The 926,321-nt window shown below is 39.2% G+C and overlaps 5 protein-coding genes and 1 long non-coding RNA gene across 15 annotated transcripts; 3 read left to right on the top strand and 3 right to left on the bottom strand.

The window, feature by feature from the left end:
• Positions 1–24,042: 24,042 nt before the first annotated feature.
• On the bottom strand, positions 24,043–46,358 carry LOC146890737 (glutathione S-transferase alpha-3-like). Of its 2 annotated transcripts, none has more exons than XM_087898026.1 (7): positions 46,228–46,358; positions 40,407–40,514; positions 35,520–35,571; positions 33,961–34,093; positions 32,374–32,515; positions 29,464–29,595; positions 24,043–24,378 (listed from the first exon to the last, which is right to left on the bottom strand). In XM_087898026.1, the coding sequence occupies exons 2-7, from the start codon at positions 40,491–40,493 to the stop codon at positions 24,259–24,261; spliced, it is 666 nt and encodes a 221-aa protein (XP_087754152.1). In that variant the 5' UTR covers positions 40,494–40,514; positions 46,228–46,358; the 3' UTR covers positions 24,043–24,258. The 2 variants fall into 2 exon arrangements, with proteins under 2 accessions (XP_087754152.1, XP_087754153.1); XM_087898027.1 differs by lacking the exon at positions 46,228–46,358 and adding an exon at positions 43,796–43,816.
• A 49-nt stretch (positions 46,359–46,407) lies between these two features.
• On the top strand, positions 46,408–50,032 carry LOC148119101 (uncharacterized). 2 transcript variants are annotated; one of them, XR_015735445.1, is made up of 5 exons: positions 46,408–46,687; positions 47,411–47,646; positions 47,741–47,825; positions 48,008–48,122; positions 49,783–50,032. It is a non-coding gene; the product is annotated as an uncharacterized LOC148119101 (long non-coding RNA). The 2 variants fall into 2 exon arrangements; XR_015735444.1 differs by lacking the exon at positions 48,008–48,122 and having other exon boundaries at positions 46,412–46,687.
• Positions 50,033–61,878: 11,846 nt separating this feature from the next.
• On the top strand, positions 61,879–81,811 carry LOC125397896 (glutathione S-transferase A6). Of its 2 annotated transcripts, none has more exons than XM_087898023.1 (7): positions 61,879–62,033; positions 66,758–66,865; positions 72,103–72,154; positions 73,351–73,483; positions 76,262–76,403; positions 77,111–77,242; positions 81,487–81,811. In XM_087898023.1, the coding sequence occupies exons 2-7, from the start codon at positions 66,779–66,781 to the stop codon at positions 81,607–81,609; spliced, it is 669 nt and encodes a 222-aa protein (XP_087754149.1). In that variant the 5' UTR covers positions 61,879–62,033; positions 66,758–66,778; the 3' UTR covers positions 81,610–81,811. The 2 variants fall into 2 exon arrangements, with proteins under 2 accessions (XP_087754149.1, XP_087754150.1); XM_087898024.1 differs by lacking the exon at positions 61,879–62,033 and adding an exon at positions 65,040–65,058.
• Positions 81,812–89,005: 7,194 nt separating this feature from the next.
• On the bottom strand, positions 89,006–95,095 carry LOC146890740 (glutathione S-transferase A6-like). Of its 3 annotated transcripts, none has more exons than XM_087898032.1 (4): positions 94,945–95,095; positions 92,370–92,511; positions 91,533–91,664; positions 89,006–89,124 (listed from the first exon to the last, which is right to left on the bottom strand). In XM_087898032.1, the coding sequence occupies exons 1-4, from the start codon at positions 95,046–95,048 to the stop codon at positions 89,119–89,121; spliced, it is 384 nt and encodes a 127-aa protein (XP_087754158.1). In that variant the 5' UTR covers positions 95,049–95,095; the 3' UTR covers positions 89,006–89,118. The 3 variants fall into 3 exon arrangements, with proteins under 3 accessions (XP_087754158.1, XP_087754157.1, XP_087754159.1); XM_087898031.1 differs by lacking the exon at positions 89,006–89,124 and adding an exon at positions 89,272–90,840; XM_087898033.1 differs by lacking the exon at positions 89,006–89,124 and adding an exon at positions 91,121–91,245 and having other exon boundaries at positions 94,945–95,075.
• A 25,131-nt stretch (positions 95,096–120,226) lies between these two features.
• On the top strand, positions 120,227–133,128 carry LOC125397895 (KH homology domain-containing protein 1). 4 transcript variants are annotated; one of them, XM_087898034.1, is made up of 4 exons: positions 120,227–121,941; positions 129,892–130,216; positions 132,338–132,520; positions 132,815–133,128. In XM_087898034.1, exons 2-4 carry the CDS (start codon positions 130,108–130,110, stop codon positions 132,892–132,894), a joined length of 372 nt encoding a protein of 123 aa, XP_087754160.1. In that variant the 5' UTR covers positions 120,227–121,941; positions 129,892–130,107; the 3' UTR covers positions 132,895–133,128. The 4 variants fall into 4 exon arrangements, with proteins under 4 accessions (XP_087754160.1, XP_087754161.1, XP_087754162.1 ...); XM_087898035.1 differs by having other exon boundaries at positions 129,941–130,216; XM_087898036.1 differs by having other exon boundaries at positions 130,083–130,216.
• An 8,156-nt stretch (positions 133,129–141,284) lies between these two features.
• On the bottom strand, positions 141,285–660,473 carry Kcnq5 (potassium voltage-gated channel subfamily Q member 5). 2 transcript variants are annotated; one of them, XM_048430486.3, is made up of 14 exons: positions 658,912–660,473; positions 321,500–321,590; positions 274,898–275,024; positions 247,519–247,694; positions 247,132–247,257; positions 232,395–232,505; positions 223,802–223,897; positions 214,242–214,336; positions 211,683–211,709; positions 202,628–202,848; positions 164,553–164,661; positions 147,111–147,242; positions 145,748–145,874; positions 141,285–144,006 (listed from the first exon to the last, which is right to left on the bottom strand). In XM_048430486.3, exons 1-14 carry the CDS (start codon positions 659,304–659,306, stop codon positions 143,044–143,046), a joined length of 2,796 nt encoding a protein of 931 aa, XP_048286443.3. In that variant the 5' UTR covers positions 659,307–660,473; the 3' UTR covers positions 141,285–143,043. The 2 variants fall into 2 exon arrangements, with proteins under 2 accessions (XP_048286443.3, XP_085535546.2); XM_085679420.2 differs by lacking the exon at positions 211,683–211,709.
• Positions 660,474–926,321: the final 265,848 nt, after the last annotated feature.

Here is a 926,321-nt window from a genome sequence, read left to right on the forward strand (position 1 = left end):
GAGTTGTTGGTGTTGACAGTCAATGACTCCTTTTCTGGAACCCTGTTACCTGAGTAGTGCATCGCCTCTGGGCAGTTGTATGTGTGGTGTGTAGCCTTGCATTGCTTTTGCATCTGATCAGCAAAGCCAATTCACTATTTCTCCTCTTCATGGTGTCAGGGACGCTACAGGATCTGCAGGGATGATATTTTGCAGACTGCTATCCCCAGAGCTCAGTTTGAATTTGATGATGTTCATGGTTGCTGTTAAGTTATTTGACTGCTGATGTTTTAGGGATGATACAATCTCTTTGCAGGCGTAGCCAATGTTGTGATGTGTAACACTGACACATCACCTTCACGACCTTGGGGAAGATTTCCTTTTCAGGTGTTGTGTGTTCCTCAATATGGCCCAGCCATGGTCGTTCAACAAGCCTTGATGATTTAAGCCTGAACCAGATATAAACCGTGAGCAATCTGGCCAAGATGATATAACAAGGTTTAGTAAGATGATTTGGAATGGGGCACACGATGGTGGTGATAAGGCAGAACATAACTTCCGTGGGGTATTCTTCATAGGGGAAGTGTCCGGTCACCATGAAAAGAGAACAACGCCCAAGCTCTACATGTCACCTGCCATACCCATCGTATGTTTTCCTTGCTAGGATCTCTGGGGCCAATATGCCAAGGAGCCCCAGAGATCCTGCAGCATCTGGCCCTCTACAAGCTGAGTGGCACACCCAAAATCTTAATGCTTGACTTGGCCAAGTTCATCCAGCAGGATATTCTCTAACTTGATGCCACAGTGTGTGATCCTTCTTTGGTTCAGGAAGTTCACAGCAGATGACAAATGACTGAATATCAGCCTAGCCTTCTCCTCCTTTAAACAGCCTCCTCCCGGATGAACTTCCCCAGGTCTTTTCCTTCAAGGTATTCCATAACCACATACGTGCTATTCAGAGTGTTAATGGCATGGAGGAACTGAGTGATGTTACAGTGTTAAAAATATTTATGGATGGTTACTTCAGATCTGATGTCTGCCACAGTATGATGTGCTTTCTGGAGTGCCTTGATAGCCACCTGTGTATATGTGGGAAGGTGTTTGGCAAGAATCACCTCCTGAAATGAACCAAAACCTAGAGATGTTAGGATTTTCAAAACCTTCTCGAGGATGTCCTCTTCTCGGTGACTGGTCATGATGTTCATCTTACGTTCTCTATATTTCCTTGGAAATTTAGAGACACATGAAGCTAGGGGAAAAAACAATATAGTTTTAGAATGGAAGTTTATAGGTATGAATTCTCTCTCTCAATTTCTGAGATATCCCAAATAACCTCAAGATGCCTTTAAAGCCCCAGAATTACATGAACTATTCAGAGGATAATTCACATAAAGACACTGAACAAGAGTGTAGCAGCATCTGTTGAGATTCAGGGGAGGAGCCCATACTCAGACACAGTGGCCACTGAACTGTTCTGCTCTGTGGAAGTAGCTGCAAGTAGAGAAACTCTCATCTAAGAGAAACAAATTCTACAAATGAAATATGATCTTTTCTTCTGCTGCAGATTTGAGGAAGAAGAGGGCTGAGCCTTTAACAAAGGAAGAGCATTAGTCACGGAGATGGAGTGGAGCAAGTGATGAAGTAGGAGAGTTTGACCAAAATGCTGGCTAGGCATGGATAGAATGCTATAATGAAGTTGTTAAGGGTAGTTTACAGTAACACGTGTTCTATCTGAAGAAAATTGAAAGCACAGTAGAAAAAAAAGAAGGCTAAATGAATTTTTCAAATAGGAAGTGGGGTAATAATGAAGAAATAGATAAGACATTCATAAATCAAGCAAGGATGCAAACTAAAGCATAAATGTAAACACAAAATAGCAAAACTGACCCTTGGAACCAAAAAAATTAGCTGGAAAGGAACTCACTGTAGCAGAGCCCAGTAGATCAGAGATTCATAGTCTGTCACAACCAATATTCAGTACACTGTTCTGAAGACTACAGACAGCCACTCAGAGATACAAGGACAGGAGTCCAATACAGGCAGTGCCTGAAACAGAGTAGTTGTTAGCATACTTCATAATGCCTTCTTGTGATGTCACCCCAAGCAGTCGCCCAATCATGGCTTATCATTACTGACAGTAGTTTGACCAGGTTCTGTACCAGAACCAGTGCCCTGAGTATTTTTCTGGTGGCTGGCACCAAATCAACTCCAGAGAGGAAGGGTTGGTGTGTATGTCTGTGTCTGCGTCTGTTCTTTCAAGACATGTTAAACTTATGGTTAGGGAGCATCTAACTTCCAATAGAGCTGGTACTAGGTGGCTGCTGACACTCAATAGAAGGTGTCGATACCCAAGTCCACAGTTCCTCCAGCTCCCCACATCTATGTGTGCCACAAATTTTCAAACTAGAACCCTAGTTCTCAGCACGTCTGACATATATTCTACAATCCCACTGTGGTCATTTGAATTAGAAATGTCTCATACAAATGTGGCATTTGAACACTTGGACACACAAGTCAGTTGATGGTTCAGTTTTGGACTTTTATATGGTGGAGTCTTAGTGACAAAACTCCATTAGTGGGACTGTTCTTTGATGACTCAGCGTAGACTTTATGTCCTCTCCTACTTCTTGCTTGAGTTTCAGTTGGTCACATCTCAATCTCCTGCATTTTCTTTCAGGAATCCAGCTAGATTGCATGACTCTGACTCACACCAAAAGGCTCTTATCCCTCAAAAACTAAGAGAGACAGATGTGCTCATTCTTTGTTAATACAATCACTGGTCACATGACATTGGGAGGGAGGTGACTCATGGCTGGCAAATCTTATAGCACAGTTCAGTAAATTCCTCACTGTGTGCCTACAAACAGACAAAGTTTTTTTAAAATAAAAACAGAGCACATCTAAGAATTAAAAATAATATTGAATTAAAAAAAGGAAAATCTCAGTCATTGAAAGAACAGAAATAACAGCCACATTTTAAAACAAAACAGAATTTTATCAAGCATAATTAATAAATACGTGTCAAACACTGAAAGTCAAGCAGAGAACAAGGGAAACTTCCTTGTTCAGGATCCACCCACTTTGGAATGTCCACGTCTATGAGAAATAACTGAGTCCAAATCCTCATCCAGCAACCAGCTCCTCCTCTGTGGTTCCAGGACATAAACCAGCGCCATATAGCTCCTTACCTGACTGTTCTCTAGCTGACCTCACAATGATTCCCTGTGATGTCACTTACACTGGGACAATCACGGGTGGGCTTGCAGCAGCAGCACAGTGCTCTGAGTGCATGGAAAATTCACTTCTTTATCAGCCTCCAGGCCTGGTGTGGCCTGGTTCCAGAGTCTGTGGGTATAATCTTGGGCTGCTCCTTGGGTGAGTCTTACTCTGTTTCCTCCTCAGTGAAGGCCTTGTTCACAAACCCTATCCATTTCCCATTCAGAAGGGGCTTAGGGGCAGAGAAATTATCAGGATATCCACTGAATACACTTTGAATGTATTGGTCCCTGTAGTGGGGTTGATGGTGCTGACAGTCAATGAATCATCTGGTACTTTGTTATCAGACAGGCTATCCACTGAATTCACATTGAATGTACTGTCCCCCATAGCGATGTTGATGGTGTTGGCAGACAATGAAACTTCTTCTGAAACTTTCTTATCAGAGAGGCTATCCAGTGAATTCATGTTGACTGCATTGTGCCCTGTAGAGGGGTTGATGGTGTTGGTGGCAAATGAATCTTCTTTTGGGACTTTGTTTTTAGACAGGCTATCTACTGAATTCATTTTGAATGCATTGTGCCCTGTAGCAGGGTTGATGGTTTTGACAATCAATGATTCTTTTTCTGGAACCCTGTTACCTGAGTAGAGCATCACCTCTGGGCAGCTGTATGTGTGGTGTGTAGCCTTGCATTGCTTCTGCATCTGATCAACAAAGCCAATTCGCTATGTCTCCTCTTCATGGTGTCAGGGAGGCTACTAGCATCTGCAGGGATGATATTTTGCAGACTGCTATCCCCAGAGCTCAGTTTGAATTTGATGATGTTCATGGTTGCTGCTAAGTTATTTGACTGCTGATGTTTTAGGGATGATACAACCTCTTTGCATGTTTAGCCAACGTTGTGATGTATAACACTGACACATCACCTTCATGACCTTGGGGAAGATTTCCTTTTCAGATGTTATGTGTTCCTCAATATGGCCCAGCCATGGTCGTTAAACAAGCCTTGACAATGTAAGCCTGAACCAGATATAAACCGTGAGCAATCTTGGCAAGATGACATAATAGGGTTTAGTAAGATGATTTGGAATGGGGCACACTGTGGTGGTGATGAGTCGGTACATAAATTCAGTGGTGGATTCTTCATAGGGGAAGTTTCCGGTCACCATGGCATAGAGAACAATGCCCAAATTTCACATGTCCCGTGCCATACCATCGTATGGTTTCCTTGCTAGGATCTCTAGGGCCAATATGTCAAGGAGCCCCAGAGATACTGCAGCTTCTGGCCCTCTACAAGCTGAGTGGCAAACCTGAAAATGTAAAGTTTGTCTTGGCCAGGTTCACCCAGCAGGATGTTCTCTAACTTGATGTCACAACGTGTGATTCTTCTTTGGTGCAGGAAGTGCACAGCAGATGACAAATGACTGAATATCAGCCTAGCCTTCTCCTCCTTTAAACAGCCTCCTCCCTGATGAACTTCTTCAGGTCTTTCCTTCAAGGTATTCCATAACCACATACGTGCTATTCAGAGAGTTAATGACATTGAAGAACTGAATGATGTTAGTGTTGAAAAGATTTATGGATGGTTACTTCAGATCTGATGTCTGCCACAGTATGATGTGCTTTCTGAAGTGCCTTGATAGCCACCTGTGTATATGTGGGAAGGTGTTTGGGAAGAATCACCGCCTTAAATGAACCACAACCTAGAGATAATAGGATTTTAAAATCCTTTTTGAGGATTCCTCTTCTCGGTGACTGGTCATGATGTTCATCTTACGTTTTCTGTATTTCTTGGAAATTTAGAGACACATGAAGCTAGGGGAGAAAACAATATAGTTTTAGGATAGAAGTTTATAGGTATGAATTCTCTCTCTCAATTTCTGAGATATCCCAAATAACCTCAAGATGCCTTTAAAACCCAAGAATTACACGAACTATTCAGAGGATAATTCACATAAAGACACTGAACAAGAGTGTAGCAGCATCTGTTGAGATTCAGGGGAGGAGCCCATACTCAGACACAGTGGCCACTGAACTGTTCTGCTCTGTGGAAGTAGCTGCAAGTAGAGAAACTCTCATCTAAGAGAAACAAATTCTACAAATGAAATATGATCTTTTCTTCTGCTGCAGATTTGAGGAAGAAGAGGGCTGAGCCTTTAACAAAGGAAGAGCATTAGTCACGGAGACGGAGTGGAGCAAGTGATGAAGTAGGAGAGTTTGACCAAAATGCTGGCTAGGCATGGATAGAATGTTATAATGAAGTTGCTATGGGTTGTTTACAGTAACACGTGTTCTATCCGAAGAAAATTGAAACCATAGTAGAAAAAATGAAGGTTAAATGAATTTTTCAAATAGGAAGTTGGGTAATAGAAAGAAATAGATAAGCCATTCACAAATCAAACCTCGGATATAAACTAATAGCATATATATAAACAAGAGATAGCAAAACTGACCCCTGGAACCAAAACCAATGAACTGGAAAGGAACTCAGTGTAGCAGAGTATAGTAGATTGGAGATTCATAATCTATCACAGCCAATATTCAGTACACTGTTCTGTAGACTCCCGACAGTGACTCTGAGATACAAAGACAGGAGCCCAATGCAGGCAGTGCCTGAAACAGAGTAGTTGTTACCACACTTCATAGTGTCTTCTTGTGATGTCACCCCAAGGAGTCGCCCAATCTTGGGTTATCATTACGGATGTTGGTTAGACCAGGTTCTGTACCAGAACCAGTGCCCTGAGTATTTTTCTAATGGCTGGCACCAAATCAACTCCAGAGAGGAAGGGTTTGTGTGTGTGTGTGTGTGTGTGTGTGTGTGTGTGTGTGTGTGTGTCTGTGCTTTCAAGATACGCTGAACCATGGCTGCGGTTCATCTTGTTTCCAATAGAGCTGATACTAGGTGACTGCTGACACTGAATAGAAGGTGTCGATTCCCAAGTCCACAGTTTCTCCAGTTCCCCACATCTATGTGTTCCACAAATTCCCAAACTAGAACCCAAGTTCTCAGCATGTCTGACATACATTCTACAATCCCACTATGGTTGTTTGAATTAGAAATGTCTCAAACAAATACGGCATTGGAAAACATGGACACACAAGTCAGTTGATGGTCCAGTTTGGGACTTTTATATGGTGGAGCCTTAGTGACAAAACTCCATTAGTGGGACTGTCCTTTGAAGACTCAGCACAGACTTTATGTCCTCTCCTACTTCTTGCTTGAGTTTCAGTTGGTCACATCTCAATCTCCTGCATTTGCTTTCAGGAATCCTGCTAGATTCCATGACTCTGACCTATGCCAAAAGGCTCTTATTCCTCCAAAACTAAGGGAGATAAATATACTCACTATTTCTTGTTACTGCAAGCACTGGTCACATGACATGGGCAGGGAGGTGACTCACAGCTGGCGAACCTTATAGCACAGTTCAGTAAATTCCTCACTGTGTGTCTACAAACAGGCAAAGTTTTCTTTTTTTAAAAAAAAAGCAGAGCACATCGAAGAATTAAAAATAATATTGGATAAAAAAGGAAAATCTCAGTCATTAAAAGAATAGAAATAACAGCCACATTTTAAAACAAAATTGAATTTTAACAAACAGAATTAATAAATAAGTGTCAAACATTGAAAGGCAAACAGAAAACAAGGGAAACTCCCCTTTACAGGATCCACCCACTTTGGAATGTCCATGTCTCTGAGAAATAACATAGTCCAAATCCTCATCCAGCAACCAGCTCCTCCTCTGGGCTACAAGTACAAAATCCAGCACCATGTAGCCACTTACAAGATTGGTCTCTAGCTGACCTCACAATGACTCCCTGTGATGTCACTTTCCTTGGGCCTTTCATGGCTGGACAAAACTACAGTGTTTTGTGGTTGTTTGCACTCTCAATTTCATTTAAATACAATTTTTTATTTAAAAAGATTTTTCCATTTTACATAACAACCACAATTCCTCCTGCCCCCCCATCTCTTCAATCAGCCCCCATCCACTCCTCAAAATGGTCAGGCCTGCCATGGGGAGTGAACGAAGCCTGGCATATCAAGTTGAGGCAGGACAAAACCTCCCCTGTATTGAGACTGGGAAAGGTTTCTTCCATAAGGAATGGGCTCAAAAAGCAAGTTCATGCAATGGGGATAAATCCTGGTCCCACTGTGCTCAAGTCACAGAACGGTCACCCATTTTCAGAGGGCTTAGTGTGTTCCTCTGCAGTTTTCCCATCTGTTAGTCCAGTATCAAAGAGTTCCCACTAGCTCAGGTCAGCTGTCTCTGTGGGTTTCCCCATTGTGATCTTGACGATTTGATCATGTAATCCCTCCTCCCTGTGTTCGACTGGATTCCAGGAGCTTGACTCAGTGCTCAGCCCAGAAGCCTCGATTAACTCATTATCTACGGACCAATGCATTTAGTGTTTGCTTCTGTTCACTTTGTGGATTCTCTTTTCCAGCTGTAGTGTTTTGCCCTTTTCTTTCCTCTCCCTTCACTTTCATTCACTTCTTTCTCCTCCCCTCTTGTCATTGACAGAGTCTTACTCTGTAGTTCAGCTGACCTCAAGTTCACTGTGCAGCCTTCAAGGTCGCAGCAATCCTCCACAGCCCCCATGGACAAGGATCACTGGCATGAGCCTGGATACCTGGCTCTACATGTCCTTTGCTTGAGACCCATGAGAGTTAGTCCTTGTCATGTTGTCTGAGTTAGAATTACCTAGATTCTGCTTTTCATGTCTTCTCCTCTATCTTGCTTGAGTTTGAGTTTGTGACATCTCAATCTCCTGCATTTGCCTTTAGAATTTTAGCTAGCTTCCATGCGTCTTATCCAACCCCATGGATGATAATCCCTCCAAACTGAGACAGAGATATATGCCCAGTCTTTCTTAAGATGCCATGTTTATAAACTTTTTATCACAACAGAATGGTAGCCAATAAACATGGTCTTAGCAGAGCTGGTTGCTCCCCTTCTGCTCCCTACCCATGTTGGCCAAAGCCAATGCAGACTCACTGCTGTCACAGTCTATTCCATCATGCTTCAACAAATAGAGAGTGACCCCTTCAAGTAGCCTGAAATCCAGGTTTTGCCCTCTAACTTGTAGCACAGGTATCATACTAAATAAACCTGCTTCCTGTTGGTGTAGGACCTCTCTTTCCCTCAGAATCCAGGAATTCCATGGAGACATGCTTTGTCTGACAGGAATGAAATTTCTCCCACTGCCTGGCCATCATTGCTAGAGTCCTTGTCCCTGGATGGAAGATCTCTCCTAGCATCATGATCCCTCTTTAGCTCCGAACTTTCCTTGCTCTCTACTACAATGCATACTCATATAACAAGAAAAATGTGTATGAATCTGTGGAAAATTTTAAAGTTGAAATATAAAACTAGGCAACACAATAGGAAAGAATCAATGGGATTACACTCTCTTGTATTGTTACCAGGAAAACTCACTGATGAATCCCACAATCCAAAGAAATAACTGTAAAGATCCACAAATATTCCAATAGTTCATAAAACTGAGGAAAGGGATACTTTTAAATCTTTCTATAAAACAAACTCTTCTTATAAAGCCCTTACTCTTTAGCCAAGTAAAGATACGGTTGAAATGGGTTGAGTATCTGAAAGGGCCATTGACTAAGAACATGGGATTATCCTTAAGGAGTGTACTGGATCATTACTTCTCAGTATGTGACACATTAAAACGATGATTCTTCATGATCAAGATGCCTTCGGAGGTACAAAAAAGTCAGTTTAGAGGCCTGACCAGATGGCTCAGTAAGTATAGACCCTTACTACCAAAATGGAGGGCGTATGTTTGATCCCTGGCACCCAGCTGGTGGAAGGAGAGAACTGATGACCTCAGGCTGTCTTCGGATGCCCACCCTCTTGCTGCCCCCTACAAGCCAAACTGAGTAAAATAGAAAAAAAGGAAAGACTGCCTGGATGGCTTGGAGGCAGGATAGTCTGTAGATCCATAAATAGACAGTATTATGGGTTAATGTGAAATGTTCCCTGTAGTCTCTAGTTTCCGGCTGGCAGAGCTGTTTGGGGAGGTCGTGGAGACCTCAGCTCATGGGGCATCCCTGGAGAAGCACACCCCATAGGAACATGTGGTTATGTTTAGTTCCCACTTTCCCTGTTTCCCAGCTCTGTGTCTATGAAAAATGATCAGATCCTTCACCACAAACTCTTTCTGCTGTCGTGTTCTAAGTGCATGGCCTTATTGAGACTATGAGCCAAGACAAATCCCTCCTCCTGGAGGTAGTGTCTGTCATAGAGACACAGATGTAGCTAATCTGGATGGATGTATGCATGGATGGAAGGAAGGATGGAGGTAGGATGGAGGGAAGTATGGAGGGAAGGAGGGAGGGATCAATTGATTGGCGGGGACAGTTTGGGGGAGATGGGTAGATTGGTGGGTAAATGGATGGACGGATAGATGACTAGCTAGATAGCCTTTGTCTGTCCCAGCTGAGGTAGATTCACAATCATAGCTGCTAACTGTTGGGATCCAATTGAAGGACCCTACAGTTGGAGTGTCCTGTTATTCAGTGATAACATCTGAACCCTATCTAAAGAGAACTAAGCATAGCATTGATTACATTCCATGTTCCTGTCTGTGTTTAAATAACGATGACCCCATAGACTCATATATTTGAGTGTTTGGTCTTTAGGGGTGGTGCTACTTGACAGGGATGAGGAAATATGACCTTGTTGGACTAAGTGTGTCACTGGAGGTGGCTTTTGGGGTTTCAAATGATCAACAGGCCCAGTTTCTTTCTCTCTCTCTCTCCCTCTCTCTCTCTCTCTCTTCCTTTCATTCCAGCTTTGATATCTTATAAAGCCACCAGTCCCTTGGAACAAGGGTCCCAACTCATGGTCTTATTTAATAGTCATTATTCCCCAAATGTCTGACTTTCACAAAACCATAATCAGATTGCAGTTATACCTCTTAAGTAGCTAAGAATGGGAATTTATTTCAAATGAGTTTTGTGGAAACACTTTCATCACACCCCATCTTTATATACTCATTTAAACAAGGACCTAGAGGGTATCTGGCCACACAAACAGCATCAGATGGATGTCTTTGTCTTAGTTTGGTCTATGGTGGGGGCAAGCAGAGCAGCAGAAAAGGGGTCATTGTCTCTGGAATAGTTTTAGATTGTCAACATTCCTTTGAAGAAAGCATGCTAGCTCGGAGTCTCTCTGAGAGGTCAGTGGTTTCAACTTTTATCTGTTTTTGTAGAACAACGTGCTACAGCATGCAGTGTGTGTGTGTGTGTGTGTGTGTGTGTGATTGATTAGTGGAGGAACACAAGCAAGCAAGAAGTTCTATTTGAACAATCCACCTCTCTCTCTTCCTTAACTGAAAATAGATTCTTCTCTCATACAATTCATCTGACCCTCAGTTTTCCCTCCCTCCACTCCTCCTTGCTCCCCCACAGATCCCCACTTCTCCCACAGGTCTACTCTTGCTCTCTTTCTTCTGCAGAAAAGAGCAGTCCTCGAAGAGAAGATAGTCAAATAGGAAAAATTAGAAACAATAATCAAGGCAAAAACACCTATATCAAGAGTGGACAATGGAACCCAATAGGAGGAAAAAAGTTCCAAAAGCATTTTAAAAAGTCAGAGACACTCCCTCTCTCTCTATGGGGTGCACAGAAATGGAGACCACTGTGGAATGTGAGAGCAGGGCAAAGTAGAGAACCCAGCACACAGATACTAGTCCACTGTCCCTATAGCTAGATCTACAGCACAGAGGATACACATGGCAGTGACTGGAGGGGGCAACACCTGCAGGTGAGCACCCAGAACAAGCTCTAGGGGGAGCAGAACAGAGGCCTGTGTGGTATGGAGGGATGCCACACCAACCCCAGGAGAGTCTGTGTGACAAGTTCCTCAGACTGAAGCTTTAGACTCCAAAGGGAGGAGGTCTCCTGGAATTTGTTGTGGAACCCTCCAGCTGGAGAAGAATATTGAGCCGTAGTTCTCATAGCATTTGTCTCCTTAATCTTCTATTCCTTTTCTGTATTTACGATTATGATGCTTTGCTTTGTAATCATTTACATAACTACAAAATAATACTTTGGTCGAATATCCTCTAATAATATATGAATTTGTATGTTGTGTAGATGAGTTTGGCTCTGATATTGTAGTATAGAAAAAATTGTTTAGCATTGTTTTAAATTGAACATTGAGGATTTTTAATGAGACAGAAGCTAGATGTTAGATAATGATTACTTATGGAAATTTATTAACTTGATTAGGACCCTAGGGGTCCTAACCAAGTGCCCTTAAAGACTTTTTGAACTTGCTTTTAAAAATTTTCTATTAACTATAAGTGATTTTTTGTATTTTGTTTTGTTTAGTGATTAGGATGGTACCTGTCCCATTCATAATTGATTCTTTGAACTCACTGTTATGAAATGTAATACCTGATTGATTTTGTATTTTCTTGTGCCAAATGATTATGATAACTATTCTTTGTCACAACTTCACTGGAGACATCTTTTAGAATTTAATACCCGTTTTTCCTGTATAAAAAGCCCTGCTTGAGAGCTGCAAAATACACTCAGATTCAAACTGCCTCTGTGTTTGCTTCTGTTTGTCACCGCCGAATCCTTACCCACACATTCTTCCAGGAACCATGTCCCAGGAAACCCCAACCCGGCTGCGGTGCTCAGTGGCAGAGGGACGGCTCTAAAATCCTTGGGAACACTGTGGGAGGGGAACCAGAGGCTCCTATATGAGTCAGAGAATGATCACCCCACATGGGAAGACAGAACCCAGACACCCAGTTCTCCACTTGCTGCTCTGCAACTCATTCCCCAAAGGCGACTCCCTTGCTGTCTTCAAGCCCTGCAGACTACAACACTGTGCCCTTCTGAGTGCAGTAGGTCCATTGCTACCAGAAAGGAACAGTAAAGGCAGCTGTGAGACAGTGTTGTGGAAATTCGGTCCCTTAGCCAATTGTATTTTGGCAGCTTGGCCCAATGGGCGTGGTCTTCTCTAAGAACTGGAAGCAAGGGGTCAGGCTTTCTTGAAAGGTGGTTGAGCTGACAGCTAGCCATGGCTTGGAGCTTCCCCATTTCCTTTTGGAAACGAGATTGCAGAGCAGCTGGTGACATGGCCCGGATTCTTCATTCTGTCTTGTAATCATTATGCAAGGATTTTGATATTAATAAAAGGTAACACAATCCCCAGATTTCCCTTTAACACAGCTATGTAGTGGTATATTATTTGTATTTTGATAAATAAATCTGTCCTGAAGATCAGAGGCAAAGTTAAAGCCACTAGAAGTCAGGTAAGGTGACACATCTTTAATCCCAAAATTTGGGAGACAGAGGCAGATGGATCTCTGTGAGTTCAAGGCTACCCTGGGGTACACAAGATTAATGTAAAAATAAATCCAGGTGGTGGTGGCCTACACCTTTAATCCCAGGACTAGGGAGCCATGCCTCTAATCCCAGCACTAGAGGGAATATAAAGTGGGAGGAGAGAGAGGTTTAGTCTGCTTAGTCTGCCCAGCCATGGTAGAAGTAAGACTTCTCTATTGACTTGGCTGCTTTGCCTTTCTGGTTTTCCGGTTGGACCTCAAAAGCGATATCTAGATTTTTATTATTCACACTGCACAGCCTTAGGCTTTAAGTAAAACAGAAGTAGAGGAGGTGCAAGGGTGCAGAGACCCATTAGTCCTCCCTAGCCTGAGGCCAGGAGAACCCTGTCTGCTTGATTCCCCTGCCAGGAGCTTGAGCTGGAGACAGAAGCCTGTGAAGGTAGGGGGGAATTGATTAAAGGCTCTGAGCATTTCTGCAGGGGTTGGTCCACCCACTGAGATAGTGTTCCTGGTCTAATGGGAGCTCACCAAATCCAGCTGGACTGGGACTGAACGAGCATGTGATTAAACAGGACTCTCTGAATGTGGCTGCCAATGGGGGCAGACTGAGAAGCCATCGATAATGGCAGTGGGACTTGATTCTACTGCACGTACTGGCTTTTTGAGACCCTAGTCTATTTGGATGCTCACCTTCCTAGACCTGGATGGAGGGAGGAGGACCTTGGACTTCCCACAGGGTAGGGTTCCCTGTCCTCTCTTAATGAGGGAGGAGGGAGGTAAGTGGGGGAGCGGGAGAGGAATTGGAGGAGGGAAGGAAGTGTAAATTTTTGAATGGAAACATTAAGAAAAAATTTTAAAAAATTTAAAAATGTTTAAAAAAATTTCACTTCTACCTTTCCGAATCAAATCCCCTTGATCCCCTTATGTTGTTTAATTGCTATTGCTAGAACTTCAAGCACTATATTGAAGAGGTATGGGAGAGTGAACAGCCTTGTCGTGTTCCTGATTTTAGTGGAATGGCCTTGAGTTTCTCTCCACTCAGTTTGATGTTAGCTGTCGGCTTGCTGTAAATAGCTATTGTTATATTTAGGTATGATCCTTGTATCCCCAATCTCTTCAACACCTTTATCATAAAGGGGTGTTGAATTTTGTCAAATGCTTTTTCAGCATCTAATGAAATGATCATATGGTTTTGTCTTTCAGTTTATTTATATGATGGATTACATTGAAAGATTTGCATATGTTGAACCAGCCCTGCATCTCTGGGATGAAGCCTACTTGATCAAAATGGATAATTTTTCTAATGTGCTCTTGAATTCGGTTTGCCAGTATTTTGTGGAGAATTTTTGCGTCGATGTTCATGAGTGAGATTGGCCTGTAATTCTCTTTCTTGGTTGTGTTTTTATGTGGTTTTGGTATCAGGGTGACTGTAGCTTCATAAAAAGAGTTTGGCAATTACTCTTCTGCTTCTATATTGTGAAATACATTAACGAGTATAGGTATTAGCCCTTCTTGGAAGTTCTGGTAGAATTCTGCATTGAAACCATCTGGTCCTGGACTTTTTTTTGGTAGGGAGGTTTTTGATAACAGCCGGTTCCATGTGTTCCTGCTGGACATCATCTTCATTTTAATGACAGAGAAACTGAACCTCTGCATTAGGAGTCAGAGATGGGAGGATTGGCACACGTGTGAAGCCAGCCTAGGGTATACAGCAAATTCCAAGGCAGCCAGCATCAATAGAAAGAACATATCTTTAAAAAATGATACTAATGTATTTGTAGGTAGACTGGAGAGACAGACGGCACAGCAGTTAACGGTACTTGCTGCTCTTGCTGAAGACCTGAATTTGGTTCTCAGCATCCACATATGACTCATGAACACCTGTAACTCCAGCTTCCAGAGACTGAACACACTCTTCTGGCCTCTGAGGAACACATATACAGACACACACTCATAAGAATTAAATAAATCATGACAACGATATTGTGTCTGTAAGTGGTTTGATGTCCCGGAGTCAAACCAGAGGTAACTGCTGACAAGTCTCTCTTCTTACTCTGTCTCTTTTGTCGCTCTGGGATCTGGGTGTCATGGCTACTAGTGTGAGAGCTGTGGGAAACTCTGAGACACAGCCCTGCAGTCTAGCAACAGAGACACAGTAAGCCCAGGAATGAGCAATGTCTTGCTTTCCTCCATGGGCTGTAAAAAGTTACCAGGACTTCTTCCCATAGGCTTTCTCATCCCAAAGACCTGACAGGGATGTGTATTTTGACTCATGGCATTAGAGGGTTTATCCCATGGTCATTGGGTTCCTTTGTTTCAAGGCTTGGAGGGAGATCGGGGAGGCTTCATGGTGGAAAAGTAGCAGAGCAAGGAGCATGTAGGAAGAGACCAGAATGAGAGGTAGTCCCCAAGGCTGTATCCCCACTGACTTACAGGCTTTAGTAAACCCCACTCTCAGTAACCTCACCATATTATGGATCTGCCATGAGATTAAGCTATTGTCTGGGTCAGAGTACTAAAGATCTGACTTGTTCGTCCCTGCTGCCCAGAACAGAAATAATCACACAGAAATTGTATTAATTAAAGCACTGCTTGGCCCATTAGCTCTTGCTTCTTATTGGCTAACTCTTATATTAATTTAACCCCATTTATATTAATTTGTATATTGCCACATGGCAGTGGCTTATCAACAAAGATTCTAACCAGCGTCTGTCTCAGGAAGAAGATACATAGCATCTCCCTGACTCTGGACATCAGAAGGGGGCCTCCTTGCATTGTCTCGTGCCTGGGATTAATGGAGGAAGGCTTGCCAGGAGGAATGACATTTAAGCTAAGCTGAAACCTGAAGATGCTGTGTGGTCTTGCTCTGGAGAAATGTCAACAAATGGCCACTCATCCAGGATAAGGCACCAACCACAGACCAAACTAATGGTTTCATTTGAGTGGAACTTGGTGAACTATTAAGTTTTTGAGCTTAGTTACAGAGAGTGGGTGGGGGGTTATAGCAGAGGCTCAGGTGACCCCAAGGCAGCCACTTCCCCAGAAAATCCCTTCTTGCCCCCAATAATAATTTCCCCAATGCTGAGGTTATCTGTTCCCCAATACTCTTGCGTTAATTATTCACCCCATATGGATAAACATCTTCTAAGATAACACGAAGCTGGGGAAGAATTAGATTCCACTGGCTGCCAGGTGCAAGACAGGAAGGCTGAAAACAAAAGAGAGGATTCAATGACCCTCCTTGTAACCCCCTTCTAGGAGGACCTGTCAATAGGCGTGACACCGAGGGTCTCTTGTGGGTAGTCACAGCTGCTCTGATGAACATGGTAGTGACTTCAGAAGGTGATATTCTACAACAACTGTGTGAGTGGGAATTAACCAAGTGACATAGGGATAAGTTGGTGAAGTTTGGAGAGAAAGATTCCGCACACTGGAAACAGAATAGGGAGAAACTCGGCAGTGTGGAAAGAATAGAAAATACTAAAATAATTGAAGAAAATTCAGTGTGATTCCAGGACACCATATATGTTCAGACTGGGAAAGTCAGACACAGCACAAGAATGCATCTTGCTCTGCTAACTTTAGCCCTTCGAACAGAAAGAACCATGCCTTTTGTCCTCTTATGGATTATTTGACCAGTTCAGGGATGAACCTAAACCCTTAAGTTTAATGTTTGAATGCCCAAAACTCATAAGGATAGAAAATGGCAGACACCCATAGAAGTTCCTAAAAGATATCAAACCAAGCCTTTTATTATTGAGCTAGGTCATAACAAAGCCCAATTTCTTTTGGTATGTTCATGTGTGCTGTGCATGTGGGAGTGTGTACACACATATGGGAGTGCATGTACATGTGTGTGCATTTGGAGGCCAGAGCTTGATGCTGAATGTCTTACACAAGTGCTTTCTTCCTTACATACTGAGGCAAGGTCTCTCACTAGAACCCAGAGCTCAAGGACTTGGCTAGCCTAGCTGCCAACTTGCTGCAGGGATCCTCTGTCTTGGGCTCTGACAGAGAGATTGGAGGTGGGGCAGTACAGCTACCAGGAATTTACACGGGTACTGGGATTTGAACTCTAAGCCTCATACTCCTCAGCAAATGTTACCTCCTGCACCATCACCCAAGCCCACAGACAACATTCAAAAATCATATGGCATTGGGGTGGAAGTGTTTACTAAGTGTTCGTCTTGTGGTTTGAATGAGAATATCCCTGTATTACTGTGGGACAATGGTCTGTACCCTGTCAATTGTATTTTAATACACTGTTTGGCCAGTAGCCCAGGCAGGACGTATAGGTGGGGTGGGGAGAAAAAGAGAATTCTGGGAAGAGGAAAGGTCAGTCAGCAGTTGTCACCCAGACACAGAGGAAGCCAGACACAAAGCAAACAAGATGTGACTGCCTCAATGAAAAAGGTACCAAACCACGTGGCTAACACAGATAAGAATGTGGGCTAATATAAACTATAAAAGCTAATAAGAAGCCCGAGGTAATAGGCAAATCAGTTTATAATTAATGTAGGCCTCTGTGTGTTTATTTGGGTCTAAACGGATGTGGGACCTGGTGGGACAGAAACCTCTGTCAACACCGTAAGATTTAATTGAGAATTGTCATATTTGGTTCCCAGTTGGTGGCACTGTTTGGGGAGGCTATGGAACCTTCAGAAGTGTGTTCTGGGGATGGCTGTATGTTTTCCAGTCTTGCCCCTCTTCAGTGTGCTATCTCTGGTTCATGGTTGCATCTGAGGATGTGAGCTCTCAGCTACTGGCTTTTGTTGCTTGCTCCCATTTCCCCCTAGCATGATGAACTCATTCCTCTGGAACCATAAGTGAATATAAGTCTTCTTTTGTACATTACTTTTGATCATTCGTGGTATTTTCTCAAAGCAACAGAAAAATAAATAATATGAAGAAGAAGAATTTTTTTCCATCAGGATTCAGGTTCCAGTCTACCCCAGCAAGGCGGGAACAGCAGCAAGAGAAGCTACTCATTGCAGGAAGCCTTGGAGGACACTCATGTGGATGGAGTCTGTTTGAGAAGACAAATGTGACTGTAGTGGAAGGCCTAGGGGTCACCAGGGACAGGAGGGAGGGGCAGAGAGCCTGACCTGGCTGGGGGTGGAGGCTGGACCAAGTTGAAGCAATTTGAACTTGAGGACACAGAAGATAAATGCTACTGTTGAGATCATGAAAATACAGAATTAGTTCTGAAATTGGGCATCTTTTAAACCTTATACCATGCATACCTTAGGTGTCTCGCCCTAGGAGTGGTTTCATGGATCTAGGTTTAGCATCCTGCACCCATGACTTGGATAGGTCCTTTCCTCTTATCTTCCTCTCCTTCTTTCCCTTTGCCTGAACTTTAATTTGTGTTAAAACTGTTTCTTTGTATACACATGTGTGTTGGGGGAAGGTTTGCATGTACACACAGAGGTTAACTTCCAATGTTGTTTCTCAGAAACTATCCACCTTGGTTTTTGGGTTTTTTTTTTTTTTTGGTTCTTTTGCTTGTTTCTTTTTATTTATTGGGACAGGGTTTCTCTGTGTAGCCCTGCCTGTCCTGGAACTCGTGCTGTAGACCAGGCTGGCCTTTTAATTGCAGATCTGCCTGCCTCTGCCTTCCTAGTGTTGGGATTAAAGACATGCACCACCACCCACATGGGGCTCCACCACCTCTTGCTGGGCTCCACCACCCCTGCTGGGCTCCACCTAGGTTTTTGAGGCAGTATTTTCTACTAGGTTGCAACTCATGGAAGCAGGCCAGTGACTTCCTGAAATCCACTGACCTGTCTCTGTCCCCGACTTCCGACCCACACTGGGCTCACAAGCACATCTTTCTAATGGAGTTCTGGAGATTGAACCAAGTCCTCATGCTTGTGCAGCAAGCATATTACCAAGCAAGCTCTCCCCATTCCAACACTGCTTCTTAAGAAATTCCAAGTTTTCAAAAAACAAACAAACAAAAAAACCTAAAATGGAAGAAACAATGTGACAAGGATGGGAGCAGATATTCTGGGCAGAAGTACAAACTGGAATAGAGAAAAACACCCATGGTCACTCTTGTCCCACAGCACTCCACTGCAAAACTGAAGCATTGAAAATGGAGAGACTCCTCTGAGCCTTTGGCATCCCGAATTTCTGGTGGGGCTTCTCTATGTTGTCCTGGTAAGTGATTTGTAGTCTCCTGTCCTTCTGCTGGTGGAACTGGTAGCAATTGGCCCACCTCCCCCATCATGAATTATAGTACTGAACTGTTCTGTGGCCACAGCATGGGGCAAATGAGGAGACTGCCACTAGACATCCATCCCAAGTGCCCAGAGATCACTCCAGAAGGGCAGCCTAGCTGAGCTCTGTGCAACCTTTGGAGAACTCTGTGTTGGCTGACTGCCACCCTGTGTGTCTGTGGGAAGCCTTTGACTGCACTCTCAGAGTTTGGTGGGTGTCAGCTAGTCCTTGAAAATGGAGGAGTGTTTAATTTGATTTTTCAGAATGTATTTATTGTATTGTTTGATTATAAAATTAACAAATGTAGACAGCATATTTTTCCAACAATATAGGAATGCATAATAAAGAAAGTCCCCACTGATCCAGTGCTGAGGGGACCTAAGAAAGGGCAGACCAAGAAAAACTCCCAAGTACTCAGTCAGCCACAGCAAAGATTGGACCAAGATGCCAAGACTCTGCTGGCCTCATTTAAAGGGAGAGATGGGTAGGCGCCAATGCAAGAATTCCTCCAACATCCTGAAAAGCAACATGGTAACCCCAGAATCCAGTGAACGTGCAACAGGAAGACTTGAACCTCCTAACCCAGGAGAAGTAGGAAAAAACGACTTTAAACATGAGCTTATGAAAATGATGGAGACCCTTAAACAGGAAGTGAAAAATTCCCTTAATAAAATGAAAGAGAAGACAAAAAAAGGTAGAAGAAATTAAAAAATCCCTCAAAGATACCTAAGAAAACCAAGAAAAAGCAATCAAACAGGTAAAGGAAACAGTTCAAGACTTGAAGACCAAAATGGAGGTAATAAAGAAAACACAAATGAAGGAATGGATATGAAAAATCTGGGTAAATGAACAGGAACTACAGAGACAAGTATAACCATCATAATACAAGAGATAGAAGAAAGAATCTCAGGCGCTGGAGATACTGTAGAGGAAATAGACTCATTGATCAAACAACACATTCACTCCAACAAATTCTTAACATCCAGGAAATCTGGAACACCATGAAAAGACCAAACCTACGAATAATAGTGGTAGAAGAAGGAGAAGAACTCCAGCTCAAAGGCACAGAAAATACATTAAACAAAATTATCGCAGAAAATTTCTCAACCTAAAGAAAAATAGCCCTCTGAAGGTACAAGAAATTTACAGAACACCAAATAGACTGGATCAGAAAAAATATATCCTCACCATATAATAATCAAAACACCCCAATCCTCCCCTTCTCCTTCTCTCCCCCCATCTCCCCTTACACTCACCCCATCCCCACCCCCGTGCTCCCAACATTTGCCTGGCAATCTTGTCTACTTCCAATGTCCAGGAGAACAACTATATGTTTTTCTTTGGGTTCACCTTCTTATTTAGATTCTCTAGGATCACGAATTATAGGCTCAATGTCCTTTATTTATGGCTAGAATCCACTTATGAGTGAGTATACACCATATTCATCTTTTGGGGTCTGTGTTATCTCACTCAGTAAAACGTTTTCTATTTCCATCCATTTGCATGCAAAATTCAAGATGTCATTGTTTTTTTTTACCTCTGAGTAAAACTCTAAAGTTTATATGTGCCACACCTTCTTTATCCATTCTTCTATTGAGGGGCACCTACTTTGTTTCCAGGTTGAGATGGAGGAAGGGTGGATATGAGAGCAGGGAAGTAGATATCTTAATTAAGGGAGCCATTTTAGGGTTGGCAAGAGACTTGTCTCTCGAGGGGTTCCCAGATGTCCAAGGAGATGTCCCCAGCTTGTTCCTTGGACAACAGAGCTCATGTTGTACATGAACTGGCCTTATCCCATAACCACACTGATGAATATCTTGCATATCACCATAGAACCTTCATCTGGTGATGGATGGAGATAGAGACAGAGACCCACATTGGAGCACTGGACTGAGCTCCCAAGGTCCAAATGAAGAGTAGAAGGAGGGAGAATATGAGTGAGGAAGTCAGGACCGCAAGGGGTGCATCCATCCACAGAGACGGTGGGACTGATGTAAAGGGAGCTCACCAAGGCCAGCTGAACTGGGACTGAAGGAGCATGTGATCAAACCGGACTCTCTGAATGTGGCTGACAGTGAGGGCTGACTGAGAAGCCAAGGACAATGGCACTGGGTTTTGATTCTACTGCATGGACTGGCTTTGAGGAAACCTAGTCTGTTTGGATGCTCACCTTCCTAGACCTGGATGGAGGGGGGAGGACCTTGGACTTCCCACAGGGCAGGAAACCCTGACTACTCTTAGGACTGGAGAGGGAGGGGGAGGAGGGAGTGAGAGGGAAATGGGAGGAGGGGTGGAGGTCTTACACACTGTGTTACCATAGTTCAGAGGCAAATATTGCCCATTCCCTACTCTGGAAGACAGACTGCCTGAGCCTTGTTCATCTGCAGACAAATATACCCTTTCCTTGAACCATACATTTCAGAGACCTTTGAGAGAATGGGATGCTGGAGTCGGGGCAAAGAGAGAAGAGAAGGCATGGAAGTTGTGAGCAATTCCTGCGTGAAGGGAGCTGGAACAGGGAGGACTGTTCAGAGGAGCGAGCCCTTAGCATGGGGTGGAGTGTGTGGGTGATTGCCAGTCAGCTTCAGGCCGAGGTCACAGGGACTGGCTCCTCATGGTACAGTCTGATCTACAGAGAGACTGGAGAGAAAAATGTCAGAGATCAAGTGTACCAAGAGGAAAGCACCCCTGACTCTCTTCTTTTCCCAAACCTAGCATATATGTGTCTTGCATTATTGAAAAAATCTCATCTCAAGAATATCACATATTTTCTGTCAGGATCTGTCAGGATTTCTGATGAGTCTGATAGAAACCTGTTTCATTTCCATGTGAGGTAATGAGTAGATGTGAGTCCTCACACATCTGTTCGGGCATGATAAAGATAACATCACTGGAGGTGTTGTGCTGTATATGCCATGTGTATTTTATCTCTCCCAAGCCCTCCTCTCCTCCAGACCAACCCCCTTTCCTCTCTTTACTTTATCATGCCTTTTTGTGTGTGTTGTCTCTCTGACTCTCACTTTCCCAAATCTTGTTTTGTTTTTTCTACATCTCATGTCTCCTGTTTACAGGAATGCACTGGAAAAGGCAGCAGGCAGGCAGACATGGCACTAGGGTAGTAGCCAAGAGCTTACCTCTGATCCACAAGCCCAAGACAGGAAGGTAACTGGGAAACTGGGAATAGCACGGCCTTTTGAAATCTCAAGTCCCATCTCCAGTGACACACCTTCTTCAACAAGGATACCTCCTAATTCTTTCAACTGGGACCAAGTATTCAAGTATATGAGCCTCTCGGGGTCATTCTAATCTGAACCACCACTTCTAGTGTGTCATGGTTCAGATTCAAAATGCTGCCCTCAGACTCATGCATTCAAATCATGGTTCCCAAGCATGTTATCCAATCCTAAAATGTGACTGAATGATAACGGGTCTAACCCAAGCAAAGGATTAATCCTCTGATTGATTAAAAAAACATAATTACACTGTTAGAAGATAGTGAACTATGGGAGGTAGAGAGGAACTAGGTTGCCAGGGGTCCATGGCTTTGAGAGCATATTTTGTCCCCTGACCTGAATGTTCCCCTTTTCTGCTTCTCAGTTGTCCAGATCGAAGCAACTCTCTCCATTGCATCCTCTCTTCTTGATATTCTGCCACATTTCTGCCCCGAAACAAATGGAGCCAGCTGACCATAGAGTGAAGACCCTGACACTGGGAACAAAAGTCAACCTAATCTTTCTCCTATTGACTTGCCCCTCTGGAGTGTCTTCACAGCAGCAATAAACTAACACACAGGGAAAGGTGGAATGTTTTTGTTTCTGAGACGGAAGCTTGAGTGACTTTTTATTACAACATTTATTACAATTACTACAATAATTTGATCTCCTGGGGCTAGGGAAATAATTATATTTGCTCTATCCGTCATTCATGAAGTCTGAGGAGGAATGAATGCTCTCTATTGAACATAAATATACTATTTGAGAACAGGAATAAGAAAAAGGCTATGTAGTTAAAGGAAACAGCTCTTCACCGTGTGAGTACGTGCATGCATGCGTGTATTTGGTCACAAAGGGCACTAGTCATCAGGAAAAGTTTTATCTGTATGAGCCAAAGTTTGACATGAAGGTTTCAGCTACATCCACGGCTGTCACGCCAGTGTAGCAGAAATGCTGACTGGAGGGACTGTTGCCTTAGGATTGGGGCCTGCGCTCCACGGAGTTATGTCCCAGGCTGTCCCTTGGCAATCTGTTGTGGTCATGATGCCACCTGAGCCGTTTTTGCATTGACTCCACCTCTCTGCCTTTGGCGCCGATATGTCTGTTCTTTCCTTGTCTTTCTGTGATTCTTGCATATTGCCAACAGATCAAACTATTCCAGGCAGTTGCGGATACAAACAAGACTGCTGAGGACATTTTGGGCTCTGCCCCACCATTCATTCAAGCCTTTAAAAAAAGTAGCCAGTTCTGGAATTGGGGATCATCGTTAGAATAATTCCTTGATGATGTGGAGCAAAAGGAGTTGCTCTTATCAGGAGAAACCTTAGAAGCCTTCTGTAGGAAAACAGCTGCAGCAACCCCCACTAGACATTTGCCTGGGGGATACGTGCAGTTGAACAGGAGGCTTATGAAGGTTTCCTTATGGCCAGAAAAAAACCTAGGCTGATTACAACATCTGACCCTGAGAATTGAGAAGGGAGGAGAGTTGAGGTCAGTGATGTGGAGCGGGTTTCAGAGAGGTTTGAGACTATGTCTCTGAAATTTCCTAGCAGAAAGTTTTCCCAGGAAGATAGTGGCCTTCTTCTTTCCCACCCAGGATATTCTGAACACAGGTCACTTAGCACAAACCAGCCAGCCACCTGGTACAGGTTGATAAAGATGGCCTAGCTCAAGGGCAATGGCCTCTCTGAAGGCAAGAAAAAGAGTTTATTTAACAAAATATGAGAGAGCAAAAGTCCTTGTACCCAAGTCAAAGCATTTTCAAAGATTCTCTTTGTAAACTGTTTTATGCTGTTCTTTTTTTCTTTTTTTTTATGATCTGAAGATGTATGTCTTTGCCAAGTTTTTTTTGATTGTAAAAGAATATAAATCTTATGCTGAAAAAAGTAAAGTTAAAGCAGCATATTAATCCACATTGAATGTGTCTGTCTGTCATTTCCTCACCGATTCCTGAATTCTCCTGAGCCTTCGCCCTGCTTCTCCCACGGTCTGAGTGGCTCCCTGAGCCGATCTGTGGCAGGTTTCTACGTACTTGTGTTTAATAAGGATATGACAACTATTTCATAATGATATTTGAATACTCCAGAGTCTAAGAAGCTTGTTCTGTTTTATTGAAATTCAAAGAAATATTCCAGGAAGTGATAGTGATTTCAATTTTGATTACAACCAAATAGCAAAATACACAAACTTCAGAAAACGTACTGGCCTCACAATAAGCAGGATCAACATTTAATCAAAACACTTCATTGTTGCAAAGCGTTAGAAGGTTGACCTTGGGGCTGTTACACATCGTGTTTGCCTGATTTAATGGAAAATCTTCATTGCTGCTTCTACGCATTTCTCATCCTCGAAAGGCTTCCTTTGGCTGCCAGGTTGGAGAAACTTCTTCACTGTAGGGAGGTTGCTGACTCTGGTTCTCAGTGCCTGTAAGAAACAAATCAGAGCCTCAGAGAGCAGCTGAAGAAAAAGCTATTATTACATGTGCAGTCCTGAACCCCTGCCAGTGAAAAGACCAACTGATCCCCTCCATCTGCAGCAGGTGGAGGTCAGAGGCAGATACTCAGGATGAAGTTGAGAGGGAAAAATGGAGCTGTCTCCCATATATCTTAAAGACTCATTCTGCTCCCAGCGCTTTGATCTTTGGACTTTAATCTGTAGACTCGCCACTTCTCTACAATTTAAGAAGGATCAGTTTATTTCCCAGATGTTGTTGATACCTAGACAAACCCAAATAGATAAAACGAAGATCTGGGTCAATAGGGTCCGGAACAGTGGGAGAAAATAGAACGGAAAACCTGGGTCCAGTCACAACAGGCTGTCACACTGAAGAAGAGAAGTGGAATTGCCGGGGGCTGGCAGGAGAGCCCACTGGTACAGCCCTTGTCTGGTGGACGCAAGGGTTAATCACAAGCACCACACAAAACACAGTCAAATAAAGCCAGTAAGGGAGCTGCAGGATGGCTCAGGGGGCAAAGTCCTGCTATGCAAGCATAAGGATGTGAGTTTGGATGCCCAGAACCCACATGAAGCAAGTACAATTGTATGTGTCTTTTCTCCGGGACTGTGGTATGGAGGGTGGAGAAGACAGCTCTGAAATTCATTGATCAGTCAGCCTAGCTGAATAGATGAGCTCCTGACTCAGTGGCCCACTCCGCAAAAGATTGTCAGAGCCCCTTTGGGCAGGGATCAGCAAGGGGTACCTGGGAGGGGGTGCGAGGTAACAGGAAATGGCAGATTAAGAGAAATAAATATAGAAACATAGGATAGACAGTGAGGATTGAAGGTAAATACCAAACAGCACCAAGTTTATTTCTCAGCCAGCAAATTACTGGTAACGGGCAAAGGGCAGAACAAAGGGCAGTCCAGTCAGCTACCGACCTCCCTGCACTGTCCTTGGGAGGAATCTCAAGTAGGTGCATTACCTCATTCAGCTTAGTACATTCTAATCTCTAAGGAAGAGTGCCTCCAACTGGCATACCCAGCCCAAATCTTAATAGATAATGTGCTCTCTTAATAGATAATATGTTCTTTCATCTGGGCAAAAATGTTCTTTCTTATGGACTTAATCAGAACTTTCTCACAGCCCAGAAGGATACAGGCAGGCAAGCAAGTAAGCTTGAACTCAAATGACTTCTTTAAGACAGTAATGACTCCAGCTGAATGCTGGGTCCCACATGGGCTTCCACAAAAGACATAAAGGAGAGTGTTTCAAGAAGGCATCCTATGTATACTCCTGTCTTCCATATGCATAAGAACATTCATACAAACCAGATGAACACATGCATACAACTCATACACAGACATACGCACACACACAAACACATACAAACACAGAGATGAGAAGTTTTTGGATTGTGGAAATATGTCAGTGAGGGAGGTCACTGTAGAGAGAAATGAAAGGTTTGATAACATAAAAGTTTGAAAAGACCTCCCCATTTCTTTTACATTTTCCAACTTTGTGGCATATAAACTTTCGTAGTAAGATCTAATGATTCTCTGAATTTCCTCTGTGTCTGTGGTTATATCCCCCTTTTCATTTTTGATCCTATTAATTTGCAAGTTCTCTCTCTGCCGTTTGATTAGTTTGGATAGGGGTTTGTCAATCTTGTTGATTTTCTTCAAGAACCAGCTTTTTGATTCATTGATTCTTTGGATTGTTTTCTGTGTTTCTATTTTGTTGATTTCAGCCCTCAGTTTGATTATTTCCAGTCTTCTACTCCTCCTGGGTGAATCAGCTTCTTTTTTTCTAGAGCTTTCAAGTGTGCTGTTAGGTCTCCAATGTGTGCTTTCTCCGTTTTCTTTAGTTGGGCACCTATTGCTATGAACTTTCCTCTTAGCACTGCTTTCATAGTGTCCCATAGGTTTGAGTATGTTGTGTCTTTGTTTTCATTAAATTCAAGGAAGACTTTAATTTCTTTCTTAATTTCGTCCCTGACCCAGGGGTGATTTAGTAGTTGACTGTTCAACTTCCATGAGTTTGTTGACTTCCTGGGGGGTAGCATTGTTGTTGAATTCTAATTTTAATCCATGGTGGTCTGACAAGACACAGGTGGTTACTAATATTTTTTTGTATCTGTGGGAGTTTGCTTTGTTACCGAGTATGTGGTCAATCTTCGAGAAGGTTCCATGAACTGCAGAGAAGAAGGTATACACAAAGGATAAAGAAGCTGAGAGGAAAATCAGAGAAACATCACCTTTCACGATAGCCACAAATAGCATAAAATATCTTGGGGTTACTCTAACCAAGGAAGTGAAAGACCTATTTGACAAGAACTTTAAGTCTTTGAAGAAAGAAATTGAGGAGGATACCAGAAAATGGAAAGATCTCCCTTGTTCTTGGATTGGGAGGATCAACATAGTAAAAATGGCAATTCTACCAAAAGCAATCTATAGATTCAATGCAATCCCCATCAAAATCCCATCAAACTTCTTCACAGACCTTGAGAAAACAATAATCAAGTTTATATGGCAAAACAAAAAACCCAGGATAGCCAAAACAATCTTATACAATAAAGGAACTTCAGGAGGCATTACCATCCCTGACTTCAAACTCTATTACAGAGCTACAGTATTGAAAACAGCTTGGTATTGGCATAAGAACAGAGAAATCGACCTTTGGAATCGAATAGAAGACCCGGATATTAACCCACAAACCTATGAGCACCTAATTTTTGACAAGGGAGCTAAAGGTATACAATGGAAGAAGGAAAGCATCTTTAACAAATGGTGCTGGCATAACTGGATGTCAACCTGTAGAAGGATGAAAGTAGATCCATACCTATCACCATGCACAAAACTCAGGTCCAAATGGATTAAAGACATCAACATTAATCTGTCCACTTTGAACCTGATAGAAGAGAAGTGGGAAGTAGTCTACAAGATATAGGCACAGGAGGCCTCTTCCTAAGTAGGAACCCAGCTGCACAGACAATAAGAGAAACAATGAATAAATGGGATCTACTGAAACTGAGAAGCTTCTGTAAAGCAAAGGACACTGTCAGTAAGACAAAAGGGCTGCCTTCTGACTGGGAGAAGATCTTTACCAACCCCTCATCAAACAAAGGTCTGATCTCCAAAATATACAAAGAACTCAAGAAACTAGGCACTAAAACTCTAATTAACCCAATTAAAAAATGGGGTACTGAACTGAACAGAGAATTCACAACAGATGAACTTCGAATGGCCAGAAGACACTTAAGGTCATGCTCAACCTCCTTAGCGATCAGGGAAATGCAAATCAAAACCACTTTGAGATACCATCTTACACCTGTCAGAATAGCTAAAGTCAAAAACACCAATGATAGCCTATGCTGGAGAGGATGTGGGGTGAGGGGAACACTCGTCCATTGCTGGTGGGAATGCAAACTTGTGCAGCCACTGTGGAAATCAGTGTGGCGGTTTCTCAGGAAACTGGGAGTCAACCTCCCTCAGGACCCGGCAATTCCACTCTTGGGAATATACCCTAGAGATTCCCTAGTATACTACAAAAGCATTTGTTCAACTATGTTCATAGCAGCACTATTTGTAATAGCCAGAACCTGGAAACAGCCTAGGTGCCCCTCAATAGAAGAATGGTTAAAAAAGGTGTGGAACATATACACATTAGAGTTTTACTCAGCGGTAAAAAATAATGACATCTTGAATTTTGCATGCAAATGGATGGACATAGAAAACGCTTTACTGAGTGAGGTAAGCCAGACCCAAAAAGAGGAACACGGTATGTATTCACTCATAAGTGGATTCTAACCATAATTAAAGGTCTTTGAGCCTATTATTCGTGATCCTAGAGAAGCTAAATAAGAAGACGAACCTGATGAAGATTATTTAGCTACCCGCCAGGAGGTAGGAAATAGTCAAGAGTCCCAGGTAACCTTGGGTGCATGGGGGGTGGGTGGGAGGGTTGTTGGAAGGGGAGAGGGTTAGAGAGAAGGGAGTAGGGGAGGAATGGAGAAAGCTCGGTAGACCGGGATGGGGGGAAGGGAGGAAGGATGAATATGGGATCAGGGAAGAATATATTTCAACTAAGGGAGTCATTTTAGGGTTTATAGGAAACTTGATTATATATGGGATCCCAGGTCCAAGGAGAGATCCCCAGATTGTTCTCTGGACAGAGGAGAGGGTGCCTGAACCGGCCTTGGCCCATAACCATACTGATGAATATTTTGCTTATCACCATAGATCCTTCATCTGGCGATGGATGGTGATACAGACGGAGTCCCACATTGGAGCACCGGACTGAGCCCCCCAAGGTCCAAATCAGGAGCAGAAGAGGAAGAAAATGACGAAGGACTGCGAGGGATGCTATCACCCACTGATACAAGGGGTCGGATCTAATGAGAGTTTACCAAGGGCAGTTGGACTGCGACTGAACGAGCACGTGATCCAACCAGATTCTCTGAATGTGGCCGGATTCTCTGAATGTGGCTGGCCCGGAGTCTTTTTGAGAAGCCATTGACAATGACACTGGGACTAGTTTCCTCTGCATATACTGGATTTTTGGGATCCAGTCTGTTTGGATACTCACCTTCCTGGACCTGGAGGGAGGGGGGACGAACTTGAACTTCCCACAGGGCTTGAAACCCTGACTGCCCTTAGGGACAAAGACGGAGGAGGAGAGGGAGGGGGGAGTGGGAGGGTGTTGGGAAGAGGGGCGTAAATGGAATCTTTTATAATTTAATAAAATTACTTTAAAAAAAAAAAAGACCTCCCCAGATAAGTTCAGTCTGGACTGAGAAGGCTGCAGGAGTGATAAAGAGAATTTTGTTGAAATCAGGGTCAAAACCAAGCTGGAATGGGTTATGGGGAGAGAGCGTGAAGCCTTAAGCTCTTTTCATTATACAAGACCAAGTGTCCTTCCTGAGATACCTAGGGTCTAAAATCTCATTTTGTAGGTATAACCGGGGGCAAGCAGTAGATATGAAGGCAGGAGGAAACTAGGAGTTGGGTCAAACTATTGTATCCCACGAGGTAAGGTCTGGGCTGCCCCTCAGAGTGTTTGAAATAGATCACCTTCAGCAGAGGGAAGTTGGCCAAAGCACTGGGGTCCAGCTCTTCCACATGGTAGAGAAGTTTAACCAGGTAAACATCTGCCCTGCTCAGCTTGTTGCCAACGAGATAATCTTGTCCATGGCTCTTTAACACCTGTGGGATTCAAGATGTTTGTTAGATCTTGAAGACTAACAGCCATCAGAATGGGCCTCTATGGCTTTTTCTGAGGATTTCAAACCAAATTCCCTTCTCCTGCCTTTTCATGTGTGTATGGAACCCCACACTTTTCTGTCAGTTCTGACTCACAAACAAATTCAAGAAGCAGAGTTTCACCCATTATTTTGCCATCTGGCCGTCACTGCTTTTCATACATGTTTGAAACTTTCTGTTCCAGCCTCACTATTTCTTCCTGCCTCCCCTTTAAAGGGGTGAAGCTCTGACATTTGAGGGTGTCCCCTGACTGTACTCTGCAGTCTCTTAGTGGGAAGTGGTGTCACCTGTGTGAATACGCCCTTCACACCTGAGCCAACTGCTTCAGTGACTACATTCCTTCTTGTTCTGCTCTCCCAGTGTCCTTATATCTACGCCATCAAGAGTAAGCTTGATCCTTTTCTCCTCCGCAACACTAGCTCAGGTTCTTTATACTAGGCATCCTCCTGCTGCAGTGCTGAAGCAACAGAGAGTCCACTGCATGTGTGTTTCTCCAATTAATTTGAGAATGCTAGGGAAGAAAACACCATAGTGGAAAGAAGAGTGTGTGGGTGGGGGAGGGGAAGAATGAACTCATACAACATAACCAGCACCACAGGATGCTGAATTCAGCATCATGTTGATGATATCCATGTATTCATGTGTTCTTTAATCTAACTAACTAGTCTTCCTTCCTTCCTTCCTTCCTCTTTTCATATTTTGAAGACAGGATTTCCTGTAGCACAGGCTGGCCTCAAACTCACTGTGTACTTAACCTAGTCTTGAACTGATCCTCCATCTTCTATGTCTTGAGCTTGACTTACAGGATTGTGTTGCCATGCCTATCTCTACCTTTGTAGATAAATGAAAGTCTTTATAAAAATTATTTGAGTAATATGCAATATTTCTTAAAATAATCCTTCAATGTAAAAGTCATGAAGAATAAAGAAAAAAATTTACCATAGCACTACCAATTAAAAATAATGTTATCAAATACATATGATATAATGTATATCTATAGAAATCTGAATGATTTCTTGGTAAAAGAACCAAATGATATTGGAATTTACGTGTCTTGCTGATATTCAAGGGGATCTTTGTTTTCACAGTATAGGGGACAAGTTGTAATGAATAGAGAACATCTCTTCATGGGATAAATCCTAATCTGTCAGATTCCAAGCGCCAAGAGGGAGAAACGGAGGAAATGGGCATCTATATTATTATCTACTCCCTGGATCCGATACACATCAATGAATTCAGATTTGTTGAATGAACAAAGGAAGAATAATCTATTGCTAAGCAAGCTATTACAGAACAAATGAGGACAATAGGAGCTATTCTCTGAAATATCTCAGCATTGCTGAAACCTGCAGAATAAAGGAGAAATGAAGGAGAAATGCCGTGGGCAGTGAGGTGGAGATGAATGGCCTTCTGAAGCCAAGGGCTTCTTCCTCTGTCTGCAAGGCTCCGGCCACACTGACATACTTGGACATTTCTCCTTGTTCAGTTTGGCCTGGCATAGTGTGTTTCTGAAACATGGCCTCTTCATCTGGAACTGGAGCTCTACATAGGATGGCGCACATACAACAAACACACGTACACATGGATATGAAAACAGAACTTAATTCCCTATTCTTTTTTCTTTAACATTTTTTTTGTAATTTTATTAAATTATAAAAAGTTTCCATTTACGCCCCTCCTCCCAACGCCCTCCCACTCCCCCCCTCCCTCTCCTCCTCCCTCTTTGTCCCCTAGGGAAGTCAGGGTCTCCTGCCCTGTGGGAAGTCCAAGTTCCTCCCCCCTCACTCCAGGTCCAGGAAGGTGAGCATCCAAACAGACTGGATCCCAAAAATCCAGTATATGCAGAGGAAACCAGTCCCAGTGTCATTGTCAATGGCTTCTCGGTAAGACTGCAGGCCTATTCTTATGCAAGTTTCTCTAAAAAATCTGAGAGATGTGTTGCTGATTCTGGCAATCAGTTTTTCTTCACATTTCCTCACTGTGTCTTTCCATCTGTGGCTCTGTCAAGATTGTGTAGCCTCTCTGCACCCATCCTGAAGCAGTATGATACTCTCCTAATGGGAACCTGTTTCAGGTCTCCCTTTACTTGGGGTAGAAGAATATTTTCTGATGTATTACTCTCATGTTGATGCTCCTGAGACAAAAGATTGCAGAGTTCTGTCCAATCAGGTCCAGCCTCTAGTGTGGCTCAGATGCTTACATAGTCCAAGTTCTAAATGTGACTGTGAAAATTCTATGGTGAGTCACAGCAAAGTAGAAATTTGTGGGAACATGAAGCCTGCTATTTACTCTAACTATGTCAATAGCTCTTGATATTCTACCTTTACACAATGCCTGGAGTGCTTGGATGCTGAAATAACAACAATGAAGTGCATTGTGGGAGTGAAGACCAACAACCCAAGGACACTCAGACCTTTTGCCTCCTTTGGGACTGCAGATTTATTTCTCCCCAAAATCAAGATGGTAAGAACTCTAGCCCACAGAATGATGCTGTTAGTAAATAGGACACTTGAGGGGGGAATAGATCCTCCAGGTTAAGGGTTCATGAGTGACATTCCTTCTCCTAACAAGGGAGGCATCGGAGAGCTTTCATCCCCACCTGCCATTGTACATGCAGACAGAAAGCAGGCATTTTTGCTGCAGCTATGTTTGCTGCTCAGATGTCCCCTGAGGACGAATAGACCCTCTGAATGCGCTAAAGGTCAAGCAACTTGCACTCACCTTCTCGTAGGCAGGGAAGTAGCGGTTTCTTGCCTTATCCTTGATCTTGGCAAGGTTTCCCTCTTTCTCCTCTTTGGGAAGGTAAGGTTGATAGAGAACCATTTCATCCAGATCCATCATACCTTCAGTATACATATCAATGCTGAAAAACAGACATGTGTCCTTCCACATCCCTCTTGCCTAAGCTCTTATACTTGAAAAGCATAAAAGGCAGTGGTAAAATAGCTCTCCTCTAATGGGGATATGGAGCCCATAATAATAGATTTTTACTGCTGATTATAAATCATTTTAGAACGTTGTTCGAGACAGAATCTCTTTATGTAGCTTGACTAGACTGTAGACTATGTGAACAGAATGGCCTTAAACACACAGAATTCTCCTGCCTTTGTCACTGAGTGCTGAGACAAAGGCAAACACCACCACCTCCAGTAACATTCCATTCTGAATGACCTCAAGTGATAGTAAGCAATGTTCTTCTCGTCATTGATTCTTCTGATAAAATTTGACTCATTTTCTACTTTTTGAACATTGTACTTCTTGAACAAAAATAACACATCTATGAACAATCACTCCAAAGGATGTGTTTTTATTGCTCTTGTGTGCTTATCTGGTAATGAAACTTCTGGATTATTGGTGACATGATGCTTTACTTTTAGAGAAAAACCCACAGTTCCACAGAAGATTTGGTGTAAATGGTGTGATTCTAACACGGGAGAGAGGAGCCCTCTACTTCAGTCTTGACAGCTCTGAACAGCCTTCCCAGAAAAAGCTTCCTGCAACCCTGGTGTCTCTGTACCAAACTCTATGAGACCTGACCATATGTAGATTCACATGGTAACCCAGGGTCATGAATGTAATTGTCAGAACTGGAAAATCAGCCCTTTGGATCCTTCTCTTTGCTGCTAGTCAAAGATATAGCATGATTAAGAAAGACCCAGAGTCAGATATTGGGTTTCAACGCAAAAACCAGAAAAGTAAAACAGTCAAATACTAGGGAAGTCTTACCCCTACCAAGGCTGGGCGACTGGAAACTAAGCAGCCTAAGCCTCTCTCTCTCTACTCATGTTTTTTTATTACCTCTAGTAGTGGATTAAAGGTGTAGGCCACCACCACCTAGATTTGTTTCTGCATTGATCCTGTGTAGTCCAGGGTGGCCGTGAACTCAGAGATTCATCTGCCTCTGTCTCCCAAATCCTGTGATTAAAGGTGTACATCCCCATTACCTGATCTCTGGGAGCTTTAGCTTTGCCTCTGGTCTTCAGGCAAGGTTTATTTATTAAAACACAAATACTATACCACTACACAAAGAGTTGTTCTTTGTCTAAAACTATTGGCTAGAATGTTGCTTCTGAAGACTAAACAAAGGGAAACCAGGCTCCACCATCTCCTATTCCACACGACACACACAACCCCTCCTATTCTTCCCTCATCTCCCCTCATATTCTTCCCTCAATTCCATAGCTTTCTTCTTAAGTCAAGTCAGTGTGCGTATGCCCAAACACCCAGGCATTGTGTCATGAGTCCTTTGTCATGGTTCTGTTCATTCAAGACAGAACCTAAATATTTCCCAGAGTAAATGCATCATACATAGCTCTCTCCTTCATGTCCTTCCCATAGAGGTTATATTTGCTGGCAATGTAGTTGAGAATGGCTCTGGTCTGCACCAGCTTCATTCCATCGATCTCTACCAAGGGCAATTGTTGAAACATCAAACTCCCATCTATCATATGAATCAAAGAGAAAGAAGCATAAGATGTTTATGGGCATATTATATACATATATACATACATACACAGACAGACAGACTGACTGACAGACAGTCTGACAAACAGAGAGACAGACAGACAGACAGACAGACAGACACACACACACACACACACATATGTTAATGCACGGTCAGACATATTTAAAAGTACAAAACAAAAGGTATCTGATGAAAGAACAGAAAATTTTAAAACAACTAATTACTTGATAACTAACTTTTCAATGGAATAGCATTTACGTATTTTTTTGTGCCTTTAGTGTCTAAGTTCTAGAATTTTATTTTATTGATGTTTTTATTTCATATTGACAGTACTTCTGTATTGTTGCACAAGATGTGATAGTCTATTTAACTCATGTTCATGTGTATTTTGGGATGAAGTTGAAGGAGGTATAACTGTACCATTAGCTGGTACCTTGAAAATAAAAGGAGGGCCTCAGAGTCTCTGACTGTTCATGACATCAAGAAAAGGTCATAAAGCTGCTTCTGTGTAGGTTTCCTATGTGTTTTCACCGACACCAAGGGTCAGCATGTGCTGGGTAGACCCGAAACCCTCACACACCTGTGTTGATCTTCTTCCTGTTCTCTTGCATCCTCCCTCACAGTATTCCACATAATCAGCATAACCTTTCTGTTAATCCTATAAAGCAGTATTACTAGGAATACATTTGTCAAACCCATTAGAACTCAGAATAAGTGGCTGAAATATTTGATCCTGGCATCTAGTGAATTTAATGTGGATGGAAGGCTGTGTGGGAACCCAAGCTAACTGCAGCAAGCATGGAAGAACAGAGACAGGTCATTCATATGGCTTTAGGGGTGGTTTCAGCAAACACAGAGAGAGTTTCAGCCCTTTTAACTGAGATATTTACCAGATCTGTGATGTGGGATGATCTTCTGTATGCTTTTATTGGTTGATGAATAAAACTGTTTTGGCCTATGAAAGGGCAGAATATAGCTAGACAGGAAAGCCAAACTGAATATGGGGAGAAAGAAGGTGGGATTGAGAGAGTTGCCATCCAGCCACCCAAGAAACAATATGCCAGAGCACCACTGGTAAGCCACAGGCCTCATTACAGTATACATATTAATAGAAATGGATCGATTTAGATATAAGAGCTAGTTATAGTAAGCCTGAGCTAATAGGTCAAACAGTTTGTAATTAATATAAAGCCGCAGAGTGGTTATTTTAAAAGCAACAGCAGGACTGGGTGAGGCATCTAAAAGCCTCCAGGTACAAATGCTCACAGAGATTCATGACATACAATCTACCACCCTTTCGTCAATTATTACCTGATAATTTTCTACACTTAGATAGGTAATGTCTAGTGATTAAAGCTTCCACCAGAAATCCTCTCAGGAACATTCAGATCTTTGTTCTTACCATTTTTTAACTTTTCCAGATCATCTCGACTTTTCAGAAGCTTTTCTTCAAACTAGAATACAGAAAGAATAAACACATCTTAATTAATTAATTTTATTACATTCCAGGCTTTTCGCTTTAATGGCTCTGATCCGTAGATGATGTGAGAAAAGGAAAATTTTTTTTTAATTTCCAAGGACACGGGTGCATTAATCAGGGTTTATGGGAATTGAGAGCAGATATTTAAAAAAAGGAGTCGTGGTCACAACACATCGCTTTTCCTTCTTGTAGGCAACACCATCTCTCCCAGAACTCTACCTATGTAGCTGATTAAAGACTAGGGGATAAGAATGCCAGAGGAAGGAAAATACTGCACATTCCAGCCAAACGTCCACGGAAAGAGTCATCATGGTGTGAGACTCTTGCTGACATGTTTACTTCCACTTGTGGTCATGTCTCTTGCTCACAGTGAGATGGTATAACAACACAGGAAAGACTTCCTTTGATCATTTGTAAATTAGAGGAAGTGTATTCTTCTTTAGAAGACTAGTGGGAATCCCAGAGAACCTAGACAACAAAGAGGTCACTAGGAGAGACATACATGGATCTAATCTACAGGGGAAATAGAGAAAGACAGGATCTCCTGAACAAATTAGAAGCGTGGGGATCATGGGACAGGGGAGAGGGAGGAAGGGAGGGGGCAGAGAAAAATGTATGGTTCAGTAAAAACAATAAAGAAAGACGAATAGTGGGATGTTTTCAAAACACTCAGTACCTTCCGTGCCCCACAGAAAACAAGTATTGTTACGTAATACAATAGTGTTGTTTTCAGTGACTTTTTGACTTTTCTGGAGTTTCTGGTTGTAAGATGTCAGGACATCGGGGTTATTGAGCATGCTCCATGCATCAGTTTCTTGTGGATCTATATGATCACATGGTATCACACTCAGGGCCCCATGAAGATGGGCAAGGTGGGATGGGGCTGGAGTGTGATGTTGATGGTGAGGTTGCTGCTGATGGGTGGGGCTGTAGCGACCATCATGTGTGCACAGTAGATCACCGCCAGAGGATCTGGGCGACCTGTTCTCAGCAGGCTCTTCAGTCACGCTGAGAGGCAGGAGAGGAAGCTGGCATCACTGCCACTTGCTCTTCCTGTACTGAGCTCACTCTGCCCAGAGGCTTGGAACTCTTGAAACACAAGGCTGCCATCTGGTTACTTGGGAAAACGATTGGCCGTTTGTACAAAGAAAACAGTCTGTGACGGCGCTACCATTTTCTTCTGTTTCTTCATTGCTTTGGAACAGGATTAGGCCACACAGACAATATATTCACAAAGTGGTTGTGCAAGGGTGCTAATATGAGCCTCTGGTAAACACTTTGCTAGATGCTTAGGAGGCAGCAGAAACCCAAATGAAACATGGGGCCCATACTGTAGCCCTGCCTTTCTGATCACTACATCCCACAGACAAGACGTCTTGGCAGTTTCTGACTTCCTTCTCAGAAAACCTCTTACCCAGTTGTGGGGTCCCTCTGGGCTGCACTGAGAAGGCTTTCCCTTACAACAGCTCTAGGAAGCAGTGATCAGCTGAAATATAGAGATCCCCACTGGATTTCTACTCAAACAGTTGGAAACACTGCCTTTTAACCCTATAAATAGCTTGATTCCATGTCATCTCATATACCATGAAACGAAAATTCAGCAAACAATGCTGTATCTGGCTGTGGACAAAAAGTTCTCTAAGGAGTCTATGTCTGTGCAGACTGATAGGCAGACTGGAATTTCAATATTGGGAAGAGATTGGAGTTATGTTAAGTTCAGAGTTTAATTACTTTATCTAGGACTACTTTTAAACTTTGTGAAACAGACAACCCTTGCCCCACCTTGTATTTGAACTAGCACCCTGTGATAATATATAAAACCTTTTAGAAGCTATTAACTTGGACTTAATATCTTGTGGTAATAGATAAAAATGTCTTTGCAGGTATTAACTTATCAGGACACTAATCTGAGAGCAAAGAATGTCATTAGAGACTCTGATAGGCCTCTAGAATAGCTCCCCTCATCACTTTGTCCCTGCCTCTATGGTGTGCCCATCAATGCTTTTCAAACTTGCCTTGATTTACAATCTTTTCTGTTCTGTAAAACTATAAAACTCAGTGAAACTGCTTTTTTGTGGTGGTCATCTTTGGTCATTTTCATCTTTGTGGTGGTTTGGATAGGTATGGCCCCAATGGACTTATGTATTTGAGTGTTTGACCCATAGGAAGTGGCACTATTAGGAGGTATGACCTAATATTGGAGTAGGTGTGACCTTGTTGGAGTAAGTGTGTCATTCTAGGGGTCTCATATGCTCAAGGGACATCCAGTGTGACACACAGTTCACTTCCTATTGTCTGCAGATCAAGATGAAGAATTCTCAGCTCCTTCTCCAGCACCATGTCTGCCTGTATGCCTCCATGTCCCACCAAGGTGATAATAGAATCAATTCTGAAACTGTAAGTCAGCCTTAATAACTAGAGTTGCTGTGGTCATGGTGTAACTTCCCAGTAATAGAAACCCTAAGACAAACTCAGAACATGGAGTTTAGAGTAGCCTAAATCTGTGTTCCCTGGCAGTGTTCACTGGAATGGCTCCAGAACAAACTGTCTCTGATTCCCTTTACGATGAAAGCTGTGGTTCTTATGCTGACAGTGTGCTTCCAAAGTCAGCACTGCAGGTGTCCTTTTATGCCCTGAATCCGCAGGACCCAGCAGACAACCTGACTTCTCTGGATAATATGAGTGAACCTGTTTCATGGTTAACAGAAGGTTTGTACTTTGTCTCCTGCCCATTCCTCTTCCAGAGTGTGTATTTCCATTGTAATTACATTCATTTCCAAAGAATGTATGCCTCACTCCTTTAATTATTGTCATGTTGGATATATATATATATATATATATATATATATATATATATATATACAAACAACAGAAAATTATTATGTTTCTCATTGTACCCCTTACTTACATTCAACAATTGTCTTCTCAAATTACAGAGTTTCATATACACCTCTTCTTTTGTAATCTCTTGAAGGAAATCTCAGATTTCATGTACTCTGAAGCCCTGTACAACACTGTTTGGGTCGACCATAAGCTATGCAAAGGTAGTTCCATAGGTTATAGCAGAATTTCAGAATTGGTGAATGCCACCAATTACAAAAGTAGAAGTGTAGTGGGACATTTAGGAACATTCACAGGAACAGTCATTTAAAGTTGAAAATGTGGACCACAACATGGAAAAGTCTTTCATTTGCAGAGAGGAAGGCCATGTTCCCATAGCGGCTTTTAGGAATGTCAAGAGAACTCATGCCAGAGTGGCATCGCCTCAGATGAGCCTCAGCAGCTGTTCTAGATTAGGAGAAGGCATCGTCTTCATAAAGGACAATTCATGCATGCCACTGCCCCAGGACTTTCCAGTAGGACAAGATATGGAGGAGTAGGATGGTGACACCAATGACCCAGGCCTCCATCAGACTGAAGCTAATGTGTGTGTACAAGCACTGATAAATTAGACTTCTTTTGTGTTTTTGAAGATATATTTTTATTCCCTCTCTCATTTCTGGGGAGTGTGTGTGTGTGTGTGTGTGTGTGTGTGTGTGTGTATGTTTACATAGAGGCTGGGAGAACTCACAGATTTGGACTTGGAGTTACAGGGGTGAAGTAAGTGTACGAAATTGAACTCGGGTACTCTGGAAGAGTCACAAGTGCTCTTTTTTCCATTTTTAAAAAATTGTTTTGATTGAGCTATTTTTCTCTGCTCCCCTCCTTTCTTCTCTCCTCCCCTTCTACCGTTCTCCGATGCTCCCAATTTACTCAGGATATCTTGTCTTTTTCTATTTCTCACATAGATTAGATCTATGTATGTCTCTCTTAGGATCATTTTTGTTGTCTAGGTTCTCTGGGATTGTGAATTGTAGGCTGGTTTTTCTTTGTTTATGCCTAAAAGCAACTTATGAGTAAGTACATATTATATTTGCATTTCTCACTCAATGTAATGAGTTTCACATCAAGATGTGAAAAAATCTTGATGTTTTCAAGATCCATCCATTTTTGCCCACAAATTTCAAGATGTCGTTATTTTTTTCTGCTGTGTAGTACTCTGTTGTGTAAATGTACCACATTTTCCTTATCTATTCTTCAGTTGAAGGGCATTTAGGTTGTTTCCAAGTTCTAGCTATGACAAATAATGCTGCTATGAACATAGTTGAGCACATGTCCTTGTGGCACGATTGAGCATCCTTTGGATATATACCCAAAAGTGGTATTACTTCATCCTGAGGAAGGTTGCTTCCTAATTTTCTGAGAAATCACCATACTGATATCCAAAGCGACTATACCAGCTGGCACTCCCAGCAGCAATACAGGAGTGTTCCCTTTACCCCACAGCCTCTTCAGCATAAGTTGTCATCAGTGTTTTTGATCTTGGCCAGTCTCACAGGTTTAAGATGGAATTTCAGAGTTGTTTTGATTTGCATTTCTCTGGTAGCATTTCCTTAAGTGTCTTTTCAGCCATTTTAGATTCATCTATTGAGAGTTCTCTAAGTACGTACCCTATTTTTTATTGGATTATTTCTTCTTTTGATGACCAATTTCTTGAGTTCTTTGTCTCTTTTGGAGATCAACCCACTGTCCAATGTGGGATTGGTGTAGATCTTTCCCCATTCTGTAGGCTAATAAGTGCTCTTAACTGCTGAGAAGTTCATTGCTAATGAAAACAATTAATTTATTAGGATAAATATATGGATCACTTAATAGTTGGCAGGCTTTAATTTGGGTCATCCAGCAAGACAATTTGATGGTTCATATGAGGAAAATGTTTGGTAAAAATCAATTGCAGGTTCAACTTAAAATACTCAGTTCAGAACCTACCTCTACTCCAGCTGCAGCTAAGAGCCACCGGACAGACTCCATTCTACCCCGGCCATCGAAGTAGTAAAGGACTGGCTTCCCTGCCATGGCAGCAATTGCTTGGTTTTCCTAAAGAGGAAAGAAACCCACCTTATTCTTAAGTGTGTACTATCAGGGTGTTTGGACAGCAGCTACACTGAAGAGACATCTGCCTTCCTCGTGGCAGGGTTGGAGACATTCTAGGAATATGTTCCTTGATCAAAATCATTATCCATCCAGAACCACCCTCTGATTGTGCCAAACCAGTTTAGTGTCTCCATTGGTTAAAATGTGACTTTCTAAAAACTGGTTTATTTGTCAGATTGGAGGACTCAAGAGGCAAACAGAGTACCAGCAAACTACAGTCCATTGTTCCCCTCTAATGGTCCCACCCATTACACCCGACTCTTCTTTTTTGTCTTCCCTTTCTCCTCCTCCACGTCCTGGTGAAGGTCTAACCAAGGCTTTGCATACACTAGACAAACTCTATATTCCTGAGCTACATGCCCAGCTCAGATCCTTTCTGACACACTGTCTTTAATAATCACATGACCACATGAACTGGTTATTTCTCATTATTCAGTTAAGGAAACTGAATATCAGATAACTTCAATGCATTGTTCACAATCACAGCAAACCATGGTAAACATGAAAACTCACAGAGAGGAGTAAAACCAAGAAAAATTTGTATCCTCATGCAAGAAGGCTCATAACTGAACACATCAAAATCCTAGAACATGGCTAGCAGCAAGGACCAGGGCAGTAGGCACTGTTCAGTCATTTGACTGTTAGACTGCATTTGATCAGAAGCAGAGAATAGGCTTCAAAAATGTGTTTACCACATGGAGAGTGTATGCTAAGAATAACTCAGCTGTCCTCTAAAACTGCCACATTCTGCCCAGAGACATAAATTGCTTGTTTCTTTGGAATGTGGTTTTCTTTTTGTGTCTACATTTCTATGTGAAGGCAAGAAAAAGAGGTCTTTCTGAGTTCATTTTACAGAATACACAATCAAGTTCAGGGTTGCCCATGTGTGTCCCACTGGGTACCCTCATCAGTTCGTCTTCATTTTATCCTATTAAAAATCACCTAATGGGACTTTTGAGACTTAGTTGCAGTGTAAGACTGTAGAAACAGATTTCTAAGGGAGCCTGCCCAAAATATAGTGCTTTTTCTTGTAGGCACACTTCTCTTCAAAACCAAAGATTTTATTAATTATGATATTGGTTTTCAAAATAAGGTGGAAATCATTAGGTGTGTTATGAAATCCACTTTTTAAAGAAGTAGAAGAGGATAGGAAGTGTGAGAGTGCAGGGTTAAGTAAGTGGATGTGTTTTTAGCTAGCTGTGTGTGCACTGTGTGGGGGGATGCATGCATGTGTCTATGCTCATGTGGTCATTATGCATGGATAAGGGATCCTGCTGAGTCTGTCAAGGGAATTTGATGCTCCCATTTCAGATGGCTTGAAGGTAGAGCACAGCAAAGAATCAGAGAAAAAGAGCAGTGGATCCTGGGATAGATGGGGCCAGTGGGGTCAGGAGAGTAAACTAAACACCCAGGAGTCACTGAGACCAGAAGCTCCGGTGCTGGGCTTGGGGGAAACTCCCTTTCCCTGTACAGTCTCAAAGGCTGTCAGAAAACCTTACATTTTTTGTTGGAAAGTTTGGCTGTTGTGCAATTTGAAACAATATCCTTGATCTTACCAGCCGGTGTATTTTTTCAAGTATGTGCACTTTTATTTAAATAGCAAACTACTATAAATATCATCACTTATGTAGAGAAATCCTAAACTCCAACCTTTATGTTATAAAAACATTGACAATGAAATCATTCCATCATTCTTATAGTGTAGAATGTGAATATTTCATGTTCTTTTTAGGGGTAATTAACAGGATGAAAGGGAGAGTGGGAGTCACTTGGCTACAGGTATTTGATTGTTGGCGACACAGAGCCAAGTGATACAATCTGTTCGCTAATCCTATTGCCATTAATAGAGGATCATGTTCCATAGTATTTCATCATAATGCTCTCCATGCTAACACTGTCCATTTCCAAAGGTCAATTCACCGCCAGAATGAAGCTTACCGCCCAGCCTCACAAAGTCAACAGAATAAGAATGAGAGAGAACGAATGATGGAGTCTCAACATGATGTTTAGTCACAGTCAGTTCTGAGGACTAACCGCCCTGTCTGCAGCCACCGTGAGAATGGTCCCTGGTGCTCCACTTACAGAGGGTTTCCGCAGGTTCAGAGAGAAACTATACACTCCCACTCTCAAAGCATTTGATCATCAACTTTCTCCTGCTACAGGTCAAGACTTCTCCGGTCCACCCTGGAGCCCTCCCTGAGCCCCACACTTCTCTCCTGAGGGCCTACTGCCTATTTTCCCAGAGTACTTCAGCCGTGTCAAGATTGAAGAAGGAAAAATGGAGCCTCTAGTTCATGAATGCCTTTCTGTGAACAGCTTTTTGGGAACTGCAGGGAAAGAAAGTTTGGTAAAGATCTTCAGTACTTTCCTTTGAAGGCTTAAGGAACTCAGTATGATAAGAACTCACAGAACTCAATTTATTCCATTAAGACAACTGGCTTCTGTGTGTGGTGGCACATGACTATAACCCCAGTACTTGGGATGTTGAGGCAGAAGGATAAAGTGTGTAAGGCCAAGTTGGTGTATATATATATATATATATATATATATATATATATATATATATATGTGTGTGTGTGTGTGTGTGTGTGTGTGTGTATATATTCCATTTCCTCTCAGTAGAAAATTTGTTCCATGGTATTGTTGACTTTCACATTCTAAACATCTGTGAATTCTAGCTAACTGCCAAATGCCCCAGTTTTTTTCTCTTCTATTCATGCTTCTCAAGTGTTAGTCCTTGAGAAGTTAGGTCCTTCACTGATCTTCAGCCAGAGCTCAGCATGCTTCCCTGCTGCTGAGACTGGGAAGACATTGGGCTGTCACAGGCTGAAGATAGGGAATGTACATGTGAAATACTCTTGGGTGGTGCAGGTCAGAATCCCCCTCAACATCCTCAAACAGGGAGTGAGTGAATCCATTCATAGGAAGAGTAAGCCTGTCAAAATGGGTAGTGTTGTGTAGCTATTTCCTCTGAACTTATAGTCTTATGAAGAAAAGAACTAAGCTTAGGAATCTAAGAAAGCTAAGGAAACGCAAGAGTTTAAGGAAGATCATAAAAACTACCAGATTCACAAGACAACTCCCCAGGCTGATAAACACAGTCAACAATTGATAGGAAAGGATTGTATTCAGTGGAGTTTCTGACAACCCAGGCAGGAAGCTCTAGAAGGAAGCTTTTGAGTCATTACGAACACCGTTGAGTCACCCATGGTTCTAGAAGTCACCTCAGTAAAGTCCTTAGTTCACCAAGCTGGTTGTGGATGAAATAGTTTTCTTCATTTGCCAGAGGTGCCCTGTCTGGTGTAAGTAGATACTAATTCATGTCTCCCCAGGAAGGGCACACAACTGACAGTGGTGCTGAGGTTGGGCAACTTTGCCTCTGCCATTCTTCTGCTGTGCCAGGAGATGCTTGAATCCTACAGAGAGGATGTCACTGATGAGCTGCTTAATTAGTGGCAAATTGATAAAAATCCTGACATGCTAAACGAATAGTTACTATAACAATAAATCTCAGCTTGAATTTCCTTGCCTACATGGTTTTAGAACATTGCTGCTGGCAGTGGGAGATGTAGCTCGGTGGTGCCAGCTGTATCTGCTCTAGGAGTTTTCCTCAGAGACTCTGCTCACTGGAATTTGGGATGCTTGGACTGATGCCCCAGAGAAGGATTTCAGCACATGTCAGCATAAAGCAAAGTTGTAGTTCATAAAGAAAGGGCCCTGTCTTCACCTCAAGGCTCGGCCAACTTCTGAGCACAGTAGAGTAGAAGAGCAGGTAGAAAGAATCTACAAACTGGAAAATGGGGAAGGTGCTGTGAAGTGCCATCCTCCTGGCATGACATGGCTGTTGCATACTTGAATACTTGAACCCATGACCATCACGGTTACTTGAACAAAATCATTGCAGTTAAAAGTTGCAGTATGAGAGAGAAGGGGCTCCCAGCGTTCCATACATAATTGAAGAGCTATAGGGAGCTGGGAGCTGTTGAGAAAGTGACAGTCACTTCTCTTTTGGGGGTCACCTTTGGTAGGCTGCTCATGACCCAGTGAATGGTCCACATCTATATGCATTTGGGCAAAACTAATAGGACTCAGTGGGTGGTAAAGCAAGAAGATGCCTGAGAGCTGGAGGAAGATGTATGTAGACGTGGCAGATGGAATTAAAAAGAGGGAGCAAGAGAGGGAGTGGGGAGTAGATATGACCAAGCTACTTTGTACATATAATGAAAAGAAAATAAACTCTGAAAATCCATTGCCTAAAAATGGTTTTAGAGTAGATTAAATTGGAGAAAAGAAGGGAGAGGGAAGCAGAAAAAGGAGGGAAAGAAGGAGCAGAGGGAGAGAGAAAGCAGAAGGTGGAGGGAGGAGGAGGACTATTTGGGGCAAGGGAGGAGACTTGCAAAATAGAGAGGGCAAGAGAGGGCAGCAGGGATAAATACAGTCAAAGCTTAATGATGTGCTCAATTTTGAGGAACTCAGGTACTTTATGTAGGGCGTGTACACCCACTATTTCTGAAAAAGAAAAGGGTAGTTGTATATGCCCAAGTGTTTGTATGGGTAGAGAGATAGAAATACAGAGAAAGAAAGAAAGACACACACACAGAGAGAGAGAGAGAGAGAGAGAGAGAGAGAGAGAGAGATGTCTTAACAATAACTAACCACACATAGTTACATTAAATTCATAGTTATAACTGTCCAAAGGATTAAAAAGTTAGGCAGCATATTTAGAGATGCTTATTTTTATACTGAGTTTCCCCATAGTAAAATAGATTGTACATGGTTCTTGATTGCTCTGATATGTGCTTTACGGGCCATAATCCACTGGGTTACAGGCAGATGAGATAGAATACAAGTCAAAACTTGTCAATGATCAAGGCAAATGTTTTGTCTGCAAACGTAATTCATGATCGTAACCAAAATCTCACCCAACAAAGGTGAGGAGTATCTTTGCTCCTCATCTATTTAATTCTCCTGGTCCTTATATTCTGCCTCGGCATCACAGTCCCCAAGTGCACACTGGTTTCTTCTATAGAGAAAGCAACTCTAGCATCAGTGCCGTGCTTCTCTTCCCTGGATATAATGCTGGTTTGTGAGGGCTGTTATCCCTCTGTTTCTTCCTTAAGAAGCTAATTTGTCTCTTACAAATAAATTCTCAAACCTAATTTTCTAAATCCTTCATTTTTGCACCTCTGTAATAATGCATTCAGTAGAAATGAAATCAACAATTCTTAGGCAGTCCTGAAGCACAATAACCCTGCATAATACAAGTACAAAAAACAAGTTTTCTTGTGCTGAAGTATTTTCTTGGTGCCAAAGGTTGTGTGTGTACAGTTGTTTGTGTGGGGGGGGGGTGTTTGTGTGTGTGTTTGTGTGGGTGTCTGTGTAGATCTGTTTATGTACCTGTGTGTCCCTGTGTGTGTGCATGTGTGTGTCTGTTTGTGTGCGTGTGCATGCATATGAGTGTTTGTGTGTGTGCCTACATGTATATGTTTACGTGTGTCTTTGTGTGTATGCTTGTGTGTGTGTGTTTGTGTGAGTATGTTTGTGTGTGTGTCTGTGTGTGCTTGTGTGTCTGTTTGTGTGTGTGTGTGTGTGTGTGTGTGTGTGTGTGTGCATATGTGTGTGTCTATTAGGAAAAAAGATTTGGTTCAGTACTTACCTTGTGAAAAAGCTGTTCACTTTAAGGAACTTCACAGCAAAAAAAAAAAAAAAATTAAAAAAAGAGTTCCTGTTGTTATATAATCTGTTTCTTAATTTGAATAAGCCCTTCCCAGTTAAAGGGAGACAATCCAATAAGAGAAAAGCTACACCCACATTGCCCAAAGGCCAGAAGTTTCTATGAGAGATTAGAAGAAAAGTGCAAAGTCATGCCTGGGTTGCTAAAATTTTGGTTAATGTGTTACCTCTTCAATGCTGTTAGTGGAGACCTTGAAGAATGGAATTCAGACAGATTTAACTCTCTGTGTGTCAGTGAGGATAGACTTCACAAGAAACTCCCTGTGAGGTTTTCATGCGTGGCAGGCAAGGGCTAAAGCAAGTGGGAAATCTCTAACTAAACTGGGAGATGCTGTGAAGAAGCCTATGGCACTCGAGAGTGTTTCTGTTGACCGGACCCCCAGGTAAGGAACAGGACAAACAGCTGCGTTCCAGACAAATAGTGGTTACTAATATAAGTATGTCCCAAAGATTTTGGGAACGTGCTCAGGCTGAAAAGATGCTTTCTTTGGAAGTCACACTGACACTGTGTCCTGGATTTTGCCTTCTCACCGAAAGTCCTGTAGATGTTCTCTGTGCTGGACCAGACTCTTCTGCCTTCAGCTGCTGCGCTTCCTCAGTTATGCTGTCTCGGGTTATTTCACATTATATGTGGAATGTGCTTCTCTCATGGGCTTTTGCAAGTGTCAAGTACCTGTAAATGGGCACAAAATTATGACCATCGTACCAACTCAGTAAATAATTTCTAACAACTATGAAAGTAAAGTAGTACAGTCAACCAAAAATCATCTATCATTCACATTCAGAAATTGCCACATTTTGTGAACTATACTGAAGAGTAAGTTAATAACATGCCCCCCTCAAAAGATAGGGCCAAGACCAATTCCAGGATCTTATAGCTATGAATTGAATTGGGAAAACATTCTTTAACAATGGACTTAATTTGTGGAACTTAAGATGCAGCCATCTTTAACAAACCACATCACAACTTTAATCTAGTGGCAGGTACCTCTGCAGAAGCAAAAACAAACGTGAAAAAGGTGAACTGTTAGAGATAATAGCTTAGTGGTATTTCTACAGACATCTTTCTTCAATTCATTTAATGCGCATGGGCATTTTGTCTGCAGGTATTTCTGTATACCACCTGTATCCTTGGTACCTACATGGCCAAGAAGAAATCATCAGGACCCTCTTGAATGGAGTTTAGATGGTGTTGTGCCCAGATTACGACCCCCAGGGAGAGACCACCAGAAAGGCCCAGACCGTAATAAGCAAGGTTTAATCAGCATAATACAAACATGTTTGGAACTCATCTCCATCCCCATTGCAACAAGGTAGAGAGGAGTTGTATCTCTTCTGTGGGGTAAGTTTTTAAAGGCATAACTACAAAGAGAATCTTTGAAGATGCTTTGGCATGGGTACAAAGACTTTTGCTCATTCACATTCTGTTATGTCAGCTTTTTCCTTGTTTTTAGACCAAGGCCACTGTTCTTGAGTTAGGCCGTCTTTGTCAGCCTGTACCAGGTGGCTGACTGGGCCGAGGTAAGTGACCTTGTACTCAGAATATCCTGGTTGGGAGAGGGGAAGGCCACTATCTTCTTGAGAAAACATTCTGCTAAGAAATTTCTTCTTGCCCCTTTGAGAATAAGGGGTGTGGGTCCCACAGTGGTAGTGAACACAATCCCTATAACATGGTCACATCCTGACTTTCATCTGTACATCAGCTTTGAATGCTTGGAACAGAATGAAGAAATAGGAACCAAGGTTGAATCATTTGCTAAAGACATACAGGGCCCAAAAGAAACCTTCATGGATTCCTCACAAAGATTGACATCAGCAGTAAGTAGAATAGAATCAGCAAATAGATTCAGTAAAAAGAATCAGCAGTAAATAGCAAATTCAAAAGCTAGACAAATGATAATTGAATCTCTAGATTTTGAAATTGTTAATTCTCACTGCAAAAGAATAATTGGCTATTAAATTGGCAATGTCAGCACCTTTGGAGGAATGGATTTAAAATACAATTAATATTGAATCTCATGATCAAAATGATACTTGGATAGGAGAGGTGATTTTCAGAGGCTTAAAGAAAAATTGAAATGTCAAGTGTTTCAATTGTGGCAAACAAGATCACCTTAAAATGGATTGCAAAGAAAAAGTCCCTAAAAATAATGTTTTTCAAAACATTTCAGAACACCCTTCCTTCATGAATTATGCAGAAGGTGTGACAAAGACAGGCATGGTACTAATGAATGTAGGTCAACAAGGGATAAAGGAAGTAACCCAAAGGGTACTCAAAGAAATGAAATCTGGCAGGTCGAAGTGTTCCATTTTGTAGAAGGTGGAAAATTAAAATATGTACACCACACTGTTGATATCTATTTAAGTTTTCTATGGGAAACTGATTTGAGTTCGGAAAAAACTGATTCAGCAATCACACATTTACTAGAAATTATGGCCATCATGGGTATACCTGCACAAATAAAGACAGATAATGGTTCAGCATATGTCTCTAAGAAAATGAAACAGTGATGCGGGAGAATTGTCTGTATTCTGTCAATCATGTATTTTAATAAAATGCTGATTGGCCAGGCAGGAAGTATAAGTGGGTCAACCAGACAGGAAGTGGAGGCAGGGCAATGAGAATAGGAGAAGGCTAGGGAGGAAGAAACTTCCTCAGCCACTCCTGTGCAGACCACCGAAGAGGCAGCATGTAACTTGCCCAGCTGAAAAAGGTACCAAGCTATACGGCTAACGTAGATAAGGACAATGGGGTAATATGTGTCATAAGAACTAATAAGTAGCCTGACCTAATGGGCCAATCAGCTTTATAACTTATAGAGATCTCTGTGTGATTGATTTTCTATGGGGCTTGCCGGCTGTGGGGTACTGGGCAGGACAGATACCCCAACAAGCCAGCCCCCTCATGTTACAAAACAGTTTTTTGTTTATTATAATATAAAACATATCACAGGCATACCACACAATCCTACAGGGCAGGCAGTTATAGAAAGATCAAATCGAACTCTAAAGGATATGTTAAATAAACAGAAAGGGACGAAAAATGCCCCCAGAAATAGATTTCATAATGCTTTGATAACTTTGTATTTTCTAAATGCTAATGAGAATGGAACAACAACCATGGGGAAACATTGGACAGCAGGGTAAACGACAGGATTAAATCAGCTGATGAACTTTAAAGATGCACTGACCTCAGAATGGAAACTAGGATATGTCTTAGGTTGGGCACGGGATTTTTCTTTTGTTTGCACAGGAGAAGAAAAGCTATGGATATCATCAAAATTGATAAAGATTTGATTTGAATAAGAGACATCTCTTAATTAGATGAGATAAAAGTTCATCAAACAGCATGGACATTTAATCTAAACTACCATATAAAACTAATAAATGCTTTTCATTTGATCAGATATAACCTGCCAAAAGAAAATCTCCCCAAAATTAGAGTTGGGGATGGGTTCTGTTTCTGTCTTTTCAATAGAATAAAGATATCCAGCTAAGGAATCTAAAGATTTATGGACAACTGAGACATCTGAAGAAAAAGAACAAATCATTCAGAATAAATGTCACCCCAAAAACGAGTAAATTGACCTACTGGTATATCACATTTTCAATGGGACAAAATTTTATAAATCTTCCCAAATGTTTGTTTCTGCTGTGCTCTACAGACATATAATGCAAATGGTCTTTGTGTAGTCCCAGTCCAATTAAAGATTAAAACTGGGTTTGAAGTTGAGTGTGGCTCTCTCCTTCCCTAAACTCAAGCGTGCTTGTTAAACTAAAATCCAAAATAAAATGAAAACGTCGAAGTGAAGATAGAAATGATAAAATCTAACTGCAGCCATCGTGGCCAGTTCTCACTCCGAAAAGTCAGACTGAGGGACTAAAGAGTGTGAAAGCTGTGTATGCAGGGGTTCTGTGCAGAGACCAAGAGTGGAGCTCACGGTGACAGCCTGGACGCAGAGAGGAGAGGGGATGTGTACAGAGTGCACGACAGGGCAGACCTGGGACGAAGGTGTGTGATCAGGAAAGCCTCCATGTTCTCATCCGTGCTCCTTCATTGTAACAGCTAAAGGAAGTTCTTCCACATAAATACGTATATACCACATATATGCTCTTATTTTTCATTTATATTTTTAAGGCATATTTTTAAGTTTTCAAGCCTTAACATTTTTTTCTGTGTTTTTTTTAAGGTAAAAATCATCAAACATCACACATTTTTAAGTGATAACGACTGAGTGGTAGTTAACACATTCGTGGTGTGGGTAAACCATCACTTCTCTCTAGGTCCAGAACAGTTTCCTTGCCATTTACCCGTTCAGTAGTTACTCTCTCTTCCCACCAGGCTCCAGGAGTTTCTTTACTCTGACATTTCAAGTAAACGGAATGCACCATGGCTGTTCCGTCTTCCTCCACTTAGCACATATTTTCACCATCCACTCACTGTTGCAACATGTATCAGTATGTCTTTCTTCTATGGTCAGATAATATGTACTACATATGTGGTATTTTTAATTGCATCAATGTGCCCCTCTGAAACACAGTCCTGATTTTATAAACAATCACAGTTGATTTTCACACCTCAGTAGGTAGCAATATTTCTTCTTTTTTTCTTTTCTTTTTCTTTTTTTTTTTTTTTAAAAAAACAGGCCTTGGAATGGAGCTTAGTGAACTGTACACTCTAACCAAGGTCTCTACCACTGAGCCAAATCCATAGCTCCAAAAAAGTAAAAATTGGATAATGTCATTAAATATTTATTCTTTATTTGTAGTTGTAATTCCAGAATAATATGCGTAAAATGCTTTATGCTTTGTTTAAATCACATTTAAATAAGAATCTCAAATTGTGATAAGTCTCCTAATGTTGCTTTGATGTATACATTCTTTGATGTGTAGAAATACAATCATAAGGTTAACTATATTTATGTCTAGCTTCAAAACTGAGAAATTTTATTTAAGACATAACTCTAGAAATAGCTTGCAGCAATGTTGACTTCCCACTGATACAGTAAAAGTGCTAGACAGAGTCACATTTAGGACGAACTTAAACTCTCCCAGTCAGAGTCGATCTCTAACACAGGGACAGCCCAGTGTGACCAGATGCCCTTCTTTCTGCCCTGGCGTTTCAACAGTCCCTCAGTTTGCTTGCACATGTGTAAATACATACACCAGTGAACCAAACCAGGATAGCATATGTGCATGACATGAAACATGGTTAAACAGTAGCAACTCTACTGAAGCACTGTGTAGCTTTTTTTTTCTTTTCGAAACATTTCTCTGTGTAACAGCTTGGAACTTGCTCTGTAGACCAGGCTGGCCTCGAACTCACAGAGATCCACCTGCCTGTTCCTCCCGAGTGCTGGGATTAAAGGCATGAACCACCACTGCCCAGCCATGTTTATCTTCTTTATGGCAGGTTCAGAGGAATTTCTGCAGTGTCTTCCTGGTACAAATGTATTAGCAGCCCCTCTGAGATTTTGTCAAATGGTCTTGTGTATCTCTAGGATGAAATATGATTGTCTTTGGCAGGTTCTCAGGTGAGAGATTGCTGAAATAACAAATGTATGGGGGTTAATATAATGAGAAAGAACTGAAGAGGCAATATTTATTTTAAAATGCTTAGGTATCCCACCCCAGTGGTAGTCTTTATGACTTCTTGTATTTCTCACAGTTTAAGTAAAGTTCTCATGAACTGTAGGCAGGCATCACTAAAGGTCAGGACAAATGTTGAGAAATACACCTTTTCTTTATCATATGATCAACACAGAGTGTGCTTCTGAAACCTAGATGGAGGAGGCCAGAGATTGTACAGGGCCTCTTGGTAAATATGGTGGAGATGGAGTTAACTGATAGTGGGTGAGGCACCAGCTGGCACACCCACCACAATAAGCCCATTTTTATACAAGGAATTATGTTTTAAATATCAATGAACAGTATATTATAGCAAATACACGTGCCAAATCCAGTTGCTTACTGTCTTTAACAAATGGTAGGAACTGGGGCTACAGGGACAGCTCAGCAGTTAAGAGCACATTCTGCTACTACAGAGGATCTAAGTTTGGTTCCCAGCACCCACTGGGGCAGCTTGCACCCATCTACAACTCCAGATTGAGGAGCATCTGAGAGCTCGGATCCCGGCAAGGTCCTGCCCTCACTATACACACCCAAATACAGAGGTACATACACATACATAATTAGACATAATTTTAAAAATCAATCTTTTCAAAAGCCGTAGAGGGACTGGAGAGATGACACATCAGTTAAGAGCATTTGTTACTCTTACAGAGGATATAGGTTCAGTGCCCAGGACCCACGTGGTGACTCATGACTGTCTGTAACTCCAGTTCCAGAGGATCTGATACCCTCTTCTGGTCCCCCAACTTCAAGCAACACACACACACCTTGTGATGGAAGGTCCTCTCCAGTCGTCTGCTTTCTGTGCTCTGTTTCCAATGCACACCACCTATGCTGGGGACCAGAGCATCCTCATCTTTGTGCTTCAGTCTGATGTCTGTTCTGCACTACAACCAAAGGCAGGAAGGTCTACAAAAACCAGTTTTAGCATATTTTTATTCTATGTGGATGAGTGTCCTGTATGTCTGTCTGCATGCCATGTGTGTACCTGGTGCCCAGGGAGGTCAAAGAGGGTACTGAATTCCCCCAGAACTGGAGATACAGATCTTTGTGGTCACATGAGGCTGCTGGGCCCTCTGGAAGGGCAGCCTCTGATTCTGATCTTAACTGCCTAGCCACCTCTCAAGACCGTACAAAACTAGTTTTGCTAGATTTAAAAACAAGAACAAGAAGGGTACTTTAGTTTTGTGTGTGCTCTGCCTATAAATGTGTGCATGTGGATGTGCTATGTGGGCTTTGTAAAGGAGAGGGACGAGCTGATTAGGTCCAGCCAACATTGGATAGATGCTCTTCTGTCTTAGCAGCGTGAAAAAGGGGACAGACCAAAGAACCAGACAATGAAATTCAGTGATTCCTGTGCCACTTGTGGCTTGAATAGAAACAGAAGGACTTATTGGAAGAAGCATTCCCAAGGCCTGGCCTCAGCTACACATGGTTACGCAACTCCTCAAACTGTTACATAACATAGCTAAGAAAAATCTGTGCTCAGGAAACTTCCAAAAATTTTCTTGCAAAGTTACATTGTGCAGAGCTACAACTTTTTAATGATTGTTCATTTTATTTTTCTATCAATTTGATTCATCTTTGAGAATTTTATACAGGTGTTCATAGCATTTTGTTTGCTTTCAGTTCTTTTCTCTCGATCATCATTCTATCCCCTCTTCCCACAAGTCAGTCTTTTCCTCCCACAAGGACATTTCCACATTCTTGCTTTTTTGTTTTGTTTTGTTTTGTGAGTTTCTGATTTTATCCAGGACCAGCAGTGTAGCTATGGGTTTGGAATTGTCCATTGGGACCTGGTGTGCTCACTGTTAATGGGCTTCATCTACAACCGAAGACAAATACTGTCCCTCCTCGGATTCCATCTGTTATGAGTCCCTTCCCTTAGACAGGATTAGCTGCTGCCAGGCCCAATTTTGTGCCAGCCCAGTGCAGGCAAATGCAGCTGCTGCGAGATCATGCTTCAAATGCAGTTTTTAATAAAATATATTTCTAGACAACCAGGAGGAATTTCTAAAAAGAAAGATGTGATACCATGTTTTAAGCATCTGTATTTTTAAACGTGTGATTCAAAGTTTAATGTTTTTTTAAAGAAGAAATTTAGAGGCAGGGTGCTGGTGGCACCAATACTCAGGAGTCAAAGGCAGGCAGATCTCTGTGAGTTCGAGGCCAGCCTGGTCTACAAAGTGAGTTCCAGGACAGGCCTCAGAGCTACATAGAAACCCTGTTTCAAGAAACAAAATAAAACAAAAAATTTAGAAGTACACTTTGCTTGTTTATCTTGCAGCTGGATAGTCTGTGCAGTGACTGGAGCCTCTCCACTGTTCTTTCTGGCCAGAGAAAGAGAACAGCAAAGTCTCGCAGATGGCAAAGGACAGTGAAGCTGGTGCTAACCATTTTGGTGTGTGAAGTATTAGGGACTAAAGCTCAGACGTCACCAACTTTCTGTTGTTAATGGCTGAGGGCCATGTTACAAAGGAAATGATTTTAAGGATTTGCATATTTGTATTGTATGTATATGGATGACCACATGCATGCAGTGCTTGAAGCAGCCAGAAGATGGCATTGGTTCCCTGGAACTGAAGTTACAGACCTTTGTGCGTCACCATGGGAATCAAACCAGGGTCCTTGTAAAGAGCAATCGGTGTTCTTAACTGCTGACCCATCTCTCCAGCCACTACATTTCACTTTTTGAAAAAAAAAAAAAAAAAGATTTAAACTACTATATAACATCATGAAAGCGAAACACAGAAAGTAAATTATTATTATTATTATTTAAATTCTAAACACTTTCTCAGCAATAAAATATTAAACATCAAAGAAGTCAATGAAAATATACGTGCAGGGGCAGGGGTGTAGCTCGGTAGCACAACCGTGACTAGTGTGAGTAACTCCCTGGATTTGCTCCACCAGAGGAAGATGCACAGTTGTTAGGTCTCCATTAGTATGAGAGACCTAATATTAGAGATGTGCACAGCTGGGCAGCGACAATGCACACCTTCAATCCCAGCACCTGGCAGGCAGAAGCAGACAGATCTCTGTGAGTTTGAGGACATCCAGGTCTTCAGAGTAGGTTCCAGGACAGCTAGGACTACACAGAAAAACTCTGTCTCATAAAAGAGAGGGGGGATGGAGGGGAGAAGGGAGATAGGAAGGGAGGGAGGGAGGGAGGGAGGGAGGGAAGGAGTGAGGGAGGGAAGAAGCAAGCAAGGAAGGAAGGAAGGAAGGAAGGAGGGAGGGAGGGAGGGAGGGAGGGAGGGAGGGAGGGAGGGAGGGAGGAAGGAAGGAAGGAAAGAAAGACAAATTTCAAAGCCCAATGACCCGCTGGCCTGCAGATGTCTGGTGGGTGATTAGAACAGGATGAAAATGCTTAGCACCTCTGTCTTCAAACTGTATTTCTCTTCTTTTTTACCTTATTCTTTGGATCAGACCTTATGTCATGTTCCTTATTTGAGAATGTTCTGTGCAGAACTATATAATGCATACAAAATTGACCTAAATTTGTCTAGTCTTTCCCCAGATTTAAGACTAAAGACTACCAACAGTCACCAAAAACAGAAGCACCAGACTATAAAAGGAATAAAATAGGGTAACAGCTGAGTCCTTAAAGTTTAGACACCTCAGAAACCACAGGAGCATCCTCCCCTTTATCAGCCTGTTGACTACCTCATTAACCCTGTCCTGTATCTGTAACCCCCAAGTTACTGATCCAAGGTGTGAACTAAGTCGTTGTCACCATCCCTTGGCCACTAAATAAAGCCACCCTTTACACCCAACACTTGAATCTCAGACATTTCTTTTTCCTAGGGGATTTGTTTGTGGACTTGTGGAGTCCCTGCATTTGTTGGCTCCTCTTCTCAAAGAGGTTACACTGAATACAATCCCCTTTTCTGCTTCCCACTATTACCTGTTGATCTATTTGGCTCACTAAGGAAGAGTGTATAGCATATCAGGGCTATCAGGGCTATCAGGGCCCAAGCTCTGACCCTGTAACTCTGTTAACAGTAATTTTTTTTAACTTCTTAGGGTTCAGAGATAGGCAAAAGGTAAAAGAAGGAATGGATGCAATAGGTTAATAAAAGCAGAGGTAGTCACATTGTTTGTTTTGTTTTGTTTTTCTAGGCCCAGGAGCTAGTTTCCAGTGTTCAGGTCCCAACCTCCTTTATCTCCCCCTCCTTATGGTTCCTTCCACTTGTATGGCAATTGTCACTTTCATGGCACTAGTGAGTGTGCCCTGCAGATTGTGGACAGAATTATAATGAAATCAGGGATGGTCTAGGATCCCCCAGCAACCAGCTTAGGTCTGGAGGCTTGGCCTGTGCAATGGAAAGGACTATCTGACCTACAGGAAGCTTGTCCTGGAAGGTAGGCCAGGTTAGAGTTAGGTGGAAATCCACACAGGTTACATAGACAGAGATCAGAGCAGGGTAACAGTTTCCTCATTTCACCCCATTTTTCTATATTTTTCCTTTAAAGCTCCCCCCACACACCGTCCTTTTTCTTCCTGTGCCACCTGTTTGATTTCTGTATAACTTTGTTCTTTCAGTGTGCAAATCCATTCTTTACCTCAAGCTGCGTCTTCATTTACTTGAATATCGTATGTTATTTCTTTTTAAAAAACCAATCATGTCACAGAAGATTATTCATTATTATTTATTTATTTATACTTTATGTGCCTTGGTGTTTTGCCTGAATGTATATCTGTGTAAGGGTGTTAAATTCTCTGGAAGTGGAGTTACAGACATTTGTGAGCTGCCATGTGGGTGCTGGGAATTGAACCTGGGTCCCTTGTAAGAGCAACCAGTGCTCTTAACCACTGAGCCATCTCTCCAGGCCAAAGTATCATATGTTTACTCTTGGTTATAAGACATACATTTTCCCTAATGTAGTCTTTATAGTTCCATATTTTGACCCGACATGGGTCCATATGCTGTAGTATGACGTTTTTCTTTTGTATATTGTCATCTAATCACTAATTTGAAGTGGAGATTATCTGCCAGCAGACAGGACCACTAGTAGAGAAAAATGTACCGAGGTCTGTGGCAATCACAGCAGAACTGTGAGCACTCCTGTGGTGGTTTGAAAGAAAATGTCCCCCCCCTCCCCCATAGGCTCACAGGGAATGGCACTACTAGGAGGTGTGGCCTTGCTGGAGTAGGTGTGGCTTTGTTGGAGGAAGTGTGTCACTGGGGGCAGGTCTTGAGATCTAAGAAGTTCAAGTCAGGCTAGTGACTCACAGTCTCTCCAGGACCATGTCCGCCTGTGTGCTGCCATGTTTCCTACCATGGTGATAACGGACAAAACAAATCTCTGGAACTCCAAACCAATTCGAATTGAATGTTTTCCTTTCTAAGAGTTGCCATGGTCATGGTGTCTCTTCACAGCAATAGAAACCATAACTAAGACAACTCCCTAGTAGGAGAGGGAGAAGGATCACAGGTCTGTCTCTTGGGATTGGAGCCATTGTTACTGCCCCAGCTGTAGTGATCTTGGTAGATGCCAGGGTATCTAAAAGTAGAAAGCTGGCTGAAAGAGTGACTCCTCCATGTACCTTCCATGATGGGGTGGGACTTTGATGTGAAGCGACTGCTTTGAAGATACGTAAAATCCTGTAATTAAACAAGAACCCATGTAAGAAAATTCAGTAGTAGACTCATTGACTCACCAAGTTAGATGCTGGTGTATTGATTGTTGCTTTGGCCTATCATTAGTGCTCTATCTATAGTGAGGAGGAAATAGGGCTCCAGACCTTAGCACAAATGACTCCAAGATGGAAGAAGTACCATTCTGGCCATAAAACTCAGCACATAGACAACATACCCTCTAAAACAGAAACATAGACTTAACTCATCAAAGCCCATTGTTCTGGGGGAATGGCTCTACATGTACTAACCTTGCTTTCTGGCTTCTGTAGTTCTGTTTCAGGCTAACTGTCCTTGCTAACTGAAGTGTGTCAACCCAGGAGGTAAGTGTAGGGGAATTATTATTATTTCTGCTTAAACATTCACCCTGAGAAAGGGTCAGGTCTATTCTGGGATCTCAAAAACCCAGTGTAGTCCCTGGCCAGCTAGCAAAGACTTTCTATTGACTTAAATCCATGTCTTCTCTGGTGGATACCACACAACAACGAGATGTTCATTCAAGCCTCCCCAGAAATCATTAAGGTAGAAACATGATTTAAATGAATCTTGCATATATTTTAAATGTAAATTAGAGTCCATTAAGCGTTTTTTCTCTAAGAACTAAATGGGTCAATCTCCATGGTGGCATTCCTTAGAATATTTCAGCTAAGGTGTTGCTACTGAAGTGGCATGGTCTTTTTTATTTCGCCTTTTGTGTGTGATCACTGTTGTTCATGTCCTCTGCTCTTGGCTTAGGTACTACCTTTTCTCGTGGCTTGCTTGGTTTAATAAATTTGCCTTTTCTACCTACATGGAGAAAATGTGCATACTTTTATTTGATAAATAAACTAGAATTAATGGAGGATAAAACACCTTCTTCCAATTAAAATGAGTACACTGCTACAAGGCACTTCACAGTTTGTATCACAAGAGGGTGCTTGCTCTTCATTCTTCAGGGAAGAATACATTGTGCTAGTGGTTTGTTGTTCTGAACTGACCGTCAGTCTAGCACAACCAAGAAGGACCTGAGACTACGCGGCTTTGTTGTGTGGGCCCTTCCACCTGCCACTCTGAGACAGATGACAATGAAGGAAAGGGGAATTGTAGTGGTGAGGCCCATATGGTCAGAAGGATAAATTTAACATAGCATTGGTCTGTTGTCTTGCTTTGCACAAGAAAATGTTGCTGGCATTGCTGCAGTAGTGTCCCGAATCCTAAACTCAAGGATCTCGTGATTTTCCTACTTGAACTCTATCCTCAGGTCTCTAGGAGCCCAGCTGCGACAAGACTAGCCTCCTCTGATTCACTGACCATGGCACTTTCCCTGTGAAGCTAACGATTACATTCCCCAAGTTCCTTTCTTTTTATTTTATTTGTTTGTTTGTTTGTTTTTTGAGACAGGGTTACTCTGTGTAGCCCTGTCTGTCTTGGAAATCACTGTGTAGAGCCTGAGAACTCAATGAGATCTGCCTGCTTCTACCTCCCAAGTGCTAGGATTAAAGGCATGTACCACCACTGGCATTTCCCAAGTTTCTTGTAGCTGGTTGTATGCCGCCCACTAAAAGGCAATCCTCGCTCTTCTGAGCAAGGGACGTTGGGATTAACAGGCAACACAACTTCAGGTTCTACAGACAAGCCTTTATTCCACGTTCTCACAAAGTATATATAGCCCTCAGCAGGGGAGGCTAAGGCAGCAAAAGCAGGAAGCTCATCATGGTAACTCAATGGCTTAGGGGTAAACATCCTTAGAAACATTGCTGAAAACAACAGGTTGTTCCTGGTTTTGTTCCTGTTTTCAACCAACTGCAAGAGTGCAAAACAGATGAAGTGGGGGTGCGAAGGCCTGCCCTCTAGGGACTCAACAGTTGTAGACTTGTGAGTATTGATTTCTTGGCCAGTAGGATATAAAGAAATACTAGAGCAGCATCACAAGCACTAAAACTTCCCAATAGGCCCATCTGGTCCTCTGCTGATGGCGCTGTTTTAGAGAAGCATAGAACACTGAGAAGGAGGAACCTCAGTCGAGGAAGGGGCCACTGGAGTCCCGCATTGAGCTTCTTCCATACAGCCTGTCTCTGCTTCCTGCTCTTCTACCAGGGGAGGAAGTAATATTCCAGCTGTGCATTTCTGCCACCATGAAGCCACCTGCTCCTAGGCCTTTCTGTGGTAGGCTGTGTCTCATCAAAATGCAAGCCAAAATGAGCCCTTTCTCAAACAAAAACAAAGCAAAACAACAACAAAAACCCCCGAAACAACATCTGTTGCTTATTTAACTATCATTATTAGGCCGCTTTGCTCAGAGTGCAACACCTGAACTCACAGGGCACCTTTGTCTTTTCAATTTCTAGCTCTCCTTTCGAATACTGGCCCAAGTCCTAAGCCTGCTTTCTCCAACACTGGGCATTTTCTCTTTGTTTCTGAGGAGAGGGTCATATCTGTGACTCACCCCGCAGATGCTTGTAGACTTGCCTTCTGAGCCAGTCTACCTTCCTGACCTCTAACTCTGAAAGCATGACTTCTTTGCTCTCCCTCCTCTTGCAGCTTCTGAGTGCTCCGGAATTCCTGTCCTGTTGTCTTTCTCAAACTCCACCTTCTTTCCGAGTCTATTTTGAAACACTGTTTCATCTATTCATTTCTTTATTGTTGTGGGGGAGGGGTAGGCAGGTGTGTGGTGGTCCCAGGGCGTTCTCAGATCTCTCCTTCTAGAATCTAAGTCTCTAAAGATGAAACTCAAGCTATCAGGCCTGGCAGCAGGAACACTTACCTGCTGAGTCCTCACACAGACCCTGGGTTTTAAAATTCTTTTAACTATGAGTCTAAGAGGCAGAAAAACGAGGCCCCCATCCCCTGATAACAATGGTCAAGCTTCTTCATGCCTTTTTCCAATGTAAGGCTTATTTATGTCTGGGGGGGGGGGGGGTTATCTTTTTCCAACTTAAATCCTGGCCAAATACAAACACAGTTCCCACCACCCCATCTCCACCCACCATGATAAGCACAGACTCTTAAGCTATATAAAGGAAACTATTACATATTATCAAGGGTTTATTCTGCTGAAGTATGAGTGTGTGTGTGTGTGTGTGTGTGTGTGTGTGTGTGTGTGTATGTCAGAGAGAGAGAGAGAGACCATACACTCACATACACCTGAGGAGGGTGGTATGCATGTGTGTTCTTAATCCAGAAATGGTTAGAATATGTGCTTGACATGCTCACATAGCTGGATTAAATAATCAGCAAGAAAAAATGGATTCTTTAATGAGATGGTGGTTCACAGTGTGCTCCTATAAAGAAAAGATCAACAAGAACAAATTCCAGTATACCCAGAATTTAACATCTGAAGACTTTTTTCATGACAAATAATTTCTCATTGAGGACTCCCTCCAACCTAGTAGAAAGAGAGCATATTTTCACCATAGAAACCACCAAGCATCCCTCTGTGGGACTGATTTATCCAACACACAAGTCTTTTTTGGACCCCAGTCTCTGACTAATCTATCTGTCTGTCTGTCTGTCTGTCTGTCTGTCTATCTATCTATCTATCTATCTATCACCAGTCTATCCTAAAGCCTTATGTTCTGCAGCCTCCAGGAACACTCATATCTCTCACTACTCCCTGGGACGTGAATCCTCCGAAATAAATCTTTCTGGGACAGTGTGATTTCCTCCAAGTGTCAGGAAACGTTAACTACTGAAATGATACAATGAAAGTGAAAATAAATGCAGAATGATGGAAAGAAAAGCAAAACCACGTTCTAAAGACTTATACATGGGGTGAATTGCTACCCAAAAATCACTACCAGTGACTTGCAGAAGCTGACAGAACCGCCTAGTTGCAGACCTATCCGAGTCCTTGTCACCTTCTGAGCTGGATTCTGGCATAGGCTTAGTAAACACACATCCACCTGGAGTTGTCCCATTTCTGCTTATCTTTCTCCTAAGAATGAGAAGCAGCTGTGCTAACATCCTTTCTTACAAAACCCTCAGAGTTCTCATTAGTGTTGGTGGCTTACACAGGTTTCCAAACCAAGCCAGTGTCACTTGAGAATCCATCCAGCCCTGGAACAAAACTGCCTTTGTGTGTGACTTCTTGACCTTCAGAGCTAATTTCAGAGTGGAAATTTTGTATCTGTCTTTGTTCCCAAACCCAGTCGCCATCCAGAGGCAGAGTAAAAGTAGCTGAGATTATCTATAGTATTTAGTGGTCAACCTTGAAAAGCAAATACTAACCCGTTTTGCAAAGCAAATACGTTGCTTTGTAGAGTTATAAAGACTTAGCACTTTTTCTTTCTAGTTGCAAATGGAGACCACGAGCCACCCCGCCCTATCCTACTCCCCCTCCCCCCATCCTCGACCGCTGTGGGTGTGGTTTCTCTCTAACGGGACTCCTCCCCCTTCTCTCAGAAGAACTCACTCTAAGTTATAAACAAAAGCACTTGGGTCTCTTTCCTGCTTCGGGAGCAGAGAATTTTCTAGCGAGGTAAGTACTGGCAGAATCGTTTTCCATACAGGTTTACATATCCTGAAGCTAAGAAAAGTTCTTTAGCTTCACGTTCTTCATAAATGAAGGAGTGTTTTACACTCAGGCCGCGCTTTCTCGTGGACGTACGTAGAGAGCAAGGCAGAAGTCTTTCCACCCGTTTGCTTGACAACAAATTTCCAGAAATGTTCAAAAAAAGATTATAGAAAATGGGGAAATGGGAGTCTAATAGTCTGAGAAATTTTATTATCCTTGTTACGGGCCTTTAGGTTTCTGTGACTTCCTCACAAGAATTGGTAGGCACGGTGGACTGAAGCCTTGTTCCTACAGTTGGGCATCCGGGAGGATGCCAGAGGAACCTGGAAAACACTGGCAGCCAAGTTACAGACCTCGGATTGCACCTCCCTCTTCCTCTTGCTTTTTTACCCCTCAATCCTCAGAGCTGCAGTCCCTTTTCCTACTCACAGAGGGGGAGGGACGAGGACAGTGCCCGCGTTAACGCTTGAGCTTTTTTTTAATTAGAAAATGTTTAATTTATTCTTTCATAATATCATATGCGTATGTAACCCGACCTGGTCATAAGCATCCATTCCTTCCCCACCCCACCCCCGTCCCCACGTTCCTATCCCTTTTTTGTATCTTTTTGGTTTGGTTTGGTGAGTGATCCACTAAGTTTAAGCATAAATCCCAGCATGGGTGGCCTGCCCTCTTTGAGATCCTCCCCCCTTAGGACACTTGGCAGACTTAGTTGTGGGCAGGACTTGCGCTGGCAGAGCAGCAGTTGACTTCATGAGAGCCACTTCCATGTTATGCTCCAAAGACAGCAATGCATGACTCTGGGTTCTCTGGTTTTTCTTTTTTTTTCCCCCTGCTTTGAAGGCTTTTAAGCATGGGAAATTTTTCACCTAACCGTGGGATTTTCAGTGTTGTGGGTGATACTTTCAGTTTCTTTTGGGAGCAGAGTTTAACAAAGTCCGGAACTCCTAGAGTATAGGAGAATTTAAATAAGGTTTTGAACTCTTGCTTGCTTAATGGCTTAGGAAATTCGGGAGCTGGGTAGCCGTTTTCTCTAAACCCTAACCTTTATCTTAATCTAAGTCTCCTAGTCTCATTTTGAGAAAAGATAGAGCATAGCATTTCACAGTAATCGCTGCCCTCTGCAGGTGCAGTTTAGATTTGTTTTTAAAGAGTTTATTGTATTTATTTGTGTGTGAGGGTGCCTGTGATGGGGTGGGAGCCCAGAAGAAGGCCTTAGATCCCTCCAAGCTGGAGCCGGAGGTGTTTTGTGGAGCACCTGTCTCATCATGTGGGTGGTGGAGCTCAAAGGCTGGTCCTCTGCAAGAGCTGCAAGGGCTCCGCAGCGCTGTCTCTCTAGGACTCCCTTACTAATTTTAAAGGAAAGCAACAGCCAGGGACTTAGAAAACAAGGGCAGAGAACGTGATGGGTTGATAAAAGTAAATGGGCTATCACCTGCGATCTGAGAATAACAATCCTGTGGTGTGTGCACCCAGCCTGATGTGCGTGTCTGCAGGGCAGAATCGAAATATAGACTGCCTGTGGATTTCATAGAAATGTGAATATTCAAGTGAGAACAAAGTAGAAACTGTCTCTTCTCTTAAAAAAAAAATGAAATCAAAGCAAAACACTGATTATTAGCTAACTAGCTATTCTGTAGTCAATTGGCTGATTGGTTGCCTAGGTGTTGTCAGTTAGTTCGCTTCTGACTAATGCTGCATTTGCTTTTTACACTGTGAGATCGCATCGTTGGAGCTGTCAGAACTTCGTAGTGGTACCTTTATTATGTTTTATTTGTGTGTGTTTACCTACAGTGTGTATAAGTGTAGGCACCCATGAGCCACCACACATGTGTGCACAGAGGACTGCTTTGGGTACTAGGTTCTGTCCTTCCACTATAGGATCCGAGGGCATGACGCTGGTGTCGCAGTTTTACCAAGCAGTTGTACCAACTAAGCCTCTCAGGGGCCTTTACTTTCCTCTTCTATCCTCCACCTCTCCAGTCCTCCTCCATCTGCTCATCAACTTCCCTTTGTTCTCCTTCTGTTACTATGCCTTCCTCCTCCTTCCTCTTCCTGCTTCTTCAATATTGAGAGCCCAAAGAGAAGCTGCTGAAAGGTTGCTGCTGGAGGCCACGGTGAGAGCATGCATGGAGCAGGGGAGGCCGATTTACTGCATTCCACCATTATCAGTAAATCAAGCCCAGAGCCTGCCAGCTTACTTGGTTCCTAACCACTTGGAGGGTACTTGGCAGTTTCTTCCCAGTAATGAGGGCAGGATCTGGCCAGGTTGGGGGCTCAACACATCCTGCTGAGTCAGGGGTTTACATCTTGCAGGGTCTTTGCTGCAGTCGGTCTGCCAAAACCAGGGGGCTGTCAAAGCGGGGGCTGGGTGAGGGTCTAGACCCTTCAGCTTCAAAACTAGAGCTTCTTGGAGCCCTTGCAGCTCAGTACATAGGGAGTTACAAGGGGAAAGTAGCTAAAGGAGAGGGTGCTTACATTTGACCAGGTATGTAAGCCACCAAGCAGAGTAGGTATTGCCTTGGAGTCACTGCCAATAGAAGAAAGCATGTGACTTTTGTCTTACATAGAAAAATCACAGACTCTCAGACAGACCTTGTGGAGAAAAAAAAAATCACAGTAATTTGGAGTTGCACAGGGTAAACCAGAATTCAAATAACCTATGGTGCCTCTGGAGGGCACATAATGCTGATAACTGCGTGTGTGTGTGTGTGTGTGTGTGTGTGTGTGTGTGTGTGTGTGTCTATGTGTGGAAATACTCAGGTGTGAATGGAGGTACCCATGGAGGCCAGAAGAGGTTACTGGATCCCAGGGAACTGCAGTTACAGGCAGTTGTGGGCCACCTGATATGACAACCACTTTCTCATCCTCTGTAAGACCAGCAAGAACTCTCAACTGCGGACCCAGCTCTCACACTTTTCAAGCAGATTTGTTAGACACCGGCGAGGGGCAGCAGTAATCTAAGGATAAGAAGCCTGACCTCTGAGGGGTAAGAAAAGTGCCGGATGATGCTGACCCTGCAGACAGAATCCTCCCCTCCAAAAGCCTGGGGCTTTATTTTCCGCTGGCAGATGTCACCCAATTCCGACCAGCTGTGGCAATGATAACTTCTGAATGGAAAACTACAGCCACTTCAGGGCGCATTCTGTTTCCTCACATGGACACAAGTCCGTGGTCAGGAGTAGATTTAAACCTCTTTAGTGCAGAAACAGGATCAGATGGGTGTGTCACTCTCTACCCCTCATTGTTGCTTGATACATAAGAAATGCCCCAGGGGGTTGTAGAAGGGAAACAGCTTTGGCCTTTTAAGAAAAACTGATAGATTGCATGTAAACTAGAGGTGTGTGTGTGTCTGTGTGTGTGTGTGTGTAAGACTGAACAACCCAACAATCCAAAAGTGTGGTTTGCTCTCATGTGTGCACCGCACGCACCCTTGCCTGAGCCTGCTGCCCATCTGGCCTGGGCTCAGTCTGAGGTACTTTCTGACTCTTTTCTGTATGCTGTTCTCTCTTGTGCAGCTCAGAACACAGCCGTGGTTCTCAGCCTGAGGGGAAGTGACTGGGAGGTGCTGTGCCATCAGAACAGTGGGCAAAGGCTGTAGGCATTTTTGCCTGTCATAAAGAGTATTGGGAGAGACTGCAGTATAACACTGGCGGTTGCTTAGTTAATATCCTGCAGTGATGGGCATAGACTCCTAAAACAAAGATTATCTCCTTGGCCCAGGAAGTCAGTTCTATGGGGACACTGTGGGAAAGAATAAGCTGTGTGAACCCATAAGGCCACTACCAGTGAGGGGTGCTTCTTTCATCTCATCCCCAGCCGTACTTGTGCAACATGGATGGAACCCAGATTGCTTACCTTTAACATACAAGACACACTCTTGAGATTTCCTATGATTTTAAAGTGTGAATGCTACTTAGAACCTATGGTGTAATTCCCAATTCACTAATAAATAATGTCGTGGAGCTTGCAAACTATGTGTATGGGGAAATTCCGAGATGTTAGTGTCAAATGAAGTACATTTGAAAATGTCAGGTTTTCCACATAATTTTATCCGTAGAGATGCCAGTGTCTCTTCTAGTAATTGAATGAGGATGGAAATACAAGCTGTCCGTTCCTCACCAGACACTTGACAAACCAGTCATGTTCCTCTCAATAGAAAGTTACTGTTGGGCCTGTCCTTCTCATAGGTTGTGAGTAAAACTCAGTGTATACGTGGGAAATCTAGTTGTGGTAGAAAAAGAATCCCCTTCTATAGTGAGAAGAATTAGCCTTTGGCTCCAGCTGGAGTGAAGCTGAGCTAGGACCATCTGAACAATGCTACACAGGAGCCAAAGAGCTAGGGAGGGACCTTGTTCTGGCCCCTTCCCCTTGTCAGTGATGTCTCCAGGTTTCAAGGCTTGCCAGATCCCAGGCTTCTCCACTGTGGGCTTGAGGCTGCTCTGTTCATGTCCTCCAAGAGAGCGCTTGGAAGTGGTTTGGTGCAATTTCAAGATGGTGGTTTTTGGAGGGTGAGAATTTGGATCAAAAGTCTGACTGGGATTCCTTGAAGCCTTGACGAGAATGGATAGATCATTCTTCTGTATTATCTTTTCTTCTTAAACAGTACAGTTTTTTTATACTGTTTTATTATTAACCATAATACATTTACAAGGTACATTTAGCTTCATTCATTCATTTGTACCTAGTGACTCCAAGGAGCTACTGCCATGGCGGGAAAGCCCGTGTTCCATTATGATGAGGCTCGGGGTAGAATGGAGTCTGTCCGGTGGCTCTTGGCTGCAGCTGGAGTAGAGGTAAGGTTTGCACCCTCAGACGGAACTAAAACTGACTGTGTCGGATCTTTTCCTCACATCAGTCAGGAGGTGTTTCTCATTGCACGGCCCCTAAGAACTGTGCCCTGGGGTTAAGGCATATCTTTAACCCCAGCTGTCTAGGTAGGAAGATTGCAAGTTCAGTGTAGGCCGTGCTCTAGAGTGTGACCCTGCTGAATAAAAACAGACTCGTACCTTAAACTAAGATTATCAGTTTTAAAGGCACACATGAACACATGACATTACAAATCTTGAGACTGTTTTCTTCACCCAGCACAGATAGTAAAGAACTCCAAGGCCTTAGTCAAAATATGTACACCCCATGGATACAGAGTGGGAAAGAAAACTCTAACTGTCCAGGCATGTGATTTTCTTTTACTTATAATTTTTTGTGTAATAATGTTTAAAATAAAAAAATAAAAATAAACAAGTGTTTGTTTTGGTATTTTACTCTTTTGGAATCTTTAGACATTTTCGGGGCCCACCACCCAGCTCCCAAATAAATCTTACACAGAGTCTTATTCTTAGTTATGAATGCCTGATCTCAGCTTGGCTTGTTTCTTTCCAGCTTTTCTTAAATTATCCCATCTATTTTTGGCTTTGGGACTTGTATCTTTCTCTGTTCCTATATACCTTTTCTTTCCTTCCTACTCCATTTCTGGCTGGGTGGCTGGCCCCTGATGTCCTCTTCTTCTTGTTTTCTTCTTTCTTGCTCCCTCCCTTCCTCATTTTTCCTTCTTTTTATTCTCTCTGCCTGCCAGCCCTACCTATCCTTGCTCCTGCCTCACTGTTGGCCATTCAGCTCTTTATTAGGACCATCAGGTGTTTTAGACAGGGAAAGAATCACAGCTTCACAGAGTTAAACAAATGCAGCACAAACATAAGTCACACAGCTTAAAATAATATTCCCCAACAAGCTAGAAGTAATTCATGGTGTATCTATAAGAATTAGAATTATGAATATTGAATATTTGAGTAAATATTGTTTCAGATGTAATCATGTCTTTGCGGAAGGTTTCTTCCCTGAAAGAGTTCTTGCAGAGTAAAGAACACATTGAAGTAGAGGCAAAATACATTGTATCTGATGTTTCGACTGTGTAAGAGGCATTTTGAGAGAACTGCTCCCCACATCCTAGGAGAAAGGGCCCCAAGGAACAACAATATATTGTAGTTATCATCACTCTGTAGCAAAGAATGAATATGTCAAATTTTAGAAAATAAAAGCTAAGTGAAAATTCAACCTGGAGATGAGAAACAGGCAGGAGTAGACAGTTTCTTTCTGCTTCCCTTCTTCAGGGTGGGCGAACATGTATACCTGTATAGACATTCTTTTCTTTTCTTTCTTTTTTTTTTTTTTTTTGGTTTATCCAGACAGATTTTCTCTGTTACAGCCCTATCTGTCCTAGAACTAGCTCCATAAACCAAGCTAGCCTTAAACTCACAGATATCCACCTGCCTCTGTCTCCCTAGTGCTGAGATTAAAGGCCTGAGCCACCAGTACCCTCTAGCATTATTTCCTGAGCACCTAGTAAGTGCCAGGTTCTCTAAATCTTGAGGCTGCACAGTGAGGAAGAGAGTTAGTTGGCTCTACCATTCAGCATCCTAAGTATCTGTGGGACTCCAAAGAGGTTTATATATATATATATAAATGTGGCCCATTGTTTGTGAGAGTGTTTTCTTAAATGATTCTCACTCACTGTGTAGATTGGGCTGATCTCAAATTCCAGCAATTTTTCCATTTTAGCCTCCTGAATACAGTCATACATTACCACGTTCAGTTTTAAAGAGGAGATTTAAATGAATAGTGGACCATCTAGAACATTCAAGCATTTCACAGTTTTAAAAGAACACGTCTGAAATTTTTAAGAGGTGCTGGTACTTTTCTATATGACCCTCTTGAGTGCTGCCCTCAAGAGGCGTCACTGGGTAAAACACTTCTTGGTCGGATGCCTGCTATCTGGGAGGAATTTCCTTGAGTGGAAATGACAGACTCAGATTTTGTCCTTGGATAGAACTGGGAAGAATGACTCAGGGTTGAGGCAGTGTCCTGATGCTCCCCCAGCCTCCTGGAGCCATGTTTCCCTGACCCTGAAGATTGCACTTCACCCTTGCTCCTGGCATGCCTGGGACTTCAGCTCGATCCTTGCTGGCTCCAGAGAAAGCAGTCCACAGCTACAGACGGATGCCTGTCCACCCTGTGTTCTTTCCATGAGGAATCTGCTTTCCCACCACTCAGATGTCCTCCTTATGGTTCAGTCTCTGCAGGAATGAGTTCTAGCCAGAAGGGTGATGTAGAAGCCATGAACTCAGTATCAAGGCCTTCTTTTGTCTACCCCAGGGAAAAGGCAGCTGAGCTCAGGCTGCCTTGGACCCTTGCTCAGACCTTCTGGATCTTCTGTGTCCAAAGACTGATCATGATAGGCCCATCCCTCCCCCCCAACCCCCACCATAACCATCAAATTCACCAACCTATCCAAACTTGGTGACCCCTTCCAATGACTGCTCACCCTGTATGTCCCCTATGTGTTTCCTGAGTGCAGGCTTGGCTAGTTGGTGACATTCAGCACCTCACTATCTCTGTCATCCAATGCCGTGTAGTGTCTGTCTACAGTTAAGCATTCCACCAAGAGGCCAGCGATGACAATATTCCTGTCTACCACTACTTAGAATTATAATAAATCATCACAGTTTCTGCAGCCAGAATTATATGTGATGTGGGCAAGCCCTATACTGTGTATTCTGAAAACTCGCAGCTCAGCTGGATGCAGTGGCAGGCGCTTATGGCCCCAGCCACTCAGAAGGTTGAAGTAGGAGGAGCGTTGCTTGATTCTTGCTGAGCAACACAGTGAGACCTGTCTCACATTAAAAAATAAAACGAAATAATAGATGAACAGAAAACATTCTCTATATTATAAATGAAGGAACAAATGCTGTGAGATCTTAAATGATTTGCTCAAATCACACAGCTATTTATGAGTTACAGCCTAGATCCTGAATCATATGAGCATCCAAATGCAGAAATACCCATAATTGTTTCTAATGATTCTATTTTTGAAAGATTCTACTAACACAAATATAATACTATATTTGATATGTGATATAAGTATAAAAGATATAAAAACTGGTTTGAGGTTTTTATGTTATGTGTGTGGATGTTTTGGTTGAGTGTATATGTGAACCACAAGCCTGACTGATGCCCATGAAGGTCAGAAGAGGGCATCCGATCCCCAGAACTAGAGTGATAGACAGTTGTGAACCACCATATGGGTGTTGTAAATAGAACCGGGATCATCTGGAAGAATTCTAAACCACTGGACCATCACATTAACTCTCTAACGGAGGGTTTTTGTACAGTTTGCAGTGTATCCAAGGCTGGCCATGAACTTATCACCCTCCTGCCTCAATTCCAAAATGGAGTCACTGTGTAGGCTTGTGCCAGCCATGTCTGGCCAAATTGTTCCATTTGTAGCAAATACTGGCTACTACTCAGTGCGTGGGATCTGTCTCCGACAGCCTGTCATGGCGGCCATTCTTACTAAAGTGATTGAGCTTGAATTTCTAGAGGCAGATAAAGAGCAGAGAAGATGGTCACCAATATTCAGTCGCTTTAAGGAATAAGGAAGTGAAAACATAGTGTGAGGAAATAGTGAGGCATCATTAGAATTCAGGTACATCATCTGTCTAGCCTACACACACACTCCTGAATATTTCTAGGTGGTGTTAATGGCTTAGTGAATTATTTCCCATAACAAAATGAATCATACATTATATAACTGTACTGAGAGTGAGATTTAAAAATGAATTCAAGGTCAGAAAAACACACAAAAAATGTAGTGTTATAATGAACCTGTGCCATCATAAGAACCATAATTTTTTTTACAATTATTATTTTGTTCGTGTGTTTTTATGTGTATGCACACACATGCTACGGATGCACAGGTAGAGGCTGGAGGATGACTTGTGGGTGTTTGTTTTATTCCTCTAAATTGTGAGGCACAAGGATCAGACTCAGGTTATCGGACTTGGCAGCAAATGCCTTTACCTGCTAAGCCGTCTTGCTTGATTAATATTCTTTAGAAACGTGCAACCAACCACAGAAGATCACGAAAGTCACGATCCTTTTACTGTTTTCCTGTGAGCACTATGGACCTTTCTTTAAACTGAGAATTTTACCATGAATTCCAGGAGAGGAAATTCTAGTTAATACCATAGAGTGTGACGTCCCGGACTCATGGCACCCACAGCAGTCATGTCAATTATAAACTAGGCCTTACAGAGACTGTCCTGGTTTGTTTTCTGTTGCTATGATAATACACTGACTAGGTGCTGGAGAGATGGCCCAGTGATTAAGAGCATTGGCTACTTCCAGAGGATCCAGGTTTGATTCCTAACACTGTATCTGTATCTCCAGTTCCAGAGGATCTGATACCCTCTTCTGGCTTTCGAAGACACAGGCATGTCGGTGATATACAGATATATATTCAAGCAAAACATCTATATACTTAGTTTCTTTAACTTAAAAATAAAGCACTGGCCAAGACTTAATTTGGCTGAAAGGGTGTATTTGGCTTACATGTCAAACCCAATCATTTGAAGGAAGTTGAGGCAGAACTCAGGCAAACCCCCTGGAGAATTGCTGCACTGGCTTGCTTAACTAGCTTCCTTTTGTAGTACAGACTTGTCTGCCTAGGGATAGCACCACCATGGTGGGCTGGCCTACATCAATTAGCAATGAAGGAAATGCTCTTACACACATGTCTATGAACTAGTCTGATCAAGAAGAACCCTCAATTGAGATTCCCTCAGGTAACTCTGGTCTGTGCCAACTCCACAGCTAAAGCTAACGAGGACAGGGACTGTGGGTCCATGTCACATCTAGTGCTGCAGACCCAACGATCTCACTGAAGATGCAGACTCCAGTGATCTTACAACTTCGCCATGAGAAGACCTGTGCAGGCTTTCCCTTAGTGTGAACTCCCTCCCAGACTGTGAAGTTGCCATAGTTCTTGGTGGGGAGCAGGGTGGAAGCGAAACGACCTTTAGGATGAGCAGCTACACGCTGTGAGATTTGCTCTCTTGACAGTTCAGACGAGCATTCCAAACAGTTATAAGGAGATTTTTGCACAGACTGACAAATCCCAAAGTGTTGAGAATGCATGCAAGTTAAGCTTACAAGGCTAACGAAAAATTTACAACTCCTTGCTGATTCTGCTTTCTAGTATGAAGAGAAATTTATACACACCAATGAAGACTTGGAGAAGTTAAGAAGTGGTAAGTCCAAGTTCCTGAAGACCCTACACAGGGATGTCTTACAGATGTGTTAGACTCCATCATGTGGGTGTGTTCTTAAGGTACCTAGGGATGCCAGAGGGTAGAGAGTGTAGGAAAAATAAAAAGGAGAAGGGCTCTTAGGGCAGATTTACTTAATGGCAAAAAAAGTCTCTGAGTATTTGCTAATGAAGCATCCCCAATGCCTTGCCATGACTTTCCCTTCCTTCTCCACTTTTTTGAACCATAGGGAGCTCAGGGTTCCACACTGTTGACTTGCTGCCTTAGGGAAGAGAAAAAAAGAAAGCACAGCACTCACCCTGAGTTCTTCAGTCTGGTGGCTTGACTAGTTGAATCCTTGATAATCCTTAAGGGTGTATAGTGAAAAGGTTCTGAAGAACTGGACTCTCAGACTAAAGTGTAAGAAGGTAAAGAAACAGGAATAGGTAGCAGTTGTGAGGCCTGGGACTCATGCCTTCCTGGGAGCCACTGCCTGGTGCTATGATTGGAAGAGCACACAAGAACCCTACACAGAAATTGTTCTCTGGACCAACCTTGCTATCAGTTGTTCACCTTGTTGCATTCTGTCCCACTTTCCTAAAAATGGCTCTGAGCAGAAGTCAACAGGAAGAAACAAAAGCTCCTTTAGCAGATGTCTGGATGGTAACAGACAGACCTGAATGAGCAAGGCTTGGGGGAGTGGGAGAACTGTGAGATGCTTTTCCTTTTGTGTTTTGTAACTTTTGATTCTGAAACCTTATGTATAACACACAGGTTTTGGGGTTTTTTTTTTTTGGTGTTTTGATACAAGGCTTTTCTGTGTAACAGTCCTTAGCTGTCTTGGTACTAGCTCTTGTAGACCAGGTTGGCCTTGAACTCACAGAGATCTGCCTGCCTCTGCCTTGCGAGGTGCTGGAATTAAAAGCATGTTCCACCACTGCCCAGATTAGAAAAATCTGGATATTTTCAAAAGCTTGCTTGCTTGCTTGCTTGCTCTCTTTCTTTATTTCTTTCTTCCTTTTCTTTCTTTATATGTATGCTGTGTTCTTATTACAGGTGGTGGTAAACCACCATGTAGTTGCTGGGAATTGATCTTAGGACCTCTGGAAAAACAGCCAATGCTCTTAACTGCTGACCCATCTCTCCTGAACCCACTGATTTCTTTTTAAGTCTCTCTTTCTGTTTTCTTTTCTCAAAAGATGGCGTTTTGATGTTCCAACAAGTGCCCATGGTGGAGGTGGATGGAATGAAGCTGGTGCAGACCAGAGCCATTCTCAACTATTTTTCCAGCAAATACAACCTCTATGGGAAGGACTTGAAGGAGAGAGCCCTGTACAGTATATTTCTATTTTGATACCAATGGATATCATGACAAGGATTTAAGTCCTCATTGAATGATCAGATCAATGGCAGGGGGTCATGTCCACCAGTAGGCTTGCCTTGGTGTTTATACTGGGCTGAACTACAGCAGAGTCCTATGGAGATGAGGGACAAGTAACATTATAGTAGATCCTGGTGACCATAATGATAGCCAAATATGTTCTGAGACAGAACACAGAGAGAGAGGCTTGAGAACTCTCATCAGCTCTGTATTCAGGAGAACAGTGAAACCATTCCTCCAGGAGCTCAGGCTTTTCTGAAGCTGGATGCTCATAACACGGAGTCTAGAGATGGAGTGGCATTGGAAGGATTTCATTTGCCGGCTTTCAGTGTGCAGGAAGGCTCACGGTCAGGACCAGGGAACTAAGCTACCAGCTAACTATACAGACTAGCCCCGTCTTTAGAACTGAGGTGCCCAAGATTCTGGAGTCTCCTGACTCGTGTCACATAGAACTATAGCAGCTCGATTGAGTCAGTGTCGCCAATCCTGGCAGGTTGCTTCCCAGTTGTGCTCGAACTGTTTCAATAATGCTCAGTCAACTGTGGTGGCCGGGGACACAGCTCAGTCAGTAAAGGACCTCCTGTCTAAGCATGCACATTGAAGGTGTGATATCCAGCACCCAAATAAAGGCCGTGTGCAACAGTATGCATCTGTAACCCGAGGGCCGAGAGGCAGAAACCAGTGAATCCCAGGTGCTTTGCAATCTGTCTAGCACAAAGATTTGAGCTCCAAGTTTATCTGAGAGCCTAACTCATTAATGTTGGAATTCAATCGAAAAATATACCTAGGATTGACCTCTAACCTCCATATGCACATACGTTAATGAGGAGTAGGCAGAAGCTGCTTATTCATTCCTGGCTGCCCAGACCTGAAATAATCATACAGAAACTATATTAATTAAAACACTGCATAGCCTATTAGGTCAGTATTCTTATTAACTAGCCCAGGCATCAGGCTCCCTGACTCTTCCTGCTTTCTTCCAGCATTCAGTTTAGTTTCCCCGCCCAGCTCTATTTTGCCCTGCCACAGGCAAAAGCAGCTTCTTTATTGACTGATAATAATAAAATATATTAAGAGTATATAGAGGGGAATCCCACAGCAATGAGGGCACAGACACACACACACACACACACACACACACAAATTTCTTTTAAAGAAAGTAAAATCTGGTATGAAATGTTGATATGAAAAGTTTCCACATAAGTTCAACGGAGCATATCTCTGAGGCCTATTACAGCCAGCCTGTCAGAAGTAAAGGGCATGGAGAAAAACGCATGTCAGAAACCTGAGAGAAGTTACTAGACCAAGGGAGTTCATCACCAGAGGCTTAGTCACACTGCACATGCTTACAGGGATCCCAAGGATAGTGTCAATCACTTCCATCAGGAAAACCAAGGTTAGTGCAAAAGATCAAGGTAGAGCAGAGCCACAAAGAAGAAAGGAGGGAGTCAGTTTCAGCCTCCCTAGAAAACCATCAGAACACAGCTGCACACAAAAGGAAATGCAGGGGCAGGCAGCACAGCTACGAAAATGGAACAGAACAGTGAGGGCGTGTCTGCATCTTGGCCCCAACCTGGAAGGTGAATGGATTAAACTTCCCAGTTGAAAGATATGCTATATGAAGAACCCCCAAAAGTGTAGAGGGCCGCAACCACACTCTCCACCATAAGATGGCGCTACACCTCCAGGTGAGCAAGAAAGCGCACACATGTTGGTAACTTTCCACCACTGCTGTCCCCGCCTACTCCCGAGGCATCGTCTGGGATAATGGACAGTTCACCAATCCAAGAGCACCAACGTCCGAAGCAGGGTCTGTTTCATATATAAGGGATGGCTTCCTTCATATCTGGGTCCCCGGCCATGTGGCTGATGCTCTAGCTCCCAAGAGGCATTAAAGCTATTTCTGCAGAAGAATCCTGTGTCCCGCGTGGTTCTTGCTGGCGAGACCTAGCGTGGAACACGAAAGAGCAAAACTGGAGGTATCACAGTAATGACTTCAAAATGTGTCACACAGCGATGGCCTCCAAGCTAGTGTGAGACAGGCACGGAACCTGACGCAGTGCAGTAGAATGGACGTGAGAGCCTGGGCGCACATACGTGTATATCTACTCAACTGCTTTGTAACAGATGCAAACACCTACACTGGAGTCATGGCTATCTACATGCACGCGGGTAAAATTAGACCTATATATGCCACACTTGAGCTAGATGTTATACGTTACAGAAATTAGGTATAAAAGATATATATGCAGCGCTTGAAACTGAGAGAACTTGTAGCATTAAAAGAATGCAGACTGTGTAGCAGGAACGGAACCAAGAAGCACCTGAGTTCTCCCAGGGATTGGTGAGCTCTCAGGTTTTACTGCTGATACCCACACCCTGTTTGTTCACAGAATAATCCAAAACAGATGAGGGGCTCCATTTCAGTATCATTGGTAGATGCGTGAGTCATACCATAGTCTCTCCTCATAGTGACTCTGGAGAAGTCCCCAAAGCTCCTAGTTATACTTGGCTGCATGTACAACAGAGGTTTTAGGCAGGTGTGTTCCTTACAGGCTTCTCTAGGAAACTAATCCTGCAAGTAAAGTCATAGCTAATGTCTGACACAGCCCAAGAGGAAGGGGCAGGAGGTGGGGGTGGTATCGACTGATGCTCTCTTCTCTAGGGTTTTCAAACTGAAAAATATCAGGCCGGACGTGGTGGACAGTTGTGGTGTTCTTGTCTTTCAGGATTGACATGTATTCAGAAGGTTTAGCCGATTTGAATGAGATGTTTATTCTCTACCCATTCGACCCACCTGGGGTCAAAGAAGCAAATATTGCCCTGATGAAAGAGAAAGCAACAAACCGTTACTTTCCTGCCTTTGAAAAGGTTTGCAGAAACTGTTTGCACTTCAAGACCAATAATACTGGTGGAGATGTGATGCCTTATACCTGTAAGCCCAGCACTCAGGAGTCTGAGACAGAACTCAGGCTGGGCTGTTGAAAAGCATGCTTTAGAGGAATGGCATTAAAAAAGACTTTCAGGGCTCTATACAAAGAGTTTAGAGCAGTGGTTCTCAACCATCCTAAGGCATGGACCCTTTAATACAGTTCTTTATGTTGTGGTGATCCAAAACCATAGAATTATTTCTGTTGCTACTGTTATGAATTGTAATATAAATATCTTAAATATGACCCCAGAACTTGTACTAGAGAGTGGTCTAGCTATTGCCACACCAAAAACGTCATTCACTGTATGATTTGTGCAACCACTGTTATGTCTGAACTATTCTGGAGACTGGTAAGGAGATCAAAGTGCTGGCAGATACAGTTGCTGATGAAAGCCCGATTCCTGTTTCTTGGGGAGCCAACCTCTAAAAGTGTCCTCACTGAGCCAAAGAGTTAAGGAACCCGCCGCATCCTTTTATAAGGAAGTTGGTGCCATTCTTCAGGTTCTCCTGCTTAGTTAATAATTTGAACCCCAGAGCGCCAGTCTACTAACAGAATGATGCTTAGAGTTAGGGTCTCAACAGGAAGAAGCAGGGGCCCCCATCCTGGCTCTTAGTGTTCACGATGTCTTCCCTTTGAATTCTCCAGGTGTTAAAGAGCCACGGGCAGGACTACCTTGTTGGCAACAAACTGAGCAAGGCTGATATTCACCTGGTGGAAATGATCTACAATATGGAAGAGCTGGATCCCAACATTATTGTCAACTTCCCCCTGCTTCAGGTGAGCTGTCTCACACTTCCCTGCCAGGGATCTGGTGTTTTTGCCTAGACTGTTACCCTCCTTCAGGCCTGCAGACTTATCCCTTGGACTCCAAAATGAACTTATAGGCATTTGCTCTAAGGCTTTCAGATAATCTTGTTCTGTAAGAAAACCAATTGGGTGCTATCCCAGAGGACCCAGCAACTCTGCCCCATCCACCCTCTTATCCCATTGACATCTTTTTTTCTTGGTCTCTGGGATGTTCAGCATCCTAGGTGGGACTTTGTCTTTGCAGAGTTCATCAGAGCTGATCTCTCTCCGTCTGATCTCAACTTTCACCCCTACTGTCAAATATCGATTTCCCTCTGGTATAGATACCCACACATGTGCATGCACACCCATGCACATCAAAACTCTCTTTATCTCAGTGTAAAAGTTTGGTTATGTTGACACTTGATTGGTGTAATGTTGATATTCTCTTTTTCTTTTCAAAGAAATGGATTCCGTTAGGAACGTCCCATCCCCTCTTCTGCCTCTGACTAGACCCCTTACCACCTGAAATAATTCCACTTTTGCTTTCATCAATATATGGTGTGGGAGAATTGTCTGTATTCTGTCAATCATATTTTAATAAAACGCTGATTGGCCAGGCAGGAAGTATAGGCGGGTCAACCAGACAGGAAGTAGAGGTGGGGCAATGAGAATAGAATAAAGCTATGGAGGAGGAAGGTCCCTCTGCCACTCCTGCACAGACCACTGAAGAGGCAACATGTAACCTGCCCAGCTGAGAAAGGTACGGAGCCATGTGGCTAATGTAGATAAGGATAATGGGGTAACATAAGTTATAAGAGTTAACAAGAAGCCTGACCTAATGGGCCAATCAGTTTATAACCTTATGGAGTCCTGTGTGTGATTTTTCCTTGGGAGTTGCCGGTTGTGAGGTACCAGGCAGGACGGAAACCCCAACAAGCCGACCCCCGTCATGCTACAAATATATTCCACTACTCTCATTTATCCTCTCCTTTACTTATTTACTTATTCATTCATTCATTCATTTTTACTTTTAGTGGTTTTGTTTTATTTAATTTTTTCTTTTTTGGTTTTTCGGGACAAGGTACACTCCTGGCTGTACTAGAACTCACCTGGTAGACCAGGCTGGCCTCAAACTCACTGAGACTGGCTTGCCTCTACCTCCCAAGTGCTGGGATTAAAGGCATATGCCATCATTGCACTCAGCAAAATAGATCTAAAATTCCTCTTCTTTCTCCTCTTCCTCTTGCTCCTCCTCCCCATCCTCTTCCTCTTGCTCCTCCTCCCCATCCTCTTCCTCCTCCTCCTCCTTCTCCTCCTCCTCCTCCTCCTCCTCCTCCTCCTCCTCCTCCTCCTCCTCCTCCTCTTCTTCTTCTTCTTCTTCTTCTTCTTCTTCTTCTTCTTCTTCTTTTTATGGTGTTTTCGAGACAGCATTTCTCTGTGTAACCACTCTACCACTGCTGGGATTAAAGATGTGAGTCACAGCACCTACCCATTCTTCCTTTCCTTTTAAACCTCCTTCATAATACACTTTCTACATTCTTGTTGTGAATATAAAACACATTGACATCCATGCATTTATATCTAGTTTCTGCATGTAACTGAGACATGTTCTTTTGTCCTCTTCAGTCTAGTTTGTTTTGCTTAACACAGTGAGCTCCAGTTCCATTCATTCTCCTACAAATGTCATAATTTCATCTGTTCAGGGTGAACAAAATTCCACTGTAACTGTCCCACATTGTCGTATTGTATTTTATTGATTTGTATTTATTAACCAACTTTGCATCTCCAGAAAGAAGTGGAGTATATGATCTTAATGTGTCCTTAAATTAGATTCGGGATTGACATTTAAAAAGGCACAACTACAGAACAATTCTGTGTTTTACTAAGACTTTCCTAGAGGACATGACACACCTGTCACCACCTTTACTCCTACACCGCCCACAAAGAGCTAGTGAGCTCGAATGCCATGAAGTAGATGTGAACAGTTTCAAGGAGTGGAAACTTGAGTGGCAAAGAACACTTTCTATTTAAATTATAAAAATGTTCACATATAAAAGGAGGGAGGGAGAGAGGAATGGAGGGAGGGAGGGCAAGCAAATGGACAGTGGTGGTTTCAGATCGAAAAGACCACTCACATTTCATGTCATACATCTGATCTTAGCTAGCTTAGTTAGAAATAGAAATAGACTAACTATCTTACAAAATATTCACCGCAGCAGGCTGTATGTACCTGTTCCAATCCCCTGTGCACCCCTTAATTCTTCCAACTCAATTACTTCACAGCCCGTAGGGTCTGCCAACAGAGCGACATAAATACTCCCTTTGATCCAGTCTTGGTTATTAAGCTGCTATGCCTGTCCATCGGCTCAGTAGATGAGACAGCCCATCTGCCGGACCATCAGTAAAATCAAACAACCGGCCAATTATGTGTGGAGGGACTATTGGGATTCATTCCGTTCAGATCCTTGTGCATTTTACAAACATCTCCCATGCACCAATTCTTAGATGCATAGTTAGTCAATGTAGTTCCTGCCATCTGGCTGCATGGTAGGCTGTACCAACAAAATGATGTTGAAATCACACCAAATGCTTTGTTGTAGCCACCATCAACATTTATTGATGATTTCTATGTCTGTGTCTATTGAGAAATTTACTGTAGGTGTTGTGGACAGTTTCTTCATTCATTTGCTTGTTTGGTTGTTGGTGTTGACCTTAATCTGGTTTTGATATGGATATAGCACTTTAAATAAAAATATCCCCCTCAGATATCTGAAAAATCAGTTCTCAGTTGGTGAGACTGTTTGGGGGACGTATAAGAGGTGTGGCCTTACTGGGGCTAGTTTGTCACTGGGGAGTGCCCTTTGGACATTTATAGTCCCACCTCACATCCAGTTTGCTCTCTGTCTTCTTTCTTGGGGTTGAAGATGTGAGCTCTCAGCACCTTGCTTCAGTCACCATGCCTACCACCTGGTGCATGCCTCCCTCCATGATAGACTGTTATGGATCTGGAACCACAAGCCAAAATAAACTACTTCCCCTATAAGCTGTTTTGATCATAGTGTTTTATCCCAGCAGCAGAGAAGTGCCTACTACAGAAGTGTAATACTGATTGAGCTCATAGGATCTGTGTTTATTGTCCCTCACCTTCTATTTTTATCACTATTCTATTTCTATTCTGTGAAACGTTAGTGTTATTCATCCTTATGATTTGGTAGGATTCAGCAGTGGTATTCATACAGTCCTGGGATTGCTTTGGAGGGAGATTCTAAATTACCTTCATTTTTTGAGGATTGTTTAAGAGGCTTACATTCTTTGATTAGACTTTGGCAGATAACGTGTCTAGTTATTCATCTATGGAATATCTTTTCAAAATGTTCTTAATGATCATTGTAATTTCCTTAGTATAATACTAATTTCATAGCTTAATACTATCCCTGTTTTCATCTCTAATGCTTTTGATTTGGGGCTTCTCTTTCTCTGTTTGTTAGATTGGTTAGAAGTTTTCAACTGTGTTCATATTTTTTAAACCAACTCTTTATTTGCTAGAGTCTATGTGTATTGCTTATTTATTTTATTGTTCTGTGACGGGATTCCAAATACCTCAGAATGCTTCAAACCCACTGTGTAGCTGAAGCTTTGGAGCCTGTCTTGGAATTAGTTTTTGTAGACCAGACTGGCCTCGAGCTCATAGAGATCTGCCAACCTCTGCATCCTGAGTGCTGGGATTAAAGGCGTGCACCACCACTGCCTGGCTCCTCCCTGTTATCTTTCATGACACTCTTCATTCAAGAGTGTGTATCATCAGTCCCAAGTATCTCCTTACTTTCTTCAATTTCTCCTGTGTGATTACCATATCAGATGACACAGTAAGCTATTTGTTTTATTTGTTAATATTTATTCAGTATTTCCTGTCCTCGGTTCCAGCTCAGCTTTCCCTGAGTTGATATATGAGAGACTGCTTTTCTTCTTTACAGTCTTCCAGAGTCAAGGGTAAGGTGTAAGGAAGACTGTAAGGGTGACGGAAGTCAGCAAAGCCTTAACAAATCTTCATACAAAGTGTTAGTGGGCTTCACGTAAAACGTTCTGCCTCTTCCTCTTATTTTCCTTGTCCTTGCCCTTCTGTAGCTGCCACACTCAAGCTGGTGGAGGAACTCACATTCCCTAGGCTGTGCTACAAGCTGCCTCTGTCTTTGGGTTTCTCTGTAAGGCTATGATTTTTTTTTTTCTTGCAGGCTCTGAAAACCCGAATCAGTGACATGCCCACCATAAAGAAGTTTCTACAGCCTGGCAGCCAGAGGCAGCCTCCTGTTGATGAAAAAAGTGTACTAAAAACAAGGAAGATTTTCAAGTTTTAATGAGGTGACCCTGCACTACACCTACAAGCTGATCCTGAAGACTGCGAGACAATGAGCTTTCTCACATATGCGTATTAGTGAAAGAGTCAGCTCCAGGACACAGTTTAGAGAAAAGTCTTTTACTTAGGGTAGGCTGTGGAATTGGCTTTCTAATTTCCTGACTTAACTTTTTCCCGTAATAAAAAATTTAATACAAAAATGACGATTATGTGGCTTATTTTATAGTTCTAGCATCTTTCATATCATCTATCAAAGAGTCAAGTTTAGAAATGTCACTTGATGATCTTAGGTTTACAGAGCCATGGCTGTAATTCTAGAGTACCCGGAGTGACAATGTTTTATTTTCTTCTTAGAAACATATTTCTATTTTGGTCTTGCTTGTTTATTTTTTCGTTTGTTTTGAGACAGTGCCTTGCTTTGTATCCTTTACAGTACTGAACTTTATGTACACCAGGCTGACCTCAAACTCACAGAGAAAGGCCCCTCCCTGCCTCCAGAGTACTGGGATTAAGGGTGTGTGTCACAATACCTGTCTGGGAATTCTTATTTGTAATAACAAAAATTTTAGTTTTTATTAGCTATTTCTCTGAAAACCCTTCAGTTTTATTTGGTCATCTAAGAAGGTTAGGGTTTGGTTTTATTTGTATGTTTGTTCATAATTTATTTACTTTGATTTATGTGTGTGAGTGTTATACCTACATGCATGTATATGTACCGTGTGTGTATGGTATTCAGAGGCCAGAACAGAGGGAGGGTGTCAGATTCCCTGGAATCAGAGTTACGCATGATTGTGAGCTACCATGTGGGTATTGGGAATTGAAACCATGTCCTCTGCAAGAGCAGCAAGTGCTCTTAAATGTTGAGCCATTTCTCCATCCTTAATGGTTAGTTTTAATTATTAACTCAACACAATCTATAGACACCTGGGAGGGAGATCTTGTCTTTTTCTACCTCTCCTGTAGATTAAATCTCTGTAAGTCTCTCTTAGTGTCCTCATTGTTGTCTAAGTTCTCTGGGATTGTAGTTTGTAGATTAGTTTTCATTGCTTTATGTTTAAAAACCACCTATGAGTGAGTATATGTGATAATTGTCTTTCTGTGTCTGAGTTACCTCACTCAAAATGATGTTTTCTAGCTCCATCCATTTTCCTGCAAAATTCAAGATGTCATTATTTTTCCCACTGTGTAGCACTCCATTGTGTAAATGTACCACATTTTCTTTATCCATTCTTCAGTCAAATGGTATTTAGGTTGTTTCCGGGTACTGGTTATGACAAATAATGCTGCTGTGAACATAGTTGAGCACATATCCTTGCGGTATGATTGAGCTTCATTTGGGTATATATCCAAAAGTGGTATTGTTGGGTCTTGAGGTAGGTTGTTTCCTAATTTTCTGAGAAATAGCCATACTGATATCCAAAGGGCCTATACCCATCTGCACTCCCACCAGAAATGGAGGAATGTTCCTTTTACCCCACATCCTCTTCAGCATAAATTGTCATCATTGTTTTTGATCTTGGCCATTCTGACATGTATAAGATGGGATCTCAGAGTTGTGTTGTATTTATTTGCATTTTTCTGATGGCTAAGGAGGTTGAGCATTTCCTTAAGTGTCTTTTAGCCACTTTTGATTCATTCATCTGTTAAGAGTTCTCTGTTTAGGTCTGTATACCATTTTACTGGATTATTTGTTCTATTGATGACCAATTTCTTGACTTCTTTGTATATTTTGGAGATCAGACCTCTGCCTGATATGGGGTTGGTGAAGATCTTTTTCCATTCTGTAGGCTGCCATTTTGTCTTGTTGACCATGTCCTTTGCTTTACAGAAGCTTCTCAGTTTCAGGAGATCCCATTTATTAATTGTTTCTCTCAGTGTCTGTGCTATTGGGGTTATATTTAGGAAGTAGTCTCCCGTGCCAATGTGTTCAAGTGTACTTTCCATTTTCTCTTCTATGAGGTTCAGTGTGGTTGGCTTTATATTGAGGTCTTTGATCAATTTGGACTTGAGTTTTGTGCATGGCAATAGATATGAATCTATTTTCATTCTTTTACAGTTACTGAGGGCCTGGGATTTATTGATTTTATGTAAAATGAAAGTGATCTATGATAAATAGAATTTATAGATCTAATATAATCTATTATGTGATGTTTCTATGTAGTCATTCTCAAGAAGGAAAGTGTATATATATTTATGTAACCTCCTCCCACAAGGACATTTCCACACACTTGCATTTTTGTTTTGTGAGTTTCTGATTTTATCTAGGACCAGCAGTGTGGCTATGGGTTTGGAATTGCCCTTTGGAACCTGGTGTGCTCACTGTTATGGGCTTCATACACAACCGAAGACAAATGCTGTCCCTTCTCAGATTCCATCCGTTGTGAGTCCCTTCCCTTAGACAAAATTAGCTGCTTCTAGGCCCAATTTTGTGCCAGCCCAGTGCAGGCAAATGCAGCTGCTGCAAGATTGTGTTTCAAATGCAGTTTTTAATGAAATACATTTCTAGACAACCAGGAGGAATTTCTAAAAAGAAAAATGTGATAACGTGTTTTAAGTATCTGTATTTTTAAATGTGTGATTCAAAGTTTAATATTTTTTAAGAAGACATTTAGAGGCGGGGTGGCGGTAGCACACTCCTTTAATCCCAGCACTCAGGAGGCAGAGGCAGGCAGATCTCTGTGAGTTCGAGGCCAGCCTGGTCTACAAAGTGTATTCCAGGACAGGCCTCAGAGCTACACAGACACCCTGTTTCAAAAAACAAAATGAAACAAAAAATTTAGAAGTACACTTTGCTTGTTTATCTAGCAGCTGGATATTCTGCACACTGACTGGAGACTCTCCACTGTTCTTTCTGGGCAGAGAAATAGAACAGCAAAGTCTAGCAGATGGCAAAGGACAATTAAGCTCATGCTAACCATTGTTGTGTGTGAAGTTGTAAGACTTTGGACAATTCTGAAGCCATTTCTGACAATTCCAAACCCTCTCAGCCTCTGTGCCTTAGTGCTTCCCCTCCTCCCCTGGGAACCAAGGACCTAACAGGTACACATGCACGTACTCAGCTCCTGAACAATTACCCATACACGTATGGTTTGACTTAGTCCCCTGGGAAATGGGGTCAAAATGACCTATTACCTCATCTGATCTGACAATAGCTCTCCAGTCAATTATTGGTATTAGCCCTTTTCGAATAAGCCCATCACAATGGTCACAGAACTACCCCCTTGTTTCTATGGCCTTCTCCTTTAAAAGTAGACTGAACCAGCTATTCGAGATCTCTCAGCTTCCCTAATGCTGAGGGACCCTGTCATGACAGAATTAATAAAATCCTCATGCTTTTGCATCAGCTGTGGTGTGTGAGGTGGTCTCTGGGGGCGACTCCTTCTCGGTTTGGACACTAGAGTCTAACAAAGTATTAGGGACTAGAGCTCAGACGTCACTAGCTTTCTGCTGTTAGTGGCTGAGGGCCATGTTACAAAGGAAATGAATTTACCTTACATAATATTTTATACAATGCCCTTCGTTAGAGGTCCCTTGCTCCCACTTATCAGTATGAGGATCCCAAAGCCCAGCTTATGACTAAGAGAACGGTGAGCACACAGCTTCCCAGATCAATAGAAAATGAGAGGAAGGGAGATGAACTGGCAGAGGTCTAACCCATGCTCCTGGTGATACTCAGTATTCAGAGTGGCCGTCTTCTCCATAACCATCCTAGCACAGGCACTTGTATTCCGTTTACTAAGGAGTCTTCAAGGCTCAAAGGGAGCCCACTCACCCATATACCCAGAGGGTTCGTGTGTACTTGGGCCCTGGCTTCAGGTCAGCTGCTCCACCCTCCATGGTCCTCCTGCTCCTCTGAAACCCTACTGATTTTCCCAGTATCAGTGTGTGAGCCAAGTGAAGTTGGAATAGAGGAGGGTAGGGAACATCCCATTCATCTTTATTCACGTGCTCCTTTTTAATTATTGTTTTAAAATTTAATCTTTTTGAGACAGGATCTCACTATGACTCAGAAATTACTATATATGCCTCACTGTCCTTGAATTTACAGACACCCCCTTACCTCTGCATCTTCACTGCTGAGTTCAAAGGTGTGCACCACTATGCCATGTGTACTGTGGTCTCTGCTCTGGGAACAGCATTTCAGGGATATTTATAAGAATAGAAAATTAGTATATTTCAGCTTGGTTTTACCATGACAACCGAAAAACCTGGTTGAACTGAGGGCTTGAATCTATCTGCATAATATAATGGACTTGTTTTGAAATCAATGTGACCTATGTCAATTCTTGGTGGAAGTTCAAAGAATTCTGTTTATGAAGGTACCTTGTTTCTTACCAGAGTGAAGGGACAGATAAATCCGAACTCTTAGCACGAGGAGCTACACAAACTTGGAAAGTTGATGAGATTCAAATCTATAAATCCTTTCTTGAAAATTAAGAAAAATATTTTTTTCTGGGACTCTTGAGATAGTGGACATGATATCTAATAGGATCTCAGCAAGTGGAAGTTCCTTGTTGTCCCAGGACAAGAGCTCAGTATTAGACCTGTTTTTATCTCTTTTATGTCCCCAGTGGGTTGTGAGGACTCAGAGGACAGATTTTCCAGGGTAAGCACAGGATGTTGTATAGCACGACTAATAGAAACCCAGAGGCAGAAATTGGGGTTCAACCCGAAGTCCAGAAAAGCAAAAGAGTCAAGCAGTGGTGGCGCACGCCTTTAATCCCAGCACTCGGGAGGCAGAAGCAGGTGGATCTCTGTCAGTTCTAGGCCAGCCTGGTCTACAAGACCTAGTTTCAGGATAGGCTCCAAAGCTACAGAGAAACCCTGTCTCAAAAAAACCAAAAAGGAAGGAAGGATGGAAGGAAGGAAGGAAGGAAGGAAGGAAGGAAGGAAGGAAGGAAGGAAGGAAGAAAGGAAGGAAGGAAGAAAGGAAGGAAAAAGAAAAGAGCCAGCCACTGGCTCTTACCTCTACCTAAGTCCAAAAAGGCCATCCTGCCTCCAGGAATCTCAGAATGAGATTGTGTGAGAATTGTCTCCTCCCTGCTCATATTCCTCTCTAGTGCTGAGATTAAAGGCGTGCACTACTACTGCCCAGTGTTTATGGCAAACTAATGTGGCTACTGGGATTAAAGGTGTATGTCACCACTGCCTGGTCTGTAAAGCTGATCAGTGCAGCTGTTTTACGCTCTGACCTCTAGGCAAGCTTTATTTATTAAAATAGAAATGAAATATCACTACAAGGTTGCACACAGCTGTATCACAGCATCACTGATATTTTGTAAATTAGAATAGCAGTGCCCAGTGCACAAGAGGTTACACAGACATATATAGCTTCCTTCTTGAGAATGACTATGTAGAAACATCACATAATAGGTGATATTAGATCTATAAATTCTATTTATCAGAGACCACTTTCATTTTACACAGAATCAATAAAAACTTGGCCCTCCCAGCAAGCAGATATAGAAACACTAATTCATAGATATTTGAAAAAGAAAGCGAGTCTCCACAATTGGTGAGTGCTGTAAAATGGGGCTTCTTGGACCAAATCTAAGAGATCCAGTAACCTAAGGCACCAGCATCAACGTTTAGAAAGTGCTTGATAACAGGAAACTCATTTACCAAAATAGCAGTAGCTTCCATCACTAGCACCTATGACTTCCACAGCCATAAAGGCCATGTTTGACAGAGCCAGGCACGAATTTTCTCCTCTAGAGTAAGCCTCAAATGCAGTTGGTTACCTCTGTAACAGTCATGCCACTGCTGATCAGAAGGCCACATCGAATTGGTTCCATAGCATGCAGGGGCCACAGCTGGGGAAAGACTTTGATACCCTTGGTCCTGCCTTAGGCTACCTAGCATTTGCCAAGGCTGTGAAAGCTAGCCAGAAAGGAGGAAGTTTCTAATTAACTTCCCACCTTGATTTCCCTATGTCCTGCGGTCAAGGTCAAAGTAATGGTGCCTTAGCATTTAGTACTGGTGGCAATAGGGTTTATTGCTTTGGAGACTAGAGGCCTCTCTGACTCCTAGGGAGATAATCCTACTTTTGACATTGGGAATTACAATAACATATGCTTTCTGGGAGCAACATAATTCACCTGTGTAGGGTACCTCTATTTAAACGCAAACTTTTAAAAATGTTTAAATTATATATTTTAATCATCTTAGAAAACAGTGTTTCCATGTAACTTTGGGATTTCAGGAAGTGGTGAGGGACACCGAGATAACCAGTGCTGAGCTTGTTAACCGCTGTCTTCTTAGATTCACAATTCACTGGGATGTTCTGGTTGCTTTTTAAGACATGGGCTCATTTGAATAACTCCTCCCTACCAAAGGACTCTGAACCCAATCAGGGAAAAGCCCACTAACACTTTGTATGAAGATTTGTTAAGGCTTTGCTGACTTCCGTCAACCTTACAGTCATCCTTACACCCTACCCTTGTAGTTCATGACTCTGGAAGACTGCAAGGAAGAAAACCAGTCTGTCATATATCAATTCAGGGAAAGCTGAGCTGGAACCGAGGACAGGAAATACTGAATAAATATTAACAAATAAAACTAATATCTTACTGTGTCATCTGATATGGTAATCACACAAGAGAAATTGAAGACAGTAAGTAGATACTTGGGACTGATGATAACAGACTCTTGAATGAAGAGTGTCATGAAAGATAACAGGGAGGAGCCAGGCAGTGGTGGCACACGCCTTTAATCCCAGCACTCAGGATGCAGAGGTAGGCAGATCTCTGTGAGTTCGAGGCCAGTCTGGTCTATCAAAACGAGTTCCAAGACAGGCTCCAAAGCTTCAGCTACACAGTGGGTTTGAAGCATTCTGAGGTATTTGAAACCCCATCACAGAACAACAAAATGAATAAGCAATACACATAGACTCTACCAAATAAAGAGTTGGTTTAAAAAATATGAACACAGTTGAAAGCTTCTAACAATTCTAACAAACAGAGAAAGAGAAGCCCCAAATCAACAGCACTAGAGATGAAAACAGGGATAGTATTAAGCTATGAAATTAGTATTATACTAATGAAATTACAATGATCATTAAGAACATTTTGAAAAGATATTCCATAGATGAACACCTAGGCGTGTTATCTGCCAAAGTCTAATCAAAGAATGTAAGCCACTTAAACAATCCTCAAAAAAAATGAAGGTAATTTAGAATCTCCCTCCAAAGCAATCCCAGGACTGCATGAATACCACTGCTGAATCCTACCAAACCTTTAAGGATGAATAACAATAATGTTTCACAGAATAGAAATAGAATAGTAATAGAAATAGAAGGTGAGGGACAATAAACACAGATCCTATGAGCTCAGTCAGTATTACACTTCTGTAGACGGCACTCCTCTGCTGCTGGGATAAAACACCATGATCAAAACAGCTTATAGGGGAAGTAGTTTATTTTGGCTTGTGGTTCCAGATCCATAGCAGTCTATCATGGAGGGAGGCATGCACCAGGTGATAGGCATGGTGACCGAAGCAGGGTGCTGAGAGCTCACATCTTCAACCCCAAGAAAGAAGACAGAGAGCAAACTGGATGTGAGGTGGGACTATAAATGTCCAAAGGGCACTCCCCAGTGACAAACTAGCCCCAGTAAGGCCACACCTCTTATACGTCCCCCAAACAGTCTCACCAACTGAGAACTGATTTTTCAGATATCTGAGGGGGATATTTTTATTTAAAGTGCTATATCCATATCAAAACCAGATTAAGGTCAACACCAACAACCAAACAAGCAAATGAATGAAGAAACTGTCCACAACTCCTACAGTAAATTTCTCAATAGACACAGACATAGAAATCATCAATAAATGTTGATGGCGGCTACAACAAAGCATTTGGTGTGATTCCTACACCATTTTGCTGGTACAGCCTACCACGAGGCCAGACGGCAAGAACTACATTGACTAACTATGTGTCTATAAATGGGTGCATGGGAGGTGTTTGTAAAATGCACAAGGATCCGAACAGAATGAATCCCAACAGTCCCTCCACACATAATTGGTCGGTTGTTTGATTTTACTGATGGTCTGGCAGATGGGCTGTCTTGTCTACTGAGCCGAAGGACAGACATAGCAGCTTCATATCCAAGACTGGATCAAAGGGAGAATCTATGTTCCTCTGTTGGCAGACCCAACAGGCTGGGAAGTAATTGATGGTAGAGTTAAGGGGTGCACAGGGGATTGGAACAGGTACATACAGCCTGCTGCGGTGAATATTTGAAGCATAGTTAGCCTATTTCTATTTCTATCTAAGCTAGCTAAGATCAGATGTATGACATGAAATGTGAGTGGTCTTTTCGATCTAAAACAACCATTGTCCACTTGCTTACTCTCCCTCCCTCTCTCCATTCCTCTTTCCCTCCCTACATTTATACGTGAGCATTTTTATAATTTAAATAGAAAGTGTTCTTTGCCACCCAAGTTTCCACTCCTTGAAACTGTTCACATCTACTTCATGGCATTCGAGCTCACTAGCTCTTTGTGGGCGGTGTGGGAGTAAAGGTGGTGACAGGTGTGTCATGTCCTCTAGGGAAGTCTTAGTAAAACACAGAATTGTTCTGTAGTTGTGCCTTTTTAAATTATCAAATCCAAATCTAATTTAAAGACACATTAAGATCATATACTCTGCTTCTTTCTGGAGATGCAAAGTCGGTTCAATATATACTAATTAATAAAATACAATATGACAACGAGGGACAGTTACAGTGGAATTTTGTTCACCCTGAACAGATGAAATTATGACATTTGTAGGAGAATGAATGGAACTGGAGATCACTGTGTTAAGCAAAACAAACTAGACTGAAGAGGACAAAAGGACATGTCTCAGTCACATGCAGAAACTAGATATAAATGCATGTGTGTCAATGTGTTTTATATGCGTGACATGAATGTAGAATATGTATTACGGGGGAGGTTTAAAAGGAAAGGAAGAGTGGGCAGGTGCTGTGACTCACGCCTTTAATCCCAGCATATGGGAGGCAGTGGTAGAGTGGTTACACAGAGAAATGCTGTCTCAAAACACACACACACAAAAAAAAAAAAGAGAGAGAGAGAGAGGGAGGAGGAGGAACTTTACATCTATTTTGCTGAGAGCAATGATGTCATATGCCTTTAATCCCAGCACTTGGGAGGTAGAGGCAGGCCGATCTCAGTGAGTTTGAGTCCAGCCTGGTCTACCAGATGAGTTCCAGTACAGTCAGGAGTGTACCTTGTCCTGAAAATCCGAAAAAGGAAAAAAAATAAAACAAAACTCCTGAAACTAGAAATGAATGAATGAATGAATGAATAAGTAAATAAATAAAAGAGAGGATAAATGAGAGTAGTGGAATATATTGATGAAAGCAAAAGTGGAATTATTTCAGGTGGTAAGGGGTCTAGTCAGAGGCAGGAGAGGGAATGGGACATTTCTAACGGAACCGATTTCTTTGAAAAGAAAGAGAAAATCAACATTACACCAATCAAGTGTCAATAATAACCAAACTTTTACAATGAGATAAAGACAGTTTTGATGTGCTTGGGTGTGCAGGCACTTGAGTGGGTGTCTATAAAAGGGAAATTGCTATTTGACAGTAGGGGTGAAAGCTGAGATCAGACGGAGAGAGATCAGCTCTGATGAACTCTGCAAAGACAAAGTCCCACCTAGGATGCTGAACATCCCAGAGACCAAGAAAAAAGATGTTGATGGAATAAGAGGGTGGATGGGGCAGAGTTGCTGGGTCCTCTGGGATAACATCCAATTGGTTTTCTTACAGAACAAGATTATCTGAAAGTCTTAGAGCAAATGCCTATAAGTTCATTTTGGAGTCCAAGGGATAAGTGTGCAGGCCTGAAGGAGGTTAGAGATCATATGCTACCAGTCTAGGCCTAAACGTCAAATTCCTGATGGAGAAGTGTGAAACAGCTCACCTGAAGCAGGGGGAAGTTGGCTATAATGTTGGGATCCAGGTCTTCCATGTTGTAGATCATTTCCACCAGATGAATATCAGCCTTGCTCAGCTTGTTGCCAACGAGGTAGTCCTGCCCGTGGCTCTTTAACACCTGGATAATTCAAAGGAAGACATCGTGAACACACAGAGCCAGAATGGAGGCCCCTGGTTCCTCCTGTTGAGACCCTAAGTCTAAGCATCATTCTGTTAGTAGACAGGCGCTCTGGGGTTCAAATTAGTAACTAAGCAGGAGACCCTGAAGAATGGCACCAACTCCCTTATAAAAGGATACAGAGAGTTCCTTAACCCATTGGCTCAGTAAGGACACTTCTAGAGGTTGGCTCCCCATGAAACAGGAACCAGGCTTTCATCAGCAACTGCATCTGCCAGCACTTTGATATCCTTTCCAGTCTCCAGAATAGTTCAAACATAACAGTGGTTGCACAACTCACACAGTGTATGACTTTTTCGGTGTGGCATTAGCTAGACCACACTCTAGTACAGTTCTTGGGTCACATATCAGATATTTATATTACAATTCATAACAGTAGCAACAGAAATAATTCTATGGTTTTGGATCACCACAACATAAAGAACTGTATTAAAGGGTCCATGCCTTAGGATGGTTGAGAACCACTGCTCTAAACTCTTTGTATAGAGCCCTGAAAGCCTTTTTTAATGCCATTCCTCTAAAGTATGCTTTTCAACAGCCCAGCCTGAGTTCTGTCTCAGACTCCTGAGTGCTGGGCTTACAGGTATAAGACATCACATCCCCACCAGTACTATAGGTCTTGAAGAACAAACAGTTTCTGCAAACCTTTTCAAAGGCAGGAAAGTAACGGTTTGTTGCTTTCTCTTTCATCAGGGCAATATTTGCTTCTTTGACCCCAGGTGGGTCGAATGGGTAGAGAATAAACATCTCATTCAAATCGGCTAAACCTTCTGAATACATGTCAATCCTGAAAGACAAGAACACCACAACTGTCCACCACGTCCGGCCTGATATTCTTCAGTTTGAAAACCTCAGAGAAGAGAGCATCAGTCGATACCACCCCCACCTCCTGCCCCTTCCTCTTGGGCTGTGTCAGACATTAGCTATGACTTTACTTGCAGGATTAGTTTCTTAGAGAAGCCTGTAAGGAACACACCTGCCTAAAACCTCTGTTGTACATGCAGCCAAGTATAACTAGGAGCTTTGGGGACTTCTCCAGAGTCACTATGAGGAGAGACCTTGGTATGACTCACGCATCTACCAATGATACTGAAATGGAGTCCCTCATCTGTTTTGGATTATTCTGTGAACAAACAGGGTGTGGGTATCAGCAGTAAAACCTGAGAGCTCGCCAATCCCTGGGAGAACTCAGGTGCTTCTTGGTACCGTTCCTGCTACACAATGCACATTTCTTTTAATGCTACAAGTTCTCTCAGTCACTTTAGAGTTTCAAGCTTTGCATATGTCTTTTAGTCTTCTGGGGTTATTTTCTGTAACGTATAGCATTTAGGCCAAGTGTGGCACATTTAGGTCTAAATTTATCCACATGCATGTAGATAGCCATGACTCCAGCATAGGTGTTTGCATCTGATGCAAAGCGGCCGAGTAGATACACATGCATGTGCGTCCAGGCTCTCGCTTCCATTCTACTGCACTGCCTCAGGTTTCATGCCTGTCTCACACTAGCTTGGAGGCCATCGCTGTGTGGCACATTTTGAAGTCGTACTGTGATGCCTAGTTTTGACCTTCTGTGGGTTCTTCACATAACATATCTTTTAACTGGGAAGTTTCATCCATTCATCTTCCAAGTTGGGACCAAGATGCAAACACGCCCTCACTGTTCTGTTCCGTTTTCCTAGCTGTGCTGCCTGCCCCTGCATTTCCTTTTGTGTGCAGCTGTGTTCTGACGGTTTTCTAGGGAGGCTGGAACTGACTCCCTCCTTTCTTCTTTGAGGCTCTGCTCTACCTTGACCTTTTGCACGTACCTTGACTTTCCTGATGGAAGTGATTGACATTATCCTTGGAATCCCTGTAAGCATGCACAGTGGGACCAAGCCTCTAGTGATGAACTTCCAAGGTCTAGTAACTTCTCTCACAGGTTTCTGACACACATTTTTCTCCATGCCCTTTAACGTCCGACAGGCTGGCTGTAATAGGTCTCTGAGATATGCTCTATTGAACTCATCTGGAATCTTCTCATATCAACATTTCATACCAGATTTTACTTTTTAAAAAAAATTGTGTGTGTGTGTGCCCTCATTGATGTGAGTTTCCCCCCGTATGCTGTTAATATCTTTTATTATCGCTGGTTATTAAAGAAGCTACTTTGGCCTGTGGCACGACAGAATAGAGCTGGGATGGAAAACTAAATTGAATGCTGGGAGAAAGCAGGTGCACTCAGGGAGACAGATGCCCTGGAACTTTACCGGAAAATCATAAGCCTCATGGTAAAACACAAAATAATAGGAATGGGTTAATTTAAGATGTGAGTTAGCTAATAATAAGCCCGAGCTAATAGGCCAAGCAGTGTTTTAATTAATATAATTTCTGTGTTATTATTTCAGGTCTGGGCAGAAAGGAATGAACAAGCAGTTTCTACCTATTCCTCATCAATGTATGGCACATGGAGGTCAGAGGTCAATCTTAGGTATATTTTTCTACTGCGTTCCACCTTTAATGAGTTAGGCTCTCAAATAAACTTGGAGCTCAAATCTTTCTGCTAGACTGGTTGCATACTGTTGCACACGGCCTTTATTTGGGTGCTGGATATCACACCTTCAATGTGCAGGCTTGGACATGAGGACCTTTACTGACTGAGCTATGTCCCCAGCCACCACAGTTGACTGAGCATTATTGAAACAGTTCTAGCACAACTGGGAAGCAAACTGTCAGGATTGGCGACACTGACTCAGTCGAGCTGCTATAGTTCTACGTGACACAAGTCACGGGACTCCAGAATCTTGGGCACCTCAGTTCTAAAGACCGGGCTAGTCTGTATAGTTAGCTGGTAGCTTAGTTCCCTGGTCCTGACCATGAGCCTTCCTGGACACTAAAAGTCGGCAAATGAAATTCTTCCAATGCCACTCCATCTCTAGACTTCGTGTTATGAGCATCCAGCTTCAGAAAAGCCTGAGCTCCTGGAAATATCGTTTCACTGTCCTCCTAAATTCAAAGCTGATGAGAGTTCTCAAGTCTCTCTCCCTGTGCTGTGTCTCAGAACATCCTTGGCTATCATTTTGGTCACCAGGATCCAATATAATGTTACTTATCCCTCATCTCCCTAGGACTCCATTGTACTTCAACCCAGGATAAATACCAAGGCAAGCCTACTGGTGGACATGACCCCCTGCCATTGATCTATCATGATATTGATTGATATCAAAATAGAAATATACTGTACAGGGTTCTCTCCTTCAAGTCCTTCCCATAGAGGTTGTATTTGCTGGAAAAATAGTTGAGAATGGCTCTGGTCTGCACCAGCTTCATTCCATCCACCTCCACCATGGGCACGTGTTGAAACAACAAAACTCCATCTTTTGAGAAAAGAAAACAGAAAGAGAGACTTAAAAAGAAATCAGTGGGTTCAGGAGAGATGGGTCAGTAGTTAAGAGCATTGGCTGCTTTTCCAGAGGTCCTAAGTTCAATTCCCAGCACCACATGGTGACTTACAACCACCTGTAATCAGAACACAGCATACATAAGAAAGAAAGAAAGAAAGAAAGAAAGAAAGAAAGAAAGAAAGAAAGAAAGAGAGAAAGAAAGAAAGAAAGAAAGCTTTTGAAAATATCCAGATTTTTCTAATCTGGGCTGTGGTGGAACATGCTTTTAATCCCAGCACCTCGCAAGGCAGAGGCAGGCAGATCTCTGTGAGTTCAAGGCCAACCTGGTCTACAAGAGCTAGTACCAGGATAGCTAGGACTGTTACACAGAAAAGTCTTGTATCAAAACACCAAAAAAAAAAAAAAAACCTCTGTGTATTATACATGAGCTTTCAGAATCAAAAGTTACAAAACACAAAAGGAAAAGCATCTCCTAGTTCTCCCACTCCCCCAAGCCTTGCTCATTCAGGTCTGTCTGTTACCATCCAGACATCTGCTAAAGGAGCTTTTGTTTCTTCCTGTTGACTTCTGCTCAGAGCCATTTTTAGGAAAGTGGGACAGAATGCAACAAGGTGATCAACTGAGAGCAAGGTTGGTCCAGAGAACAATTTCTGTGTAGGGTTCTTGTGTGCTCTTCCAATCATAGCACCAGGCAGTGGCTCCCAGGAAGGCATGAGTCCCCGACCCCACAACTGCTACGCATTTCTGTTTCTTTACCTTGTCACACTCTAGTCTGAGAGTCCAGTATTTCAAAACCTTTTCACTATACACCCTTAAGGATTATCAAGGATTCAACTAGTCAAGCCACCAGACAGTAGAACTCAAGGTGAGTGCTGTGCTTGCTTCTTTGTTCTTCCCTAAGGCAGCAAGTCAGCAGTGTGGAACCCTGAGCTCCCTTTGGCTCAAGAAAAGTGGAGAAGGAAGGGAAAGTCATGGCAAGGCATTGGGGATGCTTCATTAGCAAATACTCAGAGGCCTAGCCCTTTTTACCATTAAGTAAATCTGCCCTAAGAGCCCTTCTCCTTTATTATTTTTCCTATTCTCTCCTCTCTGGCATCCCTAGGTACCTTAAGAACACACCCACATGATGGAGTCTAACACATCTGTAAGACATCCCTGTGTAGGGTCTTCAGGAACTTGGACTTACCACTTCTTAACTTCTCCAAGTCTTCATTGGTGTGTATAAATTTCTCTTCATACTAGAAAGCAGAAATAGCAAGGAGTTGTAAGTTTTTCGTTAGCCTTGTAAACTTGACTTGCATGCATTCTCAACACTTTGGGATTTGGCAGTCTGTGCAAAAATCTCCTTATAACTGTTTGTCTGAGCTGTCAAGAGAGCACAACTCACAGCATGTAGCTGCTCATCCTAAAGGTTGTTTCGCTTCCACCCTGCTCCCCACCAAGAACTATGGCAACTTCACAATCTGGAAAGGAGTTCACACTAAGGGAAAGCCTGCACAGGTCTTCTCATGGCGAAGTTGTAAGATCGCTGGAGTCTGCATCTTCAGTGAGGTCGTTGGGTCTGCAGCACAAGATGTGACATGGACCCACAGTCCTTGTCCTTATTAGCTTTAGCTGTGGAGTTGGCATAGCCCAGAGTTACCTGAGGGACTCTCAATTGAGGGTTCTCCTTGATCAGACTGGTTCATGGACATGTGTGTAAGAGCATTTCCTTCATTGCTAATTGATTAGGGCAGCCCACCATGGTGGTGCTATCCCTAGACAGGGACGTCTAAACTACAAAAGGAAGCTAGTTAAGCAAGCCAGTGCATCACTCCTCCCGGGGGTTTGCCTGAGTTCCGGCCTCAGCTTCCTTCATATGATTGGATTTGACACGTAAGCCAAAGAGACCTTTTCACTCAAATCAATTCTTGGCCAGTGTTTTATTTTACGTTAAAAAAAAGCTATGTATATAGGTGTTTTTGCTTGAATATGTATGTATATATCACTTGCATGTCTGTACCTTCAAAGACCAGAAGAGGGCATCAGATCATCTGGAACTAGAAATAACGATACAGTGTTAGGAATCAAACCTGGATCCTCTGGAAGAACAGCCAATGCTCTTAACCACTATGCCAACATTCCAGCGCCTAGTCAGTGTATTATCATAGCAACAGAAAACAAACCAGGACAGTCTCTGTAAGGCCTAGTTTATAATTGACATGACTGCTGTGGGTGCCATGAGTCCGAGACGTCACACTCTCTGGTATTAACTAGAATTTCCTCTCCTAGAATTCATGGTAGAATTCTCAGTTTAAAGAAAGGTCCATAGTGCTCACTGGAAAACAGTAAAAGGATCGTGACTTTCGTGATCTTCTGTGGTTGGTTGCACGTTTCTAAAGAATATTAACCAAGCAAGAAGGCTTAGCAGGTAAAGGCATTTGCTGCCAAGTCCGATAACCTGAGTCTGATCCTCGTGCCTCACAATTTAGAGGAATAGAACAAACACCCACAAGTCATCCTCCAGCCTCTACCTGTGCATCCATAGCATCTGTGTGCACACACATGAAAACACACGGACAAAGTAAATAATGTAAAAAAAAAATTATGGTTCTTATGATGGCACAGGTTCATTATAACACTACATTTTTTGGTGTGTTTTTCTGACCTTGAAGTCATTGTGAAATATCACTCTCAGTACAGTTATATGACCTATAATTCATTTTGTTATGGGAAATAATTCACTAAGCCATTAACACCACTTAGAAATATTCAGGAGTGTGTGTAGGCTAGACAGATGATGTACCTGAATTCTAATGATGCCTCGCTATTTCCTCACACTATGTTTTCACTTCCTTATTCCTTAAAGCAACTGAATATTGGTGACCATCTTCTCTGCTCTTTATCTGCCTCTAGAAATTAAAGGTCATCCTGAGAACAATCACTTTAGTAAGAAAGGCCACCATAACAGGCTGTCAGAGACAGATCCCACGCTCTGAGTAGTAGCCAGTATTTGCTACAAATGGAACAATTTAGCCAGACATGGCTGGCACACACCTACACAGTGACTCCATTCTGGAAATGAGGCAGGAGGGTGATAAGTTCATGGCCAGCCTTGGATACACTACAAACTGTACAAAAACCCTCAGTTAGGGAGTTAATGAGATGGTTCAGTGGTTTAGAATTCTTCCAGATGATTCCGGTTCAATTTACAGCACGCATATGGTGGTTCACAACTGTCTATCACTCTAGTTCTGGGGATCGGATGCCCTCTTTTGACCTTCATGGGCATCAGTCAGGCTTGTGGTTCACACATACACTCAACCAAAACATCCACACACATAAAATAAAAACCTCAAACCAGTCTTTATATCATATATATATATATATATATATATATATATATATATATCTCACATATTAAATATATTATTATATTTCAGTTAATAGAATCTTTCAAAAATAGAATCATTAGAAACAATAAGAGTATTTTTGCATTTTTGATGCTCACATGATTCAAGATCTAGGCTGTAACTCATAAATAGCTGTGTGGTTTGAGAATAATCATTTAAGATCTCACAGCATTTATTCCATTATTTATAATATGGAGAGTGTTTTCTGTTCATCTATTATTTTATTTTATTTTTTAATGTGAGACAGGTCTCATCATGTTGCTCAGCAAGGCTCAAGCAACGCTCCTCCTACTTCAACCTTCTGAGTGGCTGGGGCCATAAGCACCTGCCACTGCACCCAGCTGAGCTGCGAGTTTTCAGAATACACAGTATAGGGCTTGCCCACATCACATATAATTCTGGCTGCAGAGGCTGTGATGATTTATTATAATCCTAAGTAGTGGTAGACAGGAATATTGTCATCGCTGGCCTCTTGGTGGAATGCTTAACTGTAGACAGACACTGTCACAGGGCATTGGATGACAGAGACAGTGAGGTGCTGAATGTCACCAACTAGCCAAGCCTGCACTCAGGAAACACATAGGGGACATACAGGGTGAGTAGTCATTGGAAGGGGTCACCAAGTTTGGATGGGTTGGTGAGTTTGATGGTTGCGGTGGAGATGGGGGGGAGGAATGTGCCTGTCATGATCAGCCTTTGGACACAGAAGACTCAGAAGGTCCGAGCAAGGGTCCAAGGCAGCCTGAGCTCAGCTGCCTTTTCCCTGGGGTAGACAAAAGAAGGCCTTGATACTGAGTTCATGGCTTCTACATCACCCTTCTGGCTAGAACTCATTCCTGCAGAGGCTGAACCATAAGGTGGACATCTGAGTGGTGGGAAAGCAGATTCCTCATGGAAAGAACACAGGGTGGACAGGCATCCGTCTGTAGCTGTGGACTGCTTTCTCTGGAGCCAGCAAGGATCGAGCTGAAGTACCAGGCATGCCAGGAACAAGGGTGAAGTGCAATCTTCAGGGTCAGGCAAACACGATTCCAGGAGGCTGGGGAAGCATCAGGACACTGCCTCAACCCTGAGTCATTCTTCCCAGTTCTATCCAAGGACAAAATCTGAGTCTGCCATTTCCACTCAAGGAAATTCCTCCCAGATAGCAGGCATCCGACTGAGAAGTGTTTTACCCAGTGATGCCTCTTGAGGGCAGCACTCAAGCGGGTCATACAGAAAAGTTCCAGCACCTCTTAAAAATTTTGGCTGTGTTCTTTTAAAAATGTGAAATGTGTGAGTGTTCAAGATGGTCCACCATTCATTTAAATATCCTCTTTAAAACTGCAGGTAGTAATGTATGCCTGTATTCAGGAAGCTAAAATGGGGAAATTGCTAGAATTTGAGGTCAGCCCAATCTACACAGTCAGTGAGAGCCATTAAAGAAAACTCTCTCACAAACAATGGGACATCTTTTTTTTTTTTTTTAACCTCTTTGCAGTCCCACAGATATGTAGGATGTTGAATGGAATGGTAGAGCCAACTAACTGTCTTCTTCACTGCACATTCTCAGGACTTAAAGGAACCTGGCACTTACTAGGTGCTCAAGAAAATATTGTTGCCGGGCAGTGGTGGCTCAGGCCTTTAAGTACTTGGGAGACAGAGGCAGGTGGATATCTGTGAGTTTAAGACCAGACTGGTCTATGGAGCTAGTTCTAGGACAGCTAGGGCTGTAACACAGAGAAAATCTGTCTCAAAAAAACCAAAAAAAAAAAAAAAAACACAAAAAAAGAACGTCTATACAAGTATACATGTTCTCCCACCCTGAAGAAGAGGGAAGAAGTAGTCTCTTGCTGTCTATTCCTGACTGCTTCTCAACTCCAGTTTGCATTTTCACTTTGCTTTCATTTGCTAAAGTTTGACATATTAATTCTTTTGCTACAGAGTGATAATAACTACAATATATCGTTGCTCCTCGGGGTCCTTCTCTTAGGATGTGCTGAGCAGTTCTCTCAAAATGCCTCTTACACAGTCGAAACATCAGATACAATGTATTTTGTCTTGACGTCAATGTGTTCTCTACTTGGCCAGAACTCTTTCAGGGGAGAAACCTCCCGCAAAGACATGATCACATCTGAAACAATAATTGCTCAAATATTCAATACTCATAATTCTAATTCTCATATAAATTCCATGGGCGACTTCTTGTTTGTTGGGGAATATTAATTTAAGCTGTGTGACTTCTGTTTGTGCTGCATTTGTTTAACTCTGTGAAGCTGTGATTCTTTGCCTGTCTAAAACACCTGATGGTCCTAATAAAGAGCTGACTGGCCAACAGTGAGGCAGGAGCAAGGATAGGCAGGGCTGGCAGACAGAGAGAATAAATAGAAGGAAAAATGAGGAAGGGAGGGAGCAAGGAAGGCGAAAAGAAGTAGAGGAGGACACCAGGGGCCAGCCACCATCCCCTGGAGTAGGAAGGAAAGAAAAGGTTTACAGGAACAGAGAAAGATAAAAGTCTCAAGGCCAAAAATAGATGGGATAATTTAAGAAAAGCTGGAAAGAAACAAGCCAAGCTGAGGCCAGGCATTCATAACCAAGAATAAGACTCTGTGTTATTGGGACTGGGTGGTGGGCCCCGAAAACGTCTAAAGAGTCCAATATACCAACAGCAAACACTTGTCTATTTTTATTTTTTATTTTAAACGTTATTATACAAAAAAATATAAATAAAAGAAAATCACATGCCTGCACAGTTAGAGTTTTCTTTCCCACTCTTGTCTCCATGCAAACATGGTGTACAGTTGTGACTAACGCCTTGGAGCTCTTTACTGTCTGTACTGTGTGAAGAAAATAGTCTCAGAGTTTGTAATGTCATATCTGATCACGTGTGTCTTCAAAACTGATAATCCTAATTTAAGGTACAAGTCTGTTTTTATTCTGCAGGGTCACACTCTAGAGCACAGCCTACATTGAACTTGCAATCTTCCTGCCTAGACTGCTGGGGTTTAAAGTATTAACCCCAGGGCACAGTTCTTAGGGGTCACACAACAGGAAACACCTACTGACTGATATGAGGAAAACATCTGACACAGTCAGTTTTAGTTCCATCTGAGGGTGCAAACCTTACCTCTACTCCAGCTGCAGCCAAGAGCCACCGAATAGACTCCATTCTACCCTGGGCCGCACCATAATGGAATATGGGCTTTCCCGCCATGATAGTAGCTCCTCGGAATCACTAAGTATGGATAAATGAATGAATGAACGAATGTACAGAAGCTAAATGTACCTTGGAATTATGGTTAATAATAAGACAGTACAGAAAAACTCTACTGTCCAAAAAAAAAAAAAAAAATAGTACAGAAGAACTGTCTATCAATTCTCCTCAAGGCTTCTAGGAATCCCAGTTGGACTTTTGATCCAAATTCTTACCCTCCAAGGGCCACCATCTTGAAATTGCATCAAACCACTCCCAAGCCCTCTCTTGGAGGACATAAACAGAGCAGCCTCAAGCCCACAGTGAAGGTTCACACAGCTTGTTCTTTCCCGCAGTGTCCCCACACGACTGACTTTCTGGGCCAAGGAGGTAATCTTTGTTTTAGGAGTCTATGCCCATCACTGCAGGATATTAACTAAGCAACTGCCAGTATCATATTATAGTCTCTCACAATACTCTTTATGACAGCCAAAAATGTCCACAGTCTTTGTTCACTGTTCTCTTGGAGCAGTGCCTCCCAGTCACTTCCCTTCAGGCTGAGAACCGTGGCTCTGTTCTGAGCTGCCCAAGAGAACATACAGAAAGGAGTCATAAAGCACCTCAGACTGAGACTAGGCCAGATGGGCAGTGGGCTCGGGCAAACTGTGTGCAAGATGCATACACAAAAGGCAAGGTCAGCAGTGGGCTCAGGCAAGCGTGCATGAGGTACACACTCAAAAGCAAACCACACTTTTGTATTGTTGGGTTGTTCGTCTTATACACACATACACACACACACACACACACACACACACACACACACACATCTAGTGTACATGCAATCTACTAGTCTTTCCTAAAAGCCCAAAGCTGGTGTAGGATAATTGTCTGTATTCTGCCAATCATGTTTTAAATAAACACCGACTGGCCAGGCAAGAAGTATAGACAGGTCAGCCAGACAGGAAGTAGAGGCAGGGCAATGAGAACAGGAGAATTCGGGGGGGGGAAAAAGGAAGCTCTTTAGGCACTCCTGCCCAGATCACCGAAGAATCAGGATGTGAACTGCCTCTCTGAGAAAGGTACCGAGCCATGTGGCTAACATAGATAAGAACAATGGGTTAATATAAGCTACAAGAGCTAAAAGTAGCCTGAGCTAATGGGCCAATCAGTTATGACCTAATGTAGACTCTCTGTGTGATTTTCTTTGTGGGCTTGCCGGTTGTGGGGTACCAGGCAGGACAGAAACTCCAACAAGCAGGCCCCTCATGTTACACAAAGCCGTTTCCATCCACAACCGTGTAGGATATTTCTTATGTATCAAGCAATGATGGCGGGTAGAAAGTGACCTGCCTACCTGATCCAGTTTCTGCACTAAAGAGGTTTAAATCTACTTCTGACCACGGACTTGTGTCCACGTGAGAAAACAGAATGTGCCCTGAAGTGGCTGTAGTTTTCCATTCAGAAGTTATCATTGCCATAGCTTGTCGGAGATGGGTGACATCTGCCAACATGAAAATAAAGCCCCAGGCTTTTGGAGGGGAGGATTCTGTCTGCGGGGTCAGCATCATCCAGCACTTTTCTTACCCTTCAGAGGCCAGGCTTCTTATTTTCAGATTACCATTGTCTAACAAACCGGCTTGAAAAGTTTGAGAGCTGGGTCCGCAGTTGAGAGTTCTTGCTGGTCTTACAGAAAACCAGAAAATGGTTTCCCTATCAGGAGGCCCACAACTGCTTGTAACTGCAGTTCCCTGGGATCCAGTAACCTCTTCTGACCTTCATGGGCATCTGCACTCACACCTGAGTATTTCCACACATAGACACACACATACACACACACACACACACACACACACACACACACACACACACAGAGTAATCAGCATCATGTGCCCTCCAGAGGCACCAGAGGCTATTTGAATTCTGGTTTACTCTGTGCAACTCCAAATTACTTTGATTTTGTTTTCCCATAAGGTCTGCCTGAGAGTCTGTGATTTTCCTACGTAAGACATAATTCACATTCTTTCTTCTATTGGCAGTGACTCCAAGGCAATACTGACTCTGCTTGGTGGCTTACATACCAGGTCAAATGTAAGCATCCTTTAGTTTCTTTAGTTTCTTCCCCCTCGTGACTCCCTATGTACTGAGCTGCATGGGCCTGACAAGCTCTAGTTTTGAAGGGGAAGGGTCTAGACCCTCACCCAGCCCCCGCTTTGACAGCCCCCTGGTTTTGGCAGACCAACTGCAGCAAAGACCCTGCAAGATGTAAGACCCTGACTCAGCAGGATGTGCTGAGCCCCCAACCTGGCCTGACCCTGCCCTAATTTCCAGGAAGAAACTGACAAGTACCCTCCAAGTGGTAAGGAACCAATCAGAAATAAGCTGGCAACTCTGGGCTTGCTTTATGGATAATGGTGGAATGCAGTAAATCTGCCTCCCCCGCCCTGTACATGCCCCCACCATGACCTCCAGTAGCAACCTTTCCACAGCTCCTCACTGGACTTTCAGTATTGAAGGAGCAGGAAGAGGAGGGAGGAGGAAGTCATAGTAACAGAAGGAGAACAAAGGGAAGTTTATGAGCAGATGGAGGAGGACTGGATAGGTGGACAGGAAGAAGAGGAAAGGAAAACTAAAGGCCCCTGAGAGGGCTTAGTTGGTACAACTGCTTGGCCGCAAGCAAAAACACCATGTTCTGCCCTCGGATCTTATGGTGGAAGGACAGAACCAACTACCCAAAGCAGTCTTCTGCGTACATATGTGTGGTGGCTCATGCGTGCCTACACTTACACACATTGTAGGCAAACACACACAAATAAAACATAATAAAGGTACCACTACGAAGTTCTGACAGCTCCAACGATGTGATCTAATAGCATAAGGAACAATTGCAGCATCGTACTAAGCGAAGTAACTGACTGCACCTAGCCAGCTGACTACAGCCTAGCTAGTTAGCTAATAATCAGTGTTTTGCTTTGATTTCATTTTTTTTAAGAGAAGAGACAGTTTCTACTTTGTTCTCACTTGAATATTCACATTTCTTGTGAAATCCACATGAAGTCCATATTTCGATTCTGTCCTGCAGACACGCACATCAGGCTGGGTGCACACACCACAGGATTGTTATTCTCAGATCGCAGGTGATAGTCCATTTACTTTTATCAACCCATCACGTTCTCTGCCCTTGTTTTCTAAGTCCCTGGCTGTTGCTTTCCTTTAAAGTTAGTAAGGGAGTCCTAGAGAGACAGCGCTGCGGAGCCCTTGCAGCTCTTGCAGAGGACCAGCCTTTGAGCTCCACCACCCACATGATGAGACAGGTGCTCCACAAACACCTCCGGCTCCAGCTTGGAGGGATCTAAGGCCTTCTTCTGGGCTCCCACCCCATCACAGGCACCCTCACACACAAATAAATACAATAAACCCTTTTAAAAAAGGAATTTAAAAGCACCTGCAGAGGGCAGCGATTATTGTGAAATGCTATGCTCTACCTTTTCTCAAAATGAGACTAGGAGACGTAGATTAAGATAAAGGTTGGGATTTAGAGAAACCGGCTACCCAGCTCCCGAATTTGCTAAGCCATTAAGAAAGCAAGGGCTCAAAGCTTTGTTTATTTCAATTCTCCTAAACCCTAGGAGCTCAGGACTTTGCCAAACCATTCACACAAAAGAACTGAAAGTATCTCCCGCAACATAGAAAACCCCACCATTAGGTGAAAATTTTTCCATGTTTAAAGCCTTCAAAGCAGGAAAAAAAGAAAAACCAGAGAACCCAGAGTCGTGCCTAGCCAGTTCTTGTGAAGAAGTCACAGAAACCTAAGGGCCCGTAATAAGGATAATAAAATTTCTCAGACTATTAGACTCCCATTCCCTCATTTTCTATAATCTTCTTTTGAACATTTCTGGAAATCTGTTGTCAAACAAACGGGATGAAGGACTTCTGCCTTGCTCTCTGGGCACAAGTACAAGAAAGCGCGGCGTGAGTGTAAAACACTCCTTCACTTATGAAGGACATAAAGTTAAAGTACTTTTCTTAGCAGCTAAAAGGCGGAATATGTATGCAAACCTATATGGAAAACGATTCTGCCAGTACTTACCTCGCTAGAAAATTCTCTGCTCCTGAAGCAGGAAAGATATCCAAGTGCTTTATTTTATAACTTAGTGTGAGTTCTTCTGAGAGAAGGGGGAGAAGTCCATTTAGGGAGAAACCAAACCCACAACGTTCAAGGCTGGAGGGGGGTGGCCAGTGGTCTCCATTTGCAACTAGAAAGAAAAAGTGCTAAGTCATTCTAACTCTGCAAAGCAAAGGGTTAGTATTTTTACTTTTCAAGGTTGACCACTAAATACTATAGATAATCTCAGCTACTTTTACTCTGCCTCTAGGTGGCGACTGGGTTTGGGAACAAAGGCAGATACAAAATTTCCACTCTGAAATTAGCTCTGTAAGTCAAGAAGTCACAGACACAAAGGCAGTTTTGTTCCAGGGCTGGATGGATTCTCAAGTGACACTGGCTTGGTTTGGAAACCCATGTAAGCCACCAAAATTAATGAGAACTCTGAGGGTTTTGTTAGAATGGATATTAACAAAGCTGCTTCTCATTCTTAGGAGAAAGATAAGCAGGAATGGGACAACTCCGGGTGGATGTGTGTTTACTAAGCCTATGCCAGAATCCAGCTCAGAAGGTGACAAGGACTCTGATAGGTCTGCAACTAGGCGGTTCTGTCAGCTTGTGCAAGTCACTGGTAGTGATTTTTGTGTAGCAATTCACGCTATGTGTAAGTCTTTAGAACGTGGTTTTGCTTTTCTTTCCATCATCCTGCATTTATTTTCACTTTTATTGTATCATTTCAGTAGTTAACATTTCCTGACACTTGGAGGAAATCACACTGTCCCAGAAAGATTTATTTCGGAGGATTCACGTCCCAGGGAGTAGTGAGAGATACGAGGGTTCCTGGAGGCTGCAGAACATAAGGCTTTAGGATAGATTGGAGATAGATAGATAGATAGATAGATAGATAGATAGATAGATAGATAGATAGATAGAGATAGACAGTCAGACTGGGGACTAAAAAAGACTTGTCTGTTGGATAAATCAGTCCCAAAGAGGGATGCTTGGTGGTTTCTATAGTGAAAATATGCTTTCTTTCTGCTAGGCTGGAGGGAGTCCTCAATGAGAAATTATTTCAAATGAAGAAAGTTTGCAGACATTAAACTATGGGTATACTGGGATTTGTTCTTGTTGTTTTTTTTTTTCTTTCTTTCTTTCTAGGAACACAGTGTGAAACACTGTCTCACTAAAGAATTCATTTTTTCTTGCTGATTATTTAATCCAGCTACTTGAGCATGTTAAACACATATTCTAACCATTTCCGGATTAGGAGCACACATGCATACCGCCCTACTCAGGTGTGTGTGAGTGTGCATGGTGACACACACACACTCACTCACTCTTCAGCCGAATGAACTCTTGATAATATGTAAAAGTTTAAGAGTCTGTGCTTACCATGGTGGGTGGTGGGTGGGGGATGGAAACCGTGCTGGTATTTGGCAAGGATTTAAGTTGAAAAAAGGGGAAAAAAAACCTCCCCCGCCCAACAGACAAAAATAAACCTTACACTTTTTTTTTGTTTGTTTATTTAGCTTTGTTTTGTTTTGTGACAGGGTTTTTGTGTGTTGCTTTGGAGCCAGTCCTGGAACTAGCTTTTGTAGACCATGCTGGTCTCAAACTCACAGAGATCCGCCTGCCTCTGCCTCCCGAGTGCTGGGATTAAAGGCATGCGCCACCACCGCCCAGAATAAGCCTTACATTGGAGAAAAGTATGATTTGGTCATTGTTATCAGGGAATGCGGGGTCTCATTTTTCTGCGTTTAACTCATAGTTAAAAGAATTTTAAAACCCTGGGTCTCTGTGAGGACTCAGCAGGTAAGTGTTCCTGTTGCCAGGCTTGATAGCTTGAGTTTCATCTTAGAGACTTAGATTCTAGAAGGAGAGAATTGACTCAGGGGGTCCTTGGACCACTACACACCTGCCTACACCTCCACCACAACAATAAAGAAATGAATAGATGAATCAGTGCTTAAAGATAAACTCAGAAGGAAACTTAAGGGAGTTTGAGAAAAACAAGAGGACGGGCAATCTGGAGCTCTCAGAAGCTGCAAGAGGAGGGAGAGGAAAGAAATCATGCTTTCAGAGTTAGGGGTCAGGAAGGTAGACTGGCTCAGAAGGCAAGTCTACAAGCATCGGCAGTGTGAGTCACAGATATGACCTTCTCTTCAGAAACAAAGAGAAAATGCCCAGTGTTGGAGAAAGCAGTCATAGGACTTGGGCCAATATTCAAAAGCAGAGCTAGAAATTGAAAAGACAAAGGTGCCCTGTGAGTTCAGGTGTTGCACTCTGAGCAAAGCTGCCTAATAATGATAGTGAAATAAGCAACAGATGTTGTTTCGGGTTTTTTGTTGTTGTTGTTTTGTTTTGTTTTCGTTTGAGTAAAGGCTCATTTTGGCTTGCATTTTGATGGGACACAGCCTACCACAGAAAGGCCTAGTGGCAGGTGGCTTCATGGTGGCAGAAATGCACAGCTGGAATATTACTTCCTCCCCTGGTAGAAGAACAGGAAGCAGAGACAGGCTGTATGGAAGAAGCTCAATGCGGGACTCCAGTGGCCCCTTCCTCCTTCTCAGTGTCCTATGCTGCTCTAAAACAGCGCCATCAGCAGAGGACCAGATGGGCCTATTGGGAAGTTTTAGTGCTTGTGATGCCGTTCTAGTATTTCTTTATATCCTACTGACCAAGAAATCAATACTCACAAGTCTACAACCAGCTACAAGAAACTTAGGAAATGCCTTTAATCCTAGCACTGGGGAGGCAGAGGCAAGCAGATCTCTGTGAGTTCTTGGGGTCTACAAAGTGATTCTCAGGACAAGCAGGGCTACAAGAGGAACCCTGTCTCAAAAACAAACAAACAAATAAAATAAAAGAAAGAAACTTGGGGAATGTAATCGTTAGCTTCACAAGGAAAGTGTCATGGTCAGTGAATCAGAAGAGGCCAGTTTTGTCGCAGCTGGGCTCCTAGAGACCTGAGGATAGAGTTCAAGTAGGAAAATCATGAGATCCTTGAGTTTAGGATTCGGGACACTACTGCAGCAATGCTGACAACATTTTCTCGTGCAAAGCAAGGCAACAGACCAATGCTATGTTACATTTATCCTTCTGACCATGTGGAACTCATCAATACAATTCCCCTTTCCTTCATTGTCATCTGTCTCAGAGTGGCAGGTGGAAGGGCCCACACAACAAAGCCACGCAGTCTCACGTCCTTCTTGGATGTGCTAGACTGACGGTCAGTTCAGAACAACAAACCACTAGCACAATGTATTCTTCCCTGAAGAATGAAGAGCAAGCACCCTCTTGTGATACAAACTGTGAAGTGCCTTGACTCAGTGTACTCATTTTAATTGAAAGAAGGTGTTTTATCCTCCAATAAATGCTAGTTTATTTATCAAACAAAAGTATGCACATTCTTTCCATGTAGGTAGAAAAGGGCAAATTTATTAAACCAAGCAAGCCAGAAGAAAAAAATAGTACCTAAGCCAAGAGCAGAGGAGATGAATAACAGTGATCACACATAAAAGGAGAAATAAAAGAAGAACCTGCCACTTCAGCAGCGACACCTTAGCTGAAATACTCTAAGGAATGCCACCATGGAGATTGACCCATTTAGTTCTTAGAGAAGAAACGCTCAATGGACTCTAATTCACATTTAATATATATGTAAGATTCGTTTAAATCATATTTCTACCTTAACATTTTCTGGGGAGGCTTGAATGAACATCTTGGTGTTGTGTGGTATCCACCAGAGAAGAATACTCAGACACGGATTTAAGTCAATAGAAAGTCTTTGCTAGCTGGCCAGGGACTACACTAGGTATTTGAGATCCCAGTGTAGACCTGACCCTTTCTCAGGGTAAATGTTTAAGCAGAAATAATAATAAAAAATTCTCCTACATTCACCTCCTGGGTTGACACACTTCAGTTTGCAAGAACAATTAGTCTGAAACAGAACTACAGAAGCCAAAAAGCAAGGTTAGTACATGTAGAGACATTCCCCCAGAACAATGGGCTTTGATGAGTTAAGTCTATGTTTCTGTTTTAGAGGGTATGTTGTCTATGTGCTGAGTTTTATGGCCTGAATGGTACTTTTTCCATCATGGAGTCATTTGTGCTAAGGTCTGGAGCCCTATTTCTTCCTCACTATAGATAGAGAACTAATGATAGGCCAAAGCAACAATATGCCATCATCTAAATGTTGAGCCAACGAGTCTACTGCTGGACTTTCTTACATGGGTTATTGTTTAATTACAGGATTTTACGTATCTTCAAAGAAGGCGCTTCACATCAAAGTCCTACCTCATCATGGGTGATGACCTCATTGAAGGTACATGGAGGAGTCCCTCTTTCAGCCAGCCTTCTACTTTTAGATACCCTGGCATCTACCAAGATCACTACAGCTGGGGCAGTAACAATGGCTCCAATCCCAAGAGACGGACCTGTGATCCTTCTCCCTCTCCTACTAGGGAGTTGTCTTAGTTATGGTTTCTATTGCTGTGAAGAGACACCATGACCTTGGCAACTCTTAGAAAGGAAAACATTCAATTCGGATTGGTTTAGAGTTTCAGAGGTTTGTTTTGTCCGTTATCACCATGGTAGGAAACATGGCAGCACACAGGCAGACATGGTCCTGGAGAGACTGTGAGCCACTAGCCTGACTTGAACTTCTTAGGTCTCAAGACCTGCCCCCAGTGACACACTTCCTCCAACAAAGCCACACCTACTCCAGCAAGGCCACACCTCCTAGTAGTGCCATTCCCTGTGAGCCTATGGGGGGGGGCATTTTCTTTCAAACCACCACAGGAGTGCTCACAGTTCTGCTGTGATTGCCACAGACCTCGGTACATTTTTCTCTACTAGTGGTCCTGTCTGCTGGCAGATAATCTCTACTTCAAATTAGTGATTAGATGACAATATAGAGAGGAAAAGGTCATACTACAACATATTGACCCATGTCAGGTCATACTACAGCATATGGACCCATGTCAGGTCAAGATATGGAACTATAAAGACTGCATTAGGGAAAATGTATGTCTTGTAACCAAGAAAAAAATATGATATTTGGGGCTGGAGAGATGGCTCAGTGGTTAAGAGCACTGGTTGCTCTTCCAAAGGACCCGGGTTCAATTGCCAGCACCCACATGGCAGCTCATAACTGTCTGTAACTCCAGTTCCAGAGAATTTAACACCCTTACACGGATATACATGCAGACAAAACACCAAGGCACATAAAATATGGATAAATAAATAAATAAATAATAAAGAAGAATCTTCTGTGACAAGATGCTCCTGTGGTTTCTGAGGTGTCCAAACTTTAAGGACTCAGCTGTTACCCCATTTTATTCCTTTTATAGTCTGGTGCTTCTGTTGTTGGTGACTGTTGGCAGTCTTTAGTCTTACATCTGGGGAAACACTAGACAAATTTAGGTCAATTTAGTACGCATTATATAGTTGTAGACAGAACATTCTCAAATAAGCAGCATGACATAGGGTCTGATCCAAAGGTTAAGGTAACAAAGAGAGAAATACCGTATGAAGACAGAGGTGCTAAGCATGTTCATACTGTTCTAATCACCCACCAGACATCTGCAGGCCAGCAGATCATTGGACTTTGAAATTTGTCTTTCTTTCTTTCCTTCTTTCTTTCTTTCTTTCTTTCTTTCTTTCTTTCTTTCTTTCTTTCTTTCTTCCTTCCTTCTTTCCTTCCTTCCTTTCTTCTTTCCTCCCTCCCTCGTTTCCTTCCTCCCACCCTTCCTTTATCCCTCCTCCCTCCCTTCCTTTCTCCCTCCTCCCCTCCATGCCCCCTCTCTTTTCTGAGACAGAGTTTTTCTGTGTAGTCCTAGCTGTCCTGGAACCTACTCTGAAGACCTGGATGTCCTCGAACTCACAGAGATCTGTCTGCTTCTGCCTGCCAGGTGCTGGGATTGAAGGTGTGCATCATCGCTGCCCAGTTGTGCACATCTCTAATATTAGGTCTCTCATACTAATGGAGATATAACAACTGTGCATCTTCCTCTGGTGGAGCAAATCCAGGGACTTACTCACAGTAGTTACGGTTGTGCTACCGAGCAACACCCCTGCCCCGCACATATATTTTCATTGACTTCTTTGATGTTTAATATTTTATTGCAGAGAAAGTGTTTAGCATTTAAAGAATAATCATTTACTTTCTGTGTTTTGTTTTCATGATGTTATACAGTAGAATATTGGTTTCCTATAGTTAAATCATTTTTTTTTCCAAAAATTGAAATTTAGGGACTGGAGAGATGGTTCAGCAGTTAAAACACCAATTGCTCTTCACAAGGACCCTGGTTTGATTCCCATGGTAGCTCAGAAAGGTTCTGTCACTTCAGTTTCAGGGGACCCACTGCCATCTTCTGGCTGCTTCAAGCATTGCATGCATATGGTCACCCATATACATACATACAGTGACAGTTTGGTAAACGTAGTTAATCAAAATAAGAAATATGTAAAAGAGACAAGAATCAAGTGTGCTTTAATCTTCAAGTACCGGGAAACAGTGATTAAATTGTGAACAGGGAGAGGTCCAGGCACAACCTGCCAAGGGCTCACGTTCCGTTCTTTATCTTCCTCCTCCTGCACCTGTGTCAGCCCCCTCTTCAGTCTGTAACATGGTACTCATGTTATGGCCCATGTCATATCCGGTCATGACCACCAAGAGAAGAGTCAGGATATGTGCTTTTCTCTTTTCAGAAGGGTGAAAACCTTTTCTGGAAACTTCCAGATTTTACGTTAGTTCTAAGTGAAGCCATTTCTTTAGCCAATCACTGGCAAGGACGACGGGGTTGTCTCCGTCAGTGTAATCTAATCTGCTGAAGTTGAGCGAGTAATCATCACAGAACTGCAAGGTTCTTGTCTTCTGTGTTTTGAAGTCAGCAGCATAGCTTTAACCCCAGGTGTCAGCCAGAAGGGGGCAGAGTCATAGTGATATAGTTCTCAGGATGTTTATTTGCTAAGGATTAAAATCCTCAGACCCTAATGTGGACGGCAACAGAAACTATACTCTAGCATAAATTTGTTTGTATCGTTTCTGATACCAGAAAATTATTGATCTTTTGGTCTTAGATTTGGCAATTAAGCTATGAGTTCCCAGCCAGTGGGAGATGGGCAATCCCAAGTGTATAGGAGGTCCTTGTCCTTCTAGTGTGAGTACACGCTCAGTAGGTATCGTAAAACAATCCTTGGCGCCACTAGTCTCATGTGCAGCCCTTGCCTTTCCCCAAACAAAAAGTAGCAAATCTGTGCGCTGGCATTAGCTACCACGCTGCACCTGCCGACTTGGACTCTCTGTTTCCCAACCTAGTGGTACTTTGCTAACACTATGATGATAGCTACACATTCTTGTATTCTATTGTGGTCACTGAATCCGAGGGATTTGTCTTCTACCTTTAGCACCAAAGTTAAATGACTGCTTCATTTCCTCAAAGGAATAATACTTGAGAAAGAGACCACAAAGCTGACTGGAGGCTTAGCTTTCCCAAAGGCAAAATTCATGCCTTTTGGTGTGTGCATGAGTGCATGTGTGTGTGCGTGTGTCTCTGTGTGTGTGTGAGAGAGAAATATTTTTGAAGGCTTACCCCTACTTTTTAATGTAAAGGACATGCAACGAACCTTAGAAGAATAATAGTTTTGTAATTCATTTTTTTAATTCAAGAAACCCTCAAAACTTGGGTATGAACCCGATATCAAATAGTCTCACAGGATGGTGGTAACTGGAAGTCAGGTGCTTGGCTTTTTAAAAGCAACAGCAATCAAGTAGTTGAAAGTGGGCTGCATTCTGCTCAGTTTTGTCCATTTGAAAGAATGAGGGTTGAGATCAAGTGCAGCTTGACACTGGCCGTATCTTGCTTTGTCTTTGACAGTTCCTCTCATTATCCGATGAGGTCAAAGGTGATCACAAACTCCTGATCTTCATGTGTCACCATAGCCAAAGGCTGGGATGAGACTTCGGCCACCAAGCACAGCTTTAAGGCTTCCTGTTTCTGACAGTCAGAGTGTGGGTGGGAATAAGGGTGTTCCTGGGAAGTGGCTGTTGTTCTTGTCTACTCCCACTTCAAATTCTTCAAGTACAAGTTTCCCCAGAGGTTGTATACTATTTTATTTCTATCCTGTTTGCTTTATCTCCCCAGTGCAGAGATTATAGGGTTGAGCCACCACACCTGGTACATAGGGTGCTGGGCATGGAACCTAGGGCCTTGGGTGTACTGTGCACTCTAAATGGAGCTCATCCCCCCAGCCCCGCCCACGCCCTTTGACCTTTTCTTTCTCCAGAACAGTAGACTCCCAGTGTGAGGCTGCCTCCTGCAAACACCAAGGAGGTAGTCAGTGAACTGCTCCCAGGATTTGGGGGGCACAAAAGTCCTGGTTGGTGCCCACAGATTGCTAGGGAAGCCAGGAGTGTTAAACACACAGGGACCTCTTCTCAATGGAGAAGATTTTTTTAAAAAAAAAATACATATTTTCCTACACAGAAGACTGGAAGTGGACCATGACCTTTTCTGATATCTGAGGAGGCCTCACTCACCTTTTGTTGTAGAAGCAAACCTCATCCTAATTCCCCAGAATGCCTTTCCCAGATGCTTCCCTCCCTAGACCGCTACCCATCCATAGGGGAGATGTCACATGTTATGGCCTGCTGACATCTTTGTTATCTTGGTCAGGGACCACACTAGATTCTCAGCTTTTTAGCTGTGGAACCCAGGCTCAAGGTCACATGGACTCTGTAGACGAGTTTCGATGTAGTCACACCTTAAGAACTTTAGTGTACTTCTGGAACGGAAATGATTGCTGCCCAGAAGCCTTTCCCCAAATTGTACTGTTTGAAATATGCTGATAGTGAACTGCCTGGCATTAAACTCCCAAGGTCAAGGTCTGATCTAGGTTGACAAAGTCAATCCGTCCTGGGTTTTCCATTCTTATCTTTCCACAGATCACTGTCTGCATTGATACTTGCAGGGTCCCCCTCACTGACTGGAGTTTGTAGGCTGGGGGTAGCCAGAGGGGCCCAGATGAAAGCCCCTCAGGGACACACAGGACTGTTATGTTTCAGGCTGGGCTCCCAAGAATGGAGGTAACAAGCATTGGCCCAAAGGAGAGCACTGAACCAACCAACATTTGGTCCCACTTTTTAGTTTCCCTGCCAAGTAAAGTACTAGGCTGACTCCTTGGCTGTGTATGTATACTTGGATGAATCTGACAGCTTCTCTGCTCACTTGGGTAGGCTCCAGTGTAGCCAGGCTGATCTGTGGAGGCTCCGTGAGTGGTCCGTTCTCAAAGGGAAAGCTTGTGTCCTGCAAAAGCACCTTGCACGGAGCTGAAGAAAGGAGGGTTTTCAAGCATCTCCCTCCTTCCTTTTCTCTCCTTCCCCTTAAGCCCTCTGCCTCAGTTTGCTCCCTATCTTCTCCCCCACTTCTGACTCTGTCCTACTTCTGCACCCTCTTCTGCCCTTCCTCCTCTTGGGGCAGATTTGTCTTCCTCAGAGGAAAAAAAACAAGCAGAAATATTAATTTGTATCCAGGAGATTCACCTCATGAGATCAGTTTAAAGTCTCACATTGGGCATAGGTGGCAGCATAGACTTCGGCTGCTCTGGGACTTCGTTTTGCAGCAAGCATGACCCATAACATCACACAAAGACATGACTCTCCAGGAGGAGCAGTTTTGTGACCAGGCTTAAAGATCTTTCTAGAACAGATCAATATGGTGGATAAAATTTGAAGGCTTAGTTTTGGTATCTAGGTCTCTTGGACTGTGAATTAATAGAAAGGAAGGAAGGAAGGAAGGAAGGAAGGAAGGAAGGAAGGAAGGAAGGAAGGAAGGAAGGAAGGAAGGGGCATGACTTGTCCCAGGTTTCATGCACCAGATGAATGAAAAACAGAAGTAAAAAAAGGAAAGGGCATAACTTCCCCTCAGTACGGTGGAGGTAATGATTTACCTTGGATAAGAGAGAGAGCATTGGGAGCGTCAGGGACATCTGAGAGAGATCAGAGCAAACATGACCCAGGCCCTGAGCTGTCATAGTTTAGGGTAGGGTGCTCTATACCAGGTCGGGACTGAAGAAGGCGGGGAGTACCTGGTGACCAGGTCCACTTTGACATGTTACTGGTCATCCTCAGCTTGTCATTTGTCCCAGGTTTGGGACCTAACATCCCGGCCGTTTGTTGATAATAAGTTTTCTTTTCTAATAATTAGCTCCAGCTAATCTGAGCAGTGACTTACATTTAGCTAACTAACTACTGCCAAAGAGTCTTCATCTTCACAGGGTTCAGAAACAAAAGCCCATGAATAGACATAGAACTGTATTTTCCGAGTCCTTTTGTGGTTAAGGGCTTCTGGTAGTAGGGTGGATCTGAGCATTGTAGACAAGAGTCCAGAGGGCTGATTTTCTCTGCCTCTGTTCAACTAGAGAGCCTCAAAAATAAAACAAAATACCCATGAACCTTTGTTTGGAAGACAGCAGATAACTTTATTCTCCTTCAACATCCTTCTAATCGACCATAATAAACCTTCTGCAAGGCTGGCATGGTAGTACATAATTATAATGCCAACATCAGGGGCTGAGGCAGGAGGATCACACACAGCAAGTTCTAGCTTAGTGTGAGTCATAGCAAGGTAATGTGACAAAAACAAACACAGTTGCATGGCTGGGGCAGACTGCGGGACACTGGCAGTGAGACCAGGATTTATCCCTACTGCTTGTATGGGAGTGGGTAGGAGGTGGAGGGAATGGGAGGAGAGGAGGGAGAGAGAACTGGGATTGGTGTGTAAAATGAAAATAGGTTTTTTTAAAGAAATCAATTTTTAAAAAAACCTGACAAAATAAAAATAGGAATGTATTCAAGGTAAAAAAAAAAGTAATTTGTTTGAGACAAAAATAAGTGAATAAAAAGAGAAACTAGGGTTTAAGCACAGAAAACAAAGCAGAAACAAACCAAAACCAAAAAAAAAAAACCCTACCAAACAAAATGGGACAACCCTGCCCCCAAGAAAACATATAAATATAAACATATGAAAACATATAAAATAAAATAATAAAATAAAAACATTCTGTGGAAGCCCAAAAATGTGGGCCCATTTCTACCTATCTGATGGTCAGAGAGTTGGAATCGCTCAAATGATTGACAAGAGTAGTTGTGCATCTGGAACTCAGGATGTGATTGCTTGACTCTTTGAACATTAAAATAGCTCTTACAAGTAGGTCCATGCCATCTGACAGATGGTCAGGATATGCAAATGTACTTCTGCTCCTTGTGTAACTATGAGGTTATCTAGGGAGTGGTTTCCTTATCTCTGAAGTGGGGTAGTAAAAATGGATTTTCTTCTTTATTTATGTTTCAACGTGGTTTCTTGTAGCTCAGGCTGCCCTCATACTAGATACATAGTTCCAGTAGCCTTGAATCCCTGCTTCTCTTTGTTTCTACCTCCTAAGGGGCTAGCTCTACCACTGTGCCCAGCACAGATTTTAATTAAGTAAAATCCTATGAATTTTTGTAGAAGACTTATAACACCTACCCAGTAACTTTACCTTCAGGGGAGATTTCACAAATTACCACGGACCGGCTCAGGGGAGCCACTCAGACCGTGGGAGAATCAGGGCGAAGGCTCAGGAGAATTCAGGAATCGGCGAGGAAATGACAGACAGACACATTTAATGTGGTTGAATATGCTGCTGCGACTTTTACTTTTTTCAGCACAAGATTTATATTCTTTTACAATCAAAAAACTTGGCAAAGACATACATCATCAGATCATAAAAAAAAGAACAGCATAAAACAGTTTACAAAGAGAATCTTTGAAAATGCTTTGACTTGGGTACAAGGACTTTTGCTCCATGCTTTGACTTGGGTACAAGGACTTTTGCTCAGTCTGTACCAGGTGACTGGCTGGGCTAAGTGACTTTGTGCTCAGAATATCTTGGGTGGGAGAGGGAAAGGCCAGTATCTTCCTGGGAAAACTTTCTGCTAGGAAATTTCAAGATCTCAAGCTTCTCTGAAACTCATCTTACACCATTAATCTCAACTCTGCTCCCTCCCTGACTCTCAGGCTCAGATGTTGTTATCAGTCCTGGTTTTTTTCTGGCCATAAGAAAGGCTGCATAGGCCTCCTGTTTGCAACTGCACGTATCTCCCCAGGCAGATGCCTAGTGGGGACTGCTGCAATTGTTTTCTGCAGAAGGCTTCTAAGGTTTCTCTTAGTAAGATTAACTCCTTTTGCTCCACATCATTAAGGAATTATCCTAACGATGACCCCCAATTCCCAGAACTGGCTACTTCTTTAAAGGCTTTAATGAATGGTGGGGTAGAGCTCAAAATGTCCTCAGCAGTCTTGTTTGTATCTGCAACTTTCTGAAATAGTCTGATCTGTTGGTAAGACGCAAGGATCGCACAGAACAGAAAGACAAGGAAAAGACAGACATATCGGCGCCAAGGGTAGCGAGATCGAGTCAGTACAAATGGCGACTCAAGTGGCATCATGACCACAGCTAATTGCCAAGGGACAGCCTGGGGCAACAACTCCGTGGAGCACTAGCCCCAACCCTATGGCAACAGTCCGCCCAGTCAGCATTTCTGCTACACCGGCGTGACAGCCGTGGATGTGGCAACAAATAGTTTCAATTTTAATATGTTTAGATTTCTGTGTTAATTGCTACTATAGCTCATTTCAATTTAAGAATGTAAAAGATTTTATTTTTATCTCACGTTGATGTGTGTGGATATGTGCGTGTTAGTGCAGGTGTCTGCGGAGACCAGAAGAAAGTGCCAGATCTCCTGTGTTCTGCCTGATGTGTGTGCTGAGTATTGAACCCTGGTCCTTGGGAAGAACAGTCAGTGCTCTTAACCACTGAGCCATCTCTCCAGTCCCAACAACTGTAGCTAGTTTAAAAAAAATTTTGGGTGTACGTGTGCACACAACATGCCATGTAGTATGGAGGTCAGACGACAGGCTGAGGGAGTTGAGCCATCTTACCAGCTCTCTCTCCAAGTGTGTGTGTGTGCGCGCGCGCGCGCGTGCACAGGCATGCATGAATGAGCCTACAGAGGTTATAAGAAGATGACAGATCTCCTGGAGCTGGAGCTACTATGTAGGTGCTGGGAACCAAACCCAGATCCTCTACAAGAGCAGTAAAGTTCTTATCGTTTGTGGCCTCTCTCTAGCACCTGAAATCTTGATATTGAAGTTTAAACAAAAACTCTTGTCTTCATTAGGGTTTCTATCACTGTGAAGAAACACCATGACTACAGCAACACTTATAAAGGAAATCATTTAGTTTGGGTGCCTTACAGTTGCAGAGGTCCTGTCCATTATCATCATGGTAGAGTATAGTAGCTTGCAGGTAGACATAGTGCTGGAGAGGTAACTGAGAGTTCTATGTCTTTGTCCACAGGCAACAGGAAGTGAACTGTCTGCCATACCTTCTCCAACAAGGCCACACCTCCTAATAGTGCCACCCCCTCCGATCTTATGGGGGCCAATTACATTCAGACTACCACAACGATCTCCTTCAATTTTGTACCCTACTTTGGAAAATATCCCAACATAGATTTTGTGTTTTGTATTTTTAAGTTTTATGTTTACAAACTGAAATACATTGCGTGCAATATATGTTTCCTGGGGGCTAGAGAGATAACTCAGGGGTCCAGAGCACTTGCTGTTCTTGCCAGGACCTACGTTTGGTTCCTAGTATCCGTATGGCAGCTCACAGTTGCCTGTAACTCCAGTTCTAGGGGATCTGATGTTCTCTTTTGAACTGCATGAGCACCAGGCACACATGTGGTACACAGGCTTATGCAGGCTAAGTACTCATAAAAGTGAGAGTAAATAAGCCAAAAAAAAAAAAAAGCCTGAATAAAACTGCAAAGAGAAAACCTGACTCAAAAAAAATTAGAGAGACAAGTACTGATTAGGCCAGTGTATTTTTCAGCCTGTAGGTTGTGATCCCTTTGAGGGTTGCATATCAGATATTACATTATGATACATAACAGTAACAGCATTACAGTTAATAATCCCAGATCCAGTGGTTCTCAACCTCCTAATGGTGGTGTGACCCTCAACCATAAAATTACTTTGTTGCTTTTTTTTTTTTTGTACACCAGGCTGGCCTTGAACTTAGAGATCTGCCTGCCTCTGCCTCCTGAGTGCTGGGACTAAAGGCATGCGCCACCACTGCCCTGCTGGCCGTGTGTTTGAACTGGGCCCTTCTTTGCCCTGTGCCACATCAGCTGCTTAGACTTGTCGTGTTCTGAAGCAAGTTGAAGCCTCACAGGTGGAAAAGAGTACTCCCAGCAGGAAAGCAGGAAAGCATTGTTGTTGCCTGAAAAATGCAATACCCAGTCCGCTGCTGCTCTTTGTGGAAAAGGACAAAGAGGAGGAGGTATTTGGTAGCTCTTGCCCACGTCTCCCTTTCCCTCTGCTTTTAGTTTCCACTTTTCTCCTCTTTGTCCTAGAACGCCACCCTTCAGGCTACCCATCCACCCACCAAGTTGTATGGGTCACATGTCCTCCTTTCTCTTTTGTTCTCAGGTCATGGAAACACAAATTTCAACTGCATCAAGGCGCAATGTTACACCAAATTGGAGAAGTGGTTCTCAGCTTCAGGCCAGACTTGAGTCATAGTTGCGGTGACCACGGGATGTCAAGGTAGTGCGTGGTAGACACAATCTGAAGTGCTCCCATCAGAACTTTTATTGTTAGATTGGAAGCATGTTTCCTTAACTGGCTTGTAGGGATTTGATGCCTATTTTGGTAGAATCCTGTGAATACATCCTTAAAGAATTGCCATCATGTGGTTATTGGGAATTGAACTCAGGACCTCTGGAAGAGCAGCTAGTGCTCTTGATCTCCGAGCCATCTCTCCAGCTCCCAACTGGACAGTTTTTTTTAATAGCATGAATTCACCAAGGAAGTAGAAGATAGAAGAGAGGAGTGAGTAAGTCATGCGGGAGGATTTGGGCTGAAATGATTTAGTTTGTCACAATGTCCCCAAGAAGACTTTCTTCAGGTTATATAATGTCCTACTTCATCATGGCCATGCATTCCCTTCACAAGCCAGTGTCCAAACCAGCCGCTGGCCAAGACTGACCTGGACACCTTTATCAGGATGCAAACAGATATCTGAGGCCTGTCTGTGGCTACCAGGCTGCGAAGAGATTGTCTCTGTGGACATTGCTATGGCTTCTTATGCAGATAAAGACAGAATGTGGCTACACCACTAATCTGCTCTGCTGAGCCCCTCCTCCTGTGGACTCTTCCTCCTCACACGTCTGCTGCAGTCTGTTTCCCACAACGAAACTATCACCCTATTCTACAACAGAGGCATGGCCATTGGAGCCAGTGTGGAGTGTGTCAAGGAACAAGTCTTTGAAAGTTCCCTCCTTGCGGGGCAGTGGTGATGCTCACCTTTAATCCCAGCACTCAGGAGGCAGAGGCAGGAGGATCTATGTGAGTTCAAGGTTATCCTGTTCTACAGAGCAGGTTCCGGGACAGCTAACCAACAATAAAAAAAATGTCAAAACGTTGACTTTTCTGGCGCTGGAGTAGCACTCAGAACTTGTGCTTGTGACAGTAGCCCTCTCTTACCAGGTGACTTCTCCAGAAGTTCTTTTGGAACAATCTCTGTGTGTCCCAAACTTCCCCCGTTGCTGTCCCTGCTCAGGGAATCTCTCTGGAACAAGCACTCTGCCAATGTAGAAACTGGGAGAGAGGTGATGTCACTGGTGGACCAAAGCTGGGATAACTCCTGAAAGACTTTGGGCCAGGTCTAGAGGTCTAATTTTTATTCAAATTTTATATTTAAAGCCACAAGGTGGGGCAGGCAAGCAAGCAAGACTTTATAGTTGTCTACACAGTTAACGGCAATGGCCCGTTGTTTCAACTTTTCCTCTAGGTCACTCTGTTCCTGGAGCAAGTGAAGTCATGCTTGGCAAATAGGCAGTACAGCTGGTGCTTTAAGTAAATAAATCAATAAAGTAATACCTAACAACTGTTTTTTTTTTCCTATCTGATTCTATTTCAACCTAGCTTGGGATTCTAGGCAACTTTCTTCTTTTTCTTTTTCTTGAGAAGAACTGTCTATGGAGCTGAGGATAGTTCCTTAATTCCAGATCAAATGGTATCAACTCTCAGTTAATAGCATGGAGGCAGAGTCAGCATGACAGGTAAGGGTACTAACATATCCCAACAGATCCCTGGTCCCTGTGTAGATCAGGCTGGCCTGGTTTCACAGAAATCTACCTGCCACCATCTTCCTAGTACTGGGGTTAAAGGCACAAGATACTAACAGATACCAAAGCTTTCAATATATCCTATAAAGTCTATTAGAAATGACCCTAATGTAGGACCAACAAAGAATATTTCTTTTAAGTAATCAGTGTGTTGTGTAAAAAAAGAGGTATGGTTTTACATGTCTATCAGAGATAAAGTCAAGAGGATCTGATGTTCAAGGTTATTCTCTCTATATATGAAGGTCTAGATCAGCCTGGGTTACAGACCTGGTCAAAAAAAAAAAAAAAAAAAAGCAAAAATACAATAGCAAATAAATTGTAAGATCACTTAAGGAAAGAGGCAAATCCCGAGGAAGCAGCTTAGTTCCAAGAGTGGACAGCATTAATCTAATAACTGTTTCAGCCATGAATTGTAATACGCTCTGCCCATCACTCTCTTGGTCTCTGGATGGAGTGAAGTCATTCCTGAAAGACATCCCAGGTTCTGAGGATAGAACTCCTTGCCAGTTGTTCCGGAACCAAAGAACTCCAATTTTTTTCTTCAGTGAGGCAGGAGAGCCAGTTCAGAATGGCTATTGCTGTTAGTACACATGAGCTCCAACATGCATTTCCTTTAAAAAAAAAATTAGTAAAGGCACAGACTGATCTCAGACAGTACTCAGGAAAATGAAACAAAAACCCCTCAGCTGAAATCCTGGAAACACTTCAACACTTGAACGTCTGTCACCTACCAATTTCTAACTTTGGAGGCTTGGGAGAGGAGTTCTGAGGGGGACGCGGGTCCTTCGGTGTGAGAGACCAAGACTGTACCATTAGCACAGCCTGTGACAACTGGTATCGTTAGCATCTGCCTGACTGTTACTCTGGAGAGTGAGGTTCTTTGGAAGAGAGCGACTAAGACTGGAAACATAAGCTTTGTTCTTTAGGGAAGGAATATTTGGAACCAGCAGTTAAGGTCTAGCGACCACTCAAAATAAATAATATTTAAAAGTCCACACAAACCCCCAAATTTTCAGATAAGGAAGCCTATGACCCTGAATAGGCATTTCTTTCAAGAGAGTAAACAAGATGTTTTCTGTTTTTCGTCTCTCCCTCCCTCCCTCCTTTCCTTTTTCTTTCTTTCCTTTTTTCAAGTTTACTAACCAGGCCCTTTAAAACAGTGGTTGCATTTTTTTGTGTGCTTTGCTGCCCTCTAGCGTCCAACTGAAGTCTCAAACTGGGTTCAGAAATCCTCACCTTCCACAAAGTTACTCTGGTATCTAAAGAAATGCTCAATGGCAGGGTGGTGATGGTGCCTGCCTTTAATCCCAGCTACTGTTTTGTTCTGTTCTGACCTTGTTTTGACACAGGGTCTTGCTTATATTGTCCGGGTTGACTCCCATATCACAGTTTAGTCTAGGCTGGAAGTACTAATGACCATCTTGGCTCTGCCTCTGGAGCACTGTGTAGCCAGACACTCACCACTATGAGGATGTAGTCCTCTCCCTTCCTTCCTTCCTCTCCTCTTCTTTAAAAAAAAAAAAAGCTATTGGCAGTCGGTGGTTGCTGGAAGGGGAGAGTTATTTCTCTTGCACGCATGGCCACTGATAGGCTGCCCATGCTCCCGTGGCTGGCGCTATACAAGCACGCACACTGACAAGCTAAATGGTGGGAAAAGACAGAAAGTGAAGTTGAAGGGGGATGAGTGGGAGTGGGTTCAGGGGGAGTAGGAGTAGGGAAATGGGAAATAGACACAATCCAAACACATTGCGTGTGTGTATGAAGTTCTCAAGGAATAAATGAAAAGGTTAAATAAGGTTTTCCTTAATGACTAATCCTTATACAAAAGAGTCGATTTCATGAAGACCTCAAAATATTACATATGTATCTAATAAGCAACCTAATTTACGTCTCCACGTATCCTCTCCTGTTGGCCTTCCTTTCTCGTCCTGGTCGTCTTTCTTGTTCTGAACTATCCCCATTCTGTTCATATGGTGTGTGTGTGTGTGTGTGTGTGTGTGTGTGTGTGTGTGTGTCTATGTGTGTTTGCGAGTATGCACTATGTAACCATCCCTTCCCCCAGTGCTGGGATGCCAGGCTTGCACCACGGTGAGATGCCATATTTATTATATTTAAATCAAACTGTAGTCCTAGTTTACACTTAGGACTTAACTAACATGGATTTAATTGCTGTTCATTTAAGTACTTTATCGAGCAAATTTTCCTCTAGGAATTTCCTCTGATATTTGTAGTTTTCTGAAGATTAATCTGTTAATATTTGTTTTATTAAAGTCGCATTTGGGGACACGATTCAAGGCTTCGGTTTTGTAATCTAGGCTCTGATCTCTTAGTTTGTTAATAGTATAAAGAATGAATGTTTATGGCAGGGCCTGGTGGCCCAGGGCTCGATTCCCAGCACAGGGTCAATGAAGATGGTGATCTCTGTGAGTTTGAGACTACACAGTGAGATCTAGGCCAGCAAGGAACTACATGAGACCTAAGCAAAAGTAAAATAACATCATCCAGGCGGCGGTGGAGCACGCCTTTAATCCCAGCACTTGGGAGGCAGAGGCAGGTAGATCTATGTGAGTTTCAGTTCAACCTGGTCTACAAAGCGAGTTCCAGGATAGCCTCCAAAGCTACATAGAGAAACCCCGTCTGGGGGCGGGGGGAGATAGCATCACATTTAAGCAATATATCATATCATGTGCAGCCATTGCCTCTAAAGATCCTTCATTATCTCATTTGCATAAGAAGGCCTTTTAGACCGTGACTCTGCTGCTGCAGGTGTTGACCAATGAGTCACTTTGAGATCAACGGATTGTGACAGTGGCTTGTGCTGTAAATCCTCAGGATCCTTTTCAGGCTCCCTAGTGAGATACACTGTGGTCCCTCTTGGCAGATCAGGTCCTTTCCTGATGACAGCTGTTGGAAGCTGCAGGGGCTGCAATAGGGTGAAGAGTCAGCCTGTACAGACCTCACAAAATTCCTTACATGTGCAGAGGGTGGTGGTCTCTGACTTTAGAGGGAAAAAGTCCGAGGTTAGTGAGGGAACAAGATAGGATAAAAGACAGAAATTTTTTTCCCCCAGGAACTCACTAGTCCTCGCTGGCCTTGTACTCATGAGATCCACCTGCCTCTGCCCCCTGAGCACTGGGATTAAAGGCATGCCCCACCATGCTCAGCCACTAAGGAAGGAGTTTAAAAGGCCTATCACTATTTCACACTACCTAGATGGTTTCTGGAAGCTGCTGTGATCTTCCAGGGTGAATCAAACCCTGTGGTTGAAAGGTCTGAGAGCCCACTTTGTATGCCAAGGGACAAAAGGGGAATGGGGGGGGGGATGAAAGAGATAAGGAAAGCAGCCAGGTAGTGGTGGCACACGCCTTTAAATCCAGCATTCGGGAGGCAGAGATAGGAGGATTTCTGTGAGTTTAAGACCAACCTGGTCTACATAAGGAGTTCCAGGCCAGCCAGCGATAAACAGAGAAACCCTGTCTCGAAAACAAAACAAAACAAACAAACAAACAACAACAATAACAAAATTAGACAAATAAGAAAAATGAAAAGCAGGCAGCTAAAGATGGCGGTGCACAACAAGTCAAATCCTAAGAACTGGCAGTTGTAGGTTGACAAGAAAACTTGAATCTTTCTTCCTAAACATAAATATGTCTTCCAGACCGGGTGGTGGTGGGTGGTGGTGGCACACACCTTTAATCCCAGCACTTGGGAGGCAGAAGCAGGCGGATCTCTGAGGTTGAGACCAGCCTGGTCTACAGAGTGAGTTCCAGGACAGCCAGGGCTACAGACAAATCCTGCCTAGAAAACGAAACAAAACAAAACAAAAATCCTCAAAATCCGGAGGCGAAGGCTCATGTTTATAATCTTAGTACTAGGGAGGCTGAGATAGAAGCATCAAAATGCAATTCCAGCCTGTACTATCTAAAGAGTTCCAGACCAGTCGGAGCCACTGAAAACCCCACCTCCACACAATAAAACAAATGAATGAACAGAAAGCTCTCCTGTAAAGTATTTTAATGAAGCAAGACCACAAAAATCTGTTCGAAATTGGATAGAGAGGATGTCCTGAAACAGAGCTCACAAGGATGCTTGGGAAGTATCTCAGGACTGGGCATCCTGGGTTCCAGACCAGCACCAGAAACAAGTGACAAAGAAGAAAATGTTTTATTGCTGGGCATGAGCTGTCCGTGGAGGGTCAGGAAGGAGACGGCAAGCTTGAGTATAGCCTGCCGCATTTAGGCAAACCTCGGTTAACAAAAAACAAAAACAAGCAAATCGCATTAATCTACAAAATTGCCAATGGCACGTCAGGGAGTTGCGCCCTGCTTCCCCAATACACTGTGATAACACAAGGACCCCAGCTTTCTTCGAGGGTACTCTTGAAGTCCTTAGTTTCCTGTTAGCTTCTGTCAAGATGGAGGGTGTAATTCTTTTTTTTTTTTTTAACTTGGTTTTTTCGAGACAGGGTTTCTCTGTAGCTTTGGAACCTGTCCTGGAACTAGCTCTTTTAGACCAGGCTGGCTTCGAACTCACAGAGATCCACCTGCCTTTGCCTCCCGAGTGCTGGGATTAAAGGCGTGCACCACCACCGCCCGGCTGTAATTCTTTACTATTAGAATTTTTGATATTATAAATAAAAAAAATTTAAGTTCTTGGACAAAGTCTGCACTTCAAGTGAAGACTAAATAAGTTATCTAGTTATAGTCACGGGCAGTGATTAAATGGATTTTGAAGGGAGAAACTACAGATATTAGGGCCTTTGCAAAGGGAAGTCAAAGATGACCCCTTGGGCATGAATATACATTTACACATGAGTTCAGGCATAGGGGCATAGGGCCTTCTTTGCATTGTGCTTTTCAGGACACAGGAAAAAGCGCTCTCAGCAAGCAAGCATGAAGGCCTGTGCCTGGTGCTTTCACAGCCCACTGGTGTTCTACACGGACAAGGACCAGAAGGAGCACACATTTGTTAGGTGGTCACTGCCCGCATCTCCCATTCCTTCTCTTGCCTGTCTATCTTAGGCTTCAGGCTTCAAGGTTTCCTGTCCACCCCAAGTGCTGGTGGTTCACAAGCTTTTTCCTCCTCTGTGCCAAGACCCTGAGAACAAATACCTTCACTGTATAGAGGTTCATAGCAACACCCTCATTCAGCTAGAGGGGGGTTCACAGCCTCAGGCCAGACTCGACTCACAAGTGGGACCGCTTAAGAAAAGGTTATTGGTTCCGGGGCATTTGCCTCCATCGGCAGTTACATGGCGTCTCTCTGACTCTGCCTTTTTTTCCTCCTCTATCTCTGCTTGGAATTCCTGCCTTGCTCTACTCTGCCTGCCAGAAGCCCAAAGCACCTTCTTTCTTAACCAACGGTAACAAAGCATTCACAGCACACAGAGGGAACTCCCACATCACCTTAACATGCAATGTCTTTGATGTTGATCTCTTTTCTTTGTCTACACTAATCCACCCTACGAGTGGGTTCTCTGTGCAAAATAGTTTCCAAAATTTGGGAAGGCTACACTGTCTCCCAGGATTCACAGCCCAGGGATGGGGTTGGAAACAAGATTTAAAATGCTTCTCTCATATCAAAAGTCACGTAGGCCATTCCCTGAGTGAAAATATGAGTTCTACAGAGAACTCAGGAGGCTTAAGATTATCCTACTCTGGGGTTGGAGAGATGGCTTAGTGGTTATGAGCAATGGCTGCTCTTCCAAAGGACCAGGGTTCAATTCCCAGCAATCACAAGACAGCTCACAACTGTCTGGATTTCCAGTTCCAAGGGATCTGGCACCCTCACACAAACATACATACAGGCAGAACACCAATGTACCTAAAATTAAAATAAATCGTTTAATAAAAAAGATTATCCTACTCTTAAAACATAGGCAGGGGACCCGGGCATTGGTGGCACATGCCTTTAATCCCAGCACTTGGGAGGCAGAGGCAGGCAGATCTCTAGTTCCAGGACAGGCTACAAAACTACAGAGAAACCTCTATCTATCTATCTATCTATCTATCTATCTATCTATCTATCTATCTATCTATCTATCTATCTAGGCAGGGGGCCAGAAAGATGGCTCAGTGGTAAAGAGTACTGACTACCCTTCCAGAGGACCCAGGTTCAATTCCCAGCACCCACATGGCAGCTAACAGCTGTCTGTAATTCCAAGATCTGACACCTTCACACAGACATATATGTAGGCAAAATATCAATGCACATAAAAGAAAAACATAAATTTAATAACACATAAAATACAGGCAGATGAGAGAGGGGGGAAGTGAATGCAGAGTCAGGATGGAGACATGTAGAATGGACACAGAGGTCACCTTCCACTGTCCCTGAAGCCTGAAGTTGGGGGATGGGTTTAATCGTATTTCCTGGGGTTGGGCAGTGGTGGTGCACACCTTTAATCCCAGCACTCAGCAGGCAGAAGCATCTGGGTTGGTCTACTCTATGATCCCAGATTAAGTGGGAAACGACCATGGTATTGGCAAATCTGATCCCACACCTTGTGATGCCACTTGTGAGGTATTGACTTCAGGAATTATGCATTTGACCTACACTGGTCTAATGGAGAGTTGGCGAAATATATTTCTTCGGTATTTGGGAGAAGAGTTTCCTGTCTCTTTCCTGTCAAGATATGCCAGGCAATCGTGTGCCTATGTTCTTGTTACTGTAGTCATCATTTCTTTCCTTTAGCCACAGTTTCTTCCACTAGATGTCAATGCATCCATAAGGAACGCATCCACATGGGACACTTCTTTCTTCTTTTCTTTTCCTTTTCTTTCTTTCTTTCTTTCTTTCTTTCTTTCTTTCTTTTTTCCTTCCTTCCTTCCTTCTTTCCTTTCTTTTTTGATTTTTCAAGTCAGGTTTCTCTGTGTAACAGTGCACATGCTTGAATGAGATCAGGCAGTGATCTAGTGAGACTAGGTACTTCCTCTTCTATCAAGGTCGGATGACTGCCTCTGCCTTCTAAGCGCATTAAATCTAAGGGATTAAAGGTGTGAGCCAAAATGGGATCTTGATTTCTTTCTTCTCCTCCTCCTCCTGCTGGACAGGATTTCTCATTTTAGTCCTGGAACTTGGTCTGTAGTCCAGGCTGGCCTCAGAAGCAGAGATCTGCTTGCTTTTGCCTCCTGAGTGCTGGGGTTAAAGACGTGCGCCACCACCTGACTTGGACCTTAATTCCTAAAGAGCTTGTAGTTGCTAGGCAAAATAACCAAGACAGGTAGTTTAGTTTTCTTTTTTTATGGTTTTTCAAGACAGGGTTTTCCAGTAGCTACTGGAACCAGTCCTGCACTGCTCTGTAGACCAAGATGGCCTTGAACTCCCAGAGATCTGCCAGTCTCTGCCTCCCAAATGCTGGAATTGAAGACCTGTGCCACCACTGCCCTACTGTTTCATGTTTTCTACCAAATACAAACATTTCTTGAAAGGCTGGGGTGGGGAAGCACACCTTTAATCTTAGCATTTAGGAGGCTAAGTTAGGAAGATCCCTGTAAGTAGGTCAGCCTGATCTACATAGAGAAACCCTGTCTCAAATGAGATACAGCAAACAAAGAGAAAGAGAATGAAGTTATCACGGCCAAAGTAGTCTCAAAACAAAAACAAAACACACAACAAACAAACAGATGTAAGACCCACCTTGGACTTTCCTGACCCTGCACATTCGTCCCTCACCCTCTTTTCTAGTGAATACTCAGTAGTGTTCCTCAAGCATCTTTGATACTACCTAGAAGAAAATTTGAATTCCTGGGCACCAAAGATGATGTCATAAAAGAGCAAGCCGATAGCTGATTGGTTGAATTAATAGTAGAAATTTAGGGATAGATCCGTTACCCTAAGACCCTAAGGTGGGTCAAGAGCTTTTTTTTTTTTTTTTCAAAACAGGGATTTTGGCCTTGAACTCACAGAGATCCACCTACCTTTGCCTCCCTAGTGCTGGGATTCAAGGCGTGTCCCACCACACCCGGCAAGGGCTGGGCTTTTGGAGTGAGTATTTATAAAAAGCCAGGGCCTGGACCCTTCTGCTCAGCTTCATTCTGGAGTCAGTAGTTGCTTGGACTTGCCTTATTCTGAAGTAGGAGGAACATTTGAGCATTTGCAATGAGAATCGATGGTGTCGACGACCCGAATGCCTGGTGGAGATGTCCTGAGAACTTTGACGCCCCACTTGTGCTGTTCATAGACTGGGACCAGGAGATGTTCGTATTCGGTAGGTGCTCTTTCCTAGATCTCTTTCTCGGGTTTCCAACCTTCTCCTTCTTTCTTGTCTGTCTCAGTTGTTGTGTGACATTTGGTGAACCAGTGAGATTTATTGGGGTTACTCAAGAATAGGAGTGAGTGATGGAGGAGGGTTAACTGTCTATGTGTTACTTTTCTTGGTTAATAAAGAAACTGCCTTGGCCTTTTTGATAGGCCAGCTCTTAGGTGGGTGGAGTAGACAGAACAGAATTGTGGGAAAAGGAAAGCAGAGGCAGTCAGACGCCATAGCTCTCCTCCCCCGAGATGGACCCCGGTTAGACTTGTCCCGGTAAGCCACAGTCAAGTGGTAACATGCATTAATAGAAATGGGCTGAATCAATATGTAAGAGCTAGCCAATAAGAGGTTATAACTAATTGGCCAGGCAGTGTTTAAATGAATACAGTTTTCGTGTAATTATTTCGGGTAAAGCTAGCCGGGTGGTGGGCGGGGATGCAGCCCGCTGTTCCTTCTACAAGTGAGGGGTTACCCATAGGAGCAGAAAGGACTCACCACTAAATCCCACCCAGCAGGGGTGACAGCTTACAAGAGCTGGGGAACCTGGAGCGCACTGACTAGGCAGCGGCAGCCCAACTTGTTGGTGGGTGTTCTTGCCCAGAGGCCCAATTGGCCTGATCCTCTTTTCCAGGCAGCCCACCAGTTGGTCTCTGCTTCTTACCGTTGATTGGATTAAGCTTCTCAACACACGGTGATCACTTTCTTCTTCTTCTTCTTCTTCTTCTTCTTCTTCTTCTTCTTCTTCTTCTTCTTCTTCTTCTTCTTCTTCTTCTTCTTCTTCTTCTTCTTCTTCTTTCTTCTTCTTCTTCTTCTTTCTTCTTCTTCTTCTCTTTCTCCTTCTTCTTCTTTTTTTCCCCCTGGTTTTTCAAGACAGGGTTTCTTTGTAGCTTTGAAGCCTGTCCTGGAACTACCTCTTGTAGACCAGGTTGGCCTCAAACTCACAGAGGCACCTACTTCTGCCTCCCAAGTGCTGGGATTAAAGGCATGTGCCACCACCACCTGGCTCACTTTCTATTTTTGAAAATTTATTTATTGAATGTATATTAGTGTATTGCTTGTATATATTCTGTGTGAGGGTGTCAGATACCCTAGAACTGTGAGTTATAGACAGCTGTGAGCCGCCATGTGGGTGCTGGGAATTGAACCCTAGTCCTCTGGCAGAGAAGCCAGTGCGCTTAATTACTGGGCCATCTCTCCAGCCCCTACTGGTAGTCTTACTGTTTCTACATATTTTTTTGCTTGTTTTTTGAGACAAGGTTTTTTTGTGTAATAGCCAGGAGCTAGCTCTTGTAGACTGGACTGGCCTCAACTCACAGATCCGCCTGCCTCTGCCTCCCGAGTGCTGGGATTAAAGGTGTGCACCACCACCGCCTGGCTCTACTTACACTTGTTTTGGTTTTTGAGATAGTGTTTGTCTGTGTAGCCTTGTCTGTTCTGGAACTTACCCTGCAGGCTAAGACATCTACCTGTCTCTGCCTGCTGAGCTCAGTTTACTTAAGTACAATTGCGGGGGGAGATCGGAGCCTGGTAAACCTCATCAAGTTTGAGAGACTTCCAGAAGGTGTTTACTTCTGTCTTGGTTTTTCGAGACAGGGTTTCTCTGTAGTTTTGGAGCCTATCCTGGAACTAGTTCTTGTAGATCAGGCTGGTCTCGAACTCACAGAGATCTGCCTGCCTCTGCCCCCAGAGTGCTGGGATTAAAGGTGTGCCTCACTGCTGCCTGGCCATTTTTGCTTTTTTTTTTAAACTATTTTTGGGGGAGAGGGGGGATTGGTTTTTAGTGTCTATGTAGCCTTGGATTGCCTGAAACTAGCTAGGTAGACCAGGTTGACCTTGAATCACAAGGATCTGTGTGCCTCTGCTCCCTACGCGCTGGGATTAAAGAACTGTACCACAATGGCTGGCACAGACTGTTGTCTTATCTCTTCTTTAACACCCATTTCCTTTACAGCTTCACTCCAAACAAGTTCGAATCTTGGAAGTAACTCCTATCTAGCACCATCCTCCTTAGGGACTTTCTGTTAATACAACAAATGCTAGTGGCTTCTATATCTCCTGTCTTCTCCCTCTGCACAGGCCAAAGAGACTTATACCTCAGGCGCATCGAGGAACACACCAACACTTTCATTCAACTGGAGCAGTGGTTTACAGCCTCTGGCCAGACTCGAGTCACTGTGGTTGGGCCACTCCGAGTCAAGCAGTGGCTGAAGGATATGTTTCAGGGCATGAGTAGCGAGAACCTTTACCTCCATCTGCTAGGTAGGTGACGGCAACAGAATTGGGATTGAGGGGTTGATTGCTTGTAAAATAGTTGTACAGCACCATGAATTCTCATTTGGCCTCCTAGGAATATGGGGTTCCAGATGTGTCTCAAAATCCATTCCAAGGGAAATGGTTTTAGGTGGCAGCCAATTTTTTTTTTATTGCATGAAGTCCCTAAGGGAGGGATGAATAGATGGCTTGGGAAGGCCTGGGCTGATGTCTTCCCCTATTGTGTCTCCAAGAAAGTCTTGTTCTTAGTCCTGAGTCTCACTTCACCATTCCCTCCTCCAGGCCTGAGTATGTTGCGGCATGTCCAGGAGCGGCCCCTGACCAGCGCTGACTTGGAGGACTATTTCAGGACGCAGTCGTAACTGGGGTCTGTCACAACCTAACAGGATGACAGGGACCACCTCAGACTGATCTTGCCTGGGAGAGCAGGATGTGAAAACTTTCGCCAGCGTTTGAGAAAGCATGGAGAATACGAAAGGGACTTGAATGGGGGCACTAGCCTGTCACTCTAGTGCGTGTGTCTGACGGAAGTTTCCTAAGCCCACCAACAGTGCTGTGGTGGCAAACATGCAATAAATAAGTTCCCTGGTGTGAAATACCTCTTCTGCTAATTTATTTCCTTCGAATAAACTTGTCCAGTATCTCTGCAAGCTGTGTTCCTAGGTCTGGGCAGACTATATTGTCTCCTAGGAGCTCAGGAACAAGATACCGTTTTTTTTTTTTTTTTCTTTTCCTGGTAGGCTACACTCTGTGCCAAAAACACAGGTTCTGTAGGAAGCTTAGGAGTCTATCCTTAAATTTAAGGTCCACAGGGTAATGCATTTGTCGAAGTAGTCAGGGTGGTCAGTTCACTGAGCCTGGTAAAAATGAACTGCCCGAGTTATCCCTGACTGTCAGTTGTTCGGGGGTCGGGGTAGACTTGGAAAGTGGTTTTGGGGATCCATGAGTAAGTTAATAACAAGAGTTTCCTGACTCTGTTCAGAAGAGTACCACCCTTCTGTTGATCTCCACCAAACGTATAGCTGGCCAAGCATTTCTTTCCTTAATCGCCTCTTTATACTGCTCTTTGGCAACCTGCAGCTTACAAGGGACTCCATTGGAGAGAGAAGCATCATGTCTTAGACAAGAGTGGAGTGGAAGAAATGTCAGACAATTGCTGAAATTGGCACATCCTTTGGAACTAAGTTCCTTAGTTCCACATTGCCAACTGCTGGACAGGAAGTGGTTCAGTTTCACACTAAAAACACTTCTGAGAGCCTGAATGGAGGGAATAACCTAACTACTCTCAAAGGGGAATATCATTTTTTTGTTTGATAATTTCACATTTTTATTTTTTGAGGTAGATTTTTTTTTTCTTGTGTAACAATCCTGACTGTCCTAGAACTCATTTTGCAGACCAGCCTCTGCCTCCCAAGTGTTGGGATTAAAGGTGTGCCCCCCTGGCAATTTTTTGCTCTGTGTGTGTGTGTGTGTGTGTGTGTGTGTGTGTGTGTGTGTGTGTGTGTGTATACAGGCCAGAAGAGGGCAGCAGATTTCATTACAGATGATTTTTGAGTCACTATGCGGTTGCTGGGGATTAAACTCAGGACCTCTGAAAGATCAGTCAGTGTTCTTAACTGCTGAATCACCTCTCCAACTCAACATTTGAAAGCTTAGGAGGCAGAGGAAAAACAGACTGAGTGGTTGTTTAGGAATATGTGTATATATGTATGCATGTAAGGACAGCTAAGGAAAAAAGGCCATGAATTTGAAAGACCAAGGAGGCATATATGATCTGGAGAGAGAAAAGGGAAGGGGTAAAATGATGTAATATCACCTAAAAGAAAAGACCAGATGTAGTGGTGCACACCTTTAATCCTAGCACTAGGGAGGTAGAGGCAATGTGATTGCTGCCATTCAAGCCAACCTGGATAGTTCCCATCCAGCCAGCGCTACATAGACCTTGTCTCAAAAAAAAAATGCATAAACGCGATTTTCTCCTTCACATCAGTCATGAGCAAGTCAACATTCTTCTCCAGGTTGCAGTCTAGGTCTGTAAATCCCAGTCCGAATGGTTTGTGTGCTCTAAGCACCTAGGTATAGTGACCTTCTGAAGAGGATGTGGCAGTGGTGCCCCTGGTTACACTGCAGCTTCCCTGATGCCTGGTCATCTCTGGCAAGTTACTGATCTCTCAGTATACATAGATTTCATGATCTCCAACATAGCGAGGAGAATAGAAATCACCTCGGGCACGTTACCCTTTTCTTTTACTGTCTTTGTTATTTGGAGACAGGGTCCCCCTATGTAGTGCCCAGGCTATCCTGGAGTTCACAGAGATCTGCCTGCTGAGTGCTGGGATTAAAGGCACGTGCCACCACACCTTTACTGCCTTCATGAGATCAACATTTGGCGTTTGCTCTACTCTGAATCCTTAGCTCCAGCAGCTAAGGCTACAGCCAATCGGATCAGGTACTCTGTGATGCCGCTGCTCTGAGAATTCATGCTTGACTGGTGTTGGTTTCAGAAGGTGCCAGGACAGCATTTTTTATTCTTCATTTGTCTCCCTCCTGTGTCGCAAGTAATTAAAGAGGTAGGCTGTGTGAGTGGTCACTGGCGGTTGTCATGTGGGTGATAAAGGAGACACCAGCAGTGGCCAAGGGACAGGAGACACAAGACCTTGGCAGCTTTATGATGGAGTCGAATAGAAGATAGCATGTCTTTATCTCTAGCCTTATGAGATTGGCTTGTTTCTATGCTTGTGGTTGCTTCACTAGTATTTCTTTCTCTCCCTCCTTTCTTCTTTTTTTTTTTTCATTTTTAAATTTTGGAGACAGGGTTTCTCTGTGTGCCCCTGGCTGTCCTGGAACTCACTCTGTATGTAGACCAGGCTGGTCTCATGATCACATCTGCCTGCCTCTGGAATGCTGGGATTAAAGGCATGTCCCATCACTTTGGGCTTCATTAGTGTTTTTCCCTGTTCCTCTTTTCAGCAAAGTTATTAGTATGTTTTAAGTCAAATACCTCCAAAGTGCCCCATTAATTTTTATAATATAGTTGGGGTAATATGACAGCAATCATTTTTTTGGAGAGATTATGTGGAGTTTCAATATGCAGCTGAGGGTAATGTTCCAGTTTGGTTTTCAATGCTTTAATAAAAACCATGACCAAAAGCAAAACACACCGGAGAATAAAAATGAAATACATCTGAGAAACCTCAATAATTTAGAATTAGATGAGCTATAAGGAGAAGTCTTAATGTTAATGAAAATCTAAAAATTTCAAAGATATACTTGCATCAGACTTGAAGTATTTGAAACCACGAAAATATTACCTGCCACTTGAAAAGACCAGCAGCCCAATTTTTACCAGTAGTTAAGGCAGAATAATTGTATGTTTGAATTTTTAAGAGGTAGTTTTGAGGCATTGCTAAAGTAGTTCCAAAAATATCTAAAAGTATTTTTGAAATTTTATTAAATATTATGTGTATAGGAGTTTTGCTATCATACATGTCTGTGTTCAGTGTTAATTTTGTGCCTGCAGAGGCCAGAAGATGCTGTTGGATCCCCCAGAATTGGAGTTACAGATAGTGGTGAATTGTCATATGGGTGCTGGGAATTGAACCCCTGGATCCTTTATAAGAGTAGTCAGTGATTCTTCTTCTTCTTCTTCTTCTTCTTCTTCTTCTTCTTCTTCTTCTTCTTCTTCTTCTTCTTCTTCTTCTTCTTCTTCTTTTTGTTGAGTCTCACTGTGTAGCTCTGGCTGGCTTGGAGCTTGCTTTGTACACCCGAATAGCCTCAGGCTCACAGATATCTACTTATGTCAGTGCTGAGGTTAAAGGTGTGTCACCACAGCTGGCCTAGCTAGTGCTCCTAACTGCTGAGCTATCTCTTCAAGCCACTAGAAGCAGTTGTATACTCAAAAGATGGCAGAGCAGGCATAGTCCTTCCATGTGATGGTTGGTGTCTTTAACTTGACAGGACTCACCTACACAGGCAAGGCACACCTGTGAGGGATTATTTAACTTTTGATCCTGTCTGGAAGGAATTATGTTGATTAGCTCAAGACAAAAGATAATAAAACCTTTGACTTGGGGCCTGGGCTGCATAAAAAGTTGCTAATTGAGCCCCAGATTCATTGCTCTCTGGTTCTTGACTGTGGATTACGAGCAAACAGCTGTTCTGAGCTCCGGCTGCCAAGATGGACTGACTGTATTCTGAACTGTGAACCAAAACAAACCTTCCTTCCGTTGCTCTTACCAGGCTGTTTATATGACAGCAGTAGAATAAGACCCGACACAGTTTTGTTTCAATCATTTGTTAAGTTAGTAGGTTTAGAAATGTTTTCCTCTGGCATCTCTAAAGCCTTGGAGGGGGCTTCCTTCTCAACACTGTTCAATCCACTTCTGGTCTAAAGATATCTATCTCCCTAAGGGCTCTTTGCCTGTGTATTCTCAGACTTATAAGAGTCTGAGATTGCTTGAAAATTGTTGAACTAGCTGGGCGGTGGTGGCGCATGCTTTTAAGCCCAGCACTTGGGAGGCAGAGACAGGCGGGTCTCTGCGAGTTCAAAGCCAGCCTGGCCTACTAGAGCTAGTTCCAGGACAGACTCTGAAGCCACAGAGAAACCCTGTCTCGAAAAATCAAAAAAAAAAAAAAAAAAAAAGAAAGAAAGAAAGAAAGAAAGAAAGAAAGAAAAAAAGAAAATTGTTGAACTATTGAACTAATACTAGCCCCCTGGCACACAGTTGCCAGTAGTTAAAGATAATAAAAAAGTGTTTTTATTTATTGTTATTTTTGAAACAGGGTTTCTCTGTGTAGCCCTAGCTGTCCCTGAACTCACTCTGTAGGCCAAATCGGCCTCCAACTCACAGAGATCTGCCTGCCTCTGCCTCCCCAGTACTGGGATTGAAGGCATGTACTACAGCCACCCAGCTGGTAATAGTTTTTTATTGTTACTGGTATTTTTTAGAGAGTCTATGTAGCCTCAGGCTGGCCTCCGACTCTTAGTAAATCTCTTGTCTTAGCTTCCAAAGAGTGTGAGCCACGGTGCCTGACTGAAGTAGAGACTCTTATTTTTATTTTTTAAAAGATTTATTTGTTCAGCCGGGCGTTGGTGGCTCACACCTTTAATCCAAGCACTCAGGAGGTGGAGGCTGGTGAGTCTCTGTGAGTTCGATGCCAGCCTGGTTTATAAGAGCTAGTTCTAGGACAGGCTCCAATGTTACAGAGAAACCTTGTCTTGAGTCTCGAAAAACCAAAACAAACAAACAAAAGATTTATGTGTGTGCTCCCCCTTGAGTTTCTGTGTGCCAAATGTGTGCAGTGTCCTTGGAACCAGAGTTGTAGGAGGTTGTGAGTTACACAATGGTGGGTGCTGGGAAGTGATCCTGGGTTCACTGCAAGAGTTGTAAGCACTGCTGAGCCACTTTTTCAGGCCCTGTATAATGGAATTTCCCATGGAAAAAAAAGGACACTGTCCCTTTGAGGTAGAAGCCTTTTCCTGGTAAGGCAGAGCTGAGCGTATACACCCACATGATCTGAGCTGGGCACCTACCTGGTTTTTGTTTCTTACTACTTGTTTAGCAAACTCGTGTGTTATACTGGCCGGGTGTCTCTAAGGCTGAATCCCCAAAGGCTCTCAGAAGATTTTGAGAGCTGATATGAACACCATATATAGGAAATTCCATTCCATGAAACTTTCTTCCATGGCACAAATTGTTAAAAATAGTACATAAATGTCTGGGTGAGCTCCATGACTGAGTACATGCCTAGCATTTGTAAGAATTTAGATTCGAGTGTATGTGACACGTGAATTTTGTGTTTAGACTTGGATCTCATCCTTAAAGTATATTATATATTTTTAAATATTCTAAAAATCAACAATAATCTGTGATCTAAACTTCATCTACTTCCAAGAGGAGAAGATAAGGGCTGTTCATTCAGTTTGTGTGTAGTCAACACACAACCACACAGACTGCTGTCTGAGCTATGAACCATAGCTAATTATGTTCTTCTTGGCCTGGGGAGCACATGGTCAGAAACCTGAGCTGACTCCTCAGAAATTCAGAAAAACAAAACAAAGCAGTTCTTCTTATGACATTCTTAAGAACATGAGCAAATCTGCATTCCCAAATGCAATAGTCTCTTTTCCGGCGTCACAAACACATTTCACTGCTAAGTCTGAGTATGGTTGGGTCAGTCCGTTGTTCTCTATAAAGACAGTCACACTCACTGTTTATAGACATCTTTTTAATATTTTACTTTAAAACAAATATCTCAGTAAAAGAGAGCAAAGGAAATTACATTTTAACGATAGCTTGAAATGGGTATGGCATTCCTGATTTAGCTGTTTTCAGGAAACAGACTATTATATTGTTTTCCTACATGACTTTTAGAACTGCTTACTTAAATGCACATAATTATATTAAATTAAATTTCCTAACAAAAACACAACCATGTCATTTAAGGCAAAAAAAATCAGGTTCTGGGGAATTAGCATTTATGATATTTCCTTGATCTGATTGAATGATCAGTTTGCCTGGGTTTCATCATTCTTTATGGTTTTGCTCTGGAAATGGTATGATATTTAGTTAGTCTGTGCCTTGATTCCTCTATTAGACTTGTTTGACTTTCAGATTAAGACCCTTCCAGACAAAACCGAGTCAACAGGAGGTCAGAAAGGCACCTAAGAACAAGAAATTATTATAGAATCAGAAAACCCAGTAAAGCATCTTGGTTTAAATGAACTTGCCATCTCAAGATATTAACTTGCTTGAACAAAACACAAACATTTAGAGTAGACATGGCAACATGTTTTAGTTAACCTCCTACAAGGGATGACTGCTGTATGTATTAGCATGATCAACCCTATGCACTGTAGAAGGCAGACGGGCTTGATCTGAGCCAGCACACGGCTACTCAGTGTGCTCACTTAAACTATGTTCCCAGACATCCTTTTGGGTGGAGCAATGGGTCCCTGCTAAGTGTAACTGGGAGAGCCCCCTCCTCCATTCCCCCTCCTCCCAGAGAATGGCATAATAGACATAACCCTGAAGTGTACACGCCAAGAAACCTATTTTGCAATGTCCAAGAGTTTCTGTGCTAGAATGAAATAGATACAAAACGATCATGGCTTCAACGTACAAACATTTTTCACAATGCAGTTTTTCACATTTTGCTTAAGACTGCAGTGATGTGTTTTGGCTTTGTCTCTGAATCTTCAGTCTTCAGCTATGTTAGATGAACTGTACTGTGTTTGAGACCCGAGGAAGCCTAAGAAGGGGTCCTCAATACATTCATAATTCTTGCTGCCAGTGGGGTTCGACCTGAGACAGTATCAGTGCTGTCTGGAAGCGGTCAGTGCCTTTCTCTTCCTCAGCCATTATTTGGAGTGAACCTTGTTGAGTGCCAGTCAGGTGGTTCTGGCTTTTGCTCAGTGGAGGGATGTGTTTTGTGTACACACGCATGTGTAAGTCCTTTGGAGGGTACATCATTGCTTCAGGTTGGTTGAAGACATGGGAAAATGAAAAATCATATTAATAACTGCCTAGCATTCTGTTTGGAAAACGAGAAGAAGAGTTTTGAAGGCTTGATGAACATTTTTCAACAGAGTGAGAAATTCACACTTTATCTCTTTTTTTATGAGCCATAATGAATGCTATACTCCAGGAGACTGTATTGGAATCCAAGAAAGCTTTTGTTTGTTTTTTAAGATAGGATCTCTCTATGTAGCTCTGGCTGGCTTGGAACACACTTTGTAGAAAGGCTGGCTGGAATGCACAAAGGTGATTGTGCATTACCTTTAATCCCAGCACTTGGGAGGCAGAGGCAGGCGGATCTCTATGAGTTCAAGACCAACCTGGTCTCCAAGAGCTAGTTTCAGGACAGTCTCCAAAGCTACAAACAAATCCTGTCTTGAAAAACACAAACAAACAAACAAAAAGATCTACCTGCTTCTGCCTCCCAAGCCATGCATACATCCTAGAAGTATGAAAATAAGGAAGGTTTCTTTCTTTCTTTCTTTCTTTCTTTCTTTCTTTCTTTCTTTCTTTCTTTCTTTCTTTCTAACATTTCTTTTTTTAAAGATTAATTAATTAATTAATTAATTTATTATGTATACAGTATTCTGTCTGCATATGTGCCTGCAGGCCAGAAGAGGGCACCAGATCTCTTTACAGATGGCTGTGAGCCACCATGTGGTTGCTGGGAATTGAACTCAGGACCTTTGGAAGAGCAGGCAGTGTTCTAAACCACTGAGCCACCTCTCCAGCCCCCTTTTTTTTTTTAACATTTCACTGTCGAAAATGAGGTTGAGAAGCACACTCGAGGAAGAGGAAATCAGTCTGCTTGAGGGTGAAGACTGGTTAAGGCCTGGTGAAGGTCGAGATCAAACTGGGGTGAGGGATCACCAAACAGTTAAGGGGCAGAAAAATCAGGATGAGCAGTGACGAGAACATTCTGCTGGGGGAGAGGCTTGGGAAGGACTGGTGGACTTGAAGGTCTCCTTTCTTTGAGCAATCACTTGAAATCCCTAGATCTCGCTCATTTGGCCTGGATGCCGGAAAAAAATTCCGCCCCCCCCACCAAGCGATAATAGTTGTTAAGAAAAAAAAATGTCTTGTTTCATGAATTCTTCGAGAATTCAAGCCTAACCCACTTCTCTCAGACTTCTTTCTTTCTTTCTTTCTTTCTTTCTTTCTTTCTTTCTTTCTTTCTTTCTTTCTTTCCTTCCTTCCTTCCTTCCTCCCTCCCTCCCTCCCTCCCTCCCTCCCTCCCTCCCTCCCTCCCTTCCTTCCTTATTTTGGAGACCAGGCTTCACACAGCCAAGGTTAGCTTTGAACTTCAGAACCTTTTGCCTCTGCCTCCCAAATAGTGGGATCACAAGTATACACACATGGTAGGCTCTTAACAGCTTATTTGAATGTTATTACTTTGGTCAATACTCTGATGATTTAAGATTGAGTTCTCGCTCACTCTGTTTTTGAGACACAGTTTTGCTGTATAATCTAGGCTAGCCTTGAACCCATGCTCCCATCTCACTCTCCCCAGGGCTGTGATTACAGGTGCAGGGCTGAATTCTAACAAGCAGCCAGTATTTCTTGCCTTTTGAGAAATACATTTTTAATACATATTTTTCATTTGATTCTTTGCCATCACAATATATTACTGAGGGGTTTTGATCTACAGACACATCCAGTGCTATCTGGTTTGTAATGATATATGTTCATAACCTGGAAACTGAGCCAATCATTTCACATCTGGGATAATATTGTTGGGAAGAATAGAAAAATGTTCACTATAGTATAAAAAGTAAAGGAAGTTTAGTTTTAGCCTTTCATGTGCAAAATGTACTACTACACAATAGCAAAAAGACATTCAGGGAATAGTAAAAATAAATAGCTTGCAAAATTCTCTGTGTACAAGAATAAGGGATGTTTAGGTAGTTGAACTTCCTAGCAATATTTATTTTCTAAAAAATCTAGCTGTTTCATTTTGGCTTCTCTTCTCACTGCCCTTTGCGAGTGGGCAGACATTTCCCTTCATGCCACCCCCTTGTGGTAATGCTTGTAGTCTTTCTAAGTCTTCCTTCCCTCCACCGCATATAGATACCCCTTTCCCCAGGTCCTACCTGCATGTCCACAAAATGGGAATAGCTGGTCACACTGGCCATTGAGTGGGCAGTGGTCAAGCCTGTCATTGTGTTCTCACAGAGAGACCAGTCCAGCTGTAAAAGCTGTTAAGCCCATCGGTAGTGCATGTGCTTGTGAGGAGATTGCGCTTTTACAGGGCTGACTCCTCCATCAGAGACTCTTTTCACGAACTGGAAGATGTCAAGGGAAAAGCAAACCTCCTGCCCCACTGGCCCTGAACGGCATTGTCTGCCCATTTTCTAATCAGACAACATTCCTGGCATAAAGGACAACATGAAAACAATGTGCAAAAATTGTCTGCCACAGAGCTAAGTCACCAAAAGCACACAGATTGACATTCAAATTACGTTAATCAAATGACTGAGGAGGAATGGGTTGGCAAAGATATCTTGAAATAAGCAGTCGTTTCTGTTATATTCCAAATTCTGCTTTACTTGTGTTATTAGCAGCTGTTGCTAGCCATTGTGTCTAGCTTACATGATGGCCTAATTTTGAAAATGAACTTTGTATCTAGTCATAAAGCAGAAATGCCTGAAATCTGAAGGTGTTTACTCCAATTTCAAAACACAGCATCAACGCTTGCAATTGAACTAATCCTGACATCTTCGCGCACCCCATAGCTTCAGCAGCGACTGTTTGCTTGGGATTTTAGACTCAAGGTACATTACTAAATGCATGGGTTAATGTCGATGCACCTTGGAATTTCTGCCATCCCTAAACATGCATTTTCATGCAATTAAAAGATAACAGGCTTCTAAGTTTGCCGTTCATGTTCTTCCTGATTCTTGCAATTTCGACTTTTTAGAAGGGCTTCCAGAATAGTTCATGCAGTGATATGTATGGCTAAAAGAACAGCTATGCCTAGAAACGGAACAAAGAACTTTAGTTCAGTTTGACATGAGGCAAACTGAGGGCGTCTGTACTGTCTCCTGTCTTACAAATGTTCTGAGATGACCGTGACCTTCCAGTCCTTAAAGAGTCTGATGTAAAAGCAGCTTCCCCCGCAGGCTGCGGGGTGGCGTCAAAAGTGTCTGTTTCTGCCTCCTCGGCACCCAGTTCTTCATCGGTTATAAACAATTTGGATTCTCTCCACTTGGGGTAAAAATCTTGGCTGCCTCTGGAGCCACTTGACTCACTGCCCGAAAATTGCAAGTTCAGTTCCTCTGTCGATCTGATCAGGTTTTGTACAGACAAAGATTTGCCCAAGTCTTTGGGCACCATGGGGCGGACAGACAACAAAGTTTCTCCTCCCATGTCAAAACTTTTCCGCAGGGAACGGTCCTTGGTCAGATTTGACTGCGCAAACTGAACATTTTCCTTGGAGGCAACAAGGCAGGTGGTGACGTCGGAAATACTTTCTTGTAAGCCAGTGGGATTCGGGTGCAAAGTCTCCGGCCTGCTCAGGTGCTTGATGGCTGGGAGCGGAGGTGGGATCTGTAAAGTTGTTGGGGCTGCTGGCTTGGGGGCTGCGCTTATTTGGTTTGCAATGTTATTTGTGGCCGCCAGGGAGGAGCCGTCATTCTGACTCATTGGCACCTGTGTTGCTTGGCTATGCATAGTAGGGCTAAGCGCATAGAAAGTCTGAGCACTGAACTCATTTGGCGTTAAAATGAACTGCAGGCCTCTCGAGATGTTGGCACTGGCTGACCTCGTCAAGCAGCCACTGGTTTGGGCGGAACTGGACAGGTCTTTGCTATCCACCGGGCTCTGATAGTCAGACGTCTGTTCACATTCAAAAGGCGGGATCTGGAAGGAGGCCAAAGTGAGCGCTGAGGCGGAGCCTTTCCGGAGGACCTGTTGGTAGATGTCCAGTAGACAGTCCAACTTGGATTCGATGGACTGGACCTGCAGGTGGGGAAAACAGTTACAAATGAGGACACTCTCTGATGAAGAACTGACTTTACTCTTGGGATCTCAAAGGTGAAATAAGATTTTATTGACACAGTAAAAGAAATACTATGAAGGCCAAAGGAGTTCTGATTGTTGTCGAGGGTAACACTGGGGGCGACAGGGCCAGGGAAGGAAGGGGAGAGAGGGTTAGAACTGCATTTGTGTGACCCTCTTTACTCCCCATGCTAGTCTTCAAAACCTTTTTTTTTTTAAATCATATAAGCACCATTGAAGTGTATTTCAAGGTATTTTCAATAAGCATGTTTTTCTTATTGGTTGACTTTCTTTCTGGATAGTACCAATCTAAGAAAGTTTAAATTTTTTTTTGAGGTTTTTATTTTTTATTTTTTTTCCTGACAGCCCTGGCTGTCCTGGAACTTGCTCTGTAGACCAGGCTGACTTTGAATTCTGAGATGACCAACCCCCACCCCCACATACACACACTTCGAGTACTGGGAGAGTACTGGGAATTAAGGTGCTCGCCACCAATAAAGGCTGGGCTGAGAATTTAAATTTAAAGTTAAGACCAGGAGTGGTTGTGCACGCCCTTAATCTCGTCACTTAGGAGGCAGAGGCAGGCAGATCTCTAAGAGTTCAAAGCCTGCCTAGTCTACACAGTGAGTTTCGGCCAGCGTTACATGGTGAGACTGCGCTCCTCAATACCCCCCACAAATAAATTAAAAATAATACATCAATAAATGTTTTCAAATGAATACTTAGAATGTTTACAATTCCATTGAGAATACTCTCTGAGAAGACACAGCCTCGGGGTCAAAAATCACTGTTTGCCACAAGTACGGTGAGGTTTTAAATCTCATTTTAAATGAAGGAAGCTAAAAGAGACACAATGATAAATAGATCTTTGCTAATTTACTATTGAAATTCTACAGTTGCTTCTGAATTAACTATTGATGGACAAGATAAACATTTCTTATTCTTCAGTGGAAATCCAAAAGTGTTTTAAAGACACCATCTACACATAAGAAGTCATTAATTCCAAGCACTCTCTACTTCATTCCTTTGACATATACTGATCATTAGGATTAACTTTAGGAGGCCAGACGTAGTGAAGCACACCCTTAATTCCAGTACTTGGGAGATAGAGGCAGACAGATCGCTGTGAGTTCAAGGACAGCCTGGTCTACCAAGCAAGTTCCAGGACTGCCAGAGCCATGTAGAAAGATTCTGTTTCAAAAAATAGACAGACAGGCGCTCCTTTCATCCCAGAACTCAAGAGGCAGAGTCAGGTGGATCTCTGTGAGTTTGAGGCTGGCCTGCTCTACAAGAGCTAGTTCCAGGACAGCTAGGGCTGTTACACAGAGAAACCCTGTCTCAAAAACAAACAAACAAACCAAGGCAACAAGCACAACAAAACCAAAACCAAGCAAACAAAAAGATTAACTTTTGGGGCTAGAGATATAGCATAGGTTAAGGACACTTATTCTCTGAGAGGACCTGGGTTTGAGTCCTAGCACCTACACGGTAGTTCAAAACCATCTAAAACTCCAGTTCCAGATCTACAGTTTCTTCTGACCTCTTTGGGCATCAAATGCAGACATACATGCAGGCAAACCATTCATACACATAAAATAAAATTTTAGAAGATTAACTTTAACACCTAAGTTACATCCATATACTTAGCTTTGAGGAACGAATTATGACTGAAAGCTAACTTATGTGGGTGAGCTATGCATACCTGCTTTTCCACCTTGACAACGCGGCCGAGCATGCTGAGGTCATCCGTCGTCTCGTGTTCTGCGGTTATTTTCTCTCTGCTCTTTTTATCTGAGGTGATTTGCCCTTTTCCAAGAATCTGATCAACACTGCCAGACAAAGGAGATACCTGTTATAGGCACTAACTGTACAGATTACAGTAGGCCAGTAGTGTAATCAACCTCCCTAATGGTGCAACCTTGTAATATAGTTCTTCATGGCGTGGGAATCCCTGACCATAAAAGTATTTTCGTTACTACTTCATAACTAATTTTGCTGCTCTTGTGAATTGTAATGTAAATACCGGATGTTTCCAATGGTGTTAGGCGACCCCGTGAGAGGGCCATTCGACCCTCAGAGGCATGGAGACCCACAGGTTGGGAGCCGCTGCACAAGGCAAAAGCAGAATGCTCCACAAAGGAAAGGCAAGTGTCCAGCTTGTAAAAGGTGAAGCAAGCTGACACGCGTGTCAATTGATCCAATTACCTTTCTAGAAAAGAGTCAGTTGGATTATTTATTTATTCGTGTGTGTGTGTGTGTGTGTGTGTGTGTGTGTGCGCGCGCGCGCGCATGTGTGTATGTGTGCCACATGTGTGCAGATACTTTTGGTGGTGTCAGATTCCCTGGGGCTGACAGAGAAGCAGTTGTGAACCACCTGATGTGGGTGCTGGGTTCTGAACTCAGATCCTCTGGAAGACCCTCCAGTCTCTTAACTGCTGAGTCCCCTTCCTCCTCGCCCTGATTATTTTCTTATCACCGGATTACATATTTTTTTAATCCCTCTGATCCAGGAGGAAATCATTTCTGATGGACCCGACAAAGGAAAAAAAAATGAGCGAGCCAAATAACTTGTTTCTGCCTGGACCAGTCAGTTTTGAATTCAACCGTGAAAACCATGAAGTCATGATTATGTTTATTTTACTGATAGAGCAGATTCCATGAGGATTTGTTTTATACCTGATAAGCAGGTGGGAAAGCTAGGGCCTTTTGCAAAGTGTTCTATGGAGTGATATTACTAGGCCATCATTAACAGTTACCAAGTGCCAGGTTCCAAGGTTCCTACATGTTACAAACTACACTGATGAGTCAGGGGCCATGTCAACCCTATGCAGCAGCCCTGACAGTCTCTCCATTTCTCAGAAGAGGGAACTGAGATATATGTGGAGCCTGCCAATGTTTGTTTTAGACCCGAAAAGAAGAGTGAAAAGAAGAATACAATATCTGTAATAAAGCAACCTCCCAGCTGCCTACCAAAAAATGAATCAGCAATACAGAATTGAGAGGCTTTGTTTATCATGGGAACCATCCCCCCCCCGCCCCGGACAGTTTCCATACCCTTTGCTTACCGTGTTTGAAGGCTTTTAATCCTACACAGCATGTCCAGATGACCGGCAGAATATTGTTCAATGACATCTTTTACATCATATGGGCGCAATGTTTCCTTAAACTTTCGTTTGGCCACGTGAAACTTCATAATTCTGTTTAAACACATATTAGATATGATTCCTAACAACTTTATCAAAATAAATTATCAATATGTTTACCAGCAAATGTCAAGAAATTCATAGTGGTACAGACCTGTAATCTCACTTATATTAGTGGCCAAGACAGGAGGATCACAAGTTAAAGACTTGCCCGGGGAACATGGCCAGCTTGGGAAACTTATTGATGTCCTATTTCAGAACAAGGAAAGCCAAAGCAGGGCCGGGGGTACAGCTCAGTGGTAGGAGACTTGCTTAGCATGTGCAACCCTACCCCAAATTTAATCCCCAGTATTGAAATATATGTACATATATAAAACTCTGGGGAAAAAATCAGATATCAATATTTTATGCTTCTACAGTAATGCAATATAAAAGATACATTAAAGAGGGCGTTATTAAGAACATTTCTTATGAGACACACCTTCAGCATAGCAACCCATGATAAAAACAGAAACTAGACATTAAGTGCTATCTCTTGTAAATATCTATGGAAATCTCCAGCTAAAACCACAGTCAAATGCAATTCTATGTGATCTGAGACATTCGAGATACCACAACACCTTAAATTATATCTCTTAAAAAATATGGCATACTGGAGAGATGGTTTTATTTGGGAAAGTGTTTGCCATACAAGCATGAAAATCTGAGATCGGACGCCTGGCATCCATGTAGAAAGCTGGCTGTGGTGGCGTACACCTGTAATCTCAGCGCTGGGAAGGTGGAAGCAGGAGGATTTCTGCAGCCACTGACCAGCCAGGACAGCCAAATTGGTGAGCTTCGGGATTGTTTTTTAATCTCAAAAAATAAGGTGGAATTTGAGGAAAACACTTGATACTGACCTCTGAACTCCACACGCACATGTGTATGCACACACACACATACATACATACACACAGAGACACAGACACTTGTGCGTGGGCGCGCACGCACACACACACGCACAGAGAAAGACAGAGACAAACATACATCACTCTTAAGCACCCTTTCCCCCCAAAATAGAATAGCTGTCCAAATGCTCTTGTATGTAATTACATCTTCCTCCCTTCCATCCCTCCATCTCTCCGTCCCTCCCTGCTTCCTTCCTTCCTTTTCTAGATATGCATATATATGTACATGTGTATATATATAAATATGTATATATATACATACGTACATACATACACACACACATACATATGTCATATGCCATAGCACCTGTGTGGAGTCAGAGAAAAATCTGCAGAATTCCATTTTCTCTTTCTACCATATAGGTCTCAGGGATCAGATTCAGGTTATCAGGCTTGATTGCAAACATCTTTGTCTGCCAATTGTATGTGTCTTTGAGATGCAAATGTGTTTGCAAATCTCTGCTGTTCTTTCTAAAGTAGTGCGTGCTAGCTTTGAAATTTGTGGAAAATTTCATAAACTATTTTTGAATTACAGTGTTGGGTTCACTAGCCAATTTTCTTTTAAGTACAATTATCCGTGGAACTTGGATATAAGCATTTCTTCGGAATAAGAGATCCCTCATCATAATGCCTCCCTGAACACGAGCCGCAGATTTTAAAACAATATTTCTTCAGTCACTTTCGTGACAGCATCAGCAGCTCATTGGTTTTGGTAATCAGTTACTGCAGTAGTGTCATAAAGTGCCTGCTAAAAGCAAGGGAGTGTGACATTTTAATTAATCTGTGCAGCCTCATTGCTGGTAAATGTAAAACCTGCTGGTGTTTTTCAACTATTTAATAGTTCACCGACTCCTATTATCACAGTCATGGATTCTAGGTTGGGAATTGGTCTCGGTTCTAAAATCTAAGATTTATAGTCCCTTGGTTAAAAATGGCAAGTTTAGAGTTTTAAAAGAAAATATCCATTGCCTACCTGAAGTGACAGGTTATTTCATTGAGTTCGAATTGCTTAGCATTTTAAGAAAGCCTACACTCTATCTATCTTCTAGTTGTATCATTAACCTCAAATTAATTATGACCCAATTGCTGTTGAATCTCTCACCCACAGCTCCTCAGCTCTTTTCACCAGTTTTTTTTTTTACCAATGTCTTTATTCAGAAAAGAGACTTTGTGTTTGTTTCTTCTTCCTCTTTTTCTTTCCCTCCTCCTTTTTGGTTTTTTGAGACAGGGTTTCTCTGTGTAACAGCCTTGGCTGTCCTGGAACTCACTCTATAGTTTGAACTCACAGGCGTCTACCTGCTCTGCCTCCGGAGAGCTGGGATTAAAGGCTTTTGCCACCACATTTGACAATGTGTTTGTTTCTTTTTCTTTTCTTTCCTTTAAAGACATTTAGGAAAAATCATTCAGTAGAAAGCAGAGAAAATCTGGGTGGGGCTGGGGAAATGTCTCAGCTGGTAAGCTGTTTGCTTCAATAAGGGTCTGAGTCTAAATCCTCAGTATTCACACAAGAACACAGGCATGATCAGAGTGTGTCCACAGTCCCACTACAGGAGATACCTGGAGTTCCCTAGTCAGCCAGTCTAGTCCAGTCAGTGAGCTCCAGGTTCAGTGAGAGACCCTGCCTCAAAAATAAGCAGGCAATTAATTGAGGAAGATATCCAAAGCCAACCTCTGGCCTCTACCTGTGCCATCTGTGTGTGAGCACCTCCATGGACTACCCACGTGAACATCTCCACACACCACACTTGCATGCCAAGTACATTATGTCTTAGCTTCACCAGCACTGGGAGAGATGTTCATTTCTGCTTTAAATATGACTGGGGAGGCAGAAGTACATAGGTCTTAGAGTGACACCCTCAAGCACTCGGTAGCAAAGCATGACCACACCCAGGTCTGCCTGGCTCCCACCTTATGTCCTGCACTTGCACGGTAACAGTTCTGGAGAAGTGAGTGGCGTCTTCAGCAGCTCTTCTTTTCTCCTAGCGGCAGAGGAAGGGAGACCGCAGCACAAGGCAGTGTGCTTCTACTGGCTGCAACGTGGGTGCAGCGGCCTCTGTTGTGCTGTGCCTGGACTGCAGTAACCAACCACCCCAAATAAATTACCTTTCTTTTTTCTTAATGAAGACCTCTCCTTACTTAATTTATAAAGTATTGTATTAGTTCACGATTGCATTTATTTCAATGTAAACTTTTTCTGCTTTTAAACGGTATATACCACATTTTAGAATCGTCAACACAATAGGAAAGAAAATACGCCAAGCATCTAAAAGAGCATCAAACTTTGAGTTGAGCACCGAGGTGCCTCTTTTTAGTCACTGCTACTCAGGAGACTGGGCAGAAGGCTTACTGAGTCAGGAGTTCAAGGCCAGTATGGGCAACACAGCAAGATCCTGTTACAAACAGTAGAGAAACAACAATAACCTTAGATTCCTGTTTGGAACACTACTGTGAGTATATCTGAAGTGATCTTGCCAGGTTTACTCTAAGGAAGACTAGGCATGAGTGATGCCCTTTTCCTATAACAGATCTCCTTTCAGTTCTTTTGGGACAGACATAATTATCATAATCAAAGTTGGAGGTGGAGATGGGGGAAACCTCAGAGGGGAAGGTAAGCTTGAGAGGACATCTCTGAGCACATCTCACCATCCTGGCTTTCTGCCACAGGTCCTCCTTTCTCTGGTCATCCCCGAAAAACCCCCAGATTGCCCCTGAGGTCTAATGCTGTGACCCAGATGTGAGCAGACAGTATCATCTGCTGGACGCACAGCTGGGTGGTAAATGCAAAAGGCTGAGCCAAACATAGCTCGCGCCCTCTACAACTAAATGCTGCCTGGCTCTCTAATAGTGGCACCTTTCTGGGTATGTGGCAATGTGCTAAGAAGTTTATCTGCATCATACCAATTCAGAACTAATAATTTCCCACCTTTGCTCTTTGAGTCAAGAGAAAGCTAAAGAGTTTGGGTAACCTGCTCAGAGGAGGCAAGCTATTGCTGAGGTCAAGGCCCTCAGTCTGCCAGTCCAGAAAGTTGCTTTACAGGGGGCTCAGAGGCAAGAGACTTTATTACTGTAAAAGGATTGTACAGGCTAGGCGTGTGACCTCTGACACAGGCCCAAGTGAATCCAAGGCCACACTAATCACTTTATCCATCTTCATCTCTGTCTTTCTGAAGGAACCCATGCTTGGAAGTCACTCTGCCCCTTTGCTTCACTATCTTCATTCTCTCAAGTGTTCTCTTCTTCCCAGCCCTACTAATTGCAATATTTCCCTTTCCAACAAATAAAGGGTTTTTCTTTTTTGCTTATTTACACCCCGTTTCAGGATGTGTCCATTACTCTCAGTGTAGTCCACCAGTTTCACTTTGAAATGTACGATCTCCCAGAAAGCACTGCTACTTTTAAAAGTCATCCTGTTAGCCTCTGAGAAGAGAGTATGTCCTTTCTCTAGTTACCTAGGGGAAATGAAGTTCATGGCTTAATAATTCTACACCTTTAGGAAGAAATGAGAGTACTGAAAACTGAGGGAATATATTTTTGAGATAGAGGCTCTCCATGTAGCACTGGTTGTCTTGAAACTCACTCTGTAGGCTGGCCTCAGACTCAAAGCTTTGCCTATCTGGGCATCCCAAGTGCTGGAATTAAAGACGTGTGTCACTACACTTGGCTTGAAGGGCTATTCAGTGATGAATTTTTCAAATCTTCATATTATTATTAGTTAAACATACACTTAACCAAATTACTGCTCACTTAACTGTATTTTTTTATTATTATTACGTATACTTTGTTCTGCCTTCATGTAAGCCTGAACACCAGAAGACGGTACCTGATCTCATTACAGTTGGTTGTGGAACTGATGCTGGGAATTGAACTCAGGACCTCTGGAAGAGCAGCCAATGCTCTTAACCACTGAGCCATCTCTCCAGCCCTTCAGTGATGAATTTAAAAGGTCTTCTAGTTATTGAATTTTCCCTCCTTCACGACAACTGTATTTCAGGTAGTAAGACTTTTAGCTATAAGAATAGAGAAATGGGCTGGGCAGTGGTGGTGCATGCCTTTAATCTCAGCACTTGGGAGGCAGAGGCAGGTGGATCTCTGAGTTTGAGGCCAGCCTGGTCTACAAAGCTAGTTCCAGGACAACCAGGGCTGTTACACTGAAACCCTGTCTCAAAAAAACAAAACAGCAAAAGAAAAGAAAAGAAAAGAAAAGACAGAATAGGGGAATGAAGAGAGATCTGGGTTGTCAGGGAGAAGGGTGAAAACTGATTTTGTCTGTTGGACTTGTCTGGAAGTTCTATGTCTTGATTCTCCAGACACAGATGGGTGTAAATGCAGGAAAAATAAAATACCTAGGGGAAGGGCAAGAAGGTATTCTAGAAGAAGGGCCAGCACATGAAAGTCGTGTGTCTGAAGGTCTTACGGTTTCTGCTAGAGAGACAGACCTCGGACAGAATAAACAAACAAATGCAGATATGACCAAATAAGACTTAATTTGCACCAAACAAACTTTGGATTAGAGTTTTGACCTTTATCTGTCCTCTCTGACCCGTGGTTTGGATAGGAACTATGAGGAAATGCCAGGAAAACAGGAATAAATTGAAGTTTATGAACCGGCTTGTCAAACAGGCCAAAGACCTTGGGGACCTCTTCCATGTTTACAAAAGAACTTGACTATAGCTTCTTCATTGCCTGGGAAAAAGGGAGTGTTTGAGGACATTTTCCCAGGGTAAAATTAGGACCGTAACAATGGATTTGATAAATAGGATGAAGATAGCATTAGACTGCCCTTCCGAATGCTCCCTGAGGGAGGGGGATGATTATTCTGCAGTTAAGGACACGTTCTACAGAAAGAGTCTGAGTAAGGCTGATACTAAAAGATTCACATGTGCCTGGCTCATAACATACTCAACAAACCTTTACCAAGCAGATGACCTGTTCTTCTGGTGATTTCTGGCTGCCCTTTGGAGGATAAATAAAAAGGTGAGAAGTCAGGTACACACTCAGCAGATTCTCCATGAGTTGCCTCAGTGGACTAACGCAACAGACAAAAGCTAAGAACTCCTCACCAAAAGTTGGGTCTCCTCCTATGAACCCTGTTGATAAGCAGGAGGATGAGGGTGGAAGAAATCCCGTTGAACAAGACTGTCATGCTCTCATAACACCACAAGAGGGTGGAAAAGCTTCACCACAGACCCAAACTGGCATCTCGTCCAGAAACGGGAAGCCTACTCACACATTTTCTGAGAACGAAGGAGCTACAGCAAAGTTAAACTCTTAGAATATGTCTATAAATACACACAAACACATGTGCGCTTCTGAGGAGCGAAGGAAACGTAGGTGCATTTTTTGTTGTGTTGCCATGAGTTATAAAATCTTGCAGGAGTCTTGTTCCAGTCCTCTAAATCAGGGTGAAGACATGAATATGCAGAGAGAAGAATAAGGGGAAAACAGAAGCAGCAAGTGACTACTGCTGCCACCGAGCAGATGGACGGGCCCAGCCAGCAGCCAAACCATGTGCAGGGCAGAGAGGGCCCAGCCGACTGTGAACCGAAGAGGCATTTGATTGACTGTGAAGGCAGTTCTACTTTACAAGCTTGGCGGCTCATAGGAATCACCCGGGGAGCGTGGGCCCTGACTCTCATTCTGATTTAACTGGTCTAGGATATGACCCAGAGATTTTTGACCTTCTTTTTCCGTTTTTTTGAGACAGAGTTTCACCATGCTGCCCATGCTGGATTTGAATTCCTGGACTCAAGTGATCTGAGTACATGGAAATATAGGCTGTAGCTACCACTTCGGACTAGTCATTAACACACACACACACACACACACACACACACACACACACACTCCTTTCTAGTGCTAGGGGTTGAATCCAGGGCCTTATAAAAGCGAAGAAAGTGCTTTACCACTGAGCTACACCCTAAGCCAAGGATGTTTAATGAAATTCTTGTTCTTGTTTGCCTGCTGTTGTGGTCAGCACCTGCTGGAGTGGAAAGGGTTAATGTCCTCTTAGAGTTCATCACTGAGGGCAGCCGGTGTAGGAGACAATGCCCTGAAGCCAATCTAGTCAGGCAGCTGAAGGATGGACAGAGGCAGCTGGGAACCCCTGCCAGTCTGAGAGCACAGACATGGATGGCTCAGTTGGACTAGAGGAGATGGCAGGGCGTGATTTCGGGAGGTGACAGCCCTTCCTAGGCTCTGCATGTTCATCTCTAAAGCTTCCAAAATGACCACATATTCCCGCCTCGTGTTTCTGAAGTGCATGTGGGGTTCTTTTCTGGCCCATCTCTCTACTTTGTCTCGCTTTCTTGGGTTCATCTGCTCTGTGACTTTGTATTTCACAGCTCTTCTTCCAAGGAAGAAGTCTGGGAAACTCCATTTCCTGATGTTTGGGTCTCCATATCATCTAAAACCTTTAAAATCAAGGGTTCCATCTGGGCGTGGGGGAACACGCCTTTAATCCCAGTAGTCGGGAAGCAGAGGCAGGTAGGTCTCTGAGTTCAAGGGCCGTCTACAAAGTGAGTTCTAGGTCAACCAGGGCTACACAGAGAAACCTTGTCTTGAAAAACAAAACAAAGTTTAAAAAAATTAAAAACAAAACAAAAATCAAATTAAGGGTCCCAGTGCTCATTCTTGAATGATATAGAGACTTTAGTTCATCAAATGCCCCCTCACCCACACCCAAAGTTAGACCTCTCTCGATCTTTAATCCTTAACTCAAGGATTGTTATTAATGGAGCAAACCTAGTAGACAACCAAGTCTGCATGACTTAGTAATTTGTGTTTCCTTCTTTCTTTTCTTTGTTTTTTTTTTTTTTGTTTCTTTTTTTGTTGTTGCTTTTGTTTTTGTTTTTCAGGTTTTTGGGTCTTTTTCGAGACAGGGTTTCTCTTTGCTTTGGAGCCTGTCCTGGAACTTGCTCTTGTAGACCAGGCTGTCCTCAAACTCGCAGAGATTCACCTTGCCTCTACCTCCCAAGTTCTGGGATTAAAGGTGTGCGCCACCATCGCCCGGCGGTAATTTGTGTTTCTATTTTAAGTGTATGTGTTATTCATAGTGATATTATTTTCCAGTTAATATGTAAGCATATTTTAACAATATAACTTGCATCTGTGGGTACTGTACTTATTTTCTGAAGATCTTGCAAAAGAAGTTAGGGAAACATACAGCTAAGACTCCTCTAGCCCTCTTTCATCTTGGATTGGGATACTAATTATTAGGGAAGCCCAGTAGATCGTAGATGCCCTGACTCATCTCTCTATTTCTCTTGCTTTTTAGCTATTTTTAAAGTTTAATTTATTTATTTATATGTGTATGTTTTGTGCCCGTGGAGGTTAGAAGGCTTCAGACCCCTGGAACTGGAGTTATGGATAATTATGAGCCACCATGTAGCTGCTGGGAATTGAACCTGAGTCCTCTGAAAGAGCAACAAATACTCTTAACCACTGAGCCATCTGTCTAGTTCCACTTTTTAGCTCTTAACAATACACCAACTGGCTTCCCTTGAGAACAGTCCGTCTAGTGTCCTTACTAGAGGTTGCAAGCAGTTATACCAGTTGGCTGGATTAGAACGTTAGAACAAATTCTGTGACTGCATTGTTTCCACGTCTGACAAAAGAGCCCTTTTCTCTTCTTCCTCCTCCTGGTCCTCCTCTTGGTGTTCTTCCTTCTCCTTCTCCTTCTCCTTTTCCTCCTTGTTCTCCTTTTCTTCTTGTTTTCTTTGAGACAGGGTATACACAGGTACATCTCTGTATATCTCTTGATATCCTGAAACTCACTATGTAGACCAAACTGAACTTGAACTCACAAGGATCTGCCCACCTCTACCTCCTGAGTGCTGGAATTAAAGGCAGTGTGCCACCATGTCCAGTCTAAATTATTATTGTTCTCAAGATGAAAATAGAGGAATATGTTTTATAGGTTTGGTAAATTTTCTTTTTAATTGGGTAAGGTAGTAAAACCCATGCAGAAACTTGATCCAAGCAGTCAATAAATAGTTAATTTCCTCCCAGGGTCTGTTTAACCTTGATATGTTAACTAAATTTTGGAATTTTGTTTTTTCTAGGAGTACAAAATTTGTCATAAAATTTAAAGTGTGAAAGGAAGAAGTAAATAAGTACTTGTGCACTGTCTTGTTCTTAAATCATTTTGTTCCAGCAGCAAAAAGGAGACTTGGTTTAAGTTATAACCAAATAAAAGATTTAAAAAAAGTCTCTGTGTGTCATCAAGAGGAACAGTAGCTTAATTCAGCCACAGTGAAAATGTGGCCACCAGTGATTGTCTCCAAAACATAAACAAACCACAAATATCCTAGGGAATATATTAGTTGATTTGAACAACATGTGCTAAATGATCCTTACAACATCTGCTGGCAGCATCCTTTCCTGTGGCATGCCTGTCAAGAATGTCTTAATAGTGACATAAAACACACATCCATCACCTCGGTTAAAGCAGAGGAGGTGCCATCAGCAAGATTAAGAACTGATGATCATAAAACAGCTTACAGAGTCAATAACAACACCAATATCAACAATCTGCAAGGGCAAATATCAGCTCCTCTCTGTGAAGTGATTTTATCTGAAGTACAAAGTGAGTCTTTAGTAGGATCCAGAGTTGAGACTGCATTTTAAGAAGGGACCAGGAGAACAAACAGTCACACGTGTGCCTCTCAACACGGGTACCACGGAAAGAACACTGGGAAGCTCTATCATCCAACCAGGGTGACAATGAGGTCTGATTTGCATATCCACTTCAGGAGGTTTGACATGCCATCCCTGGCTCCTCAGTGGCTGATCAGATGTGAGCTATTTTGGAGGAGGTGAGTCTTTGCTAGTCACAAAGAAATCTTAACACCTGTGTTCGTATTAGAGTGAAAGATTACAATATCAAGTTTTTTTAAAGCATTCCGTTTGCCATCTGACTTCAAACCCTTCCCCCTATCTTGCCTCCCCTCCACCCGGAGTCCTGTTAACGCGGATGGACACTTCCCAAGGACCTTCTCCTTTGATCTTTCTGAGCTCTTAGCAGCACTTAGCACATTTAACTTCTGTCTCCTGTTCAGGCTTGTCTTCTGCTGCACCTCTCTGGTTTCCGTCTGTCTGCTAAATCTTTTAGCTCCCTTTGAGTCATTCTTTTTTTTCCTTTGGATTCCTTTGCAAGCTTTCATGCACTGGAATCTGGGTAGACCATTTTTATTTTTATTTTCCTGGGATGAGACATGAGTAAGACAGCTGTCATTGTGTTGATGGTTACCAAGGTTGTTCCCGTTCCACATCTTTCCCTACTGGGCCACAGAACCAGAGATGCACTCTGCTCTAGAGTCCCGTCCTTTAGATTCAACAGTTGCCTCTTTCAAGGCAGATATAATTTATTTGTTTTGTTTTGTTTAAAGACACAGTCTCACTATTCAGCCCTGATTGGCTTTCAACTCTTGATTCTCTTGCCTCTATCTCATCAATGCTAGGATTTCAGGTCTGTTTACTATACCTGACAAATACTAACATTTGTGTGTGTGTATGTGTGCTGTATGTATGAGGAAGTCAGAGATTGTCTTCCTTCCTTGATTTCACCACTTTATTTGAAAGGTCTTTGGTTGCACTTAGGGTTCAGTGATTCAGCTTGTCTAATTATCAGATATATCCTGGCAGATTTCTTGTCTTCTCTCTTGAACATGAGGCTTACAAACGGGTTGTCACGCCTGCCTGACTTTTAATATGAGTGTACAGACTTCTAACTTTGGCCCTTATGCTTGTACATCAAACACTTATCCACTGAACCATCCCCATTGATGATATATAATATTTATAGTATTTTATATGCAGTATTAAATATGAATTATATATTATATTTATTATAAATACAATATTATATACTATTATTTGTACAGAATTAAACAGTAGTCTTTACTTCTCAATTCCCTCTTTACTTGGCAATCATAGCATCTTTTCAAACTTTAGAATAAAGCATCCATCAGATAAACGTGCTTCTGTATTTAAAGACTTCTCATGTTCCTACACTCTAAAATAGTTCATGTTCTGCCTTCAATTTTACCTGTACCTTCTTGCTTTGCCACCCTCTACTAAGACACACTCTTTCAAATGCCACTTCACTTCTTCACTTTTCTGTAATTGTGGTTCATCCATGTTTAATACACCTCCCCTTAAATAACCTTACTGGATCCTACATATCAACCATGTTTCTTCATTCCACCCTTCTCCGAATGCCATATCCGGAAGACCTGTTGATGTATGCATGCTCTGATTATGCTGGCCTGCTGCGCATCATGGTTGATTGTATTTTTCCTGCTGGTCCTCATGACTGTAAGCAGGGACCTGTCTCCCTTGTTAATGTCTATCCCTGTGTCTGGTGAACAGGAGAAGCTCAGCTTACATTTTAAGAGTGCATATACTAATTTCAAAGAGTCTGTAGTTAGACCTCTGTACGGAAAGGAGAGAGATGACCACTAAGCCTTTTCTTCTCGTCTTCCTCTCCTCCTTCTGCTCCTCTTCCCCCTCCTTCCTCTTCTTTTCTTCCACCATGTGGCACAGGTTGGCCCCAAACTTGTCATCTTCCTTTTTAGTCTCCTGAATTCTTCAGGTGCATGCCACCACCACCTAATTTCTTACGTGTGTGTGGGGGGGGGCGGGGGGGGGGGTGAAACAAGGCAGTCACACCCTGAGCAGAAAGCGGGGAGAAATCTACTTGGGACATTGATTTGTGATGGGGTAAAAAAATTAACCTTTAATTTTGAGTTTTTATCAGTCTAAATAATAGACAACTTCTGCGGAGTCATAGTTAGCACACCGTTGGGAAGGGATGTGGGTGAAGAGGGTTATAATTATTTTGGGAACTAAAAGCATGTCTTAGCAAAGGGAAAGGACCATTCCTCTCGTGTGACTTGTCATGGGGGCAGGTAGGGAGGAAAAGGCAAGCCCTCTTCTTCACAGTGGAAGGGGGACAGTGGAGAAGGCCCACTGTGAGGCATTAATAAGCCCAGTCATCTCAAGGGCTAATCATTAGCACTGGCCCAGGGCTCACTGTAAGTCAGCACAGCTCTCGGTAGTTGTAAATATTACCTCATTTAATCTTCTTCACAGCTAGGACAATACTATCACCGTCTCCCTATGAGAGGCACAGGGCTGGATATAGGATATCCTGTTTCTTGGATCAAATTTCTCAAGTAGCTAGCTCCGTAGGGTAGTGATGAGGGGTGGATGACCCATAGTGCCAGGATAGAGTCAGCTAAAGGAATCTTTAAGGGCCTAGGAACGTACTTCAGTGGTAGAGTGCTTGCTTGGCTGGTTATGCATGGTGTTGGGCTGCAGTCTCAGGGCTGCAAGCTAACATATAGAATAGAATTCGTTGAGTTTTACTCATGACTTTCTTGTTTCATTAGATTCTTTAAACAGTTGACTTTACTTGGGATATGGATGGTTGCCTACAGTGAAACATAACAGGCATGGTGATTATTGCATATAAATATTAAGGGACATTAGGAACATAATAAAATTAATAGTTTCTCTTGCAGTTTTTCAAAATAATGAGCATGGTAATTGGGTTGTTTTTAATTATCTTTTGTAGAAAAATAGGTTGCACATATTCTCATTCAGATTTTTGCTTTGTGGTCCTGGGGATCAGTTCCAGGAACCCACACATGCTAGGTAGGCACTCTGCCATCGAGATAATAATATGAAAAGACACACATTTTCTGCATATATAACAGCATCTTATGCAAAAGCAATGGTCACTGAGGACCTCATTAAGAGTTACTCTCATCCTAGACATAGTAATTCTATGAAACCACACTGGCGAGAAGCATACAAACACCACATTGTCTGTTGAGCAAAGCACTTTCCCCCAATGCCCTATTCTTTAAACAATACTCTCACGGCGCCTTGGTGTTCACGTCTGTGAAATAACCTAGCCCAGTGCAATACAACAAGCAATGTAACTTCTTTTGCATTTTAAGAAGGTGGTTGCTCTGAGACATTTTAAAAAAATCTAATTGCATTGATAAGACTTTCAAAGATTTGTGAAGACAAGTATAAATGTGTGAATTTGCTAAATATTTATCGTTTTTTTTTAAATGTGTATATCAGTCTCTGTGTGGGGCATGTGCACATGAGTGCAGCTGCCATGGAAGCCGTAGACGGTTCTTGATCTCCTGGAGTTGACACTATAGTCAGTTGTGAGTCACTTGATTTGGGAGTTAGAAACTGAACTTTGGGCTCTTGACCACTGAGCTATCTCATCAAGACCAGATTCACACTTCTGTAGTGGTTGCAATACTAATACAAGCATGAAATGTAACTATCGCTCAGCTCCAGAAATTCCTAAATAATCAGATGCTCTGCATTATGGAAGACCATGTCAAGGTAATGGCAGTTTCTTTCGTTGTTTTTATTTTATTGTCATTAAAAAAATCAGTCGTACAAAATAACTGGCTTCATTTTGATATTTTCATATATGTATACAATTTACTCCAATAGCATTCACTTTCTATAGCGTTCCTTGAACCCTTCCTCTTATTGTCAGCCCTTCTCCTTCTCTAAATCTTCCCCCTACAAACTTTATAAACTTTTTTAAATGTAGATTTTTTTAAATGCAGATTTTTTTTTTTAAATGTAGATTCTGCACATGAGAGGAAGCATGCCATATCAGCCTTCTTCAGGGTCTGGTTTACTTCACTTGAAGTGCAATCCAGTTTCGTCAGTTGTTTTCCTGATGACCTTTCGTTCTTCTTATATGACTGGGTACTGCTCTGCTGTGTATGTATCTCACAGTTTCCTGACCCATCCATTTGTTGTTGGGGAGACAGACTACTCTTGTAACTTGGCTGTTATGTGTAGTATGTGGGTGATGTTTGTCAGTGATCAGGAAATAGGTGTCTTACAAAAATAGTTTCTATTTTAAAAGATTTTCTTTATTTATTATGTACACATCGTTCTGCCTGCAGGCCAGAAGAGGGCGCCAGATTTCATTACAGATGGCTGTGAGCCACCATGTGGTTGCTGGGAAACCTTTATTTTACATGCTTCATGGATGAACACCTCCAGACTGTTATTAAACTCTTGAGTCTAGTGGTTTTTAAGTTTTTAATAGTATCTATCTAATCTAATTCTTTTAAGTGGAACTTGGGAGTGATTTAAGCAGCCCCAGGCAGAATCAGAATGCAGGAGAAAAGATATCCCCCAGGTACCAAGTATCACCATCAAAAGTTTCAAAATCCCCTCAAAAGCAGACACCTCAGCCATGAAGTTCAGCTAAAAATAAGGACTATGGGCTGAGGAGATGATTAAGTCGGTAACAATGCTTACTGCCTAAGCAAGAGGACCTGAGTTCAGACTCCAGCAGCTAATTGTAAAAGCCAAGTGTTTCTACATCAGCCTCTAACCCCCACGGCAGGATATGGTTAGAAGGTGAACAAAGGAGAATTGCTAGGGATTGTTGACCAGATATTCTAACTAAAACACCACTAACTCAGCTGGGCAGTGGTGGTGAACGCCTTTAATCCCCGCACTCGAGAGGCAGAGGCAGATGGATCTCTGTGAGTTTCAGGCCAGCCTGGTCTACAGGGCTAGTTCCAGGACAGGCTCCAAAGCTACACAGAGAAACTCTGCCTTGAAAAACCAGCCAGAAAGCCAACCAAATAACAACAACAATAACAACCCCCCCCCACCACCACCAATAACATTAGTTCCAGGTTCAATGAGTGACCCTGCCTCAAGGCAGTGATGGAGCAGGGCATATGGTGTTCTACTCTGGCTTCTGTTCGGCCACACTGGTCTGCAGACTCCCTCTATCCCATGCATTCACATGTGCATGACCCCTCCCACACACAAAGAAGAACCAAGATGGGTGTGGTGGCAGATGCTTGAAATGGCAGCCTTAGGGGCATAAAAGCAGAAGGATCAGGTATTTAAGACTAGCCTTAGCTACATAATATGTTTGTGTTTGTGACCAGCCTGGGCTACACGAGCCCCTGTCCTAAAAAAAATAAACAAAACCCAAACAAAACTACAAAATACAAATCCCAGACAAAACAATGAACAGGAAAGGAAAAGGGATAGAGAAAGAGTTCAAACAAGGGAATTTGGCAAAAGACTTTACAAACATCAGCCGATTTCAGGAAGGGCAAAGTAAATCTTAAACTGTCGCTAAAGTGCTCAGGACAGCAGAATAAACCTAACTCATTTTCTTTCCTGCAGCCCACGATCCTTTTATTAGAGGCTGTGAGGCAAAAGCAAAAGTTACAGAGGGTCTGCGGAAATGACTCGAAACTGTGTTAAGTCTGACTTTTATGGAGCCTGATCTGCTTCTCCTAGATAAGATTTAAGGTACTTGTTGCAAGTCGGATGAATTTGTGGACTGAATTCTCCGACCTTTATGTCCAGGCCTATGATAGAAATAGCCAAAGCGTGTGAAGAATCTGAAGGTGACTTACAGAGCGGGACTGTCCATTACCAATTCCTGTGATGATCGAATGTTGCTGGTTTTACTTATTACCTTTTGTCCAATATGGTTGTCATGTTGGGCCATTGGATACTAAGCATTTGAAATGTGCATTGTGCAACGAGCAATTAAAATTTTCAATCGTCTTTCATTTTAATTAATTCAAATCTAAATATCCTTTTGTAGCAAGGAGCTTCATAACGAATAGTGCGTTTCCCAGTCCTAATCGTCTCTTTTTAACCTTAAAAATTTTTATGTATATGGGTGTCTAGCCTGCATATATGTCTGTCTATCCTCTGAATAAGGACCTGGGTGCCTGAAGAGGCTAGAAGAATGCATTGGACTCACAGGAACTGGAATTACAGTGAGTCACCACGTGGGTACTGGGAATCAATCTTGGGTCCTGTAGAAGGGCAGCCAGTTCCCTTTAACCTCTAACCCTCTCGTTAGCGCTATCACTATCCTTTAATTGAAGGCTTCTGACATTATTCCCCTACATATTCTGAGTTCAATACATACATATACTTTTTTGTGAGGTGGGGTTTCCCTATATAGTCCAGGCTGACCTCAGATTTATACCTGGGATTATAGACATGTGCTATCAGGCCTCACTTAAATGTCGCTTAGGACTTCAAGGTTATCCATGGGTACATGGTAACTATATAACTGGTTGCTCAAGCTGGTACCTAGTAAGGAAGGTTGTAGTACTAGGTACAGTTCCAATAAGATGTGGGGCACAACCGGAGACCATCTGGCCTGAAAAGGAACCTCCATTTCTGCAGAGCAACTAAGGTGTGCTACACTTCTGGTTAGCTTGTGTTACAGATCATTTAAGCATCTTCTGGAGCATTATGCATATTCATAATACCAAGGTTTTCTTTACCCCTACCAACATTTACTGGTAACTAATTTCTGCTTTCCCAGTGTTTCCCAATGAAACCACAAAGTCATATCTAACATCATGTGAAATGATCAGCTCAAACTAGCAGCAAGTGATTAATTCACCCGATATTGGAGATTAGAGCAAATATCTGAACACACTAAGTTAGTGTGGTATTTTAAGCCATTTCCTGGCTTCTTGGTAAGATGTTGGACATGTCAAGCAAGAAAGCCAAACCGTTCCCCCAATATATACAAATAGATACAGGTTACACACAGGGATTAAATTGAGAAGGCAGAATAAACAGCAACTTGTTCATCTACATTGTGAATTTTTCATATGTGTGTGAGGTTTTGTAAGTATAAGCTGGAGCTAACATGGGTCCTCTCTTATTTATTTATTTATTTATTTATTTATTTATTTATTTATTTATTATGTATACAAGGTTCTGCCTGAATGGATGCCTGCCCGCCAGAAGAGGGTACCAGATTTCATAGATGGTTGTGAGCTACCATGTGGTTGCTGGGAATTGAACTCAGGACCTCTGGAAGAACAGCCAGTGCTCTTAACCTCTGAACCATCTCTCCAGCTCCTCTCTTAGCTCTTTGCCAATGTAGGAAAAGCAGATTAAGATTCTCTATAAACCATCACTGCAGAGTATCTCAGGCTTCCCCTGTTCAGAGCTCAACCTTATTTCAAATAGCCTAGAGGGATTTTCCTTTGGTACAAAATATGAAACATATGTCATTAAATAAAGGCATAAAATAATTTTTAAAAATCCAATTGTACCAATAAACCAAATGTTCCCAAAGCAAAAAATACAGCACAGCATACTAGCTCTCCTATAATCTCCCTGGTGTGGTCTGGTTTTCAAATCCCTCCACCATCTCTAACATATCTCGTGTTGAATGCAGCACAGCTCCTTAATTAAGAATAAAAATACTTCATGAGTTAAAAAAAGCATGTGGATAAACCCCAAACGAGAGATAGTTATTCCAGGAGAGTTACCTGCTGGAAAGAAGCGACAGCCACATCGTAATACAAATAATCAGAGACGTGCCAGGCTCATTTGGTTCATGGCTTTTACCCACCTGATAGCGCGAATGACAGTCTTAAGTGGTGGGGTGAGGTCCTCCACGGACACGTCACACTGGCATCCTTTCTCATCATATACATCGTCGGTGCCCAGGGCTGTGTCAGCTGCAAGAGAAGATACCACTTAACACGCCAGTTTCTGTTAATACATCTGGGGTCATTTGTCTCATATAGAGAGTGGGGGCACATACAGACTGTGCCTTTAAGCAGCGGTTGAGGTACAAGGCCAGTCAATTGTATCCCCGAGTCTTCGCCTTGTCCTTCTACAACCTTAACCACCTTTTTCCTTTTTTCTTTTCTGTTTTTCTTTCTCGATTTGACACAGATATTTTCTTAAGCTGCTTTCCACCTGGAGGAGGGCGGTGATGAATTTGTGTTGATCCACCCGTGCTTTCTGCCCTGCTCCTGGGAAACTAATAGACATCATTTAAATTGCAGCTGTTTGGAGTTGAGAACTCTGCCTTTGGACTGTTAATTCACCAGTCTGCCTTGACAGAGCTCAAATCCCACGACACTGGCCTCATTAGCCCTTATGCTGAACAAGTTATTTAAGCAGCAGACTGGAGAAGGCTGACTACTTATTGCTGGGCTGGCAATGGTGGGGTCGTGGGAGCACTTGCTTAAGATAATGTAGTCAAAGTTGAGAGAAGACTAGTTTGCCTATGAAAATCAGTTCCACATGAACCAATCAGATTAATGTTTTGGTTAATTGTAACATTTGGAAAAGGAACAGGGCTACAATAAATACCATGTCATTGACACTTTATAAAATTACAAATAATAAGTTCACATCTTTATATTTTTGTTTTCAGCAACAAAATATTAAGAACCAAGTAAATTCATGCACAGAGTGATAGCCTAAATAAATACCGGAAGGCGTACACAGGGAATGCTACAAAGCTGTTAAAACTGATGTTGCAGACTAAGGACTGAGAAAATGTCATATTGTTAAAGAAAAATGATATGAGGTCAGGAATAATCTTAGTGTTCTTGCCTACTATATTTTCCACAGTTTCTGCAATGAATATGTTTTAACTTTATAGCATAAAGTAAATAGAGAAATAAATACACACTCGTGAGAAATGGACAATAAAGGCTGCTATTTGGTTCAAGCCTTCAAGCCTTGTTGAATGTTGACATGCATTACAAGTGTCACGCTGCTATGCTGTCTTTGCTCGGCAGCCTACTCTTTGCAGCCAATGGGAGGAATCTGCCACCGGCTGTCCTGGTTTGACTCCAATCTGATAGGCTACTGGAAGTTTATTCATTGAGATTTGTGCCTGTGCTAGGAATGCAATCACTACAGTATTTCATTCCATGAATATTGGCTGAGTGCTTGGTCTATGCACTCTGTGCTGGAGTGGTAGTGGGTAGAGGTAGAGAAGGTGGGATTGGTCCTCGTCCTTGGGAACATTCCTAGATTTTCTTCAGGGTCCCTTTGCCAGTCATTCTCTCAAAGGAAGGAAGACGGCAATGAATGCTGCAATGATAATGATAGTGCGGTAATGATGCTTGGACTGTCGGAATTTAACCTCCAAATTAAATTGTTGAAACTTGGTTAGTAGTGTGATAGTAGGAGGAAGGGCGTTTGGGAGGCGATAGAGGCCCCAGTGCTCCGGAATGGGCTTGGAAAATGTACGGCAGGATTAGGGGACCTTTGGTCACCAGATGAGTATGGAGTTTGTCACCTCAGGAGAAACTAGCAATAAAACACCTTTGAACAGAGCTCCAGTCCTTCCAGACACTGAACCTATTGGTGACTTGATTTTGAGTGTTCTTGTTTCTAGAACCATGAGAAACAAATTCTTATTCTTAATACATTTAAGGTGTCAGGATTTTGTTATAGCAGCACAGACTGAACCAAACAGCCATCATTCCCTGAAATGTATTTCAGTTCTTTGGTGAAGTCTCTTTGTGCATTCGTTTTTATAACGAGAGTCACTCTACAGATTGTTGGTGGTTTTGTGTGGAAATCAAAGCTTGGATGAGACAAATACATTGTCTGAGGCCATGAAGGGGTAAATGAAGCTATGAAATCGGAGAACCCGTTATTACAATCTAGTTTCCTGCGGCTTCACAGTCCATGCTGTGGAACAATGACCTGTACACTGTCAATTGTGTATTTTAATAAAAAGGTGATTGGTCAGTAGCCAGTCAGGAAGTAGAGGCAGGACAATGAGAACAGGAGAATCCTGGGAACAGGAAAGGGTCAGTCTGCAGTTGTCACCCAGACACAGAACAAGCAAGATGTGACTGCCTCACTGAAAAAAGATACTAAGCCATGTGGCTAACACAGGCAAGAATAATGTGCTGATACAAGTTATAAGAGTTAATAAGAAGCCTGAGCTACTAAGCCAACCAGTTTATGATTAATGTAGACTATTTGTTAATAATGGATATGGGACCTGGAGGGATGGAAACTCTGGTCAACACTTTGTATCCATCATTTGGTGTCAGAGAATAGGATAAAACATAATAAAATAAAATAAAATGGCAATGTCAGAAGAGATGACACAGGAGCAGACAAGTAGAGTCTGCCCTATTGGGTGCCTCCAACTTTCCTCCAAAGACATTAATCACAGTTTAAACAAGAGAATCTTAATTAACTCCCAGCTGATGACCCGGAAGTTGCTGGTATATTTTACCTAATTGTTGACTTATACAGCACAGTCATTTGACCCTATGAACTTCATTTCCAAAGTTAGAGGCCTTACTTCACCTAATTGATCCCAATCAACTGGTAGTTGCTAGAGACTATGACCTTATTTGCTGTAAGGGTTTTGCAGACATAATTAAGATATGGTTTGAGATGAAATCATGTTGGGTTATGGTGGATAAGAAGTACAGCAAAACTGTTTTCATAGGAAACAGATTAAAAAAAAAAAGAACCAGGGATGCAGAAAAGCTGAAAGTAGAAAATGTGATTTACCCCATTATGTAAGCTCACCGAGTGGCAGGGCCGGATTCTTCCCCCTGTGTCTCCTGAATGAGCTGACCTAGGAATACTTTGCTTTTGGACCCTGCAACTCCTGAGCTGTGAGACAATACAGTTCCCTTGCTTTAAACCACCCAATATGGGGTGATCTGTTATGACAATCTAGGAAACATTTTTCTCCATGGTTTCCAGTTCTTTACTCTGGGACAATAATGATGATCATCATAATAGCAGTAGGATTTTTAGAGAAATCTAATTATGTGCCAAGAACTTTAATTAACTGCCACAAACCCCTGTGAAGTGTGTCTATTATTACCCCCAGCTTTTCACAGTGTGGGAGTAAGGCACAGAAGGCTATGAAATTTGCCCAAGGACACATGCAGACTAACTAATAGAACCAGAACTTAAACCTGTTCATTTGGGACCCTGAGATTCCTCTGGCCCCTGCTCATGTGTCCCCTCTGCCTCTGCTCTTGACCTCTGACTTCTTTTCTATCACCTTTTCCTTCATGTGGCCATGGGCACACTGACTGAAGATACAGTTTGGACAGTGTAAAGAGCAGTACTGAGCCCATTCACATCCTGAAGGAGCCCTGGCCATGTACTTCCATGTGGAAGCTGGAACTTCTAGGAAGAGTGTGTGAGAGGGAGAGGATAAGCAAATAAGCAGATACATAGGTAGGGGACACAGCAGAGCAGCTGCCTGGCAGAGCTGAGACCACCACCCTTGAGGCGCCCAGATATTAGTTACTCATAAGCAATAACACCTTTCAGGATTTCCAGTAAAGAATTAATGAGAATGTCTTATATTCTTCTTCAAAACTGAGGCATGTGGCAGTTTTTCTGACTGTTAATAATGAGAAATACTTCTCATCCTATGTTTCAGAAAACCGGGGAACACTAGAGAGGACATGGGGAGGGTGGATGCCACAATGTCCGTTTCGAGAACCTCTCTCAAAAATATAACACAACCAGCCATAATCTGATGTTTGGCAGCATAAGATGTAGGGTCATTTTTTTTGTTGTTATTGAAAAGTAATATCTTTTATTTTTTGAGGTTTTTTTTTTTTTATAAGGCATGCAATGTGTTTTGGTCAATTCTGATCCCCTATTCCCTCTGTTCCAGTTCTTCCCTGATCTACAGTGCCCTCCCAACTTCATGTTGTTTTCCCCTCCACTGAGTTCATTCATTGATACCAGGAGGTACATGGGTATAACAGAGCCATCTACTGGAGCCTGGGTTCTCAGGGACCGCATCCTTGAAATGAATGGACTTTACCCTATCACAACAGTATATGTGGATGTCACAAAAATGACAAAGTGAAGATAATGAGACAGTGGTGTAGGAGGTCCTTCTGTATTTGTGTTGCTTTCATTGGTTAATAAGGAAACTGCTTTGGGCCTGGTGATAGGGCAGAAGTTATGTAGGTGGGGAGACAGAACTGAATTCTGGGAGGAAGGAAGCAGAGTCAGGGAGAGACAGAGAGCCACCATGGAGTCGCCAGAGTCAGACATGCTAAATCTTTCCCAGTAAGTCACTAGCATGTGGTTAATAAAAATGGGTTAAATTAAGATGTAAAAATTAGCCAATAAGAAGTTAGAGCTAATGGGCCAGGTGGTGTTTAAATGAATGCAGCATCTGTGTGATTATTTCTGGTGTAAGCTAGCTGGGTGGCTGGGACAAACAAAGGGCCCTCCCTCACACTCCAGTAACAGACCAGTGCTCACGGCTGACTGCAGATGGAACTGGGACCCTCCCAAATGTTCACATGATGGTTGCTTCCTAGGCTACTGTTGTACTTCTTCAACTCCAGTCTGTGTGTCAAGACTACATATGGTCCAGAAGTCTAGACTGGAAATTGGAGTCAGACAATAACTGTATTATATTCAGCTATGACTTACTGGGGAGTTTTATCATAACACTTTATAATTCAATTATTCAGGCACAAAATAAAAAAAATCATTTCTGCTTTATAGATTGCATTTATTGTGTGTGTATGTGTGTGTGTGTGTGTGTGTGTGTGTGTGTGTGTACATGCATGTGTGATGACCAGAGGACAACCTGTGAGAGCTGCTTCTTTCCTTCTACTATGAGGGTTTTGGGGATCACACTCAGGTGATAAGGCCTGGCAGCAAGCACCTTGATCTGCTTAGCCTCCTCTCCAGTCCTCATTTCTGCTTTTTTTGGTAGGTTTGATTAGGACAAAAAAAAAAAAAAAAATCAAACCTATCTCTGTTGGTGCGTGGAGGTAGGGATTGAATAAGATGTTATTTTTGTACTTTATTCTAAGGGGAGATGGGGAGAGCTTTAGGGGAATGGGATGGTTGGGATGGAGGAAAGGTGGATATGGGAGCAGGGAAGTATATATCTTAATTAAGGGAGCCATTTTAGGGTTGGCAAAAGACTTGACTCTAGAGGGGTTCCCAGGTGTCCAAAGGGATGTCCCCAGCTTGTTCCTTGGGCAGCTGAAGAGAGGGCGCTTGAACTGGCCTTACCCTATAGTCACACTGATGAATATCTTGCATATCACCATAGAACCTTCATCTGGTGATGGATGGAAACAAAGACAGAGACCCACATTGGAGCACTGGACTGAGCTCCCAAGGTCCAAATGAGGAGCAGAAGGAGGGAGAACATGAGTAAGGAAGTCAGGATCGCGAGGGGTGCACTCACCCACTGAGACAGTGGGGCTGATCTAATGGGAGCTCACCAAGACCAGCTGGACTGGGACTGATGGAACATGTGATCAAATCGGACTCTCTGAATGTGGCTGACAATGAGGGCTGACTGAGAAGCCAAGGACAATGGCACTGGGTTCTGATTCCACTGCATGTACTAGCTTTGTGGGAGCCTAGTCTGTTTGGATGCTCACCTTTCTAGACTTGGATGGAGGGGGGAGGACCTTGGACTTCCCACAGGGCAAGGAACCCTGATTGCTCTTTGGACTGGAGAGGGAGGGGGGGGGGGGAGGGGGAAAAGGGAGGGAAATGGAAGAGGGGAGGAGGTAAAAATTTTTAATAATAATAAAAAAAATTAAAAAGATTAAAGTCATAAAGTGGAGAAATACACTGCATTTTGCTTCGTTTGTATCTTGGGACATCAAGTTTCTTTCTAGTAAAGTTAATAATTTTTTAAACTTTTATGGTTCCTAAGAGATTAGAACCCCTCTTTGAGGAGACTGAAGAGATGGTTCAGCTGTTAAGATCACTGGCTGCTTTTCCAAAGCTCATGAGTTAAATTCCCAAGAACCCCAACCATCTGTATTGGGATCCTTAGTTCTCACTAGCATGCTTGCAGGCAAAGCACACACACCTAAAAAGGTACATAAATAAATAAAGTTTTAAAGGACCCTCTAAGACTGTTGAACACGTGGGGATCGGTAATTTTCAATGAAGGTTGGATATGTGTTTTCCAGTTACATGTTGGGCTGTGAAATTTTGGTAGATACTAGTCTTGGGAACGGAAGTTAGGGTTAGGGTTAGGCATGGGAGTCCATATCCATCGGAATGAAACCCAGTCATACTGTCAAAGTGTCAGTCAAACAGGGTGCTCCAAATGCCTTCTTCCTTCGGACAATCTTCCCACTTAATGCTGTTCATCCTTGGCACAGAATAAGAAGTGTAAAATACAACCTTTTTGTTGCCACAATGCTTTTCTGATATTTCTTTCTTTCCTCCTTTCTTTTCTCTTTCCCTCCCTCCCTTCTTCCTTCCCTCCCTCCCTCTTTTCCTTTCTTCCTTCTTTTCTTCCTTTCTCCCTTCCTTCCTTGGTGTTGTTTTGTTTTTAGGGGGCCAGGGCCTTGATCATTTGAGCGTTCTGCCCCTGAACTGTACTCATAGTCTTGTTTCTTATTAATTATCAGTGTTCTGGGGTTGCTTCCCTGCATTTTGACAAACCTAAAATAAACACCTGAAGAAAAATCTCATTAAAACTCTTACTTTTTATAGTCTTTAAGTGATGAAAGAAGACAGCAAAGAAAGAATTCTGGAAACTTTTGTTATATCCAAAATAGTTTTTTCTCATGAAATTCTAATCCCAAGATGCAGGTGTTTATGAAAGCATAGGAAGTTTCTAGCTCTTTTTCTTAGTAAAACATCTTTTAAGATCCAGTCCCTTTTATGAGTTTTGAAGTGATACATTTGGCTTCAGTTTTGACTGCATATTAGAATCACCTGGGAGTATGAAAAAAAAAAAAAACAACCAGCCAACTCCCAAGCTATCCTAAAATTAATACTGAAAGTGAGGGTGGAAGCTAGGCCTCAGAAATGAGGTACACAGGCTGGCCATGGAGTTGCCTCGCTTGCTGGAGCCTCTGGTTTTAGTCTAGTACAACCACACCAACACCACCAGAAACAGACATCAGACCTATATACATTGTCTTTTCAGATTCCAGTGAAATCCAAGCACAACCAATGGTAAGAAGTGCTGAACATGGGGGGAACTAATGATACCCAGTCTGTGTGTGTGTGTGTGTGTGTGTGTGTGTGTGTGCACTGCAGATATGTTTTTCAGAGTTGCAATCTGAGACAATATAAGTGTTTTACAAGACAAAAGGAAATGACACCATTTAAAAAGTAAATCACCAGATGAATTGCTGATAAAAAAGACCAGGGCTTAGAGCTATCATGAAATGTTAATTGTTGTGTAATTCAGGTTGAAGGTGCCAACCTTCAAATGGATTCCAGCTACCATCTCCTGCCCCTAATGCTGCCTTAACCTTACTCCTAAAGGAGCAACTGCTGTTCTACCCTCAGGAAGTTTACATCTTCACAGAACAACATAAAGTCAAATTGTCAGAAATCTTGCAGAAAACACTTATTTTCTTGCTGTGGAAGAGGAATTCTGTCAGTATGTTTGGGGACGCAGGGAGTTTATAGTGGAGAGAGCTTTGATCATGAAGAGAGCAAATAACTGCCCACAGAAAGTAAATCATTATAATACCAAAAATGTTTGATTTAGAAATCCTGCAAAGTACAAACAACACTGATCTGTCTATCATGCTTAGAGCAGTTAATTGTGATGTACATATGAAAGGAGCAGATAAATTATTTAACAGAGATGACTTGGACTGGGGATGGAGTTCGGTGGTAGAGTGTGGCTAACAGGCACAAGGTCCTCAGATTGATTCTCAGGGCTTCAAATAAGAAAAAAAAACATATCCAAAAGGAACCAGTCACAATCATTTTAAAAAGCACTAAGCTATTCAACATTATTACCTATAAGAATCCACAAATTAAGAGCATGGACTTTTATCTCTGTAATTTGTACAAGAACAGTAACTAGTAATGACAAAATTGATGGACTTAGCACACTTTTCGCATTGGTAGTAACACACATAAACCAGAACAAATTTTTATGGCTCTTAAAACTTACAGTTAGGCCTGGGAAGATGGCCACACAATTTTGGGGACCTGAGTGTGAATCTCAAAAACTCCCATAGAAACCAGGCACTGGGGGTAGAGGCAGTAGAGTACCTAAAAGCTTTCACGGCAGATGGTCTGGCACACATAGCAGGGGACAAGGGACTGTGTCTCAGAGTGGAGGACAAAGACTGATACCTGTGACTGTCCTCTGATGTCTACATGCACGTGTGTATATACACACTTAGTGCTGCACTCACATTCATTAACATGTGCGTGCGCGCGCGCGCGCGCACACACACACACACACACACACACACCAGATTTTAAAATAGAGCAGGGAAACTTGTTGTGTGATATGAAAGGAAGGAAATGAACGTAGTAAGCTTTATCTTATTTCTGCCTACTATAAACAGTTGCAAGAATTCAATATCCCAAAGTCGGAAGTTGCACGTTTTCCTAAGTGATAGCACTGTGCCAGGGAGCTTAGTTAGGAGCCATGAAAATGGTGAGTGAGCTGAGTATGATGGCCTAAAAATCTTCAAAGTGTGTGATTCAGTTATAACAAGCAGCTAAGCACCTGCATTGATTAGTACGGTAGGTGCAAAGGAAACAGGAGAGTATATGAAGATGTTATACGAGGACAGGAAAATCTAAATTATATGTATTTTGTAACTCCCACACTTGACTTTTTGGGCAAAGGGAAGATATAAAATTAACCAAGGTGTCTCTGGCCACTAATAACATAAAGCTTTTGAAATACAGAGTAGTCAAGAAATGTAAAAAATAGGATGAAGGAAGGAAATTTTTTTTTGCAAGATCCAAAACTTCAAAGCAACCAAGATTGTGGTACATTTCTTTACAGTATGTCTGTGAGAGATCTCAGTTCTGGGTCATAGGGAACACAATAAAGCAACCACCACTAATGATAGTGACCAATTTGTCACATTCTGTCATAAATTACAATTTATTCTCCAAGGGTTTGGACTACAGTTGCTCTGCTACCCAATAGCATTTCACAACACCTTAAGTATCTTCCTAAATTTAGAAGGTTCCTCTTGGACAGGTACTAGGCCAAGGATAATTCCTTTGATCTGAGTAGACTTTAGAGTGATAGCTTGGGACCTAGAACACAGTCTCACTTGTCTATGTCCTAGGCTTTGCCCCGCTTCAGTCTTGTGTTAGATGCTGCTAAGTCACCAACCGATTGAGTGCATCCCTCTGGCACAAAGAGCCAACCCAGGAAACAGATAATAATTTTTTTGGCCTAGATGTTTCTAATTTCAAATACTTATTTTAGCTCCCATCATAATAACAATAAATGCTCATTAAAATTTTATCATTAATCACTTTTATTCTTTGACTAAGCGCATAATATTGGCATGCCTCAGTGAGGTACAATATGATGTTTTCTGGTTCCTGTTATTGAGTCAGCATCTTGTTATGCTGCATGCTTACATCTGAATTCTTGATCTTTCTGCCTTGACCTCCAGCATGCTGGGAATTAGCCACGCCCACCACACCCAGCATATTCCAGTTTTGTATTCATATACACACTAGAAAATTATCATATCAGAGTATTTAGTATATTGTCACCTGAAACATTTCTTGTTTCCCAGAATTATTTTGTTCCTTTTAACTGACTACTGATGATATAAAAAAATTAAAGTACACCTAATTTAAATATTCAGTGCTTCATGGAAGGATAGTACACACTACAGCACAAAATTAAGCCTAACTGTCAAGACAGCCCCTTCTTGTTTTTTCCAAAAGAAAAAATGAGGGTATGATCGAAATTACAGCTCACAGCTTGGGTTCATTTGGATGGTATGAGATGATTTTACAGGTATATTGGCAAGTATGATATTGCAAAATCCATCCATTAGCCTTAGGAATAATGTTATAATTAAAAAAAGATATAATCAGAGGGGGAAAATGGGGTGGATTTAATTAAAAAATTAAACATATGTATATAACTCTCATACAACAAAATTTAAGAAAAGAAAGATGTACATTTGAGTTAGGGCCTGAAAATAAGTGAGATTATGGGTTAGTGATATCAGCTAGTTGTTAAAGGTGCTTACTGACAGGGTTGGTGACCCGAGTTCGAGTCCTGGAAGACACATAGTAGAAAGAAAAAACTGACTCTTGCAAGTTGTCCCCTTACCTCGACACACATGTTGTGGCTTGTGCATAAGGTCTTCCATACAAATAAACAAAAGATAAATGTGATAAAAATGTAAATAAATGGCTGAGAATAAATGACACCCATCAAAATTCACAACTTCTTTTCTCTCTATTACTATTATTTTTTTTATTTATTTGTGTTTGGTTTTTTGAGAGTCTTTCTGTGTAATGTCCCTGGCCTTGAACTTGCAGAGATCTGTCTGTCTTTGCCTTTCAGGTGTGTCCTAACACACCCAGTCTTACAATACATCTTTCAATGACTACTTTTATAAAACATTGCTTTATAGAAACATGTAAAAGCATTTGATTAAATGTTCATTGTGTTGACTAATTTGAAGGCAGACTAAGTTTTGTGCTCTGTACAAATGAAAGAATTTATGTGTCCCTACAGAAAAAGTTCAATTTTCCAATGATGTTAGATTAAAATATATAGCTCATAATTTAAACAGAATTCATTAGTACTACAAAAGTTTACAGAATTCTATCTTTCCATATTCTTTCTTCCTTGCTTTTGCCCTTCCCTTTCTTCCTTCCTTAGACGATGTTTCATGAATCCCCCTATGTCCTTGACCTTGCTGTTGTATGAGCTGAGATGACCTTAACCTTCTTATCCCTTGTTTCTATTTCCCCACGAAGTGCTAGAATTATAGGCACAAGCTACTCGTTTAGATGGTGTTGACGACCACACAAGGACTTTCTGTGCGCTAGGAATATTCTCTACCACCTGAGCTACACCCTCAGCCGCCATAAACTTTTCTAGAAAAAAAAACAGAACTGAATGTTCAGAATGCGTCTTAATTGGGATGTCTATTGCTTTGAAGAGACACCATGACCACAGCAACTCTTTTAAAGAAGAACATTTAATCCTGGTAGCTTTCTTACAGTTGGAGGTTCAGGTCATTACATCATGGTGGGACATGGTGGCATGTAGGTAGACATGGTGCTGGAGAAGTAGCTAGGAGTCTTACATCTTGCAGGCAACCGGAAGCAGTCTGAGATACTGGGTGTGGCTTGAACATATATGAAACCTCAAAGCCTGCCTCTACAGTGACACACTTGCTTCAAGAACACCATACCTTGGGACTGGAGGGATGGCTCAGAGGTTAAGAGCATTGCCTGCTCTTCCAAGGGTCCTGGGTTCGGTTCCCAGCAACCACATGGTGGCTCACAACCATCTGTAATGGGGTCTGGTGCCCTCTTCTGACCGGCAGGCATACATGCAGACAGAATGTTGTATACATAATAAATAAATAAATAAATTTAAAAAAAAAAGAACACCACACCTACTCTAACTAAGCCAGGTCTCTAAATAGTGCCACTCCCTTTTGGGGGGGTATTTTCTTTCTCCACAGAGTAAAAAAAAAAATGTGTGAATGTGTGTGTGTGTGTGTGTGTGTGTGTGTGTGTGTGAAGTTGTAGCAATTGTGTTTGCTACCCAATAAAGGGGAAAAAAGAAATGCACAATGACAATATTTGAAACCTGAAAGCAACTATTCTAGATTTCCAACAACAGATATCACACTGTTAGTAAACACTGAAAAAACAAAACAAAACACAGCACCGGGAGCAGCAGGAGCAGCAGACGACTGAGCAGTCACGGCAGCCAAGGAAAGTGGGCGTAGTATTATGCTACTTGATCTCAGTAATGGCTATCCATCCATCAGGAGCTACAAGCAGCTGCTGGTCTACATCGACTTCAGTCTGGTTATCCTTGAATATGTATGTCCAAGAGAATACATTAAGAGCATATCCCCTCCACCTCAGGAGTGTTTTGGGCATCATAATAATCCTTAACAAACTGGAAGCACAGATGCTCAGAATTAGCTATAGTACCCATTTAACAAGGATTCAAAATTCATGCTCAAGCAATAAGTCAAATATAATCTTGCTTGCCAACAGATAGTTTTTTATTTAAGAAAAACAGCCTGCATTTGGTCTTTGTGTTCCATCAAGAGGAATCTAATGCTTAATTCTCATTTTGTTTAAGGCTTCTTGGTTATCTAGGAAATGGGATGTTATTTCAACATCTAATTTATAAGCAGTTCCAGCTTTGGTTTCTATAGACGTGTCCAAAACATCCCACTTGATAGGGAACAGCACAGCTGAGGACAGCGAAGTTCATCTGGCCTCATCTTTTTTTTCCCAGTAGTTACTCCACATTCTCTCCACCTCATTTGTAATAATCCTCCGATTTCATTGTCACACACTGTAGGATTGACTAAATACAAGCTTCAATACTTCCAGAACTCCATACACTTCTCCCATATTCTGTAGAAGAATACTCAAACCTGTACAGACGCTTCCATCATTATAGCCTGAAGAGTCAACTAACTCTTCAACAAGATCAAGTCCCCAAATCATCAAAGCTGCCCTTATCCTTTGTGCTAAGAGCTTCTTTCATGACCCATGTGCAGTTTCACATAGGAAATAGCTCAATTTCTTTGGTTTTAACCTTTTCCATGTAGCCATATTGACCATATTCATCAGTTCATGCCATAACACCAGAACTCATTCTTCCCACCTAATGTTAGACCCACCATTTTACCTGTTAGACCAATGTCTTTATCTTTCCTCTTTGCATTTTAAATTAAATCATAAAGTATAAGAAAAAATTTTGTCTGAACACTCAGAGGCAAATCTTATTAAAATTTGGCATATTCCCCTGTAATCACATTTTCTCTGCATCAGCTGATGCTTTATGTCAAAGTCAATTCCTTAACAGATCAGAATTAAGCATTTCTGGTTGCCATGTGAGAGAAATTTATTCTGAGAGCTCCTGTCCTGTGTTATGGTCCTTCCATCCCATGCTCCAGGTTTACCAAGTGACTTCTAGGTCCTCTGGTGCAACACTGGATACTCTTTGAGGAGTGCTAGCCACATATGCAACCCATCATTTTTCCTTTTGTTTTTACTTGGCCAGCAATCTCTGTGTGCTTAATTCGCAGTGGGAAGATTGCAAAGTGCATAGAGTACCAATAAGAGCAGCATTCTTAAATGGGATGAACCTCACAATAAACAGAAGAAACTGTTTAAGGTTCAGAATGCAGGCAACTTGTGCCACTTTGGAAACTGTGTAATTCTATTTTGCATCCTAACTCTTATTTTTATTTTCAGTTGTTCTAAGTAAATAGACAGGGGCGTGGAGAAAATCACTTCGAGTTCAGAGCCTCAGATATAAGTGCCAAGTCCTTCAGGCACCTGCTACCCAGGGATGGATTAACCTTTTCCTCCTTTACTGGGTACACATGCTTCTTGCTGGGTATTGTTTGTCTTTGTGTTATGTAGTTCTAGATGAACCAAGGGTCTTGGACATATCAAGTAAGTGATCTACCTTGGAACTACACTCTTAGTGCAATAATAATTACTGTATTTTATTATTTTTGGTTGTTCAGAAGCCCTTTTACTCGGTACGCAGTTAACTCCGTGGAACCAGGACATTGTCTTCTTATCTATGTAGCTGATTTCTCGATACTGGTTTCATCATCTATTGTACTTATCTATATCTATCTGTCTGTCTACCTATCTGCCTATCTGTCTGTCTGTCTGTCTATCATTGCCCTACATACCTAGCTACTTATCTATCATCTACTTATTACTTATTCTTGGTGAACTGATCATGATTAAGTAAAACCCAAAGCCCTACTATGAGAGTAGATAGTTCATATGCAAAGTTAGGAAACCATCTCATTTGAGTTTCTATAGAGTAAGACCGTGATGAGAAAATGTTTGTTGCAACTGAATATATATCCATCAAAACATAAAGACTATAGAACTAAAAAAGTACACTGTTAAAAACTAAAAAAGGAGAAAAATTGTTCTATTTGAAAATGATTCCAATTATTCATATTTACAGAATAGATTAATTTCAAAATCATATAACCTTTGTGGAGCCCCCAAAATGTGAGTTTATTTCCACTCTGTCTGCTGGTCAGAGAGTTGGAGGTTGCTCAAAGTGGCTGACAAGCAGAGTTGCAGTCTCAACTCAGGATGTGATTACTTAATTCTTTTGAAATTAAAATAGCCCATACAAGTAGGTTCATTCAATCTTGATAGGTGGTCAGGATATACAAATGTACCTCTGCTCCTTTTTTTTTTGTAACTATGAGGTCACCTGAAATGTGGCTGTCTTCAGAATACATGGTCTAGGGCAGCTTCACTGCCTAAGCAGCAAAATGCTAATAATTTGATATCTCAAAGTGCTAAAGTGATTAACTGTTTGAGTTGTCCTTTGTATCATGTTAAAGAAGTCTTTTGTTACAACCCCCCACCATTTGTATTTGGGTATAAAAATGTATGAAAAATAAACATGGGCTATTTCAATATTCACTGGAATGCCCCCCCTGTACTTTCTATGGTTTCTGTTATTATTATTCTTCACTCGCCTCCGCATTTTTACTAATATTTCTAAATTCCCATGCCCCTACCCTGGCAAGAGGTATTTTTGTCAAGGCCAGTTGTGACAACTTTTTGAGTTATCAAAGCATAATTCTAATTAAAGGTTCACCTTCAACATTTTGAGTAGGTATTTACCTTTATATAATGCATATATATGCATATACACACACATATATACACATGTTCAAGACATATATGTGTGTGTATATACATATACACACATGTTCAAGACAAACAACACGGCAATTGTATCTACTTTGTTAGCAGTCATTAGCACTACTGGAGATCATAGATAACAGAGTTGGTGTGACTTAGTGAATGTCTTGCCTATTTTCTACTTCTATGTTATGAACTTCTTGACAAAGAATGAAAAACTTACACCCCAGGAAAAACATTCCAGTACCCAGAACAATAAAATGAGGCAATGCAGTCAAAGAAAATGTATATTACAAGAGAAAGTGCAGTTTGCCTTTCTTCCCCCTAGGAGATCTAGAATTTTCTGTGAATGCCCCTCTCAAATCTACAAAAAGATTTCTATATGAAGGAAAAGTATTATCAGCATTTGACTGGATTTTAGTTTTTGTTAACTTGTTCTATATTATTCTTCAGATTTTTTAACTTCTATTCATAAAAAGAAATACATTTTATACTGTGATCTCTCTCTCTCTCTCTCCCTCTCTCTCTCTCTCTCTCTCTCTCTCTCACACACACACACACACACACACACACCACCACCACCACAAATGCACAAATGTAAATAAGACAAGAAGGTGCCAGAATGAATATACATGTCTAATCCTGTTCCCTCTGAAAACTCACTAAGATGCAGTGATGAGATAATCTAAAAAGATAAACTATAAAAAGAGAGAATAAAAGAAAAGGCAGCAGAAACATAACTTTGGAGGTGGGAAGCAGATGGACAAGTTAGGTAACTAAGTAGCTGAAACCAGGAAGAAAACTCTATATCAGCGACAGGATAAATGGGGAGGCCAGATTCCCACTTCAGAAAACTCAAGGCTCGGAGGAGTTGGCAGCACTGGGCTCTTCTCAATGCAAGAACAAATGGGAACTTGTTAAGATGAGGGAGACTGGGTATAATTTGCGTCACACTGGGCCACACAGTCCTCTCTGCATTCACTTACTCTGCTCACGACTATGGATATGATCAATTGGTTTAAGCTCCTTAACATTCCTGCAGTGATGAGTGTAGCCTGAATCCCTGAGCTGAAACCCCTAGTTGCTTGTGTCAGAGTATTTTAAACATAGCAACTGTGGATAAAACCGAAACACTGTTTTAGTGATAACAGTAAACTCTATACCTACTGCATGGGTGCTGGGGTAGGTAAGTGCTCTCTTAGAAGAATTGTAAAGATATTAATATCAGGGAGATTCTAAATAATCCTATGTTAAAAATATTGTAATTTATACAAGGAGGATGGGAGGGTCTTGAGGAGAAAAAAAGAGTAAAAAGAGCTAACCTGTCATTAGCAAGAGCAAAATACAATTCTCAGAACTGATTGCAAAGGCAGAGATATGTAAATTTCACAAGAAATAGTTAAACACTGAGACTGGTGTTTCTGACACAGAATTCTGTGGCTATGGTAGGATGGTGTTGTGAGATGATCTTTTTGAACACTGTGAAGATGAGTCTCTGCACAGCTCCTTCTGATTGGTTTATCAAAGAACGGCCAATAGCTAAGCAGAAGAGGACAGGCAGGACTTATGGGAAGAGATAGGAACTCTGGGAAGAAAAGTGGTGGGATTCACCAGTGAGGTGTGGAACCAGTCAGACGTACAGTATGGAGGAGAAGTAATAAGCCACATGATAGAATTAATTAATTATTTAGATTAATATAAATGGGTTAATTTAAGTTGTAAGAGTCAGTTGGGAATAAGCCTGAGTTAAGACCAAGCTTTCATACTTAATAATAAGTCTCTGTGTCATTATTTGAGAGCTGGTGGTCCAAAGAAAGACCTGCTATAGGAGGGTGAGAAAAAGAACTCCATCAAATTTTCTTATAAAGGGCTCACATTATTTTACTTTATCTTACTGCTTTATTTTACTTATATCTAAGAATTTGAGAGATAACATTGTGTTAATTCATTGCTTATAATATAGTATTTTTTTTTGGATCTATCCACACTCGGGGTTGTTAAGTCCGGCTAATTAGCAAACTGTTAGAGGACTGAACTAACCCTGTAGAAGGGACCAGCCAGGTCTTTCATGATATCTGGTACTGTTCCTAAACTGCTAAACTCCAACTATGTAATGACCCTAATAGAAGATGGTACAATAGGATTGCCTTCCAAAATTACTGCCTGGATCCTATCTAGTACCTTCAGTAATCTCTGCTAAGCTTAGAGATCCTTCTGTTCTAATGCACAAAGACCTCATTGTTGAATCTATTTCATCTTCTCTTATGTGTTATAAAAGGATTCGATTACCCAAAACCTACTCCAAAACATCTGCCTACAAAACCTGGAATCCTTGCTATTTGAAACACAAATATCATTTCTGCAGTAAGAGTCCATAGTGTCCAATATTTTTCCATAGTGTCCAATTTTCTAAGGAAACTAATTAAAGCTATTAACTACAGTTTCCTTAATGTAAATTGAGCCATAGAACATCTTCTCTAATTTTTAATTATGGCTCTTTTGGTCAACATTGCCACATCTTTCTTCCTACTTACATATTCCGGGCCTCCCTGGTAACTATGATTCTTTTTTTAATTTCTAAATAGGTTCAATGTTTTTTGATCCCACATGTGAATGAGATGTTTCTGAGCTTGCTCATTTTACCCAGCACAATGTCCCAGGTCCAGTTCTTCTGTCACAGATAGCTGAAAAATATTGCACCATGTGTGCACTGACACCACAACTTCCTTGCCCACGGACTTGTCGTTGCGTACTTAGGTTGTTCTGATAGTTGATTATTGTGAAGAGTGCGGCAATAAACAGAGGAACCAGATAATTCCCCGTGTAGTGACTTCATTTCCTTTGAATCAGATGACTCCCCGTGTAGTGACTTCATTTCCTTTGAATCAGATGACTCCCCGTGTAGTGACTTCATTTCCTTTGGGCATCTACTCAGCAGAGGGGATCCCTGGGTCACATGATTCTTTTATTTTAAATTTAAAGAAATTGATTAATTTTTATTGTGTGTGTGTGTGTGTGTGTGTGTGTGTGTGTGTGTGTGTATGTTTTGGGTGTTTGCCCACTTGTGTGTATGTGCACCACAGGTATGTCTGGTGCCTGCAGAAGGGGACACGGGTCCTCTAGAACGGGAGTAACAGATGGTTGTGAGCTGTCCCTTGAACTCTGGGAGCTGGACCTGGGTCCTCTGCAAGAACAGCAAGTGCTCTTAACTCCTGAACCATCTCTCCAGCCTTTATCTTTAATTTTTAAGGTAGCTTTCATACTGTTCTCCGTGGTGGCTGTGATAATCGATACGTCCACTAACTGCTGTCTCCTTTTCTTTACTTTCTTGCTACCTTTGATCTTTTTGGTAACAGCCATGCTGAGTGGAGAGAGGTGCTCCATGATAGTGACTCTGCTTTGCATTTCATTGATTAGTAGTGATGCTGGGATTTTTCTTTTTATTATTGTGTTTGTTCTCAGGCTTGCTAATTAGCAACGTTCAGAAATACTAATTTATACTAACGAGTGTAACTACTAATTTACACAAATCTACTATATGAGATACTGCTCCATTTGAGCACTCTCTTTTAAAGATCAAAGATGCCATTGGTGAATAATTCATGCCTCCTCAGCACCTTAAATTATGTTAATTATGATCTGAGTTTCTCTAAGATTCTCTATTAAAGATTGTCAATTAACTTTACTGGCTAGCAGAAATGCTGGCAAATTTTCATGGACTCCTTCTTGGCGCTTAATTAAAGGAGTCCTTTTGCTTTGAGTGATGATGTGAAGAACTAGAGAGTTTTCAAAAACAATTAAAGTCTGTATTGCTAAAACTGCTGATTGCAGCAAAATAACGGCATAGCAGCTGCCAATAAGGTAAAAGGAAACAGCTGAGAAAAAGAGATAAGGTGTTTTTTTTCTTTAAAATCGCACCTTTTTTTTTTTTTGTCTTTATTCAAACAGAACCATTAGAATATGCTTTGTACAGGTTCTTTAACAATGATCCTCGGCCTGGAGAGATGGCTCAGCAGTTAGGAGTGATGGTTGCCCTTCTAGAGAACTCAAGTGTAGGATCCCATACCCACATTGGTATTACACCTGATTGTAACTCTAGCTCCAGAGCATCCAATGCCATCTTTCTGGAGTCTTCGGGTGCCTACAGGCATGTGCATGCACACATTCACAATGCGCGCATACACAATGCGCGCATACACTGCACACACAAAAACAAATCTTTAAAGAACAACTAAGACAACAGCTACAATAAACTGTTGCTGAAACCAAGGCAGAAGTTTTACTATCCCCTTAAAACCACCCTGATTCCCATTTATTATACAAATCAGCCCTCGGTGTCTCAGCAATAACAGTTTTAATAGTACTTTGCCTTAGTGATATGTTACATTTGTCTGTGATTCCCCAAAGACATTTTTATCAATAGGTTTAGTTAATTGGATCTCGAGTAATGCATAACCACTTATCTGTTCATAACCTGTTGATTATTCACTCACTTAAAATAGTTTCTTTTTATTATATTTATTTATTCATTTGTTATTTATTTATTTATTAAACTCCATATGTATCAGAGGATGGTCTTGGACTTTTGATTCTCCTGCCTCTATCTCCTGAGTGCTCAGATTACAAGCGTGCACCACCACACCTGGCTTATGCAGTGCTGGGACTGAACCTACGGCTCATGAATGCTAAGCAAGCACTCTCCTAACTAAGCTGCATCCTCAGTCACTGAATCAATATTTGCAAGTAACCTCTAAGTGTTACACACTGTCTTGTCATATCGTAAGCCACGGCCTCTCTTCCAGGGCAATTATCTATGCCATATTTAATAAAGCCACTGATTTCTGAGAAATAGTCATGGCACATAATATAACAAAGACAGCTCCATTTTTTCCCAAATTTCTATGAATTATTCAGTGTGAGAACCTTAAATCTTCCATTTCCCCATGACAGGAACTTTATCAAGTACTGGAAGAAGGGAAAAAGAAGACATTCAAATTAATCTCTGCTAAGAGTTCAATTCTTCAACATCAAGGCAGACATTGGTACTAGAGAATTATTAAAGAATAACTTAAAATTTTGAGGACCTATACTGTGTTTGGCATTGATCAATTTTCCATATATTACATGCCATTATTATTCATATGACCCTGTTAAATTGGAGCAAGAGAGAGAATAAGGGGGAGGAGAGGAAAGAGAGAATATGAATGTATAGTAACTTTGTCAATTGCCTCATCTTTCTCAAACTAGTTGGGATACTAGGATTAAGAAGAATTTTATTTGACTCCGAAGTCATGATCCCAGCCACAGTATGTAATTAATCCCATTTTCATAAAAGTTCTTCAGAATTTATTATCTCCATGCCCTTGTCCATGAGTCTTTCCATTAAGAGCGAGAGCAAAAGCATAAATCTCATAGCTCAGTTCTGAAATATTTCTTTTTTCTTTCTTTCCACAAACACACACACACAAACACACACACACACACACACACAAAGAATCAACTTTCAGCAGGGCAATGAAGTTACACACCTTTAATCCCAGCATTGAAGAGGCAGAGGCAGGCAGATCTTTGAAGTCAAGGTCTGCCTGGTCTACAGAGTGAGTTCCAGGACAGCCAGGGCTACAAAGAGAAACCCTGTCTCTAACCCCCTCAACCAATTTTCATAGACTTTGAAGAAATAAAAGATAATCAAAGTATTTTTTTTTTAGAAACACATGGTAAATTCCTAGCTTAGAAAGATTGCCTCTATTAGAACAAAAACTGAAGCAGTCTTGATCAAGTAAATGATAAGCCACATTCAGATCTCAGGGACAATCATTGTCCCAGATAGTATCGACTCGGGGATCCTCCTCATAGGGTGATGTAAGTGAAGGAGGTGGTATTAGAAGAAACTAATAAATTGTTCTAACTCTTTTACACCTAAACATTCTAGAATGCTTCTGAATTAAGGGTGAGATGATGTAGAGAGCCTTATTTTCCCATCTCTAAAGGGATAGGACGTGTTTCCTTGAACCATGTTTAGGGATTTCCAACCTTAATAACAGAAGGCCTTATAATGGTCCAGAAAACTGTACATTGCAAATCTGCACTGTTCATTCCCATGTGACCCAGTCCACCTAATGGATGATGAGAGACCATGTGGGGTCAGAGGTGAGGCATCTCAGTTGTAGCTTCTTCTCAGCCTCCAGCCCACAGAGAAGGATCATCACAGACTTCAAAGGAATAGGACCAAGACCTGAAGAACTGCCTAACAGAATCGCAGGCTAAGTGAGTCCTGCTGTAATCACTAATCGGAGAGAGGAGACTCATGCAACATAGACAACTGGTGCAGAAGATATCCACTCGCAACATTTTCACCCAAACACAAGAGGTAGGAACACAAGTCTGAAATGATCTTGGCAATGGAAAGCCACCAAGTCCAACAGGATGCGGTGCATACCAGTGGCTGTTGGTCGAGATTAATGAAAGATGCAGCTTTTTCACAAGTGGGAACTCAAAGGGTTTGCTTACAAATGGCGATTTGTAACTGGGGGAAAATAATCTGAGGCCTCAACATTTTTGGAGGGCAGGAAGAGCGGTTATGCACAGTATATGCAATGGAGGAGAGCACCGCAGGGCAGAAAGATCTGGAAAGGCTGGACATTGAAAATGAAATAAAGGGAATTTGGGCCAATGAAAGAAAGTATCCTGCTGCAGCCCACATAAAGCCAGGGCTGAGTTGCTTGTCTTTTTCTATGTCAGTCGTCCGCTGCAGAGAAAGGATCTTGGCCTTTATCTAACCTTTTTCCCCTTCCTTACCAAGTACAACCCACCATGAACACGATTAAATATAATTTTAAAATTGTGTCATATTGGTTTCTTTTTGTGCAGCAGACGACTAAGTGTGCCTTTGAAGAAAATAATTGAGAAATACAGATGGAAAAAAATACCCTCCATTTGTGGAAAAAATACTTCTCTAAATATGGGCTAAATTCTGTGATTTGGGTAATGGTTAAGTTTCTGCGTATTCTGTGCAAGTTTCAGAAGTCACCTGGGTTATTTTTAAAAAGTAAAATGTCCGAGAGTGAAGAAGAGGCTTCTTGTTCATCCCAGTGCAAAATCACTACTGTAACTGAGAAGAGGCAGCAGTAAAACTCACAAATGTCACTTCTTCTCACGGCCCTTCACCCCCAAATCCAGGAAAATTCTAACACTGAGAGGCACCTCTCAAATACCTTTCTTGGAGAAGAATATACCAAGTGAGGGCCTATGCAAATTGTAAAAAGATCCATTGTGTGCACACACATATACATCACAATAGATGGAACACTTCAAATAATTCTCAGAACATTAAGGGCCAGGTCCAATCCTGGAAGAAAATTAGAAACAGTGTTGCCAGTGAGTGGTCAGAAGCCATACTCAAAGCCCAGGTAATGATACTTTATCTCTAGCATTCCTTAGTCAATCATTCCTTCCCACTGCTGTTCCTCAGGATGGAATTACTCTGAGGAAAATGGGCAAGAATGTTACTTCCCATCAGGACAGCAGAGCAGGTTTTAGAAATTTAGGCTTAGAACATTTCTTAAAGGATATCTGATTGATCTCCTTTAGGGTCCTGAAGTCTCCTTTGCCTACTGGTCTTCCAAAGCATGGCTTGAATGTGTCCAGTTGTGGAATCCATTCTATTGATGTGTAATGTTTAACAGCTGGGGTCAGGCTTTCATGATAAGGAACTAAAAATTATATTTCTTATCTCTTGGATCTGGTTATGCTCTTTGAAATGACCAAGAGTACATCTAAAACCTGTTGATGAGGTTGAGAAGGGGCTATGCACTACACAGGAAAGTATACTAGTCTGCAAGTCCGAAACATAGATTTGGCAATTGAGTATTTGGTTTCCTGAGATCACATTTCATCTTATTTTATTTATTTTGTTCCACAAATGATATGACAAATTCTTCATATTATTCCTTTTTAAAGGTTACATTGAATAGAATATAATTATGTAGCTATACAATCAAGGTTGAGGGTACTGGTGTGATTATTTATTTATAATAATATATATACATATATATGTATATGTATATATATTAGGAGGAGTATAATGAGATCCTTGATTATACTAAATGTCACAAATCCAAATACTCAGACAAAAGTAGCGGAGATGTTTTAAAGTCAAGGAGAGCAAGAGGTTAAGGTTCATGGCAAAGACAAGAGGTAATAATGAAGATATACGACTTGAGACAAAATAGATTGCAAGAAATTTGTGGTATAGCCCTTTAGATAGTTGCTAATGACCTCCACGTCCTAGTGCATGATCAGTGTGATCATTTTCAGATGGAGGGAGGGACACCTGTCACTCCAGGTGAGGGATAAAGCACTGCCGATTCTGACTGGCATATGCTGCCATGTAGGCACTCAGACAACCTATGGAGTGTCTCATGCTTGCGGGACCATGCTTTTCCATGTTCAGCCCTGAAATGACAGCATCTCTCCCCAGGTCCTAGACTGTAACCCCATCAGAGCATGAGCGACAGCACCCAGCCAAGATGCTCCTGGATTTCCAGTCATAGAAAATGGAAATTTTATGAGTATGCATGTCTTAAAGGAATAATCTGGGAATTTGTTCAGCAGCAATAGGCAAGTGACAAGCCTTCTGACTCATTTTGAAGTTTTGCTAGGCACACCGCACAGTACACAGATGCATTTTGCTGGTGACTCAAAATACATAACTCTTGTTTCCAAATGTGAGTTTCTTGATAAACCTTGGGTCTACAAAGACACGAAGTAGGTCTAAGGTTATACCCAGAGGCCATTTGACAGCTTAGAGTCTTCTGGAAGGAAAGCTGTAGAATCTGTGCACAGTTCAGGCAGGGAACTATATTTCCTGCCAACCAGAACAATTTCCTCTATCATAGGAGGGCGACACCAAACACTAAGGCAGAACTTAGAGCTGTCTGTCAAACGTCATGTTTGATTATGCACGGAGAGCTTGGGCTAGATTAGATATCCAGGTAAAACTTTCATCCAAGTTGAAGTAGAGAAACATTTCTGCTGTAGAAATGGGTGTTTCATAAAACCTAATAAAAGCAATGGTGGTCTGTGGGCTATGAATATTTGTGTTCTGAAGGCAATGATATCAAAAGGGTAAGTCTCCTGGGGTCTCAATACTAGATAAAGAAGTGCAGGCAACTAATGAATGCTGAGAATAGCAGAAGTAGTCTTCTCTAGGGAAGGTCCCACAAATTGATTACCTAATACTGTCTTATTTAGAGTTTCTGTAGCTGTGAAGAGACACCATGACCACGGCAACTCTTAAACAGGAAAAAATTTAATTGGGGCTGGCTTAAAGTTTCCGAGGTTTAGTCCATTATTGTCATGGTATGGAGCACTGTGGCATGCAGGCAGACATGGTGCTGAAAAAGGAGTTGAGTGTCCCACATCTGTATCAGCAGACAGCAGGAAGAGAATGCCACACTGGGCATGGCTTGAGCATCTGAGATCTCAAAGCCCACATCCAGTGACACACTTCCTCCAACAAGGCCACACCTATTTCAACAAGGCCACACCTCCCAACTGTGTCCCTAGGAGCCTATGGGGCCATTTTATTAAAACTACTACAAATACCAAGTGGTCAGTCCTGAAATCATATACATACAAGTAACTTTATATGAATTGGGGAGGTTGTAGGTATACTCATATATACGAGTATACACATATATAGGAGTATATATGTACACTCCTACACATATAAATATATGCGTATATAAACAAAGAAATGGAAGCTATGCATTCGATAGAGCAAGGGAGTGAATGTGAAGGGCTGGAGGAAGGAAAGGTGGAAAAAGATGTGACTACATCTTAATCTCAAAAAAAAAATCAAAAGAAAAGTGAAGTCTTTGAGAGGTGAATAAACCATTAGGGAATAGTCCTCTTGAATGAGTGGAATTAAGGTACTTATCAAACAAATCTAAGAGGTTCCTTGCTCTTCTGTCATGGGGAAGTGGGGTCTCAGCAGACAAAGGATACACCAATGTCACCACATTTAGACACTAGAACAATAAGAAATGATTACTATCTATGAGCTGCCTAATTCAGGGTATGATTGTTATAGCATCCAAACTGCTTAAGATACGGCCTTCTCAGGCAAACAACACTGTTACTTGGAGTCTGTAGCGAGAGACACTGGACAAGATCTTCATGGTCACTAGCAGTGTCGATGAAACAGTAGAAAAATAGGGTGTGTGTATGAATAAAGAACCTAGCAAGTCGAAAGAGAAAGACACAGAAGGGGCCAAGTTGAAGCAACCTCTCTGGGTTTTCACTACTAATGATGAAGGACTGAAAGGGTCTCCTAGAATCCTGATGCATTTTGAATACTCTTTGTAGATTGCTTCATAGCTAGGAAAACTGTTAAGTGGACCATACAATAGAAAGATATATGGAGTGTAAACTTCCAGGCTTTGGATCTGGTCTGTCTTATTAAAACTTTTTGTTTTTGTTGCAAACTTTCAACTTTGAACAGAGTTTACAGGCATGTGTAAAATCCTCAGTCAGAAGCCTAGGCAAGACTTGCATGCAAATTAGTTATGTAGAAACCCTACTAAGAAGTTTCCTTAAACATAATTATTTCAGAGCTGGGTGTGGGCAGTACATGCCATCAATCACAGATCTCTGGGAGTTCTAGACCAGCCTGGTCTAATAGTGAGCTCCAGGTCTGTCAGGGTTACATATTAAAGACATCATTCAAAACATCAAAAAAAAATCATCTGTTATCACAACGCTGAAATACTATCAGTTAATTTCAGATAGTGCCAAGCAACACCATCTACTGTAGAATGTTATAATCAAGGTCAGAATGAAATTGAGTCATCTTTATGGCAAGTCGTGGAAAATGTAATCTACTGTGCAGCAGGAGTTGTCATTTTGGGGAAACACCAAAAAAATGTCAATGGTGGAGACTGAGAAAAACACAAGCGAAGAAGACGCTACTGGAAAACTAGTATAAAAAGCAGGGAGGTTGAAGTTCACATACACGAAGTAGTCAAAGGTAAAATAATGAGACTGTGATTTCTACTTCTTGGAGGAAAATATCCCCCTAGGTGTATAGGTGAGTACAGGTTCAGGATACAGCAACTGTCAAAACCACTGTGTCAAAAATGCTTCCTTTTGTCGGTGCTCTCAGGGATTTCAAATCAGTATCTCACACGAGGTTTTTAGTCGATTGGTGTCTTGGACCCAGACAGAGGTTAAAGAAGAGAGAAAGAGAGTAAACTCCATTCCCAAGGATTTGAGGGTTTGGGTACTTTGCCCTGGGTATTTGTACTGCTGTGCTTTGGTTTGTCACTGCAGAGCCCTGTGTAATGCGACGTGAGCGCTCACAAGTGAGAGTCTCCTCTGATGTTTGCCATGCTTGTAGGCACAGTTGAGCTAATCATAATCACCAGTGTCAAAAGGAGGTTGTGAGGAATGAGGTGCCACAGGGTTGCTCACGGGTGGAGAGGAAGGCGACTGAGTCCACTTTCCGGCAGTGGTGGAGAAGGCAAACACACATGGGTTGAATATGAGGAAGGATGCATACTTGAAATTCTTCCCATTCATTTAGTTATTTTTGGTATTTGAGCTAGGGCCTTGTTATGTATCTCCTGCTGGTCTCTAACTGGCAGTCTTACTGCTTCTCCCTCTCCAGGGCACAGATTATAAGCACGCACTAATGCCTAGCCTCGAACTTATGTTTTTCTCGTCCCTCCTTTAGCCACTTTGTCCTTTTGGAGTTCAAGGAGTTAGAACAGTTAGGGCATCAAAAGCCTATAACAGAGGATGACAGAAGGGATGCCCTCTTCTAAATCTGACTTTTGTATTAAAACAAAACCAAGGGAAACTCTACCTTGACAGAGACGACTGGATGCCCATGTTCTATTGTTCTAATTGTTGCTCTATTCATGATGGGCAATGGGATACACCTAGATGCCCATCAGCTGGTGGGTGGATAGTGGAAATGTGATACACGCACATGGTTGTATTGTATTCATTAATAAAAAGAGTGAAGTTGTGAAATTTACAAAGGAATGGATGGAATTGGAAAAGATACGGAATGAGTAATTCAGGCCCTGAAACACGAACACTGGATTCACTCCCATATGTGATGCCCAGCTTCAGAGGTTTAGATTTCAGCATTTAAGCTGGAGGAAGTGTTGGTGTTTGGGAAGCAAGAAAGGAGCTAAGGGATGTGGGAAGCATTAAGAGGAGACGAGAGTGAAAAACAAGACCTATTAAAGTAGAGGGTAGGGAATGATAGGCGTGAGAAATGTTAAAGATGAGTGAGGAGAATGGGGAAAACGTGAGTGGGTCAGGGATAAGAAGAACAAAGACTGTATGAAAGTGCCGTAAGGAAAGCCCCTACCTGATATGCTGACTGCAGCACTAGTGTGAAAAAACAGAGCTTCAGTGGGCTGGAGAGATGGCTCAGTGGTTAAGAGCACTGGCTGCTCTCTCAGAGGTCCTGAGTTCAATCCCCAGCAACCACATGGCATCTCACCATCATCCCTAATGAGATCTGGTGCCCTCTTCTGACTGGCAGGCACATAATAAATGTCTCTCTTGCTCTCTCTCAAAGAGCTTTGGACAAACGTATGCTACATGGGTGGAAAACGTTGTATCCAGAAATCATGAGTTTTTGAACTAAAATCTCAATGTCAAGTTAAGGACACCTCATTTAGAGTTGCTGGCTAGAAATGTGCCAGAACCTCTCAAAACAATGCAGGCTATTGTCCTTGATTGCTCTTAACTGCCTTTCAGAATTAGACGGTAAGATCCTCCTGCTGAAGAGGCCACACTCCTTGGTCAGAGGATAGAGAAGTAAAGCTGGAAGCTCCCTCCCTCTGGCTAGTGTTCCCAGCGCTGGAAGTTGCTATGTTGGCTGCTGAAGGATAGAATTTGTCAGCAGTTTTGCCCAGTTATAGACCATGTGTACTATAAGACCAACATGCCAGGCATGGCATGCTTACTGGTGCAATAACTTTTTTTTATGGTAGGAGTGGCAGAGAGGGTGGTGGTTGTCACTAATTGCTTTCTGATTAAAACTGAGGTCCATACTATGGGAAGGAATACATGCCTGGTATTATAAGCCCGGTCAAAACTCTACGGTTGTGGAGGTCATAGGTCCTACCAGGTGGGGACCTACTACCGCTATTTCAACTGATGATATTTTGCAAAATTTTAAATATTTATGTTTATAACCTTCGGCCAGATCTGTTAATCTTGGGCAGAGAAGCTCTCGGTCTCTCACTCTTGCTCTCTTGCAGTGTGTGAAGGTTAATACAGAGACTTATAGCTGAGAATACGTGACTGAGAAGCGCATATATATATATATATATATATATATATATATATATATATATATATATGGGACATCTATATCATCTTCTCCAAGACCTAGGAAATGTTACAGAGGAGGAACTGAAAAGAATCTAAGAGACAGATGACGGGGAGAAATGCTGTGAAATCCTTCCATCTGGATATGACACAGCCACTGTAATCATGAACACAGAGCAGCTAAGTATATCCACAGAGGTTCTGTACGTGACTGGGTTCTTTGACATTCTACCATGGACAGGCGCTCCATTAACCAGTCCCCATCTCTTCCTGAGGAATTACTGGCAGTTGATGATTGCTAGGGGAGAGGGTGGCATTTTCTTCAGTTTTCAACACCAGTGAGTGGACCAATCTCAACCAAATTACCCCCTGTGCATACTATACAAGCAATCTTAATATACTCAGTGGCCCAAAGAAAATCATGAAAGGAACAAAAGGGCTAATTGGGCATAAGAAACTGTTTAGAGAGAGAAGAACGGGGATTAGATTGTATAATGGGCATTAAGTGTAATCATAACACATTGTATATGTGTATGGCATTTCTAAAAATTAAGAAGACTAGTCATTTAGATGAGTAAAATATACATAGACAGAATACTTAGGATAAAATATTTCCATGTTTTTTCCCTTACCTGAAGGTAACTAGAAGTTACTATATGTTGCTTTTCCGATATCCAAGTCCTTAGGTCTTAAGCTTCCACTGTATGCAGTTACCTCCCCTCCCACTTGATCAGATGCCTTAGGAACATCTGGTCTCAAATTAAGATGCTGACTCATGGCTGCCAATAATGGTCCTACTCCCTAGTATCGGAAGAATTTTACAAAATAAGATGGAAATGGGTAGGTCATAGCAAATTTTAGAACCTGTGGGTCACGACTCCGTTGACAAACCTCTATCTCCAAAATTGCCGTTATGAAGTAACAGCAAAAATAATTTTATTGAAATTAAACAAAATTAAAGGAATAATTTTGATGAGAATAATCACCAGAACCCTAGGAACTGTACAAAGGGTCTCAGCATTAATAAGGTTGAGAACCACTATTTTAGAAATACAGACATAAGGTGGCCTTTTTACTGCTTTTGAAAATCTCGCAAGCTGCTTAGAACTCCTTCAGCTATTTTACTTCTTCCCTGAAGAAGTGAGCATATTAATACACAGAATAAAGTGAAAGGTCACAACATGACCCCAGGGTGGGAGAGAGTCATTGGTAGCAGTCTTAGAAATGGTGAAGGCTAGACACCGATGCTGCAACATTGAAAAGGATTCAAACCTAAGACTTGGAAGTGGCCAGCGAGTTGTAGCCCCACCCTCAAGTACAAGGAGCTGTATCCACCACTGAAGGAAACTGTGGAATGTGAAATAACGCATCAATGAATAACCTAGTCTCTGCTTCACATATCTGCCATGAGTTTGCTTGTCACTGGGACTGAGGAAGTCTGAAGCTCCATCTAAACACTTGGCTTCCCCAGCCTCATCCCTCCAGCAAAGAGTCCGATGCCGTGTGGGTTTTGAAAGCATGGAGACAGACCCACCTATAGAGTGCTCGGTGATTTTATTTGCTTCACCTTCATAGGAAAAAGCATCCACCACTCAGGGTGTATGAACTGGAGAGTCCTGGAGCATGGGAGAAACCATAGAGCCCATAGGCTGCAAAGGGAAGTGTGGCCCGCAGATGCTCCTGTTATACAAGAAGGGAAGCTCCCGGAGAAAAAGGTTCTGGCAGACATCTGACACTTGACTGTTGATTCAGCAGCAGCTTAAATAGACTGCTTTCACTGAGCCTCTGGGGACCTGCTTTTGGAAGTCAGCCCTGGATGTCGGCCTCATAGGTCATTAAAATACATTATATTAACAAAAGAAATCCAAACAGGGACTTAGTCTGGACAGGAACACAATGAAATGAAAGAATCAAGGCAGTATAACTTCTTCAAAATTTAACAGTGCTACTGTAATGGATTCCATTGAGAATAAAGTAACTAAAACCCCAAAGAATTGTAAAATATGATTAAAATGATGCTCAACCTAATAAAAAGGGATTTAAACCAACTTTTCAGTTAATTCAAAGATAATATAAATAAACATCTGAGTAAATCAAGAAAGATAATGCCGGATGAGGAAGAGGGATTAAGTAAAGAGATAGAAGCACTGAAAAAAATTAAACAAAAACTTTCGGAACTAGTGTCTCCACACATTGAACAACTCAGAAGAAAGCCTCATCAACAGATGTAGCGGAGTACAGATTACCACGGCCTGAAGATAAGGCAGATAAGCTGTACAATTCATGTAACACTAAAGGAAGATGCAAAATAGGAAGAGAACATGCAAGGTTACTAGATACCATTAAAAGTCAAAGCTTACCAACCATGAACAATAAAGTGTAATTTAAAGGCATATAAAGCATATTCAACGATACTGAGGAAATTCTCTCGAACCTTGGGAAAGAGATGGTTGTCTAGATCTTAGGAGGCATTTAGACCATCAAACAGATAGAGTGCTGTAAGCACTGAGAGAAAACAGCCGCTCACCCTGATTGTTGTATTCAGAAGAGTCATCTCTCCATGACAAACACTAACTACAGCACTTCATGAGAACTGAGGCAACATTGCAGGAGGGAACAAACCATCAAGAGGATGTAATAATCCAAATCATATGTCCTCTGGACATCAGGACAAGCATTTTTTTTTTATTTTTAAAACAATCTTATTTTAAACCCCATTTCCCTTTCCCTCCTGCCGTCCTCCCACTCCTCCCACCTTTTCCCCACCCCACTTCCCATCCACTCCTCAGTGAGGGTGAGGCCTCCCATGGGGAGTCAACAAGGTCTGCAGGAAATTTTTAAAGGATATTTGCTTTAAAAAGCAAATATGATTGGACATAAAGGCACGGATCAACTTCAGCAAAATCGTAATGGACGACACTGGTATTGTATTCTAACAGGTATGCTAGAGTTGGAAATATCAACAGAGATAACGAACCTTCTCCTTGAAAAAGCCCCTTAATAGGTCAACAAACCCTAAGGGGTCAGCACTAAACACATATGCATATGAATATGAACACTAGGTGGACTCATTAGGCGGTGTTCACAGGCACACACACACACACACACACACACACACACACACACACACACAGATAGTAAAGATGAAGAGGCCATGAATTTGAGAGAAAATGAAGATATGGAAGGACTTGAAAATGAAGGGAAGAAAACTGGGAAATCATGTAACTACAATACTTGTATATTAAATTATCAAAAACTGAATAAAAAACATCTAAGGAATATCAGTTAAATGACCCCACATATCAAGAAGTATCTACAAAATATCTACATCAGCACAAGTCTGTCCAAAAGCTGCAGAATACACGTTCTTCTTAGCAGCTTCTAGAACCTTCACCCAAACAAACCGTACACTTTGTCTTGTATTTAAGCACATAAAGCAAGTGTTACAAACAATCAACCTGAAAAACAGAAACTCATATATTCTATGTAGTCACAAGAGGAAATTTGGAAATTAACCGTAAGTGAAAGAGCAGAAAATAGAAGAACGTAAAGAGATTGAACAATTCATCGATGTTTAGTGGGCCATCAAGGAAATCACGAGGGAAAACTTTAAAATCCCGGAATCAAATGAAAATGAAAACACAGTATTTCAGAACCTGAAAGATACAATAAAAGTGGTCCTCAGAGAGAAAATTAATAGCTACAAACACATTAAAAAAAATCAGAGAGATCTTACACAGATAACCTCATATGCATCTCAGGGACTTTCAACAACAACAACAAACTGAGTTCCAAATTAGCAGAAAAAGGACAATAAAGGCCATGGCAGGCTGCACCCCCACCCCCGTGCTAAGCACAGCAAACAGCAAGCATCCACAAGGGCGTTCAAAACATTCCATCATTGAGAACAGCTAGAAGGTAAAGTATTTCCAGTAAAGGTTACTTCTGTTCATCCACAAGCTAAAAATGTTCATGGTGGTAAACAGAAGCTAAAAGCTCACCCGTGGAGACAAAGTTCAGCAGGGAGCCCACCTGGCTACCTCGACTTCCCTGTTTGCGGTCTGTGCGATGTTTGAAGCCTCTGATTGAATAAAGTTACTTTTGTTTATTCTCTCGGCCAGGCTGCCAGGGCCATCTCTGCTGGGTGCTGGAAACTGACCTGACAATGTTTCCCTATCTATTTGCGGCTCCTATCTACCTGCTATTTGCTGGTTTTCTTTTGTTTCCTACTTAACACACTTGCTCATTCAAAACTGCAACCACAGTTAATGTAGATCATTCTTTGTACAGAACACCCATTTTCTCCCATACGCCTAATCTAGGTTTAATGATACAGATACATGAAACCAGAAGGAGAACCGTTTGGGAAAATGAAAGAGATTTGTGGCAGCTGAAGGTGAGTTCCAGGCAAGACAGAGCTATGCAATGAAACTCTGTCTCAAATGACTCTCTCTCTCTCTCTGTATGCATGCATGCATGTATATATGTATGTATGCATCTGTGTGTATGATTTATCTATCTATCCATCTAGTGTTATGCTAGAAGAGGGTGATAGATCTCATGGAACTGGAGTTAGTGCTGATTGTGACCCACTACGTGGGTTCTGATTGTAACAGAACCAAGGTTGTCTGCACTAGCAGCAAGTGCTCTTATCCAATAAGCCTTTTCTCCCGTGCCTCCTCCATCCCTTCCTCCCTCTTTTGAGATAGGGTCTCAGTGGCTCATGCAATCCAGTCTGGGCTCTGGCATACTCCAAAGCTGAGGCCAGCCTTGAAAACCTGATCGCCCTGCTGGGATCACAGAAGAATGCCACCACACCAGTCAACGGAAATTTCTTATGCAATCCACCACTCTGTACAGCAAATTTACACAAAAGAAATGTCAGTAAAAAGAAAGATAGCAAAAAATGTAGAGAAGTGAAGCTACGGTTTTTGAACTTTCTTATTACAAACTTTTTAATAATGGTATAATATGAATCACATTATTATTTAAGATATTCTGATACGCTTGATTTGTGCCCACAGTAAAACACATCCATGACGGTTCATTAGCTGAGAAGGGACAGGAACATGGATAGAAAAGAGGAAAGATATCAATAGTGTCAGGAACGAAGAGACAGGACTTAAGGGAATTCAGCATCTGGAAGGTGTTCATCATTTTTAGTTTACCGAGATGCCACTAACGTGAACCTGTCTTATCCCCTGCACCTAGATGGTGTCAGTCTTTCACGAGCATCTGGTGAGATTGCAAGTACCTCCCCTAGCAGTCAGCAGCATCCTTAAGTATTGCATAGCAGGATAGTATTTTCCCCTAATCAGAAGCAGTGCAGAACGGGTTCATGTGTGTGGCAGCAGCTGGGACTTTGAGAACGGGGGGGACAGAACAGTGACACTGTAACAGACTTGTTGGCAGGGGTAATTTGGGCTGAATCAAAGTGGAAGGATGAAAGCAAGGGCCAGCTAATGGAGAGAGAGAATAAGCGCAAGGGGTACAGGAGGAATTAGCAAATCTACCTGGAGCCCAGCTATGCTGTGACTGAACATTAAAACCACGAAATTTGATTGTCTGGGCATGAGTTGCTATTCCCTTCCTTATACCTGTTAGGTCTCAGGCTAGTTACTTGTTTTTAAAGCTCAGTTTCCTCATCTAAGAAATGGTGACAGTGACGTGAATTACTTCATGACTCAGGAATGAAATCCATGTATAGGGATAAAGCAAAAGGAACAATGTATGTCATAGAGGAGTCAACAGAAGTTACCCTTATCATAATATTCCTATGTTCTCATGATAAAAATAGAATTTTTATGCTACCTGGATTCTAAGATTATTCAGAGACAGAAAAGCCACTAAATTACTAGCGTGGCATTTCTGTCAGGTATTCTAGGATTTATCAGATTAGAAGATATCATTCAGATCACCTTGCTTAAAATATATCTGCTATAAGAATATATGCCACAGTCCTTAGAATTGACTTTCTTTATTCTGCCATTTGTACATTTCTAGATCCAACATCTGCCAGCTCCTTGCCATTTCTTTGACAGTCATGTGTCTGAGTTACTGGGAGATATTTGGGACTTTCTTAAGTATGACACGTTAATCTTATCAAAACCACACCGAAGGAAACAAGTGGCTGTTTAAGAAGCCGTGTATGAGCTGTTACATTATACCAGATTCATCAGGAACTGTTCGCATTTAGAGGCTCACTGTAAACTTCTGTCATTTAGAAAAGGACGAGATTTTTATAAAATGTAACTTTTAGTTATTAACGCACAGGCATACCTGGTTTCCATTCTTCTTCCTTCTATTCATGCACACTCTTTGAGAATGCTCATGAGTAATGAAAGATAAAGGAGGAGCTGAAAAGCACTCCAGAAGCGAACAAATGGACAGACCTTGGCTAACTGTGAGTCAGATGTAGTGTTGCTATGTATTATTTTCTATGGGCAGGAAGTGGATTTTAGATGTACTCATAATCTGGAGAGACACTAAAGATTATATATATATGTGTATGTAACCGAAGGTCACATTTACTTGATAACGACTTGATTTTTTTTCTATGAAAAATGTACTTCAAAAATTTCCAAGACCCAATTTCAAGCTAAATCATAAGTAAAGACTCTTGGCTATTGGATTAAACGAGGAGTCAGGAGCCCCCATCTCCTGCCAGTGAGGAGTCCTCAGAGCTCCGTCAACAGGGCAGCAGTCAGTTCTGTCTTCACTTGGGGAGTTCAGAATCAATTGAGATGGGGCTCAGCCAGGGGAAAGTAATTCTTTTCTAAGCAAACAGAATTGCACTCGTATGAAATGATCTAGAAAGTGTATGACACGAGACCTTTCCAATCTGCGAAGAATAGAACTCCCTTTTTCCTCTTCTGTATCTGACTTCTGAGATATGTCTGGAGATACAGAAATGTTAGGGGACGTCGTGCCAATTCCGGTAAGTCTTTGAAACTGTCCTTCCTTCTGGCCAAACAGTACCACCAGAATTCATTTTTTTTTTGTATTCAAAATCCAGTTTCTACAAATTTTATAATTAAATGTGCTTAGCCAACCATACTGACCTCACGATGAGGAGACAGAGAAAGGTTTTGAATCTCACGTTATCAGAATAAGGGTCCATTGCAATGTGTACTAATTATATATTTAGTTCAGCGTGCACCCGGGGTCAAGGCAGCAGACATGGACACCCCTGAGCCTGCCAGGGAACCTGTTACATAAGCACAGGATCTGCCAAGGTGCTGAACTGTGTCTCTTCCAATTCATGTGTTGAAATCCTTACACCCAGTAACTCTAAATGCTACGATACTTGGAGACAGGATACTTAAAGAAGTGATTAAGTTAAAATGAAGTTATTAAGGTTATGATTCATATACCATACAAAGAAGAAATTTGGGCACAGACAGGTAGAGAGAAAAGACGGTATTGAGACAGAAGCACCATGAAGAAAGATGTCCTTAGCAGGAACCACCTTTGCCAACACCTTAGGCTGAGACTTGTAGTCCCAGACTCTGAGACAGTGAATTTCTGCTGTTTAAAGTCCAGTGGGTGGTACTTTTTTATGACAACCCAAGGAACTCATACAACCTGTGTTTGCATCCGTCGAGCATCCTTGGAGGATCTCTGCACCGAGTGAATGCTGGGCCACAGCAGAGGCCAGTCACTTCTTGCACTGCTCAGTAAGGATATCTTGAAGTAGGAATTTTGGTACCCAGTAGTTCAACGAGTAGGAGGGAGAGAAAGACAGTAAGTGGAAGGGATATTTTTTTTCTAATGTACCAAAAAATCCCCCTTGGATTTCTTCTTACAAAAGTGTCACATGCTCACTGTAAAAAGTACTGGGAAATACAGGTGAAGAAAATGTAGAAACAGTGTGCTTGTGGACCCATCTGTTTTCCAGATGTTTTCACAAACACACAAATCTGTGTACGTAGCATATAACATCCATGTAAACATACATGTCTGAAAACGTTATGATAGGTTTAGGTCTGTAGGTCAGCCTGTCCTTGAACTCATGACATTTTGTCTCGGCTTCCTAAGTGTTCAGATTACAGGCACGCATCATGACATCTGGACTGGGATCACCCTTTCACATCAATCAGAATCATTTCTAGCATCTGACACTGTTTCATTCATCAGTTATAGTCTAGAGACGGAGCTGGTAGATGGATGTGTCTAGTGCTTGGCATATGCTACGGCTTTGCTATGTATTTGCCAAACTACCTTACAGAAAGCATGCATCCACTCCTATTGGCATCTATTTCAAGTCCAATAACCGTCCTTTACCCGTTGCCAGTCACTGTAGACTTAGCTGCCCTTAGGCTGTCTGTGAATTTCCTCCTAGGCAGCAGAGGAAGGGAACTGGAGGACACGGAAAACCGCGCTAACAGCGACTCAGGATGCTGCAAGCAGCTTGGTGAGGAGGGCACAACACCGGAGGACAAGGCATTTCCCAGTTTAGCAGAGCAACAGGTGAAATCAAGCGTGGCAGGATCAGTATGTCCCTGCCACCGGGATGGGAGACAGTATCTCTGCCAGGAAGGGCCATATCAGGTCAGCATCGAGGAGACTATCCGGAGAACATGACACTAACAAGAGTGCGGAGAGTGAGGAAGTGTGAAGCAAGGACTTGGGCTGCTCTCTTGAGAGGGGAAGGGAGGTCTCTGAGGATCTCTGAGGAAGCTGGAGGAGCTGGCAAACAGAGGTTCCAGGGGTTCACTGCAGGGAGCTGTGATCACTGCAGCTATGACCCCTGGTTGTTCAGCGTGTCCCCCGAGCTTCGAGGGCCTGGGAAAACACAGGTTATGCTAGGGAATGAGAGTATAAGGCTTGGTGGCCTTTGCAGTTTGTATGCGTTAATGGAAGACGCTATTTGATTCTGGTTCTTTGCCCAGCATAAGGGATCCCAAGGGAACACACTTAAAAGGAAAACTGAGTTAATTTTTGAATGAAAAAAAAAAGTATTTTATAAACACAAAAATAATGTGTCACTCAATAAAATGTTGGCAGGAAACTTTCTGCCACGGGAGATGATAAAATAGGTTAATTCCTCTTGGGAGAGAATTTTATTTATCATGAGAAGGCTCAGAGCTTTGCACGGGAGCACTTCGCAATGGGCAGGAGGCTGTGAGTCGGTGGTGGCTGAATCATGGGAGAAGAGAGAAGAGAGTTTTCCTTGCGCCTAGAAAGGGGCTGCAGCTACTCCCATTCCGGGATGCTCACAAAGGGCCTGTTCGTCTTTCTACTTTGAGTCTCTGCTGGCCACACATAACACATACACCAGCAAAGAGGTCGCAGCGCTCTTGAAATAAATATGGTCTTGACGGGAGGGAAGAAATGCAGTGCTCTTGAAATAAATATGGTCTAGATGAGAGGGAAGAATTAACAAAATGGTTCATTTCTTTCTCTTAAAACAATGTGGCACCAGCCATGGAACCCAGGGTCTTGCACGTGATGAATTCTAACCTTGTTCCGTATTTCCAGTTCCTTGCTTTCTCTGAGATAATTTAGCTGTCAAAGTTGCCTCTCAGAACTAACTTATGTTCTGGATATTCACCCATGGCAACGAATACATTTGCAATAGAAAGAAACAATTTCTCTTCCCTTCAATGGCACCACAGAGAATGAATTATTCCACAGCCGCCCCACAACCCTATCAAGCTCCACAGTCAGGAAAAGCAGGCTTACCGTCTATCACTGGCTTCGGCTGCGAACTCTTGAGGCGGAGCGAGGGCCGGAAGCGGGTTCGGTCGTTGAAACTCCAGCTCTTCTGCACTTTGGTGGGGCTGCCCTCAGCTGTGATGTCAGTGCTCGGGGACCTCCTGTCACCTACCGAGGCTTGTCTGCTCTTAATGCTCTGGCCCCTCGGGCTAGCCATGCGCACTCGCTCCTTGAAACTCAGCTTCTGACTGTGAAGAACAGAGCTGTGATTATCCCATCTCAAAACTTCCTTCTGTTCCACATGGGCAAATGATCGGATGGAACTCTAGAAGGTCATACACATCAATAGGCAAGAGTGTGTTCAGCAAGTAGGAGCATAGAAATCGGTATTTTCCTTTTGGTAAAAAGAAAGTAACTGTATTTGATTGTGGTGTTTGCATCCATTTGGAATTAGTCTCGCTCTTGCGGATATGTGCATGCTTCTTGGATTTACATAGGAAGAAAAGAGACCAGGTACAGCAGTTTGTACCCAATTTCACTAAATATAATCAAGAATGGGTGTGCAATTCACTTTAAAAACTGTTGGATGATCGTAGCTTTCCCTTCCACTGCTAAGGTTGTTTTTTTTTTTTTTTTTTTTCCCTTTGTTTGTCTGGGAGATCTTTCTTTGTAATTCCTAAGCATCTCGACAGGTAAACAGGGATGATGATTACACATGTGCCTACATTCAGCATGCATTGTACATCCCAGGCAAGATTATGATATCCATAAATTCATGCAATCTCGAAGCAATTGACAGCACTGCACACACATATTAAACACGCAACACTTGACATTACGTTCTTCATTCTTGGGAAGAGAAACCACACAGGGTGGAACAGCCTCAACATGTAATGAATGGGATGATTGACAGGAGATGCAATGTTCACTAGCACAATTTCCTGCTATGAAACAAGCTATTGATTTGCTATGGCAGCTACTGGTAAAATCCGTTTGTTTAAACATTCTGTTCTCCGATGCGAGGTAGGATCGAGCTGCCGTGGGCTGATCGAGGATGTATTAACAACAAAACCCCAAGTGCATTTTCATCCTTTTGTGGTCAAGGCATGTGTCTTGTGTGATGCTAGGAGATGCAGTTAGGGATCCTACAGACATGGGCTGCCGAGTTCTATGGCTCATGTGAAGACAAGAATAACATAGCCAAGGGGGTTTAAGAGTCATCATAAGAACTGTGGAGAGTGTTGCATGCCCCAATTTTGTATTCTTGTTTCATTTATAAAGCACTGTGCTCTTCATGAGAAAGCAGCACATTGTTATCAAGATGAGGGGCCTGGGGCTCCTCAGACACCGAAGAAATAATGGGGCAATGGATTTGAGGGTGAGTGGCCTAGCCCAGCTCTTGGTGAGTCATGCCGCAGCCTTTGTGGGGGATGAAGGCAGCGTGCTTATGGAGGGGGACTGTTTGAGACCAAGTGAAGGCCTTGTCTCTTCCACTTACCGCAGTGTCCACTGTCCCCAGCTGCAGCATGCCAACAGCAAATGTGTTTAGTGGATATGTGTTTGGCAGCTAACAAGAGATAGTAACATTTGTTTTTCCATGCCTAGTTGCTTAATATCCGGGGTTCTAAAAAGGTACCATGTTCGGTGTGCGTTTGCTCACATGAAAACACATTCAATTGTGAACAATGGTGGTCAGAGAGTTTGGTTAACACGAAAGGAGTTGACCATGCAACTGACATCTCCTGTCCCAAATGCAGACACAGCCACTTCCGGCATAACCAGCTGAAGGCACATGCAGGCTGGGCAGTTTTGTGATGAGGTCACGTGAGTTCAAGAGATCTCGACCACAGCCCCATCAGTCACAGGGTTTACCCGGACTCAACAAATGTATGGTTAAATGAGAGATTACATTAAACAACAGCAACAGGAAACATCCTAAGACCACATAGATTTAGACTCTTGCTATTTAGAGAAATCTGTCAAAGAGTTAGGTCAAAAATGTTTACTCTTCTTGAAAAAGTTTTTAATTATAAAAATTTCCAATCCTTTTCCTTAAATTCAGGGCCTCTGTACCATAATCTAAATTTATGACGATCTGGTTCAGAAGACATATGCTCACTTCTGCACCTTTATTTTGATGAATGACGGCCTCAAGTAGATACGGCCTCCACTTCAAGTGTCTCACTGTGTTTGATCTTGTCTCTAACCTTTCTGGAACTGCTAATTACATAGAAGGTTGAGTTTAGATGCTGGAAAGTGATTTTTCTCCAGCTCTCAAGATGAACCTCTTTCCTATCTCAACTAAATGAGCAAGAAACTGTTAAAAAACCAACATAGATTCTATTTTATCCTTTTTTAAGAACTACAATTTAAAAAGGGTAGAAAGTTTCTAAAATAAAACAGCATCAAATTTACCATGATTTATGATGACAAGAATGTTTAGAAATTGCTCCTATAAAATGTATTAAGGACACCTCTAAACATAAGTGAAAAGTGGGGGGATAATCTCTAAATCTCAGCACATTAAGATTGATATAAATTAATTCTAGGCACCATTTCCTTTTTGGTTTTCTTTATATTTATTTTATTTTGTGTGTTCGAGTGTTTTGTCTGTCTATACGTCTGTTTACCCTGTTCATGCCCAGTGTTCAAAGGTCAGAAAAGAACATGAAAAAAATTATTTAAGTTAATGTGTGGTGGCTCTTGCTTTAATCTCAGCACTTGTGTGGCAGAGACTGGCAGATTTCTGTGAATTCCAGGCTAGCCCATTTACATAGCAAATCCGGGCCAAGCAGGGTTATGTTGGGTGACTTTGTCTCAAAAAATCAAAGCCAAACCAGACCAAGCCAAACCAAATCAAACTAAACCAAAACGAAAGTCTAAATTAAATTCAACAATTTGCAATCTAAAATAGAGACAATGTAATGCTTTCTTTTATCTTTAAGAATCTGAAAGTTTAGAACAGCAGCCTAATCAAGATCGAATTTTTCCCAAGGAAAAGTTTTATTCGTATCCCCTAATAATGGAAAGTTTTCTTTCTTTGCTCTTCTATTTCTTCTTCGGAAATCAACGGAGCATCTTGATTAGATGACCAATAAACTGATTAGATAGCTGTTACTGAAAATACACATCAATTAAAATTATAGACACTTTACTGCTGCGTAAAAGTTTCCATTACTTTCTTGTTTTTTGTCGACATTTATAAAGATGACTTTTGAGGAAGGTTTTCTGTCACAGCATTTTCAGGAAGCATGCCAAGGATGATCCCCAGGAGAGCAAGTAAATCTCTCTTTTGAGAAAGGAAGCAAAAGGTCGCGATGTTCATTGATTGGGACATCTTAGGACGCAATCCCAAGTTCCCAGCTGAGCACCACGCTCACGGGAGCCCGTGCAACTGCTCTGTAAGCGAATTCATCCTTCTCCAGAACCAGATGTCCAAATCACTCTGATGGCCCAGCATGCACGCCATTGTTAGAAGCTCCCTGCCAGGGAATCTTGTGGAGTCATACCTCCGCAGTAATCCACTAGGGCTTACAATGCCTCCGCTATTGTTATACATAATTAGGGCATTAGCCCTTCATAGGTTAAGCACTCTACAAACTGTCGCCTCAGGCACAGTATGGCAACCCAGCCATTAACAAACCAGCGCGTGCAAATAGCTTAGCAGTTGTCCAGCCACTAGGGGGCGCCAACAGGCTGACTGCCAGTACTACGCCTGCATTTTTTTTTTTTTGTTGTTGTTGTTTTTCTTTTTCCCCCTTTTGTACCAGTGGCAGAGTATTAAAGCAGGCAACAGGCAACAAGGAAAATTACAAGCGCGCTGAAAACCTCATCCAAGAAGTCCCTAGGAGAGTGAGTCTGTAAACAGGGCCCAGGTGTAGTGGCGTAACCTGGTCATGCACCTGAGGTTAGTTGGCATTCTCAAATCTCATGTCAACAGCTGGGATGCTGGGTACCTCTGCTTCCGTGAGGTGTACACTCTGAAGAACTTCTGCTTATTATTACAGAACTTACTAGGAGTGAGGGAAATAGAGCAGTGCATTACTATGTGTCTCTCCGACAGCACAGAGCTGAGGGCTTTCTTTGTCTAAAGATAAGCCATTCGATTTTACTCTTTTTTTTCGCATATATATGTACAAGAGAAGACAGAGCAGGAAAGCAGTAAGTACTCTGCTGCCGTAAGTAAGTATTGTGCTGCCTGAGACACAGCCAGAGCTAATGGTTAGGCTGAAACAATTAGATTGGAAACAAGCATTATAAATGATGGTAGTATGTGTTAGGATCTATTTCACATGAAATGGGCAAATAAACACAGGAGAGTACAGCAACTTCTGTAATAAGTGTCACTGAATATAGCATAAATCATGGAGAATCAAATATTTCAGGAAATTTAAGGATGACTATTTTCACAAATCAACGAAGCAGATAACATTAGTTGGTCTGGAGTTAAAACCACACACACATGCCAACACACAAACACCCAAGTTCTTGGTTGGTGTGAAAATGAAGTTAGAGTTAGTATAGGTAAATGGTTGTCAGGTTGAATGCCTGGTCAAAAGTAACCAGAAGAAAGGGTTCTGATCACCAGTTTGTAAACACAGAAACAGGTGCTTATTTATTAAGTCCTTGGCTATTTATAAAAGAGTAAATCCTTCCCTCCTATAAATAAGGTGAACAGATGGAAAGAGGGGTTTTAAACCATCTAATACTTTGCTAGCGAGGACCAGAGTTGATTATGCTGGGGAAAAAAAAGTGGAGTCTAGTCTCACTGAGTTTAGTTTAATAATATGTGTAGGTCATTCACTATACACCAAAGAAAAGCAAGTAGAAGAAAAATAAATGCAGAAGGAATGTATGGACACACGGTCTCTTCCACAAGCATTCTAGAGTTATTTCTCAGGGGCCACACAACTGGATCTAACACACTGAAGTGGTTGGAGAGAACACTCAATGGAGGACACTACACGAGTGCAATGTCATAAGACAGTGCCACCTTCGCATGTGTGACGTGCATCTTAATTCAGCTTCTCGGGAACTTGCTAAAGCAAGCTTAGATAGTCAGCTGTCATGGAAGGCTGAAGAAGCTTTAGGGATGCTTTATCAATGGAAAATAAGACTCCGACTGAAACAGGTACCAGTCTGCCACTGTTTGCCCAGAAGACAGGACAGGCGGGGAGATTTCCAATTAACCCCTCACTCCCCGTTGGTCATCTGCTCTTGTAGGGATAGAAGCCTAGGCAGGAAGAAGTAAAACCCTCCTTATATCAATGCAACAATTTGTTGGCCACTTTGATGACCTAGTCAAGGAAGAAGGAAGGAGAGATGGCCAGATGGGTTCGCAGGTAAATTCTCTTGGCCAAAAATGACAACATACACCATTCAGGGGAGGACTGTCCCATTTAAAAATGAGTTGGAAATGCTATTCAGAGAGAGGATTAATTAGAATAGAATTAATAAACATATCACCATATATTTTTCATTGAAACCATTTTAGTGAGAAGATGGGTGGGAAGAAGTGTAATGGAATAGCCTTGTCAAGGAAGATAGAATTATGATCTAAGTAGAGGAGGTACCTGACCCTGTATTCAAGGAAGCCAAAGAATCACTATTTTCATTACTACCCAGTTGAGCTATATTTATGAAAAGCTTCATTTAGATCTCATAGCCATAGATGAGCTTTGTTGAAAGCATATCTTAGCTTCGTAGAAAGTAGAACTTCTCTTTTCAACAAGAACACCCCAAAGCAGTGAACATAACTAATCAAGGGTGACTTGAATGGTTTTGCCCTCCATCCGTTTGCATGCTGTGTTTAGTCTCCTCCTCTGTGGCTGGTCCTCTCATTCAGTGGCAGAGCCAGCTGCCTGTGTGAGGTATTGCCTGAAGTGCTGAAGGCATCTGCAGTTTTTAACAGAAAGGAAACCACCACAAGGAAGGACTTAGGAGATTCCAGGCTCTGGGGCTGACACTTGTCTGTTCTATTTATCAAAGTCACATCAATAACCTGATGACCACAAAGGGAGTGAAGGACTCTGGAGTTGGGTGGTACCAATTCATTCATTCATTTGAAATGAGGTCAAGCATTAATTAGCAGTATTCTGAACCCAGAATTGCTCTTCTCTAAGGGAGAGCTTCATTATAAATTTATTTTCTGTTGCGCATAATTTGCTTCAGTAAAGACAGATTTATTATTTTCTAAGATGGTGCTGTTGTTATTGCCATTACAATAGTCTTTCTTTATTCATTATTACAATATTATAAATTCTGTTGTCTACAGAACACAGGGAAAAGCTGAGGCAATAATACAACAGGAGTTTCAACACATATAAATTTTTACAGATGTCAACTATTTTCTTCAGGTTGTTGCAGTGTCTTCTTTTTAATGACTATTATTAGTATTATTTTAAATACTTATTTATTATGTATGCAATGTTCTGTCTACATGTATGCCTGCATGCCAGATGAAGAGACTAAATATCCTTATCGATGGTTGTGAACCACCATATGGCTGTTGGGAATTGAACTCAGGACTTCTGGAAGAGCAGCCAGTGTTCTTAGCCTCTGAGCCACCTCTCCAGCCCCTTTAATGATTATTTTTAACTGTGTGTGTGTGTGTGTGTGTGTGTGTGTGTGTCTATGAGTGAGTATGTGAACTTTAAGTGCAGTGACTACAGAGGCCAGAAAAGAATGCAGAGGATCCATTGGAACTGCAATTACAGGTATGGGGTCTCTGACATGGATGCTGGGCACTAAATGTGGGTCCTGCACAAGAGCAGTATGTTCTCACAACTGCTGCACCATCTCTCAAGTCACATTGCAATAACTGTAATTATTAATATTATCCCTTTCTATTTATTTCTCTGCTCTTCCTTTTGGTTGTGTTTTGTAAAAAGTACTTGGGGTCAGGGAAATTTTGTTCTTCCAAGCAAGAATAATTTGTTCAGCATCTTCTCTGTTATCCCCTTTATGGGGGATGCAGGGAGTAATTGGGGAGCAAGAGACTGGCATGTCGGAGGCTTGAGAAATGAAGCGGTGGCATAGGTACGTCCCAAAGTTGTTTTGCCAAGTGTCCAATGACTGCTGTGAAGTGAAGATTTTCTCAGCGTCATTCTCTAAGTCATGAACCCAGGTGAGAGCTTTGCACACTTTCAAGTCTACAAGTGCACTCTCCTTAACAACCTTAGTCACAAGTCTATTGAATAAATTTTAAGATTTTTAGATACAACAGGATAGCATGAAATTTGAGAGATTTGATTGCTAAGTGCTTTTGAATTGTGATAGCTGAGTTAAAGTTTCATTTTCTCATCTTGAATGGAAGCTCAACTTGAAATTTGTCTTTGTTTTCTGATATACTAACACTGGGGAAATGTAGCTTTGGTGGTATTATTAATGGATTGCCAAAGAGGTCATGTTATGTTTATTTAAGCATAGATTCATGATCTATAATTTCTCCTTTGGTTGTCAAAGTTCCATTATGGAGGATGAAACCAAGAAAGGTGAACTTCCCACAAGTAGTTCTGTAACCCATGCCAAGAAGAGTTTCTGCTCCAAGACTTGGGAGATAAATTACTCTTTGGATAAATTGTAGATAGAGAGTGGACAAATGAAACCCTTTAAATATCTCTAAGAAGAGCAAAACGTTACTTGTAATGGTGAGGAATTGTCTTGTGTAACTGTTTCCCAAGTTAGTAGTTGGGATGGAGGATGGTGTGGTCTGTGTGGAATATGGGAAAAGGCCTAATGGTCAGAGTTGGTCAATTTGACACTCAGGTGTCTGTGCAAGGGTGGTGCTTGGTCTAAAGACTAAAGACTAACGTCCTCTGCTAAGAGGTGTCTCTTAAAAAGAGCTCTTCAGGTAGCTAAAACTTTCTGGAGATCATCACTTAGGAATATCTCACATTCTTTGCACTCTTATCATTCTGAAGTAAAAGAGGGCCATGAATGCATTGGCTCACTTGCCCCAAGACAGAAATTGAGGCTGCATCTTGTATTGTATCCAGCACCTGCCATGGACAGATGCAAGTGAGTTATGGTCTGGGTCAGGGAATCCTTTTCTTTGCTTCTTTTTTTATAGTAATAATGCAGAAATAGCTAATAGCGTCATCTCACTCTAAAGGAAGCTTGAGAACTAAGTCAGTACTGTGTATATATTTTATAGCTGATGCCATTATAGACCCTCACTAGAAGCTATCTCAGGGCAACAGGATACCTCGTTTTCTCTTTACTGAAGCAAATGGCGATGATGGGGAAAAACCAAAACAACTCAAGCAAAAAGCAAACCCGTATGCCTTTATGTTCTTCCTTTTCCAGGCATCTCACATTTCTTGTAGGTTCTGTCTGTTACTACTTATACTTCAGTGCGGCATCTTCCTGGCCCCAGGCTTTACTTGCAAAGCTAGACCATTCCTGGTACTTAACACATAGATGAAAAATTCCTCTCCTGACTTCTATTTCTCCTGAGTCTTTCTAGAGGAGCAGCTGCCTGTCATCTGGGGAACTCGTGGAAGGGCTGCCTTCCCCCTGAAGATGAGGTCTCTTCTATGGAACTGATAACCCAAGTAAATGTTATTACTCTCTGGGCTGGAAATATCCCCCCCACACAGTTCTTATCTCTTGTCTCTAGTTTACCTTTTGCCAAATATAAAAAAAAAGAAAACAAAAGACAAGGCAAACACCCTACATAGGAAAGTCTATTCTAGACTCTGCCCACACCAGCAACATTCACAACCATTATTTTTTTTTCTCCTGTTAGGTCTTTCAATAACTGCATTTGAATAGTTTGGAAGGACTTCTGTTTGGGACAGTGGCAGACAGGAATAATCAAAGTCGGTGGTTATTATGCTCCTGAACGTTCCAGGCCTTCTAGATTGTTCAGAAGCACTGAGTGGGTTAGGGAAAGACACTTCTATTCCCAAGGAGGGGGAAAAAAAATCAATAAAACTCAGTAAACTTTGCAGGCAATCTTGTGAAAGGTCACTTTTAATCGGGTCGTATTTGTTGATCGATTTTACCCATGAGGCACATTTAAAACATCTGCGAGGCATCTGATTTATAAACAACATGGAGCGAAAGAGAAATCACAAACCTGCTGGACGCCTCCCCTTGTTCTTTCCTTCAGGTGCGCGCAGACAGAAGAGAAATGACGATAAACCAGTGAATACATTTACAGCATTTGATAATGGCCCCGAACGGGAGACAGGGGAAATCAGGTACCTTAAGTCACCTTTCTTAAGCACAGTCCATAGAAGCAATGCTATTTATAAGAACTGCACACAGCTTTCAAACATATGTTCTTTGTGGCAGATCTGAGACAGCACAACATTACTTGGCAAGACCAGTACTGCCCACACACAGCAGAATACCACACAGTGTTTGGGAAGAAACAGTGGTTCTGGTCAAAGCTTTGGCAAAGGCCCTCAAAGAGTTGCTGATTCCACTGTCTTGGGCAGACTTTTGGGATCTAGACCTGCAGGCATTGATCGATGACTATTCTCTTATCTATCAGTCACTTACTGAGACAGATAATAGAAAGAATTGAATTCCTTGGAGTAAAAAAGGTGCATAGAAAATCTATCTGAGTCTTTACATCCCACTGTTGGGTGGCACTGGAAATGACTCATTTGGGCAGGGTGGGCATTGGGAGCATGGTGGAGGGTGACTCCTTTGCAAATGAATTGTGGGCCTTGGATTCACTTTCTTCTGGGTTGCAGTGTCAAATGGGAAGGCATTATATCAGACACTGACTGACCTGTGGCTCCGCAGAACACCTCATGGCAACTCTGTAGCTTGGTAATTGCCCACAGCTTCTTAAAGTATCTGACTCATTCCTTGAGATACCTCATTTAGCTGGGCTTCAACCTTTGCAGAACCTTCGCTCATTTTGAGAGGGAAAAGCAGAAAAAATACTTGCCTCCTCTCACTAAACCAGAGCTGTAAAATAGAAATGGCTCAAATCTCATGTACATTGTACATAAAAGGAAAACCGTGGCCTAGAACGAGAAAGAAATGGCTCCATTCTAAGCATGGAGAGTGTGACGAGGGCTCAGGGTGCTAGTTCCCTGCATCTTCCGGACTCCAAGAGGCTTTCTGAGACCAAGCTTTTATTCTACCCCTAGAGATGGGCACGGGGAGTGAAAGCAGCAAACCAGAGCCCAGCCTGGTGTTATTTAATGACAACGATGGCACTGGTAGTGGTGACAATGAGGTTGACAATGGTTATTTCTTTAACACTGCAGACGCCATGAGCCTTAACTTGCTTTCCTATTTACAGTTTTCCTTAGAACTTACGTTTTACAATATTTACGTTTACTGTCTACTCTCAGCATTCTTTGACTGTCTAGTTCCTGAACCAAGAGACCTGAACTGATTTTGCATTCTCTGGCTGCTTCCTGCTTTGTCTCAGAAACTCAACCTTGCGCATAGTAAGTACTCGGTGAGCATTGGCTGAGTGGATGCGCAGAGGAGTGACTGTTCTTTCTCTCCCAGAGAGAGCCATTGCAATCTGAATGCTATGGAGAAACAGATGATGTAAATTAAGAGAAGTTTTAGTCTTTTTTATTATTTCATTCCGCATTCAGTAAGCTAGTCAATTTTAAGTAAAACTATTCTCTAGCTCACTGAAAATTCTTCTCACAAACAGAAACTTTACTGAAGTAGGTTTGCTTTGAGCGAAGGTTCTGAACTTGGCTTCAGGCGTCGGAGGACATATTAAAATTGTAGGCGGCGTTTGGGTTTTTTCTTCTTTGTACGTTGGGTGTTACTCTTGGGAAAAGGCCACCATTTCCATCACATTTCAGTGATCTAACAAAGAGCAACCGTAATAACAGCAACGGTTATGAACCACAAGAGCCATGAGGTGTCTCTGGAGTGATTTGGGTCAGGACCCCCAGGTTCCCTGATGGTACCTATGACGGCTGTGTCCTGATGAGTCACTGGTTTTCAGTGAGCGGGGCTGAGACATGAGGTTGCAAGGAAGGGCGAGTGAAGGCATGGCTGATGGGCTCAAGGGGACAGGAGGAGGCACTTGTTTGACTCAACCCTCCTCCACCTCCAACCCCAGTTAAAACAGGGAAAATGAGAGGAAAGTAGTATATGAGCAACGCACTAGGTGAGGCACTTAGAGAATTTGACTCATTATTAATTTTTCCAGACCTCGGAATAACTTTCAAGCCAAGACTGCTGTTAAGAGGGAAGTCAGATAATTGACTATGGTAATCGACCACTGTCTTTTGTCCCTCGAATTGCTCCAGCAGCTTCCTCTTTTACATTTATCTGGAACATTTCCTAAAGATGAAAACTATGGGGTGCATATATATTACTTTCCAAGTAATCTCCCTGTAAAATTAGGTGATGTGTCAAGTGATCCTTGCTTGTCAAGAACTATGGTTTTACGAGGAGACATTAGAAAACTACCGTATCTCTACACAATTTATAGTCTTTCAGACTTCAGCCATGACCCATATAAGGAATGATGCCAATTCCACGTAGTTTTACGGTTCAGTTGCTGTTAAATAGGGCTAGTTATCTTTAAGAGCAACAGAGAGAATAAAACAAGGCCCAAACCAGGACTTCCCTGCATGAATGTGATTTGTTTAACAAACTAGAGAGGACCCAACTCCAGCACCACCTACCCCCTGATACCTACTTGGTAGGGCTGCAGGTGTGTAGGGCTTTCAGATGCGGCTTCCAGGTGGCAATGGAAACAGACTTCTCGTCAGCTGCATAGCTACGCCAAACGCACTGCACATGACGCCGAGGGGCACAAAAGAGAGCAGAAAATACAACGAAATGAAAAAGGGGGGGTTATTTATTTAGGCTTGTCTACACTATATAACCATTCCTGGGGTAGAAAACAGAAAGCATTGGGATGCGGTCCTTACAACCAAAGTGTGAATTGAAAGCCCTATTTGGTAGATGAGACAGTGAATGTCAGGTATAGAGGTTCAACCAAGGTGGAGAAGGTTGAGAAAGGGTCTTCAGTCGATCGTCTCTTGGTCCCAACCTCTCCTGGGAATTTTTCCGGTTGCTTCACGGCCGTGGCTGGGAGAACTTCTGAGCTGTCCACTTGAGAAATCACCTGTACTTACTTTTCCATGCAGAGCTTGGTAAATTCATTCTTTTGCTGCAAGCGTGCAAAGAACTCTAAGTACATGGCCAAGCATTTGTTTCTTTATAGAAAACCTCGTATTATGATTCATTACTTAGAGAGTTCTGTTTCAGGAGGCAAACTCATCTAAATGGGTCACATCCCTACTGTATAACAACCATCAGTCATTGTTTTGAAACACAGTGAAGAAAAAAGTAACCTAATTATATTGTTCTCTAAGAATATCGTTGAATTGGACAAAAAATTGCTATGGCTACTTTGAAAAACTGAATGGCGGTATTATTGAAGTTGAATGTATGAATCCATTATGATATAGACATTCTTTCCCATGTAAATGCAATAGCTATGCTTAAATATGTTCACCAAAAGGTAGGCACTACATCTTGGCTTTTAAACTAAAGTTGGAACGGTCCAGACATCTATCAATAGCATTGTAAATAGCCGTCTTCTAACACGGTCACAAATTGCAATGTGTCTACATAGCAATGGTTCACTGTAACTATGCCTGACACTATGCATGTGCCTCCTGTGACTAATGTCATGTACTATAAACAAGACTCAACACAGCACTTTCCACCAAGTGAGGGAAATGTTCTACGCTGTCAGAAGCTAGCATAGCAGTACACCTTGTGGGACAGGGATGGAGAAAGGTATCCGAGAAGTCATATTTTGTTTGTCTGAGTGCTTGTTACACAGGACTGCTCAGTTCCCCTAGGAAACGGACTGTTTTTCTGCCTGTACATTATACTTCAGTGAAATATTCAGCAACTGACATGAAAACAATAGGAAGCTATACAGTAGAAGCGGAGGGATTTTATGTTTTCAAAGGCTATTTGTTTATTTATTTATTTTACATTTTTCAAGAAAGACTCGTTGCCTGAATGCTTGCCCACATGGCTTGTGTTTATTTAACTGATAAAATCTGTGAAAATCTGCACCAAGCATCCTGATGTCTTATAGATAATAAGATAATTAGCATCTTACTGTCTTGAAATTTTAGTGTGTGGGGTTGTTTACATAAAATCTTTAGGGGGATCTAGACTAACCAATAAGACACAGAGATATTGTTATTAGTGTCAGTTTTGGTTGTTGGAGACAGTCCCACCATTGTAGCACAAGCTGGTCCTGAATGTGAGGGGATGGTCCAGCCTCAGCCTCCTAAATGCTGAGATTACAGGCTGGACTTACTGAAGTCATTTCTGCTGGAGTGAGGTCCAGGGATCCTCAACTGCTGGGGAAGTCTAGACGTCTATTTTAATTTAACAGTATCCATAGAGCCATGATGCATTTATGAGATCCAGACTCTGAAAGTAAAATTTTTGTACAACTAGACACATAGGCCAGGATCGTGCATCATTCAACACCAGTGGGGGAAAAAAAATCTATGACAATAATATATAAAAAAAATGGGGCTGGATATTATCTGTTAAGTGTCATAAACCATTGGAGGGGGGAGGGAAGATCCTGAGAAACTAAAGGCTTGCTTTACAATATGACCTAATTTCTTCAACTTTTTCTATCGAATTGAGCTCAAAAGCTGAGCTGTTAGGCCCATCTTCTACTGTAAAAATGTCATGTAAGTGAGACACATAGAAGGGTCACATGACATCTCTTCCAGAGATGAGATGAGTTAATGGTCTACATAGAAGTGGGGAGTGTCAGTTCACTATTCTTGCATTTGTTTTATTAAGTCTTTGATTTGGGGACAACGTAGTATAATGACAGCATTTTCCCCTTTCCTTTCCTTTCCTCCTCCCATACCCTTCTATATGCCCCTCCGTGCTCTCTTTCAAATCCATGGCAACTCCTTTTATTAACTGTTGTTACATTTATACACATGCATGTGTGTATATATATATTTCCCGACTGCAACCTGCTCAGTGTATGTAGCCTGCATGTGCACTTTCCACATCCTCTTATATTCTTAGTACCCACCTCCTGTCCTTGAGCTCCACTAATTGATGCTAGCAGTTAAAATTCAAGTCCCCATTCATATGCCCCAGTACCTGATGTTCCCGTATTTAAAGTCCAAATCACATAGTATAAAATAAAATAGTTCCCTCCAGGGATCCCTGTGGATCTAAATTAACCAATTTACACGGCATATGTAACTGCAAAGTTAACCGAAAGCAAATTAAAGTCAAGCTTGCTATTTATTGGGCGATTCGATTCTGGTAGCGTAGGCAGGCAAACAAATCAGAAGTTTAGTCCTAGTACAAAGCCCACGGAGTTCTCTGTGTGGGGAGTGTTCAGTTTGTATTGTTTGGATCAGCACAAGGATGACTGGTCTTACTCTTTCTAAAACTAGCCCAGGATATTTCAGATGACCACCCAAAGACAGACTAACACTGAACTTCCATTTTCAAGGTGCGTGTTTTAGAAGAGCAGTCCCAAAAGACTTAGTGTGTCAACCAGCAATCATTTCTCTTTTCACACGCTTCAATTCTTATATAATTTCTATTTTAGTAATGAATATACTCAATAATGCCCTGCATTAGGACAGATTCAAGCATGCCTATCAGGTGCTTGGTTCGTGTCCAGCCTCCCGTCACATTCCTTTGTCGCTCTTACCCATCCCATGACGGGCCTCTTCTCCTCAACAGTCCCTTGTTTACTTTTATGATATACAAATATTTATTGATTTATTTATTTAAATATGGACTATGCTTGCAGTATGGTTTGGTGTTCTAAACTGGATGAATTCTTGTCTCATCCTTTTCCCCTGCAAATGACATAATTTTATTCTTCATGGTTGAACAAAAATCTTCTCTCTCTCTCTCTCTCTCTGTGTGTGTGTGTGTGTGTGTATGCATATATCATATTTTCCTGATTCATTCATCTGTTGATGAGGACTAGATTGGTTCTGTATCTTCTATTGTGAATAGCGCTACAACAAACATGGACGTGCAATCATCTCTGTGGTGTGCCGACTTAGGTTCCTTATGATATTTATTCATGAGGGGGTCAATGAATCATATAGTCATTCTCCATATTTTTTAAGAATCCTTACTTTTAAGGGTTATGCTCCTTTTTCAATTTTAGGTGTTATTAACCAGTTTTTGCCTGTGGAAGACAATAAAATAGCCTACTCACATTCCATCTTTGCTTTCTCTCATCCTGCCAACATTTTTATATCTCAGTTTCTGGTTATTAGTGCTTGCCACCATGCCAGCATTGTTTCCAGTTTGCCAGCATAAAAATGTTAGTGTAATTCAATTTTGTGTGTTTATATGTCGGGCCAGGGAATATCTAGTTTGACTATGCACTAAGTGTTATGACTACTTTTTCTTTCATATTCATTCATGCACATGTAACAAGACATACATATATTGCTTTATTTGCAGCTACTATTGTCTTATTTTCATTTTGTGGCTTGTTTTTATTAATCATTACAAAGTTATGGCATTCCTGATCCCTCCTGAAGAAGCAGCAAATGCACCACAGACTCTATCAGTTCTGTTTTCACTTGCACGCTCCCGGCTCACCATGCTTCCTTGAGAAAATGCCTCCATCAGATTGCATATAGTCAAATCTGTAGGACATTTTCTTGGTTACTAATTGCTATGGAAGGGTCCAACCTATGGTGGGTGGTGCCACCCCTGGGCAAGTAAGTAGTCCTGGGAGGCATAAGAAAGCAAGCTGAGGCAAACATTATGAGGACCTCAGGGAATCCTGAGGAAATAGGTGGGGAGGATTTTAAGAGTCAGAGGGGTCAAGGACACCACAAGATAACCCAGAAGCTCACAGAGACTGAACTGACAACGAGGGAGCCCACATGGGACCGACTGAGGGCCCCTGCACGTATGTTACAGTTGTGTGCCTTGGTCTTCATATGGGCCTCCTAACACTGGGAACAAGGGCTGTCTCTGACTCTTTTGCTGGCTTTTGGGACCCTTCTCCTCATGCTGGGTTGCCTGTCCAGTCTTAATATAAGGGGAGGTGCTTGGTCTTACTGCAACTTGATATGCATTATTTGGTTGATATCCATGGGAGGCCTGGCCATAAAAGAAAGGAGGAGTGAAGTGGGGCGGGAGTTGGGAGGAGAGAAAGGAAGGGAAACTGCAGTCAGGATAAAAATACAAAGAAAGAAAGAAAGGAAAGGGAGGAAGGAAGGAAGGAAGGAAGAGAGAGAGAGAGAGAAAGAGAGAGAGAGAGAGAGAGAGAGAGAGAAGGTTGAGTAATCCATGGGGAGAGAGCCAGTAATTGGCATTCCTTCAGGGCTTCAGTTCCTGACTCCAGCTTTCTGCCCTGACTTCCCTAGATGGTGGACTGTGAGAGGGACCTGTGAGCCTTTCCTCCCCAAGCTGTTTTTTGTCAAAGTGCCCTATCACAGCAACAGAAAGCAAACTCAGACAGTAAGTAAATTTGGGGGCTCTTGGATGATTCTAGAATGGTTTAGCTCGGTGTAGAATGCTAGGTTGCAAGTACGCTTTCTTCTTAATAGGCTTATTTCCGTGAATTCTAAGTGTTGTGTTTCCAGTGAGATAACCGATGTCATGTTTCCTCTCCACCCTTTGGATATGCTCCGCTCTGAAAGCGTTTAAGATGCCCGATTTTACAAGCATTCTGATGTCTCTCCATGATAATCTTGGTATGAAGGTTTTGGTTCATAGCACAGGCATTTGGTGGAGTCTACTACAACTACTCCTGCCCACCAGTTTAGAGAATTACAGCGTACAATTTCCCCGGTAAAACCCTCTCCTTAGTTTCCCCGGACTCCGTGTACTTTGAGGTACCTGTGTTAGTTGGATCTTGAACCTCAATGAAAGGTCCTTCGATTTTCTTTCTTGTCTTTTTTATTACAATTTCTGAGATACTGTCACAAACCTGTTTTTCTTCCTGTTTGTTTGCTTTCATGTTTTAATATCTATGATCTGTTCTCTGTGACTGAAACATGAAAAGGGGCACGTCAACTTGTATAACTGGGCTTTAGCAGAGCGTTTGGCAGCCTCCCTTTAGGATGGCTGTGTGAAGACCAAGCTAGTTCACTAAGCAAAGCGAAAGCTTCAATGTGCAGCCTGTTTTCTTTGGGAACAGTTGGCTTCTTTCTGGCAGGATAATCTTGCAGCTTTCCTCTCCCTGTTCTGTCAGGACTGAGCTTACGAAAGTTCACTGAATTGTTGTTTTGTTTTTAACTCCACACGGAACAGGTTCATTATCTCCAGAAAAAGCCTCTCTTATAGACCTCTGATGAATCTCTTGGAGCCTGCCCAGAAATTCGGTAATGCCTGTGGAGGGCACAAGGTTGGCTTTTGAGCCCTACCCCTGATCTGCCCCAAGGCCCCGGGAACATTGAAGAAGTGGGGGCAGAAAGGGGGTACGCGCCAGAAGATGGAGAGGAGGGCTGTGAAATGCTGTCCTCTGAATAAGACATGACGATGGCAATAACTCACAGCAGCTGTGATTACACACAGGAGATCAATCCTCTTAAAAATTCCAGCAGGGACTGGGAAGGAGGTCCTGTCCCTTCTCTTTGGGTGGATGGCAGTCATCCCAGTGGAAGACCCAGGTGTGAACGTGGACATCACTAATTGGACTCAATGGGTTGTAAAAGAGTGAGAGAGAGGGGGAGGGGAGAGAGAGAGAGAGAGAGAGAGAGAGAGAGAGAGAGAGAGAGAGGAGAGAGAGAGAGAGAAAGAGAGAGAGAGTTGGGAATGGATGTGTTGGTGGGGAGCAGGGTGAGTAAGAAGAAGGAAGTGGGGGTGGATCTGATCAAGAACATTGTATATATGTATGAGATTTTTCCAAAATTAAAATAAAGTTAAGGAGTATTGGATTTGGACTCAGACAGCAAGGATTTAGTCCTAGCTATGAAGAGGCTTATCTTGATGATCATGTGATATAATGTCTTGGAAGCACTCTGTAAACTGTAAAAGGCTCTGTGAGTCTTAGGCATTATTAATAAAAGTTGTGACATTTGGGCAGGTATTCAGAATGTTACCGAGAGCTGATTTCGTTTCCCAGACTGCTCCACTTGAAAAGTTAATTTAAATGAGTCATGCAAAGATATTGACACATCTAAGTTTGCTGTGAGCTTCTGGGCTTTTCAACTTTTTTTCCCCTTCTAAATCCTTGAGATTCTGGTTAATTTGGTTCTTTCACCAATCAAATGACAAAGCAATTTGAGCATCTCACTCACCATGGTGGCAAGAGCGTGGTTCAGCCTTAACACAAATGAAATTGTTTTTGATCTCGATATATGTATATATGTATATATATACATATATACATAGTGTATCTGCAGGTTTATGGAGTAAGGAATGAAAGGATCAGCAAGCAAAGCTTGTTTTTCAACCTCCTTGATCCTTAAAAAATTCATGTCTAAATTAAAAAAATAGATTTCTACAATGTCTAGCCAAAGCCTAACTCCCTGGATTCTGTTCAGATCATGTGAAGGATAGGCAATGGGCAAATGAATACCATGTTATTCCTACACAGCACCAATAAATAAATTTCATTGGAATGAGGGGGCAGCTACTTCCCACCTCATTAAATTCAGTCTTGTTTCTGACTTTTCGAGACAGGGTTTCTCCATATAACAGCTCTGACTGTCCTAGAACTCACTTTGTAGATCAGACTGGATTCAAACTCACAGAAATCCACCTGCCTCTGCCTCCTGAGTGCTGGGATCACAGGTGTGCGCCACCACTGCCCAGGTCTCAAATTCAATTTTTGACTCCTGATACTAAGCATAGATTTTAAGGTATTCTTAAACATTTTAAGTCGTGTAGTTTGGGCTCTTTCCTGTCACAAACAATTCGGAGTTTTAAGCAAAATTCATAACTTCCTCCTGCTATTACTTTAATTTTAGAAGTTCACTTGCTAATCACAATATATGTGACATGATCAAGTTGTACAAAGCGGAGCTCAAGGCCTCTGAGCTAAACTGTTCAGTTGACATCTCTACCTGTTATAGGTTATCTCACTTTGGAGACGGACATAAATCCCGCTTCTCCAGTGATTTTCTGCATGAAAACCAATTTGTGTTGAAGTTCGGTTGGGAACTGTTCCTCACGATTCAGTAGTTGACAAGGACACAGCAGCTGAGGAAAGTCCCTGCCCTGCTTCTTAGAAGTAGGCTCAATGTGCCATGGCAGTTCACAGCTCCTTAAAGGGACCGAACGTTTGATAAGTGTCTAGAAATCAATTTTTAATCTTGACTTCGCTTAGCTTTGCTATCAGCAGCACAACTCTGTGTTGTCACAGCTGATGTACACAGGAAAGCTGGCAAAGGTTTGCTTCTCAGCAGAGCAGCTCAGGTCCTAGGAGCTTTAATATCCGGGAGATGGTTTATTGGTCCTACACATAAGTAGGGCTTGTTGCTCAGTGGGATTCGGGGAGCCCTTTGAACAAATAGTACACTCCCAGGTCGGAGAGCTGTTCTAGAGTGAAGGAAGATGGGGGTAAAAATAGTAAAGGGAGGACAAATCTGAAGGAATCTGAGAGCATACACCTCAGTGAAGGATGTTTGCAGATGGAGCATGGTGAGCTTTTGTGTGCTTGTTCTGTGCACTTCTGTCATTATGGGATCATCGCTTGGTTCCAGACTTCTCAATACTGGAGATTCAACTAAGTACTCACACATGCCAGGGAAGCCCTTATCATTAAACTACATTCCTAGCTCCTGGCTATGGCGCTGAAGCTACTATTAACTTAAGGACCTTTTCATCAAGAAAGTTATTTTACTGTTTTTATTTGTCATCTTCTTAAAAGAGTTTTATTAATTTATTTTTATGTGTATGGGTGCTCTGCCTGAATGTATGTCTGTGTTTCATGTGGGTGCCTGGTGCATGCAGAAGCCGGTGGAGGGTATCAAGTTACTGAGACTATAGTTACAGACCGACCTGAGTAATCATGGAGGTGCTGGGACTCGAACCAGGGTTTTCTGGAAGAGCAACCAGTGCTCTTCCCTGCTGAGCCATCTCTCTGGCCTTTATCTAGTTCTCTTTTAAACCATTGGGAAAAAAGTAACTGTCAGTGGTTTGCCTTGCAATTCATGCCCAATGGCCTGCTTCCCGTAAGCGGTTGTAAAATAGCATTCTGTTTAAGTCCAATTTAGTCATCCACTACAGATTTCCTTTAGGACAGACCTAAGCCACACACCTGCCCCCTCTTCAGAGCTCCATTTCTGTTGGAAGTAAGGCATGCCACAGACCTAGGCAAAGGCTAATTGGACGGTTAACAGTAGGTTACAACCAAGTAGTTCAGCCATTCAGAGCTGAGATCTAAATTAAAGCAATGCACTCGCTATATTTGCATGCGAACAATTCTCTGAGTCCCTCATATTCGCATCCCAGCCTCTCCAGGTTCAAAGTCCGGGGCTTCAGCTGCTTCTAAGGAGGGGAGGTAACTTGGGATTTCAGGACTACTGTGTTCACTGTGAAATGTTCACATCAGATCCTTGATCTAGGGGAAATCTATTTTAGAAATATTTAGAAATATTTTAGAAAGTGAACTATTTTAGAAAAATGTTAACAGAAGTCCTGGGTTGTTGGAAAGAAAATGAAATGCTAACACAAACTCGGTGTATTATGAACTAGTGTCACACAATATGTTTATTATCTAATATCCTCTAATATCTAATGCACTTCAGGCTACGTCCCCACAAGACATTAAAAGTAATTCCATAGACCCTAAACCTCTACATTCTAAACCTGGTATGGTTTTCACAACAGAAGGAAACAACGGGCTAGAGAAAGTCATGGGAATTCCAGGAATGGTGCTGCATTCTGCTCCGTCACTTAATGACCAATTATGTTTCACACAGTGATTCATAAAGTGTATTAGGGTCCTTCCAGGAGCGGCAGGGCTGGTAACCTCTGCACAGTGTTGGTGGTAATGGTTAATTAATCTGAACACCACACAGTCCATTTTCTGAAAAACATACTTTGTTGTTGATGTTCGGGAGAGGGACAACACCTGCTCAAACTCTGGGTTGTTCATTAAGGTTTGACTTTATTTTTTATTTTTTATTTTTTTTTTTTAAGCACGGAACAGTAAGTAACTCTAGGAAGCAATGAAGCATGGTAACTAGAAAATGACCGAGCAAGCACTTCTGGAGACAGATGTTGCCATCTCCCCATCACACTGACATTTACCTGAATGAGGTTGGCAGCTGGGTTCCTTCTTTTCTCAAAATGTTTCTGGCGGTGCTGCTCCTGTACTTTTAGTGCAAAACCTGAGCCAAGAATGCCCTGGAACAAAATACAAAATAATACCATTTTAAAGATCTCTAAAATGAAGCCACAAAAAGACAAACATTATGTAATGTGTTGCCCATAAACATGTTACTTATATAAAAAAAAACCCACTATATGTCTCTGTTCTAACACTTCCAGGGAATAGCAAGCTTAAGGGTAATACTGCCCAAAGATTATGAGTCTTATTCTGTAGTAAATCAACTGAACATTACCATTAATTGACTTTTGGTATCATAAGAAGCATCTTAATTAGGAAGAGAAATGATCACTAAATTCAAGTGATATTAAGTGATAGAATTTAGAGGTGTGAACTCTGCTTTGTACTGGACTGAAGTTTAAATTTGGGAGATTTAAAGTCTTGCTGCTATAGACATGGGGCTGCTTTTAGCACTGATGAGACTCTGGGATGGTACATTCATCATACACAGAATTGGGGAAGATGGAGGTGAAGTTCAGACAGATCCTGAAGGCTGTTGCCCTTAAAGCTGGGTTCTCACTTTTGGAGCTGTAGGTTTTGCCTGTCTATATGACAAAAACAAAACCAAAAATACAAAAAGAAAAAAAAACCAACCAACCAAACAAACAAATAAACAAAGCATGACTTCTTAAATAAATAGCTTATTCCTGTTTCCTCAGTTTTAATACGGTGCTTTCAGCAAGCCTTACTTTTCTTTTTCGTTTTTGGTTTGGTTCACCTATTTGAAATTTGTGGTTAGTGAGATTGCCATACCCTCCTCAGTTTTTGCCTTGTTTTATGTTCTTTTAAAGATTTTAAAGATTTATCTTATTTTAAATTGTGTGTATGTGCATGCGTGTGGGCGGTAGGAGGGTTTCAGAAGCCAGGGTCAGATCTTCTGGAACTGAAGATAAGAGTGCTTGCAGGTTCCTCGGTGTGGGTGCTGGGGAACTGAATCTAGGTCTTCTACGAGAACAGTGCGTGTTCTCAACTGCTGAGCCATTTCTCAACCCAGCTGTTTTGTTGTTGTTGTTAATTTGATTTCCTTTCGCTTACAATTATTACTATTACTTTTTTTTTTTTAAAAAAAAATACTTTTAGGTTTTTTGAGACAGGGTTCCACTGTGTAGTCCTGGCTGTCCTGGAACTAGCTCTGTAGACTAGGCTGGCCTTGAACTCACAGAGATCCTCTGTTTCGGGATTAAAGGCGTGCATCACCACCACCTGGATTCATTCTTATTGTCTTGAACTGCAAACATTCTGGTTCTTTGATGTTTGCTTCTCTTTGCAGTTTGTGTAGGTCTGACATTTGTGAAATCAAGATGCCTTTTGCCTCAGCCTTGGGGTTCACATTCAGAGCTTGCTAAATTCAGTCTTTGTCTGTGCTCTTGACTTCATTAGCACGGCACTGGGAGCTCCACTGCTTTCGAGTCTGTCCATTTCACTTGCTAGCTATAAATTAGTAGCTTCTTATTAAGCTTCCAGGAGTCTCACCCTTAAGTTTGAGATAGGTATCTTCTAAGCACGAAGTCAGTATCTTCTGCAGGTAAGAAATGCCCAATGTGCACCCTTTGTCAGGTAAAAGACGGTACCTCCTGGAAAAGGCTTTCTGTTTATCTCTAGAAGGCATTAAGTCTTGGCCATGGGACAACTCTGCTGAGCTATTTCGGGGCTTTAGGTAGCCTTTCATCTTATCTTGAGATTTCACAACTCTAAGCCCATTGGTGACAATAACCAGACAGTAAGCAATGCAATCATGTTTAAAATACAGAACTGTAAAATAATACTATTTGCTACTAGTATGCAGTGTTCTCCTCTATTATTAATTAAGATAAATGACTATGCCCTGAAACAAGCAATTAAATCATGGGTTCTGTTTTCTATCTCTGCCTTCAGTGTAGTTTCATGTCTCCATTTCATACAGGCTGTGATTACAAAAGCTAAGTTTATACAAACCTGCTTTGGATGGTCTGGCTTACAGATTTAAATAATATTTCCTCCACTTGGTATCACAAATGCTCTCCTCTTCCAAATTCTTTCTTTCTTTTTTTTTTTTTTTAAATAAATGAGGCTATTTGGGAAAGACTGCCTGATTTTTCTTCTAACTTCATTTCCCATTAAGCATAAACACACAGGAGAGAATTAGAAAATCTTTATAATATTTATTATACCTACATAGTGAATATTTGTGTATCACTTGCGCTGAACATAATTCAGGTTTTTATAGACACTAGGTTAACAGCAATAGCTATCATTTCTGAGCACAGTGTATGAGACTTACACCTCTTTTGAAAATGGACGCAGGTCCTACACAGTATAATTTAATATCTACAAAGCAAGATAAAATGTGCTGAAAATCACTTGGCATTTCTTAGAACTTTATTTTAGTAGCTGGTGACTGTTTCCTCCATGTCTATTGCGCTAGGCTCTATGTTCCAACAGTTATTAGCCAGCTCTGCTCCCTGTCTTGTTATGTCTGCATCCTAACTCTTCTCCGCCTCTAGTCACATGCAGTCAGTCCAGTGTCTCTAAGCCGAAGCCTGTCATGATTTACACACACAGATGTAACATGGATTCATCTTTCAATATGTACACAACTCTTCAAATACTGACAACAACAGGTACAAAATCCTTTTTTATAAAATTAATTTATTCTACGTGTTTTCCACATAATGTATCTTGATCTCATTCATTCTCCAACCCTTTGTAGAGGCAAATCTTACAAAGTGATTTTCAATATTTTTTTAGACTAAGAAGAATTAAAATTTCAGCTTTTAATGTTTGATTCTAGACTAATAAATGTGACATAAATACCAAGTGGGGAAAAATACCTTGACAAAAATTTAAAATGTTTACCTCTCCTTATCACTCAACTTTAAGGAGTCCAGTTTGCACCCTCAACATGGCAACCAAACTATGCTGACTTTTGATGCTTGTTTATATTTTGCTATCTTTTTTGTTTATATTTGTTCATATTTGTAACATTAATGTTTATCTCTCTATCTATCTATCTATCTATCTATCTATCTATCTATCTATATATTTTTGTTTGTTTTTTCGAGACAAGTTTTCTCTGTTGCTTTGGAGCCTGTCCTGGAACTAGCTCTTATAGATCAGGCTGGTCTCGAACTCACAGAGATCCGCCTGCCTCTGCCTCCCAAGTGCTGGAATTAAAGACGTGCATCACAACTGCCTGGCTAAAATATATTTTAGTATTTGTAATATGTTAACAAATGGTGTGGGAGAATTGTCTGTATTCTGTCAATCATGTATTTTAATAAAACACTGATTGGCCAGGCAGGAAGTATAGACAGGTCAGCCAGACAGGAAGTAGAGGCGGGGCAATGAGAATAGGAGAAGGCTAGGGAGGAGGAAGCTCCCTCTGCCATTCCTGCCCAGATCACTGAAGAGGCAACATGTGAGTTGCCATGCTGAGAAAGGTACTGAGCCGTGTGGCTAACATAGATAACGATAATGGATTAATATAAGTTACAAGGACTAATAAGAAGCCTGACCTAATGGGCCAATCAGTTTATAATCTTATAGAGTCCTGTGTGTGATTTTTCTTTGGTGTTTGCCAGCTGTGGGGTACTGGGCGGGACAGAAACCCCAACAAGCCGGCCCCTCATGTTACAAATATTGCAAATATTTTTGCTAATGTCTTTAATGATTGAAGATAGTTAGTAAACATGTGTTTGTGGAATAATTAACATTTCAAGTCAAACGCATCGAGTTGTTGTATTGGAGTTAAACCAGCTGGATATGTGAAAGAATTCAATCTCCATAAAGGTCAATTTCTTCATAATAAAAGCCACTCGTAGCTAGGGTATTCAGCAGGAGGAAGGAGTAAGATCTGAGTGGAAGGTTGCTATGAAGAAGTTAGGTTGGCCTGAAGAAGTTCAGTAGCCTAGGGATGGAGGGAGCTAGAGAGGGGTGAACTATAGTGGAGCTTGGGCTAAGTGGCCTGTTGACCCTGTTAGGAGCATCAGAGACCTTCTGTTGTCAAGGTAACACAGGAAACCATGATCACTGAGTTTCCTGGCTGTAGGACCTTCAAAGAGGAAAGGCTTACAATCCTCTTCAACCTTCTTGTGGTAGTTTGAGTAAGAATACCCCCATAGGTTCTTATATTTGAGTGCATAGTCATCAGGGAGAGGCACTATTGGAGGATTCGAAGGTGTGGCCTTGTTGGAGGAAGTGTGTCACTGGGGGTGGGCTGTGAGGTTGAAAAAGCCAATGCCGGGCCCAGGCTCTCCTTTCTGCTTGGGGATCAGGATGTAGTTAGTTCTCTGTTGCTGTTCCGGTGCCACACTTGCCGCCATGCTCCCTGTCACAGTGACAATGGACTCACCCCCCGAAACTATAAGCAAGCCCCTGATTAAATGCTTTCTTTTATAAGAGTTGCCTTGGGCATGGTGTCTCTTCACAGCAACAAGACAGAACAGTGACTAAGACAGAAGTACCAGGACAGTGGGTATTGCTGTGACAGACCTGACCGTGTTGTTCTGTGGAGGACTGGGAAAGGACTGTGGAACTCTGGCCTGGAAAACCCAATGAATGTTGAGAGCTCAATGAGCTGATCTATAGGAGCTTGGAAGATAAGACTGTTGGGAACAATGCAGTTGATGGAGGCCTGGCTTCTAAAGTCTCAAAGGAGGCAAAGATTCTACTGGACAGTCTGTGGCACCTGGTTATCTGCGGCTGAGGACTCAGCTGTGATTAACAAGAGGAGCAGAGCTACTGAAGTGAAGTCTTTGCTTTGCTGGGACAGTGGATGCTGAGCAGCTGGGAGTGAAGGATCAGCTGTGATTAAGAAGAGACCAGCATCTTTGAAGTGAAGTCCCCTGGGGGAGTGTTTGCTCAGAGTCAGCCAGAGAAGCTGGGCTCCAGAGGCAGCCGAGGTTCCATCTCGTCCTGACAGCCAAACTTGGTAGTGTAAGAGTCACCCAGTTGGTCTTGGTTTTGAAGGCATGGAGCAGGCATGGAGAACAGCTGAGGGGTGGCCCTGTATGACAAGGAGGGACTCTCCAAAGAGAGCCTAGAAGAGGCTACTGGTGAAAGTGTAGCCCAGTTGTACCAAGGGACCCCTTGGGATGGCCACCAACAATAGCAGCAGCCGTGGAGTGGAGCCAGCGGGAGCCTGGAAGACAAGCTGTGTGTGCTCCAGAGGGCAGAGCTGGAGAAATGACCCAGGCTCTGTGGAGGAGCCTGGAAGATCGTGAGTGGAACCCAGACGTTGGCTATTAAATTATTTACACATTTGCAATTTGGTTTCACTTTGTTCAGATTATGACTATACCCTGGCTCTTCACTCTGGAAGTAAGGAAGTACTTTGTTTATTTTTGATTTTATAGGCGTCTGCAGTTAAGATCTTTTGGATTTTAAAACAGATTTTGGACTTTGTAAAAGAGACTGAAGTTTTAAAGTGTTTGAATTTGTAAGACTGTATCACTTTTAAGTTTGAAAATATTTTATATTGTGATATCAATATTAATATGTAATCTTGGGGATGCATAAGAAAAGAAAGGTTGTTGCTTAATGCAAAGTTGTTTGTGTCAAGTTGACAAGGGATCAATTGTGCTGAAGAACTTTATGTTAATTTAATACAAGTTAAAGACCTCTGAGAGGAGGGAAACTCTACTAATTATATTTCCAGAAGATGGGGTTCTAGAGAAGCTTGTAGGACATTGTCGTAATTATTAGCGAGTGATGGGGATTTCCCGGTCCATTATGGGTGGTGCTATCCTTGGGCTGTCCTGGCTTCTATTAGAAAGCAGAGAACAAGCTCTGCTTTAGGGCACCAAGCAGTAAACAGCATCCCTCCACAGCCTCTTCATGAGCTCCTGCCTCCAGGTTCCTGCCCTGTTTGAGTTCCTGCCCTCACTGCTTTTGGTGATCAACAATTATGCATTCTGTGAGTGAGCAAAATAAACCCTTTCTTTCTCAAGGTGCTTTGGTCATGGTTTGGTCTTCAATAGTAACCCTAACAAGGACACTTGCCCGGCAAAATGCTCTCAAAATTTCAATCAGGCTGTGCTGTTAGCAGGAATAGAGGACAAAACTCAGGACCTATGGGGAGACTATGGTCAAACGTTTCACAGCAGAGGCTGGGTTTCATGGCATTGTTAGGGAATGCTCTATTTAGTGCAAACACATTTTACAGATTTCTAACATGGATTAACTTAATTTGCACATAAAAATGGCAACGTTTTATTGGAAACATTCCCATGAATGGCTGCTTAGCCTCTGATCTGTAACCTTATATAACAACATAGTTTGACCTCCCTGGAATGGTTCAGAGTTTCATTATAGAATCCTTGCGTTTCACTGAGAAGGGTTCAGAGGGGACCTGCCTCTGGCTCTAACTGACCCCCAAGTCTTCACACACTTTGAACACTCATCTCTGCTTGCTTCTTGTAGATTTGCACTTCCTGCCCTTGCTGTTAGTCTTCCAACACCTGTTCCCATGCAGTATCTGTTATACTGGCCTCTATTTAACACTCCATTTATCTCCGTGAAATAAAAACAGCAGGTATTTTATGCCATTACTTTTGGGGAATAAACCCAAGATTGCATTTCACTGTTTCCAAAGGTATTTTGCTGCAGGGAATCTGATGATGGATTCTCTCTTCTTTTCTGGATTGTTGAGCCATCTATAGGAACTGACTTTGGGCTGGGGGTGGGAACTCTGTAGACCAGGCTAGAGCCAGGTCTAAGACAGCCAGGGCTACCCAGAGAAACCCTGTCTCAAAAAAAGAAAATAAAACACATCACACAACTACAAGATGTGGATGTGGGAAATTCTGCTCCTGATCTGCCTTATATTAGCATTTTGCATCAGGAAACTTTAGATGTTGCTGCTTTTATAGACAGGTTTCTCTCGGCATATTCCTGGTTGTCCAGGAACTCTCCCAGACTGGCCTTGAACTCAGAGATTTGCCTGCCTCTGAGATCAAAGGCGTGCAGCACCACACACTTCTACAGTTTTGCAAATGAAGGGAAGTGTTTTTGTTTTCTGCATACTAATCACTTGATTTACATTATCACATTGTTCTGCCCAGTACTTATCCGGACTCAATTCTTCCTCCATTATTTCAAGGAAGAAACACACTAAAAAACATAAATCACTGAGCTAAATTGTGTCTCCTCAAGTTCGTGTGTTGCACGTTCTTTAGACTGTGACTTATTTGAAGATAGTGAGGGTCCTCACCAGAGGTCATCTGGGGTTAGGATGACATCATTAGGATGGGTCCAAAGCATACAAATGATGTCCTTATCAGATAATTTAGATATAAATGTTGTAAAGACCCTCTCTACCACAAAGACTGAGGTTTGGAACAGTATTCTCTCTCTCTCTCCAGACTCTCAAAAGGGCCTCACCCTGCTAATATCTGGATCTGGATCTGGATCTGCATATCTGGCCTTCAAGACACCCCACCACCACCACCACCACCCTGCCTCGAGAGAAATTTCTATTGTTGAGGACCTGTAATCTGTGGTATCCTGCCACGGCACTCCTAGCATCGCTCAAACCGAGGTGTGTTCTACAAGTCTGGGCACAGGCTGGGCAGTCTCTTTGCCACGGGTTTGGGCCGTCTGGGCCTGACCCATCTGGCTAGTCAAGAGTGATCCCTGAGTGCGGGAAGAACAGGCGTGCCCTCTAAGGTCACTTGCAGTCAAAGAATAAACACTGAGCACTAAAGTCTGGGGTACCGAAAATCCCCATCTGACCTCCACATGCTCAGCTTTCTCTGGCACGTGATCTCAGGTTTCCGTCTGACAGAGGTTGCACACGGCATGGCCTGCTGCTTGGAGCAAGGATGAGACTGTTTTCCGTAGGTGCACCTGCTGAGGCTGGGTTCTCACCCTTTACTGTTGGCTCCCTGATGCCCAGTTTAGATGGAGCGGGCAAAAATAATGTCCGGAAGGAAGATGTAAACTGTAATGTCATGTTCATTAGCAAAACAAGAGGCTAAAGTTACCAGAGAGTCCAGCTTCGTCCGCTGAAGAAAAACTAGTCAGAAGCTCGGAGGGAGATAAATGTGTTTTTCGTTCTGACCAAATGCAGAAATTGCTCATTAAGAAAAAAAAAATCAATGGCTCTGACACAGGAATAAATCATCTGACACATTTACAAGACTTAAGGTCAGGTGCTTTTCATTCAAGTGTTGGGGAAGAGGAATGAACTCCTGTGCCCATCTGTCTTTCCATTTGTGTACACTATAAAGCAAATTGAAGTAATTAATTTAAATGAAGCTATCTTTAAATCTTTCTAAACACTTCAAATGTATTAGTGGCATGTTGACCAAAAGAATCTGAATTATCGGTTATACAGACTTAGCCGGTATGAAGACTCTGGTCCATATTCTGTCCACCATATACCTGGACGCATTTAGAAAAGTCAACGTTTTATTAGAAGAATCCTATCGGTCAATGAGAGAGATCCATTCCTAAGAACATAGACGTGTGGAGGGTTTGCTCGAGGAAGCCTTGAGGACCCACTTGAAGCTGCTTTCTTGTTGCAAAGATACTCACAGCAGGAAGTGCAAAGAAAGAAATGCCAAGGAGTGCGAAGCCTGCGGAGAGCAATCTTCCCAGCCAAGTTAGGGGCGTTTTGTCTCCATAGCCAATGGTTGTCAGTGTAATCTAGAAACAAAGCCAACAGAACAGCCAGTTTAAGTACTTGAGAAGGAAGTTAGAACCCAGGAATAGGAGGCAAAACACTATTTCCACTAAACCATGACTTGAGAAGTCTTGTTGGCACATCAGTTAGTGTGCTTTGATTTTTTCACGACACATAATAGAACCTCTCTTTGCTCAAGGGAAGGAATATTTGGCCCTCCCTTGCATTACAGTCTTCTGGATTGTCTATGTGCACTCAAAGAAAAGTAATTTGGTTAAAAAGATCATCATCACTAACCTAGAAGAGATAACCCTGTGAATTTACAAGCTAGTACCCCAAACAATGACTTATTCTAATTAAGACTGTTCATCGCTGGCATTTTCTGAAAGCCTTGTATACCTGAACTATGTGTTATGATTTACAGTGGAACAACCATGAAAGGTACATAGTTTTTGTCCGGAGATAATTATGACATAGCAAGAGAGGCAAGACCTATACAAACATCTGAAACAAGACATAGAGCTGTTTAAAAATTCTGATGGGGTCAAGCAACTCCCTGAGGGATTTGAAGGGGTCTGACTGGTACCAGCATGGAAGATGGCTTACCTGGGGTGTGCTGCCATATTGAAGGCTTTGAAGGATGTACCCATCCTTCTGGCTAATAGGCAGAAGTGATAAAGGGGATCTCCAGTGGGCTTCAGAAAGCATAAGCTGTTCAGCTGGACTGACGTTACAGTGGGTTTGAAAAGGAGCGGTGGTTTCTTAACATCAGTTCACTAAAGCTTAAAATTTTCAGTGCCGAGTATATGTACCTAAGCTTTTGGTGAAATTTATCTTTGGCAGCTATTGTAAATGAAATTGTCTTAGCTTCTTAGCCCTCTCCCCCTTCCTTGCTTTCTCTCTCTCTCTGCTTTTCTCTTTCTTCCTTCCTTTTCTCAGTCTTTTTTCCCATTTATCTATCTATCTATCTATCTATCTATCTATCTATCTATCTATCTATCTATTTATTAAAAATTTCCACCTCCTTCTCGCCTCCATTTTCCCTCCCCCTCCCCACCTCCCTCTCCAGTCCTAAGAGCAGTCAGGGTTCCCTGCCCCGTGGGAAGTCCAAGGCCCTCCCCTCTCCATCCAGGTCTATAAAGGTGAGCATCCAAACAAACCAGGCTCGCACAAAGTCAGTGGACTTAGCTCCCAAGGTCCAAATGAGGAGCAGAAGGAGGGAGAACATGACAAAGGAAGTCAGGATCACAAGGGGTGCATTCACCCACTGAGACAGTGGGACTGATCTAATGGGAGCTCACCAAGGCCAGCTGGACTGGGAGTGATGGAGCATGTGATCAAAATGGACACTCTGAATGTGGCTGGCAATGAAGGCTGACTGAGAGGCCAAGGACAATGGCACTGGATTTTTATTCTGCAGCATGGACTGACTTTGTGGGAGCCTGGTTTGTTTGGATGCTCTTTCTCAGTCTTTCTTCTCTTTCTATGTCTTTCTTTCCTCTTCTTCCCTCTCTTTCTTTCTCTCTCCTCCCTCTCTCCCTTTCCTTTTCCTCCCTCCCTCTCTTTCTTTTTTAATTTCATTCTTCTGAGACAGGTCTTTTTTTTTTTTTTTTTAGTTTGTAGGTAGAGCATGTACTTTGTTTTTAAAAAAAATTGTTTTTATTGAGATATATATTTTTGTCCACTCCCCTTCCCTTCTACCCTCTCCCATGATCCCTATGCTCCCAATTTACTCAGGAGATATTATCTTTTTCTACTTCCTATATAGAGTAGATCAATTTATGTCTCTCTTAGGGTTGCTCTTGTAGGTTGCTGTTTTGTCTTATTGACTGTGTCCTTTGCTTTACAGAAGCTTTTCAGTTTCAGGAGGTCCCATTTATTAATCATTTCTCTCAGTGTCTGTAATACTGGAGTTATATTTAGGAAGTGGTCTCCTGTTCCACGTGTTCAAATGTACTTCCCACTTTCTCTTCTATGAGGTTCAGTGTGGTTGGTTTTATGTTGAGTTTTGTGCATGATGATAGATATGGATATATTTTCATTCTTCCACATGTTGATATTTGGTTATGCCAGCACCATTTGTTGAATATATTTTGCTTTTTCTATTTGATTTTTTGGCGCTTTTTTGTCAAAAATCAGGTGTTTGTAGGTATGTGGATTGATATACGGTTCTTTGATTTGATTCCATTGGTCCTCCTGTCTGTTTTTATGCTAATACCAGGCTGTTTTCAGTACTGTAGCTCTGTAGTAGAGTTTGAAGTCGGGGATTGTGTTGCCTCCAGAAGTTCCTTTATAGTACATGACTGTTTTGGCTATACTTTTTCTTTTCCATATGAAGTTGAGCACCATTCTTTTGAGGTCTGTGAAGAATTTGCTGGAATTTTGGATCTGTAGATTGCTCTCACTGAGACTGCCATTTTTACTATGTTAATTCTACCTATCCAAGAGCATGGAGATCTTTCCATTCTATGGTGTCTTCTTCAATTTCTTTCTTTAAAGATTTAAAGTTCTTGCTGAGACAGGGTCTATCTGTGTAGCTCTGGCTGTCCTGGAGCTCACTATGTAAACCAGGCTAGCTTGAAACTTACAGAGTACAGTCTGTCTCTGACTTTCAGGATTAAAAGGGTGTGCCACCATTCCCAGACTGAATTAGTTTATTTTTTCTAACAAGTTTATGCGTGTGGGTGTGTGTACAGGTATGTGTGCCTGTGCATGTATGGGTGTTCATATACAGGTGTGTGCATGGGTGTGAATGATCTGTAGTTCTTCAGTCATAAGATTCTGTCATCAGCAAACAGTTAGTCTCTCATTTCTGCCTTTCTGATCTGAATCATTTATTTCTTTCTCTCCCTAATTGCCCTGGAAAGGACTTCCCATACTATCTTCTCTTTTAAGTTTTATAAGTACTCATCTTTAAATATGTATGGGCAGACCATTGGGGTGGGTATCACCACATGAAAATAGAGGTCAGAGGACAACTTGCTGAAGTTGGTTTTCTACCTCTACCATGTGGGTGCCTGAAGTCAAACTCACCTTGTCACGCTTGGCAGCAAGTTCTTTTCCTTGCTGAACCATGTCATATACCTCCCATGCACTACTATTTTCTTTTCAAAATAATCAAAAAGGATTTTATTTCTATCAATTGGGTATGTACACATTTGGATATATGCTAGTGAGTGCATATATCCTTATTTCCCACGTCACTGGACCTATCAGCGATTTCTGCTGATTCTGGGTACCACACTACAAATTCATCCCTATCTTCGGTCATCCCTGGCTCCTTGGAAGGCCAAGGCAGATATACTAGCTTCTACCTGTTCTGTTTGGTTTTGTTTCTCTTTTCCTTTAGTTATTTTTCCATATATCTAAAATGGATGACATTTTCTCACTCCCCTCTAATAAAATATTTCAATGGTTCTCTCTTTGAGTTCGGAAAAAGTCCTGTCTCCTGACCATGGTCACATGATCTGGTCTCTGCAGACAGAGGTCATACTACTCTTGCATTTGTTTGGTGTATTTTAATGATGGCACTTCGGGAAGGAGTATTTGGGAGAAGACCTAAAAGACAGAAAGGAGCCCTGGGAAGATTAAATAAAGGGGGATTTTCACTGATAGAACAGCATGTGTAAAAAGACCACCAGGACTATCCTGAGTCAAAAGTATTCTCGCTTGTTTGAGGGAATGGAATGATTTCCTTTCTGGAAAAGATTTCATAGATTTCTAGGACTCCAGCAGTGACCTGATAGTGTGGTATGGTAAGATGACTTGTTTTACCATGCCATATCTTTTCCATATTGCAACCGCCATGACACAGAGTATATCTCAGCAGCTTTAGTCATAAGGGAAGTTAGCGGCTACTAATTATAGTATGCAGTGAGCATACTGATTTGGGATGCTTTTAAAAAGCACTGATTTTAGAAATACTAAGCCTAATTGTGGGATGTTTCTATGACAGAAACAATGAACAAGGCATCCCTTTAAAATGCCAGTCTCTTTAGAACAGAAATCCAACAACAAATTAATAGTATAGTTCCTCCTTTCAGATGCCCCGGCAACCCCTGAGTTGTATAATTCCTCATCAGCTCTTTATGCACACAGGGCATTAGGATGCAAGGCTTGAGCGCAGTGGTAACAGAGCTGGAATCAGCTCCAACGCCTCTGTGCATTCTGGGTGAGTCATGCCGGTGGCTCATTGTTGTATACAGGCTTGGTGGGTGGGGGTGACAGGGACTCTTGGGTGGGTTCAGGATGATACAGGAGAACTAAAGTGTGGTTGTCTGATAGGTTCTGATTTTATTAAGACATTCTGGGTAATTCCTGAGTGAAAGAGTGTCATTTTCTTCTGATACTTACAATGTTAAAAGTGAATCACAGTCTATTAGAGGTTTGTTTTGCATAGCAAATACATTTTTAAAGGAATGAGCTGGATTATAGTGCAGCATAATCAATAAAAAGTCTTCTACTGAGAAAGCCCTGTTATTTTTTGTAGTTGGGATCATTTTCTGATAGCATATTAATATGTGATAATACACAGAGACACCTTTTTTTCTCCCCTAGCTGGGAAACAAAACCCAAGGCCTCTCTCATATAGGCAAATGCTCTGTCTCTGAGGCATCTCCTCAGCTTCAGAGAAAGCTCTGTAATCAAAACTTCTATGGCAGATACTTGTCTACTTAGAAGTTTGATTATAATCCATCATTACAAAACTATATATATATATATGAATATATATATATACACACACACAAAAAAAATAAATGTTTTATTGCTCCCTAAAACACATACAGGTATATTCATCTCCAAACATTCTTTGTGAAGAATTGGGATTCTACTTCATATCTTTATCTGCATAAATCTCACTTATGTTGCATCAATTTTTGATGTTATTATAAGTTATGTTTTTAAAAGATTTATTTATTTTATGCAAGTAAGTATCTTGACAGCACATATACATGTATGTATATGTATCACATGTGTGCCTTGTATCCTTAGAGAGCAGAAGAGTTCAGATTTGCTGAAAGTAAAGTTACAGAAAGTTGTGAGTAACTAGGCAAGTACTGGAAAGTAAACCCAGGCCCTCTGCAAGAACAACAGGTGGTCTAAATCACTTATCTCCCACCAAGTTATGTTTATTTCTATTTATTTGTTTGCTTGGGTGTAGCATGAGCTCACCCCATGTAGCAAGCTAAATATAGAGAATCTCTAGATTGTACGTTTTCCCCTCAATAGAGCTGTGTGTTCACACTTGGTTTTAGAGTAATAATACTGTAGCATTTTGCATTTTTGAGCTCCAAGACAACATTCTATCACATTTTCACAAACCTTCCATCTGTGTGTACCATGTATGATCAGTGTGCTGGCTAGCTTTGTATCAGTGTGATTATTGTGAACTAGAGTATTCGAGGGGAGGGAAACTCAGTTGGGAAAATGCCTATATATATATAGACTAGGCTGTAGGCAAACCTGTTTCTTTATTAACAATTTGTGGGGAATCGTCCAGCCTACTGTAGACTCGTCCCACCCCTGGGCTGGTGGTCTTGGGCTCTATAAGAAAGCAGACTGAGCAAGCCAATAACAGCGCTCATCCTCTGTTAATATGCCCATGTTGCATGGGACTGTTGGGCCAGCACTCAGATGAGTCGGTATAGAGAAGGTAAATTAGAAGACCATCCATTCAAATTCCCAATGAATGGTTTTATGAGCAGACAAATACATAGAACACAACTTCCAAGTAGTATAATTCTAATGCTTAGAGATCATCAAACTTTAAGTTTACTCTAAGAAACTGATGAATTGCTGGGAGCAAAGTGGCACATACCAGTAACTGTGAGGCTGAGGTAGGGGTATGGCAGAGAGTTCAAGGTCAGAGTGAGCTAAGTTTCAAGATCCTATCTTGAAAAACAACGAGTAAGAAAAATTAAAAAAAAAAAACAAAACAATCAAGCAAATAATAACTCGAATAAAGTTAAAAATTCTTACAAAAACTCTTTGGTGTCCCTTTCCAAGCTATTTTAGGCTGAATGACACTTTCTGAGTCGAGAAGGCTCTGCCTGTCCCCACAGCTCACAATCTGTCATGGAATGTGGCAGATGCAATCTGTGGTGTAGAATAGCAGGTTGACCAGGGTCAGAGGGCACACGGATCACTTTCCCTCTTGCCGGTCTTTGGCAGGCCTCAGGTGGTGGTAGTTTGGGCCACCTCTTCAGCTCTGTTTACTGCAAGTGACCGAGCAGATGAGCACAGCCCAGGTAAGTTCTTCCTGTGTGTTGTACACACCAATTTGCAGTCATCCAACTAAGAAGACACCTTTGTGAAAGTCTGTGCTCTGAAAATTTTGACTTAAAGGTGTGATTCCGTGTAGTGGAGTTGAAGGTACCTTATAATGTGTAGCAATCAAATTCTTTGTCAGGAACAGCACTCTAAAACAAATGCCAATTCTGGTAGAAATTTCTTTTCTTTTTTTTTTTTTAAAATTTATGACTTATTTATCTTTATTTTATGTGCATAGGTATGAAGGTGTCAGATGCCCTGGAACTGGATTTTCAGACAGTTGTGAGCTGCCATGTGGGTGCTGGGAATTGAACCTGGATCCTCTGGAAGAGCAGTCAATGCTCTTAACCACTGAGCCATTTCTCCAGCCCATTGGTAGAAATTTCTTGATTAAAAAAAAAAGGATGGAATGTCAGAGGTCAGCCTGGTGGTTCTTGTCTATACTCCTAGTACCCAGGGAGTTGAGGTAGGTAGATCATGAGTTCTAGGCTAACCTGAGCTACCTATTAAGAATCTGTCTCAGAAATGAGATGGTTCAGCTGGCAACCATGCTTCCAGCATAAACCTTATAACTTGAGTCTGATCCACAGATGCTAAATTTAAAAGTCAGATGCAGAGTCCCATGTCTGTAATTCCCATAGCCCTATGGAATGACAGGGTTGCAGACAGGAGAATCACCTGGAAATAAATAAGCAAATCTATATTTTGTCAATATGACTTTTTCTATTATATGTATAGGAAATGATTGCCTAATTGCTATCTCCAGGTACTAGAGAGATGCCTAAGTAGATAAGAGAGACTGCTACACAAGGATGAGGACCTGAGTTCAAACCCCCAGGGCCCACGTGAAAATATATGGGTGGCTGTATATACCTGTAAGCCCATAGCTGTGTAGGCTGGAGACAGGGGGATTACTGTGACTCCCTGGCCACCAGCCTAGCTCCAGATTTAGTGTGAGATCCTGTGTCAAGGAACTACTGAGCTGAATACCTGGTACCCTCCACTAGCTTCCACACGCACAAGGGTTCCTATACCCACATATATGTCCACCCACATACACAGGAAATAAAACAAACACTAATGCAAATCCCAGTGTTGGGCCTGGAACTCATGTCCATGGAGTGTATTTCCTCCCTTTTTAAAACAGCGTGTATCAATGCCTATAGAATAATATTATCAAAAACAAGGGTACAGACACGGGTATGGGATGACATTCTTAAAGGACCAGGATTCTCAATGGAGAATTTCCTCAAGAGCCTTCAGCACGGTATGCTCCATAAACACATTCTGTCCAGGTAAGTGTGAGTCTTAGAGGTGCTTAGGGCAGGGTTGGGGTGGCTGGCTGGGTGTTGGGTGTATGGTAGCTGAGAATGCTCTTGAGTCATTAAGAGCTGCTATGTTGATTCTCTTGGGCTAAATAAAGCTTTGATAGCTTTAGGTAATACATTGACAGTAAAAAAAAAAAAAAAAACAGTCATTTACTTTAACTCCGTGGACTGGTACTAATTTAGGAAATGATACTTTGTACAACGATGCAGAAAACAGTCTTATGGGTGAATCCAAAGTAAGGAGAGCTGATTCTCTGAAGGTCGACATAGCATTATCAAGGACATTGGTGCCCGTGCTCATTTCCCATGCATCTTAACTTTCGCATTGCCGTGGGATGTGAGACACGTTGAGCACACCATACACTAGACTGCATATAGAAGCCGTCTGCATGACTTGCCTTGTGAAAGCTTGTAAGATTATTGGCATGGATTCCGAGACTTGACTTGGTTGATATAAATTCTTCTGTAAGTCTGACATAATCTCTTCAAGGACACAATCTCAAATGGAATCTGCCTTCAGATGCCATTCGACCTGCCGTTAGATAGTATAGTCCTTCTATCTGCTGTTCTACACATTACAAAATGTAACACCAGCTTCGTTGCAAAATGAACAGTAAATAATAAAAAGTGTTCTTCAAGGACAGGCCATTCTTGGAAAAAAATTACTTCAGGAAAACCCGACCTGAAGTTATTTCAGAATAAATCTAAAGTGAATCAAAGGTGAAAAAAAAATAACAAGAATGGAGGAGATAATAATAGAAAATAACTTCAGAAATTCTATTCTTAAATTATTTCTGAATAAATCTGTGGCAACTGAAAAAGAAGAAAATGGTGCTAAGAATAAAAAAAAATATTATCTCGTGGAGCTCGGGTTAGCATTCAGAAGACCCTGATTCCAGGAGCAAGGAGCATCTCAGCTTGGATTGGTCTCTTCACTCCCCCTCCACTGCCTGCAGCATCGTCCCTTTCAGCCACCACTGTGGAGCCCAGAAACCTTTTCCTCACAACCTCCAATTCCCAAGTCTCCTCTCTGCTTACACTGTGTGTCTGCAATGAAGAATACAGCTCTCCTTCATTCCATTTGGGCAGATACTTGTACTGAACATTTTTAAGAGCAATGTCCACACTCCAAACAGCTACCATCCGTGTCTGTGAACCTGTTGTGGTCTTGGCACCGGCGCTCATGTATCTGTTATTTCATATAGTGAGGTGGGCACATAGTTTGTTCTTTAGCATGGAACTGTGTTCAGGGATCATATTTGAATATTGCATTCACCACTGCTGATCACATTCCTGCATCCCTAAAAGTTGATGATGGTGACAGCCCTCCCTTTCTAAAGCAAGGACCTTTTTTTTTTTTAATACTTGGAATTTACTGGGGCACTATGTTTCTGGATGGAACACAGATCGAATTCAGATATTTTATGTTGACACTTTGGACTCCCACTAAAGATATTTTCCCTTTGTCTAAAGCCTAGAACGAATAAACACTCCAGTATAGGGTGGTCTCATTTTCCCATCGAATCTAGATACTCCAGAGTTATTAAGGCACATGCAACATGAACAATTTCAATTACAATTATCCCAACAAACTTTCCACAGAAGTCTTCAGTGACACATAGTAACTGGTGCAATAATCTAAATTTATTTAACACTAAGATCTAATATACCCTGTTTTTGTGATGAATAGAAATAATAAGCCCTCTTATTTACTTTTCATGTTTTTTCAAGCATCAGACAACTCCATTAATGAGTCAGCCAATATAAACAAAACTGCTTTAGAGTTACAAGCCCTTATTTTCATTCCTCGAAGCTTGGCATGTTGGAAGATCTTTTTATTTTTCACTCTGATTATCAGGGCTGGATTTTTTTAAATGGAAACATAATTAGGCCATTCAGAAACCTGTAAAGAACAGGTTAAACACCAGTCAAAACAGTTTTACTGAAGTGGAAATCATTGAAAATACGCTGCTTCTTGCTGCAAATCACAGATATGACCTTTGAAAGCCTGCCTTGTGCATCTCTCTGGAGGAGAAGCTCGCTGGTGACTAAGTGAGAGTATATTAAGAGTTTCCCACACACCGTTTAGCACACAATACAGCAATTTGTATTGGTAATAAGGAGAAAAAGAAGAATAATGGAAAGAGAGAGAAAAAGCTGCCAGACTTAATTCACCAGCAACTGCATCTCAAAGGGAAAAAGGTGCCCCTGAGTATTGCAATTAATTGAAATATATTTGAATTATCCACGAGAAGCAAACACTAAACCTGAATCCAGATTGCTGGAAACAGGCTGGGATATAGGTTGCTTTCCCTCACTCATATGAAAACCCACCCATTTTCTCAGTTTGCATGTTATTGTTCCATGAGTAACAGGTTTTCATTTCCTCTCTACATATTAGAGGTATTTCAAGAATGTCAGGTCTCCTTCTGATTTCTATCCTTCTTTCAAAATGCAGAATGTCTCTTGTATGGAGGGAGGAAGAGCTGGAAATGAAGCCATTTTGGTAAGTTAATATTGTGAGTAAACATTCAAAATGATGAGTTTCATTATGGCATTCCCTTTCTTTTATTATTTGGCACGTCTCATACTTACATGTCATTGTATTCTGTTCTTATTCATTCCTCTTTCTAATTCCTCTGACACCCCAGCTGTGTCACTTTCTGTGGCCATCTTCCTCCCCACAAGCAGCCCCCACTTTGGCTCTCACGTCACACGTATTCCATTCCTCTCTCTTCTCCCTAGCATTCAAATCCAATCTCTTTCTCCCCTCCATGATTCTGTTTCTACTTTCATTAGTTTAAGGCTCCACGTGTGTGTGTGTGTGTGTGTGTGTGTGTGTGTGTGTGTGTGTGTGCGCGCACACACATGTATGCGCACACATTTCTAGCTAGACTTCCCACATTAGAGAAAGTGTGCACTGTCTGCTTTTCTGCATGTGGCTTACTTAACCGGCTATGATGATCTCCATTTGTGTTCACTTTCCTACAGATGTCATGTTTACATTTTCCTTTGGGGCAGAAAAAATAATCCACATTCATCCTGTTTCATGGGGTCGAGGGTGCTCATGAGTATGTGCATATACATCCACACATACTCATTTATATCTAGACTCCCTATCTCAGAGAAATCATGCACATCTACTTTGATTCTGTTTCTTAGGGACCACAAAGAGTGCAGCAATAAACACGAGTGTGCATGTGTGTCCAAGGTGTGTTGATTTAAAGTTCCTGCATATATACCTGGTCATGATATAGTCCTCTTTTTAGTTTGTTGACAAAATTCCACAGTGATATCCACAGTGGCTATTCAGCATACATTTCATGCAACAGTGTCTCTCTCTGACCCTTCCCCCCATCCCCCTATCTTCCCCAGCATACACTGCCATTTGCTTCCTTGATGACAGTCAATCTGACAGAGGTGAGAAAATCCCCCGGCATTGTACATTTTCTCTATGGCTAAGTTTTGAACGTTTCTTTCAAGTATCTATTGGCTATTTGTATTACTTCTTTTGAGAAGTGTCTGTCTAGTTCATCAGCTCATTTACTGACTGGATGGAATTTTGGTGTTGAATTTTTGCAGTTTATGTATTTTGGATATTGATTTGCTGACTGATGCGCACTCAGCAAAGATTTTCCTCTCATTGCGTAACCTGTCTTTTTACCTAATGGTTCGGGAAACCAATCTATTAATATAATAGACTACTCTGTCACCAGCAACATAATCTTGGAGATGTGTTCTGATAAGGTTTCTTATTTGTTTGTCGAGACAGGGCTTTTTTTTGTGTAACAGTTTTGGCTGTCGTGGAACTCGCTCTGTAGAACAGACTGGCTTTGAACTCTCAGAGATCCTGCTTCTGCTTCTTGAGTGCTGGGATTAAATGCATATGCCACCATTGTCTGGACCTGATATTATTTTTAAAAGCCTAAAATTCAGAAGAATTTATTTCTAATTTTTATTTAATCACTACTATACAACCAAGACATTGATCAAGTTCTGCTTAATTTAGTCCTGAAAAATTCTCATTGTCTCAGACAGGACCCAGTCTTCATGAATGGCCTTTGGACAAGGAGTGGATTAATAGACAAGCCTGACTTCCATCTGGCTCCATGAAGGGTAAACACAAACCCCCCAGTGCTTCAGGGATAGTTTAAGATGATGCTATGTTCTTAGTTCAGCAAACAGCTGGCTAGCACTCAGGAGGCATTAAGGGTGGTTTGAAAGTGAATTTTCCTTTGTGGAGTAAAAGGAGTGGAAAATTTTCACGTAAGTGGGAAAAGGGTGCTCTTTAGGGAGAAGGAGGGAGGGAAACACAGAAGATAATGGCAGGAGGGTCAAGGGGAATAGCCGCATGCAATTTGTCTGAGAGAAGAAATAAGAAAACGAAGGGGTTTTAAGGAAAGAAGGTAAATACAGAAAAAGGAGGGCTGGGTAAAATACCAATAAGGATTTTGAAGAAGCCACAAGGAAGCACACTGTTAATAATTTAGCTACAAGAAACCTGTAGCACATGTAATTCCATGTATATAAATATACATACAGGATTTTAATGATCTTTTCTCATCTGGGACTAAGGTGCTCCCTCCAGATGCCAAAGATTGCATCACAAAAGCTTCAGTAACAGATATGAGAAAGCTCTCTTTTTAGCTGTTGAATAGGGCTGTCCAAGAGACTTCCCAGACATGGAACAGTTTGCTATTGCCCATGGTTACCTCCCAGGGGTGGAAGTTATGTTCTACTTGCTGAAGATACCATGTACTTCAGACATAGGATTCAGAAACTCCTGAGCTGGAGCTGACTTGAAGGTTTGCCCTCCTTGATGATCAGATTTGATTGTGCCAGAAGGCATCACACAAGCTTCTAAATGAGTGAGGCAACCAACAGCCTACCCAACACACTACCCAACTGTGATGCCAACAAACCACATTTACAGAACAGCATGGCACAATAACTCTATGGGAACAGGAGTGGCACGTGGTAACCAATAGCTCTGTAATTGGACTTAGTCCTGCTAAACAAGAGGGAAGTTATTCCTGGTGTTGGAAACCTAGCTAACCTCTCAGTGCTAATGACACCATGATCATTGTAGGAGAATCTACAACTACTAACTTACTAAACCAGCATAACCTCCACCAACAGCCTCTAAGCGCATTTACTTATACCCAAAGGTAAGTGTAGTCTTCACTTCTCATCAGGGAAACGTCTCTTTGCAACAGAAAAAGACCACTTCAGATAATTGCAACCAATCAAAATGCAGAGCTGTGGATCTGAGTCCCAGTGAATTCATCTACAAAACCCTCTGCAGGTTCAGGGACTATTGCAGAAGAGGTGGTTGGAAGACTGTAACAACCACAGGATCAGGCAGTTTGCTGTGAGACTGTGTCTCCCAGTAATATCAGAAGTATCATCAACATGATTGCGCAAACATGAGTTGAACAAGGTCAACACCAATAGCTATGATGACGTGGGGAAAGCCCATGAGGCCTCAACCCTACACAAAGAACTATGGGCAACTGAGGAATGCTAGAAGTGGGAGAGATGGTTTTTCCCATGGAAGAATACGCCAGTTAGTTTTCTAGTACCAAATGGTCAGCCCTGAGAGCATGCACACAAGTAATATTATATGGCCTTAGCAGGTACCACTCAGGAATACAAATGCGTATGATAATAATTGCTGAAGAAAGACCATGATTTGAAGGACAGTGAGGAGGGACGTATGGGAGGGTTTGGCGGTAGAAAATGCAAGGGAGAAAGGTTGTAATTACATTATAATCCTAAGAATGAAATAAAAACTTTTTACACTATTCTGAATTTTGTATAGTTCCACATTACTCCCTTTTGGAATCTCATAAAGGTTTTCATAAAATGAAAAGAAATGTGATTTTCATGTTGGACAGAATACCCCGTATACTGTAAACTTCTTATTAGGGTCTAAGTTCCAAATGGCTGTTCTGTAAATTTTTTGTAAATGCAGGGAAAACTTTTACCTGAAAGGAAAATGCACTATTCACAGCACACCCTTTCCAGACTATTGGACTCTGCATCTTCATGACTTTGGAGCTATTTTACAATCCTGTCAGTTGAAGGTAACACGTAGCAATGCAAAATAATTTTACCTTATCCATGTGTAAATAAGTTACGTCTAGGGAATGTTCACTGATCTGTTGCCTGTAAAGTGAAAGCAGCCAGATTCTCCTCCATTTGTTCTTCTGTATATCCCAACATTTCCAGCATTCAGTAATTCTCTGGACTTTGGTCAGTGCTTTGATCTGACGGTGACACTTTATTGGTTTCTTCATTGATAAATTTTAAATGATGAATTAAATATAATAGACAGTCTGCATTGTTTTTTTGCATGATAGTTGTGAGTTTTACTCTTCCTTGTTTGGAAGCCATTTGTAATGATAAAAAGGAAAAGTGGAGTTTTTGAATGGAAAGTTTTATAGTAATGTGTCCATGGTCTCCGCTCTCACAGGCTGCCCCCCCCGTCTTCTCTTCATGATTGCCTGATGCATTTAATTCTTCTTACTTTGAATCAGCTGCTGTTCAAAGTTTTTCCTTTGTTATATTTTTTGAAAATTTTATACTATGGTAACCAAGACTTGCCTCAAGCTTGCCATCCTCCTGCCTCAGCCTCCAGCGTGCTGAAACTATAGCAATGTGCCACCACACTTCTATTTATTATTTTGCCAATCAAAAACCATCCCACCCCCGAGTGGTAAATCAATTTAATAATTGTCTACTTAAGCTTACAATGCTAAAACAAATAATCTTGTTAACATTTCCTATTTTAAAAAAAAAAATGATATATTTTTACTTTGGAAGCAACTGAGCATCCAAAATCATAATGATAGTCTATGTGAAAATTTAATTTTGTTTTCCCACAAAAGGCACAGAAACCTCTAGATAACTTATAAGTATCATACACTTCCACATTCATCCCTTTTGGAAGTTAATATTTTTATTGAGACCATTTACCGAAAACCAATTTGTTACTTTCAGTGTTATAGTCATAAGAGCCAATAGATGGAGAACAGATTCTCATACTTACTGTGCCCCACCAGAGAGCATCTGCATACGTAGAAAACTCCTTATTGGCATCCTTTTCCACCAGATACACAAGGAACGATGAAAAAATAAGAACCAGAAATCCTATGTACCAAGCTGTGATTAATTCCTAGGTATAAAAGGAAAGAAACATTTTAAGGGTAGGAAGAGTCTTTGAAAAAGTATATAAGAAATCCATATAAAATTCAATCATTTTCCTACTTCTAGGAAGTATATGCAGCTTGTTAAAATAATGCATTATGTACCAGGGCCCAAATGGCTTGAGCCACAGTTTGAAGTAACTGCCTGTGTTGTTTATTAAATATTATTGTAATCAATGGGATTTTTTCCCCAAACCCTTTGCTGTATAGTTCAGAGAGCACATTTTTACCTTGCTGTGAGCATAAACCACTGAGCCCAGCAACTTCCAAGTGCCTCCCCTTCTGTCCATGCGCACCATACGCAGGATCTGTAGGAACCGGAGACTTCTGAGAGCCGAGGTGGCGAAAATATTACCCTGAGTTTTTGCAGAAACGACAGCTATGGAAGCGATAAGAACAATGGTATCTGAAAGAAACAGGTTGAGACAGCCGTAAGTCACATGACTAAAACCTTTAATGTCTCTCTCTCTCGCTCGCTCTCTTTTTATTTTTCTGCAAAGTTAATGCACCTCAGTTTGAGGCCATAGTAAACAGAACAGAACACCCAGCCTTACCTACCAGCACTTGGTCAGGAACCTATGACCGCAGAGGGAAAAGGACTTTAACACCATAACACGACATTCCTGTCACTTTAACCCTGGTTCCTTGACCACTCTGTATTTTTACCTGTACAATTCTGAATCACATAACCTTCAGCAATTTGGACAACAGCCTCAAGAGGGTTCAGTGTCTTGGGGAGCTGCAGGGTTAATAAAGCCCTCTTTCAAGATAACCCTGCTTTCATTAATTCCCTAGTCTGCAGCAAAAGCTCACAACTCAGTTCCTAACACCATGGCTCTGGCTTCCTGGTTGACCAGATAGAGGGATCCACGCACTCAGGAAATGTCCTACTCGGTGTAATAATGCTTCTTATGGTTTTTGCAAGCAATATAGCAACCTCTCTGTGTCAACGATTCCTGTTGTGGAGTCTGCAATTGTGCCGACTGTTTAAGAATGGGTTCTAGTAAGTAATCTCAATACTCTGGGCTCTGAATATGCTCTTTTAACTGGTCTGTTGGTTAGGGGAGGGCTCGGAGCACAAATCAAATATCACCTCTGTTGCAAGACAGTATTCAATTATGCAGTGTGTGCTTTGCATGGAAATGGATACTTAACGTTTGATAAATTGGCATTCGGCTTAAAAAAATCAGCTCTTTTGTAATTGAAACAGGCAAAAAGCAGTTAGCAAAGGCATAGAAAAGACAAAGAGGACTTAATTGCTCGAAAGTAAATCTATACATGGTAGGAAGAGGATTCTGAGGCAACAAACACAGGGAGACATCCTGGAACAGGCATCCTGTTAGCGTTCACTTGTCTTCCACATCCTCTAGTCAGATTTCCTTCTTGCTACAAGTAGGTTGTAGGTGTGACTAGGCGTCCACACTCCAAGGCTGAGTTATGTTCCATGGGTACAGCGTGTGGCATTTGAAATGTTTCTATGATCCTCAGGAGTCACGGGTGTACAAATGTGTCTTCTTCGTTCAGTTTTTCTTTGACGATGGTGGGGCCATTTTGTACAGACTGACAGGACCCATCTAACTAACTCCCCTGCTGTCCCTTCTCAGGTTCTTAGTTGGAGAGAAAGGATCAGGGATTGGCAGTGCAAGGATTAGCCACAGGGCCCTTCCAGTCAGGCCTAAACTCTACCTTGTGCGGAGTGTCCGAGGGCCTGCAATGCATCCTTGAGTTTATGCTCTTGAGTAGGTACAAAACATGTTGAGGCAGATACCAAAGATGTATTTTCAGTGAGCAGAAGCCATCTGCACATGTGCGATGTAATCTTCTTTAAGAAAGCATGTGCATCAATTAAGGTAGGCTAGGGAGCACATGCGAATTTGCCTAGGCTGTCACCACTAATTAGCTGTCGGGGGCCGACAACCAGGTGACATTAGCAATGGGAACATTTTACTTTTGAAATTATAAATTTCCCACAGTGTTGCAGTTTTATTACACAGATGTCTCATTTGAAATCAGAAAACAAGTTGAAAAAGTCACGTGCACACATTCTTCATGCTTTTCACAATTTGGAGAGACCGTCACAAGAGTGACTGAAAAAAGACACCGTTGTTATGACCTTGGTGGATAGTTTTGCTTTCATTTTATTGTCTGCTTGAATATTGCCAAGTACACACTCCATTATTTCTGTACTAATGTACTCCAAACACTGGCAATAAACCAATGGCTAGTTGTGCTGCACAATACACAGGAGACAAAACTGACTAACATGCCTGGCATGTTTTATAATTTCATGACTGTATGTTTAAAAAATAGTTTTAAATGTTGTGTGTGTGTGTGTATGTGTGTGTGTGTGTGTGTGTCTGGGTCTGTGTGGAGTCATGTGTACATGAGTGCAGATAGATACCCACAGATACCAGCAGGTACTAGACCCCCAGGAGCTGGACTTACAGGCCATTGCAAGCCCCCACCTTGGCTGCTGGAAACTGTACCTAGTTCTCTGCGGAGCGGTGTGTGCTCTTGACTGATGCATGATCTTTCTAGACTTCCGATTTATTTCTGAAGTTATTTTAGAGATTAATTGACTTTTATTTTACACATATGCCTGATTTGACTGCATGCATGTCTGAGCATGACATGTGTGTCTGTTGTCTAGAGAGGCCAGAAGAGGGCAGGAGCAACACTGGAACTGGAGTACCAGATGGTGGTGAGCTACCACGTGGATACTGGGGCCTGAGTATAGGCTCTCTGCAAGAGCAGCAAGTGATCTTAGTCACCAAGACCTTTCTGGAGCCCCACAGACTTATCTTAATTGTCATTAAATCTATTAATTAGAAATTGCATCTCATTTTCCAGGTGAAGACATGAGGTGTGGAATGAATATATTGAATTTTTAAAGTCAACTCTCAATCCATTAGACTAATACTTCAAAAAGCATGCTGTGAAGTTAGCACGTTACAGGTAAACTAGAGAAAGTAAAAAGAACACTGTTAGTCTGAAGAAATTTTAAGATTAGTCATACAATGAATCATACTCTGAGTGTTTAAAGTCACAAAATATGCAAAGGCAGCTACAGATTCAATTCAATACTCTCACTGTAATTCATTCAGGTCAGAAGAGGAGGCCAGAGTTCAGTAAAATGAGCAGCCAAATGGCAAGTAGAGAACCCACTGCTTTCCTATCAGTACCACGTGCAGTATTTCCTAAGATAGTTAGGAGTGATCTTTGCTTTTATTCATATATCTATGACATTGTTGTCTGTAAGTTTATAGACTGGATATTCCACAGGATTGTTGCATCTCTGTTTTCTTCTTGTTTTTATTTTAGTTTTGTTTTAGGTAACCCAAGAACTATTTTAAATCTCCTTAGTGATTCTAGCAGCACATGAAATGTGAGACTTACAGACCAACCTCAGATAAACAAATACATAAACGGAGTTTATATAACACATCTCATTAAGATTCCTAGTGCAAGGCTGGAGAGATGGCTCAGTAGGTAAAGGTACTCGCTGTCCAAGCTTGATGACCTGAATTTGATTCCTAGAACCCAAATGGTGGAAGAATGGACTCCCACAAGCTGTCCTCTGACATTAACACATGCTGTGGCAAACCCCCAATAAATAATAAATAACGGAATAAAGCCCCCATATTGCTTTGAAGGCAATTAGACTATCAATCAGTAGAAGTCGAACTGAGATACTTTGCCCGAGTGGACACTGGCTCTCCAGAAGAACTGGGTTATTACATAAAAGTATCAGTGCAGGAGTGGATACATCGTCAACAAGTTTTTGGCCAGAGAACACTTAAAGGTCCCTGAAACAATACAAACTTTTCTCATTGCTCTTGGTTGTTCAGAATAGCTAGCTAGTAAGATTCTATTGCTAAAGACAATGTACATTGGTAGCAGAATATAGAGAATTCAAATTGGAGTCAACCTGAAAACATCTTCACTGCTGACTAGCTTTCATAGTACTGGACTATATTATGCTGGCCACTGGGAGGAAAAGGACAATAATGTTGCCTTATGACCAACCCTATTTCCCTAAATACTAGCTTTCCAGGAAAGACATGCTACTGGTACAATAGTGGCACAAAGGTTGTGGGGTAACCAACTGCTTTAGCATTGGATTTGAGGCCTGCTCTTGTGGCATAATGTCCCACTGGCCTGGTGCCAGAGGTATAGCAAGCAATCTCCACTAACCATGAAATCCCACTGGGTCATACCTGGCCAAGCTCTGGGAGTTTTCACTCAGCCCCTAATCCATCCTTTATGTTACAGATACCTTTTGTTGCACTATGTAAATCTTGTCTGAGAGTTTCCCATGGATGCAAAGCCTATGCAAAACTTGGTTTAGAGGGAACCCAGCACACCGTTGTGTCTCATGAATCAGGCATTTGCGCCTGGCGTTGTGCTTTCAGAAACTTCATTCAGGTTGTTTTGAGCATATGGAAATCTACTGGGTAAGTGTAAATATAGTAAAAAATAAAAATGCCAAGAGGCAAAGAAAGGGACTTCAGTTCACGGAGATTGAGCCTGCTGCAACCACAGAGGCTAAGTTAATTCTCAAGTATTTCTGAGTCTTCATTTCATTGACCAGTGTGAACCCACGCACCTGCACTGAGTTACTCGCGACATGCTCTCCTGGAAGGAATTTATGTCTAGCACTGTAAACTTAATCAAAAGCTCATGGCTTAAGAAGTCATAGGCCCTAAAGAGAAGCCAACTACTACAGTTTTGCTAAGTGACATGTTGTTAGACTGTCTTCTAAATATTTACGCTTATGCTCACAGATTAGTGCTGCCCTCAACCTTTGGCATGGAAAATTTTCAGTCAGTAGCTAATGGAGAGTTTCATAATTGCTTACAGCATCAGAATGAAGGACTCTTGAGTGTTCAGCCTGAAATGGGACATCTCTATGAACACCACCCAAGGATCAGAGAGCATCACAAAAGAGAGGATGGAAGGAACGGATGAGACAGGATGGAGAGAGTGCTACAAACACTTTGTTCTAGACATGGCATGGCTACTATGCTCACAGCCTCTCTCTGGTTATGGCTACCAGCTCAGGATCAGTCAACAGGATCAGCTAACAGGAGGACGAACTAACTGAGCTCCATTATTAACTACAAGAAAAGAAGAGGACAAAGGGGACAGGAGGATGTATGGGGGTGCCTGAGGAGTTGGGGGTTCCTGGGTAGAGTGGACGGGGTTCTAATGTGCATAAGATCAAGATTCATTGTTTCACTCTACAAAACAATTGAAGCATAAATATATTCTGTTAAAAAATTAAGATACATTTTGAAATACTGGAACTTTGTGTTTTGTGAAGATATTCCATTTTAGTGTCAGTAAAAACTACAGATAGCTCCTACAAGCGAGTGATTAATTGCACACAGGGTTATTAAAAGGTATTCAGAGTCATTTGTTTATCGGTTTATGTGCTAAGCAGTAACGGAGGGTCAAGAATCAACCCTTCTATTGCTTCACAGGGTCATTTGTAAGTGTTCAGAGACATATTTGCCACAGATGGGAGAAAATTGATATTGGTATCATGAATATGTGTGTGTGTGTTTGTGTTTGTGTGTGTGTGTATGTGTGTGTGAGCATGTGTGCGTGTATGTTACTGTATTTACTCATTCAGACCACTCTACATACACATTGAGAAACTGAAGATTGCAGTTGTCGCAGCCAATAACCAAGGCTCGTCATCTCTAAGTAGCCGAGATGTTGCTGAGACTGGGCTACTAAGAGCTATGTCACATTGCTGCATCAGTCTTTGGCTGAGTGAAGTCCAGGGCAGGATGACAGTGGGGGAAAGAGAAGTGGGCGGTTATAAAAGTAAGTATGTAACGAATCAAGAATAAATCGCTATCACATAAAGCACTGAGGAAAGAGAGAAGGCAGCGAGGGTTGAGCAGACACAAAGTAAAGCGAAGAACAGATGGGCTCTGTAGGGATGGATAGAGAGAAAACAGGGTCACAGAAAGAAATAGAATCACTAATAAAAAGCGTAAGACTGTATGACAAAAGAAAACCTGTAGGCCCTAATGCTCACCTCTTCCCAGGCAAACAGATACGGACTTTGTGGGAAATGTTGAAAGACCACTTAGTGATTCTAAGCAGCCAGGTAGAAAAGCTATAAAATATGGACTAATGCCGTACTATGGAGGAGGTTCGCAATGTCCTGAGTCATTCAGAAGGATTTGTCAATGATTTTAAATTTGAGACGTGAAGAAACTGCAAAAGATTTGAACCAAGTAAAATCCGTAATGGTATTTAAGACACACTGGGGTGTGGGGAGCTCACCACACTCCTCTGATTCAGTTCCAGTATTGTATAGTCAGCAAGATCAATAATAATCAATCACTATAGATGGTGCCTAGAGGAGACAGTCACCAACTGTTCCTATTATGAGGCAAATTTACATGCAATGCTACTCAGCCATAGGTCCAATGCCTCGGCTAAAGCAAGAGCTGTACTTGGGAGGTTTAGCTTCGCTGCCACGATTACACTACATCATGTGTCTATTAGGACTTAGCTCCGTGCGAAGAAATGAATACGGACAAAGAGCAACATGGCTGGACCCTTAACACTAGTAATGGTAAGAAGAGACATTTTAGAAGAAAGTCATAGAAGTCACAGCTGGAGACACAGACACTTGGAAGGCGCTAGGCTTCTAAAATTCTTTCTGGATTCTTAGAAATCTTTCGGAAATTCAGAAATTTCAGGTTTCCCCTAATATCATGGATTTCTCCCTTCTGTTGAAAATTCTTTTCATTTTGTTGTTTCCGGAAAACAACGAAACAAACAAGTCCTCCTATGGGCTATATCACCTCTCACCCTCCCTTTATGTTCTGGTTCTTTGAACTGTTTTGAGAGGTCTTACAATAACTCTAAATTTGAGTGATGTTAATGAAATGTATATTTTAAAGCTAGAAAGTATCTTTTCAAGCACCAAAATACCGTAAATATGTAGAAGGGAGTACATGGATTTATTTCATCTATCAATTAATTGATGAAGTTTTGGCTTAGTTTGGTTGTGCTATGGAAATGTTGTCAAGTCAGCATATCTGCTCACCTATATTTTATTAAAAATTATTTCCTTTGTTTTAGGGAGATTATACTATAATTACATAATTTCCCCCTTCATTTTCCTTTCTCCAAAGCATCCCATAGATCAATCTTTGGTCTCTTTCAAATTGATGTCCTCTTTTTTCATTAATTTTTGCGATCTATATATGTGTACTGTAGGAGTCAGCCATGATAAGCTAAATATGAACAGATCACCCAAAGGAAGTTCTTTACTTCCAACCATTATCACCTGTCAGTGTAAGACTCAACCATTGATAAGTTTAATAGAGGCCTGAATCTCAGTAGTTTACCCCAAAGCAATCCCTGGTTGCAGGAAGGACCATAAACTAAGATTACCTGAGCACCACCCAAGAACCTACCATACAAAGGAAATGCCTAACGATCCAACAGCTGTACATAGGATCACCTGCCAGCACACACTCACCAGGACACCCTAGACAAATGTCAGCCAATCAGGGGTCCTGAACCTCAGAAACCCCTCACTACCACCTTTACTACTATAAAAAGTCCAACTCCAACTAAGCTTCAAGCTCTCTGATTATTCCAATATGTTGGACATGTGGAGAGACCAAGTTTGAAAACTTGTATAAAATAAAGGCTCTTTGCTTTTATATATGGGACTCGGTCTCCTTGTTGGTTTTGGGGGGATTTCGCAGATTTGGGCATAACATATAATAATAATTAGTTCATTTGTAGAATGTTACTTGAATATATGTTTTCAGAGCTGACCATTTGAGGAATTCTTTTAAAGGACTATTTTTTTTCAAGTTAGATGATTGCTATATTCTAAATTTGGATTGATAAGCAATATCAATACAAACAATAATAGTAATAGCTTAAATATAGTGCTATTACGTGATAAACATGTGATTAAACTGTTCTATGATTTTCACACATAGCCTTGTACATTATAAACATTTACCAATTGTATGTGTGTGTGTTTACAGATTCTTTGATTTCACATTATTTGGAGCTATCCAGAATAACTTTGCCCAGTTCTTCCCCCCATACTTTATTTTCATTATTCTGTCTGCTTATTTAGATCATGGATGGTCAAGATTGGTTTTTGTAACTGTCCAAACAGGTAATTTATCTTCTAATGTAGAAAGCTATCCTTGAGAAAAGAGTGTCCATGAAGGGGCTTTATTTACCTTTTGGCCCCTGTGAGTGGAATGATCTAATATCTAATATCTAATAGGAAGTGAGTGGACATAATATTTGCCACTTGTAGACTGAGGGGAAGCACAGACAACATATTGCTTCTCTTTCCCTCTGCATCAGCTTCATGTTGTGATGAAGAAGGTTCTGAGAAGCCATGTGTAATGTTGTCAGTCTAAGTTCCTGAGTGACTGTGTAGAGCAGAAAAGTCCTTATCACCATCTGCTCTCAGCATGAAAACCCTTCATTAAACGAGTGGAACATTAACTCCTACTTTAAGTTACCATAACTTGAGGATTTGTATGTTGTAATAATTAGCATCACTCAGCTATTTTTATAATGTCAAAATTAGAAAACACAGTTTTCTAAAAAAAAAAATGGCTGAGTGGAAAATAATATGGTATTTCCTTTCTAGGAGGTAAGGAGTAAGGAAGGAGGAGCAAGGAGTATGGCGCCTATCTGTCTGGGTTCCAACCCGGGATGTGCCGCTCAATATCTAGATTTGTTGAGTGACGTTCCTGAACCTTTCCGTGGCTCAATTTATTCATAAAATGAAGATGCACAAATACCTATGTCATGGAGCCCCATTAAGGAAGAAATAAATGCTAGTGCATAACAAATAGCTAACTTGTTATCACTGTTATTATTAGCTAAATATCATTCAGTAGCAAGAAATGTTATATCATATTTTAGAATTCGAGATAAACAGTTTCCAATATACCATTATGTTGGAGAATTGACTTAAAAGGAGGATACAGAGGATAATTCTAATTTGCTTCATTAAAGGATGTTATAATCTTATTGTGTGTGTGTGTGTGTGTGTGTGTGTGTGTGTGTGTATTTACATGCTTCCATTTCAGTGGTGATTGTCTTTGGGTAAAAGTTTGTATAAAATTGTGGATGTGTGTGTATCTAGTATGATCAAGAGCAAGCATGAATGTACTGCTCTTTTAATGAAAAAGGGGGAACTATATTTTTATTTTAAATTAGAAGCTATGGCTCAGGAAGGTTAACACACTGACCAAGGTAATTAATTTAGTCCAAGGTAAGCAAAGTGAAGGAAATGGGTAACCTTTATTGAGTACCTCTGATACATGAGTCTGTGCGGTGCGCTCCTTATACAGATTCTATTTCATTACTTCCCATAATTGTTCTCCAAGGAAGCCCAGAGGTTATCAGTGTGGAGTCCTAGTTCTGCTCCTTGCTAGCTGTGTGGTCTCAGGGCTATACATCTTGCTCAGGCTTACAGTTCTCATCTGTAAATAGGCATAGAGTCATTTTTCTTGTAAGGCTCATGTAAAAATTAAAGGAGATAGCCCTGTGTCTGCCTTAGTGTGCTTGGAGCTTGATAACTTCTTAATCTGAAAGAATAAAAATGTTGAATATATGCTTGTATCCCTATGGTCATTTAGTAAATGGAGCCAGGGATTGAACTCACAGCTCTCTGATTCCAGCTTGCATCATATTCTAGGCTTATAGCGATATTTTATTTGTGTTTTAATAAATAAAGCTTGCTTGAAGATCAGAGAGGAAAGCAGCCACACTAGACAATCATACAGGCCAGGGAGTGGTGGCACACACCTTTAATCTCAGGACTCAGGAGACAGAAGTGGATGGATCTCTGTGAGTTCAAAGCCACCCTGGGCTACACTAGATTGAATCTGTCTAAAAGAGAAACAGAGCTGACACAAAGATGATCCCAGCATTTGGATCCCAGCATTTGGGAGGTGGAGACAGGAGTGATATGGCTGGACAGAGAAGTATATAAAGGGGAAGAGCCAGAAACTCAGTGAAGTAAGGAGTCTGAGGATGGTATAGAACATTGTAGGATCGCTCTTTCAGTCTGAAGATTTGGTAGGAAGGTAAAAGGCCTTTCTAGTGATTGGTTGTGTTGCTTTTCTGATCTTCAGATTGAACCTCAATATCTGTCTCTGGGTTTTTATTATTCATGCTATACAAGCTTCTGCTAGGTAACTTACAGAGTAGAAATGTCAGTAAATAGCCATGTAGGCAGTAGTGGTCACTAATTCTTAAACCTAAATTCCAAGAAGGGAATGTGTCAACTTAAAAATGGTTGCTGTTCGATAAGATTTAGTCAAAACTCTTATATTTAACACACACACACACACACACACACACACACACACACATACACACAGTTTAGTACTCTGATATTACAACAGATCATGACATAGTAGACTTGTTTTCTCTGCATGTGACCATTTCTGCCTGGGTTTGCTATCTATTTACTGGCATATGTATAGCATGTAGCACAAATATTATTTCTAACAGAGCAACAAGATAAGGAGAGCTGGTATAGGCCTCATTTCTGCTGTGTAGTTTGGGCCCTTCTAATCTCTCACGACTGCTTTCCCCATCTTTAAAGTGGGACGAATTAAACTAGAAACACTCAAGGACTCTAATTCTGAATTTCTGGAATTCGAAGGGATGCCAGGCATGGTTGAATCACGAGATATCGGTAAGAGCATATGGGAAAAGATCTCTTCCCGAGTTCTCTCATCCATTTGATTTAGTGAGGACTGGTGGAAACGCGCTCAGGTAATTGTTTAAGATGCTATCGTGTACAGTTTATACATTGCCTCGGCAAATTCTTTTGTGGCTATGATGAAAGTACCAAGGAGAGAACAGTGAAGCACAGGGATCACGTATGTAGCTTTAGGGAGAGTGTGATGGTCTGGGATTCTGTCTTGGTGGAGGAGGTGACCTTTGAGCAGGGAGGGAGTGGCTGTGACCTTATTTTAAGAGACAGTGCTCCAAGTTACAGACTGTAAGGACTCAAGCAGAGGTAAGCATCTATGTCTAACCCAGTGATTCTCAACTTTTTTAATGCTGAGACCTTTAACAGTTCCTTATGTTGTGGTGACCCCCTACTTCATAACTTCAATTTTGCTACTTTTTGGAGACAGAGGTTGCCATGGTGGGGGGGGTGTCATGATCCACAGGTTGAGAACCACTGATTTAAGGTGCCATAAAGGGATGGAACTGAAGACTGAGCTGAGGACTGGGTTTTTGTAGCAGTTGCAGAAGGCTTTTAGGCATGAATATCACATCTGTGTTTTATAAAGACCAATACAGTGGACACAATACAGGAGTAAGCTTGATGGCCAGTTAAGGAGTCCTGCATGTTCTAGGAGAAGGTGAGGTCGGCTTCACACCACCAAGGGTGCAGTGGAGAGGCAGGAGGCCCAAGTGGAGCCTGGGATGTGATGACAGAGAGGTCTAAGCTCAAATTCCCTTTGTGAGATACAAGAGGCCAAGGCTGCGTGCAAGGTTCTGAGTTGGACTAGTTGGGTGAGCACAGTGTGATTTGTTGAGAAATGTTGTGAATGAACAAGAAAGATGGGAGAGCTGTTTAAGGGGCCAATTTTTTTTTTTTATTGATTTTCATTGAGCTCTACATTTTTCTCTGCTCCCCTTCCTGTTTCTCCCCTCCTCTTCAACCCTCTCCCAAAGTTAAGTGGCCAAATTAAGGGTTTAATTTGAATCTTGTTAAATCTGTTGTACCTATCAGATAACTGGTCCTTAGCAAACGAGGGTGAGGGGCAAGGGAGAAGTCTGGGCTGCAGATATCAGTGGCATGCTTTTGTTTGTTTTAGCCGCAGAAATCACTTCCTCTACTATCAGTAAGCTATTAAAACTATTGCTTCAAAGTGTGATCATAAAGGTTTGCTCTCCGACATAGGTCACAGTTTCGAGGCTAAAAACAAGCCATGTTTCTGAGTTTTTAAGGAAGGAGAAGTGTTTGTTCCCCAAAAGGTATCGTGAAGTGGGAGGTGAGGCGACTCCATCCTACATAAGGTGAAGGGGAGCAGCATCTTGGGGAAATTATGAGTGTATTCCACAGCGTTCAATGCCAACAGAATGAGAAATTACAAGTACCTCTGGATGACTGAGAATGTGGCTGAGGGTTTTATGTTGTAACACTGGCTTTTAGAAGTCACAATTTCATGTTGTTTACAATTTCCTTCTAGCACCTGTTTTCATAAACATCAAAGGTCAAAACTGTAGCCAGTTTCAGTTCCTGAACAGAGCCCCAAATAGTATTTGACCACAGACTGTAAGAAAGACTTGGATTCCTACCAAGAAGAGATCAGTGTTGAAACTTCTCCTGGAAATCCCCTGACCTCTGAAGACAGAACTCTGCCCTCAGTATCTCACACAGGATGGTAACCCGAAAGCTTGTTCACTGACAGGCAAAACGTCAGATTGCAAACACCGGTGCCTTGCTTTTCAGACCTACGTTTGGCACATAGCAGTTCTGTGAGAATAACTGAGTCTTGACAGATGGTTAAGCTGATTTCTGTTGGGATATTTCGTCTTTTTTTTTTTTCTTTGAGAAACTTGATCCTTGTTTTCAGATGACTTTCAGGTTATGATTAATCATCACCTACTACTAAAAGGTTCTGAAAGGACATAGTCAGGAAGCTCTTTGACCAGACTGGGCTATTTGGCTTTTGCAGCAGAGTTGAGATTTGAGTTTAAATGTCACCAAGCAAAGGAAACCTATTGGTGGGAATTTATTCTACGTTTCATCCTGGGAAATTGAGAATTACCTGGATCACCCGCCTCTCAATCTTTTCCAACGCACAATTTCTTATTTTAGAAATAAGAAATGGATACAGTCTAGGCACATGGCTAATCCTTGGGGATAAACACTGGGGTGTGGAAATGGAATTTTCCATCTGTGGAGAATGAAGGGAGAGGGCTTTAAAGAAATAAATTTGAGTAAATACAAGCCACAGATAAATGTCTAGCTGTTTCTGTATCTCTGAAAGCCCCACTTACTTCTGTCTGGAGATATACATAGGTTTTGTGTATGCATGTGTGGTTTTTAGTGAGATTATTAACCAAGCAAAATGTGTTTTATTACCTGTGAAAACCCCAATTTTATTTATAAAATCTTTGTCAAACTTTGCCTTCTTTATTATTAATAGAGTTTCTGAACTCCTTTAATTTTTGCAAGTGCCTCTCTGTACTATTTTTTATGATCCATAAGGATCTGTGTATGTTCTTATCTGTGCTTCAAAAGATATGTGTCCCAGAGAAACTTGAGCAAGCTGATATGATACATTATTTCTGAGAGAGACTCAGAATTCGCAGTATTTGATGCTGCCGCTCAGACTGCGAAACAGACTCTTATTAAAAACGCTAGAGCTATCAGCAAAACTGTATTAAACCTTTCAGGCCCTGAGCTCTCTGTGAAGTCACACTTCTTTTAAAGTGAGTGTGTGGGGGTACTCTAAAGCCTACTGAAAGCATGTGACAGTACAAGCTAGGATTCCCTTCTAAAGAGCCTGAAGCTGGCCTCATGGAGTTCAAACCACTCAGGAGCTACACATTCCTAGCGACTAAATATGGGAACGCATCAGGGAGAAATATTTCAAAAATAGTTTCAGATGTGCACATTTTAGCACAAGTACTTCCAGAAAACCACAGAGACCCGATAAGAGAGGGATTCTGAAGTCACAAGAGGGCAAATGTCCCAAGGATTAGCTACAGCACTTTGATGTCCAAATTCCACGCACAGATTTGGAGTCCGTGGTAGGGCTGACAGCAAATATTTGAAACATTTTGTAAAAGGCAGAAGTAGGGGGAAAAAAGAGAGAGAGAGAGGAAAGGGCAGTACAGGAGTAGAGAGGTTCTAGTAGAAGATTCTAGAATTACAAAGTATGTAAAACAAGTACTTCAGTAAACAGTACAATCACATTCACATGGCTGAACTAGAGAATTAAAGGAGCAGATGGACCAAGCAAAAGGAGGTCCCCAGTGAGGGGGTGAAGGGGTCACTTTCCGCTGTGCATTGCACAGCCCCTTGCCACATTCTCCTTTTCATTTGCTCGTGACAAATGTGTTGGCTTCACTGTGTGTGGAGGGATGCTTTGCCGTGGTGGGCGGGGATGTTCTTCAGTGAATGTCCTCTAGGTAGCAGTTTGCTGGCATTTCAATTCATTAAATGCATAGTGAGTGTGGCTAGAAAACCCCAGGATTTGGATTAAGGGCTGGGTGTGTAGATGGTTTAAGACCAGTGTAGACAGAGACATCCTGTCTATGCTCACAAGGATGAAAAGAATTAGTGGAAGAGACCCAGGGAAGCATAAAACAATTACGCTGAGGGTTATTTAAAAAGGTGAAATATACTAGAACCTTGCAGAGACAGTTGACCTGGTTAAGAGTTCATGAATCCTACCCAGGTTCAGTCTGGGTAAACTGTTATCCAATGACCAGTTTCAAAAGACACCCTAGTTAATGCAAATTTTTTTTAGCTGCTGCACACACCATTCCTGAAGTTGTTATATCTAACAGTCTCTAGATTCCAAAAAATACATAGCTTGGTTCCTGCTCTCTCCCTGAAAGAATTTATTCATACTTAACATATGAACTCTCAACTCTAGAAATACATAATTAGAAAGAGTTTGAGGAGAAATAATAAAACATATTCAAAGACATCTTACTGAATTGAAAACTTTGTTCTGTTTCTGTTTACTGGCCTGGGGCTGATGGGAGGGCACTTTGGACCCACCATGCTCACGGTTGGTCATGCCAGTTACTGCCTCGATGCCAAGCGTCCAGTGAGGCTCCTTAGCCCTGTCATCTCGTCTCTCCTTCAACTTCTCCCGGAAATCCTTTGAAATGTCTGAGATTCCAAGTTTAAAATTCACGTTACATGTGCGGGTCAAACCAAAGCAAATCAGAGACCACGTCTTAGGATATGGTTTAAGAGAGTTAAAAGCATTACTATATGCTTCTTTAGCTTCGGAAGGAGAGCATTTACATAAAAATCCTGTGGTAAGTTATCCTTTGCATTGGCCTTGGTAATGACAAAAATTCGTGCTAAGTGAATTAGATTCTGTGGGACCATACTTCCTATGGGCCAGTCTACCTGCCTCAGTACTGCTGGGCAAAGAAAAGAAGTCTGCATTTAGAGTTCTTGTTGTGGTCCAAAGAGACACGTTTCTTGTCAGCCTTTGGAAGTTATACATATGTTTTTACTTCAATTTGATGATGATGTGAAGAGGTACATGATGAGAAATTTTGCCTCTTCCACTCTGTGCTTGCTCAATGGCTTTAGGAGAACAATTTTATTCTTTTTACTTTAAAATCCATGTACAAAACAACATAAATACTTCCTCTTATTCTTTCTTACTCAAATACCAGCATACTATACATTATGCCTCTGTCCTTACATTTACTATAGCTTGGCTGTACAGAAAGGTCTCAATCGTGTTTTATCGTGTGGACTGATAAATCTTTAGTTGATTTAGCTAAACTGAACATGGACTAGTGATGAAGAGATTACTAGGAACTCAGTCGTGGTCGAAGAATAGATGATTATGTGCTTTGTTATTTAAGCAGGTAAGTTCTTTTTAATAAGTGATACTAATTAGCACTCTGGTAGTATATATGGGCTTGATTCAGTGATATGGACTAAACCACAGACTCACTGCAATAGTGTCTGATGGAATCCTAGGTTCTTCTCATTCGGATAGCTAAGAGAATATGACTATGTGCATTTCTTGTCAGGAGTTCGACAATGTAAAAACACTGTCACATGCAATTCTCTTTTGGTAGACCCTCTTCATCTCCTCATTCACATTCTTTATTTTGTACTGGGCTGCCAGATTTCCCCTGATAGCAGAGCTTTTTCTACTTTAGGGAGATCAGTCCTTTGTCTTTGATAGGAGGTATAAGCATTAGGAAAACATTTTCCTAATGTTGCTTTGCTTTCTGTTTTGTGTCTCATAGAGCATTCTTTGTTGTTTTTGTTCATATTTGTAGTTGTGGTTAGCAAGGCTCCCAGGCCTCCAAGTCACAGAGATTTCTATTTCTGTGGCCCATTTGTTTTTTTTCTGTTTGTCTTACATCTTTGACTACTTGGAATTTATCTCAAGCAAGACAGACATGGATTCTAACATGACCTTTAACCATGTGAGTGGTTGGTTGCTCTAACATGGAAGAAGAATCTCAGCAAGTAAAAATCCATGAATCTGGTCACCCAGGGACATCTTACTAAATTCCGAGATCAAAAGATTTTATAGTTGGTTATGATAAAAAAAAAGTCACTGGGAAAAGGGGGGAGTTTTGAGAAAAGGTGGTGTTAGATTGAAGACAGGGAGGCCTTAGGAGAGGTGTTGAGGACAACAAATGACCTTTCTATGAGTCACACAAGAATTGAGTACTGGGCCCAACTCTATATGATATTCTTGGTCTTGGCAGAAGTTTTAAGTGTATTAGTTTTCATAAATGACATTTATTTCATCAGAGATATAATTTTCATCTGTGAATATATATTTTAAAGGAAACAGCCACATTCTGGAATATGATTTTTTTCTATTAAAGTTAAACAAAAACACTTACTACACAACCCAGTAATCTCTAAAGAAATAAAAATTCATGTTCACATAAAAATCTGTACGAGAATGTTCATGGCAGTTTCATTACTAATAGCTAAATAATAAACCAAATGGCTTCCTATAGGGAAAGGGATAAACAAATTGCCGTGAATCCATACCACAGAATATTATTCAGCAGCAAAACGGAATGAACTATTGATGACAATTGCCAATATTTTGAGAGAACAAAAGTTAATTTCTGGAGCTTGCTACTGCATGAGTACGGTTTTAATTCTGCGGGGTTAAGAGAATGAATGTGAGGATGATCAAACTTGTGGATCACAGACATGGTCTGGGCAAAGGGAGACTCTAAAAATTTAATGGCAGTGATTGCATCCCGTGCTGCCGTAGACTGAACGGAAGATTCTGTGCCTTGACTGTAGTTGTAATTAAACAACTCTGTCCATACAGTAAGAATGTATAGAGGCATACACATGCAGCCAGTGCATGTAAAAACTGGTGAGCTCTGAATGAGGTCAGCTGACAGTAGGTATTCATGTCAGCTTCGTGTTGGAGGAAGGACAGACAGAGGACACATTCTAACTTGGCACACTAACAGCTTTACATTTCGTAAGAAGGACTCGAAATATTTTGATGTGAAAGATTTGGGGAAAAAAAGTCAGACTGTAGACTGTTTAGGAAGAAATTATTCTCTTTATGATACTGTTAAGGGTTCTCTTTTGGACTCTACATATTGTCTCCAAGGAGGAGGAGGAAGATTAGGGATAAGGCTCAAGCTTTACCGTATGATTTTATTAATTTGACCCCATGCTGTACATTCATGGCACAAGGCACAATGGAGTGCCATGAGGTCAGGACTTGATCTCTCTCCCTGTCCCCAGATCTTTGGTATATGGCAGATGAAAACTCTTAACTCAAGTTCCAGTTTCTTAAGGGATAAAGTCAGAATCTTGATCCCTAATTACTTTTGTATGATTTTTGTAGGAATTACATGAAATAAATTTCACCTACGATTAAAACCATGAAGTTTTGTCCCTATTGATGTAACTAGGAAGCCAGTTTCCTGATCTTTTATTATGCTCAGTTTTAAGGGAAAAACCCTATTTAAACCCAATTTTTATACTACTGTCTTTTTTTTCCAATGTAGGAAATACAAAATGAATAAACTAGTGTATATATGGGACAAAAGTCATGAGAAGCCAAGTGAGGAAGGGCACACTCATCATCTGTAAGTTGAACATGCATGCACTTTTTCTTCCATGATGTGGACTTTTTTTGGAAATTTTTTAATTATTTTATCTGTATGGGTATTTTGGCTGCATTTATGTCTGTATACCATATGCATGCCTGATGCTGGCTCTGGCCAGAAGGGGGCGTCATATCCCCAGGAACTACAGCTACAGACAGCTGGGCGCTGCAATGCGGGTGCTAGGAATAGAACTTGGGTCCTCTGGAAGAGTAGCAAGCAGTCTTAACTCCTCAGCCATCTTCCCAGCCCCTGATTGCTTTTTAAAGTGTCTTTCTCACTCTTTAAGTCTCTCTTTTTGTGTGTCTGTGTGTCTGTGTCTGTGTGTGTGGGTGTGTGCCTGTGGAGGACAGAGGCATCAGATCCCTTGGAGTTAGAGATATGGACAGTAGTGAGACACCCCACGTGGGTGCTAGGAACTGAACTCAGGTTTCTGCAAGAGCAGCAAGTGCTTTTATAAACTGTCTCGCCTCTCCAGCTCCCAAGTTTATGTATTTTGAATTTGCATTAATTTTTTAACTATAACTATACCATTATTCCCTTTCCATTTCTTACATATGACACATACAAACACACATATATAAGTGAGTGTGATATGGATATATATGTAAAATTTTATATATGAGGGTGTTTTGTCTATGTGTATGTTTTGTTGTGCTTATGTATGTGTGTGCGTGTTGTAAAGGGAGAGGCTGTTTGTTCCTGGCCACCTGGCTAGCTTAGCCCTGAAATAATCATACAGGAATTGTATTCATTAAAACACTGCCTGGCCCATTTGCTCAAGCCTCTTATCGGCTAACTCTCACATCTTGATTTAACCCAGTTCTATTAATCTGTAAATTGCCAAGTGGCAGTGACTTAATGGGAAAGCTTCAGCATGTCTGACTCTGGCGGCTGCATGGCGGCTCTCTCCTACTCTGCCTTTCTTCCCAGCATTCAGTTCTGTCTTCTCCGCCTACCTAAGTTCTACCCTATCAGGTCCAAAGCAGTTTCTTTATTAATTAACCAATGAAAGTAACACATAAATAGAAGAACCCCCTACATGTGTGTGCCTGCTTAGTCCGTGTAAAGGTCTTTGTATTCAGAGCTGGCCATTTTGTATTGGATAACGAGCTGGGACCTCTTCCTGAAGAAGAAAATTTCCCCCACTCCCACCATTCTGCGGTTGCCTGTAATTCTTCGTTTAGTATTGGAAATGTGTAAGACTTCCCTCTTTCCACCTAGTAAGTCTACCGGAGTCACACTTGTTCAGCTCTTGTTTGGACAGCCATGCTGGTGAGATTTCATGGGGGTAACCCCCCTGAATTTCTCAGAGATGAAATCTCACAACAGGCACCCTATTCCTATAGCTCTTAGAATCTTGCCGCCCAGACCCAACCGATCAGTTTATAACACAAAGCCATGTTTATGCTTTTAATCAAGTTGTTTATTAACAGAGAGGAGCATTCTGTGACATTTTCGAGGGCAAACTTTGCTTATGTTTCAGTGTGAGAAAATCAAGAAGTTCTTTCTCAGTGCTAACGAGTGGAGATTAAATATCCAGTGTCGGATACCTTCTAGGATAGACTGAAAACTTGGGCCCCCAAAGAAAGTCACTAATCAATGTAACACAATCTTCCACTAATCCATTAATAAACTCCTTTTTTTCTGCTCCTTCCTCATTCTTCCCTGTGTAGATTAAACGGATTACACCGTAATTAAATTTGACTCTCACAAGAGGCAGTGTTGTGCTCCTAGTTCCAGGGATGACTTACGGCCGAGGATAAAGCACCCTCCTCCCACCCTCCCATGGATTCTCACCTACAGAGTGAGATAAAGAGTGTCTTAGAGGGATATAGTTCCGCTTGTTGAGCTCTGTATTCGAATCGGGATCCAGATTCCTTTATAGATGGGTGTTCTCTGATGAAATCAAGGTATACTGATATTGTTGTGATTCTTGATAGACACAAAGGCTTAAAATCGAATGGTAAATGCCTCGTACTACATATTGTATTATCTACGCTCTCAAACACTGCACTCAGCTGTGCCCCAAGTCTCTCTGTGATATTTATTAAAGATTAAAGGACACGCACTGCAAAGATACACCGCAGAACAGTTTCAAAGCCACGTGTAGCGGTTGAACTGCAGGACTTCCCCTGAAGTTAATGGGACTCATACTGGTAAATTCTAAGCACCACTTTGAAAATTTACCCCATAGTGACAGTTTAATGCTTCTTATTGATCATAAGTTTCCAGATAACATCTTGAGGCAGAAGGGACTATTTCTCTAAGGAAATAAATAATCTTTAATGAAATAAATCTGTGTTGCAATCATTGTAATGAGTGAGTATGGGGCACAGTCATTTGGAAAGAAAGCTCCCAGGAACTGCTTGTTAGTGACAGTTGCCAAGGGGACCGTAAAAGGTTTCCATCACATCATAATTTTGGTTGCACACAGAAAACAACACATTTTCTTTTTAAAGTGGAAAGTTTATGTTGTCAAGGGCAGATCCATCCATACATGGAGAAGTCAAGGATTGTTACTTTACAGATTATTCCCCTATAATTTATTCTTAGGTTGTGTAGTAATTTATGTATTACTGGTACAGAGTTCAAGTAGACAATGAGGACCAAAAGACCCAGGGCTTTGCAAAGCAAATCTTTTAGCTGCCTTTAACCCAAGCATTCATATCAGGTCTGCAGCTTCCAGGACCCTTACCAGCATCGTCTTTCTAGAAGCTGCTGTGTCTAGACCAGTGGTTCTCAACCTTCCTAATGCTGCGACCCTTTAACGCAGTTCCTCATGCTGTGCTGACCTCGAACATAAAATTACCTCATTGCTGCTTCATAATTGTAATGCTGCTACAGTTATGAATTGTAAATAGCTGATAAGCATGATATCTTATATCCAGCTGCTGTGGGGTGCGATCCCCCCAGGTTGAGAAACGCTGTTCTAGAGTCGATGACCCTTGCCCACCCCCACCATCTCTTCTTCCTCCTCTTCCTACTGTTCTTGACCTCCAACCTCAACACCCATTGCTTCCTGCACAAGTCAAGCTCATAAATTTCGGAGGAAACTTTGCAAGTGTTCTTCCTTGGATTGGGAAGGTATGTGCCTAAATATTTTCAAGACTGACTCCTTTTTAAAAAAAAATATTAAGAACAACTCAATATTCTACTACTTAGAAAGATTTTCCTGAACTGCACAATCTCAGATATCTCCCCTCATTCTCTATGTTTCTATTTTCAGCACCCAGAACTCTGTTTGGACATGGAAGAGTTACATAATATCTTTTCTGGATGACTCAGTTTCTTTGCTCCGCTGTCTTATGCAGTGAGTCATGTTTGTCCATACCATTCTCCCTGGAACTTCTCAATTCTCTTTTGGCTTTGCACCTCCTAAGGGTATATGAGACTGTAATCTTACAGGTTGGGGCTATTTTCATTCAGATTTGCATTGTTTGCACTGAGTGTGTCTGACACACACGTTGTTGAATGATTTTTCTTATATAACATGAGATACAAAGAACATTAGGAAAATGTATCATAGGAGTCTACTAAAGTTTATAAAAAGAAATGAGGAACATTCTGCCTTTTTTCATGCCCCTCCTAGATGATTTTCTGTACAGTCAAATAATGACATTTTCTGCTTCCTTATCAGTCATGTTTGCACACCACATCAACCACTGTCTGAGCAACTACCATACCATTACTGAACAGCTGGAGGCATTCCTGGGGGGGAGAATACTTACCCTAGAGGGTGTCTCCAATTTGCAAATGCCCAGAGACCCTCAGAATGACATTACACAGGAGTGTAAGAAGTAGATACTGGACAGAGAAACCTGTTTATTCCTAATGTCCCCTCCAAGCTAGAGAGCAGCAAGAGGTGTAGTTGTTAAAAAATAAAGCTAATCTTCATATTAATGCCATTTAAAAAACTCCGACTTTTTGAATTTCTAATGCTAGTTGATGCCGATGGGCAAAGTTCAATCAAGTTTAATTTTAAATTGCCAGTAAACAACGAGAGAGGATCATTTTTTTTAGAGTAAAGTCATTAAAAAAGTTTTTATTTCTGTTTTCTTGCCTTCTCTCTGACTTTGCCAAGGTTTGAGTACTGTCTTTCTTCCTCATGAGGAAAATGGAGTATTAGTGGTTGAAGAGATGGTTCAGTAGTTAAGAACACCCAAGTTTCAATCCCAACACCCACATGGTGAATCACAGCTGTCTGTAACTCTGGTTTTAGGGACAACAATGCCCTTTTATGACCTCTGTAGGCACCAGGACTGCATGTGATGCATAGACATACATGAAGGGAAAACAGTCATATAAATAAAAAGATAATAATAAAAATAAAAACTATACTATAATACTTGGACAGTATTAATAATATAATATTTATAAGATGTTCGGAGCAGTAGGTAGCATGGAACAATTCTTAGTAGATAATGCTACTAGAAAGATAATGAAATCGTTTTAATAGTCTGATTAAATAGGTTTTAACTGTCCTCAACTTCTCATAGGAAAGAAACTATGTGTTACAGGAGAAAGTGAATATTGAGAGAACTTGCAGAAGAATCCATGACTTTTAGGCAATAGCCTATGAGAAAGCAATTTCTACTAAAGGGGGTAAAAAACTTTGATGGTACTGAAATGATTCAGGTCAAGAATAGGTCTATTTCAGGAAAACGTGAGGATAGTACAGAAGTAGAAAAAAAAATACTTTAGTTGGCAAGCCAGTGGCAGTTCTCAGAGGAGTCTCTGTTCTAATTTGTGAACGTATTAACAACTTAACTCTCCTTATAATATGATGAAATCACAGATGTATTTGAATAGCTTCAACCACATGGTAGACTCTAATAAAGTCTTCCATTTTCTTTCAGCCAAGTAAGAAGCTGGCTACATTTTCTAATAAAAAAAAAAAATACACACACTTGCTGGCACTCTCCTGAGGAGCTGCTATTTCAAATGAAAGCAGCCGTGCTTAGTTCGTGGGAAACGTCTGAGCTGTGGTTTTGCCCCCTTTGTTCACCCGTGGAAGTGCCACAGGAAACGGCTAAGGTAGCGATAGGGAGTCAGCCTACATTTAACATCACGTATAGGTGCAAGATTAATAACAGGCTGGCATTTTCTGCTGCACTGAGACACAGTGCAAGACTGAAAAAAAGAATATAGCCATGTTATGACTGTTTTTAAAAGTCGTCACCAAGGACTCCAAAAATAGGCACTATTTGAAGTTGAGGCCGCCTGACATGTCAGGCGCATTACTGCAGTCTAAGTAGCGGGATTTGAGACTATTTGTGATTCTCAAGTAGGCCATTAAGGAAAAGCTGGAAGAAAAAGAATGGCTGTGTGAGCAGTCCTTGAGGTGATGCAGGCATCCCCCTACTCATGCTAGAGAAGGCGGGATTTATGTTGGGATACTGAAAAAACCATCAGGGAGACAAGCCAGGTAATTCCTATAGATGTGCTTTAACTCTGTGAGGTAGGAATGCAGGGATTGGCCAAAGATACAGGTAGGTTTTCATAGCAGAGTCATAGGCATGGGGCTGGTTCAACATGTAAGGAAGAGTTGTGTAATTCTACATAAAAACTAAGCAAAATATCCGAAAGAGTAATGAAAGGAAGCATTTTATTTTTTTTAAAAAAAATGCATGTTATTTTTGTGGGGCAAAAGGGCCAGCCAAAGAAACTCACCCTGACCCTGCAACCAGAGCCAGTGAAAGAAACCCACCCTGGATCTGAAACCCAAACGGTGGGAAAAACACTGTAGTCCCGAACCTAGAACCTGAGAAACACACCCTGACTCTGAAAACAGAGCCAAAGAAACACACTTTGGCCCTGGAACCAGAGATAGTGAAAGAAATATACCCTAGCCCCAAAGCTAGAGACAATAAAATAAAATAAAATAAAATAAAATAAAATAAAATAAAAAAAGACCAGTGAAAGAAACAGTTTGGCCCTGAAACCAGAGCCAACTCTGCCCCTGACTGACTGAACAAGAAACCAACCAATCCCCAAACAGGAAAACCTACCAATCTCTGAGCATGGAATCTAGTACCCTGACCCTGACTCCAGAGCCAGTGAAAGAAACACATCCTGGATCTGAAACCTGAACCAGTAATAGAAACACTTTGGCCTTAAACCCAGAGTCTAAGAAATATACCCTGTCTCTGAAACCAGAACCAAAGAAATACACTTTGACTCTACAACCAGAGCCAGTGAAAGAAATATGCCTTAACTGTGAAAATACAGACAGAAGGCTAAAAAGGACCAGTAAAAGAAACACAGTTTGGCACTGAAATTAGAGCCAAATCTGCCCCTGACCAACTAAACCAACCATTCCCTGATCAGGAAAGCTAGCCAATCCCTGAGCAGAAGATCTTCTCCCTGGGAAAACTCTGCCTCTAAGAAGCCCTTTGTCTATTCAGTTGCTGGCTGTCCTTTCCCACCCCGGCAGACACAGCCACTCTCCTAGATTCCTCCTTCCCAATTAAATGTGCTTCTTAAAAGAGTTTTGGGTAGAGATCTTTTGCCAGAGTAGAAAAGAAGAACCTTTGCTGAGAAATTCCCTTAGGGGGGGCTGAGCAGAAAAACCAGAAGAAACAGTTATACTTGCTGGCAAACTCCCTTGGGAGTTGAGCAGAAAAAGTAGCTTTTTCTGACAGAGCCAGAGGAGATTGCTACCTTTCTACAGAAGCCTCCCTTTGAGGAGAGTGAAACAGAAGAAGTAACATCTTGGGCTGGAGCTGAGCAGAGCAGAAGAAAGAGATAGTCCTGCTAGGACATTCCCTTAGGGGAACTGAGCGGAGCTCAGCTGCAACAGCTCTCTCTAGGAGAAGAGCAAGCTTGCTACATTCTGCACAGAGACCATTCCCCACTGCATCCCAGTTCCAGGTATAGTCTGACTTCCCAACAAGTCGGAATCCCTTTCCCTCCAGAGCTGTCCTATTGTGGCTCCAAGTATAACCCTGCTCTCCAGTGAGTTAGGATACCTTTCTCTTCAGAGTTGTAACACTCACAATTTTTTTTAGAGTGTTAAGCACTTACAATTTGTTTTCCAAACACAAGTGTGCAATGACTGCATGATTTCTTTAATTAATAAAGGGTTGGTGATTCAGAAAGAAGAAAAGCCGGTCTTTGGAATCAGCCCATGGGGCCTCTATTAAATTGTGCCCAAATATTACTGGTTGGTAGACAAGGACACTATGCAAGGTCTGACCCTGGTAGTAACTTCCTTTAGCTTCCAATGCGAAGTGACAACATCGCTGTGTGTTTGAGTTTGCTTTCAACTGCTGTGATAAAACACTGGCCACAACCATCAAGATAAAAGGGTTTATGCTGCCTTTTAACTCCCAGCTCACAATCTGTCACTGAGGCAAGTCAGGGCCAGAACCCAAGGCAGGAACAGAGGTAAGAACCATCGAAGAGCTCTACTGACTGGGTTGCTCTCTCATTCACCCTCCGCTTGTTTTCCAGCACAACCTAGGTCCACCTGCTCAGACATCGATCAAGAAAGCGCCCCATGGACTGTCATAGGCCAATCCGACTGAGGTGATCTGCACCGGCGACTCCCTCAGATAACTTGGCTGTGCCAAGATGAAAGCTAATGCTAACTAAGATTATGCCTGGACATTTCCCACAGTGAAGGCATATCAGGTGAGCTGTCATCCTTTCCCAATGCTCAAGAGTTCAAAAAAAGTTTCTTGAGTGTGTATCTGGCCTATTCAGAGCCGTCTGATCATTTAAACATATAAAGTATTAATTAGTTTTGGTGTATTTCAGACTCCTTCCTGCTCAGAGCCTGTATCACAGACAGATAAGAAAGGTACAGTATACCTTTTTGCATTCAGCAGGGTAAATTTGGCTGAACAAGGGGACCATAGGGCTGACTTCACCATATTTACCAGTTTGTACCGCATTTTTATGGAGCCCTAAAAAGATCTAGGAAGGGTCTCAACAGTAATGTGGCATCGCCCTTGCCTCGAGCAGGACACATTTGATTCATCGGTGTAGGCTAAACCCAGGTATATAATACCAATAAGCCATATGTGAATATATTTTGCTATTACATCAATTCAGTTGAAACACAGATCAACACGGAAATTAACCAGAATGCTGAAAGTCGCACACAGTTACCGGCACTGCAAGTCCATATTTGATCCAGGGTCTCATGGGAATTCATTATATATTTGTTTGTGACAACATAAAAAGCAGTTAATTTACTAGATGTAAAATCCTCACTTAAATAAAAATCTCTCCGAAGTTAACAAAACCGAAACGATGCCAATATCAAACCATATCAAATCTGCAAGGTCACTATCGCCACTGATAGGTGTGCTGAGGCAAGTGAGGTGACAGAGATCAGACGATCATGTTCTGAGCAAGACTTTCAATGAGCTGAGACAGAGAGAGAAAGATTAAAAGACTATCATGTGCTGACGCATCCATGGCTGGAAAGAGCTATCAAGAGGCAGCAGGCATGTGGGAAAGAACTTTCTAGCTGGAAGAGCAGAAATACATTGGGATTGCCCTTGGGACGGGAAGGCAACCAAATTTTAATTGGTTTTAAAATCTGGATCGGAATATCCCTGCAGTCATCCATGAACCAACCTTATCCTGCAGAAGTTGCGTGAGTCTTGGCCAACCACCTGTCTTGGGAATTGTTTTGCTTGTGTCTTTCATGGAACAGAGAATTCTTGTTTTGTGGTCCTCTCATGTCAAGTGATAATCCTTCATAGCCTTGTTTGAGCAGAGGATTCAGAATGAGAAAAACATCTGTGTGTGTGTGGGGGGGGGGGTGGTGGTGGATCAAATGCCCAGTGCCTTGCTCTGTGGGGCTGTAATCTGCCACTTGCTTTTCTCCACACCTAGCATGATGGTTTCCAGATGAGAGGCTGGTGTTAGCAAAGCCTGCAGAGGTGGAAACTCTACTCCTTGAAAGCATTCTATGGCTCCGGCCACTCACACCGGGAGAAAGATTAAGGGGTGCGATCAAAGGGATTGCTCAGCAACTCCTAACTCCTCACACAAGAGAGCAAACTTGTCTCTTGTAAATTAAATCCCACTTTCTCAGCTTGGAAATAACTGGAGTAAGCCTCACCGAGGAGAACTTCCAGCGTTTGGATTGGAGTGGTTGCCTAGCAAGTGAGAAAGGCAAAAGAGCAGGGGAACCAAATTTAGCTGTCTAATAATAGTCTTGATATGCAGAGTTTTCAGTTTTAAGATATGGTTTTAAATATTTTACTGAGAGATGCCAGGTCTTAACTCCACAGGGCTCCATAATACCGTTATCAGGAGGCATCATTTCAAACTGAATCTCAACAGAATGGAGTCCCTTCTAGAACCACAGAAGCCAGGGCCAAAGGAGTGTGCTATTTGAATAGGAATTGTGGGTAAGGGAATCCTATTTCAGAGTGTAGAACTCAGGATCACACTTAAAGTTTTCAGATCATAAGCCACGCTGTGGTCTTCAGGTATGTTAGAGTGTACATGCTACTAAAAATAATACACGGATGCACATTGGTGTGATTTGAACACAACCTTGTAGTATATTGTAGAGCTAATTAACACACATGCATACACACACACACACACACACACACAGAGAGAGAGAGACAGAGAGAGAGACAGAGAGAGAGAGAGAGAGAGAGAGAGAGAGAGAGAAAGAGCCCACAGTCAATAATTCCTGGATGTTGCCTTCTAGTATCAACCGAATGTTGTAAAGCTAGAGAGAGAAGAAAACGTAAATCACGAGACTGTGATACTCACCTATGACACAGAAAGGCTTTCGAGCGAACCTTAGTCTTCCTTGCCATCCTCTATAACGACAACAGCAGCCTGCAGACCAGATTCGAATGATGAACTCCAAGCCAAAGACAACGATCATCACGAACTCCTATAAACACAGGACAGATGTCAGAGAGAAGCATTACAGAGGAACCTACTCTAAGAACCTGGGTGAATATTTCTGCACCTTATGGTACCGTGCTTGGAACATCTGGTTGATGTCTAAAGAACTTTCTTCTCTACAAAACCAGCCTGAAGACTACCGAAGTCTCCTATTTTCTGGTCTCCTAATCACGGGAGACATGCCTCCTCAGGTCTTTAATACTGTGAAGGTGTCCGTTTTAATAGAAAACATGCAGGTCGAATAGTAATGTTTCCTCACCTGGAATATATAACATTGCTGGCTTTAATTGCTTGATAAGATGAAAATAGAGACTCTTGAAATACAATGGCAAGTACTGTAGACACTAGAGATTCATTGTGCTGCAAGGAACGACATAATCCCTAAGTTTGCAAGTTCCTCTCAGAGAATAAGAAATAAGTTTTAGGACTATTCACCCTTTGGTTACAGTATTAGGATCTTGTTTTTTTTTTTTTTTCAGTGTTAGAGTTTTCAAACACAGGCAGCTTCAGATGAATAACTATCTGTGTGACACTTATATCCACTGTCAGAAGTGAGACCCAGAATCCTCTAGATCTGAAGCGTGTTAATTATCATACTGCCCTTTGGCAATCACTGCCTAAAAAACCACACCTGTGCCAGCAAAATGACTCGGAGATTATTTAGGAAGAGCTGTGAGTTAACCCCGGGGAAAAGGCCAAATACAGCGGCTCTTAAACAGCCAGTCCCAGAGGAGGTTTGTCAGAGAAAATAATTCTGGATAAGCCTAGCAAAGTCACTTGGTACTATAGGGGCAGATCCTGAATTTATTAAGATGGGTTTGATTTTAAAGATACCTTTGCTGTTTGACAACACGGATTGTCATTATTTATAGTACAGATGATGCACATTAAACAAGGTTATGATAATGGATGGATTATAAAACTGATACATGGTTTATATTAAAGCTGCCTCACATCACAGAAATGTAGACTGTAGAAATATCAAAGTTGCAACTTGTTTTCCGTGAAGGTAAAGTTGTTATCAAACTCCTGGAAACTACATGTTTGTACATACTTCATGCAAACATGTCTTTAGTTTATGTGATGACATGCTATGCATTTGAAATGTCCCCCAGAGACACACTGTGCTATCCTCCTGTTACGCTACACTGAAGAACCCAGAAACACTTCTCATGAGGAGAGATAAATCATCATTTATCTCTCAGTCACGATTACGTAAGAGCACTTCTTGGATCAATATCTGCAAATAACTCATGCACAGATGACCAAATCAGTGGTCAATACAGCAACGGCAAGGATTCAAGGGTTTATTTAGTTTCGGCTTGTTGTGGGCTTTGAAAGCTTATGAGTAGAGTCTGTTCATATATTAAGGTGTCAAAATGTTACATCATCTGTTTTGAAGAGCACATTTTCCATCATATACAAACCATGCTAAGCATAAAATGTCCATTGATCTGAGCTTTGTGCACAGCCTAAGTTTATTAGCAGCCTCCCTGCCCCTCCCCCCACTATTCTTCCCCTGAACCTCTACCTCTTTTAGGAAGTTTAGTACTCCGTATGTGAGAACGCATGTGGTGGAGAAACTTCTTCCTACAAATCCTGGTGTGTGGCCTCATTATACAGACATCCATCTCATGTAAGCAGACAACTGAGGGACCAGTCCCTGTTCAGATGGTGTCACTAAAAGGCAGGGAATGTGAGAAACGCCAACACCTCCTGCGACTGTTTGGGCAGACCTGACTTTCTGAAATACTAGGTAAACCCATAATGGAGTCCCAGCTAACTGGAGACCCTCTAATTTGGCACTAAAGCCCAGGCTGTTGCCTGCTTCCTGCCCCTTTGTCTGCAGACATAGTGCCTGGATGTACTGCCCTCCCTTCACACCATCACATAATGTGGGTTGCGTGCCATTCGGATTCATTGTATAGTAACTCAGTATGACCGTAGCTGATTAGATAATGTGTGCATGTATACCAGGGAGCATACACGTTTAAACAGATCTGCACCTAGATGCCGGTCTCTAGAGTCTGCTTTCCGGGAACTCATGAGTCACTCCTCCCCCACTTCCTGGAAATTCATCTCTCTCCCTCCTCCCCCACTGAGCCACAGGTGAGAGTGAGAAACCCTCACAGATAACACCAGTAGGTATATGAGCATTGTTCTTAAGAGGAGGATGCTAAACACCATTGGTCTACTTCTATGCTGCAGTGAGGCAGGATAAGTTATGTCTCCAAATTCTTTAATGCCCATTATTCAGGAATATGGATTGATGCTTTCTGGTTTTGTTTTGTTTTAAAAAGAGAGTAGGGAGACATGCCAACAATGCTTTCTTTGCGAAACAAAAACGTGCAGAACTGCACAGAAAACAGAGAAACCCCCAGTTATATTTGGGGGCATCACCCTCCCTCACTCTTAGAAGTCCTAGAACAGAAGTAGTAGAGAGAAAGCCAGCAAGTCTAAAGACAATCTGAATAACAACAACAACAACAAAAACAAACCAGGATCTGGATAGAGATTTGCCTCTTCCACAACCACAACAGAATATGTATCTTCATATTACAAGCTTCTTGATTTGATCCTTTTCTTCATTAAAATAATTCAAGATAGAACACACTATAGGCTATCAATGAAATCAAGTGGACTGTGTTGTTGACTTTTAAGGGAGTTCAATTATAAATCAATAGTAGAAAGACAAGCAAATCTCTAAACATGGGGAAAACATAAAAATATGCCTTCATGTATTTTATTAGTCAAAGAAAATCTCAGTGAAAATTACAAAATACAAATAACTGAAAAAGATTAAAAATACAACCTACAAAAATGTACAGGCGCAACCACCACAGGGAAGAGGGGCACATTTATATCACGAAATCCTCACATTTAAAATAAAAGTTTCAGACCAATAATCTAGGGCCTCAGCTGAAAAACTGAAGATAGAAGAATAAAACTGGCCCAAAGAAAGTAGAAAAGAGAAATAGCAAACATAACAGAAGAAGAGTGTTCCCTTTACCCCACAACCTCTCCAGCAGAAGTTGGCATCAGTGTTTTTGATCTTGGCCATTCTTACAATTTATGCTGGAGAGGTTATGGGGAAAAGGGAACACTCCTGTATTGCTGGTGAGAGTGCAAGCTGGTACGGCCCCTTTGGATATCAGTTTGGTGATTTCTCAGAAAATTAGGAAACAACCTTCCTCATGACCCAGAAATATCACTTTTGGGTATATATCCAAAGGATGCTCAATCATACCACAAGGACATGTGCTCAATTATGTTCATAGCAGCATTGTTTGTCATAGTCAGAACCTGGAAACCTCTTGACTGAAGAAAGAATAAGGGAAATGTGGTACATGTACACAATGGAGTACTACACAGCAGAAAAAAATAATGACAGCTTGAAATTTTCAGGCAAATGGATGGAACTAGAAAGAACATTGTTAGTGAGGTAACACAGACCCAGAAAGACAATTATCACATGTACTCAATCATAGTGTTTTTTAAACATAAAGCAAAGAAAACCAGCCTACAAATCACAATCCTAGAGAACCTAAGCAACAATGAGGACCCTAAGAGAAACATACATTGATCTAATCTACATGGGAAGTAGAAAAAGACGAGATCTCCTGAGTAAATTGGGAGCATTGGAACCATGGGAGAGGGTTGAAGGGGAGGGGAGAGAAAGGGAGGGGAGCGAAAAAAAATTATATAGCTCAATAAAACCAATTAAAAAGGGGGGAAAATAAGAGAAGAACATAATGAAATAGAAAGGAAACAGAAAATCAATGAAACAAAAATCTGCTTCTATGAAAACAATCGATAAAATTGGCAAAACTTTTGTAAACTGATAGAAATCAGCAATCTCAAGAATTGATAGAGAATGTCACCACAGGCGTGGTGCCTGTGAAAAACCATCAAGGAGTCTTGATGGGTGTAGCTTCTGCGAGTACCAGAACAGCACGTCCCAGCAAACCCCTGCTCCTTTGGGTCTTACAACCTTTCCATGCTTCTTATGCATCAATGTTCCCTAGGCCGTAGGTGCAGGAGTGTTTTTTAGATGTATTCATTGGGATTGGGCCCCATAGCTCTGCATTTTGATCAGCTATGGTGTTCTGTAGTGTGCTCCATCTGTTCTAAAGGGAAGTTTTCTATGTAAGTTTGGTAAAGTGGTGGTTGTAGGTTCCCTTCCCTGATTCCCAACTGCACTAACACTGAGGAGTTGGCTAGGTTTCTAGTACCAGGCATGATTTCCTTCTTGTTGAGTGTGTATTAAATCCAATTAGAGAGCTGTTGGTTCCCGCCAAAGTGTGTGTGCCACTACAGCATTCTTAGGGTTATTGTGCCAAATTAATCACCGTGTTGTTCATAATTCCAGAAAGTCTTACTAATATGATTGCCTAACCATGAGCTGAACAAGAATAGGAAAAAGCCTATAAGGCCTGAACCCTATGCCAAGAACTAAAGAATGCTAAGAGTGGGAGAAATTGTCTTTCCCAAGAAAGAACATACCAACAGTCAGCCCTGAAAACATACACAGAGGTAACAAATAGACTGAGCTGCTTATATTTGGGAATAAATATGCGTGTACATATATGCATGCACAACACAAAAAATGAGAAAAGAGGCCATGAATTTGAAAAGGAGCAGGTAAGGGAAGGTTTGGAGAGGTAAAGGGAAGGGGGAAAATGACATGATTATATTACAATTTCTTTCTCTCTTTTTTTATTTTTATTTTATTTTTTGATTTTCTTGAGACAGGGTTTCTCTGTAGCTTTGGAGCCTGTCCTGCCACTTGTTTTGTATACCAGGCTAGGCTTGAGTCTGCCTCTGCCTTCTGAGTGCTGGGATTAAAGCGTGCACCACCATTTCCCAGTTATAATTTCAAAAAATAAAAGAAGCAATTAAAAACCTGATAAAGAGATGCTAGGAATGATGGTGTACAGATAAATTTCACAATTTAGAAAATTGGACAAAAGTCATGAAAATAAAACAAATAAAAATTTAAGTAGTTTTATAATTTATAAAAATTTGAATCCATAATTAAAAGATGTGTCTAGGCTAAACAGTTTCAATACTGGAATCAGACAAATAGGTAGAGAAAAATAATGCTGGTTCCACAACATTTTTCCTAGAATACAGAAAACAAAGAAAAAAATTAATTTTTCCTATTTAACTTCACACAATTTCTTCCAGGAAATAAGAAACCTTCCTAATTTTTTCCCTCTCCTCCATTGACCCAAGTTCTTGGTGGGTAAACCATGCTGGCTTGGAGCATACTGTACAGCTCAGGCAGGCTTTGAACTTATGACACCCACTGTTCTACCCCCTGAGTGCTGGACCAGAGGCATGTGTCAACAGATGCCTTATACCCACTTCACTCGTTAAGAAAATTCAATGCTAGCCTTGAATTCCTGAACTAAAGCCATTCTCCTGCCATACCTTCCTGGCAAGCAAAGATGACAGGCATGCAAACTATTTCATGGTTAATGTTAATAGAACAATAAACTAGGAGCTGGAGAGATGGCTCACTGATTAAGAGCACATATGTTCTTCTTGAGGACCTGAGTTCAATTCCCAGCACCCACATCAGGTGGTTTATAAACTTCTGTAATACCAGCTCCAGGGAGATCTCACACCTCTGATCTCTGTGGACATTTTCACTCATGTGTACATACCACACACACACTTGAAATAATAAAAATCTTAAAAAAGAAAAAATAAACTAAAATTAAAAACAAATGTCTCTCATAAACTTAGATATGAAAAACTTCAATAAAATATTAGCAAATGGAAACCCATTAGTATATAAATAATATACCAAGTACAATTTATTTGAGGCATGTAAGATTTGTTCAGTGTTTGAAACAAATCCATCCAATGCATTCCAACAACAAACTAAAAAAGGTAAAATTTCACATGAATACATCAATCAGTTCAGGAAGAACCACTGTCATCTCTTCCTTTATAAAACATACAACAGCTGAGAAAGAGTGTGATTAATATCAACAAGCTGATAAATATCATCTATAAACCCCCTTGCAGTTAACATATTTAATGTTAAAAAATGAATGACATTTTCAAAAATCAAGATAGAGGCAAGATGTCTATGTTCTTCTTTCTAATTAAAGATTTTACTGTAAGCTGTAATGATTGGAATGAAGCAAATTAAATCAGTAAAAGGTCCAGTTTAGAAAGCCAAACAGAATGGTCTGTACAATCTGTTGACATGAGTGTCTATGACATGCCAAGGAGTCTACAGTCTATGGTAAGTTGAGTATAGAAAGGTCAATACATAAAAATGTCAATCATATTGCACAAAATTCCGGCATATGCAATGAGCACATTGCAGCCCAAATTCACAATGTGGTAATATTTACAATCGTTTCAAATGAAACTAATATTTAGCCATGCACTTAGCAGAACATGTGCAGCTTTGTATGTAGCGCAGACTACAAACTATTAAAGAAACAAGAGTAGACTCCAATACGTGGGAGGAAGGACCAGATTTACTAACCAATGCAGTTAATATAAAAGCATCTGGTCAAAACCTCAGCAAAGCTTCCTGGGGATTCACACTTTTTCCAAACCGTGCATGGAAATTTACAGGCCTTTGAAATCTTAAGACAGTCTGGTAAAGATGAAAGGAATGACTTGACACAATATTAAAGTCTATTATATGGCTCCAGGCACCGTGATTGTGCAGTATTTGCAGAAGGACAGACACACAGCACAGTGGGCGAGAGAAGAGATCTTAGAAATAGAACCATGCACATACACTCTACTGAATTTTGTCAAAGGAACAGAGACAATTCAATCTTTCAACTCCACATCAACAGACAGAAAGGAAAGGTGGGAGGAAGAATGGAAGGAGGCAAGGTCGTAAATAAATAAATAAATAAATAGTAAATAAATAAGATTAGGATGGCAGGAGTAAGCAGGAAGAGGTGAGGAAAGGAAAAGAGAGAAAGGAAGGAAGCCAGATGACTACTAACTGTACACCTTGCAGTTTACACTAAAATTGGGTATAAAGAATCAACCCATCTTTCATCCCAGTATTTGGGAGGTAGAGGCAGGCAGATCTTTGCTAGTTCAAAGCCAGCCTGGTCTACCAAGGAAATTCCCGGCCACTCAGAGCTACGTCGAGAGAACTTGTCTCAAAGAGGGGCATAATTAGGAAAACTATGAAACTTTCAGTGAAAACCACACACAAGAGCGGCACAAGTTCAAGGTAGACAATATTCCCACCACCCCCCGACTAAATAAGGGGAGGGGACACAAATCACAAATTCCTACCCCTAGCAACTGATTCATGCTCAGGAATTCCTGGCTCAAACAAGTCCGACTCCAGGATTTATTTTGCTTTTCTCTCTGTGTGCTTGTTTTTCTTGTTTTTGTTGCTGTTGTTAGTTTTTTTTCTTTTTTCTTTTTTGTTTGTTTGTGTGTTTCTAAGAGAGAAACACCATGAAGCTGGGTGCATAAGGAGGTGGGGAAGGGCCTGGGAGAAGCTGGGGAAGGGGACAGAATATGAACAAAATGCATTGTATGAACATCTGAATAAGAAATAAAATACTTTAAATGGCATAATAGAAAGTTTTATATGTTTTAACTAAGAAAAGTGTCATTAGACTTGACATTAAAACACACAAATCTAATAAGGAAATTAGTACTTTGTCAAAATTAGAAACTTTTGTTTGGACAAAGCCTAGGTCAAAAAAGTAAAAGAGTAAATTACAGGTTAGAGGAAAATATTTACAAGCCATGGATTTGATGAGAAGTCAGAATCTAGACGACATCAAAAAAAACATGATAAATCAATAATATAAAATCAAAAGTTCAATTACAAGATTGGCAAAGGATATTATTATTAATATATTTTAATGTGTACTATTTATTAAGAATATATGTACAGAAAGAGAAGTAACAGATGACAGGAACATACTTGAAATGGTATTTGTCATCATTAGTCATCAGGGAAATGTAAATTAAAACCTCAATGAGAAATCACTCCACTCAGAATTGTTAAAATAAAAAGCCCCGAGCTAAGGGAAATGATCAGAACTGAGATTGTTTCCTTAAGTTCACAAGCCTCCACTTGTGATACATGCAAGCAACATAAAACCTGAGAAACCTGAAAATGACCCATGGATTCTAGCAATACTGTTACCTTAGTTGTGATATTGTGTGATATTTTTACCAAGTGCTAACCTTTGGGGAAATTGGGCAAAGTGGACATAGGGTATATACACAGGGTATATCTACTGTTCCTTACTCCTACATGAGAGAATACAATTATCTTTCTTTTTGAGTTTTTATTTTATATTTTTTTCATTTATTTATAAAAAATTTTCACTTCCTCTCCTCCTCCCAATACCCTCCCATTCCTCCCACTCCCTCTCCTCCTCCCTCTCCAGTCCCAAGAGCAGTCAGGGCTTCCTGCCCCATGGGAAGTCCAAGTTCTTCCCCTCCTCCCAATACCCTCCCACTCCCCCAACTCCCTCCCCTCTTCCCTCTCCAGTCCCAAGAGCAGTCAGGGCCTCCCACCCCGCTGGAAGTCCAAGTTCCTCCCCCCTCCCTCCAGGTCCAGAAAGGTGAGCATCCAAACAGACCAGGTTCCCAGAAAGCCAGCACATGGGGGCTGACTGGGAGGCCATTGACAATGGCACTGGGTCTTATCTCGTCAGAATACAATTATCTTGATGAAAATTTCAGTGAAAAAAGTCACTCTTAGTGATCCCACTACAGGGTAGACTCATGAGAAGGAATGGTTGGTTCTTCATGGCCAGTTGCCTAGGATTCAGCTTCTCTATGTTTCCGGGTCAATGCACTCTCCAGGTCACCCTTTATGTAGGGTCTTCATACATTATTTTCAAATGAGTTAAAACTCTGCTTAGTTGGAATGATCCAAATGACTTCAAATGTTCACACGATGATTAAAGTTAGAGGCAAAACTTTTGGCCACTGTGAGACAGGTCTTTCTGTCCTCCTGTCAATCTTAGGTTAAACCAGTTCTCACTTGGTTGAACTAAATTGTCCACCACTTAGTTAAATGACTGTATGTAGATTTTGTGATAATGTTCAAAGTACTTGATCTCCTTGGGGGAATAGTTACAGTAAAATTGATGTTACCAATATTAGATCTATTATTCTCGACTGAAGTCCCTAGCAGCTTGGCTTTGATAGCCTTCTATAAAGCCAAGGGCAATGAAACATATTTTCATCATCGGTTTTGAAGAAGTTGTTCCATCTCACCATTATTCATCACATAATTTTGAGAAACCTAGAACAACTTTCTTATTTTCCGTAAAGAGGAAGGGACCAGTTAGAAGCTTCAGTAGATAAAGGCATGGGCTATCAAGCTGGACACCTTGAGTTCAGACCCTAGGACTTACATGGTGGAAGGAGAGAAAGGACTTTTCAAAGTTCTCATATGGTTTCCATACACGTGTCCAGGCACAGATCCATAGGTCACCCACTCATCTACCCATTCTCATACAAATAACCAACCAGTTAACTTCATTTTAAAAAATAATAAGAAAATGTATATAAAAAAATCAAGAAACCTAGGAGGCGGTGATACGGATATATAGTCCTGAACTTGGTAAGCCTCCTTCCCTGATAATAAGGTAGTCTGTCTACATAAAATCATTTTATTGATAGAGATGAGTTTGCTGTATATTGTTTGATAATCACAGTCTATTCTTGATGCTAGTTTGCTTATAGGTTACTCTTAAAACACTTTTAGGTGAAGAGTTACTTATCTATTTTTGGTACAGATTCAGGATTCCTCAAGGCACATGTATTAGCTGTTTTCTCATTAGCGAACAGCATTGCTAATTAGAACAGTGACCTATTTCTAATTTACAAGCTGTCTGCCATGACTATTAGTTACTTGTGTCTTGTTTCCTGCCATCGAACAGCATTTTCTTTGTTTGCGAAGATGAACCGCCAGCATTACCAACCTCCTGACATTTACAGCAGTTCTTAAAGAGCTGTGCCTAATTAAGCATGCAAAATGGAACTATGGCTTTATATTCAGAGTATTGCCTTCATCAGTTCTCAGCCATTTCAATTCTCAGTTCTTTGTGTGTGCGTACAGTTACAGCAGCACAGAGCTAGTGGGCCAGCGTGCCTCCTCACGTAATCCCTGCAGGAAGAGGATTGGGGACATAAATGGTAAGGAAAGGCACCAGCCAGAAGGACTGCTGGTTATTGTCACTGTAACATGGAAAATTCCACCAGAATAATACTTATTAAAAGGATGACACGAAGATCTAGAAATGACCCTTTGCTTAAATTGAAATATAAAAATAAACAAGCAAAAACTAATCACTCCTTGGAACGTTGCCTCTTTGGAGCTCAGGAAAATATCATTGAAAGCATGCCTGTTAGGGCCTGGAGAGATGGCTCAGTAGTTTGAAGCACATGCTATTCTTCAGAGGACTTGGGTTCAATTCCCAGCACCCATGTGGAAGTTTCCAACCATCTGTAGCTCCATTTAAAGGTTATATGCTTCCCTCTTTTGTCTTCTACAGACACTGCACTCACACAGTACATGGACAGCCGAGCAAGTAAAACACCCTTACGCATAAAATAATTTAAAATGATTAAAAACAAAACATGCCTACTGAATAGTATACAGATCACATCACACACTGTTATCAACCTAGGTTTCAGATGTCTCCTTACTCTGGAGACATTTGACTATCATATCATATCATTAGTGTATTTGAGCAGATCTAGAGGGAGCTGATGTTTGACTGGATAGAACAATTCAGTTCTGGATGGAAGAAAAATGGGTGCTTTCAAATCAGGTCTGTGTGGTGGAGGTGGTGGCGGCGAGCAGACAACTTTCCTAAAGTGCTTAGCCAGTGGGAGGTGGTGTGTGGATGCGGACTGAGCCCTGAGCCTGGGAGTGGGATGCGGACAGAGAAAGTAGAATGAGGTGTGAAGGGGCCCAGGCTTGAAATTCAAACTCTTCGGAGAGTTTTCAAACACAAAACTGAGACACTGCATTGTCGGCAGGACATGGGAAGACACAGACGGGTGAGCTGTGTAAAAGCAGAAAAATGCGGTGTCTGTCAAGCTGCCCTCTTTTGGGTAATCCAGTCTTACATTTCTCTAAACATCTTTTAGCCTTTCAAGTTTGTCACTGTTTGAAGTATGTCTCCTGCGGAAAGGAAGTCATGTAATTGTGTTCTTAAGACAGATTTTTGCCTCAGGTTCTTCAGATGAGAATGGGAAAAAGGGAGACAGTCTATTCTCGTGTTGAACAGGTTTTAGACACAGATCTCAAATTTCTTGCGATTTTGGAAGAAAGAGAATTTCAAAATGGCACTCAAGTGTTCCTGAAGGCCAAACAGAAGGAGCCTCTATTTATTTTGGTCTCATTGAAGGCCCATGCTGTGCTACTGGATGAACTAAACCCTAGGAATCCTGAGTTGATACACTGGTCGGCAGAACATGGAAATAGCAGACACAGGCCTTAGAGATCATGGCTTTCAAAGAGGAAAAAGACTATGCAGTATCAGAGGGAGACAGGAATAACAAACTGGATGGCCTTTATCCTGTCCCCAGGACTCATTACAGAACATTAAGTCAGCAGGAGAAGGAATCTTTACACATTCCTGAGTCACCTCACCCTTCTTCAAGATCTGTAAATCAAGAGCAATTTGAGTCAAATCCTATACACGCTTTCCTCATCTCTACTCAGGGTTGTAGTTTTTCCCTTCTAAGCATGAAAGACAGCACATTTCATTACTTCAAATTCCATACATGCCCCGTCACCCCAGCATGCGCTGCTGTTGGTAAGGAACTCAGTGTAAGCTCCATATCCTCATTTTAAAGGCAAGAGAACATACACTTTGCTCTGTTCACCCTACATGTGCACCTGGAGGCACAAAAGTTTTCAGAACTTGGCCCTGGGAGACAGCCATCTAGACTCATGCCGTCAAACAGAATAGTCAAAGATCAAAGGTGAATCTGCAGGGAGAAAAGAGGCTGGGAGAAGTGGCTCAAGGTGGAAAGTGCTTGGTGAGCAGCAGTGAGGACTTGAGGATGGGGTCCCAGCAAGCATGGGAAAGGTGGGGGCGGGGGCAGCAGCCGATCTGCAACCTCATCGCTGGGAGAGGGCAGAGACAGGCAGACTGCAAATGCTCACTAGCAAGTAAGTCTAGTGGAAATGGTGAGACCTGGGTTCAGAGAGAGAGAGAGAGAGAGAGACGATCTCAAAAATGAAGGGGGATTTGATGAAGACATTGCCTTTAGGACTGGATGTTCCAAAATCTTTCATTCTCTGCATATTTTCCAGCTATGGATGTCGGCATTAGTTCTCATACACTATAAGAGAAAGTTTCTCTGCTAGGGGTTGAGACACACACACACCACTATGGGTCCAGCAGAACGTCATTCCAAGAGTCATTTTATTGCTCTGTTCTTTTAGCAGAATAATAATATTTTGTTTTGCCCTATGTCCATGGCCTATCCAGCCTCAGGTTCTTGGTCACCTGAGCAATGTCAGGCATGGGTTCCATCATGCAGAGTGGGCCTTAAGTCCATTCAGAGGGTGGCTGGTTATTCCCACATTGGTCCTGCCGTTGTACCAGCACATCATGCAAGAGGTCACCATGGTAGATTGTAGGTTTTGTAGATGGGCTGGTGGTTACCTTTCTCATTTGGTAACATGAGGAGTACCATGAACACGAGTACCATGAGGATGAAGGCTCTAGTTAGGCACCACTTTGGTTTCTCTGTGTTCATTGAAGTATGTAATTTAACCTCTCCCTGCCAGAATCAGGCAGCTGTGCAGAAGAGGCAGAAAGACCGTAAAAGCCAGAGAGGATGAATGGTTCCAAGGAAACAGTCAGGGTCTTCCACATACAACAGGCTGATAAGACACATGAACTCATAGAAGCTGTGGCAGCCTCCACAGGGCCTGCCCAGGTTCAAGCCAGAGAAGGTCCCAGCACTGAGAGGGACAAGTGGATAGGCTCCCAACCCTAACCAAGATGTCTCCAGACGATAGCTTCTTGCAAAGGAAAAATGAGTTTTCTCTAATGGGGTCTCATTGGGCATATTTTACTGTTGGGTATATGAACTCAATGGCATTTTTGTAGACTTTTTCTCTTATATTGCTTTGTTTGGGCATTTTTGTCTTGCTGAACTTTAGCTTGTATATTATAGTTTCTCATTTTGTGTCTCAATGGGATTTCTTTGGGTATGTTTCTTGTGTGTTTTTTTCTTCTTTGTATATGCTGTTTGTTTGTTTGAGTGTTTGAGAGAGAGAGAGAGAGAGAGAGAGAGAGAGGAAGAGAGAAAGAGAGAGACAGAGAGAGAGAGAGAGGAAGAGAGAAAGAGAGAGAGAGAGAGAGAGGAAGAGAGAGAGAGAGAGAGAGAGAGAGAGAGAGAGAGAGAGAGAAAGCATAGACACAGAGCTGGATGGGTGAGGAGGTGGGAAGGATCTGGGAGGAGTTGGAGGAAGAGGAAATTAAGGTCAGAATATAATGTATGAAAAAATTTTCAGTAAAAACAGGGTGGAGAAAGACTAAAGAAGACATCTGACCTTGACCTCTGACCCCAAAATATGCATGCATCAGTGAGTGTACCTGTACACACAGGTGAACACACACATATAAAACACATACACATAGAACACACACACAACACATACATCCACACACACACGGTCACAATTTTAAAATATTTTCAAAAGAGAATTCACATCTACAGAGGTTCTAAAAAGCAAACATACCCACAAATAGAAAGTACATATAAGCTTTCAGTGTAATCTCTGGTAGACATAAGAAAAGTTGACTGTTCTCAAAGTACATACATCAATGTGGCAGTCATAATATCCCATTTCCTAAAGTGAGGGAACATTTGAAGTTTTCTATCATTTTGAACATGTAGATGACAAAGAAGTTTTCAATAGATATGCATTTATTTTCATAGCTTAAATTCTATTATCTGTGCAATTATTCATGTTCTATACTTTATGAAATCTGTCATGGTTCTGAGATATTTACTTATATTTCTAATTGTTTCAAGTCATCCATCAAAATCATTCAAAGCCAGTCAAGCTATAAATCACGTAGACTGTTGAGCTGAGTGGGAGGAAGGCCCTGACTGCAGATCCTCCTGAGCGAATTCAATGTTTTCTCCAGCCTGTTGGCCATCGGAACCACCACACACCGGAGGGAGAGTAAAAGCCCTTTGTGCCCACTGGCTTAAGAAAAATGGAATTGATGGTTAAAATCGAGAAGCTCTCTGAGAATTTTTTCAAATGTTTTAGAATGCCAACTTTTAGTGTCTCTACACATGACATCCCAAATGACAACTATTTCTCAGCACAGTGCCCCCTTTCTTCCCATCACCATCAACTTCTTTCCTTTCCTTCCCACGAACTCACTCTCCGGCCACTGTTTGTTTCTCTAGCTCTTCCTCGAAGAGAAAGTGCCCGACGTTGCTAGGCCTAGCCTTTATCTTACTCAGAGATGGCTTCTCCTGCATAGAAACTATCACTCTTTTTCGTCCATGAGTGTTTTGAATCACATTAGCATCAAATCTCGCATCACCAGCGTCTCTTTATTAACACACCACACCGCCTACTCAAACTGATTACACACACCTGCCAAGTCACTCCTGATGGGTGACATCCTCCCTCTGTAGGATGAATTGCTATCATTTGGACTGATTTGGAAAATCACTCAGTGGAGGAGGCAACTGATACGTGGCAGTAACTCGATACGGTTCTGCTCTGTTGCCCCTTTCTTTGGTTGTAGATTTATTCCTACCTGGCAACAGGAGGCTTGTTTTGAAATTCACAGTAGTAGTATAATCATACACGAGAAGACGGATCTACAATGCTAACCAATAAAGCCTCCTGAATGCAATTAATGATCCGAGTCATGGAAAAAGAGGCTTATCTGCTTGTGGGTTCCATGGGAGCTTAACAAGGGGTGGGTTCCGGACAAAACTAATAGTCTGTTTAAAGGTAAAATCTGCCCCATAAAAGAATGCACTAGAGAGAGAAAGCACACTTCCTCCCATTCCCTAGGCAGCACAGAATGCCTGAATAGATGCAAAGCGATACAGCAGTGTCAGGTTGACCTTTTGTAAAATCTACACAAAAGGAATCTTGGAGCAAGGTGGATTGGAAATAAATTTGCCATCTGGTTGAAGTGAATGTGGCAGTGGGGAATGAGAGTGGGGCTGGGAGTGTTGTTCTGGAAGGAAAAGGAGAAGGGACCTACAGGGCTGCATTCTCCTCTTGAAGCGAAGAGGATCCTGGGAAATGTCCACAGTTGAAAAGGAAGCTTGCATCCTCGTTTAAGTCTTTGTTTTTCACCCCAGACTTGTTCGGGAAGCTTCTGTGGAGGAAACCGTATCTGGACCACCTATGCGCAATCTACCTGTGCAGCAGGGTCCATTGTAATTCCTTGTTATGCCAGAAGCTCAAGACTCACTATGCAGGTGTGATAAAGAATATGTGCTTCCGTGTTGTTTGACTCTCACAACTCATCTCCTGAAAGATAGGGAGCAAAGAACTGGGAGCAAGCTGCATCCAAAAAAGAAAACCTATCTGTTTAGTTAAAATGATTTCACAGATCCAAGATTGGTATCTCATCATAAAGTATAAATGACTTTTGCTTTGAAAGTTCCCATTTTGATTTCTTTCAGTACTTCACTCTGGTTTTAATTTTTTCACGATAAACATGGTTTCAAAGGAAACCTAACTTTTTTTTCCTTTTTTAAATGTTTTTTTATTGATTTTTTTTTTTAAGCAGGCTCTAAATTTTTCTCTGCTTCCCTCCCTGCCTCTCCCCTCTCCTTCAGCCCTCTACCAAAGTCCTCCATGCTCAAAATTTACTCAGGAGATCTTGTCTTTTTCTATTACCCATGTAGATTAGATCTATTTAAGTCTCTCTTAGAGTTCTCATTGTTGTCTAGGTTCTCTGGGATTGTGATTTGAAGGCTGGTTTTCTTTGCTTTATGTTTAAAAGCCACTAATGAGTGAGTACATATGATAATTGTCTTCCTGGGTCTGGGTTTTCTCACTCAAAATGATGTTTGCTAGTTCCATCCATTTGCCTGCAAATATAAAAATGTCATTATTTTTTTCTGCTGTGTAGTACTCCATTGTGTAAATGTACCACATTTTCCTTACCCATTCTTTGGTCAAGGAGCATTTAGGTTGTTTCCTGGTTCTGTCCATGACAAACAATACTGCTATGAACATGTCCTTGTGGCATGGTTGAACATTCTTTGGATAAATTCTCAAAAGTGGTATTGCTGGGTCTTGGGGAAGGTTGTTTCTTAATTTTCTGAGAAATCACCAAACTGACATCCAAAGGGGCTGTACCAGCTTACATTCCCACCAGCAATGCAGGAGTGTTCCCTTTACTCCACATTCTCTCCAGCATAAGTTGTCATCGGTGTTTTTGATCTTGGCCCTTCTTACAGGTGTAAGATGGAATCTCAGAGTTGTTTTGATCTGCATTTCTCTGATGACGAAGGATGTTGAACATTTCCATAAGTGTCTTTCAGTCATTTTATATTCCTCTATTGAGAGCTCTCTGTTTAGGTATGTACTCCATTTTTTATTGAATTATTTGTTCTTTTGATGATCAATTTTTTTGCAGTCTTTGTATATTTTGGAGATCAAAACTCTGTGTGATGTGGGGTTTGGTGAAGATCTGTCCCCATTCTGTAGTATATTGTTTTGTCTTGTTGACCATGTCCTTTGCTTTACAGAAGCTCTTCAGAGAAACCCATCTCTTTAAAGCACACTGATTCAATGCATGACTTCCATTCAGACCCCACTACTTCAGAATTTAGCTCCACTAGAGTTTGAAAAAAGCTTATTTTTGAACCATGAATAAAAAGCATTTTCCTTTTATTTGTCAGGCAAATTTAGAACAGATATGAGAGGAAAGGGTGGGGGTTAGCCTATTTAAAAGGAGCTGCTTTTCAAGATCCTAAATAGCACTTATTTGCATTTAAACAATTAATGGAATAATTACAACCAAGCTATCTTGTTAATTAGAGAAAGCCCAGCAGGACATTTATTTGGCAACCGTTTGTTAGCAGAGGCTTTCTAAGTAGGGATGAGATGGAAATGGTAAGAGGTAAGCTTCCTCCCCCATTCAAACTCCCCTTCCAGCAATCTTTAGGGCTTCCCAAGCACTGAGGCTATCTTTTTTCAATAAACTACAGTTATTTGGGGGTGGGGGTGGGTGGGAAGCAAACTGTAAATAATATTCGTCTGACCCATAGGTGGCTTCCAGTCTAGTAGAAGTACAACAACCCAGAGGAGAAGGAAGAGTCTATTGGAAGCCCATAGGGCCTATGATATAGGGCCTTGAGAACTGTCTCTGGTAGCCCCACACAATATGGTCCCTTATTCTGAAGTTGCATGATCTCTTGTGCTCTTTTTCCTACCACGATCAAAAGAGACCTGCCCAGGTATATATGCTTCCTTACCCCTCTCACCTTGTAACCTGCAAGTTTCAAGAAGTCCAAAGACAGTGAAATGACTGCATCGAGCCAGTGTTAAACAGACTCATTTGGCTGATACTTGGATTGCTCAAGATGGCATGTAGAAAATGGTGATTTGACCATACTTCTGCTATTCATGTATTTGAACTTAGGAACTGAGCGGCTTTCTCATTCATAAGCTACACAGAATTTAACTTACACCCCTTTCTCACTCACAAAGAACATACAATTTAGCTGAGGCTCCTTTGCTTTTCAGTTTTGTTTTCTATAAAGCAGATGAAACAAACAAATGAAAACTCAACTCTTCTTAAGTAGAGATTGTCACCAGAGTTGTTATAAGAGTTTAAATTAGGCTGATGCCAGTTAAATTATGTTAACATTTGTAGAGAGCTCCAAACAGTGCCCAGCACACAGAAACCACAAAATACTTAGTTAATAAGATAAATCTAAAAATCCATCTATTACAGCCTTTTCGAATGCTTTCTGTGTGACAGGTTCTTTTCTAGACTTTGTGTATAGAGATATAACTAGAATGAAGAATCCCTGCTTAAGATGCCTCCAATGGAAGGAAGCAGGCAATAAATACTGGGAGCTAGAAGTTATAGAGAATGGATACAAAGGGGAGAGGATTGTGAAGAGATGGTGGATTACAGTTTTCTTCTGGGGATTCACAGCAGATGTTTCCAAGCAGAGATGAAGCTACCAAAGCAGTTCACTGACAGAAGAGGATGCTGGCCAGGATCAGCTCTAAGATGTGAACATGGAACAGGAGGAGACTAGTCTGAAAGAGACTGCATGGAGAAGCAGGGTAGGTAGGAATGAGAAACAGCCTCTGTGGGCTCTTTTAGGTAACTAACTGTAGAAACTCTAATTTTACTGAGGGGAATGACTAGTGGGTTCCCTGGTCTTGGTCCTTATCTTGTTTTGATAAAGATGGGAGGCCTCTCCAAGAAGAACCAGGTATTCATAGATGACCCAAATGAACATAACATGGGAGCTAGGACAGGTTTCATCTGTATTCTTCTTTGGAGCTAGAGAACAGGATTGAGAATCTAAGTGGAGAACAAGGCATTCCCTACACATTCTAAAACAAGAATCTTGGAAATATAAATATATCATATCCTCATTTAAATGCTTTTCCATAATTGTCAGAACTGTCAGAATAGAACCCACTATTCTACTCACTGCCAAGTGCCAACCCACAGATCGTTAGTCTTGTTCTTCAACATGGTCATAAACAAATGAGTTCCCAAGAGTGGCTTTGTTGAGATGAGAAGCAATGTTAGATTCGATATTGTTTGAATTAGTTTCTGTCTTGCTATGTTAGGGCAAAAATAACTTAGGTCAGGGAAGGGTTTATTTGGCTTACAGGTCCTTGAGGGAAGGCAAGACAGTAACTCAAAACAGGAACTTTGAGGCAGGAACTGAAGCAGAGCCTATTTCTTACTGGCTTGCATTTTTTGTACGACCCTGGATCACTTGCCCAGGAGTAGCACCAGCTACTGAGGGTTATCTCCTTCCATTTCAATTATTAATCAAGAAAACACCCCCACTGGCAAACTCACAGGCCAATCTCATTGAGACAATTCTTCAAATGGGTTTCTCTTCCTAGGTGACTCTAGTTCGTGCCAAGTTGACAAAAGAGCCGACCAGCACAGATAGTGTTGATTGACACTAAAGAAATACGATGCCATCAACAGATCCGAAGATGAGCATCTCATGCTGATGTTTATGATATATATTTCTAAGACAAACTTAAATGGAAATTCAGAAAATTTGAAAAATTAAAAAAAAATGCTTGAAGCCCTACAAACCTCATGTATCCTCCCCTGCCACTTTGATTCTCGAAATAAGTCTGTAACATTAACCATGCTGTGCAGTTTTTGTAATACTGCTAATTCTTTTTTTACAAAGTTGGTTAGAAGGTTTACAAAGGGCAGTTGGATAGTGAGGCTCCGATTGCTTTTCACTTTGAATGGCAGCGAAACCAAATTTTTGGAGGAGGAACATCTGTTGTTTCCCACTGTCTTCTGACTTTGCGGGTGCATTTAAAGAAGTAGCCATAAACTGAGACTACTGACAAAGAGATGAAGTGCAGAATAATTGCAACTCAGTGATACAGTTAAGTATTTTCAAGGTATAAAGAAAGGTGTATAACATATAATTAATATTGTTACTTACATCTTCGCTTGTTGAGAGGTGTTTCAAGCAGACTATGCCGTGGGAAAAAGTCCATTGGGCATGGATGGCGCACAGAGTATACTCAACACCCACAGACCAGAATCTGATTTACCCAGGATAATAAAGCTGTTTGCTTTGTTGATTCAAGTGAATAACACCCTAGCTCATCTGAAATCCCGGAAGTGGCTTACCACTGCAGTGCTTAAAAGAAATGATCTTCCCATTTGGAAGTTGATAATTGACAAAATTCATAAAAATTCATGAATTCTGGTCTGACTAGAGTTAAACTATGTTAACACAATATTCATCGTCTATTGCTGTTTGTTACTGAGTCAAGAGGAAGTAACTCCCTCATCTCAGAGATTCGCTTCTTCTTGAGGGTTTGCTAGCACTGTTCTCCTTTGCCCTGATCTGAAATCCCAAACCTTCAATTTATTTTTTTCTCTAGTGATCGTCCAACAACATAGTGAGAGAGGTTCCTAAGCACTGGGTGAAACAAGGCCTTCTATTCATTTCTTTGATAACTTCTGTCATCTGCTTATCCTGTCTCCGTGAGGCATTTCCTTGGGCCGGTGACTGCAGGACTGCAGGGTATCAGCTGCTCAGGCAGACAGGCTGATTTTTACTAGTCCTCAACAGCGTTAGGTGAGTGGTTCTGAAGAGGGCAGGACGAGGCTTGTTGGAAGAAAAATTGGCTCTCGGGAAAGATTGGGATTGCTGCAAAGCCGCTGATCCCACATGAGTCTGGTATTTATGTAGATAAAAGTAACTCAGCCTTTTGGGTTCCATCTTCTGAATAATTCCATTCCTTAGTTCTGCAGGAAAATGGGTGGGCAAAGGTCCATGTAGCTTCTTCCTGCAAAGTTCCATGACTTGGAACCCTAGACTTAGGTAAAACAACAGGCCTCACTGAGCCATTATACAAATTTTGCTTCTTCGAACAGGTGTTGCTTCCTTGTACAGATGTTGCTTCTTCAGTCATGTAGGACTGAGATGATTGGATGAAGGCTGTGTGGAAGCAAATATCTTAAAACTTTCAGATTCAGGACTAGCTAAAGATTACACAAAAAAGTAAATAATATTCTAGGTTTAAAATGCAATGTCTAAAGATTAAACTTAATAGAAGAGGTTTTTGAAAATGAGTTTCGAACACGCCCAAGGCCTTGTGTTCTCAGTCTTAGCAGGTGGTAAAGTTTGACATTTTCACATCCCATCTCTCATCCCAAATGCCTCCTCTTACTGGTTTCATCTGAAAGAAGTCTCCTGATTTTGCCCTTTCCTCTACATTTTCTCTGCCTTAGCTCAGATGCTCCAGACACAATCATCAGGCAATGCATCCGCCTTCATTTCTGTCCTCCATGGTCCTGCTTCATTTCACTCTTCCTCCAGAGAGTAGGCAGAATCATTGCTCTCAAAATAAAATTTTATTCTCTTATGATACTTACTTAAAGACCCCCTTTTGGTGTCTATCACTGCCAGAATAAACTTCAAACAACTTCTCTAAAGGGAATACATTCTCAGTCTCCTCCTTGAAGCCTAAAACTGCAGATTTCAACAAATCTTTATGTACTATTCTTTCCTATTCACAGCTCTATGTTAAAAATGAATTTACAAATTAAACATGACAATAAGGAAAAATTATAATTAGTAAGAAATTTCAAGAATGCCCTGTGATGAAATTTATGGAAACATGATTTTCTCTTTTACTCTCTCTCTTTTTTTTTCTTTTAAAAAAAATAAAAAGTAGCACATTATTTTATGTAACTGGCTGTTTTATCTGCATTTATGTCTGTATTCCGTGCAGAGGTCATAAGAGAGCACTGAGTCACCTGGAACTGGAGTTTCAGGAGGTTGTTAACTATCATGTGGGTGCTGGGAATCAAACCCAGTTTCCTTGGAAGATCAACCAGTATTCTTTACCCCACCTTCTCTTTTTAAAGTATTTTGTATTGTACTGATTCTTCTTTCTATTTCAGTGATTGTGATGATTTAGAGGCTATGTGATAAAATGAATTGAGATGGACGTATAATGAGCTCACCATATAATCCTTTTTTCCCTTATCAAGTTGGAAATGTTCACTTTTTCAGTTAAAGAAAGTATTTACCGTTTATTTTTCATACCCGTATCTCCTGCAGCATTACTCTTGTGTTTTAGGGAAATAATTAAACTAGGGGTTAACTGACTTCTGTAGATACAGTGGATCTTCACTCAAGATAAATGAAAATTTATTCGTGAGAGTGTAGCACATGCAGAACAGATACCCCCGGACAAACGGATGACTCACATAGTAAAATGGTCAGGATACAGGGCGAGGTTTCCTCATAGACTCAGAATGGCACACAATATAAAATTCAGGATTCATATTTCATATTTCAGATGGCAGTTGAGCACAAATAATAAAAACCACAGAAACAATGGGACTACTCTAGTAATTCTTTGACTTAGTAAACTAAGCTAAAGAATGTTTGCAACTTTCCTCGGAGTTTTTCTGTGCAACCACTACTTCTTTATACTTTAGTCAGTCTGATTCCAGTCTTTGTCTTGTAGTTATTGCTTAATGTCACTACCTGTGGGAGTCTTTTCTAACCCTTTGATAGAATGCGAATCATCTCCTCTGTTATACTCAATTGATCTTTTTATTCCATCACTTTCATGAATTATGTAGCCTCCAATTTTGGTTCTCTCATTTAATCATGAGTGAAATCAGGGGTGAAATAGAACTGTGAGCCTAGAAAGGAGTGGAAACTCAAGTGCATGGTTGAAAAGGTGAGAACGCAAAACACAGTGAAGTTGCCATGAGATCGGAGTGAAGGAATAGTGATAAAGTCACCTTAGTTTCATTACGTTCTGTTGATCTAAAATGGTATTATGGGGAGCTGTCTCTCTCTCTCTTTTTCTCTTTCACCCATGTGCATACTCTTGTTCGCTCCTCTCTCTCTTTCCTGTAGAGATCAGTAGTGAATGACTCAGCCATTACTACATGACTTTAAATTATATTAGCATTGAGCGAGTTATCATCTGACCCTATTCCTTTTTTCTGTTGGCTGTAGACACATATTTTTCTCCAATGTTAATGATGCTTTGGTATTTTATGACACCACTAGTGATAATAACGTAAATACCAGATTAGCTAAGACTCAGAAGTTAAATGAAACAAAATAAAATAAGAAAGATTTTAAAGAAGCAAAAATGTACAAATAATCACTTTATTTTGTTTTGAAAGCCGTGTTCTATAATACGTAATTATACTTGCTTGTCTTTATATGTCTTCCAAATTAGTGAAAAATTGCTTTTAAAATTGAATACTCTTAAAATTGCAAGACTAATTGAAACCAGAGTATTTTAATATCTTTAGGAAAGACTGAACCTGCATAGTAATTTATTTAAAAGTTTGATACATGTATGGGAAAGCAAAACCTCGATCTAGTCATCTGTTTTACGTAGCTGAGAGTTTTATCTCAGATTTCTTTTGTTCCAGCCATGGAGCACTTACTTTGTTCTGTGTTTGGAGGCTAAAGCTATAAATAAAACGAGAACAAACTCATGGGGAGCATATACTCCAGATGTCAGAAACCAATATTGGAAACCAGAGACAAAAAAGCAAGACAGACTCAAGTAATGACAAATGCCGTAAAGACAAAACAGAGGCCCAGACTAATTTGTTTTCAGATGGAATGGCCAGATTCTTTAGTTTTTACAATTCACTGTGCACCCTCTACTAGCAAGTCACTGTGATATACACTGGGGAGTACAGACCCTGTTAACATAAAGTCCCCATTCTTACACAGCTTGCAGACCAAGTAGAAACAAAACAAACATGGTGCTACTGCTCACTATGAGCACTGTTATAGACCATCTACTGCTACAGACCCCCTGAGCTCTGCCAAGAAGCATAGCACCCATTAGGGAAAGGAGAAATGTTTTGAGAAGAGAAGAAAAAAAGCACAGACTTTAGAAATGAACAGGAATTACCCAGGTGGCAAAGCAGTGCTTTATGTTGGAAGGGATATCATTTAAAGGCACACAGGCAACAAATGTGAAAATGAATGGTTTCCTGTCTGGAGTAGCATGTGACTGAGAATAGGTGTGTGTGCACATGTGTGTAAATTGTACACTGGTACCTTTTGCCAGTGAAACATGTTACAGAATTAGCCTACACGTGTAGGAAAGGCAAGTTTGTGAGAAGACTGTATTTGGCAAGTGGAGGTTTGACGAGCTTTAACTCTGGGAGTTATTTGGAAACACAAACAGATAGATGGTCCACTGAAAATATTTTAAAATACTTAAAGCTGTATTGTGAAAGAAAGTAGTTACACATACTTTTTCAGATCTTTTAAATGATTTTAATTTTATATGTATGTCTTAGTTAGTGTTTCTGTTGCTATGAAGAGATACCATGTCCAGGGCAACTCTTACAAAAAAACATTTAATTGGTGTGTCTTACTTATAGTTTCAGAGATTCAGTCTGTTTCCATCATGATGGGGAGCATGGTGGCAGGAGGGCAGACATGATGCTTGAGCTGAGAGTGCTACATCTTGCAGGCAACAGGAAGTTGACTGAGACACTGGGCAGTGTCCTGAGCATAGAAAACCTCAAAGCCCACCCCCACAGTGACACACTTCCTCCAACAAGGTCTTACCAACTTCAACCTAGTGTCATACCCTAAGAGATTATGGGGACCAATTACATTCAAACTACCACAGTGTATTAGTGTTTTTCTGAATGTGTACCTGAATTGTGTGTAGTGCTTGAAGAACACTGAAGAGGGTATAGATTCTCTTGAGATTTCCATTACAGATGGTTGTGAACTACCATGTAGGTGCTGGGAAATGAACTTGGGTCCTCTACTGTTAAGTCATGTCTCTAGCCCCTTTATGTGAAATAAAAACATATTCTGTTTGGTTTATAATAAAACTTTACATTTTTTTTTTACTAACTTTGGTAATGTATAATAAATTGTTAACAATTGGGACTGATTGCCTTCTGTTTCTCAGGTTGACCTCCAGATTCTGGGCTAAATTATTCCTTTGCCTCACCCTTTACAGTTGCTTGGAGTACTGGTGCAAGCTATGATGCCCATATAAGTTTTTTAAATTACCATCTGGGCAGTGGTAACATACACCTTTGATCCCAGCACTCAGGAGACAAAGGCAGGCAGATCTCTAAGTTGGAGGCTAATTGGTCTTCATAGTGAGTTCTAGAATAGCTAGGGCTAAAGAGAGACCCTGTCTCAAAACAAAATTAAAATCAAAAAACAACGCCAACCCCAAAAACCAAAAACCTCCATAAACAAACAAGCAAGCAAACAAAAAACCTATAAATATTGTGGGTTTTATTATGCCATTTAATACAAATATACCCATTCTCATTACTCATTTTTGCTCCCCTTAGTGGTCACTTTTCTACTCTGGTGTCTTTTTATAGTAGTGAATGATTGAGTTATTGCTACAACTTATTGTATGCTAGCTTCTGGCAAGATGGCAGCTAAATTTTCTGTTGATGGAGGGGTGGACCTGCTTTTCATCCCAGCTGCCCCACTAGATTACTCCCAAAATAACCACACAGAAATTGTATTAATTAAATTACTGCCTGGCCCATTATCTCTAGCCTATTATTGGTTAAATTTCACATCTTGATTTAACCCATTTCTACTAATCTGCGTAACACCACGAGGTCGTGGTTTATTGGGAAAGATTTTAACCAGCATCAGTCTCAGGCAGGAGCTTCATGGTGTCTGCTACATTGTCCCTTCTTCCCAGCATTCAGTTCAGTCTACTCCACCTATCTAAGTTCTGCCCTATCAAAAGGCCAAGGCAGTTTCTTTATTCAACCAGTGAAAGCAACACATAGACAGAAAAACCTCCTACACCATTTTCAGGATATATTTTAGCTATGACGAGTGAGAGACAAATTAAGATCAAAATAAAAGCTATAAGAGCATTAATATGGCAACATTTTTACAAGAACAAGAGTATTACTTGTAGATACCTTGGATAGAATCTCGAGTCTTGACATGAAAAGAAAAAATTGGCAAAATTGTAAAGTTGGTCTAATTTGTCACTATTTTGCAGATATCTTTTTGGCATATGAAAAGACAATGTTTGTTAATGTATACATTGTTTGAAACAACGCAGGAAGGTAAACTCTCATGTCGTTATAAATGTGAAACCTACATCCATGAGCCTATATTCTGCTTATGAGAGAGAATATATAGTATTTGTCTTTCTGACTCTCTTATTTTGTTTGGCACAATGATCTCTAGTTCTATTAATTTTCTTCGAATGACATGATTATGATCTTTAAACCTGGGTAAAATTCTAACAGTCATATAGCTTTATTTATTGGGTACTGTGTTTTTAATCTAAGTATCCTAAAAGTTTTCTTCATTAAAATTTAGACTAATTAAAACAAAAAATTTTATTTTTAATACATTTTTAATTAACATAGAATCCCACCACCTTTTCTTTACCTTTCTTCCCTTGGGTTCCTCCTAGACACTTCCCATTTAACTCTTTCTATGGACCCCACTATCAAATGGATAACCTTCCTTGATTATTATTATTGCATATATGTATAGCAAAAATATACCAAAAATATGAATTTTGATTAATTGGTTTGTGTGAAAACTTTAGCTTGAAAAGGGGAAACTTAGAAAAGCTTAATTTCGATTAATAATATTTGGAACCGTGATCTCATCTGATCATTTCCTTTTTTTACTTGGCATAAGGTTGGCATCATCACTTTGCTTTATTCATCCTTTTACTCTGAAAGAACAAAACAAAACAGGATCCAGTGTGTGCGTGAACAGACAGAGTAACACAAGGCAATATTAGCATCCTTGAAAAGCCTGGATAGGGAGGATTTCACAGTCAAAAGGGCAGGGATTATGACACAAATAGAATTACTGTAAAGCATTGGAAGCATAGCAAATGCTGAAACCAGAACTCCAAGAAAAACAATGAAATACATGTGCTTTAGAAAAGATATGTTCAGGTTTGTTTCCATAGTCCTCACATACGACACACAGTATATAATGATTATTATAGTCTTACCAAAAAAGCACCAGAAGAGTTTTAACAAGATACATACAAGCCTACCAATGAGTGCTGCAGAAACTCTGGCCATCCCATATTCTAGAGTGAAGAGAGCTTAAGGGAATTACTCATCAGGAAGAGTGGGCAGACTTCAGAGTGATGGAGCCATGAAACACCGTATCCTAAGTCACAAGTAGAAAGAGAGGTATTTGTTTGGCACAAAGGAGGAATTAGTTTGTCATCCTGTGTCCATGTCTTTTGCCCAATTTGCAAAAATTACTAAGGAGGATTGCATTAAACATAACTTCCTGGATTGAGCAAGTATTCAAAATAAAGTAATGAACAAAAGCAGTATTGTTTTTGGCAAGGGCTGGTGCTTCATGCTTAATTTATAATTTGAGGAAAAAAATCACCTCTAATTTCTGTGCTACATTGACATCATTATCTTATTTACAACTGCTGGAAAGTTGTTGTGGTGGTTTGAATAAAAATGGCCTCCATAGGCTCACAGGGAGTGGCAATATTTGAAAGGATTAGGAGATGTGATCTTGTTGGAGTAGGTTTGGCTTTGTTGGAGGAAGTGTGTCAGTGGGAGTGGGCTTTCAGGTTTCAGAAGATCAAGCCAGGCCCAATGATCACTTGCTTTTCCTGCTGCCTGCAGGTCAGATGTAGAACTCTTACCTATCTCTCCAGTAGCACGTCTGCCTGAGTATTACCATGCTTCCCACCATGATGATAATCTTAATTGTAAGACAGTCTCAATTAAAGGTTTTGTTTCATAAGAGTTGCTGTGGTCATGGTGTCTCTACATAGCAATAGAATATTGAGTAAGACAGTGGTCGACAGACTATTTGCTAGTATTGCAGATTCCCTATTTGGTTTAATTAGGAAAATGCCTGTAATAACTAACAAAGGTGGGGCAGGGGAGATATCTCATGTGGTAAGATGCTTTGCTGCACAGTATGAGAAACTGAGTTCAAAATCCAGAATTCAGGTAAGAAAAAAAAAAGCTAGGCATTGTGGTGGTTCACATTTGCAGTCGCAGAGCTGGGACATGATGTGGGATTTCCTTCTGTGTGCTGTGATCACCATGGATACATAAAGGAATTTCTTTGGGCCTATAGCAGAGCTATAGGGGAACAGAGCTAGGTGGGGAAAACTAAGCTGAATGCTGGGAGAAAGGAGGCAGAGTCAGAAAGAAGCCGTGTAGCTCTGCGAGAGACAGATGCCTGAACATTAGCTGGTAAGCCACAGTCATGTGACAATACACAGATTAATAGAAATGGGTTAAATTAATATGTAAGAGTTAGACAATAAGAAGCTAGAGCTAATGGATCAAGCAGTGATTTAATGAATATGGTTTTTGTGTGAATATTTCGGTTCTGGGCAGCTGGGACGAGCAAGCAGCCCCCTTTAACAGGGACACAGAGGCAGCTGGCTCTCCAGTGCTTCCCTGCTAGTTAGACTAGCCAGCTTGATGAACCGTCAGTTGAGAGACACTGGCTCAAAAAACTAAACACTAGCCTGGTATTGGTATAGCAGGTATGTAATTCAGTGGTACAGTATAGAAGACCAGATGTCAATTCATGTAGCTAGCTACAACCATCTGAGTTTTGACAAAAATACCAACAAATACTTATTGGAGCAAAAAGATACCATTTTAAGCAAACATTGCTGGGGAAATTGGATATCTATGTATAGAAAAATAAAATGAGCTCCTTCTATCTCACTATGTAGAAAACCCCACTCCAAATGGATCAAATATCTCGATAGTTTGAAACTGATAAAGGAAAAAACATTGGAAAAACACTTTATGATAAAAGCATACATAAGTAATTTCTGAATACAAGTTCAGTCTTTCAAGAATCAGAAAACAACTTAAAAATTGAACTTTATGAAATTAAAAACATCTGTACAACAAAGTAAACAGCTAATTGAGTGATGACAAACTGGAGATTTGAAGAAAAAAAAATTTCAGCTATTCATGTGACAGAAGATTAATGTATAGAACACACAAAGAGCTAAAAAACTAAACAGAAAGAAAGCAACCAAACAACCCAGTAATGATGGGCTTCAGAGTGAAGCAGAGAGTTCTCAATAAAAGAAATACAAATGACCAATAAATACTTTTAGAAGTGTTCAATCTCCTCAGCCATCATGGATAAGAATTAAAACCACGAGTCCTGTCAAAGTGGTTGCCATTAAGAAAATGTAGGCTAACAAATACTGGCAGGAATGTGGGGCATGAGACCCACCATTGACTGCTGCTGGCAGTATAAACTGGTACAGCCACCATGAAAATCAAAAAACTGAAAACTGAACCAAGGTAAACCACTCCTTGGCCTACCCCCAAGGGACACTATCCTATCATAGCCATCCTTGCTTATCCATGCTCATTGCTTTCTCTATGCACAATAGTTAGGAAATCAGCCTAGATGCCCATCAATTGATGATTGGAAAATGAACAGTACACACACACACACACACACACACACACACACACACACACACACACACACACCACACTTACCCGAATCGTTTCTGCTGTAAATAAAATACCATGAAATCTACAGGTAAATGAATAGAGCAAAGTATTGAATCAAATGTGATAACCTAATCCAGTTCAATACAACATTCCATACTCTCTTTCATGTGTAACTTGGCTTCTAATTTAAATATATATATATGTGTCTGTGTGTGTGTATGTGTGTCTGTGTGTCTGTGTGTCTGTGTATGAGATTATGTGTAGAGACCATAATGATATGAGAGGGGAAAAAAGAGGCTTCAGAGGCGAGATAATAGCAGAATCCACAAAAGGAGAGCATATTATAAGTAGAACTTTTAAGTGGGGATGGGAGTCCAAGGAAATGAGGATGACGAGGAAGGGAGGGTTAATCCAAACTAAGGATATATGAAAAAGCCACAAGAAAACCTCCTACTTTAAAGACTAATTTGAAAATAAGATAATAAAAGTAGTTTGAGCAGATGTACACTACATGAATAGATAAAGATGCTCTCTGAAACCATAATCATACTGAAATCCCAGTGGTGGGCATGGCCTACCCTACTGCAAACTATTGTTCAGGGCATACTTTGAGACCCACCAACAGTGCATGCTATTGCCATTGCTCTTAGAGGCCAACTGAAGCTAGATGGTAAAAATTTTATTGCTGATGACATTATACATTTTGGTTGCAGGACATCAAACGAAGTTGGAATTGAGCTTAAAGCTTCCCCAGTGAAGCTGGCTTTCATAGTAGTGGAAAATGCTATGCTTGTGGAGAAAAATCATCAATAATTTTATTCAGTGGTAGACTCTATACACTACCATACCAATCCATAGGCAAGATGCACCTGCTCCCACAACAGTGGCATGATTGTTATGATAGCAACCAACTACTTCATCATTGTAGAACCACTCCATGTGATGAAATTCATGTCTGTCAAAAGCCTGTGGCTATTCAGGTCAATTGCCCTAGCAAGGAAGCTGCTAAAATTTGTCTAAATGAACATATTATACACATCAAATTGTCTTCTATGTATGTTTATATCCACAGATTAGTGCTGACATTAGCTTTTGTCAGACAAGATTCTTTTTGTAGTATGTAGCAGTTATACTAGAGACTTGGAACTAATCACAGTGCTGAGAATAAGTGGCTGTTGTGGGATTCTATATAACCTCCTCTAAGGCACAGGGAACATTGGAGAAGACAACAGAAGAAAACAAACGATCCCAACAAAGGGGAGGAGTGTCATGGAGTGCTGCTCTCTTGGCATGGCATGTTTTATGCCTGTCAACTCCTTACCTATGTGCCTATCTGAACAAGACCTGCACAAAATTGGGTGCATCAACCTTCTGTCATGGAGGAGGGAAAGGCTTCTTCTGAACTAGCTGTTCCAGCTAACAGTTGCTAAGGATGAGGTTAATGAGACATCACTCCTCCCTGAAGACACCAAGAGACAATAGTTGCTGGTGAAGGGGGTGGGGGCTTCTTAAGTGGTGTAGCTACTAATAAATTGCTCTTGCTACAATAAATAGTACTTACACATGTTCATGTATTAGCAGCTGTAATTAAACTCATTGGGTCCCACATTTAATCAACCAACCAATCAAACAAGAGATAAATGAGATAAATGAGAAAGAAGGAAGGAAGGAATGGGAAAGAAAGAAGGAAGAGATAAATGAGAAAGAAAAGGGGGCACTGTTGGGAGACAAGCGATGGTAATTGAGGTGAACGTGATAAAATGGGTGATAAAATACATATAATGCCCTAATAAAGTCCATTGTTATATATAATTAACTCATGCTAACAAAAGTGAAGAGGAGAAAGCAAAACAAATATGATAGTGACACTGAGGAATGAAGCCCAGGTTGATCTGCGATCTACACATGAAATGACAGGAGTTCTCTCTCTCTCTCTCTCTCCCTCTCCCTCTCCCTCTCCCTCTCCCTCTCCCTCTCCCTCTCCCTCTCCCTCTCCCCTCCCTCTCCCCCCCCCCCTCTCTCTCTCTCACACACACACACACATATACACACTCACCTCAAAAAGAACAGCCGTGCAGGGGTGGTGCACTCAGGAGGCAGAGGTAGGCAAATCTCTGTGAATTCGAGGCCAGCCTGCTCTACAAGAGCTAGTTCCAGGATAGCTAGGGTTGTTACACAGAGAAACCCTGTCCCCTCACAGGTAAGGATAAGGACCATATGAATATCTCAGTATATAGATGGTATGTAATGTGCACTGCTCCTCTGACTGACAGCATACTTAATATCTGCTTGATGAATGCATTGTAAGGAAGCAAATTAAGGAACGAATCAGTGAGTATCTAAGATTTTTAACAACCCTCTGGTCTGAAAGGTGACTCAAGGAAATGTTTGTCCTTATAGCGCTGGGCCTCCTGACAACCCAATGGAAGGTTCACAATACTCAGTTTCAGCCTGGAACTATTCAAAGCTCTTTTCTAGGTTCTAATCCCAACTCCTGACCTCATCATAAACTCATTCTCCTCAGTCAGTATATGCCTGTCATTCATTCATTGCCTAGCTACAGTGACCCTGGGCTTCCAATTCACTACTGTTGTGAGACACAGGCCAAGATCAGATAGTGGGTAGTTTGATGTAAGAAACATATGAGTTGACTAGCTGAGGCCAGAGAACCTTCCAGAGTCATAGATGTGCAGTTAATTAATAGGTCATCCCAACTTTATTACCATTAAGATCAGGAATGCTCAATACACATTAGACCCCAGTGATTTATGTTAGAGCGGCCCTTTTGCTTAAAGTTACATCTGGTGTTGATTTGTACTTGACTCCACCTTATTTTCAGAATTATGATCAGAAGAGCAGGCAATGGTAATGAGAACCAAGTGAGTCCTCCCTCCTACCTTGCAGCATAAAGATAGTGCTCACACTTCCCACCCTGCCATCTCTCTCAAAGACTGTCACCATCTACACCGTCCACTGCGTTGTTAAGGCTCCTTTCTCAGGAGGAATTTTCAGGTTTTCCCAACTTGTTTAAATGTTGTGGTCCAGCATCTCTCTCAAATAGCTCTGAGAGAGTCGTGGCTGGAGGCCTGGGGCATTTGTAGGGTGTCTTTTCCATTCCCTGCTTTCCAGTAAGGCTCTTCAGATTCATTTTGATTTACAAGGCAGAGGAAAACAGATCTGCAGTGTTTTCATTGAATCTAGACTGTAAGGTTGTTTGTCAAACTGCCATTTACAGCACGGAAATTTTTTCTCTAATCTACTTTGCAGCTACATGGTGTATCTCCTCACTTTCACGGAGGTTTTGACATGTCTCCAAAGGGAAAGGTGGGATTTTGTTTGTTTGCTTGTTTCTACTTTGGTTTTATATGGCACCAAACTAACGTCTGCTATGGTCACATAGTAGTGTTAAATTCAAAATGATTTGCCATGGTTTCAATGTGATCTTTTGAGGAAAAGATGAGACGGGAGTCTTTACTTACATAGATTTGCTTATAGTGGGGATTTTAAAAGTTGACAGCTAAAAGCATTTATCTCATCCATTCTTTACCATTCATTGTCTATAAATTCATGATGTTGGGCTTCTTTCTTTCTTTCTTTCTTTATTTTTGCTAGAGCAAGAGTCACTGTGCATAGTAAAAAGGTAAAGATAGTAATTCTCCTAAGCTAGAGCAATGTCTTAATTTTATTTGGGAAATCTGGAGTTGGTTCGATAGATCAGTCTGAGCAAGAAGGTAAACCAGATAGGCAATGAGCAAAGAATCACAGAAACAATACGTGGTAGCAGACAAGCTATTGGCAGCTGTGTGGTAGCTAAAGAGTCAAGATACCCAAGTCCTGAGGAGAAAAGCTTCCACAGACTTTCAGGAAAAATCCAAGCATGTTATACAGAATTTGGAGTTTTACTGTGACCTCTAAACTGCATAAGTTCTTCAGGGCATCCCTTCCTTTGGGTTCACACATGCTGCAATTGAGTTTAGATCTACACTGCTTTTTAATGAATTACTTTGGTGGCCTTCTAAATAGTTTGCAGTCCATAACCTGCCTGCTCTGTTCATTCTTAGACAGGTCTTACATTGTGTGCCATATTCATGGCACTATGATAATTTCAGCATAGAAATTTAAGTTTTGTCATCTTTGATCAAACATTTACCATAATTTGCTTGAAGGTATCGCTATATTAAAGGTCCCCCAACTCAGTTCTGAATTTGACTCTCAGGTGCTGCAAACTCAAGCTCTGTACACTATGATTACCATTAATGAATAAAGAAACTGACCTATAGCATGGCAGAGCAGATCTAGGTTGAGAAAACTAAACTGAATGCTGGGAGAAAGAAGGTGGAGTCAGGAAGAAGCCCTGAATCCCCGCCAGTGACAGACACTGGAACTTTACCTGGTAAGCCACAGCCTCATGGTGATACAGTGATTAATGGAGATGGGTTAATTTAAGGCATCAGTTAGCCAGAAATACAATTAAGCTATTGGCCAAACAGTATTGCAAATAATATGGTTTCTGTGTGTTTATTTGGGATGTCTTGGCAGCAGGGAATAAATAAGCAGCCTCCTACAACATCAAGTAGCATAGTCTTGTCTAGGGCTTTCAGACTCCACCTACCCAGAATGTTCTCTTCCCTAATACTGTGATGTAGCTTGTCACTTTGCTTCATTTAACTTTCTGATAACTTGTTAATTTCTCAGTGTACCTCTCCAAAAATAAACATAAATATATTATTGAAATATATCTTTGTTGTCTTTAACAAGTATACACACACACACACACACACCTTACTATGCTGGTCTGAATTTAGTATGTAAATAAGGCTTTCCTCAAACTCAGAGATCAACCAGTTTGTCCATGCCTCTCAAGTGCTAGGATTAATGATGTGTGCCACCACACCTTGCTTCTAATTTTTTTTAAAAAAATTAATTTTTTTTAAAAAAAAACTCATGTGTGTTAGTGTATTTCCTGCATGTATACATATTCACCCGGTATATATCTAGTATTCCCACAGGCTGGGAAAGGGCATCTGATTGCTTGGAACTGGAATTATAGATGGATAGATAGTTATATAAAACTAGCCTTGAGTCTTCTGCAAAGACTAGCAAGCACTTTTAATCATTGAACCACTTCTGGAACTTGAAATTATTCTGAAAACATCAGTTTATTTATTTGTTCACTATACATCTCCCATACAAAAAAAGACTATCTGTGAAGACAGAGATTGCTACTCTTTATTCATTGTAATCCCGCCAGCTCTTAAAAGACATCCTTGAGATGGAAAGATGGCTCAGTGGTTAAGAGCACTGGCTGCTCTTTCAGAGATTCAGGTTTGATCCCCAGCACCCACATGTCAATTTACAACCTTCCATAGTTGCAAACAAGGGGTATCTGGCCCCCTTTGCAGAAGCTTTCATGCATGTGATAGATGCACAGACATTCATACAGACAAAATAACCATACATGTAAAATAAAAAATGAAAAAAGAAGAAAGCCTTTATGGGCACATAAATCTCTTACTTTAAAAACTTGTAGAAGTGAGTAATGAAGGTGACATAGTGGGAAGAAGATGGGGAAAGGGACAGTTCATTCTAGAGGTGAGAGACATTTTTTTTCTCTCTATTGTTAATGGTGTTGGATTCTGCTATTTTCTAAAACCTTGTAAAGTTACAGTACTACCTGTCCTTGTCTACAAGAGTTGAATGTACTTTTGTGGAGCTCAATTGGAGCTAAGCATAGACCATCTGCTGGTGAGAGCTCATCAATACTGTTAATAGTGTTTGCTGGGCTGTGTTACAGATAAGTTCTGTGACATGCCTTGGCTGTTTGGTTAGATATTATTTCTTGGATCCACAATGTAAAACATTCTTTCTTTCTTAATAGTCTTCCCCCCCCGCCCCCGTACGGCTTCATTTGCTTGAACTCGACAACTCTTCCCTCTCGTATCTGAACTGCCTTTCCCGGGGAAACTTACTTACTCTGTTATTTTCCCTCAGTGATGGTCCCGTGTAGGTGGTTAACCACTCCCGCATTTTCAGTCATCAGCAGATTGATGAGGGCCGTTATTCTCCATGAATCATTCTAACGCTCACTTTCAGTTTCCTCGATGAAAGGAAAGCTCAGGAAAATAATTGCCGTTTTCAGTGTTTGTTGGAATATTCTGGGAGCTTTCTTCAGTAAATTACAGGGGTGCGAGGATCCTCAGAAAGCATCACTCATCCCTCCTATGTGGTAGCTTGGCATCTCACAGTCTGTCACTTCTGTTACAATTACATGATTTATACCCTTGAATGGGTTCTTCTTATCTTTACACGCTGTTATCTTCTCTCACAATGATTAGTACCAGAAGGTTTCAATGCAAAGAATAATGGAATCTCATCCTACGTGAAATCCGTACAATTTCATGTGCAAACCTTTTCATAGCGCCAGACTGGCCAGTGTTTTGGTGCCTGTGTACCAATCCTAGAAAGTGGAAAATGGCAAGAGTACCTAATTCTTCAATACTATGGTGCAAGTGGATAGTCACACAAGTAAAAATTCACATGCTCTCACTATTAGAAAGGAAATAGATATAACACTGATTAATTATGTTGTTATCAGCTTTTCCAAGGGCTTCTTCATTTTGTAAAGAGATTCACTGCAGAGTTTCTTTAAATAGTTAGTGTTACTAGTGTGTTTAGGATATAATTAGATCTGCTTAATTTGGATTTTACACATTTCAGGAATTAAATCTCTATGCATTACCTCCCCCCAATGAATCCATGTTTGTTTTGCTATATGAAGGGTAAGCTGCAAGTACACACAGGATCTACGTAGAAGAGGTCAAGCCTTCAGATCTTTAGGAAGACCTGGACATTAGATAATTTTTATAGCATGCGTCCAGATGGTTGGCACAGTCCTCTTAGTGTCTAGAGTCAGTAAAAAACGATGAATGTAATTGAGAAAACACACAAGATGGTCTCTGCTATCTTACTGATGTTGATACTGGCATTCCTTTATTGCTCATTTTAGAGATGACCATTTTCAATTAAAAAATTGAAAATAATATGTCACATTCATTCAGCCGAAGGCTGTCTGTTTTAAATGTGATGGAACACTTTCATTTACAAGTCTAAAATAAATAATTTAAAATTAATCTAGAAGGTGGGAAATTATGTATTTTTAAGTAGTATTGCTCTCAAGAAAAGGGGAAATTTATGTTAAAACATATAACCTCAAGCTAACAAAATAAATAAAACAAAACAATGCTCTCCATCACAGTCTTATCTGGAAATAGGAACGTTCACTTCAATAACCTAACAAATAAGCACTCCCGCCCAAACAAAGAGAGCTGGGACTAGAAGGTGAAAAAGTCCTCTTGATTACTCCACTGATCTGGTGATCAATTGCAGAATATTTTTGTAGCTGATACAGACATTTTTGATAATTTTGTAAGGGGATCTCTTTACAAGAAAGTAAACTCACTGATGGTAGGGAAAAGTGTAATGAATAGTGTTTGGCATTTTTGGTACTACAGAGAGGCCTTGAGCATTGAACTTCACTGGGTTGTGGCAAACACATTGGGTAGTCTTGAAAGAAGGAAGAAAATGAGAGTCATCTGGGTACTTGAAGACAACGAGGATTTTACTTGGTGGCTTTTAGTTGGTAAAGTCTAGGTTGAAACCATGGCTTGTTTTGTATTTGGCATTCATTTAGCCCCATTTATTAGCCAAATGACTAATTTAACAAATGGTAAAACTGAGAAGAGGTTTACTTACATTGGAAGATCTTTTCTTGTTTGTTTCTTTTTAAGGAATCAAAGAGCCAAACAAACAGTATTGATATGCTACACCTCCATTTCAGGTTTGTTGAAAATGTAAAATATAGAGAATTAACATCACTTTTAATTTGCCTTGGAATTTATGAAAACAGAAACATATATGCTGTAGAGTCATAAACCTTATCACTAGAGGGAGGACACAACAAAGAACTTGATTTGATCCAGAGTTGACCTGCTCCATGTTTATCTCAGTACACACACACACACACACACACACACACACACACTTAATTTTCATTTAAAATATTGTATAAGGTATTTTGATCATGTTTTTTTCCTCCTTCAAGTCTTCCCAGATCCTTTTCACTGCCCTACCCATCCAACTTCATGTTCTTTTTCTAACACATAATAATAATTATTAATAATAAAAATAATAATAATCACCAAACCAAGGAAAACAACAACCAAAATAAACCAAAGCATCTAACAAACTAAGTCCTACCCATAACCCTGTAGCAGATCGTCTTCAGGGGTATGTCCTTCCTCTTTAACTCTACTTCCTGGGAATCCTCCAAACTTCATGGCAGTCCCAGATTTCTTCCTTCCTTTGAAATCTTTCAGCTCCCACTTCTAACCCATCCCCATTCTTTTCTTGTAGACCCTAATGTCTAGAAATTTGACCTATCCATCACCCCAATAGCTGTATCTAGCAGGGACTCTGAAGCAGTCACTACCACAGCTACCACATGTCTTTAAGATCCAGAGAGGGCAACAGAAACCAAGGAATGGAACACCACTCAACAAAGACAAGAGCAGCTAGCAACATCCAGTAAATAATTATCACAAACTTAGAGACCTATACACCAGCATGAAAATACAATCTATAACATCAGGACAATATGTCTCCACTAGAACCCAGCTACTTCACTTCAGAAAAAACAAAACAAAAACAAATACAAAACCAACAACACCATAATAACAAAATAATGGGAATAATCAAACACAGCATATTAGAAACTCTCAATATTAATGACCTCAGTTTCTTAATAAAAAGACACAGACTAACAGATTGGATTAAAAAAAATTCATCCTTTTCCTGCAGCCAAGAAACACACTTTAACATTAATGGTAAATGTCACCTCGGAGTAAAATGATGGAAAAAGATATTTCCAGCAAATGAACCCAATAAGTAAGCTGATGTAGCCATTTTATTATCTGACAAAATAGATTTTAAACCAAACTTAATCAGCAGAGATAGGCAAAGATACTACACACTCAACAAAGGAAAAATCTACCAAGAGGATATTACAATTATAGACATTTATCTCCCAAACACCAGGGCACCCTAGTTCATAAAAGAAACATGGCTAGAGCTCAAACCACACATAGGCGCTAACATAGTGATAGTAGGAGTCTCCAATACCCACTCTCTCCAATAGACAGGTTTGCAAGACCCCCCCCAGCCAAAAATAAACAGAAATAAATGTACCTTCTCAGCACTTCATGAGATTTTTTTTTCCCCACAAGTGACCATATATTTGGAGACATAGAAAGTCTCAACAGACATAAGAAAATGAAATAACACTCTATATACTATCTGCTCACTTTGTATTAAGACTGAATATCAACAACAGCAGAAACAGTAAAAAGTTTTACAAACTTATGGAAACAGAACAGCTTACTACTGAATAAAAGATGGGAAAAGATGGACATTAAGAAAGAAATTAAAGCCTTTTTAAAATTCAGTGAACATAAAAACACACCATACCCAAACCTATGGGACACATGAAGGTGGTTTTAAGAGGCAAGTAATAGTCACCAAGAAATAATCAAACTCAGGGCTGAAATTAATAAAATATAAACAAACAGCAACATAAACAATGCAAAGAGAAAATAAACAATAAAAGAATCCATGAGATGCAGAGTTGGTTCTTTGAGAAAACCAGTATAATTGACCAGCCTAAGTTAACAAGGAAACACAGAGAGAAGACCCAAATTAACAAAATTAGAGAGGAATAATGGTGAGGGTAAAAAAAAAAAAACATTGAGACAAATATACAGAATCATGAGAACATACTTTAAAAACTTGTGCTCCACTAAATTGGAAAACCTAAAAGAAATGAATACATTTCTCAATATATACCACCTATTAAAGTAAAATAAAAACCAAAATAAAACAAAGCAGGGTAATCAAGATCAGGTAAGCAATTTAAACAGACCTATATCCTTTAGTAAAATTGAAACAGTGATTAAGTCTCACATCCATAAAAAGCCCTGGGCCATATGGATTCAGCACAGAACCCTTACCAGAGCTTCAAAGAAGAATTAATGTCAATATTTCACAAATTATTCTGCAAAATAGAAACTGAAGGAACATTGCCCCATTCATTTTACTAGGTCACAATTACCCTTGGTTACCTGCATCACACAAAGTTCCAAAAAGGGAATTATAGACCAATTCCTTGTGAATATAGATGTAAAAAATTTCAGTAAACAACTTGCAAACAGAATACAAGAACACATCAAAAAGATCATCTACCATAATCAAGTAGGCTTCATCCCAGAGATGCAGGGATTACTTAACACACATAAACTGATAAATGTAATCCACCATATAAGCAGATTGAAAGGAAAAGAAAAACACACGTGATCATCTCATCACTTGCAGAAAAGGCCTTTTACAAAATTCAACACCCTTTTATAATAAAACTCCTGGAGAGACTAGGGATACAAGGGACATTCATTGCTCTGGTCAGAAATTAGAAAGAGCTTAAGTTTCTGTCAACAAATGAATGAATAAAGAAAATGTGGTACATTTATGTTGTTGGAGGTTTCTGTCCTGCCCAATTTCCGCATTCATTAAGTCCCAAAGAAATCTCACAGAGGTCTACATTAACTATAAACTGATTGGCCCTTTAGCTCAGGCTTCATAGTAACTCTTACAATGTATATTAGTTCATTATACTTGTCTATGTTAGCCACATGGCTCGGTACCTTTTTCAACAAGGAAGTCACATCTTGCAGGCTCACAACTGCAGAAAGAACTTCCTTCTTCTCAGAATTCTCCTGTTCTCATTGACCCATCTCTACTTCCTGTCTGGTTGTCCTGCCTATACTTCCTGCCTGGCTACTAGCCAATCAGCATTTATTTAAAATATAATTGACAGAATATAGACATTTGTCCCACACCACATTTATGCAATGGAATACTATTCAGATGTCACAAAATGAAATTATGAAATTAACAGGTAAGTGGATGGAGCTAAAATATCCTATTGAGTGAGGTAACTCAGACCCCCCAAAAGACAAATATATTATGTATTCACTCATGTGTGAATGCTAGTTGTTGAGTGTTTGATTAGCAGACTACAATTTGTATATTTACAGAAGTTAGGTACACTGTAAGGGAATAGGAGGAGAAAAGGATCTCCTGAGAAAGGGTAAATAGAATAGATAGTTATGGATATATTGGGGTTGGGGATTGGAATTAGAGGATTAAATGGAGAATAAAGGAAAAGGTGTTAAGATGAGAATACAGGGAAAGACAGTTAAAACCAAGGGTCGTTTGAGAAGTTGCATAGAAACCTACTACCGTAGAAGTCTCCTAAAATACAGGAAAAAAAAACATATGTGAAGGAAATCAAAATATAATCACCAAATAATGGGGGAGGCAAAGTCCTAGTAAGACACTTCTTGCAATCAAATGAAACTTCCAGTGCAAGGAATGGGTTCCATATAATTGAGTTGTTGGCACAATGGGCCCTATGGAAACCCCCAAACGACCCAGGCTATTGACAAGACTATTTGTTGTTCTCCACAAACTGTTGGTAAGGTCTTATTGTTGTATACAACATTTCGACAACTCACTGAATGTGAAGAAATTGAGCTGGTGCCTACATAGAGCTTTCTCCCACCACTGACTACAGTTCACGATACTGGAAGGTACTCTGCTGTTGTGGAATATTAGTTTAAGATGTGTTACGTCTGTTTATACTGTGGAATATTTTTTTTAATAAAGTGAAGATTATTGCATTCTTTTAAATTGCACTTGTTTAACTCTGAGAAGCTGTGTTACTTTGCCTGCCTAACACACCTGATTGTTCTAATAAAGAGCTAGGCAATAGCTAGGCAGGAGAAAGAATAGGCAGGGCTGGTATGCAGAAAGAATAAGTAAGAGAAATCTAGGGAAGAGAGTGAGGAGCAAAAAAAACAAGGGAGGAGGACTCCAGGGTCCAGCCACTCAGCCACACAGCCAGCCATGGAGTAAGAAGGAAAGAAGATATATCGAATAAAGGAAAGTAAAAAGCTCAGAGGCAAAACGTAGTTAAAGAGAAACGGGGGTAATTTGCATTAGACAAGCTGACTAGAAACAAGCCAAGCTAAGGCCAGGCATTCATAAGCAAGAATAAATATCCATGTATTTAATTGGGAGCTGGGTGGCAGGCACACGAAGTGTTAATTACCAGAGGAGAAAAGTAAACACCAGCTGAGCGGCAAGACCTTGACATACAATGGTCACCTGCCTATAAGATGTTCTAGGGCAACAGTTGAAAAGTTGTGGGAACAACCATCCATGATCTGACTAGATTTAAGGGCCATTCCATGAGATGGAATCCATGCCCAGCATTACTTGGGTGGTCTAGAACCTGACATAAGACACACCATGGACCTCAGAGAAAACCAAATATTATTGTTATGCTAAAGGGATGTAGTAATAAGTTGACTCCTAGTGACAGTATGCTATACTCAGATCAGTATATTGCTGCTTGTACAGGTTTTGTGCATGGCATCATGATCACTCTGAGTTTGCATGGGCAATGACCCTGTTGTATCCAAAGATGCTGTTTCCTTGTTGTCATCCATTACCTCAGGCTCTTTACCTTCTCAATCCCTTCTAATACAACAATTCCCCAAGCCTTAGGGAGAAAGGAGTGTGGTACATATGCTCCTTTTAAGGATGCTTCTTAACCCTGCTTTCACTGTGTCCTCCGAGTTTTGATAAATTTGATAATGTTTAATTTCATTCACCTCTATGATTTCTTCTTTACTCCACTTGTTGTTTGAGTATATTGCTTCTTTTCCACAGATTTGTGAACATTTCATTGTTGTTTCTTTTACAGGATTTAAAATTCATTCCGTCATGGAAAGTGAAGACTCTCTTTTTCTCTAGTATCCATCTTTTAAAATCTACTGAAACCTAAATTGTAACTAACATGTGTCTGTCATGAAAAATGTCCCACATGCACTTGAGAACAAGTTTTTGCTCTTGGATAGCGTGTTTTGTGTATGCCTGTTGGATCTAGTTGTATTGTTGCAGTTTGTCAGCTTTACTTCTCTTTCTTCTTCCCAGTGTTCTTCTCCAACGTCACCAGCTTTTACTTGATGTATTCTGTGGTCAGTTATTAGATACATGTTTTTAAACTTACACTTTCTTTTTTTGCTGTATTCAGGCCTTTATATGATGAAAATTTATATTTTTATAATGAAACTTTGAACCTTTATATAATGTCCTTTCTTCAAAGTATTTCCATTTTTATATAACCCTAATTTGCTTTGAACTATGCTTCATCTATCCCATGTAGTGTATCTATGTCTCTTCTCTTTCAGTTACTATTTGCATCGGTATGCCTTTCTGATCCTTTTATTATTGCAATATTTGTGTCTTTGATCTAAAGGAGTGTCTTGCAGCCAGTACATGTGTAAAACTCTTTTCTGCAAAACTGTATTTTTCGTAGTAATATTGATCCATTTGTAGTTAAAAAAATTGTGATTAGCGAACATCTGCTTTTTCTACATAATTCTTTGTCTTACATACACTGCATTTTCTGGGTCCCTCATTTCCCACATAATTTTCTCTGCTAGTGTTTCAAAATAACTTTTATTTGGTGGTGAAGTGTTTCGAACTCCCTTTGCATTTCCTCCGTTCTAGAGCTACCTTTTTGTGGTTTCCATAGGAACATGCTCAAGTTGTGTGGCTAATCTGAACTTATGGCAATGTAATATAGCTTTGTGGACACATAGCTCTTACCGTGCTAAAGGCGGAAATAGAAGTTAATTTCAACTCATTGTCTTAAACTTCTTTTAGAATTTGCAAGCAGTTGCTAGACTCTGGAGTTTTAAACGTAGTCACGTGAGATAGTGCTGATGTAGCTGTTGTCAAGGTAGGCTGTCACGTTACTGGTGCCACCTATTTTGCAATTTTCCTCAAATATTATTTACTAAGAAAACTTTGGTGAGGAATTAATTTCACAAATTACTTTGCTAAAATAAAAACAAAGATTGAAATAGAGTTTGATCACGTGGTGCCTATCTGCAGACACGCCTATCACATCCTTGAAGAAAGCAGGTCAACAGCATTTTACACAACAGAAGGAGTAAGTGAACAAATGAGCAAAACATTAACTCCGTTTGTAGCATGAACAAGTTTCTGGGTCTCCGTTTTATGCTAGTCCTGGAAGTGCAATTGTGGATGACGCGTTGGAGTGTTCTCTTTCAGTCATGGGATGAAGAGCCAGACTCTTCATGGGGCCCTCGACAGTGAGCAAGACAATATCCATGTAATGATCTATATGCTTTACACTATGATCTCAGTGGAGCCAGAAGAGCGAAGATAGAGTATACAAGACTCCTCCAATAGGCTTGCTTATGGCCAAGTTTGCAATCAGTGTGTGTTATTATTTTCACAAGAGTTGTAGAAAATCCCTTACCAAATTTCAAGAAAATCTAAAAGAAATAAAGTTATGACAAATATATAAACTAATTCATTATTTATATGTAATTATAAATAATCCTTTAGTATTATGTTTGTACACCAACTATGTACACCAAAGGATTAAAAATCACATCATTTGAACATGATGGCATTGAGCTATAATACAAGCTACTAGGAGACAGAAGCAGGAGAATTGCTTAAGTCAGTTCAAGGTATATAGCTAGACCCTGTCTGATAAAATGAGTAATTTATTATAAAATTTTGTCTATATTTCAATAGATCTTCCTATCAGTATTTGAATAAAAACGTTTTAGGTATTCTCTTTGTTGGCAGCTAAAATCAGGCAGCCAGCCAGCCAGCCAGCCAGCCAGACAACCGGCCAACCAATCAGTTAGCGTTAGCCAACCAACCAGTCAGCCAGACAGCCAGTTAGCCAGTCAGTCAGCCAACCAACCAAGAAACCAATAAAACCCCAGTCAGAAAGAACTGTTTGATTATATGTTTGAATTCTGTTTGATTAAATGTTCACAGGGCAAACAGTCTTTGAAATCTGATTAGCCATCTCAAAACTACATTTTATAAAATAGCAAGAGGATTTCTAAATCATTAAAGGTTCTCAGGTTTTCTAATATTCTATAATTGAATGTATTAATTCATTGTGAAAAATTTGAAAATATGTGCAATTTTTCAATTTATCAATTTCCAATAAAAATAAAAACACAGTTGTTTTATTTTAATTGCTCTTTGAAAATAAAATTTTTGGAGACAACACTGACTCTTAGCTTTGCAATACTCTACTTATTTCTAGGTTGGTCTGTATTTAGGACACACCTTAGTTTTACAACTGACACCCTGAAAATGTAATGCTACAGCCCCCAAATAGGAAAATGAATAAATCCTTTCCCCACTGAACACTACATAGCAGTACCCTTCTGAAACATCCGTCTTCAGCACGATGTCACTGCTCAAAATGAAGGCTCACCTGAAGAAGCACTTTGCTTTGCTTTGCCAAATCTGAAGACATCAAGATTGACAAGGTTAGGGCTGGGTGGCTAGCTAGTGGTAGAGCACCTGCCTAGCATGAATGATGCTCCAGGTTCAGCCTTCAGCCTCATAAAAATGATTAAAACACCAACATCTCTATTTATTAAAATATATCCTGGTGGCTAAATATAATCAGTTGTTCATGAGACAACATCATTAAAAAGTCAAGGTTTGAATCATGTCGGGGTTTACAGAGGCTGAAATCACACTGGTCACATGGGTTTTCTTTTGCTATTTAGAAACGAACTAATGATAGTAACCCTTATGTTCAGAGACTTTGAGAACATGACCCATCAGGTTTGGATTTTTGACTTGGTTATGAATTAAATATTTTTGTAGGATTCCTGAAAGCTTTCTAGACATATAATCATTCAATCAAGTTTTTTTTTTTTAATTTTGTTCCAAAATCAGAAGGTCAGGTTTACATTTTCAATCTATGGTTCTTCGTTCTGTATGGACCTAAAATCATCTGAACCTTAGACCTCAGGCTTCATTTGTAATAAGCAGAGGGCTGGATCAAGCTGAAAGCCTACTTGCTCCCCAAATGGAAACTGTGCAATGGAACAAACCCCTGGAGTGCTTTTCCTTTTTCTGTTCTCTCCCTTGGGTTTGGAAATCGAAGTCATAACATTAGCACTATACCACTGAGCATAATGTCTATGGAGACAAAAATGGAGTAGATTTGTCTTTGATTCAAAAGTGAGTGCTCCTAATACAAGACGTTCGGACTTGGTGCTGTCTTAGCAACATCAAGCACAAGTTAGCTATATGAAAGCAAGGGCCAGGGAAGAATCTGCCTTCTCTCATATGACAAGAGTTGAAGTCTTTCCTTTTCCACCTCCACGACACAGAGTTTTTGTATATTAAATGAATCTTATACACAGCCAATCTCTTTTCGTTTACAAAAACCATTTTAACCCATCTCCCCTCCTTCCTCTGTTGCACCGTGCTTTACAGAATTGAGTTGTTCCAGTTCATTCTGAGAATGTCAAGTCTAATAATTTTGAACTATGTGAGGCAGGTTGAAATGGATGTAAATGAACCAAACTTTCAATCATATGTGATTGAAGCATGAAGTGCTATGGGTTCATTGTAATAGAAACTACAAGAGTTTAAAAGGCTCAGAATAACTCAGACTAAAATATCTTGGGGTCTTTTTCCATTTTAAAGAGAATTGGATAATTCTGTGTGGTTGAGGACTGGCAGCGTAATAGAAATTGAGAAATCTGCAGTTTCTCACCAGGTAACTACATTAGCAGCGAGCTCATAATACAGTCTGTTAGCCGAAAAAAGCATAAAGAGACTTCTGTTTTCCTACGAGGAGCTACATGCACACAGTTTTTTAGCTAATTATACTTAGCTACTGCTAAATTCAGTTATTGGAAAATGCTTTCTACCCTGTATCGCCTTTAGCAGTAATGAGAAATCACATGCATGCTGATTTTTTTATAATTGTTTATTAGCAGAGGCAAACATAATCAAAACTGCCTTTAAATGTGACCTTCCTCTCAAGATGTACCTGCAGGACATTGTATTATTGTCTATTAGAATCTTGAATATTTCTGCAAGGGTTTCCCATATTTGACTAATGGTTGCATTCAATGATCTTTCATAGTTTTATGTTTTGCAGTGACAATCTTTCTGGATAACATATAGGATAAAATGTGTAGCATAAATATTATACACAGTTGTCACATCACAGAAACTGCATGCAGATTCACGTATAGACAAATAAATTTATAAAAATATATGATTAACTTACCAGAATTAAGAGGCAACTTGAAGCCAATTTTGTGTGCTCAGGGATGGTCGAAAACACTGACAATATCAAGCAACCAAATACAAGGAGAAAACTGCAAAATAACAGAAAAGAGAAGTTTGATGAGAACCACGCAGAATCACCACAAAACAAATAAAGCACCAGCTCCATTTGAACAGGAATGAGTTAAATAATTACTGAGCATTTTAAATACCAGAGTGCAGTATGATATTTACTATAAGAGGATTTTTTTTGTAACATTACCGACAAAGACAAGATTATATGTGCTGTGCTGTGTGTATGTTGTGTGGTGCTGTATTTAAATGTTAACATTCAGGAATCGGCGAATTTCCCACACAACTCCTCTCCTAAAAGGAACCCCAAGCAGGATTGAAGAGTGGGTCTTGCTCTTTGTTCTGGGGATGTCTATTGCAGTCATTCTAAAAAGCAGAACACACTTTTGTACTTGTCAAGTCTGTAAATCATGAGGCATTGCACGCTATTATTGCTAAGCTGAGCACACACTGCCAGAGTCTGATAGTGCTTATGGACTCTAATTTGTAATTTCTTTATATTGACAGGAAGAGCAGGGGGGAAAAAGGTGATTTTCTCTGCCACCTGCACATGTTGCTGCTCTTTGCAGACAAATAGCTAGAGGAAGGGACTTGAAGCTCTGGCTACTCACATTTTAATGGCAGGGATCAGAAGTAATGAGCAAGTACTTTCTATCCATTACTTCAGTGATGTTTCTATGAATATGGAACTTCTAGGATCAAGGCAGGGCTCTGGATGGGGGCTGAGTGTCCACAGAAAATCTCAAATAAAAGGGAAGTCTGTTCAAAGTTGAAGTTGAAAGGCAGGCTATCAAAATAAATCAGAATCCTAGTGAAATGTTGTAGACTAGATCTCACCATTACTTGTGTCCAGAAAATTCATACAAGGTCTTCCCGATTTCAGAGGAATTAAACTCTACCTCCTCATAGCTTGCACCAATAAGACTTACAAGTCCCTTTTCCATCCTAGACCCACAGTGCCCTGATAACTATCAGGAATTGGCTAATTATGAACTGAGAAACAAGCCTGCATCCTAATGATTATTTTTTAAATTGTTGAAAATCTCATCTCTGTGTATTTCCATCATTTTCAACCTCACTTTCCCCCCATTTAACACTTCCTATGTTGGTCCCGATTCCTCTCAAATCTGTGACCTTTTATTCTGTAAATGTATATGACATATGTCATGTATATGTGTAAATACATAAAACCCACTGAGCCCATTCATTGTTGCTCCTATGCATATGTATTAGGGGAAGACTACTTGGGACTGGATAATCTATTGAGGAGTTAGCCCATAGAGAAAATGGATTTCCTCTTGATCAGCAGCCACTGACAGACTATAGTTTTTCATGTGGCAGTTGGCCTTGTGAAACACTAGTATACTGCCTGTCATTGCCGTTTTTTAGGTCTTGTTTAGGCAACCATGTTGTTGAGATCTAATGGGTACAGCATGCCTGTCACCATTCAGCACTCTTCAGACACTACCCAGCAGCAGGTACTCTGGTTTATACAGTCCTTCTGCTCCTTCTTTCACAATGGTCCCAGAGTCTTGGATACCGGGGTTGCATTGCAGATATACCACTTATGATTATTTTTATAAATAAAGTTTTATTGTCACTGGCATGTTGTGTATGTCGTCTTTCAAATTAAAAGTGTAAAACAAAGTAGTTATAACAGACAGAATGAACTGCAAGTGTGGTGGGATATTTGTGTGCAGATGTATTGCTGTGATTGATGTAATAAAAAGCTGAACAGTAAGTAGCTGGGCACAGAGTATAGGTAGAATTTCCAGGGAGAGAAAGGAGGAGGGAGAAGATAGAAGACGTGGAAAGGAAACAGGAGGTGCAAGATGGAAGAGAGGTAGTGTCATGTGATAGAATGTAGATGAATATAAATGGATGTAAGTTGTAACAGCTAGTTAGAAACAATCCTAAGCTATAGGCCGAGCTTTCACAATTAATAAGAAGTCTCCATGTCATTATTTGGGAACTGGCTGGCAGGACAGAAAAAGACTCAACACATGTAAGAATGAAATATTTGCTACCTGGCTCCTTAGAGAATGTTTCCTGACTTGTGATTGATAATTTTCCTTACTGTGGTGGAATGAAAACCTTGAAACTGTAGGACAGACAAAGGTCTCCCTTAAAGTCCTTTGTGTCAGGCATTTTGTCACAGTAGTAAGAAAGCTGACTAATGCAACTACCTTCTTTTCTAATATCTGGTAGCTTCTGTGCCAGCGTTCTGTCATCATTGGCGATACCTAGTTTAAGGCTACAAGCAAAATACCTCCATTGCTCTAGCTGCCCAAGGATAGGGATGGTCAAGTGCATTCATTAGTTCACTCCTTCTTTTCCTTTACTACTTTTATCCATTTATCCAACCAGCAAATATTGAGTATGTAGTGGTAGGTAGAGTCATGGGGATATCACAATAAACAAGGTAAATTCTTTTAACCATTTTTTTTGCCAATGTAGGTTTAGTGAGATGCCCAAAATAGTAAACAGAAGTAAACATGATTAAATCTATGAGTACTAACTGCAGTGGTAGGAAACTATAGGTACATAGGATCACAACAGAGAAGAAGGTTTAGGTAGCATGGATTGCTCAATGTGTGACTTCCAGTGCAAAATGAAAATGAGGGGTTAGTTGTTTACAATCATCTTAAATTTCACGATGAAGATAAGCAAGAATGGAACACAGGTGGACACTATTTTAATTGTGGGTCTTCATGAAAACACAGAGATTGCATGTCTGCGGGGCTGAACCTGGGGCTAAAGGAGACTTTCTGGAGAAGATCCTGACCGAACAGTCCTGAAGGTATCGATGGAGCTAGTGAGCACAATGGCTGGGGAGAAGGAGTACCCTAGTGCACGGGACTGTATGAAGCAAGGTGAGATGCAAGCATGTGCTTAGATGTCACTAATTCATCAGTAATGGGGAGATAGTGAACACCTGCAGGCTCTGTCATCTGGTATTGGAAAAGAGCCAGTAGGGGCAATCCCATAAATCTGTCATTTCAGCTCGGCAGAAAATAAATATTGAATATTCTGATTATTTGGAAACATATCATGCCAAGACTGCCACGTTTGCTGATCAACTGAGGCGTCTTTACCTATAGGAATTTCTACACACAGGGAAATGGACAAGATGTGCACACAGGGAAATGGACAAGGTGTGCACATAAGGAAATGGACAAGGTGTACACACAGGGAAATGGACAAACTGTGCACACAGATGGTAATGAAAGGCAGGGGAAGACAAGCACTTTATGCTTGAGGAGATCTTCAGGGGATGGGGGACAGTTCAGCAGAGTACATTTACTAGAGAAACACATCCCAGAAGGAAGTACAAGAGAAGGCTGCAAACCGAGAGAGGAGGATTCCTGGGGAGGGTCTCTATTTACTTTAGTAGCTACTAAATGTGAAAGACAGTACTGGTGTCCTTAGAGTTTCTGGTAACATATACCTTGACCTTGCCCAGCTCCAGACTCAACCCTGTACTTAGACCCAGTCTCTGCTACAACTCCATTAACTTTTGTTTCACAAAACAGAGGACAAATACTTTTGCTCCACTGCATCTTGTTGCAAGTTGAATAAAAGCAGGAACAATGGTGGTCACTGTCTGTTTGAGTGTCTTTGATTAGGTCCACAGGTTTTCAAGGAATTTGCACATAGAACTTAGGGTGGTTTGACCATGGAGGCCAACTTTAGTTTTCACTATGATGGAATCAGTAGTCCTCTTCATGACTTTGTTACTTAGAAATTACAAATATTTTCATATCATATTTTATATCAGAGACAAAAAATTATGATTGCTTAAATAGTGATTTTTCTAATCAATATTTCATAATTATGGCATTTATTAGACCCTGGATAGGGACCATTTTTAATGCATTAATAATAAAGGATATACCTTGCCACATCATAAGCATGTTTGATACTTCATTCCTCGCATTTCAACACAATTTTATCTTTTGTAATTATGTGTATTTTATGCACTTAAGAACATTCTGATAAAGGGTTCATAGGCTTCATTAGTCTACTGATATATATCCAAGATATACCTGTACAGAGAATTAAAATCCTTATGGTGGAGGGTTAGGAAGACAGGACCACAAACTGGAAGACGGTCTTATTCAGTAGCCATCAACAACTTGCCAAGGTAACCTTAATGATTGACTTAAAACTACCATGGGAAGAACATATTCCTCCAAAATTATTCTATAATAGCTTTTGGCTATTATTTTACCTGCTGTTTCTATTTTTTTCAGATAAAATTCATGCTTATCCAATTTTTTATGCCATGCTTCCCTTTGGAAAGTACTGATATTTAAGATGAGAAGAGCATTTATGAGAAAGTAAATATTATCAATTTCAAGGCTGCTCTGTTTAGCGAAGAAAAGTGCATCAACTTCTTTTCTTTTAGTTAATTAAGAATCAGTTTCTGAGATTTAATTTAGCAAGAAGGTTGAGCTAAGAAACAGAGGTCCTTGTTTGAACAAATGATGTCCTGATTCTAAAGCCTGTACTTTCAGAACAGGTGCACTTAGCTAGAATTAAAGTGACATGCAAATAAAGCACTCAGAAAAGCTTGGCTGACACTTTCCCAGAGGAACCTCAGCAGGTTACGTTATTGTCATTCACACACACACACACACACACACACACACACACACACACACACACACCTCTAGTCATTCATAAACAACTAAGAATGATTCGATACACAAACAAGACACAGAGCTTATATCTCAGGTTGGCATTTCATGCAGCTTCAGCAGGAACAAACAGGCTTTGCTAATCGACCCAGAAGGTATTCTTCTGTAAATATTTTGGTGGACTATCAGCTTTGCTGAGAAATATTTGGAGAAATCATTTATAAAATAAATTAGCCACACTTATGATGTTTCATATAATTTCAAGTATTTCTATGGTGAGTTAGGCACTTTAGTATATTGTATAGAAGATGTTTATATGTACATTACAGATTATGATAACTGAAGCATGCTTGCTGGTATTACTGACTTTACATGACCCACTGGTCAATATGCATGTGCCTAGAAGCTGAGCTATCTAATAAATCAATGACCAGATAGGTGGGGCTGAAGCTTACTGTTGACTTTTATCCTAACTTTGTCTGCCTTTATAAACTTAATGCTTTATGAAATGCCCTTGGTATATAATTTTTCCATGAGAGATACAGTTTCCCCCTGAAGTCTCCTCACAGAACATCCCACCTTTCACTGCAAAGCAGCAAAACCTTAACATGACACTTTGGTGTTCTTCATAGTGAGTTAATTGAGGTCTATATATGTCCGTATTAATACCCTAATATAACATGAGATGTTACACATTACATGTGGCATTAGAAGACAATCAGAGAATTTGCAGAATAGGTTTTTTTGTTTGTTTGTTTCTTTACTGTGTTTCTGGACAAGGCTCTGGTGAATGTAATTGATTTAGAACTTGTTCTAAGGATCCACAAGCAATCCAAGGCGCTTTTATCAGAGTGAAAGTTAGACTGTGTGTAAACACAATCTTGGTCATGCTCAGACTGAAGCTGGCTTCAGTAATCAATGAACCACGTGACCAGAAGCTTCTCTTTCGTTTCTTATTGGAGTTATCTTAAAGCATCAGTAAAAGACATTTGGTCTGTTTCTCTTTGAATCCATCTAGCGTCCTGAACCTACTTTATGCCCTCTCAGGCCTGTTACAGACAACTCTACGTCTGGAAAACGGCTTCCTCCCTGGAGTCAACGCCATTGAGAACCTTTGCGACTGGTCCTTCAGGCTCACAACTACAGAATATGTGCACCCTTACCTCCCCCAGAAAGTTCATCATATACTTAAAGACGGTTTTACCCTGGCTTTCCCAGCAGTCTTCTGACTCAATACACCAAGGCTACTTATTGGTTGTCTGATTTGCATAGGAACCCATGTCCAGATCTTGCACTTTCCTCACCACTGTGCCCTAAATATACCCACTCTGTTCCTGCATCCCTTGATGTGAGACTCTGACAATGTGTAACTCTCCAATGTAAGCAAAAGAGCTGGCATTTAGTTACCAATATGAAAAAGTACCACTGTTTGTTTTTGCCAGGAAACTCAACTTCAAATTTTCCACTGCCCAGATAATAGCAAAACTCTGATTTCAAAAGGACTATCTTCAGCACACTTTTGTTCCTGTCTTTTTGTTGCCACAACACAGAACCTTGAGTGAACCTGAACACCACTGACCTGTGTCCTGAGAGTACACCCATACGGGTCCTTAATGTAATTATTTTTTGTAAACTATGTTTGATTTTCTGCTTCTTTCTTGAAAAAGAATAATGACCAATTAACCAACATTTTGAGAGTTTCCCAGTATTTCACATTATATTGGTTCCTGGAGGCATCCCATAAGACATCCTTGCCAGTATTTTATTGCAAAAGATATCTATATATCCTGCTTCTGGAAAAAAAAAAGTGGCAAAGACAGGTATCTTTAAATATGCTTGCAACAAGGCTTTGGCTGCAAGGATGCTCAGATGCGAAACTGAAACTCATGCGAATAATGGTCCATTCAGTTACTAACAAGGATGCACATGTCCATGGCTGCTCTTCCTTTCCAACCTCTATGTGCTTTCCTATCATTATTTGATCTCCTCTGCATTGTTCCTGTCTGTAATGCTCAGAGACATCATACTCTAAATTCAGACACAGTTTGTGCTCTCATAGGCTTTCGGTTTCAGCAGGAAGACAGACCTCTTATTGCTTTTATCCATTTACACACACGCACACACATACATACCCTCACTCACTCAATAGCCTCAGCTCCTTTCTGCATGGATTCAGGGCAAGCTCAACCAAATGACTAAAGAAGCAAGTGATGAAGCTATGTTTTCATCTATCATCACTCTTTGGAATGAGATTGTTAGTACAGCTCAGAGTTCCATTCTTTGCTGAGAATCAAGTACATGGGCTCAAATTTGAAGCAAATTCAAATGAAGAGGCTTTGCTCACTTGCATTCAAAAGTCTTCATATTTATTACTCTCTATATTATTATGTTAATCTCAGTTCATTGATCCTTAGCAGGAGCTGCCAACTCCATTTTCTCAGAACCTTCAAGTGCCTGACGTTGTCTTCTGGATTTTACTTTCAATGCTGTTTGTCTCTGGGGAGCTTTTCCCAGGGACACGGTCTATGAAGGGTACTGTCATCCTGTCGAAATTTCTCTTTCTATTCCTTAAGCACATTATAAAGCACTTTTCAACGCTTTGCTGAAATCAAGACATTTTATCTACTCTACGACTCTGTCACAGCAAGCTGGTTACCCTATCCAACTGAAAAATAAGCATAATATAATGTTCTTGCTCTTGGCAAATTTGTGTTACTTTCTAGTAATCACAGTTACTCTTCTGAATTTATTATAAAATATTGCTTAATATTCTATCTGAAGTATTTCTAGGGATTGCTGTTGAGCTTCTTGGTATGCAGAGTACACCCCACTTGCTTTTCCTTACTTGCGTTTTGATTATCAGAATGTTTCCCTCTCTCCGAGCACTTGGAGCCCATTACATTTCTACAGGATTGTTAAAGATTATTAATTAAAACCACTCATTATCACCCACAAAAATTTCAATCCCTAATAGTAAAATAAATATTGGGCCAGAAATACGAACTCACAAGTAGCCAACATTTTAAACCATTTTATATTTTAAGTTTCTCTTGTCACAGTTTTTTTTTTTAAACTGCTTAAGTTTGAAAACGTATGATGTCATCAACGAAAAAAAAGGACCCAGGTAGGATTTGAACAGCTCTGATTTGTCTGCGATCATAGTAATGGTGACACGCAGTCACGGGAATATTTCTTTTCTAGTCCTAATCTTTACTTCCTCACAAAATACTACATATGCTAATTTAAAAGTTCATTTGAATTATCTTTAGAAAGAAAATAAAACAAGGCTTTATCATTTTAAGACTTCTCCCCATTACTTTGAATTGTGTGTGTATGTTGTATGTGTGTGTGTGTATGTGCGTGTACATGTACGTCTGTGTGTATATGTGTGCATGTGTGTGTGCTGGTATGTCTGTGTGTATGTATGTTCTTGTATGTATGTGTGTATGTTTGTGTCTGTGTGTATGTACATGTGTGTGTAACTCTATGTCTGTGTGTATGTATTTATTTGTGTTTGTCTGTGTGTGTATTTCTATGTGTGTGCATATGTGTACATGCATATACATGTCTCTGTGTGTATGTTAATGTGAGTGTATCTGTGTACATATGTGTGTATGCCCATGTGAGTAGAGATGACCCTGGAGGTATCTACTACTTTTAATCACCAAGTTTTTTCTTCAGTCCCCCAAAAGGTTTTCATTGAGGGTTGTAGATATCTGGGCTAACAGGCTTGACAGGCTTACAGATTTCCTGGGCTGAAAAGATGGCCCAGAGGTTAAGACTGCATTCTGTTCTTCCAGAAGATGTGAGTTCAGTTCCCAACACCCACATCGGGTGACTCACGACAACCTGAAACTAACTCCAGGAGATCTGATGCCTTCTTCCTGGGTTTCTCGGACATCCTCCAAACATACACATAAATATACATAAAATAAATCTTAAAGATGAAATTATAATTGCGTTTTTAAAAATAAAAGAGTTTGGCTATTCTGACAGGTGTAAGATGGTATCTCAAAGTTGTTTTGATTTGCATTTCCCTGATCGCTAAGGAGGTTGAGCATGACCTTAAGTGCCTTTTGGCCATTCGAAGTTCATCTGTTGTGAATTCTCTGTTCAGTTCAGTACCCCATTTTTTAATTGGGTTAATTAGATTTTTAGTGTCTAGTTTCTTGAGTTCTTTGTATATTTTGGAGATCAGACCTTTGTTTGATGAGGGGTTGGTGAAGATCTTCTCCCAGTCGGAAGGTAGCCTTTTTGTCTTACTGACAGTGTCCTTTGCTTTACAGAAGCTTCTCAGTTTACACCTGTCAGAATAGCCAAACTCAAAAACACCAATGATAGCCTATGCTGGAGAGGATGTGGAATGAGGGGAACACTCATCCATTGTTGGTGGGAATGCAAACTTGTGCAGCCACTGTGGAAATCAGTGTGGCGGTTTCTCAGGAAACTGGGAGTCAACCTCCCTCAGGACCCAGCAATTCCACTCTTGGGAATATACCCAAGAGATGCCCTATTATACTACAAAAGCATTTGTTCAACTATGTTCACAGCAGCACTATTTGTAATAGCCAGAACCTGGAAACAACCTAGGTGCCCCTCAATAGAAGAATGGTTAATAAAGGTGTGGAACATATACACATTAGAGTTCTACTCAGCGGTGAAAAACAATGACATCTTGAATTTTGCATGCAAATGGATGGAAATAGAAAACGCTTTACTGAGTGAGGTAAGCCAGACCCAAAAAGAGGAATATGGTATGTATTCACTCATATGTAGATTCTAACCATAATTAAAGGTCTTTGAGCCTATTATTCGTGATCCTAGAGAAGCTAAATAAGAAGGTGAACCTGATGAAAATCATGTAGCTATCTGCCTGGAGATTGGAAATAGACAAGAGTCCCAGGTAACCTCGGGTGCATGGGGGGTGGGAGGGTTGTTGGAAGGGGAGAGGGTTAGAGAGAAGGGAGTAGGGGAGAAATGGGGAAAGCTAGGTGGACTGGGATGGGGGGAGGGAGGAAGGATGGATATGAGATCAGGGAAGAATATATTTCAACTAATGGAGTCATCTTAGGGTTTATAGGAGACTTGATTATAAATGGGATCACAGGTCTAAGGAGATCCCCAGATTGTTCTCTGGACAGAAGAGAGGGTGCCTGAAACGGCCTAGGCCCATAACCATACTGATGAATATTTTGCTTATCACCATAGAACCTTCATCTGGCGATGGATGGAGATAGAGACAGAGACCCACATTGGAACACTGGACTTAACTCCCTAGGTCAAAACGAGAAGCAGAAGGAAAGAGAACGTGAGCAAAGAAGGCAAGATCAGAGAGAACCTCCATCCCACGATGGATGGCGATAAAGATGGAGACCCACATTGGAGCACCGTACTGAGCCCCCCAAGGTCCAAATGAGGAGCAGAAGGAGGAAGAAAATGAAAAAGGAAATAAGGACTGCGAGGGATGCAATCACCCACTGATACAAGGGGACGGATCTAATGAGAGTTTACCAAGGCCAGTTGGACTGGGACTGAACGAGCACGTGATCCAACCAGATTCTCTGAATGTGGCCGGATTCTCTGAATGTGGCTGGCCCGGAGTCTTTCTGAAAAGCCATTGACAATGACACTGGGACTTGTTTCCTTTGCATATACTGGATTTTGCGGATCTAGTCTGTCTGGACACTCACCTTCCTGGACCTGGAGGGAGGGGGGAGGAACTTGAACTTCCCACTGGGCAGGAAACCCTGACTGCTCTTAGGGATGGAGAGGGAGGAGGAGAGGGAGTGGGAGGGTGGTGGGAGGAGGGGCGGAAAGGGAAACTTTTATAATTTAATAAAATTACAAAAAAAATAAATAAAAGAGCTTCTGTTCTCTTCATAGTTAAAAATATAAAATGGAGCTGAGTGTTGTGGTATAAAACATTTTCAGTCCTAGCAATCAGAGGGCAGAGGCGGGTGGATCTTCGTGTCTAAGACCAGACTAGACTACAGAGCAAGCCAAGGAAGCCAGAGCTACATAGAGAAACCCTGTCTCGAAAACCAACCAACCAAACAACAGAAAAAAAAAAAAAAAAACCCACCACCACCACCAGAAAAAAAAAAAAAAAAAAGGAAAAAAAGAAGCAAGCTAGGCATAGTGGTTCAGCCCTGCAATCCCAGCTGCTGGGAAGACTAAGAAAGTGGACCACAGCTTTAAGGACGGCCTAGGCCAGCCTTGGAAAGCTATGTCAAGATAATAATAATACTGAAATAAAGCGCTAAGGATAAGCTCTGTTGTAGTACACTTGCCCGCGTGAGCACGGTCCTGGGTTTCATTCCCAGTACTGTACAAAGCCAAGCAAAACAAACCCAGCGTTGAGAGTGGTGACTCATGCCTACACCCCCCCACACTTGTGAGCCTAACTCAGGGGAATGGAAGTGGACGTCCTGGAGAACATAGTAAAATGGCCGCTTTAAAAAAAAAAATAGAAAGAAAGAAAAGGAAAGGAAGCTGAGTGGTTTTGGTTTCTCTCAGTGGTCTCTCTTCCTGCTTCCTTTTACAGGCCCCTGTCCAGCTTTTCACACCATTTGCTTTTATTATGATTTAAAAATTGTTTTTCTCTGTTCCGTTCCTATGTGCTAATTCAGTTCTCCTTCAGTCTGTTATTGAAAGGGTCATGACCTTCTCCAGAGCAAGACCTTCGCCTGGGAAAGTCGAGACTCTCCTCCGTTGCTGTCCCATCTCTTGGTGTCACTCCCGTACCTGAACTTGAAGATACTCATTTGGATTAGATGAACTGAATGGATTTTGATCTATCATCAGGTGAGGGCGGGCAGGACGGCACAGCAGACAAAGGTGCCTACTACCTAGCAACGCAAGCCTGATGTCCTGAGTTCAACCTCCGGAATCCACATAAAGACGAAGTAGAGGATGGATTCCGCAAACCTGTCCTTCAACCCTCCACAGGGGAACTATGGTGTGCCCCCCAACAGAGTAATAAGAATTAGTAAAATTAAAAACTATTTATCTATAAAATATCACATGGCTATCCGCTAACATATATAATTTATTTCTGTGTAATTGCTTTAGGGTTTAAATCAATGAAAAATATACATATGTAAATTTATTTTATACAAAAGTAATATAAAGTAATGTTGAAAATCTCATTTTTTGCCTCATTTTAATTTTTAAAGTTAGCATACAAAGTAACACTGTTCATTATGGCGTTTTTGATACATATGTACCACACTTCATGTTTATTTGTGTTCATTATTGCTGCTTAATTTCTTCCCAAAAATCTGTCCTGAATGCTTTCATGTTACATGTATTCTATCACCCTTTCTCTCCTCAGTCTTGCCTCCCTTACGTTCTTATTCTCCTCTCTCCCTGCACCCTTCTTAGCCTGTGTACACACGCACACCCACCCACCCACACATGCTTGGACACACACACACACACGTCTGTATCCCACCTAGGAGATGGTTTGTCTGATAGATCAGTTTGTCTGAGTCTGGTTTGCTTCACTTAACACCGTGACTTCTGGTTACATTCATTTTCCTGTAGCTGTCATGGTTCCAGTTACATTTTAGGGTGAATCAAGTTTCAATGTGTTTATGTTCTGCATTTTCTTTATTCACTCGTCAGCCTGATGGATACCTAGACTAACACTCACAGCAATAAACACAGACGTCTAATTTTCCCTGTGGTATAATGTGACATCATTTAGGTACATTTCTCAAATAGCTAGGTCGCGTGGTAGCTCTAATTTTAGTTTGTGAGAAGCCTCTGCACTGATTTCTTCATTGGCTCTTAGGGTCCACCTTCCAAGCTGTGTACGAGGACTTTTATTTCCTTCACATGACCGTCAATGTTTGCTGGAGTTTTCTCCATTCCTTCCTTCCTTCCTTTTTTTTGGTGAAAAATAGAACTTTTATTTGTCACTAATTTAGTTACTTTCTTTTTTCTAAAACACATTTTCTTTATTCATTTTTTGGGAACTTCACATCACAGTTCCGCTCACCTCCCAGTCCCCCCATATCATCCCCTAACCCCTGCAACAAAACCCCAAAAGAAAATAAAAAATGCATTCAAAACAAACAAAACCACCAAACAAACAAGCGAAAACAAGAACAAAATAAACCAAAAAAAAAAAACCAACCAATGAACCAACAAAACAAAAAGACCCTCGTCGTTTCTCCTTCTCCCCTGCCTCTGAAACACCTTCATTTGTCCTGATGACACTGAGTGTAGCCTGCCACAAAGTGCACCCCATGTCCAAACAGCTGCACTATTAATTGCTCATTGTAATGAGTCACATGTGTGGTTCAAGGCCCCTGGTTTCTAACCCACCATCACTGGATCCTCACTGGAACTCCTCAGGGATACCTTGAGACCACCCCGAGTCAAGGAGACCCTGCTGCCACTGCTCCACCCAACCAGTCCCCTCACAAGCTCCAGCAGGTCCCAGATGGGGAAGATGCCAGGGTGGGCCAACCCAAGACCCATCTGTGGGTCTGGAAGTTAGCCGAGCTGTTCATTCTGGGCCACTGGAGCCACTCACCTCAGGCAAGGGGGCAGAGCAAGCTCTCCTATGCCCATGTCTACAGGGTGGATTCTCTCTTGCCTATAGTGAAGGGTGGGTCTATCTCTCCCAAGAGCAGGGGTCGGGGTTAGCTCTCTTGCTGAGGTGTCCAGTGAGAGGCAGGACCAGCTTTCCCTGGGCTGGTGAAAGGTGGGGCTGGCTCAAGATTTTATCACGCATGGTTTCTGTGGCTCCCTGAGGTGACATGGGCCACAGATATAAACACAGATGCCAGCTGTGGCTGGATCATGGGCCCAGTCATGGCCCTCAGCAGATGGTTGAGCCTGGACAACATCCTGTTTCCAGGTTGAAGCACTCGGCATTCAGATGGGATAACTTTGGGGGCAGAGTGGCCCCAGACACCACCAAGGCCTCAGGTTATGGCCCCAACCCTGAGCGTCTGTGTGGCCTTTGATGGCAATATGTGATATGAACTTCAGCACCGAGCCCTGCATCATGACCCTTGGACACCACCATGGACTCAGGTGATTGACGTGACCTCGGGCATCCATAATGCCCTCAGGGGCAACAGGAGACACATATGCCCACTCAGACCCTGGCCTCTATAGGGCCATGGACCCAGACATAGTCCTCAGCAGCAGCCCTGGTCCAAATGTCCCACCATGGTCCCAAGTGGCAGCAAAGGTCACCCCAGATCCACATGGCCTTAGTAGCAGTGTGGTCCCAGGTTACCAACCCAGGTGGAGGCCTAAAGTCCTAGAATCAGTGTGTCCTCAATGGCAACAGGAGCCACGGACATCAACCCTGGCTACATACAGTAGGGCCACGAACCCAGACATGGCCCCCAACAGCAGTCCTGACTCAGAGGCCACCATGGTACCAAGTAGTAGCATGTGCCACCCATATCTGTATGACCCCGGCTGTATTATGGACCTAGGGCACCAATATGACCCTAGTGGCTTGGTAGACTCCAGGTGTGGGATAGCAGAATAGGTCACCCAGGCCAATATTGCTCTGGTGGTGGCACAGCCTTCAGATCCCAACAAGACCACAGGTAGTAGCCAGACCCTAGGCGTCTATGTGGTCTTTGGTGGCAACATGGGCCTCAGAACTTGGCATAGACCCTTGGAGCTGTAGGGCCACAGACCCAGACACAGTCCCTAACAGCAGCTCAGGTTTGGGACAGTTCCATGACTCTATGTGACAACAAAGGTTAACTAGATCAGTGTGACTCCACAATGGCTCCTGGAAACCTCCATGGCCACAGGTGGCAGCCCAGATACTGGGCGTCCTTGTGGCCTTTGATGGCAACATGGGCTATGGACATCTAGACAGACTCTGGCTCTGATAGAACCAAGGAATCATACTTGGCCCTTAGCAGCTGCATAGCTAGGACACCTCCATGGCCCCAGGTGGCGAGTACGATCCCACATCAGGCAACTCCTCACTGTCTCCATTTCCTCCTTTCTGCCTCTCTCCACAGCGCATGAAACATCCATCTTCTCATTCTCTCCCATTTTGCCACCAAGGATCTGCTTGTCATGAGGGGTCCACCTGCCCAGCCCCACAAGGGGCCTGGCAGGCCCATCAATGTCTTCCTGCCAGCCAGGGCCTTGAGGGTGCAGGCTGCCTTGTGACTAGCTAGCCCCTGCCTGAGCAGAACTGCTTTGAAGGGACGGGGTGTGTGGCCTAATTTGCTATCTTGATGATTAGCATTCTGCTCCAGGTGAGAGAGACTTTTAATGAAGTTTTAATTTGTGTTTCCTTGAAAACAGAGGATTTGTCACTTGTTTTTCACCTTTTTAATCAAAACTGTGTTTTGAGGAAATTAGCCTAATTGTTAGTTGAATTAGTATTAGTTATTTATTTGACATCCCAACTGCAATTTCCCTCCCTCCTCTCCTCCCAGTCTCTCCCTCCTTTCTGTCCTCTTCCCATCCATCCATTACTCCTCTCTTTTTACCCATGGACATTGACAAAACATGGTATATCAAGTTGTTTTAAGAATAAACTCCTTGCCTTTTATTAAGGCTGGGCAAGACAGCCCATTATGAGGAATAGGATCCCAAAAGCCAGTCAAAGAATCAGGGACAGTCTCTGTTCCACTGTTAGGAGTCCCACAAGGAGACCAAGCCACACAACTGTCACATATATACAATGGGCCTATGTCTGTCCCATGCAAGCAGTTTTTGGTGTTCAACTTCTGTAATTTTTTCATAGGCTCCCGATATCAATCCCTCATCTGGTATAAAACTGGCAAAGTCATCTTTCCATTCTGGGTGCTGTTTCTTAATTCTTGTTCTGCTTGCTGTGAAGAAACTTTTAAACTTTTAATGATCGTGTTTGTTAAGTTTTTGGATCATACCCTATGCTATGGGTCTTCGAAAAATCACAGCTTGTGTCCAGCACCGTGAGTTTTCTACTCATGACTTTACCCTGATAGTTTCAAAGTTCCAGGTCTCATGGTTAGTTCTTTAATGTCTTTTTAATTGATTCTGTGCATGGTGAGAGATACGGGCCTAGTTTTGTTTGCTACATGTGCACATTCAGTTTTCCCAGCAGCATTAGTTAAAGAGGCTGATTTGTTCTGTTCTGTTTTTCATTTCTTTGTTAAAAATTGGGTGGCTGTAGATATATGTATTTTTTAAATTTCTGGGTCCTTTGTTCCCGACCATTTGTTTGTTTGTCTGACTGTGTGCCATTCCCAACTGTTTATGTTTTATGGTTTGGTGGTGTAATTTGAAAGCACAGGTTGATTCCTCAAAAATTGCTTGTTCTTCTCAACAGAGGAATCTAAAATGGCTGAAAGACACTTAAGGAAATGCTCAACATCCTTAACCATCAGAGAAATGCAAATCAAAACAACTCTGAGATTCCATTTTATACCTGTCAGAATGGCCAAGATCGAAAACACTGATGACAATTTCTGCTGAAGAGGATGTGGGGCAAAGGAAACACTCCTCCATTGCTGGTAGGGGTGCAAACTGGTAGAGCCTCTTTGGATATCAGTACTGTGATTTCTCAGAAAATTAGGAAACAGCCTTCCTCAAGACCCAGCAATACCACTTTTGGGTATATATCCAAAGGATGCTCAGTCGTACCACAAGGACATGTGCTCAACTATGTTCATAGCAGCATTGTCACAGCCAGAACCTGGAAACAACCTAAATGCCCCTCGACCATAGAATAGATAAAAAAAAACGTGGTCATTTACACAATGAAGTAGTTCACAGTGGTATAAAAATGACAGCTTGAAACTTGCAGGCAAAAGAATAGATCTAGAAAGCATCATATTGAGTGAGGTAACCCAGACCCAGAAATACAAATATAATATGTAATCGCTCATAAGTGACTTTTTGACAAAAAAACAAAGAAAAACCAGCCTACAATTCACAATCCCAGATACATGGGATTTAATACATGGATCTAATTTACACAGAAGTATAAAAAGACAAAATATACTGAGTAAATTGGGAGCATGGGGACCTTGGGAGAGGGTAGAAGGGGAGGGGAGAGGAAGTGAGGAGAGCAGAGAAAAATGTATAGTTCAATAAAATCAATTTAAAAAGTTGTTGTTCTAAGCAATTTTAATGCAAATTCTAAAATTGTAAGGTAGTGGTTCTTAACCCATGGGTTGTGATCTCCTTGGAGGTCACATATTAGATATCCTGCATATCTGATATTTACAGTATGATTTATAACAGTAGCAAAATTACAGTTATGAAGCAGCAGTAAGAATTATTTCATGTTTGGGGATCACCACAGCATGAGGGACTTTACTGCATGGTAGCAGCATTGGAAAGGTTGAGAACCACTGGCTTAAGGATTGCTTTGATTACCTGGGGTCTTTTGTATTTCCATATGGATTTTAGTACTGCTTTCCTAGTTCTGTGATGAAGAATGTTATTTTGAAGGAGAATGCACTGAATCTATAGATAACGTTCAGTCAGTTAGCCACATTTTCACCATATTAATTCAATAAATTCATCAGCGTTGAAGAGAGAGCATTTACCTTCTATTGTCTTCCTTTATGGCTTAAGTATCTTAAGATTTTCTATTACATTCTTGGTCAAGTCTACCTGTAGGTGGTTTTTTTTTTTTAACTATTATAAGGGCTCTAGGAAAACTATTTTGATAACTATCTTTACAATTATTTAATTAATTAATTTTTATGTGTGCAGGTGTTTTGTCTACATGGATGCTGTGCACCAAATATATGTCTAGTTCCTTTAGAGACCAGAAGAGGACATTTGGTTCCTTGTAACTAGAGTAACAGACAGTTGTACACTACCACATGAGTACTGGTAATCAAACCCTGGTCCTTCAGAAGAGCATACATTGGTCTTAACTGCTGAACCATCTATGTTCAGCCTCAATAGCTGTTTTCAAAAGACCCATCCTTCTGAGAAGAACCGACAATGTCTGGATGTAATGGCTGGACATAGTCTTGCTTAATAAAACACTGTGTTAAAGAGTTTGAGGTCTGCAACTTAGAAATTCATCAATCAGGGCATTGTCTTTGCAAACTGCTTCCATGTCTTTTCCAGGAAAAACAACAGGGATTGAAGCTCGGAGCATGTTGTTCTGAGATGGGGAATCTAAAATGAAAAGTCATTCCTACTGTTCTATATTCAACGCGAGAAAGAAGACAGCAGCCGGCCTGATGTTTACATTTGTGTAAGCTGTTATATTTTCCTCTGAGAAAAACTTCTCCATCTGGAATTACGTATTTGCTTGCATGTTTTGCTTTCTCTGCTAGTCTGTATCCTCTATAGCAGTAGGAATCTTGTGTTTGTTGTTTACCTTTATATTTCTGTTATCAAGAACCAAGTTGTGGTACAGGTACTGATCAATCGGTTTATTCATGCGAGTACTGTACATTCATTAGGGACTCATATGTCCCAGGCTATGTTATAGATTCTAAAGCTATAGTGGCAGCAGTGAATAAACCATCAAAATTCTCTACCTCTATAGAACTTATATTGGGAAAGGCAGGCAGTAAGCAACACAAACACGAACTATACTGTACTAAAGAGAAAAAGTTGAGAAAGGCGACGAATAAACACAAATTAGAAGGCAGGTAGGACAAAGAAGCAGGGAGAGAGAACATTTGAATAGAGTGGCCTAAGGACATCTCACCTTGTTGGCGGCATTTATTAAATTTTGAAACAAATTCCATGATCCATGAAGAAAAGCAATGACGACTTTGGAGGTCATCTTCCACAGGCCTTTTAGACATTGCTCATGAACAGACGTCTTTGTATTGCTTTTATGTTAATTGCTTGCTTTAAAATTTATGTTGGAACCATGGAGGCGTGTCAGCGAGCAAGAACACTTGGGGTACATCACACAATGACCTCGCCTGGATTCTTAGCACTCACATACAAAGTTGAATGTAGCTGCATAAGTCTGTAACTCCAGGGCTTGGGAATGGAGACTGGGGGTGGCTAACCTAGTTTTCTGAATAGGGAGGCTAGTCAGAAATGGAAATCAAAACCCTAACTGGAAGATCCAGGTTCATTGCAAGAGCCTGACTTAGGAACAAGACAAGCATGACAGCTGAGGGCTGTTTTCTGGTCTCCACACATGAACACGCACACATACATCATGTTCATATGCACACACATATGCATAAACACACAGATGCATACATACATGCATAAATGCATGGTTTATGGCTCCCCTCTCTTGCTACCTCCACATAAACTCCTTTGTTTCTAAGATCTGCACAAGAACAATCAACTCCTCATTTTCCCCACTGGATACCCTCTAAGAAGGCCTGTCTCCTTTCTGTTCTCTGGAAAATATCATGCTATGACAGAACTGTGTGACGTAATAGGGATCCTTCATGATTTTCTACGCTGCTTTCCCTACCAGCATGTCAACAAGTTCCATATCAACTCATCCTCAAGTTCCTGCTCTGTTTGTTCAGGAATAGGAAGAAAAGGAGACAGAGGAGGACAAGGGGCACGGGGAATGATTGAAAACAAGGGACAATGGCACAGATGCATGAAAATGCCGTGATGCAATCCATTATTTATAGGCTAATCGAAAAATTAAAGGACAGAATGAACATAAAAGTATATGTAATCAAGAACATCAAACTGATAATCTTTGTTCTTACATAAATACAAAATAGAGTTAAAAATTTCCATTGTCACAGAATCTCTACATGGGTCCAATAACATGAACACAATTATAACAAAGAATTAAGTGACTTTGCCATTGGAATTCTCTCTCTCTCTCTTTTTATAATGATTTTATAAATGTCTTTATAGTGAGATATTTAAGAGTGTAAAATATAAAACAATGTGTAGCAAGATCTAAATTATTCACACTATTTGACTCAGTCGAAGCAAATCCACCTGCAGGCTGCCAGTGTAAGAGATGGCTTGGGATTACAGGAGTAAATGATTGAGGTTGATTTATTACTGCGTTATCTCCACAGATGTCAGCTTTGATGAGTTGGACCTCAGGGTTCAGCCCTTGATGACTCCAGCTCCTTGGAATCTCAGCTGTCTTAAATGTGCCGAAGCCCCAAGAAGTGTCTTGGCCGCAGCTGATATGCAGGGATGAGTCTTAGTCAAACTCACCAGACATTTTCGATCATTAAAAGGGCCAGTAATGATCCTGCTGAACTTGGCTGTTATGTTAATTAGCAGACAATACACAACGAGAAAGGGGCCATCTCAGAGGAATGTACTAATTATTGTCATGGATGAAATAAGTTATCTGCAAGGGTGAGAGAAAGACCTTTGCAAAGTCTATGTGAACATGCCCATTAAAGTTAAATCCTTAAGACGCTAATGTCACTGGAAAGCAACGCCATGGAAACTAATCCATGCTAGTAGGTTTGATAGCACAAATCCATATTGATTAAATTCTCCATGCTTTGTTTTGATGGGTCTCTTAATGACCGAAAGTGGGGTATGGTATAGGTTTAAACATATCTTCAAAGATGTGTGTTTGCTGGAATAATTTTTTCATAAAATTGTCATGTCATGACAATCACTGCAATTTCCCCTACTATCATAGCACCTGCAAATGAAAACTCGAATTTCTGAGGTATATTTATTCATTTATTTATTGTTGGAGATAAAAGTAAGAGGTGACAAAAGCATATCTTAAAATATTTTTTTGTCAGTCAACCAAGAGCTATTTTAAAGTACAATACTTAATAATAAAAAACTATGAATTTGATTGCTTTCAGCGGGGGAAAGCCACATATAGCACTTATTGAAAACCATTTTTTCTTCTCCTTGAAAGGCTTTCTCAGAACATTCACACTCCATGGGAAAATCCCAGCAGGCTCTTTGTCACACATGCGTACAAGAAAAGCTCTCCTATGCAATGAGAGTATTTCAAAGCTGTCAAAGAGTAAGAATTTGAAATCAGATTGAACCAAGTCATGCTCTATGGCCCGAGGAGTGGAGAAGGCCTACTGCTTCCGCTTCTTTCCTTTGTCTAAGTAAGTAGAGTAGTCAAGGGACTAAAGCAGAAGAAACAGACTCTCCCTGAGTAAAGGAGTCTTGGCAGTAGACTTTATGATGTGGTACAGCATTGGGAAGAAATAAATCCAGCAGACAATTGTCTCCAGAGGGTAATCACCATAAACTCTGAAACGACTACACATGGAAGGATCTGCCCACGGAATACAGAAGCTAGACGTTGCTCTAGGGACTGACCTACTGTGACACTTAGTCTCGGTGACCAGAGTTGAAAGAAAGCTGAAAGGCAATTTCAGTGTGTGTGGAGTTATTGACGTGTTTTATAGAGCACAGGACTTGGCAAGCAGTGACAGACACCAGACAGCACACACTTCTCCTCTCCAGAAATATATTTACAGACAGTTTTAACAATGGTAGACATTCTTCCAGGGACTAGCAACTGAACACAACGGTGTATTTTCTTTCTGATGCTGCTATACCAATAGACATTAAGAATACCCTTCACACAAATATTTTGTGTAGTCAAAATAATAAAGGTGGTGATTGACACCCAGTACATGGTCAAAAGGAAGATGAAATGTAGCTGTCTCTAATATTTTACCTGCCACAGAGAGTTTTAGAGGTTTTTCTTTTTTTTTTTTTTCCTTAAGTTCTGCTTTGTTTCGTATTCGCTATGTTGGTAGATGTGGATGTTGTAAAATAGAAAAGTGTTATCTGTATGGATATTTGGCCTTAAATTCTGTTTTCATGAATATTCATTTATCTCTCCTTTTAAAGATTTGTTTTTATTATTTTAATCATATATGTGTGTGCATATGTGTGTGCGCACCTGTGTGTGTGTGTATGTGTGTGTGTGTGTGTACTGGTGCCAGTTGCATTTAGAAGAGGGAGTTGGGATTGTCTGGAGCTGGTTGTATGTGGCCCAGCAAGGTCAGGAACCAAACTTGAGCAGTATCTGCTCCCTGAGCCATCTTTCCAGATTCTATGCTTATATTTACTTTGCTTTAAATTATATTTTGAAAATATCTTATCTATTTTGATTTAATATGTATGTGAGTAAGTGCCTGTATGTCTCTATGTGTGTATGTGTCTGGCTAGTGCCCTCTCGGGCCAGAAGAGGGTGCTGAATCTCTTGGAACTGAGGTTATAGATGCTGGCAACCAAATGTTGGTCCTCTGTAAGAGCAGCAAGTGTTCCTTACCACTGGTATATCTATCTAATCCCTCTCCATTCCCCCTCCTAGCTTTCAATAGAAATGTATCTCAAATTTCTTATTGGTGGTTGACAGAGATACAGTAAATAAACCTTAAAAATCTCCATAACTTAGAACTTTAGCTGTTTCTGGGAACTCTGTTCTCTCACTTGCATTCAGACAGCAGTAGCAAGAAGGCCTGCTGTTAAAAAGCCACAAATAGTTTCCAGTTCTGGGATCTTGAAAATGCACAAGGTTGTCAGGAACCCAGAAGTATCACCTGCACAATCCAGGAAAAAGTGCATTATTTTCCACTGCTTACCAGAGAATCTAGGCTATGTTTTCCTCACCACTTATTGCCATTTGCAAGAAAGGAATGAACGGTAGCTTTACAGCAGGAGGTGGTAAGCATTTTTTTTTCTGTAAAAGATCAGATAGTAAATATTTTAGGCTTTGGGAGACATATGGCCTCTCTTGCAACTCCTCAATGCTACAGCTGGAGTGCAAAAGCCGCCACAGGCTGGAAATGAATGGATTTGTGTTCTGATAAAGCTTTATCTGCAAAGCATGTGGTCCATAAGCTATATATAGATGGCTGACGTTGGCTTTAGACTGAATGCTATAAAGTCCTACCCCAATCAGAGGCACTATTGGTAATTGGTATTTTCTGGGACAGGGGGAGTCTATTTCCTTTAAGGAAGTGGTCCCTGCGGTTCAGTGGAAGTCCTATGAGTATATAGACAGCACAGACCGTCTCTACAGGTTTAAGATAAAGGAAAAGGACTTAAAGTTGAGCAGACAAGGAAAGGGCCTGGATCTTTGAGGAGTTGGGTTGGGAATGAATGTGATAAAAATACATGATAAGAAATTCTCAGGGCTGGAGAGATGGCTCAGTGGTTAAGAGCATTGCCTGCTCTTCCAAAGGTCCTGAGTTCAATTCCCAGCAACCACATGGTGGTTCACAACCATCTGTAATGAGGTCTGGTGCCCCCTTCCGGCCTTCAGGCATACACACAGATTATTGTATACATAATAAATAAATAATTAAATAATTAAATAAGTAAATAAAAAAGAAATTCTCAAAGAATTTTGTTCTTAAAGGCAACAATGTGCATTTCACTCCAATCTGGGCATATAAGAGCAGTTCTGTTCTATCATTCATTCCCTCCCCTCTCTTTGTCCTAAGTACTTTCGAAGAAAAACATCATGTGGACACTTTCATCATGGAATCCACTGTTGATTTAAAGAATAGGGTGGAAATATAGGGCAATTTCTGTGTTCTTTGTCTCTTTCAATGTAAACTTAACAGATGAAAAAAAAATGTTGGAAACAAGTGGTATTGAATATTTTGAAATTTCTTTTTAAATTGAAATTATTTCTAATTTTTTATTAGTCCTTTGTGAAATTTATACAATGTGTTTTGATAATATTTACTCCTTTTCTCCAACTCTCCCCCAAACTACCCTCCTTTCTTACTCATGTAACTTTGTATTAATTCTTTTAATTCTTCAAGACCAATCTGTTCTCCCCAACTATTCTCGTCTGTGTGTCTTCTACTGGAGAGTATCAGAATCATCAGGGACTACACTCTTAGAGAAAACTGTCCCCGACCTCTCCCTGCACCTACCAACTGCCTATAGCTCCACTGCTTGGAATAGGTTCTATTCTAAATTCGTAATATTTTGCAACTGACAGAACTGGGAAAAAGGTGGTCTGCTCTCTTTATTACTCCTGCTTTGTCATGTGCATTAGATAAAGTGAGCATCAGCTAATCAGAAAGGCATTTGATCTTTGTCTTCTCTGTTTAATGTTGCCTGGTGGCAAACCATAATTGGAACAAAAAGCCATAGGAGATTAAGCAGGCACTATTATCCCTAATGGATGTCAGGCAATGAGGGCCCGGCTGCAAAAGTCTGAGCTTGAAAAGTTCTCCAGAGCGTGTCTCTTTCACCATGTAGCTTTGGGAAAGAAAATAACTGTCTCCAGTTTTGGAATAATTTTCTCTAAGAGTTTGATTCTTTTAAAGGAATTTTACAGAACTCTTACCTCCAGTGGGAAAAAGTGTATTCAAATGTTTGCATGTATACAGATACATGAAACGTTTCCAGCCTCTCTGAGAACAACTTTCACATACTTATAATCATTGAGAATGATTTATAGCATCTCTAAAAATGTACCCTTGACCCAAAGGATATTTTATTTTATTTTGTGATTTTATTTGCTTTAAAGCAGTTTTGGTTTCCCAGAAAAGTTGAGAGGAAGGTGTAGAGATTTTGTAGAGATTTCCCCTGGCCTTGAAGCTCAAATTTTCTTTTCATTGAGTTTTATAAAAATTTAAGATATAAATTTTCTTTTTACTCTTTAGGGTTTTACACCCCCCAGTATGACATGAATAAGCTATGATTAACAGTAACCTATGACTGAGAAAATACCAACTGAGGGACCTATGGTGTATGGGACGCCCTCTTGGGGGCATTCGTGAATGAATGAATGAGCAAATGAACAGATGCTTTCATTTCTCAGAGAACTCCTTTCTCAGATTTATTTTGCCAGCTCAGATTATGTAGTAGAAGTAGCATTGTGTCAGTCATCAAAGATCTGGAGTCCAGTTCACCTTTGCTGTTTCCTAGCTGAGAACTCCTGGACAAGCGTTTTAACTCCTTCAACTTCAGTTTCTTCTTTTGTAGAAAGGAAGCCTAGTTCCTGTAACGTGTATAGGATTTGATTGTATGTGAGCGGAAATGAAAGTGCTGTGTTAATATGTGGTATTCCCGCCAGAGAATTAGAATGTTCTTGAGAGGAGGCCTGGGCTTTACTCCTGTTCTTCACCATGGCTAGACAGGAAGTCATCTTCCAAAGATCTTTTGCTGACATGTATTGGTCAATGTTTAATGACAAATACGTGTTCACCTGTTCCATAGGAAATAGAAAATGCACATCACTGAGAGATTGCATCTAATTCAAACATTGTAATTTGGAAAGGAAGGCTATAAACTGGCTTTCGTGCTTGACAGATTGCCTTAGACTGACAGCAACCTACAAAGGAAAGGCATTGGCAAATGTTGGGGCTAGAAACATCTTTATCAGCAGTCAGAAAGGCAGTGGAGCCTTCGCCTCTAACAGAAATCTAACAAGACCCTATTTCTACTCAGTTTGTCTGCTATAAAACTCACCAGATCATACGTAGTGCCTGCTCTAACATCTAATTCTCTCTTTTGAATTTTACATTACTGAAACTGTATATGTTTTGCAGGTTTTTAAAATGTCAGTGTATATGAACTGTACACATGGGGCAATATAATTCCAAACAGTCACATAAACTTTTAGATTCTTAACCCATGAAGTCAATAGTTATATTTTCCTTTCACTGTGTGTGTGTCAATCTTATGGAAAGGAAACAAAAATTGTAATTATACATGCTTGGATTATAGAACAGTATTCAAATCAATAATCCATGCAAGTTGGAAACTCCGGCTACATATTGATGATCAGAGGTCGTTATTGAGAGATTTCAAATCTGAATTTCTTTGGTCATATAGATACTTTGGACAATGTTAATAAAAACAGAAATCAGGGTCTGTACTAGGGAAAAGGGTGACAACAGCTGACTTCATCAAACACAGCCCAGTGACTCAGTTTGCCCCTTAAATTCAGCCGTCTGAGAATTTGACTGCCAGGAAGTGGACAAGTGAGCATAGAAACAGCCTGTTCGCTAACACTTAGAATGGCAGACCAGAGCATACACAAAAGAGGGGCAAGAAGGGAAGTCTGACTCAAGTTTTGAACATGACAGGACTCTCTAAACTATTCCAACACAACAGAGAACTTTCTACCCAAAGGGGGAGGGGCAGTGACTTACCTAAGGAGTGAGCTAAACCATCAGATTCAACCATAAAAAATCGCCACCACTGACAGCCTGAAACAATTGCATTTCAGCAATTTCATATGATCCCACTTTACATGCTACATAGGTGTTATTGTCATATCTTGTCATATACATATGATCAACAGTTAAATCCAGCATGAAGCTTGTGCACATCTTCCCAGGTTACAAAGACAGCTTCTCAAAGAGATGAGAAAAACAACTTCTTCAAGCTGTTGCTGTGAAATTATCTCCATTGTCTATCAATGTCTACCAATGTCTATATCAATTCAGTCACTTGGAAACCTGGTTATGCTTTCTTTTCAAACACTTATTTCATGGCTAAAAAGACTATGCAATGGTTTAGAGCATTTGTTATTCTTGCTGAAGATACAGGTTCAGTTCCCAGCACTATGTAGTGACTCCTAATTGTGTAATTCTAGTTATAAAAGATCTGACACATTTGGCCTCTTCTACTGACATGGCACAGAAACACAATTAAAAATAATTTATCTTTAAAAAATTTGTATCTTGTGTTTTTGGCACAAAACTTAACAGTTATCAAGGAATAACTGAATATTTCACTTTAAAATATTGTTAAACATTAAATCTTTCAAAACTAAGGTGCAAAAAATAAACAAACAATGAGACTTCTTACAGAAACCAAAGAACAGTTAGGAAATTCTAGTTGTCTATTTTCAGCTTCAGTCTCAAATTGTCAGCGTCAGGTATGTGGTCACCACATACCAATTGGGTGAGCAACCAAAGAGAAACTTCTGGGTGAGACCACATTGTTTACTGTCGTTCCAGAGGCTGGCTGCACGGAGCCTTGAATAGACAGCAGGTGCTGCCCGGGTTTACAGTGGTGCTTCAATCTACTTCCGGCTAAGTTATTACATTTCACCCTTCTTCGCAAATATTGCATCCATCTTTATGTGTGATTATAGAAACAAAAGCAACACTCACCACAACAGCAAACAAACGAGTAAAAAGTCCTTCAGAAGCCATTACTTAATTTCATAGGTAAATGCTAATGACTTTCAGGAGAAATTTGTTGACTATAAGAATAGGCTCGAACGGTTCTGAGATAAGCACTGAACAGTAATAATACAGAAGTCTACAATTTAGTCCAGGTCCCTAGGAATCACTGCCTCAGCTCTTGCCTTGCCCATCCAAATAGCCGAGGACAACAGTTCTGAGGCTATAACCCGAATCCCTTTCTCCTTACTCAGTGTTCTGCTTGCACTTAGCTCTACTTTCCATGTTAAAAGTTTGACCTCCTTTGAAGTTGTTTCTCCTCATCAGCTCAGATCATAATGATCTCTCTGCCCTACACATTCAGCTGCTAGAACTTGTTCTAAAATACTGACGTAACAATGTCACATATAACTCCTAGTTCTGCTACTCCAAAAGTCCCCTTGTCCCCACCCATAGACTTTTAGTATCCGATTGTCATTATTGTTCACAAAGTCATCTCACAGGAAGGGTGACTGATTATCAAATCCCTGAGAGAACTGGGAAGTTGGGCTGTCGAAATGACTCAGTGAGTAAAGCCACTTACTTCCAAGCCTGATGACCTAAGTTTCATTCCTGGGATCATCATAGTGGGAAAAACTGACTCCTCTTGCAAGTTGTTCTCTGGCTGTTATGTCAGGTACAGGGACACACAGACACACCTAGAGGCATAAACATACACACAGACTAACACGCACACTAGGACACACACACACAGAGGCATACACATACAGAGACAGGAACATACACACAGACACATACAGACACACACACAGACACATAGAGGCATATGCACACATACACACACATGCACACTCAGACACACACATATACACACAGACAGGCACAAACATACATAGAGACACACACATACACACAGACAGGCACATACATACATAGAGACACACACATACACACAGACAGGCACAAATGTGCACACACTTACCTACATACACACACACACAGAGGCATACACACAGACACACACACACATACATGTACCACAGACAGACGCACACACACACACACACACACACACACAGACACACACAGAGAGACAGACACAGAGGCATTCACACACAGACACCACTCAGACACACATACATACAGGCACACACATAAGCACACACAGACACATAAACAGGCAACACACACAGAAACACACACAGGTATGCATGCATGCACACATGCACATACATACACAAAGTAAATAAATATGTTAAAAACTAAAAAAAATTAAGTTGAACCCATTATTCAAGGTTTTTAAAAAAATGTGGATGGTGCATAAAACCTTAAGAGCAATGCCATTACGTCTCTGGCAGTTCATTTCCTTTGTTTGAATGGAGCCTAATGGCAAACTGCATTAACTGCAGGCATTCTGTCATAGATGATGGGAAGGATGTTAAGATTTTGCTGCATCTAATAAAATGTACAATAGGAGAAATGGTTTATCTTAAACTTATCTTTGACATTATCTGTTTTTCTGTGAGTTCTGTAAGACAAAAAAAAAATCAGATCTCATTCCTTAATTTCTCCAATTTCCTTCCAAAATAACAACTCTTCAAGGCATAATTGAGGGGTCTATTTTTGTTGTTGAGATCAGCTGTGGTAAGTCCTTGCTGAGAGCCCTGCCAGTTACTGAGTTTCTGAAGGGGTGCAGGGCTCCCGAGCACACACTGTACACAGAAGACTCTGCTCAGAGCGTTTGTCCATGTCTCGTAGTGTCTCCCTCCTTCTCAAGACCCAGTTATGGGTTTCAAGTTGAACTCAGTCAGATTTCTGGTTCCCTAATGGAAGTTCAGCTTGACTGCAAATACTTGAAGGATGTCAAACAGGCAAAGGAGAGGTACCTTTCAAACTATTGCTCTTATTTTGATAATGAAGAAGAAAAATTATGTTTTATGTTGTGGAAAATATGTGGCTCTTTTTATTAAATGTGTCTGGTGTAACAAAAGAAAAAATAGATATCATGTTTATGAGACTGCGAAGGGATTCCGTGGGGCTCAGGATGGCAATAGCAGCGGTACAGAACATGTGGCCTTCTGCATTTGGCTGAGGAGCCATGCTGCATCACTGGACAGTAGCTCCCTTCCCTACCCAGCTGCACATATGGCCCTGGGAGGCTTCTTAACCTCCTAAGCACTGGCACCTATTTTCTGCATCCAGCCTACTTCTAGAAAAATCTGAGCATGTGTGCTCCATCAGGTGTTACCTTTCCAGACAGACAAAGCTGTTTTAGTTATTCTATTTTACAAAACTACAGCACCATGGCCTTAGACTGTTAGATCTTGAGTATTAGAATTCCAATTGGTTGAATACACGATGAATATTTTCTAAACAATAATTAAACAAGAGTTTCTAAATGCAGTAAATTAAGCCTCAACAGCAGCCTGATTGTGGGAGTTTAAAAACAAAATATATGATTCTCTGCAGACGGTGGGGTTGCTTTTCTCATATAAATGGTTTGATGGGTGGGGTTCGTAAACAGTACAGCAATAAGAATATTTGCTTTTATATTCCCAAGCATCCACAAAAGTTCATGAAATGAATGGCTTCTATGAGATAAAAAGTGGGAGAATATTATGCCCCTTATCATTATGGGCAGTAGTTACCTTTTAAGATTCCATAAATAGTGAGACAGCAAATACATTATCATTGCTACCAGGGATAGCACAATATCCCCTATGATTTGGTTAGTTCCATCAACTGAAACATGTGTGGCAAGTTCCAATAACTTGTGCCTGAAAGAACTTTGTCTATGATATGCTTTCTTTATGAAGCTCATCACAACTTTGGGCTATGAAACATGACAAAGCACATCAGGACTGCTGTTGAGGCCACTTTAAATGATGAGATTCTCAGCAGACCCACAAGAAAGAAAAAGCAAGTCAAGGAAGAGGTCTGGAAAGGGATGCATGCTGAAGCATGAGAGCGGAAGCAAGCGAGTAGATTCCCCTTGCTGGACCTCAGCTGGGAACATCGCGAGACCAAGTTCTTTTTTATTTTTCTATTTTTTTTTGCTACTATGTCTCACAAATTAATTTTGTGATTTATGCCTTACAGGTTAATTTCTTTGAGCAAACTATTGTGCATGCATGGAACATATGAATAAAGAGGTGGGATTGTATGCACAGACTGAATACAAATCTCAAAATAAGTAAATGCTTAAATATCATAACTTCCTTTATTTAAAGAGCAAATAGCGGAATTACTATTGTTGATTTATGAAAACTAAAAGCTTAAAATAATACTTCACTATAAACACAGAGTAATAAAATCAGTATTAATAATTCACATATAAATAATGTCTTTCTATGCCTTAGTGAACATTATTGCTAGGTAAAGATTTAACATCAATAAATAAACATAAGTAGCAACATGGACTACAATAAAAGCTGTAGGAACCCGAGAGTAATGAAGCATGTTCCAAATATTGATTAACACCAGTCTTTGACACATTCTCATAATCCATATATAATTGCAAAGGTCACAAGAGGAGCAAAATGATCACTTTACACGGTGCCACCGTTTTTAATGTTCCATAGCTTATAGTTAAAAGTCTATCAGACTATAATTACAATCCCTCAGTTCATTGATTGGATAAATATGCAGTAGTCAAGCACTCACTGTCTTGAGAAGTAATATAGAAGAGGCCAGGGTAACACTACTGTGACAAATTAAAATGATTCTTCACAGAAAATTAAAATTTGTGGGAAATCAAATGAGGCACCGAAACTTATTATGACTAATTTGACAAGAGACACACTATGTTTCCTGTAACTTAAAGGATCTCACTAAAAGTCACAGAAATCTAAATGAAGGTTTCAAACTTCGTCCTTAAAATGAATTTTTTTCTGTTATAATTTAAGAAAGGCTTACTAGGTAAAGCAATATTTCTTCCAGATTTTAGGCATATTTGTATTGTTAGAAATACAGGTTTCTTAAACATTTAGCAAGAAAGGATAAACACAAAATAATAATAAATTTAATTTCATTAAGTCTAAATTTTGTTGTGTGAAAAACAGAGATGAAATTATATTACTTAAATCATATTTTCACCCATGCTTTAAACAGAACTTTCACAAGTATAAGGTCCTTATATGATGTCCAAGCATTTCATTGGTCAGTTGAAGAGTCATCTTTCTTCCCCATCCACACTGAATGAAAACTAGCAGCCAGAGAAAAAAGGTCCCTTTAAATCAGTTTCCTTTGATTTGAAGTAGGTTTAATTTTTTTAAATTTCATTTTTTTATTGATTTTTATTGAGCTCTACATTTTTCTCTGTTCCCCTCTCTGCCTCTCCCCTTCCCCCTTCAACCCTCCCCCAAGGTCCCCATGCTCCCAATTTACTCAGGAGATCTTGTCTTTTTCTACTTCCCATGCAGATTAAATCTATGTAAGTCTCTCTTAGGGTCCTCATTGTAACATTCTTTCCACCAAGGGAAATGAACTCCAAAATATTTGCAAATAATTTTAGCCCAACTCAATCAAGCTCCAGAATATGCTTGGATATTGTGAATATTTAAATTGACCTATATGCCTTGATAGTTTTTTTTAATAAGTGTTTTCTGCATTCACCCCTCTTTGTTGTGATAAAATGCATTAACGAGAAATAATGTGAAGGAGAAAGTAGTTATGCTGGACAGTAGCTCATGGCAAAGTCAAGGTGACGTGTCTTAAAGCAGCTGCTCCCATGACTCCCACAGTCTGGAAGCAGAAAGGGATCAATGCACATTGCCACTTGGTACCCTCAACCCTTTCCCATGTGTGCAACCTAGGATCCCTCTCACAATGGCATGACGCAAGGTGGGCAGGTCTTCCCACCTCACTTAACATAGTTAAGATACATCCCAACAGGTATGCCCAGAGACCCTGCTCTCAGATCATTCCAGATTTCATCAAGATGACTTGAGATTGATATTCTCAGTGTCTTAGTTACTTTTCTGTTGCTATGATGAAACACCATGACTCAAGCAGCATAAGTGAGAAGGGATTTGGCTAACAGTTCCTTGGAGAAATGGTCTATCAAGGAAAGCGAGGCAGGGCACCAGGAGGTTAACACAGGATCAGGAAGCTGATGGGTCACACTCTATCTCCTTTCAGGAAACAGCACGAACAGGTTAGAACTATCTGGAAAGTCTCATGGTACACCTCCAGTGACTCACTTCCTCCATCGAGGCTCCACCTCCCAAAGCTTCCATCAGCCTCCCAAACAGTGCCACCCTCTGGGTATCAAACACATAAACTTATAGGGGACATTTCATAGTCAAACTACAACAAGTAGCATACATAATATTTTGGCTCAGAAAATTATAATTTGGTGAAACTCTTTTTCTTAGAAAAGAGTAAAGCCTATGAGAAAAAAATCAATAATGTCTTCAAAATACGTCTATCTAGAATTTTTTAGGTATCCGTATTTCTGAATATGGAACAGTGGTTGAGTGCCCTGCAAGAGGGACACTTTATGACCCAAAGAGGCATTTAAATTGACTCCTTCCAGTTCTAGTTCCAAAGCAATACAATCAGATACCACAACTGAATCCTGACTGCTTCACTCAATTCTCCCTTTTCTCTCCTATTTTCTAGTTTATACGCTGCTCTCAAGCCCATCCTTTTCAGTTCACCCCTCCTCACTAACAAACTCCGTTCACTGGACTCTGGACTTGAATATTCAGTTGCCTTTCAGGCTTGCAAACACATACCCTAGACATGGAATCTCAATTTTCCTCTGCCAACAGCTGCTCTTGGTTGGTAGAGGTCTAAGATTTGATCCCGTCTAACACGAAGGGTCTTTTCTGAAGTGATACCTGGAACACTCTGTCCTCTCACGCAGGCCATCCAAAATCCCACTGACTCTATTGGCTCCACTTTGCTCTCCTTTCCTCGGAGTTTCTCCCAAGACACCTGTCACCTTGCCCAGACTCACATGTAGTTGGAAACGGGTGTTAGCCGCTACCTAACTTCATTTGCAGTGTTCCTTTTCGCAACTAGATGACATCCTGTTTTTTAGTCTAGTCCTGTTTGTGTTCTAGATGACATCCTGTTTCCTAGTCTAGTACAGTCTGCATTCTAGATGACATCCTGTTTTCTAGATGACATCCTGTTTTCTAGTCTAGTAAAGTCTTCATTATAGTTTCTACTTTTCAGGTTGCAAAATTGTATCAGCTTCATGGGTTGATTTTTCTTTAATCACAGCAATCTTAAATTTCATTGTAATGATATTTAAAAAATAAAGCAATGCATATGCTAGAACAGAAATGGAATATAGAGGGAAACGCTTGATAGCTGTTTATCTATCAAAAAGTGAATAAAATATGTACATATGTATATATGTATTACTTTATCATTTATCCAGCAATAATTGGTTTTTATTAATTAAATTTGTTTTTGACATCGTCATACAAGTATAAGATGCATTCTTTTTACCCTTACTTTACTTCATCAAACTCCCCTCCTCACTACAAATCCCTCTCCTACATTCGGAGTTTTGGTTTTGTTTTGTGACCAACATAGTTTAATCAAGGCCTTCTATGTGAAGTAATCATGGGAGTTTGGCTATTCATTTTCTTTCCTTCTTTTTTTCTGGTGTGACTTAAGGCCCATTTTATGAGATGAAACTCATACCCAACACTGCTTGGGTGACCAAGAACAAGAGAGTAGATATCCAGAGACCTACAGTACAAGCAAATAATACTAGTCTAAAAAATAAAGTAATAAGGTAATGGCTCCTAATGATATTCTGCCATATTCATATATGGGCGCCTTTTCCAGTCATCATCATAGACCTTCCTCCTATAGCAGATGAGAACAAATACAGAGAGCCATGGCCAGATATGAGAGGGGGAGGGGTGGGGAGGGGGAAAGAGAGAGAGAGAGAGAGAGAGAGAGAGAGAGATCGTGGAAGACACAGCTCTAAATGGTATGTTCCCATCAAACCTCTCCCCTCCTAGCTCAGGAAACCTGTGAAAGAGGAAGTGAACAGAGTGTGGGAGCCCAAGGAGATGTAGGACACCAGGAAAACAAGGCCCTCGAAGTCTAATGAGCAAAGCTCATATAAACTCACAGAGACTGAAGCAGCAAACACAGGGCATATTTACATGTGTAGCAAATGTCCTGCATATATACTATACCTTTCAGTTTATTATTTTTGCAAGACTTCTGAATGTGTGAACAAGTGAGTTTTTGGTTCCCATGCCTTCTCTTGGGACTTTTTTCCTTTTCTTGGTTTGCCTTATCAAACTTTGATGTGATGATTTTATTTTATCTTAATATATTTTGTTTGTTATTATTGTTGTTATCTCTTAGTATTCTCTTCTTTTCTAATGAGAGACAGAAACGGGGTGGATCCTCATAGGAGAGGAGGTGGGGAGGAACTGGGGGAAGTAGAGGGAGGGGAAACTGTGATCAGGATATATTATATGAGAAAAGAATCTGTTTTCTATCAAAGGTAAAAAGAAAATATAGCTATAGTTTTATAAAAAAAGACATCATAAATAACTTAAAAAAGACCTTTAACTACTGTTAGATCTTGATCATTGAATTACTGTTAATATGGCTGACTGTATGGTCATTTGGGAATCTCTAACCCATAGTGACTCTCACATTGGTCATTCTCATTACCTGGCGGGTACAAGTGTGCCAACACCAACAGAAGCACTGTGCGATCAGATTTTGGCATTGTCATCCCAACAAGTCTCAGATGGATCTTAGTGCACACACGTTGTGGGCAATGAAACATTTTTCCCAACATAGGCCTCTGCCGACATGTTTCCAAAGATACTTAGTAGCAGATACTCATTCTATATATTTTTTATAGTGTTAGACGGAAAGGGTTATTGGTGAAGATTTAGTTACAAATTAATACACTCAGGACACTTCCAGGACTTTTGTGCTCTGAGATGATCACAATTTCTGTCATTAGATGTGAACTGTACTATGAATCTTTAGACCCTCAAGCTTTTAAATAAACTTTTATTCACCCAAACAAATCCAGTTTGAGTTTGCCCTGAAGAAACTTTAAAAAAAATCAGAAACCATTATTTTGTACAGTGAACTCTAAAATGAAAAACTATGATTTATTCATAATTTCATCTACAAGAAGAAACTTTTTTTAAAGTGTTGATCATGGGGGTCCCAGTACACTGTATAACTAAATGAATATTGCTTATTACTTATTAGATTCAGGTATGCTATACTAAACCATGAGTCCAAACCATTTTCATGGACTCCTTAGTTGGGGGAACATGCCCTAGCCCGGAGGATGTATTTTGAATGTCTCTCCAGAAAATTCATCTATTATAAATAAATGTGTCCTAAAAGTTTGGCAGCCGAGGACCTAAAACAGAAGCTGATTTCCTTCAAGAGTTCTCTGGAGCTCTCTCATTCCGGCAGCTGAAATGAATCTCCCTTTTCTTGTCCAAATATGAGCGTGCTGGTCTGATGCATATAAACAAAGTGGCAAGTGTGAAACAGCAAGAAGAGCCAGCAAGGCCACAGACAAGTTTCCCAAGCAGAGCATTTCATATTCATAGCTCTTATGTGCAGGGTTATTATTGTCTAGATCCAGGCCAAAGCTAAATGCATTTTATTCTGCTGATTGATGCATGCTATGCCTCACAGCAAGAACAGAGATTGCTAAATTCATTTTCTCCTACAAAGAAAAATCTGATTTAAAGTTTACATTTTCAGAAAGATGAGTGAGGAATATTGGCTGCTGAGTACCACCTATGGGTTATATTCAAATATTACTCAGAATTATACAGGGGAAAAGAACAGGATACACACTTTTTGGAACCTCTTCTTCATGTAGCTGAAAACAAGTAGCACACACATGTGATTCCATGCAGATTTTCTTCTGTTTGTGTCAATACTACGGGGTATGGCAGCACAAACATCTATGTGTAAGCTGGCACTAATGGATGTTTAACACATGTTTTTCTCTTTTCAGATAACGTAATGCACTTTGGAAAAGTAAGAGCACTAATTCTTGTGATTAAAGTTAAGGCAATTCTCCCATTACTGACATTGGAATTGTTACCTGATTCTTGACCTGACTTTAAGGTCTGTTTAACATCAGCCAAACACGTACTTAATGGGTTGTTCATGTCTGTAGCCACATATGGGTTTCATATTTTGTTGTACTTTAATATATCTCCTTAAAATAATCTCAATTCCTGACCATATTGATCAATTATATAGGCCATTTTTGACTTTAATTGCTTACAGTCAGATAATTCAAAGTGAGAACCTAGATAATGACCATATTTTTCATAAAGGAAATTGGTTTGTTTTTGTTTATGGACATGATGCTTGAAAGTATAGAATGATTTTCTGGGGTTAGACTGGCAATATTAAATATCACATAAAACTTGTTAAATGGTATTTATAAATCAAATGCAATGATTGTTTTATATGTCTACTAACTCAATGTTGTAAATTCGATATTTGGTACAATTATCCTATCAAGTCAACCGTTCATCTGCCCAAGTAGTACATTTGGGATGTGGGGAGGCTACATAGAGTTGACTACCTCTGCCAACTGTTTTCTATTATGTTCAGCTGTTCTCTAGTAATGGGCAATTTGAAACCACATGAAGGAATTCTAGCCTTGTATCATTTGTCTGTCAGAATCCCATTGGCTAAAATTTGGACGCTCTTTAACTTTACACAAAACAGAACGTAAAAGCCAAAAGTACAAGGAGAATTGACTACCTCTCATGCGCCAGGTACTCACTGTACTCAATACCAAGAGCATATCAGCTTATGTGACACAGAACTCACCCCAAGAAGTCTGGTATCACAGAGGTAGTCAGGCCTAAAAAGAGACTTAGCAATTGAATTTTTTTCATGATTTGTATGACAGCGTATTTAAGAGTGATAGTTGGAAAACACAGAAATGAAAAGGAAGGTGAAATCAAGAATGAAAATCTTTTCCTGTGAGGCCCCTAATGCTGTCATTCTTTCCCTTAAGTTTTCTGGGACAAAAGCCAGGCGTGTGATTAAAACCAGTTCATGAATAAGTGGTCACCAAAGAGAGTGACATTTAAAGAATGACCTGTGAGCTGAACAGATGACTCAGTGCTTAGGAGTACAAGCTACCCTTGCAGATGACCTGAATTTGGTTCACAACACCCTCAAGGAATGGCTCATAACTGCCTACAACTCCAGTTTCAGGGGGTACTCAACACTTCTGACCTTCACAGGCACCTGTGATCACATGCATATGCCCAGAAATTCACAGACCCATCATATAATTAAAGTCTAAACACAAAACTAAAAATTAAAAAAGAGTGATGTTCCTTAGCTTCTAGTACTATGGATCAGAACGGACAAGACCTGTAAAAATGTCCTTATTTAATTTCAATGGCAACAGTCAGTTTGGAAAATAAGGGCAGGAAAAGTCTCTTGACTAACTACTTAACTTTTTAGCATAGGCTTCTTTTTAAAATAGCAATTGATGCTAATTAATGCTCAAGTTCAGGCTTTAGCCAAAGAGAAAAGAAAGCTGGTACCACTTTTAGGAAGGTTTAGGTATGGATATTGTTTAAGAGCTTCAGACTTATGAACAGTGAAGTTGAGAGTCAATGTGGCAGATCAACCTTCACACACCTACAGCTAAAATGGAGAGTCACAGGGCAAAGTGAAATTCTCGTAGGGTATGTTAGAGAGGAGCCTTGAGTGAGAGGAATTACAAAATAGACCTGAACACCAAGTTCTCCAAATACTGCCCCTATGCTGATGTTTGAGGAACCTTTGTGTAGTCTACAGGAGCAACGCTTTTATACACTGGATGTCTTTGCAGTAATCAGCAGGCCCTCTAAAATGTCAAAAGGGGTAAAATGACAGCCTCAGGAGTTCTGTCGGAAGCCCTCCTCCTATCCTTTAGCCATGGTATCTCATGATACGTTTAATATATTGATTTTTCACAAAAGATATGGTGTCAATGAAAAAGTCAACTTAACAAAATAGATGAAGAAGTCAATGATTGAAAATTTTCAACTCTTGAATATAATGGCTTGAGTTTTCGTTTTCAGGTTTTTAAACTCATACCTAGTATCTCGGGGGTGGGTGAGATGGTGGTAGGCATTCATTCTAGGACACTGAGCATGTTCATCAAACACACTACTACTGAGTTACGACCCATCCCTAAACTCCCAATCTTTGAAAGATCATTTACACATAAAGGCCAATCAAGCATCAAACATAATTTAACCTGAAGTTGCTGGAGGATTTCAGGCCTACTTTGATCCTTTTCTACTAACTGACACATTGTGTGGCTTTGGGAAGACTGTTTCAATATGGAAGATGAAGATATTATCCACCAGGTTGCTATCACTTCTATAAGAAATAAGAAATTTAATAAAGGATTTAGCAAATGTGAACCACTGGATTTATCCAGCTTGAAGCATGTGCTGAATATTCACTAGCTTCAACCTTCTTTTTAGCTGAAAGTAATCCAAGAGTTTTTGGTTAGGCTAAATAATATATCTCTTAAAGATTTGGGCTTGCTTGATTTTGAGAACATTTTTGTATAGTACACTTGTAAAGTAATTAACCACAACATATTCAATTTTATGTTAGTGTGGTGCAACGTAATGCATCCTGGAGCAGGTTTCTATTGAGCCACCAAGCAGCTCCCAAACCATGGCATGGAGACTTGGTCATGAATGCTTGGTCTTATATTATGCTTGTCCCATAGCTCTTAGAACTTAAATTAACCTTTTCTCTTCATCTATGTTTTGCCTCAGGGTCTTTTACCTTTCTTTCATGTCTGTCTGTCTGGTGGTTGACTGGCCTGAGTGTCTCTCCCTCTTTCTCCCTTACATTCTCTTCTCTATTCTTTCTTTTTCTCCTAGATTTCACCTTTTACTTATTCTGTCTGTCTGCCAGCCAATCCTATCCCACTACTGCCTAACTATTGGCTGTTTAGCTTTATATTAGAGCAATCAGGTGCCTTATGCAGGCAAAGAAACACATCTTTACATCGTTAAACAAAAGCTGTATAAACAAATGTAACACATCTTTACCAAGTAATATTCCACAACAGGTTACAAAGTACAAAGTGCAGCATAATTCAGCTTCAATATTGTTAATCTATAAAATAGTATTTAAACACTGAGTCTGAAGACTTTCCTGACCATCCCACAGTTCTTTTTATGTAGCCTAAATAGTTTAAGGTGGATTAAATCATCTGGAGCAAACATCCACTTTTTAATATTAGAGGCTGGAGTTAGGGCCTACTTTGAGTTAGAATAGATTAGCATGGACATACACCTTGGCACTATTCAAAGCAATTAAAAATGATTTAAAAGGCAAAGGAAGAAAATTACCAGAGATGAAGTACAACAAAGTAATTCAGTTGTTCAATTTTTTCATATAATAAGAGGTCTGAATTTGACTCTTTGTATTAACCATAAGAGGAATAAACTGAGCAATTTAGAAGGTGTTTGGATGATTTATTCACGTTTTGCCGTGTTTATGTATCCAATTTAAATTCAAATTTCATTGCGTTGACTGCACAGTGATAAGAATGGCCTAGCAGGTTCATTTCACGAAGGACACATATGAGTGACTATGCTAACTGCTAAAATAAAGGGATGAGAAATCATGGAACAATTGCCTTCGAGAATAATCTAAACTAATGTTTAATCTGCCTTAGTGCTTTACCCTCTGCCAAATTTCCATGATGCTACTGACTTAACTGCCTTTGAAGAACTCTGCCAAGAGACTTTTCCTATCTACGGGAGAAAAACAAAAGGAGACCTTTTCCATGAGCTAAGAACAAATTTGAAGTTAACAGGATCCAGATAAAAGGGGCAGTAACAGCTAACAAACCTGGTGAATGGTGCTATGAGCTGGCACAAAACCCATGGGGGCTTTGCTCCCTAGATTATGTCTTATTCGATATGGAGACTTGTCCTTCTTTCTGGAGCATCACACGCTCGTTTTAAACAGATGTCATACACAATTTTATCACACAGACAGAACTCGTCATTTATATCCTTTTACTGAGCCAAGTTTGTTCGGAGGAGGGCTGCACATTGAGAAGAGAACACTCTGGGGCTAATCATGCTCGTAACTTAAACTCCTGCCATCCTTAAGTATAGGGTGATGTTTTTATAACCAATGAGAGAGATTACCGAGAAGGAATTTTTCTTAACATACTCATGTGTTTACACACTTACACAAGTCTTGAAATATCTCAGGAGACAAATATAGTGAGTTAGTTCCTTAGCCACAAACTGTAAGTGCATTAAGAAACCTTCCTTCAAAGGGTACATGTGAACGCTGCCTCAATGTTCTCAAACTGTTGCTCTGCAATATTATTTTGTAGTTATTTTTTTAATCATTATTTTCTATTTATGTCTACTTAATCAAGCCCCTGTCTCTTACTCCTCCTTCCTTCTCTACCCCAGTTTCCACCCCCATGCATCTCATTTCTGATATCATCCAGATTCGGATGTGACACAGGTCAGGTGAGACTGGAGCCATGGGTTGATGGTGGAGCCAAACCTTCACCTGTCTGGTGAATCTTAGACTGTGCCACAGAAAACAAAGCAGCATGAAATATCTGAAGATGAGTTTCCAGACATCGAGTCTTACTTGGCTGTAGTGAGATATGCCACATAAAACCCACAGAGAGATTGCCCAGGAGCTGGAATTGAGGTGGCAAAAGGCTTTTGTGGAATCAGTTTTGTTATTTTTCTTTGCTAGTGGATGACTGATAATCATAAGTCACCCCCGACAGCTTTGACATGCAGGAAGACAGAATAAAAAAAAAAATCTCAATTCTGTTTGGGACGGGTAACACATCCTCAACCTTTCAAAGTCACCATGTTAAAGTATGCACATATTGACATCTCACTCCACCCCAAACCATGTACACTGCTCCTTTGTCTTCAGGTAAGTGAAAGGTGAGGGTGTCCTTTACATTCTACCAACAGTGAATGTGTTTCAGTTACGAGAGAAACAAACATGGAACAAACTTAAGGGGGTGACTAAGGTTGGCGATCACCTTCCTAAGTGAGGACCTCTTAATATGTTGAAAGAGAGGGACAGAGGTAGTGTAGTTCGTTCGATTTGAATACAGAATTAAGAAAAAAATTGTATTTCATTGTATTGAAACATTTTTCAATTTGTTAATTTGTTAATGTCATTTCCTACAATATGAGAAAAGTAGCAACTAAAATACACATAAATCCAATATGAATGATTTTGAATTTGTTTGCATTTTGTTAAGGCCACCTCATCCCTATTGGAATACATAGTATAAATTACTAACTCTTATTTTCAGGACTGGAATAGTCTTATGATTCACATTTTGCCAACTGAAATTGTTATTCATAAGGCAAAATTCCTGCTTTAATGCTGATAGGCTGACAGCCAGGCTTTAAGTTCACATGGGAAACCATCAATTAACCTTTTTTTTATACCAATACATTCATCTTTGTTGGCTTAAGGATATGTCATGAGAAATTCTCATAATGTATACCTCATTTCTATGCTATGTGATCTATTAGAACATGGGCTTCAGTCTTTTGTGTGTCTAGAGTCTAACACTATATGAGATCTCCACTGAGAACTTGACTACTTGAATAGGCATAGGCAGGCATCAAATGGTAGACTACTGAAATGTTTCCAGGGGCCTTTAATGCATCCTACAACACCTGCTGTATCTTCACAAAAAACATAAAATTCAGGAAAAAAAAAAACAACAGGCCGGTTTTTAGGGGAAAGATGACCTAGGAAGAATAAGAAATTTGCAAATTCTGATCACCAAAAAAATCGTTTACCCTTGCTCCCTGTTCAGATACCGACACTATACAGGAAAACACTTAAGTCTTTAATGCTGATGTTCAGGCTTTGAGAAACAGCAGAGGCGATGGAAATGTTGGAAGCTTTCAGGCAACCGGTAAAAATTCTCAGATCTAAGCAGCAATGATAGAAAAGGCTAGAGGAGGTTGTTCTAACATCTTAGGATCAGGTGTGTAATCTAATCATTAATAGACACTTGGTTTTGCAGATAGAGTTCAGAAAGGTGTCTTTGCATAATCAATCCGATGCCATCCCAGTAGGTAAAAGAGTGGTAAGATATCCTCACTCTGTGATAAAAGACCTCCTCCGAGATCTGAAGACTTACCAAGGTTGTCGCAAACAGACCAGCTACCGTCTTTTACCCAGCCCACATCTACAGAGCTGTGACTTCACTACTCAGACCACAGCTGCCACTGCTGTCTCAAGACAGTGTCAGTCACCAGGTGAACAACAGAAAGCACGGGAATCAGAGCAGATGGCTCCTGCCGCTCCAGACAAGGAGGCCGCTGAAGGGCTCCGCTGAAGACTGTGGTTCCCATACTCATGAGTTCCTATGACCATAAAGTTGGATTCTCACAAGCCGAGAGGCTTTTCGCCAGTGGACAATCATCAGTGAGGACTTTCTCAGTGAGGACTTTCTGCCCGAGTTTTAGACAATTTAAACTTCCTAGTCAGTAAAGACCACTAGCCATACCAATACCATTCAGGGACTGCACACAGTTTCCTAGCTGAGCGAGTTACTTAGATGGGCCGTTGGTGACAGGTCATCCCAAATAGTTTATGAATTAATTTTGCTATGATCAGCATGCCAAAAGAAATGATATCAAATATTCTATAAGTTATGACAAACTACTATCAAGACAGATTTTTTTAAGCAATTGAATTTTTTTTAAAAAAAATGAACAAAATTTCTAAACAGACTTTAAGAGTACATCTCTTGATTTTTCTTAGTTATTTGTGATTTATTTAGTGGTGTGGTTTGATAGAATCTTTGCTGAAAAACTACTCAAGACATATTTCTGTGATATTCTCATACTAATTATACTCCTAAGAGAACAAATGCAAATTTCTTGCTCCTCTCTTAGGACTTTGAAAAGGGTAGAGAGTTTTTAATAAAAAAAAAAAAAGGTTGCTCAAGAGAGTTTTCAATAAAAAAAAATCTTGAAAGGGTGTGGTAGAATAAAAAAAGAACCTCTGATCTTTCTTCATGATTAAATATCACATTCAAATGGTAACTAGAAAAAACATAAATTAGGTTTATCAGCGGAGTTGGGAAGGCATTAGTAGAAGGGCAACTTTTTCCTATCAGTGTGAGAAAAGATGACAGAAAGAATAATTACTTCATTTTCTTGCAGAAATAGCCACATTTCGTTGAATACAAATGACAGAATTGACTAGAATAACATACTCATTTGTGCCACATGTGAAAAAGAGGGCAATAAAATGCTTCTCTGGTGCCACCAATGTTGTTAATATTTTCTAAAAGTTTATAATAATAGACACTATAGTGTTCATATAAAAATGAATTCAGAAAGTTAGCCCACTGGTTGCTGATATTTCCTACCATAGGTCACAGAAAAGGGAGAGATAGAAAATTCACAGATGTGTCCAGCTGTCCTTGTCAATCACTGTACCCGGGAGGCTGGGTTTCAACATGGTAGGTCTGTGTCCTACTCACTGGCCACGGCAGTTGGAAATTCTAATCGTCTTGTGTAATTCTATTTCACAATCTTTGGCTCTAGACCATGAAAACAAGTGTTACAGTGACTGTAAGACAGGAAGTGATTTTCTTTCATCTTGCACATTGCACAGGCAGGTGACTGTACAATGATTCAGGGAAGTAAGATTAGCTTCAGGCCAGGGCTTACCTTGCAGCCCTGAATGCCATCTGAAGGGGACAAGATCTTCTATCTAAGTTTTTCTCAGTTGTAATGACTTAAAAATGATTATTTCCTCCCACCTTTTATCCCGAATGAATATAAATAAATACAAACATTACCAATCAAAGATTACTATATAGAGTTTTGACTTAATAACAATACTAATCAGAAAAGAGCAAAGAGGGAGTTTTTAAAAATGAGTTCTTGGGGAAATAGAGTCTTTGAGCTCATTTGTATGTATTTGTTGGTTATTTAACCTTACTTTAGCCATCACATCTGTTAACTTTATGGGAATTCAGGTAGGTAATGCTGCTTTCACTACTCATCGTATAGAAAGACATTTATTTTCACAAAACTCAAAATCTTTCAGAATTTCTTCCACTTATTTAAAGCAAGACAAATTATTTTACTACTACTACTATCAGTTAATCTACTACTAGGTCAAAAATCTAACTACCTAAAGTCAAAAGAAAAAAATATGAAAATATGTGACATCATTTGTTGGACTCAAGCTTAGGGCAATAACATAAAATACAATTCTGTTTGTCTTTTAAGATATACCTTTAAAAGAAAAATTAACATCCTAAATCCTTTAAGAAGAAAACAAGACGAACAGTTCATTACCTAAGAGAAAGAAAACAAACTCCAATGTAGCTGTTTATGTGAAAAATCAGAGAATCTATTTGATGCTCACTCTCCTGGGGCGTTAGCCAGCAGGCTTGGAACAAGTTGTCCCCATGCTTAGCTGTGAATGTAGGGAATGGCAGATGAGTTGAGTGTGTAAGCCAGTGGGGCTCAAAAATAGCTTATCTTTTGTGAAGCCAGTATATTTGTTGTCGATATTGTTGCTGTTTAAATTTTCCGTTTGTTTTGGTTTTGGATTTTTTGAGACAACTTCTCACTCTGTAGCCCAGACTGTTCTTATACAGTCATGGGTCTTTAGACCTGGTAAGCTCAAGAAACTTAAGATGGTTTTTACATATTTGAGATATTGTGCAATCATTTTAAAATTAAATCCAGCAATCATTTTAAAATTAAATATTTGACTACCATGAAATTTGACCTTTGGTTGGTTGGGAAAGTTGATGACAGTTTTTTTCAAATTGATGTTGTACTACAATAATTGAATTATTTGATGTTCTGGGAAACCCCAACATAATCATACCTCTTTATTACATTGTATGCATGGATCACTAAAATTTTCACAGTTATTTTTAATGGTGTCCATGTGTTTACTATATCTAAATTCCACACGATCAAAAGCTCTAGTTATAGAATTCTATTATATGGCAAAGTGAACAGTAAACTGTGTCTATATCATATCTCTGCATAATTCCCAAACACATCACTTTCTCTTGTTTTTGAAGCAGTAGTGCCTCTAGATAGGGCGTGGTCATTTCTACACATTAGGGTCTTACAGTAAAAGTGAAACACTCCTGACACTACCATTGTTCTTTATTAATAATTCATCTGTGCCCTTTAGAAATTCCAAATTGAGAGTTAAGAGCATGCTTCATACCTCTATTGTAGTTAAAGTGACCTATTGAGTAATCATGTACTCTTATTTACATTTAAGGTCTATAACTATCAATCTTGCTCTTTTAGTAAGTATAGACTACAGCAAATAATTTTTATTGCTTTTAATTGAGCTATACACTTTCCCCACTCTCCTTCCTTCCTCCTCTTCCACCCTCCCCTCTGCCCCCACATGCTTACTAAGGAGATCTTGTCTTTTTCTCCTTCCTAGGTGGATCCATGTATTTCTCTTTTAGGATCTTCTTTGTAATCTATGTTATCTGGGGGTAGTACTGGTTATTCTTTGCTTTATGTGCTAAAAACCACTTAGCACTGAGTACATATTATATTTGTCATTCTGGGTCTGGGTTACTTAACTCAGTATGTTTTTTTTTTCTAGTTCCATCCACTTGTCCACGGATTTCAAGATGTCATTCATTTTTTTTCAACCACTGAGTAGCATTCATTGTGTAAATGTACCATATTTTCTCTATCCATTTGTCCATTGAGGGGCATCTAGGTTGTTTCCAGGTTCTGGCTATTACAAACAATGCAGCTATGAACACGGTTGAGCAAATTTGTAAGTATTTTTGTGGTGTGATTGAGCATCCTTTGGGTATATGCCTAATAGTGGTATTGCTGGGTCTTGAGGTAGATCAATTACTAAGTTTCTGAGAAATCGTCATACTAATGTCCAAAGCAGCTCTACAAGTTAACACCCCTTCCAGAAAGTAAATTTTCCCCTTACTTCAAATCCTTTCCAGCATAAATTATCACCAGTAATTTTGATCTTGGCCATTCTGACAGGTATAAGATGGTATATCAGAGTTGTTTTGATTGGCATTTCTCTGATGACTAAGGATGCTGAGCATTTTCTTAAGTGCCTTTTGGCCATATGAGATTCCTCTGATGAGAGTTCTCATTTTAGGTCTGTACCACATTTTTTTATTGGATTATTTGTTCTTTTGAAGTCTAGTTTCTTGAGTTCTTTGTATACTTCACCAATGTGGGATTGGTGAAGATCCTTTCCTCATTTTGAGGCTGCCGTTTTGTCTTGCTGACTGTGTCCTTTGCTTTACAGAATCTTCTCAGTTTCCTGAGGTCCCATTTATTAATTGTTGTTCTCAGTGCCTGTGCTACTTTAGTTATATTTTGGAAATAGTCTCCTTTGCTTATGTGTTTAAGTGTATTTCCCATTTTCTCTTCTTTGAGGTTCAGTGTGGTTAGTTTGATATTGAGGTCTTTGATCCATTTGGACTTGAACTTTGAGTATGGTGACAGATATGGGTCTATTTTTATTCTTTTTTCATGTTGATATCCAGTTATGCAATTACCATTTGTTGAAGATGCTTCCTTTTATTTTCCATTTCATGATTTTGCTTCTATTTCAGTTTTCAAGCCTTAAACAATTGCTTTCACCTGTTTGATTGTTTTTTTCTTGGTTTTCTTTAAGGGAGTATTTAATTTCTTTCATATTTTCTGGCTGTCTTTTCCTCCATGTCTTTAACAGAATCTTTCATTTCCTCTTTAACAACCTCAATCATCTTTATAATGTTAATTTTAAGGTCATTTTCTTCTGTTTTATCTGCATTCAGGTCTTGCTGTTGTGGAACCACTAGTTCCTGGTGGTGCCGTCTTGCTCTTTATGTTGTTGTGTGTATTCTTCCTCCATTGTCTACCCTTCTTTCCTCCAACTGGAAAAGGTAGCATTTATGTTTCCAGAGGGGAGTTCCCCTTTCCTCCAATTGGTGTAGTTGGGGGCTGTGGCTCTACTGATTGCTCCTTCAGGTACAGGCAGAGGAGAGCCTTTGGCGATTGTTCCTCCAGGTGCCTGTGGTCCCGTGGTTCAGATGGTGGTTCCTCCTGGTGGTGGCGGGGCTGAGGCTGAGGCTCCAGTGGACAGATGATTTCTGGAGGCCACTGCTGTTGCTGCCACCAGCTGAGTTGCTGCTCATGCTTCTCCCCTTGGCTGTCTGGCCTGACACTAGTTCATCATGCTGCTGTTTGCCCTTCTTCTCCTGGTGGTCTGGCCTGGCTCACACTGCAGCTGCTCACACTTTTCTTCCTGGTGGTCTGGCCTGGCTCACACGGCAGCTGTTCACACTTTTCCTCCTCGTGGTCTGGCCCATTGAGTTGCTGTTTGTGCTTCTCCTCTCAGCTGCCTGACCATCTGGCCATGCAATGAGTAAATATTTTTTGATGGTGATAACAAAACCACACATCACAGCCTAAGGATGGTCTGGTCAGAGGTTTATTATGTGGGACAATGTTATTCTCATGTAGGAAGCTCTTGAGAGACTACACAGCAAATGAAACATTTGTACTAATTTCAACAGTAGAATTTGAAAGAAATTTCTCCTATAAACATTGTCACTTAAGTTTGTCAATAAGAACATGCTACCTTACTAACTGTCTCTGGTCACAGGATATTGTGATAATAGTCATCTTGGGACATACCTAAAGCAAGCACAGGTAGGATAATGTCAGAGCAAAGCCTAAGAATAAAGCTGTGGAACTTGCCCTTTGAGAAGACGTCTGCATTCAGAGTTGGGGGAATCATGAAATCCATCAGGGAAATCTATGCGTATCACTTCACAGCCGGATGAGGAGGTTGGGAGTAGGCATTCTCTATGTTCATATCTTGTGTGAAAATCATCTTTGAAAGATTTTGATATTTCCATGAATATTCTCTTTTATAGTCAAGATATAATTAATAGCAAGATCAAATATGACCAATAGGTTCACATTAATTTCCTTTGCATATTTTTCAATTAGGCTTAAGAGATGTTACATAAATAAAAAATAATTGCACACTTTGTTTCTTAGAAGAAATATCTAAATTCATAATTGGACAAAGATATTTGAAAACTCTTGGTTTTTCTCTTCTTTTTTGAAAATTAAATGCAAAGATTTCCCCCACTCACTACAAAAAAATGCAGTACTTGAACAATAACTAATGGCTCATGACTTATGAAATAAACAGTAATTCTCACTTACAGCTCAGCTATATTTCTCCAGTCCAAATACTGATGTATTAGAAATTTATTGTGTAACAAATATTGATGTATTAAAACTTTATTGTGTAATAAATACTGATGTATTAGAAATTTATTGTGTAATAAATATAATGCTTGTTATGATGATGACTTTAAATGGTATATAATAAAGTGAATAAGGAGAACTGTAAATCTCATACCAATTATTTTATACTATTTAATAAAATCATTATGTAATTTGTAAAAATTGTTCCACTTTATTTGACAATTGTGTAATTGATTTCAAGTTGTTTCAAGAGGGTATTAATTGAGTGTATTTTGTTGATATGTAGAGATGCTTCCTCATTTAATATTAGTGTGATATATACAGCAATAGGGAGTATAAAAGCTGTTCAGAACTCTTTTCATTTGGGTAACAGTGGCCTCATCATCTGTATAACATTTCCTGAATACTCAGGTCATGATAAGGTCAGAGCCTTTGGCATAGCTGGACCAATCTTTGCTCTGTTGTCTCTCAGTAAACTTGGGCCAGCTGTAGAGCTTTCCTAGATCTCTCTTTTCATTTATCTAAATTGGGGCTAAGTAAACTTAGAGTTTGATATGAGAATTATATGAAATTAAATGTATTACATTCTCATGTTTACAGATTATATGTGGGTTTAAAAGATTCAGTTTTTAAGTGATCAGTGCATGCAAGTGCCCCTTTCCCGCTTATCTCCTGAGAATACCTAGGGCAGCAGAACAAAGAAGCACAGGTATGCTAGCTAGGTCAGTATAATAATCATTCAACAATCTAAAAATACACAAAATATCACATTGCTTTCTCTAGGCATATAAAACCTTATTGGTTCATTAAAAATAAAAATCAAAAGAAACAGGCTTACACTTCCAAATTTATGGCAAGACATATGTTTGTAAACCTCTTTCCCTTGAGATACTAAGAGATGATTGCTGGAGGAATCTCAAATACTGATACATTACTGAGGTATTTTTTTCTTTGTAATCAGAGAAACCTATCCGACATGAATAACCCTTGTGAGTAATTGTTCTTCATGATACTGGTAATAGCAAAACAGAATTTGCCTTTGCAAAGGATGAATGTAAGAAAACAAGAAGAAGAGTCAAATTGGAATCAATTGTGAAACCTCCAGTTGTATTTTGCAACTTCTATAATTTTATCCGAGCAGTAATGAGAAAAATGGCTTGCTGGCTGGCTTGTGAAACATCCTCTTGTGTATCCACGGAGGACAACCTACTGACACGGTATGGGTTTTATTCATAGATGCAATTTGGAAAGGTCCTAGATGACCCTTGCTTTGTCCCATATCTGCTGGTCTGAGGGGATTGTCACAGCAGGGAGGAAGGTTCCTCAGAGACTGGCAATCTTCTTAAGTATCTGAGAAATAACTAGTAAGAGAGAGGACTGTCTTGTGTTACATATCTCTGTGGCAATATCCCAAGTTTTAGCATTGAAAGTTCAGTTTTTAAAAATAATTCCACCTATTTTTTATTTATTCATTTATTTATTTTTTGTTAATTCCTTAATTAATCAATTAATCAGTTCATTCATTCATGTGTGTCTGTGTGGGAACTTATGCTGAGGCATGATGTGGGCATTGGAGGAAAGTCAGTGAGACTAGTTTCCTTCTTCCAGATATGGATCTAAAGGATCAAGCTCTGGTCATTGGACTTGGAAGCAGCCCCTTTACCTGCTGAGTTATCTCATCGGCCCAATATTTCAGTTTTCATTTTTATTTCCCAAGCCTTAAGGTTAAAATATAAATGAAGTTAATGAAAAAATGACTCATCAGGCATTTATATTGCGATGGACAGAACCTGTTGAAGGCCCTAGAAAAAGTCCTGAAAAAAGAGTGGGCATGCAGAAAATGTTTAGTAAGAAAATTCTAAAAGAAAATTCTTCAAGACAAAATTCTTCAAAATGAAATAGAGTAAAATATGCATATAATTTTATAAACCATGAAATAGTAAACATTTATTGAATATTTGACAGACCCATATAATGGTCGAACAAGTATGTCTAATATCTTGACTTGAAAAAAATGACAATTTCGCTTACAAAGTTCAAACTTAACAACCACACAACTGATATTTTTAATTACAAAGAATCTTATAATGTTTTAAGTTTGTGTTTTTCTGTTTGGCCACAATCAAACCTATCCTGGTCATTGGTTGGATATGGTTGAAAGTGGTTTATGTGGAAATCTCATTAAATGCCAGTTTTACAGTGATGTGTACATTAGGCACCGCAGTATCAAGGATAAAGCTACACTTCGAGGCTGGAATGGAGGTTCCTGTGAAAGCTGAATTCTTGTTTCTATAGTTTTCTTATCTGTAAAAGGGTGGATGACATTGACTACCTGAACGGTTGTGCAAATTAAACATTTTGTGGGACAGTCACTAGTGATTGTTAATCTGTTGCAGAATGCAGGTGTTCCTGGAATCACCCAGGAACCTGGGCAGACCTGTAGGGAATGACCTTGTTCAGCTGAATTAAGATGGGACTGTTTACCTTAAAAGTGGGCAGTGCTATTCTATTCCCTGTACTTGACTCCTAGACCAAAAAGGGGGGGGGGCAAAAGTGGGCTGAGCACAAGCAGTGATCTTTCCCTGTTTCATGTCGGTGGGTATACCATAAGCAGCAGTCTACAGCTCCAGCTGCCAGGACTGTGATGGAGGGTACCCTCACCTTAGAGCCATAAAAGAAGCCCTTTCTGCCTTAAGTTGTTTTTATTCAGGGTGTCTTATCACAGCAACAGGAAGGGCAAGTAAGGCACAAAGTGAGGTCCAAGAAGAACACAAAGAATATAGATCAATTTTCTCTTTTAAAATAAAAGTTCTTTTTAAAATAAAAGTTCCTCTTAAATTAAAAGTTCTCATAGTTTCACAGAACAGAGCCTAATGCAAAGTAGAAACAGTATGAATGTTAACAGTCATTATTAACATCTACCCACCCACTTATCCAACTGTCCAACAATCCATCCCTCCATTTATGCATCTATCTACCTATCTGTCTGTCTGTCTGTCTATCATCTATCTATGTTTCTCCTTTCTCTTACCCTTCCCTTCTCCTCCTTCTCCTTCATTGTCACCACCTGACTTTCATTCTCATTCCACATGTGAAGAACTTGTGAGGCAAAAAATTAACTTGTTCTAGAGCACATGAGCACTTGGTATTAAAATTGAGATTGAAATCTAGGTTGTCTAAATTTGAAAATTGCACTCTTAACCTTTAGGCTATTTAACTTTACAATGCATGAACTGGAATGCTATTTAGTTCACTCTCAGTAATAAAGTGTTCATACAATTTATTCAAGAATTTTCAGATGGTAATTTAACACCCCTTCACTAGAGTATCATTTTGAAGCTTTCTGATGAATAAATACAGGTGTTTCTGTGGTTTATTAATAAGAAAATGCTATTATTAACCCAGTTGCCTGATTAATTTTAAGAGCCAATGTGCTAGAAAATGATTGCTATTTTCTGTAATTTAGTCTTCAAACAGTGTTAGTAACTAAAAATAAACCTCATTTCAGTGAAAGCAACTTTATATCCATCTGACGCTAGTCCATTCTTTATGCTCAGTTCTCCTGCTGAGGTGAGGGGTCTTTATGAGAGCTACATCCTAGAATATAACCATTCAGATTCTACAGCACACAGACAAGGTCAGCATCGCCCTACACCATCCATGTGTTTTCAAAAGCAACAGGTCAGCACTACTGAAAGATGACTGAACCACATGTTTAATTTTAAAAAAATATCATGGGAAAGTAATAAACACCAGCAGTGCAGACTATGTTTCAACATCATGGAGAGAATGTATTGGTTTAAATGTAAATTGTCCTTCTTAATAAATGGCATGACTATGTAAGAATAAAACATTTCTTTGATCTACAAATCTGACCTCTGAGCCTTTTAGTTGGATTCATTCACACCAGTCTACAACGGTAACCTGTACTGGCTCTAAAACCACTATGTAGCTGGGGCCAGGCTCAAACTTGTGATCCTTTTACCTCAGCTTTTTGAAAGTTGGGATTATGGGCATGGGCCACCATGCCTCACTCCTCTGAGCAGTTTGACTTTCTAAGTTATGATCAGCCAAACAGTTCAGCACACACAAATGCAGACAGTGTTGACAAGATCTTGGTGAATAAAGTTAGCCATTTTAGGCGTATCCCATGCTCTCTTACTCAGCCATTTCTGGACACCTAACACACCATCAGAAGCAGGGCAAACACACAGGTTTTTAAAAAGCTATGATAATTTCATTAGATGCTGAAAAAGCATTTGACAAAATTCAACACCCTATTATGATAAAGGTCTTGGAGAGATTAGGGATACAAGGCTCATACCTAAATTTAATAAAACTAATATACAGCAAGCCAACAGCTAACATCAAATGAAATGGAGAGAAACTTAAAGCCATTCCACTAAAATCAGGAACAAGACAAGGTTGTCCACTCTCTTCATACCTCTTCATTATAGGGCTTGAAGTTCTAGCAATAGCAATAAGACAACATAAAGAGATCAAGGGTATTCGAATTGGAAAGGAGGAAGTTAAACTTTCGTTACTTGCAGATGATATGATAGTGTACTTAAGCGATCCCAAAAACTCTACCAGAGAACTCCTACAGCTGATAAACACCTTTAGTAATGTGGCAGGATACAAGATCAACTCCAAAACATCAGTAGCCCTCCTATACACAAAGAACAAAGAAGCAGAGAGGGAAATCAGAGAAACATCACCTTTGACAAAAGCCACAAATAGCATAAAATATCTTGGGGTAACTATAACCAAGGAAGTGAAAGACCTATTTGACAAGAACTTTAAGTCTTTGAAGAAGGAAATTGAAGAGGATACCAGAAAATGGAAGAATCTCCCCTGCTCTTGGATTGGGAGGATCAACATAGTAAAAATGGCAATTCTACCAAAAGCAATCTATAGATTCAATGCAATTCCCATCAAAATTTCAACAAAATTCTTCACAGCCCTTGAGAGAACAATAATCAACTTTATATGGAAAAACAAAAAACCAAGGATAGCCAAAACAATCCTATACAATAAAAGTACTTCCGGAGGCATTACCATCCCTGACTTCAAACTCTATTACAGAGCTACAGTAATGAAAACAGCTTGGTATTGGCATAAAAACAAAGATGTTCTACACCTTTTTTAACCATTCTTCTATTGAGGGGCACCTAGGTTGTTTCCATGTTCTGGCTATTACAAATAGCGCAGCTATGAACATAGTTGAACAAATGCTTTTGTAGTATGATAGAACATCTCTTGGGTATATTCCCAAGAGTGGAATTGCTGGGTCCTGAGGGAGGTTGACTCCCAGGTTCCTGAGAAACCGCCACACTGATTTCCACAGTGGCTACACAAGTTTGCATTCCCACCAACAATGGATGAGTGTTCCCCTCACTCCACATCCTCTCCAGCATAGGCTATCATTGGGGTTTTTAAGTTTAGCTATTCTGACAGGTGTAAGACGGTATCTCAAAGTGGTTTTGATTTGCATTTCCCTGATCGCTAAGGAGGTTGAGCATGACCTTAAGTGTCTTTTGGCCATTCGAAGTTCATCTGTTGTGAATTCTCTTTTCAGTTCAGTACCCCATTTTTTAATTGGGTTAATTAGAGTTTTAGTGTCTAGTTTCTTGAGTTCTTTGTATATTTTGGAGATCAGACCTTTGTCTGTTGAGTTTTACTCAGCGGTAAAAAACAATGACATCTTGAATTTTGCATGCAAATGGATGGAAATTGAAAACGCTTTACTGAGCGAGGTAACCCAGACCCAAAAAGAGGAATATGGTATGTACTCACTCATAAGTGGATTCTAGCCATAGTTAAAGGTCTTTGAGCCTATAATTTGTGATCCTAGAGAAGCTAAATAAGAAGGTGAACCTGAAGAAAATCATATAGTTATCCTTCTGGATATTAGAAGTAGACAAGATTGCCAGACAAACTTGGGTGCACGGAGGGGGTGTGGGTGGAAGTAAGGGGAGATGGTTAGGGAGATGGGAGAGGGGGAGGATTGGGGATGGCTTGGGGGAATGAAATGGGGGAGGAGGAAGGATGGATATAGGAGCAGGGAAGTATATATCTCAACTAAGGGAACCATTTTAGGGTTTGCAAGAGACTTGATTCTGGAGGGGTTCTCAGGCCCAAGGAGAGGTCCCCAGATTGTTCCCTGGGCAGCAGAGGAGAGGGTGCCTGAACTGGCCTTGGCCCATAACCATACTGATGAATATTTTGCATATCACCATAGAACCTTCATCTGGCGATGGATGGAGATAGAGACACAGATTGGAACACTGGACTTAACTCCCTAGGTCCAAATGAGAAGTAGAAGGAGGGAAAACGTGAGCAAGATAGGCAGGACCAGAGGGAACCTTCATCTGATGATGGATGGCGATAGAGATGGAGACCCACATTGGAGCACTGGACTGAGCCCCCAAGGTCCAAATGAGGAGCAGAAGGAGGGAGAACATGAAAAAGGAAATCAGGACCGCGAGGGGTGCGTTCACCCACTGATACAAGGGGACTGATCTAATGAGAGTTCACCAAGGCCAGCTGGACTGGGACTGAATGAGGACGTGATCCAACCAGATTCTCTGAATGTGGCTGACATTGGGGCTGACTGAGAAGCCATTTACAATGGCACTGGGACTTGTTTCGTCTGCATGTACTGGCTTTTTGGGATCCTAGTCTGTTTGGATGCTCACCTTCCTAGACCTGGAGGGAGAGGGGAGTAACTTGAACTTCCCACAGGGCAGGAAACCCTGACTGCTCTTAGGGCTGCAGTGGGAGGAGGAGAGGGAGTTGGGGGGGGGGGAGAGGGAGTAGAGGGAATGAGAGGGTATGGGGAGGAGGGGAGGAAGTGGAAATTTTTAAAGACAAATAAATAAAAAAAAACAAAGATGTTAACCAATGGAATCGAATCTAAGACCCGGATATTAATACACAAACTTATGAACACCTGATTCTCAACAAAGGATCTAAAATTATACAATGGAAGAAAAAAACGCATCTTTAACAAATAGTGCTGGCATAACTGGAGGTCAACCTGTAGAAGAATGAAAGTAGATTCATATCTATCACCATGCACAAAACTCAAGTCCAAATGGATTAAAGATATCAACATTAATCTGTCCACTTTGAACCTGATAGAAGAGAAAGTGGGAAGTAGTCTACAACACATGGACACAGGAGGCCACTTCCTACCCATAACCCCAGTAGCACAGACAATAAGAGCAACAATGAATAAATGGGACCTCCTGAAACTGAGAAGCTTCTGTAAAGCAAAGGAGACTCTCATTAAGACAAAAAGTTATCCTACTGAATTCGAGAAGGTTTTCACCAACTCCGCATCAGACAAAGGTCTGATTTCCAAAATATATAAAGAACTCAAGAAACTAGACATTAAAATTCTGAATAACTGAATTAAAAATGGAGTACTGAACTGAACAGAGAATTGGACGAGGTGGAAAATTTTAATAAATACATAAATAAAATTTAAAAAGCCTGTATTTCTGTTTGGAAAGTTCAGTTATATTGTTGAAGCTGGAGCTCTGTAGTCAAATTTCTCCCAAATAATTTGAAAAGTTAGAAAGCAATTATCAATCTAAAAAAAGAATTTCTTTGCAACTGAAGTATGATTTCTTTAACTTTTAACTGTCAATCTTTTGAAAATATTTTTTATCAGGAAAAAATATTTTAAGCTTATCTCAGGCATCTACCTGACATCTACAAAGTTGAGGTGTCACCAATGATTTTCCTTTGAGTTTTTAGAGTAATTATGAAACCCTTGATGAATATTTTATATATGGTGGTAGTTATTGATAATCACATTAACACAATTAATAAAAATAAGACAAATGGTTTTAATTTTAATAATTTATGTCAAGAAAAGAATATTTTTTACAAATTTCTAAACTGTAATATTTTTAAATTGGAAAAGGACACTTTTATTAAGACCAAATCCTAAGATAATGATCAGCTCTTTAGATGGCAAAGTCTTTGTTAGATATCTTAGTGGCTTTTCTGACAGTTTGCCAGTTAAGAGCCTCACCATTTTTATTTGCCTCCCAGCCTGGTAATTACAAACTTATAATGGAGCTCAGAGGCCAGGTCCTCTGGCGAGCTGTTGTTTTAGAGGCGAAGCAAAAGTCCTTCACCTCTCGTGAGCTCAGCATCACTTCCACAGCTTCACAGTTTGACAAGCTGGGTGTTTCCTACACAAGCCCCTTCAAAGCAAGCGTCTCTTTACTCAAGTTATTTCTCCTAAGTTTGTATTCATTTGTGAGACAACTGGATAAAACCCCTCTCCTCGTTAGAGTATGAGAGACTCAGAGTCATATTTACTTGTTCTGTGATTTTTATTCCTAAAATATCAATAGTCCTTGGCATGGCCAAGAGAATTACTATCTATTAATTGAGATAGCAGAGGGGGGCTGGGGATACTGCTCAGTGACAGAGCATTTACTTGGCATACACAAGGTTCAGACTTGAATTTGATATGCACATGTACATGTGCACACTAAAAAAAAAAAAGAGTAGAGAGATACTACCTTAGACTAGGTACTTTTGGTCCCATGGCAATCTAAAACAAGGATTTTAAAATGACTGATCATTATGATTGCACCCAGTGTCAATGTTGGTCATATTATACTATGTTTTCTTGATTTATATAAACATTCTTCTCCATGGCAGCTTCTTTTAAGTTTTCTTTCTCTCTCTCTCTCAAAAATTTCCACCTCCTCCCTGCCTCCCTTTTCCCTCCCCCTCCCTCTCTAGTCCTAAGAGCAGTCAGGGTTCCCTGCCCCATAGGAAGTCCAACGTCCTCCCCCCTCCATCCAGGTCTATAAATGTGAGCATCCAAACAAACCAGGCTCCCACAAAGTCAGTCCATGCAGTAGAATCAAAACCCACTGCCATTGTCCTTGGCTTCTTTTCTCATCACCAGGAGGTTCAATATACAGAGAGTTCACACGTGACATAATTGTATCCTTTCATTTTTTTCAAGGCAAGTCATGGAGTTAGTAAGTGTTAAAGTCTTGATTCAAACCCAGGTCAGTGCTTAACCATTATTTTGTATTTCCTCTTCTTAAAGCAGGCAGATTATTGAGCAAGGAAGTTAAATGATTTGTATGTATCTTCTTCCAATTTTGACCAGCAGTTTTCTTGGCACGCACACTAATGCCTTTCTCTGTTACAGACGGGAATACGGATTGATGGTGGAAAGTCTCCCAGAATCCTGGTCACATCTAGCTTGCCTTCCCATTAGTCGAAGGACCATACCAGCAATAGCATCCGGACGTGACCCACTGGGGTGTGATCTAGGGAAACACACCCCCGTCAGATGAGATTTAGACCAGTTTTGGGTGACAAGCTACTCATGAAAATGAGTATCAAAGCTTGGCAAAAAGTTTCCTGTTAAGATTTTAATAATTTGATTAAGGCGATAACCATTTAAAAACTGCATGAATAATTCACATTGATAAAAGGATTCCTTTGCCGTAGAGAGTCAAATTATTAAGTATTCTTGTGGAGAGAGAGGGAAGGGGGTGGTCAGACCTGTTTGCACTTTTTTCTGTGAAGTTCTGGGCTGAATTTTGGATTAGATTTAGAGAGTATCAAACAACGTTGAAGCATACAGAGGCTTTGAAGGCAGTGGATTCAGTACTCTATGTTAGAAAAGACAAAAGTATAGCCCAGCGAGGCCGCTTAAGAAAAAAAATGAGTGTTTCTCTATTTCTCTCTGACTTTAAAATGACTCACAATGCGACCCTGGAGAATAGCACTTTCCATGTTCCACTTGCCCATTTAGTCACAAAACTGAGAAAAGCAGGCAAGAAGAGATTGTTGCAGTTTATCTTCATGTTTGTCTTCCATAGGAGTAAATGTAAAGAATTGCCAGGCTCTCTGCTAAGGGAGTGAATACCAATGTGCTCCTCCTGGAGCGGCTGGGGCAGATACAAAGAGACTCTGAAGAACAGGCAGGCAGGCATTAGATCTATGCCGCTTAGATTATGATTTGATTGTACAGGTTTGGATAAACTTTAAATAAACAAGGCCTGATGATATTTGTTGAGCGAATGAGAGAAAACATAAAGAAATCATTGAAGAGGATGTGTGTGTTTGAGTTAGTGTGTGTTTGTGTGTGTTTGTGTGTGTGTGTGTGTGTGTGTGTGTATCACACACTGCTCAGAGAGCTCTAGGAATCTAATTGTGTCCTCCTCCCCAGAGCTGTGATTAAGGCTGTACTTGAAATATCTAGCTTATTTTAATGGGCACTGGAGATTTGAACTTGGGTCTTCATTTTTACCTTAGGAGTCCATTACTATATGAGCCACCTTGACAGCTGCTCTTTACCTAAATATTTATTTCTATAGAAAAATAAAAATTCCTATCTTAAGTTGAGTTTCACAGTGGTGTTGGAGAGATGGCTCAGTTATTAACAATACTGGCTGCACTTGCAGAGGACCTGGGTTAAGGTTCCAACACCCACATGGTAGCTCATAACCATCTGTAACTCTGGCTCCAGGGTCTGATGACCTCTTCTAGTCTCTATGAAAACCAGGGATGCACATGGCGTATAGGCATACATGAAGGCAAAACACCTATACACATACATTTTTGTAAGGGTAAGATGTAAAGGCCTACATACAAATTAATAACATAGTAACAAGAAATTCATAGTTTTAAAAATAAGGGGTTTTCTAGGTTGTTTTGAAAATCTGAGAGCATTTAGCTTTCTGAAGATCTTATTGTGTGGCTGTCTTTTTAAAATCATCCTTCATTTGGAGCAAGGATGAAGTACATACCATTAAATGAGCAAAGTGGGTAAGTAATTACTGAAAGAGGCACAAAATAAAAATTTATATTTTACTGAAGCACTTCTTCCTGTGTTTATGATCTTCATTTTGATAATGTATGATACATCACATGAACCTTTGGTTTGGTGATAGCTTCCCTTTTAGAAAGTGGTCTGCTTGGCGCAGACCTGTGACAGTTTCTATGGATAAATCCCTGCTGGTGTAAGCAAAGGATGTCAAGGTTCCATTAGGGCGTCAGTTGGCAGCTGAATTTGTACTGTGCTTACAGAACATCACCCAAGACCTTCAAGTCCTGTTTCCTGTGTATATCCCCAAATGCAAGAAGAGAATGACTGATACATAATGTCAGAATCTCTAAGTCCCTGAAGCGATGATTCTTCTTTATGGAGCATTATTTATAAATTACTACCATAAGCTTTCGCCTTATTCCTTTCCAATCCTAGTCTGCATGTATAATTTATCAATGTGAATTGTTTTTCTGAGCTAGCTGCTATGTTTGTGTCCTCAGCTCCCTTGGGATTCTTACAAGCCTAGTTATGGTTTCAGCTGCTGCTCTAATACAATTATGCAAACGACACAGATGAAACTACTTGGAAATTACAGACACCAGCATCACACGAACAAGAGTACATTTACGTGATGGTAATGATGAGATTCAGATAGAGAATTTAGGAATCCAAGTCATCAGGTTCAAAAATGAGGAAGACAAGGATGACACAGAAAGAAAGACACACGAGTATTTAAGTGGGGGCTAGAAGCTTTTGACAAGAGCCAAGAACTAATATATAAATCATATTCTAATGAGCTAAGTAAATTTATCAATTAAAGATCAGGTAAGTGGATACTGTTATAGCTGGGTAGAACAACACATACTTGAAAGCAAAGAGACTCAATGCAGCTGTCCCTCTGTGTGTGTGTGTGTGTGTGTGTGTGTGTGTGTGTGTGTGTGTGTGTGTGTGTGTATCTGCTTGCAGGGTAGTGAGGACCACACTGAGACTGATGGATATGAATTTAAAGAGAGGCCAGGCAGCACAGTTGTGAGAGTTCCTCAAATATGATTTTAGTTTCTCATGCAGGAGATGGCCAACATAAGGGTTTACTCAGGGCTGGGGTTTTATGGAGCTGGCAGTGACGGAGTGAAAGTACATGGAATTTCCACTAGATGCAAAGAGAAAACGAGCACACGAGGGTGGTGATGGGTGAATATCAGAGTCACTGGATTCAAGGTTCTAGTCAGTTCAAGATTTTGTGGGACCGAGAGAATACTAAAGTATGTGTTGCAGGAGGAGAAATAAAATTCTTAAAAGTCAAGTTTTTTAAGTTAATGCCATGGTTGGTTAATGGAGTGAAACAGTTGGGTCATGAGGATCGTGAGAGCCCAGACAAAGGGACAGTAGTTTGTGATCAAGATGGAGTTCCAGGGGCCTTTTGCAGGGCTTCAGCTCCTGTAAGTGTCTGTGAAACCCCTAAGGGAGACTTTTGATATTAGGGGGATTCTACAAAGGTAGACCAGTTCTCTCAGAGCACACATCCATGAAGAAGAGTGGCTCTCCCTCCCCAGCATCCATCCTCTGCCAAGAAGTCAGGCCCTATTATGGAAGAAATATAAAATGTCATCTGTTTAAAGAAAATAACAGTTTGAAACTAAGGGAAATCAGTTCATTTATACATTGTAGTTTTGACGTGTGGTAAGTTATTTTTATAATCTGAAGATAAAGGATTATGGAGAATACACATAATGACCACCTTATTAGAGCTAATTTGAAATGATCTAATAGACCTAAGTCCCTCTGATGAATGACAGGAAATCATTAGTTGGCACTCACAATACAGACTGATCCAACCCAAGGTGGCAAGAAACAAGGAACAGGAGTGTGTCCTCTGACCATGCCCCCCACAGCAAGTATAACCATTCTCTAAGAATTACGGAATTCTGCCAGAAGCAAAGGCATAAGTCTTCAACAGCTGACTAAATCTGAGCTGATGGAGTGATAAAATGCCCTGGTCAGTAAGAAATTACATCAGGACTTCCTTTGATCCTTGTCTTAGCCACGTTCTACTGCTATGAAGAGGCACCATACCCAAGGCAACTTCTATAAAGAAAGTATTTAGTTGAGGGCTTGCTTATAGTTTCGGAGATTTAGTCCATTATGATCATGGTGACACACACAGCGGCATGCATAGCATTAGAGCAGTAGCTAAAAGCTACATCCTGATGTATAGGTCAAAGGAGAGAGAACTTGAGCCTGGCATGGGCTTTTGAAACCTCAAAACCACCTCCAGTGACACACTTTCTCCAACAAGGCGATACTTACTTCAACAAGGTCACATCTCCGAATCCTTCTAATCCTTCTCAAATAGTGCCACTGTCTTATGACTAAGTATTCAAATATGAGTCTATGCAGGCCATTCTCATTCTAACTACCACAATGCTCAACTAAGCTTTTATAACCCTCAAGGAAAACTCCTAAAGTCACAAAAACTTCTGAATTAAAATGCTTACCATAATGATTACTGTTCAGAATTCTTTCATAGATGAGTATCTGGAAATATTTTTATTACAAAATTATACTGCGTCATTAAAAATGTAAGATTTTCTGCTTGATGCTTTATTTCTACAGGCAATAATGATATCAAATTTCTTCATGCTCAAATGTGTTTAAAACAAGAGAATTGTGTCATATAAGTTAGAGTCAATTGAGGGACTTAGTTTATTTTGTTGAGAGGACAATGATTTCCATTAATAAGTTCATGTGAACTTTCAAAAAGCATTTCCAAGCATTTTCAAAAGTAGTTTCAATATCAAAGAAAGCACAGAAAAGTTGCTAAAACTAACAAAGCATAGAGACAATGACTTCTTTGAAGGAACAATAACATAAACCTGATTTATAAGACTTCCAACTTTAATACTATATACATTTTATATTAACTTGGTATAGACATGCTTTAAGAGGGTTAAATATGATGTGTGATAGAGCATTCATATATTATCATTTCCAGGGTTCTGAAATTTTAAAATGTCAATTATACAGATTTATATGCAAGTATTCTAAAAGACCAACTCTAAGACGTTAGTGAAAAATAAGACTTTTCTTATTATATTTATTTCTATTATTTCTTCTATTTTTGAGATTATCATATAATTATGTAATTTCCCTTCTTGTCTCCTCCCTCTGAACTCTTCTACATAGCCTCCCTGCCCTCTTTCAACCTCATTTTTCATTAATTGTTACATGCATATATACATACCTTACTAAATAAAATCTGCTTAGTCTGTTTTGTTACTTGCAAAGTGAGAACGAGGTAAAGATTTCTGCCTAATTTTATTATTTTTCGTTCTCATTATGTCTTACATGTGTGTAATTGTATCTTTTCTCCTGAGCCAAATGTTTCGAGTCTAATTTAAATACCAATTCTTTTGTTTCTGCATTGTTGTGTCTGGACATCATTTATTGAGTCCTCATGAGGAAGATGAAGATGATTTCACTCTTTTCTTCTACCCTGGTACCTTCCTTGGAAGAGTTATGTCTTTCTGCCTCTGCACCTCTTGTTAGACAATAGCCTTTGGCGAGAGCCATATTCAGTGTTTTCATTATTAAGACCATATAATCTCTATCCACAGCTGAGCCAAGTACTGAGGAACACGGAGGCTTACTGACAGATCTGTGAGCTCAACTGGCTTTAGTGGCAGGCAATCTGTATGTGTCCTTTTACATTTTTATGATCTGTCCTTTTCTTATCAATTTTGTGACTATGGATTCAGACCTTGATCTTGGATGCACTAATTCCCTAGAGGAGGTCCCAAGCGCCCAAGTGGGCAACAGTTTACCTAAGATGTTTGCTTCTTTTCATCTGCCTGCTTTCAGTCTGGTCTTCCACACCTGCCTGGAGAACTACATGACAGTTTTCCAGAGAGGGCATCTTCTCTTTTATTAGCTTTTTGGAGCTTCAGGTACCTGATTGTGGAAAGCCGGGGAGTGGGGATGGAAAATGTCTCTTAAACAAATCTAAATGAAATTTTCTGTTAGCGCCTCCGTTTACTGTCTGGTCCACAGCCACCAGTTCCGAGCCTTTTGGTGTGTCATATAAATCAGCTCTATCCTGGCTTTCCCAGCTGCTGACTTAGGATTTAACTTTCGAGGTTCTGCTAAGTCAGTTACCATTTGTCCACATGCTTTCCAGGGTTGATGTTTTGTGTTCCCTTTTATTTCTTGTGTCCTAGTGATTTAAGAGCTTAAAAATACTGTAGTTATTTTATTCGCTTTCAGATGCGCATCAGAGGATTATGCAAGCGTTCCTCCTGACGTATTTAATAAGACACCATGGAATTTTATTATTAACAACAGCGACTCAAAGGATACTTAAGAAGATATGTGTTTCCAGATAAGATGAATATGAAAATTCAACTAATAGGAGCTTATTATCATACAAGAATGCACTATAGACCAATACATTACAGATTAGTGTCCTGCACACGAATATGCCCCAGATTCAGGGTGACCAAACTGGTGTAATAAAAGTATTCTTTATGGAGGATCTCTGTAAGTTTGAGGCCAGCCTAGTTTATAAGAGCTAGTTCCAGGACAGGCCCAAAAGCTACAGAGAAACCCTGTCACAAACAAACAAAAGCAATTTTTATCAATTTTAAGTTAGTGTAGGGAGCAAGTGAAGTCCTATGTCAACGTGTGTGGTTGACGTGGGCACAGTCATGTCAAGGACCCCCAAACCTTCACACCATGGGAGTGGCAAACCCTTCTCCAGGCGTGGCTCAGAGAAAGAGCAAAGCTGTCCTCATGTCCAGTGGAGCATGTCAGCAGCATGAGCCGCAAATGTCCATCATAGCTTTCCCTCACGGAATGTTGACTGCCTGGAGAGTAGAGACTATTCCTACTCAGAACAGCTGAGCCTGTAAGAACCCATTATGAAAGATACCTGCCTCCTTGTTTATCTGTATCTACAGCCCCTTCTTCTTGTATAGCTGTAAACAATAACCCTGGCTCCCTCTTTAGTTGATTAGAATAAACATATTGAGCTTCTGGGGAGCTTGGACTTTCTCCACCCAAACCTTTCTGTACATGTATCTGTGTGTCTGTCCGGTCTGTTTTATTCCGTTGCTGCCTCAGTTAGGCCAATCACTGAAGCTATGCAGGATGCACAAGGGAGCCTACAAAGCCATGGGTTTCATTCAAGCATTTTCATACATACATATCATATTCTGTTTGACCTTGCCTCTCTCCTACCCTCCCCCACGCCTGTCTCTTCCCTGGCTGGTTGCCCCCCCCTTTTTATTGCAAATGGTTCCCCCTTGAAGTAATCCATATTTTATGACTCTCTCATAAAAATAATTTAAAATATAAACTTTAATTTTAATAAAAGATGGACTCCAGTATTTCAAGAATGTCATATGTCTATACGAATCATCTCTTCAGATATAAGCTTTAGAATTTAATTAGTGGGGGTCATAAAATACATTATGTATTTCTGAGTGTATGATAGCACTGGTCAACTCAAATACAAAATGACAACCTAACTACCTAGAGAGGTAAACAAATATAGCAAACAAATATAAAGGCTTAATATCTCTGTTACTTAGATCAGTATGACCAAATGAGAGGACTAGCGTGATTCCCAGGTAACTTTTCTGATGAACTTAAACACAGGGCAGCTCGATGCAACAGGTTTAATTTAGGCAAGTGTTCTGAGAGTTGACTCATTCATTTATTGCCTTCAATCACTTCCACAGCTGGTGTGAACATTTGTTAGGTTTCAAACAAACAGAAGCCAAAATATCTTGCAGTAATTAATTTATAAAAGCAATTAATGTAAGCAACATATGCAGGAATATGCAAGGATGTTATCATGTAGTAGAACATATGGTTAATTAAAGTTCACCATGAATTAAATCTACTTAACCTTCTTTCAATATGCATTGGTACAGGTCATTGTTTTTTTTTGTTTGTTTGTTTTTGTTTTTTGTTTGTAAACTGTCTGTATGTCAAAACTAAGGGGATTAACTGTGTTGTGATAATGACCCCTAAATGAGTCCAAGGCTTCTTGTTTATTATTTAGTTAACAGCAGGCATGCTTGACATGTTCTCTGTTTATTTAAGATGATTTACAATTCAAGATTTCTCCCATGTACAAAAGTCAAAGGAAGGTTCATAATGTATATTTATTCGAAGCAAAATGCTTCCTTCTAAGTCTTAGGGTAATCCCCTTCCTGACAGTTGCTCCTCTCCAATGGCTTTGTTTCACAAAAATATTTTAGTCAGTTTTTGGTAACTTTTTCTTGTCATTCACCGTTATGAATGATTTTACTAGTTATTGTTGGAGGTGGCAAATATGTGCCAAGCTTCCTTTCTACATGAGGAACTTTAATCAACTTTGATATCATCAATTTTACATTGTTCTTGAAAGTTAGTACTTTGCAAAACTCATTTGAGAACACTTTAAAATGATCACTCATAGAACAAGATAAACATAAATGGGGCCTGTCCTACGGTTAAATGCCTTTAATTCCAGCACTGCATAGGCAGAGGCAGAGGTGGGATAATTTCTGTGAGTTTGAGACCAGCCTGAAAGACATGCATAATAAGTTCCAGGTAAGCCACAGCTACACAGTGTTATTCTACCTCAATAAATAAACAAATAAATATTATATAATGATAATTTACAACAAAAGGAGGACAGCAAAAATAGTTAACAGTTATTATGACTCAGTGTCTGATATCTCACAAAAATACCCTATAATTGCAGCCAAAGGAAAGCCAGTGACATTGTGTGAGTTTCAGAAAGGTTAGCAGAAAGCACACAGGATACCCTGTCCTTGGTGTTTCCTGTCACAAAACAGTGTCTCTGTCACCATCTGCAAAGGTTCTCATTATTTTGATTATTAACTTGGTCAATGATTATACTTAAAACTTAAAAATTCTACTCCTCTGAAATCATCTGGCATACATGAACGTTATATATATGTTTGTAAGTTTTGTGCACATGAGAGAGCAAGACAGCAGGTATGTGTATGAGTATGTGTATATGTGTGTGCATATATGCATGTATGTGTATGCATTTGTATGTATGCCTATGTGTGTCTATGTGTGTATGTGTGTGTGTGTCAGTGAAATGACAACCCCTGATGCTGTGTTAGGCTTCCCTTTCTACTCTGTTTGAGACAGAACCTTATCCAGCAGGTCTCAAGGCCTACAGGATTCCCAAGGTTCTCCTGTCTCTTCTTTCCCATCTCCCTCTAGGAGCACTGGGATTACAGATGCACTGCCACATCCGGTTTTATGTGGTGTCTGAAGAGTGAAACTCAGGCCTCACACTTGCATGACAAGTGATTTTCCCACTGAACCTCCCCAGACAGAAATGAACAGTTTTAGATCTCTTGTGTTCTTGACTTAGATCTGTTTTCTCTGTACTATTACATTTCTGGTATAACCTAATCTATACTATGATTCCCCTTGATACGATTTCAGGCTTATAAATCCACAACTTTACAGTTTAATTGAAACACATGCAATTTCTTTTGCAATTCAAAAATGCATAGTTCTTAACTGATGCATTTAGGATTTTGAGGACTCCAAGATTATATTTCTCTCACCTAGAGGACAAAAGTGTAGTTTTTGGTGGTCAGAGGACAAAAGTATAGTTTTTGGTGGTCATATATATGCCTTGGTGGGAATGTGCAGATCGTGACTGTTTGATCTTATTCCATTGCGCTTTATTTCCTCATTCTTCGGTTAACTGATACACAATTTCAAATACTTTCTCAGAAACGTCTACTATGAATTGCAATGCCATTCATCCATTCAACTGATAATATACAGAAGAGTTTCTAATTTCAGCATCCTTTCTTTATAAATAAAACTCATATTTTATTTGTAAAATAAATGAGTGCTTTGAGTGGTTAGGAGACTTATATATAGCTGAATGACCAGGAAACGGGCCTGTTATGAATAGGCACTAAGTGGTTATGACTTTCCATCTCACCTTACAGAGCTGATTAAGCACAACTTCTTTATCATAATTCTATTCTATATTACAGGCACACTACTCAAGAATGAGGAACTAACTCTAGGATGTTTGTATTTGTTAGTCTTTAAATACTGTCTCAAGATTCACTTATCTTTACTTCTCCAGTACATAGTAAAATGTCAGAATATTTAATTCATATTAGATGACTGGGAAAAATATCAATGAATAAAAAAGTAAAAGCTTAATGACACGCACAGACCAGACAGCCATGTTGTGTGTATAAGTAATTTATTCTAATAGCTTCTGTCCACAACAGTTAGACTAAATGTTCTTCATAGGTCCAGAAACACATAGAGCCTACTCTATGGTTATTTATCTTAATGTATTTGTATCTCTCGATTTATTTCATTTTTTAAAAATTGAGGTTAATCTGAAAATAAAATGAACATTGGTCATGCACTCACAGATAAGAAAGTTCTGGGCCTTCTGTTTAGATTTTCTCATATTATAACTAAAGTAGATTTTTTTAAAAAAAATTTGTGAGAGAGACTAACTGAAAATTGTTTAGCTCAAAGATTCTTCTGATATGATTTTAATACAAGTGGGGCACATAGGGCAATTAAGAGTCACATAATGAGGAATCTTAAAAATGTGAGTTCATCTTGAGGATTCCTCAAAGATTTTTGTAGTGAGTTATTTCCATTACCAACATTCTTCAAGCTTTTGAATGCTGGGCAAATTCTGAATGCTGGGAAACATCTTTCCTCTTTCTTTTTTCAATTGAATGAATACCTATAAATATTTCTCAATATATAACTGGTTAAATTTTAGACAGTTGAACTAAAGAGAAATATGAAAACCTTCACCATCAGTCGTAAAGCTAAGGATAATATTAACAAGATTAATATTAAGGTACCAGGTGAACTCACCTATTTGCCTCTAAATGAGACAACATTTTGTTTCTTGAACAGATTTCAAGCAGTAGAAATCTCAAAATCATAAATGTACTACTTTTCTTCTTTACTAAAATCTATTTTACTCCCTAGATCAATTTTTACAAAGGTTTTCCTTCCTCTACTGCTTACATGCCTTAATAGAGTTATAGTATCAATTAGTTTTGTGCAGCCAGTAGCAATGCCTACCTAGCTGAGACTGGAAGACTCATTGGTGGAAACAACCATTTGCATTGCCCACCTAAAACAACTGAAAATCAATGCAAATATGCTTCAATAAAAATTGATCAACTTGCTGGGCAGTGGTGACATATACTTTAATCCCAGTTCTTGGAAGGCAGAGGAAGGAAGATCTTTGTAGGTTTAAAGCCAGCCTGCTCTACAGAGTGAGTTCTAAGATAGACAAGGTTACACAGAGAAACCCTGAGATCAACTCAACTTAATGCAATATTAGAAAATTTGCTAATGAAAACAATGAAAAATGCACTATCGAAGAAAAACTCAGCCTAGTTGAGTGTGTATCCATTTACATAATTTTAAAATATTTCTTCTCTAATAGCTGGAGATGTTAGCCAGGCTTTCCTACCTGTTATGTGTCCCAGATTTCATTTCTGTAAACTATAATTATTCTGTGTTAGACACTAAGCTTATTGAAACTATATTAGTTCACTGTCTCCAATATCAACCTTAAGATCCTTTGCTTATACAAATCTCTAGGACTTCTGAGACAAAAAAGACAACTGACAAAAATGATTCATCATAAAAACAATGACTTGTCTCTCTGATTTGCAGAATTACACATCAGTTTCCCAAAGAGAGATTGGAGAAAGTCATATTTTCTGAAAAAGACAAAACAAGAACTACTTAAGTGTGTCATAGTTGAAATATTTGAGAATTTCAGTGGAACTTAGTCCAGGGATATTTGCCACATATTAAAAATACAAAATCCTCATTGTAAAAATTTTAGTGTTTCCACATGGCTAATAAAGAACCACCAAGTACCACTAAAATGGCTATAAATCGTCCTCCTGGGAGAACCAAAGTTAGCCAGCTTTGTAAAATGTAATTTCTTATGTCAATATTTTGGGAAGCTTCAATTTTCATTTTTTAAACAAAGCCTTTCTGTATTAACACTTCCCAATCATGTATCAAGTAATAGGGATGATCCATTGAACCTAAAGGACAGGATATCACCATGGTAACAAGTAATTTGGAGGACCTCATGTGTTTCTACATGTTTCTAATGAAAACAGGAAATCTTATTGCCTTAAAAATATTATATGAAGAACACTTTGAACATTCAAAATTAAAGGCATTTGTTCCCCACAAGGAATTAGACTGGAAATTTTAAACAACGTTGAATTGCGGCTACTCCTTAGTTATTGCTCACTGTCTTTTAATATAAGTTGAGGACTGGGGAGCCATTAGTTATTTGTGCTTAAATTACCACTTACATGATCAGAAATAAGGATTACACAGCATATCACCTTCCAGAATTAAGAATAAAACACCAGAGAGAAAGAGAGAGAAGTGGGAAGAAACAATGTATCAGCAAAAACTAGACAGATGTTTCCAATAAACAATGCAAAATTGTGCATTTTTTAATATGCTGTAGCTTTTCATGAGCTGATAATTTCTTGCAGATGTAATATTAATTAATCTTTTCTAATAAGTTCTAAGTCCCAAACCAATAAAGTTCTGTGGAGCAGAGGAGTTAATCATCTTTCTGGCAATCAATAGGATGGTTGAGGATGGATTCATGAAGGTCAGGTAGTCCACTACAGACAATCTTTGGTCTCAACTTCTACCTGTCCACACCCAAAGAATAATTCCTGTATCTATGTTGTTTGGAAGTAGCCTCTTTCAGCATTCTTCTATTTATAACATATTCTAATGTCTGTCTCTGGGACAGTCAGTATTCTTTACACAACATCAGTCAGACTACAATGCTAAGCATAATGCTTTTGTTGGCTTTTAGTTACATTTAATGGAAAAAGAAAAGTGTTGCTTACAAAGTTCTGGCTACCATCTTTAAAAGCATCATGCCTGCATCTCTCCCGGGTTTCTGGAAGCACAAAGAAAGTTCCTCCCTTCAACATACTATTCTACTGACCAAGACTCATCCCTCATATCTGGCTTCATATTTCAAGAAAACAATGTTGTTCATGCCCCTCCACCCTTTACCTTTTGCCTCCAAAGCTTATCATAAGTTTGAATTATGTATCAATAGAATTACTTGGTGTCTATTGTGTTAGACCTCTTAGTATATCATAATCATTAGGAGACAGGCACTGAGACTGAATTGCTGAGAACATGCTTAGCAGATCAACTGACTCAGTGCATTCTCAGTGAATGGGTGAAAACATAAATTTTAGAGCAATTCTAATTGTACCAACCTCTTTAGGATATAAATTCAAGGTGTAGAGTTGGGGTATAATGTGTTTAATTATGCATTCTGGATGATAGACAGTTGTTTTGACTGTTTTTAATAAACATCTTCACTGCATTGACAGATTTAGATGGAAGCACTTCATTTGGAAGTTCCTCTACATTTTCAAAGTACTATGTATGCTGATACAATGTACTGTTCCCAGTTCACTGCTCATAGGATGTGGCACATGAAGAATCTCATCTGGCATGTTTGTCATACTTAATTATGTAACTTTCTAGGAAAATGTCATCATTCTTTTTATTAAGAGGAGAAGAGGACCTTATATTTTATTGATGATAATTTTTAATAGTGTGTCTATGCTTTATATTACTTATTGTACAATAACAAAACTTTCATAGCTCTAAAATCCTACTAAAAGTTTTCAGGAAATAGCTAATGAGTCTATTCAGAGTCACACTCTACAACAACAAAAAGATAGCCCATTGAACAGTAAGAATTCTCTCTTCTTTTACTCATGAATATGTACATATTTTTGAGATATTGTGCTCACAATCTATCTGGTCCAGCCTAGTCTTGAACTCCTAGCACAAAGTAGCCACTGACCTCATCTTCTCAACTGTTGGGATTATAGACATATGCCACCAGGCCCAGCTTTCAAATGTATAATTTTTCATAGAAATAATTTTTTAGGGAATAAAAATAGTTTGAAGCAATGACTACAGAGAGAGAGAGAGAGAGAGAAAATCTGTCAGCATCCCTGTCTTAAATTTCTCTCTACTAATATGGGTTACAATCCTGGTTTTAGCGACAATTCCAGATTCAAGAAAACCTTAGAGCTGTGCACAAACGATACTGACAGTTGCTCACCCTTCAAAGAGAGGTCTTAAGTTTAAAAAGACGTGTGCTGCTTTATGGGTGGAAAGAGAACAAGAGAAGAGATGGATCCTATATGGCTTTGAGGTCAAAGGGTGAGAATTTGCCACTTGAGGCCCTCAAGAGCAACAATTTGCTGGTTATAGGGTTGGAGATATACCATGGATGACAATTTGGCTGTAGGGACTGTGAGGATAAGAGAAGATCCTCAAATCAAAGCAGGGATGGGGCTCATGTAAGGAGGCATATTTACTCAAGTCTTTAGAGTAAAGACCTCTAAATGGACTTTTGATGACTGCAGATTTGAGATTTTTTTTTTTTACAAATTACTGACTTGATAGATAGTTACAATATTAATTTCTGTTAAGAAAAAAATGCCATTTCAGCCTCAAGATTACTCTGATTAGCTCAATACTTTATTTTGAAATCTGTGCTTCAAGCACAAAAGTTAAAAATGCTGTCACAAGTTCACTTCTCAGCAACATTGCAAGTTATGAAAATGATTTGTGAAGCTCAGATGAGCAAGTTATGATGTATAATTATTAGCAGAGGATGAGCTATAATAGAACTTCTTTTTACATTAACGATTCTTGCAGATAAGGGAACCAGAGGGGAAAGTAGTGTTAAAATCTCCCAAGCTGAGTGTTAATCATGTTATTCATACAGTATCAGCAAAATGTTCTCATCTAGTAAATTCTGATTGAAGTTTTTCAACCTTCCTCAGACTTACCTTGATCTAAGAGGGAGCCCATGCCGCTCACAATTGCAAAATCTGCGTTTATAGTTCTCTTTCACACTTCAATGTCAATTAACAAATAACTCAATTTAAAATGGAAAAAGGATCCAAGCAAATAGACATTTCTCAAAAGATGACAAATGAATTAGCAGTATGTATGTGAAGCTCCTCGGGGGAAATGCTAATTGCAGCAACAGTGACAGACCTCACGTGAGTCAGGATAGGTACTATCAAAGAGATGCTGAGTTTTGACAAGCATAGAGAAAAAAATCTACTTTCGCACCCTGTCAATAGCAATGTAAACAAGGGCATTTGGCTGGCATGAGAAATATAATGAAATCTCTTACTAAAACACAGAATAACCATCACATCTATCTAGCTGGTCTAGGTCAGAATTTAAACCCAAACACTTTGAAATACATATGCCCAAGATCTATCTTTATTTCAATGATCATTGCAGAACTTTTCACAAGAGTCAAGATATGGATTCACCCTGAGTGTTCATCAACGGACCATCAGATGCTGAGAAGGACATCTTTCATGATGAATAGAAAGTTCAATTACAAAATGAGAATGATTCTGCTTTCAATTCTTAGTGTTCACATAAAACGTCTGGCACCAAAGTGGTGTGAACTGACAACATCTGGGGCTTGCTTGTCAGCCAGCCTAGCCTAACTGGAGTGCTTCAGGTCAGTGAGAAATCATTTCTGAAAAAAAACAGTGGACAGCGTCTAAGGATCACCTGGTATTTCCTGCTGGCCTCCACAAGCAGTCTATGAATACATGCGTACTTTCACCCATGTGCACCAGCACACAAGAGATGATGGTAGGTGAAATCAGTCAGGTACAGAAGCATATTACACACTTTTTTTTGTTTAAACACAGGATCTAAGAGCCCTGAGCTCATAGGAGCAGCAAGTAGCATGGTGATGAGTCATGGCTTTTGTGAAGAGGGTATTCCAGAGATACTGGTCAAGGATTAACTTTTCAGTTAGGGAGAATAACTTTCAGGAGATCCATTACACAGCATAGCGACAATAGTTAATAATAGTATGTAACAAACTTGAAAATTACTGGCTATAGACCTCTCTGTCTGTCTCTCTGTCTTTCAGATGTTGGGGATTGAATCTAGATCCCTACATATTCTAGACAAGCATTCCACTACTGAGTTACAAGCCCATCCTTATGAGACCAGATTGTTCCCACTTCTAAAAAAAATTTTGAGATCATTTGTTGGGCCCTGTCTCCCCTTACTCCCTGGGGTGCGTCTCTGAGGACAGTTCTGGTCAGCCAGCTAAAGCTTCCTGCTAATTCTTGTGCTCACTCTGCCCTAGCCTGGTGATTTAGCTGTAGGCCACAGTCCACCTTTGGTATGGTAATTTCCCATCTGCCAGGGAAAATTACACCATGCCAAGGTCTCTCTCACTGCTGTTGCAGCTCTCCACCCCCTGCCTGGGAAGGAATTCCCTAAGGCGCCAGGTCCCATATGGCGCCAGTTTCACCTCTGGTTGAGAAGGAGTTCCCTTACTGGGGCCAAGGTATATTAGCCTTGCATTCAGCTAAATAAAATGGCATTCGGTGATCTCTTGTTGAATGACCCAGGTCTCTTGTGTGTGTGTCTTTTGTTCAATCTCCAGGCCTTTGCCCAAACTTGTGATCTATATGGAGGCACGCGAACTGTACCAAGAGAGGGTGACGCAGAACCGGGAGGTACAATCATTTCTGTGACAATTATCATAATTAAGTTAATTTCATAACATTGGCACATGTCAACATATTTCATCAAACACAGCAAACATGCAATTTTATTTGTTAATTAAATAGAGTTAAGGGCTTGGAGGTGTACAGTGAGTAAAATAACTTTCTGTTCAACCCTGACAATGTGAGCTTGACCACTAGAATATAAGCAAAGGCAAAATGAGACAACTGTCTCCACAAAACTGTCCTCAGACCTTCACCCATGTGTCATGGCATTTGAGCACCCACACATACATCACACTACATTTATAATTAAAATTAAATTAATAAATGTAACATACAAAGAAAAATATTCCAAAGTTGGCAACTAAAAGGCACAAAGCCATTATGAAGTTATATTTAAAAATCCAAGGGGATTGGCTATTTGCTATATGCTTAGATTCTTTAGGAAGCGTAAACATGAAATTAGGCAACAGATGTGAAATGAGATTTAAAGTAAACCATGACAGCCTCTGAGCGAAGGCTATGAGTTAGTGCTTCAAGACTCGGTATCTTCAGAGTGTACTGTTATCTCTAAAATATCATTAATTTGGTTTTGTCAGATGCCAGTGTGCAGATTTTCCAAGAACTGCCCATCCATTTCTGTTCGGAAGATATTCTTATTAACAACATCAAGAGAAGTCACCACACACCTGAATCATAAAACACTAGGAAACCGAACTGATGCCATGCCAGAAGCTTCCTCCCTGCTAGCTAGCTTTCACAGGGCTGGAAGGTGCTAGGAGAGCTACCAGAGGTGAAAAGTCATCATCAGTCTCACCCACCCATGAATCATGCGTTCTACAGTAATGACTGGCCTGACAAATTGACCCACTGATGCAATAGTGGCCGGAATACCTCAGAAGTAATCAGCCACTTCCTGATCATAAGGTCGACTCCATGCCTGGTACCTTTAACTGGGTTGTGAACTCATGGCTGGCTAAGTACATAGATCCCAGGGGAGAAACTAGTACTAGCATTTTGCTAAATGTATGCAGTAATAAATTTCCCCCAATTTCTTATCTTTATGCCAACAAATTAGTGTGCCTCTCAATTCTCAAAAGAGCAATTAATGGAGACCAAGTACTGATGAATATGCAGAATAAGATACTGTGGAGTGTTCATTTCTAAATGGGACATCTATGTCACACCCCTTTCCCCAAAGGTTCAGGGTTGAGTGCAGAAGAGAGAGCAGAAAGATTGTGAGAACAGGAGGGAGTGGATTTCTGTAGCAAAACAACATTTGTCAAACAAGACAGCACAGTTGCACACATGAATTCACAAGGCTGAAACGACAAGCAAATGACTTGCGTAAGACCAAGTCAAGGGAATTCCCAGCATGGACAGGTGCAGGATGATGAAGTCCAACCCTTAGATGTGAAAAGTGGGTAGGATAGAGAAATAATTGGAATGAAGAAATTGGGGGAGTGGATTGGATCAAAACATTATATGAATTTTAAAAGCATTTCAAGTTGAAAGAGTTGCATATCTTAAACTTTTCCTTTTATTTTAAACTGACTTATATCACAAAGCCAGTCTAGATGTTGGTGAAGTGATTCAATAAAAGACCCAGTTTTAATTTTACTCATTGGAAAATTATCTATCAAATTGTTTGACTCAAGAGTTTTTAGGAGAAAAGATTAAGCAACAAATTCTTAGTTTTTATAAACCTTAAATGGTTTAGTTCATTTAATTCTTACATAACAGTAAAGTAGAGCCTTTAAAAAAAGGTAAATCAAATACATTTTTTGAGAATTTAATACATGAATATTGTTATTTTTCTCATTTTACTCAGGAGAACTTTGAAGTTCAGAGATCATATTACACAAGTAAGGTTATACATTTAGTACCAGAACAAGGGCAAGAGCCCTAGGGTGCCTGGAACCACCATCTTGTTTATAATCACATTGTACATAGCTTCCCAGAAATATTCTGCCAGCATTTTCACCCTTCTCAATACTTAGTTTACTATTGAACTTAATCATATCATTCTTCTAACATGTGCATATGTGTATTTTTCCATAGTTCTTGACCATTTTTTCTTTATGCACATTGTCCTACAATGAAGGCTTTTCTGGTCTATTCCTAATCAAATACTGCTAATTCCTTTTAACTCAAATGACATTATTAGTATAATGATCCTTTAGCTTGCATATCACCCCTGATGTGACACATCCTTAGTTTGCCATCTGGGTATGCTTACTTTGACATGTAAATTTTCTTTTATTGTCTTCCTTCCTCAAATCAAAATTAGCCCTTTTGTTAGGCTTGGTGTTCCCATTCTTAGAGTCCACTAGAGAAGCATCGCTGTGTTATTTTTCATTTCACATGTTTCAATAAATGTTTATTCAACTGAGTTTAGACAACAAGTTTAGGAAAATTAAATAACATGAAGTTAAAAATAGAGCCTGAGAATACTTCTACTGAAGTCAGATTAAATGGTTAGGCAATAAGCAGAGTCAATCCCTTAACTCATTAGTTAAAAATAATAACTAAATATTATTAATTAATAATTCTAATTATTAGAATAATAATCTAATCATTAGATTAATCTAAATATTCGTGCTTAGCATCATCTCTAATTCTTAAGACTCACACTAAACATAAACATAAAAAGATTTGCTATTTTTTTTGGAGAAAAAGTAATGAAAATGATGTCATAGGAAACAGAGTCATCAGCCTTCTTCTGGGCACAATTGTGGAGCACAGAAAAAGAAAAGTACATCAACCTTTTTCTTCACTGAAATCAATGTCAGAAAAATGTGAAAAGCTAGCATTTCCTGATCCTGAAATAACACCTGGTAGTAGAAGCCTACAGCATGTGGCCATATTGGCCACTATACTTAAAGCACAAAGGGGAGAAAGCACATGAACTGATGAAGGCCTCTGATTGTAGGTGTAGATAGAGTCCAATACCTGGTTCAGAATGCTCTGCTGCATATAATGGGATCAAACCATTTTTTTTTTCTGAGTAACCAATGAGGATAAGAGGTATGCCCAAACTTAGCCGACAACCCCTTCTCTCTCAGGTAGGTGGTCACAAGACAGCTTCAAGTGAGCAATGGGAACACAGTTCTGGGTACGGTGGGCAATTGTTGGGCTAACACCTCTGGACTTTAAGCATCAGGCAAAATATTAGTAAGCCAAATCAAAATACACTAACTTTCATGAAACACATCCCTCTCGGTACAGAAATTTAGTCACAACATACATGATTGGTCAATAACTATAGACATGTTTAATATTGGCTGATACTTCTTCTGAAATGCCATCTTACCTTAGACAATTTTCCAAATTGAAAGTACCTGATTGACTGAAGTCATATTTCATATCAATTGTTATTCTAAGGAGTGATTAAGAGATAATGAGCCAGACATGTAGGTGTGAGTTCTGACTCTTGCTTGTTGGTTGTTTATGACCTAAATATTTTTGATTTTTTTGTTTCATTGCCTTTAAAATGGGAATTTTGCTATGGGGTTTAGCTAAATAAATGAGCAAAGACCACATATAAAAGTGATTGACACATGCCAGACAATGTTGAGTGTTATTACTATGGTTTGTGTTACTGTTACTACTATCATTAAACATATCAGTGGATGGTAATACACATAATTCAGGTTTTCTGTTTTAGTCACAATTTATTTGGGATGAACTACATTGTTCTATATATCTTATTGTCTATGTGACCTTATACATGTTTTGTGTCTGTTTCCACTTCCTCTGACATCAGATGATTAACAGCAAACATTGATCTGAAAGCAACTGGTACCCTTGAGTCACGAAAACTCAATGCTTTTAAAGTATTAAAACAAGGTGGTCTAGTATCTGGGCTAAACTTAACTTAAATCCATAGCTAGATGAAGTCCCGTTCTCAATGAAGTCATGAGAACCTAAACCTAAAATATCATGAAAAAGAGGCCTGAGTCTATCTATGGAGAGAAAAGAAATATAAAATTTACGAGAGAGAGAAGAAAGGGGGGAATGGAGGGAGGGGAGGGAGAGAGAGAACAGAGAAAGAGAGACAGGAGGAGGAGAGACAGAGGAGGAGGAGGAGGAAGAGGAGGAGGAGGAGGAAGAAGAAGAAGAAGAAGAAGAAGAAGAAGAAGAAGAAGAAGAAGAAGAAGAAGAAGAAGAAGAAGAAGAAGAAGAAGAGAAGAAGAAGAAGAAGAGGAAGAGGAAGAGGAAGAAGAAAATGAGGTGAAGGAGAGAATACATAGACCCCCTTTCAAAGCCTTGCTGGTTTCCAGTTCCAGTCAGGGAGACCTTTTCAGTACTTGACACTTACTTATCTGGATGCTACTTTTCATTTGCCACCCATTTTACAGTATCATTAAAACACATGTCACGAAGATCCTGGGGTAGAACAGTGGACACCAGAGCTATAGACTTTGCTTTTGCTGTGCTGGAGACGAACTCAGTGTTGTGTGCATGCTCTTCTAGTGTGTTATCATTGAACCCACCCTCAGGCCAGAACTCCACAGTTATACTTCACCATATTGTAGGCAGAGTATTCTCATTTATCACCTCATAATATTGATTTCTCTGATTCCATGTAGTTGTTTTTGCAAGAGAAATGAAAATAGGTCAGTCAGCACTCAGTCCTCGGAAGTTATGAGTTGGGCCTTTCCTATACATTCCATTTTCCCCCTCTTCTATGTAGCTGTATTTCCTTCAAATGTATTAAGCTCTGGGAAGAAAGAAATTTGCTTCATTTAAAGATGTTTATTTCATGATCTTGAGACTCAATCACAAAATAGTGACCTTCCTGCTCAGCAATTTTGAACACAAGATTGAATAAAATAACAGTAGAATAAAATTTTCTGTCCTAGGATCTATGCTACTCAAAGCCATGCCAGAGAGTGTCCAAAAAGCCCAAAAAGTTGCATGGGGCACTGAAAGATGTTCTTGTAAACTAGATCTATGCTTAAACACACTAATACCAGCAGAAACAAAAGCTTCTGGTTGAACACAATGTTCTCATGTTCGGTGAAGATCTCTATGAAGAGGAAAGACTGGGAACACGTTTCCAAGAAGTGCTGCCTTCTCATGTGACACAAAACATACAGTTTGGAAGCTCTAACCTCTATCACTAGTTCTAAACTGGGTACAGTTTGGTCCTACATGGACACCTGGAATCTCTCCAAGAACATTCAGCCATGACTGGAGATAGTGTTGGTTGTCAGAATTCAGAAGTCACTGTGTAGATCCTGCTGTTAGACACTCTGAATGCTCAGGACAATCCCCACCACAAGGAATCACATGATCCAGTGTCAACAGAGCCAGTCCCGAGAAACCCTCTTCCAGTTTGTAGTGACTGGATCTAAGTTGCTTGAATGGTGGAGTAAGAAGCGACAGTGGCTTCCTCAGAAACACCTTTTCGGGGGCAAAACACACTCTGAAAACAGGTTTTCAGTCTCCCAGAACCTGTACCAGATTAAGTTCTCCCAAAGTCCTTAGTATTTCCTGTTTAATAAATGCTTTATAAAATTGCCTTCCAGTCTTATTCCGGTCATTGGTTTAAGCACATTTCAAATTTGCATCATAAGGGGAAAGTAAGGGTGAAAGGAGTATTGGCACTTTTTTTCGAGCCTTATGTGTTTCTTTCTCAAGATGTATTCAGTCTGATTTGTTTCAGTGACAAGTACCATGAGACAAGTGGCAGTGGAGCTATCCTGCTTTGTGCTGAAATGTGATCGTAGGACTGTTCCCTCCATCCCTGTCATGTGCATTAGCTCTTCCTTCAGGGTCTTGTTTTCTTTCATTGTTTCCATGCTTCTCTTCTCAGATGAAAAGCTGATTTCCCCTTCTCTTCCCTTCCTTCCTTCACCCCTCCCTTCTCTCCCACTCTCCCTCCCTCCCACTCTCCCTCCCTCCCTCCCTCCATTTCTTTTTCATTTTCCTCCCCTCTTCTCTCTCCTCTTTCATTTTCTGTTTCCTTCTTTTCTATTATTTTCCTACTTATATAGCTCCAGCTTTGCAGCTCAGGCTGACCTCAAACTCCCAAATCCTCTTGCCTCATCCTGCTGAGTGCTTTGATTATAGATAGATGCCACACATCTAGTTTGAAACATTCACTTCTACAAATGCAAACCTCTGGAGAGGGAACACACTTATGTTGCAGGGGGAGAACAAAGAAATGAACATTCACGTGGAAGCATTAGGCATCTACAGGGATAGTTCAGTACATCATTCATCTCCCAAGGGTATCCTGTGAGTGACTGAAGAGTTGAAACTTACACTGCTTGAGGAAGACTCACAGGCATTTGCATCAGTGAGAAGCATCATTGCCATGAGCAGAAATGACCCAGAAAGCAAAGGGCTTTCCATTTACTAAGCAACACTGAAGTATTTTTTTTTAAATGACATAATTCTTTATTGATTCTTTGGGAATTTCACATCATATATCCAAATCTCACTCATCTCCAAGTCCCTCCATTTCTGCCCCTCACCCCTGCAGTATTTCCACCAAAAGAATCCCCCCAAACAAATTAATAACAAACAATCAAACAAGCAAAGAAAAATGCAACCTCACTTCTCTTTCTTTACAAAATATTTTCATTCACCCTATTGGCATTGTGAGATGTCCTGTGTCAAGCAGTATATACCATTTTGTTCAATCAACCCCACCCACAAAATGTTCATTGCAATGAATCATTGGTCTGATTCAAGGCATCTAGCAAACCATCATCTTTGGACCCTCATGAAACTCCTCCAGAGAATCCTGCTGTGGCCCTGAGTCGTGGAGCTCCTGTGGCTCTCTTTCCACAGGACCAGTCCCTTCCATAGGCTGGAGCACTTCTTTCTGCCTCCGACTGATCGACAGTTTTCCTCACATAAAGATATCTTTCAGTTAACTGAGAGCAGTAATTGTCAACATAACTCTGCGTCCCAGCTCCTCTGAGTTTTGCTGGAGCATTCAATGTGAGAAAGAAGATTCTATGGGGATTAAGTGGCTACATACTTCCTTCATGTTATTTTCAAGTTTAAATGAAATAATAATCCTAGAACATTTATTACATCTGCTCTGTAAGAGTCATTGTAAATGTAATTAGTAAACTCAACCATTTCTGATGAAAAAAAGAAAAAAAATCTCTTAAATTGAATAATCAAAGAAGACTGTAGTTATTTGAAGTCTGTGTATTACCTACAGGTGAGATATGAAAGTGAATTCATTTCCACCCAAGTGGAAGTGAGAAGAGGAAAAAGGTCGCCCTTGTTGATTAGAAACACCTCTTTGCTAAGACCGATGGGCAGAACAACCATGCTGTAGCAAGCATGCCCTTGCTGTATGGCGGTGTTCAGGAAGCAGGGCATCTATAAAATTACGAGGGAAAATGAGCCACCTCACTGCATTTTTTTTTTAATCACTGGTGTAGATCCAGTTCCTCATTCCTTCCCAGCACATTCCAGTTTTCTTTGAATCTATTGTCCCCTGAAATGTCTGAGAGAGGATGTGTTAATATCAGGGGCATCCTAAACATTTTAGGGCAGCGAGGCTATCTTGTAGCTATTGCGACATAGTTTTGTAATAGGGTGAAACCTGAATTCTTTTCGCTTTAGGAATTAATGCTTATTAATAATACTGTGTAACCAGTAGCATGGTTGGGAAAAAGACATAAAATGAGGAATTGCTGCCATAGAAACCACCAAAGACTCTACACTGCCAGTGTTGTTCTTAGAGTCGTGTAAAAGAGCTGAGCTTTAATAATTTAGCATTAAAAGTGATTTTTCTCTAAAAGACCAATTCTAAAGTGGTGAGTCAATTCGCTAAGATTATCTACCAGGGATAAAAGCCAAAGCCACCTCATTTCCTCCGCCTAGGGAGGATTCAATTAGCAGATTCACGTGGGGGCTCTGTTGATGCTACAACCTCCCTGTGAATTCAGAGACTGCGTTGAGTGCATTGGTACAGACTATGTTTTTTAGCAGGGGTGATGAATTTCATGGATCTTACATTTCAAGACAGATTTATTTTTATGTGTGAATATTCAAAGGCAGGATCTTACATAAATTGTTATATAAGGCTAGATGTGAAAACACATGTACAGTAATGAACCTGTCATTTTTGTAATAGATGCAGACTTTAAAAACTATTACAGAAAACTTTCACTTTTTAAAATACTGTTCCTTTCTTTTCAAATTTATTATTATTATTATTGAGCTACCTTTGAACATTTCAGTATGAACACTGTATTTACATCATTTCCCTGTTACTTTTCTTTTCCCGAATCCTCCTATAGCCCCAACCCAGTCCTATTTCAATTCATAGCCTCTAATTATTAATTAATATTGCTGCACATATACACTTATAAACATAACCTGCTGGTTCCATTAGGCTACTCATATGTTTATGTGTTTAGTGAAGAATGCCTGGGATTGAATATCCTCATGGGCCTTGTGCCTGGGGAAGACTGGTTCTCCTTCTCTCAGCAGCCATTACTTGACTGTAGGGGTGAAGATTCTATACAGCAATAACATCCAGTCATCATGCCTCTGTGTTTGTGTGTAGACAGGAAAAGATAGATAGATAGATAGACAGATAGATAGATAGATAGATAGATAGATAGATAGATAGATAGATAGATAGATAGATAGATAGATAGGGAGGTAGGTAGGGAAAGAGAGAGAGAGAGAGAGAGAGAGAGAGAGAGAGAGAGATGAAGATCTGAAAAAAAGGTATGCTTTAAATCTTTAGATTCCTAGCATCAACTTTTCTTATCTAAAAAGACAGTTTTACTAAGATTTACCTTCTGAGGACAAAAGTCTATGACTTTCAGGAAGATGTATGCAGTGTGTATATGGATGACTGCTCAAATCGAACTATTTGATCAATTTTCTGATTTCTTGTGATTTTTTTAAAGAAATGGAAGCAGTTGATGGTTTTTTCTTTTTCTTTAACTCAGAAAAGAGATTAAGTAGTTATAAAATTTTGTAAAATAGGAGGCAAAACATCCTAGAAATCAGGCCATGTCTGAAGTCGTTAAACTATGTACTCCTTATTAGAAAGCAAATCCTCCTATCTAAGAAGTCCGCCTAATCTAAATATACCCTACTGCCAAATGTGCCTAATTCTCCTTGAGTTTCTTCTGTGTGTGTGTGGGGGGGGGACCACTGCAACATATTTTTTTTTCTTTTGCTAAAATTCAACTATTAATTTGTTCCTTTCAGCATCTCTTCTCTTAAACGACATAAGTTTTTTTTATCTTTCTAAGTCAATAGGTTATATTATTTAATTCTTGTTTCATCCTTATGACTTTCCCCTACATCTATTTTCTGAATGTAGAGCAATGGGAAAGGCAGCATTCTCTACTGCCAAGAGAGGCAAGAGAGCCAGGAGCGTGAGTTAATTTGGGTTTTGCATCTTACTTGGACTAGTGGGCATTCTGAGCCTCACCCTCTCCAAAGCTCTGTTCTTACCAGAACAGAGCTTTGTTAGGGTTACTATTGTTATTATGAAACACCATGACCAGAAGCAAGTTGGGTAGGAAAGGGCTTATTTGTCTTATGTTTCCACATCACAGTCCTCCACTGACAGAAGTCAGGACCAAAAGTCAAACAGGGTAGGAACCTGGAGTCAGGAGCTGATGCAGAAGTCATGGAAGAGTGCTGCTTATTGCCTTGCTCTTCATGGATTGCTCAACCTGTTTTCTTATAGACTCCCAGTCCATGGGTGGATCATCTGGAATAGGCTGGGGCTTTCCATATCATCCACTACTTAAGAAAAGGCCCTTAGTACAGTCCTGCGTACAGCCCAATCTTGTGTGAGCATTTTCTCAGTTGGGATTCTCTCCTTCAAATGACTCTAGCTGTGTCAAGTTAACATAAAGTTGACCAGCATACCAGGTATAGAAACACATGCCAGCCAAGTCCCTGGCTTGGGCCTAGACTGTGAGGACTCAGACAGTGGCGCTCCCAGGATTATTTACTCAGCTGTAAAGCACTGCCCACTCCCAATTAATTTAGCACCACCAGAGTTTCTGCTGGGGAAAGAAATTCAAGGTTATTCTTCACCCCTTTATGGCTTGGTGCTTCTTAGAGTAGCTCAAAGGCTGGACTTAAATCGGGATGAGGGAGTCCAGTGAGAGGCAGGTGTGTCAGCAGGTATCTGGTCCTTCAGTGCACAAAAGTATCACTGAAGAGGCTGGGTTTATCATTCAGACCTTGACTGGATGCCCTCTATTGAACCTCTCACACCCACCCCTGAGACAACCCTTCTAGGAACAGGACCTGATGCATCCATAGGCTGAAAATCAACGTTCCTGCCTTTCCCTCACTGGTGACACAAGCCAATGGATCTACCCCAGGCTTTGTGCCCCAGTTACTCTATTTTACCATATTCCTTGTGATTTTCGTGCCTGGAATGGCCTGAGGCAGACTATTTGCCAAATGTCATCTGGATGTGCCAGGTTTTCCAATACATGTTGCTAAACCTAATGTGAAAACCTCCCGGTCCCTGACCTTCAAGGACAGAGACTCCATTGATGGGTTCAGAACAGTCTCCTCCCAACTATAGCATCTTGGCATCTACAAAAGCAAAATGGCAGAAGTCATGTTCACTGCTCACCTTCTTCTCTGTAGTGGAACAGGCACCAGATCCTGGGAAGCTGCACTTTCTTTCCTAAAGCAAACCATATGACCTTTTTCCAGAGCTATTTTCTTTCTACCAATGGGAAAAAACATCCGTAGCTCACGGACATGAGAAGGAAATCAAACAGCTCAGTTGCTAAAGTCCCATGGTGATTACTTTGGATCATACCCCTTCATCATCTAATCACATTTCTCCATGGCTCTTGCTTCTCCAACAGGAAAACCATGAAAAAAGAAAAGTATATACATTTCTTTGTGTATTAATTTTCTTAAAATGGGTTTTGAACCATAGAAATTTAGATAAACTTGTATACTCTTCTCTTGTTATATGTTTGATTACAGTGACATCAGCTATGAAACTAAGACAAGAGGAAAATAAATTTGTTTTTTTCTTATATCACTTTATATGCAGAAAGGTTTTCTGTGAGAACACACAGACATAATACAATTGATACAGAAACCATGTAAATAAACCACCAAAAAAATCCAGTAAAGACTAAGAATGAGTTTTTACTTTGTTTTTTTTTTTCTTTTTTTTTTCTAGAAAAGCAACTGTGTGCTCTGAGAAAACAACTCTTTACACATGTAAGATGCCTACATCCATTCTCTTTTGTAATCATATATAATGTGATTTCCTGTGGGTGCAAACATCACTGAGAGATCCTCGGAGAGATCCTCAGGACACAGCACAAACCCCTGGGAAATATCTGCAATTCCATGGCATTAGTACCATTTTAAAGCCCTGTTATGACCTGCTGGCCTCCAATGTTTACTTTAGCCATTAATTTATACAATTTCTGCAGTTTTGTAATAGATGATTTATGAGTTTACTAGAATTGACCAATGTCAGCAATGCCACTGAGTAAAACCTTACCAAATTCTATGTATTTTGAGAAAACAGAAACTAGAAAGATATCTCTGGAAGTTCATGTTGTAGCCAGTGCCCAAAAGATTAGTATTTTCCTTTAAAGTAATCTTACCCCATCATGAATAATAAACACAGGATCATGTGCCATTGAGAAACAGTTTAATGAAGACACGTACTTGGTAATATAGAATACGAATGTAACCAGAGTGGTTTCTTCTGGATTTTTAGGCTTTCTCATATTTTAAACACAGCAAGGTTATCTTTGGAGAACATTTTTACTGGTGCAATGGTTGTGAATATTCACCCCTTTTAGATTTCTTCACTCTGCTATACTTTTACAAAACCACAATCTAATCAAACCACTTAAGTACCTCTTTGAGATTGAGATAATTATGAAAATGATCAGTCTCAGGAGTTTGACAACATAGCCATTGTCACCAAGATCAAGTGTCCTTAGCCTAAATTTAAATTTATTTCAGTATGATGACAGTTCCTTGACATTTCACGTTACATGAGCCGGAAAAAATCCTCTACCAAAAGTTCAGCAGGAAACAAAGCAGTAGTTGTTAATCTTGGGAAATCACTAATATCGATGAAACTAATCAGGAAGTATCCTGGATTGTTAATGTTGTTTTAAGGTGTTGGAAAGGTTTCTTCATTAGCCGAAGTGTCTATAAATATAGCAAACACACTTAATCTATTCATAATCGTTACAAAAATGTGGGAGGATATTGTCATGGACTGTGCAGTGCTGTGTTGGGTAGTTTCTTTTTATTTGAACCCAGTTTTTATTTTATCTTTTGAAATTGGTATTATTGAACTATGTATTTTTCTCTGCTCTGCACTCTTCCTCCCCCACCCTTTATAGCTTCTCTCATGGTCCTCATGCTCCCCATGCTCCCAATTTATTCAGGAGATCTTGTCTTTTACTACTTCCCATGGACATTAGATCTATGTAAGTCTCTCTTAGGGTCCTCTTTGTTGTCTAGGCTCTCTGGGATTGTGAACTATATATATTCTGAGGTTTATTTTTTGTTTTATATCTATAAGCCACATATGAGTGAGTACATATGATATTTGTCTTTCTGGGTCTGGGTTACCTCACTCAATATGACGTTTTCTAGATCCATCCATTTGCCTGCAAATTTTAAGATGTCATGTTTTTTTTTTTCTGCTGTGTAGTACTCAATTGTGTAAATGTATCACATTTTTCTTATCCATTCATTGGTCGAGGGGCATTTAGGTTGTTTCCAGGTTCTAGCTATGACAAACAATGCCACTCTGAATATAATTGAGCACATGTCCTTGTGGTATGATTGAGCATCCTTTGGGTATATACCCAAAGGTTGTATTGCTGGATCTTGAGATAGGCTGTTTCCTAATTTTTTGAGAAATCATCATCCTGATATCCAATGAGGCTATACCAGTTTGCACTCCCACCAGCAATGTAGGAGTGGTCCCTTTACCCCACATCCTCTCCAGCATAAGTTGTCATCAGTGTTTTGGATCTTGGCCATTCTTACAGGTGTAAGATGGAATGTCAGAGTTGTTTTGGTTTGCATTTCTCTGATGGCTAAGGATGTTGAGTATGTTCTTAAGTGTCTTTCAGCCATTTTAGATTTCTTTGCTAAGAGTTATTTGTTTAGGTCTGCACCCCATTGTTTAGTAGGATTATTTGTTCTTTTGATGTCCACTTTCTTGAGTTCTTTGTATATTTTGTAGACCAGCCTTCTGTCTGATGTGGTGTTAGTGAAGATCTTTCCCCATTCTGTAGGCTGTTGTTTTGTCTTGTTGAGAGTGTCCTTTGCTTTACAGAAGCTTTTCACCTTCAGGAGGCCCCATTTATTAATTTTTTCTCTCAGTGTCTGTGCTACTGGGGGTAAATTATCAAGAAGTCTCCTGTGTCAAGGTGTTCAATTGTACTCCCATTTTCTCTTCCATGAGGTTCAGTGTGGTTGGTTCTATGTTGAGGTCTTTGATCCATTTGGACTTGACTTTTGTACATGGAGATAGATATAGATCTATTTTTATTCTTCTACATGTTGATATCCAGTTATGTCAGTACCACTTGTTGAATATGCTTTGTTTTTTCTATTTTATATTTTTTGCTTCTTTGTTAAAAATCAGGTGTTTGTCGGTGTGTGGATTGATATGTAGGTCTTTGATTTGGTTTCATTGGTCCTCCTTTCTCTTTTTATGCCAATACCAGGCCATTTGCATTGCTGTAGCTCTGTAGTAGAGTTTGAGGTCCAGGATTGTGATGCCTCCAGAGATTCCTTTATTTTTCAGGATTGTTTTGGCTATCCTAGGTTTTTTGTTTATCCCTATGAAGTTGAGTATTATTATTTTGAGGTCTGTGTAGAATTTTGCTGGGCATTGCATTGAATCTGTAGATTGGTTTTGGTAAGACTGTCATTTTTACTATGTTAATTATACCTACCCAAGAGCATGGGAGATCTTCCCATTTTCTTGTGTCTGCTTCAATTTCTTCCTTCAAAAATTAAAATTTCCTGTCATGCAGGCCTTGTACTTGTTTGGTTAGTGTTAATCCAAGACAGTTTATGTCTTGTTGTTAATCCAAGACAGTTATGTGGCTATTGTGTGATGCGGGAGTCCCCTCTGTGTGCTCTGACTACTGTTAATGAATAAAGAAACTTCCTTGGCCTGTTGATAGGGCACAACTTCGGTAGGCAGAGAGGACTGGACTGAATGCTGGGAGAAAGAAGGGCAGAGAGAGACGCCATGAAGCCATGAGAGTCAGACATGCCAAATCTTTGTTGGTAAGCCACTGCCACGTGGTGATATACAGATTAATAGAAAGGGGTTAAATTAATATAAGAGTTAGCCTATAAGAAGCTAGAGCTAATGGGCTAAGCAGTGTTTTAAATAACACAGTTTCTGAGTGATTATTTCAGTTCTGGACAGCCAGGATGAACAAGCGACCTGCTACTACAATTGTGAAGGGTGATATTTCTCAGATTTCTTTCTCAGTCTATTTATCTTCTGTGTAAAGGAGGGTTACTAATTTTTTTTTGAGTTACTCTTGCACCCTGCTACATTACTGAAGGTATTTATGAGTTGTAGAAGTTCCTTGGCAGAATTTCTGGGGTCATTTATGTAAACTACCATATCATCTATGCTGGGAATTTTTATGTCAACTTGATACAAACTAAAGTCATTTGAGAGGAGGGAACCTCAAATGAGAAACACCTCCATAAGATCAAGTTGCTGGTAGGTTAGAGGACATTTTTTAAAATTAGTTATTGATGAGGAAGGACCCAGCCCATTGTTTGTGGGGCCATCACTGGGCTGGTGATCTGGAGTTATATAGAAAAGCAGGCTGAGGAAGCCATGATGAGCAAGTCAGTAAACAGCACCCCTCCATGGCCATAAACGAACTCCAGGTTCCTGTCATATTTGAGTTCCTGTCCTGACTTTCTTAGGATGGACAGTGATGTGAAAGTGTAAGCAAAACAAATACTTTCCAATTTTCTTTTTGGTCATCCTATTTCATCACAGCAAGAACAACCCTAACCAGCCAGACAGTGTGCTGCAGCTCTTCTTTTCTGGGTTCTCTGACTCCTTTCTCTCTTGGCTGTTGGTAATTAGAACGTTTATATATTTGAAACTTGTAGGGAAGACATGTTCCCTGCCAAATATGAGAATTGGAAAGGGAATGTGCCAGCCTTCTTGGGCACAAAAACCAGCAGCAAAACTGCAAGCTCAGAAGTAATAGAATTTTTGTGTTGAAGCTGCACATATCTTTAAGGAAAGTGATGAGAAGGAACCATTTGCTTGACAATCAATGTTAGAACTTTTTCTTTGCTCTGGATTCAGCTTTATCACAGAAATACATACAACACTTCAGAACCACACCAGATCCTCAATCCTAATTCATCCCATTGGTGACAGGCTTCGTACAGGCTCAACAACCTCTTCTCCCGAAATTTCTTAAGGACCAAAACTGGTCTCTGCGTCCCCACAGCATCATTTTTTCTATCACTTCCTGTTTGTCAGACACTGTTGTAAGTCCTAATCTTATCCACAATTCTGTCACCATTTGCCGACGTTAGTTCAGGTTACTATAGTGTATCACTAATAGTTGAGCAGTTCAAAAACAGCAGAAATGTATTCCTCACACTTCCGAAGGCTGGAGGTCTGACCAGGGTGCTAGTATGGTGGGGTCCGTGGGAATAGTGACTGTGTGGTGGACAGCAGATGTCTGTCATGGCAAGACAGCAGTAGTTAGATCCTTGACTTCCACTAATGACTTGAAAGCATTAATGAAGACTCCATTCAGATGACCTAACTATATCCGGGAGGCCCCTTTTTCTAACACTCTCTTGTTGTGAGTTCGGATGGAAATGTGAATTTTGGGTGGTAAGTATCATTCTGCCTGTCACACGTTTATCCCTCCATCCCTCACTTTATAACTAGAAGATTTCTCTCAGAGCCTAGGTTTCACCTTGCCATTTCTTTGGTTTAAATGGCCTATATGTAAGACCACATTCTACAGACACCTGGTTTTTAGCAATACACATTGGGAAAAAAATACCATCTTCAAGAAATGCTGCTGCTAAATTAGATAACTACATAAAGAAAAATCGATTCCTTATTTCTTGCCATGCACATAATTCAACACCAAATGGATAAAGACCCTAATCTAAAACTGAATATCCCAAACATCATAAAGGAGAAAATAGGGAATAGCTTTGCTTTTAAAGGCTCAAGAAAGGATCTTCTAAATAGGACCCAAGAGATAAAGACATTATGACAAACAATGCATAAATGGGACTAATGAAACTAAAAAGTGTACTACAAAGAACACATCATTTTGGTAAAGAGGAAGCATACAGAATTGGGAAAAAACTTTACTAGCTACGCAACAGATGGAATTTACAATCTTGAATTCAAAAGCATCTTGCAGAAGGTCTTATGCTAGTCAGAACACCTAAAATTTGCAGAAATGATGAGGAATGCAAGCAGCATGGGAGCAGGGAGGGGAAACACTTATTCCCTGCTGGTGAATGTGGAAACTAAAGTAGCCGCTTTTGATAAGAAGGTTACTCAGATTATTTGAAATAGATTCACCATATTTTCCAGCTATACCATTCCTGGGTTGGCATCCAAGAGACTCTGCAAGCTACTACAGAGATATTTGGTCATCCTTGTTCACAGCTGATGAACTGTTCATGATAGCCAGAAAATAGAAAGAATCAAAATGTCTATCAATGGTTGAATGTATAATAAAAATGTGGTACATTCATGCAATGGGATAATATCTGTAGGAAAATGGTGATTTTTTTGTTTGTTTACTTGTTTGCTTGTTTAGGATGTGACTCTTGGTGGAACTAACACATTCGAGTGTAGAATCACATATTCAAGAATATATAGCCAGCAATAATTGGACCCTATTGATTTAAAAAATGGGGACAAAAACTAATGAATTGGGGATCGATGTGGGTGGATATGAAGGTGGGGATGAATATGCTAAAAATAATGGATGTGGTTCTGAAAGACAATAAAATACTTTTAAAAGTACACATAATTATAAGACTTACAATAGTTTCTTAATTGTTATCAGTGTATACATCTAAAAATAATTAATGCTTTTTAAAGATATAACAGCTTCAAATTGTGTCTTCTAATTTGAGGAAGACAAGGAAACACCAAAGGGTTCCTGGAAATCCTACTGGCTTATGTTTGGATACTGTGTCTCTCAGTTGTTGGAATGCAGACCTTGTATTCTAAGGCTGGGGTGTCACGACTGCCACTTTTCCCAAAGCCCCACCCACAGAAGCAGAGTAGAGCGATATTCTATTTCATAAAATTCGCCATAGTGATTTCATTTTCTTCATCAAGAAAAGCTTTTGAGAACTAGTCTTTTTAATTGTCGCTTGCTTCTTCTGCAATCTCAATCTTTGCTGTTTCCACTCTATTTCTCTTCTCTGCCCCAAAGCGGTGCTTCTAGAAGATGGTATCTGTTTTTTTCTCTCTCCTACCACCTCCAACTACTCAATATTGTTACCTATAACCTTCACCTTACACCTACATTTTTACTTCAAGTGATTTAAAATTCCAATATGCTTCTGTAGCTTACTTTTAAAACTTTGATTATTTTTTATATTTTTAAGAATTTAACACACAAGTACTATTTCACACATTTACATCCTTTTAACTCTTCCTTCTTCTGTCCCCTACTACTTTCACATCCCACACTCTTTTTGAAAATATCACCTATTCTTCTGTAGTTTTTATTCTACATAAATGCTGTATATGTATGTGTGATATTATATATGTAAGTGTGTATATATTTATAATGTACCTACGTATATACTGAGCTCTTATAGCGTTGCATGTATTTAGATATTGTGCTTGATAATTGATAATCTGTCAGGTTTGAGAAAATCAATTTTCCTTTCTTGGTCACTATCAATTGGCTGTAGCTCCTCATCTAGCTTGATTTTTGTTTGAAAGATTCTCTATTGAAATAACTTAATATATGTGAGAATTTAAATTATTACACAGATGGTCATAAAATAAAATCAGTTTTAGAGTTATATTTTATATAATAATTTGTAAAAAATGATCAACTTACGTATATATGTTTCTAATTATGGAGAATGGGCTGGGTTTGTGAAAATAAATGAATCCCTCCCCCCCCCCCCCGACTTTGAGAAAGGATTGCTGCATATTGGTGTAAAGCGCAGGCGGTGAATTTAGATCAGAAGACATCTTTAACTTTAAAAAGGAAGATAGAAATACTTGCAAGAATTTCTTCAATTCATTTGATTTGCTTTCTGGCCACCAAACAAAATGTTCCTGAATATCTTCCCATACCAATTTCCAGAGCTGTCCCTGTAAAACACAGAATTATTTCCTCTTTCCTATGACTCTGGTCCTCTTAAGTCTTTCACCATGGCTTGGTTGATCCAGTTCTACTCTATGTATCCTTAAGCTCCAGAAAGGTTTCCTTACATTTAGCAAGTCTATATGCAGGCTTCTGTCGATAACTCTCTGGAGGCATAGTTTAAATGGATATGGGCAATCTGCAGTGGATAAAATAGATGTTTTCTTATGTAGTTTAATGTTTTGGAGATTACAGAGGAACAAACTGCAAATTTTTGATGGTAGATGTGTTGAACTAATGCTCGCACTTTGCGAAGGCACTTGTGGAACAAACTGTCTTTCCCTGTTAGCACATTTCTATTAATACTGCTCGTTCAGACTTGACTGTGCAGTGCTTTTACCTCCCAGTGCACGGAAACACACAGATCTTGAGTGGTGATGCACTCAATCATGCCGTAGACGACTGGCATAGGAAGATTGGAGAGTTGGGACAGCAGAATTGAGAGAGTGCTGAGATGGAATGCAGGAGTTGTAGGCTCAAGTCTTGGCTTAGCCTGGAGGTGTTGCGGATTCTAATTCTTCTCTATGCAGTGCTATTTCTCTGTGCCATTGAGGGTGGAATAGATGACCTCTTTCTCCATAGTAAGAATCAAACTACACTCCGATCAACTGAGAACTAATTCTGTGGCAAAGACTTTTTAAGGTACATGTCGCTGGCAAAAAAATTAAGCAGAAAACCATTTAAGAGAGCCATCTAAAAATTAGCACCATAGTAATGTTACGATGTTTAAAAACGTCAAGGGTCATGATGGTTACTTGTCATGGTACCTTGTATGTGCTAATCACACAAAAGAAAAGTTTACAACTCCAGTAGAGTCACAGTATGGGAGTGGCTACAGAGAAAGGTCCATAACCCTGTTTTCTTTTAAACTCAGCTTGGGACATCACATCTTTTAAATGAACTTTCTTGTTTGTTTCTTCAAAAACTTTTTTGTTTTCTTGAAAAACAAAAGCATATAAACTTTAATATATATATATATATATATATATATATATATGAAACTTATTTATTTATTTATCAAAATTCACTACAGGGTTGCTCAGAATTGCCAAACTATTTGAAGATGAAATTGGTTAGAAGTATGACCATTTATGTTCATTTATTTTAAACTGTTTCAAAAGTATTTTTCATCAAGTTATAAAAAGGTACACAACTTCATACGAAAAATAAACATATCAGGTGACAATGGAGATGATCTGCAAAAAAATCACACAGAAAACTCATTGTACTTAGAGATGAGAAATGCCACTGTTAATGGAAAAGCAAAAAGTTAATAAATTGCAATGGGCTTAGCACCTAGATGGTTATGAAGAAAAGGCATCCTGAACCCTTAGTCTCACAGCATTCTCAGAGATGCACGGCATGTTGGAGCTAGGTGTAGGTAGTAGCCATCTCAAATGTTCTAAAACACATGGGAAATCGATTTGAGGGTTGACATTTAGAAGCATACAGAAACAACACAGCAAAACTAATAAAACTCCAAATTTCTATGTGACCCAAAGGAATACACTAAAATCTACAAGGTGTATCAATTTATTATAATAAATATAACAAAGTCAATAATATGAGGGCAGCCACAGACTATACAACTTCAAATACTTGAGAACTGAAAACAATATAAAGAAGTTACAAAGATAAGAAGATGATGGGTAAATATGTTTGAACTGACTAGTAATCAAAACAAATAAATTAAGAAAAAATATATTATTTAATTATTAAGCCAACTGAACTTGGGATAAATAAAAGTTTCCTATAATGCAGAAAGTATCCCAAGCAGGAGAGATGCTGCATGTCCTTCAGAGTGACGTTCTTTGCTCTGTAGTCACACTATTATCCTTCTAGTTTCAGGAAATGGTCTGAGAAAAGAAAGCCTCTGTGCCTAGAAATCTTTAAGAGAAAAAGTGGGGAAGTGGAGAAAGCCGGACTGAATGCTTAAGAAACAGATAAAGTCCTGAGGAATTATGTAGTGCGCACAGCCACATCAGGTCTGCAGTGTCCCTGACCTATAGGGATTGGTAAGGCCTTTTCTGACACAGGCTCAGGAAAAAATGGCAAAAAGATGGTGAATGTTGGCAATGCATACATAACCTGCCAACAAAGGCTTTCTCCTCTAGGCTACTACAGTCTGAGACTACTCCCTACAGAGGCCTTTTATAGGAATTAGCTAAGCCTGTCTCTGTTCAACCACATACCATAAACCAACCTCCTTATCTCTGTATATAATAAACTGACCTTTCTGACTCAGATGCAGAAAATAAATATGTAGTTGGTACTGCCCACTAGAGAAAACTCAGTCCAACTGATCCCATCTTCTCTGGACATGTGTCTGTCCTTTCTTCATGATTCCATTATTCCATTATTCCATCCCTCTGTTAGGTCAATTTCCTAAAGCCCTACACTACATGGAAAAAATAATCTGAGATTTATCAAGTAATGATAAAGGGGGTTGAGTCTATATGCAAATTGAAAGGTTGTAGAGTTATTAAAATAATTTTGAGAAGAATATAGACTTTGAAGACAAAATACTATGGTAAAAGGGGAAATAAAATATCAGAACAATAGATTATTTATCCATTAATGTCTCAAGAACATTCATGCACTTCCCTCACGGAAGTATGCAGACATTTTTGTAATAAGCTTTACCTCATCAAGAAGCACAAAATATACTACACATAACAATACTAACTATCCAGGGAGAGCCTTCAACTCCTGTGTTCTGCAGCATTTGTGGGATACAGTTTTTGGTAGTGTTCATTGGGTAAGCATAGTCTTATTCAGGAAAAAAAGGTATTATCTATCATATGATGTAAAGATCCATAGCCAAGCCCACACCTTTAGTCTCTTTAATCTGTCCCCCTTTAATCAGAAGGCAGAGGCAGGCAGATCTCTGTGAGTTTGATGCCAACCTGGTTTACAAAGTGAATTTCAGGACAGACTCGAAAGCTACACAGACAAACCCTGTATAGAAAAACTTAAAAAAAAAACTTAAAAAAAATCCTAGCAAGTTTATTTGTTCCTTCCCTCAAAGTCTAGGCTAACATAGCAGCCAAATCTTGCTCTCCCCCAACATACTTTCTCTTCTATTCGTCTTTTCTATTTCTGTCTCTCTCCTTTGTTCTGTTTCTACTGAGTGCTCAGGTAACTTGCTTAATTGTTTATCGAGTGCTAGCATTCACTGACAAACAAAAGGAAACCAATGGCTTGGAGTCTTTTCCACTCACATTCTCATCTTTGTGTATTCCCCTATCACAACCATCCAAACATGCCCTGCTCTCTATAAGGAGACTTCTTTCTCTCTTCTGTGGTTGAAATGATAATCTAGGATGATTCTAATACTAGGCTATGGTCCTTAAGAATTTAATAGGAAAAAAAAATGGTAGGACCCAGAATTCCCTGTTGGAGCATAGCACAAGGGACTGCTTTCAGAATATTTTGGAAATAGCCGAGCTCTTATCCAATGTAAAAGCTGTGACATGAGCCCAGGGTGGGAGTGTGTGACGGATGATTTTGTAAACACCACATGGTAAAGGGAGGAAAGACAGTGCATGAGGTTCCTAAGATTCTAGAAGCATCACATTTTACAACGTGGGAGACACGTGGGAACTCTGGGCTCTCTAAATTTCCATCATAATTTGCTATCTAAGCTACCAATAGCATTATTAAAATTATACCCTTATTAAAAATTAGACCAAGACAAGAAATGTAGACAAGCATTTCCCCCACATATTATATATTTGTTAGAAATGTAGATCTGGATTTCTGACCTACCCAGTGTTAATCTCTGCAATTGTACCCTGGAATTTGCTTGCTGGACAGTTCTTTATTACTTGAAGTTTGAGAACCACCATTGTAAAGGGTTTTTTTTTAAAGTAAATTTTATTAAATTATAAAAGTTTCCATTTCCGCCCCTCTTCCCAACACCCTCCCACTCCCCCCACTCTCTCTCCTCCTCCCTCTTCGTCCCTTAGGGCAGTCAGGGTTTTCTGCCCTGTGGGAAGTTCCAGTTCCTCCCCCCTCCCTCCAGGTCCAGGAAGGTGAGTGTCCAAACAGACTGGATCCCCAAAATCCAGTATATGCCGAGGAAACAGGTCCCAGTATCATAGTCAATGGCTTTTCAGAAAGACTTCGGGCCAGCCACATTCAGAGAATCCGGCCAAATTCCGAGAATCTGGTTAGATCACCTCCTCGTTCAGTCCCAGTCCAACTGGCCTTGGTAAACTCTCATTAGATCCGTTCCCTTGTATCAGTGGGTGATAGCATCCCTCGCAGTACTGATTTCGTTTTTCATGTTCTTCCTTCTTCTGCTCCTCATTTGGACCTCGGGGGGCTCAGTCCGGTGCTCCAATGTGGGTCTCCGACTGTATCGCCGTCCTTCGCCAGATGAAGGATCTATGGTGTTTGCTTATAATTCTGTCTAGTAATCTTCCCTTGTCGGGTAAAGCATCTGACAGAAGCCACTTGGGGGCAAAGGGATTTAATCTAACTCATAGCAGGGAGACACCCGGGACTCTTCTGTGTGATGGAAGCTTGTGGGGTGAACTGTTCTATCCTGGATTATCAGGAAGAGGAGACCTGGCACTGAACTCAGGAACAGTTACAGCCTTGTTCAGGCGCACTAGTGTTCCTATTTCTGTCAGCAAGACTCCATATCCCAAAGATTCCACAACCTTCCAAAACATCACCACCACCAGCCAGCAACCAAGTGGTCAATAAAATAGTCATATGGGGGGAATATTTCATGTTGAAAAACTATAATATCCTCCAAACATTTAATGGTGCCCACTATCAAAGTAGCAGTTACCAAGTTGTGATTAAGGTACAAAGTTGAAAATCTCTGTCCCCTCCCTCTAACCCTTCTTTTTCTCTCTCCTTGATATTTCCAGTAATGTTCCATACGAAATCATTGATGCCTAATTTAGAGACTTGTTTTAAATAATTATGAAGGCTTTGTTCTGAGGTGTTTGTCAGGGCAAGTACAGGGCATTTTGATTATTCCGTTTTTGTTTACAAACTCTCATTGGGCACTTTATCCTAGTTACAGATAATCTCACTATGACTTAGCAGCCTTGTTTGTAAATGATCTTCTAGAACTCAATCTACATCTATACAGAACTATTATATTTGAATTTGGGGACATTATTTTAAAATGCACTTTCCCTGCAATATTCAGGGTCTCACATTTTGAATTTGTCCTAAATACCCAATATCATTCTCATTGAATTTTCTAGTGTATGTTTATTTTAATTTTGACACAAAGTCTTCCTTGTGTACCCCTGGCTGGCCTTGATCTCCCACAGATGCTCCTGATTCTGCCTCCTGAGTGCTGGGATTAAAAGTGTGTGCCAACATACCAGCCATCACTAGGTTTCACAGAGTGAGTACGAGCAGTGCTGAGGTGCTGCACATTAGACACTCTTTGAGAATTCATAGACTTTTTTCTGGGTAGAAGATAAGAGCTTTTGTGAACTCCTCTAGTCTTTAAAAGACTAACAGTTTCACTATAAAGAACAAAACATTAACTAAGCACATTAAATATATTATGGGTAGGTTATAAAAAATATCCTCAGTGGTTGAATAACATGTAGATTGAGTTCATTATACAGTGTGTGGTAATGAATAATTCAACGTTTCTGTAATATTTTGTCTCACCCCGGTTCTTTTCAGTTTTGTATTCTCTTAGAAAAAAAAAATCCATGTAAGGTTGAGGCCAATGCTCGGAGGTAGAGTGTTCATCTAGCAAGCACAGGGCTCTGGAGTTCGTCCCCAGCACAGACCATCATCAACAACAAGAACCACATGATTACCTACTGTGTTTTTCTTTCTGTAATGTCCTATTGAAAAGTCTTTTGTTCATTCTTTTGCTCACACTGGCATTCTGAACTGTTGATCAGATATATGAACACCATCTGTGCCATTTCACTATCCAGCTTCCTTTAAAGCACCGATCTATGTGGTGATGCTCAAGCAGAATGAACATTTAAACCACTTGTGGAGTTCTGTGTAATTGAAGATGCTATTGGACCAACATTTACAACCCGTGACACCGAGTCACCTGCGAGCGAGTGTGTGTGTGTGTCCTCTTCAGCATCCCTGGGCAACAATCAATGCTTACTAGTCATCTTCATTAAAAAAAGAAACCATGAATTATTGAGATGGCTCAGTGGGTAAAGGCATTTCCCATTAAGGTTCACAACCCAAATCCCCTGAACCCACAATTTAGAAGGAAAGACTGACTCCCACTTCTTGTTCTCTGACCACACATATGCTACAACACAAGTTTGTGCACAGACACAAAAACATTGGTAACTTTTATTTGAAACAGAAAGCCAAAGTAGATTTATATGATATTACTCTAGAATATTGATTTTTATTTTCTGGGGAAGATTTAATGCAAATACATGTCTGATCACACCGTAAATGTATGGCAATGTAATTTACTCTCTTTGATACCAATTGATTCTCTAAAGTATGGGAATTATCCTACAGCATTAAAACTATTACATTTGATAATCAAAATAAGACAATGGAGGAAAGTGACCCCATTTCCATCCCCTTTTATTCCCTAAGAGAAAAATCTGTACAAGTGATATGCTTTATATAATCTCCATGTGCTAGCTTTTCACTTAATCAAACAATCCTAACATTCTCCCTGAAGAATTACAAACATAATCAATCGTATCCCAGAAGAATTGTCAACAAAGACAAAAGCTGGAGGCCAATTTATTTTCAACACCTTTTAATATCTGGTTTACAAAGTAATTTGTCCTGCAGCTTTTTTTATTTTTGTTTTCATAATAAAGCACAAGATACAATCTTTTGGAAAAACTGATACGTCATTTTCAACAAAGATGTTATGACTCTTTGTCAAAGCTCAAATGCCACTCAAGTTGCCGAACAAGAGCCAAATTCATACAGAGGTAACAGTGACAGCTGTTGGGGTGAATGCCCGCTGAGAAACAGAGAAACATCCAGGCACCAGGGAATTTTGTATTGATGGCTGTTTTTCAAATTGCTTTTTTTCTTTTGAAACAAGGACTCACTGTGTAGCCTTGACTGGCCTGGAACTTGCTACGTAGACCAGGACAGCCTCCAAGTCACAGAGTTTAGCTTGCCTCTGCCTCCCAAATGCCAGAATTAAAGGTGTGCACCAGCACACCGGCCCTGGTGGGGTGAGTACAGTCTTCTCCCCGGCGAACAGTGAAGAGGAAGTTTTAAGTGTCGGAATAATTGCTCTGACTCACATGAATCAAGTAACAATGCAGGTGTTAAAAGAACCCACAAAAGACATTTTGTTTTGGTAGAATGACTATTTCACAAAGTTTTCAGTTATTCTGAGAGCTACCACGAAACTCTAAACAAAATTATTTTCAGTTTAACACATAGGACCAACAAACCCCTAAAATGTTCCTTCAAAGTGAAAGAGGTTCACAATAATACTCAATAATCATATAAGATTGGATCAGCAGGAAATTTAAGAATCACTGCTTTCAGAGCTAGAGTCCAGGAAGAGATCAGGAGGAGCAAAATCTGAGTGCAGCCAATTTGTAGTTAAGAAAGCTGCATGTTTAGGATGCTGGGATGACTTCTGAAGGTGAAATTTCTCCAGCGGAGTTTCAGAAAGAATGGACTTGGAGTAGTAGCAGTATTTGACTTCACCAATCACCACGCCTGGAGAATAGTCAATGATCAATCAAAATGCATTAAATGAGTAAATGATCGTGTATTGCCCACTTCACCTCAGTGAGTCTCTGAGAAATATCCAACTGGGTAGTGAGACAGACACGAATGGGGGGTGTCTTGGCAACCTGGGAATTCACTTGGTTTTGGCTCTGCACTCATCTGCCTTCCAACAGTGCCTTTGGCAACCTAGGACTCTCACCTGTATAGTATATACCCATACACCTCTCTCATAAGAAAATATCCATCAATCTCCAACCTTTGCCCACTGCACATCACACCACACTCTGAATGATAAAGTAAGGTTCTCCTCACCCAACAACAACCAATTATAGTTTCTATTCAAATACATTACTGAACAAATATATATATATATGGAAATGAAGGGAGTAATCTAGTCCAGACTGGTTTGGGGAATAGGTACCTCAAAACAAACTCTGTCCTCTGGGCAATTTAAGGAGAATCTCCTATTTATTATTTTATACCTGTGTATAATTGAGTTATAATTGGTATAATTCAAATCATGTGTATTGTGGGAAAGGACATGTGAAGGAGAAAAAAGTTGCACAATGCAAACCTATGAATCAAAATACAGGATCACCTTCACTATGTTCTCTTCTACCAAATACCATAAAATACACCTTGTCTCTCTTGGTAGCAAATCTGTTTTGTATGGTTGATTTGCCTGTGAATAAAATTTCCTTGGCATTTTGCAATTTCTATGCACACCCCTCACCCGAATTCTTTGAATAAGACACCAGAACCTGGAAACACCTGGTCCAGACACTGACCACTGGAAACAGAAGCAAAAATAGTGTGAATAAATATGTGAATGTCGATCATTAACCCAGGAAGAAAAATGACCTCCAAAACGCACTCTTATCCCAGAATAAAATAATTGGCGTGTAGAGGAGCGCACAACTTTGATAATATACAGTCAATGTTTACTTAAAGAAGAAACAACGGCAGCATTTAATTCAATTTAAAATTGGGTTTCAAACACAGGGAAGGTAAGTGCCAAAATTTTCCCTGATGCTCTTTGCAAATAGTATAATTTCTTGATGGCTCTTACTCTTTCGGTTGAAGACAGCCGGGCATCCTAGCTTGTCACAGATACCCCCAAACATGATGCACTGTCCCTCCATCCCTCATTTTGATAGTTTTATTTTAAAAGGAAGAGTCTAAAAAGGCACAACAAGCTGATACACACACCTCAAATACCGCTGAGAGTACTGAAGTCTCCAGGAATTTTATATCTGCTTTCCAACTTGCGCCCTGGAGTCTTTATGCTACCCAACTTCCCTTACATTAAAATGACGGATACCAGTGAGACCTATTTGGCTGTTATGTTTGCAGTGTGCTGAGCAGATTCCTTTACAGTCTTCATTGTTCAATTCTGACTTGACCACAAATGGCTAATTTTATTTAAGATGGAAAGTTATGCTGTAGGTAAATGGAAGTGTGTACATCAGTGGCGGCCCCTTCTCTGGGATAGCCACATGTCTTTTCTTCTCATTGCAACTTTGCAGAAGCTGCATTCATATCAGGACTGAAAAATCAACCTGACTTGTTGTGGGCACCATACTTTCTTCTTGCTTAAACAGAAGACTAAACAAAACAAAACAAAATCTAACCTGAGTTTTAATTCAGACTAGACGAAGCTGATAGAACATATTTTCTGCTGTTTATGTTTTGTTTAAAAATTTAGTCAAGCTACCTAGTGTACATTGTAAGTTTTTTTTTCTAAAGGTGGAACAAATTATTTCCAGAACAAATTATTATAATGGTTGCTGTGGAGGGCCAGTCTGCAAATTCTTTTTGAGTTAGATAATCCTGGATTCATGTTGAATCACAGTTCCTCATCCTCTCTCCTGTGGAGAGGAAATCTTCTCACAGAATATTAGAGCTTCATTTTTTTCTGCTTAAATTTTCCAGATCCACTAGAGAGTTACCTCTGTAGTTAGGTCAACGATCTCGTTGTTGGTTACAGGTGCCCGAGTGAACCTCTGTTCATGAAAGCAGTGAGGTAACAGTTTTTCCCCTCACAGTTGGGCACCTGTGTGTCCACATTTCATCACAAGGCCATGGAGTGGCCAAGTTAAGAAAGTGCAAACTACCTGGTTGTGCTTAGTTTACACTAGAGCTAGTAGAATAGACAGATGACGGAAGCATCTGTGTTCTAGCCCTCCCATAGGATAACTTAGAGCAGTGTGAGCTTCAGATAGGAAGGGCTTGGATTTATCCCAGTAAGCACAAAGTTATAGATTCTGTCTCCATCATGGAAAAAAGACAAAGGGAATTGCTTTCAAGGGTACATAAGCGGTTGATGGTGATGGAGGTGAGTTTTGACCTTAAAAGGTCATTCTGCTATGAATGTTAGAGACCTCAAGACTGTGTTCTTCACTTTCTGAAGATTTTTACATCTCACTTAACCATTGCATTCCTGAAATCAGTTTAACTCTAACAATACCTGGGTCACAGGTCTCAGAAATCTGTCAAGCAAGGGATAAGGTAGGTCTGACATGATTTATTCTTGGTGAGTCTATTTAGGTTCTCATGGGTACTGGCTTTGCCTGGGGCTCACATGGTCATCTATTTAATAGTCCTCTTAGGAGTACTGCTTTTTCATCAAATGAATCTTGCTCTATCTTTAAAGCCCCTAAAATAAAATAAAATTGCCTGACATAACTCACCCAATACTTTTTATATTCCCTAAAAATCCTTCTAATACTCTGTACAATAGTTTGTTAATATCATTAAGAGTCTCACAGCTACTAGGATTGAATTCATTCTAATTACTAGAATTCCCTTAGGAGAGCCATGGATTCTCTTGGAAGAGCCAAATGTTTCCTTTTAATCTTAATATTTATCCCTCTTTCCAAAGTTTTTTTATGAGACTTTTTTTTTTCAAATCTTGTCACTGCAACCACTGCTTTACTTCTACATAAAATGTGATGGGGTTTTATTAGGTAATTTCTGAAATACAAAGCTGTTCCCATCAAGAATGAGAACTAAGAAGGCAAGGTAGTTCCTATGCTGTTGTGTCCCAGCATTCCATCTCCTAAGATGATACAAGTGAGGTCACAGTTTTGGGACTCCAGGCACAGCTACCCATAGGGGAAGCCACTTCCATGTGGTCACAACCTATTGGGTTATAGAATTTTTTTCTAAGGACTTTTTAATGCAGACTCATAACCACAGCCTCCTCCAGTAGTACACCCCGAAGATCTTTGAAAGACAAGGAATTGGCATAGGCATGACCAATCCTATGAACATTCTCAGTTATGAAAAAAACAAGTTTTAGAACTCAATATACAATAAAATTCTCACAATCAATAATATAATTATTGCCAGCTTAAAATAACTGAGACGTTTACATCTAAAGCTTAGTGTTTTAATCAAAAAGTAAAAACAAGCAAACAAAGGAACACAAAGAAAACCTCAGAGGCAAAGCAAATGTATAATGTTTCAACTGTGGTGATTTTATAAGTGTAGACATATGCTCAAATTCACCGAGATGTATACATGCATGTACTCCTGTATCAGCGATACAGTAAGGGCTCATCTTAGTCTTCCAAGGCAAGGGGGTGCAGTCATTGCTGGCTGAGGGGGAGTGGGTTATCTCTTGGGAGGGTGGGTACATTCCCAGAATCACGCTGGACAAATGTGCCTACCTGGATCCTCCTTTTTAATGAATGTTTCCGTTTTAAGATTTATCCAGGGAAAATTAGCAAGAAGTCTTGGAGAATTGTTAGAATTAGTAATTATCTCTAAAGTCTTCCTTTGAACATAAAGTATTCACTTTATGTCCCTGAATCCTGATGAACTGATTTAATTACTGAAGCACCACAATGGTCCGAGTTCATGTACAGTGCTTGGCACATGTTAGATGCTTAGTGCACATCAGTTTGTTTCTCCTGCTAGGACCCAAGTCTTTCCTTGATGAAATCACTTCATGTTATACCTTCAGTTGCTAGGGAAGGAATGTAGGGTGGTAGGACAATGCAAGGTATATCTTTGCTTGGGCATGTCTCAGGAGTTAGTTAAAGCACTACACACATTTAACTTAGATCATGGCAATTCTCTCTTTGGTAAGATCATGACTCAAAAATAATTAAAAACCAATGTTCAGTTATTATTTTCAGTGTTCTGTTGGATAAATTAGTGGCTCATATGAAGGTGGTATAAATTGAAGGGACTTTTGCAAACTTAAGGCGCTGAAAACTATTTCACTCTTAAATTCCATGGTTTATTTTTATTCTGAGTTTCACAAATGGCTTAGCAGTTTTCACAGATATCCTTAGGATATTGATCTCTTAATACTCGGCAAGATAGAAGAATAGTAATCACTATGGAACACATAGTGACACTTAATTTGCCAAACTTTGCTACTTATACTTTATTCACCTCACGGAGCTTCTGTGCCATTTGAAGCCACCGCTCATTCCTCTTCATCTGCCTTATTTTAGGTTCTGGTTGTTTGTCTCATTTGTTCTTTCTGCTTCCTTATCTTTCCAGCAGCCAGGAAGCCTATTCTCGTCTTTCCCTTTCATACTACCTGCTGCCTGATGAACTGTAACAAGACGCTCACTCTGCAGACAGCAGCAAGAGGCTTTCCTGGGTCCTCCAGCATCTTTCCATGCTCTAATGACATGATCTCACCTTAATGCATCAATGTTATATTCTCAGCACGCTTGTTTGCCAAGTCAACACCCTTCCAAGTGTTAATTATTTCACAGTGTTTCTCTCTGTCTCCCTGTAAGTATGTCTCTCTCTCTCTCTCTCTCTCTCTCTCTCTCTCTGTCTCCCTCTCCCTCCCTTTCCCTCTCTTCTTCTTTTCTTAAAAGCTTTAAAAGTTTTGGCTTTGAATTTTCAAGAGGAGGCTACAATGGATGCTTTGGGGGCTTTTTAATAGAACCCGAGCTCAGCAGAAAAGGTCTCTTATCAGTTTTTTTTTTTTTTTGCATTATAACCCAGCTCTTTGTTTTACAAAGACAGTAAGTGCACCCAGGAAAAACACTTTGTTCATTTGAGAACAGGAGAGAGGCATCATCAGCTCTTGAAAGAACTGGTACCATAAGAAAATGGACAAGAACTATCAAAAGAGAAATGGTCTTACTTAAGATTTTGAGATGTACCAAGCTGAGGTGCTGTTCTTATTGTCCACTGTTTTCAACAGACCATGATGACTTGACATACTTAATGGGTGGAGAAGAAAGATGGCTGGGACTAAGGCCTGCAACCACTGGGAATCTTCTAGAAGATCGGCTTTTGATGGATCTTAGGCCTATGATTAATTACAGATTCTCAGCGGCATGAGTCATCACTTGTTAGTCACACTGAAACTCTATCTGAATCCAGTAAAAAATAAAATGAGACAAAGCCTGTTTCCCATAAAAATAATAAAGGTTGCTTCTAACACTAGAGGAAAATGGGCTGCTACAGTGGCATATGCACTGCTGTCAAGCCTTCCTTGATCCCATGGAACGATATCTCACAAGCCACCTCCACCAACTGGAATGCAAAGAGAGCAGTCATCCTTGGAGCAGCGGCTGTGTGCGAAGAAGACAGCAGCAGCAATATACAGAAATGAGTGCCATGACCCTAAAATATTAAAATGTGAATTAAAGTATTGATTGTAGGAAGAACTGAAACCTGGAAGTAAATTAAAGACAAGCCACAGAAATGTATCAAAAATTCTAAGCTTGTAAACTAATTTTCTAAGGTTGGTGTTTTGAGCTTTCCCGGAGCATGTTCCCTATCCAGGGGGTCTTTAAATTCATTCTGTTTCATTTGGGACATGTTCTTTCTTTATATATATGCATGTATGTATGTATATTATCATAGATTTTTCTTTTTAATTATTTTCTTTTGTTCTCCTTTCTAAATGTCATACTATACCCATGTGTACATTTGCTTAGATATACTCATGCACACTATAGCTAGGACCTTGTATAACGGAGGGTTTTCAATGCTTTTTTTAATGTACTTATGGAGCTTCACCTACAGCTGGCTTGTCTAAGTGCAGCACTTTTATTATTGATTTTTTTTCAATTATTTTTTTATCTTCTACATTGAACCCAAGATTTGTGCTTGATGAGTACAAGTTCTACCACTGAGCCATGTCCTCGGCTCTCTAAGCCACTGAAATAGTTTTCTTTCTTGGGTTGGAGAGATAGATCAGAAATTAAGAACTTGTAATGGACCCTGGCTCAATTTCCAGCAGCCGTTTGGCAGGTTCAGTTCCCCAAGATCAGATGACTTGTTCTGACTTCTGTGGCTCCGAATATTCATGTGGTCAATATGAACATATAGAAGCAAATACTTACTTGTGTGTGCATATACTATACTTATATAATTTTCTAGTTGATGCCTGCAATTTACTCTGTCTTACTAACAGTTATGCAAATGAGTCTTAGAAGTACCACACCCACTTTTAACCATGATGCTCTTGAATGGCAAGGTTAAAATTGCGAATCTAAATGAATCTGTGATAATACTGGCATTATAAAATTTAACTTGGAGCATTACATATTTTGAAGTGCAAAATTTATGATTTATAAAATTATTATATAATGATAAATATATTTTCTTCTGCTCACTTTTATAAAGTCAAGTTTTATATGGGAAGCTGTCAAAGAAATATGTCCATGTCTACCTTTTAAAGTCAAACTGTGCTTGTTCTAAGTTAGAAGATATTGTAGAAAATGATGGTTTTTTTTTTTCCTGGCTGCACTTGTCATAGGAGATTCTATTTTATAAGCATCATTTGACTCCACGTTGAGTGAAAATACAGAAGGATGACTCTGTACTTTGATAGCATATAAAGAGCACTCCCAAACACAGACTGATAAAGCTGTTCCTCTAAGTAAAAGAGTTGTTACTCTATACATTTATCAAAGTAAACTAGAATCTTTTGTGCACATGAGTGTATTAAAATCACATCAGGGAAACCAGTCCTGAGCAACTTATCCAACATACCAGAATGAGGAAAGAGTGTAACACCCACACTGGGACCCCATACACTGAACTACACTGTAATCTCCACTGACCAACAAGCAGAGAACTTCTGAATGTCACATGGGCTTCAACTTAGCTTAGCTGTTACCATAGACATATGCAATTTGGTCCCCACTGTTGACACGGCTACTCCAATTATTATCCATCTTTTTGTATGTAGGCCTATCTGAACCTGGTCTTATGGTTTGCCTCTATATCCTTCATGGTTAAAGTAATGTTACAGGTAAAACTAAAGTTTAAATAGTATAAAAGCCTGCAAAAAGATTTCTTACTGATGTCGGTTGTACCTTGCTTCTGCAGTTTAACTCAATGCTGAAGTTTGGTTCAACTCTGACCTTGCGGAGATTAACTCTGCTGCAGCAGGAAGAGCTCAGGTAAAATGCCAGCAGGGTTAGCTATCTTACTCCTGTAAAGACTCTATACTTACTTTGGCTTCAGGCTTCTTTAGTTCAGACCTCTTTTAAGTTGTTTGAACTCTGATATGACACCCCTAATTCTTTCTAGCTGTTCTGTAGCAAACAGAATGCACATGGCATATGTAGAGTAATGTATAATGTGTAATATGTGATCTGAGATAATATTAGTAGTTAATATTGGACTAAAGGAATCCAATTTTGCCTCTGATGGGTATCAAGGGAATTGAGACTATTGGCAAATTATTGCCAAAGAAATTGTACCATGAGATTTTATTCATATTCAATGCATTTTGGCATTGTTGAAGGGCACAAATCTGTTTATCTATGTTTCTAGATGTATTCTCATAACACCATTGTTTGGCTCTAGAGAAATTCCCAGGTATCCACAAGAATGACCCCAGTTACGACCCTAAGCAATAAAAGAGAGGGTGCCCGAACTGGCCTTGCCCTGAATTCCGACTGATGAATATCTTAAATATAACCATAGAACCTTCAGCCAGCAACTGATGGAAACAGAAGCAGAGACCCTCATGGGAGCAATGGACTGAGTTCCCAAGTCCAGTTAAAGAGCAGGAGGAATGAGAATATGAGCAAAGAGATCAGACCATGATGGGTTCACCCACTGAAACAGTCTACCTGAGCTAATGGGAGCTCACCAACTCCGGTCAGATAGAGAAGGAACAAGCACAGGTTCAAACTAGACCCTCTGAATGTGGTTGACATTTGCATGGCTGGGGCACACTGAGGAACCATAGGCATTGGCACCAGGATTTATCCCTACTGCTTTACTGGCTTTTTGGGAACCTGTTCTCTATGAATGGATACCTTACTCAGCCTAGATACAGTCGGGAGGGCCTTGGACCTTCCCAAAGCAATGTGTTTTACCCTCTCTGAAGAGTGGATGGGGGTTGGGGTGGGAGGGTAAATGGAGGGAATGGGAGCAGGGGAGGGACTGGAAACTTGGATTGGTATGTATAATGGAAGAAGATAGTCTGTTTTCTTGTTTAAAATATTAAATTAAAAAATTAACTGTGATTAAAATCATAGTTGGCCACATTCTCTTTTGTGAGCTTTGGAATACATAAACATGTTTGAAGAACGTTGTTTCAGGTTTCTTAGTCTGCCCCTCCCATATTTAGCACATTTTGAAAAGGTTTCTGTTCCATGATCAAAAACCTCCTCAAGCATTAAGTAAAATGTACTTGAAATCATTTATATAGGAGTTGAAATCCACTACTATTTTTTTTTTGAGGTGGGCCTTGCTATCTGGTTCTGGTTGGTACTCAACTTTCAAGTGTTATGATCCTCCCTCCTCAACATCCTAAGAACCAAAGTTACAGGTAAGTTCCATCAAAACCCATTCATTATCGCTATTTTGTCAAAGAACAGAAAAAGCGGTTTACTATTGAGGGTCCCAAGGAAGAGTTCCTGGGACTCTATCTATCAAATACCTACTGTGTGATCATTAATAGGTTACAAAAGTTCTGCAAGGTTCACTTTTTTATCCTTACCACTGCAGTAAGAATTATTAAGATCTTTGTATGACTTTCCCTGGTATAGTTCCCAATTGCAGTGCAACTTATGAAATATTGTCTGTCATTAACATGACACAGCAGCAGCGGCAGCAGTACAATAACATCCAGGTAGATAGTCAATCACTGTGTTCAAATATAACCATACAAATGCATTAATTGCCATCTGTGCAACAAACTTGAATGAACCCAACTACTCATTTCTCCCCTATTATTGTCAATTCCCTTTGAGAGCTCTTAACTCTACTGACTACCACTGCCCTAGAGAGTTACATCACAGAAATAAGACATGAAACACAGTTTAGAAAGGAAGAGGAGAATGCTGACATAGTTGATTTACTTGATAACCTATATTCAATATAGAGTATAAAGTAATCTATCTAGAAAAATTCATAAGGCAATTCAGCAAGGCTGTGGAATTTCAGACTTAAATATAAAAATTAGCATTTAGATGGTAGCAACAGTCAAATATAAATAAGTTAAAATAAAGAGACACAGTTCACAGTGCCAACAAAATCCTTAAAGTTCTAGACATACGTATTAATACAGACTCACATGTGCCTATGTCCTGAGTTCCTGTTCACAGATGATTGGTTGAGTGGAAAACTGGATATATGAGATGACTTGGTAGTGCATGATAATAATAATCCCAGCATTCAAATAATAGATGTGTGAAGAAATTGATCTTGATGCCAACCTACGTTACAAAGTAAGTTTTCAGTATTGGGGGAAGTATTTGAATGGAGGAGGAAGAGAAATGATATAATTATATTGTAACAAGGAGAAGGAGGAGGAGGAAGAGGAGGAGGAGGGGGAGGAGGGGGAGGAGGGGGAGGAGGGGGAGGAGGATGAAGAAAACTGAACAAGGCAAACTGACACATGAACACATTCTGCTATAGTTGGAATGCTTGTGCCCTTTGTTGCAGGCCCCATTTACTTTTTGAAATTTTAAGCCCCAAATTGGTATTAAGAGGCTGAGATTTTGGAAATGATTAGGTAATGAGAATGGAGGTACAAGAATGGGATTAGTGCCCTTGTAAAAGAAGCCTGAGAGAGATCCTTAACTCATTCCAATCACAGAAGGAGGAGAAGGAGGTGAAGGAAATAAGAGAATATTTACTCTGATCAGAAATGACTGAAACCTAAAACATCTGACAATGTCAAGTATTGTTAATAATGAAGAGAAACGGTAAATTTCATATGCTTTTTGAGGGAATGCGAGTTCTCAACCCATTTTGAAAGATGCTTTGTGAATACCCATTATAGAACTTAGAACCTAATAATCCTTCATCTAGGTTTAGACCAGAGAAGAATTCTAGCACCTGATGATATAAATATAGCACTGTCTCCAGAAGTCAAGGTACAAAAGTATAGAAAAATCTTGAAAACATGACATGTATTAAAAAGGATGACAGAATTATGACACATATGAAGACAGAGGAGACTCAAGTTCAGCTGAGGCACTTGCAGGATCTAAGTAGCACGTGGCTGATTTTGCAAAAGTTAGATAGCCTAATCATGTACTTCAATATGACAGCTTTAAAGTGGTATATTCAGACTGGTAAAAGAAAGTGAGAAGGGAGAAGATATGAGGCAAGACATTTTACACCATAAAAAGTTAACACACTTTAATAGAAGCGAAATTGCAGGCAAAATTAACTACAAGGAATGTATGCATATGACTGTCAAAAGGGGTCTCCCAGCTTGGTTAGGTCATGCAGAGAAACATCACCATACCCATAGTTCTCATAACTAACAATCAGATGTGCACCCCCTTTGTCTAGGTTTTTGACTATATTCCAAGAATCCAGCACCCTAGGAAAGAAATACATTCTCTTCCATGAGGTAGCAAAATAAGTTGGGTCTGAAGGATATAGCTACCAGAGAGAAAGAACAATGCTATGGAACCCTGTTAGAACAGGGACTGCCTGAGGCAAAAGAAACTTTCCGGGGTTATAACATAGCACTCCAAAAAGAAAATAATGATCCTGTCAAAAATACAAGTTTAAAAATGCTACTCAGAATAGATGGTCACAGCTACATAGAAGCAGTGGCATTTACGGAGTTTCCCTGGTGACTTCAGAAAAATATACCATGAGTTTAAAGCTAAGTACATTGTATTTTAATTACATTTGTTCCATTACGAAAAATAAGACAGTAAAAACGTAAGTCATGGCCATCCTTGTGTAGGCAATTTCAAGAAGAAAGAGGTAAAGAGTAAAATAAAGAGATATTCATTTGGAACTGAAGAGATGGTTCAGAGGTTAAGAGCCCTTGTTACTCTTGCAGAGGAAATGGGTTTGGTTTCCAGTATCAACCTGATGGCTCCCAACCATTTGTTGTGCAGAAGATATCTTTGAGAATCTAGGAAGATTTTGTTGTTCCTGAATGAATTCAAAAGTCAGCCCCTTGGGTATTTGAGATGCCAACATCAGTTATATCAAAATTTTGGTTTTAGGAAAGAATGTTATGAGAGACTTCTAAGTTTTAAAAGTGCTTTTAAATGTAAGGAGACAATGATCTACTAAATAAGCTAAACATTATCCAAGAAAAATTAAAATTTAATTGATCTGCCAAGTTTCTAGTTTTTAACAATAATATTTTGGTTCATTTTTCAATAGTTTCCTTAAAAAATAAACTGAACTGAATAGGACTAATATTTGAATACCAATAATTACCTATAGACATTTTCTGAACCAAACAACCATATGCCCCAAGGCACGAAAAAAAAAAAGAAATTGATAGTTTATGTGAAGAAACAAGTAATAGAGAAAGTAATATATGGTGTTTATAGAAGAACAGAAGCACAGATGAGTCATAAACATGGGAGTAATCATAGACATAATAGCAAAGATATAAATAAGTAAATGCAGGAGACATAACATTTCATCTGAAATATTTCCTGTGTCAAAAAAATCTCAATTGCATCAAAAAGTTGGAATTTGTTTATGGTTGACAAGCAAAATGATGACTTTAATATTATCCTTTATATATTTTTTTATTTTAGCCAGTTACCATCTTTCTAATTAAATTGAATTTAGATCCTTGCAGAACCCAAGAGACTGTTGTAGGAAACCACTTGTTTGTTTCCTGGCCATCCATATTCCTGAAATAACCACACAGAAACTGTATGAATTAAATTACTGCTTGGCCTATTAGTTCTAGCTTCTTATTAGCTAACTCTTCCATCTTAATTTAACCTGTTTCTATTAATCTGTGTATTGCCACAAGGCTGTGGATTGCAGGGTAAAGTTCCAGCTTCTGTTTCTGGCAGGGCTACATGTCTTCTCTCTGATTGTGCCTTGGTTCTCCCAACATTCAGTTTAGTTTTCCCTGTCTAGCTAAGTTCTGCCTTGCTATAGGTCAAAGCAGTTTCTTTATTCACCAATGGTATTTGTAACACACACACAGGAGACTCCCACATCAAAAGACCAATAGAAGCAGTAAACTGGAGATAACTTCAGGCATTCACAGCTTAGGTTAACTGTGAATATGATTTCTCAGTAATTAAAATTATATATAATCATAATTTCCATTGAAAACAAAATAAACTAAGGATGGAGTTTCCAATGATGTCTCACATACCATGTCTGATGAACAAACAGAGTGATAGTTTGGCATTTATTTTATTCCTTCAAAGAAAATGGAGAGAATGAGGTGATTTGAGGGACAGCTATAGCTGGACTATCCTGGTCCAAGAAAACTTGAAATGAAATTACAAGATCCAGAAGTGGAAAACTCCAATATAGACAAAAGTGTCCTGTGGAAACCTAAGTCAACTAAATATTGGTTGTGAAACCAATGATTTTATTCATAGAGAAAACAGGGACAACCTAGAAGGGCTAGGTAAGAAGTAATATGTTAAAGGTATATTATATACATGCATGGAAATATATAATGAAACTCCTTTGCATTATTAATACATGCTAGCTATAAAGAAAAAGAGAATAAAAGAAAAGAGAAGTAATCAAAGTCAAAATGAAGGAAGAGACATTAAGATAGGGAGAATGTTCTTCTTGTCACTTAAGCTGACACACTACTTGACAGCTCCTGTGAATAAGCCAGTTCTGATTATAATAAAAGTGATTAAGTAAAAGGCAAGGTAAATTTTAAAATAAGAAGTCATGAATACTGAGTAAAAATTATGTTAAATTAATGGTTGTGGCAGAATCATAATGTACCTAAAATATACATAACATAACAAAGTCAAGGTTTGTGTGGACATCACTGACTTTATTATGATGATGCTCCTGAAATGGTTTTCTTCAATGAGGTATAATACATTAAAAAAATTACTCATAAAACACAGATTCAATGTCTTTGAAGGTGTGTACAAAGAAGAGATTCAACTCTACCAAAGGCTTTTTATCAGTGAAGATAAGTACACTATGAAATTCCCAGGAGATCCCAAAACATGATCCCCAAAGTATTTATATTTTTGAAATGGAACTGAAAGAAATGTGCATAGCATCATTTAAAGGAGGCTATATATGGTACACACACCCCCTATTTTGTAGTATTTCGTCTATTTTGTGCATATACAGCCATTTCACATTTTTTTCATCAAACTGTTAAATACAGACAGATATCCAGAAGGATGTGATGCATTAAAGGATGTGGGGGAAGGGCAGACGTTGCACCTTGTTCCTAGGTGAATGAGATACAAGCTCTTCTGCACCACGAAAAAGGGAGGTTCATACACTGGGGCTCTGAGAATGGAGGTGATGTGCGGTACCTAGGACCGTGGATTGTGGGCCACTCAGTAATGTCATTATTCATCTGATCCAAGCACAGCTTCTTTACTTTCCATGGAATGACTCCCCATTACACCCGAGCGTGAATAGACCTCTCTGTCTTGATTCTGGCAATTTCATCATCTGAAAAGAAAATCTGTTTCCTGGGAAAATCATTTGGGCAATTATTAAATCACTCATAATAAATACTTAGGTAGATAGTCTACCATCAGTTTAGATACCCTAAACTGTATTTTTCACTGTGTCTTGTATTTACCGCTTTATTTTTTCTCAGGGATTCAGTGTTCTTTTATTCTCTGTGGAGATAAGTGAAGTTACTTTATCAAGTTCTCCTAAATATAAAGCAACACAGTGTCTATCTTTGCAAACTAAATTGGTAATAATATTCATAACTTGTTTTCAGGGAAAGAAAAATCATGATATTTCTTTATTTTTTAATGAATGTAATGAGTTAAATTGTTTCTGGCATTATTTAAATATCTGCTTCTATGTTTTGAGGGAAAAATTCTCATTTTAAGTCATAGTGCCTATAGGATGACATAGTTAATATAATAAATGCAATATCAATCAAATTCAAGTTTACTTTCATATAATAAGTAGCTTTGATCCAAGGTTATATTCTTTTATATCAATTTCTGTATAAATAAAATTTGTAAATTATGGGGTGTATATCCATCTATACACACACACACATATATATATACATATATACATGCATACATACACATATGTGTGTATGTACTTTGGTAGGGGAAGAATGTAAAAATATATGTATGTGTCTACTATTTAATTGTTGCTTTAATATGTGTTTCTTTCAAGGGACTTGAGTTCATCCAATTACTTATAAAGAAGAAAATAAGAAATGATCTATATTATTTTTAATGTAGTAAACCACATTATTCTTTTGAGAATTGCTGTAAATGAAATTGAATGCTAAAATGGCTACTAACACGATGAAGGAGAAAGAAGAGGTAGGCTTTTGAAAGCCAGTTAAAACCATGGTGCTGGTCACTCTAGTCAGTAATAAATCATGTTTGATTTCTGGAAACAGAAATACCATGTAAGCATTTCTTTCTTTTCTTGCTCATAAAAGGTTGAGGGACTCTATTAGAAGACACATTCTGATGAGAACAAATGCAATCTCCCTTAGATTGTACAAGGAACTTCAGAACTGGTTTGTGAAGCAGAGTCTGAGGTTTTGTTTTGTTATGAAAACTAGGGCAAATTTTAGGAAGGACATATTTTATGGCAGGTACAATATATAATTATAAATAATGTTAATTATTCTTTAGTCACAATGAAAAAGAATCTATCTTGCAAGTTTTAAAATCAGAGAATATGACTAAACCTTTAAACTTGGATATTATCAGAAATTAGCACATTTTAACCAAGCTTTTATAATATTAGTGCAGAAGGGGAAAAGGTGAATAGGAAAATTATATGAATATAATCTGTTTATTGAAAATGAAAATTAGTTCTACTCCATTGGAAAGAATGTGAATGGTCCATTGATTCTAGAAGACAAGTATTATAGATGATTATGTGAGTTCCTCAAAAAGCTGTGATTTCCCTTTCTTGGAAGATTTAAAAAGAGAAGCCCTGTTTGTTTCTAAATCTGTTCCAGTAGATGATTTCTCTTATAGGCTACGGGCACCATAATATGTAGACACTGTCATTCTTAATTTTACATAAAAATAATTGAATATAAAACATGGACATCAATTTCAAGATTTTGTCATTTCAAATTTACCATAGACTATATAATTTGAACACTTTTTGGAGACAGTAATAATGAAAATTTTTGTCAGGGTTACTAGAGTATAGATTCCCCCCCCTTCAAATTTACTTACAGATTTGGGGGAGGGTAATCTATTGTAAAGTAGCAACATTGGCCTCGATGAAAATTCTGGCCTTGAGGATTGTTAGTTATCTGACCATTTCTGCATATGAGGCTATGCAAATTTATGTAATGAAATTTTTGAAAAGACTGAATGAAATAACACCTAAGAAAATCTTTCTGAAGTGCATATATCACTCAAGGATCATCTATGATCAAAATTTGATGGTAGTAATTCCAACATGCTTCCGTGAGACTGATAAGACAGGTAATATTCAATAGATACAGTACATTCCTTTAATCCATTCTTTGCTAAGAATTCATCCTTCTGTTCTCGCTCCTGGCAAGTGTCATTTTGAAATGCAAACATCTAAGAGTGACATTAATATAGAGATTACCCAGGAATCTGTTTCAAATTAAAATGAGAAGTACTTTTAAAACTTGAATACTTAATTTTAGAAGCAGGCTAATCACATATCACAGCAGCTCATGACTCAGACATGTTCAGAAAAGATTTCTTTTAGGAAGCAGAGGGAACAGTGAAAAGTACAGGGTAAAACAAAGGCTGTTGGCTTGAATAAAAATGACACTCAAATTCTTTCTAATTTTATTCATTTGTGTTCTGGCTATCTTGCCATCTAAACATCCTTCTAGCTCTACATCTATCTATTCATTAAGCATCCTTGAAAATCCAACTGAAGCTGTGAGGACGGAGGACACAGCCACCTAGTTCTGGTCCTTCCCTGGGATTGTTGGTGTTTTGCTGTCCTTTGTTTGTTTGTTTGATGGTTGAGAGTTTCTCACTTTGGCAGAAGGACGAAAACATTCTAAAGATGCAAGTTACATCAAACCCCTCATATTATATATTCATGTCTTCAAAGCTCTATTTATATGAGTACAGATGAATGTCTGGTCAATCGTAGACTTTGTCGTGTGGGGAATATTATTAGGCCCCTTCTCAGAGGAGTGGTACAGGTAGAGAGAGGTCACTTCACTTAGAGAGTTAGAGAAAGCATGTCAGATTCTTTGGCCTCCCTTTAGATTCTAATGTCTGAATTTAGTGAACTAAACAAGGGAGAGGGTCAAGCAAACATCACGACAGGCCTCTAAAAATCTCAACTAAGAATTAGACCTCAGTTCACAAACAAAAGGCATCAATGCCCCTGATACTGGACAAGGTCTGTACACCGGGCCAAGTCCCTCCCCCTCCACAGGTGATATCCAAATAAGGACAAAGTCTGGGCCTTGTCCAGACTTGCCCCTAGAAAGGAAGAGCTATAGCCTTGGCCCACCCCTGTTAGTCCTAACCAATTAGAAGTATACTCATATGATTGCCACTTGCATGACCCAATACTAAATAGAATGGTCATGCTGTTTTTAAAATTCCTGTAGCTGGGCTTAAATGGCACTTACACAACCCTCTCAAGGTTGTGACAATTTTGTTTCGGTGTATGTGACCCCCACATCATGTGGTATAATGAAAACATTCTTGCTGATAGCCTTGTAATCGTGGTCATTTGGGGATATCTTGCAGACCCTAATACAAGGTGCCTTTTCATTTTCAGCTGGGTAAAATATTGTTCCTTATGGACTAATATGGCAAACATAATTTACAATATTTTTGCATCATTTTTCTAGTTACTACCATAGGGATTTGTAATCAAGTTAAAAATATCCTTCATCTGAAGTGGGTAGCTAATTTTTTTTTTTACTAATTGGTTCTAAACACATTTGTTTATTAACAAATTCTAATCATGAGGGAACTGGCAGCCATATAATACCAGCATTTATTATATAAATATGTACATACATTACAAAGGATGGAAAATTGTAGGAAGCACAGCTTAGCCTTGGAGAAACCAAGATTGATATTCACTTGGGCCTGTTCAACAGTAAGAAATGAATGAGGCTGATAGCTTGAAAGGCTGGAAGGAAGTGCTCAAACAACCTGGGGATCCTTTGCTGTTTCGCCAGGAGACAGTTATGATCTGACCACCACCACCACCACCCCAAGTATCCTGAGCATTGTTTAGACTCAATCCTGAGCATTATCCCTCAGTGAAGAGAGTATATCCCTACGAAAGAGGCCCCATGAACTTTGAATCCTCCACCAGTAGAATCTATCCTTACGCTTATCAGATCCTTCCTCCTTAGGCCCTTGTCCTGAGCTCTGTTTACCAGCCAATAGAAGTCATTCTCAATGGAAAGTCACTGTGTTTTGCTACTTTGCAAAGAATTTCGATGCAGATAGCCCTGGAAGCTTTGCTATGAAAACGGTTACATGGAGACTGTCCCCAAAAGGCATAGGATTATAAATCAGTACTTAAAAAGAGTTATGGCTTAACCATTTGAATCAACTTTCTTCAGGATAATAAATTTAAAAACTTCAGTCTGGAACTATTAAGAAACAAAACCAGTCACCCAATCTTTTTGGCTATCTGTCCTGATGTCATTTTAGCCTCAAGAAAACTCCAGGTATCTAAGTACATTATGCAATGATGTTAACATATTTTTCAAAGTTCAATATTTTTGAATCATCAAAATTAGTTCTAACTCCAAAGCCAACACTTTGGAAGTTGTGTGGTCCCGTGCCTTGATACGCCGTTTTGATGGTGTGGACTTCTCCATGTCCAGGGTTTGTAAAACAACTGTTTGATATGCCCTGAGCATAAACCTTTAGACTTGAGATTTCTGAAATCCCAAGTCCTTCACACACACATACAAAAAAAGCACTCTGTCTGGCCATTGTTATCAAGTCTCTGGCTTTTGCGCAAATGGGAGGGTTTGCTTTGACAAACAGTCTCACTCCCTGAGGAACAATATAGGAGGACAGCTTTCCCATGGCTCCTCACTTAAAAGCACCACCCTCTAAAATAGCTTTCTAAAAGTTTTACATCTGAAGTAACTGAATGTCAAAAAGACAGTGTCAAAATGTTCCATTTTTATAAATGGCAAGCTTATGAAAGATGAGCCGGGGAGCCTGCTGAAGAAACAGCACTCCTGTACTTATCTGAAGCAAATGGAAAGATGTGGTGGTGGTGAAAGAATTGAAAAACCTTGTAACAGTACAAAGTCAGGATATCTAGGGGTCAGAAGACAGATCATTTTCTAATGGAGCCTTTACCCGCACAGCCTAATCCAAGTTGCAGAGTGGGGCTTAGAAGTATGAAAAAATCCAGCACATATACCTCCTTCGGTAGGTGTCTTTGAGCAGGACATTGGTGTATAACTTGACATCAGCCATAGAATTCTACTTCTTTACTGGTTCTGCCTACAGTATTAAAGAATAGCTCGTCTGCACAGGGTTTGTCCAATTGTTTGGTAAGAGTCATTTCAGGTGTTCTTCACTGGGTTGAATACTTTCTCTTCTTTTACTACTTCTTGTCACAAAGTATTTCTAAATTCTTGACCTTCCTATTGATTATTTGAATATCTATCTAACTATCATCTGTTATCTGTCTGCCCATTTATCATCTATTCATCTCTATCATCTACCCACATATTAACTATCACATATCCACCATCTCTCTATCTCTTCTCTGTTATTTACTCACCTAGCAATTCAATTATCTATCTATCTATCTATCTATCTATCTATCTATCTATCTATCTATCTATCTATCTATCTATCTATCCATCTATCTGTTATCTATCTGTCATCTATCTACCTATCTATCTACTATCTATCATCTATCACCATCATCATTTATCTATTCAAATATCTAAGTGAACATGACATTAGTCTTGCTTGGTTCTCTTGTTCTACAGCATTCTGAGATCCTGTCAAATTACCATTCATCTACAGATAACTGTCATAGACTGACGGCAGATACTCGGGACTTTTGAGTATCAAGTGCTCTACACCAAATTTCTACTACACAAAACCAATCCAAAGTTTTGATTTCTTATGTTCTCCTTTTAAAATAGAATATTAAAAAAGCTGTGAGGAATTTTAGCAAAGTAAAACCTAAGCTGATTTTGTGAGATCTACTTAATTAAAGCCTAGTAACTTATTTCCTTCTGTTAGGCAAATGTGTATTCACACATATAATTTCAAACTAAATTTCTTCAAGTATGTTTACACATCTGCATTTTTCATTCAGTTATTAAAGTTACATGCACTCCCTTTCTGTATCTGCTATACAAGCATCAGAGCTTAATGAATTAGAATAATTTCCTAAAAGCCAGGCTGAAAAAATTTACACATAGTTTGGAGGCAAATAATTTAAGTTCATGCAGACATAGGGGAGGAAACAAAATGAAGAAGCTTGTGTATTTCCTATATAAATTAAAGGTTTTTCTGATCCTTTCTTGAGAGGTTATGAGGATATTGATAATAGAAGCTATGGTATTTAACATCCTTCTGTGGTGTCCTTAGAACAAGATAAAGCCTGAAGTTTTAAGTACTTCCTTGCTTTAAATTGCAGACTGTTTGACAATGCAACTTCATGGCAAGGATGTTCTGAACTAAAGACTTGACAAATCTCGATTAGAGAAGATATACACATTAAAAAATATATCTGGATTTTCACTTTGAGTGCTTTCCTTCCTTTTTTTTCTTTCTTTCCCTTTTATTTTAAATAATACTAAGATCCTCACAGAGCAGAAATAAGAAGAAAATGCCTAAAGCAAGAGTGTTAAAAAAAAGTCAGAGTGAGCATGATGGGGGATGATTTCAAAGGGGTATAAATAACTTGGAAATATCAAAACTCCAGAACCAGACAGTTTCAACCATGACTGTCATCTTATATGACGTGATATGTGGCTAAGTTACCTGATTCTCAATAGTAATATTTATAAAGTGGTCTAATAATAGCTATTTTGAAGTATTTGGAATAATTGTGAACACTACATGATATAAACCTCACGGGAGATACATGCCTGCTATTATGTTTCCTGCCAGGAAGGCTCATACAGTGACGTGGGAAGTATGTGCAGGAGTGAATTTTATAGGTGACTTGCCTTGGTTTGGGCCCTGGTTACAAATACTAGCTAATATTCTTTCACCTTAAATTGATATATGGTGCACTTTCCATTGGCACAAGGGTGAGTATCGTAGACCTTTACTGCACTCTCAGCCTTTCCTCCTTAAAGATTCTAGGGACTAAAATGTGCTCCACTCACTGATCCACAGTTGGGATCTTCTAGGACAAGGGGAGCACACGGTAGGAAATATTATTAGTAATTTCCAGTTGTTAGCTGAAAAACACGTAGCCAGGAACCACGTAAATGATATGCCCTGATTTCAACACATGTTTGACCCTGGACACGGGACCAAGTTTGTATGACATGTCTCCAGCTGGCATCTAAATAGGCTGGCATCTGAATGGTGCTGTTCTTTTTTTTTTTTTTGATAGTAAAGCAACCTGTTCATGATCCTTTATGATCAAAGGACTCAGCATAGGGATTACTAGCCTGCCAAAAATGCACTCAATCTTACAAAGCATGGTGGCCCTTTATGAAACCCTGAGACAGGCCCAATGTTGTGTAGTGGATCCTGAACTGCACTTAGTTGCTATCGTTGTGATTGGATAAAGGAGATTATGCCATTGAGGAACTTTGTATATTAGACTCCTGTATTTTGGCCAAGGCTGCTTTCCAACAAGCATTCTGCGATGACTTTTAGACCAGTTCTTGAATGACAGTGGAACTGTAGGTAGAACTTTGACAAAGAGACAGGTCAGAACAGTGAGGAGAAAATTGATATTCAGACCTGATGGATTTAGAATTTAGGGCCTGATTCCCACAGCTCTCAAGCACAGAAGTAAAGTTGTTTCATTACATTCCGTTTTAGTTCCTCATCTGCACTAAGAATTAGGGTATCTATCTACAAAGATGTTGTAAGGATCAAGTGAAGGAATGGGGCTCTTGTAATACAGACCCTCAAGGAATAAGGTTTGCAACAAGTGCATAATGGACTAAGGATGTGAATTAATCTTCATAGAGTAGATTGCAAAATAGCAGAAAAAATATTTAGCTGTGAACAACAATGTTGCAGTATTGGCTCAGAAATGAAGAACTCTGTATAAGTGTTTGGAATCTATTTTTTCTATTTCCCTTCCCTACATTCCTCTGAACATAGTACGTGTCTGAAATGACAGCAACAATGAACAAAAACTAAATTTTATTATTTAAAATTTGCAGAAGTAAATTAATAAGCGCAAATGGTTAAAACTGCTGAAATTTGAGACTCATTCTTGCTCTGTAATTAAATCATGGATTGCTGCTATAACCAACAGAAATTGCGTATTCAAATAATTCTACAGGACTTCATAAATTCAAATCCACTCAAGCTTCCATGTATTGAGATGTAACTATTATTAAATGTTCCTTTGTGAGACCATTGTTTTTTTTTGTTTGTTTGTTTTTTGTTTTTTTGCAAGCAACTAAACCAATATAGAAGAGGCGGAAGGAAGGAATTAAGAAAAGAAGGAGACGAAAGAGAAAGGACAGAAAGTAGGAACAAAGAACAACTACCTTAAGTAAGGCCCACTGGTCCTCACTTCCATGATGAGTCAACACTGCTTCATAGCAAAGAGTCTGTGACTTTTGAGTTGACATTAAATTAGTAAGATTGCTAGCTAATGCTTTCTTATATGCATGTATGAGGCAGTTTTGTGTCTTGAGTAATAATGATGGATCATTCTTACATGACTGGAAAAATAACAGCTCGGAAGATGGGGAAATTGCTAAAAGTTGTATCCCCAGTCAAGGCAATTATGAGTAAAAGTAGAAGTACAAAAGAAAAGGAAAGGAAAAAATTAAACTATGAAAAAGAAAAAAATCAGGAAAAAGAGACGTTGAGGCATAAGAATTTATATAGAGATAGGAAATCTCGACACAACTTTGATACCTGGGCAATGAGTACTGGCAGAGAAGGGATAAAGGTCCTCCGCAAGCCACAATCAGACAAATATGAATAATAAACCTTTTCCATAAAGTAGCCATTATATCCTTGAGAGGTGGTGAAGCACTATTTTGTCCTCATAATGTTTACTACAACACACACTGCTTATTTGTGTGATAAGCATTTAAATATTCAGTATTTTCAGCTTTATCATTTTTTTCTTACTGTTGTCAACCACAAAATTTTAAAATGAATAAAGTACTGTAAAAAGAATAATTCCAAAATGAATGTTTGTTATAGAAATACATATATCTAGATGGCAATGGTGTTCTGCTTTATTGTGCAGGCAGAAATTGCCTTTTCTTTTTTGGATCTACTTATTCCCTCCTACCTACCATGAGCTATTTTAAAGAAAAAATGGTTTTCATTAGTTTTGAGAATGGCTGTGGAACTGGCTTTCTTAGCAGATAAATTTCTTTTCTCTAAGCCCTCTAAATTATTTTCAGTAAAATACATTATGTTTAATGAAAAAGAAGTATTATGAAATCATATGCAAAAACAGAAACCTCAAAACATACATTTTAGGAATGTATTATTACAAAGAGGTGATTAGATCAAAAAAATATTGCCAAAGTTGAACATAATTTTTCATGTCAGCTGTTGGATCGCACCTTCTGAAAAGCAGAACCCTTTGATCCACTTTGTATTCTGCTGTATGCTCCTGAGGACTAACATTGTCGGGGTCTTGAAAGACTATCAACTATCACTTTTTTTCATAAATATAAGTTTAAACATATAAATAAAGAAATAAGAAACAGCCTGCTTTTGTTGTTTTTCTTCCCCTCAGCTGTTTGGGCTCCTTGCCATTGAACTCATTCAAGGCATCATTACTTCTTATGCTGCACACCATCCATATGTTATAGAACTGTGCACACATACAACAATTGTGCACATAGTCAATTAGTCTGTCATAACCTGCTTCCAGTTGTCAGTCTGTCTTCTCCAGACAAACAGTATCATCTCCCTTTCTCTGTTGGTTTTCGTATCAGTAACATTGCAAAGGTGTTTGGCTTGGAAATAAACAAAGACTGTTGCTGAATATATATAAAACACACCGCTAAGTTTTTATTTTACCCCAAGAACAATGAGATACCAGCAAGAACCTCTTGATTGTAAGGGTTATCAAATATCAGTATGAGTTCAGGACTTTTTCTCAGAAATGTTTCTATAGTTTTGAAAGCCACCTACTGAGAAATTTGGCAAGTAAGGAATAAAAGAAAAGATTGAAGGAGAGAGAGGAAGGAGAGTGGAGGGTAGAGAAGATAGGGGAGGAAAATCATGGTGTAGTGATTTGAATACGAATGGTCCCCATATATTTGAATGCTTAGGGAGTGGCGTTAGGAGGTGTGGCTGTTGTAGTAGGTGCAGTGTTATTGGAGGAAGCTTATCACTGGGGAGTGGGTTTTGAGATTTCCAATGCTCAAACCAGGCCCAATGTTCTCTTTTCTTCCTGCTGCCTGTGGATCCCGATGTAGAACTCTTACCTCCTTCTCCAGCACCAGATTTGCCTGTGTTCTACCAAGCTTCCTGCCATGATGACAATGGACTAAACCTCTGAACCACTAAGCAAGTTACAGGTAAATGTTTTCCTCTATGAGCGTTACCACAGTCATGGTATCTCTTCACAGCAATAAAACACTCACCAAAACACATGGTTTCCTGTCCATATGAGAATTCTAACAACAACAACATAAACGTCTTGCTTTTGTCCCTTTCCATTCATTCCTGTATTTTAAGTAAACTGAAAAGTTGAGTCAACTTCCTTCTTAAATACAGTAGTCAGGATTTCAGTGCCTTCTCCATCTCTTCAATGGGGCAATCCTCCCAGCTTGTGACTGGACCTCCAATCGGTTCATCTACAGCTGACTGGATAAGATGACAACTGACTCAGCTGAACCATCCAATCCCTGTCCAAGGAATTCACAATTGAGGGAAAGGACAGGAGTCAAGCCTCTGCCTGGGGAAGGAGATGGTATCAAAGTATACCCAGAGTCCGTTCCAGACTTAGCACCCATTCCAGTCAGAATGACATGCAAGCCAAAGACATAGCAGGTCTATGATGCCAATCGTAGTCTGAGAAACTATTTTGCAGAGGGAAGGAAATTGGCAGCTAGTGAAGAGACTGGAAAGAAAGAACAAGAGACCCCACTGAAGAAAAGTTTCTTCAGTTGAAGTAAAGGACTTTCTCTATGTAGAAAATGGGCGTAGACCACAGACCACTAGGTATGGTTTTATGAATGTGGAATCATTTTGAAAGCCTTCTTCTCAGAAGAATTTACAGTTACAGCATAAGTGAGAAGCCTTATGCTCTGTCAGTTCATATTCACGTCCTTTGATAACCAAGCTGCTTCTCACAGACATTCAAAAGTTCTCTAGGAGGGCAGGGCGACTCTTAAACTGATTTGGAAGGAAGCTTTTTACTAAAAACTTTTAAGCAGGGACATTATGAACCATGGAAGAATTTCAAAAAAAAGAAAATCACTCAGAGCTTGTCTGATCCTGGGACTTGGGTTGCCATACACAGCCAATTTGCTAAATCCACACACACCTCACTGGCTCTCCTATTTCATTTGCTCCTGACCATCTGGGGGTTTATCTGTATTTGAGAGTCTCCTCTAAGCAGTTCAAAAAGTTTATTTTTGCATTTGGAATTTCTCTGCTTGGTCTGCACAGCTACAACCACCTGTTTTTGCCTTGAGTCATTATGCATAAAGAGGAAAATTCATGAGACACATGCTGTTCCTCCCTTTGGCTGTATTTCTCCATTCTGGTCATGTCTTTGAAGGGTGTCAAATAGCCTGGCGGGAACACTTTAATCCTATCATCCTGGGAATGTAGGAGACTGAATAGCAACCGTCTAGCTTCTCTCTAAAGATGTGAGCTCTCCAACTTAATATCCACAGGACTCTTCAGATAAAGCTTCTGAGTGTGTGTATCAATGCTAATCTCTAAGACATGGGTCAAGAATGCAGCCGAAGTGCAACCAAAAAGAAACCAATTTGAGATAGTCTCCCCCTGTGTCTAATACACACACACACACACACACACACTCTAAAGGGAATAATAGTGAGCCAGAAAAACAATAACACAAGATGAAACAGAAATAAATATTACCAGAATTAAGCTCATACCACTAAGGAAATATAAGAACTATAGCGTTTCCGAGAGGATCACTGTTCTAGAAACAAACACTCTATCACATAGAAAGATGATTTAAGTTCTAACAGTAGAAAATATCTAAGTTGATTCTCTTAAAGTCACTGACCTTGGCCAACTTAAAGTTGGGTATTATAGTAAGTGCTTTCTGTGAACTCCGTATTTTCCAAATAGTTCCTCTGGTCTTCTCTTCATATAAGTCTTTCTCTCATTGCTATTGCACCTGTGATTTTACAGATAGGTATTCATAAGCTTAGAAAACGTTAAGCAAGAATGGTAAATTTGCACTGTACAGTGAAGTCAGGCTACAGACTCCAGAAACCCAAAGATTTAAGAACTTTTTCTCTGAGATGGTCCAAGTGTCCAGCAAAGGGCTTACTGAAATGATGGCTGAAGATCTCAGTAGGCTTTAAGAGTTGACTACCATGCAGATAAGATGGAAGCAGAGGACAGTGGGAACAGGACTGAAGTGTCACTGGGATTGTGACAATTAGATAAGAAGTCTACAGTATTTGTATCTGTGTGCCTGAAGAGAGCTCTTTACTGTGCACTGTTTTTCAGGAGAGAGCATTTTCTCCCCTTTGAGGTACCAACATCTCTGTACAACCCCCATCTTCTTTTTCAACCTAAACACCCTCGTTTATTGACTACGGTGAAGTGAAGTTGGACCTCAGCTGCCAATCAAAAATGATTATGTTCTAAGTGAGAGACACAATGTCCTTTCTAGGTAATCGCCTCTCTGAAAACTGGGAAAATTCAGTCTTAAGAATGAGAACTGTTACCTCCTGGTAGCCACTGGAACAAGGCAAAGGCAGTATGTAGTACTTTGATTTTCCTACCCAGGTGTATACAAAGTTAAAGGGATGAATGGTTATTTTTAAAGCTTGCCATTTTATGCAATATTTAAAGGACAAACTGTTTAACATGAAATCAGAAGGCATTGCTACAGTGTGACAAAATATAGCTTTATCCATAATCCTTCTCACAATTATACATTCAAAGATATTCTTTAAATATTTACTGATTTTATTGAGCTACACATTTTTCTCTGCTCTCTTTTCTTCCCCTTCCCTCCCCTTCAACCCACTTCCATGCTTCCTACGCTCCCAATTTACTCAGAAGATCTTGTCTTTTTCTACTTCCCATGGAGATTAGATCCATGTATGTCTCCTTCGGGTCCTCACTGTTGTCTAGGTTTCCTGGAATTGTAAATTGTAGGCTGTTTTTTTCTGTTGTGTAGTAATCCATTTTGTAAATGTACCACATTTCTTTACCCATTCTTCAGTCGAGGGGCATTTAGGTTGTTTTCAAGTTCTGACTATAACAGACTGTTATGAACACAGTTGAACACATGTCCTTGTGGTACAATTGAGCATCTTTTGGATATATACCCAAAAGTGGTATTGCTGGATCTTAAAGAAGGCTATTTCTTAATATTCTGAGAAATTTCCATACTGATATCTAAAGGGGCTCTACCATTTTGCACTTCCACCAGCAATACAGGAGTGTTCGCTTTATCACATATCCTCTCCAGCATAAGCTGTCATCAATAATAAAGGAACTTCTGGAGGCATCACGATTCATGACTTCAAATTCTACTACAGAGCTACAGTACTGAAAACAGCCTGATACTGGCACACAAACAGACAGGAGGGCCAATGGAACCGAATCGAAGGCCCAGAATTTAATCTACCTACCTATAAATACCTTGTTTTTGATAAAGAAGAAAAAAAATCAAATGGAAAAAAGAAAGCATATTTAACAAATGGTGCTGGCATAACTGGATTTCAACATGTAGAAGAATGAAAATAAATCCATATCTATCACCATGCACAAAATTCAAGTCCAAATGGATCAAAGACCTCAACATAAAGCCAACCACATTGGACCTCATAGGAGAGAAAGTGAGAAGTACAATTGAACGCACTGGCACAGGAGACCACTTCCTAAATAAAACCCCAGTAGCACAGACACTGAGAGAAACAATTAATAAATGGGACCTCCTGAAACTGAAAAGCTTCTGTAAAGGACATGGTCAACAAGACAAAATGGCAGCCTACAGAACAAGAAAAGATCTTCACCAACCCCACTTCAAACAGAGGACTGATCTTCAAAATATATAAATAACTTAAGTAGCAAAGTAATCTAGTTATTTCATCCCTGAAAGAAGTTATGTAATGCTGACTAAAAGTCATCTGCCTGCCACACTCATTGTAACACTCTTCACAAAAGCATTGAAGTGGAAACGATCTAAGAGTTCATAGCTGAAGAACCCATAAGGGAAACATGGCACATAGACACAATGAAATACCAGAGGGTCATATGAAGACTGAGATTCTGTTATTTCTGGCAATGTGGGTGGAACCAGAGATAATTATTTTAAGTGAAAAATCACATGGGTAGAAAGACAATTTCCACATTGTCTTATTTGTGTATACAACCTAAAAGTTCTGATCTCATGTAAGTTGGGAGTAGAATAGTGTTTACTGGCGATAAGTTAGGAAGTTAGACCATGGGTATTAGGTTACAGGTGAATGAAAGCAAGAGGCTCTGGAGTGGGATCCTCAGTAGAAAGCTAGATACACCAAGAGTGTGCTGTAAAATCCAGATAGCTTGAAGATTTTTTGAGAACATTCAACATAAAATGTTGGTAAATGAAGAGAGGGGTACATTTAAACAGCTTTAATCAAAATGGTGTTTTAACATATATATAGGTTAAAATACATTTAATCAAAAGCAAGAAATATCAGCAGTTAGTAAGAAAGAATAGCACTTAAGTTGAGAAAGACAAGAGGAATGATCAGATATTGGGAGACATAAAGATAAAATTGTATGTCATCAACTGATATATAATTGAAAGAAAAGCTAAAAAAACACGGAGGAAGTATTTAAACATTACTTTCAACTGTTCTTACGTATTGAAGCAAGATTAATTAAATAATTACTGTTGTTCATGTTTAGGAAAAACAATACTTTCACTTATGATAAGTTTTCATTACTTAACAGGGATATTTTTTCTCCTACAATTTTGAAATATGAAGACATATATAGTTTAAAAGAAAAGTTTATCATTATAATAGGAACATTTTAATAAAATTTTATTATAGTATAATAATCAGAATCATTTAATGAGGGTACATATATGTTTTTGAATACATACCTCCAATTACACTTACATGTCATAAACAGGCCTAATCACAACAAAATGGAGATGAAAAGTGCTTCTTTTATTGTAAGACAGTTACAGACACACGAAAGTCAACAAAGCTAGTTTTGAGACATCTGACTACCCCTCCTCAGCTTTTCCCAGTGAGAACACTGAAAAAAAACTAAAGTATTTTATGAGAAACAAGAACTCCTCATTGGTACAATACGAGGAACTGTAGATCTTTCTCATAGTTAATCACTTTACTACTCTGAATGTTCGCATGTTGTTCCTTAAACATTTGTTACCTGTGTAAACCCATGGGACCACCATCAAATTCTGGATACAGAACTAGAGAGCACCCTAAGGAAGGAGTAGGTAGCCAAGCTATTCTAAGCAAGAAGGCTTTTCTAAGAGAGGCAGATAAATGGAGCACAGAGACCAGAAATTTTAAGAGGATCCAATGGGAAAAAATATGAGGGAATGATACACAATGTACTAAAAATACAAAAAGAAATATGGGGAAGCCAGGAAAATGAAAAAATGTGTCTGAAGCTAACAACCTTTAACATGGTAGTGGAAATACGTGAATAAATAAATATGCCACATTCTGCATTTATATGTCAGAGAAACTTTTTCTTTTTGAAAATGGGGTGGGATGGTCAGAGAGGCAGGGACACTGGATCTCCTCTTGCAAATGCAGAGGGGCCTATGAGGGAACTGTTAGAAGAGTGGAAAGGGGTCTGGGGAAGAGGGGTACAAAAGGCCAATGGTGGGGGTGACTATGATCAAAGTGTTTGATGAAATGCACTATATGCATCATTTATGGAGTCTAATAAAATGATGGTAAAAAGAAATTTAGGTAAATTCACATGGATTTAGATATGTGGACATAACTAGGAGATGTAAACAGAAGAAATAGCCATTAGTCAGCAACAGATAGATAACACAGTGTTTTATCGGGATTTAAAAACATCATTCATTTTCCTAGATGGTAAACGTATTTATATCTATGCTGGAGCAAGTGTCCACTTCCAATCTGTTTCTTCTTCCCCCATCTCCTGCTGCAGCTATAGAACTGGCTTTGTCACCGCGTTTTGCAGTGAAGGAACATACATGTACAAACCATGTTCCGTGGATGAACCTTGAAGAGAGAGCCTCCTAAGGAAGAGGGCTGTGAGTCCTTCTCTCCCTGCTACTGATGCTATGTGAGGAAAAGGACCTTAGAGCTGCTGCTACCATTTTGTAATCATGATGTGAGGTCAAGGGAAAGCACAGACACAGAATGATAGTTTACCATTAAATGACCTTTAGGGCTTTTCTGTTTCTGGGCTTCCTGTTATGAAAAACTAAATCCCATTCTTAATTCTATTTCTCATTATACTTTGTGGCTGAAAATACATGCCCCAACTGAGCCAGATCACAGTCACACAGGAATGTAGCTGTCAGGTACCTGTCATGTTCCCAGCATGAAACCAAACCAAAACCAAACCCAAATATCTTCTGTACATGAAAGAGAAATGGTCATAGTGGAGAATGGCCAAAATATATCAATGTGTATATGTAGAAGCTTATAGAATAAAGCATGAGATTTTGTAAATAAGAGAAAAATAACTAAGTTGGATGAACCATAGCCATTTTTTTTTCCAGTGTTGCATTCTCTGAGTCGTTTGCACTTGCTTGGGAACTGAAAGTGAAAGTTCAAAATCAGAAAGGATGACTTGAGCTCATTAACCTCTGGCTGACTATTGAAAGGAAAAAAAAACTTGATTAATAGAAATGATATACCCACTGACTATCATATATTTAATAAGTAAGGAGATCTTCATGATCTACACATATATTTAAAAAGAAAAGAATAATATTTTAAGTGAGCCCAGTTTTTTCAAAGGTTTTCTCTGTGTTTACCAATGCTGTTTCTCAGGGAAAGAGCGTGTTAAAGCTCGGCATCACAAGAGGTTTAGAATTATTTTATTTCTAATACGCTCTCAATATATCATTCCTCTCTCTGTGATTCCGCTCAAATCCTGCTTTCTCCAAAGGTTTCCCTCAACCCCCTAAGCTCTTATCCTTTATTTCTCCAATCCACTTCATACTTCAAATTTAACTGTCTTTCTGATGACTTTGAATGCAATTCTAAAAGTGTTGAATTCTTGGAGTTTTGTTTTCTCGTGTATCCCTAGAGTTTTCACCTTGTCTTGGACAGACTAGAAATTCAGTAAATGCTTACTGAATAAATCAGTGGTCATATTCTCATCTACAGTTGAATATCCTCTGAGACTGTACTCAATGCTGTTTACCACTACTTGTCCTGCATATGTGGGCTACTAACAACAAGTGACTGTTAACAAGCCAGTCAAATGACATACAACACTCTGAGCAAATTCCCATTGCTTTTGCTCACGGGTCAATGTTTTGGGTCAATAAACCATTGTTTTAACTTCCCTGACTTGTAAACCTGTGATAAGCATGAATGCTTTTGCTGGGCTAAAGATGCTGTATAACTGAGGGTCCTTTAGCTTTCCTCTTAATTCTGAGGACAGGTGTGTGTTGAAAGAGTAGCAAAAGCTTCATTTTTCAAACTTGTTGTGCATGTCAGACTGTACTTCCTGTAGAAGATGCTGAGATTAAGGACTCTGAGTATGACTATAGAATTGAACCATGGGACATGATCAGTAATCAATGGGAAAATTATTGATTAATGACTTTTCAAAGGCTTTAGGATAAAATACTTAAAATGCTCTCATTTCTAGTTATAAAAAGAATGAAAATTCTGAAAGTAGTGTTGCAATTTAAAGAATTGAAAATCTTGCAAATGACAGTGCACTCTTCTTCTGATTCTGCAGATGAATGACAGCATGTAAGCCTGCCTTTCTTTGGCTTATTTCACTCATCCCAATGTTCAGATTGGATCCTAGAATAATGATTTTACTAATCTATATACACACTGAAACCTAAAATATGTATAGTTATATCTCGATGCAGAATAAAAAAGACAAAACACAAAGAGACTAGTTTGACTGGTGCTAGGCTCCTCCTGGTCATATAATTTACTGATGGATGAAACATCAGTGCACAGCTTGTCCTGCACATTAAGAGTGGCTTTGGAAACAGAGTATTTCCTTACTGAGCAATGAAGAAGCCACATAGCCTGCGCTGGGATTGTTGCCTTATGAGGGAGTGTCTTTCCCTGTACCAGGCTTCACACATAATCCTTTGTTCTCCATCAGGGTTTGTGTCTATGACTTTCAGACATGCCCTAAGCATCATGCTCTTCGAATCCCTAAAGGAAGAGGTCAGGTAGGGTTCACAGTCCTTATACTGTAGCATGAAGAATGACAATTGCTGCTATACTGCCTCAGTCAACTACCAAATGCTTGAGTCTCCGAAGCAACCATCACATTGCTGAAGGTTAGGGCCTGTGCCTTCTCTCTTGGCTCTTGCTGTAAATACTACAATAGTTGGGTCTGGTGCTATTTGTCTTAACATGTCACTCACTGATCTCCAGGAAGCAGGATCTGCCTTTTTGACCATATTATCTGGCCACCTACTAAACAAGGAAATTTCATATGGAGCAAGAGTCTTTTCTGTGGCCTGGGAAATTATATTCCTTGTAAGTTTGAGATAGATTCCACATTTTCCCCTTTACACTTTCGTGACTTGAACTACCTCTGAGTGTTCATTGAATGTGAGTATTTTGTGTTGAGGGTGCGGCTTATCAATACTATCCTCTTCAAAATTCTCACAGGTGCCAATGTGTTGATAGGTTTTCTCACCAAGTTCATGGGTCTGGATTCCTAGCATCTGATAAATTGTCATGGGATCACTCTTGCTGCCAGCGAGTTTTTGTAGTATGAGGGCTGGCTTGTTGGGGTTTCTGTCCAGCCCAGTACCCCAACAGCCGGCAAGCAACAAAGAAAAATCACGCACAAGACTCCATAAGGTTATAAACTGATTGGCTCATTAGGTCAGGCTACTTATTAGCTCTTATAACTTATGTTACCCCATTATTCTTATCTACGTTAGCCACATGGGCTCATTACCTTTCTCAGTGTGTCAGCTTACATGTTGCTTCTTCCGTGGTCTGCACAGGAATGGCAGAGGAACCTCTCTGCTTCCCAGAATTCTCCCAGTCTCTTTGCTCCACCCCTACTTCCTGTCTGGCTTTCCCGCCTATACTGCCTGCCTGGCCAATCAGCGTTTTATTAAAATATGATTGACAGAATACAGATAATTCTCCCGCACCAAGTTTTCTCAATAAATCCACTTGGATTTCATTCAAATTTCATTTGCCAAAGTAAGACTTTTTAAACTTAATTTTGACATTTTAATTTTGGTTAGACAAGCCACTCTTTATTTCTTCTGATGTGAATTTTTTTAAAAAACATTATAAAACTGAATAACAATATACTGCGCTATGATTTTTATTCTTCAAACAATGCCTAGAGTGGCTCTAGGAAGTTGGAACTAATTTTCGCAGAAGCAGAAATGGAGGTCAGAGAGGTCAGTTGCTTCATCATGCATAGATGGGACAGCAGGGAGGCTCTGCACTCTGACTTCTAACATTCTAAACACTGGCTCCCACCCTCTCATTTGTACCCTACCCACACATACTGGGATCCAACGTCTCAAGCAGCTTCACTCTCCTCTAATGACTGAAGGCCTTCTTGTCTCATTTTCCTACGAGACAAATGAAACATTTCCCCTTGGGTAGGAAAATGCAGAGGATTTCTTTTATTTAATGTGAATAAAATGCATACTGCAGTTGTGGGTATGAATTTGTTACTACTTCTTTGGAAGTCCCTTTTTAGAGTACCCAGTTTTTATATTGTTATATGGCTTAATACTAGGAGACAAGGCTAGATCACAACTACACTCCTGGCTGTCTGTATGTGAACTGAATAATGGATCAACATCTCTACTAACCATAAAAGAAGTGAGATTATTAGTCAAAAATGATAATAGAACAGATGAAAACTTATTGTCTACAATGTAATTAACAAATTTAAAAAGTAGCTAGCAAAGATCTTGCGATAATCCATGCTTTATAGACTTACTCAAAGCGCACATATTTTAACAACATGAATTTGAACCCACACTTTAGGGTCTGTTCTAATTTAACAGGTAATTGAGACTATGAATGTTGTAACTGCATAAAATCAGGCCTACCTATAGTATGTCACATGTATGTTAAAAGTTCTATGAGGGACTAGAGAGATGGCTTATCAGGTAAGAGCACTAGTTGATCTTCAAGAGGACCTGGATTAAGTATTCAGCAACTACATGGTGATTCATAACTGTGTATAATTCCAGTTTCAGGGAACCCGATGCACTATTCTGGCCTTCATGGAAACCAGACATGCCTGCGGTGCACAGATATATATGCAGGAAAACACTCATACACATAAGATAAATATATCTTACAAATAGAACTTCTCTGATAAATCTATGGGAAGTCTGTTTATCTGAAGTGAGGGATTAATTAGAGAACACTCCCAAATTAGCTTATTAGTTTATAGATATTTCTATAATAGTCGTTGAGTGTAAAAAGATTTTTTGTCATATACAGGTTTTACTTGGTGGGGGATGGTTTCAGGGCTCCTTTTCCCCGTAAATACCCAAGCATGAAGATGATTATGTCTCACAGAAAATGACAAATTTACATCTAACCTAATGCATCCTTTAATACTTTAAATTATCCCTGGGTTAATTAGAACACCCCACACAATGGAAAATCCATATAAACGTAGCTATGGTATAGTTTTTTGAGAGTAATGGGAAGATTCCATACATGTTAAGTACATAGAGATATTGTTTTAGTTCCTCTCTGCAGTTGGTTGAATTCAAAGATGCAGAATTTATGGATATAGAGAGTAACTGCCTGTACTGACAAATTTGAAGCAACATTTTTATTTAAGATTTTCAGAAAATGGGCCATTAGCTAAAATCTAATTTGAAATCTCATCTGTACCAGAGGGTGAAATCGACATGGTGGATTTTATGTCTCAGCTGGTAGCACTCATTATTTCTATCACTTAATCTCTTTCTGACTCATAAACTGCTCACTTCCAAGCCCCTGGTTTTCATTGTAATTCTTTTCCCCCAAGTCTAACATTAGTGAAAATTTCATCAAGTTCCTTTCCAAATGACATCAAGCTCTGTGAACACCAGTTTTTTTGGTGTCTTGTCAGAATACCAGAAAATATTTTACCAAATTAAATGAAAATTTTGTGTATTCTAGACTTGTCTGCAAACATAAAGGAGTATATGCTATATACAATTTGTGCAAAACTTTGCAAGGCCTGCCCCATTCTGAATGAAGATAGAGGAAGAGTGGATGGGGGGAAGGATAGGTGGGAAAGGGGAGGAGATGGGAGGAGATGAGGGAGAGAAAATTGGTTGATATGTAAAATAAAAGAAAAAATACTATTTAATACAAGAGAAAAAAAATACAATTAAGATTTGGTTACATTGGCTCAGATGCTTTTCTACCCCTGGATGTGTATGTACTGACACACATAGAAGCTTAGGCTGCCTTTCTGCATTTCTACTACTATTTATAATAATTACCCCCTTTAACTCAGTATAGTAAAATAATTCATTTACAGTAATTGACTTATTAGACAATTTAAAAGTGCAGGTTAAATTTAATAAGAGTTTTCATCATCTATAGAAATAAGGGTTAAAATTTAAAATAGTTTTAATTAATTCCACTTAAAATGTTAGAACTGGCTAAAGTGAATACTTTGGTCTTTAGTGGAATTGTTTCTTATCTTTCTCTTAAATGTGTGAATTTAATTTGTTAATCTGGGGAAAACATAGTGAGGACATAATAACTCTGCATTGGGTAAAGTTTTGTTTGATAATTAATATGAAACAATGGCCACTGATGAGTGGGTACTTCTTGTTCCTCTGAATTAGGGAAGAATATTATTATCCATGGCACAAAATGTCGATATCAAGGGCCATTTGCTCAGCGAGGCCAGGGACACGGAAAATGATAATTATCTTTTCTTTCATAAGACCATATAATTATAATAGGAAAACTGAGAGTTCATAACTGACATTTCTCAACTGGCATGATAGAATTAATCTTTATGTTCTAATCAGTCAATTTTTGACCAGAAATGCATTTTTTATTGCTAAGTAGGGATGGCTAGGACCAACTCCACAATCCTGCCTGCTTACTCCACCCAACATGGCAGAAGCATGGTCATTGCCTCAGAGGCATTTCCTTCACCCTGGTTCCATGGTCACAGTGGGTTTGTGTTACAGTTAAGCAATTTGTATCACGATGCTCACAAAATCAATTTAAATGACCCATAGTCAGACCTCCCAAAAGAGTACCAGCCCAGAGCTGTTAGTGTTGGTAAACCAGAGAGCAGATGTTTTTAAAGAAGTCATGTAGTTTTTTACTGCTAAAGCTGAGTCAGGAAACCTCTTAAAGGATCCACATCTCTGCTTTCCACCAGCAAACAGAGCAAGAAATTGTGTTAATCTCTCTCTCTCTCTCTCTCTCTCTCTCTCTCTCTCTCTCTCTCTCTCTGTGTGTGTGTGTGTGTGTGTGTGTAGAATACATTTTAAAGCTCTCTTGGGTTTTTAAGCGAATTTAGTTGACCACTTTGACTTCAATTTGTTGGCAGAGGCTAACTCTCATATAGGTATAGGTATACAGAGATGCAAATAGTTTGCTGTATGTACATACACATGTTAGTGGATAACAAATTATTTCTCCTGTTTCTTATTTTTCTTCTTACAAAATAAATACTAAATAGCTTTGTCCTTCTAGCAAAATTTAAAATTAAATATTAATATTAAAATTAAAAGGGGATGGAGAGATGGCTTAGAGGTTAAGAGCACTGGCTGCTCTTCCAGAGGAGACCTGAGTTCAATTCCCAGCACTGACATGGCAGCTCAAAACTGTCTTTAACTCCTGTTCTAGGGCTCCAACACCCTCACACAGACTACATGCAGGCAAAACACCATGTACATAAAATACAAATAAAATATATAAAAAAATAAAATTAAAAGAATGCAAACAATAATTAAAGAATACATAAGTAGGTATATTTCATATGTGTGTGAAACATAAAAGTTGAAATATGTCAATAGTGTGAAAGGCATGGCTCCAACAAGCCCATGAAAGCCAAGGGTTTAATTTTTAGATTTGTTAATCAGTTGTTAATTTTATACATTTTAAAATTCTACACTATATGCAACCTGTTAAATAAACTGCATTAAAAGAATGTAGTAAAAACCTAGCAGCTTCAAATATTGTTGTTCATATTCTTGAAGTTATGTTTGACATCTGCATTGTGGGTATATTAAATGACAGTGAGCTCTCTTCTCTACTTCACACTTAGGAGCATGAGACTGGAAGCTCAATGTCAGACATGGGGGATGTATTTGCATCAGAGAATTCAACAATGTCCATAAAATACTGTATTTCTCCTCAAGAGTTGATTATTAAACCTTTATCAGGACAACACGTTTTCACACAAGCTGAATTATTGTACAAATATTTGATGCTGTTTAACAGTCAATTTATCATTCTCCTTCTGGCAAACTTGGATCAAAGTGAGAAAGTATTTTATAGTTCAACCAACTCTACATTTGTCTATATTCTACAAAACAGGTTTAAAGATTTTGTAATATGAATTTGTCCTTGTTTTCCTTTTGATAAGTGGGTTTTTGTGGTAGACAATGGAAATCTAGGTTAACAGATAGTCACCTATAATAGGTAAGCTTCTAGTCATGCTAGTTAGGTTTTCTAGATGTACAGAGATATATTTCAGATAAATAGCTATTCTTCAAACCTCTCAAAGACTAACAGAATATGGCATTTGAAAATGTTTTAAGAACTTAGACATTTTATGGCCACAAGACACATCTGTTCCTGGCAGCAGCAATCTACTTCAAGAGGATGATGGGAATCGAAGTTTGTTAGCCTCATGGAGTTTGTTAGCCATTTGGGCAAGAAATTGTTCTTGCCTGAACTGCTTGACTGGACTGGCAGGACCCTCAGAAAAATGAATGCTGCAGTTGTCTAAAGGAGGTAAGATGATTCTTCAGGGTTCCAGCTTCATGAAAGAGTCTGTCAGACATTCTGCAGGATACAGAAGAAAGTGACTGACAAACTGCCAAATATAGGTGGAACTGTCTTTAAAATTTCCTGTTTCATGGGAAAGTCTGCCAGATACTATGGGACTGTAGGGTGAAGATGTGTGCCAGCAACATTACAGAAGAATTTTGGGTGACTGTCCAGGCAGTAAGATATCTCTGTCAATTCTAGAGTTTTGGAAGTTGCTTACAATGTACTTCCTATTTACTTTGGGAATATTATGTCCTTCTGGAGTCTGTCATGGAGCTGAAGAATAGATAGTTATAATTATAGTTTTCCTTAGTTATGATATAAGATAAAGTAGATATAAATGTTGTAACTGTAATTCTTGCTTGATACCTGTTTGGTTATATGTAATTTTACTATGTTAAAATTAAAATCTTCCTTTTCATCTAGACAGAAAAAGGATGTGATGTTGGATTCCCCTCTGCGTGCTATGAATATGTTTTTATTGTTACTGATTAGTAAAAAAGCTGTTTTTGGCAATGGCTTAACAGTGTAAAGGTAGGCTGGAAAACTAAACTGAATGCTGGAAGAAAGAAGATAGAGAGTCAGGAGAAGCCCTGTAGCTGCCGACAGAAGACCTTGCTGGTAAGCCAGAGCCATGCAGTGATACACAGATTAATAGAAATGGGTTCATTTAAGATATAAGAGTTAGCCAGAAATATGCTTAAGCTATTGGCCAAACACAGTTGCAAATAATATAGTTCCTGAGTGATTATTTCAGGTCTGGACTAATGGGAACAAACAAGCAGCCTCTCCAAACACATCTACTTATATATAGCTATTTAATATGGTGAAATATATCAGCACTTATATGTGTGTGTGTACGTTTTAGAAAACTTATTTCCATAATTTTCAAAGAAATGATCCTATAAAGCATAAATTTATAGTGATGATTTAGTCTTACTGGTTAATAAGAACAGGTAATTGTTTAAAGTATTAGTGCTCCAATAGTGTTGAAATCATGAACTTAATTTTATGCAGAAAATCAAAATTAAATTGGTAGAATTCAAATTGATTCAGTCTATATTTAATTTGTATAGCACATGTGTTCTTATATGTAAAGATGACATATGGATTGGAATAACTTGGAGCCTACTTCAGATAAAATATTGCATATCATATACAAATATTTTCAGGGGTGGTCTTTGCAGTAACTTTCAAGGTAGTTGTTATTTACTACTTAAAAATGGGAATAAACTTTTGTCCAGAGGGTATGAAGTGTTTTGAGTGAAATAAGCTAGACTTATTTCAATCACAGGAGTCTTTGTTGACTTGGATCCAGATTAACGATGAGGATGAGCTCCATTCCTGACTTCTGAGTGGCAGTTAGTACTGCTAACTGTTGGCACATGCAAAAAGGGGTGCAAAACTGTATTTAACATGAAGTGCCATTGAACTGATAATTTCAGATGCATGTTGACAAGTTTAAATGGTAGCGGTTTTCATCAGGTTCTTCTATGTGTCCACTAAAACTTTCCAGTGATTTGCTTTCTGATGAACTACATTTTGAAAAGCCTTCCCCAGTGGCATCTTCAACCTGATAATACATTGTTTTAATGTGGTGGCTTGCAAAATTGCTTTGGAATTCAATAAAACTTTAGAAATTATCCCCTTAAATTATTTATGAGACACTTCTAAGCAGTCAATCACTTTAGGGTTTTGAATATCTTTTGCATGATCTTTCCTGAGTAAAAAGAGTATCTGTTAGGCATGAAGCAAGACTCTTCATTATTTTTCTTTATTACACAAAGATTTGAGGTCCTCCATTTAAAAGGACTGAAAGAGATTAGGATACCTTAGTCCATACTTTAGCAAAATATAATTTAATTTCCATATCCTTATCTTTCACTGGGCCATGAGTCAGTAAATGTATTAATAAAATAAGTATAAGCTATCTCAGAATAAGACAGCCTCAGGCCAATAACACCCCATCAGGAAAACACAGTTTGCTAACAAAACGCCAGGCTCTGCCTGCAGCCCAGAAAGGCATCATTCTTCTATGTTTATATAATACATCCATCTGAGAATTTCACATACTTCACAAACATTCCCTTGTCAACTTTCACAGAATCTCCAGGAACTAGATAAGTGTAAAAAATTATTATTCCCGTAGGAGAATTGAGGGCAGGAGTCATGCAGAGATGTGTTCAGCAGGAATCCACATGAACTTGACAAAGTAGTTCTGCTGTGCACACAGTAGGCACTCAATATATAACATTTAGTGAACCTGAGTCAAAATTCAGAGCTAAAATCCCACAGGTCTGTCTCTCCTGTGCATAGAAATCACCCGGAGCAACCATGAATACATGTTATCACAGGCTGTTCCAACTGAGCAAGTCATGGGGAAAATGCAAACTACTTCAGTTCTAAGTAAAGGCCAGACATTGACTCATGTCGTCTGAGCTGGACAGCAGCTCCGCTTGGCTATTCTAATAGTGCCTCAGCCTTACATCCCTCACCCAACAGCAAACCTCTTAAAACATCACACAGATCGCTCAATCAATCTTTTTTTCTTGGATTATAAAACAAATTATAAAATAAAATCTCTTGCATTAAAAATCATAAACTGATGTTTACAGGAAGGGTATGAGCATAAATGATATTAAAAACCACAGTCAATATGTAAAGCAGTCTTCGCATGAGGAGTGCTCACCCTTGAGTGGAATGTCATTATCAAATTCTCTCTGTCAAGATTCGGGGATGTATGCTGAAGAGGGGGTGGGAAGCATGTAAGAACTAGAGGTGATGGACAACTCCAAGGAAACAGCTTCTTTCAGATTCAGCAAGGCATATGCACACACGAACTCGCAGAGAGTGTGACATTATGTACGGGACTGCACAGGATCAAACCAGACAAATTCCCAGCACTGAGAAGGGCAAGTGGACACAAAGTCCCACTCTCAAACAAGCAGCTATTTCCACTGATGCTTGATGGGAAAGTGAAAATCAGTTTCCTCCAGATGAGTGTCACCAGGTATATTAACTACACTCCAGGGTGGGCCCTATGAACAACACAAATTAGACTCTGTATTTTGGTGTGTGTGTGTGTGTGTGTGTGTGTGTGTGTGTGTGCATGTGTGAGATTTTGTTGTTTTGTTTTTTATTTTAAAATTAAATTAAAGAGCATGAAGTTGGGTGAGTAGGGAAGAAATTGGAGGAGCTGCAAGGGGAAAATAATATGAACAAAACATATTTTAAAGAATAAAGAAAAGTATTTAAAAACGAATATGGTTGTCTAGGATTTTTAGAGCACTCAAGATTTATTTCTAAAGATTTCATATAAATTCTGAGAGGTTGCAGATAAAGAGGATGTTGGTGCTTCACTGCAAATAAATCCTCCAAGTAGTAAAATAGTGGTTTCTGAGTCGAGAGTGAAAATATAGGAATGAAGGTTTAAAGACTTGGAGCATGTCCCTCTCCCTCTGTACATGGACGGATAAATGAGAAAAAGGTACAACTGTACCATGCTCTTATTCAGGTCTTCCAGGCCTTTCAACTTGCTCCACTCCTCCCAGATGTATAGTGGATGTGCATATAAACCTCACAACCAGTTTTCACATGCTCACATGAAGCCTCGAGCTCATGACTTACTTATAAATTCAGATCTGATTAAGATTGTCTTTCAATGATTTGAAATACCTGTCTTCATTCACCCCTGAAATTTAATAGTATAGTATTTAATAGTATAGGTCATTGTTTTACCAGCTCTCCATTTATTTAAATTACTCATGATCACTTTGGGAACACTGAGGTTAAGCAGTTTAAATTCCAAATGCTGATGAATGTCTGGTTAAGCTGGCCTAGTCCTTCAACTTTTCTTTCTTTTTTTCTCTTGGCCGTTTTATAGCAAGGCATAATTAGATAGTCATGTTTAACTTCTGCCAAATGTCTGAAGGATCAAATACTAATTACTAGTAATTTTTCTCTTGGATTAGATATAATTCAAGGTAAAAGAAACTTTGAGTTACAAAGCCAGGTCAGAATCTTAATTTTTATTCAAAATTGTTCAAAAATCTTTAATTTTAATCTTGCTAATTAAATAAAATTGTTAATAATGAATTAGAGACAATCAATGTGAGTGTCTACAGACATTTATTCTTATCAGTAGTAGACCGTATTGATATTGAATCAATATTGGCCTGTGAGTTTATTATGACAATGGTGTAGTAGTCAGTCACATTTGGCCCTCATGAGCTCAGCAAATATCACTGCTCTGGTATCCTTGCACCTCTGGGACATGGATTTGACTACTTTAATATATTTCTTATGGAAATGGGTGGTTTTCATTGCAACTTGTTTGTCCTGGCTTTTCCAGATGGAGTTATAATTTCAGAATTCAAGGTTCTATTAAGCTATTCACAACCTTGGGATGCTATTCCAACAGCAGGAGTGATTGAAAGTTCTACACTATTCGGTCCCTCCTCTAAGAAAGGTCACGACTCTCCTTCCTGACTTAGGCCTGACTTAGTGTGCATGTTGCCTTTTATTGGATCCACTGAAGGTCCTGCTTTGATGTTTCTGGGCAATTAAAGCAAAGCAGAAGAAGTAAGTTTTCTTCTCGGTCAAAGAAAGGTTGCAATTTCTTTCTTTCAATGGAAATTTCTTCTTAGGGAGTTATTAATGGTTAGACATAAGCATAATGGTATGGTGTCTATCATTAGAACTTTCCAGAAACCAACCATCCTATAAGAAATGAATTCCCTGAGAGGGTTTGTGCCATCAGCTGTTTAGAAGAGGAAACAGAGGCAGGGTAAAGACCAAAGCTCAGGCTTTAAGCTTTGCTTAAAGACAGTTTGCAGGTAAACTGCTATTCCTTCCTCTCCTGGGAATTGCTCTTGGCCATCTTTTTCTCAGCACCACTAAGGAGTCAAGGACTCAAGGACTTAAGGAAAACAAGGAATTATTTCCAAAGGGCTTCCTCATTACATTCAGGATACTTTCATGGCCATACCTCTTACTGTCTCTCTGTTCCCTTTGATATTTTCCAGCAAAGAATATGGAGAAAGGAGAACATTTGCATTAATCAACTGTAAAAGAGTAAGGACCATTTGGGGTTTTCCTAAGCAACCACTAAAATCTGTTTAATGGACTATGAATAGAAACTGGAATGCCTTCATTAGCTAAAGTCTTTCTGAGAGTATTCACAACGAATGTCAACAGTACATTTTGAATTTAAACAGCTGACTCGACTCCTTTCTTGCTTTTGAGGATCAATTTTAATATTTTAATGGCCAAGTGTTTTGTGGAGACAAATCAGAGGAAGAAGGTAGATAATGAACCGTCAGAAATCCTTTCTACTGTTGTTGTTTTCGAAACTACAGTAGGACTTTAAAATGGGGAGGCTAGATTTTATATACGACTGTGGTTCATAAAATGGCTTTAAAATTAATTTCCAAGAAAGGCTCCACAACTGTCTTAAAAAATAGTGGTGACATCCAGACTCATTGAGAATGTCCCAAGGTGGGTTATTGTGATGAAACCATGTGCGCATGAGACCAGTGCGATTTAATGCTTAAGGGAGAGTCTTGTTGCTTGATCATCGCATTCTGTGTGCAGGTCCTACACTCTGGTATTTTTCTCCTTTGTTCCTCTATAGAAGAGATTTTGTGAGTGGACTGGGAGCAGATGGGGATGGGATCAGATGGGAGGAGGGATAGAGGGTGAGAATACTGAAAGAGAATACTGGAAAGGGGGGCTTTTGGGTGTCAGGCAAAAAAATTGGTGCAAGAGAATCTCTCAAGAATCTACAAGGAAGACCCAGGTAAGATTTCTAGCAGTAGCAGACAAGTAGCCTGAACTGGCCATCTCCTGTGACGAAACTGGTTCCAAACCTAGTTGTCATCATAGAGGCTTCACCCAGCAACTGATAAAAACAGATGCAGACTAGCAGTCAAACATTAGGGGAATCCTATAGCAGAGGGTGAGAAAGGATTGTAGGAGCCAGAGGGGTCAAGGAAACCACAAGAAAACTGGCAGAATCAACTAAGCTGGGCTCACAGGGGCTCACAGAGACTGAACCAACAACCAGAAGCCTGCATGGAACTGACCTAGACAGTCTGCATATATGTTACAGTTGTGTAGCTTGGTCTTCTTGTGTGACTCCTCACAGTGGGAACAGGGGCTGTTAGACTTTTTTACTGGCTTGTGGGACCCAACTCCCCATACTAGGTCTCCTTGTTCAGCTTCAGTACATGGGGAAGTGCTTAGTCTTACTGCAACTTGATATGCCATATTTTGTTGATACTCATGGAAGATTTGACTTTTCTAAACAGAAACAGAAGAGGAGTAGGTTGGGGGAATGGGAAAACAATGTTGATGCTATCTGAAAGACTACAGTAACCATGGCTGCATAGAAATCTAATTCATTACATAAAGGTCACCTCAGTCCCCTCACCTAGATACAACTGGTTCAGTATTAGCGCTGGGCAATGCAGTGTGTAAATGCATCCATTACTGGTACTCATAGTAAATGCTCAAAAATCAGGGGATATCAACAGTTTTGCTTACAGTGCATTCTGTGACACTCATTTAGCTACCCAAATTACTGGGTTGAGATCAAATGTTGGAGGAGGCCACTTGTTCGTTTCCCAGCCACCCAAGTTCCAGAAATAATCACACAGAAATTGTATTAATTAAATCACTGCTTGACCCATTAGCTCTAGCTTCTTACTGGCTAACTCTTCCATATTAATTTAACACATCTCAATTAATCTGTCTATCACCACATGGCTGTGGTTTACCAGGCAAAATTCCGGCATCTGTCTTGGGTGAGGCTACATGGCTTCTCTCTTACCCCACCTTCTTTTTCCCAGCATTCAGTTTAGTTTTCCCCGCCTACCTACGTTCTGTCCTATCAACAGGCCAAGGCATGTTCTTTATTCACCAATGGTATTCACAGCATGCAGAGGGGAATCCAACCTCAATCAAATGGAATAATAAGACATCAAGTAAAAATCTGAATAAGTTAGACAGTGATGATCAAAGAACACCATTTCATATGAGGATACAAAATTGCATGAATATAAAATCCTCTTGCATTTTCACAGATTTATCTTAATAATTGCACCAGTCACCACAGCATCTTGTTATGACAACAGTATCTCAATAATTGGTAATTTAAATTAATTTATGGTACTTGTCCCCGAACATCTTCACTAATTCAACAGATGCTTTGAAAAGAAAGCTGTTTACCTTTAACTATAGAAAGCATATTTTCTTCATAGAACAATAATGGGAATCTGAGCTGAATAGGAACATTTGGTTTAATATCATCTTATCATTATATTGCAAATGTGGCCCAGGAGATTAAGTAGTTTTGAAATTAAGTTACAGATAAGGCAGTTTTCAAATGCAGTCTCTAATATGTGAACTTTATGGCGATAATCCACATCTGACCTGAAGACAAGGAACATTCGTAGAGTTTCTTCCCTAGGACAAGGCTCTGGAGGCTTCTTTCCTCACCCCAAGTGAGCAGAGCTCGCAGCATCTTTTCACTTGCACGTGGTACACATTCTCTGTATTTACTCTCTGCATATGAACTGCACACCTGAATTTCTTATCATGTGAACACTATTAGAAGTAGTTTTCTGTCTAAGAAAATGCTGAGACACAAAAAGGCCTGCCCATGAGGATTTCCAAGCAATAGTTTTAGTTTAAGATTGATCCCACCAAAGGTCTGATTTCCCAGTTACTTTGGCATCTACAATTATAGTTTCTCAGTCTTTAATGCTTAATTAGGAGCCTTTGGAAAGTTTCGTGTCAAGCTAAAAATATTTCCAATGTACACTTTTGCTTACTCAAAGCTGCACGGAGCTGTAATTTACAAAGGAAACTTGTTTCCTTAATTGTTGTGTCAGTCAGCAAAAGCACAAGGAGCGGGCACAAAATAATCTGCTTATATTTAGCACTGCTGGCCAAGAAATGCCACAACCTTCGTGTATTTAGGAGAAGGGTAGGGATGCCGTGTTGATGGAACTGACTAGTGTATAATTTGACTTATTTATAAAATTTTGTAGTACACAGGGCTTTTCCTGCCCGTTATGACTGTTTTGATTCTGCGCAATATTAAAAGGTAAACCCGTGAGTCGGGTTGATGTCTTCAGTTTAAGTGTAGTCGTCACGTAGTTAGATTAATGGAAAGCAATGATGAGCGCACAGCTTGGGCTACAGGGCTCTATTTTCTCACAGTTCTACTATTTTTATGCTGTCTTCAGTCACTGAAGATTGTTTCGTTATAGAACAGATCAAGAAAAGAATAATCTAGAGTGAGGCACACATTTTCAGATGACTCACGTATTTACCAAGTGTGATGAGAGAAAAGAGGGAGAACAAAGGAAAGAGAACAAGTTAGAGGAACAATGCTCCCCCAGCACTGCCCTGCTTGGGCAGCTCTTCCATATCTACAACCGGAAATCTTCCGGGGAGGCATAGAGGTCTGTTCTTCCCAGATGAGCTCATCCCTCTAAACAGCACATCGCATGTAGCAGGTCCAGATGCTCGGTGGAGAGCTGGCTGGATGTGTGCTATAAGCCAGTCTCACCACAGCTGTCAGTGTGATGGTACATAAATCACATCACGTTTCTGAGCATCAGGTCCCACCTCTGGAAAAGGAGAATCACGGTATCTGAGTTACAGGTTATCCGGGTACACAAACGTACCTAGCGCATAAGCATCATTTTCCATGTTATCCCTTCAGCTGGTTAACCCTACAGGGAAAGGGGCTGGCCTCCAGCTATAGAATAAAGATGGACAATTGAGGATGGGCAGGGGACACCTGACAATGGACTTAAGGAGAGAACAGTGTTTCTCTTCCTTCCTGGCAGTCATTCCCACAGATCAGCAAACTGGAGTCAGAAATTTCCATATCACACCAAATTCTGAATGTTTTTTCCTCAAAGCCAATAATTCGTCACCAGAAAACTTTTTTATTTGCATCTTTCAGAAACTGTTGTCATGTGATATGTGTGGCTAACTAGTTAACAGCATTTGCAGAGCCTGCAGTATTTAATATCCATTCTATTCCTGACTCCATTTAACTCCAGTTTTCTTTTCCTTTTAACAATTTATGTGTATTAATTAAGAGGCCATTTGATACCAATCAGAGACACCATAACAACCAAGATACACAAACAGTCGTCTAAAGGACCTTTAACAGTATTATCCTTCTCTATGTCTTTTTATGCTGCATTAGATTTAAATAATGTGATCGTTTCAATGTCTCACAATAAGCGCAGTGATATACAGAACTCGCCTGTTGCAGACAACTAATGAATGTGTGAGTTCCACATCTCTTAATGAGTAAGCACTAGAATGTAGTGTTCAGATTGTACTATATCTAAATGAGATCATGTACATTTTCATACACACATTAATATAAATATATAATTAAGGAATAAACAGGTATAATATTGATAGAAAACTAACTATGAGAGGGAGAGATGGCTCATTGGTTAAGAGCACTGTCTGCTCTTCCTAAGGTCCTGAGTTCAACTCCCAACAACCACATACTGGCTCATAACCATCTGTAATGAGATCTGGTGCCCTCTTGAGGAAGTTATATAGTCAGTCATCCTCTTCAACTTAGACCATGAAATCCAATATGGACAAGCTCAACAGAACCACCATATAGGCTGCTCATGCATGCTTCAGCACAGTCAGTGTATAAGTTTCAATTTATTTTCAATTCATGGAAGAAATGCTTCACTATAATGTTTAAAATCAAATTTATTTTAACTGACACACAAAAACAGAATTATATACATAAATATACTAATAGAATAATTAATGCTATCTCAATGTATGTGTTTAGTATACAGTGTTTAAATCATGTTGAAATTTCTCTCTCCTTAAATAGCCATCACCTTTAAGACAAAATCTTTCAAAACAAGATATATGAGAAACAAGTAAAATTTTGTTATCTATATTTACTATATTATATACTGGTCCATCTGAATCTTTTATCCTTCTATGTAACTATAGCTAAGTAGCCATTTATCCCAGTACCCACCCCAACCCATTTACCAAGCCTCTGGTAATCAGTTTTTTTACATTCCACATGAGTAAGATCATGCAGAACTTGTCTTTCTGTGCCTAGCTTACTTCACATGCCTTAGTGATCTCCAGAACCACCCAAGTTGTGGCGAATGACGGAATTTCAGTTTTTATGGGTATAGTATTCCATCGTGCATATACAACCTATCTCATATTCCCTTGTAAATTAATAGTCGTAGGTTTTTTCCATGTTTTGACTATTGTGAACAGCACTTCTGTAATCTTCAAAAATTGTAGTTAGGGGAATCATAAACACAAAATGAATGTGTAAATATAGTAGCATGTCTTTCAGTGTTCTAAACAGAGCAAAGGCTAGAAGAGATAGATGGTGTATCTGTGGTAGAATAAAAGAGAGAACATGCATGATACCATCGTGAGGAAATTGATAGTATGGGAGACAATCAGGTTTAAAAGTCTCTTTCGAAACTAGGTGGGAACTGTAACTAAGTAGGTGAAGTTATACTAGTAACCTTGCTGGTCCTTGCTGGTCCTCAGACAAGGAGCGTGTCTGAGGGCAAATGCATAGATCATAGTCATAGGTACTAATGTATACATAACAAAAACAATGCAGAGGATTTCAAATGTTCTTACTGCAAAAAAACAGTAGTCAGTGTTGACTTTTCAGTCTTTTCCTAGGGTTGACATATATTAAAGCATCACATTGCACCTGTATATCAGTACACTTACAGTTTGTTGGTAAAAATAAACAAAAACAATGAGCAAAAAAATAAAAGCAACTGAATGGTGATATCAGTTGCCAAGAACTGTAGGAGAGATCACATACAACCTGACAGTAACAAAGTTAATTACCCATTACTGTCGAAACATAATGCCATTTTAAGCAATATGATAGAAACCAGTCTCACAACATTCAAGATATAATTCAAATTTTTTGACAAGAGCCCAGGAAAACATGACGTATTTTCAAGGAAAAACAGTAGCTGCCAGCGTTAAAATGGCCCTAATTCTGGAAGGATCAGATAAAAACTTTTAATCAACTTGTAAGATGCTCAGCATGATAGGTATAAATGTACTTATAATAAAGAAAATGCTATGGCATCTCAGCAGGAGGAAATGAATGCTAGACAAATTTGCCTCTGGGATAGAAATAACATCTGAAAGGAAAAGTTTCTTTAACTAATTTCAAGAAAAGCACTGTAGGGGATCATCAGTCAATGCATATTATTTTTTCCCTATAGTTCATATTGATTTATTTAAATCAGTTATGAAACAACCCATCAAAATAGAGATTATCCTTAAAATCATTAATGCTTTGCTGAAGAGCAGATAAAATTAGAGGGTAAGAAATAGTACTGGGTAGGGGGAGAGCCTTACTAGGTCCAAGGTTTTACATACAATGCAATTGGTTACATATTAGTCAGCCATTATGTGTGTGGTATGACTGGTGGAGTCATAGTTAATTTATCTACAGGAAACTCCTACATAAATCAGATCCACCTACACCTTCCCAGTGGCATCGTACTCTACTCCATAGGACCCAAAAGCCACCTGGACGACACAATTTCCATTCTTTTTCTCCAGCCCTCTACCTACACATATATTCTTCCCTTCTCAATGGTGCTGTGCAAGCTGAGAGCACTCTGCTATCTAAGAGATATTAATATATAATATAATACAGAAACTAACACATTGGAAGTGAACAAAAAAAATCAACAGAAAGAAGGAAAGGGCCCAAGAGAAGGCAAAAGAAACAGAGACCCACTCTTTCATACCCACAGGAACTCTATAGAAACATTAAACTGGAAGTAATATTATATACACAGAGCATTTGGTGCAGACACATACAGGTCTTATGCATGCTGCTTCACTTCTGTGGGTTCATAAGAGCTTTGATCATGTTGATTTAGAGGACCTTGTTTTTATAGTGTCCTCCATTCCTTCTGGTTCTTACACCTTCTTTCTGCCTATTCTTCTGCAGGGTTCCCTGATCCCTAAGCGAGGGATTTGATGGAGACTTCCCATTGAAAGCCTAGTGTGTTCCAAAGTTTTTCACTGTCTGCATAATATCTAAGTGTGGATCTTTGTATTTGCTCTTATCTGCTGCAGTAGGAAGTTTCTCTAATAATATCTCAATTCTTCAAGCTCACCATGAGTAGAGTCAGTTTCTTCCCAATACAGTGCAAAGTCACTGAGTACACAAATGAAGCAAGTGAAGGGTTCACCATGCCTTCAGTAATACCACCAGTTCCCTGACCTCACAGTTTGAATCTATCTGGCAGGAAGAGTGGGCAGAAAACTGCTGTGTTATCATGTCTGTCTCTGTCTGTCTGTCTGTCTATCTGTCTCTATTTCTCCCTTTCCTTGTTTGAAGACCATAAGTTCTCCTGACACAAAAACAGAATAAGATCTTGTAAGTTTGAAATTAGGCAAAGGCATATGGATTCCTACAACACACACACACACACACACACACACACACACACGCACACACACACGCGCACACACACACACACACACACTGCATATAGGAACCCAGTTTACAGCCATCTTTACTGCTGGGCATTTGCAGTGGAGTGGCTTTCAGGATCACAGAGAATTTGAGTTTTCAGTCTACTGGGGCAGGGCATAGACTTAGCAGAACTAATAAGAAGACTTTAGTGTGAAAAGTGAGTTTGTTATGCCCACTGAGAAGACTCAGCAGGCTAAGTTACACCACCTCTCCTCCATCTGCCCCAGGAACTTTGCATAGTGTGAAGGTAAGGAGAAAATGCAGTCAACTCTAGCATGAAGGGCTAGTGTCATCCTAGGCCCAAATCAAGTGTCCAGTCCACGGACGGATCCTATAGTAGAGAGAACAAGTGACAGTGGTGATGGCTCAGATGCTTGTTTTTTGATTGCATATGGTGGGAGACCTTTCCTACCCCGGAAAAACTGGGGGCTGAAGGCTTCCAAGAAAAGGTTAACAATGTCCACCCATAGCAGAATTCAGCTCTTCAACTGTAGCAGATAATTTTTCTGATCTGGAAAGTGTTATGTCAAGTATGATTTAGTAGACTTAGTCCTGGGCTGTCAAGACACATCTCTAAAACATGGCCTCTGTTCTGTTTGCTTCTAAGATTCTGGCCTCACCTCCTATGCAGTTCATCTGGGTGTCTTTATTCCAAGGGCCTGGGCCTTCCACACATATTTTTGAAAAATGCCTAAAAGTACTTACTCTTGAAAAGCCATAGAATAATTTAAATTAGGTCAAGAAAAATTCCTTTTAAGTATATAGACTCACTCAAATGTAAATACTGAACTAAGATATATTTGCAATCCAATGTAAGAATAAAATATGCAAATTTCTCACTCATTTTCATATTCTAACAGCTTCAAAATAGACAAAATGTCTAACAGCATTTATAAAGAGACTATCAGTGAGGTAGAGTAATATGAACTTAAACTTTCTCACAAGTTTCTGGTATGCATACTTTTTAAATACTGTCATTTCTTCCAGATTATATAATGTAAGGCATATAAAATGATTGATAATATGAAAGCTATATAATTTAAAAGAATTCTGGTAAGCTATTGTTATTCAGTTATGCTGTTCATGTACTGGGTACAAAGAAAGTGGGCAAAGGAGACTCAGTAATTCTTCACAAATATTCCTTATCATCTTTGCTGTGACTAACGGATGAACAACATAACTCAAAAACAATAGCTTTAGCATCATTGTTTATAATATCTTCATGGAATACAGACATCAACTTTGTAAACTGCTTTGATGAGAAGTTTCTAGCACACTCCAGAAAATGCAGGGGAATTAATTAGTAATGTTTTGAAAAGAAAGGCACAACATTGGATGGTGATGCTCTAATCAGAAACATAGTGACCAAGAGTGTTGTCTGAAAAATATTATCAAGTAGCAATCAAATATCTTGGCCAATAACTTGATAATCGATACATATTATCAGTTTTCTTTCTAGCCTCACATTAATCACATCAGTTCAAACTGTATTATGATCTATAAATGTTAAAAAGGAGCAGAGCAAATCAGCTATAAAGATTCACAATATCTATTCTTTTCTTTTTATGTGTTTTCTGCATATGAATATTTCATGCAGGTTAGAACACGTCTTTGTTTTCAATGGATGAACACCTTGTAGACATGTATGTAGAACTCCAAGGTTGGAGGAAAATCTTCCCCAACCATACTTCCATTTTATTCTTTGAAGCAAGTTCTCTCGATCAATCCAGAGCTTACCAATAGGGTTAGTCTCATTTGACAACTTGCCTATGGTGATCATACAACTCTAACCTCTGAGACTAGAGTTGCATATGGGTTGCCAAAGACATGTACTGTTTATGGGAGTTGTGAGGATCAGAACTCCATTCTCCGTCCTTGTTAGGCAAGCGCTTTAACATCCAAGCCATCTTCCCAGCCTTCCCATTGATTTTTATCAAGATTGAAAAGCTGTAGGTACAGTTAGGAATAGAAATGATATGGAAAAAAGCAAATACATATTAAGAAATTGTTGCTCATTTCTACACTATAGCTGACTTCCAGGAAATGCAGTATATAATATTTATAAAAAAGAATAAAAATTATTCTTAATTTTTAATTATTCAATTAAATTAATTCAAAATTAATTATTCAAATTAATTATTCAAAATTAAACCTGTTCCAGATGAATTTGTTATTTATTATTAGCTACAAATTGCAATGTTTCATCCAAACACAGAGGCAAGACATGGAACGGACAAAGCCTGAGTTGGAGAGATTGCTCAATAGTTATGAGAACCAGAGGATCTAAGCTTGATACCCAGAACCCATGTCTGGTGGCTCACAACTGTCTGTGATTTAAATTCCAAGACATCCAAAATCACCTTCTTGCCTCTATGGGAACCCACAGATTTATAACGTACACTCACACAGACACATACACACATATACAAATAACTAAAAATAAATCTTAAGAAAAGCCTCTCCATACCCTCAAAGTCTCAGTGTTCTCTTAGAAACTAAATAGACAATCAAACACAGTCAGCAATCTCAGACATTGCCAGCAGTTGTATACTCTAAAATAAATATCTTGGTCATAAAGATGGGATTTTATGGTACCAACTCTGTAAGCTTCCTCTGGTTTTGGCACAGTGTATCTTGCTGGTAAAGGCTTGACAATCAGATACCAAGAAAAATAAACAAATACCGATTCACAACGTTTACCAATTTACATGGCATGAATTCTCCTGTACACAAGTGATTTCAAATTATCAAGTCTCTGACCATGGAATTGGGAAGACGGTCTTTCATAGACACAGCACATGTAAGCAATCTGAATAATTATGACAATACAAGAGAGCAAATGATCAAAGAATGATTGTGATATAAATTTTTATCACCTTTGTCTTATATATAATTTAACTTCATATCTGATCATTTCTGACAATGGACATGTCTAAGAAGTAGCTCACTTAAATCTTCAATATTCGGCATTTGGCACTTGTGAACGGATTATAGGCAGACCCCACTCTGACTCTGCACACAGTATTAGAGTTAAAGGGTTTGGCCTGTGAATTTGAGAATGGACACTGATATTCTCAGGTATTACTGGTCAAATTATTTAGCTGCAGTATGACTTAGTTCTGTAATCTATATAACTATGACTGGTGTATTTGTTGCAAATATTAAATATGAACTATATGTATTACGCTACATATCTGAAATACAACATACTTATCAATAAAAAGTTATTCTACCAATTTAGTTCATGATGATAATGCATCAAATTAATTAATTACAAATTGTTACTGCTACAACATAAAGACAAGAAAACTACTACTATTTTGTGGCATAAGTATTATACAATTTTGGTAAAATTTGCTTTCTGGATATCTGAAGGCAATCTATTACCAAAACTGAAAGGGAAAATTGGTCTTACGTCTCAATCAGTATAATTGATAAAACATTTAATTGCCTGGATTGTAAAGTGGAAGGGATTCTGAAAAACATCCTTAGCAAGAATAATTAGCATTCATGATAATAAAGATTCCTAGGCTGTCTCTAGAATAGGCAAGAAAGAGAATGTATCCATATGTATGTATATGTATAGATATATACATTTCTATGTGTGTATGTATATCACCTCCTCTGTCAATCACATATTAATCATCCTCTATCATTTATCCACATCTTCTTTACCTATATATCTATTATCTATTATTATCTCTCCATCTATCTGTTAACTACTTACTGTTAATAAATTTATCTAGGCTATAGCCATTATGGTTAGTGATTAAAAAGACAATACATATCCTTATTTTGTGTTTATCATGATTTAAAAAAAATGCCATACAACAAACCCACAGCAAACATTAGACAAAATGGGGACAGACAGACAGAATTTCCACTAAAGTCAGAGTTAAGATGCCCACTTTTACATCTCTTATTCAAAACAGTGTGCAACATCTTAGCTCTAGCAACTAGACAAGGGAAGATATAAAAGCGATAAACATAGGAAAGGTTGCAGATAACATGTTTCCATGTCAAAGACCCTATATAGTTTACTTGAAAATGCTTAGATTTAATAAACTATTTCAGTAAAGTTGCAGGATAGAAAATTATGTGAAAAAATCAGTACCCTTTAAATATACTAACAGTGAACTTGAATAAAAGAAATTAGCAAAAAATATTACACTTGTAAATGCATCCAAAATAAGAGCAAAGTATCTAGGAATAATCATCACTAAGGAAATATAAGAGTTCTACAATGAAAACTTCTCGATGCTGTAAAAGGAAATCGTAGGCAGTAGATGATGGAAACATGCCCCATGCTCCTGGATTGGCAGACCTTTACATGGAAGGGCTCAACTACTTTGCTGACAAAGAAACGATGAAAACATCATCATTTGAAGATACTCTTGAGTTTGGGAATGTCATGCATTTGAAGAAGATGTTGACTAAATATGCTGGTGACTTGGAAAACATACACTATATGCCACAGAACCAGAACACAGAATTAAACTGACATAGACATGAATATGTGAGGAATAAAAATGGATGGAAAAATCATATAAAGTAAAATGAATTTTGAATCAAAGGGAAATCCTTCTTGGGCCATTTCTTGTATTACATTTCAGAGCTACACAAAATCAATTTTAGAATATTGTTATTGACATGTGTTAGTAGAGATCATTTGTGGATATTCAGAAAATATTGGACTCTTGCATTGTTTTCTTCTAAGTGGCATATCAATTCTTTTTCCACTGACAGTGAGCAAGTCCTAAACGATCTTACAATAGAGAGCTAATTATAGAGTTTCCTTGAGTGACTTTGGTAGGAATTTTTGTGCCTTGGTCGTACTAGTAGGCATCTATGTTGTGCATAATTATGCTATATCAGGCCCATGCCTAGAGCCAGACCACCTCGTTTCATGGGTGCTCAAACTACAGAAATTCCAAGAGTCTGTAAACATTTTTAAGGTATTCTGTTGAAAGTTTCAAGGCAAAGAAAAAGATTTCTCATATGTAGGCACATACTTCAGAAGCAAAAAATGTCCACATTAGTCAATACTAAAGTTCTTTCAGGAATTGGAATAAGAATTCCTTTTGAGCAATACAGGTCTTAGCAAATCACCCCAAATTTAGGGTGCTATGCAATCTATTAAATTCTGGTTTTGCTCCAATCCCCACTTAGCAAAATACTTTTTCGAAAGCTTGAAAATACAAAACATAATACAACAAACACTCTGACCTCCAAACTCTGTGTCCCTCTTTTGCCATTTTGCTGCTTATTCATTTATTTTGTTTTTTAAAAGAACAACAAAATTTTTGATTAAGTTGAGTTTTTACTCTTCCCCCAGACTATTCTTCTGAATTCCTCATCGTATATGACTGCAATTCACAATTCATTTATCGTGTTGCATAATGTATTTTATTATATTTGTACAAACACTGTAGTTTTAATATTATTTTGTGCCTTACTTTTTAATTCAACTTTCCTTTGATATTTACTGATGCTGACAACTGTAGCTATATCATTATTTAAAATTGCAGTGTAGCTATTCTGTTATATAAATATATAACAGTATATTTTCTACTTTCCCGTGGATGTTTAGATTTTTTATATAAATGTTAAAATATGCACTGATATTAAATTAACTGACAATTTCTAACAAAAACTAATTCCAATAAAATTAAGAATCATTCAAGCAAAAAACAATTATCCAATTCTATTATCTAGCAAATTAAGCAAATTAAATATATATTGATATAATTTAAATATAGGACTACACACATACACACAGAGACATGCACATGTATATAATGTAAAATAATAAAACTAAACCTTTAAAAACATGTACAATTTCTAAGTTTTTAAGGCAAAAAGGAGATAGACAATTTTTTTTCTTGAGCGTTTACTATGTCCTAGATCCCATCTTTAACTTTTTGTAACTAGTTTATTGATCACAGCTTATGCCATAAATACAGAAACCAAACAAACAAACAAAAAAAAAACCACTGCACAGTTTCTATACACCAGGCATTTACTCATCATGGTAGCTCTGAGATGGGCACAATGCCATCTTCACTTTGCAGATGACAAAGCTAAGAAGGGAGACTGTGTCATTCATGCCAATACCAAATGTGTCTGAAATGAGGATCTGAATAGAACGGCCCAGAATCTCCTTTTGTAAGCTCTGGGCAGTGCTGCTGCCACTCAGGTAAGCTGAGGTGCTTGTGGGAAAGGTCATCAATATTTTGACTCCTTATTCTTGCAGCTCCAATTTTAGCAAAATTAATGATGCAGCTCTTAAGAAACACTGTAAACTAAAACCTTCTTTTCAAATGAGAAAGGCTAGGAACCTGCACAATGAAGTAGAATCAGATCTTTGCCCAGGTAGACTAATGCTTTGGTTGTTAAGGAGACAGGAGCTACTCGTACAAGGGTCCATTCGCAGTATTTATTGTGTATATCCCATCTCTGGACACCAAATGAACAACCAAGTGTAACCTCTCTCCTACTTTGAATCCCAGTAATTTTGATTATTCAAAATATTTTTCAGCTGAAACTTTCTGAAATAGAGGATGAGGGTATGCCTGTTTTGTAAATTTTTTTCTTTAATGTATCATACTTATCTGGATCTATGGGTTTTCTTTTGTAGGAAAATGTGAGAGAAGCTTTACTTTGTTATATTTATTTTTTTAAGGCACAAAGTTGGAGTGGAGAGTTAGAGAGTGTTTTAGGAAAATTATCGGGATTTCTACTTTTCAATTCTAACGGAACACACACACACATTTGGGAGATGATGTGTGTTAGATCAAACATAACATTGAAGTGATTTCATCGGGTACTGGACACATTAGGGCACACCATTCCCAGTCATGGAAGGCTGCCTGTGTACAGCAGGATGTTGGGAGGTACTCTTGGCATCAGCCCAAGGGGAGCCCCACCCCCTCCTCCCATATTTGTAACAAAATCTTCTTTGTTGGTGTCTTTGTGTGTAGAGAGTCATTCAGAACTGTGATAGCAAAAAGCTAGGAATGGTCATTAATATATGGGTTTTAGAAGTCAGATGCAGTTCATTGACTCTTGTTTCTCTGCACAGCACTCTAGCTTTGCCCCTCAGCACAGACTCTGTCCTAAGTCCCGCTTCTGTCATTTCTGCTACCTCCCATATATGTATCTACGGGCAATTTATCACCTTGTGATAGAGATTTCTGTCTCCCTCGCTTTTGGTTCCTTTAAAGGGCACACTGTCCTATCTAACATTGGAACTGACAGCTAGGACGTGACACTTCCTTCCTAGTCATCCCAACCATCCTCGTATAGGATCTCTTAATATTCCATCCTTCTCACACCCTCCAGATCAGGCCTTCACCACCTCACTAAACCTTGCTTGGATCTTCATAAAATAGAAACTCAGACATCAAGCTACTGGAGAAACATCATTACTAGCTCCTTTACCTACATATACAAAGAGCTAAAGTTCCTCTGACTATACTTGATATTTTTCATGATTCATTCAATCACAATCTTCTTACGCCCTCATGGTTACTACTACTTTAAGATACCTTCCTTCACAGTGACTTCAGATTGGGTCTGCTTTCAAACATCTATTCCGTTTGTTACATACATGCTTTTATTTGTCATGTTTCCCTTTGTCTTTTCCTCTGCTTACTGAAGCTGTACTTATACTTACTAGTCTCATTGTTAATTCGGGTGCTACTTCCTTTCTACATGCTCTTGTTACTGGTGACTTAATCCAAGGGCTCTCTTTCTTCGTGAACACCTGTGGCCTGCAGAATAGACAAAGCTCTACAGCCGAGTCTTAGCTGTGTGCAAGTTCAGTCCAGAACATTTTCTATGATTCCTGTCACTAGGCCCACATGGAACGCACTCAGGAAACATATATTGAATAGATGGAGGATGTGGGGAAGAGAAACTTTTCTTTTGCAAAGTCATCTGTAAGCTACATCAAGTGGGCTTTTTCACATGGTATGAGCTAAAAAAAAGACCTGGGCTAAAATGATCACTTTAGCATGGTTTCTCTATGAGATTACATTTTAGAAAGCAAACACCTGGACTTGAGATAGAGAGAGGGCTCAGGGGTTGCAGTACTGGCTGCTCCTGAAAAGGACCAGTGTTTCTAGCAGCCACATGGAGGCTCACAACCCTCTGTAACTCAAATTCCAGTGAATCCAATGCCCCTTCTGGTTTCTGTAGGCCCCTGTGTGCATGCCGTACCCATGAGTACATATACACATAAAAATAAAACAAATTTTAAAATGCCTTTGATGTCTGAGGCTTTTCAGGTAGTAAAAATGTACTGATACTAGCAATAAGAAGTTGCTAAGAGCCTCTCCATTCATATGCCTAAACATATAAATACAACCTACTCAGTCAGGTCTTTCTTGCATGCTTGTTTTCAGGTGTGATCCACTTAGTATTGGATAGCCTACTGAGAAGCGCATCCATATCCCTGAAGAAGACTACTATCTCACTCTCAGCATACAATAGTTCTGCGTACTTTTGTGTCTGTGAGTGGGACCCTGTGAGGTTTGTCCTTCCCTGTTATCATCTCTGTTAGTGTTGGAGGTAGTCATGCCTTGCTTAGGCAGACATATGGACGAGGTAACAATGATGAAATTCTATGGCATTTCCAGGAGACACCATGTTTAAAGGAAAGACTCATTTCTTAATTACAAGGATTCAAGTTTCTTAATTACATGATTAAGAAAGGAATAGCCTTTGTGTGTTTGCATATATACACATATACTTACATATACATGTCCATATAATATGAAAATGTATTATACATACATGTATATATATAGTATACATTTATACATATACATATATAGAATTGTGTGTGTTACTTTATTACCCTATGCATACAAGATTGTGTGTGTTACATAAATACATTCATTTTATGTCTTTAATGAAAGGAAAAAGCACTCTCTAAAACAAAATTATGCTATCAGGAATACTGAAAAAATAGTACCAAGAATAAACATGCTTTCATTTAAGCAGATTGGCACACATGGGAACAGAAATAAATGCCATTCTTCAGTGAGAAGTAGAGCTTATCGCATTCATCGCTTCTTACAGCTTCCTTAGAGTTTCTACTTGAAAAGACTGATAGGCACTGGCTTTCACAGTTTCTAATCTACAAAAATGACTGTTGTTTCTAAATTTAGCTCATTATAATTATCTGGTTTTTCCCAATGCATTAGCAAGGCTAATAAGGGGGTCTGATGACTAATCTCACAGGAAGAATAACTGATGACTAATGCTACATATGTGTGCATTTGTCTCTTAATGGACAGGGCCGATTGAGTTGGTATCTTTCTCTTGCAAGCTTGCTGCTTAGCTTTATTCCCCAAGCTGGTGTGTGCAAATTGCCCAGGGCTGAAGCATTTGCCATAGATCCATGAAGGAAAGTGGGGAAAGGAAAGGGCCTCAGATGCAGAGTTACCTATCAGCTGAGGAAGCAAAAACTCCTTCTGGCATAACACAATAACACTTAAGGTTGACTTCAAGAAGAGAGCCACGATTAGGCAACATACTTGGTCTTCTAGACTCCAAATAACTCTAGTTTGCACTCTTGACTGGTCCACCCTTTCATTGGAAAGTGATAAATAAAACTTGGCTACTACCTGCTTACCTAATACAGGCCAACTGGTTTCATTTCTTCTGTGTTTATCCCTTTAAAACCCCATAGAGCCTCATATGCATTAGAGTGAGTAGATGTGCAGAATTGACCTCAACACCGGTGCCAGGTTTAATGAGAGTGGACACAGGACACCGTCCCCTGAGTTCCAAGCAATCAAGTAGCCCACTCCTAAGTTCAGCTTGTTGAAGACCCTCCAGGCTACACATGCTGCAAGGTATTAATAACTAAACAGCTATTGCCCAAGGTCAGGCTTCTACTCTGAGTCAGGCTATCAGTGTTTTGCATACAAGGGTCCTCACCCTCACCCAGGAAAGGGAGAGTATGCTCTAGTGACTCATTTCGCATTTTCAGGGTTTCGTTCTTGCGTTTCTGCCTGCCTTTTGTCTGTGGCACCATCGGAGCTGTTGGGGAGACATGCACAAACAAATGACAAGCCTCATCATCAAAAATCTTTCTTTCTAGTTTATGGAGCCAGGTGACATCTACATGAAATCCATAGTACATCTGAAAATAGTAAGTTCTGTGAGGGATTATAAATAAACAAACGAGACGTGAGAAAGTTATAGAGGATGGACAAGTAATATTATTTTTGCTGATTAGATTCTGAAATCTGGAAAGCAGACTAAAAGGATCAAATGCTTGGAGCAGAAACATTGAAGCAAAATATGGATTTACTTACTGAATAGCAGAAGAAACACACAGAGGGACCAGTCATATTTAAAGCATATCAGGCAAATATGCCTCGCTGCTTGTTGTCTTTCCCCTAGCTTATGCCTATGGCAAAGTCCACCTGGCAACTAAAGGCTTGGAGGCATCAGCAGACAACGTTACCTAAGGTCCTCTAAGATGCTGAGGCTCGAAGAGTTCCCCTCCTGTGTTGAAAGAGGAAGATTGAAGGCTCTCCTCACTACTTAAATGCATTGTGAAGATCAAGGGAGAAATGGTTATGGCAGTGCTTTGAAGACCGTGAAAGCTTTACACACTGGGAAGGCATCATTACTGCAGAACGAGGGTAGAAAGAAGTGAGAGTCTTTTCCGTGTCTCCAAATGTTATCAAATATACTACAAAGATGAGACAGTGGGGGAGGAAGAAGGGAGGACCTACAATCATATTTATCAAGCTGTTAGTTAATAACCACCAAGTACAATGACACCGTTTGTCCCTGTCTAGGAATCACTGCAGTTGATTGAAACGGTTTGGTTTTCTGAGGGTGGGTGTTTTGCTCTTAACACGAGAGGGCAATGTGCATAATCAATTCCTAATGTGAAATAAAAAATATTGGTTTTTAACCCAAATAATTAAAAGTGTAGGTTGAAAAGTAGGCTTGTTTGTTTAGAGCTGTAAATTACCGGAGCAAAATATCAGAAGCTGCCAAGCAAAAAAGAGAAGTACTGATAAGAAAAGTATTTTTTAGTTTGGTTATATTTTGTTTTATTTTAAAAAGCACGTTCAGATACTGAGAAGACAAATCTATTTAAGGTTTTTATTTTTGCCTTTTGTTATTGGTTTAAAGTTGAAAATATTTAAGAATAAATATTAAGCACGAAGTCTACTTTAAAAGGTAAAGTCAGCCAGGTGCTGGTGGCACGCGCCTTTAATCCCAGCACTTGGGAGGCAGAGGCAGGAGGATCTCCGTGAGTTTGGAGCCAGCCTGGTCTACAGAGCGAGTTCTAGGACAGACACCAAAACGACATAAAGAAATCCTGTCTCAAGAAAAAAAGAAAAAAAAAAAAAGGTAAATTAAGACTGAGTCTTACTATATTGCCTAGCAGGTCTCAAACTTACAGATTCAAATACTCAAATGAGCCTCCTGCCTCAGGCTCTCCAGGGTTGGAACTACAGGCATGTGCCTACAAATGTTTGGATAGAAGAAGCAGAACTGCAAATTTAGTTATCACTTTTATAAAAGCAAAACTTTTTTATGTTATGGCACAGATTCAACCTCTAGGCTTTCTGTAGATTCTATCTGATAATTTTCAACACATTCTCTATTGTTCACTTGGCCTCAAGGTAGAAGGTGGGAGCCGGACATTATTTAGAAATTATTTAGAATCTTCAGTTATTAGTAATTGTTTCAAAAGGGAGACTAATTTCTTAAAACAAAATGGATGCCCAGCTGTAGTTTCTATCTCAATCGAATACACTCACCCAGGATAAAACATGGGGACCTTGGGAGAGGGTTGAAGGTGAGGGGAGAGGCAGGGAGGGTAGCAGAGAAAAATGTAGAGCTCAATAAAAATCAACAACAAAAAAAGATGTTAAGTACCACAAGTTAAAAAAAAAACATGAATTTCCTAAGAGAACAATAAAAATGATAACTGTTAATAACGATAATTTGGAGGCATTAAGCCAGATTTGACTCATAGAGACTTGGAAATGCTTTCTATGTTTGGTTATTATATTCTGTGCTGTTACACTGGCGTACTGGACAAAATACATCTCAATGACTGATTTGAAGCTTGTCCAACTTCATTGTGGGAGATGCACATTCATGTGCTGCTCTCATAGCCTACATGATCTAGGCATTTACATTTGGCTTTGGCAGTTAGTGAGAGCTGTTCTCATTCCAGTGTTCTTCATTTCCGAATCCCTGAGCCTGCATATAGTCTATAAGGTAAAATGTAACCTCAAGTGTGACACAGAAGCCAGACTGAGAAATGTGTGATCCATCTGGTAGACGAGAAATGATTTGGGTCAAGGACTTCAGCAAATCCAGCATCTGCCAACAACATGTGGGGGCTCCTATGGACAGCTGCCACTGGTGCCTAGGAAAAACAGCAAAGTGCCTGTGTCCACATACAATGCCAAACAAAAAAATAAAGGAGAAAGGAAGGAAAAAAGGAAGGAAGGAAGGAAGGAAGGAAGGAAGGAAGGAAGGAAGGAAGGAAGGAGTAAAGAAGAAGCAGGATAAGAAGAGAAAATGTCACTGGGAGGAATTTTTGGGAAATGTGACAGTTCTATAAGCAAAAATTCTGGTCAATTTTTGAAAGTATATATTCAATTAACTCTGAAAAAATAGATTTCCCTCATTTTAATTCTATAATAAATATAAACCAGTCAGCAACAGCAATCTTATATATAACCAACATGGTGAACTAAGAAACTTTTGTAAATATCCTCCATAAGGATTTTAAACATAACATTCCATTAGTCATTTAGTATCTGCCTAGTTTGAGCTTAAAATAAAGTTTTGTGTAGCATACCTGCTACTCTAGCATGCAAGAAACTGAGACAGGAGGATCCTGAGTTCAGCTGAGAAAGGAGGTTCTCAAGTTCAAGGCCATCCTGAGCTAAAGAGCCTCATAACAAGAATATCAACTAAACTTGTCTTCTTTTCATTTGAATATGAATGCAGCTATTCAGTATAAGAAAATATATACATTTCATATTAATACTTATATAGAGTGAAGTAATTAGAGAGTCAATGTTCTCATGTCCAGAAACTGTGGATATGCTGTCTTACATGGCAATGACCTTCAGAAATATGGTTAAGTCAGGAATTATGGGATGGTGATATTATTCTGAAAACTAATGGTAGACCCAGTGTAACCACAGTTGTTCTTGTAAAAGAGAAGCAGAGATGTCAGATCCACAGAAGTTGCAATAGGCACAGAAAGGCCAGTGATTCTGGGATACAAACCAAAGAATGCAAGTACCAGGGCAATCACAATGATGGAGAGGAGATGTATGACCCCAAAAACTCACGGGGGAGAGAAACTTTGCCTACACCTCAGTTTTATCTGTCTTCATGTGACCTAGTTTGGATTTTTGACTTTCAGAGCAATTCAGTAACAAATACATACTGCTTTAAACAATTAAGTTTGAGGCATTTTTTTTTCTAGAGCAGTTGGAGAAATTAGTATATGAGGTCTATATATTGATGTATTGTCTCAGGCTTTCCAAGTACTAGGTGCTTAGTAATAACAGAAAGATGATCAATTTTATTTAAGAAACCAAAACAAAATGAGCCACCCACAGGAACTTAGATGTACAGATTAAGAAGTCATGTCTCAGAGATGCATCTTGGGAATCCCTCTCTTCTTTCCATACTTAGTGTTTCTAAGCCTGGTTGCCAGAATGCAGACCACCCTTGTGAAAATGCAGAGCAGGCACATAAGGAGTGATGTCTGCCAAAGATTACCTTGGGAAATATATATTTTACTGACTTTTATCGGTAGAGAGTAGCATAGCAAGGGTGCTGAAGACAAAAAGCAAACCATAGAAAAGACTCAATTAAAAGCCCTCTGGGAGGTGATTTGACAGTGACAAACACATGAGGCATAAAGCTCAGAGGTGCTAGGGACTGAGATCCCAAGAAACAGAAGAGGAACAAAACAGTAAATAGTAAAAAAAAAAACAGTAAATAGTAAAAAAAAAATGATTTTGTCGTTTGAGACACATTCATGCTGTGGAGACCATAGTTACATGATCTGGGATTCATGAGTCTCCTGCCTCAGTATCTCAAGAGTTTAAATTATGAGCTTGGGCCATGATGCCACCTTTTGAAACTGCTTGAAAAGCAAAGGGAGAGTAGGGATGGACTGGGAGATGTGAGGGAATTTATCAGATGTGAAGAAATCTGTAATGTATTTTCAAAAAACCCTTTGAAACCTTCTGAGCGTCCATCCTGCAATAAAGAGTAATCAAAAAGAGAGACAGATGACTGTGACATTTCAGTCAAGATAGAATACTTAGCTCACAATGTCTTCCACAGTGACAGAGCAGAATATGTGAAACTCAATGAAAGGCAATTTGGGAAGCAGACAAGTAAATTTGTCTCTCATTTATATGCATGCTGCAGTTGAGCACAGGAAGAAGAGAATGGCTCTGAGTGCTGAAAAGAGAGAGAGGAGAGAGAGAGAGAGACAGAGACAGAGAGAGAGAAAGACACAAACAGAGACAGAGACAGAGAGAGAGAGGAACCTAGACTGGCTTTCTCTAGACCTGGTTCAGCATGGCTTCAGCAGAGAGGTTACAGAGCATAGAATCTGAAACCTGGTGGAAAGTAATAGTTTTGGTGACCACATTTCCAGTTGCTTAGGAAACCACTAATACAGAATTATAATTTTGACTATCAACACCCTTTATAAAACACTGCTATCATCTTTGGCACCTCTTCTAGTCATATTGTCTCCATCTCAGGATCCCTATATCTCCACTCTTCCATCACCCTCTGAGCTGCATGGACTTTGAAAGTTTCAGGAGCTTTCTTATCTCGGCCCTTTTACTCCTGCCACAATGCATGGCCATTATCTGTATATTAGCGTTGCCTTCCCTCATAGTACAGCCAAAGCTCCAGTGTGGAGAATTAGAAATCACTCATGAAACAAGCCAGTAAGCACAAGATGAACATAAAAAACAATTTGGAAAACAACAATTCCAATAATGTTTCCCTAAAACTTCAAATTCATAAATGCTCCATCTAGTGTGGCCTGGAGGCTCAATTGGTGAACAAAACAGAGCCTCTCCAGAGAGAAAATGGTACACTGTGTTGGTATCTCAGCGGTTGCCTGTCTTTTTCTGTGAGTCTATTCTTGATTTGATACCAGAAAGAGAAAGGAAAACTTAGCCTGTCATTTTTTTCTGGGCTTGTCCCCAGGACTCCAGCCACTCTGTTTTAAATATATTTTATTCTCTATATTATAGGAAAGTAAAAGTTTTAAATGCATGCCTTATTAAATAATATGTTAACTTTATGTATACAAGCAACCTCTTTTATGTATATAGACTCAACCTACTTACAAAAAGACCAAGAGAAGGGCTGGTTGGAGTATGTAAAGATGACTAGGTTTCTTAGACTTTTTAATGTTCTAATTGGTCTGTATCTCAGCAAGCCAAGGTTCGAAACCCAGCTCAACTCTTATAGACTAATTGACTTGGTGATGTAATCACATTCTTCATCTATTTCACCAAACTTCCAATTGATTATAATAGTACCAGAATATAACAGTGAGAAAATACTTTCTGTCAGTTCAATCTAGTCTTCTATACACCATCACAGCAAGAGCTAGCAGGTGACCCCAAACAAAACTACACATCAAGAGATGTTACCCTCCCAGAAACAGACGGTACAAGCCCCCAACTGGCATTTACTTCCACACAGTGGTCCAAGGTTACAGGTGTAGAGAGAGAAAGTCTGGGTAAAAAGAAAAACAGAGGTAAGCCTTAACAAAGGAATCTGTAAATGAACTGGCAGAGGAAGAAAAGGAAGCTAAGCAATCAGAGAAGGCACAGGGAGGACCTCGGGACAATTGTGAAACTGCTCACAATCTCAGAAACAGGGAGAATCCTAGATGTGTTAAGTCTTTTTATGATGCAGCTTTGTGGGTTTGGCCAGTCTTTCCAAGGCTAAATTACCTTATATATCTGTTATCATCATTGCTTTGCTAACATCACAGAAATAGAACAAGTAAGATCTCTATAAGACTTCCTGCTGAAGAAGGAGGGAGAACGTGAGCAAGAAAGGCAGGACTAGAGGGAACCTTCATCTGACGATCGATGGAGATAGAGATGGAGACCCACATCGGAGCACTGGACTGAGCCCCCAAGGTCCAAATGAGGAGCAGAAGGAGAGAGATCATGAAAAAGGAAATCAGAACTGTGTGGGGTGCGTTCACCCTCAGATACAAGGGGACCAATCGAATGAGAGCTCACCAAGGCCAGCTGGACTGGGACTGAACGAGCATGTGATCAAACCGGATTCTCTGAATGTGGCTGACATGGGGGCTGACTGAGAAGCCATTGTCAATGGCACTGGGTCTTGTTTCCTCTGCATGGACTGGCTTTTTGGGATCCTGGTCTGTTTGGATGCTCACCTTCCTAGACCTGGAGGGAGGGGGGAAGAACTTGAACTTCCCACAGGGCAGGAAACCCTGACTGCTCTTAGGACTGGAGAGGAAGGAGGGGAGGGAGTTGCGGGGGAGGAGGAGAGGGAGTGGGGGAAATGGGAGGGTATGGGGAGGAGGGGAGGAAGTGGAAATTTTTATAAACAAATAAATAAATTTTAAAAAAGACTTCCTGCTGAGAAAGGACTCATGCTCCCACAAGTGCATTCAGCAAGGAGTGGGAAGGAAGCCTCCTAACCCCTTACACATCAACAACAGGAATCAGGTACCAGTGTTTCACTGGCCTGAGAAGTACAGGAAGATAGTTCTGGTATCGCCCATGCACTTCTAGAATACATGTAACCATCCTTGTGAGTTAAACTTAATAAAAGTTTCTGTTTTCATGTGCCAGAAAGAATATATAGGAGGCTTCATCTTGGAAATAAAATCATCTTCAAATGCTACAAAATAGTGTTAGGATTGCATTATTACCAGAACGTCTTAATAGAGATGATGAAAAGGTACTTCCCTGATGACTTTTACCGAACTGAAAAATGGCACAAGTCTAAATTCTAGTTCAACAATAACACCATTAACTAAAACAACAACAGTAAAACATCAAGGAGGCAGTAAAATGACTGAATAGGTAAAGGTGCTTGCCACAGTGCCTTTTGGCCTGACTTTAATCTCTAGATCCCATGTGGTGGAAAGAAAGAACCAAAGTTGTCTCTTGACTTCCACTTGAATTCTGGGCTCCTTGTCCCCTTCTCTTTCTCTCTCTCTCTCTCTCTCTCTCTCTCTCTCTCTCTCTCTGTCTGTCTTAGAGATACACTTCACTAAATAAAATAAACGGTTAAAAGTTTTATATGTTCACTGAATACATAAATGCAATATTTCTTAATATCTATCACTTATTAGATTCTAAAGTTATTACAGAAAGAAATACTGGTACAGCACTAACCCATTGGTAACTGAAGATGCAGTTTTAAGGTAGGAGCTACACTTCAGAAAAAACATTAAAATTGAGAATGAGGTTCAGAAAACACAGTGCCATTACAGAAGCAGAACGGAAGGGTGCCCTGACAGACTCCTAGCTTTAGACACAAGGAAGCTGAGGCCCATGGTGCTAAGGAACCCAATTTGATGAATAGTTCCAGATGGAGGCCATAAACCCTGCAAAACAGGAGGCACACTAAGCTGTGATAGAGTTTACATTTTTAGAACCATTTAATCAAAGAAAAAACTCCAAACTCAGTTTGAATGAAGCTTATATTAAAACATTTACAGTCAAAAGTTCAAAAATATTTTTGAATAAGCCTGCAATATTAAACTTCTATTAAATGTGATAAAATGTTAATTTTAAAAACATATGTCAATTTCAGCATAGCTTTTTTTTAATCAACTTACATTCTCTGTAAACCCATACATTTCCTCATTCAGTTAATTTTATTAACATTTATAGACCAAATTGCTACAGGATCTTTTAGGCATTTTTACCAATTTAAGCGCCTATGTCTGCCACACAAAATGAGCGTATTAGATGGAGAAACTGGGAAAGGGTACTTTTGTAAATGGTATACAATTCTGCTGTGGTTTTGCTCTTGTGACTGACAAAACAATTGAGCTTATGAGAAGATCAACTAATTTGAAAGTGACATAAACATTGTGATCAGCAATGAACTTAAGACCTAACATTGTTTTAAGTGCACTTTTCACATTTGATATTTTATGGTAAGGTAAATTTTACACATGAATGCCTCTGAGTCCTTCTAGTGAGCAAATATTTTATATATAAAATCTGGAACATCAAGATGCCTTCAGGGATTTTTTTGTATAACAGGATTAGCTAGTAATTATTTAATAAAGACTTATTTTAGTTGAATAATCAAAGCCTCCAGGGCAATTCAAATTTCATTTAAAAATATTTTCTATTTCTTTTATATTTTAAGAACGTTATTTTTGAATATATTTAGATCTTTAATTAGTACATAATGATATTAGAATTGCAGGTTCAGATTTGAAGTTTTCTGTAGCATTTCTTCAGTTAGGGTTGTGGGTGTGATTTAGAGGTGATATGTGTTCTAAAAAGACACGTTGGTGTCTATGCAAGTGTTCCCTATCAGGGGAAGTCCCTACAACTGGTACTCATTGCTTCATAAACTATGACGCTTCATGGTGAGTAAGCGTAGGAGAGTTGCAGGAAGCCAATACCCATTAACATACCTTCTTACAAACAGCACAATGTGTATAAAATATCAATACTTGAAGTGAAATTGTGATATTTTCCATGATTCACATACATTTAATTGTAAGGTAAAGCTTTTTTTTTCTTTTTACTGAAATAGAAAATCTTTAGAATTTATTCCAAGAGTATTTAAAGGTAAAAATGATCCCGCATTCCAGAAGAATGGCAGACTAAATAATTTATAAAACTGGTGGGACAGAAGGGTGGATCACAATGCTCCAGCAGGGAGGGCCTGTCTCCTCCTACCTAGGTCAGACCCCAGGACTCCTGTTTATAGACAAGCCATCCTTTGCACTTGGCTACTTCACTCCCCAGAGGAACTTCTTCACTCTCATCTTTTGCCCAGTGGCTGTTCTGCTCCTCTGCAGGTGACTCGAGTGTTGTAGAAGCGCCTGCCATTTCTTTCTGCTTAGCCTCACCTGGGCCAGTTTTCAGTTTGATGACAGTAAGCAGAAAGGTACCTTTTCATCTTATCTGTTAGCTCTGACAATAATACAACTATAACATTATTTCATGGTATTTGAAGATGATTTTATTTCCCAGATGAAGCCTCATATATATTAATCCTTGTATTTGAAAACACAGGAATTTTTATTAAGTTTAATTCACAAGAATGGTTACATGTATTCTAGAAGTGCATGGGCGATTCCACAACTATCTTCCTGTACTTCTCAGGCCAGTGAAACACTGGTACCTGATTCCTGTTGTTAATGTGTAAGGCTCCCTTCCCACTCCTTGCTGAATGCACTCTGGGAGCATGAGTTCTTTCTCAGCAGCAAGTCTTACAGAGATTTTACTTGTTCCATTTCTGTGATGTTTCAAGGCAATGACAACGGAGATATAAGATAGAGCAAACCTACAAAACTGCATCATAAAATGACTTCCCACCCCTGGGAGTCTCCTCAAAACTGTTCTTGAGCCATTTAGAGACCCTGCTAGTGCTATGACAATCTGGATTTGCAACTGCTCTTACAAAGTTGGGACAGCTCAGTTATGTTCATGGTAGTGCATTTCCCCAATTGCTCAGGGAGTTCCCTCTCTCCACCCTTGCTTCTCAGTTTGTTCCCTTGTCACCCACGGGGATGCTTCGGGCCATTTACAGCACTGTCAAAGTGTCACCTTTCCTTTAAAGCTCCCTAAAATCCACTGCTTCCTTAAACTGAAAAGTGGAGTTGCTCACTTTTGGAGGTGTCTTACAATTAATGTAGCTCTTGCTACCAAACACGATGATTATGAAATCTCCTGGTCATTGCCTCGATTTTGTCACTGTGTCTTCCCTCCTTAACCTATTACAGCGTATCTCTGGTTCTCGCTTCTGTTCTGCTCCCAGGAAAGGTCACATTTCATTTTCGTCTCCCATGTTGGCATCTCGTCTCCGATTCCACGTTACTTTGGAACAGGGGAGGTTCTACATAGTCTCGCACTTTAAAGACTTTCTCCCTGTCCCCATGCCAGACTCCAGGACATTATCCTCATGTCTGTTTATTCATCGCTTGTGTGTCGTTGTTTTGTTAGTGAGATGTTCAAGGAAATGACTTTACCCTCTGCGATCAAAGACTTTGTCCTGCAGCAATTCCAAGGCTTCGGTCATCTCCTCTGCGTGAGTGCTCTTTCCACTAAGAGGCTCGAGTGCATTCTGATATCAAATGTCCTGCCAGTACTTTCAACTTAATACGTCCCTAGTTAAACTCATCTCCCTGTCAGTCCGGCTCTGCCCACCTGACTGTGCTAATGGCACCAGAATGAGTCATATCAACTTTTTCACTTGCACTAGGCTTCTAATTCCCCAGCTCACTGCCAAATCGTCCAATGCTCATATTAATCGTATTCATCGTTTACATTTTCATATCTGTCTTAATTATTTGATGCTCATGAAGCTTGACTCAAATGGTCGATCTGCTTTCCAATCAGTCTGTTTAGCACTGCACTCTTGCCCGACTGCACACCACACTTCCCACACTTCAGGTAAACAGTCCAACACCAAAGCCTCTCTTCAGTCTTCTCTGCCCACAAAGCCTTAGAAGACTGAGTCTGATTGCCCTCGCATGTGTCTTCTCTCTATTTGTTGGCTCGCCAAATTGTACATCTCCCTTAAAGTATTTATAAAAAAACACATCTTTAACTTTTATAATATTTGCTCCTTTTGATCTGTTCCAGGGAGAAAAAATATGAGCATGCTAGGTAGATGGGTTCTTGGGTCATAGAGTTCTACATACATGTTATCTGTCACCTGATAGAGTTTGTAGGCTCTTTGAGAAGAAAAAGTTTGTCAAGGGCTGGTGGGAATTCTTAATGGGCAAATGTGCTAGCCATGAAATCCTGTCCACCTGAGTTTGAATCCTGGACACTCATATAAAAAAAAAATCCAGAAAAGGCAATGTGCATTCGTAAGCCAATCACTCCTAGCATGAGATGGGAGGCAGAGAAAGGAGAATCATTTGAATCTTAGGGGCAGCTCTATGGAGTACAAACACCCTCAGAAACAGGACAGACTGCCCTAAAACAAAATGGAAGGAGAGAATCAATTGGCAAAAGTTGTCGTCCTACCTCCACAGCCCACTTTGGCATTCGGTACACACACATACAGAGAGAGAGAGAGAGAGAGAGAGAGAGAGAGAGAGAGAGAGAGAGAGAGAAAGGGAGAGAGAGGGAGGGAGGGAGGGAGGGAGGAGGAATAATATTTTTAAATGTGTATTTAATTCCTTTTTTGTATTATAACTCCAACATAGCACGCGTTTTAGGATGGATGACACAAAGCTGAATCCTATACTTCCTGCCAAAGGTGTACTTCTCCCCCTTTCTCCATTTACTTCCCTGACAGATATTTGATTTGGTTCCTGAATTCATTTGAAAAGATTCTGTGTGCAAGTTGATGTGAAATTATGAACAGTACACTAAATTGGTTCCTACTTAAGACACCAATTAAGGGTTCTATTCTGTCAAATTTTCTTCCACCTAAAACTCAAAAGTAAGGATATTCCTGAAAAAAAGAAACACAAAAACAACAGACAAAATGTTCCTCTCCTTATCATCACCACAATTTTCACTGCTTAAATTCTTATCCACTTGGCCAGTTAATGACAAAGGACAGAGATAATGCACACATGCTCAGGTGTGCCACACAAGTGAACTATTAGCTTTAAAATAAACATGACCAGAGAGGGATGAACAAGGTAGCAAAGATGGAAGCAGATGCTGATGGTGAACAGAAGGAGGAAAGTTATACTAAATCTGAATTTAACGGCACGTATCTGGTTCCAACAGTCCACATAATGCAAAAATGCAACAACTTTCTCTATCAGAGATTGCTCCTTGCAGAAGTGAGCTTGAGACTTTACAGAGTCAGGTCATTTTCCAGAGGTGCTTGTGAGGTGGATAGCAGCGTGTAACCCTTATTTTCCAGATGAAGACATCAGAGCAGCGAGCCTGGGTGAGCCCCTAAGGCGAGTGACTTAATTAGCAACTAAAGCAGTGAACATCTGCAGGTTGGTAAATGAACCATCACACTTTACTCAAGACATGAGGCAAGATGGAGCTGATACAGCCCAGGCTCAAAGGGGTTCTTTTCCTATGGTGGACAGAGCTACCATCTCTAGAGGGGATGTCCTGGCGTTTCACACCTGGAAGCCTAGTTCCCTTTCAGCCATTCTAACTGTTCTGTAATTCCAGCTCACTTTCTGTGTTGTGAACCTTATGCACTATTTCTTCTCTGTGCATTTCTGGGATACTCACCAACATCCCCAAGATGGCCTCTGTGCTGGACACGCCCTTTTGACAGACCCTCATCTGCTTACTTCCTGCTCCCAGGGCCACTAACTCCCAGGTTCTCCAGGTAGCTCTGGCACAGACCAGAGCATACTGTAGTGAACAAAATCTCAGTAACTCTCACTAGCCCAGCGATTGCTCTGAAATGGCTGTTACAAGAACTACAGTAGTCATTTCAAGGAAGACGTTCATTTCAAAAGGTGGTACATGAGACAGACGTGATAGAGATGAAGTAGTATCTACTCATGGTGGGAAGCTGAGAAAGAGATTTAGTTGGAGAAGTACAGTTAATTTTCTAGCCCCAGATATGTACAGCATACATAAACAGAAATAAAATCGTGTGTTCGCACTACTGTTGCAAATCTAATTATACTGAGTGGGCTTCTAAAAAGATTGATACTCTCATTACTACCCTGTGAAAGGAAACAGACTTTTTTTTTTGCCAGATACTAAAATTTCTCCAATTTTTAAAGGGAAACAATTCCAGCTGTCAAAGCAGAATACATTATCATATGCATTTTTTATTTTAAAAATTTACATTCTTTAATTATGTGTATGCCTGTGTCTACGCATGGGTATGGCCTTGTTTGTGTAGGTGCCTATGGAGATCAGAAGGTTCTGGATCCCCTGGAAACAAAGTTAGTCTGTTGTAAGTGGCTAATAAGGATGAACTGAACTCAGGTCCCCTTAAGAGAAGTGTTTGTTATTGACTTCTGAGCCATCTTACCAACCCCCATAGTGAATACACTATATATAGTATAATGACTTGTCTGCCTTAGTGATAAGATCTATGTAGTTTTGTTCTCCCCACTTTCTTCTGAAAAGGGTTTCTTTTCAGAATAGGCTAGGGGAAATAAGAAGAAACAAGGACAGCCTTTCAGAGGGAATGGGTAAGTTTACAAAAAGATTCCAAAACCTCACTAAAATGCTCCACTACAAAGTGTGCAGGCACAGAGCAGCACACTACAGAATGGGAAAAGATTTTTACCAGCAACACACCTTACAGAGCACTAATATCCAAAATAGATAAAGAACTAGAATCAGTAGATAGCAAGAAAAACAGATAACCAAATTAAATAAAGGAGTACAGATCTAAACAGAATTCTCAAAAGAGGAAACTCCAATGGCTGAGAAACACTGAAAGAAATGTTAAACATCATTAGTTATCTGGGAGATGCAAATCAAAACTTTTGAGATTTCATCTTGTACCCATTTGAATGGCTAAATTTGATTCATAAAACAAGAGGCAGCTCATGCTGGTGAAGATGTGGAAAAGGGGAATACTCATCCATTGCCGGGGGGAGTGCAAACTTGTGTAGACATTATGGAAATCAGCTTGGCTATTCTTCCGGAAAATGGGAATCCATCAACCTCAAGCTCCAGCTATACCACTCTTGGACATATAACCAAAAGTTGTCCCACTACAAAGACACGTGCTCAACCAAGTTCATTGCTGCTTTATTCATAATAGCCAGCATTTGCAAATAACTTAGGTGTCCTTCTATAGAAGAACGGATGAAAAAAAAAATGTGGTTCTGTTTTATTTTGGGTTGCTATCACTATAATGAAACATTATGACCAAAAGCAAGTTAGGGAGGAAAGGGTTTATTTGGCTTATGCCTTCATATTCATAGTCCATTCGTGAAGGAAGTTATGACAGGAAATCAAAATGTGGAGACAGGCATTTATGTAGAGGATATTGAAGAATACAGCTATTGAATTCCTTTCCGTTGCTTGCTCATCCTGCTTTCTTATAAAACCCAGGACTACCAGTTCAGTGGTGGTCCAGATTAAAGGTGGATTTTCCCACCTCAAAAGATCTGGATTAAGGTTGTATTTTCCCACCTCAAAGATCATGATTAGAAGAGGGTCTTCTCACTTAAAATGATTTAATTAAGAAAGAAATCTCTCACAAGTGTGGCTAGAAATTCAGGTTTTAATTAATTCCAGATGTAGTCAAGTTGACAACCAATAAGAATCATCTCAGGTACATTTACACAACACAGTATTATTCAGTCATTAAAAAAATAAAAATATGAAATTCACAAGTAAATGGGTAGAACAATAAAAAATCGCCCTGAGTGATATAACCCCCAAACAGAAAAATATATGGTATGTATTTGCTTCTATGTGTATATTAACTGTTAAGTCAATGATAAATAAGTTACAATTCCTAGAACCACAAAGGTTAGGAATAAAGTAAGGGTCTGAGTGGCAGACAGATCTCCACAGAAAATGAAAATAGAACATATAGTTATGGATGGATGGAGGGGTGCTGGAATGTGAGGATCAAATTTAAAGGTGGGGAGGACAAATAAGGGAATACAGAAAGATAGAGCTAAAATTAAGGGCCATTTGAGGGAAAGGGTAGAAATCTATTAGAGGAGAAATTTCCTAAAATATATGAAAGCCATCTAAATGAAACCACCAAATAATGGGGGGCAGACAAAGCAGAAACTGGACATCTCTTATCACTAACTGAAACCTATAATACTGGGAATAAGTTACATTTAATTGAGTTGTTGGCCAAAGGTGTCCCTGGGGAACCCCCAAACAGCACAGTTGTTGTCATGACTATAGGTTGCCCTACACAAACTTATGACAAGCCTTTGTTGCTGAAGAAAACACCTCCATATTTCACTGAACATTGAGAAGCTGTGCTAGTACTTACATAGAGTCTTTGACCGTACATTTTAGCTTTTTCGGTACCGGAAGGTATTCTACCTGCTGCCAAAGGAGAAATGGAAAACACTAACCCAACCACAAACCCATTGGCCTACAATGGTGTCATACTCGCAAGATAAGCTAATGCAGTAGTGGCACAAACTTTGTGCATGTGACCAACTAATATCTGATTTAGCTGAAGGCCCATTTCCTAAGATGAAACCCCATACTTGACACTACTTGGGTGACCAAGAACCCAAGACTAGATAGTCCAGGGACCTAAGGTAAAATCAATTATTACTGTTCTAAAAACAAATAAACACAAAACAACATAGCAATAATAAGACTACTAATTACTATTCTGCTATATCAGTGCCTTGCCCAGCCATTATCAGCGAAGTTTTCTCCTGAAGCAGATGGGATCCACAAGCAAAGAGTGAGAGACCTTGGAACTCTCAGGCTTAAATAGGATGTCTCTATGAAATTTTCCCACTCAGGGCTCAGAGAAATATGTGCAAGAGAAGAATGAAAGAGTGTAAGAGCCAGAGGGAATGGAGGAAAACAAAAAGCAAAGTCTTCTAAATCAACATGATCAACACACATGTGAACTCAAAGGGTCGGAGGAGCGTGCACAGCGTCTGCGTGGTGTCACCAGTTAGGGTCCTGGAGCTGCAAAGAGACATGGACACAAGGCTCCACTCCTAAGGCAGAAGCAATCACACATTAATAACCAATTATAAAAGAAAATTTCATTTCCACCAAGGGAGTCTCATCGGGGAAACAAATTACTCCTAAGCTTTGGCTGCATGTTCAGCAGTAGATGGTCAACAGAAAACGAACTCAGTGGCATCTCTGCAAGACAACAACGACAACAATAACAAGAAGAAAACCGAATTCATCATCAAGGGGTATTTATTTGTAGGAGTCTGGAAAGAACAAGTTGCTCTTTCAGACACAGGAAAATGACAAATGTTCAGTGGAGTGGCAGCTATAGTCTGGGAGCTGATTTAACTGAACACAGTTTAATGACATGTTAGCTTGATCCGGACGTGTAGTAAACATTTACTGCCCACGGTATGTAATGAAACGGTGGGGTAATGCCTTTTATCGGAGGCTGTTTCCTAATCATTCAGAGCCATTAACAGTCACAACAGAGGCAAACAGGGATGGTGACATGTGCCTCTAAAAATACTGCTTATTGGCAACCGCCTTCTGGAAGAAGGATTTTGTGTTCATTGGAACCATCAGCGTGTGAGTGAAATTTTCCAGCAGTTCACAAAAATACCCGGTCCACAGGAAGGGCACATCTGAGAAGTTTAGAAAAAGTCTAAGGAGTGGGAACCATTAGCCAGCCGCGCATCTCTGTTATCTGGGCAGATGGGCTGTCACTAAATGCTCTTTGTCTTGGCGTAATTAGATTAAATTGCAGAGAAGTCTGTGTGAAATTTCCATCAAATATGGTCAGTAGCCAGCCCACTTGGATTATGATTTTTACACATGTTCTTCTGTATATGAGGTTTTGCCATGTCAACATGGATGTGACTCAGAAAACGGAGAGTCACTTTGACGGTCATTCTCCATTCACCACCTGGTTTGGGAAAGGCTCTTTGCAAGTGCCAGGGCTCCAGACATTAAAAATACAACATAAAAAGGGCCTTTCATTTTCTTCCCTAACATTAAATCAGGTTTTTAAAAAGAGGTAGAATGAGCAGGTCATGGAGATGAAAAACCCAAGAAATAGGATACATTTTTGGATAATTGAAAGATAGTAGGCCTTGGCAATGGCATTGCTTCACATGAGGTCGTGGAGTCTTAGAAAAAAAAATGCCTGTTTTCGCTTGCTTTGCATGTCAGTCTAACTAGAATTTCCTCTGCTTGGAACACTTTCCAATCCAGACACAGCCCACTACTTAAAGCAATTCTTTACTACTCATCAATTCTTATCCTAGGTATCACTTCTAAGGGATTGATATTGGTGAGAGCCCCAGACAGCCAATGACATTAGTTTTTCTCACTAACACATAGAAAAATGCAAGGCGACAGAGCTTTGTGAGTCCTAGAGCCGTCCTCACTACATAGCCTTCTATTTCAGAGTTGGGGTGTGACCCGAATGTCTATTTGACAAGATGGTCCAGGAAGCATATGATGTGGTCCATATTGGACCTAAGAACTGTAACATAAGGGGCCGGCTTGTTGGGGTTTCTGTCCCACCCAGTACCCCACAGCCAGCAAGCCCAAAGAAAATCACACACAGGACTCCATAAGATTATAAACTGATTGGCCCATTAGGTCAGGCTTTTTATTAGTCCTTGTAACTTATATTAATCCATTATCATTATCTATTTTAGCCACACGGCTCAGTACCTTTCTCAGCTGGGCAGGTTACATCCTGCCTCTTCGGTGGTCTGCACAAGAGTGGTGGAGGGAGCTTCCTCCTCCCTAGCCTTATCCTATTCTCATTGCCCCGCCTCTACTTCCTGTCTGGTTGACCCACCTATACTTCCTGCCTGGCCAATCAGCGTTTTATTAAAATACATGATTGACAGAATACAGACAATTCTCCCGCACCATTTCCCTCTTTTCTTTTTTTTAAACAAAGGAAAATACTCATAGTCAATTTTTTGGGAATGTCTCCCGCACCACAGAACTGTGCCTCCAGGAAGACTTGGAAGAAATCTCATGAGATTTGCAAGCCTCACAAGGTCCTTAGCTGAGTTTATAAAACCAGGACATAACTGGTTAAGGAGAAGAGGCTCTTCAGTAGAGTTGCCTGCAAGCTGTGCTGGAGGCTCCAGGGGTTTAGCTTTATGGGTCCTCATGGGTGCTGTGGGGGGCTTTCCAGTGACAAAGCTTCTCAGTAGTCATGATTCTGTAAGTATAATGAGTAAGCTGATTCATTCGCCACATTGGACTTGGGTGGATCAATTTTCCTTATTTATTTATTCTTTGGTTATTTATTTATTTAATTGATTTTATCCTCATGCTTACAGGGTCTTGTCTGAGTACAGTTTGTTCACATCTACCCAGTAAAAGCCACACAACAATAAGATATAAAGTTTTTTTTTCTGAAAGTTCTAGACTCCAAGGTATGTGTTTACTGTACCTGTAACAAAGTACTCGTAGGTGTGTGTTGCATCTCCTACAATTTCGATTTAGCTTGTAACTTCAGTGCTGAGTGACTAGTCCTATTTCCCCAAATAAGTCTCATTTCTGTGCCTTGCATGAAGAACTCTGACGTGGAGCTCACGACCCTCCCTGAAAGTCCATTTGAAGCATTCGGAAGGCAAGAGCAGCATGTGGAAGTGATTACCAGCCATGAATGAATACTACGGAAGGAAAAGGACACTCTTTGTCTCACTCCATAAGATTCATAGAAAAGCCACAAATCATTAATATGAAACAAAGGAGCTATGAATAGGAACAACAAGCAATAACAGAGCTATCTGTCATCACGCCATATTAAGTTCATCAACATTCTGAATGATTATATCCGTCTGTATACTGATACAATTTGCTAATGACAGTCCCTGGTACTTAGGCATTAATTAATGATTCTTTCCATATTAGTGCTTCACAGCTAAATTTCACATTACAAAAGAATTCTTATCTGAATTCTTTCTTTTCTAAAGTCATCATTTGTATTATTACTTGAAAACTTAACCTCCTCTATACCACACAGATCTCATTAAAATATCACTAGAAGTGTATGTAGTAAATTTCATCAAGACTTTGGATCCTGAGTTTTACAATAGGCAGGGAATTAGGTTTATGATCCAGCAATTCCTCTTTAAAGTCTGTCCTAAGGAAGTAATCTAAGGTATATAAATGCACACACGATCACGGGGACTCAAAATGACGTTAGCGCAAATGCATATATCATTTAAAATATATAATTGTGAGAAACTAGAATGAATTAAATTGTTAGGCACTTATGAATTTCCACATGATGGATTACTACCAGTGATGAAGAGTAAGATTTGTCAATAACATTTAATACTGTAGGTAAATGATCATGTTGCAAAGTTAAGTGAATATGAACAGAACATGCATCATGATAAGACATGGGAAAACACATACACTGAAAAGATCAACAAGACATCAAACTACACTTAGAAGTCATAATGTTCAGTGAAAACTTTTTTAACATACTTTTCTTTGAATTTTACTCAATAGCCACATGGTTTTTATAGTTGGTAAGACATAGACGGAAGCAAGCACACATCTAAGGGCATTCAGTGCTTAGCACCCAAGCATTAGGTGATATTTGGCCTTTCTCTCATGGAGCATGTGTTTTGCACTTTTGCCTATCTTGTTTCCTGAGACAAATACTTTTATGAATACTGGCTGGAATGGCAGATCTATCTCTTCCTAAAAATGTAATGTGTGTAATTGTGGTATCCTTATACATATATGTCATTGTTCTTAGTTCCTACCCATCTCCCTCCTCCTATCACCCTTTCCCAACCATCTTCCTCATCTTGATGGTTCCTTCCATCTTCTAAATAGCCCCCACCTTTTTTTAAATGTCACAAATATTTCCTTCTTCTCCCTTAAAATTCTTTCTTCTCTCTCACAGTCCACTTTCTACTGTTCTTTCTACTCCCATCCTCCCTCCCTTCCTCCCCTCCACACACACGCACCTATGCACGCACACATACACGCGCACAATTCAAATCTAGAGTCTACATATGAGAGAAATATGTGTCTTTTTGCACCTCGGTTATTTAACTTAACATAATATCCAGTTATACTCATTTTCCTTTATATATCACAATTTTATTTTTGTGTGTCTTAATAAAATTCTATTGTGTATATGTACTATGCTTTCTTTGCCAACCTATCCATTGACTGATGTCTCTGTTGGTTCCATTTTGGAGCTATTGTGAATGGAGCAGGAATAAAAAGAAATGCCGCGATCTCTGTGATAGTAGTTAGAGTTTGTTAGGTATGCGCCCAGGAGTAGAATAGCTACATTCAGTGGGTTACTTTTTCTTGGGATTCGTACATTCAATGTTTTTGAAGAATTTGTATACTGACACACACAATGGCTAGTTTCACTTTACCAGCATTGTATAAGGGTGCTTTTCCTACATCCTCATCAGCATTTGTCCAATCTGTTTTCTTGTTGACAAACATTCTGATTCACATGAGATGAAATACTATTATAGTTCCCATATCCCTGCTGAGTAATATGTTGGACCATTTTTTACAACGTTTATTGGCCTCTTGTATTTCTTGTTTGGTGAAATGCTAAAAACATCACTCAGAAACTTCTAAATTTATGTCCATAGATGTGAGTAGAAATTAACATCACGTGATGAGAACCTCTTTCAGTACCAACTAAAAAAGAAGACACTCATGCAGACTGTAATTAAAGAGGTGATTTGTACCCTGCTACAGAAGTTAATGAATGAAAACTGAAGTACATCAGCCAAGGAATAAAGTCAAAATCCTCTGATACCCTGGGCTCCACTTTCATCGGGCTCTTCCTTTATGTTTTTGTCTCTGGGAAGATGTAAAGTTCTTCAAAACTGAGAAGAGCACAGTCATGGGAATAAAACTTAACGTCAGTTTGTTTATATTTGGGAGACTAAGTGTTCTAACGCTCTCTGTTCTTTCTCGCCTAAAATGAAACTCAAATTATTCATTGAATGATTGCTTGATTTCTATCACTCCCAAACAAAAACAACTGTAAGAATGAAGAATCTTTCTTCAAAGACCTCTGAAAAGCTACTTCTGGAAAATTAAAAAAAAAAGGTGCTAATACTCACTGCATTAAACATTTAGTTGAAAAACTAACCCAGTATAGTGAACTTGATGGGCAATATTCCCCAGTGATGATGATACTCTGTCAACTCATTCAGAATAGTGCTGCTCTTCCTTGAAAGGTTCCACAAAGTTAAAACATTTACCCGATGTAGCCAGGGTTCAGAATTTAAAGGAAAAATTGGTATGTGACTAATGTATAATACAACTTCAGTGTCTGTAAGGGATATACTGTGACAGGCACCTTGGAAAAAGCTCGTTAGTACCAACTTTTACGGCTGAAGCCATTAAATATAAAGTCTTGGGGAAGGATTACAGAAATTAAGGCTTTAGAGTATATATCCATCAATATCCACACCAGATTTCAGAAATACATCTTTTAAGACATTGCAAGGAGGCAGTCTGGAAGCTTCTCCCACTAAGTATTTGTAATCAGTTTAGATCCTTTCTTCATCTATTATATAGACTTTTTATTAGCACAAATCAAAATGATGGAACAACAGGAGAATAAACACAAGTAAAATTACTTAAAAGACAAAATAATGTTAGGAGTCTAGAGCTTTCACAACGAGGGAGAGAACTGAGTCAAAGAGCTAATTTTATCATCACGTTAAGTTCAAGATTGTTTATTTCTTGGTAGGAAAATGTGTGGGTGATATAAAAGTGCTACCATTGTTCTGCTGCATAGGGAAGGGGAGGTCAAAGAAGACTTCATTAGGAAGAGCCGCTTTACTCCTAGAAACTCAAACTGTAACTCAGAGAGCACAAAATTGGTAGGAGAAAGGGTGAATTTTCTCTGATAATTATTTATTAGGCTGGTCATTAAGAGCACATGATAAAGTGTACAAAGACAAAGGATTAATAACCAGAGTAAACCTGCTTCCTGTGCCTTGCTTTAATAAGAATTTCAAAGAACCCAGTAATTAGAACACTAAAAGAAATTAAATCAAATCACAAACCCATCTTTTAAAGAGTGCCTGCCTCTTCAGCATCATTTAGACAGATGCAGCTCTGCATCTTTCTTCCACCGTCTGATGTTGCTGTGACTAGTGATTGCATGCAGAGCTCTTAGGCTGGACCACAGACTATGCTCAGTGGCATTAGGTTATCTAGCTCATCCAATAGCACGACTCTGAGGCAGTACCCAAATGAAGGGGGACTGTGCCTACATCCTGTTGCTGTTTCATTCCCATGCAAGCTTCAAGCTGAAGCTCTCAGTCACCAATCAAATACTAATCTAGATCTTCCTTTGTAGGTATGGTTAAGATCAGTCACCAGCCCACGTTGAGTAAAAGACGTTCCCTTGATCATGAAGGTAGGCCTCACCCAACCAGCAGAAATGCCCGAAGACCAAAGCTGAGAGTTCCCTGATGAACTCTGCACTATCATTTCCTGCCTGAAAGTTTACAGCCTGCTAGTTTTTTCTAGGGATTTCAGTGTCACCTGAATCCACAGGTCCATATGCTGAGTCCCTGGAGATAATCTCACTCTTTTTGCTTTGTTTATTTTCCCCCCTACTTCTGGCTAGTTTTTGTTTATTTCGGTCTCTTATTTCCTTTCTCTATATCATAAGTACTCTTTCAATTCCACATCTTTGGAGTCCACTAGCTGACAGAACTTTCTTTCCCATTTAGATAAATAAAAGTCTTTTTTAAAAGACATATCCCATATAGTCTATGCTATTTATTTGTATTTGTATATGTGGTTATATGTAAGACAATTTAAAAGTAGGGTTTAAGGTCCTACATTAAAGATGTAAGAAAGATATCTGTGTGAAAAAGTGGTATTGAGAATAGGCATTGGAAAGGACTAAGCCTCGGATACAATCTCTGGGAGCGTCTCTAATTACCTCTACTAAATGGCAGTGTTCTTGAGTGCACACCATGCCCCGTTTGTGTAGAATAGGCTGCACATCAGTACAGAGTCCTTGAGGAATGGCCATTTCTGTTAAGTGGCTGTTTATCATTTTCCGTATAAGAACTTGGGATCGAGATCCCCAGTGATGGCTATGTTCATTTGTTTTTCACAGTGACAGACGTTGTTGCCTACACACTGCAACATTAACATTTCAGGCACTCAACTGTTGAATGGTGGTCAATAATACTGAACATAGAAGCTTTAATTTTAAGAATCTATGATTTCAAAAATCATAAATAGTATTTTGACTCAACAATATAAATATTTAAGAGAATATACTAAATTCTTCCTGTCCCAAATCTATCAGCAAGTCAGATCTGTTACTATAGCAAACATCTGAGATAAGTAACTTTTTGAAAGACACAGTTTAGCTTGATTCAATGTTTTAAATTTTCTAGTGAAGGAATGCATAAGCCCTCCGTTTTTTGCCCCTCAAAGGAACACTTCTCATGACCTAAGGATCTACCACAAGGCTCACCACCTAAAGAGCAACCATCCCCTACTACTTCTGTCCTGGTGACCAACATTCCATATCAAGACTATAGTGTGAGGCAAAATTTGAACCTTATTTTCTTGTTACTTATTCATGTCACACATTTCTATTACAGCTAATGCAAAAAGTCACCATGCGAGAAAGGTCGAAAGCAGCTTCCTAATTTGAAATCTATCTTATTCACAGAGCGAAAACCACCATTGAACTGAATAATATCACAATAAAACAGTCATGTAATTGGCTGTGCTCAGATAGTTTGTTATAAGTACCAATCAATGTAACTATAACAAACAAAAATATTAATGTAGATTTTAATGAGTCAGGCATGGTGGGTCACAACACCTGAAAGTAAGAACACTTGATGGACTTCAGACAGGAAGATTCGGGACAGTTTGAGGCTACTTACTGAGTTTCAGACTGGTCTAGGCTGCAGTGTAAAACCTTGACTTTAAGACATTTTAAATTTTTAAAACTTGGCGTATTTGGCAATGATTATGGAATTTGACTTACTATTCTGTTCTGTCTATCATAATTAAAATAGCTATATTATAGACAAACTTCAGATTCATAACAATCTATTTATCTCCCTGAAAACTTTTCTGAGACTATAACAATTATTTCTCATTTGTTAAGGAAATCAGCATTACCATCTTCAGCAAACCATAGAGGCCATGAGTTCATAGAAATTGCAGAGTAACATCTGCTTTCTGTAGTGCATGTTCTTGCTTAAGTTAAGGCCTCATCTGCCTGGGAATAATCTCATTATATTCAATGAACAGATTCACTATTCTCTCTTTCTGCCTTTTAATCCTATTACAGTATCTATTTGTATTTCAATTTTTGACCTTTGGAATTTATAAGTCAGTAATCTTTATAAAATTTAATAATATGGTCTTAAATATGACAAAGGCCTCTACTTACATTGAATCCTCAAAGAAGTGTTCCTAGGTCAGTGAAGCTACCATCATCCTGTAGCTCCCAAGTTTCCAGTAAATGAGCAGCCTTTTCCCCAGCACAGGGCAGTGTGTTATGCAGGGAACTCAAGAGGTTGAGGAGCAATCAACATTATTTACATGTAGCCTGCAAGTATTTCATATCAGTGACGGAGACATCGTCGAGGTCTCAGTCTCAGATTCAGGGTGTTTCAGGGCATTTCCAGAGAGCAAGTACATCACTTGTGATGCAATGCTACCAGCTCTCTTGAGCTGAAATGAGCAGTTATATACACAAAAAAGTCTCTCTGGTCCTGAGATCTTATCTGATTTCTGGGACTATAGCCACCTCTTCTTCCAATGTGGGTCAAAGCTGGCAATGTCTCAGATATCTGTCTTCAAAGCACCAGTAGTTACCTCAAAATACACTCAATATTTTAAAACACCTTCCATAAATTATATTTAAAAAGAAACTGCCTGCAGTAGGCTAATGCAATTATTTATATGCTCATAGGACTGAGGAATGTTTCTTTTCCGGAAACAGAGGTTACATTTATCAGTAGTAATTAGGGCAAAGAAATAAGATTGAAGAGGAAAAAGCAAAATTATTTTCCAATACATGTTTTAGACTAGACAGATACTCTAAAACAGAAACATAATAAATGACAGGATGGCTGAGAAGGGAAAAAGAGAGTTTGTTTTTCCAATTTTATTTAAGCTTTTGGTAATTCCTGTTATCCAAATCAAGGTGCAATTTCCAAAACACCTTTTAGATACATTGTGAATAATTTTAATAAAATTTGGATTCATATTTTACACTACTCTTCTCAAGTGGTTTACACTGGCATAGCACAAGCAACTATTGCGATCAGCAAGTCTCAATTGAAAAGTGAGCAAACTCTCACGAAACATTGACAGTGATGATCTTCAATGGCATCATTTATTTACAAAGTCTCTTTTGTTCTTAAAACTCTGTCATTTCCATATTATGTGGGCCTAAACAGTTGGGTTATTAGATCATGAGAGAAACTTCATCCAGTATCAGATGTGAGCAGTTGAAGAGACCCACAGCCAAACATTAGGCCACAATCACCAGCTCTGTATTGGTCTGAGCTAGGTCCTATGCATATATGGGACAGTTGTGCAGCTTGGTGGTCTTGTGAGATGCTGAACAGTGAGAGAGGGGAGTGTTTCTGACTCTTTAAACTGCTCTTGGGACCCTTTTCTTCTTACTGGGCTGCTGTGCCTAGTCTGTTTGCATCTTGTTATGCAGTGTTCAGTTGATATCCCTGGGAGGACTACTCTTTTCTGTAGAGAAATGGAGGAGGAAAGGATATAAAAATAAGGAAATGTGGTAGTGGGAGAGAAGGGAAAACTGTGATTAGGAGGTACTGTGTGAGAGGCAAATAAAACATTTGAAAAAGAAAAGAAGAGTGAGATTTGGTTTCTGTGACTGTGCTATGTTAAAGCTTCTCAGTCTCTGGGGCTGCTTCCGTGGTGAGGCCATCAGCAATCAATTTCTACAGGATAATACTTCCCACCATGAACATCATGAATTCATTTGGTTCGGGCTTTGGTACAGCTGATGCCAAAGTCCTATCTCTTACCTCCCATTTAAAGAGACATGCTCTCAGTCAGACCAATTAGCATTATACACTCCCCCAAACACAGGGCTACTTATTCCTTCCGTGGACACGTGACCCAGATCCATTTAATAAACAAAGAAACAAAGAACACCAACAAAAATAGATAAAACGAAGCAAGAAAACATCTCTGAACTTTGTTTAGCTGTAGTCTAATTAGATAAAGATACTTGAGACATGGTACTTTGATGACCCTATGTTGAGACTGCTTATATGTTTATACAACATATAACATAAACAGAGAACAGAGCAAAGGGTATGGGGGTAGAATAACAACATCTCAGCTTTGTAAAATCTAGTTATGCACGAAGGTAGCAATTTTCACAGGGTTTCCAATTAAATAAATGAATATAATCTATCCTTTGCAAAATATCTATAATCAGTATGTGTGTATGCATGCATGTATGCATTTGTGCAGGACACATGTGGGGGGAGTGAGGTTTCATGTGTAGGGGTCAGAGGACAACTTGCTGCATTTGTTCTCTCTTTCCATCGTCTGGGTCCTGTGGATTGAACTCACGTCTTCAGGCTTGGCAGCAGATACCTTTTCTAGCTGAGCCACCTCTAGGACACCTTATTTTCTTTCTTCATTAAGTTCATCTTTTTGTGTTTCAAAAAGTTGCTACCACACACTTTGCCAGCAAGGGCCTTTTGTGATTTTAGTAATCTTCAATTTTATTGCAATGACTGCAAAATGTCATTATCTCAACATGAGTTTCATCTCTTCCGAGCGTAGCCTCTCCTACTTGTTCAGTTTCTCCTCACATTAATACTCGGCTGAATAAAAGACAAAATGCTCAGTCACGCACTCCCTGGCTGGACCTGGCTGTCTTCAAAGGAAGGCAATCTCTCACTTATCCAAACTTACCCTGGTTTAGATAAATATGTCTGAAATGTTAAACAGAAAAATTATTTCTAGTGCTTAAAAATCCCAAGGCTATCATGATCTATGAAAGTCTTTTGTTTGCTACCTCAACTACCAGTTAATTAGTTATGATTTGTGGTATACTTTATTTCATATATACATCTCTTTAAAAAGCAATTTCATTAAATGTATTATTGTTTTGTCAGTTTTTGCTTTTACTTCTTCTTGCCTTTATCTTTGAAATTTTAATTTTTTTGTCCTTTTGAAATGCCTGGGATTTGGCTCTGTGAAGATACCACATTTTGAAAAAACTCCATATCTAAAAGTGGATATAAACATATGTGTAGCATTTCAATGTTCATTTATCACTTGCAAATGTGTCCCAGAGGCTATAAATAACACAAGCACATCAACGCGCGCTGATATTCATGCATATAAATTCCTATACACAGCTACGTTTTCCCCAAATTTGCTCATAATATGTTTTTGTGAAAATTTCATCAACTACCCTAAATCAAACTGTGAGACTGCCACTAATCTAATAGAACTTTTAAATAATTCTCACATCCCTGGAATGCCGAGAATATTCACTTATTCCCTTTCTCTTTTTCTCTTCTCCAAACGTCAAGCACCAGCCCTGAATGTGGCACTACAGGGTCACACTGTTCAAAGCGCTTCATCGCACCATGCACACAAATGAGGACCTGCAGTTGAAATGCTGGGCACAGGGCCTAACGCACAACTAGGCTGAAATCAAGCCGATTTTCTCCATCCTTTTTCTTTCCCTTCCCTTCCTTATCTGGAGTGTCTGTATACGGACCACGTTCCTCCTCTTTGGAGGAAGGGCATATTTTAGAATCATTCTTCACTTTATCTCACAAAAATTCTTTCTTAAAATTCTCTTGTTTTATAATGTATTTATGGTATAGTAGAAATAAATCAATAAATGAGACAAGGCAATCCATATTCTTTTGTCTAAAATCATAATTTCTCTCTATACCTGTAACATTAGGAAAGTAATTCAGAATAATAATATATTTCAGCGAGTAAATGTTTGGACAGGGGATTCCTGTTGAGAGGACACAACTGAATTGTTGGGCGGCAGCACATAGACACAGAATCTTCTCGGCTGCAGCTGTTGCAAATGTTTAATAATGTGGGCAGGTTTTATTGGCAACTCAAACACCACAAGCTGTGCTGCCATCAATGGTATAATTTTTTTTAAATGGCAAAAAAACCCAACCCTCACAGTAAAGTTTTGAGTAGATGAAGCTACTATATTAGATGAAATCCTGCAAAATTCATTACATATTAGAATTTTATTTGCAAAATGAAATCAGGCTTGAGTTCAGAAGTCTGTAAATTGATCTTTTAACTGCATAGAAATCCAGTGAGGTATCCCATATTACAGATAGCTGACCTCTACCCAGGAATTAAGGCCACCTGAAGACCATTCACCCATTTAAAACTCTCCCCAAGGGAAAGAAGGAACCCACATTTTTTTGGGGTCATTTTTTTCAGGCATGGTTTATTTTGGCTCACATATCAGAGATACAGTCCATCTTGGCATGGAAGTCATGGTGGCAGGAGAATGAAACAGCTGGTCATATTGTGCCTGAAGTCAAGGAACAGAATGATGAATGCTTGCTTTCAGCTCACTCTTTCAATTCCATCTAGGACCTCAGCCCATGAAAGGAAACCACTCATATTTAGGGTGGATCTTTCCATCTGAGGGCATTATTCATTTAATTTCAAGTCACATACTTAGGCATGATAAAGTAGCTGCAGAATAGTGTTACAATCATCTGGCTTGCTTGTCTTCTGCCATGAACATGTCACAGCAAAAACCTCAAAAGCCTTTGTTTGTATTCCTATATGTATGTGTGTAATCTCTGAAGTTTCCACTTGCTGAATGGCCTTGACATAGAGTCATTACTTACATGTTTATTTGGAGACAATGTAATAATGTTTCTTTACCAGAGTCATTGGAACCCTGCAACAATGCTAGCCTAGTTATTATACAATAGCAGCAACTTTAAAGAAAATAAAACGTCAGAGACATGTGGGATGGAAATAGCATCTCAAAGCTCATTGAATAACTAGATAAATATGATGAACAAATGACTCATCATGCCCACATTTTTGTAATTACAGAATATAGACATTTAAAGGGCCACATTTATTTGAGAACTTTCTTATCATTCAAGAACTGATTTACTTTTAACACAATTAGAAAATTATTGATCCCAGGATACTAATGCAAGAGGAGGCCTCTATGTTTGCTCACTGTCCTGAAGAATGCACTGAAGAACGACAGGGCAAGAAGACAGAGCGTAAGGGCCACCTTGTGCTTGTATTGAAAAATTTGGAAATTTTGTGAACTGTGATGTAGAGAAACAAAAGGGCATGGTGAAGGACTTACTACTGAAAGAAATTTTTAAAAAGAAAAAAGTAGGGGCGAGTCCACGCACTGAGATGGTTGGACTGATCTAATGAGAGCTCACCAAGGCCAGCTGGACTGGGACTGATGAAGCATGTCATTAAACCGGACTCTCTGATTGTGGCTATCAATGAGGGCTGACTGAGAAGTCAAGGACAATGGCACTGGGTTTTGATTCTACTGCATGGACTGGCTTTGTGGGAGCCTAGTCTGTTTTGATGCTCACCTTCTTAGACCTGGAGGGAGGGGGGTGGACCTTGGACTTCCCACAGGGCAGGAAACCCTGACTGCTCTTAGGACTGGAGAGGGAGGAGAAGAGGGAGTGGGGGAAGTGGGACTGAAATGAGAGGTGGGGAGAAGGTGGAAATTTTTAATAAATAAAAAAGAAAAAGGTAGCAAAAAGGGGAGTAAAAAGTATTTAAAATTTTTGCAATATAAAAGTTTTATTTACATCTGAAGAGTTATTAATGAATTGTAAATGTGTTGAGCAGTTGGATTCCCCACCAGGACCAAGGAACCATGTTCAAAAATATTTAATCTTCCTAGTACCCAATGTGACAATATTTTACAAGCCTCCATTTGGATATGTATATGTACTACATTTCTGTGAAAAGATGGTGTCCTTCTCTTTCTCTATACAGGTCCAGTGAAACTGATTGATATACAAATTGAAGAGTTTTTTAAATCAACCCACGAGCCAAGCATAGCATCATTTGAGAGAGCACCAGAGATGACATTTTCTCTTTCCATGGATGATTATTTTTCATCTTTTTACCACATTAGATGTGAGTAATTAGGATAAAGGAATTGAATGCATATCAGAGGAAGTAGTTAGCATATCCTAAATATGAAGAATATACATCCATCTTCTTTCCTAGACAGTAGCCTAGCTGGGGTCTGCATTGTGCATGCACTCATGTGTATGTGCACATGTGTGATCTGAATGCATGTCTGTATGACGGTATGCTCTGACCTCCTTTACATTATACCCATGTATAATGTAAGCTGCTGTCTTGGGCATTTATATGAGTCTTTCTCTCCGGCTGACATACTCCTCCATGAGCTATAATGAGGCAGCTCATAGTAGCTTCAGAAGGGACTTTAAATAATCATTTTTTCTGCAAAGCCTTCCTCAGTTATCCAGAGAAGGGGCCAATGGCACCCATCAGTGACTGTGTGGCACTCTCAGTTGCTTTCTAGGATGAAATACTGTTCATTTCTTCCTGACAATGTATGAAGCCGCAGTGATCTTAATTGTAGTATCATTAGGGCTGTTCTCCAATGGCTTCCCTTCCAGAATGCCAATGACTGGAAGGTACTACGTAGATGCCTGTCTTGCTGCTCATTCTGACAATGGATTCATGAAATTCTATTTCTGTCACAGAAGATGATCCAGATTAAGGTCCACTGAACAGGAGAGAAATTATGCGTGGTACTAGAAATTCAGCCAACTGGAGGGGCTAGTGAGGTCAAGAATCTTAGAGGAGAACCTTCTACTGCCAATTTACTAAACCAAACAAATTACCAGCTACAGTCTATGTATTTATTCTAATACCTATTGGTAACTGTTGTTCTCAAACATCAAAGAAATTTCTCTTTTAGAAGCTGGAAAGATGTCTTAGTTTTGCTTTAGCAGAAACAACACTGGCTGCTCACCCAAAGGATCTGGGTTTGAATGTCAGTGCCCAACTTGACAGTTTACAAGTATCCGTCATGAGAGTCCCAGGCCCTCTTCTGTCCTCCAAAGACATACATTCAGACAAAATACCCATACACATAAAATCAAGAAACTTAATGACACTCTCTTTGAAATGGAAAAAGACCCCATCACAGAAAAGCACAAGCAGGTATAATATGGGAAACAACTGACCATAGAGTGCCAATCCCAGATTCATACATCTACAACACAACTCCTGCACTTCAGGTTCAGGAATATTGCGGAAAAGGAGGCAGAAAGATTGGAAGGGCCAGAAGACAGGGAAACCTGCTATGAAACCTAATCTTCTAAAAACGACAGGGGAGGTTTACCCTTGATACCTCAACAAAATGACCACGTAAGCAAGAACTTAAGAAGCACCATACCTGTAGACAGGCTAACATGAAAGGAAGAAATCTCTTAGAGCCATACCCATAAACAAAGAGCTACAAGTCGCTGAAGAATATTGAGCGTATGAGAAATAGTCTTCTCCAGGGATGAGTTCACTCATTGGTTATCCAAAAACAAGTGGTCAGCCCTGAATTTATATAACACTAAACAGTGAGAGGTTGTATTTCTACTTATGTGTGTGTGTGTGTGTGTGTGTGTGTGTGTGTGTGTAAAAATAACAATTAAAAAAAGAGACTATGAATTAGAGAAAACCTGGGTGTGGATAGGCATGAGAGGGGATAGAGGAAAAAAGAAAAAGGGAGAAATCATGTAATTCTATTCTAATTAAAAATATTTTAAAAAATTACTAAACTAGGTGTGGTGGAATGTGCTCGTAGTCCTATATGCTTGAGATGCCGAGCAGAGCAGGGGTTGTTGAGTTTTTTAGCTCTAGATTAGACTGGGAAAAATATGAAAATGCCATTTAAGTAAACATACCAAAACTCTGAACAACAACAACAACCTCCTGTCATGCATTTACTATGTATGAACTTTGTAGTAAGTGGACTAGACTAGAAAATAAGTCTTGCCGGTGGTGATGGTGGTGCATGCTTTTAATCTCAGCACTTAAAGGCAGAGGCAGAGGTAACTCTCTGAGGTCAAGGCCTGAGTGGTCTACAGAGAGAGTTCCCAGGACAGACTCCAAAGGTACCAAGAAACACTGTTTTGAAAAACAAAAACAAAACAAAACAATACATCTTGTTTTCAAGGCAGGAAAAGTAGGATTTGCCTTAATAGGATTTCAGATGAATGGAAATGTGGAAAACTTTTCTTTCAAATGAAAACTGCAGAAAGGATTTGCAGGTAGATTCTTAGGGAACACGTTATTAAATATGATAAAATATTAAGCTATAATGTAAGATATGTAGGAAGATATTAAAATTAATAATTTAATGTGGCATTTATAGTTTCAGAGTTAAGCATAAAAATAAATTTTCTTTCCTGAAATTTATAAGTGTATATAAAAATTTTACCATTTACTTGAAAAAATAGATTTAGTGGATGAAAAACATTCAGTTTAATTTTTTTGACTCAAGAATTCTATTCTTTATTTTTATGTTTACTTCTTCGTGCTTTATTAATTTTCTTAGCTTTCTAAATATTTGTAGCTTTTCCAAATAGAAAAAGCATTATACAACTTATTGTTCTGTATTTAATCTGTGGCTCAATTTGATTCTTAACTGCCTTAGCCACTAACTTCATATTCATTTTGGTCCCTATGATACAGTAGGGTTATCTCTCTCTCTCTCTTTCTCTCTCTCTCTCTTTCTCTCTCTCTCTCTTTCTCTCTCTCCATCCCTTCCTCTCACTAACTCTCTCCCCTCCCCCCACTTTGAGATTGAATTTAAAGCCTCATCCACACAAATGTTTTCCCCCTAAGCCCCAAGCCCAACCTTCAGTTTTTTTTTAATTTACACAGAGAAATTTTCTTTATCATGAAACTATATATGTTAGTTACTATCATTCTATAGACCACAGAAGACTAGATTTAAAGTTATAACATAGAAGAACTTCTGAGCACATCTTTTAAAGAACCAACACTATCTATTTTTTTCAAAGAATGTGTTAATGCTTAAATCAACATTTTAATGGACATGCAAGTTATGGCAAACCTTATCTCTACAAGTTGAGTCTAGTGCTAATTCTTTTTGGCCACTGAAGGATACCCTCATCTCAATACTATTCTATTTTCTTGCTTTGGGTCCCATCCAAATTCATCATAAAATGGCCCTTTGTGAAATATAAGTTTATTCTGGACATCACTCTTAATCCAAGGGATCTTTTCCACTCAGCTTCCAAATAGTTTAACAAAACAAAATGGCCCCTCCCTCTGCCTTCCAAACACTGACTGTGCCTGGAAACAGTCTTGTAGCATCTTACCAAGGTATCTTGGATGATTTTCACTACCGGTTTCATCCTGTGATAGTTTCAGTTCAGCTCCAGCTTTCTATACAAACAAACTGTATTAATTAAATTACTAAATAAAATCACTTGAGGTTACAGTTTATTCAGAAAAAAACATAAAATGGTAAAAGATCTTATAAACAGAAGAGTATATTTTAAGGTAAGAAATCAAGTAGTTTTGGATCATTATTCTGAGTGGCTCTCACATGCTATGTGAACTAATATAAGTTTATCTACCCCTCTGAACATCACCCTCTCCTACTATCCAAAAATAAACTAGCTTATGACCTTTAAAAGAAGAAAGGGTTAACAGTGGGTCATTTGTGACAGAAATGAACACTGGAAATTTTTATTAACTGGGAAATATTTGATTATATACAATAATATATGAAGCTACACTTAACTGATGCACTATTACTGAAAAAAAGATAATAATATCACCATGCCTCATAGATAAATGCTGTAGGAAGACTTACAGCTACTGGTTACCAGCCCACTGGGGCGTGGCCTCTTATACTATATATGTCCATGTAGAGCATGCATCGGACATCTTTTCTGACCTCTCTATTCCGGTTGCAGGATTGTTTCCTGATCTCCGTTCAAACAAAGAATTCTGATTTGTGAGTCTACCCTTAAATAAATAACTATTTCTCAATCCTGGGTTAGTGTGGGAATCCTTTAAGACGTCCTTCCCACAGATAAATATGTTCAATGACTTCAATTAAAACTAATTCAACATGTATTTTAAATCTTCTATCACTGATAGTTTATTATGCTCATCCATTTGAATTAATTTCAGCAATATTTCTTTAGAGAAGTTTTGTACACTTCAAGACCATATTGTATAAAATTTCTAGTCAGTTTCAACTTGGAACGCTGGCCCAGAGGTAGCAAACTGCAAACCTGAGTCCTAGTTCCAGTTCATCTTAGGAGAAAAGGACCAGTCCTATAGCTGCCAGGTTCATTTACCACAGATGCTGAACATAGAAGACAAGACAAACAAGCAGCTCCCAGACTCAGACCCACTTGGTACTTTCCAGTAGACCATAAACAGGTAATTATAATTCTAATGTGAAGCTAAGATTAAAAGGTACTGATAGCCGTGGCTCTCCCAGAACCAACAAATAGCAAAATACACTAATATTTTAACTAGCTGAATTATGTTTTCTATAAACACATAGATTTTGAAAAACACATTAATGTTAAGTAATTTTCTATCATAAAACTTTTAAAAAGACTTTTGGAGAAAAAAAATAAATTGCAGATTTCTACCCAAAAACATGGGATCCACCAAATCAATAGGTTTACGTGGTGCCTCTATTATAGAAAAAATAATCAGTTATAGAATTGTATTTTCTAGAATTCTTTTAAAAATATATACTTTTAAAAATGTATAGAAAAATAAAATAATTTACCAAGTAATCTTTGTTCTTATTTTTAGCTATATAATTTAAAAAATAAGATAAAAATATTTATTGTTGCAAATGATTATGGACAGTTAGGTTTCTGAAAATCTTCCTTTGACAGAGGAAGGAGGGGTGAGTGCCACACAAAACCCCCTCATATTTTTCCTACCTTTTCTTTGGCATTCACCCACATTCATTCAGTTGAATTAAATTAATTAATTAATTAAGTGACTTAGTTCATGATAAGCAGGGGCCTCAAAGTTAACCAAGAAAAGTAAAGATTAGGTTTTCTAAAGCAGAGGCTCTGGAGCAACCAGGACATATTTGGAGGCAAATGGAAAACAAAGAAGAAAGAAAGGAAAATCAAATTAGTCTCGAGAAAAGATGAAAAGCAGCAATGACTCAGAAAAAAATCCTGTTGGAGCTGTACAGAACGGCCCCCAGGCTGAGAAGTTGGATTAACTAGTGAGTGCAGAGGAAGAATGTGTAAATTGGCAGAGGAACTGGCTAAATTTGGAAGGATAGGTAGACCAAGTCGCAGAGGTAAACATAACCAGGACTGAGCTGTGACTCAGAGGAGCGTGCCTTGGCATGCTGGCTCCTGGCCCCTGTGCTGACAGGCTCAGGTCTAGGATGGAGACTAGGGTTAATTCCTTCTCTCAGTCAGGCTCTAGTGTGTGAGTCCTAGAAAAATAAAACGATTCACTTTGGTCTCCTGTGTCGATTAGTTACAGTATTAGAACCTGCCTGTTATTGTTATTAACACCCATATTTATTTCTCAGAAAAGACTTAAAATTACTTCAGCGTGGGGTGTGGATACTGGAATTCTCTCAAGCTCAAGTGAGTGACACACGGAACATGAGGTTGGCAAACAATTCAGAGTCAGGTAAGTCAACCGTTTCGGCTTAGAGGGACAAATTGTGTGGGTTATCATGGCTGTACTTCTCCATTGTGGTACGGAATCATCTATAGGTCATACTTAAAGAAATACAGTAAGTCTTTATGGCTAATGAAAAATTAATTTAGTTCGTTTTTATCTATCTCAAACTTAGGCTGTTTATTCCGAACTATTTTGAAATGTTAAAAAGCAACTGAGCTTCTATTTCTATGAAAAATACTTAGCTAGGAGGGACATAGCTTAACATACAGTAGAAAGAATTCAAATCTCCCTCTACAGCGATGCCTTCGACACAGAAACCTCTTTGTGTGAGTCAACACAGATGGAATGGAACTTGCATCTTTATCCACAGTCTCTCAGAATTCCAAAAGCAGGACACTGGAGTAAATCAGTTATAGGATTTTTTTTTTAAAGATTCATTTATTTTTATTTTATATGTATGACTGCTTTGCCTGTGTGCATGTCTTTACACCATGTGTGTGCCTGGTACCCATGCAAGTCAGAGAAGTCACTGGATCCCCCTGGAACTGGAGTTGCAGGGGATTGTAGGCTGCTATGTGGGTTCTGGCAACTCTGCAATAGTAGCCAGTATGATTAACCACTAGCCATCTCTCCAGCCCCAACAGTCTTTGAAAGAATCGAATGTTCCTTGACTCACATGGCTGAGTTCTACAGTCTAGGCAATGATTAAATCAGTAAGATTAAAATTTTCCCGCTACTGGAGAACTTACTAGGAAAACTACTGTCCCTCCACTGGTAAAACAGCTTCCATCAGAACCTCATGACATGAACTCTCCCTGTTGTACATGTATTAGGCCTAATCAACATGTCTCCAAGCCTTCTAAGATGGTGAGCGTTCAACGCATGTAGCTATTGACAACTTGAGCTGTGTTGATCCAAACTGGATGTGTAAAGTGCATGAAGTATAAAGACTCAATATGAAGAAAAGATAAGAAATCTTATTAAAAATTGTGAAATGCAGTAAAATAATGTAAAGTTATCATATTTTGGTACAGTGGACTAAAACACATTATTAAAGGTAACTTTATAATTTTGTACATTTCTCTGTGTTTTTGAATCTTATTTTGATTTTTTGATATTGTTTTTGCTATGAACTATGTTCAGGATGCCTTTGAATCATACCTCTCTTAGCTCAGTCTTCTAGTTACAAGGATTACAAGTAGGAACTATCATGCCTGCCCTCTTTTTGCCTCTTGTTTGTGTGTGTTTGGGAGAGGTATTGGTGTGTGTGTGTGTGTGTGTGTGTGTGTGTGTGTGTTTGTGCAGATGTAGTGAGTGTGCTGAGTATATATGTGTGTGGAGTGTGCTTGTGTGTTGTGTGTGTATGTGTGTGTATTTGGGTGATGTGCGTGTCTGATTCCAAATGTGGAGACTAGACACTAATGTCAGGTAGCTTCTTCAACCACTTTGGCCTATGTTTGGAGTCAGAGTCTGTCTGTAAAACTGGAACTCACTAATTTGATGGAGTGTTGACCAGTGAACCCCAAGGAACGTATGCTTCTGCTTCCCCTGTGCTGGGGCTAGAGATGCACTACGACACCGGTGTTTACTATGTTGACCTGGAGGCTAGAGATCTGAACTCGGGTCCTCATTCTTCTATGGAAAACATATCGCCAACTGAGCCATCCCTCAGGCCATTCTTTTTTTGCCACATTTAAAAATAGAAAACTAAAAATTACCCATAGAACTCACATTCTATTTCTCTTGGCAACATTGCTGTAGAAGGCAGAAGTTGAACTACCCTAAATTCAGGCTTACAGCAGGGCTGAGGTTCTTGTTAACCTCCAAGGTAGTGATTCCTTTGGCAAATGCACACACCAGTTGTGAAATATGTACACAGTAGGGGAAACTTCCTTATAACAGTGGAGGTGACATGAGATACAAACAGATTTTTAGGAAGGGTAATGTTTATGCTTGAACTTAAAGATGCCAAAGACAAGTAGATAAGAAAACTTAATTTCTGCCATGATCCTATTCTTTGCCAAGGGTCGTGAAGTGTTTTCAGACACTACCTCAGTTCCATGACATCATAAATCTTAAATATGGACCCTTTGTCCCAGGCAAGGGAGCACAGTAATAGTGTAAGGGAACCTCAGTTGGGTTTCTTACTTTTTCTTTGTTCTAGGGAACCTATATACATATACAAAATATAAAATAGTTTTATGTTCTATGTTATTTGCTAATGTAAGAGCATAATGGTTTTACAGGATCTAGAATGAAGCAGGGAAAACCTAAAGTGTTTTGGTATTAGTCAATGCTTTTGATAGTCACTATCTTTATTATTTTTAATCTGTACATCTTTATGGGATGAATTATGCTAATTCAACACAAGTATGCAAATTGAGTAAAACACACTTCTATCAATTCAACAATTAATCATTTTGTGTGTTGGGAATACACCCTGAATTTATACAATCATTCTTGTAACTCAGTTTGAACTGAATCAACCAGAAGAAGAATCAGTAGGGATTCTTATTATTACCTTCCGATTCTTTGGTATTCATTACTGGATGCCTTTTTTGGACCATCCTGGTTTGCTTTCCCTGTCTTTAGTGTCTGCTATTCCATTCTGTTATATAAAGTTGACCCCGTTGGCTTCCACAAATTATTTTATATATCTTTATTGGTTGATGGAGCTTGCTCATCATACAGTTCATGTTCATTTTGTGATTTAGCTTGCTGTTGTTTGTCTTTGATTGTTTGATAACTCAAACCCACTATAGTGCATTCAAAACTTTATTAGCACCCCTCCTTTCTCTTTTGAGCCAGCCTCTACCTCAGAGGAGGGAAACACATAAAAGAGCTCCAATATGACTTACTTTGGACATGCATAGAAGCTCCCAGAAGAGAAGTTTCCCATAAAAGGATTTAGCTATGATATGAGCTACTTGGTCTCATTGTCACATAAGGGGGATAAAATCTGAGGTGAAAGATGAGAAGATATATTGAAACCATGAAGGAAGAAAAAGAGAAAGAGAAACATGAGGAAATCACAGTATGACTGATGGGCCAGGCAGAGCTGCAGTCCTGGATGATATCAGGGGGCTGAATTCCCCCATATTTCTTCTTATATAAGAATCAATTCTGAGTTTTTGCTCTTAGTCCAATTTTCTACTATCTGCAGTGAATGCAACCTTAACCAAAACAGTCACCATTTTTTTGTGATAAAATTTTTCTTACTGCAAAGAATTTATAAATGGACCTTGCTTGCATCTTTCAATCAAATGTCTTTCTCCTTTTACCTTTTCCTTTTCAAGTCATTGCTCATCAGACTCAAAATGATCAGGAGAAGTTGAACTTCTCTTCCTCCTCTCTGACACCCTACCTGAGTTGTGCTTAAAGAAAGAACAGCAATCAGAACACATTGTTGAGTGTGAGCCCACACCCTCCACCAGACTGGGGGAGGATGCTAGGCAGAATGAACTCACACAGGAGCTATGGTGGCAGGAGAGGGGAGCAGCAGCTACCTGTGCATATGCTCCTCTCCTGGGCGCTCTAGTTCTTTGTGAGCCACACAGTTTTTTTTGTGTGTGTTCTGGGTAAACCCACAATCCTCTTCATCTCAGCCAAAGCATCAGGCCTTAGCTAGAAAAGTGTTTTCCCTAGAGACAAGCAGAAGAAGGCTCCAGTCCACAACAGCCAAGTCAACAGAAGGTTGCTGAAAAAGATGCCCAGAGGACAGCACAGAGACAGATGAGCTCATGAAAGGAGAATGCCATTCTTCCCCGGAGCTGTTTATTCAGAATGGTTAATGTAACCAGGTGACACTGGGAAGTGTTGATACAGCTAAGTCTCCACTCTTCTTTCAATGCCCTGATAACCTCTGCTTTCTTTTCTGTTTCTTCATCTGGCACTAACCACATACCTAGGATATTTGAGATGGAATCAACCTCTCTTATTTTCTACAATAAGCCACATAGGAGTACGTGTGGACAGACTAGGCCAAGGCACATCCCCTTGCCTGGTGACTGAGCATTTGTTTGAATGTGTCTTGCATACTTTAACTTGGCAAAATCAGGTTTTCCTAATGTGACACTCGCATTGTATAGCACTGCTACACTACAGTCTCATTTTCACAGCATTCACAGAAGCAGAAAGAAAGGATTTTAAAAAGATAGAGCGTGTTGTGAATCACATACAGTAGTGCTTGGAAATGTACAACTTGTTTATCCTAAGACTGCCATTCACTTGTCATGTATTTTAATTTTATTTTTTTTACAAAGTGTATATACATTTCACTCTCCCTCTTTCTGTCTTTCTTTCTCTCTCTCTCTCTCTCTCTCTCTCTCTCTCTCTCTCTCTGTGTGTGTGTGTGTGTGTGTGTGTGTGTGTGTGTGTGTGAGATGTACATGGGTATGTATACTCATGTATGCACATGTCTAAGCCAGAAGAGGATACCTGGTGTCTTCTGTGTCTCCATCCCCAATTGTTCAGATTACATGTGTTTATAGTCATGACCTACTTTTTATGTTGCCTGAAGAAGATTCAAACTCAGGTCCTTATGCTTACACAGAAGATACTATCTCCCACTGAGCCATCATACCATTTCCCATTGTCTGTCACTACTTAAAATTTAAAATAAAATTGTATTTCCTTCACTTCCCTTTCTTCCCTCCAAGTCCTTATCAATGATCCCCTATGCCTTGCTCTCCTCAGATTTAACACACACACACACACACACACACACACACACACACTCACATTTCTAAACATGTAAACACAACTAATAAGTTTATAAATAAGCTTTAGTAAGGCTTGATTTATGGAGACCTCTATCCACACAATTGAAATTTAGCATTTCATCTCTCATTGGTAACTACATAATACCTGGAACACCTTTAACACTGTACCGTTTGACTCTGCATACTGTATTAAAAAATATTCCTTTTATTTTTGATATTACAACATAATTATATATTACATATAATTATATCAATACCACCCTCTCTCAGTTTGTAAAATATTTTTCATCCCCTAGGAATGCCAGACTCTATACCATAAAGTCTTACCAACATTACTGACATGAATGACTAAACATGAGCAAAAAGGAACAACAACAATAAACATGGCAAAGCCAATTGAAGACCATGAGGCCTCAACCTACACACAAAACTACATGCAACTATGGAGTGCTGAGAGCAAGAGAGTCTTTCCCAGGGAAGAGCACATCAGCCGGTCATCCAATACCAAATGGTCAACCCTGAAGACATACATATAATTAACATTATACAAACTCTGAGTAAATTGAAGGCAGACCCTTCTCCAACACTAACCTGAATGCTATTCCTAATTCCTCCCTGGTCTCCTTCTTCTGTAACAAAGAACCACCAAGTTCACCACCCATGTGTTTTATCCACTGTTCCTTCATCTCAACACCTATTCCATTTGGCTCCCAGTTACTTAGACCCATTCTCTTCCAGGTTGCCTTCAAAATAACAGTAGCTCTAATTTCTGGTTTTGTAGTTACTGGAGTATATAAGGCACATGGTTGTCTACGAGTTATCAAATAGAAACAGCAAGCCAGTAAATAAATGAAGGAATAGTAGAACCCAGAGTTTGTAATAAAGTTAAATGGCTGACATAGTGACAGAAGACTTCCTGTACAGGAGTCATTTCAGAAGGAGCATGATTTGGAAACTCCTCACTGGTGAGTCTAAAATCCATACCCTGACTCACACATTATTAGTCTGTCCTACAAGACCAAAGTCCTCACAGGAGCAAATTTTCAAAGGGAAGTGAACCATGCTTTGTGACCACGGATTTTGGTTTGCAGAGAACAGGATAATGTTTCTTCCATATGCACTGTTGAGATGCATAGGATGCTGGACATTTTATGGTGCTTCAGAAGTCACCATGGGAACTGGCGAGTGGCACAAGTTTTCAGTTCATTAGGCCCACGTTTACTCTCTGGATGAACTCGACAGCGCTTGTGGCATGTGTGTGTCTGTGCACACACCTGTGTGGAGATGTCTCTACATCTGATGAGTGTGAATGGATGGGCAGCCCCAGGAAATCTCAAATCCAATTCTCTACAACTCCTCTCTGTGAAAAATAAACAATAAAGAGAATGATTTCCAGGGACACGTGAGAAGAAGGTACAAATGTGTTACGTCATCAAGAAGATGGCTGACAGCAAAGGGAGAAGTGGGGTAGAGTTAAAGTTGAGTCCATATCACTATTTGTCTTGATAGTAAAATGATATTAATAACCTCTGTTATTTTTTATTAATTGACCTTGGGTAGTTCTGAAATTCTACAGTTCTATATTTCTGAAAATGCAGGGCTTCAAAGAAGATGTGAAGACTCTTCAGACTGGATTGCTTGCCTGGCTTACCAATATCCTTTACAAAATATTTCTGACATTTTCAGTCTTGAGAGACTCTGCCAATCCCGGGGTTGGTACACATGACAAGTGTGATGTAGGCTTGAGAACTTCTTCATGCTTTTTTCAAGTATAGAAATTATCTGGCTATAAAGCAAGTATTAGAGGATTGCTACTTCCAGGCTGGGATTTAAAGATTATAGCACACACAAAAAATTACTCAAAAGACTGAAAGTGTGGATAACAATATCAGTATGCAGGGGAAAGCAAGATTTCCCCTGGGGAATCCAAATGAGATTTATGTCCAGGCAAAGGAGAGTGGAAGAGAATAAGAATAGAAACATAGACTTGGAAAATCATCAACAGTGAATCACCTTTCTCTCGAATGTTATGTACTTCTTTGAAAGTAATTACAAATAAATGTGAATTTACTCTTGACTGGAAAATGGCTTGAGTTTATTATATTTACTAGGTTGCTGATATAAATCTCTACAAAGCTGACATTTTAAAACAACAGAATAGGTCTGGGGAGATCATCAGATGGTAAAATACTGGCAGTGAAAGTGTGGGGAACAGAGTTTGAATCCGCAGAAACCAAAGGAAGAATAACAAATGTACGTTATCCGTAGCATTCCTATAGTAAGATGTTAGGTGAAGACAGGAGAACCCCTGAAATATGGGCCAGCTAGTCTGGCATATATAGTGACAAATTAAATAGACATCTCGTGTCACACAAGGTGGAAGTTAAGGTTCAAAGTCCAAGGTTATTTATCAAAATTATACTTCCTTCATAACATTTCTGTGATTAATTTGCTGCATCTGCAAACACCACTTGTATAGTGCCAGACTAAGAGTGACAAATTACACTTATTAGGTTCTTTGATCTGAAATCCATCCTGCTAATTATTGACAGGGTCATATTTCAAAAACTCAATTCTGATGTCATTCTCTCCTTTGGGAATGTACCCTCCAGTTGATTATTAGACAAAGTAAGTTCTCAGTAGATAGAATGTCTCTTCTTTTCTGATCCCACAGTCTGCCAATTCCTTCCCACTGTCACCATGCCTTAGATGCACTGATCCAAAATGCTTTTCCTCTCCTGCCCCTTGGCCCTTGCATACACAGTTCTGTCTGGCTCCTCCTCATCTGAAGACACCAACTCAGTGGTAGTCAGTGCCTAGCTCTCCTCCCAGTGGGAGGGAGTCCCGGAAGGCTTAGTACCATTGAGGAATCCACTGTTCTGCTTTCTGAGCACACTGATTCCTCACTGCTATTTCTGCCATGATTGTAGTAGAAATTCCACAAAGGTAGGGGAACTTTATTAGTAATTTTTAGTGCTCCAATTCCTTGGGGGACAAAATCACTGCATTTAACAACATACATTTTGAGGTTGGTCAGACCCATGCTCTGCCTTTTAGTTAGTAATGCAACCTTGGAGAAACTACTTAACCCAGAAATTGAAGTAACACAATTTGCAGCCTATTGGGATTGAGGTGATGTTTGTAGTTTATACCCAATAAATGCTTCTAAAGTTTTAAGTAGCAAGGAACAACTGGGAAAAAATAATTCAAGCCTGAGAACATTACCTCCTCAAATTAAGTCACCCACTCAATTGATCTGTTTGTATTTTGTCTTCCTAATTCCCTCTTCCCTGCTTCCCTTCATCTTTATCTAGACACTACAACTAGGGATGCAATTCATTTCCTTTTTGGCAGATTACCTTCCTTGCTACTAGAATAAAATATAACTAAACTACTATCAATCAAAGGCATCAAGATTTTTTCAACACTTCAGTGCTCCACTACTCCGCAGAAAAGGCAGACTCACTGTCTGTATATCCGTCTGCCTGTGTCCACATTCAAGTAAACTGTCACAAAACTTGCTTTCATAATCATCCATGTGGGCTGCAGTTCTTTCTGGTTTTTAAAAAAAAATAAATTTTTCTCCACCTGTCAGATGCCAGCCCAGCTTGCACACACCTCTCCCCTCGGTTGCCTTTGCATCTCTCCCCAGGATGCTGTCCCTTGCGCTCTGTCATCAACACCTGCTTTCCAGCCAGCATCTTTCCCGGGATTCCATAGATGTGCTAAACAACCCTTTTGAATCAGATAGCAAATTAGTCTCCTTTTGCTCTGCCTCTAGATATTTTCTTGCTCTTCTCCTCCTTCAAATTTCTGCCAAACATTCAAAGGACCACCCAGAAAATCAGGTTCTACTTCTTCACATGGGTACACCTCAAGCCACTTCAGTGCAACTGAGGACAATCACTACTAAAACAGTTCCCACGAAAGTCCCCCATGGCTTCTCTATTGTTAGGTTTTGTAGATATTTTAATGCCTCCTCCTCTCTATGCTCTTTCTTGATCACCCAGATCTTGTGATCTGAACATTTTCTAAATGTCTCTTTTGAGATAAGACTCCCCTCTTTAAGATTTTCCAGTAGCTTTTCAAAGGTTGTGTCGACCTTTGCTTTTACAGAAGTCAATCCGTTTTGCAGAGGCACAATTAACAAAGGTAAATTATATGCATTTGTAATGGGCAGTGTAACTCTGATATATGAGGACACCGTACAAATGGTGACCGCAATCAAGCTAACTGGTGCTTATTGGTGTGTGTGATGAGCTTTAAGACCATGATCACTAATATCCCTTCTTCCACAGGCAACACAGTCCTTCAGGGGTCAGAGCCTAACACGGGTGTTGGGTATCGGTTCAAACTGGTGCATCTTAAAGGGCATATTTAAAAATTTAGAGTGAGTTCTCTGGAGTTTAGACACAGGGAAAGGAACACAGTATGCAACTCTCAATAATGCCAATGATCTTTCTTGGCAATAGGTGTATAGGACCAGAAGGTACTTTTAGTCATGAGCTAAGATAGGATAACCATAAGGAATATGTCGGTTGTTTTCTCTAATTTTGTGTCAAACACTGTTAAATTGCTGGTAGTCAGAGCCATAGCCTGGGGTGGAGATTGAAAAGGGGTGAATGGAGCCCAGGCCTAATGTGCATGCCTAGATATCTGAAATTCCGTGGAACTGTTAGACTCTTTGCCCAGCACATTCACCTACCTTCTCCACTTACCTCTCATCTAATTAATTATCATTTTCTTATATCCTTCCTGAATGAATTTGTCAGCATTCTTCTTACCTACTACCTACCCTCCTACCTCTTGAGTACTGCACTGATCTTACTGGCTCAATTTCCAAAATTAATAGATAAAAATTCAGGATGTTAAACAGTATGCGGCCAGCCCTCCCTGGAGATGCATTATTTTTCAGGTTAATCTATCCCTTCTCCCTACTCACACCCTTCTACAGTAAGAGCCTGGAGCAGGGCCCTTCCCAGAGAATACATTATACTTTGCCTCTTCCACCTCTGACCCGTGTGATCAGCTTGGCTTGGAATAATTATCTGTCCCCTGCTTTTTCAAATATTAAAGTTCTTTCCCTTTTCCACAGTATCAGGTGATGCCCAAAGCTGATCACATGGCCTTAATTCCATGACACCCTGTACTCAATTTTCTGGCTGCACTGCCCTCAACCATCCTTTTCTCCTTCCTGCTTCTGTCTCTCTTTGTCAAAGGATGAAGCTTTACTCATTGGTATGTGGCTCGCACCCATCCCAGTTCTTGAAGCATCATAAATGCTTGCTCAGCCTAATCCCACACATGTATTATGACCTTGGGCAAGTCCCAAATTTCCTGGCACTCAGACGTCTCATAGAAAGTTAAGGAGCTGAACTAATCTCTTAAATGTCCCTTTTGGTTCCAACATTCCATGAGGTTTCTATTATATTTGTTGAAAGCGTGTAATGGAGTGTAAATTAATTTTTAATAGACTGCAATTACCAACAAAACATTCCTCATTTCATCACTCAGCTCTTCGCATAGAGTGTGACATATAAAAAGTTTAACTTAAAATATCTGTGAGTAACTAATAACTCACACAGCTGCCATCTTAATATGCTGGAGTAAACAGGTAATTCACATTTATAGTTTAATCACAATACATTCAGAGTTGCTGAGAAGGCAAATAATAAATCCAGCATTACAAGGGGAAATTGGGTTATGAAACCGATTCATTGTGCCCAGTTTCTATATTTTCTCTCTGCCAGTTACTTAAAATCACAGGTCAAACTTCTCAGGCAAGTTGAACTAGGTACTTACTACAAGTGATATCTTTATTGTTGCTTTTAGAGCAATTTTGCATTATGCAAAATGTTGCAAAGTTGTCAAAAGAGTTCAGTATTAACCTTGTCCCAAGCTTCTTCTATTTTTAATGTTTACATGGTGCATATGACTTAATTAATGAACCGCTATCTAAACATGACTGCTGACATACATACTTTATTCAGGATGCCATTACATTTAGGTGATGTATATAAGACGATTCTTGTTTTCCAGTTCTCAGGTTTTCTTTGCTTTGATATTCTTAATGGTAAACTATCTTGTGGATTCTGTGTGTGTGTGTGCGTGCGTGAGTGTGTATATGAGTGTGTGTGTTTCTCTGTGTGTGTGTGTGTGTGTGTGTTGTGTGTGTGTTTGTGTGTGTTATGGAATCTCATGAATCTAAAGTAGGGCTATGAGTTTGGGAAGGACACAGAGATGTAATTAGTCATATCAAGGTTGCTCATGCACAAAAGTTTATTTACATCAACATGGATTTATCGATTAAATTTGAAAGAACAAATATACATGAAAGTGGACAAAATTAATGTGAAACATGGATAAGAACAGGAAGCCAGATCCATCAATTCTGTTGTTCACTTGTTAATTCCCTTCGACTCACTTAAGTATCTGTATAGCAAACATCAGCAGAGTAAAATACTCCTAGGAAACTGTTACATATGCAATCAAATAATTTTCACAAATTAAATACACATGAATCCAGTGTCAAGTTTAAGAACATTATTGGGAAGCTATTGTAGGTCTGACAGTTGATGCACCAGGAGACATTGACTATGTTTCTCCAATTGCATTTTTATATACACTTTAGAAATTTTGATATAGATTTTGCCAATGTCTTGCTAGGTAAGTAGAAAAATGGATTGCCATTTTTAAACCTTCATTCTTTCAGGGGCTGGAGAGATGACTTAATAGTTAAAGAGCTTTGGCTTCTTATCCAGAGGACCTGGGTTCAATTCCCAGCACCCACACAATGGCTCACAACTGTTGTTAATTCCAGTTTCAAAGGATTTAACCTCCTCTTTTGTCCCCCTCAGGTCCCAGGCACACACATGATACATACACATATATGCAAACAAAACACCCATATATATTAAATAAATTAAAAGTTAAAAGGTAAAAAGATAAAAAGTCTATACTTTTCTGCTATAAGAAAATGCTACAAACTAAATGAGACTAAAGTTCTTTAAACTTGGGCATACATTGAAAACAAGTTTGTTTATCCAGAGGACCTGGGTTCACGGGTTAATATGTTTATAGTGATAATATGTCTAAAACTGCATTTAATTAAGTGTAACATTACCAAATCAATTTGGATGATGATCTATGATATTGACATTACAGATATCTTTGGCAATTTAATTCAGTCTTAAAATTTCCAGTTGTAAATTCATGATGGCCATTTTGATTCCGTTCTCACAGGTAGGCAGGCCCTATCTATTCAGGAAAGAACAAGTTCTTTGGGAGATCGAAAGACTTTAGGAAAAATCTCTCTTTGCACATTTCTCAGTGTTTTCCATTCAGGTTACAGTGTTTGTGCCTAGAGGCTGCAGTGAGATTCCCCCTAAAAGTAATAAGTCTTCCGACCAAATGAGTAACACCTGATAGAATCTTTAACTTCTCTGAGAAGTGGATGGGGAGGGTGTAGAGTGGGGGAAGGTGGAGGGAGTTGGAGGAGGGAAGGGAGTGTAAATCGGATTGGTATGTAAAATTCCAATTTAATAATGATAATAATAATAATAATGATGATGATGATGACGATGATAAAGAATCCTGTCACTGAAAAACAAAAAGCTGAAAAATAGCATACTGACACTGCATACACCTCTTCCATAAGCCCACTGATGCTTAATAGGATTTGGAATTCACGTTGGACAACATGTTCCAGGCATAGCACTTTCCCTACATTAGCACATAAGACTCTAGCAGCTCCAGAGGGAAGCAAGTGAGAACGCCATTTTATGTTACAATAACCAAAAGAAACATCCATGTCTTCACAAAAACAAGTTTTACTGTTGTGAAGCCATTTATTTTATCAGAATAAAAAGTATTTTATCTGTTTAATGTATAAAAAAATTGAGTGACAATTGACAATTATGTATATAGAAGTGTTGTAAGTTGGTGTACTTTATCTCAAATTTGCTAATTACTGCATTTGGCAAGTAATTCCTTCCTCATTACTATATTCTTTTTTAAAAAAAGCTGTTACCATCTATTTTCAATGGCACATTGTAAGTTTAGGCCTTCATTGTAATTAGTGTATAATCTTCTAGATCAATATATTAGCTGCAGTGACTAGTCTAAAAGAAAGGAAATATTAAAATTATAAGTGCATGGAAGATAATATATCATAACACACAGGACACCCTAATTTACGGCTAAATTATGCACTACAATTTATCTTACAAACTCAAGAATAAAGATCTTAACTGAACTACTCAAAATCTTCATAATATATGCAAACCTAGTTCTTATTTTAAGACAAATGGTCTTAAGTTAGCTGGTGTTATTAATCACTTTAGAATTTGTTGAAATGGTATGATACCTTCCTAGGAAAATTCACAAACATATATTTTTGTATGCATTAGTTTAGGGATTCTCGGAGTCCTTTAATATTCCTTCCATCAGTCCTACCAGGTGCACAGAGGATCCTCCATGTACCCCATTTGCTTTTCAGCTCACAGAATTATTAAATTAGTCTGTTAGCAGAATTATGGTGTAGGAGGTCCTTCTCTATTTGTGTTGCCTTCATTGATTAATAAAGAAACTGCTTGGCCTGATAAGGTTGAACATATATAGGCAGTGTAGACAGAACTGAATTCTGGGAGGAAGAAAGCAGGGTCAGAGAGCTGCCATGGAGCTGCCAGGTCAGACATGCTAAATCTTTCCTGGTAAGCCACAACCTTGTGGTGCCATACAGATTATTAGAAATGGGTTGTATCAAGATGTGAGAGTTAGCCAATAAGATGCTAGAGGTTATGGGACAAGTAGTAATTTAATTAATACAATTTCTGTGTGATTATTTTGGGTGTAAGCTAGCAGGGCAGCTGAGACCAAAAGCAGGTCTTCTCTCACTACAGAAATGGTGTAAGAGATCTTTCTGTATTTGTGTTGCTTTCATTGATTATTAAAGAAACTGCCTTGGCCTAGTTGATAGGGTGGAACTCAGGTAGGCGGGGACAACAGAACAGAATTCTGGGAAGAAGGACAGTGTGGCAGACACCATGATTCTCTTGTCCAAGACAGACACTGGTTAGACTCATGCTGGTAAGCCATACTCAAGTGGTGATACACATTAATGGAAATGGGTTAAACTAATATGTGAGAGCTAGCCAATAAGAGGCAGGAGATAATGGGCCAGGCAGTAATTTAATTAATACAATTTCTGTGCAGATATTTTGGGGGTTAAGCTAGCCAGGTGGTGGGATGCAGCCCGCTTCTTCTTACTACAAAGTTACATATCTTGATGAACAGCTTTTGAATTTTTATTCTATGCATTTACATTGAACAAAGTGACCATAGTCAGGTAATGCATTATATCCATCATCTCAGATACGTGTGTGTGTAAGAACAGCCAAGTAGCAAAATCTTTGCATCATCATTAAGCATCAGAGAAATGGAAGTTGAAGCAACACTATGTTATCAACAGATGTCTATGGGGATGGCGAGGTTCATAGAGACAAGAGACTACAGCTGTGAAGAAGAAGAGAAGGCAATCATGTTGGTCGGAATGTAGCAGCCATTTTGAATTGCTGAAAGATACATAATTAATTTATTAACCTGTTTAATAACCTCCCACTTTGTCAATCTCTTATTTATTTATTTGCTGATTATTTTACTTGTCCTTTGAAAATTCTAGTATATATATATATATATATATATGATATATTTCGGTCATATTCTTCCCTTCCTCACTCCCTCCAGCTTTCCTCAGTACCCTGATCACATCTGCTTGCCAGTTTCATGTCTTCCTTGTTTATTTGTTTGTTTGCTTAGTCAAGTTCATTTAGTTCTGCTCATATGAAAACGGATCCATGGCTACACATAAAATTAAAGATGTTTGGTACCGTTCACCATGGAGGGAGCACACACTGTCCTCTTTTGGAGAAAGCTCTGCTGAATCTAGCTACTCACTTTTTACATTTTTTTTTCTTCATTGTTTGGTTGTAAGAGGTCTTTATATTTTTTATATATATTCATATATAGTGGACATTAAACTATCTGATGTACAATTCTCAAGTATTTTTTCATTCATTGGGATATATTTTAAATTTCTTAATGATGTATTTGAATTTTAAAGTACATTTACAAAATTTATTTAAAATTCATTTTATTTTTTCTTATAGTATCATACCTGAGGATTTTTTTTGTCATGTCTATAGTGATTGCTGTTTACCTATACTCTTTTCTGAGAACATTCTAGTTTTTGTTTTAACGTATAGGTCATGATTCACTTTGACTAACTCTTTATGTGGTATGATTCAAGGGTTGAACTACATTCTTTTGCATACAGTGATGGCTATCGTGTTCTACTACCACCACTTACGCCATTCCTCATTGAGTCTAAGTCACAATTACTGCACATTGAAATGTCCCTATTCAAGCCAAAACAGAACCTGAGTCCCTCTTGGTGAACTCATTGACAATCTCTCTTTCTTCACTTCCAACTCAGTGACTGACATAATTGTAAACTTGGTAGTGAAGAAAAAAATTTATCTTTGTTTTACATTGCTGGTCCATCAGCAGGCTGTTGTTTTTTTTCTCTGCCTTCAGAAACAATTTAGAATTCACTCTTCCTCTCCTTTTCTCTATTTACTTCATTTTCAGGGGATTTCAGAAAATTTTACACCTTGATTCCTATCTGTATGTTGCAATAATCCAAAGGGAAAACTTGAGTTTCTTCTATCCTATATCTCTACTCCTCATAAATACTCCACAGATATTGCAAAATTTGTGTCTCCTCGCGTTGATGTTTGATGCTCACTTCTCCCTTGCTACATACAATACTCACCCCTCTTACTTTCAGCAAACGACATTTCACTTATACATTTTTTCAGGATAAAAGCCTGGGAATTACTTTATCTCCATATTGCCACACTCATAACCAGTGTGCTCAGGAAGCACAGCAAGCTCCACCTTCGCGTCCTCTTCAGAACATCACCAGACCTTCCCGTTTTCCCTGCTTACAGTGTAGCCCGGTGCACCGCTATCTCTTGCTCTGCTTACTCAGAGGATCTCCAAATGACTTCCTTTTTCACATTCTATGTATAGCTCACACCCACTGTCTTTCTTCACTTAATCATTTTTAATACACATCGGATCTAAGTTATTCCATTAATCAAAGCTCTTATGGATTTCCATTATAATTACAATATAATTCAAATTCCTCAACGTGACCTACTTAAATGGTCGGCAATCTAGCCTCTATCTGTTCTTTACAGTTTGGCCTTTGCCACTTAATTTCCATCCTAGGGTCTCAGTGGTCAAACGCTTATGGCCCCAAAGAACTACAATGCTCATTCTTCATTGCTAGTTAATGAGAGATGCTCCCCAACCAGTCTAACTAATGTAGCCTCAGCACTCTCTGTTCCTCTTGGTCGTCTATACCCACCCCTGAATCAAAGCTACAGAGAAAACTCTGATTCTTGGTTCCTGATGAATGTCTAATACCACTTTGGGTACAAAGCAACTAATTAGTAAATACGTATCAAATTAGGTAATGAAGGAACAAATGCCTATATTACTACCAACCTATTTCAAGCCACTGTGCTCTCTGGCTTAAATCATCCTCTAATCAGATGAATTTTCACTCTTGTCTCCTACAGTCAGAACAGTTTCAGGGAGCAGAAATGACTCATATCTGCGAACAGAACTCATTTGCTTTTGTAAAACTTCACAGGGGCCACTCACTATCCTTGTAAAATAAATCCAACTCTTAAATGTGGTATGGCATTATGCTTCTGACAATGCATGTGCTCAATGGTCAGCTTCTGACAGTTTGTTCGCTTGTCCTTCCCTCTCAGAACACTGCTGCTGAACTTTCTGAATACCGTGGGCACTCTTACGCTTGGGTCTGCTTTTGTTGTGGCAGGGTGTTTCGTTTGGTCCCTCTGCATGGTCTATTCTTACTGCATCTTCGCAGAACAGCTTGTTCCTGCAGACTGAGACTTAAACTTAAATATCAAGGGACTTTACAGTTTAGTCCCCAATTGATCATTTAGTCAAATGGCTACTTTATGTCCCTGCATCATACTTACCTTGATCTAACATATCTAATTATTTATCATTTTATGCACCAGTCTTCACTCACTAACATACAATCTCAGTTACATTTTTAAACATATTTTATATAAGATCAGGGTTTTCTGCTTTCCTTGTTAAAAATAATACTTCTACATGGTATTTTTTATATCAGTTTGCACTACTGGAAACTGTGTGTGTGTGTGTGTGTGTGTGTGTGTGTGTGTTGTGTGTGTGTGTTGCGTAAAATGATTATGGTTATTTCACCTTATATGATTCAAGACATCCAATTTATAAACAATAAGTTGAAAATAAATTCTGATAAAAAACTCCAGAGATTTTCCTTTTCACTTCTTGTCTATTTTCATCTTTGTCCTTGTCAATCTAATGTACTAAGTGAGTACATTTGAAATGGGTACCGCTTCTTCCAATTGAACTAGTAAAATGCTTATCCATGATTAAAAATCACGTGCTGACATAATTTCGTGGAGTCCTGAGTATGACCTTGGCAAATGCAAACATTCCCCTGACTTGCTTAGATATCTTTCCTCTTTCTTAGGTAGTTATTATCAAAATAATAAATATAAGACTTTCCACCCACACGATTAGAGTTTACAGTTATTTTATAAGAGAGTTCTGGATTTGCTCAAAAAATACTTGTTTTCATTAGTATGTTTACTGAGACAGAAACAAAAGTGAAGAAATTAAGTGGTGTTCCCAGGGGATACAGGGCATGAAAACGTCAGAGTCAGAACCAGAGATTTTTTTTTCCTCTCACAAGGCATATTCTGTCCATAATAGCGTATGACACCTTAAGGGAAAATTTGGGAAACATGGCACTTTAAAAGCATCCATCCATGCATGCTCCTCTTCCTAGGCATCCCTTCTTCATACTTACTACACCTTTAGTAGAACAGCTGAGACAGTGGAATAGGAAAAAAGCATTACTGGAAGCTCCCCTTTAAAACAGAGTCACTGGCTTGAAGTGAGCATCTGCTACCCTTCATTCGCCTCGTTCTGGGTCTAAAGCAACAGCTCGCACCCTAAGCATTTGGATATGAGACAAGTCAATGCATGACTAGCATTGTCACACTAGCAGTAACTGTCGGTGTGCACACATGTTTAAAAAAATCGTAGTGGGAAACTGGAGATGGGCAAGGGTTGGAAAAGAATATGAGAAGAGATGAGTGTATGTGTGGGAGAAAAAACGAAAAATAGGTTCTTGAACCTACAATTTGACCTCCCACTCTTGTTTCTTTCAAATGTCTACACAGATAGTATTTATAATAACTCATCCCCTTGAGGCCAACACTGCCTGTGCGGCTATCAAACTTGTTCAACAAAAAATTAATGGAAGGTCTGTGAATACTGCTCTGTGTGCTCTGGAAGAGCACACTCAGCATCTGGGGCACGAGAATTTCTCAGGGAAATACATGTGATGCATATTTATGCGAACACGAATTTCTTTGGTTGTAATAGATAAGGAAAATATTACAATGTTCAAAGCTCATCGTTAAATGTTTCCCTCTTAATTTGTTTTTTATAAATGGTGCCTCAAACACCCCACGTTAGGCTCAAGTTGAGTGATGCTGACTTTGGGGCTCCTAATCTCCTTCCCCCTCCCCACAAATGCTGTGGTCACAGGCGTGCCGCAATACACATGGCTGAAATTCTACCACTTCTGGAACAGATTTTCATTATGGTTTATGAAAACAGACTGCTTTCTGGGATAATAACTTAACAATTCAATTGTGTAGGCTGCTGTGTGTGTTTTCCCTGAGCTACTAAAGTGGTCCAGTGTTGCTCAATTTCTAATCTATCTTGGGAACATGAGACTAAACATTTAGATGAGATTCAAAGGACAATGATAAACCAATTTAGCACACGATATAAAAAGGAAATTTAACCAAAATGTATAAATGTGATTTAGTTAAATAATTGGTAAGATGTAGTAGTAAATTCTAGTTATTTAAACAGTAGCAAATGCCATACAGCTTTACTCATTTAATCCTGCCTTAGGATCATTTGTTCCTCATTTGGAAAGTTGTGTGTATTTATTCTAATACTTAAGGGAACACTACCCAGAAGTATCAGTTTGGCTATCCTGTACAATCTTTTGGTCCTGCTTCTATTTTTCCAGTTTTTGACTATTTATATTTTATTTTTTGGTAAATATGTGTGTTTTACCTGCATGCATGAATGCGCTCCACATTCCTAATGCTTATAATGACACAAGATGGTGCCAAAGCCCATAAAAGTGGAGGTAGAGACATATGTGGGGCAACATGTGGGGCTGGAAACTGACTGGGTCTTCTGAGAAAGCAGCAAGGTTTACTAACCGCGGAGCCATTTCTCCAGCTACTTGTCCTTCTCGTCTCAAAATGCTGCATTGTCAAGCCTTGTTTGACCATTGTGAATACTGAAGTATCAATGAAATGGCCAACAGTTTGATAATATATTTAGAATTGCACTACTTTTCATCAAAACAAGGGAGGATGATGGTATAAATTTGCAGTGCAGGCCCTCTGAAGACAAAGTGAGAAAAACTGCAACTCAGACAGGAGACTTGCATACTTAGTAAGACTTGGCTTTGAAAACAAATAAACAAAGAAGTCAGAGGAAACAAATTAAAGATTGTGTAGGTGTGTGCATGTGGGTTAGCCTATATTTGGAGGCCAGAAGACAATCTTAGAGCCATTACTCAGCTACTTTTCAGGTTGTTTTACAAGACAAGTTCTCTGGTGTGAAGCCCACCACGTAGCCTATGCTAACCAGCCTGAGTGTCAGCTATCCACCTTTCTCTGCCTCCCTAGTGCTGGGATTACAACCAGGTATCACCACAGCTGGACTTTGTACAAGAGTTCCAGAGATCAAACTAAGGTCCCCATGCCCAACAAGCACTTTACCAACAGAGCTATCTCCCCATTAATAAATCAGACCTTCAACAAAATTTCTGGGTCTCCTGGACATTCTGTGAACAAAAAGGGTTTCAAACTTGAGTCTGCCTACGTGTAAGATCTGCTGATTTTAAAATGGTCCTTCTTCCCTCCCTTCCTCCCTCTTTCCCTCTCTCCCCTGTCCCTCATCTCCTCTGCTTTCTTATAAAAATAGAACAAAATAAAGATGTGTGTGTGTGTGTGTATTGAATACATGATGTGTGTACATGTTTCAGAGTGGGTGTTACATACAACAGAGCTCATGGGGAAGTAAGAGAAGAATCTTGGATGTCAGTCCCGACCTTTGACCTCCCTCATTTCTGTTCCTCATAGATGCCTGAGACAGACTAACTGGTTTGTGTGCTTCCAGAGATTTTTCTTGTCTCTGCCACCCATCTTGGTGTGCAAGCACTGAAATTGTAAACAAGAACAATCACGCTGGATTTCATGGGAAATGATGATCAGAGCTGACACTTCCACAGAAATTGAGCTATCTCCACTCTATATCTCCACAGGCCCAGGACCAATACTTTTAGATTTAACAGAATGAACAAGCAAAGAATATGTTTCTTGGCTATACCACTACAGCAACTATACAGGTCAGCCCCATAGGGGATCCATAACTTGTCTCCATCGATCTCGTTGAGAAACAAACAAACAAACTTTTGGAGTCATTGCCCAGGAAGTTTGTAAATGCACTATGGAAATAGTTTTCTTCTCTTTGTTTTTCTCATTTAAAAATATTATTTATTTTATATCCCGATAGTAGTTTCCCCTGCTTCCTCTCCTCCTAGCCCCTTCCCTCACCTCCCATCTGTTACCGCCCTCCCCCCCACCCCCGCTGCTCCTGTACACTCTTCCTCCATTTCTTTTCAGAAAAAAATCAGGTCTTCCATGGATATCAACAAAACATGGTGGATCAAGTTGCAGTAAGACTAGGCACCTCTTATATTAAGGCTGGGCAAGGCAACCCAGTATGAGGAATGCAGTACAGAAATCCAGCAGGAGAGTTAGAGTCACCCCTGCTCCCACTCTTAGGAGTCCCAAGAGATGACCAAGCCACACAACTGTCACTTATATGCAGAGGACCTAGGTCAGTCCCATGCTGGCTCCCTGGTTGTTGGCTCTGTGAGCTCCAATGAGCTCAAATTAGTTGATTCTGTGGGTTTTCTTATGATGTTCTTGACCCCTATGGCTCCTATAATCCTTCCTCCCTCTCTTCAGGAGGATTCCCTGAGTGCCTCCTAATGTTTGGCTTTGGTTCTCTGCATCGGTTTCCACCAGTTGCTGAATGAAGCCTCCCTGATAACTGGACTAGGCGCCAGTTTAAGAGTAGAGCAGACATCATTCCACTGACATATTTTGCTTTCTCCAGTCCTGTTTGGCTCTATCCTAGGCCTCTGGGCTATCCAGCCTCTGGGTCCTGATGTTCCAGGATGTGTCAGGGGTGGGTTCCCTCTCATGGCATGGGTCTCGGGCTGGATCAGTCATTGGTGGTCACTCCCACAATCTCTGTGTCAGGTGGCCTCATTTATGTCTAACCATGGCTTAGAATGACAGAAGAACAACTGGGCACCTTTCCCTACATGGATTCTAAAGTGAACGACAAGTCATGATCAGTTTTTATTCTGACCATGAGAACCTAGCAAAGTTCTTGACAATCCTTTGTGTGATGAGCCCACACGTAACAGCCGGGGAAATGGATGGGAGTGCAAGCCCTGGTTGTCACTTCTCCCGAGGCTGAGTGCTGTGAAGACATGTTCTCTGCAGCTGATTCTTCACAGTATTGCTTGTTTAAAACTCTTTGTTTATTGTTCTTTTAATTGAGCTATATATTTTTCTCTGCTCACCTCCCTTCTTCCTCCATCCCCTTCTACCCTCTTTTATGATCCTCACGCTCCCAATTAACCAGGAGGGCTTGTCATTTTCTACTTCCCATGCAGATTAGATCCATGAGGGGCATCCATGTTTTCTTCTTACTTCAAGTTTGTTTGTAAGCACCAATACAGACAGTTAGAAATGAGAACATCTACTATGTAGCCTGGTGGCATATTATCAGAGTAGTTATATATTACGGTTTTTCAACTCAATTTTATTTAAAGAGTCAAATAGTAGAAAATGAAAAACTCAAGCTATACTTACTACTAAAGATTATATTTTGGAAATATGAGTAAAATAACATTAACTATGTGAGGAAATGAAATAACAAGTGAAGAAAACTTATTATCCCTTAATTATTAGAATTATAAAAATATCACTTTACAGCTTTCCAAATTTGCTGTTTATAATGATTAGATCTGATCCATATGGAAGGCTTTGCAGGTTATTAAAAATGTTGATATGCCAAATATTATTTACAATGTAGCTTAGAAAACACATACTACTTGTAAGAATACAAATGGGGAAAAGAAATGAAAGAACTGATGCCTTACTTTTAAAAATCATCACTAATCATTAAATCAGCTTAATTTTGTATTATAACTATTTATGAAATAATTTTCAATTTTACTCTATTTTTCATTTGCAAAGTTAAAACAATCCTAAAATTCTTCTTTCTTTGTAAAATCATAATTATAATATCCCCCTAAATATGAAAATCTTCATATAAGAAATGCATTATGCTAGGCCTTAAGAGTTTTGGAATTTTTACCTGTACATTAAGACAATGAAAATAATAATGTACAAAACCAGCTAAATTCCAGCTGAATAAATCTTAACACACTTTAATTCTCTAGAAAGGCATCCAAAAGAGGCACTGCTCTCAAATTGAGAACTGCAAAGAAGGGTCATGTATGTAAGAGACAACATATAGGGCCCATAATAAAGACAGCAAAAGTCTAGCTGCAAACTAACGTCAACCAACAGCCCTAGCACGCAATGTGAAGCAAGATGCCACGGACTTCTCCTCGCCTAGTGCTTCCTAGCAGAGCATCTGATATGCTCATGGACTGCTGATAAGCAGACAGCGTGAGCCAGGATTTCTACATTAGAAAGATTGGGCAGTAGTCATTGGACCAAAAACTGGCAAAAAAATTTACTACCTGCCCCTTATAGCCTTTAGGGTTTCCATGGGAATTCTGTCTATATTAGCTTTGGCTGAGACTTGTTGCTATTTTCAGAGATTCTGAAAGTAACTGAGAAAGCCTTTCACTTTTATTCCAAGGCTGAACTGTATCTATGTTGACCGGCCCCTCACCCCACACACACTCACAGAAATACTTCTGAGAAACCAACAGGATTCAGCTTTAGCTTCGGTATGACTCCAAATCAAAAGCCAAGGCATCGACTCCTTTCTCACACTGTTCAGTGCTGACAGCCCTGTTTCTTTAATTAGCTGTAATTGCTCTTAAAATTTTACCCAGGAGGCCATGCTACACTGTCTTTAAGATGTAATTGCAGAACACTAATAGATCTCTTCCCTTGGAGCCTTTTCCGGTACTTCATGAATTGCTGGACTTGGTTTATTAATGAAAGTTACAAATTACAGGCAAAGCCAGCAGTCACACATCCTCATCATGGAGGGAAATCCTGTCGTCTGGAAAGCAGTTCCTTTTTCCATACCATTCCTTCAAGAGCTCTGTATTATATTGGGACAGAAGTACTGAGGGTTTCCGCATGTTCTGTTCAGTAATATCTGCACTTTTCATCCAATTTCTTCCCTTTTCTTATAATTTATTTGTCATAAATTCTTCGTTTTAGAAAAAGGATGGCGAGGTAAGGCCTGTGTGTCTTAATATGTAAAGCATTATTCCTTTATTATTAATATCAGTAGCTAATTGTACTATTTTAAAGTAATTAGTTACTATAATTTGACCGAAATATTTAAGGCTCACTTCTCAGTGATTTTTAAATACTCTCTTTAGTTATGTCCAGTTAGCTGATTTCTCTTGTGGATTACTTCCATCTCTTAAGCAGTAGGTGATTAACACAGTAACAATTATATTTTCATTCAAAACATGATGTTTTACAAATGTAGGAGAGACAGGCTGGGATTAAACTGTGTAAACCGGAAGGCATGATTTTCTACACATCGGTATAATACAGGACTCTATGTATAGTACACATGAGATCTGGAAAATCCTCTACTAGAAACAAAAGTTCTGGAATAGTCTATGTGATCCTTATTAAAAGCTAAGCCATTCTTTTTAAAAGAGTCAGCCTACAGTATGAAGCTGAGCTTATATAAAGTCCTTAACCATAGCCAAATCAACTTGAATTGATCATTCTTTTTTCTACCAAATACCCTTTTAATGATAATGTGAGTGACAGAGAGTTAGAAAGCATCAGAGATAATATTTATTTGTTAAAATGCATAGATCACAGTCTCTGCATTTAAACATTATTGCTTTAGTTTCATGGAAGAATGTCTGCACGGAGGTCATTATTCTCCTGAGGTATTGGATTCCATGCAACTCTCAGTGTTTCTCATTAATGAGTTTCTGTTTGCACAAACAGGGTTAGTATCTGAAATAGGAGAAAATGTGGTGTCTATGTTTTGCTTTGGTTTTAGATTGTTTTGTCTAATATAAAGTTCTTGAAAGTCAAAGGTCTCTTTTTCTCACTTTCTAACTTTCAGTTTAAAGAAATTCGTTTGTGATTGTTCACTGAGGTTTCTATTTTGTTTGATTTTTAGTAATCATATATTACCAATAGTAGTTCAAGATCAAGCATATTAGAAGGAATGCCAGGCCAGACAAGAACTTAACTTAACCAGGCATGCATTCTTGCTACAGACATAAGGTTGGTTATATGTTACAATGATAAAGCAATGTATGAATGTATGTATCTTCAATAAATGTTAGTACAAGCACTTAATACAATTTTAAAAAGAGAATTATAAACCAGTATCTCTGACAAAATTAGTTATAAAAATACTCTTAACAAAATATTAAGAAATTGAATGAAATGAAACATAGAAAGGTTTTTACAGTATTATTAAGTTGATTTTTTATCCATAATGTACAGAGTTTAACAAGTAAAAGGATAAAATTGCAATACATTATATGAACATAATAAAAGTTAAAGTATCATGGGACCATCTTATTAAATGCAGAGAAAGAAACTAGAATTCAATACTGCTTCGTGGTGAAAGTCTTGAGAAATTTCGAGATAGAAAGATAATATGTAATAATGATAAAGCCTTTCTATGACAAACCTAGAGTCACTCTCATGCTAACTGGAAAAAAATTCTTAGTGTTTACAATAAGGGATAAGAGAAGAATGTGCACTCACACGGCTCATATTTAATATACTTTAGCAAGATTTAGAAACTTTAGCAAGATTCATTAAAGAGAAAGAAATAATGACATAAAGATAGAAAAGAAATCTAATTTATTCCCATTGACAGATTACATTATTCACTAGTTAGAAAAGCTGAAAAAGACTGTTTAAACTGAAAGATGAATTCAGTAAGGTGGCAGGATACAAAATCAGCACACAAAGATCAATACTGCTTCAGGGTTGACCACTTTGCATTAGACAACCCAGAAGGGTACTCATCCCTAGGAGAGGCTAATTTTCCTTCCAGAAGTCATCAGAAGCCAGTAATTCTGTGACAAGTAGTGGGACCCTGTGAAGATTCTATCTTCCACAAGCACATGCACACACACACACACACACACACATGCACGAACGCATGCACCCACACATACACACACACACACACACACACACACACACTTGGGTTAATAACATTGAAAGTAACTTCCTTGTTTTCTTTTGCTCTTGGGAATATATTAAAGCAAGTGTTCGAACCTTTTGTACAGCCTCCATCACCCCATCTCATACACAAACTTCCTTGCTCCTACTCTAGGGTCTAAACAGCTTTATTGATGTGGCAAATGCCTTTCATCTCAGTACTTGGGAGGCATAGGCAGATAGATCTCTGTGAGTTCTAGGCCAGAAAGGGCAATACAGTGAGACCCTATCTAAATAAATAAAGACATCATTTTAAAAAATTAAAAATAAAGCAAGTGTCATTTTTCCAGTTATTTAATTTATTCATGGAAGAACATTTTACAAATAAAATAATAAATGGACAGAAATGAAAGGTGCATATGTTTTTCCCCAGGATGTCTTCAGTACTACTGATTGGATGATATTTATGATAGATTTTTCTGCGGGTGACTCACTTGGAAAACTATGTATTATCCTTCACTGTTGTTACAATATGATGTGGTTAAGCTTTTTTCACCAAATGGCTGACTTGTGATCATGTCACATAAAAAACTCCATTTTAATTCTTTATTTTAATTCTTCTAGTTTCTTTTCATATACGTAGGAGAAATGGTATACATTTAGAATGCAGATTTATCAAACAGTTTGAATTATTTGAGAGGATCGTTTTTTAAAAGCAAACAAACAAATACCATCAGTTTTGTAGAGGTCTCCTTAAAAACAGATTTTGCAGTCAGGAATGGTTATTTATCAGTGAATTACTTAATGAAAAGATTTTACTAGGATACTTAATTAAGATCAAGTTAGTGGATGTCCTGGATACTTTTGCTATCAGTTTTACAATCTGGGATCTAAGATCAGATTGGCCTGTGGAGCACTGCTTTGATTTCTATTTGGTACAGGAAGGTTCAGCCCACCAGGACTGGTGCCATCCCTGAGAAGGTGGTCTTGAACCAGAAAGGAAGCTGGTCCTGGGAACAAGGCAGTAAGTAATATTCTTAAAGTTCCTAATGAGTGCCTTGGCTTCCCTCCAGGATGGGTTATGACCACAAGCTGAAATCAACCCTCTCTTCCCCTAGATGTTTTTGGTTAGTGATTTATTGTATCAACCAAAAAGAACTGAATTAGCACAAAAAGCCAAGACGTAGCTCTATTCTTTTTGGCTACCTACTAAGTTCTGAAGATATTGAAACACAATGGAGCTAGCTACTTTTACTCACTTTACTCCTAGATTCATTTCAGATAAGAATTTCTAGTGTAGTAAGATTTTTACAACACAACATCTATTCTTGTCTAAATCATATAGACCTTTCATGCCTTCTCAGATATGACTTCAATTTGTTTTCATTTATATTTTTAATATATTAGTTTTCCTGTTCTGAACTCAAGTTACACCCGACAGTGCACTACCTAAACTCAATTTGCACTTTTCTTAATGCAGGCCTTGGATCACACGGTACTGTCTCCCTGAGATTGCCTTCTTTCAAACTCATTGCCTTGCACTCTAAATCTGAACCCAAAGGCTATTTTTAAATCCCCTCTCTGTTTCTCAAACCCTACCACCCTTTTCAATAACCTTTTTTTGAATTAAAGCTAATTTTAGACAGGTTTTCCTGTTCAGCAAATACAAGCAACTTAATGCTAGGAGCCATCTCTTTGCCATATTTTGTACCTTATTACTAGTTCAATTTACATAAAAATCCCAAAGAATATCTTGGGTCAACTGGAGGAATTAGAAGGTAATTTATTTTCAAATCACATAAAATGATGAAATGCCTTAAAAATATGTTGAAGAAATGAAAATTTAAAAGTCTTAAATAGGGGGTAGAGGATTGGCTCAGGAGTTAGAAATTCTTCTTCTTGCATATGACCAGGCTCAGCTCCCAGCCCCTATGTGGTGGTTCACAATGATCTGTAACTCCATTTCCAGGAAATTTACATCTTTTTCCAACATCCACAGGTACTAGGTATTTATTTAATTTATCTTGAATAATAATAGTTCTTTTTAGAATAACATCAATGGGGATTGACATCCTCTTCTGACATCCACAGGTACTAGGTATGCATATGATGTCCATATATACATACAGGCAAAATATTCATGCACTTAATTTTTACAATATTTAATAATAATAGTTCTTTTTAGAATGACAGCAATGGTCATACAAAGGTAGATTTGAGCACACAGCATGACATCATAAGATGCCTGTGATGCCCTATGTTGTAAGCCCATTTGGGACCCTTCTCCTCCTGGGCTGCCTTGCCAGCCTTGATGTGAGGGTTTGTGCCTGGTCTGATTGTGACTTGGGCTGTTAGTTGATATTCCTGGGAGGCTTACTCTTGTCTGGGGGGTAGACCAGAGAGGAGTGGATCTAGGGGAGAGAAGAGGTGGAGGTGGCTGGGAAGAGTGGAGGGAGGAGGAAGTTGTCAAGTTGTCAGGATGTATTGGGTAAAAGAAGACTAAATAAAAAATAAAAAAGTAAATGTACTTTAAAAAGCATCATTTTATGCCTATGACATCAAAATTAACTTTCTTTTAAAAAGAGATCAATATTAGAATTCTCATCATTTTTATACCTCAGTCTATGCCCAGAATACACTGTCATTGGTTTTATGGCTTACTAAATTAATACATTGAGAAGTCATTAAGAGTTATCTTGCCTAAGTGAACTTTTAAATAGCCCTGCGGATCGAGATCTATTGTTTTGAATTATAATTGTTTTCATCTTAATACTAAATCTCAAAATGAAATTGAAATTGCCTGGAGGAACCCCTTACTTCTAACTAATTGGTATTATCTGATCTCACAGGTCATTTGGATAGGCACGTTAAACATATTTGGACTAACAAACACCAGGGAAATAACCAAGTTTCCCATGAATCACCCTGTGATAGGTTACTTGCTTCTTTATCATTTAAGTCTGTGGATTTATAAAAGGTGTATAAAATTTGCTATGTGCCATTTTAGATAGCATTTTGACATCAAGATACACCCGCTGAACTTTTGCGAAATTTAAAGCTAAGCCCATTTGCATTTGAAAATCGTAAGCAATGACATAACACTGAGTTTTCAAAAACTACTTTTGCTCCCCCCCCACTGTGTGATCCTTTCAGTCATACTATAGCCCATGAATGACATATAATTCCATGACACGTTACATTGTTTATATTTTACTTTTCATTAGATAATGCCACGAAAAGGAAACACAAATGTGTGAACATCCTGTTTAAAAGCCACCCCACATTAAAGGCATCAATGAAAATAAAAATATTTTTAAAAATATTATCAGTGACTCTTCAAGGCAAGGTTATTTCCCATGGGGGCTATTTATGCCTCGTGTTTTTCTATCCACCTACTTGTGGCCGGACTATTTCCCTGAATGTTTTCTGTGAATGGGAAGCCGGGCATGGCAGGAGAAATAAAATGGAGTGAAGTTCAAGTCTTTCCTTTGGACTACTCGTAAGCAACCTCCAGACATAGTTCACTGTGGGATATAACTACAGCTATTGCCTAGGCTGAAACGTACTTGTCACTAATGATATTGGTTTGTCTACATCATTCCATGGCTGGGGTAGCTGAGAGTAAGCAACCAATCTAAAGAATCTGAAGCATTATTCCGAGAGGGAATAAATAATCCCTACCCTCAGCTGAAAAACAAATTGTGGGAAAATACTTTATAATCAGGTGGCTTTAAGTATGTAATAAACATCATTTTCTAATTAGCCCGGTAAATTAACATCCTGTCGAAACTTTTAACAGAACCTCAATCTAAATACCGGACCAAGACATTGTTAAGTGAAAATTGTTGGAGTGTTGAGAATTCCTTGTGTAGTTTATGGAAACATCTCTCAAGAGTAAGAGTCTGTGACGGCCGTGAACGGCGAAAAGAAATACGAGGAGTGAAAAAGCAAATGTGTAATTTAGAGTTTGCTGAGGATCCAAGAGTTAACTCCCTTTCTTGAAGAAAGTTGAGTCATGGGCAAACCACAGGTGGTCAGGGAGTGGGAAAACCATGGCACATCTGTTTCCCATTAAAGCAGCCAGTGCCATTCTAGAGCCCTTACGTTTTCTGAATGAAAGACATTCATGTGTGAACATGTCAGAGCGGGTGCAGGAAAAACACTCATTCTCCCTGGCACAGTGTGCTGTTGCCCTCAGTCTAAATGCAAGCCCTAGGCCTTGTTGTCTATCTGGGGAGGATTCTCCTGCTAAGCCTGCGGCAGGAACAGAGAGGAGTTTTCTTACACCAGTGCCCTCAATGATGCAAAAAACTCTTTACAAGATTAAGCAAAACAGCCTGATTTAATGAGATTTTTTTTATTTTACCCAAAGTCATTATTAAATACATTTCTAGTACCATCCCCATTGCTCTTGATGAAGACAGAAAGTGGCAAGAAATGTCCTTAATCAATAGAAAACAAGTATTAGCAATTAACATCCACCTCTCAACTATTAGAGGTGTACTTCAAGTCATGGGTGCTTCTCAAACCCTAATAGGAATTCAGATCATTTGAGAAGTTTTGTTGAAAGTCAGATGCTGATTCAGTAAACCTGGGGTGGGGGCTCAAGATCCTCATTTAAACTAGGCTTTCAAATAATGCCCAACAAGGTTTTATTATGTGTTTAAAGAGAGGATCCTGGGGCCTGATTTTTATAGGAAGGCTACTACAAGCAACAAGCTAATACTGAAGCCAGTTTGAGTTCATCTTAACTTGGTTCCATCTCTGACCCTAATTTTTTTTTTTTAATGACAGAAATATTTGTTTTTTAAAAACAGGTTGCAATTATATATATATATATATATATAATTTTAAATACAAATTTAAATTTAAAAAACTATCCATCAACTGCATCCATATTCTTTATCATAAACCACTTTTTCACTTCTATCTTCATTCTCCTTACTCTCTCTTTGTCTAGGGCATCTACATCTCATGGTCAGTCCATTATGCCCAAGTCCCCTTGCATATTTATTGTTCAGATTGTGTCTTAGTTACTCTATTCTGTTGCTAGGAAGAGATGCCACAACCAACTCAACTATTTTAAAAGAAAGTATTTAATTGGGGGCTTGCTTACAGCTTCAGAGGATTAGTACATAATTGTCATGGCTAGAAGCAGATTACAATCAGGCACTGGAACAGAGGCTGAGAACTTGCATCCTGATCTCCAAGCAGGGAGCAGATAAAGATGGAGATGGGGCCTGGCATGACCTTTAGAAACCTTAGAACCCAGCCCCAGTGGTATGCTTCCTCCAACAGGGCCACGCTTCCTAATCCTTCAAAAAACAGTCCACCTACTGGGAAGCAAACATTTAAATATGTTAGTTGGAGGAGGAGGCGATTGTCATTTAAATCACTACAGGGTGGAATAAGAGGATTTTCTGATGCAGATTATTTTCTCCCCAAGTAAATTTTGATGTGATTCGAAAAGTCCCACTGAGGGGCTGGAGAGATGGCTCAGTGGTTAAGAGCATTGCCTGCTCTTCCAAAGGTCCTGAGTTCAATTCCTGGCAACCACATGGTGGCTCACAACCATCTGTAACGAGGTCTGGTGCCCTCTTCTGGCCTGCAGACATACACACAGACAGAATATTGTATACATAATAAATAAATAAATATTTTTTTAAAAAAAAGAAAAGTCCCACTGAAATACAGCCTGTGAGAGTGGACTGTTTTCTTAATTCATCTTCTACTTAAAGAATTTAAGAATATGTGAAAATCATTTTATGTATTTTATGAAACTCTCATGATATTGTTTAGCAATTGAAAAACAGTGTAGGTGATACCTGAAGAGTTTTTATTTAGGACAACTTTCCAGGAATATTTTAAAGGCATTTCACAATTATAAATAATTATTTTAAGAACGATACAAATAATGAGAATTCATGTTACATGTAGCTAATTGGGGTGTAGCATCACAGAGGAGAATGACAATATGGCAGGAGGTCAACGAATCTTGACTTTCCAAAATCTGGTTCTTTTGGATTTCAATGAACTATCCTTAATGACATTCTTTAATATTTCCCTTTTTCCTATGCCCCAAACTATACTGAGATTATTTTAAAGAAAAAGATGATTCCTTGAAATATGGCTTATATTTGAAGATAAGACGCCTTTATCTATATACCCAAAGGAGCTGTTAAAAAGAAAAAGGAGAAACAAGATCTAAGTTGTCTTGGCTGGCGTGATCAGGCCTTGTTTTTGTTCACCATGGCCTTAGATTGAGTTCAGTGACAACAGCCATTAGTATCTGTCAGCAGATCCCCGACACAGGAGGGGGTAGTGACTCATCCTTGATCACCAGCATGTCTGTTCTGGAACATCTGAACTGCCTCCAATGCTTCTTGAACAAAGGTGATGCTTGAAGACGTTCACTAAGAAAACCGTGAGCAAGGGAAGGGCTAGTACAGGAACCAGGTCTCAGGATAAATAAACAGCATGATGACTTATCAATTCGGGGAAAATCATCAGTCCAGGAAGAGGAGTCCAGAGAGATTAAGATTTACCTTTGGCTGTTACAGAGTGCTTTTGACAGTAATGTATGGAATCCTACCAATTGATGATAAAGAAAGCCAGCCTACAAACCACAATCCCAGACAACTTAGACAACAATGAGGACACTAAAATAGACTTACATAGATCTAATCTACGTGGTAAGTAGAAAAAGACAAGATCTCCTGAGACAGTTGGGAGCATGGGGACCTTGGAGGAAGGTTGATGGGGAGAGGGGAGAAACACGGAGGGGAGCAGAGAAAAATGTAGAGCTCAATAAAAATAAAAAAAAAGAGTTACAAAATACTCAATGATGCCATTACTAAGTATTGAATTATACCCCTGAAGAAGCTGTGTGTTGCAGTCCTGACTCCAGGTACCTGTGGATGGGGACATGTTTTGGAATTGAGAAGGGACTATACTGGGCTTTGGTCACTAAATTCAGTAACTAGTGTCCTTACAAGGAGAGAGCAATTCTTAGTCAGGAATGCAGGCCCAGAGGAAAAGCAGTCTGGTGAGAGATAGATGAGAACCACAAGACAAAAGAATGTCACAGATTTCTAGAACCATCAGAAGCTGGGGGAGGTGGCAACAACGATCTTCCCTTTGGTCTGCAAAGGGAATACGACCTTATGAGTCCTCCTGATTTCAAATCTCTGGCCTCAAGGACTATGGCAAATAATTGTCTATTGGTGGTTGCTCAGAGAGACACTTTTCTTTAGGGATGTGTTCTCTGGTAGGTTATTGTTGCCCCAGCAGGTGGTTCCACACTGATTGCCATATGGTCAGCATTAACTGGTTTCAGGAACAATCAAACTATATGCTACATGCATCTAAAATTTTCATAGGATACATAAAAATGCAAAAAGAATGCACAACACAGTAACATGCCTATAGATATAGACCAAGGTTGGGGGAACTGTGGAAAATTGCTGGTATTCAAGTAGAATTGATTCAGCATTGACTTCTACCATTAATAAACAGCAATCCTGCATAATCTCGGGAGCTTCCTAGAAATTTCAAGGACTGTGAAAAGTGCACAATCACTTGACAAGTATTTAGCCTGCTGTTAATCTGATAACATAACATCTAACGCTAAAGTGTTCAATTCAAGCAATTCATTAATTAGAGTCAATAAAAGAAGTATGAAGAAGGCAACAATTTCTTAATTAGTATTCTAAATTGTTTTAGAGGATCATTTCATCTAATTTTATAGTTGGGTTACATCAGGCCATTTTCATGTGAGCATATGACATACCTTGAAGCATAACACCCCACTAACCATTCGGCTTTCCCTTCTTGGCCCTCTCTTCCCTTTGTTCATTATATACTTTCACATCTACTCTCTGTCATCTGTGCACAGATGTCATAGTGAGCATTAGTTATCAATTTGACAAATCAGGGAAGAGAGGAGCGTCATTGAAGAATTGTTCCTATCAGATTGGCCCATGGGCTTGTCTGTCTTACTTGCTAATTGATGTTGGAATGCCTAGTCCACTGTGCATGGCACCTTCCCTGCGTAGGTGGTCCTGGCTGTATGAAAAACCATGGTGAAAAACCCATGACAAGTAAGCCAGTAGGTAGCATTCCTCCATGGTCTCTGCCTCAGTTACAGCCTCAAGGTTCCTGCCTTAACCCCATTACGTCTTCCCTTGATGATGGGCTGTAACCTGTAAGCAGAAATAAATTCTTTCCTCCCCAAGTTGGCTTTAATTAATGTTTTATCACAGCAACAGAAACCAAACTGGGACAATCTATGGATTTTTGTGACTACATAAAAACTAGGACCCGCAAAGAAGAGAAAGCACAAATATTTACCTTTCTAAAATTCACTTAATTCACTTAGTAAGAATATCTCCAGTTCCACCCATTTCCCTGCAAATGCCATAACTCCATTCTTCATGACTGAAAATATTATAAATATTATTTATATGTGTGTATTATATATTTCCACAGTGGATATGTTGTTCTACATTATTACTAGTATATAGAGTCCTCATTTGTCCATTCCCTCACCAACACTTGCTTTCCTTTTCTTAATTTAAATAATTTTTGTTCATTTATTTTGCATATTTTTAAATTTTAATGAGGAATTGCATGCATAGAAACAGACAGATTTTCCAGAACTTCTTTTGTGGCTGGATTCTAAATGGCAAAGCGTTAAGACAAAGTACAGTAGAAACGAGAACATAAAAGTTGTGTCAGAGTAAAAGGTCCTGATATTTAGAACAAAAACAACATAAAGATCCTCATTATGAATAACCTAGATCAGCTGGGCAGTGGTGGCACTTGGGAGGCAGAAGCAGGTGGTTCTTAAGGAGTTCAAGGCCAACATGGTCAGCAAAGCAAGTTGCAGGACAGCCAGGACTGTTATAAAAAGAAACCATGTCTCAGAAAACTGAAATAAATAAATAATATATAAGTAAAAAATTACCCAGATCAAAATTTCTATGTTGAATACTATTCTTTCATATAATAGTTCATAATTTCTTCTAGATAAATTTATATCTCTTCCATTCTTCAATATTGTATTTTACTTTTTAAATTTTTTTCTTCTTCATTTGCCTTTTTATGTATCTGGGGACACAGTACCATGTAGCTCAGTGAGGCCTCAAATGCAGTAAATATCAAAGGATGCCTTTGAAATCTTGATCTGCTTTCCTCTACCTCCCAAGTGCAAAGATTACACACATGTATTATATTCCAGGATTCCAATATTATCACCAACACACATTTCCCCAAATACTTTTCTTAATCTGTAGGATTCTTCTGAAATTCTGGTGTCTTAACACACACACACACACACACACACACACACACACACACACACAGGCTTTCTAGTTTATTTCTCTATTATGCTAGCTCTTATTTATATATCACTCACATTTTATATTTGTGTTAAGAAAATAATAGTGCATATGAGGTGAAAAGATATTCTAATATTTTCTTTTTAAATGAAGATATCTCACCCTCTCAAATCTGGGCCTCAAACATCCATCATTTACAGTAGACAGTTGTTAATGATTCTCTCTACCAATGCAAGGGAAAAATCATTTCCTCACTAGATTAATCTTGGAACTAATAGATGAGCAAGGCATTTAAACACCTGTGAGCATCACATATCATAAGAAATAGGCCAGTTCTTCCTTCCTTCCCAGACACCTGGCTAAAGGGCACATTCCCTTTGGCTCTGAACTTAGGTGTAGCCATGGGATTGACTTTGGGTAATGAACTGGAAACTCAATTAGGGGCGTCATTGGTAACTAAAAGATTTAATCACCAGTGTGTGATCTGCCAGGACCTCTCCTCAGCCCAGATAAACCAGAAGCACCTGCTAACATGGACTTTCCATTTGTCTGGGTCGCAGCACAGGGATCACCAAGAGCAAAGCTCCTTCAACAGGGAGCATAAGATGCAGATGAGCTTGCAAGTACAGCAGTCACAGTCCCTGGGACTTGGGCTTTCTCTGCTGTGACTGCAGAAACACTGAGTCTATCAGGAGAGATTTAGTAATAAAAATTTACATCACACCCAACCCTTTATTTTCATCTCATTTAATATGTTCAGTATGCTGGGGACAGCTCATGTTACTAAAACACAGGGAATGTTCAGCGGGAAAAGACCAGACAAGACTGCACACCAGAAGCTGAATCAGGGTCCAGCACTGTTTATCTACTAAGTTTCCTGAAACAGAAACAAAGTGAATTTGGGCACAGTCCTGGTAGCCTGCACAGGATGGAAAACTTATTATTTCATAAGCATGATTGGTTACTACTAATGACATTAACAAAACAAGATTGACAAGTTGCCCTTACATTGTGTTTCAATTCATTATATTATAAAATGAAAATAATTTGTATTTATTGAATTTTATATTAAATTTAAATTATAAAGCTACACAGTAGAGTTGCCTTAAACCCATTAAAGTTATATTAGCATAATTAAATTCAAGTTTAGAGATTAAAATAATAAAAATATTTAATCAACTGCATTATTTAGGCTATAAAATATTTTATTATTTAGGTCTAATAATATTCAAGTTCATTACAAGTACTGAAAAGTTGTGTAGTTTATTTGTCATAATTTTATTTATACGGTTAAACTTTTATTCTTGACCCAAACTTTGGTCTTTATATTGTCTAAGTATTTAATGATTATAGTCACATTATCTGAGGTCAAGGGCATATTTTATATTAAAACTTGTTTAAAGTGGTTAAAATGGTTAAAGGATTATGAAGAATATTAGGCAAAAGCTAACTGAGGAGCTATTAAAATAGATAATATATAGAATAGATAATTAGAATAGATAATAGATAATGGCTTTAGGGCAAACCATTATTGGTTGGTTTCATCTTCAAGGAGATGGTTTACATGCTTCATTTTATCTGCTGTTTCCCAGATTTCTTCAAGTTACACTCTAGGGTAGATGAAGACAAGTAGATGCTCACACGGCTATGTCTGAAGACATCAGAACAGATGCGGAGCAAACGAGATGGTGGCATCCTGTTGAGTTTATTATGCTCATTTCTGCATTTGTACATCATTCCCAGGGCAAATTTCAACCCAAGGGCATAGCCTCAAAGACCGCCACCGAGGTTCATTTCTAAATGTACCTGAAAGGGCTCAATTCCATGTAGTTCATTAGGAGCACTGGTATTTGAATGAAAATATCATTGAAGTCAGGTGAATGTTTATTGTACTTTATCTGAAAAATTATTAACAAATTAGCATTGAAGATATATGAGTGTTGCATTATGTTTATACACAAACTACTCAGATTTCTTCCACACACCATATCATAGTTTGAGCATCATTACCTTTTATATTAGACACTGAGATGAGATCTCATCTCCTGTAGGTTAGCTGATATAAACAGCAACAGAATAGGAGCAGGGGAAAAAACATTTGTATGTGTGAGCACATTAGGCAGAACATTTACAACCCTTATGAACCTTGAAATCTATTTAGAACATTGCCTACAATAAATGCAGCTATTTATTTAAGACAAATAACACATTTTTGGCAATTCTTGAATTCTACAGCTTAAATATTCAAATTGCAATGGAGACAAAAGGCCTTGACCATCCCTTCATCTTTTGAAAGATTCTCCCTCTCTTCTCCCTAAAACGGTCATTCTGGAAGACTTGAGATACAAGTATAAGGTTCATCCCTATGTCCACCTGCAGAAGCTTCCCCATTGTATGAAAGTAAGAGAGACCCAGGGGGAGGTATAGGTTCAATAGCAGGGCATGAGGAGGATGGGTAAGAAAAGGATACAGGGTTATGTCAGGCAGAAATCTTTAAGTTGCTAGTATGAAGTGACCCCCTAGATGTCACTCGCTGGTAAATCACTTGCATAGTATGTGAGTCACCCTGGCTTCCATCTGCAGGAAGAAACAAAAGTGACTGCGAAATCTCAGAACAGAAGATTGTGTATTCCAACATTAGGGAAGCAGTGAAATTGGTTTCAAACTTCTACTCACTATGTATTTTATGTTTTTTCATAACATATCCTTTTATGGGGGTAGAAACTAATTTTAGCAAATACACTAGTTTTTATTATTCTGTGTGTGTATGTCTCTGCAAAGGTATGTACACGAGAGCTGGTTCTCTTCGAGACTGGAAGTGTCCAGTTCGCCAGAGCTACAGATGGTTGTTGTGAGTGCTGGGAATAAAAACCAGGGCCTTGACAGAGAAGTAGTGTGACCTCTCATTCCTGAGCCATTTCTCCAGCTCTAATTGTGTTCTTTCGTCCATCCCTTCCTCCTTCCTTCCCTCCCTCCCTTCCTTTCCATTCCCTTCCCTTCCCCTCTCTTCTTTCCTTCCTTTCTTCCTTTATCTGTAAGAATTTATGAAGAGTTTTATAATTCATATTTCAGCTGGTTGGCATAAAGATTTTTGTGTTGTGGGCTTACTGAATGTTTTTTTTCCTGTTCTGATATACTTCAATCTAAATTGCTTGAGAATGTAGAAATGTGGATTCCTGTCTAATGTAGTACTGGAAACCATACTTTTGCACATACTAGGTGACTGATATCATTGGACACCACACTTTCGTACATACCTAGGTGATTGGTAGCATTGGAAACCACTCTTTCATACATACCTAGGTGATTGATAGCATTGGAAACCACTCTTTCATACATACCTAGGTGATTGATAGCATTGGAAACCACTCTTTCATACATACCTAGGTGTTTGACATGTCATTTAAGCATCTAGAATTCTTGCCAGAAGAGATATTTGTATTTCTTTTATTTCAGATGAAGGAGTTTTGCAGCTTGGCTACTGAAGGTGGTAGAATGTAAACGGACATTGACTATTCAATTATTACACAGTGTTTCCCCAGTTATTCATTATTTTCAGTAGGGTCAGCGAGAATGGGACATTGTGTGATCAAAGGTAACACTTTAGACTTAAGCGTGGAATACCCTCTAAGAGGAAATTTAATATACAATCTAGCACGCAAATTCAAACAAACTGAGTTCTAGCTCATGACTGAGACAGATCTTTATATTATAATGACTAAACATGAATCCATTATAATCTCAGCTTCATTTACAGGTGTCTAAAGTCAGCCTCACACTTTGATGCCTTCTCCCAAAGAAAGGCCTTTAGCAGTGCTACTCTAGCACCAGGTTGATCGTAATGCAAGCTCCAGTTGGGAGTTTTGTAATAGCCAAAATTTTTAGAACAATTCACCCATCTGTCACAGAAGTTTATGTAAAACAGCAATGATGTCACCATTAAAGGTACAGTAAAGGAAATGGGCAGAGAGTAAGTGCCAACAGCCCCCAGCTACCTCAGCTGTTGGTCTAAAATGGAAAACAAGCTCGATACATTATTCAACTCCAGTTTCTAGAATCTTTCTACTTACTTGCCCAATGACCCTGGGAAAGTGTTCACTCAGTGGCTGATTCCCTATTCAGAATTTTTTGTACACTGTACTGGATAATACAACTCCACTGTGAGTCTGATCTTTAAACAATTTACTCATCTGGTGTCTCTTGGAATCTTTTATAAATGTCAAAAAAATCGCCATGTGGGCTTGATCCTACGTTTGGAATCTCATTTTAGCTTTACCGATTTGCAGCTCCCATCTTCAACTTGATAACTTCTGCAGAGTGCTTCAAAATTCTCCCCACACCACAACTTCTCCCGGTCAATGTCATCTTCAGAAACTTTTCAGTTACTGAAGGCTCTCCCAACACACACTGATCTAGAAGCCACTTTGCTTTCTTCTCAAAGGATTCAGGCACGATATCTTAAAACATTCTTCATGAAGCTACTTCAACCTCTAAGTAGATAAGTTTTTCACCCATCTGCTCATCCCCTAAGATCATGTTCTTATGTAATTTCTGATTTCCTACCCTTGAACTGGAAAATAAGAGGTGTTCATAAAATAGTTTTGGATCTAGAGTTATTGAAAAAAATGGAGAAACTATAGTAGACATTATTATCCTCAGAAAGTATCAAAGCCTACTGAGATGGAAATGATATTGCTATGATTAAAAATGGTGTGTGGGGGGCAATGCTTTGCTAAGTACCTGGATTGTAATAAAGTGAGATCCTGGGAAGAAAATGTCAATGTCTCATATAAATGTACAATCTACAAACACCAGGAGCTTACACATTTACATTGGTTGTTGTCACTAAATAATTTATGGCTTAGCAATAAATAACTAATAGAACAGCCTACACTTAGAGCACTGTAAATATTCTAAAAATATATCAGTTAATTTTGCTTTCTCACTTTATGGATTTGCGCTATAGAAAGCAGACTCTAGGTGCTAACAGTTCTTGGGACCATAAAATAGCGAAGATCTGCTGGAAGATTCTCCATCTATTGTTGGAAGATTCTCCATCTATTGATGGAGCATCAATAGATGCTCCATCCTAGCTCCTTGACTCATGAGCATGCCATCTGCAGCCCTCCTGCCTTTTCTGATAGAGCAACAAATTATTCAGGGGACCACAGTTTTCTTTAATTGTGGTGCGTGTACAGGTATCCTCTATTTTATCACTGTTGAGAAAGGTTAGGTTTGAACTAAAATAGGTGCAAGCAGCAGAAGCCGAGGGTTTACTTTGTGAGATGAAACTTTCAGAAACAACAGAAATGAGGCAGAGTGAAGCCGAATACGAAGTTAGAGCCAAAGTCTTTGATACAACAGCATGTGATAAACATTTGGACACCCCTACCATCACCATGTTTGTTACCCCCCCACAATGTGACAAGCAACCTATTCAAATGTAAATACTGTTAAATTTACTGTTAAATGTATCAATACTGTTAAATTTCCAGCACAGTTACATCATGGAGTTCCATGATAAAGACAGTATTTATATAAAGACAACAATTAACCTCTAGTCATAATTCTCATATATGTCTTTAGTGCCTTTAAGAATACTTAAAGGTGACTGGAGAGATAGATCAGTAAGCAAAGTGTCTGCTTCACAAACATGATGACCAGCATTAGATATCCAACACCCATGCAAAGCAAGGGTGGTCATTTGGAATCTCAGCTCTGGGAAAGCAGAGGCAGACAGACTTCTGGAGCTCCCGGACCATGAGTTTGGTCCACTTGACAAACTTCAGGCCAGTCAAAGAACCAGTCTTAAAAAACAAGGTAGGTGGCACTGAAACCTGACCTCTGGCCTCCACATGAACAGGCATCCACCCATGCTTGTGCTCACAAAAGTACACAAATACACATAAAAATATTATCTAACAAATAAAATGCATCATCTGGGACATTTCGGGGTCACGACAAAGCTGATCAGAAAGTCTAGAGTTCCCATGTGCCCTATGTTCCCACAGATGTGCTGTATCATCTAGTAAGAAGACTTCGACAAAAGGAAACATTCAATGTAATTGGCGAACCTAGATTATCTTTCAACATCCGTAGTTTAGATCATGGTTTACTCCCCATGCAATGTTCTATAGGGTTCAAAACTGTACAATGCCATGTCTCCAACACTGTAGTATTCAACGCAGTGATTTCGCTGACAGGATCCTCTGTACTCTGGTGCTGCTGGAACCATGGATCTTTCTGTCTCCATAGGTTTGCCATTTCCAAAATGTCATATAGTTTGCAGTCCTACAATATGTAGCCATTCAGATTTTCTACTTTCATTTAGTAAGGTATACTCAAGACCTCTTCTAGTCTTTTCTGAAATTAATAGCTAATATTTTTATGTTAAATTTTTATCTGGTATAGTCTAATTTTATAGTCTAACAATTAGTTTAATTGTATAAGTTTATATAGCATCAATTCCTTTTCAAAATATTATGCTCTATTCTAATGCATATTCCTGTTACTAAGGAAAGTAATATAGTAAATCAATACATAATAGAAAATGAAAATTAAGAAAAAGAAGATATTTTAAGGACTATGTGAACTGAAAGTTTTATAAGGTTATCATAAAGTTTTGGATATATTAAAAAAAGTTAATACTATGGACTTAAAAAGCTAAAGTATAATATTTTTAAATGTTTATAGTTACTTAATAAATAATGTTATTTTACATCCTAAATGATCTAGATCTGATAGGGAACTCTCTAAGGATTGACAGTCATCCTGGCATATCCCCTTCAGGTCAGGCAAGCCACAGGGGCCTGAGGCTGTTTTAAATAGGGGTGGGGTGGGGTGGAAAGTAAGCTTCTTAAGTCCTGTCTTGGTAATAACCTGTTCTTCCCTTTAAGGTAGTATTTTCAGCATGTTTCATTCAGACTACGATTAGCACATTTTATATTCTCTCTTTGTCTATCTGACAGTCAATCTGTTGTTTTCCTCTACTTATCTCCCCCAAATAAAATCAATACATGTTTCATGACAAAATACTCATGATATAATTACTGTAAAAATTTTAATTATAATAAGAAGTGTTGTTTAGTTTTAACTGGTGACTTGACACACCCTTAGATCACTTGCAAAGAAAATAACTTTGATCTTTCATTTATTTTTAAATTAAAATATAATAACATAATTTTTCTCTTCCATTTCTTCTAGTTTCCCTCATTTGTCCATGACATTTGCTTTCTCTCAAAAATCATAATCTCTTTTTATTTAGTTGTTTTGCATGTGCGTGCACACACGTGTATATGTGTATATATATGTGTGTGTGTGTACGTATACATGAGTGTTTATGAGGTCAGGCAGGACCACTTGGTATTAGACGACCAACTATGGAGCTCATCCCTGCTGAGAACTCTCCCTCCTGCTCTCAGCAGTCTTTAGTTGACTGTAGTTCTTTAAGAGCAGAGCCCAGTGAGACTTCCCCTTTCCATTTTAGCATATCTATTAGCGTGTATTTCTTCAGGTCTTGCTGAGATAGCCATAATTCTGGTGTATCACTGGGAAAGCCTCTTTGTCATTTCTAGGAGACAGTATCCCAGAAGATTTCCTGGTTTTCTTTATACTCTTTCTGCATCTTCTTCCATGATGTTCCCTGAGCGTTAGGTGCAGAAATTGTTCTCCAATCACTTGCAACCTGTATTTTGACCAGTTGTGGATTTCTTTAGTGGTCTTTCCATGGCAAAGTAAAATTTCTTTGATGAAAGGTGGAAATACACTTACTCAGCTGATCTCTGACGTAAGACGTGCAAGACCTGGTGCAAGACCTGGTTGGGCTGAGCGATTCTGGTAAAAGAATTTTAATGAGGACTCTAGATCACGTCTGTGGGAGGACTATCTTGCTAAGTGACAGACAAAAGCTGGGCCCATTGTGGACAGCATTATTTCCCAAGCAAGGGTTTCTTGCCAATATAAGAAAAATGAAGCCAGACAAGAGTAAATAGTAAAGCAAGCAACAATGTATCTATTCCTTCCTTGCTATTGTCTAAGGATGTGTTGTGTTGAGTTCCTGCCTCAGCTTCCCAGAAATGATGGACTGTGATCTGGAATTATAGACCAAATAAACCCTTTCTCCACAAAGTTACTGTCTTAGTTATGATTTCTAGTGCTGTAAAGAGATATCATGACCATGGCAACTCTCATAAAAGAAAAATATTTAATTGGACTGGCTTACATTTTCAGAGGTTTAGCCCATTATCATCATGGCGTGACATGGTGGTATACAAGCAGACATGGTACTGGGACAGGAGCTGAGCATTCTCACATTCTGACCCACAGTAAACAGGAAATGGTCTGAGACACTGGGCATGGATATAACATATATGGAACCACAAAGTCCTCCTCCACGGTGACAAACTTCCTCCAACAATGTCATACCTACTCAAGTAAAGTTGCATCTCCTAATGGTGCCACTCGTTTTGAGGGCCATTTCCTTTCCAAACAGCACAGTTGCCTTTTGTTGGGTTATTTTTTTTTTTAATCACAAAGTCCCTGTTACAGGTGCTTTCCTTAGCATTTAAATATATCATAAAAGGAAACACTCTGAAACTGATTTATTAAAAAAAAACAGAAAAAAGAGACAAATAACTGTTTGTCTGTGTTCCACATAGATGTCAATTCTCTGAAAGGAGAAAGCTCACAAGATAGAAAACATATCCCAACGTTCACTCATGCCTTCCTTCTGCCAACATCAAGTGGTAGCTGCTCTTAAGGAGAAGAAAGCCACCTGTATTGTCTAGAAAGAAGTCACACATCCATACTTTGTTTCACTTCACTGTCAGAGGCAGTGCTTCCCTTATTGCAGACTAGACCTATTGCATCATCCAACAAGTTTTCTTATTTTATATTACATATTTCATTAGTACCGTATAATAGACATAAAAGTGTGACTAACAAAATTTCTACTGATGAGAAGTTATTTTAACAATCTGTACCACAGTCTTTAGAAGCTCCCTACTATACACATATTTATCATCACATCAATTTAAAATATTTTTAAATGGCTTAGGCCAGGAATCCCGGTCATAAGAGGGTCACAAGTTCAAGGTTTGCCTGGGCTAGAATAAGTTCAAGGCCAGCCTCTGTAACTGAATAAGACCAGGTATCAAGATGAAAAAAATAATAATAAAATTAGAAAGAACAATGGATACAGTTTAGTGGTGGAATACCTTGTTATCATGCTTGACACTCTGCATTCTGTACCAAGTACAGACAAAAACCTTCAATGGGGAATGGAAATGATAAAGAACCATTCACATTTACATGAGACTGCTTAAACAGATCCTTTGAATCTGCATCTCCATAGAAATAGAGTTTACATCATCATAATTCTACAGTTTTTCTTAATTGCTAGTTTACAAGCAGATTATCAGAACCAACATGAGAAATCAGATTAAAGATTTTTATAACAATATACTATCTCATGTGCTACTGTAGCTTATTTATGTAAGCCCTTGCTGTCGGACACTTAGATTGCTTCCATATTTAATACTGTAGCTAACATTGACAGAACTCTTTATATAAGAAGTGCATATTCTCTTTATGAATTATTTCTTGGGGGTACATCCCTGGGAATAGAATTTAAACATCAAAATGACTAGATACTTTAAGGATTTTTCTTGTTTTGGCAAACCCTTCTAATGTCACAAAACTTATGTTAAGATTTTGAACCACTGAATCTTTTTCTGAATGTGAATAACTAAGCTTCAAACCATGATATTCACGTTTTAAAAAAATAATTAAAGGAGAAAAATTAAAAACATCAGGAGTTTTTTATGTTGCTACAGTAATTATATACATTCTGATTTTTAAAAACATGGTGTTTTTCAGCTATCCTGGCTTTTGGGAACTCAGAAAGTCTGAATCAACAAGCAGGAAGGGAGTCTGCAGGGGACTGACCTAAGCCCTATCCATATATGCAACAGTTATGTAGCTTGGTCTATTTGTGGGACTCCCGGCAATGGGAGCAGGGCTGACTCCATGCTTTGGTGGGCTCTTGGGAATCTATTCCTCATGCTGGACTACCTTGTCCAGCCTGAGTATGGGGAAGGTACTTGGTCTTATGGTAGCTTGATATGCCATGGTTTGCTGATGCCCCTGGGAGGCCTGCCCCTTTCTGAGCAAATATTAAAGAGGGGTGGATTGGATGGGTAGGAGGACTGAGAGGAGAGAAGGGAGGGGAAGCTGAAGTTGGGATGTAAAATAAATAAATCAATAGAAGAAATACTGTTTTTAAATTATCTCGCCCAGATATAAAATACTCCTCAATCTGACTGTATAGATGTTTTCAAGTGTTATTTAAATGGCAACAAATGATGTTAAATTTCTACTTTCTTATTTTTCAAAGCATACAAAACACAGGATTAATAAAGCCATCAAAAGAAAAATGATTTAATTTGCTTTATAAACATCGAACTAAACAGTCATCAGCAATAAACTGAATTATAAACCTTAAGGATTGGCAAACTGTGGTGTGTTTGAACTTTGCTAATTAAAACCTTTAGGTTAAAATATTTTAAAATGTGGGCGTGGATGTGACACAGAGCTCCTGTGGAGTTGAGAGAACCACTTGGGGGCAGCTTTCTCTTTCTATCCTGTGGGTCTTCAGGAAAAAACTCAAGTTGTCAGGTTTGCTTGCTCAGCTCTCCCAGTGTACCGAAAGAGTTTCTTGAAATGAAGACTCTCTTCAGTTCTTTAAAAGAGTATAGACTTTTAAAAAAACATATAAATAGGATAATTTATTATTATTTTATTAAGATGTCCAAAATGTGTAGAGTAGTTCATTCTACAACAATGGCTTTTAAGAGAAACTTGGGAAATCATTTATTGTAGCAATAGTTTAAGCCCCATCTTCGAAATTTTTATTTCTAAGCATCTGAAGTGAACATGACAATTTCAGTGCATTTCTTAAAAGAAATGGTAAATTGCTGCACAGAATTCTGTCAAAATAAAGTGCCTACTTTTGCAGGTTCAGTGCTGTGGAATATTCCTTTACACTGTGCGGAGATATGTCACTGTGACTGGTTTAATAAAAAGTTGAATGGCCAATAGCCAGACAGGAGCTTGGGGACAGATACAATGCTGGGAAGAAGGCAGAGTCACCAGCCAGACACAGAGGAAGCAGGAAAGCAGCATGGGCAGTACAGAGTAAAGGTAATAAAGCCATGAGGCAGAATGTAAATTAAAAGAAAAGTGTCAATTTAACTTATAAGAGCTAGTTAGAAACAAGTCTAAGCTATCAGCCAAGATTTCATAATTAATAAGAAGACTCCAAGTTGTTATTTGGGAGCTGGCTGGTAGAACAGAAAAAAATCCATCTACAGTTCAGCCTCAATGATGCCCTGCACTATCACTCTGTTGGACCCGACCTACAGACAGGGTTATTTTCAGCTTTAACTACAGACAATAATATGGTGTTTAGTCTCTTTGACAATAGAGCTTTGATGGCCAGGTTGTGCAAAATGAGTCTCAGGCCTTGGGTTTTCTCCCCAGATTGTTCTTGAATATTTGTTCAACAGTCCCTCTGAGAGCACGCACACACACACACACACACACACACACACACACACACAGAGAGAGAGAGAGAGAGAGAGAGAGAGAGAGAGAGAGAGATGTAGATTCTTTAGCTATGATAGGTATTAGCATTTTCATGATATTAAAAAGACCCCGAACATAAGACTGTAACAGAGAACACAGAATCAGAGTTCAGCCAGATTCCAAAACTTCTTGATATTTACAGCTGAGAAACTTAATCAAGATGTAATCTATTGAAACTGGGCAATCTTAAGTTTTGATTAAGTTGTTAAAATCATCTGACAGTGCCTGAAGTTACTAATAGTCCATAAAGGTAAAACCGTGGCACCGTCTATTTGTGAACGGGGCTCTATGGCTGTCACAGAGTGTGTGCCTTCTAGGCAGAATGCGAGTCCATAAAGCAAAACAACTCATCATAATACAATTCGGTAGCACACAACTAAGAGTTTAAACATCCAATTCAGACAAAATTAGTTAGTTATTATACTTGATAGAAATGCTGCATGTCAAACCAGGTAGGGTGATACATGCCTAGACCACCAGCACTGATAAGGTAGAGGCAGGGACTTGTGAATTTCTAGTCAGTCTGATCTACATTCAGTACAGAAAAATTCCGTCCCCACAACAATATGAATTAATGGAAGTAAGAGTAGAATTGTCCAGCGAGCAAAGGAAACTAATGGGTGGGGAGAAGGGACAGAGAAGAGGCTAAAAGATATGGGAGGAAATACTCTTTTTTAATATTTATTTATTTATTATGTGTACAATATTCTGTCTGTGTGTATGCCTGTAGGCCAGAAGAGAGCACCAGACCTCATTACAGATGGTTGTGAGCCACCATGTGGTTGCTGGGAATTGAACTCAGAACCTTTGGAAGAACAGGCAACACTCTTAATCTCTGAGCTATCTCTCCAGCCCCCGAGGAAATACTCTTGCACAAAAATGGCTTTATATAGCCCCATGTAATGAAAATATAAAACTGTACGCTAAACAAACTAGAAAATATTTTGAATATGAGAAAGGTTGCTAGTATTTTCTTATTCTCCTATGAAATGGACTTGCTATGGAGCAGTCCAGGGCAGCCTAGTAGTCACTTTTAAGTGTTATTTGTTAGTCTTACAAGAGAAATCACTGCCCTGAAAGATCAAGTGTTATCAATCCGCCAGCCCACTCTTCGCATCGTGACTACCAGTCACTCTAAAAAAGTAAAAGTTTGCTAATTTTGCTTTTATCTGTTTTCCATATGAAAAAATTCAAAGCCGACCTTGACCTTTTAGCTTTCCTTTACAACCATCTGGGAGAACACTGACCCAGGAAAGATCTAACTGTCCATCTTCCCATGCCCCATCCTGCCTCATAGAGCTTTATTGGAGAAAAGCACATGGAACGAAGAACCAAACCTGTGTGGTATCTGGTCTCACCATCTGCAGAGCTGCCTCCCCAGATGTTCCTGTGAACTCTTCCCTAAGTTACTCTTCACTGGGGCTGACAGTCACTAACTTTCTAGCTTTCTATGTGACTACTGCCATTGACAACCCTTGGTAATAGCCTTCCAAGTTGCCTTTCCTCCCTTACACCAAAAACTCTTTTCCCCATGCTTCAAGGCAAATTCTTCCCCATGTGCTCTTTCTCCGCCCGCCCCCTGTCCCACCTCTGTTTTATTGCTGAAGACACCATGTACTTTGGACATAAGACTCGGAGGATAAGTGCTGAATCTGACCTAAAATTCCTTATCCTGATAACTACCTTTCATGGTGTCACATTATGCCATGTAAGGTTGAGAGACAGGAAGCTACCAGCTACCCTGCTATGATGCCTGACCAGCATGGCATGATAACCCTAAGGGTGGAAGAGTGGCTTAAATACTTTGGCGCTAACAGCTACTTAAAATGTCTTAAGGACTACTCAAAGAAGAAATCATGGCTGATTTATAGAAACATAGCCAACTACCTAAAGCTAGTGAAGTCACGGGATTATTCATGAGAATTTAGAATCCTCTGATTTCATCTAGTCAGAAGCGTTTCTCAATAGTCCCTCTTTCTCTTCCATTGCTTCTCATCTACGTGTTGCTTTCTCATCAAAATTTAAACGTATCCCACACTCTTCCATTTTTAAAAGGATGTATATGAAATCTTTCTTCCCCCTAATCCAATAGGTACCATTGCTTGAAAGCATTTTATAGACAATTACCTTTTTTTTCCTCAGTGCTTATTTCTTGCCTCTGTCTTTTCACCAAAGCTAAATTACACTGGTCTCCAGTAGTTTTCTGGTGGCTAAATTCAACAGGTATACGGATTTTCATGCCCACGGTATCTACAGTTTTTCAAGTGCCTTCCTTTTCTCGCACTATTCTCGCCTGGTGTTTCTGCCCAGATTCTTGGTTTCTGCACATTCATCCTTAAAAATGACATGGTTCGCCCTATACTGAATTCATTTCACAGCCTCGTTCTTTTCCTTTCCTAGTTTCAAAGCCATCCCTAGACCTGTGTGGGTGTCTAATTAGCACCTGAAACTAATCTCCCATGAAAGGAGAGCTACCTTAGCTACAAAATCTCAGTGAAAAGTAGTACATTTCATGCAGCTGTCCAGAACAGAAGTTAGAGCATCTCCGTGCTTCATTTGACCCACCCCCTTACTGCTATATTGAGTGCACACCAAGTCCTGCAGGCTCTTCCATCTGAAGGACTTGTCAATCCCAACTTGTTACACTGTGCAAGATATTATCATTTCTTACGTAGTTTAAGCAAACTACTTTGACACCCTCTTTGTTTGGAGCCTGTTTATCCCCAACCTATTTTCATTTTGCCTGGGTAATGATCTTCCGGCATGCACGGCTGAGCACATCACTTCCTGTCTCTAGTTCTACAGTCAAGGACAATATAAATTTTAATTAGTTTGGCACAGAGGCTCCTAGATCTGGTTGCATGGCCACTCTCATTTCTTCGGTCATTCCCAATTGACAAAGGATGCAAGAACTGGCAAAGTTATGCAGCACATGGCTCTTACTTCCCAGTTTTCAGATATGCTATGCTCATGCATGGCAGGTTGTCTGCTGCCTCTTAGCTGTGCTTTCCAGCCAACCAGATAAACAATTGTGTGTGTTTCCTTAGGTGCAGTATGTGTGAGGTCCATGCACACATGTTTTCAGACATGTATGTCCATATCGAGGACAGAAAAACATGCCTAATGCCCTGTGCGACCGTTCTCCATCTTATTCCCTTGGCATGGAGCATTTGCATTATTGAAATCAAACAAAAGCAACAATAGCAATGACAGCAGCAAAACTTCACTGGCCTCCCTTTCTCTGGGATCCCCAGTGCTGGAATTACAGAAGAGTACACAGCATGCTGGGACTTTATGTGAATGCTGCCGATTTGAACTCTGACCCTCAATTTTGCGCAGTAAGTACTTTCACCCACTGAACGAGCCAAACATTCAAATCCTCCCCTGCAACTGACCTTCAGAACGCTGCTCGGTTTTCACCCTGTAATACAAATCCTCCACTAGACTTACCCAAGTGCCTCTTGTCTGTGTCCTGTCTCTCCTCGTGCACACCTCTATCAAATCACTTATCACCCTATGCTACAAGTACTTCTCATCGGTCAGCCTCCCACATTAGGCTGCACGGCACTCACAGGAAGGATTATGTCTTAATCCGCTTTGGGAGGTCTGTAAAATTGTACACTTTGAGGATTATATTTTAAATGCTTGCTGAGGTGCTTGGATTTTAAAGAAGAAAAGAGAACATGTTATTCAATTACAGTCACAAAGGCAAAAATTGGTGTAATTTCTTCTCTCTCATATTATGAGGCATAATCAATACCTAATCAAACAATATTCTGTTATTTCAGGGAGGATTCCGTACACATCTGCCCCATTGGATCTCAAAACTGTTATGAACTGGTAACCATAATACACCTTGCCTCAGCCCTCCCCTTGAGTACAGTTTTTACAGAGTCATCACCATGAACATGCTAACACAAGAGGACAGTGAGGGGCACATGGTGCAGGAAGTTTGGGGGAGGATGTGTCAGGGAAAAGTAGACTCTTAGAACAAGAATAGTAGATGTGGAATGGATACAAATCACTAAATACTGAGGATTGAATCTGGATCCATAAATTAACGATAAGTCAAGGATGTTTTTGTCAAGAGTATTGTCAAAATGAAGGCATTCGAGCATGAAAATCCTGTGAGAATTTGTGCTATAGAGGACTTACTACAGATGAGTGAATTCTTTTTTCCAGTTTACAACTTTTTACCAAAGCTATGCAAGTGTGACTCTGCAAGACCATTCACATAAATGGGAGCAGATATTTTTTTTGTTGTTGATCATGGACTTGCTCACATGACTTGCCTTGATGTGCAAAATTTAAGAAAAACATGAAGTTTGAGGACTAAAGGTGTTTTTTTAATTTTTAAAAATTGTTGTTAATTTGTTTTATGTGTATGAATGTTCTGCCCGTTTGTATGTCTGTGGACTATACATATATAAGCCTTGTACCTGTGAAGGCCAGAAGAAGGCTCTGGTTTCCCTTGAACTGGACATAAAGATGGTTCTGAGCCACCGTGTGGGTACTTGGAATTGAGCAGCCAGTACTAGCTGCTGAACCATCTCTCCAGCCCCAAAATATGTTGATATGTTTTCCAATGTCTGCCATCAATTCCACTTTCAACATTTGAGAAACAACTATTCAGATATTTTGCCCATTCTTAAAAAGTGGGTGACTTCTCTTCTTGCAACCGAGTTATCTCATTTTTTTATAGATTTTTAGATAAAAGACTTTTGGCAGATAAAGCATTTGCAAATATATTTTTCAGTCTATGAGATTTAATTATATCCTTCACTAGGCAGAATCATTCGGTAAACTCAAATGAAAACCACAATGAGGTATCATTTAATACTTGTTGCCCCAACTGTTATCAGAAAGGCAAAAGGTGCTAATAAGGATGCAGAAAAAGAGAATTATGGTACACAGTTCATGGGAATATTAACTAATACAATTTCTTTGGAAAATATGGAGGTTTTACAATACATGAAAATATAATCATTATATAATTCAATAGCACCATTACTTGACATAAATCTAAAGAAATTGCTGTAGAACTCGTATTTCCAGGATTATGTCAACACTATTTATTAAACCAGCACAGCCAAGCACAGTAGCTTGGGCTATTGAATGACAATTGCATAAAGACTGTACAGTGTACAGACACACAAGGACACAGAAGCTGTCATTTGTGTTAATGTGGCTATGACGGAAAGCAAATACTGTATATGGCATGTTAAAGTCAGTTTTGGAATCAATGAGATGTGTCAGCACAGACAGGTGATTATGTCAAGGCAGATGGCCTGAGCTCAATCCCTGAAACACATGTGATGGAAGAAGAGCACCTGAACTCAGTTCACACACACACATTGAATGGATTGATAGATGCAGGAAGGAAGGAAGGAAGGAAGGAAGGGAGAGAGGGATGGAGGGAGGAAGGGAGAGAGGGATGGAGGGAGGAAGGGAGAGGCAAATGAATTTAAAAAAGTATTAAGTGAATCTCAGAAGCAATGAGTACCTAGCTCATTACTAGAAGATGGGATACATCAGAGAAAGAGAAGATATTGACCCAAGGTTGCAGAGTTTCAGTTAAAATGGAGGAATAACTGTTAATAATGGTGACCACAATATTTTAATAACAATGTATATTTCAAAACTGCTAAAAGAATGAACTTTTAACATTTTCATCACAAAAATAAATTGGTTAGGTGATTAGCCTTATTGGATCTTTCTAAAACGTAAACAGATCAAAGTATTCATCAAATCACATCCACAATTACTGTTCATCAGAAATGTATTACATTTTAATTGATCAGAGGGGCTTTGATATTTCTTATTTTGCCATGAGGCCACAAAGTTTCATGTGGCCCCTAGTTCAAAGATCAGAGGAAAAGATGATGTAATGGTCTTAATCAACCTGTCCTCGCCCAATCTCCAAATTTGCAATTTACAGCCTCACACAGCAAATACAATCCAGATTAGCCACACCCCAACCAACTGCTGAACAGAAGAATGTTTCCAGGATATCCAATTTGTTTGGTCAGGCCATCAATTACACACTATTATTGTGGAGACAGCAAGCTGATAGAACAATCATAGAGCATGAAAAGTCACTTGTAAATGAGTCCAAACTTAGTTCAGAGGCAGATGTTGTAAGTCATTTATTTAATTGATTCTTATGTATGCAAGAGCAAAGAATCTAGGAAAAAATTGAAACCAGGTGACTACCACTCAGAGAACAATGGGATATAATCTTCTCTAAGGAGGGGACAGTGTCTATGTAAAGATACCACAATTGAGCATTATTGTGCAAATAGTTCGAACCCTAATAATGATATATTGATAATATAAAGTAAAACTCATGTACAAACTATAAATCATTACCCTCACAGATGAGCTTGACATATTCTGCACTTTTTATTTCCCCATAAATTTTGATCAAGACAAAGAATAGAAATATATAGCCCATGAGCAAATATTAACTCGATGAGAAGTTTCTGCATAGACATGGCATACCAGTCATCCCTTCTGTGCCAATGGTAGATCACAGAAAGACTGTACCATCCTGTATTGCTCAGAGGGTACACTTCATCAACTGAAAGTTAAATGCTCCATGTGTTCCATGTCAGGAAGCAGAACTGCACGTCAGGACTCATTAGTTTTGCTATACACACTGCCATGTATCTCTGTGTGGTCCCATGTGTATGAGGCGCGCATGTGCTGTGGAACAGGGTGGAAGTCAGGAGACACCACTTGGTGTAGGTCCTAGTTTTCCACCATGTTTGCATCAGGGTCTGTTTGCTGAGGAATACTTCAGGGCTAGCTAGCTCATGAGCTTCCTGGGATCCTCCTGTCTCCATCTCCCATCTTCCCTCATGCACTATTGTGTCTGGATTCATGTCAACTGGGAAGATCCAAACTCAAGACCCTATGGCTGAACAGTAACCGCTCTACACACTGAACCATCTCCTCAGTGTAAAACTATCCTATTATTCCAAAGAAATTACTCTCTTCAAGGTCAGTGTAAGCATTGCCTGAATGGTTTAACCATCTCTCACATACCTTACAGGTTAAGGGCTTAGTTTTCTTTGTTCCTTCATTTTGTATCTTCTCTATCATGTTCCTTAACTACACATTAGCATATAAGGGAATATTAGATTTTCTTTGCATTTAATCAATAACTTTTATAATCTATATTTCATCAAACATAATTTTCTAATAATCTATTTATTCCCCTTTTGTCACCCCTGAATTAACAGTCACCTTTAGTGAGAATCTTAAAAAGGTGTCCTGGTTGTCTTGAAAATTAAAATTTATGACAATAAAAGATATTTTGTATATGACAATAATAACAAGTATGTTTTATCTATGTGATGTAAATATTTATTGTTTTCTGAGAACCATAAAGAATCACTTTTTATTAATTAGAATACTTTGGCAATATTTTAGCTTTTTCTTAGGTTCTGCAACATGATAATTTTTATATATACATAAATACATAATGAATACATACATTCATGATGCTTATAAATGACTTTGGGAGTTGAGCAATTTAGGAAGCCATGCTAACAACATTATGGCTGAAGAACATTTGTTTTAGTCATATAATAAGCTATTAGAATGTATCATTGATCTTTTTTATTTTACAGGCCATTATCCTGCAAGATTCAAATATCCTAATTTAAAAGGGAAGCCATAATAAGATTTTAAATACTATGTTAGAGTTTTTGGCAAGGACAACGGTTTTTTATAGTTTTATTTGGCTAATAATTGAATACATTTATGGGGTATATTTAATGCACTGATATTTCATAATGAATAAATCAAGATAATTTACAGATATATCACCTCACATAATTATTTCTTTTAACAAAGTTTAAAATCTATTCTTTAAGCACTTTAAATCATAAATGTATTGCTTATATTATAGCAACCATTCCATGAAGCAACGGTTAGATAAATCATTTAATTGGGCTCACAGTTTCAGAGAATTAGAGTCAATGATGGCAGGGGGAAGACATAGTGTCAGGAACAGCTGAGAGTTTATATCTCAAACATAATTGGGAGGCAGAGAGCATATAGGGAATGGCCATGTCTTTTGAGATTTTGAACCTTACTCCCACTAACACATCTCTTCCAATAAGACCAAACAACCTGATTCTTCCCATAATTTTCCACCAACTGGGGAACAAGTACTCCAATATATTAGCCTGGGGCCATTCCATTTAAACTATCACAAAGACAGAAACCTTTCTTTTTAAAAAAAAAAATGAGATGGCAAGTGTTGACTTATAAAGTACCTTTATATTACTTTCACATAAGTATTCTTACTTTTATAAATGTTAGCTTGACTTTCCCTCTCTTATTTCTAATGACAAAAGGTTGTCCTTACTGTTAATTTTTCCTAATATTCTTGAACCATACTATATTGCTCATATGGAGTAATATTATATGCTTTAAAGAAAAGTGAATAATTTCACATATGTCAAAGATAGACAACTACAGAGAAAAATGGAAACATCTATAGAGATGAAAGACTTGCTAGTAAGTCTGGGTTTCTAAATAAGAAGGCATGTCAGAAGAAATTCAATTACATAAAAATTATATTACAGAGCTAGTAGACAAAGGAAATGCAGAGATGTAGCAGCCCTTAATTTTAGCATACAAGCTCATGAACTCTCATTTGAAAAATGAATTCAAATTAGCTGCGATAGGAGTGCTCTCATCTGCACTAAAATAGCATGAAGGGTTGTAAGGAAAGGTAATGATTAATAGCAAAGTATTGAATCATGAATTTTTTCTTTTGCAAAAAAAAAGTTCCAATATATTTAAAGCACTCAAAATATCAAACTGTTCATGCAGCTGCCTAACATGAAAGAGAGGAGGGAAGGGAAGGGTGGGGAGGGAAGGAAAGTAAGGGAAAGGGAAGGGAGATAATTTAAATATACTCTGTGATTTTTAAATATTCTCTATAGTATGAGCAATACTCTAAGATCGTGGACTAAAAGACTATAGGATAATATTCTATAGCACATAATAAGAAAGCATGACATTAAATATTAAGTGCAAATCTAGTTTGTTACTTTTCATCTATCATATATAAATATGCCATATGTAAAAAACAGATTTATTACTTATATGCTTACATATGTAAGCATAATAACTAGAAAATCAAGTGTCATGATTATATGTTTTGAATTTATACTATATGTGTTGTATATGTTGATAAGAATTCTTTAAAAGGCAAATATAATTTTAATTCTATCATCTATATCCCTAACCACCAATCTACATATAGCTTGTCTATCTCTTTTCTGTTTATCAGTATCTCTATACTGTAAGCAGACCTAAGCCTTGAACTGCTAGGAAAATGAGTTGTCTAGCTTCTAACCCAACCAGTACTATTTTAAAGATGAGTAAAGAAACCCATTTTATTCTCTTTTCATTTGGTCAATAAATTAGGAAACAAGAGTTGATGGTCTGCCGAAGAGTTAGGTTCTGTTCATGACTGCACTTTGCTATTATTATTTTATCATTATTATTTCTGCTGTGATTACAATGACCACACTTACTTTCATGTAAGAAACAGAAACATATTAAATCCAGCCTCATATTCTGAGTGGCAGGAAGCTTAGCACAATATTCACACACACTGAAAGAGAATTCATTAGGTTGACAAAACCAGAACAGTCTTGAGTGTTTTGGTGGTCGCCGTGCTGACTCGATTTTGTGCAAAACCTGTCCAGATTTCACATCCCAAGGAAACTAGTGCAAAGGATGACAACGTGTCAAGCCCAAGAAAGTTTAAAGAACATCTGTAAAGTTCCAGTGGCAAAATTTAAACCCAGGAGTTCTGATTTGAGAAATTTTCCATTTACTTACTCACAGACAGAGCTTTTCATTTTCGGGTCCCAAACCTGTTGTACAGATGTTAGTTACTTTGGTACTTTCGAGAAAGGGAAGTTGTTGTTTGTGGGAGCCAGGGAAAGTTTTAGACAAAAAGGAAAGGGGGCTTATACTTGTGTCATGAGTAGAAAAGAAAACGAAAGGAAGTTTACAGAGTTGAAGGAAAACAAGCACAGCCCAGAGGTAAGGAAGTGCAAGACTGGTTCTGGGGAAATGCATGAACCAGTGAGGAGGGTATAGAGGAAAGATAATTGGCTTCCTGTTGTAACAAGCCGCAGTGTAGTTAGGGGCTTGAAACAGTACACAGTCCTTACACTTAGCAGTTCTGAAGCCCAGAAGTCCAAAACCAGTCTCATTGTGCAGACCCAGAGCACCCAAAAGGCCAGGCCTTCTGGAAGCTTGGAAGGGAACAAAGGTAGCATCCCCTTGTTTCCGCATCCGGCTGTCAAGTGTCTTCCTTAGTTCAGGACTCTTTCTTTCCATTATTGCAATCTCTTTTGCACTAATTCTCACCCTCTATCTTTCTGATATATGGATGCTTGTGAAAATACTGGTCCACTGAAGTGGCCTGGGATAAAATTTAAACACCTCCTCAACGCTCTTTTGTCATGAGAAATAACATTCCTTGATCTTGAGGGCTAGGGAATGGAATGGGGGCATTTTCAGCCTATCACAAGAGAAGACAGGTGCGTTCACAACAGGTTATGAGAGATGGCCTTTTCATTGGAGATTAGTGAAAGCTAGTGGAGATTATTTATCTAGAAAATATCATAATTCAAGTAATTCATTAGGTATATAGACCTGTGTAGTAGGAGGCTGCTTGTTTGTTTCCTGGCTACCCAGACTCCTGAAATGATCACATAGAAACTATGTTATTTGCAATACTGTTTGGTCAATAGCTTAAGTGTATTGCTAGCTACCTCTTACATCTAGAATTAACCCATTTCCATTATTTTATATTTTATCCCGAAGCTCGTGGCCTATTGGCAAATTTCCAACTGACAGCTTTTGTCTTTCCCCTCTGGTGGCTACATGGCGTCTCCTGACTCTGCCTTCTTTCTCCTAGCATTCAGTTTAGTTTTCCTCGTCTAGTTCTACTTTGGTCTATCACAAGTCAATGCAAATTTTTTTATGCATTAACCAATAAAGGCAAAACATATACAGAAGGACCTTCTACATCAGACCTGGTGTTTGATAAATAGTTCACCTACAGCTATAGTTCTCAAAAATTAGCATCTGTAAAAGTCATATTTGGGGTTTATTATAAAATAAGAGCTCCTGAGGTCTCTTATTGATGGAGATTCTTATTAATCATTCCGTTACAGAGCTCAGAAATCACCATTTTAAGATAATTACTGGAGGTGATGTCTAGGATTATTATTTGAGAAAGACTAGGCTATGACACTTACTTTTATGGACTAATGAATTAATAAAATTTTTTGTAAAGTCTTGAATATTACAACGTAATAGAAGCTACTCTTCCAATCATAAACGATAAGTTATTTGCTTCTAATAAAGGTGAAAGAGATGTGACAATTGTGTATCCACTTAATAGGAACTTACTGATGCTGTCTGTGTAGTCAAATACTGTGTAGAATTAATTAATTCAGTTTCATAATCACAATACCCTTATATGTTTAGTATGTTATATCAATTTAATGGATAAAAAATTTAGATGAATTAAATAGTTTTACCAACACGATAAAGCTAGAAAAAGTCAAAACTCATATTTGGTGATTGTCCCTCTGGTTTATAAATTCATATGTTATTTACTCTGCTGCTGTGTCTCCAGCAAGGTGGTAATCTACACGACATTAGCTATTTTCTTCATCAAATTTCATTTTTAAACTAATAATCCTTCAATAGCTACCTCCTGATAAACCTTTCAAATTGTACACAATTATGAATATTTTACCTGCATCCATGTACACCGCATGTATGTATGGTGCCTACAGGGGTGTGGAGAGGGCATCGGATCCCTTATGACTGGAGTAACAATTGTGAATCACCATGTGAATACTGAGAATTGGACAGGTTCACTGGAGGGAGGATGAATGCAGGACTTAAATGCAGTATCTGAAGCTCTTCATTTTCTGACAAAGGATAAAATGATAAGGTTCATACACTCTCTACTTTGAGTGCTAGTAAATGGGCTTTAGATTATGTCTTTAACACTGACTGACTTAGTCTTAATGGAGTTACAACCTGACTTCAGTTTACACATCAGTTATCAGAAGGATCAGAATGAAAAAGACTATGAGGTTCTTGCCAAGTCCTTCATTAGTCTAGATACTATGATAGCCTCTGGTTTGTATGGTGTCAATCCAGGAGGCTGTGAGTTTAAAGTAGATCCTTAGGGACAGATCAGGAGAAATGATAGTGACACTTGTGTTCTGATGGTTTTGAGAGTAACACTGCGCTGCCTAATCCATGAAGCAATCAGGGGAGTTATCTTGGGGAATCAAGGGAGTTACCAAGGAAACACAGAAGGAATGAGTGAGGGCTGTCCCCAAGGGCTCATTGCAACACCACTGCCAACAGGTGATACTTTGCTCAGAGCTCCAATCAAGAGGCCACAGAACTTTTATTTTCAGATTAAGAATGCAAGAGGTCATCATGACTCTGTGAAGACCTTTTTCCTTTCTTTCTTTCAGAACTAGGACCTTTTAGATCCTCATGAAACACACAACTACTTAGCTAATTGCCAGAATTTTTATATTCAATTTTGTTTTGAGGCAGGATGTCATTAAGTGTTGCCTGGGCTGTCCATGAACTCACTCTGCAGCCTAGGAAGACCTTGAACTCATGATCCTTTTATCTCTCTGTCCACAGAGTTGGGATTAAGCAAACAAATGCATTAGATTGAAAACTGAATGAAATCATGTAGCGGATAGCTGAAAGCTGATGACTTGAACTTGTTTACTTTTCATTATCCGTGTAGATTGTGCCAGGAGGATGTGTGAGAGACGTCACGTGAATGATATTGCCCTCGGAGGAGCAGATAAAGTACTGGGGAGTGCCTGATATTTAAATATAGTTCTGCATCCATCTTCTCCAGTGGGCACTGCTGTTTTTTCAAAATACTTTTCCTGGTGAAAACAGAAAAACTTTTCCATAAGAAATTTTAGCTAAGTAGAGGTCTAAAGATCTGAGCAGCAATTTGGATACCTATGCCAGGGCAAGAGTAAAATTTTGTTCCATCTAGACGTCATTCTATGAAAGTAGAATTATCCTTTTCTTGCTTTACGTATCCTAGTAAATAGGAGATGTTCACTCAATCTTTATTGAATAAATGATTAAGTAAATGAGAAACACACACTACACACTGATTCCAACAGCATCTTTAACTCCACAATTTTCAGCATTTTACATTCATTTATTGAATTATTTTCAGGAAAAAGCTAAAATACTTTTATATTTCAATTCAGAAAGAGTAACTGACATAATATGAACACATACAAAACGAAACCCAAAAGGAAACATATATTGGGGATTGAGGAATGATTGGTGTTTATTTTTAGTCCTCCCCATTCTGGGTACCACAAACAAGTGAAAGGATTTCATGTAAGACCATAAGAGGCAACAGAAGGAAAGAGTCCCCAGGACCTGGCTTCCCTCCCGAATCCGCAACTGAAGGCAAGATGAGGAGAAGCCAGCTGCTTCTTAATGCCACCAACTGCTGATGCAAGTTGGCAAGTAGAGCATGGAGACCGGCAAAGGACGAGGCACATGCTTCTGACATAATTAACTATTCACACCCTCTCAGAGATTGGCTACAAATACACTCTTATCAGATCAGGGTAGCTAAAGGAATTTCGTTGAAGCAAGCATTGGCTGCCAGGGCAACCTCAGTATCCCAGAAGAGCCACCCAAGGCATTTTTTTTAACAGTGCAAGATACAGAAGAGAGGGCTCTTTGTGGCTTTTCTCCAAAGTCTATTTGAAAAACCGTTAGTGTGTTCCATGTATGTACCCTACATATGCTACGTAGTATAGCATAAACACATATGTTGAATATCTATCTATCTATCTATCTATCTATCTATCTATCTATCTATCTATCTATTGAGAATATATATACAGAGTGTTGTCAATCTTACACATATATTTATGTATTATATTAATATGCAATTAATAATTAGCAGATGACCCTGAATTGGGAGTAGTCATGTGAATTCATGCTGGAAAAGACTCTGAGGTGGAATTGCAGATACTGTTGATACTAAAAATACTGAAAAACTTGAGAGAATATTTTATTAAACCTCAACCTTTCAAAAGGAAAGAAGGGACTGAAAACATGGCTTATGATTAAGAGCCCTGACTTCTCTTGTTGAAAACCCAGCTTTGATTCCCAGCACCCACAGATGGAGACTCACATCTGTCTACCTCTAGTTCCAGGGGATCCAAAATCCTCCTCTGGCCTCTGCAGGAACTCACTGTATACACATGGTGTACAGGCATACACACATAGGCAAAACATTTACAAAAAATACATATAATACAAAATGAAAAATATATTTAAAAAAGAAAATTTTAAATTTTTAAAAGTACTTCTTAGTTTCATGAAGTTTTTCATGCTTTTATGGGAATATATTCATAAGTACCCTAATACAAGCATTCAGTTAATTTTTATTTCTGTGGTCTGGATGATTAAAATCAAAAAATCTGTAGGTAGTTTTCTAGAAAGGAATTCTAAACTAATGACTTCAATAGCATCTACTACAGTTTGGATTATGATTAAAGCTAAAACAGTGGTCCAATCCCCCAAAATATAGCCTATATCAAAGATTTTCCCCACTAAAGATTTCTGCACCAATATTGACATGTATATTCCTAAAAGTGTTCTTCATCTGAAAACTCCCCAGCTATGCTTTTGGTGAGTCTGGCAACTCTGGTTATCTCTGTGGTCAGCTCTCCCCTCGAAGTTGATTGTTTATGCCATTAGTAAAAGAACATTAGGTGTTAGATTTGAAATCATCTGGTTCTGCTCAGACTAGATAAACAATGCTTCCTTCTGTGTGTCGCAGCTTTTGAAGTTCATCAACACATGCCATTGGGACTCCACTGCACAGGGTATTTACTTACATTATGGCAGTAATCAGAAACAGTGCTCACAACTATGATATCTGTGAAAACCATTTCTATGCTCTCTCCAAGCAGAATGAGAATTCCACAAGATTATCAGTTTTGTTTAAAGCTTTGGCACCCCCCCAATTCGAAAATATTCCTGGTGCATAGTAGAGGTTTAATAAATATTGTGGTAAGCAATGTGGAAATGAATTTAAATTCCAGCTTTGGGATGGTCATGGGGTAAGAATGGCCCAAGCAGAACAGAAGGTTCATGTGTCTCTCTGTGAAGAAACAGCCTGCAATTTGTTTTCTGAAGGTTGATTTTCTCAAAATGCATTTTTCTTCCTTGTCTCATGACTGTTGAGCACGGCTTTCCAGGGTCAGGACAGTGAGGGCCTACCATCTAAAATCCTCCCAAGAGACAATAATTAAACACCTAGTGTATACGTCACTGAGGAAAATGAACCAGTACTACTCATGACATAGCACCATGAACATAAATGGAACCTGTGACTACAGACAATATAACTTAGGGTGCCAGAGTGGATTGACAAAAAGGCAGCTATGTTAGTAATTAAGCACTAAAAAGAAAGCCCTAAATTACTGCTATGGTGGGACAGCCAAAGCCAGCTGAATATTCCACTGAGTAAGTTACTTAAAATAAAATCCAAATAAAAAGTAAATGCCTCCTTGATGCTAAAAGACCTTTTGATTCTGTTACAGTAGAACATTCATAAGTAAATGGGTACATGAATCACATGACCATACCTGCCATACTGTACACATATAAATAACTATTTTCCTTTGGGAAATAGTGACTTTGTGAGGTTACATATTTTCTTGCAAATAGTTAATTAAATACATAAAAATCATATTATAAGTTTTTTGATATCAGGCCTCCATTTTCCCATGAATTCAAATGATGGATTTTATTTGAGAACCTTCAAGAACACATTTTAGAGTCTTTTACGTAATATAAATCATCAAGGTGAAAAATAGCACGAGAAGTAAAATGGGATGGAATTAGAATATCTTGTGAATTTTTGTGTGATTTATAATTTGATTGAAAGAGCACATTTAAAACAAGGGCTTCAGATTGTGCATATGAATCTATGTATAAGCAAATATATAAACATACACAGTGTGCATGTGTGGGTAGAATCCACGACCTCTTGCATGCTGGACAAGCATTCCACAACTGTGCTGCATTCCCAGCTTAGAATGCTTCGGCATAATAGAAGTATCATGGAAAAATCTGGAAAACTTAGCAGTATTACCATGTCACGCCAAACTTACACTGTCTCATTTCAACATGCGAGTTCTTGAATCTCAGTATCACGGTTGCACTTTAGAAAAGCATTCTAAGAGGACAGTGCTATTTCATGAACTTTTCCTACTGTAAATGAAACAATCACTATTTCCCAAGGGAATCACATGCAACCATGGTGAAAAGCCTTTAAAACCTATACATTTATAAGGGAAACTTAATCCTAATGCAAAAGCCGAAAACTCATAAGCCAGAAAAACGTATTAAATTGTAAAAGAGTGGAAAACGCCCCCACACAGTGACCTGTGGGAAAAGACGATCTGATCTGTTTGGTCTGCTTATTTCCATTCTGTTTCATCATCTCCCACAGACAATTCTTTCTATTGCTCCCTTTAAATGCAAGGTCTTCCTACTAAACAGATATATACAGACTGCTCTCTAATTTGTTTTCGGCAAATCCCAGCTAGTGTGCAAACTGGATGTGTTGGTATCCTCGCCGTGTTTCTTCCAAGGGCATATCCTTTATCAGACAGCATTGGTAGAACTATTGTTAAGCTACTGGAAACATGGTTAACATAGTCTTGAAGCAGGTTTTCATCTGTTACATGCATCCAGTCGAAGATACAGAAAATTTAGCGTCACGGGACTGAAATGTAAAAGCACCAACGTGGGTTCCTCGGTATTTCTAATCTGTTACAAATCTTTTCCCATGACAGAACTACAACTACTCTGTATGAAAACTGTTTTCCCCAAACTTAAACACAGCGTAAAAATCTACCACATGATTTTAGCTGTGATACATACAAATATCATGTTTCTGTATATAAACTCTAGCTTTATAAGAGAAAAATTTCTCATTGCATTTATCATCTTTTGTCCACGACTGGGGTTCTTACTGCCTTGAAATAGAAGGCACTCATTATGATTTCAAACACAATTTTAAAGTTTCACATGTAGCAACAGAAAATTATATTACAAATATCCATCATAAGCTTTTGGATTTCATAAAAATATGAATGAAAATTGTAATTGTTTCAGGATATTATGATTTTGTGACATCCTTTCTAAGAACTAGTTAGTATTTTCATAACATAAGATCTTCAAAGTATTTAATTACTGGTTAATATCTTTCGAATAACATAGAGTAAAAGCAAACATTATTTTTTGCTGTTGTTGTTTTTCGAGACTGGGTTACTCTGTGGCTTTGGAGCCTGTCCTGGAACTAGCTCTTGTAGACCAGGCTGGCCTCGAACTCACAGAGATCTGCCTGTCTCTGACTCCGGAGTGCTGGGATTAAAGGCGTGCGCCACCATCGCCGAGCAGTAAACACTATTTTAAAGGGATTTTACAAATTAAATGTTGTCATTATTATACTTAAACACATCTATAATCCAAAGAAAACTGTAAATTCATCTTGGTTAAGCATCAGTAAGGGATGCAGGATTCTTAGCACTAAGCTGGGTCTACATCCAGGGGAACACAGTTTAGAAATGGCTTACTCTGCTCGTTCCTCTCCTTTCCTCATAGGCTTCAGCATATTGCCTACATATCCGTATTGTACGAGGCTTTGCAGTTGTCATAAAGCAACACTTCGCTAAGGTTCACAGTGTGCAAGACTCCATCAGCCAAGAGATTCCATGGGGGATTTGGGACAAATCAGGGAAACCTTGCACTGTGAGCATACGCAAGCACATGACCATTTGGAGTACCATTTGGTACATGAACTCTCTGCACCTTCAGTTTTCATACCTCTGACCCTGAGATTACCTGCCCAAAAGGATTCCTATAGGAATAAACCAAATCTTTTCTTACCTCAGTGCAATTAAAGAAAGAGTCACAATTAAATAATACAATCAGTGCTTCACTGCAGGAGAACACATACTTAAATATCAAACTTACCCTCCATTAAAGGACAACTACTTATAAACTGGGGGCAAATATTGTTGAATAATTTTTAAACTCTTCAATTCTTCTGTTGACAGAGTACACCTTCTTCCTCTTTGTATAATTTTATTTTTGTTTTACTGCTTCCTTATTATCTCCTGTTAGAAAACTGTTTCTAACATTAATCTGTTTATTCTAAATTTGATGGCAAAAATCCATCAGAATTATTGCCCAGACTCCCTGGTGCCCAAGAATATGATTCTCAGGATATTAAGAGGAAAATCAAGTTTTTACTATTTTTGAACTGCCTTGACATTAGCAGATATCATTTAGAAACTGTGGGGAATGAGCCCGTGTATGAAGTGCTTATGTGCAGCTGCTGGCAGTTACACTCTGTGTCGTGTGGTCATTACTGACAGTGCAGTAGCTCTCACACAATGCCCAAGGCAACCACTATCCACTCTTCCGACAGAACGATATTACCGTGTCCTTTTGAAACCCACATGATATTAAGCATGAAGTCCGCCAGCAATTGCTCCTGAGCTAAAAGCGTTAAAGGATGAGAAATCAGAGTGTTTAATGACATTACAGGAGAAATGCTCAGAGGACATTTGTCTCAGTTTGGTGATGGACTCATTTTCATTCTGAGTTCCAAAGAGGCTTTATTGATGTAAACTTATCCATTGGCTCTGCTCCTCTGGAAGGGAAGACACCCTGTGTGGGACTGGAATATTCATTTCTTATGCCTGAAATAGACACAGGAAAGGAACTTATGTAGAAGGAACTTGCTTATGATCAATGAACACATCAATTATTTATTATCTCATTCGAACAAATCAAGTCTGGCAATTTGAAATATTGTCTACAGAAAAGACTACCAGAAGACAAGGGAGCTAGAAGATACTTGATGCCAAGCCTGATGATCTGAGTTGGATCCCCGGGAATCACATAGTAGGACAAAACTAGCTCTTGTAAGTTGTCTTTTGCCTCTACACATATGATGTGGCATTCCCCTCCAACACATGCACAAAATAAAATAAATGAAATTAAAAATATATAAGAAAGGAGGGTATCTTGGAAAGAAGATATAAAATACACTAGGAGAAGGAGAATTAGCATCTTGTGATTTGTTGGAAATTTGGATAACATGTTTTATAATTTAGATAAGCAAGTCATTTTCACATGGAATCTCCAGTGTTGGTCTGGGACTCATGAGAAGTCAGCTTGGGGTGCAACCATACAAGATGCTAGCTTGTATTTCAAATGTATGCTATTAGGAGCTACACCACCAGCTAACTAAATTGCAAACACAACCAACCAACATTTTGTATTTAGTTCCTGCCATCAGATATCAAGCATCAACTCTTTATTTGTACCATAAATTTTACCGAACACCTACAAGATGCCAAACATGATTTGGGATCTATGGGGGCAGTAAACAGAAGAGATAGGATTCTGGTTCTCAAGCAGATTTTCTTCCAAAGGCAGACTGACCAAAGCCAAACAAGCCATAAACATTTAATAAGATACCAAGTGGGATAAGCATGCTAAAGCAAAATAAATCAAAGGGGACATGGAAAATTATTCCTTAATCCAAATATTTATGGTACAGTTGGGAAGTAAACCCAGGACTAATTAATTACTTTTCTTCAAGACTTTCCACTGAAGATAATAGTAGCTAAAAAGCCAAGTGGGTTATCTGTCTCAAGGCAGAGTTCATTTTAATCAGATGGGGTGGCGGCACTTTTCGGTAAACATCCTTAATTCTAGGTTGAGAGCTATGACCCCAATTTAGTTATAAGATAGCCATGCTTGTATGTGCTCTGAACAGTCCTGCAGTGGACTCTCATGGGATCCGCTGCAAGGCAGAGATCAGGGTGGAAATGACTGGGGCTATTGTCCTACAGTCTTGAATATTACACAAGATCTTTAACTTAATTTGATTTTTAAAATTTTTAGAGAAATGTAAGCAAATAATAAAATAAAATTAACTTTTTACTATTTACCAATATCTTCGGACTCATCATGTGGTTTTGTGTGAAATTAATAAAGCATTTAGGCAAAATACAAAGAAGTATAAAATAACATAAAAGAATTCTTACAAAAGTAAAATAGTAGGAATTTCATCCAAATTAAATATTTTAAATTTAATCCAAATTAAATTTAAACATCCAAATTAAACATGTTAAATATTTACTTTTTAATATGGATGAGTGTTTGTCATGTATGTATACAAAACCTGTGAATAGTGCCTGTGGAAACTGAAGATTTACCCAGCTGTGAGTTGCTATGTGGATGCTGAGAAAGAAAGCCAGGTCCTTTGCAAGAGTAACAAGTACTCCTAATTGCTGAGTTATCTACCTCCCCAGCACCCCAGAATAGATATTTTAAATGAACTCATCAAGAAAGAATATTGGTTGTCTGCATGTATTTATGCAGGATACATATTTCCATGTTCGTTGTAGTTATAAATTAATACAAAGAATAGTTGTGCCGTTATATATGTACTGATACTGGCAATTGTCAGAGGTATGCTTTTAAATGTAGTTTCAACAGGTTGTTATGTAAGGCAAATAGATATAAAACAGTGCTATTTTATCTGAAAGATTGACCATAGAGATGAACAGATTAAAGTATTTTAAAGCCCACTTGGCTGTAGAGATTCATTCGTGCCCTGGCTTGAATGTCACATGTCATTTATTTAAAGGAGCAATTCTCCTTTTTTGAGCTTCTTTTTCCTTGGCTTCCATACTTAGGACTACTCTGCTTTTTTCTTGCTGTTCCTCTGTGCGCTCATTTCCTTCTATAAAACTAATAAATGCTGGCATTACTCCAGAACTTCTCTTTTCGTGTTAAACTCTCTTTACTGGTGTTCCTCCCACTCATCCACTCATTCGGAACTCTAGGGGATGCCTTCCACATGTCAGCAATATTCCGTTACATCCGTGAATCAGTAATAACATGTCTGAACACAGAGAACTTACGCTATATCAAGCTGCATTTACCATTTACTTCTGATCCTCCAAGTTCTTATAGCCTGTTTCTAACTGAGCTCCAATTCATCCACTTGTTGATTGTCTATAGATGATTCAGAAGTATCTCAAGACTCACAGGCCTCAAAAGGAACAGGTCACATTGGGGGTAAAATTATAAATTCAGTATTTTCCATTTTAATAGTGACATCAGATTTTCTCTGATAAAACCACAAATGTAAAAATAATCCTCACCTTGTCAACCTTAACTATTAATACCAATCCACTATGGTCCATCCCACAGCCAATATCCTGTCTATACTGCGTCCTCACTTTTGAAACTCTGGAGGAGTTATTCTGTTACCGGTCTGTTTTTGTTTTGTTTTGTTTTGTTTTACTTTAAATGTCAGTTGGTAAGAACTGGCTTTTTAAAATGTAAATCTGATCATGGTGACCTCGTTACAACAATGATGATGTCATTTGGTGGTTTGGTAATTTGTATCTTAGAGTTGTTCACTAATATTTAAAGAATGAATAATAAGCAAATCATCAGCAGAGCCACCTGACCTGGCACATCTTTCCCCATCTTTAATCTTTCCATAACCCTCTCTAGTTCGCTCTGTCTTGCATCAACATATTTTCTCTCAAATTCTCAAACACACAAAGAATTTCAAACACACTAAGCCATGTCCTAATCCAGAGATTTGCACATACTTTTCTGGTATACTTCTCATTATGTGAGTATCTCCTAGTCGAACGTCAAAGATCACCTCTATAGAAAGTCTGTATTGATCTGATATTGATGTCCTAACTAAATAACACAGTTTCTGTGGTTGTAAATACACACACGTGTGTCTTCCCATGTTGGAAGCCCGCAGTGCCAGACTTAGGTTAGGCAGAACTGGTTTCCTCTTCCTTTGGCTGGCAGATGGCTCCATCCTAACTGTTTTCCTGCATGACTTTTTCTCTGTGTGCAAGTGTCCTTTCCATCTCTTATTCTGACCTCACTCAATTCTTGCTTTGTAAAAATCTCCATCTCCAAATAGTTATACTAGAAAGTAAACCAATTTTGAACATTTAAGAGCACAATTCTGTCCAGAAAATAGCCTTCCCACTACTTCCCAGTAGGGTTGGGCTTCCTTATTTGATGAATACTTGGATTCACAATCACTCACTTTGTAGTCTGTGATAATGAGGACTATTTATCATGAACAAAGCCTGGTTTCTTCCTCTGTTGTAGAATTCCTAGTTATTCTTTTAACTAGGTAAAGATGTGTCACATTTGTTTTCAGTGCAGAATATTACTTTGTGTAAAAGTGTGTTACATTTTTTTCCATTTCATCTGTTTAGCAATATAAGGATGTGTGTTTAATTATGTAAAGATGTGATGCTTGTTTTACCCTGCCTGCCTAAGGTACCTGATTGGTCTAATAAGACACTAATGGTTCAATAGCTAGTCAGAAGAGACATAGGTGGGCTGGGGGGCAGAGAAAATTAATAGGAGAAGAAATCTTAGCTCGAGAGGAACAAGAGGAAAGAACAAGAAAGAGAGGGACATGCCTAGGGCAAGAAGCCAGGCAGTGCCAATCAACCAGACACACACACACACACACACACACACACACACACAAAAAAAAAAAAACAGTGAAACTTAAATATACAGAAGGGGGAAAAGATATACAGAAGAAAGAAAGTTAAAAAGCCCTGCGGCAAAAGGTAGATAATGAAAAACAGGTTAGTTTAAATTAAAATAACTAGCCAGAAATGAGCCAAAATTAGGCTAAGCATTCATAACAAGTCTCCATGTCATGATTTGAGAAGTACCTCAAAAGAAAGAAAACCTGGTATGTTCCTCTGGCTAAAACCATAATATTTCAGGTATTACTTTCAACCCTGGGTATCTCTCTCATGACAAGACACGACCGCTCTCTGATCATTTTTCTGTTCAAATAACAACCTAAATGGAAGTCCTTTCTCATTGCTGATTCTAAACATATATGGCTAAATCAAAAGATTTTAGTTTTTTGCTTTTTTTTTCAGTTTTCTCCTAGCACCAGTCACTATGTCTAACCATGCTTCTTTGCTTACTGTCTTCTTCAATCACACTGTGTGTCACAGCCTCAGACAGTGAATGTCCAGTAAAGGCTCAGAACACGGAGCAAACTCAATAGATATATTTGAACAAATGAATAAGTATATTTATCTGCTCAGCTTCAGCAACTTCCTGAAGCTATTGAATTGTTTATGGCCTGCACTTAAGAGATTTCTCTGGAGGATGAATGTTTCACCTCTCTTTTGAACACCTTGTTTCTTAAGACACTTCCACCAACATCTAAGTTTTAAATCTAAGATAAAACAGATATATAGCTTGCATAGCTATTTGTTTCTTAGCCATTTGTATGATCAGACTGGACCTCCAAGATAGGGAAGAGCATCTGTTATAGTCACTAAAGACAAACACCTGATACCTAGTAGCTGGCACATGTTTTAATTTTACTAAATAATAGCAAAATGATCTTTTAAGTAAAGAGTTTATGCAAAACATTTTGAAATGGTTTTCCAGTCATGAACAGGAGCTGTGCTTGTTTTCTGGCTCTTTCACAATCGATTTCAGTTAGCATGGGTACACCCTTCAGATTAGGCATGTCTTTTCCGGGCCAAATCTCTGTTAGAGACCATAAAACTGCCGTCAGAGTGCAATAAAAATTATAGGAGAAAAAAATAACACAGCAATTCATTTCTAGAGCTATTTCCTCAAGTGTAATCTGAGATTAATACTTCTTAGGACGGTACTTCAGTTTATGAATGAATGGGGTAGCAGGACCAATTTATTTGAATGTTTTACACAGATTAAAGTGAAAATGTTAAAAACATGACAAAGATTACAAAAAACCAAGTATAATCTTGAAAATAAGCTTTTTTCTTTGCCTGCATCATTTTAGAGCATCTAAAATGAAAGAAAATTATTCTTTCATGATTTATTGTTTGGAAAAAATCAACCTTTGATGTTATATATATATACATATATATATGTATATATATATTGCTTTAGAAATTTATAGAACTAGAACTGGAGTTGGTTCTCTTCTGGAGTATCATCATGACAAAAATCTGAATACTTGTTGGAAAATGTGTGAGTCAAAGACTAACATTGTTTACTGCTTTTATTTCCCCATCTAGAGGGACTTTGAAAGAAAAACATTTGGTTAGTGACTATAAATTCACTGTTTTCCTTTGCTGTGAAGGAAAGGTCCAAATTATTTCAAGGATAAAGACAGGTGCTATGAAGAATTAAGGTAACCCTTACGTACTTTGACAAATAATATGTAGGTTCAGATCGTATGTGTATGTGTTAGAGGTCAAGTTAAGGGTTAAAATATTTCTTCCAAATGACTTTGGCTGTTGCTGCAGTTTCTTAGATTTCCCCCAAAACGCAGGGAAATGGCTCCTAACAGGTGAGGACCTACAAATTCTTTCTCTGGAGGAAACGCTGATACTTCATTGCTCAGTGAAATTTAACATCTAGGCAGGGTATTTAATTGGGCACTCACAACATGTGGGGATGGGGCTGGAGACAATTGTTTGTCATAGGACTGTTTGAAAATTAAGCACCATCCCTGGCTTCTGTGCACTAATTATGATAAACTCCTTCCCACTCTCAACGATGAAAACACAACTTAAAGACACTGCAAATATCTCACTGATCAAAACTATCACTGATCACTTACCGTGTTTATTACAATCTTCGTATGGTCCTCAATTTTAGATCTCTGTGTTCTGGGTAGGGAGAAGATTCAACTATAGTCCCTTGGTTAAAAGCCAAATCTATATTTAGAGTCCGTGCCTGTCAATATTATCACTGAGTCTAGATAACTCCTGTTTATAATACACAGCAAAGTAGAGGACAGAGTAATGTTGTTTGTTCGGAGACCTTTGCAGAAGACATGTCTTACAGTAGACTCAGAGACCTATTTGAAAAGCAAAACATGGGGGAAACACATATGAATCCAAGACCTAGTGTTAAAAAGCTAAACGTAGAAGTAGGTGGAGCTGGTGTAAGCATAACTAATGACATAAACTGAAAGATGTCTTTAGAAGATTCCAGAAAGCCATCAGTTTGAATCTGAAGGAATAGCAGTGAGGATGAGGAAAGATAGGCAGGACTCTATAAGAAGAGAGATTCCTGAAAACCATGGCTAGACCTTGCAACAATGGTTCATTCTTCTCAAATAGACTTTTTAAACTACTGGATTAGCAGGTGATGGGAGTGATTCAAAATCTCTAGGTCTGAAGGAAGAGAAACTGAGGGGAAGGTCAACTCTGAACAGCCCTGTGAGCTAAATTCAGGTCAAAGGCCAGGTCAGGAAGGATTTTCCAGATGCCTGTATGTCAGCTGTGGGCCCCGAACTCTAACTTCCTTCATCTGTACAGCTACTAGACTCAAAACCTTTTTCAGTCAATTTTTATTAAGAAGAGTTGTGTCTGCTCAAGAACTAAGCAAGTGCATATAAAAACTGAAATTGATATCTAGCTTTGTAGTCTGTTCTAAGTTTACTATTACCAAGTTAATGTATGATCTAAGATAATCAAAGAATCAAAGAATAGAATGAACATCTCTGCATTTTTATTTTACTTTAGCTTCATTTGTCAAGATGTAATTTTTGATGTTATTTAGCATTTTTATTTTAATTACGGATTATAAACTTTATTTTACTTTCTACTAAATTTAGACATAAAGTATCACAATAAAACTTAAAATATTCTGCCATAAATGTACAAATACAGACTCTAAATGAAAACCTAGATAATGCCTACAGGTAAGGAAGCCGTGATCACCAATAAACCACTTCTATAACAAGATGCTCTGAAACTGAGTGATAATCATTTAATTAAGGCATGCTTATTCATTCGTTCATTCATTCAGAGACAGGGTCTTGCTGCGTTATCCTGGCCAGCCTCAAATTTGCAAAGGAGCAAGACAGGCCTGGATCTCATTATCTTCCTGTCTCTCCCTCCCACATGGTGAGATTAGAAAAGCACCTCACCATGCCTGGGATATGGAAAAGAGAATTTATCAGAATTAATTCTATAGCAGGATAGGTAAATTTTGTGAGGTTCAAAATTTTTACATTTAGCAAAGAAAGTTAGCATGCGGTTCAGCAATATGCATACAAAAGGTTTTTATGAAGTAGCTAATTGTCATTCTCTATGGGAAAACATGATGGGTGGACATCTCAATGGGAGTATGCACATGCATGCATTTACACGACTATGCTAGCTACTGTCCCTGTTATAGAAGAGAAGAAGCAGTTTTGCAAATAAAATTCCCTGATACTATGCTTTCTCAATTTGGGCATGGAAATAATAAGGTACAAATGATTACAGCCGTCAATCAATAAACCGATTTTAAAAGTGCAAGTTACATGTAGTCATATACATCCTTAGATTTTTTTTAAATTATAAAGATAGGCATTCATATAGTCATATTTTAGCAAGTTCAATGAATCCTCTAGGAGCCCTCACAACCATAGGCTAAGCAATGATACTATCTTAGTAATTCTACTATTCATTCATACAATTGTTCTTTCTATTGCATTTATTCAGTGGCTGGTCTTTTTCCTCTGCAGGCACTGCTGACAATGATTAATTAACTATTACTCTACTCTCTGTGATGGGCGTGCACCTTGGAGTCTAAGCCAGATAAAGCATAAGGAAATCTCTAAGAGATGGATAATTATATCTTTTTGCTTTGCTACTAAAACGAATACATATTTTAAATTTCAATAGCAGGGAGTGGAGAGAAATGGCTCAGTGGTTAAGAGCTGCTGCCCCGGCAGATGACATGGGTTCAAGTCTAAACATTCACATCAGGAGGCTTACAGCTACCTATAACTCCAGTTCCAGGCAATCTGACGCTCTCCGACCCCTGAAGCCACCTTCATACATGGGCAAACATTAAAGTCATAAGAATTTATTATTTTATTTTTATTGTAAAAATCATTTTATGAGATATTCCTAACCACTTCAACGTATACGAAAGTTTCTTTTTGACCTCAGGTTTTGTGCTCTAGGTATATTATGCTTCTGCTTTCATATCGAATAAGGCTGGCTACATTTGCAATGCTAAATGTGCTTCTGATTTGAAATAGTCAATGATGGTTTGAACCCATGGCCTCATGCACACAGGAGGAAACACTCTACCAACTGAGATACATTTTTAGCCAAAAAATTATTTTGAAAGTAGCAGAGGCAGGGCAGTGGTGGTACATGCCTTTAATCCCAGCACTCGGGGAGCAGAGGCAGGCGGACCTCTGTGAGTTCGAGGCCAGCCTGGTCTACAAGAGCTAGTTACAGGACAGGCTCTAAAGCTACAGAGAAACCCTGTCTCAAAAAAAAGTAGCAGAAAATATAACTATACTATGAATGACATTTTTAATTAAATTAAATTTTATAGAGTTTGATATTTCTGATTTCTGCTACCTCATTAAAACAAAATTGCAAAGTTAATTAACGAAACATTTCATAGAGCAAACATTTCTGAAATACTAACTTCAGAAAAATTATGCAATCATAATTTCTTATTTCAATAGTTCTATACTTTGTTTGGTTTTCATATATAATTTTATTTTTTAGTGAGACAGAAACATGAGAAAGAACATAAAAGGTTATGTTATACAAGACTTCTTATTTTATTTCAGTGGATTTGGGCCTGTCAACATTGTAACAATCCAACAATTCACTTTCTAGATTGAAGTAATTAAAGCATAAAATATGAAAGGTCTTTTGTGTTAAAATTTAGATCTGATAATTGCTTTGAATTCATTCCAACCTTATATTTGAAAGAGATGACAAAATCTTATAAGAAATTACAGTTCACAAATTTTAATTCTTATTGCTTATGCTTTATCTAAAAACATACTTTGACATTAAAGCCTTCACACATATTTTAAGAATAGTTACGTGAAAAACATTACCTCCTCAGTCTTTATCTATTTAAACTTTCTTACTGCTCAGAGGGAACATTGTCCCGACAGGGAAGCAAGTAGGGTTGCTTTTTCTCCGTGGAAGCAATTCTATCATCTAGCATAGCTAAAGAAGTTTGTAACTGTTCATACTTAATAAACACCAAGAGAAGTAGTAATGACTTCAGTATAAGAGGCATCGATATTGTGGCCTTGGTGACAGTGACAGTGCTTTCTACTCCTCAGGATATGTTGGCAAAGGTTAGCCTCTAGAAAAGAGTGGATAATTCGTTGTCGGAAACAACCAGGATGTGTCAAAAGCATCCCTCCACCTCCCTGTGTGTTTGAGGCACTATGTGAATGTGAATTGCCTAAAAATCCCTAAAATGTACGTTAGGTAGTAGAACAAAAATGAGTCGAGAGAGAGAGACAATAAAAAGAGAAATCAACAAGAAAGTGATGGTCGGCTGAATCTGCTTTCAGGAAGACACCAAGAAAAAGTCAAGTATCAAACCGTCTGAAGGTAGACTAAAGTACTGTGGAGGCTGTGGGTCTCCTCAGTGTTTACACACTGAGGGGAGCCATAATAAAACTTGAAAATGTAACATCTTTCCTAGAAATCACTTGTACTGTAATGGAAGAGCACAGTGGTCTTTTAAATGTAGCAGCTAGTGGGAAAATGATAGCAGATTCGCTGTTTGTCACAGAATGAAACAGTTTGCACTGAAATAAAGACACATAAAGATCAAGGGATAGCATTCTGCATTTATAATAGCTCTAGTTTTATAACGGCAATTCTAAGTAAAGAGTATAATGGAAATAACACTTTTGTTGCTTACAATTAATATTCAGAGAAACTAAAATTAAGTATTTTTTAAAAGCAGTAAAGGTGAATAGAAAATTTAAGCTCAAAGATTTCCTACTTCTATTAGGGAGGAGCCCAATAATAAAATTATTATTGGCATATTATATGTTATATGTGATTTAATCTTAGAAAAACTGCTAATTTGTCATATAGTAATACAAGAGAGCTATTAGTTCAAATGTCTGAAAATTTTTACTGAACATTTCATATTCATTCGTGCCAACTTCTCAGGGAGAAAATTAGAAAATTAGTCCAATTCATGAGTAATGTTTATACTATAAAAGTGTGACTTAAAGACTTAGCAATGACCTTGCAAATACTTTGGTTTGGTATCTAAACATGTTTAGAAAACATTTAATTTAATACTCTAGTATGACTTTATAGGCACAGAAACGCATATTTGAGCATCTATAATTACCTTTATAAAAACAAAATATAAAATGACTGTGTTACTTACTTTTCTATTGCTGTGATCAAACAATAACCAGGACACTTTATAGAAAGAAGGGTGTGCTTTGGGCTTACAGCTCCTGAGAGCCGAGTATATCAACACCAGAGGGGCAGAGCATGGAAGGAGGAAGACATAGCAGATGAAACAGAAAGTCGAGAGCTGAGAGTTCACATCTCAGATCACAAACAGAGAGCAGAGGGAGCGAACTGAGAATGGCATGTACCTCTGAAACCTCAGAGTCCACTTCCGGGGATGCACTTCTTCCATGAAGCTGTACCTCCAAAGCCTTCCCCAAACAGGGCCACCAACTGAGAACCTAGCATTCAAATGCCGGAGACTATGGGGGCATTCATCATTCCAGCCTCCACAACAATCTTTTGAATCACTGAATTATGAGAAACTGCATCTAAGGTTATCAAGATCCTTGTAGAATAAAAGCATTTTAATTGCATTTTATTTATGCATGTGTGCACATCTGTGCAGGCACACATGTGGCACCACAGGTGTGCAATGAGGAGATGAGAGAGCAGCTCTCAAGAATTATTCCTCTCCTCCCGTCATATGAATTAGTGATCAAACCAGATTGTCAGGCTTTGGGGCAAGCACGTTTAACTGCTAAGCAATCTCAGGAGACTGATAATTACTTGTGTTCATTGGTACCCACTTCCTCTGCAAGGTCAGTTACATCCTCTCAATTTAGTTGAAAATTAAAGCACATATTACATAAAATTGGGTAAATGAAAAACAAGTTTTACAATATCTGACCAAATCAATGACTATCTAAAATTTCTAACGTGTGTTCCGTCTAAATCACCCGAGCATGCTGAGATGAATTCTTTGCAAATGTTCCTTCATAAAAATTTATGTCTACCTAAGGTTCATGGTTCTGGCCAAATAAAATAATTTTAAAGAAATGGTTTAACAAGCTAATTTCAGCCTGTCTGGTTTTGAAGAATTAGTAAGACCCTGTTCTCAGGTCTGAAAGATAGACAATCAACTGTGAGAAATATGTATTTAATATATAATTCTGGAATAATAAAAAAGAACTGTGATCAAGGGATCCCAAAAACATAAAATAGGGTCACCCAATCAGTATCTACAGGAGGTGACATGCATGGGTACTGAGTTTAAAAGAAGAAATTAGAGTGAATGGAAAGAAATAAGTGAAAAAGAAAGTGGGGGAGGGGCAGGAAAATGTAACAACTCTGGAAATGATGTCTGCTCCTGTCCACAAGGACTACAGACTGCTCCATCCAGAGGCAGCCCTTTGTGTTGGTTCAGGACCCAAGCAAGGAGATAACAGATCTGAATCCTAATACTATTTCTGTAAAGGAGCAAAGGGTAGGGTAAAGTGGAATAATCCAGGTAGGAGGGGGTTTGAACAGAAGAAAGGTGAAAATGACTTGAGGCTGGTCAGCAAAGAGAAAGGAGGAAGATTGGTAAAATGTGTCAAGATTGAGTCCAAGGAGTTGAGAGGGCTGAACTTAGGACAAGAATGAACAACAATTTTTTTTATCCCCCAGGTCCATAAAAGGAACCATGCTGTGACATCAACTGTGGAAAACATGGAACAAAAGCATCACCTTTTGTCGGATGGCTGGGAGTCCCAAGGCTGCTCCGAGGGTTTCCATGGAGTGGCTCTAAACAGGGGAAGCTTTGTTCCTTGAAATGTGAAAACATATCTTCTGTACTCGAGCCACAGTTATTTATTACATCACCTAAAGGTTTAATATTTTTGTCAGTTTAAAAATATACCCATTCCTTAAACCTATCATATTCTCTTGAAGAGAAGGGGGAGGGGAAAAAGAGAAGATAGCATTCATTTCCTTGGCCTTGGCCGGTAACTCAAGAATGTCTACTTTTATTTCCCTTGAGCCACATGAATCTGCAATCATGTTTGGCGCCTACCTCTTATCTAGGCAGCCCTTCATGGCTAAACAGATTCTAGAGCTTTATCTGTGCTCAGCTTCACTCTCGTGATGTATTTCTGTTGAAGTCATTTGTTTGTGGATATTAACTTTCCTCCGAAGAAAGATTCTAGGACAGCACGTACAAACTAAGATCTTTAGCCAAAAATAAAAATAAAACTTGTATTTGCCTTGAATTTCTGTCTATGGTAAAAAAGTGATAACTTTGGGTGAACAGTCTAAGAAATAACGATGTATAATGATATGGAGTTTATTTGCTACACCAAAAGCATTCCGTAATACTTTGAGTTGTTTATATCCAAATGAACAAGCAAAAGGTAATTTCAAGATGGGGGATTTATTTTCAAAATTATCAAATTATTTATAATTTTAATAGTATTTTGTTTCCAGAAGTGATAATATATTTGGCTCTTGTTTTTCAGAAACAAAAAGGAATGGTCTAAAGATATATTTCAGAATTTGAGCTGAGTGGACTAATTTCAGAAGGTCTGAAGTTAAGGTAAAAAGCTTTGGAATTTATGTGAGTTCAGTTCAGCTACATTAAAAATTGGCTCACAAGAAAATTTGGCTCACAAAATAGTTGGCTCACAGTTTTCTTAAATGTTGCTGGATACTAAAGCTTTAATTAAAGTTTTTTTCTTCCCCTACGAGGTTATTTTACAAACAGTGTTTTCTACAAAGTGGATGAAATTATAATTTATTCCTCTCTTAGACGTTAGTCGTGTTTGTAACTACAGCTACCAGAAATTCCCCCTCCTAATTTCTTCATTAAAGCCTTACCTAGAAATGTTGCTGTTATTAATGCTCATCACAAATTAAATGAGGAAACAGCCATGTAGCCAAATCATAAGAGTTAAAGAAAATGCATTCTGTCCCTGGATTTACAGAATATCTGACAACTTAAATTATACTGCACATTTTACTCACCAGTTAAAATGGGACATGGTGGAGGGGCAGAAGGCTAGCTGAGGTGTGGCTTTGCCAACTTGTTGTCACCCTAAGTGTATGATAGAGCTGTCATCTGTGGGGGGAAACAAGAACTTCCTCTCCTGGCTATTGATCCATATATTTATTTATTTGTTTTTCAATTCTTGAGAATTATTTTGCAAACTGTACTATAAACACATATACACAAAAGTACCTTAGAGGTTATGTCAATTAATATCTAAATTATTGAACTTATTGAATGTCTAGTTTGTAGTGCAGTATCCAAATAATATATAATATATGCATAATATATATTATATCAAAGACAGTATGATGAATATATATAGTGCAGCCTTTATTATCTCACTGGTCTAATTTTCGTATGAGCGTCCCAAAGGAGTAGCTGTAAATTCTCCCCTTCCCTTTCCATCTCAAAGAAGCACAAAGGTTTGGAGGGGATTGAAGGAATGTTATCTCTGGAAGCATCTGCATGGCTTGAATTTACATTTAAGTAGTCAGTTTTAAACTTTAGCTCTATGTTTTATCATTAAACTATAATGCATAATACCAGTTGTGGCACACCCAGAAACCAGTATTGTTGTCCAACTGCAAAACCACAGGATTAGATACTGCCCTAAAAGTAGACACTGATTGCTGTAACCTGGTAAGCAAACAAGGAGAGAGAGAGAGAAAGAGAGAGAGAGAGAGAGAGAGAGAGAGAGAGAGAGAGAGAGAGAAGCAAGAAGGGAGGGAGGGAGAGAAGGAGGAAGACTTGAATGAGAGGTTGTCCAATTGTTGAATGTGCTTGCGCTAGAACAGGGATGAAGAATTGAATGTTTGTTCCACGGCATATTATTCAAAATAAAAAATCTCAAGAATTAAAAAATAAAAAAAATATTAGGCATGGTGGGTTAAAGTACTGACCTACAACCTGGGTTCAATTCCTGAGACACAGCAGGGGAAGAAAAGAACAGACTCAGCAGTTGTGCTCTGATCCCCATGAGTATATCTTTGCACATGCACACACACACTTACTCCCTTCCCCCTCTCTCCCAAACACAGACAAATAAATAGCTTTAGCATTCCAGGATCTTTTTCATAATCATTTATTTTGTGTGTGTGTACACATAATCACATCCATATGTGTATATTATAACTACTTAGACCTGGGCTTGGAAATTATTCTTGTTACACTCTATATAACCTAACTGCTTTTAGTAATTGGAACTATAAGAATTACCTCAAACAATAATATGTTTAATATTATTAATATTTTAATAATTTTAATAATATAAATAATAAACTAGACTACAGAATTATCAAAATAGCAGACTTGTTTTAGAAATTGTTTATTACATTTTATTTATTTATATTGTGAATGCGTGCGTGTGTGTGTATATGTGTGTGTGTGTGTGTGTGTGTGCGCGTGTATGTGCACATGCCGTGAAGTATTTGTGGAGGCAGTGTAAAAAATGTGACAATTGGTTTTCTACTTCCACTATGTGAGTTTCTGGGATCAAACTCAGGTCCCTAGGCTTGGTGGCAGGCAACTATATTGGCTGAGGCATCTTGTATGCTCCAAGTGGCTGATTTTTCTACCTTATATTTACTTAGTACTATCTTATATTTGCTTAGTACTTACTCTGTGCTGGTTGAGTTGCTTTAGATACATGATCTCATTTAATTCTCAAACAAGCTTTTGACACAGATGAAGTGGGGTAAAGAACGATTAATTACACCCCAAAAGTAAAGTGTGACACTAGGAAAGCAGGATTCCTAATATCCAGGATCAAGTAATACTAAAATATTTATTAAAAATATTTTTCTCACAGGTGATTTATCCAGCAGTGTAAGTAATAAGCAGTATTCTAAAACAAGAGTACTTAAGCCTGATCTAGCAAATTTGATTAATTTTCAAATTAATCAAAGTTCAAATTAGTCATTTAATTTCAACATACAACAAATTAAATGACTAAGAATGCAAATTACATTGTTAAAGCATTCTTACTTTAACTGAAATTCCAAATCATAAAAGTATAAATTGCTTGGATTAACAGAGCCGTCATCTTCTGTTTTCGAGTTTTGATGCTTACATATTCCACACTGAGGTGAAAGGTTTGGAAAGCTTCTAAATAATTAGTTACTAATAACTAAGTAAAATAATGTGAGTTTCACAGAAAGAGAGGTGTATGTCCTTTCTTTTCAATTAAATCACTGCTTGGCCTATTAGCTCACGCTTCTTATTGGCTTGCTCTTACATCTTAAATTAACCCACTTCTATTAATCTGTGTATCGTCCTTAGCAGTAATCTCTTGACATCAAGACAAGAGGTAGGAAAGGTTCCCTGGAGTCAACATGAGGACAAGAATTGCTGTAGTCTGCACTGAGAAGTGAGGCAGGTTTTATATCCCTGCTGGAACACCTTCAATCACCAGGATCTCATGTTTATTCATTTGAACCTGAACTGCAAAGTAACTGGTTCTGTGCATGGGAATGCACACACACACACACACTCATATGTATGTGTGTGTGTGTGTGTGTGTGTGTGTCCACTCATACCCAAGTGTATGTATTTGTGTTCATCTGTATGTTGTGTCCACGCGTATGCAGATACGCATTTGTGTGAACATGTGGAGATTAGAGAGCAACTTCTAGTGCATTCCTTGTGCACAAAGAGCTTTTTCTAATAGTAGCCTGGTGTCTATCATGTAGTGCTGGTCTGTGAGCCCCAGGGACCTGCCTCTCTCTGCTTTGTAAGCACGAGAGTTGCAAGTGTGTGCCACCATACTTATGTCTTATGTCTGCCTTAAAAAAAAAAGTGAGCTTAAGGAATTAAACTCAGATCCTCAACCAACTGAGCCTTTCCTCAGCCTAAAATCTACTCCTTACAAATTATTTAAAGATTCTCTCTTACTTATGACCTTCATAATAGAACTATATTTCTGAGCATTCATCTACCATCCATGTAATCTCAGTATTTCTATAGCATCACCCTTAACTGCAAGCTTTAACCAAACATTGTTTAAAGAAATACTATAGATCACTCACTAAAAATCCAATTAACCCTCTAATTTTATCTTCGGATTATTGTTAATTCTACTTGGCACTTTTAATCATAATAAATTGAAAAAAGCATAAGTCTATTTCAGAATTTTCAAGGAGCATATATTCTCTTTCCAATGTGCACAGACATCCTCATGCTCAGATTGTAACATAAAACCAAAGATATTCATTTTTGGTGGTTCTTGAAATACTTGGCTTTAAGAACAAAGGGTTGCATGTTCCTGAACATACTAACTTAATAATTTTTAAATGGAAAATGATTCAGAAAACATCTGGTGATTTACCTTTCAAAGGTGTTTTATTTTTATCAAGATCCTTTTAATCATAGGTGGTATGTATTTAAGGGGTAGAACTTGCTGTCTTGGTAAAATGTGAAGCAATCACCATTGCTAAGCCGATTGACATATCTGTTCATAAATTATACTTCAATAAATCTGAAAGGAAAACTTTCTATAAAGCAGAAGAGCAGCTAAAAAGTCATAGACTAATAAAGTGTTCAGACTTAAATATAAGTGTAAGCTGTTTTAATTATATTCGAATCGTAAGCGCTATGGATGATTTTAATAATGATTTGTCTTTCAAATGATTTTCAAATGATTTCAGCTTTCTTCTTTCTTCATCACTTGCTCTCACGTGTATTCCATTTTTTGTTTGTTGTTTGTTTGTTTGTTTTAGAAGTCTGAAACAGAAATTCACTTTATGTTGGTTTTTTAAAAATTGTTGGACTGGCATTGTGGGAGCCTAGTTTGTTTGGGTGCTCACCTTCCTAGACCTGGACGGAGGGGGGAGGATCTTGGACTTCCCATGGTACAGGGAACCCTGACTGCTCTTAGAACTGGAGACAGAGGGAGAGGGGAGTTAGGGGGAGGGGAGGGAAATGGGAGGTAGGAAGAAGGTGGAAATTTTTAATAAATAAATAATAAAGAAAAGAAAAAAAAGAAAAAATGCATCCACTAAAAAAATTGTTTATAAAAGACTTTTTCTTGAAATAAATAGAGAATTCTTTGACCTTTTAACAGAAAAAGCCACTGGAAGAAAGGTGTTACCCATCCCGAGTTACAGAATTCCCTAACTATCACATTGACTTACCCACTTCTGTTTCCTACTTGGTTCTTTTCCAGTTTAACTGGTAGCCAGAACGACTGCAAATGCAACATTGTTAGGAACTGTGGATAACTCCTCTCCCTGATATGCTGTTTCACAAGGAATAGATTGCTTAATGATTCTTCATACAATTAAGTGATAAAATTAAGCCCTCGTCAAGCATAGCAGTGTGTAATCAGAAGTGTAGCCACTGGAAGGCTCAGCAAGATCTCTTGAGCTCATGAATTTGAGACTATCTAACACAACAGCAAAATTCTGATAGAAACGCAAAAATTCCCCCAAATGCAAGTGATGCCTTTGAAACTCATCAGACTTTATAGTGCTAAAGGGTAACGTGGTATTCTCTGCATAAACAAATGTTATCACCACTACTGCTACGTGACATTGGAGAGCCAGTCATTAAACATTGATGAATGTCTACCTTCTGTCGTGTGGGGCTATCTTTCTTCGTGAACAAGTACTCCTGAAAGATTTAAACAATCATTCCATATTCTGAGTCATATTCAAGATCCTCCGGTTATCCCTAGGAAAAGCTACTTCAGGTTGTACATCTCCTATTTTCCAATTCTAGAAAAGTTCCAGGTCTATCCTATGTTTTAAAGTCAAAGTTTTAATATGTCAGATTTTTCCAACATGAAAACCCTTGAGTAAAAAGGTAAAGGCTTCACTGATTGTGAGCCTCTAAAAATAACACAAAGAGTGGTCACCCACCATTGAAGAAAATGGAAAATATACCATGAAATGATCATGTTAATTCATCAGCCTTATTTTACTTCTGTAGCTTTCTTATACACTTAAAACAGAAATCAATCATATAAAATATATGATGACTGCTATATAAAAAAGGTATTTTTGCTCATAAATATCCAACATTTGGGTTTTTTTCACACTTAAGACTTTCCAAGAATAGTTTGCAATATCTTCACATTTCTTTTCTAATTCTAATATTTCATCACTACTTGGCTAAAGTACTGTTTCGTCTGCTGATAGGTCTACACTGTTTATTTCACTGATGAGAGGCTATAGATTACTTCCATGGTTTTCTATTAAAACAAATGCTTCCTACATCTCTATACAATCTTTTGTCCATGTCAGACCTTTTGAATATTATTCAGGGAGAGGTGATTGCTAGCTCGCAAATACCTAGCTCTTCAAACTAACCTGCTGTTTTCAAATGGTCTAATAAATACTTGCATAAGGTTGCTCCCTCCCAGCAACTTAAAGACCATAGTCAAACTACAATGAACAAAAGCTGTATGTATCGATAGATAAACATCCCAAACATTATTTTTGAATGAAATGAGTATGGATATGAATACAGATTACATTTTACATATGAAAATGAAAATCATATGTCATTAAGTTCAAAATGTATAGTCAGGGAGACATCAATTTCAACATTAGACTTTCAGGGAATGAAAAAGAAGACTAGGTAAGGAGGTGTGCTGTTAGGAACAACTAAGCCATTTTTGGGAAGAAAATCTAAAGGAAATATGACAAGGGAAATTATCACTTTGCTTTATGTAAAGAAAAAATACAAGAATTTGTTTATGGCAGTTCAGTTTTTAAAAAGTACCCAATGAAAATCCATATGAGTTTCTATGCAAATCAGTTTTGACGTATTGTGACCACCATGATGAGACTTGGACAGTTCACAGGGACTGCAGATGTGTTCGGCTCTCAGTTTCACATGCTCTCTGTCACAGGATAATGAATTATGACGTCATGGTGAGAACGCACTTCCTCCCCTGGGGAGCCCAGGTTGCTCTGCGAATCCTCACTGCCATTTTTTTTTGAAGTAGCCCTGCCACAGTTCCCTATTTTAGAGATGTGGAACTAGACTGAGCGTGATTCATCGACTTGTCAGCCAGCAAGTAGTTCCATAGTAGATAAGACCCTAATCAACGATAGAAACCACGGCTTCCTCCTAAGCCGGCGTTTGCCCTCCTAATCCTTACCACCCACCTTTTTCATCTCAGCCCATGAGAGAGGGACACTCAAAGAGAATGTTTGTGTCGCTTCGCCAAGCCTTTATATTAAAATAACAGACACTATCAGTCATCCAGATAGTGAATTTCCAAAAGTCCTTCCATACTGTGGGGCACATGCGCAGCAAACCTTTCTAAGGGCCATTTCTGGATACTCGAGCGCACAGACACGGACGTTGCATATTTCTTGCTTCTGTTTCTCAAATATGACATGGTGAAAAATACCAAAGGAAGGGGCCCACCACCTGTATTTACACAGTCAAAATAATGTATAATTTCTCACTAATTCTCAGCAACTTTACTACTTAAACAATGGACTGTGAGAGACAAGGTTATCATAGTTTGGGTTTGGCAGAAGGAAGATATATAGTGGTCCAAAGAAATAAGCTAAAGCCTAAAACTTTAATTATCAGTATTTCCCCAAAAACCACTGAAAAGAGAGAGAGAAGGACAGAGGTGGGTAGAAAGAGGGGATTTCTGGCATCCCCAGAACCTGCAGCATCTGAAATTGTATTTCTTTCTAATTTCAACAATCCTTTTCAAAAAGAGAACCAAGGTCTGCATCCGAGCATGGGGACCAGATTTTGCATTCTAAGAACCCATGTAAGTGCTGGGTGGATATGGTAGCCTATCTATCATCTCAGCCGCTGTGAGGTTAAGACAGGGACCACCCAGAGCAAGATGGGGCTGCCCAGACTAGTTCAAAAACAGAATTCTATATTCAGTGAGACAGCCTGCCTCAGTATATACATAAGGTAGACAGCAGGGAAGGAAGACACCTGACTTTACTCCAGAGCTTCCATATATGGGTTCACACACATCCCTGAACACACACACACACCCTCAACACGTGTGAACATGAATACATGCACACACACCACATACACATGCAAAATAAGTTTATAACACTGAGAAACAATTTTGCCATAAATATGGGTGTGAGAAGAGCAGAAAGAAACATTTTAAGACAGCTAATAGAGATGTCTCTCTTCAAATTAAGTCAGGGGCATGGTAGTCTCTCCTTGTGAGCTCATAATTAAGATCCAGCATAAGTAATTAATGCCTTAACAGCTGCAGAATAATTTAGGAAGATTCTCATTCTATGGTGAAACAGTTTACATGTCCAGTTAACAGATCTATAATTCTACGATGGGGGCTTCCGTTAACACCACACGGATTTTATTTCTCTGGAATAGTTCTCTCTTTTTTTTTCCCAAAGAATTTATGGTTCTTCTAGTTCAACTCTTATTTCTCTACAGAAATCACCTACCCTAAATGAATAGTTTCATCACACCAAGATTTCTTTGATATTTCAACAGAAGAAACACTGAAACAAAGCACAGACATGGGACTGGTCAGACTGACCAATCCTTGTTTTCTTCGGTTCTTATCCAAATCCTATAGGCAACAGGTTTCTGCCCTCAGAGGTTTTCTCTCTCTTTATCAGCCTTCCTCACTTCAGTCTTACACACACTATCAGGGCTGTCTTCTAACTCTCTACAGTTGCATTTCTGGTTTCTCCTCTTATCCAAGTCACCTGAGCTTCCAAGGACTCCGTTCCTCTTTTCCTTGTTATATGCTTTCATTGGGCTATCTTATATGCTTAAATCTCTAAATTCAAATCCTTTTTTCCTTTTACCATTTTCCTTTTATTCAAAATAGATTATTTTATACAATATATTCTAATTACAGTGTTGACTACCCCAAATTATTCCAGTTCTCTCTCCATTATTTAATATTTCTATCCTAATCAGTCTCTCTCTCTCTCTCTCTCTCTCTCTCTCTCTCTCTCTCTCTCTCTCTCTAAGTGATCCAGAGACCTCTTTTATTGGGAGAGTAGTAGTGGCTTTTATGACTTGGGAGACAACATCCAACTCTCTTACTATGGCATACAAATACTTTAACACAAATTCGTTACATAGTCTTCTAATCTATTAAGTTCTGCATTGAGTCACAATAGCACCTCATTAACTTTCTTTAATCCCTCTGTATTTGAAAAAAATTACCAAGTTGTCAGAATTTAGTACATTAAGACACAAGTGTATGATAAACACCTCATATATTCAGGAGGGCAAAGGACTCCTTTAGAGTCCAGAATCCCCTGGAAAGTCTATAAGACAGGATCTGTGTTTCCTGTAGAGGTCAATCTGTCATGCCTATAGTCTGTGCTGTATTTTCATACAGGTCCCAATGTTCTAGAATGTCCACTGCTGAAGAACGAATCTTTTTACAGCTGAATTGTTTTCCTTAACAAACAAAGTATTTTTAGAAGTGAAGACATTTTCACTTCCATAGACTCTGATAATAAAGGAATTGACATGACTGTGTAGATGTGGTTTTCCCGTAGACTGCAAACCACAAGTCACAATGTGAGCTCAACAAACTTATTTTATGAATGTATCTTGTAAGTTCTCCTAGCAACTAGTTTTTGCGTATATGCAACTATTGATTTTTTTCATGCAAATTTCCAGTCAGTCTCTGAGCTGATTATAAACAAGCAGAACACCATGAAAAGAGCAGATGTCAACAAAGGAATAGTGGCTGCAACCTACAATGGCATCGGTGCCGGCGGGTACAATGAATAAAGGGTGATTTTTTTTATCCTGTGGACATAGTAATGGCTATATTAAAACACTACAATTTAGCCAAATAAGTTATGAGTGTTGTTTTTACACATTTCATATGGAATTTGTCTTTCCAAACCAATACACTCAGAACGCAAACTGAAATGCATTTAGAGATTAATGGCTAGCAAATGGCTGATTAAGCAATTTTAATTGTATAGAATATTTCTGCTTGAAAACCCAAGTTCAGAAATCTTTCCCTATGCAATTGTCTCAAATCTTCACTTCCATTAATTTCTTTCAAAATCCTAAAAGAAACAAAGACATAAAATTCATGTTATAAAGGAAAAACTTGGTCAGTAAACAGTGTTAATATTCTGGATCTGACACATGGAATATAGCAAGCCCAGGAGAATAGAAAATTTGTGCAAACTGCCAGGTAGTTACCAAAAATGTGCGGCAAATACTTCTTTTTCTTATATCCACATCTCTAATATTCCTGTTTCCATTCTTTCCCAGATATTTCCCATTTATATGCCTTCTTTCTCTACAATTTAGCTCTTTATTTAGCTTACAAAGTAGGCATTATACTAAGGAGGTAGAGTATTCATCTTTTGGCATCAGTACAGTTGCCCATAGCAACTACCACTTGAAGGGAAATCTTATTTTCATCTGGTAACTCAAAATAGGGCTGAAGGGTCAACTGCAGGGCAATTGTGTGAGGCAGGCCTTAAACTGCAAAAATTGCTCAATTTAAGACCTTCTTTCATTTGAATCATTCCAGTGACATTGAGAGTTTTCCCTCAAAATATTTCTTCAATCACAGGGTTTATAAATTGGCTTCTAAATTATACTTGTAAAAATAGAACTATGCATTCCAGCTTCCAATATCTTTATTGTTGAGGCTACGGGGACGAACTCCAATTGACACACTCCACCATAAACAAAGAGCCAGGTAAAGAGAATAATATCCCTTTCAAATATAACACACCAAGCACTCTGAAATTGTAGTTCCACTTGAATTCGATGGTTTTCAATTACATTTCTGTTTATTCTTGAAATTTCATATTTCTATGTAATGAAATGATAATATCTCCTCCCCCCATTTCCCTTATCCTTCTCTCCCTATATAGCCACCGACCTGTTCCCCTATGAACTTCATATCCTCTTTTCTTCTTTTTTCCAATGAGCTACTAAATCTAATTCATGCTGTTCACGTGTGCATTGGTGTGAAGCCATGCACCAGATCATAGAAACCCACCAGTGGGAACACCCTCAAAAATAAAATAATTCTCTCTCCCCATGGAAGCTATATATTAAGTGCTGAGGTCCAGAGAGCACCTCCCCTTTGTATATTGGAATTTTTATAGGTTTCATGAAGGTACCCAATAACTGTTATAAATTCATGAGTACTAGGCATGACATGTCCAGATGATAGTATTTCACTGTGTTCTGGCCCTTCCCATGATTTTTTTAAATTATTATTTCTGCTTCATCTTCCATGATTTTCATGGAGCCTTGGCAGAGAAGGGAGATGTTAAAGATGTCTTGCTTGGAACTGAGATATCAAAACATCTTCCCAGATAGCTAGTTTCCATAATGCCAGAAAGTGCATGTGGACTTCTTGGGTAGAGAAAATCCCAACCATCTCCACAGTGCTTGATTCTATGTGCCACAATACTGAGTTCAAGCTTCTAAGAACAGATGTTATGTAGCAAGAGAAGGGTTCAATCTTACATTGGTGTGAGTAACTCAATCAAATGACTCAGGATCTAATAAATCTACCTATTTACAAAACATTCTGATGAATAACAGTTATTAACAAAAATCATTAGTGAAAATAAGGACAAATATAATTTCATACAACCTCTTTAAAGACAACTTACATCTACTGTCTACAATGTTCTGAACAATGCATAATATATATCATATACATTAGTATGTATTCTGAGAAGAACAGAAAGCCCTGGCAACAATCACTAAAGTCTTCTGAATATTGTGCCTTGGGATTTCCAAGACATGATACTATCAAAATACCTCAGCAACCAATCTCAGGAACTCAGAATCTCTGTGGGTGCTTGGAAAATGGATATTAAAGTCAACAGCATCATTTATGGCGACAATCAACAGTTTTGCTTTTCCCACTAAAAATCTAGAATCTGGTTCATGTTTTGAACACCCGACTTCCACCTGGTGGTCCTATTTTTGGAGACCGTTGAAGCTTTAGGATGAAGTGCTTAAGCAGGTCACAGAGGAGAGAGGGCATTGAAAGCATTATCTATCTCTGAGTTTATCATTCTCCACTTCCTGGTCCATAGTGATGTGAGAATTCTCTGCAACACATTCCTGTTACTGTGCCTTCCCTTACATGGCCAAATAACTTGAGCCAATGACTCCTTTCTTTTGTCAGGCACTATTAATATAGTAACTAGTACGGATGCTTACTAATGGGTAAAACAAATGCTTTTCATGTTTTAAAAAGTCAACTGAATGATACATGGCAAGAAATTTTGTCAGTACCTTATCTACAACCTAAACAGGGCTTTCTTCTTTCAAACCCACAAAATTTAAGAAGGAATAAAAGATAAGTGAAAGAATGAGAAGCCAATCACACAGAATCAGAAACAGCTCAAAAATTCAGGAGAAGTTGATATATTTGACTCATTAGTGGCTGAGCATTTATAGTCACCTCTTCTCAGCACTTTGACCTGTTATACGTCTCTATATGGACTACTGATCCCTACAGAAAAAAGCTTCGCTGACAATATGAGAGCAGCCCAAATCTCCAGGTACTAACATAAACATTTAGAAAGCAGTTTGACAACATGCCCAATTAGCACAACACAAGTAGTTTTTTGGCTTGGATCTGTGACCTCCCCACTCATGGTCTTTTGACTAGAATACAGTACTAAACATAGAATGCCACCTCTGGAGCAGATCTTGAATCCAAGGCTCAATGAGCATCATGGAAGAAGGGTTAGGAAGAATGGAAGAGCTGCAGGATGGAAGGAGCGCTGTGACGTGCTTTCTTCTGGATATCACATGTCCGATGCACACGTCAACTTACCACCTGTAGTTGCCTGCGCATAAGCTTCATAAGATCAGGGCAGTCAAGGGATCCTCATCCCTGGCTGAGCAATTACTAGAAGTTCCTGGATACTGAACAAGGCAAGTCACTTTCCTTTGTGGATGTGGCTGCTGATAGCTTTCCCGTGTCCCAGAGGATGGTCCCATTCCAATACATGTGTGGTCAACACTAATTGGACTCAGGGATAAAACAGCGATAATGAAAGAGGACATGAGATAGGAGAGAGGGTCTTGGGAGGAGTTGGAGGGAGATATCCAGTGGTAGATATAACAAATATACATTCTAAATATATATAAAACTTTCAAAGAATAAATAAAAACTGTTGAATTTTTAAAAAACTCAGGTAAGCAGACATGTAAGTATCTTGATGATGATGATAAAATTTTACTAATATGTACGGGAGAGGAACCATGAACAATTGTAAGACAAAGCCATGTATCACTGTGTGATTCTGTTGAGATAGAATGTTTTCATGATTTTATAAGCTACTCAAATTCAGTTTTGAAATTGATGTTATGAATTTAATTTTCTATCCTTTAAGTCAGTCTTAAATAATTTTTCAAAACAGAAGATCAGTTACTGAATCAGATTACAGTCAATTTACGCTGTGGTTTTGTTTTGTTTTTCATTTTTCTGCTTTATTGGGGTTATATCAAACTTGTTTTTGACAAGAAAAATGAAACATAATAGCTATTTTAAAGCTGCATGTAGCATGACTGAATTGTATGCTTCATGAATATAAATTCCTTACAACAACAAAAATATAATAAAAACAGGCTATCATTTGCTTGATATTTACTGAGTTAAATATTTAGTGTATATGGGTATTTATTGTCTTCAATTTTTATTTAAACCCAAATTTTTAGATACCATAAAATCTCTCACATGAGAAACTTATTTTCCAAAGGGTCTTAAAAGCTGGCACGGGTTTATCATGAGTATGATTCATCTTTGGCTAGGATGCTGCTATGGACCCATTCCCCCATCTGTCTGAATCTATTTGACCTTCTGAGTGGATGCTCCCTCACCCAGTTCCCTTTGGACATGTCTGTGGGAAGTTTGGGTGGCTTTTGGAGATTGCCTGAGACTATGGTTGTCTTTTTGTTGGAAACTGAGTTGTTTTTCCTGTGCAAAGGCAAGCTCTCGCCACAGGGGAATTGGACTTGTGACTGAAGGTCTGTTAGTCACTGGACCAAGTCGCTGTTCTCACTCACTGTTCTGGCTGCCAACACATTTGGAGATGCAGTAGGAGCTCACAGCTTGTATTCAAACCAATGGTTCTGAGGGCCATAACTGAATGCTCTCAAAATTAAATATGCATTTATATAGACAGTAAGGAAATTAAGTTGTCACTTGAAAGAAAGAATTTTTAATGAGAAAAGGCTGGGATGCAGCATTTTTCCTGGTAAAAACCCATTACCTGTATAAGTATGTTTCCCCTCTAAACATCTTTATCTTTGTATGTATTTTATTTCAGCATAATATATTTATCTATTGATTTTGTAATTTAGAGCAATTTGAATACAAAGAGGAAATAGGCTACTACAACCCAATACTTTCTCAAACTAATGTTTTATGATTATCAGTATTTTATAGTATTATGTCATTAGCACAAGTTCATTAGGTAAATATGGTAAATATCTACAAAAAAAACCACAATGCAATCTTTATAAAGAAAATAGCACTAGATTCCCCCTAAGCCCTGTTATACTTTTTTAAATATCGCCTTGTCTGTCTATGCCCAGGATAAGTTATCCAGAAATTTCAATTGGGTGTGGTGGCATATGCCTGTGACCAGGCTCTTTGGGAAGCTGGGGTGAAAGGATTGCAAGATTGAGGTTAGTGTGATAAAGAAACCTCAACCTCAAATGAGCTCAACATTGCTGAGAAATGATTAATCTTAGGACACTTGATTACAATCACAGTTAGTTATGCATGCTCAGCCGCTGAAACTCACAGAGTTATTTGTAGGCTGGAATTCCATGACAACTCAGCCATGTATGCACTCATCTCATCTAATTCTGACCAGTTTCTGCGTGTTTTCCCAAAGAACACATTGCAAAACATAGCAAGTGAGAAAAGAGAGACTAGAAGTCAAGATTTACATCAAGTGTAACCTGGGGAGAAGAAGAAAAAAACAACTCCCAAGAGCTGATTTTGAGACAGAGTCTATCTATTAGTCCTGGTCATCCTAGAATTTGCTATACAGAACAGGCTGGCCTGGAACTCACAGAGATCCATTTGCTTCTGCCTCTCAAGTGCTAGGATTAAAGGCATGTACCACAATGCCTGGCCTCAAGAGACCGATTTTTAAAAATCAACTCATCAAGGATGTCCTGACAGACTGTGATGTACAAAAGAACGTGCCTTGAAGAGTATTCCAAAAATGTTAAATAAGGTCCAAGATATTTTGAAAATAAACAGATTAAGAGAGTGAAGTATATACCACTGCACCTTTTAAAAACAATTAAAAGGTTCAGATTTTTTTAAAAATTCAAGTTTATCTGGGCTTTCAGGGAGAAAATATATATTTTTCTCCTTTCAGGAAAAACACAGTAAAGTAAGTACTATTCCAACAACTTCGAAACACAGTTCTTACAATGTAAACAGACATAAGATACCGGTAAGGATTTTCCTAACCACTTTACATCCATAATTTGCCTAGCATTCAGTCTAAATAAAAGATGTCCTTACAATTTATCTCCTCAAGTCAACCATCCTTGCCAGTCAAATTGGATGGCCTTCATCTGAACTTCGAGAGAGTCTAGGAATAGAGCTGTCATGGGCAATATCACTGTTAATGTTTCTGTCTGGGTCTCCACTACACCCCATGACTCTTGAAGACAAGACCTATTTCTACACATTTTGCTTCTCTCAGTTGCAGGATTGTGCTTAGATATGGCAGACACTCAGTGACTGTTTTCTGAGTACATCAAATTGTCTCTCTGCTAAGGACTTCAGAGCTTTCCTGGGAAAAGGGGAAAAAAATAGAGATAACATGAGGAGGAAATAGATTCTCTGCTCAAGGCTTCCAGTACAGGATCAGAGCAGAGAGCCTCACTGGTGAAGCTTCTCATACCGTCAGGATTGTAATATAATCTCAATACTCCCGTTTTCTTGGCTGCTTGAGATAATTTGTTTTGACTATGTAAGTGAATCTGTAGATCCAACAAATTAAACGGAAGAGCTAAATGATTAATGGGACTAGACTATACCTAATTCTAGTAATTAACATGTACATACATATATACACAGACATGTACTACCTGATCTTAATTACTCAAATGGCACTTACACTACACATCAACATATCATCATACAGAATCACATTGCAGAACATACAGAATTATGATATGCTAACACTTACAGAAAGAAGTAACACACCTGAAATCATAACACACCTTTTATAAACACTGAAGAATACCACGACACTGCTGCTAAAGAAAAAGAAAATTCATTCTTGGGGTAAAAAAAAAAAAACAAACAGAAATGAGCAGGAGATTCTATTAACTATTTTAATCCTTTTCATGTTGGGTTATATACGAATCCCAGTTTAAAAAACTAATTAAATTATTGTAATGGTTAATACTGCTTGTCATTGAAACAGGCATGCTGGGATCCTGTCTCTTATAGTAATGGACTTGATTTCATGTGTGCATACTCTGCACTTTTCCAATCTACCTGGTCCCCCCTCAGAACTGCCATAGTGCCCACCCAATTCAGACTACACACAGTTCCATCTCTGAACAATAGGATTAGCCCCCCTACTCCTGGTAACAATCAAATTCAGCCAGCTTTGATTCAAGTGTGTTCTCAACGTATCAGGTTATGAAGAACAGAAGAGCCAGTCTGGTCTGAAATGGTCTTAGGTGCATGGGCAGCAAGGCAAAACTGTGACATTTGGTAAACTTTTAGGGAGAATCTCCTATTTAACTTTTTGTGACTGTGCAAAAAGCACGTATGCATTTGATTACAATCAGATGCATTATGGAAAGGGACATGTTCAGTAGAAGATGAGAATGTATGATTAAATCTCTCATTCAAAACAGAAAAACACGCAAACGAAACCTCTTATTAATCAAATGCATCTTTCTCTTGAATTCAGTAAAATAAAGGCCGGGACAATAACTGGGTCCCTGAGTACTCTCACCCACGTGACCTGCTGCCAATCTCAACACTGTATTCTTTTAAAATCTGTATTATTGTTTCAATCTATATTAAGTTATTGTCCTGGTTAGCTTACTGTTAATTTGATACAGCTAGAGTCACATGGGAAGAGAACCTCAATTACGAAAACACCTCCATCAGGTTGCCTGTAGGCAAGTCTGTAGGGCATTTCCTGATTACTTATTGATGTGGGAGGGCCCAGCCCATCGGGGGTGGTGCCAACCTGGACAGCCGGTCTTGGGTTGTTTAAGAAGGCACACTGAGGAAGTCATCAAGGGAAAGCCAGCAAGTGGCATTCCTCTGTACTTCTGCTTCAGTGCCCACCTCCAGGTTCCTGCCCTGAGGTCCCCCCCTTTCCTTCCCAAGTTAATTTTGGCCTTGGGGTTTATCACAGCAGTGGAAAACAAACTAACACAGGAAATTTGCTTCTTTTGCATGCATGAGACCATAGTTTCAATTTTTTTGATAAGAAACCCCATACTAGCCGGGTGGGGGTGGCCCATGCCTTTAATCCCAGTACACAGAAAACAGAAGGGGGCGGTTCTCTTGTGAGTTCAAGGCCAGCCTGGTCTACAAGAGCTAGTTCAAGGACAGGTTCTAAAGCTACAGAGAAACCCTGTCTCTGTCTAGAAAAACCATCAAAAAAAAAAAAAGAAAGAAAGAAAGAAGGAAAGAAAGAAAGGAAGGAAGAAAGAAAGAAAGAAAGGAAGGAAGAAAGAAAAGAAGAGAAGAGAAAAAGGAACCACATACTACAGAGACACCTGACTCAGATCTTGACCATCAGTAACAACTTGACGGGACATAGAACCACCCTATGGGTGTGTCTTTAGGGAGCTTTTGATTGAGATGAGAAGCCTTGAACTAAATGTGGGCAGCGATTTTATGATAAGTTCTTGGGCTGATTAAAAAAAAAAAAAGCAGGGAGTGAATGGAACACAAGTATCCCTTGCTTTCTATCTTCTGATTTTTGGATATAATCCAGCTCTGCTTTCATCCCTTCTCCACCATGCTAACGCTCAGACTGTAAGCCAAATGCATTTGTCTATTCCTATCGCTTTTCCTCAGGCATTTTTTGTGCAACAGTATGAAAAGTAACTAATACGCTAGTAGAGTTGGCATACATATAATTTTGCTAACTAAATATCAATCTACAACTCAAAAAATATATGCTTCCACTAACAAAACTGTTTATTCTAAGAATGAGCCACAAAAATTGCATCCCAGGCTGAAATCACCTTATAGGAACCTCAGTTCTTGGGATCTGTGTTCCATACGCAGGTATTAAAATGAGGCCACAAACCTCACCTGAATGGACCTGAAGGGGACATAAAACACAAGACGCACAACGGCATTTCCACAGCCCCTCCACGTATCTCATATTTATTGCCTGCTCCTTTGTATTGCCCTGTATGTCTTTACTGTGCTTGCTTAATTGTTGCCCAATGTATTAACAAATAATAGAAAAAGAAGGTTCATGTTGTGGGGTCAGGAGAGGCAACTCTGCCTAGAGAATGAACAGAACAATCCGTGGAAGCCTCCTGTTAAACCTTACGTGTGAGAGGTAAAATTACCTAAAAAAATTAATTAATTAATTAAAAAAATAACTCTTTTTTGGCATATCTACTGTCTGTCACAGTAGATTTTTTTTCAGGCAAAAGTTAAGTAGCGTACTGGAAAGAAGCAGAATTACTTTATAGTGAAGTCCTCAACTCTCAAGCTGGACACACCTTGAAATGTGTGAGCTGTGAGCACTTACAATCTTGTTCCTCTCTAACCACTGATGGTGGGGAAGTATGGGTGAGGTTACTGGTAGAGCAAACAAGAATCTTCAGTGCCTAGCAGAGAAAGGATCCTCAGTGAATAAGGCCCATGCTGCCTATGGCCAGTGGGAAAGAACTTACTCACAAAAAGTAAAGCCACCGTGTGCTTATTATTTAAGTGGTCCTACCATGTGCTGTTGGTTTCTGTGTGATTATTTCAGGGTTGAGCAGCTGGGAACCAACCAGCGGCCTTCTTCCCCCAGCAAAGTGTTAGCAGACAAAGAAGTGCACACATGAACAGATTATTGAAAGACCCTCTGACATTGGCTCTGCAGGTCAATGAAGTCTCAATCTCAGTTTCAATGCCAGAACAATGAGAACACCAAAAGCTGTCTTATAAGCAGAACTCTCTGTGAGGATACAAGAGGATGATAGATGGGTAAATGTAAAAGAAAAATCTGTAAACAGTGACACAATGAAGTTCCAAACATGTGACTCACGCATGTCAGCTGCTGAGCAGCTCAACAAATGGCATCACAGAGAAAGGCTAGGCATGCACAGTTCCCATGTGCATCAAGAGTGTGCTACCTGCTTTCACTACAGAGTCCAACAATGGCTGGGACTGTACATGGATTTCTCCCTTCTCTGACCACAAGTGCGTGACAATGAGAGAAGCTAGGCGCCTCAGAGAGTCTAGAGGTGACGGCAGTTGGCTTCTGCGTTCAGTCACACTTTAAAGACTAGTTTTAACACTTTCATCTATTTAATGAATGTGAATTAATTACCCTTAATTTCTCCACTTACAAATATGGGTGGAAACACTTTGCAGAACAGACTATAGAGCTAAAAGTAAACACAGGCAAGAAAAGAAAAAAGAGGCTAGCCAAGTACTGTGTCTCACATCTTTTGCCTCTTAGACAAGGCGGACACTTTGCTTTTAGCCTATGAGATGAGACAGGTACCGCACAGTTGTCCCTAGAGGGAGGTATGAACCACAGAGCACAAGGGAGGTTGGGCAGTGATCATCTTCTGATTTCCTTGAAGAAAGGGGGAAAGCCTCCTGGGCCCTGGACCTAAGTTTAAAAAAAAAAAATAACAAAGCAGTTCAGCCTTCATATGCCTTCAACACTACCACCCTTGGCCTTCCACTAACTAAAGATTCACTGGACTCCATGAACACCTCCTCTTCTACCCCATCTTCCTTGTTAACGTGATAAATGAGCCATGAGATATCAACTACACACAGTGTGACTCAGAGATGCAGAGTGAGAGAACAGGAAGAGCTAGGGTGGTGTGAGACGGCCAGATAGATGAGGTACCATGACAATGTAGCAAAGCCAAGAGCATCTGAATGAGGAAATGTCTGTACACCTCAGCAAAAAGAGAAGGAGTGGGGCTCAGGGAAGGCGCAATATCCAACGTTAGCTCAAAGTTGAAGAAAAAAAATGACATGTCCTGATGTATTGAAAGAATGGAAGGAAGGAATTTAGAAAATTATCATGAACAGAAGGCCCTCGAAGCAAGTGACTCCAGAGGTAGTCAATAAGTAGGCTGGATATTATAAAAGAGATATTATTCTAAGAATATGTATAGGAAGATTAGTCCTAAGAGCAATACTGTTAAGAATAACTATTATGCTGGCTCAAATGACTAGGAGAGAAATTTGTCTGATACGTTTAATGCTATAAATGTTCAATACGGTGATATGGTGTATCTTTGGATATAGGTAACGATGCATGTGGAGTTCATTTCCTCATATACTTGAAAGCAAAGTGAATATAAAAGATATGTAAAGAGAAAGGTAGCTTATATTCTCAAATCTTAAGGAACTCCAGCACTTTCTCCATCCTCCCTTAGGAGTAAATACTCTAACATTCAAAGTAACAAAGAAGCAAGATCAGGGACTATCTTAAGACTCCTAAAAGGCAAAATAAAATGTAGTCTGGTTCCAGATTCTCTAAAATGGGCACTTAGACTATGGAAAGGGAATGTGTCTTAAGGTGTTCCGATCAAAATGGTCTCATTGGGAGCTGGAGAGATGGGTCAGTGATACTGGCTATCCTTTCAAAGGACCTGGACTGGATTTCCAAAACTCAAATATATGATAGCTCAGAACCATCTGTAACTCCAGTCCCAGGGATCCGATGCCCTCTTCTGATCTCGGCAGATATAGCACACATATGGTGCACAGATTTACATACAGGCAAACCACCCATACACATTTAAAGGAAACTGACATTATGTGTTAAGAATATCCTATGATCATAACATGGTGAAAACAAATGCCAAGGATAAGCTTGAAGGGGCATACGTAACAAAAGCAATAGGAACAGGTTCATGTTGTGGGTGGAGGTTTGGTATCTATCATCAAGAGTGGGGCTACCCTCTCTGTCTGGTTCAAAGAGGGAAACATTGTACCGCTGTTTAAATTCCAGTCAGCTTTCTCACACAGAGAAAAACATTTCACTTTGGTGACATTTTCTGTCTGTAATGTGATGACAATAAACCTACATTGGAGAATTATAAAGTTAAATGTAGATGCCAAGGGTTTAGCAAATAGTAAATACTCAATGAGCAGCAGCTGCGTTGTCCCATCATCTTTGTTGTAATCTCAGTAGAAGGCACAGAAAACCATGGTCACAGAACAAGCCCTCAAAAAATTCTCCAAGCATGAAGGACCAATGTCATCTTCACACCTGGGACTCAGGTCACTCAACATGCAGTATGGTTCACAGAAGTGTGTGAACAGGATGGAGGAAGTTTTCGTACCAGTTCACCCTTTTTGTGTATAAGTTCCGTAATCAGTACAGAAGTGATAAGGGTTATAAATTCTAGGTGCTTCTGGTTTGCAGTACCTGGTTGTATTCTCTTGTACTTTGTTTTGCCGCTACTTGTTAAATAAGTACAAAGATCACAAAAATAACTATAAATTGAAATGCATGCTTCTTGTTCTCAGAGCAGAAGAGATTCCACCAAAGACAATAAAAAACCTGGGGGTAAGGTATACTCTTGGTTTCATAAAATTACATTGATTATTTACAGATTTAATTTGGTACACAGTAGTGTAGAGTGATATTTTCTTTCATAGTTTTATAGATGTAGATTGTATTTGTGTATGTGTGAGTGTGTGTGTGTGTGTGAGTGTGTGTGTGTGAGTGTGTGTGTGTGAGTGTGTAAATTATATCTCAAGTTTCTAACCAGGAAAAGTCTTGCCTGTTATTATCATTTTCCCACAAAAATGTTCCCCTGAGCTTACAGTGTGAGGTTCGATGACTTTCTAAGTGACACCATATTAGCAAGACAAAGTTGGAAAACCTTATATGCAAATCTGTTTGGTTTTCAAAGTCTTATAAACAAAATTCTTTGCCAATTTTCAAGTCTGAAAAGAAAAGAAAACAACAAATGCTTTGGATGAGTCTCACTACATTAGCTTTTCCAAGGGGATCAAAGAAGTGCTTCATGGTTTTTGTCTTTCTCTTTGTTTTGAGAACAAATGGGATTCAATAAGAATGATATTGTATGACTTCTGGAAACAACAGCAGATGAAATATGGAACACATCCAAAGTGGGAAATAAAGTACTTAATTGAGCATATTAATTAAAAAAAATCTTGTAAATGAAATGTTGTCCTGAAAACATCTTAACTACTGATTAGAACATCTTACACATTTGGATGAGAAAATGCCAAGTTTTATCTTTCTGTCTTCTTGTAACATTTTTTGCCAAACATATTCTTTTTATTGCTTTATGTTTTCATTATGTTTTATTGATTATTTGGGAATTTTACATATAAACTACAAGTCAACTCGCTTTAGAGCCTTTTCAGGTATGGGCCCTGATTCTTGCGACCTCCCCACATCCCCTCTAAAAAGAAATAAAAAATAAGAAAAAAGCAAGTCCAATTTGGGTTGATCATACACTCACTGGAACACTATTAAGCACTCAAAGGCCAGCTCCTTAAAGAAAACTGAATCCTTCCTCAGTTTTCTGCACCCACTTGGAAGCCATCATTGTGGAGAACGGTAATTCCTCCTTATCACAATTTTTAAAAATTCTCTTTGGTGGCTTTCTTTACCTACTGTTTGTATAATGAAATTTCTCAGAAAGAAAAAGAATCATGTGATTAATAAATTAACATGCACACATATGGCCACCACTTCTTTGCTCTGTATTCTCTGCCATCATTTAGTAATTGTAGATTAACGGAAGGATTGTGGTGATGGAACGACCAAACCCTTGTTAAAAATATCTGCCTTGGAGTTGGAGAGATGGCTCAGAGGTTAAAAGCAGTGACTGCTCTTCCAGAGGTCCTGAGTTCAAGTCCCAGCAACCACATGGTGGCTCACAGCCATCTATGAGATCTGGTGCCCTCTTCTGACCTGCAGGTGTACATGCAGGACAGAACACTGTATACATAATAAATAAAATGTTTTTTTTAAAAAAAATATCTGCCTTGAGTCTTGATTTTCGTATTTCTGCCCTTGAAAAGTATTCTTGATCTCTGTAGCTTTCAAATTCTGTATCTTTAAAATGAAGATAACAAGATATGGCATTTAAAATGTCAACAGTGGCGACTTTGCTTAGCTGAACTATTGATACCATCTTGGTCATCAGCATAATCTTTAGCATTGACTTGCTTAATCCCCTATTATTGGATCATTTCTTATCCCAGTGACTTCTTTTGACAGAGTCCATGGGTTTCCCACAAAGGCAATGTAACGAAGCATTTCAGTGCTGCAGTGGGATACTATTTTTTTACTCTTTTGCTATGAAAATTCAAATTCCAAGAAACCATTCTTCCTTTTTACTAATCAGTCTATAACCACAAATTCATAATACATCTTTTTTCCATAAACAAAGCCAAACATAATATCTCCTTCATCTGATTATAAGGAAAATAGCTGTTATATGAGCTATGCTGTATCACAAACAACAATAACCATAATTTCTAGCCACCCAGAAAACATCACCTACGAAAAGGCGTGTGGCATCTCTCAGTGTGATGTTTCCCTTCAGCTAGCATGCTTCTCTCTAGCTTACATCTCAGCAGCAGCTTTGTTCTAGAAGCAGCTCCTACTTACAAAGGCATTTGTCTCATTGAAAACGTTTATCATTCAACCTAACGTCCTAGTACTATGCCAGGTATCACAGATACCACCTAAAGCAAGAGTTTATCTTATTAGATCTTACACTGAGATATACTGCATTTAGAAATAAAAATAAGGGAGATAAGTCTTAACATAAGTGTGATGTTAATGTCAGTCACTGATTCTCCGAGATGGGGGTCCAGGTCTGATCTGGGTGTTTAAGTAGTCTGTCTATAAAAGTCCACAGCATGGACAGCAGAGACGCAAGTCATAGCCATGGCATTCTTCCTATTCTCCCTATCATCCTAGCGGAAGTTTCCCATTCTTGGGGATCAAAAGTTGTCTAGCCACTACCCTGTCCATCACCTCCCTAAAAACAATCTGTTGGGACAGGCCCTTCCAGAACCCTAGCTCTGGGAGGCTAGACTGCACTACCTCCATTTTGTATCTGACTTGAGTGACTGAGCCCTGGCTTGCTTCGCAGTGATTTACACAAAAAGCAGGCTAATGGGGTCCTTGGAGACTGATGTAGCAGGTTGTACATTTAATCATGCCAACCAGTCGTGGTAGGCCTGCGGTTAGAGAGACAACAATACCTGAAATCCCATTCAATGTACTAGTCTGGTTTGGTGGACCAAGGAAATTCTAAATTTGCTATAGAAACACACACACACACACACACACACACACACACACACACACACACTTTATCTCTACTGGAAAACAAGCTCAAAATAACAAGTACTATACACGAAACAATTGGACCCCAAAGAAATATATATTCTCTGTCATGTAAAAGCGCTACTTTGAATATGGACCAGTCACGCCTCATAACATTTAGGCCTTTATTGTTCTACATTCTACAGTGGGTCTCAGAAAGTAAACACAAGGAAAGACCTAGATGTGCTAATTTCGTTTCCATAAAGAAAATCAACACTTTATAATTAATATAGAAGAAATTAGTACAAGGATGTGCCCAGATTCTAAAGAAAATGTCCAATTGCTAGAAAGAAGTAAACTTAAGATACAAATAAAAATACTTAACAATATTACTTTTAAAAGTAGTATTAGTTGGCCTGAGGATGCAGATGCTTTACCTAGCATTTGTGAAGCCCTCAGTTCAATCCCCAGTACTGCTGAAAGTAAATAAAAAATAAGTAAGATTTTATAATAAATAAATAAACCTATAAAGATCATTTAATAAAGTATTTTAATCTTTAAAAAGAAGCTACACTAAAAATCAATAGATTCGGTAACTACAAGAGCATTGTTTTTCATTAATTCCATACAGAAATGTCTGTTAGTCCTCAAATTATAAAGAGTTTTAAGTGATATACTCCAATATTCACTTAAAAACCAATTAGAGATATGGAAGCCGGGGACAATAACACACATATGCAACCCTGGCACGATGGAAGCCAAGGCAGGAGGAGCTGGGGTTCAGGGCCCACCTGGGTGGGATACCTGTCTTAAAGTCACTACCGTAACCACCACAAGAGTCCTAGGAACATGGACACAAACGAGTTTCCTAATAGAGACCCTACAACAGGAACACATCCCCCGCCTCTGTTAGCGAAAGGCGTATTCCGACTCAGTCAAGCTGAGTTACGTTCGAGTGGGGCACTTTATGATGGAGCCATTATCGTACCGTTTTACGACAGCGAAAGACAATACTTAAAACACTGAGCCATATGAGAGATAAAGTGTGCTGCGCGCCTTCATGCTGATCTTCACACGCTTCTGCTCTGACTCGCATTCCAAGGCCTGTCTCCGCTTCCGAGATAAGGTGAGAGAAGAACCAGGTGTTTCCATGGAATGAAGATGACCTATTCAGCCGATCATGTCAGATTCATTGCCTGACATTTCAAAAGTCAGAAGGCCTTCGTGAGAGTTAATGCAAGCTATCAGCTGACAATCGCACCAAAGACACACTTCTCTGGATAAACGGGTGGAGTACTGCAGTTTCGATCAATAAGAGGCTAAGACAACACATCGTAGGAACAAAGAAAGGACCATCCTAGGATACTGGGTAATATCTAGTGATTTACTCCCTTAACTCCGCAAAGGACCAATTTATCTAAGTCACTGCTCCCATCTGACGAAAACCCCTAAAATCTCTTCAAAAGATTAATAGTGCGAAGTTACAGGAGCATAAATCCCAAAGGCTTGGTTATAAAGAACTTTGGAGTGGACAAGAAAGGCAAATGCCATAAAGCCATTGGTTCACTGGGGGTCATTCTGCGAAAATGATGACACATCCTTTAGAAAGCTGGTATGAGAAGCATGTCAGCAGAGCTGAGTTATCTCACTGGCAGGCGCTTCTTGCTTCCCTCCAGCCACCGGGCCTCAGCCTCCCATGGCTAGATGGCTAATCTCAAAAGGCTGCCATTTGTCAGAGTAATAAGCAAGACTGCAGACCTCAGGGCCAGGACTGAAAATTGAAAATCTATTGCCCATTGACAAATACCAGGGCCCACAGTAGAATTCAAAAGCATAGTGATTTAATTTAAATATCACTGCAGTTCCAGAATAAATTAATACAGACTGGTTTTGTGTTCTTTGCCCCTAGGAATTAAGCTTCTCCTTACGAAAGATAGCAATTTTATAATTTCTTTTATAAGAAATATCTATTGGATAAGAAGTATAATTAACTTGATAATTTAATGTTAGTTTATGAGGAAGCCTCATATGTTCCTAAGACAGTTTTAGACACTCAATTTTGAAAAGTCAATTAGCCCCTGAGTACCAATACATGATACCTCTGGAAAATATAAACAGAACTTTAAAGATTTGCTTGTTACATTAAAGTATAAGCAAAGTAAGAACTATGCCCTGCTATTGTGCCATGGTCACACACATTTGCTAACTAAATGATGGAGCATGAAGAATGTCCATGAAGCTAGATCAGAACGAGCTGACTGCAGAACCTTGCTGTGAATATTAAAGAACAAATTTCTGCACCTTACAATCCCAAGCTTCCTCAGGACCTCTACCAAGCATACTTTCAATCCATTCTCTAATCCAAATACCTAAAGAGTTTAATTATTACCAGGATTTAAGAAAATTAAAAAAATATTTTTTTTCTGGAAAACCAGAATATTGGAAGATCAGACAAATAGAAGAAGCTGAATTTAAAAAAGTGGACGACAAGATAGACAGACAAGTGGACAAGCAGATGAAAGATTTCCCTCCCATTGCTTAAAAATCATTGTGTTGTTTCACTTAGAAAACAGCTTTAATCTTTAAGTTAGAAATATAGCTGATAAAACCATAGTGCTGTGTAATAAAACAGATACAGACCCATGATTTACTGTAGTAAATTTTCTGCGAGTGCCTGATTTGGAAATAGCCTAACCTCCTGCAGTTGAGGCAAAGATCTTGTTGGAGAACGTTTAGTTTGATTTAACATGGATAAAGCTGATTTGTTAGTGCTACCATAGTCTAGAAAATATTTCCAGGGTCTGCTGCATGAGCCCTGGGCATATTTTCTTATTAAGCCAAAGTGAAGGTATTAGAAGGTTGAAGATCTGAGCATAGAGAATGATCAACTAACTAAACTTCAAAATTAACAGATACTTTATCTTAGACATTTTATCTGGTGGTAAAATGAAATCTCAAAATAGTTTTCGTTTGCATTTCCCCAAGGGTGAGATCTCAGACACAGCTGAGAAACTATTGGGATTGATGGCCACTGGGTTAGTTTTCATTCGGGGATATGGCATCTGAGAGACAAACCATGCTCCAGCAGATGGTCCTATACCCATGCAGACAGAGGCAGCACTAATAAACTCAGCAAGGTTAATTTTCTTTTAAGAGAGCATAAGGGCTGGGTAAGAAAACTAGTAGGGGAAACAGGAAAGTACTAGAGGGGAGGGACTGGAAAGTGGATTTGATCAAAATACATTATACGTATGTATAAAATTTCCAAATACATTTTTAAAATAAGATAAAGGATAAGGCAATCCAGCTTCCAAAATCTAAAGAATCAGTCATGTATGCCTTTCACTAAAACAGAAACTATTCACACGTGTCTCCTCTGTCCTCTGATCTCTCTACGTCTTCTCCTGCACAGACAGCCCCCCCATCCCTTTTAAAGTCCCTTCCCACAGGCTCAATTCCTATCTTCCCTCTAAGAAGCCCAACCCTCTTCCTTGACTTTTGTCCATCTAAATCACTTTAAATGATCTTGAAAAGACTATTGTACTATTTCCTATTCTCACTAAATAATGATTCTTTCAATGTTTTAAAGTAATAATTGGAGGCTAGCAAGATGGCTAATTGGGTAAAGAACTTGCCACCATGCCTGAGGATATGAGTTCAACCCCAGGACTCACATAGTAGAAAGAGGCAATTGCCTCTCACAAGTTGTCTGCCATCTGCATGCCATGGCCCATGCATACACAGTCATGCACTCCAAGTAAATACATAGGGACGTAATTTTAATATTTTAAATACTGGACACTTCATTTTTCCAGGAAGGAAGCAAACATGTATTACCCATATACAGATGTGACTTTTTCATTGCTTATTTTCCATAGGTCAACAATAACAACCAGGAAAAAAAGCTACCTTCCTCCCATTATAGTACCCTGGATCCACACATTTTCCTATATCCACAGAGTTTAAAGCTAAGAGATAGCTCCACCTCCTTTCAGTGAGAGGCCTTGAGTCCAGTAAGACTGTCTTAACTTTTCCCAGACCTCAGGACATCTGCCCCCTATGGCTATTCTATAGCCTCACTAGAAGTCAATTCTACTTTGAAGTGACTTTCACTAGCGGAAAGTCATTCTGTTTAATTAGCTTAGGTCTTACATGCTGCCCTTTCCCTTTCTGTTCATCATTAGTAGCTCTCCCAAGTGCTGGAAGACAATTACCATATTACCTGTTGGCCATCTCTTCCTCATACAGAATCACTACAGATTCTTTAACCTTTCACGCGGGCTTTTTATCATGCCTATAAATTTTTATGTGTCACTGATATCTCCATACTTATTAGCTTTAACCATGAAACTTGAAAGCAATAAATTTTAGAAAATAATCATACTGTGGTGATGACATGATTAGTAAAGTAATGATGATATTCTAAAAATTATTTCGGGGCTATTAATGCTGATTCTGATGAACGTATAAGGTGAGTTAAAGGAGGACAAGCCTTCCAGCTTTTTCAGAGAAGAAAAATAAAGACTTGAGGTTACTTTTAAAGAACTACAGCTAGAAAGTGCTAAAGACTAAACTTCAACTTCTGTCATAAAAATCTCATTTTTAAGATATATTTTATGTGTATGAGTGTCTTACTTGCATATATGTCTTGCATCATGCCCATCATGAAACTGGAGCATAGACAGTTGTGACCTACCATGTTTGGAAGTGAACCTGGTCCTTTACAAGAACTATACTGATCCATCTATGCAGTCTCAAAACTTTGATACTTTTATTTGTAAACGTATTAGGCTGCCTATTTGAGCCTGCGATACAATCTTAGTAGCCTTCTTTGGCTCGTTCTGCCTTCAGCTTTAAAAAGACTTGTTAATGTATGTACATGCATATAAAATTTCTGGCAGGGTAAGTATGTCTTATCACAGACAAGTACTTCCTGCCAAAGATCTGCATGTTCATGTACTCTGCCTTCATGAACTAGGTTAGAATAGTATTTGTTGTCATGGTTACTTATTTTTTATAGATCTCATATACTTTATGTTTCAAGGTGAAATTACTACATGCTTTACAAAATCAATGCTATGGCTTGACTAATATTACAAAACTTAAAGCCCAAGGGGGATCATTATTTTAAAGTGGCATATAAAAAGGGCACTGATTGTCATCTGTTCTCTCTAGAAAGCAAGACTCGACGGCAAATCCACAAAAGTATGGAGTTTTGATGGAGCTGATGTCATTTTTGAAAACTGAGTATTCCTAATTACTGAAACACGATCTGAATGATAGTAATATAAGTGTGAGAAACACCTCAGAGGGTTCTGATCAAGTGCACATCAAAACCCAATAAGCACTCACTGTGGACTACAGATGGAAATATGAATGTCCCTCTTCCTTGCGCCCTCAGCAACGGCTCACTCCACTTTCCCTTATAGACTTAATATTTGCGTCCTTCTCAAATTCATAGATTGAATCTCTAATCCCCAGTGTCACTGGATTTGGAGTTAAATGTGAGGAACTAAAGCCACAGAAATCATTTCTTTAAAAAAAGGAGAAACGAGATTCCAAATGATGTTCCCCTGCCATGTGAATACGTGATGTGAAGTTGGCTGTCTGTAAGCCAGGAAGAAAGCCAGGAACTAAATTGGCTGACTAGATTTAAATTATATGATGGTGGATCCCCGGTCCAATAGAAGAGACAAAAGAAAACCTATATACACTTTTCTGACTCTAGAAGGACCCAGTAAGAAAAGAGTTATATATAAATATCTTCAAGGGGCCAGTTTGGCTAGCACACTGATGTTTAATCTCTAGCTTCCAGACCAAAAAAAAAATAACTTAAATTATTTCATACAAGGTGCAAACATATTCTGTGAAGTCACTCTTATTACACTTTCATAGCTGATTCCCATTTATAGACCCTTTGGCTTAGAATTGTTTCTTTATATTTTGATTATAGAATCAAAGAGGAAAGCATTAAATACCAAAAGTGATTCATATAGCTGATCATAGATTTGAAATCATTTCAACGATATCTAGATGGCTAATGGTTGTTCCTAAATGTCTCTGAGTAAACACTCAACTTTGTTGAGAAAGTCTCTCCAGATACATGACAATGGCCTGGCTGCCTGAGGACAGGACCTGCAGGACAACAGGGTATAAGATACATCACTTCTGACATGCTGTCACCACCTCATAAACAGGAAGCCCTTGATGATTTATGCCCATGAATATAAACAAACAGAAATTTGAAAATATGAACTCTTCATGAAAAAAATGTAATTACACAGAAAGGAATGAAGCAGCTTGATTATTTGGGGCAAAAATCATTTGCTTCTGATGTCACCATATGCATCCCTTTGTGAAAAGGGATTTCTTAGGTGCCAGCCAGTCTGCAACCGGATAATTCACAAAAAGCGAGTAAGAAGTTTTAAAAGATAGTGTTGATTATCTTTTTGCAAGTCCTTGGCAAGTTCTGGGTAGATACAAATGTTAACAATGAGACATTTGGAGCCCAGTAGTTTTAACACATACTCCTATATAAATGGATTTTAGTTTCAAATCATAGCCTTAAAACTGTAATTTTTAAACATTACAATGATGAATACATACTGGCACCATCTTGTGAAAAGATAGATCATTTTTATTTATGAGTGAGATTTGATTGTATACTGACAAAGGTTATACTATACCCTAAAAATCCAATTAATTTACTATAAAATACATTTGCTTATAGTAAACAATTTAGCACCTAAATGATGAGATAACTTTGTGGCTAACAACTTCATGTTTCCAGTTATTTGGCAGGGAAAATTTGTAAGATTATTAACAAAGAGTTTTCATTCAAATAACAGGGGGTGTACAAGTAAAAGCCTTGAAACTTACCGTTCATTCACTTTGTGACAAATTTGCTTTTATATATACTCTGAAAAAAAATGCACATTCTGTTATTTCCCTCCCACAGACACTGTCTTCTGTAAATCCCAGAATGTTGTAAACAAGACCAACATATTTGGTTGACTTCTGCCAAATACCTGCTGTGCAGCATGAAGCTAACTCTAAATTAATTGCCTTGGGTAATAGGCTTCTTCTTGCAGATCACACTATGCATTCAATCACAACTGCCACCTGAATATCGATGTCACTGTTCATTGCAATACACAGCAATATGTTCCATAGGGCTTTAAATTAATACCTCAACCCCCCCTTTGACCTTTAGGAATTGTGATTAATTTCAGAGACATTCTGTCTATTCTTCCATTATGTTATAGTAAAATATGTAAAGCAGAACTCATGAGGTTGCTAAGTTCTTGTGTCCCAAGGGTGGATTATAGACAAGATTCCTCATATAACTATGATATTAAAAAAAGTCATTAATGAGCCCTTTAATTATACTGGTTATAAATACTTTTAAGAGTCCAGAAAAATCCTAATGGACAGCATGGACTAAATCAGTCAGCAATGCTGTCTGAAGGTAGCAAGGACTTGAGAATGTTCCCACTCTTCTATCCTGTATGTCTGTATGAGGATCAACGGCACCTCCAGGTTTCAAGCAGTCAGAACTGGGGGTTTTAATTACAGGAGGTCAGAGCAAGAGTCTTAAGTGGGAAATAGAGATTTAGAGAAAAAAAGGCGGCTTCAGCACAGGGTACAAGTATTCTCATTTATATTCAGAATATAAAATATTTTACAACTATTGACCAAAAAGGACACCTTTTAAGAAGGGAATTATACTAAATACCAAGTGAGATTGTAATTGCAATATATCATGTCTCACATCTTGACAAAGCTTAATGAATAAAATCTTAATTTCCCTTAGAAACACGAACATTTTAACGAACAGGCAACTGTTATCTGTACTTGAAGCTTCCTGAAGACATTTAAAATATTTCATCCTAGGTTTTTAAAAGAGTGTCACTGGTGTTACTCTTTATGTTTTATATATTCAGAAATAGTTTGATATTTAAAGTAGATTATATATTTTTAGATTTTGGCTATAGAAAATAATTTTTCTCATTTTTCTTTCACCAATAAACATGAACAATGGCAGCAACAAGAACAAAACAACCTTTAAGAAAGATGGGGAGTGAGTCAGAACTTCAGTTGTCCACATACTGCATTTCCTGAAACACAGGCATCAGGACATCATTTTTTGACATGTTTGTCCTTCAGTATTTGATCCCTGGGGTGCTCCTGTTTAATTATTTGAGAACATTATTTAACAGTAAATTTCTCTCTCGTATTCATGAGCATAGAATAATGCCTGTCTAGTAAAACATTTCTGAGATGTCATACCACAGTACACTATTGTGAAGTTAAATGAAGACAAGAGGAAAAAAACTCAAAGGGTTGGGGAGATGGATCTGCCTTGAATAGCACTGACTATTCTCAGAGGGCCTGAGTGTGATTTCCAGCACCCAAATGGAAGTTTATCACCATCTGTAACTCCAGTTCTAGGGTGTCCATCATCCTCTTCTGGCTCCCATGGGCACTGTATGTACATGGTACACAGACATGCATGCAACAAAGCACCCATGACATATAAGACTTAACCTTAAAGAATTGTAGATAGTAAGGTAGTGGTGGTACATGCCTTTAATTCTAGCACTCATGGAGGCAGAGGCAGGCAGATCTCTGTGAGTTTGTGGCCCGGTCCTAGAGTGAGCTCCAGGACAGCCAGAGCTACACAGAGAAACCCTGTCTCAAAAATTTGTAGATATCTCACTGTGCTTGGGATGCTCAAAAATTATTACTTTTCTTCATACTTAATAAATCAATAAGTACTTTCATGCTTCATATTTTACTCACTAAAATACTAATCAGGAATTGTGCTCACGTGATAGAAAACCTTATTATTCTCAGCTGAGTTAAAAGGCAGGATATAAATATATTGAAACAAAGTGATAAGAAGCAAAAACAAACAAAATACCCTGATTCCTAAAAGGGCAGACAATGAGGAGAGGAATAGAAATGACCATACTGGATTCCAAGACAGAAGAAAAGAATAACTGTTAAATGAGAAAAGACGGACACCTGGGAGCCTGGTGGCTCCTCTAAGGAGGTACTCATTTAATATGCCATTCCCTTCTGCATTCGTTCGCCACAGTTAAAAGTTAGTAAACAACCTGAAGGCGATCTCAAAGAGATTCTGGCCCACGATATGATTGTATAAATCCCAGAAGGTAACATATTATGTGCAAAGCAGTTCACTAAATATTTTGCACAAGCAAAACCACAGAGTACACACAGGAAGAGAGGGGGAAAAATTCCAAAGAGAAAGCCAATAAAGCTTTTAAGTCAACGATCATTTTATAAATCCAAATGCTATGTCTCCAAAATTCATCTAATTATTACACTGTGAGTGACCCTCAATGGTGGGTGAATTATTTAAAACACTGACCAACATTTTAACAAGTCCTGATCTATATTAGTATGAAAGAGGGAAGCTGAGTCAATTAAAGCATGTGTTAAGAAACCAATTTCTCAGAAAGAAAAAAATATACGCTTTTAACTATGTTGGAGTAATTTGATAATACTATGGATAGAGAGGTTTAATTAGTTTGTTTCTGAGAGTAACTCCCAGATTAGGGATAATATTCCCAGCATGGCATAATCTTCATTATTTTGATGATACAGTTCTGCAACAGGTATTCTGTAAGTAATTGGATAGGACTGCACAGTAAGACAAAAAATAAGCAAGTTATAGAAAGGCTATAATAAAGTCATGTCATGTTCATGTTGTTCTGCACTTAGTGAACTCACATTACTGTGACTCAAACTTAAACAAGAATAATACAAATTATAGGCAATTACAAATGGTATCTTAATTTTTAGCAGCACGTAAAATCTCACTATACATAATGACAGTCTTCTCAACAGCTGTCCAGACACAACTATCAAGAATAATTGGAAAAGAAGAACTGCATTAGAACTGGTTAGTGGGTGAAACTTACATTTACTTAAACAGATGAAAAATTAACATGATTGTTGATAAATCCTATCACTCACAAAAGCTCTTCTACATATTCTCATTAGCACTATTAATTCTATGCCAATATTTGGGTTATGATAACTTTGGTTATAGATATTAATGAGATAATTTGTAATAATAGTTCACATATGAGCAAAATCTTCACAAACAATTACATTAATTTCAACTCTTGCTAATTTTCATGAAGAGTAGAATTCGTGAATGTAATTTTCTGGAATCAATAACACTAATATGCATTTCTCGACTGAATGAACAATGATTTCACATGCAAAATTATGATTTGGAACTCAAAATACAGAATTGATAGTAGAATTTTATAAAACTCATGTATATGATGAACATTAAATCTTCTTGAGGACCACTAATACTAGTACCATCGGTGGCAAAAGAATTGCCTGACTGTTAATGAGCTGCTAATTACTTCTTCTATAACAAGATGCAAAGAAATTTCATCTCAAAGTAACTCAAAATGCAGTACATATCATAAAAATCAACACAAACCAATAAAGCAATGTGTCTGCATGTGAGTGGACTTCCACAAAAAAAAAATACACTAGAAAAAGGACAGTCTCTGTAGTAAGCTAAGCCAGGAAAATTGTGCATACATATACAGAAGAAAGTAGATCCTTCATTATATTAAAATGTCAAGTCAAAATGGATCAAAGGACTAAATATGAAACCTAAAAAATGACTCAAATAGAAGAAAACTCTTCATGAAAGTGGTATAGACAATAAACTTTCCCCCTCCAATCACAAGGACAAAAAAACAGAAGTACACAAATAAGAAGCACATAACAAGCTAGAGTCCTCTGCACAACAGGTGAAATACGCAACAGGAAAGAACGATCTCTAGAACAGGAGAAAATTCTTGCAAACTACTCATTGGACAAAAGAAAAACATGTAGAACATATAAGAAACACTGACTTACAAGGGCAAAACCCAACAAAACCTACATAATCTGTCTTAGTTACTTTTCTATAGTTGTGGCAAAACACCATGACCAAGATAATTTATAAAAGAAAGGGTTTAACTGGCCAAACAATTTCAGAGGGTTAGAGTTCTTGAGGGTAGAAAAATGCACAGTGGCTGGAAGAGATCGTCTTTCTTTTCACGTCTTGATCCGTAAGCACGAGGCAGACTTTAAAACAAGACAATGATCTGCAAAGACCTTTCTCCAAAGAAAATATAATGAATGGCCAATGAGCTTATAAAACTGTGCTAGGCATAAAGAAAATGCAAGTTAAAACTACAAGGAACATTAAATTCACACTAATTATAATGAATATAAACAAGAGTTCAGTAAATAACAAATGTAGATAAAGATGTAGAGAAAGGAGAGCTCTTTCCTACTATTGGTGGAAGAGAAAAATCGGGATAGTCATTGGGAAAGCAATGTAAGTATGGAGGATCTTCAGTATAGCTAAAAATAGAACTAATAAATGATCCAGCTATCACATTGCCAGGTGCATAGCTATAGGAAATGACATTTCAAAATGACATTACAAATTAAATTTTACCACAAAAAGATACCTAAACTCTCAAATCAATTTAAACATTATTTACAATAATCAAGTGTTCATCGATGGATGAATGTGTAAAAAAAAATGAGGTTCATACTTGTAATACAATATTATATAGTCAAAATAAAATAGCCGGGTGGTAGTGGCGCACGCCTTTAACCCCAGCAATCGAGAGGCAGATGCAGGTGGATCTCTGTGAGTTTGAGGCCAGCCTGATCTTCAAGAGCTAGTTTCAGGACAGGCTCCAAAGGCAACAAAGCATCACTGTCTTAAAAAAAAATGTTATTTGCAATGTCATTGAAAATGGAGGACCAATACATTATTCTGTTATGTAATATGCTAATGAAAGAAAGACAAACACTCCATTGCTACTCATTAGTGAAAGCTAAATGTTGATTTCCACAGAAGTAGCAAATAAAGAGTTAGATGTTGGTTAGAGTAGATAACCCACCTAGGATGCATGTGTTCAATCTCAACACTGCCACTCTCTTCACACATGTAAATACACATACACACACACACACACACACACACACACACACACAGGGGAGGAGGGGAGGGAGCTAGAGGGACGAGAAGGAAGGAGAGAATGGGATATTCATCACTAGCTTCCGGGAAGTTGAGTGCACAGAGGTAGAAGGCAATTAGGCATCAGATACCCAAATATAGCTGGATAGGAAGAATGTGCTCTGGAGTGTCACTACAGATTATAACAAATTACCAAGTATTTTATCAAGACCTGGAACAGAGGAGTTGCAAAGCTCCAAAGACAAAGAAATAATACCTTTTTAAAAAATCACACTAATTTGAACATACCACACTTGTAAAAATGTATAAATAATCACACAGTATTCTATGGCTACATGTAACTATTATATATCTATTATTAGAAACTTGAAGTACCATATCATATACATTTTTGGTTTTCACTAATGACATGAGGAATCAAATAGACTTATGAAGTGCCATACGAAGTGGCTCAATGATTACGAAGAAGAAAGAGGGCACAGCTGTGCCCTCACCATCTGAGAGAACTTGATAAAGTTCCTTATCTTACCATTCCTCGGTTTTGCTTATGTATAGGATGAGAGTAATGAGAGATTGTGGTGAGGATAGATGAGGGCAGAGTTACATAATCTGAGCAAGAGCTCTAATATAAAGTAAGTGATCTACGTCCATTAGCCTAAGCTATTATTGCAAGGCTTACAATGCTTCTTGTGATGTTTCAAGAAGGTTTGCAGCACAGGAAACACTTGATCTGACCCCAGATCCGGGCTTTCTGTGAATTTCAGTGTTCAGAATAGAACACACAGAAAGGAAGAGTACAAAGAGAAAACTATGTAGGTACCGTTGAAGAAACAAAGACAGGAGTGCACGGAATGGGACAAAGAGGGAGGTCACAAAAACATGACGAGGAATGTGTGCTGTAAGAAAGAGGCACGACCATTCAAAATCAGACTTGCTTACAGAAGATGTCTTATTTTTTTTCTCTACAATTCTTATGCTAACAACTATCAATATGATAATATGAAGAGACGTGGGCCTTTAGGAGCTAATTAATCATTAGTGAAGAATCACTAAAAATGTAGTTAGTGCTGGAAATTCAGCCCACCGATACAGTATTCAATCAGTATATCGCATAGCCATGGTCCTGGATGCAATTTTCAGCAGGGAAAAAAAAAAAGATGCTCAGATGCTCCTAATGTCCTCAAAGAAGAAGCTAAAAGAGAGCACCCTAGTCCTTTGGTGACTCCCTGTTTCCTCCACACTGTGAGCAGTGTCTGTCCTCACCAGAACACCACCTTAGAAGCAGACAGGAACACAGAGTAGTTGGAACCTTGATTTTAGATACCCTAACTTTCAGAACGTGAGGGAAATATTTTTGTATTTATAAATTATCCATCCTGTGGTATTTTGTTATATTAGCAGAAGTAAACTAAGATGAGAACATTTTATTTCCTCAAGATTTTTACATTTGTGAGTGCAAGGGAGGATGGATTGGCAAGATATTTAAGACGGGTACCATTATGTAGTTAGATCTGAAATGAGGAAGGCAGGAATTTAGGCTTGTACACATTCAAAAAGAGAATAATCGAAAATCCTTGGAGGCTGGGTGTGGTGGAGCACACTTTCGATACCAGCAGTGGAAGGCAAAGGCAGGTGACAAAGGAAAACTTCTGTGAGTAAGTGCATGCCCAGCTTGGTTTGCAATAGTGAGTTCCAGGATGGTCGAGCTATACAGTGAGACCCTGTCTCAAAACAAGAAACCTCTTGGAGATTTCAAAAACAGTCGTTGGATAAACAGAAGAAAAGTTCTGACTGAGAATTGCTATTGATTAAATTAAATTGTAGAGATGCAGCTCCAGTATGAGACAGCAATTTTAAAGGAAGCTACTCAAAATGCACAGTTAACCTTAACGTTAACTAACTACCCTCCCAATGGTGTTTCTTAAACCCTTAAACTATCTGAGTAAGTGCTGAGGGTATAACACACTCAGAAGTGTATATATTTCAGTCACTGAAACCACAGGTTACTATAATTACTCATGTTTTAAGAACTGTTTATTAAATGTGATATACATCTGTGATAGAGGAAGTGGCCACCACTCAGGAAGGAGAGCAGTTTAGCTCACAGATCTCAACTGTTGATCCAGAACACAGTATTCATTGCTTAGCTGTATGAGTCAAACACACACACACACACACACACACACACACAAGTTCCTTTAACGTTTCAAATCAACATGTAGCTAGCTCTCCTAACAGCCTTTATTTATTCAGTCAGCCCGTCCCTTGACACTGGGAATGAGAAGGAAAAGACAGCGCCTGGAGAGATGGTGCAGAGGTCAAGAGCGCTAGTGCTCTTTGAAAGGATTCAGGTTTCAATTCCCAGCACTGGCAGGGCAGCTCACAACTGCCTGTCGCTCATGGTCCAGGATATCCAGTTACCACTCCTGACCTAGTCAGGTATTAATGCATGTTCTATAAAGACTCCTGCAGGCAAAACACACATACACATAAAAAATAAAGGAAAGAATAATGATCAAAAAGAAAAAATCTGAGCCTGGAGAAAAAAAGCTAAGAGACAAACCTGTAAAGGGGGAAATGTACACGTTCTACCATACACCTCCCAAGGCACTGTGGAAGTGAGAACTCCAGCAGTCACTGGGTCTGAGGATTGCAGGGGTAGACTTTAGATGAAAGGAGGTTGTATTCCAATTGAAAGAATCTAAAAACTCACATGACAAAGAGTATGGACTCCACACAGCATGCTAGAAGAGGAGGTAAATACAATGGCATTCACTCATATATACGGATGGTTTTGGGGGTTTTTTGTGGTTGTTTAATTTTTTAGATTTATTTATATTCTGCATACCAGAAGAGGGCACCACACCTCATTATAAATCGTTGTGAGTCATCATGTGATTGCTGAGAATTGAACTCAGGACCTCTGGAAGAACAGCCAGTGCTCTATCCTCTGAGCCATCTCTCCAGTCCCAGCATTCTCATTTATGGACTCTTCTCCCCATCTTCGGCCCTCAATCCTGTCCGCATATATTTTATTTTTAAAACAGAACTGCCTTCAACTGCAGAATTTACCATCTAAATTGACAAAAATAAATGTATCTTAACTTTAATACAAACTTCATTTCCAAAGGGTCTTTCATGGGTGCTTGTTCTTTTCAAACAGGCTTTTGGAAATGCTGCTTGTAACTCCATCATTTCTGAGCACATGTGAAGACTTCCAAGAAGACCGCCAATGCCCAGAGTATAGAAATCATAGCTGGAATTCATTTGAATTTAAGTAATGAATTAACATGCAAACACAACGAAAAATTTGGTGACCACTTATACTTCAATGTGACTGACTCGTATTAAATTCTAAGGACATTCCCAAGAGAGAAAATAAAATTGCGAGAGTACCTGAAAGGGGATAGATTTGGGAGCGTGAACACACGAATACTGCTTTATAAGATGCATTAAAATGGTAACACTGTAAGAAATAGGCAGAAGTGGCTATAGAAAAGGGGAGTGGTAGGGTATGAATTAAGCTATGAATTGCTGTGTGCAAGGCTTTAATGTGAAGAAGACTACTTTTTATAGTCCTGGAAAATTTTGAAATTCTGATAAATTTCCTGAGTGTGTACCAGGAACCACTGAAGTCAACCAGACCTTGTTCCTTCCCTTAGGCCTGAACAGTCCATGAGGGAAAAAAACTGAAATCTTCATAAGTACTAAAAATAACACGTTTAGTCTGGGAAAACATCATATTGCTGTCTATTTCACTGCAAAACAAAACAAAACAAAACAAAAACCACAGCCTCATTTATTAACTAGGTGAGCTAGTCAGGAGATTGATTTTAGAAGACATTACGTAAGAACTGTAAAAGCTTGGGTTTCTTTTAAACATTAACAGCCATAAGCATACCTAGTAGCACAGTCAACTCATCCTGAATACCTTGGTGAGTAGAAATGATGAGGTTCAGACCAAATTCTATAGCAGTCAGAGATACGAAGTCTACGTACGCATTTGCGTGCTGGAGAAATCTTCCTGAAACACCATCTAAGAAAATTGCGTCTCTGGATATTTACCAGATTCATATACATAGAATTCTAAATCTAGTTGTTTTTATTAGACCAAAGGAAGGAAAAGTAAGGCAGAAAATGATCAACTAACAATTTTACTTCATGATTATTTAGCCCATTATATAAGAGCATTAAATATTAATGCAATGTCATAGATTAATAAGGAACTGTAACATTTTCTTTTCAGAAAGCCTTTCTGATAAATGATGAGAAAAGTCGTACTCATGGGATGCTCACAAGCATACCTGTGGCTCCTAACAGAATACCACACAGTGACACACTTGGGACTGAACCCAGAGGTTAACAACGCATTCTGCAAGGTGGAACAAATGAAGGCAGCGGCACCTCTTATTAAACCAGAGCAAATATGAAGCCTATGAAAATCCTGCGGTAGCCAGTTCATAACATCATACTGTTGGGATCTTCTATCTCCAATGAAATTTGGTTGTGTCCCTCTCCAAGATGAAAGGCAAGGCTTCATCCATTCTGGTAGCCTGACAAAGATGAACCGACACCATGAACACACAACCAAAGTAGATCCCTACATCAGAGACTGCCATTGCAAATCACACTATAGCTCTTCTGCTAGTTTTCAATGAGGAAAATATGAGAATGTAAAACACAGACATGAGTTTTGGGTATGTGGGACATTTCCAGACATTTGCATTTCTGGAAGATGTGTAGACAGATTCTTTCCTTGTCATTGCATTTTGATTCATTTGTTAACTATTGGCTGGAACAATAGGTCCCCAGCCAGTTTCTACAATTCCAATTTGTCTCCATTCTTGAAGACACCAAACATAGGTGCATTTCAGTATTCTAAATACTGTTCCCCTACTCACACCTACTCATGGTTCTGTATTTCCCTCTGAAACGATCAGAATTTTTTTCAGCAGGGCCTGCATTTACTCTTTACTACTTGTCCTAATCTCCTGACTTTTTCTCCAGTTATGAAGATAATTAATTTCTTACTAACACCATAACTAAATTTATAATCCTTCCAGCTCACTCTCCCTGCTGCTTGGCAAGATGGAAACACTGAATTCCTCATAACCACTCTTCATTCCTCCCTGATTCTGCTTTACCCAGGAGTCATTCCTTGCCCTCTCAATCACCTCTCTCTCTCTCTCTCTCTCTCTATCTCTCTCTCTCTCTCGGATCCTCACAGACCTTTGGAGTAATCTCATAATGACAACAGGCCATTGCCGCTGCTTACATAATTGTATCCTTGCATTTGAAGATTGCAAGCGTGGTTTGCAGAACACAACACGTAAAAAAGTAAAAAAAGAAGAACAACAGTGAAGACCTAATTGTGTATTTGAACTAAATCTAGTTGTATCTGAGGTCTCTGGGAGAGGCTGAAGTTTGAGTTGTAAGGTTTGAAAGCATATTACAATTTATGTGTAGGCATTTTACCCATATCCTCCCTTTTGTTCACAGAAAGTCACCACAGAAGGAACCAAGTTTTCTCTTCCTTAAACTTCAAACAGATTCTATCTACTAAGTATAACAACAAGAGCCAAAAAAGTCAACATTGCTTCTCAAAAATATACCTGATTTGCTAGAAATTTAAAAATAAAAGTGAAGAACTAACCATTTTTTTTATTCTCAGGCATGTCTGATTAGTATTTAGGAAAATTATATTTACACAAGTCATTAATTCACTACTGCTATACCTTTTATTTAAAAATTACATACTAGAAAGTAGGCTTATGGAATGATTTTTATCCAGAGCAATGACAGACAAATACAAGCAACAAATAATCTGCTGTGACCTCTGCCATCTGAAGGATTCTAATCTCTAAACCACACATTTTGTTCTTATGGAAGCATTTTTCCTCAACAGCTACAATCATTTGGCATTTTCACTTTGCCTAATGCAGCATGCTTTTGGTATTCTTTAAGCCTCCTTTGTTGCTTCCTTGGAGACTTCTTTACTTCCTTGTTTTCTTAAGCTTAAATTTCCCTCGGGAAGAAAGCTGGAGAATTTACTTACACCTGTCCTATGTTTCTTACTTGTGTATCTGGAACGCAGTCGGCCCACAGTGAAAATCTTTTGAAAGGTAAGCAACATCAAAGTTCTATTTCAGTCCGTGAGACAATGGTGGCATAACTCCACTACAGTGACTTTCTGTCACTTCAAATTCAGGATAACCCAAACCCAAGTTAGTACCGCCTTCCTGAACTCCCAAACTCTCACTATTCCTTGAACCCCAACTTCCTTTCATTTCCATTCTTTCACTGCATGATCTTAAATACCATTAAGATCATCACCAGTTATTCCCTTTCTGTTTACACCTCTTCAAATATTAATTGTTTTTGAGGCTGGAGAAGAGGTTATGGAGTTAAGAGAACTTGCTGCTCTTACAGAGGAATCAGGTTCAATTCTCAGCTCCCACATGGTGGCTCACATGTGGACTCCTTCAGTCAGGCACACACATATATTTACGTATTTAAACATAAGTCGTGAGACCCTTATCCAGAACTGTGCTTAAAGCATGAACTTGGGCACAATTAGAAGTATTCACTAAATGCTTGTCACATGCCAGAGATGGCACTAAATTCTATATGAATTATTTATATTAAGTTTCAAAGTGTTTTGTTATGAAGATTTTCACTTTATAAGTGAAAAGAGTTGTCTGAATACTCTTGACTGCATATGAAAGGATTTGATGATCAAGTTTATGTTTTATCACAGAATTAAGTACATGGTATCTATACTTTGATTTTCTTAGAACAATTTCTGTAAAAAATACCTAGAAAAAGATGCTTTGGAGAAGAATTAAAATGTAACTGCTTTGATAAATCAGAATGTCTGGTGAGAGAATATAATGTTTTGTGTATACATTAAGCAATATGAATGTCATTTTTACATATTTTCACTCTCAAAATACAATGCTATATTAACCATCATATATTCAGGGACTGACCCCAGTGAAATGATTAGAAGTAATTATTTTTACTAAATTAATTGTTATAACTAAAACATAATTCAATTGCCAAATGTCATCAAAATGTTTAAAACAATAGAAAAGAGCACTGTTTTGTTTTTGCTTTCATATGTCACCCTTTCCCTGCTCCTCTCTGAGTAGTAATGAGAGAAAATTCACTACATATGCCAGAATTTCACACTTAGAAATGAAGGTAAAATTGCAAGTGGTGAAAATTATAGACCGCGAAGAAGTCTGCTCCCAAAAAAAGACCCTTACAGGTAAAAGATTAAGTAATAATAAAGTGGAATTGGGGGAGAGTATCGTCCGGTGTTTCTAAGACTGTCAGGAAATGGCTCGCCTCACTGATCCTGACAGCCTGCAGGTTGGTTATGAAACAACAGCACAGACAGGCTAAGACACGGAAGATTCAGAAAAGGTGGCAGTTGAAACACAGAAATTAATACCCAAGGGGCGCTGCTCTCTTTGTACAGGAAGTTAGAACCTCTGCAGTGGAATAGACAGCGAACAGCAAACAGCTGCTCCTGCGGTTGTCATTCCAAGGGATGCCTGTGATCGGGAATAAAAACAACATCTGAGATGGAGAACATGTCTGGATGTTGTGAGGACACTAACACCCGAAGTTTTCCTCCTTAGGAATATTTTAATTCGGGGGTGCTAGAACTTAAGACCCCAAGCCGGGCAACAAGCAGCTTTACCAGGTGGGTCATCACACCAGTCCCCTTGTTCAGAATTACACTCCAGTAACTCACGAGGCTAAACTGAATTGTTTTTTGGGATTGACTCCAGACCACCACCGGATCTGTGTTCAGGGTGGAAACCAAACAGGAACAAAGCTCATTTGCTAAAGGCAAATGTGGCTGCCACCTTCACAGTCCGTGACAGTGGCCAGTCTGGAAGAAGAGCTGGACTGAAATAGTATATTGATAAGTCTGAAAGACGAGGAGAAACTCAAGTTCAAAAACGTAGGAATAGTACAAAGGGAGACGGGTGTCTAATTTAAGCTTCTCCTAATCCAGGAGATTATCACTGAGCAATAATTGACTTTCTGAAAAGGCAAGCAGGGGGGAGCGACTAGAGGGAGGCGAGAGGAAAGAAATTCATGAAGATGAGAGTGGGGCTCAAAGCTGGAGAGAATGATTCAGAGGAATTAATATCCCACTCTTCTAAGGAAGCACACAATTAAAACGTCTTCACCTTCAGAACCATCTAGCTGAGAAAGACAGGAAGCTACAGTGCGCCCCCACACCACTTCTGTCTCAAGGGCTTTCAAAGTTACCTACGCATTATAGAAAGTTTGGTTCCTTTAAATTTACCAGAGATTGTTTGATGTGTTTCTTAATTCATAAACCTTATATGATTATTTACACATGGGGACCTCATAAAAATGTAAAAACAGGTATGAGTGTGAGTGTGTACATTGAGGCATAAGGAGGAGGTGCTGAAGGGGATGGAAATAACTTATAAAATGTTGCTTGCCCCATCAGAGAAGAAATCTGTAACTCATGAATAAAATATAATTTGAGTTTTACATCAACATTATAAATGTGCTTATTGAGTGTAAGTTTTTTTAAATGTTATTGCATTATAAAATTTAGTGGAAAAATTTTACTTTCCCTTAAAAATAAACTCAAATGCCACAGACATTTCCCCAAAATTCCATCTGTCTGCTTGGTCTGCTTGCGTCTCCAGGACGGTTTTATTTTTCCTCCATTGGTAGTTTGAAGGTGTACTCTTTGATATGTAACACCACTTTAAAGGGGTTAACCGAATTTAGACTTTTTCCAGTGGAACAGGCAGCTTATTTTCACATAATTGAGGTACACATTGCAACATTAGTATTTTAACTGGAAGATTTCATTGCTAACTAAAAACTGTCACCTTAATGAAAGAATAGACTTCTAAAGCAAACAAGACTTATTCCAAGAATTTAATAAGTATATTAGTGTGTTCATGAATGTGAAGTTTTAGAAGGGCCAAACATAGGTGGAAATAATTTCCAATTTATAATACAGTCCAAGAGTATTTCTAGTAAAAATATTTTTACATTCTACCACACCCTGTGTATTGCATTTTTCTTTCTATGTTGGTTTTTCCACTGAAGCAGCCATAGCCTGAGTGTATGACTTTCTAAATACAGAAGATCTATCCATTGCTCCGTGCTGTCTGTCGAAGTATCTCTCCATTGATTTTACATCCATGCATGCATCTGTTCTTCTGTTCACCCTGTTCAACTGAAACAGCATTTATTTTGTGCCCACCAGCCGTTTGGTCTTGTGCTAGGTGCTAAAGAACAGAGATGAATAGAGTATTTTCTCTCTTGAAGATTTTATAGTAGAGATTAAAAGCTAATGGGGTAACTACCCTGCCTTAAGTGGCAGCTACGTTAAATAGATGGACAGGTAAGAGAAGAAGACTAAGAAAGCTGAAATCTCCCTACTTCCCCCCACCTCGCCAAAACATTTGTTAAGTTTTTCTCTTTTGCCTTTGGTCTTGGTTTCAGTTCTTTCTCACTTCCTATGTACTCAATTCGGCTGTCTGTTCTTTCACCATGTCCCCGTGGGACTAGCTCCTGCACATTGCATTTTCGTGGCACCTCGAAGGCCATGCCAGACTGTGTGCACACCAAGGTTTCTCCCTTATGACTGAAACTACTTGAAAACATAAACTAATGGCTTCATCTTCATATCACTGACTCCCACTGTGTATCTGTATGATGGGTTTTCGAAAAGAAAAGAGATATAACCTAGCCTCCATATGTGGTTTCCACTTGGGTGATAGATTCAGTGGATTCAAGTATTGAAATGTGTGAAAAGAAATTGTGTCTGTACTAAATATGTATTCTCTTCATAGACATTAGCCTTTAAATAATGCAGCAGAAGAACTATTTATACAATACTGACATTCTATTGATAATATAAGTAACTTGATGGTATTTAAGGTACATTGAAAGATTATGTAGGCTAAATAAAATACTATGGAATATGACAATAATATGTAGTTATCTATGGAATTTCTGGAACTAATTTCTAGTATATACAGAGGGACAACAAGACATAAACACTCTGAACTGTCATAGAGGACACAGAAAGCTGCTCCCCCAACTTCTAAGATGATGCTCCTTTTTCCTTTTCTTCTACAAAGGTAAGAATTGTAAGTATTTTCTCTTTAAAATGGATTTTTCCCCAGAGGTAACTGCATTCATTTAGTCTTCTAGCAGAGAAAACAATAAAGTGTTAAGATGCTTAAACCAGTTTAAAAATATTCTGGAATTTCTACCTTCCTTTTCCTGCTTTTTATACAGCTATATAAATCTGGGCCTGATCTGAAAGTCAGCTTGAGAATCGCATTTTAATGTATTTGCAGCACTTTTATTTTCTTGCACCACACTTGAGTTGGCAGGGTTTAAAAATCCGTGTTGGTATCACACCTACTTATATTGTTTTAAACTAGCTATCTGTGAATTACTTTTTTAATATATATATACTTAAGCTAGTTGGCCAGAGGGAAAAACATGGTTAAGGTAAATTATTAGATTGTCTGTTACAGGTTGAATGATATAATGCAGATTAGATGATAGAAAGAAATCAAAAAAAAAACTTTAGCTTCTATCTCACATAAGTGTACTTCAATTGTCTGATTAGACCAAAAATCTGTATCTGTTCATATGTTTGCGAGAGATAACTGAAAATGGTTTAGTATTTAAAAAGGTATAGAGCCCGTAAATCTCGTGTGTGTGTGTGTGTGTGTGTGTGTGTGTGTGTGTGTGTGTGTGTGTGTGTGTAGATAGATATAGGTATAGACAGGAGAAAAAATCACAGCATTGGTAATACGGTTTTATTATCTCTCCATGGCTGCCAGTCAATGCAGTATTTACTTGCTCGGTGAAGCAACCTCCTGGGAGCTCACGTCCACTTGCCTTTTTGTGAGTAAGAAGTGTGAAGTTCACAGTGTTCGTGACTTTGTACTAAGTGTCATTCCTTAGTCATAGTCTGTGCTGGTGGTCAGGGTTTGATGCCAAGAACTTATTTGTCACCTGACTGTTTTCACATAAAATGCTTCAGGTAATTCACACCACCCTAAATTATTGCACATAAGTAACGGGTAGATGGGTTTTCTATGCCCAAAGTTTCATCCCCTAAGCATGAAAGAAACATGAAAAAAACTAATCAAGAGTGGACTGTGTATTTTGGTCACTTGTGCTCCAAGAAAGACTTTCATAAACAATGTCAACAAACTTATAGACTCCTTGTGTCACACAAATTCTTCATTTGGACAGCAGCACCCACGGCTGAATATATTCACAGACACTATTCCAGTAGCTGTCTCTCCTGGAGTTTTAAACAATCTCCTCTAAGGCAGGGGTTCTCAACCTTCCTAAGGCTCTGATTCTTTAATACAGTTCCTCATGTTGTGGTGAACACCCCCCAAGCATAAAAATATTTTTGTTGCTACTCCATAACCGTAACTTTGCTACTTTTATGAACCATTATGTGAAAATCTGTGTTTCTCAATGGTTTTAGGTGACCCCTGTAAAGGGTCATTCAGTCCTCAAGGATCTCTACCCACAGGTAGACAAGACAATATATCTACTCATGTTTTTGGATCTCATGATATAAGAATTCTTGGAAATGTCTACAATCATGTGTATGTTCACATGTGTGCATGTGTTTTTAAGGGCATGGTTTGATTTTATTTTACTTTGCATCACATTGTGCAAAGAGCTAAGAGCCAAAACATTTGGGAACTTAGCCCTTAGTCCACACTAAGTATTCGTGACCAATATGCCACTCATTCCAGCACTGTTCTGCTGCCCATCTGTGAACAGAACAAGGTCAGTGCCCAAACACAGACCTCTCCAACCACCGTTCATTAGTCTGGCCAAAGGAAGTCATGCCTTAATTTTATTAAAAACTCATTTTGTTCAAAGAAAGCCATGTCTTGAACATATTTTTAAAAAAATTATTTTTCTCAGGTGACTAATATGATCCAGCACACACTAAAAACATGGGAGTCTCAGAAATAAAACTGAGATTTAATATCTTCAGTTAGGAGGATCAGTTTTTAAAAAAATTTCTCTTTGGGGAATTGTCTCTATACAAGCATACTTCATCCTTGTTTTCCTCTCTCTTTGGAAGTATTTGAAACATAAAGGGTATGAGAAAAATAAAATAAATGTCCACATATGCCCCCTACACACAAACACTCATTTTGTTGTATTTTCTCAGACTTAATTTTATTCCTAAAGAATTATTAGATTCGATTAAGTTGAAACCAATACATATGCTTTCCCAAATCTATCACCCCAAAGCTATACTTGCAGATACCAATTATCAATGCTAAATATTTAAAAATGTTTTCCAAATACACACATGCTAGATAATCCATGCATATCAGTTTCATTGGTTTTGAATATGGTATAATTTCTTTCACACTGTAAAAGTTTATCCCATCTTTTTTTGATTAGGTAAGATTTGTTATTATAAAGTCAACACTGGCACTATACCCTAAAGCATCTCACCCCAGCCTCCTGAGAACTAAGGCTACAATCATGTGTTGGGCATGCAACTGCCTGCATGCATTTAGTTTAGATTCATCATTAAGTTTCAGAGGTATCAATATTGCTTAAATAGTTCTAGTTTATCCAACTCTACGACCACATGGCATTTACTGTATGACACTGTCCATTCCCCACCTATTATTTTCCTTGTGAGCTTTGTTCTATTAACAGTGGTCTGGGTATTCTAAGAAGGTCTCATTTGCCATCTGCATGAAACACCATGACCCTCTCTCACCAAGACTGATGAGACGTAACACTTATCTCTCATAAACAGCGCTACAACTTTTACAATGTAAAAAAAAAAAAATCAGCCCTTCCCACACAAGATCCGTATATGACTTGCATCATGTCTGTTATCAACATCCATTTAATTCAATTGCTACAACTTTCTCTGTGCAGTAGTTGTACGTGTCTCAATCTCCTTAGATGTCATTCCCATTCCCTGCGTGTAGGTTTTGTCATATGAACATTCACAGGTTTTATGTACTTAGTCGATCTTCCATATTTATGAAGTGAATAAATGAAATAGTTTCCATGGCAACTGATTACATAAGGCGTGACATCATAGTGGTCAATACTCCTTTGAAGTTTTCTACTTCCCCACCCTTGTCTACTACATGGAATGTCATTTCATCCATATTGTTTTTCTTTTCTAATGCTTACTATCAATACTGATATCTAATGGCGGAGGACTCCCATTGGGAACTTAGAAATAAGAAAATAAATTTGCACATAAATTTGGACACATAAATTTGCATTCCTTTCTTTCCACAAAGAGAGAGCTGCTTGCTTCCTATAGATGGAGAGGCGTGCTTGTAAGCACACCTGTGGGATACCTGACTGTCAGCCAGTGAGAAAGCTTGGTAAGGACACTATTGAGTCTCTGAGCCTCAGGTTCTGCCCCAATCCTCACTCCCTCTTTCACTCATCCTAAGGCATTGCCTTTCTAATTTTCTTTCTACTCTAGGTCAGCTCTATCATCCTCTGTCTCCTGACTTCTTTTTCTGCTTACTTTACATTTGCTTATTGTTTCCCACTCACTTTAAACAGTGAGAACCTTTCTACTTCACCTCTAGGGATAACTGCCTCGCCAGGCATGTCTCCATAGCCGTCTGCCTACAGGACAAGGACACACAAGACAAAACACTAGGCCCCACAGCAAACGTTTTCAGCATTTTGAACTTGAGTTCCCCGTTGGAATTACTCAGTTACGGGAGTGGAGCATGAGAACATCATGGACAACACAGGAATAAATGTGAATTATTGGTGTTCCCATAAAAATTGTTTGCAGTGGCCTCCAGATCTGCAGGACTCGACTCTAGCCCTGTTGTTCTGCGCTTGTCTTTACCAAGACAGCTTCTCTTGATGATTTTATTCTGCTTATCGTTCTTCCTATAGGAGAAAAAAGCAAGACTATTATGATAGCTTTGATGATTCTAAGTTATTTGAAGGTTTTACAGGGCTAGTAAATAAGATGAACCCCTTAAATGTAATAAAAACAATAGTGACTTGTATCTTAGTACTCATGGATATGGACAGATGATAATGTATAACGAGAACATTCCTAGGGTATGCACTTGTCTTTGGGCAATACAGCCACCTTATAATGAAGTAACTAATAATAAACCAGTCGAGGAGAACTCTGTCTTAGGTAGATGACATCCCAGGCTGTCGCAAATCTAGATTGGCGGAATACATGCATCTATGCACAGCATCTCTTCATTAAAGGTCTCCTCCTGGATAATTTGTGTACAGAAACAACAGTAAAGTGTGTGTGTGTGTGTGTGTGTGTGTGTGTGTGTGTGTGTGTGTATCCACAGATGCACACATATCTTTTTCAAACTCTCTATGGTTCTTCAGCCATGAGATCACCAATAGCTACAAGCTGTTCCACTTGAACCCAACTGTCGTATTTAGTGAAGGAAATAAACACTTTAGAACTTTTACTCCTTTTATTTTTAGAGGTACATATATTTATGAAGTTTACTCTTAAAATAAACTCACCATTTGTTGCTGAAGTTATTCACACAAACCTTGTTTATGTTTTCAAATGAAGGGGTGTTTTCACACCTTTTGATTTTGTATGTGTACATGCAGACAAACATACGTAAAAGACAGTATTCTCGATATTTAAGAAGACCTAGGAGGAGGTAGTGCTGTCCGAAATACAACTACACAGCACACTGAACTATCTGACTGACTGTTAGTGTCTGTGGAAGACACTAACACTGGTGTATCTAGTCTGTAATTAAATATGGACTTGTCTTATATGTCGTCTCCCTACACTGTCAGCTTAGCCTGAGCTTTATTTTAACCAAGGCTGAAGCACATCATAGAAGTTACTCAGAGGGAAGTGGAAATCGCTACATTAACTGGGGTTGGGTATGTGTGAGAATTTTAGGGAAGCCAGAAGTACTTTGTCCTCAGGTTTTCTTTCAATAAAAGAAACCAGCACTGTTATATTTGCCGGAAGGAAATACGATGCAAAAGTTTAAACTCCTCGGTTTGCTGAAATAACATGTTCAAAACGTCAAGATTTCAAAAATATTCCAAGAAACCAATCATGCTGAGCCAGAAACGGATGCTTTTGATTATGAATATCCTGGGTAAAATGGTGGCCAACAGCTCTTGGTTTCACTTACCATGAAGTCAGTGGGGACCAATCTAAGAAACTAACCAGTCATCTGCTACTACGGAGCAAAAACAGTGAGCCCAGACACAGGAGGGCTGCCCAAAGAGAACCCTAGACAATGGCTAATGCCTCACTTCATAGTTACAGAATCAGTGATGTTGCTTGTTTCCCATTTACTGTTTTAATTCTGACAACCTGCTAAAAGAGTTTAAACAAGAGTATTAAAGACCCGAAGTGACCTCAATCCCTGCATCCTTGAGTTTTAGAAGACAGAAAAAGCATGACTTGATAGAAATTACTTACTCTAAGAACTCATGTTCTCAGACGCATTCTAGAACAATCTTCATCTGAAAAATTATACAGACTAAACTTCCAAGAATTTCAGTGGGCAATCACTGTAGTCAGTTTGGTTCAAATAATACGTTGTCTCTAGCACCTCCCAGAAAATGCAGAGTTTCCTCTAAGAATGGACAAAGAAGATGATAGGAGACAGAAAGACAGAAGACTAGAAATAAGAAGGTATTTATGATGCGCACATTTTTTAAACATACCGATGAACAGAAACTCATGCTGTATATGTATGCACTGTTAATCTTTAGTATTCACAGATTTGATATTTGAATATTCATTTACAGTCCATGGACTCAGTAAGGTATTTTTCTTAAAATGTCATTCTGTAGGTATGTGAGGGACAGCCCACAATTCAGGTCTCCTGCTGCACATGTTCAGTTAATGCTGAACAAGGCTAAAGGACTACCAAATGTTTCTCAACCAAAGAGGGTTGTGATGTGTCTTATGGAGAAAATACATGAGGTACTTTAAGCTTCAGTGGCCTTGATTATGAACTTAATTTTCATAATCTTAACAATAAAGGTGTGAATATACAGACACATACACACAGGGAGAGAGAAAGAGAGAGAGGGAGTCATCCATTACCCGTGATGTCTTGTTACATCTCCCAACATTGCTACACCTGCTTTTCACTCTTTTTATTTAGTTAGTTTCAATAATTTTAATCACATCAATCATGTATTAATCGCAATTTCAATTCTTTCTCTTTCTGGTATCTTGTTCACTCCAATTACTCCAATTTCTTTTTTTAAGACAGACTTATGCGCCATTTTGGACAGACCTAGCACTTCTTGAAGAAATTCAAGGTTTCACTTTGCCCTGTTGCCTCCTAACGTATCCTTCTCCTTCCCCTCTGCACCCATTTAGTTGTTGTCTTCATGACCTGTTCTGTCTCCTCGCCGTCATCCCGCAACAGTGTCCAGTGACTTATCTCAAGCTCTTTAGAGGACTTGGCACTTCTTAACTTCTCTCTTGTCGATTGGGAATTTATGTCCCCACCAGATTTTTCTACTGGCAAAGAAAGTTCTGCACTGCTCCCTTCCCTGAAGGTTGCTTCCTAGTTACACATTATACTTCAGGAGACTCCTTACTCTCAGGTGTTCTTGGAGATGCTAATTGAGGTGCCCATTCACAACCCCCTTGCTGTGTTGTTTTCATCCACGGCATTGAGTGTATGTACTGTGAAACTGATTGTCCCCCTAGCACATGGTGCTGCAGAAACTATTGTGTTGGTTCTGAGATGCCGGACGTGCCCACTGTTTTTTGGCGACCCCCACTTAGCTCAGCTTTGTACTTTACTGCTGCTTTGTATAGTTTTATATGTACAATGTTATTTTTCTTCTTTGTCATACTTTAACAGTCTTTGGGACTTGCCCTCTTATGGGTGCTGCTGCATGGCTGTAGTTTTTGTTTTTTCTCTGTCCTATAATCTCCTGAAAGGCCAGTTTTCTCCCCGCGCGCTCTTTACCCAGCCCCTTCACTATCTCTTCATTTAACACATCTTCACTGTCAAATGCTAATTCTCCCCAAAGCTCAAATAAGCCCCTTATACACCCATCTCAACATAAGGACGAACACATAATTACTGCTTGGGAATGTTCATACGTGGTTGGAATCTTGAGCACTTGATTCTGTCATTCCCTCTGCTTGTGAGCAGCTAATTAAGGAAAAAAGGGCTCCAGGTCTTCCTCCGAAATCTCCCCTATTCTCCCTTTTCTCGTGTCCGCAGATGCAGTGCTCTGGTTGACCCTTAGTCATGATAATTAACTTGCTGGCTTGCCATGTGGTCCTTGAAGCAAATGTAACAAGACACAATAGATGGCTGTGAAGAAGTCTCTTCAATGTCCCATGACACGCTTTGGAAATCTATAAGACTACAGCATTGAAAGGGAATTGGAAACAACAACAAATGAGAAGAAGAAAAAGAGAGTCAAGTGTTTGCTTATTCTTTTATAGAAGGAAAAATGCTATGACTTCCCTGATGACATTGTGAATTGTGTGATCTAGCATTCGATTAAAAGGATAGTATCTTTTCTTCAGCATAGTGTGATAGTGTATTGACTATTCTTATTTATAAGGGTTTACGTCACTTCACCTAATGCCATCTATAAACTTATTTTTATTATCTCCTTCCAGCCCAGAAGCCTAGGAAAAATTCCTTCATATCCACGAACTCTGAAAAACAGTTCTTAGCAGCATGACCTAACTAGTTCAAAGACAGGAATTTGTGAAGCAACTCCTCAGGTTCAACCCTGGAAACAATAGCTAGGGAACCATGGAAGGGAATTTTTCTTGGTAGAGATGCTGTGAAGATAGCACTTCCAATTTCATTGGGGTGATGCCAATGTTCTTCAAAGAGAGGGGGGGCATGCGGGGCTCCTGAGCATGGTCACACCCAACTGGTAACCTACATCAGTCTAGAAGTCAACATGATCAGCAGAAACACAATGGCTGGGTGAGTTCTTCCCTAATGTAGGCACTGTTCTACCTTTAGAAGGACTGCAGCAGCATCTCAGTGTGAGAATAAAATAGGACTATGTTACATACTGTGGCTGAATTCAGTGAGAATGTTATAATCCTCCTTGTTCTGACTCCTTGCTGGGTCTGGACCTCAAGAAGAGGCCTAGCTTTCTTCTAAATACTTGAATATCCACTTGGTATTCATTACTGTCAACTGGAGTCTGTCAATAAGCTCCATGTCTTATATTTGCCAACATCTGCATGAGTAGGAGCAGTCACGTCTGAGTTCAGGAGCGTATGTTCAAAGGTGTAAACGGGGTCCGCAAGAATCATTATTGTAACTATTCTACTTCTGTGACCTAAACATTTGGTGAATTGAAATAGACATACATAATTTTATTATTCCAAGTCAGAGGATCTCCTATGATAAACATGTAATTTAAGGCCATATATGAACCTCCTAGTTATAAGGAAAAGGAAGATTTCTGGTGCTAGATTATAGATGCTTTCTTGCATATTGAAACTCCTAATGACTAGGACAGAGTATGCAGTAGATATTTTTAAGTTAAATGCTACTTCCCAATGTTTAGTCTGTTTCCCCTACATCTTGCTTTTACTCTATTCCATTCCCTATTTCCTCGTCTATCCTTAATTGCAGGCATTATCCAGGTATCCATCATGACCTACTAACATTTTCTTTACTGCCTTCCTTGTGATTTTATCTCCAGTATTTTAAAGCAATATCCGCGAGCTACTACTACAGACACACTATCAGGAATTCCACCAGTACCTTTGGTATCTCCATAGTTAATCTCATTTTTATCACCACTTACATACCTCAATTTGTTGTGCCACCTGAAGTCCTGGTCTCAGTTAATAACCTCACTATCTATATAACGACCCAACCCAATTACCAGAAATAACCAATCTATCTCTGCTCTTGATCTCCTTTACGCCATCATTTGTAGCTTTGGCCAAGAAGTACACTGACAGGAGAGCTAGTGACATTTGCATGTTCTGGAGCATGCTTGTAATCCCAGGACTCAGGAACCAGACTGGGCTTGAGACAGATGTGGAAGCCAACCTGGACCACATCAGGGGACTCCATTAGAAAAGCAAGGAAGAAAGGGATAAAGGAAGGATAAAGGAAAGAAGGAAGGAAGGAAGGAAGGAAGGAAGGAAGGAAGGAAGGAAGGAAGGGAAAGAAAAAATGAAAAAATAGAGAGGTCATTATTTCCTGCCTTAGTTCTATCTGTTTCAAAGATTAACCAATAGGTGGTAATACTATATAAAATCCTAGAATTTTAGAATGGAAATAGAGCCTTCTACTATATTATTCCGAATATTATTAGCAGTTTCAAAAGCAATCAACACACCAATGGAAGTATACATATTTTAAATATTTTATATAAATATACAGTGCTCTCACATGTAATTCTAATATTATAATTTAATGTATCCTGGTCCCTTTTTACAAACTAAGAAAGCTGGTATTGAAAGCAACTTCCTCATGGCTATCAAATCAGTAGGAGCAAAAATGAGACTGAATTTGAACCTAACAATGTACTTCTGTGACATCATCCACTTTGTGGAATGACTATCATTGAACACATTAACTTCTGTGGCTTTAAGATACATGAGAAACTGGATGTATCGTTACAGAAAAGGACATATGAACTTTAATATTACAGTAATAGAAGATTATCCTGCCATGGAGTCAAGAAGAAACAGTCTAGAATAGCCTCATAAATAATATTAATGGGATAATATTCAAGGTGACTGTGTTCATAAAAGCCATATCTCTTCACATACAGTTAAAATCAGTTAACTTTAAAACTACCAGATAATCTTAAATAACTGAATGAATTCAGCATTTTTCTTTCTTTATTTCTTTTTGTTCACTTGACTCATTTGGCTTTCACTGGAGTAACAGAAGAAAGGTATACTCTCTGATGATGAATGTGTTGATGTGAGTTTAGCAATGTGTGTAGCATACACATTTACCTAATAGAAAAGTAAAAATTATTTTCAAATTCCAGAACTGCTGAATTAACAAACACTTAGGAAACTCACTCTTCTGACAAAGTCATGCAAAAAAAAAATGTTAAAAAAATCACTAGAAATCTCTGAAAGTCGTCAAAGAATTTCACTAGTAATGCAAAAAAAAAAAAAAAAAAGCGAAGTTACATGCCGATCTGCCTCCCATTATGCAACCAAATAGAATGTTGAAGAGTGCACTTAAAAATGCTTGGAGAAAAATGAAAAATGAAGTGCAAACATGGACACATCCTCCTGTATAACTGGACTGTGGCTAGTCAATGTTTTGGCTTCCAGTAGTTTCACACCACTGGGTTAGGGCAAAACATGCTCCGCCGGCATTTTCATCTGCCAAAATAGCCATTTGCAATTAAAAATTAATATTGGCATTACTCCTTTGCAAGCAATTATCAAAAGGCTTCTGGCTATCTCCCTTGTTTACAGTGCTTCTTGCACCACGACTTTATTCCACTTTGAAATACTGTTCTCATATTTTTGTTTCTTTTATGCCATCCTATTCCCAATGTTGATATATGAACAATTTTAACATTTTTTAATTGGCTCATAGGCCTCCAGTATGAAAGTATTTATTTATATTTTTAAAAAAATAGACTGATTTGCAATGGTATATATTATATTACTATATTAGCTGAATATAAAGCAGAATAAATTTAACCACTTTGCACCTAAGGGGAATAAGTATTTTTTAATGAATGCCTTTTAAACAAAATGTAAGCATCAATTTCTACAGATATAGACTTAATTTGGAACAGAATTCTTATGCAAATGATAAACAATTAATTAGGTCTAATGGCATCAGATACAGAAAGCAAACAGTAGAGTAAAATTCTGTCTACCAAAGGGGAACTAGTATGGTCTGGGGAGTTGGAATATCAGTAAATGAACTGAGATGCACACATCGACCACAGTTGTGCAAAAAAAGAGTTCTGAGTATTAGTGACTCAGGAGCAGGATTGTAGTTCTAAGTACATGGAATGAGGAGAGGCAAGGACCAGAGTCCTTTTCCAGTCGGAGGAATGGTGTACTAAATATAGGAAAGGTGCCTTTAGCTGTGGTAGGGCACATAGAACTTGAGGAGTAGGGCATGAAGGTATAGCCATGGATTAGGAGGTAATTATCCATGTATCATGATTAATAAAAACCCAGAAACAGAAACTGGGGCTCAACCCGTAGGTCATAAAAACAAAACAGACAGCCACTGGCTCTTACCTCTACCTCAGTCCAAATTGGCAATCCTGCCTCCAGGAGTCTGAGAATGAGACTGACTGTGTGTGAGAGCTGTCTTCTCCCATTTTATATTTCTCCATAATGCTGAAATTAAAGGTGTGCACCACTACTGCCTGGTTTCTATGGCAAACTAGTGTGGCTACTTGGATTAAAGGTGTGTGTCACCACTGCCTGGTTTGTAAGGTTGACCAGTGGGGCTGTTTTACTTTCTGGCCTTCAGGCAAGCTTTCTTTATTAAAATTATAACTGAAATATTGCTACATTCCAGCTCAGAGATGAGAAGGGAAATGATTAAAATACCAGATAACTTTGTATTCCAAATACTTGGTTCCTTCTGTGATAGTATTTTAGAATCATTCTATTATGCCATTTTACTTGCGTAGCAGACACTGTTCTGGCCCTGCATAGATGAAGAGTCAGAAACCCAAAGGGTCAAATGATTGCTGCACATCAGTTACTTAGAAAAGGTAGAGGTCAAACCGTCATCTTCTGAGGCATTAGCATCTCCAAGAAAATTGCAAAGACCTGGTATTTCTTTCAGCTTTGGCCTACTTGAAATTTCTGCATAGAGGACTTCCAAAAAAAAAAAAAAACCCACTCCTTCACTCATCCAGTTAGCAATTAACACAGCCCGATGAGATACCTAAGACCTTGTTAAATAAATGAGATTCTGAATTAAGTAGACTTTCTGCAAGGGAAGTTTTCCCCCATACTAAAGTTCTGGGGCAAAAAGACACCACCACCACAAAGATAAATGAAGCACCATGATCTATTATTCATTGCCTTCCCAGAATGCAATGAAATCTAAGAAAAGTGGTACCTACCTCATCCATACCAACTGCCTGAAAATGTGCCTACGAAGCTACTTTTGTATTGCAATTTGAAGAGACAATGAATATTGAAAGTATGTGTTGAAAAGTCAGGGTACACTAAGTGGGAAAAACAGACAGCCTAGCATAAACAATCGAATAGTTATGAGACACAGGACAAAGTGGGCAAGCAAGGCTAGTAATCAGGGGAATGGGGACTTGGGAAGGGCTATACTTAAGTAAAAAAGATGACATGAGGTTCTCATGAACTGTCCCAAGGAAACTGGAGCCTAATTTACATAATTCCTAATCATACTTGGATATACTAAAATATACTTATGACCTGAGTCATTCCACATATACTCTGGCAACAAAGACCGTGTTCTTCAGGAGCATCATTCAGCAGAAATGTAGTGAAGTTTCATCAGTTTCTGAGCCTCTGGATTATTCCATCAGTGTCTGGGTCTATCTTCGGATTCTTAATCCTCCACCCTTTTCGCTTCTTGCTGTTTTTGATTCATTCTTCTAACTGTCACAGGCTGATAAAGATTTCATAATCTAGGTATAGGATCAAGACATTTCTATTAACCTCAAGATTTTTTTTTCAATTAATTGATTCCTTCAAAGTATTTTCCCATGTGACTTTTGTGTGCTTGAAATACTAGGGGTTGCCTACCTAAAGTCCATGAGACAAGACATAAGCTGGATTCCTGTTCCCAGGCCTTCCAATTGTCACCCAAATAACTAAGCATATCAGAAATCATACTTGAGCAAATTTGAGCTCTTTATATTCCTGGGAACTTGAGTCTTCACGGTTTGCCACATAAATTACTGAATGATACTGCTATTTCCCAAACCACAGGCTGGAATCATCTTCATTGACCCCTCAGATGAGTGAAAACTTGCAATCAATTCTGTATCTCTAACATTTTTTTTTTAAACAAATGACTGGAGTACTCAGCCCTAAATGGGACAGGTGTATCACACCTCTCCCCTTATCCATCAAAGGTATGAACCATCAAGTAAGAGGGCGCACAGAAATTCTAAGGGTCAGGAGTTAGGAGAACCTATTACACCATGACATAGCACCTTCCAGACATGACACACTCACATCAGTGGTGGTTGCCTGTACAAGATCAAACCAGACAATGTTCCAGCGTGGATCACGATGGGTTCTCAAGGCCCCATCCAAACTGAAGAGTTGATGTTGGCCAGTAGGGGAGGAAACATTTTGTTTGGGGGTCTTGCCCCTCCTTAGGTTGTGCATATGCCAGTGGATAGTCCCACACCGGTGGCAAACAGGCAACACGAATTGTTATTAAATTCATGCTATTAAATACATGAATTTAATGTGGGTTATTAAAGAACAAGATATGAAGTTAGGATGGGAAAGTGGGAGGAGATTTGAGAGGAGCTGGAGGGGGAAATAGGGAGTGGGTATAATAAAAATATATTGTACGAAAGTCTCAAAGAATGAATTTTAGAAGAGAAAGAAACAGTGCTGGTTGAATCTCTTTTTATCCCCCAGTTACTCCCTTAGTTCTCTATGCAATCATCTCTCCCTTTTTCAGCAGCCCAGCACACAGAGAACCAACAGACATTTTCAGGATGAATTCGATAAAAAAAAAACTATAGTAGGAAAAAAGGAAATTTTGTAAAATTGTTACCTCCTGAAAATTACAGATCGTCCTAACTCCATTTTAAATTCCCTCTCCCAACTCATTTTCCAAACTAAGATGTATCCTCTTGATTTCCACCATCCATTAACTACTTCAGTCTATAGGACAAAGACAAGATTCCACGACCATCATCATAGACTACTAAAAATTGGGTGCATGCCCCCCCATCCTCTTTTTGAAAAGGGCTTTATCCTGCAAGACTTCTTTCTGTTTTCTTTTTTTTTTAAATTCATTTTACATACCAACCACAGTTCCCCCTCCCTTAAAATCCTTACAGTTACAACACATCCACGACCCCACATTTTCACTAAAGCTATTGTCTCCGTCAAGATTGCTCATTTGCACTGTTCTGTCCACCTGAGATAGGTTACTTAATTGTCCAAGGTCAGTCCATGTCTGACTTCTCCTTTGAAGACTGCTGCTGTTCTGGTCTCAGCTGTACTGTCTGCTCTTTTGCATGAAGCTTTATAACTTATCTCTTCCGTCATCATACTGATAGCATCATTTCACACTTGTTGAAAGGCTTACCCTCACCCAAATGCCTTCTCTCCTTGAAATCAGAGGTCTTTGACTCATTAACTTGGAAATCATAACATTCCTCAGACGTTCAAATATGCATACATGAGGAAGTCTATGAATGATATAATCATATTTAGCTTTTATTAATAATACTTGTGTCAGGATGGCAGCTACAGGATTGGAAATAGAAGGAAGGTGACCAGCCAGCGAAGGATAGGTTGGGAAAAACCGGAACAGCAGAGGAAGCAGCAAAGGAGAGAAAGAGATATATCTGGAAAAATATTTCAAATCAAATGAGCAACATTTAATGGTTATTTGGGGGCAGGGGAGGGGAAGGATGACTCCAGGGTCCCTAGCTTTGGTGGAATATTCTAGTTCAAAGTATGTATGACTTCTCATTCACAGTACTAAATCAGGCAAAGATACTCTGGGCAATGTGATGCTAGATGATATGCCGGCATGGATGCATCTCACTAGGCTTCCTGTGAGAGTCCTCAGGGCTGACCATGTTTGCCATAGTGACACAAATTTACGCTAGGAACCCTATCACGAACTCCTGCAACTATCATAATTCTTATCAATTTCCCCCAAAGAAGGGCAATTTAAAAGAAGCAAACCACTTCTTTTAAAAAGAAATCATCTCCTATGTTAAGAGCTCATCTAGTTAACTGTGTGGCAGCTGAAGACAGAGCACGTCGCTGCCCGGGGGCCTCCGATAGAGCAGGAAGTGCCTGGATCGCCAAGGCCCACAAATTCAGAGAAAGAAGTCACTTGCAGCAGGTCACCTCTGTTCTTGCCAGCATCCTTACCAGTAGTCTGGGCTATATACTCGTAAGATCACATTCAGGCCATTAAAATATCATTATAATAATTATTTTCACATATTTTAACAGAAATTTCTCTTTACCTGAAGCATAATATTAAACATACTTCTCTCGCTTCTTGGCAGTGGAAACACCAGGCTAACCAAGTAAATTCATCCCTGAAGCGCCTCATTAATCACAGTGTACTTGTTCTTGGCACAGAGCTTAATACGCCACAAAAAAACCGTTATTAAATGAAGATTTGAGGATTCCCAGGCTGGCAGGGCATTAGTTAGTTACAACTCACTAGAAATTATTTTCTTATACTTTCCTGTAATGGTCTTATTAGGCTTACAGCTCAAAGTAACCTTGCTTTATTAATTTAACGTGTAAATTCCGGCTATTCAAAACCTCATTTAAAGTCATAAGCAGTGATTACCCCCCTTCGCCTGGGCTCTGCAGTGGTTGGGTGCCATCTTCCCAGTGGACTCTGTCCACTCTGATTGTGTGCTAACGTGGACCTTGTATCACTATGTAGCTGAAATGCTCCAACCCTACAGCCGCGAGGCTCTTAGAAGCATTACGGAGAACTTTATATTAGCAACACTGTGCTGGCAAGCACAAAATTTACGTACTATTTACCACCTAATTCACTGATAAAGCTGGCTAACAGGCAAAAACGTAAAACTAGAACCCTTTAAAACAGCCATTTGTTGACGTGTAAAAAGTCCCAGAAGCCCATAATAACCAACTTAACCAGCTATCAAAAAGGAAATATTGTATCTTGAGAAATTTTCATTCATGTTTATAAACAATGCTTAGGAGACATCAATATGTTCAGCAATGGTGGCTGTGTCAAGCCCTCTCTGAATCCATAACGTGTAGTTTACCCTGATAAAATGCAATGTATTACATCATATTTAAAACTCAAAGTCATGAATATTTTGAGCATGTTCTAAAAATATCATCATCCATACTGTGGACGTTTCCTGCAAATTAAGTATCATCATTGCTAAATTTTTCAGTATATTCTGACAGGTCAAAATAATTTATTAGGCTCATTAAGTACTAGAGTAATTGAATACCAAGCCAAGGATATGAGCTTAACAAGTGTCAGTGGTGTTTCCCTATCATTAATTACATCTAAATCCGTCCATCTCTTCCATCAACAACGGATAGGACTTATACTTTTGGGTGCAATGATGATACAATGCAACATGCCCTGTGTGTGCCTTGCAAACATAGAGAGCTGACGGGAATAGTCCACCTAATCCTACATGTTCACATCAATCTGGAACCGTAAAAATTTCCAGACACCAGGGCCCCAGCGTGCAGACACGACCAATTTCCTGAGTTCTACCTGGTCATATTTCAGGTTCACCTATTTACAAAACCAGTCCCTTCTCTCCGGTTAGGATTATTTTTGAAGTATTCTGGGTTGGTGCCAATTCTTCATTCCAAGGGAGGGATAAGTATAGGATGGCATGCTTCATTTCTGAAGGAATTTTTCTGTGTTCCAAACATATTTTGCTAAGTAAGAAACAAGGAATCAGTCAGCATGTGCCTGCAACTTTCTCTGAAGGTCTCCTAAGGCTAATATATTTCGCTTTAACATAAGAAAGGAAGGGACGGGGAGGGTGCAAAAAGATGAGTGTTCTTTAAAAACAGTGAATTAGACAGGGTGTAACGGCGTAAAGACGACTGTAAGTGGTCCAGATAAACCTAACTCTAACAGGAGATCGAATGAATGGACGTTGTGGGAAAAACAGTAGTAAACTTTAAAGCCACTGAAAGGTTTTTAACGCCTAAGGGAAAAATAAACATTTGCTTCCAATCATTTTCTCATTAAGCATTCTCTGCTAGATGGCAAGGCTTACTTAACACACGCACGCGCGCGCGCGCACACACACACACACACCACTTTGTCTCAGTGCCATAAATGCCAACTGAACCCACTGCTTGCTCCAGGTCAGAACTGAACACTTGAGTCTCTGCCTTGGCACTGTGGTCCATGTTCCCGAACCCACGGTTCCTCACTTGCTGCGACTGAGTGGAGCAGAGCTCCCATGGCCCGCAAGCACTCCTAGACTCAGGCCACCTTTCTGTTGCAAGGACTACATGCACTGACAGATTTTCCGTTGGTGACAGCTGTGATGGTGGCCAGGCGTGTTTCCGGGCGGGCGCGCTTAAAACCTAGTCTCTTTCTCCACCATGTAGCAGCTTCCTGTGTTGGACCTCTAGGGCTGACTGTGGACCCACCCTTCACCTTCTCCTCTCCACTCCATCCCACACCGCCATCCCTCTCCTATACACTCTCCAGTCTCAGGTGGGTGCCCATCCTCCCAGAGTGTTTCCCAGCTCCTGGGCGCCCCACTCAGTTAAGTTTACGTATGTCAAGACCTAATTGCTCCCGATTATCTGAGTCGCCTAAATCCTGCTTCTGACTCCAATCGCACAGGTATCTGGAACTGATCGGCAGTTTCATGGGTGTTATAGGGCAAAATGGTTCAATCTGAACAAGTGCGAGAGGTGGGACAAGAGAGATGGAGGGCTCCAGAGGGCCCTATCGCGAACACGTGCAAAGAAATAAAAACCACCACGTGTGTGTATGTGTGTGTGTGTGTGCGCGCCCGCGCTCGCGTTTCCGCGCCTCGGGCCAGGGCGCGGGTTCCAAGAACACCCCAGGGGTTCAGGCGCAGGGGGCTCCCCCACAGTGGGCATGGTTGGGGGCGCACGGGGTGGGGGGAGTGGGTACTCACACGAACGCGTGGTAGACGAACGCCCAGCCTCGGGGTCTCTCCAGCACGTTGTACAGATAGTTCTGCACCCGCCGATACTTGACGTTGCGCCGACAGCTCTGGCTGCTGGTGTAAGAGAGCGGCTTCCCCAGCAGGCTCATCCGGGCCCCCTGCTTGCCCCGGCGGCTCTCTCTCAGGCCGCCGCCACCTCCTCCGAGCGCCGCCGCGCGGGTGCCGAGCAGCAGCAGGCCGTCGCCCCTGGCGGCCGCCGAGTTCAGCAGCACCCTGCCGTGGCCGGACTCCACATCCTTCATGCCGCTGCCCGGGCGCCCCCCACCCGCCGCCGCCGCCGCGCCGCTCCTCACCCAGAGCCCGGCGGCACCGCCCTCCTCTCCTCCCGCGTGGTGGCGGGGCATGGCATCACCACCGGCACCGCGAGGGGGGCGCCGGCGCCTGCGGCGGGGGCAGCGGCCTCATGTGCGCGGGCAGGTCTGCTGGAGGAAGCCCGCAACCGACGGGGCGCCCCTGGGGGCAGACGAGCTCAGTGCCTGGGCACCGGGCGGGGGCGGTGGGGTGTGCGGAGCAGGCCCCCCGGGAGGTCCGGATTTCTGCTCCTACCAATTCCAAATCCGGATCTGTTGGGGGCGTCACTTTGAGAGGTGTCCCTTGCTCTCCCTTAGTCCCCCGGCTGCCACTCCCTCCTCTCCGAGGGTCCGTCGGCCGGGCCGAAGGGTTGCGGGGTGCCCCCAAAGCACACTCCCACGCGTGTACACACAGTCCGTGTCGGCTTAGTCTGTATCCTATTCCCCCGCAGAACACCAGCCTGATCCTAAGTCCATCTCCCGGGCTGGAGTTTGGGTGGGTTCTTCCTGAGGCTTGGAGCTGTCCGGAGAGTGAAGTCCGCCTTGTACCTCGTGAACAAACTGGACCAGCAGTTCTCTGGGTTTCTCCCGCCGCTATGCCACGCTTGGTCCTGCCATCCTCCCGCAATGGGTGTGGGCAGGAGCGACCAGGTCCTGCCCTCCAGGTGCTGGCTAGCCTTTGAGCGGGTCAGCGGGGCGACGCTTCGGGTAGTGGCGCTTGGGTTCCCGCGCTGGGGACCAGTCCTCCGCAATTCAATGGACACACCCGGAGACCGTCAGGCAGGGACCCAGCAGCTTCCCTCGACTCAATCCAGCCTGCAGGCTGTGACTTTCCATCCTAGCCTTAGACAGCATGCCCGAGAGTCACGGAACATCCTTCCCATCCCCAGGGATGGGGTGTGGGGAGGGCGTAAAACTCCAGAGCTGTTCCTTTGCGGTGAGGGAGCTGCCATGCGGCTCCTGACAGAGAAGCCTGGGAAAATCAAGAAATTTCCATTTAAGTGGGAGAAAGTCACAAAACTGCTTTAAGTCTCAGCAGCAGTGGTGGCGTCCCCAAGGAGTGGGAGAGGGATCCTAGAGAGTGGGGAGCACAGGACCTGCCTCTCATCCAAGATGCTTACAAGGTTAGAGACTTGTTAAGGGGAACCACTGACTGGGTCTCATACCATCTCTGACAGATGGGCGCCCCAAAGCCCGCGCTCTTGGCTGAGAGTGAAGCCAAGGTGCCGCTGGCTGGAGATGCTGGCTTTCAAAAACATTGTTAGTGATTAAACAATAGCTTCAGCCTGGGTTGGGAAAACTGAGAGCACGCCAGGCTTGGGAACTACTTCCGAAAGATCAGCCTTCCTCCCAAATATGAAAAAAAAAAAAAAAAAAATCACCAAGCTCAACTGAGCTAGGCTTTCAACAGAAAGCTGTGGTAGACAGTAGCAAGGTGGTTATTCCGTGTGCCCTTTTCGCTTTCTTTAATATTTAGCAATCCTAAGGCAAAAAACAATCCTATCTCGGGTTGTTTCAGCCTTAGCAGATAATACTCTACCAACACCCCCTTCCCCCCACACACACCGTGCGTGCTTACACCCACGCCTACGGACAACTGCTCATAGCAGCCAAAGCGTCAGCTGAAAGTTTTACTTTTACTTTTGTCGTTGTTGCTTTGTGAAGACCCTTCCCTAAAGAGTCAGCAAGACCTTGCTTTCCTTAAAGGCTCCGGGCAGTAGTCTCTACTAACTCCTAGCTCTGTGCAGCTGGCAGCCATACCACGTGACTGTGAGCCGAGCACCAACACCCAGAGTCACTCCTGCTTTCCCCTAATACACTTCACACCCACACACCGTGGAGGTGCTAGAGAGATTGCTCCGCGCCCTGCTATTCAAGGCAAATGCAGAGAGCGTCCTGGAATAAGCTCTGCAATCCTAGAGCTGCACGGAGACCCTGGCTGAAGGCGGGGAGAGTTCGGTGCAGCTATATTTAGACTCCCCACGGAGTTTCTGTGCAGGGACTTTCAGGGTGAAAGATGTAGAGACTTAAAATGACTCGTGTGCACGCTTTGAACGTGAAAGATCTTAGTTTTTCTGAAAATAGGAAAATGAAAAGGCCACTTCCCTTTAACGAAGCTGTTTTCTTTGCTGTAAGCTTCTACTTCTGTGGTTAGATCACCTTCGCTTCACTCGGGGGCCGGGCCCCACATGCAGCAGGAAATCTCCGAAAGGCAGGACACCAGAGCATGTTTCCCCTCCAGCAAGCTCCAGGAAGTCAGCTGCCTAACTTCTAAATGATGCTTTTCTTGGATGCAGGAATGGACCAGGGAAGCTCTGATGGCTATTCTGAAAATGCCATTAAACTGGGGTGGGAGGGTGGTAGGGACAGCTTTGATTAGTAAGGGTTATAGCTGTCTCTACTGAGTGTGATCCATTTAGTTACAAACCCAGAGAAGGGAGTCTGTTGTTGTATCCAGCAGGAGTTCCTGGATGAGGCACTTGTAACCCAGCATCCTTGTCTCCCAGTTACAGGACCCATTCTCCAGCTCCAAGCAAATGGACCAAACATCACAGGGCAGGGCTGTGTCTACAGCATTGCCTACTACCTCTGGAAAGGGCTGTTCTAGGTGCAAACCCCAACTAACCATTCTGCTCATCCATTTCCAGGAAAGAAAGATCAAGTGGTCTGTTGAGACCTCTTGCTTGGCCTTGGTCTCTGTCATGCTTTCTTTGCTATCCAGTAACTTCCCTTGATAGCCAAAAGTCAACTTGGAGGAAAATAAACTGTTTTATTATTGTCACTATTCCTATGAAAACGGGTGTTGCTAGGAAACTATTCTTTCTTTTGCTGAAGTAACAGTATAGAGAGTAGGCATAGTGAGACGTGTATAAAATAATGTAACATATATTTCATGAACAGTAATTACATTAAAATATTCCAAAGAAGTAATGGTAAGGGTACATGATAAATCTATTTATTTATTTATTTATTCATTCATTCATTCATTTTGGTTTTGTACAATAGGATCTCGCTCTGTAGCCCAGGTTATCCTAAGGCTACATATTTAGACTAGGTTGGCCTCTAACTGGTGATTATCCCTGTATCCTGATTGCTGGGATTATACATAAGAGGAAACAGGCCTGTCCAGAGAATCATTTGTTTAAAAACCAGTTTTAATTGCTAGTATAGAATGTTTGGGTTGACTGGCAGTCCCTCATCCTTTAATATGGTTTTGCTTTAACCGTGATGGTGGCACATGCCTTTAATCTCAACACTAAGGAGACAGAGGTAGGAGGATCTCTGTGATCTCCTACCACTTGATCTCTGTGAGTTCAAGGCCAGCCATCTACAGAGTGAGTTCCAGGTCAGTCAGGGGTACACAGAGAAACCCTATCTTGAAAAACAAAAACAAACAAACAAACAAAACAGAAAAAAGAAAAGAAGAAAAAAAGGTTTTGCTTTCAACTATTCCTGTGTGACCTTGGAAAGTAAATTCTCTAAATTCTATTCAGAGATGCTTTCAGTTTGATATAGTAACTAGAAAATATTTCATACCAATGTGTTTTCTGTTCTGTTCTATTTTCTTTCAGAGCAGTACTCCGGAATATCATTAGAAATGACCCATGTAAGCAACAGATGCACTTAAGGGTTTTAGCACTTGGAAAAAAAAAAAAGGCAAATTAAATAGCTATGGACTTCAGTCAAAGGCCAGAGACTCCATTATACTCCTCCTTTTCTTTATCTTCACAATCACCCTTATGACCCTTTGTCTTAATCCTCTCAACACAGCATAGACTCACCATCAAAGTCACATAGATTGCGCTGATCAGCTTGTGTGGTGCTCTCCAGGGATACAGATGTGCTGGTGTGAAATTCCTGGCTACCATTGAGAGTAGCCATGATAAAGGAAGTTGAAAAACTTAGAAAAGTAAGAAAACTTACTAACAAAATATACTAGAACCTCATGGTTGATCAGCGCCTTGCACAAAGCATAATCATAATAATAGGCGCGGAGGCAGTCCCAACCCCCCTATCTTTTGAACAGAGAGCCCTTTAAACTAGATCACCCTTCTTTTTAGCTTTCATTTCCTTTGGGGCAATACATAAGCAAGCCAATAAGCGTAGCAGCTCTACTGAATTTTTTAGATATTTATCATTATAACCACTGACTCAGTAAACTTATTTTCATGTATTAAAAATGCCAGGATGGTGTACCAAAGTATCATCTTTTGTTAAACCAGGATAATTGTTTCTAAGAGATATGACAGAAACTTCTTAAGATGTTTCTCCAACAAGCTGCTGCCAGAGAACCCAGCACAATGTCAGAGACTACCTGAGGCTGAACAAACCACTGGAGGTTCTTATAATCAGCCTCTGAGGCCTGCACAGCATTGTCAAAGAGAAATGACTACCTGAAAACAACCTGGCCTGAGGGTACAGGAAGAATGTAGGAGGTGTGAAAAGTAGTGCTGGGAAAGGAACCACACCCGTACGGAACATTCTGCAGGCTGGTAGAATGACTGGAAATTCTCTGGTGGTGGAGAACTGGAATGTTGCAGGTCTGTTGGGCTCTCCTAGTGCCTTCGATTGTAATTTATTGACAGCTCTGTGTTTGACATAACTTTCTTTTGACTTTCAGGTAAAATCTTTTTAGCTTCCACCATCCCAAAGGTTAAGAATGTTATCAGATGACATCAGAAGCCTGTAGCAGAGGTGTTTTGGCTTTGTTGATATTCCTGAAATAACTGATATTTCCACTGATGTCGACTTTAAATGACTTAACTTATCCCTTTTGTTTCTGTCCCATTCCTATAAAACAACAACAACAACAAAAGCATGAAGCTGTTACTATATTGGTTTGTGATATTTGGAGTCATCTAAGTCCGTGTTCTCAGGCCATGGCCTCTCTTATTTGGCTCCAGAATACACTATGCCTCACTCCGTTTGAGGTGAACACTGTGGTTTTGCTTCAACAGAACATATGTGGCTGTGAAGAGGGGTTTCGTAAGGTAGCTCAAGTGTAGGGCTTCAAAGGGCTCACTGTTGTCATTTCAGCAACTATCTTAGTTTTCTAAGAACTTCCCAAATATTGTCCTGATCAACACTGCCATAGCAAAATAATTTTAAGTGTTTATTATGTGGTTCAGCATTACTCACACCAGTTTGAATCATTATTTCATTTGGTTTTAACCGTAACCCACAGTATATGTTGTAAAACCAAGATTCAGGTTATATTTAAAAACAAGAAATAGCTTCAGTCTTCCTGTGAAAATAGAGTTTCCTTATGTAGATATTTTTACTGAGATCTTAATTTTTATTGAGACTTTTAAAGTAGTTCTAAGTCTCATGGTATTAAAGTTCTGACATCATATTTATATTTTGATCTATTTCCTAACACTTCAGTTTCATTAATGAAACCCTGTTTGTTTCACTAGCCTATTCTAGCATGTTACTATGCCAGTCTTAGCATCTTTTTTAGATGCTGTTTACACGAGGAAGTAATTTGAATGGAATCATTACATTATTTCAAGATTCATACAGTTAGAAAGAGTCAAGTTGATACAGAAGTGAAGAAAAATCTCCCGTGAGCTAGTGTACTGGAAAGTTGTGTTATAATTCTATGCCCCCTAGTGGTACTGACATTTTACCATCATTCTTCAATGAGGAATTGAAGACACATCCTTTATGAAATGCCTTCCATGTATTTATTACTTCTGTATGCCATTGTCAATCAATAGGTATCTTAATAGCTGAAGTGGTACAAAGATAAAAATAGAAATAGTCCTGGTTCTTACCATCCAAATCAGATGGGAAAGATGGATAAATCAAGTAGTTATAACTTAGTGGTGAGTTCAGAAAAGGTTCTGCGAATGCTATAGGAAGCTACAGAGGATGTTCTGAAGGACAAGATAGATGAGCAAGGTGTTGAGAAACAAACAGACTGTGGTGAAGACAAAGGAATAGAATCTTGAAAGATAAAATGCTGAGGGAAACAGAACTGATCATGTGTTCAGAATGACAAGTAGTTGGATTACACTCCAGCTGGGCCACTTCTGAAGGCAAAGCTCTAAGCAGGAATCAGAACCACCAGAAGAACTCTATGGTTCAAGGACGATCAGGATTTTATAATTTTATCCTGTACAAAACATTACCTATTCCTACTTTCACTTCCAAAACAGCACTTGGTAGAAAATAAGAACTTATAGAATCTTTGAGGGATGACCATTGTTCCAAGTCAGAGGAATCAAAGATGAGAAAAAAATGATTATCTAGAAAAGCACATACTAATTCATCTCTACTCATAGATCAGAACCTTATTCAGTCATCCTCGGAGAATCTTTTTCTTGCAGCAGATGGGAATAGATGTAGAGACCCACAATTAGACACTGAGCACACACACACACACACACACACACACACACACACACGGGGGGGATGGAGAAAGGAAGGGATGGAGGGGAAGAGAGAGAGAAAGAGAGAAGAGGGGATTGTTTTGGAACATACAGCCTTAAATTAGATGTCACCATCAAATCCCTCCCCTCAGGGCTCAGAGAACTCTGAGGAAAAGGAGGTGGAAAACACTAGGAGAACAAGAAACTCTGATTCAATGGAGCAAGGCTCATATGAACTCACAAAGACTAAAGGAGCAAATACAAGGCCCACATTAGGCTGTACCAGATCTTCTGCATATGTTACAAATTTTAGCTTTTTATTTGTATGGGACTCCCGAGTATGTGAATGAAGAGATGGGTCTATATTGTACAAAAAAAAAAAAGAACATATTTCAATAAAAGGAAAAAAAAATCCAAAACCAACCAAATAAAAAAGATAGAAAAGATTCTTGTGACTTTTCTTGAGGCTCTTTTTGTACAGTTGGGGTGCCTTGTCCAGCCTTGATGTGATGATTTTTATTTTATTTTAATGTATTTTGTCATATTTGGTTTCCCAAAGGGGAGGGAAGATGGGAATGAATCGGTAGGTGCAGAGGGAAAAGAAACTGTAGTAAGGATATATTGTAAAAGAAAGGAACCTATTTTCAGTTTTCAAAAGAAAAAGGAGAGGGGGAAAGGCCTAAAAGGCATGATTAGTTAAGATGAGTAGCAGGGTTAGAAAAGATGAAGCAACCATGAAGGGCCCTTACTGTGCCTGTCACAAAAAGAACCCCCAAGGAAAATTTAGGAAGAGATCAAATAAGGCAGACATTTTCCGTTTAGCAACAGAGACATCATTTCATTTTCTTGTATAATTATATGGGGGGATTGAAGATGTAAGGGTGAAAAGAGTATTTTCTGAAGGTGAGGGAGAACTTGAAAGCAGAAGATTTATGTTGGAGGATGGTTCTAGACAAAATACTATGTTCAGTAATCTAGGACTTGAGTAGTCCAGGTCCTCATGCTAAGAATACATAGGTATTTGATAACTGAGATATGCTTTTGATTGACACTGTTTTACCGTTAACTGTGATGTCCAAGATATCTTTGATATCGTTTATTGATTTTATTTAGTAAAATGTGCCATATTTGATTGCTAATCTTTAAAAAAATCATGTAATAATGTATATGATCTGTTTAATTTTATCAAGGGAAATGCGTAATGAATAAAGTATATATTTTATTTGGCTCTATTTGTAATGGACAGCTGAGGACCTTGGTCAGATCATTCAGGAGAAAATGAAACTATATGAAGAAAAGTAAAAGGCTGATACTTGTTAGTTCAATGCCAGTGCTGTTGAGAGTGAGAGAAGAAAGTGAGACAGGTATGAAATTGGTAGAATAAAGAACATTCAAGGTCCTGTCAGTCAGAGGTTTGTTTTATCTTTCACATATGTGCTGAAGTATAAAATTGTAGTAACAGAAAGTCTGTTAAAATTGTGTTTGAACATCATGAAAGTTAAAAAAAAATAACCAATCTGTTGGAGTTCTGAACAATATTTTCTCCCCTTTCCCTCATGGATCAGCTACAAAATGACCAGAATACTCCAATGGTGTCAAAAGGAAGAGTCCAATGAATGGCAGGGGTGAAGGCCCTAAGATTATGTCCACCCTGAGATCTTAGCACTTTGGCTTAGATGTCCCAAGTTGTAGCAAGAGTCAGGATAAAAATACTAGGAGGAGCCCCACTAAACTTGATTGGAATCTTGTTATTCAAAATAGTTCATTGGAATAAGAAGCAAATGTCCTGAAGAGGAGCAAGCAAGTGAGCTAACAAACAAGCTATGTTTTCCACCCTGGTGGAAAATTTTGATGAGTCACCATACGAGGGCAGTGAGGTAGGCTGAATATCACTGCACGTGTTTTGAAGATTTTTATTTGAGCTGGGTGGTGGTATGGTGGTGCATGCCTTTGAAGCCAGCACTCAGGATTCAGAGATGGGTGGGTCTCTGTGAGTTCAAGGCCAGCCTGCTCTATAGAGCTAGGGCAAGGACAGCAAGGCTATACAAAAAAAAAAACCCAGTCTCAAACAAAACAAAACTCACAAACAAACAGAAAAACACAAAAACTGTGTGCTATTTTTGGAATGAGTCTGAATGCTAATGAGGGAGGAAAAGGAAGGGAAGGTTGCAATTGTCCCTAGGAATTTCACTGTTTCTGGTGGTATTCTGCATGGTCTACAGAAGTTCTACAAAAGTCATACTTTGGTAAAGGAATAAATGAGTTTATTAATTATAGAATTCTTTAGCTAGTTTTCTATTGTTAAGATAACACTTGAAAAGGGTTTATTATAGCTTGTTATAGTCCTTCAAGTAGGAAAACCAATGTCAGAATGCAAGACAAGAACTTGAAGGCAGGAATTGAAGTAGAGACCACAGTGGAACGCGCCTTATTGGCTTGCTTCTTTGGGGCTTGCTCACCTATCGTTTTCATAGAGCAGACCAACCTACCACAGAATAACATCACCCACAGTGGGCTGTGACCCGTTGTATCCTTTAGTAGTTATGAAAATGCCAGAGACATGGCTGTAGATCAATCTTATCCTGGCAATATCTTCAATTGAGGATCCCTTTTCCTAGGTAACTCTAGGTTTGTATTATGATGACAGCTAAAACTAACTCTGGCATACAGCAAGCCAAAACTAAAGAATAAGTGGCAAACACTAGGTAGATAGATATGGATAGATAGATAGATAGATAGATAGATAGATAGATGGATGGATGGATGGATGGATGGATGGATGGATGGATGGGTGGATGGATGGATAGATGGATGGATGGGAGGTTGAGTGGATGGATGGGTGGATAGATAGAAGATAGATAGAAAGATAGATAGATAGATAGATAGATAGATAGATAGATAGATAGATAGACAGATAACAAAGCATCAAATCAGGTGCTCAAAACATTCATCAGAAATCAACTTGGAAAGCCCTGTAAAGGCAGTTAGTTAGCATTTTTTTCTGATAAAAGGATTCCAGGGTGGATCAGATTGTTCTCTCTGGTGAAACTTCCAGACAAAAGAGCCAAGAGCAACAGGCAGGAATAGTATCCAATCCATCATGTCACCGACCAAAAATTGATTAGGGAACTCGTGGCAGACAGCTGGAGTTGTCCATTGAGCTTTCTCTTCATAGAGAAGCTTCTGATGACTGAACTTTCAGCTTTTCTTCCCCACATAGACACCTCTGTGTCATGGGCTGAACAAAAGTAGCCTCAATTAGAGATGGTTGACCTTCTAGCTGTTCTCAAGGTCACAACGTTTTTACTCTTGGACTGTTTTGCTGTTCTCTTCCCTCCTGTCATAGTGTAATGGGAACCACCGCAACTTCGGACAAGGGGTTCTGAAGGGCACTTGACCTAAATGGAGGTAAAGGAGAGAGGGGAAGCTGCACTCCCATGGAAGGCTTCTCAGTGATCTCTACCAGCGATAACAATTTACTAGAAAATAGACATCAAATGTGGTATAGAAAGACCAAAAAAAAAAAAAAAAAAAAAAAAAAAAAGATGAGAAAGAAGCTGGGAGATTCAATACCAAATATTATTTGAGGCAATAAGAATTAAAGGGGAATGAGTCACAAAAATACATAAATAGGCTCAGAAAATAAAATTACAGTCCATAGAATCTTGGTTCCTGAATCTCAGTTCTTCCATGTGTGGAGTTCATGGGGTGGGGGGGGGGCAATACCATATCCAGAGCTTTTGTGTGAATCAAATGAACACATTTTCATAAAACTAGCAGCAAAATTTTGACTTGCAGCAAATGCTCAATAAATGTTACCTGCAACTCTTAGTACTCATGAAAATCTAGACCTTAAGTTCAATTTGTGTCATAGCCTACGATCTGGGAAGTTGCTGCTTTTTTTTTTTCAGAAAAAATGAAGCTTATATAATTGTTGACATTTGTCTGACATTGAGCAATAACCTAAGATTCAAAATATAAACCTGAAACATGTTTTTAATGGTCAAACTCAAGATAAATTGGAGGTGAAATTTTAAGTTTTTCAGAAAATTGAGGAAATTCAAATTTATAGATGGTAAAATAAATGACAGCAGCAACATCCACTAATATGTCAGGTTGTACATTCATAGACGCATAATTTATGGAAGGCCATTGGATATAGCAGAACAAACCTCCATTGTGTATACACTTCTGACAGTAATCTTCAAATGATAATCCTTTCACTTAAAATAGATGTGTCAGTGATACGTGTTGAATTTACTACTCTGCACTCCCTCCGTTTATGCTTCTAAGGTTTTCTAGGTAGCACAGGCTAGAGAGTTTCCTGAAAGCCTTATAAAAGTGCAATTTTTAGGTATATTAATACATTTTCATACAATTTCTGTGGTTCATAGATTTCTGGAAATAATTAATAAAGTCCAGGTTTAAGGGATAACAGTGGAGTACACAGACTCTGTGTTCAATCTCGAGTAGCACACACACACACACACACACACACACACACACACACACACACACACAAGAATACTGTTAAACCTGTGTTTATGGATCTTTGATTAAGAATATTTAACTATATTCTCTTTAAATTAATCTATTTATTTTTAGCTGATACCTCTCTTTGTTGCTCATACTTATCTCAAATTCCTAAACTCAAGGCAGTCTCCTGTTCCAGTCTCTCAAACAGCTGGGATTCCAAAGAACTTGTTACCTTGCTTGTCTCTTGCTGTCAGTTTTAAATTAAATTCATTTTGAGTGACATGTAAAACCACCAAGTTGTGCAAATTAACTTAGGGACCTTGGGATGTATTCATACATACACCGTGTAATCAGATTAAGAATATCTTTCCTGTTACAGTCATCTATCATTTCTCTGTTGTTTAATCCTTGTTATTGTTTGACAGTTTCATATATGGATATATTGTGTTTTGATCAAATCCACCCACTATATCTCTCCAACAATCTCTTTATGCTCCTCTCCTCTTGGGTTTTATTTTGTTTTGTTTTTAACCCATGACTCCCACATAGTGCTGCCAATACGGTCACTGTTGTGGGACCATCCACTGGGGCAAGTACGGTGCTTCTGGAAACACATTCCTGAAGAAAACTGACCCTGGGTACTGCAGTGGCCAATTGACAATAATGACTCAGCTAGAAATGAGGCTTCATAATCCCTTCACTATTCTAGGCTGGGATTTTGGTTGACTTGATTTTGTATAGGTCTTGAGTATGTGGTATAGCTGTGGTGAGTTCAGTCCTATCATTACTGGTACATACTCTTTCATTGCAGATATCTACTACCTCTGGCCCTTACAATCTTCCCACATCATCCTCTTATGTGATGAGTCTTTACCACAACAACATGCAATGCCCTTTTCAATTACTTTTTGAAATGGATAAAGCATAATTTGTACCTATATTCACATACGCATATGTCTATATATGGTCATCTGTGCTGCAGTGTAACTTCATCCTGCTGTCTAGCTTCAAGTCAGTATCCATTGACTAGCGTTTCACATTCTTGCAGCTCCCTTTCTGCCATCATCAGGTTATTTTATTGACTGCCTCAAGCCAGTGGTACTCTAATTAACATAAGAATGCAGCTACCTTTTCGAAGAATGTTCATTCCAAAACTGGTGGTCAAAAGGGCTGAAGTTCTAGGTTGTTTTAGAGGTTCCAGTTTGTTCACTATCTGAGGTAGTTCTGATAACTAAGGCTGGTGATCCACACCTTTACTCTCAGGACTGAAAGAAGCAAGGTGATCTCTGTAAGTTTCTACGTAGTGAGACACTGTTTCAAAGAAAGAAAAGAAGGGTGAAGGAAAGAAAGAAAGAAAGAAAGAAAGAAAGAAAGAAAGAAAGAAAGAAAGAAAGAAAGAAAGGAAGGAAGGAAGGAAGGAAGGAAGGAAGGAAGGAAAGAAAGAAAGAAAGAAAGAAAGAAAGAAAGAAAGAAAGAAAGAAAGACTAGTCAATCTCAAAATTCTGTAAGGTTAGACACCAATCAATGGGGATAAAGACACAGACACTACCTTTTTTAGAATAAAACCAAGTGCATTCCAAGTGTGTTTGCTGCTCTACTTTGGTGAGCTTCATAGCCTCATGATCAAGAGTCAAGTTTTGCCTGGTAGAGACTCCTTCTCTTGGAGTGATGGTCGTTTTCTTTGTGATTTGACCTTGTTTCTGACATGCTGAAATCAGAGGCCTCCTCTTCCTGGTGCTCTCTGATCTCACAGAAGTAGCAGGCCTCTTTAGGTGCTGCCTGCATGCATGTCTGTGCACCGTGTGTGTGTGTGTGTGTGTGTGTGTTAGTGACACCTACGGAAGACAGAGCAGGGCATTGGAGCTCCTGGCACTGGAGTTACCTGTGTAACTGCCATGTGAACTGCCATGTAGATGCTTGGATTTGAACCCAGGTCCTCGACAGGAGCAGGCCTCTGACCTCTGACACCACTCTGTAGCCCCTGTCAACAACTTTTGAGTTATTGCTGTGTATATATTTGAATGGTAACATAATATGACTGGTAGTTCTAAGCGAGCCTGGACTATACAGTGACTTCCAGGCTAGCCTAGTCTATAGACTAAGAACCTGTCTTAAAAAATTAAAACAGCCAGGCAGTGGTGGCACATGCCTTAATACCAGCACTCAGGAGATAGAGGCAGGCAGACAGGTCTCTGTGAGTTCAAGGCTACCCTGATCTACAAGAGGTCCAGGACAGGCTCAATAGTTACAATAAAACCCTGTCTCAAAAAACCAAAATCAATCAATCAATCAATCAATCAATAATTAAAACAGAGGATATAAAGGTACATACTATCCACATTTAATGTAAACTTTAGTTTACTATAAATTTTAAAAATCTTTAACATATTTTAGATTAAATTTACATATATATAACATGGAATGATGTAACATAAGGGGCCGACTTGTTGGTGTATCTGTCCTGCCTGGCACTCCACAACCGGCATACCCCAAAGAAAATCACACACAGGACTCCATAAGATTATAAACTGATTGGCCCATTAGCTCAGGCTTCTTGTTAACCCTTATAGCTTAAATTAACCCATTAGTCTTGTCTGTGTTAGCCATGTGCCTCAGTAACTTTTCCAGCGGGGCAGGTTACATCTTGCTTCTCTGTGGTCTGGGCAGGAGGAGGAGGGAGCTTCCTCCTTCCTAGCCTTCTCCTGTTCTTATTACCTCACCTCTACTTCTTGTCTGATTGACCAGCCTATACTTCCTACCTGACCAATCAGCGTTTTATTAAAATATGATTGACAGAATACAGACTATTCTCCTGCACCAGAATGATAAAAAGATTGTTTAAAATGTGACATTCCAAAACCATTAGTATGTTTCCTAACAAAATTCATTCACAGATAGTGTCTTGTACTGGTGCTGATCGGGGGCCCTAGAAAATATTTGTACTATCTACTAGCTGTCTATTCACTGCTTCACAGAGGTATTTTGTGAGACTCGAGAACTAATGTTGATTTGAGTAGCTATCATTTAGATGCCCATTTGGAATATACTCTTTCTTGGTTACTGGAATAAAAAATATGCATTCCTATGGTATGTGTAACTTTAGAAGAGTTTTATTAAACTGACAATACTTGAAGTTTATTTAAGTTCAGTTAACAGTCATCTGTAGTAAATAGCAATTTTCTTTATGCTGATGGCCTTTTGCCTTGGAAGATATGATAGAATTGAGAAATAGCGAACAGAAAGAACCAACTTAGTAACTTGATTACTAAATAAATAAATGTTCCTGCTGCTATTACACAGCTTGTTTTTAAGCTTTCTTTGTTTAATCAAAGATATTTTCCAAATGCAATTATTTTAATGCATATTTAATTTATAAGAAGATGTGTTCACATAATGTTTCTAAGATACATTATCTATTGCACTTCATAAATCTCTTTGTTCTGGGTGTTCAACCTATTATAAAAAATATTCCCATTCTCTTAATACCACAGGCACTATTTCCATACTTTGCTTCAACAAAAAATTAAAACCTATACTGGCTTGTTTTCTGTTATGAATTCTATTGAAAAACCCAGAGTCATTTACAGGACTAGGTTTAAATTTCAACAATTCTACTTAAATATGAGCAGAGCTGTACACATTGTTTAATTTTCATTTTCAACTTGGAGACAAGGAACTGTTAGTTACTTGGAGGTGAACTAAATAAAATACATACAAGATGTTTTGAACCAGGAATGCATTCCATAAATGTTAAAAAACACTTAAAAATGCCTTTCCAGTTTTGTTTGGGGGAGTATTTTAGGAGAAAATTAGAAACCATAACTTGTTGATATATATATATATATATGAATATACATGCATATGTAATCATGTATATACTATTTTTTCTTATAAATGATAATGATTGAGCGGTAAATTTTTATTATGAAGTCATACCATTTATCATGTTCTTAGCAGCCCCAAAACTAAAGCAAATATTAAAATAAATTTGCACAAACATTTATATACACGTCTGCAAGGAACCTGTCTCTTTATCTTTTGCTATATTTTTGCACATTTCTGCTCTGAGTTCGCCTCCTTCATTCCTCCCCTGCGCCATGACACAACTTTCACCCATTTAGCAACGTTGTTCAATGTTAGAGTTAGGATGGAATTTAGATCCCTTTCAACTAAAGGAGAAAACCCATCTGTATTTAAAAGTTTAACACTTCTTAGGGAAAAATGAGCTGTATTCTTCTCTATACTTTCTCCAGTTTTCTTAAAACGAACACATGAGGTTGACATTTGCTAGCTTCCCATTTTTGAGGCATGAAAATAAGTCAAAAGTATAAAAAAGTATAAAGAGGTTACTCAGGTTGATGAAATCAAAGCAGGAAAATTGGGATCTGCACCACGGCTGACTATAATGGTGGTGTTCTTAAACAAGAGTGCACAATGTCTCCTCAGACTAGAAATGCTCTTAGGAGGAGCACGTTCACTGCTTAGGAATTTTACTAAAAGATGCCTGGAGGAGGGCAAGGAAAAGAACGTAATTGAAAAGTCTCATAAACACAAACCACTCACTCTGGCTACAAAACAGGAAGAAGAATAAATAATCCAACTACAACATGAGCGTGCTATAGATTTTTCACAACGAAATCTGCAGTTTTGTCCATTTGTTGTATTCTTATAAGTTTAAAACATAGCAGAAGAAAGGCAGGAATGTAAGACTTCTTTTTTATTAAGAAATTTTAATATAATTTTTTCTTATTTTACGTAGCTATCCCTGTTTTCACTCCCTCCTCTCCTCCTGCTTCCTCCACCTTGCTCCCCACCCCACCTCCCCATCCACTTCTCAGAAAGGGTAAATCTTCCCATGGGAAGTCAACAAAGTCTGATACTTCACTTCCAGGCAAGACCAAGGCTCTCTCTGCGATATCTACGCTGAGCAAGGTATCCCTCCAAAAACAATGTGTTCCTAGAGGTCAGTTCAAGCACCGGAGATAACTCCTGTTCCCACTGCCAGTGACCCTACAGACTGTCCAAATCTCACAATTCTCCCCCACATTCAGTGGGCCTAATTGGGTCCTATGTAGGCTCGCCCACAATCAGTTCAGGGTCAGAGAGCTGTCACTAGCTCAGATCAGCTGTTTCTGTGGGCATCCCCATCATACCTTAATTGTTATCACAGAACCTTCAACCAGCAACTGATGAAAGCAGATACAGCGATCTCAAGCAAAGCACTGGGCCTAGTGTCCTGAGACCAGTGATCAAATGAGCAAAGGGAAAATAAGTAAGACTTCTTAAAGTTTCAACCTGGACCTGACATCCCTGGAACTCTGGGTCGAATAAGATACATGCACCTTTGTCCTACAGTTTATAAGTGTGGGTGGACCTGTTAAGAATATATTAGGGTTGGAGAGAGGACACAGCAGTTTAGAGCACTTGATTTTGCAGAGAACAAGGGTTAGGTTCTCAACACCTGCATGGAGCTCATCACACAGATCCAGGGGGTCTGACAACCTGGCCTCAGCTGCAACTGGGTACATGGGAGGTGTGCAGACATAAGTGAAGGAAAAATTCTCATACACATAAAATAAAATTGAAAAACTAATTTTTAAAAAGAATTTATGCATCTGCAAACAAAGACGCATCAGAACACTGTGTTGAGGAAGTGTTGAGGAAGTTCTACTTGTTCTAAGCAGAGGTCGAGTTAAGTCAGGCATGCGAGAAGACCTGTGAAGCCATGAAGAGCCCCTTGTTCTATTTTTTTAATTTATTTTTTTCAGAGTCCCCTTGTCTGCTTACAGTTCTGCATTCGAAATATCATTGACAAACATGGTCATTACATGGCTATGTGTTGTTTCTAGGTGATATCACCATCCTGGTGATAATGGAGACACTCTAGAGACACTTGTGCCCTTCCCTCTGACTATTAAAACATTGAAACAATAGATGCCAAGAAGTAAGACAATGAAAGTCCTCTGTCCCCCAATCTCATGTTGTGAGAAGAAAACGGTTGAGTATCTGACCCTAACCAGAGGAGGAGCTTATGTTTAGAAAGAGACTTCATCCGGTTCTAACAACTTATCAGACTCCTTTAAAGAAGATGCTAGAGTCCAAACAATGATAGGCAGGGTCACACATTGACCAGGATGGCTTAGCTAGGTGTATCTCATGTCTTCTATTTAATCTAAGCCTCATGTCAAGATCCAGAAATGAACTCTGGAGGTTCACAGAACTTGAATTTCAATGTAACTATATTGGACAACTATTCCTTTTTACTTTTCCCTTTTTTACTGTTTCTTGTGTGTTTTAAGGGCCTATTGAGGGCAGGAGGCCAAGCCTAGATTGTTAGAGCTGCCAGGGTCAAAGCTCTGACCCTAAGAATTCTAGTAACAGTGAAAACAATGGGAAAAAATGGCCTTATCCTTTATTTAGAAAAGAAGCTTTCTCTAGGGCTTCCTACCTATTAGACTACTGGTTGAGCTGTCAAGTGGTCAACCATAATAACTGTATATAAGGTAAGGAAACTGAACCATTTTGGTAAATACATACTAAAAATAATTGAAATCTATTTATTAAAAGAAAAAGGAATTTAATAGAAAATCAGCAGTGTCTATTATAATTCATCCACATGATAAGTTGGCATCTGTAGAACTCTCCAATCACATAGAGAAGACATAAGCCCCTACAAAAGCTACCAATATCCTTAATTAACACCTCAGTAGGGGATTTCTGAATGAAAGTCATTCTTCTTCATTGAAGTACCTAAGCAGGCCAGTAGCTTTAAAATGAGTGCACTGGGCTACAGAGATGGCTTAGTGGTTAAGAACCCATGCTGTTCCTGTGTAGGATCCAAGTTCAGCTCCCAGCAGCCATATTAGGTTGCTCACAATCACCTATAACTCAAACTGCATGGGAATCCAACGTTTCTGGCCTCTGAGGACAACCACACTTACATTCGCATACCCACAACCAGACATACTGGGATCCAGAGATATTACACACATTTAAGAGGAGAGATAGCTACAAGGTGGCCTTTATTCTAGTAGCCCAATTTCTATGGATGCCAACTTGGGAGTTCAATAGGCTGTTGTCTGCCATAATTACTGTGGGTAGGTAGTCTATTAGTTTCTAATGAATTCTGTGTGCTAGACACCACAGGCAGAAGCTCTGTTTGTAGCATTAGTCCTTAGGACAAAAGGCATATCACTCTTCTATCAACTCTCCAGCCCCTGGCTATCCTTTGGGCAATATTTCGAGGCAGTAGACAATAATGAATATCCCTACTGTGATCTTTGCCAGCAGGCAACTTGTCTTATTGACTGAAAATTTCTTCAGAAGAATTACTTCAGAAGAATATAGTGAGTTTGATCTGTCTAGCCATAGAAACGTTAGTTGATAGCTGATTAATTTTTTTTTTAATCGGGTTTTAGTTCAGCCTCCACAGATGATGGCTTACTTAACTTTCAAGGCCATCATCACAGGCCTTTCCACCTTAGTTCCATAGTTTTTTTCAAAAAGCAGTAAAAGTGAGGAACGGGAAATTTGCTGTGAGACTGTGTCTCCTAGACATGCCAGAAAGTTATGACCATGGAGTCTCATCAGCATGGCTCCCTACAACAAAATCTCAACAACTATGACACCAAAGGCTATGCTAACAAGGAAAGGAGAAACCTGGCAAGTCTTTCTCATTTTCTCTCTATCTTACTTTTTGAGATGAGATCTCTTACTGAACATACAGCGAGCTCGCAGATCATGCTGCAAGCTGATTGGCTCACCACGTTGCTTTAGGGACCCATCCATCTATTCTGCCGTGATGGGATTGCATGCTGTCATGCCCAACTTTCTACATGGGTGTTGGGGACCCAAGCTCAGGTCCTCATGCATGTATGGCAGGCTTTTTACCTACTGAGTTCTTGCTACTGAAGCTACTCCATATTTTCTTTGAGTTCAGACTTAAATAGACATATTGACCTCACCCAGGCCAAGAAAGCAAAGCTCTAAAGAAGATAACTTATCAAAAGCCATCAGATTTCCAGCTCATAATTGATTGAGGCCCCATTGTCACTTGGAATGCTCCTGGTGGTGAACTCTATTTCAGTGCCAGTCCTTAGAACAGGATGAGGCAGCTCCTACTAATTAACATGTGTTTATTTAGAAAACATGGTGTTGAACAAATTATGGACAGCATGACTGGTCAGCAAAGTCTAAGTCAAAGCATTTAGGAGCACCACACTGAACCCAGTAAAACAGAACTGACAATATTGATGCTACAGTTAAGATCAGTATTTTCTAGCACCGCTCTTTGCTGTATTGCAACTGTCTTCAACATCATGATGCTTTAGCTAGCAAATGACCTCAGAGCTAATGCTACTTCACAAAGCCAAGCCAACCACCTCAGCAGAAAATTGGAGAGTGAGTTTGGCCTTCTTCCTTACATTTCTCATTTCCAAACCTGATTCTTAAATATTAATTTTCTGGGTTTTTTTCCCCCATGCCTTTATCGGGGCAACCCCATGGTGTTACAGCAGGAAATTCCTCAAAAAACTCTCAAAAGAGACTGAGAAGTCAGGGCACATCATCAACATCCTCCATAAATAAAAAGAAACTGTAAGAGTTCGAGCTCCACACATTGTGAACGTCAACGAAGAAATAGCTGAAGAGAAGAATCATCAGTGTGGAGTACTGGCTGCTAATCCAAAGGACCCAAACTTGATACCCACAACCCATATTGGGTCCCTCAGAACCACCTGTAATAGGGGATCCATTGCTCTCTTTTTGCCTCTGTGGGCATCTGCACACATGTGGCACATTTGCTTGTGTGCACATACACACACTTACACACACACATACATAGATCTCAAAGCAGAATCACACCCACTGTCAGTGGTCTCATGAAATCACATTCAAATGACTAGGAAAAAAAATTAACAGGTGTATGAATAAATTACATTTTATTAATAGGGTTATACCTGGATAATGCCAGATTAAGATTGTTGCTGCTGCACACACTGTTCAAACACTGTGGCATCCATGAGCCACTGCACAGAGCTCAGATGTTTTAGAGTTTTCTCAGTCATTTGGCTGCCTGCCTTCTTTAGGCTGAGCCAAAATTAAATTTTTTCATTATATTTTTAATAGTGAGAATAAAATTTCTGATTTTGCGCATCAGGCAATTATTCAAAATTCCACAGACACTTTAGCCTTTACCAGAGCTTTTGCCAATATTTAAATATTGCTAATCTGTATGTAGATGTCAGTCTGTGGTGAAATATTTGAAACACGTGAATGCTTTGTGGTCCAGAACTGACACTGACCCAATGGAGATTAGGTTCATGCACAGGAGTTACTCTCCCGGGATGGTAGATAAATGAACAAAAGTGGTACACACAGGTATTGTTTTTGTTGCTTTTCCCTGAACAAAAATTGTAAACTCATGGTGACATCCAAACACAAATATATTTCTCACGTGGGACATTGAGATGATTTTATGCCTTACTTACTTAATAGAAAAGTAAAATATAAATGGGTGCAACTTAAAAAATAAGCAGACAAGTAAAAATAATCCCAAAACCAACCTCATGAATTGATGGCCTTACATAATCTTTGCATTCTAAGTTTCATTTTATCTCCTTCCAGGAAGTAGAAAGCATTATTTGAAGCTGTCAGAGGCATCACAGACTCCAGATAGACTGTTCTCTTGGAGGACTTTCATGGAGTCAGAAACAGCAATCAAACAGAAAATAGAAGAGACACCAAAATTCTGCTAAATAAACCGGATTCATCTTCAGGCACAGTTATTATGTTAAAAGTAGAAAATGATTCATTTTTACTGAAGAAGAGATCATATATGTTTTTACTGGCAGACTGCACGTGTGACTCCAGACACACAGGCCACCTAGCTTAAGAAGGAAACACTGACACCCAATCAGCGTTTTGTTTCAGGCACTCAGCGAACAATATGCACTGACCCGACCGATTTAGAAGGAAAGCCCTAATGAAATCATGACGATGACAGGGAAGTGGAAATATCACTCAGAAAATATTTACTAGTGTTTAGACAAGCGCAAAAATTCTATTTGTACATTGGGTTGCGTCTGAGGACCGACAATAGGAAATAACAAAACTAGTTAAAGTCAGGTCTAATAAGTGATTGTCCCTGCCTAGGATCTCAGGTGGCTGAAACTCCAATTAAAGGACTAAGAAGAAAAAGATTGGAAGAATAATTACTTGCCATACAGATTTATGAGAAAGGGTGTGTGTACTAATAATTCCTAATAGATCTGAAAACAAGAATTTGCAGACTGAATTCATATCAACTGGGTAATTTAAAAAGTACTATTAGTAGTATTAGCAGAGCTGTCCCATGTTGGCTGTGTTCTCAAGAACTCAGCAAAGTACATGAAGCTGTCCTTGCAAAATTCAGCCAGCCCTCAAGGAACACTTGCAGAGGAAGCTCTAATGAATTAAAGCTCATCACAAAATCACAAACACCCAAGGTAGTAGGGCAAAACTGATCAAAGTACATAGACGATTTATTCCAATTAAAATGTCATCATCTCTTCATGTAACAAATGTATGATAACAAAGATTTTCAAAGGAAAAATGTTAGACATGAGATTTGTTAGAATATAAAATGGTTACACTTAGTATTTTAAGTTAATTGTTTTTATTTTCAAAAAGAAAGGATTATAATATAATTAAGATGCTAAAACTATACAGGTAAACTTGAAAAATCAATAAAATAGAAATGTCAAGAGTTAAGACATAGAAGTTAATACTATGATTATATCAAGTATTAAGACACCTGCTACTCAGGAGGATGAGGGCAGAGAATCACAAAGACTGACCAGGCTACAGATAAGTGTGTGTGCATTTGACAAACATACACATTCATGCACACACACACACACACACACACACACACACACACACACACACACACACAAATCCAAAAACAAACAAACAAAAAAGGAAAAAAAAAAGGATTCAATTTTAGGATGTTTAGGATGATGGTTACCTAAAAGGCGGGTCTGTAAAGTACACCAAGAACATGGCCCAGTACAGAATAGAGAAGAGATGATAAGAAAGAGATAAGCAGAAATAGGGTTCAATTGAAATGGAGTTCTGGAAGTAAGAGCAAGCTAGAAGCCTGCAAGAATTACTTCGCTACTGCTGTGACTCACAGTTTAAGGAAGAGTTCATCCTGGCTAGGAAGTCACAGTAAAGATTATGGCTGCAGGAGCATGTCACTGGGGCTCTTGTCTCAGGATGAGAAGCAGAAGATGGAAGAAGAATGGGACTGGACTCCAGTGCACTAGGGCTGTTACTCCTAAGGTGTGCACAAGCCCCGCCCATGTGCAGGTCAGATAAAATTCCAGCATGGAGAGAGGTGCAGATATGAAGCCTTACCCCAAACTAAGGAGCTGCTAGGAGGATATTCAGTTCTCCTTAGAGGTGCCATGTCTACTATGTCTACTAGGTTGATCATGTTCAAGAGAAGACCCCATATACAAAACTACATGAGCAAACAAAATGTATTTTGTGGATTAAAAAAAAAAACATTGTACAAAGTAGGGTGAGTAGGATCTGGAAGGAGCTGGGGGTGAATATGTTCAGAAAGCATTGGATGTCATTCTTCTTAAAGAACAAATTAAAAAGTGAGGAAACAATACAAAATAGAACAACAGCCTAAGAGAAAGCAACTGTATTTAGAATGACTGTTGGTTTCTCAACACAGCAAGTATAGTCGAAACAAAACAAAATAACAACAAAAAGGTGGGATTTTTTCCCTTGTGATGAGAGGAAACCCATTTCAATCTAGAATTACATACATAGCTGAGAATAACTTTGAAGAATAAAAAAGAAAACCACATTTTGATAAGAAAAACAATTGAACTACAAGCAGTTAGAACCAAAAGTACTCCCTTAAAATAATTTAAAAATATGTACTCTATCTAACATACAACCAGTTACACATGAAAGATAAAAAATGTAAAAAAAAGTGATAAATAGTCTTAATATTCAATTTAAAAGACAATATGTCTCCTAACGGTTAAAATAGGATAGATAGGGCAGTGAAAGTGGTGGAGAATGTTTGAAAAAGCCACGTGAAACTCATTATTTTTACACTCTTCATACACACATAAACCTATATAAAGAAGTTCAGTTGGATTTAATCTACCCAGGAAATAATGCTTATACCAGAAATCATAAGCTTTAAATAAAAAGCTCAGTGCTAGGTATGGGATATCTGTCCTTGAATTGCTGGTAATGGGTATAGTTGAGACTCACAAAATAATATAGACAATATGTAAACAGAAGTTTCTGTCCTGCCCAGTCCCACAGCCATTCAGTTCCAAATAAACACACAGAGGCTTATAGTAATTATAAACCGTTTGGCCTATTATTTCAGGCCTATTATTAACCAGCTCTTATAACTTAAATTAGCCCATAATTCTTGTCTATGTTTAGCCATGTAGCTTGGTACCTTTTCTCAGTGAGGCATTCTCATCTTGCTTCCTCTGTGTCTTGCTTGTGACTAACTCTCTCTTCTTCCCAGAAATCTCCTAATCTAATCTGGTTGCCCTGCCTATACTCCTGCCCAGCTACTGGCATATCAGCATTTTACTAAACCAATGTGAGTTACAAATCTTTACAGTGTACAAGAGCATTATTCCACAGCACAATTGACATTGCTCTTAGTACCTGTTGGTAAGACCCTATACACTTTGTTCATAGGATATGGAGAAATTATGATGGGAAGATTTCTTTCTGACAGCTAGCTTTATTATTGCCAGAAGGTTCTCTATCTAAGTTGCTGGGGCAAAATAACTATCAGTCATCTTAGTCTTACTCAGTTGCGAACATTGTATGCTATAATCATGACTAGTGTGACAAGATATGCCCATGGGTGCAATAGTGGCATGGATGTTATAACTGAACCAATCACTTTCTTATTAGATTTTGTCCTATTACACAAGAGAAAATACATTCCTGGTATTAGAAATCTATCACATAGTTGGAGGCCTTACATGCCCCAGGAGTGAACCTACTACCCCTGCTATTTTACTAAATGTGCATAGGGTCAAATTGCTCTCTAAAACTTACCTCTCTATCCATAGATTAGTGCACATCTCTCTTACCTCATCAGATATGTCTCTGCAGTTGATAGTGATTAACAGAGAAACTCAGAAGTATCCAAAATATAGAAAATTAGTGTCTGTGGATTGTCAGCCATAAATGAGACATCTGCATGTCAGAGGTCATAGGAAGACCTGAAGAACCAAAGGCCTGGAGAACTCTAGAAGAAATCAGTATCTCCTGAGCTTGACAGAATTCGTGAACTCTCAAAAACTGTGCTTGCCTGCACAAGGTCTGAGCAAGATCAAGCCCATCAACATTACAGTGTGGAGTGTCAATAGTTGAAGAGCCATAAACAATTGATGATTACTAGGGAGAAAAAAATAAATTTTGTTTAAGAATGTGATTGATCTCTGATAGGTCAACCACACTACAGTGAGTGGCCTCAGATCATGAATCTATTAGTAGCACAATTTGGACTCAATGAATTACTAAAAAGAAAAAGAAGGCATAAATTTAGGAAGTGGATGGAAGGTGGGATGGATCTAGAAGTTAGGAGGAGGAACAGGTGGTATGATGAAAATACATTGTATGTATGAAATTCTCAAATAATAACAATATTATATTGTAAAAGAATAAGACTATAATACCATATAATTACATTTAAATTGGTGACTATAATTACATATTTAGAAAGAAAATAATTATTACCAGAAAAGCAGGGAAAATCACGGGAATAAAGGGAAGGAGAGGAGCCCTTCACTCCACAATTCCAGCTGAAGTTTCTCACTTGCCAGCAGAGAATCAAAGATTTCAACACAATTAACATTTACTTTAGCATTTTTCTCTTCTCAGCTTTAAAACTGTTTTTGTAGGGATCTAAACAGAAATTTCATTTACAGAAAGAAGAAATTCTTTAACCCTTTTACACAAACATTATGGCTCCTACTTTTATTTTAACGGGTTATCATTCCATCCAAGGTGTCAATGCATCCACCCATTTATTACAAAGTAGTTTATTAGGAACATGGTAAACTGAACAGTGTTGGCCCATACCTTTAATTCAGCACTTGGGTAGCAGAGGTGGGCATGTCTCTGTGAGTTTGAGGTCAGTCTAGTCTACAAAGCAAATTTCAGGGCAGCTAGGGCTGTTTCACAGAAAAATCCTGTCTCTAAAAAACAAAAAACAAAACAAATATAGTGGCCTGTTCTGATACCTAGGGCCATGGTGACATCTAAACTGAGGACCATATTTTGAATCTGTGATCCTACCAGGATCTGCATTGATGTCAATGGCCCATGGTACCACTAAAGGCCACATGGGTACCTTGAATCTGGGCTGCAACCTGTCGTCATGTTGGTTTCTGAGGGACATGCCTCCCCCAGGGCCATGTTGATTTGCATGATCTATGCAACCACATGGGACTATGGTGTTGTCCAGGTCTCGGCTACTGTCGTGTGTCATGTCTGGGTCCATGGCCCAAGAGCAGCAAGGGTCTGAGCTGATATTCATAGCTTGTGCCACCACAGAGATTCATAGCAACCATGCATGTTGAAATCTGAGGGCCATGCTGAGCTAGCCCTGCCTCTCAATGGCCCTGGGATGGCTGGCCCTTCCCATTACTGGACACTGCAGCAGAAGAGCTTCGTCCCCCATGGAAGAGCTGACTACTGCACTCAGGAAAGATAGACCCACCCCTAAGCACAGTATGGGACAGCTGGCCCCTAAGGTGTGAGTTTAGGAAAGAAGGCTCTGCCACTTGCCTGAGGGGACAGTGCCTGTGGTCCAGTGGTCCCGGTGGCACAGGTGGACCAGCTCAGCTACCACCCAGACTCACATCCTGAACCTTGGGTGTGAAGGGACTGTTCCTGTGGAATGATAACGGCAAGATCTCCATAACTCAGGGCAGCAGTGGTATATACAAGGGGGATTTCCTTGAGATGGTATGCCAGATGCCTTGAGCCTCACCAATGACTCATGGAAACGAGTATTTGCAGGTGGGGCTGATTGGACAATAGGGCATCCTGTATAGCGCACCGCAGCGCCTGATGCCACTAGGAGGAATAAAAATGGGTTGGAGAGATATAGAGGGGTGGGGTAGGGTTTTATTTGTTTGTTTTGTTTTGAAGTTGTGGGGTCATCTACAGGGGTGTGGCGTGGGAAGGATGTAGAGGGACTGGGAGGTGAGCAGGAGTGGGATGCATGATGTGAACTCTCCAAAGAGTCGATGAAAAGTTATGTGAGGAAAGAGAGGGAAATAGAGAGGTAGGGAGGAAAGGACAGAGGGAGGGAGAGAGGAAAGGAGGAAGGGGTGGAGGGAGGGAGGGAGGGAGAGAGAGAGAGAGAGAGAGAGAGAGAGAGAGAGAGAGAGAGAGAGAGAGAATAGTAGAATAAAAGGAGACAACAAAAATGCTTTCTTATCACCAGAATAGAATATACTCCTACGTCTGAGGCACTTAAGTGTGCCTCTTGAGAAGCTTATACTCATGTTCCTGTGTGTGTGTGTGTGTGTGTGTGTGTGTGTGTGTGTGTATTTCGCTCCATGAGAAATTTTCTATTGTGAACTGACTCCAGCTCCGTTTCACACTGGTTCATTCTTTTCACACGGCATGTCCAAGATTCTGCTTTCAGTTGAGCAGAAAAGTCCATGAAAAAGAACTCTTCAGGCTCCCATGAATGCTGTGACTCTTTCTCTGATGCCACTAGCACGCTATTTGGGGACATCTCTGAGATCCATCAGAAGCGCTATTGATGACTTTCCCTGACTTAGGATTCGTCTACCCTATTCTAGCCTTGACTTACATGTGGCAGTGTAAATGAGTGCTTCTGGCACCAAACCTGAAATATCCTTAGAGATATCCATAATGGAGGGAGGTTGTCACTAGGAAGATTGATGCACCAAGACCTTTAAGGACTCTCATGCCTCCAACACAGCAACCCAAGGCAATTGCAGACACCACCCATGCCAAGGATGAGAGCAAAAGCAACTGCTCCCAGAGCAACTCATTCTTGATGAAAACGCACATTGGGAATGTCTGTTCTTCATCCTGAAGTCTTAGAGGCATCCCTGTTTTTCCCATGTATGTGCTACTGTTCCTACATAACTGTTTTCTGTAAAGCTATTGACTTAGACAATGGAAAATCCTACTGGCCTTTCTTCCTCTGGGTTCTGTTATAGACCTGTTTTTTACAGAATCAAGCCTTTCTCCTTATGGGACAGATTTCCTGTTAAAAATTAATTTAGATATACTTCCTTTGATTTATGTGTATGTGTGTTTCCACAGTTTGTGGCTGAGTAATACATGTATGCTCCATGTCCTCAAGGCCAGAAGAGGATGCTGGATACCTGGAACTGAAGTTACAGATGGAGCTGCTATGTGAATGCTAGGAACTGAACCCGGATCCTCAGAAAGAACAGTAAATGCTCTTAACCATTGAGCTGTCTCTCCAGCCCAATTTCTCATTGTTTTTTGTTCTCATTAAATAATGTTCCAAGGACAGAGTCTTCATAACTTTCTAAGACCCCCAAATGTTGAATTTAGATTTCATGTGTTCTTGTTTCAGGAGAGGTTAAAACCCAGTTGTTCTTCATGTCAGTTTTTAGATGCAGTCAAGAAATGCAATGACACATATTCAGGTCTCTAAGAATGTCTCAGGGTGTAAAACAGTCCTTTGGACAGTGGGGATGCTCAATGCCTGCCTAATGGCTCTACTGGATGGGCTGACTTTGTTGATCCTGACTGGGAACCCAGTATGAATGTCCAAAGTTATACTAGTTGAACAATGGTATCTGATCCAGGTAGGGAAGCCAGCAATGCTTTAAATATCAGGGACCTGTTCTGTGACTCTTGAAAAAATAAACACCTTTGGTGAATAAATATCTTTCCTTTTCTTATTATTTTTATTACAAAAGCAACCACAGAAAATATAGCCGAGCCTCACTATAAATTATAAAGTAAAAATTCTTTGGTCTAAAGTGATTGAGAGAGATCTTCTCATCTATCAGCACATTCCTTCTCTGTGACTTAGGTTTTACATTAGGAAAGGGTTTGACCCAAGTTTTCATAGCTAGCTCCATGTTTGGACCCTTTAAATGGTTACCTGGTCTCTACATGATCCTTATTAGCTTTATTGTCTTCTTTCTAAGAAAAGCAAACTTTATTTATAGAAGTGCAAATTTAGAATTGATGGTTGTTTAGTTTTAAGGTAAAAACATTAGATTAATTTAAAATTGACAAGTCACATAATGCAATTTTTTGTTTATTTGTTTATTTGCTTTGTTTTACCCATACTAGTTGCCTTTATTCCAATTTGGATGCTTTTTTATTCTTTTGTTTTTTTCATTTTACATAGTAGCCCCATTACCCTCCCCCACTTCTCCTGCCCCTCACCTTCCCCCAGCTCACCCTCATCCACTCATCAGAGGGGGTAAGGCCTCCCTTGGGGAGTCAACAAAGTCTGGTATACCAAGTTGAGGTAGGATCAAGCCCATCCCCCTGTATCAAGGCTAAGCAAGGTATCTCACCCTAGGGAATGGCCTCAAAAAAAGCCAATTCATGTACCCAGGATTCTGCTGCCTGGTTGCTGGGGGTGCAGTAGATGGGGGTGGGGCAAAAGATGTGTCCCAGGAGGCTAAGGCTGAAAGAGGAGAGCTGTCTAGGCAGTAGTTCAGACACTCACCTCTTGCAATTTGTTAGTCTATTTTTCTAAATGCACATTTGTGCATTTATGCATTACCTATATGTATCATTTTTAATTCCTTGCATTTACTAAGTTGGCCTATAAGTGGCATTATAAATCTGTTAGTTTGCCTAGATTGCTTTTAGTTTATAGGAAGGATAGCTAGAGATGGAAGGAAAGCCCCAAGTTTAGCAACCTCACCTGGATAGACTTTGTCGCCCGCTGTCAAAGGCCAGTTAAATAACAAAGTGGTGACAAGGGTTAACAAGAGGGGATTTAGTCACTGTAGTCACTTAGGAGGAGCAAACAAAATGATCTGATGGGTCTAGGTCCATCTTTGGTGGTACTAACAGGAGATTAAATATAAATAGAGAAATAAAATGAGGGCAAGGAACATATATAACTGGAAAGTACTAGTCAGAGGCTATCTTTTAAATCATTGTCTCAATTTCTGTTCTACAAAGGAGGCCCTGTTGCCTGATGGGATGGATGGGTTCTCAGAAGAATACTCCTGCTGCAGAGGGAAGTTCCACACTCATAGATGTTAACTGCCTCCTGACGATGGCCCTGATAAGCTCCTCTAGTACAGAAGGAAAGGTGACTTATTTTTGTGCTTTCAGCTTCCCCTGAGGAATTAATGTGCTTACCTTAAAAGGTTTTCAAGGAACGCAAAAGGAAGAAGACAGACACCAAGTAAAGATAGGGATGCCAGGCTTTTATCTTGCCATTTGGTGAGTTTGAATGAGAAATAGATTTTTTTTTTTAAAAAAGCATAATTACTTTCTGAGTGCTTGTTATAATAGAACTCAAATCTCGAACAGACTGGTTAATTGGGATTTGTTGGTAAGAGAAGAAAATGTCTCAAAGACATTTAACCTGTTCTACCCATGTCTCAGATACAGCTTCTTGCATTTCACTGAAGTATAAAGTGGTTTTATTCTTTTAAGAAAATTCAGGGAATAATAAGGCATCAAGTAAAAGAATTCATAGAACTGGATTGATAGGAGATAAGTTTTTGGTAAAGAAGAGAAGGTATTTTTAGATGTGGAAGGATGAAATAGTGTTATCTTAAAGATTTTCCCAAGACAGTTGAAAGGCTAAAAATAGAAGCCAGGACAAAACTCTAAAACTTAAGCATGCCTGAGAATGTGTAAGTCAACATGCGTACCGAAAATGGTTTGCAGCAGGAAACCAAAGGAACATGGTGTGCTTGTGATGAAGTTTACAATAACTGAAGACTATTGTTCTCTGCTTGTCTACTGCTAAGTCCTTGCTTCTTCAGCTCAAGACATTAAGAGCAAGCTGCAAAAGCTGACATTAGGACCCCACACACGACTCACTAACTTAAATTTGCCGTGTGAAGTTCTCAAAAAGACAGACTAAATTGAAGCAGTACAAAGGGGCAAGAAAATGTGATTTTTGACACAAGAACAAGTGCATTTGATATCTCTGCTCTTCCTTAGACAGGTAACACCTACTTCCCAGGGACACTCCAGATGGGAAAGAAGAAGATTCTAAGGGGACAAGTTCGCCCATAGCTGTATTACCAAGACTGTAGAAATAACTGGTCTTGGCAGTATTCTAGGAAACAGGGCCTCATCTTTTCCACAAAGAAAGACATTTCCATAATAAATAATTCCCTGTCCTAGGAAAGAAGAATGACTTTTCAACGTCAATGATGGCTACCTTAAAGATGCTGCTCAATGTACCTGCTAGAAGACCGACTTCAGTGGCTTCAAAGAACTACCAGGCATGTTAGTTGACTCTTGATGCTATAGGCAAAAAATGATAATTTTATTTTTAATATATGTTTGTCTCTACCTTAGTTATCTCCTATAATTTTCTTTAAAACAAATATTGTATTGATCAACATTGATTGGAATGCCTAAAAGTCAAATGAGTTGTTACTAACTCCCTCAGACTTATTAATTCCTGAATTGTGAAAAAACACTTTTGTTTTATGCATAACAGAAAGTGGAGGCATAGCATCAAGAGTCCCAGCTAGACTCCTGAACTCAAAAAGCCGGGATACATAGGCTGTAAGAGCTTCAGCAACGCTTGGGGCTACAGGTATCATTCTAAAATTGGTTTCCCAAATGACAATCCAGACCATCTTATATGGAAGAAGGGAGAAAAAAATGGACTACTCTGACAGTATGGCTAATCAATAAGATTTTGGATTTTTCTAAACAGATAAAAAGGGTATTAAGGGACTTAATGACTCATATTACCTAGACAGAGAAGTATTAACTATTCCAGTCACTTGTGCCTTTGGGATAAAAAAGAGTATAAAGTCTGCAATGCAAAAGTTACACATGACTTAGTTGAAATGTCTCTATAATAACATGCAGTAAACTAAGCCACTGCCTTTTCCTAACCCAGTATAAAAACAGACAATTTTTCTTCAAGAATAGGATTGACAAATTTTACTAAAATATACCCATATTAAGTTCATAAACATCATCTTCTGCCTACTGAAATTTCCTCAGAGTACATAGAGGTCAGCCATAGCCAGGTCATCAAAATTCAACAAGTTATCTCTTCATGACAGTATATCCCCACTGAGTCTTCATGGCATCAAACCATCCTGAGGATAAGATTGCTTAAACCTGTTACCTGCTTTTTTAATGTTTATTTAAATAACAGTAGCAACAAGGACATTTTTCTTGAATACCAAGCAAAGTTTCATTTCTAGTGGTCGGCAGTTATAATCTCTCTCTATGCTCTAGATTTTTTTCTTTTAGGCAATGCTTTCATATAATTAGCAGTTATAAACTCATGCCATTTCCTTTCTGTTCCATCCCATCATTCAATTTCTTCTTGAAATTGTTCTGTTCTGGTTTTTCATAACATTTGCATGTAGCAATCAGTATGTTCTTTATCCCCCCAGTGAGATTTCACCCACCAGCTCACAAAGAAGGTGATGAACAGCTCTCTACCAGATATAATGGCTCTTGGTATTGTGACAGCAACAAAGGGGAAATCTGAGACATAATTAGAGATAATTAGAATACATTATTCTATGCATACATATGTACTTATATGTATACACACAATTGTATTCTATACAATAGCAACAATGTGCTCTCAACTAAGGTTTTTCTGTGCTAAATTCTCTGTCAGTGTCTGCCTATTCTTCAAGCATTTACTAACTTCAGAGTTATTTGGTACCTCATGACAAAGTGACTTTTTTATCTTGAGGGTGGCGTAAGCCTAGTCATAATAGTCTACTATGTACTTTATTGTTTGTTTGGTTTGAATCCCTGTTTCCACATTCCCATAAAATCATGAACCTCCGACCTTGGGTCCTCTCATTGTTCCTTTTAGATCAGAAAGGTAAAGATATTTGATCCCTGGACTAAAGGAGTAGCAGAAGACAAACTTTCTCAACCTTTAGTGCTCAAAGTTTCTGAGGGCAAAATAGGTGCAGATGGAAATTATGAGGGCCTGGGTAAAGGGAGGAACCCCTCCCTTCACAGTCTCACTGAACATATTCCTATCACATTTAATGTTCATTTTCTTTTGCAGCTACACAAATGCAACTATTTTTGTTAAGACTATAGATTCAGTGTAAGTTTTATCCAATATATCATAACACATGCTAGACCCATTATCAATATTGGCTTCATTGAAGAAAGCATTAAGAACCTGTTAAGTTGTGTTTTCAATAGTTTATGTAATGCTGAAGTCTTTTATTGCTCTTTATGTGACTTTCAGGTTGTTTTAGCAATATTTTGGGGAAATTGATCTGAGTTTTTCATGCTTTTTATGACATTTTCTGATTTGATGAACAGCAACATAAAAGGTAATTACTGATCCATTGTTAATATATGGCTTTTGAGCTTCTATGCAGGTGGAACTGTCAAGTTTGGTGGCACAGGATTTTAATCCCAGCTATTCAAGGCAGCTGGTAGATGTCAGACCTTAGGTTCAGTTTTCACCCAATATCACAAAGTAAAATGAAAACTACATTGACTTTAGCATACAGTGTGAAAATGAATAAGTAGAACAAAGTGTAGTGGACAAATTATAGTAAAAAATGAATGGCACGTTTACATAGGTACAGAATTTATCTTAGATAAAAATATTAGAGATAAAAGATGGGCACAAAGAAGAAAAAGTTTCAGTTTACTTGGAAGATTAACTTGCATATGTATGCATATAAGTATGCATGCTTGGATATATGTATAGGTGCATTTATATGTGTATGTATGTATGTATGTATACATGTATGTATGTATGTATGTGTTGTAGGGAGATGCTGCTTGTTCATTCCCGACTGCTCAGTCCCAAAACAATCATACAGAAACTGTATTAATTAAATCACTGCTTAGCCTATTAACTCTAGCTCCCTATCAGCTAACTCTTATATTGATTTAACCCATTTCTATTAATCTGTATATTGCCACGTGGCAGTGGCTTACCAGCAAAGTTTCTGTATGTCTGACTCTGGTGGCATCTCCATGGTGTCTCTCCAACTCCACCCTTTTTCCTCCCAGCTTTTCTGCCTACTTTTCTGCCTTCCTATAGGTCCAAAGCAATTTCTTTATTCATTAATGGTAATCACAGCACACAGAGGGAATTCCCACATCATGTATGTATGCATTATGAATATGTATGTATGTGTAAATGAACAATGAGACAAAAGCAGCAAACACAACCAGAGTGGGAGATGTTAGCATGTTTGTGTAGTTAATGCAGAGATCAAGTACATGAGACCACTCAAGGAATGGTAGACTTAGTGATACAATTCACATATTTAGGAAAATGGATTAACTACAGGTTGCTCTTCCACATAAATAAACTTTGTAGGTTTTTCCCCAATTAACCCCATATTGTATCATAAAACAATGGTGTCTGGTAAGATTTGTTATCTGATCACAGAAAAGTAGTTAGATATAATTACAAACAGATAGATCAAACTCATACAGTAAAAAGGTATATATTTTTATGAACAATCATTCAGCCATTTGTATGCTTCTAGATATCCTCATCTTCTGTCACAATTAGTAATATTCTCACAAACTCTCATAGAGTCTATTTTGTCTTGTATACTTCCCTCAAAGGTCAATTGTCACTTCAAAGTAACTTTCTTATCATGAAACATTTCCAATAAGAGCATTCCAAGGGGAGAGTTAACCATCAAAAATACCCAGACGTATTTTATGTTCAAATTATGGAACTGGAAAAGGCAAAATAAAATATATGCGTATCTGAAACGACAATAACCAATGAAACAAGATGTAAAATAAGAAATAATTATATATATATATATATATATATATATTTGGAGTTGATAAAATTCTTTTTCCATTAGGTAGAATGACACTTTGCTCAAATGACAGTGTCTTTTGCTGTGAAAAAGTTTTTCTATTTCATGAGACTCCATTTAATTTTGTTTATCTTTTAATAAACAAAATCCATTTAATTTTGTTGCCTGTGCTAATAGTGTTTTGATCAAAAAGTCTTTTCCTGTGCCAATGAATTCAAGGCTATTCCCCACTTTCTCTTCGGTCAGGTTCAGTGTACCTAGTTTTATGTTGAAGACTTTGGTCCATTTGGAGATGAGTTTTGTGCAAGATGATAATTATGGATCTATTTGTGTTCTTCTACAAACAGTCATCCAGTTTAAACATTTTTTTTGTGGACGCTGCCATTTTTCTAGAATGTGTTTCTGACCTTATCAAAAATCAGGTGTCTGTATGTGTACAGATTTTATGTTTAGGTCTTCAAATCAATTCCACTGATCAATGTATCTGTTTTGATTTGGTTTTTGTTTTTTTGGAAATACCATACTGTTTTTATCACTAGAACTCTGGTACAACTTGAAATTGGAAGGATGATAACTTCCATTGTTCCTTTATTATTCAGTATTCTTTTAGCTATCCTGGGATTTGTGTGTGTGTGTGTGTGTGTGTGTGTGTGTGTGTGTGTGTGTGTGTGTGTGTGTATTTCCATATAAAACTAAAAATTGTTCTTTTAAGATCCATGAAGAATTAAATTAAAATTTTTATGGAGATTGCATGAAATCTGTAGATTACTTTTGGTAGGATGGACATTTTTGGTATTTCAGTCCTGCTGACCCAGGACTATGGGAGATATTTCCATACTCTGACAGGTATATTCCTCAATTTCCTTCTTCAGTGTTTTAAGTTTTCACCAGCAAGGTTTTTGCCGACTTGGTTAGAGTTTCTGCAAGATATTTTACATTATTTGAGGCTATCTTGAAAGGTGTTATTTCCTCTATTTCTTTCTCAGCTCACTTACCATTTGTAAATAAGAGAGGCAGTGATTTTTTGTGAGTTAATTTTGCATCCAGTTTCTTTGCTGAAATTGTTTATTCATTATAGACATTTCCAGGTTGAATTGTTAGACTTTATCATTTCATATACTTTGACATTTTCCTTTCCAATGATCATACATATGATCTCCTGGTGTTTTAATTGCTCTAAGACTTTAAGTGTTCTATCAAATAGTTTTGGAAAGAATGGACATCCTTGTCTTGTTCCTGATTTTAGCGGAATTGTTTTGAGTTCCTCTACATCTAAGTTGATGTTGGCTATGAGTTTTCTGTACTGCCTTTATTTTTTTTCAACATGTCCCTTTTATGACATAAGTAGAATCAACACACATAATGAGACTGTGAGAGGAGACATGGATTAATTCCAGAAATAAAATATTAATCAATACTCCTCACCACTACAAATGTAGTACAACACTGTTTTGAATGAATATTATTTCAAGAAATATCAAAATGTATGTTAGTAGCATTAATACATTATTACCCCTGGAAAGAATAAACCTTTACTTTAAAACAGGGACAGCACAGGAATGAGCATCTCCATGGATCCAATGTTCACAGAATCATACTCAGCCATGTTCTAGTCTTAAGTAAGACACCACCTATGTGGTAGCAGTCAAAGGTTGTTCCTTTCTCTTTTTCTGTTTTCAATGTTAGTCCTTTAGTTAAACATGGAACTATATCTTATACTGCCTTTATCATGTTGAGATAAGTTCTTTGCACACAAAATCTTTTTAAGGGAAATTGGTTTATCCTCCTCTATTTTTGAAGCATCTTTATTTGGTTTGGGAATCAGGATTACTGCGGCCTCACAAAACAAACTGGGAAGTGGTCCTTCTCTTCCAATTTTGTGAAATAATTTGAGGAGTATTGGCATTAACTCTTTTTGAAAATCTGATAGAATTCTGAGCTAAAACTGTTTGGTCCTGGACTTTTTCAGATGGGAGACTTAATGTCTGCTTCTATTTTGTTGGGAGTTATTGATCTTTTTAAATTGTTTCTATGATCTTAATTTAACTTTGGTAAGTGGTGCTAATTGAGAATATTATCTGTTTCTCTTAGATTTTCCAATTTAGTGGAGTACAGCTTTTTTAAAGTGCATCCTTATGATTCTCTGGATTTCCTCAGTGACTGTTGTTATGTCCCTGTTTTCTTTTAACTTAGATATTCATTCTCCACTTTTTAGTTTATCTCGATAAAGGTTTATAAATATTATTAATTTTCTCAAATAACTGAGTCTGTCTCATGGATTCTTTGTATTGTTTTTTCTGTTTGCTTGCTTTTCTTATTTGCTTATGTTTTATTGATTTCTGTCCAGAATTTGATTATTTCTTGCAGATTATTCCTTAAGGATGTTATTTCTTCTAGAGCAATCAGGTGAGCTATTAAGTTATAAATATATGATTTATCCAACTTTTTTTCATGTAGACACTTAATGCTATAAACTTGTCTTAATGTCTTCCAATAGGTTCACATATGTTGTATCTTGATTTTCATTCAATTTTACACATTTTTAAATTTCTTTCTCTCTCTATGTCTTTACCAGTTTTTCATTCAGTAGTTAGTAGGTCAGTTTCTATGAGTTTTTTAGATTTCTATTGTTTCTGTTGATGATGATATCCAGCTTTAATCCATGGTGCTCACATAGGATGCAGGGTGTTATTTCAATTTTCTTTTATCTTGTTGGGACTTGCTGTGTGTACATGTATGTGATCAATTATGGAGAAAGTTCCATGAAGTGTTGAGAAGAAGAAAGCATATTCTTTATTTTTTTTTGTATTTAGGTGAAATACTTTGTAAATATCTGTGAAGTTCATTTGTTTTTATAATGTAAGTTGGCTTTGTTTATAGTTTTGTCTGGATGAAAGTAGGATATTGAAGATTCTCACTACCAGTGTGTGAGAATCAATATGTGATTTTAGCTCTAGTGGTGTTTCTTTTATGAATTTGGGTGATCTTGTGTATGTAGCATAGATATTAAGAATTGCAATATTCTCTTGGTGGATTTTTTTATTTGATAATTATGTTATGTCCTTCCTTTGGCCTTCTGATTAATTTTGATTTGATAAATATATTGTCAGATATTAAAATGACCACACCAGTTTGTTTCCTGACTTAATTTGATGGGAATATATCTTTCCATTCTTTTACACTGAGGTGATGTCTATCCTTGATGTTTAGGTATGGTTTTTTTTTTTGATGCAACAGAAGAATAGATTATTTTTTGCATTCATTCTATTTGTCTGTGTGTTATTTTATTTTAAATTGGGGAATTGAGATTACTAATATTGAGAGATATTAATGTGCAGTGTTTGCTGATTTCTGTCATTTTGGTGCTTTTGTTGTTGTTTTGTGGTGGCGGTAGTGTGTGTATGTGTGCACTTGTGCATGTGTGTGTCTGTGTTTTTGTGTTTCCCCCTCTCATGATTTGATGGTCTGAGACTATGAATTCACTGTGTTTCTTACATGTGGTTAATACCTTTAGTTGGAGTTTTCTTTTGTCACCTTCTGTATCTGTAGATAGATAATTCCTTGCATTTGGTTTTTCATGGAAAGTCTTGCTTTCTCCATTCATTGTGATTGACAGTGATGCTGTGCAGAGTAGTCTATGCTGGTATGTGTGCTCTCTTACAGGCTGTAGAACATCTGTCAAGGCCTTTATTGATTTTAGGGTTATTCTCATTAGTTTTCCTTTATATGTTAATTGGTATTTTTCATTGCAAATTTTATTCCTTTGTTCTGCAAATTTAGTGTTCTGATTATTATATGCCATGGGGAATTTCTTTTCTGGTCCAGTCTAATTGGTGTTCTGTATGCTTCCTGCATCTTAATAGGCATCTCCTTCTTTAGGTTGGGGAAATTTTCTTCTATGATTTTGGTGAAAATACTTTCAGTGCCTTTGACTTGGGTTTCTTTTCCTTCCTGTATTCCTATTAATCTTAGATTTTTTTGATCTTTCTGCAGTGTCTCAGATTTCTTGAATGTTTGTTGTCAGGGAGATTTTTAGATTCAACGGTTTCTTTGACCAAAGTATCCTTTTCTTCTGTCGTCTATCTCCAGTACCTGAGATTCTCTCCTTCATCTCTTGTATTCTGTTGGTGAGGCTTGCCTCTGAGTTTCTGTTTGATTTCCTGTAGTTTTCATTTCCAGATGTTCCTCAGTTTGGATCTTTTTTGGTTGATTCTATTTTCACTTTCAGGTCTTGAATTGTTTATTTTATTTCCTTCCAAGGTTTATTTGTGTTTCTTAGATTTCTTTAAGGGATTTTTTTTCATTTCCTCTTTAAGAACCTCTACGATATTTGCAAAGGCTATTTTAAAGTCTTTTTCTTGTGTTTCAGCTATGTTGCAATATTCAGGACTTGCTTTGACTCTTTAATATAGTTCCTCATATTGAGATGACCCAACCATAAATTTTTTGGTACTTAATAACTGTAATGTTGCTACTGTTATGAATCATAATGTGAATATCTGATATGTGACCCCTGAGAAATGGTCTTTACCCATTCAAAGGGGTCATGATTTACATATTGAGAACTATTGTGTTAGTAGAATCATACTATTCTGGCTATTATTGGTTATATTTTTATGCTGTAGCCTAAGCATCTGGGTTTGGGAAGATAATGATTTTAGGTGCTGATATCTGATCTTGTTTTTTTTTTGAGTGACTGGCTGTCTTGTTCTTGGCTTCTGTTGCCCTTTCTGGTTCTTCAGAGAGTGTAGTGGCTGTGTGTTACCTGGTAGGTGCTTCTTGGATCTTGATAGGTAGAACCACTAGGGGTTCCAGGTGTAATGAATTTTTAGGTTGTGATCTAACGTGTAGGAATGGGAATGAATTGAGAGGGGATTACTGAGAGGGTTCTCAGGAGGGAGAAAAGGAAGGTGTTCCACCAGGATCTCCTTAGTATCTGAGGAATGAGGAGCAGATAACAAGATGTCACAGTAGAAGGTCTCTCAAAGATCCATCAATGAGAATGGAGAACTGAACATGGAAGTATGGAGGAAGAGGTGAAGATATGCAATTAGCCTACCTATTTCCCTGGCTGGAGTGGCCTGGGTGTTCCCATGGAAAGCTTGCTGAAGTCAGAGGCAAGGAAAAAGTGATGTGTTGGGGAGGAGATTCAGAGGGGAAGATCTTTGCGATCCACTAAATATGGGCATGCATGGAAGAAGGGTTGCAACAAGAGATATTCTGCACAGTTGGGAATGAGACTTGATTTGGATGAGCTGAGGACAAGCTGAAGATCTCTGGTTAGCCTAACTGATTCCTTGGCCAGAGTCCAAAACTAAACATTTTTCACAGATGGCATATTTTTTTTAATTGTAAACTCTGCTAAGGAATGGTTGAATAGTTTATCATAACTTTTAGGTATATGGATCAGCTCAAACCTTCAATAAAATTTTTTGGAATCAGCTTCAGAGAGTTCTCAAATAGAGTAAAGTAAATAAAAGTTTTATCATGACATTAAAAACTTACCAAGAATGATTTGCTTAGTCTCAAAGATATGAATAGGAAAAGGTACATCATCACTGGTAATTAATTCCTAACCAAGTGAGTTGACACGCCATATCATTTATAGATTACATATTTTCTTTTTAATTAATTGGTAATTTTAATACAATTTTAGGCAATGCTAACAAATTTCTTGTTAGTTTTAAATTCAATTGCAAGATATTACACACTGCATAATTTAGACATTAGTGTATCAATGATCAAAAATCCCGAAGAATCCAAGACATTCCTGAAAAGAATAGACTTCATATAATCAATAATAAGAAATAACTAGAAAAATGCAATGAATTGATCAGTCCATTATTTAAAAGAACACCCTGATATACAGAGAATTACATATACACACGGTTGATAATGAGTTGATATTTCCTACTAATGCTGATAAAAAAAGTTGTAAGGAAAGATATTGAGACAACTATGGAGAAATGATGCACAAAGTGGCTCCTTGTGAGTGTGTAGATTATCTCTCTGTCCATTAAATCCGAAGTTCTTCCTGAAACTAGGCACTCCCAAGAAGCACTGAGTATATTAAAATAAAGTTCTGCAAAAATTTTGATAAATACTTTTAAGTATATTTATAAAATTAATTACATAAAAATGAAACTTTAGAATAAGGTATTTATCAATTAATGCTCTTATATTTATACTATGTGTATATATCTTTTATATACATGATGAATGGCTGGATTCTAGAATATATGAACTATTTCAAATATCTACAAGGAAAAGACAAATGACCCAATATAAGAAAAACGGAGGGTAGAGTAACAGACCTAGTGCCATCTCTCTTTAGAGAAAAAGAAAGCCAATAAATGTACAGTTTGTTAAATCTTATTAGAAACAGGGAGAATGGAAATCAAGACCACAATAAGAAGCTCATCTAAAGTCACCCGAAACAGTCATCTTGAAAATCTAAGAGCTTCACAATATCCTTTCTCTACCAAGCTACTAGGTCTCAGGAGCGCTCATATAAAACCCAGAACCCTTCTTCAAGAGGATTTGGTGTTTGCCAATTGAACCAAAGATCCAAAAGCCTTGTGACTTAGCAATTCCATTCTTGCCTCTATTTCCCAGAACCGCATGCATGTGGATACCTGGAAATGTTCTTAGAAGCTCTGTTTGCTAGCAGGGAAGGAAATGGATGCGGTCCAATACTAGCCTAAGTAAACACTGGAGGGTTCTTAGGGAACAGTAAATCCAGTAAAATGAATAAATCACACTTCCATGCAACACTGATGAACCTCAGAAGGAAAAAAAAAATAAGATTTGGTATGTTTGAGAATTCCATTGATATACAGTACTAGGCCATGTAAAAGCAAATATTATAGTTTGTGTAAATAGTTTTGTTAACATATTTGAAAATGTTCAGGGGCAAAAAATGATATGTAAAATATGATGATGTTTGTTTGGGATTCTTGGGATGATGAAGAGTGATGAAGTCAGAGACTGGTGTTTAAGAGACTATAAAATGAGGGTGATGCTATGCTTTTTAATCTGTATGCCGCTAAACATGCGTGGTGAAGTTTGGCCTTGCTATTTCTGTACTGTATTATTTTAAATATATGTATATATATTTAAAAAATATATTCCATGTTTAATGGAAACAATTGTGACAGAGTCTTCAAGGAGCCTATAGAGAAAATTCAAATATTCCTAATATAATATCTTGAGAAGACAGATCGTTCCTAGTCTATACAGCATCTTTAGCCAACCATTGTAGATATGATTTTGAATAAGTCAACCCTAATGCTGTTTCTTAATTCTTTTAAGTGTGCAGACCTTTTGACCTTAATTTGTCTTTCTCTGTAAGCGAGAAGAAATGAAGAGTGAGGCAATGGTGCTCATATGTATGTACAGTTCCTTCCTCTCCTGGACCGTCTCCATCTTAAGTGGCTGTTATCAGTTACACGTATTTAAGATGAAGTGCAGCTTTGTGAGCGAATTTCTTGTCTGGGGAGACAATGAATACAGTTTACACATGGACATCTCACATGCCCCTCTGCCTTAATTTATATCGTATTTCTGACATTGGAGTTTGTCAATTATGAACCCTGAGTTTCTCCCATTCATTTTATGAAGGCCCAGACACATTTCTTTTCTAATGCCATCATAATAGTTCCGCTCCTAAAAGGGCTTCTAATCTTAAATTCTTCACTCAAATCTAACCAAGGAAGTCATAGTTGAGGTCCATTTATCTGTTGTGTTTGAAGTTTCTATTGCCTTGTGGTTATCTGCCTTAAATTAACTGTAGACCTAGGCATGAGCTTCCCTGGGCAGGACTAGCCTTTTACTTACTTGTCATCCCAAGCTCCATTTCATAACTTTTTCAAAATCCAGCAGGCTGCTGAAGAGGCACTAAATGGAATAACCTCAGTTATTGCCTTCCCTTGTAGTTATTTTGAAGGTTTGGATTTTAAAACTAAATAAAAAAAACAGTATTTGTTAAATCATTTTAAATTTTATTTCCTTATCCTTTCAGTAGTAAGTGAACTTATGGACTTAATATGGAAAGGAAATCTGTTCTCTTTCACCTCTATGTTTCATTCAGTGTTTTAGTTGTATTTGTGCCAAGAAGGTTTGGCACATTTTTTAAAACCTCAAAAATAAATAACAAAACACAGACTCTGTAGTTGTATGGTTGACTTTACAGATTATCATAGCCTGATTTGATCTGATAATGTTCTGCTATTTTTTTTCTACTCATTTACGTGTCTTTGGTAATGTCCCACAGGGTAGAATGTGTGTATTTATTTTTGCGTGCATGGGAGCATGTATGTGTGTGTATGTATGCATGCACACAAGCAATCTAAACTGGTGCTATTTTAACTGTTCATACCCTCAAAGATCACCAATGCCATGTAGTAGGTCTTCAGCATCTTAAAATAATAATGAAAATGGAAAATGAAATGTTGAAAGTTTTTCTGAAAGGCACAGAGAACTAACCAGATAGTAAACCTCTATCTGGTCAAAACACAAAGTAAACTGAACATTCACAAGGTTGAGGTCAGTTTGCCTAGAAACTGCCCAAAGAAACATCTAAAGGAGCTAAAGTGTGGTTGTGGCAGTCTCCTGGGCCAAAGAGACAGATTTTTAAAATCATTTTTTAAGCCAACGATTTGTTAGGGAACTAATGATTAGCTTACGTACGGCTCTGGGGGCGATTCTAAGCCCTGAAAATAGTAAAGCAATGAATTCTATCTAGCTGTAGTCCACAAAGAGTTAAAAATCTTATAGTAGGGAAGAACCAAAACAAAAGATCCAAGGCTAAACAATAACTAACAGATGAAATTCATAAAAAATCAAGTTATGGAATAAATAGAATATTACTATGCATACTTACAAGCAAAACACACTTTAAAAGCAAGCTTGAGAATTATAAACTTACAAAAATGTACTTGTTCTAAAATATAGAAACCCTCTTCATCATAAAACTATATTATTAAGAACTCACTGGCAGCCAGGAAACAGATTAGAGGAAAATGAGTGATCTGTAAAATACTAGGTTAAAATAAATGTTTCAGAACAGTCTAACATGACACAAAGACAAAGAAGGCTTACAGCATGGGATAGGACCTGAACTAAGACTAGAAGGAATTGAGTTTTGCATATGTCCTGGTAAATCAAGGAGATTGCAGAAGAGTCAGGAGTGTGTCTAAAAGGAATGAATGGCCTTTATAGTATCAATGCAATTCTTTTTCTTGACTGAACTAATGAACACACACTCTAGCATATAAAATAAAATTGCATAAAACTAAGAAATATGAATGAGATGTATAAATTATATCAATGCTGATTTTTTTCTTGTGGCATTATCTTTTGGGTTTATGAAAATTTTAAGCTGAGTATAACAGGGACCTTTAAGCACACTCTATATTACTTTTTACAATTATATATAAATCTCTTTATAAATAACAATAAAATCTGATCTAAAATTATTCAGACATATGATTATAAAAATGTTGAATATCTAAAACAAAGAAAAAACTTTAAATTTGGTAAGTAAATAAATGTGTTTTGCCTACAAAGAAGTAGTAGTTTACTTGTGTGACAGTCTACTGTATAACAGTCATCAGGATGCTGGAAGTTAGAACATTAATATTTTCAGTGTCATACAGGAAGCTGGTCATGGCATAGTCTAAAATATTTACTCTCATGAAAACAGCACTAAAAGAAATCCTAACGAATTTATTTAAGAATCAAAATTATTTCTCTACCATTGAATATTTAAGAATGACAAGGGACTATCAGGAAAGAAAAGTTGTACATAATACTAGATTGTAAAATGCAAAAAGGTAGCAAAGAATTGTACTGGGTATAAATTAATTTTTAACACTAGAATACAGGCAAAAGCAATAGATAGGAATCCTAAACATGTAAGGACAATGAACTAAGAAGTCAATAGGGCAAATAAGTGGAAAAAACACTTTAAAATATAAACCAGGTACAACAAGATGACTCAGCAGGTGAAGGAGCCTACTGCCAAGCTAGACAACCTGGGTTTAAAACCCTGGAACCCGTATGATAGAAGAAAAGAACCAAATCCTGAAGGTTGTCCTGTCGTCGTCTGACCTACTATCTCTCTCTCTCTCTCTCTCTCTCTCTCTCTCTCTCTCTCTCTCTTTCTCTCTTCACACACACACACACACACACACACACACACACACACACACACACACACAAATAGAAAGGGGCAGGGCAGTAATTACTATTAAAAAAAATAAAGGTGAGCTCCTCCTTTGTACCGTGTCTATTAGATGTAGTAAGACGCAAAAAACTGACATAGACAAAGTGGTAAAGATGTAGGGATGACGCGGTGATAACTTACTCATGAGATTTAGGAACAAGTATTTCTCAAAAAGACACCAAAAGTACAAACCAGAAAAGGGAAAAACACATTCAACCATAGTATAATATCCTTCTTCAATAAAAGGTACTTAAAAATCTTTTAAAATGAGGACCAGAGGAGAAGATGATATTTTTGGCTTAGGAAAAGCTAATGTGCTTGATATACAATTAATCATACAAAATAATAAAATTTCAAAGGGGGAAAACTATACAAGCGTACATTGTTGTATAAATGGAATACACTATTGAAAATGAGTTTGATCTCATTCATGATCAGAGAAATAGTATCTAATGGTTGGTGGGTTGTTTTTTTGTAATTAAAGTATTAATGCTAGAACTTGTTCAATTATTGTCTACCACTACCTGGACAGACAAAATCTGAATTTACAAAATATAATGATTAGAAAAATATATACCTTAATTTTAAAGTGGACAGAATATTTAGTAGGAAGCACACCAAATACTCTCACACAGTAAGTAAAAACAAGGAGAGGTACAAAATAACGCTAGTCATAAAGATATCATAGAGTAAAGCTAAACAAAGTATAACTATATATCTATTTTTCTTTTTTTGAGATATGGTCTCATTGTATTCCTGTCTAACCTGAAACTCACAATGTAGACCAGGATGGCCTCAAGTGAACAGAGTTCCTCCAGCGTCAGGCACACAAGTACTGGAATTAAAGACATGGTTTAATGACCCAAATTAAAAAAGATGAAGTCTTTGTGCATTGAAGGGAAACTAGAATTCTTATGTGTTACAGGTAAAAGTCTGAAACGTTTTACTTTTAAGTTTTAGCTAGTCTTACATGTATTTTGAAGCTGAGTTATCTGTCTACAAGTCACATTAAACATGGAGGTTTAGGTGCCTGTTTTCATTCTTCTGTTCTTGCTCTTTGATCTATATTTTCTTTAGGATGGGAAAAACTGATTTTATGGCCTCAAATCATACAAATTGTTCCTTCCTTTAAAGAGTTATTTTAATTACTTTTTATTATGTGAGTGCTATGTGTACCTAAGTGAAGGTGCACACAGAGGGCAGAGTTGTTGGATACCCTGGAGCTGGAGATACAATGTGAACATACTTCAGGTCCTCTGCAAGAGCAGTACATGTTCTTTTTTTAATTTTTTTAATTTTTTTTTTTAATGTGAAGGCTTGGCCCTGATTTAGGCTTCTTTCCAACGAGTTATTTTTTAAATTTTTTTTTTACAAAATTGTTTTTATTGAGTTATATATTTTTCTTCACTCCTCTCCCCTTCTTCCCCTCTCCCATGACCCCCCCCACACACACACACACTCCCAATTTACTCAGGAGATCTTGTCTTTTTCTTCTTCCGGTGTAGATCCATGTATTTCTCTCTAGGGTCCTCTTTGTTGTCTAGGTTCTCTGGGGTTGTGGCCTGTAGGACGAATTTCTTTGCTTTATGTCTAAAAGCCACTTATGAGTGAATAAGTACTATATTTGTTTTTCTGGGTCTTGGTCACCTCATTAAATATGGTGTATTCTAGATGCCTGCGAATTTCAAGATGTCATTATTTATGCTTTTTCTTTAAAAATTTATTTTACATCTTGTCAGCAGTTTCCCCTCCCTCCTCTCCTTACACTTCTCTCCCACTCCCTCTCAGTCCCCACCCCTAATACATTCCTTTGCATTTCTGTTTAGGAAAGGGCAGGCATACTGTGAGTATCAACAAAATACGGCATATCAAGTTGCAGTAAGACGAAGCACCTCCTCATGTATTCAGGCTGGGCGAGGTGACTCGTTATGAGGAGTAGGGTCCGAAAAGCCAGTAAAAGAGTCAGAGAAAGCACCTGCTCCCTCTATTAGGAGTCCCAAAGAAGACCAAGCTACACAACTGTAACATATACTCAGAGTGCCTAGGCCAATGCATGCAGGCTGTCTGGTTGTCGGCTCAGTCTCTGTGAACCCCTATGAGCCATGAGTAGTTGATTCTGTGGGTGTTCTTGTGGTGTCCTTAACTTCTCTAGCTCCTATAATCTCCCCCCTTTTGCTGTATTCACCGACCTCTATCTAATGTTTGGCTGTGGGTCTCTGCATTTGATCCTGTCAGTTGGTGGATGAACAACCCTCTCTGATGATAACTGAACTAGGCATCAATCTCTGAGTATAGCAGCATCTTGTTAGGCATCATTACATTCACAGTATTTTTTTTCTCCAGTCCAGTTTTTTTTTTTTTTTTTTTTTTTTTTTTTTTTTTTTTTTTTACATCTCTGGGTCACCCAGCCTCTGGACCCTGGCACTCCAGGTAGTGTCAGTGGTGGGCTTACTCTCATGACACGGATTTTAGGCTAGTCCAGTCCTTACTGACTATTCCCTGTATATCTCTACCACCCTTACCCCAGTACTTCCAATAGGCAGAACAGACAGCAGGACAAAGGGTATGTGGCTAGGTTGGCGTCCCAATCCCTCCAGAGGAAGTCTTGCTTCCCGGATAATCATCAGGCTATGTATCCAGTATTGCTAGGCGTCTTAGCTGGGGTCATCCTGTAGATTCCTAGAAAATCCCTTGCACCAGGTTTCTACCTGAGCATGAAGTGCAACCCTCTCCCTTTCCAGGAGTTTCTTTTAGTCCTAACCCCCAACCTGATCATTCCTGTTTCCATCCCCACCTGCCTTCAGACCACTCAGGAATTTTTTTCTATTTCTACAACTCAGGGAGGTCTGGGTGACCCCACCACTACCACTTGGTCTGGGTCTATGGATTGTAGCATAGTTAGTCTTTATTGTATAGCTAACATTCACTTTTGAGTGAGCACACACCAGGTCTGTCTTTTGGTGTCTGGCTTACCTCACTCAGTATTTGCATTCCTTTGCCTGCAAATTTCCTGCTGTCATTGTTTTAGCAGCTGAGTAATACTCCATTGTAGTACGTTTTCTTTATCCATTCTTTGGTTGAGGACCATCTAGGTTGTTTCCACTTTCTGGCTATTACAAATAAAGTTGCTATGAACACAGTTGAACAAGTGTCCCTGTGGTATGATTCAGCATCCTTTGGGTATGTGCTCAAGAATAGTATAGCTAGGTATTATGATACATTGATTCCCAGTTTTCTAGGAAACTGCCATATTGGTTTTCAAAGTGACTGTACAGGTTTTCACTCCCGCCAGCAATGAAGGGATGTTATTCCCGTTGCTCCACATCCTCTCCAGCTTGAGCTATCACTTGTCTTCTTGATCTTAGCCATCCTGACAGGTGGAAGATGGAATATCAGAATCATCTTGATTTGCATTTCTGTTGCAAAAGGAGCAGCAGGCTGCATCCCGCCACCCAGCTCCCTGCTAGCTTTACCTGAAATAATTACACAGAAACTGTATTCTTTTAAACACTGCCTGGCCCATTATATCTAGCCTCTTTTTGACTAATTCTCACATCTTGATTAACCCATTTCTAATAATCTGTGTAGCACCACGAGGTGGTGGCTTACCGGGAAAGATTCAGCATGTCTGACCTGGCAGCTGGCTGCATGGCAACTGACTCAGTTCTGAATCTGAACTCTCCCAGCATTCTGTTCAGCCTACTCTGCCTATCTAAGCTGTTGTCCTATCAAAAGGCCAAGGCAGTCTCTTTATTTAACCAATGAAAATAACATATAGACAGAAGACAAACCTACATCACATTTCCCTGATGTCTAAGAATGTTAACCATTTCTTAAAGTGTTTTTCTGTCAGTGTCTTATCTGGATTTATATTGAGATCTTTTATATACTTAGACTTGAGTTTTGTGAGAAATGATAGTCATGAATGTATTTGTATTCTTATACATGTCAACATCCAGTTAGACAAGCACCATTTATTGAAAATACTTCCTTTTTTCCATTGCTTAATTTTGACTTCTTGAAAATTAAGAGTCCATATGACTTATCTATGAGTCTTAGATTTAATTTCAATGTGTCTATTTTTATGCCAATACCAAACTATTTTTATGGCTTTAGCTCTATGGTAGAGCTTGAAATCAGGAATGGTGATACCTCCAAGAGTTCTTTTGTTATACAAGATTGTTTAAGCTATATTGGCATTTTCGTTTTTCCATATGAAGTTGAGTATTGTTCTTTCATGGTCTGTCTGTAAAGAAATGTATTGAGATTTTAATGGGATTGCATTGAATTTATAAATTGCTTTTGGTAAGTGTTAAGTCTGGAGCACAGCCTCTAGACCCTGGCATCCATCCCAGTCCCTCTGGCCTAGGAGTATATTGGTCTGGACTCCAAATCCCAGGATGCCCAGGTCCTACCCCCTCCCTGGGGTGGGTCAGGATCACTCCCACAAGGTATGTAAGTGTGCTTCCAAAGGAGAAACACGTGGTTCTGGATTTGCATGTGCGCCCCACATTCCTGTCTCCCTGCCATGCACTCAGCCACCTGAGAGTGTTGTACTTAATAAAATGATGAACATTTTAATTTGGTTTGATCTGATCTAATTGGGTTTCTTTACACTGGTGGAGCTGCCCTTTTATTATTTTTCTTAACAGGAAGTTTGCCATTTTTACCATCATTAAACTACCAATCCATATGCATGAGAGATTTTTTTCATTTTCTGACATCTTTTCCAATTTCTTTCTTCAAAGAGTTGAAGTTCTTGTTACACAGGTCTTTAACTTGCTTGGTTAAAGTTATACCAAGATATTTTATATTATTTGAGACTATTGCGAAGAATATTGATTCCCTCACTTCTTTCTCAGTCTGTTTATCATTTGTATTAGGGCTACTGAATTTTTGAGTTAAATTTGTGTCGAACCATTTTACTAAAGGGGTGCTTATCAACTGTTGGAGTTCTTTGGTAGACTTTTTGGGTTATTTATGCATATTATCATATCATCTTCAAATACAGATACTTTAGCTTCTTCCTTTCTGATTTGTATCCCCTTGATTTCTTTAGTTCTCTTATTGCTCTCACTTGAACTTCAAGTACAGAGAATGTAGACAACCTTGTCTTGTTCCTGATTTTAATAGAACTACTATGAATTTCTCTCAATTTAATTTGAAGTTGGAAAGTGGCTTGCTGTATATTGCTTTTATTATGTTTAGATATGTCTCTTGTATCCTTGATCTTTTCAAGACTTTTATGAAGAAATATTGGATTTTGACAAAGCCTTTATCAGTGTCTAATGAGATGACCATGTGGTGATTTTTTTTTCTATTCTTGGAGGAAGCTGCTTGTTGGTTCCCTTCCGCCTGGCTAGCTTAGACCCGAAAGAATCACACAGAAACCATATTAATTAAATCATTGTTTGGCCCATTAGCTCCACTTGTTACTGGCTAACTCTTAACGATTAATTTAAACCATTTCTATTAATGTCTATACAGCCACATTACAGTGGCTTAACGGCAAAGTTCCCAGCATGTGTCTTTGGCGGCTCCATCACTTCTCTCTGACTCTGCCCTTTTTCTCCCAGCGTACAGCCTAGCTTTTGTCTAGAACTTTCCAGCGTCCTCATAAGTTACTAGTATGAGATCTTTCCAAATTTTTTTTTAATGGAGGCACTTAGTGCTATGAACTTTCCTCTTAGTGTCGATTTTATTTTGTCCCATAAGTTTGTCATTGTTGTGAATTTATTGTCATTTAATCCTAGGAAGTCTGTATTTCTTCCTTGACCCAGTGGTTACTCAGCAAAGAGTTGTTCAGATTCCATGAGTTTGTAGGCTTTCTAATGTTTCTGTTGTTGTTGAAATCCAGCTTTAATCCTTGGTGAATAAAATACAGATAAGAACAGTGGGTTATTCCAATTTTTTTTATAACTGTTGAGACTTACTTTGTGGTCATATATGTGGTCACTTTTGGAAAGGGTTCCATGAGGTGCTGAGAAGAAAGTAGATTCTTTTTTGTTTGGGTAAAATGTTCTGTAGGTATCCATTAGGTACTTTGAATCATAATGTCTGTTAATTTTGTTATTTCTCTGTTTAGTTCTGTCCGGATGATCTGCCCATTGGTGAGAGTGAGGTGTTGAAGTTCCTCATTATTAATGTGTGGAGTTTAATGTGTTATTTAAACTTTAGTAATGTTTCTTTTACGAATGTAGGGCTCTTGCATTTAGGGTATGGATGTTCAGGATTGAGACATCATCTTGGTGGATTTTTCCTTTGATGAATATGAAATTCCCTTTTCCATCTCTTTTGATTAGTTTTGGTTGGAAGTCTATTTTGTTAGATATTAGGATAGCTACACCAACTTGTTTCTTATGTCTATTTGATCAGAAAATCTTTTTGTAACATTTACCTCTGAGGTAATGTCTATCTTTGATGTTAAGATGTATTTCTTTTATGCAGCAGAAGGAATCAGGACAAATTTTTAACTTCTTAGTCATTTCTCTATCCATTTCTTCCATTTTTACATATATCAGACAGTAGTTTTAAAAAGCTGATTATAAATGACTTTTTAATATTAAATGTTAAGTGGTTATATATTACATGATGCTAGAATGTACCAAATCATGTGGTATATTTTCCTCTAATAACTCTCCTCCTCCTCTATAAAAATTAGTTAGATATATATTAATAAACATAATCAGATAAATGATTTGTAAAGGAAATAAATTATCTGTGATATTATCAACAATATTCTTTATAATAACTAAATCAACAAATATGCAATTGGGGTTAGAAGAGATGGCTCGGTGGTTAAACGTACTAGATACTCTTGAAGAAGACCTGTGTTTAAATCCCAGAATCTACATGTGGGCTCCCAAACATCTGAAACTCTAGTTTTGGGGACATCTAAAGCCTTTTTTTAGCTTCTATGGCCACCAAACATGCACACAGTACATATGCATACATAGAGGCAAAAGCACGTATTTGTATAAAATAAAATTAAAGAAATCTTTTTGAATAAAAGATGCAAATGATCGATCTCACTCTTTGTATGTAGAGTGTTGGGCATGCTTGATTTAATATATATAGAATGCTTATATTGCCATAAACTCAAATCTTTTTGGAGAAACCCACCTCTTTCTGAGGCCTAGAGATTCAGACCTGCCAATTCTCGAGGACAGAACGGAGTGTGAGCTTTTGTGAGATCAAACTGGAATTTAATCTGTAAGAGTTGAACAACGAATGAATCTAATACAGACCTCGGATGCCCTTTCATGTTTCTGCTGATGGACACTTGTTTATCTCTTGAGAGGTATTCATTTTATATTTGATAATAAACTAAAAAGACTCTCAGAAGCAGTTTGTTCCTGTGATCACTGTGGTTTTTCCAAGGTTCTTTGGTTTTGTTTGACCACTATTGACTGGAAAATAGTCAATCCACTCTTCAATCACAGCAAAATCCCAAACTCATTTCTACTTGATACTAGCTTATTTCTCAAAATTTTATCTGCATTCACCTCGCTGGAATAAATTTGTTTCTTGACTTTTTCTTTCTTTTCTGTTTGAAAGGCTTTTAGGACACCCCACCCTCCCTTCTGAAAGGTGGAAGAGGCATTGATGGAGGCTGTAGAAATGCAAGGTGTCTGAAGGAGGAATATGGAGACCAGGGCAGGAAGGAAAGACTAAATGGAGTGTTAAGATAGTGCCTGGATATAAAACAAAATATTTTGGGTTAATGTACATAAGGGATTAGACAAGATATTAATTATGTCATGATAGAAACAGTTGTGGAGGAGGCATTAAAGAACTAAATTAAAGTCCCCCAAAAAAACTAAGCCTAAAGAATTGGGGCTTTTTATCCTTCTCACGACTTTAAGCATAGCAGAAGAAGATGTTCTCAGGAACCCACGTGATGGTCTGGTCTAATACCAATTTATGAAGTAGTCATCATATATTTGGAGGTGGGGTTCTTTAAATAACATATGCTGTAGAGTTAGGTGGATTGGAGGTAGGTAGATTGTGTTCTTTATCAGTTCAACTATCACTTTCTCAGGAACAATGGTAGGTTAAATAATGTTGAGTGCACACACCTGAATAAATAATATGTACAAGCCACATAAGTAATAATGAACTGACTGTCATATTGTGCAGCTGTGGTTATGTATACCCTCTAAATGTAGGTGGTTTCAGTTCCAAGGCATCGACTCCATCCATGTGGCTTAGTCTTCTAATACAGTTTTACATTGGATAAAATACAGGCTATCAGATTATTTGAACTACAGAAGAGTGGCAAGAATAGAATAAAGCCTTGGAAACTGCAAAGACCTTGAAAGAAAGGAGATTTAGTACAGAGTACAGTAGCTTTCTAATTGTTTCTTTTAAGCATTGATTTTTGCACAGGGTGTGTGTGTGTGTGTGTGTGTGTGTGTGCGTTCCCATGAGGGCCAGAAGAGGATATCGGGTCCCCTGGAACTGAAGCTACAGGAGGTGGTGAGATGCTTGTTATGCTGCATCAACCAATCCTGAGTCCTCTACGAGACCAGTTAGTTACTCTTAACTGCTGAGTCATTCCTGCAGCCTATGTTTAATAGTTTCACTTTAGTAGTCCTGAGTATGGGGCCTTAGAAAGAAACAAAGAAGGGTTCAGAAATGGTCTTTTCCTGATAGCCTTAGGGTAGAGGATAAGAACTCTTAGAAAGGAAAGTCATTTGAAAAGAACACTGTGGATTTCAATGTTGTATGTACATTAACATGTATTCTTAGTGTACACAAAAGAGAAGAGAAGAGAAGAAAAGAAAAGAAGAGAAGAGAAGAGAAGAGAAGAGAAGAGAAAAGAAAAGAAAAGAAAAGAAGAGAAGAGAAAAGGAAAGAGGTACCAAGATGATTCAGTAGGTAAGTTGCCTATTGCCAAGCTTGATGATCTGAATTCAATCCCCAGGCTACACATGGTGGAAGGAGAGAACTGACTTCTATGAGTTGTCTTGTGACTTATACACAAACACACACACACACACACACACACACACACACACACACACACACACATCACATCACAAACCTGATGAAAATCATGTAGCTATCCTTCTGGAGATTGGAAATAGACAAAAGTGCCAGGTAACCTCGGGTGCATGGGGGGGTTGGGGGGCTGTTGGAAGGGGAGAGGGTTAGAGAGAAGGGAGTAGGGGAGGAATGGGGAAAGATCGGGGGACTGGGATGGGGGGAGGGAGGAAGGATGGATATGGGATCAGGGAAGTATATACCTCAACTAAGGGAGTCATTTTAGGGTTTACAAGAGACTTGATTATAAAGGGGATCCCAGGTCCAAGGAGAGATCCCCAGATGGTTCTCTGGACAGAGGAGAGGGTGCCTGAACCGGCCTTGGCCCACAACCATACTGATGAATATTTTGCATATCACCATAGAACCTTCATCTGGCAATGGATGGAGATGGAAACGGAGACCCACGTTGGAACACTGGACCTAGCTCCCTAGGTCCAAACGAGAGGCAGAAGGAAAGAGAACGTGAGCAAAGAAGGCAAGAGCAGAGGAAACCTTCATCCGACATTGGATGGCGATACAGATGGAGACCCATATTGGAGCACCGGACTGAGCCCTCCACGGTCCAAATGAGGAGCAGAAGGATGAAGAAAATGAAAAGAGAAATCAGAACCGCGAGGGATGCGAGCACCCACTGATACAAGGGGACTGATCTAATGAGAGTTCACCAAGGCCAGTTGGACTGGGACTGAACGAGGACGTGATCCAACCAGATTCTCTGAATGTGGCTGGATTCTCTGAATGTGGCTAGCCCGGAGCCTTTCTGAAAAGCCATTGACAATGACACTGGGACTTGCTTCCTCTGCATATACTGGATTTTGGTGATCCAATCTGTTTGGATTCTCACCTTCCCTGGACCTGGAGGGAGGGGGGAGGAACTTGAACTTCTCACAGGGCAGGAAACCCTGACTGCTCTTAGGGATGGAGAGGGAGGAGGAGAGGGAGTGGGGGAAGTGGGAGGGTGTTGGGAGGAGGGGCAGAAATGGAAACTTTTATAATTTAATAAAATAAAATAAAAAAATAAAATAAAATAAAAAAGGAAAAAAATATATATAAATAATAAAATATAATTTTGAAAAGATAAATATAAACATGATTTTTGTAGTGATTATTTTATAAATGACTAATTGAAAATATTTTCTTCTTTCCTACAATATATTCCAACTACAGTTTCCCCTCCTTCCAGAACCACCCACATCCCTGCCTCTACAGATCCACTCCTTCATTTTTTCTTCAGAAAAGGTCAGGCCTTTAAGAAAGGACAGTCAAACAGGATAAAACAAGATAAAAGACAAGGTGAAAGCCCTCATATTGAAGCTGGACAATGCAACCTAATGATGAAGTTTTAAGGGATTTATTGAGTCTAAGTATTTTCACAATGTGTTTGTTGTTTGTGATTGCATTAGGCGTTTCAGTCTCTCACTTGAATGCTCCTAATTTACTTTGATTTTGCAACTATGATTTGTTTTATACATAATTAAACACCTTTTGTATTATTATATAGTCTGGTTTGTTTCCAATATTGAGCAAATGGCTTATGTACGTTTTAGAAAGCTAGGATTTTAAGACACTCTAGGGAGCTGATTTCCTGACTATTCCAGTTGTCGGGCAGATGAGAGTGGTCTCTAGTGAAGGTGAAGAAAAACAATGATCTAGATCATAGAAAGAGCCAGTTAGAATGCTTCTGATGATGCTAGTTGCTCATTTAAGAGACAGACGGGGCAATCCTCTTCATTTATCTGATCCATAGATACTTTTATTTCCTTTTAAGTTACATTCTATTTATTGTGCGTGTGTGTACGTGGATGTCCGTGGATGCTGTGGCAAACATGAGGGGGTCGCAGGATGAGAACTTGAAGGATTCTCCTTTCACTGTCTAGGTCTTTGCTCTCAATCTGAGGAACTTTGAGGATGAGGTAATACCAACACTTGACCAGCATCCGCTGAACAGAGAAGTTGGCTAATGCTTAGTCTCTCCAGTCTTAAGGGAAGTAATAACTCTCAGAGTGAGAGCAAGGGGACAAATGAAAACTTAAATAGACAGAAGATCCTAGTCCCAATGGATAGCTAATCCAGTACACACCAGATCTTTCAGCAATGGATGTTACATGATGATCAAAGTAAGGAAGTAATCTAAGGGATATAGATATGTAAGGGCTAAAGATATTATTTCTTAAGGGTGTGACTGACTGGGGAATCAGTGCTGCATACTTGGACATAAGTTTCCCTGTTCCTCAGAATAAACCCATCACAAGGCAACATTTTCTTTCCACTGACAGTACTTGCCTATCAATATGTATCTTGGGAAATTCGCTTCTGAGTAATGGGTTCATCTGCCTTTTAATGTCTTTCTGTATCTGTCCCATTTCTTTAAGTTAGAATAAGTCCTTTAATTAATTAAACTGTGTGATTATCCATCAATAAAATCCATCACTAGTTCCACTGAGTTATTTTTGCTGCTTCCCAATCCAAGAGGTTAATTACTTGTTTAAACAAGCTAAAAGACAATACCTCTACTGCAAAAAGAGATGAAGGTAATGCTAAATCACCTACCGGATGAAATGCTTACACACACACACACATTCTAAATGCAGAATAAATGGAGTTCATTAAAAATACACTTTAATGTAATAAATCACTGAGCTAACAATAGCTGCTAACCATTTCTACAACACTTTCAAAGACTATTCCTTTTCAGAATCTATTAAGGTGTGATTCTTTCCACATGTAAATTATGTGGAATGTAGCAGCTATGGGGTCAGGTCCAAGTTTCCTAAACACTTGTAAAGCCAAAGTACTTCCATACAGTAGCCGGGATCATGCAGCAGATGGCATTAATATGGTAGTAAGATAGCAAAGCAGCCATCCTGAAGGTTGCTGTGAAATGCTCCACAGAGTCAGAAAGCCATCTGAGAACTGAGATATTCACTGAGAACTGAATAGATCCTCCCCAAAACAAGATGTATGATGCAAATTGCAATTTCCACGTGTTGTACTTTCCACTTCGAAGAATTTACATGCTTCAAAGGAAACATCGAGATCATTCTTCTTTGAGTAAGCCTGAAGAAAGCTCCATATGTTGCCCATTCCAGAAATCAGGGTGTTGTGAAATGCTCTGAAACCTGGACTGTTTCATCTATGTTCTTGTCATTCTTCCAGTAAGTTTGTTCAGTTAAGTTTGGAGCATACAACACAGTATGTGTTGATTATTGTGGAGGCCCCAAAATGTGAGCCTATTTCCACCTTGTCTGAACGTCAGAGAATTTGAGGTTGCTCGATGTTGTTGACAGCAACTAGGGCTACACATCTTGACCTAGGGGGTGGCTACTTGGTCTTTTTTATATTAAGATAGCCACATAGGTGGAGCCACTCCCTCCCTGACCAATGGTCAGGAAATTTAAGGATACTTCTGCTTCTTCTTTTGAGATAGGGTATTTGACCCTTGGGAGTGACTGTCTTCAGGATATTTGGTCTAGGGTAGATTGACTGCCTAAACCACAGAGTGCTTTTCTTATGGCTTAATGGCTTACTGGCTCAAATTATCAAAGCAAGCAACTCTTCTAGTTGTCCGTTGCATCATGTTAAAGCAATCTTTCGTCTTCATCCCCCTATTTGTAGATAAAAGTATATGGAAAATAAATGCCAGTGAATTCAGCATTCAGTAGTCACTGAGTTGCCCTCCTATGTTTTCTGTTGTATTATTTTTATTCATGTCTTCACACTCTTTACTTATTTTTCTAATCCTCATGCTTCTACCCAAGTAACTGATGTCTTTGTCAAAGCATGGTCCCTGACAAATGCAGACTTGCATTTGATTTTTCAGAGAATTCAAGCATACTTCTGATCCTTTGGAGGTAAGGGGTTTGACCTTAGGAATGGCTGCCTTCAGGATACCTGGTCTAGGGTGAGTTCACTCTCTAAGTAACAGAATGTTAATGACTTGATGCCTCAAAGTGTTGAACAAATAACTGCTCTAGTTATCCTTTGTATCATGTTAAAGTAGTCTTTTGTCTTTGTCCCCCTGTTGTATTGGGATATAAAAGTATACAGAGGCAATTAGGGAGACAGAGGCAGGCAGATCTCTGTGAGTTCGAGGCCAGCCTGATTTCCAGAGTGAGTTCCGGAACAGCCTGAGATACACAGAGAAACATTGTCTCGAAAAACAAAAACAAAACAAACAAACAAAAAAAAGTGTACAGAAAATTAACTGTGGGCAATTTCAATATTCGATGGAACTCCCTCCTGGTACTATCCTATGCTTTCTGTTTTATTATTTTCACTTGTGTCTTTGTTTTCTTTACCTAATTTTCTAATCCCCAACCCCTACCCAGGTAAGTGGCATACTTGTTAAAGCTGGTTTCTGACAGTTTACTTTAAGGAAAAGAAAGCAAACATACACCTGCTCTTTTCCCACTCTGTGTCAGCCATGTTTCCTCTCTGTAATTGACTTCTCTGTGATACATCAAAGTGCTTCTAGAGAAGTTTCAGACAGCCATGTTGTTAGTACCTACCTGGTAATTTCCTTCAGCAAGGTGCTATTTGTTGCAGCACTGAATTATTTAAATTATAGTATCTGTAAGTAACCACAATACAAAACTAAACCATAGAAAAAGGCAAAACAAGTCTAATGTCTGAGGCAGAAAATAAAAAATGCTACTCTATTTCTGTTACTGTTCCTCTTTCTACACACAGTGTAATTGTTCTTTGAATTTTTTGTTTATAACTAATTTATATACACTATTTTATCAATAACCCACACTTATGTATGAAAACCATACACTCTAATAGGTATTGACATGCCTTTATTATGCAATTGGAAAAGATTTTATGTTCCTTTTGTTTTAGTAATTGAAAATAACGAAATAACAAAAAGGTAGATTTATCAGAGATTTGGGATGTACAGAGCATGGAATCCTTTGGTGACTATATCCACTAAATGTAGACACTGAACATCTACTCGTGGTGTTGCGTCCTCTGAAGATTTCATAACAATCTTCATTCTGTATGCATGGTCTATGATCACAATGCTCTTTCCTATTCTACTTGTACCTACTCTCCCTGAAACCTGTTGTCTGTACATTCTAAAACTAATGAGAATATGAGTATTGCACTTTGTTTCTGATGTCATGATCTGATTATTTTAAATTAATTTTGAATTATGTGGATGTGTGTGCCTATGTATGTTCATATATGCACTGAGTTCAGAAGTTCTCGAAAGTCAAAGGAATTGGTTTCTCTGGACTTCCAGATGGTGGGTGCTAGAAATCAAACTTGAGTTCTCTGGAAGAGTAATTTGTACTCTTAACCACTGAGCCATTTCTCCAGCCTACTGATTTCAACATTTTATTCTAATTAACTTTATGTATAACCCAGTTAAAAATAAATCTGAGTTCCGATGTAAGGTAAAGATAGATAATAATTCTTACTCATTTTCTTCATGCAGAAAACATTCTGTCCAGGATAATTTTATAAAGGGAGGAAGACAGTCATTCCGGGAAGTTCATCCACCAAACTGTTACCCAAATGTCATTTCTTAAATATTCTCCAATGTTAAGAAAAGATTAAATAATTTATGCCAATTTCAATATGCTCACTATATAGATAAATGCAGTATATACAGTATATACTATATGTGTGTGTACGACATATGTATATGTATGAGATGATCAGGGTATTTTGTTTCCTTGTTTTTTGTTTTTGCAGACAGGGTTTCTCTGTATAGTCTTAGCCCTAGCTGTCCTAGAACTCACTCTGTAGACCAGGCTGGCCTAGAACTCACAAAGTTCCAATTGCCTCTGTCTTGAGTGTGCTGGGATTAAAAGTGTGCACCACCACTGCCCAGCAAGATGATCAGTTTTAAAATCAATATACCATATATTATTTAACTAAAAACCTTAAATCATGTGTTTGTTCAGTGAGTCTGTGTGTGCAGGTGTCAATGAAAGACGTGAGAGGGCCTCAGATTCTCTGGAGATAGAGTTGCTGGTGATTGTGAACATGGCTACTGGAACCAAACTCAACTTCTTTGCAAAAGCAAAATTATTAAAGCTCAACTTCTGAGCCGTCTATCCTTTCCCTATAATTTACAGTATCTCAATCAACTATTTTGGGAGAAAAAAATAAACTGTGGTTTAGAAATTTTCATTGTTGATATTTTAGTCCATTTTAGCAATATACTTTTGTTTCATTTAGGGTCTGTGAATAAAAAATTTTCTCTTATTCTAATGCACTGTCTTCCAAATATTATGTGTTCTATAGAATATATGTGTTGTATAGAGAAGTACATGTTTATGAAAATATAACTTTAAGACAAATTCCTGGAGCTGGGAAGTTGATTTAGGGGTTAATAGCGCTTGGTGCTCTTGTAGAGAGCCTACCTGGGTTCTATGACCAGCACCCATGTGACAACTAATAACCACCCATAACTCCAGTTCTATGGTAGTTATCGCCCTCTTCTGGTCTCTATGGGCACTGCATACCTGTGGTACATAGACATACGCCCTGGTAAAAAATACACATAACGTTAAAATGAACAAAGCTTAAAAAGGAGATGATCCCTGGAATTTTCTCAGGATTGAAAGTTCCTAAGAGCATCAAAGAGAAAGAACTTTTCCTGTACCAGGTGCAAAAGCAGAGCAGTTGCTCCCAGTCTCTCGCTGCTGTTAAATGATACTGATCATCAGCTCATGCTACTCCCACAGGTTTTATGCCTTCAACACACAGTACTGATGCCTTTGACATGTAAAGCGTGTTAAACATTGGTAAATTCATGAGTTCCTGTCTGGGCTCTGTTTATTTATGGCATTCTAAAAGTCTCTTTGATGTCAACTACATTAAAGGCATACAAGGTCAGACTCAATTTTATAGCCATTCAGGGACCAATAATCAATAATCTGCAAACTCTATAGAGAATAATAACGTGAATATACATTTTAATATCTTAACTGATAAGTAGAATGTTTGCATACATTTATTGAAGTCATTGTTTTCAATTTTGTCGCATTTAGTTTGGTAACATTTCTGATTCTTAGGCACAAGTGTACAGAAAATAAGAACACTCCCTAATGAATTTTATTTTTTATTCTTCAGAGAACACTGAGGATCACAGGCAAACTTGAGAAAACAAATGAGAGAATTTTTGTATAACTACCGTCTCCATACATGTTCAGGCTCCTCCAAAATGGACCAGCCACTGTCTCCATACATGTACAGTCCCCTCCACAGTGGATCAATTCAAAATGTTCAGTGAACCTACTCAGACCCAAAGTCAATCTTTTATGCTGAAGTTCCCTGCTGGTATTCTATATTCTGTGTGTTTAGGGAAATATGTGCAATGATATATCCACCAGAGAGAACAGTTTTAATATCCAAAACAACTAAGTTCCTTCTGTTCATAATCCCTCAAACTAACCTGCAGAAACCATTATTTTTTTCTCTGTTATTTTCCCCTTCTTAGAAAATTATTTAACTGGACCATGAAGCAGCAGGTAGATCTTTAAGTGGAATTGTTTTCCCTTATTATTATTTTTTTGCTTATTATTGTATGATAGTCCTTTGTTTAGAGGCCGCATAAGTGTTTTATCTATCATCTACTTATGGACATATCAGGCATTTTCACACTTGGAAATATAGATAAAAATCACTATAAGCATCATATATATAGGTGATTTGAGAATAGAATTTTGACTTGGATAGGAACTTTGGGGTGAGATCTTTGGTTTTGCCCTTCCATGCAGTGAGTGGGTCATGAAAACTGACTGACCAGTGTTGAAATGACTTGGCTTACTAGTGATAAATCTCACTTAATTGTTATATTGTATAATTATTTTAATAGAGTGGGGTTTGTTTTGATAATTTTTGAAGATTTTTATAGATACTTATAAGAGAATTGGTCTATAATTTTCTTAGAAAGCTTTTGAACTGGGTTTGGTCTAGGGTTGGCATAGTGGAGGGATCTGGGAAGGTTTCTCTGCAGTTAGTTCTTCTGAAAGAGATCTCCGAAAACATCTTTTTTAGATTTGTATCGGAATTCACTGGTAAACCTGTGTGTATATAGTGTTTTATGCTTCATAACGTTGGGTTTTTATTACTTTATTTAATAACTAAAGGTCTATTTATGTCTTGTATTTTTTTTCTTGTATGAGTTTGAGAAAAAGGATGTTCAGTTTAATCTAGACTGTAAAATTGAGAGGACAGATACACCAGTAGCACTGTTTTATTGATATTTTAGCTCATGGTCTTTAGCTGTGTCACCACTTTTATTTCTATTAATTTATTACTGCCTTGTGTTCTCTGTCTAGCTAGAGGCTTATTCACATTATGTATCTTTGAAAAATAACTGGCTTTTGATTCATTTTATTTTCTTTCTTTGTTTCTCAGTTTTATTTTCAATTGTTCATTATCTCTTTTCTTCAGCCTATGTGGCCGTAAATTTACTATTCTTTTTTTTTTCACTTATTATTCTTTTTTTTATATTTATTTATTTATTTATTTTTTGTAATTTTATTAAATTATAAAAAGTTTCCATTTACGCCCCTCCTCCCAACGTATTCTTATCCTAGTTTTTCCATTTGCTTTCCACTGGGCTGCTTTTACTTTCTTTTCACTTCAAATGAAGAGGAACTATGATGGCTGCAGTTATCATCACCATGGGTTTTACTTAACATATTTTGGTATTCTATTTTTAGGTGTACAGACATTGGAGATTGCTATATATTTTTGAAGTATTGACTGTTTATCATTGCATAATGTTCCTTATTCCTAGTAACTTTCCATATTGTTGAATCTGTACTCTCTGAAGTTAATATAGCTTGCTTTTTTTCTGATTAGGGTTAGCATTATATAACTATTTCTGCCTTTGTTTTTAGTTTATATGTGGTTTTGTATTTAAAGTGAATTTCTTGTTTTCAAAATTTAGTTGAGTCTTTCATTTTACTATGCATTTAAAAATGCTGTCCTGAAGTTGATATATTTAGACCACTGAAATTTAAAGTAATTATTGTTATGTATACTTTTATACTAACTATATTTCAGGTTTACATTTGTGTTTCCTTTATTCTTTGTTGTTAAATTGAAAAAGTATTGTCAAATATCCCCTTTTCTGTAATAGTATACTTTTTGAAAGCATTATTGGAAACATGTAGTCATATGGGAGGTTTTGTTCGTTTGTTTGGCTTTTAAAAACATTATATCTGGCCCCCTTTTTTGTCTGCAAGGTCCATGAACGCTGCAACATAGCTTTCTCCAATACAGAGGGGACCTAAGAGAGGGCAGACCAAGAAAAACTCTTAAATACTCAGACAGCCAGAGCAAGGATTGGACCAAGATGCCAAGACACTGCTGGCCTCATTTGAAGAAAGAAATGGGTAGGTGCCAATGCAAGAGTTCCTCCAACATCCTCAAAAGAAACATGGGAACACAGGAACCCAGCGGACACACAACAGAAAGACTTGGTCATCCTAACCCAAAAGAAGTGGAAGAAAATGACTTTAAATGTAACTTTATAAAAATGATAAAGACCTTTAAAGAAGAAGTGAAAAAAACCTTTAAGAAATAGAAGAGAAGACATACAAAAAGTTGGAAAAAATTGATAAATCCCTCAAAGATACCCAAGAAAGCAAAGAAAAAGCAGTCAAACAGGTGAAGGAAACAGTTCAAGACTTGAAGACTGAAATAGTGGTAATAAAGAAAACACAAACCGAAAGAATTCTAGATATGGAAAATCTGGGTAAATGAACAGGAACTACAGAGACAAGTATAGCCAAACAGAATACAAGACAGAAAAAAGAATCTCAGGCACTGAAGATACTATAGAGGAAATAGACTCATTGGTCAAAGAAACCATTAAGTCCAACAAATTCTTAAAACAAAACATTCAGGAAATCTGGGCACCATGGAAAGACCAAACCTAAGAATAATAGGGGTAGAAGAAGAAGAACTCCAGCTCAAAGGCACAGAAAATATATTCAATAAAATTATAGAAGAAAATTTTTCCATCCTAAAGAAGGATATCCCTATGAAGGTACAAGAAGTTATAGAACACTGCATAGACTGAACCAAAAAAAAATTCCACTCACTATATAATAATCTAAACATAAAACATACAAATAAAGAAAAAATACTAAGAGCTGCAAAGGAAAAAGTTCAAGTAACATATAAAAGTAAAACTATCAAAATTATATCTGACTTCTCAATGGAAATCATGAAAGCCAGAAGGTCCTGGACAGATGTGCTGCAGACACTAAGAGACCATGGATGCAAGCCCAGATAACTATATCCAGCAAAGCTTTCATTCACCATCGATGGAGAAAACAAGATATCCCATGATAAAAACAGATTTAAACAATACTATCCACAGTCTTATAGAAAGTACTTGAAGGAAAACCCCAACCCAAGGAAGCTAACTACACCCACATAACACAGACATCTGATAACCCCCACTAGCATAACCCAAAGAAGGGAAACACAAAAACATGACTACCAAAAAATAACCAGAGTTAACAACCACTGGTCATTATCACTTAATATCAATGGACTCAATTCACCTATAAAAAGGCACAGACTTAGAGGCTGGATACAAAAACAGGATCCAACATTCTGCTGTTTACAAGAAACACACCTCAACCACAAAGGCAGACACCTACTCAGAGTAAAGGGTTGGGAAAAGGTTTTCCAAGCAAATGGACCTAAGAAACAAGTGGGTGTGGCTATGCCAATATCTAACAAAATTGATTTCAAACTAAAATCAATCAGAAGAGATGGAGAAGGACATTTTATACTCATAACAGGAACAATTCACCAAGATGAAGTCTCAATCCTGAATATCTATGCCCCTAATAAAAGAGCACCCACAGAGTACACATAAAAAAAAACTTTACTAAAACTTAAATTGCACATCAAAACCCACACAATAATAGTAGGAGATTTCAACACTCCTCTCTCACCAATGGACAAGTCAACCAGACAGAAACTTAACAGAGAAACAAGAGAACTAACAGATCTAATTAATCAAATGGACTAAACAGACATCTCCAGATCATTCTACCCAAACAGAAAAGAATATAACTTCTTCTCAGTACCTCATGAAACCTTCTCTAAAACTGATCACATACTCAGTAACAAAGCAAACATCCACAGATACAAAAAATTGGAGTAAACCCTTCTGTCTTATTGGATTACCATGGAGTAATGTTAGAATTTAACAATACTACTCCCAAATAGCCTACAAACTCATGGAAACTGAACAGTCAACTACTGAAACATCCCTGGGTCAAGGAAGAAATAAAGAATGAGATTAAAGTCTTCCTTGATTTCAACAAACATGAAGGCATCACAAAGCCAAACATATGGTACACTATGAAAGCAGTGCTAAAAGGAAAGTTCATAGCACTAAGTGCCCACATAAAGAAAACAGAGAAAGCTCACATTAGATATGTAACAGCACACCTGAAAGCTCTAGAAAAAAAAGAAAAAGACTCACCCAGGAGGAGTAGAAGACTGGAAATAATCAAACTGAGGGCTAAAATCAACAAAATAGAAACAGAAAACCACACAAAGAATCAATGAAACAAAGAGCTGGTTCTTTGAGAAAATCAATAAGACTGACAAACCCTTATGAAAACTAATCAAAAGGCAAAAAGAGAACATCAAAATTAACAAAATCAGAAATGAAAAGGGGGGCATAACAACGAACACTAAGGAAATTCAGAGAATCATTAGGTCTTATGACAAAATCCTGTACTCTACAAAATTGGAAAATGTAAAAAAAAATGGACAATGTTTTAGGTAGAAACCGTATACCAAAATTAAATCAAGACCAGGTGAGCAATTTAAATAGACCTATCATCCATGAGGAAATAGAAGTTGTCATAAAAAAACCTCTCAACCAAAGAAAGCCCTGGGTCGTATAGCTTTAGTGCAGAATTCTCTCAGAACTTCCACGAAGAACTAATACCTATATTCCTCAAAGTGTTCCACATAATAGAAACAGAAAGGTCATTGCCATGCTCTTTTTATGAGGCTACAGTTACCCTGACATCAAAACTGCACAAAGACTCAGGCAAGAAAAAGAATTACAAACCAATCTCACTCATGAACATTGATGCAAAAATTCTCAATATAACACTGGAAAACCAAATCTAAGAACACATCAAAAAAATCATTCATCATGATCAAGTAGGCTTTATCCCAGAGATGCAGGACTTGTTCAACATACAAAAATGTATTATTGTAACCCATCATATAAATAAACTGAAAGAAATAAACCATGTGATCATTTAATTAGATGCTGAAAAAGAAAGCACTTGACTAAAATCAACATCACTACATGGTAAAGGTCTTGGAGAGATTAGGGATACAAGGATCATATCTAAATATAGTAAAAGCAATATACAACAAGCCAACAGCTAACATCAAATTAAATGGAGAGAAACTAAAAGTGATTCCACTAAAATCAGGAAGAGACAGGCTGTCCACTTTCTCCATAAAACAACTCTGAGATACCATCTTACACCTGTCAGAATGGCTAAGATCAAAAACTCTAATGATAGCTTATGTTGGAGAGGATGTGGAATGAGGGAGCACTCATCCATTGCTGGTGGGAGTGCAAACTTGTGCAATCACTTTGGAAATCAGTATGGCAGTTTTTCAGAAAATTGGATAACAACCTACCTCAGGATCCAGCAATACCATTCTTGGGAATATGCCCAAAAGATGCTCAATCATACTACAAAAGCATTTGTTCAACAATGTTCATAACAGCATTATTTGTAATAGCCAGAACATGGAAAAAAAACCTAGATGCCCTCAACTGAAGAATGGATAAAGAAAGTGTGGCACATCTACACATTAGAGTACTACTCAGCAGTAAAAAAAAATGACATCTTGAATTTTTCATGCAAATGGATGTAATTAGAAAATATATCCTGAGTGAGGTAACCCAGATCCAAAAAATAATGAATATGGTATGTACTTACACATCAGTGGATACTAGCCATATACAAAGAAGCTTGAGCCTATAGTTCATGATCCTAGAAAAGCTAAGTAAATAAGGTGAACCCAAAGAATAAAATATATAGACCAACCTGGAAATTAGAAACAAACCTAACAAAATTTGGGAGCTTGTGGGAAGGGAGTAGAAGGAAGGGGAGAAGGGGGGCTGAGGAGAACTTGAGGGAATGGGATAGTCGAGATGGAGGAAGAACAGATATGAGAGCAAGGAAAGAGATATCTTGATTGAGGGAGCCATTATGGGGTTATCAAGAAACCTGGACCTAGAAAAATTCCCAGGATTTCACAAGGATGACCCCAGCTAAGACTTAAGCAATAAAAGAGAGGGTGCCTGAACTGGCTTTGCCCTGAAGTCAGACTGATGATTTTCTTAAATATCACCATAGAACCTTCATCCAATAACAGATGAGAACAGAGGCAGAGACCCACATTGGAGCACTGGACTGAGCTCCCAAGGTCCAGTTGAAGAGTAGCAGGAGGGAGAGTATGAGTAAGGAAGTCAAGATCATGAGGGGTTCACACACTGAGACAATTTGTTGGAGCTAATGTGAGCTTACCAACTTCAACTGGACTGGGAGTGAATGAATGTGGGATCAAACTAATCCCTCTAAATGTGCTTGACAGTTGGGCCAGACTAAGGGATCACTGACAGTGGCACTGGGATTTGTCTCTACTCTATGTACTGGCTTTTTGGGATTCTATTATTTTTGGATGTATACCTTGCTCAACCTAGAAGTAGTAGGGAGGGCATTGGACTTTCCACAGGACAGGGTGCCTTTCCCTCTCTTAGGATTGGAGGGGTTGGGGGGAGGGTGTATGGAGGTAGTGGGATTAGGGGAGGGAATGGGAATTTGGATTGGCATTTTTAAATTAATAAAATAATAATAATAAAGAATTAATAACAGACAACAAGAAAAGTTAGAAGATTGTATCAGATCCCCTGAAACCAGAGTTACAGACTGTTGTGAGCTATCACATGGGTGCTTGAAATCAAACTCAGGTGCTTGGAAAGACAGCCAATGCTCTTATAACCACAGAGTCATCTCTGCAGTCCCCCAGGAAAGGAAGATTCTTACCTCTAAAGACATAGGAACTCAGAGGGAAATTGGAGCCCAGCTACTCCTAAATTTCCTCGAGTCTGTTACTATTACCAGCTGTCTATCAAACAGTTGTAAAGCTGTCCCCGTTGGTCAATCATATGACTCCATAGTTGTCCCCTTTGTCCAATCATATGTCTCCATAGCTGTCTGTTGTCCAATCATATGTCTCTGTAGCTGTACACTCTTCATCAAATATAAGCATAAAGACGCACAAGTATACCTATTCTTTGATTCTCTGTCTCATTATTAAAGATCCAAAGTTAAGTAGGTCTGAAGAAGTGGTTCAGTGGCAGAATTCATGCTTAAAATGCACAAGGCCTGAGGTTTGGTTTCAGTACCATGCACAGTACACAAAGAAAAGGGAGTTCTATTAAATAAATTTGTGTACTTTCTCTTGTTAATGGAAAAAATATATCTAAGCTGAAGTTTCCCCTCCCTCCTTTCTCCCAGTCCCGTCCTTTACGCCCCCGCCCCCCGACTGTTCCTACCTCTTAATCAACTTTCCCTTCACTTCTCTTCCCTAAAGTGTAGATTTCCCAAAGATACCAACACATAAAGGGTTAATTTTGCAGTATTACTTCATGAAAATTCTTTAGGGAAATTTGTACTTAATCATTTATTTAATGTTTTCAAAGCCAATATTTGTTTTTAGAAAACTCAAAATATTGTTATAATTTTTTAAAAAACATAGAGATATAAGAATTGAAGGCAAGAGTAACTGAAATGAGAATCAATTTTCTTTATACGTAGAAGTAGAATATCCTGAAATTCTTTAGATAGAAAAACAGTTACCTTATAAGCTTCACATTTTAACAGCTACCCTTAAGGGTCAGAAGCCAAATGTAATGACGTCCTTTGACTATGAGGCTAGATAAGACCTTTCTAAGCACAGTCAAATTTATGGTAATTTAAGCTCATAAATTTTATTCCCATTAAAATTTATCAGAAACCATTATCTACTTTAAATCATTAATCTTCAGAATAATGTGTGGTTAATCTTGTTATACTCCTGCTATGGACTTGGAATTAGGGCTTGTTTAAAATCATAAAACCAGATAGACTGAACCTAATAGAAGAGAAAGTGAATGCATTGGCACGGACGACAACTTCCTGAACAGAACACAGATAACACAGGCATTCAGAGCAACGATGACTAACTGGTATCTCATGAAACTGAAAAGGTTCTGTAATGCAAAGGACTCCATCAATAGGACAAAATGGCGTCCTTCAAAATGGGGAAAGATCTTCACCAACCCAACATCTGACAGACGCCTAATATTGAAAAAACATAAAGAACTCAAGAAACTAGACTTCAACAAACCAAATAATCCAGTTAAAAAGCAGGGCATAGATCTAAACAGAGAATTGTCAACAAGGAATTCTCAAATGGCTGAGAAATACTTATAGAAAATTTGAACATCCTTAGACATCAAAGAAATGCAAATCAAAATGACTTTGAGGTTTCATCTTACCCCTGTCAGAATGGATATGATCATAAACACACGTGACAACTCATGCTGGAGAGGATGTAGAACAAGGGGAATTGATGGGAGGGCAAACTCTTATAGACACTTTGGGAATCAATATGACAGTTTCTCAGAAAACTGAAAATCAATCTATCACAATACCCAGCTATATCACTCTTGGACATACAGTAAAAGTCTGTTCCATCCTACCATAGGAATTCTTGCTAAATTATGCTCATCGTGGCTCAATTCATAATAGCCAGAAACTGGAAACAACCTAGATGCCCCACAAGCAAAAAATAGATAAAAAATAATGTGATACATTTATACAATGATGTATAACTCAGCTGTTTAAAACAATGACACCATAAAATTTGCAGGAAAATGGATGAAACTAGATAACTGAGTGATGTAACCCAGACCTAGAAAGACACACATGTCATATACTCACCTATAAGTGGACATTAGCTATTAAGTGAAAGACAATCATGTTATAGTCATAGATCCATAGAGAGTCAGTAACAAAGAAGGCCCAAGGGTAGACACATGAATCTCCCTGTAAGGGGAAATAGAATAGATTTTGTAAGTGGACTAGGGTGTGAGGATTAGTGGGGATTGGAACAAGAGGGATCAGGTGAGGGGAAGATGGAGGGACAGAATATTGTAAATGGAGGCATTTGAGGCGGTGGTTGTTAGGACCCATAGAAGTGAGCCTGTTCCACCTGATATAAAGGTCTTCTACCAAAGGGAACCAGGGTTGGAGATTTAGTTCTGAACACTGGTTCACATCAAGGCCACCTGAAGAACTTGGAAAGAGTTTGAGATTTTTTTTACTCTTTCAAACTTGTTTACAACAGGTATGGCTACAAACAAGAGATCCTGACCTAGGATGTTGTTGATTAATATTTTGGTATCAAGATAGATATGCTCCACCTGGACCAAAGGTTGGAGAATTCAAGTCTGTTATATCATGTTAATGAAGTCTATTGTCTCCTCTCTCCCCTTTTGAGTTGAAGTATATAAGCATGCAGAAAATAAATGCAGGTGGTTCAGTGTTCCCTGGATTTCCCTTTTGGTACTGCCCTGTAGTTCTTTTATTTCTCTCATATCTCTGTTCTTTTTGCTTAATAATTCTAATCCTCACACTCCTACATTGGAGCATGTGAATGTTGTCGAGGCTAGACCTCGACAGGTAATGTGGTACCTAATGCAGTGAAAACTTCTTGGAATCTTTGAAAGTGACGCTTTGAATATACCTAGTAATATGGGATACAGAATCTGAACCCACCATCTTTGAAACCAGGCAAGGCATTCAACAGTGTGACCAGGACACCAACCTAGCCACAAAACCTTTGACCTACAGTCTTTTCTGCCTCCAAGATGTTCTGCAATAATGGTGATGCAGAATTTATTGGAGTGGTCAACCAAAGACTTGTCCAATTTGAGGCCCACACCAAGAGAAGGAGCCCACTCTTCATATTGTCTGGATGACCAGGAAACTTAGGCTGTACAGCCCAGAGACCCAGTATAGAACCAAACACAAATAGGAAATTTTCAATGAGATAATTACTAATGATATTCTGCTATACTTCTAGATCGATTCCTAGCCCTGTTGTCATCAGAAAGGCGCCATCCAGCAGCTGATGTGAGCAGATGTGAAGATTCACAACCAAACACTAGGCAGAGCCAGAATAACCCCACAAAAGGAGGGCAGGATTGCAGAAACCAGACTGGTGGAGGACACCATACCATGAGAACACAGCCCATAGAATCAACTAATCAGGGTTCAAACGGGCTCATAGAGACTCACACAACAATAACAAACCCTGATTGGGTCCTCTGTTTACATTATGATTGTGTAGCTGGATGTTCTTGTAGGACTCCTAACAGTGTATCTAACTCTTTTGCCTACTCTTGAGACATTTTTCCTCCTAAGGGGTTGCCTCGCCAAACCCTGATATAAGAGCTTTTATTGTAACTTGTGCTACTTTTGGTTGATATCCTTGGGAGGCCAGTTCTTTCTTGCTTTGAAGGGAAATGGAGGAGGAATGGATTTTGGGGAGAGCGTAGTAAGGGGGAGAGAACTGGAAAGAATGTGGGGGACTTGTCAGGATGTAATGTATGAAAGAATTAAGGGAAAATTTAAAAATGTTTTAAAAGAGGCAATTTTATATATAATATGCTTTGTATATTCATTTAAAGTGTGGTCTGAGCATTGTTTTATAGAGAAATTAGAGAATTAGTCACTACCCTCCTCCCTATTCAGCCACAGCTCTTTTCTAGAATGATGACTGCATCACTAGGGAACTGCATCTAAAAACTATGGGTTCTCTTTCCTTAATATCTGAAGAGATGGGCTTCCTAGGCTTGACTTCCTCAAAAAGATGTTTTCTTACTTTCTCTCCAGAAAGATCACACTTACATAAACAAGGTACATGAATAGCTGGCCATAGCACAAGTAATAGTTTTAAAACTAAGTTTCTTGAAAGATAAAGTTTATATCTTTCTATATCAACAACTATGAATTAATTTCAAGTGTTTTTCACAATGACATTGACCACTCTTTGATTGTGATTGTATTGGGGTAATTACAAAATATCCATCTTTTTACATTTTAGAAATATAAGTCACATTTTAAGTGAACTCATTTTATATCTTGAAAATTTAGACCTGGGATCAAAATAGAACATGATCATATGAGTCTTGATTAGTGAATTGTCTTTAATGACTACAAGTGTCTTTCTCTTATGTGAAGAGAAAAAAACTATAAGAATTAAAAAGACCATTTACTGATATTTATAATTTGATTTGGAAAGACTTGGAAAAAAGATCTGGATCAAATATGAGCCCTAAAGCAGCTCTGAAAAACTGCTGCTTGGAAGTATAATGCTTCGAAGTGTCTTTCAGATGCAGCTATTGTGTGCTGTTGTACAATTACAGAAAATTAAAAAGCATGTCTGTCCATTCTTTTCTGTCTTCCGTGTTTCTCCTAATACAACTGACATCACTGGCTGGAAAGATTCACAGTATTTGTTTTCCCAAAGCCTGTGTTTTAAAGCTTCCTCTCTCCTTGTTAAAGCTAATAATAACGAGCAAGCCATGATCTCCTCCCTCAAGGAGCTCATGCGCTATCAAAGGAGAGAGGTTCATATACAAATGATGAAATATCATAAAATGTCCACTATGTAGTTTGCAAGAACACCAGAAAGGATGCTAGTAACTCTGAAAAGATATATTAATCACATAATTAGTATATATTTAAACACACACACACACACACACACACACACACACATGTGATTAAAGTTTTCCATTAACCATTGAATATATTCCCCAAAAGAAATGCAACAGAAAACAAACAGAAATCAAAGGAACAACTTCATCAAAACCTTTGAACTTACAAAACCATGCACTTGGAATGAGAGAAACTCTTTAATAAGGTTATCAGAAATGAAGAATATAGTTCTGGCAGAAAGGAAACTATAATTTGAGATATTAAGATAAAGCAGCTCATTTTCTACTCTCCTAACAATACTACTTTCAAAAGAAAATAAAATCATTAAAGAATATAAAAATGCTTAGAATCTAACTACTATGTGAATATTTATTGTACATAAGACATAGAGCTAATTTCTTTCCATATGACAGCTCAATAAATTCTGTCAACATTTATGGTCAGATATTACTATTTTCACAAAATAACCGAGAAGAAAAGCTAAGATTATTAAAGGTAAAATTAATTCCTGAGGTCTCTTGTCAAATAGGAGTGATGAAAATGAGTCTATGTTGTTCAGTGCTCTCAGCCACTCCATCACATATTCTCCACTGTCCGGGAAATATGCTGAGAAGAACATCAAGAAACTCAAAAGTATTCTATAGATTCAATGCAATCCCCATCAAAATCCCAACACAATTCTTCACAGACCTTGAAAGAGCAATAATCAACTTAACATGGAAAAACAAAAACATCCAGGATAGCCAAAACAATCCTGTACAATAAAGGAACTTCTAGAGGCATCACCATCCCTGACATCAAGCTCTATTACAGAGCTACAGTAATCAGAACAGCTTGATATTGACATAAAAACAGAGATATTGACCAATGGAATCAAATAGAAGACCTAGATATTAATTCACACACTTATGAGCACCTGATTTTTGACAACGAAGCTAAAATTAGACAATGGAAAAGAGAAAGCATCTTCAACAAGTTGTGCTGACATAACTGGATGTCAACATGTAGAAGAATGCAAATAGATCCATATCTACCGCCATACACAAAACTCAAGTCCAAATGGATTAAGGACCTCAATATAAATCTGACCACACTGTACCTTATAGAAGAGAAAGTGGGAAGTCGTCTTCAATGCATGAGCATAGGAGACAATTTCCTAAATATAATATCAGTAGCACAGACACTAAAAGCAACAATAAATAAATGGGACCTCCTGAAACTGAGAAGCTTCTGTAAAGCAAAGGACATAATCAGTAAGACAAAAGGCACCTACTGAATGGGAAAAGATCTTCACTAACCCCACAACAGACAAAGGACTGATCTCCAAAATATATAAAGAATTCAAGAAATTAGACATTAAAATTCTAAATAATCCAATAAAAAGTGGGGTTTGGAACTAAGCAGAGAATTCTCAACAGAAGAATCTCAAATAGCCAAAAGCTAACCCAATAAAAAGAGGCGTTTGGAACTAAGCAGAGAATTCTCAACAGAAGAATCTCAAATAGCCAAAAGATACTTAAGGAAATGTTTAACATTCTTAGCTATCAGGGAAATGCAAATCAAAACAACTCTGAGATGCCATCTTACACCTGTCAGAATGGCTAAGTTCAAAAACACTAATAATATCTCATGCTGGAGAGGATGTGGAATAAGGGAACACTCACCCATTACTGGTGGGAATGCAAACTTGTACAGCCACTTTGGAAATCAGTATGGTAGTTTCTCAGAAAATTGGAAATTAACTTACTTCAGGATCCAGCAATACTACTCTTGTGCATATACCAAAAAGATGCTCAATCATTCTAGAAAAACATTTGTTCAACTATGTTCATAGCAGTATTATTTGTAATAGCCAGAAAGGAAAGAGATATCTTGATTGAGGGAGCCATTATAGGGTTAGCAGAAATCTGGCTCTAGAAACATTCTCAGGAATCCATAAGGATGACCCTACCTAAGACCCTAAGCAATAGAGGAGAGGGGGCTCAGTCTTGCTCTGTAGTCAGACTGATGATTATCTTAAATATCACCATAAAGCCTTCATCCAGCAACTGATAGAAACAGAGGCAGAGACCCACATTGGAGCACTGTACTGAGCTCCCAAAGTCCAGCTGAGGAGTGGAAGGAATGAGAATACAAGCAAAGAGGTCAAGACCATAATGGGTTCACCCACTTAAAAAGTTTACTTGAGCTAATAGGAGCTCACCAACTCCAGTCGGACAGGGGAAAAACAAACATAGGACCAAACTAGTCCCTCTGAATGTGATTGACAGTTGCATGGCTGGGCCACACTGAAGAACCATTGGCAGCGGCACAAGGATTTATCCCTACTGCATGTACTGGCTCTTGGGGATCCTATTCTCCTTGAATGTATACCTTGTTCAGCCTAGATATAGTAGGGATAGCCTTAGATGTCTACAAAGCAATATGCTTTATATTACCCTCTCTGATGATTAGATGGGGGGGTGGGAGGTGGGTAGAGGGAATCAGAGTAGGGATGGGAGTGGGAACTTGGATTGATATTTTTTAAAAAATATAATAAATTAAAAATAAAAGAAACTCAGAGGTTCTTGGACTCTAACTTCTAAAATGATGTCTCCAAGATGCAGGATTGGTACAGAGTCAGTGTGTGGACAATCATTCACTTGGCATTTTTTCAGTAGATGGTGAACTCTATATATGTTTCTTCTCCCAGGGAACACCATTACATAATCACACCAGCATAAACTAGGAGCATATAACTTCTCATGATTCTTTTGTTCAAGCTATTGAATGAGCTGGTGTTTTATTTCTATAGCACACGGTTATAAAATTCTTGTCTATAAACAGATGGGATTCAGCATTCATGATCTATGCCCTTAAAGCACATAGACTTAACTTGTTATTTTGTTTATTTTTGCTTTCATATCAAACCATAATTTCTTCAACATGAATAACTATAGATATTACTGATGAGGAAATATGAAAAAAGAGAATAGACACAGGAAAGTATTAGTTTCAATATAATGCAATTTCTAGATAGTGAAAGCTAAAATTGTTATGATGGCTCCAGACCATTTTATCTTTGCTAGCATTTCTGTAGTCTACAAGCTCTTGGGAATAAAAGGACATAGCATCATACTAGTCAGGGTAAATTTTGTAGATACTGGAAGTCTTGGAAGGCACTGGCTAAGTGCCCAGTTTGTGACATTGACTAGAACTAGTCTGTGATATGTCATTTTGGTTCTTTCTTATAACTCTTACTCACAAATGCAATTGACAACCAACAGTGAATGGCATTTATCCTGAGACTTTCAGTTTATAGACAAGGTAGAGTGTTTTGTCTTTGTAAGGACAAAGATAGTCCTATCTTAAAACACCAATTTCATATCTAGATGATACATCAAGAATATCCCAGAGGTGAATTATCTTTGAAAAGTGCTTAGTCTCATTAACACTCAGCAAACAAGATGAGTATTTAGACAAGTAATGTATTTCAATTCTTGGTTCAAGCTTTTCAATCATAAACAGTATCACAAATCACCTTTCCTCGTTCTTTCAGTTTAGAGCTTAGTTTGAGATGGAAAAAAATTGCAAGGTATCAGAGAATTCTAGTGTACACAGGCAAGTTTCTACAAGCCTTAACTGGCACACAGAGAAAATAATATTTTGTATTAACTTCACAAAGCAAAGAGGCAGAAGTCTATTCAACATCATTGTGTCAATGATACCCAGTATGAACAGTATGAATATTAATTAGTACACAAAGAAATAAATGACAGATATTTATTTAAAAATCTAACACCAGGGAGATAATTTTATTATGGCAACATTAATATATTCAGTAATGGAATGATTACTTCCTAATTGGATTTTTTGACTTAATATAAAATGCAAAGAATTTGTCTTGTATTATAAATGAAATATTATATCCATTCACATATGTTTTACTTAATACTGAGAAAGCAACCCCTGTGCTTGTAAATTTGCTAAATAAATTTAGAAAAATGCTGTATAAGTTTGAGCTTCAGTTATAGAGTCAGCTGCTACATCTTATATGTATTTAAATTATTACTTATTAATGACTGGTGAAAACAAAGAATGGAATGCAGCAAAATTCTTTTGGTCTGACATACTAGAGTGTGGTTATTCCGAATGATTCTCTCAGGTTTATACATGTGGATACTTGGTCCCCAGTGGATGGAACTGTGTAGGACATGTGCTCTTGTTGGAAGAGGTGTGTCACTGGGGGCAGGCTTTGGGTTGTGTTCAAAAACCTACATTTTCACTAGATTTCTTTCTGATTTGTGTTTGCGGATCAGATGTATGTTCTCAGCTACTGTTTTAGCACCTGCCTTTATGCCATCATGCTCTCATCCATGATGAAAATGGACTAAATCTCTAAAATTGTAAGCAACCCCTCAGTTAAATACTCTATTTTTTTAATACGAGTTGCTTTGGCCATAGTGTCTCCTCACAGCAATAGAATAGTAACTGATACCTTGCCTAATAAAATGAATAAAATTTATTTTTCATAAATCAAAAGCTTATATGTGATGATCCACCATTATTGAGAGTGGCAAGACTTTTTTAACAAGAGTGAAGTCAGAAATGAAAAAAAAAAACAGTAGAGAAATCCTCTACATCACTAATTGGATAATAAATCTTATTTCTTAACATAAATATTACTTTGCTTCATATTTACATTCATTTATTTAGTGAGAGAAGAGAAAAAAGAGATTGTATATGTGTGAGTACCATAGCATACATGTGGAGTTTAGAAAATACCTTGCAGACTTGTGAATTTCTTGGAGGAAACTCAGGTTGTCAGTCTCAGCATCAAGCATCCTTACATACTGAGCCATCTTACCAGCCTTACATAAATATCTGAAGTAGAAAAAGAACTTTTCTATACAACATTTAGTACCAATTAAACAAATGCAGTCATTTTGCCATGGCTGTAACAATTGCAACTTTGGTTTTTGTTTTGCAAAATAATAGAATATAGTAAAACTAAAACAAGCAAAAGACTTCAAGAACATAGGTCCTTTAATCTCTATTTCCTTAACATTAAACTAAAATAATAATCTAAGAAACCTTTTGATTTGATGCTCTGGGGGCTTAGAAGATAAGCTTTCATGGAAGGGTGGGTTTTTTATCACCCCCAAGAGCTAAGGAAGTTCCTATTTCTTGGTTATGTCTTACATATTGAATAGAGCAAGTCCTGTAGACAAAGTAATGCTGGCTCCTGGGTACCAATACCCCTAAGGTTCAGGAGCCCTTTGTCTGCAACAAAAAAGTTATATCGCATATGGGCATCTGCATATTGGATTGAGGTTCCAGAAAGCAATTGGGCTGGTGGTGTAAGGGTGGTGTCAGTTTTTCTTGGGGAGGGAATTGATAATGTGAGGGTCGATTGAGAAAAGAGAAGAAGGGCAGAATTCTACTTAATGAGAAAGGTGGAGGGCGAAGACAAAACTCTGAGCAGAAGGCTGAAGCAACAATGGATCAAGAAAAACAATTCAATGTAAAACGCAGGGAAATTCAATAGATAGCATATTCTATAAAAAGGCAGGGTCATGAATTCCAGAGTGGAATTCTTCTTGTGGTGTCTAATGACGCAGCGAGGTGGAGTATTTAAAAATTAGATCTATCAGACGGAAGCTAACGGTTAGATTACCCTGCTGCAGTCTCAATGGATGGCAAATTCCAAAATCAGATCGCTATTTTTCTGAGGTGAGTTAGAGGTTATAAAGTGGCGAAGAGCCATTGTTGTTCCTCTGCATTGATTTATGCTATTATTGAAGTCACAGTATGGATAGAAACAGAAACAATGCCTTCCTGCAACAGTTCTCCAGACTGGCTCCATATCACAATCCTGTTGATGATTTGGCTTAATTTGAATTTTTATTATTTTAAAAATACTAATTCATGAGTCTTATTCTAAATAAATTAAACCTGAGTCTCTAGAAGCAGGATACAGATACTGATGTTTTAAATAGCTCTTCGAGCAATTGTAATGTCGAGCTAGAACTAAAGACCACTAAGGTTAATCAGACAAGCATATGGCTTTTCAAAAACAGCTTTAGTTTAAATGTCAGATTCACATTCTGCTGACTTGTGGTCTATTTGAAGTTGAATTTCCTTATCAAACAAGTTGAGATATTAATATCATCTTTTTTAGAAGCACTAAGTGGTGCAAGCCATGTGAGACACTTAGCATGCCATGAGCATCACATACACTCAAGCACAAACACCATGGTAACAACATCCTAATCAAGAGGTAAGCATAGTCAAGATCTGTGATCTTTCCATCCCTTATGGCCCATGTAAACTGCTCAACATATTGGATCCTATGCTATTGCTACTACTTCTTCTGTGAGGCTCTAATAACCGGCTTCTGTCACTATGTCAACTCCGTCAAAAGCTTCCTGTTCTACTCCTATGACTGCTGGAGTTTTGAACATTCTTTTTGGACCACTGGGTTGTAACACTCACAAAAACTTTTTGCATCAAACTCTGAGTTCTTTCAAACCATTGTATATTTTTTAACTCTGTACTGAATGTCTTATGGTACTTCAAGACTGTAAATGCTATTCCTCTTGCTAACAGACACTTAGAAATGTTGGTTTGACTACACTATTGACACACAGCTTTGTTTTTTGCAGTTTCCAGGGCTTTGTCTGTATCTTGGCATCATTTTCTAAGTAAAAAAAAATTGTGCTGTAATAATCAAACAGGAAAGAAAAGTTTTATTTAATGCTATCACAATATCAAGAATATTCTTAGTCTGAATTCTGCTAAAACAAAAGGCAAGGAGAGTTTAGGACTGAAGCAAGATGGTGAGAAAGAACTGGAGAATATAAGTATCAAGGTTGATCCATTAGATGTGCTGAGTGTATTTACTCTTGAATGTGAAATGTCCTTTCGATGATTAGGCTCTCTGGGTTTGCTACAGGTGCCCCGAAGTAAGTTAGTCTCCTTCCCCTTTCCAAGGCTGAGATTCCTTCTTCAATGGTTATTTTTCAAAGGATCCTTTCCAGATTCTTAAGGAAGCCATCAGAGGAAAAGGCTGTGAGAGCCTCTCTTGTGTCCTGAAGGAAGACATCAGAGGAAGAGGCTGCGAGAACCTATCTAGTGTCTTTTTCAAAGGGCAAGGGGAGGACTTACAAAGTAAAATTTCCTCACGGACATGCCATCCACAAAGTAGAGATGAGGGCAGTCAAGAGAAATCCTCTCTCAAATGCTGTCTGTTTGAGGGGCATCTTAGTGAACAGCATGGTTTGATCTCTAAGTGTCATTTCCTCTAGATTCTGTCTCTCTGTTTTTCTTTTCTAACTAACAGGGAATAATTCAGATAAGAGATAACTGAAAAAAATTGCAGCTGCATTTTGATAGCTTTGTCTCCTTATGGTCAGAATGCCCTTTGTGATTATATTTTCTTAAAGTTGTAATTAGGTTATATTAGAAGCTAAAGCATATTCCCCAATGTATGTGTTAGCAAGGTGTTTGTTTTCTCAAGAGAATTGACCTTGTCATTTTTATTGTGACCTTGCACTCCTCTGCCACTATTTTGTTCTTTGATGGACATGCATGGGCTGAAATGCACTAAAAGGAAGATATGTTTAGCCCAAAATGACTTGAGAGAGAAAACAATCAGCTATCCCAAACACACACCACCAACTTTACATTATTAACGAAAACTTTAAAGTTGACATGATAGTATCTATTGAGTGGCCCTTTACCTTGGGGTAGCCCATTTTATTGGATGGTTTGCTGTGCTTAGCTTTGCTAAATAAATTTCTGCTTAAACTCTGTATGTCTATTGACTACATTCTTTTCTTTGAGGAATCTGCAAAACACATTCATTATTAATTAGTTCCTGTACCTTGGGCACCACTTTGTGATTTCAAAATTCTTATTCTTTGTTAACAACTATACCACATGCAATGTATTCTCACATTGGAAAAATGATCAAATTATAATATTCAAGCCACAACTATTCCCAGCAGCCTCCAATACTCATAAATATAAGAGAAGTCCTAAATTTCAAAGAAAAATATTTTAACAATGATGCTTCTGTCTTGTGGAATTATCTATTTTCATTTTTTATTCTCCATGTACTAAATATCTAATATCTAATATCATCAATCATATAGCCTGAAAACTATTTTGCTAAAAAAATTATATGCTGTCTAATTTGATGTCTTGCATCATTGTCTTGGTGTCTTATCTCAGTGCTGTGACAAATATCTTCCAAAAGAAGCTTAAGAAAGGAAGGGTTTCATTTGGCTCACACTTTGAGGATACAGTCCATTGAGGCAGAAAAAGCAGGGAGGCAGGAAGCTGCAATGGCTCGTCATGTGCTATCTGTAGTTGGGAAGTGAGGACAATAAATGCTGATGCTCAATCGCTTTCTTCTTTTTATTTAGTTCATGAACACAACCCATAGAATAGTGCTGCCTATTATGATGAGCTTTCTCACCGCCTTTGACCCAATCTAGAAACTCTCTCACAGGGGTTGGAGAATGGCATTTAAGAGTGCCTCATGGTCTTCCAGAGTAATTGAGTACAGTTCCAAGCACCCAAATCAGCTCTCTTTCTACCTTTAAGGGGATCTTAAACTATTTTCTGATCTCTTTGGATGCTATACACACCCACACAATACACACATATTCATATATTTAAACAATTAAATTAAATCCTAAAAACTCCTTTGCAAATATGCCAAGGGATCTATCTGTCTTCTATATGGTTCTAAAACCTGACAAACTGACATTAACCATAAAATAATTTAATTTTAAGTATTTGTTTGTTTATCCTAAGACAGTCTCTGTGCATAGCCCTGGCTCTCCTGAAACTCAATATGTAGACCAAGCAATCGACAAGACAGATTGTCTTGAGACAGTGGTCTCAAGACAGAGACCACTTCTGTCTCCAAAATGTTGGATTAAAGACATGCTCCACCACACTTGACTCCAATCACAACAGGTTCTAAAAGATTTTGATTACCATCCAATAATTGTTCATGTGATACCTCAACACATATATGTAGCACATGATGGTCAAAACAAGTACTCAGCATTTCAACGTTATCATTTCTTTATATTTGGTTACTTGAAGCTCCTTTCTTCTAGATTTTCATAAGCTATTGTTCAAAAAGTCTTCACTATTTTTAACCATTTTCATAATCTCAACTCCAAAAACAACCTAAAGACTTTTGGAAAATTGTCATCATTCCTTTAATGAATTAGCTTATTCAATCTATGGTATAATTTTATAAACTGATTTTTTATGACATGGAAGTATTTAGGGAAAAACTGAGATATATCCTGGCCAATAAATAAGATCTAGTTTTTCTGAAGAAAATTGGTCATGCATTATTTTTGGAAAAAGTAAAATTTTCATTCATTCATAAACTACTATGAAGCAGAAATATTTGGTATCTTTTGTCTGATTTCTTTGGCAAATCAATGGAAACATTTTTTCAAGGTGCACACTTTCTTTGATTTCCTCATATAGCTTCTGTTTAAATGTGAAATTTTGTTATTCTAGTATGTTTTCTGAGTTTGCATCCTATTTAGTTTGGCAGAATAATAAAAATTTGGATGATGCCAAATTTTAATATTTGAATGTTATACATGTAAAATATGAAGTATATGCATTATATAACATCTCCTGGTGAGATATAAAAAGGACATCTCTTCCCCTGATGACAGACTGAAAAAGTGATTACATGCAAGTACAACTTTAGTGAGCTGCTGGACATAAGAGAACAACTAGAGAACTCCTGTAAGGAGTTCTTTACCGGAACATTTATTATTCAGGCGCAATGTCATGAAAAACACAGCATGAATGATGACTCATTTTCTGTAACATGAGGGCTAGCTTGTTGGGGTCTATGTCCTACCAAGTTCCCACAGCTGGCAAGTCCCAAAGAAAATCACACAGAGATTCTGCATTAGTTATAACTGATTGGCCCATTAGCTCAGACTTTTTATTAGCTCTTATCACTTATGTTACCCCATTATTCTGATCTGTGTTAGCCACATGGCTCAGTACCTTTTTCAGTGGGACAGGTCACATCCTGTTTCTTCGGTGGTCTGTGCAGGACTGGGGGAAGAGCATCCATCTTCCCAGAATTATCCTGTTCTCAACACCCTGCCTTTACTTTCTGTCTAGTTGGCCCTCCTATACTTTCTGCCTGGCCAATCAGTGTATATTTAAAACATGATTGACAGAATAAAGACATTTCTTTCGTACCAAGAAGCATACCTGGAGCTCCCTGCTTAACTTGCAGACAATTGCATTGAACCAGTTCCCATCTCTTCTGCAGGGACTGTGAACTACTTATACAGCATCAAGGAGTGATTCAACTCTTCAACTCATTACTCTTGTAACTTTCTCGTCTTCCTGAGCCTTATGTGAGTCTTTTTGAGTTTTCTGTAACTCATAAGTTTCATTACTTCCCTGACTCTAATGGGCCTCCTGTCTCCCTCTAGGAGGAAAAGCTTCAATTCAGAGGAAATAGATACCCCACCATGTAAGTGATGATTAATAATAGAATACTCATCCATCACTTGGTTTCAGATCTAAGACATCACAAGTATTTTTCTGTTTTCTTTACCATATTCTACTGCCTTTATTTTAAGAAGTAACATTATCCTTATATTTATGTTAATCATCTCTTTAAAAAATACTTTTGCATATGTCGATATCCCTAACCCTTCACTAAATTGTGTTTGCTTGGGAAGCTCATTTTTTTAATGGAATGTAGATATCAGCCATCTTTAGCTAGTACTCAGATAGCAAGAGAGGGCCAGTGAGGTGGCTGAGTGGGTTAAGACACATGCTGCCAATCCTGAAGACCTGAGATTAATTTTCAAGACTCACAAAGTTGAAGAGGGAAAGAAACTTCTTCTGACTTCTACACACATGTATTGGCTTGTTCATATGTGTGTGCACTCATCAAAAACAAATCAGTTTCTGAACACACACAAAAGAATAAGCAAGCACAATAAATTTTGTAGTGATAATCAATAACATTGAGGATTAAAATGAAGATTTATGAGGCCAATTTTGCTTAGAAGACCAGCCAGCTTCACAATTGGCAATCAGTGTCTATTAGTATCAACTATTACATTCAAAAATACCTTTAAAAAATACATTAAGGACCATTTATTCTGTACTTTTTACTTGTCAAATTATTTAATTTTGATTTTTGAAAAGTAATGCACAGCTTATGTAAAATTTTTGTTGATTCTAACTGAATATCGAAAATAAAATAATTTTAGCTCAAATTATTTTAATATTGCTGTAAGTACATTTTGACTATTCTGTCTAAAATGTGTACATGCACATTCATATTTGAAGAATAACTGTACTATTTATTTATAAGAGATTAAGTTGACTCTAAAGAATAGGTGCCAAATTTCAGATATTCATAATTAATGGGATCTATCTTTGTAGGTCTTTCAAAGTCCTGTATCGTTTTGGTTGGGATCCTTATTTTCTGTGAACAACTGGTTTCCTGCTTTCATTTTTTAATTACATCCTTACTTTCCTGAATTTTGTCTCCTCTTGACCCTGATTATTCTCGAGGCGACTAGTATTTGGCCTCTGTTTTCCTGTTATGCTTGTCAATAAAAAGCTCTCACTTGTTCTGTGTCAGGGCATAAAATAAACATGAACTCTGGATGTGAGCTGTCCAGACCGAAGCCTTCTAAAGTAACACTGCCTTATCTGAAATCAGTTGCAAGACTAGAAGGTGAAAGATGTAAAATTTCAAGGAGAGAGCGACAGAGACAGAGCTAGGCAAGGAGGCGGAGAGGTATAGAAACAGGTGTGGCAAGCCTTCAGTGCAAGATTAATATTAAAATAAAAATAAACAAACCCTTACCACTTTGAGAAATAAAGTTTAACCATTTCATTTGCTTCTGATCTCTGTCAGTCGCTGGTTCTGAGGGACTGGAACTGAAGCTTGACTGGCTTACATTAATCTTGGACTATTTACCAAGGTTTGCTCTTGGCTTGATCACAAGCTTCTACTTGGGCAGCGCGTCCACACAACTTAGGATGATAATGATTAGTGATTTTGTATGTCCTGTTAATTTACATTCTTAAACTTTGTATAATTTATTATCCTATGACAATGTTTAAAGTGGTCTATAACTATAACTATATATATATATGTATACACATATTGATAAGCAATTATGCAATGTATGTTATTTTTAGGTAAATATAAAATAATACAGTTCTTTGAGAGCCTTTATCAGAAAACCTTGATGTAATTTGTCCCTCTTCCCACTTTTCTCTTCTGTATTGAACTCCCTCAGCTCTTCCCATTAGAGCTCCATCACCTTTCTAATTTCCTTCCTAATATCACCTGTATTCTGGTATCCTCTTCTCAAAGATCTTTATAGTTTCCTAGTTTTTGTAGTTACTCCATGTTATACACTCAAATCTGAGGATCTGGAGCTAGGAACCATAGATGAGAGGGCATGTGGCACTTGTCTTTCTGGGCCTGGGTTATCTCAATCAATATAACATTTCTAGGCATATCCATTTACCTTCAGATTATATGATGTCATTCATCTTTATAACTGAATAGTATTCCATTATTCCTTATTCTTGAAGGACATTTTTCTTTATGGAAGGACATTTGGGTTGTTTCCATTTCTCTACTCCTGTGAAGAGAGAAGCAGTTAATATGGCTGAGAAGGTGTCTGTGGAACAGGATGTCAAGTCTTTTGAGCACACACCAAAGGTGGTGCACCTGGATCATATGGTTGATTTATTTTCAGCTTTTTGAGGCTTCTCCATACTGCCTTCCAAAGTGACTGCAGCAGTTTGTGGTCTCGACAGCAGTGAATGAGGGTTTTCCTTTCTCACATCTTCAGGAGCATTTGTTGTCAGTTTGGTTGATCTGAATGGTTCTTACTGGGCTGAGATCAAATCTCAGCTGCTGTAATTTACATGTCTCCCATTGATAAAGATGATGAACATTTTGCAAAAATGTTTCTTTAGCTGTTTTGATTTTCTCTATTGAGAAATCTCTGTTCAGATTCCTATCTCATTTTTAATTGGGTCATTTGTTTTCTAGGCTGTTTTTCAAGTTACAGAGGTATATATTTTTCAGTATACAAAAGTATATTCTGGATATTAATCCTTTGTCAGATGTATAGCTGACAAAGATTCCCCCTCACTCTGTGGGTTTCTTCTTCACTCTCTTGATTGTTTACTTAGCTCTACAGAGACGTTTTAGTTTTATGAGGTTCCAGTTGTCAATTGTCAGCCTTAACTCCTGGGAAAATAAAGTCCTATTCAGGACATTCTTTCCCACACCTGTATCTTGACAGGTTCTGCCTATTTTTTATCCTAGCACTTTTAGAATTTTAGGTTTCATTTTGAGGTTTTTGATTCACTTGGAGTTAATTTTTATACAGGATGATATATTACAAATTCTAGTTTCACTGTTCTGTATGTGGTCAACCAGCTTGCTAGCACCATTTGTTGAAGATGCTGTCTTTTCTCCAGTGTATGTTTTGGTCTCTCAAAGCAGCACAGGATATAACCGTTGCCCTTTGATGTCTCTCAGAAGTTGAAGTTAAATTGCTATTGCTGAAGGCAACATATTCTTAGGACATAGGACTCTGAAGATTCAAGCTAGATTTAACCTGAAAGCTTGTTTCCTGTGTTCCAGCTTCCACCATACCAGAAAGTACCGTATAAATCACCAAGGGATGGAACCAATCAGTATTCCCGATTAATGGCCAGCATTACAAGATATTCCTAAAGGTGCAATAGAGGCACTCCTATGTTGGCAGTAACCAACAACTGTCTAATTAGATGTTAGATACACTCAACAGGAGAAAGAATCTTCATGGAACCCTACTCTCTGAGTCTACTGGGGTCATGGATCTTAGAGGAGGACCCCCTCCCACCACTTTATGAATCACCTAAATTCCTAACCATATTTTAAAGCTAATTCTCGACCCACAGATAAGTTTACCTCTCACCACTCATTATTAAAAACAACAAAACCCACAGACAACAACAAAAATAACCTGTTTTCCAGCAAATGAAAACCATCACAAAAGACCACAACTACTTAAATATAGAGATCAATTGATCAGACATATTTGTCTACGCATGTGTGCGCGGGGTGGGGGTGGGGGTTAGTCCCCAGTGGATGCATCTACAGCATAACTCCTGTACCTAGGGCTTGGAAAACACCAGAGAATAGAAGGCAGAATGATTGTAAGAGTCATCAGATCAAGAATTCTGCTGTGAGACACTTCTAGAATTGGCTGCTTTAAAAAGACCTTATCAATGGCAGTATCAATAAATATTATAATGTGGATGGGGTAATCTCACCAATTTCACCCTCAGAAAAAGACAAAGAACTACTGACAACTAATGATGAGAGAGAGAGAGACAGAGAGAGAGAGAGAGAGAGAGAGAGAGAGAGAGAGAGAAGAGAAATTAGTCTCTTCCAAGAATAAGACCACTAATTGGTTAGCTACTACCAAGTTTCATCCTTGAAACCATATACTCACAAAAAAGAAAACCTTGACTCAGCAGTTTAAATTTATATATTTGTGTTAGAGAGAGAGAGGGAGGGAGAGAGAGAGGCATATATCCGTGTGTGACAATAATGAAAAGAAGCTATCAATTTGAGAGAGGTTGAGAGGACAGACATGGAAGGGGTAGGAGTTAGAGGGAGGAGTGGAAAGAGTGAGAAGTAATATACTTATGTTTCAATTTACAAAATTATGTGGCAGGTTAGAACTCTGGCATAATCAGTAACTAAACTTTATCTCTGGGATATTCAGGAAGAATTCAGGGAAAGGTGATTTTTGAGACTGCTCAGAATTAATAGAAGTTCCATCAGATGTATCACTTTCTGTTTGCATGGTTTTCAGCATCTAATAATGAACTGAGTTTCAGGTTGGATTTTTGCTTTGTTTTGCTTTTGTCTTAGCTATGAGCTTTGCTAGGTACTAAAGCATACTGCAAACTCAGCAGTGTCTGGGCACCCCAACATGTCTGGTTCCAGGTGAGATTTACCATGACATTTCCACTTCTTCAGGGATGTAGGAAGAACTGAGGATCCCTGGAAATTCATAATTTCATGAAGAAAAAATACTCTCAAATTGTGGTTACAGTTAATATATATTTTCACTAACAATATGAGATTGCCAGTGACTGCCCAGCATGGACTCCCTGGAGATATGTTTTCAGGCTTTGGGAGACTGCTTAGGAATAAGCCTAAGAATCTGTCATGGCAAGGAAATGATGGTTATGGAAAATTTATTTAGTTTATTGCACCTTTGTGTGTTTATACTCATCCTGGTATCTTGTCAAGATGCAGATTGTAGGGCCTCCAACGATATGGAGATGGTAAATCTGAATTTCAAGGTGAGGGTCCACCTTTTCCTCAAGATCCTAATAATAACAGCCTAAAAATTTTGAGAACCATCACTAAAGAGGGGCTTCTAGAGGTCTTCTCATGGCAGGGATAGAATGAGAGAGAAAGGGATGGAGGAAGGGAGGCAGGAATGGGGGAAGGAGAAAGGAGGTATTTGTCATACAAAATAGGACAGTTAATCTATAAAACCCAAGTACAAACATAAATTAAAGATGGCTACCTTATTGTCTTGAGTGGTTGATGACCAGTATTTAGTAGGAACACAGAGATACTCCTTTACCATATAGATGTGAAGAAGACTCAGGCTTCCTCATGAGGCGACATGGAGTAGAATGTCTGTACCACCACATAGTCACTGTGTTCATTATCAGATTGCTTAACCTTTCAAGGCCCTGTGTTCCTCCATATAAAATCAAAGTTATTAATAGTTGTGTTTTCCCCAGATGGCTGTAAAACTTATATCAAAGCACTTGCCACAGTGCCTCACGCTGAAGAAGTACTCAGCAAAGGTTAGTCATTATGTCTCCAAAGACAAATTTTTCCTTTGAGGATATGCAGTAACTTCATTAGAATACAGGCTTTCTAATATATTTCAGTGTGACAAATGCCAAAATAAATTACACAGGGGCTGGAGATGTTTTTACATTATTTTGATCACAGTGTATTAATTCTTCTGGGAGAGAGTTCAGTTACCATTTTCATGATGATAACCAGACAGTAGCTAAACCTGTCTTGGAGTACTTGCGCCTGTCTTAATTGCTTTTTTATTGCTGTGATCCAACAACATGACCATGGCAACTTACAAAAGAAAACATTTAATTTGGGGCTTACAGTTGCAGAAGGTCAGAGCCTATAATGTCAAAACAAAGGCAGACCTGCAGGAAGAGCTGAGAGCTTACATCTTGATCTGTAAGTTGAAAGCAGACACACACACACACACACACACACACAAATACACACACACACATACAGAGAGAGAGAGAGAGAGAGAGAGAGAGAGAGAGAGAGAGAGAGAGAAAGAGAGAAAGAGAGAGAGAGAGAGAGAGAGAGAGAGAGAGAGAGAGAGAATTGGAAATGGCATGAGCTTTAGAAACTTCAAAGCTCACTTTCAGTGACACACCTCCTCCAACAAGGATACATTTATTAATCCTTCCCAAATGTGTACCAAGTGCTGAAACATATGTGTCTAAGGGGTCATTCTCAAACAACTGCAGCTTCCAAATTTGTCTTCTAATTTGGGGAGTACTTTATCTTACCAAAAGTCAAATTCTACCTTACTGAGACTTTTGGGCCTTTCCAAAGTCTGATCTTATGTTTCTCTTCCAACAGTTCCTTACTGATTCTAAGCTCACAGAATGCATTTTCACTTTAATTCACTATTCATTCTCTCCTTCTAGTCTTTAGTGTATGTGGTCTATTCCTATTGCCATGGGGATATCTAATGACCGTAAACGTTTTGCTTCATTTCAGTCAATTCCACAGTACTATTGTAACAGATTTATTCTGATCTTAATGCTGATAAAAAGGGGGAAAAGAAACTTACTTAATACAGTATTTTTTCCACTCAATTTGCTTTTGCCTCTCCCTTTTTTTTTTTGTCTCAAGTTTAGTGTTTGTTGTCGTGACGGAAAAACATCATTGGCTGTCACATGCATGATTGATTTTAAATGTATGCTTATATCCTCCCTACCGAACTAAAGCCCTAGACAGCAAACCACACTTACAGTAAAAATGCCTTGCCCGTCATCGTCAGGTACACCCCTCATCTTGGACTTAACCCTCTTATTGTAAACAAGTGGTTGCTGGCGCGTGATCCTAAACAAAGCTAATCTCTCTGCTTCTATTTTCCACCCATCTTGCCAAAGATCTAGACACCAATCCGTTTACTTCTTGCTTGGTCCTTGGCTCTCTCTGTCCCTCTTCTCATGTGCCATATTCACTCTCCTTGTCTCCCATTTTGAGACAGCTCTGATGCCCTGCTGCAGCTCAGCAGTGAGTCATGGAGAGGACTTGCCTTTCTGCCATCTATCCTTCTGGCCATATCCTGTTATTCGTCTGCCTTTGAGCTGCCCTTGTGTAACTAGACGCCTTTCTCCTTGCCTCCGTCAATGTTATTTTCTTGTTTAAATTTTCCATCTTTGGAATGCCAACCCCTATTGCCATTTTTACTTTTAAATATTTCTGTTGTTTATCTAAAGTTATAATTTGCTTACATGATAGCATGTCTCTGTAGTATGAACTATGTAATGGAATTGTGTGCTAAATTTGATTAGTTCAAATTGTTTCACGTAAAATTATTGTATATTAAATCTCATCTCCCTTCAATGTCAGTGTTAAAATGTTTAATTCCCATTTCCTATAACAGTGGTTTTAAGTCTTCCTAATGCTATGACCCTTTAATACAGTTGTTCAAGTTGTGGTGACCCCAAACTATAAAATTATTTTTATTGCTACTTAATAACTGTAATTTTACTACATGTGAATATCTGACAGGCAGGTTATCTGGTATGTGATCCCCGTGAAAGAATCCTTCAACTCCAAAGGGGTCACTCGTTGAGAACTGTCCTATAGCTATCGTGTTATTTTGGCAAATTGGGAGAATATGTGTGTATCCTATGTATTGAATTGATTTTCTAGTAAAGCAAATTTAATGTCATAAGACCAACTCAATTGTAGCGTTGGTCAAAGACTGTAACCTGTGGACCAAATCTAGCCTAACACTTGTTTTCATAAATGATGTTTTATTGGAACACAGCCATCCCCATTTCATGCTACAAAAAAGAGTAGAAGAGTTTGATAGGAGGCGTATGAGTTATAAAGTGTGAAGCATCTGCTAGCAGGCGCATTTAAACTGTTTGCTTCCTGGTGGCCTACCCAGTACACCAAATCTGGCAAATGGCCATGTCAGTTCTTGTTCAGTCAGCGGTGGCTTATCTTTCTTCTTCAACTATGTGAGCGTTTCATGTTAACTAACAGAAAAGACCAGGCTATTTTCAGAAAGGGCTTTTAGGCACTTGTGTACCAGTAGGCCTGACGTAAGAAATCACAAGATGATGGACTAAATTTTAGGGGGAAATAAAATAATTCTTAGGGTGTTTGTGACACGGGACATCCTATTCTTCTGTCTGCCAACTCTAGAAGCCCTAACTTAAAAGGAATAAAGAGAAGAAAAACCAAAGAGAATTTGAAGCCACTTCTGTAGGGTGGTGAGTGGGGCTTGAGTTTATTAGCATCTCTGAGTGTATTGAGTGAGATGATATTCCACAGGCCTCCTTCCCATTGATATTCAGCTTTTGAATCAATAGGACAAGGCTTCACTCTTCACACCCAGGTGTTTGCTGCACAGATGGGCTGCTTTCCAGTCTAGGAAACCATGCTGTGTATTAGCAGTTTGGATTTTTAATTGCATGTTGGGTTGCAGGAGTAGGAGCACTTTTCAATACAAGATGAAGGAGAAATTGCATAGCAGGACTTCCCAGGTTTGATTTAGTCACAGGAGGAGGGCAGAAAATAGAAAGTTTACAGATGAGTGATGGGGGAATTGGCAAAAGCCATTTGTAGTAATGTTGCCCAGTCTATAAGGAGCAACATTAAGAATTTAATTGTAATTAGGAGACATTGGGCAATGTTGGTAGTTAAGAGAAAGCAAGATTTTACAAGCAGAGAAATAAACTATAGCATTTATAAATTGCATACAGATTCATGCTTAGGTATATCTTAAAGATTCTGTGAACTCCTGGAATGGTTACTTCTCTAACATACATTTTACTCTTTTAGTTTGATTACATATAAGGATGCCTGCGTATAGGTATTTGTGTGTGTGTGTGTGTGTGTGTGTGTGTGTGTGTGTGTTGATTAGCACATGTGTTCCAGTTGAAATAATTATTAAATTGCTCAATGACTTTAAATTCATGTTGTGATTCTTAGAATCTCATCTAAAGAAAACAAAATTAGGGTATTTCTTTTTGGTTCTGAAACTCTGTGCCTATGACACTCCTATGCATTTTATATTTCTTGTGAGGTCTACGACCGTGGCAATTCAATACATCTGTTAAAGGCGTCTGTTAAAGAATATATAGAGAGAATTATATTAATAAGATTTTATGTTCTTGTTCTTCTTTCAATGTACCGTAGTAGCAATATTGAAATTATCAGATAGAAAAGTGCACCCAATTTGGTAACTACAGAAACCAGTATCACAAGTCGAAGCTAGGTCCTATCAAATTACCACAGATCTAATTAAATTAAGATGAACATTGGTTTAATATTTTAGATTTTTGTCTCAATCTCCACCCATCACCAGAGGAAGGTTCTAGGGTGATATGCAAAATATTCATCAGTATGGTTATGGGCCAAGGCCGGTTCAGGCACCCTCTCCTCTGTCCAGAGAACAATCTGGGGATCTCTCCTTGGACCTGGGATCCCCTTTATAATCAAGTCTCTTGTAAACCCTAAAATGACTCCCTTAGTTGAGGTATATACTTCCCTGATCACATATCCATCCTTCCTCCCTCCCCTCATCCCAATCCCCCGAGCTTTCCCCATTCCTCCCCTACTCCCTTCTCTCTAACCCTCTCCCCTTCCAATAACCCCCTCACTCCTCCCCCCATGCAACCGAGGTTGCCTGGCACTCTTGTCTACTTCCAATCTCCAGGAGGATAACTACATAATTTTCTTCAGGTTCACCTTCTTATTTAGCTTCTCTAGGATCACGAATAATAGGCTCAAAGATCTTTAATTATGGCTAGAATCCACTTATGAGTGAATACATACCATATTCCTCTTTTTGGGTCTGGCTTACCTCACTCAGTAAAGCGTTTTCTATGTCCATCCATTTGCATGCAAAATTCACGATTCATTGTTTTTTACCGCTGTGTAAAACTCTAATGTATATATGTTCCACACCTTTTTTAAACCATTCTTCTATTGAGGAGCACCTAGGTTGTTTCCAGGTTCTGGCTATTACAAATAGTGCTGCTATGAACATAGTTGAACAAATGCTTTTGTGGTATGATAGGGCATCTCTTGGGTATATTCCCAAGAGTGGAATTGCCCGATGGATGGAGATTGAAACAGAGACCCACATTGGAACACTGGACTTAACTTCCTAGGTCCAAACGAGAAGCAGAAGGAAAGAGAACGTGAGCAAAGAAGGCAAGACCAGAGGGAACCTTCACCCGTTGATGGATGGAGATTGAGACAGAGACCCACATTGGAGCACTGAACTGAGCCCCCAAGGTCTAAATGAGGAGCAGAAGGAAGGAGAACATGAACAAGAAAGGCAGGACCGTGAGGAGTGTGTTCACCCACTGATACAAGGGGACTGATCTAATGAGAATTCACCAAGGCCAGTTGGACTGGGACTGAACGAGCACGTGATCCAACCAGATTCTCTTAATGTGGCCGGATTCTCTGAATGTGGCTGGCACAGTGTCTCTCTGAAAAGCCATTGACAATGACACTGGGACTTGTTTCCTCTGCATATACTGGATTTTTGGGATCTATTCTGTTTGGATGCTCACCTTCCTGGACCTGTGGGGGGAGGAACTTGAACTTCCCACAGGGCAGGAAACCCTGACTGCTGTTAGGGATGAGGAGGGGGGAGGAGAAGGAGTGGGGGGAGTGGGAGGGTGTTGGGAGGAGGGGCAGAAATGGAAACTTTTATAAATGAATAAACTTTTATAAATTTAAAAAAATTTAGATTTTTATCTATTTCTAGCAGATTTGTGAATTATTTGCATGTCTGTATTTGTTTCATACAAAGATTTTGGTTTCCTGATGACTTACACATCTTTCAGAGGAAAATTTGAATTGATAGTAATTGCTCCACTGTAGGATACCTGGTTTGATAGTAGATGTCATAGTAGGAAATTCTGTCATCTGTGATCATTGCAATGTGGTGCTACAGAAAAAAAAATACGCATGAACTTTTGTTGTAGGAAGTTGTTCTTTTGTTTCCCAGCTACCCAGACTCCCAAAATAACCACACAGAAACTGTACTAATTAAATCACTGCTTGCCCTATTAGCTCTAGCTTCTTATCGGCTAGCTCTTACATCTTAATTTAACCCATTTCTATTAATCTCTGTATTGCCACGTGGCTGTGGTTTATCGCCAAGGTTCTGGCAGGCGTCTGTCTCCAGTGGCAGCCCCATGGCTTCTCCCTGAATCTGCTCTCTTTCTTACACCACTCACTTTAGTTTACCCTGCCTAGATCTGTTCTGTCATGCTATAGGCTCAAAGTAGTTTCTTTATTCATTAGCCAATACAAGCAACACATATACAGAAGGATTTCCCAATCAGACGTTTACTAAAAGTTGGGGATGTTAAAAATCTCATCTTTATTCTACTTAATCACAGAATTGTACCTGATACTTGATATCATAAAGCTTTAGAAGGCGATTATATGGTACATTTTGCCTAAAACATCGTTGAACACACCTGAGAAATAATATGTAGAACTGACTTGTACATCTACTAAAAATCTGACCCCTAACATGACTTTCTCTGTGCCTTTCCCAAAGGAACTGTCGCTTATAACCCCCAACTAGGTGGGTTCTGTTTTTAAATATTTAAAGTCTGTGATTTTGACTTTCATGTGAAGATCAACTTAGATCAGTTTTGCTTTTCTATTGAGTAGATGATTATATTACCCGAACAAACCACAGATTTCTTAGCTCTCCATCCTGACTCTGCACCTACAGCATTAAACATTTATTGTTGCTGAAACTCAGCTGGATTTGTGTTCCTTTCCCCCTCAGAGGAGGCCAGGTGAAGACAAGAAAGTAGTCTAAGCAAAAGAATGACAGGTCGAACACAGAACCATGCCACTCTAGTTGTCACTGTGTTCTTACGTGTGTCGTACAGGTGTGAGAAAAATAAAAGTGAGCTTCCTGAACAATACACATGTGCAATCCCCATGCCCAATGGAAACTATTCTTTCTAAGTTTATGTCTTCTACAATTACTTGCAGTTTTGAGCCGAGTAACTGTCAGTTAACCGAGGTTTTCAAAACACATCTGAACAATGGTTAACAATAAAAACAACATCTTCATGCCCTTGATGTCAGTTGTCACTTGTTAAGGTCTCTTGTTTTGCTTGCTTCAGCTATTTTCCCTTCTGCACCAGTATCACTCCCTGCAAATTCCAGTTAAATTTTATCACCCGAGATGTCTGGAAAGCAGCACAGACATGTGAGAGAAAGATCCTATTCCAGAGACACAGCATCCTTAATAATTATTAGTTACATCTCTAGAAGGGACATGCTTAAAGACATTGAATACCACGTTTCAAGCCAACAGGAATTTAGCACATTTGTCTTGAATTTAATTTGGTACTGAACGGCATCTTTAGGATGTGCTGAAGGACAGCTTTAATGTGGTGTCCTCAGGAGTTATAAAAACACATTGTTTTATAAGAAGGTGATTTTGAGCCTTACTGAAACTTGTTTGGGTTTTATTAAATCACAGTTCCTTCAAGATTAAGGGTGACAATACACAGCTTATTAGTTTACACATTTTATGAACCAGCAATACCCTAGAACTTTGTGACTCTCTCTCTCTATATATATATATATATGTATATATGTATGTATATATGTATGTATATATATGTATATAACAGTTATTTGTATGATAATTACTTTTAGATCTTAGATGGGCAAGTTCAAGCATTTTCTAGAACACTATCTAGTGCCAGTCTGAGTTCTCTGGGGGTGATAAGAAATATTGTTTATCTACAATTTCTTTGCCCAACATTGAAAAGCCCTGTGATTTAGAAGCGTATTGCAGGGAATTGCTGCTGCAATGACTTTTCCAGGACAATTCTCTGTTAGTTTCCGTGTTTTCACCAACAATATCTTAATATTAGTTCTTTCCAATAAATAAATGTGCATGTCCCCTGAAGCACATATCTTTTGTAACAAATAATCAGAGCATTCCTTTTTTGCAACTTTTATTGAATTTCTTCATTGACAGTTTCATTTATCAGTAGCCAATAGTTCAGTATAGAAGCACAGGGACAGGAAAGCCCTTCCCTGTTTCATTATTGACACTTAAGAGCTACTCCATGCAGGCCTATTGCAGGTCACATACAGTGAGGTCCTGGCTCACTGGCTGCTGTATTCCCAGAAAACAGCATTTCATTCTTCTTACCTTCTGCCTTTCGCGTTTTCTACGCCCCATTTTCCATGATCCTCTAAAAGCTAGAAACAGAGCTACAGTTTGATCAAGCTGTATTGTTCATAGGAATATACCCAAAGGACTTACTGCAAAATTGCTGGCACCACCACGTTCTTTACTATATCTCATTTGAGGCTGTATAATTTAACAGTCACTCTTCTGTCAATAATCAGGTAATAGTTTTCAGTATAGAATCATATGTAAAGAATGATATGTATCATACAAACAATACTAATAATCTCAGAACCATGCACAAAAATTGAATTGCAGATACAACCACCTGGAAAATAAAATTACCATTATTTTCCACATAGTATTAAGAATTCTTATTGCGATATTGAGGCCAAATATAAATTCATCCTATTTATGTTTTTCTTTTAAGTAAAAGATGCTCAAAATAAGTATATACTTCTATATATAACAGGGACTCAGTTATCTCTCTTTGGAAAACTCTACATCAATTCTTTAATTTTGAGGTCCTGAGACATTTTGTATAAATGCCCAAGCTAATAAATATTTTCAGCTTTTTGGAATTACTCAGTTCTGCTGTGGTAGTTCAAAAGCAGCCACTGACACTACTTAAAGGAATGGGTGCAGTTCCAATAAATCTTTGTTAGCAAAAGCAGACATTGATTACCAAGTCCTTGTTAGCTAACCCAGAATCTTTGTGTTTTAAAATATTTTCAAAAGCATTACAAACACAGGCCAAGTTTGGGGCACTATCTTATTCATTCACTATCTTATTTTATTAATCTTTAGAACAGGTCTTCTAGTATACTAGTACACCATTAAAATATGACAATCTTTTTTTTCTTTCATTTGTTCTCTCTTTGATTTTCAAGACATGTTCTCTCTATGTAGACCTGGCTATCTTGGAACTCACAGAGATCCACCTGCCTTTGCCCACTGAATGCTGAGATTAAAGCACCTACCATTTTTTTCTATTTTAAATCATATGAATTTCATTCACATGAAAAAGTTAGAAGTGTACACCAACAATAGTTTACCCATCCCAAAATGATCGAGAAGGAAACTTCAAAAGCACATCATGTCATAGAAATGCTGGAAAACATGGAAAAGACTCTGTAAAGCCATGTTATTGGGATGCTGATATTAATTTAACTTTAAATTAAGAAAAAAGTAACTGAAACATGGTAAACTGAGGTCTTTATTAACTCTGCTCCACCTCATCTGGCTCAGTACTCTTGGGTGTGACAACTTACAAACCCTGTGTGAGTTTGTGGATTGGAAAGAGCAGAGTAGATGATTGTCTCTGTGGGTACCTTTTTGAGCTGATTGTCAGTTTGCTGAAGTATACTAGGAAGGACTCATCATTTATTTAGTACAGAAGTTTTTCATGGTGGAAAGCAGTGTCGTGACTATACATATGGCAGTAGTCAGAATGTCCAAAGGCATATACATAATGCTGCCAACACAGCTCACCTTAGCACAGCTGTCTGGGAAAAGCCTGGATGGAAAGGCAGACAAATGAACCTAAAACTACAAGTTAGAAAAAAAATGAGGTAAATTTTCTCAAAGTTATTCAATTGGAATTTGTTTCTTATAATGCAAAAGCATAAGAAAAAAGATACACAGTTTTTTCATGAAAATTTCTTTTAAAAAATTAAATATTTTGGGCATTGTGGGATACTATCAAAAGGAAGGTTACAGTAATCATGTAAAATCATGTATTTTAAACTCTCTGTGAGTTCCACTATTAAAAACCTGGTGTCCACATAAAAACTTACAAGTATAAGACTACTGTAAAAACAATGGCAACAAAAATGAACAAAGAATGAACAAGAAAAAAACCACCTCACTATAATTTCAAACTTCCCAAGGAACACATACAAGTAGCCACACACACATACACACACACATACACACACAAAAAAAAAACGTAGAAGAAAAGATGTTCAATGAGCATTATTTGTCACTAGAGAATACAAATGCAAACCACAATTATGGTTTGCAAAAGCCACCAAGATGACTCTAATTTTTCTTAAGGAAAATGGTTGTTTAAGAGTACATGAAGGTATTAGACTCGGTGGTTTTCTCTGACCTTGTAAATGATTGGTAATTCCTCAAAAAGTTAATTTAATGACAATTTCCATAGGGCCCACTAGTTTCGCTTCTAAGTTACAACCATTAAAAAATAAAATCTGTGGTCCTATAGGAAATAACAATATTTTAAAAGTAGTATTTATGCACAATAGCTAAATATGGATATAGTCCAAATTATCATTACCCAATGAACTGGCAAAAATGTGGTATGTCCCTATCATAAAATAAGACATAAGAGAATTGCAGTACAGATATGTCCCTAACATAGATGAGCCTTGAAAATATATGCTAAAAGAAGTCAGACACGAAAGACCCAAAATTTGATGACCACATTCTTATCAAATACTCAGAAATATATATTCATAGAGAGATCAAGCAAGTAAATGATAGCAGGCAAGTGGAGAGGAGGAAAGAGAAAGACTTCTTAACAAGGTTCCTTTCACATGACAGGAAATGTTGGGTAGTGTTGGGGAGATGGGCTACTGGGTAAGGACACTTGTGCATGCATGAGGACCTGAGTTCAAATCCCAGCACTTGCATACAAGCCTGATGGTCTGCAATGCCAGCATTGTCACGGGCACAGATAAGAGAGTCACTAGGTCTGAAATGCCAGCATTGTCATGGGCACAGATAGGAGAGTCACTAGGTCTTGTGCCTGCTAGCCTAGCTTCAGGTTCAGTGAGGGATCCTGTCCTTACTGAATAAAACAGAGAATGCCAGAGCAGGCCTTTCAAGGGCCTCATCCAGCTTCTGCACAAGCACATGGATGGGCACACTTGTAAACACACTTGCACATACACCATACTCACACTATGACAGAGACACAAGAATCACTAAAAATTGTTCTGGAACTGTACAATGCTGATGGTTGCACAACTTTGTAAATGCCGGTGCATTGCACCCTTACAGTGGTTAAAATGGTGACGTACATGTTTATGGACTGTGCTACAAAAAGACAACATGATTTAGAAAAATTACATAACTGCATAGCTGTTAGCTTTAAAGCTCTACAACCTAACTTCTGACTCTGTTTCTACTTCAAAATTTCTCTTAATCCCAAAACTGTATTAGAAACCCTTTAGTTGGTTGTCAACATTTAGGAATGTTTATAAGTCTACAAAGGAGTCAAGGGGAAAAAAAACTGCAACAGCATCAGTGCATCCTGGCATAGCTCTGAACTTCGAATTGGAAAATATGAATGTATTTTCTGAGATTGAATGGGATGTTGATGATGGCTCATCTTGAGAGGAGCATAGAGTCGAGGAGTTTTCAGAGGAAAACAGAAGCTCCTCCCTGAGAAGTTACCAATAGATAGTAGATTAATAGATCCAGTAGCTAATCCTACACCCATACACATACTGGCAGCACTCACGTGATATTGCAAGGGAAGGAGGGAATAGTGGTAGGGGAAAAGTAGGGAGGAGGTAAAGGCGGTAGACTTGATCAAAACACATCATATACATGGATGTAATTATCAAACAATGAAAAATTAGAAAACCAAAAAACATAAAGAACGTATCTATGGCAAGAGGTGGAAAGAATAAGGATCTAGTTGTCTCAGAGAATAAACTATAGACCAATTTAACACCTGGTATCAAGTATTGCACTAAAAACAGTAACCCATGGAAGTAAAAGATATCTGGGGTGTTTTAAAGGATAGAGAAAATGCTGGATGCTTACGGTATCTTGACTTTTTAAAACCAACTTTTAAACGGGGCGGTCCAGGTATGGCAGTGTGATGGTTTGCCATAGTGACTACAGCAAACAGCAAAAGAAGTGTGCCATCGTTATCTCTTCCTGGAATAGTATTTTTCCTTGGCCATGGATAGAATTATAGTTGCTGTCTAAAATATGCTTACAAGCTCTCTGTGGTGTGTCTCCTCCGATGTGGAGAGCATAGCTGATGAAACAGTGTCCATAAATAAGGATGTGTCAGGTGGACTCGGGGTAGCTCAGAAAATCACCAGAAGCAGTCAGTTTTACAGCCGTATTTTTTAGAGTATTGTTCTCTCTGGAAACTTTTTTATTGACTACATTCTCCTATATAAAAGTGACTTGGGGGGTAATTTCTTTCGAGAGAAGTGATTGGATTTGATGGGTACTTGAGTCCTTTTTCATTTTTCTGAAGTGCTTGAATCATTTTCTTCTGGTCTTAACTCCCCAAATCCACAAATTCCCAGAAATAGAAGTGCTCCTGAAATAGATATAACTTAATCCTTTACTTAATTTTAGCTATTTTTATACACAGGTGATGTCACCACAACATTCCATGGAAATTGATGCTTTCATAGATGATCAATCTATTTGATCTCTCTAGACAGCAGTGTGAAATCTAGTCTCAGCCTGGGAAAAAAAAGATAAAATACATCCCTAAGATGGTTGAATGTTTGTCATATAAAGTATATATACCAGTAGGCTTATGGGTAAGTACATAGCATATTTGTCTTTCAGGGTCTGGGTTACCATTCTCAGAATGTTTTTTCTAGTTCTATCCATTTACCTGCAAATTTCATGATGTCATTGTTTTTTACCCCATTGTGTAATTTTTCTTTATCCATTCTTCAGTTGAGGGACATCTAGGTTGCTTCCAGGTTCTGGCTGTTACAAATAATGCTGTTTAAAACATAGTTAAGGAGACGTCTTTGTAGTATGACTGTGCATTCTATGGGTATATGTATAAGAGTGGTATTGCTGGGTCTTGAGGTAGATTAAGTCCCAGTTTTCTGAGAAACTGCCATACTGATTTGCAAAGTGACTGGACAAATTTGTACTCACACGAGGAACAGAGAATAGTTCCCCTTATTCACCATCCTCTCCAGCATAAATTATCATCTATATTTTTTATCTTAGCTATTCTGACAAATGTAAGATGGCATCACAGAGTAATTTTGATTTGCATTTCTCTGATGGCTAAGATGTTGAGCAATTCCTTAAGTATCTTTCAGAAATTTGAGATTTTTCTGATGTGAATTCTGTTTGGATCTGTATCCTATTTTTTAATTGGATTATTTGGCATTTGCATGTCTAGCTTCTTGAGTTCTTTATATAGTTTGGATATCAGTCTTCTGTCTAATGTGAGGTTGGTGAAGATCTTTTTCCATTCTGTAGACTGCTGCTTAGTCTTTTGATTGTGTCCTTTGCCTAACAGAAACTTCTCAATTTGAGGATGTCCCATTTATTTATTGCTGCTCTCACTGTCTGTGCTACTGGTATTATAGTTAGGAAGTAGTTTGCTGTGCCCATGCATTCAAGGCTGCTTCCCACTTTCCCTTCTATGAGGTTCAGTGTGACTGGATTTATATTGAGGTCTTTGATCCATTTGGATTTGAGTTTTGGGAATGGAGATAGATATGGATCTATTTGCATTTCTCTACATGTTGACACTCAGTTGTGTCAGCACTATTTGTTGAATACACTTTCCATTGTATAATTTTAGTTTCCTTGTCAAAAATCAGGTATTCATATGTTCATGGATTAATATCATAGCCTTTGATTTGATTCCATTGCCCCACTTTTCTGTTTTTTATGTCAGTACCAAGCTGTTTTCATTACTGTAGTTCTGTAATAGAACTTGATGTCTAGAATGCTGATGCCTCCAGAAGTTCCTTTATTATACAGGGTTGTTTTGGCTATCTTAGCTTTTTGTTTTTCTATATAAGTTGAGTATTGTTCTTTTTAGATCTGTGAGGAATTGTGTTGGGATTTTGATCGGCATTGCATTGAATTTGTAGATTGCTTTTGGTAAGATTTCCATTTTCACTCTGTTGATCCTACCTATTGAAGAGCATGGAGTTATTGTTTTTAGAAAATTGTATTGGTGTTGATTTTTGTACATTGATATATTAAATATTGTATGTGAGTATGCTTCTACCTCTTTTTGTATTGATACATTCTTACCTCTGATTAAGATATTTATGTAATGATATACATTGTTTACATTTGGAGGTCATTGTCCTCACTCATTTCACAGTTGTTCATTCTCTTAGTCTTCAAGTTAGATAGATAGAAAACAATAGTCATATATGTTTGTTATATTTATATTTAGGCTAATCAGGTTATTTAGGTGCATAGAGATCGTACTTAGTATAGATAGTATAATCTTCAACCTCTTCGAAGAGCTGTAGAAAATGGCCTTTCATCTAACTCATAGTTCTATAGTAGTAAGACACAATCGCTCCTGGCATCACTGCTCTACTCCCGAGAGAACGTTGAGCACCAAAGACACTCCACCTGGATCTTGTCTTCTTCCTGGCAGAACTGGCCTTTGGGCAAAGAAAAAGCCCATACCTCGACCACTGACAAAACTACAGAATATCCGTAAATGGATAAAAGCAGGATTGTCTTATCTTGTCAAGACAGAGTGAGAGAGTCCTAAAAGGTTTCTTGCCTTTGAAAAATGGCGTGTTACATCAGGCCTAAGACAAAGTTGGTTGACTCAACATTGCATATGAGACTTTGGGTGATTGCCCAGGTATTCAGTTGTCTCTTCCATTTGTTGTACATTTCGGAAGTTTCCCTCTTGTACTTCCCGGCTGCTTGAGTAAAATTATTTCCCTTCTCAGATCTTTGATGGAATTGAAGATTAGATAGCTGTAGTTACCATCTACATTATTTAGACTCCGTGAAATAGAATGTTTAGTAAAACTTTTGTTATATGTTTCTTGCTTAATATTGTTTGTTGTTTGTAACTTTATATTTATTATTTGCTTCTATTGTATATAGTTGTATTTGGTTTGGTTCTGTCTTGTTTTAGAAAAAAGTGGGAGATGATAGGGGAGTTCAGCCAATCACATTCTGTTCATGGGGCATGTTGCCCTAAGGCAAAAGTTTACCTTTAAACTTGACTGGTGAAAGCCCCCCCGCCCGCCACGCACCCTCTCTCTCTCCCGCTTGACCTGGCTTGGATCCAGCATTCCAGCAGGGTGAGATTCTGTGTAAGTTTTCCCTTCTATTTTTATTAAAGCTGTATCTTTTGTAAGATAGTCTGGGGACTTTTCATTACTGATCGCCCTGTGGCATCATTTTCTTCAATTTCTTTCTTTAAAGGCTTAAATTTCTAGTTGTACTGGCCTTTCAGTGTAGACAGAGGCTGCTTGTTCATTTCCTGACCACTCAGACTCAAATAATCACACAGAAACTTTATTATTTACACTGTTGCTTGACAATAGCTTCAGTTTCTTATTAACTAACTCTTACATCTTAAATTAACCCATTTCTATTAATTTTTGTATTGCCACAGTGCTGTGGCTTACCAGGTAAAGTTCCAGTCACCTGTGTCCTTCTGCAGCTACATGGCATCTTCTTGACTATGCTTACTTTCTCTCTATATCTCTGTTCAGATTTCCAACCTGGCTTTGCTCTGCTAAGCCATTGACCAAACATATTTATTCATTAACCAATTGTAATAAAGCATATTCACAACACACAAAAGGGAATCCCACATCATCTTTCTTTTCTGTCTAGTGAAAAGGAAGGTTTTAACTTTAACATAGTAAAATTACATAATCATAACAGTTATTAAGCAAAAATATTATTGTTGCAATATTGTAACATGAGGGCCTGCTTATTGGAGTTTCTGTGCTGCTCAGTTTCCCCAGTCTTTAAATCTCAAAAAAAGAATCACAAAGATGGTCTATATTAATGATAAACAGATTGGCCCATTAGCTCAGGCTTTGTATTAGCTCTTAAAACTTATATTAGCCCTTTATTCTAGTATATGTTAGCCACATGGCTCAATACCTTTTTCAGCGGAGCAGGTAACATCCTGCTTCTTTGGTGACTGGACAGAAATGCAGAGCGAGCTTCCCTCTTCCCAGAATGCTCTTGTTCTCATTACTCTGCCTCTACTTTTTGTCTGGTTGTCCCACCTATACTTCCTGCCTGGCTACTGGCCAATCAGCATTTATTTTAAAACATAATTTACAGAATACAGAATTGTCGCACACCACAATATTTAGTCCATTTACATTTGGCAAATTAAGGAAAATACTCTCTCATATATCTGTGAATCTAAAGTTTTTAATCTAATTTATATTTTATCATAACTAAAGAAATTATAATTATAACTTTCAAGACTTCAACTCTATTAAAGACCCCAGAAGGATATATAGTATCAAATTAATGGGAAGTGCATTATAAGCAACTTCCAAAAATCTAAAATTGACAGAGACATCTCACTACCTGGATAGTCATCTAAAGTTTTTCTGTAACATTAGGGCATCCATCTTCAGCCTATAGCTCATAGTATCAGGCAGACTTTCCCAAGAAGCAGGAAATTTAAAAGGTTGTTTTTCATATATTGGTAAATTGTCTTGCAGAATGTCTGGCAGTTTCTTCTATGAATCAGGAACCCTAACAGACCGTCTTCCCGTCTTTTGGCAAGTTCAGCAGTCATTTTTGTGTGGGTCCTCCATGTCCAGTTCATACATACTTGATGGTAACCAAGTAGCCTAGGCAAGAGCAGTTTCTTGCTCAAATGGTTAGCCTTGTCACCTTGAAGGTAAACTCCATAACAAGGTTCTTCAATGCCCATCTAACTCTCTGAAGTAATTGGTGTTGCCAGAAGTAGATATGTCCCACTGTCAAGAAAAAAACTAAGTTCTTAAAACATTTTAAATACCATGTTCTGTAGGTTTTTGAAGAGTTGAAGATTATCTATTTTACAGAAATATATCTCGATATATCTAGAAAACCTAACATGACTAAAAGTTTGATTGTTATAGGTGACTATCTATTAATATACATTTCTTAATTATACATTACATTTTAAAAGAGCTGCACAAACACAATACCTTAAACAAGAGCAGAAATACATATACACAGTGTAACAAAATAAATCTTTAACATGTATCTGTAGGCCAAGATCCATGACAATGCAAAGGATTCATCTCTATATATCATATCCCCCTTTAAATGAAAACAAGCATTTATAAACAATTATTTTGGGAATTTGGGCATTGTTTTCCCCAAACTTTCTCCTGCTATTTGTTGGGTGACATATTTTTAGGGTCTACAAAGATCTTTTGTGGGGTCTTTCTTCATCAAACCACATTAGTCTGGAAGGAATCCATAGGTTCTCATCATCTGTGGAAAAAACAGTAGACCCTCTTTTCCAAAGCAACACATATTTAGACCCAAATTTTGAAGTCAAGACACCTTTAAAATATTTATGTTAGTTTAGCTTAGCAGCCCCATGAATGAAATATTTCTCTGCAGTCAAAAATTTCAAAGAAAACACAACAGTATATATATAATTCAGACTCTCTGTGTATTTTCTTTATGTTGCTTTATTTTTTACGTTTACTCTGTTAATATATGTCCATCTTTATTCTCTTATATTACTTTTGCTGTCTCTTGAAAGACTTTATCTTATTTTTTAAAATTTATTTCTTTTTATAACCGTCTACTCTTTCTCTTCTCTCTCCCAAGCTTAAACATATTTATCCAACACTATGACACATTCAGAGTTCTTTGTCACCTGAATCTGTCTTTATTGCATATCTGTAATTATTTTCTTACCAGGAGCACTTTTGAAATGCTAAGCAGCATGTCTAGGACTAAGGCTGGTCTTTTGGCCCTGCCCAATCCAACACGGCAGAGGTACACTCACTGCCTCTGTGAGCCATGCTCATCATTATAGCTCCAGAGATGTAGCAGGCCTATGTCACCATTAATCAATTTGTAATATGTGTCTCACAGAGCCCATTTAAGTGCAGGACCTCCCCAAAGAGCCAGAGTTCATGCTACCGGCATGAATCAGAGAGCCATCATTTCTTAAAGGAACCATACCTCTGCTTGCTTCTAGCAAACAGAGCTTATCTGAAAAAAAAGTGTGACTACCAAAAAGCTGTGCTTAATGCTCTTCTTTTTGTCTGTAACTCCTTCCCAAGCTCTCTCAGTTTTTATGCGGGTATAGTTGCCCCACATTGGGTGTCGTTTTGTAAATGGAGGCTGCCTGCTAGTTTCCTGACAACTCAGACCAGAAAAATCACACAGAAACTCTATTAATTACAACAGGTTGGCCAATAATTTAGGATTCTTATTAACTAACTCTTATATCTTAAATTAATTTATTTCTATCAGTATGTATATCATCACAAGGCTGTGGCTTACTGGTTAAAGTTCCTAGTGTCTGTTTCCTTCTGCAGTTACATGGTGTCTCCTTGACTCTGCCTACTCTCTCTCTATATATCTCTGTCTGGATTTCCCACCTGGCTTTGCTCTGCTAACATTGGCTGAAACAGTTTTATTCAATAACCAACGTTAATAAAACATTCACAGCACACAGAGGGGAATCCCACATCATTTTACTTCTTTGGTTAGTGTTATCCCAAGATATTTTATGTTATTTTTGGCTATTGTAATGGATGATGTTTCTCTGATTTAATTCTCAGTCCTTTTATTATCTGTATATAGGAGGGCTACTATTTTTTTTTTACTTTTTATTTAATGCTTTTTAAATAAAAAATACCAATACAATTTCTCACTCCCTCCCCTCCTCCCAGTCCCCTCCCACTCTCTCCATCCACCATCCCATCCTAACCCCCAATCCTAAGAGAGGGCAAAGCACCCCAACCTGTGGAAAGTCCAAGGCCCTCCCTACTATATCTAGGTTGGGCAAGGTAGATATCCAAAGAGAATAAGATCCCAAGAAACCAGTACATTCAGTAAAGACAAATCCCAGTGTCACTATTAGTGGCCCCTCAGTCTGCCCTAAGTGGCAGACTGTGGGGTAACTGATTTTTTTAGTTGATCTTATATTTTGCCACATTTATCACCTGTAGGATCCCTGGTAGAATTTTTGGGGTCACTTACATATACTACCATATCATCTGCAAATAGTAGTATTTGAATTCTTCCTCTCCAATTTGTATTCCAGTATTCCAGTGATCTATTTTTGTTGTCTTATTGCTCTAGCTAGAACTTTGAGTACTTATTGAGCACACACACACACACACACACACACACACACACACACATATGGAGTGGATATATTATATAGATATGATAGTCTTTTTGTTACTAATTTTCATGGAATCACTTTGAGTTTCTCTCCATTTAATTTGATGTTGGCTGTTGACTTGCTGCATATTGTTTTTTATTGTTTAGATATGTTCCTTGTATCTTTCTAAGCAGGTCAGAACTCTTAACTACACAATTCTTTGAGAAAAAAAGTGAGGATTTAATTAAAACAAATATGAGTGGGAAGATCCTTCCTTTTCTATGCTCAGTGAAAACATCCTCAAAGTTCAAAATTATACAGCCACTTTTGAAAGCAGTATGGCTGTTTCCCAGAAAATTGGGAATCAGTCTACCTCAGGATCCAGATATGACAATTTTGGGCATTTATCCAATAGATATTCAACCATACATCCAACTCACTTGCTCAACTATGTTTATAGAAATGAAATATCCAAAACCTGGAAACAACCTAGATGCCCCTCAACCTAAGAATGGATGAAGAAAATGTAAATTTGCACAGTGGAATATTACTCAGTGGGAGAAAAACAATGACATCATGAAATTTGTAGGCAAATAGATGGAAGTAGAAAAAAAAGTCATCCCAAGTGAGGTAACCTAGACACAGAAAGACAAAAATGATATGTATTTACTCATAAGTAAGTATTAAGATGTAAAGCAAAGTATAACCAGGCTACAATACACAGCCCAGTAAATGCTAGGTAAAGAGAAGGACCCTAAGAAGGATGCATAGATTTCCTTTGGAAGGGGAAATAGATGAGATATCATGAGTCAACTGGGATGGAGGACACATTGGAGGTAATGTGGGATGGAAAAATGAACTGGCCTTCTCCTGTAATCAGATTGGTGACTACACTAATAGTCATAAAAGAGCCTTCAGCCAGTAACTGATGAAAACAGATGCAGATCCTCAGCCAAGCACTGGACCAAGCTCAGGGAGTCAGTCTAGTTGAAAAGAAGAAGGGGGGATTTTTATGTGGGGCATCAAGTTCATGACAGGTGAGCCCACAGAGAAAGCTGAATTAAGCTAGAGGGAATTCACAAGACTCTGGACTAGGGAGCCTCCATGTGACCAACCTAGGTCTCTGTATGTGGGTGACAGTTATGTAGCTTGGTCTGTTTGAGGGGCCTTTAGCAGTAAGATCAGGACATGTCCCTGGTACATGAGTTGGCTCTTTGGAACCTATTCTTTCATGGTAGGATGCTACATCCAGCTTTGATGCAGGGAGAGGAGCATCTTGCCTCAACATGATATGCCATGCTTTGTTGATTCCCATGGGAGGTCTATACCTTTCTGAATGGAGTAGTAATGGTTTGGGAGGTGGGTAGACAAGAGGTTGGGGTAAGGAATTGGAAGAGAGGAAAGAGGGGAAACTTTGGTTGGTATGTAAAGTAAATGAAAAAATAATTAAAAATGTTAAAATGCAGAAAAATGGAAAAGTATTAAAATATACTGACAGATATGATAGATCTTATGGGTAAACCTACTACTATTAGTCTACTAAAGTAATATTATAATAAAATGACACCTAATGACTTATTGCTATATTCATAGAGCAGAACATCAGCACTCTTCATCCAAGAACCTTCTTAGTCCAGTAGTTGGAGATGAGCACAAAGACCCACAACCCAACCATGTACAAAGAGTAAGAGACATTAAGGCACTCATCAATCAATGGGATGCCTTTATTGACTGCTTTCTTCATGACTCAACAATCCTTTCAGAAGAGGAGGCAGAAATATTGCAAGAATCAGAGGTAGTGAATGACTCCAAGGAAACAGTGTCTTCAGATAGCAGAAGTGCTGTCCATATGAACTCACAGAGACTGTGACAGCATACACAAACCTGCACTTGTTCAAACCAGACAAAATCCCAGCACTGATAAGGGAGAGTGGACACGATGTCATACTGCAAACAAGCTACTTGCAATTGATACTTGCTAACAAAGGGAAAATCAGTTTTCTTCAATGGAGCATCACTAAAATATCAACAACACTCAAGGGCAGGACCAATACCAACAGGACTCCATGTTCTTTTTATTTTTTTCTTTCCTCTTTCCTTCTTTCCTTCCTTCCTTCCTTCCTTCCTTCCTTCCTTCCTTCCTTCCTGCCTGCCTGCCTGCCTGCCTGCCTGCCTGCCTGCCTGCCTGCCTGCCTGCCTGCCTGCCTCCCTCCCTCCCTCCCTCCCTCCTTCATTTCTTCCCTCCCTTCCTCCCTCTCTCTCACTCCCTTCCTCTATCTTCTTGTATATGTATGTGTATATGAGAGCATGTGCTATTTTGCCTTAGTATTTTTGTCATACTGGCTTTTCATTTTGGGTTTTTTCTTTGTTTGTTTGTTTGTTTGTTTGTTTGTTTGGTTTTTAGTTATAGGGTTTCTCGATGTAACAGTCCTGCCTGTCCTGGAACTTACTTTGTAGAACAAGGTGTCTAACTCAATGAGCTCTGACTGCCTCTGCCCCTCTAGTTCTGGGATGAAAGGCATGCAACAGCACTGCCCATCATTTTTTATTTGTGTATTTTCCTTCCTTCCCCATCCTTCCTTTCTTCCTTTCTTCCTTCCTTCCCCTTCCTTTCTTCCTCACTTCTTTTTCCTTCTTCCTTCCTTTGTTTTTTATTTTCAGAGAGAAAATGAAGTTGAATAGATTCGTATTTGGGAAGACTTTCAGAATAGTTGGTGATGGTAAAATATGATAAAAATATATTATATAAAAAAGTAAACTAAATATATATTTATGTAATATATGTATACATACTCACATACACAAGTATATTTTTAGCAATATGAGCCTGAAATAACCAGAACTACACATAGATTTTTTTAAATTTCCAAAATAAGAAAGAGAATTATCATATGTCCAGGTGAAATGTAGAATACATTTATTGGCTTCAATTAAAGGGCAAAAGGCCACCAAATGGGTGAGGGCAGAGGCACCATCAGCCATAATGAGTTGAAAGAAATAATACAACAGAACATTTACTTGATATGAAACTGAGTAAACTATCCATCTTTCTGAAAATATAAATTAACATACTTTAGAAGTTCAGCGAGCCTCAGGAATTATAAATGTGAAGAAATGGCTATTAGTCAATGACAGAAATTCAAAGTTAAAGAAGTAAGAGTGCCCACAAAATGGAGCAGAGATTAAATAACGATAATATCATCAGAAACAATTCCATATTAAAGAGAAACAGATGTATCCTTAAAATTGAGTCAAATAATATTTTATAGTCAGCAAAAATGTGCCCAGTAATGGACAATTTAAATATATTTTTAGATGACCTTTTTAAAAAAATAGGGTTCCTTTTTTCAATGAAAACAATTCTCAACATTAACAATTCTGAGCTTTATTTATGTTCTTTGCTCATAAAAACAGTAAATATTTTGTGGATAACGGAAACCTTGTTTAGCAGTACTAGACAGTATTTTATAAATATGGAGAAGAACAGCACTATAAGGTGCCAGCTGTTTGGATTAAGTGACAATGATTTCCAAGAACTTATAGAGCGCGCGCGCACACACACACACACACTCACACAAGCACTAGGTTCTAGACTCAAACTCAGGTCCTCTGCAAGAGCAGCACATTCTCCCAGTAAACCATTTTCCTGCTCCCCCATAAATTGAGATAATCTTAAAGGTCATCCACAGTTTCCGTATATTTTCACCGTATTTCTTTTATTGATCTCCTACATAGAGATTCAGCCTTTACTATAATAGTTTGGTAATACTGATACATTATCATTACCTAAAATTCATACTTGATTTGAATTTTCTTGTTAGTTCCCCAATGTTGTTACTGCAAGGTAAGATACCATAACACTTACAGTTGTTGTTGCTAAACTTGAGCACTTATTACAAGGATTTTTAAGTGTCCCTACTGTAAAATAATGTACATATATGTACTTTCTCCGTGTGCTCTTAGAAATAACATCATTATGTGTGTCCCACATTTAAGGAATAGACAGCTGTGCTCTGGACCATATGAACTGCTTGGAGCCATCTGCCAGAGATATTTGCATCTTTTCCTCATATCATGTATTCATCAATTAATTTATATTAATGCATAGTAAATCACACATTTGATTTATATTTTGCATTATGAACTTAATACTAAATATTGACTTTCTTGTTTAGATTTTTTTTCCAGTTTGGTCACTGAAATGTCTGTAAATAAGTTTTTTAAATAAGAGTCCCTTTGATATACAGTCTTGCTAGTTTCCCGCGGCTTCTGGAACAAAGTCTTGTGAAGGTGCTGGCAATCTTGCTCTCTTTGAAAATGGTTGGAAAGAGCCTTTCTTGTCTCTTCCAGCTATTGGTGGTTGCTAACATTCCTCAAATTATAGCAGATTACTTGTTTTCATTTATATTTTGGTATATTATTCTCTTTTCTGTTTGTCTTTTTTGCTATTACTATAACTACAAATAGTACTACACATTTTACCTCAGGCCTATATTTTCCAGTATGATACCATCTTAAGTTAACTATTTCCAAATTTTCAAAGCAAGGTAACATTCTGAGAGCTTGGGATACTGATTGTGTGTTAGGTCAGTGGGAGGTCACTTTTAAACAGATCACTTTCCCACTGTTGTGGAGTTTGGGGGAGCATATTCTTTCCCTCATAGATGGCCTCAGTCCCAGTAAACAGTCTACATTGACTGTGAACTCACCATCTTCAGCCTTGAACTTTCAAGTTTTAGGATTACACAGGTTTTTCAAAACTAATATTTTTGAAGCATTTTTGTAGTATTCTAGTATCATCTCTTATATTTTCTGTGCCAGACCCAGAGCTGACCTTCAGGAAGTATGGGCTTGTTCTACCAGCAACTGGTAAATGAACCCAAGATAACTAGTCCCCAGTCAAAGTTACTGTGGTTATATTTTTCTAGTCTCCTAAATTTTGGCTTCACACACATTTATAATCATGTAAATATTACATATATTTTATATAAATTCGCATATTTCTGCATACCATACTACAATTGGTTTTAATGTAACTTGCCACAAACCAGAAGCACATGAACACAGAACCTCACTGAAGTATTGTCCTAATTATCTTGATTGAAGTGAGAAGGCTGTTACCTTCTGGTGGGAGCCCAGACAGGAAAGGGTATTTCAGAAGGAGTGGATCCTGCCTTTTGCTTGCTCGTCCCCTCTTCCTATTGAATTGATTTGTTCCTTAGTTGTTGCTGTTACTGATTCTTTCGCTGACAATAGAGCCAGAATTTCCAAGTTTTCATCATTGAAAAGGGACCAGGGGTTCTTTGGGTTCCCAGGTACAAGACTGAGACTACCGAGGTACCCTGCCTTGCGGCCTAAATGACTACTGGTTTTTGTGACTTCTTATGAAGGACAGCTATTCTGGAAATGCTCTGATTCATGAAGCAATCGGTCTCATGGGTTTATTACTGGGTTCTCTACGCTCAGTGTCTCTAGTGTGCTTTGGCCATTGTTACTGTTTCAAAGCTCACTTAATAAGCCCCCTTGGTTCTATTCTTCTACAGAACTATTTTCTTTCTATATTGTAAAAATTATTTCTTATTCATAAACCCCTAACTCTAATTCATTACTATATATCCCTCCATCATTTCCTCTTGCATAATTGCAACCCCCCTCCCATTCAAACAATAACAAACACGTTTCCTAACATCCACCACCTACTTCTTAAGTGTCTAATTTATCTGTGTTTGTATAGGGATCAAGGGTTTATAAGCTTGTACTTTCACAGGAAACAAGTTCATAAATTCAACTACTGTACATATGCACATTTTCTGTTTTACTTCTATAGAGAGCACTTTCTTATATCAAATTACTTATGTTGCAAAGCTATGGACTTCTAATTGAAACATTTCCTCCTCGGGGGAGGAAAAAGACTAATAGGACTCAGGAAACTCAGGAAAATTACAATGCTTGGGAATGCTTCATTAAACTTACAAGGTATAGGAAGCTCAGGAAGATACAACTTTCTTGAGGCTCCTGTCTTAGGTTATATAATCAGTAAGTAAACTAGTGTCTGAGTGCTGGGAAGACATGACTTGGGGAGCAGAAGCTCTTGTACAACAAACATCTAAGTGCAAATCCCTATCCCTTACAGAAAAGGCTGTGGATAATTGTGTGCATGCCTGTAACACAACAAGTATAAAAGGCAGACACGGGAATCTCACTGGGACAATAGCTAACTCCAGAGAGACTCCCTCCCCACCTCATGGGTATAAAGGGTTTATCAGTTGCTTTTCTGATGCTTTGCTAAAATACTGTGACCAAAACAACTTAAGAAAGAAAATATTTATTTTAGCTTTTGGTTCCAGGTGGACAGAATTCCTAATGGAAGGGAAGGTTTAGCAGGAAGACAAAGAAAAAAGAGATCACACTTTTATCCACACAGGAAGCAGAATGACCAAACAGAAAGTGGTGAAAGATTATAAACCCTTAAAAATCATGCTAGGGACATACTTCCTCTAGCAAGTTTCTGTGTCTTAAAGGCCCCATAACCTCTACAAATAGCGCTACCACCAGGGAATGAAATGTTTTAATACACGAGCTACTAGGGGCATTTCTTATTCAGATTATGGCACTGTGTCAAGCAGAGTTATGACCTCATTATTGTTTTCGTTTGGAACTAATACATGACTCAAGGAAATGTGATTGGCTATCAAGTGGACAGAGGGCAGATTTGATATGGTGAATCGTGACTGTCAGTTTTCCTGGATCTGGAATACAGTAAAACTAAAGCCACTGGGCACACCATGGAGAACTTTCTGGGTCAGATTATTTGAAGTTGGCATACAAACTGTAAAAGATGCTAGCCAAGATTTAAAAAAAAAAGGAATGTAATTTTTGACTTCACTCTTAATGGAAAGGTCATCTATCCTGTTCCTGTGCCATCCCTTTGCTTATTGTAGAACCAGATCCCTTGGGTTTCTAATAAGGACTAAAGACCTTCAGCTCTCCGGGCATATTTATGACTTCTGGTCCTGAGTGAGACACAGCTGAAACAACCAGCATTGTGGACTGAGCACCTACCAGATTCTCTGTTTATCCAGTGTAAGGCAGTCACGGTTGGACTACCCAACACATATGATGTAAATCAATCTAATAAAGTTATTTACTTTAAAGAACACTGACTAATACAGGTGGAGGATGGTAGAGTAAGACACCTGACCTCCTCTGCTGGGATCTACACACTCCTGGACATACATATCCACACACACATATGTACTTACCATACATGCAGAGACAAAAAGCAGTATTTGAATAATGTTGCTGTTTAGTTAGTTTTCTGCTGCTCGAACAAAGTAGCAGAAATCTGGTAAATAACAAACCCTTAAGTTCATTTAGTTTTTGGGTCACGGCAGGAGAACAAGCCCAATGCATAAGTCAGAGAAACAGCACTAGAATTTCATATGTCATCTATCACGGTGGAGTATGTTATAAATAGTTTCCTGAGAGCAAATTCTAACCTATTCATAAGAGCCGCTTTGAAACTGTTACTTTGCAAGGACGTTCCAGCGTGATTTTTAAGAGATATCAAAGTCATAAAAATCCCAATGCCCAGTCACACTGCATTGCAATCACCTATTAAAAGATATCTTGAATATTTACAACGGTTGGTGGTTATGAATAATATTTCAATAAGTGGCTATATGGCATGTTTTGTATGGAACAGGTCTTCAAGACAATTAGGTGAATACCAAGAAGCATGGCTGTGATATTATTTTGTAAAACTGTCCAGTTTTGTTAGAAATCTCCAAACTTTCTTGCAAAGTGGCCCTGTATTTTGCAATCCCACCAGTAACGCATGAGAATTCAAGCAGTCTGTATGTATCTTCAATCGCAAATGTTGTCAGGCTTTGGGTTTCAGCTATGCTAATAGGAATTCAGTATTGCCATCCTGTTGTTTTAATTAACAGCTCCTTAATAATGGATGACTTTTTTTTACAAATATGAAATATGAAAGACACAGATACAAAGAGAAGAAGCATACCAAATGTAAAAACTCTAAGGAAAAGGAAGAAACTCACCAAATGGTTTTATAAAATTTCAGATTTGAGGTGTAGCTAAATGGTAAAATGTATGCTTTCACAAAACCTGAGGTTCAATCATCAGCTCCCCTCCCCGCAAATGTGATTTAACTCTGTGCTATAAATATATTGAGATATGTCAAAATCAAATATAATATGAACTGAGAGTAGAAAAATGGAAAAAGAGTGCAAACCCGTAATTCTGTTTCTCCAACTAGCCTTGTTTATAAATGTGTAAATATGCACATTTTCTATAACATGTCCTGTAGATATATTTGTTATCTAGACTTATGTGAATGTTCAATAAGATAATAAGTTTATACACCCCAAAACATCCTGGTATGTAATATGTATCATTTTAGCCTTGTGGTTCTTGAAAATGGCCTTTAGGAATCATTGGTCTTCACTTAAACCTGTGAATATTAAAACTTTCATTTGGATGGAGAGGGTGTCAGAATGGGCCTTCCTCTTTAATCAGATTAGTGATTACTCTAATTGTCATCATAGAGCCTACATCCAGTAACTAATGGAAGCAGATATAGTGACTTAGAGCCAAACACTGTACTGAGCTCAAACAGTTCAGCTACTTCCTGCCTGGTTGCCCCGCCTATACCTCCTGTCTATCTACTGGTCAATCAGCATTTTACTAAAAATAATACAGGTGACAGTATAAAAGACCATTGTCCCACAGCAAGGGTCATATGAAAAAACGCTATCAAGGGGAAAACCACAAGGACAGTTGACTCGAGCTAGTGGGAGCTCATGGACTATGGACTGGCAGCTAGGAAACCTGTATGGGACTGAACTAGACACTCTGAATGCGGGTGACAGCTATGTGGCTTGATCTGTTGGGGGTAACTGGCAGTGGGACCAGGACCTATCCCAGGTATATGAACTGACTTGATACAGTGAGAAGGGGCTTGGTCCTGCCTCACACTGGTATGCCAGACTTTGTTGACTCCCCAAGGAAGGCTTATTTACTCTGAGAAGCAGATGGGGGTGGAAAGAAGGGAGGCATGGGGTGGTGAGAGAAGGGGGGAAGGGAAATTGGGGATGGTATGTCAAATGAAAAATAAAATCAAAACAAAATAACCACTTTAATTTGTGGAAAAATATGTCACAAAGAAACCACAAATACAAGTTGATCAAGACTGGTAATTAGTCAGAATGAGAGATCTGTACAAAAATGACAGGATTAAATTCTTAAGTGATCATGAGGCCCACAACTCCCTCTATATCAAGGCCTGAAATGGGTTGCAACCAGCACACATTTCAGAACTTGTCACTGAGGAGAGATGCCTATTTCACAGAAAAGAATCTAATTTTGAAGACATAAATTATTAAAATCAATGCCTATTTACAAACACAGTTGGTAATAAAATATCATTGTCAAGGACAATATTTATGAAGCCTCTGAAAAAACCTAATAAGTTCTCAGCAACAGAGATGTTCTCAAAGGGTATCTACATTCACTTTAATTGGGCATTAGAAATGAGGAAGATGCATCAAATCTGACACACTGAAGGACAGTGCTTGGTCCTTGTTACTGACTTCAAATCTCTAAGTCTTAAAGGAGAAACGGTCATTTCAAAAGTGGTAAATAATTTCAAGTCTCTCTGCCAATTACACAGATGCGCATTCGGTGGGGTAGATAATTGCAATAGTATGGGAATTAAAGACAGATACAGGAGAATATTGTGTGCCAGATTACACTCTTTGTGAACCCCCTAGCAATAAAAATCCAATGCTACAGAAGGTTGCACACCAAGATCAAAAACCCTATTAAAAGTGTCTGTGTATGTAGTCCTGGTGAGAGAAATATTCGAATACTGTGGGCAGCATGCAAGTTATACACAAATGAGAAAAATGCAGTGGATTCCAGTAGAATTTGAGTAAGACCAAGAATAAATGGTCCAGAAGCTTTCCTTGCACTTCCAGATGGGCTCTGGTGATGTGCATGGCATGTTTAGATTCATTATTGTCATCATTATCCACTTAGATACACTGGCCATGGGAAGAGACAGTATCTCACCATTCTCTCACCTTTTCACATTCTGTACCAACTAATCCTAGAGATATCAAGGATAGGGATATTGGTTATCTTATTGGAACAAAAATTCCCAATCAAGCCTAGTTTTTATAATTTTCCAAAAAATGTGTGTTTGTATTTTATCCAGTACGTATTCCCGGCCCAAATACCCTGGGAAGGACCTAAAGTTACCTTATTAGTTTTTTGAAATGATGCTATTAAAAAATAAAGAGATTAGGTAAAGTGAGATAGAATTGGCGGAAACAGAAGAAAAGTAGAAGACTGCAAAGTCTAAGGGACAGGTTCAGGCTGAGAGACAGCGTGTCACAAAGGATGTAGGGAATTTGCAAAGATACAGTCAAATAATGTAGTCAGGTGTGAGGGGGCAGACATGAAGAAACAGTGTATAGTTGGTCTCTGTCTTCTTTCTGATTACAGGAAAATATAAGTCAAAACCTTCAGGAGGAACTGGGAAGGGACATGCCTCAGCAGTTATAAACACTTTCTAACTTATGGAGGACTGGAATTGGTTTCAGCACTAAGGTGGCTCATAAACACCTGTAGCTACAGCTCCAGGTGTAGCCTCACATATGGTACAAGCATGGGTGCACACATGCACACACACACACACAGACACACAGAGACACACACGCACGCACACACACACACACACAGAGAGAGAGAGAAAGAGAGAGAGAGAGAGAGAGAGAGAGAGAGAGAGAGAGAGAGAGAGAATATGAGATCATGAGTAAAACTTAAATCTTTGTTCACTGTTTTGAGAATCCTTTGATCTCAGTCAGATGATGAAGACCTGAATTTGAATTTGGTTAGTGATCTACTAATCACTCACTGTAACTCAGTCTTATTTTTGCTAAGAGCTTATTTTTGCTCTTTCAAAGTTGTTTACAACAGGTACGGCTACAAACAAGAGATCCTGACCTAGGGTGTGGTTAATTAGTGTTTTGGATACAGAGGTGGATCTATTCCACCTGGACCAAACGAATAGACCAAAGTCTATTCCTTATATCATGTTAATGAAGTCTGTTGCCTCCCCACTCCCATTTTGGAGTGAAGGATATAAGCGTGTGGAAAATAAACATAGACAGTACAGTATTCATTGGATGCCCCCCCCCACACCCCGGCGTTTTTCTAGGTTTCTATTTCTTATTACTCTCAAACCTCTGTTCCCTTTCCTTAATAAGTCTAAACCTCAGACTCCTAACTTTGAATGTGCAAATTTTGTTGAGGCAGGGTCCTGACAATTGATGCCACAGTAGCATTCCCTACCTGGAAATATGCCCTCCCCTTCCCCGTCTGGTAATGGTAGATTTCTATCTGTCTCCCCTTTGTGAAGAGGAAAGATTAAAAAAAGTTTTGATGATTAATTGGTTTAATGCAGCAGCTTGAAAATAAGCCATATATCCTATCAAAATAATTACAATATATTTGTTTAAGTGCAACATGCTCGGAAAACACATAGAGGTTAAACCCAAGTAATAATCATCCCATACAGTACTGCCAAAGAATGAAGTTTTATAAAAAGTACCTAGACATAAAGCAACTTTTAATATGGTAGTGCATTTGGGAGATGGACTTGCTGATAGTGTGTGGTTATGCTCAGATTTGAAAACCAAGCTTACAAGCATCTTGTAGACAGAATTGAGGGTTTGAAGAGTGGTACTTCCCCACAGCAATCATGCTAGTGTTCTGTGACATAAAGGTGATGCTCGGGAAACACACATCCACTTTCCCTGTCTCAACGCAAGGCCCAAGAGGCTCAGAAACATTTCTTTTGGCATCTTGCTTTTCTGAATCTGGTATAGTCTCATAGTACTTTCTGCTAGTTTGCAAAACTGCTCGCAGTATAGATAATATCTGGGGGCTTCAGGATTTAACAGGAGGGGTTCAACCCACACTGGATAACATCACTTATCCCTCCTCTCTTTCTTAAGTGATAATAAAATATTTGTAAGTTCTTGTATTATTAAACAAGACCATCTTTATAGATTTTAATAGTCTGTTATTGAATACAAACTCTGCTTTGCAATGTCTCTTCTCTGAGAAGACTCTTCCGATTTAACACTTACAGGTTGAATAATCATATACATACACACGCACACACACACATGTGTATGTGCACGCACAGACATGCACGATTCTTAATCAAGTGATAAACAAAGTTGCTACATATGCTCATCTCACCACAGATGAGTTCCCCCTAGCTTTAGCTTTGTAAATGCATCATATATTAATGAATACACTTGTGAATGCTCTAACATACCACTCCAAGATAATTTTACTTTGTACCAGACTCATGCTAACTTAGTTTACAGAGGATATTTATAGAAAAGTATTCTGTAGTCAAAATTTTCTAAAGATGATGACATAGCACTAGAAGCACAAATTATTGAAGGTACCAAAAATATTCAATTATAATTGTTTGGACTCAACCAAGCAAATTGAAAGGCATACAGCCAATTAATGGTTATTTAGGACATGCACAATCTCAGCCAAGATTACAGTGTTTAGTATAGGACTCTGACTATACTCAGCACTGTCAGTGCTGTGGCTGCATAATTGGTATATTGTCAGCCTCATCCAAGTGGCCAACAGAAAGACAGATTTTATTAGAAGCAATTTAGTGCCTGCTAAAAGCTCATGACTAGCAAAAAAATCAAACCCTTTCATTCTCTTAAGGTGGTGAAATGATTTCCAACTATTAAACATTTTCAATAAAAATCAATTTTAAAATTCAAATTTATGGTTTGGGGAAACGGTTTGGTTGGCAATGTGTTTTCTGTACAAATACGAGGACCTGAGTTCTGATTCTTATGAAACAAAGAGAAAAAAAAAAAACAGGGATGACAGTGTGTACCTTAATCACAGTATTATGAAGGTGTAGACTAGAGGATCCCTGGACTCACTTCCTGTCTAGTCTTACCAGATGGGTAAACTCCAGGTTTAGCGGGAGACCCTGTCTCAAATGATAACATGGAAAATAATAGAAAACATCCCAACTGTCCTCTGGTGGTATGTTAAATACTTGCATACACATGAACACATCACACTCATAACACATATACCCACCCCCTACACATGTATGCACAAAATAATTTTACAGTAAGTTACTAATAATTTTTTGAAAGCTAAAATTCTTTTCTACGTGCATTATTCAGAGATCTGGGCAGGAGCCCACAGATTCATATTTCTTTGCTCAGTGGTCTGGCTAAACAACCTACTTTTTAACTCCACATTCAGGGATAGTGGACCCAGATTTATCCAAGACACACTTGGTAGTGAAGAACAGTAAGAGATCACGTAATGGAAGACTGTGGGTCGTGGTGGCTCTTGATCAATGACACAATCTTTACTCGTTAGTTTATAGGTTCTTAGAGCTGCTTCACTTGTTCTCACTCTCATCCTTCTTCATTTATATGTTGCGTATCATAGAAACATCACATTATAGGGAAAAGCATGAAGTTGGTTTTCTTGATCTAGAACCCCCAAACCACATTATTTAGCTAACTGATGAACATGACAGTAATAATGAGGATGAATAATAAACCTTCCACAGTGCTTATATACACCGAGAATCAGCTAATTCTCACTTATCATAGTCATATAATTGACCTCATCTAACTCATGTAGAGACAAAGTCCCCAAAGTTTAAATGACTTTGGAAGTTAAACAACATTATAAACCACAAATGATTTTATTTAAATTCATACCATATACCCGTGTGTGTGTGTGTGTGTGTGTGTGTGTGTGTGTGTGTGTGTTCTCTATGTATATGCACTCATCTGTGTGTGGGTTTGTCTACCTATGTGCTCTTCACAGAGAAGCAATCAGAGGATGCAGGGTATGGGATATTCCATTCTATCACTCTCTGCTTTATTCCTCTGACACAGGCCTCTCACTATACCTGGCACTAGGCTGGAAGCAACAAGCCCTGACAATCACTCTATCTCCAGCCTTCATAATGCTGTTTAAGGACATGTGCAGACATGCCCAGATTCCTCCACGTGTGGTAGGAACTCAGACTCAGACCTCGTGTTTGTGTAGCAAGTGCTCTGATCCACTGATCTATCCCCTTAGCCTTAAGAACCCTTGTTTATAAGTGGCAACCCACAAGAAGGCCGTTGTCAAACAGAACTAGTTCTACAAAGAGACTCAACACTGGGCTTCAGAGTTGTAAAAACTGAAGGGTGAGATGGCTCTGTGTGTAAAGGCACCTGCTGCAGTCTTGATGCCCCAAGTTTAATAACAGGGACCCACATTGATTGTCCTCTGTCTTCCCCAGGCAAGCTGTGGCAGAAGATGTCCTTTGATCTTTGTATGTGTGCTAGAGCATGCCTAGTCCCCCATATGAGGAAACAAGTGTTATTTCTTTTAAAGTTGTGAAAATCCATATTTCTTGTTTCTCTTTGGGATCTGTATGAAACATGAGCTTAAGAAAATGATAGGTCACAATGACTAAGGCCCTCCAAGTACATCATTAAATCAAAGAGATGCTATTCTTTCCATGTGTTCTAGGATCAGCAAAAGAACAATTTCAGTGAGTAAGAACAGTAGCTTCTGCTCATTCAGTAAGGACTTTATGATTTATTTTTATTATTGATTTCGTCCATATATGTGTGTCTGTGTGGGAGCATGTGCACATGAATACAGTCATTCATAGAAGCCAGAAGATTGCGTCAGTTCCGCTGGAACTGGAGTTACAAGGGTCTGTGAGCTTCCTGGTCTGGGTATTGAGATACAAACTCAGATCCTCTGGAAGAACAGACAGTGCTTTTAGTTGCTGAGTCATTTCTCCAGCACCAATAAAAGACTTTTTAAACAGGTAGGATAATGACACATTTGGAAACTCTTGTCTGTGAGAACTTTTCTCTAGGTCTCCATATCAAAGAATGATTTCTCTTTGAGTTTACCACTGTCTTCAGTGTACAGAGTTGAATCTAAGATGGCCTTTAAAAATCCTAGATAAATTTCTGCCACAATGTGACTCTTTACATTTAAAAGTTTTTCCTTTAAATAAATCATGTGATGCAAACCCTTGGACATAGCACTTTGATTGTTATATTTGCTAAGATTGTGCTAAGGTTCAGTATTTAAAAAGGTTTTTATTAAAGTTTCTTATATGCAACTCCCCAAATATACATGTATTTATATATGTATACAACCTAGTTTAATTTCAATTAAATTGGGAGTAAGTATCATAAACTTGCCAGATCTGATAAATTATTACTTGGCAACAGATGCTGCTCTGACAGTTTTTGAAAACTTGATTGAACTTTAATTTGGTGACAAGATGCAGGCAGTAGCAATGAGCTAAAACGAAAGCTACCAATCTAGGCTTGTTGCTGCAATGCCTTGGCTATATTGGTGCTGTTGCTATTGTTTCTGTAGATAATTGCATCTTGAGTTGTGCTCTTGAAATCTTCTAGTCATTTCATTTTTAATTAGAATATTTTAAATATAAATGGAAGCCAAGCTTTGTGAACCAAGTTCTTTACTAAAGCAGGCAAGTTTTAAGCTAAAATTGTTGTTGTCCTATTTTAATTCTTACTGGAGAAGAATAAGAATGTTTATTGTTAGTACTTCAACATAAACAAGGATGATAGTTCATTTCACACTGGAGGACTTCCTTTGACACATGTCAGCTATCCAGTCTTATTTAGGTGGCTCTGATTTATGTGTTGGTTGTACATGTTAGTACAAGCATTTGGCTACTTCCTTGATGGAATGTAAAGGATACTTGACTATTAAACATCAATGTTTATTACTTTGGTTCAGCCTTTATTAACAAGAAGTTTTTAATTGGTTTGTCAGCATTTTAATCAGAAGCACTAATATCTTAATCAAAATGACATACAATTTATTTAGAAAAATGCTTGAGCATCTTGCAGTCTTCTTGTTGTTGTTATTGTTGTTATTGTTATACAAGGTCTCACTTTGCTGCCCATACTTCGTTGCAACTCTCTGTATAACCCAGGCTGGCTTCCCAGCATCCTCCTGCTTCAACTTCCGCAGGTAGCCTTTCCACTGAGCCACCGTGCTCTGCTGAAATGCTCATCGTTTAAGATTATCAAACATGAACCATACACTCCTGGTGTGAATGTGTTTATAGCTAAGTAATAGTGAAGAGTATGACACATATTAGATTGAGAGGTTGAGACTGGACATGGAAAGAAATAGATAGTGCTAGAATGAGAATACCCTTTTATTTTCTCAGACATGGAGGATATTTTAGCAGGGTTATTGTGACTACATTTTATCTTCCTTTCCTAAAGTAACTTGTTAACTTTAAAAACCAACAACAACAACAAAAAAAGAACTTGTGTCTTTCTCTGTAACTCAAACTGACCTTGAGCTACGATCCTACTTCAGCCTTCTGCCCAAGTACTGAGATTCTAGGCATGCATCACCGTGCTCATTCTGAAACACTCACACTGCCTTTAAGCGTAAACACCACCCACTAACAGCTTGAATCACAGCAGCACCAGTGTTATATTTATTCCTTATTCGTTTATTCCTTCATTCATTTTGGTGCTGATGAAGACCAAATTCAGTGCTTTGGGCATGCTAGACAAATGTTCCACTGTAAGGCTCCATCTCAAACCTCCCAGTGTCTTTAATATGTTTGATAAATCTTAACTCCACTTGGGGTGTTACCATCACATTATCTGTGACTATTCCTCGGAATGAGCCAGCATCTGCTCCTTTAACACTTCTACTCACTGATTCTGGTTTTATTGTCTTATGTTACATAGAATTTGCCTCACGGTCAAACAAGATTATTTTTCTCCATGTAAGACTACAGGTCACCCAAACAAATAAACAAACAAAACTTGGTTCCTAAGTGAAACCATGCTGGCATGCATAAGACATTATTAATTTTGTTTTTTACTAAATTTGTTTAGTATTAATGTATGTGAGTATGAAGGCTAGGGGACATGTGTATACGTTGCTTCCATGTGAAGTCTGAGGACAAGTTTGTGGATTCAGTTCTAGCTTTTAACCTTCATCTGGATTTCAGGAATCAAACTCAGGTTACAAGGATTGAATGGCAAAGCCCCTAACTACCTGTGGTAAGTGACAATGTGTCTCTTTAAAACTTGGTGAAACATTGACAGATTTTTCAATGTCTCCCCATGTTAAAGAAAACAAGTGAAAGGAATGGTTGCTTATGAAGTTCAGGCTGTAGCGGTTGGGCTACAGTGACGATACTCAGAGGAGAACAGGATCCGCCAAACAACTGTTCTACTCAACAGCCTCAGTGAACAGAAAAGTAGCAATGGCATCTGAGTAAAATACAATGGTTTCTTTTTAAACCAGAGAAGATAATATGTTGGTAACAAAGCAGAAATCATAGTTTGGTGCTGTGATATACTCTCAAATAATCTAAGATCTAGAGACAAGTGCATAGGCCTAGGAGTTCAAGACCAATGTCAATAATCTAAAACAAAACAAAACAGAAACAAGTGAATATTGGGATAAAGATATGAAATCAATGTAGAAGGTCCGAATTCAAAGTTATATGCTTGAGTTTAAGGGTTAAATTATACAGCTATTGGTTACGATGAATATGAGTTCAATCAGGAAGGGGCAGACTTATCTGCCAAGAGAACTCCTGTGGTTGAAGCTAAGTTTACAGAGAGATAGAGTCCAAGTGGTCACGTGCATTTATGTGGTGATCAGAAGTCTTCTCTTTTATGGTATTTAAAGGGCTTCAGGAAGGCCTTCCAGAGGGTGTGTGAAATAGCTGGTGATCTAGAAAACATAGCAGTCGGAGGTGGGGGGAGATGGAGTTTTTAAAGGACAGAATGAGGGCCTAGAGGGAGTCATGGTGAGTGGCATGTCTGTGTGCTGTTTTTATCCAGTAGGGGGATCAGTTTTCTTCTGGCAGAATTTAAGCAGACAATGCCTGGGACTAGTGTTCCCTGTTTCTGAGGAAGCATTCTGACGCACTGTGAGGAATGGTTACTGGAAATGTACAGGCATCCTGGACGAGAGCCACAGTTACTTCATATAGTCATAATTAAAGGGAAGGCAGGAGTCCAAGGAAGAGAGTAATTTGGGGGAAATAGCATTTGTTATCTAAACATTACTTGACTTTGTGTAACTAAGCTCAACTAGGAATAGAATTTTTGAAGTGTATTATCAGAATAAAGTTAGCTTTGCAGGGTGGGGAGATGGCTTGTGAGGGTAGGCATAAGTGTCAGATCCCCCAAAGCTGTGTGAACAACATGGAGATGTGACTGCCCACCTGTAATTCAAGTTTTGGAAGCTGCAGACAGGCTCCACACAGCAAGCTAACTCTCCAGCCTTGTTATGTTGATAAGCTCTTCATTTGTTTGAGAGACCTGCCTCAATGAATAGGGATGAAGAAAGATCAAGGATGATTCCCAAAGTTAACCTTAGGCTTTCATGTACAAATCAACCTATGTGCAAGCATGTACTAGTGCATATATCCCCCTACACACACACACACACACACACACACACACACACACACACACACTACATAGAAATGAAAAAAAGAATGAAGTCATCACTGCATATGAAGAAAACTTGTATAAGATACAACTTCTAATAATGGCCTGATTCATTTCTTTTTCTTCTTTTCCTCCTCTTCGTCTTTCCTTCCTTTCTTCATTCCTTCCTTCCTTCCTTCCTTCCTTCCTTCCTTCCTTCCTTCCTTCCTTTCTCCTTCATTCTTTCTTTCTCTCTCTCTTTCTTTCTTTTTTCCTCCTTCTTCTTTGTGATTGTCATCTTATTCCTCTTTATGTTTAGATAAAGTCTCAAGGAGCCAGACTGGACTTGAGCATGCTATGTTACATAGTTGTGGCTGGTACTGAGCTCCTGATTCTCCTTCCTCCACCTCCCAAGTGACAGGATTAGAGTTGTATATTGCAACAACTGGTTTTTGCAGTGATGGGAATGAAACTAAGGGCCTCATGCATTATAAACAAGTGCTCTACCAATTGAGGTATGACCCCAACATTAGTGACTTCTGTAAACAGCAGTGCACTATAGTTTGAAAGGTTCTTGCCACCTGGTATAATGAAATGGTTTTAGCATTCTCTACCCCTGCAAAAAAGAAAGCAACATCTTTGGGATTGATAGCTCTTCCTGACAAGGGCGAAAGAAATGGAAACTGAATAAAAAAAATATAGTACACCTTGAGAATTAAGAGGATGGTGCAAGTGAGAAATACTCTGTAAAGAACGAAATGTAATCAAGAGAAATTGTCCCCTGACTTGAAAAGCACTTAGATCGAGAAACAGTTTTCTCCCCTTAACCTTTCATGTTTCTGTTGCAGGAGGAAAATACTTTGAGTCCTAAGCTTGTCTGAGCCTTTTGAAGTAGGATTGCTTACATGAACAAAGTGATCCTAAGATCTCTTATATGTAAAGTGGAAGAGAAACTTCCCTTTTAGAAGTCATAACTGAAATGCACTGAATGTCATTCTAACTTTAAGGCTATTAGTAATCAATTCTTTTAAGAAGTCATATTTCAAGGCTCTTCTCTTAATATCCTGCTTGCTAATAGCTTCCTTTGCTCAATCACCATTATATCTTTCTCAAGAGGCTCAGGGAAATGCAAGGAAAAAGTTATTTGGGAACTCTAGATTCTTCTTCATAAATATTTCCCATCTACTATCAATCACTGTCACGCCTTCTACTGAAGCAAATTCTAGTTCTTTTCTTGCCAGAATTAAGATTTGGTGTCTAACTCCTGAAAAGATACACTCCTATTTTGAGGCAACAGTTTCACATTATTATTTTTGCCTTAATATAAAGTCTTTGATTCAGGTCATCAAAGGAAAAAAGTGTAGCAGGCAGTGCAGGCAATAAAAGTAAATCCTAGTAGCATCAATTAAAAGTGGGTGTAGTAAGATCAGTTTTGCTTTCTGCTGTCTTAGCCTGACTGACAATGCTGGACTTGAACTGATAACATATGAAGGAGCTTCTTCTCTTAAACCATGAAGAACTGAATATCTTTCCTTAGAGATACGCATGGTTTTGGATGTTTGCTGTCATATATGGTGGGTGAGAGTCAGCTGAAGGCTCAAATCCCTCTTATTCTCTTGAGCCAGAAGGAAAGGTGTCCCATGCTCTTGGATTGGTAGGATCAATATAATAAAAATGACAATCTTACCAAAAGCAATCTACAGATTCAATGCAATCCCCATCAAAATTGCAACACAATTCTTTTCAGAACTCGAAAGAACAATACTCAACTTTGTCTGGAGAATCAGAAGGTCATTGGACAGGCATTTTGTAAGGTGTAGGGCCCTGTTACAAGAGAAGAAGCATGTATTTGCTTAAATGGGGAGATACTGGCTAGACAGCACATTTAATGAAGGGGTAATTACTATATATTCCTAAAAATACATTCATAAAAGAATTCTTTAGCGCTCTCTCTCTCTCTCTCTCTCTCTCTCTCTCTCTCTCTCTCTCTCTCTCCCTATGCTCCTGCATACCAAAATTCCCAGAATTTTGAGCACCACCAGACTATACCTCTTGGTCCTTCTTTTCCATGGTTGTCCTAGATAGGAAAGTCCTGGACAGCATAGATCTCCTCATTTTTGTATGCTGTCTAGTTTTATGTCAACCAGTCACAAAGTAGAGTTGTTTTGGAAGAGAGAAGTTCAGTTGAAAACTGCCATATTGGTTTATGGATAAGCCTGAAAGGATATATTTCTTTTTGACCAATGATTGATGTTAGAGATGCATAGCACACTTCAGGCAGTGCACCCCTGTGCAGGTGGCTCTGGGTGCTATTTAAGGCAGACAAAGCAAGCCATGAGGAACAAGCCAGTAAATAGTATTCTTTGATAACTGCTGCATCAGTTCTTGCCTCTCGGTTCTTGCTTGGTTTGAGTTTCTACCCTGTCTCCCTTTAATAATAAACTGTGAGGGGCTAGAGAGATGGCTCAGTGGTTAAGAACACTGCTGTTCTTCCAGAGAACCTGGGTTCAATCCCCAGCACCCACATGGCAGCTTATATTTGTCTGTAACTTCAGCTCTAGAAAACCTGACACCCTCACACAGGCATACATGCAGGCAAAATACCAATGCATATAAAATCAAAACAAAAAGAACTGTAATATGGAATCATAGCAAAATAAGCATTCATGGTGTTTTATCACAGCATACCTTTGCCAGTAAGCAAAAACTCCACAATTTTGCACAAGACCAGTGCAACAAGTGGGAAATCATGCCCACTATTGGAAACCTAACAGACTACTCAGGGATAGTGAAGTCATGGATCTTGGGGGAGAACCTATAGTCACTATTTTATTAAGCCAGTAACAATCTCTAGTTACATTCTAAATATTTGTCCTTGTACCCACAGATAAGTGTAGCTCTCATGCCTCATCAAGGAAACTTCTCTCTGTAATAGAAATAGGCCATTACAGAAAACCATAGCCAATCAAGATGTTAATTGTGGATCCCAGTCTCAAAGGATACATTTGTAATATGATTCCCATACCTAAGGCTAAGGCTGAGAAATCATTGGGCAGGAGGGTTAGGAAGATTGAAAGAGTCAGAGGAAGAAGAAGTCTGCTGTAAAATTGTGTCTCCTATGAATATCAGAAGCTAAACCTAAAATTCTCCCCAACATGACTGCATAAGCGTGAGCTGAAGAACAACAAAACAAGAGGCCTGATGATGTAGGCTGGGAAAGCCCAGGAGGACTCAACCCTACACAAGGAACCACAGGTAGCCAAGGAACGCTGAGAGTGGGAGAAATGGTGTTCCCTACAGAAGATCACACTAATTGGTTATCCAGTATCAAATTGTCAGCCCTGATAGCAAACATATAAGTGACATTATACAAACTGAGCAGACTGTGCTCACTATTTAAAATATATATGTGCATATAGGTGCATATATATGCATATATACATATTCATATATACTAAAGGAAAAATAGGCCATGAATTTAAAAAACAGAGTGAAAGGAGGGGATATGGAAAGATTTTGAGGGAGAACTGTTGCAACTATATTTTAATCTCATCAAAAAATAAAAAGAAAAACTTTGAAAAATCTTTGAAATATTCAAACTACGAGGCATGTGTATATATATATATATATATATATATATATATATATATATACAGATAGATAGATAGATAGATCCAACTATAAAAAGTTTAGCATTAAAAATGAATTCTAGTTGAACCATGAAAATTGTTCATGATGATGTGTCATTGTTAGGTCACAAGACTGAGGATTGTGCACAGTGTATCATCGTGGTATCAAGTGGTAGTGGTGGGAGAGGGTTGGGAAAAGGCAATGGGAAAGAGAATATGGGGGAAATAAATAAATGAACAGATAAATAATAAATACCCAGGCCTTATTATGTATTCTATTTTATCCATATTAATTTTGGTGTATTGGACTTAGATTTGTCTCAGCTATTCCCTATTCTGGGAATAGCTTTTTACCAGGATCACACCCAGAAATATCCTTGAGAACTGGTTATAGAAAGAATAGAGAAAGATTTGGTGTCAGAATTCTACCATAACTCTCCTGATTATTGTATTCTCATCCACTTTTATAGGATCATGATGACTAACAAGACTCTCCACTCTCTTTATTGATGCATTTTACACCAAGAGAAGGAGGGGTGGCCCTGATCTGAGATTTGTGTAAGAGCATGTGTCTGTATAAGTTTTGAAATGAGCCCTGTTTTGATACTTGAAAGCACAGGGAAATTCCAGGGATGTTCAAAATGGAAAATTTTCTAACTGAATTCACATATAATGCAAAGATGTCATTGGAAATGGGAATATGATAACAAGAATCCAGGTCTCTTCAAGGTAGTGTGAGTTTGGTTTGTCTCTGGTTTGAGGTGCGTATGTGCACATCATGAAGGGTGTGTGTTTATTAACAGAAGAAGCAAGGCAGCTACCCTTGAAATTCTGATGACAGTAGAGATGCTGGTCATAAGAAAAAGGGGTCGTTGAAAGGGCTTTGTGTAACTGGGGTCAAAGGGCAGCACCTTTGCAATGTGCATATGAGAGCTGCAATGGTTAGGCCTGTGCTTTTCCTTCTAGGGTGATCTAGGTCATGCTAACAATCAGTCTGGCTCCTGAATAAGAGTAGAATTTTGGCCAGCATCCTCCATAGCCCTAGGAAACCACAAGGGAAGAGAATTTCACATTACCTCCTTCTATCTGCTCCCTGACTCTAGGTCTCTCCCCATAAAAGAAAACATTGCAGTCAATTCAGTTTTAGTTTCTACTTACACATTGTGAGACATTGGAAAAGTCATATTTACATTACTTTGATAGGTACAATTTATTAGTATTTTTGCCATGTCAGCTACATATTTATAACATTGGACACTTTTTATTATCCTTTATAATATAAATTATTGTCAAGTTAGCTGATAATTATTAAATAACATTTACAGCCACCTCAATCAGACTATCATTTTCCTGTGGCTTTGTTTAATAATTACCTGAACCTCCTGTTCTGTGACCTCATTAGAGAAAAAAACAACATGAGTAAGAATCTGAAAGTCATAACAACACAAAATATTACATATGTCACTGTGTTTTATAATTCTTGGTCAAATATCATAGCATGGATAAAATAAGTTAACATATATATCACATATCTATGATATACATAGGTACATATGTCTGTATATTACATTCAGCAAATAAATTTGTTTTGTCATTGTCTTGGAGTATCTATTGTTGTGACAAAAAGCAATTTGGGGAGGAAAGGATTTATTTCAGGCCTCAGGTTTCACACCACAGTCCATCATCAAAGGAAGTCAGGACAGGTACCAGGAGAAAGGAACCGGAAAAAGGCAAGTGTAGTAGAAGCCATAAAAGAACACTGCTTACTGGCTTGCTTCCCATAACTTCATAAGTCTACTTTCTTAAACATTCAGGACCACTGACTCAGAGGTGGAACTCCCCACATTGATCTGGACCTTCCCACATCAATTATTAAGCGAGAAAATACGTTCAGTGGTTTGCCTAAGGGTGGATCTTGCTGAGGAATGTTCTGAATTGAAATACTCAATTCTCAGATGACTCTAGCGTGTGTCAAGTTGATAAAGCACTAGCTAGCACAGTTCAAAATTAAGTTTTAAAGCAAAATTGGAGATGCTTTAAAGTGATTCTTCCAACAAGCAGATCTGATCTTGGTGTCAATGGCAAATTCATATCTTGAGAATCTTGGATTCAGCTTTTGTTCTATTGTTCAGTTTTGGCGTGTAAGAGAGGTTGGTTGAGTTCACCCATAGAAGAACATCACAAAGGAGTAAGGCTAATATCAATTGGTCCAAATAGACTCCTTATTTGAGTTCTCATAAGAAACAACCACTAGTGAAGCACAGATACCTGCTTGAAATTCAAATCCAGCCAGGCGGAGGTGGCACACGCCTTTAATCCCAGCACTCAGAAGGTAGAGGCAGGCAGATCTCTGTGAGTTTGAGGCCAGTCTTGTATACAAGAGCTAGTTCCAGGAAAGGCACCAAAGCTACAGAGAAACCTTGTCTCAAAAAAAAAAAAGAAAGAAAGAAATTCAAATCCATTAATGTTTCCTTTTGCCATCCACTGGCTAGGGCTACCACCATTTAGTAGAAATAATGTCAGGATAAAGAGGACAGTCTGAAAGAACTTCTCTCATCCAGACGGGAAAAGAGAACCCTGAACTCCATGTAATGGACAAACAACAGCTATTCATATGTATCGATTTTTCTTTCATCTGAGCTTAGGTTTCATTCCAGGGAAAAGTATTACTGGATAGAAACTGAAAGAAAAGAATATGATTCATACACCATGAGTATCATCATTCCACAAATAATTTTTCTCCCTAGTATCTGACAAAAGTGGACTGGAAAAGGGACTGCTGACCTGGTTACAGACTCCATAGGGCAAAACAGTTGCTTGCTCAATTGTCAGGCATGAAAGTTCTCTTTAAATTGGGGGGAGGAATGAGAACTACTTGATTCTCTCTCCTTAGATTCTAATGTGTGTTTAAAAACATAACTTACAAGTTAATGTTGCCTGTTATTATTTACTTTTAAAGATAGCTATTATCTTTATTATTATATAAGGTTTGTTATTCCATAATCAAGCTCTTCCAAAGAGATGCATCTACTTATGCGTAGGCATTCTATAATATGTTTATTCACTTATTGGTTATGCATTGTTAATATTCATGGGAGGCCTGCCCCTTTCTGAACAAAAACAAAGGAGGAGTGGATTGAGGGGAGGTGGGGGATGGAATAGAAGGTGACGAGAGAGGGAAAACTGCAGTTGGTATAGTGATATCTTGTTTGTATTTTAATAAATAAAGCTTTCCTGAAGTTCAGAAAGGAGAACAGCTGCACTGATCAGCCTTACAGACCAGGCAGTGGTGATACAAGCCTTTAATCTCAGTAGCTACACTAGTTTGCCATAGAAACCAGGCAGTAGTGGTGTATGCCTTTAATCCCAGGATTAGAGAGGAATATAAGACAGAAGGAGATAGATCTCACACACAGTCTCATTCTGAGGACTCCTGGAGGCAAAAATGCCATTTCAGATTGAGGTCAAGGTAAGAGCCAGTGGCTTTCTGGATGTTTTGCTTTTCTGATCTTTAGGCTGAACCCCAAAATCTCTCTCTGGGTTTTTATTAATCATGTTGCAGGTTGGGACATAAAATTAATGAATAAACTTAATTTATATATAAAAAGAGAAAGTATAAAAAGGAAGATGTTATCCCCTTCTCAGAGCCTTGCCCAAGACGGGTTCAGAGATTCTCTCATCCTGCTTACGTGATATTGCCATCACATGTCAAAGAACTCTAACTCAGTGTACTTAAAAATCCACTTTGTCAGAGTTCCTGCTACCCTGAGTCCCCTGATCCATAAGAAGACAACAGACCCTTCTTTTCAGGAACTGACCTCATGAGGCCCATTTCACACAGCAGTATTATTCCTAAATGGGAATGGGCCATTAACTTTTTGAGAAATGACTTATTCATGGGACAACTTAAAGACTAGAGAATCTCTGGAGTTAAATTTAATGAAAAATATATTGGAATTGGATTAAGAAAAGTATAATAGATTTCTGAAAATATATAAAAGAAAATTGAAAATTAGTGGAGAAGTCTAGATACCCCTGACAAGATGTCCGGAAAGAAGATAAATTAGTGACTTAATTTGTTTCTTACGATAACAATTAGTTAGTGCTCTGAGTTAGGGAGAATGCCTTTAAGGGTCTCTAAAAAGAGCATAATACAAAAGGTGATTTTTATATTCTTTTTTTAAATTGACTTTATTGAGCTAAGCACTTTTCTCTGCTCCCCTCCCTTTCTCTTCCCTGCTTTAACCCTCTACCATGGTCCCCATACTCCCAATTTACTCAAGAGAACTTGTCTTTTTCTGCATTCCATGTAGAATAGATCCATTTGTGTCTCTTTTTGGGTCATCATTGTTGTCTAGGTTCTCTGGGATTATAATTTATAGGCTGGTTTTCTTTGTTTTATGTTTAAAAACCACTTATGTGTGAGTCCATACTATATTTGTTTTTCTGGGTCTGGGTTCCCTCACCCAATATGATGTCTTCTAGCTCCATCCATTTGCCAATGACAAATTTCAAGTGTCATTATTTTTTCTGCTGTGTAGTACTCCATTGTGTAAATATACCTCATTTTCCTTATCCATTCTTTGGTCGAGGGGCATTTAGGTTGTTTCCAGGTTCTGGATATGACAAACAATGCTGCTATGAACATAACTGAGCACATGTCCGTGTGGCATGATTGTACATTCTTTGGGTATATACCCAAAAGTAGTATTGCTGGGTCTTGAGGAAGGTTGTTTTCTAATTTTCAGTGAAATTGCCACACTGACACCCAAAGGGGCTGTACCAGCTTGCATTCCCACCAGCAATGCAGAAGTGTTCCCTGAAAAGGTGGTTTTTTTAAAAAAAATTCCAACTGCCAGTGTATTAATAGTGTTAAAATATAGTTTACAACAATAAAAACTGCACTGTTTGGGTGGAAATAGCTTATAAAATTTTTTTCCTAAGTTTTAAAATACTAAAAAGAGCAAGAAATTTGTTTTGCTCATGAGCAATTGACTTTCAAATTATGAAGAAGATTAGTTCAATGCATCTCACACCACACCAGATTAAATCTAGACAAACTGGAAATGTAACTACCAAGGTTTTGCTCCCCACTTACCTGTAAAGATAAAAGAAAACAAATATTTTATTTCTCAGAAAACAAGTCATCCACAGTTCAAAGTACAGACATGAAATAAGGATGGAAAAGATCAATGCATTATTATATATATTGTGAAATACGCATTTATGTAGTTTTAAAGTCACATCTCATCTGGTTGTTGAAAGACTTATAGGTACATAAAAGTATAATTTAGATTTAATTCCCTGCTTACTTCTGCAGAATTTCAAAGTACAGGACACAGGCTGAATATCTGTACACGTGAGCCTCATAAAACTTTAATAGGAAACAAGGATAATAATTTCTTTTCCTTTAAATAAATACATATCATTTGTTTGTGTTGGAGAACTTCAGTTTTTTTTTCTTTTTTTTTAACCTCAAAGTTTATTAAAATACAAAAGTCTCCATTTCCGCCCCTCCTCCCAACAACCCTCCCACTCCCCCCACTCCCTCCTGTCCTCCCTCTCCATCCCCAATAGCAGTCTGGGTCTCCCGCCCTGCGGGCAGTCTAAGCTCCTCCCCCCTCCCTCCAGGTCCAGGAAGGTGAGCATCCAAACAGACTGGATCCCAAAAATCCAGTATATGCAGAGGAAACAAGTGCCAGTGTCATTGTCGATGGCTTTTCAGAAAGACTCCGGGCCAGCCACATTCAGAGAATCCGACCTCAATCAGAGAATCTGGCTGGATTACGTGCTCGCTCAGTCCCAGACAACTGGCCTTGGTGAACTCTCATTAGATCAGTCCCCTTGTATTAGTGGGTGATCGCACCCCTCGCGGTCCCGATCTCCTTCCTCATGTTCATCCTCCTTCTGCTCCTCCTTTGGACCTTGGGGGACTCCGTCCGGTGCTCCAATGTGGGTCTCCATCTGTATCGCCATCCATCTTCGGATGAAGGTTCCCTCTGATCTTGCCTTCCTTGCTCACGTTCTCTTTCCTTCTGCTTCTTGTTTGGTTCTAGGGAGTTAAATCCAGTGTTCCAATGTGGGTCTCCGTCTCCATCTCCATCCATCGCCAGCCGAAGGATCTATGGTGATAAGCAAAATATACATCAGTATGGTTATGGGCCAAGGCCAGTTCAGGCACCCTCTCCTCTATCCAGAGAACAATCTGGGGATCTCTCCTTGGACCTGGGATCCCATTTTAATCAAGTCTCTAGTAAACCCTAAACTGACTCCCTTAGTTGAGAAATATTCTTCCCTGATCCCATATCTATCCTTCCTCCCTCCCCCGCTCCCAGTCCCCCGAGCATTCCCCATTCCTCCTCTGCTCCCTTCTCTCTAACCCTTTCCCCTTCCAGCAACCCTCCCACCCGCACAAGCACCCGAGGTTACCTGGGACTCTTGTCTATTTCCAATCTCCAGGAGGAAAACTACCTGAATTTTCTTCAGGTTCACCCTCCTATCCAGCTTCTCTAGGATCACGAATAATAGGCTCAAAGACCTCTAATTATGGCTAGAATCCATTTATGAGTGAATACATACCATATTCCTCTTTTTGGGTCTGTCTTACCTGACTCAGTAAAGCATTTTCTTTTTTTTTAATTATTATTTTTTTTTATTTTTTATTTAATTTTTACTGGGAACCCCTCCAGAATCAAGTCTCCTACAAACCCTAAAATGGCTCCCTTAGCTGAGATATAAACCTCCATGCTCCCACAGCCATCCTTCCTCCCTCCCTCCCTCCCATTCCCCCAAGCCATCCCCAATCCTCCCCCTCTCCCCTCTCCCTGAACATCTTCCCTTACTACCACGCCCAGAACCCCCATGCACCCGAGTTTGCCTGGCAATCTTGCCTAGTTCCACTATCCAGGGGGATAACTATATGATTTTCTTCAGGTTCACCTTCATATTTAGCTTCTCTAGGATCACAAATTCTAGACTCAAAGACCTTTAACTATGGCTAGAAACCACTTATGAGTGAGTACATAGCATATTCCTCTTTTTGGGTCTGGGTTACCTCCCTCAGTAAAGCGTTTTCTATTTCCATCCATTTGCATGTAAAATTCGAGATGTCATTGTTTTTTACCGCTGAGTAAAACTCTAATGTATATATGTTTCACACCTTCTTTAACCATTCTTCTATTGAGGGGCACCTAGGTTGTTTCCAGGTTCTGGCTATTACAAATAGTGCAGCTATGAACATAGTTGAACAAATACTTTTGTAGTATGATAGGCCATCTCTTGGGTATATTCCCAAGAGTGAAATTGCTGGGTCCTGAGGGAGGTTGACTCCCAGTTTCCTGAGAAACCGCCACACTGATTTCCACAGTGGCTGCACAAGTTTGCATTCCCACCAGCAATGGATGAATGTTCCCCTCGCTCCACATCCTCTCCAGCATAGGCTATCATTGGTGTTTTGGAGTTTAGCTATTCTGACAGGTGTAAGATGGTATCTCAAAGTGGTTTTGATTTGCATTTCCCTGATCGCTAAGGAGGTTGAGCATGACATTAAGTGTCTTCTGGCCATTTGAAGTTCATCTGTTGTGAATTCTCTGTTCAGTTCAGTACCCCACTTTTTAATTGGGTTAATTAGAGTTTTAGTGTCTAGTTTCTTGAGTTCTTTGTATATTTTGAAGATTAGACCTTTGTCTGATGAGGGGTTGGTGAAGATATTCTCCCAGTCAGAAGGTAGCCTTTTTGTCTTACTGACAGTGTCCTTTGATTTACAGAAGCTTCTCAGTTTCAGTAGGTCCCATTTATTCATTGTTTCTCTTATTGTCTGGGCTACTGGGGTCCTACTTAGGAAGTGGCCTCCTGTGCCTATATCTTGTAGACTACTTCCCACTTTCTCTTCTGTCAGGTTCAAAGTGGACAGATTAATGTTGATGTCTTTAATCCATTTGGACCTGAGTTTTGTGCATGGTGATAGATATGGATCTACTTTCATTCTTCTACAGGTTGACATCCAGTTATGCCAGCACCATTTGTTAAAGATGCTTTCCTTCTTCCATTGTATATCTTTAGCTCCCTTGTCGAAAATTAGGTGTTCATAGGTTTGTGGGTTAGTATCCGGGTCTTCTATTCGATTCCATAGGTCGATTTCTCTGTTCTTATGCCAATACCAAGCTGTTTTCAATACTGTAGCTCTGTAATAGAGTTTGAAGTCAGGGATGGTAATGCCTCCAGAAGTTCCTTTATTGTATAAGATTGCTTTGGCTATCCTGGCAAAAATTTTGTTTTGCCATATAAACTTGTTTATTGTTCTCTCAAGGTCTGTGAAGAAGTTTGATAGGATTTTGATGGGGATTGCATTGAATCTATAGATTGCTTTTGGTAGAAATGCCATTTTTACTATGTTGATTCTCCCAATCCAAGAGCAGGGGAGGTCTTTCCATTTTCTGGTATCCTCCTCAATTTCTTTCTTCAAAGACTTAAAGTTCTTGTCAAATAGGTCTTTCACTTCCTTGGTTAGAGTAACCCCAAGATATTTTATGCTATTTGTGGCTATCGTGAAAGGTGATGTTTCTCTGATTTCCCTCTCTGCTTCTTTATCCTTTGTGTATAGGAGGGCCACTGACTTTTTGGAGTTGATCTTGTAACCTGCCACGTTACTAAAGGTGTTTATCAGCTGTAGGAGTTCTTTGGTAGAGCTTTTGGGGTCATTTATGTATACTATCATATCGTCAGCAAATAATGAAAGTTTAACTTCATCCTTTCCAATTCTAATCCCCTTGATCTCCTTATGTTGTCTTATTGCTACTGCTAGGACTTCAAGCACTATATTGAAGAGGTATGGAGAGAGTGGACAGCCTTGTCGTGTTCCTGATTTTAGTGGAAAGGCTTTGAGTTTCTCTCCATTCAATTTGATGTTAGCTGTTGGCTTGCTGTATATTGCTTTTATTATATTTAGGTATGATCCTTGTATCCCCAGTCTCTCCAACACCTTTATCATAAATGGGTGTTGAATTTTGTCAAATGCTTTTTCAGCATCCAATGAAATGATCATATGGTTTTTTTCTTTCAGCTTATTTATATGATGGATTACATTGATAGATTTGCGTATGTTGAACCAGCACTGCATCTCTGGGATGAAGCCTACTTGATCATAATGGATAATTTTTCTAATGTGTTCTTGGATTTGGTTTGCCAGTATTTTATTGAGAATTTTCACGTAGATGTTCATAAGTGAGATTGGCCTGTAATTCTCTTTCTTGGTTGTGTCTTTGTGTGGTTTTGATATTAGGGTAACTGTAGCTTCATAAAAGGAGTTTGGCAATGACTCTTCTGTTTCTATATTGTGGAATACATTAAGGAGTATAGGTATTAGCTCTTCCTGGAAGTTCTGGTAGAATTCTGCATTGAAACCATCTGGTCCTGGGCTTTTTTTGGTAGGGAGATTTTTGATAACAGTTTCTAATTCTTCGCGACTAACAGGTCTATTTAGATTGTTCACCTGTTCTTGGTTCAACTTTGGTATATGGTACTTATCTAAAAAATGTCCATTTCTTTTACATTTTCCAACTTTGTGGCATGTAAACTTTCATAGTAAGATCTAATGATTCTCTGAATTTCCTCTGTGTCTGTGGTTATGTCCCCCTTTTCATTTCTGATCTTATTAATTTGCATGTTCTCTCTCTGCTGTTTGATTAATTTGGATAGGGGTTTGTCGATCTTGTTGATTTTCTCCAAAAACCAGCTTTTTGATTCATTGATTCTTTGGATTGTTTTCTGTGTTTCTATTTTGTTGATTTCAGCCCTCAGTTTGATTATTTCCCGTCTTCTAGACCTCCTGGATGAATCAGTTTCTTTTTTTTCTAGAGCTTTCAAGTGTGCTGTCAAGTCTCCAATGTGTGCTTTCTCCGTTTTCTTTAATTGGGCACTTAGTGCTATGAACTTTCCTCTTAGCACTGCTTTCATAGTGTCCCATAGGTTTGAGTATGTTGTGTCTTTGTTTTCATTAAATTCAAGAAAGACTTTAATTTCTTTATTTATTTAATCCTTGACCCAGGGGTGATTTAGTAGTTGACTGTTCAACTTCCATGAGTTTGTTGGCTTCCTGGGGGAAGCATTGTTGTTGAATTCTAATTTTAATCCATGGTGATCTGACAAGACACAGGTGGTTACTGATATTTTTTGTATCTGTGTAAGTTTGCTTTGTTACCGAGTATGTGGTCAATTTTTGAGAAGGTTCCATGAGCTGCAGAGAAGAAGGTATATTCTTTCCTATTTGGGTGGAGTGTTCTATAGATGTCTGTTAAGTCCATTTGATTCAATACCTCCAATAGGTCTCTCAATTCTCTGTTTGGTTTCTGTCTGATTGACCTGTTCATTGGTGAAAGAGGAGTGTTGAAGTCTCCTACTATTAGTGTGTGTGGTTTGATGACTGCCTTGAGTTCTAGAAGAGTTTCTTTTACATATGTGGGTGCCTTTATATTAGGGGCATAGATATTCAGGATTGAGACTTCTTCCTGATGAATTGTTCCAGTTATGAGTATGAAATGTCCATCTCCATCTCTTCTGATTGATTTTAGTTTGAAGTCGATTTTGTTAGATATTAGAATGGCCACACCTGCTTGTTTCTTAGGTCCATTTGCTTGGAAAACCTTTTCCCATCCCTTTACTCTGAGTAGGTGTCTGTCTTTGTGGTTGAGGTGTGTTTCTTGTAAACAGCAGAATGTTGGATCCTGTTTTCGTATCCAATCTCTAAGTCTGTGCCTCTTTATAGGTGAATTGAGTCCATTGATATTAAGTGATATTAATGACCAGTGGTTGTTGACTCCGGTCATTTTTTTTGGGTAGTAGAGTGTGTGTGTTTTCATTCTTTGAGTTGTGCTTGTGAAGGGTCGCTAGGTATTTGAGTTATTGTAGGCTGTGTTGGGAATGTTGGATTCCTTGGGTTGTGATTTTCCTTCTAATATTCTCTGTAAGGCTGGATTAGTAGCTACGTATTGTTTAAATTTGTTTTTATCCTGGAATATTTTGTTTTCTCCGTTGATAGTGAACAATAGCTTGGCTGAGTATAATAGTCTGGGCTTGCATCCATGGTCTCTTAGTTTCTACAGTACCTCTATCCAGGACCTTCTGGCTTTCATGGTTTCCATAGAGAAGTCTGGTGTAAGTCTGATAGGTTTACCTTTATAGGTTACTTGACCTTTTTCCTTTGCAGCTCTTAATATCCTTTCTTTAATCTGGATGCTTTGTGTTTTGATTATTATATGGCGAGGGGATTTTTTTTCTGATCCAGTCTATTCGGCGTTCTGTATGCTTCTTGAACCTTCATAGGAATATCGTATTTTTTTAGGATGGGAAAGTTTTCTTCTATAATTTTGTTGAATATATTTTCTGGACCTTTGATCTGCAATTCTTCTCCTTCTTCTATTCCTATTATTCTTAGACTTGTTTTTTTTTTATTATGTCCCATATTTCCTGAATGTTTTGTGATGAGAATTTGTTGGATTTGCTGTTTTCTTTGGTCAGAGAGTTTATTTTCTCTATGGTGTCTTCATAATCTGAGATTCGTTCTTCTATCTCTTGTATTCTATTGGTTATGTTTGTTTCTGAAGTCTCTGTTTGTTTTCCTCTATTTTCCATATCCAGCCGGCCCTCGGTTTGTGTTTTCTTCACTGCCTCCATTTCAGTTTTCAATTCTTGAACTGATTCCATTACCTGTTTGATTGTTTTTTCTTGGTTTCCCAGGGTATCATTTACGAATTTACTCATTTCTTCAAACTTTTTGTTATATTTCTCTTCCATTTCTTTACTCATTTCTTCAATTTTTCGTTATATTTCTCTTCTATTTCTTTAAGTGAGTTATTCATACCCTGTTTAAGAGACTCTATTGCTTTCATAATGACAATGTTTTCCACTTCTTCCGGAATAGGGTGTTCAAGTCCTTCTGTCGTAAGACCGCTGGGATCTGGTGCTTTCATGTTGTTTTTCAGAATGTTGGAGGAATTCTTGCCTTGGTGCCTTCCCATCTCTTCCTTCAGATGCTCTCCAATGGCTCTTCCCTCTGCTGGATCTTCTGCTACCGGATTATTGCCCCTTGCTATACAGGAATCACTTTGCCTGCAGTCCTAATTTGCTGCAGGCAGGCTATTAAAACAAAGAAACTCCCTCCCGTTTGCACTCACCACCCATTCTGGCCGCAGTGCCCACCCAAGCAGAGTTGGAGGAATTTAAGCCCTGAAAAAGGGAGAGAGAAAGGGTAGGGGTTCCAGGCAGAAAGCCGAGATGGCGTAGGAGGAGAGGGGGTTTAGCTGGGGGAAACCACCCCTTTGGAGTAGCCAGGGAGGTAAGGATGGAGGGAAGATTGTGTGTTCCCTTTCCGGACTTGTGTGGCGGTCAGGAACACACTTACCCCTCCATTGTGTCCTCTGCCCGAACTTCAGTTTTAAATAATTATTTTTATTGTTTAATTATCTTTTTCTCTTCCTCTCTCTCTCTCTCTCTCTCTCTCTCTCTCTCTCTGTGTGTGTGTGTGTGTGTGTGTGTGTGTGTGTGTATGTGTATGTGTGTGTGTTTGTGAGTGTGGGCATGTGCTTGTGAGTTCAAGTGTCTGCAGAGGCCAGAGATACTGGGTCAACCAGAGATGGATGAGAAAATGGTTGTGAATTGCTGAATGTAGATACAGGGAACCAAACTAAGATCCTATGGAGAGTACCAAGAACTCTTAATTACTGAGCCATATATATCTCCAGCCCCCTATTCTTAATGATTTTTAAGAAAACTGCGCACTGTTTTCTCTAACAGCAGTACAATACAGAATTCAACCCACCGTGTGCAAATGTTCCCCTTTTTACACTTCTTCCCCAATGGTTTCTGTGTTTAATTTTTTATAACAATCACTCTTAATGATAGGTGGTGATATTTCATTGCTATTTTGGCTTATATTTCCTTGACATTGAACACTTTTAATGCATTTGATCATCATTTTTATGTCTTCTTTTAGGAAATAATCTGTTTAGATTTATTTTTCCTTTTGAATGGTATTTTTTCCTTTTTTGCTATTGAGTTTTTAGATTTCCTTACATTTTCTAAACTATCACATTTGATTTGAAGACCAGAAAACAGAATCTAGGAGACATTGTTGATTTGAAAGTATTAAATTGGTTTCCAGAGAGATACTGCCTCAGGTGTTACCCAATGAGACAAGGAGATGGAGTAAGAAAGGAAGATTGTACTTGGACGCAAGGCATGTCTCAACAGATACAAGAAAATTGAAATAACACCCTGCATCCTATCTGCCCACCATGGGTTAAAGTTGGTTGTCAACAACAGAAACAACAAAAAGCTTACAAACTCATGATAACTGAACAGTTCACCACTGAATGAAAAAAGTGAGTAAAGAGAGAAATTAAAACTTTTTAGAATTAAATGAAAATGAAATCCTATGTAACACAATAGGGGCAATTCTAACAGGTAAGCTTATAGTACTATGTGCCTGCAATAAATAATTGGAGAGATTTCATATTAGTAAGTTAAAGATACACTTAAAATCTCTAAAATAAAAAGAAGAACATAACACTTCAAAAGAGTAGATGGTGATAAATAGTCAAACCTAGAGCTAAAACCAATGAAAAAGAAACAAGCAAACAATACAAACAATCATTGAAACAAAGAGTTGCTTCTTTGAGAAAATCAGCAAGATTAGCAAGCCTTTATCCAGATTAACTAAAATGTGGAGGGAGAAGATTCAAATTAACGAAATTAGAAGCAAAAAGGGGGATATAACAGCAGGCACCAAGAAAATCCAATGGAAAATCAAACAGAAATAAATAATTTTCTTAATGTATACCACTTACCAAGGTTAAAACAAGATAATATATACAATTTAAACAGAGCAATAATCTCTAGTGAAATAGAAATGCCCAAATCTCCAAACCAAAACAGCCCTGAGTAAGAAGGCTTTTGCACAGAGTTCTACAAGATTTTCAGAGAAGAGTGTGCGACATTTCTGATGTAGGGTGTCCTTCTGTATGCATTGTTTTAGTTGGCTTAAATGAAGCTGCTTTGGCCTATGGCAGGGCAGAAAATAACCAGGCTGCAGGAGATATAGAGAAAGAGTAGGTGGAGTCAAGAAGACACCATGTAGTTGCTGAAGGAGGCAGACCCCATGTAGCTGACCAAAAAGCAAGAGGTAACAAACCACAAGCCTCATGGTAAAATAGAAAATAATAGAAATGAGTTATTTTGTTAATTAATTAATTAAGATGTCATAGCTAACTAGAAATACACCTGGACATCGGTCAAACAGTGTTGCAATTAATAGAATTTCTGTGTGAATATTTGGGTCTGGGTGCCCAGGAATAAATGAGCAGCCTCAGTTTACACAATACTACTCTAATTATTCCACAAAATAGAAACAGGGAACATTGACAAATTCTTTTAGTAAGATGACAGTTATCCTGATCCTTATGCCACATAAAAACTGAACAAAAAGAGAAAATTGCACATCAATTTTCCTTATGAACATAGATCTAAAACTTCTTAATAAAATGGTTGCACACTGAATATTAGAACACGTAAAAAAGATTACCTACTATGACCAAGTAGCCTTCATTCCCGAGAAACAGGGAAGGTTCAACAAACAAGTTTGATAAAAAAAAAAAAAAATCCACCATATGAATAAAATGAAAGACAAAATCCAAATGATCAGCTCATTAAATGAAAAAAAAAGGCTTTTTGACAAAGTCAAACACCCTTTCATAATAAAAGTACTGGATACACTGGGCATACCTCAGTATAATGAAGCCAGAACAGAACAAGCCCACAGCCAACGTCGACCTAAATAGAACAAAACTCAAAGCAGTTGAATTAAAATCAAAGCATTTATACTAAAATCAGGCACAAAAAAATGCTGTCTGCTCTCACATACTTATTTAGTAAAGTACTTGAAGTCAGCTAGCATAATAAAATAACTACAGGAGATCAAGGAGTTACAAATATGAAAGAAAGAAGTCAAAGTATTTTTTATGCAGATGATCTGATTGTATGCTTAAGTGAGCTTAAAATTAGTACCAGATAACTCCTATTGCTCATAAACACTTTCAGCAAATCAGCAGGAATACAAAATTAATACCCCCAAATCAGTAGCCTTCCTCTATACAAATGGCAAATGGATTGAGAAAGAAATCAGGAAAATAACTACTTCAGAGTTGCCTAAAAACCAAGGTGGGGGTAACACTAACCAAGCAAGTGAAAGAGTTGTATAATAAAAATTTAAGATGTTGAAGAAAGGAATTGAAGACAACATAGAAATATGGAAAGATCTCCCATGTTCATGGGTCAACATGGTTAATGGCAAAAATGGCCACCCTACCAAAAGCCATCTACAGATTCAGTGCTATCCTCATGAAAATTCCAACACGATTCTTCACATATCTTAAAGGGACAATCCTCAACTCTATATGGAAATGTGAAAAACCCAGGCTAGATTAAACAATCCTGAATAATAAAAGAATTCCTGAATGTATCAACATCCATGACATCAAATTATACTACAGAGCTATAGTAATAAAAATAGTGTGGTATTAGCATAAAAACAAATACAACTGTACACATCTGATTTTTTTTAAATAAAGGAGCCATGAATGCTCACTGGAAAAGAGACAGCATCTTTAAAAATGGTGCTGTTCAAACTGGAAGGCTTCACTTGGAAGAAGGCAAGTGATCCATAATTATCACCCAGTGTACAACTCAAGGCCACATGAATCAAGAATCTCAACATAAGACCAGATATATTCAATCTGATAGAAGAGAACTTGGAAAATAGTCTTGAACAACTGGCATAGGAAAATACTTTCTGAATAGAAAACCAATAGCATAGGTATTAATAATAGAAATTAATAACTGGGAATTCAAAAAACCGAAAACTTCTATGAAGCAGGAGACACCGTCATTGACAAAGTAGCAGCCTGACAAGAGCGAAAAGTTTTTATTTGTTGTTGTTGTTGTTGTTGTTTTATCAACTTCACACCTTAAAAAGGGTAATATCTAAAGCTGGGTAGTGGGGGAGCATGCTTTAAGCTCAACACCAGGAGATATCACCAGGAAAAGGCAGGCAGATATCTGTAAGCAAGTCTAGCCTGGTCTATATAGCTAGTTCTAGGACCGTTAGGGCTACACAAAGAAACCCTACCTCTAAAACATCCAAAGAAAAAATGCACTGCAAGAAAACAAATAACTCAATTAAAAATAAGGCAGATCTAAAAAGAGTATTCTCAAATGAGAACACACAAAGAGCAGAAAAACATTTAAAAATTGTTCATCTTCCTTATCAACTGAGAAAATGCAAATAAAAAGTGCTTTCAGATTTCATTTACACTAGTTCGAATGGCCAAGATCAATTGTAGGAGGGTCTTCTTTCTATGTGTTGCTTTCATTGGTTGAATAAAGAAAACTGCCTTGACCTTTTAATAGGGCAGCCCTTAGGTGAGCAGAGTAGACAGAACAGAATGCTGGGAAGAAGGGAAGTGTGGCAGATGCTCCTGCCCAAGATGGACACTGGTTAGACTCTTGTCGATAGGCCACAGTCAAGTGGTGATACACATTTAGGAAGATGGGTTAATCAAGATGTGAGAGTTAGCCAATAAGAGGCTAGAAATAATGGGACAGGCAATGTTTAAATGAATACAGTTTCTGTGATTATTTTGGGGTTAAGCTACCCGGGCGGCAGAATGCAATCCGTTCCACCATACAGCAATCAATAAAATGAATGACAGCTCATTCTTTGAGGATATGGGGTACAAACTTGGTGATGTGGGTACAAACTTGAGCAACATTGTGGAAATCAATGTGGGGGTTCCTTAGGAATCTACTTAAAGATTCAGCTATACTGCTTTTTGGAATACAGCTAAAAAACAAGACATTCTACTGTAGAGGCACTTGCTCAACCATGTTTATTGTTGCTTTATTCATAATATCCAGAAGTTAGAAGCAAACTAGTTGTTTGTTGATAGACAAATAGATTAAATGAATGTGACACATTTACACAATGGAATATTACTTAACTGCTATAAAAGTGAAATCATGAAAATCACAGGTAAATGGATGGTGGAGGTAGAAAAAAGTCATTCAGAGTAAGATAACCCACAGTCAAAAAGACAAATATGGTATGTATTAAAGTATATGTTGGCATTAGCTGTCAAGTCTTCAATAATCAGGCTACAGTCTATTTAACCAGAGGCTCAGTTGTAGTAGGGAGGCCGCTTGTTTGTTTCCCAGCTTCACAGACTCCCAAAATTACCATACAGAAACTGTGTTAATTAAATCACTGTTTGGCCCATTAGCTCCAGCTTCTTATTGGCGAACTCTTACATACTAATTTAACCCATCACCATTAATCTGTGTATTGCAACATGGTAGTGACTACCAGCAAAGTTTCAGTGCGTCTGTCTCTGGTGGCAGCTCAATAACTTCTCTCTAAACTCTACCTTCTTTCTTCCCGCATTCAGTTTACTTTTCACTGCCTAACTCTACTCTACCCTATCACAGGCCTAAGACAGTTTCTTTATTAACAAATGGTATTCACAGCATACAGAGGGGAATCCCACAACATTAATTATAGAATAAGGGACTGGATGAAGGATTGGATCACCCTTGGGAGGGGGAATAGAATTTTATATGTTGTCCAAATGGTACCCCACTGGAACTCCTAAACAACCCAAGATATTGCCTAGGATATTGGTTGTTCTCCACAAGGTAATGGTGAAGTCTTATTGGTGAAGATAATACCTACGGGATTCATTGACAGTGAGGAAGTTAAGCTGATGCCTACCTAGAGCCTTCATTCCTGATTAGAGTAGGACTGATGTACATATGAACTCACAGAGACTGTGGCAGTATGAGTGGGGCCTGCACATGTCTGAGCCAAATAGGGTTCCAGTAACGAAAAAAGTAGTGGACATAAACTCCGATCCCTAATCCTGTCGTTATCTTTAAATGATAACCACTGGAAAATGAAATATTAGTTTCTCCAATTTAGTTTCATAGATTACAGAAACCACATTCCATGTCCAGCAGTAGACTGGCTAAACAAAACAATTAATTTCAAAGTTGGTTTTTTTGTTTATTATTTTTGTTTTTTTTCCTCTCATAATGGTTGGTCTGGATATTTTTCTTACCCTTCATGTCTTTTACATATATGTTATAGCTTCAAATTTCATGTGTTTATGGACTGTTGTATTGGCTAGTAGGAATTCCTCTGACCTTATGTGTTTCTTGTGCTGTTTCCTTGGCTCTTTGGTTGTTGTTTGTTTGTTTTTTCCTATTCATGGTTGTCTGTTTTTGTTTTATCAATTTTATTACTATTATTTAAGTACCTGTTTGTTTTTTTTTCAGATAACAAGGCAGGTTTTAGATATTTGTAGGTGGGGAGATAGGGAGGATCATTAGGACAATAATTTGTATGAAAAATTATTAATTCTCAATTTTAAAAAGAAAAGATAAAATGAATAACATTTCATTCTAATTGGTGTAATATTGTTATTGGCTAAGGATTAATGGTTTTATGGTTTCTTCCTTTTGAATTAGATTTCACTGTTTATGCAGTCCTCAGAGTAACAAGCTTCCTTATGGCGGCTTCATAAGCACTTAGTCTGTGTCAAACTTCCCAGCTCACTCCTCACCACCCCATCACCTCTTCTCCCTGCTGGCACCTTTCTGCCTCCAACTTCCCCCCTCCACACCCATGACAATCTGTTACTCTGCCCCACACCCATCCCAGAATGTCTCTTTCACCTCTTGTGGACCCCTTTATAATTTCCCATACTTTATCACACTCAGTTCCATGGAAGTGCAATCATATTAAACTAGGATCTGAACATGAGAGTGAAAAGGTGATCTTCTTCTATCTGAGCCTGCTTTACATCATTTAGTATAAAATTTTCTAGTTTCACCCATTTCCTACATGTTTCAAGATTTCATTTTTCTTTATGGGTGAATAAAATTACACTGCATATATGAGCCATGATTTTATTATTAATTCATCTGTTGAAAGACATTTCGACTGATTCTATTTCTTTGCATTTGTAAAGAACAGAAATAAAGATAGGTATGCAAGTGTCTCCAAGTTATGATATAGTCTTTTGGGCTTATGCCAAAGAGGGGTTTAGTTAGGTCATATGATAGTTCATTCTAGTTTTCTGAGAAACTTTCCTATTCATTTTAATAGTAACTGAACCAGCTTACACTCCTATCAACAGTGAACACACTTTCTGTTTATTTAATTATAATTTTTTAAATTTTATTTTTTTTTACTTCTGCACCACCATTTGCTGCCATTTATTTCCTTGGTGGTAGTCATCCTGACTGGGATCATATCAAGTCCTGAAGTAGCTTTTATTTGCATTTCCCCAATGACTAAAAATGTTTGACACTTTAGAAAATATTTATCAACCATTTATATTTGTCCTTTTGAGAACATTCCAGTTCATTGTCCCATATATTGAGTGGGAAGTGGGTTTCTAGATTTAATTTTCCCTTGTCTGAAGCATAGGTGCCAAAAATTTTCTCCATGTCTGTTTATTCCTCTGATATCTTCTCACAAAAGTACTACTACTACTACTACTACTACTACTACTACTACTACTACTACTACTACTAATAATAATAATAATAATAATAAATAGGTTAAACAACATTTCAAAGGAAATGTGGCTTGCTTTTTGCTTTATTTGGATGATATGGGAGACATTGTCTGTTGGGAATCAGTGACATAAATAAGTAGAAACATCATTATTAAGCATGAATATATATCAGGTGTCCTACTCTGGAATTTTGAATTCTTACATAATTTTCAAATTAACAAGGTAGGTAGATTTTTTTAGTTCATTTTGGGTTGAAAAATCAATGACATGTTAAATCTATTTCCCAAGGTTTCATGAATAATTTAACACAATGGCCCACAAATAAAACAAGGGACTTGGGGTGCTTCACAGTTCCGTAGGAAACCTGCCCCCATCTGTGAATGCATCTTTATCTTATAGTTGTTGCTTATGTTTTTGAGGCAGGAACAAGCTAGACCTTCGAGTTCTAACTAGAAATGTGCCTGATCTGTTCATAAGAAAAGCTACATTACAGAGAAGAAATTAGAAGAAAAACATATGCTGTCATTGTGGACACACATATTAGATCTATTTTATAATTTTGTTCAAAAAATGTTCTCATCTCATATGAAGATTAAGAGTTTTGTGGAGACAAACCTTGCATACTGGAAATTTTCTTCTGTAATTGGCCTTCCTTTAATCTTCATGCTTAAAAGTGAAGTGCAGGAAATTTTATCTAAATCAGTCAACCCATTTGAAATGTAGTAGGAAATAAACAGATGTAAAACATTAAAAGGTTTGATCGATTTTGCTACATTCAGTCAATACTTTTTTCATTCCCAATCCAGCGGGTAGCCTTCTTTTAAACAACCATGTCAGCCAAGAATGACCGAAAACTGCATTTGATTTTACCACATACTGTTAGGTGAAAATTAACCACAGGGAAGTCAAAGTCAGAAGATTCAATAGCAAATTCATTTCTCTCTCCCACATGAAAAGTTCTCCATGTAGAACATGTTAATACAAAGTCCCCTGTAATTTAGATGTGGAGGACAAGTACACTTGTTGTCATTCTTAACATGTCATATGCTACAAAAAGTCATTTTTGTCTTGGATTAGAGCATTGTCACTGAACTTTTAATAAACAGTTGTCTTATAATTATTAATACTTAATAACTTAATAATTTGACTAAATACAATTTAACACTTTACCTTCTAGTATTAGAATGCTAACTTTTGAAAAATCTTATAATGAAGCCTTGAGTTTTTAGCTACTAAATTTTATATATACATCTGAAATTCTGATTTCAAGAGTAAGCTTTAACATTATTTTTAGTAAAAAATCTATCCATTCTCTTAACTGTATTATTACTCTACAGCTAAATATTGTGTTAAATACTAAGGTAATAGCAAGTTGTATCATATTGTTAGGATATGACCTCAGCATTTCTGTTCTCCGTAAGTCAACATGCATGCTATATTTTGTAGGAATAAGAAATGTAGGTCCTTCCACAAAGATGTCAAAATGTGTCAAAAAAACTTACCATAATCAAAATTATAAATTTGATTGCAGAAACTATTATGGTTTGAATATCTGGTCTGTGCACCAGGCTTGTTTGTTTGAACATTTGGTCCCAGGCTGTAGAGTAATTTGCAGAGTTTGTGACACTTTGGGCACACGGTACCTGGTTGTAAGATGTGAGTTATGAAGTCCTCTGACGACTGAGCAGCAGGGTCCTGTCTCTGATTTCTGGTGGACTACTGCCATCTGACCAGCTACCTTATGATCCTGCAAACACACACTAGTACACCCCTGCCTGATGCTACTACATTCCCCCCATGATGAACTAGAATACCCTGAAAAGGTGAACCCCAAATACACGCCTCCTCCCATAATTTGCTGGCGTCTGTTATGTTGTCAGAGCATTGGGAAAGTATGGAAGCCTTCACTGAAGTGGTTAACCTGACTCAGAAAGACGGGTAGAAGGAGTCAAGTGGAAGTTAAAGGTACCAGAGATACTTTGGAAACTGGTCTGTTCTGGTATTTATTGGAAACTGCATAAACACAAACAGGATACAGGAGTTAGAGGGAAAATGGTGAGTTCTCAGTGGAAGAACGGATAAAGGATGAGAACACACAAACCCAATATTTAATCATTTTTATTTATTTATTTACTTATTTTTACTGAGGGTTATTGTGAGATGGGATGACTTGAATGAGAAACATTCTTCTATGCAGCACCTATTCTTGAACATTTGTTTTACAGTTGGCGCTGTTTTACAAGATCTAGAAGATGCAGTTTGCTGGAGGAAGTATGTCATGGGAGGCAGGCTTTGGTGTACTTCCCTGTTATTTCCTCTTCTTTGCACTGCAGTTGAAGATGTGTGCTTCCTCTCAGCTCTCAGCTCCAGGCACCATGGCTATTCCTTGCTGTCATGCTTCCCAGCCATGATGGAAGCATGATTCTTGTCTCTCTGGAACAAAATCCCAAAATCAGGTCTTAATTCTGTAAGTTGCTTTTGATAGTGATATTTTGCACAATAACATAAAAGTAACCAATACAATACACATTGTATATGTATGAAAAGGGAAGTTTACATTTTAGGAAGATCACTAGAGCACTCATGAGTATAATGATAGCATGGGACTTATATAAGGAGTGGATCCTGGGAGATCACTTAGAAGTCATTCTGTCACTAGGAGAGGCATGGGGGATTTATGCAAAGACTTGTTCAAAGGCAGTGGTGGTAAACATGTAGAGGTGGAGCCAACTCAAGAGAAGTAAGAATGATATTGATATACCAACGCCATGTAGAATAAAACAGAGAGAAACATCTACAAAACTGAGACAAAAATGTCTAAAGAATTCTATCCGTGTGGCGGCAAGGATAAAAATAGTCAACCCAGTTTCAACAAATGAACTTATTCATTTGGGATTTGGTATTGGATTGGGAGGCAAGGGCAGCAGTTGCTGAAGTTGGGAAGGTGTGCCGCTAAGCCAGAAGCTTACATGGAACCTACCCCGGACCTCCTACCTAGACCCAACATCATCCCAACTCTGGGCATCAATGGGATATTCGAGATGAGTCTTAGCTATCCTCCAGTATTTAGATGCTCCAGATACAAGAATCCTTGCATCAGATCAACAACTCGTTGCAATGAATATTTGCAGTTAAAACTATTGTGGTAAAATAAGAAAATCCGATGGGACACACTGCAGTTTCCAGTGTCACTGTGATGACTGCTATGCGATGAAGAGATGGAAAAGATGTGGGAACAGAATGGTGAGTGTGCAGTGGAGAGAGGTGGAACTGGATCTGGGCAACATGGCTTAACTGAGCAGGGCCAACAGGATGGTGTGCAGAAGGCTAGGGTTTGCACAGACTCAATCCCAATACTCACTGCCCAGCCACTCGATTGCACTGGCTCTGAGCAACAACAGGATACCTGAATTGAAGAAACAGTTCATTTTCTGGATTATACAAACTCAAAAGACCTCTATGGTCCATGCTGTCTCTGGAGGTCACCTTGGTATCTGTGGTCTGCTGCCCCATGCATGTTGTTGCCCAAGGTTCATATAGATATCCACGGTTCTGCAGCAGCAGATGGCTGTGAAGATGTCCGTAGCCTACATTTACTATCACCAAAGGTCATCCTTGGTCTGTGCTGCCGACTAAGTCCATGTTTATTTTTGGGGGTGGTGCTGTTGCCAGGTACCATGTTGATGTGAGTGGCCTACAGTGACACCTGAAGCTGTTGCTAAGGTCCTTGTTGGGATCTTGGTCCTACTGCGGCCATGTGTTGTATTGATGTACATGGCCATTTTTTATTATCAAGGGCCAGACAGATGTCTATGGTCTGTTCTGCCACTTGCAATCATGTTGATGTCATGGATCATGCTGCCCCTGAAGGCCATATCCATGTCCATGGTTTGTGCTGTGCTGCTGTGACCATATTTACGTACACGGGCCAGGCTACGACTGGAAATGGCATTGGTGTGTGTGTGTGACCCATATTGTCCCAGAAGCCGTGTTGATGTCCTTGGCCCGTGCTGCTTAGAAGAGTTATGATGGCATCTGTGGCCTGTGCTGTGGTGGCAGAGGGCCGTGGTGATTTCTGTGATCTGTCCTGCCACTGGAGATTATTCTGAGGTCCGTGGCACGTGCTGATGCTGGGGACCACGTGAATATCCATGGTCTGTGCTCTCACTGACTGGAAAGGACAAGGAATCTACTTTTGCGATGATATCACTGTCCGTAGATACACAGGTGAGAAAGAGGGACATAGAAGGCTTCTCTGACAACCCATAACATCACCCCCAGAGCAGTAACAGCCTAGACAGAAAGCTATTGAAAAGAAATCTTTAAAAATTGTGATAAAGATGCTGAAATATAGCTCCGCATAAGTGGAGGCTTCTGGGAGAGGAGCAGGTAGGGAAGGACTCAGTTCTCTTTAAGGGGCTAACCATGCTCTAGTGTGTACGTGGGCAACACAAATTAGACTTATTTTTTCCTTCTTCTTCTTCTTCTTCTTCTTCTTCTTCTTCTTCTTCTTCTTCTTCTTCTTCTTCTTCTTCTTCTTCTTCTTCTTCTTCATTCTTTTGAGGGGAAGGGAATTCACAAGGAGGGGTGGATCTGGACGACCTAAGAAATGAGTGTGTTGTGAGTGTAGGATGTAAAATTCCCAAATAATCAATAAAATGCAACTTTGGGAGAAAATAAAATGGTCTTGAAAGATTTGTAATGTTTGTGAGACAAAAACAAAAACCTGAACAAAAGTATAGACACCACCTTCAGTTTCTAGGTATAAATGGCGAATCCCAAGAAAAGAGCCTTCAGCATAAGCGAAAACCAAGTTACTCTCAAACCAGTGCAATGTTGAAACACTAACACCACAGGCAAAGGAGAAAAGCATGGAAACAAAGACAGCTGAAGAATGGCAGGAAGGAAGCACGGGGAGCCGTAGTATCAGAGAAGTCAAAGGAGATAGGATTTAAAGACGAGGGGAATCACTAACAAATTTAAATGGCTTGAGAAGAATGGATAATAACAAGGAATCTGCTGACTTTTGCTACAAGAGAGGTATCTGTTGACGAGGAAATTTTACGGAGAACTTGAGACAACACTGTAGAGGGCTAAGGATGCATGTAGCTTTCTGAGAACCAAACTGTACAGTCACCAAATATTGATTTATAGCTTTAGCATAAATTGATAGATGCTCGCTGGAAATGAGTAATAGAACAGAAAACATTTGTCATCTCAGTGAAAAATATTTTTAATTTTTTTTCAGTACTGGTCATTAAACTCGGGGCTTCATACATACTGGGCAACGGTTATACCCCTAAGCTACAGTACTGGTTCTGAGAAAACATATTAATAATATTTAAATCTTAATCTTTCAAAATATTCTGCTTGAAAATAGATAAGTACACAAAGTAGTCATTTTTATTATTAAGTCAAATTGCAATCTTCATTGTGTTTTGATTTAGATTTTATTTAAGGAACTATGACTGTCAAAAATGACCATGTATGACATTTATCAGTCTCTATTTGTAAACTATGATTTATTAAACCAATTTATAGAGTTCGATCTATCCTTTATCTGTCTTTCTGTTCCTAGTACACTGTACTCCTCTGAATTCAGTATTTATCTAGTGTCTAGAAACGTCTCTTCACTTCTTTGTTTGAGACTATAAAATGATTGATTGATTTATATATAGGAATTTTACATAAAGGTCTATATGATTGAAATAATAATCACCATGTAAGTCATGACATCGTTCCTCCATCTTACAATGTCCATTGTTGTCAATAAAAATGAATTACAGAAACAAAGTACTCATACTTAGTATATTCCTTTGTATGTGTTATGATTGTCTCTTTCTGGTTTATGCCCCTTTCTATATATTTAGAGCATCAAATTTTCAGAATTAAGGAATTCAGATAAAATCTATCATTAGTAATTGTTCTGGATACTCAGTAACTTCTTTTAATTTTGAGATTTTTAATCTTCTGAGTTCTGAATGTGTTTATTTTTACCGTAATCTTGTAGAAGCTGATATCTATTTCTCTACATGTAGACAATGCTGATAGCATGAACTTACTTTGAGAAACTGAGTAGCAGAGAGACAGAGAAGGCATTATACTTTTGAGAATTTTGCTCTGGAGAAACTTTGAATAACTTATGTACTTTAGGAATTTTCAAGCCCCTTGAGGAAATTTCTTCATGTCTCAAAAACAGAACTGTTTTTTTTTAAAGTTATTTCTCTTGGAGGAAAGAAGATATACATACATAGGGTCAGTCAACTCTTCCAAATATATATTCTCCCATTTGTAACTGCCCTGAATTGAATACAGCATCTTTGCTCCTAAGATTCATGGCAGATCTTAGACATATGACTTTGTGTGGATTGTAGGCTGAAGACTTCCTCTAAAATACTTCAGCAATACTTGTTTATCACTTTAATGCATCTCACAAGCTTACTAAAATCTCTCCTTTGTTAATGAATATTTCTCTTTTTTTAGTAATGAGCTTATAAAATTTAAACTGAACTTTGTGGTTAAAGGGGTATTATAATGCACCATTGGCCAAATATTTCTTTAAGTATAAGATAATCCTATTCCTTGTGCTTTTTTTACTCCATTAATATATAAATTGTGACTGTTTCCACCTATGGTATATTTCTGAAATATGGTGTAGTTACTGAAGAAGAAATAAGAACTTCTGGAAACATTACAGGGTGATATTAAAATACAAATAAAAGCCATTAAATTTTAACTTGCTTTGATCACACTTCAAAATATTAAATAAAGATATAATCTGCCTTGTATAAGCTAACATAATTACCTTAGCTAAATGAGACACCATCTTAGCTAATTGTTTTTGAACAATTATTAGGATAATGTTGAAGTAACAAAAGATGACAAATACTACTTCCCTTTGAGAAACAAGCTATGCTTTTATTTACTGCTTGTATGTTCACACATGTCCATGAAAAAGAGCAGTATGCTATTGTCATTTAAAAGAAATATCATTTGAATTATTTTTATATATTTCCCAGGCTTTGAACTTATTACTTATATTTTTGCCAACTAGAATACACAAATGAATTGATGCTTAAAATTGGTATGGAATTATCTGAGGGTTGTCCAGATTTCATTGTTGACCTCTTCCTGACCCTTCAGTATTTACATAAGGCCAGATACATTAGCAGTTAAAGTAATTAATCCATGCCTTCTGGAACGTTGGATACCTCATTACTATTGCTCACTCTCATTAGTTTCTTCATCCATTTATTAAATATCTATAAAGCAATTAACATTTACAAAATAAATGATGTAACATTTGGGCCTTATTAACTTCTAAAGAAAAGTAAACTTCCATATAAAAACCACATATATAAAGCAATATATAATTTCATAAAGGAGTGTACAACATTCACAGACACTCTAGTGCTAGAATGATAATGGGGGCATGAGGAAAGAAAAAGGAAGAAGTGTCATAGCCTTGGGTTACATAATTTTAGACCTCTGTCTATGGAATAGAAATGGAATAAAGAGTCATAATTAAGACACTCAAGAAGAAACAATCTTCTCTGGGAAAGAACATAGCAATTGGTTATCCAGTACCAAATGGTCAGCCCTGAAAACGTACACAGCAATAAAATATACAGACAGAGAAGGAAATGAATTTAATGAATTTGAAAGAGAACCAAGATGTTGAAAGAGTATCACAGTGCTACCTTAGGACAACAATGAACCTCTTAACTAAGGAAGATTTGTACTTGAACTTGTAGAGAAACCACAGTGAAAAGAATAATTTAGTGATTGGCAGAAATATCTGCAAGATTCATTGAAGAACAAAAATAAGACTATAGCCTATGTCCTTGTTTTGTTAAGTACAGATAAAACAATCTTGAATAACTGTGGGTGGCCTCACCATTCCCGATCTCAAGTTGTTCTATAAAGCTATAGTAATAAAAGCAGCATGGTATTGGCACAAAAACAGACACTCTGATCAATCAAATCAGAGATCTAGAAATAAATCCACACATCTGTGTACAACTGACTTTTCACACAGAAGCCAGAAATACAGTGGGAAGATAAAAGACAGACTCTTCAACAAATTGCTTCATCGAAAACAATGTGGATATAGCCATACTTACCACCCTGGAAATGCTCAAGTCAAGAGGGGTATGGGTAAGAATCTTCAACATAAAACCAGGTACACTGAACCTGATAAATGAGGAAGTGGGGAATAGCCTTGAAGCCACTGGCATAAAAATAGACTTTTTGAATAGAACATTCTTAATGCAGACACTAGGATCAACAATGAATAAAACGGACCTTGTGAAACTAAAAATCTTCTGTAAGGATGATACAATCATTTGAATAAAGTAGCAACCTACAAAATGGAAAAAGATTTTTTTTATTACCAATTCCACATCCAATAGAGGGCTAATATCCAAAATACATAAAGACTTCAAGATTCTTGATATCAAAAATCCAAAAAAATAATCCAATTTAAAAATGTGATGCATATCTAAACAGATAATTATCAATAGAGTAAACTCTAATGCCTGAGAAACACTTAAAGAAATGTTCAACATCCTTAGCCATCAAGAAAATGCAGAACAAAACTACTTTGAGATTTCATCTTACACTTGTGGGAAGGGCTAATATCAACAATACAAGTGACAGTTCATAGAAGTGAGGAAGTGGAGCAAAGCAAGTCCTTCTCCTTTGTTGATGAGAGGGAAAGCTTACATAACCACTATGAAAATCAATATGAAAGTTCCTCAGAAAGTTGAGTATTGATCTACCGCAAGACCCAGTTATGCCACTCTTGGGCATGCACCCAAAGGGAGTTTCATCCTACCACAGAGGCAATTGCTCAACCATGTTCCTTGCTTCTTTACCCATAATAGTGGGAAACTAGAAACAAACTCGAAGCCCATCAACAGAAGAATGGATAAAGAAAATACAACATCCCTGTATGATAAAGGTCTTGGAGAGCAAGGATACAAGGAATATACTTAAACATAATAAAGACAATATACAGCAAGCCAACAGCCAACATCAAACTAAATGGAGAGAAACTCCCATCATCCCACTGAACAAGACAAGGTTGTACACTCTCTCAATATCTATTCAATATAGTACTTAAGATTCTAGCTGGAGAAATAAAACAACAAAAGGAGATCTAGAGGATACAAATCAGAAAAGAAGTCAAACTCTCACTATTTGCTGATGATATGATAGTTTATGTAAGCGACTTTAAAATATATACCAAGGAACTTCTACTAATCATAAATACCTACAGTAATGTAGTATGATACAAGATTAACTAAAAAAATCAATATCTGTCCTTTACACAACTGATAAAGAAGCTGAGAAAGAAATCAGAGAAACAACACCCTTCACGATAGCCACAAATAACATTAAAATATCTTGCAGTAACTCTAACCAAACAAGACATACATGAAAAGAACTTTAAATCTTTGAAGAAAGAAATTGAAGAAGACACCAGAAACTGGAAAGATCTCTTGTGCTCTTGGGTAGGTAAAATTTACATAGTAAAAATGGCAATCTCACCAAAGGAGTCTAAAGATTCAATGCAGTGCCCATCAAAATCCCAGCAAAATTCTTCACAGACCTCGAAAGAACAACACACAACTTCATATAAAAAAGTATAAAGCCCCAGGATAACCAAAACAATCCTGTAAAATAAAAGAACTTCTGGAAGCAACACCATCCCTGACTTCAAACTCTACTACAGAGCTACAGTACTGAAAATAGCCTGGTATTGGCATAAAAACAGACACGAGGACTAATGTAACAGAATCAAAAACAAGAATATCAATCCACACATCTAAGAACATCTGATTTTTGACAAAGAAGCAAAAAAATATAAAATGGAAAACAGAAAGCATATTCAGCAAATGGTGCTGACATAACTGGGTATCAACATGTAGAAGGATGAAAATAGATCCATATCAATCACCATGCTCATGTCCAAATGGATCAAAGACCTCAACATAAAATCAACTCCACTAAACCTTATAGGAGAGAAAGTGAACACATTGAACACTTGAACACATTGGCATAGGAGATCACTTCCTAAATATGACCCCAATAGCACAGACACTGAGAGAAACAATTAATGATAACTCCTGAAACTGAAAAGCTTCTGTAAAGCAAAAGATACAGTCAATGAGACAAAATGGCAGACTACAGACTGAAAAAAGATCTTCATCAACCCCACATCAGACAGGGCTGATCTCCAAAATATACAAAGAACTCAAGAAATTGGTAATCAAAAGAACAAATAATCCAATTAAAAATTGTGTATAGACCTAAACAGAGAACTCTCAACAGATGAATCTAACATGACTGAAAGACACTTAAGAAAATACTCAACATCCTCAGTCATCAGAGAAATGCAGATCAAAACAGCTCTGAGATTCCATCTTACACTTTTCAGAAAGGCCAAGATCAAAAACACTTATGACAACTTTTGCAAGAGAGGATGTGGCATAAAGGCAACACTCCTACATGGTTGGTTGAAGTGAAAACTGGTACAGCCCCTTTTGATGTCAGTATAGAAATTTCTCAGAAAATTGGGAAAGAACCTACCTCAATATCCAGCAGTACCAATTTTGGGTATATAACCCAAACATGCTCAATCATACCACAAGGACATGTGCTCCACTATGTTCTTAGCTGCATTATTTGTCATAAGATAATTGATACCATTAATTAATTGGTAATTAATTAATACCAGAACCTGGAAACAACCTAAATGCCTCTCAACCAAAGAATGGAAAAGGGAATTGTAATAAATTTACACAATGGAGTATTACATATCAGAAAAAAATAATGACATCTTGAAATTTGCAGGCAAATGTATAGAGCTAGAAAACATCATATTGTGTGATGTAACCCAGACCCAGGAAGTCAATTATAGTATGTACTCACTCATAAGTGGTTTTTAGACATAAGCCAAAGAAAACCTAGCCTATCAGAATCCCAGAGAACTTAGACAACAAAGTGAACTCTAAGAGAGACATACATGGATCTAATCTACATGGGAAGTAGAAAAAGACAAGATCTCCTGAGCAAATTGGGGTCATTGGTAGGGTAGAACAGGAGAGGAGAGGAAGGGAAAGGAGAAAAGAAAAATATATTGCTAAATAAAAACAATTTTAAAAAATAATAGCATTAAATTTTCAGGAAAACTGTTGAAACTAGAAATAATTATCCTGAGTGAGGTAACCCAGACCCAGAAGGATAAATATTGCATAGAATCATTTATATTATATATTAGCCTTTAAATAAATAACCAAACTACAATCCATAGTCCCAGATAGGATAAGCATAGAGGATGGGACTAGAGAGACACGTGGATCTTCCTGGGAGAAGGAAATAGAATAAATTTTTATGGATGGAATGGAGCAGGAGTGGGAAAAAGGATAAGAACAGGAGAATCAAGTGAGGAAAGGGAGAGAAGATTCAATTGAGAGAAGGAGTGAGGGTAAAGACATGCAGAAATGAAGGACATTAGAGGAGCAGTAAGGAGACCTAGAGCCATGGTATGTAATAACGAAATGAATCCTAATGATATCCTGCTATACCTACAAATTGGTGTCTTATTCAATCATGATTTAAGTGGCTTCCTCCTGCAACAGATAGGAAAAAATACAGAGATTCAAGGCAGACCTACACACAGAGAGAGAAACCTTGGAACACACAACTCTAAAGGAAATGTCTCCATCAATCCCTCCCCTTAGAGCTCAGGGAATCCCTTGGAAGGAGGGAGTAGGGAAGACAGAGGGAATGGAGAATACCAGGGGAAGTTCTTCTAAAATAATCAAGCAAAGCTCATATAAACTCAGAGAGTAAAGCAGTAATTCTGCTGTTAGGAATTCCCTTGAGTAGTTTTGTGACTAATTCACCAGAGAAATGCCCTCAATGTAGATTAAATTTAAGCATTGCTTATGTTTGCTGGATGCATTCACTGGAGTTTCTGTGAGTCGTGAGGAGGCTATTAACATCACAGCTTACTCTCTCCTTGAATAAACAAATCCTGGCAAAGAAAGCAACTGTAAGGTCAATATAAGGTTACATTTGCTGCCTCCAGGTAAGTGAAAAATAAATGGGGCACAAAACTATTTATCCAAAAGTCTGCAAGAGCATCTGTGTTATTGTGAGACCCTAAGGTTCAAGTATACCTTTCTAACATCTTTGGCTTCTCATTTTCCATATCCTGGCTCTCAGTCATTAAAACACCTTTAAGTTTCCCACTTACTTAAGTCTTAATTCTCCCACCATATCAACCCATACATCAAAATAAGTCGTGTAGGAACTGTCAAGAGTAAGAGGAGATACATGCCTCTACATGAAGACCTTTGCTCAGAATCAAAAGATACTTGTCATTATAGGTCTCACTTGGTGATTTCATCTTCCTTTTTGTTCTTTGAATTCTGTTGAAAAACAGCACTTGCCTGTTAGCCAGTTTTGGTGGCTTATGCTAGGAGAGAGAACATACTCAAACAAGATACACTTGACATGAAGTTGGCATGGATACTGACTAGACTACATTCCAATACCAAGATTCTAAAAGATCTTGACAGGCTGAAATGATGGGCCAAATATAATAAGCTGAAACTTAACAGTGATAAATCTCTGTACTTTGGACAAAATTCCAACTAAATAAATCAGACTCAGGGATGCAGCTGAATTGGAACTTTTGTGAGGGACTTAAAGTTTTTCATCTAAATGGTTTCAGTAAGTTGTCTGTGGAGGGTGTTTCACATAGCTAAATCCATTTTGGTGCTTTGTTGATAGAAATCAATCTTGTAAAATAAGGGCCATGACAGCTGTCTTCTCCACAAACAAGGTTTCTTCCCAGTATAGGAAGTAAATAGCTACTTTCCTCCTTTAAGAAGAATCTTAAAGGAGGGTTTCCATTGTGTGCACTTCCATGGGGAGATTATGCTATAAGATAATACATATTTTTCCGGTTTGGAAGATGAGTGTCAGGTTGAGAAATATGAAAAAAATGGCTATAATACGGCCCTTTCTTCCTAGAGAAAAACCTGTGAGACTTCAGATTTAAAAAAAAATACCTCCTCATTTTCTGTTTTGAAGTATAATTTCTTCCAAACCCCAACTCTCAATTGCAGGTCAGTTACCTACACCAAGGTTAATTTGTTAGAATACAGGAGTAAATTATTTTTGTGAGGCAAAGTGAATAACAGCAAAAAAAAAAAGACAGTAGGAAGGTTCAAGAATGGATTATGCTGCAAGAATTGGAACAGTGACTTAAGACGCTACTCATACTAAACCTGAGAACTGCTTGTGATATGAACAAGGGTGCTAGAGTTCATTTGTTACTGGAATTCTTTGATATTATCAAAGTAAAGTGGGTTTCTGTAAAACTGGGCAACCTGATACAAATTGACTGGAATTTTATTCTTGTAATCTTTTGAGTAGAATGTAAGTTTTCTTACTGAACTGTGTCATTATTACTTGAACCCATAGAATGGTGCTTCAGATACAGAAATAAGCTGTTATGAAATAATTTTTTATACACTGTATAGGTGTATATTTGCCAAGGTGCCTTCTAATCAGTTTAATAAAAGAGTTAGCTGGCTGGTAGCTAGGCAAGAGGTTTAGGTGGGACAGCAAGACACAGAGGACACTGGGAAGAAGAAGGGTGGAGTCTGAGAAGTCATGAGCAGACATAGAGGAAGCAAGATGAAAATGATGTATTGAAAGAAAGTACTGACATATGGAAGAGGGTAGATTAAAAATATGGATTAATTTAAAATATAAGATTTAGCTAGTAACAACACTAAGCTAATCAAACAAACATTTATAATTCATATTAAGTCTCTGTGAACTTATTGGGGAACCAGCAGTCCTGACTTAAATCCCACCTACAATAATTCGATAACTATCTTTTCAATGAATTAGTAAAGTTATAGCCTTTAGTATAAAAGGCTACACAAGACAAAGAGAAAAATAAGATAGTATTTATCCTTTTGAAGGTGGTAAATTTTATTTATTCAACAAACACTTATTGAGTAGAATTTCCTGAAACCTGTACCAAATAGAGAAAAATTAGATAAGGATACTATCCTGTGACTGAATTGTTTAGATAAAAAGATAAATTAATAATGAAGACAACTATCCAACAATGATGACCACTAATGTGGGCTGTGACCAAGAGATACAGTAACTAGAGGACACTGTGGGATCACAAAAGTCTTTTCGCTAAGATGCTATTTAATATGAGATATGAATGACAGGAATGTTCCAGTCATATAGTCAAGCTTAGAAGTTGATCCACAAGTTGAACACAGTGTGTCTGGTGATCAGGAAGACCTGCTACAGTTAAGGAGCTTGGCAGAAATGGACAGTGGTGCTTGACGAGCTGGGAGATTTGAAGAGGGATAAGGTAATTTAGAGTTTTGTGAGGCAGAGTCAGGAAGTTAACTTTATTGTGAGAGTTAGATAACTGTTGAAGACTTTTAAGTTTAATTGCAATCATGACAATGGAGGCCTAACGCAATACAGTATAAAACTCACTCTTATGGAAATGATAAGCATCCAGGAACTCTTAGAAGACGGTATAAAGAAAGAGAAAGAACATGGGACTAGAAATATTTTCTAACTTTTAAAATGAATGGCATTGTCATAGAACTTCAGTGCTTTCAATACTAAGAGTAAAGATGAAGAGATTAAAAAGCAGATATGAGTGGTGGTGGGATAATTATTGTCTTAGTGACATATCACAATATGGCTGTGATAAAATACAGTAACTTCCACAGTCCCACTGCAGCTAGGCCAGGGAAGGAGTGTTGGTGAGGAGAATTAATTGTCTGACCACCGGATGAGTTTCACACAAGTGAGTGACCCTGCATAGCTCAAGCTGCCTTTATTTATACTTCAAAACAAGCATGTTTTACCATCCTCCAGGATAAACCTCCAGAAAAAAGTCAATATGGTTTTCCCAATGTATGCATCAAAATAACTGTTAAATCAAAAGCAATGTTCAGCAATTTCTTCGCTTTGTTAAATATTGAGTCAGACATATCCTGTCCTTACAAAGATAAAGGGTATAAAAACAGATGCACATTCTCAAGAATAATATCCTAAAACTTACCAAAGCATATTTACAGAAGTGTGATGATTTGCCATAAACTCCTTGCATACAGTTAGCTTGTGTTTCTCCAACTGGCGCCTTGTCCTACAAAAGGCCCTGCATGCCTAAGCCTCCCTATATATAAAGTACAAACTTTGATAAGACACTCTTTCCCATCTTAATGATTTTTCCCAAAATTACGAGATGTAGTTAATATCCCCTGTGTTGCTTTCTCATGTGTGTCCATTACTTTTATTGGCTCTGATCCTGTCTGCACTGGATGACAAAAGTATTCAGTATCTGACAGCTGAAATTTCCAGATATGAAACCTGAGAAGCATCAGTCTCCAAAGAATTTTAGGTGAAAACATTGGAGAAAAACAATGGGGTTTCTTGGAATGATCACTGCTGTGGGACAATGGTCTTCTACCCTGTAAACATTTGTTGCTTATATTGTTTTAATAAAATGCTGATTGGTCAGTAGCCAGGCAGGAAGTTGAGGCAAGGTGACAAGAACAGGAGAATTCTGGGAAGAGGAAAGACTCAGTCTGCAGTCGTCACCGAGATGCAGAAGAAGCTAGATGAGACTGCCTCGCTAATAAAAGGTACCAAACCACGTGGCTGACACAGACAAGAACTATGGGTTAATGTAGGATGTAAGATTTAATAAGAATCCTGAGCTAATAGGCCAACCATTTTATGATTAATGTGTGTTTTTTGGGGCTAAATGGCTGCGGGACCAGGTGGGGCAGAAACCTCCATCAACAGATCACATCTGTTTCAAGTGGGACTGATAAAGTGAAGCTATAAACTGCCAGAAGAAACATCAGCATTATGAGAGAGACGAGACTGTGCAAGCTGCATAGTCCCAAAAGTACTCTGCTCTGACTTGAGGTACACCAGTCATTGCTGAGTTAAAGACTATCTCCATGGGTCTAGTCTCATGTAGACCCGTTGGATAAGTGTCCCTATGCTGATCCAAAACTGGGCTGCTAGGCTCCCAACACATTATCTAAATCAACATGGGTAGGAAAGGGTTTATTTTATCTTACAGGTCTCTTACTTCATCACTGAGGGATAAGTAAGTACACGGGTAAGTATATGGAATCAGAAACTGAAGAAGGAGTCATGGATGCATATTACTTACTGACTTGCTCCTCATAGCTTCCTCAGCCTGATTTGTTATACAACTAAAGTCCACCTGCCCAACGACAGCACTACCCATAGTAGACTAGGTCCTCTTAGTTAATTAATAATTAACCAATTATTAATCAGGAAAATGCCCTCCCAGGTGGATTGGGTGGAAGTATTTTCTTACTGAGATGTCTTCTTCCTAAATGACTGTAGCTTGTATCAAGTTGACGCAATAACCATGACAATGTACTGCTTGTCAGTCTGACACACAGCAAACATATCACTATTGAACCAAAAACTTTGCTATCTTATTTGTACCCAAGATTTCATATAAATATCACTATCTCATTATAAAACATATTCTGAATTTTAAATGCTGCATAGACTTTAATAATTTGAACACTTATAAAGTCCAATCTCATTAAAATATTCAACATATTCAAAGTCTCTTTCAATAGGGAAAGTCTTTGTAAAGCATCCAAAATCTCTCTAATTTTCCAGTCTCCCTAAAATTCCAAAGTCTCCTAGCTATAGGCTCCTGTAAAATCAAAAATAAGTTAAACCCTTGTTTCAAAAAGTAAGAGCCTGCCACAGTTATAATTAGATTGGTTAAACAAAAGTACATCAGTGTAAAAAGCTCAGTGTGAGACATCTGGGGTTCACTCATGTTCTCCTGGTCTCCAAAGGCCTGTGTAGCTCTAGCTCTCTGGTTTGTCTTCCGTAGCACAGTGCACATTGCCTGTGTCATAGGCTCATTCCAACTCTACTTCAAACCTTCATTTTTTTTCTTGACATTTTACCTTGGTAGTGGAATTTTCAAAATGCTGGGGTCTCCAATACAATTGCCCTGTTTCTTAATCCTTGGGCTCCCTTCTGAAACTCTGACCCTTACTCATGGTATCAATTCTCAAATTATCACGATTACTCTTACATTCCCAGGTCTTCTACTGCAAGTGTGACTGTACCTTTACCAGTGCCTGGCATGGCCTTTTACAGTGCTAAGCCTCAGCTCCTTTTCATGGCCCCTTCATGCCTTCAAACTAGTATCATCTGGGAGATTTACCTAATAACGAATTTGGTTGCTAGTTCAAGGTATAGCCTCAGCATCTTATGAACCACAGCTTCTGCGTGCTGACCCTGAGGAAACACTTCTTGAAAAAAATTGCCTCAGTGCTGCTGCTATCTTCTTAATCACAGCTAATTCTTCATTCCCAGCTTTCTGGTATCAATTGATGAAGAAAAGCACAGATTTCACTTTAGTGGTTCTGTTCTCTTGTCAATCCCAGTTGATTCTTCAGCCCCAGCTAACCCCAACCATACATTCTTAATACAACAAATTGAATGGACCCAATAGAATTTTTAAAAGATTCTCAAACATCCTTCTGAAGCTGAGCAGCCATCATTATCGTCGCTTTCAGCATTATCTTCCAAGTTCCCACAACAGTCCATTATCCTCTGGAACACTCAAGGGATTTTCTGGATCAATGTTTCAATCCCTTCCTCTGTTCTTCCCCCAACAAAGGTCAAGCCCATCACAGCAATATTCCATGAACTTGGTACCAATTTCTGTCTTGGATTTTTCTATTGCTGTGAGAAAACATCATGGCCGACGGCAACTTGGTAAGGAAGGGGTTTATTTAATTTTACAACTCTCATGTCACAAAGTCAGCGCAGAAACTTGAGGGAAGAATTTAAGAAGGAACCATGGAGGACCTCTGCTTGCTGGCTTACTCAGGCTACTTCCTTTATATCTTTGGATCATCTGCTCAGCTTTGACACTGTCCTCTCAGACCGGCCTGCCTACATCAGTCTTTAATCAAGAAAATGCACTCCCCACAGACTTGATGTAAGGAATTTAATATAGGCCTTTTCTCAACTGGGATTCCTCTTCCCTGATAACTCTAGCTTGTGTCAAGTTGACAAAAGCAAGTGAATAATAATAATAATAATAATAATAATAATAATAATAATAATAAAGAAAAACCAGAAACCATGAGAGTTATAAACCATGTGTCTTGGTTTTGTGTTTACTAGGCAGAGCGATCATTAAGACTATGCATGAGAAAGGCAACTGTCTATAAAAGAGACGTAGAGCTATCCATACATGGGTGATAATCAAGATTTAAAAAGATTGCCCAAGAGAACTGCTTAATGGGGACTTAATTAGACATGAATTTGAAGACCAGGGAAACATCTGGATCTTAGGGGCTACCAGAAGGGAAAGAGTCTAAGGACAGCATTAAGAAGAAAGTTCTGGAAGGGTAGGAGGAGAGTGAGGAAACCTTGGTTTGAAGTCAAGTAGGATATGAGTTTCTAGGCAGCAAAGCCCAGGAGTACATAAGTTTCAAAGATAGTAACTAAGGACTGAGTGTACTTTACCTTAATAGCTATAAAACAGATAGGTGAGAACAATTGCTAAGACAGTTTTATGGATGCTGTTGAGCAAGCATGATTACCATATAGGGGACAGTCCCTATAAAAAGAGAGAGACATCCAAGGTTGAAATATGAGACTTCTCTCCCCGTGTCTACATATATTCAACTTCTTCTACTTGGTTGTTTAATAAGAAAGATTTAAAACTTTATAAACAGTCTTTAAAAGATAAGGGCTGTAGTAATCACTTGCATTTTACACTTGTGAGTAGACATGAGACTGAGAATTCTAAACTCCAGAGCATTAAAAATGTTAAGTATAGCTAAAGAAATTTCAAATACAGAGAAAAGCTCTAAAAACCAAAAAAAATCTTTTACTTCTGTATATGAGAATAAAATGATCATAAGATGTACACAAATAAATATGTCTTAAAGCAAAGGTGTTACTTTATATTATCACAAACCCTCAATGTCAGAAAAATTAATACAATTTGTATTATTGACATTAGTTATACAGATAATTTGTGTATCAGTTACTGAAATAATGTTCTTTAGCAGAAGGGCCCAGTTTCAAATAAAATGTTGATTTAAGCTGCCACATCTGTTTATTCTTCTTTGACGTATAGTAGTAAGTCTTCACGTTTTTCTTGAAATCATCAATCTGACATAGCTGAAGAAGAAGATCATGTATGTTTTAGAATGCCCCTCAATATGAGCACACCTTGTCTTTCCTCGTGCTCTGTCTGATTTCCTGTTGGAATGCTACATTGCATGTATCCTATTGCATCCTACCAGCCAGTACATGGTGCCATTTGTCTTATTACTGAGAAGGCTTGCCACTTGTTTACAGCAGTGTCTTCCAGAGATCTCCATTAGAGCCTAGAACTTTCCTTCTGTATTATTGCAAAAAATTCAGTGAGAACATAGTTTGTGGTCATGTGAATGCCTGTTTTCTCATGGTACTGTCAATAAATTCATTCACTTTCATGAATAAAGATTTATGAGTTCTTATTTTGTATTATAATATGTTACCGTTTTATTTCCTACTAGATTTGACCAATGGGAGCCTCTCTGATCTTGCTTTGTGTCCTTTAACATCTTTCTGATCCCCCTAACCCCGCCCTCCACCTTATGCCACAATAAACTGTTTCAGGATCCCGAAACTCTCTCAACCTACCCTAAATTGAGCCATTTCTCCAAGGACTGTTAGTTTTAATGTCCAATAAAATTTAGTGACCAGTATCTGGGTCTTAGATGTTTTAGACATAATAAAATGTCTAAACATAATAAGATGTTTTAGACTCAAGTATCCATTTTGTGATTGTTAATTTCATACCCATTTAATGAGGGCAGAAGTTCTCTGATATTTGCTTGAACATTATTCTAAGAAGGTCCAAAGAGGTTTTTCTTTATAAATGTAAGCACTGACAGTAAGGCTAAAGAAAGCATAATGTCCTGTTTAGTGTGGGTGGGCTTCAGGAAATCAGCTCAAGACTTTAGCAGAACAAAAATGCTGGCTCCCCTATAAACATGAGGGACAAATCGCCTCCTGCTTGTCTTTAAGATCTTAAACTCTTTCTGTTTTTATATTTTACAGACTCCAAACTGTCAACACATTGTAGACTTTTCTTATGTTAACAAGCCACAGGCCTTCCAACTAGAACTACACCATAGATCTCTACATAATCTCATCAAGCAATGAGATTACCCTGTCATACTCTTACAGGTTCTGTTTCTGCAGAGAATACCTTGATATGCACACACCTAAGTCTTCATAGTGCAGATTCATATTCCTAGTCTCTGACTCATTACAGAATTCATTCTGGTACCCTGTTCGTCCCTGCCTATCTTCCCTTTGTCTGACAATGAAAAACTTGATTCCATCCACCTATAATTCACTTGGTACCTTTTCTTGACCCGTATACCCAAATCAGTCATGCCTCTGCCACACTTCTTAGATGCCTGTCTTACTCTATTTATACTCTGACATCTCCTTTAATGCCGTTCTCCTTCTGGCCCCCAGCACAGCTGCTGACATTCCCATTGCAGCTACCATCTTCCGTGCCACTCTTAATTCAAACACCCACACCCAATGGTGGGCAGAACTATTGAAAACCCTGCTTTTCCTATGAGAACACTTCATTAGTCCTGCATATCAGTGTCATCCATACAGAACGATCTTCTCTTGTAAAAACATCTCCCTGTCCATTAAACAGTACAAAATTGTGCAGTAAATAACTTTCATAACTCATATAAATCTCTAATTCATCGAATACTTTTAAAAATGCTTATATGTTTATACATATATATATACACATATACATAATAGCATACTTTATACAACATTCTCAACTTTTCAGTTTTAGTAGAATTACTATATGTAGGAAGGGAATTTATGGCCTTGAAACATGTCAAGAGGACCCCATATTCTACTTATGGAGCGGCATTCTGTGTCCCACTTATAAAAGCTCTGTGTTCAAATTTAGGCTCCGTGACAGCTGTGCCACTAAACTTAGCAGGAGGATAGAGATGGAAACTTAATTTTGACAAATATCTCGACACAGCTAAATCTTATTTTGAAAAATGAATAATTTAAGTGCAAAATGCTTATTTACATAAGTGTACTTTTTAAAAATCATGATTTAAAGGTATTGGCAACCTTAGTTGGGAAGACATATATCATGATAAATATGCCCATTTTTGGTGAAGTTCCTTTAACACAATTTTATAAAAAGAATTAATGTGTTTAGAGCAGAGCACTGACAAACCTCTTCATGTGTCTGAATACTTTCAATATTTAAAAATCATCTTTCACTTAGAAAAACAATAGACAATCTTTCATTTATGGGTCACTGTAATGTTGACACATGGATTATAATGTTGTTTTTCATGAGAGAACACAAGTTGACAGATACGTGTTCACTGATCTCATTAAAAATGTTGAATTTCTTCCGAGACGTCACGGCTATTGGACAGATATTTGCAATTTATTCACAATAATAAATTTTTTTGAAGCAAGAACAAAAGATTAATGTCCTGGAATGATCTCTTTTGTGTGTATTGAATTTATTCTATTACTAGTTTTATTTTAAGAAAATTATCCCCAGAGCTCAACAGATAAAGGTGTTTGCGGCCAAGCCTGAAGACCCGAGTTTGAACTTCATGATCCATGTGGTGAGTAGAGAGATGGCGTGAATGAATGCACATACATGTACTTGCCCATTGAGTAAAGACACACTTGTAAAATGGGTGCTTTGGAAAAAAATTATTCTTTTGATTGGATTATATATTTTTATTGTAAAGTAAATTTATAAAAAACAACACATCTGACAGACATAAAGCACCATTGGATATCTGGCTTCTTTATACCAGGCAACGTGGGTTGAATCTAGCATTAGATGACCTGAAGACCGCAGTGGGGACCACCAGTCCATGGACTGTAAGTGCTGCTTCAGGTCATTCAGCAGCTAACAGGGATTTCAGTGTGAGTGGATCATAACAAACTGTTTTCCATTGATAAAATAGATTGGTGCTCTTGGTCATACAGACCACATATTTAGGAAATAGATGTGCTTAAAACAGCCCTAGAATTATACAAAATGTTTACTTAACCAAACATGGTTGACTAAAAACACACATGAAGCACATATGGTAAATATTTCAGAGTAGGGGATCCCCAAAATAATTATAAAGTCAGGCAAAAGTCTTCTGCAATGTCTTAGTTGGGTTTGTCTCCTCTTTCTCTTTTTGAACATTATATTTTTATTGATTATTTGGCCATCTCACTTAATGCATCCTGATTACATTCACTTCCTTGTCTTCCCAGGTTCATTCCCTCCCTGCTGACCTATCTAAAGAAAAAGAAGAAGAATAGAAAAAATACCAAGTGCAGTTTGTTTAGCCTATATTCTCATTAGAGCATGGTCAAACTCCCAGTGGCCAGCCCCTTAACAAAGAGTGAGTTTTTCCCTATTCCCACCCCTGCCAGAAATCATCAACTATGAAGAGCTATACTCAGGATTACTATCCCAAACTGTAAGGGTTCTCATCAATGGCTTCCTGTCAATACTGCTTCTTATTAATTTTGGGAGGAGGTGGAGGTAGAGGTAGGAAAGAAAGTTGACTCAGAAGCCTTGTATGTTTCTCATTCTCAACTGTAAGTCTATAGTCATTAATTCCCGTGCAAAAGAAATTTCCTTGCCCTTTCCTCTCAGTGGCAGCACAGATCATGCGCTTCCACACAGTTCCAGTTCCTGGGGGGCAGCACAGACCATGGATATCAGCACTGCTTGGCTGTAGCACAATGTCATGGATATCAACAAGGCCTGAGGGGCAACACTGGCCATAGACACCAACATGACTTCAGACAGCAGCATAGATCATGTACATCAACATGGTCTCCTGTGGCAGCATGAACCACAGACCTCACCATGGTGTCTAGAGGCAACACAGATGATGGACAGCCACAGGTTTTCAGTTGTATGATAATTATCCCAGACAAGCAGAAAGGAAAGAAGAAAGGAAGAAGGGAAGGAAGGAAGGAGGGAGGGAGGAAGCAACGGAGAGAGGGAGGGAGGGAGGGAGGGAGGAAAGAAAAGAAAGAAAGAAAGAAAGAAAGAAAGAAAGAAAGAAAGAAAGAAAGAAAGAAAGAAAGAAAGAAAGAAAGAAGCAAACAAAGGAAAACAGGGTTTGACTTACACACTCTGATCACAATCCATGACTGAGGGAAGTCTGAGAAAGAACTCATTCCATCAGGAGCAAGGCAGGAACCATGGAAGAAATATGATTACAAGATTAAGCCACATGGGTTGTCCATTCTGCTTTGCTGCATAGCTCAGAACCACTTGCTCTGGGATGATGCCGCTCTCAGTGGTCTGGGACCTCTCATATAAATCATTAATTCACAGACATGAATACAGGTCAATGGTATGGATTCAATTTTGCAATTGAGGTCTCCAAGTTAATTCTAGTTTGGGTCAAGTTGTCAAAAGATTACTATGACAAGCCAATGCTTTAAATAAGTAAAATTGTTGTAGAAAAATGTCAGAAGACATCATGCATAGTAAGAATGAAAATTCACCTAAGAAATATATATGTGTGTGTGTGTGTGTGTGTGTGTGTGTGTGTGTGTGTATGTCCTATGAAGGGTTGTTTCATGAAATATCTTTTTACTTTAGGTCAAGTAAAACAGTAAAACAAACAATACTTGAAAATTATTTTCTCTCTCTCTTTCTCTCTCCTTACTTATCTATTCATACACACACACATACACACACACGCATATATATGTATATATATAATCTCTTTTTTTACTCAATTTTTTACTTCCAAATACATCATACTTTTATTCCAATATTGTCTCTCTGAGAGAACACCCATTATACCACCAATTTTTAAGTGCCTTCTCTGATAGTCTAACCATTCTCACACCTTTAATACAAGTCTCTGTGTCCATTTAATGTGTATCTGAGCATGCCGTCTTTGTCCAACCTTTGCTAAAACCTATTCTAAGATAAATTTTAGAACAAGCTCTAGGAAAGAAACTGAATTCCTTGCAGCCTAAGATTCCCTGCATGATCCACAGTAGCCCCTTAATTACATTCTTTCTGCTTTACGTAAGTGATCATCAGATCCTGAAGCATATGATGCAGACCACCCTTTCACATTTTTACACTAATCACATAGGCAACTGCCTAAAACATTCAGAACAAGTAAGAGAGTCTCTAAGACAATATAACAGGATCATTGAACATTCCCTTGCAATAACTTAATTTCAGTCTGTCCTGAAGTATTAGTTCAATACAATAAGTATAAATGTATAATAGCAAGGTCAATGCCTGTGTTTCTCACCAGACTGAAAGTTACGGGAAATCACAGCAGTTTACCTATTGCTGATCCCACTTAACACAGTGTTAAAATCACAGAAAGATTCCGTAGTCCTTGGAATAAATAAGGGTCCCATGAAAAATCTACATGAGTTGAGTGGCAGTTGTGTGCATCTGGATGAGCAGAGAGTCCTGAAATTAATCTTTCATAGAGATATGCTAACGTGAATATTTTCCTGGCTGCCTTGTTTGATGGAGGAAACATTGACAGTGTATTGATAATTTTAGGATTCAATGATCTCTATAGACCTTTAAAGCTATGAAAATTAAGTACTCATGTAATATAATATTTTTATGCACCACTTAAAATGCATATATCGAGTAGTATGCTTAAGTTCCCTTATTTTGTATTTTTTAAATTGGTATTCTAGTTATTTTACCTTCAATGAAAGTAATCAAAAGCAGCCTTATATGTTTTCATTGAAGGGATGGAAGAGTGTCATGACTTCATTTATACAAAAGCAATTATAGGCTATCCTAATACAAGCATTTACATAAATTGAATAAAATAAGATTGAATATTGAATTCAAGTTTCAAGTTGGTTTTGTGGGGTTTTTTTGTTTGTTTGTTTGCCTGTTTGAGACAGGGTTTCTCTGTAGCTTTGGAGCCTGCCCTGGAACTACCTCTTGTAGACCAGGCTGGCCTCGAACTCAGTGAGATGCACCTGCCTCTGTCTCACAAGTGCTGGGATGAAAGAGATGTGTCACCACTGCCTGGCCTAAGTTACAAGCTTTATATACATATATATGTATATAATACACACACACACACACACACACACACACACACACACACACAAAATATAAACAGAAATGGTACTTTTGATTTTTGACTGCATGTGTTTAAGAAATGCCAAAAATGAATTCAATGTAGTCAATAGCTTTATTAATAATTTATTGTGCTTGAGAATCAGGTTTATCACATCTGTAAAGTTACACCTACATGTATGACCTTTAAACATCTTTCATATGTAAGGGATTATACCAAATGAGATTGTGTATGATGAGATGAGAGTAAAACTCCCAGGAAGGTAAATGGTTTCTATTCCTAGAAACTGGAAAATGCCTTAAGTCTTTGCTTGCAGTTTCACTTTTTCCTTTTCTTCAGTCTGGGAAAGTTTACATCCTGAACTTTTGAGGAGGAATGTATCACTGGGTCTTAAGCCTAAGAGGATGTTGCATTTTCATATTTATCTAATTGCAGTATTTGAGTGAAGGTTGAAAAAAAAAAGGTAGCATCAGAACTGTCCATACATAGCGAAGTTCTTAGATAGGTATATGATATTGAAAGAAGGTATGAGTGATATAGGCAACTTTCCTTCATCAAAGAACCCACATGAAGTATGAACCCAGAGGAAAGATCTTAGAAATTCCTAGTGTCCTCTGTGACAATTCACTTTTGAAACCATATCTTTTTATTTTAATCAGATAAACCACTGTATTCCCCTTCATTTATGTATTATTTTTTGAGAAGTGTTATTTGAGTCAGTCCTTAAACATCATGAACTCTGAAGGCTTCTACAGATGTTTTCATAAGTCTTTAGAGGAAATCTGTACATGAAACTCCAGTTCCAGGAGACACGATTTTTGATATTCAACTTCTACATTCTCATTGGAAGGCATCCAGAAGTATAAAGATTATTTGGTGACCACATTTTTTCAAAAAGCAACCTCTTAATCACTCCAACAGAATTATTGAATTATGCAAAATAAGTCAATGTTTTGAATGTAGAAAAATGCAGCACAATTCAATTTTAGAATGTCGTGAATAGGCATGAGTGTTTGAAAAGATCAAAGCTAAAACCTTATTACCTCTAATGCTTCAGAGAATTAGAAGTAGGCTGACTCTTACTTATTTACATTATCAGAAAGATAAACAATCTTTTTCTCAGATTTTATCTATTTTATCCATTTATCAGAAAGATAAATAAATGATCGGTCTTGGGATACAGAATGTGTGGTCAAATCCATGAGAAAATTGACAATATATGTTTCAAATAGAAGCATTATTTGGAAGTGCAATGGCTTATACCTTTCTGCTTAATCCAGAAGATAAAGTGCTGAACTTGGTTTACCTCTGTAGGTGTCAGCAGCTAATGGCTTCTGCTTGCAATGTTGAGGCAAGGTGAAGGCATTAGAAGGAAAAGATGGATTCCAATTGTCCTTTCAAATGAGAAATAATGACTAATGCTTTGGAAGTGGCTTACTCTGAAGGAAATTGTGTCTTTCTAAGAAGAAGAACTCCTCTGGAGTAATTATCACTAAGATTTAAGTCTAGTCTCCCACAGGGAGTCTGACCTTGTAGATGTCCACTGTTTATTAGCTGATGGGGCTTGCCAACAACTCTAAATGTCAACTAAGGCCATGCTTATTCTCAAAACAGTCAAGAGGCAAACACTAATTCTCATTAGCCTGTCTTTGCCTGGCAATATTTTGTTTCCATATGGTAAAAATTTCCACTGAAGGGCAAAAGCAAGGATTAATTCTAAGAGTTTAAAATGTTTACTGCTTTCAAGTGATGTTCTTTCATGTGTTCACAGCAACATCAATATTTTCACATTTAAGAACAGAGCAGATTCAAAGTACAAACTGCCCTGCATAGAATCACTTTTGCATCAACTCACATCAACCCATAGCCTCAGAGGAGGAAGCTGCCAAGACCTAGTCCAGGAGTTAGTTTTAATCTTACCTTTCTGTGGTGCCAACACACTATTTACACAAGGGCTCTCAAGTATGTTATTTATTGACTCACCCATGGGTGGGAGCAAGTAGAGACCTCATGAATCATCTAATTAAGACCTTTATTAAATTGATAATTTTCCTTGGTATATTTATTTCACTTTGTTTTTCAATTTAAATTTCTTCCTAAATGTCAGTGGGCAAAAAAATGAAACTCTACAAAGAATATTAAATGTTGATTGATTCATAAATTTAAAAAAATCTATTTTGGTGATTAGTACATGTTTTATATTTTTCCCCTTTAATTTAGTCAGACTTTCATTCAATGTTTCTCCAGAGTATAAATATTTAGACACCAATATTTTCAATATTAACAGTAATGAAAATACTGTCATGTATACTTTTGCTTTGCATGTGAAAATCCTGTCAGAATTCCATTTAGATATTTTTTACAGTAGCTTTCTTAGAGGGGTAAATGAGAAATCTTTATGCTAAGCCTTGGCCATGTGAGAAATGAATCTTTTGATTTTTATTTAGGTTTGAAGAATTCAGTTATAAAACTAAGTTGTGTATATCTTTTTAAAAGTCTCTTTTACTTAAAGAAACTTTGTTTAAATGAAGAGAAAATAAGTACACTTATATGTATATTCAGAGAAGTTGATAATTATATTTTGGAATAGAAAGAACTGCATATTTTGAGTAATAAAGCTTAATTATTAAAAATTTGAAGAGCAACTTTAATTGTTTAAGAACTGAAAATAATCAGGAAGAGATGCTTATCACTATTAAACTTATGCCCCATCTAATTTTCTTATGCATATTTAATCAACTAAGCCTTTTGATCCTCTTTCTGTTATTTACTTAATGTTTATTGGTAATGCTAACAAAGATGTAACTGAGAAAGAACCTTATGTTCCATTTGCAATGAGAAATTCTGTGGAATAATGGTGGTGTCCAATTTATCTGTTTGCAGATAAGATATTCAAATAAGAATGTGAAGTGTTCTCTTTAATAATTCAAAACACTATCTCTGAAAGAACTGGAAGGCACTCTTCTAGAGAAAAATGTTAGTATCTACTTGTCCACCTTGTGGTAGAGATAAAGTATATCTAGAGATATGTATATATTTATATACAACTATTTGCATATATGAATAAATACCATGTTAATAAATTATACACATATATTATATGTATATATTTATTTGTTTAACAACATGCCAATGTAACATGCATGATCCTGTCTACCTCACATACTTACATATCTATATGTGATGTTAAATGGGCAGGTGTAGATTACACAAGCATGATCCTTATATTCTTATAGCTTAAAACACTTCAAATATCAAGTGTTCTCTCCCATCCCTTCTTTGATATAATTGATATGTGCGTATTCATTGATTAAGATAACAAACAAGCCCTTAACTAATCTATGGCATTAATAACATTATGTTTCTCATCACATATTGTCAGCACATACTTGAAAACCAATGTCTTTGGATTGTGTAAGAGACAATGTGAAGCTATTATTTGTTAGCAAGTAAAAAGTTGCTCTTAAAACCGAGTAAAATCAATCAGTTACAGGCATGGGACACTTATTGTATAGGGACTTTTATGCAATATTCTTGCATATCACTTAGAGAATAAATCCCAATCAATTTTTTCACAGAAAAGCTAATAAATTTACAAAAATAAGTATGAACTCTATGCTATCTTTTATATTTCTAAGAACATATTTATTAGACTGTCAGTTTCCTAGAAAATCTACATACCTTTTCTCTTTATGTTGTGACATGGTGTAATGTAGGATTCAAGAAAACTGCCTTTTAACTCTAAGACTCCATGGTGCAGACAATAATGATGGGATGTCCACAGGAGCTGTGAGGAGCATCTTAAACAAAGCTGAATGAGGACACAAGACCAGGCTTGTTCCTTCTCTGAGAACTGTCTTGCACATCACAAGAACCGCCTCTGAAAGTAAAACCCAATAGACCTCCCTTCACTCTTTTATGTAGACTCGATAACAGATTGTAATAGCATCATCCTCATATCAACCCTCCAATTAATTGGGCATTTTAGAGAACACAGTTAAATCACATCCAACTGAGGTACCACCCAGAATGGCCTCCTCATTTACCTTCTGTGTTCTCCATTTATCCTCACCATGTCAATTTTTCTTTAAAAAACTCACACTAATTGTATGCACAAATAAGTTGAATGTGATGTTTCTCTACATGTACACAGTATTAGTTCTCAAACTGGTAATGAACTATTCACCTTTCCCAAATACAAGGAAGTGTTCTTACAACGTTTTCCTCTAGAATGTTTTAATACAAGGTATGGGTAATAGAGTCAAGTATATATAGATTTCAACTCTTGCTTTCTAACTTTTAAGAGCTTCGGTTCTTCATTACACAATAATACAAATAAGTAGATTATTTTAAAATTAAATGATAAGATTGATAAAAGTAGGATATTGTACAAGTATAAATATTTCCTTCTTTTATAATTTTACCACACAAATCTACAATCCAACTAAAATCATGTAATTATAGTCAAAACAATAGGAACAGTTTTCAATTTCTAGGGATTAGACACATTTTAAAAGCACAGCTGTACTCTTGTCAAAAGAAAAAACACTTGACATATATAAAGCACAATTAAAATATTCATGATATTATAACTGATCTGTGTCTCAACACCGTTTAGGCTCTGATATGCTGAAAGCATTCTTGCCAATTTTTTATTGATCATTTTTCTACAGACAAAATCCTTTATTTTAAATCCAAACTCCGTGAGAAATGGAGCACCTCTTCAAGTCAAAGCTACATTTCTATAGTGCACAAAACAATAAAAGTTACAAAAATATTTTGAATTTCAACACAAAATTGAAGGCTAGATCACAACAGAAGTAGTTGACCTACATTTAAGTACTTGCATTTATGTTTGTTAATATTTTAAAATTAAAGCACATGAATTATAAATTTCCCAGGGTATTGTTGACAGAGATTATATGAAATATAGAACTACCATTTGATTTGTTACTCCTGTTCCCATACCCAAATGAATCAAAGTTGGCATACAGTAAGGGTACCTAGTACCCATGGTCATTATGAAATGTTTCACAAATACCACATTATGGAACCAAACAATGTAGCTATCATCAGAAGAATGGATAAAGAAATAGAGTATATAAACACAATGGAGTAGTAATTATTCACAAGAAAAGAAAATTACATTGTAATAGATTAAGTTGAAGATCATTATGTTAAATGAAATAGCTCAGACTCAGACAAGCATTATGAATTTTTCTCATATACTGAATCTAATGGTGAATCAATCCCATACCAGTTAGGTTTTAAAGGGGTATTTATTTTGGGGATGTAAAACTTACATACACACAAACCGTCAAGAAAGGAGCCTAGTCGCTGGAGCAGGAGCGGGAACCAAGCACTGGAACCAAGAGAGAGGATGAGCCGAGACTTGTGGCTCTTTTTAAGAGAGAAATATACCACGCCCCAGTGGGCTGGTATTTCAGCAGCTATTGGCTGAAGGAGCGGAAGGTATTCCCACAGCATCTCCCACTTTTGTTTAAGTAAGAGAGTTCTAAGCCTACTATGAAATTATATACAGTAAGTACAAACCTACAAAATTATATACAATAAGTACAAATATCCTATTCTAACTAGCTTAAGTCTTGTATAATAAATAACTTGGCCAAGTCATGAGAGGAAAGTAGCTACATTTATCTAGTCTTCAACTCCATAGAAGATCCGAGAAGGAAAATAATGTTACCTGAGTAATTAGGAAGTGCAATCAAAGAACTTCCAAAACATGCAACAAATAACAGAGTCAACTGGCTACCTGGGCAATCACCAAAGACCTGTTTGCAGTGTTGGAGCAACCAACTTTGACTAAGGCCTAGAATAACTGACAGATTATTTTTAACAGGCAAGAGATTTTTCAAAACCATCTTACTCTGTCTTGGCAAGATTTAACACTTCTGTCTATCCATTTCCGGATTTTATCCATTTCCGGATTTTAACAGGCAAGAGATTTTTCAAAACCATCTTACCCTGCCTTGGTAAGATTGGACAGTTCTGCTTATCCATTTCCGGATACCGTGTATTTGTCAGTAGTTGAGGTATGGGCAGTTCCTTGCCTAGAGGTCGGTTTTGTCAAGAAGACAAGCTCCAAGTAGAGTGTCTTTGGTGCTCAACAATCTCTCGGGAATAGGTTGGTGTTGCCAGGAGTGATTGTGTCTCACTACACAGAACTCTAAGATTAAATTAAATGCCATTTTCTACAGCTCTTCAAAGAGATTGAAGACCATTTATACAGAAAATAATCTCTATGTATCTAAAGAACCTGATTAGTCTAACCATAAATATGACAGACACAGATGACTATTGATCTACAATTCTTAACACATATCTAACTTAAAGACTAAGAGAATAAACAACTGTGCAATAAGTGAAGACAATGACCTCCAAATGTAAACAACAAATATCAATACCTAAACAATATGTAAGTATCTTAATCAGAGGTAGAAATGTACACTGCAATATGGTATACATATATCAATACAATATATATTAATACATAAAAATGTTTTAAACAGGTAGAAGCATGCATACATACAATATTCAATATAATTTAACTTTGTATCCATATACAAAAATCTATGCCGATATAATTATCTATAAACAATAACTCACAAATACCATTATTATCTATCCAATTTTCCCTCTTTTTTTTTTCAAAAAGATATCTGAGCTTATAAAATTCCTTTCCCAACTCTCAACCATATACTAATTATAATCAATCCCTAAATATTGTTCCTAAACCTGAGGACAAACTTGGCTGAGAGAGGGGACATCGTCCTCTAGAATTACTTCCAGCTGTCATGGGGGTAAGGTTCTTTCTGGAGGATCCTGTGAAAGTAAAATGATGGTTAAATTTCAAGATCAATGTCTTTTAAAATTGCAAACAGTTTCTGAGTATTTTGTGGAGGTCTGGCCAGAATGTTGTACAAGATGTGCACCTTTTTGGCTAACCAAGTTGGAATCATCTGTGCAGCTGATACCCGAAACAGGACTTGTAGCACTATCAGTATCATGATGCCATATCAACCGAGTGGAGTTGTTGTTATGGGGGCCCCATCTTCTTCCTGGAAACTTCAAATGTCAGTGCAGGAAAAACTCATTGTTCATTGTGGAAAACTTAAACATTAATTATATAGACATATACAAACATATATTCAATGAAAGGTATGATGGACATATTCAATGAAAAGTATGATAGATATAGAGAAAAGCAAAGATGTTTTCTAAACTCATATTTTTTTCTGTCTCATATCATGGCTCTTGACATAAGACAGAAACTCCAGAAACTCTGGGTTTTTCTCTTAACAACAGGCATGGAAAAAGAGAGGGACCGAGCCAAGAGTCCAACTCCAAAACCAGCTCTATAAATTCAGAAATATGATTTAGTATATTCCAGAGCTTCATACTCACAGAACCTATTCAGTTTTCTTGATAGTCCATATTGGGTAGTTGGACCAATCTGACAGTATTTTTCCATCTGTCAGTATTCAAACATCCAGGGTCCCTTGAATTTTTCAAAGACAAGTATTTTCCTGTGGAGACAAGAACAGAACCCTGCCCCCATTCTATGTTTTCTTACCACCTGTATGGTCATCATCATTGTAGATGCTGTCATTTCTCCTTTCCAAGAGGTTTCTTCTCTTCAAATCTAACCTTTATTAATTTTGATGGTATCCACAATTTTTCTTCTCCTGTGGAAACAAGAGCAAAACCCCTTCCCCAACGTAGCACATCTCCTAGCTTCCATTGAGAGGTCAGCACATCCTTGATATAAATTGGTTGATTTAGTTCAGCAGACTTTTCCATTATCCAATGTCTTTCTGCCTTTGTTGTTCCCTTCTCATTAGCATTAGAAAATTCAAGGTTAATAAGGCATTATGTAATCTATTTCTGGGGGCATTTTCCACCCCTTTCTGTTTATTTAACATATCCTTTATAGTTCGATTTGATCTTTCTATGACTGCTTGATCTGTATGATTGTATGGTATACCTGTAACATGCTTAATATTATAATAAGCAAAAAACCATTTCATTTTCCTAGAGACATAAGCTGGACCATTATCTGTTTTTATTTGTGCAGGTATACCCATAATGGCCATAAGTTCTAATAAATGTGTGATTACTGAGTCAGCTTTTTCTGAGCTTAAAGCAGTTGCCCACTGAAAGCCTGAATAAGTGTCAATGCTGTGATGTACATATTTTAATTTGCCAAATTCTGGAAAGTGGAACACATCCATCTGCCAAATTATATTCCTTTTAGTATCCTTTGGATTAGTCCCTGCAGGCAATAGTGTTTGGTTATAAAAAGAGCAAGTAGGGCATTTCTTTACAATCTCCTTAGCTTGTTGCCATGTAATAGAAAACTCTTTTTTCAAGCCTTTGCTATTGACATGATGCTTTTTATGAAATTCAGATGCCTGCAGCACACTACCAATCAATAATTGATCAATATCTGCATTACTTTGTGCTAGAGGACCTGGCAGACCCATATGGGATTGGATATGTGTTATATACATATGACAAAGTCTGTTCCTGATCATGTCTTGTACCTGGATAAACAATGAGGTCAGTTCTGTATCATCAGGTATAAATTCAGCAGTTTCAATATGCAAAATAACTCTTTCTGTATATTGTGAGTCAGTAATTATATTAAGAGGTTCCTTAAAATCCCTAAGCATCATAAAAATGGCATATAATTCTGCCTTCTGAACAGAATCATAAGGACTTTGTTCCACTTCACTCAATTCTTCTGATTTGTAACCTGCTTTCCCTGATTTATTAGCATCAGTATAAAATGTATGGGCTCCGGTTATTGGAGCATCACGGACGATTCAAGGAAAGATCCAAGAAGTTCTCTTTATAAAGTTAAGTCTCTTGCTTTTGGGGTAATTGTTATTGATTTCTCCCAAAATATTAGCACAAGCTCTTTGCCATGGTTCATTGTCTTCCCATAACTTTTTTATTTCATCAGTATTGAAAGGCACTATAATTTCTGCTGGGTCTATACTTGGTAGTTGACGAAGTCTCAGTTTACCTTTCATAATTAATTCAGAGACCTTTTCTACATATGTTTTCAATTTTTTACTTGGTTTGTGTGGTAAAAAGATCCATTCTAAAATAATATCTTCCCTCACAGCCCTCCCCCCCTCAGCTTCTGCGGCAGGGTCTTCGGTGTTCCAAGGGACCCCTCCCCTCCCCCCACTGCTGCGGGCCCTTTGTCTCCTGAGTCCTGGGAAGACCAGCTAGCCCTGTTGCCCTGCTGAGCAGTTCTTCCCAGAGAGGGCTGAGGAGCTCTATCCAGAGAGTGCTGTGAAGTCCTACCCAGAGAGTGCTGAGGAGTTCTATCCAGAAAGTGCTGAGGAGTTTCATCCAGAGTGGAAGAGATGGGCAGGCGCCAATGCAAGAATTCCTCCAACAACCTGAAAGGCAACATGACACCGCCAGAATCCAGGGAGCTCGAAACTAGAAGAATTGAACACCCTACGCCAGAAGAAATAGAAGAAATTGACTCTAAGCGCTTCTTTATGAAAATAATAGAGGAAATTAAACAGGAGGTGAAAATCTGCCGTAAAGAAATGGAAGATAAGTATAACAAAAAAATTGAGGAAATGAGTAAAGAAATGGAAGAGAAATATACCAAAAAGTTTGAAGAAATGAGTAAATCCGTAAATGAAATTCTGGGAAACCAAGAAAAAACAATCAAACAGGTAATAGAAACAGTTCAAGATTTGAAAACTGAAATGGAGTCAATGAAGAAATCACAAACCGAGGGACGGCTGGCTATGGAAAATCTGGGGTAAACGAACAGAGACTTCAGAAACAAGCTTAACCAATAGAATACAAGAGATAGAAGAAAGAATCTCAGACTCTGAGGACACCATAGAGAAATTAAACACTCTGTCCAAAGAAAACAGCAAATCCAACAAATTCTCATCACAAAACATTCAGGAAATGTGGGACACAATAAAAAAAACCAAATCTAAGAATAATAGGAGTAGAAGAAGGAGAAGAATTGCATTTCAAAGGTCCAGAAAATATACTCAACAAAATTATAGAAGAAAACTTTCCCATCCTAAAGAACGATATTCCTATGAAGGTTCAAGAAGCATACAGAACACCGAATAGACTGGATCAGAAAAAAACATCCCCTCGTCATATAGTAATCAAAACACAAAGCATTCAGACTAAAGAAAGGATATTGAAAGCTGCAAAGGAAAAAGGTCAAGTAACTTATAAAGGTAAACCTATCAGACTTACACCAGACTTCTCTATGGAAACCATGAAAGCCAGAAGGTCCTGGATAGAGGTACTGCAGAAACTAAGAGACAATGGATGCAAACCCAGACTACTTTACCCAGCCAAGCTATTGTTCACTATCAACGGAGAAAACAAAATATTCCAGGATAAAAACAAATTTAAACAATACGTAGCTACTAATCCAGCCTTACAGAGAATACTAGAAGGAAAATCACAACCCAAGGAATCCAACATTCCCAACACTGCCTACATTAACTCAGATATTTAGCGACCCTCCACAAGCACAACTCAAAGAAGGAAAACACATACACGCTACTACCCAAAAAAATGACCGGAGTCATCGATCACTGGTCATTAATATCACTTAATATCAATGGTCTCAACTCACCTATAAAGAGGCACAGACTTAGAGATTGGATACGAAAACAGGATCCAACATTCTGCTGTCTACAAGAAACACACCTCAACCACAAAGACAGACACCTACTCAGAGTAAAGGGTTGGGAAAAGGATTTCCAAGCAAATGGACCTAAGAAACAAGCGGGTGTGGCCATTCTAATATCTAACAAAATCGGCTTCAAACTAAAATCAATCAGAAGAGATGGAGATGGACATTTCATACTCATAACAGGAACAATTCATCAGGAAGAAGTCTCAATCTTGAATATCTATGCCCCTAATATAAAGGCACCCACATATGTAAAAGAAACTCTTCTAGAACTCAAGGCAGTCATCAAACCACACACACTAATAGTAGGAGACTTCAACACTCCTCTCTCACCAATGGACAGGTCAATCAGACAGAAACCTAACAGAGAAATAAGAGATTTACTGGAGGTACTGAATCAAATGGACTTAACAGACATCTATAGAACACTCCACCCAAATAGGGAAGAGTATACTTTCTTCTCTGCAGCTCATGGAACCTTCTCGAAAATTGACCACATACTTGGTAACAAAGCAAACTTCCACAGATACAAAAAAATATTAGTGACCACCTGTGTCTTGTCAGATCACCATGGATTAAAATTAGAATTCAACAACAATGGTACCCCCATGAAGCCAACAAACTCATGGAAGTTGAACAGTCAACTACTAAATCACCCCTGGGTCAAGGAAGAAATAAAGAAAGAAATTAAAGTCTTCCTTGAATATAATGAAAACAAAGACACAACGTATTCAAACCTATGGGACACAATGAAAGCAGTGCTAAGAGGAAAGTTCATAGCACTAAGTGCCCACCTAAAGAAAACAGAGAAAGCACACATTGGAGACTTAACAACACACTTGAAAGCTCTAGAAAAAAAAGAAGCTGATTTACCCAGGAGGAGTAGAAGACTGGAAATAATCAAACTGAGGGCTGAAATCAACAAAATAGAAACACAGAAAACAATTCAAAGAATCAATGAAGCAAAAAGCTGGTTCTTGGAGAAAATTAACAAGATTGACAAACCCCTATCCAAACTAATCAAACGGCAGAGAGAGAACTTGCAAATTAATAGGATCAGAAATGAAAAGGGGGACATAACCACAGACACAGAGGAAATACAGAGAATCATTAGATCTTACTACGAAAGTTTATATGCCACAAAGTTGGAAAATGTAAAAGAAATGGACATTTTTTTAGATAAGTACCATATACCAAAGTTGAACCAAGACCAGGTGAACAATCTAAATAGACCTGTTAGTCGTGAAGAACTAGAAGCTGTTATCAAAAATCTCCCTACCAAAAAAAGCCCAGGACCAGATGGTTTCGATGCAGAATTCTATCAGAACTTCCAGGAAGAGCTAATACCTATACTCCTTAATGTATTCCACAATATAGAAAAAGAAAAGTCACTGCCAAACTCCTTTTATGAAGCTACAGTCACCCTAATACCAAAACCACACAAAGACACAACCAAGAAAGAGAATTACAGGCCAATCTCACTCATGAACATCGATGCGAAAATTCTCAATAAAATACTGGCAAACTGAATCCAAGAACACATTAGAAAAATCATCCATTATGATCAAGTAGGCTTCATCCCAGAGATGCAGGGATGGTTCAACATACGCAAATCTATCAATGTAATCCATCATATAAATAAACGAAAAGAAAAAAATCATATGATCATTTCATTGGATGCTGAAAAAGCGTTTGACAAAATTCAACACCCTTTTATGATAAAGGTGTTGGAGAGACTGGGGATACAAGGATCATACCTAAATATAATAAAAGCAATATACAGCAAGCCAACAGCTAACATCAAATTGAATGGAGAGAAACTCAAAGCCTTTCCACTAAAATCAGGAACACGACAAGGCTGTCCACTCTCTCCATACCTCTTCAATATAGTGCTTGAAGTTCTAGCAATAGCAATAAGACAACATAAGGGGATCAAGGGGATTCGAATTGGAAAGGATGAAGTGAAACTTTCGTTATTTGCAGACGATATGATAGTGTACATAAGCGACCCCAAAAACTCTACCAAAGAACTCCTACAGCTGATAAACACCTTTAGTAACGTGGCAGGATACAAGATCAACTCCAAAAAATCAGTGGCACTCCTATACACAAAGGATAAAGAAACGGAGAGGGAAATCAGAGAAACATCACCTTTCACGATAGCCACAAACACCATAAAATATCTTGGGGTTACTCTAACCAAGGATGTGAAAGACCTATTTGACAAGAACTTTAAGCCTTTGAAAAGAGAAATTGAGGAGGATACCAGAAAATGGAAAGACCTCCCCTGCTCTTGGATTGGGAGAATCAACATAGTAAAAATGGCAATTCTACCAAAAGCAATCTACAGATTCAATGCAATCCCCATCAAAATCCCATCAAACTTCTTCACAGACATTGAGAGAACAATAATTAAGTTTATATGGAAAAACAAAAAACCCAGGATAGCCAAAACAATCTTATACAATAAAGGAACTTCTGGAGGCATTACTATCCCTGACTTCAAACTCTATTACAGAGCTACAGTATTGAAAACAGCTTGGTATTGGCATAAGAACAGAGAAGTCGACCTATGGAATCGAATAGAAGACCCAGATACTAACCCTCAAACCTACGAACACCTAATTTTTGACAAGGGAGCTAAAGGTATACAATGGAAGAAGGAAAGCGTCTTTAACAAATGGTGCTGGCATAACTGGATGTCAACCTGTAGAAGAATGAAAATAGATCCATATCTATCACCATGCACAAAACTCAAGTCCAAATGGATTAAAGACATCAACATTAATCTGTCCACTTTGAACCTGATAGAAGAGAAAGTGGGAAGTAGTCTACAAGATATAGGCACAGGAGGCCACTTCCTAAGTAGGACCCCAGCAGCACAGACAATAAGAGAAACAATGAATAAATGGGACCTGCTGAAACTGAGAAGCTTCTGTAAAGCAAAGGACACTGTCAGTAGGACAAAAAGGCTGCCTTCTGACTGGGAGAAGATCTTCACCAACCCCTCATCAGACAAAGGTCTGATCTCCAGAATATACAAAGAACTCAAGAAACTAGACACTAAAACTCTAATTAACCCAATTAAAAAATGGGGGTACTGATCTGAACAGAGAATTCACATCAGATGAACTTCGAATGGCCAGAAGACACTTAAGGTCATGCTCAACCTCCTTAGCGATCAGGGAAATGCAAATCAATACCACTTTGAGATACCATCTTACACCTGTCAGAATAGCTAAAGTTAAAAACACCAATGATAACCTATGCTGGAGGGGATGTGGAATGAGGGGAACACTCATCCATTGTTGGTGGGAATGCAAACTTGTGCAGCCACTTTGGAAATCAGTGTGGAGGTTTCTCAGGAAACTGGGAGTCAACCTCCCTCAGGACCCAGCAATTCCTCTCTTGGGAATATACCCTAGAGATGCCCAAACATACTACAAAAGCGTTTGTTCAACTATGTTCATAGCAGCACTATTTGTAATAGCCAGAACCTGGAAACAGCCTAGGTGCCCCTCAATAGAAGAATGGTTAAAAAAGGTGTGGAACATATACACATTAGAGTTTTACTCAGCGGTAAAAAATAATGACATCTTGAATTTTGCATGCAAATGGATGGACATAGAAAACGCTTTACTGAGTGAGGTAAGCCAGACCCAAAAAGAGGAACACGGTATGTATTCACTCATAAGTGGATTCTAACCATAATTAAAGGTCTTTGAGCCTATTATTCGTGATCCTAGAGAAGCTAAATAAGAAGACGAACCTGATGAAGATTATTTACCTATCCGCCAGGAGGTAGGAAATAGTCAAGAGTCCCAGGTAACCTTGGGTGCATTGGGGGGGGTGGGTGGGAGGGTTGATGGAAGGGGAGAGGGTTAGAGAGAAGGGAGTAGGGGAGGAATGGAGAAAGCTCGGTTGACCGGGATGGGGGGAAGGGAGGAAGGATGAATGTGGGATCAGGGAAGAATATATTTCAACTAAGGGAGTCATATTAGAGTTTACAGGAAACTTGATTATATATGGGATCCCAGGTCCAAGGAGAGATCCCCAGATTGTTCTCTGGACAGAGGAGGGGGTGCCTGAACCGGCCTTGGCCCGTGACCATACTGATGAATATTTTGCTTATCACCATAGATCCCTCATCTGGCGTTGGATGACGATACAGATGGAGGCCCGCGTTGGAGCACCGAACTGAGCCCCCCAAGATCCAAACGAGGAGCAAAAGGAGGAAGAAAATGACGAAGGACTGCGAGGGATACTATCACCCACTGATACAAGGGGTCGGATCTAATGAGAGTTTACCAAGGCCAGATGGACCGTGACTGAACGACCATGTGATCCAACCAGATTCTCTGAATGTGGCCGGATTTTCTGAATGTGGCTGGCCTGCAGTCTTTCCGAGAAGCCATTGACAATGACACTGGGACTGGTTTCCTCTTCATATACTGGATTTTTGGGATCCAGTCTGTTTGGATGCTCACCTTCCTGGACCTGGAGTGAGGGGGAGGAACTTGGACTTCCCACAGGGCAGGAGACCCTGACTTCCTTAGGGGACAAAGAGGGAGGAGGAGAGGGAGGGGGGGAGTGGGAGGGCGTTGGGAGGAGGGACGTAAATGGAAACTTTTTATAATTTAATAAAATTACAAAAAAAAAATAGTATCTTCCCTCTGCATTAAAATTCCCGTAGGAGAAATTCTGGAAGGCAATATGACTAGAATGCAACTAAGATTTGGATCCACCCTATCTACATGTGCCTCCTGTAATTTTTCCTCAACCATCATCAGGTCCTTTTCTGCTTCAGCTGTTAACTCTCTGGGACTATTCAAATCTTTGTCACCAGCTAAGGTTTTGTTTAAATGAATTATTAGATCAGGTGTTATCCCAACAGCTGGTCGTAGACTGGAAATGTCTCCTAATAATCTTTGAAAGTCATTAAGAGTTCGTAACCGGTCTCTCCTGATTTGTGCCTTTTGAGTCTTAATTCTTTGTAAACCTATTTTATAACCTAAATAATTAACAGAATCTCCTCTCTGAATTTTTTCAGGAGCAATTTGCAATCCCCATTTAGGTAATACTATTTTTACTTCTTCAAACAGCCTTTCTAAGGTGTCTTTGTTTTGATCAGATATCAGGATATCATCCATATAGTGGTATATTATGGACTTAGGAAATTGTTTGCGTATAATTTTCAGTGGTTGGTTTACAAAATATTGGCACAGGGTGGGAGAGTTTAACATTCCCTGTGGGAGGATAGTCCACTGGTACCTCCTTGTAGGTTGAGAGTTATTATAAGTAGGCACTGTGAAGGCAAACTTTTCTCTATCTTTTTCTTGTAATGGTATAGTGAAGAAACAATCTTTCAGATCAATAACTATAAGAGGCCATCCCTTTGGTAACAGGGAGGGCAGAGGAATTCCATATTGCAGAGGGCCCATACGTTGAATAACCTTGTTGATAGCTCTAAGATCTGTCACAATTCTCCGTTTACCAGATTTTTTTCTTAACAACAAATACAGGAGAGTTCCAAGGGCTGATAGATTCTTCTATATGTCCAGCATCTAATTGCTCTTGTACCAGCTGTTCTAAAGCCTGTAACTTTTGCTCAGCTAAAGACCACTGTTTAGTCCATATTGGTTTCTCAGTCAACCATTGTAGAGGCATGGCTGTTGGTACCTTTGAAGGGCCATCAATTGTGTTGTGTTCTTGTATAGCTCTAATGGCTGGTTTCCACCATCTGTAATATCTTGTAATATTGTCTTCAGAAATATAGGCTCTGGAAGCAGCAGGAATGTTAATTTGGGTATTCCATTGCTGCAATAGGTCACAGCCCCATAAATTAACTGCAATATTGGCTACATATGGCCTTAGTTTTCCTATTTGTCCATCTGGACCTATACAATTGACCCATCTCGTGCTTTGTCTTACTCGAGATAGGGTTCCAATTCCTAAGAACTGAATATCTACCTCCTGAAGAGGCCAATGCAGATGCCAAGATTCTGGAGTAATGATACTTACATCCGCACCTGTGTCCAGTAAGCCAGTAATAAATTTGTCATTTACACACACTCTTAGCTGTGGTTTTTGTTCATTTATAGAAGTCTGCCAGAATATTCGTTTACTTTGTCCTCTTAGATTTCTTGATTCATTCACCACATTTAATTCATCCTTCAGGCCGTTATTGCTTTTAACAGCAGGCATGGGGCATTCTAATTTCCCTGAAGAGGCATGTTCTCTGCAGTGATCGGAAGTGACTGGACCACATTTGCCATGGGGGCCTTCGAGAGGCCCCCTATTGAGTTTCCCGATGGCAATGGGTTGCCCTGTTTATCTCTTGTTGACCTACACTCATTCGTCGAATGCCTGCCCTTTCCACATCTCCTACATAAACCTGAAGGCTGAGTCCTCCTATTCCTGTTATTCCTAGAAGAGGCATTATTCCTGGAATTCCATTGTCTGCAGTCCCTTTTCATGTGCCCCATTTTGCCACAATGAAAGCATTTTGTAATCTGATGTCTCCTTTTACCTTTGGAAATTGCTTCTTGCACCCATGTTTCATTGCCATAATCGAATGTATCATCATTCTTTATATATAAAACCCATTCATCCAAAGGCGCTGATCTGATCTTTAAAGGCCCCAGGATCCTCTTGCATTCTACATTGGCATTCTCATAAGCCAAAGACTCAATTACTATATTTCTTGCTTCTGGATCAGGTATCCCTATTTTTGCAGCCTTAGTTAGTCTTTGTAAAAAGTCACTAAAGGGTTCTCTCTGACCCTGTTTGACCCTGATATACGATTCTACTCTCTGACCTGAGTCTTGAACCCTGTCCCAGGCCCTTAGAGCTGCTGTAGCACATATGGATCAAATGTTTTCAACATAAAGAGCTTGTTCCGGAGGATCAGAGTAAAGTCCTTCCCCTAGAATTTGATCTAGTGAAACCTCAATTCCTTTCGCTGATTCTTGTTGTTGTAAAAGTCTGGCCTCTTGTTTGAATAGGCATTTGAAATGCCATAAAGGTCCGTTCTCTAGAACAGTTGACGTGAGCTGGTTCCAATCTTGAGAGGTGGCCCTGCTGCTCAGAGCCCAAAATTTTAACATCTCCCTAACAAAGGATGAATGTAGTCCATAATTCACAATTGCTTGTTTAAATTCTTTCAGATCATTCATACATATAGGCTCCCATGTATGTTCTTTAATGACCTTAGGGATTTTGGAGCCGGTTATCTTTTCTGATGTTATTACTGGAAAGGCAGGTATAACTCTATGTAGACTGAGAGTTTTTTGAGGTGAATGCTGCATTTCTACCTTTTGCTCCTGTTCATCAGAGTCTATGATTTTCTCAACCTTATTAAATCTGCTCACCATTGCCTTCTGTAAGTCCTGAATCTCCTGTCCAGTATTATGCTCCAAACCTTTATTAACAATTCTAAGGCATGAGCTTGTCCGTCAGAGACACCATTCCCTCCTTGGACACAATTGCCTTCATTGATAATTCTAAGACATGGAGTTTGTTCGTTAGAGATACCATATCCTCCTTGGACATAATCCTCATGGCATGTACTGTGCCTTCTTGTATGGAAATCCTGTCAATTAATCTATCATACCCTTTTCATAAAGTTCGATTTTCACATTTAATGGTTTTAATCCTCTCAGCTAATGTTTCAGCACTTACAGTCATGGACTGGAGGTTACGAATCATTTTGGTTGTTCCCTCCTTCAGAGCAGTGAAGCTCCCTTCTAAATGAATAATATCATACTGTATCTTTTGGATATTTTGGTTAGTCGACCGAGTCATATCAGACAAAGATCTAGTCTCCTCCTTGAGAACTCCAAACTCTGATCTAGTCTCCTCCTTGAAAACTTCAACTCTGATCTAGTCTCCTCCTTGAAAACTCCAAACTCTTTTTTGAGGAGGTTGGTGTCAGTCTGAATTGTCCTTAAGGTTTTAATCTCTGCCCTCAGCATTGTGGATTCAATCTGGAAGGACTGCAACATCCTTATAAAATAGCCAAACACCAGAAAAGCGACAGATCCCAGAAATAACCAAGTAAGAGGAATATCAGAGACATCTTTCAGAATATCCTCCATAGCGCAATTAAAAAAAAGCCATTGAACTTTTAGATAGTAATATTTTCTGACATTTTCAATCAACAGAAATCATACTTATGTGTACGTATATTTATTTATTTATTTTCAAATGAAAAGAAAAATCTTACCTGTAATGACCGTTGCCTGCCAGTAGGTGGCGGGGGCGCACCTGAATCCACGTGGCAATGGGGTCAATCCAGAAAGTAAACTCTAAAATATATACACTCAAATCCAGAGGTTAAATTTAGGCTAACAGCGCAGGCCAAACTCAGCTGGGGCCCGCAGGGAATACACTGCCCAAGAGGGGGTAGAGCTGCCACACGCCCGAGTTCCATGGCATTTGCAGAAGCCAGGAAGTACCCTCCCCTATTCGCCCGAGGTTTGGAGGGGGCTAGTCGTCAGCGGTGTGCGACTCTGGAAAGAAGTTCCCAGGCCTAATTCCATTGAACAGAGCTCAGTGCAGGCTTTACGGAGCGCCTAAGGAAGCTGTAGGTAGCCACCTATGGTTCACACTTAAGCTAGGAGCTGGCTAGTCAGGGTAAAGGCCGTGGGGCCTCCAACCGACCCCAGGTGCTGTGTGCGGCTGCTCGGCCCGCACCATGAGGGGTGAAAACCCCACGTTGCATGCCAGATAATGGCAAATCAATCCCACACCAGTTAGGTTTTAAAGGGGTATTTATTTTTGGGGGGTAAAACTTACATACACACAAACCATCAGGAAAGGAGCCTAGTCACTGTAGCAGAAGCCAGAACCAAGTGCCGGAACCAAGAAAGAGGTCGAGTCGAGACTTGCGACTCTTTTTAAGAGAGAAATATACCACACACCAGTGGGCTGGTATTTCAGCGGCTGTTGACTGAAGGAGCCGAAGGCGCTCCCACAGCATTGTGGGCTCGTACTTCAGCAACTATTGGCTGAAGGAGCAGAAGGTACTCCCGCAGCATGAATCTATATATAAAAATAGGTAAATATAAAAGAGACCATTTTTTCAAAAATTGTGAGAGAATAATTGTGACTTTGAATGTATCATCGAGATACATTATATAGATTTTGAAAATGTCATAATTTTTTATAATTATGATAAAATTCTGAGCATTACAAAATAGTATTGTAATTTTCACACAACCAGATTCCTGATGAAATATCTTGCTAAATCTTCATGAAATCACACCATACCAAAAGTTGTATAGATAATAAAAATCATCTGAGGAAAATATTAGTTCCTAAAGTACGGGAAGTTGGGTCCATGAATCAAGTAAGCAGTATGAGTCGCTCTACAAGTTATAAGGAAAATAAAGTATTTGCCTGGGTGTGGCACCTGCCTGAGCATCTTCCAGGAGCTTCCAAGGTTGTGATAGGCGTCACACCATCAGAGAAATTCACAGTTGCACTTTATAGCAGGATATTTTAACTTCTTTTCAAGTTAGATTTTTAGTGAATGTATATGCATAAAAAATATCTACCAGACAGTAGTAGGTGGCTAGTATTGAGATGGCCTTAAACATATTTTGTTTCTAATTTAATCTCTACAAACTTTCATAGTAGTGAAATTGTTAGGAGTGCTACTGTCTTCAGTTACAATATCAGGAGTGGGTACAAACATGAGGGGGGGAGGAACTTGAACTTCCCACAAGGCAAGAAACCCTGACTGTTCTTTGGACTGGAGAGGGAGGAGGAGAGGTAGTGGGGGGGGAGAGGGAGTGGAGGGAATGAGAGGGTATGGAGAGGAGGGGAGGAAGTGGAAATTTTTATAAACAAACAAATAAAAAAATAAAAATAAGAACCTGGGGGGAGGGAATGAAATGAATCAATTGTTGTAGACTGTAAGTTTGTGTGTAACTACCATGTAGAAGCTGTACATGGTACACTGAGTCATTATGTGTAAGGTAGGCACTATGATAAATACCTATAATAGAAAAAATGAGAAATCCAGGGCTCTTTTTCTCTATCCCTTGTTCCATCCTCTCTTGGTAAACTTGTTTCATTATCTGAAGGCTTTCCTATAAATAGGGGACTATTAAGTCACATTCTCAAAACATCTGACCAAAAAAAAAATGTTTTAAAGGAAGGGTTCCTTTAAACAGAAACAAAAAATGTTTGAGAAGTTTATTGGTACAACCGATGAAGAAAACTCAAAGATCTCTCTAAGAAGAATGATTAAAATGGCCAGCTCTCTGGCATACCTCATAAAAGGAAAAAGGAAGAAAACCATCAGAATATTAGGAATGTGAAATATTAAACAAACAACTAGATCAAATGCTTATAAAAGTTTAGGAATGCTGAATATGTGAATTTTGACTAGTATAAATAAAGACATTAATAACATACAAAATATTTCTATGAAAATCTGCTTTCACAGAAGCATCAGCATGAACTAGGCTAGTAATTAATAAAAGGATATAAAAGATGTGAATTTTGTTCCTCAATTAGGATCCAGCAAAAGCATTATAGATTGGGTTTGATCAAATGTACCAATGAGTCCTACAGAATTTAATTAATTTCAATACAGAAGTAGATGAAAAGTTTGATGTTTTTTCTTTAAGGTAGAAAATTCTTCATATTAAAATGTTACTATGGAAGGGTAATTTTAAAAGTATTTTTTTAATTTGTAAGCATACTTACAGAGACTCCTTGTTTAAAAAGTAGACAATATGAGGATTTACCTGCCAAGTAGACCTAGGAAGCACAGTGCATACCATACACCAGATTTTCGGGAGCCCTTGAAATATTTTTCTTTTATAACCAGAAGAGCAGTGGTTGGAGGTATGATTTAACCAATGAAGTGCTTCCTGTGCAAGGTTGAAGACCGGAATTTAATCCCAGCAGCTGAGCTGGGGGTGGAACAAACACCTGTACTGACAGGGCAGAGGTGAGAAGATTCCGGGGCCTCACTCTCCTGTTTGTCCTGGAAAATTGGTGAATTTCAAGTGCAGCAAGAGACTCTGTCTCAGAAATAAAACACAATAGAAATGCAACGTGGTGTGCCTCACACGTAGACTCTAGCTGCTAGCCTTGGTGCACCTGCACACTCTTGCACATACGTGTAAACATACGCACATAAAAATATCAGAAGAGAGCAAATGTTTAGAAAAATAAAATCTTACAACACATAATTTTATAATATGTTTGTCTTTGTACCCACTCAGACATAAGACATATTTTTTAATATTTTTGTCATGAATGGAAAAGTGGGTAATGTCTGTGAACGTCAGGCCCATTGGTCCCTCTTTCTTAAGTGGCAGATTGACAACAGTTGTGACAATATTTAGTCTGAAGAGAACTGTGTCTGAGAAATCTCTCAGTAATTAGTCTTTCTGAGAACGAGAACACCTGTCTAGGGACTCATTTTTTTTTTCATTCGCAAATTTGATGTTTTCCCCACACATTTCATCACATCTCTTCTAAGACTGCGCTTCTAGTCTGTAAACCACCAGGATGTCGGCCTACGGCACAGCATGTGTCTACTTAGCTTCCTTAGGACATCTGCAGAGCTGGTGGGTACTCAACTGAGCACTCTGGAGCTTGACTCGCATCAGCACCTGGCTTGTCTTCAAAGGCTTTTTACCCCTGTCCTCACTAACAGGGTACTTGAAGGTTATGGTAGCATTCATTCTACGAAACAGCCAGTGAAGGACAGCTATCCATAGTTCTAAAACAAATACAGCCTCTTTTCAACATCGTTGCCAACCTCCAAATCAGAAGAGTCAAGAAGAGGTCCAAATTCCAGCAAAAAGTAAGCAAGGGCCAAAGTAGAGGGAAAGAGAGGAAAGGAGAGGATGTTTGAAGTCTAGCTGCTTAAGTCTCCTTAGAAGGATTACCTGAAGTCCCACCTACAGCTGCACATCATCTCAGTGGTCTTACCTAGGTAAGGCCAACTAGCTCGGCCAGTGCTGTCTCCTACATGTTCATGGCCCGAGACGAAATGAAACCAAGTCCCTGTTACCAACAGTGAGAAGAACAGATATTGAAGAGGCTCCTAGCAGTTTCTGGTCCATTCCCTGGGGAAAGCAACCATCTGCTGCTGGAACAATTAGGAAGCCTGATAGCTGGACAGAGCAGTGGAGACACTTTTCAGTGTCTGCATCGGGTCCTGGTCCCTGAGAGGCCAACTCAGTTCTGAGAGTCCACATTCCATCTTCTAGTCTCTTTCTTTCAAATCCCAGTTGAAAACAAAAACAGAAACAAAGAAAACCCATATAAGGTACAAAAAAAAAATTCCTCCCACTTCAAGTCTGGCTAGACATTACTCTGTTTATCTGTGTTATACATAACACAACAAACAAGGGTTGCCACTAAGCAAACAAAGAAAAATGATGTTAGGTACAAAATGTTAGAAAGGCCCCGTTACAGAGTTAGAAATAAAAAGCACATCAGGTTTTCGGTTCATTTGTTTGTTCTGCTTTTTTGTTATTGTTGATGATGCTTTACAATATCCTACATCCTACTTCAGACTTCTAGGCTCAAGTTTCTTCCTACCCCAACTCCCAAATGATTGGAACCACAGGTACACGCCAAGAGGCCAAATTCCAAGATAGTTCCTCAAAGATAATTAATGTAGGTCTTAATGTTTATTCTGATGTCTGCAAGCTAACAGATGAAGGAATGGTGCATTTATACTAAACAGAAAGCAAGATCCCAGCAAAGTGCCCTGTGGGCAGAGTAGTGGCAACAATGAGAACCTTTAAGAATTATCACAGAAACTTGGGAGAATGTCACTGGAGCCCTAAGCAGAGGCTGTGGCATACAGCAGATGCCCAGGGCTGTGAGTACCATCTGCAGTCCTGCCACTGTAGTCTAACCCAACCACATCCCTCGATCATCTTATTTTTATATTGATCTCATTCGGAAGTCTTGCATATAATTTCCTCAAACTCTACCATGCCAGTTTTTTATATATCTGCTTTGAACATTAAAGAGGGAAGAATATTATGAATTATCCGATCTCATACAGACCCTGTCATTCTGCAGTGGTTAGTTTTATGCCAACTTGATATAGCTGGACTCATCAGAGAAGAAGGAACCTCTGTTGAGAAAAATGTCTCCATAGGAACTGGCATGTAGGGCATTTTCTTAGTTGGTGATTGATGGGTAGGACCCAGGCCATTTTGAGTGGGACCATCCCTGGGCTGGTGGTCCTGAGCTCTGTAATGAAGTGGGCTGAGCAAGCCAGTGAACAGCACTTCTCTGTGGTCTCTCCATTAGATCCAGGTTCCTGCCCAGTTTGAATTCCGGACCTGACTTCCCCTGAGGATAGAAGTAGAAGCCTAAGCTGAATTAACCCTTTTCTCCCCAAATTGATTTGGTCACTGTCTTTCATCACAGCAATAGTGACCCTGGCTAAGGCATATTCCTAATCCTAACTCTTTTTGCTTTCAAGCTGGCTGTCACAATTTTCAAATGGCTGCTTACTTCTCTGCCCTTTAGATTGCTTAATAGTTGCCAATCAACCATTCACACCATCTGCTCCATTTTAGTCGATTACTTAACGATATTTTCTAATAACTTTCTTTTGGTAGCTTGCATTTTGCCTCTCCACAGGCTTCATTTATTCATTTTTTTTTATCCATCGACACAGTGTCGAGCAGATCACTGAAATAGCAGATTCTAGGTAAATGGTTATTTGAGAGGTTACAATGTACTAGAATGGAAGTTAATGTTTATTCTTCGCCTACTGGACTTACAACTGAGCATTATTGTTAGACACAAATAATGATCTGAGCACTTTTCATTGATTGCTGACTTCTAGCACTTATTTTGTCCCCCAATTATTGCCTCTCTTCTTAGCTTCATTACAGCTTAGATGGTGATTGTCAATTTTCTGACATTCCAATAGAACGGTAGTGTTTCATACAATGAAATAAAAGCCCTAAGTGAAGGTTCCAACTGGGCACAGGGGTGGAAAATGAAGCTTTTGAAAGGTTACACTTTAGGACAAGTTAACCAACAGCTCAAAACGAATTGCTAAATTACAGTATACTGGTTGTTCATTTACTAGACACTACTGTGTAAACTAGATAGAGTGAGACCCCAGAATGATGCCTGACTCAGCTCAGGACAGAAGCGCCCGTGGGACTCTCAGGATAAACCAACACAGGTAACTAAGGACAATTAATGTATTTATCAAAAGGATTTTTTTCATTCTTCAAATTCAATAAATAAGAATAAATAGGTAAAGAAGGGAGATACAAAAGTAAGTCTCGGTGCATCTTGGTGAAGTCGTTCACATGCAGTAAGCTGAAGGAATATGTTCGAACAATCAAGCCCAAATCAGGAGGAGCCTCAATGCTCTCACAGTTAATTGACCCATGACTGGGCTAGGGAGGGAGTTTCCTTTCTATGCAGCATGTTCTGGTGTTGCTATAGAGCCAACTGTCTAGATATCTGGAGGAACAAGCACCTGTACAGAACTAGTTCTTTGACTAGTAAAAGGTAAATGATAAATCTTAAAGCTCTATTTTAAAATTTGCTAAAACTGGCACACCTGCAGGGCTCAGAAGCCTAAGTAGTGAAACTGTCATGCTGGAGGACAGTAAATGAATGTTTCCGCCTGAGCGCCGCGGTGCTTTCCACAGAAGCAGTGGTTTTATTTGCTCATTCGATTTGCACTGTGATGCCAATAAAGACTGCAAGCTTCTATGGATGCCTAGAGCCATTTAGACTGGCTTGGCTTTTTTGGATCTGTAGAGAATGGCGAATGAAAGCAGATGCCTTGGGGGTTGTTTCTTTCTCCTCTTCTGTTTATGCCATGGCGGGTCATAAAGTAGCCTAGCTTTGCTAATTGGTCATCTGATGAAAATGTCGGAGATCTGTCAGAGAAATGTCCCAAAAAAGAAACTGGAAAAATCAGTCACGTGTGTCTAAGTAAACTCAAGGTATTTTCTGTTTAATAAATAAACTTTTTATTTATCCTTTGTGAACTTCACACATGTACGCAACATATTTTTATTAGATTCACCTCTAGCTATCCCCCTCCAACTCCACATGGATCCACTTCAATTCTGTGATGTTTTAAATGAGAATGGACCCCATAGACTCATATCTTTGAAAAGTTGGTCCCCTGTTGGTGGAACTGTTTGGGAAGGATTAGGAGTGTATTGGAGGAGGCATCATTTGGAACAGGCTTTGGAGGTGCAAAAAACTCTTATTACTACTATTATGATCTCTTTCTCCTTCTTGTGGTTTGACATGTGAGCTTTTAGATGATCCTGCTGCCACTCCTTTGCTCTGCCTTCATAGACTCTAACCTTCTGAAATTATAAACTCAATAAAACCTTGTTTTGTTTTCTTTCTTTCTCTCTCTCTTTCTCTTTTTCTCTCTTTCTTTTTATTTCTGTCATTTTCCTTTCCTTTTTTATCCTTTTATTTTCATGTTTAAACTTTATTTCCTGATTGCAGTTTCCTCTCCTTCCTCTGTTCCTTGCCCCCCCACCTCCTCTCTACCACCCCAAATCCAGTCTTCCTCCTCCATTTCTCTCCAGAAATGGGCAGACACAAAGCATGACATATCAAGTTGCAGTAAGACTCGGTACCTCCCCTTGTATTAAGGCTACACAATGCAACCTTTTCAAAGTTGCCATGGCTTTTATCACAGCAATATAAAAGTAACTAACACAAGACTCCCTTAAGTTTCATGCCTTTTTTTTAATGTCGTAATCTACTGGGCTTAACAGTACTGTCTATATACACTCAAAAATGGGTACTTTTTTTGGGAATGGAACAGTAAACATTTAGGAGCTGTGCTTTTTGTATTCCAAGAGGGACTTAAAGGTCCCTAAAATGGTTTAAGAGCAAGTTTTTGCAAATTCAGAGATCTACCATGTCATCCTATGTTTTTAAATGTGTTTCATGTTCCTTTTTCTTGGATTGTTTTCTATCTTGGATCATTTAAGATAGCCTTTTCTGCCATGACCCCTTCCAAGAATGGGTCCCAATATTCTCTAAGGTTGTTCTTTGATGAACATGCATTTGTCCATTTCCCAACTCATTTTAAAAAGTTCAGTTTTTTGTGCCTGCCAGGAAGAAATGCAAACAAGCATGACTTCTGTAGCTTGACATGTTTCCTCTGGCAGAAGTTTCAGACCCACACTGTGTCTTTTTCATGTATTATTTTGTTTACTCATATTTTCAGCATAATTCAAGAATCACATACTTCCAGGTACCAATGTGAGAATTCTGGCATCACTGTTGTACCACCAAAAATCTTGCTAAAGAAAACGTGGATTTTGCTTTCAATAGTTAGACAAGTATAAATTCTAAAATCTTTTAGTTTAAAAATATTGACTCTTGATTTCTGGTTTTAAGCAGAATTGTAAGTCAGTTCTCACCAAAAAAAAAAAAAAAAAAAGAAAGAAAGAAAGAAAGAAAGAAAGAAAATTTCAGAGAAAATATGTCTGTCTCTGTGGGTCACTGGGTCTTTGTTCCAGCTCAAAAAAGTCTCATGTATGAATTGCGTTTGTTATGTTCCAATATTAGCTTAATATGGACTCTGCCATGTGACGTCCATTTATTTTCACTAGTCACAATGCATTATTCTTCTTTTGATATTTTTCCTACCATTAAAAATGTCACAAAACTGTTTTACCACCTCCAATGCCTTCATGAATATGTGACAGGTCAGATTTTGATCATGGACTTGGAGACTTCTGACTGCTCCTGTGAGGTTAAGTATCATCAACTAGACAAAGCCTGTGCTATGCAAGGCCACTAGCAATACAATGCTGTCACTGTCTGGAGAATGTGTTCAGTATATGAGAGTTGCAAGATTGCCAGTGAGATCCTAAGGACTAACAGCTGGGTATTAAGAAACTGTTTTGGATATTTTCAACTCCTTGAGCTAAGTGAAAGCCAACTTTGCCATATTTGAATTAGCTTTTAGGCAAAAAAAGAGTTATGTGTTATAACCCATGACTTTATAATGTAGAAGAGGCTTGTGATTCAGAGTTAAGTTGTTTGAAGTAGTGTCATATTGCCTTGTCAATTGAATAAGAAAAGAAACACTTCTGTGAGTAAATCTGCTGCTCCCACCTATATACATCCCCATTTACATTTGTTTGGATATTTGGGACACGGGGCCTTTTATACTTTATTTTTGGTGTGTGTGTGTGGTATGCACATGTACATGTACACTGCATGTATGTGTCCTATGACTATATATGTGTGCAGTACAAGTGTATGTAAGTGTGAGCACACATATAGTATATATATTTGCATATATATGATTATGTGGAGTCCAGAGGTCAGCATGGTTATCTTATTATATTACTTTCTAGCTTAATATTTGAATACCATCTCTCCTTGATTAGCTAGGCTGTCTGGCTAGCAAACCATGTTAATTACAATGAAAGCACTGGGGAACAAATGGATGCTGTTTACTACACTTAGAAATCTAGAAGGATTCAGGGAATCCAATCTGAGGTTTTTTAATTTTTTAATTTTATTTTTTAAAATTGTTTTTATTGAGCTATATATTTTTTCTCTACTTCCCTCCATTTCTCTGCCCTCCCCTTCTACCCTCTCTTGTGGTCTCAATGCTCCCAATTTACTCAGGAGATCTTGTCTTTCACTGTTTCCCATAGAGATTAGAACCATGTATGTCTCACTTCGGTTCTCTTTGTTTTCTAGGTTCTCTAGGATTGTGAATTGTAGGCTGTTTTTTCTTTACTTCATGTCTAAAAAACCACTTGGGAGTGAATACATGTGCTATTTGTCTTTCTGGGTCTGGGTTACCTCATTCAGTATGATGTCTTCTAGATCCATCCATTTGCTTTCGAATTTCAAGATGTCATTAAATTTTTTTCTGCTGTGCAGTACTTCATTGTGTAAAAGTACCACATTTCCTTCTTCGATATAGGGACATTTAGTTTGTTTCTAGGATCTGGCTATGAAAAACAATGCTGTTATAAATATAGTTGAGCACATGTCCTTGTTGTATGATTGAGAATCTTTTGGGTATATACCCAAAAGTGGTATTGCTGGATCTTGAGGTAGGTTGTTTCCTAATTTTCTCAGAAATCACCATACTGATATCCAAAGCAGTTGTACCAGTTTGCACTCATATCAGCAATGGAGGGGGGTACCCTTACCCCACATCCTCTCCAGTATAAGTTGTCATCAGTGCTTTTGATCTTGGCCATTCTTACAGGTATACAATCTCAGAGTTGCTTTGATTTGCATTTCTCTGATGGCTAAGGATTTTGAGGATTTTCTCAAGTGTCTTTCAGTCATGATTGTACATCAGTCATTTCACCCACTCAGCCATCTCACTAATCCATGGGGCATGTATTCTTGATTTTACGATGGAAATTTGGTTTTGGCTTAGCCATATAATAACTTCATTTGCAGAGTAAGTAGTTCTGTTTGAGGTTAGCATTTGATCACAGCCCGATTATCATAGCTATTCCTCTGAAAAATAACATGCATTCATTTGTAATATTTCAGCTTATCTTCTAAGATGAGCTCATGGCCAAATGGCATATTTATAAATTTCAAGTGAAAATATCTTTGAAAATATGCCTAGACTCCTACAATATGGTAAAAGATAAGATGTCTGAAAACATGCTCATCCTGAATCATGCAAGTTAAACCCATGACTGTTATTATAGCAACAATGTGACCATCTGAAGAAAACAAATGAAATCAGGCAGTTTATGTGTAAAGGGGCTTTATTGAACCTTATGTATTTCACACAGTACAATATTCATCTTTGCTCTATTCTCAAGAAACAGAGAAGAGACATTGATATTTGAGCTAAGCAAGGATGCACACATGTTTTCTAATTAATGTCTTAATAATTAAGTACATGTGGCAAACCCAGATGACCTATGTGACTGGACTATGTGTCACTTGCTTTCAGCACTAGATTAACTAATAATTTATTTATTTATTTATTCTTTCTCTTTCTTTACTTTAAATGTACCTATTATTTAGAAGCTCAAAAGTCTTTCACTTTCATAATATTCGTTCCTCATCATACTATTTAAATCATTCACCTACTCTTCAGCCCACTGTCTTCATGCACTTGACCCACCAGATTGCTTCTCAGAGATGCCCAGTAGTCCTTACCTTCAGGGATGCTTGTCAACACATTATTCATCATTCAAGGCTCAAGAAAAAAATCAACACATTCAAGAATTCTCCATAAGAACTCCATTATTTCCTTTTCTCTCAGATAACCATGGTTACAGAGTACCTTGGGGTTGAATTATTTATATAGAAATCTCTGTTTTATTTGCTATAAGGCTATGTAGGATAGATATCTGATTATTATGATTCTTTGCAAACATTAGTCTAAAGAAGTTTGGTTTCCAAAATATACAAAGATTCATTATTTCAGAATCCCTGCCACCAGAGAAGATTATAGCCTTCACTCAAGCCATGTGTCATCAAAGACCGAGGAGAGGATGTATTCATAGTGCCTAAGTATCCTTTTAATTAAATCAATAAACTTTATGAGATTTGTGGTAGAAACTGGTATGATATAGAATTTTAAATCTCCTAGATATTTTCCTCTCTTTGTTCTTCTGTAGCTTATATAATTTTACTTGGTTTTCACAATATTTATTAAGTACGTTCTTTGACAATCTCATACATGTATATAATACATTCTGACCACATTTATTCCCACATCCCCTTCCCATTCTAATCAAATTCCTTCTTCCCTACAAGCTCCCCTCCCAAGTTCTTGTTTTTGTATCGTGATCCACTGATACGTGTACTGTACATCATCTATATACACTTGGAGGTAGAGCTGTCCACTTGGGAGGATGGGGATTCACTATTGGCTATACCAATGATGACAATGAGGGCCCCATTATATACTGTCAACTAATACTTCCCTCAGCACTGGTAAGGCCCCAAGAGCCCCTTTCTCATTTATGAGTTACACGGATAGCTTCTGTCTTCTTTTTCTTTGAAAAGTTCATATGTGTAACCATATCCCCTCACTGCCCACCTCCATCTTCTTCATGTCCCAACGCAACTCCCTTTCAAATTTATTTCCTATCTCTCTTTTAAAAATAAATCAATGAGTGAAGTTAGTTCCACTGATATTCACTTGGGTGGGGAGGCTCTCCCTGGGGCATGAGTAACCTACCAGTGACCATACCCAAAAGAAAAGTGACTCTCCCTGTTCCTGAAGTCATCATACTTTAATAGCTTCTCCTTCAGCTGTGGCACCTCAGTAGTCTCTCCTCTATCCATGTTGTAGCTTTGTCTTCTTCTTATGCAGGTAACCACACTGCTGGGAGTTCATGCCATGCCATGTCTTGAAGTCTCTTCTGTTTGGAGTATTTCACTTTAAAGAAATGACGGAACTCTTTTGTGGTTTTGTGCAGTGGACTGAGCGGGAAATTGTTTTGTTTTAGTTAGGAAAGTTCACAACTGAAAGGAATATTGTAGTGTCTTTCTGACTTTGACGGGGAAAAGGAAAAAATATTTTTTACTGTAGGGGAAACAATTCAACTAGGAGAAACTGTTTTCAAGGGACCTAAGTTGGAGTTTAAGGGTTAAACAGATTAGACTATGGTGGGAGAATTTAATTGCTCACAGCTCTTCAGAGAACCCAGATTGCGGTGACATTCCAAAGACTTGCATCTTCAGAAACTGTGAAAGATACCATTTTGTGTTAACCATGCTGGTGTCACGGTGGTCAATCAAAATTGTCTATGGATCTGAATGGAGATTCACAGTCAAGGAGGACAAGGAGTCCGGGCTAAGGAAGAAACAAGTCTTGAGTAAGCATGGTGTTTAAAACATTTGATGCCCCGCTTCCATTTACAGATCATAGCCATTAAATATTTATTGGTCATTCCGTGGAGGCTGACTTTGGGCTGCCCTGAAAGAAGATATTCAGGTCTTAAAAGATGATCTAAAATTATCTTGTAAATTCAGGCTGGAATGCTCTATTATTTGTCAAAGTTTATTTTTTTTTTAATTGTGGCAGATTTATTTTCAAGTATAAATGACCAAATTCTGATTTCAGTTGCCTTCCTCACACTAAGGCAGACTGTTGAAACATCCATTAGTTTTAAGTCTAGGTTTTTTTTAAAAAACAAAACAAAACAACAACAACAACAACAAAAACAGAAGACAGAAACTTAACCAAGACTATAAAGTTTGATAACTTTGACATTTGAAAAGTAAATATTATATCTTTCTTAGTTCTAAAGTTTGTCCAAAGTGCTCTCCGTGCTAGGAAGAAGAGTGTTGCAATGACTGAGAAATGTGAGCTTGTCCTTCACCTCACAGCATTTGTGTATATAAAGGTGGGTAAGCATGAGTCCGTGAGCGAGTGTGTGTTTAGCCAGTAGCAAAGGAGATCCTCATCTGCTACCTCAAGTGCAGTCTATAGTAGCAGACTGTAGCATCTAATTAGCATACTGCATTGCCTCTGCAGGATGAGCTGCACAGTAGATCGCTTAACCACAAAAACACCGCTGAGCTGTAGCCAGTAGCTCAATTCCATAATTGTTTTCTGAAGTTCTAATCCCATAAGATACACTAGAATTGCAATTCAATTCCGATAATTTAAGTTCTCCCACACACCTCTCACTGAGGCAAACCTGTTGCCAATGTAGCGTATTGTTTAATATGAGAAGAGATACCTGAAGTGCTAACTCACAAGAGTCCTAATTGCCTTTTAAATTCCTATTCTTTGTTATTAGACTTCAAATTATAAGCTAAAAAAAGCGATCAGGCAGATCTATTAGCATTTTTCAGTATGATTTGATTTGAGTTTTAATTAGAGTAAGTGTGTGCTGTGATTTGCCTTTTCCTCTGATTTTCTTTACCATGTTTTTTTTTTTTTCTTAACCATGCTTGGGCAAATCATATGTTCCTTTTCTCTTTGACAGAATATTCTCACATTAGTTATGTCACTTTGAGAGGTAATTTCTTAATTCAATTATGTCTATGCATTCTCATTGGACATTAAAGAAGAACAGTTATCAGGAGTAGGTGGAAAATATACAAGAATGGCAATGCTAACTTTGATAATTTTTCAGGTTTATTTTTATAGATCTGAAGTAGTAGTTTGGCTTAAAAGGCAAGGCTGTGAGGGACCTCTTTTCCCTGGTGGGCTGTTCAATAACTGTTCTTTTCCAGCAAAGAGAATCGACATTGCAACAGTAGTGCATAAGGGCATCTGAATTCCCTTCTACAGCAGGAATGCTACTCAGTGCCTGGCGGCTGAGGTTTTGCCACACAGTCCATGGCATATTTCTAGAATCAGGCAGCTGCATTCCTTCTCTCTCTGTCCTGGGCCACATATTGCTGGATGAGATCATTCTGTAAACAGGATTATGGAACACCAACAGGGCCCAACCACATTCCAAATGCTAATCTGGATGACAGGCTGTGATGAGTACAGTGGCATTTTCAGTGTGGGTCACTTTTGTCCCTAAATCACAAGCTGCCTTTGGAAACATAAGAGACTGAAAGAAATGCCAGCAAAGCCTTTCCCTCTCAGGATCTTGCATCATGGTGGTTTGAAGGAAAGACTTCATCACCTGCTTCCCATTGTCCTCTCATGGTGCCCCAGGGGTGGATTTGGCTTCCATCCAGAGCTTCCCAAGACCCAGTATAGAAGGCTTCTCAGCCACTATTAGCTTAGGTCTCTCAAGTTAGTTTGAAGACATCGTCAGGACTGATACTGGATCTCCCAAAAGACAATGAGTCAAAGATAGGGAAGGTACATGAAATTTCCCTGGTGTTTATTTAATATTTGTCAGGACACATACAGGTCAGTGTATACATACATATAAACAGAGACATTCTCAGTTGATTTGATATATCATTCAAATTTGGGATGAGATATAGAAATGAAGAAAGCAAAAGAGGCTTTTGTTATGTAAAAGATGGAGGAAGGTCATACTGATTTCAAAGCCCGAAATGGCAAAGAGTCAAATTGAAATGTGGAAACGTATAAAAGCCATCATATTGGACATGGTGAGGTAGGGGAAAGAATTTGAATTGGTGAACAGAACAAAGCTCTTTGAAGATGCTTGAAAATGTGGTTTATATTCTCAGCATCATAAACAATTGGAAAACAGAATGCTTTCTTTTTTACTGGGTGTTTTATTCAAGAATGAACAAAATATTGAACTATTACTTGGTGGCATTCATGACTAATATTAACCACTGTTTGGTCAACTTCTACTGGACATCGTCTTAGAAAGTTCCAGTAGATGTTCTGATTATTGGAATCTTATGTTCATTTATATATCTACCAGATTTGTGTTAGGTTGTGAATGTCCTTGACACTCGCAGTGACTTTCCCAAGGTTGTTCATGCTTCTGATAGAACTCCACCTTTTCAGTGCAACATGGCACTATAGATCTTGTTTGCCAGAGAGAAGCTGTCAACTAGTTTATTGAGCACACGTTGTCAAAACAAAATTACTGTTTTCACTGGAAAACTTCTGAGGTATGAGGCATTATACTAGGATACAAGGAAGAAGAAAGATAACAGATAACATATATCATTTGAATGAAGTCAATGTCAAGTGGAAACATGACCCCTTTGTCTTACTTGTGAAAAGACAGCTTGTGATAGGAATTGGTTTTATGGTCTTTTATGGGGTTCAGGGTAGTAAAATAAACATGTGCATATCTTGGAGGGTAATTATCTGCTTGCACTGATGATGCGGTTTATGGAATAGATGGTAATACAGTTTCAGACATCAAAGTATAAGAGTCAAAATTCAAGAGTATTAGAAATTTAAAAATATTTCATGACATTTGTTGTGTGTATGTGTATGTGTGAACATATGTATGTCACTGTGTATGTGTGAAGTTCAGAGGACCACTTGTAGAAGGAAGTTCTCTCCTTCCACCATATGGGTCAGTCTATAGAACTCTAACCATCAGGCTTGATAGCAAGAGCTCCTGCCTGTTGAGCCATCCCACTGGTCTAAGAACATTAATTCTTTAAGAGAATGGGCAGACAGTTGTACTGCACTGGAACATGAGGCTATCATCTGACATTCAAGTGAGAAAGTTAGTAGAGAAACAGTGTAGACTCACTGCAGGTTCCAGTTAGATCCATTGTTCAAAGTTGGGGTGCCCAGATTATGGATTAGAATATCTTTTCATCCTCTTCCTTTTCAATGACAGCATCAAACTTCAAAGAGGTAACTAGGAGGCATTAAGACAAATATGGATAATAAAAACAGTTAAGCATTTTGCTATATCTCCTTGGTGACACTATGTATCGTAGGAAAAGAGCTGGAAAGTGGTATCTGAGCTAGAAATTTTAGTCTTTAATCAATTTGAAAATACCAAGTGTGTTATTATATACTTGAGGTAGTTTTTTCACCCACCAAAAAAAAAAAGGATAGGTAGTAAAATCACTCATCTAACTTATCTTAAAATGCTACCCTTTAAGTGTTAAGAGTGGTATTTCCTATCTTCTGTGCTCTTATCCTTAGCTCTACCACTATTCTATTAGTGGTCAATTGTGGTTGTTGGGTGAAAACAATGCTATCCAATTTCTGAGGTTAGGTCACACAGGACAATTTTGATTCCACCATTAATTTGAGATAATTGCCTGGAGGAAATTCACCACTCTTAGGGGAAGCCCAAGACATCTAGAGAGGCAATATAGGTGTTCCAGCTGGCATTCCTGGCTGAGGTTTCATTGGAGAGCCATGTGTTTGAGAAAACCTTCAGATGACTCAGCAGCCACCTCCATCTGTAGAGGCTGCATGGAAACCCAGAACAAGACTTTCACACTGAGCCTGGTTTCTCTGCCACACAAGGTGAAACCAAATGATCAGAGTTATTTTAAATCAGTCAGATTTTCAATTAGGTTGTATGAAGCAATAGGTAACTCGAAAATTTCCTGCAAACAGCAAAAAGTTATTATTATGCATTCAAAGGAAAAAATTGTGGTACTTTTAGAGTTCCATCATACCAACACAAGCTGACTTAAAAGAAAATGTGAACTATTAACAGAGCTCATACTTTTGAGAAAAATTCATAAACAACAGTATTAAATGAGGTTCAACAGCATCCTATAGGATTAACACGAGAAATTATGTTATTTGGATATTATTGAACACACATCTTGTATTTGCTTTTAGAATAGACAAGGTGACCTTGCACATCATTCCTACCTTTAGCTTCTATCATTCTCTCTTCCTTGTGTGGGCGTTCAGTTTGCTGAAAAAGCCAGATTTTAGAACAGCTTTCTTTCAGAAACGATGTTTTTAAAGTTAAGGGGGAAAAAATTTGCACACTGCAGAAGTGGCAGCTATAAAAATAGATGTAAAAATAAATTGAAAATTCATAACAATTGTGCTGTAAAAGATGTGTTGAAACTGAATTACAAAGTAAAATGAACAAAGTGGGCTTTTGATTAAATGAGTAAGCCAGAGTATTTACAGTATGAAAATATGTTGGAAATGACTAGGATAGCATAAAATAAAGAAGAAAGTATTGTGTGTGGAAGTCTAAGCTGGAACTGGCATAAATGAAGGCTTTCAGAAAGTATGATTTTTTTTTTAATATGGCAGGGGTCAGACAACTGTTAGTTCCAGATTCCTACCATAAAGAATAGTAAATGCTGTGCTTAAAATTAGAGGAAAAAAATGGTAAACGACAATGTGTTAAAAAGTTTTGCATCGGTGGAAAGACACTAAGGTAGAAAACTGAAGGATTTGGATGGGTTCTGTAGGCTGAAAGCAAATCATCCCCTCTTGCTGCACCCACCCCCGCTGTCCTCAGGACCAGAAGCATCAACACCATCCGTTGGAAAGAGTGGAAGTGACTCTGAGTCCTCACGTGCATCTGCACAGTTGGCAGCAGTAAGAAATCATCACTTTCTAAGGAGAAGCCGAAGACCTTAGCTGGACTGGAGATTCAGTAAGTAGAAGCGTTTGCTGGAGTTCTATGATTTCGCTGCTGTTGTTGTTGTTACTCACTTACAATCCACTCAGTTTGATGATGGATACAGAGATCTAAAGTCCATAAATGGCTGTTACCCAACTGAGGAGACGGGATTTTTTTTTTTAAACATTGAGAAAGAGACAAAAATTGACCACATTACTGAATCCTGGAAAAGTTCACACAGTGGAAGTGGAAATAATGCAATGAGTGCTGCATTTGAATTATTGGTAAGAATTGGATTAACAGAAAGTGATACTTGACCAGCTTCTTCCTAAACTCCCTAGTATATAACGAACACTGAAGAATAGTTAAAGAAGTTGAGCAAGCAAGGTAGACTAATTGAAAAAGGAAGCCAAAGACCCTAACAATGAATAGTGAGCCCATCTGGAAGTAGAAGGGTTAGGTTGGATGTCAGGGTAACCAGATCAAGAAGGCCTGGAAGGGAAATAGGGCATTCATCTTCCGTGGCAGAAAAATGGAAATCAATAAAGCTGGCTGGTACTCAGGAGAGATCGCTTTGACCACACAGTGTGAGATGGAATGGAAAGGAAGTTGAGGGAGGCAACATCAATTTCAATTCCTCTCTGCCTGAGCAGCATTGTTTGAATGTTTGTTCTTAGCATGCAGCAGAGCCAAAGCAACTTCAACGAAGAGGTGTGCTGTGGAAAATGGAAAATTCCAAGAATAGTTGAACCCACAGGTGAAACTGGCATGGTAGAATCTGTGTGGGTAGAGAATGCTAAGATAGTCAAGAGTCTGCTTCCATCGAGACTTTTGGGGAATAACTTTTACAAGAGGAATAGAAAATCCAGTCTTAGATAAAAGGATGGACCACAAGAAAATATACCATCAACACTTTAGGTTGTAATAGCAATAAAGAAGCATGTCTACTTGTCAATACATGATGGTGGTAATTTTGTATAATACTTTCATGTGGATTGAAGAGGAAGGATGGAGACTCATGGGACCCAGGAAGTTCCTGAAACTAATAAGATCCACAACGCTCCTCCCCAAAGTTATGAAAACTGTGAGCAACTACTTGAGGAAGGAGTTTGTCCTATCTGTCAAGCTACCTACAGTTGCCTTGCCAGCTCTTCTGTGATGGGATTTTCAGGTCTTCAACCCTGCATGTGGTGATCTTTTTAATGAGAAAATTGCCTCAGACATTCTGATCCTCTAAGTAAGCCCTTATCCATACCCCTGCAATAACGGAGCAAACTCTTTGATTCACCAAGTTGGAATGTAGTAAAGTTGTCTCTTTTGTCTGTCGTGGATTCTCTTGTGGGGTGAGTAGACATTTATATCACAACCCCCAGAAAAAGTGTTTGCCAATGTTTACCCATACATATATCTTTGCTAAAGACAAGAAGGATATAAGCAGAAAAAAACCCTTGGTAGAGTCCTGCACTGAAAATTATCCAGCTCTGCTAAACTACTGAAGCGTGTTGTGAATGAGAGCTTTCACCTCCCGAAATCACTGGGAGAGGAGAAAGGTTGAGTTCTGGGCCTGAAGACAGACTGTTTGAATTTGGATAGTACTCTCTAGACAGTGGATTCATCTATTTTATTTAAAGGTTCTTTGCCTCCATTTTTTCTCGGAAGACAGGAGCAAACCAAACCAATTTTATATAGGATTGTTATGAGAATTGAACACTTTTAACTGAAGGAACACTCTTAACTGATTGAACACACTTAACTACTTCTGAATTGACAGAACAATACTTGCCCAATAAATATCAACCACTGTCGTTATATTGACGTTGTCTTTGTCAATCATCCTTACTGAAGGCAATCCGGTTGTTTCTATTGCTTGTTCTACAATATAAAGTCAGAGAGAGGGAGACAGAAAGAGAGAGCGAGGCAGGAAAGGGGAGAGAGAGAGAGAGAGAGAGAGAGAGAGAGAGAGAGAGAGAGAGAGCTAGCAGTGTCTTGCTTTATGTGACCCAGTGAATTGTTTGGTGACATTCAGAAACTACTCTCTTCTCAGATCTTCTTGATGAAGGCCATAGTTTTATTTTTCCAGTAGAAAGCTAAAATATACACTCACCGAATTGGACAGATCAGAATCATAAATAAATTAGTTGCATTTGGCTTTTCCTATCTGAGAAACCTGAGATATAATTTTCCTTCCAGTCTAAGAGGACATCTAAAAAGTTCCAGACCAAACAATGACAGCATTCTGTCTGTATCAGAAAGTACAATAAATCATGGGGAGAAAAGGACAATGCCTGACAGGAAGCTGGGGATATTGTTTTGATTTTTCTAGTTCTTCTCTGTGTAACAGCCACTAGTGTTTTGAAGTGGACCTTGTTATTTGAAAAACTCTCCATCTTATACTTCCAAAGTTTGAGATGAAAATTTTGGGAAATAGTAATGAAGAGAATTGGCTGTGGTTGAAAGTCTATGTGTATTTGTTTACACATGAATTCCCCACCTTAAATAACAAGTTTGCCTCCCCCGAGAATTAAGTATAAACCTAATAATGAAGATCACCAAATCCTCAGGGTATTATTTGTATACAGCATTGGTTCTCAACCTTCCTAATGCTGTGACTCTTTAACACAGTTCCTCAAGTTGTGGTGTCCCCAACCATAACATTATGTTGTTGCTACTTCATAACTGTAATTTTGCTACTGTTATGAGTTGCAATGTAAGTATGTGATAGGTAGAATGTCTGACATGTGACCCACAGGGTCATGACCCACAGGTTGAGGATCCCTATAGCAAGCATATTAAATAGTTACAAAAAGGAATACTTGCCTGTAACTCAATAGCACACATGCAATGCAGTTGTGATAAGATTCCCTAATTTTAAGGACGTTTTAAAAAACCTGAGCTTTCCTGGGTTAAATTTCTTGTTCTAAGTCTTACAGATAATAAAGGAAGAAATGGGAATAGACACCCCGTTAAGCTTTCTTCATTCCCACCTCTCCACCAAAACCCTATCCTTGGTGGATATTCTTTAAGACTATTTGTTCAAAATAATTAAAAACTTAATAATAAAAAGTGTAATCAGAGTTCTTGGGGACTCCTCCTTCATGTGAGTGACTTAAAGGAAGGTCAGAAAAAACTCATTCTGTTGCCGTCCTTTGAGCTGCCTGGATACCAGTCAGTGCCCTGTGTTTTATGCACTTCTAGTTCCATAATATCTTCGGGAACTCAGTGTTTTGTGTGGGATGTCCCGTTTTCTTGGCTTTCCCTTGATACAGTGTTCCCTCTGTTTTGACACCACAATGTTCTTGGTATACTATTAATATAAAATGAAATGACTTCTCTGTAAAAGATTCTGAAAACATTATATGGCCAGTATACCAAGGCTATTAGTAATAGTCTTAAAGGGAAAGTAAATGCCCAGGGGCAAAAACAGAAGGTGATCTCAGATATAAGCCTTTCTGAGAAGCAGCAACAACATTATAATCACTCCTTAAAGCTAAATTGTGTGTGATGCTGTCCAGAAAATTTCTTTCCTAGATGCATTGTTTATTTACTGATGTTTGAAGTTATAAAAAGATACTCCATTGAACTATGGGAAATTCTTTTGAAATGGACAAAACTAGATTGTTTAGAACCTCTCTTCAGGGTACAGTTGAGAAAAAGATGATATATAGATACAGTTGTCTCTTTTCTCCCCATCTCATGAGCCCCTGCATTAAATGACACATAATAAGAAAAAGGAGAGATTTCCAATAGTTTGAGTAACTCATAGTTTTCAGCCTCAATAGTGTTACATTACATAAATACATGCTTGATTTTCTGTACTTTGCTTTTTTTGTTAGCATGTAGTACTTGTATAAATAATGGGTTTCATTGTGGCACTTTCCTGTACATATACTATCACGTGTTCTGCTCATATATTCACCTTAGTTTCCCCTTCTTTCTTCCTTCCTAATTTCCACTTACTCTTGCCAAATAGTCCTTTTTATGTTCTCTTGTCTTTTTTTTTTTTAAATCTAGATTTGACAAACTGGAGAAACTATGTGATATTCCTCTGCCTGAGTCTGACACAGTTTGCTTAGCACAACAATCGAAACTCCATTTCCACTCATTCTCCTGCAAATGTCAGGGCTTCATTATTCACAGCAGAATGCAATTGTGTATACGTGCCACCTATTCTTTAATCAGCTTTTTGTTGGTTGACACCCAGGCTGGTTCTTCAGCTTGATTATTGTGACCAGTAGCAATAAAATAAAAGCACAAGTGTTCCTGTGGTGTACTGGCTTAGTTTACCATAGACATGCATATGTGTGTGTCGGGGGGGGGGGGGAGAGAGAAAGAGAGAGGGAGAGAATTTATAGGAGCAATGAGGACATGTTCATTCCCAAAAATGGTAGAAGCGCCTCATATAGGAGTTCTACTTTTAATGTTTTGAGGAGCATCCATGCTCTTTCTACAGTCTCAACACCAGTTTGCATGTCTTAGGGTTTCTCTACATCCTTATTAGAATGTGTTGTCATTATTTTTTTCCTGATGACAATGTGTCTTTGAGACGGAATCTCAAAGCAGTTTTAATTTTACATTTCCTTGCTTTGGGAATTCTCTTTCCAATTCATGTGTCCATGAATGAAGATCATCTACCATTCCACGGGATGCTGTTTCTTTCTGCTGTTACTTCCGCTGCTGCAGAACCAGATACTGACACTTGTCATAATTTTCTTACCTACCTGAGTCCTGTTCAGACAGTCCTTTCTATACGTGGATAATCAGTTTCTCCAGCACCTTTTGTTATAGGGGCTAGTATGCTTACAGTACCCTTGTCAAGAAGCAATGCAAGTTTCCTTCTTGTTCTCAGTTCTCTTCCTCGGGTGCTCATGTCTACTTCTCTGTCAGTCCTGTGCTGATTTGCCTCTAAAGCTCTGTATTACAACTTGAAATCCTATTTTGAGATAACCCCAGCATTACTCTCTGTTTAGTATTCAGAGCCTTTGTGTTCCCAGATGAGTTCTAGAAAGTTTTTCCAACTTAATGAAGAACATCATTAGAATTTTGAAGAAGGGCGCACAGCATCTGTAGATCACTGCCAACACCACAGTCATGTTCATTATATCAGATGTGCTGATCAGTGGATGCAGGAGGACTTTCAATCTCCTACAGCCTTTGTCAGTCTTTAAAAATATTTCATTTTTTCCTTTTATTTGAATGAGATCATGAATGCAGTTCTTCACTATCACAAATTACTCAGTTGAGTTTCTTGCATTTGGAAAAATTGCAGGTGTCAGTGCATCTAGAACGTAATGATGAGCCCTACCGTGAGAAAACCACTTTTAATTAATTACGTGTCTTGAGTCATGTCCTATGACAATTGCAAGGATTTGGTGATACTCTCTTGGCAGGAGATATGTTTACTAGTCAAATAATTTTTATTCATAGAAGCAGCTGCAAAATTCAGTCTTTTAATGCATGTATATACTGGTATTTCAAATAAAATTCCAATAGATTTGTAATAAAGCATGATCCAAGACATTTGAATAATTAAAAATTACAGTCTGTTTGCATGCCATCAAACCAGACTCTCTGAATGTGGCTGACAAGGAGGGGCTGACTGAAAAGCCATTGGGATTTGTTTCTACTCCATGTACTGGTTTTTTGGGACCCTAGTCTTTTTGGATGCAAAGCTTCCTAGGCCTGGATGTAGCTGGGAGGGCCTTGGACTTCCCATAGGGCAGGGTTCCCTACCCTCTCTTAAGAAGGAAGGAGGGGGGGGGTGAGGGAGTAGGAGGGGAATGGGAGGAGGGGAGGACGTGTAAATTTTTGAATGAAAAAAATTAAAAAAATACAATTTGTAATTTTCTGATTACAAAGCAAGTATGTTAGAAATTAAAAACAATCTATGAAACTAAGGAACATTCATTCATTTGGAGATTAAGAATCATTTAAATGTAGGGTTTAAAGAAAAAATAACAATAGATTGTTGTGGGATTTCCATATGTATGCTGTGAATGCAATTGGTTAATAAAGAAAGCTTGAGTCTATGGCAGAGTGGAGCAGAGGTAGGCAAGGAAGACAAAACTGAATGCTGGGAGAAAGAAGGGCCGAGTAAGAGAGAAGCCATATACCCCGGCCGGAGCCAGACAGAAGTTTAACCTGTAAGGAACAGCCATGTGGTGAAACACGGATTAATAGAAATGGGTTAAATTAATATGTAAGAGTTAGCCAATAAGAAGCTAGAGCTAATGGGCCAAGCAGCAATTTAATTAATACAATTTCTGTGTGATTATTTCAGGGGTCTGGACAACCGGGAAATGAACAAGCAGCCAAGTTGGCCTCCTTCAACAATAGATTACGCAATATTTTAAATTGAATTAGAAGAAATATACACACAATTTGCTACTGGATCAATATGTTGTTGCGGACTTTTGACAAAGTTTTAAAATATATTTATTATGAATAATATGAGTGCATCTATAGTGCAATAGTTAAGTAAAATGAATTAGTGTATGCATTAATTGATACATATTGAGGACATAAAATAATCCTCTAGGTAATTTATAATAGTAAAATAGATTATCTGACCAATAAACCCCTCCTTCATTCTACTCTTCTTTTTGGGGTTGAACATTTTAAAGCTTTTATATATGAGTTAAATTAAGCAGGATTTGTCTTTCTTGCCTAGCTTGCTTCACTTGTCCTTTGGGTTCATCCATGGTGTCACAAATAAAGAGTATTCCCTCCATTTTCAAACCAAATAATATTCTATTCTATAGAAATATATATATTAGTATATTCATTTAGTGATCAGTATAAGTTGGTTCTATGTTTTGGTTATTGAATTGCTGCATACAATAACTTGGGAGTACATAAATTTCTCTTCAGCATTTTAACTATTGTTCTTTATTATATGCCCAGTGGTAGAATTTATGATACTTGATCATTTTTATCTTGAACTTTTTATAGAACCTCCATGTGGTTTCTTGTAAGGAATGTTTTACATTTTCATTCCCATATGAGTTTCCTTTTCTCCACATCTTCACAAGCATCATTTGTTTCCTCTTATTTTTCTCTATATTAGCCATATTATCGGCTATGAATTGTATGATAGTTAATAATGCTTGCCAACTTGACAGGGTCTAGAACCATATAGGGCACAAGCCTCTAGGTGGGAATGTGCAGGGTTATCTAGATTAGGTTAATTGAGGTAGAAAAACCAAGCTTAATTGTTGGTGGCCTATCCCATGGGCTGGAGCCTCAGACTGTTTGAAAAGGAAAATCCTAGTTAAGCGCCAGCATTTATTCCTTTCTGCTCTATGCAGACACAACCTAACTAATTACCTCCTATTCCTGCTACCATGTTTTCTCGACCATGATGGAATATATTCTTGCAGATTATAAGCCAGAATAAACCATTCCTTCCTTAAAATTCTCCTTGTTATGTATTTTGCTATGGAGTGAGAAAAACAACTAAAACAAAATGACACCTGGTTATCGTGTCAATTTTTACTTCTCTCTCTCAGACCAAAAGAACCCAAACTAGATCCTATTAAAAGTTTGCTATAACTTGCCCAAAGAGGCACTAGAAAACATGACCTAAATAATTCCTTCACAAATATTTCTAAATCGGCAAAAGAAACTCCCCTCAACTAAAGATCCAAAACAAAATGGCTTTATCAGTGAGTTTTTCCAATTACTAAAAAAGAAATAACTAATTTTATATATACTCTCTCATCAGGTTTTCTTTTATGTATCAAAACTTACATTTTTTGAAAATAACAGGACATTATTGCTAAAACAAAGTATAAATAATTTTATAAACCCATCATGGATAACAGTAGTTCTATAAAAATGGTTAAAGAGTTATGTTAAATGGTTAAAAGAGTATAAAAGGAGCAATATTTATTATTAAATTGTGTTAATCCTGAGAATTGATGAAAACCAATCAGTGTAATAGTCCATATTAAAACAGCAGAGAATGGAAATTTTATTATAGTTACAGATGCAGGAAAATAGTTGCCAACATTCAGATATCATTAGCTCACAATCATAGTTTTAGAAATGACAGAAAAATGTTCTTGAAGTTGGAGTAAGAGTATCTATATAAGGTAATAAATTGGGAACATCAGTGACATATTTTGAGGTAAAATCAAAAATTCCACTATTGTCAATTCGTTTTATCTTGGAAATGAGAAAGGGATAAAACAACCATAGAAAGGCAAAACCAAACCAAAAGAACAAATAAACACATAGGCATATCTATGTTATAAAATCAGGAGGGAAAGGCTATGTTTTTTTTACTGATTTTTATTGAGCTCTGCATTTTTCTCTGCTTCCCTCTCTACCTCCCCCATCCCCTTCAGCCCTCTCCCAAGGTCCCCATTCTCCCGATTTACTCAAGAGATCTTGTCTTTTTCTACTACCCATGTAGATTAAATCCATGCTTATAAGTGATTTTTAAACACAAATCAAAGAAAACCAGCCCACACATCAGAGAACCTAGACAAAAATGAGGACTCTAAGGGAAAGGCTATTTTAAAATAAATATGTAATTTTAAAAGAAAAACTAGGATTGTACTTATAGACGCCTTCCCAGTTTTGACAAGCATTACAAAATTGTTAAGTGAACAATATTAAATATTTATATATTATCAACTCTTGTGGGATATTACTTTAATTTTGTACATATGTGTTGCATTTATTTCTGCTGCCTTTGTTAACTTTGTAAAAATGTGTTGCATTTCTTTATGCTTCATTTGTTTAGTTATGTAAAGATTCATTGCATTTGTTTCACCCTGCCTGCCTAAGACATCTGATTGATCTAATAAAGAACTGAATGGCCAATAGTTAGGCAGAGAGAGGGATAGGCGGTGTTGGTGGGTCAAGAGAATAAGAAGGGGAGTAATATAAGCTACAAAGGAAGGAGATGAGAACAAGGGACAAAAAGAAGATGCCCGGGTCCAGAAACCAGGCAACCTCCAGCCAGTCAGACACTGGCAAATAGGAAAGAAAGATATACAGAAAGACAAAGGTAAAAAGTCCTGAGACAAAAGATAGGTAATGAGAATCAGATTAATTTAAGGTAAAAGAGGTAGCCAGAAGTGAGCCTAATCTATGTATGCTGAGCATTCATAACTAATAAGAAGTCTCCATGTCAGGGTTTAACAGCTGGTTTGCAGCCCTAAAGAGAAAGTCTGCTATGAACAACAAATATTGGGGACTTGAAGTTCTAAAATATACTGTTTATTAATAAAAGTATCTAGAACTACTAATGAAATTAAGAATAGACACCATGAAGCAGGAGAAAGAACTCAGTGGGTTAAGAACATTTTCTGCTTTTGCAGGACACCTGGATTCAGTTCCCAAAAGCCCTATTAGTTACTGTCTGTAACTCCAGGTTCAAGAGATCTAGCACCCTTTCCTGGCCACCATGAGCACTAGGCACACATGATACATACATATACATGCAAAAAAAACCACTCATAACATAAAAATGAATAGATCTTTAAAAAGGAGAGATGCCCAATACTTTCTGATGGGGTTTGTATACATTTAGTAGAAAAAAATTTAAATTTTATGACATATGACAATGTATACCAAGTACTTAAATCAAGACAATACTGTAAAGGGCCCAGTTCTCCCGATATTGATTTATAGATCCAGTGTAATCTCAATTCCAAACCCTTGATATATCTGCTTGGAACAAGGTAAGGGGATCTAATTTTATATTGAAATGTTGGCTGTGGGAATTAACATAGCCAATGAAGAACAATCAAGTGTGAGGAAAGGTTATCTTATTATAAAAATATAATTTGAGGCAGATTTGCCATGAAGTTTATAGGACAATTGAAGGACTCTTAATACTGTGTTTCTATCATTACATGTCTTTGCAAAATATGTTAAGGAAGATCATTTTGTCATAGTCAGTTAAGACTCAGTTATTGCTAAATTTACTCCCATCATTTAACCACTATGCTGGCAGACAGGAGAGCTGTGGGCATTTGAGGAATTCAAGTGAGGAGAAGTTGAGTTGAGGTGACATTTTTTTTTGCTACTTCCTGGTTGCACACATATGGGTCCTAGACATTTTTATATTTAGCTGCCGCTAGCCTAAAGTTGTAAGAATGGCTTCCAGGAATACTTCTGAGTCCACTATGCTGATTCACCCAGAGCTAGTGCCTGAACAAGTAGGAGCAGAGGTTACACTGATACCTGGCAACAGGGAGGTGTGAGCAGTGAAGAAAGAGATGTATGAAAAGAGACAGCAAAATTTTCTCTGGGAAGTAGGAGAAATACTCTTCTCCAGGGAAGAGCACACTCGTTCATTATCTAATACTAAATGATCAGCCCTGCAAACATACATTCAAGAAACATATTGCATTTATTATTATATTGAATGATACATTTAGCTTATATTTAGAAATATGTATGTATATACATATATGTGTAAGCAACAATTAATGAAAAAGGATGTAAATTTGAGAGAAAGCAAGGTGTATATGGGAATATTTGAAAGAAAGGGAGCAATGATGTAATCGCAATATAATCTTTTAAAAAAGATTTACTAATTCCATTCTTGATGAAAAGGGAATTTTATTTCTAGAATTACCCTTCTTTTAAATAAATGTAATATTCAACAATATTGCTCTGTGGGAACTTCCTAGTCATTAGATATGTAAAATATCAAGGAGAGAGTGCGTTTCTCCTGATGCTTAAGTTAAAATGGAGGTACTCTTCTCTTAGAAATATGCTTGACCCCTCAGGGTTCAAGAAATGTCATGGAAGGCAAGCAGAGAGAGTGTAAGAGCCAGAGGAGGTGGAGGACAGCAGAATATCAAGTTCCTCTAATGAGTGTCAGGGGAGGTAACTTGTTTGTTTCCCAGCTGCTCAGCCCCAAAATAATCACACAGAAACTCTATTATTTAAAACACTGCTTGTCCCATTAGCCCTAGCTTCTTATAGGTTAACTCTTGCATATTAATTTAACCAATTTCTTGTAATCTGTGTATCGCCACAAGTCTGTGGCTTACTGGGTAAAGTTTTGGCGTCTGTGTCCAGCAAAGCTCCATGGCTTCTCTCTGGCTCTGCTCTTCTTTTTACCATGAGGCTTGTGGCTTACTGGCAAGGTTCCAGTATTTGTCCCTGACTGCAGTTCCATGACTTTTCTCTGATTCTGCCTTCTTCCTCCCAGCATTCAGTGTAGTTTGCCCTGCCTCGCTCTGTTCTTTTGCCCTATCACAGGCCAAGGCAGTTTCTTTATTAATCAATGGTATTCACAGCATACAAAGGGGAATCCCACATCAAATGAGTGCTTCTCAACCTTCCAAATGTTATAACCCTTTATTACAAAACCTCATATTATGCTGATCCCAACTATAAAATAATGTCTTTACTACCTCATAATTGTAATTTTGCTACTATAATGAATCATAACACAAATATTTGATATCCAGGATATCTGATATACAACCTCAAAAGGATTACAATGCTCAGACTGAGAACTGCTGCTCTAAATCAACTGAGCGAAGCTCTTATGAACTCACAGAGAGAGAAGCAGCAAGCACAAGGTTTACACAGATCCGCACTAGACCCTCTGCCTATATTTTATGTAAGAGGCCACTTGTTTGTTCCCAGCTGCTCAGTCCCGAAATAATCACACAGAAACTGTATTAATTAAATCACTGCTTGGCCTGTTAGCTCTACCTTCTTATTGGCTAGCGCTTACATCTTAATTTAACCCATTTCTATTCATCTGTGTATGGTCACGTGGCTGTGGCTTACCGGCAAGGTTCCGTCCTGTGGGTGTCTCTGGCAGGGCTACATGGCTTCTCCTTGATTCTGCCTACTCTCTGTATATATATTTTCCAACCTGGCTATATTCTGTTTTAAGTCATTAGCCAAAAGTAGCTTCTTTATTCATTAACCAATAAAGGTAACACATATACAAAAGGACTTCCCATACCAAGTTATAGCTTTCATTTTAGTGTTTTTATGGAACTCTTGAGTGTGTAAATGAGTGGATCTCTGATTCTTGTACCTTCTCTTGGATTGTTTTCTTATGTTGGTTTGTTTGTTTGTCCAACTTTGTTGTGATGGTCTTTGTTTTATCTTATCATATCTTATTTTGTTGGTTTTGCTGTTATTAGAAGCCTGCCTTAGAAGCCTGTTCTTCTTCTAAAGAGAGATAAAAACAGAGTAGACTAAAAGAAGAGGAGAACTGGGTAGGAAATAGGAGGAGGAAAGGGAAGGAAAATCACAGTCAGGCTATATTATATGAGAAAAGAATCTGTTGTCAATAAAATAAGAAATATAAAGCAAAATAAGAAATATTATTGACAATCAGTGTTCACAATGTGATCACTATTCATTTTTAATAGAAACCATATAAAGGGAAATTATGAGAAGTCTTATGTTTTCAAAGTACAGATTTATGACAATATAACAATAGCTCACTTATAAAATGTTTGCTTGTATATTTTTCTAATTTGATAAATAATCCAAATTATCCACCTTCTTAACACTGATAATTAGAAAATCTAAGTAAATCCTTTCTAAAAACAAGCTCTTTTCTATTGGAAAGGTTCAGTTTTATTTTCTTTACCTTACACCATTTATAGTATAATAAATAGGTATATCACAGACTAAAATGTGAAAAGATTTTAATAAAAACTGAAGATTTCATTCATAACATAGGATAATATGTTTTTTACAGTTGAGAATGATTTTAAATACATTACAGTTGCGTTAGTCATGAGGGACATAAAAATTAAAATTGCATGCAGACACCATTCACACTTAGCATATTGACAAAGTTTAGGAAGGCTCATGCTCTGAGGACTGCTGAGAACACGGCAGTTCCCAATGCTGGGAGAAGTCGGTAGGAATGCAAACTAGCATAGCAATTTTGGAAACCCATATGGAGGCTCCTCAAAAAAATTAAAAATAGAACCACCATATGATCTAACAACCCCAGAACTGGGTCTAGAGTTAAAGGAAACAAAATCAGTATGTTGAGAAAGGGCTGGCGAGATGGCTCTATGGACAAAGGCACTTGCTGCTAAGCCTCATGACCTGAGTTCATATGACTGAGAGAACCGAGTGCTACAATCTGTCTTCTGGCCTCCAAACATACATTGTAGCATGAAAATCCTCCCACCATACACATATGTACAAGAGACATGCATACAAAATTAATACATAAATTTAATTTTTAAAACTTACTGTTATTTTAATATTTTATTTTATTAGTTTCTTGAGAATTTCATACATGTATCAATGTATTTTAAACATATTCACCCCTACTCATCCACATAACTTCTTCTAGATACACGACCTCCTTTAAACCACATTCTAACCTCATATACTCTTTGAGAGAAAAGAGAACAAGAATAGAAAACTTAAGAAGAGTTTGTACCGCCTATGCACTCGTGGATATGTAGCCATTCACCGGATTATGGTCAACCTAAAAGGGGCCACATGTTTGAAGAAAACTGCCTGACCTTCCTCAGAAATAAAAAGTGTTATTAGATTCTAGTCATGGGTGATGGCTGGTGATCCCCTCCCCCACCCTGGAATATTAACCAGCTCTATATTATATAAGTAACGCCAGCTGTTGTCCTGTCATTTCCAGAAGAGATGGTGTTTCATTCTGATCCTTCCTGACCTTTGCTCTGGTTCTTAGCCTCTTCTTCGTGTGTGTGTGTGTGTGTGTGTGTGTGTGTGTGTGTGTGTGTGTGTGTGTCTGCGCAAACTCCATATACCATTCATATTCTCTGCACTTTGACCAGTTGTAAATTCCTGTATCAAACACTGTCCTCTATGCACAGAACTTTCTCTGATGAAGGCTCAGAGCTGCATTAATCTATTCACATACAAATACAAGCTTCGAGTGTATTCTGGTACAATATAACACCAATTATGTTAACCTCCAGGGTCTACAGATTTCACAATCATTGGTTCTTGATTTACAGTACCTGGCAAACATAAGAATAGATCTTCTTGTAGATTAAGCCTTAAAGATAATCAAAGTGTTGTTATCACTATAACATCTGTGCCACTATTATACCCATGTGCCTATCTTGCTTTGCTAATTGTTGACTCAAGGATTCAGAGCTGGATAGGACTAACTTATGACTTCTTTCTGTCCCCAAGCATTATGCATAGCATTTTCAAATCAATGAAAGCCAATGAGCAAGCACTGTCTTGATTTCTTCATGTCTTATGAGCAAAATGTGTAATATCTTCATCAACAGAATCTTACCATCAAATTTGTGTAGGGTTCTAATAGTAGTGAGGAAAGTGTTTCTCATCAGGAGTAGGAAAGGAAGAAAAAGGACAATAGATAATTTTTTGGATGCTGCTATTATCTTGTATTCTTAGATATAAGTAAACAGAAATTTCTGCTTGCTTTAACATTTTGTAAGTTGTTAATTTACTCAAGTAGTCTTAATTATGTTTATTCAGTGTCTCCATAAAATTTACTTTTTAATACATGATAGGTAAAATTAAACTTAACTAAAAATAAATGCTTATTAAGGGAAAGATACCAGATACAGTGAAAGAAATAAGTTTCTTTTAGTGAATTTTTAATAGAACCTTGCACTTTAAGATGACTGCTTAGTTTCTTGAGGCCAAACCTAGATGTATTTGATCACCTACAGTTCTCATTGCTGAGGTGTCTCTGCCTTGACAATGGGTTGCCTATCACTGCAAAACAAATGAGTAGACCGTATATATTCTTAAAGAAACCCAAATTCTGATGTTCAGAATTCAGTTTCTTCACTTAGAATTTGGGCAAGTAATTAAGAAAAAAAAATGAAAAGCCACAAATTCAGTATTCAGTAAAATAGAAAGTACTTTAAATAATAAAGATAACATCTAAATATTCATTACATTTGCTTAATAATTCAGAATTACATAAAATATAAAGCACTTCAACTATATTCTAACTTTCCCTGAATGTACAATCAAGCTGAATGAAACAGCGTAATGACACATATCACTAATGCCAGAACGTGGAAAGCAGAAACAGGTGGATCAGTCTGAGGCCAGCCTAGACTGCATAGTGAGTTCTAGACCAGCTGGGGCTACATATAGAAAGACCCTGCCTCCCAAATAAATATATAACGTTGAATGAAGGAATATATATATATAGTTTTATTTAATATATATAATTATATGTTTATATTTTATATAATATATAGTTTTATTTAATCTATATATAATTTTATTAATATCTATTTAATTTTATATAATATATAGTTCATATTTATTATTGGACTCTTCATTCACAAACCATGGTCTCATTGCATACCGGTCTTACAGCTTCTTCTGAAAGAATCCTTTCTGAAAGGTTTTATTTCACAATGAACTCCAAACACTGTAATATAGAAATTTTTTAAGAAGATAAATAACATAGGCATTTTCTAAACTTTCATCTGTTTGTCTTATTTTTTAGACTGTTTCGAAATCTGTTGTCAAGGGTGACACCATGATGGCCTTAAATTCCTGACAATCTTCCTGCCTCAGCTCCCCCAAATCTGTAATTACAGAAAAGACCTACCAGAGTTAGAACTGACAACCTGATATAAGGACAAACATTTTCAAAATCCAGTTGAACTATGATTACTTATAGCCTAAGACGGACTCCCTGATGTAGTACTGGAGGCTTTGTGTATGTGCATTTAAAAAAATTAATTTTTGTTTGCTTCCCTTCAACTCCTTTGAGAATTCATAACTTGTCTGGAAAAGGAAGCTAATTTAAATTCTTTAAGATGAAATTTAAATCTTGAATTACATTCATGCAGTTCAGTACTTACTGACAAGGAGGAAAATGTCTTAAAAATGATGCTAATTGACTAGATTTTTTTAATGTCCTCTTTTTTTTTTCTTACTGTTTCTATTGAGCTATACATTTTTTTCTCTCCCCTCCCCTTCAGCCCTCTCAAGTGACACCCTTGTTCCCAATTTACTCAGGAGAACTTGTCTTTTTCTTTTTCCTATGTAGTTTCATGCATGTCTCTCTTAGGGTCCTGTTTGTTGTCTGGGTTCTCTGGGATTGTGAATTTTAGGCAGTTTTTCTTTGCTTTGTGTCTAAAAGCCACTTATGAGTGACTATACATTGTATTTGTCTTTCTGGGTCTGGGTTACCTCACTCAATATGTTTTTTTCTAGATCCATTCGTTTGCCTTCAAATTTCAATATGTCGTTTTTTTACTGCTGAGTTAAATTTTCTTTATCCATTCTTTGGTTGAGATACATCTAGGCTGTTTCCAGATTGTGGTTATTAAGAACAATGCTGCTATGAACATAGTTGAGCACATGTCTTTCTCCTTTCCCCTGTAGATTATATCTATGTATGTCTCTTTTAGAATCCTCATTATTGTCTAGGTTTTCTGGGATTGTGAATTGTAGGTTGGTTTTCTTTGTTTTATGTTTAAAACCACTTATGAGTGAGTACATATGATAATTCTCTTTCTGGTTATGGGTTTCCTCACTGAAAATGATGTTTTCTAGCTCCATCCATTTGCCTGTAAATTTCAAGCTGTTGTAGTTCTTTTCTGCTATGTAGTACTCCATTTTGTAAATGTACCACATTTTCTTTATCCATTCTTTGTTTGAGGGACATTTAGGTTGTTTTCAGGTTTTGGTTATGACAAACAATGCGGCTATAAATATAGTTGAGCACATGTCCTTATGGCACTTTTGAGCATTTTTTTGGATATGTACCCAAAAGTGGTATTGCTGGGTCTTGAGGAAGGTTGTTTCCTAATTTTCTGAGAAATCACCATACTGGTATCCAAAGGGACTGTACCAGATTGTACTCCCACCAGCAATGCAGGAGTGTTCCCTTTACCCCACAACTCTCCAGCATAAGTTGTCATCAGTGTTTTCGATCCTGGTCATTCTTATAGGTGTAAGATGAAATCTCAGAGTTGTTTTTATTTGTGTTTCTCTGATGACTAAGGATGCTGAGCATTTCCTTAAGTGTCTTTCAGCAATTTTAAATTCATCTGATGAGAGTTCTCTATTAGGTCTGTACCCCATTTTTTATTGGATTATTTGTTCTTTTGATGACAAATTTCTCAAGTTCTATGAATATTTTGGAGATCAGCCGTCTGTCTGAAGTGGGATTGATTAAGATCTTTTCCCAATCTGTAGACTACCATTTTGTCTTGTTGACCATATCCTTTGCTTTACAGAAGCTTCTCAGTTCCAGGAGGTCCCATTTATTAATTATTGCTCTAGTGTTTGTACTACTGGTGTTATATTTAGCAAGTGGTATTTTATGTCAATGTATTCAATTGTACTTCCCACTTTCTCTTCTATAATGTTCAGTGTGGTTGGTTTTATGTTGAGATCTTTGATCCATTTGGACTTGAGTTTTGTGAATGGCAATAGATATGGATCTATTCTCATTTTTCTATATATTGCTATTCAGTTATGCCAGCACAATTTGTTGAATATGCTTTCTTTCTTCCATTTTATATTTTTAGCTTCTTCATCAAAATCAGCTCAATTCTGAACTTCTATACCCCATAATGGCACTCTCATATATAAAAGAAACACTACTAAAGCTTAAATCACATATTAAACTCCACATTACAATAGTGGGAGACTTCAACACCCCATTCTCACCACTGGAGAGGCCTGCCAGACAGAAACTTAACAAGGAAATAGGGGAACTAACAGATGTTATGACTCAAATGGGCTTAACAGTCATCTATAGATCATTTCATCCAAATATAAAAAAAACATACCTTCTTTTCAGCACCTCTGGAACCTTCTCATAAACTGACTACATACTCAGTAAAAAAGAAAACCTCAATAGTTACTAAAAAATTGGAATAACCCCATGTATCTTATCAGATCACCATGGCTTAAAGTTAGAATTCAATAGTAACACTAATTTCAGAAAACCCACAAACACATAGAAATTAAACAATGTTCACCTGAATCACCAATGGGTCAAGGAAGAAATAAAGAAGGAAACTGATGACTTTCTAAAATTCAACAAGAATAACCACAGAACATACTCAAACTTATGGGACACAGTAAAAGCAGTGTTAAGAGGAAAGTTCATAGCATCAAATGCCTACATAAAGAAGCTGGGAAAATCCCACACTAGTGACTAGATTTTCAAAACTAATTTGACCAGTATCCAAAATTATCAGCAGTTGGGTTTTTTCTTAGCCTCTGAGATGAATTTTTAGAAAGAGTGTGTAGTTCAAAAATGAAGTGATCCTAATTTCCAGGTACTACTCTTTTCAGTGATTTAAAAAGAGATGAAGGAGTTGCTTTAGCTAGAATCGAAATTCTGATTATATATTAGCCTTCACATAATGCTGGGACTGACAAAAATGTTAAATGGTGGCCAAAAAGAGCTCTACTCCATAATTTTACAAAAAGCACTCCACAAAGTGCAATTACAGGAGTTGAGCCTTGCATATCATTATGGGGCTGTTAATGTAGAAATGGTTGCTTGGTTTAATGAGACATCTTAGGTCCAGCAAGAGGCACTTGAGACAGAAAAAGAAGCAAGTAGCTTCACTCTTCTACGAACATATTTTCTAGTCGTGAAGATAATCCTTGAACATAGAAGTCTGGGTCTTTTGCAGGGTTAGGGAGGCTATAGAGCCTGTTCCTGCACAGTAGTTCCATTTAAACACAGGTGAGCAGGGAATTTCTTCATTAACTGTTAGTCTCTGCATGACCTGTTCACGTTGGCTCCCCTCTGAAGGGCCTCTATGGGACTATCATCTCTAATTTCAAGACCTCAGAAAAACTCCTTTGTCTTTGAAGAAATGCCAATAGTGGAGAATAAATCTTCTATTAGAGTTCTTGCCAACAGACTGGAAGGTGAACAACTGTGAGGGAACAGAATAATTTGTAATAAGAATCTGAAATTTTATCAGTTCAACATTCAATACTGCACTGTTGTGAACTGAACTGGAGCCTTACATTTTGCTCACACCTACAGATTAAAACTCCCAAGTAAGGTATGTGAAGACAGAAGGGAATGAAAATCATCTGAAGAGAGTTGGATGACTTCCCTCACCATGGCATTTGACATATCATAACACTTAGACAACAGATTTTGCTATAAGGATTTCCTAAATTCAGAAAAGGCACCAGGGTTCTAGAGCTCAGGGATTATTATAAATGCTGTTTTAGCTTAAAAGATAAATCCTTAAACTGATAACCAACAATAATCTGTCTTATGTATAGTGGTGCCACATAGTGTTCTGAAGCAGTTTTTATAAAGCCTGATTCTACTTATATGAAAACTGATATTTAGGCAAATTTATTGCTGAATATTGTGAATATTCTTGGTTAGTTCTCTGGGTGCCAAGTTAGAAATATACTTTTAGCAAGAACAAGGCGTTAGCTCTCATGGTAAAGAAAAACTTTGAAGTAGAATAGTTAATACCAACATAATAGTCATAAAGCCTCATTATTCGAATTTAAAATGACAGTGACCCCACTGCCAGAAATGAACAGGGCAGCAGGACTGAGAAAATGGCTTTTTTGTTAGCATGCAGCTGTGAGAGGGTACTTGAAGTCCAGATCTATCTTAGGATCTCTGAAAATTTCTAAGAATATCCAATCAAAATGATTAGTATGTGGGTTATTTTTAAAGACATTAATATAAAAGAAAAAAATAACTAAGAAGCACATTACCATCACATTTAAGTGGTCAGTTGAAAGCCTGCTATGAGCATGAGATTTTAAAATAGTCTACCACACTGAGCAATTCCATACAGAAGACTAGAGAACTTGGAAGGCCACTTGTGGAAGAAAGAACATTTCAAAACCGAGATTCTTGTCTCCTGGAATGGAACTGATACACAATGAGAATTTAAGTCAAGCCTTCTTTAGAATAAATAAACTTGATATTCACATAGTGTTCTCAGTGGGTCTGCAGATTTGCAGAATGTGAGAGCAATGCAACAAAGAACTGAGAAAAAAGGGATCATTGAAATATTTTATATTAAATGAGACATGCAGTGGAAAGAACAAGGATAAAAGTTTGAGAGAGAGAAGTGAGAGAGGAGAGCAATATGGAAGCCACAAATTCAAGCCAACCATTATGGATATCATGGTGAGACATTGAGTGTTTCATGCCCTTAAAAAAATTAAGAATACTAAGATGGTCTAAGTACATCATGAAAATTAATTGTCTGTTGGCTACAAGGTGATTAAATCTTAAGAAGATTGACATATTCAGAAATTTCAGATGTCTACCATTTCTTAACAGAAAACTAATAAAACACCATAATTTTCATGAATAAGGAGAAATGGAAGGTGATGGTAAGGAAATGGAGAAGTGGTAAGGTTAATGGGTTAATGCTCATTGGAAACTACTTTTTCCATAAGTGTTAGTTCCAAGCTCATGTTATTTAAAAAAAAATGCAGGTTGAGAACCAGAAGGGAAGTTACATGTTGACTGAGGTTTCCGTCTTACCTAGTTCCCACAGTCGTTAAGTCCCAAAGAAATCACACAGTGGTTTACATTAATTATAAATTGTTTGGCATAGTATCTCAGGCTTCTCACTAACTCTTATAACTTATATTAGCCCATAATTCTTGTCTGTGTGAGCCACATGACTTGGTACGTTTTTCAGCGTAGCAGTCACAACTTGTTTGCTCTGTGACTGGCTTCCTCTTCATCTGGGTGACAGCTGTAGACTGAAACTTCCCTCTTCCCAGAATTCTCGTTGCCCCGCCTCTATTTCCTGCCTGGCTACTGGCCAATCAGCATTTATTTAAAATACAAGTGGACTGTACAGACCATTGTCCCACAGCAGTTGCAGTGAGACCAGTTGCTAAGACTTGATCTCAGTCAGTGAAGCTATGTCACAGAACTCTTATAGAGGTTTCTCAGACAAATGTAGGCCAATGGGTTGTGTTGAATGAAACAGAGAGTTTGTGTGCTGTGAAGTCAGGAAAATGGTGATCTCTACCATCAGCTGCATCTTGGAAATGACCCTGTGCTTGCAGTGAAACTATTAAGGCAATATTCTCCTAACTTGACAAGAAAGTTGGAGGAAACTATTTTCAGTACTTTAGACTCATAAAGACATAGCTTCGGGGTTAGAGAGATGACTCAGAAGTTAATATCATTAGCTGCTCTGCTAGAAGACCTGGGTTCCATTCCTGGCACCCACGCGGCAGCTTATAAGCCCTTGTAACTCCAGAGGATCCCCTTGACTCCACAAGCACCACGTATACATGTATACAGGCACACAAGAAGGCAAAACACATGTAAATATTAAATGAATATGTTAACTTAAGACAATAAAACAGGAGACACTAGATAATAATTTATTTAAATTTATTACATGTCACCAGTTTTTCCTTTAAAACAGTGCCCTCAGGAGAAAATGGCATCAGTGTTATAACTTTCCAATCAAAACTGTCCATTTGAGTTTGATCATCACTGAAGAAAAAGGCTAGAGGAGTTTCTATTGTGATGGAAAACCTGGTAAAGAGCCACCAGTTGGAACTTTGAGTCCAAGTTAGACAAGCTCATGCATGTTAAAGTCCAAGATGTCTTACATGGAGTCAGATTCCAGATACAAGCCAAGGTCCCTAGTACCCCCCAAAATGTAAATACATGCTTAAAATGTATTTTTAGATGAGAATTATAAAATATTTTATCCCTGACATCTTTTCTTGGAAGAGGTAAGTCTGTAGAAGAAAAATTAAGAATGAGATCTCTATGTATTAATTGCTCAAGGCTAGCTTAACAAAGTTGCAAGCATCTGGATTTTATGGGCCTAATGATGATCATACTGGTTGATGAACACTGGAAATAAGTAAGAAAAGAATGAAAAACAGGTGTCCCGAGGCTACTTAAGTGAACTTCAAAAAATCAGAAATAGGCAGTTAATCAACCAGACTTAAGGAGTGGAGATCTTTGCAGAGGGAAGAATAAAACAGAACAGTGGTTCTCAGTCTGTGGTTCATGACCTCTTTATGGGGGAAGAGGGATCAGAGAACCCTTTCATAGGGGTTACCTAAGACCCTCAGAAAACATAGATATTTACATTATGATGCATAATAGTAGTGAAATTACAGTTATGAAGTAGCAATGAAAATAATTCTACTGTTGTAGTCACCATAACATGAGAAATTGTATTAAAAGGTCTCAGCATTAGGAAGGTTGAGAACTACTGATCTAAGGAATGTAAAAAGTGTGTTCAAGGTTAACCTCACTCTGTGTGCACGTAGGTACTCATCAGTGCCTCTCTCTGTGAGTCACCTTCTCTCCCTCCTCTGTCCATTGCCTTTTCTGCTCTGTGTGCACATGATTAACGTGGTCTTCCTTGCCTATCCTTATCGCTATTACTGGAAGTGGGATTAGAAATGCCTCATTGTGTTAGGCAAAGTTGTTTATGTTTTTCAAATTTGCTTAGACAATGGGCAAAAGTTTAGATGATAGAATTTTAGCAATTATTTCAGGGTTCATCTAATTGATGAGTGAACTTTTCTCACAGTAGGTTAGAACACAATTCAAAGCTGTATTCATCCTTGACCCCCATGGCTATGATAAAGGAACCCGCAGAGCCAGCTGACCTGAGATTGTGGGAGAGCTCATGGACTCTGGACCGTCAGCTAGGTCCTACAGTTGTGTGTGACAGTTCAGAAGCTTTATCTGTTCCTGAGGCTCCTAGCAGTGGGATCAGGACCTGTCCCTGGTGCTTTGTTGGCTTTGAAGAACCTATTCCCCATCCTGGGTTGCCCCACCCAGCTTTGATATGGGGAAAGAAACATGGTTCTGTCTCAAATTGGTGGCATACTTTGTTGACACCCACAGGAGACTTGCTCTTTTCTGAACAGAGATGTAGGAGGGGAGGACAGGGAAGGGGATAGTTGGGAGGCATAGGAAAGCAATGGGGGAGTGAGAATGGAGGAGAAACTGTTGTTGGTATAGAAAGTAAATGAAAAACTTTAATTAATAGAAAAAGATGTGTTTATTGTGATAGCAGGCTAGCACTGTATCACATGGACTCTGATAGCATTGCCTTGATTTCTCAAGTTAATTATAGTGTAGAAAATGTTGCCATACATAACAGGTGAAGAAGTCATTTTACATATATATATATATATATATATATATATATCAAACACACTACTTAATGTTTAGTATAGCACTTGTCATATTAATCCTCGTTTGAGAAGACATTTAGATTCCATTGTTATATAAGTCAGTAACTCAGTAGATATCTACATTTCTCTGAGAGAGATGAACAATCATGTTCTTTTCTATAGTGTGAAGATATTTGGTGGAAAACAAACAAGCCAACAGCTGCACAAGGCCCTCAGTACATGAGAATCTATTCCCCACTGGAGATGCTATATTCTGCTTGTCAGAGCTGAGACACAGTGATACCTTCAAATCTTCCTGCTAAAGATGCTATACCCTCTGCCTGATTGGTTGCCTGACAGCCCATGGAGATCATAGGTACAATATAAAATTCTACCCAAGAGAGTAGTTTCCCTATATCCCTGAAACGTGTATTATTCTTAAAAAAGAAAAAAAAAAGACGACTTAGCAAAAATACATTTGGAAAAAAAATTATCATATTAAATTATAAATCAGTAATTTTATAAAGTGTTTTCTGATAAACCCAAGAGAACGGGTTGTTGATGCTCAATGAGGAATAGGGAGATTGCCCTAGAAATTCCACTAAGTGCATTGACTTCAGCTGATATTTTATTTCTAAGGGAAGGCTAGCTGATGAAGCAGGCAATGTGCTGATCTGTGCTCTGACACACACAGCTGTTTGTCAAGGACTAATAACCCTGGTATAAATGACGTGTTAAAATGGTTCCTGGAAGCATGTTTATTTTATCCATTAAATCCAAGTGACATATGGACTTACTAAATAAACAAAAACAGCAAAAACACAGGAAAGACGCATGAAATGAAAAGAAAAATAATCTCCTCTTCACGTTTCATATGCCATTCAAGTTTCCAAATTAATTATTATAAGTCATTCTTTTAAGTCACTTGTTCTGTATCTGGTTATAAAATAACATGAGCACCCCATTTACAAAAGCCTAGATTCTTTTAAGGTATATAAAATTAAAACTTGGGTACACTCATGCTTTGCTTTTTCACTCAGTAATGCTACTTAGAAATGTATACTTGCAGACAAATGTCTAACTCATTTCATTCTGTGGTTACATAATATATAATATGCACAGGTATCATATATGCCTATTATAAGGCAATGAACCAGTGGTCCATGTGCAGATATTCACCAAGTTGATTTGTACCTTGCTATCATAGTCAATATTGCAGCAAAAATAATATACACAGGAAATTTTGTTTACTTTTTAGAGTATACAACATGGGCTCTCTGTCAAAGAGGAACACAAATGAGCATGCTTACAACTATTTAACAAATCACCCTTAAATAAATGGCATTATACATTTCCTTTCCTAATGAATATATGTTTTTCTTTCCTTCCTCATGGAAACTGACTGTTACTGAAAAGGGATACTTTTGCTAACCTGATGAATGGATAATGTATACACTTGAAATATTTAATTTATGGGTGTAGTTTTAATTTCTTTATTTTCCAAAGAGCTATATCACAGATGACCAGATCAGGTTATTATTTCTAAAACCCAGTCTCACTCTGTGGCCCAAGCTGAATGTATCAAGTAACTTTTTGGTTGCTGTTATAAAACACCATGACCAAGCCAACTTAAAGCCGAGTGTTTTGAGCTTACAGTTGCAGAGGGACAAGAGTCTATCTTGATTAAGGGGTACAGAAACAAGCAGTAAGCATGATGGCAGGAGCAGGGAGCTGAGAGTTTATATCTTTAAATGTAAGCTCAAAGCAAAGAGCGTGAACTGGACACAGGGTGAGGTTATATAATCTAAAAGCACAGTCCCAGTGATTTACTTCCTCTGGCAGAGGTGTACCATTAAACCTCCTCCAAACACCACCACCACCTAGGGGCCAAGTGTTCAAATACCTTATGTGGTGGTGCCGATGGAGTGCCGTCATTCAAATCAGTGCAAACCAGTGGACTGAAACTGAGCTATCTATCCCAGGCTGACCTCAAATTCATGATTCTCTTGCTACAGCTTCTCAGATGCAGAGAAGCACATGCTACTCCACCGAACATCAAGGGAAACTGATTGGAAGTCATTGGGAAAACAGATTTTTTTTTCTTTTGTGGATGTCAGGTTCTCATTTCTGTGTTGAATTGAATATTCTCTTTCTTCTGTTTCTCCCCTGTCTCTGCCTTCCCATCCCCTGCCCTATCATGGGGTTAATTTTTTTCCAGTATTTTATGTGAGTATTCGGCATCTGAATTCACGTTCTCAAGTCTATACTTGTTCAACAAGCAATTTACCTACTGTGCCACTTCTTCAACCCCCATTTAATCTCTTTGAATATCTTCTTTTTCCTTGCCCTGTTTAATGAGTTTCTCTTCACCCCCTCTGTTTACTTCAGGTGTAACCTGCTCTCAGGACATTTGCTTGTCTCTTCTCTGCTATCACATACACTTTGCCTGATTAGACTTAGTCTCTCTTCTCTTTCTCAATTTGTATGCTACCCCCAAAGTCCCAGTCCTGCAGCTCTGTACTCCAGATCAGAGATTTCCTGCATCAAAAACTGAAATTCACAGCTGCCCATAATAAGCACTCAATAGTGTTTACAGAGTGAATGGACAGATGGGGTTATAATTTGAGGAATGAGACATTTAGTTTGCTAATTGGAGGACCGGGAAAGAAGTCGAGCTGACTATTACTCACTATGTAGGATCTGACTTCCACTTTGGCGATTTCAATAAAATCAATAACCAGAAACAAAATTTTAAAAACTCCCAGTCTGCTTAAAAGAGAACTTCTTTCTTCAAGTTAATTACTTACATTGATATTTTCCAGAAAAAAAAATCTTTCTAGGTGTCAAGTGGGTGTCCCTAACTTCTGCCTCTCATACTCAGTAAAAAACAAAAACAAAAAAAAAACTATGCATTGAGTGGAAATCAATGTCACAGATATGACAAAATGGAAGGTTTCCAAACTGGGAAGCTTTCCTGAAGTTCCCAAATGTATTCACATGCCCAGAGAAAAACTGTTTTAGTCTGAGTCGGACGGCTAGACCCATATGGAAGCAAAAGGCATCAGCAGACTTACAGGGATTCATGGTACATTGCTCCTTTAGGCCTGGAATACTTGGTAAACTGCAGAGGATGAGGCTGTAATTGTTTATTTTCATTTCCAACTCAACTGGGTTTAGAACTGAAATATATCATTCGTCATATCTGCAAGGGTGTTTGCTGAAAAGCTGACCTGACTGGGGAGGACTCACCCTGTGTATAGGGAGACTATGCCCTGAGGATGGGGCTCTGGACTGAATAAAAGGAGATAATAAATTGAGAACTGACATTGAACATTCAGGTCTTCCCAGCAGAAGGACCTCCAACCCCTTAAACTGCAGCCTAGACTAAATCCTTCCTTTCTTAAATTGCTCTTGTCAGTTGCATATGACCACAGTAACAAGAACTGATACAGGGGCAAGGATATCTGGAAGTGGCTCAGTGAATCTGATTTTCACAAGTTTCTCTATTGTTCCTTGGAGGACTCATTCATCCCCATGCTTCTTGGAGCAGAGGTGGGGAAGGAGGTCTGCATATGAATTTGAGTGTGTCTATGAGGCTATGAAAACACTTATACTATCAGATAAAGGAGACCTAGTCTCCCTGATTTTATTCCAATAGTCACAAATCACCTCTTGGCGACTTAATTTTTATGCAGCTAAATTGCTGTATAAACTGCCCACAAAGCCAATAGGCACCGCTGTCTATTCTCTATGATGGTTTACACTGAAAATCAACTAATGATCATGATTGTTTTATCAGTGATATTTAAATTGTTGTTACTACTTTTATTGTTGCAGTGATAAAGTAGTCCACAAAAGGGTGGTCAAGGCAGGAAGAGTCACATTCAAGGGTACAGTTTATCGCGACAGCTGGTCACATGGCTTTGAAGTGTACGCGGAAAGAATAATGACAGTGTTCGGTTTATGTTATCCCTTTTATTCTGACTAGGACCCAAGCCTATGGAACGGTATTACCTACCTTTAAATTAGTCTTCCAACTTCATTTAACTAATCTAGATAATCTGTTAAAAGTTGCCTAGAGACTTGAACATATTCTGCCAAGTTGACAGTTAGGATTTACCAGCACAACAATGAATTCTTCTGAAGCATTAGTTGAGCCCTAAATATCAGAGTTACCTAGGTTGAAAATAGACTGAGTATATTTCGCGCCTGAATATAACTTCAATTTCTAAGCCAGGACTGGAGACAGCCATGGCAAAGGATACAGGTTGTTTTGTACGTACGCTTCAAAAATGAGTTCAAATGTACATCTCTTTCATGTTTCAGTTCAAAAGATGATGTTATAATTGAGAAGCATATGCCCCATGACATCACCCTTAAGATGAAGCCATTTAGTTACAACACAAATATAAACCACACTGAGGTGAGAATTGAATTCACTATATATAAATATACATACTTATGTCAGCAGAGACAAACCAAATTAGAAGTAAGAAATGAGAAATGTGGTCTTGGAATTGGCTATGATGAATGACCTACTTTGGGGGGGGAGTTCGTTTTTGATTTGCAGGAACTGAGTTTCCCTCAGCACATGAGTCTTCCATCCCCACACATCTTGCAGGCCAGATGGTGTTCTTTTGGGATGACTTTCATTTGATTTTCTCCCTTCTTTAGAAATATTTCTTTCTTTTTCACCATGTCAGAAACTGATGATGTCCTTGAAGATCGTTTTGTCCAAATGCGCTTCTTCATAGCACTGGTAATTCTATGAGAACTCTCATTGGAACAGGGGCTGCTTGTTGGTTTCTGGCCGCCAAGCTAGCTTAGACCAGAAATAATCACACAGAAATTGTATTAATTAAATCACTGCTTGGTTCGTTAGCTCTAACTTCTTACTGGCTAATCTCTTACTTATTAATTTAACCCATTTCTTTTAATCTATGTATCGTCACTTGACAGTGGCTTACCGGTTACAGTTTCGGCATGTCTTACTCTGGTAGCAACACCATGGTTTCTCTCTGACTCCTCCTTCCTTCTCCCATGCTATAGGTCAAACCAGTTTTCTTTATTCATTAACCAATAAAATCAGCACATAGGACAGAAGGACCTCCCACACCAGACTCTATCAGAACAACGTATATGTTAGAGAAAATAGAAGTGTAGTCCTGTTTGGTAAAGATGTTGAAATTTTGCTTGAAGAAATGGATAAACAAATTCCTTTCTTCATTCATGATTAAGATGTCCATACATAATCTTACATGAAAAATTAACAAATTTGTTCTGGAGAGTGATGAAGTAAAAATGGGCCAGAGCGATGAAGTGAGCGTGAGTTATGGGAGAACTCAAATGCCACATTCTGGGAGGTTTCTGAACACAAGCTTGAGAGCCAAGGAAGAATCCAAGGAAGTGAGACATCTAACAATGGCCAACGTGACTTCAGGAGCAAAACAGAAAGAGAAGAGAAAATGGGTAGTCTCTGCTTCTAATAGCACAGCCAAATAAAGGGTAGATTTAACTATCTGTTGATATGGAAAGATGCCCAAGGGCAGCAGGAGTGAATCAAACTTAACTAAAAACTAAATACCATTAAGGCATGGAACTTACTGTGCCAAAAGAGAACCTGGTCCTTCCCCCAAAGCTGGAATTTCCAGTTGCTTATTTCCCCTGAATTAGTCTTTTAGCCTTGGCACATCTGTCATCCATTCCCTAGTGAAGATTGTAGGAAGCTTTTTAGGGTTTACATCTCCTCGTGGGGTGTCTCCACTGCAGATAGTGGGGTTCCTCCACTGCAAAGAGTGGGGCACCTCCATTACAGAGAGTGGGGTCCCTCCACTGCCGATCACCTGTTGTTATCTATAAACTTTCCGCTGCTCCATCTATTTCAGAAGCTACCCCAGGTGGAGCTGTATTGGTAAGTCACTTCTTAGTAAAGGTGCACTCATTGTCTTTGTCTATGGGATGACTTTTCTAACATTTGGGGTTTCCAGTTGGTAGAAGGGCTATAATCCCAAGGTGAGGCCAGCAGCCTGTATAGCAGACTTAGTGCGTTGTTGCAGGGAAACACAAATTTGAAATCTGGGAATATCATAATGCAATTTAGCTCGCGACTGCAATGGCTCAGTACCATTGCACGCATACCACATTTACAACACACAGAAAGTTAACTTCCAAGCCTCCTTCTCCATCTCTTTCCAATTATCTAATCAGGCACACAAGCTGTTGGGGAATTTCTCTTCCTTAGTCTCCAACACTGTATCCAAACACAACGCATTCGGCCAAGTATCTGTTATCACCCTCCATAAACTCTTCATCAAATGCTGTTTCTCCATTGGAGTTTGGATTCATGGAGACCTCAAAGTCACTTTAACGCCCCATTATATGGCATGAGTCAGTCAAGTCAGATGCCCAAGCACCTGAGGACTTGTTACTTTTGGAAACAGTTTTAAAGATAAATGCTGGACACACCCACAGATCACTTTACCAAGTTATATGCATGTCCACATGGTAACAAAGACTTCTCATGATTGTTTTAAAATGGGGAAGACTGTCCAATATAATGTCACATTGTTAAATCTTTCAGCAAGGGCTAATATGTAGGTGGCCTAGAGCAAGATATAGTATTTCATCAAATCCATTTTTTTCTTCTCTAGAAGGTCTAAAAGGTCTTCTGAGCAAAACAGCTGTCACATACATTGTACCTGCTTAGAAATGACCAACTGACTGAGCTTGACCTTTGACAATCCCTCATAGAGGAAGTGTAAGGGGCTTTATTTGACTCTTACTGGAGAGTCCACAGACTCCTTCCTTCCCTGGACAGACCACAGACTTCTTCCTTCCCTGGACAGACCACAGACTCCTTCGTTCTCACCATTTGTTTGCAATTCTGCCTTAATTGCATATAGGCTGGAGGTCAGCAGAAAAGTCACAATATAAAAACTGAGTCGGCCTGATTGAAGATCAGTTTGTGGTTATCAAATAAAATATCCACCTGTAAATCTCAGACATTTGAACACTTGGTCTCCAGTTGGTGGCTCTGTGGGGAGGATTAGGAGGTATAGTCTTGGAGGAGGTATGTCACCTGGAGTGGGCTTTGAAATGCTGTTTATAGGTCACTTTCTCTGCCTCCTACTTGTAGTTTGAAATAGAAACTCTCAGTCAGTACCATGCCTGCTCCCCTGCTTTGTAGACCATGCTGGTCTCAAACTCTCTGAGATCTGCCTGCCTCTGTCTCTCAAGTGCTGGGATTAAAGATGTGTACCTGGCTTAAATGCTTTCGTTTATAAGCTTCCTTGATAATGGTGTTTTTTCACAACAATTGAAAAATAACTAAAGTATTTTTACTTTTAAAATCATCCAATTATTAAATACTAAGTTATGTGATAGATTGCAAAAAATCATTGTAGTTCAGGTAACTCAAAGACAAGAACAAATTTAGTTTTAAAGGAAAGAGGAAAAAACTGAGCATTGAATAATGAAAACAAAAGATTTAGCCAGGAACATTCCTTTACATTTTTTTTAATTTTTAAATTTGAAATTATGTAATATATATATTCCTGCTGAGTGCTAAGGTTCCTGAATCTACTGAATCACCATAACTGGCCATTTATTATACTGTTTAACTGTTTTTGTTTTTTTCTGTAAACATGCTACAAACAGTCCAACTATACTTTGTCTAAAATAACAGCAACAACAGCAAGCCGATCATCTTTAGTCTACTGTGTTACTAAGTCATTATTATCAATAGATTAGGTATATTAAATACAGTTTTGGCTTGTATTGTTTTCAGCTTATGATGAGTCTTTTGAGATGTAGCCACATTATTAGCGGGGCCTGGGAGATAGCATCAAAATCGTCAGTCACGAAGAAGAGCGGAGGAATGAATGGCCTCCGTGAATGGCCTCCGAAAACCAAGTCCAGATGCTTATTGTAGGGAACCCATGAGCTACTGAAACAAAGGCCTGAACTCCTGCCACTCAGAAACAACTTTTATTTCCATACTGGTATGTTATTTTCCATTAATGTTGCTTTCTGGGGCAAAAAAAAAGAAGTATTCCCTACTATGTTGATAACTTTTTAAGAAATTCTCTAGTATTTTGAACATTTTATTATGAAACAACCATCCAGAAAATAAGTACAAATTAATTCCATTCAGAATGGAATCACACGCCAGCCATATTCTTTTCTGAATCGTGAGAATTCAGTAGATGTAGCTTTTAATATCCATCTTTTATTCTTTCCATCAACCCCAATCCAACTCTCAAGCACCTCAAAGGGACTGACAGTGGCTTCACAGAAGTCAGCAACCCTTGCTTTCAAGAGTCCTGTTCTTCTCTCTTTCCTCAATCTCTCTCTCTTATTCCTTTTTTCAGAGCTTCTACAGTTTTAAGAACAGTTTATACTGACTTTAATTTCATAGTAGGCAGTAGAAACATAGTCAATATTAGTGATCAGATAACTCTTTAGTCAATATACAGGAGGATTACCTTCAGTAAGCATGATTCCTCACAAGACTGTAAGTATTCCTTTAGCCTCACATTTAAACTTAAGGATTTATGTTATTTAGTTGTTGTTGTTATTTTATTCTGCATGCTGAGTATAACTTTCATAGTGTGACACTGGAATTATATAAATGAGTGTGTTCAATATTCTTATATTTGTTAACAGGGAGTTTTGATGTAACAGTGTTCTTCTCACCTGACCTCTACATAATTAAAATCTTCTGAAACCATTCATGTTATTTTCCCCTAACACTTCGGGTTTGCTGTGTGTATTTACTTCTAAAAATATCTGGGATTTAATTTGTAGTCAGAGCATGTGGCTCTTCTACCCTCTGGTTGTAATGAATATGATCACACATAAGTCTTTCTGTCACCGATGCTCATACTTTGAGGATTTTAATATCTGCCTTACTCTTCATCTCTCCCATGACTTTGTCCATAAACTTGAAAAAATTTAATTTCTGAAGAACATAAACTGTTCCACAGATGAAACTCAGCTTCCCAATCATTCTTAACCAAATTAGCTTTATACTGCTAAGTATTGCTTTCTCTTACATGCTAAATTAAAAACAATAACTTTGACATTGTTCTCCGCAATTACCCCTCTCATTCCACTGTCTCTCTCACTTATTCGTACTTTGTCATTATACAGACTATTTAATTAGCAGAGATTTCTAGATCTTTGTTCTCTTTAATTTTAGTTGATCAATTAAAAGAGCCACTGTCCTCTTTTCCTTTTATGGCTGGAATACTATAGTGAAGCCTCTTCAGTTGGCTTTCAATTTCCTAGCAACTCAAAATCTGGCATCATTCTGTGCAGCACACACCCTTGTGCACCATTCATTACCATAACTTTTATCCTCCTGCACGGAGACTTGGGAACTTGCTAAGAAGTTTATTTTTCAAGTCTCAAAACTTTTAATACTGAAATTTCTATGAATGTATGAATCCTAATGCCAGATGGGCCTTTGTTTTTGCTTTGAAGTCCTCAATGTTGGAAAGACCACTTTCCTACTTCCTATAAGCTCTTCAACTCAGTCTCCTTTTAATTCAGTCCTGTAGCTCATCATTCTCTGCGGATATAACCTCTCACTTGTGAGTGAAAGGAAACTGCCAAGGTCCTCTGCTTCATTCCTCTTGGTTTTCCCCTTTACAGAATAGATGGTTTCTCTTTCTAAAAGTAGTTCTTCTTAATACTACCATTTCCCAAAGATTCATCCTCAATTATCTTTACTTTTAGTTTTGCAAAAATAGTTTTTTACTTTCTTGTTTATGTGTTCATATCCACATTTTAATATAAATAAATCTGTGCTTTTGGGTTTCCTGCAGTTTTCAACATTAAGCATTGCTTTTGCAATCAGATACTGTATCCCCTCTATCAACAAAATTCTGAACAAACAATGCAATTCTGAAGTCACCATTTCTGCTTTTACACTGATTTGTTAGATTTTAGCACCATCTCTTATTTTATTCTATCTTCTCTTTGTTCATATGGTCACTAATAACTTTTCAAGGAACTAAAAAGACATCTTTCTCTGCCTTTTTAGAAATTTGTACTCCTGGTGTCATGAATCACTGTTTTGATTCATGACACACATTGAATTCCTTTATCTTTATGGTCTCCTTTGGCTATAGCATTCATGCCTACAGCTTCTAGGGATGCAGTCACAGTAAGGTCGTCTAGTGATTTTTCTCTTGAGCTCTCAAATCATGTCTCAATATCACTGGGCGTTTTGCATAGACATTTAGCATCCCAAATCTAGAAGTTTGATAAGGGAACCAATATTCTGCTTCTCAAAACATCTTTTTTTCTTCTATACTGATATCTTGCAAAGCTGAGATGCTGAGGTTCTCCATAAGTGGAACAGAGTTTGGTCAATGGACTCAGCAGAGCTTAGCGCTGGTATAAAGGGAGCTTATGGTCCGCAATCACCAGAGCTAACAACTCTGGAAGTCAGTACCAGGTTCTTGTCTCAAGTTCAACAAATGAAGCATACAAACTTTGTAAGAGTGTAAAAGCAGAAGTTTATTGAAGGGAAGAAGTGGGGGAAATAGACTTGAGAACAAAATGAGCCATGGTTTGGATTAGCATTTTCCAGAGCAACCCCAAAAGAGGAGTCTCAAAGTCAGATTGCTCTTGTCCAACATTTTGGCTTTTTGAAAAAGGACTTTCAGAGAGGAAGGGGACTTAGGAAGAAAAGCCATGAACTGCCAATCAGTGCGTCATTGGCAATTTTCCTCGGTGGCTTCTCTCAAAACCAAGAGGTCTGCAGCTGTAGTTGTCAAGGGGTTGCCAGGAAGCAATGTCAATTTAGTTGGGGAACTAAATGTCAATTTAGTTGGGGAACCCAATTTAGTTGAGGATGGAGGCCCATCCTCACTGCCACACTCTTGTCCAATTTTCTCATCTTGAGGGTCTATTGTAGTATATTTATATTTCATATTCAAATGCCATTGTTCCTAATTAATAGATGTTTAATATGTTCTGTGATTATTTCCCATTTTCTCAACACTTCCATATGAATATTGACCAATGGCTATCTAACTCTCTTATATGACTGCTCCACCCACAGACAGACACAAAAATGACTTCAGTATACAACACAGCTTTAACGGCATACCTCTGTTCACTAGCTTTCTACTGAGCATGACTATGGTCTGTATAAGCTGGATCAAATTCTTTTCTTGGAAATATCAAGCATATACCCTCACAGTAGAAGAACAGAAGGAGCACATTTTGGTGATACTGGCATACACAAGTCAACAAGGTTTATGGTCCAGGACTTCTGATGCTCTCTTGGTTCTGTCAACACCTTCAGTTGTTCAACAATTTTCTTAAAGAAGTGACTGACATAACTCAACACTTCGTGACCAATTCCTCTTATTTTAATTGTTTTTTGTCCATTTTTTTTCTTTTCCTGGAAATTAAAATATCCTTAATAAATGAGACTTTCTAAGTCTGGCTTTAGAGTTATCTTTTTTAAATACAAGAATGTTCTCATTTCTCTTTTAAATTATTCCAGATATTTTTCAAACTGCTGTTTAAACCCTGACTGTCACATCTAAACATATCAGAAGTTGTGGAATCCAAGTTTCCTTCCTCGCTGCTACTACTTCCTAATTCTTTCCTGTATATAGTAGGAATGACAGCTTTATTTCTTGCTCTTATGGAATCTTTCTGGCCTTGCTTACACCTCCCCCTCTAGCTCTGGGATGCCAGAGGCTCTCAGAGGAGACCTGATCAAAAAGGCCATGAGCATTTGCAGGCAACACCGTGAAGTGAGAAGTGATAGGAGCCAGGGAATTCTTAGAAAGATGCTGTTTCCCATGCAACCTCCATGAGAAAATGTACACTGACCAAAGAGGATGTCGTGACCTGGTAAACTGTAGCACAAATCAAAGGAAGGAGCCACAACATTTGAAGTGTTAGAAAATAAACATGGTGTTCCTCTCCCTTGGAGTTACATGATTAGCAACAGCAAAGGAGTAAAAACCTCAGGTCAACAGGAAGACAGCAAGAGCCAATGACATTCTCCTGTGTCCCTGAGGAAGACTGAGACATTAGACACAAGCCTGCCATGGCTGAATAGAAGAAAATGGGGTCTTGGGGTTGACTCCCACTGATTCACTTTGGGACAGCAGAACTTCTGCCACCTTTCTGGGTAGTGATTGCAACAGCTGCTAAGGTGGCTAAAGATAAGGTCCAAGCAAGAGATTAGGAGCAATAGAGTTGTCTGGAATCTTGTTCAGTGTTGTTTAAGAGTTGTGAGAGTCTGTCTTGGTGGCCAGTAATGGGGATGTGTGACTAAGAAGCTACGGAACAAAATGTGTTAATTAAAATATAAATTTGGCAAGCATGAAAACTTTGGACAACTTTAAAGCTTTTAAAATGCTGCCATTTCTGTCTGCCCTTAGGTTCTTATTGACTTCCTTAATTGCCATCTGTTAGGTGAACAGTGATAATAAAGTAGAATATTTTCCCAAAGAGTTTTATATTAAAAAAAAGAATCCACTTGGGATGGTTTATTTCCACTTATTCTCTTTGAATTTTTGAGCATTGATTTGTCCAAGTCAACTTACCGTGTTCTTTGGGTGCAGCCAATATTCGGAGCTTTATTTTTGGTCACTGTTTCAGTGTTCCCGTGAGGCTGCAAATGAAAACCAGAAATCACTCTTACTTCGCGGAAATCATGTGCTTGGAGTGATGATGGAAGAGAAAGGTGCTTTTAAGAGCTTGGTGTGGCCGTCTGCTCTTACTCAGCATCTCCATGTCTGACAGCGTTGACTTGGCAGAGTTAACCAGCTCCGTTGTGGTATTTCTATAGTGGTTTGTGGTTATATGATTTATTTTCTCCAACGTTACATTCATTAAGACCAAAATACAAAAGCAAATCAATGGGAATATTAACCAAAATTTGAAAGTAAAGTTCCTGCTTCTTTATTTCCCCACATTCTTAGCAGTGGATACGGAAATGTGGGTGTATTTCTAGACAGCCATGTCTTAGAGCATATTTCTGAGCTCACTTCTTTGTTCTGGAAACGTGCACCTAGCATAAAGAAAGAGGTTTGAGATGCTGTGCGATCACGCTTGATTAAGTTCATAGAAATCACAAGAAAAATACTGACCGTTAAGGCTTCAATCTAAAACAAAGCAAACTTGTAGCTACTGAGACATAAATGAACTCCATAAAGAAGTGGCACCCACCTAGAGGATGAGGTGTAAATAGGCAAGACTTGAATGGGTAATAATTTGGGCTGGGGACAACAAGGTCACAAAGAATTTTGTCCAGAATTTCCCTATGAGAGTCCTTATGGTTCTATGATTTATTTTTTAAGGAATATTTTTTAATTATGTTACATCCCTAACAAAATTTACCCTCCCTCCTCCCCTCCCATCCCTTTCCCAGCCTCCCCTCTGACCCATCCTCAATCCTTTCCTCTTCTGTTTCTTTCAGAAAGGGGCAGGCCTCCCATGGGTATCAAAAACATGGCATATCAAGTTGTCTTATGACTAAGCACCTTCACTTGGATTTAGGCTGTACAAGGCAACATAGTACAAGGAATAGGTTCCCAAGAGTTAGCAATGCATTAGGGAGAGCCTCTGGTCCCATTGTTAGGAGTCTCACAAATAGATCAAGCTACACAACTGTCACATATATGTATGTAGAAAGCTTAGGTTAGTCCCATTAAAGCTTCTACATTGCTGGTCTGGGTGCAAACTTGTATAGTCACTTTGGAAATCATTATGGGAGGCTTTGCAGAAAAGTGGAAATCAATCTACCTCAAGACTCAGCAAAGTCACTTTCAAATATATACACAAATGATGCTTAATTACATACAGAGACACTTGCTAAACTATGTTCATAGCAGAGTTATTTGTAAGAACCAGAACATGGAAACAACCTAGATGCCTGTCAACTGAAGAATGAATAAAGAAAATGTGGTACATTTACATGATGGAGTATTACTCAGCTGTTAAAAACAATGACATCAGGAAATTTGAAGACAAATGGATGGACCTAGAAAAAAAAATCATCCTGAGTGAAGTAACCCAGACCCAGAAAGACAAGCATGGCATGTACTCACTCATAAGTGGCTATTAACTGCGAAGTAAAGGATAATCATGCTACAATCCACACATCAGAGAGGCTAGGAAATAAGAAAGGCCTAAGAAGGTGGGGGTTGAGGGAATGCAGAAATCTCTCTGCGATGGGGAAATAGAAGCAATCTCATGAGTGGAATGAGGCAGGAAGGTATAGGAATTTGAGAGATCACGTTGAGGGATGTGTAGAAAGGGAGAATACTGAAAGAGATTGTAACATGAAGGCCGGCTTGTTGGGGTATCTGTTCCCAGCCGGTACCCCACAACCAGCAAGTGTCAGAGAAAATCAATCACACACAGATCTCTATAAGTTATAAAGCTGATTGGCCCTTTAGGTCAGGCTACTTATTAGTTCTTATGACTTATCTTAACCCATTATTCTCATCTATGTTAGCCATATAGCTTGGTACCTTTTTCAGCTGTCAGCTCACATGTTGCGTCTTTGGTGGTCTGGGCAGGAATGGCAGAGGGAGCTTCCTGCTTCCCAGAATATTCCCAGTCTCTTTGTTCCACCTCTACTTCCTGTCTGGCTTTCCCGCCTATACTGCCTGCCTGGCCAATCGGTGCTTATTAAAATATGATTGACAGAATACAGACAATTCTCCCACATCAAGAGATGACTAGAACAGAGTGGAAAGGGAGCCAGCCTTTTGGGGATCAGATAGACACCTGGTGCAAAGGTAACTCCCATGAATCTTCACGGATGATCGAAGGTAAGATTCCTAGAAGCAGCAGATGGCATGAACTAGCCATTCTCTGGATCAGATTGGTAACTACCCCAACTGTCAGCAGAGACAAAAGTTAGACTGACCGTGGGGAATCCTGCTGAAGAGACAGAGGAAGAATTGTAGGAGTCAGAGAGATCAAGGACCTCATAAGAAAGTCCACAGAAGAAACTAACCTGGCTCATCGGAACCTACAGAATCTGAGCTATGATTTATAATCAATGACTAGCCCACTGCTACAGAAAGTACAGCTCCTTACAGATGACTGGTGTACTGGGTTTTCAGGTTTGTTTCTGCTTTCTGTTCTTTTTGGCCAAAGCAAATAGTTGCTACCATCTCTGTTTTCTGTGATTGTTATTATTGCCATTCATCTCTCCAGAGAGTTTTACAAGCAAGCCTAAATCTCCCTCTAATACCAGATAAGAGAGCCGTTCAGAGAACTATGCAGACACTTAAATGAAAAGTGGTGTCGTTTCAAGCCGAGTTATATTATTTTGATAAAACTTAAATTTATGTGTCTGTGTCTTAAGGGATACAGCAGTTAGTGTATCACTCAGCTAAATTAAGGTTTCAAACATAAAAACGTATGGGGTGATGGTCATGTTTGAAGCTCATGTTGTCAAACATGTAAAACACATGCGCACAGAAAGGATGCCTGGTGGGCATTATGCATTAACATACCCCGAGTCAGGAAGCAGTCACATATGGATATAACAGCTCCTGTTTGCTCTCCTCGATCTGGTCCCTTCTCCTCTTCCAGTTTGTGTGAGTGATAAATGGGATTTTGCCTCAGAAAAAGTGAATCTATAGCTTTTGATAAGGAAACTGAGATCTCCATCCTTAATGAAGCCTTTCATAATCAAACGATCGGGAAGCGGTACTGCCAGAATTCTGACTCACAGCCCGAGCTATTAAATGAGATTCCACCCTGCCTCCTATGGTATCTTAAATTTGAAATATGAAGTTATATCACAATGCATAATTCATTCTCACACGGAGAGAAGGAAATAAGCCAAATGAGATCTAATTTTAAAAAGAAGGAAATAAGAGCTGCGAGATCGCTCTGTCTGCAAAGTGCTCGCTGAGAAGCCATGAACACCTAGGTCAATCCTCAGAACCTGTAGACAAAGGGCACACATGGGGGTCTGCAATTCCAGAGCAAGGGAGGTAGAGACAGGTGAATTTGGGGCCCACTGGCCAGCCTGCCTAGTCTACTTGGGGACTTCCGGGTGAGTGAGAGACCCTGTTTCAGAAGCAATAATGGATGATACTCGAGGTATGATGTCTGAGATTGTCCTAAGGCTTCCACGACATGCCCATACATGTGTACATGTGTCTGAGATCAGAGACAAAACCATCACATATGAGGGAAACTACATAAGGACCAGTGGGCTTCTCCACAGAAGCTGAGGGAGGGACAGTGACAGAGCAAAGTGTTGACTCAGGACTAACCAACAAGAAGGCCACACCTGCTAAAGCTTTGCTTCAGAGGTAAAAGAGAGATAAAGACATTTCCAGATGAATAAAAGCTGAGTAAATTCATCCTTCCTGTTACTACAAGAAGTGCTAAAGGGATACCTTCACATCCAGTTCAAAGGGCTTTAATTAACAAGCACCGTAAAAGCAAATGAAAGTGCAAGTCTTAATGGTAAGTGTGAAGTTGAATATAGAGCGCTCTGGTACTATAATGGCATTATACAGACTACTGCTGCCTCTTGTTAGAATACAATACTAACATTAATGACTGTCGCCACTACGGTTGGCTAAAGAATACACAATATTAAAATATGCAAATGGAGGACCAGCAAGATGGATTAGCAGCCTGCCCCCAAGCTTGATGACTTGAGGTTAATCTCCAGGCCCTTCAAAGAGGAAGAACAGTACCCGATTCTGGATGGTTTCTTCTGGCATCCACATTTATGCTGCAGCATGGACATCCTAGTGATGAACCGATTGTTTGCACAGATGCACATAACACATAAAACTGATACAAATGTAATTATAGAATGGGAACTCAGCAAAAAGTGCAGTTTTGTACTTGATTGAAAGTCATTTTGTTGTAGTTTAAAGCGTCCATTAAATTATAAAATGCTGTTTGTTTTACCTGATACCCATTCTCTCAAGTGGGAGCTGAAATACTACTGTTTATGCCCAATCATCCTGGGCGCTTTCCACTGAGACATGGTACACCTTAGAATAAATGACATTGTCTGACAGATAAGAGATGTAGGCTCCACGTTATTTTTGTTACTTTCGACTAATTTATAGAAGAAGAAAAAGCAAATGTGGGTTTTTCTCTTGATAGATTTCTCTTGATAGATAGGGTATTTCATTCAAAGCCTAGGAGAATGTGAATAGTTGCTCAGATACTGAGCTGATTCTAAAGTTCTGCATTGGCAACAATGAGCATATCCTTGGCCGAATGCTGAGACACCCAGGGACGATCTTTAGCACTGCTAAGGGATGAGTTGCTGAATTAATTCTCCCAGGGGCCAGATCCAGCCTCTAGCATCCATTGCTAAGAAGGAACACATAATAGAAGCAGAGAATGAAAACATTCCTAGAAACTCATCTGTGAAGAGCTGTAATTTATTGTGTCTATTCAGCATTCCCAGTGAGAGCCGATACTGGGAAGCCTGCCACACCGCTCTTGGCCTCTGCCTTCTGGCACAGGACTGTTGGCTCAGATGAACTGCTATGGGCAGCAACTTTTGTCTTTCTGTTTACATACTGTCTAAGGAGTTAGATAGGAGGAGGTGTAGGCCCAGGGACTACATACAACCTGAGGGGATAGCTCCTAAATAGGAGTGTACACAGCACAAAACTCACCCAAACCCCACCTTCTAACTTCAACAAAGTTTCAAACCACTTGTGTCTCACGTGACTCAAATCATTTCGGAAGGACTTGGACACCCACCTTGCTCTTTCCAGAAAATTCCATTTTGTAGCTGATAAATCTCTTCAGACCCGCCAGGTGCACGTATGTCATCCTTCCTCTACACACACAAACTGAGAGGCAGGAATAGACCCATCCCTGCACCACAAGACACCAAAATGAGGGGTCTGTTACTAGCTTGGGGGATAGAACAAGAAGGAAAAGAAGAGCCTATAAGATCTGGAAGCCACTGGTAATCAGACGTGAGATTGGAATTTTACATTTAGGAAATGATAGTCATGTAGAGGCCTGCTTCAATTTAATATGCAGAAGAGTGAGTACGGGGAGGATATAAATAGATGACAACCATTGGTACTAGGTGATGAGGACAGAGAAGTTCATTATACCATTCTATCTGGGTATATCTGACATTTTCCATATGCTTTTAAACAGGTAGCTGAGTCTAATTATAAGACTCCAATGTTTAGAGTCTACCCTCTCAACCAGCTATGCATCTAATTATTGACCAATGTCAGCTTAGTTCAGGAAATAAACTTAGAGGTTAGAAATTGGATCAGACGTTTAGTTTTTGTTTCTTTCCATTTCTTTCTGAAGTCCTTCTCTCTCGCCCCCCTTTCTTCTGACTCCTCCAGAGCTGTATTAAGAGCTGGGAAGAAAAGAAAGGGACTAAGAAGGCTGTTGTCTAGCTGTCCTACAAGTGGGACAAACACTGTGCCCAGACTCATTCTTTTTCATTGCTTCACACTTCCATCTCTTGGAGTCCCAATAGCCCCGATTTCTATGTAGAGCTCTACAGTCTCTGGTTCATCCACTTCCACCCTACCTATACCCACCATAACTGAGTATTTTTAATTTTTTCTGCTAATGATATTTAGCTCCTACCAGGAAGCCCACTAAGAACGCAGCCTTTGCAAACATTATTCAAGGCAATTTTTTTTTCTTATATGCAATTTTCTGTTACAGGAACACCTACTGTGGCCATAACACCCCTAGGCTATGTGCATCTTTTGCCCTTCTGGCCTTGAGTCAACTTATGTATTGCCCTTATCACTTGGTTTTCTCTAGGTGAGAGTCAGATCTATCCCAGCTAGCTGTGACATTATCTGTAAAATCTGGAAAGAAAGGGAGCTCACAGAATTCTACACTTTGCAAATATCCCTAGATAATGTGTGATTGATCCTCCTAGTTCAAGTAGGTGCCTTTCCTTTTACGAGGCTTTCTCTAGATCCACAGTCTCGAAGCTCAGGGGGATTCTGGAAGAAAATTCTCCTCTTCCTACTCAAGTTAGAGGCATATTCTGTACATCGGCAATATCCCCTAAGAAAACCTGTGCTCTCAAACTTTCCAGGGTCAGTCGCTGTCTGCAATTGCTATAGATGAAGAGTTTGGGAAAAATATGAGCAAGCTGTGCTTTTGATTACCTCTTAGCAAATACTGCCTGGGTGATCTGGTATCTCTTTTTAGAATGCGCAGATACTTAACACCCTCTCTTAGCAGCTTTGGAGCTTCTGTCAAAGTTCCAAAACAACAGGGATTTCACACATAGCAATTCTTCTATTTGCAATCATTCTAAGGAGATGTTACCTATGACATTTCAGGGGGAAAATGCAAATGTATTACAGAGCAGTGGTGATGAACTTTTTGCAAAACCTCTAAAGAATTAGTAAAAAGCATGTGGTAGGTGATACGCAGCACACACTACAGGTGAACAACACTGACATTAATATATAGGCTGTTCTAGAAAATGGGTTTATTCATCTAGCTAAGCTGCCTCAAATCACCTTAAATGCAGAGTGCCTGAGAAATCAATGGGAGTTCAGAAAAGGCTTTGGTGTTTGAAATCACAGTAAGAAAACAGGGGTGGGAGTAGGTCAATGGGGGAGAGACCAGTGCCCAGAAAATAATGCTCCTGTCTACAAAGGCAGTGCTGATCCTAGAAAGCCCAGGTAGCTTTAATAACAAGAGATAAAAACATATTTGATATAAATTTTATTCATGAAAAGAATTTTAAGTCAATTTATATCTATCACAGATTATGTCATTGTTCATATATATATATATATATATATATATATATACGGTTAAATGATTATTTAGAAATTTCAAGATTTATAGGGCTATTACAAAACTCTTTCTTGGCCTGGGAAGATGGCTCCATCCAAAGAGTGTTTGATGATCAAGTATGAAAACCTGAGTTTGACCACCTAGAGCTTATGTACGTACAAAGACACAGGTGGATGCACTTGCCTGTCACCCCAGCACTGAGGAGGTTGAGAGAGGAGCGTCCCTGTGGCTCATCCAGTGAGGTCAAACCAGTGCTCTTCAAATTCAGTAAGAGGCCCTGTTTTAAAAATTAGGGAGAGGAACAACCGAGGAAGACACTCAGCATTAACGCCACACGCACATAGACACAAATACGCCCCAAACTCCATTTTAAGTTCTACCTGCCAGCCTTGAGTCTTAAACCACCTAAAGCATTCATCTGCTGGGTTGGCACAGGGTCTTTAAGTGCCATCTGGATGGCAATGCTCACTTTGACTCTGGAGATCAGAGGCTGCGGTGAGCCATCTGACTCCCTCTCCTTGCTGGTGGTGTGTTAGAAGGTACTTGGCAGGGAGGACAGACTGACATGGCAGGGAGAAAAACAAGGTGAGAAACAGAATCTCTTAGAAATAGGCAGTTACTTGCAGCCTTGCTTGACAGACTGCACATTGTATGCTGCTTCTGGTGCATGAATAGGGGAGGGCCTGAACCAGAGGGATTTTCACCCACCCAACCTTAAAGTCACGTTATTAAAGGCGGGTCGCGCTTTTGATTTCTGTGGAAGAAAGACTTGCTTCTGCAACTCATCATCATCGTAATGGGAACTGTGATGATATTTAATAACACTAATGTGATCCCAGTGCCCCTTGACCTAGGTCAGGGCAGAGATTCTGAGGGAGTTAAATGACTCGAACAAGGCTGTGGCAGGGAGGAATCCAGACCTCCTAATATTCATTGGTGCGAGCATGTGCAGTTCTTTTGGCTGAACTCCCAGTTATGTATCCTGCTTCCTCTTCCTCCTTCACACCCGCTGCCATGAAGGGACCCACAAGAGCTGCAGCTCTGAGGTGAGCAGGCTGCTGGGTTAGTCATTTTTCTTTCTGCCTGTCTTAATCCCTTTGAATGTCAGCAGAAACTAGGAGCTAGGAAGAAGCAAGAGTTTCTTCCAAAGCAAATCACTCTCACATGCTCTTTCTTTTTGTCTTGTTCCCTTTGTGTTGCTGTAACAGAATTATTCTTACTGAGCTTACTTGTGTCACCCTGAATCCCCGAGCAGCTGTCGAGAACAGACAGGAGAGCAAAGCTACCTTGTATACACAGAACCGTGACTCCTGGCATCTTGACATGTCCAGAATGCATCCAAACTGAGATCTTTCCAACTGAGAGGAGGTGAACTTCAGTGGCAGAAGAGGTGGAATTGCAAATATGTTCTGAAGGCACCCTCTCAATTAAATAGATCATTACATAGGAGTCAATACAACGTGTGTGCAAATCAAGTGAGATAATGTCTGTGAACAGACGATGTTGTTCATTTAAAGCATACCCCCAAAAGACGAGACTGAGTTAGGTCCCAGGTAGAGTTGTACTGGGTGTAATAACTAAGTCCCGGTACTGGCCTTTTCACTAATCAGGGGGTGGATGGACACTTATTCCTAGGCCATGTTCCTGCAACAAAATCAACAACTCCTTCAACATTCACATTCTAAGATGCAATCACATTTAGGAAGTTTGACTTCATTTCTAGCACTGCTATTCTGAGTTGATTTTGACCCAGGCATATGAAATGCTAAATATAATACTTTAACTGCATTTCTGTCTCTGGTTGTGGCTTTTTTTTTCACAAGGCTGAGATGCAGATGAGCCCATTTGATTCAAAAGTGTGCTGAGCACATTCAGGCTGTACTGCCTGTGACTGAAATCCTTCTGGAATTATCTCTGGAAACAACCCAGGAATCTCAAGTAAAGCTATAATTTTGACAATGGGCTAACTCCAAAGGCAAAGTCTGTATTAACTGAGAGAAATGCATGAACCATTGCCGTACTTCTTTACAGATCCTATCCTCTGAAGAATGCTTTGGTACAAACAGCGCAAATGCTTGAGAAGGAGTAGTGTCTGGGACAGGGGCAGGCATGAAGCTGTCAGGAGACCACCACTGCAGCAGGGGGTTAACTTGGTCTCTATTAATGTCCCCAGTGAACTTGAGTAAAGCGAGCAGCAGAAGTGGCATGCATAGCACCATGGTCTTAAGACAGTCAGAGCTTTGATAGCTTGAACATTGCTGGCATGTGAGCTTGGGCTGAGATGCTCATGCAAAGTGGAAGTAGAGACTTGGCAAATTCTACACGCTGGCAGTTAAGGTCCATGGCTCACTAGCGCCCTATGAAATTTGGTCATGGCCTCCAGTAGACAGTAATCATGGGAAAGCCAAGAAAGCGTATTTCCTGGGCTGTTTAGTTGCATATGAATGATTCCTCTAGCTATAGAAAACCGACTTAGGAAAATATGAATGAATGTGTGACAGTGAATTTGCTGAATAAGGAAAGTTACCAAGAATGATCAGATCATATCCTTAAGAAGCTCTTATGTAGGTACATGTTCCATGGAAAAAAATGTGTATTTCAGAGACTTTGGCAAGACAGTCGGGCAGTGGAAAGGAAAATAATTTTTAGTCAGTACATATTGAATAGCAAACGACCATTTCCATAGATTTTAGTTAAGGAACAAAGTTTCAGGAGGTCATGTAGTTTAGTTTTCAAAGTATTTCAAAAAATTAGTTTCTGCTTTTACTATGTTCTTTTACAAACATGAAGAAGATCTCACTCAAATGACTTCATCAAATCCCACAATGGGTAACTTGCTGCTTATGATAAGAATATCAACTGGCCAAACAGAATCCATTGTCTTTTCTTGAGTTGCACCATTTTTTGTCTTTACTAAGCTTTGAAAAAAGCAAAGATTTTTAAATTTAAGTGATTTTCAAATTTGAACAACTATCACCAGGCGTAGTTAGTCATCCTGTAATCCCATTTCTTGGAAAGTTGAGACAGGAGGATTGAAGCAAGTACAAGCCACTTGGATGACATAGATAGTCTCTGAGTTAAATAAATAAATAAATAAATAATTGAATAGCTACTTTAAAAAATCCTCAAAGCTGGACACATAGCTCAGTGGTAGAGAACTTGTTTAGCTTAGGTAAGCTCTTGATTAGGACCCCACCCCTTAATAATCATTTAAATTATTCCAAAATCACATTTTTTCATAACAACAGTAACATTCATAACTAATAATTAGTAATAACTGATAACAATTCACTAAGTACTTTGCTTATATTGGGAATTATACTGAGCACACAGCATGTATTGTCTACTTCTCACGTCTTTTCTTTTAAGAAAGCTGTATCATTCACCTTAGTTACAGATGAAGGATCTGAAGAGCGACTTGTTTAAATCACTTGAAATTTTTTCCAGGGCTAGAAAATGTTGGACCTTAGGTTTCACTTCTAGTGTTTTTTTGTTGTTGTTGTTTGATCATTATACCATACACACAATATTATATACACATATCATCAGGTCCTAGTTATATTTCAGCCAATGTGTAGTCTAACGTTATTGTCTCTCCTCAAAGATGCTTTCACTACCATGAGAGGTCTGTGTCCTTCAAATCCTAAGGGTTTCCCTAAGCAAGACCTTAAGCAAAATAGATCACAAGTCTCTAAAACGGTGGCACAGTGGCTAAGAGATGTTTGGAGTAAATCTTGTTGACTCAGTTGTAACATCTCTTGACATCTCCTGGAAGTCACTTGACTTTTCTTGGGTTGAGCTTCTTTTCTGTGTGAGCAGCACCACCTACCTTACAGGGTAGAAAAAGACATGAAAATTAGGTGTATTAACTATAGAAATGGCTTGAAACTTGGAAAGGTCTCTGAGTAGATGGTTACTTTCTCTCTCTTTCATGGAGGTATTGCTTGGTCATGTTCTCCACTTCCCCTTAGCTTTCACCTCAGAAGAACAGATCATTTGAATAATTATTAAGAACTTGCTTTGTCACATACTTCCCTGACCACTTGAGAGAGATACAAAAAATGTATTCCTTGATGTGAAGAAAATTATTTGGCTAGTAAAAGTAATAGACATGCGAAAAGCATTGGTATTCCCCCAAATAATAACCATAGAATGTGATAATAAAAATTTTAACATCATTCCCAGAAAACAAAGAGGAAGAAATGATTCCACTGGGGAACAGTCAAGACAAGTTCACGGAGTGCAGTGAGCAGAACATATCCTAATGGCATAACCAGTGGCATATCCTAAACCTGCACACACATCCCTGCCATGGAGAAGCTGGCAAGGCAGTCTTTCTTCTGGTCCTTAATGAACAGTGCAAACATAGGAAAGGATTCCTGAGTCTGGCTAGTAATTACATTCTCAGGTTTACCTGCAAGAAGATTAAAAAGACTTTTGTGAACAACGAAATAAAGAAACTTCTTATGGGGCACATTTGTCCATGTTCACGGCTTCCAAGTCTCATTTATGGGTCCAGAGAAGGCTGCATCTTTCTGCGCTAGGAATTGTCAACCAGCTGTGTGCTGAGGGAGAAGATGGGTATGGCTCCTTCTAGTAACCATCATTTGCTTTTGCCCTGGTCACTAAAAGTCTGTCTTTCATGTGGTATTCTGCTTTAAGCTCCACCAATCAACCAAGAACCCACGGCCCCAATCTCTCCTGAAGCAGTTTCCTTGGCAACCATGGCCCTGCCAGAAAGCTCCCCAACCCGCAGAGGTACTATGTGAAGCCCCAGTGCTCTGTCGGGAATGCTCTGCTTTTAAATAATAAGAGACTGACATTGAGATTCTTTCTGGCTCAAATGCCAACCCAGTGTCATCATTTTGTATCTGTAGTGCACCTTTCATCTGGGCAGCTCAAAGCAGGACTAGGTCGTACATTATTGAGATGAATGATATCGTTAGTCACACTGTTCCAGTATGGAATCAGAAATGAGGAGGGTGGGGGATAACTCTCCAGTAGAGTGCTTACTCCCCTGCCCTCTTCCTTCATTCCTTCCTTTTATGACTTTTTTATCTTTGTCCCCACTTCCTTTACTTATTTTTTTCCTTAAGAAATATCTATGGTACTCTTTTGCAGTTAAACTGTACATTTGCCTCTGGAAATACCAAACTCAAAGTCAGGAACTGAGATCACAGACTGTAGGCTCCTCAATTGGCACAGTACTGTGGCTTGTTCAGTCATCTGAGCAAAACACAACTGGTCTTTGTCAGATGCTCCTACTGGGGTTCCTAGTCTCATGTCTTAGGGATCCTCAGAGTCACTCTTTTTCTTTCCTTAAACAAGTTACTTATCTTTGGAGGCTGTTCCTAATCACACCTTCATAATAAGAAAAACAGATACATTCTAGACTGGCTGAAAGTATCCATAGATCTGCCCAGTACTTGCTTGCCACTAGGACCAATGTGGCATCCGGACCTTGGCTGATGCCTAGGGCCATGTCTACGTCCATGATCCTACCATAACTTGGATCTGTGTTGATGTCCACGGCTTCAGAAACGACAGAAGGTCATACAGATGATCAGATGGTCACACACCTGAGGGTATATAGGTGTCTGAGCATCCTGCTGCAGCTGGGGCCATAAAGATCTTAGTGGCCTTAGCTGCCACAAGATACAATGATGACATCCACGCCCTGGCTGCAGCTGCGGATCATGTCTCGGTCTGTGGCCCTAACACAACTAGGGTCTGTGTTGATATCTGTGGCTCCTGATACTATTTAAGGCTATGCTGATGCCAGGAATCTGGATTGCCACCTAGGACCATGGTGGTGTCCGAGGGTCACACTGTTGTGGGAACCATGGCAACCTGAGTGGCCAGTGCTGTCACTTGGGGCCATGGTGATATCCAAGTCTGGTCTGCTGACAAGGGACATATTTGGGTCCAGGATCCTACCACAACTGGGTTCTGGGTTGATGATTATGGCCCACAGTACTACCAAAGTCCACATGGATGACAGGGGTCTGAACCATAACCTCTGGATGTCTGGATTTCCTTGAACACCACTGGTGCCATACAGATGTGAGAAGCTTGCATTGTTACCTGGAGTCATGGTTCTGTCAGGTCCTGGCTACAGTCTGTGGCTCTGAAGTAACCAGGTTCTGAGTTGAAGTCTGTGACTTCTTTTGTCAACAAGGGCTGTACAGATGCCTAGGGTCTGGTGAGCTACATGAGACCATGTTGGTGTCTGAGGACTTGCTGCTACTGGGACCATACCCATCTGGATGGCCTATGCTGCCACTGGGGCCATAGTGACGTCCTGGCCTGAGCTGCTGCTGAGGGCCATGTCTGAGTCTGTGTTCCTTCTGTGGTGGGAGTCTGTGTTGACGTCCATGGCCTGTGTTAATTTCAGAGGTCATAGAAACCATGCATGTTGAAATCCCTGAGCCATAATAAGTTGATCCTTCCTTTTGCTAGTCTTGGGATAGCAGGCCCTGCCCCTTGCTGAATACTGTAACAGGAGAGTTGGTCCTGCCCCATATAGGAGAGTTGTCCTCCACATTCAGGAGATATGTCCCCACCCTTCACCAAACTGGTTCTGATGGCATGGAACTAGGAGAGCTGGTTCTGCCCCTTGCCTCTGGGGTAGGGGGATCCCAGTGGCCCAGACTGATCAGCTCAGCTACCACTCAGACCCACATCCTGGGCTTGGGTTGGCCCACCCTAACATCTATCCTATCTCTGACTCCCTGGAGCGTGTGAAGGGACTGGTCTTACAGAATGATAACTGCAGGATCTCCATGACTTAATAGGAAACAGTAGGATATCTGAGATGTGTTTTGGCAAGGGTCCAATCATGATGGTGTGCCATAGGCCTTGAACTAGATCAATGATTTACTGCAATGAAAATTTTCTGGGTAGGCCTGGTTGGACAAAAGTATATACTGTGTGACACCTTGCAGTTCTCAATACCACTAGGATGAATGAAGAGGTGGTGTGGGAGGTCCTTATGCCTATGTGTTGCTTTTATTGGTTAATGAATAACGAACTGGCTTGGCCTATAGCATGGGAGGAGGAAGGCAGAGTTAGAGAGATGCCATGGAGCCACCACCAGAGATAGACATGCTGAAATTTTGCTGGTAGGCCATGACCTCGTGGTGATGCACAGATTAATAGAAATGGGTTACATTAATATAAGAGTTAGCCAATAAGAAGCTAGAGGTAATGGGCCAAGCAGTGTTTTAATTAATACAGTTTCTGTGTGATTATTTCAGGTCTAAGTTAGCCAGGTGGCTGGGAACCAACAAGCGACCTCCTCCAACAACAAAGAGGTTTGGGAAAGGTGGAGGAGCAAAGTGGTTTTTTTGTTTGTTTGCTTTTAATTAATTTTGGAGTGAGGATTTCTTGGGGAAAATGTTGTAAGGGTGAGCGGTGGATGTGGAGTGACTGGGATTGGGGGCATGATGTGACATTCCCAAAGAATCAATAAAGAATTATGTTATAAAAAGTAAGAAGAAAAACACCAAGAGTCCACATACAAAAATAAAACTTCCCAACAAGGTCAGTTAGGTCAGAGTTTCCCCAAGATTAGTATCCACATACCTCCCCGGGGATTGTGTTAAAAAGTATCTTTGGTTCAGTCTTGGGTGGGACCTGAGGTTCTTCATCTCTGACGACTCTCCAGCCTTTGAGGCAGAAGGGCTCTGGCTCTGTATTTTCATCCACACTGTTTCTCTATGTGCTGGGTTTGGAGGAGAAGGGAAAGCATATGGTCCATTCTCATGTAGCTTCTTTTTCTATGACCAAGAATGCTTTGACACGCACTCCTTCCAGATGTGAAGGGTGGCTAACATTATGTCTGTGTTCTGTGCAATGACAGAAAGCTAATGAGATCTCCCACCCATTGTTTAAGCCTGTCACAGACAGACTAATTTATGAGGCCAGTCACAGGCCTGCCCCAGGTGCCACTGTGATGAGCAGGTACACGATGCAGAAATGGGAGAGAAGGAGAAGCGGAATTGTTCACGCTCTGTGGAGACCGGCGGAACTGAAAACGCAAAGGTGATTGGAACATGGCCTATGCCAACAACCCTAAAGTGCCACCTGGGGCCAGTGATGTCTGGGTCTACACTGCTGACTACGGCCATGTCTGGGTCCTTGGACCTACCTTAGCTGGGGTCTCTGTTGATGTCCTTAGACCATGATGTCAAGGAGGGCCGTGTGGATATCCGAAGTCTGGGCTGCCCCCTGGTTCCATGTTGATGTCTGAGAGCTGTGCTGCCTCCAGAGCCATACGGATCTCATGTGAGTAGCCTGTGCAGCTGGCCATGGTGACATCTGGGCCCTAGCTGCAACTGAGGGCGATGTCTGGGTTCCTGGTCCTAAGGCAGCCAGGGTCTGTGCTGATGTCCATGGGTTATGTAACCACCAGGGGCCATAGTAGAACTGGCCCTTGTGTTAACATGCGAGAGTTGTTCTGCTTCTCATTGGCTATCTCAGTGGAAGAGCTATTCCTCCCTCCCAGGAAAGCTGGCTCAGACCTTCACAAGCCCCAACAGGAGAATTGCCCCTGCCCCTCACAGGCCATAGCAACAGAAAAGCTGAACCTGACCCAAAGCCTGAGGAGGGTGATCATGGGGAAGGCCTGGACTAACCAACTCAGCTACCTTCCAGGGCCATCACATCTAGGACTTTACAGTTGGCCCACGCCAATTCTATCCCATCTGTGACCTTCTAGAGTGCATGAAGGGACTGGTCCTGCAGAACCTTAGCTGCAGGATCTCCATGACTCAGTTGCAATAGCAGGATATCTGTAAGCAGTTTCAGTGAGGGTCGAGTATTGATGCAGAAGCCAGGGACCTGGAGCCACACCAACTCATTCCAATGAAGACTTACAAGTAAAGGTGTTAGAGCAAAAGGGTACAGTGTATGACACACCACAGCTCCCAAGGCCACTATGACAAATGAATATGTGAAGGAGAGGCAGGAAAGATAGAAGAGTAAAATATCTATCTGTCTGTCTGTCTGTCTGTCTGTCTGTCTATCTATCTATCTATGTATCTATCTATTTATTTTGTATGTGTGAAGGGTACTACAAGTGTGGATGTGGAGATGGAAGGACTGGGAAATGAATGTGGTTGGGGTATACGATGTGAAATTCCCAAAGAATCAATAAAAAAAAATTATGAGAAGAAAAAAGGACTAATCCAGAACTGGAGAGATGATGTGGGTATTAAAGAGGACCTTCACTGGGTTCCCAGCATCCACATCAGATGACTCACAATCACCTGTAATTCTGGATCCAGCATATCTGATACCCTCTTCTGGCTTCTGTAGGCACTGCACACATGTGCAAATGACCACACACAGACATGTATGAATATACATAATTAAAAATTAAAAATAAATCTTTGAAAAAGACTAATCCAATTTGAATATTTGGTTACCATTGTTGCAATATAAATTGAATATTATCAGCAATTGGTTCTTAATAACACACATACAGCAAGTCATTTCATAGACTTGCCAAAGGGTGTTCAGAGATATCTTGAAATAAGTGTTTTGTTTTGTCTTTTTAATCAATGACAAACTCCCATTTATCAGCTCCAGGGTGGCTTCTTCTAGATCGACTGACAGTCCGTCATGAAGAAGAGACTAGAGAGAGACAACAGAAGACAATCTGCCTCCACCTGAACTTGGTTGGATGATGTCACTAACCTCAGATACAGGTCTCCCTGTAATATCAGAATATACTTGTGCTTAGAAGTTGTTGTCATGGTTAAGAATCCTGGGATGAGGTTATCATGATCAGGCCATGCCCAAACTCCTATGACAAAGTCTCTCCTAAGAGACAGGTACCCAGGGAAGAATGCCAAGGGAATGTGGTGACAGAGACCAGAGCTTCTGCCATGATCCAGGGCCATCTGGAGCATCAGAAGCCAGAAGTGCCTGAAAGGAACTTCCCTGTATCCTGGGTTTCATCTGACCCGTGGAGCTTTAAAACAACTCCTATTGTCATGCTGGGGCACTTATTCTGTGGTAACTTGTGTGGCAGACCTAGAAAATTCATACCCAAGCCTTTACAACTTTCCAACGTCTAGCATAGACTAGGTTTGGATGTGTTCATTCGTCCCTTTAAGTTTCCAAGCATTTACCATCCTGTCTTTGGGTGCTTCCCCTTGTTCCTCGGTGTTTCCACCATGTTATCTGGGCACCCAGGGTGGTTTATAGTCTGATCCTGAGGATAAGACAACTCTGTATTAAATAAATAAAAGAGTTAAAGTTAAAAACTGAAGAAAAAAAAAACTGAAGCACAATTAGTAAAAACTCAGAGACAGGTTCTGGTCTTCAATCTGAAGACCAGAAAAGCAAAGCAGTCAGCCATTGGCTCTTCCCTCGACCTCAGTCCAAAAATGATGATCCTGCCTCCAGGAAACCTCAGAATGAGACTGAGAGCTGTCTCCTCACGTTTTACAATCTTCTCTAGTTCTGGGATTAAGGGTCTGCACCACTATCACCTGGTTTCTATAGCAAGCTAGTGGGGCTACTGGGATTAAAGGTGTCACCGCTGCCTGGTCTGTAAGGCTGGTCAGCGTGGCTGTTTTACTTTTCTGATCTTTAGGCAAGCTTTAGTTATTAAAATAAATAAATGCAAATGAAAAGCCACTACAAAAGAAAAACGCTGATATTTTTATGTAATGAAACAGCAAGTTAGTCTAGCTTTGTCCTCACACTTTCAAGTTTGGCCAATTCTAGCTGTAAAGGCTCTTGTGATTTCTCTGGGAAATGACCCTCAAAAGGTCCATCAACACTGCATGCGGCTTTGCTGCCCTCCTGTGGCAGCTGTGCACCACTACACGTACTTGTTTCCTAATAGTCTCCTGCCAACAGAGAGCAAGGGTTGAGAGTGAAATCCAGGTTATCATTCTGAACGTCTGTCTTTCAGCTGGTGCAGCAGAACGAGACAGCATCTCTTTTTCCTTTTTTAGTCGGCTATCGAGCAGAGCAATACAACGCAACTGCTAATAATTACTGGTAATTCACAAATAGCTCTGCCTCCCTGAATGAGGAGAATACACAATGAGAATTTCAGCTTATTAGTCTCTGTTCATTTTGTGCTCTATGGTCTTCAGCACACACGCTTCTGGAGGGAGAAGATAAAGAAGGTCGGAGGTTTAGGAGGCCAGCTGATACCTAGCCGGTCTATGGCATTGCTGTTATTTTTGGTGCTGTACAGGTCATCTAGTCACCCTTTGGTTTGGTTTGATTTTCTAGGAAAGAGGATGAACATGCCTCAGAGTCCTATTTGGTACAGAGTTGCCATTATATTATTCTCACACACCAGCCTACTTTCTCAGTAGATTTGCCTGTCTAACACTCACCAACCTCTCCGTTCCCTAGACTCCAGTAATATTAGTCAGGCTGTGGTTGAAGTTCTCAAGAAAGGATGTCCCATGTCCTACCTCCACCATCACTACTAGAGACATGTGGGGGGAATGTGCCATAGTTGTTTAAAATGTTCCTTAAAAGGCTCCCAAGAAAATAAATGAAATCCACAAGCCTTGTCCTTCCAACATCAAACTACTAATTCTAATCAAATTAAAGAGATATAAATGGCTAGCAAAATGTAACAGGTATTACCTGGCTGTTCTTAGCCAGGAAGCAGAGAGAAATACTGGTATTCTACTCTGTTTTTTTTTTTTTAAATTTTATTCAATCTGCATCCCCAGCCCAAGGGATGGAGCTGTTAATTTCACAAACAAGAGGAAAAAGAACACTGACTACAAATCATGGCCATATTAATTAAAGCAAGCTTTTTATTTAAAAAAATTCATGTAGAGGTGGGCCCTGGGTCAGCTCAGCTACATTCCTGACCAGCAAGCGGCATTGACTTCTAGCAGACAGCCATCAGAGGGGTGAGTTTGCTTCTGTCCCGCGGCAGGCAGGATCCCGGCGAGGAAGAGTTCAAACTTTCCCCGACCCCCTAGACTCCCAGGTCAGCCTGCAGTGATGGTTCCACCCTGCTAAGTTCTCCTGCCTGCCATCCCAGCTTCCATCCAGGTACACCTTCCTATATTTCTCCCTTCCCCCCTGGGGCCATAAAATTTTCCCAGCTCAGCTGCCTTGAGTGCTGGGCCTGGGCTGTAGGCGCATCCCTACAGGAGGCAGTTCCTGTATTTTAAAAGCCTGCCTGAGGACAGGTAGGCCTTCTGTCAGTGAAGTCCCTGCCCAGCAAGGGAACCTGACCCCGTAGCAGAAGATCCAATAGAGAGCATTTGAAGGAAGAAATGGGCAGATCCCAAGGCAAGACCTCCTCCAACAATCTGAAAAACAACATGAAAACATCAGATCCCAACGACCCTACCATAGAAAGACTTGATCACCTTAATCCAGAAGAAGTGGAAAAAAGTGCCATTATGAAAGCAATAGAGTCCCTTAAACAGGATATGAATAACTCCCTTAAAGAATTGGATGAGAAGTATAACAAAAAGTTTAAAGAAATGAGTAAAGAAATGGATGAGAAGTATAACAAAAAGTTTGAAGAAATGAGTAAATCCGTGAATGATACCTAGGGAAACCAAGAAAAAACAATCAAACAGGTAAAGGAAACAGTTCAAGAATTGAAAACTGAAATTAAGGCAATGAAGAAAACACAAATCGAGAACCGGCTGGATATGGAAAACCTAGGTAAACGAACAGAGACTACAGTATCAAGCATAACCAATAGAATACAGGAGATAGAAGAACAAATCTCAGCTTCTGAAGATACCATAGAGAAAATAAACACTCTGATCAAAGAAAACAGCAAACCCAACAAATTCTCTTCACAAAACATTCAAGAAATCTGTTGGAAGGGGAGAGGGTTAGAGAGAAGGGAGTAGGGGAGGAATGGGGAAAGCTCAGGGGACTTGGATGGAGTGGAGGGAGGAAGGATGGATACGGGATCAGGGAAGTATATATCTCTACTAAGGGAGTCATTTTAGGGTTTACAAGAGACCTGATTATAAAGGGGATCCCAGGTCCAAGGAGAGATCCCCAGATTGTTTTCTGGACAGAGGAGATGGTGCCTGAACCAGCCTTGGCCCATAACCATACTGATGAATATTTTGCATATCACCATAGAACCTTCATCTGGCGATGGATATAGATAGAGACAGAGACCCACATCGGAACACTGGACTTAACTCCCTAGGTCCAAACGAGAAGCAGAAGGAAAGAGAACGTGAGCAAAGAAGACAAGACCAGAGGGAACCTTCATCCGACGATGGATGGCGATACAGACGGAGACCCACAGTGGAGCACCGGACTGAGCCCCCCAAGGTCCAAATGAGGAGCAGAAGGAGGAAGAATATGAAAAAGGAAATCAGGACAGCGAGGGGTGCATTCACCCACTGATACAAGGGGACTGATCTAATGAGAGTTCACCAAGGCCAGTTGGACTGGGACTGAACGAGCACGTGATCCAACCAGATTCTCTGAATATGGCCGGATTCTCTGAAGGTGGCTGGCACGGGGTCTTTCTGAAAAGCCATTGACAAGGACACTGGGACTTGTTTCCTCTGCATATACTGGATTTTGGGGATCCAGTCTGTTTGGATGCTCACCTTCCTGGACCTGGAGGGAGGGGGGGGGGACTTGAACTTCCCACAGGGCAGGAACCCCTGACTGCTCTTAGGGATGGAGAGGGAGGAGCAGAGGGAGTGGGGGGAGTGGGGGGGTGTTGGAAGGAGGGGCAGAAATGGAAAGTTTTATAAATTAATAAACTTTGAAAAAAAATTAAAAAACAAAAAAAAATTCATGTATATGGGATGTTTCTCCCTAAGGTGGGATTCAAGAGTTCAGCATTGGACATGGGGAAAATAAGGGTTTTTATAATTTATTAGGAGTTAGGGGTTTCCAAATGGGAGATTATGCAGGCAAATAGACAGGATTATAAAGGCAGAAATAAGAATAACAAGTTGGTCC

The sequence above is a fragment of the Myodes glareolus genome, chromosome 18, assembly GCF_982192425.1.
Source record: "Myodes glareolus chromosome 18, mMyoGla1.1, whole genome shotgun sequence".
Lineage (NCBI taxonomy): Eukaryota > Metazoa > Chordata > Mammalia > Rodentia > Cricetidae > Myodes > Myodes glareolus.

Coding starts and splice junctions, on each gene's coding strand:
- LOC125397895 (XM_087898034.1), top strand. CDS start 130,108: ATGAGAATCGATGGTGTCGACGACCCGAATGCCTGGTGGAGATGTCCT. Junction 130,217..132,337: donor CCAGGAGATGTTCGTATTCG/GTAGGTGCTCTT, acceptor CCCTCTGCACAG/GCCAAAGAGACTTATACCTC. Junction 132,521..132,814: donor CCTTTACCTCCATCTGCTAG/GTAGGTGACGGC, acceptor TCCCTCCTCCAG/GCCTGAGTATGTTGCGGCAT.
- LOC146890740 (XM_087898033.1), bottom strand. CDS start 95,048: ATGGTGGAGGTGGATGGAATGAAGCTGGTGCAGACCAGAGCCATTCTC. Junction 92,512..94,944: donor GACTTGAAGGAGAGAACCCT/GTACAGTATATT, acceptor CTTGTCTTTCAG/GATTGACATGTATTCAGAAG. Junction 91,246..91,532: donor CCAACTTCCCCCTGCTTCAG/GTGAGCTGTTTC, acceptor TTGTCTTTGCAG/AGTTCATCAGAGCTGATCTC.
- LOC146890737 (XM_087898026.1), bottom strand. CDS start 40,493: ATGGCAGGGAAGCCAGTCCTTTACTACTTCGATGGCCGGGGTAGAATG. Junction 35,572..40,406: donor TAGCTGCAGCTGGAGTAGAG/GTAGGTTCTGAA, acceptor TCTGTATTCTAG/TTTGAAGAAAAGCTTCTGAA. Junction 24,379..29,463: donor CCAACTTCCCTCTGCTGAAG/GTGATCTATTTC, acceptor TGTTTCTTACAG/GCACTGAGAACCAGAGTCAG.
- LOC125397896 (XM_087898023.1), top strand. CDS start 66,779: ATGGCGGGAAAGCCCGTGTTCCATTATGATGAGGCTCGGGGTAGAATG. Junction 73,484..76,261: donor GACTTGAAGGAGAGAGCCCT/GTACAGTATATT, acceptor CTTGTCTTTCAG/GATTGACATGTATTCAGAAG. Junction 77,243..81,486: donor TCAACTTCCCCCTGCTTCAG/GTGAGCTGTCTC, acceptor TTTTTCTTGCAG/GCTCTGAAAACCCGAATCAG.
- Kcnq5 (XM_048430486.3), bottom strand. CDS start 659,306: ATGCCCCGCCACCACGCGGGAGGAGAGGAGGGCGGTGCCGCCGGGCTC. Junction 247,695..274,897: donor AAAGCCTTTCTGTGTCATAG/GTGAGTATCACA, acceptor TGTTTCTTTCAG/ATACCATTGTTCTTATCGCT. Junction 232,506..247,131: donor ATGCTCTCTGGTGGGGCACA/GTAAGTATGAGA, acceptor CTTTGTTTCTAG/ATTACACTGACAACCATTGG.